At 45.7% G+C, this 1,153,433-nt stretch overlaps 2 protein-coding genes and 1 long non-coding RNA gene across 27 annotated transcripts; 2 read left to right on the top strand and 1 right to left on the bottom strand.

The window, feature by feature from the left end:
• Nucleotides 1-183,668: 183,668 nt before the first annotated feature.
• Nucleotides 183,669-188,465, top strand: MYC (MYC proto-oncogene, bHLH transcription factor). The gene is made up of 3 exons (XM_079796077.1): nucleotides 183,669-183,957; nucleotides 185,552-186,326; nucleotides 187,389-188,465. Exons 2-3 carry the CDS (start codon nucleotides 185,561-185,563, stop codon nucleotides 187,949-187,951), a joined length of 1,329 nt encoding a protein of 442 aa, XP_079652203.1. The 5' UTR covers nucleotides 183,669-183,957; nucleotides 185,552-185,560; the 3' UTR covers nucleotides 187,952-188,465.
• Nucleotides 188,466-223,106: 34,641 nt separating this feature from the next.
• On the top strand, nucleotides 223,107-682,380 carry LOC307114359 (uncharacterized protein). Of its 25 annotated transcripts, none has more exons than XR_013814981.1 (9): nucleotides 223,107-223,368; nucleotides 283,514-283,819; nucleotides 394,289-394,394; nucleotides 484,893-484,960; nucleotides 510,510-510,606; nucleotides 537,716-537,775; nucleotides 571,910-584,128; nucleotides 676,942-676,984; nucleotides 679,612-682,380. XR_013814981.1 is itself a non-coding variant. In XM_079796705.1 (6 exons), coding segments are annotated over exons 1-5 (522 nt in total). In that variant the 5' UTR covers nucleotides 223,107-223,327; the 3' UTR covers nucleotides 676,943-676,984; nucleotides 679,612-682,376. The 25 variants fall into 25 exon arrangements, 4 of the variants coding, with proteins under 4 accessions (XP_079652831.1, XP_079652832.1, XP_079652829.1 ...); XR_013814982.1 differs by having other exon boundaries at nucleotides 571,910-571,994; nucleotides 679,612-682,377; XR_013814983.1 differs by lacking the exons at nucleotides 676,942-676,984; nucleotides 679,612-682,380 and adding an exon at nucleotides 345,030-345,137 and having other exon boundaries at nucleotides 571,910-593,882.
• Nucleotides 682,381-688,855: 6,475 nt separating this feature from the next.
• LOC307114360 lies at nucleotides 688,856-1,110,144 on the bottom strand. Its single transcript, XR_013815002.1, has 4 exons — nucleotides 1,109,644-1,110,144; nucleotides 996,749-996,790; nucleotides 900,316-900,383; nucleotides 688,856-689,516 (listed from the first exon to the last, which is right to left on the bottom strand). It is a non-coding gene; the product is annotated as an uncharacterized lncRNA (long non-coding RNA).
• Nucleotides 1,110,145-1,153,433: the final 43,289 nt, after the last annotated feature.

Genomic DNA, 1,153,433 nt, shown 5'->3' with positions numbered 1-1,153,433 from the left:
CCCCTAGAGATCATCTGGAAGAGCATGAGATGGTCAGTGCCATTGCTGCCACCTCAGCCTATCTCAATGAGCACCTGCCCTACATGTCTCACTGCACATGATTCTGTGATTCTACCACTTAAAGACACACATTTTTCTAACACTCAGCCCCTTTTTATTGTATATATGCATACATGTGATATATGTATTTAATCATAAATATTACAGTAATAAGATTATAAGAACAAAAATATGCATTCTATGATTTACAGTCCCTTTTAGAAACATCAAGGGTAATCTTTATTATATACCCCGTGTGCCTCTTCCAGTGAATTTAGAACCTACTCCCACATGTCCTGAACCAACAGTCTACCCAGTCTGCAGGTCCCTCTCCCCACTCACACCTCTGTGGGTTTCTCTCCACTGTGTGTGAGTTTTATAGAGTTAGCACACACCCTTGGAGAATTCAGACAGTGGAACTTTTTGCATCACTATGTAAATCTGCAGATTCACCACTCAATAAGTATTGACCTGTTGACTTTGCCCTTTTTTCCACTCTGTAGGCATTTCCAGTGATCCAGGAATTTAGAGAAAGAACATGCCTCATGAAGGTAATTTTTCCCTAAGTGAGTAACCTGGGGGATTTGTGTGAAAAAGAAGCTGACATGGATGTTCTTTCAAGATTTAAAAACAGTGTGTTTGAATCCTACCTCAGTAAGTAAAAAATCACAAGCTCTCAGCTTGCCGGTCATGTCCACGGCACTCTTACTAATAATGTTTTGTTCATATGGGGGGAAAATGTGTTGGGAAAAGAAATTCCAAGCACTAGTGGAGGATCATAATTATGATCCTATCGATCTCGTCATTCCCTGCATGTGAGATATTGTGGCCATAGCAGTGAGGCGGTCCCTGCTCTCTAGGCTAGTGCTGTGCTAGAGAGATAAGGCGTGCATTAGCAAAGAAGCAAGATGATCACTGATGGCAGTAAGTGGTGAAAAGGAAATCAAATTCAGGTGGTATGTCGGAAATTGTTCTGATGTGAGAGAGGGGCATGTTACTTTAGACAGGTGGTCAGAAAAGACCCAGAGTGATGGAAAGGAGTAGGTCAGGTAAGTACTGGGGGAATAATATTACAGGCCTGAAGATCAACCAGTGCAAATGGCCTTGAGATTGGGATGGTTTGGCGCAACTCGTGAAATAGCACAAAGCTGTGGGGCTGTAATGGAAATGTTGGGCATAAGGTAAGGGTGTGGCCTGGGATGTTTCCATGGCTTATGGAGCCTGTAGGTCAAGACCTAGAAAGTTTGAATGGTGTTCTAAGAGTAACAGAAAACTGTCGGAGGAGGGGAGTGAGCAAAGGAAATGTGTGGTCTGTTTGGTTGTGTGTTTTTTTTCCTTTGTTTTCCTTTGTTACAAGGATCATTATCAATTGTGTACAGAATAACCCTTTTTTAGCAGCAGGGGGATGGGGGAGAAGGGGAGAGGAAGGGATTGACAAAAGTAGAGGCAGAGAGATCAAGTAGGAGGTAAGAAATGACAACCAGACTGCAGAGGTATATCTGAAGGTAGAAGTGGTCAGATTGGGGACTCGTTTCACTGGGGCGGTCAGGATCTGCTGATGGATATGCCATGGGCTGGATATGCCATGGGCTGTGAAGAAGAGCGAGGAGTCTGGGATGACTCCTAGGTTTGCAGCTTTGGCAACTAGCAAAAGAGTTGGCCATAACCAAAATGGAAGCAAATCCACCAGTCCAGTCCACTTTCAAGGGGACATTTGATGAGTGCCTGTTAAAGGAAAACATGGACCCTGCCCTCAAAGAGTCCCCGGCTGGAGGGACAAACGGATGCACACACACATCATCATGCTGAGAGAGATAGCCCACAAGGTAGTCTAGGGACACAGGGAGAGACAGTGAGCCCAGTTCTGGGCTCAGAGGGCAGTTTGAGGAGAAGACACCTGGCTAAGACTCGAATGGTAAAGAAAAGCCAAAGAAGTTGAGAAAGGCAATCAGGCAGAGTAAATGCGATGAGCAAAGACAGGGGGCTGGAGCAGTGTGACAACAAAGCACAGGCATTCCACCAGGGCAAACTGTAAAGACAGAAGCAGAGGGTGGCCAGCGATGGGGTTGGAGACGTCAGCAGGTCCCAACCACGGACAGCTTTCCTACGGTACCACGGAGCTTAGCATCTCTCCCATAAGCCTAAAGAGGGAGAAACATTGAAGGGTCTAAGAAAGAAGTGCCAGGGTCAGTATTGCAGCATGACAAACTCAATTTCGGGGTGGTCCAGATGGTAGAAAATAAGAAAATGTCTTTGTCATTCATTGCTTCTACTACTCATTTTGCCCTTGACTTTGGTTTCCTTGAGTTATTTCCCCTATTGCATGTCTGACATTTCATGGTCTAGAAAGTGTGAAGTCTTATTCTTTATTGAATCCCTGCATTCCCCCAGACAAGACTATAGTGTTCCTTATATATTCCTTGGTTAGGATTTAAGCAACATATTCATCAAGTATCTTAGAATCTCAGGGATAAAGATCCAGTCCCCAAACCCAGCACTACTTCTGCATCCCTGCAGTCCTTTAATATCATCAGAATCTTTATCTTCCAGTCAGTGGCAATGACTAAGTAAGAAATTCCAGTGGCTGTCCTATTATAAAAGGCTGGACATCAAGCACAATCTTTAAGTCTCTCCAAATACTAATCTTTAAGGGTGAGTGTTTATCTATATGCCAGCCATTTAACTAAGCATATTTCATTTATTAACAACCCTAAACGATATTCCATTTGACAATGGAGAATACCGAGGCATGAGTAATGCATTTGACCAGGGTCTCACAATTAGCAAGCAGAAGAGCCAAGATTCAGCTGCAGGCCATTCAACCCTAGTGCTCTCACACGTAACCACTTCACTGTTTCTGGTCCTTGAGTCTGGAATCTGATTCCATGAGGCCTAAGTAATCACCACCCACTTTATCACCAAAAAATTTATCAAGAACCTTCTCCGTTCAGTACATTGTTAACATTCTGAGGATACCAGCCAAAGTTGATCCTTAGCTCCAGTTCAAGAAAGTCCTCATTTATTGTTGGCCACAAAGTATATATTCCTACCTATACCTTTGCATAGAAGAAATTGCATATAAATTGTGTGTGTGTGTGTGTGTGTGTGTGTGTGTGTGTGTGTGTGTTTCTTTTCTAGGGAGACAAGTCCATAGCTTTCTTCAATGACTCATAAATCGTATGAAGTTTTCATTTTATACCTTCTAATGCATTGGTTCATCTTATGATTAATTTGACTTCTACTGTGCCTATTCTACATGGTTGGAAAATAAAGTATGTTGGCCTGTCTAGAGTGGAAGACCATCAGCCTCTAGAGCTGAGGCTTTTAACTGCACCTGCATTTCTCATTGGTTGTAGTCATAGGATTACTGAGATGGCCTCACACAAAGCTCTCTTTTGCCCTGAAGAAGCTAAGTAAAACCCAGAAGAGTCTTGACTCAAGGTCAAGAAAGTAAGTTGATAAAAGTAGATCTAGAACTCAAAACTTCCAAAACCCCAAACCAGTGACTCTTAGCAAATATTTACTGAGTGCATATTAATGCCCCAGGGCCTGTGGACACATAGACAATTAAATTACAGTCCCTGACCATAAATATTTTTCAATCTAGCAGATTTTATTGGACCCAGCAAGTGACCTATTGCAATACGCCCTAACCTTGTGTGAGCCTGGGTTTGAGAGGGAATGTAAATGCATGGTGCTTCCCCAACTTGGGCTTTTGGATAATTAATTTTCAGCCCCTCTGTGCACAATCTGGAGAACTTCTAACCCTTAACCTGTGCCAGTTCCCAGCAGACACATGTACAGTCAAAGCTGTTTTGAATAATCCTCACATGAAAGATGAGGATGCTTCTAAGGAGAAAAATGTTCAAAGGAAGAGAAATCAGACCAGTGATTTAAACCTAAAGAAAAGGTATTATGTATTTAGCAAGATGTCTGGTGCTAGGAGTTCCAGGCTGGCTCAGTAGCTTTGTGACTTCAAACCATTAGATTGACATTCTTACCTTCTCTCAGTCTTCCCTCATGGTATCCAATTGTCTGCTCCATCTGTAGGTATCTCAACTTTACATAATCACACTTAAAGCAAGAAGCAGGAGATTGCCAAGACATTCATTGGGGTGCAGGAGGAGAGCAACCCCCATGTATCTCTCCTTTTACAAAGGAGAAAAAACATTCTGTTCCCATTCCCCAAAAGATATCCCTTTACATTTCATTGGACAGACTGGGTCACATGACTGCCCTGCTGCGAAAGAGGCTGAGATAGCATGAATCTGGCTCTGGCTCTTTCAACTTATGTGGTTAGAGTACATATGTACGTAGAGTACCCACTTTGGGATGGTTATTGGTAGCTAGTCAAAAATGGCTGTCTTGCCCAAACTGTGTACATTTGTTCAAAGGACACATTACCCTCCCTGAGAATCCTAAGCAGCTCTACTCACAGAGTTAACATCCAAGAGTTTGCCAACCTCTGATCCTCTGGCTCAAAAACACTTCCTGAACCAAGTTAGAATGGGAAAGTAACAGGCCAGTCAGATTTCAGGGGACACCTGCTGTGCTTCCACAAATCACACCGTCAGATTTCAGCCTCCATGCCTGGGTCTTCAGTGGCCTGTCGTAGTGTAACTCTTAGACTCACTAAGGCAGTGATGGCGAACCTATGACACGCGTGTCAGCACTGACACGCATAGCCATTTCTGATGACACGCGGCCACATGCCGAGGATGAAACATTTGCTGCTCCTGAGGATGAAACATTTGCGACTAGAGTCTTGGAGTTAGTTTTTTCCTCAAAGTGACACACTACCCGAGTTATGCTCAGTTTTTTGGCGAAGTTTGACACACCAAGCTCAAAAGGTTGCCCATCACTGCCTAAGGCATGCAATTCTTCCAGTTCCTAGGGTCAGAAGTCTACTGCCCATTAATACTAGACTTCTACCTCAAGCAGATCTTTGATTCAGCCATCACTCAGCCCTCAGAATCTTGTTATCCCCAGAACCATAGTCCAACGCCCTTTTATTTCTGAGAACTTGAGGATAGGAAGAGCATCTCAAATCCCATATTAGGAATGGCCAATTCAGTACATCAATGTAGATGACTCCTAGTAGATTGTCAGTTGCTGAGCAGCCTCCCAAGATAGCTGTAATTAAAAAACTAAGTTCTCCAAACCAACCTGGGGTCCACCCATTGCTGATTCTGTCCCCTCTTCCCCTGGCTCCTCACTTGGGATTATTCCAAGAGTTTGTGCCATGCAACTCATCCTTCCCCATGTGAGTAATAACTCCTACAATGGGCGAGTCAGAAATGTCTGGACAGGAAAGTCTGGCTCCCTGCCAGAGACACCTTTCACTGCTTTCCCCTCATTCTCCCTCTCTGCTTCCCTTTTCCTCCTAAAGGGAAAATCTGAAGGTAGGTTTTCTGTTTAGTCACCGAGGGTGAGCCGTTTTGACTTGTCAACAGTAAATACTGCTCCGGCCTAACACTCCATGACTGACATGCAAGTGTGTTCTTTCAACACCACTCTCTGAAATCTCCCCTCCAGAGACCTCAAGGCAGCAGTACATGTTTTCAGTGTTCCTATCAGGAAAATACCTTCTGGAGCAGTGAGAATTATGGCTCTGGGGTCACCCAAATCCAATTAGACTCTCCAATGTGCTTTTGGTTCTCCTCTGTAAATGGGGTTAACAATGTCCAAGTTATTGGATTATTGTGAGGATTAAAAGCATCATGTAAGCACAGGGTCCACTCCTATAATGCTTCCTGGGACACAGTTGGTTACTTTTTAAAGATACTTACATTCACACGTGTAGGGCGTGTGTGTGTGTGTGTGTGTGTGTGTGTGCGCACGCGCGCACACACGCACATATTATTCACTTATTCATATACTAGTGGCCCGGTGCACAAAATTCGTGCACGGGCGGGGGGGGGAGGGTGTTCCTCAGCCAGGCCTGCACCCTCTCCAATCTGGGACCCCTCGTAGGATGTCCTACTGCCAGTTTACAATGATCGGGCCTAAACCAGCAGTCAGACAACCCTCTCATAATCCGGGACTGCTGGCTCCAGCCGCTTACCTGCCTGCTTGCCTGTCTGATTGCCCCTAACCACTCTGCCTGCTGGCCTGCTCGCCCCCAACTGCCCCCCTGCTGGCCTGCTTTCTCCTTCCCTCCCCACTGGCCTGGTAAACCCCAACTGCCCCCTTACTGGCCTGCTTAATCCAAACTGTCCCCCCCTCCTGTCCTGATGACCTCCAACTGACCCCCACTGATGGCCTGCTCAACCCCAACTGGCCCCCCTGCTGGGCTGCTTACCCCCAATGGCCCCTGCCGTCCCATCCTGACCTGATCACCCCCCCGGCAACCCAAGGTCCCAGCCCCTCCTTTTTTTCTTTTTCTTTTTTTTTTTTTCAGTGCCTCCTTGAGCGGAGGCCAGGGCTGGCTGGAAGCAAGTATCTAGGATTTATTTATCTTCTATAATTGAAACTTTGTAGCCTTGAATGGAGGCCAGGGCCGGCCAGGGTGGGCAGGAAGCTTGGCGTCCTCCATCGCTGGGGCAACACAAGCCTCCTGCTTGCTCTAGCACCGTAGCCAGCCGCCATCTTGGTTGGATTAATTTGAATACTTGCTCCTGATTGGCTGATGGGCATGGCTTGTGGGTGTAGCGGAGTGATGGTTAATTTGCATGTTTCTCTTTTATTAGTGTAGATATTTTTCCAACAAGTATTCTGTCTACAAAATGCCTAAACTTAATCTAGGTGCTAGATGTGTAAACAATGAGCAAAACTGATATAGTGCCATCTGGATTCTAGAGTGAAGACAGATAATAAACAAATATATACAATGACAGGTGCCAATATGAGCTGAGAAGAAAAAGAAATCCTGGTAATAAGCGTTGGAGGGGCTGGCGTGCTAGCTTAGAGAGAGAGGTCAGGGGATGTTTTTTCTGAGAAAGCAGCATTTGAATGGAGACCTGGAAGAAAGGGACCATATAGATATCTGGAGAGGAGCCTTCCGAATAGAGGAAATAGCAAATCTAAAGGCCAAGGGAACGGGAGGTACTTGGCCTGTTGAGGACAGTAAGGAGGCCAAGAGGCCAGAGCAGAGAAAGCAAGAGGGACATTGATAGGCCAGAGAAGTAGCTGAGGGTAGGTACTTTGGAGGCCAGATTAAGAAATTTGAATTTTTTTTATTTTTTTTTTTAGGAAGACAGGAAGCCACTGGGGATATGGCAGACAGAGACATGTCATGCTCAGAATTAAGTTTTTAAGAAATGACTCTACCCCTAGCCAGTTTGGCTCAATGCATAGAACGTCGGCCTGTGGACCAAAGGGTCCTGGGTTCAATTCCGGTCAAGGGCACATACCTTGATTGCAGACTCCTCCCTGGCCCTCACCCTGGTCCTGATCAGGGCATGTGCAAGAGGCAATCTGTGTGTTCCTCTCACATCAATATTGCTCTCTGTCTTTCCCTCTCTCTTCCACTCTCTCTAAAATCCATGGGAAAACATCCTCGGGTGAGGATTAAAAAAGAAGAAATGACGCTAGCTACACTGTGAAGAAGAGACAAGAGGGTCCAGTTCAGAAGCAAGGGGATACGTTAGGAGGCTACAGGGATAATACAGCTGGGAAAGAGTGGTTGCATCTGTGGTTGGAAAGGAAGTCTTGAGAGGGTATTGATTAATGATAAATGCTGAAGTCAGAACAAAGTCAAGGATGACAGGTTTTTGACCTGAGAAACTCCTAGAATGGAATGATCATTTACTGAGGTTGGGCAGACTATAGGAGAAGTAATTTGGGGGGAAGAAATCAATAATTCATTCATTTAATAAATATGTTATTTGAAGCTCTCTCCTGTGCTTGGCATCATGCAAAGGCAGTGATGACTAGACAAAACAGGCTTTGCACTCATGAAATGGAACTCAAGTTGCAAAAATAGACAACATTTATTGAGTCCTTGTCAGCAGTCGGGCACCATGCTAATTATTTTTCATTTAATAAACCTTGCTGTCTGGTAGGGGAGACAGCCATTAAACAAATAATTACTCAAATATTTATTTAATTATGAGTGGAAAAGTACAGGGCTTATCCCTGCTTATAATCTCAGAGAACTCAGCTTCTTAGGGAAGGATATACTGGACTGGAGTAGAGGAGAGAGAGTTTTGAGGGCCTGGTCATCATGGAAGACTCTATGTCATATTCAGATTTGAGACCACCCATTATTTTACAGGCATGTTACTTACCCACTTATCCCTGAGAGAGGAGAGGACCTCCTGTCTGAGCTCAGGCATTGCAAGTTCAGGTCCACTCTTGCACCCTCTGCTTGAGTCATTTGCCAGCATGACAAGCCACCTTCTCTCCTCCCTGCCTCTTTATATCAACAGGCCAATCCCAGGGAAACATCTCCAGACAATAACGACCTCTCCCTTGACCACCCACTTCTACAAGAACCCCCTTCCTGGGCTCCAGTTTACCTCTCCAGCCTCATTTGGATATATTCCATTCAGCATCTTGTCTTGTCTTGTGCAATTCTGAAATGTATCTTCTGTGCTAATACTTATTTTCCAACAAGACTACAAACTCCATGAAGGCAGGGACCATGCCTTGTTCTGCTTTCATATCCCCAGCAAGACATATCACAATGCAAGCTGCCCAGAACTGAGATCATTTGAGAGACTGTGAACTGAAGACCTTGACATCATGTCAGGGAGGATATTTGAAAAGAAAGTCATCTTGTCAGTAGGCAGAGGTCAGGCTGACTCGGGCTCACCCGAGGCCAAGAGACATATCAGAAAGTCAGTTTATGCATTTCCCGTAGGAAAATGAAATAGACTGAAATGTTCAGCTGGTGTGGTCTGAGCTGGTGTGATTCCTTTCCTGGAGCCAAGTCGCAGGGGAAGCAAGTCATGATTGGAAAACATTTTATTTTATATTATTGCTATGAGAAGTCATTTTTGCAGGAACCAGAAAATAATTGAGCTCCTTTCAGCAGAGTGTAGTTTCTGTGAGAGGCTCATGGCAGCATAAATTGCCATTTACAACGAATGGAGTTATTTCTCCAACCTGGGCAACCTTATGACATTTCCCACAAACGTTACGAAGTCCAGATCTGTGCCTAGCTGGAGTTGTTACGCCGCCTGCTAGAGCTCCTCAGATTCACCTCTTCAGTCTGAAAAAAAGATGCCCATTAAGGGATGGTGAACCTACACGGACTCTCCCTGCAGTGGGCATAGAGCCCAAAGGGACTCATTTAGGTTTCCCTTCTTTTAGGATATTTAGGAGAAAGTCTACCACTCTGTTGATTTCTGACTTAAGTGTTCTAGAAAAGATTTTTATTTACAGACAACTACATTTCAGATGGCCGATTTCAGAAACTAGTGGAAATACTTTAATATCAGCATCATCAAGGAACATTAGCGACATTTAGAAACCATGATGGTTTCAGACATGACGCAAGAAAGCAAAGATTCGACCCCAAAGGAATGTAATGTGTGTCTAGAACTATTCAGAGCCCATCACTCTCTTTTCTGCCTTGTCCCTAACAATTGAGAAAGTCCTTTCACAAATATTTGGTAGGAAAAGGAAACTTTCATTCAGGGGGCAGGTTTTGTGCTTAGGCTTTTACACGCGTCAACATCTATGACTGTTGAGATGACCCTCTGGGCTATGAGTTTCATGTTCGAGATGAAGAAACCAAAGCTTGGTGGAGTTCAGTGAGTTGCTTCTTGTCAACAATTCCAAGGGACAGAGTCAGCAATTGGCACCAGAGAGAGGGCCTCTATGGCCCAGCTTCTCCCACATCCCCATCCTGCGTCTCTTGGTGGGGAATGCCACTCAGTGGTCCAGGTTTAGCTATGCTTGGGCTGTGGTTTCCAAACTGATTACACATGAAAATCGCCTGAGAAGCTTGTCAGACAGAAAATTCCAAGCCTCACCTCAGAGGTTCAGATTGCATGGGTGTGACGTGGGCCCTAGGGGTCTGGATTTTTGCATCCAGTCCAGATCAGTCCCAGGATCAGGTAGCCGTGGGTATTCCATGTGCCTGCCTCTGTGTAAAGCACAGTGAGATGACAGGCATGAAATACCTTAGCTCTGTTCCCACAGAGGGCTGCTAAGGAATATTGTGCTGGGGTGTACACTCTGCTGCTGCAGGCTAGTAATAAATGCTTCTCTCTCTGAAAGCAAGATCTTAATCTGCACAGGTGACTGTCCAGTGTGGGAATGGGGACACTTTGGTATGTCTGCAAGGATGTCCTTACACTCAAAGCATGTTCTATGCAGAAGGGAACTTTCATCCCTAAAGGTCATGGAGTCCAATCAGTGACACAAAAATCAAGGCTTAGAGAGATCCATCCCAGATTGAACCCAGGGTTGACCAAATGCCCACCCTTTTCCCTGGGCCTCCATCTCCAGGCTGCTGAGTCCGAGAGAGAGTGTTTTCCTCTCCCAGCTCGTTCAAATCATAGCACCTTTGCTGGCTCCATCTAAACCTGGCCCTCCCACTGGCTCCGTTCAGAATCTGATGTCCCCGATTCAGAGATTTCTTGGAAACAGAGCCAGCCCTTCCAGTAAGCGGGTATAACAGAACAGTGACTGCAGAAAGTGGGGCCTGGTGGGAACAAAACCCAGACATGTAAAATTTGACACCTGAACTGACATAAGTGCCCACACTCCCTCCCAATTCCCACTCCCTGCCTCACCCCCACCGTCAATGTGTCCATAATTTTATTCCAGGGAGAAACCACAACCAGCATTTATCACCAGCAGCCAAATTCCCTGGCAGCAGCACACTTTCTAAAGGGAGAGATGAAAAAGTTGTCAAGACCTATGGGGATTTCTCACACATTAGAAGGGCCCAGAAAAACTGTGTTACACCAAGGATAATATTTTATTTTTCTTTAAGAGCTTTCTTAATTGGTTCCATGCAAAGGGCTTGAAAGTAATGAGTTTTAAATAAATAATAATTATATTTTACCATCCTGTCTGGCCAAAAAGGTAAATGTCTTTTGCCCTGACTTAGTAAGTGTGGGGGATAGGAAAGAGGCCCGTGTGATGAATGTGGGCCTCACTGCAAAAGGCAGGCCCTCCGTTCTTGGGCTCAGACATAATCAACTCTGGCTTAGATGCTCGATTCTGTTTCAAGGATTTTGTGGCAGGCACAGTGCTAGGTATTAGTGGGATGGAGATGATGGGCTGTATATGGGATGCTAAGGATGATCAAAAGGTGAAGTGTATTGGGCTTCAACCTTTCTGAGACATTGAAGTTCCAAGGATGAGGTCTCTGCTCTGGAATGCCCACCCTCTCTTGCTATCCTGAGAATGGTCACAGTGCTCTTCGCCGGGTTGCAGATTCCCTTCCTTCCCGGCATATGATAAAATTGCACCTCTCCATCCACTTGACCATGGAGTTGTGACCATAGATTTTGATTTTGTCAATGACATATAAGTTGAAAGCATTGTTTGACCCTTCAGGCAGAAGTGGTGAGAACCAGTGCTCATTTTTGTCTCACTCTCTCTCGCTCTTGTTCTTGCCACTTTTCAATTGGTAAAGGCTCCATCAGCCTGGGTTCTGGAGTAAAGAGACATAAAGTGAAACCTTCAACTGGTCAATGATGGAAATAGCACAACAAAGAAAGAAACCTTAACCTACCTTTAGTAAACATTACATCTTACAAGATCTGGGAGCTGTTTGTTACACAGCATAGCATGGCCTAGCCTAGGCTGACTAATACACGCTCACTCCACTCATTCCCATTTACTTGGCTAACTTTGATCACCCTTTAGATCTTCACTTCATGGTTCCTTCCCAAGAGAATACTCCACTGGCCACCCTATGCCCCAGTTTTACCTGATGCCAACAAGCTAGTTCCTATAGTCTCCAAAGCACTCCAACCTAACACTTAGCACATTATAAAGATTGTTAGTTTATTTACCTAAAGCCTCTGGTAGGCTATGAACTCCTGACACAAGAGGTTATGCCTCATATACCATCCCTTGTGTCTAGAGCAATATCTGATATAAGCTAACTATATTTATATGTCCATAAATAACTACATGTGTAACAATTTGTTAAATTTATTTTCTAACTGCCAGAAACCAATCACTGTTTCACTAATAGAGAGATGTGGACAGGAAGCTGGGAAGGCTGGTCAACAACCTTAATTGCTCTAAACACTCACCGTTTAGTTGAGGCATTGTTAGTTGAAGCAGCCTCCACCTCTGTTTGTCTTATGTAAATTTCTGTTATTTCCTGCCTAAGGGCTATGGGTGTTTCCCCATAGCCTCAATAAAAGGGATAGCAGGGCCAGAGCAGTGTGTAGTCCTCCCACTAGAGGTAGGCTCCCGCCTGGCCCCCAATATCGCCAAATTAATACATTTTCTAGTCTCTTTTCATTTGTGTGCGGCCTTCTCCAGCATCTGAACCCTGAACCGGAACCCTGAACCACGCGGGACGTAAAAGGGGATCCCACATCTAACTACTTCTGCCCAGTCACTATGCTAATACTGCTTACTAAATGCTTATCTGAAGCTCTAACACTCACACATACATTAATGTACATGTAAGGTATATACAACAGTAATGGGTACACTATTGCTTTCGAACCAAAGGAAAGAATGGTGGTTGACCTTAAGAAAAGCAGTCCTCATTCCTAGCCTTAATTTCATGTATAAAATCAGCTGCAGGGGAAGAAAAAACAACAACAACAACTCATGGGCTTTGGAATCAAACAAGCCTGTGTTCAAATCCCTACTCCATGACTTCTCAGAGGTGTGATCTTGATCTCTGGGCTTTTGTTTCCTTATCTACAAAAAGAGGAAAATATACCTGCCTCTTACAGTTATTCATAAAGGAAACATAAGATAATATGTGACATTTGCATCATCTGGAACAGGGGAAATAGTCAATGAAAGACAGGGATGGTTAACATTGTTAATATGATAATAACGATCTGTTGACAGATTTCACTCTCTTTCTGCTCCATGGCAGTTACCCGAGGGCATGGGCCGTGTCTTGTTTATCTTTGTCCTCTCAGTTTCCAGGCAGTACTTGCATAAGGCATGTTACATGGATAAATGAAAGGACGATGTGAGATTGGAGTCAAAAACAGAAATGTGTTTGTCCTAGATACCCTTGACTCTTCCAAGACTACAATGGCCTGAGAAATAAGATTTATATGGTAAAGGCATGAGTCATGAGGTATTATTCCCTACCATAGTCATTTACCTAATTATAAAAAGGTTTAATGTGTGATGCCTAATTACCAAACCATGACTACAAGGGATGGAAGTAGAAATTCTAGTGAAGACAGGGCATGACTAGCACATCATCTTGCACATAGTGGGCATTCTGTAAATGTCTATCAAATTGAACTGGATTAGACAGGATAAAACTAATTTTATTTTATTTGAATCGAATTACAATGATTTCATAAATCTGACAGAATATGAATTCTTTAAAGGAGAGATATTTATCTGTTTTATTTTCTGCTACTTAGTGCCTGGCCCAGATGAGTACTAACAGTACATTAATGAGTAAATGAATGCATTAGCAGCTAGACAGTAGCCACCCTTTCGGCATGTCTTTGGAGATCAAGGGTTTTAGAAAGGCCCTCCCCAAGGAAAGGATCAATTCTTTTTAATCCATCTGCATCGATGAACATGGAAGTCAAGGACAAATGGAGAAATAAGGGCAGTTTCATGATCACTGACTTCTTTGGAACAATTAGGAAGCCAGTCAGCCCTCCAGGCTATGCAATTGTCGTACAGTAAATAGTTCCACTCCTTTGAAAAGTATGACTTTCCTGATTATGGAACATCTAGGTGCTTTGCCAGGGGAAGAAACTGAACGCCAAGGAAATCCCAACACATTTACACCTTGACAAGCTCTCCCCAGGGCCTGCTGACTCAGTTTGTCCTCTCAAGGGTCTCCAAGTAACCAAAGAGAGAGAGAACCTACCAAGGTTATGCAGAGAGAAAGAAGAGTCAAATTTTCCACCCAGATCAGCCCTAACTCCAGAAGCCAAGCTCTCCCCACGAGGGCCATTCCTTGTGAAGAGTACTCATCCTAAGGTCATATTTCAGGAACTAGAGATTTTTGCCTGGGCTGGGCTAGAGGTGATAGGCAAAATAATGCCCCCTCCAAAGATGTCACTGTCCTAATTCCCAGACCTGTGAATATGTTACCTTAGATGGCAAAAGAGATTTTGCAGACATGATCAAGTTAAGAATCTGCACCTGGCCTGTGTGGCTCAGTGGTTGAGCGTCGGCCTATGAACCAAGAGGTCACGGTTCAGTTCCCAGTTAGGGCACATGTATAGGTTGTGGGCTCCATCCTTGGCATGGGCAACTGATCAATGACTCTCTCATCATTGATATTTCTCTCTCTTCCTCTCCTTCCCTCTCTGAAAGCAAGAAAAATATATATTTTTTAAAAATAACCTTGGGGAGATGAAACTTGAATTATCTAGGTGGACTCAATAGAATCCCAAGGCTCCTTATAAGAAGGAGGCAGGAGGATCAGGGTCAGAGAAGAGGATGTAAAAGTGGAAGCAAAGGCCATAGGGATATTGGCCAGAAGCCAAGGAATGAAGTGGCCTCTGGAAGCGGACTGAGACTGGGGAACAGGTTCTCTTCTAGATCCTCCAGGAGGAATGTGTTCTGTGACCTTGATTTTAGCAAGGTGAAACTGACTTCAGACATCAGACCCCCTAGGACTGTAGAGATATAGTAAATGTGTGTTCTAAGCTACTACATGCATGTCAATGTATTATGGCAGCAATAAGAAATTAATACTACACTAGGGTTGCCACGTACAATACAGGACACCCAGTTAAATGTGAATTTCAGAAAGACAATAAATTATTTCATTAGTATAAGTATGTTCCACACAGTATTTGCTTGTCCCGTATTTTCATTTGCTATATCTGGTAGTCCTGCTCTACTTCCTTCCCCCCTCACCTGTCCCCCCCCCCCCCCGAGTCCCCATCATCCCCCTTTCTTCCCTTCTGCTTGGTCACAATGGTACTATTCTACCTGCCACTGCGGGGTTAGTCTGTGACTGAACAGAGTGAAATTGTTAAGGCCTCAGACAAATAGCTCTGCAAGAAGGTTATTATTCTATATCACTGCCTATCAATTATTTATAGTTTATAATGCAATGTCATTTGTAATGGGTAATATGTTTTTCTATTGTGTCGTAATATCATCCAAGTCATCAGACCGACCATTGGGGAGATGGATGGGCCTGGTGCAAACAGCAGTCCTTTTTTTTTTTTAAAAAAAAAAAAACAAGCTTTGTGCATTTTTGAACCTGAAATTCATTGGTGTTTTCGATAAGGGAAAACTTGTCTTTGAATTCAAAGGAAAGAATAGAATCCACCTTGTCTGACAGATGGATTTCCTAAGAAACTGGGCAAGAACTAGGGTGAAATAAATGCAGTGCTAGGGCACAAACCTTAAGGAGGCTCTTAGTTTTAGGTGATGATCCTACATGTACATGAACTGGGGAATGAGTGCTTCCTTAAATGTGTCATCCTGGGAGCCTCCATCGCCTCTCTCCAGCCTGGCCCTACTAAGGAACCTCACATCAAGGCATCAACAAAAGCCAGAGCTACTCTGGCCTCTGTACATGGGGAAACTGAGGCCCAGAACAATGTGAGCAGGACAAGACCCACTCAGCTGAGCGACTGCAGTGAGCCCTGGGGTTGCCACCCCACCATCTTTTGTGCACCTGGGATTTGACACGGTGTGATTTGTATTTAAATGGACCAACTTGGTTGCTGTGTGGAAAATAAGCTTCAGAATTTCAAGGGGAATTAAGGAGTTTAATTGGGCAGGTTACTGCAGTGGCCCAGGAACAACACAGAATAATGGTGACAAAGTCCACGGTGGAAGCAGATGAGATTATGGGACTTAATCAGATTTGGGGTGAGAAATATGAGGCTTTCGTTTTCCTTTGTCCTCACTCTCACTCTTTGATTCATTCGAGCTCTGCCCAGATCAGGGCTTTCCCCACCATCCTCAGATACCCTCTGCACCTTGACATAAACATCCTGTCTAAGGAAGAACATTGACTCACCCCCTAGGGGTCCCCAGCCCTTTCCATAAGAATAAAATGTCCTCCTGGCTGAGCCCATGGGCAGAGCCAGGATCAGACAGAAATGAAGAGCTCCAGGTTGGTTTCTCCTGTGCATGCTGAGAGATTGCACAAGATATTCTTTGGGGCCCTTTCCAATGTAACAGTTTATAATTGTAGCCTAAGGTTTTGTGGAATAAAAAGATAAGGAGGAGAGGAGGGGGAAAAATGAGGAGGAGAAGGAAGAGGAAGCAGAGAAGGAGGAAGATGAGGAGAAGGAGGAAGAAGAGGAAAAGGAGGAGGAGGACAAAGGAGGAGGAAGAGGGAGAAAAGGAGGAGGAAGAGAGGAGGAGGAAGAAGAAGAGAGGAGGAAGAAGAAGAGAGGAGGAAGAGAAGAAAGAGGAGATGGAGGAGGAGGAGGCAACAGCAGAAGCTAAAGCGACAGTCTATTTACGAGGCCAAGCTAACTCCTCACCACAACAAATAGTACTGCACGAGGCTCTAGAAATTGGCAAAATGAAGAAATAGGAGCATGTGAACCCACAGGCCAGTCCTGGGCTCAGAGCAGCATCTCCCAGCTCCCTCACTCTGATCCCCATTCATATCGGTGTCTCTGGAAGTGCTGGTCAGGACGCTGCCTGACTAGGCGGGGTGGGGAAGCAGCTGCTTCTCTCGTCCAGGCCACTCTGAGCAGGACCTAGCGCTCTGGGCCCCGTGGAGAGGACCCGCCTCCTAGTCCGCTCTGCCCGCCTCACCTCCAGGCGCACTCAGAAGCAATCTCCAGCGTCCCCTTGGCCTTCAGGGAGACCTCATGCATTTTAAGGAGCAGCTAGGCAGGTGGCCCCGGGCAGCCTGCTTCACACCGATGTCCTTATTCTCGGGGCCCAGCCGGAATGTCAATGACCCAAATCCCATTACCGGCTTTCTGCTTCACTCATTACCATGAGTTTTTCATCTGCTGCTCAGGAAAAGATCATTTCCATTTTCAGGAGAAATAACTCTGCCCGGCGCTCGAGCATTTGCCAGGCATTGATTTCTATCATTGCGGCCAATTCTCTTATCGTGCTGCATTTTATTTAGGCTTTTACAAACCCTTTCCTGATGCAGCTGGGATCGGGGGCAATTTTCTCACCGAGAGGGTAGGTAGAATAATTGCAGAAGAAGTACAATGTCCAAGATTATTTGGGGGCAGGGAGAATCTATTCCACGATGGGCTTCTAGTCTAGAAAAGAATAAGAGTGTGCCCCCCAGAAACCCTTGATGGAGAAGTGGTTACAAATGAGAAAACTCACTCTGAAGGGAGAGACGAGAAATGCCATCACATTGGGCCCTAGGAATAAGGACAGGGGTGCAGAGAGGATCTCCTGGGGCCAACAGCCAGCAGCGTGGGATCCCCGGGGAGATCCCCACGAGGCCCAGGAGGAACAGGAAAGTACTCCCACTGTGCCTCGCCCAGGGCAGTGTAGACTGTAATGACGGTGGCAAAAGACCTCCTGTCCACCTCCCACACATGATCCCGTGCGCGCCTCACAGTTCCCTCCAGAGTCAGGTAGCAGCGTCCTGTGAGAGCTAAGGAAATAGGCTGAAAAAGCAGCCCAAGCCACCCAGCTAACACTGGCAAGAGCCATATTTTCTTGTGTTTTGTTTTTTTTTACCCAAACCTCCCTGATTCTTTCTCTCTGATGCAGAGCTACATTCTGATCAGAAGCGTTCCCAGTTCAAGGTGCCCATGTAATCAACAAAATATCCACCATAGGAATAAACACATGGTACGTGTGAGGAAGCCATCTGATACCTTACAAACACTTTCACACTTTCCTTCCCCTTCGATGCTCACAGCAAAGCCGGGGGGTAAATATTCCGTCACCTCTTCATGCATAAAAAAGTGAGGCTTCCATTCCAGGCACAGTGTCAGGTGGCCCCGGGCACACAGCTCCAGGGCTGCTCTGGGGTCAAAGAAACCTGGATTCCAAGTTCTAATCCTGTCACCTTCCAATCTTGTGATCCGCAGGCAAGGTGTGTGTTTTCTCCACATCTCAGTTTTCACATGTGATAATTGGAGGAAGAGAGTACTGCAGGTTCTCAAATAGCATCGTTTCATTGTAACATCAATGAGATGCTATTGGAATTCTCGTTTATAATAATTAGCCTGCGGTAAAATTGATTTCTTTATATGTGATTTCACTTAAAGTTGCAGAACGTATCGACTATGTTGAGGACTTACTGTACCTACCTCATATGGAAGCTCATTCATTCATTCATTCATTCTATTGGTATTTATTTAGCATCTATATGCTCTAAGCTCTGGGGATACAGTAATGAACAAAACAGAGATCCCTGTCCTCATGGGGTATGTTCTAGTGGGGCAAGAGAGACAAAGTAAAATATATTATGTTTTAAGGTAATAAATGCTAAGAAGCATCAAACAGGGAGAGAGAGTAGGGAGTATTGGGGGGAGGGGGTCCACTTTAAGACAAGATAGTCAGGGAAGATGCCACTAAGAAAGTGGCCTTTAGTGACAATCTCGGAGGGGTGAGGGAGCCAGTCTTGTAGATATCTGGAAGAAGAGCTTTCCCAGCAGAGGGAACAAGGGCCCTGGGGCAAGAGGATGGGAGGATCCCGCATCAGGGAGACCGACCGTGTGGCTGCACTGGAGTGCGAACGGTTAGACATGTAGCTGGAGGCACAGAGGGTGGAGAAAACTTAGGAAACGCTTTATGGGTCATTATCAAGCCTTAGATACTTTTCTCTAAGAATAATTGTGAACCGTCAGGAGCCACTGATAGACAAATGCCATAATCTGACTTCAGTTGACCAGGTTTACTCTAGCTGTTGTGTGGGACTAGACTGAAGGGATGGGGAGCAGAAATGGGACAACCAATTAGAAAGCTAGAATGGTTATCCAAGAAGAGAGGGTGGCGGCTTGGACCAGAGTGAAAGTGACAAAGATGGGGGGAAATGGTGGGAATTGGGCTTTATTTTGGAATTGAGCCAACACGGTTTGCTGATGGATTGTTTGGGCGGGGTGGGGGGGGGGGGTGGGCGATGAAAGGTGTCCAGAATGGCACTGCAGGTTTTCTGGCCTGAGTCATTGGAAGGAAAAGGTTGCTGTTCGCTGAGGAGAAGGAGGCAGTGGGAGGAACAGCTTTAGAAGACGAGGATGGATTGAGAAATGAATGTACATTTCTCCAGGCACTGGATGTATACTCCATAGCCGATAGATATTATCAGTAGTCTTGAATATACCCCCATCTGGTTAAACATTCTGCTCATCTTCACCCCACATCTAAGCACTCTCAAAAAGCATATGGCCAGGATGTTTTCAGCCAGTGAATAAAATGGTACCGTGGTGTTTTCAAAGGCCACTGGCTACCCAAAGCCCCTCTAACCCATCCCGAGTGCACTGAGCCACCACCAGTGCATCTGTGCACATGCTGACCGCTGTCCGCTCCCAGATAAGCCAGGCCGATTCCTGGCCCATAGGAACTGTGAGGTAATAAATGCTTCTAGCTTTAAGCCATGAAGTTATGGGACCACATGTTATATAGCAATGGAACTAAGACACCACCTCGGAGCATTTGCGAATTCTCTGATCACCCCACCTTCACTCCTGGCCCCATTGTTCAGCCTCGGCTCAGGTGACAAGGTCTTTCTCAGATTCCCTCTCCTGACCAACCCCATACTTACCCATTACTCTACTCATTATATGTATCTGCTCTTAACTAGCTACATAGAGTTGATTTACTTACTGAAATATCTGTCTCCCTCATCATAATGAAAACTCCAGGAGACCAGGGGCCTTCTCAGATATGTCCACAGCTGAATCTCAGCTCCTGAAACAGAGTGTGTTCAATGAATGAATGAATGAGTAAATGATGAATGAAAGGAAGTTGTAAAAGAGAGATGGAAGACAGGAAGAAGCTTCCAAACAGGATTTTTTAAGCTCTTGGCCAAGAGGCCAGCATTTGTTCTCAATATTCATCCCATCTATCCTCTTGAGACATTTACCAGTAAATGTTGCAGGATCCCAGAGTTGTTTGTTTCTTTTAAAAAATCAGCCCATAACTTTAATGTCCCTACCTGAGTTTCCTGCAGGTTTCAGCTGAATTCAAGGTGGCAACAACCCACATCCTCTTCCTCTGCTTTCCCCTCTCTCTTCCTCCTCCATAACCCACCAACCAGTTTCAACACATCTCTCCTTTAAGCAGAGAGTATTTAAAAGATTTTAAAGCTTATTGAACTCTTACAACACCCACTTCTATTCCTTTAGTGCCAATGACTCAAAAACAGATTAGTCTCTCCCGAAATTCATGTGGTTTTGCAAATTAGGGAGAAAGTTGTAGGCTCAGAGTAGATTGTCAAGTTGTAAAAGCTTATTCTGCACCTTTGTAAAGCTCTTGTTTTCTTCTTTCCTACTCCCATTAGCTTATAGCATGAAGCAATGGAGTGAACTAAATGCCCAGATCCTCACAGGAAATAGAGAATAAAAGATCATTCTGTTTTTAACGGCACCCCCAATAAAAATTACTTGAAGGCAAATTATAAGTGAGAATGTACATTGGTAAAATAGCAAAATATCTGTAACACATCTAGCAGAAGGCATAGACTATCAAATGGGTCAGCAGCACACAATCTTCCTTATGCCATTTTTCATACACATGCCTTTAAAAAAAACACACACACAGAATACAGTCAAAGAGATTTGTCATGCAGTGTTCATATTAACATAAAATTGGATCTCATCAAAATGGCCATCAAGTAAGGATGGATTAAGTACATTGTGGTGTATTTATATAATAGAATACTAGATAGTCAAGAATAATCATATTCTTAAAGATTTAAGGGAAATGCTCCCGATACCTTGGCAAGTGGGTTTTATTCAAAGTAGAGCATACAGAGTGTCATTTCTATGTGCTTACACCTTCTAAAGCAAATTGTGTCTACATTTTCTCTCTTCTCACGTTCCCCATTCTTTGTTTCTTCTACCCTCCCTACCTCTCCATTGCCCTCATTCTTGCCAGCCATGATTTCTGGCATTTATGGGAGGCAGGATCAGGAGAATGGATAGACAAAGACTGGGATGGAAGGGAGGAAACTTCAGATAAATTTCTTTCTTGCTGGGTCTGGTTGCATGTTCTCCTCTATGATGGAGATTCCAGGTAATAAGCAAAGAAGATAAAAAATTTATATTAAAAAAAAAGAGAGAGAATAGAGAAACTGCAGTGGATTGAATACAAAATAGTCTGCAAAGAGAGCGAGATAAGAATGTGAGGGAGATAAGGAGGCTGTGGGTGATTTGGAAAACGGTGGGGGGGGTTGATCAGATCTGAAGGCTCTTAAACAGATTCTGCATATGGAAAAGTAGAAGAATACTTGAAGTTTCAGGAAGTTTCACTGTGGGTTATAAATTGAATCCAATTTAATGTTATTTGAAAACCAGAAGTAAATCCTGTTTTTTCCCTCTGTAATGACCTGTGGCTAATGGACTGGTGATGCTGTGCGTATGAGTTGAGACTGGACCACATGGAGGTTTGGATTACGTATATCAGGTGCATAATGGGAGTAATGGAGATCATCATAAAGGCTGGCGTGAGAACCCTACCAGTGGTTACTTCTCTGTAATGGGACTAGAGATCATTTATATTTTGTTCATTATATTTTTTCGGATTTCTTCCCCAAACATCCTATAATGTATATCATTATTTATATAATCAGGATATATATGTGTGTGTGTGTGTGTGTGTGTGTGTGTGTGTGTGTGTGTGTGTTTTAGAAAAAATACTTTCCATGAGCATATAGTTGTCCATCCTTGCAACTGGCTGGAAGGATGTCTGATTGTGATTCAGGCCAAGAAGGCACAGAGAGAGGCCCTCTGAGCATATGGGGTGGAGAAGAGGGAAGGGCCAGCCACTGAGCTTTTTCTGCCCTGCCCTTGGTTTTGTGCACATGGGTACGTCTTGCCATAGGCACTTTTGTAGCAGGCACTTCAAAGAAGTTGCATCCACAGAATAGCAATTTCCAATAGAAATGGTGATGACAACCTCCTTTCATATAACCAAGAGGCCTGTGAACAGGAGTTTGTATCAGTGCTGTATTTACAAAGAGGCAGTAACTTCAGAGCAGTGTTTACTACATGGTCTGTGTTTTCATAGTGTCCAGACCCCACTACAAGGAGACCCTGGACTGGGGAAGGCAGAGAAACCCACTGACCACCCCAGCCTCTCAGTAGGACTTCACCAATTTGTGGCCATTGCTCAGTTCCCTTTGCCCTAGCCAAACACCTTCCCGAAGACTCCAGGTGTTTCAGGCTGCTGAGATTCTCTCATGCTTACTCCTCTCATGCTGCACAGTCTCCCCTGTGAGGAGGTCCCGGGGGCCTCTGAGCAGTGCAGGCAGCGGAAGGATTTGACTCTGCTCTAGTTTGATTAAAGAGCTGTGGTTGGAAAATGGGAGGTCAGACACCAGAGATAAGTACCTTCCCAAAGCATAGTCCTGCGGCTGCTGCCCGGGAAGGCAGCATCATGCCCTGGAAAAGGCATGGACTTGGGTGCTTTGGAATTCGGCAAGCCTGGATTTGCATCTCAGTTCTGCCACTTACTGGCTCTCCGACCTTAGTCAAGTCACTTAATCTTTTGTTGTTTTTCTGCTCCCTTGTTAGTCACATAGAGTTAATTAAGCCCACTGCATCCAGCTGCTTGCATAGTAAGGGAGAAATGAGGTTGCATATTTAAAGCACCTAGCAGAACTCTGAGAAGTCACAGGTGCTAGATAAGGTGTGTCCCCTCTGCCTCCCTGACATATATAGAGTCTCTCCCCCACATCTCTCCTTTCTCTGCCTCAAAGCTCTCAAAACATTGGGTGGGAGGGAGGCTGGGGAGAGGAACTAACTGAAATGTTCATTTGCTCATGGAAGAACTTAACCACCCAGCTCCTCACTTTCCCCTGGATTGATTTTTTCCTTTTGTACATAGATTGATAAAATATCAGGGAAGAATCTGTGACCACAATGTGTTCGTGTATGATGTTTTTGAATTTAGAAATTTTTGTAAAAAAGTCAACCGATATCATATTACATTGGTTCTCACACTCCATGTTTCAGCAAGGAGTCCAAAGCACTGGTTTGTCTTACGATATACATACCCTTTATTAAACAATCAAAGAAGAAGAAGAAGAAGCCAACTGATCTCATCTGTATGAGGTGCCAGGAACTCATCTAAGCTTTTTACATAGATGAACTCTTTGAATTCTCCCAGCAATTGCCATGATTGCCCTTATTTTGCACATGAGGAAACTGAGGCGCAGAGAGTTCAATAACCCAACAAAGTTTAGCCATCCAGCTAACACCAGAGTACACTTGGGCTCAGGTAACCTTGCTGTAGACCTGAATTAGCCAACTACAGATTGGCCTGTGAGCCAAATCCAGCCTTCTAGAATTTGGATGGCTCACAAGTTAAAAATATTTCTTACATTTTTAAGTAAGTATATGTTAAGTAGCTATACAAGTCTTTACATAAAGTTCTCAGCATTGTCTCTTGGCCCTCAAAGCCTGAAATATGTATTACTTGGCTCTTTATGGAAGCATTTGCTCCAGAGTGTCTTAGCCACTATGAGATGGTCCCTCTCCAATTTGAAATCATCACATGTAGCTGTAAACATAATGTGCCATCCACACCAAGAAAATCACTTCCTGTCAAGCAGGACAGCATTGCCCTCATACTCTCCACTGCTGCACTTGTTTCTGGGTAACACGTATGGGGTAATGTATGTGGCATTGCACTCAGGCATAGCCTGTCAATCAGGGCCATGAATGCCCTGGGCACTCACAGGGCACAAACCACAGGGATAAGGGCTAAAGCAAATATAATGGTAGAAGATACCATTTTCACTGAGGGGATCAACCGTCAGGGCCTCCTGAAATAGGCAAGAGCCATCTAAGCCTTTCAGTGGACCTGGTCTTCAACACAAAACATATTCTGGTAGATTATGTCAACCGAAGAGGGTAAGTCAGGTGGATACTTTCTCCCAGTGAGACTTTGGGAGATGGTGATGGTCTCAACCTCATGTGGGGCTCCACTGGGATAGTACATTGAAGTAGTTTGGCCTTACTTGGCACATATCTCCTATAAATTCATCCTAGTGCTCTTTCTTTCTCCTAGCAATCTGAACTTATCCTAGTTATGTATTTACTTATGTATCATCTCTATCTGCTACCTGAATGTAGGTTCCACGGGGATTGGCACTGGGTCTGTCTTCCTCAGAGCTGACTTTTCAGCATTTGACTCGATGAATATGCAGAGACCCGGAGGTCCTCAGGAAATTTCAATTCAGCTTGAACATAAACCTTAAAAGGCATCTTGGGGCCCTTGACTGTACTCAGGCTGCCACACTTCCTCCTTGACTACAGTTGCCCAAGTTCAGCTAAAGGATGCATCAGGATGCATATTATGCATATTTTGCAGGGAAACAGGAAGAATAAGTGTGTGTCCATTGTTAAACTATGAGTACTGAGTGGGTGACATCCAGGATGTTTTGACACCTGGGCTTCTCCCATCTGACCGCCGCTACCCTCAGCCAGTCCTAACCCTAAGGATAGAGCAACTGTGCTTTTGGAAGCAAAATATTAGTTTAATGAAAGGACAGAATATCTAAATTGAAATTGTGCTAAAAAAAGAAATCTTGGATTTCTTTTAGTTTTCCATTTATTCAACAAACATTTATTGAGCATTCCTATGTTCTAGGCACTGAGATCTGAGCTGTGTACAAAATTTAATACTTGTGATATTTATATTCAGGTAGAAGAATTATGATGACTCCCCCTGTCCCATTCCCATTCCACATAGCCTCTCATATCTGAATTAATCAACTTTCCCCAAAATACTTTTAGCATAAAGGTGTGCACACAGATATCATACTAATATACACACAGGGCACCAAATATTTCATGCCTCACAGCAGTGGTTCTCAGCCAGGAGCAATTTTGCACCCCAGGGACATTTGGGGGTGTCTGGAGACACTTTTGGTTTCACAACAGTGGGGACGATGCTGCTAGCATCCCAGTGGGTAAAGGCCAGGGATACTGCCAAACACCCTACAATGTGCAAGACAGTTCCTCACAACAGAGAATTGTCTGGTCCCAGATCTCAAGAGTGCTGAGGTTAAGATGCCCTGGTCCACAGTCTACGTCTAACAGCCAGACCCAAGCAGAAGTTACACTTTCCCAGGTTTTGTGTGTGTTTTTAAATGTTATCCAGCATTAAAAGCTATCCTAGACATTTGGAGTTTCCCATGTGTGAGAAACTTCCTACATCCTTCCCACCCTCCCCTGGAACGCTCCACCTCAGCCCCACCACTCCCATGCCCGTGGAGAAGTAAGCAACATGAGAAGGCAGAGGCTGGGTGGAAACCAACTTTTGGCTAGAAATGGCTGGCTTTCAGGAGCAGCAGAAGTGAGATTTCTGGCATCCGAAGTCCGGAGGTGAGCTGTGGTCTCCAGGCTCAATGGCAGGGATAGGCTCTCCTAGCTCATTCTCGTACTGCGGTCCGGAAGTGGTCCTTGTCCATAGAGCCTTCAAGGGTGGCTCTCCAGCCTCTCAGAGACCCAGCAATGATATAATATACTTTCATACGTTCCCTTTCACCTAAATCTACTGAAATGGTTCTGTGATCTGTTTCCACTGTTTGATAATAGGAAACAGAAAAATGTCCCTGGTCAACCTGGGATCTGAAAGGGGTATGTTGGTGTTCACTTAGCTCTCATTCGGTGGCTTACACCAGTCATTTTATTTCACCTTGACTGCTAACACACCCTGTTGTGCATGGCCTGGAAAAAACAAAACAACAACAAAAAACTCTGCAGAGATTTAATAACTTCATCAACAGCAAAAGAAGAAACCTTGTGTTCAGCCCTATAAGGTAGTCAATGTCTCCAGCCAGCCAGCCAGGAATTTTCGCTGGCTGTAAATACAACCTGTGTGTGTGTGTGTGTGTGTGTGTGTGTGTGTGTGTGTGTGTGTGGTGTGTGTGTGTTGTAAGCACAAGAAACAGGAATAGTGAGCTATTTATGCAACCTTCTCTATCAAATTAAAAAGAAGGAAGGGGAAGATAATGAAAGAGCGAGCGGAAAAAAGAAAACCTCCATAAAGATTTTAATGCCAAACTGCCTTTGAGCTGCCTTGAAGGTTAGTTCAAAGAGGCTTATAACACCCAGCTTGCTGAGGATGGGCCCTACCTGCCGCGGGAAAGGAGGGGCGCTAACCCGTGGCTGGTGCACCACTTTCATCTAGGCATATCAGTCTCCTCTGCTCACCAGCTCCTCCTTTGCTAGGAGAGAGAATGGGAGCAGAATTCTGCTCACTGTCCATGCAAAACTAGGAAGATGGCAAAGGTTATCCAGTTGTATAATTAGTCTCACAGCCATGATCCTATTGCCCAAACAGTAGGGTCTAAAATCACAGTCATACTCAAAGCAATGGCAGCCTCTTATCTTATGCCTCATGTGTGTAGGGATAAGATGCTATCTCTAATCACCAGTGGTAACTCATAGGTATATTAGTTATGCTATCTCTAATCACCAGTGGTAACTCATAGGTATATTAGCTCTATTTTATAGGTGAGGGAACGGGGGCTCTAGGGAGATGCGTGATTTGCCCCAGGTCCCACAGTAGAGTCTATCTGAACTCAAAGTCAATTATCTTTTTGCTATGCCATGATTCATCTCTCCATTCCTCTACCTTCATCTCCTCACCCACTGTGAATGAAAACACACCTGTTTCAGTCAAAGAATCTAGACGATCACCATCTTTCTCTCACCCAGCAGCAAGGACAGTGTTGGAATATAGTGGGAGATCAATAAGGGTTATCAACTGCAATCCAGTTTCTTGTCCTGGCCCTGGCACCAGACGACCAAATAAATATGTATTTTAAACACTCACTGACCTTTCCTAGGCCTCACTTTCTTCATCTATCGAATAGCACACACAAATCGTAGTTTGATTTGCATTTATCTGTTAGCTAGTTGAGCATCTTTTCATAGATCTCTTGGCCATTTGTATGTCTTCTTGGGAGAAGTGTGACATTCAGGTCCTTTGCCCAAATTGTAATTGGACTGTGTGTGTGGTTTTTGTTTGTCTTTGTTTTGTTGTTGAGTTGTCTAAATTCTTTGTATATTTTGGATATTAACCCCTTGTCAGAGGCATTGTTTGCAAATATCTTCTCCCATTCAGTTGTCTTTTGTTTTGTTGATGGTTTCTTTTGCTGTGCCAAAGCTTTTTAGTTTGATAGAGTCCCATACATTTATTTTTGCTTTTACTTCCCTGGTCTTTGGAGTCGGAAATAAAATCCTCTCTAGGACCAAGGTCCATAAGTTTGGTACCTATGTTTCCTTCTATGTAATTTATTATTTCAGGTCTTATATTTAGGTCTTGAATTCATTTGGAGTTAATTTTTGTATATGGTGACAAATAGCAGTCTTAATTGTCTGTGGCTTTCCATTTTTCCCAGCACCATTTATTGAAGAGGCTTACTTTTCTCCATTGTATGTCTTTAGCCCTTTATTGAATATTATTTGCCCATATACATGTGAGTTTATTTCTGGGCTCTCAATTCTGCTCCATTGGTCTGTCTTTTTCCAGTACCATGCTGTTTTGATTATTTTCACTTTGTAGTATGATTTGAAGTCAGGGAGTATAACTCCTTTTTTGTTCTTTTTTCTCAGCATTGCTTTAGGTATTAGACAACAAGCATAAAAATGTAAAAACTGTGGCACTAAATAAACTGCATAGGATGATTGTTTATAATGTGGGAGTTAAAACAAGAAGGCAGAGGGTCTTCTTGCTCAACCTCAGCTTGAGGATCACTCAAAATGTTCACCCCTCTGTGCATGTCCACAACTGACAGTGCAAACACAGCAGTATGGATTTGGGGGTTACAAGTACATTTTAGCAAGTAAGCAAGTTCACAGAAATGGAATCCATAAGTGATGATCCACGGTGCTCATATGTACAACATCACCTAATTCTCATAACAAGCTCCAAAGGTGGGTATTTTATTGCCATTTTACACAAAATAAAAAATGAGATTCTGAAGGTGAAATAATTTGTCCTAAGACATAACTAATTAGTGGTAAAGCCATAACTTAAACCGAGGTCAGCGTGGCTCCAGAGGCATGGTATCGCTCTTTTTGAGTCGCCATCTGGCTCCCAGAAGGAGAAAAATCTGTGTGTGGCATCAGGTCTAAACTTCCCTGCCTGGATTTCAAAGGTCTGCCCAATCTGATTGCTCACAGCCCCTCTCTCCCGTCATTCCTCCAACCTCAACAACAACCTCTCCTGTTTATGTGCTGCCAACATGTATCTTACACTTTCACACCTCACATGCTCTTCTGACAGGCGTCTGGGTCACATTCTTAAGGCCGGTGAGGAACCGGGGGATTATCTAGTCTAACCTCCTTGTTTTCAGATCAATCCCAGAGACAGTCCTTGATGTGCCCAAGGCAAGTGAGAATCAGAGTCAGGACCTGAACCTAGTTCTACTGACCTCACAATCAATCAGTAAATGATTGCTTCATTTTTTCCTCCCACCCCAAAAGCAATTCCCTCTAACCTCCGTGTAAGCAGATAAAGTAGAGGAGGGGCAGGAAGAGCAAGAAAACAAAGCAATCCCACTCATGGGTGCCTTCACATCATTTCAAAGGGCTTTCCGGAAGGAGACAGAGCTGACGACTATGTCTGCAGGCCAGGCAGCCTCCTGCTCTGAAAGAATCCAACAAACCACCGGAGACTAATAGCATAGGGCTCCTAGGCTTTGAATTCATGTAGCACCTTTCATCTCTGAAGCTCAAGGCTCCTCCCAAGACATTATCTCATCCTTCCTCCCAGAGTCCCAGCAGAGAAGAGTTGCAAGTATCATACCCATTTCACTGACAGAAAAATTAAACCTCCAAGGCAGGAAGCGATTTTCTCAGCACCGGGCACAGGAAGCACCTCATTCTGCAGAACCAGTGCCAGAGCTTAGAACTAGCACCAAACGTAGCCCTTTCCAATCCCATCCGAAGGCACCTAAACAACTGTCCAGACATAAGACAGACGGGACAGCAAAGAGAGGACTAGCGGCTGCTGAAGACTTGTGATGGGTCAATGTCTTACGTTAAAACTATCATTGTTACTTGGCATCCAACCTGTGAAATAAGAATTGTTGTTCTCATTCTACAGACAGGGAAACTGAGGCTCGGCAAGATTAAGTATAAAGGTGTGCAGAGTGGTAAGCACCAGAGGTGGGATTTGATCACAGTTCTCTATGACGTGAAAGCTGGCATCATTTATGAAACGCATCAAGTGCCTGGTATTTTCGGAGCGCTGTGCCAGGCCTGGTGGTGGATATACAGTGAAGCGTAGGATGGCAGGGAGCAAGAGTTTACTAAGTGCCAGGCACCAGAGACCTAAAGGTAACTGGGACATCCTACAGGAGCATGAAGAATAATTAGCAGCTTTTTCTGGAGCACCTGCTATGTCCAGGCACTGTGCCTGGTGCTTGGGGTTCATCAGGGAGCAAAACACAGGCCTTGCCTTTGCGTCGCTGCCCACACACGGTTGCCAACATAATCCAGGAAACACCGCGTATCCGGCAATTCCGGCAGTCACAGGAGAAGGAGGACTTGAACTTCACGTGTTTTCTCTCAAAATTCATTTGACATTCTCCTCTATAACCCAGCAGGTTCATTTCAAGATTATGACATATTTCCTTATAATTCAGGGTTACGCTCCTTGCCTTTTCTTCACCAGTTTTTTCAAAAACAGTTGTGATTTGGGAACGCTGTCCATGTTGACTGTAGAACAGGAAATAATTCCAGTGGCTACTAGGTGCTAAGTCCTGGAGAAACTAAAACAACAAAATAGGTTAGCAAAAAAAGACAAATTCAACTGATTTCTAGCCAGTGAGGTAAGAGCCGTGCCCAAAATCACCAGAGGGGACCCAAGGAAGGAGGGCAAACAGGGGAACACCCAGTCCAGGCTAATAAGCCTTGCGTTCCTTTCACATTTGCACATTGTAAGCACACAATGAACGTTTCTGGCTGATAGAGTCACATCAATTTTGCCATGGAACACTTGTTTCTTACAAATCATATGATTACAGCTAGCCTTGCAGCTCCGTGTGAGGACACAGACAGGGAGGTCTGTTCTCTCGATCCCAGGCATCTAATTGTTTCTCTGCAGCCAGCCCGGCCCAGTCTGCCATCCAGCCTTCTCCTCCCCTCCACGGCCCCCCACAACCTGGACATGCCCTTTGGCAGCGCCTCCAGGAGTGGTCTCCCTCCCACTCCCCAAGCAGCTTACCACTCTGCACACCTTTATACTTAATCTTGCCGAGCCTCAGTTTCCCTGTCTGTAGAATGAGAACAATTCTTATTTCACAGGATGGATGCCAGAGTTTCTCACACTGGGGCTTACGGGTCTCTCTGCTCGCGACTTCTCTGGGGGCCAATCCTATTACCTCTGGCTTGGACTGACAACTGTCAAAGGAGGATTTCCTCATGCCCCTGGGAAACAGACTCACTGGCTAGGAACCCTTTCTATGTTGCCATACCCCACGCAATTTAAAACCTGGCCTATGAATCATCACATTCTACCCGTATCCACATTTATTCTTCCTTCATGGTTATGAACTAGCCCAGAAACCCTGGGCTCCCTGCAACTTTCTACCCCCAGGCATATTCAGATGCAACTGACGTCCACTGAGAACCTACTATGTGTCTCTCTTGTTTACAAATATTGTTTAATTGTGCCCCTGGGAGGCCCTGGGAGGTAGATTATTGTGATCATTTTACCGGCAGTTTCCCTGCAGCTCAAAGAAAGTAAGTTACTATTCCAGTTACTAGTCAGTGGTCGAGCCTCCATCACTCCAACCCAAGTCTCCAAGCTTCAGTTCTAGTGCTCCTTTCTCTCCACAGTGGTGCCCAAACTTTTGGATGACCAGGAAAGATGGATGGGTGGTGGGTAAATGGATGGATGCATGCATGCATGCATGCATAGATAAATCGATGGAAAGGTAGATGAATGGATAGATGGATATGATAGGAGATAGATAGATAGATAGATAGATAGATAGATAGATAGATAGATAGACAGATAGACAGATAGACAGACAGAATATGTTTTTTATTCCAAGGTCCCACCCCAAAACTGGTGAATCAGAATCTCTAGAGATTCTTAGCCAGCCCAGCTGTTTCTACCAACTGGAATATAGGAGCCACCACAAGACACCACATGCAGTTTTGTCTGCGGCAAACTCTTCTTTTTAAGCACACAGAGTGGGCATTGCTCTGACTGCACAGGAGAGAGTCCTTGCCTAACGGTCTCTCTTCTCCTTCCCTGCATGGGCATCCTTTGCAAAGGCAGGCACCGCAGGACGCCAGCATACACAGCACCCACCCCTGACCATCCCGCTTACTCAGCACACGTCCATCTACGCAGGTGCATGCCAGGCCCTGGTTTCAGTGCGCTGCAATGGAGGAAGAGTCCCTGGGAGATCTGTGAAAGGTGCTATGAGAGAGAGGGAGGCCTCGGTAGAAAGTGTTCTTAGGAGTCTCTGTCCACGTTCTACAGAACAGAGCATGGGACACACATAGAGAATCTGGGTGGGACAGAAATTCAAGTCAAGGGCAACGACTTTGCAAAATTCTTTGTGTTGCCTTTTCTTCCTTCTGCTTCCTCCGGCACAGGAAGACATTAACTGGATGAAAGAGATTCCACAGAGTCAGTGAATAGACGAGATGTGTTTATTTTTGCACATGGAATTTTGAACGATTTGCTGTTTGTCCCCACCCTTTTCCGTCCAAAGTCATTTTTAGTTGCCACACACAATTCGGAAAGACAAGAAACCTAGGGGTGAACAGGTTAAATACCTCTCTTATAGGCCGGGCAACGGGTAAATGATAGAGCCAGTATCTGAGTCTGGCCGTTGTCCATTCATTCATTCATTCATTCACTCATTTATTCATTGAGCCTGGCTACTTTCCATTCATTTATTCACTGAGTACATCCTTGCTGAGTGCCTGTAAGGTATTCTTTCCAGACTGCGACACTTTGGAGTGGAATAATCCCTCTGGCAAGCATAACCAAGCCTGCTGTTTGGACAGAGAGAAGGCAGACAGAGGAAGGAAAATCAGAAGAGATTACAGACTGACTTAGAATCTAAACAAGGCAGGGAAGGGGGGAGACTGGGGAGCTGAGTTTCAGTTTCAGGTGAGCTCTGAGAAAGGACAAAAGTTCTTAGGGAGAAGCTTCCCTCCTCGGGGGCTCCTGGTTGACTGAGTTCCCTGAGCTGAGGAATGAGTGTCCGGACTTGTTTTATTGGTATTTACAAAAGTCGGTTTTAAAGGATCGGCAATTTGCAAATTCCACTTGGATGTGTCACACTCATCTTTCATTCATCGCGCCAAGGAGAGAGGGGAAAGCAAAGGCATTGACTTCGAAAGTCTAGATCCTGTGAAAGGAGGGAAGGCTTTTCCCAGGAGCAGTGCCCAGGACAGAGCTGCCTCCCTCTCTCTCTCTCTCTCTCTCTCTCTCTCTCTCTCTCTCTCTCTCTCTCTCTCTCTCTCTCTCTCCCATCTTCCAGGCAGCTGGGTGCTTGTCAATGAGCCTTGCAGGCCGCAGACGGCCACAGTCAGTGTTCACAAAGATCACCTGGAATTACCTTTCTACCTGCAAACCTTCTTCTTGCCAACTCTTCAAAAACCGAGTCTTCTCCCTTCATTTCTCACCTGTTTCGGTGCCCCGAAGGCACTAGCTCCACCCTCAAACGAGTTTTTAGCAAACAAGGGAGGGAGGGAGAGAGGAAAAGGAAGGGAGGCGAAACAGAAGCAAAGGGTGTGTATTTGGTGTTTTATGGGGTAGTTTTAATGGAATGCACTTAAAACCCAGAGTTCTGGGTTCAAGTTCCAGTCCTGGCAGTGCCTGTACGTTAATACTAAGCAGGTCGTTCACTTTCAGAGCCTCGGGTTTTTATTCTGAGAAATGGAAAAAATAGTACCTGCTTCACCAGACCCCTCAGAGAATTAAAGAAAGCCACATGTTGGGCAGCGTTTTGTAGATTTGTCCTGCTGCGTATCTGAAAATTGTTATTGAAAGATGGCGTAATAAGAATGAAATGTTATTAATCGGGGAACTTATATGCATAGCCCATGGACATAGACAATAGTATAGTGAAGGATTGGGAGGGATGGGTGAGGGATACAGGGGATCAAGGGGAAAAGGGGGGCATCTGTAATACTTTCAATAATAAAGGTAAGTTTTAAAAATAAAATATTTTTAAAATGGAATGAAATGCTCATCAAGACTTCAAGGCATTGCCATCAGAAGTTGAAACTAGAGGTTTTTTACCAGGACATTGCTGGCTTACGTGGGCCATGTTTCTTTTCAAAACGACTTAGGTGACCAGTAACCACACTCCCTACAATGTTGGATATTTAAATAAGAGATACTTGGAGTGTGGATCAAAGAGAAAAAATTCCAACCTGCTCTTGTCAACAGCAATACTGGTCATGTTTGACAGAGAGTGAATTCTCTCACTTCTACCAACACTGATTGAGCACTTACTGTGTACAGGGCCTCCTGAAGCACACCAATAAGGACCAGAGAATAAAGATCATTCAGATCAGATTCACCTCTCCCCCCATGATGCTCAGTCTCCGTCCTTCCCTGAGCCTGGTTCCTCCATGTGCGAAACAAGAACCTTAGAAGGGCTGCCTCCCAGATACTTTCTGCATGATCTTTTGCATCTCTACAATTCTCTAACGCCAGGGCTCAAGGGGTAATGGTGGCTACCTCTGTCTGGATGATTCTTCTAAGGTAATTCTCTGCTAGGAATCCCAAATTGCTGTCGCCCCCAAAACAATGGCATTTATACGATGCACAGAGCACTCTCTAATACATTTGCTTACTGGATCCTCAGGACAGCCCTGCAGCTCATTTACAAAAGAAATGATCTAAAAAGGACTAAATTATTTGCTCAGGTCACTGAGGAAGGGATTTGTTGGGCCAGGACATAAAACCAGATTTTCTATTTTTTTAATATGTTTTTATTGATTTTTAGATAGAGAGGAAGGGATAGAGAGAGAGAGAGATAGGAACATTGATGAGAAAGAAATACTGATTGGCTGTCTCCTGCACGCACCCCCCCTCCCCCCTGCCTCTCCCTTACTGCGGATCAAGCCAGCAACCTGGGCATGTACCCTTACCGGGAATGGAACCAGTGACCTCTTGGTGCATGGAACGACGCTCAATCCACTGAGCCACACCGGCTGGGCCAGATTTTCTGTTTCTAAACAAAATGTTTTCCATCCCTTCCACCCTGCAAGAGCTTATGTGACCAAGTGATTGAGGAGCACAGGTTCAGGGAAGCTGACTTTAACCAAAGAAGCCACTAGGACCTCTCCTAAAACCCATGGTCCCATTTCGAGCCCTGGAGAGCCCAGCGTGGGTTAAGTCCTCCCTGGCTCGGTCCCAGTAGACATTAAATTCACCTGTGCTCGCTCTGAAATAAATTAGTGTCCCTTTCTGCTGCCACTGTTGTCTGGAAATAATGCAAATGCAATGGGCCTGCGCTGACATTGTGCTTCCTTGGAAGGATACACATAATAAATTGTCCCTTAATACTGTTACAGAGGCGTTTTCCTCTTACTCAGGAGTTTTTGAGGTTGGACTGGGCTGCTCACCCAGAGGAGGAGGATGTGGTACCTTGTCGCTGGGCCCCGTTATTCGTGTGGCCACTCACTGCTCTTCAGCTCACGGCATCGCTCAGTTTTAGAATGCATGTCCCAGCCTCCGTGTCAGTCACAGGACGGGGGGGGGGGGGGGGGGGGGGGGTAACCTCAACTGATTTCCTCATTTGTGATTTCAATTGATCTTATTTTATTTTATGCATTTATATGTTCACTTGTTTGGATGCTTGGGAGATGAGGGCACCTGGAGCTCCTGGTCCGTGCCATTCATCATCTGGAAGAATGCCAAGCTGCTCGTAGAGAACAGAAGGCATTGGTCTCCCCTGCAGGAAGCCACTGCTGCTCCTTAATTGTTTGCTGGGGGAAGAACCAAGGGTAAAATTTCCAATAAATGGCCGGCCAGGTTGCACTAATTCATCAAAGCATGTTTCATGTCAGGAATCGGAGCATGCTTCAGCCCCCGGCTCCACCACCTTCTCTGAGAGTGGAAACGCCAGCACACCTCCGAGCAGATGCAATCATTAGGAGGCATTCAGCAGAGCTCGAAAAGCAGAGCGAGAGGAGGCGGGGATTTCTGGGCATGCTCCCCTCAGCCGCATGGGGAAACACCGGTTGTCTGTGACCTAGTTGCCTGGGAAAGGAAGCAGGGAAGGGAGCCCACAAAACTGTTCCCTGCATGGCAACCCCATCGTCCAAGGCTTCCTGAGAAAACAATGGTAGCCTCCTAGTTTGGCTCCATTTCTTTTGCTTAGAGATTTTTTTTGGTTGTAGTAAAGACAAACGCTCTTGCTTAAGAAGAGAGGGCTTTTTCAGGGATGGACTATGGACAGGAAATACAACCTAGGCTCATTAGCCGTGCTTCCTTCTGCTACTTCCCTATGAAGTGTCCTTGCTTTTAGGCATGCAGTCATTGATTTCTCCAGTAAATATGGAACCCTACCATGCAGCTGGCACTATGCAAGATGCTAGGAATACAGCAATGAACAAAACAGACCAATTTCCCTGCCCCTGTGGAATGTACGTTGCAGTGGGAAGCCAGACACTAAACAAGATGAATAAGTACAGTGTGTTCAAGAGCAGTAAGTGCTGGGAAGCAAAGATCAAGATGGGAAATGAAATCTTGACTACGATGGTCATGGACAACCCCACTGAAAAGGTCGGTGTGTTTTTTTCATAAAGAAAGTAAGGGAAGTGGCCCCACAGAGCATGCTGGACAGAGGGAACAGCAGATGCAAAGGACCTGAGGTGCTTTCAGGGGCATCAAGGAGGCCAGTGGGGTGGAGACAATTGCGTAGAGGACCAGTGAGAGATGAAGTCATTGGTCTCAGGGGACCAATTGGTCTCAGAGGGCCCTGTAAGTCACCATAAGGACTTTGGCTTGTACTTTGAGTGAGATTGGAAGGTCCAGAAAGGCTACCTCAAGCTGAGTAACCACATGGCTCACCCAATCCACTAGTGATTTCTTATCACTGATTACAGGACCAAAATCTCTATCTCCCAACGAGGGACTCCAAGCGACAACAGCCCATGCTCAGTTTGCTCTAGAGTTGTCCTGAGTTCTCAAGGCTTAACCAAATATTAGCCTAATGGCTAAGGTCCCATCTAGTGATAACCAGTGATAGACAGTGTCATTTCTGCCTATTTCTGTCAAGAATGCACAGCAGTAGAGTCAGCTAGTCAGAGTTCAGGGATATGTAGATCTATCTATCTATCTATCTATCTATCAATCTATCTATCTATCTATATCTATCTCTATCTCCCTTTCCTCAAAATACTTGTAGAAGGTACGGGAGGAGACTGAGTTTCTGAGAGAAAGTGTGCATACCCCTTATACATTGGGTCTTACAGAATCTTTGCAGAGTGCTTGTATGAATACCAAGACCTTAGAAAATAGAGATCCCTTTAGAAAATACTGATTCCCAGAAAGATTTCCACATTAGATCTTCACACAAAGACAAGATTAGTACGAATATTCTTGCAACAGTCTCTTTTATCTAGAAAGTCCTCAAATGTGGCAGAAGGACCCACAAGAGTTGTCATGAGCAGTTATGATGGAGTGTCAGTCATGTGACTATTAATAGATACCATACTGAAGTTGGCCATGTTTTTGAATAAATTAACATGAATTAAATATCAACCCCAAAATATCATAGTCTTGTTCCCTAGCATTTCCAGTGTGCGAGCAGGAGAGAATGGTCTAGCTAAGGTGGGACCATCAGAGCTGCACATAACCCTTGAACATTTTCCCTTTTTCAATTCTTGATGGAAAATAGTGTGGAAGCCGCTTCCATGGGGAACAAGACTGATGCAGGGGAGTATTTTAATTGCAGGACAACTGCCATTTCCTTCTCAAATTCCTGCCACAAGAACAGGCTTATTCTAGAACTTTCTTCTCCCCAGTTCTAAGAGCACCAGACTCATGAAATGTCCAAGCAGATAATGATTTTTTCCTCAGAACAATTTCAAAATGGTTGACTGTGTCATTCTCATAATTAATACGCAAGAAAGTTACCATCTGCAGTTCACCGGGGGCTCTTCACATGGAAGAGGAAATGACTAAATATATATTTACATAGCTCTCATGAATATGCATTTCGTAAATGCACAAATATGTACAATTGCTTGATAGACTGTTTTGGCTCCTGTCTTTCGTATATTTAATACAACTAGAAATGTTTAATTCATATTGACTGGGTTGATTGAACAGCGTCAAAATGATGCCAAGTCTTGCTAGAAATGAGGTTGAAGGTTTCTAGAATATTTCTGCAGTAGGATTTGGCCAGCGACTTCCACACTGACTGGTTAAATGATGGCTTTCTTGTAAAGGATAGTGCATAAAGCTGCTCATGACCATGGACTTGCTGGCTATGGCTGAGAAGAAAGGCACGGGATTTCCATCCTAAGGTGGCCTAGAGAGCCCGCGTGATCTGGCCTCCCTATTAACCTCTTTGCAGCTCCTTCAACCCTGCCCTCGTCACTCAGCCACAAACAGCTCACATTCTGCCTTAGGTCCCCTATGCCCAGAATGCTCTTCACACAGACATCAAGAGTTTGCTCTCATGCCACTTTCTCAATGAGGTTTATCGCTACCAGCCCAGTGAAAACGGCAGTCACCCCAAGCCCCAGCACCCTTGTTAGTCCCTTCTCCTCCACTGTTATCTTTTTCTATAACACTCACCTCTCACATACAATATAGTTTATTAATTTATAATGTTGATGATACATGGTCTGTTCTGTCTGTTCCTAGAATAAATCTGTTGCAACCCAAACCGAAACCCTAGAATGGAGCTGGCCTAGAATGGAGCTGGCCTGCCATAGGTGCTACTATGCCAGAAGGAAGGCATGAAAACCAGGAGACCTGGGTTCAAATCCAATGTGGGAGTGAGGCAAGGCCAGAGCAGGACAGAGACAGAGATCTCCCCTGAGTGCAGGGGAGGCCCACCTGGCCAGCTCCCCGTAGAGCTGGGTCACACCTTGTTAGCGGATAATTCCCAGCAGTGTGGGAGCCCTGGGTCATTGGGAGTTGGTACCTGCAACACAGGATGTTAGCATCTCCCTTGGAGAGTGATCTAAAAATGAAATGTGATAAAGTAAGTGAAAACATACCCCTTAGGGGAGGGGAGGAAATGGAAAGGTAGTAGAAGACTTCTCCTCAAGTAGGGGGTTGTTTTCTAGGGCAAGGCTCACCGAGGAATAGTTCACACTCAGCCAAAAGCCAGGAGAGGCTGGGAAACATGGCCCGTCACTGCAGTGCAGAGGCAAAGCACCTCCAAAGGCCACTGCAGCAGGTGCATTTTGCAATAACAGCATTAGAAAAACAAAACAGAAACAGACTCATAGACAGAGAACAGACTGGCAGCTGTCAGAGGGGAGGGGGCTTGGGCAGCTACACCTTGAAGGGATTAAGCATAAAGAAAAAAGCCCCATAGACACAGACAACAGTATGGTGATTACCAAAGGGGAAGGGAGGTGGGAGGTATTAAAGGGTAAAGAGGGATACATGGTGATAGATGAAGGAGACTTGACTTGGGGTAGTGAATTATAGAATTGTACACCTGAAACCTATATAATTTTATTAACCAATGTCACCCCAATAAATTCAATTAAAAAGAAAGTATTAGAGAAAGCCACATCTCCTTGGGGTAGGGTGTTTCCCATATCCAATAATAGCAAGCAGGAAAAGCTATCCCATACCTATAGGAATAGAGTAGATGAAGATATTAGACCCTAAAGTATGTGTTTTGAGCAGTGTGTGGTAGATTGAATCATATTTGAGACAAAGTGGAAATTAATCTGATATATCAACCCAAACCAAAAACCAAGGGATCATTAAATGTAGACGAGGAAGGTATACGCAATCGGATGGTGATGTGAGACTAGCTGGCAGAGGATGAAGAAGAGGGATAAAAAGGGGGATCCCATTCCAGAACCAGGCTATATTCTGGTGAAGAAAATGGGTGGCCATTACCAGAACCACACATTCTCAGACATGAGCATGCATGTTTGAAGGGACCTTTAGTGAACTGTAAATAGCAGGGGTTCAGCTCTGCCCAACCAATCCTATTGCCGCCATTGCAAAGCCTCAAGTAAATAAAACCCTTTCATTCTCAAGAGATACCCGAAACAAATGGAACCAAGCGACAGCTGCTGTCCCACCGGGGAGTGGAGAAAGAAGTGCTTCCGTGCCCTCCGAGTGGCATAAACCGGTCAAAAGGAAGCACGCTTCTGGGAAGTCGGTTTGCCATTATTTCTGGAAGGCTGTAAAAATGTTCCTCACATGTATCCCTCTACTCCTCTGCATCCACTCCTGCAATTCGACTTCTGGGAACACAGTCGGCAGGAACGATGCCTAGTGCCTGCAGAAGCAAAGCTGCTTGCTGTCAGGTATTTATGAGTGCCATTTGGGAGGGTGACAAATGAAAAACAACGTGAATATTCCATTGTTATGGCTGCATTATTATGCTTCCTCTTCGTCTTTATTAAACTGAGTGGATGGAGGAGGAATTTACATCATTGTAAGTTTTACATCATGTAAGTTTTAAAAATGTTTACAGTTGTGTCATCACCGCAAATACTGATACAGAACATTCCCATCACCCCAATATTTCCCCCAGTAGCCAACCTAACCCCCGGGAACCCACAGATAGGATTCTTTCTCCAGATCATTGTATAAATGGAATGATGGTGTACATAAACTTCTGTACATGCTTTCCTTCACTTAGTATAAGGCATTTGAGAATCATCCAAGTTGAGTAGTATTCCATTGTATGGATACACAAAACTGTGTTTGTTTGCTATTTGTTTCATTCTTTAAATTTTTTTATTTTGAAATAATTACAGATGTACAATCTGTCATTATTAGTTATCTAAATGACAGATTTGAAAGATAGTGCAGAGAAGTTCTGTGTATCCTTCATTGAAGTTTCCCCAATGCTTAAACCTTACAAAACTATATCAAACCATTTCAAACTTTATTGAAACTAGGAAATCAAAGAGTGCAATGTGTGTGTGAAGTTCTATGCCATTTTATCACATGCACAGAAATCTGTAAGCACCATTGCATTGAGGGTACAGACTTATTCCATCACCCCTTCATAGTCACCCCACCATTACTTCATTTTGTCCTCTCTCATCAATACATAATAATTTTCTCTCTCTCTCTCTCTCTTTTTTTTTTAGAAAGAGAGAGAGGAAGGGAGAGAGAGAAACATTGATGTGTGAGAGAGAGAAAGAAAGATCTATTAGTTGCCTCCCACACATTCCCTGACCGGGGATTGAACCCTCCAACCAACTGAGCTACACCGACCAGGGCAATGCCATAATAGTTTCAAATACTTCCTGCTTAGACATACTTTGATAACCACACCAGACAGTGTTACAATTTTTGCGCCAACTATCAAACATAATTTAGAAATCTCAGGAGGAAAAGGAAACTCTATTGCATTGACACATGTTTTTTACTCCTTCCGTTATTCTTTCTTCCTTCTTGACATTTTAAGAATCCTTTTTTCTTTGTCTTTTACTTTCTGTTTAGAGGAATTCATTTAGACAGTTTTCTTGTTGTCCTTCACCTTAGAATATCTTCCTTCTACAAGGATACTTTCTCTGGATATAGAATTCTAGATTAACAGTTCTGGTCTTTCAGAACTTCAGAAATCACTACTTTCTGCCCCTTTCTGGTCATCGGGCTAGAGAGAGCAATCAGTCCATGGGTGCGTCCAGAATGCCAGCTGCTCTAGCACCCAGTCTGGGATGTGAGGCAAACAGAAAACCCAGAGGACCACTGAATGCCCTGCACTGAGTCCTGAGGTCTCTAGCTGGTCTGCCTCTTTCCTCCATCTTTCAGTCCTCTTACGTTTGTTTTACGTAGAAGGTCCAGAGTTTCTAGCTGTACTCACCCAGAAAGATGGGAAAAAGTGCCAACCCACTTCATTTCCAAAGCTTTCTTATAAGACTATTGTGGAGCACAAGAAAATAAAGATGTACCATAAAGTGAGGAAAAAAAAGGTATCAGATTTTCTACCTACTGTGGCTACTGATATATTTTTTAATTACATATGTAAAGAAAAAAAAAAAGGCTGGAAGGAAATATACCCAATGTTAATGGATACTGAGTTAGTAAAACCAAACGAGGGATAAAGTTTTCCAAGTTCTACATGATAGGAGTATGACATTAAAAATATAAATCCAGTGCTCACTTCAGCAGCACATATAATAAAAATATGAATGTAGAGCCTTGGCTGGCTTGGCTCAGTGGATAGAGTGTCAGTCTGTGGACTGAAAGGTCCTGGGTTCAATTTCAGTCAAGGGCACATGCCTAGGTTTCAGGCTCAATCGCCAGTAGGAGGCGTGCAGGAGGCAGCCAATCAATGTTTCACTCTCATATCGATGTTTCTCTCTCTCCCTCCCTCTCTCTAAAAATCAATAAAAAAAAGTCTTTTAAGAAATGGGATGTGCAAAGTGCTCCTCCACAGAGTCCTCCCACGTCTCTGAAGCTGCATTGGAGACCGCACCGTTTATGAAGTGTATGGAGGACAGGTCCAGCTGGTGCTTTATGTGGCGCAAACCCAGCCGATATTTGAACGGGGAGCCTGAAAAGGGTGAGCAGAAAGCACGTGTGCAGAATCGGTAGAGGAAGCAGTGACGTTCCGCATTGAGGCACCTGTCCTCTGGCACAAGTCCACCGTAAATTGAAATTAATACCAACAGTTGGCACCAAAACGATCAACTACAAATATGCTCAACCTATGAGCCCTCTCGCCAATAGAACCGCAAGGAGTGCTCTGCATCGTTGCTAATAGCTCTTCAGAAGTCGCCAGATGCAGCTCAAGCTAAAATAACACCGTGAGGTACAAGTTAATTACATGGTTTCCAGCAAAATAGCACGCTTTTTTTTTTTGCAATAATAATGTGGTAAATAAATACACCTCACTCCACGGGAAATGGTAGTAATTATCAAGAGCCCATGTTCACACCATCATATTGCTTACAATAATTGTGCACTTAACCAATGGCAGCACGCTAACATGGATATTTATGCTTCTCTGAGCTTCAAATGCGAGGTGGGATGCATGGGGAAAGCACATAGGAGGAGTTTCAAGGGTGAACCCCAGCCCGCATCTATTTTTAGTCAATTGCCACGCATACAATTAATGCTCAATAAAGTCTTTGTTTAATGAATTAAGAAAAGGCAATCAAAGATTTGTGATGATGGGAGTCACCCAGAAGGAACAAATAAACCTGGAATACTTCATGTTTGTGCTGGTGGTTCAAGAAGGCGCTTTGGACTTGAACTCAGAAGTTCCTAATCCAAATACCAGGCCTACTGATTATCAATTAAGGAATTGCAAACACATTACTTCCTGTCTTTGAATTTCAGTTTTCTTAACTATAAAAGGGAAGTAAAGAGGTTTGGTATGTGGCTCAAATGAGATAATGTATGTGCAAACACTTGTAACCAAACAAACAGGACACACACAGGAAACAGTCCTGCAAAGGTACCATTATTTCCACAGCAGCAAATCCAGACCTACCTTCAAAGAAGTGCATATTCTCCAAGGACCTCTCAGTGAGAGAGAGAGGGGGAAGGGAGTGAAAGAGTCAGCACAGTGATTAGTCAGGAGGGTGAGGAGAGAGCATAAGACAGGTCCGTTAGGTGATCTGCGGAGTAAATGATCCATGAAACAAATTTCGGACATAGTGGCTCAAAATTCAGAACCAAGCCCATGGTAGGAAGCGCCTAAAACATATAAAAGCAGGGAGATTTTTCTGAAATGTCCATATGTCTCTAACATTCACATCAGCTCAAATGATCTAGTTTTCTCATTTCTACTGACTCGTTTGGAAGAAACAATGCACTTTCCCAAAAACGAATGATAGGGGAAGAATAAAAAAAAAAAAAAAAAGTGGAATTGTATTGTTTATAAGCCAACAGTTTCTGTATCTCTCTGAATTTCTGCTTCAGGCTATCAAAAATAACACACCGATCCTTAAGTGGATTGCAGTCAGAGAAAATACTCCGAGTCTAGAAGAGATTTTGCAAGCTGGAAAGAATTCAATGAGTTTTTATTTGCTGCAAGTCACCCCCAAAATAGAATCCTTTTTATTCAATACTAGAAGCTTGGCGCATGAAATGCGTGCACGGGTATGGTTCCTAGGTCTGGCCTGCGATCAGGGCCATCTTCCCTGGCTGCCGGCAGCCGGCCCCGCCCTCTGCCGCCACCCCATCCCCAGCCCCCCATCCCCCCCCTCACCCCCCCCCCCCCCGTTCCCCATTAGCCATCTGTTGATCAGAGCCTGCTGGCCAGGGGGGAGGAACCAAGAGGTCGGCCGTTCCCACCCGCTCGCTCGCTGGCCCCACTCCCACTGTGGGTCGCCCTCTGTGTGTGGGGCAACAAGGGGGTGGGGGTCTTGGCCTGGTGCCTCCCGCATCCCCCGCCACCCACCCCTGGTTCCCTGTTCACCATTGGGCAATGGGAGCCTGCTGACCGGGGGAAGGGACTGAGAGGTGGTCAGTGCGCCTCATAGTGACTAGTCCAGTGGTCGTTCTGATCATTCAACCATTAGGGTCAATTTGCATATTACTCTTTTATTACATAGGATGAATTCATCCAAAAATTGGCTGGCTGATGGAAGAATGTGTTAAAATGGGTAAATAGCTTTTACGAGTTTGGTTCTAGTTGAATATATATAATTCTTCATTTAGTCACCAAGCTTTTGAGGATAGAGTTTTCTATTTGTGGGTTCAGTGATTGGTTTCTTGTGTAATATATCCATTAATGCATTGTATGCAAGTCCTAATTTTTCCCCGGAGAGGAAAAATTAGGAAGAAATCTGAGTACAGATTCCATGTACATCCTTCTAAATTCCCCCCACTTATTCACAGTTATCTCCACCACACCTAATTCAACAGCAATGTTATTAACGAATTGTCTTTATCAAATCTTTCCAGAGCATTTGGCTTAAATTTCATTGATATATCCACTCTCTTTTTGCACTCTTACTTCATCGGGTTATGTAATAATTAAGTAATATAATTGCAGGAAGTAGTGCACCTGACATAAATGCATTCATGCACAAAGAAAACTGAAGTACGGAAGTCCTACTTTGCCTTCTCTGACAAGTACAAGTGAACAGAATCAGAAGGGAGGGTTTCTTACGCTCCAGTAAACTGGACTGAATTTTTAAAGTTCTTCCAGCTCCCACTACCCTCTACAAAAGTGGTTTGCTCTGTGTTTATTGCCAACATTAGGGACAGAGTCTCTCTCTTTCTTGTTTTATTTTGTTTCTCTGACAGCTGTGGGATACGCCTTTGAGTTCCTAGAATAAGACACATTTTTCTATTGGTTGCTACTTTTTCTAAATAAATTTTTATTTTATAGTAGTTTCAGATTTACAAGAAAATCACCAAGATAGTACAGTTTCTATACACCCTACACCAGGTTTCCACTACTGTTAACAGTGGCTGTTTTTTTTATATAACATGGAACATTTTATTTGAAACAAAAGACTCCCATTTCATAGAAGGCATCGAACGTGCAGCATTTAGTTTGTAATTGTATTATGCCTTTTGGTATTCCTCACCATCAATACATGCCTACAGCCAGTAAAAGGTGTGCATACATGCATAGTTTTAACTGTCAGCATCCTTTCCTTCGAATGGGGTACAAGTCCAAATTTCCAGATGTGGAACTACGCCACCCCCACTCACAATTCTTGTCATTCAGGTGGGGTGATTCCAGGGGTGGACATGGGACCCAGGCCTGGCTAATCAGAGCACCCCTCACTGTGACCATAGTACACAAGGAGTTGTGAGAGGAGGTTTTTGGCCACCTGGTGGGAGCTCTAACTGAGAATGCAGCCAAAGATACACAAGGAGCCCGGCTACAGTGGCTCAGTTGGTTGAGCATCGTCCTGTGCACCGAAAGGTTGCCGGTTTGATTCCTGGTCAGGGCACATACCTGGGTTGTGGGGCATGTGCTGAGCAACTTTGATGTTTCTCTCTCTCTCTCTCTCTCTCTCTCTCTCTCTCTCTCTCTCTCTCTCTCTCCCTTCCTCTCTCTAAGCATGCCCTCAGGTGAGACTTAAAAGGAGAGAGACACAAGAAGAGAGAGGGAAGGGCAGAAAGGTGAGAAGGGAGGAGAAGAGCAGAGGAGAGGGGAGGGGAGGGGGGAGAGGAAAGGAGGGAGGAGGGGACGGGAGGAGAGGAGAGGAGAGGAGAGGAGAGGAGAGGAGAGGAGAGGAGAGGAGAGGAGAGGAGAGGAGAGGGGAGGGGAGGAGAGCGTTCTGATTATATACTTTCCCAATCATTGGGACTCCTGTTATTCTAATGTGATCATTGATGACATTTTCATCCACCCTCGAAAGTAGTAAATAATGCAGTCAACCTAGGGAAGGCCTTGGACTTCTCTATGCATGAAGCCAGTTGCCTCCCAGTGACATGAATCATGGAAGGAGGGAAAGAAGTTTGGCTCGAAGTGGTTTGATAAGCAAAGAGTGCCCCTTGCCCTGTTCCTCGCCACATGCCCATGCCTGCAGGCATAAAGGCACCCGTGCATAACCTGCAGGGACACAGCTGGCACATCCCTTGGAACAAGTACATGCGAGAACCCAGCACGATGTATTTCAGGAACTACAGGGAGATGAGCAGGGCAGCTGTGGAGGGAAGGGACATGAGAAGGAGGACATGAGGTTGGACCGGTGAGCAGGTGCCGGCCAACTTGCACAGGCCAGTATAGGAGCTGGTGCTTTGCTCTTTTTTCATTTTTTTCAATTACAGTTGGCATTCAATATTATGTTATATTAGTTTTGGGAGTTCAGCATAGTGGTTAGATGTTTATCTAACTTACAAAATAATCCCCCCAATAAGAAGTCGGTGAGGAACTGGGAAAGGTTTCAAGCTAAGAGGGTCGTGACCACATGTTCATTTTGGAAAGATCCCTCTGCCTGTGGAGAGAGAATGAAGGTGGGAAGCTGACTCAGGAAGCATGGTGATGTGTTCGGTTGTGGCCATGGTGGTGGCGATGGGACGACGTAGATACACCAGAGGTAAACATAGGGGGTTCCCACCTGTCAAGCTTGGAGTCCTGCTCAGAAAACCTTGCCTGAGCTGGGTCCCCTTTCCCTTTCAGACTAAACTGCTAGGGTCTGGAATACCAGCTGCACAAGGAAGTATTCGTTCCATGAATGAATCTTAAAGGTCCGGTAGTTGAGAAGAATGGACGAAACAAGGCACCTCGTTACTATCTCACAGAAATGTTTTGTCTGGGCTCCCAGGGTTTGCCCTCCCAGAGGAAGTAACAAGCATTCCATAGACAGAGCTCATCTGCAGGATTTTCTTGGGCAGAAGCAGGTGGCATCCTTCTAAGATTTTCAAGAACTTTATTAAGGGCAAGGATTCATGTACTCTCACCCTTCAAACAGTGTAGAATTTGTATTTTCTTGGTTCTGTTGATACTAGCTAGAGCTATTGACCTCCCTCCTTTTTATGGCACCATAAAAAGTGTTGTACTGAAGTAAGGGTTTACTTTGCAGCTGGGAATTCGTGGGCAAGACTTCCTGCTGACTTCTCAGAATCCTGGGCAAGTGTGGCACTGCTTTTGTTGACGGAGGTATTTTGAGAATCAATTGACCATGCTTTCCAGAGGATTCCTTGGATCGTAATTAGCTTCGTGTATGTGTGTGTGTGAGAGAGAATGTGTATGTGTGATTGTATGTATGAGTGTGAGTGTGCGTGTACATGTGTGTGTGATTGTATGTATGAGTGTGTGTGTGTGAGAGAGAGAGAATGTGTATGTGTGATTGTGTGTGTGATTGTATGTGTGAGTGTTTGTGTGTGTGTGTGTGTGTATGCCTGCACATGCTGGGAAGAGAGGGAACATGTACCATGCATACATGAGTAGTCAGCTTTCTGCTAAATTAAAAATTCGCCGAAGTCACAGTCCACAACCTGTTTCCATCCTGCTAACTTCAGCTCAGAGCAGCCAGTGACCACAAAACCATCGGGCTTTCTTATTCCAGAGGCGAGAGAAGTTTCTGTGTTTCCTTCTGATGGGGGAAGAACCCCTGCCAATTCTCTCCCTGGCTGGAAAGAGCAGACAGAGGATGGAGAGGGGCCCCCACAAAAGACACGTAGCCCAGGAACACTAGTTCAGGACATTAGTCATGTGATTCTTCATCGCTTAGACTAGAAGTAGAACATCTGGCCTGCAGTGTTATAAGACTGTGAAGCAGGAAGGGACCTTTCTGCTCAGCTAGGCAGAGGGGTGTCCTGGAAAAGAGATGAGCTCTAGAGTCAGAAGTTCTAGGCTTGAGTTCTAGCAAGGTCAAGTCCTGGCTGTGCAGCTTTGGGCAAGATGCTCTGTCTCATTTGAGCCTCATTTTCCCCATCTATAAATTGGGGACAGCAAATGTCAAAGGGAATAACGCTACCTCCCTCTGAATTGTCGTGAAAATTGCATGAGATAGTGACATAAAAAAGTGTCCATGGACTAAAAGAACTAGAGAAATATATCTTGCTATCGCTGCCCAGTTTTGCTCCTTTTCTCCAAAAAGGAAACAGGGACCCAGAGAAGGAAAAGGACCCGTCAAGGTCAGCAGCCTGACGACCGTCCAGAGTTCTGCTCCCAGGTCAGGAAACGTCCACACCTGCCAAGGACATCACTGATTCCAGCTCCCTGAGTGGGAGTCTTCAGCTAACATTTCAGATTCTAGCTGGGCGGGGGGGGGGGGGGGGTGGGGGGGGGGCGGGCACACGGCTCTGCGGTCCAGCAATCCATATTTGGCTGAGAAACCTCGCAGTGTCCAGGCTTATACAGAAATGTCTTATTTTAATTCAAGTCATTTAAGCAAAGAATAGGAGCATTCATGTACCCCAGCCATCTCATTCTAGGAATTACAGTGACTGGTATCACCCAGGCGACCGAGGAGTCCAGTTGTCTGAGATGTTCTGACTTTTAACACTGAGAGTCCCCCATCCCAGGAACCTCCCCGGCCCCAAGCAAACTGAGACAGTTACCCTAAATTTCCACATTTCATCGAATTTCTACAATGCACCAGACATTGGACTGAGTTCTTTATCCTCAGTATGTGACTTATTCATTCCCCAAAGCATGAGGTAGATATGATGACTTCCACTCTACAAGGTGAGAAAACCCAAGTTCTGAGAGGTTGAGTAACTTGCCTGGAGTCACACAGCCAACGTGTTGGACTGGAACCCAGGGTCCATTCTGAAGCTGTGGTCTGATCTTACCAGCACACGGCTCTGACCCTCAAAATGCCCTGGACACTCAGGAAGAGGAGGGTCAGACTGCTTTTTGACTAGATTATTTCATGATCACCCAGTTATAATGACTCTGGACAGATTGGGGAAAAAATTCTAGTATTTAAATGTGGGAGTCAGTGTTTTAGTGAGATGACCGATAAAGAAGGGCATTTTAAGACCTCAATTGGGGTTCCCACCACCCTGATTCCTGACTTTACCTCTTAATGCCCTTTCTTCTTATCACATAAAATGGAGATAGTAAAACCTACATCTAAGTGATACTGTGGAACTCAAACTAGGCATTATGAATACATTTTGTCATGTGGAAAACCTAATACATTAGTAAAAAGGGGTTCATTTATTCACAGGAGTTGGATTTATATGGTGTCACTCTAGCAAGCTAAGTACTCTTTCAACTTCTACTTTTTAATTTATTTTCCAAAAGATGTTCCCTACATTGGGGTCTTAAAAATACTCTAGAGCAGGCACCTGGGTACCTACACAGTAGCTATGCCCCCCTCCCTTCCTCACTATAATAGAATCCTAATTTCCAAGTGGGACCATCAACCTTTCCCCATTTTTCAATCAGAGGCTTTAGCCAATTAGCACGTGAGCCAGAGTCAGCGAGGTGTTCGGTAGAGGTTCTGGGAAACAGAAGCGACCCTCACCTTTCAGGGGCAAATGCATCTCTTTCCTCCTGGATGTGGACAAAGACAGTGATAGTCTCTAAAGCTAACAGAGATCTTAGAAGCATCACGGGAGGGAGGTGAGAAAAGCCCTCACACCGTGAAAGCAGAACCCAAAAAACAGAAAGACAAATGACTTATTGATCATGTCAATTTAGCCTAAAATCAAGTCACATACACATTCCAGATCTACCTCTTAATGGCCCAGTGACCTTGGAAATGGCCATTCACCAATGTGATCTTTTGTTTTCTTACCTCTACAACAGTGATAATGGCATACTTCTCATAGTGTTGTGGTGATCATTGCATTATATAACAATGCCACATGCCTAGAATAGAATCTGGCAAAAGTAAGTGCCCCCCTCCACCCCCCACACCCCACCCCCAGCTAATGGAGGCGAGGCATTCTCTCATGGCCCTGCCCTATCTAGAGGGAGGAAAGACCTGAAAATAAGATTCTTATTTAGAGTTTGATAAGAGTCAAAGAACTCTGCTCATGCAACACCTCTGTAAAGGGTAGAGGGCAGGAATGCTTGACTAAATTATTTCTTACTGTTTTATTTCCATATCTGTTTGCATAATTCAATTTGTACTTTCATTTGCATATTAATTTACTTTTCAAGAACAACCTTGAGCCCAACCCAGGTGCAGTGTAGTGTGTGTGTGTGTGTGTGTGTGTGTGTGTGTGGTAAGGTATGCATTTGGGTAAAGAGAAACCATGACCCTGATAAACAGCTTGCTAGCTTGCTAGAAGACACAATTCTCCCGGTTATAGCCATCCTGATCCCCCTCATTCCCAGTCTCTTTGACTATATATTAAGGCCCCGGTCTCACTCAGTCTAAACTTGTCTACTTTTCATGTAAAGTTGAGAAGGAAGAGAGAGAGAAATCTTTATTATTAGGGGAGACTAGGTCTTCCCTTGCTGTTCAGATATGTCTTGGAAACCCAAGGGCCCAGCTGGCCAGCCCTCAACATCAGCAATAGATAAGGAAGAAGCATGTCTGACCCATTTGAACAGCATCCAAAAGGAAATCCTCTCCCCTCCTATAGGAAACTCCAGGACTACATCTGGCAAGAGAACATAGGCAATAAGAGGCAGCTACATTCGAGGGCAGGCGCACAAAATCAATAGTTGGCATCCAGCTCTGCCCTGCTGTGTACTTCCCCTTTCTCAGCCCCAGGGTCCCCACTGTAAAATGGGCTGTCAGAAATAATGGGGAGTAAGAAACATGTCAACTCCAGGTCTGCTGCTTCCGGCATATTTCCCAGACCCACCAGATAATAGGGGGAGTGAACCCAGCAGGCATACGAGGAGCACCCCTGTATGCCTTCAAAAACTCCCTTTTGTTTCACAGGATCTTTCTTCCCAACAAAATCCTCTTCATCTCCCACCTCTTTGTGATGCCTTCACACCACTCATTACCCAGGTAAACCCAGTCATTTTCTGCTCCTGTTCCCATAATGCCCTGGAAGTCCACAAGGCCCTGAGAAGATCCTGATGCATTGTTGTTTTCAATGCCTGTCGCCCCTGCCAAGTTGTGACTCTTCCATTGAAGGTTGCAGAGTCTTCGCCAAGCCACTGAAGATTCTTAAGTTGAATAAGATGGAGAACCTGCCCTGGAGAAGCTCACACCCTCGGGGGACCCAGAAGGAAAAATATAAATTACGAAAGAGATCAAAACTGACAGAAAGCGCAGAAGTAGCACAAAAATAGCACAGAAGTGAAGAGGTTGGCTTTGTTGAGGAGTGAGAGGTCCAGGGAAACTTCCCAAAGAGGGAGTACAGCAAAGGACAGGATCTACTTACTATAGCTTCTACACAACCGTTCTCCAAAAATGCTTGTTCAATGAATGAATGATATCAACATGAGTTTTTGTTCATTCTCTGAATATTCTGGACCACAGGGACATCTTAGAAAGTTACTCACAGACCCATTCAGCTGCTCTAGCCATAAACATCACCTTGGAACTCCACAAATCTCTGCTGGCATTTAGCATTTTAGATGCAAATGGAGGGCATCAGCCATGTGGCTGATACCAGGTCTAATTCAGTGTTCATCCCTGAGATTCATTAATTATTAAAGACTTTTTGGCTTTGTTCTCTGGGAGTTGGAAGTAGCATTGTCTATTCAAAATCTTTGTTTAGCTATGCCCAACATGAATTCAAGGAATGGTTCAACAAGAATTTATTGACCACCTACTAGGTGCTGTTCTAAACACAGGGATAAATATAGGAAACAAGAAAGTAAAGTCTCTCATCTGATCTAGTGGCATTGAAAAGCCTGCCTTTACCTGTCTGCATGTCACAGAAATTCCTTCTAGATTTGGATATTCCTGGTCTGTTGATTCATAGTATTGCCTGCAAGTCCTGGTAGTCCCCTGCCCACACGGATAAGAGCACTGCATTATTTTATCTGATTGCTCTCCCTAGCTAAATGCCATTCCCTCTTCCACACCCCATCGCCTCTTTCTTCCTTGAGTTTCCTGAGTTTCCTCTAGATTCTAATAGAAACGCCACGAAGACAGAGAACGTGTCCGATATGTTTGCTGCTGTGACCCTGGCACCCAACCCTGAACCAGGCACAGTGAGGGCTCAGGAATGAATGAATGCACGGCATGATGGATGACATGATGAAGGCATGTCCTCCTCCAGGCAGCCTTCTCTGATCCCAAAGCCAGAGTCAACGACCTCTCCTGACTGCCCCTCAGCCTCTCTGCCAGGTCCAGCTGAGCATATGCTCTTTCCCTACGTGTTTCCATCTGCTCACTAGGCTGGGAGCTCCCCTACGGGAGAGGCCATGACTGATTCAGCTCTACTTCGCTGGCTCCCGTGAAGGGACAAGCACAAGGATAAATCGGACAGTAAATAACGGTTAAACTAAATGGAAACCCCTCGACTCTTAGGTAACTCACAGCTGACGGGCCCTTGATCAGCCCCCAAGGATGCACTCTAGCCTCTAAACGCTTCCGTGGTACTGAAGAGCTTCTTAAAGCGAAAAAGCATCAGCAGGGTAGAGATGGAAAGTGTGTTGGGCTGACTGTCCAAGGCTAAGCGTCCAGTCACAGCCTGTGAGTGGGGAAAAGAAGGAACCACAGGACTGATATTATTTATTACTGTTAAAACTGAAAGTTACCTTCTGACACTGTGTGCAGAAGAATCGTGTGCAGAAGACGCTGATAGAGTCCCAGTGACAGGGGAATGGGAACCACAGTAGAGAGCACATCAATACTGTTCTGTTTGTCCCAGGGAAGTAGGTACCTCGTGGCTCTTCCTCCACCTGGTCCCCAGGCAGGGACGGCAGAGGCCAGCTCAAGGCAGTGCCACTTGTGCTTGTTATTGTGGTGAGAACTGTCACCAGCCCGCCTTCTCCGGGGCTCCCCTCATTTGACAGTGCTGTGCACAGACTGCTTTGTCCTGATGGTAAATTTTAGCCTCAGGGGAAAAGGCAGATTTCATCATGTACGCTCCTTACTTCCTCCCCATAATGCCATGCACACCGATGCCAATGTCCCCCCAGCGGCTAAGAACCTGCTGCCACGTCCTCCCATATATCCCTTAGTCCATAGCAGAGGCCTCCGTGTGGCTGTGAGTCAGCACATCCAGAGCGGGGCATCATCGGTCCATCACTCCCACTGATGCCCGGCTTCGCTGGGAACACATGTGCCTGAAGCAGCATTTCCAGCCATGACTCCTTACTCTGCTAGAGTCGGTGAGTCCTGGAGGCAACACCTGGTAAACCACAGGACCCTTCTCTCGCCTCACAATAGCACCTAGAATGCCATGTGTTATGGAAGGGAGTGTTAACGTTTCTATTGCCAGCCGGCAACATCACCCCACAACGGTATTATGTCCAACACAGGCCAGTTGTTTCATCTCTTTGTGCCTCACTTTCCTCATATAATGAAAGAAGAAGCATAATACCCCCTCCTTCCAGAGTCAGAAAGAAGGGGCAGCTGCTTTTGAGCACATGACGTCTCAATGGTGTCAGGGGTCCCAGGACCCTGCCTCCTGGAATACCACCATCCTTTAGGTCAGTGGTCGGCAAACTGCGGCTCGCGAGCCACATGCGGTTCGCGAGCCGCGGTTTGCCGCGCTGTTGACTAATGAGTTTGCCAACCACTGCTTTAGGTCACAGGTCGCACACGCTGGCCTGTGGGCCAAATCCAACCGCTGCCTGTTTTTGTAAGTAAAGTTTTATTGGAACATAATCATGCTCATTTGTTTACACATTATCTGTGACTGATTTCACACTACCATGATAGTACTGAGTAATTGCAACAGAGACCAGATGCCTAAAATATTTATTATCTGACCCTTTAAAAAGGAGAAAAAAGGTCTCCTCTGGGTCTTCCACGGAATCCCCTGCAATTACTAAAAAGAGGAAGTAAGAGGGGTGACCCAAGAAGCTTCTGGCCAGAACTGGACACAGTGCAGACCGCAGCTGAGGCCATTCACCTTCCCTTGGCCAGAACTCAGGCACGTGGCCACGTCCCCCTGCAAGGGAGGCTGGGAGATGTGGAGCAGTCCCTGACTAAGGATGGGACCCACATCTGCACCAGCGCCCATGGCTCTGGACAAACTCCCTTTTGCTTGACGATTATCCTGTGGTTTCCTTAGAATGCAAAATCTACAAATTCTTTGCAAAGCGCCGTAAACAACCGTATCTCACCGACATGCATTAATGATCGACATAAACTACCAAGCCCCGAGTTTAAACAAATGTATTATGTTCATTGGTAATAACAGAATAAACATGATCCCAATTAGTGAATTTTCTCAGAGCTATATGCTCTGTATTAGTTCAAGTGGGGGCAGAAATGGAAATTCCGTGTAACTCAATAACGCGAAGTGTCTGCTTTACGCTCAGCGCTGCGCCAAGAGGAAAGGCAAACAAAGACATACCGGATACCTGTGGGGACCTCATTCTATGCGTGAAATGCATAAATATAGAAATAACAAAAGAAGCATTGTGTCTTAGTTCAAAAGAGATAGAGCTTTATCTTTCCATCAGTGCAGAGAAAGAATACCCCACGAGGACTGGGGTAGGTGAGGCCCACTTCCTGGAGAAACAAGAACAAAGGCCATTGTGATTTATACCTATTTTTCAATAAAAAAAATACTTAAGGAAAATAAAATCTGAGAAATGTTTTACTACCTAGAACTCATTCTCATTATCTAATAAGATTATCCTTTCTTCTTCTTCAACATCCTCTGAATTCGGTTTCACCAGGGCTAACTCGCTCTCATAGAGAACCAGTCGGGGGCTGTGACTGGTCCTGGGACACACACTTTGTGAGGGGGAACAGCAGTGTGTTCCCCTTGAAACAAGGATTAGCTTTTTCTTAATCCTTTTTTTCTTTTCCCTGATTCCTAATCCAGGGCTCTTTCAACGCTACCACATTGTCATTGAAAATAAAACAGTGTCCTTTGATAGAACGGCACTGAGAAAGCCACATGAGAGCTCATGAGGTGCTCCAAAGCAAACAGGGCAGGAGAAACCCTGTCCACAAAGAGGGCGACATTTCTATTGGCTGGAGCAAGGGAAAGGAAGCCTCAGGCCTCAGGCTCTCCCAGGAGATTGCTCCAGCCAGTTCTCAGGTTGAGGCATCTTGGAAATTAAAATGCAACCATCCCAACGGGTAAAGGAAGTGGAGCTCTGAGGGCTGTCAGTCCCATCAAGTTCAGTAATGAATTAGACACAGATTAGCTGATCCTTTTGTGGAAGGCTCTGAGACTATTGGTTGAGTTTCCAGCTTTTCCTCCCCTACATGGGGGTCAACAGTATAACAATGGCCCATGGAAGGACTTTCATGGCTTCTTGGTCCCAGGCAAACCAAGATTCCTACTCACAGTCATTGTCCTTGCAGCCATTGGGGAAAAAAAAGCAACTGGACCCGAGACAAGAATGACAGTACATGAAAGACCCTGGACTAATCCCTGCAACATGACCCTTGGCCCTGGGACACCTCCCAACAAGAGAAACTATGCCTACATCTGTGACGTGTTTCACATTCCCCCGGCCTGGACCCTCTCCAAGCAGGATCTGTGCAGCCGATACATATCCCGCAGGAGAAGAGATAATCGAGTTATTCGGAAGAGGATGGAAAGAGAAAGATAATTTCCTGATTTGGGCTTACACAGTCGGTCGGTGTTTGTTGTTCCCTCACTTCCCCAAACATCAATGGTATCTTCCTCACCTTAAGAACAAAGGGATTAGGAAGTGATTAACATAGAAGGAATCACCGTGGGAAGGATGCCCAAATGAGACAGTGCCAAAACTCTCTCTTTCTGATTGGCCCCTCTGCTAATGGGACCACTTGACCAAGGGGGACCGTTTCCTATCTTTGTCCTACAACCTCGGAGTGTCACGGAAGAGGGAACAGGACCAGGATGTAGTCTGACATGCACAGAAGTCCAAGGAGGACTCGTTGCCACGCAGGGGCAATCTCATCTCGTAGGAAAGTGTAGATCTTACAGGTATACAGACATACGTCCACGGCTCGTGTGATCTTAGGCCACCTGTTCAACTTGTCTAAGCCTCATTTTCCTCATCTATGCAATGAGGGTAATAATTCTTATGTTCTTGCAATGTCATAAAAGTAAATTGAATCATATATTCTAAATGCTAAGCACAGTAGTTAGCATGTGCCCAACATATGGTATCTCTTATTCAAACTCTGCCTCCACCTGAGATGAATTCCCAGGTTCATAATTTAGCCAGGTATGAGACGTTTTAAGAAGTAAAACTAAAAACCCTGCAGCCTGAAAATCTTAAGATGATAAAAGAATTCAAGATTTTCTACAGATCCTGCCTGGCTTGCAGACGGCAATCTGTTTTTGCTGTTTGTTCACATGGCCTTTCCTTGGTACACGGGAGGGAAGAAGGGAGGGAGGGAGGAAGGGAGGGAGGGAGGGAGGGAGGGAGGGAGGGAGGGAGGGAGGGAGGGAGGGAGGGAGATCTTTTTATAAGGCCACCAACTCTATCATAATTATCTACCAAATGAGGTCTAAAGGGATCTCACCCTTTAGACCTCATTTAACTTATTACCTCCTTACAGACCCTAGGTCCAACACAATCACATGGGCTTCAACACATTAATATTGTGGGAACATAATTCAGTTGTCTATCAAAGAAACCCATATTCTTCATCCTCCAAAAAAATACAATGGTAACTTGTGCTTTACATATGATACACTAAAATTAAATTATTATTTGTTGTGGAAAGGTTAACATTTTGGTCTGAGTTTATAAGCAAAAAGAGTCTGAAAGCCAAGGGGGAAAAAAGTGCATTTTTTCCAGTGACATTGAGATAGAAGATATCGTTCTAAAGAGATATATTTACAATAGCAATACAAAAGAGAACATGGACTGCATCACATACACATGGAAGTGGAATTAGATGTAGGAGACACGGCTCTAAAGAAAGGCAGTGGCTTAATGAACACAAAGGTGAGCATGCGATATGAGAGGGGTGGCAGCAGCTTTCTGAGAAGGGATGTGTTCCTTAAGCTCAAATATTCTTTCTTATCTAAACATTTGAGTGTAATTAATTATAGAATTAAGTAAACAAGGAGCCCGGCCAGTGTGGCTTAGTGGTTGAGCATTGACCTATGAACTAGGAGGTCATGGTTTAATTGCCCGTCAGAGCATTTGCCCAGGTTGTGGGCTCCATCCCCAGTGTGGGGCGTGCAGGAGGCAGCTGATCATTGATGTTTCTGTCTCTCTCTCCCTCCCCCTTCCTCTCTGAAATAAATTTTTAAAAATTTAAGATAAATAAGCAATGAAAGAAAAATAGAGCCTTTTACATTTGCCTGCAATTGGGGCAAATAAAACTGGAGTGGCAGGCAGAGGGGTATAGTGTAGGGCAGTGGTCAGCAAACTCATTAGTCAACAGAGCCAAATATCAACAGTATAATGATTGAAATTTCTTTTGAGAGCCAAATTTTTTAAACTTAAACTATATAGGTAGGTACATTGTTATTAACTTAATTAGGGTACGTGGTATTTTGTGGAAGAGCCACACTCAAGGGGCCAAAGAGCTGCATGTGGCTTGCGAGCTGCAGTTTGCCGACCACTGGTGTAGGGGATGGCTGGAGAGGAAGCAATGGAGAGGGAGCCAGAGTTAAACAGATACGCACATCGAAGGCTATTATTTTAGAGTAAATTCCCTAATGTATTCTTGACTGAGTTCTACATAAGCTCTAATACCTGTGCCCTAGGTTCTGGGAATTTCAATTTCCCTGTTGATAATGACTCCTCAAAAGCACGCCGTTCTACAGGGGAAATGCTATTTTAGAGAAATAAGCCTGTTTCCAAATGTCATTCTGCTCCAAGCCATCCCTTGCACAAGATGGCCTTAAAATGGAACAGCGCTTAAGAGATGAATCAGGTGCAGAAATGAACTTCCAAGCAAACAGAGAAAGGGCAGTTCTGGTGTATCATTTACCCCATGTGAGCCGGTGTACATACCCACCTCTTCCTATTGCTCTGTGTTTCCATGATGTCTGTCATCATAGCGTTAGTCAGGAGGTCTGAGATTGGGAGAAAGCTGTTAAGTAACCGGGGCTTTGGAGAGCCTAATGAGAGGTACTTTCCATACACAAAAGGCCCTCAAAGGGAAGGATCGCAGATTTACAGAATGATTTATGAGCTCCCTGAAGTTCAGTCTATGCCATATTTTTCCATGCTGGGTAAACTCATTTAATTCTATATTTATTAAGTGTAGTTAATAATTTCCGGCAGTTTTACGTGCAGGCCATAGCACAGTGCAGGAGAAAGAGAAGTCAGTGCTAGGCTGAACACTGTAATTCAGCAACTGTGTTACTTTGGACAAACCATTGACCTTGATACCTACCCCCCCCCACCCCCATGTATAATCATATGTAGTGCCTGTCCCACTGACCTATAGGTTTGTGTGTGTGTCAAATGCTTTATTAGATGAACAAGTGAACAGGTAGCAAAATAGCTCAGCTCCATTCAAATGGGCAATCAGGTACACTTACATTCTGAAATCTTGAAACAATATTTTAGCATGGGCTCCTTTCCCCTTTGGAAAAACCAACAAATATCCAAGGAGTAAGGACTAAGATGTCCGTGACGTACCCCTTGCAAAGCAAGATCAGGTTCATGTTTAGGCTGACAGTACTGAAGATCTTCCACGTGGTTCTTGTTCAACCCAGTCCACACAACACAGATTATTGATTGCGTATTCTCTGGTCCCAGCGGGCGTATCACCTCACGAGCTCACAGTCTTACACTAGAGACAGAGATGCCATGGACAGGCAATGCAGGGCTGGGATAGGCACTGCAACATTGGCAAAAACCACGTCCTGTGAGGGGCATGGGAGATGGAGTGTCTAACTCTGCCTTGAAGCAAAGGCTGTACTTTCATTTGCGAGCTGAGTAGAATTTTGCAAGTGGAGAGAATGAAAGAGCATCTAACTAGCAGGTAGCAACAGGAATTGATTGCCACCTGAAATGTCATACCTAGGAGATTCAGACTACCCTTTTCCAACCCCCTCCCAAGGGGGCCACTTAAGTCTCCAGGTCTCATGGGTTGACCGTGACAGCCCTGTTCTCACCCCTTGGTCCAGGATGACACGGGGCTGATTTCACAGTGACATCCATTCTGGCACGTTTCCTCCCCAGCTAAGAACAGAATCCCAGCAAATGGAGTTTATGTCGCTTTGAGCCTTAAAGGCAAACTTCTGGCATATAACCTGTCTCAGAACCAAAGCTATAGAATTCTATGTGAATGAACACATTCAACCGCTCAACATATACATGCCTCGCTAATGTTCAGATATGCAAATTCCATGCAGGGCCAGTCACAGTGACCCCTCTCAAACACAACTCCGGAGAGGGAATACAGACGGTGAAGCCAGCTTCTCTTCCAAAACATAGCAGTTTCTTTCCGCCCGCTTCTTCCTCCCTACATGGAGCCATGAAACTCAGTGTGTCAGTCAAAGGTAGGGCTCGAAAGGACGGCACGCTGAACCTCTCTGGAGGGTGAAAATGGCCACTGATTATGTGGCTGAGGATTTCTTGAGCTGCTGTGAGTTCATTCTCAAGATCCCTACTCCAGAAGCTTACGCAAAACACTAGGATTGATGATGACCTATTTCCCAAAGAGATGGAGCCTGCTTTCCTACGGACCTCACCATGATACAGATGCTGTCATTTGGCTGCATGTAATCCTTTAATTTTTACCCGGGGAACAGTAATATTAGTCTAATGAACAGGGCGGATGTTTTCGTCCAAGAGCAGGATTTTATGGTGCAAGGGCTTGTATGTAGCCTGGGAGTCCAACAGATGTAGACTTAATTCCCTGACTCACCAGCTGACCTTGGGCAAGCCACTTAACAAATCCATTCCTCAGTTTCTCCAGCTATAAAATGGGGATAATCATAGTTCCCACCGGAGATCCTCTTTGTCAGGACCTTTGATGTCAGTTTCCACAGACAAAAGGCTGTTGTAATGATGCCGGTTACAGTGATGAGGAAAGCAAAGAGCCAGACTGACTTTTATAAGACTTCTCAGGTACCGGTTTCCGGCTGCTGCTCGTGAGTCAAGCTGGACCATGGGCCCACCTCCTCCTGGTGTGAAGCAGACTGTCACTGGCAGGGAGCAGCTTGGGGGCTGGAGGGATGTTTTTCCGGAGGTTGGAGGGGTACCATGAATGAATGGAGAAAACACAGACTTCAGAGCCTGACAGATGTGCTTTTCTGTTGCCTATGTTTCTATGACCTTGGACACGTTGTTTCACCTTTCTGAGCCTGAGTTCTTTGATCTGCTGTTCAAGGCTGTCGAAAGGATGGATGAGATAGTGTGTGCCAAGTGCCCACCACAATACTGGAACATCGTAGGTGCAAAAAATATGAATTCCTTCTTTTTAAAAATAGACCTTTTTTGCCCTAGCTGGTTTGGCTCAGTGGATAGAGCATCAGCTTGCAGACTGAAGAGTCCTAGGTTCAGTTCTGGTCAAGGGCATATGCCTGGGTTGTGAGCTCAATCCCTAGTGGGGGGCATGTGGGAGGCAGCCGATCAGTGATTCTCTCTCATTGATGTTTCTAATTCTCTCTCCCTCTCCCTTCCTCTCTGAAGTAAAAAAATAATAATAATAATAAATAAAAAATAGACTTTTTTTGTAGTTCTAAATTCAATGCAAAAGTGAGTTAAAAGTACAGAAATTTTCCTTACACTCCTGCCCTCCACACCCCTTGGCTCCCCCACTACCCACTGTCCACACCAGAATACTACACGTGCTAAAACTGATGAGCCTACGTTGATACATCATTATCACCCAAAGTCTGTAGTTTACATTAGGGATATTCTTAGTATTATATATTCCATACTTTTGTTAAATGTGTGATGACGTGTATTTGTCATTAGAGTATCATACAGGAGAGTTTCACTGCCCCCAAAATTCCTCTGTACTCTGCCTATTCATCCCTTCCCCTCCTTCTCCCTGGCAACCTACTGGTCTTTTTTACTGTCTCCATACTTTTGCATTTTCCAGAATGGCATATAGTTGGAACCATACATCATGTAGCCTTTTCAGATTGGCTTCTTTCACTTAGCAATAGGCATCGAAGGTTTCCCCCATACCTCTTTTTCGCTTGATAGCTCATTTCTTTTTAATGCTGGATAATATTCAATTGTCTGGATGGACCACAGCTTATCCATTCACCTACTAAAGAACATCTCAGTTGCTTCCGAGTTCGGGAAATTTTGAATAATGTTGCTATAAGCATCTGTGTGCAGGTTTTATGTGGACATAAGTTTTAAATTCCTTTGGGCAAATACCAAGAAGAGCAATTGCTGGATCATACAGTAAGAGTATGTTTAGTTTTGTAAGGAACTGCCAAACTGTACCATTTTCCATTCCTACCAGCAATGAGGGAGAATTTCTGTTGTTCCGCACCTTCACCAGCATTTGGTGTTGTCAGTGTTTTGGATTTTCACCATTCTAATAGGTGCGCACATTTTCTGAGAGGCGAGATCCATGCTGTGGTCAACACACTTTGCATAAGGACACCTATGACAGCTCATGGAACACACTTTAATCTCATTTGTTATGGTGAATTGCCTCCATTAGCCCATGTCAAATGCATTTTAGAGCCTACTTAAAGAAAGTAGAAAACAGACTTAGGTCTATGCAGTTTAACTAAAACATGCTAGTAGCACAATTTGGGTGGCCAGCCCGTTGAAATATTTCCACTCAACTTTTTTCTTCCTTTGTGTTTTCATTTGCTTTATATTTCTCCAAAATGTGGACATTAGGGAGGGGAAAAAAACAAACTCTTAGGTCCTTGTTTTCTACACATACGTGATTTTGTCCTTAGGTCCTTGTTTTCGACACATACATGATTTTGTTCTAAGACAGGATAAAATAATTTATCTCATTTGACTACCCCGTTATTGTGGGTCTCATCTTAACTACCAATTAAGATGAGCACATTTTCAAGGTCAGAAAGGAGGTTTGTGACATAGCTGGAATAAAGACATGAGTCTCATGCTCTTTGTCCATCTTATTTGCCATATTGAGAACTACCGTCAAAAATAAACTATACATTATAATAGGAACAGTAACTGATTTTGACTTTAAAAAGAGAGAGAGAGATCACTGAAATTCATCTTTCCTCACTCAGATCTTGAGAGTAATTTGCCAACCTTTGTTAATGGGCATCTTCACATCCTTAGCAACCTTAATTGCTAATTAATTAAAAGATGATTGGATAGACAATAGATTGTACTACAAAATGAAGAGTGCAATTTACTGTCATTGTGCCTAATGAACATTCTTTATCTCATTGCCCTACCAATCTTTCAGCTCCTTGATTTCCGAAGTAAAGAAAACCAAGAGCCATTTCCTGAAAATTAGAGTTAAATCACATCAACATTAAAGGACTTCTGGGTCAAACTATGTTGAGGGCCAGCCCCAGGCAATCATAATTTAATTAGAGCAGAAGCTCGGGGGGGGGGGGGGGGTGCGTGGAGCGGATCACAGCAAGTAAAACAGTCTGGAATACTAACAAGAGCCTTGGCCTCAAAATCAGAAAGCCTAAATCCCCAAAATTTATGACTGTGGGCACTGTTGACAGATGCATTAATTTGTCTGAGCCTCATTTTCCTCATCTGAAAAATGGAGGTGATCAGTTCACCTGAATGCAACAGAGACTCAAAAATAACAGTGGTCTAAACAACATAGAAGTTCATTTCTCTAACTTGTAAAAGATCTAGAGGTGGATACAGTCAAGGACTATGGCTGCTGTGCTCCATGGAGATTTCAGAGCTGAGGTTCCTCCTATCTTGTTTTTCCTCCATGCCAGGGGACTTTATTTCAAAGATTGCCTCCTAGTCTAAGAAGGCTGCTTCAACACCAGCCTTTATACATACATCCAAGCCAACGGAAATAAATGCATGAAGAAAAGGGAGCAAAGCATCTATACCAGATGTCTAGTAAGGAAAGTTTCTGGAAGCTTCCAGAGAATATTTCAGCATATATCTCACTGGCCAGAACTTGGTCACATGGCCACATATATCTGCAAGAAAGGCTGAAAAATTTTGGACAACTATGTGTCAAAGATAGGGGATTTTACCACTGTATAGAGGTGGGGAGTAGATATTAGGGGATACCTAGCTGACTCTAACCCAAGATATAACTCAAAGGGTTGTTATGTGAGCCCAGTGAGATAATGAATGTGAACTATTTAGCCAAGTATCTGGCTCATAGGAGATGTTAAATACGGCTAAATCTGAGAAAAGAGAAAATTAAATTTCCCTGAGAATCTTGAACCCTCTAGGGAGGAATGTGTGTGTGCTCCCATAGAACATGCATATACAATGGGACCCAAATTTCCCAGGAACACTGACGAGATAGGGACAGGCCTATCTTTGAACCAGCCTTCTATTCAAGTTGTTAAGAGGCCGAGAAGTGCTAATCGTCTCTGCATTCCATTTTTCCATTTGATTATATAGTTTTCTCCCCCCCCCCCCCAGCCCAAATCTTCCCTTGCCCCTTCTTCATCTTGCCAAGACCCAGTTCAAATATCACTTCCTACACAAATTCTCCCTAACAATCCAAGCTGGGCTAAGTATCATTTTTGCTGAATTATCATAAGAGTTGATACATACTGCTGTCATAGAAACATATAACCATTGAAATTCCTATGCGTGTATGTCTCCATCACTGAATTGTGAGCTCCTTGAGGGGAAAAATAAAGTCTTACACATCCTTGTATTCCCAAAACTTATCGAAATTCCAGGACTCAATCCCTTATCCTCATCCAGGAAACTAGAACATTTGTTTGATGAACATTACAGGGCATTGTTGGCCAAATTATGACATAAGGTTGTGTGCATAACTGGAGAATCAAATAGATAAAATTATCTTCGGTGACTCGCTGAGTGGCCATGAGAAGGGTCTGGCTCAGGCTTGGTCTTTCGTGAATGAACTGAAGACTAAAATTCATTAGGAAGCCAGCATTCCAGAGTGAATAGTGACAAGTTTGGGGAAGAAAGAACAGGTCATATGTAAACTCAATATGTATGTGAACTTGAACAAAGAGAGAAGGAAGGGAGAAACGAAGTCAAAAGCTACATGATCATTTCCCTCCTTAAAGCGGGACCTCCCATGACACAATGTCATTAGTAAGACAACAGAAATTAGAAGTTGAAAAGTTGAGAGGTCTGCTTCTACCACTGATAAGCATGTTTCTTTAAGCATTTGCTTATTTCTCCTGGTCAATGTGTGGAGGTGGTGGTGGTGGTGGGGGAGGGGAGGTTTGGGCTGTTAAACAGGATTCTTAATTTCAACACTATTGATGTTTTGGGCCAGATAATTCTTTGTTGTGAGGTACTAATTTGAAAAGATATATCCCCAGAAGTGGAATCGTTGGGTCATAAGGCAGTTACATTTTTTATTTTTTTGAGGAAATTCCATACTGCTTTCTACATTGGCTGCACCAGTCTGCATTCCCACCAAAGTGCATGAGGGTTCCCTTTTCTCCACATCCTCGCCAGTAATTGTTGTTTGTTGATATATTGATGGTAGACATTCTGACAGGCTTGAGGTGTATCTTATTGTGGTTTTAGTTTGCATTTCTCTGATGATTAGTGACACTGAGCATCTTTTCATGCTTATTGGCCATCTGTATGTCCTCTTTAGAGAAGTGTCTTTTGAGGTCCTTTGCCCCTTTTTTAATTTGATTGTTTGTTTTCTTGACGTTGTGTTATATAAGTTGGACAGATACATGCAAAAAAATGAAACTAGACCATCTTCTTACACCATACACAAGAATAAATTCAAAATAAATTCCCACCATGTAAGTTGGGAAGCCATAAAAACCCTAGAACACACAGGCAATGAAGTCTCAAATATTTCTCATAGCAATATTTTTTTTCTGATATATCTCTTCAGGCAAGGGAAAAAAAGCAAAATAAACAAATGGGACTACATCAAACTAAAAAGCTTTTGCACAGCAAAGGAAACCATCAACAAAATAAAAAGACAGCCCACTGAATGGGAGAACATATTCGCCAATGATACATCTGATAAGGGGTTAATTTCTAAAATTTACACAATGCTTTTTAATGCTTTTTAGCACCTCCCCCAAGACCAATAGCATACTAAGTAGAACTGAAACATTCCTTATTATACCACTGGATCATGGTTTTAATAGGGGACTATAATCTCATTTTAAGCTCTAGTAGTCATCCAGATTACAATCTTAATTGCCAGTATAGGCAAAAGTGTAATAATATGTGCTTATCCTTTTATTGTAATAGCATAATTAAAGAAGAGCAGAAACTTTTTCTGTAAGTAAGCCTTCTCAGCCTCAGGCGATGCAGAGTTTTCCCCACTTTTAAATGTGGTATTTATGTGCTATCCTTTGGAGCTAGACAATATTTTAAAGAATCTCTTACATTTTAGGGAAGCCATGAAGTGGGTCACCCTTTCCCTCCCCAAATATCTCTTCTCTCCTTCTCTTCAAATGTTTCTATGTGTACAATGTTAAGACAATGGTCTTTGGAAACAGAAGAACAGTGCTCAGGTGCTGAGGTTTCATCACTTCCTATTGTGTGGAGTGAATTCTGGGCCTCAGTCTTCCTCATCCCTAATATGGGATTATAAATGCCTACTATACATATGGACCAAATTTTGTTTAATGTTTAAATATTATAAAACTTCAAGCTAGTATCAATTTTTTAAATGAACTTTTATTGAGTACTTGCTATGAGCAATACACTAAAGCTACAGGTATTACTTGTTTTTCACTCTCCCAACATAGAAACTCAAAGTCAGAAGACATCTTAAAGACTGCCAAGTACCAAGTTCATTCTCTTGAGTTAAATAGCCACCCTCTCCTGATTTCCTGGTTAGAGCAGTGTCAGGTTGCCATGGAGAAATGGATTTGGACATGTAGCCAGGAGTGGGATGGCCAGGAATGAAACCCAACCTTAGAGTCTCGGACAGTAAGGTATTAGCAGGTGTGGATAAGGATCAGAGGAGATGAGACCACACATGAGCCAAATATGGGACCTAGATCAAGATGGAAGTATGAACATGGGCTCAGGGGATGGAGATGAGCTGGAAATAGGTCGGTAACAGTGAGTCAATGGAAAGACAAAAGCAGAATCCAAAGATTTAAGCAGAATAATCAAGCTAATGACCAAATACGATTTTTTTGAAAAAATCACAGGTGCAGGTTACACAAATGAAGACTTTGTGCTTATAGATGAAGAAATTTGGAGAATTGTCATGGATAATCCCAGATAGAATTCTGCCTCACGTGATGAGTAACTGCTCTGTTGTTTATTTACTTATACTCTCCCTGGCCCTTTGCCTCATTTCTTTTTCCCACTGTCTCCTCTCATGAGAAGGATCACATTTTTTGCCTATTTATTACTTTTTTAGAGCCCAACTTCTTCCATGGAATCTTTGAGAATGTTACTACAAAATACACAAAATAAAAGTGTTAAATATAAATTTTGAAACTAGGACTGAGAGCAATGTTAATTGGTATAGTAATAGATTATAGGAAGTGAAAAGAGTCAATGGATTTGGGAGGGAAAGAGAATGCAAACAATACAGTCATAAAGTCCTACCTATTTGCTGTGGATGAGTTGGGATTCATGAGCTGAGCCCTTAGGGGACAGAAATGAACAGAGAACATAGTCAGAATCTATACTTCCATCATCAGTGAGACAAAGACAGGCAGGAATTTTCTCTTGAGAAATGTTAATAATAGGTTCTATGCCATGGACGGTCAAGGTTCTACAGCATCTCCAGATCAAATGAAAAGCAAACTTTAAAGATTGTTTCCTCCAAGAAATTTTCATTCAAAGTGTAGAAGCCAGTGCAGAAGGGAAGAATAGGGCAAACACCTCCAGTTCCCACCAGGCCAACATAGAGAAAATTACTTTTTTTTCTGTATCAGCTTAGGTGCCCCTCACCCCTTTTGGAGCTCTCCATGGTACTAATCCTTGCACATCATCAACCCTAAGCTCATGATCCAGGTTCAGCTCACTAATATATATGTTTTCACCAATATTGCTCCCATTTAACATAAATTAACCTTATTTTTTATCATTTTAACATATGTAAAATTATCCAAGGATAGAATAATGTTAACCTACAAGCAAAGAATGTGAGCATGTTGGAGGTGCTCAAAAAGTGTCAACTCTCATTCTTACATATTCATTTAATTCTATTCTCTAATCCGTCATTTTAGTCCATGCTTATACTCGGAAACATTCAATATTCTGTACTTAGTAGCTAATAAGTTATCACAGTCATTACTACTTTCTGTAGGTCCCTACCTCAGAAGGGATTCATGTGACCCAATGTGAATGATTGCACAACTTCTAGTAACATAATTACATATGACTTTGAACTTCTCTAATTTTAACTATTTTCCTTGTTCTTTCCTCCTTCTGACTGTATTATCAGTACCTAATGCATAGTCAGGATTGAGCATAGCCCCAATCAAAGGGTTACTAAATATGAATTTAGAGCTTTCATATGCCAAGCACAGAGCTTAGTATGTATGGCAAATGCAAAACTGAAAAAAACAGGCATGACCCCTGCCCTTGGAGAACTTATGGTGAGACCATTAAGACAGGCACTTAAAAGCAATTCTTTAAAGCACTGCTCTTGGTAAAGCATTGGGAGTGAGGGGAAAGTGGACACAAGAGGAGATAATGTAGTTGCAGGAGGAAGTGCCTGGTTGGACACCACAACCCTTGGGAACATGGCAAATGGATCAAATTCCAATTTATTCATTAGACCTAAGACAGGTTTTGTATGGGGAAGAGAGTGAGACATCAGCTTATAAAGGGTGAGGCAGAGCAGAGCTACGACAAAGGTGTATAGCACGCAGCTCCAGAGGCTCCCATTCACAAAGGCCCCATGGCCTTATAGCCAAGAGAACAAGAACAGCAGATGTGTTTGGAGTTAGCCAAGGGGATTTTTCTAGGATAAAGCAAAATCCAGCTCCATCAAGGGCATGTGGGTATGCATGGTGACAGGTGGTCATGTGCAAGAATCGACCATCAGGACATAGCCAAGACTATCTGGACACCTACAATGTGCTCAGCATTATATATATCTTAAAATAGAATACTCGTTCATATATGTGTTTGTGCATGCATATGTTTAGCAATATCTATTTAATCTTTACAGCAACCTTATAAAGTAGATGCTATTTTGTTCCCATTTCATAGATAAGGCTCAGAAAGGTAAAGTGAGCTGCCAAAAGTCATCTAGCTAGAAATGGGACTGGGACCCAAACCAGGCAGCCTGGCCTTGGGAAGGGGGAGATAGTTAATCCCCAAGGACCTCCGTGGTACAGCAGAAGGGAGCTAATAGAGGCATCCCTCTGCCCAGTTTGGGGACCAGCGCCTTTTGCTGTGGCTATTGAGCCTGGGACCCTCAGCCCGCCTCTCAGGAATAATGCTACAAAAAACTAGTTCTGAAGCCACCAGCTCATGAGCCCAGGACTGGGATATCGTGGCCTCTGTCACTAGAGAAAGAAGTGGAGTAGCCTACGTCTCGCTGGGTGCTCCTGAGGAGCAGCTGGCCTGAGGGCAGCTGACAGGAGCCTCAGGCAGCATTGATGAAACGACGACTTCTGAATTGGAGGTAATGTGAACTTAGCACTGCTCAGCTATTCCAGAAATCAAATTCAGGTCCAAAACATCTCACCTGTATTAACCTTTTATGTTTCCAAATTGCCACCTTAATCTCCTTCCATCAGCTTACTTATAATTGCATCAGAGACCCCACAAACCTATCATTATTCCTCGCTGAGGCCCGGAGGCCAATCATTTGTGTGCTCTGTGATTGAGTGCCCTGCGAGTTAAGCAGGGAAAAGGGGAAAGCCTTGCTCACCACGGTGCTGTGAGAATTCACCAGATTCCTACACACTGCGCTTTGAAGACACACTATTCCTTTCAAAGAAAACTTGCCCCTTGGTTTTCAGGATGGAGGAGGAGAGGGAACACCAAGGTTTGTGCTGATTCTTGCTTGTGTAAGTCTCTCAGGTATCATTCGAAAAATAATTCTTGGGCCCTAACTACATGCCAGGCATCCTTGTGGAGAGGCACGAAGGCCCCTGGCCAATAGCCAGACAAACTTACCAGCCACGTGAGAGTTCCAACTTGGAAGTGGATCCTCCAGCCGCAGCTAAGCCTACAGAAGAATAACACTCCAGCCAACACCTGACTACAAGCCAGTGGGAGACCACAGATGCCATCTATTAGCTGAGCCCTTTCCCAATGTCTGATCCACAGAAACCATGATACGGTAAATCCCTGAGGGCCAAATCTGAATTGCTTGCTATTGCACCATGCCCTCCCAACACACATGCATATGTGCATGTACACATATGCACACGTGTGCTCACACACACTGCAGGGATCCTAATTACTAGACTTATCATGGGGATCACTTCATAAGTTACATAAATGTCTAATCACTATGCTGTACACCTGAAACTAATATAATATTGAATGTCAACTATAACTGAAAAACAAAATAAATAAATTTTAAAAGAAACATAGAAGATACCCAACATTTATGAAATGGATAAATAATAAAGTAAATTATACACACACACACACACACACACACACACACACGTCTGTTTATATGTATCTATACTAATAAAAGGGTAATATGCTAATTAGACCGAGAGACTAGACATTTTCCAACCATCTGACTTCCTTCCGGACAAAGCCACGGTGGTGGGGGCTGAGGCAGAGGTGGTTAGGGGCGATCAGGCCAGCAGGGGAGGGCAGTTGGGGGCCATGAGGCCGGCAGGGGTGGGTAGTTGGGTAGTTGGGGGCCATCAGACTGGCAGGGGAGTGGTTAGGCGGTGATCAAGCCAGTAGGCAGGCAAGTGGTTAGGAGCCAGCAGTCCCGGATTGTGAGAGGGATGTCCAATTGCCGGTTTAGGCCCCATCCCTAAAGTGGCAGTTGGACATCCCCTGAGGGGTTCTGGATTGGAGTGGATGCAGGCCGGGCTGAGGGACACCGCCCCCCCATGCACGAATTTTGTGCACTTGGCCTCTAGTATGTATATATACACAACACACACATAAATACCTATATATAAGTATGTACAGATATAGGAACTGGCTGATAATTCAGGTTATGAAGTAAGAGAGGAAAATGGTTCTTTCTAGGCTATTCAGTACTTAAATCCTTAGAAAATTGTCAAACAACCATTCGAATATCTCCCTGTGACTATGGCCCCAAACTTGAAAATTTAGGACACCTGACGTTAGCATTAAAGCCCCATGATTTCAGGTAAGTGTCCCATGCTCCCTGGGCCTCAGTTCCCTGTGGTAGGAAGCGAAGGAGTTAGACTCAGGTATTTTCAAAGGCTGTGTCAGCTCCAACTTCCAAGGACTCCCAGGAGCAAGCTTGGTGGAGGTCGTGTACCAAGAGAGCATAGTGGGAATGGAACTCTGCTGGGCCAACCCCGGGTCCTCTTGAGACAGCGCTGAGGAAGGAGGCCCAAGTCAGCTACTGAAGTTCTGCCCTCTTCCACTTGGAGTGGGAGAGCCGATGGGGCCCAGTCTGTAGGAAACAGGCAGAAGCTCTCCTAGGATCGCTGTCAAATCTCTGGCACACACAGGACGCTTCCAGGACCGTGTTGGTGGTGCTGCTGGTCTCTGGCCTGAGATGGTGGCGGTGGTGTCGTTCCCCGGCAGCGAGAGCCCCAGGCTCAGGGTCAGTCCTCACGAGCAGCTCTGACATGCCTCGCGCAGTCGGCTCCCAGCTTTCTAAGAACACAGTGTAGCTTTTAGGCAGTCTGCCTAGAAATTCTTTTCCATTGAATTCCTGGAAGAGGCTGCTTGATGTTTTTCCATACCCAAGACTCAGAGGAGCCCCACAGGCCAGAAAGCCAAGAACAACCACACGGGGCACCTGAAGGAATTGCGTCTGCCCGACTCACGCTCGAGCTGGGCGGAGGGAGGTGTTCTGTGAGTCCAAGTGAGGGCAGGGGTGACTGTCATTCAGGGTTAACAGGATGTCGGGGAGAACAATGGAGATTGGAGCTGGGAACACAATATTACTGAGTGCTCACCAGTGCCAGGCATGCTACCTTTGTACCTCATTTCATTCTCATAAGAGTCCTAAAAGCAATGCATGTTGTTTTTTACCCATTTTATGATCCACAGAACATAATCTAAGCCCTCCTTAACCACTAGGCTAGCTTGTTTCCTAAACAAAGTCACTGAGGGTGTGAGTGTATGTCTGTGTGTGTGTGTGTGTGTGTGTGTGTGTGTGCATGTGGCATGGAGGAAAAGGTAGAAAAATAAATACAGCCCTGGCTGGATAGCTCTATTCACTAGAGCATCGTCCTGATACACCACGGTTGCTGGTTCGATCCCTGTCAGGGCACATACAACAATCAACCGATAAATGCATAAATAAGTGGAACAACAGATTGGTGTTTCTCTCTCTCTCTCTCTCTCTCTCTCTCTCTCTCTCTCTCTCTCTCTGTCTGTCTCTCTCTCCCCCTTCCTGTCTCTCTCTAAGATCAAGAAGTAAAAATTAGAAAAATAAATAAATACATACATTCTAGGGCAGGGGTTGGCAAACTATGGCCCAAGGGCCAGGTCCGCCCATTGCCTGTTTTCATAAATAAGTCTTATCGGACCACTGCCACGCTCATTTGTTTATATATTGTCCATGGCTGCTTCCATCCGACTTAAATAGAGCGACAGAGACCACATGGTCTGCAAAGCCTAAAATAGTTTCCATCTTGACCTTTAGAGTAACAGTTTACTGGCCCCTGCCCTCTAAGGCTGTGGCAACATAAGGTATTATTGCAACTGTACGTCCCAGACTAGAAGACATTACTAACATTTCTAATTAGCCTCACTTAAATACTGAAAAGAATTTGAAATTGACTGCATGATATTCACCACTAAGTGTCCATTTGCAGAACAGAGGGGATCAACACTGTTCTTGAGTTCTGGAAGTCACCGATAAAGCCGGAGCCCTCAGTAAACTGAAACCAGACATGCCCACAAGCGCCTCCCTGAGGGAAGCTGACATCCGAGGGGAAGTCCCACACCATCCTCTGAAGGACTTAGTGGCATATTGGTTCAAAAGAACTGGTCCCCCCAACCACCACCACTAGCCCTAACCAGTTTGGCTCAGTGGATAGAGCGTCTGCCTGTGGACCGAAGGGTCCCTGGTTCGATTCCCAGTTAAGGACACATGCCCAGGTTGCGGGCTGGATCCCCAGTAGGGGACATGCAGGAGGCAGCCAATCAGTGATTCTCTCTCATCATTGATGTTTCTATCTCTCTCTCCCTCTCCGTTCCTCTCTGAAATCAATAAAAAAAATTTTTTTTTTTAAAAAAAAGAACTGTCCCCCTGACCTGTTCTGTAGACAAATGAGCCAGTCACTCTGGAGGAAAGAATGCTGATGAGGCTGAAGGAGTGGTAGCCTTTCCCTTGCCCCCAGCCCAGAGCATGAAGCTTTTGTTCAAATTCTTGAGATTAAAGGCCAAAGCAAGGGCGATAACCCTAAAGAAATTTTGGAACTCTTAAAGCCACCGGAGATCAATGTAATTCAGCAGAAATCAGTGTAATTTGGCAGAAACAAAAGCTCTGAGGAGGGACTTCCCCAAGGCTGCATTGCCGTGATGGGGCAGAAGTGATACCCAAGCCTCCAAAATGCCTCGCGCCATCAGTGCACATCTCACGCCAGTGGATTGGGAGGGCTGATGGGGCCCATAGGCAAACAAGAAACTTCCCACTGGCACTCTGGTATCTGCCATAAAAGGACAACAGGAGCCTAGGTCCGTGTCTCCCACACTTCAGACAGTTCCAGAGCAGCTTCACAATTTGATCAGGTCTGTGTACTCCCCATACTATCGTTGACTTAATATGTTTGAGTCACTTTTCCCTTAATTTACTGCACAAGGAAACTTGTATCATTACCAGACCAGACCATTACCATAAATGGAAAATCAGTATCCATTACCCTACATAGAAAATACTATATAAATAGAACAATAATATTAAACTCCAGGTAGACACCATTGCTCACCCAAAGCTCTCTTCCCGGGCCTTCTTCTCTCCCTTCTGTTACAAAGACTGGAGCAAGTATTGGAAAGGCCTTAAGGGCTAACACCAAACTGAGAATCTCTCCACAAGAGCAGAAAGAGAATTAAAGAGAGAATAACTTTCTCATAACCTCATGCCATTAGTAATATTCTCCCCAGACATTTGGGAAGCACTGAAACCAGACAGTCTGATTTCATGAGAATTACAAAACCAGCCAAAGACTTAGGGAGAGGGAATCGGAAATAAGAAAGAAAGATTCGCTTCCTAAAATGGATTAAATGCCTCGAGTTTCCTTGTTGGCCTCTCCCGCACAGCAGACACTTGATCGATGCTTGTTAACCCCAATAAAAGTGGGTGACATGGTGCACTAGAGCTTGGACATCAGAGCCAGACCTGAACTTGGATCCAGATACCATATTTTGACTGTATGACTTTGGGCAGCTTATATATATCCTCCCGGAGTCTGTTTTCTCATCTAGTCAAAAGAATGGGCAGGAGGAATTAACAATAGCTCCCATACAGAACTGAGTAGATAGCATATGAGAAAGTGCCTGGAATATAGTTGGCACCAAATAAGGTACATTTCCTTCCTTCTTCCCTGTGACTTCCCAGCCAGAATTGATTTCTCCTGCTTTTTAAAAAAAATCTTTATTGTTAAAAGTATTACATAAGTCCCCGTTTTTCCCCCACTGACGTCTTCTATCCTCCCCCCGACCCCAAGCCTTCACCATCTTATTGTCTGTGTCCATGGGTTATGCATATATGCATACACGTTCTTTGGTTGATCTCTCCCCACCCACCCTCCCCCACCTTCCCTCTGAGGTTCGACAGTCTGTTCCATGCCTCTGTGTCTCTGCATCTACTCTGTTCATCAGTTTACTTCTCCTGCTTTTGAACTTCCTTGGTGGTATCTTTCCTCACCTACTCTCTGAGCACTGAACAAATGAGATGTGTCCTAACTTTGCAAATGATTGAGCTATTTTCTGAGACAAGAAAGGATGTTCAGAAACCTCTTCCCTACAAGTGCCATAATTTGCCCAACTAAGGGATTGGATTCTGTCCATGTCTGAGAGTCCCTAACTGCTGCAGACCACACCACACCGTATTCACCCCCTGCCCCCCATGGAATTCTAAGGAACTGAAAGAAAACATCATTTCCCCCATCTTTAATCTAGATCAAGTACAGATCTAGTATATCATATCATACTCAAGATAGCCTTTAAGATTGAAGGTTTATTCACATTTTACAGATGGAAAAATCAAGGCCCAGAAGAGCCACTATCATAATTTACTCAAGGCCACAGAGTTTGCATTTGGACAAAGTAGAGTTTGGACAGAGGTGTGCTGGATACCACAGCCCTCTTCTTCCATCTTGACCACAGAACAGCTCAGTGTTGTCTTCTTCTTGATCCCAATTGTGCTGCCAGAGACCACGCACGCCCTGCTTCTTGGCTAACGAGAACGATTGGTCCCTGTCCTCCTCGGCATATCCTTTTATGTGTCTGCTACAGCCTGACCACCTGACCTGACCTGGCTCAGCCTTCTCTGTAGACTTACCAGGCCCTTCCTTCTCAAACTCCTTGCAGAGATCCAACCCCACAACTGTTTATCACTCTCTACCACTCCAATTTGAACTGATTCCAACACCTCAATGACAGCTCATTAAGTGGGGTGACCAGGACCAAAGGAAGTCTGCCAGGAGTCCCTGAGGCCACGTCAAGCTGAATACGAAGTTGGGAACTAGTGGTTCAGGGCAACAAGAGTGGGTGTATTGGGAACCTTTAAGAAATGAAGAGAGTGTCACTCAATTAAGCAGAGACAAGGAAAGTAGACAGAGGTGAGCTGGCTTGTGCAGAAGTATGAAAATGGAACTGAAATCATCCAACAAAAGTATTAAATACTGATCAGCCATAAGACATGTTCTAGGCACAAAGATGAGTAGAGGGGAGATACAAAGAAGCAAAAAAAAGAGGCAGATCCCTCCTCTCAAGAAACTCACCATCTAGCTCTCCACTGTTTGACCAAGGAGCCACTGGCCACCTGTGGTGATGAGCACTTGAAATGTGACTAGTCGAATTTGAGGTATGCTATAAAATACCGTTCATATTTGGAAGACAGTGTGAAAAAAAGTATGTGAAATATCACACTAATAATTTTTGCATTGACTACCAGTTGTACTGATAATATTTTAATATATTGAGTTAAAAATATTATTAAAGTTAATTTCATCTTTCCGCTTTACTTTTTCTTTTTTTAATCCTCACCCGAGGACATGCTTTTATTGATTTTAGAGAGGAAGGGAGAGGGAGAGGGGGGGGGGACCTTAATTCAAGAGTCAAACATCAATCAGTTGCCTCCCTCACATACCTGGGTCTTGGATCGACCTTGAAACCTGGGTATGTGCCCTGATCAGGAATCGAACCTGTTACCTTTCAGTGTATGGGACAATGTTCCAGCCAACTGAGCCACACCAGCCAGGACCTTTTTACTTTTTTTCTATGAGGCTACTAGAAAATCTAAAATTGTATTTCTGTTGGAGAGCACAGGCCATTCAGCAAGGGAAGCGTGGAGTCACCATGCAAGACGAGTCAAACAATGACAGCTGTGTAACGAGACACAGTTCCCCATCCTGGGGGGCGGGCGGCATTCCAAATAGGATAAGCACAGCAATCACTTATTTACACAGTTCCCATCATTTTCACAACATCCATTTCCTGCCAATATTTTTTTAACCTTTTCTATTTCCCTTTGGTATGCCTAGATCAGAGAATAAACTCTGTGTGCAAGCTGACATCGTCTTGCATTTTACAGTCACACACCCCCTTTTCAGAAGTGACTGCAGTTCTAGGCACATAAGGAACGCCTTTAGGAGGAAATGAATCTAACATGTGTTTAGACCCTAATCCACATGCACCAGTTTCATTTGGACAAGTACCAAATTGTAGAGAAAAGCTATTGATCTGAGTGTAGGAAGAATAGAGTCGTGAAGGTCATCAGAGGGAGGGCCGCCAGGCTGTCAGCTGGTTGCCTAATATAGGACATCTGACACAAGCTTTCAATGATCCTGTAAGAAAGCTAATCATCCTATTGTACAGATGAGAAAACTGAGGCCCCCAGGGGTTACACAGCTGCCCTACGTTAAGACAGTGAACAAAAATGCAGTTCTGAGAAGAGATCGCGTCTGCCTGACTTCAGAGCTCAGGGATTTTTCTTTATGAGGCACCTCTGCATAAAGATTTCAGCTTCTGATTTGAATAATATTGCTGACTTTGGTACAAGCATTTTGTCTGCGGTTTGGGGGAAAGAAGTGTAAGGGCCTGTACGCACTTTATATGAGGCAAATCCAGAGGGATACACAGAGCTTGACTTCGCTCCTCTCTGGGTCCAGCTGCCAAGGAGCAGCCTTCCTTTGTGACTCTAAGTTGTGTCTTAGCCCTCGGGTTCACACTGTTTAGACTCCCAAACCCATAACCGAAGACTTGGAAACCAGCCAGTGGAGGAGGGAGGGAAAGAATTTTTTTGCAATTGCTGCAAGAACTTTCCAAGAGCTATTACTGGAACTAGGGAGTGTTGACACCCGGCTGTCAGAGAAAGAACAGGGAAGGACTCTAATTTGGAAACATTTTACACTGTGTGCTTGACAATGATAGTATATGGCAAAAAAAAAAAAGGTGTGTGTGGGGGGGCAGAGGCTCTGATTGAGTAACTGAATATGAGAAGGATCCTTGTAAGTACAATAATCCAACCTAGCAAAAGGTGAAGTAGGATATTGGTTGCTAAGGTTCAAATCCCAGGTTTACCACTTGCTAGTCACATAACTTTGAATACATAAATAATAATTCTTATCTCATAGAACCATTATGAGATTTAGTTCTAGTTCATGTATAGAAAGATGACATACCTTCAACAATGGGGATGGTAGCGATGATGATTATTATTACTATCATTTTCAATGGGCTATCTCAGCAGGCACCTTTGTTCCAACATCTTTAACAGAGATAGGATAATACTATGGTAACACTACTAAAAAAAGTTCTTCTTCGACTCATGCATGGAAATGGTGAGGTTTTTTTCTGTCTACATCTAGAAGGAAAAGAAGTTGACATGTTGGTAGAATCCAAGGAAGACAATGAAGGCATAAAGAGATTAGAAATGAGGGGAAGGAATTATTAGGATATACCGTATTTTCCGGCGTATAAGACAACTGGGCGTATAAGATTTTCCTGGGTTAAAAAGTCATCTTATACGCCAGAAAATACGGTAGTCCAATATATCTAATCCATTATATCTAATCTCATCAATATACTGTATTTTCCGGCATATAAAACGACTTTTTAACCCAGGAAAATCTTATATGCCCAGTCGTCTTATACGCCGGAAAGTACGGTAAACTTTACATCCGGTGGGCTCTCACATTTTCCAGGTTAGTGTGACCACAATCTTTCCCCATCTCTATCACTCTTTTGACTGTTTTCTCCCCTCTACACCAGGCTTTAAGATGATCCAATCATTCCTTATTAAGTAATACTTAGAAAGCTCTAATATCATGGGGTTCCTTAGAGATGGGACTCGCTGCCTCACAGAGCTTCTGAGAAAATTAAAAGTGCCAAGTTATCTTGAGTTGAGAGAATTCTACTCTGAAGGATAATGTGGTAGTATGAACAATGGAAAATGCTCAGTGGGTCCTTTAAAAATTCTGAAGCCAATTAACTCCATTATACTGACTATCAAACGGAAGTAAAATGTTAGGAACCACCATCTCTGGAGCTGGATAACAAGAAGTCCGCCATGTCTTTTGTGGATGTCAACAGAGAAAAGGAACCAAAGCATCCTAGGGCCCAAGGCAATGCCCCCAGAGTAGACACCCTTGACCCAAATTCTTCCACCTTGGAATGCCACAGGTCACCAGGGTATGCGGTTAACGCATAGGAAAGCCAACATCCTAGCTCCTCTTTCTTGATCTTACCCCATTCAGGAGACATGGAAAAGGAAAGTCACTCCCAATTCTGCCTAAGCCTTCGAGGAAGACTGTCGGGAGAGGAGAAAGTCCCACTTCCTCATCACTGTCTCCTTCCAGCGTCTTCCTGCAGGACCCTACTTTGCTAAGAACCCAACCCTCAGCTTCTCCCCATGAAGAACTTGCTCTTTGATCGGCCAACCCACTTTCCTGCTTGAAGGAAGTGAGCAGCGGATACACTGTTTTATCATGCACAGGGGCTCACAGCAAAGGAGAGACCTGCATTCGGCTCGGGTGGCTGACTTATTATCTAACTATGGGAGCTCTAGTGACAAAGTGGGCCAGCCCTGATCAGACGATGCACGTGGATTCACCAAGCCAACAGTGAAAGCAACTCAGAAGCCTCAGGTCTGACACTAGACGTCCTCACGCTCTGGATCCACATGGAGAGCAGAGTCAGATCCTGGGCTCTGATATTCACCATCAGTGTATCTTCTTTGCAGAATGCTAGGAGAAGAACCACATGGATGTACTCCCAGAAACCAAAGAAGAGAGACTTTCCAAGCTCTTGAGACACAGGGTCCAAAACTCAGAACTTGGGAGAGGGCAGAGGGGAGACCATCAGTGGCCCTAGCAAGAGGGAGGTTTGCACAGAGGCCGATGGCAGAATAGAAGCCACGCTGTGTGACCTGGTCCAGCCCAGGTCTCCTGCTCACGGGAAACCTTGTCCAGAGTCTCCATACAGTGCACTGGGACCCAAGGAGCATGCAGCTGTCACTGGGATGTAATTTGAAAAGTTGGGAGTTAGCCTTTGGAAAAGTTGCTTCCGACAGCAGAATATTTTGGTTCAGAGAGAAATATATTCAGCTGATGAAAGGGATGGGGACCGGGGGCGGAAGAGAAGCACAACTCCCTTGGTACCTCCTGGAGCCTCTGCCGCTGTTTTCTTGTATGTGGCATCACTGTCACGTTCTGACACTAATTGGCGTGACTGTTCCATGAATATTTAATCGTGGTGGGGTTTTCTTCTCTGCGCTCATTCAGTCCCCTGGCCCAAGCCTTTCTAAAATAGTAATTTTACTCATCCAATGCCAAAAGGCACCGTCCATCTCCATGCCGGGACCCTGGCATAGACTTCAGTTTGGGCTCTGAGCAACAGGTGGCTGGGTAGGCAGCAAGAGACAGCTCCAAAGATACCAACTGATGGAGGCCGAGAGTACCCCAGGCAGGACCATTACACCCCAGACACCAGTCGGCAGTTCTATCGAGGCCCCTGTATGCAGAAGCCCCCACACCGTGATTTCTCCCTGCCGCGCTCACTGAACATCAGGGAAGAGCAGGGCACCCGGGAGTGGAGAAGACAGGAGGAGCTTTGGGAATTACTGGGGAAATCTTCCCTCCACCCACACTGGCCTTGTTCCCGCCTTTGCCCCATGGCGCTCCATACCGCACCCACCCGGACAGGTAGGACTACTTTATCCCATTCTCAGGTAGGTAGACAATGAGGCTTAGACAGGCTAGGGAAGTTCCTAAGGCCCCAAGGATGGATGGTGAGCGGCAGTGCCAAGGTTCAAAGTTCAAGCCACCTCTGTGGGACTCCAGGGCTGATGCGGGTACTCACCACAGCGCAGAGCTTCTCACACAGTCAGACGGCCAGATCCTTGAACAGAAGGGCGCTGGTGTTGTCTTGCTTGTCACTTTATCTGCCCACCTCCCCACCCACCCACCAGGCAAGCCCGGGACTGGGCCAAACGGACAAGTTCCTTCTCTACTCTGAACCACTGCCTGGAAAAGGGCCCTAAACACACCCACCCCGTGACTCCCTAAACTCCATTCCATCTCCAGGAAGGAAGACAAGGGGTACCAAGTGAGTGATGTGTGTGCTGGGCTGGGGGTGGAGCAGGAGGCGTGGGTCAGCGCCTCAATGGCACAGGAATCACTTTTTTAATTAAAGTGCTGCTAACCCTACTAAGTGCTCTTACTGTGCTGGCTACTGTGGTAATTGCCGTGCATGCATTATTCATAGCTGTCTGTGTGTGCGTGTGTGTGTGTGTGTGTGTGTGTGTGTGTGTGTGTGTGTGTGTGTGTCAGAGATGGAGGGGGGCGGAGAGAGAGGAGCGGGGGCGCAGTCCTGGCTGGGAAAACACAAAGGTACCAAGGTAAGAATGTGCAGAGCATGTAGCGGGGCCTGAGTAAGTTCAGAACAGTCTCTCACTTCTTTGTTAACAAGGATTTATTGACCTCCTCGGTGTGCCCGGCACTGTGCTGGGCAGAAGGGAAACACACAGCCGTGAACCAGATATGACCCAGGAGCGAGACTGATAACAAACACAAACACTGATATCACCACAACCGTGATGAAATCACACGGTAATGCGCAAGGGCGCAAGGTCACACCGTGGCAGGGAACGCGCCTTCACTGGGCGGTGAGGGAGAGCGTCCCTGACATGAACCCGTGAGAACCGTGGTGAGTGGGAGAGGAGGGTTTTCCCCCTCCTGGATTCGGGGTAAATGTGAATTCATCAGCAAGCTTCTTGGGGAGGGGCGGCTTGATCAGCCACCCTGGCCCTGGGCTGAAATCAAAAGCAGGAACGAGCCTGCAGCTTTACCTGCGGCAAGAAGACGTGGCCTCAATCAAATGAGACTCAAAGCAGGATCGGGACAGGAAATCACAGGCAGAGGCCAAGAGCACCGGCCTCCCAAGGAGGTGCCAGGCCCCCCAGAAGAAGTTCTGTGCATTTCCAGACACTTTAACCACAACGGATGTTTAACATGCGTTATCTCATCTGGGCCTCACAACAAACACTTGAGAGGTGGGCGTAGCCAGAAATATCCTCGCCTGACCCGCAGGGAACTGGGAGGAGGGCTTTCCAGCTCCTGGCATTAGACACGGGATTTCCCCTCCTCAACCAAGACCCGGTGTACAGACCGTGGTCACCAAGCAGGACCAGAGTGACAGCCACCTGCTACTTATGTGTCAGTCACAACCATGTAAAGACCGTTTGTGTGGCGCTTCATTTTCCAAAGCACTTTCCTTTCCGTGATCTCATCAGGGCATCTCAAGAACTCTGTTAAAACAACAAACACCCACAAGCCATGCAGGGAAAGTAGTGGAGGAACTGAATCACAGGTTCAGGTGTTCCTCCATCGCATCCTTTGCTCTCTTTGAAACACCACACCATCTCTCAACCTATTTATTCAACAAATACTTACCCAGCCACTCCATGCACCAAGCACTGGAGATAGGATTCTTATAAGGACTTCACGGAGAGTGAACACCCTGATGCATATCAAACCACATGGCCAGGGCTAGAACCAGGGTAGGAGCAACGTGCTGAGGATCGGGGTACTCACAGAAAGAAGCAGAAAAGGCTGGGTGATGGGGCACAGAGCAACAGGGAGGCTCCGTAAAGGGGCTGGAATTGGGCTCATGATGGATGAGTAGGAGTTTTCTGGGCCAACCAAGCAGGGAAAATGTGTGAGGCAGAAGGAACAAGGGCACAGACGTGGCATGGCCTGACACTTCCAGGGAATGTGGCTGGAGGGGGTAGAGGTGAGAGATGAGAGAGGAGGCAGGAAAGGAAGGTGCTGGTCAGTCTCAGGGGTATTTCCAGCAAGGGTTGGGGCATTCAGCTTTGTGATTGGAGGAATCTGGCCATACAGACTTCAGAATAAAAAGTGGGGAAAGAGCCGGAAGACTGAAAACTCGGGTAAATTGTGAGAGTGCCCTTACAGAAGAAGGGATATGGCATTGAAGAGAAATATGGGGCTACAGTTAGCAGAAGTTATTGACTTACTAGAGGCCCGGTGCATGAAATTCCTGCATGGATAGGGTCCCTAGGCCTGGCTGGCGATCTGGCCTGATCGGGGCCTTCTGGCTGCCGGCCGGGGCCTCCCTTCCCTGGCTGCCAGCTGCTGGCTGCCAGCCGAGGCCTTCCTTCATTCCACGCCACCCCACTAGTGGTCTATGCACATCATAGTGAGCAATAGAACTCCCTGTCTCCCGGTCAAACTCCCACGGGGACACTTTGCATAATAGCCTTTTGTTTATATAGATTGGATCAGGTGATGAGACGGAGAGTGGAGGATGATAGCACACCTGCTACCCTGAGAGGCTGGGGGAACGGTAAAGACATTGAGCTCCAGGGGACATTCCTTATTGGAGATGTGGATTTGAGAATAGTCCCCACAGAAATGAGAAAGGGACACCATCCAGGGATAATGGGTAGACGGAGAATAGAAGGACACTGCCAAAGACCATGCATAAGAAAAGAGAAATAGCAGAGGAGACTGGGGGGACCTGGAAGGGAGGGAGAGGAGGATGTCAGTGAGCTGGGGCATCAAGTGCAAAAAAGTGGCCTTTGGGTGGAGTCTAGTGATGAGCTTGAGCGCCAATGTCCAATTGCATGAGCCAGAGTGGATCAGATCAAGGTGGGCGTTTGGAAGCACGTTGAAGGATAGAATTGAGGGAGCATTGGAGATCTTGCTTCCCAGTATATGTCATCAGTTTGGCTCAAATAAACTCTCCTAAAAATTCCAAAAAAAAAAAGGAATTGATACCAAGCTGGTGTGGCTCAGTGGTTGAGGGTTTACCTATGAACCACCATTTGATTCCTGGTGAGGGCACATGCCGGGTTGTGGGCTCAATCCCCAGTAGAGGGTGTACAGGAGGCAGCCAATCAATGATTCTCTCTCATCATTGATGTTTCTATCTTTCTCTCCCTCTCCCTTCTTCTCTGAACTTCCTCTCTGAAATCAATAAAAAAATATATATATTTTTAAGTGGAATTGATAGCCCTAGCAAGTTTGGCTCAGTGGATAGAGCATCAGTCCTCAGACTAAAGGGTCCTGGGTTCGATCCGGTCAAGGGCACTTACCTCGGTTGCAGGCTCAATTCCCTGACCCAGTCAGGAGCAAGTGCAGGAGGCAACCAATCTATGTGTCTCTCTAACATTAATGTTCCTCTCTCTTTCTCTCTCTCTCTCTCTCTCTCTCTCTCTCTCTCTCTCTCTCTCCCCCCCTCCCCCCTCCCTTCTTCCCTCCCTCCCTCCACCCTCCCCCTCCCTTCTATTCTCTCTAAAAATCAATGGGGCCCTAACCGGTTTGGCTCAGTGGATAGAGCGTCGGCCTGCGGACTGAAAGGTCCCGGGTTCGATTCCGGTCAAGGGCATGTACCTTGGTTGCAGGCACATCCCCAGTGGGAGGTGTGCAGGAGGCAGATGATCGATGTTTCTCTCTCATCGATGTTTCTAACTCTCTATTCCTCTCCCTTCCTCTCTGTAAAAAATCAATAAAATATATTTTTTTAAAAATCAATGGAAAAATATCCTCTGGTGAGACGTAACAACAACAAAGGAATTGATAAAGAATAGGTGAAGGGCAGATTAGTAGCTCGCCAAAATGGTGGAGTCAAGAGAAGGGCTTTTTCTCTGGGAGGAGGCTGAGTAGGAGGAGTGAGCAAGAGAGAAGAGTCAGGAAAGAGAGGAGGCAGGCCAGGACACAAATTCCTTGAGTGTGTGAGGAGGGGCGGGTCCCACACACAGGGGAGAGGTTTCTCTGAACTGCTTCTCAAATGCAATCCCTAGATATTCCAGTTACTGCTGCAAAACAAACCACGCCCGTGGCCCTGTGCTCCCTGCTTCTGCGGGTCAGGAGTTCTGGCAGGGCACAGGGGGGTGGCTTGTCTCTGCTCCATGGTGCATGGGGTCTTACTTGGGGCCACTCCAGCAGCTGAGAGTGACTCAGGCGGCTGGGGACTGGACCACTTGCGGAGCTTTTCACTCATGTGGCTGGCACCTGGGCTGGGATGAATCCAAGGCTGGGCTCAGCCAGGGCATCTCCATGGTCCTTGACCTTGTTCCTTGACCTCCATAGCACAGGGGCAAGTTCTAAGAAAATATAATAGCTCTTTGCATATCATCTTGCCTGCTTTGCTGAGAAACACACACACACACACACACACACACACACACACACACAGCGAAAGTTCAGGAAGGCTAAGCCACTTGCTCAGTTTACAGCAGGATCTCAATTTTATTTTAAAAAATCCATCCATACCCCATACGGTGAAAAGTCTGGAAGAACACATTCTGAAAACTTACAAGTAGCCGTCTCTGAAGAGTGTGAGTTTTATCTGCTATTAGAGTACCTGTATGCTTCAGCAATATTCATGCACTGTTCATATATTGAAAGTATTTTTTAAAGAATGATTCTCAAAGCAGCTTAATAACCCCGTGGACTTGGCTGTTTTGAGGGCAAGCCCAGGGGTGGCAGTCCTGGATGGAAACACAAACCAATGTCTGCCAGACACGTCCCGAGGGTTTCCTACTTGGCACCACCTGGTCTGAGAGATGAGAGACTCCCACATGGTGGGACTGAACCCGGATCACACCAGGCGGAGAAACTGATGTTGGCTGAGAAGGTTCTTCCGTGCTGCGCCCCAGGTGGGGGCATGAAGAGGCCGGGGCATGAAGCATCATGCCTCGTATCTGGGCCTACAGAACTGTGACCCAAAGCCGCAGGTCCAAAGCCTGCAGCCTCTCTTGACATACAAACCTGATTCTGGGCAAAGGTCCTTTTCTAGCTTTTGAAACTCCTCCAAGACTTTCATGAACCAGCTCACACCTCAAACCCTGTAAGGGCACCGTGGAACGCAGCAGCACGTCCCCTGAAATCATGCCTCGAGCTTATCTCCAATTTAAAAATGGGGGGTTTTATTCATGGCAATGGGCATGGAAGAATTTTAATGAAAGTTGAAGTTTTTAAATGCAGGTTTTGAATAAGCTTTCAATGAAACATAAACAACATGTAGGTTCAGGTTCAACTAACGCTTACTGAAAACAGTGCCTGGCACTGTGCCTAGTTCTTTGCCATATACACACAGTCTTTCCAGACCTCACCCTGCCTTCCTCTGTCAACCCAAGACAAGGCAGGGCCAGTGAGCATTATCTGAACTCAACTGCCAAGTTCACCAGGCCCTGGTTGACCTTGGCTACACAGAGCGTTAAGGAGCCAGGAGATCCACCAGCTGAGTGGCTTGGGTCCGACCCTGTACTCAGCCACCTGTAAAAAGAGAGGAAGAGCAGGATCCAGACCACACCGCCTCCAAGACCCGTCCAGCCCTGAAGTTCTGTGTTTCCAGTCACAGATGCAAACATGTCTCTTGTTACATCAGAGCCGCCCTTCATCTGTCATCACAGAGCCGCACGCCCACAAATTACCCACCGGGAGACACACAGACACACCTCCCAGCACACATCCTGAGCCCACAGCCCAGAGCAAACATCCCCACCCTGGCATACACCCCAGGTCAGCCCCCAGCGGCCCCTGGCAGCTGCGCCCCTCAGGCCTCCCAGGCATTTTAAGAGATGCACTCTTTCCACACGCAAAGGAAATTGTGAAGCCCCGCCACTCTAGCCTTCACACTATCTGGTATTTAACCCTGTCTATTGTCATTACCTATTTACATACATTATCAGACTGTAAGTCCCATGAGGAAAGAGCTGGGTGGCGTTGTATTGAGTGTTTTGGCTCCAGCAGCCAGCTTGGTGCTGGGTGTGGAGGACCTGTGTCCTGGATGTCCTTGTCACCTGCCCAGGTCCCTTCTTCTGGTGGACAAAAGAGGGCCACATGTTCTCTGACACTTCTCCCATTGAAGAGAGCTGTCTCAGTCCCCTTCCCTTCAATCCGGGCAGACAGGTGCCACTCTTGTTATTTCTAATTCATGGAGAGGACACCGAAGCTCGGAGATGTGACGCAGCTTGCTCAAGGTCACTCAGCTAGCAGGTGCTCAAACTCCACCTGGTCACCACGGGTGAAGCTCTGAGGACAAGGGATTCTCAAAGGATGGGCTTGGTCTCTACTGCCCTGAGGACAAAGCCCCAGGAAGAGAGAAAAGACTAGAACGGGGTCAGCAAACTAGGACCCGCAGGCCAAATCTGGCTTCCCATCTGTTTTGAGATAGCTCCCAAGCTCAGAATGTTTTTTTTGGGGGGGTTGTTTTTTGGGTTGTTTTTTTTTTTTGGTGGTTGAAATAATTAATATTTTGTGCCATATAAAAGTGATATGAAATGTGAATTTCAGTCTCCGTCAGTAAAATGTTATGGAAACATAGCCAGGCTCACTTGTTTTAGTTTTGTCTGTGGCTGCTTTCCCGTTTTACAGATGAAGAAACTGAGGTCCGGAAAGATGAAATGAATACATCACTCCAATGTCACACGACTTGTAAGAGGCAGAACTAAGATTGGAGCCAAATCTACCTGTCAACAACAACGTCATAACTCTGACAGGTCACCATCTTGAACGAAGCCAAGAAGCAGGCTCTTGGGCGAGTGGGTTGGGTGAGGAGAAGCTTGGATGATCAATACACACACAGGCCTGAGACATAACCCGGCTTGAATGGGCGAACAGTGGCTGGCTAAAGCAAGGTGTACAAACAGGAGCAGAGAACTCAATAGAAGCAGAGAGACGTGGAAAATATTCCATGCAAGCTTTTCATTTTACAGAAGGGGAGACTGACGACATGAGAGAATTTGCCCAACTTCGTGCAGACCGTCGGAACTGGATGTAGAAACCACGACGTCATCAACACCAGGAGATGGAGTCAGAAGACAATGCCCTCGCAGTCAAGAGCTCTGGCTGGCAGAGTCCGCTCCACGGGTAACCTAGGGCAGTGGTTGGCAAACTCATTCGTCAACAGAGCCAAATATCAACAGGACAACGATTGAAATTTCTTTTGAGAGCCAAATTTTTTAAACTTAAACTTCTTCTAACGCCACTTCTTCAAAATAGACTCACCCAGGCCTGGTATTTTGTGGAAGAGCCACACTCAAGGGGCCAAAGAGCCGTACGTGGCTCGCGAGCCGCAATTTGCCGACCACGGGCCTAGGGCAAGGCTGCAGCCAGCTTGAGAGTCAGAAGCCAAACTGAGACTGAATACACCTGTCTGTTTCCCCTCAAGTTCCAGAAGACAAAACAAGTTAGTGTTTGACCAGTGGAGCAAACTGTGAAATAAATGGCACGTCTAGGAGTGAGCTCTGTTTGAAAAGGAAAGAACATATCATGAGAAGGACCCTACTTCAGAGCCGACATTTGCAGCTGGAATCTGAGCTCCTCTGACTACTTCCTCCTGGCTAGCTCGACTTCCTTTTCCGGTTTTGACCCGGAAATCTGAGACCAGAGCATAGAGAAGAGAACCACGTGCATCTGTTGAATGTCTTGCTCTCTGCGTGCACTTACCATTGCTGATCCTGAGTGATAGGCAAAATGATTCCCCTTTTACTCATGAGGAAACTGGGGCTCAGAGGGACTACCTGACCTCCACTTGTATTGGAGGGCTACGCTGGCTAAGGACCTACTATGGAAAGGTCCTCTTCTCCCTGGGCCAGCTGGATGCCTCTGAGCCTTGCAGGTATGGCTTCCCTGGCAGGATGTCCTCAGGATGTGCTCTCGTCAGCTCTGGCCACTGAAACCAGATTATCGGTGGGACGTTGCTGCCCTGGGGAGTTTATGCTCAACAGACACAGATAAAAGTGACATAATGGCCACCAAATGGCCCAGATTCCTCCTCGAGGTCAAATGCCACCACAAATGCCTTTTTGATACCGTCTCCGGGAGCTGATAATGACAGCAGGGCAGGGCACTTTTCATCTCCTTGTGAGCGACGACACTCATCTCGGGATGAAATGGGCCGCGGGCAAGGGTTTGGGCCTCGCTCACAGCTCCAAAGTTTCCTGAAAGATAAGCCCACACCTTGTGCAAAGTTATGACAGGAAGCCCCACCGGGCCCTGGTGATAAGCTCTCCAAGCCCACGGCCCGGGACTGACAACTGTTTGGCAAAGGGGTGGTGTCCACGCTTCAACTGTGACTTTGGACCAGAGGGTTGTAACAGACAGAGAGAGCTGTGCCCGGGTGTTAGGGCCTGGCTGAGATTGCTTCAAGAGGCAACTCCGAGCTGTTAAACCTCCACTTGGTGTGAGTGACGGCCTAGTGGCAGGTGACAGCCTTGGATACATATCAAAGAGATGAGGGGACGCATGCTGAATTGGCTGCAATTGAGTTTGGGGCTGGGGGAGTGGTGCATCCACATTTAACACGATAGCCAGGCTTCTGCTGAGTGTCAGCTCCTTTTCTACATGACAAAGGACTCCCCGCCTCTCCCAGATGTCTGTCCTGCTAGCTAACCACCTCAGGAAACAGCTAGGCGTGCATTCCCCAGATCAACCTGTGGAATCCGGGTCCAGGCCCTTTGGAAAGCAGTTACACAGGCCCTCCATCCCAGAGACCCGCTGAAGATGCTGGCCTTGTGGATTGTGGGAATCTGCCCAGCCCCTTTCTACAGGCCGACCTGGCTGCTCTCTAGTGCTTTGTTGATGCTCCAAGAGTACCAACCTGCTAGGACTTCCCACACATCGGTAGCGTGCTCTTTCCTGCCCCTGGGCCTTTTCACATGCTGTGCAATAGAATGTGGGAAGAAGCAGTGAGTACCACTTTCAGGCCTGACTCACTTATCCTTCACCTTCCTCCTCCCTCTTTCTCTTCTTCCCAGTCGCTGGCAGGATGTAGGGCCCCAGGGTGACTTTGGAAGCTGCGTTGAACCTAGAGCCTCCATCAGCTGGAACCCCAGTGGGGGAAGCAGGCATGGACAGGGAAGGGAGTAAGCAAGGACGTGGTTTCAGTGGAGGACAAGTCTTGCCCTGAAGCATGAGTTACACCTCAGAGCTGGTCCCACCTCCAGGGGGTGGTGTGGGCATCCTTTGTGCCTGTCAAGGACTGAGGACTGCCAGTATCACCACCACAGGAGATGAGCTGGAACTGCCCAGGGAGGAAGCCTCCTCTTCCCGCCCCTACCATTCCACAGAGGCCAGTTTTCTGGGAAAGGGGACAGTGCTGAGCCACTTGCTGGCTGTCCACACAGCAGCCGGGGGGTGGGCACTAGCAGTGTCCACCACAGCCCCTCCCCACTTTCCAATCAGGAGTTTCTGGTGGGCCCACATGAGCCACCACTTACTCTGCTGTGCTAAGCCACTGTGATGTTTGGGCTTCTATGCATCGCTGTCACAAACATACTAACATCTACCTCGTGGAGGTGTGTGATAAATGAACGAGATGCTGTTTGACCGTGGTGATGGTTCAACAGGCATATGCATACGTTCAAACTCGCCAAATTACATGCATCATATGTGTGCAGCTTTTTTCAACATCAGTATTACTGCCCATAAGGCTGTACAAACATCTTTTGGATTGAAAATGATCAGGGGAAAAAAATTCTAACTCATAAAAACTTCCATTAAAAAAATATTTAAAACCACATATTAAAAGAGACACCATGTGCCTGGGGAAAAAATAGACCCCGAAGAGCCAAGATGGTAACATGTTCTAAGAAGTTGATTACATTTCAAGAAAAAGCAAAAAAAAATTATTTGGGCCCTCCCCCATATCCCCCCCAAAAATGAGATCCGTATCAAATTGCTTAGTACGTGGGATGTGCTCAGTGACTTAGCCACTGTCCGTGATTAGTACTCTGTGGCAGGTCCTAGCGATGCAGAAAGAGCCACTCTGCTGGAGGGCCTCGCTGTCCCGGGGGCAGAGGACAGAGGGACTGGCCGATTGCAGAGACGTGGTGGGGCCGTGTCTGAAATGCACGCAGAGAGCTCAGCTGAATCCCCCTGGGGCGGAGAAAGTGCTCCAAGGGGAAAGGGGTGCTCGAATGGCCTGCAGGAGGAGCAGGTGAGAGAGCACTCCCCGCAGAGAGGCCAAGCATTCACAGTGATGGGTGGGCCTCTCCTTGGGTAGGTATTTACTCAAGTAAATACCATTCCCCGGTTGGATCAGACCTGCAGAGTTTGAAGTCCCCTCTGCCCCTTGGCCTCGTGATCCAGGACCAGTCAGGAAACCTCTGGAGCCTCGGGGTTGGCAGTTGTCATGGCAGGAGAGGGAGGGTTGGCACTGACCATTCAGGCTTGGAGTGAGAGTTTGATGTTAGCCCCCCCTCCTTCTTCCCTGCATCCCCCCCCTCACTCCATCCTGCCCCCAGGACTCCCCACCCCCAGAGGACTGGCCTCAGGAGCCACTTAATTGAGACCAAATGCTCCCCCTTCCCCATCTTCTTAAGGTGCTTCTACTATTTCACCCAAACCAGAGCCTCAGCCACTTGCCGTGGGCCTGGCGCTCCCCATCAGTATCGTCTTTGTTTCCCCCAGTCCCTGCTCACAGCCGAACTCCATCGCCTCTCCCCCTCTCTCCTGCCCTCCCATGTGTGAGCAGAATTTGAGGAAGAATCCCTGTGTCAGATGCGGGGCGTCCCAGCCCTCCGATGGCCTGCCTCATTTTTAGCCGCCTTCCAGCCTCCTGCGCGCCTCTGCCCAGGTCCTTGGCTGCCAGGTCTTGTCAACAGGAACAGGGATGTGCTTGGATACAAATAAGATCCGCACTCCCTTCTACCTAAATATTTGCAGCTCCCAGCCAGCGAGTGCAACAGTTAATCTCTCTCTCTCTCTCTCTCTCTCTCTCTCTCTCTCTCTCTCTCTCTCTCTCTCTCTCTCTCATTCTCTCTGAACTTGTTTCTCCTTTGCTACTCCCCTGCCCCTTTCTGTTGCTACTTCTGGTTCAGTGCCAGGAACAGTCATTTCCATTTCCCTAGAAGCCAGCGGGGGAGATGCTCCCCTCTCCAAATGCAGACACCCTGGACGGGAGGGGCTGCCAAACCATATTAGGCAATTCAGCTCAGCCACCTCCTGCAGGACAAGGACATATTAAGATGGGAGGCAAAAGCAACACACACACACACACACACACACACACACACACACACACACACAACACAGGCACAAGAGGTTTAAGGCTTTAAAGATAGAAACTTTGCTAAGAACCCAGGAGTTGGATCTTATAAGTCAGCTCAGCCCTCAATCCCTAGAGTCGAATGGCCCTGGCTAAATACAGGGGAGCTGACATCTGACCTTGTTCCACCCAAAATACAACACCCAGGACTCCCACAGCACAGGCGGGAGTCGGCAGAGGGTTGTGAGCAACCCCGGCCCGGGAGTGCATGCCAGACTGAGGTTCCAACCGCCTAGTCAAGTGACCCAGCCTCTCTCTCTGGGCCTCAATGTCCTCATCTGCAAAATGGGACTATTGGTGATGCCCGTGGGTCTGCTGGGATAATCCAGGAAGGTGCTCACCACGGAGCCCTGCCTAGCTCACCAGCGGCGCCAAGAAGGGGTTGTTCTTATCATTTTCGTGGTTGTCATTCATCTCACAACAATCCTGGGAGCTCTCTCCAAGGAACAGGAGCCCCTGAAGGACAAGGTGGGCTTCTGATTTCTTTGCTGCCCCAGCACCTAGCGTCGTAGCACCCACTCACTGTTGGCTAAAGGGGGAAGACAGCTGGCATTGTCCCTATGTTGTACATCATGACAGTCAGGCTCTGAGGAATAAGGTACCCCCGGTTCATCTGCCCTCAGCCCATGTCTTTTTGCCAAGTGGTGACAATCCTGTGCTGCCTCATTTACAGACATGATTTGGAGGGACAGTAAAGTCATCACAGGCGTTTGTCTGAGGGGTGAAGAGGGCTGAGTGTGTTCGCAGTAGAGAACAGGTGCAGGCAGCTGCCAGCCTGTGCCCTCTCATCATACGAAGGTGCCCTGCATAACCAGCAGGGTAACCTTTGGAATCTCTTGGCTGGCCCTTCATCTATTGACTCATTCACTCATTCATTCATCAAGGATGGATTGCAAGCCTTGGCACAGAGGAGCAATGGGACACAGGCTCTGCCTTCTTGAAGCTCAATCTACCATCAGACTAGGCCTATAAATAAGTAATCACGGTATAAGGTGAAGTGGGTTTTAATTGAATTTTACCCAAGATCCTCTTGGGAGACCACAGAGTGAGAGGTCTTCACAGCTTCGGGGACAAGAAGGAGAGTCAGAGGACTCTCTCCAGATGGAAAGGCTGAAGCTGGGAGGGACCTCACGGGGTGAGCAGGAGGGAGAGAGTGTTCCCAGCAGAAAACTAGACAAAGGCCCAGAGGCACGGCTGAGCAGGAAGCAGTAAGAACACCAGTGACGTGGCTGGCAGGCATCTAGCGCGAGTTCAGAGCCATGAACCTCCCCTGTGGCGCTGATGGGCTGTGTCATGTGCTCCTAAGCTCCAGCCACATTTCCTGGGTGTGCATTTTGTGCCCACCAATTGCAATCTCTGTGCAAGATATTCAAAATCTCTGAGCCTCAGTTTCCTCATCAATGAAATGGAAACAATAATAGTGCCAGCCTCAGAGCTATAAAGAATTCATTTCCTAGGGCTACCACAACAAAATATCCCCCACCCAGTGGCCTAGAACAACAGAACTTTCTTCCCTGGAGATCTGGAGACCAGAAGTCTGAAATCAAGGTGTTAGCAGGGCCTCCCTCAGTTTCTGCTGCCTCCAGGTGTTCCTCCCTGTGGCTGCATCATTCCAACCTCTGCCTCCATCTGCACATGGCCTTCTCGTCTTCCTCTCTCTGCCTCTAATCCCCTTCTGCTTTTCTCTTATAAGCACATTTGTCATTGGATTTAGGACCCAGATGGTTAGTCCAGGATGATCTCATCTGGAGATCCTTTCCTGAATTATATCTGCAAAGACCCTTTTTCCAAATAAGGTCACCTTCACGGGTCCTGAGAATTACACCGTGAACATATCCTTTATGGCGCCACCATTCCACCCATTGTGGGAGAAAATCCGGGTAAAGTGCTTTGGGCACTTAGGGTCAGAAATTTCATGATCATCATGATCGTCATGGTGGTCATCGTTGTCACTATTATCGTTACCTAGGCCTATCTCAGTGTCTCTCTAGGACAGTAGCTCAGCGTCCAGTTGAAATCTCGAACTCACTGGGGTGCCTTTCAGGCCACAACTCCCCACCTCCTCCATTAGGAAGCTGCGGTGCTCCTGGTGTCCCCATTACCTCAACCCCCACTTTTGCTGGGCTTTTCAGCTCTTCTCCCTGATCACCATCAACCATGGAAAGCCTCCCCGTTTGGGGGTCCCACCCACTATGCTGATACTAACCTGGGATCCCGGCCTGGTTTCATCCCTTAGACCCCATCCTAGGCTGTTCCGATGCCTTTACAGAGCTGGCCCTCTGCAGACCACAGCTTCCTCTGTCCGATTCCTTCCATTCACCCTCCTGCTTTCATCCTGGTGCTATTGTAGCTGAGGGACCAGCATGCTCCCCATCCTTAACTAGGGAGCTTCTAAAAATCTAAGACCCAGGCTGCAGCCCCAAATCAATCAAATAAGGATTTCTTGGCATTCTGCTTTGGGCATAAGCACTCAAGAGTGGCACTGCCCCATCCATAAGCACTTGAGGGCCCCAAGATCATCCATGGGGCTCAATGCCCTGTGTAGACATTATAAGAAAAGACCTGTGTTTGCCCGACCAGCGTGGTTCAGTGGTTGAATGTTGACCTATGAACCAGGAGGTCATGGTTCAATTCCCAGTCAGGGCACATGCCCGTGTTGCGGGCTCTATCCCCAGTGGGGGTCATGCAGGAGGCAGCCGATCAATGATTCTCTCTCATCATTGATGTTTCTATTTCTATCTCCCTCGCCCTTCCTCTCTGAAATCAATAAAAAAATATTTTTAAAAAAGAAAGATTAGAGCTGTGTTTACTGGATAGTCCTGGACCAGAAAGAGATACATTGAGAAAAGCCTGGGTGTGGGAACAGGCTTGGGATTGAATCTTGCCACTTACTAAGCTGTGTGTTCTTGACCATGTCTCTGTACCTCTCTGAAGTTCTGGTTCCTTGTGTTTAAGAATTGACTTCCAGACACCAAAACAGTAACCTTTTACAAGTGTCTCCTGGGCCCTGGAAAGGGTTAATTGTAGAGCTTAGATTCTTTAACACGAGTTTCCTAGATTATGGGCAATTCCAGAAATCCACTCCTGATGATAAAACAAGGTGGGGCAAACGGTGGGGCTGATTTGGTTGTGGCTCGGAGCCACTTTTGGTCACTTGACTGGGTTCACACAGACCACAGCACACAGAGATCTGGCTCCATGACAGGCGACCAAAGCTGGTCGCTGTGAAGGTTCTGGCAGCTCCTTGGCAAAATCCTATTTTTCTATCACAGCAGGGAACCTGGAGGCTCTGGCTCCGAGCTGCCTGGTCTCCTTGGAGAGCCACTGGGCCCCTGCTCCTCCTGATCATCCTGGGTTTTCTCTGTCAGGACCCACCAGGCCGGGAAGCAAAGAATTCCCTCTCGGGATAGTCCCATGCTGTCTTTCTGCATTCTGCCTTCCCCATGGACATCCCCAAAGCCCTTTTCTTCACACTTTCCGTTGCTTCATGTTTCTCATAGCAGTTTGCAAATAATCCTATAGCAGCAAGAGAGTAAAAGCAGTGTCATCTTTACTTTGTTAAATATATATACCGTATTTTCCGGCATATAAGACGACTGGGCATATAGAAGATTTTCCTGGGTTAAAAAGTCGTCTTATACGCGGGAAAATATTATATATATATATATATATATATATATATATATATATATATTTGATTTTTTACAAAGAGGAAGGGAGAGGGATAGAGGGTTAGAAACATCAATGAGAGAGAAACATCGATCAGCTGCGTCCTGCACACTCCCTACTGGGGATGTGCCTGCAACCAAGGTACATGCCCTTGACCGGAATCAAACCGCAGGCCGACGCTCTATCCACGGAGCCAAACCGGTTAGGGCATCGTCTTTACTTCTTTTACCCATCTTTTCCCCCAGTGCCCAGCAGAACATCTGGCACGTTCATCCATTTGTTTATTCGTAAATATTTATGCAGTGCCTGCTATGTGCCAGACACAGTGTTCCACCCCTCTGTGCCCGCCACACAGAGGACAATTCACCAAGTAATTGTCGAATTAAATATAACTTATTTAGAATGCACCCACACTAATGAACTGGTTTGTAGATAACAGGTCAGCAAAATTCCTATGGACCATGACGTTCTCCTAGGTCCTGAGCAAATTGTGTAATCCCAGGGCAAGCTCAGTCAGTGCCTTCAGTCTTCACCGTGAAAGGAGTCTCAGAGCTCACTTAGTCCACTGGATCCCAACTCGGGGACTCCAGGGGGTTCTGATGTACCACCAGGGTTGACAGTCACTCAGCTGGTCCATCCTCTCACCCAAAGCAACACATCCCCGCCATGTCCCATGTCCCATGGCCCTTTTTAGAAAATGCCCAACTGCCTTGACAAGGTCTGCAATGTCCTACGTGATCTGGCCCCTGCCGGCCCTCATCTCCTACTGCCCCCTCCCTCTGCTCATTCCTTCTAGCCACGCTGGCCTGTCTCCATTCCTGGGCACAACAGTCTGGGCCTTTGTCTTTGCTGGTCCTTCCGCTCACTGAGGACTTCCTTGAAGTTATCTCCTCAGCAACACCTTCTCTGACCACAAAATGCAATCCACTGAACACACACAAGCACACACATGCACACACAAGCACACACATGCATATAAACACACAATTGTTCTTATGCATCCCTTTCTATTATTGTGTTGCTGACACCCATCCCTAGCTGCAACTATCTTTTTAACTACTTGTTCACTTCCTTCTTGACTGGCATGGAAACTTCATGAGAGCAGGGATCTTGTGTGTCTTTTTCACCCCCACATCCATGTGCCCACCGCATAGAAAATGCTTCCTAAGTACTCGTTAAATGAAGGGATCTATCAACAAGTCCTCATTGAACTGGTGGAAGGGGGTCCTCGAGCCCCTGCTCACACACATCTAGTGATGGTGGGAAGGGCCTCTCTCTCTCACCCAAGGTGATGTCCTCCCATCCGTGGCCAGTGGACATGGTTAGAAAATGCTTCTCGCTACCAAGCGGACGCCTGCCTCGCTCTCACCTCCCGCCACTGGCCCCACTCTCTCTCCCTGGAGCTCTGCCCTCCTGCCACATGACAGTCCTTCAAATATTTGGAGACCGTTCCGTTTCCTCGAAGCCCTCTGTCGCCCAGGTGAATACTGCTGGGAGAGGCCGGCCAGAAACACTGCTGTGTTTGCGTTTCGTGGCTGTGCCCATAAAACACTCCAGCTTCCTGAATCTGTAAACCGCCTGTGTTTTTATTTTCCAGAACAGCTGCCGACTCACCACAGGGTGGGGCCTGCACTTGCACTTTCCCCATCTCCGAGCTGTCACCGAGGGCCCAGGTGTCCTCTTTAGAGGCTGGAGAAGTGTCGATTTCGATGAGAGGTTCTGCAGAAAGAGGAAAGGCGGGGTGTGGGGGGGGGGGAGGGGGGAGGGAGGCAGTCCCGCCAGGAGCCCCTGTGGTGTGTCTCCCTCCCATTTCTACCTTCATCTCCTCTGCCAGCCTTCCCCCATCATCCTTTCCAAAACAGGACACACGCCCCACCACCACCCGCCATTCACCGGCGCTTTCTGCGCTGGTCCAGGGCTTTATTTGATTGACAGCACGTGGCCCTATTTATCAGCTTAGTCCTTTGTTTACTGTCTGTTCCCCAAACTGGAATATAAACTCTTGCCTGTCCAGTGGAGCATGCTATCCCCAGCGTTAAAGTGGTGCCTGATGCGACATCTGTTTTTAATAACCAATGAGAAAATGAATGCATGAATGAATGAATGAATGCATGGTGGTGAGATCCTGGACAGATCACCTTCTGTCTCAGCCTCAGTGTCCTCTTCTGTAGAATGGGGAGAGGGGATAATTGTCCTCCCCCAGGCTCTGGAAGAATCAACTCAGAGGATGCGTGTGGAAGGCCTCTATAACTCCATTGAACACCCACCATTGGTTACACTCACACGGGGCTGTTACTACAAGCAGAAAAGATTCTATGGCTGCGCCTGGAGTGTGATCGGAGGGGCCCAATTGCCCCCAGAGACTCTCCCTTATTGTTTTACTGTCTGAAGATCCCACCATTAGACGTTCCTTTCAGTAAAGGCTTCGTGTTGCCATGAACACAGAAGCGCCCCCTCAGCTTGCAGGTGGGAAGACAGCGATGAGGGAGGAGAAGGGAGCTCCCTTTCTCTGCAGCTCCTTCCCTTTCAGCCCCTTTCCTCTCGGCCCCGAGTCTTGCTAACTTACAGCCCTTCAGATGCATGAACCTGGAGGACTTGGACTGCCAACTATTTTTAAGGCGGAGGGACGGGCTTCACTCTCCTTGACCTTTCTCTCCGGCCTGGCTCAGGACTTCAGAGGCGTTTTCCATCTGGCTCTTGGTTCTGTCGCTCACACATTCCATAGGAGGGGAACCTCGCCGGCCAGCGCTTCCTGTCCCCGTCTTGCCAAGAGAACACAGGACTCCGGCGATGCGGCTCCAGGCAAGGCTTTGGGCTCATGCCATCGGGTCTGGCAGGATTACGCTGTCTGGAAACAGAGGCAGGGTATCCCCTGTGCCTCTAAGAGTGGTGGGAAGAAGCAAAAATGCGAGAAGAATTAGACAACTCCCCACAGTGACACCTACACTCCAGCCAACCCAACTGCCTGCCTGCCCTTCCCTGTGTCCGTCCTCCCTCCCTCCCTCTCTCCCTCTCCTGCATTCCCACCTCGGTGCAGCCTGGGCCTCAAAACCAGTCACTTATTTCATAAGCAGGGGTTCAGCTCTGCTCTGAGCTGGGAGCATCTGTGATCATCTCCTCCAAGACCTCGGAGCCCATTGAAAGGAGCAGAAGAAAACAAAAGAGATCAACCAATGAATACATAGATGCATAACCTGTGGACACAGACAACGGGGTGGTGGGGGCACTGGGGGGCGGGACAGGAGCAGGCTGGAAGAGGTTAATGGGGGATAAAGGGGGACCTGTGTAATACTTTCAACAATAAAGATTTTTTTTAAAAAAGAAAGAAAACAGCAGGCAGAATGCAGAGTGACCCATCTATACCCGGGCGCTGAGGTGCTCCGGGGAGGAAAATAGAGGGTCCTCGCCTAATAAGGTCTGGGAAGGTCTGGAATGTTTGTGAGAGAAGGGGGTGAGCAAGTCTTAAAAGCAAGCGTGAGTCAACCCAGAATACTGCAACCCTGGGGAACAGAATATGCAAAATGAGAGCAGGGCGCCTGCACGGGCGCACAGGAGGTTGGCTTGGCTGGACAGAAGGGTGAGTGTGAGGCCATCGCCAAGAAGGGCCTGAAAAAGCCAATGGGGTCAGACGATGACAGGCTAGCACTGCGTGCTGAGGGTTTAGGCTTATAGCATGTCATGTCCCTTACGCCCTAAAGAGGGCGCCACGGAAGGGATTTAGAAGCGAGCAAGGTTGCACTTAGATGAACACTGAAGCTAGAGTTTGGAGAATAGATTCTAGAAAAGAAAGCTTGATAGAAGCGTGGAGAACAGCTAAGGAGCTCTAGTAAAACCCACTGAGATGATGGTGACACCTGGACTAAGGCAGTGGCGGCTGAGGGGAGGGGCTCAGTGAGGGGCATGTTTGCGTCTCAGGGCTTTGGCGTCAGATGGACCTGGATCTTTCTTGGAGAATTGACCTTGGCAATGCTCTGCCTACTCGTGTGGCCCCGGGCCAGGCAACAAGCTCTCTACCCAGTCGCTTTATCTGGGAGGAAAAAAAAAGATACTAATGCCCAGATTGCCAGGTGGTGAGGATTTGAGCTAAAGATGTCAAGTGTCCAGTACAGAGTCAGGCACACAGTAGGTCCTCAACACACAGTAGCCTTTCTGTTTATCCCTACGGTTGAGGAAGAGAGGGCCAAGATGCTGCATCTGCCAATCATTTGCATCAGCAATGCCACATCCAGTAGTTATGGGCTACCTACCCTACGTTGTGTAAGACTCAGAACACCATTTCTCCTCCTCAAAAGGTGCAGGCAAGTTATAAATAATTAAATCACTGTCTTAATGAGGATACGTTCCTGAGCAACCAGGAACCCACGGGTACTTGGTCAATGCGTTCTGCACGCCTACCCCTGCACTAGAAACACGGCGAAGTGCTGGATGTAGCTCTTGACCTCAAGAAGTTTCCCGTCGGGTTGGAGAAATTAATTACAACCCCATGACCCCGCTGAGGAACAATACCTCTTTTCATTTCTTATCTCAGTGGCATTCTTTACAGCTTTTGTCCCTGGTAACCTTGCCCTCCTTCCTGACTCACTTCACCCTTCATTTCTAGAGCACCACTCTCTGCGCTGCTGGATTTTTTTCATTCTCTTTTCCTGGTTCTGCTTCCATCTGCCTTTGACTGTTGGTGTTCCCCCCAGAGCTCCTCGGGTTCTGGTCTTGGCACTGCACACAGCTCCTTCTCCACGGCACCCAGTCTGATGTCCACTCTCCAAACCTCTGTACTGAGCTTAGAGCTGCACTGCTACCCCACCTTCCAGGCCAAACTCCTGGGTGCTCCACACATGGCAGACAATCTCTCCAAGGCTAAGTCCATGGCTTTTCCCCAAAACCTGCTCCTCCTTCAGGTCATACCCAAGTTCATGATTTTCTTACCCACTTAGCTGCCCAAGTTCCCTCAGTCAAGTGGTAGGTAACATCGTACTTAAAAGCTCAAATGTTAGAACAGGAAAATCTTGGTTCATGTCCCAGTTCTTCTGATCTGCTCTGTGACCTGCCAGTCACGTACCTCACTTTCCTCACCTGCAAAATGGGCACTTATTAGTAGCTATCTTATAGAATTGTAGGGAGGAAACAATGAATTAAGATGTATGTCAAGTGCATCAAACTGCGTCTGGCACGTTGTGAGTGACATATAGGGTTTGCAATTATTATGATCATCTTTGATGCCTCCTGTTCCTACAAATGGTTTGCTCTCGACTCCAACTAATGTACCCTGTGTAGATTCTCACTTTCCATCGCAGTTGCTTCTGTCTGTGCACAGGCCGTCATTGTCTAGGGCAGAGGTTCTCAGAGCAGCTGCCTCCCATTCCTCATCTACCCAGTGAAGGTCCCTGGGGGTCAAGGCCTAGGGCATCTGGGCGATGATCGTGAAGCTGATGCTAAGACCTCCTAACTCTCAGCTTCTCTGGTTCCAGAGCCTGGTGTCCAATCCAGGTCAGCGTGGGTGAGTGTAGGGAGGGTCAGAAACAACTGTCCCCTCCACATCACCCACCCCCCAGAATTCCATTTCCCTGTCTGCATTCTACTTGGCTTTCCTTCCTTTAGTCCTTCCTTATTTCAGTCTAAAGACAGGTGGGAAAACGAAAGCAACCTGGCCTTTTGACTCCCACTTGCTGTCCCCTAGGGTCCCCTCCTTCTGCGTTGATAAGGGTGAGAACATTGAAGCCACAGATAAGACCTCAGCTCCCCAGCTCCTGTCCCTCCACTCCCTCCGGCTCAGCTTTGAAGTTCCCCAAACCATGCCTCGATAACCTGATTGTGTTATCATCACAGCTAAGGTGAGACAGGGTGGAATGACTTTATGGTTTCCCGTAAGCAGTCCTCCTTGATTTCTTATAACAGGAGAAAAAGGGAGTGTGTGCGGGGGGGGGGGGGGGGGGGGGAGGAGGTGTTGGAAGGGAGACCAGTGGTTTTCCAGCATTCCGAGTGCTGTTCAGCACAGAGTAGAGACCCCACATGGGTTTAAAAATAGAAGGCACATAGCAGGTGATCAATTGGAGTTTAGGGCCATCTGCTCCCCAGGGGACATTTGGCAAAGTTTGGGGACATTTCTGATTGTTAGAACTTGGAGGGTTGGGTGCTACTCGTATCTGGTGGATAGAAGCCTAAACATCCTACTACGCACGGGACAGGAAAAGTGAAATGTGTGTATTTCCTGTGCCACAGAGCTGACACCCTCGCGGGGGAGGGGGCACATGCTCATGGTTCCCAGACACCTCATTCTGCCCTGGCTCTGCCCCGGTAACCAGCCACACATGGGTAATCCCTCCATTGGCCTTAGTGCAAAAGGCAGGCGAGGAGCTCCCTGGGGTAGGCTGAGCTCTGCAGTCCCAGGGCCGAGCTGGGGGACCTAAGGGGACAGGCAGGCAGGCTGCCGAGTGTATGAGGCCTCAGGAAAAGGAGGCACCTGAGTAGACCCCAGGCAGGACAGGAGAGTGGGATTTGACGAATCGAGAAGGAAAGAGGGCTTTACCTAGAAAGAACCTTACAAGCAGAGGTGTGGAGTGGAGCAGAAGCGTGCCTGGCCTGCTGCAGTGGCTCAGAAATGCTGGCTCTTCCCCCTTAAGAAAAACAAGGTGAGTAGATGAAGCTAAGTAGACAGGGACCCTAGTCAGGCTACCTGACAGTCCCCATAATTACCGCCGAGTTAGTAACACCGTGGGACAAGAAGCTGGGAGGGAGCTCCCAGACCATCTACCTCAGTGATTTGCTGACGTTCCTGGTATGAGAACCCCTTTTCAATATAATTCCTCCTAATTTTGCTCTTATTGATATTGCCAGGTTATTGGTACTTGCTGGTAAGGAGAAGAAAAAATGTAATCCTGTGACGTGTAAATGAACTTGCGTTTTTGTCATCACAGTGTCCACGTGATTTTTTCTTTACTTTTTGCAGGAGTTTAAGGTCCACAACAGAATTTTGGGGAAGATACAGAGATTTCTTATATACCTGCTGCCCCCACACATGCACAGCCTCCCCCATGATCAACAGCCCCCACCAGCGGAGCACATTCCTTACAATTGATGAGCCGACATTGGCACGGCCTGATTATTCCAAGTCCATGGTTTACTTTAGGGTTCCCTCTTAGTGCTGTTCATTTATCCACTGTTATGTATCACACAGACTGGTGTCACACCCTAAACATCACTGTGCACTGTTTCTTTATCCCTCCCTCCCCCACCCTCCTGGTATTTTTACTGTCTCCATCGTTTTGCTTTTTCAAGAATGTCATATAGTTTGAATCATACAGTATGTAGCCTGTTCCGATTGGTTTCTTTCATTGGCAATAGGCATTTAAGGTTTCGCCGTGTCTTTTCATGGCTTGATAACTCATTTCTTTTTAGTGCTGAACAATATTCCATTGTCTGGCTATATCACAGTTTACTTACCTATTCACCCACTGAAGGATATTTGTTTGCTTCCAGTTTTGACCATCATGAATAAAGCTGCTGTAAACATCGGAGCACAGGTTTTCATGTGGACATAAGTTTCCATCCATGTTGAGAAACGACCATGTATGTGTGAGGCACCATTGCCATGGTCTCCAGCAATGTGCTCATAGGAAGAACAGATGGCTGGGTTTTCTAGAGAGACCATGCAGGCCCCATAGATTCTTGGAGGCCTGATGCACTAAATTCGTGCATGGGGGGGTGGAGGGGGTAGGGGGTGGAGGGGGGAAGAGGGTTGTCCCTCAGCCCAGCCTGCACCCTCTCCAATCTGGGACATCCCTCTCACAATCCAGGAATGCTGGCTCCCAACCTCTTGCCTACCTGCCTGCCTGATTGCCCCTAACCACTTCTGCCTGCCAGCCTGATCACCCCCTAACCACTCCCCTGCCAGCCTGATCGACGTCTAACTGCTCCCCTGCCAGCCCAATTGCCACTAACTGTCCTCCCCTGCAGGCCTGATTGCCCCAACTGCCCTCCCTTTCAGGCTTGGTCCCTCCCAACTTCCCTTCCCTGCTGGCCTGATCGCCCACAACTGCCCGCCCCTGCCAGCCATCTTGTGGTGGCCATCTTGTGTCCACATGGGGGTGGCCATCTTTGACTACATGGGGGCAGCCATCTTGTGTGTTGGAGTGGCGGTCAATTTGCGTATTACCTCTTTATTAGATAGGATGGTATCTAGGAAAAAAAGGTCATGTTTTTCTTGCTTGTCTGGTATTGCTGTGTACCCGGCTTTATGTTCTCTGAGCATGAAAGGTATTTAAAGCTGCTTGTTTTCTTAAGGGATGCTTTTGTGAATCCTTTGGAGACCCCTCTCCAATAGGTGGGGATCTCTGACCACTGCTCCCTTGATGGGAGGATGCATGCTTCAGTTCCAACTGATGGTTTTCTCCATCCACATCCCTGGGAAAGTGGCCCTCGCTCCAGCCGAGGTCTGAACCCAGCGCTAGGCTTCCCTTTGCAACAGAGTCAGTTACTATCTCACCAGCTCCCTTGCACATGTATCCATTTCTGGTCCATGGAAATAGTCCTGCATCCTTCTCCCTGACCAACTCCAAGAAGACAGGCTTCCCAGTACAGCTCTCCTTCCTTTGGCTCCTCCCTCCGCAGTTGGCCATCCCACCTCTCACCCCTCAGATGTCCCAGAAGTGAGTCACACGTGGGTCCACATAAACTTCCAACTTCCAGAGATACATTCTGTGCTCTCTGAGAGGTCCCGCTGAAGCTCTTCTCCACATACATAAGGTGAGGGACAAGCACCCCACCCCGGCCCCTTCCCGGTGTCATAGAGCCCAGCACACAAGCTTCCTCTGCCAAGACGTCCCTTTCCCACCAAATCATCTCTCCTCCCAGCACTTCCATCTCCTGATGTGGGTGAGGGGCTTCAGAGATAGTCAACTGGCTCTTGACCACCAACTTTTTAGAAATCTTTCTGGGTGGTCCATCCCATTCCACATTTTGGTGTGTGATAATCTATTGCCTTAGGATCTCCGCCAACACTTCCATGGTAACGTCCTTTTACATAACTCTTTACTGGTCTGTAACTTCTCCAGGAGCAAAGTCCTGATCTTTTCATCTTTGTAGCCCAGCCTGAGACACGGTGTTCAAGAATCATTGGTTGAGGAAGCACTTAAGATCTTGCTCCCAGGCATTTGTTATAAGTTTGGCTCAAAAAAAAAAAAAAAAAGAAAAAAGAAACCTCATAATTTTTTTAAGAGTCATTGGTTGAGTGAATGAACAAATGAACTACTGGATGTTAGAGAAATATGTATAAAGTACGCTCCTCAAACAATAAAACCTCAACTTGGCTTCAGTAGAGAGTTTGTTTAGGAAAAGATCAGAAGCTAAGTCGGGAATAAGGGCTCAGAAATATTGGGAGCAGGAAAACTATAAAGACTGAGGACCAGAGATGGAAAAGCATGGGCATCAGGAATAGAGGGATCCATGGGGACACTTAACTCTGCCACTAAGGATCCCTGTGGACCAGAGACAAGTTACTTAATCTCTCTGGCTCTTAGCTGCGGAGGTGCAGCTGGGAGTCAAACACGTCACTTGCACCATCAACCTTACAAACAACTATAAGAATTTTGCATTTTATGCTGAGTGAGGTGAGAAGCTACTGGAAGGGCCTGAGTTGAGGAGTGCAATAATCTATACTAATAAAAGGGTAATATGCTAATTATACCCGGAGACCTTCCGGACATCCTTCCAGACAAAGCCATAGTGGCAGGGCTGAGGCAGAGGCAGTTAGGGGCAATCAGGCCAGGAGAGGAGGTCACTTGCGGGTGATCAGACTGGTGGGAGGGGGGCAGTTGGAAGTGAGCAGGACTGCAGTGGGGGACAGTTGGTACGATCAGGCCGGTGGGCGGGGGGGGGGCAGTTAGGGGTGAGCAGGCCAGCTGGGAGGGCAGTTGGGGTGAGCAGGCCAGCGGGGGGAGCAGTTGGGGGCAAGCAGGCTGGCAGGTAGAGTGGTTAGGGACGATCAGGCAGGCAGGCAGGTGAGTGGTTAGGATCCAGCAGTCCCTGTGGGATCAGGCCTAAAAACTGGCAGTCAGACATCCCCGGAGTGGTCCCAGATTGGAGAGGGTTCAGGACGGGCTAAGGGACACCCCTTCCCCCCGCACAAATTTCATGCACTGGGCCACTAGTCTAATATATACTTTAAAAATATCACTCAGAGAATGGGCCACCAATGGAGGTAGAGGGAAGAGTGAGGAGGCCACTGCAATAGGTGAGAGGGGAGGGTGGCTTAGAACAGGCAGTAACAATGGAGATGGCAAGAAGTGATCAGACTCTGTGTATTTTGAAGGTAGACCCACCAGAATTTGTTAATGGAGCTGATGTAGAGAGGAGAGAAGGTAGGGATGACTCTAGATTTCCAGATGAATCGCTCGGAAGAAGGGGAGAGTCATTTACTGAGAACAGTCTTAATGATCATGTTATGTTCTAGATGCTTATGAGGCAAGTAGTTCAGTCTGACTCTAGAGTCCAGTTATAAGATCCGGGTTTTTGATAACAATTTTGGAGTTATTAGCATAAGATGGCATTTAAAAAGTACACCTGCTTGGAGACAGGGAAGAAAACAAAGACAAGCACAGCATTCTGTGGGGCTCTCCAACATTTAAAGATTTAGAAGACCAGCAGAAGCTACCAAGCAAGGTGGAAAGGAGGCACAGAGGGGGAGGAGGACCAAAGGAGGAGGTTCTTGCCACCCAATGAAGAAATGATTCCAAGGAGAGGACGATCAACTGTCAGTTGATTTGCAGGTGATCAAGTGAGACCAACTGAGAATGGAGGATGAGGCGGAGGATGCTGAATTGATGGCTGGACTTAGCCTTGTGGAGGCCACTGGTGATGTTGATAGAAGCTGGTTTTTCTTGACTCATGTAGAGCAAAGCCTGCTTGGAATAAGCTGAGAGAGTGTGGAAGAGAGGAAATGGTGACTGCAAGTCTACACAGTTCTTTTGAGAATTTTTCTATAAATATTTGTAGAGAAATCGGGTGGTTGATGGTGGATGTCAAGGACAAAACAATTCATTTTTATTTTCCAAAGACAATAGTTGTAGAGAAGAAAGGTTAATTTCTGAGGACTAGACATGATCTATTGATTGATCCATGCTGACTATTTAATTATCGAGGGTCTATATTAATGAGACACTTCCCTGGATGTGACATACTGGACTGCCCACAGCTACAAAGACCAGAGAGGCCATGTTGAAAGTGTCCCACACTGAGAGGATGTGACACCAATTATCTGCAATTTTCTAAAAGAGAAAAACAGGGATCCAATTTTTTTTTTATAAAGCAAATTTGTAGGACAGGAAAATATCAAGATTAGGCATACGAAGAAGTGTTCAAACTCATCATTAATCAGAAAAAAATAAAATAATTATATGTCAATAAAGCTGGGAAATACCAAGAGATGGTGGCCTAAGGATTTTTGAACTTCCACTGGTGGGTGTGAAATGCTGCAGCTGTTCTGGAGAGAAAAATCAAATACATATGCAACCATGGGACCCAGCCCTCCCACTCTCGGATGTGTTTCCCCAAAGTATTCCTCCCACAGGTCCACCAGGGGGAGGAACATGGGTTGCTCTGATTATCACAGTAGGTAGCAGAGAAGTGAAGCATCCAACATGGATATCACTGGAGCAGGGATTAGGACATTCACCCCAAAGGACCAAGTACCAACAGCAGTTAGAAGCTACCACACACACACACACACACACACACATTCACAACAACAACATAGTGGATCTTAAAACCGCAGGACTCCCAGCTGAGCCCCACCTTTAATCATCCCAGCCCAAGAGACAAATCACATTGGAAGTAGACCCCCAGCCACAGCTCTGCCAGCCCCTGGCTGTTGGCGTTACCACCAGAAAGTCTTCCCAACTCAGGCCCCGGACATTGCGGACCAAAGACAAGCCATTTCCTCTGCGTCCTATTCAAATTCCGGACCCACAAATCTCTGAGCCTAATGAAATGGTTGCTTAATGGCACTAAGTTTGAGATAATTTGTAGCTCAGCTATAGGCAACCAGCTGCAGGAGCAACTGCTATTCAACTCCCAATGAAAGGGGCACCTAGATTAGCTAAATATTCTGATTTGTTTTTTCAAAAGAACTGGAAAAATCCAGATTTTTTTTTCTGACTTTAAAATTTTAATGACTTTTTTTTAATTTCTAAAGTACAGTGCAGGGAAACCAAATCCCATCTGCACTTCCCAATTGGCCTGTGACTCAGTGATTTCCAAATCTATTTGGGGTAATGAACAAGTTCTAGAAATGTAGAGTGGTGATGATCGCACAACATTGCAAATGTACTGAAAGCCACTGCATTGTGCATTTAAAATAAAATAAAAAAATATTTAAAACCATCAAATCTAAATCTGATCATTTTACTTCCAATTTATAGGGAAAGCAGGAGACAGAGTAACGTTGAATGACACCACTGGGATACAATTTAAAAAACTCACAATTTAAGAAATTCAACAAACAATAATCAACATGGTTTCTTCAACAACAACAATCCAAGCGGGGGGGAAGGATAGATGAAGGGGAAACCTACAAATAAAAAGACTTAAAAGATAGATCCATATTAAATCCTAATTTGCATAATTGAGGTAATTTGAGAACTGGATATTTGATGATCTTAACGAAGCACTGGTAATTTATTTTGACACGATAACAATCTTACAAGTATGTTTTCACAAAGAGTCTTTACCGTTTAGAGATACATACTGAAATGCACGTAAACTGATATGATATCTAGGATTTGCTTAAAAACAACTGGGGACGGGGAGATGCAATGTAGTGAGTGAATGGTAGGTAGTCTTCACAAAACAGTTTTGTCCATAAGTTGTAACTGGTGGAGTTCATGTAGGTGATGGGTTTATGAGGTTCACTATGCTAATAGTCTCTCTACTTTTCAATAAGTTGGAAATCTTCCATAATAAAAAGTTGGTGGGAAATAGACTTTGTTGGGATAAAAACAATGAGAAAATATTTTAACAGGTATAAATATAAATCTTATGCTTGACCTCAGAATGGGGAAGAGAGACCAGGTCAAGAATGTATCTGTTTGTTTTTTTAATTTCTTTATTGATTAAGGTATCACATATTTGTCCTCATCCCCCCATTCCCATCCCAAATCCCTCCCCACGCATGCCCCCACCACCCTGTCATCCATGACCACTGGTTAGGCTTATATGCATGCATACAAGTCCTTTGGTTGATCTCTCCCCTTTACTCCCACCCTCCCCTACCTTCCTTCTGAGATTTGACAGTCCAATGGATGCTTCCCTGTCTCCGGGTCTGTTTTTGTTCATCAGTTTATGTTGTTAATTATTTCCCCTAGATGAGTGAGATCATGTGATACCAGAAATACACTTATAAGAACCGAAAATGAGACAAGCAATAATGGTTATGCTGAGAGGCAAATGAATCAAGTCTGTAGTGAGTTTCTTTCTGGGCCAACAGTTCTTTTGAGTCCCATTTTCAATGTCAAACAGTTCCTTATGTGTACATAATGTATCTGCAAAGTATCTAGGGATTTAGTTGGTGAGGCATCTGCTCTAAAAGTTAATCCTACCTTAGGCTTAGATCCCAACAGGATCCTCTGTGTCTTAGTCTGCTAAGGCTTGTCTAGCATAGTATGCTCAATTCTGGACCCCAGCACTTATAGGGACATTGTCAAAGTGTATCTACTTATTGCCAAGTTCAGCCTGGAGAAGAGAAAACTCAGTGAAGGACACGTTGGTGGACATTCCAGAGAAGCACCTTTTGGCTAAAGATAGGGATTTTCTCCACATCAGGAAGTAGCATGGGACATCACCGTGTTGTTCAACATTTTCTACTTCGTTGTCCGAAGTGGGAGAATAAGTCTATCCCTGTGGTGGCAGCATAGACTGGCAATGCCTCAGAAATGTGTCTCGTCTTTAGAAGTCATGTGAATTTCCATGCTATGCAATGATACTTTGCACTGGCAAAGATGATGATCTAGATGCATGCACTCATCTTCTGGTTTGCTCTGGTACCAACACACTATCCCATCAGGAGGAGCCTTACCCCAGGGTGGAACTCACAGGAGTGTGGACAGAGCTCCAGCCCCTTCTTAGCTCAGTGCCCTTGAGCACGTGATTTAACCTCTATGCATCTCCATTTTATTCATCTATAAAATGGGATTTTTTTTATACTTTACTGGGTTTAACGCATGGATGAAAGATACTGTGCATAACAATTATCAATTACAACTATCATTTCTTGTGCATTTGCCATGAATCCTGTAGAGCCAGTTCTGCTGTAATGATTAATTTGAAAACAGGAATTTGTTCCAGCACCACTGATATATTAGCGAATAATTTGAGCATAACGCAAATTCCGTGTTTGCTTATGTGAGATTCCAACTACGAGAAACACTAGGTGCGCCCAGCTAAACCAAGCTAAACAAAACACACTGCAAACGTCTACCAGCTCCCCTGGTGGGAAACGGGTGTGTGTGTGAGCCACACCCAAGTGCATCTGGTGTAACCACTTTCCACCTGATTCCAAATAGCCCTCCTCCCTGCTGCTTAATCACTCACAAGCCACAGTCCTTCTGACACCCACTGACACAAGTAAACTTGAGGTCTCTCCTAAGATAAAGTGCCAAATTTATAGCAGAATTTATGTGATTCTTAACCATTTAATGTGCAAAACTGTGCTATCATTTTGTTAGGTTCTTATTATAAATAAGGACCCTAATCCCATTTTTTCCCTAAGCCCTGTGGGATTGAATGTGTGATTTTTGTATAGCACGGTGATTTTTAGGAGCACAGGTGTCATGTTGTAGCATATCTGGCTGTACTAGACAATTTACATGCTTTCAATTTCCAATAACTCAATGCAATGGATGCCATGATTGTCTTCACTGCGTGGGTATTCAGTACATGGCAGCTGCTGTGTTACTAATAGTAAGAATTAAGTGAGTTCAGATTTTTAGGAAGGTCTCTTGTCGGCTCCGATGGCACTTCCCTTATTTTTGGTCAGGCAGTTGAATGAGTAATGATACCTCTTTGTTTGGATGGTATCGACCCTTCCATTTCTCATAGTCTCCAATCCTGGAATCCTTGGGCCAAAGAGACCCAATGAGAGACCTCAGTGAGCCAGCACCCTGGCTGCCATTCACTCGCCCAACGGGTCAGACAGGCCCATGAGAGATGCCTTCTTACTCCACCCTGCCCTCTGTGACTCAGTGTCTTCACTAACAGATCAACTGATCGATTTTTAAGACATGCTTATTTTGGCTCAGCCAAATACTTTCCGTAAGATCTGCGTGATCACCATGGCCCAGATGTCTGGAACATCTGTCACTTCCTGCCCGGGGTTATCTGAGAAACGAAGGCCCGAAATGAGTCATGGGAAGATTCAGGCAGTGGACCAGGATTGGCTGTCATGCTCCCAGGCCCCTGTCATGCTCAGTGTCTCTATTTCTACAGGCCTCCCTGCTGGATAGCTTTGCTGGGAGTCAGTGAGCCCTTGAAATCAAAAGCTAAGAAGTTCATTCCTTCATTAGTCAACACATTTGATGGACAGCCTCCTATGTGCTAGGTGCCATGCAGGGTGCCGAGAATACAGCTGGAGGCAGCGTAAACACAGACACCACCATCCGCCCACATGGTGTGTACAGTCTAGTGAATTCATAGAAATGATATCGCACAAGTCTAGACATGTTTGCAAGCATATTACATGGTGAGGAAAATGCCCACAATTCTTCTCTTCACTCAGGTTTCTAGGGCAAAAAAAGAGGGGAGGGGTAGGTTAAATCCCAGCTTTATCACTTTCTAGATTTATCGCCTTGAATAACGTGGCTACCCTCGTTGGGCCTCGGTTTTCTCATGCGTACATGGGGACCAGGCCTATTCTAAAGTGTCGCTCTGCAGGTGACAAACTAGTGGCCTGTAAAGCATCCGGCACAGTGGGGCGTGATATTAAAAACATGTTCATTGTCTCACCTTTCAACTCAGTTAGCTGTCGCCTTCTGGGTAGTAAGCACTCATAGCAAGCCCTTAGCACAGGGGCCGCGAGCCAGGGTTTTCTGAATGCTCACCCATTAAGGGGCACTCCAGGTACACCTAGGAGCCTCGCTCCATCCAGTTCAGGTCCTGTGGACTGGGATTCAGAACATTGAGAAACCTTGGGCTGAATCTAGAAGAGACCATTTACCGAAAGGTCTTGGTAGAAGGCAGCCTCACACTCTGCAGCCCCCCCAGCCTGGCTCCTGAGAAGCCTGCAGAAAGCCCCCCAGTTGCTTGGATCGAAAAAGAAGCAATAGAAACCGCAGGCCCTTCCCCACCCACCTCTGCATCTGCTCCTCTGAAATTGAGTTTTCTCCATCCTTCTTAAGTGGTGGTTTTTAATCCATTAATCCACTTCTTGACGGTACGACACAAAACATTTAGTTGCAGGCTCATTTTTTTTTGCCAGGGGCTAAGGAGGGAATGATTCTAATATCAATCAAATTCACAAAGGTGGTTTTTTTCCATTATGAAAGGTAATAATACCTCACTTTGCCCACACTGTCGGGAAATGAGCAGCAAGGAACCAACTGTGTTGCCCGAATGCCATGACTTAGAGTTGAGTGTAGGCAAATTAATATGCAAGTGAATTCCAACATGTAGTATTGCCCATAGAGTGCCCAACTGACTTTCTTGAGGACTTAACTGCATTAAAACATATTGTGTGGCCCTCGCTGGTTTGGCTCAGTGGATAGATCCTCGGCCTGTGGACTGAAGAGTCCCAGGTTCGATTCTGGTCAAGGGCACATGCCTGGGTTGCGAGCTAGGTCCCTGGTGGGGGGCGTGCAGGAGGCAGCCAATCAATGACTCTCTTCATTGATGTCTCTCTCTCTCCCTCTCCCTCCCTCTCTGAAAGCAATAAAGATATATTTTTTAAAAAAACCATATTGTGTGTACTATGTGCTAGAAACTTCAACTACGTTATCTCTAACCATTCACAACCTTTAGAAATAAGAATTATTCTCAGCTTACAAATGAGGAAACTGAGGCCCAGAGGTTGAGGTCAAAGAATGCTTACTGGCCCCTTTCTTGGGGTGGCCTGTCTCGGCTCTACTAGATCCCCATATAATTTTTTCCAGAGCACCCAAATATATTAATGTGATTATACTCATCGGAACTGTATTCAACAATCCATTCCATTTCTTGTTCAATTCTTATCCCCCCCTCCCCCCCGCCAGTCAGTAAAGTCCCCACAAGTAAGGATGCTGTTTTTCTTGTTCACTCAGACAACCATGTGTGTCTCCTGGGCGCCAGGTTCCAGTCAAGCCACTGGACATTCAGTCAGGACCAGGATGGCATCAGGAACTTAGAGTTGGGCACACAGCCCCGGGCTCCCAGCTCAGGGCCTGGCACACAGCAGGCATTCCAAGAACCTGCCTGAAAACCGGGTTCCCTGCTCCCATGTCCTCCTGTGCTCAAGCCTCTTCCTCTCCGTGTGTGGTTCACAAGGTCCTTCAGGATCTGGCTACTTCCTCCTGCTTCGTTCTCACCATCTCAACTGCCCCCTTTACAACCCATTCGTGCCAAACCAAACAAACCTTGATCAAACAAAGCTCTCTCGGCTCTCCCTGCCTTTCTTTGAATGCACTATTTCCTCCACTTGGATTGCAAGCCCCATCTGATTCGCAACTCCACCCAAAGTCACCTCCTCTCAGAAGCCTTCCGCAACCCTCCATTGCACACCAAGCTCACTCCCCTGTGCCATGCCGAAGCACCTGGCTTACACCTATATTAAGCATGCATCACACTGCGGTGCTGTTATTTCCCAGCTGCCTTTGCAACTAGGCTGTGAGTGTAGACAAATTAATACAGAAGCGAATTCCAAGACGTAGTATTGCCCATATAGTGGCCAACTGACTCTTTGAGGATAGATAGGTTCCACATGCCGCTCACCTTTCCATCGTTTTCTACCTGTTCAGAAGCTTCCAACAACAAATAATAGCCAATGCCAACTAACTGGCTGGAATAACAAAGACATTTATTATCTTACAAAATAGAAGCCTTGGGGTACAGAGACCCCTGGACTGCTCAGTACAAAACTTAAATGGACCCTTCAAGGTGCCAGCACTTTCCATAGTCCCACTCTTTCCCCCCCCCCCCTCCTTAGCCATTCCTCTACTTAGCAATTACAAGATGGCAGCCACAATGATAGGCATGTGGACACAGCAGTGTCAGCAAAGGGAAATGTACAGAATGGAAACCATCCCTCTCTGATGTCTCTTCCTAAGATTTAAAAAAAAAAAACTTTCTCAGTCATCCAGGCAGATTTCCCCTCAGATCTTGTGGGCCAGATATGTGGTACATGTCCAGTCCCCGGCAAGGAGAAGGAGACCATGTTGACGGCAGACACTACTTCTTCCTCTCCTTCTGAAAAAGACAGCTTCAAAGGAAGGTGAACAAAATCAGGTTGTTCTGTTTGCAGGGAAGAAGGGGTTGACACACCAGTAAGCATCTGCCGCCTAACCCCTGTGACTTTTTGCTATAGACTCACTCTGCTCCCAAGTAACACAGGTTCATTGCCTGCAGCGGAACTCTTGCTCATGTAGACCTAAGTCTAAACTGGCTGGAGTATTGAAGGAAGTTACCAGGTCACCTGTAGTTGGTTTTTCACTATGCAGACCCAACTCCCTCCAGGTCCTTCTGCTCACTCTGGATTGGTGCTGTGAGTTTATTCGTTCACTCAGCAGAAATGTGTTGAATTCCATCATGTGCCAGATCATGAACCAGCTGCTGGGGACACAGGAAATAAGCCAGAGACCCCATCCTCAAATAGCTCAGTCTACTGCTCAGTCTCATTTGTTTGTTTGTTTGTTTGTTTCTCCTACAAAATATGAGGTAGGCAGGGAAAATATTTCCCTTGTACAGACTGAGAAATCAAAGTACACATTAGCAATGTGATATTCTGCCAGCACAAAAGCTCTTCTCAGCCCTAGCTGGTTTGATTCAGTGGATAGAACGTCAGCCCACTGACTGGAGGGGCGAGGGTTCAATTCCAGTCAAGGGCACGTACCTCGGTTACAGGCTGGATCCCCAGCCCTGGTGGGAGGCAATCAGTTGATGTGTCTCTCTTACATAGATGTTTCTTTCTCTCTGTCTCTCCCCCTCCCTTCCACTCTCTAAAAAAAAAAAAAAAAAAAAAAAAAAAAAAAAAAAAGGAAAAATATCTTCCTAGGTCAAATACTTTTTTGAAATGCTGCCTACTAACCTTGACTTCCCCTGAAAATTCAAAATTTATTTTAATGCACTGAGGGCTCTGAGAAGTCTGTCAATAGGTCAAAATTTTACTTTCTCACAGAGCACTTTCTCATTGCCTCACCCCCTCCTAGCATCATCTATTCATTAAATAGTCTTTGAGTATCTACTATGTGACATGCACTACAAACCTTTGAGCAAAACAGATGTGCCTTCATGGACTTTATAAAGTAATGGAACAAAATTCCACATCGCCAAGAACCATGCTTACTGGAGCGGTGAATATTAATAGGAAACTTAAGGAAGGCAGGGAAATATATGATTGGATTACATGATTGTTAACAAGATCATGTGCTACTTTGAGGGTAGTTACTCCTCTGAAGGGTCTGGAAAAGAGGTTTCTCCTGATTTTTCAAAGATGTGTTACCTAGATGTACAAGAAGAGTGGAAGGCGTTTGCTTAAGGCAAAGAGAAGCCTTTTATAGGCCTGGAACTGACTACCCTGTCCAGTTAGAAATGTATGATCAGATCACTCTATCAGTCACTGAACTTGTCAGGTTTATTCTATAGCCCCTTTTTCATCCACACCCACTCCCTGGCTCCTCTGAAACACTCTCCATGCTGCTGCTGTTAGCCTTTAAAAGTAAACCATGTGTGCATCTATGCATTCATATAAAAAGTGTCTCCTGCTTTAAAACGGTGCGGGAGTTCAGATGTTATCTGGCTCGGTGTTTTTCAAGCTTGTTTAATCATAAGCATCACCTTAGGGCACTTGTTAAAAATGCAGGTTCCTGGGCCCCACCCTCAACCTACTCCCTAGGAATCTCCTAGGGAGGGGCCTGGGAGTTTCTTTTTAATAGATACCTCAGGTGGTTGTTATGATTAGGCAAGTTGAGGAAACACTGAGATCGACTAGTTAGAATGAGGTTCAGCTGTGTTGGCTGCAGGTACAGAATCTTGACACAAAGGGACTTAATACAGAAGTTTAGTTGTCTCACACAATGGGAAGTCTGAAGGTGAGTTGTTCCAAGTTTGGTTTAGCAGCACAGCCATGTCAGGACGTTGGGTCGGCCTCTTTGCAGTTCCCTTGGTCTTTCCCTCATGGTTACAGAACAGCTGCCACAGCTCCATGCGTCACACCCTTACATAACAATATCCCAGGGAGGGAAACGCAGGAGTGGGGAGTGAGCAAGAGAATCTTTCCTTGCTTGTGCCATTGTCTTCTTTTATCCTGAGAGAGATATTCCCCACCCCCGACCCCTCCAGAAGCCCATAGCAGGGTAGTCATCAGAGCTGAGTCACATGCTCACCTCTAGTCTAGACCCATGGTCGGCAAACTGTGGCTCGCGAGCCACTTGCGGCTCTTTGGCCCCTTGAGTGTGGCTCTTCCACAAAATACCACGGCCTGGGCGAGTCTATTTTGAAGAAGTGGCGTTAGAAGAAGTTTAAGTTTAAAAAATTTGGCTCTCAAAAGAAATTTCAATCGTTGTACTGTTGATATTTGGATATGTTGACTAATGAGTTTGCCGACCACTGACTCTAGACTCTAGACCAACCACTGGCAAAGAGAAATAGCATCGCCATGATTACATTACATAATTTGCCCCCTACAGCTTGGCACACTGCCACCCTAATACATTCAGGGTTCCGTTAGGAAGGAAGAAGGGGAAATGTCTGTTGAGGGCCCTGGAAATCATCAGTGCTGTTCACCAAATATTTCTAGCTCTCCACCCCTTCCAGATACATGTGGGATTGCCCTGCCCATTTCTGTCCAGGGAAATGTGGGCGAGAGTCATCTGTATAGCTTTGTGAGCCAATGCAAGATTTACTATAGTCCCTTTTCCTGCCTGGAAATGCATGGGAACCACATTCATGGAGCTTCTATCAGCTGGGTCCCTGAGTGACGATCTGAGCTTCCCCTGCTTCCTCCAGGGGACAGGTAGCATGAGTAAGAAGTAAACCTGCATGGTGAGAAACCACAAGTATTTGGGGGTTATTTGTTACTGCAGCACAGGTCGGCCTGCCCAGCTGGGAAGAGGACCTGTAGGCCACTCAGGCTGGCAAGTGCAGGCCGGAAACACCTGCTGGGGAAACCGCACAGAAGTACCTGCAGGGAAGTGTCATTTGCAGCAGCCGGCCTACCAGCTGGACAGCCTCCCAAATGGTACCCATGGAGACCGTGTTGCCATTTTTCTTTCTCTCCCTTGCCAATTCTCACGAAATCCAGGAGACAGGAATTCCTGCCACAGAAGCGCTTGGCTAAGTGCTTATTATGTGCTGAGCCCATGGGATTGCTGCTCTTATTGTCACTCTCGTTTTTCCATAGAGAAATTGAGGCTTAAAAAGTTTAAGTAACTTGCTCTAGATTGTATAGATAGTGTCGAAGCTGCAACACAAAGTCAGGCCTTTTGACTCTACTCCTGCTTGTTCCCTATAAGGTCTGCATCCTGGGGCCACGGAGAATTCCAGCTGTGGAATCTAAGGAGTTGCTACAGGTGCCTCTTTCTCAGGGACCAGGTAAGTCCATGATCTGAACAGAGCCCGTCAGGTCACTCAGTCCATCAGAAGGGCCCAAATTACCAGCAAAAGGGACACATAGGGGAGAATTGGTCTCCTCCTGAGTCATTCTCATGTCCACACTATTCATCAGCAACTCTCAATTCCACCTTCGTCCCTCATCAGCTGCTACATGATCATACCATAATAACAGCATCCACCAAGATCCTTTAGATGGGCCCACCTGGGCTGGCCCACGTCATAAGGAATACAGAGGCTTGGGCTCTCTAAAGGGAAAGAGAGGTGGAGTCTGGAAAAACCAACACAACATGCTCACAAGACAAAGACGACCCCCCTTAGTTGCTCTTCACCATCTCTGCTCCTGTACCTTGTCACATGCTTCTTTATCATATGGGATCTTCTTCCCAACACCATCTCCTCTTGTCTACCCTCTTTACATCTGTCTCCTCCACTGGACAGAAAAGTGTGAAGCTCAGAGAGTATGTTTGATTCATCTTCACATCCCTTGAACCCAGCCCCGTGGCTAGTGTACAATGCATCCTCTATGAATATGAATACATAACTGAACACTATTGCCCTAGATCATCATGTTTCCATGGTACTTTACTGCCTACAAAATTCTTTGACTTTTGCACTTCTCAACAACTCTTGTGAGTCAAGCTGGGCAGATTTCATTCTCCTTTTTATGGAGGAGAAACCAAAGCTCCAAGATTTCAAGGGACTTGGCCAAGATCACCAGTGAGCAAATGGTACAGACTGTGTTAAGAATGTAGCAGGAGCTCAATGAATACTTGTTTGGGAGATAGGAAGAGAAGCAGAGAAGTGCAGAGAGAAAAGAAGGAAAGGTACTATGGATCTATCCCTTCCCTTGATAATTTGGCAAGACTCACGTTGAGGGGCTGAATCACTGACTTTTTTTTTTTTAATCAATGATTGTTTTTATAACCAGAGATAAGTGAACACATTTTCCCATTGACGAATTATCAAACGGCAATTGTAGTAATGTCGTTACACTGTAATAGAGATAGAATGCAATTTAGATATGCATATCCTCTTTCTAATCATCATTCATCCACAGAGGTCAAGTTGAGTTTAATCTTCCTCAGTGGTCATACTTTTGGTTTCAGTCTTCCCATACTCACTCTGTTTCCGGTAACTTCCATTTGGCACATAATAGGAAAGGCATATGTCTGGAGACTGGAAAGGTAAGGTGATTCTTCTTTGTCAAAACAAGACAAGGACGATTGGTTGTAATGCTGGCTTTCCTCAGATACCCAGTCTTGTCCACACCTTCACAAACACAGCCACTTGAAAACACTGTTGTGTATGTTTAAGACACTCCCGATGGTTCTGCAAACAGAGATGACTCTCTGCATGAAGGTTTCCAGCAGCCTTAGCAAGCATGATGTTTGAATCCTGGAAATCATCTATTTTTTATGTGTAAATAAGCAGTGGGAGGAAAGAAGATGGCAGCCATACAATTTTAATGAACAAAATTCCCATCAGTCATCAGAAGAAAACAAAAGGTAGCTTAATGGGCACAAAGAAGCTCTTTTCCTAGTGATTTTTCTGCTCAGCTCTCCTGGGAAGAGGAGTGACTTCTAAATTAAAAAGGAAAAAAAATGATGCTCTGAGTGTATTTTTTCCTGTCATTTTATTGCCTTTGATCGTGCATTTCCTAAGAAAGAACCATTTAACCTCCAGTGTCAAATGAATGTTGGAAATGCATGCTTTATTTTAAGATTCTTTTTGAGAACATAAAAATTCTGTAGAATCAGGCCAAACCGGTATCTTCATGTATGAACTTAAAAAGATTCTAACAATGGGTTACATTCAAGCAACCAATAATACTTCAAAACTATCAGCTGGATTTAGGTATAGACCTGTTTTTTTCATCAACCATTAATGAATTATTTTGGTGAAAGCAACTATTTTCCAAATAAAATTTACTTACCTAAATTTAACCAGTCATAATGTTTTAAAACCAGTTTACATGTGGACACTAACCAAGTGGATTATCTCTTCACGAAAATGGCAGATTCTCCACAGATTCCTTCCGAAGGGCGGTCCAAGTCCCCTTTGGTGACACAAGCAGTCTATCATGGATCTGTTTGAATTCCCTTTTCAAGTGAATGAAGTGTATTATGTTGCCAAGGATACTCCATCATCTATAATAAATATTCATCTGCATGTATCGTGCACTTGAGCTGCATGACTGATGAACTCCAGCTCCAGAAATGAATGGAAAACTCGCTAAGACAAATGTCACCTTTCAGTGCTGTTCTTACAGATAAATTGCACTTAGATTTAAACAAAGTCAGTAATTTCATGCTTTCTGACTAGTGCCTGATCTAGCTCAGACAGTTCCCACTCTCAATGTCAGGGTGTTAATACCCAATTTGGTAGTTGGGCTTTGGCAAACTCTTCTGGGGGACAGTCAACAATTTGTGCTCAGTGGTCTTGTTATTGAAATCCAATTATGCTAAATACACTTGCCCAGGTACTTATTCAATGTAGCCAATTTAAAATTTGGGCAGCTTCATTAATGGTTGGTAGAAGTATCCAGAGGTATGACTCCTTTGGAAAGTAAATTGCCACCATGCCATAAAATTGCGTTCACCCTTTGACTCATGAATCCCCCATCTGGGGATTAATCCAAAATATTTGTAAGGGCAATCATTTATCCCCAGTCTTCTGGATTCTCTTACAGGGGAAAATTCCACACCCTAGAAAAGTCAGAATCCTTCCTACTCTCATGCCGCCCCAAGTGGGAGAGGACTCAGCTGATGGGTGCATTTGGGAGAGGAAGCCCAACAGGAGTCTTCATACATATGTTGGACTCCCTTTCTCCACGCTGCCTTCCAGGAGGCTTGTCTTGTTCTACACTGAGCAAGGAGAGATGTGAATCTCAATTCGGAGGGGAAAAAATATTAGCACATCAATATAGCTGATATCTTATTCTTCAGCCATCTCACCCTAGCACTGCTCTCTCATTTGTACCAGATCTTGTAAGAGACAGAGAAAGGTTTCATATATTAGCCTTTATCAAGCATCAATAAGCTTAAACCCAAAGATGTCCACTGTGGAGTTACTTATTATTCGGCAATGGGAAATTTTTAGGAGCATAATTCACTCGAAGTAACATGCAATATGAGGCAGCCACTACAAATCATGTAAATACAATGTGTGAAATTTACTTTGAAATAGTAAAGCAAAAAAATATAGGGATCGCTAAAGCAATACTGGCAAAACATCAACAATTTTGTATAATTTGACTGGGATTATAGTTAAAACTGCACTTGAAAACCTGACAGGGGAAAAAGGAGACAAGGAAAAAAAATTCTTAAAGGGTCAGAGTTGAGATGTTAAGATGCTGGGGTTATGTGCGATTTTAACATGCCTAGATGACTTTTACCATCATTTCATTGTTGAACAATGATCCTATGTCCGGACCATGCCTTCTTAGGGAGTGAGTCCTTGTGTGTGGCCAATATCTTTTATGTCGGAGGCTCAGATATAAAATATGGAAATGAGGTCAGAAACTGGCTGAAGTCCTATCATTAGTAAAACCAGGACTGCAACACAAAGCTGAGGTTCTCCTTCCCTCCTTGGGGAAACAGCTCTAATATTCAGTCTAATGCCCCTTATTGAAACTCTATTCTACGGCCTCACTAGACTGCACAATCTCCTTCTCATTCATTTCTATGTCACCAGTACTTAACCTAGTGCCTGATACAGAGTCGTGTCCAGTAAACGAACAAGTAAGTTCTGTTAACTAGTACCTGGCGTTGTCTCTGCATTGATCCCTCACCCAGAATGGCACATTTGTTGACATCCTGGATGACCTCAACTTATATTCTTTTAGCCTCTCCCCCAAACACACAATACAGGGCTAAGGAAATTACCAACGAATTGATTGATGTTTAAAGACAAAATTTAAAGCCCACAAATTTACCGATCCATTTGGCCTCGTGGTGGGTCATTGACCTTGAGTATTTTAAACTTGATGGAGTTATAGTAATCCCTAGCACCCATTGAGCCCTTACTGTGCTCCAGACACTGCAGGGAGCATTGTCTTCGTCATCACAAGTCTATACAGTAAGTATCGCTCATGTCCCTATTTTTTTTCTTTTTTTTAGATATATTTTTATTGATTTCAGAGAGGATGGGAGAGGGAGAGAGAGAGATAAACATCAATGATGAGAGAGAATCATTGACTGGCTGCCTCCTGCATGCCCCCTATTGGGGATGGAGCCTGCTACCGGGCATGTACCCTGACCAGGAATCGAACTGTGACCTCTAGGTTCATAGGTCGATGCTCAACCACTGAGCACACCGGCGGGGCCCTACTTTCTAGCTGAGTAAAATGTGGCCCAGAAGAGCTAAGTCCAAGATTCACAACTACTCAGAGGTAAAGCTGGAACTCAAGTCCTGGCAGTCTGACCCCATCGCCCAAGTTCATAGGCAATCTTTTGCCATGCCTATTTCCTTAGGAGTTAGCTCTTCCCTCTGGCAGAATTTGCAAGACAGGAATAAGAATTTTATCCACAAGGCTCCTAGTATATTTTTGTCATTACCAACTAGTGTTATCGGCATCACAGTGTTATTCCTGGTTTCCACACAGCACTAGGTGCGCCAATGTGCTGCCATACGATCTGACTCAGCGCTGATGCAAAGGCAAGAAGTCAGATCACAGAGGTAACGCCGTCTCGAGTTCCAAGCAGATAGAGTCTAGCCAACCATATAATTTTTGACTCCACACTCACACCAGCACCAAAAATGTCTGGAGCTGGCAGGAAAACGGCAAAAGCAACATGTAAACATTGTCGGCGCTTTTAGTAAATGACGGTTAATAAAACCTGGAAAGACGGTAGCTCTGAAACGGAACTTCCTCTGCTTCCCATTATTTAATAATTTATTCTATGAAATCCATTGACCTTTCAGTAGGCTTTTTCTGGTGTTTTTTTTTTAGAGGAAGCTGGAGCGTTAATTATGGTTTAGCTACTTTATTGAACAGCATTAGCATACAAATAGGACATCAATAACCAATTACAGTCTCCATCCTGGGAAAGCAGGTCTCGCCCAGAGCCTCTGGGAAGGCTAGCGCAGCCGCTTCAAGGTCTCGGCGCTTAATGAGGGTGGCATTCAAGGCTCTCCTCGATTGCTCCCAGGGGTCTCTGCAATGTGACATCCTGCTCCTGCCTCTGGTCAAACTGGTGCACCTGCTGCATCCAGGCAGCGCCTGTGTCCCTCCCCCACCCGTGTTTCCTTTCTCGGGCTGATCCCGACCACCCAGACTCTGACCCTTTGATTTCTGGGTTCTGCACACTCACCTCCCCTTCCCCATTCATCCAGCAGATGCTCACCGGACCCTGACTAGCCCAGCCACTGGGTGACTTTGGGGAAACCCCAGGAGCAAGGTAGACAGGAGCCCTCCCTGCCGAGGTGACAGGCTAGTGCAGGGCTCGGCAGACTTTCTCTCTAGAGGACTAGACAGTGAATGTTGTAGTGTCTGCAGACCATATGGTATCTGTCACCACTCCGTTCTGCTCTTGGAGTGGAAAGAGGTCATTTGCAACATGGAAACAAATGGACATGGCTGTGCACCAATGAGGCTTTCTTTACAATCAACAGGCAGTGGGCTGGCCTTGGCCCAGAGGGCACCGTTTGCCAACCTCTGGCCTGGACTCTGGAGTCCAAAAGAGCTGGGTTCGTAGTCCAGCCACCTGACTGAACACTGTGTGGCCTTCAGTAAGTTACACTGTTTCTCTGAACCTCAGTTTCCTCCTCTGTAAAATGGGAATAATAAATGCACATCAGCCCCTGGGGTAAACGCCTCCAGCGGCTTCCCTGGAGTCAAATCCAGGATCTTCAGCGTGACTCCCAGGAAAAGCCTGGAACAATGGGCCTCCCACTTATCTCTCCCAAACCCTGCCTTGCCAGTCTCCCCACCCCCGCCTCCCCTTTGGTCCTGCTGATCCGCTACCCCAGCCCAGGGCCATTGGCTGCAGTCCCCACTGCCTGGGACACTCTCCCTGTCTGTCACCTGCTCAGTTCCCATCCTTCAGGGTCCAGTTTCAAAGGCAGTTCCCCCCAGGAGTCTTCTGGGGCCATCCTGTTAAGGGACCCCACATACACCAGGAAAAATGCCACCAGGCCTTCCCTGCCTCTGCCCCTTGTATGTTTCTTTTTGGAGCACTTATTCTCACGTGGACGTGTTTGCTTAACTTTTCACTTTATGTCCCTCTACTAAAGTATCAGTCCCCTGAGTGCAGGCACTGCACCACTGTGTCTCCAGCGCCCAGCCCCGTGCCTGGCACAGGTCACCAATCAATCAATATTTGTGTCACTAACAATATAAATCAATAAATGTCAGTAGGTGAATGCATCTCAGTCAAGGAAATGGCCTAGTGTTAGATCTCTCCCACTGTTACATCAACATGGCAGACCCGTGACTTACCTCCGCTCAGAGACTTGGTTTCCTCCAGCACTAATCCCACCTTACAGCAGGGAGCTATTTTGATTTCTGGAGTGATTAGATCATTGACTTAATGGGGCCGCATTATCTTGGAATGTGTCCCCAGTGTCCCACACTGAGCCTCCCCTAGGATTCCTAGGGCTACCTTCTTCTTATCTTGGGTGAGATCCCTTTCCTTCCACGGAAGAACCTCTTCAGACTAAGAACCAGAAGGACCACAGCACGAAAAGTGGAGAGGCCTGGGTTCTGGTCCCAACTCTTTCCGTTTCGCTGTGTAACCCTGGACAATTCGAGCAACCTCTCTGAACTTGGTTTCTTCAACTGCAAAGGAAGGATATGCACCGTTTCAGCAACAGCGACCTAGCACTCTCTGAAGCAGCCTCCGGCATTTGAGCCACGGGTGTGGGCAGATCAAAGTGAGTAAGAAAAATACTGGAACACACCTGCTTCGTAGAAACACCCCACTTCAAAATAAATCCTCCCGTGCCATTCAGTCTTGTAGCGCGCTGAGCCAGAATGGGCTTTCCGGGGCCAAGCCCGCGCCTGAGATGATTAATTATTGTAACAGCAGAAAGGTAGATGAAGAAGCGACAGATGGCCCGTGTGAAATAGTCTAGAATCACCTGCTATGAAATTAATTTCACATGTTGGAGGCCTGGGGCGCGGAACACCGTGCAAAAAAATGACTGTTGATAAATCGTGTGTTTGTATGTCAGCCTCCCCCTGCAAACACCTAAATAATATATGTTGTGTCATGTTTTCTTTATTCCATCTCGTTTTAATACATTATCATTTATAGAAAACTGCCGGGAAACATGGAACATCAATCAAGCCATTAATTCCCGAGATTATGCTAATGAGATGCCTGGAGCCTGTGTTTCCCAGAATAGCTGGTCCCCCAGGAGGATGCTCTGGACTCTCCCCAGCTCAGCCCTCCCTGCTCAGATCAGGAGCCATCGCCAGCGTGGCTTCCCTCTCAGAGGGCCCGCCGTCCATCAGCACTGGCCCGGGAGGATGGGCCCAGCCAAACAGCGAAAGCCAGCAGCTTCCCCGCACACTGAGGATGAACCTGGAACGTGGGAAACGCGCAGAGGAGGGAGACATGACCCCAGCTAATCAGCTCGGAGGCCTCCATCACACTCCCGCTGGAGAGCGGAGGGGAGGAGGAAGACAAATGAAATCAAGAACCTTCCACATAAGATGCTTCGTCAGCTGGGATGCCAAGAGGGGACCAGAACGGCTGTGATTTCTTTTCACGTGGAAGAAAATCATGATAATGGGGTTGATGCCAAAGGAGAGAACCTGGTTATAGAAACAGCAGCTCATTAGAACTTTCTTCCGCCCCCTGCCCCACAGTAACAAGGCATCTCGTGTGAGTACTGTTCCCGCCTTTTGTCCACAGGACTCAGATGGGGACAGGGGGACAGGTTACAGTTCACAGCTGTGCTGTGCCTGAGACCCAGGTGTTCATTCTGTTCTGTAGATTGTGACACATATTAAAACTTCGTGGATTCAAACGCACCCTTAGAAAGGCCTCCAGAGAAACAGAAAAGGGTCTTGAATAGCAGTGACTTTTTTAAAGCTTAAAAAAAAAATCACAAGCTAGAAATGAACAGCAGGAGAAAGCCTTGTGATGATAGAGTAGCTCTATATCTTCAGTTTGGTGGTGGTTTATCAAATCTTTCTATGTAATAAAATTATACAGAACCACATACACACACATAGATGAGGGAAAGTAAAATTGGTCTAATCTGAATATAATCTTCAGATTAAACCAATGTCAGTGTCCTGGTTTTTGTGTTTGTTTGTTAATCCTCACCCAAGGACATTTTTCCATTGATTTTTTTTCTTTTTTTTTCTTTTTTTTTTTTTTTAGAGAGAGAGAGAGAATGAAAGGGATGGGGAGAGACAGAGAGAAACATCTATGTGATACACATTGACTGGTTGCCTCCCGAATGTGCTAGGGATCGAGCCTGCAACCAAGGCACATGCCCTTGACTGGAAGGAATGGAACCCAGTACCCCTCAGTCCATGGGGCCAATGCTTTATCTGCTGAGCTGAGCCGGCTAGGGCTCAATGTCCTGATTTTGATATTGTACAATAGCTATGCAAAAAGGTCACCACTGGGGAAACTGGGTGTGTTGGGGACATGGAACCTTCGTGTCCATTTGTTATGGACTGGAAGCTTGTGTCACTCCCTCCCCCCCCCCCCCCGACCCCCACGCCAAAATCCATTTGTTGAAGCCCCTGAGCCCCACTGTGATGCATTTGGAGGTGGGGCCTTGGGGAACGTGATTAGGATTAGACAAGCCATGAGGGTAGGACCCTCATGATGGGCTTAGTGTCCTTATAAAAAGAGAAAGAGAAACTAGAAACTTCTCCCAAAGATACCATAAGCTAGCAAAAAATTTACAAAGCATATAATCAAAAGAATACATATAATCCAGAATATCTGATCATATATATCCACATACATATATATAATATGGATGTGTGTGTGTGTGTGTGTGTGTGTGTGTGTGTATATATATATATATATATATATATATATATACACAGAATTCCTAGGAAAACAATATACAACCCAATAAAAAAAAGAGCAAAGAATTGTGAAAACACAATTGGTCCATAAACACATATAAAGCTGTTCACCCGTCTACATACCCTGGAAAATACAAATTCAAACAATAAGGACCTGTCATTTCACATCACCAGATCTGCAAAAATTTCTAAGTCAGACAATACCAAGCGCGGATGAGTCATAAAGAAACAGAATTTTATAGGTTCTGATGGGAGTGTGGATTTTTGCAACAAGTCTGTGGGCCATTTGGCAGCACCCCGTCAACCCGAAGGTATGCACACCTAGCAGTTGCACGCGGCGTGCGTGTGGAGCTTTATTTACAACAGTAAGACATTTGGAAACCAGCTCAGCATCTGCTCACAGGTGGCTCTGGATCCAGGCCGTTGAGGCCCAGTCTCAGTCCATCAGATCATAGCTGTCCTCGCCAGTTTCGGCTCAACTCAGGGACTTTTCCACAGCAACGCATCCCCCAAGGAAGTCTGGGAGCAGGGGCCAGGCTGCCGGAGGTTTCAGGGTGGTTCTGGTTTCTTCTAATACCAGGTCCAGGGAATCCAAACACATCTGTGAACTGTAAACACACCTCGTGGTCTAAGGGTCATCGTCAAGGTCAGAGCTAAACTTGGAACGGGAAAACATACCTTAAAACATAGGGAGTGAAGTCCTTTGAGAAACAATCTGCAGAGGTGCCAGTGTTTTGGTTATTATGTCACAGTCAGTCAATTAATACAGGGGCCTTGGACGGGAAAATGCCCGTGGCAAACGTATTTTGCATTTGTCTGGCTCTAATGCATGCCATGCTTCATTTGACCTTCCCCATAACACCAGTGAAGGTCATTATTAGACCCACTGTCCAGAGGGGAACTAAGATGGCCAGAGGAATCATCATGTGACAAGACACAGAACTATGAAGGGGAAGAGGCAGAACATCAACCCAAGGCTGCTGACTCCAAGTCGCTCCTCAGGCCTTATCACAGCAACCTCGTTTCCAAAAGCACCTTTTCTATCTCATCAATGATATCATCCACTTTTTTCAGTTTAAATGGCTAATTCCTGAATGAGTTTCTGCTTGAACCCTAGCAATGGCTTTTCCCCATCGTGATGTTAGCGTTGGCTCTCGTCTACCTCGCAGACAAGATGCTTTTCCTGGTCCAATGGATCAAATACCCCGGGTGAGAGGCGGGCCCTCTGGACTCCAGTCTGAGCTCTCCTATGGATGTGCAGTATGGCTCACTTCTCTCTGCCTTAGTTTGATCATCTCCAAATGGGAACTCCAGCCTGTAGGGAGCGGCTATACGGTTAAGCCTCGGACTGACCTGTTGGCAAAGCCACAAACAAGTCCCAGCTTAGAGGGCATAGCCCTCTTAGCATAATTAAGCTTGACCTTATGACACTCCCTAGATCCTTCCTGGGAAGCTAATGGGCTGTGGGAGGTGCAGCAAGTGCTGCTAAAACAAGTGAAATTCACAAGAACATTGTAACTATGGTGACCACTATCTTGTTTACCTCTGACTATAAAATAAAGGCTCAGCTTGCCGTCTGGATCTCTTCTCTGTGGCCTCAGCCAGGCACAGGAAGATCCACCTAGACCCAGCTTATTCTCTTTGTCTGTCTTTTCTACATCCTTCGCCACCCTCCCTCAGGCTTGCCGAACCCTTGGCTGTGCTGGCACGGCACACCAGCCCTTAGCCATCTCATTGGGTTGTTGTGAGATAACCTATGTAAAAGCATTTTGAAAACGTTACAAGCACTGTACCAATGTAGGTGTCATTATGATAAAGGCTATAAAAGGATTGATCACACTGATAAATGGTGAGTGAGTTCTCGTGCCTCCCCTGGTTTCCAAGAACAGCCGGAATTGCACTTGGCAGGGGAAGCCATGGCAGTTAACCAAAACCGAGAGTACTGGGGAAAGGCACACTTGGCCAAGTCCAAATGACTTTGAAGGACTCCATAAAAATAAACAATAGCCCAATATAATTAATCCCAGTTCCTTCAATCCTTCCTGCTACTTGGGGCAATGTAGCTCGTTATATAGCCATTGCCCTTTGAATCCTTCTAATCCCAGCTGATCATTTTCAGCTCTAATTGTCTTGCTGGGTTTGAATGTTGCTAGAGTTTAAATGCAGCCCATTAGCAAGGGCCCGGCCACCTCGTGTGGCTTCTCATGCAAAGAACACCCCTTGAAACCCCTGGTGGACTTTGTCCCAGATTGTCCCAGAAGCCATAGTTTATATGCCCGGGTGCTGTTAGGGGGAGGAAGGGCCTACAGAGGCTCAGAGAAAATGCCAGAAGCAGTGGCTTCACCGGGGAGGTTGCATAGAATACTCAGAAGGGTATTACATCAGTCGGGGGAAACATTAGCCTTGTGCTCAACACAGCTCGAGTCCCACCTAACACACCTTAAAAGCAAGACCTGCAAAGATCAAACTATCTCCAAGTAACATGACTGCATCTCATAACCAAGCTCAAGAATATTGATAATAATACAAAAATATCCAGCACACAAGGTAAGAGTCACTCATAACCAAGCTCAAGAATATTGATAATAATACAAAAATATCCAGCACACGAGGTAAGAGTCACAATGTCTGGCAAATGATCAACTATCAACAACGAAATGACCAGTCACACAGAGAATCAGAAACATAAAACTCTTCTTTATAAGACATAGGGACAGACTGGGAGAAAATCTTTGCAAATCACATACCTAATAAAGGACTTAAGCTCACAATATATAAAGAACTCTCAAAATTCAACAATAAGAAAACCAAAAGGAAAAAAAAAGACTTTAACAGATACTTCATTAAAGAAGATATACAGGTGTCAAATTAGCACATGAAAAAAAGCTCATCATCAGTAATCATTAGGAAATGCAAGAAGATGCCACTACACATCTATTAGAAAAGCTGCAATGAAAGAGCCTGCCCACACCAAGTATAGGCAAGAATGGGGAACAACTAAACTCTTGTGCACTGCCAACAGGTTATAAAATGATAAAATCTCTTTGGAAAAAGCAATTTGGAAATATCTTTAAAAGTTAAATATATACCCACCACATGATCTAGATACTCTCCTAGCTATTCAGCCAAGAAAAATTAATACCTATGTCCTTACAAAGACCTTTACATAAATGATTATAGAAGGTTTCTAAACTAAAATCTCCATGTGTCCATTCATAATGAGTGGATAAATAAATGGTGGTATATCTGTACAATGGAATACTATGCAGCAATGAAAATGACTCAACCTGCATCAACAATGGATGAATCTCAAAATAATTATGCTAACTGAAAGATGCCAGACCACCCCCCCCCCCAAAAAAAAAGAGAACACACGCACTATATAATCTCATTCATGTAAAATTCTAGAAAATGTAAATTAATATCTGCAGGGGTGGGGGCAAGGAGAGGAGAGATTACAAGAGGATATAGATGCTTTGGGGAGGGGGGTGATGGATATGTTCATTATCTTGATTGTGGCAATGTTTTCATGGATGTGTACATGTGTAAAAACTTAACACATTGTACACTTTAAATAGGGCAACTTATTGTGTATCAATTCCACCCCAATAAAGCAGATTTTAAAAGTAAAGATGCTCGATATACAGAAAAAGTGTCAGGGGAGAGAAGAAACAAGAGCAATGGGATAAAGGTGAGGGGATGTGGAGGATGACCTGAACCTCAGGTGCCCTTCTCAAGCCAGAGACATGCTCCCCACTTTATTGCCGGAACTGGACTCTGACCAGAGTTCAGGCAGATAGAAAGTAGACTGAGAAAATGCTGAGAACAGACCAGTACTGCAGCCTTGAGTAAAATGCGAAGTACTGGGGCCGAGCTGGTCTTCTCAGAGGTGCATACGATTGAAAATTTTTGGTGACTTATTTAGAAAGGAACAAATACACACATGTGCTCGTGAGCCCCCCACCCACCCTCCCACACACAGAGAAGCTTAAAAACAGTGCCAGGAACCAGTACGACAAGATGAGAACGCGTTTAAAACCAAACAACTGTTTGGCTGGGAACAATCATTCTGAGCCTCTGCTATTGCCAATGTGTCAGACAGTGGCAGCTGGAAAGCTCTGAATGTGAGTTTCAAAACCAGAGGTGTTACTGAGTGGAAGGGCTGGCCCAGAGAGGGGTGAGGGGATGAGACAGAGCAGAGGGGTGCAGGGGACAAGGCAGAGCCCACCGGTGAGTTAATCTCACTGCCCGGAGGCCCTGCTGAAGTTCTTGATGGACCAGCATCAGCTTGTAGTGTTGGCTATTAGTTGATAGGATTCACCTGAGTTTAGCCATCCTTGAGGGGGAGGTGAGGAAAGGAGAAGCTGGGGCGCTGAGGGGAGAACAGTGACCCTCTCCTAACAAGAATCTGAACCGATAGATGGTAGAGCCAGACTGCCTGGCCTTATACCCTGTCTCTCTCCACTTACAGAGAGTTTGACACATCATTAAACCTCTTATTTCCTCATCAGTAAAATGGAGCAAACTAATAACACCTCCCTGTGGTTGTACCAGTCAGGGGGTTCTCCAGAGACACAGAACCAATAGGATGTGTGTCTGGAAAGAGATTTGAGAGAGGATTTTTAAGGAATTGGCTCATGCAATTGTGGGAACTGGCGAGTCTAAAAATCAATAGGCTGGAGACCCAGGGAAGGGTTGCAGGTCAAGTCCAAAGGCCATCTTCTGGCAGAATCCCTTCTTCCTTCCAGTTCAGTCTTTTTCTATCAAGGACTTCGACTGCTTGGATGAGGCCCACCCACATAATGAAGCGGATCACTGCTTCACTCAAAGCCTACTGATTGAAATGTGAGTCTCCTCTCGAAAAATACCTTCACAGAAACATCTAGAATAATGGTTCACGCAATGTCTGGGTGCGGTGGTCCAGCCAAGTGGACACATAAAAGGAACCATCACAGGATGAGAGTGGACCTCACCTTCTCCCTTGCCACCACTTCTTCCTGCCAAATTTCAAAAACGGTGTTTTGTCCTTTCATATTGAAAGGAAACCTCTCCCACAGACACAGGCCCCTGACCTGCCTTCCCCCCTTGTCTGTCCTGGGTCTCCGGACAGCCCTCTCTGATAACACCTTGTATTCTAAATGAGTGGGTCTCAACTCTGGCTACACACGAGAATCACCTGGAGATCACTTAAATATCCCCCAAACCAGGCCATGCTACAGACAAATTAAATCAGAATCTCTGCAGGCAGGTCCCAAGTGTCAGACTTGTTTTAAACTCCTTGGGTAACTCCAATTTCCAACACACACCCTTCCCGTGTCCCGTTCCAAGGTCCTACACCATTCCAGGTGGCCAGATATCTCATCTGCTTCCACCTAGTGAATGCTGCTTCTAGACCTAGCTCTTACATAATCTTTCATAAGGTTCCTCAGTAGACAATGCTTTTATGGGCACGTATAGTCAGCATATGGGTGAGAATTCCAGACACACCAATGAGGGCAGGCAATTTGGGGTACTATCCCTTTAACATTGTAGCTCATTGAAGGCCACCTGCTTGGAGAGTCAGCCTTGTTCATGCCACAGCTCCTGGCAGAGTGCCCATACCTGAGCCATGAGAGTCAGTGGCAGCAAGAATGAAGAGAAAAGAAATACACTCAACGAGTCGGATCAGCCTAATCAAACGTGGAGACCACCGATGAGACACGTGAATTCAAATCCCACTGGTACAGACCAGTAGTAAGAAGAGCCATCATTAATTGGGTGCCTTGCCAGACTAGTGCTATAGAGTTCAGCTCTCATTGCCTCAAATGCTCACCACTCTCAGAAGCAGATCTTCGAATCCCCGTGTGAAAGATGAGGAGACTGGGGCTCATCAATCATGAGCATCGTAACCAAGACTGTACGATTAAGAGACCAGAAAATTTGCAAACATTTTCACATCCACTGTCTCATGTGATCTTCAAAACATCTTAGCACGCCTCATTTGTCTCACAAAACTGTACTTTTTTGTCTATATTTTACGAAGGTGTATGTTTCACAAATAAAGAAACTGAGGCATCAAGAGTTTTTGAGGTCACACAATTGACCTAGCCAGAGAATCAGGACTTGTGCCTCAGTGCCCCCATGCCATATCTCCCTTGTTTCATTTATTTGTGGGGCTGTCTTTCCACCCAGATGCAGCCTTCTAAGAAAGCTGAACGTCTGTTGTCTGCCACATTACTATGATACATAAATGTTGGAGTAACTTGCCCAACTTAAAATAACACCTTTGACTTTCTCCACCAACCCTCTATCCACATGATGGCTCCCTCAACCATTTATTTTTTATTTTTTATTTTTTTGCAATATGACACCCTATCCCGCCTCAGTGAATTGGACCAGCAATGGGTCTCTGGCTCAAGCTGAGCCTATCAGATTCTCTTCCTCAAGAATTCGGAATTATACAGAGCCAACGTCTCTTTCTCCAATGAGGTCAGCTCTGTAGCATGTCAACTTGGAAGCTCGGGAGAAGAAACAATAATAATAATGTGGAAATCATTAGTGAGGTGTCCAAACATTTCCAGCTCCCTGCTCTCTGGGCACATGAGGACGGCACTTTCCGGGCCCCTTGTGATTGGGTGGGTCCTGCCCATGAGCTGTGAGCGGACAGGCTGCGTGCACTTCTCGGCAAGATCACTTCATCGCCATTTCCAGACCTTCAAAGTTCTCTCTCCCTCTCCCTCGGGGACCAGAAACATTTGGCTGCTTTATCAGCCTGGATCTCAGTGCGAGGAAACACGGAGTGGAGCGCCAGTTGGCAGTAGCCAGGCAGTGTGAGCAGAAAAACAACGCTTGTTTCCATAAACCACTACTGTTCTGGAGTTGTGTGTGAATGCAGCTTAACCTAGCCCATCCCAATGGATAATTATGAAAAAAAAAAAAAGAGAGAGAGAGAAAGAAAGAAAGAAAGAAAGAAAGAAAAAAAGAAAGAAAGAAAGAAAGAAAGAAAGAAAGAAAGAAAGAAAGAAAGAAAGAAAGAAAGAGTAAATCCTTATAAAACACTAAGGTTTTGGGGATTATAACTGTAGCATGTCCGACCTAGACCAAGGGTAGGCAAACTGCTTTTCATGGACTCGGTCTCCTTTCTCATCCTGAGACTCTGCCATTCCCTAGGGTCTCGCTCTCCCTCTCCGGACCCTCAGCCTGCAGCCAGAGAAAGAGGAACGATTATGTAAGAGCTAGGTCTAGAAGTGGGATTCATCAAGCTGCCCGTGTTCCATTGGCCAGAACTCAGTCACATGGCCCCACCCCTTCCTAACTATGTGGCTTTGGCTATATTGTTAACCTCCTGTGCCTCAGTCTCCTCATCTGTAAAGTGGGAGATATATTAGTCACTCCCTCAGAGACTTACTAGGAGGATTGGATGAGCTCATTCAGCTCAGACACTTGGCACAATTCAATGCCTGGCACTTAGTAGGTGATCAGTAAATATTTATTGACTACATGGATGTTAATTATTCCCACAGTTGATACTGACTTCTGGAAACTTCTCTAGGTGGCATTTCCTGCTCACTAAAAAATAAATACCATCTCCATCTTCTTCCCTGTACACCTGGCCAGATGAATGCAGGTGAGGGACTCCCTCGGAAGTCCTTTCCAACACTAGGGCGCTACGAAGAACATCACTCAGCCAACTCTAGGGTGGTTCTTGGGTCGTTTTTTTAAGCAATGTATATTTTGAATTCCAAAGAAAAGGGTATTATGTAAAAGAGGCATTGTATCATGAATTTCCTCCAGTGTTATTGTATTTACTTTTAAATTGAATTTGTGTGTGTTTAAACTTGTCTCTAGGTTCTTAGTCACTCAAAACACAAACACACATTTTGTAAAGAAAGTTTGCCACCCAGATGATCCACAGGCAGAAGCATTTGATCTTTCTTTCTTTCTTCCTTTCTTCCTTTCTTCTTTTCTTTCTTTCTTCCTTTCTTCTTTTCTTTCTTTCTTTTTTGAGATGCACTCCCCGCTTCTGTCCCTCCTGAGCTCATCTTAGCTGCACCTACACTCCAGGAAATGCTATCTCTGTGAATCTTGTCTTGCTCATTCTTGTAAGCGGCTGTCTTTCACGAGGCATTTCAAAGGAAATGCACCCTGAACAGCATCATCAAGCCTCAGTGATGTCTTTTGATTACACGTTTGATCAATATGAACCCCATTTCTCTCTTCTGCTTTCCCCATCACAGAAACTACAGTCTCTCCCGGATACCATCAACACGCCACCTGATAGGACCATAATGAGAAGAACCTTTCAGGAGTCTAGACCAAACACCTCTAATTGCTCTGAATCTCATTACAAGGAGAGGAGAGGAGAGGAGATAGGAGAGGAGGCTGAAAGTCCCCAGGCCTTCTCTGAACGCCAGCCTGGGGCCCCTCTAGGAACAGAGAAAGGCTGGTTGGAAAGAGTGGGGCTGGTGCCAGAATACAACCTCTGTTATTGGCATTTCTACCCTGCTTTGCTGTATATTAATTCTCAAAGGTCAGTCAGGGAGATTCTAAAATTTTGATAATCCACCATTTAGTGCTCATGATCCAACCAGAATAACTTTTTGCAAGGCTTCTATTCTGGGTTGAATTGTGTCCCCTAAAAAGTTATGTTGAAGTCCTAACCAAATAGGGTCTTAGCAGATGTAATCAAGTTACTATGAAGCCACATTGGAATAGGGTGGGCTTTAATCCAATACGATTGGTGGTCTTGCAAGAAGAGACAGAGACAGACACTCAAAGAGAATGCCACGTGATGAGGGAGAAAGAGATTGGAGTGATGCATCTCCAAGCCAAGGAATGCAAAAGACTGCTACCAACACTAGAAGCTAGGAGAGAGGCATGGGGTAGATTCTCCGTTAGAGCCTTCAGAGAGAGCATGGCCCTGGCAACACCTTGATTTTGGACTTCTAGCCTCCAGAACTATGAGAAATTAATTTCTGGTATTTTAAGCTTCCCAGTCTATGATACTTTGTTGTGACCGCCCTTCCAACCTGTTCCCACCTGCCTCTTCTCCTCTCTGTGGAACATTCCATCTGCCTCCATGAGGTCACCATCCCCTCCCAAGCCTGCCCCAGGTTCTGGGATGGTGTCCTCAGTATCCCATGATTTCTGCCTCCCCAAGCTAACACTTCCCAGGCTGCATTCTGATGGTCTCTCTCCGCCCACAAGGCTGTGCCTTAGTCACCGTTGAAGACTCTGCACCGAGCCCTTTGCTTAGTAAACATCCAAAAAATGTTGGAAGAGGAGGAAAGTAAGGGAAGCAGTCAGATGGAAGAATTGGGTCCCATCTAAGATCAAACATGAAAAGGTTCAAATGAGGAATATGGCTTAAAAATTAGGGTACAGACAACTAAGGTTATCATTTAGTGGACAAAATTTAGATGCAATTAGAGCAAAACCAAAATGGATTGGGGGGTTTCAGAGAAATAGTAGGTTAAGGAAAAATCTAGTTCAAATATGCAAATGCAGAATTAGGGAGGATAACGAAAGCTGGTGAACAGGAGTCATCAGCATGCATAGAGGAGCTTATACAAGACACATCAGTGGGAGTGAAGTCAACAGGCCTACTAAAGGGAACTTTGAACCTTGGCAGAGGCATATATTGCTGGCCCGGGACACTGACCTTCCAGATTCAGCTTTGGATTCATCTTAAAGACAGTGCTCCCTGTCTGATAAGCATGAACAAGGATTAGTTTGCCAACCCTAGCACATTCAAGCTGTGGAGCAGGTGCTCCATACAGGAAGCTTAGTGAGGGATCCCAAGAAACCTCCTGATCCAACAGGTAGTAAGCTTACAGGACTATTACCCCACTGGGATAAAAATGGTAAACAGAATGGAGCATCAAGAACCCACCATGGGCTTCCATACAATTTCACCAGGTCAGAGATGTCATTATCCCCATTTCATAGATAGGAAAACTGAGGTTCAGCAAGGTAAAGTGGCTGCCCTCAGATCACCTAACTAGTGAGTGGTTACCACATACCTCTTGCCCAGGCTGCCTAAGATGAATGCTGTGTGGGAATGCACTTTGATATTTGCTGAATGTTCTGAAAGAGAAGCAATTATTAATATTCAGAGCTCACTAATAGCCAGAAATGCTCAATAGTGAAAATGAATGCCTCAAAAAGTTGTGTATTTGCCCACTGTCATAATGAAAAGTCATGACACAGCATGTTGTCTCTGTAGGTAGGCCAGGTGCCCTCAGAAATGTACCTTACCCTCATGTTTGGTCCTGAACAATTTGCTTTCACCTGGTCTTACATTGTTCCATGTTGCTCTCCTCCTCTTTGTGGAAATTCAATTATTTCTGTATTCTCTATTCTTACCCTATCACTTTTGGTCACTCTGTTGAAGCACTTCCTGCCCACTCCACCTCCCTTGGACGAATCATAGCAATTTTGAAAGAGAAATGTCTGAAGAATCACATAGCTCAACATCCTAACTCCATGCCCAATATATTTTTCCAACTCACTTTCTTACCAGATAGTCATTCATGCAAGACCTTTCAAATTTTTCACACTATGGACCACTTCATAACAGCAACGAAGGTATCATTAACAAGGAGAAATTACTAAGAAGTCTGGGGTAAATCCACTTGCAATGTTAGTGGATGCTTTCTTCTGTTTATTGACTGTTACAAATGAATTAATCATTTCTATGCAAAACCAGTGTGACAAGAGGCCAACCCCAAGACTACCAGATGGACATGATGGGAGAATATTCATTCCTATTTATCCTTCCAGACTCATCTAAGATGTTGGTTCCTCCAGAAAGCCTTCCCTGATTCTCTGCCTTTTCCAACAGGATGAATTCCTCCTTACATTTGCCTTCAGCATATCATGCTACTCTATCATTTCTCTTTATTTCTTGTGTGTGAGTCCAGCATGAGACCATGAGCTAACTTTCCAAAGGCAGGACTGAGGGTCTGCCCTTGCCAAACCCCCGGGACTTACTACCCTTGACTAGCACATATTGACGATGACCAGTAAGGGTCTGTTGAGTCACATTGACATGAGTCTAGAAGACAACCCAGTTTATAGGTTGTCAGGTCTCAGAAATAAACCATTTGAAAGCCTTAATCTGGGCTTTCACATAAATAATTTTGTCTTGGAAATTTCATCCACTCTGAAAATCACAGGCAAATTGAAGGGATAAATTGCCTTGCTACACCACCAACCAAAATGACCACCAGCTATCACCGCCTCAAAGTCTACCATTTGTGGGAAAATAAATTCTCCACTAAGGCATGGGAAAGTCAACTGAGTCATTCTTGATCAAAATGTGGTTCTCAGTTGCCTAAACTTCTCCCACGAAGAGATAGCCCGTCATATATGCAGGTTCCTAATTCTCTCGGGGGAGTTTAATAGTTGGCTATTGACCAGATAAGTCATCCAATTAACATTCCCTGCTGACCTTCTCCTTCCGAGGCCACATTTCCAGCCTTCTCCTTCAGAGGCCTGATTCATGCCTGTGACACCTGCCAGCGGGGGCCCTGACCTGGTTCCCAGGGAAGGATGGGGCCTAAGAGCGTAAAACAGAGAGGCAGGGCCCAGAGCCAGTGGGGAGGGTGGTTCCCCAGAAGAGAGATGGAAGCACTGCTCTGGGCACACACTCTGGCTGTTTACCTGGGAGCCTGACACTCGATGTTGCAAGAATTTTTCACGCACAGCCTGTGGATTAGTCAGCAGCAGCGGGTGAGCCTGAGGAAAAGCTCCAGCCTTCACAAGGAAACCAGCCCACGCCCAGGTTGCATCTTTTACCTGGGGAACTCGCCCCGGGCCGATTCCTATGCGCACTGCCAAGAAAGTCTGGCTTGAATGTGAGCTGTGAGCGGGAGGCGGTGCTGGCTGGGGCATGGGCTGGGTCCTGGGACCTGCATCCCATCCTCTCTCCATTCTCCACTTGTCTGAATTTTCTTGTGTATTCTAGAGCGTTCCCTCCTGAGGAACCCGGAGGAGCCAGCAGAGACAAGAATTGGGAGTGTGTCCCAAAGAAGGTTTTACAAAGGGAAAGATCCTAGTGGGTGTTTGCACCGGCCTTCCAGCCGCCCTCTCCTTCAACTAGTCTTGCATCACCCACTCCGTCTTCCCGAGTGAACTCTCTAGAAGGCGCATCAGAACCTCTCACTCACCTTCAAGGGCTCCCTGTGTGCATTAGTGGGAATTCGTTAGCAAGATAGATGCAGCCCTGCCTGCCCTTCGTCTCCCCAGACTTGCCTCCAAGTTCAAAGGTGGTGCCAAGGAGTGAGTGGAGAGCAGTCCCCATCCCCTCCTTAGTGGCACTCCATCCCAAGATGTGCACTGTTGACTTTTCCCAATCTTATGTAGGGGGCTGTGCCAACACCACTTCACGGTCCCTCAGTTACCTCCCCAAACTCCCTCCAGTACAGAGAATTGGGAGACACCGGGCCACACCCTCATCCCATTGTAGGCGCCGGGTGACAAGTCAACTTGTAGTTCCTCAGATGTGCCTGCAGTCTTTTGTCCATCTACTGACAATATTTCTGGGCACCGGCCATAGCAGCAGGAGCCACAGCCAGGCCCAGTCTTTGTGGATTCCCCAGAAGGGAAGATGACACTGAACAAGCAAGGATGCCTTAGCCAGCAATGCCCTTCCCCCTGCGTTTCCTGCCCATTGAGCATACTCTGCTCCCTCTTCAAGACTCAGCCCGAAGGCCATCCTGGCCTCTTCCTGGTGACAGGCCCTCTGGGCTCTCATCATCTGCCGGTCTGTTTTGCTGTGCGTCTCTCCCCGTGAGAGTACACCCTCCTTGGGGCCAGGAATCACATGTTCTCTTTTCTGTGCCCTCACGGCATGATCACAATACACATGGGTGGCTGACACATCAGCATCTCACAGCCTTTTAGATCGCCCTCAAGACAGAGTCTCGATCTGATCTGTTCATCTCCACCCCTGCCGTGAGCACCCAAGGTTCCCTAGACTCTACAGCAACCACTTCCTTATCTGCCTTTTTCTGGCCTTGCTCCCCACCCGGGTCCCCATACGGAGGCCGGTATGACCCCTCGTAGCATCAGTCCAGTCTCATCACTCCCAGTTCAAAATCTTTCACACTTCACATCGTGTCCCCAGTTTCTCAGATGGCCCACGAGGCCTATGCGAGTGGGTCCCAGCTCATTCAGGTACCGGCCCTCATCTTCCCCTCACTCCCTGCATCTCTGCCAGCCACACTGACCTGCTTCTGAAACCCACCCGGTGTCCGCCTTTGCCCCTGCTAGTCCCTCTGCCCAGACAGGTTTCCCTTGACATCTTCCCGCCTCACTCCTTCCCTTCCTCAGGTCTCTGTGGTTTCCTGGCCCTCTACCTGAAATAGCATCCTCTGTCGCTGCATCCGCCCTTGCTTTACGGCTCTTTTCACAGCACTTCTCCATGTCAGAGAGCAGTGGCCTCGGCAGAAACACTCCCTTATTCTCAACTGCCTGCGGCCCACACTCTGTGCCCCCAGGGGCCCTGGGCTTGTCCCGGGCCATCTGTGCAACAGGAATCTCTTGAGCGAGATGTGCCCTGTTTCCTCCTCCTGGGGACAGATGCTGGGGCTCAGGGTGAAGGGCAGAGACCCCCTGCCCTTTCTCCCAGTCCTGGGTGTGGAGACGCGATCATGAAACCCTGGGGCATCCGCTGGCCCAGAGGAGCCCACCCACAGCTCCACGCCTGACAGGCCTCATTCTTGGGCACTCTGTCACCACGCAGGACTGCTCATGAGGGTGGAGCACAACCAAGATACCATCAAGCTCTGGCTAGATCACACTCCTCACACCATTTCCTGGCAGAATGTGGGGCAACTTGGAAGGCGAGGACCATGCAGATTAACCTGGGTCTGTACCGCAGCCCGGCCGGTAACCATTGTTCTCCTCTGCTTGACCTCCCTCCAGGACCCCTGGGCTTCTTTTCGGGGTCTTTCTGGAGCTGACAAGACTTTGCAGATGTGGTTTCTGGCTTTCTCTCCACCCTCCTGACTCTCTCCTGCCACTCACTATTCAGACTCTGTTCCAGCCACCCTGCCCGTGGTTCCCCAGGAAGCCACGCGCTCAGCCTCCACACCTGCTGATGCCGGTCCTTCCGCCTGGACCACCCTTTCCTCTGCCCCTTGGTGAATATGGTCCATTCATTTTTCAAGCCTTGGCTCTAGCGATGCCACCTCTATGGAATATTTCCTGACACCTCCTCAGAGCTTGCCCAGTCCAGACACAAATGTTCTCCTTGATGCTCGTGGTCCCCGGGATGCATTCTATCACAGCATTTTATTCCCGTTTCATAAATGTTTGCAGGGTTTTCTCCCCACGAGGCTATGAGCTCCTTGAGGGCTGACTCCTTATTCATCATGACTCACAACAGTGCAAGAAATGATGCTAAGCTACAAATCAGATCATGTCCCTCCCCTGCTCAAAAGCCAACCATGTCCCGCACCTCACTCCGAGTAAAAGTCATTTTCTATGCTCTTTGTCCAACTCACTTTTCTCCATAGACTTTATCATCATCTAACATACTACGTGTTTTATTTATCTCTATTTGACTTATTGTTCATCTCCTCCCACTCCACCACTGGAGTATAAACTTCACAAGGGCAAAATTTTTTATCTGTTTTGCTCACTGCTCTGTACCCAATGCCTTGAACAGTGCCCAGAACATCATAGGGACTTAATATTTTATAAATGAGTAAATGAATGAATGGTAGCCCTAGCATTTAGCACATGGAAGAGTCCCGATGAACTATTATTGAATGAATGAAGAGAACGAAAAATAAAGAAAAAAAAGACAGATGAAGGAGGAGAAAAGAAAAGGGGAAAGGCAGGGGAGGAATGGAGAGGAGGAGGAATGTAAGGGGAGAGAGAAGAAAGAAGAAAGGGAAGGAGGGAGGGAGAAAGAAATAGAGACTGAGAAAAAGCAGGCCAGATTTGCCCAAAGTCCGCAGACAATTGTGTGTTTTCAGCCTGGTAGGAGAATTTTGCAACTTAGAACTACTTGTCTTAAATTCTGAGAAATTTCTCTGCCTTCAGTTTTGTTTTGTTTATTTGCCAACACAGACCTGAACAGAGAAGAAAACATGAGTGTGTGTGTGTGTGTGTTTTGCAAAAAAAGCTTTATTGTTTCATTTGACCCAGTACATGGGAGAGGGCTTCAGGGTGGTTAAAAGAATGGCTAGTAGTTTCGGAAGAGGCTCAGGTAAAAGCCAGGCCCCAGGGGGTGCAGAGGGGCCCCTCAAAGGCCTCGGGGCTCCACAGGCTCCTAGTCCTGCTTGAGGGTGAGCCTTTCCGAGAGATGCTCCCCAGCCCAGCCTGGGGCCGGCGCCTGCGGAGGGGACTCAGGTGTGGCCCCTCTTCTTGATGAGCTGCACCTCCTCGCCCCGGAAGTGGTTCTGCAGGAGGTCATGGAGCTGAGGGCCTGCGGGGAGACCCAGGGCCTGCAGCTCCCCAAGGGCCTGGGTCAGGCCCCTCTCCCAGGCCAGGCGGCTCCATGGCCCTGCGTGTGGCCCCCGCACTGGGGAGGCCTCGGCACGGCCTGGAAGAGAATGCGGCCCCCCGAGCTGGCTTGGCATCTTTCAGAGGCGCTGGATGCCCTTGCGCTTCTCGGCCAACTCGGGAAGAAGCGGCCCGCGCCCTCCAGAGCCACACGTCGCGGTAGAAATGGAAGGCCAGAGAGGTAGGTGTGAGGCCGCAGATGCGGGTGACCAGGTGGCTGAGGGCAGCCTCCATCAGGTGGAATGTTTCTGAGGAATCTGGGAGCTCATGGTTGTTCGGCATTCAAGGAGTTAAGGTCAGAAAGCGTTGGCTGGTCTGGGAGGCTGAGGATGGCCACGGTGGTTCTGAAGGTGGCGACTGGAAAAGGGGTTGGAGGGCGGTCAGAGGCTGGAAGGAGGGGCGTCCCTGGGTCTGTTCTGTCCAAATACTGCTGCAGCTGGAGACAGATCAGGGGACCGCTGAGGGCACTGCGCTGGAGACAGGACTGTTTACAGGGCTGCGTGGCCATCACTGGGGGCCTGATCCTTGGCAAATCCCGCACTGCAGACCGCTGACCTGTGAGAGCCACACACTTGGCTCCTCTCAAGCTTTGGTTAAGAACCCCTCACTCAATATTTTGCAGAGATTTCTTAATTTTAAAAAAGCACATTTCTTTATCATTACAAAAGTAGAAGAAAATAGCACAACATTAAGCCTTGTTTTCTTCTTTTTTCTGTACCCACGCATCATTTCAAAAACTGAATTGGAATTCAAATGTGCATGCATGTCAGATCACATCACTCCCCAGTGGTGTCCTAGAAGCACAGTGCCCTGGCCTTGTCCCTTCTTCAGTCCCGTGGGCAAGCCAAGGCCTTTACGGAAGTCTCTGCCCCAGGGCCCTGTTCCTGGCTGGAGACGTTCCCGTAGCCAAGCACAGGGCAAGCAGAACTGCTGGGTGGTTAATGCCTTTGGACAAGGCCCCTGGCCATCGATGGTGGGGGAGGTGGGGAAACCACCAACATGAAGGCATCCCCCATGCCCAGCAGGATTGAGCGACAGTGTCTCACAGGGGCAGCCAGCTTGATGTTGCCCCTTTCACTGCTTTCCTTTTCTTCCCTGCCTCACTTCTCCATGTCTCCCCTGGTGCTTCCTGAAAATCAGCTTCCCGCCTAGAACGCTCAAATGCTTGTCCCAGGATGGGCACCTGGGGGGACCTGCACCACGACCCATGGCTTCCCCTTTGGGGTTCTGTGCCATGACCCACGAGGTCCTACATGCTCTGCCCCTGCCATCCTCGCTCTGGTTGGCTGCCTGCCTATACCTGGGACATTCTAGCATGCCTTCAACTCGGGGCCTGCTAGTTCCTTTTCCTTTGCTTATATGTTTATAAGTTTATATGTTTATACTAGAGGCCCGGTGCATGAAATTCATGCCCTGGTAAGGTTCCTAGGCCTGACTGGCAATCAGGGCCGATCTGTGGGGTGACCTGTGGGGCAATTGGGGGGCCCCAGCTCGCACCCAACTTGGCTGGCCTGGTGCCGCCCACTCGCCAGCCCCACCCCCGCTGCCACCGCCACCAGTCAGGGCCTGCAGGCTGAGGGCAGCTCCTGCGTTGAGCGTCTGCCCCCTGGTGGTCAGTGCATGTCATAGCGACCGGTCGTTCTGCCAGTTGCTTTGCTGTTCAGTCTATTTGCATATTAGGCTTTTATTATATAGGATGCTTATATGTTTATATGTTTATGGCCACCATCTCCACCATCATTCCTCCCAGTAGAACGAAAACTTAGGGGGGTTGAGGGGAAGTGACTTTTTATTCACTGCTTCGTCAACAGTGATTAGAATAATACCAGATACATAGTAGATGCTCAATAAATATTTGCTCACTTGTTGAATGTGCGATGATATAAGTGAAACCTGACTAGGTCCAGTGAAAATCCTTGCAGGCCCCTCACTATCATTATTAGGACCCCTGCAAGGACCCTTTTACTTATCATGAATGATCGAGTCCTTTCACTGCCTTGGCGATGAGGACCAGAGAGGGTGAGCCTTTGGCCTCATATCACACAGCTCTCCAACAACAGGGCCAGGAGCAAATTCCAGCTCCTGCTGGGTTGTGGAGGGGAGAGGTCCAATCAGGTATAACCCAAGGTGTACCGCTTGTAAGCACTGTGACTTCTAAATAGCCAGGGCACTTTTCTGAATCTTTCTCGGTAGCTGTTTTCTTGTCGGTAAATCGACTAACCTGGATAATAACATAAAATAATGAGTATTGCCCTAGCTGGTTTAACTCAGTGGATAGAACACAGGCCCAAGGACTGAAGGGCCGTGGGTTCGATTCAGTCAAGGGCACGTACTTCAGTTGCAGGCTCCATCCCCAGCCCCAGTTGGGGCACATGCAAGAGGCAACCCATCGATGTGCCTCTCTCACATCAATGTTTCTCTCTCTGTCTCATCTCCTCCCTTCCACTCTCTCTGAAAATCAGTGGGAAAATATCCTCCGGTGAGGATTAATAAAAACAGAAAAAAGAGCATTTAAAAGCTTGTCATATAGTAAGTATTCAGTGGTGTTCATCACATCTAAGGAAATGCTCAGGAAAGATGAGAACATGCTTATGATTATAACAGTAACGCTCTGTTGAGACTGACCCTGTCGCAGGTTTCAAGATTTACATGCATTCTTTCATTTAATCCTTTCAACACCCTCTGAGGTTGGTGCTCATTTTATCCCATCCAACAGCTGAGGAAGCTGAGGCTCAGAGAGGTTTGCTACCTTCCCTGATGTCACAAGATAAACTCCCATGGGCCTGACCCGGACTCCGGGCTCATGACCACCATCCTATCAATACTGCTTAAGGAGCGGTGGCTGTTATTCCTGGGAGATCTTTTTCATTTCAAAGACTTGTGGGAAATAGAGGGCAGCGTCTGCTTCCCAGCAGGGCCAGGCTCCAGGCATTTCCAAAGTCCGGTAATAGCCCGTCTGGCCTTTTGAAATGTCCGCAGAGGGAAACCCTTTGAGCTGCATTAGCCGGATATTCCAGGGCCTCGGACTTCTCAAATCTAGAATCCAATCTGCTGTAATTTAAGCCCATTTTCACCCTGGGTAGGAAACTTTCCTTTGGCAAGTGAAGTCCCTGTGCGGGGGAAAGGGGGTTGTCCTTGCTGTAGTATCTCTTCCTCTCTCTCTCTCTCTCTCTCTCTCTCTCTCTCTCTCTCTCACACACACACACACACACACACACACCACCCCCACCCCCCGACCCCTCGCCTTTATTCACTGACTTCTCTAGCCAGTGACACTCAAAGTTTGGCCCATGGATTCTGAACATCAGCAGGGAATTCCAGGCCCTACCCCAGACCCACAGACAGAATCAGGGCCCCTGGGCGTGGGCCCAGCGCCCGGCTCCAAGGAGCCCTCCAGGTGATCCTCATGTGCTAGCGTCTGAGGCCACCTACCTCGGCCTGCGAAACGCCCTCTCCTCTTTCCCACCCCCTCTTTCCCACCCCCTCTTTCCCACCCCCTCTTTCCCACCCCCTCATCCCCACCCCCACCCCAACCCTCCCCGCCACCCCATCTCCAAATCCAGCTTCAGAGTAAATCACAGCTCCTCTTGGCCTTTAAATGTCAAGGACCCTGAGCTCAGAGAACAGGGACCTTGGCTGGAAATGCTGAGCCGGAGCCTTGGCCCGGGAGCGGCCGCCCCAGCGCTGGCCGGGCGCGCCTGCAGCCCACTCAACAGTCATGCTTCTCGGAAGGCCGCCTCCCTGGACTGAGAAACACAATAAAACCCACGTTTGGAAGGACAATATAACAAGCAACCTGGTGGGAAGCAGCAGCCCCCGAATGGAACAGGCTGGCGGGGGGGCGGGAGGGCTGTGGGGGGCAGGGATGAAGGGACTCCCGGGGCCTGGCTGCCTCGCCAAGGCTGGGCCATAAACACTCCCTCCGCTCCACCGCCGCGCTGGCCTCCTTCGGCGCTGCTCACCCACTTCGGTCATATAAAGAGCGATAAAGGAAGACAAGGGCGGAATAACCTCTAAATAAAAGATGAGGTAATTCTGAAGGCACATTAGGATTTTATGTGTATTATGGCTGGTGATTTTTTTGTTCAAACCCAGGGAGGGCCGTCCCCCGAGTCGAGCGCCCAGGCTAGGGATGGGAACCATCCAGGGCTGGCCTCCCCCCCGGGGGGCGGGGGGCGGGCAGGGCACAGAGAGGAGAAGGCAGTGTCGTCCCCTTCGCCTGGGCATTGCTGCACCAGGCATGGCCGCCACACAAATAGCTAGCAAGCACCCTGGCCTCTCTCTGCCCTCCCTCGTTGGCTTCGTCTTCCAGAAGAGGGGGGGGGGGGCAGGTCAGAGGTCAGGGATCAGGAGGAAACCTGTCCAGGACAGTAGGGACAGGTCCTGAAATGACAGGCTGACTGCCCATGGCCAGAAAGGTCCAGCGGAGGATGCAGGAGGGAGATGCTCAGTATTCAGAGAACAGCAGCTCTGAAGAATCCAATCTTCCCTTCCATCCCCCCCCACCCCCCCAGCCACCGAAACCCGGGCGGGACAAAGGCCCTTTCCTAAGGGGCCTCGGGGACTCGGGATGGGAGGTCAGGGTGGATGGCCCCACGCAGGCTCTTTACGATGAACTGATTTCCAGGCCGCTCAAGACAGTAAGGAAATCTCACTTTCCCGAGGACAGCAGCCCCAAAACGAACTACACGCCGCTTTGCCGCCCGGTTCTCGCGTGTTAAATTGGGGCTGCACCACACACTCCCGAGGCATAATCGCTTTTGCCAGGGGCGGCATCAAGGCCACTGGCCTTCCCCCAGCACGTCCTGTGTGTCCGCCCCAAACGAAGGGCTTTACTTGCATATCTCCAGCACCCCACAGGGTAGACACTTCTTTGTAAATAGACTTTTATTGATGTCAGAGAGGAAGGGAGAGTGAGAGAGAGAAACATCAATGACGACAGAGAACATCGACCGGCTACCTCCTGGACGCCCCACACTGGGGATCATCAAACCAGCAACCCGGGCATGTGCCCTGACCAGAAATGGAACCATGACCTTCTGGTTCATAGGTCCACGCTCAACCACTGAGCAACGCCGGCTGGGCCAGCATAGAAGTGTCATCCCCACTTTACAGACGGAGAAATCACCCACAGCCCAGTCGAGGTGCTTGGAGGGGGACAGAAGCATGTGACGACCCGGTGTCTGCTTTCACAGCAGCCTACAGTCTAGAGAGGGAAACCAGAGACAACCAGACAGGGAATGACCAGGGCGGAGGAGACTACATTCAGGGCTTCTGCAAACCTGGGGCTTCTGTTAACAGCGGGGGTCTCTGTAAGCCTGGCCTCCTAGGAGGTTTCACGGGACTTGTTCCCACGGATACAGGCAGACGCCAGCAAGCTTCCTGAATCCCCGAGTCCACCAGCCTGATTCCCCGAGTCAGCAACAGCAAAACACAGATAATGCCCGGATCCTTTCAAGGCCCGGAGCCCGGTGTTTTTCAAATCCGGGCAAGGGCATCCAGGTGTCCGCCCCCACCCCTGGGAACAGCCCAGGGCTGGCCTCCATCCTGGGGGGTGTGGGGCGGGCACAGCACAGAGAGGCCATCTGTCAGCACCCCCCCCCCCCCAACCCGAAGTCCCCTCACCCTAGCAGAGAGGGGCAGGGCAAAAACAAAACAAATAAACCAACAAAACGCCCAGAAACCGAGGCTTTGGATTACAGAACTGAGGAGACGTGGGATTATTCCCTTTTCCGGGACTTGCACACCATGGCTCTCCGACCCCTGGCAGGTGGTTTAACCTCTCTGCACGGCGGCCCGATGTCTTCATCAGCAGAGTCAAGACATTAATTGTACACTTGTATAGCGTGCTTGTGAGGGATAGAAGGCTAATCCAAATAGCGGGACCTCTCTCAGAAGAGCACCTAGAATCTGTAGGCACTCCATAAACGGTGCTCGTTGCTGCGTAACGATTTATTGATTGAGGACCAGCGAGGGCTAGGAGGGCTGGTGCTCACATGGTCCGTACACAGCATCGTGCCAGACCCATCGCAGGGGACAGCAGTCCAGGACCTCGCAAGGGGAGGGTCCCAGCATGAAGGGCCTTGTCCGGGGGGCTTACAGGTGCACAGCTCTAGACCCAGACCGCCCAGGATCAAATGCTGATTCCTCCCTCCCTAGCTATGAAACCTCCGACAACCTAGCTACCTCTTCAAAGCCTCAGTTTCTTCTTCTACTGTAAAGGGAGGCAGTAGGATAGGGCCTACCTCCTAGGGTTCATTCACTGCAAAGAGCTAATCCATGAAAAGTGCATAGTACAGGGCACAGAGCAAACGTTCAAAAGCGGGGCTATTATTATTATTAGGCCATTGTTAAGTAAAATAAGGGTGACCCGAACACAAGCACTGTAACACCCTGACGGTTGGTGTGGTAATCAAGACGGCTAGTAAGTGACTAATGGGCGAGGAGCATGTACGGTGTGGATGCACTAGCCCAGTGGTCGGCAAACTCATTAGTCAACAGAGCCAAATATCAACAGTACAACGATTGAAATTGCTTTTGAGAGCCAAATTTTTTAAACTTAAACTTCTAACACCACTTCTTCCAAATAGACTTGCCCAGGACATGGTATTTTGTGGAAGAGCCACACTTAAGGGGCCAAAGAGCCGCATGTGGCTCACGAGCCGCAGTTTACCGACCATGGCACTAGACAAGAGAATGATTCATGCCCCAGGTGGGATGGCACAGGACAGCATGAGACTCATCATGCTACTCAGAACAGTGCACAATTTAAAATGTCTGAATTGCTTATTGCTGGAATTTGACGGCAGGTAACTGAAACAGTAGAAAGTGAAACCGCCGATAAGAAGGGCTACGTATACCAGTATTATTATAGGACCCGTCTTTTCCAACCCAGCTTAGGCGACACCTCCTCCAGGCAGCCTTCCAAGCTCTCTCCTGTTAAACATACTAACTCCTATTTATTTCAACCTCTGTCTTGGGGCATTTTACTTTCTACTTGATTTAAATTATTTATCCTCATATTGGACCTCTCTCAATGGTCTATTGCAGTGGTCGGCAAACTCATTAGTCAACAGAGCCAAATATCAACAGTACAATGATTGAAATTTCTTTTGAGAGCCAAATTTTTTAAACTTAAACTTCTTCTAACGCCACTTCTTCAAAATAGACTCGCCCAGGCCGTGGTATTTTGTGGAAGAGCCACACGCAAGGGGCCAAAGAGCCGCATGTGGCTCGAGAGCCGCAGTTTGCCGACCACGGGTCTATTGCTTCCTGCGAGTAAGGACTTCGCCTACTTGATATAAGATGTTCTGAGCTATTCCTGGCAATTGTTCGGTACCGGGTAAGGTTTGCTGAACCAATGAATGAATGAATGAATGAATGAATGAATGAATGAAGTGACTGGACTATACCTACAAGGAGAGGTAGTTGTAAGGCAGGTTGGAACTGGAGAAAGATAAGAGTAAAGGTGTACAAGCGCATGGATGGGAGAGGTGGTTTTTTGCTTCACCGTTAGCTAAACCTTGTGCCACACATTCTCTAAAGGCTTTGCTTACCCCCACAAGCATCCCGTGAGGTGGTTACTGTTCTCCTCATTTTGCAGAGGAAAAACAACTACTTTCTGGCCTAACAAGCATGAAGCCAATGTTTACAAATAATTAATGACTATGTGATGAGACACAAGAAACTAAGGGAGAGTGAAGGGGGAAGGCATTTGAGAGTGGGGGCTGCAGGGACTCACTGGCTGAGCACTGCTGTATTCCGGGTGGGGGGGGGGGCTGGTCTCCCTCCTACTTTGAAAGGTCCTGCCTGGGGGTGTTTGTGGACAGTTTCCTGCACGTGCCCACAAGACCCCCAGGTTGTGGAAGTCACAGCAGACACGGCCTTTGCCCTCCAGGAGCATCGCCTTCGATTTACTCATCGACACGTGAAGATGGCAAGTGAAAGCCACCCGGGGCTTCCTGCCCGCATAGCCAGGGCCATTGGTGCTTCTCCTGGGACGGAGCCAGACCACTTGCCCCTGGCAGACCAGAGCTGAGAGCATTTACCAATGATTGTCCAATCGTTGAATGAGCAAGTGATTCAGGGAAAAGTGAGGACCGAAGGAAGAATCTGATTCCAATTAGTGAAAAGGATGACTCATAGGTCGGGTGACCAGATGACCCAGTTTGCCAGGGACAGCCCCAGTGCACGCCTGTCGTCCCAACGTAATTATGAATCACACCTCCCCGTCACTCTCAGAGGTGTCCTAAGCTACGCCATCTGTGAGATGGTCCCCCAGTTTAGGGTATTTACCAGTTAGAGTGCATTTTGTAAAGAAACGCTGCTTGGTATTCTTCAGCTAATCACTGCAGATACAGGTACACACAGTGGGTTTCAGGAGCTGGAGAGAGAGGTGTGCCCGTGGGGAGGGCCGGGTGTGTGCACGAATTCTGACCTGCAGCTGTTCACTGCGCACTTCCAGGGGCCCCGGGGAGGACCGAGACTCTGGTAAACACAGCCCATGGGGAGCAACTTCACAGCAGGGAGATCGAAACCCCACATCTGCCAACGTATGAGCAACAATGGGCATAATATCCTATAAAAGTTAAATCATTCCTTTACTGAACCTTCCCTGAGCTTCAAACCCATTGTATTTAAAATGTGGGTGATAATGCCTGTTCCACCTTCTTGCCCAGCTATGGTGACTTTAGAGATATGCCCTTTAAACTGTGACAGGCTAAACCAATGCGAGGCACCATCCGTTTTCATTCATTAGTTAGTGATCCTTGTTAAGTCTTCACTGTTGAATTAGATCCATGTTTGCAAACAGCGTGCCCCTCCCCCATTGTGCTTCTATAGAAGACATGACAATTAGGTCACTCTCCTTCCCCGCCTCCGCCCCCCACATCCTGGGTGCCAACACCTGATCTTTTGTCTCCCCTATTCCACTGTGACTTCCTTCAGGACAGGGACCTCGTCCTGCTCCCTCCGTTAGCACAGGGCAAAGCTTGCTGCTTGACACCGTGTAGACGCTTCATAAATTTTGCTGAAATCCCAGCCTGGCTCATCTTCCTTCTCCAGGCAGAGCCACTCACCAGGGCCTCTGCGCAAACCTAGCTCCTCCTCTACTTGCTTTATCCAACGGGGCCGCAGTGTGAGCACTGACTCCTCATCACCTGAATCCTGCTCCTCCAGGGCTAGTGTCTGGCCCCTCCCAAGGGCCTGGCATCCTTTCCAATGAGGAGCTCCGTAATGGCTGTTGAATGAACGTTTTGCATCCTTCAGTCCTGTGTGTTTCTGCCCATGCCGTTCCCTCTTGGGGTACCCTCTTCCTCTCTCCTTCATCCACATCTTTCCTGTCACCCTTCAGGTCCCAGCTGGAGCATCACTTGCCCCAGGCACCCTCCATGCCTCACTGGTTTGTAGGATCCCCTTTCTTAAACCCTCTCAGAGCATCATGGGCCTCTTGTTCCTAGGGCTCGCCTCAGCAGGTAGAGTACATTGTGGGGTTCTTGTTTAAATGCCTGGCTCCAGAACTAGACTATAAGACAGAGTGCAACCCTAGAATAGAGCCCTTGTCTGCTTTGTGCACTGCTATGTCCCCCAAACCTGGCAGAGTGCTTACAGGACAGTAAAAAGTGGTCAAATAAGTGAATCAAGGTGATGGGAGGACACTTGAGTGGACATGTCCAGGCACCACTTAAGATCAGGGTAGGCATTCCACTGGCTCCCCCAAAATCATCATGGCGGCCACCTTTTATCAAGTGCTTCCAGTAGATCTGGCTCAGAGGTTAATGCTTTTATAAATCTATTAACTTACTTAATCCCCCCAACACCACACCGAGGGAAGATTCCTATTTTACAGGTGAGAAATGTGAAGCACAACTTTTGAATCTAAATTATATCAGGGAAACACCCAAGTGTATGATTTTCCCAACCACAACTCCAAGCAAACTATGACAGAGCGGAGGTATACATTTGAGGATGATTGGAGGGCTTTTTAAACATTCTAAGGAATGTTCTTTTATGATGACTGCGACTTTCCTTGTCCTAGTCCTGTTTCTCCTGCAGGTGAGGGTGTAGGAGGAAGGAAGCAGAGGGATCTAAGTTTGTTTCCCTGCTTTCTCCCCACACCCCATTCTGGCAATTCTGGGACCAGGTGGGAAGAGCTCCCATCGAGGCATTGCCCTGGGCGAATCGCTTCTCTTTTTCCTCATCTACAAAAGGTGGATAAATGATCCCTGACTAGGAGCTGAGAGAGTTAATTAACGCTTGCAGAGCACTTTGAGATGGGAGATGAAAGGGCCGGTGAAAGGAACTATTGGAGTCAGCACCTAGGAGTTTTGGTCTCAGGGAACATTGATTCAAGATGAAGAATTCAGGGGGAGGGGGGAGAGGGGCATTCTGGGCCACACTTTCCTCCACAAGAAGCCACATTGATCTTTCACCGTCCCCTAAACCTGGCGTTCTTGCCACACATCACTGCCCATGTCATTTCCCTGCCTGGCATTCCCTCCCTCCTCTTCTCCATATATTTAAACCCTCCTCCTGGTTCAGGTCCCATTTACTCTGCAATCTTTTCTCACCAGTCACTCACTCATTCATTCATTCAACAAGGCTTTGCTGAGTGCCAGCTGTACCAGGCACTGGGGACCCTGTGCGCTAAATATTCTTGTCCCCACGTAACAGAAGAGGAGCCACAGCTCAGACAGGCCATACAACCCATTTGAGGTCACACACATCAAGTTAGTGACTGAATCCAGATTGAAGCCCACATTTCCCATGTCACTACCTGCCATAAATCAAGGTATGCGATCCAACGAGAAAGGACTTCTGACTCACCTGATTATAATCCATAAGCTCAGTGCAAACTAGGTGACTGGCAATGGCATATGGGTTGTCCTTGAAATTCCTTTCATAACTAGGTCCCTGTCTTGGGGTTGGAGCAAGAGGAAGGGAAAGCACTTCATTCAAAGAAGAAGAAGAAAAAAAAAAAACCTGAGCTCATTCTGCAAACACTACTTCACAAGTCTCCTGGGCCACCCTCCTTCCAATCGGAGAGTCATGGCAAGTTCCTCCCAAATAAAAACTCAGAGACCCCCATGCTATCTCAGTGTTGATACAAGGGAGGAAAACACCGGAGCACATATAGGAATGTGGGCTTTGCAGAGACCCAGGAGAGATCACTGCTCTGCCTCTTATTGGCTGCAAGGCCTTGGACAAGTCAGTAAACTTCCCTGGGACTCAGTTTCCTCATGGGCACACTGATAGCACCATTCTCCCAGGGCTGCTGTGAGGATTAAATGAGCTACTAGATGTAGAGCCTCCTGCCTGACATATACTAAGAGCTAGATGAACTCACTGGCTTCTTTCTCTAAGATACAGACACTCCCCTGACTACATACCAGTATCTCAAAAAGTCACACTAAGTAGCCAGCCCTGGAGTCTTCCTATCGGCATTGTCCTTCAGAAATGCACACGGCTCACTGTCCATGGTCCTAAACTCCCTTAAGTTCTGAGATTTTGCTTTGACACCTTCGCCGTAGGAGTACTGGGGTCCAGGTGGCATTTGCTAAGGGGCTATGGAATTCTTCATGTGGATGAACACGGACTTCCTTTCTTCTCAAGGGAGCTCAGTGGCATTCAGGTGTCAGTTACCACCATCGAGAAAGAAATCGAAGCAGCGAATCAGGGCACCAGTCCCATGGGACTCGGGCCAACCTGTGGGCAGAGGACAAAGGTTTGTGGTCCACACACCAGGGAAACTGTTTCCCCAGATTCATAGGAGCTCTCAGAACAAGAGGCTGCAAACCAGAGGCCACTAAGAGGTTTGGCCACCTTTTGAAAATTAAAATTTGTATTAAACTACAAGGACTGGCTTCTTTAGACACGTTGGAGATCTGGCAGGCTTGGGCCTATCTTCTGGCGGCGTGTCCACCATCTGCTGGAGCTGAGGGACTTGGGCTGTCCACTTCGCACTGCCGCACCGCTCATGCACTGTATGTCATCACCTAAACTATCTCTCCTCACTCGCATTATGTGTCTAGGCCTAGTAGGCACTTGAGCTTTCTCGCCCTAACTGAGCATGCTCCAGAGCTTAGCCCACACTCTTTCTTCCACCTGAAAAGCTTACCACCTCGACACTTTTTCTCTGCTGCACGGGCTCCTACTCAGGTCTCCTACTCATCCTTCAAGACAAACTCAGTTATCACCTCCTCTAGGAAGTCTCCCCAGAGTCCCACCTTCATCTTCCCCACACTGGGTTCCTGAGTATTCCAGTGTCTACTGCTGCATAACCAATGACCTCAAAGCCCGAGTGACTGCCAACAACAATACTAGTAAACGTTGACTGCTTCACAGTTTCGGGGGGAGGTCAGGGATTTGGAAGCAGTTTGCTTGCCTGCTCTGGCTCAGGTCTCCCCTGAGAGTGCTGTCATCCGAAGGCTTGACCGGGGCAAGAGCATCAGCAAAAGGAGCTTCAGTGAGTCATGGCGTTGCCCCGTGCCTCAAGTTTCTCATCTGTAAAATGGGAGTTGAGATAGATGCCTCTTCCCGTTTCTGTGCTGAGGACTGAATGAGATTGTGTGTGACACTTCGCACGGTGCCTGGGGCAATGACAAGAACCAGTTCACAGACCGTAACGATTATCATTCTCCAGGACTTACACTGCAAGGCTGCAATGGAATATATTAAAAACGTCAAAAAGATAAATTTGATAAACAGTGCTTTGAATGTCCACATTAGTATGGATTAGAGGATTAGATCTATTCTCATTCTTGCTGTCTGGGTAAGATTTGCCATCCAGGAGACTTCAAATATAAAATCACTTCATCTACCTTTCATTTGAGGGGGGTTGGAGGGAATCAATGCCGTTTTTTCTCTCTCTATTACCCATTGCTTATTTATATGCCCAAATAAGGTTACTGTATAAAACACAATTGTGAACTATAAATAAGGAACAGTCGGCGTCAGCACTAAAAGGTTCCAAATAGGTTCCTTTTGCCCGAATCTTTTTCTGCCCCAGATCTGACCCTAAGCGCCAACGCAGCAGCCTGGCCGCATATAAAGAGCCCGATTGACCCGCTGACCCACTTTGCAGAGACAGCGCCTGCAGAGCCCCTGCAGCAGCCGTCGGAGAGGGACTTCCAGGCCACACAAGCCAAAAGCTGCTCACTTATTCACAGTCCTTAGTCCTTGGGCCCCCACTGTACACGGGCCCTGGGCCCTGGACTCGGGGAGGCTTGTAAGCTGTGCTGACACCCACCTCTATCCAGGGCCGGCTTGAGGCTCATGTCTGTTATGAGCTGAGAAAAAAGGCCTTTCACTGTCCCTAAGAGAAGTGGCTGATGGCAGTAAGAAAGCCCGCCCGAGTCAACTGTATCTCCCAAGTGACAGAGCAGATCTTTTCACGTAGCATGTGTTCACCTATTCTTCTCACTGTTTCTTTCATCTGCCATGTTATTCTTGCTGAGCAGGACAGAAAGGCAAAGTAATCCGCTGGGCATGGTTATACCCCACCAGGATGGGAGATTGAAATACCGTGGCGTGGCGTGGCTCCATGGTTGAGTGTTGACCTATGAACCAGGAGGTCATGGTTCAATTTCCAGTCAGGGCACATGCTTGAGTTGTGGGCTCGATCCCCAGTGTGGGGCGTGCAGGAGGCAGCTGATCAATGATTCTCTCTCATCATGATGTTTCTACCTCTCTCTCCCTCTCCCTTCCTCTCTAAAATCAATAAAATAATATTTTTAAAATAATAAATAAAATAAAATCAGGCTTCCCAGCTCCCTACCCTGCACTCATCCCTCACCCACAAGCCGAGCTCTTTGCACCACGGCTCTCGGGCCTGGAGGTGTGCAGAGATGGAAGGCCTTCCGGGATGGAACTGAAAGCCCCGCTTCCTGTGTTCGATTCCCAGCTTAGCAACTGTGCGATCAGAGCCAGTGTACCTCTCACATCTCTGAGCTTCCGTTTCCTCATCTGCAAAATGGGGATAACAAGCCACAGGGTATTGTAAGAATTAAATAAATAAATGCATGCAAAATTCCTGATATTAAGTTATTAGTAGCAGTACTATCGTTGCTATTATTGGTTTTTGTCTTAAGTCTGAATCCCTAGAAAATTCCCCAAGGTGGGGGTGCTTGCGTAAGTGGTTTATTTGGAAAATGCTTTGGAGAGAAACTTGGAGGGAGGGAAGGAGAGGGGGAAGAGGGAGCAGGCAAGGAGAGAGCTAAGCAAAGTGTGACTTCAGCTGAAATCTAGTCTCAACTTGAGCCCATGGAAAACCCTAGAACGTGAATAGCACCTCAGAGCAGCCCCACCTTAAGGCAAGGCACCCATCAGCCATTCATAGGGGTGAGCCACCCATGAAGAAGGAGCATAGCCACCCATGAAGGGGAGTGTGACCTCCCAGGCATCCCAGGGAGGTTGGCAGAGGGCAATTTCCCAGAGAAGGGTGCAGCTGTTGGCCCAAGGGGCCAGCCACCCAGCAGCTGGGCCCAGGAAAGGGGATCTGGGTGAGGCGCCCACAGCATGGACTACATTAATATCAAAAATCAAATGCCACTTCCTTCACCAGTTCTGTCCGTCTCCCAGCTAGAAGTCACCTGCTGATCCCCATAGCGTTTCGTCTTCACCCTTCTTGCAGAACTTAACCTTTTTTGTGTGTTATAGTCATTGAAGTACAATTGTTTATGTGTATTCTGCCCAGCCCCGTGTCTATCCCTACAAGAGTTCCATGAGAACTGAGGTGGGGCTGAAGGTGGGGGTTGTCCATCACCGCTACCCCTATATCCCCAGTAGCTAGCATTTAAACTTTATTGTAATACTGTAAGATAAGCATTAGCACCTCCTATTAGATCAGTGATGGGCAACCTTTTGAGCTTGGTGTGTCAGATCGCCAAAAAACTGAGCATAACTCAGGTAGTGTGTCACTTTGAGGAAAAAACTAACTCCAAGACTCTAGTCGCAAATGTTTCATCCTCAGGAGCAGCAAATGTTTCATCCTCGGCATGCGGCCACGTGTCATCAGAAATGGCTACGCATGTCAATGCTGACACGCGTGTCATAGGTTTGCCATCACTGTATTAGATAGATGAGGACCCCCAGGGGTTCAGCAACAGCCCAGCATTCTCTTGCTAGTTGAAGGCATGACTTGATTTCACACTTGGGTCTTTCTGCCTCTCTTCAAAACCAGCAGCTACCCCTGGTATTGGCCTGGCTGTTTGAAATCTGAGTATCTGTACCTGAGAGGGTTCATAAAGGTTGGTTAAGCCCAATGAATTTCTGAACAGTCTCCTTCCCAGCCGATTGTTAATTCCTTAAAGGTTTCCCCCGCCTTAACAAGGTGACAGGTTCATTAAGCTATGAGACAGTACCCGCTCATTAATGCATGCTAAATTGCCATGCAATTTCTATAGAATTAAATTACATATTCAATGGATAAGCAAATAATTCATCAAGACTAATGCTACTTCCTTGAATGCCAAAGTAAGATTCGGGCCATTTACTTATCAAATGCTGATTTTTAAAAACTCACAATGAAATAATAAATAAATCATCAACTCAAAAGTTTAATTTGGGATTCTGGTTCAATCAGGAAGATATGCATAGTGCCAGGTACTTCCTTGGTTTCCAAGTAAGTTGGCACCCAGAAATAGGAGCCCACCCATTTTCATTCAGCTGATATGGCTAAAATACACACATGACAAACTCACAGACACACACACACACACACACACACACAGCCAAGCGTAACACTTATGCTCATTGATAGGAACCATATGCAAGGCAGTGAAAATAACTAAAGCAAATTTGATATTTTGTAGGATCTGCCTGGTCCTGAGCACCAGTAGATTGAAACATTTCAATAGGATCACCTCCCTGTTCTCAAAGTGTGGTCCCTGGGCCAGCAGCAGCATCACCTGGGAACTTCTTCAAAATGAAAATCTCAGGCTCTACCCCAGTGTAGAGAGCTCCTGGGAAGGCACATGGGCATTTCTTTAATTATTGTCAGCTGAATGCAGTGGCATTGGCAGAGCCATGTCCTGGAAACACACCTTGCCAGAGGCAGGAGTATTGTCAGCCTGACCTTCAGCCCAGGCACCAGAGGGTGGGTTTCGTTATCTAAATCCAGACAAGCACCAGGAATGAATACGACTCTGGCCCACCCAAGAATGCACATAATCTCTTTTGTCTTGATCTTTAGTAAAACTTCCTGGTTTTTGCTGTATAAAATAAATACGCTGTATTGGCTCTGGGTCCCTGTCTCTCCATCAGAGGACAGTGGTCCCACCCAGTCCCAGCTTTCCCTACTGTATTGTGTCTCTTTCATTTTCTCAATCTTCCGCCGCCCCTACTCAGGAACCAGACCGCTCTCTCGCTGTGCTGGACGTGGTGAAGAGAGAAATATTTATACCCCAGTCCTTTTGACTCAAAAACTCTGGGGGTGGGATGATTCCTCCCTGTGATTCTGATGCAGCTGAAGTTTGCACCACTATTTTAAATGTATAAAATACCCAAAGAACTTGGGGTTTCCCCTTCTACAGACCCAACTTTGAACCACTAGTATGAGCCTAGGCCAGTTATTTAACTTTTCTGAGCCACACTTTAATCATTTATTTTAAAACAGTGAAATGGGTATAAAATGAAATTGCTGGTGGGTTCACTGAGTAACAGGGGTAGTGCTAGCACAGGGACCAGTACCACTAGAAAGTGCCCTAATGACCCCTTCCCTTGTACTGATTTGTCTGTTGTGGATTCAGCATCATCCACCCCCTTCTAAGTTCTCCTCTGCATTGTGCCAACAAAGCAGGGCTCATTTCCCAGAATGCCATTCCTGGCATGGTTCCCAGTGAGAAACTGAGTGGCCAATGAGAAACTTCCCAGTGAGAGCTGGCCAATGAGAGGACTTCTGAGTGGGAGCTGGCCAATGAAAGGACTTCCCAGTGAAAGCTGGCCAATGAGAGGACTTCCCAGTGGGAGCTGGCCAATGAGGGACTTCCTACTGAGCGCTGGCCAATTAAAGGACTTCCCAGTGAGAACTGGCCAATGAAAGGACTTCCCGAAGAGAGCTGGCCAATGAGAGACTTCCCAGTGAGAGTTGGCCACTGAGAGGACTTCCCATTGAGCACTGGCCAATTAAAGGACTGGGCTAGGGTTGGGAACGCCTAGGGAGGCGGGACTGTTTGCTTTGGAGCCAGTAGCAGCCAGGCATGTGGTATTCACCGCAGCTTCCCAGAGGATTCCTGAGGACATCCACTTTTCTGCCATCATCTCACTTTGGGTGGGAGCTACCCTGGCTCTTGAAAATTAGAGCTCATGGAAATGGGTTTGGACATTCAGGCTGAGATCAGCCATTGTAGTGTCCATGATGGTTCCTCCTCCAGCTATCCAATAATGCCATATGCCCCTAGTTCCTCTTAGTAAAACCCTTAGTCCCTGGAAGCTACAGGGTAGCTTTTGTTTTCCCAACCAAACCCTGATTTATACATGTCTATGGACCTCCCTTATCCAGGAAAAGCTTTTTCCCATCATCAACAGAAGGACTCCACTTCCTTCAGAGTTGGGAGCATCGCCTCGTTTTCTAAGGGCACCCCACCTGAATGCACAGCTCCCCACACGTGGACTTTTCTTCACTGTCATGCTGCACTCCTGTTTCTGGCCTATTCTTGGTATTTTGAATAACTGCTTAAAGAGCTTCTTCTACACTTCTGAGTGTGATTTTGTCTGGAATGGAAACCAGCCATCACTCTCTATGCAAATCAATGGGGAAATATGATTCAATTAACAGAAACTTGCTTAACAGTCATCATGCATTGGCTTGTTTTTTATTTGACTTCTAATGTTTTTATAATGTCAGATAAGCCATTTTTCTCCCCTCTTCCAGAAAGTGATTCTAAATATAAAAGACAAGATAATAATGAAACCTCAAATAAGTAAAGCGCTTACAACACTTCAAAGCCCTGTGATATTTTCTCTCTGGTCAACATATTCTCAGACATGCCCAGAGGAAGAAATTGAGCCACAGAGAGGTCAGGCAAGTGACGCTATGTCACACAGATTGTTAGAAGAAGAATGAGCACTAGAACTTTAGTTCCTCAAATTCTTAACAAATCCCAGGTCCTTGTTGGGTGGAAATAAGTCTGTAATTAGATGCTAAGTAAATAACTGTCCTTAGTAATAAATTCTTTATTAGCAGAATTAGGTCAGAAATGCAAAAGGTCTTCATTCAAATTCTCTCTCTCCCTCTCTCTCTCTCTCTCTCTCTCTCCCTCTCTCCTTCTCTCCTTCTCTCTTTCTTTGAGAAGAGACTTTTTGGAAGTTTACTCATGCAATTTCACTAAAAAATTTGAGTTCTTTGGCTAGGAGGTTTTCCCCAGACTTCTGCTTCATAATGAATATTCCTACTGTTTTGGACTTCTCCGTTTTTTCAAGGCCATGGCTACCCAACCTGGCTGTGGTAGGGATGTCGTTATACTAAATCAATTAAGTTCTGCAAGGCAGAATTTTTCCCAAAACCAGTTCACAGAGATGGTGTCAATGAGGATATAAAGGAGGGGAATGTTCTAACCAAGACATTGGTCCCACTGATTTTCAAGTTGGGTAAAGAAAATATAACTGGGAGGTGAAAATGGGCATTGTGACATATTCTAAAATGAGGTCTTTGAACAAGATGCAAAAGAAAATCAAAGATCTGTATAGTCACTGTTTATACGTCTCATACAAAAATTGAGAGTATGGAAAGGATTGTTGCCGTCCAGAAAATTACAGCTTTTCTCTTCTAGGGTAAGTTGGTTCTTCCAGGTAACCGTCTTGGTCAGAACCCAAATGATCTCAGAAATAGTCTCTCTCCAGGAGATGACCACGCCTGATCTATAGAAAGTATAGAGGTTGAGAGAGGATGCTTGAAGAAGGTATCTTTGAAGAAAGCTACTCCCCTGTCCAAAGGAAGCTTGCTTTCTATTGCTGTATTAGTTATACTTTGCTGCATAACACATCATCCCAACGCTTAGTGGCTCAAAACAACAATAGTGATTCGTGATTTCGCATGTTTCTCTGTGTGAGGAATTCTGGAGCAGCCCAGCTGGCCAGCTCTGACCTGGGCTCTCATGATGAAGCAGTCAATGTCGGCCAGGGCTGCTTCCTTCGAAGTCTTGACGGGGGCTGGCAGCCCCACTCCAAGGTGGCTCGCTCACATGAAGGCAAGTTGGTGCTGGCTTTTGGCCAGTTCTTTCTCTATGTCATCGGCATAGGGATACTTGAGGGTCCTGACAGCATGGCACCTGGCTTCTCCCAGAGAGAGCACATCAAGGGACCAAAGCTACAAGACCTCTTAGGACCTACCCTCAGAAGCTACACTGTCACTTCCACAGTATTCTATGGATCACATAGGTCACCCCTGATTCTGCACAGGAAGGTCTGGCAATCAAAAGGCTAGGATCATGGGGGGGGGGGGGGGGAGGGGGCATCATGAAGGCTGGCTACCGCCAACATTCAGCGCACTGCGTGGGACTTATGCCGAGACAGCTAAAGAGGAACAGGCTGGCTGAGGCAGTGGAGTCAGCAAGTGTTCGGCACAGGGTGGGGGTGTCCCATGGACCAGGTGTGGGCTCTCCGCTGCGGAGTCATCTCAGACTGGAAGCGTGGTGTGTAGGACAGTGAGGGGGCTGGTCTCAGAAGGGCCCACACTTGGTTCAAAATGCTCGGCTGTTGTCATCTTGAAATTCTTAATACTTCTTGAGCAAAAAGCCCATGTTTTCGTTTTGCACTGGGTCCCCCCCCCCCCACCAACTCTGAACCTCCCAAGGCCCCGGTTGGTTGTCAACACCTCCGGGCCAGCCTGTGCTCCGTTCTTACCTCGACTCCTAGCACTCACCAGGTTGTGTTATAACAGTGTCTCCATGGGTCCTTCTCCCTTTACTCTGTGAGTGTCTTCAGGGCTGAACACCGTGTCTCACTCAACCCTGTGTCACCATTGCCAAGCGTGGTGATTTGGAACCCTCCCATCTATGCAGACACCATGCAGGTGCTCCTGGTATCTACACCAAACAGAACGTTTGGCAGTGGTGTTGCTTCGTCTGGAGCTGTAGAGAAATGCAAGCCATATCGCAATCGGGTGAGCTGGCCTCTGCGGTGGAAGAAGCGAGGTCAGATGAAATACTCCCGAAGAAGGAAACGGGACACACACAGGCACACTTTGGAGATATTGCGAGTTTGGTTGCGACGGCCGCAAGAAAGCAAACATCGCAGAAAAGCGAGCCCCACACCTTTTCTGGTTTCCCAGTGCGCATGAGTTATGCTGACACTATACTGTAGTCTATTAAGTGTGCAATGGCATTGTCTAAAAAAATAATGTACATGCCTTAATTAAAAAATACTTTATTGCTAAAAAATGCTAATCATCATCTGAGCCTTCAGCGAGTCGTCATCTTTTTTGCTGGTGGAAGGGTCTCACCTTCAGTTTATAAAAAATGCAAGATCCGCTAAGTGCAATAAGCGAGGCACAGTACAGCGAGGCCTGCCTGTAGTGCAGAAATCAGAACTACAAATGTCCCAAAACTGTGCCCACATCCCTGATGGTTATTCATTTCTCCTGGCCATTTTCCCAGAGGGCTGCATGTAAAACTCTTTTACAATAAAACTATCCTTTGTGCTCATCTTGAAGCAATGGAGAACTGAGGAATGCCATCTGCGCTCCTCTGTTTGCTGAGTGGGTCTGTCTATCACAGTGTTCAGGATACCTGGTATGTGTGAGGCGACGGTATCTGATCCCCATTCCGTCAATAGTCATTAACTCAACCCTCCCATTCTTGGTCCAGAAGATAAAATGGTGAACAAGACCCAGTCTTTGTCCCCAAAGAATCTACTGTGTCTTTGAATCTTTCTAACAGTAGGCTGGCTTTCTTCATATTCTAGTTGTTTCCTTTGTTTAAAGAAAAAAGAATAGGGGAGACCAGTGGTGATGGGAAAAAAATTGAAAATAATAATGGGCCCAGCCAGTGTGGCTCAGTGGTTGAGTGACAACCTGTGAACCAAGAGGTCATGATTCGATTCCCAGTCAGGGCACATGCCTGGGTTGCAGGCTCAATCCCCAGTAGGGGGCATGCAGGAGGGGGCTGATCAATGATGCTCTCTCATCATTGATGTTTCTATCTCTCTCTCCCTCTCCCTTCCTCTCTGAAATCAATAAAAAACATATTTTAAAAATAATAATGATGATTAAAAAAAAAAAGAATACTATTTCCTACACACGTTGGTTGAAACCCACACCAAGATCTATCCCACTCCTTTCTCCCCAAAGAGACGGAGTGAAAACCAGAGATGGTACGAATGCTCAGAGGAGGGGACAAGTCTCGCCCAGTTAGCCCTGGCTCGCTGTGTGATTTCCAGCCGGTCCAGGGGCTAAGCCTTTGGTGCCCCTCGCGGATGACCATGTTCAGGGGATTCCTGAGCTATGGAATGAAAGAACTAGGAACAAATGATAACAGATTCCTCATACTCGAATTTCCTTAGCGAAACAAAACCCTTGCTCTCCTCACTCAGATGGGGCAAATTCTTTCCCCTGATGCCACCGTGTTGTTTCTGTGCTCATCCTGGACCCAAAGGGAACGTGCATTTTTCAGAAGAAACGCTGGCAAACGAAACGTGCCCGTCTCAACACAAATGTGTTTTTATGAAATACACACTGTTTAGAACCCAAAAGCAAATCTAAATGTGCCTTTAAAAAAAAAAAAAAATGTTGGCTGGTTGAAAATATCCTGAGAACCAACTCCCGCCTTCCAGAACACTGGAGAAAAGGCTGCGGACAAGGCCTCATTGCTCACCAGTGGATATCTGAGCCTCGTCTCTCACTAGGAACATAATTCCAGAAGAGTGGTTCCCTTCTAAACCCCTGTTTTTGGTTCCCTAAACAAAAATATTCCTTTCAGCCTTAAATTTCTCTGCCTCGGTCTCTGGTCTGAGGACCACATCCTTTGCGAGGACTTCAGCAACCCCTCGGAGCCATGGTTAGACTGGGAGGGTGAAAAGCTCTCTCGCGTTCATAAAAGTCGCATTGTGTTGCCGTCAGGTAATTCCAAGTGGGCTCGCTTTCTGCTTTCCATGGGAATCGTCCTTGAGGAAGAAAGGGCCTTTGTTGGGTTTTGTTTTGTTTTAAGAACAGTCAATCGGTTCTTTCTACCCTCCTTCTGGGGCGCCAATCTCTCCGAGGAAAACCACAGAGTTCAAGCAGAAGTAATGAAAAAGGCCAGGAAAGAAAGCATCTGTGCACAAACCCAATTTGTCATAATCTGGGGTTGTTTCGTGTCGGTCTGGTCCCCACCCCACCCCACCCCACCTGGCACACAGACAGAGGCCTCCCACTTTAAACTCTTTGTTTGGTAAGCGTCCTACTTCTGTGTCGAGGGGGCCCGGGTGTGGGGTGAAATGTTGTTATAAAAGTCCTCTTTCTCAGAGAATCCTGCCCCCTGAGTTTCTGCTGAAGTGGCTGCCCACCTTCAAACTCACCCAAGTTGCTCTTGCTTGGCACCAACGAGTGGCTGAGGTTTTAATTGTTCTCAGTCGGTCAGTTTATCAGTGGGACTGTTTCAGTTTTCTTCAAGACGAATGATTAGGTCCTTGGGCCTTTATCAGTGTATTGAAGTATGTTCTTCAGGTGTGGACTCAACTTTGCCCTCCACTTCGGCAGCTGTAAATAGTTATACACACACACACACACACACACACACACACACACACACACCATACACACGTTGGCTCCCAGTTATTATGGAAAGTTTATTCTTGACCCGTGACACCAAACCAACCACAAAAGAGTCAAAGTTTTCTTTAAAAAGAAACAATATTCTACATCTGAGTATAGGTTGGGAAAGGAGAAAAGGGAGGGGGTGAATGAATAGAGTAGAGAATGAAAGGAAAATTAGAAGATCTCAATGGGTGGGAAAGATAGGAAGAGAATAAAGAATACTGGTGTCAAACTGGGTTCATCACAGGGCTAGGTTCTTAATATTTTCTAATTTAAGCCTTAGGATAACTTTGAGAGATAGGGAAAACTATGATCTTTTTTCTATAGATGAGGAAATCGAAGTTTAGAAAGATGAATAGCTTGCTGGAAGTTCTATGGGCAGTAGTGGTGGAACCTCCCAATAAGCCCAATTATTTTCAACTTTTTCAGTGAAGTAACGGAGGTTCAGAAATGTAAAGCAACTTTCCCATGATTACCCAGGGAATCAGACTGGGATTTGAGCCAGGTCTGTTGCTTCAAAGTAATTTCAAAGCAAAGCCTAAAACCCAGGAATTGGAAAGTAGATAAATATATACAATGACAATCTTATTTAAATATATGTCCACCAGCAACCATCCTAGGAGTCAACTGGATGAGAAATGCAGACTTATATTAGTCAGTATAGTCTAAGCTATGCTGCAGGAATAAATAAGCCTTGACATCTCAGTGGTTTAACAAACATTTGATTCTTACTCACTGTTCTCAGCAGGTCAAGCAATTCTTTGCAGCTTTCTTTTGTGACTCCAGGTGATGCTATCGCGATGCTCAGTGAAGCCAGTGGTTGCCATGTTTCTCCATTGTAAAGTTGCTCTTTCTGTAAAGCACTACATTGGGGTGGCTTGTTATGCAGCCATAGATAGCTGTTATTTACTATGTCCTCATCTTAGCCAGGTCATCCTCTGTATGAGCACGAATTAAACAACAGTTACCGAGGCGCCAGACTTCAGGGTTAACAGCTCTTAAGACACACAGTTAGGAGGTATTTCCCATTCTTGCTGTACAGAGAGCCAGGCATGGAGAACTTGCAGTCACAGAGCTACGGAGTGGAAGAGCACATATTAGAACCAGGTTGTTCGACCCGAAGCCCGAGCTGGCACCTATAGTCTCCTGCCCCCACTCCTTGCTATGTTATTCCTCACCACCCAGTCTCCACTTAATAACAGGCTCACTTCCAAACACTGGATAGTGCTTGATGGAGACTTGGGTGCCCCGGGGACCAACTCTGAGCAGCATTTGGCCACTAAGGTTCTAAATTAAAAACTCCAAATACACTTCGCCTTCCCCAGTGGAACTATTTCCAACATTGTTATTCCCACCCACCCACCCCGCTTCCTTTAAGAACTACAGTTGCTTAGAAGCAAAACATTAGGGAGTAAGATAATAAGGCTTTGAAATTACCAACATTACTCAACCCCAAAGCTCCAGTGGAAGCATTTGCGGGTTCCCGCCCTCCCCCCTGGTAGCCGGTGTCTCCAATTCACCACGGAGGACCCAGGAGAGGTGTGAAGATGGGGGCTCCTACACTTCCAGGGCTGGAAAGGAGTTCCACAGCCCGTCCAATGCTCTCATCGCACAGATGCAAACCGTGAACCCCAGAGAGTCAGAGTGACTTGTCCCAGTGCTAACTGGAAACCTGAGAAATCCAAAGTGTTTTTCTGCCCAGAATTGCATTGGACAAAGACAGTGGGAGGCAGTGGAACCCATATTGTTATTTCCCAGAAGAGAGGTTGAGGTAGAAGATCAAGGGCATCCCAAGTGTCTGGGCAAAGCTGGGAGTAGGATCAGCTTATCACTCTTAGGGCAACAAGGACCCTGTCTTATCTAGTCTGACTCCAACTCTTAATTGTGTGTCGTTAGGTAAATCATGACTTCTCTCAACCCCAGTTTTCTCCTCTGTGAAATGGGGATAAGGACAGTCATGCCACAGAGCTACAGAAAGAATGAAAAGGAAACAACTTAGATCTTTACAGCAGCTTTATTCATAATCGCCCAAACTTGGAAGCAACCAAGATGTCCTTTAGTAGGTGAATGGATAAATAAACGGTGGTACATCCGGGAAATGGAGTATTACTCAGTGCTCAAAAGAAATGAGCTAGGAAGCAATGAATAGACATGGAGGAACTTTTTTTTAAAAAGCAATGTGAAAAGGCTACATAGTGTATGATTCCAACTACATGACATTATGGAGAGAGTAAAAATATCAGTGGTTGTGGAGGGGGATTGGGGGAGGATGAATAGGTGGAATACAGAAGGTTTTTAGGACAATGAAAATACTCTGGATGATACCATAATGATAGACACATGTCACTATGCATTTGTCTAAACTCATAGAAAGTATAATTCCAAGGTGAACTATGAACTCCGGGTGTCAATGTAGATTCGTCCTTGGTAGAAAACGTACCATTGTGGTGAGTGTTGTTGATAATGAGGGAGGCTGGGGCAGCAGGTATATGGGAAATCTCGGTGCCTTCCTCTGAATTATGCTGTAAACCTAAACCTGCTTTGAACAAAAACAAGTCTTCTTAAATTAAAAAATTAATAAAATGAAGAAATCATGTATCAAGCTCTTGATGCAGAACTTAGCATGGAGCACATGCAGCATGAATAATAGTTGTTTATATGATGATTTTTAGTTCCAAATCCTGATTAAAAAAAAAACAAACATTACTTAGTAGAATGTCTTATTTGACCTTTAAAAGTACTATGATTGGCTCCCTGGCCTCCATTCAACTCTTTGCCTTCTTTTTTAATTGCAGATGAAGTGTTGCTGTAGAGATACGACTTTTGTTTGAGCTCTGATGTAATGTTTAGGTGATTTGTTCACAGAGGGTGATCTGCTAATTCAGGCACCTTGTTTTGTGGCCTAAATTCTTTTCAACTCATTCAACTCAGATTTAGCCAATTTCCCAAAGACAAGGTCTAAACGTTGCTTTCTATGACAAAGATCCCCGTTTCGACCCTACGTATCAGTGAAACACTAGTGTTTTCATTCTGTTTTGCTGAGTTCATCGTAGGCAGCTAAAGGGAACATAATTCACAGTGCATGGCACCAAGCACCTTCCATCTGGGTGCTTCTGAGTCTGTTCATCCTGCGGTCTTTGCATCCACTCCTTTCTCCTCATCTATCTCTCTGCTCCAATAGTTATGCAATCCCACCTCTCAAAAATTCTTACCCATCAGCACATTTCATAGCAAAGGGGTTTTTACAGCTAAAACCTTTGGCTTCCAAATTTTATCTTATCTCTTTCCTGGGTCATCCATAACATTTCCACTAACCGAGTGGAGTACAGGTGAGGCTAAGTAAACATTGGTTGAAAGAATGGCTAAATATTAACAGTTAACAATTATTGAGCACTTATGATATGCCAGACAATAGAAGTACATTATGTGCCTGCTTTCATTTTCTCTTCCCAAGAACTCTGTGAGATAGGTGCTATCATTATCCCCACTTTAAGGATTATAAGACTGAGGCTCAGAGATTCTGAGTAGTCCAGATTTATAGAGCAGGGACAGCAGAATTCGAACCTGAGGCCCGCTGTTCTCTAACCACTACATGGCCCATTTCATAAATTCTGAATATGAAAATACCCAAGTGAATGGGCTGTAAATGAAAATGTCTATTTATCTCTTCAGATTCTGACTCTCAAGTGACTAAGTGAGGTCTGGTGGCCTTCCGGGACAACCACATCTTCTGCCTACTTCAACCGCTTCATGCGATTGATATCATTGAAGGACTCATGATTGGCCAACTCCATTTTCAATGAAAATTTTGTTTAAAAGAAAAAGCAGGAGGTCTACCACAATGGACCACATTTTCCCAGTGACTTATCCATTTAATCATAGCCCTTCAACTTGAAAGTCTGTATCCTGCCCTCTTCAGAAGGTCTGGGGTTGAACTCATGCTCCACCAGCATTCACTAACTGTTTGATCCCAGGCTAATCATTTAACCTCCTCTGCAAGATGTAAATAAGGCCCTGGCCGGTGTGGCTCAGTTGGTTGGGTTGCTGGTTTGATTCCTGGTCAGGGCACATGCCTGGGTTTCAGGCTTGATTCCCAGTGTGGGGAGTATAGGAGGCAGCCAATCGATGTTTACCTTGCACATCGATATTTCTCTCTCTCCCTCTCCCTTCCTCTCTCAAAAAGAAAATAAATAACTTAAAAAAAAAAAGATGGAAATAAGAATGGTATCCACCTGATTGGGTTGCTTCGAGGACTAAATGATTAAGACATGTAAGTGCTTGGAGGACAGTCAAAGGATGAAATCTTCCCTCCATCATCTCAGCGTGTCTCTGGGATTGCTTTAGTAACCTCATCTGGAGACCATGGCCAGCATCCTAAGGCCCCTGTGAGTGAGAGAGTGAACCCAAGGGTCCTCCTGACAACCCCCTGTTCCATGTTGTGATTTCACACAGAAATAAAATATTCCACCAATGAATAAAACTAAAATAAAATGTTTGCAAACCCTTTGCTTCCCAGTGTTCACTAAGGCTCCTCCAAGCACAACATTCTAGATCTTACAGTGTATCACTCATACCGGGAACTGTCTCCAGCAGCTCTTACTGTCCACCTGCAAGGTACAGGGCTTTTTTTATTATTATTATTGATTTTTTTACAGAGAGGAAGGGAGAGGGATAGAGACTTAGAAACATTGATCAGCTGCCTCCTGCACACCCCCTACTGGGGATGTGCCCACAACCAAGGTACACACCCTTGACTGGAATCGAACCTGGGACCCTTCCGTCCACAGGCCGACGCTCTATCCACTGAGCCAAACCAGTCAGGGCGGTACAGGGCTTTTTATTGCACTGCCAGGTGTAGCCATCATTCACGGGGAGGCGGGCCTCTGTTGTGATAAGGCACACAAAAATGAGCTACAGAGTTATAGTCCAGCCATATGTCCTTCCGCCTTATCTGCAAATCCCATTATCAGCAGTTTTATTGAGGCTGTTCGGGCCACTTCATTCTCTTATCCTCATCAACAAACGTTCTCCTTCAGTCCTTCTCCGGCTCTTTTGAGACAAGGCACCAATAATGTAGTATCTGGTTTTGTGTTTTTTTAACTTGACAGATCAAATTAAGATGTGCTTCCACTGTTTGTGTAATTATTAGATTTGTCCCCACTGTTCAGCAAAGAAATGCAGATGGAAGCAGAGATTCTCTCAGAATGATAATAAATTCAGTGCTGACGCTGTCCTGTAGACTGGGGCCAATCCACCTCACAGCAACATCCTCCTTCTGCTAGGACTGCAGCAATCTATCCCAAGGGCCTTCCACGTGCCCCTGACTCAACAATTCCCCCCCCTGGGACTCCACCCTCAGGAAACATTCCTAAATACAGAAAAAAGCTTTATGGCCCGAGATGTTCATATCAGTGTTATTTACCAGGACACAGCAGTGAGACGATACAAACACTTTTTTAAAGGAAATAGCCAAATGAGCTATTTTATAATCACATAATAGACTATTTTGTAGCCATCTGAAGTTATGCTTTCATTTATGCTAATGGTTTTTGTAATACTGTGCTACGTGAAAAAGGCAGTATACAAATGTACACATGTAGCAAGTGTAATTACACTCACATCGCTGTCTCTCTTTCTCTCTCCTCCCTCCCTTCCACTCTCTCTAAAAATAAATGGAAAAATAGCCTCGGGTGAGGATTAACAAAAAAAGAAGCAAACAGGAAGATGAAAAAATCTAGAGGCACTAGTGAATGGGTGCATGAATGCTGTGATGGTGAGTCCGCAGTGCTGGGAGAGCACGGTGCTCAGAGTTCGGCGGGAGGGGCCGGGAAGCCTCTCGGAGAATGTAGCAGATGAATGAGAGGTAGCCAGGGAGATGCTACTCAAGGCAGAGGACACAGGACGGGCAGGGCCCCGGAATCTAACGCGTGATACACGGGAACCCCTGAGTACTCACTATATATCAGACAGTCTTTCTTTGAGATTCACATTCCTGTCCAGACCCAGGAACTAAAATGTCCCTGTATAGAATAAGGATGAATTTCATCCTCTGCAAAGGCTGAGCTTGGCGTGTAACAGGGAAGGCTGGTAATACCAGTATTTATCTCACAAGGTTGCTACGGAGCAGAGTTACGACACGTAGGCACTTGAAACGGGGCTGGCACGTGGCCAACAGGTGCAGAAAAAGATGCTCCATATCGTTAGCCATCAGGGAAGTGCACATCAAAACCACAATGAGACACCACTTCACACCTACTAACAGGACTAGAACAAAAAGACAGACAAGTGCTGGTGAGGATGTGGAGAAAGTGGAACCCTCGCCCAGTGCTGGGAGGGATATACAACAGTGCGGCCACTATGGACAATCATTTGGAAGTTCCTAAAATGGTTAAACACAGAGTTCCCATAGGGTCCATTATTTCTATTCACATTTTTACACATCTGCCCAAAAGAAATAAAACGTGTGTCCATGCAAAGATTTGTAAAGGAATGTTCAAAGGAGCATGATTCATAATAGCAAAAAAAAAAGCACCAACAAGCAATGTGTCCATACCATGGAATAGTATTCAGCAACTTGCAGGAATGAAGTCCTGATACATGCCACAACATGAATGAACCTTGAAAAGAGGCTGTCACGAAGGACCACGTGCCCTATGATTCCATCGACATGAAATGGCCAAAATAAGCAAGTCCATAGACGCAGAAAGGGGAGTGGCAGTTGCCTGGGGCTGGGGTGTGGGGGGCACCTGGGGAGGAACTGCCAATAGGCTCAGGGTGATGAAAATCTGGAGGGTGGTGAAAATGTTCTGAAAGTGATTGTGGTGATGATGGTTGCCTAACCCTGTGAATATACTAAAAACCACCGAACCGTGTACTTTAAAATAGTATGGCATGTAAATTTCATCTAAAGAAAGCTGTTGTTAAAGAAATAAATAGGACCCGGCAAGCATGGCTCGTGAGTTAAGCATGGACCTATGAACCAGGAGGTTACGGTTCAATTCACGGTCAGGGCACATGCCTGGGTTGAGGGCTCCATCCCCAGTGTGGGGTGTGCAGGAGGCAGCCGATGGATGATTCTCTCTCATCATTAATGTTTCTATCTCTCTCCCTCTCCCTTCCTCTCTGAAATCAATAAAAAATATAAAAATAGATAAATAAATAGGGCATGCACATGGGGTCCAGGGTATGTGCTTTGTGTTAGCTAGTATCATCATTACTCAATAAATATCTCCTTTCTGAGGATGAGATTTTTCTCATAACCAGAGCTGTGAGTAGACCAGGAAGTTGTATCAATCAGGGATCGAAAACTCAAAGGCCTATAAGGACTTTTGAGAAGCCAGAAAAGGGCCATCCATCAGTTGAATGGGCTCAGCGTCAGGGAGTGGTGGGGACTGGGGCAAACTGACAAGTCCGAGGCCCTTCCAATGCAGTGGACTGCTTCCCAGGCTCTGTGCCCGGGAATGCAAGCCAACGATGATCAGAGCTGGTTTCCCCAGGGAAGGCAGAAGGTCGGTTTTTTATGTAAAATCTATTGACTTGATAAGTGTTGACAAAAGTGTTATAAACACGGAGAAGGTCAAAACCTGCATCTGAGCCGGGGTATCGGCAAACAGGGTTTAGTCCTCAAGGCCAGTTTGTTGTCTGTTTCCTAAGTACTTTTGCATGATTCTAAAACGGTCCCCAAACCTCTCCCTCACCCTCCTCCCTACCCCCAGGTTCACCCCTCACCCTCTGGGCCAGAACTTACCCACGTTACAAAGAGAGACAGAGGAATCCATACATGAACAGAGAGCCCTGAACATCCTCTTAGATGCCCCAGTGCGGGCAGGGCGGCCTGGAGAAGGACTGGGGGCCTACAGGCTTTCATTGCTAATCTAATTAGAGAAACCTATACCAGAGACTGTGCAAAGGCCCAACCTCATTCACAATTGTATGTCTCCAGCGAGGCCAGTTTTTATTAATTTTCAGCCCAACAATCAGTTACACTGGCCAGGATTTCAATATGTTCTTCTTTCGTGTGTAATCCTCTAATGCATTCAAATTAATTATTTCACTTTTACGACAACCTCTCCACAGCCAGCATCCAAGCTGTGCACCCAGGCCTCCCCTCCCACCCAGTCAGCTCGGGGAGCGGGGCGGTGGGGGGAGGGGTGTCAATATCATTATTTCAGGAGTTGAAAGGTAAAGGGCAAGGAAGGGGGAAGAGACGTGAGCCTGCAATTATGCGCTAATGCTTCAACAGGAAAGCAGATGGCATCCCTCGCATAAATTACTATTTATCCACGGAATTCCCCTCTGCCTATTACCAAATCACCCCTTTTAAAAAGAGTCTTTGTTGGGCCTGTGAAGTCCCCTGGCCAGTTCCCAGCATCCACTCCCTCTCTCGCATCCCTCCCAACAGAGATGCTTCGAGGGGGACAATCCCGCGATGGCCCACAGGCAGCAGGCAAGGGGTCCTCAAGGCAGCGATGGTCCGACTCCATTTGGACTGAGGGGCACAGAGAGGAGTCCGTTTAATCTTGCAGACTGCAGGCTGGGAGGCAGACCTGTTCTGTAGGGACGCCCACCTAGATGCCAACGGAGGCCTCAAGCTTAGAACTTACCATGCATTCTCTTCCGAAATCCTTGCATAAGCCTCTGATGTAGGCAAGCACCAATCTGAAACAAACAAACAAACAAACAAAAAACAAGAAAAAATCCAGAAGCTGTGAGATAAAGACTGCTAATCCTGACCACAGCAGAACATGCATTGAGGACATGCATTCTCATTTAGTCTCCAGGACAGCTCTGAAGAGCAGTTTCGAGTGTCCTCGCGTTCTACAGATGAGGAAACTGAGGAATGCTTCAGTAACATCATCTCCCCATGGCTCCACATCCTTTCAAAGTCAGTGCCAGAATGTGAACCCGGCTTACAGGGGGTCGTAGGACTGCCACGGCTGATGGGCCTGAGCCCAGTGCACACCACTGCCTCGTCCTCTGCCCTCATCCCCTCACCAACACAAAAGCCTTCTTCCCAAGCGTGGGCATCACTCGCCTGCCTTAGGAAATTTTCCAGTAGAGGGAGGGAGAAAGAGAGAGAGAGAGAGAGAGAGAGAGAGAGAGAGAGAGAGAGAGAGAGAGAGAGAATGAATGAATGTGTGCTGTACCAAGCTCCTTGGAGGGCAAGGAGCATTTCTGCGTGCCCATTGTTGGGGCGCTCACGCTGTCTTTAGCCCCTTGGCATTCTGCGTCAGGAAAGGGTAGCAGTGAGAAGGGAAGTCCTCTACTGGGCTCCTCCACTATTTCCCGGAGGAAACCTGTCCTGGGCAGTGGCAGCAGAGAAAGCGAGCTCTGGCACTCGGGCTGCCTGAGGTTTGTGGGAGGGCTGATTCAGCCCCAGGCCGTGGAGTCAAAGGGATTTAGGTGCCAAATCCCCCCTCTACCACTCACAGTGTGAGCTTGAGCAAGTCGCTACACCACCTCAATTTTCCCCATCTGTGAAATGGAATGTTAAGCCGCACCTCAGAGGATTACCCTAGAGATTTCATGGGATAACACAGGGGTTTTCTAACATGTTTAACTCGCCGTTAGAGATGCATTTCATATCATGACCGACTGCATACACACACAGAGAAAAAGAGAGGGAGGATTCACAAAGAAATACTTCATCGGTGATCTACTTCGATAACGTGGACATTTTCTATGCTGGTCCATTTTGGTGAAAATGCTCATCACAACCTATTTCACTGATTTCCTGGCCCAATAACAGGCCAGCCCTTTCCATGTGAAAACTCTGACACAATGAACTTCTCCCTGGCCCCATTCCGGTCACCACATTCCCTCGCCTCCCTTGCTCTCTTCGATTCTGGTGGGATTTTCCTCTGGGCGGGGTGGGGGGAGACAATCTTGTGAAGAAAGCGGCCTGCAGGGGGTGCTGTTTTAAACCGTTGTGACGTTTGGTTTGGTTTTTCTTTTCTTGCATTTGTGTTTTGGTCCATGAGTCCCATTCTCCTTAGCAGGGCTGTCTCCTGTGGACGGGACTGACACAAAGGGGAATGTTCAAAGCTTCTCTCTCTCTTTTGAGTAAAACTGGGGGCAAAAAGGGGGCGACTGTCATACTTTCAACAATAAAGATAAATTTAAAAAAACAACCTGAGGGCACAGGGAATATAGTCAATAATATTGTAAGAACGAGGTGTGGGGCCAGGTGGGTACTGGAAATGCCAGGGGGCCCACTGTGTAACATATATGGTTGTCTAACTACGATGCTGTGCACTTGAAACTAACACAGAATAATATGGACTGAAAACTGTCATTGAAAAACAGCAACCTGGCCTCGGCTAGGTGTGCCTTTCGCTTGGAAGCTCCCTGTGATATCATTCATTCAAGAAGCATGTACCAAGAGCCTGCCATGCGCCTGGCACCGTGCCCGGCCCTAGAGACCACGCACTATGTCAGTGGCATACCTGGCCTTGTGCCCACGAAGGCTCCTGTGGGGCATGCAGATGTGATGTCGACATAGAAAACATCCAAACCTGTAAAGAATCGTCGTAATAAAAGGCTAATATGCAAATGGTCATCACACCATCATGCCGTAATGCAGATCAGCAGGGACCTGAGGCTGTGTGGCGCCAAGCCGGGGTGGGAGACCTATGCCCCCCCCCCCCCCCCCGCCCAAGGGGGCTTCACTGGGGACCTGAGGCTGTGACCCCTGACCAGTGGGACTTGACAGGGGACCTGAGGCCACACACTCCGCCCCGGCGGGGCTTGACTGGGGACCTGAAGCCGTGCCCCCCTGAGGCCACGTCCCCCACCCCGGTGCCTGAGCCTGGGGACCTGAGGCTGCACCCCCTGCCCTGGCACTGGGGCCAGGGGACCTGAGGCCATGCTCCCCTGAGGCTGCGCCCCCCGCCCCGGCATGGACTGATGGGGGTGGGGCCGGCCTGGTCTTGGTGTCGCCCAATGGGGGTGGGGCTAGACAGACACTTCTATTATAGAGAAAGGGCCAATAGCAATATTAAAATATTTCCTCTAATTAATTCCCTTTTAATGTGCATGGATTTTGTGCACTGGGCCACTAGTTTTTATGTAAGAGCTGTTCAAGCCAAATTGACTGTATGTGCCGGGAAGCAAGATCTCAAATGCTCTCAAGAATAACAGCATTGCAGCTTCTTTTGTGCATTGGAATTAAGGAGGGGACTTAGGAAGATTGAAGAAAGCAAGGCGGGGATTGGATCTCAGGATAGTTAACAGCATTACGTGCTTCCTTCAAGGGCCATTACTTCTGGTATTTCCAAGGTGTGTTAACCCAGATGCACGAGAACAATGGACAGCGCTGGCTTAAAAACTTTCACTGAAGACGTGACAGACGTGGGGGGAGACTACCCACCCTGACCTATCCCCGTTAGGGATTTATGATCCAATCACCCTGTGAGGTGACTTTCCAGAGAACCCCTTCTTCCGTCTACAGTGAGTAAGACACAATCCATCCTGACCCCTGAGGCTTCCGGTCGAGGCGTCAGACATGGAAACCCTCAAAAGCAGTAAACTGTTGGACTTCCGATCACAAAACAATGAGCGAATGGTTGAGACTCTCAAGGGAAGGGAAGTCATCAGGAAAAGGTCCTAGAGGAACACACTGAGCTGGGTTACTGAGACCTGGAACTAGAGATCTCAGACGGGCAGCTGGAGGGCCCAATCTACCCCACAGACATGCTTTGCTTCTAAGTGTAATTTTTTTCATTAGTTGCCAACATTTTAATTTTCACCTTCCCTGAAAATTTGGAAGCATGCCACAAACCTTGGTCCATCTTGAAGAGCAATAACCAGCAGGTGCAAAAGTTCTCTAGTTTGTCACAGTCCCCACCACTCCCTAGTATTTCCTCATTTCCAATCCCTGCTGGGCCCCTGGAAGCATCTGCATTTGCAACCCTTGATCTAAAATGTGTTAGGAGGAGCCCAGCCAGTGTGGCTCAGGGGTTGAGCGTTGACCTATGAACCAGAAGGTCACGGTTTGATTCCCAGTCAGGGCACATGCCTGGGTTGCAGACGCGATCCCCAGTAGGGGGTGTGCAGGAGGCAGACGATCAATGATTCTCTCTCATCATTGATGTTTCTATCTCTCTCTCCCTCTCCCTTCCTCTCTGAAATCAATAAAAATATATGTTAAAAAAATAATAAAAAAGATAAAATGTGTTAGGGGAAAATGTGGGTTAGAAGTTAGAGTTTCTAACCTGGGTGGTGGCTTATGCTTTGAAGGAACATGTTTCCAATGTCTAGGCCAGCTCACCAGGATGAGAAAACAGCTCCCCAATTCTTGCCCAGCCAAGAACCAAGGTATTCCCTGGGGCTCTGGGTCTTCTAGGACCACACCCTGGCGTTCAGCCAATGGACAGCATGTGCACTCAGTCAAAGAAAGGAAATTCTAACATCGTGTCTTGATCTTTACTAAATAGGAACAATGCATAAGTCTGCCTTCCAGAGCTTCCAGAATGTTGCTTTATCTGGATGAATGGGGTCTATAAAATAGCATGCACTTGGGATAGTAGGCTGGTCCTAGAGCAGTTGGAGACAGGAGAGGTGTGGGTTAGGAATGACTGGTCACCAAACATTACCTAATCTCTTGGTAATGCCAGGCCTCACTGTCTCACCTGTCCAGTGACAAGCTTGTGTTAGTTAGTCCCCCGATTGTCATGCTTGATGAAGTGACAGAGGACATAGATGTCAGGGGAGTCTCTGTGGAACACCGTGAAATACCAAAACATTAAACTTAAAATAGCTCAATACAGAATTTTCTGCTGAATCAAGGGCCCGCACTAACAATTGCTATCATTGACTGAATGTGAGCCAGCCACCAAGCTCTGTATCAGCTGTGTTTTCTGATTTTATTTGTACAGTGTCTTCAATAAGAGAGATGCTGTAATTATGGAAGTCCCATTTTGGAGATGAGAAAAGTGAGGCTCAGGGAGCTCATGTGACTTACCTGATTTCGCAAGTGGTGCTGGCAGAATAGGCCCCGAGGCAAGCTGATTCCCCATCCCCTGCTCACAGGCAAGATTCTGAGATGGCCAAAAAGTCACTGAGAAGGTCTGCCCCCTGACTTAGTTCCCCTGACCGGTGCAGTGTGAACAGGAAAGGATTAATTGAGCAAGTACTATGAGCCAGACTTGTTCCCTGCCCTTGTGATGATTATACTCTGCAGAGAAGGGGAAAGAGGGCTCCTTCTCCGATGGCTAGAAAAGGTCACCGTTAGTCCATTGTAGCCGCGGGTCCTCTGGATCCCACAATCAGAACAAACGTTCATGCTTCAGAGCAGCTTCATGAGATGCTTTTGGCCACTGCTTCAGGCTCTAAACTTTCTCAATTCTGTAAGACGGTCCTATGCCAGGGCAGTAAGGGAAGGCTCCACCGAGAAAACGGGGCTTTAGCTGGGTCTCAAAGGAAAGGTGGTTCTTAGACACATCAAGAAGGGGCATGCCCTGGCCGGTTTGACTCAGTGGAGAGAGCGTCAGCCTGCGGACTGAAGGGTCCTGGGTTTGATTCCGGTCAGGGCACATGCCTGGGTTGTGGGCTCCATCCCCAGTAGGGGACGTGCAAGAGGCAGCCCATCAATGAGTCTCTCTCATCATTGATGTTTCTATCTCTCTCTCCCTTTCCCTTCCTTGCTGAAATCAATAAAGAAATCAACATATATACTTTTTTTTTTTTAAAGAAGGGGCGGTAGGACTGGAGGAATTGCCAGAACAAAGGTGCTAAGGTAGGAACTGGGGTGTCGCTCAGGGTGCTTCTCTGAAAAGCAGGGTTGGTGGAAAGTAGGGTAAGATAAGGCGGAGACCAGATGCAGTGAGAGGCCTGGAATGCTGAGCCCACAAGGTGCAGCCTCAGTTTCGGACACTGGAAGCCACTGAGGGACTGTAACTGAAGAGGAGAGTTCATCAGTGTGCAGGGATAAGTGGGGTGGGAGCTGGGAACTCTGAAGGGAAGGAGGAGAGTCAACGAGGGAAACGGCAGAAGCTGGAAATGTGGGGTAACACCGTGAGAACGCAGAGTAACACCAGGGGTCCTAATCCTGTGGTCTCGGGCCTGATAGCTTTCTGAGGCTGGGCTGTTTGGGGACATTTAGCAGCATCCCTGGCCTCTGCCCTCTAGGGGCCAGGGTAAGCCTCACCCCTTTGAAGCAACCTCAGACGTCTCCAGGCATTGCCCCATGTCCCCCAGGGCCAACCTCGCCTCCAGTTGAGAACCACGGATGGAAAAGGCTCAAAAGAGCAATGGTTTCCACAAGCCATCAGCGCCCCTGCCAGCTGCCAGCCGTGGAATGGAGAAGGGCAAGGGAAAAGAGGCCATGGGCCTTAGTGATGGAGGTGACTAGGTTGGGGTTCTGCATGTCCATAGGAGAAGCAGGCTCCCATCCCCACGGGCTTCCAAGTGAAGGTTGAAGACTGAAAAGCAGGAGTTTCTCCTTCGCGGTCATCTCCATCTCCAACCCAGCCAGGCTCCATCCCGGGGACAGACGTCGCCCGAAAGGACCAGAGCAAACACAGGCCCAGGGAGGGAAAGTGTGGAAGCTTCTCAGATTGGCTTAGGCTCGGCACTTACAGAACAATCAACAGAGGCTTTGAAGAAACTGGACAAAGGAACCATTTGTCTTCTCTAGAAGCTATGATGTGGAGTGGGTCACAGTGAAGAACTGAGGAAGAAAAGGGGACGCCAAGCTGGAGACTCGACCAGGGTCTACTGGGTCCAGCCTAGGACTCTCCGCCAAGCTCCAGGTCCGGAAGCTAGCAGGGAAGAAAGCACTCAATGAGACCCAGGAAATGCAGGCTCTACGATTTTGTGTTTTTTTAAAAATCTAATATGCCCGGCCAGCATGGCTCAGTGGTTGAGCATGGACCTATGAACCAGGAGGTCACGGTTCGATTCCCGGTCTGGGCACATGCCTGGGTTGCGGGCTTGATCCCCAGTAGGAGGCATGCAGGAGGCAGCCAATCAGTGATTCTCTCTCATCATTGATGCTTCTATCTCTCTCTCCCCTTCCTCTCTGAAATCAATAAAAAAACATTTTAGGAAAAAAATATATTTTTCCTTCTCAGCTGCTTTAATGTTTGCAGTACGCTAGAAGCAAGGGGGCGGGGGGGAGGGGGCAACGTCCTAAATAGATGCATTTTTTTAAAAATGCACTCAGACTTGCTTCACTCCCTGTTCATGATCACTCCTAGGAATTAGCGATGCCGGATTTTCCCTTCTTCTCTGTTGAAGAGCTTCCCTGGGCTCCTCGCACTGGGACACATGGTTGGCATTGAAATGCTTGTGCAAACTTCCCTTCCTTTCACATCCCCTGGCTAGCTCGGTTTTTAATCTCACAGGCCTTCTTTCCAAATGAGGTTTCCACGGGAGATATGTATTTATCATTCTTCTCCCTCGCCTGCCTCCCTCCACAAGCCTCACAGACTTGAAGGGGATTTCAAATAACAGCCCAACCATCCTGAGGGCTGAGGGCTGAGGGCTGAGGGCCGGTCTGTCTGGGCCCCGAGTTGGAGCTAGCTTTTTGATCAGTTTCTTCCCATATCAGTCACTACTGTTATCTGCCCAAGATCAACTCAGTGGGAAACTTTCTGGAAGGTGGGGGAAGAGATATTCAAAGAAGGGGAGGACTGGTGATAGGTTATACAAGTCACATATTCTGAATCTCGCTTTTCATGTCTCTGGAAAGAAGAGAGTTTGGTCAAATTACTCATTCTTTCTGCATTTCCTTTTTCCTACGTGTGAAAGTGGCACCATTGTGGGAGAACATGGCGTGGTGAGAATGAATGAGCCTTACTGGTACCCTCCCGGAGGCAGTCTTCCACGAGGCACCCTTATAGGCTGTTTACCTGGCGACCCCACACTGTGGGAGATACCGGCGCTGCCCTTCAGACCTGCCTCTTCGGAGCCTGGCAGCCCTCAGAGAGGAGAGACAAGGCTCAAGAGCAGGGGTCCTCAAACTTTTTAAACAGGGGGCCAGTTCACTGTCCCTCAGACCGTTGGAGAGCAGGACTATAATTTTAAAAAACAACAACCTATGAACAAATTCCTATGCACACTGCACATATCTTATTTTAAAGTAACAAAACAAAACGGCAAAAACACCCGGCGGGCCGGATAAATGTCCTCGGCGGGCCGCATGTGGCCCGCGGGCCGTAGTTTGAGGACGCCTGCTCAAGGGTGTCCAGGACCAGCAAACCAGGAATGTCCGGCCAATAGACACCGTCCACTGACTTCCAAAAAGAAGAAAGACCGAGGTTGTCCTATAAAAAGCTCCTTTTAAAGATCAATTCCAGCCCAGCCAGTGTGGCTCAGCACTTGAGTGTCCGTCCACCCAGAACCAAGAGGTCCCCGGTTCGATTTCCGGTCAGGACAAACGCCCGGGTTGCTGGCTTGATCCCTAGTAGGTAGGGACTGTGCAGGAGGCAACCGATCAATGATGCTCCTCTCTCATCGATGTCTCTATCTCTCTATCCCTCTCCCTTCCTCTCTAAACATCCATAAAAACATATTTTTTTTTAAAAAAAAGATAAATTCCAATAACTATCACTGGGTGGTCAGGGTTAGGAAGGCTTTTAGTTTTCTTTGTTCCTTTATCTCTTCTCTTTCCATCTTTGCCTTTACAGTGACTATGGGTCACTTCGGTCATCTCAGATATTGTTAGTTGTAATCACCTCAGCCATTTCCTAACTCAGCAAATGTCTATTCTAGGTCAAATGGTTCTTTAAAATTTCTTTAGGAAGGAAGGAAGGAAGGAAAGAAGGAAGGGAGGGGAAAAGGGAGGGAGGGAGGGAGGGAGGGAGGGAGGGAGGGAGGGAGGGAGGGAGGGAGGGAAAAAGGGAGGGAGGGAAAAAGGGAGGGAGGGAGGGAGGGAGGGAGGGGAAAAGGGAGGGAGGGAGGGAGGGAGGGAGGGAGGGAGGGAGGGAGGGGAGGGGAGGGGAGGGAAGGGAAGGGAAGGGAAGGGAAGGGAAGGGAAGGGGAGGGGAGGGGAGGGCAGGAGGGAGAGAGGAAGAAAGAGAAGTCCCTTAACTTGGTTGTGATCTGACTTTCCGTTTCCTCCTTTGTGAAAGGAGGTGGTCCCTACCTTGTTTGGGAGCACAAAACACCCCAAGCTGTGACTTCAAAGTAATGCCAGCCCGCCCCCAGCCTGCCCCCAGCCTGCCCGGTGGAGAATGAGGGAGGTCGAGTCCTGAATCCACAAGCCGGCTATCTCCTGCGGTTCACAAGTCCCAGCAGGCTGACTTCCTTTAGTATGCCCACCTGAAGACAGGGCCATCTGCCATCTTTAGCGATTTTCCAACACTGCCCTCCGAGGTCACGCTACACCCACCTTGGTGGTGGGTGGCCGACCGGTGGCTGGTTTGGGGGCGTTTTCCTTTTTGCTTTTTGTCCCTGTGGAGAGCAGCCCTTTAGCCTCCAGCAGAGCAATGCCAAAGGTGCCACATTCCAGAGGAATCACCCCGAGAGGCCTCTTCCCGGAAGGATCCCCTGTTGCCCAAATTTCCTGAGGAGCTACCTCCATGAGCAGACCCTGCCGGGCACCCTCCTCATCCTAAAAGCGCACTGGCAGTGTTCACACCTCCTGAGCATACAATGTGCAGTCCTTCCACTTTTACTTCCACCTGGACTGCCCAGCCTTTTAAGTATAAAAACTTTCTCTTCATTAAAATGGTCCTGCACACTTTTTTTTTCAGTGAAATCTCAAATGTTCCTCCCCCATCACTATCAAAATATCTAGCTCTCTCCCGCTCACCAGCCCCATTAAAAAAATAATAATAATAATAATACGCAAAACCAAATTCCCATCCGGGCCCAGGGTGCCTCCCCTCCCCCAATAAGTCCAGTGTCTTGCTTTAAAACTTGGGAGTTAGAAGATGATAGGCTGAAGTTTGCTTCGCTGAGTTAGAAGCCTGCTGGCATTTTTTGTCCCCCCAGTAATCGTTAATTATTTCACGTTTCCCATAAATAGCGTCAGTTCTCCCTAGGGCCACGTTCACTGTCAATAAGGAGTGATGGGTTAATTTTTACCGCCGCTTGTGTGGTGAAAAGCCACCTCTGAAGCGCTTTTCCCTGCAGGAATCCCTCTTCCTCCCGCCCCCTCGGCAGCCCAACTGCAGGAATGCTGAAGAGCTGTCTGGAAACTGATGTTTCAGGAGCCCTAGGATCCTTCCTCCCACCGTAAACCTCGAGCTCCGGATGCCCCTACCCCACCCCCACCCTTACCCCCCAGCCCGCAGCGGTCAGCCTGACGCGGTGATCTCGGCGGCCAGTAGAGGGCACACTTACTTTAACTTTCGCAAACCCCAGCGCCGGGGCAGGCCGGGGAGGGGGGGGGAGGGGGGCGGGGGAAATACTTTGCAGCAAAACCACCGCCAGGGATTGGTCGCTCCCCGCGTTTGCGGCAGAGGCCTGGAGGCTGGAGCAATTTGCAATCCTTAAAGCTGAATTGTGCTGTGCGCCGGATTTGGAGGAAGTTGCTACTCATTCAACAATCGAACGCTGAGCTGCAAGCTCAATGGCTAATAATTTACCTTGAATACAAACACACCGTACGCGCGACCCCCCCCCCCCTCCGAATTTTTTTTCTGTTTTGGAATGGAAGGGAGTGGGGTGGGGTGAGAGGTGGGAAAGTTTACTTAAAATGCCTTTGGGGGGGGGGAGATAGTGCCAAATAGCAAATTCCGAGCGAATGGGCATTAAATATTAAATACAGATTCATTCAGACAGAGAGCTAATCATATGTCGTGTTGGGCAACATTCTGGGTCGACGTGTACATGAAATGTACATAGATGTACGCGGGTTGTACGTACGAACTTTCACTATGGCATGCAGAACAAAAATGTAGGGTCACTGAACTAGGAAATTACTCCTGCCTGAAATTCGGCCAATTTTTAATTGGCTCACGCCCCCTCCCCCCTCCCCCCAAAAGGCAGGGAAGTAATACTTGGCTCCTCTCCTTTGATCAGAATCAATGCATTATTTCGTGCACGATCATGATTCCAATAATAAAGGGAACAGAAGATTCGGAAAGGAAGTTAAACGTCCGGTTTGTCCAAGGAGGAAAGAGTTAACGGTTTCCCTCCCTGGAGTTTTTTTCTGGTACCCCAGGCAAGGTCCGCGAGCTCGCCTCTTCCCCCCTTCTTGGGGGGTCCGGTCTCGCGGCTCCGGCCACCCCTCCCCAATATTCTCCCGTCTGGCGCCTTTTGATTTCCCCCAAACCTGGGAGCCCTGGACTGGTGCTGCTAACCTGAGCCACGGGCGCCAATGGGATTTTCCTGAAGCCTGGCTGCGGAATTGGGACTCCGAGGGGCCCTCCGTGGGGAGTACAAGGGGACTCATTCTGGTGGAAGGTACCCAACAGAGACAGCTAGCCACACAGAAGGCGTAACACCCCCAACAGATGCAATGGGCATTTATTCCTAACGCGCTCTCCTAAGTAGACGTGGCAGTGCGCTGCGGAGTTGTTTTAATAATCATCCCGGGCATCATTTTTCTCCCTCTATCTTATCGCTTGGCCCCATCGACACTAACACCTCGCACCCATAAACAGCCTTTCTCCCCTCCTCTCTGCGTAGGACTTATTCCAAGAGTTGCCCTTTCCCCAGCCTTAGGGAAGCGCCCGGCCGCCCGGGACGTGCCTGTCGTGGCCGTGGGCACACGGTGCGTTCTCGGGGTCGAGAGCTCAGCTGTTCCGCCCGGGATGATGGAAGCTCGCAGGCCGGGGGGAGCGGCCTGTCAGCCAGAGCGCTGCGCCCCGAGGAGCCGCAGAGAAAGGGAGCGGGTCTGAGCGCCAGCGCCAGCGCCAGAAAATGGAAGGCGCGCTCGGCTAATGCATGCAAAGACCTAACTCTATTTACATCCGATCCCTCCGCGCACCGGAGTGCTGGGCTTCAAGGCTCAGTCTCCTCCCCTGCCCTCCTCCGGCACCGCCGCCCCTCCCGGATTCCCAAAGCTGGAGGGGAGAGGGAGAGGAGAAAAAAGATCCTCGCTCGCGAATCCCCGCCCACCGGCCCTTTATAGGCGAGGGTCTGCCCCGCCGAGAACCCCCGGGCTGCGCTTCTTGCGGCTGCCGCAGCCACCGCGGCTCACGGGTCCCGGCCGCCGCCTTCCTCCCTCCCCGCCGCCTCGGCAAGGGCAGGGCTATTCCGAGGCTTGGCGGGAAAAAGGACCGAGGGGAGGGGAATCGAAATAAACCCGATTATAAAAGCCGGCTTATCGGACTCGCTGTAGTAATTCCAGCGAGAGGCAGAGGGAGCGAGCGGGCGGACCAGCCAGAGGGAACCTAGCGAGCCGGGCGAGCAGAGAGGCGCGCTCCGGGCGCCCGGGGCTGAGATCCGGAGTGAAAGCGGGGCTTCACCTCCGGCCCAGCCTCCGCCTCCCCGCCCTGCCCGCCGCCGACCCCGGCCAGCGACCCGCCGCCCTCGCCGCAGCCACGAAAACTTTGCCTATTGCAGCGGGCGGGCACTTTCCCCTGGAACTTACAACACCCCGGCGAGAACGCGACTCTCCAAGGAGCGGAGATCTTCTATTTGGGGGGACACTTCTCCGGGCCGCTGCCTACGACCCGCTCCTCTGAAAGGCGCTCCTTGCCCCCTTTTTGGAACCTGGATTTCCTTCGGAGAGTGGGAAACCCGGTAAGCCCTCGGATCTGCTTGTCTTTTCATTAATTTATTTTCCTACCGCTTTATTGATGTGATGCGTCCAATACCCGAGGTTTGGGGTGTCTTCTCTCCCACTCCGGGATTATTGACACTTTCTCGGAGTAGTTGTGGTAGGTCGGGGTGGGGTGGGGACCGAAGCAGAACTGGATATGGGGTACAGTGAGTTGTCAAGATGGGAGGATGGAAAGCAGAGGGAAAACCGGGCGTGCGTTTTTTGTTTGTTTTTAAGCCTTTGGAGGTTTTTGCCTGTGGATATTGACGCAGAGCCCGGCGGGCTGGGCATTCCTGCTTTATTGCATTAATTGCTTTGGTTTTTGGGGGGCTGTGGGGGGAAGCTGTGCTTCGTGGGGAGCAGAAAGCCCTTTGCATCTTGAGCTCCTCGGAGTAAGGATTACTATCCTTCTGTGTGATCGAGAGAGCGCCGCAGCCGCTGACTTTTCCTCGTCTCCGAAAGGGCATTTAAATTTCAGCTTTTTTTTTTTTTTTTACTGCATTTCTGACAGCCAGAGACACTGCGGCGCGTCCCGCCCGCCGATTCCCCCGGCGTTTCCAATTCGTCCCCTGCTCCTTCTCATAAGTTGGCATTTGGCTTCTAAAAAGAAGAATAGAATTAAATATCTTGGCGTACCAGGGTGTTAGGACTTGGTGTTGGGGAGGCGCAGGAGGCGGAGAGGGAAGGCTCGCTCGGGCAGGGATGTGTCCGATTCTCCTGGCCATTGACTTCGGAAACGAGGGCAAACCTCCGCACCCAGCCTCGGCTCCCCGGCCGCGTCGGGGGTCCCCGCGCCCCTGAGGTGCAGAGGGACCGCGAGGAGCCGGGCTTTTCCCGAACAGCTGCTGCCCGGGGCGGAGGGAGGGGAGGGCGCCCCCGCTCCGGGCGCAGAATCGCAGCAGGGTCTCTGGCGCAGTTGCGTTGCCGTATTGGGCGTTGAAGGGAGGCGCCTCTGTTATTCCCTCATACACCCCTTTTATTTATGGGGGGAAGGGGGGTGTTAAAGCCCGCGGCGGAGCTCGCCGCACCAGCCGGCGAGGGAAAAGAAGAAAAGCTGGCAAAGGAGGGAGGGAGGGCGCGCGGGGGGTGGGGATGGAGGAGGAGGAGAGGGCGGCTGGGAGGGGCGGAGGCACCCGCGGGGGAAGGGGCGCAGCGCCCCTCGCCTTCTCCTTCAGGTGCGGCAAAACTTTTCGGGTTGGCACCTTGCATGGCCCGCCGCCGCCTCTCCCGGCCTCTTCCCGAGGCCAGAGCCGGTTTCCATTGCTCTCCGGCTGCGGGGCCGAAACCCAGGCTTGGCGCTCGGGCTCCTGGGGAACAAAAGTCCCGCTGGCGCCCCGCAGCTGGCTCACCAAATATGTGTCCGCGATAGGGGGAGGGGGTCCCCCGGAGGCCGGCGCAAGGGCGCTCCTTTGCCCCCCCCCCCCGCCCCTCCGGCCACTGGCCCATTTGGGAGGGATAGCGCTGGAAGGGGAATGGTTCACGATGGTGGCGCGCGCTGCGCCGGGGTGAGGCACCAGCCTAGACGCCCCCCCCTTAACTCCAGATCGCCCCCCTTTTGTGTGCCCCCTGTCGCAGGCTGCCGCGATGCCCCTCAACGTCAGCTTCGCCAACAGGAACTATGACCTCGACTACGACTCGATGCAGCCCTATTTCTTCTGCGACGAGGAGGAGAACTTCTACCACCAGCAGCAGCAGAGCGAGCTGCAGCCGCCCGCGCCCAGCGAGGACATCTGGAAGAAATTCGAGCTGCTGCCCACGCCGCCCCTGTCGCCCAGCCGCCGCTCCGGACTCTGCTCGCCCTCCTACGTCGCCTTCGCGTCCTTCTCCCCCCGGGAGGTGGACGACGGCGGCGGCGGCGGCGGCGGCAGCTTTTCCACCGCCGACCAGCTGGAGATGGTGACCGAGCTGCTGGGAGGGGACATGGTGAACCAGAGCTTCATCTGCGACCCGGACGACGAGACCTTCATCAAAAACATCATCATCCAGGACTGCATGTGGAGCGGCTTCTCGGCCGCCGCCAAGCTCGTCTCCGAGAAGCTGGCCTCCTACCAGGCTGCGCGCAAAGACGGCGGCGGCCGGAGCCCCGCCCGCGGGCAGGGCGCCTGCTCCACCTCCAGCCTGTACCTGCAGGACCTGAGCGCCGCCGCCTCCGAGTGCATCGACCCCTCCGTGGTCTTCCCCTACCCGCTCAACGACGGCAGCTCGCCCAAGCCCTGCGCCTCCCCGGACTCCACCGCCTTCTCCCCGTCCTCGGACTCTCTGCTCTCCTCCACCGACTCCTCCCCGCGGGCCAGCCCCGAGCCCCTGGCACTCCACGAGGAGACACCACCCACCACCAGCAGCGACTCTGGTAAGTGGGAGCCCTGCATGCCTGACAAAGGGGGGGGGGGAGAGGGGGGAGTCTGGCTATCTTTCTTCTTCTCTCGTTGGCTGCTAATGCAGCCGCCGCTTCGGCTTTTCTTCTATTCGGGAAAGAAAGGGCAGGTCTGGAAGCATCTGGGAGCTCCATCATCCCCAGAAACACTGGGCTTGACTGTTCCCTCCCATCCCTTCCCCTAAGACCGCCCTAGTGGCCAGCCCCTTCCCTCCCCTCCCACCCCTCAGGAATTTCATTGGGATTTTAAATCTTCCTGGTTTATCTTGCAACTCAATCCACTCCCTCTTACCTTTCTTAAGCATTTTAATTGCCCTGGGGGGGGGAAGGGGGAAGTGTGAATGAGATTAAGAGGATTGATGTCTTTGAGAGGGAAAGAATTGCCTCCCTCTCGCTTTCTGAGAGGTGTTGGAATGTAATGGACTGCAGATCTAGGAAGAGGGGCTGTGGGCCGAGGCGGGCGGGCAGGCAGGCAGGCTCCCACCTGGGGCTGCGAAGGAGTGAAAGTGCCTCAGAGCGAATGAGCTGAGAACTTGGGATCTCTTCAACCTCTTTTTTGAACCTTGAAAAGCAGCTCCTTTCCCAAATTGAACTCTCTCCCTTCCCCCATCCCCTAGGGCTCTTGGCAAAGCTGCAAGGTTTTTTTCCTTTCTTTTCGAACTTCCCGTAAAATAGGGAGTTGCTGAATTCACACCAAGAGAATTTGCAGCTCTCCTTTGCAACATGGGTTCTTGGTAAAGTCCCTTAAAAAATAGGAGGTGCTTGGGAATTGTGCTTGGCTCTGGGTGTGTCCAAAGCCTCATTAAGTCTTAGGTAAGAATTGGCACCAATGTTGTCTCCTGGTAGATGGTAATTTTCTTACCTGTGCCATAAACCCAGCTGTCATCCCATCCCGCCTTCGTGGGAGGGGATGATTGGCCAGTTTGTTCTCTGGGGATAACCTTGGTCCTTCCTCGTATAATAACGCCTTCTATTTCCATAATGGAAATTATGGAGATGTTGTCGCTAACCAGGTGGCTTCTGTTTCCTTTCTTCCAGAGGAAGAACAAGAGGATGAGGAAGAAATCGATGTCGTGTCTGTGGAAAAGAGGCAGCCCTCGGCCAAGAGGTCAGAGTCAGGGTCACCCTCTTCCAGAAGCCACAGCAAACCGCCTCACAGCCCGCTGGTCCTTAAGAGGTGCCACGTGTCCACCCATCAGCACAATTACGCGGCGCCCCCCTCCACCAGGAAGGACTATCCCGCCGCCAAGAGGGCTAAGTTGGACAGTGGCCGCGTCCTCAAACAGATCAGCAACAACCGCAAATGCGCCAGCCCCCGGTCCTCGGACACGGAGGAGAACGACAAGCGGCGGACGCACAACGTCCTGGAGCGCCAGAGGAGGAACGAGCTGAAGCGCAGCTTCTTCGCGCTGCGCGACCAGATCCCCGAGTTGGAAAACAACGAGAAGGCCCCCAAGGTGGTGATCCTGAAAAAGGCCACCGCCTACATCCTGGCCATCCAAGCGGAGGAGCAGAAGCTCCTCTCGGAGAAGGACTTCTTGCGGAAACGGCGCGAACAGTTGAAACACAAACTTGAACAGCTGCGGAACTCTTGTGCATAAAACTTGACCTCCGGGAGGGAGGGACTGGGATCACTCGAGACTTCGCCCTCGTTACGAAGGGAAAGGACGGGGAGAAGGTTCCTCCTGGCATCACTGCAGAATCCATTAAGACACGAACTTGTTGCAACTGCGCATGGTCAAGTGCAAACCGCACAACCGTGGCTGGGTCTTCAGACTGAAAGGTTTAGCCATAATGTAAACTGCCTCACATGGAACTTTGGGCATAAAAGAACATTTTTTTATGCTTGCCATCCTTTTTTTTTTTTTTTCCTTTAACAGATTTGTATTTAAGAATTTTTTTTTAATCTGAAAAGTTTTACCCAATTTTTCCGTGTAAATATATCCCTCATTAAATGTAAATAACTTTAATAAGACGTTTATAACTAGTTATACGAAATTTCAATGTATTATAAAACAATTTTTTTATTTAAATGTTTCTTTTTTAAATTGATTTTTTTTTTATTGTTTTTAGAAAAAATAAAATATCAGGCAAATATATAATGGAGCCAAATCTTAAAGTTTGTGAGTGTTTTGTTTCTTGTTTTCTTCATTCTCTTGTTCATCAGTGACCACTGAACAGAATGTGGCCCTTCAGGGAGTGAGCTTGCAAAAATGGGAAAAGACATTACTCAGGAAAGGAGGAGGGCTTTGTTAAATGGGTCTGGGGCCTTAAGGCCTTTAATTTATCAGGGTTATGAGATGCTTCCTGAGGTGGGTGATAAGGGCCAGAGTTGATACTTGAAAGAATGAAAGGGCAGGGCAGAAAGCTGGTGAGCCTGTGACGGGTTAGGGACCAAGGGGTGCTAGAGAGATTAAAGATAACATTTAAGTATACAAGGGGTGAGGGAAGGACTGGGGGTTGGGAGGAAGATCTAGAAGAAACCCTGTTAACTTGGGTTAACCCATGCCATTCCCCTGTTCCATTCAAGCCCAGGGGTCCTGCCCCGAGGCAGAGTGGAAGGGGGAAGAGAATAGAAACCAAATGTTGCTGTTTGCCTACTACTACCAGGTGCCAGGCCCTCTACATGGGTTATCGCAAGCCCCAGAGGAGCGCTGGGAGGCATGTTATTCACCTTCCTTTTACAAGCATGGCAATAATAGGAGCTCAGGGAGGCTAGGGAACTGTCTCTGGCCACACAGGCAATAAAAGGCAGCTTCCAAGTCCCACTCAACACTGGACTGGCGCCTTAGCTCATCCTAAAGTGTGAGGTCAAAAATGCTCGTAGCCCTAGCTGGTTTGGCTCAGTCCTCAGGGTCGACCTGCGGACTGAAGGGCTCCAGGTTCAATTCCGGTCAAGGGCACATGCCCGGGTTGCAGGCTCAATCCCCAGTGCGGGGGGCGGGGGGGGCATGCAGGAGGCAGCTCATCAATGCTTCTCATCATTAATGCTTCTATCTCCCTCTCCCTTCCTCTCTGAAATCAATAAAAATAAATAAGTAAATCCTTAAAAAAAATGCTTGTGGTTGGCAGCCAGATGGACTGCTAAGTAATAAGTAAACTTTACTACTTGTGTGCCAGGCATTCTTCTAAGCATTTTCCTTATACAACTCCACAGCAACTCTGTGAAGGAGGTACTGCTGATTTCCCTATGAGAAGGGGAAACTGAGGCACAGGAAGACCCCCCTCCCCCGCCCCCATCTGTGTTGCAAAGTTCCACCGATAATGAAGAGTCGAGCTGCCAGGATTCAAACCCAGACGGTCCACTCACAAACTCTCCAAGAGGCCAGAAGGAATACATGGGCCACCCATGAGAACAGGAGTCACCAATGGAATGGATTCTGTCTTCAATGTCAACATGCAGACCCTGTCGGACATCGGTTCCCCATTTTTTTTTGTTTGTTTTATTTTGCTGCCCGTTGTTTAATGTTTCCTTTAGCGTGGAGAAGTCCAGAACTCAAGGTCCCCCCCCCCCTCTAACGTAGCCATTTGTTAAGTGAGATTCCCATTTGTTAAGTGAGATTCACCAGTTGCCGCGGGGAAGCTGCCAGTGTAACCCTGCTACTGTTCAGGTCATAAAATAAAATATAATTACCCTTTGTCGTGTGAGTCATTATTTTGGAAACGAAAGACTCCCAACCTCTTTCACACACGGATAATCATGACACATGCTCGTCACTGGAACATGAAAAGACACTTCTGACTGTAGATATTATTAATTATAAGCCTTTGAATACCCACAGCCCAAACCAGAAACTTGAACGTTGGCCACTTACCAGCAGGTAAATGGGAGCTACTACGGCCGTTCTAATTATCTCATTGTCTGGGCCTCAGAGGAATCTTCAGATTCCTGTCCTCTTTGGGATGTTAATCCACCACCACCCATTAATCAATAGCTAATTACCGTCTTTGGCTCTGGCCCCTACAATAATTTAATCCAGCCCTTAATGTCTTTTTCTTGATCTTTTATTTCAGGTTCTCACTGCTGCAAGCTGTCACACCCTGTGTCCGAAATTCAAAGGGAGATAGAATCCACAGAATTCTAGTTCAAAGGTCACAATACGGTGGCGGGGGGGAGGGGTTCACTCTGCCCCTTTGCGGCTGGACAGCGGCCCTGGAGTGACTCACTTGGGAACCCAGGTGAGTTGAGGGAGAAGGTATGAGTTTGAGTCACTAAATCCGGGCGAGCCCAGGGCCCAGCAGAGTGCTCCTCAGTAGGAAAACACTCTCCCTTCCTAAGGGGCTGGAAACAACTTCAGGGATGCCGAGCCGGGCCGTGGGGGCGGGAGGGGAACTCTGGCTCACATCCTAGGTTTAGGAAGTCAGGGAACAGTCTTTCCATAAAGTCGGGCTGATCTTGACCCTGACACAAATTGGTCCTCAGAGCCAATCTAGAGAGTCCCCAGGGGTCTATGCCATTGTGGGATCTATTTTATAGATTAAACAAATGATCCAGAATTGGTGATGGAAGGGAGGAGCTTGCAATTCGGTTGGAATACACCAGAAGGAATAAGCTAATGCTGACTATGGCTTTTACCTAGGCAGGAATTAATGGCCATCCCACGGGATTCCCAGCCTGGTTTTGTTTAGGGGTGAAATGTGTAAAGAGGAAGGAAGTGTTATTTTTATTGTTAATCCTCACCCAAGGATATTTTTCCATTGATTTTTAGAGAGTGGAAGGGAGAGAGAGAGAGAGAGAGAGAGAGAGAGAGAGAGAGAGAGAGAAACATTGATGTAAGAGAGACACATCAATTGTTTACTTCCCTTAACTCACCTTGACCAGGGCCAGGGATCGAGTTTGCAACCCAGGTACATGCCCTTGACAGGAATCAAACCCGGGAACCCTTCAGTCCACAGGCCAATGCTCTATCCACTGAGCCAAACCAGTTAGAACAGAGTGTTATTTTATGCTTCCATTTGGAAGCAACCAAGGAGATCCAGATTATAAAAATAATCAAATTTTTAAATGAACAAGGTTTCCACAATCCGGGTCTAATACTTTGGCCTCACAGCTGGGATATGTAAGTAGAGTTACACATCTCTGCTGGTCTTTAAGACAAATTGGCACAGAGCTTGGGAAAGAGGACAAAAAAAGTTGTGTTTGGGGGTTTTCTGTGGTTTGTTTGCAATAGCCTGTGACTGGCTCAGTCTATGATAATTTTTTAGTATACCCACTAAGGACTCTCGAAGCATTTCTACCCAACAATAAATAACCCTAAGGCTAGAAAGTGCTGACGGGTGTTCCCCAACGCTATCTACAAACGCACTGGTAGCTTTACAAAAGGCTGCCCCTTTAAGGTTATGGACCATGACAGGCCTATTTCAAAGGAGAAGGGTAGAAACAGGCTCACAGAAGAACAGGGAGCCATTGAAAAAAAAAATAAAACTAAAAAGACTACCACCCACCACGAAAGCTGAGGCAGGAATCTTTCTCTATTCTAGACCCTTCGGGGGAGAATTCAAACTAGTTCCAAATTTAGAGGCAATGTCCAAGAATGGCTTGCTTTCCCAAACTGGTTTGAGGTGACTCTAAATGGCTCTGAGTTGATTTCACATTTTGTCCTTAATTGTATTTCTTTCAATATTAGCCGACACTAATCTCTTTAGGAAGACACAGTTGAAGGGAATGAGTGTTAATGGGATGTAGATCTTCTAAGGTTAAAAGGAATGTTCTTTGTTTCTAAACAATGCCTGAGAGCTCAACCACCATCCCCAACACTTTCTACCCATTGTCACCCCCTCAGCCCCTCCAGGGATGAAACACTCTGGTGCGGTCAGGGGTCTCCAGGGGTGGGGAAGGGGAGAGCTGGGGGAGAGACAATTAGCCTTTATTACACACTTACTATCTGCCAGACCCTCCCGACAGCCCAGCGGGAGAGTAATTGTTGAATATGGCAGTACTGAGGTTTAGACAAGTTCAATAGCTCCCCTAAAGTCACACAAGGACCCACAATCAATGCAACAATGATAGTAGTTAATGTTTACTATGTGCTAAACACTTTACATGCATTATCTTATTTTATTCCCAAAGCAACTCTTAAGGAGGTAAATGCTATTTCTAATCCCATGGTACACAGAAAGAGATTGAAATTTGGAGAGATTAAGTAATTCGCCTGCCTTCACAGAGCTGGTGAGGAATGATTATGCGTTCGCTCATAAATAGTTATTGAACACCTACTGTGTGCGCACACTGTGCTGGGTGTGGGGAGAAATTGTTAAGATCAAGGTGATAGGTAAGGTCCTAGCCCTGTGGACTGTGGGAGAACAGAGAAGGACCAGCACTTACACTCTGCTATTTTACAAACACTTTGAGTGTTTCCTATGTGGCAGGAGCGGGTTGCAGCTCTGAGAACTGCTGAAGACCCCCTTCCAACCTCCTCCCCCTCCACCCCGAAAATGAATCAAGGTCAGACCTCAGGAAATGCTGGTAGAGGAGCAAAGGAAAAGACCTCATCAGAGGGATGGAGGAAAGCTAGGAGGACGTGGTGACCCAAGGGAGGACGCCCTTCGATCAGAGGTGTCAAAGGCAGCAAGAGGTGCCACAGGAAGTGTGGAGAGGGATGCATTGGCCTAAGCCAGTGGTCGGCAAACTGCGGCTCGCGAGCCACATGCGGCTCTTTGGCCCCTTGAGTGTGGCTCTTCCACAAAATACCACGTGCGGGCTCACACGTACAGTGCGAATGAAACTTCGTGGCCCATGTGCAGAAGTCGGTTTTCGGCTCTCAAAAGAAATTTCCATCGTTGTACTGTTGATATTTGGCTCTGTTGACTAATGAGTTTGCCGACCACTGGCCTAAGCGATACAGCAGCATCTTCTTGGCCACTCCTCCTCCCCAGTGAGATGGCAGCCCCATCCACCAGGACTGCCCCTCTCCTTCATTCCCTTCATTCAGTCCCTCACTTGAAACGCTGCCTAAGCAATCGCCCGGCACGCTGCCTTCCTGCCATACCTTCACTAGGAGTCCCACAGGGCGATCCCTGGACCGGCAGCGTGGACATCACCAGTGAATTTGTCGCAGATACAGACACATGCGGCCACCTGCCGTTTTGATTTCCATGGTTTCCAAAATAGTAAATGAAAAATTCCAGCAATAAACAATTCATAAGCTTTAAATTGTGCACCATTCTCCCTGGTGTGATAAAATCTCCCCCTGGCCCGTAGGGGACATGACTCATCCCCTTTTCCAGTATATCCCCACCTATTAGTCACTTAATAGCTGGCTGGGTTATCAGATGGACTGTCATTGTGTGAATACTTGAGTTCAGGTCACCCTTTCCTCACTTCATCATGCAAGAGTAGTGATGCTGGGAATTCAGCTCCACCAGAGAGAAGCCGGTAAGTGCTTCCTTTGAGTGGAAAGGTGAAAGTTCGGTGCCATCCGTGGTTTCAGACTTCCCCTGGAGCTCTTAGGACATATCCTCTGCAGGGAAGGGGGGCCACTGTGGCCCCTCTGAATTAGAATTTCAGGAGGTGGGCCCCAGGAAACAGTTTTAACAAGCCCTCTAGAGCTTGAAAAGTTCAGAAACCACTGCTTTCTGAATCATAAATGTGAGTGTGCCCTCCCCTGCTTAAAGCCTTTCATCAGGTTCCTGTGCCCTGCAGATGAAGTCCAAGGCCATTTTATTCATTCATTCATCCAGCCAGCCATCTATCCATCCATCCATCCAGCCAGCCAGCCAGCCAGCCATCTATCCATCCATCCATCCATCCATCCATCCATCCATCCATCCATCCATCCATCCTTACCCTAGGACAGTGGTCGGCAAACTGCGGCTCGCAAGCCACATGCAGCTCTCAAGCCGCGGTTTGCTGCTCTGTTGACTAATGAGTTTGCCGACCACTGGGATAGGGGCTTAATCACAAGGAACAACAACAGCCTGTAATTATTGGAATCGAGAGTCTAGGTCAGTGGTCGGAAACTCATTAGTCAACAGAGTGGGAAACCTCGGCTCTCGAGCCGCAGTTTGCTGACCACTGCCCTAGGATATTCTCCATTGATTTTTCAGAGAGAGTAGAAGGGAGGAGGAGAGACAGAGAGAGAGAGAGAGAGAAATATTGATGTGAGAGAGGGACACATCAATTGGTTGCCTCCTACAGTACCCTGGACTGGAATCGAACCCGAAACCCTTCAGTCCACAGGCCAATGCTCTAACCGTTGAGCCAAACCAGCTAGGGCTCAAGGCCATTGTATGCCTCCAAGGTCCTCCACACACTGGCTCCTGCTGACTCACAGGTCTTGTCTCTCCAGTTTCCCTAGTGACATTGGAAAAGCATTTATGCAAATAATTAAGTAAATCAATGCAAGGACCCAAAGTCGTGGGGTGAGGAAGCATGATCTTACAGGGTTCATCTAACAGCCTGGGGGGTCAGGGAAGCGTTCAACCCAGATGTGGAGGATGGGACTGAGTTGGTCAGGCGCAAGAGCCTGCGAGGAAGGAGAGAGGATGAACTCGGGAACCCTAGCAAACCAGAATGGAAGGAGCAGGTAGGAAAAGTAAAGAACATCCTTAGGGTGGGGTGGGCCTCATGCAGACCACCCAGGGGCCTCAAGAAAGGGGTTTGGACTGTTTATTTGCTAAGGACAGACTCTGCAGTGGGGAAGGTTACCTCATTCCTACCTGTTTGTCCGGATCCTCTGGTCATGGTGGCACTATCCCAGCAAGCTTGGGTTATGGTTAAGTCAAAAGTCATGGTACTGAACTGGCTGGTGTGGCTAAATGGTTAGAGTGCCGGCCCTCGTACCGAAGGGTCACAGGTTCAATTCTGGGTCAGGGCACATGCCGAGGTTGCGGGCTCGATCCCCAGTTGAGGTGTGTGCCGAAGGCAGCGGATTGATGTTTCTCTCTCACATTGATGTTTATCTCTCAATCTCTCTCTCTCTCTCTGTTCCTCTCTCTCTAAAATCAAAAACACTTTTTTTTTTTTTACAGTCATGGTACTGGGTGCTAGGACCCCAGACTCTGAACTGCCATTGTCTGTGCCCACTGTGTTCCGGACCTTCGTCTGCTGCATGGATCCGGAAGGCCAGACCAGGTCATTGTAAGTATCATGTCCTCTCCAAGCAGGGATAATGAGAACAATAAAACTAATCATAGCAGCACTAACATTTATCCAGCATTTTCCACGACCCCTCACCTGCCCCATCAGATCACTGTGATCCTTTAGAACGCTCTGAAGCCTGAAAAACCGTGACTTGTGCCAGTCTAACATTAAAAAAATATTTTTATTGAATAAATATGACACGTAGTCCTATGCAAATGTAAGATGTATGGCATGTTACTTTGATGCTAACATTTTAAAAAATACATCTTTATTGATTTCAGAGAGGAAGGGAGAGGGAGAGAGAGACTGAATCATCAATGATGAGAGAGAATCACTGATCGGCTGCTTCCTGCACGCCCCCTACTGGGGATCGTGCCTGCAACCTGGGCATGTGCCCTGACCGGGAATGGAACCAGGACCTCCTGGTTCGTAGGTCGATGCTCAAGCACTGAGCCACGCCGGCCGGGTGATGCTAACATGTTTGAGGCTGTTTCAGCAGCTCGGGGAGCTCTCCCGTGTCCTAGAAAATTCTAGGATTAAATCGTCTGTAGGCGTTTCTGTTTCTTGCAACTAAGAAGCCCTGGATGAGGGACCATTCTTCAAGTTTGTCGCACAAAGTCACACTGCTGTGTTCTGGGGCGAGACAGCAACCACCTTCCCATCCCCAAACGGCAAAGAGACAGGAAACTAAAAACCGAAACAGGGTGTCAATGCAATCAAACCCCAGGCGGTAATGGCGGAGTCGAGTCTCGTGGTCCCACCTGCTGCATATTTTGCTCTTTGATGATCTACAATCAGGGATCATTTGGACGGGGCTCAGGCCCACCGACCAGTGGCTAGCCGGCCGTCTGGATACCGCTGTCTCCACGCTGTGTACATCCTCCTAGCGAACCCACATCAGAACTCTGCACAGCTTACAGGTAACTCTTAGCTATTTTTTTTTTTTTTTAAAGAACTCCACTTAAGAAATCATTACTTTGTGACAGGGGCTGTTCTAAGGGTAATACCTATACATTTAACCATCTCAGAAACTCTGTGGGGTAGGCAGGAAGTACAAAGCGGCCTCTCAGAGATGGGGTGTGGGTGTGGTAAGTGAGAGTTGTCAAGGTCACATAGCCAGTGGTGGCGGGCTCAGGTATAAACCCAGTTTGGTCCAACTCCAGAGGCTTCGCTCTAAAACTCCAGGCGGAATTGTCCAGAGATGCCCGTTCAGGTGGCTCTCAATCAGGGACCCTGCCCCCGACGTAGCAGAGGTGGGAGGCGGCATTTTTAGGGAAATTGTTGTTTGAAAAGCATATTTAACACATAATTTTGTATTTGGGAAGTAGAAAATAAACCCATCCCAATGTTTGCTTGCTTGTTTGTTTTGGTTTTTATAAACCTTTTTTTTTATTTAATTGTTTTTTTTTTTTTTTCAGAAAGAGGAAGGGAGAGGGATAGAGAGATAGAAACATCAACGATGAGAATCATCGATCCGCTGCCTCCTGCACACCCTCTACTGGGGATGGAGCCTGCAGCCCAGGCATGTGCCCTGACCGGGAATCGAACCTTGACCTCCTGGCTCATAGAGCGATGCTCAATGACTGAGTCAACCGGCTGGGTTTGTTTGTTTGTTTGTGTTTAAATACAAACCAGGGCGCCTTTGAGAATGAAGGGGGCTGCTGTGAAGGATTGGGCCTGGGAGTACCAGGTCCACCGGGATGTAGAGTCCCCAGGTCACAGGTGAGGAACCTTAGCCTCAGGTAGAAAAGATCTCAGAGCAAAGAAAAGGCGGAGTTAGGATTGGAACCCTGGAAGGAAGGAAGGAAGGAAGGAAGGAAGGAAGGAAGGAAGGAAGGAAGGAAGGAAGGAAGGAAGGAGCTAACCTCTGCCCAGGTGACTCTTCTGAGAGGCCGTGACCTTCCCATCTTTCAAAACTGCACCAACACTTGCTTATTCCGGGAAGCCTTTCCCAGTTCAGGGCAGCCAGCCAGCTCTGCAGCCACGGAGCCTCCTGCTACTCACCGTGTGCTGCTCTTTCCTCATTTTCTCCTGCGTATGAGCCCTTTGGGCTTTCCCAGGTGTGTGGGTGTGTGTGTGTGTGTGTGCGCGTGCGTGTGTGTGTGTGTGTGTGTGTGTGTGTGTGCAGGCGGTCCTTGCTTTGCGCGGTTCCCATGGTAACAGAGACTAGCCCTCAGTTACCCAGAATGCGCACGTGAGGATGGGATTCCTACATGCACAGGTTCCTGTTCACACGGCGCCTTGCACGTGATGGGTGTCTGCACCCCCTTTTTCTCTTACGGTGGTAGATTACTTTCCCAGGGGTCCCATAACAGATTACCCCACGCTGGGTGGCTTATAACAACAGGAATCTATTCTCAGAGGTGTGGGCAGGGTCACGCTCCTCCCTCAGGAGGCTCCAGCGAGGACCCTGCTCCGCCTCTTCCAGCCTCTGGCGGGCCGGGGCCGGCGTCCTTGGCGTTCTGTGGCTGGTCCATGCATCACCCCAGTCTCCGCCTTTCTCTTCACATGGCTCTCTCCTCTGTATTTGCATGGAGTTCTGTGTCTCCTCTCCTCTCACTATGAGGACACCAGTCACTGGATGTTGGACCCACTCTCAACCAATATGACCTCATTCCATCTGCAAAAACCCGTGTCCAAACAAGGTCACATTCTGAGGTTCCGGGTGGGCATGAATTCTGGGGGGCACTACTCAGCCGGGTGTAGATGGGTGAGCATGTCCAGGGCTGGGCCTGTGCATAGATCCACCCGCCCTCAGGGCCTTGACTGTGGAGTGCACACAGTAGGCCCTCGATTATCCTGGTCGGACCCACTCCCAGGGGCAGACCTGAGCCGGGGCAGCCATGAGCTCAGTTCTCCCTCCTCCCAGCCCTCCGCACAGCAAACCACTCCCAACATCTTCCTTCCCCTTTTCTCGGGGCTCCTTCCCACTCCCCTCCCGCCCTGGCCCCCTTTTCTCTTTCCTTCCTCCTCCCAGCCACAAATGGCTGGACTGACAAACCTTCAGGGGGGTCGGGGGTGTGTGCACGCCCCATGCATTCTCGGGGTGAAGAACCCCCGTCCCATTCAGCTGCCTCAGTTTTTCTCACCCCTTCCAAACATTTCTTTACCCTGTGCTTTTAGGGTAAAAGGCCGTCATTAGCAACCCCCCCGAAAGCTGAACTAACTTCCCAGCCCTTAGTCAAATATCCTCTCTTAGCCACACACCCTTCCGATTTTTTTTTCTGCAGAAGTTCCAAATGAAAAGTTTCCTCATTGTAAGTGCTGATCGTCGCATCTTCCTCTTTCTTTAGTTTCTGGATGTCAGTTCACTTTTTCTGATTAAAAAATTAATAGCACGTTGTCACTTAATGAGCTTTCGCTCTGTGCCAGGCCGTGTGCCAAACATGTGGCACATCCCATGTCACTCTGTGTGTGTGTATACATATAATTAGTCCTCATCCAAAGATAGGTTTTTCATTGACTTTAGAGAAAAGAATGTGAGAGAGAGAGAGAGAGAGAGAGAGAGAGAGAGAGAAACATTGATGTGTGTGAGAGAAACATCTATTGGTTGCCCCTTTGCTTGCATCCAGACCGAGATGGAACCTGCAACCTGGGTGGGTGGGTATGTGCCCTGACCAGGAATAAAACCTGCCACCTTTTGGTGTATGGGATGACGCCCCAACCCACTGAGCCACACCGGCCAAGACCATGTCACTTATTCTTGACATGACTCCCACAGATGGGATCGCTGAGGTGCTGAGCACCTGGGTAGTTTGCCCAAGGTCACGTGGCTAGGTCAAGGTGGAGTCACCAGATTCCACAGCACTTTCTCTTCATCACGCTCGGGGTGGGAAAGGGACGCTGGGGACATGTAATCCACCACACGGCTTCCCAGCCAGGCTTCCAGAAAATACCTAAGACCATGGAGTAGGCTCTGTCCTTTAAGGGGTTAAAGGACAGAGCCTCTTCCCACTCCCCCTGTCTCCTCTGAAGTCCCTGGAGGGTTAAAAGGGAACCCTGCAGACAGTGACAGCCTGCAGATCCTTATAAAAAATTCTCTTGGAATCCGTTGTTCTCGTAGCAGCTGCTTTGGGCTTCTGGGTGCGATAACTTCAGCGAAGATGCAAACGGCTCACCATGTAACAAAGCTCCACTGGCAGGTTTCCACTGAACCTGCAGCAGCACGCTGCTGGGCAGCCCCGGACAACAAGCCTCAGTGTGTCCTCAAGTCAGAGCCAGACACCAGCCTCGCATACCAGACACGCCAATCTGGTAAACTTGTTGCACTTTCGTGAGCGAACCTGTTCTGCCCGGCCCCTTGCACCTGCTGTTTCCTCTGCAGACTGCCTCCCCCTGAACCCAGTTATTTTGGGGTGTGTTTGTCCTTCCAGGCATGACAGCATCCAGGAAGGCTTTCCCCCACCCCGCACCCCACCCTGCAGGAGTCTTTACCTGAACCCTCAAGCAGCCCCGATGGTTCGCTCTCAGGGTAACGGGGGGGGGGGGGGGGGGAGAGGCTTTACAACCTGGGTCTTGCCCCAAATCTACTAAGTCAAGATCTCTGGCCTGCAGCCTAGGAATTAACAAGTTCTCTTCGTGCTCCGGGAAGATTCCCAGAACTGAATCATGGCTTCATTTGCAACATTTTTGCAACAGGCACTGTGTGCATTTCACACGATCAACTCACAGGAGGGTCAGAACTACCCCAGTGAGGAAAATGCTATTATTATTCCTATTTTGCAGGTAAGGAAACTGAGGCACGAAGAGGTGAAGACGACGCTAGTCTAAGCTTACCCATGGAATAAACAGCAGGGCTGGCATATCTGTGGATTTCTTTCTTTAAATCATCTCATTTAAACATGTAAATCCTTTATTTGACTTTAATGTAAATTCTATGAGAACAGGAATTTTTCAGATGTTTGCTCTTTTCTGGATACTCGGAGGCTAGACCAGTGCTAGGCACAGATAATCATCATTAGATATTTGTTGAATGAATGAATGATGAATGAATGAAAATGAAATCATTGAACATAAGATTGAGAAGTTGGGTATGTTTTTTTTTTCCTCATGTTCCCTAAAAATACACCAACATAATTTATTACCATTAAAAAGGGCATACCACCTAAAATCGTGTCATATTTCTATCCTGGTATCTCTACCCCAGTTTGGGAAGCTCTGGGCAAGAGCTGACCTCTATCTTGCACAGACCACAATCAATTGTAGTTTTCTCTTCTAGACTATGAGCGCCTGGAAATAGGGACTGGGTTCCTTCTCCTTTGCATCCCTGTGCCTGGGGTAACAGTCAGCTACTGCTTCTTCATGCTTGCTAGAGGGAATGGATTTTAGATTTGACGCAATCCAAATCCTTTCCAATCCTTTGAGCTATGAAAGGAGACGATGGGATTCAGTGGACGGCAAAGAATTGGGAGGCTGGGGAAGCTGGACTAACTCCCACTCACGGGAGGACATCCAGGCCTGAGCTGGCAGGATCAGACCTGAAGCAAAAGTCTGGCTGATTCTTCAGACCCCAGACACCATCTAGTTCCTGGGGGTCTTTTTGTCGCTGCAGATATCTTGCAGATATAAATCATGTCTTTCTTATTGTCCCCCACTGTATCTTCAGAACCTGCTCAGTGCCCGGCACATAGAAGATGCTCCATAAAAATGGTGGGATGAACGAAGAAGTGAAGGAGGAGTTGTTGAGTATGTTCTGAGGAGAAAGGTATAGCATGCCTCCCCACTCATTTGCCCGTCTCCACCATCTCCTGCGGCTCTAATATTTTCATCAAATGCGTTTGTGGGAGGCAGTTTGGTGCAAAGGCTGACGTGATGTTGTATGAGGAGCATCTTACATAAGCTGGAAAAATAATAATCAGCCACATGAAAGAAGGGGGACAATGGGCATCGCCGAGGAGAAGATAAGTCCAGCCACCTCCAATCTCCCCCCTCTCCCCACCAAGTTACCTGAACTCCACTCCCCTGGATCTCAAATTCTGGGGTTGCTACAATGACCTCACCAGCAGACATGAGCACCAGCTCATTATTCAGAATACTAGAGGCCCAGTGCCCGAATTCGTGCACTAGTGGGGTCCAGCCGGCCCACCCCGAAGGGGGCCATGGGGCGGGGGCGACTGGCTGGGGCAAGGGGCTGTGGGCGGGGCTGGCAGAGGGGGGAGGAGCCAAGGGTGGTTTGCGGGCCAGCCCTGCCCCCGATCTGGGTGGAGGGGCCCGGGGCCAGGCCAGCCAAGGCAAGGGGCCCCCGGGCATTCCAGTGGTTCTGCCGTTTGGCCAATTTGTATATTACCCTTTTATTATACAGGATTGGTTTTCCTCGGGACAAGATGCCAGCAAGACTATCACAGCTAATGGATGGGAAGCAGGCAGGCAGGCAGGGAGGAAGTCAGTGGTAATTAACCTGCCACGGTGCCCCGCAGCCAAGCCCAGAGCACACACGAGGGATCCAGGCCGGAGCTGCCTCGAGCGGAGCAGTGAGGAAAGCACGAAGAGACAGAGCCGAAGGAAGCACGTAGGGTCCCGTCATTGCAGGGAATGCCCAGTTTCAGAGAATATCCTGATGGATGGGCGAGAAGCCAGGCCAGTGGGACACAGACAAAAACAATCCCAGATCCTATCCCGTCCAGCAGTCCCCAGCCTTTTGGATCTTACGGACCACTGGTTGGCGACCACTGGTAGACGATATGTTGAGTCCTCCCCAATCCTGAGACTCTCCATAGAGTGGTGAGTGGGTCTAACGGCATTTATGCAATAGCTTGCCAACTCCTTTACATTAAAAAAGAGAGTCATCATTTTCTAACAGGCACAGGGTCAAGGGAAGGGAAAGGAGAGGGGAGAGGTCACCAACAGGAAATGGAAGCTTTGAGAGTATTTCCTACCAGCCAGGCCCGGCGTGTTCATCTGTGTGACAGAATATTACATATGTCCACCCAGCAGGGCACATCCTATTACAACTGCCCGGTCACATATGAGGAAGCGTAGGCAGGTTGAACTGCGTGCCCAAGGTCACCAATCACTGGGTGGTGGCATTAGGTTTGACCACAGTCTATCTGACACCACGTCCCCTGGTGGTAGGCACCATGACCCCCAATGATGTGTGTGTGTGTGGGGGGGCCTCTTGGTATCCACAACCTGTGTAATTCCTCTCCCCACGTGTGGACTGGAATTCATGACTCACTTATAGCAAACACAATACAGCAAATGTAAGGGGATGTCACTTCTTTTTTTGATTATTATTATTTTTTTTATTGATTTCAGAGAGGAAAGGAGAGAGACAGATAGAAACATCAATGATGAGAGAGAATTATCGATTGGCTGCCTCTTGCACGCCCCACACTGGGGATGGAGCCCGCAACCCGGGCATGTGCCCTGACCGGGAATCGAACCGTGACCTCCTGGTTCATAGGTCAATGCTCAACCCCTGAGCCACACCAGCCGGGCAGGGATGTCACTTCTGAGGTTAGATCACACAAAGATTGTGATCCCACCTGGGGCCCATTCTGCCAGTCTCCCTTGGAGCCCTCGCTCCGGGAAAGCCAGCTGCCAAACCTTGAGGCTGCATCAGGGAGCGGCCCACGCGGCCAGTCAGGGAGCACCTGAGGCTCGTTAAAGGCCACGTGAGCCACCCCAGAAGGGACTCCTCCCCCAGACCAGCCTGGAGGCGACTGTGGCTCTGACGGGTAAGACTGTCTCCCTTATAACTTCGCATTTTGGCTTATATTAGGGAAAGTGGCTTGGCCCTTCATAAGTGCCCTTACCAAATTATACTCCCTTCCTTCCCCAATTCACAGGCCCTTGTGTGGCTGTTTGCTCTTGAACTTGCTCAATCGTGTTCCTGGGTGACCTGGTGAGCTCAGAAAAGAGCTGCTGCTGAGGAAATGGGTTTTAGCTGCATCAGGAGAACCTCGGGGCAGAAGGAAGCCAGGGAGAAAGGGCTGGAGAAAAGGAAGTCCCAGCTGTCCCAGGCCCGCTGGGGAACTTCACCTTCATCAGCTCGTGGGACCGCGGTGGGAAAGAGAGGGTGGGAAGTCAGGGCTGGGAGTCCCCGGGATGTGGGGCTGCCTCTGAGGGGGCGCCTGAAGAACGGGATGTAAAAAGCAAGAGGTAGGTTATACTAGCTGATGTTTTAGAAATATTACCCATGTATGTCATTCTGTATGAGGGTAGAGCACTGTTGACATTTTGGGAGGATGGTTCTCCGTCGTGGGCACTGGCCTGTATGTTGTAGGATGTTTTTATAGTAAGTATCTCTGGTTTCTACCCAGTACATGCCGGTAGGCACCCCCGCTACCCCAGGTCATGACAATAAAAAATGCCTCTAGCCTGGCTGGCGTGGCTCAGGGGTTGAGCGTCGACCTAGGAACCAGGAGGTCACGGTTCGATTCCCGGTCAGGGCATGTGCCCGGGTTGCGGACTTGATCCCCAGTGTGGGGCGTGCAAGAGGCAGCTGATCAATGATTCTCTCTCATCGTTGATGTTTCTATCTCTCTCTCCCTCTCCCTTCCTCTCTGAAATCAATAAAAATATATATATATTTTTAAAAAATGCCTCTAGACATGGCCAAATGTCACTTGAGTGGGCAAAAGGCCCTCTTACTTCCTCTGAGAACCACTGGTGTAGAGCAGCAAAGCATCAGGCATCGTTCAGCGTCTATTCGGTGCCCGCAAAGAATCTGGGGAGATGATGCTTATGCCCTGGTCTCAGTCCTCACGCAGCTCGCAGCTCATGCTGCGGTAGGGGAGGTGGCGGTGTGCGCGCACAGGTGCGGCTCCGTGTGGCCGGCACAGTGACCGAGAAATGAACAAGGAAGGAGGCTCCGCCTGGGCTCTTCTGAGAGCGGAGGGTGAGTGGGTGTTCGAGTGGCGCCTTGATCTGTAACCACTGACCACCCTCCCCTGCTGTGATTCTCTTCCCAGCACTCCGTTTGCTTCCCAGCAACGACTATAATTTGAAGCTATTTCTTGTTTGTTTGTTTGTTTCTTTGTTATTTTGTTTGTCTACCTCCTTCCCCAGGCTACAAACTCCACGAGAACAAGGACCGTTTCTGTCTTGTCTACGCTAGAAATTCTGGCTCCTGGCACAAGGTAGATTCCAAAGCAGGGACTCACCAACTATTTACAGGAAAAAAATAAAAAATAAAAAAAACTAAAAAGAAGAAAAGGCAGGAAGAAGGAGAGAGAAACTAGGGATCCCCCCAGGCAGGAGAGGTGGGAAAAGCATTCCAGGCAGGGAACAGTATGTGCAAAGCCACAGAGGTGTCAACAAGCCTGGCTCCCTAGTTTGTGGTGCCCAGTGCAAAATAAAACACGCAGGGCCTCTTGTTCAAATATTATTAGGAATTTCACGACAGCTGGAGCGGAACGTTTAACTAAACGTGTGCATGTCTGTGCGCAGGGCCTGTGTGGCTTCCTGGGTGGGAGATGAACATGGACCCTCCGCAATCAGAGATGCTTGTCTCTCTCCGTCCGCACGCCACTCCCAGGAGGTAGTCGACGTGACCTCCAGGAACCACACCGTGTCTCTCACAGCTGAAGCCAGTTTCCCAGCAGAGAGCAGAGCCCATCTGAGTGCGTTCCTCCGAGTCCGATGTTGATATTGAGAAATGCTGGAGGACGAGGGGGCTGGGCCCCGGTTCCCCCTGCGGTGCTTGGAGGAAAGCTCTGGAAAACCCTCAGCAGGCCCCAAACAAAGCCGCAGTGTGTGGGTGCTGGATGGGCGCCTGCTAGCTGAAGGCAGACCGTGGACTGGGTTTCTGCTTCACGAGGCTCATTCAGAGTCTAGTCGAGTCCTCCCGGACTCTGTGCCTGCGAACAGGACCATTTGTTATCAGCCCACAGCACGGGCTGCAGATAAATGCTCTCTGGTCCTGTCGCTGGGAAAACCTGTAATTTACAGGCTATCTCGGGGGATAACTTTAATTAGGACTGGCATGTTATGTTTGACTTGCCGTGTGATTACCTAAGTCATTTGCTCAGATCGGGGGCGCAGGCTACTGAGGGTGCCTTGTGCATGGGGTGAGGGGTGTGAGTGTGTGTCAGTGCGCGTGCACGCAGCCTCTTGTGAGATAGGCGCATATCGGAATAGGAAAAGGATTGTTGCTTTATTTGCTTTGTCTCTTTTAAGCCTAGAAAAAAACCCGGGTCATCCAAGAACCTCTGGAATTACCTTTTCTAAGGTAAGACTTGGTTAATAAGACCTCCTTCGGGAACAGAAAGGAAAAGAACAGACAGTCCTATTTACTGAGCATTTACCTCCCACTGTGGGGCTCTTCCGTGTGTACATGGTATCATGAACTCTTCCTTGGGAGATGGGTACCAATATACCCATATACCCGTCTCACCGATGACAAAATGAAAACGCGGGGTTCTGGTGATACCCCACCGCTAACGCCACAGCTGGGGTAATTATAACCCAGGACCCTGACTCCAAAGGCCAGGTTCTTTCCCTGAAACCACGTGACCTCTCACAGGATGTGAAAGAGGGATGGAAGAGAAGTGGAGAGTTTGGTTCCTTTCCTTCAGGATAAAAAAGCACACTTAATATCGCCCCATGATTTAGGCAGTAGCCTAGACCAGTGGTCGGCAAACTCATTCGTCAACAGAGCCAAATACCAACAGTACGACGATTGAAATTTCTTTTGAGAGTCACATTTTTTAAACTTAAACTTCTTCTAACGCCACTTCTTCAAAATAGACTCGCCCAGGCCGTGGTATTTTGTGGAAGAGCCACACTCAAGGGGCCAAAGAGCCGCATGTGGCTCGCGAGCTGCAGTTTGCCGACCACTGGCCTAGAGTCAACGCCCTCCCTCGCTGGCGCTGGCAGTCCCATCTCTTCCACCTGTTCCACCCCAGAGGCAGCAGGCCGCCAGGCAGGCATCATGGCTGCCAGAATCCATAGTAATGGGAAATTTAAAAGAAGAATAATTCGGACGATGTATGACTTCAGAAGGCATCTCTCACTACTTCTTGATGTTGAAATTCTGGTCATTTCCACCAAACTATTGACTCCGCATTGTGCTCCAGTTCTTGAGACGAATAGCTCCGCCCCATCTGCTGTATGATTCTCAAGTTACAGGAAGAAATGGCCAGTCCCTCCCCGCCGGCAGCTCAGAGGAGGGAGCAAGGACACAGGGGTCTAGCTTGAGAGAACAGACATTCTTTTACTTCTCTGTGGGATCCTTCATCTTATGGGCACCCTGCCTCGGTCTCTAGCAGAGGAAGAGGTGAGAGTCAATCCCAGAGTGTGGGCTGGAGAGACAGCTGTGTGACCTGGGATAAGTCACTCAACCTCTCTGGTTCTCAGTGTCCTGGTCTACAAAAGGCAGATAATAATATCCAACGTCTGGCACATACTATTGATAAGGGAATTTTAAAATGCGTGTACGTTAGCTCAACAATTCCACTTACCGAAATTTATCCAAAGGAAATACCCCTTCAAGTACACGAAATGATATATGTACAGAGATGGTCCCTGAGACGTTGTTTACAATATCGAAAAAGTTGCAGCATCTAACGTCTGTCCATATGGAATTTGTTGAGTAATTATGACACAGCCATATATTGCAATATGTATAGGCATTTAAAATGATAGAGTAAATCTCTATGTGCTCAGGTATCCATTTATCTTATAAGGAATATTATATATGCAAAGAATTTTCCCCTTTGTTATACTTTTTCGAATTTTCCAAGTTGTTTGCAACAAGCAAGCATACATCTATAATAATGAAATAGAGCATAAAGAAAATAATAAAATCCTTTCTGTGTTAGAAAAAGAAAAAGCAACCTGCTCGCTCTAAACTCTTGCTTTTAGACATCTCCAAATAGTTAAGAGGTTATTGTTGTAGTTACCTGTTGCTGTGTAGCAAGTCACCTACAGACATGGTGGCTGGAACCAATAAACACTTATTATCTCAAAAAGTGTGTGCGAGTCAAGGTCTTAGGGACATCTTGGTGAGTGGCTGTGGCTCAAGGTCCTTCAAAACATGGCAGTGGTGAGTCCCAGCTGTAGTCCTCTGACGGCTTAACTACTGCTGCTCTCAATGAGTCTCAGTTCCTGGTCACACGGACCGTCCCACCAGGCGGCTTGAGTGTCCCCATGACATGCCATCTGACTTCTCCCAGAGCGACTTCTCCAAGGCAGAAGCCACACTATCTTTTATGACTCAGCCCCAGAAGTCACATGCACCCTTTCTGCAACATCTCATGGCGTCACAGAAGTCAACTTTATTCGGCGTGGAGAGGACCGCGTAAAGGTCCGAACACAAGAAGACAGGATCACTGGGGCCATTCTGGAGGCTGGCTACCATCACTCCACACACGAAGGGTCTGCCATAAGCTGTGCGTGCTAGCCGAGTGAGGGGGAGCCTTCCATTTTGCCCTTTCTCGTCCCCAGGGAGCCCCCTGCCAGTGATATCTATGTGTTTGCATATTTGACCACTCCTGGTTTCAACCCTGTGTCTTCAAGAGAGCTTTTCCTTTGAGGAATTCTAAGGAACATAGGACAAAGGAGAACCCTTACTATCCATCTCTTGGTCCAGGGGCCCTCCATTTTCCAAATGGTGTCAGAACATTGCTCACGATCACTGGTCTCCTTCACCCACCTGTGCACCTGACCGTCGATGTCCTGGAGTGTCCCAGCAAATAAAGAATTGAGCCCACACCAAGCTCAAGTGACCAGGAGGAGTTCCTTTGGGGCAGTATCAGGATTGTATTCTTCTCTCTACCCCAAGGGTTTAGCACAGTGCTGGCTCAGCAGCTGTTAAATAGTAGCTTGCTGTTCTTAATGAACACAAGGAAACCATAATCAGAAAGGCCAGTCTGTTTTGGCTAAAAGAAGTGAATGCATCCAATGGCCAAAGTAATCATTGGACCTCATCAGATGTCATCTCCGCGGTGCTCATGTTTTCTGCCCTGCCTTCCATCCTGCCTCCATCTGCTGATTCTCCACCCTGAATTCCCCATCCTGACCTCCTGGGTTGCATCCCTGTCCTAGCATGCATTAGCTATTTGATTTTGTGTGAATTACTTCAAATTCTTGGGCCTCAGTTCCATGATCTGTAAAACAACGGTAATAATATTTCCTCCTGGAGCTGTAGAAAGCTGAAATTAAAGAATAATACATACAGTGCCAGGAACTGAGGAAAAGTTAAATAAACATAATTTCTCTCTCTGTTCTCCATGTTGTCATGAGCCGAGTTCACATTTCCTTTTGTGGTTTACTTTTGTCATCTAATATGATTTTGCAATCGTTTTTATAAGTTGTCACCAGGTGTTCATAGTTATATTTTTTATTAGCCGCATAACTTTTTTATCAGCCATCCCCAGTTATGGGGCATTTGAAGTCTTGCAAACGTCTGCTGTTGGTACACATGATGTGTCCTCTTGGATTTTATTTTTTTCTGTAGGGCAGTTTCCCAGGAAGGATATTATCTGCCCACAGGCAATTTGCGTTTGCATTTTTAAAAATTAATGTATAGAGTTTGGGTTTTATTTTCCCACCTGGGGCTTATAGCCCTTGTAGCAGAGAATATATCCCATTTTCATTGGGCAGTACTGGGTGGTGGCTAAGGGCACACGTTTTGGGACCAGACAGATCCAAATTTGAATTCTGGCTTTGCTGCTCTGAAATTCAGCATTCCCCATTGTGAAATAAGCTATCTATACCGCCCTAGCAGGTTTGGCTCAGTGGATAGAGTGTTAGCCTGTGGCCTGAAGGGTCCCAGGTTCAATTCTGGTCAAGAGCACATACCTCGGTGGCAGGCCCCTCCCAGGGCCCTGGTCAGGGTGCGTGCAGGGGGCAACCAATCGATGTGTTTCTCTTACATCAAGATTTCTCTCTGTCTTTCCCTCTCTCTTCCACTCTCTCTAAAAACCAATGGAAAAATATCCTTGGATGAGGATTTAAAAAAAAAAAAGTATCTATACTTATGCATGGGCTTTGCTGCCAGGTCTAGGTTTCTATATTACAAACCATCTTAAATCCAAATGCCTCAGCACAGGAACAATCATCTGTTTGGTGCATGTATCGGCAGAGGTGGCCCAACTGTCCTCCAGGCAGTGTGAGCTGAGGTGGTTTGGGGAATCTGCTTCAAGATGACACCTCACGTGATTGCCGAGTAGGTTGGTGGCGTCTGTCAGCTGGGGACTTAGCTGGGGCTGATGGTCTGGGGTTTGGGGGCCTCCTGCACATGGATTTGGTCATAGATTTCTTGTATGATCGGACAACATGGTGGCTCAGTGCTAAGAGTGAGTGTCTGGAGGGCTCCAGGTAGAAGGTGTGTTGCCTTTTATGACCTCGAGCCAGAAGTCACAGAGTGTCCCTTGCGTCCTAGTCACAAGCGCACTGGGATTCAAGCAGAAGGAATCCTGACTCTACCGCCTGAGGGAAAACTTAAGTGAACAATATATGTTTCAATGCCCGGTAGGGTACCTGGCTCGTGGTTGTACTCAATTCATTGTGGCTGGTTGATATAGGGACATGGAACCCAGTCAGGATGTCAGGGCAGACCTTCAACAGGTGTTTAGGGTTGAGTGATGTTCAAATTATCCATGTTGCCATTATCTGGCCCCCTTTCCTCCCCTCGCAGGAATAAGAAAGAGTGTATCTTGTCCTGGCATTTTTGCTTTCCCAATCATTCTTCTCTTTTACAAGTTCATAACCTACTTATTTGGTCACTCGTGAAAAGTACTCGAAACAGGCAACCCTGTGGCATTGTTTAGCCACAACCCATTTGTCTCGTGGTTGGGTCTTTCCAAACGGTCCTGTATGGCTTGGCCCCGAAATAGTTTGTCTAATGGTGTGTGAAAGAGGATGTAGCGATAAGACGGATGTGAACCTGACCTACTGTCAGTCACACAGGAGGTTTTGGCTGGTACTGTTCCTGAGCCACCCAGTCTCCGACTCCAGGAGCAGAGCAGAACTTGCCTCTGTCTGGCTGGGTTGGGTGGAGTTGACAAGAACCATGGAAACGGACCCAGAGGCAAGATGGCATGTGCCCAAAGCCATAGAGCAATCTGATGTCAGAGTCACAGGATACAGCAGGGTTTCTCAACTTCAACACAATTGACATGTTGAACCAGACAATTACTTGTTGTGAGGGGCTGCCCTGTACATTCTCAGTTGCTTAGAAGCATCGCTGGCCTCTACCTACCAAATGCCAGGAGCATACTCCTCTTTATCTGGGACAGTCAAAGGTGCCGCTAGACATTGCTTAACTGTCTCCTTGGGCCTAACGCTGTGTCCAGGACAGAATCACTAGACTAGAACTCAGGTCTGCCAGTGAATCTACCCAACTAAAGCATCATTTTGACAGGTGCTGGGTGGATTTATAAAAGGTAAATTTAGGGCATTTGTAGTAGTCTTTGTACAAGTTAATAGCATACTTATTTGGTCAGAGAAAGATTCTCCTCTCCACCCACCCCACTCCCCAAAAAATCTAGAATACAGGAAATTGTATGAAATAATTGCCTTGACCTCTTCAAAAGGAGGTTATGAAAGAAAGAAGGTGGGGATGACTGTTATCGATTAAAAGAGACTTATGACCTTGTCCTAACACCCCTACACACACACACACACACACACACAGAGAGAGAGAGAGAGAGAGAGAGAGAGAGAGAGAGAGAAAGAGAAAGAGCGAGAGAGAGAGCGCCATAACAGATGTTTAAGGGGCAACTGGGAAAATTTGAATATGCAGTTATTGTTTAATTTTTTTATGTGTGTGTGTGTGTGTGTATAATATTTAGTTAATAGAATGTCCTTATTTGGGGGAGATTCTTGCTGAAATATTTAAGGATTGAAGAAGAATTATGTCTGTAACTTATTGCAAAATGGATCAGTGATCAAAAGTAAGCAACCTATAGTGAATAAATATTCATTGATAATGAATCTATGAGATAGATGCATGTTATTGCGTTTTATTTTTCCGCATATTAGAAAGTGTTATTAATTAAAATGATGGGGAAAATAAATAACTAAAAGGCCCACCCCAGGGCCTTTGTACTTTCTCTTCCTCTTGCCTGAAATGTTCTTACTCCATATATTCACATGACTCCCTCCGTCACCTCCTTTAAGACCTTAAGTAACGGTACCTTGCCTGTGAGGCCTTCCATGATTTCCCTATTTAAATCTGCAAGACTCCTGGCTTAGTTTGCTAGAGATGCTGTACCAAAGGACCACCAAGTGGGTGGCGTAAATGACAGAAGCTTATTGTCTCAGTTCTGGAGGCTGGAAACCCAAGGTCAAGGTGTCAGTAGGGCCATGCTCTCTGGAAGGCTCTAAAGGAGAAGGTGTTCATCATGACTTTCTCTTCTGAGCTTCTGGTGTCACCAGTAATGCTTGGTGTTTCTTGCATCACACTGATCTCTGTGTTTGTGTTCACATGGCCATCTCCACGTGTGTGTGTGTGTGTGTGTGTGTGTGTGTGTGTGTGTGTCCAAATTTCTCCTTTGTATAAGGACACCCACCAGTCATACAGGACTCCAGCATGACTTCCTCTCAAGCCAAACTAATTACTGTATTTCCAAACAAGGTCACCATCTGAGTTGTTGGGCATTAGGACTTCAACTTAGGAAGTTGGGGAGGGGACACAATTCAACCCAGACCGACCCTCTGCCCTGCTTTGTCTTCTCTGTATAGCCATCAGCCTCTAACATACGGTACAACGCACTCATTGTCTTGCTGACTGTTTGCCTCCCTCCGCAGAGTGTAAGCTCCAGGAAGGCAGGGGCATTTTCTGTTTCCTTCGCTGCTGCATCCTGGTTGCTGAGAACCATGCTTGGTCTGTATTTGCTGAATGGACACAAAGAAAGAAGAGTCCCTTTCTTACCTCTTTCTTTACAGCTTTGGGCACCTTGCTGTGGTTGGTCCTAAATAAATCCACAGACACACAGGCTATCAGGGCTTTAAAACTTTCCAGCGTTCTCCCATTTCCCTGATGAAAAACTGAGATCCAGAAGTGGGAAGTGTCTCATCCAGGAACATGAAAGGAGCAGAATCCACATCCTCTTTCCAGGTACTTCTAAGCATGGTGGCTGTCTTAATTATATGCCATTTTCCCAGTAGCCAGGAAATTCCATGAGGACAATTTAAAAGCAATCAGTTTCTTTGTGTCTGGATCAATGACAGATGGGCACATGGTTCTGTTTGCTCTAGATAAACTGAGCTGATCAAGACATCAAAGACTTGGTAGCAGACGGGCCAGTCTAACCAGCCTATGATACTTAAGTTGGATGCCAATCCATTTGAAAAGATGATAAACCAACCCTATTAATCTTGGCCATTTATAAGGAAATGCTTTCTTTGAACAGAACCGGTGCTTCTGGTTCTGGACCAAGAATTGCTCAAGCTGGACCTCACAGTGGGGCAAGAGCTCACAAGATCGCCCATCTCACTTGGATTACCTGGGAAACTGGAGGGGAGGGGCCAAACATCTCTAGTTAGAGCTGGAAATACCTAGTATAATGCCTGGCTGGCACTTAGTAGGTCCTCCAAAGATATCACCTAACTCTAAATTTAAAAAAAACCACTAAAATCATTTAAAGTGTTTTTGCCTCATTTTCCTTATAATCTGGTGATCACTGTTAAGGACTCCAGAGCTAGCTGAGTGAACTTGAATGAACCACGGAAGAGTCTGGTGCCCTGGTGTCCTCTTCTATGAAATGGGAATAATCACAGTGCTTACCTCATTCATGTAAGACATCAATGTGGACACCCACAAAAATCACTCAGCACAGTGTCCCCCACATAATAAGCTCTGTGTAAGCTTTGCTATAGTCTCCCCCTTAGTTTGCCCATTCATGTATTCAGCCATGTACTGACACACATTAAGGACTTGTTTTGGGTTCTCAGCTCTGTGCGAGGTGTAAGGGATACAAAAGCACAAAGATGTGGTCCCTGTGCTCTGCAGCCCACAGCCCATGACAGATAATGTTGAGAATCCACAGACCCATGAAATCGTGGGCCCATTCCTAACGGGGAGGACTTGTAGTCTTCATTATTTTCTCAAAGGGATGCATGACCATCCCCCAAACAAATTCTTAAAAAATGGTTAAGGAACATTATTTAAAAAAAAAAACAACAATTTTTTATTGATTTCAGAGAGGAAGGGAGAGGGAGAGAGAGCCAGAAACATCAGTGATGAGAGAGAATCACTGATCGTCTGGCTCCCGCATGCCCCACACTGGGGATAGAGCCCACAATCCGGGCATGTGCCCTAACCGGGAATCAAACCGTGACCTCCTGGCTTGGAGGTCGATGCTCAACCACTGAGCCACACCGGCCGGGCAGGAACATTATTGCAATAAATGGAAACAGATCGAAAATGTCATAGACTAAGGGAAAGCAGTGTGGTAAATGCCATACTGGAGGCTCGTACGTGACACAAGGGGACCCAGACGACCAAAGCCTGCCTTCGGGCATCTGGCCTGGCTTTACATGGGAGGTGGTGATCTGAAACCTATGATGGCATCTCGGTGAATTCCTGGAGGAGTGGTGAACGCTAGACCCACGTGGAGAAGGCAGGAGAGAGTGACAGTACAATGACTCAGAGATACTTTCGCTCCGGTTTCTGGGGAAAGAAAGAAACTCACAAAGAAACCGAGCAAACGTTGTGATTTGACTCTAGTAAGAGAGGGGTCAGGAAAAGGACATGGGCTTTGGAGTCAAACTGGCCTGGGGTTGGATCTCGGCTCTGTACCTTACCAGCTATGGAGAACTTCGGCGAGTTTGAGCCTCTCTGAAACCTATTTTCTCAAATGCAAACCTGGGATTCATGAAATCCTACGGGATGCAGCTAGAGTTTGGTCAAGAAGAGAAACGTTGTCATTCTCTCTCCTGGGTTTGTTCCATTCGTTTATAGATGAAACCCAAGGAATACTAACACAGATGGTACAAGCCAAGGGTTTAAGTACCGAGCATTCTTAACAAATGTTTATTAAGAGCTTACTAACTGTCAAACACTGTAACCTACACCCACAATGCCTCATTGAGCCTACTGTATAACTTATTTTGAAAAGTCTTTTATTGATTGATTTTAGAGGGGGGGGGGGAAGAGAGAGAGAGAGAGAGAGAGAGAGAGAGAGAGAGAGAGAGAGAGAGAGGAGATTTACTGTTCTACTTATTTATGCATTCATTGGTTGATTCTTGTATGTGTCCTGACTGGGGATCAAACCCACAACCTCTCAACCTTGGCAAATGGGGACAATGCTATAACTAACTGAGCTACCTCACCGGGGCTGTAGGACTTATTTGTGACCATGTGTCTGGAGAGCGGCAGGAGCAGATTGTAACCAGATAATGCTGACTCCAGGTTCAGTGTCATGACCACACAATATCGTTATCTTGTGTCCAGCAAATTGGAAAAGACAAGTAGATTCCAGGTAACTTGTCTTGACCTGAGACCCAAGTACAAAAATCTAGGACATTGTAAGGAAAAGATTGGACTTCTCCAGAAACCCTTGGGCCTGAGAGACCACCGAGTCTAGATATTTGGGTGGATAAAGCATACAGGAGACAAGAAAGACAGGAATATGGTGAGCCCCCGAATCAGGACTGGGCAAGCAGCTGAGGAAACTTGGTGGGAAGTGACAACATGTGCCTACTAGGGGTTGGTTTATGTTTCATCATGAATCGAGTCATAAGAGTCACATGAGACCATTCATCTAACTTCCCTTAGCAGTGTACATTGGGTGCCACTAATTTCTCCCAAAACAGATATCTATGCATTCAAGTGGACAGATAAAAGGAAGGGGTTCATCTAGAAAAAACAAAGAAGTACCTGGAGACACATATAAGGGAGGAAAGAGACATTAGGGGTTCAGAAGACTAGTTCTTGTCCCGGTTTGGCCTGTAACTAGCCGTGTGAACTTGAGCAGGTCTGTTTCACCTCTTGGAGCCCACGCATAGTGAGGGGCTGGGTAGGAAAGTGACTGTGGTCTCTTTTAGCCATGACAGTCTGGTTGTTGCAGTCATTCATCAAGGCCAGGTTCCATGGAAACAGATTTCTCTGTGGGGTGTCCCCTTTCCTCTGGCAGGGCAAGTCAGATAAAATGAGTGGTCTTTGTTCTCTAATAACTGCAAGTCTTGAGGATCACAAAGCTGCAGACTGAAAGACCTGGAGGTGATCATCTCCTTGGATCTTCTCCTTCTATAGATAAGGAAACAGAACAGAAGCATAGAGAGGGGAAGTCACTTTACTAAAGACACACAGCTCTGCACTAACCAAGCTGGAACTAGGATCCTGTTTTTGAGGCTGAGAGTTGTTGGTCTTATTACAAAATAGTTTACTCCCTAGGTATTGGAGAAAGAGTAGAAGGGAACTGACATTTACTAAAGCACTTACTATGCGTGAGACTACCCCTTAGGTGCTGTACTCAGTCTACAAATATTTAACATGTTTTATTGAGTAACTGCTATAAACTAGGCCCTGAGGATATCGAGAGGAACACGACAGATAAGATCTTGTGACTTTGTAAAGCAACTTTCCCCCTCTGTGCTTAGAGCTCACATTCCCATAAGGGGGTTGGGGATAGCCATAAGCAAAATGTAAAAATAGGAAGATATCAAGCCATACTATTAAGAAAAAAATCAAGAAGATAAAAATAGCCTGGTCGGTGTGGCTCAGTGGTTAGCACTGACCTGTGAACCAGGAGGTCACGGTTCGATTCCCGGTCAGGGCACATGCCCGGGTTGCGGGTTCCATCCCCAATGTGGGGTGTACAGGAGGAAGCTGATCAATGATTCTCATCATTGATGCTTCTATCTCCCTCTCCCTCTCCCTTCCTCTCTGAAATCAATAAAAATATATTAAAAAAAAGAAGAAGATACAAATGCTGCACACAGAGTGGGCAGCTACATTACAAAGGTGGACAGGACCTTCCTCCCAGAATTTACCTTATCTCTGACCATATCCCCACAAGCATGCCATGAAGTAGGTGTTACTATTTTCATTGCTCAGATGAGGAAACAGGCTCAGAGACCTGGTGAAAGTTCATTGCAGATCCCCACTGAGCTCTCTCTGGCCCAAAGCCTACGCCTTGCTTCGCAGCATCCGTTAAGTGTTTTTTTTTTAAATAAAAATATATACATAAAGTATATACCTATCCATCCTGTAGTGGAGGGAGATTGGGTACTTGATGACTGGAATTTTCCTTGCAGTCATCTCTGTCTCTCGGAGTCATTTTCAGTATCTCAAACCCAGGGACTCCTATGAAGACGTCCCCTTCTGTGGGCGGCATCTGACTTGGTCTCTGGGTCTAAAACAGGCGTTTCTCAAAGCTACAGACTTGCTAACTTGGGCGCTAGGAGATGGCCTCTACAAGTTTAGCTCAGGAGGGTTACACTGACCTAGGACGCCCCATCAGTGGGTCCAGGACAGAATCCAGCAACAGGTCTTCCTAAGTCCTCCTGACCCCGAGGACGAGAAACAAGCATCTCAGCACAGACTTCTGAACATCAGCCCTCGGGATATTTGCAGGGTTTGCTGTGTCTATGTGTGCTTGCATATTCCGAGGTAGTTGCAATAAAAGTTCCAGAATTCCAAAATCTAACAGAGACAATTTTCAGACAGATTAGGAAGTTTAGAAGTCAAAATGGACACCGTTAATAGTGTCCATTAACTAGAAGAAAGAAAAAAAAAATCAGGCCTTCTGTTTAAGATCAGAAACCTGAGCTCAAATTGGCAGAGGCAGACACAGGCCGCCGGTCCACATGGCCCAAGTCCTTGTTCCTTCCTGCTTGGCTGCCTTTGCGACGGAGGCTGGAAACCCAAGTATCTGCGATTGCAGCTTCACTTGGAGACAGCAGAGGCCACCTGACAGTTCTGGCCAATGAGGATGCCCACCAAGGGCTGCTGGGAAGACTTGCTTTGTCTGGGAGCAGGGTCCGTCTTGGCTGACGCCACCCGGCGCACATTTTTCTGCTTTCACCATGGAGGTGAAGCCTAAGGCTGCACCAGCCACCCGACAGCTACAAATGAGCCACTGCACCGCTGCCAGGGGGTCTCCAGGCTCCTGGGTAATGGGAAAGACACGCCCTTATTTGGTTAAAGCCCCTTTTCCTGTTACAAGCTGCTGAGAACACTTCTTATGGCAACCCCTGTCTTAAACAACAGAGACATGCATTCTTATTTTCTTTAAACCTAAGAAGAGAAACAACATGTCTTTGGTCTCTTGCTTAGGGTCAGTTTTCCGCTGCGGTTCTCCAAAAGCCTTCCTTTCACATCTGTTGTCCAGAATTGGGTCAGGCGGTGCATCCCCGAATGGATCGCTAGCGAGAGAGGTGGAATGCCCTCCTAGGTGTAGGCTGCTTACTGGGTGGAGTGGGTATTGGGGCACCCACCAACACGGGCCCGACAGGAGGTAAATGAGATCTCAGGCTGAGTAATGACTTTTGAACATAGAGACAATGAGAATACATCACAAATCCCAGGACGGGTAAATATGAGCGTATTGAGATTAAAGCATATTGATAAAACGAGCCTTTGTAAACAAAAAGAAAAGGCAAGTCAGAGATCAGGCAGAAATATTCACAATTTATATGGCAAATAAAGTGTTAATATCCCATAAGTCACTTCTGGGAATTTACCCGAAGGAAATCCTTAAGGACATATGCAAAGTTTTAGTCACAAGGATGTGTGGAGCAGTACTGTGTTTAATAATGAAAATTTGCAAGTGAGATGAATTGCCAGCAATAAGGTACTGGTTAAGTAAAATATGAGAGAAACTTACAATGGAATGCTACAGGACTATTAAAAAATAATGCTGCAGAAATATATGTACTGACATGGAAAGACGATTGTGATGTAATATTAAGTAACACGAATAGACTACAAATAATGTGGAATGCTTGATTCTATTTTCCTGATGAAAAATCTCTGTGTGTGTGTGTGTGTGTGTGTGTGTGTGTGTGTGTGTGTGTAAGTATTCAGAAGGATATATAGGCCAGACTTAACAGTGACCATTTCTGGTGGGTGGTATATTTGCTGATTTTTTTAAATAGTGAGCTGCTTTTGAAAAAAGAAGGGAAGATGGAAGAAAGAAAAGAAGAAAAGGGACTTAATTTGGGGAACAAATACCAAAAAGTAAAAAAAAAAAAAAAAAAAAAAAATACACACAAAAAAAACCACCTCCCCAGAAAAATGGGCATAGGGCCAGAGTGAAATATGTTCATTAAAAAAGTGCAATGAGCCAATAAACACATATGTGAGTAGTCTTTGTTGGCAATAATTCAACATGCAATTAAAACAAAAATGTGATGCGATTCTTTCTCCTTCCTTTCTTTCTCCCTTCCTTCCTTCCTTCCTTCCTTCCTTCCTTCCTTCCTTCCTTCCTTCCTTCCTTCCTTCCTTCTCTCTTCCCCTTTCTTCTCTCTCTTTCTATCTCATTAAACCGAAATGCTTCTCTCCCAAGAAAAAGAACATCTTGGTTGGGACTACAAGGACATGTGCAAGCTCACAGACAAAACCTTCCCAAAGAACAGCGTGTCAGTAGGCAGAGTTTCTAAAGTCCTCTTCTCTTCGACCTCCCAGGTCCACTTTAGCGGTTCCCACCGAGACTCCTGCTCCAGGATTTCCCTGTCAGTTTTCTACACGATGGATCTATTATGCTCCGTAGGTACGGAGTACATTGTTAAACAAGTATTTAAAGACATATTTAATAAAAAATATTTAATACTGTAGGGAAATGGACAGGACCAACTGCTGAAACCAGAAACCTGGCCCTCACCCTTGATTCCTCCCTGTTCCCTAGACTTATCTTGTGGTTTGTTTTTTTTTAAATATATATTTTAATTGATTTCAGAGAGGAAGGGAGAGGGAGAGAGAGATAGAAACATCAGTGATGAGAGAGAATCATTGATCGACTGCCTCCTGCACACCCTACACTGGGGATCAAGCCCGCAACCTGGGCATGTGCCCTGACTGGGAATCGAACCATGACCTCCCGGTTCATAGGTCAATACTCAACCACTGAGCCACGCTGGCTGGGTGATGTGGCTTGGTTTTGTAAATGTCCTTTGCATTCACCTCTTTCTCTCCATTCCCAAGGCCACTTCTAGGGTCCAGGCTCTTTACTGGTTCTTTTTTTTTTTTTTTTTTTTTTTATATTTTATTGATTTTTTACAGAGAGGAAGGGAGAAGGATAGAGAGTTACAAACATCGATGAGGGAGAAACATCAATCAGCTGCCTCCTGCACACCCCCTACTGGGGATGTGCCCGCAACCAAGGTACATGCCCTTGACCGGAATCGAACCTGGGACCCTTCAGTCTGCAGGCCGAAGCTCTATCCACTGAGCCAAACTGGTTTCGGCTCTTTACTAGTTAGTTCTTATTAGGATGTTTGCTGCCACCGCCTAATGGGTCGGTCTCCTTGCTTCTTGTCAGGTCCCCCTGAAATCTGTTCTGTGCCTGACAGCAATGCCATCTTTCTACCAAGCAAGACAGCTCCTGTGTCTAGGTCCTGCTCCTGCTAGTAGATCCTCAGAAGCTCCCTCCTTTCTTTAGGGCCAGGGCTAAATCCCTCGGCGCGGAATAAAGGCCTCTCAGAATCTGGCCTACCCTGCACCCCTTTCCCAACCGTGATTTATACCCCATCTGCCCCGAACTGTTTATAGTGCGTCAGCCTCCACAAGCACACAAGCTGTTCCCTTGGCTCAAACGCCCCATTCTCCTCGCAGTCAAACTGGAGAACTTCAAGCACTTTTCACGTCTCAGCTCCGTCTCCACTTCCCCTGGGAGCCTTCTCGGCCTGTGCCAATTAGATGGCTCCCTTTGCACGTCTCCTACACCTGGCACCTGTCCCTTCTTCTGCTATCACAGGGTCCAGGATGCCTGTCCATTCATGCACGCGTGGCTCCTACATAATTGACGGAGCTGGAGCTGGGGAGAGAATGGCCCGCCGCAGACACGTGACTCCTGGCCCAGGAGCAGAACGCAATGGCTGCCACTGTTAGCCTGTCTGACTCAATAAGCCTTTGTGCAATGATTGATGATCTTGTTTCCACGTTCCTCCCAGCCTTTGCCCTTGACGTTCCCTTGGCCTGGAACACGCTCTCCGGTCTGCATGGCTGGCTGCTGCTTGGTCAGATTGTCTGGAGCTGCTTTCCCTCCTGCCCCCTCCCTCTCCAGCGCTTCATCCAGATTTACCCTCTCAATAGCGTTTGTCACTGTTGAAAGTACCTTGCCAGTCTGCCTCTTCTTACTCAAATGGAACCTTCTCAAAAGCAGGGATCTGGCGCGTCCTGTCTGTGCCTGGTGCATGCGTGATAAATGAATGAGTGGATTTTGAAGATAAAGGAAGCAGATGCAGGAAAGTGAGCATAACATTCGGCAATCACAGACCCAATCCCAAGTAAGCGTGGGCATTTCAGATACAGAATGGACGGTGGCAAGTGAATCACAATTAACACAACTCACAGCTGTAGGAGGTGCCCTGAGGAGAGGTGGGAGGCGATGAGCTAACGTCCCAGTAGGGAGTGGCCTGCTCGCCAACATGGAGAGATCTCCAAGCAAAACACCATTACTCCGCTCTCTTCTTGTTCTTCATCTCTTCAGAATCTTTCCAGAATTATTGAGGGAAATGTAGTAAAAACAAAACAAAACAAAACAAAACCCAAACACTTAACTTTTAACAATTCCATTAGGTTCATGTTAGCTTTCTTTTCTTCTATTAAAAGAAAAGGAAATATCTTAGATTTTAAAATAGCAACTATAAGGTGTGATATTTTAAGATATTTATTTTAACCCTGCATTTATCCATATATATGTATATGTGTATATATATAATATATGTGTAGATATATTTCTATAATATATGTGTCTAAAAATGCCTGATATTTATATAATATTCATAATCCATATATATTTCTATGCCATATATATGTTTACAAAGATGTCTGGGATTTATCTAATATTCATGAGAGTTATTTCTGACTGATAAAAATTTGATTTTCTCTTATATATATTCTGTATTTTCCTGCATAGTTTCATAGTTTTCATTTTTTTACAATGTACATGTATTGTACCGAGCGATTTAAAAACATAATTGGAAGCAGCTATACCAAAATGTAACTGATAGTCAATTGGGGATGATAGAACTATTAAGATACCGTCTTGGTATTTTTTTTTCTTCTGAAAATTCTTCATTTTAAAGTGTAATTTTCTAAAAGGAAAAAATGTGAATCCAAGTCGAGGTTGAGCGAGTCTGGGTCAAGGTGTCTTTTCAGTCAGGAGAGGCCCGGGCACAGAAAGGGCCAGGGACCAGGGACCAGGGACCAGGGACCAGGGACCAGGGACCAGGGACCAGGGACCAGGGACCAGGGACCAGGGACCAGAGAGGCAGTCCTTAGAAGCTGGGCCTCTCTGGCCTGCGGGCATCTGGCGGGAGGACACGGCTTTCCCCGGGTGGCAGCCCGTGGCTCCTGGGAGGACGTCTCAGTGGTGAAGGGCTGGGATCTCACCGCTCCCACAGCGTCCTGGTGCAGGCAGAGGTTTGTCAGCCGCAGTGAGCCCCGCCCCTCGCCCCCTCCTCCAAGGGGAGCTGAACAAAAACCAAATGTTTCGAGATTATACATGAATATGTGTAGCAGGCCGCACAGGAGCATTAAGTTTTGTTGTTTTGTTTTGTTTTGCCCCAAGAGAGGAAAACCATTCCCGAGGGAAGGAAGGGAGGGAGGGGCCAAAGACCCCTAGGTTGGATGAACTGCTGGGGGAGATAGTCCGGCGTTTACACTGGGGCACTGGGCAGGGGACAGGCGCAGCCTTCACGTCCAGAATACTGACATCGCCCACATGCGTGCCCATCTTTGCACCCGACGGACGGTGACCTCCTTCTGTGGTCTGTGTCTAACTCGGCTTTCAGTCCCCCCTGCCCATCGCCTCGCAGGCGCCTGTCCCCCTGCAAGTGCTCAAAAACTACTGCCCCGAACCAAGGCTGCTCCTCGCATCAGTCCCGCCTCGGGGCTTATGTCTGTCGGGAAAGCGAGATAAACACACCTACGCAGGGGGCAGGCTTTCTCGAGTTCCTTTGGGGAGCCCATTGGGGGGTTGAAGGTTCGACTTGAATGCTCCCGAGTGCAGGGAGCAGCGCAGCCAGCCAGCCCCCTGCACAGGTTGGCAAACCTCAGCCCCTGGGGCCAGCTGGAGATGGCCACGGAGCTGGCCAGGTGCGTGCGCCTCTCTCCCCGGGCCCGCCGATGCTGGGTGGTACCCAAGGAGGCTCTGGGATCACTCGGGATGGAGCAAAGCCAGGGGTCTCCTGCGCGAAGTGTTCCCATCTCAGAGCATCTCGGTCCTTCCAAGTCACTGAACTCGCCTTCCACATCTGGCAAGTGGGAAGGCTCCCTGCCTCCAGGACGCCGGGGCGGGGGCGGGGAGGAGCGCAGAGAGCGGGGCTGCGGAAAGCGCGCGGAACGGCGAGAGGGCATCCCCGGGGGGGGGTTGGCGCTGGCTTGCTGGGACCCCATCCCGGGGCGGAGCGCGCCCTCCCCCGCGCCCTCTGGGTTCATGGTGCGGGCCAGGCCCGCCCCGCCTGCACGCGGCCCTGGGCGGCTCGGTGGCCCGCGTGGCCCGGGCAGCCAGCGGAGGGGCTCGCGGGGCGGGCGGCCAGCCGGCGGGGCGGCGGGAGCCGGGAGGACCCCGCGCGCGCGGGGGCCCAGGACGCACGCGGCGGGCCGGGCGGCGCGCGCTTCCCCTCCCCCGCGGCCCGGAGCGCGAGCCGCCCTGACGTCACGGGCCGCCCGCCTGCCCCGCGCTCCACCGGGCAGAGCGCGTGCGGCCGCCGAGCACATGGGCCCTCGGGCCCGGCAGGCTCCGGGCGGACGGGACCGCGGGGGAGCAGCTCGGGGCCGCGAACTGGGACGGGCCCTGCTCCCGCCAGGCACCCCCGAGTGGATTTCCACGCGGAAAGGATGTCGGCGGCCCCGGTGACACGGCTTGGATCCACCTTCCAGTAAGTTAGCATGTTGCCCTCCGCGTTTCTGGAAACTCGGGAGCTCGGGGCCTTGCGGGCAGGGATGCTCAGTGAGCAGCTGGACGGAGGAAGGGGCTCCGGATTCGTGTCTGTGTGAACCGTGCACTTTCCTCATCACCAGACTCCAGACGGGCGGGTGGGGAGAGGGGGAGGGGTGGATGGTGACATCCAGCGGGCCCGTGCAGGGAGATTATTCTGAATTGAATGCACTTGATCCAACGTTTTATTGCCTCATCTCTAAACACAGCCCGTCTCCAATCAGCACCGAGGTGGGGTCGCAGGTGCGGTTTGGAGGCCCCTCTGGGGAAACCAGAAGCCTGGGACCCATAGGATGCTTCCTCCATCCTTAGCTCCTTAGACCATCCTCTCCCTCCGCCTCCCCCCCCAACCCCCCCACCCCCGCCCCAAGGTGATTTCCCAAAACTCAGCAACTCTGGTCTTTGAAACTTTTTTGCATCGTCTTTCCAGATTTGCTGGGTGCCCCTTATCATGGTAATTGTTTGGGGATGGGCTGTGGATCTAATTAGAGTTGCCCTCCCTCCGCTAATGTGCTCTGACTTATGCCAGGGTTTGTGGCCGGGTGTAGACTTGCAGGAAGGGCAGCCATGAGGCTGCATGTGTCCGGTGCATGGGATACAGCACACATTTTCCTGAGGGGTGTGCAGCCGTGGAATAGTCTTCTGTTTATTCCAGCCCCCGGCTTCAGGCCCTTCTAGAAGATGAGAGAGTCTTTAGGGAGGAGAGGGTGAGGTTTGGGTGGTTCCTCCTGATCTTCTGTTTTCCAGAGGGAGGCGGGCAGGCACCCCTCACCCGCCTCGCCACCAGCGAGCCCCAGGCTGCCGGAGCTGCTGGGTGGTTGGAGGGAACCATGGAGAACAGTCTGTTTGTGTGGGGTGGGTGGGCGGGGGCCCTGGGGACGCAGGGCCGGTGTGGCTTTGCTGTTTGTTATAGGATGATGCAGGCCTCTTTTGCATACTGGCTGTGACAAGTTGAGGCTTGTTCATTTGACACAGTCCTGTGGTCACAGCTCATCGGTGTGTCTAAAGCTCCTACCCATGGAGTCGGGGGGGGGGGGGGGGTTGTATGGATCCTCTGAACCCGGAGTGGAACTTCCTGAAAGGATTAGGAGCAAAAAAAGGTCCCTGGAAGCAGCAGGAAACACAGAATCCCGGGGCTGGCCGGAGCCTCATGGCTGGCCGGAGCCTCGTGGCCTGGTCTCCGCTGTCTGAGAGGAGTTCCATCTTGAAGGTGAGCACTGCCTCGTGGCCTAAGCCACTGGCGAGAGGGCCCAGCCGGCATTCCACGCCCTAGACTGGGGGGTGGCAGGGCAAGGGGGGGGTCCAGTGCCCATCCTCAGGCTGGGCCCACCCACCCCAGAGGCCACTTGCTATGTGGTCACCTTGTTGCTTTGCCTGGTTAAGGGCGACTTTGCGTTGTTATGGTGGCTTTACCTACTTCGAGTGCAGGGTTTTGCACACAGCAGGCTTCTCTCGAAAAGTAGAAGCCATCAGTTTCTTTTTCTCATTGATTGCCCTCCCTCTCTTCCCCCCTCCCCCGCTCCTCCAAGCTGTGTGGTGTGCTCTTATGCTCCTGCCCGGAGCTTTTCTGGGCTGGAAAGAGGGAGCTTTTTCCTTGGTTCTGGAATATCTGACCCCCGCCTCCCCCTCCCCCCCCCCCCCCCCCCCCCCCGCCATGGTGTGTGTGGTTGCTGGTCAATATCGCCGTCCACATCCAGCCAGGCCCTTGTGCTTCCAGCTTTTATCCTCCTGAATGGCAGGAGGACCGGCTGGCTGGCCTCGGGAGCCCGTGTCACCATGGCCAGGGCCTCCTGCCTGCCCGGGGTGGACACTGCGCTCGGACGGCTCAGCTAAGGGGTCTCCTGGGGGATACGTCACCTTCCTTTCTTCCTCCTTGTCTGTCTGAGTGACCCTGAATTTGGTCAGACCAAAGGCAGATCAGCCCTTTCCTGGGGCAGTGAGGACCTTGGATAGTTGCCAGGCCTGGTCCCTAGTCTCATTCCCTGGCCTGTTCGCTTCACGGGGTGTGTTTTTGATGTCAGACACCCTCCTGGACACGCGGCTTTTTATTTTGTATTTCCTTTCATAGTCGGGTATAGACATAGCACTCTCCCTCAACTCCCCCCCCCACCCCCTTCCCATGCTGGTTTGTGATCTCTTTAAGAGATCAAGACCCCCATCTTTATATACTCAGTGTCTGCAGGGCACCCCGACCCAAGATGGGAACAGGGCAATACTGTAGAACAGCGGTCGGCAAACTCATTAGTCAACAGAGCCAAATATCAACAGTACAACGATTGAAATTTCTTTTGAGAGCCACATTTTTAAAACTTAAACCTCTTCTAACGCCACTTCTTCAAAATAGACTCGCCCAGGCCGTGGTATTTTGTGGAAGAGCCACACTCAAGGGGCCAAAGAGCCGCATGTGGCTTCACAAGCCACAGTTTGCCGACCACGGCTCTAGAATAATTCTGACTATTTTTTGTTGTTGTTATTAATTCTCACTCGAGGATATTTTCCCATTGATTTTTATAGAGAGTGGAAGGGAGGGGGAGAGAGAGAGAAACATCGATGTGAGAGAGACACATCAATTGGTTGCCTCCCGCTCCCGCCCGAACCGGGGCCAGGGATCGAGCCTGCAACCAAGGTGCATGCCCTTGACCAGAATCAAACCCGTGACCCTTCAGTCCGCAGGCCGACTCTCTATCCACTGAGCCAAACCGGCTAGGCCTAGAATAATTCTGACTATTGATGGGTCGCATTGATGGTCACTTCATCACCTTCCCTTGAAAACTTCAGAAATTCCAGGCCTTACAGGAGAAAACGGCTAAAACGTGTTGTTTGATGGTACCTCCTCTGTCTCTTCTGTTTTTTTGTCCCCAAGTAACTAGTAACAGTATAGTAATTACTAATAACAACAAAAATAGTAGCTCCCATAACATTAAAATTGTGTATCATGCCAAGAATGTTCTTTGCAGTTTATGTTCCCTGCAACCCCCCGCCACGAGGCAGATATAATAAAATGTCTAGTGAGGATGGATATCTTATTGTGGGCTCACCTCAGTTCCAAATGCTTTAGATGTATTATCTCGTTTAATCTCCCAACAGGTAAGACAGGATTATTATTATTGCTATTTTACAGATTATTGCTTAACCCACAGCTCAGAGAGGTTAAGAAGATTCACCCAGGTCACACAGCTCGGTGGTGGCTTTGTGACCAGCATGGCATTACTGTGACCCTTCGCAGTGGATGGGAGCTAGAACTCTTTCTGCAGGTGATAAGGTCGCCTCCCCCGACCCCCACCTGTTCCGAGTACCTGCCTCTCTCCTGGGTGTGTTTAGGTGCAGTAGTGACCCTAACAACACAAAGAGTGTGGTGGCCCCTCTCTCAACTTTATCATTAAACCAGAAAACAGCTCTGACTGGGGTAGCTCAGTTGGTCGGAGCATCGTCCCGTGCACCAAAAGGTCGCAGGTTTGATTCCCGGTCCGGGCACATGCCCAGGTTGTGGGCTAGAGCCCTGGTTGGGGTGTTTGGAGGAGGCAGCCAATCGATGTTTCTCCCTCCCTCTCCCTTCCCCTCTCTCTGAAATCAATTAAAAAACAAACAAAACAAAAAAAATTAAAATAAAATAAATTAAAAAACAACAGCAATGCTAGGTCATAAAAAACAGTGATCTCAGTCATTTTTTATTTTTTAATATATACATATTTTTTTATTGTTGATAGTATTACAGATCTCTCCCATTCCCCCCCCCCTTCTTCCCAGCCCCTGCCCACACCCCCAGGTCTTCTCCACCCTACTGCCCGTGTCCACGCTTAGTCATTTATTAATTGCAGAATTCTGAATGGGCTTTCTTCTGTTTTCTCTTCCTCCTTTTTTTGGGGGGGGGGTGGTGGTGGTGGTGGTGGTTATGGGGTATGGTTTGGCTGGTACCTGGTGGGTTATCTGCGCTGCAGTATTATTTGTTTACCTGCCTCTTTTCCCTCCTTGACCATGAACTTGAGTGCAGCGGGCAGCCGGCTGTGGGGGGTAGTCGTCTGCACAGGGCTGGTGGCTCACCCAGCCCTGGGACTTGGCTGAACTGCGTGGCTGTCAGAATTGTTTTGTTTTCAAGGAAATGAGTGGTGCTCAGCCTACAGTGCTTGCCCTGTTAGGTGAGGAACAGCCTGACAGGGTGGGTATGGAGGGTTTGTCCCCCAGAAAAGCACGCTGAAGGAGGAGGGAGAAGGCGGCAGAAGGCCTGTGGGAAAGCTGAAGGGCGGTACGGATCTGGGTTCCTTGGGGGCAGGTTGCTTCGCCTCTCTAAGCCGCGGTTTCCTCGTCTATAAGGTAGGGAGGATAAAGCGCCAACTTCCCAGGTTGCCGTGTGGAGGAGGAAATAGCGCAATAGCGGAAGAACAGCAGGCCATTAGCCGAGGGCCTGGGCTCCCAGGGCGCACTCAGGAGGGTAGCTAATATTATTAGTTCTAATTATCGGGGTTTGCGACTTCCTGTGGCGGCTTGGAGTGGTGGTTTCTGAGTGCATTTTAACGTGTAAAGGTGTAACGTTCTGGTCGCAGAGCCTCGGAGTGGCAACGCCCTCACTAGAGCTCTTTGCAGGCATCTGGAAGGAATGCTGGCTCATGTGGGAACGAGGGAGGAAGTCCGGAGAGCTGCAGGAGCAGGTCTCAGAGGGGCAGGCATCAGAGGGCACCTGCCTTTGCACTCCGTGCATCCATTTCCTCTGCACTGGGAGGACACTCTCCCTCCCAGGGATGGGGCAAAGCTCTTAGCACAGAGGAAATCAGCTCTTGAGTAAGACAGCAAAGCAATCGTTATTATTTATTCTTCTCCAGGACTCCCTTTTCCTGGTAAGTGAGCCCCCACCGACATTTGCTGTTCTGTTTTAAGATCGATTCATTGATGGATCCACTCATTTGCTAAGCGGTGAGCAGGCGTCCTAGACGCTGGAGGTGCAGAAGAGACAGCAATCCCTGCCCTCTAGTCCAAGCCCCGCGAACCACATGGGCCCCGGTGCCGAGGGGCCCCGGCACCCCTGTGTTAACGGATGGAGGGTGCTCCGCGCAGGGCCTGGCACGTGGTCATTACTGCACACGTGGTAATTGCTGTATTTGTTGTTGTGATGATGATGATTTTCCCTGGGCGGCTGCCTCATAAAACGGCAACCTCCCTTTCTCCCCCTTTTCCTCCTGGGTGTTACTGGTTTATTTTTTCCCCATCAGACATGTTGTGGACGGAGTGTTGGTTCCCTTCCCAAATTCATCGGTTGAAACCTCACTCCCGGTGTGATGGTGTGTGGAGACTGGGCCTTGGGGAGGTGATGCGGGAGAGATGGGGCCCTCATGGTAAGAGGAGAAGAAGCGACAGCAGAGAGCTCCCTTCCCTCTGTGAGGACAGAGAGCAAGAAGGTGGCTTCTTACTAGCCGGGAAGAGAGCTCTCACCAGAGACCTCGTTAACCGGAACCTTGACCTTGGACTTCCTCGCTTCCAGAAGCCTGAGAAAGACATTGCTATTGTTTAAGCTGCCCCGCCCACAGTATTTTGTTGTGGCAACTCGAGCAAACGAAGGCAGTCCTTATCGTGACGGGATGTTCCAGATATCTGCCTTCTCCCACTAAACGGGACACTCTAGAAGGCGGAGGGCTTCCAGCAAGTCATTTATTTCTTTTCATCAAGGAAGCACATATTGATGGTGGGCCTGCTCCGAGCCAAAGCACTAACCTTGGTGTTGGGGGTGCAGAAAGGAACATAAAAAGGTTCCGGAGATTTCCATGCCGATGGTGCTTACGTGATAGCTGGGATGGACCGATGAGGAAGCGGAGACATAAGGAACAAGGGCAGTCAGTGTGTATTAGGGGGTCCTGTGCTCTGTGGGGGTGAGGGGAGCAGGGCCAGGGTCTGTGGGGTAGGCCAGGCTGCACTGGGAAGCTGACATTGGAGCCTCTTGAAGGAGATGGGGTTAGTGTGGAGGATGGTGTTTCAGGCCCCGGGCAGAGCAGGATCCAGGCCGACCCAGGAGCCGGCCTGGGAGATGGGGGAGCTGAAGGAGGAGGCTGATTGGCGTGGGCTGAGCGAGGCGGACGGAGGCAGCTGGGAAACCTGGGCCCGTGCCGTGGGGGGGGGGGGGGGGCTTCCATGAAGTCTTCAGCCTAAGGCCGTGGTCGGCAAACTGCGGCTCGCGAGCCACATGCGGCTCTTTGGCCCCTTGAGTGTGGCTCTTCCACAAAAGACCACGGCCTGGGCGAGTCTATTTTGAAGAAGTGGCGTTAGAAGAAGTTTAAGTTTAAAAAATGTGGCTCTCCAAAGACATTTCAATCGTTGTCCTGTTGACATTTGGCTCTGTTGACGAATGAGTTTGCCCACCACTGGCTAAGGCATTGCCTTGTACTTAGTGCAACGGGGAGCCCCTGAAGGGTTTTCAACAGAAAGCCCATCTGAGCCGCTTCAGCTTTTGAAAGGACCCGTCTGGCCGCTGTGTAGAGAAGAAACGAAATCCGAGTCCGAAGCGTCAGGCTGGTAGCGGGGGGCGTGGCCGCAAGTCCTGGGCTTCTGGACCCTTCGCTGCTGTGTCCACAAGCACCTAAACTGCGCTGTGCCGGCTGGTGCCCCCCCCCCCGCCTTCTGTGGCCCCCAAGCACCCGCAGTGAGGCTAGTCTGAAGGGAGGCATGCTGTCCGTGTAAAATACACATTGGCGTTCCAAGACTCTGCACCAAAATAGACTGTGAAATCATTCATTAGCAGATCCTTTCATGCGGATTCCTTATCTTGAAATGAAACTTTGGGTCTGTTAGGTTAAATATGATATGTCATATAATTTAATTTCACCGGTTTTAACATGTGTTTCTTTTTTTTTTTTTTTAATGTGGCTACTAGAGAATCTAAAAGTGCATGTGGCTCACATGTATTTCGCTTGGACAGGGGACTAGGACAGTGCCTGGGACATACATGGTGGGCATTCCGTGGATGGGGTGAGTGACTGAGTGCCAGGTACAGGGGTCCCTGCAGGGAACAAGAAACCATCCCTGACTCCAAGAAGCCCCCAAGTGTGGGCGAGAGGCAGATGGCTGATCCCTACTAGGGTGGAGGGAAGGCAGGTCGAAATGGGGCCCCGGGCAGCCAGGTGGGTTGTGGCTGAGAATCCCTGCCCAGGAGGGAAATGGTGAGGGGTCTGTGGGCTCAGTAATGAACTTGCAGACAGAGAAGGGAGGGCCCTGTGCCTCTGGACTGTGGCTGAGGTGGGAGAGCCAGGCAGCCAGGTGGGCTGGAGGGTGGGGGACTCGAGACCAGACAGAAGCCAGCTACTTATTTATGTATTTAATATATTTTTATTGATTTCAGAGAGGAAGGGAGAGGGAGAGAAAGATAGAAACATCAATGATGAGAGAGAATCATTGATCAGCTGCCTCCCGCACGCCCCACTCTGGGGATCGAGCCCACATGTGCCCTGACTGGGAATTGAACCATGACCTCCTTCCTGATTCATAGGTCAGTGCTCAACCTCTGAGCCCGCTGGCTGGGCCAGAAGCCATTTGTTTAAAGTGCCATGCAAACGCCGGGTACTTTCCAAGGACTGTAACCCAGGAGTGACTTCCCAGATTTACCTTTAGACAAAAGCAGGTGGGCTTCGGATGGGAGGTGCCTGAGTTAGGATTCCGGGCTCATGGTGGGCAGAACTGTGACTAGGGAAACTTAAACCATCTTTCCTCACATGAAAGAAATATAAGCTTATCTTTAAGATTCTGGGGGAAAGGTCTGTAAAAAAGACAAATATTATTTCTTGAGTTAAATACACCACTGTTTTATCTTTATTGTCCCTTTAAGAAAGTAGTTGCAATTATGACACCCTATACTTGTAAAATACACATCCTGACTTTTCTTATTTATCACCGAGTTGTAAGCATTTCTGATTAATATTGGATATACTTTGTCTGTAGTACTTTTATTGGATAGATAATATTTTATTATTCTGTTCCGTGACCGTTTTATTGTTTACTTAATCAGTTGATTGGGATGCTTAACTCATAATAAACTCTATATATGTCAAGTTTTCTGTTTTTCAGTTCTTTTTTTTTAATGGTAAATCCCCAGGACTGGGATTATTGCATCAGAGCCTCTCAATATTTTTAAAGTTTTAGGTAAATATTGTGTCCCCCGGAGATTTACACTGAAGCTATATTTTTCTTTTTGGTAAGATGTGTAATGTTTGTTGCTGTCCATGATGAAGGGATATGTCATGAACATTCATGTATAGCGCAGACATATACAAGCTAGACATATGTTTACACATGTCAGATGCACCTGTGTGACTTTTTCTTTACTGTCATTTATTCGGCAGATATTTGTGATATGCCTGTGGTGAGCCAAGTACGGTTTTAGTCTGAGGTATTCAGTAGTGATCAAAACAGATAATGATCCCTGTTCTGAAGGAGCTTATTACTTTATTGGGAGACAAAGAAGTGAGCATCCACAAAAAATTACATTTTGTAAGGAATATGAAGTAGAATAATGTGAGAGGATAGTTTACTTGGAATGAGGGGATTTGAGTGAGCCATGAAGACTTGGGAGAAGTTAACCAGAGAAGGAGAAAAGCATGAGTAAAATGAAAAGATTGGTAAAAATGACTATACTAGTTCACAGTGCCCCAGAAACATGTATACACAGTTTAACAGCTGACAGCTCAATTGATGTCTCTTTCTTTGCAGCCAGACTAAGCTTTGATCAAAGGAAATTCATCCTAAAACGTTATTGGAAGTTTGAAAACGCAGTTGAAGTACAAACACTGCCTTTATAATTATTCAAAGTGTGTATACATTTTTTTGTGGGAACACCCTATATATTAAAGGAAAAAAAAGCACCGTAAGCAAAAAAAAAAAAAAGCTATAATAATAAAAAACAAAGAGTTCCTGAAAGTCAATAACAAAAAAAACACACAACCCAAACAATTGGCCCGGAGGGTGTGGCTCAGTGGTTGAGCATCGACCCAGGCACCAGGAGGTCACAGATGGATTCTGGTGGGGCCGCCTGCCTGTTGCAGGCTCAGTCCCAGTGGGGGGTGTGCATGCAGGAGGCAGCCGATAGATGTTTCTATCTCTCTGTCCCTCTCCCTTCCTCTCTCTCAAGAAATCAATAAGAAACATAATTAAGCCCTAGCCAGATTGGCTCAGTGGAAGGAGCGTCGGCCTGAGGACTGAAGGGTCCCAGTTCGATTCCGGTCAAGGGTACAGGCCCGGGTTGCAGGCTCCATCCCCCGTGTGGGGCATGCTGGGGGCATCCGCTCTCATCGTCGATGTTTCTATTGTTCTCGCCTTCTCCCTTTCTCTCTGAAAGAAATAAAAATATATATTAAAAAAAGAATCTTAAAAAAAAAAAAAAGCCAATCTCAAAGCGAAGTGGGTACAACACTCATGAGCCAGCAGTTCTCCAAAGAAGAGAGCTGAACGCACAGGGCATGTGAAAGGCTTCAGCCTCACTCATACGGGGAGGCTTATCGAGGTCCCATCTACATGCAGCAGAGTTCACCCTATTAGTGCAGGTGCAGGGCTTGGCCTTGTGAGGCATGCGGGCAGCTGTGTAGCACAGTCCTGGAGTCCTCACCATCACCCGTCACCCGTTTCCATCGCCCCCCGAACTTCCCTCCTGCCCTTCTGGCCTCAGTCTCCCCCCCACCTTCTAACAACCGCTGACTTGTTTTCTGTCCTTGGCGTTTTGCCCTTTTCATATAAATGGCGTCCATCCTACGGTACGAAGCCCTTTTAGTGTGATTTCTCTCGGGTGGCGTCCTGCGTGGTTCTCCCATGCTGTGGCGGGGCTCGGCCGGGAGGTCCTTTAGGTTGCGGAGTGCTGTCTGTTCTGTGGCTGTTTCTTCCCCCATCCTCCAGCCGAAGGGCATTTGGGTTGTTTCCAAGGGGTACGTTTTCATATTTTAAGAAGTGCCAGAAATAGGAAGCCTGACTCAAGTCTTGGCGAGGCCGGGTGACAGGATCCCCCACTCGGCGAGCCAGCGTGTGAGGTCGTCGGAGAGACCAGTTGGCAGCAGGCAGCAAAATCGAAAACATCTGTGCAGCCTGCTCCTAGGTGAACTTGAGCATTCACAGCTCATGCTCTGTGTTGCTAAAGGATCCTTGGAGATGTATGGGAACCTTGAGAGATGGGCTGGTGGGATCTAGGCCATCATTGGGTCGGGAGGAGGGAATAGGGCTGGCGGTAAGGGTCAAAGGTCACCTTGATTTTCCCTTGAGGGCTTTTTAAAAGGACAGTACAGGCACATGTATCACTCACACATTTTGAAAATATATGGAGAGGGTATGTATATGTATGCATATATGTAGTGCATATGACAACATGTTCGTGGTTGTAAATTTTAGGTTCTTAACATTTCTTTTAAAAGTAGTATGAGGGAAAGACCCAAGACAGGAAAATTATTTTTTGAGGGGGGAGGGGAGTTTTCTATTATCAAGAGACTCCTGTGGGTGGAGTGGAATGAATGTCCAGGGATAGAGACACAGCATGGGGTCCATGGGGGGCAGATCCAGGTCCTGGAGGGTCCTAAGCACTATTCCAAGCCGTTAGGAGCTGCTGAGTGGGCGGGGCCTGATTTGATTGACCTTTTAAAAAATATATATATTTTTATTGATTTCAGAGAGGAAGGGAGAGGGAGTGACAGATAGAAATATCCATGATGACAGAGAATCATGGATCGGCTGCCTTCTGCACACCCCACACTGGGGATCAAGCCCACAATCCAGGCATGTGCCCTGACTGGGAATCGCACTTTGACCTCCTGATTCATAGTCCATGCTCAACCACTGAGCTGATTGACCTTCCTGTGAGGAAGACAAGGGGCTGGATGGCTGACAGTGGGAGTTGGAGGCCCCTTTGCAGGCTGTGCTGCAGTATTCTAGCCTAGGGACCTGAGCCCTCGCTTTAGCAGTGAGGGGGGGGGGGGGGACGGATTCACTTGGGAGACAGAAAGCACTTCTGCCTGGAGGGCGCGGTTGGAAGGGTTCCCTAAAGAGGTCGCCAGGGGCCTTCCGAGCCCAGCAGAGGTGCTTGCACTTGGTCCTGCAGGCGGCAGGGAGCTGTGGGAGGTTTGAACAGGGGCAGGGGCGAGAGGAGAGAGGCATTGCAGAGACATCTGCCCACACCTGGAGTCGCCGGCCTGGAGTCGCCAGTCTGGAGTCTGAAGAACATTCCAGTTAATGTAGCTGGGAGTGCACCAGTTCCCCTCTGGCTGGATACTCCGCTTTGCCCATCTTTCAGAAGGACCGAGGACAAGGAAAAGGTCCCGTGTGAGGAAGGACTTTGATGGAAGGGCAGCTGTGGGGACAGAGGCCCTCCTTCCTGCCCTTATGGCCTCAGGGTTTATTCCACAGCCCCCACGGAACTACCGGCTCATCCCGCAGGGCCACGGCCGCCTGGGGATCACTTCAGCCCGTCCTCCCTCCCACCAATCCGTTTCCTATCCTTGGGACGCCTCACTCTGTACCACAGACCATTGCACTGGGTCCATGGAAAACCCAGGAGGCGGAGGCCAGAGCGCCCTGGCCTGGTTTACCCCTGGACCCTGGGGACCCAGGGCCCTCACACCCCTCCCCCCGCTGTAGGGCGGCCTTTGGCCTTTGCCTCAGGACACCTAGGAGGACGTGGCTTCCCAGGCCTGTGCTCTGGGGATGAAAAGCCCCTTTTTTGCACTGGGCAGCGTTCCCAGTGGCCTGAGCCTCCTCTGGGCTCCAGGTAGGTCAAAGGCAAGATCTCTTGCCTGTCATTTCTCTACACAGGCCATCCGTGCTTTCCCAATCACAGGCTTTGCCCATGTGCTCATTCCGTAAAAATGGAAAAGCAAAGTTTTGTTTGAATTATTTATTTATTTTAAAGCAAGGGGTGCCGAGGTCAAGGGGCCATGACTGTTCCAGTCACCGTAACACATGGAGATCGTCTTGGCAGCCACGGCTTAGATAGCCCAGTTGGGTGTTCGCCTTTTATACCTGAAGGATTTCCGATACCCAGCACTGTCATATTGGGTCCGGCAGGAAGACCTGACATCACTCGTGCCAGAACCCTTCTCCCAGCCGAGAGGCAGGTCCTGAGTGTCTCCCTGCCCCTACTCCTGCCTTCCTTCGGACCCCAGAGAGGGACAAACTACATCCGGAAACTCAGGGACTTCCTAGCATTGAATGGCTCGGCATGATTAGTGCTAGGACCAGCTGCAGGATAGGCCGGCAGGAGGAGTGATGGAATTGCTGCGTGAGCCTGAATGGTGGAGCGGGGATGCGGACCCCAGCTCTCCCGACCCCGAGGGCTGAGTACTTTGGCCCCTGGACGCCTCAGCGTGGATCAGAAGGAAGGCTGGTCTGGCCCCGGGCCCCTGGTGGCGGTGGGGCTTGAATACGGTTGAAGGTTTGGTCGATGGGCTTCTTCAGAGGACTGCTGCCTGCAGATTCATCTCTAACTTTCCCACGTGCTCCCCTGACCACCTCTTGTTTGTGCTTTCTGTCTCAGCTTCGGGGTCGCCTCCTCCAGGAAGCATTCCTTCTTCCTTTCTAGCCTTGTGTGACCACCCCCTCCAAGCACCCAGCCTCTCACAGCTCACACCACATTGCGTTGTGTGGCCCACGTGGGTTCCTGCCAGGGCTCTCAAACCAGCCTGCTCAGGAGGGTGAGCGGATTATGTAAATGCACCAGGTGGGCCCAGGAGAGAGCAACAGGAAGTGCGGACTCACAGACAGGGCGGCTGCTCTTGGACCCAGCCCCACCCCCTCAACCCTTTTCCCGATGCCCTTGTTGCCAAAGCTTCCGCTTTCTGTTTTTATTTATTTATTTAATCTATTTTTATTGATTTCAGAGAGGAAGGTTGGGGGAGCGAGAGACAGAAACATCACCGATGAGAGAGAATCATTGATCGGCTGCCTCCTGCACGCCCCCTACCGGAAGGTTGAGCCCGAAACTGGGGCATGTGCTCTGACCGGGAATCGAACTCCGTGACCTCCTGGTGCATGGGTGGATGCTCAACCACTGAGTCACACTGGCCGCTGGGCTCCTTGCTTCAATCTTGACTGGCTCGTGTGCCTCACCTGAGCCAAGACCTTCCGCCTGCACCGTTTTAACATTTCCCCCCTCGGAATTGTTTTTTTGGGATTGGCAATGTGTGCCTGGAAAAGTAATAATTTCTGAGATTCTAGACTGCTCTTTCCTTTCCCCTTCCCTCTCTGCACCATCAATACATGTTGGCTTTTTCTTTTTCTTTTTTCTTTTCTCCCTTCCTCCCTTCCTCCCTTCCTCCCTCCCTCCCTCCCTCCCTCCCTCCCTCCCTCCCTCCCTCCCTTCCTTCCTTCCTTCCTTCCTTCCTTCCCTTTTGCATCCCGCTGGGCGGGGAAGGTGTTGGTGGGTTACTCAGCAGCTGTGGCTTCCTGGCGGCTCCCTGCCTTCTCCTGCCTCCCAGTGGGTTAGCCATTGCTGCTGGCCTTAGGGGGACGGACCCGAGTTCAGATTTCTCGTCATTGATGGTGGGCTGTCCTGGCAACATGGCTTAAAGAAATGACCTATTCAGCTCCCACGGTGAACAAAGCCGCCCCATCCGAGCAGGGCTTCCATTGCCTTTCGGAGCATAGTGGAGGGGCAAGTCAGAAAGGTATGGCTGGTTGGGAACGGTAGGGGCTTAATATGTGCCCCGAACTGTGCCGGGCTCTGGTGTTGGAGGGATCAAAAAGAAGAACCATGGACTGTATAGTTTGGAGGATCCTGTCCTTGCCTTGGAGAGACGCAGAGTAAAAGCAAAAATGCGCGGAGATGATCATCTAGCATTCACGCAGTTACGGTGCAGCACCCTGCGATTCAGCATTATTACCAGCGGTGATAAAACGGCTTACCTGTGGTCACCCCAGGTTTGGTTTCGGGAGGGAACTGCCAGACGGTCATCCATGGCAGCTGCACCATTTTCCATTCCCATTAGCAATGCACGGGCGTCCCCCATTTCCCCACATCCTCACCAACACTTACTATATTCTGTGTTTTTGTTTTGCGTTTAATAATAGCCATTGGGACACATAATGAAATGGCATCTCACAGTGGTTTTGATTTGCATTCCGCTAATGACTAGTGATGCTGAACATCTTTCTCAGTGATTTATTGGCCACTCGTGTATCTCCTTTGGAGAGTGATTTTTGGTTGTTGTTGACTTGTAAGAGTTCTTTATATATTACGGAGATTCATCCCTATTCAGATGTATGACATGCAGATCTTTGTCCCAGTCTGTTCTGTTTCTTTTCCCTCTCTTGAAAGTGCCCCTTGATGCACAGGTGTTTTTAATTTTGATGAAGTCTACTTTGCCTAGTTTTGCTTTTGTCGCCTGTGCTTTTTGGTATGAGGCTCAGACATGGTAGCAAACTCAGCCGAGGCCAGCCAGCCAGAAGCCGCAGAGCGCATGTCCTGACCAGCTGCCAGACCGCCCCGAGCCTTCATCCTTCGGATTCCAGTGGCCACTGTTCGCCCCGGGCTAGTGTCTCTGCTCAGCCCTTCTGTGTGTTATCCAGCTGGATGCGCTTCGCTCACTTCCCAGCAGCGGAGGGGAACGCTCAGCTCACAGGGGTCAGAGTGCCCCGACCCTGGACATTCCGACCCATTACATCACTTTCAAAGGCTTCTCCAGGAGTCGTGCTGCTTTTTAAAAAATTCTCACCGGAGGATTCTTTTTTCCATTGATTATTTTGTAGAAGATGGGAAGGGAGGGAGAAGACAAGGAGGGAAGGAGGGAGGAGAGAGAGGGAAACATCGATGTGAGAGAGACATCGATGGTTTGCCTCCCGCTTGAGCCCAACCAGGGAGGGAATGGGACCCTTTATCCTTTGGTCCGTGGGCGGATGCTCTAACCACCGAGCGTCCGGCCAGGTCAGGAGTTGTGGTTCTTGAAAAGGAAATAACTAGCAAACATCTTTGGCGTGACAAAATTGGCGAGCAAATTTCATAGAGCTTCAATGATTAGTTCATTATATTCTATTGATATCTATGGAGGAATAGACATAATGTATAGGCTAGCCACAAAGCCTAGTAGTCCATAAACACCTGTGAGCCCTCCCCTCCTCGGAGGAAGCAGAATGTGACCAGTTATTGGCAGGGCCAGAGCCGAGAGGTGAAGCCCGATAGTCAAACTTGAGGATCTGTGTGTCTCAACAGCCCCTGCAGGTGTGTTCTCCTGTCTACAGGCCATCTCTGATGGCCTCAGGGCTCGGCTCCGGGTAGCTGACTGAGCAATGAGGAAGAGCTTGGGGCACTTGGGAGAAATTCATTAATGTCAGCCCTGCCCAGCCCTCCCGGAGCACAGAGCGGTAGGGGGAAGTCCCCCACGTGAGCTGAAGTGGCGGAAGTGGGGTCTGATATGCTGATCACAACGGTCCCATCTGGCAGTGGCCGGGGCTCATCCGCATTCTTTCACCCTCTGGAATGTCGCTGGATTGCGAAGGTTCTAAGGGGCGGGCCGGGCTCCTTGTCTTTGGAACTCTGCCTTTTTTAGAGATGTTTGAGGTGTGGTTACGCCCACGGGTTCTGTCCTGAGCCCCCAGTTCGGCCAATTTGGGGGTGAATCCCTGCTTAGATGAGAAACACAGGTTCATGCCCAGCCATCACCCCTCCCGCAGACCTGATGGGCGATGGGGAAGGGACGCCCCAGAGCCGGCTGGGACTTAGTGAGAGTGGGCGAGCGGCAGACTCATGCCATCTACCCTAGTAGGTCATGGGGCCCAGGGCAGACACACACTCCCTCTCAGCCAAGAGACCCATAGCTGCAAACTTGTGCCCTCCCCCCGCAGATTGACAGCTAGAGAAATAGATGATACTTTTCAAGGAGGAGAATGTCTCCCAAGTGTTCAGTGCTTTAAACTTCCAGATGTTCCCCTGCCCAGGAATCGGAGAAGGGTGCAGGGTTGGGTCTCTTTAAAGGTTGGTGCACAGACAATTCATTGCATTCCAATGACTTGCTGTGTCCCCAGGCGAGGTGTGGTGTTTCCCTCTAGGGAAGGAGGCGCCCGCTGGCTAGGGTGGCTCCTGAGCAAAGCACTTAGTTAGCACTGAGTGAGGACAAGTGAACTGGATTTGTAGGCAGGAGGCCCGAGTTCTGGTTCCTGCTGGCTGTGTGGCTCTGGGCTGGGCATATGACCTCTCTGAGCCTCGGTTTCTGGGGGCATTTTTCAAAAATACATTCATTTTTATTGATTTCAGAGAGGAAGGGAGAAGGAGAGAGAGATAAAAACATCAATGATGAGAGAGAATCATTGATCGGCTGCCTCCTGCACGCCCCACACTGGGGATCGAGCCCACAAATCTGAGCATGTGCCCTGACTGGAATCAAACCATGACCCCGTGGTTCATAGGTTGACGCTCAACCACTGAGCCATGCCGGCCGGGCTGTCCGACCCATTCTAAGAACTGAGTCTTGGTTGGTGTCATTGTTATCCTAGTGGCTGTTTTTTAGAACTTGGAGACACAGACAGAAGGGCCTTGTCTTTGGAGAACCAGAAAGGGAAAGAAACAATATAAGTGCAGTGATGATTAGGGGGTGTGAATCCACCCGGGCAAAGGAGAGAGAGCATTCTCATGGAGGCAGGGCTAGGCCTGAATCTGCGAAGCGGAAATGCCGACCTCGTTGGCCAGACAGGAATGGGAGGGCATTGCGGGCAGGTGGAACAGCACCGACCAGGCTCAGCTGGCTGGGAGCCTGGCTCAGGCCGGCAGCCCGGGGAGCTGTTTTTCTGAGCGAATGGCGTTGGCAGGAAAGGACCCTCGATTAAAGGAAGCTGATGGCTAGGCACAGAGTCCGCCCTGGAGACGCTGTGGAAGAACCCAGGAAGAACTCCGAGCCAGAGAGCGACATGGTTGGATTTAGGGCCAGGGCCTTCCCGCATCGAGGAGGTGGTATTGGAGAGGGGCAGGGGGCCCGTGGCAGGAAGACCAAGGAAAGGAAGGACCTCATTTCCAAAGCGCACGTCGTGTGCTTTTTCTGTGACAGCTCGCAGTCTTGATGTTGAAAGTGGCTTGTGTAATCCGACCCACATCTGGCATCCCGCACCAGCTTCTCTGCATAAGCCAGAGGCTTGGGATGGCGCGCACCTCCTAGTCGAAGTGGCTTCTGGGTTTGGGCCAGGCTGTTGGGAAAGCTTGTTCCCAACAGGCTACCAGCCTGTCCCACTGACCACGGACTTGTTTTGGGTGCAGCTTTTGAAACGGATTGAAGAGGGAGGGATGGGAGCTTTCAAGTAGGAAGCGCCTGCTTATCATAAGCCTGTTGGAATGTGGAGGCTAACGCCTTGTGAAAAGAATCAGGCTCTCACTCCAAATGATCCATGCACATTGAACATCAGACGGGAAAGGCTTCTACAAGGAGCCAGATGCCCCGCCCCTTCCCGCCAGCCCTTAGTCAACTCTTCCCAGAGTGAAGAGGGATGGGGGGGTGGGGCTGGGTCGGTATCTCTAATCAATAGGCTTCACTGATTTAGACCTTGATTCTGGCTGCTCCCCAGTATCCTGTGACTCACACCTGCTGCTGAGATATCGGGATGCTCATCTTGTCTTCCACCCCCCTCTCCCTGGCATCTGTATTTTCACATTGGCAAGGCATGGGCCGTTCTGATTCTCTCCCACACCCATAAATGAAGACATCTGTGCTTCACCTGCAGGGTTCATTCTCAAAGTGGGGACCTTGGGGGAAAGCCCGTGATTATGCCCGTCAGTGGCCTTCCCTGCGCATCCGAGCCGTAGACATTGCCCAGGTGTCCTTTCTGGACGGTTCGGTGTTTGTTCCGGGATTTTGGATCATCGTCCCCCCACCCTCCTCTCCTGAACTATTCAAAGGCTTTCTCCTGAGAGTAGCTGCCTTTTGCTTTCTCTGCTCCATCAAGGGCCCTGGCCCTGTTTCTTGGGTCACACTTTTGGGGACCTCCCTGGTCACTGTGGACCTGCCATGGTGTAGGTGGGTCCTGGGTCTTTCCTCCTCTGCTCTTCGTGGCTCTTCTGGCTTTGAGCCATTTAAATATATATATATATATATTTTTTTTTTTTTTTCAGAGAGGAAGGGAGAGAGAGAGATAGGAACATCAGTGATGAGAGAGAATCATTGATTGCCTGCCTCCTGCATGTCCCCTACTGTGGATTGAGCCTGCAACCTGGGCATGTGCCCTTGACCGGAATTGAACTTGGGACCCTTCAGTCCCCAGGCTGATGCTCTATCCACTGAGCCAAACCGGCCAGGGCTGAGCCACTTCTTACTGGAGTTCCCCATCAAGCTGTTTCTACGCTTGCTCCCTATTTTTCAGGGTCATGTATCTTGTGAAGAGCATAATCTGGAAACTCAATAAATTCTCCTCAATCTCCTGTTCCACCCGTTGCTCGTTTTATCCAGGACATGGTGCATCATTTTCTTCAGATAATGCTCGCTTTTATAACGATATTTTTCTTTGTAGAAAATCTGGGAAATGCTCAGGGTATAAGAAGGAAAATAACATTAACACGTTTTATCGCATTTCCTTTCTCTTTTCTTTGCACATTCCTTTTAAAATCTGAGGTGACCTAATATTGGTAACTTCATTGGGATTTTCTCTGAATGTAAGATAAGTATTTCCACCTGGTGTGAAAAGCAGGCTTTTAAGTATCATTCCTAATGCAACGTAGCGTAATGTCCCACGGCAATGATAGTTTGGCATTTCCCCAATTTTGCTTGTAATTTTGAGTATTAAGAATACTTCTTGTATTTTTCTGTCACAGCTAGAGCTGAGATAAGTGTTTGTGTGCATATATACAAATAAACTCATTCCCGCCTTTTAGATTTCCTTAGGAGAGGTTTTTGGAAGTAGCATGACCAAGTCAAAGGTTCTAGACATTTTTCAGGCTCTTGATGAATGTTATTCAGTTGCTTTCCCATTTGATTTTGCCCGATGGCAGCCTCGGGTGATGGCAGGCACCCCCCGGTAGGAACTTGCCTTCTCATCAGGTTGGGTTTCTGAAGATGTGGGTCTTGAGGAGAAGGGGGTCACTCTTCAGCGTGTGGCAACTGTTTCTCATGACGATTTTGGGTTTCGCTTGAAGTCCGATCCTTTGCTGCTTAGAGAATGCGAGCAGCTTTGGCCACGTGCTTGGCCGTGGCCGAGCGGGGAGAAGCCTGGCCTGAGCCTGAGGACCCATTGCTGTCTCACCCGGGAGACTTCGGAAGGTCCCTCAGCTTCCGCCAGCCCTGTGTTCCCAGCGGCGAAGGGTTGACCACGCCACCTCCTTTGGGGTTGCTGGAGGGTGACACGAGCTGATGCGAACTTGACCGCTGAAGAGGGTGCTTCCGTGTTCCGTTCTCGGGGATGCTTCAAAGGTATGAGTCTTGGGTGCAAAACCGAAGGGTGTAGGTTCTGTCTCCGACACATTTGGCCACCTGTGTGTCCCTTGCAGCCACTCAGGCTCCCGAGGGATGAACACCTACGTCCCAGGCTTGCAGATCCGTCCCTGTGAGGTGTGTCCACGAGAGAAGCCCCTCGGCATCCCACTTTCCTCCCACTGACCAGCTCAGCACCTTGGACAGGTTGCTTTGTTCTTGGACCTCAGCTTCTTTAACTATAAAATGGAATAATAATAATTAGGCCAGACCTGACCTCTGCAGGTGGCTGTGAAGGTTGGACGAGCTGGGGCCTGGGACTTGCGTGGCCCAGCGCCCGGTCCCGGGGAGGGCTCTGGGGAGGGCTCGGTGAAGGTTACTTGTTGGCGCTAGTGCACTCCGGCGGACTCGGCGCTTCCCCAGGGCTGGTCTCACAGGGACCCTCTGGGTGAGCTTCCCGAGCTGGCTGCCGGCGGCTTTCTCCAGGTCAGAAGGGGCCTTGCCCAAGCTTGTCAGGTGATGGATGACCGTCAGGTCCCAGATGCTGAGTCGTTAGTGCTTTGGGAATTTTCTCACTCTCTCCACTTGGGTGTAAAAGGAAGCGCGCATATGCACACACACACACACATGCACACACGCACACGTACACGCACACGCACAACCTAGGTCTGGAAGGACGCACAAATGGAAGTAGTGGTTCGCTACAGGGCTGACTGAGGGCCTTCTGGGGGCAGGTGGGGGGCTTAGTATCCACTCTGGGACTCTCTTCCTCCTGTGGGGAAATTGTACCACGTGCATGTGTTTCCCCAATCAGTAAGAAACAGCTGGTTAAAAATCAGTCCACCAGGTAGTCACAGATCTTGGCATGCCATGCTGCAGGCTTCCTACTTGCACGCGTAAGAAGCCCTGGGAGTCTTCAGAAGTCTCTGTTTCATCGCTGCCCAGCTGACCCCAGAGCCCAGGGCTGTCTCCCACTCACACAGACTGCCTCCCCATCCCTTGCTGGCCCCTTTCTGCCTCCTGGAACCTGCCAGCCGAGTGCTGAGTCCTCGACACCCGCCCCTGGTCCTCAGGCAGCTGGCCACCCCTCTGTTCTGCCCTCTGGAGTGACCTGTCTGGGGGAGCCCTGGGCCTGGCCGAGCAGGCCCGAGGCTGGAGGCCTTGCTGCCTCCTCCGCAGCCCCCTTCCCAGCTCCGGCGCCTCCTGGGGCAGAAGGAAGAGCAGAAGGAAGAGCTGTGCAGCCCGTTCCCTTTCCTCCTTTGAAGCGGAGCCAGTTCCAAGAATTTCAGGGCAGCTCGGCTGCACGCCAGGGTTGAGCTGCCCGCCTGTACCCCCCAGCCCCTCGCTCTTACCTCCCTCTCTCCAGGCCCCATGCGTGGAGCTGGCCGCTCCCTGGAAAAGTTCCTTTTCCTCTTTCTTGCTGGCACAGAGGGTGGGTAACGTGCCCCACCGCAGCCCATGCATCTCAGGGGTCATTTGAGCATCTTGTCCTGCGGCCACAGTACCACAGCGGGACAGGAAGCCCGAAACCCCTCTCTGCCTTCCTCTGCCTTCGTCCTGGCCAAAGCCCCTCCCTCATCCCCAGCCCCTTTGTCACAGCCCCTGAGCCAGGCTGTTAGCTTGCTCTTTGGGAGCCGTGGAGTTCAGCGGTGAGCGGTTTCTGCCTTACCCTGGGACCAGTTCAGGAAACACGCAAGTGTGTCGAGGCCCACTTTTTGTTGCTCTGTTCAAAATGAAAATAGCCATATTGATCCCATTTTGGGGGGCTGGGCACGGGGTGGTGCGTCACTCAGTGGTTGGATCGCCCACTTGGTTGGAGAGAAAGCTGTTACCGAGACGATGCAGTGCTCTCTGACCATTCACATGCGGGCACATTTCCCAGGGCGAGGCAAAGCTCGCTCTCTCTTCTTCTCATCCTCAAAGTAGACCTCAGCCAAGGCTCCTTACTGGGGACGAAAGGGGCCACATGCTGGCCTGACAGCTCAGGGGGGGCCTGCGTGGCGGTCTTGCAAACTCAGAGGCCTAGAGTAGCCACAAAGGATGGTCTGAAATTAAACTTTAACTAAAAGCAGTTGTGGTGGGCAGTTACCTCCTAGGCCGGTATCTTCCCTGACAAGGTCAACCTTTACCTTAACTGAGCCTGTCTGTCTTGTTTGCATCTCTAATAACATACCCTTGAAGTGTCTGGGTAACTGGTAACTTCCCTTTTTCTGGAGCCCTTGGGGTACAACCTAATGTGCTGGGCGCCAGGACAGAGACCACAAATTCCTTCATTGTTATCATGTTAATTGTTCCTGCACCCACCTAACCATGTGTCTATCATTTTACTTTTGTCCAATCCCAGGGGTTTCCCCCTTTGCTTTCTCCCGCCTCTCTAGTCTATCACCAATGGATTTCATGTAACCCACCTACGTCCCTTTCCTTTGATGGCAATGTATAAATACAGATGTAGCCCGCCATTCTCCGGAGCATGATCTCCATTCATTGAGGTTCTGCTTCCCAGCATATGTCGACGGTTTGGCTCAAATAAACTCACAAAAAAACTCTTTACTGGTTTGAATGGTGTTTGCGCTAACATTATTCTTTAGGTAGCTCCTCGTGGCACAGGTGAGGGAAACCGAGGCCCAGAGTGGATGTGGCATTCCAGAGACTCTGGAAGGTTCTGGTAGGTGAGACTGATGGATGATGACAACCACCTCCGCCACCACAAGAGGAATAATAAAATGGAAGGATTGTCCGTAGCAGCCACGAAGGGGCCTCCTTTCCTTTTCCATCTGGGACGGTGGCGCTGGTTGCTTCTAATCTCTTCTGCGTGGCCGCCCGCGTCCTACAGTGTTTGCCTTTCTCCTTGGCCGGGGATGCATCGTGAGATTTAAATGATAAAGCAAAGAAGCCCTGGTTTCATTGAAGCTTTAGAAAAACCTCTCCGGGGTGGTTTTGGGAGCCAAGAGAGCCCACGTTTCCCTTTCCGCGTGGCGGGAGAGGGACGCGGAGGCCGGTGCCCCGCGCAGGGTGGGTGCTGGCATTCATGGGCATTAAGCTCCGGGGATCGGCGGGAGGATGGTGCGTGTGCTCCCCCGCCCGCCCTTTTGTGTGTGCGCTGGTGGCCGATTTGTCTTCGCCCAAAATGGAAAGCTGACAAGATGGGCTATTTTTTTTTTTTTCCCTGTTAAAAATAATTACGTACCAGATGCCGTTCCAAGTTTCTGCGCCTCAACCAGTTAAAGATTTTTGGGTCTTTTGCCCAGAATGCCTGTTCAGAGGTAAGCTCGTTAGCACCGGAGCCAAGTATAATAACGATGATTCAGGTCAGGGACTACAAAGGACTCTGTGATGAGTAAAAAATAATTATTGCATATAATGAAGCCTTTCAAATGTGTGTGTGTGTGTGTGTGTGTGTATGTGTATGCATACACACACACACACACACACACACACACACACACACACACACGAGATGGGGTGGTCCCAGCAAAAATAAAATGGTTTCAACTGCAGAATTGAGCCTCCTTCCGCCTTTAAGTTTGTTCTTTGAAGAGGTTGGTAGCCAATTCCTCTCCCCCTGGTAACCGGAGCGTCCCAGAAACCCTCTGTGAAGAAGCAAGGTTTTCAGGTGTTGCTTCTCAGGCCTCCTATTTTTAAAACATTTTGCATCCATTCTATAAAAAGGGGGGGAGTGCTCAGCCAGCGTAAAGGGCCCGTCTTCTGGGTCCGGCCAGGCTTGCTGTGTGCACTTGAGCAGCTGTCACCTGCTTCCCACCTGGAGAGCGAGAACGAGAACTCTGCCTTTGCGGGCTGGGGGGCTGGGGCACGGGCCCGAGAGCGTATTCATAAGATTCTGAACTCGTTTCCCAGGGCCGCCATGACAAACTGGCACAAACTGGGTGGCTTACAGCCGTCGATATTTATTCACTGCTGTTCCGGGAGGCTAAACCAGTGGTCAGCAAACTCATTAGTCAACAGAGCCAAATATCAACAGGACAACGATTGAAATTTCTTTTGAGAGCCAAATTTTTTAAACTTAAACTTCTTCTAACGCCACTTCTTCAAAATAGACTCACCCAGGCCATGGTATTTTGTGGAAGAGCCACACTCAAGGGGCCAAAGAGCCGCATGTGGCTCGCGAGCTGCAGTTTGCCCACCACTGGGCTAGACGGTCGACAGCAAGGTGTCTGCAGGGCCAGGCTCTCTCCGAAGGCTCTGGGGAAGAACCGCTCCTCGTCTCTTCCCGCTTCCGGTGGTTGCTGGGTACCCTTGGCATTCCTTGGTTGTCGATGCGTCATTCCAGTTTCTGCCCCCATCTTCGCACCGTCTTCTCCTTGTGTGTATCTGTGTCTCCTCCTCTTACAGGGACACCCATCACGGGATTTAGGGCCCACCCTACTCCAGTATGACCTCATCCTAACCAGCCAGTCTGCAAAGACCCTATTTCCAAATGAGGTCACAGTCTAGGTTTCTCGGGACACATGGATTTTGGGGGGACGTTATTCACCCTCGTAGAGATGCCTCGTATATTATTACAGGTGACATCCCAGCAGATGACAGCACTTGGTCTTGTTGTGCTTGTCCCTGATCAGAGGTGTGGATAGATAGTTCTCCAATAAGATGGGAACATGCCTGCTCATTTGAGGAACAGAAGGGGGGCCAGAAGGCAGACGCTGAGTCGGGTGGGGGCGGGGGTTGGATCAAGCAGCTGGGCGTGAGGCGGGGTGGTGGTGGAGCTGGGGAGACCGTATTGCTTTACGACAGGTGGGAGTGGTGGCGGCCTGGGCGGGGTGGTGGCCAAGCACATGGAGAGGAGAAGGTGCTTTTCTAGACCCATGATTCCCGGTTTGGCCTCTCGGCCTCCTTGGGCCCTGGTCTCTGCTCCGCTGTGTGACCTCGGATGACGAGCGTCACTTAGGTGGAGGAGGAGGGAGGAGAAGGCAGAACGCTCTGGTCCGTGAGGCAAGCCTGCCGCCAAGGCCTGTGGCGTGAATTGCTCTCCGTGGCCTCTGCACGCAGGTCCAGACTCTGTTGTTCGCTACTTGCATGTCATTCCCTGGGCCCTACTGAGCCCGAGGACATGAGGGGGCCGGTGCCGCAGGGATGCGTCAGGCTCACAGGTCAGCGCTGGTCAGTAACGGCAGGCATTCCGCCGCCCTTTCCGCTGCAGGCCAGTCCTGCCCCAGCACTCAGCAGGACGGCCCGCATTCTTTCCCCAGGTGGGTCCGAGCGCCCCTCCTCCCTCCTGCCCTCTGCTCCAGCCCCGCCGAGGCGGACAGGCCGGCCCCGCCCGGGCTAAGGGGACATCCACCCCATGGGCAAACTCTTTTCTAGAAACGACCCCGCAGATCTCAGTATCTTGGCCGCAGGGGCTTGGGTGTGTCCGACCCTGGCGGGCTCCGAAGGCAGTCCCCAGCGGACACATTTTTCTGGTTTAATATTATCAGCCATCTACTCGATTGCTTCTCAGACTTGACTGGCTCTCAGAAATACCTGGAAGGCTTGTGCAAAGCCAGATGGCTGCCCCCACGCCCAGAGCTGGAGGGCGAGCGGGAGAGTTTTATCTCTCACAAGCTCACAGGTGACACCCAAGTTAAGGACCCAGGTCTTGTTTTGAGTTCCATAGTCTCTCGTCCACTCGCCCTCCAGAGTCCCCTCCTCTCTGCCGGCAGGGCCACCACCCCAGTCTAGGCCACCATTCCATTGTGCTTCATTGCCCATATGTAGCCCCCTTACAGCCCATTCTGTATACGGTAACCGGCAGTCCTAGGACATCGCAGGCCTAGCCCCTTCCCAGGCTTCTCATGGCAGCTCCCCACACTTAGGAAACCCTGAGCGGCCGGGCCCCTGCCTGTCTCCCAGCCTCATCTAGTCGCCCTCCCACCCAGGCCCCTGGTCTTTGGTTAATTCCCTGATGCCCGACTCAGCGTGCCACAGGACCTTTGCACTTGCTGGTCCTTCCTGCTGGCACGCTCTTCCCCCAGCTGGTTCCTCCTCATCCCAACGTCAATCACCTCCTCAGACAGTTCCATCCAATAGGCCCCCTCCAGCCTCCCTGAGTCTGAATCACTGGATTCTGCTGGTTTCCACGGTGGCTCCCATCATGGGCTGTGAAAATATTACTGATTTATTTTGCTGCTTCTTTTTGCTTTGGCTCCTCCACTAGAGGGTAAAAGCTGTGACTGTGTCCTTCCTGTTCTTTGCGTTGTCTGACACTTAACTGGGTGGCTCATAAATATTCTCAAATGAATGGAAAATGAGCAAATGCTAGAATACGGAAGGCAGAGAGAGGGTCAGGTCACGGCTGGACCATGGAGTTCAAGCTTTTGAGCGACTGCAAGTGACATTGGATCATGTAGGCATATATTTTTCTGAATGCCGGAAATTAAGGGGACGTTGAGAAACTTCCCACTGGCTTTACGAAGGAACCGTTGCTCTTGGAAAATGGACTTTTGGAAAATCCTCTTGATTTATTGTTTTTAGGAGGCTGTGGGCAAGTTTAGTGTACATTATTCCTGTATAATTTCCTGGGTTATCCATGTCAAATAGCTGGCTTTACTAAAGACTGAAGAGGACTAGTATGGATTGAGGCCCTTCTGTGTGTGAGCACAGTGGTTGTTCCTTTGACTTCTGAAAGAGCGATCCTGAGGCTCGGGAGTGAGTATTCCCACTTGACAGCAGAGGGAGGCTCTGGGCAGGACTTGATCATGGCCAGGGTTCAAACTCTAGCCCAGCACTTACAACCTTGGGGCGACCAGATAGGATGGGTCCCGTTGTTGCTTCCTTGGCTTAGTTTTTTTGGGGTGTTTTGTGGATATTAAAGGTGTTTTGTGGATATTAAAGGTATTTTGAAAGGGATATGACTGTTTATGAATTTAAAAAATACATACGTAGTCCTGGCCGGTGTGGTTCAGTTGTTTGAACGTCATCTGTGCACCCAAAGGCTGTTGGTTCCATTCCTGGTCAGGACACATACCCAGGTTGCGGGTTTGATCCCTGGTCAGGGTGCGTGCACGGAGGCAACCCATCCATGGGTCTCTCTCTCACATCGATGTTTCTCTCTCCCTGTCTCTCCCCCTCCTACTCTCTCTAAAAATCAATGGAAAAATGTCCTTGGGTGAGGATTAACAAAAACATAATTAATAATAATGCATCTGGAACTCACCCCAGCCTTTGCTCCTCAGAGACATATGATAGCGTCCATTTCTTTCTTTTGTGCATTTTTGCTCTGTGTCAGGCCATTTCCAGGCAGAGTATCAAATCTTCACGGTAGCTCTGGAAAAAACTAGAGATGGTCCTTCCCATTTTACAGATGAGGAAACTGAGGCCTCAGAGATGTCCAGTACTTTGTCCAAGGCCACGTGACTGGTGAGCCGCTAGCTAATCAGGGGTGTGAAGCCATCCTCTTTGACTCCAGCTACTCCTGTGGCCTCTGGTTCTCATTAGAAGCCAGCACAGGGTACAGAGTCATCGAAGCGCCCACTTCCACTCACCTGACCGGCCCCCCCCCCCCCCCCCCCCGTGTGTGTGTTTGCCAACATCGGAAGTCAGCTGGCTAGAGGAGGCGCAGATGGCTTAAGACAGTGGTCGGCAAACTCATTAGTCAAGAGGGTCAAATATCCACAGTACAACGATTGAAATTTCTTTTGAGAGCCAAATTTTTTAAACTTAAACTATATAGGTAGGTACATTGTTATGAACTTAATTAGGGTCCTCCTAAGCTGGCCTTTGCTAAAATCTCAAGGGGCCAAAGAGCCGCACGTGGCTCGCGAGCCGCCGTTTGCCGACCACTGGCCTAAGAGAGCGGTAGTGTACACGCAGACACCAGGAGGGGTTTACAGTCAGGCACGGAGTGTTTGCACACAGCTCCTTCATCTGCAGCCGAGGCAGGGCAGGTCTGATAGGCCGGAATCGGAAGACGCTCCTTTGCATGGGGGCTTGCCTGTTGTTGTGTTGGCCTCTGTACATTCCCAGCGTCTGGAAGAGGACCTGGCACGCAGTGGGCACTCAGTAAGTGCTTACTGGTTCTGCGGTGGCCAAAGCTGATGAGCCCATCTGTTAGCATCTGTTAACAGAGTTATTCAATAAGTATAGATCACGCGTATGGCCTTGCCCGCGGCACTGGGGACATGAGAGCAAACGAAACAAAGATTGTGCTCTGATGGAGGAGGAGGGAGTTAGACTATGTTAGGAAGTAGTTGGTGCTCTGGAGAAAAAGAAAACAGAGAGAGGGCGAGGTCTTATAGGAGGCAAGGGTCCAGAGGAATGAATCAGGCGGTGGCTGGGGGAACAGAGCACAAGAAACCCCCAAGTGGTTGGATGAATCAGGGTCCCAGTGGCACAGCTGAGGAGGGTATAATGAAGGGGCCATGGATAGAGGTGCGGGCGGGTTAAGGAACTAACATGGGCCATCACGCAGGCCCGGCCCGGGGAGGGGGTGGAAAAGGACCCCCCTGGCAGGGCTGTAGTGTGGAGGGAACCAGCCCCTGCTGCGTGGAGAGAGTCCCATCATTTCCACCTGAACTCTTCCTCCTCTTGCACTCTGACCTTCTGCTGGTGCCGGGACAGCAGGGGCCACTGATGGCGCCCACTGGTGTGTCTGCTGGGCCCCGAGCGAGGTGGGGAAGGGCAGAGCCCGGATTGGAGTTGGGGGGGAGGTAACAGGAGAATAGCCAGAGAGTGAGGAGTGCATGTGGCTGGATAGGAGTGAAGAGGTGAGGGAGGGGTGCACACCTCATGGGGCCTCCAGGCTTGTTTGGAAGGGCGTGGGGAGCTAGTGGGAGGGTGGGAGCAGATGTATTTAAACACCGACACTACCATCAGGCTAACGGCCTGCCGTGGGTGTGTTCAGAGGCCCCTGAGGATGAGTGCTGGGAACCCTGACCAGCCCAGGGGAGGAAAAGGTCCTCCCCACCCCACCCCCCTGGATGAGGCAGTTGCCTGGTCTACGTGCCCTGTGCCCGCCGGCCCTAAATGACAGGAAAGAGAGAGGAGCCGTACGTCTCGAAAGAGGATATTCTGGGCCTCTTGATAATCAGATCCCATTGTAAAGTCAGGCTGTGAGTTACAGCACCGAAATACTTTCCAGTGGAAAACTTCCACACACTGTCCCTGGTGAGCGCCGAGTCCTGTTTGGATCTCCGAAAGGCCTTAAAATAGTGCGGGATGCCGAGAGACCGGCTCCAAAGGGGCAGAGGTCGTGCGCTCGCTCTGCGGGCCACGCCTTGGTGGGGTAGCCCCGGCCGCGGGGACTCCCCCGCTCTCGAGGCTGTGCCTGGCAGAGCAAGGGCAACACAGAAGACGGGGCAGCGAGCTGGTCCCACCCACTCAGGCCAAACGGGGGCCTAGTCCCTCTTGGTGAGCTGGTTCTCCCAGGATGCCCAGGGGCGGAGGGGAGGGCACACGCGTGGATCCTGGGTCTGTGTGGAGTGGCAGAGCAAGTGAGGAGGGAGGGCTGGGGCTCAGACAGCTGCTGGTTCTGCCACCGTGACCAGGTAGTCTGAAAACCTGGAGGCAGGAATCCTCTCTTTCCCTGTGGTAGCCCCCAAAGCTTGCTCTGGGAATGGGTGGTTTGGGGCAAAATGCTTCACAGCGTTCCGTCTTAGTCTCCACTCCTGTAAAATGGGAACGTATCCATCGAAGGGCTGTGGGGAGTGCGGCACGGTGCCTGGCACAGAACACGTGCTCAGTGAATTCCCTTTCAATCCAGAATTAGATCGTACCCATCTCACTGGCCAGGCGGAGGCAGAGGCAGATGCTAGGGGCCCCATTTGATAGGAGTCGGAATTGAAGGCAAGAGGCTAAGTTCCTTGCCTGAGGTGGTTATCCTGGTGGGATCCAGATCTTTTTATTTTATTTATTTTTTATTCCTCACCAGAGGATATTTTTTCCATTGATTTTTTTTTTTTTTTTTAGAGAGGAAGGGAGGGTGGGAGGGAGTAGGAGAGAGAGAGAAACATCAATGTGTGAGAGACACATCGATTGGTTGCCTCTCGCACATACCCTGGCCAGGGCCAGGGAAAGAACCTGCAACCCAGTTATGTGCCCTTGACCTGGAATCGAACCTGTGACCCTCGGTATACAGGCCGATGCTCTACCCACTGATGCTCTTCCACACTGGCCAGGGCTGTGGAATCTGATCTTGACCCCAGACCCTCTGTGCCCCACAGCAATAATTTTACATCCCATCACCTGGCCAAAGAAATAACACACAGCTTTTTCTTAATTGCAGGGGCACATTGTTTTTGTATTATTAATTCATTTTTATTTTATATTTTTAAATTGCTTTATTAAAATCATAAGACAAAAACAAATGAATAAATACTATAGTGATACTAAATAATTTTAGTTGTATTTGGGGCCTTCAACTTTTGTGGGAGTGGCTTATGTTTACATCTTGGAATTTTATGCCTTTCCTTATCACTTTTATCCATTCTGAGTGTTTGAGACAAAAGCTGAGAAACTGTTTTTGCCCTTTGAGGGGAACTCTGCTCTGAGTGTGTTAACGCCCTGCTCCTGCTGCAATTCTGGATGGAGAGGCGTGTCTCTGACCCAGCCCCCCCACAACCCCCGACCCAGGGTCATCTGTCCCCTCCTTCCTGAGAGGTCCCAGCTGGGCCTGCAGAAACCAGTGTGCATGAGCCTCCCTCTTGCTTCGGAAAAGACCTGGCTCCTCCTCCAGCTCATGAATCAATCTTTGGACACTGCATCCAGCTCGGTCACCAGCAAGTCACGGAGCCCCTCCGCCCTTCACTGCATATGGAGCGGAGTTGGCCAAGCTGGCCTGCAGGGGCCTGCCCAGTTCCAGCAAGTGTCATAGGGCTAGAGGGCCAGGTCAGAATCCTCTCTCTGGAACCTTCTGTCGCCTGCAAGTCCCCAGGTGAGGCACCCAGCTTCCTGATCTGTAGACGAAACAGACGCAGCTCTCTGCCCACCGCTCAGGGTTGCTGTCAGGACAAAAACAGGCGATGTGGTTGGAAGGGCTTGTCACAGGCCAGGTGTTTTTTAAATCAAACAATTCATGAGCGACACTTGCTTTCGTATAGGACAGTGATGGGCAACCTTTTGAGCTTGGTGTGTCAAACTTCGCCAAAAAACTGAGCACAACTCGGGTAGTGTGTCACTTTGAGGAAAAAACGAACTCCAAGACTCTAGTTGCAAATGTTTCATCCTCAGGAGCAGCAAATGTTTCATCCTCGGCATGCGGCCGCGTGTCATCAGAAATGGCTACGCGTGTCAGTGCTGACACGCGTGTCATAGGTTCGCCATCACTGGTATAGGAGGTAGGAATCCCTCGTCTTCTGGGCAGACGAGAGGTGCTGTGTGGAACTTGGTACGGGCTCCTGGAGAGAGCCCTTTGCTTCCAAGGTCCTGCCTCTCAGGCACATCTTCTGAAGCTGCTAAATCTGGTTGTGGCTCTTACTCTCCTTCACGGGCCCTGGGGGAGCCTCCTGGCCTCCCGATGCATGTCTGCATTTTTAAAGGCTCTGTTTGCATGCGTTAGCTGAGTTTGGTGACGCTGCAGATAGGAAAGCTGCCAGGGAAGGCAGTCCTGATTGCAGCCTCCGGTGCATGCGGGGTCTGGAATAGGAAGTGTGAAGTACTGGGAGGGAGACGAGGACTGTTATCCGAGACTGCCCTTTGGTGCTCATGCCGCATGTGCAGCTTGTTACCCTCCTGCACCTTGTAATTCTCTTTGGTTCTTAAAGCTGCAACTCAGCCGTCACCTCCCCCAGGAAGTCCTCCCTGACTTCCAGATGCAGGCAGTTGGAGCCATTCTCATCCTTTTGCAGTAGACTATCTGTTTCATCCACTGGATGGACCTTCTTGTGGATGAACCTGTGTTTTATATGCAGCCCCCTGCCCGGCACAGTGCCTGGAACCGAGAAGGTGCTCTGTTGGTGTGGTGTGTTGCCTGCAGTCCCGGGAAAAGGTTGCTTGAAGGAGGTGGGATTGGAATTGACGAGAGTGTGGGGGAGGATATGTGTTGTGAGCGGGGATGGCACGCAGGGCCCGAAGTAAAGGCTTCCTTGTGGATGTTGAGCTAGACCCACTGCTTGGAGCTGATGGTCAGCGTGAGGGCCAGTGGGGACTGAGCTTGGAGGGGTGTGTCAGGCTGGCTCCTTGAGGCATGAGGAGCCAGCAGCCTGAGCGAAGGGTATAGCCCGGAGTCTGAAAGAAAAAGAGGGATCTCCGGGCTTTTGAGCAGGCAGGCCTCCAGACAAGGTTCTCTCGTTGGTGGGCTGGCTGGGTCAGAAGTGAGAAGGTGAAGGCAGCGAGGAGGAGGAGGTTTAGAAGCATTTGAGAGCCTCGGCCAGGCATATAGGTGGCAGGAAGAGGAAGGGAAGGACAAAGGTATTGTTTGAGTCTAGAAATTCAGGAGCGCTCACCCTGGGCCCTACGCACGCCTACAGCAGACTCCACACGGCCATCTGCCACCTACCGATGCGGTTACGCCTGTGACCTGGCCCAGAGGTCTCTGGGAGCTGGCAGGAGCGGAGATCGCACAGCAGATACACAGCCGCACTGCCCGGTTACCTCTGGTCTTGGGAAGAATTCTTGGTACACCGGGGCTGTTTGCAGAACACAGTGTCCCGTTTCCCCATCCGTATCCTCCGGGCCATGGCACGGACGCCTGAGCGGGAGAGCGTTCCAAAGTGGACATCCCTTTTGCTCCAGCGCTTTTCCGTCCAGAGCAGCACTGGCGGAGCTAAGAGGAGCCGAAGGAGACGCGGCCACTGACAGGCCGCTAGGAGAAGACAAAGACTCGCTGAATCAAGTGCGACTTCAGCTCATCGTGATGTGTCGGTAATGGTGTGTTATTTGTTAGAAATGCACCAAACCAATATAAGGTGACGACAGGAGGGGAATTGGGGTGTAGATTACATGGCAATTCTCTGGACTATAGTCACAATTTTTCTGTAAAATCTACAAGTATTCTTCAAATACCTTAAGTTTATTTAAGTAGAGGTAGAAACAAATCCATGGCCTCACTTGATTCTCTCAGTAGCCCACGAGCTACTTCTGTTTCACGGACGAGAGGATTGTGGTGCGGAGAGGTTGCCGATGGGCCCAGGTGCCTGCAGCTGGGACGTGGTGGCGGGGACCCAGGCGTGGCACAGCCTGGCAGAGAAGGTGGCGTGAGGCCAGTGTGGAAAGGACCTCTGCGATGTTGTTGGGATGTGAGGAGGAGAGCGAAGTCCTAGTCCAGTGTGTGGGTGTGGGTGTGGGTCATTTTGCAGGGAGTAGGGTTGGAGACACAGCTCGGGGTCAGGTCCCAGGGGTCCCTGTGGCCATTGGTCTCATGTCCTGGACCAAGCCTGGTTGACAAGAGGTGTGTGATCACTTAGGACAGTGGTCGGCAAACTCATTAGTCAACAGAGCCAAATATCAACAGTACAACGATTGAAATTTCTTTTGAGAGCCACATTTTTTAAACTTCAACTTCTTCTAACATCACTTCTTCAAAATAGACTTGCCCAGGCCGTGGTATTTTGTGGAAGAGCCACACTCAAGGGGCCAAAGAGCCGCATGTGGCTCGAGAGCCGCAGTTTGCCGACCACGGACTTAAGAGGTTGCCAAGGACCAGGGAAAAGGGAATTCGAGAGCAGGCGGCAGATAACTGCTGGGACCTGGAGACCCCGAGTGGTTTTTGCCCGGCAGGGCTGGGCCACGGCTGTGGCCACGCTGGGTCCTGTCTGTTCCTTAGGCCTCAGAAGACCTTTATCCTCTCGTGTCTCTGTAGTGCGTGGGGTCAGGGCGGATTGGGGACGGACTGGGAGTAAGCCATGGGTGGAACGGCCCCTGGGGCCCTCCGAGGCGTGAATCCTTGGGGTGGATTTGGGATAAGGCAGAACTTGCACTCTGGCCCAGTTTTCAGAACCCGCTGTTCCCGGGAGGTGGAAAGACTGGTCTTCAATCAGATAAAGGTAGAAGCCTACAAAAACTTCAGGGCCTGCCTTCCCTAGGAGGCATCTGTTATCAGGCTCCGGGCTGCGCAGGCCAGGCAGGTAAAAGGGGATGGAAGGAGAGACAGGGACACTGAAAAACAAGCAGAGAGAAAGACGGTGTGTGTGCGCGCCTGTGTGGATGCAGATGCGTGTGCATGTGGGCGTGTGGGCCAGGGGCTCGCATGGCTGCGCAGGCTGTCAGGGACTGCACACTTCCTTAAAGGGCAAGCAGGCCAAGTGTGCCTCCCTCAGAGAGAACCTGGTGGCCTGACATCCAGTTCACAAAGCTAACTGGGGGGCAGCACTTTGGCTCTGAAAAGGAGACATTTCCTGAAAGACTTGTATTATAGTCTCTGTGTGGTTTCCCTAATACAACGTTGGAAGCTTGACTTGAACTCAGGCCATATGTACCTGGGGGTGAGGGGGACCTCATCTTGGTGTTTTAGGTGATGATGTCCCTGCTCCTGGTGCAGGGACTCAAGAAAGACAACCAGCTGATGTTTGTATAGGTTGGGAAGCACTGGTGTGTCCCGTACACACAGCAATGGGGCGCACCCTGGCACAGCCAGCTGTGCAGATAGGAAGAATAATCCCTTCAGCCAGCTGGCACGGCTCAATGGTTGGGTGTCAACCTATGAACCAGGAGGTCACGGTTTGATTCCCGGTCTGGGCATATGCCCAGGTTGTGGGCTTGATCCCCCGTGTGGGGCATGCAGGAGGCAGCTGGTCAATGATTCTCTCTCATCATTGATGTTTCTCTCTCTCTCTCCCTGTTTCTATCTCTCCCTTCCTCTCTGAAATGAATAAAAATGTTATTTTAAAAGAAAGGATAATCAGTCCGCCTGATCTCTGTGGAGCTCATGGCAGTTTTCAAAGCACGTGATTCGTGTCTGCACATGGGATTGAGCAATGGAAGGTGGACACGTGAGTTTTGTCCTTTGGCCTCTGGTGTGTAGACTCACCGGTGGGTCATAGTCCCCTTTTCTTAAATGAAGGAAATGCCGTGACAGAAAGAATGCAGAAGGAATCGGGGGAATTCCAAACACGAGGGGAGAAAGCTCTCCTAAAAGTTTTAGATATAAAACTTCTGTTGGGGTGAGGGGTGAGTAAGGGTGTGGTGAATAATTTCCTGACTTATTTGTCGAGGTGGCCTCCCCTGTAAGGGTCTGTCCAGTTGACGCCTTTAGCGGGTAGACACCCTTCCGTGGTGGCGTTCCCCTTTCTGTGGGGCGCGCTGTGGCTGTGTGGGAAGAGGGAGGGCCCCAGCGCTGGATGGTCCTGAGTTGCTCAGCCAGACTCAGTCCCCAGCCCTGTGACCTGGTTACTGAACCCCGTAAGACCCCTTCACGGTCCTCGTTAGTTCACAGAGATAGTCGTGTGCACCCTGTGGGCTTCTGTGGAGTTAGGTGAGATCATGTATGACAGCGCCAGCCCCGGACCTGACACGTGATGGGCATTCAGTGTACGGGGGTCTAACCCATAGCAGATCGATTCTCTGGACGTGACCTCTCCCGTCTCCCATGAAAGAAGGCAGGCCTGGGAGGGACGGTCTCAGTGGTAAGTGGCAGGAGTCGTTTCTTCTCGGCCTTCTAGAGGGTGAAGCTGGACCATGTAGGGAGACAGAGAGGAGACGCCATTCATTCTGAGTCAGGTTACCAGGCGAGCTAGCCCACGGTTCCTCCATGCGGGCGTGCGGTTGGGACAGGGGTGCTTCTGGGGACTGGCTTCATCGCAGGAACCCATCAGGTGACTCGGGCCCAGACCCCCTGGGCTGTGATGAAGTCTGCTTTTGCCCTCCTACACGGGAGGTTCACGCAGTCGCTTGGGCGAGGGCTCCTCTGGGTCCCCAAGTGCTACCATAGTATCCCAGCCAGCTCTTTGCAAGGACCACCTGGAGCCAGGTTCCCCCTGGCGGACCGTCTGGGACTTTGGGTCGCCCATGCCCATGCCCAGGCCCAGGCTCAGAGGCGCTGGGGGAGCAGGCTTGGCTTCTGGTTTTGGGATTCTCGGGGCTGGGTCACGGCGGTGAGTGCTGTGCCGCGTTGTGTTTGCTGGGTGGCAGTGCCATACGGGAGCCTCAGTGCCTGCCGGGGAAGAGAGCAGGCCTGCAGCTGCTAGGCAGAGCCCGGAGGCATTATGGAACCGCATTGCACAAACTCTGCGTCCCGTGGCACAGGGCTGTGAGCCCAGCGGCCTGTGGGAGGGACATGGGCCAGGGTAAGCATGGGGCCCTTGGACGCGTCTTCTGAACTCTGCTCAGGACATCCTCCCCGCCCGCCCCCCCCCCCACACACACACCCTCCGCCGCTTAGATAGTCAGTGATGTTTAGTGGTCAGTGAATTGACCCTGGTGCTGGCCGCCTGGTTTTGAATCCAGCTGTGTGATCTTCAGCATGACCGCGACCTCTCTGGGCCTCGGAGTCCTCCTCTGTGACATGGGGAATCAGAACGGGATCTACCTGAAAGAGTTAACCTGTGAAGTGCCCCCGGTGCAGTGCCCAACCCCAGGGAGGTTGCTGGGAGCATGGAAGGGGCTCAGGGATCTGAGGGGGCTCCTGGCAGAGGCTTGTAGGGGTGTCGAGTGGTCCTGAATGCTGGGCAGGTGGTTGTGACGGAGCTCTCTAAAAATGAATGAGAGAGAGAGAGAGAGAGAGAGAGAGAGAGAGAGAGAGAGAGAGAGAGGAGAGATGCTAAACAGATGGAGAGGAAACACAGAGGAGGACCCGAAGGGAGGAAACGGGGTGGGGGAGGGGAGGGGGAGATGCAAATGAAGCCTCTGAATACTGAATGCCTGTGGAGTAGTTTAAGCCTCAGCTTCCTACTGGTCCCCAGGGGCGTGCCCCTGCCCTGCCCTTCTCTGTCCTGAGAGGTCATTTTGGTCCTTTCTCTTTCTGGCCTCTGGCTCCCCAGCCCCAGAAACCAGTGTGCTGGCATTCTGGCCATTTCCTTCCCGCGAGCCGCCCCCCCCCCCCCCCTCTGGCCCCAGTCCCCTCCGCAGGCATGACCTCACCCCAGGCCGGGAAGCCGCGCTCCTGCTCCCGCCTGTTTACCCTGGCACAGCGACAGCCCGGTCACATGGCCGCACGGCCGGGAGTCGCCAGCAGTGGGCACAGGTGGGTGGGCGGGGGACATTCCTTGGGGCTGACTCTGTCCAGGCCCGCCTGGCACGGGACCCCCTCTTTCTGGAGGCCACTCAGGGGCGCTGGCCTGCCTGGCTCTGCTGGGGCGCTGAGTCATTGCCCTGAAGGGCGGCCTCTGAGTCACCAGGCAGCCCTGTCCTCAATAGGGAGTTCTTTGTGGGACCTGAATTGGCATTTGACCCTCCCTGCCACTGGCAAACCCCCCCCCCCCCCCGCGCCCGAACTTATACCCCGATGTTTTTACACTCCCGTCCCAACTGCCTCACAGGATCAGCTGTGTCCCTTGAGATCCAGAATCCGAGAGTCTAAGTGGAGTCGGAGCTGGCTCACAGGAGAGCAGCGTGGGCAGACGGAGCCAGCCGGGGTGGGACAGCCAGGCCGGTCCCCGGGAAAAGGCTGGGTCTCCTGTCCACACAGCCCCCCAGGAGGGGCCGGGCCCCCAGGTCTCCCGTGTCTTTCCTATTTTGTGAGCATCTTGACATGACCTTGAAAACCCGCCAGTGTTGCCGTGAGGGAGCGTCTGTGTACTGGCATGGGGCCCTGCCCTCGAACCCATTTCCCGGTGGAAGAAACTGAGGTTTCTCAGAGGCACAGCTAGAAAGCGGCATGTCTGGGATTGGACCCCAGAACTCAGTTCACTGCATTCGATTCTCTGCTTCAGGGTCATTTGTTTGTTTCTTAGATTTCTCTCTCTCTCTCTCTCTCTCTGCCTTTTCTTGGTTTCTTCTCTCCTAAGCGGCTGGGCTGCTGGAGTCTTTCTTCCCTGAGGAAGGCAGCTGTCAGCCCAGCAGGAAGCAGCCGATTAGGAGGCGTCCCGCTGTCACTGCGGAGGGAGCCTGCCCTCTGAGCCCTGAGGGCGCCGGGGCGGGGGACCTCAGCGCCTGGATGGAGAAAGCGGCAGGCGGCCTGGGTGTAGTGAGGACCCCTAAGGGTGTGTGTCTGGGAGGCGGGTGGGGGAGGGCCTTGGGGTGAGGAAATGGGGCAGTTGACCCCTTGGGAAGGTCTCTCTGCATTTCCCAGGATCCCGCCCTCCCCCAGGCTCCCCATGGGGGCCCACAGTTGCCTTTGGTATTCCTGCTTATCCTGTTGTTCTGTTAGAAAAGAGATGGGAAGCAGTTCTCAGGTTCACCTTTCTGTCCGAAGGAGAGGAGGAAACAAGGGCTGTGAGTTTCCAGGAGGCTGGGAGGGTAGACACCTCTCCTCTTGGAAGTGAGGAATTTTCTTGTGCCTGCCCTTGACTGTAGATGCAGAGCAAGGAATGGGGAGGGCTGTGATGGAGAACGTGTGTCTTAGCTGGGGTGCGGAGTGACTCAGGAACACGGGGTGGGGGGGGTAGGGAGGGTGGGGGGTGTCTGTAGAAGACTCACAGGCACTTTCAACGTGCCAGGCCTGTCTGTGCTAAAGTAATTCCTTCTAGTAACGGATTTGCTCTCCAGCAGAAACCTAGCAGGGAGGTGTACTGTCATTATGCCCATTTACCGGATGAAGAAATGAAGGCTTAGAGACACAGTCACCTGTTCAAGACCACGCAGCTCCAAGACCACGCAGCTCGTAAGGGGCAAAGGCCAGCATTCAGGCTGAGAGGATGGAGCCCAGGCTTGTGCTCCCCGTCGTCCCTGGGGAAATTTTTCTAGCCCTTGAATGGCCCACCAAGCTCCTGCGGAGCGCTGGGGACTGCCACATCCTGAATTTCATTGAAGCCTCCCGTCCTGGTGTCGTCCCGTTCAGCAGATGCACGGACTGAGGCCGAGGAGTGCTGAGTCTCCTCTAACCGCATGACCTGTGCCTGCAGCGCACTAGGAACGGGGGATGCTGCGATGCGCACGACCTGTTGTGGACTCTCGATGACCTTGTCTGGAAGAGGAGGTCGTCCTGTTCCCTGGGGACTCTCAGTGAGTTAGGGACACACCAGGGTGGAGGCCCGCTTTTTCTGACTTGAAGTTTGTGGCTTTTTTCCCTTTGTGCGTTCCTTTCTCCTCCACCCCTTGTATTGCTGGGCACAGCGTAGGCAGTCCATCGGTACCTGTGGAGTGAATGAATGAAGGCTAATCGTGTGTGTTTTCAGCGATGGAAAGCTTGGGTGCTTTGGAAACGTCTTCAACTCCGATTAGTTTGCATGCTGGACTCTGATGCAGGTACACTCCGGGGTGAGAAAAGAGGACCCGTGGGTTTGAATCGAAGAAGCGAAGCCGATAGAGTTGACCGTTCAGAGGGCTGGCAGCCTAGAACGGTCTGAGGGTTCTGGATTCGGTTGTCATCTTGAGTGTGTCAAACCCCAGGGGACGCGAGCTGGGCACCGACAAGATGCCGCGAGGTCTCTCTCTGGCCTGGGGTCACCTGCAGCAGGTGCAGGAGTGATGGGGAGGAGCTGAAATGGACACTTTCTGAAGAGACGTCCTGAATGTTGGCAAAAAGCCAGATGTTGAGGCGGGGTTTCTGGTTTTGGCTGAGAGCTTCCAGGCAGCCTTCTGTAAGGGAGTGATGGTGAGGTCTCAGTTTCTATAACTGTGGCTGGCCCAGGGACGGTGGCCAGTATTTTTTTTTAAAATATTTTTATTGATTTCAGAGAAGAAGGGAGAGGGACAGAGAGACAGAAACATCAATCATGAGAGAGACTCATTGATCGGTTGCCCTCTGCGCACATCCCAATGGGGATCGAACCAGCAACCCGGGCATGTGTCCTTGACCGGAATCGAACCCGGGACCCTTCAGTCCACAGGCCAATGCTCTATCCACTGAGCCAAACCAGCAAGGGCCAGTATTGTTGTTTTGAATGAAATCTAACATAAAGTGGTGCTGTGACCTTGAGCTCCTGTCTCTTTCTTTTTCTCTAGTTATGACACCTGAAGATGTGGTTTTAATGGCACTTTCATTTATTTATTTTTTTAATGCCTCTTTTAAAAGAGGGGAAAACGGGGTATTTTTTTCCTCCCGGTGTTATCATGCTTGTTTATAGTGAGCGGGCCGTCTCATTTTGGACCATTTCAGTTGGTGGCGTGGCTGTCCAGCTCCCTCACTGCATCCTTGGAGCATGAAGGATGCCTGAGTGTGGGTTCTTGTCTTATGAGGAATTGGAAGGAAGAATAAGAAGCAGCATTTCCTGGATGACCAGCTCACGCCAGCCAGATGACACAGGCTCTTTGCTGAAGAACCAGAATGTAGGTTAGCAGCCTGCTCCGAGCCACACAGTGGCAAAGTCGGAATTGAAACTCCGGTCTCTGTCTTTTGAGCTTGCTTTCTTCCTATTACCCTGGGCTTCTTCCAACAAACTACATGGCCAACGTAGGGCAGGCCCTAGTGCACAAGGAGCTGTGAGGTTGGGACAGAAGTGTCCCTGCTAGCCTGCGGACTGTTCCCTCAGGTCCGACTCCCCACCGGATCCTGCTCAGCATCTTCGCGCTTTCTCTCGGGGCTGAGCTGACATGAAGCTGGGCTGGACTTGGAGAAGTCCGTGCAAAGTCCCATCTGAGCTGTAGAGTCATCTGGGGTTGACCTTGGGCCTGCTAGTTATGTAAGCTGCCCCAGCCTCAGTTTCCTTATCTGTAAGATGGATGTGATCCGATCTAGGTCAAAGGTTGACTCTCATGTACGAAATACCTGGTAATTGAAAGGCCTTCAGCAATCATCTATTTCTTTGTCCCGACAAGCAGAGGGGGTGCTGAGTCACAGGTCCCCCGAGGGGAAATTGCTTTCTCTTCCCTCCTCCAGTGTGTCATCTCCCCTCCTGAAGCTTGTGTGATCTGGGTGTGGTGAGCCCCGGGAATAATGCCCGCAGTCCAGGCTGGTTGGTGACTTAGAGCCCCGGGAAGCTCCTCCTTTCATGGCGGCCGCGACCGGCTTGCAGCTGCCAGCAGTGATGAGAACCGGCGCTGCCCGAGGGAGTGTGGGGAACGGGGCGTGCGAACCTGGGCAGGGCGGCTTCCTGGAATCGCCGGGCAGCTCTGTGAAGGGCCCTGGGTGCCAGGGGAAGAGAAGAGGAGCAGGTTCTGGTGGTGGATGTTGGTGCTGCCCGAAGCAAGGCTCCTCCTGGCAGGATTGGTGCCCAGGTGTGGGCGCTGGGGTGCGGTGTGGGACAGGGAACTGCCGCTCCCCAAAGGCACCGGAGGGAGGGCTGGGGACCCCAGATGGGAGCCTCCAGGGAAAGGAGTTCTGGGATCTTGGGAGCTCTGGCCGTGCCCTGGGGAGACCCCACCAGGCCGGTTGCCTCCTGACCGCTAGTCTCTGTAGACAAGAGGAATTGACAGCGATGTGCTGGCTCCCGAGGCTCAGCTCCTGTTTTTCACTCTGCCGTGTGGCTGTTTCTCCCCCTCCTGCTGCGTGGCCATCTCGGGGGCGGAGAAGCTCCTGGCAGAACACCCTTCACACGGAAAAATGTTCAGAGTGGCTGTTGATGAGCCGCCGTCAAGATGTGGACTCTGGGGGTGTCACCTCGGACATGTCACACAGCCTGCCTTCTCGGTCTGCTGCCGTGGTATTGCTTGGGAGCTTCTTACCTCACCTCTTCCTCATGATCTCACCCCATTGTTTCCTTTCTCCTATGTTCCCCTCTCTCTGTTCCTCCACCTGTGTTCCTTTTCCATGCTCCCTTCCATTCCTCTGTCCTTTTTCTCCAAACCATCCTTCCGTGTTTCCCTGTACCTATCCATCCTTCCACCCAACCAGCCTTCCACCCAACCAGCCTCCCACCCAACCAGCCTCCCACCCAACCAGCCTCCCACCCAACCAGCCTCCCACCCAACCAGCCTCCCACCCAACCAGCCTTCCACCCAACCAGCCTTCCATCCCATCTTCCCTTTCATTTGGCCATCATTCCACCCAGCCATCTAATGGTTGTTGCCTATCTACAATGCACTGGGCATTGTGCCTGGCTCTGGAGACACGCAAACAGCTAAGAGCCAACAAGGCCTCTACTCTGAAGGAGTTCATGTTCTGGGGCAAAGCCAAGCATGTGATGAAGTCATATCAGCACCGTCTAGTGGGTGCTAGGATGAGAGAATTAGCAGGGCACACTGGGGCGTGGAGGGAGTGAAGGGTTCATCTCGGGTGCCTGGGGAATGTTTCACTGGAGAACTGCTTGAACTGAGTCTTGGAGGATGGTTCTTGAGGACATTGGGGGCCCGGGAGAGGAGGCAGAGGTGAGTATGGAAATGCCGAGACCTTGAATTAGTAGAACTGTGAGGGGCTGGTGGCCTCAGGCGAAGCCCCCCTGCAGAAAGCTTGTTCAATCTTGGTTGCCTTGTCATCCCAGCGCCCAGCACACAGTATGTGCTTGGTAACTAGTAGTTCACTTACTTTGCTGGCCTTGCCAGAGGTTGAGTTCCTTCTGCGCCCAGGCTTTCGTCCCCAGTTCCAGGCATGGGCCTGGGTAGGAAGCAGCTGCTGCGAGAGGCACGTGCCCCGGTGGTGAGAGGGGGCTGTGCCCTGGCAGGATGGTTCGGAACCTCCCCTTCAGGTCTACCACCACGCACGCCCCAGCCACAGAATCGAGGGGAATTTAACAGGCAATTTAATACTTTTTGTGGAGCATGCTTATCTGTAGAAATGTTGGAAAATACAGGCAGAATATAAAATAAAAGCAGACAAAAAAAATAAGTAAAAGCAAAACAAAGCAGAAAATACATGTGTGTCCCCTATAACCCCGGCCTTCAGTGATAGCTACGCTCGCTCCTGCCTCCCTATGGGTTCGTGTCTTGACTCGGTTCACTTAACATTATGTCAGTACCATTTCCCGGTGTCGTTCAACGTTCTTAAAACTTGTTTTAGCAGCTTTCCCAGACGTCCTCACGCACCTGTACAAGCAGGGAACCCTAGCAGTGAACTAGTTTCTCCTTTGCAGGGGCTTGAGCCCTTTCTGTGTGGGCGTGTTGGGAGGGAGAGGTGGGGTAGATTGGTCGAGGGGGTCTCACCTAGGACACCTCAGGCTCAGAGCATTAGCCAAGCCAGCTGTCCTTGCTGCCGTTAGCCGAGTCAGCACTGCTGGCCATTCCGAGCTCCTTCTGCTTTTGCTGTGGTAGCACAGCAGCCTTTTCACGAAGCTCTGCTGCTTCCCGACAGAGCTCCCCAGGAGTTTATGGAGTCTCGCTCCTCTGTCAGATTTCTTTTGAGGATTCTTTCACCAGTGGCCACTCCAGACAGCGCTAGGAGGGGTTGCTGAGTGGGCTCCCGAGCACTTCACAATCCAATGACTTCAACCAACCCTCCAGCGGGAGGGGAGCCATGCGGTGGGGGAGCACCCCAGCACAGAACCGGCGTTCTGTTGCGTTTCTCTGCCTTTGGGTGGGATTGACCAGCTCTTCCTGTGTGTGTGTGTGTGTGTGTGTGTGTGTGTGTGTGTGTGGCCGGTTGGTGTTTTGTCACTTGGTCACTTCCTTTGGGGTGCCAGCAATTTCTGTTCTCACTGATTTGCCAGCTCTGTGTTGATGAGCTTGTGAATGTTGCAGGTGGGAGGGGTGGAGAGCCCCATGGGACTCTTTGTTCGGCATACTCTTCCCAGCCCAGGCACCTCCATCTCTATGGGGGACTTTGCTCTGCAAATCTGCATCTGATTGTGGCAGCAGCATCTGCTTTGCAAGTAAATGCGGGACCTGGCTTGTTGATGGGGCAGTCACCCATTTTCACCGTCCCCACCTGAGTGGTATTTGTGTAGGCTCTTCTTTTTCTCTTCCTTCCAGTTCTTCGTAAGCAAATAAAGCATTCTGCTAATTGTCTGGTGTCAGGGTCAATGGCTCCTCAGAGACCTCCTCCTGGAACCCCAGATTACCTCCTGGGTGGGGGGTAGTTGGATGGAATTTTCTTACAGCATTAACTGCCACTTCTGACGTGGTGGGTTCATTTGCCAGATTCTCAATGGGCCCGGATCTTCTTGAGGGCAGGGACCATGGCTCGTATTGCACCGTATGTGTGACCCCAACCCTCAGTGCCGTGCTGGGAAATGAGTGCCCGGGGTGGTAAAGTGACTGGTCTCAGGCCACCCGACTTGGACCTGGCCGAGCTGGGACTTGACTCAGGTGCGTGTTTCCACCTTTGCCCTGGATCCCCCAGGATCCTTGGCGCCTGTGGTCAGGGCTTTGCTTTGGTGTCTAGATGAGCTGAGCAAAGGTTGGCTGGCGTGGTAGGGCCCTCTGCCCAGGCTGCACTGGCACCGTCGCCCCGGGTGGCTTTGGCTCAGTGAGGACAGAGAGAGATCTAGGGGAAAGGTTGGGCCTGGCTTCCAGGTGAGTGCCCAGTGGCAGCTCGCTGCGCCCTCTGCTTGGCAGCGCCCACACCCCGCACCCGGCGAGGAGGAGGAAGCTTCCTTCGTCACAGGACGAGGGTGAAACCCACTGAGAACTCCGGGTCCGACACTCCAGGGCCCATCCTCCTGGCAGAGAAGCTGCAGGAGGGGTGTGGGTGTGCACTGGGGGTGGGGAGGGAGGTAAAGTGTGCTTGGTGGTCAGTTAACTTCCCTATGGGTTGGAATGCTTGTTTCCCGGTGGGCAAGGATCGGGGGTTGCCTCATGCTGAGGGGGAGAAAGCCTGCCAGCTCTGATCGGGGTGCTGTGTGAGTTGGGGTACGCTACTAATCTCTCAGTGACCCAGCCTCCGGTTGGTAAAGTGAAGTCATCGGGCCCACTCTCAGGGTGTGTGGGCAACTTCAGTGACGGGGTGACCCTTCTGGCGCTTAGCAAGTGCTCAGTGCATGTTGGTCTCCCCCCCCCCCCCCCCGTTTTCATCATTGACATATATTGAATTTGGCAAAAAATTTCTAACATTGGGAAGTTCCCCACCAAGTTGGTGAAAACTCAAGTTGGAGTTCCTCCCGCCCATCAGGGGCCGCCCTGTGACAGAAGGGACCCAACCGGCGGGGGGGGGGGGGGGGGGGTGTAAACACACAAATCCAAAACGAATCCGAATCCCTGGGGTCCCTGTGGGGTGGTGGAGAGTGTGCTGGTGTGAAGACCCGCGTTCCAGTCCCAGGCCCGCTGCTTAGAGCCAGGCTCTTGCCGCCCTCTCCTCATTTGTGAGGTGGGCCTGCAGGAGGGTTGCTGCACCTCAGGCTGGGGGAGCATCCCTGGGATGTGGAGGAGGTCAGAACGTTCCAGGAGCCACTGGGATCAGGGCTTTTTCGGCGGTGTTGGGGGGTGGGGGAGCAGCGGAGTGTGTACTATCGGGGGCCTGCTTTTCTGGGGGCTTTGTGGGCATTGAGCAGCAGCCTGTGGCCTGGCGTTAGCATGGATGTGGTTGGCAGAATAACGGCCCCTCAACGATAGATGCTCACACGCTAATGCCTGGAACCTGCACCTGTCACACGTTATGTGACTAAGAGTTGTTAGGCTGTAGTGGATTGAAGGCCGACGTTAGAATGGGAGATGGTCCTGGCGTTTCCGATGGGTCCCGTGTCATCCCAGGGGTCCTTAAAGGTGGAAGATGGAGGCCAAGGAGGAGGTCCTAGCGATGTGATGTGAGACGGGACATCGCTGGCTTTGAAGAGGGGGGAAGGGGCCATGAGCCAAGGACTGTGAGTGGCCTCTCGAAGCTGGCAAGGCGAGGAGTCAGGGATCCTCGCAGGCAGAGCTTCTAGAAAGGAGTGGAGCCCTGCTGCCCCCAGCGAGAGCCTTTGGGACTTTCCCCTCCAGCATGTAAGACAGCAGAGCTTGGGGTAATTCATGCCTGCAGCCCTGGGAAGCGGGTGGGGTGGATAAAGCATCTGGTGGCCACACTTGGTGTCATGTGCCGTGGGGAGTGGGAGCTGGAGACCACGCCTCCAGGGAAGTGTCCTGTTGGGTGTGGCTCCGGCAGGCAGCCTCTTATTTGGGTGTGATCCTTGGTGACTAGGTCCACGGAGGACTGCCCGGTGACTTGGCAGGGATGGCTTGAGTAACCAGGTGTTGAGAACCGGGGATAAAAGGTCCTGTGTCCATGCCAAATGCCCATCCCCTCTCGCCCTGACAGCCCAGCTTTTGGCCGGGGCAGCCTGGGGAGGATGGCAACATGGTGCATGGGTGTGGGCACCCCGCCCCCTCCCGCCCTGCTGTTTTAAGTTTTAATTGCTGGTGTGCCTTTAAGCATCTTGGGAGCGCTTCGCAAGTACACATCAGCCTCCAGTGATGAGCTCGTCCGGCATGCTGGCTCGTCCGGCTCAGGGCTCAGCATCTCCTTGATCTTTCCTGGACACACGTCCCGGCTCCTGCTGACAGCAGCCTCCTGAGCTGCCTGTGCGGGGCATGTGGCCCTGCCCCCTCACCCACAGGAGTGGGGTATCAGGCAGCAGTGGGGAGGGTGGGAGGGAGGGAGGGAGGGAGGTGACCCTGGCCCTATCCGTTCCACTCTTCCGGTGTAGGCACGGGGCCTTCCTGACCTTCCCTCAGGGTCCGCCTCCCACCCCCACCTCATGTAGTGCCTGGTGGGGGGCCTGCTGGGAGTTAAGAGATGAGCAGGGCAATGAAGGAGGCTCCTGGGAGTTTAGAGATGAATGAGCAGGGCAATGAAGGAGGCTCGCCTGGCCTGACCCGGGGGCCTCCTCCTCAGGCCGGGCGAGCATGGGTTGGTGGGGACAGGAAGCAAGGAGCCTGCCATTCCCAGAGGTGAGGCTGGGGGAGGCATGAAGCCGGGTCAGAAGCTGCTGCCGAGACCCTAGCTCGGCTGGAGGCTCAGTCATTGCTAGTGAACAGGGGCATTCATGGGGGAGCCTGCTGCTGGTATATTGTGTGTAGACAGGCACCTGTGTTATGACAGATACAGAGATGTAGGCCCAGAGAGGTGAAAGCACCTCGCCTCCCTCCCCTAGATCTCTGCAGGTGCTGCCCTCTGCTAGGACATACGCCACCCGGAGCCTTGAGGTTCCTCTCTAGAAGCCTGGGCTGTTTCAGAAGGCGGAACACGGTGTCTGCGAGGGGTGTTGCACTCATGCTGTGCGTGCATGGGAGGTTTGGATTCACTCCACAGGAAGACAGGAAAGCCTCCTTAAACCCATCCATTCATCCACCCATCCACTTACCCATCCACCCACCTAGTTCGGCAACACACATTTACGAAGGACCCACTCTGATCCAGGTTCGGAACTAATCCAGATGTTGGTGGTAGGAACTAGGTGAGAGGCAGGTGCTGCGGTCCTGCCCCCAGGTGCTTGCAGCTCAGCGGGAAGGCCCCTCCCTACTCACCCACCTGCCAGACTCGGATTAAAGGTAACAAGGGTAGAGGCTTGGGCAGGACAGACAGTGGGGTGGAGTGAGGCAGGGCCTGGATACAGAAGAGAGCTGGGAAGTAGCCGGCTTTGCCACGAGGTGTGCAGGGAGGCACCAGGAGGTCTGGGATGCAAGGAGGTCGGCTGGGTGGGGAGGGTAGACAGCAGATGATCTGAGATGACAGAAGAGGCACCAGCATAAACACAGATTCTAGGGCGCTGTTGATCCCACCCCCTCAGCGAGTAAGAGTGACCTGAGGGACAGGCTGGGGAGAAGAGGCTCGGGCCGGACTGTGGGGACCTTAAATGTTGGGGTGGGTAGTTCAGACTCGCTCCTGCAAGAGGTGTCCTCTCTGTTGTGTCTGAGTGCAGGGGGCTCTGTATAATGTCCTGTGCCTAAGTGTTTCTAAAATGTCCCTTCTGCCTGGCCGGGTTCTAGTACCTTCAGGGGATTCTGTCTCCTTTCTCCTCCAGGTCTTGGACCCCAGCGTTTCCTTCCTGTGCTTGTCATTGGACTTCGTGTGTGGCCGAGTTATAAGTTCCATATTTCATTTAAGAATTCAAAATATGCTTACCCTGCCTCACCCCAGACACGCTTATCTCTGACGGTGCACACCCTGCCCTACGATCATGCCTTCCTGCTGTGTCTCCCATGCAGGGAATCAGAAATACATCCATCCGGAGCAGCTGCTTTGCAGAAGAAAGCCTCGTTACGCCCCAGCCCGGGCAGCTCCCTGGCCTCACCAGTGGGGCCTGACAGGGACCTGGGCCAGGTGCGGGCTGCTCACCTGAAGGGCGCGGCCCCACCCTGTGGATTTTGCCCACGCCCGGCTCAGCTGTCCTCAGAGGCCTCCTCAGGGCTGCCTGTGGCCTTGTCGGGCTCTGCCACCCATTATTCCAGGAATAGCTGGGGATGCTGCCTGGGCTTGTGTTTGGCCTCAGCCAAGGTCAAGTTGTCAGGGAGGGTGAAGGGGAAGGGCGCACTTGCTGAGGAGGTTGCAAGAGGAGGTGGCCCAGACTGCAGCCTGGCCGCCCTTCTGTGTGCAAACCCGACCCATCAGCTTCTCCATCCACCAGTTAGAGGGGAGCGGGGAGGGAGATGGTGGGGGACATTGCCTTGATCTTGCTGTTAACATTTCTCTGCAATATCCTGGGCGATGTCCTGGGCTTGGCCCACTGCAGACACCTGGCTGGAATAACAATGAGCCAATGCTCCTGGTACCTGCCTCCTCCCAGGTCTGCAGGAGGGTCTCCCAGTGCCTCCTCCCAGGTCTGAAGGAGGGTGTCCTGGGGCCTCCTCCCAGGTCTGCAGGAGGGTGCTCCCAGTGCCTCCTCTCAGGTCTGCAGGAGGGTGCTCCTGGTACCTGCCTCCTCCCAGTGCTGCAGGAGGGTGCTCCCCGTGCCTCCTCCCAGTGCTGGAGGGTGCTCCCCATGCCTCCTCCCAGGTCTGCAGGAGGGTGCTCCCCGTGCCTCCTTCCAGGTTTGCAGGAGGGTGCTCCCCGTGCCTCCTCCCAGGTCTGCAGGAGGGTGCTCCCAGGGCCACCTCCTAGGTCTGCAGGAGGGTGCTCCCGGGGCCTCCTCCCAGGTCTGCAGGAGGGTGCTCCTTGGGCCTCCTCCCAGGTCTGCAGGAGGGTGCTCCCGGGGCCTCCTCCCAGGTCTGCAGGAGGGGTGCTCCCAGTGCCTCCTCCCAGTGCTGCAGGAGGGTGCTCCTGGGGCCTCCTCCCAGGTCCGCAGGAGGGGTGCTCCCGGGGTCTCCTCCCAGGTCTGCAGGAGGGTGCTCCCGGGGCCTCCTCCCAGTGCTGCAGGAGGGTGCTCCCGGTGCCTCCTCCCAGGTCTGCAGGAGGGTCTCCCGGGGCCTCCTCCCAGGTCTGCAGGAGGGTGCTCCCGGGGCCTCCTCCCAGTGCTGCAGGAGGATGCTGCTGGGAGGGCGCTGCCAATCAGCACTTAGGTGCCTGCATCTCCATCCTCTCTGACAAAGGCCAGGCCATTGGGAGGGTACTCACCTTTGGGCTGGCCTTGGCTCCAGGTGAAAAAGGAACTTCGAGGCGAGCCTGAGAGGCTGTGCAGGCTTGTTATTTTATCCAGATGTGGTGGGGGTGGTGTGGGTGCCTGGGCCGGTGTGAGGGGAGGGGTGTGTAGAGAAGGGGTCTGGGAAGTCCTCAGACCTGAAACCAAGATCTTCTGAGTGGTTACCCCTTATGGGGCATCTCGTTGGATGCCGACGTGTCAGAAGTCCTAGGCCACCCACCTAATAAAATTACTCTGCGCAGCTGCTTCCTGGTGAATCAAAACTCTGCTTCCTGGAGGTGGAAAGTCTGCCGGACCATCATTAGAGCGAAACACAAGAAAAGGCAGCGACACAGTCCCGATGGCATTTGCATTGGGGCTTCCTTCTGTCCTTGTCCAGCAGTAGTTCTTTTCCTGGCTTATTAACAGTTTGTATTTTTTTCTTACCCTAAGATAAATACTGATTTTGTATAACAAAGACATTATATAGCAGTTTGCACGAACTAGGCTCCTGTTCTAAGTCCTTTGCAAATATTAGCTCCTTTTATTTAATCCCTCGAGGCTGTGCTGGTGGGACTCAGAGGATAGGTGACATGGGGGGGGGGTGGTCATGGGCTGCTTCTTGGGAAAGAGCAGGCAGGGCCGCCTCAGGTCCGTGGCCCCTCTGCTCTGAAAAAGAGACGGTTGAAAATGGTAGTTCCACTCCCCGGGAAGAAACACTCTGCGTATCCCAGAACATGGGGCACAGCTACATGGCTGTACAGAGAGCGTGTCTTTGTATAGATGTGTCAGTTTATTTAACCAGTTTCCCGTCATTTGAACCAGTAACATTTTCTTGAATGGTCTTGGGTATGTACTTTTGTATTCTGGTTCTCCTTCCTCTTCATGTACTTCCCTCCCTCCCTCCCTCCCTCCCTCCCTCCCTCCCTCCCTCCCTCCCTCCTTTCTCTTTCTGTCCTTTAATTGTTAATCCTTTCTTTTTGTTAATTCTCACCCGAAGACATATATATTTTTTTCCAATTGCTTTTTAGAGAGCATGGAAGGGAATGGGAGAGAGAGATACATGGATGTCAGAGAGACACATCAATTGATTGCCTCCCAAACATGCCCCGACCGGGGATTGAACCTGCAACCCAGGTACGTGCCCTTGACCAGGAAGCGAACCTGAGACCTCGTGGTAGGCAAGCCAATGCTCTTTTGTGCTGTGCCTTTATTTTTCAAAGTGTACAAAACTTTAAAATGAGTTACCTTCCCCCCCCACCCCCACCCCATACACCCATGGGCACTGCTGGGACCTCGGTGCCTACGTTGGATTCGGGGGTTGCCTGGGGACTGAGGTTGGTAGGAAGCAGCCTAGACAGGGCTGCTGGCAGGGAGCATATGGCCAGAGGCCTGGGGGCCGGGCTCAGGGTGGAGTCCTGTGAATGACTCAGCAAGTTGCCTGTTACACACGAGGGTTAAGGATTTAAGCAGTCATCAGCAAGCCTGGCATTCTTCTTCTTCCTTATTAAATAACAGAACGGTGCCGGGGCTGTCAAGGATTAAGGATGTAAGTCTCATTGTTTAGTATTAGGCTTTGTAGTGTTGGGCTAACGTCGAAAGCCAGAGGAGCAGAGATGTTAGACAATGCCAACCATTTTCTCTTCTTTTTAAAATGTTACTTGTCTGTCTTTATTGTACCTATTCCGGTGGAAGCTAGAATTCACAGTGGAGGCCAGATCATAAAATTTTACCTTCCATTTAGTGGCAGCCTCGTACAAAAGTCTCATACACATGATCAACCAGCAGTTGTTTCATTTTTTTAAAAAAAGAAAAGTAAGTGGTGGGTTGTGCTCCGCTAAGAAATATATATGGGGTCTTTGTCCAGCTCGCTGGCACACTGCTCCTAAACCGCCTGGAAATCCACCCATTTTCCATCCGGATTTTCTCCCTCTCCTGGTCCTCAGAGCTGGAGGGCCTGGCTGCGTGTCCTGTTCCCCGCAGCGCCTACCCTGGGAGTGGGCGCGTGTGTGTTGGTTTACTGTCTAATAGAAGAGCACAGTACACAGCCGGCTGGGTTGAGTAATGCCCCAGCCCCCCATCCCAAAGCGAAGTCTGCCGGGACCTCAGAACGGGGCATGATATGGACTTCGCAGGCGAGGCCGTACGGATGAGGGTGGGCCCTAACTCCCATGGCTGGTGTCCTTAGAGGAGGGGAGACCCAGAGCCGGGGACACAGGGAAAGGCCAGCTGACAGCTGGGGCGGAGGAGGGAGGCCCCTGCGAGCCCTGGACCTCCAGAGCCCGTGGAGCGTCCCTGCAGGTGCAGGAAGAGGCGCCTAGGGATTCCTAGGGGAGCCGCCAGCGCCGGGGAGGGGAGATGAGAGGACGGGCCGCACGCCCTCCCGCCGGGTACAGGCACTCGGTGACGGTTTGCTGAGCGAAGGGAAGACGGAGCTGCCGTGAAGCTGGAAATCCCATGCCCGTTCCTCCGGGGAAGCTCTGGGTGCTCCAGGGATGCCTGTACAAACCCCGCTTGCGGCTGGAGCCTTGGTCGGCAAACTGCGGCTCGCGAACCACATGCGGCTCTTTGGCCCCTTGAATGTGGCTCTTCCACAAAATACCACGGCCTGGGCGAGTCTATGTTGAAGAAGTGGCGTTAGAAGAAGTTTAAGTTTAAAAAATTTGGCTCTCAAAAGAAATTTCAATCGTTGTACTGTTGATATTTGGCTCTGTTGACTGATGAGTTTGCCGACCACTGGGCTGAGAGGAACCTGCCCCGTCCCTGACTAGCTACGGGAACTTAAAAAAGCAGCTCATGTCCTGGATCTCGGTGGCTTGTAAAGCGGGAACCTATCCCGGGTTGTGGTGATGATAAAACGCGATGGCACCTGTAGACCCCAGCGTATGGCTGGGGCCTGAGAATGTTAGCACGTACTATTATTATTTGCCACGGATATAAGTTGGTGTATATGCCCTAGTTGCTATTTTTTTTAAAAAAATATTTTTATTGTTTTTAGAGAGAGGAAGGGAGAGGGAGAGAGAGATAGAAACATCAGTGATGAGAAAGAAACATCGATCGGCTGCCTCCTGCACGCCCCCAACTGGGGATTGAGTCTGCAGCCCGGGCGTGTGCCCTCCCTGGGAATTGGTCAGTGACCTCCTGGTTCATAGGTCGACGCTCAATCACTGAGCCACACCGGCTGGGCTGCCCCAGTTGCTCTTGGTCCCGTAACTGCCACAGTCACATCCCTAGATGATGTTTGTGTTGCCCGCACACTCTTTCTCTCTCCTGACCCCTCACAGGCTGGCTGGACGGGACACGGGGCAGTTGCCTTCTGAGCCAGGAGGAGGAGGGGCGGCGGAGAGGGTTAGCCGCTGGGCTTCTCCAGCTCACTGGCTGCCAGTTTGAAACACCGCCTCTCCTTCCGGGGAGCCCTTGGGGCGAGCCCAGCAGTGCCGTCTCTCCGTGCTCGGCTTCCAGGCTGCTGGATTTTGTTCCCTCATCTCTCCCTCCTGCCCCCGCCCCCTCCACTTTGGATTTCCCCCGGGTCCCGTGGGCAAGGTTGATTGCTGGCAGAGTTTACTTAGCGAAAGGTGCCCGTGTGACTTGAAGCAAAGACCCGTTTCCGTGCGAGTCAGAAGTGCATTCCGAAGTCAGGAGCGTGACCTCCCGGAAGCCCGGCTAATGCAGGTTTGGGGAGGCGCGGGAACAAAGGTGTGATTCTGGGAGCCGGGGATGTGGGAAAGGGCAGGTGCGGCAGGCTGCCAGCTCTCCGGCTCCCGGGGAGGGGGAGCTCAGGGTGCTGGGAAGCTGACCCACATCCCAAGGTGAGGCCGGGGTCAGCGCAATGAAGGACCCCGAGAAGGCCTGCAGTCTGATGGGCCCGGGTTCAAGTCTCCCCCTTGCTACCTGCGTAACCAAGGCGCCTACCTTTCCCGTGCTGCCTTCTCTGCCATTTTGGGATCAGAAACTGACTCTGGGATGTGAGCATTGACGGGTATTAAATGGGGGAATTAAAAGGGGCCTTTTCAGGGATAGACGATGAATAGATGCTGTACTTCCTCATCTTCCTCCTTATTTCGAGCATCGCCCCCTTCTACTCTGAGCATCCTTTGCCTCCTTCCCAACTTCCGTACCTCTTGACCACGTGGTCCGTCTGTGAAAACGGCTCTATTCTGCGGGTAGCTCCCCGAGGTCCTGGAGCGCGTCCACCGCTCGTCGGTGTGGTCCTTGTCTGTGGACTGTTTCTCACGGCCCCGCTGCTTCAGTGAGACGGGACGCTCTTTGCAGGCAGAGCCCCGAGTGAGGTCCCGAGTCCCCTGCACAGTGACTTTCCCGGAGGACAGGGGCCCTGGCCCTGCAGAACGGCCGCCCGAGGCCTGGTTCGCGGGCTCAGTTCCATGGCATCTCTCGTGCCCTTTGTCCCGGGGACTTGATTGATGTGTGGATCTTTGCTGACCTTTCCCTGAAGGATTTTGTGGGCAAAGGTAGACAGAAGGAACTTAAAATAAGCTGAAACCCACACTTCCTAAGGTTTATCGTTTGCAGAAGGACATGGTTCGTGTCTTTGCCAGCTCTTTCCAGGATCTTGATCGCTTCCAGGCTGTGAAGCAGAGTGGAGGAGAGCTGATCAGATGGAGGACCTACTCCGTGAAAGGGCTTATTATCTTGAAGGTCCCCCCTCCCTGTGCAGGGCGGGACCCCTTTTGCAGATACGGGTGTAGAGTTAGAGGACTGAAGTTCACGGTTTCATCGCTGTTTAGTGAGCGTGGAAGCTGAAATTCTCACCCTGCCCTGTCTGTCTCTACGGTGCTGCTGGCCCCTGCCTCCTTGTCTGTCTGTCTGGCTATCAGCCTCTTTCTCTCTCTTGAACTTGCTGTTCTTGTCAGGTCAGGCCTAGTTAAGGGAAAAGAAGGCTCCTGCGAGGTCACCCCGGGGACCTGGTATGACGGCAGCTGTGTTCCTGTGGCCTCGGTCCTGCTGGGTCCGAGGGATAACTCGGGGGACCAGACGTGTCCACCTTCTACCTGGATGCCACTCCCAGGGGTCCCCAGGACCATCTGTCTTCTCGCCTGCAGGTGGGGAGAGCAGTCCGGTCAGTTTGGGGAGATGTCCCCTCCCGCCACGTCAGCCCTGCGCCTGGGGGAAACGATGCCGTGGCTCCAGGCCACAGCTGGACACTCTCCCGACTCTGACCAGAGCCACCGGGAGACGTGTGTCATGGGCGACGCGGGGGAATCAGTGCAGGGACAGGAGCGAGGCGTGGGGCCCACCGGCAGGCCGTTGGGTTGGGCCGTCCTGGTCAGCATGTGGCCGTGGGTGGCGCTGACGCCTCGGGAGTCTCAGTTCGTTGTCTTTTCAAGCAACAGAGCTACTGCCTTCCCCGTCTCTGGCTTCCAGAACCTTCTTAACCTGTCGCCCTGCCCCCTAGTCTTTCTCACTGCACTGTCCTTCTGAGGCAGGACAGCCTAGTGGTTAAGCAACGGGCCCCGGAGGCCGAGTGCCCAGGCTGCTATCCCAGCTCCGTCTCTGACCGCTTGCGTGGCGGTGGGCATACAGCTTTGCTGGGCTCCCGCGTCCTCACGTGAGACTGGGTTCAGATCGCACACCGTTGAGGTTGCATGACCTAATATAATACACATCAGGGCTGGGCCTGTGGTCCTGTCGCCTTCTGCTGACAGCGTCCCCACACCCAGCAGATTAAGGAGCAGCTCCTCTCCCAGGCGACGTGTCCCCCATCCCCTCTGACCCGAGGCCTGCTTCTCATTCTGCAGCCCGCAGGTCTTAGCTGGGCGACCTGGGGCAGGGATCCTGTCCTTCGGGGGCGGTGTGATTTCCAGCTCCATGAGCCTCCGTCGGTAGCTGTGGCGAATCCCTCCCCACGCGGCGCGCAGGCATCGAGCATCTCTTGCGTTCTCAGCGCTCCTGCCGCCTGGCCCAGGAGTGGCTGCTCTCCGTGTCCCTGGCAGGCCCGTGGGAGGGCTCCGTGACACAGGGCAGGGGAGGGAGCCCGGCCACGGGAGGGCTCGCCCCCTTGTCACCTCCTGGGAAGCCCACAGGGCCCAGCATCGCCCCACTCACTAACAGCCTCACTAGCACTAGTGAGCAGACGGGTTCAGGGCACCCCCCGAGCCTCACTGGTGGAGTCCCAACCATGCCAGCCGGGCAGGGCTGTTCCCGAGTTGATGCTGATGCTTTGCCTAAGTTGCGAGCCCCCCGTGGGCAGGTCGGTGTGCCAGTCGTTTTCTGTACCGTTTCTCACCCACAGCGAACCCCAACGCACATGGGTGTCCATGGCTGGTTTTTATGAAACAGACAAGGAGACGCTTTTAAAGAGCGCGAGGGACGTGCCCGTGGCCAGCAACGGGCCGCAGCATTGGTATTCACACCTGTGACCTGGTCCCCAAGTCCCACCTCACCCCCCCATCCCCTGAGCGAGGACTCGGTGAGCGCGAGGCGGAGCGTGGGCCCAGGAATTCCAAAGCAGCCGATCCGTGTCATCCCAGCGCCCCTCGGGGAGAATCGGAAATGAAGCAAAAATAAGAGTCTGTCAGCAGGACGGCGGCCACTTCCAGGGGACCGGACCGCCTGGATTTACCTGCCACCAGGCAGGCCCCGGCACACGGGCATCCCCGGGGCATCTGTGCACACGGCCAGACAAATCGCCGCCTCTCCCTTCGCCAGAAAAACACGAAGTCGACACCTCCTGTGTGGCATCAGCGTTGAAAAAACTCTCACTTTACAAACCCGAGAGAAGGAGAAAGTGGGGCACGCCAGGGCGGGGAGAGCGGGACCCCCCCTGACTCTGGCCCAGAGAAATGCTCCGTCACCCCTCCCGCCGGCCGCCGCCCTTGGCTGGCTCTCAGCGGGGTGACCGTCCCCCTGCTGACTCCTGCTCATCCTAAAGTTAACAGCACCGCCGCGCTGCTGCGAAGAGAGGACACAGGCAGAGGCCAGGAGACCTGGGAGCGGGGAGAGGGGCTGGCATGCGTCTCACCCCCTTGGAGATGCGTGCTGTGGCCCCCCCACAGGCTGTGCCGGGGACTTCCTGGCCGGCTGTCTCTGTGCCTCGTGCCCCGTTCAGCAGGCTGCGCCGACCCAGGGCACCTAAGTCTTCTGGTTTCCAGAGCACCCCCAGAGCATCCCATATTTAGGGGACGTTGGTGTTCAGAGATGCTCTCTTGGAGTCGGGGAGGAAGTAGAGGCCCCCCGGTTTTCTGAAATACCTGGTAGGAAGGGTCACGAAAGAAATGACATGTTTTGGCCCAGCCGGCGTGGCGCGGTAGTTGAGGGTTGACCTATGAACCAGGAGGTCGCGGTTTGATTCTAGGTTAGGGCATGTGCCCTGCCTGGGTTACAGACTCGATCCCCCAGTGTGGGGCGTGCAGGAGGCAGCCGATCAATGATTCTCTCTCATCATTGATGTTTCTCTCTCTCCCTTTCTCTTTCTCTCTGGGAAAAAAAAAATGAGATGTTTGGTCCCAACCGCCCAGGAAGCAGAGGAGAGAGAGAGAGACTCAGCCACGAGAACGGGGCTGTCGGCCGTGTTTTCCTGTGGGGTGACTCTGTGTTGGATTCCGTGTCACGAGGCCCCGGCGTTTTATTTGCCAAGTCTCCCCCTCAGCGCTTTCGGGGGCAGGGTCAGCCGGGAGGCAGCGGGGCACGGAGATCCCAGGGGCCAGGGAAACCGGGGAGGTGCGGATTCCCAAGCCTCCAGGGCTGTGTGCTGCAAGGCTGCCGTGCCCCAGCAACATACTTCCACGGAGAAATTAGAAAAACGTGTTAGCCGACACCTTATTGAGGCGACACGCATAAAAACGCACACACATCACACGCTGCACATCTGTGCGTGGCTGCCGCCTGGATACATAGGACATGAGCAGCATTGCAGGAGCCCCTTCCAGCCACTCACTGTCCTGCCCCTCACTGAGGATGACCTTGTCCTGACCTCTAACAGCAGAGGTTCATTTGACCTCTTTATGAATTTAATATAAATAATATTGTATGCCCTCCCTCGGGCCTGGCTTCTCTCACCCAAAGACGTTGGTGAGGCGTATTCATGTGTTGCGTGTAGTTGTATGCCGTTCTTATTACTCCGTAGTATTCCATGGGTACGTATTTTGTTTTGTTTTTTAATTCCTCACCCCAGGATAGGTTTATTGATTTTTAGAGAGAGAGGAAGGGCGGGGGCGGGGGGAGAGCTATAGATGTGAGAGAGAAACATGGATCGGTTTCCCCCCCCCCACCCCACCCCCCGCCCTGACTGGGGATTGAACCCACAACCTAGGTATGTGCCCTGACCGGTCATCAAACCCACCACCTTTTGGTGTATGGGATGATACTCCAACCAACTGAGCCACCCAGCCTGGGCCCACGGGGTGCGTGTTTTTAAAATTCTTCTGTTGATGAGCGTTCAGGTAGCTCCAGGGTCTGGCTGTTAGGAGCAGTGCTGCCGTGAGCCTACTGAGACGTATCTTTTGGTGAACACGTGCACATTTCCGTGAGTTTGAACCCAGGAGCGGGCCTGCTCGGTCCCGGGTGCACACGTGTTCAGCGTTAGCAGACGATGCAGAGCCGTTTCCCAAAGGGGTGGTTTGTCTTTCTTCAGAACGTCTGTCCACCTGCCGGCATGAGAATCCCAGCCCCACATGGAAACCAGTCCTTGGTATTGTCTGTCTTTTTAATTTTGGCCAAACCATCACAGACAGCGCAAATGGCCTGAAAGGACGCATGTACCCCAGAAAAGGAAAAGGCTCCCTTTGCTGATACTGGAAGTTGTGTGCAGGGCCCTGCGCCCCCATCCTGGCAGGGGGAGCCCCAGGTGCCACCTCCTCCTGGCCCGAGCCTCCACACCGCCCCGCCCGCGGGCAGGGCCCCGGCTTCGCTGCCGTAATTCCCAACAGAGCGTGCCGCAGTCCTTCCCAGTGACGGAGCCTCCGTGTGCCCGACCCCAACCACACGGACTCGCTTCAGACTTGCCTGGGGGCCTCCGTAAATATTTAACAGGCTGTGTCCCCCATTCTCTCCGCTGCCATCAACTGGGGCGAGAACCATAAATCCCTGCTTGCCCTCCTGCTGCGGGCGGCCCTCTCCGCTGACCCAGCGCCAGCCCTGCCATTCTGGGGTGATGCTGGGACGATGCTGGGGCGATGCCGCTCTGCCTGGCGGCTCACGGTGTTTGGAGCTGTGGGAGCTGAGCACGGCGACTCGAGCTCTCGGTCTGTGCCCGCAACACGCCCAGGGCTTTCTGCTGCTATTCCATGGAACCTCACAGCGGTTCTTGGATAAGGGAAGCTAGGGGTTCAACACATTCCCCCAAGGGAACATGGCTAGTCCATTTGATAGTTTGGCTTCACATTTTAATGTCTTAACCCCTATCCTGTACTTTTCTCTTCGGGCTGATATTTAGACATAAAAACTTCCCTTTCAACTCATCTTTCTCTTGGGTCTAAAAGTGATGCCAGGCGGGGGGTGGGGTGGGGGGTGGAGGTGCTGACAGGGAGAGCCCACCCTGGGACCCCTGGTCACTGAAGAAGGATTAAGACGGAGGATGGGTGCCCTCTGGGATGGTGGCTGTGAGCAGTGGGCTCCCAGCGATGCCCAGGTCCTCGTCCCAGACCCTACGGATATGCTGTCTTACGTGTCAAAAGGGAGTTTGCAGACATGACCACGGTGCATGACCTGGAGGTGGAGAGATTGGGCTGGATCCTCGGGAGGTGCCACGGGAACCACACGGATCCTTAGCCGTGGGAGAGGGAGGCCGCAGAGGCAGGTACAGAAGACGTGACCCTGCAGGCGGGGCTGCGGGATGCCGTGAGCTGTGTGTGGTGGAGGTAGGAGGCCTCCCCGGAGGCATCTGAGCGTGGCCCCGGAAGCTAGAAAAGCGAGGAGACAGATGCTCTTAGAGTGTCCAGAGGGGACCATCCAGCCCAGACCTGATTTAGCTCAGTGAGACCTGGGTCGGCCTCTGACCTCCAGAACCGTTAGATCATTCATTGGCCTTATTTTATGCCACCAAGTCTTTGAAAATTGGTTGTGGCAGCAAATTGTTCTTTTTTTTTTTTTTTTTGTATAAAACGGCATCTTCTTTATTTTGCATACTTTAATTTCAGAACAAAATAAAAACACACAATACATAACACATCCAAAACTATGTAACATATGAGAAGAGAGGGCTTGAGGCCATTGTAACCTGCCTTAGGAAAAAACAGGAGAGGGAAAAAGCCACTAAACATCGGAGGAAACCAGGTGGGCTAGGGCCACGCAGGGCTGCTGGGGAGCCATGAAGACTACACAGAGGACGCAAGGTCTGCAGGTAGAAACTCCTAGTCTACTTCTTCCATGCGAGAGGCATCCTCATCGCCCTCAAGGGGGGAGGAGCAAATTATTCTTGATGACAATTGGTATGAGGTTGAGCTCATGGACTGCCCGATTTCTAACTCTGTTCTAGGAGTGTCTAGCTGTGTGATCTTGGGCAAGTTTCCTAACTTGTCTGGGTCTCACATTCCTCCTCTCTCAAACGGGGATAAGGATAGTCTCTGAGGCAGAGGGGTGCTGTGAGGAGTAGGTGAGGATTCTGTGCCCATGAAACGCCCGGTGATAAGTTTTAGGTATGGATTTCTGGGCCGGAATGAGGGGGGCGGATTGGGGCACAGACTTGGGGGCTAGACCGGCCTCAGATGCAGGCTCCTCTTACGCGTTTGGATCAAGGGAGCTGTCCGTGTCCCCGTTTCCTCATCTGGAACACAGAGGCCCGAGTTCCCCTGTGGTTGGGGGTTTGTATGGGATGGTGGCCAGGGCTCTTGCAGGGCGAGTTACGGGCACTCCGTGGAGGGCGGTGGTCGCCATCAGTGGGTGTGGTGACTGTTGGGGCTCCGGCCCTGCGCACCGTGGATGCATTTGTTCTTCATTTGCCGCCGTAATAATTTAGCGCCCGTGGCTGGGAGACAGAAGCTGGGACAGTGCTGGGGACCTAGTCGGCACCCAGCCACCGCCGGATGAATGAATAGAAAAGGGAACAGGCCCCCGCCGTGCCCTGAAGAACCTCGCGGTGCAGGGCGAGGCCTGGAGCCACGCCAGGCCTTTGTGGCCGCCTTCAAACAGAAACAAACAAGGAGCCACTTCCCACCCGCTGACCCCGAACCCCCTCCGCTCCCTGCCAGGACCTCTCAGCCCTGCAGGCGAGGCCAGGGCTGTGTGCCAGGCCTGGCCGAGCTGTTCACTCCCTAAGCCAGCCCCCTGACCTTTCTGGAACCTCCTCTCTTCATCCTTATAGTGGACATCCCTCAGCGCCCCCGCTGTCTTCCCAGGGTTGTTCTGAGGAGCGCTCTGTGCCCGTGGGAGGGAGGCGACACTCCCCTGAAGGGTCCCCTGGTCCCCGCCTCACCTCTGTTTGGGTACCATGGCGACCGGGCAGTATTTTTAGAAGTTCCCCTCTTAGAATATCAGGGGGAAATACAAAGAAAGGAGAAGAACCACCTTACAGCTCCGGGTTTGTGATTGTAACAAGACTGGTTTTCCTTCTTCTCACCCCCAGGCCTGATCTTTGGACCACAAAGGAGTTAAGAAGATACGCCCCCCGCTCCCCCCACCCCATGGCCGTCCCGGTCAGCTGCGTGGAGCGTCACGCGAGGATTTCCCGCGCTGTGTGGATTTACAGTGATGCCCAGCTGCTGCGGAACAGCGCCGGCGGAAGCCTTCCCGGACTTACACGCCGCGGGATGCGCAAGGTGTGGGGCCTCGTGGGTTCCGCAGCCGGGATGCCCGAGGGGGACGGAGGACCCCAGCTTCCTGAGCTCTCACCTTGGGTCTCGCCAGCTCCCCGCGGGGCTCCCCAGGAAACGTAAGTCCCGCCTCCCGCCTCATGCATGTCTGCCGGGCGCTCACCTGGGCCTCAGGTGACTCCGGCCTGGTGGGTGGTAGCAAGGTCCCCGGAGGCGGCCGGCTCTCCAGAGGAGCTGGCATTGAACGAGCCCACCCTGGGTGTCCGGCTGGGGCTGGTGCCCGGGGGAGGCTGGTAGGAAGGGCAAGGTGGTGCCCGGGAGCCACGGCTGTTTCCTTTGCTGACACGTGTCATTGTTCCGGTCACTCTCACGGATTTTCCCGGTGTTTGTGTCTGTCTCCATCTAGCAGACCTCGAAGGCCAGGCCTCTTCCGCGTGGCTCTGCGTCTCTAAGACAGAGCCTGGTGCCTGGCGGACCGTGTCTCCCGCTGCAGGAAGGGAGAGCTAAGACCAGGGCATCGATGAGGACATTGGAGTGTCAATAGGGAAGGTAGCGTTAGGGGGCAATTTGGGAGCTCTGTGCTTCGAGCTACCAAGAGCTGGATGTGAGCAGGGTGCCTGTGGACCGGGTTTGAACCTCTCACTTGGACCTACCGCGTGACTCCGGGCTAGGCACCGCTGGATTCCTGGCCCCTCGCTATCCAGTGAGAGAGAAGGAGGTCATGCTTCACAGGCCTGGTGTCGAGGATCGCAGCGTGGAGGCTGACGTGCTGACAGCCGCCGTGCCTGGCACGCAGCACACACCGAGCCATGTGACGGCTCGCCGTGGCTGGGGGGCAGGGAGGGGGGCGGGCAAGCTTCTGGGGAGGAGAGGTGTCACTTGAGTCTTTCTGAGCAGAGCCAGGTGGGCTGTGCTGGACTCTGAACTGGGCACCGCCGGCTGGCATGGGAAGTTGATTAAAGGTTACAGGCCTCGCCGCCCGTGGGAAGGCTGAGTGGCAGGTCAGCAGCAGGTGAGGGAGGGAACAGCTGGACTTGGACTTGGCAGCGGAGGCCTGTGGCGGTTCTGCAGTTGACAGGCGGGAGGGCTGGCTTGGCAGCCGTGAGGCCGGCCGCTCCCGGGATGTTGCCTTAGCGTTGGGCTGCCCGAGGGGAGGGGCAGCTCCCCCGGCCAGTGTCCCCAGCGCTCGGGTCACCTGGGGCCACCTGCCCCTCGGCTGCCAAGACGGCGCTTGGGGCGGGGCCTGGGTTCCCAGTTCCGCTCATGCCCGGTGGCACCTGTCCGAGGGCCTTTCCCCGAGCTCCCGATGGACCCGGCGGCCCTCTGGCTGTCCTGCGCTGTCCAGGTCACAGCCCCCGGGGGTGCGATGACGGTCCACTCCTGGATGCGCGGTGTTCGACCTCCTGTCTTTCTCCCACACTGGGAAGTCCTCTCTGTGAGGCCAGGACACACGCTCATCTGGCTCGCAGGCCGAACACACAGTAGGCGTCTTATTTATGGCCCCAGTTAACCAGATCGGATGGTAACGTTAGTGGTTTCCTTTCAGCTTCCCTGGCAGGGACAGACGAAAGGGAAACACCTTTCCTTTGGAACGTCCATATCCCTTCGATCAGCCCAGCCGTCCCCCTAGAGGGGCCGCGGTGCCCCCGCTTACAGCCCAGAACGTGGAGGCTTTGGGAGGCCATCGGACGTCCCCAAGGTTATTTATTCAAGAGGAGGCAGAGCAGGAAGCCAAGAAGGGTGTGTGTGTGTGTGCGTGTGTGTGTACGTGTGTGTGTGTGTGTGTGTGTGTGTGTTTGTGTGTGTGTATGCGCATGCCAGCCATCGGGTGCTTAGAATGGGGCTCCCTCTTTGTCATCCTGGAGAGAGAGACTTTTCCTAAGATCTTGGCGCCCCACTGTGTGAAGGAGGCTGGCACCGTGCTGGGCGCTGAGAGGTGGTGGGGTTGGCATCACAGTCCGGCGCCTGGGGGTTCCTGGTCCCCAGGAGGCCTGTGCCCTTGGGTGAGCGTGATCGGCAGCCCGGCGTGATGGGTGCTATGCTCACTCGCCGTGGCCACCAGGGCAGAGACAGGAGTGACCCGAGGAGGGCGTGGGGAGGCGTGGGAAGCTGGGAGGTTTGGCTGGGCTCGGAGGGGTGGGCAGACCTGTCCTGGGGTCGGGAGGGGCTCCACTGGGAAAGCGAGTGGGGCACCCCGAGGCCCCTTTTGCTTCTGCCTCGGCAGGGCTCTGGCACCCCTTCCTGCCGTCTCCCCCCCCCCTCCCGCTGTGGCTGCGGCACCCCCACTTATCACACGGCCCGCAGCCCTGCCTTTTCTCCCTTTATCGGTTACTCCCCAGAACAAGCCCATTGTGGTGGTCCTGGTTATCTCCTGCTCCTCCCGGGACAGCCAGGGTGGGCTTGGGCACCAGGGGACAGGATGGTCACAGAAAGAAATGAGACTCCCGCATCCCCGCCGTCCTGGCTGCTCTGAGCACCTGCCCGTCGGCGGGGCGCCCTGTGGACGGTGACGGAGGAGTAACCGCCGTCTACGGAGCCGCTCTCTGGGCCAGGCGCAGGGCAGGCATGATCCCGTTTCCAGGCCGGCACAGACCGCTGGGGCCGGCACTGTGATTATGATCATGGTTAGCATTGAAGTCACGGGAGCACAGAGAGGCCACACGGCACACAGGTCTCCCCAGGACACACAGGCAGGATTGGAAAGCGGTTCTTTCGGATTCCAGAGCCACTGAGCCACCCTCCCTGGAGCTGTGAGATGCAGCGTCTACCGCCTCCTTTTTTTATACTTTGTATTAAAACCATTTTTTAAAAAAATCGTTATTGTTGAAGGTATTACTTAGATCCTTCTTTTCCCCCAATTAACCTCTTCCAGCCCGCGCCCGTCCTTCCCCCGCCCCAGGCCCTCACCACCCCATTGTCTGTGTCCACGGATTATGCATGTGCGCATACATGTTCACGGGTGGACCTCTTCCCACCCACCCTCCCCTGCCTCCCCTCTGAGGTTCAACAGTCTGTTCATGCTCTGGGACTCTACTGCCTTCTTCGCCTCCAAATAAGCCAAAAGGCAGATCGCCTTCCTTCTCGGGGCGTTCGTGCCCTCACTGAAAGGGCAACGTCTCCCAGGACTTCTGAGCCGGGACACTCACTCGGGGGCAGTGATTGGGAGAGTGAGGTCTTTAGGGGAAAACCTCACCCCCACGCAGGACCCCTGGCCGAGCCCCCGTAGGGACGGTGACGGCTGACAGATTGCAGCATGCACCAGCTTCCCCGCGCTCTCCAGAGAGAAGCTGGGCAGGCCCCCGGGTCCCTCGGAACCCATTTCTTCCTATGTGAAATGGGGGGGGGGGGGGGGCCACACCCACCTCCCAGGTTGGAAGGCTAACCAGGCACATTCCGGGCGTTCATAAACACCGGCCATGAGGCTACGCCGTGGCTGCCATGGAGAACCCCCTGCCTCCAGACTCAGCCTGGAGAGCAAGTCCCTGCACTTCTCTCAGGGTGACCCCGGGGGCCCAGGTACCCCAGTGGGAGCAAAACACAAGGAAGTTTGGGAGCTTTGCTGTGTCATAGCTGTGTGACCTTCCTCTAGTTCCTCAACCTCTCTGTGCGGCACTTTCTTCGCCTACGAAATTGGGACCCAAAGGCTGCTGAATCTCTAGTTCTTACCTCCCAGCTACTATTGGCTCTCTAAATGTGAGTTCCTCCCCATGGGGGCCCTGTGGCTGCTGGTGGCTGCTGGTGGCTGCTGGTGGCTCCTGGTGGCTGCTGGCCTCCTCCCTCCCTCCCTCATCCCAGGACGCTGTGTCTGGCTTTTCCTTCCGGGGCCTGTGGGTGTGAGGCCTGCAGCCCCCCTCTCCCGGGTGAGTGCTGAGTGTCAGAAGGCTTGAGAAAACACTGGCCTGTGGAATTCCAAAGTTAATGAAGGGCGCAGATTCCAGGAGGGTCTCTGCTTGACCTCCCACCCTCCTCCACCCCCCTGTCACCCCCGAGTGAGCTTGGAGCACTTGAAGGTTTATAGCAGCTGCACGCTGAACTCTCTCGGAGTGGGCCGGGACGGTGGCCTCGGCCCCTGGAGGCCGGGCCAGGGGGGGTGAGTTTGAGCCTCCCCCCCTAAGGGGCCTGGTCAACCAGAGAAAGGCACTGGGAACACCCCAGGCAGGCAGGGCAGGCCGTCCTGGGAGAAGGGGAGTACATGTGAACCAGGTGGGGTGATTCTCTGCGGTCGGAAGGAGGGGCCGTGTGAGAGGTTTGAAAGCAGACCCACTTGCCTTAACCAAATAAACAAAAAGGAAATCTTTTAAAAAATTATTATTCTGACCTTAGGACCCAAGAAGCTCTTCACTTAGGGCTGGTGGAAGTGGGCAAAAAGAACAGGCTTTTGGCCCGGCTGGCGTGGCTCAGGGGTGGAGTGTCGGCCTAGGAACCAGGAGGTCACGGTTCGGTTCCCGGTCAAGGGCACATGCCTGGGTTGCAGGCCCGATCCCCAGGCTCGATCGGCATGCAGGAGGCAGCCGATCCATGATGCTCTCTCATCATTGATCTTACTATCCCTGCCTCTCTGAAATCAATAAAAATGTATTTAAAAAACAAAACAAAACAGGCTTTTGGTGACTGATACAGTTCCAAGATGCATTCTCTGTCTTGGGCTCACAGATCCTTCATGGAAAAGGCCTGTGTGAGTGTGTGTCTCCGTGGGCCCTGGCTGCCCCCTCACCTGTCTCCTCCCTGGGATGCTGGGCAGGCGTGGCCCCCTTTCTTTGTCTTGTCAAAGTCATTTTGCAGGGCAGTTGCAGGGGGTAGAGGTCTTTCTCTCCCATCTGTCAGCCACCCATCAAACTATGGCGGGGGGGGGGGGGGGGGCGCGTTCCAGGGAGAGGGGGGTCAGCCCCACCGATTACCAGGAACTGCCCTGGCCTGACCCTCCCCCGTGAGGCTTATCTGGCTCCAAGAGAAGCGCAGCTGCTGGTGGTGAGGTCTCTGAGTCACTCAGAAGTTCTGGACCGGGTTTCGCGGGAGGCGATGACATAAACAAATAAACATGCGCCAGGATCCGCTCCCAGCTTTCAGCTCGCCGCCGGGGGCCCTGGAAACTCTGTGTTGTGTTGCCTATTCAGAGGATGCGCAGGTTCTTCAGGAAAGAGAATTCTCCCGTGGAGAGATGCTCCCGAGAGGTTGTTGGGGCTTGTGAACCCCGGGGCTTCCTCGCGCCGGGCCGGGCCGTTACTGCCTCTTCGGTGAAGCCAGGTTATTGTGAGAACCCGATGAGCGAGATGGGAAACCTGGCCCTGTTGTTGGCCCTGCCTCTGAACTTGACTCCTAGTAAACCCCGCGTCTAAGTCAGATTAGCCAGTCATTGCTCTGGGCCCATGATCCTGCTGCCCAGTTGTTGAGTCAGCTCAGGCAAGAGGCTCGTCTTTCCATGAGGTGGCCGTCCTCGCCGTGTGCCCCTCACGTGCCCGATGAGAGGACCAAATGAGTCACCCCTGGGAAGGGGCCGAGAGTGGACAGCGCCGGCCTCCCGGGCCCAGCAGGACGGCTGAGGCTGGTCAAGGGCGCAGGGTGGTGACAGAGGCGATGGGGTCCGGCACATCCCTAAGGTGAAGGCCAGGCGGCAGGGGACGGCCCAGGCGGGTTCCAGACGCAGGCCACCTGCCTCCCTTCCCAGCTCCGCGTTCCTCGGTCCCTCAGACCCGCTTGCTGGACCCCGGAATCTGCGGCCGAGCGCGGGGGCCGTTTCTTTGCACAATGGGAAGGGTGCAGGTGGGAAATAGAAAGCGAGACGCCACCACGGGTCCTCCGGCCCTTATTCCCACCCCCGGAATGAGCGGACGTGATTGGAAACGGCATGCTGGCTTTGCATCACGGCCTCTGATGAAATTAAAAAAAAAAAAAAAAGCCCTCGCTGGTTTGGCTCAGTGGCTAGAGCGTCGGCTTGAGGACAGAAGGGTCCCGGGTTCGATTCCGCTTGGGGGCACATGCCCAGGTTGTGGGCTTGATCCCCACTAGAGGACATGCAGGAGGCAGCCAATCAGTGGTTCTCTCTCATCGTTGATGTTTCTATCTCTCTCTCCCTCTCCCTTCCTCTCTGAAATCAATAAACATATATGTATTTTTTTTCAAAAGGCGAAGTGAAGCTCACAGGCCTGTTCTCCCATTCCACTTCCTTCCACAGAAGGGCTGCTCTCCCGCACGTGGGCCGTGGAGGTCACGTTCTTACCCTTTTATTACGAATCTGCGTGGCGGCCACGGGTGACACGGTTCTGTGTTTAACAGTTCATACGCAGGTGACGTTGCGGATGTGAGGTGACACAGTGAAGGTGTGAGGTGACATAACGCCGGTGGGAGGCGACCGCAGGCTGCTCGGTCCGCTCTGCATTTTGGGTGACGTCACTGCTCCATTGGATCCGCTCGGCCCCTGGCGGTGGGTGGTGGGCTGTTCCCAGGATTTTGCTGGTGTGAACAGTGGAGGTGAGCTTCCTTGCACACGCCTCCAGGTGCACGTCGGGGGGCCCCGAGGCTGCACAGGGAATGCACGCTGGCAGCGTGCTCGAGGCTGCCACACGGCGGTCCGATGGCATGACCTGTGGACTGCGGCGTCTCCCTGGGAGCCTGGGGTCGCGGAGGCAGGGGCGCCATGCTGGGCACCAGTCCTGGCTCATGGCCTGCGGGAATGGGGTGCATTCTGGGAGGAAATGAGGCAAGCGCCAGGGGCAAGGCCGGAGTCAGGGTGCACGGAGCATGCCACCATGGTCTCTGCTGAAGCAGCGCTTGGTCAGCAGAGAGAGGAAGCCCCGGGGGTGGGGGGTGGAGAGGTTGATGCGGAAAGGATAACGGTGAAGGAGTCAGTAGAAGTGTCCCAGCCTGGATGCGTGGCTGCCGCTGGGATGGACATACCAGGAAGGTCCCAGGAACCGTTGCGGGGTGGTGCGTGGGGGAGCCAATGAGGCCCAGTTGGTGTGGTGCAGAGAGCAGAAGCGGGTGGTGGGGGTTGGATTGAGAGCTTGGGGCTGGGGCAGCATCCTGGCCACCTTTATTCATGGAGGATCTTGGCTACTCAGATGTCCCCATCGTGGGCGACAGAGCGTCGCCGTGACCTCTGTCGGAGCCGGTCTCAGCCGGGTTGTCAGCAAAGCGTGCTGCTCACGGGCCTTAAAGCAAAGCAGAAGGGTGGTTGGCGGCAGGGCTGTTTGCAGACGGACGGACGGACGGACGGTCTGTAGAGGAACGTGCTGGAAGGAAGACCCCTGCTGTGGAAAATCCGAGAGAAGCGAGAGAATGAAGAGAGGGCTAAAGGGACACAAATCCGAGAGCTGTTTTCATCTCTGAAAAGGTGTGATCAGAAATGGAAAATCGGGGTTTGGTAATGGGAAAGGAATTGGGTTTATACTAGGAAATTGCCTCTTTTTCTTCTTAAGCGTTTCCCCTGATGATGCAACGAACACGAGGTTATTTGTAGAAAAGGTAGGATGGATAGAAATAGACGCGCGAGTGTTGAAAAAAGTCCCGTAAACTTCCACTGAGGAGCCACCCCTGGTCGCCTTGGTGATAATAGCAGCTCCTATGCGTAGGGTGACGGACGCCTAGGAGCTCTCTGGGACTTCCCTGGGTTTAGCACTGAAAGTCCCAGCTCCTGGTCAGACCACAGTGCCTGTCACCTTCCCTGTGAGCTCAGTTCCACCACCGAGGGTCCGGCGTTTTGGCAGCCCATAAAGCATTGTCAGTAGCCATGTGTTTATTTGGCTCCAGCTGTGTGCAGGGCGTGTGCGAGGCCGCGGGCGGTGGACGAGACTCCAGGGTCGATGCCCTGTTTTCTGTCCTCCAGGCGTTGACAGCTCGTCTCGGGTACGAGCAGGGAGTAGAAGAGGAGGGAGTCCCCAGGCTTCCTTTCGCCTGGGGCACGTCTGTAGGTCTGGTTAGGCAGGCTGGTGCCGGGAGAGACCTTGTCCCAATGCTGTGTTTGACAGTACCCTCCCTGCCCCCTGAAGTATAACACTGGGACCCCCCAGTGATGCGCCTCCTTCTGGGGCCAGACCACTGGCAGGATGAGGAGGGTGATGTCAGCACCCGTCCTTCCGAGGTTGCGTCCCCCTGTGGTGTCACTGGACCCTCCACACACCCATGGAATGAACAGCCAGGGCCTGATGTAATAACCACATTTTCCAGGCAGCAAGCGGAGGCCCCCCGTTAGGGGGAAGCCAGCTCTCAGCGTGTCAGATGCTGAGTGTGTGTGTCCCCCCGGCCAGCTTTGACAGCTCGGCTCTCAGGCAGGCCCTCTGCCCCCACGTGACCTCCAGGAGATGGAGGCCGGCGAGGGGTGGCGTCGGGCTCCGTCACGGCCATGGTGCGCCAGAGCGGCTGCGTGATGCTCGGGGCTCAGTGCAGAATGAAGCGCAGGCTCCTGCTCAGCGTGAATTAAGAATTTCCAACGGGGCCCTAGTCAGTGTGGCCCAGTGGATAGAGCGTCAGCCTGCGAACTGAAAGGTCCCAGGTTCAATTCTGGTCAAGGGCACATGCCCGGGTTGTGGGCTCGATCCCCAGTGGGAGACTTACAGGAGGCAGCCGATCAATGATTCTCTCTCATCATGGATGTTTCTATCTCTCCCTCTTTCTTCCTCTCTGAAATCAATAAAAATATGTTTAAAAAAAAAAAAAGAATTTCCAATGGGGACAGCACAGCATGCAATCAAGCCCCATGACCATGAGGCGGGCCTGGGGCAGCATGAGGTTGGGACCTGTGTTCATTTCCCCGGCCCGAGCAGAGTGAGGCCGGGCTGTGGGCCATGTGTCTGCAGGGCCCTGGCCTAGCAGGGTCCTTTGGGTGCTCCGAGGTGCCTGGCTTCCTTGGGGAACTGGGGAAGAGTCACCCTCGTCCCTTCCCCAGGCTATAGGCACAAGCACTTGGCTAGGAACCTGACCAGCTTCTCTCTGGAGGGCGATCACGTCCTGTGTCCCAGGGGCACCAGCCGGGAGTGAGACTTGACACGCTCTCTCTCCTGCTCTGTCCTGTGGGCACCGACGCCTTCCGCCTGCTCTTCGGTGCCCTGTCTCTACTGGGGACCCATCTGGGGGTGATGGCCAGGGGGAGCCTCCTCTGGGGAAGAGGATTTCTCCAGGATGTGATTTCCTGAGTTCCTGGAGGGCTGGCATTCTTATTTGGGGTATTGCTTCATCCTTCCAGCACCATGGTCGGTTTTTACACCCATTGGTTGAGTCTACATTCAACTTACGTTTGCTGAGCACCTACAAAATGCAGGGCACCGTGCTGGGAAATCGAGGCCGTGTGGGTTCGTTGAATACCCATTTGCTCTCTCCTGGTATTGCTCATGGCTTCGCCATGTTTAATCACTATGGCAACCCAGCGATGAAGTTGTTGCTGTGATCCTCATTTCCCAGGTGAGGAAGTCAAGGTCAAATGGTCAGGCTCCCACTGTGGCTTTCCCTGACATCACCAGCTCCGTCTTTTCTGTCGCTTCATATGCAACCCAGGGCAGTGCCTTCAGGGGGCCTGGGTCTAATCCCGGCTCTGCTGTTGGTGGCCTTGGGCAAGTTATTTAACTTCTCTTGGCCTCAGTTTCCCCATCTGTGAAATGGGGTCATAATAGTCCTTCTCTTGCAGTTAACAACTGTTGGCGGTGTCTTCCTCAAATTCGTGTGTTGAAGCGCTAACCCCAAATGCAGTGGCATTTGGAGATGAGGCCTTTGGGGCGTAATCAGGCTAGATGAGGTCATGAGGGTGGGGCCCCTGTGATGGGATTAGGGCCCTTGTAAAGAGGAAGACAGAGATCTTTTATGCTGACACCAAGGGAAGGTCCGTGAGCACACGGTAAGGAGGCAGCTGTCTGCAAGCCAAGGAGCGAGCCCTCACCAAGCGCAGGATCTTCTGGCACCCCAGCCTTGCAGAACCAAGGGAAAGACTTGTCTGTTTCTGAAGCCACTGTCTCTGGTATTTTGTTACAGCAGCCGTCACAGATCGAGACAGGCTCCATGCCAGGTGTTGAGGTTTACACGAGATACTCTAAGGAGGCCTTCAGCACAGCACCTAACACACACCAGGTGTTGGATGCAGCCTGGTCATCACCTGGCCACCACTCTCTAGGTGACCTCCCGGTGGATCAGAGACCGTCAGGAACTTGCTGACGGTCACACACGCACTTGGGTGCAGCTCGCAGGGTGGTCTGGGCTCTCCCTCCTCCGAATGCCTTTCCCGCCCGGCCTTCATGGCCGGACCTAATGACCCCCTGGGCTGGGCTGTGCCTGCCGAAGGCTCGAGAGGAGGACAAGGGGGAAAATGCCTGGCCGGCCGCTGCTCGCAGCGAGGGCTCGTTAGGCCATTCCTGGGGTTTCCTGTGCTCTCTAGTTTGCACCAGAATAAATGCCTCCAAATGGCTTTGAGGTTTCCAGTCGACGTTCCATTTTGGATTCAGACGGCACTGGCATTTCTCATCTTCCTGAGAAGGATAAGCGGTTAGAGAGCAGCGGAGATACTGGTGAAAGGGAAGTTTAGGGGGAATCCAGGCCTGAGCAGACCCTGCGGTGTGATGGGCGGTGAGAGTGGCTTACGGACACATTGGTGTCCTGTGCTCTCAGGTGTTGGCCTGAGAGGGCCAAGGTCAGGTCCTTGGTGATGCTGCCTGGAGGAGCCGGCCTTTTCTCGATGCTTCTGAGCTCTGTTAGAGTCTTGTTCCCATCCCTTCTGTCGGATGCTACCATCTTGAGCGTGTAGGGTCCCAGAGGGCACTGACCTGTGGCATTGATGGTGTGGCTCTTGTGTATGTATTCCCCTTTATTGAATGCCAGCCATCTGCCCGAATTCACATAGTCCTCCCAGCTCCCCCAAGAGCTAAATGCTGTCTGACTGTCACCTTATCGGTGTGGACACGGAGGCTCGACTAGGTAGATCTGGGCTGGGATTCAGGCTTCCCGGGGGCTCCTGACCACGTTCCCCAGGCTGCCTGCTCCCTACCCCAGAAATGTCAAAACCCATTGCGCTGAATGCCAGGACTCTGGTTCCGGATGGGCAGAGGGGGGCCTGCGGGAGGCTGGATCTCTGAGCCTGATGGAAGTGACACCAGCCTGCTATATTTACAGTCCCCGTCCCCCGCGGTGTCTCCGGAAGTCATAACCCCACGGCCGGCCGGCACAGCGGGGGATGGCAGGAAGTCAGACCCAGCTCTGTTGGCGCGCTGGTGCGTGCTGGTCTGGTGGCCAGAGGCGTGGGGGAGGGCTGGCGGGAAGGGCAGACCAACTACAAACCATTCAGACCGCGTCGTCCCGTGGACAGGTGCCTGGATTATTGCACGGTGACTTAGATGGCCAGGTTTGGGCCAGGGAGCCCGGGCTGCGGAAAGATAACGTGGAATCTTCATATTTTTTCCACAAAGTCCTCGCCATTTTATTTTTATTTATTTTTTTAAAAAAATATATTTTATTGATTTTTTTACAGAGAGGAAGGGAGAGGGATAGAGAGTCAGAAACATCGATGAGAGAGAAACATCGATCAGCTGCCTCCTAAACACCCCCTACTGGGGATGTGCCCGCAACCAAAGTACATGCCCTTGACCGGAATCGAACCTGGGACCCTTCAGTCCGCAGGCCGACGCTCTATCCACTGAGCCAAACCGGTCAGGGTAGTCCTCACCATTTTAAAAGACTCTGTTTTCTAAGTGACCACCCCAGCGATGGTGGATTTGGGGTTTTCCAAGCCACCGACCTATGGAGATGGTGAGGAGGGGGGTGCAGCTGGGGAAAAGGAAGGCACCCAGGAGTCCGCTCCTTCCTGATTAAGTTCCTCTCCCACCAGGAATAAGGGCCGATGCACGGGGTTCCCTCTCCTGGGTTGAGTTCCTGTGCCTTCCCGGGATTAAGGAGGAATTCCACTTTACTTATACTCGGCCTTGGGTTTGTAGCTGCATCGTCTTTCTGGAATTTCTCTTTTTTCTGGGTACCGTGTCGAGGCGACACGTGGTGCTACTCTCCACGGAATACCTCCAGGTCTGTCTTCCACACACAGTCGTTTCGGAGCCTGGGTCCCGCTGCCAAGATGGTGCATGGCTTGGGGCGCGGGTCCTTGTGCACACGTGCATCCAGCCATCCTGCAGTGCTCTCTGCTCGGTCCCTAACCCGTGCCGGTTAGGAATTCCCACTGTGGGGACGCTTGAGGTGGGTCTTGGGACTGCTGGCTTTCTGGCTGACCAGAGCCGATGAGAAACGCCTTGAATGGTAGAGGGGAGCCGTCAGAGTGTCTGGACGGGTGGACGCGGGGTCCCTGTCCCTAGGAGGAGAAGCATCTCTGGGCGGTGACCAGCATCCCCAGGGGTGAGAGGGGATGAGAGCGAGGGAGATGAAGAGGGTAGGAGGGAGGGGTGGATCCTGCTTGCTGGCAGAAGCTCTGACAAAAACACTACAGGTGAAGAGGATTCTGGGACGTGATGGGGGTGTGAGCTTTATCCGGCCCCCAGCGGTCCGCAGTCCCGGCCTGTGCTCTGAGAGCCTGGAGCAGGCTGGGCCCAGACACCCATCTCCTTCCACCCGCTCTGAACCACCCAGGGGTGCGGAGGGAGCCGGACAGGCAGGCCTCCTTCCTGGGCCTGGGTGACCTCCCCCTTTTGAGTCCAGCTTCTCCCCAGCTCTCTGTGGCACCTGCTCCCTCTGGGTGACAGCCACGCTCCTGTGTTCTGGACACGGCTCTGGTGGGCCTGTCGCTTGCGTGGGCCCAGGTGCGGCCGCGTGGTGAGCGGACCAGGAAGGCTGCCGCCGGGGTCCTCCTGAGCGCGCTTTCCCCCACCGGCACACACAGCCGGGCGGCTGCTCCCCTTCCCGGCACTTCCCCTGCTGGCCTGGCAAAGGCTCCGCGGGGCCCAGCTGGGAGTCGCGCTTCACCAGGGCGGCCACCCCAGCTGCCATGAAGAGCAGGCGTCCCCGGAGGAGACCCCGGCCACCAGGAACAGGCTGCCAGGCTCTGTAGGGGGCTCCTGGTCCTGATCATCCACCCCCACCCCCATTTTACAGAGGAGGAAACTGAGGCCCAGGGAGGTAGGGGAACTTGCCCAAAGGCACAGCCATAGACCTCGAGCGCAGCCCCCGCTGTGTCTGGGGCGGCCGGTCCTGCTCTGGGGAGCTGAGCTGCGGGGTGCGGCCAGGGGCCCGTGCCCCCGTGCCCCCCTGGCTCCTTCCGGCCGCAGACTCCCCTTATCTCAGGCGAAGACACAAAGGGCAGCTCTCCTTTCCGTGAACTGTTCCAACCGATCCTCACCGCAGGGTTTCGGGCGGCGCCCGTGTGGCTTCAGGATGGATAAAGAACGGGCGCGGCTCAGTGCGGGAAGTTGGTGGGTGGGAGGGGCAGGGGCATAACGGGCTTTTGGAGGAGACCTGGATTTGAGGGCCCCTCGCGGCTGCCGGAAGCCCTGGGTGTGGCCGTGGAGTCGCTCACCCTCAGTCGCGTGACCTTGGACAAGGCAGCTCAAGTCAGAGTCCTAGTCTTCACACCTGCAAAATAAGGAGTGTGTGTGTGTGTGTGGGGGGGGTGACACTCCCAGGATCTCGCCAGGCCTTCTGGTCCGAAAGTTCGGTGATGCTGACAGCTACAGTGGGCGTGATTGATGGTCCTTAATGGCAACCTCTTCTGTTTCTCTTTCCCCTTTTCCTGCCTGTACTTCCGGCTACCTATGCACTTATGCACCTCCCATCTATCCCCTTATCCAACCCCCCTCCCACCACTCATCCATCTACCCGCTCACCCACATTTACTAAGCAGCCCCTCTGGACCAGGCATTATGCTACGCCCCGAAGACACAGAGATTAAAGCAGGGTTCCTGGCCCTAGCCGGTTTGGCTCAGTCAGCAGATAGAGCCTCGGCCCAAGGACTGAAGGGTCCTGGGTTCGATTCTGGTCAAGGGTATGTGCCTCGGTTGCAGGCTCCCTCCCTGACCCTGGTCAGGGGAGCATGCAGGAAGCAGCCAATCGATGTGTCTCTCTCACCTCAATGTTTCTCTCTCTCTGTCTCTCCCCCTCCCTTCCACTCTCTCTACAAGAACTCAATGGAGAAAATATCCTCGGGTGAGGATTAATGAAAACAAAACACAACAGGGTCCCTGGGCTAAGAGCTTGCCTTCGTGGGCGGAGCCTAGGTACTGGACTGAAATGGGAGACGGACTGGAATCAGTGCTGGATGCACGAGGCCACAGGCCACTGGGCAGCAACACAGCAGCGGCCGCCTCTCCTCCAGCTCCCGGAGTGAGGGGGGTGGCCTGCCTTCTGTGACAACTTCAGGCTGCCTCGTCTGGATGTGGGGGGCCGTGTCGAGGACCTCGAGGCCCCTCTGACCGCAGGAATCTGTGATGTGGGGTTCTCAATTGCCAGCTTTGCCGGAGGAGAGAGAGAGAGAAAGAAGGGAGGAACAGAGGGCTGGTCCGCCTCCTGCACATTCATGCTTGCGGTCCCAGCCCTCCGTTTCCTGGGGCTGCGGGCTGTGTGTGTGGGAGGCGCGCAGCGGCCGCTGGGCCGGCCCCGCGCGCCTGCAGCAGCCAGCTCCGGGGACGGCGGCTGCTGGCAGCACCCCGCCGGTGCAGGGGTGGCGGCTGGCCTGGACGGACCTGCCCTCTGTCCGTCCGGTTAGTCAGCATCCTGCGGCAAAGGGCAGCGTGGAGCCTGTGCTTCCGATGGCCCAGCCGCCCGCCCTGGCGAGGCCCTGCCGTGATTCTGAGCGTGACACTGGCATCTGCCCCCTCCCTTCCCATCCCCCACAGGGGAGGCTGTGGACAAGGCAGCTTTTCTAATAAGCAGCCTCCGCTCGCCCTGTGGGAGATGAAAGACTGTGTGTAGAAGTGGGTAATTTGGGGTTTTCCTGATGAAAGCAGTTGACATTTGTGGGGGCCTCGCGCGCGCTGCAGTGCGCCCTTTCATCTCTGCTATCAAAGCCGGCCCGGCTGCGGCCTGCTTGCGGGGCGGGCGGTGCCACCGGAATTGAACGGGGCCAATGGCGAAACATCAAGGAAATGGGGGACCGACCCTCGAAGGCTGCAGAGGGAGGCGTGGAGGAGCCAGGTGTCTTGGAGGCGGGGCTTCCCTATCAGGTCGGGTTGTACACGGCTGCCCCGCGTGTCATGGAAAGCGTGTGTGTCCTTTGGGGTTGGGCAGGGCTGGCCGAGTTGGAAGGCTGCTTCTCCGCGCACTGAGCGAGCACTTTCTGATCTGTGCCCGCGTTGGTCAGGGGGAACATCACCACCAACTGTGTGGCCTTCACAGAGCGTTTTGTGCACCGTCTGGAGGCCAACAGGCTCCTAGGAAGGTTCATTGGCATCTAACCTAATGGATGAACTTGACCTGCTGTGTGCTTTAGGCACTAGGGGACTGGAACTGGAGTGTTGCACTATTCCTCTGTGTGCTCCATATAGTATCCACCACATAGTAGGTCCTCCATAAATGCCAGGCAGAGGGCTCGATGAAGACAGGAGACTGCTTGTGCCGCCCACAGAGCTCACGTTGCACTGTGTGTGTGTGTGTGTGTGTGTGTGTGTTGGAACAGAGTTAGGTTACATCAGTGCAGTCTCTGACACCAGGTTGTACAACCTTTCCGTGGGCATTAGTAACACGGGCAGCAAGCACTTCAGACTTGACTCATTCGCAGACTCGCTGCTGCGGGCCTGTCCAACCACCCAGGCTGTAAGCTGAATCCCCATTTACAGCCGCCTGGCCGTCCAACCAGCCTTGCCTGCCTCCACTGACAGGGCACTCTCTACCACTGAAAGCTGGTGGTGACGGTTCTGAGGGTCTCCTTCCCTCTGCTGAGCCGGGGGTGCTTTCTCCCAGCTCTGCATTCCGGTCCCTCAGAGGGGCCCTCCGATGACACAACCCCTCTCACCGACGGCGACAACTTTCAGGCGGGGGAAGGCAGGGGCCACGTCCCTGCTGAGTGTCCTGCCTCTGGTTCGCCGCTTCCCTCGCTCCCGAGCACGGTGGGAGGGTGGGGTTGAGTGGAACAGTATTCGCCCAGCCCTCGAGGTGCTGCGTGCACGCTGGCATCGCCTCCCTCACGACGGGCCGCATGCGGAGGACAGGAAGCCTGGGGTGGCGTTGGTGCGTGTGTTTACTTTGTAAAGCCGCCCGCCCTGCCGCCGCACCGCGGGCAGGACCCGGGCTGCCGGGCAGCGTGCACCTGCTGGCACGGCGCCTTTTCAGCGGGGTGAGGCCTAAATGTTCCTCTTTGACGCCCATTATTTCAAGGAATAGGGAGGCGACTTTTGCTTCCTGGAAGGATTCAGGGAGCAAAGCCACTTCCTCTTCCTAACTCTCTCTGGACAGATGTTTATTCAGTGACACGGGGTCCGTCTGTCTGGGGTTGAGCCTTTGGGGGCTGCATGCGTCTCCCTCGGTGTGTGAGATTGGGGGGTTGGGCCCTCCCCTGAGCAGCCCCTTCTCAGGCACTGTTGCCCACGGTGGCCCTGGGTTATAGAAGGGACACTGATGCCAGAGCCTGGAGATCGCACGCCCCATCTCCGCTCTGCCTGTGAGTCTGGCTTCTGCTCAGGGCCTTCCCCCTTCCTGGCCTCACCGGTCTCAGCTGCGAGTCCGCCTTTCCAGGCCTGCGGTGGGGGCACCCTGGGGCTCTCTAGGAAGGTCAGAAAGTGGACAGAAAGTCCCCGAGGCCTCCCCCGGGAGCCCAGCATCCCGCCCGTGTTTAAGTTTCTCTCCCCGTCTGGCTGCACGGACTGCCGTGCGGTCCAGCGGTTTGGCGATTCGCTCAACCTCGTGCCATCAGCCAGGAGCAGCCGCAGGCCAGCCGCTGGACATGAAGGGCATCTGTAGACGGGGTTAAAGCCCAGCCCCTTGACCGGACACCGCAGCCCGTCACTCTGAGCCCAGCCTCATCCCTTGCCCTCTGCCCACCAGCAGGTCATGCTCCAGCCACACAGAAGGGAAAACTGTGCTTATCTCCTCTGCAGACGGGGGCGTCCAAGTCATTGGAACATTAGAATAGGCGCTCATGCACCTATTGTCCAGCCCACCCACATCCGGCCATCGTCAGCCATTTACTGATCGCCAGGCGCTGTAAACACCCGTCCGTCTTGGGCGAGGACTGCAGAAACTCGTAACTGACCTCCACGGGGCTCCCTGGCTGGGTTTGCGGCTGATGGCCATTCTCTTGGTGCAGCGAACTGAACAAGTCCCCAGGCGCCCTCGGGGCTGGTGGGCTGCTCAGAAGCCCGGTTTTTCAGATTCAAAGCTTTGTTCTGTCCCCGACTAGCGGTGTGGCCGTGGGCAAGTTAAACAACCTCTCCGTGCCTGCATGCTTTCTATGTAAAATCATACTAATGCCTCCCTTCCAGGATGCTGGGGAGCATGGAGTAAGTTAACATGTGTAAAGGCTCCGAGTGTTTCCCAGCGCTTGGTAAACACCCGTTCACCGTTGGGTATTGATATGGGTGTGCCCAGAGGTTTTCGCCCCCTGTTGATGTGTGTGCTGGCCACACGTTAGTCGTATTGGTAATTAAATATTACATAAACGGATGAAGCTTGGTTATCGAAAGAGGGTCGTGGCATGAAAACTAAGTGTAGTGCTTTGGAAAGAACAGATGATACTGATTTGCTAAAAGGTTGTCCCCAAATGACTTGGGGGCCACAGTGGGAAGAAGGGACGGGGCCAGGAGGCTCCGGCGGGGTCCCATCCTTACTTCCTCTGCCTGTACTCTGGACCCAGCTGGTGGATGGGAACGGGTGGGAGGAATGGGGACGGCAGGTGGAGATTCTGGCGAAGCTGCTCCCAGTGCAGCAGGCAGGAGGCTCCCTGAGCCTGAGCCACTCTCCGGGGGGGGGAGTGGGGGCGCACGCGTGCGCGATGAGGCCCCAAAAGGAACCAAGTGGGGGACCCAGGGGAGCATTAGTGGCCGCCTCCCACCCTGGAGTTCACCAGCAGAACCCGGACGTGTGTTTTGGCAGCGTGTCTTAGTTTTCCAAAAACATTTCCTCATTTATTCCCATTTGCTGATAATGCCACCGAGGAGGCTGGGACAAGGGCCGGGAATTGCCCATGGTCACGGCTGAATCAGAGTAGAGCCCGGAACCTGGGAATCGGAATCAGGTTCCGTGGGCCGGATGTCCGGAAGGGATGTCTGGCTTACTTGCTAGCGGCTCTGTGGAGCAGGTGGGTTTTTGAGTTGTCTTTTGCAGTAGGGGAAACTGAGGTAGAGCAGGTCGAAGCCGATGTCCAGTGTTCGGGTTAAGCGGCACAAGCACGAGGAGGCCGATTTGGGGGAGGCCTCAAGGGATTCCTTGTCCACCGTGCATCCCTTCCTACTTCAATTTGGAGGCTCCCCTTTCTGTGCAGCGGGGACTCTGAAGGAAGACCTCCCCCCCCAGCACCCCACTGTCTCAAGAACCCCCACAAAACGATGAGAGCAAGGAGACCTGTGGTTTTGTCTTATTTGGTGGGTGTGGGGACCAGGAGACTAAACACTGGAGGCCCCTCCTAACCTGAGGGCACCATGAGGAGGAAGAAGAGGAGGAGGAGGAGGAGGAGGAGGAGGAGGAAGCAGCCAGCTGCAAGCAGAAGGGGAGGGGGCGGTGAGGCCAGGGCTCTGGGCACTGTCGGCGCCCTTGCAAGGTGCCTCCCTGCCTTGTACCACCAGCCGTCAGCCCAGCGTTTCCCTGCGTCGGGTCCGCAAGTACAGCTCGAACGTTAAACAAACAGCGGCCGCTTTATAAATATTTAACTCCCACTGTTTAGGAATCGCCCAGGGCAGGAGACAAAATAAGAGTTTCTGGCTGTCCGCCGCGCGGCCCCTCTGTTGTGGTGGCGGCGGGCGGCGAGGCGTGCGGGGAGGTGGCGGGCCTGCGGCTGTTCCGGCTTTTGGTTGGTGTCTTTCCTCTCTCTCAGGGCTGTGCTTGGGGACACAGGTCCGTGTGTCCGCGGAGTTGTTCCGACGGAGCACGCTGTATTCCAGAAGCGACGGCGAGCCTCTCTGTGCCGTGGCTGGGACCCGTCTTGCCTTTACCTGTCTCTCTGACTTTAAAGTAACAGCTTTATTGACACAGAATTCACAAACCCTCGAAGCCACCCATTGACAGTGTGTAATTTCATCTCTCCGAGCCATTTCAGAACCTTGTTATCACCTCCCCCCTAAAAGAAACCCGGTATCCATTAGCGTCACCCTGTGCTCCCAGCCCCAGGAAAGCTCGGATCTGCTCCTTTCTGTCTCCAGGAGTCTGCCTGGACGCATCCAAACTACACTGAGTGGCCAGATGATGATGATCTCTGAACGTATAATAATCTGGCCACTCAGTGTATATCCTATATAACAAAAGGCTAATATGCAAATTGTCCCCTCAGCCAGGAGTTCGACCAGCAGGCAGGCCGGCCAACCGCCCATGTCCCCTCCCCCTGGCCAGGCTGGCCGGACCCCACCCATGCACGAATTCATGCACTGGGCCTCTAATACACACACACACACACACACACACACACACACACACACACACACACTGAGTGGCCAGATTATTATGCGTTCAGAGGTCATCATAATCTGGCCACTCAGTGTATATGTGGCCGTTTGCGCCTGGTTTATGTCACTTAGGGTAAGGTTTCCAGGCTTCACACCCATGCAGCTTGTGAAACGTGTGCATCCATGCTTACCTCCTTCTTGTGGCCGAAGAGTACATTCCGCTGTATGGCTAGACCTCACTGTGCTTAGCCATCCATCTGTGGAGGGACCTGTGGAGGCAGCAAAACCCTTTCGTGGACAAATCAGAGTGGCTCATCCAGGACCCCGTGATTAAGGCAGGACCCACTCGCCGGCGAGGCTCCCAGTCTGGAAGGCGAACTGGAAGTGTGTGGCGGGGGTGACGGTGTGCACCGCCGACCAGCCACTCAGCTTCCACGGAGCACGGCGTGCCAGGCACAGTCGCTGCCGTCTGGTAATTTGATTGTGTATAAGCTCTTATTGTGTATAAGATCTCCACATTCATCACGGGCCATTCTGCTAGATTATTTTTTTTTGGGGGGGAGGCTGGAGAGGGGAGGAATAGGAGATGAAGTTTATGTTTTTGGCCCATTTCATTGGACCTCACACGTTCTGTCTCTTTAGCAGAGAGGGGCGGGCAGGGAAGAGATGGGACTCTCCAAAGCGTCCTTCTCTGTGCGTCTCTGTCTGGCTCCCTGTCCCGGGGTAGAGTTTTCCCGTCTTCTGTGTCCTTCTCTGTTCAGATGTTTCCAGCCCTCATTTGCGAGGCTGACTCAGGCGGCAGCCGGACTCCGTAGGAAATGTTAAAAAATGGGGCTGTTATCATTCCTGGTCACCCCCCCCCCCCAGTCACTAATTATGATTAATCGTAGCGGCTGCTGCCCATGTCCTGCCCGCGGTCCCCGTTACGGGGCCAGCACACTCACCGGCAGCTGCTCAAGGTTATGGCAGCCCCTCTCTGGGGGTTTGCTGCCTCATCCAGGAAGTGGCTCACCCCCTGCTGACTCAGGGGTGCAAAAGGCTAGGCCCCCCCCCCCCCGCTTCCAAGTGGGGTGAACTCTGTGGGGCCATTCCCACACCAGAGCTCCCGTGGGATCGGGTTGGGGCCGGTGTCCAGCTGAGACCACGGCCTTGCCGAGCCCCTGCCCTGCCGGTCCTGTGCGCCCCACTTCCTCCTGGAAAGACTCCCCGACCGTCATGCCAACAAGAGCTCCCATGTCGGGATCTGTGGTAGGGAGCCCAGCCCGAGGCCCGATCTGTAACCAAGTCCCTTTCCTGGGTCCCCCCCGAATGACGTCCCGTCTTGGAGAGTCTGCCCCGGCTTCCTGGCTTGGCCCGCGGGGCGCTGTGTTTTGTTGGTTTTGGTTTCAAAGTCTTTTCAGGCTAATCGGACGCTCGGGAAGGTCTGCACTGAATCACAGTCCTGGCAGGGCTCCCTCCGGCCTCCCTTCCCTCCCTCCCGACTTCCTCCCTCCCTTCCCCGCTCCGTGCCGTCCCCAGGAGCGCCCTTTCCTGTGTCCACAGGGTCCTCGGCAGGAGGAGGAAAAGACGTGGGAAGACACACGGGGGGCTCCCTGGCCTGGGCCCCAGGTGGCCCTGGGTCAGGTCCGAGCCCTGACACTTAGCCACCAGGGAACCCGCCGTGGTGACGTTTCCGGTCACCTGTTTCTCGGCGTTGTCTGGAGGGTCAGGACCACCGGGGTGGCTGATGCAGCGCAGTGACGGCCATCTGGTCCCAGCTCAGTGCTCAGAGGCCGCGAGCAGGTCCTGAAGGACCCTGGACTCCCTCACCCCCTCGGGCTTCAGCTCTGGCCGCCGGTTATGACCATGATCCAGGCCCTTGTGGGGTCTCATTGCTTTGGCTCACATTGTACTTTCTTCCTGGGTTGCTCTTCCTCTTCTCTCTGAGCCCCATTGACGGCGGTGTTCAAAGGCCACCTCCTCCTGGAAGCCCTCCTGGGTGCCCGGCGGGTGGGATCTGTGCTTCCCAGCAGAGGACTACCTGTGGATAGCCTAGGATCTGGACAGGTTATGTCCTTGACTACCTCGCTGGCTTCATGAACATGGGGTGTGTGTGGAGGGTGTGTCTGCGGTCAGACCGGTGAGCACTGGACTTCTGCCCCTGCCCCCCACCAGCTGGGTGACTGTGGGGTGGGGAGCTGTGCCAGCGCCCACCCATAGGGCCCCGTGTGCATTGCAGGTGCTCGTCACAGTGTTTGCTCGACACCTGGCGCCGGTGGGCCGGCCGGCACTGGGAAGAGGAGGGAGACAGAACAAGCATGTGCATTTCAGTAAGGGCACGTCTGTGCGCGCTGACACCACGCCGAGGGTGGCACACTTCCGGAAGGTTTTGCGTGTGGCTGGTGGGCGCGGTGGGCTTTTGCCCCTCTGGTCGCCTTATAAAGGGGTCCAGGGGCTACCTCCTGCACCTGTCCTCCATCTGCTTCCCCGGAGGTCAGACCCAGAGAGCCGAGCTCAAAGGGAGACCGACAGGACCATCGCGTCCCTGAGAATCGGGACCCGGACTTGCTTCTGAGATGTGAGGAGTTAACCACCAGCGCCCACTGCTCACACTCACTCCCCCTGCCCCGCCACCGAATGGGCGCAGTGGGCAAGGGGGTGGTGAATGGGTCCCGTCCAGTCCTCCATTTCTGTCTCCGGCCTCCGTCTCCGTCTCTGTCTCCGGCCTCCGTCTCTGTCTCCGGCCTCCGACTCTGTCTCCGGCCTCCGTCTCTGTCTCCGGCCTCCGTCTCTGTCTCTGTCTCCGGCCTCCGTCTCTGTCTCCAGCCTCCGTCTCTGTCTCCGGCCTCCGTCTCTGTCTCCGGCCTCCGTCTCTGTCTCCGGCCTCCGTCTCTGTCTCTGTCTCTGGCCTCCATCTCTGTCTCCGGTCTCCGGCCTCCGACTCTGTCTCCGGCCTCCGTCTCTGTCTCCGGCCTCCGTCTCTGTCTCCGGCCTCCGACTCTGTCTCCGGCCTCTGTCTCTGTCTCCGGCCTCCGTCTCTGTCTCTGTCTCCGGCCTCCGTCTCTGTCTCCGGCCTCCGTCTCTGTCTCTGTCTCCGGCCTCCGTCTCTGTCTCCGGCCTCCGTCTCTGTCTCCGGCCTCCGTCTCTGTCTCTGTCTCCGGCCTCCGACTCTGTCTCCGGCCTCCGTCTCTGTCTCGGGCCTCCGTCTCTGTCTCCGGCCTCCGTCTCTGTCTCCGGCCTCTGTCTCTGGCACGGCCGCTCCCCCCTTTGAGGGGACACAGTGCTGCTCACAGCCTGGCCCGCTGCGGTGGCTGCGGACTGGGGCCGAGAATACGCCTGTGTCCACGGCAGCCCTCCAAGCACAGCAGGGCTGGGCTGACCTTTAAATAGACGGGCTCCGGGCCACTCAGTTCCTGGAAGTTTGAAGAAAGTCGGCCTTTCAAGTGATGTGACTTCCAACCTCAGGAAAGATCCCTGTGTTTGCAAAAGCCATAATTGCTGCCTCTGCGCTCCATTCTCTGTGGCCGTGCGGCCGGTGGGAGCCAGCATGCCAGGGTTAGGAGGGGAAAATCCTCAAGTATTTTAATATCCCCCTTCGCAGAAGCAAGATAAACATACGTATTGTACTTTGCGACAGAGGCGGGAGGGGTGGGGCGGGGGGGTGGAGAGAGAGGCCTGGCATGGCATGAAAGGTCTTTTTAAGCTGAACTCTGAGGCTTTTCTTTTTCAAAAATGCTTTTTTATTGGTAAGCAGAGTTGGCACGAGTGAGGGATGCTAGCATCTATGTCCTCGGCGGTGTAGGAATCATGGTCCCTCCCCAGACTGCGGACGGCTCAGTCCCAAGCTACACTCCCCGTCGGACCTCCCCGATGAGAACAACGGGGTGAAGGCTGTCGTCACAGTTGACTTAGATGTTGTTCTGTTTGCTATTTTTTTAATATATATTTTTTATGGATTTCAGAGAGGAAGGGAGAGGGAGAGAGAAACATCAATTGTGACCTGCCTTGAGAGGTGGCGGCAGTATGGTGCTCACCCCTGCCTGGACATCCTTGAAAGCTTATTTTGTACGAAGTGCTTTTCCGAGACACACGTATGTGTCTGATGCCCGTTCATTCTCAGCAGCCCCAGGATTCAGGCGCAGGTAGTTCCTGGTTTTGTGAGAGAGGAAGGGAGAGGGAGAGAGAGATAGAAACATCAATGATGAGAGAGAATCACTGATTGGCTGCCTCCTGCACAACTCCCCCCCCCCCCCCCCCCCCAAACACACAACTGGGGATCAAGCCTGCAATCCAAGCATGTGCCCTGACCTGGAATTGAACCAGTGACCTCTTGGTTCCTGGATCGATGCTCAACCACTGAGCCATGCCAGCCAGGCAAGTAGTTCCCTGTTTTGCCGATAAGGCAGCCGGGGCACAGAGCAGTGGGACAACGTGCCCAGATCACATACCCGGTGAGTGGTGGGGGGTGGCGGCGGCCGGCAGCCTGGCTCCTGGGCCTGGGCCTAACCACTGAGCCGCACAGCCACCCGGTCGCAAGGAGCAGATGAGAACTGGGAGTTTCAGCAACTCGGAGTTGATTTCATTCTTAGCACTGAGCCAACTAGGACTCCGGTCCAGGCCTCTCTCCGCCACCCTAATAAAGCCAGTGTTTACACAGGGGAGAGGTGCTCATCAGATGTTTTTGCCAATCCCCAAATACGGCCATGGCCAGAATACAAGGGTGTGTGGGGGGGTGCCTGTTATGTAAGGCCCTCGGTTGGTCCCCAGACAATGCCACTTCCTCGCTGGGCGATGTGTAACTGCCTAACGACGGGTTACTCATTTCCTCTGGAAAACTTGGCAGGGTTTTGCCCCGTCCCCGCCTCCCTCCCCATCGCCGGGCTTCCTCTGTTGAATGCTCTCCACGTTCCTGGGCACTGCCCCGTGGGGGGCTGTTGATGGGGAGAGGTGTTAGGAGCAGGGTCTGCATCACCGCTGGGAGTGGGGTGCGCTCACAGGCCATCTGCCGAAATTCTGGCGCTCCTGGCAAGTAGGGGTCCAGCCACAGGCGTGGGGATCCCAGGGTACGGGTGGGGTTCAGGTGGCAGCTCAGGCCGTATTTTCCGCCCCTGCCCCCTTCCTAACAGGTGCGCACAGCACCGCGCATCCGGTTTAGGTACCGCCTTCCTCTCTCCTGGCAGCGGGTGAATGAAGGGGTGAAGGGACGAGGAAGGGTAAGTTTGAGATGGGTTATGTCAAGGGAACAGGAACCGTGTAGGGCAGGGGTGGGGACCCTTGTCTCTGCCCAGGGCCAATTGGATAGTTATCACGTCATTCGAGAGCCATACAGAATTATCAACTTAAAAATCAGCCTGCTGTATTTGGTCAAACACTTAATTAACTCACCCCAATGCCTTGGCGGGGCCAGACCTAATGATTTTGCAGGCCTTATGCAGCCCTCGGCTGGACCTTCCCCAACCCCGTGCAGGGCATGCAAACACGTTGGTTGCGTGTATTTTCTTTCTGTCCTATCCTAAGACTTAGAAGGTGAGCGCCGGGGGAAATCATCTGTTTCCTCTTCCCCAGCCCCAGCTTCACAGAAGTGGCTGAGCCCCAGTGGGTGATGGGCACGCCGTTTCCATCACGTGGCCTCCAGGGCGGGGCTGTGCAGGTGAGCTGTCTGCAGGCACGTGACCTGACGAGTATCAGGCTGCTGCTCTGCTGGCTGCACTCGAGACCCCTCTCAGTTAGAAAACAACCACATGCACACGTTTCTATCTCCCTAAGTACATACGTGCACACAAGCATGCATGCACAGACACACCACATGCACACGTCCACACACACATATGCATAGATGTATTTTTTTAAAATATATTTTTATTGATTTCAGAGAAGAAGGGAGAGGGAGAGAGAGAGAGATAGATTGACTGGCTTCCTCCTGCACACTCCACACTGGGGATCGAGCCTGCAACCCAGGCATGTGCCCTGACTGGGAATCAAACCATGACATGACCTCCTGGTTCATAGGTCGATGCTCAACCATAGAGCCACGCCGGCCAGGCTGCATATATGTGTTTATACCCCACTGTGCGTGAGGTATTGTGCTAAGTTTTCTGCACATTAATCTTTCTGTTTATCAACCATAAAGGTTGTCGGGAATCATATACGTATAACAATGTGGGCCCTAGTGAGCAGCTCTTCTCATGGGTTTTCCTTCCCACAACCCTGGAGGTTGATATTGCTGTTCCCACTTTGTAGGTGGGACTTGATCGATTGTGTAACTCAGTGTCACTAGTATGTATTAAGTGCCTCTTGTGTGCTAGGCACTACCGAGTCCTGGCTTAGAAAGAAGACAGCCCTGCTCCCCGCTTCCCCACGGAGACCCCACGTGCGTGCGTGTGGGCTGGAGACCGCGAGCCCAGGGAGGGGCTGGTGGTGTCACGCGAGGTGGCTAAGAGTTTTGTGGGGGGAGATCCTACCGACATGCGCCGGGTGTGTGGTCACCCCAAGATGGTGGGGTTCTGCTTTGATTTGCCTGCTGCTTCCTCGGGGCCTGGGCCTGGGCCTGGCATGCTCCAAGGGCGGCCTGAGATCCTGGACTCGGGAGACAGGCAGAGCTGAGTGCGAATCCTGCCCCCACGGCTGTCCAGGTGAGCGACCTTAGCCACGTGGCCTAGTTTCTCCAAGTCCTGGCTTCATCCCTGCCATGGGGATGGCTACCCGTGTCTCATAAGGTGAGAGGATCAACTGAGACGGTGTGTGGAGCCCTGAGTAAGGGGCCGGGCCAGAGCAATCTCGCATCTGGCATGGGCGTTCAGAGCCTCATGCTGCCCACAAGTCACCACTGTGGCCTCAGACGACGATCAGCTGCCGGGGACAGCACTCAGCCTGTTGGACGGCACTTCGGTGTCTCCTCGGCTCCAGCCTTGGCGTCTGCTGAACATGACTGCAAGCAGACAGAGGCCCTCAGGCTCTGGTGGGCATTTCGATGAGTGGCAGCACCGTGTAGAATTATTTTTAGGGCAGGAATCTGCTCACACAGTCATTTAACAGACATTCCTTGAGCACCTACTTTGCCCCGGTACCTGCCTTTGCAAAGGGCTGTAAACAAGACATCCCCGTCTTCCTCTTCATAAAGCCACAGTCTGATGGGGGGTAGGGGGTGGCACCCACTAGGAGATGGGCCACGCGAACCCTTCACTCCAGGCCTCCTCCTCGCCAGGAGGATCTGGGCTCCGGTGATGGCAGGCTGCCTCCTGCACCCAGCACAGCCTCCTCTGTCTCCGACTCTTGGCCTACAAGTTCCCTTCCCCACTTCCGAATGGGACCCGGGCTCGGTTCTTTCAGATGCAGGTCAACCTGGAGGGGGTGGCATGACCTCCTTGACGTTTCCTCGTCAGGGGTTTCTTGGCGACCCTGGAGCTGGGGTGGATGGATGAAGCGCTGATGATAGCTTCTGCTTTCTCCACGCTGTCAGCCCTGGGGGCAGGTGCAGTTGGGTGCGGCCGATGTTGGGCAGTTGTGTGTTGCCCTCTTTGCTGCCCCTGAGGCTCTGCTGTCCCACCAGGTTCTCCGAGGTCCTCACCTCTTCGGGGCCTCCCTCCCCCGGGGGGGAGAAGGAGAATAGGAATCTAATGCTGGCTGGCCCCCACACAGTGGGTGCCTTAGGGAGGGTCTCGCTGCTCTTTGTTTCTGATGGCCAACTCGTTGCCTTTTTAGAGAAGCCAGGTCAGGCAGTCAGTCTGTCCATCTGTCTCTGTGTGTGTCTGTCTCCTCTCCCCCCCACACCCATCGAGCAGTTATCATTTCTAGTACCTACTGTGTGCTGGACCCCGGGGCGGGCCCTTGCCTTGGTCAGCCCCGAGCCACACCGTGGAGCAGGTGAGGTGAGGATCCATCCTCGGTGGGGAGAGCAGGAAGCGAGGCCTCAGAGGGATGCAGTGCCTCGTCCAGGTCGCACAGCTGGCGAACGCCAGATCACGTGTACGCCCAGGGGTCTGGCGCACGGACCACGGGAAGGCACGACGTGCCTGGCCCGGTGGCTCGGAGCACTGGTGTCTGGTGGAGGAGACTTACACTCGCTGAACCTCAGTTTTCTTACCTGGAAAATGGGATGCTCATAGTACCTACCCTGAAGGGTTAGTGTGAACATTATCAGCGCCAGGTCCTCCGCGCTGAGCCTCACCCTGAACCTGAACCCAGCCTGAGCAGGTCTTTGCTCCACAGCCCTACCTGGGCACAGAGCCTCCTTTGTGACCTGGCTTGCTGGGCTCCGGCCCCTGCAGGCCGCCTGCCCCACAGGGTAGCCTGTTCCTTGTAGACACCAGCTTGCCGTGGGTTGGATTTTCTGGATGAGAGGGACCAGCCGAAGTAGAACTTCGTTTGCCTTCACACACACAGCTTGCAGGTTGCTCCGACGAGACTGTTGCCGTTATGGTCATCATCCTGGCGGACTTGATGAAAGCTGGGGTGACCAGTGGGAGCTGAGTGATTCTGAGGTGTCGGTGGGCACGGCCGGCCCAGGACGGAGCATCCTGCCAGGGGCGGCCAGGCAGCTCAGTGAATGGGGGCGGGGGAGGGGCCTGGTGTGCAGGGGTCTTGGCACGAGCGTTGGGTAGACAGTACTTTTCTAAGCAGGACCGCAGCCCTGCGGTGCCCAGGCCAGACCCCTGCTCCGGGATGAGCTCCCCACCCGGCGGCGGCCCGTGCTGCGCTTTGATGGTCTTTCTCAGAAACGAGGAAGGCTGTGCTGGGCGCCGCCTCTGACTTCCTATGGGGCCGACGCTGTCCTGCTCTGAGGCTGGCTCGCTGTCAGGTCTGCGTCCGTCTCTTTCCTGCCGCCGGCACCGGCCAGACCCCCAGGCCCTGGCCCTGGAGCCGTGACGCCCTCCCCCGAGAGTGTCCCTCCTCGGGGGCACAGGAGGCAGCGCACAGCTGAGCGCCTGCAGCATGCAGTGAGGGCGAGGATGCTTCCTCCCTTCCTTCCTCGGGAGGGGGCGGCTCCTGTCGCCCTGAACCTGAACCCGGCCTGAGCGGGTCTTTGAGCCACATTCACACCCACGCACCCTGGGAGAGTTCTGCACAGAAAACAAATCCCAGATCAGGAAAATGACCGCTGTCCCCGAGTCCCGTCCCTGATGCAGGTCCAGATGGCGTCCCCGGCCCCCGTGGGCTGGCAGGCAGAGCCTGTAGGTACCCCGCTCCGTCGCTTTGCTGTGGGCGCCCACTCGGCCTCTCCAAGTAAACTGCCAGCTCCGTGGCAGCCGGGTCAAGGGAGGTGACCCGTCGTGGGTGCAAATCTTGAGGCGCTTCGCTGCCGTAGCCATCGTAATCTTTCTGAGCATCGCTCAAGTTCATGGTTATTTCTGGGTCTAACCTGACGCGGAGGGAGATAAGATGTTCGGTGTCACTCACTGACAAAGCCACAGAGCTGGCGTGTGTGAGCGAGCCCAGGAAGTCTGTCACTCCAAAGCATGACCTCGTTTTACACGCTCCGTCCAGTCTGACTCTGATGCTGCTGGACCAGTCTCCCGCCCTCCCTCTCCCGGCTCTTCCTCGGATCTGTCAGGACCAGCGTGGGCCACGCCCGGGGGGGCGGGGGGGGGGCAGGGGGGAAGCCGCTGGCAGGCCCCGGCTCTGTGAGCTCCTCAAGTGACCTCCCCAGGGTGCTACACGGAGCAGAGCCGCTCAGAGATGCTTGCGTCTCTGCACAGGGGTCGGGGGGTGGGGCCGGTGTTCTAGTTGGCCCCCTCCCATCGATTCCGGAAGAGGCCTCACCCTCGGTTTCCCAGCTGGGGCTGGAGGGGGTGACGGGGATCAGAGGTGGGTGATGCTGAACATCTCCGCGCTCTCCAGGACGAGGACCGGCCTGTGTGTGGCTTCAGGCCCCCCGAAGCGTCCGATCCTGGGATGGAGAAGCCTGAGCCGCAGCATGTTCCTTCTTGGCTGGAGGGGAGGCTCATTCCTTTCAAACGGCTGCATCATCGCCTCCTCCTCGAGGGCAGCTGCACACGGTGAACAGGAGATGGCCCAGAGCTCGGAGGGGCTTAGCCAAAACTCGCCTTAGCCGGTGGGTGTATCCTGTAGCTGCAAAAAATAAGTGGATGTAGGGTAGAAAGTTGCCAGCAACACAAGATTCCACCAAGAGGTTGGATGGGTACAAGATGCCTTTGCAGTTCTGATTTTTTTTTTTCTTAACGTGTTTACAAAAAAAAAAAAAATCACACCTGTGAAAAGCAAGGCCATTCGTTCCCAGAAATGCAAACTGGGAAAGGTGTGAGCGTCCCTGGAAAGGAATGAAGAGCCCAGGCTGGCTCTACAAAGGTGCACTATCTGGAGTGTATTACATTCCTGCTGTTTCCTCCTGGGGTCCCCACGGGGCAGGGGTTAGGACGTGCTGTCGTCATGGAACACACCTCCCAGCTCACAGAGAATGTACCCATCGCGCGTCTCCCTGGAATCCCTCCCCGTGGTGAGGCGGACAGGGCGGGGGCATCATGCCCATTTGATGGACGAGGACACTGAGGCTGGGGCGTTCAGTGACTTGGGGCTGCGTGTTTCATTTCTATCCGGGTGAGTTAGATCGGCCGGAGGGGCTGTTCTAGGGGTCCTCCTGCTTTGTTTTTGTCTCTGCCGAGGCTTCCTGGTTACTGAGGAGGAAGGAGCGGGTTTCTCCCAGCTCCTCGGTGATTCCTCCCTCCCCTTCCTTCTCCTCTGACCAGCCTGTGCGCTGAGCTCCCCATCAGAGGGGGTGGTGCCCGTCCCACCTGCTCCGGGGCTCTGCGCCCCGATCTGGGAAGGGAAGATGCGCCAGCGAAAGGGACCCATGCTTCATGGACAGGGGAGACCGAAGAGAAGCCGGCGGTGGGCAGGGCATGGGTGGGCGAGGTGATCTGGCTGGAGAAAGACCGCTGTTAGAGGCATCAGGCTGAGCCATTGGGGGGTCTCTTGAAGCCCCCAAGACCCTGGGAATGCTGCAAGCACTCGGAGCTGGAGCTGAGCCTTGTCCGGAGGCGCCCGGGGTCCTGGGCTCCGTGGCACACACCAGTCATCACCATGGCTGTTGTTCGGTGGGGGCTGAATTCATGGCTTCTCTCCTTTGAGCTGCATGCCAGGCCGCCCTCTTGCTGTTCACAGTTTACCTGGAGGGACCCTGAGGTTTTTTTAAAAAAATATATTTTTTTATTGATTTCAGAGAGGAGGGGAAAGGGAGAGAGAGATAGAAAGATCAATGATGAGAGAGAATCATTGACTGGCTGCCTCCTGCACGCTCCCTACTGGGGATCGAGCTTGCAACCAGGCATGTGCCCTTGGCCGGAATCGAACCCGGGACCCTTCAGTCGCAGGTCGACGTTCTATCCACTGAACCAAACCAGCTAGGGTGACCCTGAGGTTTTGAGGTGTAAAATGGCTTGTCCAAGGCCACGTGCGAATAAGAAATGGTGGGGACGGGCTCAAGGCCACCCCGAGGTTCCCAGATCTCAGAGGCCCCAGGAAGGAGGGTTTTACCTGTGTGTTTTCTTTTAAAAGGAAAGTGCAAGGTCACCTACCTGCTGGGACCACTGTTTTTCAGCTCTCAGTCTCCCTGGGGGTGAAATTCAAAATATTCAGGCTTGAGTAACCGGGATGGATGGCGCCAGGCGGGGAGCCTCCTGGCTGTGCGTTTTGTGGAGGTCTGGGGTCGGGGCCGGGGCCCGGGGCCAGGGGCCACGCCCAGATAGTGGGATAAGAGTCCTCCTCTGGGGGAAGCAGCCGCTTATCAGCTGTTGTGAAAACACGGGAGTCCCTCTGGGCTCATATTTTTGCTGCCATCCTTCAGGCCCGGGCAGGCCAGAGCCTTCCCCTTCCTTTTCCCGTGACCAGTTTGTGCAATTTGTACTATTTTATACTTGTATTCTTTTGATCAATTTCTCGATTTAAAATAAGGGTATTTAAAAAAAAAAATCAAACTCCAGGTAGAGTAAGTCCAAATCCCGCCTCTACGTCGGCATCTGGGAACTTGATTTAGAATCGTTTTCCGTGAGGCTGGAGCAGGGTGTTGGTGGGGCGAGAGGCCCTCGAGCCCCCTGCCGCCCGCCCCCAGGCCCCAGCTCTGCCCCTGGCTGGCTGTGTGGCCTGGGGCACCGGATTCATCTCCTCGACCCCCTCCGTGTGGCTGGGAAGGCTTTCGCCCAGTGCCTTGGTCTTCTATGGCTGCCATGGCAGGTCGCCACGGACTGAGTGCTTGCACAGCCCCCCGTTGATCATCGTGCAGTTCGGGGCTGGCCCTTGAGGGGATCAGAGCAAAGCTGCGGAGCCCGCCGGTGAGCTTGCAGGACCTGACGTCCTGCCTGTGGCGATCGCTCTCGGGATGGAGCTGATCTGGGGCCTTCCCTGCCAGCTGAGAGCCGTCTTCCAGCTCTTGTTTTATCCGGTCCTCAGTCTCTCTCCTGAGGTTCTGAAGGAAGAGAAAGTGCCATTGCGGGGCTTTGGGCCCGAGGGCCTGGACACGTCCCTGGACGAAAAGGCTAATGGCCTTCCCAACCCATCCAGTGGCTCCGTGACATGATGCGTGTCCCCTGGGGAGAAGGCACTTGCGGCTTGCATGTCACAGAGAGGGCTCAGCATGGGGTCTCTCAGGCGCTCTTGGCGTCATGGTTTCAGGCACCGAATCTCAGCCCACGGCTCATTTGTGGCCAGCTTTTACGGGAGGCTTCAATTGGCATGCTAGCCCCCGGAGTGATCCGTGTCCGGTTTTCATGCAAGTCAATAAGTATCGCTTTATCGGATGGAGTCATCGGGAAGGTCTTCCTGTATGAAATCAGGACCATGAGGAAGCTGAAGAGACACGTGACGGGTCTAGCAGGGTTTCTCAGCCCCGGCACTGTTGCCGTGTTGGGCCAGGTAGTTCACACTGGGGGGGTATCCTGCGCATAGTAGGGTGTTTAGCAGCATCCCTGGCCTCTGCCACCTAGCTGCCGGTAGCGTGTCTCCCCTAACCTAGTTCCGGGTTGTGACGATCGCTAACTGTTGCCTTGGCGGGGAGGCAGAACCACTCTCTGCTGAGAGCCACTGCCCTAGAGTCAGACCTCCTGTCTCCCCAGCCGGTGGCATTGACGTCGTCTCTTCTGTATATAGAGTCTGGGCACTGGATTTTCAAGTGAATGCTAGTCCAAACGCATAGGCTGAGCATCCTCCTGTGTCCTGGCTGTGTGACCTCACGCATATTACTCAGCATTTCGGAGCCACTTTCCCTCCTCTGGGGAAGAGAGAACCATCCTATGCCCTTCAGGACTTGCGTGCGATGGGAGATAAGATGGCCAAGTGCCTCACATTCCGCGGGCTCTCCATCCAAAGGAGGTGCCGTGGTTAGGGAAGAAGGCATGTTTGGCTCCGGTGCAGGGTTCCCTGGGCCGTTTTGATGTTTAATTATAGAGAAGGCAAGGGACGTCACCGAGGTCTCAGCGACAGGGCCGGCATGGCTTAGAGGCTGCGCAGGCCCCGCGGCGGGAAGAAGGCTGGGCTCGGTTTCTGCTTCGGCCACTCGCTGGCTGTGCATGTGCTCGGGTTTCATAACCTCAGTTTCCCTGTCTGTGAAATGGGGACAATGAGGACGGAGCTCACAGGGTATTGTGGAGCTTCGATGCAAACATGGGTAGAAGCCGCTCGCTGTTATTCTTGTCTGGAAGGGACCTTCTAGGCGCTGTTGTCCAGCTCTCTATGGGACGCTGACGTTGACCTTCAGCCCGAGGTGCTTATTGGGGAAATTTTTTCGGAATTGGATGCAGTTGCATGGGGGACGTTTTTCTTTCTCCTTTAGCTTCCCAGGTCCCCCAAGCGGCTGGAGCCACCCCCATGGCATGGTTCTCACCTGTCCCTGCCTTCACTTCCTGTCATTGCGGGATCGCTCTGCCACCAATGGTCCCATGTTTCCTACGACGAGTTTCATTCTGGGGCATCAGGCATTTGGGGGAAGGAGGGACCCCCAAATGGAGACAAAGGCACCACACTTGTCCCTGCCGCGGAGGCTGGAGGAGATGCTGGCAGCAGGAAACGGAGCCAGATGGCCGGCAGGATGCCTTGCTGGTAACCGTCGGCCCGGCCCCTTTGAAGCAGCTTTAAGACCAATTTGGTAACTCGATTTGGAAAGTGGTATCGATGACTCTGCGGGCGCAGGCTGCTCATTAGCCGCCTTCTGGGCCCGGCAAATTGGGTTAAGTGGGATGAAATCAGCCTCTCCCCTCCCCAGGCCCCTGGCTGAGGTCCAGGCCCTTGGAACAGGAACCTCTCCTGGGCCAAGGCCACGTGAGAAGCTTTCCGGGGCGTCTGGCACTGTTTTCAGTTGCGAATTCCGCTTTCCCTGGAGGGCAGAGCAGCAGCTGATCAAAGACAGAGCTGAACCCCGAGTGGACTAGTGAGCACCTGGCGGGAGGGCGGGTCGGAGAGAGTGAGCAATGGATGGTCATGAGCATTTTCCTAGGGCAGTGGTCGGCAAACTCATTCGTCAACAGAGCTAGATATCAGCAGTACAGCGATTGAAATTTCTTTTGAGAGCCAAATTTTTTAAACTTAAACTTCTTCTAACGCCACTTCTTCAAAATAGACTCGCCCAGGCCGTAGTATTTTGTGGAAGAGCCACACTCAAGGGGCCAAAGAGCCGCATGTGGCTCGCGAGCTGCAGTTTGCCGACCACAGTCCTAGGGTCCATGATCTGTCTTCCCCTGGTGATAACTATTGAGCTTGATTCCTTTCCTTTCCCTCCCTCCCTCTCTCCCTCCCTCCCTCCCTCCCTCCCTCCTTCCCTCCCTCCCTCCCTCCCTCCCTCCCTTCCTTCCTTTCCTTTTCTTTCATTAACTTCCATCCTTTTTAAAAAATATATATTTTTATTGATTTCAGAGAGGAGGGGAGAGAGATAGAAACATCAGTGATGAGAGAGAATCATGGATCGGCTGCCTCCTGCACACCCCACAGTGGGGATTGAGCCCGCAACCCAGGCATGTGCCCTTGACCGGGAATCGAACCATGACCACCTGGTTTATAGGTCGATGCTCAACCACTGAGCCATGCCAGCTGGGCAAATCATTTCCCCCCTTTGACTAACCAGCAGCCATTGAACATTTTATTTGGCGCCGGCTGTAGAAGCAAAAGGCCTGGGTTCCCGGCGGGCCTCCCGGGCTCCTGTGCCCCCTGTCAGCTCTGTGGCCCAGGGCGGGAGAGACCCGGGAGCTCCAGGCCTCTTCTGTGTCTTTGCGCTGACGGCCTGAAGCTCCCAAACCTCCTAGTCGGTTTGGAAAAGACAAAGAGTTTGCAACACACATGCATGCGTGCTGAGGTGTTTAGCGTCGAGCAAAGCATTGCAGGGAGGCCGTGCTGGCTGGGATGCTGGGGCAGACCCCCGCTGACCCCTTGGGGTCAAATTGCTGCTGGTTGGCCTGGACACAGGCCCGTCCTTTCTAGAATTTGGAAGCCAGATGTGCACGGACAGAGCCTGGTGATGGGCCATTTTGCTCACAGGTGTTCACCCCAAACTTATCGAGCAGTTATTATGCACCAGCTAGTCCGTCAGTTTCATCGAGTCACTGATGGAAATCGGACACTGTCCCGAGTGCTGGGCAGAGAATCCAGGCCAACAGATCTGCCCTCTGTGAGGCGTTGAGGGTTGCTGGGGAATTGAATTCAGTGCCAAGAAAGCGTCTCCCCGGCTCCCGGATGTTGCCAGCCGACTCTGTCATTCACAATAGACGGGGAGCGTGGTGATCTCTATGACTTCGGGGACTGCGGTTGATCGCCGAGAAAGTGCTGATGCCTAAGAAGAAAGAGAAGAGGCCTTGGCAGGATCGTGGCAATAATATTAAACAGGAATTTAAAAAACAGCTCACATTTATTGAGCACTCACCGTCTTGTGAAGTGCTTTGTGCGAGTGAGGCGGGGAGTATCATTACCTCCATTTCCCGGACAAGAACGCTCCATACGGAGCAATAGCCTGTCCGCAGAGCCAACGCCCCGGGGTCAGGGGTCAGAGTTTGGCAGTGGTCTCTCTCTCTCTTTTTTTTTTTTTTTTTTTAATCTGAAAGTGTCTGTGGCTGGTGCCCTGTGGCTGGAATGGTGAGATTCCCAGAAAAGCAAGTCCCAGCTCTCTCCCAAAGGCACGGGTCGGCCTGTAGGTGACCCAGGGTCATGACTCCGCCTTGGGCATTTTCGCCTGGTTCTGGAATTCCTTTCCCCTCAGCGTTCTGCAGGCAGCAGGCTCCGGGGGTGATTCCATTCATTTCTACAACATGTTTATGAAGACGCGGCGCTGACAAGTTTAACCCGCGGTCACTTCTCCGCCTTGTGCCTCTTGTTTAGGACAAGGGAGGGGTGAGCTGTCCTTGAAGGCCTGTCACATGGCAGGTACCTGGTCTTTCCTCACCTGACAGCGACTCCGTGGGTCTTTTCCTCAATTTGCACACGAGGAATCGGAGGCTCAGGCAGGTTAGGTGGCGCACGCAAAGTCACACCGCGGGGCGGAATGGATTCAAAACCATCGTATCTGCACTCTCATTGCCTCATTGGGAAGGCATTGGGCAGGTGATGACCCGTGAAGTTGGTGGAGGCAAAGAAGTAACGGCAGTCTCCCCGAAGGCTGGTATTGAAACGATTTGGGCAAACACACCATCGTGAGCAGGCCCTTTAAAAGTCCTCTTGTCCTGGAATCTGTACTTTCCAGCTGCTCTTTCTGCTGTGTGTTCTCAGCAAGCAGGGCCAGCCTAGCGGGTGGACCTGGGATTCGGGCTCTGTGTTGTCCCTGCTCCTGTTAAAAGGAGACAGTGTATGTAGATGCATGTGCCCATGAGAACTTATGCACCGAGTCTGGGCTGTGTGCACCCCAGGAGCTGTGTGTGTGCATGTGCGTGTGCGTGTGTGTGTGTGTGTCTATGTCTGTATCTCTTCTCTCCCCTTTTTTGTGTCCCAGCCCTCCTTCACTGTGACCCCGTCAGCTCCTCTCACTATTCATCCCCCCCCACACTGTCCCCACCCCTGGTTTTAATTGACTTTAGCTCCTGCCCCAGCACTCAGCCAGGCACCCAGACCCAGCGCACTATTGCTGCACCTCAGGTGGTTAAACAAACAGAGGGTGGCTTTTGTTACGTGACAAGCCCACCCCCCTGAACCTGTCCTCTCCTTTCCTGCTCCTTCTGTTCGTAGCTCCTAGGGCTCTGGAGTGTCTGCTGCTTTGACGAAGCATCTCTCGTCTCTGACCAGTGAGTGTCAGGCCCAGGGACGGCGTGGCCAGCGCTGGCTGCGGAGTTCCCCAGGCCTTAAAGTAAAAGTGCATCACCCTGAATGCGGGCCAACCGAGGCCTCGGCCCCACCCGCACCCTGCAGAGCAGCGGGATCCTGCCGGGCGCCGGCCTTAGTCACTGGCCAGAGAGACGCTCCTTGCTCAGGGCGAGGCCAGGCCTCTCCTCCGGTTCCTGGAAAAGCTTCATGCGTGGACCTTCCCTCCGACTCACATCGCTAGAGCCCTCCTTTACTGAGCGCTTGTTATGTGTCAGCCAGCATGCTGAGCAGTTTTAGTGCGTATTTTCATTTAATCCTCTTAATGAACTTTTGGGGTACACACATACCCTCTCATCTCCCTCTCACTGACCAGCACACCAGCCCAGCCGGGCGAATACTAACAGCTTACAGTAGCTCACCTCGATCGGGTGCTGCTGTGTGTCAGGTTACCTCCCAGGTTACCTCCCCGTACCTCCCAGTAACCCTGCAGCACGGGGTGTGCTCATTATGCCTGTTTCCCAGATGGGGAGATGGGAGCCGGGCGTTTCTGGGTCCCCTGGCTCGCGCGTGTGGCCTGCTGTTGAGCCCTCGGCCACAGAGCTGTGCAGAACGTGAGCTGGCCCGACTGGCCCGTCCAGAGCCTCAGCCGTCCCCGCTGCTCCCCGCTGCCTCCGCGGGACGCACCTGGGCTGGCGGGCGCTCCCAGGCTCTCGGACGGGCACCGGGAAAGGGCTGGGGGTGGCAGCACAGGCACTGAGCTTGCTTCAGGGCCTCTGGGGAGAAGAGCTGGCTGGAGGGTGGGCGGAGATGGCGGGAGTCACGGAGGGGCAAGATGGTCACCAGAACCAAGGGTTACCTGGTGGGACTGGCCTCTACTCCAAAGGGACGGGGCCTCTTTTCCCTGCTCCCTTCACACACAGCCTGGGGACCAGGCCCTGCCAGGGCGCCCCGTGTCCACAGCCCCTCCTCCCTGCCTGTCTCTCACAGTGACCTTGAGGAGCACCCCCCCCCCTCCAGGATGGGGGCAAGAGCAAGGGCGGTGGTCACTTCTTCACTCTTCCACCGTTTCCGCAACATTTCACAGCCGTGACCTCATTCCACGGGGCAGTTACGTGGGAATCGTAGCCCCTGTGGGACTGCAGGGACACAGGCTTCTGCAGAGAGTGAGAGCCGGGAGCCGGCCCCTGCTCCTCCCTCCCCACCACGCGGTCCCAGCTCAGTCATCCCCAGGCAAGGGGCTCCCTGCTCAGGAGCGTCCAGGGTCCCGTTAGTCCTCACACCTGAGCCCCGGCAGTGGCCCTGCAAGCAGGGCTGCAGGTAGGAAGGCCAGGCAGGGCCAGGGGGTAGAATTGGGCCTTAGAATCATCAGAAGTGTCCCAGGGCAGGGCTGGCATTGCAGGGGCACTGGGAGGTCACAGAATGAAGCCGAGCGCAGACTGCTAGGAGGAGAGAGGAGAAGGCGTGAAGCAGGAATACAGTGCCAGCCACGGCCGCCGTCCGGGGTCGTCGGAACCCACGCTCATCGCTGGGCGGAGCCCCGTACAGAGCCCCCCCCCCCCCCCCGGGGGACAGCTGCGTGCCCCCCCTCTCACAGACTGGGAAACACATCCCGGATTCTGGCCCCAGGCCTCCCTGCTTCGCTCCCCGCTCTGCTCCTTGGAAAAACAAATACAGCATTTCTTTCATGTTGTTCTAGGAAATATATTTTTTAAAAATTAATTTCCTCTCGAGATGCCTGGCTGGTAACAGATCGTAGATCAAGAAGCAGGCCTGGGGTCCCGGTGGCCCAGGCAGGCTCGGAGAGGCCGCCCCGCCTCCGGGTATCAGGGGAGCCCGCAGTTTCACTGTCTCAGCAGAGATGGAGCAAACCTGTTCACCTGCCTTGGAAGCTAATAAAAAACCCCAGTGAGGTCATGTCTGTTACAGCCCTTTGAGCTCCGAGGCTGTGCGAAGGCGTGCTGCCTTTGCTGCTGACTCGGCAGAAACGTCCCCGGCTGCAAAGCCCGTTCCCTCCGTCCAGCCCCCTGCTCGTCCTCACGCTTCTCATGCGATGCTCCCTTTGCATCCCGAGGACCTGCCGATGCTCGTGAACCCGCGTTCTTAGGAGGAACTGGTGTATTTGGGGGGTGCTTATTGGTGCTAAGCCGTTTTTATCAATGGACTCATTTAAACCTTATGGCCATGGGTGAGGCAAGATGCACGTAGGTATGTCCCTGTTTTCAGGGGAGGCACCCGGGGCGCTGATTGGAGACGTCAGCAAGGTCACGTGGCGTTGAGTGCCAGGCAGGTTGCTCCCAAGTTGTGTTTTTTACCTCGTCATGCCTCTCTGTGGCCACACCTGCGCTTTCTAGATCATTCTCTCCAGTGAGCAGAAGCTGCTCTGTCCTTCCTTGACTGGAGGAGGGGAAGGGCCCGCCTGGGGTTCGGCCCCGAGGCGATGGGGATGGTGTGGTGGTCATTTCTGCTGGGTTTTTGAGTGGTCCTGGAGCATCGCGGCCCTGGCCTCCTGGGAGGTCTCCCCGCCGAGGCCGCACTGCGCGGGCACATCTTTACCTGACGCTTCCCCTGAGATGGACGGACAGGGGGGCCTTGAGGTCGAAGACACTTTCACCACCCTTTCCAGATCTCGCCTCTTCATCTAAGTGTGTGTCTAGCGCCCCAGTACAGCAACGGCGCAGCCGCCGGCGCTGGCCAGAAATGAACTCATTTCATCAAAACCCTCAGAGGGAGGTGCTGTTTCGTATCCCCCTTTACAGCTAAGTAAATGGAGGCCCAGAGAGGCTGACACATTTGTCCACGGTCACACAGCTTTTCCGTGGCCGCCGGGCTTCGTGGCCCACTCTCTGGCATGCAGTGAAGCCAGCGCTTGTCGTGTTCCAAGGGTGGCACCTCGGGTTGTGCAGCTGATGCCACTGTGGCTCCCAGAGTTGCACACGGCCAGGCAGTGTCCCAGGCAGTGTGGGGACGGCGGGGTGTGGGGTGTCCTTCCCAGGTGACCTGCTGCTCCTTGTTCCATCGGGCAGGGTCCCAGGGCTGGGAGAGCTGTGCCATCTGTCGGGTGCCCGCATTCACAAGCCTTGGCCCCCATTTCTAATTCCCTGGCACCAGGGTCCTGGCTGGGTGATCCAAGCTGCATGCACCTAGCAGGGTGGGGGGCCTGGAGCTGAGGTGAGGGGCTTGGGCGAGGAATCCAGCAGGAACATAGAGGGCTGGTCGGCAGATGGACTGAAGGGTGGGGGAGCTTATCATTCATTCATTTAAATAACATCATTATTTAGTGCCTACAGTCCCCACCTTAGCAAGCTTTCTGTTTCCGTTTTCTTCGCCCCTATCCTCTGGGGGAGACAGAGCAGGTTTTTATAGATCTGTTTCCAGATGAGGGACCGGAGGCCTCACGCGGGAACGTCACGTGCCGAGGTCGCCTGGGGAGAGCCAGGACTGGGCCGAGGATTTAGGATTCCGAGTCCAGAGTTCAAGTGTATCTTGACCTCTGTGGTCTCGAATCAGGGACCGTGCCTGCCATGCTCAGTGACTCCGGAAGTAACCTCGCAGTGTCTTGGGGAAGAACAGTGCCAGGTGGCTGCAGGCCCAGGTCTAAGCAGGTGATGGGAGTCCAGGTGGCCTCCTGGGAGGGACGCACTGTCACAGCAGGGACACCGAGGGCTCAGGAGGTTGTTCGTGCTCCCACCGCGGGATATCCACGCCCTGAGACCGGAGCCCAGGAGCCCAGCAGCGGCCCGGGGCCTGCACTTCCTCTGAGGGCTGAGTACTCAGTGGAGGGGGTGGGTGGGCTCTCAGGGAGGAAGGGGGGGTGGGGTGGGACGCAGGACATCCCCTGGGTGATCAGCCATTGGAATGCATTTGACGTCAGTCCTCAGCTGGCTTCCTGACGATGTTTGCATCCTATTCCCGCCTTTACTGAGCATTTATTAAGCGACTGCTGTTTTCCAAGTGTGGCCGGATGCTGGAGAGGCGGAAGGGAAGAGGCACAGGCCTGCCCTCAGAGGAGCGCTGCTCACCGCAGACCCTTCGGCGCTGCTGGAGGGAGCTCCGGACATTCTCCGTGAAAGCCGCGCGGCGATGAAGTTCAAGGCGGCTGGGAACCAGCCGGCTGGGAAATGGCTGCAGGGGTCAGGGCCGAGGTCAGCTGTCCCCTCAGGAGGCTGCGCTCCTGGGCCAGGCTGCAGCCTCTTCCCTGCCTCCCCCGGGTCAGCCCACGGAAGAGGCCCCCGCAGACTCCTGCAGGCTGCACTCCGTGCCGGGGGCCGGGGATTGGCATGTGCTCAACCGTCCCTAGCGCTGGCCTTCTTGGGGTGTGTCGGCCCCCATTCTGGTTTTCCCCATATTCAGTAAGCACTTCTCAGAAGGGTTGTCCTGAACATGGAGAGTTTTTTGTCTTCTGCAGCAAACCCAGGAGAACAGAATTCCTGGGAACATCCCTGATTTCTGTCTGCTGGACCTTCCTGCCTTTTGTGGCTAAGCACAGGCGGAAATGAGGCCAGATGGGCTTGTCCAATCCAGTCCCTGAAATGATGATGATGATGATGATGATGATGATGATGATGATAGTTGCCCTTTCCAAGCTGGAGGGCTCTTGAGCCCACCCCCTTCCTTGAGCAGGGGGAAAGAGGGGAAAATGGAGCCCCAGAAAGGTGGGCTGGTTGGTCCCAGGCCACACAGCTGGCGGTGGGAGGGGGTGGGGGCAGCCTGCAGCAGGAGCCAGGATCAGGCCTGGGGCGCTCCCTTCCTCGTGCCTCCTGGAGGTCTGTAGATAGGAGACACCCTTCCTGGAAAAGACAACAGCTTAGGACCTTGCAGATAAGGCTGGGTGAGTGGGTGCGCCCGGGCAGGCCCGGAATAAAAGGGTTACCCAGGGGAGTCAGGAATGGGTCTTGCTGGAGGTGGGGGCTGCCGATAAAGATGCTTTGAAAGTTCGGTTGGGGGGAGATAGGATCTTTGCGGCAGAGCCTGTGGATGGAGGCGCCCTGATAGGGAAATCAGCACGCTAGCTGAAGATAGAGAGGCCAGTTATCACTGGAGGCCTCTGCCGGGGCTGAGGACTTCCTTCCTGTCCACCCTTGTTCTGGAGTCTGTCTCCACTCTGCAGATGCAAAAACTGAGGCACCGATAATCCTTTCCTGTTTGGTTTCGTCCTCTTAAATCCTGATGGGACTATCCTTGTTCCGACTCGCACGGATCCTTCCAAATGCAGGATGCCCCGCCTTCTGCAGCAGTTTAATTGAGCATGTACTACAGGCCCGGCACCGGGCTGCATTGTGGGAGCGCAGAAATAAGTAGCACGCTCTCTTTTCTCTCAGGGAACTTGGGGTCTCCTGGGACGGGAGATTTAGAGGAGAACCAGGTGATCACCGCGGAGGGTCCAAGCGCTGTGTTGGGGACACAGGGTGCCATAAGGACACAGAGACCCCCACAGTGTAGACTTGAGGTGGTTGTGGGGGGGAAGGAGTTAGCCCGGAGGAGAGGCGAGCAGGAGTGTTCTTGGTCAGAGGCAGGAGGGGAGAGGGAACAGGGCACTAATCGGGTTAACTGCCTGCTGGCCTGCTGGCCCTTCAGCTCTGCGGCCCCTGCAGGCGGCCACCAGCTTTGCCATCTCTGGGTCCCTTGTGCCTTTCTCAGTGCCCGACCTACGGAGACCTGGTCCATGTTTGGTGCGTGGATGAATTCCGGTCTTTGCAGGATGGTGGTTGCTGCAAAGCATTCAGTTCCTGCTCCTCTCGCGCCTTCCTGCCTTCTCGGAGGGACACTGTGGCAGCTAAGTCCCCGGAGTCCACACCCAGAGGGAATCAGAGCCCTTGGATACGTTTTTATTTTTCTACTCGGAAGGCAGCCCCCTCGCGAGCAGCACTTACAATATTATGAACGCCTTGGAACGCCCTTCCTCTGAGTTCTGAATCCATTTCACACATCATCGGTCACCAAATACAGACCGGCCAGTGGAGGATCACCGGGCCAGCGTCCCTGGAGGAGCGGGTGTGAGGAACAGTGTGGGGAGGATGAGCACAGGGGGGTGTGGGACAGGCAGATGGGGTGAGGAAGGCTGGGCCAAGAAGGGGGCACCTGTGCCAGGCCCTAGGGGGGCAGTGTCTTCTAGGAGCCCTTTCCTCCCTATCCAGACATGGGTTTGATTTCGGGTCAGGGCACATGCCCCGGTTGTGGGCTCGATCCCCAGTGTGGGGCGTGCAGGAGGCAGCCGACCAATGATTCTCTCTCCTCATTGATGTCTCTCTCTCTCTCTCTCCCCCTCCCTTCCTCTCTGAAATCAATAATACATACAGATTTAAAGAAAGCTGGGGGGCGTAAGCACATTTGTCACCAGGGAAGAGGGCATCTTCCTGGCAAAGTCAGGGGGAGGCTGCTGACGACGAAGTCCTGCTCACCCCACGGGTGGCCGTCCTGGGTTCCAGGAGCCTGTCCTTTGTCCTTTGTCCTCTTGCCTGTCCCCTGATGCCTTAGGGGCAGCACTCACTCAGTTCGGGTCATTCCAGAGCGATTCCCCGGCTGCCTGTGGCCCCATTGGAGCTGAGTGTCCAGGCCCCTGTCAGCCAGGCCTGGCAGCGGCCTCTCCATTGCGTCTGCTTCCGCTCTCTTCATGTTTGTGGGGAGTCCCAGGGGGTGGCCGCCCCTGTGCCAGGCCCTGAGCCAGGCGAGGGGCCTGGAGGACCCCACTGGTGGGATGGACCGTGCCAACGGGGGCTTGCACAGAGGGGTCACCCAGGAGGGCGGGGTCAGGCCCCCGTGGGAGCACTTCCCCAAAGGGGTGAAGCCTGCTGTGGGTTTTGAGCCCGAATTGGAAGGTGTTGCTCAGGTGGGTAAGGCAGGGAGGGGCCGCAGACCCAGAGGAGCCGTGCACGGGGCCAGGCAGGGGCAGCCTCAGAGGGGTGAGCAGGGTCACCGAGGCCCTCAAGAGCTTCCATTGTGTCTTCCCGGAGACGCCTCCTCGGGGGACGAGGGAGGCCGCCCAGTGATTGGATTTGCGTTTCAGAAGGGTCCCCCTGACGTTCCTGCAGAGTCAGGCCTGGGCAGCCAGCCAGAGAGAATGTCACAATAAAGAGACTAATTGCAATTCCCATTCCAGGGGTTTCGCAGGCGTGCCGAGAGGGTAGCTTGCTTGGTTTGTGTTAAATTAAATTTCATTACTGAGAGGCCCATTAAATTCCGGTGGCTCCGTATCGCTGGTGTTTTCATAACGAGAAAAGCAGGGTAATAATAGCATTTCGGAGAAGGCAGGCTTCGGCCGTGGTTTTGTTCTAAGTATTGCCACCTCACGGTGCTGGGTTCACCCGGGTTGTGGAGTCGCTCCGTGGCCTGAAAAGGTGCTGAGAAAGTGGGGGCATTCCAGGAGCCCCGACTCGCTCGGGGCCACACACCTGGTCGGGGGCAGAGCTGCGTTGGGGCCTCACGTCGTAGGTCTCTAACCTGCAGTGCGTTTCTTCATTTCTGGGCAGTGAGCCCTCTCTCCCTGTGGAGGGGTTTCCCGTCACCCCTCTGGGGAGCTGGGTGTACCCTGGGCCATGGAAGGGGTGGGGCGGATTCCGTCCCACTTCCCGACGGCCAGGGCCAGCCCTGGCGCAGCGTGGAGCTTGCTGTGGGGCTGGGGTGTCCTGTAACCTGCCCGGGACGACGCGGTCACCTCTATTTACAGGTGGCTCCTGAGCGGCAGGGAGAGCCTGCTGGTGGGAACCCGAGAGTATCTTCTTCCTTTCTCCCTGGGACACACTCAGATCCTTTCCCTCCAGCTGGGGCCCCTGAGCCCAGGCAGCCCCCCCGCCCCCCAGAAGTGCATCCTCCTGACTCCCGCTCCGGAGGAGGGACCCCTGACAGCTCCTCGGGGCAGGAGTGTTTCTGTGGCTCCCGGGACCGCTGCAGGCTGCCGGGCTGCATGCTCCGACAGGAATGGGTGTCCGGCCACTGTGACAAAGGGAGAGGTCAGGAGGAGGGCAGGGCCTTTCTGAATAGCAAAGCGGACTTGGGGCCTCTGGGGGAAGGCCAGAAATGAACTGGGAGAAGGGGGATCTGCTGTGTGTGTGTGGGGGGGGACTAGGAGAAGGGGGAGAGGAAGGAGAGGACGCTGGGATTAGTGCCATGAGGCTGGGTATTTGCCTGCTCCCCTGTTACCCATCCCCCAGACCCCAGTTTGGTGCACAAAGTAGGCTGGCCATACAATTAGTGGGAAGGAAGGTAAATGACAGGGGCTGGGGTGGGAGCTGCCCCGAGGAGGCAGGATGCTTTCCATCAGACAGAACCACAGGGTCGTCCATGCCCCGTCCAGCCCTAGCACAGGGCTCGATCCAGCTGGGTCCAGAGCATGCTCCGTGGCCCTGCCGAGAGCAAGGCCAACCCAGGGAGCGCTCGCCCCACGCTGCCCCAGCCTCCTTTGAGGCATCGCCTGTGGAAGGTCAGCTGACCTGGTCAGGCCTTCTCTTGCCTTAAAGACGTATGCTGACACTTTAAGACGCCTTTGGTTCTCAGGTGTATGCATCTAGGTGAGGCAGTGACCTCACTCACAGGGGTTCTGCCGCTTGCCCAAGGTCACACACCAGGTCATTGGGAAATGTCTGCGCACGCCCCCGGGCCTCATTCACGGACGGGACAGGTCTGTCCGGTCACTTGACCACAGCTCATGGTGATCGGTGCCTGTGGGGTGCTGGGTGCTTCCTTGCCAGGGCCCCCTGGGGTCGAAGGCCCGGGAATCCTGTGACCCTCTCGGTGCTATCCTCTGTTCATGTTGGGGCTCAGTCGGCAGCTATGCCAGGAGAGGGGAGCTTGAGAAATGTTGGTGGGAGGGCTACCTGGCTGCTGGGACAGACGGAACACATAGGGGTTTCCATGTGGCGGCTGGGGACAAGTTCTGGATCTGTCAGAACCACGGGAAGGTCCGGCAGACACCCAGGGTGGAAATGTGCGCCCCCAAAAGGTACGTCCAAGTCCTAACTCCCATACCGTGAAGGTGACCTTATTGTGAAACAGGGCCTGTGAGGCCGGCATCGAATGCTGATGTGGTTGTCCTGGAGTAGGGTGGGCTCGAAGGCTAGTGAGTAGTGCTTTTATAAGAGAAAGGCGACATAGACACACACACACACACACACACACACACACACACACACACACACGTGGACAGAGACCATGGGAACACCAAGGATTGCCAGCAGCTCAGAAGCCAGGAGAGAGGCGAGCAAGGATTCTTCCTCAGAGCATTCTGAGAGAATGTGGCCCCGCGGACACCTTGATTTTGGATGTCCAGCCTCCACAACTGTGAGCCAATTGATTTCTGTTGTTTTAAGCCACCTCGTTGGTGGGAACTTGTAACGGCAGCCCTAGGAGCGTCATATAGAAGGGAATTCCATCCCGTCCCCAGGTACGGGCTCTCCCAGACGATCTTTAGAGCCTAGAATTGTAGGTTTATAAACTCAGCAAGGCCTGGGCGCGTGTGTGCTGGGAGTGAAGGGTCAATGATCCGCCCAGGAACAGCGGTCCCCTATGTCTCCCTTCAGTGGGATGTCACACCAAGCACAGCGCCTGCCATGTTGGTTGAGAGCCTTTCTTTGGGGGCGCAGGAGGGGGGGGGGGGAGAGCAGGCACTGGACACATGGCATCTCAGCAGCCCTGCAGGGGAGGTTGTACCCATTTCACAGATGAGGGTCTGCAGGCGCTCGGGCTCACAGGTGGGATTCTCTGTGCTTCATCCGTGAGCAGGAGGTCAGGGCTGGGCAGGAATGGCCCCAGGGACTTGTGTTCGCCCTTGACGTGCCAGCGTTACTGCCCGTGTCGGTCAGGTGCTTCCCAGGGGCCTCTGGGGGCAGATGACTCCATCTGGCCTGCTTTGCTGCTTCGCAGGAAACCACTGGGCTGAGCAGGAGGGCGGCCAGTGGGGAAGCCCTCTCTGTGTGCCAGTCACCCAGACAGCACTTGGCTTCCAGGAGGAGCCACTGAACTGTGGCCTCAGTAAATGAGGAAACACTGCCGCCTCCCACTCTCTCGGGAGTGGGGGGTTCGGAGGAGAAATGACTGGCTGCCTTGTGCCTGGGTTAGCTGGGCCCCAGGCAGTGGCACAGTGGGACCAGCTTCAAAAAATAGCAGCGCCAAGGGCTCCCTCCTCAGAGAATCTGATAAAATTGTGCTGGGAGCCACCGGGCTTCTGGACCCGGTTGAGCTGCAGGGAATCATTTGTGCATGTGCCCCGTCCTTGCCCAGTGCACAGGTGCCACCTAGAGAACCAGGCCACCAAATCCATCCGGCAAGCCGGGGAATGAGAGTCAGGGAGAACGCTACCAGTTAGTGGCACCTCCCCCCCTCCTCCCCCCCCCCCCCCCCCGCCCCCGCGGCTTGCAGGTGCTACGCTGAGTGCACACTTCTCTCTTAATCCTCACCACACCCCTACGAGGAAGATTCTGTAACGTGCCCATTTTATGGATGCAAACACTGAGGCCACAGGGGTGAAAGATCACGCCCGAAGCTATAGGGCTGGTAGAGTTAGAATTGGGACTGGACTCGGGTCACGTGTGATTCCAAAGTGTTGACCCCCTGACTTGACTGCCCCGACCCCGTGCCCCCGGCTATCCGTGGAGGCAGCTGTGTGCTGGGATTTCTGTCCACACTGGCAATCCCATCTGGTCCCGCCCCTATAGAAAATGAAAGTTCCATAGGACCCCCTAGCGCCACGTGTAGAAACCGACCAAGTTGCCTTTTTAAAAAAGGAAATTCAGTATTTAAATTATTTCTAGGCCTCTCCGCAGAGTTTTGTGTTTTAGGAGGCTGGGCATTTACATATACAGAGATCCGGGTTTTTCTGTTCCTGTTTGAGCACCGTGGGTGTGTCGGGGAGGAGGAAGGCTGAATCTCACGCAGCTCAGATGATCAGATACCGCCGGATGCGCCGTGGGGCCCGGAGGGCTGACGTCGCTAATACAGGAGCCCATGGGTGACTGCAGTTTCCATTCTCTGGTTAGAGATCCCGTTCCTTTGCCTTGATCTTCAAATGCCGCTGAAGTTTTTGATCATTTCTCACATTGAGTTCTGCTTCTGGCGGCCCAGAGTTCCGCCCATTGTTTTACCTACACGCTAGTGAGGTTTTACCAATAAAAATCCGTCATCACCATCATCATCATCGTCATTATCAACATCAGGAGAGTTGTCATTTATTGTACCCGCAGAATGGAGATGGATGAGAAAATGAAATCAGTCATCTTCCCCAACCAATCAGATCCTTTTCTGATGACATGCCTGCCCCTCTATTAACTTAACGATTATAGTGAGGCATAGGTGTAGGGGATATTTTGTAATCTTTCACCTGACATTATATCCTAAGCATTTCCCCCCCATTTTGTTAAACACCTTATTAATGATCATTTTTAAAGAGCGTGTCATGGTTCATCAGATCAATAAATCCTAGTCTAAGCCAGTTCTCTCTCATTGCAAATGAAGTTTCCTAGTAATTTGCTGTAATACTTGCAGGCACTAGGAACATCTTTGTGCATCGTATTCTTCTCTTCTTGGGAAATCCTTTGGACACGTTCTCAGCAGATGGGTTATTGAGCCAACAGGCGCAGATTTGTGGCTCCGTGACCCCAGATTGCCAAATCATGTTCAAATACGGTTGTTGATGCTGTCACCACCCACATGTGGATATGTCAGTTTCACCACAGCCTCATCCGCACCGTGGGTTATTACCTTCAAATATTATACACTGAGTGGCCAGATTATTATGCGTTCAGAGATCATAATAATCTGGCCATTCAGTGTTTATTAGAGGCCCAATGCGTGAATTCGTGCATGGGTGGGGTCCGGCCAGCCTGGTCAGGGGGAAGGGACATGGGTGGTTGGCCGGCCTGCCTGCTGGTCGAACTCCTGGTCGAGGGGACAATTTGCATATTAGTCTTTTATTGTATAGGATATACACTCAGTGGCCAGATTATTATGTGTTCAGAGATCATTATAATCTGGCCACTCAGTGTACTTCAATTGGTCTCTTGTTAAATTTATATGTTTGATCCTTAGTGAGGACAGATTTTATTTTTCACCGGCTCGTTGACCCACTCTCTTTGGGAACGCTGGTTTGGCCCCGGCCAGGTTCATTGCTTCCAGGTTGAGCCAGCCTTTATTTAAAACGAGCGAGCTTCCAGATGGAGCCTTTGTGTGACATGCTCGTGAGCACACTGGCTTCAGAGCCTGAAGGCTGGGATGAAGCACCGGGCTCCTTGCTCACATCGTCACACTGTCACGTGGAGTCTGAACTACCTCTTTTTTTTGTTTTTGTTTTAATGTATTTTTATTGATTTCAGAGAGGAAGGGAGAGGGAGAGAGAGAGAGAAACATCAATGATGAGAGAGAATCATTGATGGGCTGCCTCCTGCACACCCCACACTGGAGATCAAGCCCGCAACCAGGGCCCTTGACCAGAATTGAACCCAGGACCCTTCAGTCCACAGACCAGCACTCTATCCACTGAGCCAAACCAGCTAGGGCATCTGAGCTCCCTCTTTGTAGTCTCATGACTTCAGACTCCACACTTGTCCTCGCAGACTTGTCTTCTGGACAAGGCAGGCTCTTTCTCCAGGGAGCTTTGGGACGTAACTCTTGCAGCTATTTTGGGGCCTCCTAGCTATCACACAAAGAAGAAACGTCTCTGCAGGTTCCTGTTCCATCTCTCTGCTGGTGGTGCTGTTTCTAGATAGCTTTCTCCGATTTTCTCTTGCTGCTTCGACTCACCACATCCTGGGGGGTCGGAGGCCCCTCTCGCCCTGCTTGACGCGGCTGTCGGTTGCTGGTGCCTTGGAGAGAGTCCTCGCCCAGCTCTCCAGCTGGGACCTTCCTCCCCAGGAAGGCCGAGGCTCGCTGGGAGAAGCCAGGATGGACATACAGAGCCTGTCCCTGAGGAAGCCTGAGGTTGACAGCTCAGAAATGCCTTCAATCCAACACAGGGGGAGTAATTGGAATTTCACTCTAGACTTATAGAATCTTACCTTCTTGTCTTGCGGAAGAAATCTTACTGGTCTTGTCTTCCCACCCTTGTCTGGAACAGGACTCCCCTGTATGGGTATTCTTCTTTTTTTTTTAATGTTTTTATTGATTTTTTTAGAAAGAGGTGAGGGAGAGATAGCAACATCGATGAGAGTTGCTTCCTGCATGCTCCTCCCCCCCCAGTCCCCCCACTCCCTACACACACACACACACACACACACACACACACACACTGGGGATTGAGCTGGCAACCCAGGCATGTGCCCTGACTGGGGATCAAACCAGCAACCTCTTGGTCCATGGGACAATGCTCAACCAACTGAGCCACACTGGCCGGGCTCTTTCTTTCTTTCTTTCTTTTTAAATATATATTTTAATTGATTTCAGAGAGAAGAAGAGAGAGAGAGAGAGAGAGAGAGAGAGAGAGAGAGAGAGATAGATCACTGATGAAAGAGAATCATCAATTGGCTGCACACCCCCTACCTGGGATGGAGCCCAAAACTCCAGCATGTTCTCTGACCAGGAATCGAATCGTGACCTCCTGGTTCATGGGTCGACGCTCAACCACATACAACACTGGCCAGGCTGTATGGACTTTCTGATGGTGGCATTGATGTTGCTTGCACCCCTCCCACGCTGGACTATCTGTGTCTTCCTTGTTGAGTAAAATCAACCTCAGTCACACTCAATGCCCTTAGAAATAGAAGAGGGTGTGGGGGGGGCAGGAGGGACCTGGGCAAAGGCCTTCGCTCGGCAGGTCTTGCCGTTCACACAGGACTCTGCACACAGCACACCCTCCGGTCTGGCTGTGTCTTGGGGACTCACTGAGCCTCATTTTACCCATCTGTCACCTGGGGACAATACCGCTGCCTTTCAGGATTAGGGATCACACAGAAAGGCCGCCGGCGCCCGGCACGGCGGAGGCTGGGGAGGGCCGGCCGTTACGAGCGGTTTCTGTGGGATCGATCTGTGCTCCGTGCCGGGGTTTCCTTGCTTTGTGTGTGCCGGTTCTTGGGTTGACAGTTGACCCGTGGTCACTCGAGAGCATCTTCACTTGTGAGAAGTCTCATTCTTCTTTTGTCCTCTCTTCCCGGGGAGAGAGAGAAATGACTGCTTGGGTGGGTGTACATTGCGGGCAGATGGAGACTCAGGCGTAACTTTGGACAAGACCCGTCAGAGTATCTGGGAGCTGTGATTTCACGATACGGAAGGGACTGGTTTCTCCCCCTTAGATCCTTGCCTCTCTCGGTCCTGATGTTTGTGGGCCGATTCCTTTTCGTGCCTCGAGGGCCCCTCCTTCAGCCCCCGCCCAACTCTGGGAGGTCATTCAGGGGAGATGGTCCCTCGTGAGGGAAGTGGAGGAGTTCACACTCCGTCTGCCTGGATTGCTTCTCCTCTTGACATCCCTGTTGGTCTTTAAACCCAGCTTTGAAGGCAAGGACTTACGGGCTTCCATTTGCGGTGCCAAGCATCTGGGGTCACCACGTGCCCACCCCCGCCAGGGTGGGAGTCTCCTGCCCTCGAGTGTTAGACGTCAGAGGAGGTACCCAGCGCCTCCAGCCTTGGGACGGGTGGGCTGTGCGTGAGCCAGGATCCCTCGTTGCGTCTTTGTGCCGCGGCCCCGCTGTGTGAGTTCAGACGAGCCCCTTGGTTTCTGGAGGCCTCATTTTTTTCTTTATTAAAATGAGAGCATGGACGTTTGCCGTTATCATACTTTCCTAAAGCCCTCAACCCCCTTGGGCATAACTGAAATCTATGAGCAGGCCTTCTACAGATAATGGTTCTAGGAGAGCTGTTTGGGTTACAATGGAGCTATGGCCCTCTGCTGCCCCCCCACCCCCACCCCGGCTCCCCCCAGGAGGGCCTCACAGGAGATGCTTGAGCAGCTGGAGACTAGCCCTGGGTGGTCTGAGACCTGGAGCCTATGGTTAAACAGCACCCGCAGCTGCTGTGAGCACCAGCTATGTGTCCGGTGTGTGGCCTAGCCGGTGCTCAGCGCCTCCAGGCACTCTGTCAGGCCGAGGCTTGGGGAGGTGGCTCTACCTAGGCCAGGTCACAGGAAGGAAGGGGCGGAGCCTTCGACCAAGCCCAGGGTGCTCGGCTGCAGAGTCTGTCTGCTCAGCTGTGAGCGTTACTGCCTCCCTGTGACTTGGGCCTCCAATCGGACACCGGGCATCCTGGCTGGCCCTGGAGGTCGGTTCTTTGGCTTGTCACCGCCGATGGCCCCGGCATTTAGCCTTTTAGATGCTCCCAGTTCAGGGATGGGTAGTCATCAGCCAAAGGCATCTGTGTTTTCTACTCCTTAACAAATCGTGTCTGTGACATCAGGTGTCATCCTTGTCCCAGGCACACTTTATTCCTTTCCCACTGTCCTCATCACTTCCTCTTGTTTGCACAAACACCAGGCTCCTGTTCATTCCACTTGCCCTCAGCACTCCTGTGTCCTGGGCATCGCCCGCAGAAATGAGGCACTGGGTGGGCGAGGCGGGTGCCTGAATGAGGTGGCCCCCAGGGTACATACATTCCTTAGGGGGACTGAGGCCGGGGTCTGAGGGTTGCCCAGGATTGATTCTGCTGTTGAGTGGAAGCTCTGGGCATGTCCCCAAGTCCCCCGCCCCCCTGCAGGAGCACAGCAGATTAGGGGGGGGGAAGCACCTGCCCAAAACCTAAGGGATGGATGATTTAAGGAGTCTTCCATCAGTTCTGAAGCTTAGCTTACCAGCTGTCACCTAGCCCCTCTGTTCCATGACCCCGATGAGTTCCTATCACTGTGGGTTCAAGTCCCCAAACGGCAGTCCTACGTCTAGGACCTCCCATTGACTGCTGCCTCTGCTGGTACTGGGTATGTCATAGCCCACATTCACGGCGTCAGATGTGATGGTTATGGATGGCTCACCCCCCCCTGCATGGCTGGGCTGTCTGTGATGGGGTGTTATTTACGCCCTATCGGATGAGCGCAGTCTGAACGCGGTGGCTAATGCTAGCATCTCGCTTCTCTTGTTTTACCGGCCTTCCTCCGTTCCCTCCCTTCTTTCCGGCTGCTCATCACAGGACACCTTCTCTAGCAAGTTCTTCCTGAGCGGCTCAGCTGTCATCTTCATCGCCAGCGTTTCTTGAGAACTGTGATAAACGCTTTATGCGATTGCAGGGTTTAACCTGTACCCAGTCATCCTTACCTTTCGCTTATTGCCTGGCTGCTTTAGACACGACTTCTTCATCTCTTTGTCCATTCGCCCATTCATCAGCTCATCACTCAGCAGCCGTTCTCTTCAGCTCCTCTCCTATAGTAGGTGCTGGGGAACAAAAATGAGGAAAGTGAACCTCTATCTTCGGGATCTTGGACTGATCCACACATAAAAAAAAAAAAAGGTATTTGTGGCTCCCCAGGTCTCATCCATCGATCATAGTGGCCTTGAACTCGGGCTTCAGCCCCATGGTCAGGAGGGCGCTCCCAGGAAGCAGTTTCCATCTAGAAACGGTCTGATTGCCACCCTGGTCCCAGGACCTTCACGGGGCCTGAGCATCACTCAGAAGCACCTTCTCCCTGCTGGTTGGGGTCCCTGGGAAGCAGATGCTGAGATGCAGACTAGTAGGCCGGATGTTTATGATGGGATGCCTTTGGGATCCACGTCGTCGGTGAAACGGAGGGGAAAGAGATCAGGACTAGGCAGAAGGAGAAGTCTAGTTGTGACAATGTCCCCCATCAAAGGCCCCAGCCAACCTCACGGGAGCCCTGGAGCTCGAATGGCCCTTCAGAATTTTCCAGAACTGAGACGAGGTTTGGTCCATCATTGTATGTGGGCTCCCCTGGAAGGATGCTCGATCTTGAGCAAGGTCATTGTCTTGGAGGTCATCATCCGCCAGCACGGTCAGCCGCTGCTCTGGATGGTGGCTGGATGGATATGCCTGCGTGATCACCATTTTATCCCTGGCACCCGGCATACAATAGGCACCCTGGATTTTGGGGGGGGTGGGGTGCCTAAGCTTTCTGGAAGCGGCGTAGTTAATTCACCCAGCACATACTTCCTATTTTAGCGATGATTTTGTTTTTGAGCTTTTCTCGTCTAGGGGGTGTTCACCATTGGCTTCCTGGAAGAGGCGCCCTTCATTCTGGGGGCGTGACTTCCTGGTGGTTGGCCCTGGGCCAGTGTTGGACACAGTGTTTCCTTGGCTCCCGAGACGATGACTCACTGAGATGGAGAGTGAATGGGTAAGGGATGTTTTTCTCGGGGAGGGGACTCTCCCTCCAGCCACCTGTTGGTGCACCTGTCCGCGGCAGGAAATTCCCAGCTTAGCTTCTGCTCGCTGACGTTTCAACTCCCAGGAGCCTGGAACTTCCCCCGGGGTCCCAGGGCCCAGCGACCTTACATCAGCTAAGCGATTGGAAAATTGGAGACACCCCTCTATCGAGCTGACTGAAAAATACACATTTTTCTCCTCTCTGAGTCACCCCAAATCTACAGCCCGGGGTCTAAGCAACCGCATGGTCGCCCCCGCCCCCCTCCTGTATGTAAATGAGCTGTCATTGCAGTTCAGGAAGTAGAGACTGAGCAGAGAGGAGATAGAATCAGAGATTTACAGATCTGAGAGACCCAGCCATTGCCGGTCCCCCCCACCCCCCTTCCTCTGCATGAGGCCTGCGTGGGGAAGGACTTGTATGTACGGTCACCCCTCGGCCTGGACGTGGCCAGGAGGGCGGGCGCTGGACGCTCTGCAGAGCGTTTGCCCGCACAGTTCACGGTGCCGCCAGCCCCGCACCTCCGCACCGGGCCACCAGGACGTGCCTGTGAGGCTGGCGTGTGGCGAGTTGTTTACAGACCTGTGTGGGCAGGAAGGGAGGTTGTGGGGCTGCTTCACGAATGTGACACCCTGGGGCAGGAGGGGAGGTGGGAGGAGGCTGGCGAGGGAAAGTTGCATGTGAGTGTAGGTACGAAAAGGAAAGTTTGAGGTGGAGGTGAAAGGCCTCCATGTTTCTGGGAGAGCCGCCTTCCTCCCGCAGCGGCCACCGCACCCTCTGTTTTGATGGGAGGCTTAGCCACGCACTTCACGGTTCACAAAGCATTTTCCTGCGTGTTCACGCCTTCAGTCCCCATGCAGCTGCTGGATGCCGTCTCACCCACGCGTGCAGCTTCGAGGGGCAGTCTGGCCAGGAGCCCAGGAGCCCAGGAGTCTCTGACTCCGAGTCCTTTCTTCATGGGACAGTGGTGGGTCCTCACGCTGCCTCCTGGGGGAAGTGTAGGGTGTCGGAGCCCCGTTTGTGTCCGGGGCTAGATGGCTGCCCTCCTCGGAGAGTGTGGGCACTTTCTAACCGTCCTCGGCCTTGGTTTCTTGAGCTGTGCCCCGGGGGTGGTAAGAGTCCCCGCCTGCCTGCTGGGTTGAGGCAGGGATGAGAGCACACCCAGTTCCTGCACACACTGGCGTCAGAGAACCATGCCAGGTAGGGTTCGGGGCACACTTGGAGACATTGCCCCGTTCAGTTCCAGGCCACTGCCACAAAGCACACGTCACCATAAAGCCGGTCACATGCATGTCTGGTCTCTCCCCTCCCTCCCCCCGCCCATGCATAGAAAAGTTATGTTAGCCCAGCCTGTATGGCTCAGTGGTTGAGCATTGACCTATGAATCAGGAGGTCATGGTTTGACAGTTCGATTCCCTGTCAGGGCATATGCCCCATTGCAGGCTTGATCCCCAGTGTGGGTCGTACAGGAGGCAGCTGATCAATGATTCTCTCTCATCACTGGTGTTTCTCTCTCTCTACCTCTCCCTTCCTCTCTGAAATCAATAAAAATATATTAGGGGAAAAAAGAGAAAAAAATGTTATGTTTACACTCTACTAGTCTGGTAAGTGTGCAGTGGCATTATGCCTTAAAAAAACAAGGTGCATGCCTTCATTAAAAATGCTTTATTGCTAAAAAAACGTGAACTGTCTTCGGAGCCTTCAGGAAGACATTGTCTTGAGTTTGAAGACATGTAACACGTGTGAAGCACAGCAGGACAGGTCTGCCTGCACGTTGGGCGGCTTCCCCAAGTCCCTGTCACAGCCGCTCCGGCGTCTCAGGACCTGCGGCTGGTCTCGTGGTGATCACATCCAACGCCCTCCAGGGTGACGGGTCTCTCGTCATTCTCGTCCCCCCACCTTGGAAAGTGGGTGTCACGAAGGGACAGGGGGGCACCAGGCGCTCACCATGGCAAACGTGGAATGGCTCGCCGCCTCCCACTCAGAGCGGCTCCCACAGTGACAGCTCATTTCTTTTTTCTCCTTTGTGTCACAAACAACGAACGCTTTCTGAACAGGCCAGGCATTTGTAAGGCAAACCCAGGAGGGATGAAGTAGTTTTCAACGGAGAGTCCTACCCATCCCTGTCCCCAGACCCCCTTTCTCTACCCCAAAGACACCCGCATCCTCTGCTTGTTGGGTCTCCCAAGTGTCGTCCCTGTGTGGTTGAACTTCTTGGAAAAGAAGATGTAAGTCTGTGAGTGCATCTGTGAGCTGGGGCAGTGCTTGTGGGGGAACACCAGACAGGAAGCTGGGGTCTCCACACCCCACAGCTTCCTGCTGCATCGAGACATCGGTGTTCCTGGGCCTGCGGACTCAGCACCAGGCGATGGGCTGGTCTTCGTTCTGGCTGCTTCGTTCTGGCGCCTGCCTCTCCTTTGTCCGTGGAAATCTCTGGGCTCAAATCCCAGCTCACCCTCCTTCCAGATAAAACACCAGGCGAAAGCCTCCCTCGAGCCTCAGTTTCCTGCAACGCGAAATGGAAATAAAGGTAGCATTTGCCGTAAGGGTTCTTGGGAGGATCACGTGACTGCAGATGCAGGCAGCTCTCCTGACACTGCCTGGCTCACGTGAAAGCCCCCCTTGCCCTCTGCCCTCCTCCAGGTGCCTCCCTGGCGTGCTGCTGGATGGCTGGCCGGGGGGTGGGGGTGGGCCCTCCAAGCCTGGCCTTGGGGTGCAGGGACAGGGAGCCATCCATTGGTCTTTCTTCGTGGCGGGAGGGGTGGTGGTTCAAACTAGATTTAAGGGTTAGTTACCCTTTGTAGTTTTCCACCCAGGAAATCATCGCATCTCTGCACAAGGTGACATGGCCTTTGTGAGAAAGGCTTGTGTTGGGGCTCGCATGGATGGTGGGTACTCAGGCCTTTAGGTCTGTCGCTGCCACCCTGCTCCTCGGCTCCGGGCCATTCACACGGGCAGAAACAATGGCAGGGATGGTTCAAAGAGCTGCTGTGCACCCAGACTCACCATTGTTAACCCGCTCTTCACCCAACCCCCTTCACACACACAAGCACACATACACACACACACACACACATATACACGCACACACACACACACACACACACACACACACGCACACACCATTTTTTTTTCTGAACCATTTGAGAGTAAGTTGTGGACGTGCCCTTTTATCCCTAAATCTTCTCCAACTCAGGCAATTGAGTGTTGCTTCAACTGTGTTATCTAACCCACAGGCCACACACCATTTCACCAGTTGTCCCAGTAATGGCCTCTTGGGTTTTCCTGATGCCAGATCCCTCTGTACTCAGTGGCCGTGTCTCCTTATCCCGGAGCGGTTCCTGGGCTGCTCCTGACCTTGACCTTTCTGAGGCGAGCAGGCCGGTTGCTCTGGGGAACGTCCCTCGGTTCGGGTTGGGTTCTCCATCTGGAAGGCGCAGGCTGCACCACTTGTTTTACTACGCGTCCGGCGATCCCGGGTGGTCCAGTGTGGCTGCTGGTCACTCCCACGGCTCGTACGCGAGCAAACTGGGGCGTAAGGAGGTCAAGCAATCAGTCTCTGGCCGCATTCCCAGGAAAGGGCCGCGCTGGGATTCAAATCCAGGATTATCTAGCCTGCCTGCCCCTCAGTGGGAGTAATGGCAGCCGTGAGACCCCAAGAATAACAGGTATTAACCAAGCACTTGCTGTGAGCCAGGCATTGGGCGAAGCATCCTGCGTGCACAGCAGGGCGTCCTCTCCGCATTCCTGGGAGGTAACTGCTCTGACTGGCCCTGACTTACAGAGGAGGATCAGAGAGGTCAAGTGGCCTGCCCAGGGTGCACAGCTGCTGACGGGACGAGCTCTGCCCCCCGGCAGCCTGTGTCCTGGGTCGGCACCTGTTTCCGGTGCACGTGGGCCTGTTGGATCTCAGCGTCGGGGCAAGTGTGTGAGGCAGGCTCTGCTGACCCTCCCGTGTTTGTTGTTTCCCAGGGCCTTCTCTTTGAGCGAGCACACCCCAAGGCTGGGGCTTCCCCCAGGGTCTTCATTGGGCGAAGAGGGGGCCCAGCCTGCCCTCTGCTCCTCAGGTGCCTTCCTCCACCCCCGCGGTCTGTTTGCAGCAAGCAGCTGATGTTTGAATGGTTTCCAGGTCAAGAATCCTGCGGACAGGACGGCACTTTCCTAACCGGAGTTAACACGTAGTCCTTCATCTGACGGCTGCCGCAGTCTGTGCTGCCGACAGCAAGGGCCCCTGCCTGTGGGGTGGGCGGCTGGTCTTGGCTGTTCACGTGTCCACTGGCCCCCCTGCCGAGGCGGCATGTGGGTGCCATTCAAGGCCACCGCCCCGAGGGTGAGGCAGCCTTGCTCACAGCCGTGCTGGTGATTAACGGTTCAGTCCCGTATGCCGCATTCGGCGCCTCACCTTCTCCTGGGAGAGAAGAAGCTATTACCACCCTGCCTTGCGGGGCGTGGGGAGGAATAGAACAAGGAAGACCCTGGCAGAGCGAGAAAGACCCCTGAACACAATGGCCAAGGGGCCTGTGTCTGGGCCCCCCATCCGCCTCTCTCCTCCTGGGATCTTGGGGGTCTAGCTAGGTCTACCTGTCAGCATCCCGAGAAAGCCCGGGGTCCCCTGGTTCAGGTGCAAGGGCAGGGTTTGTCTGTCAGCCACAGAGCAGGGGCCTCCCTGTCCCGGGACGGTGTGGCAGGCCGGGGGGCCTGGGAGCAGCTCAGGGCTGGACAGGCTGCGTGTCGCCGCACTCTGCTCCCTCTTCCTCTGGGCTGGCTGGGTCCCGAGGGAAAGGGGCCCGGTCTCCTTCTTCCCTGGCTGGTCTCTATGGGTGGGAAGCTACCCGACAGCCTGCCGGGCGCGGGGCACTGCCGTGGGGCGGCGACCTTCCCACTCTGCCCGCCCTGGCCGCTCAGGACCGCCTCCCCGGGCTCTGGCAGCGAGCCTCTGGCTGGGCCCGCTCCCGGGAGAAACTTCGAAATGTTAGTTCCCTAATTACCACGGAACATTGCTCCGTGGTTTAAAACGTTAATTAAAAGCATTAATCGACTTGGCTGCCTTGGAAGGAGGTTTTGTTTTTTTTTCTCGGCAAGAGCTGACTTTCTGGGCTGTTGCTGCCCCCCTTACAAGGAGGCGGGGGTGAGCTTGCAAACCAGTGGTTCAGCCGCACATTGGTGGGGTCAGGCGGCCTCCCCGGCCTCTCTGAGCTTTACGTTCCACGTCTGTGAAATGGGCATGACCTCCTGACCTCCTGGGGTCCTCGTGGGTGCTCAGCGAGGTCCCGGAGGGTAGTCCTCAGCACGGTGTCCTGTCCGGGGCCGCTTTGTCAGTGGCACTGCCGTTAGGATTTGCTACGTGTCTCTCGCACCTTCCCGTTTCTGGCGCGTGTCCCGCCGGCACGGTCCCGTGCGGCTGGCCTGGGAGCCGGCAAGGGTTGCCATCGGCTCCTTCTTGCAGATGAGTAAACGGAGAAGGAGGGTCCGTCAGGCCTGGAGCCGAGGCCGGCGGCCACAAACCCCAGACTTCAGCTCCGTTCTCATTGGCTTCTCCTGCTCCTGCGCCCTGTGTCCTGAGCCACGACGCTGACCCAGTCATCGCGGGGACACAGGGAGAGGGGAGACCTTCTCCCTCCTTACGGGGAGGAGACCAAGAGTTAGGGCCCCGGCACCTGCCTCAGTGGTTTGCCGATCGCGGACCTTCCTAAGCGTTGGTCACGTGCCAGGCCCCGTGCTCAGCTGTGCAGAGGTTCTTGCTTTGGGAACAGACCTTGCAGATGAGGAACGGAGGCTCAGAGAGCCGCTTGCTCAGGCTCCTCAAAGAACGTTTGCAGTGGAACTGGGATGCCAACCTGGGCAGTCTGACCACGAGCCCACAGTCAGCGGGCTCCCCTTTGGGGTCACAAAGCCAGTGCATTTGACCATAAGGAAAACGCCTTTTCTTTCAGGGCATGAGGCCTGGGAGCGAGGGAGGCTGCCCACGTGGGAGCGTGGGTGTGCGAGGAGGGCATCTTTCTGAGCACGCTGTCAGCCAGGGGGCCTTCTCCGAGGGAGGGGTTCCCCGTCTCCCGCTGGGAACCGGCACTCTGAGCAGCGATGGGTCCAACCAGCCCTTGACGGGAGGGGCTGCTGTAGGTCCCCATGACACCGACAACCCAAGGAAGAGGCCTCACAGAAGCAAACGGTGGCGCAGTTTTCCTGGCGGAGAGGGAGGTGATGGTGGGGAATGCGGGCCACCGGGCCTCTGCCCTTGGGGCAAGAGTATTTCTCTGGCTGTTTCCAGACTGGAGGGCAAATCCCCCTCCAGCACTTGTCAGTCTTCTTTATTCCGGCCTGTGCTCACGGGAGTCCCATCTGCTCGGTGATTTGGCTTCCAAGATGCTGTGGAGCTGGGGATGGCGGGGGGCGGGGGGTGGGGTGCAGGATGGAGGTCTGGAAGGATCCCTCCATGGTGATGTAACAGTGTGGTTTTCTGGGGGCGCCACACCGTCCCTTGAAGAAGAGAAGTCCGTGTCAGAGCTCACGCGCGGAGCGCCTGGTCCTGCTCCGGGGTGTCTTAGGGGGTCCTCGCAGTGCTGATAAGATTAGGGGTGGCCGTCTCGCCCCTTTTGGCCGCCTCCTGCAGCTGCCTCGATGATCCGCTGGGATGAGAGGCCCTGGGGACGCCACGCAGTTGTTTGTTCCCTGAGTAATTCACGATGTGCACGGATGGCGTGTTAGCAGATCGCAGTGTGGGGCCCAGATAAAAGTTACAACCAAGCTAATCGGAGACAGCTTCCCCGGTTCCCATAAGCCCCGCCTCCTGTGGAATGCCTTGGGCATCTGGGACAGGCCGTCCTCAGAATGAAGGGATGCGATGTTTCTAATCCTCGACCTCCCCAGCCAGAATTCCTGGAATCGGATGAACTCAAGCTTTAGGGGGGAAGGGGCAGAGGATGGATGGGGGAGGCTAGGGAGTCAGGAGACCCGGCCATCAGTGCTGGCCTCGCCTCTCACACGCTCTCTGACATACGGAGCTATCAAAACCCCGTCTCATGGGACTAAATGGCTTCGTGTATTTAACTGTACATCACGGTACTTGATACAGCACAGTTGCTCAATAAATATCAGCTCTCCCACTGCTTCTCATTTAGCTCGTAGTAAACAGGCACTTCTTATTTTTTCTTATTTTTTTTTGGGGGGGGCGGGGAGGGGTTCATCCTCACCAGAGAATATTTAACATTGATTTTTAGAGTAGAAGGGAAGGGGAGGGACAGAGAGATAGAGAAACATCGACGTGAGAGAGATACATTGATTGGTTGCCTCCTGAATGCGACCCAGGTTCAGGCCCTTGACCGGAATCGAACCCGGGACCCTTCAGTCCACAGGCCAACACTCTATCCACTGAGCCAAACCGGCTAGGGCGGGGACGGCTGATTGTTTAAGGGAATGAGCTATCTCATGTGGACGCTGGTGCCAATCATTCTCTGTCCTTTCCGTATCTGTTTGCAGACTCCTGGGACTTAGGTGCCCTTCACCTGAACACACACGCGTCCATTCAGCACTCCGGAGGGACCCCAGCACCCGCCTTCCCTGACGCCTTGAGCTTGGAGGAGGGAGGTAAGGGACAGTCTCCTCTCGACCCTTATGGGACGGCCCGAGAGTGGCTTTCGGAATTGGTGATGTCTCGCAACTCAGCTTGGGTTGTGGCTCTTCACTTCTCGGCCTGGCTGCCTGGGCCGCGCTGCAGGGCTCGGGCTGTCGGCTTCGGTCACCTCATCCTGACACAGGGGCCTGGCTCTGTGATCGCCGGTACCGCGTGCCTCGGGAGTTTTCTCTCCTTCGGCCCCTAGTCGCGGAAGGAGCCCCCATTTCCGAAGTGGCGCCCCGCTCCTTCCTCCTGGGGGAGGAGGATGCTCTGGCGGTCCGGCTGAGACAGGTGGGGGCCGTACCTGGGAGAGGATGGGAAGGCGCGCTGGGGTTAGTAACCAGGTCACAACGCCTTTGGGGGCACCTGGATGATGGATTCCTCCCGCCCCACCTCCTTAAAGTGCCCGCTCCAGCCTCGCCCGGTCGGAGGCTGCCTGCCGTGAAGGGTGGCAGTGGACACGGAGGCTTCCGGCCGAGCCAGTCCCTCCGGGTTTTGCTCCTGGCCTCCCCTTGGGCAAATCACCCATCCTCCCCAAGCCTCGGTTTCCTCATCTGTAAAATGGGCATCCTGTTGGCACCGGCCTCCGGAGGATGTTGTGGGTATTGAGTGAGACAGTGGAGATGAGGAGGAAAGGCTCCCAAACCAGAGTTTTTGTGTTGTTGTTTTTTAATTCATTAATTACACCAGGCGTCCTCAAACTACGGCCCGCGGGCCACATGCGGGTGTTTTTGCCGTTTTGTTTTTTTTTTTACTTCAAAATAAGATATGTGCAGTGTGCATAGGAATTTGTTCATAGTTTTTTTTTTTTTTTAAACTATAGTCCGGCCCTCCAACGGTCTGAGGGACAGTGAACTGGCCCCCCCGTTTAAAAAGTTTGAGGATCCCTGGGTTATACCATGCCGCGGTCCTTCCATGCAGCAGGCTGGTTTAAAGTCCTGGGCCTGCTCTCCTCTGTGCCTCCCACCGGTCAGGGATCGGCTTCGGGAAAGCTGGGCATCGCCTTGCAGGTCATGCGCAGACCCTCGCCCAGAGCAGACCTGGTCGCTCCCTCCCCTGGACGCAGCCGCGATTTCGGGCCTCTTCTATGTGGTTCCTTTCCCCTCCCCAGCCCGTACCCCCTCTTCCACGTGGCTCCTTTCCCCTCCCCAGCCCGTACCCCCGACGGCTGGTGAGCTCGTTCCGCAAGGACTGTCTCACCGGCCCTCACACCCCAGCGCTGGGCCTCCCGTTGCGCGTCCTGTAAGAGCAAACGGATGAGGCGGCTTGGGAGAGGAGGCAGTGGCGAGGGGAAGAGGGAGCTACAGGGAGAGCCCAGAGAAGAACGTGTTCAAGGTCATTGGAGGAGGTCCGCTGCGATTGCTTTTTAAAGGAAATGCTGAAGGGGGTCAAGGAGACAATTAAAAAGGAGAATGGTTCCCCTCACAGATTTGAACACTGTGCAAGGACGGACAGGTGGATGAGAAAGGTGGACCGACGGGTGTGCAGATGGCCGGGGAAGGCAGACGGGGAGGGAAGTAGAGAATGCGCTAATGTGGCGTGCGTGCCATCTTTTCCTTGTGCCCGAAATGTGGCAGAGTGCCTTGTGTTCAGCAGCCTCGGCACAGGGGGATGGAGAGCATGAGGCCTCGCCCTTCAGTCATAGTGGGGGGCACGGGGTGCTGGTGCACATACAGGGCACCCCAAGCTCACCAGGGGTGCGGGAGGCCTGGAGAGGGGCCCTGGTCCCCTTGGGGAGGTTTCCCAGAGCGGGCGCTGCCTCTTCAGACCCTCAAAGCTGCATGTGAAGGAGACCTCCTGGGCGCTGAGCGCATCTGCGCTGAGGAAGCCTTTCTGTCCCATGGAGGTCCGCACCGCCGGGCACTCATGGCATCACCTGATTTCCCGCTTCTGCTGTCAGAACCCGCCTGCGGTGCCCGGCAGGACTTCCTGTGCGCGGGCTGCGGGCCTGGCTTGGCCCCCGAGCTCTCGGCAGCTCCTAGAGTTTGTTTCCGGAGCCCACGCTCCCGCTCCCGCTCCCGGCAACGGGCTTTGGGACAAGCGTGGACGCAGACCTGCGGCAGCCTTTTCTGGGGTCACACTCCCTGCAGCACCCCGAGGGCTGGACAAGCTGCTCCCGCTGCGGGGTGAGGGTGGATGGGACTCGGGTCCCTGGGGCAGAGGATCTAGAAGCTGGAAGAATTGTCTCCCGTGGCTGCCGGTGTGATCAGGGGGGCCTGCCTTCTGTGGATGGAGAAGAGGCTTGGCAGGTCTGTCTGGGGGTGACGGGAGAGGAGTTCCCCCGGAATTTGGCTGCTGGGAGCAGGCAGAACCGGGGTAGGTGCTGGATTCAAGGTGCAGTCCTGAGCGCGTCCGGGGCGGAGCTGGTCGGCCATGGGGGCTCTGATCCAGGACCAAGCACGGTGCTTGTGCCTGTGCTGCCCTTGTTCGAAGGGCCCCGCGCCCCCGCCTGCACCCCTGCCTGGAAATCAGCGCCCCTGGGCTCCCTGCCAATGGGAGGGCACCGGTACCTTCCCAGTGCGCGAGCCTGGGCCATCTGACTCTTGCTGCCATGGAACAGAGGTGCCAGTAACCTGGATGCCACCTTAGCCCCGCCTCCCCAACCCCCACCCCGCACCCCTGGACCCTGGGCAAGCCCTTTACTGCTTTCCGGGCTCTCTTTTCTCAGCTGTCAATCGACTGGCCTCCACTCTTCCACCTGCTCACCTGTCAGCTCCTGACCTGCTCAGTTTCGCTCCCTCACCCAGGCCCCTCCTTGGACCCGCACACAGGCTGGGCTTCTTCCCTTTGACCCCCACCTTGCTTTTTGACCCTGACTCTGGAGGCCTCTCCTGGCTCCTGTCTGATACTTGCAGGCCACCCGCTCGGGCCTTGGTCAGAGGGCACTCGGCGGGCGGCTCCTGCCCACTGGGGACAGGAGCCAGCCTGGCCTCCAGCCACAGGTACCCGTGGGAAGGTGGCTTCCTGCCTCTGCTGACCGTCCCACAGAGAAGACGGCGGCCCACTCGGAACCCCGCACGGAAACAGATCTGTCTTTTTAAGACACCTCTGGTATTGGCCCACTTGAGCACTGTTTCTTGTGGTTTCGTATTGAGGTTTTGGGCTCACTGCATTTGACCGGGAGTTTATTTTTAGCAGCGAAGGCAGTTCAATTAATGTCTACCCAGGAGAGCGAATGCAGAGGAGGGATACGCAAGTGTAGGGGAAATGGTGTCTGTCTTTGCTGCTTCTGATCGAACCCCACCAGCGGACACTGAGCTTCCCCGGGGGCGCCTGCCATGGGCGTGCGCAGAGGCTGGGAGCGGCGGCCGGGCCGTCTCCGAAAACGAAACCGTTTCTGGGTTTCCTTCGGCGCCACAGCTGGCCGCACGGTGAACGGGCGCCGGTCATTAGGGCTGATCCTTCTTATAATCAGCATTAGAGTAAAGGCTCGACTTTGGGGCCTCCAGCTCCTGTCCACCCCTCCCCCACACCCCCAACCCCGAGTGGGTTTCATTCTATCTTCAGAAGCAGCGTCCGACTTCTCCCTGGGTTGGAAATCAAGTCTTGAGGGACGGCTCTGGGTCTGGGTCTGGCTCCTGCCCCAGCTTTTGGCTCCAAGACAGGCACCCAGGACGTGCCCGGGGGAGGCTCGCTCGGATGGACTGGACTTCAGGACCCTGGGTTGGGTCTAGCAAGGCAGACCCGGTTCCGTAGGGACGTCAGGGGCTCCCCCGTCTGCTTTGGGCAGCAAGGAAGCGCTGCCGGCTGCTTGGGACTGGATCGTGCATCACGTTCTTTCTCGCCCTTTCTCCTTTCTCCTTCCTTTGATTCCATGACTGTTTGCTGGGAGCCTGCAGCGTGCCACTACGTGGGGTGCCTGGCATCGAGCGGAGAAAAGCCGCCGTTCATGCTCGGAAGGAAACCCCCAGACGGATGGGCTCCCTGTGGTTTTGCGCTGCTCGTGTGTCTCCCGCAAATTCCTCTGTTGAAAACTGCACCCCAGGGTGATGGCAGTAGGAGGCGGGGCCTTTGGGAGGTGGCCAGGTCAACGTCAAGAGGGCGGAGCCCCAGGGTGGGATGGATGCCCTGCTAAGAGGAGGCATCGGAGAGCAGCTTCTCTCTCTCATCTCCACATGGGAGGACACAGCCCGAGGCGGCCTTCTGCACACCGGGGACTGGAGCTGCGGGCACCTTCACGGTGTGCTTCCGGCCTCCAGAACGGGGAGACGGAAGCTGCTGTTGCTTCAGCTGCCCGGTCTCTGATACCTTCTTACAGCAGCCTGAGCCAGGCCACCAGACTGCGCCGATGAATGGATTGGAGCCTCCGGGGTGGCATTACAGGGACCTCCCTGCTAGCTGTGATGGAGCTCAAGTTCCAACAGGCATCCTCTGCATCCAGGCACCCAGACCCGCACCCCAGCCCACCCTTATCACAGGCGGATCTGGACTCTCCTTGCTGCTCCTCACCTCTCCCTCCCTCCCTCCCTCCCTCCCTCCCTCCCTCCCTCCCTCCCTTCCTCCCTTCCTCCCTCCCTCCCTCCCCTCTCCTCTCCTTTTTTCTCTGCCATCTCCCTTTCCTCCTCTCCCAGCTGTTTTTTTCTGAAAATGAGGTCAGTGTTTGGCCTCAAAGACTTCGAGGGGCATGTTTTTGCTGTTGCAGAGCATGGGTACCCTGGCTTCATGCCCATGAGCAGTCAGATGGGGGACCTTTAAACATAGTGGGTTAAGGAAAAGTTTCATGAAAGTAGAAAAAAGAAAAAGATAACCCAACATAAGTGCCATCCTCCTGAGCTTGCCTCCTCCCTGAGTATCAGCTCTGCCCCAGCTGGAACGGGAGGGAATGAGAAAGTGACTGGCCTTTGGGGGAGTTGGGGTGGGGGTGGGGGCTGCACAGGGCACCTGGAGGAGCCCTGAGCCCAGGTCTCTGCTTTTGCCACTCATGCCCAGTTCAAACAGTACAGTGGCCAGCTCTGCACTGGGAGGAAGGCTCTTGGCACGCCCGAGCCTCGGATCCCTCCGCTGCAGAGCAGGCTGTTCTGAGAGCCAAATGACATGATTGTCTGTGAATCCTCCAAGACGCACACCTAAGATGCTCCACCAATGGGCACTGAGCTGACACATTCACCAGCCATTTGCTCCGGGTCTTTGAACCTGATCCTCCCCCCCCCCCCCCCCGCAACTATAATTGAAAGCAGGGGCCTGGATGGCCGCCATGGTCCCTCCCAGCTTACACATTTCCCATGTATGCCAACTTCTTTTTCAGGCTGCTACAATGTTAGAGGTTTTTTTTGGGGGGGACTGTGAAAGATAGTCACCAGGAGGAACAGACATCGGAGGAAGTATTCCAGATGTCATTGTTGTTTACCTGTACCCCTACACTTCCACTCTGCGACACATACCCTTCACACACCTTTTACACACGAGCTTTACTTTTAGAACAGTTTTAGAATTTACTGAAAAAGGGTGAACCTCGTTTAGAATGGTCCCTTACGCCCACATCTAGTTTTCCCTACTACCACCATCTTAGAACAGTGCAGCCATTCGTTATAAGGAATGGCCAATATTGAAGCATTGTTACTAACTACAGTTTATACTTAAAAAAAAAAAAAAGGTTTTCTTCGTTTTTATCTGATGCCTTTTTCTGTCCCAGGATCCCATCCAGTCACGATGTGTCCTCGGGTTCCTCTTGGCTGGACCCGTTTCTCGGCTGTTCCTTGTTGTTGATGGTCTGGACAGTCTTGAGGAGTACTGGCTAGTGCTTTGTAGGAGGCCGCCTATTAGCATTTGTCTGATGTCTTCCTCATTACCCTGGGATGATGGGCTTGGGAGGAAGAGCCCAAAGATGAAGTACTGGTTTCATCCCATTATATCAAGGCTCTTTCCTATCAACAACAGCGGACCACTATTAATGTTAACCTTGACTCCCTGGCCATGGTACTGTCGGTCAGATTTCTCCACTGTAAAGGTACTCGCCCCGCCCCCACCCCCTCCCTTATGCCTGGAAGGATATCACCATACACAGCCCACACTTAGGGCCGGGGGTTATGCTCCCCTTGACTGAATACTCTATTCACACTATTTGGAATTCTTATCTGTGTGACATTTATCTCGTCTCACTAGTATATTTATTTATATCAATATTTAATTGCTGAATATATTATAATCCAATATCACTTATTTATTTTATTGCTTATGTTTTTCCAGCTTTGGCCATTGAGAGCAATTTTAGTGGCTCCTGTGTCCTTTTGATGTACCCCCATGATTGTGTGTGTGTGTGTGTGTGTGTGTTTCTTTTTGAGCATTTTCTTACTTTCTGTGTTTGTTTCTTTTTGAGCATTTTCTTACTTTCTGGCACTCTTAAGATGCTCCAGGCTCATCTTGTGTATTACCTGCCCCAGATGTAGAATTGGCCCATTTCTGGTACTCTGGTGTGTTTCATTGGAGAAAGGTTTTAGAAACCAAGATCTGCGTGCTAGATGTGCTCATTGCTCCTGGGCCTCTCAGCCCACAGAGCAATGAAATATACACTGAGTGGCCAGATTATCATGATCTCTGAACGCATAATAATCTGGCCACTCAGTGTATTTGTATCTCAAATGGGTACCAAAAGTATTCTAGACCTTTGCTGGAGATCAACCACCTATTTGCCCTGAGCTTTCTATCAGCCAGTGCAAAGGGGAAAACTGATCAGGTGCACGATTTATAGTATCTTTGATATCACATAAATGAGGTACTCAAGAGAAGTACACTGAGTGGCCAGATTATTATGCGTTCAGAGATCATCATAATCTGGCCACTCAGTGTATGTGTGTATACTTACCCATTAATACACATATACATATATCTTTCCATTGTTCGTCTACAGCTATGTTGAATGAACCCTGAGTCCCTGCGCATGTCCCAACGCTAATCCATTACCACACCCCACACACTTTTGAACAGACTTGGTTTTTCGCCCACGTTGGTTGGCAAGAGGAGCGAATGAATGGCGAGGTCCAAAGTCCATGTGGGTTGAGAACCCTGCACTTTCCCCTGTGGGCAGTCTGGTCTCGGGAGCAGAAGTCAAGATGAATTGGACACAGCTGGACACTCAGCCATGTGCGCTGCCCAGAAGTGCTTGCAGATTGCTCGCAGGCCTCACGTGCCCTGCCTGGCCTCTTCGCCTTCCTCTCCCCTGTGGGAAGCTCTCCCTGTTGCCCCTCCCCTCCCATGTCACCCCACGACATACCCTGCCCCCCACCCCACACTCCTGGAGCCCCCGGGGCTTACCCCACCAGAAATGCACCCACCTTTAAAAAACATTCTCTGCTTGTCTGTTGATCCCATGTGGATATCATCTGGGCAATGTTTCTCATTCCCCCCCCGCCCCCCCCCCCCCCCCAAAACAAGGAAGTTCCATCCATTCAATTTTGGAGTTTGAGGTGGGGGGTAAGACAATGCATTGAACAAGACACGTGCCTTCTTAGAACGTGACATACACTGAGTGCAGATGAAGAAGAACCTCTACCTGGTTTCCCTTTCAGTTTTGGGAGGGGGGCTCAAGTTCAACAGCCATCAGGGGCCATGCAGGCAACATAAACAAGTGATGTGGGCCTGATGGGCAAGACCGCAGGGGCTGGCGGGGAGCTGGACGGCATGCAGGGCTGGTGAGGAGCCAGGACACCTGGCCAGGGTCCTGCCTGATGGCCCGGGGTCTGTGCATGACTAGCTGCCAGTAAACTTGACCATTGCCCCTGTGCACGCCCAGTTCAAACAGGACAGTGGCCAGTCCGTGGCCACCCACGATGGCCCTCAAGGACCCCTGGCCCGGGGTGGCCAGATCTGATGGCTCTGAGGGAGAGTGGGAGCTGGGGGTAGGGGGACGGCCTTGCCCCTTCGCCTTCCCATTTGCCTCCTGTTCCCGACGCGGTCACTGTAGCAACGCTTCTTCCCCTGGCAGCCGCCCTTGGCCCCGAGAGCCGCCGTCGCTTCCAGTTCGCAGGGCTTTTTTTTTGTCCCACCCTCTGGGAACCGGCTTCATTGGCTGCTCTCAGCGAGGACGCCCCCAGCGGGGGCTCTGCAGGGTCCTCCCGGCCTCTCAGCTCTGACCATCTCTCTGCACACCCATCCCTGAACGGCTGTGCTCGCTCAGCGCAGCCCCCGGCTTCTCGACGCCTGGGGTCCCCCTTCTGCCCTTTCGGTAAACGGCTCCTTCTTTATCTGAAATTCTGCCTGTCGCAGCATCCCGATGAACGCACACGGCGTGTTTCGGTGTTTCCTAGGCCCCCGCTCCTCTGCTCAGCGGAGCTTGAAGCAGGTTTTCCAGGCTGACCACAGCCCCCCGGCAGCGCCTGCCCTCTTACCCTCACTGCCAGCCCACGAGCCGGGGGGGTGGGGGGGGAGCTCCCCGGGGCCCCACAGCCGGCTGCTCGTGGAGGCGAGGCTTCGGGTTTTCCACGATGAACGCCGGTCCCCAGGGTGGGCTGGGCTCCTGGGTGTCTGCAGGGGTGTGTGTGTGCCCATGCGGAGTGGAAACAGGCTTGTCAAAATAAACCCGGGCCCCGCGGACAGCACAGGGGGAAGTGAGGCTGCAGGGGAGAGCGCGTGGGCCGGGTGCTGCTTGGGGGGTTTCCTCTGCCCGGGGCGCTGCAGAGGCCGCCCCGGGGCGCACTCCCCCCACACGTCACAGCCGCCCCGGCTGCTCCCTGAGGGGCGTGTGTGCGAAGCCGGCCCAGCTCTGCTGCCTTCATCTCCCCCTTTGCCTCCCACCACTGTCTGAGGTCACCTCCCCGAGCAGGCACGGCGGCCAGAGTCCTGCTGTCACCCCAAGGCTGAAACTTGACGTTTCCCAGGGTACGATGTCCTAATGCGTGATTGTCCTTAGGGTCATGGCTGGTAATGCTGCACTGAGTCAGAGATGGCCCCGGTCCGTGCACCCCATGCTCCACGCATTGCTCTAAGCCAGTGGTCGGCAAACTCATTAGTCAACAGAGCCAAAGATCAACAGTACAACGACTGCAATTTCTTTGGAGAGCCACATTTTTTAAACTTAAACTTCTTCTAATGCCACTTCTTCAAAATAGACTCGCCCAGGCCGTGGTATTTTGTGGAAGAGCCACACTCAAGGGGGGCAAAGAGCTGCATGTGGCTCGCGAGCCGCAGTTTGCCGACCACGGCTCTAAGCTTCCACCGTGGGCCACTGTCTCCGGTCTGTATGAGTTTGTGAGGCTGCTGTAACAAAGGTGCCCCACATTAGCTGGCCGAAGACAACAGGAATTTGTTCTCGTACAGTTCCGGAGGCCAGAAGCCTGGCATCACGGCGTCCACAAGGCCACATGCCTTCTAACAATTCTAGAGAAGAATCCTTCCTGTCCTGTCTCCGAGCCTGGTGGTGGCTGGCAGGGCTTGGCCTGCCTTGCCTTGTACTTGATCACGCCAACCTCTGCTCCCCTCCTCACATGACCTTGATTCTTGTGTGTCTGTGTCCCCGTTTCCTCTTCTTCTAAGAATGAGGTCCACCCTGATCCAGTAGGACGTGGTCCTCACTCGATGACCTCTGCGAAGACCCCATTGCCAAACAAGGTCACAGGCGTTGGGGTCTTCTTCAGGGGGCACAGTGTCACCCACAACAGGGTGTAAGAAGATGTTACAACTTCTCTTTCTGTTTACTTTTCCTCTTTTATAAAACGCCTTACATTTTATCTGTTTTACAATAATGTATAGTCATGCATGTGTATTATAGTAATGGTAATTTTCTGCAACATGTTGATCATTGAATGGTGATTAGATATCAGTATTGAAAAATTGCAAGGCCATGGGAATTCATTGTATTTTATAGCCCTTTTTTGATAGTGTGAAATTATTTCAAAAATTAAGAAATTTTAAATGCAAACAAGATGAGCTTATGTATATATCGATGTGGAAAGATGTCCATCATCAGCTAATTGAAGGAGGAGAGTTGCAGGACCTGTGTATAGAATTGGCCCACTCTTGCAAAATTAGGCAGAACAATCGAGCAATATGCACGCTCCTCTACACATGGGAGAGATTCTGAGAAAGGTATGCACTTCCTGTTAACAGACATTTCTGGGAAATGTGGTTGGAAGGTGTGAGAAAGTGGGAGTTTTTACTGGGTAATTTTTGTGTTAAAAGAGCATGTTTTACTCTGCGAGGGGGGAAGTATAGTGCGCATGTGGTTTGTGTGTGGGGATGTGCTGCTGCACATGCGTGTTGCGGGTTGATGCCTCCCTCCGACTCACTTTCTGTTGTCCTGGCCTGCACCGGCAGTGCCCCGGGCACGTTCTCACCCAGTGGGAACTCACCCATTGTTTCCCTCCACATCCGCTTCCCCACGCCCCATCCCCAGTGCCCGTGAGCTGTACACAAAGGTGGCCTGCAGCCTGGCTGGTTGGCAGTGGCTCCGGGTGACTCATCTTCCTTTATCTAAGGGAGCTGGCAGCTGCTCACCCTTGAAAACTTCAGGGAGAACGTTATTCCTAAGCGGTAGCCTGGTGGTCTCCCCAGAGGGGGAGTGCACCTTGGAGATTTGCCAAGTGACAGTCCCCATATTTGCCCCTCTCAGGAGCCATCACTCATTAAGAGGTGCTCGACGGCCCCTAAGCCCAGTTCATTAGTGAATCGTCATCAGCCCCGCCCAGGGTATTTTCACGATCACTAGGCTTTTGGAGTTAACGTAACAATTTCATTTAGGTGGATTTATTTTTATGTATAGGTGTATTTTCCCATTTCAGAGCAGATATTTCCTAGATCCAAGGAGGGAAAAGCAGGAACAAATGTTAACATCTCTTTTTTAAAATACGTTTTTATTGATTTGAGAGAGAAAATAGAGAGACATTGATTGGCTGCCTGCTGCATGCACCCTGACCAGGGATCGAACTCGCAACCTGGGTATGAGCCCTGACCTGCAATAGAACTGCTGACCTTTCGGTGCATGAGACGATGCTCAGCCAACTGAGCCACACTGGCCAGGGCTCAATGTAGAGAGGATTGGAGGTGAGTTGGGAGGTGGAGGCGGACTTTCATGATGGTGAGGCCCGTCGGAATGCTGTGGAATGTGTAGCAATGGTCCTAATTCGTGCCTAGACATTGGGAGGTAATTGTTTCTCCTGCCATAGTTCTTTATTTTACACACCCGATGTCCTGCACTTAGGGTAATTACTTAACTGTTCACCCTCAATATTCCTCTGCAATCATTGCCTTGGGCTTGGGACATTTGTTTTGTTCATTTTTGTAGTCCCGTTCATTCTCCTTCCCTCTCTCCCTGCATTCCTCTCTCCCTGCATCCCTCCCGCCCTCCCTTCCTTCCTTTCGTCCTTCCTTCCTTTGGCTCAGTTCAGTTCAAGCACCACATCCTGAGAGTCTGTGCTGACTGGGTCACACGAATGAAAAGACCTTTGCAGAGCACCCCCCAGTCTTCTGGGAGAGAGCATCTAGGCACACATAGGTTAGGACCGTCTCCGCGGCTGGCATACCTACTGGTCCCATAAGGAATGGGGACCCAAAGGGTAGTGGGGCCTTGAAAATGTGTGGACCTGAAATAAACATGTCTGTGGCTCTCATTAAACCTCGTTTTTCAAGGTGACACACAGTAGGTCTGCATCGAATGCATGGGGAGTAGCTGGACAGACCATCTTTCCTCTGGTCGTTTGTCCTCATCCCTAAACATAAGGGTAGCTAGTGTTTGTTTGTTTTTTAATATATTTTTTTAAAAATTGATCTTAGAGAGAGAGGAAGGGAGCAGGATAGAGAGATAGAAACATCGATGAAAGAGAAACATTGATTGTCTGCCTCCTGCACACCCACTACTGGGGGATCGAGCCACAACCCAGGCATGTGTCCTGACCGGGAATTGAACTGGCGACCTCTTGGTTCCTGGGTTGACACTCAACCACTGAGCCACACCAGCCAGACGGTAGCTAGTGTTTTGAAACTGTCAATCAATGCTCACATTCTAGAGTCCTGTGATGGGTGCTGTCTCATTAGAGCTGCCCAGGGAGGTCCCTGTTGTTCAGCGTCCTCAGGTTCTCATCGTTGCTGGCGGCTGACTAATTATGAGCAGGGAAGTGAGGGCCTTGAAACGGCCCTGTCTGCACATTTGGCCTCACTGTCAAAGCCAGGGCTCATTTCTGATAAGTCCCTTCGGCTTCTGTGAAGCAGCCTGGCCATGCCTGGCGGCGGGTATGGCTCAGGATGAACGGAATGGAAAGCAGACAGGGGCAGGGTTGGAGGGGGCAGGTGGGGTCCCAGGGGGTGGAGGCAAAAAAATTTTTTTTTTTAGCTCATTTCAAAGTAACGAGAAGGCTGGGTGTCTGCTGCTATATTTGAGTTCTCTGTTTCCACGGAAAGTGACGTTCCAGGTGGACGGGGCCTGGCTAAGAAAAGGGACAGTGGACAGGAAAGCGGATGGCAAGGGGGACGTGGTAATTTCTAGAGTGCGGGTACTTTTCAGAGTGTTTCCCCTGCGCCCCTCTTCCCTGGACCCTCAGAGCGCTTACAGAGCTCTCGCGGGGCCGTCGCCGGGCAGGATGGGAAGAGCACAGACTTGAAACGCTACCCAAGGAGCTGGTGGGCATCGGCCCCTCACGGGCAGTGCCACTCTGTCCAGTCCAATCTACCCCTTGGCATCTCAGCGTCCCCCTCCTCAGCATCAGCCACACATGGGGGGAGGGGACTGTTGCGTTCAAGCAGCTCTAGATGCCAGAACAAATCATCCTCAGTGTTTAGTAGCTCAGCATGGTTGTCTATTTCTCTCTTTTTTAAAAGTGTATTTTTATTGATTCCAGAGAGGGAGGGAGAGGGAGAGGGAGAGAGAGAGATAGAAACATCAATAATGAGAGAGAATCATTGATTGGCCGCCTCCTACACGGCTGGGAATCCTGGTTCATAGTGGCGAATTGTAGGTTTGCTGATTTCTGGGGGGAAATCCCACCACGGCCGATGGCAGGCTACCCACGGTTTACACACGGGTTCGCACAAAACACGGGTTCACACAGTTCTTGAATGTTTACCCGTTGGCTTGGAAGCCGGGCGCGCTCACAGCGACTGCTCTCCTTTTTTCTGTTGGGAAACTGGCAACCTGCGCGTATGTTGGTCTGCATGTCATTCCCATTTCCTGTGGCGCCGACCTCTTCCCAGGCCGGCTCCTGCAGATCCACTCAGCAACTTTCCCTTGCAGGATGGAGTTTCCATGAAGGTGCATCCTGTTGTTTCTGGAAGGTTCTTGGAAGGGCAGAATCACCTGCCAGGTCAGGGGAGGGGGACAGCAGCTCTCAGTGTGCAGGGTGGCTGGCTCCTGGGACGCCGTCCACGTCTCAGACCTGGCGTGTTTCCTTAGAGTCTCTTCTAGCTTCTGGCCTTTTCTAGACGTGTTATTCTAATCATCTGTAGGCTGACCAGCTCGGGAGGGGGGGGGGGCGGGCGGGGGTGACACTTCCCTTCACGCCTTCTAATCTCACATTGCATTAGATCATCTCCTTTTTCTTTGGGGAAACCTTTCCTGAAATCTCCCTGCTCCCCAAGGGCAACGTGCCTCTTCTCCAAGGTCCTTCGAACTCAGGGCCCCCGCCCATGATGGCGCTCACCCACCTCAGTACTTACTGCGCGATGCCCACCAGCGTCCGGTGCAGAAGCAGAGAAGCGCTGGTGGGCGGAATGGCCCCCCAAAGGCCCATACCCGAATCTCTGGGGTCACGCCTATGAAGTTGTCACTCCACATGGCAAAGGGACTTTGCAGGTGTACTTAAGGTTTGTGAAGAGAAAGAACTCTCTCTGAGATCAGAGAGATGCCCCCCACCAAGAAGAGTTGGGGAGACTCCAGGTCTGAGGAGGAATTGGGGTGCTGGTAACTGGCTCTGACACAGAGGGGACCACGTGCAAGACTCGGGGGAGGAGTCTAGTTGTGAAGGATGGCCCCAGCTGACTGCCAGCAAAGAAACGGGCCTCGGGCCTGCAATGCAGGGAACTTAATTTGGCCGAGGGCATGAAGGATGAGCGTGTGGGTCCTCCCACAGCCTCCTGGTTAGCGCCCAGCCAGCCGACAGCTCGCACCCAGCTTGTGCCGTTCGGGGCGGAGAAGCCAGCGGAGCCACCTGCAGAACTGTGAGATAACCAATGTGTGTGTGCGGGTGTAGGCCCCCAAACCTGTGGTGACTTGCTGTGGCAGTGGTCGAGAACTAGTAGAGCCACAGTGTTTGGGAGCACAGGTCCCAGGCTCCTCTCTTCTGACCTCTGAATACAATTGTCCCCCCTCATCCACGGGGGACACCTTCCAAGCCCCTAGTGGATGCCTGAAAGCATGGATAGTACTGAACCCCACAGACGCCATGCTTTTTCCTATACATACAACCTGGGATAAAGTTTTAACGTATAAATTAGACGTGAGAAGGGAGGAGCAGTAATCCTATATAATAAAGAGGTAATATGCAAGTTAACCCTCACAAGATGGCTGCCTACGACCAGGCCAGCAGGGGGGTTAGTGAGGGACGACCAAACGACTGAACAAGCAGGCTGTGTGGGGTGACCAGGCCGGCGGGGGGGGGGCGGGCAGTTGGGGGTGACCGGGCCAGCAGGGGGTGCAGTAAGAGGCGACCAGGTCAGCAGAGGGGGCAATTAGAAGCGACCAGGCTGGCGGGGGGGGGGCAGTTGGAGGCGACCAGGCCAGCAGCGGGGGCAGTTAGGGGTGACCAGGCCACTGGGGAAGGGCAGTTAGGAGCAACCAGGCCGGCAGGGGGACAGTTAGGGGCAATCAGGCTGGCATGCAGAGACAGTGAGGGGCGATCAGGCCGGCAGGAGGGGAGGCAGTTAGGGGCGACCAGGCAGACAGGCAGGTGAGCGATTAGGAGCCAGTGGTCCAGGATTGTGAGAGGAATGTCCTCCGAGGGGTCCCGGATTGGAGAGGGTGCAGGCAGGACTGAGGGCGCCCCCCCTGGCTTGCACAAATTTCGTGCACCGGGCCTCTAGTAACTAATAGTGAAATAGAATAAATGCAACAATCCACTGTCATCCAAGTTATGCAGATGTGCTTTCTCTCTCTCAAAATATCATACTCTTTGGTGCTCACCCCTCTTGTGACGCTGTGAGATGATAAAGGGCCTTATTACGTTGAGAACTCTCGCCCTTTCGCTGAAAGGAAGCACCTCCTGGCTTCCCTTGGGGTGTCTCTGGGTCTTAGCATCACTCCTCTTGCGCGTTGGGGCTGTTACGAAGTAGAATAAGGGTCACCTGACCAAGCACTGCGATGCGTGGCCGTCGATGTGATAACCGCGTGACTAAGTTAGTGCCTCGCGGGCAGGGGGAGTGCGCGGCACGGAGGCACAGGACACAGGGATGACTCACCTGCCTGGGCAGGATGGAGAGGGACAGAGATTCATCACTCGGCTCAGAATGGCACACGATTTAAAATCAGGAGTTGTTTTTTTCTGGGATCTTCCATTGCATAGTTTTGGACCACCGTTGTCTGCGGGCCACTGAAATCGCAGAGAGTGAAGCCATGGATGAGGGGGAACATGGTAGGAATGTTTCTCCCCGGGAGACCCTCAGATTCCCAGTGTCCCTCTTCTGCCAGGTCCCGCCCAGCTTCTCCCGGCGCCCGAATGAGGCGATTTTCCTGTCTTCCAAACAGTTCGTCTCTCCGGCCGTCTATAGTCAACACTCAGTGGATTCTGCCACCCCGACGTGGGGTTCAGTTCCTGATTCTGTGGTCACTTCCTAAGGGGGCTCCCCACCTCCAGGCCCACCCTCGTCCCACCCTCCTCCACTCAGCATCCAGATGCACTCCCTGGAGCTCACTTTGCCTGCATCCCCTGCTCCTCAGGGGCAGGCACCCCGTGGGGCTCCTGCTCCCGCTGCATCCGGGGCACAACCTTCAGCGGAAAAGTCCAAGTCCTCAGCTGGGGCCGGCGATGCCTCTGCAGCCCACTTCTTAGCCTCGCTCTGGGCACTCGCCCTCGGCTCTGGCCTCCTTGCTCGCCCAGTTTCCCTGTGTCTCATAGCCCTACGGTTTCTGCAGGGCCCTGCTGCCACGCCATCTCGTCCCTGCAGCCTTCACGGAGTCCCCAGAGGCCCTGCATTTATACGTGTGATGCACAAGTTCCCATAAATGCTTCCCAGGGCCTCTTCCTCCTTCCCTGTCCTCTCCGTCCTCCCCCCAACCTAGTCACGGGATGGCAGATTGAAGGAGAGAAGCGATGGAACACGGGGACTTCTTACCGTATTAGGCATATCGCCCTACAGTTAGTTGCTCATGAAAATACACTGAATGGCCAGATTATTATGATCTCTGAACGCATAATAATCTGGCCACTCAGTGTATATCCTATGTAATAAAAGGCTAATATGCAAATTGTTCCCTTGACCAGGAGTTCAACCAGCAGGCAGGCTGGCCAACCGCCCATGTCCCCTCCCCCTAGCCATGCTGGCTGGACCCCACCCATGCACGAATTCATGCACCTGGCCTCTAATATGTATATATATATATATATATATATATATATATATATATATATATACACACACACACACACACACACACACACTGAGTGGCCAGATTATTATGTGTTCAGAAATCAATAATCTGGCCAGTCAGTGTATGTCTTACATGAGTATTCAGGGATTCTTTTCGTACTATTTTAAAATGGGTGCCTCTAAGATCTTGAAACATCTCAGAAGTATTTTGAGTACATTCTTTCTGCAACAGCGTTTCTGTGGTAGGAGCTGCCTAGATTGACTTCAAAGATGGCCCAACTATCGTTGAATGATATTTTACTATATGACCTGTATTATGTCACCAATTTTATCATAATAGCTAACACATATCAATCACCACAGATCAGATCATTTCATCCTTACAACAGTGCTCAGAAGTTGGGACTATTAGTAGCTCCAGTTTATGAATGAGGAAACTGGGGCACAGAGAGGTTAAGTGATCCACCCAAGGTCACACAGCTAGTTCCCAGTGCAGCCCGATGTCCCACCCAGGCAGCTTGGCTCTAGAGCCTCCAGCATTGTGCCTCCTGAGTGGTGCCCCGCTCCCCCTACAGCGACCGTTTTGTTCCACGCAACAGAAGGAGGACAGCCCTGTCCCTGGTGACGGTGCTTAGCATTATGGCTGCTACTGTCTTTACCGCTTCCCATGCGCACAGGGCGTTACGGTTTCAAAGGCATTCCCCTCGCGGAGACGTGGAGCTGGTGGACGGGACGAGGAGGCTTCCCGCTTCACGGATGCCTCCCACGGAAATGCCCAAGTCCACAGTCACGATCCCATCACAGCCCCCGGGGTGCAGAGGGCTCAGGGCCCCAGGACTCCTGGTTCCAGCGGGTATTCCTTCTACCACAAGTAGGACCCTGGCCCCGGCCCCGGCCCCGGCCCTGGCCCTGGCCCTGGCCCCGCTCCGCCCCACTCAAATGCTGCTGCTCCCACACCAGACAGACGAGAGTCAAGTCCACATGAGCCGCTTGCCCGGGCCCGAGTCAGAGAAGGCGCTGTTTTCCTTAGAATTGCACTTTTGGTCTGTGCATTTTCCACTGTGAGCTCTTATCCTCTGTAGGGGTGGGGAAGCTCGTTTCTTTTTCCTTCTATTTTTCCCCAAAGCTGGGGAAACGTGGGGTAGGGAGGGGAAAAACTCTTTCCATATTCCATCATAGGGAAGTTTGCCCAAGAGTCTGTCCTCTGGCTGCGGGCGGGAGGCCCGTCCCCGTCCTCGGAAGCCACATCCGCAGCGAAGGCTCTGCCCCGCCGGAGCCAGCGCCCGGCCCGGGGCCTCCACGGTGGCCCTGTCATCAGTGGCTGCGGGCGGGCCCCTGCCCTGGATGTGCCTTGGAGGACACGGCGTCTCCTTGGCTCCCGACACCCCCTCTGCTGGGAAGCCGCATATTTCCTATTCTCGGTCCAGACCCCACCCCTCTTCCTTACTTTTAATAATAACTACGCAGGAAGCTCCTCTCCTCCAGGAAAGATGCGCATCGCATTCTTCAGCCGTGACGTTGACGTTTTCTTCCAACCCCCGAGAGCCTTGACACAGGCGCATGAATCACATGTTCAAAGAGGCGAGCGCTTGGGCTCTAGATTAGACAAGACTGAAGTTCCAACGCAGGGCTGGGCCTTGGCCTGGCTGTGTGACTGCGGGGGAGTTGCTCAACCTCTCTGAGGCTCCTTCTGTTTTCTGTCTGCAGCAAGGGAGGGCATAGCCCCAGGAGGGCTGTGTGAGGAGGGCAACCTTCTCCATCCCCTGACACCCCCCTGCCCAGTGTCCGATGGTGGCTTGACAGAGAATGGGGGGAGCTGGCTTCCGAAGGTAGGCAGAAAAAAAAGAGAGAGTTATTTGGACTATGACTCAGCCGTTCCCCACTGGAAAGGCTTCCCCGAAAGCGTTCAGGATCTCAGCAGTTTTGCTGTAAGGGACTGAGGCCACAGGGCAAGTTCAACAACTTGACCCACTTCTTCACAAGGCACTGCAGGCCAGGCGCCCGTTCCCGGTGGCCGGCGGCGGCTCCAGGCTCGGGACCTGGGCTCTGGGTCCGAGTGTCTGCCGACGCATCTGGACTTTATGGCTTATGAGCTGTGGAACGGTGGACAGTTTAACGTCGCTGTGCCTGGTTCTCCTCATATGAAAAACAGCAGTAAAAGTGTCTCCTGCCTCACAAGATGAGTGTGAGGCTTCGCTGTGCCAATGTGTTCTCAGGCTCAGAACAGTGGGAGAGGGGAATAATGCTAGATACTGCTGTTCCACACCCTCCTCTCCACCTGTGCCCCTGCGTGAGTGCGTGTGGGCGAGTGCATGCATGCGCACTTGTGTGTGTGTGTGTGTGTGTGTGTCTGTTTCCCCACCGGAATGTGCGGCTGCACGGCTTGGGGCCCACGCACGATCTCTGTAGGGCACGGGGTGGTTTGATAGCTGCGTTCCTTTATCCGTCTTGGGGAGAAGGGCTTCAACATGTGATCCGAGGAGATTTGTCTTAGAGTCGTCTGGTGCCTTTGTTGAAGGTATTGGCTCATGCCTGGCTGGCGTGGCTCAGTGGTTGAGCGTCAACCTATGAACCAGGAGGTCATGGTTCGATTCCCAGTCAGGGCACATGCCTGAGTTGTGGGTTTGATCCCCAGTGTGGGGCGTGTAGGAGGCAGCCGAGCAATGATTCTCTCTCATCATTAACGCTTCTATCTCCCTCCCTCTTCCTTCCTCTCTGAAATCAATTATATATATATACATATATATATATATATATATATATATATATATATTTTTTTTTTTAATGGCTCCTGGGCCCCAGCCCAGAGCCACTGCATCAGATGCTGGGCATCCGCTGGACCTCTGTTTGGCCTTTGCTTCCTAGTCCCAGCCCAGCAGGGACAGCGGAGCCACAGGCCTGTGCAATGGTGGTTCGCTGCACCCTGTCCTGTCCCCAGTAAAGCAAGGACACTCAGGGGTGAGGACGGAGAGGGGGTCGATCAGTTCACTTGGAACCTTTGCTTGACTTTTAGCCGGGATTTATGAAGCTTGGAAGCATCTCATTCCTTCCTGTGGAACTGCTTAATGCATGCCCACTCTCCAAGGAGGGCTGCTGGCCGAGTGCAGCTACTGACCTCATGCTACTCGATCTCATTCTGGTCTGGGCAAAGGAGATGGCCAGGACCTGCGCTAGTGCCCAGCCTGCAGGTCTTGGCCACGGTGGGTATTTCCCTGCACGCACGAAGGCCCTCCACACTCAAGATGCATCCAATAATATTCCCCGGCAGGGCCCCGGTCTGGCACCGGGGTCACTGTGCGGGCGTCCCAGGTGATCGCTGCCTCTCCTCTGTGCCCACAGGGCATATATGGCACAGTCCGCAGAGCCTGAGTTCAAATCCCACCCGGGACACTTAGCTGGGTAACTTTATATATGCACCAGAATTACATGCACCCTGCCTTTTCCCCCTCCAGAATTGCATGGGGAATCAGTGACATGCATGCCCCCAGCTCTTCACCCACTCCCTGCACCTGTGATGCTGGACTAGATTAGGTGAGGTGCCTTGGCCACGGGGGTGTGAACAGATGCATTGCCAACCATGTTTTGGAAAAGCACTTCCATTTGCACCGTTGGGCCTCTCCCATGACCAAGAGAAGGACATTCTGAGCTTGCCTTCTGGAGACACACAGAACAGAACCAAAGTGCTCGCTCTCATCCTCCTAGCTGAGACCAACCCGGACCAGCGGGCCACCAACCACTCCCAGCCCCCGAGTGAGCCCAGCCAAGGTCATCAGAGCCGCCTGCCTGACCACCCAGAGGCTCGGACACTTAGGGCGTATGCGGCTGAGGTGTTGTTACGCAGCATAGATGCATTGGGGATATCAATAGTAACTATTAGATGACTTGACATCTGCAGGAGCAGGGGTGCCATTTGCTGGGCAGGTATAGAGGGAGCGAGGCCGTGAACGAGAGAGAGAAGGGGTGTGTGTGCGCGCACACGTGTGTGTGTGTGTGTGTGTGTGTGTGTGTGTGTTCACGAGTGGAGTAGCTGAAGTCCTACTTTTATGTAAGAAGCTGAAGGTTAAGTACGTTGCTGTTGGTCCACTGAATGCTCTGGGTCCTAAGCCCCAAGGCAGGCCTGTGACCTTCCTCGGCGGGGAGGAGAAATGATGTGGCACAGTTTAAGGACTGCCCGTGGTGAGCTATGGTAACACCAGCCCCGTATTTGGGGCGCACGCTTTCCAAGAGGCACTCTTTGGCCATTCTCACTGCAAGGGGGGATTGCCCTTCCCGTCTTAAAGCTGAAGGACTCCCCTGAGGCAGCAAATGGATGACTGGGGTGCAGCTGAGAAGTAGGAGCGTGAGCTATTCGGTGCAGGGCTGCCTGCTAGCAAGGGCAGCTTCTTCTCACCCCTCCACGCTCTGCAGGGACCTCAGCCGGCTCCCAGGCAGAATTCCCCCCCCTGGAGAAGGGATGTGGCTTGCCCAAGGCGACCCCTGTGACCGGTTGGTTACCTGACACCCTCGCCATGTCTGGGTGAGATCGCATGGATCAGTGGGCATCCCTGAGCTGCCTGGGTAAGTTTCCTAGTCTCCACATCAGTTCCTTAAAATATGCAGAATAGACACCTAGACGCCGCCAGAGCCACCAGCGTGTGCTGTGGAGGGAATCCCCTGTTCGGGTGCCGACTTGCCTGGCCTCCCACCTGCCAGCTCGGACAGGGAGAGCGGGGCCAGGCCAGCGCGTTCACGGGGCCTCAGCTCAGGCTAGTGCCAGCCGGGCAGGAGGCGGAGGGAGCCGCGGGCAGAAGCCCTGCTTGGCCAGCCGCCCGGGCACCTGCCGTCCTCCTGTGTTTGCTCAGCGGGTCAGGAGAGGAAGCAGGATGCCTTCTCGTGGGCCCTGGGCGTTCCCGGCCTCGGGGGCCAGCTGCCGGGGCTGGCAGCGTCTCAGAGGCGCTGTCTCCTGCCCCCCCCCCCCATCCCTCCCTCTCCCGGCGACCTGACAGGCAGGTAATAATCTCCCCAGCACCTAAGGTAACCCGGGGAGAAGCAGGCGGCGCGGCTGGTGTGCACGGAACAAACACTGGCCGGGTGCCCAGGGCATCCACGTCCGGCACCGTCAGCCCCGGAGGGAGAGAGGCGCCCTCGGTGGCACCCGGGCACCTGCGCGCCCTGCCCGCACCTTCCCCACCTCCGCTGGCCACGTCAGGAAGCACTTGCTGGCGCTTCTGCCAGGACCTCCTCCTGTCGCATCAGAGGCCACCGGCTGCCTTTGAGGAGGCGAGAGGAGCTTTGGAAATCCATCCCAGGTTTCGGGACAGCGCCTTCCTGTGAGCGCCACGCGGGCCTGGCTCCGAGGCCGCGGTCCCACCGCGCTTCAGGGACCGCCTGAATGGTGTGCAAAGCAGTTGCAGGTGCAAGAGCTCCCCCTCGGGTCTCCTGCACCCATTTCACAGGGGAGGTCACTGAGGCCAGGAGAGCTTGAATGCCTGCCCCGCGCTGTGCAGGCAGAATAGTGGAAATCCAGACTCGCTCTAATCCCTTCTTCAGCAGCTGCGGACCTGAAGGAGCACAGGGGTCTCTGTCTGGGATCTGCGCTCAAACACGGTCCGAGTGGCCAGAAGCGAATGCTCATGTCCATGAGCGGCTGTGGGTTCGGGCTCAGCCGAGCGCGGTGTTCATCTCCCGAGGCCGGTTGTGTTTGCCCCAATAGTACAGGGCGGAAGCGGGGACCCCCAGGTGCAGTGGCTCTCCCCACGTTCCACATGGCTGCCTCTCCTCAGACCCCGTCGCCTCCTGCTGAGACCAATGTGCCTGGGCCCATGGGCTGGTGTGGCCGCCGGGGCCCCTCCTGGGCGGGCTGGGCCACACCCAGAGCTGCTGGCGCTCTGCCTGTCCCACGGGAAAGGCTCAGACCTGACGCTTCTCCCTCCGGCCTGCAGCGCCCGCCCTCACCAACCAACCGAGAGGTCGTTCGAGGGAGGTGCCTGCCCCGGGCCACGGAAGGGGTGGCAGAGCTTGGAGTGGCGTTCGGCCCCCAGAGCCCAGGCCTGTGCTCTAAGGCCCCCTCCTGCCGCCTCCTGGGCCCTCACCTCGGGCTCCCCCATGGCTCACTGTTGTGGCTGTCACCTCCAGGAAGAACAGGAGGACCTCAGAGGCAGGGGACAGGTGTGACTGTGTTTGGAGCTGGTGGCAGCTGGAGCTCCAAGCAGGCGGAGTCTGGCTCCCAATGCTGCCTGTGTGACCTAGGGCAAGGTGCGTGCTGTCACTCAAGCTAAATGATGTCACTCAAGTTAAGTGACTGTCTCTTCCCCCACCTTCCCCTTTGTGCCCTTCTGCCACAATGACAGTACCTTCCCCCTCCCCCACCTCGGGTGCAGGGCTTAGAATGTGCGGGTCACTCATCCCACGTGGCAGAGATTCCCCTGGGAGCTGCCAGATGAAGTTAGAAGAGCATTTCGCTGGGGACGGGACCCTCCGTCCTGGGCTTACCCTACCTGCCACCTGCTAATGTGCCCCCGTGCTGCTGGCCAGTGTCACTCACTGAACACATGCCGTGAGCCGGGCACGGAGGCTCGGTGGTATGGAGTCAGGAGGGAGCATAGGCATTGTGTCTGTTGGTCCCACGTGGGGCACCTGACTCCTGTGCCAAGCCACGAGCCTCTGCCCGGTCTCCCTCCTGGAGCGCCCTGGTACCCCACCTAGGCCCGGGGAGCTGCAGGCAGGCCCGCTCGCCGCGGCAGGGCCCGGCCCGCTGCTCTGGCTCCCAACTGGCCCGCTGTGCCTGCGTCCTCGATGGCGAGAGGAGACACGAAGGGATGAACGCTCTGAAATGCACGGACGCCTGACTCCTTTGCATTTCTTTCTTTCATTTTTTTGGTTAATCCTCACCAGAAGGTATTTTCCCATTGATTTTTAGAGAGAGCGGAAGGGAGGGGGAGAGACAGAGAGAGAGAGAGAGAGAGAAACATCAATGTGAGAGAGACACATCGATTGGTTGTCTCCTGCACGCACCCTGACCAGGGCCAGGGATTGAGCCTGCAACCTGGATACATGCCCTTGACCGGAATCGAACCCAGGACCCTTCAGTCTGCAGGCCGACGCTCTGCCCACGGAGCCAAACCAGCTGGGGCCCCTTTGCATTTCCCACAGACACGAGGGGCTGCGCTGAGCGTATGGGCCTCGCAGTAGATGAACTGAGATACTTAAAGTGCCCACTCTTCCCGGCCTCAGGTGCCTCCTTGGACGGGGCCACACCTGGGACCTCCAGGCTGCCCGCACCCTGTCCTGCACCCCGCAGCCCTCCCTCTGTGGCCTCCCCTTCCTGCCCGTTGTCCTGCCAGGGCTCCCGCCAAACCAGCCCCCAACGGCCTCCTTTGTTCTCTCCTCTGGGTTTCAGGCAGACCCGTCCAGCCCGGTCCCCCCGCTTGCCTCGCACACCCCTTTGAAGCCTTGACAGGCGGCCAACGGAGCTGGCCGAGCGCACGGGGCTGGGGCCGGTGCCAGAGCCTGGCAGCCACTTCCCGCCCGGCCGGCTCCCGGCCCTGGCTGTTCCGGGGCCCACGCACACGGGAACAGAAGTGCCCGGATGTGCGCTCCGCTGGCATGGGCATTCATCGGGGCTGCTGTTCCCACAGCCCGGAGCCCTTTCCCACGGGTGCCCCGTGGTGCAGCCTCTGCGCCGCCCGCAGCCTGTGGCCCCCACAGAGGAGCATCGGGCAGGAAGGGCCTGGCTGGGTTCTGAGCTCTCTACGGAGAGGCAGGACGGGCCAGGGGACAGGCCTTGGCTCCAGATGGGGGTTGAGCACCCCACTCGGCCATCTCTAGCTGGGGCACTTCCCGGCTTTGTGCCTCAGTTTCCCCTTCTGTAAGCTGGGAGAACAGAACCCCTAGTTCCTGGACATCCAGCTGGAGGAAGGAAATGCTGTTGGCTAGCACATTGTGAGCGTCTGATAAATAGCTGCCGGAGCTCGCGATCCGCGTGTGGGGCCCTCGCGGGAGCTGTCGAGGGCATCTGAGCGCCGGGAAGAGCAGGGGGCTGTGCACGAGCCCAGCTGGGCCTGCAGAGGGTCGGCCTTGCGCTCCTCCCCGCTGGGCGGCCCACTCCTGCTACCCTGTTAGAAATCCACGTGAGAATGTGTTCTTACCTGGTCCTTTTAAAGCAGGCGGTCACTGCACCTTTTAGGAAATCCAGATAAGCAAAAGGAAATACCAAAAACCATTTGTAGTCTCCCGCTCTGATCAATGTAGCCAGGTGCACACACGCAGTGATGGACTGAATGCTGGTGCCCCCCGCCCCGCAAATCCACAGGGGGAAGCCCTAGCCCTGATGGCATTGGAGCCGGGCCTGTGGGGGTGGTTAGGGTTAGATGATGTTATGAGGATGGGGCCTCACGATGAGATTCGTGGCCTTAGAAGAAGAGCAAGAGAGACCGGAGCTCTGTCCGCACCAGCTCTGAGGGCACAGGGAGGGGGCGGGGGGTAGGGGTGCTGTCCACAAGCCAGGAAGTAGGTCCCCAGAAATGGAATTGGCCAGCACCTCGGTCTTGGCCACCCCAACCTCTCTGGTTGTGAGAAATAAATTCTGTTGTTTAAGCCACTCAGGCTGTGGTATCTTGTTAGAGCATCCCAAGCGGGCTAGGACACATGTACACTGTTTATAAGCTGCTATTTACTTTTATTTTTTAAAATCCTTACTCGAAGATATGTTTTTATTGATTTTGAGAGAGAGAGAGAGAGAGAGAGAGAGAGAATGAAATACTGATGTGAGAGAGAAATATTAATCAGTTGACTTCTGTACCTGCCCTGACTGGGGATCGTACCCACAATCTAAGTTTGTGCCCTGATCAGGAATCGAACCCACAGCCTTTTGGTGTATGGGATGATGTTCCAACCTGGCCAGGGCAACTACTATTTGTATGTAACAATTTATACCCACAGGCACGCACATATTCTTGCATATACATATACACTGAGTGGCCAGATTATTATGATCTCTCTCTAATATATATATTAGAGGCCCGGTCCATGAATTTGTGCATGGGTGGGGTCCGGCCAGCCTGGCCAGGGGGAGGGGACATGGACAGTTGGCTGGCCTGCCTGCTGGTCGAACTCCTGGACAATTTGCATATTAGTCTTTTATTATATAAGATATACACTGAGTGGCCAGATTATTATGTGTTCAGAGATCGTAATAATCTGGCCACTCCGTGTATTTGAAAAAGTAAAATATTTGTTAGCAGCTTTTGCCATTTAGCATAAGGTGAACTTTTTTCCTGGAAGACATTTATCTACATATAAAGGCCACGTGATATGTCATAATGCAAACATGCCATACCCGTTTCACAGGCGAGGAAGCTGACCCACTGAGAAGCAGATAAGTCCCCAAGGTTACCCAGCTGCGTGGGGCAGAGGACTCCCAGACGCTTCTCCAGGAGGTCTCTGTGGTTCCCGCGTGAGATTTCCCAGGAATCTGAGCTCCAGGAGAACAGGGACTGTGTCTTGTTCCGTCACTATTGTCTCCCTGGCACCTGCCCGGTGGTGGGCACTCTTTGTAGTTATTGAGTGAATGCACGAAGCTATGTCAACTTCGCTTTTGACCCCATTTCTTCTTGCTCGGACCTCATCCCAGCATTCAGCGTGGCTTCCCACGTGGCCCCCTCACTGGCCTGTGCACCCCTCGGGTCAGGCCCGGGTCAGATCACAGAGCAGGTGCTCTGTGAATGGGTGCTGAGTGGTGGAGGCAGGATCTCTCCGTTCTGGACTGGAGGCAGAGCCCACCCCACAAAGCTTTTCGGAGCTCGTTCATCGCAGGCGGAGGTTAAGTTCCCTGGATCCGCCCAGTTGCCAGCGATTGGCCTGCCACCATGGGTCCAGGAAGAACTTGGACCTGGGCCCCAGCCTGTCACACCTGGGGCTGGCACACCTGGGCTGTCCCGGAGCAGACCTCCTGGCTGAGGGTGCAGTTACACCTGGCGCAGTTAGGAGGCCTTTCTGTGAGTCTCCCGGGCTGCGGGCTGCCTGGCGGCTGGCTGGTAGCTGGCGGGGGAGGGCCCCTGGCACGAACGCTCCCCCGTGGCTGCTGCCAGCGGCACCTTTGATGCCCACAGGGGCTGCCTGCCCGGCTGAGGGTATTGTGGAAGACAAAAGCTGCAGAAAGCTGTACAAACCAAATTAAAACAACCCGGGAACTGCCAGGGAGCTTATCGCCGTGTTTCCTGGTTGTCGGCGTGGGTGTGGGAAGGCGTCGGGGAGCGTCTGGGCCCGGCGACGGCCTGCACGTTTTGTCGCCCCTGGTGCAGAGGACACAGCCTTTACCTCGAAGCGAGGGGAGTCCCTTTGCCTCTCGCAGTCACAGCTTTCTCATGTTTAAAATGGGTTTCATGAGACCAAGCTCTTAGAGCCCTTGTAAGAATAGATGAATTGAGATACTTAAAGTGCCTACTATGTGGTTTTCTAATAGCAACAACAGTAGTCACCACAGCGGCAGCTAATACACACCGACCATTTATTATGTGCCAAACACCATTTGAATTTTGTGTGTATTAACTCATTTAATCTTTATATTGACACTATTAGGAAGGTAGTACTTTTATCGCCAAGATGAGAAAACTGAAGCCCAGAGATGTTAGGCCACTTCCCCAAAGTCACACAGCTCCAAGCCAATCGAATTCAGACCCAGCACTCGGGTTGTGGAGTACACGTGTATAACCACCTTGCTGCACATGGCTTCCCCCTACGCTTGAGCATTATGTTTCTCTATTGATTATGATGCTGACGATCGCCATGCTGACAGTGATGGTGGGATGGTGATGGAGATGGAGGAGGAGGAGGAGGAGGAGGACATGTGCCTTTGTTTTGTATAGTGACCTTGTAGTTGCTGGAATGTCAAGCTCATATTCATACCTGACCCTCAGCAAACCTGGCAGAGGACTCCTTTGTGACCCTGGGAGCCTGTGCAAAAGGGGTTTGCGACGTGGGAGGAGTGGTTTTGAGATCTGCGGACACTGACAGAGCGATGGCTGAGGCACTTGCAGCCATGCGTGTGGAGGTGGGAGGAGCATGGGGGTGGGGCTGACCTGGCGCCCACGGCCAGGCCTGTGGTCAGGCCCCTGGCGGTTGGGTGGGCACAGGGCTGCGGCAGCCTCTGCGTCACCATCCTGGGAGCCCAGCAAGGAGGGAGGTCTGGGGCTGTGGTGGGCGGAGGGGCACCCCCACTCCTGCTGCCTCCCCGGATGTTGGCCCGCTCCCTCGGGGCCATTGACGGAAGCTCTGTGGTCCATGCAGGGGTGACCCCAGACCCTCCCGTGAGGATGGTGGGATCACAGCTCCCATTCGTGTGTGTGTATTATTTACTGAGCACTTGCTCTGCACCAGGCATCCCTTTTACCGGAGGCTGCCTCTCTTTAAAACCAGAGCCATCGATCTCCTATTTCTTCTGGAAGTTTGGGAAATGATCCCAACGGAGCCACCTGTGTGTTTGACTGATGTTTTGCAATTCCCGTGTCTGGGTGCCTCCGGTGTTCTGGGCAGCAGAATGGCACCCAGCCACTCCATCTCCTGTGTCAGAAATTGGTTGTCCCAGTACCTTCCTTTCAGGCCATTTTCAGTTCCTCTACCACCAGCCCCTTGAAGCCATTTAGTGTCTCTTGATACTGAGTAATCCTATTTAATTTTTTTTAAGTTTTAATTTTTTAAAAATCTTCTTATTGATTTCAGAGAGGAAGGGAGAGCGAGAGAGAGAGAGATAGAAACATCAATGATGAGAATCATGAATCAGTTGCCTCCTGCACGCCCCACACTGTGGATGGAGCCTGCAACCTGGGCATGTGCCCTGACTGGGAATCCAACTGTGACCTCCTGGATCATAGGTTGACCCTCAACCACTGAGCCATGCTAGCCAGGCTTAATTTAAAAAACAAAATTATTAATTAAATTGATTGGGGTGACATTGGTCAATATGAACATGTAGGTTTCAGGTGTGGGTCTCTATGTTACAAAATCTGCATAGTACAGCATGTGCCCACCACCCAAAGTCAAATCTTCTCCTGTCCCCTTATACGAGGACCCTTCGGTCCGCAGGCCAATGCTCTTTCCACTGAGCCCAACTGGGCAGGGCTCCATTGATGAGAACAGGTAGGTTTCCTATGCTGGCCAGTGTTGGTGGAAATAGGTCTGCAGCCCCAGGGGACAGGGTCGCTGAACTTGGTGACTTGCACCAACGTTTGGTGTGAATAATGAAAAGTGCAGGATCACAGTGATGAATCGCCCTCGCCCTCTGTTCCTTGTTTTTATTTGTGAGGCAGAATGCTGAACCCATATTTTCCAAGAACTGTGTAGGTGGGTTGCTAGGGACAATTGATTTTTAGGGAAGTATTGTTTCTCTGGATGTGGAAATCATGAAGCAAAGGATAGCGTTGAGCAAGAGCTGGCCCCAGGACTGGACCTGGGCTAATTGTGGTGCCATGTGTTTGGGCCACGGTGTGGTCTGAGGCGTGACTTCTGCCTGAGATGGATTTTGCTCTGGACCCAGGGTGATCCTAGGAGCCTTGTTCCAGCCAAATGCCCAACAGATGGGCTAATTCCTAAGGCCGTGATTGGTTCTAAGTGAGAAGAGGTGGAGCCTGGCTGGTAGAAGGCCGTGATTGGTTCTAAATAAGAAGAGGTGGAGCCTGGCTGGTAGAAGGCTGTGATTGGTTCTAAGTGAGAAGAGGTGGAGCCTGGCTGGTAGAAGGCTGTGATTGGTTCTAAGTGAGAAGAGGTGGAGCCTGGCTGGTAGAAGGCCGTGATTGGTTCTAAGTGAGAAGAGGTGGAGCCTGGCTGGTAGAAGGCCGTGATTAGTTCTAAGTGAGAAGAGGTGGAGCCTGGCTGGTAGAAGGGACCCAGGTCTGTGTGCAAGGAGTACTGAGCTCTGGTTCCCACCCTGCCCCTGGCCTCCTGTGTGACCTTGGGCAAGGCTCCTCACCTCTCTGTGCCTGGGGTTAGGTGGTCTCTGAAGGGTCAGACTCTGGTCTGGGGGAAAGTGGCTGCCCTGAATGAAGGACCAGCCCTCCCTCAGCCTCCAGCCAGCTGTTGTGTGGGACCTGTGCTGCCCAATTCATTATTGGACTTCGGAATGTAATGAAGTTTCCTGAATTTTTAGGTGGGCAACCAATTCAGAAATGTTTACAACATCCCGCGGGTGACGCCTGTCACCAGATAGAGCCCATAGAACGGTGCCTGGCACATAGTAAGTAGGATGCACTGCCCTTCATGGGGTATCCCAGGCTGGGGGCCAGGAGGGGAGGGAAGCGCATCTCTTTTGTTTTGTCTGGAAATCAGTACAAGTATTTTCTTTTTATTTATTTTTTTAAAATATATTTTATTGATTTTTTTACAGAGAGGAAGGGAGAGGGATAGAGAGCTAGAAACATCAACGAGAGAGAAACATTGACCAGCTGCCTCCTGCACACCCCCTACCAGGGATGTGCCCGCAACCAATGCCCTTGACCGGAATCGAACCTGGGACCTTTCAGTCTGCAGACCGACACTCTATCCACTGAGCCAAACCGATTTCGGCAAATATTTTCTTTTTAAAATTAATCAATTGATTTCTTTTTAAAATTTTATTGAATTTATTGGGGTGACACTGGTTAATAAATTTATAGAGGTTTCCGGTGTACCATTCTATTACACATCATCTGTATATTGTATTGTGTGTTCGCCACCCCATGTCAAGTCTCCTTCCATCACCTCTACCCTTTTTACCTCTCCCCGACCCTCCTTTCCCTCTGGTAATCACCTTGTGGTCTATGTCTGCGAGTTTTTTCTTTTTCTTTTTTGCTTAATCCCTTCGCCTTTTTCACCCAGCTCCCCAATTCCCCTCCCCTCTGACAGCTGTCAGTCTGTTCTCCAGATCTATGGGTCTGTTTCTACTCTGTTCATTTGTTTTGCTCATTAGATTCCACATACGAGTGAAGTCATATGGTCCTTGTCTTTCTCTGACTGGCTTGTTTCACTCAGCATGATGTTCTCCAGGTCCATCCACGCTGTCACAAAAGATTTCCTCCTTTTTTTACGGCCGAGCAGTGTAGATAAAAAAGCGGTGGCACGTTTACAGCACAAGTATCTTCAAGGAGCCGGGGGGAGCAAAGCCAAACGGAAGCCAGGCCACAAGGTGGCTGTGGCCTAGAGACTTAGGGGCGGGACATGGCCTTCCTCTCCTCAGCGGGGAAGTGTCGGCCCGAGGCCCTGGGCTGGGCCAGCTCATCTCCCCCAGACCTGCCCCCAGGCCCAGCCACCAGCCCGGCCACCTGGCTCCCGGAGGGACACATATTTCAACACATCCACTTTCTACTCAGCAGCATGTCTTGTAGACCTTCCGTGTCTGTGCACATACGTTATTTTTAAACTGCTGTGTAGTACTCCATGTTGGTTTTTTTTTCCATTACTCCATATTAATGGACATTTTGCTTTTATCCATTTCCCCTTTTATTTCTATTTCCCTTGAGGCCGTAGAATTTCTTTTTCCACTCGTGCTACATGCCACGCCCCCCTCCTCTCTCCTTCCTTTGCAGCCATCCATCTCTGATCCATTCCTCAAGCATGTTGTCTATGGGTGCTGGGTGCTGGGTGCTGGTGGATGGGGCACAATCCCACGGCCTTGCCTCTCGGAGCCTCAATCCAATGGGAGGCCATCGAAGAAGCCATTATGGCGATTCCTGGAAGTGGATTCTACCAGTGGTTTTTTGTTTTTGTTTTTTTAATACTCACCCAAAGATATGTTTTTATTGACAGAGAGAGAGAGAAACATCGATCCTATACTGTCAAGACACCCAGAACCTAGGCATGTGCCCTGCCTGGGGATTGAACCTGCAATCTTTTCGGTGCATGGTGTGATGCCCCAACTAACTGAGCGAGCAGGGCTGCAGCAGTCTTCGTAAAGGAGCTCTGTCTGGCCTTAACAGCCTCAGTCCCCTGAACAAGCCATGATTTTGTCCTGTGTAAAGTGGGGGAGGTATCCTGTCCTCTTTCTAGGGATGTTGGAGCGTGTAAAATGCGTGTTCCCTGGGAAACACCTAACCTAACCCTAGAATGTGCCTGGCACATGGTAAGTGCTCAGTAAATCTCTCTCTCTCTCTCTCTCTCTCTCTCTCTCTCTCTCTCTCTCTCTCTCTCACACACACACACACACACACACACACACACACACACACACCCTCCTTATCCCAGAGGCCTTTCCTGGCCACTCTGTACAAACAGCAGCCACTCTCACTCCCATCTCGGTCTCCAGCTCTTTCTTTATTGATCTCTGTAGCACTTACCGCCATGTGACCCTCTCGTTTGTTTGTTGACGAGCTGCCCCCTGACCCCTCCTGAGCTCCGCAAATGCAGAGAATCCTGCTAATTAGGTTTAATGTTTTAGTCCCTGGGACCTGGGTGGGTGCCTAGTAAGTATGTGTTGAACGGATGAGACTCCAGGCCCAGACAGGTAGAGACACCTGCTCAAGGTCACCCAGCGACCGGCAGGCAGTTGGCCAGTCTGGACCCAGAGCCCATTTTCCAGTGTAAGCCATTAACACCTCCCTGCTGGCCAAACAAAGAACCCCAACGACAAACGGACACGAAGCACAGTGACGGCCACACAGCAAGGACTCGGTCAAGTTAAACGGAAGTAGTAGTGATGATAATGCCTTCCGTCTCGGTCCCCTGCCCCCGGCTGCCCTGTTGGGTTGTACCCCAGCGTTTCTGAGCAATAATCCGTGAGTACTAGTCAAAGGGCAGATGCCATCCTGAGGGGGTTAAGTGGGGTGAAGCCAGGCCCGTGGGCCGTGGCCGTGGCTGGATGACAATGGGTCATGCCCCTCCCTGCAGGGCTGCCAGGCTGTGAGAGCACAGGGGTTCTGTAGAAAGCACCTTGGGTGCCCGTGCCACCACCTGGGAGCATCTGGAACACGCCTGTTTCTTTCCTGGGTGTCCTTTCATTGGCTGTTTCGTTCTTCCTCAAGCCCTGGCTGGGGCGCTGCAGGGACCATGCAGGAAGAGACTGTCTGTTATCTGGCCCCCTCCCGGCTGTCCTGGATGCTGTAAGGTGGCTTTTGCTGTTCCCATTTTTTTACATGAGGTGTAAATACGGAGGCTGAGGTGGAACCCAAGCCCGGGAGGACCCCAGTGACTCCCCTCTGCCTGCTCCTGAGCTGTATTGGGATTCTAACCAGTCACCAGTTACTGAGCAGTAACTGCGGGCTAGGTGCCATGCCTGATTTTATTTCTCATTTGCTCCTTGTGGTTTTTAAGCTGTTTTCTCCAGGCCAGGGGGCAGTGCGGGCAGGAGTTGCATGGGGCAGGATGCTCTCGCTTGTTACCTGTGCTTCTCTGGATCCGTGAGCTGTGGGGAAGGAACCCACATGTTGGAGCAGCACCGCCCGGGATTCACATACAAACGCGGCCTCTTGTTGCTGTGTGCTCTGTGTCTAGTAATCAGCCTCTCTGGGCCTCGGGTTCCATATCTGTAAAAAGGAGCGTGTTCCCTTACTTGGAGGGGACACTGAGGGTTTGAGATGGTAAACATAAAATATGAAGCATGCTGCCCGGTGCATGCTAGGCCATCCATCCATGAGTGTGGCTTTTATTGTTGTTGTTATTGTATTTTAACACACAGCGTTGTACCTGCATGTTACTTCTCTGTCCCTCCCGAGGGTGCAGACCGAGCCTCATTCATCTCGGCACCGCCACCTTCTGACCCAGCCCTTGGCACGTGGTCGAGGGCCACTCTCAAAGGCCAGGCCGCGTGAATGAATGGACACGTGCACAAGCCACTGGGCCACCGGTTTGTCGCGGCCACTCTGGCCGGTCGTCGAGGGATGTGCCTCCTGGAGTCTTATCCCCTGTGGTCAGATTCGAGCCAGGACAAAGCTACGGTTGCTCCATTGTTCCCAGATAACATTTCCTATCTTAACGTCTCCGCGGGGCAGCCTGGGCCACACCCGCCCTCCTGTCCTATCACCCGCCCCCACTTGGACCTGCCGTGCAGAGAGCTTTCCTGTGGCCACCGCTGCTGCCTCTGGTCTCCTCCCCGCCTTCAGTCACAGCCCTGGTTAACGGGGACATTTCTGTCCGGAAGTTCCCACATTCCCCTGAGGGCCTAGGAAATGTGACATGAAAATGCTCTACTTGAGCCTGACTCTTCATTGTGTGACCTGCGTCAGCCTCTGAGTCGCCTTGTCTGATGGGTAGGCCAGTCCTGTCCCCGGTCCACCCTGGAAGACACTGAGGCTCCGAAGGGATGGGACTCCTAGTGACAGAGCTGGTTGGTGAGAGAGCCTAGGACCGCCACCAGCTGTGCGCCTAAGCAGTGCCTTTCTCTACCCGTCCCTATTTCCGGAAGAGGTTGGAGGGGGTTTCACAAACTTAATGACCCAGGGCACTTGCAAGTCTGCCAGCCCTGGATGCTGTAAGACGCCTAGACATGGTCATACCTGCCCTGTCGGTGACCAGTGGTGGCCTGGAGAACGAACCCAAGTGGCCTCTGGAGATGACACAATTCAGGGTGTTGACACTTTCCCTTCTGCTGTGTTTCCCTTTTCTCTTGAACTTGACTTTTAGACCGGTTGTTCTCAAACCGGGTTTAACATTGAAATCATCGGAGGAATTTAAAAGTCTTGCTACTGGGACCTGACCCCCAACGATTGTGACTTAAATATCCGCAGCGGGGCCCGAGCTTTGTGGTTATAACATCTTCCCGGGTGATTCTACAGCCGCGTCGAGAGCCACTGGCTTCAGTCCCCCCCTCGCAGGGATGTTGGAAAGCTAGCAATTCCAAATTCTCTTTAGACGTAGTTAGTTCCCGCCTTCCTAAAGCCAGCGTCCACTTGACCTTGCTCACCCTTGCTTAGATTCTTGGCAGCTCACATTTCCGAAGAAGTGACAGTGCTGAACGGGGAAGTAGGGGAGCCAGGGAGCTGTCCCCGAAGCTGTTATGTGTGCCGGGCACTGTTCTAAGCACCTTCCATATATGAACTCCTCCAATCCACAGTCCACACAGTCACGCTCGGAAGCTCAGCTGACATTATCCCCATTTCACAGATGAGAAGGTTGGGCATGGAGTAGATAAGTAACTTGCTCGAGCTGGTAGGGGAAGAGCTGGGATTTGGAGACACAGAGCTGGCTCCGGAGGCACCGTCATCACCACGGTGTCTGTTGCTTTGCAGGAGGGTGTGGGGCCGTGGTATACTGGTACCCATAGGGTTGGGGATTCGCTTTCCCCAGTTGATCCTTCATGCTGAGGCAGAGGCATAGATCTGATCTGTCACTCTGCTGCACCGGAGCCTGGGCCCCCATGGCAACTGGAAGCGACAGGCAAACTCCATGGGGGACACCCTTTCCAGGTGGTTGTTTGTTCACACTCCCTGTTACACATGCTGTTACTACTACCTAGAGTTCCTCCCTCCCCCCTTTCTCTGCCTGCTCTCTGATACCTAGCTCAAATATCCTCACCTCTCACTTACGCAGGAGGGTCAGTGATGCCTTCCTCAGTGTTTGCAAGGCATCTCTCTCCATCCATGACCACATGGATCACAGCCTTTTTATTACAAGTCCCTCTAGGAGGGGGCTCTGCCTGGCTCATGTTTGCTCTTGCCCCAGTGTCCATCCTGTTGTCTCCAGCGGATGGCCGGCCTCTCACCCGGAGGCTGACCTCCTTTATCTTAGGTTCTACTGTATTCCAGCCATGGAGACACTATCTCCTTATCTTCTGACAATCAGAGGATTTTCTGTACGTAATGAATGCTTTCCTTCAAGGTACCTCGGGCGGCAAATTGCATAATTGGTATTTATTGTGTTTTCCTAGATGTTAGATTTCCTAAAATTCCAGGCTGTGATTTTAGAAGAATTTCTGAGCTCCCTGGAAATTTGCCCATTTCCAGCCCCGGGCTCTCTGCATTCCTGAACTTCTCAGGGCCCAGAAGAAAAAAAGAGGAAAGCCGATCAGTTCTGGGCACGGCTCTGGGTGAAGAGAGGTTGGTGTCTTGTGTAGTGTTCAGCTTGATCCCTAAACTGAGCCACGTCGGGCAAGAGGAGGCAGGGGTGGCAGTAATGGCTTCTTATGACCGGGAGTGGAATATGTGCTTTTGTGGAAACGCTAGCAGTTGCTCAGCAAGGAGTGGTAAGGCCCCACCGGGCTCTGATGAGAGTGGGCACACGGGGGTCCCTAGTCAGTTGAGGTGCATTGTTGAGACATCACTATTGCTAAAGTGAGGGGTACAGCAAAGCCAAGTTTAACAGACGCTGGTGAATTCTTAGAATTTACTCCACAGAAATGCATGCACAGGGTCAGAGGATCCTCAACATTGTTTGAAATAGCAAACGAGACTCTCTACCTATGACACAAAATGCCTTGTTTCTAATCAGGTCACTGGCTACATAAAAACAAACAAACAGGAAAGTGTGACCCAAACTCAAGGGAAAAAATAGTCAACAGAAAACAAAGTAGAACTGAGATTCCAGAGCTAAGCCCACACGTGTGTGATCAATTGATTTTTTAAAATTCTGTCGTATTTTCTAGAGTGGTTGAGGTTAACAGAAAAATTGAGTGGAAAGTACACAGTTCCCACATATCCCTGTTCCTACATATGCGCAACCCTCCTCACTCCCAGAATCCCCCACCAGACTTATCTGTCTGTTCCAACTGACCCACCTACCTTGACCCATCATAATCACCCCGAGTCCATACTTGACGTGAGGGTTCACTCGCGGTGTTAGTACATTCACTGGCACATGTGTGATGACATGCATCCACCAGTGTCATCTCCCATGGAATAGATTCACTGCGCTAACAACCTCCTGTGCTCCCCTATTTGTTCCTTCTGACGAGACACCATTTGAATGCTGCTCAGTTGGGGACCGGTGGATTAAGCCGTGTTACATCCCGAAAATGGAATACAGAAATAGTGGCTTTATGAAGTGATATGAAGCATCCTTGCAGCTCTATTAACTATCAAAAAGCAATGCCCACCTTCACAGCGTTGACTTACAAAAAGGAGAGCACGCAACAGGGTGGGGAGGGTGCCGGCCATGACGCTGACACAGGCGCCCCCCAAATCCGCCGCCTGCACGCCTGCGTCTGTGCTGAACACATCCTGCTGTGCCTGCGTCTTTGCCGACTTGGAAGTCCAGGAGACAGACCGCTCCTTGAGGGCAGGGCCTGGGGTGTCCATTTGCCGGGAGACGGCCACGCCGAGGCTAAGCCCTGAGCCAGGCCCCTCAGGGTCTGAGAATGCACAGATCAGTAAACAGACCAGGGGGATTTTCTTTCCATAAGTTCCTTCTCTCTGCTCCTCCACAAACACGTGGGAGCCGCGGAAGCCCCCTCTCCTGGGCACTGTCCCTGACCTCCCCTCCACTGAGCTCTCCTCCGCAGCCTGGAGATGCTCTGCCCTTCAAGCTTCCTAGTTATTCCCCAGGGTGCAGACGCAAGTCGATGGGGGCCATGGCTGAAAGGGACCTTGGAGGTGACAGCATGGAGCTGACATTGCCAGGTAAACCAAGCAGATCTGACTTAATTGATTAATGTTGTTGTGGGAACCAAGAGACCCTGCAGCTGGTACGGGACTTCGACAGGACAGCGCACTGGGGAGCCAGACCTGCTGGGGTTTGAGTCCACGTTGTGGTGTGGCTGCCCGTGTGACCTTGGCCATGCTACTTAACCTTGCTGAGTCCCAACTTCCTGCTGTGTAAAAGGAGGCCAGACGTGCTTCTCTGAGGCTGGCGAGAGGATCGAATGTGACGGCGTAAGCGAAAGTGCCCTTTGAGGATGGGGACAGTGAAAGTGCCTCCTGTAGGGAGGCAGGGAGGAGGGCCTCCGGTTGCTCTTAGGTGCCTGGTCCTTTCCAGGGAAAAGCCCAGCTCCAGGCCAGAGAGCTCACCACTTGGCTCTCGCTCTTTCATTCAGTGCACTTCTCTCGGCCGCCCGGGGCTCTCAGCTTAAGCACATAAATTAGCCTGCTCCGCCCGCCCGCCCGGCTCTGTTGTGCAGCCAGCCATATGTTTGTTCTTGATAGAGATTCTTATCGGCCGGGTAATATTACCCAGCGAGGGATGACATTTCTTATCAGAGGCCCTGCGGAATCGGAGATAGCAGCCCTTTCTTTTAGCCGCAGCCAGGCCTCCACGTGCTGGGCTGGCAGGGAAGGCCGGGAGGTGGCCAGGACCCGGGAGAGGGCAGCCTGGGCTGCCATGGGCATCAGCTGGCCCTCATCTCTTAAGGCAACCATTCCCCGTGGCCTGCCTCATGGGAAGTAGGCCGTTCGGAGATGTTTGCATAAGGTAGAGGGCCCTGGCCTGTGAATGAGGAAGGAAGGCAGCGGCCTGATGAGGCTGGACCAGCTTGGGGTGAAGGCAGAGCTTGCACGGGTGAGGCCTTGAGCTTGTACTGAGAGCCAGGGGGTTCCCTGCTGCAGAGCCAAGTCCTGGGGCATCTGCCCTGTGGCTCTGCAGGGTGGAGGCAGCGGAGGCCAGGGACCCTCCAATCTGGTTGTGGGGGTGGTGATCTGGTTTGTGGGAGTGGTGAGGTGTCGGGTGCCCTTTGTGCCCTGTCCAGATCCCCCCTGTCTTTTTCGGCCCTGCTGTGCACCCAGGAGGCCAACTTGTGTAGCTGCAACGGGATGGATGCCACCCTGAGCTCCTGTGCCCCCGGCTTCTGTGTGGGAGGCGCTGGCAGGATGGGAGTAAGGTCAGGGGTGTCACTCTTCTGTTGCCTCCCTGCTGGGTCTCTGATGGACACAGGCAAGGTCTACACGAGGGCCCTGTGTTTGGATCCCAGCTCTGGCACGCCCTCGCTGTGTGATATTGGACAAGTTGTTTAACCTCTCTGCGCCTCCGTTAAAGTGTAGGGATGCTGCCACCTTTTTGCCGTCTCTCACCACCGCCTCTGGGTCGCACTGGTCTCTGTGCCTCTCTTGCTGTAAGACCCAGGAGGAAGGGGCACTGCTGGGTCCTCCGGGGCCCGTGCGCGGCCACAGCTCCCTGCGAGGAGGCTCCAGGGCAGGTGGAAGAGGCTGGAGTGACCGCCCGATTTCGGTTCCGCAGCTTCTGTTGGGGACATATGCTCAGGCCTGCTCCCCTCCTGAATTTTGGGAAGTCCCGCCCTGCCCAGCCCTGCTCGCAAGGAATAGCCTTGCTATCCACGGAAAGGCAAAGAGAAGTGCTTTTCCCTCTCCCTGGACTCCTTCCAGCCAGGAGTCCTGCCTCTGTTTCTTTCCCGTTGACCCCACTTCCTGTTCCCTTCACTTCCCCTCCTCCCAAGCCCTGAGCCTCATGTTGGGTGTGCTGAGTTTTCCTGTCCCTCCTCCCTCCTCCTGATGGTCAAGTCCAAATGCTGAAAGCACAGCCTGGACCATGTCCCCCTCTACTCAATAGTCTGACATGTAAGGCCCGCCCCAGTGTCACCTCACCATGGATTCCATCCTGGTGGCCTGACCTTCTCGTCGGGGGGCGTCGGTCCCCGAGAGCATGCCTTGCCCCTGTCTTTTGAACCTACACTGTCTTCTTTCTTTGACTTTTGATCTCGTCTTTTCTCCTTCGGATGCTGACGGGAGCTGGTGGCTTGGCTCTATTGCGCGTCACAGGTGTTGCATTATTTACAGATGGAAGGCAAATGTCCTCTAGCAGTGAAAAGACTGCGACTCGCTTTATTGCGATTCTCGCTTTATTGCCATTGTCTCGACCAGAACCACCGTGTCTTGGAGGCAGGCCTGTCTTCTGCAGCCTTAGCCTTCTCACCTGAGAGACGGTGAGAGGTCATCCCATCTGACGTCTCCGCGGGCTCCCCGGACGGGCTTTGTTTTCCTGGCTGCATTTTAGCCCCTGGTCCTAGATGGACAGGAGGCAGTGGTTATAAGACAGGAAGGGGGTGAGGTCTCTTTCCTAGCGGGCTGGGGAGCAGGCCAGGGGCTCTTGAGGATGGTGATAATGCTCCTGATTAATTATCAGGACGGGTCTCCTGTCGTCCTCACTGTCTGGCAGTATAACTGTCCCCCAGTGTGGGGACAGACTGGAGGGCTGGGGCCAGGCCGGGCCGGTGGCCGGCCCCTATCTGCACGTGCCCAGCTGGTTCCGTCCTTGCCTCGGACAGGTCCCTCTGATCTCCCCGCGCACAATGGATGGCAGGGAAAGAGAAACTTCCTGGCCTGGGTGATACCAATGGGAAGGAAGCAGCTGGCTTTGATGGGCCAAGGAAACAGAACCTGGGGAGAGTGATAACCCCTGGCCAGTCTGAGTCTCTCGTTAACTGGGGGGTGTGGGGGCGCAGATTACTTTCGGGAGCGGTGGGAGTGTGTGACTTCCTACAGAGGTGATCTAGAACAGGGTGGGAACAGGGTGGCATTGACCAGCAGGCGGGGAAGAGCCCGAGTTTGGGGATCCCTAGCTTTGGAGTTTCCATCAGCGATGTATTGGGAGGGATCTACTCTGTCCGCTGGTTTCTTTATGGTGGCAAAGTGGAGTTTGCTGGACATTTCCCCCCGGTCCACAGTAAATGCTACGGCCATGACCTGTGCTGACGGTGAGGCTAACATGAACCAGAGGAAGAACTTGCCAGTTCTTTGGAGATCACCAAGCTTACCTGGGGACTGAGGCCCAGGTCAAGGTCACACAGCCGGTTGTGCCATAAACCACCCCACCACTTAGTCACTAAGTCTTAGTGGCTTCACACAAGGGCTGTTTATTTTCTCATAGTCGTGGAGGGCGGCTGAGTCCTGCCGGGCGGTTCTTCTGCTCCTCGCGGACTCACCCGGAGGCTGTGGTGGCCGCATTCATGGGCGGCTCTCAAAGGGGTGGCTGCAGTGGCCGGGCCCTCTCTTCCATCAGTGGTCTATGCTTTTCAGGATGGCGGCCGCATCCCGAGTGGGTACCGTGGAAGCTGCCCGGCCACCCGGGGGCGAGGCGCAGAGCCAGCACGCAACCTGCCCTCGCGTTCTAATGGCCGGGCAGCCACCGGCCAGCCCCAACTCAGTGGAAGGAGAAACCCACCCCGCTTTCAGCGGGAGAGACCACATGCATGCTCAGAGGCGGGAGGAATGCTTGGCAGACATCACTGACCCAGTGCCCCCGGGGCGCAAGGCACTTTCCGCGGTGGTGACCCCCAGTCTCTCCTGGCCGTAACCTCTCGGGCTCTCGGTGATAATGTGCGGCGAGCACGGCCGGCGAGGAATTCTGGAGCCAGCCCGTCTGGTTTCCAGCCCTGCCGCTGCACCAGCTGGCTGCGTGACCCGGGGCTAGCTGCTGACTCTCCGCATGCCCTAGGTTCTTCCAGGAAAATGGGGATAATATTAGCATTAGGGTGGAGCGTGTGTGAAGATGAACTGTAATATGTGTGTGTGGGGGGGTGCATATGCCTGCCTGCATGTATGTGTACATATGCACATGTGCACATATGTACATGTGAATATATAGGGTACCCCCAAAACTGTCTACACACAATATCTGTAGATTCTATTACATTTTGAAAATGAAATGTATTTTAGTAAACACCGCCTTTATGATTATTCAAAGTGTGTATACATATTTTGCGGCTATCCTGTAGGCATATTCATACACATAAGCGTACCTGTATTTGTGTGTACACATGTATGTTTATATATACACATGTTTGTGTATACATACACACACACATAGATATATAAATTTAGTGCATAGCTCATAAAGATATGTCCCTCTTTATACATATGTTTGCAGCCTGCAGGGAAGTCCCAGCTTGCCTTGCCCTGGGCCTGGTCCCAGTGTTGTCCAGAGAGTTTTTAAGTTGGACCTGAGAGCTGGCGCCCAGGGCTTCCACAGCCCACGCCGGGTGCTTCTCCCTCCCGGGAGGGTTCCCACGCCTGCCCTGGGGAGGCAGCAAAAGCACCGGTGGGCCCTGGTAAAGAACAGTCTCCGGGGCCGCCCCCGGCCAGCGGACACGGAGGGTCTGAAGCTTTGGCCAGCGGCTCTGGGTTCTTTTGATGGAAAGCCCCACCGCCCACACGGCCTCTGCTCCTGGCCCGTCGCCAAGCTGCCCGGTGCTGCCTCCAGGGGCTCCACCTTCGCGGATGAAGATGTTCTCCTCCACCTCCCGGAGACACCTAACGCTCGGGGCTCACGCACCGCCGGGGTCTCAGAGGGCGCGGAGCACGGGCGGTTTCGTGCTCGGTTTTCTGTTGCACTGAGCTTGCCCACGTCACTGAAAACCACACGGCGTCCTCGCCTCACCTCTTCCCAGCCGAGCTGAGGTCAGGTGTAGCTCTGGGTGGCCAGACACCCTGGGCCTCCCTCCCTTTCATCATGAGCTGGTTTCCCCCCAAGGAGCAGCGTCTGGGCGATGTGACCCTCATTGCTCTGTTAGTTCCCCGAGTCGTCCCACTAAGAGAAAGCAACTGACATTTATTTATTATTATTATTTTTTAAAATATATTTTCATTGATTTCAGGGAGGGAGGGAAAGAAGGAGAGAGATAGAAACATCAATGATGAGAGAGAATCATTGATCAACTGCCTCCACTTGGGATCGAGCGTGCAACCTGGGCATGTGCCCTGACCGGGAATTGGACCCGTGACCTCCTCCTGGTCCATAGGTCGACACTCAACCACTGAGCCCCATCGTTCGGGTGCAACTGCCAATTTATTGAGCATCTGTGCTGTCTACATATTTTGCTCTAATTATTACCTGCAGGAAAGATGTTATTGTCCTGAAACTAGGAGATAACAAAGCATTTACCAAAAGGCACAGAGCCAGCATTCAAACCCTGGTCCCCCTAGCTGGAATGCTTATCTCTTTCTGATATGTCAGAGATGAGATGCATACGATTTCTCTTCAAGGTGGTAGGACCTAAGCACTTGCCTTTCACGTAGGTCAGAGGTCAGCAAACTGCGGCTCGCGAGCCACATGTGGCTCTTTGGCCCCTTGAGTTTTTAGCAAAGGCCAGCTTAGGAGGACCCTAATTAAGTTAATAACAATATACCTACCTATATAGTTTAAGTTTAAAAAATATGGCTCTCAAAAGAAATTTCAATCGTTGTACTGTTGATATTTGGCTCTGTTGACTAATGAGTTTGCCGACCACTGACGTAGGTGAACAAATCTTGCAGAGAAAATGATTTTCTTCGTTAGAACGTACAGACTGTCCTTGGGGTTGTCAACATTCCAGAAAGCCAGGCGCTGCCCCGTGCCGGCCGAGTTGGAAGGCACCGAAGGCTTGAGTCGGGCTGGGGACCACGCTGCTCCCTGCCTTTCTCTGTCCAGTCCTTCAGCTGTAAACATGTTTTCCTCCCCACGCTTTGGCATCCGTCACGATTCACAATTCCAGGCAGTCAGCCCTTGTAGAAAGGGGTTCGGATCTGGGCACTAAATGACCCCAGTTGTGTGTGCAGGGCTGTGCCACGGCAGAGCGCTCTCCAAATTGTAGCTGATCCTCCCAGCTCCCTGGAGAGGGTACCCACTTTGCAGATGAGGAAAACAAAGGCTTCCTGTGGAGTTACCAGCGTCGCTTTTAAGCCCAGCCACCACTCCCATCACGGCGACCAGCAGTCCTGTTTCAGAGACTGTTAGCTGAGTGTGTGAGAAGTGTAATCGAGGCTGCATTCCAATAAGGGACTGTGAGTCCTTTTTTTTTATAAGTATTTGTATTGGTAAGGGAGAGGGAGAGAGAGATAGAAACATCAATGATGAGAGAGAACCACCAATCAGCTGCCTCCTGCACTCCCCACACTGGGGATGGAGACCACAACCCGGGCACGTGCCCTGACCATGATCTCCTGCTTCATAGGTCTTCGCTCAACCACTGAACTACACTGGCTGGGGGATGACTCTTTTCTTAATGACCTGATGGTCCCCTGTGCCCATATTTTAAAGGAGCTGACCACTGAGTACACTGGTGTGGGCACCTGACCGCTTCCCCACAGAGCACGTGGGAGCTCCCTCGGCCTCACCCCCCTCCGCTGTCTGGCACATCACCCAGTGCCTGGCTCACGGTGACTCTTCCTAAGAACACATGGGCTAAATGAATGAACAGCGATTCCGCACTCCCAGTCCGACCACGTGGGAGTATGGACCTCCCGTCTGGGCACCTTTGTACTTCATTGCTTATTAGAAAGCAATATCTCTCTCCTCCAGAAAACCCCCCAAATCCAGGCCAACCAAAGGGAGAAGCAAAAAACCCCTCCATGGTCACTCAGAGGTGACTAATTAAAGGATGTGTATACAGGGTGTCCCCCCAAATCTATACACACTTTAACAGCTGATAGCTCAGTTTGGAAAGTGAAATACACTTGAACAAACACTGTCTTTATAGTGATTCAAAGTGGGCGTCTGCATTTTGGGGGGACACCTTACATATGCACTCATCATTGTTTGGTTGCATGCACATTTGCTTGTACACGGAATAACTATCTTCCCACGTCCACGCCTGCTCCCCCCCCCCGCCCCCACCCCCCTGCTGGGTGGCTCGGACACCGAGCTTCGCCACTGCTCAGTCATGTGACAGAGCTCCTCCCATTGTGCTTCAGCATGAATTCAGCTGTTCCTGTTATAATCGGCGCCTCCGTGAATATTCTCGTCGTTAAATCTCCGTGACTCGTCGTTTCCTATTTATTAGGATATATTCCCATAAAACAGAATGGCTGAAGCAAGGCCCATTTAGGCTGTGTTGTTCGCCACAGTGCCCTTCAGGAAGTCTGGCCCCGCCTCTCCTCCCACCACCATCCCCTGAGCCCGGCGCTGCCTGGACACCTGGATGAACGGGCCCTTTGCAGCCTCTATTCCAGGGGTCCTCAAACTTTTTAAACAGGGGGCCAGTTCACTGTCCCTCAGACCGTTGGAGGGCCGGACTATAGTTAAAAAAAAAAACTATGAACAAATTCCTATGCACACTGCACATATCTTATTTTGAAGTAAAAAAAAACAAAACGGCAAAAGCACCTGGCGGGCCGGATAAATGTCCTCGGCGGGCCGCATGTGGCCCGCGGGCCTTAGTTTGAGGACGCCTGCTCTGTTCTTTGGCACAGGTCCCAGCACCAGACACCTGCTGTTCTCAGCGCACTTGTCCCTTCCTCAGAGGACCCCCGCCCCGTGGACTGTGGGGCGCCCCGCTGTTCCCCTCCCAGCCCTTGGTTTCTGTAACGCATGTCTCCATGGAATTAAATCATGATCTGTAGTGTTTGGCGCTGAGCCCGAGTGGGTCTGGTTCGCTGTTACGTCCTGGTGGCCGCACGGCACGTTACAATGGTCAGAACAGAAGTAAGGGCTCCTAAAAGCCCCAGGTCTGCTGTGGCTCAGCCGCGTGGTTCACGAGTCTTCCCTTCCTCATCTGAGTGAGCACGCCCCCCCCCCCCCCCCCCACTCCCCGGCACCATGATGGTGACGTTTAAATGAGATACTGATGGCGATGTTTTAAATGAGATACTGATGGTGATGTTTAAATGAGACGCGGTGTGAGGAGGGCGCAGTACGCAGCTGAACACACAGCATTGGTGCCTGGGGTGTGGCTCGTGGGTGCTCGCGGGCACTACTCTGCGCTGGGCCCTGCTCTGCGTGCTTCATGTCAAAACGACATGAAATGGAATTTCAGTGTCCATAAAGTTTTATTGGAACACAGCTTGCCCTTTCGTTACACAGCTTGTGGTGGCTTTGATTGTACCGTGGCGGGGATGAGTAACCGGGACGAGATGGTGTAACCCTCAGCGCCAGAATATTTACGATGTACCTCTGTGAAAAGAGGTTGCTGGCTCGGGGGACAGGATGAGCTCATCTAATGTTGCATAATGCCGCTGTCATGGCCACCTACCCATTGTACACGGGAGGAACAGAGGTGCGGAGAGGTTAGGTCACAGGGGTCCTCAAACTTTTTAAACGGGGGGCCAGTTCACTGTCCCTCAGACCGTGGGAGGGCCGGACTATAGTTTAAAAAAAAAACTATGAACAAATTCCTATGCACCCTGCACATATCTTATTTTGAAGTAAAAAAACAAAACGGCAAAAACACCCGCATGTGGCCCGCGGGCCGTAGTTTGAGGATGCCTGGGTTAAGAAATGGGCCTGGAGGTGGTGAAGATGGGGTTTGGTTCCCAGAGCTGAGCTCTACCTGGTTCCACTCTCGCGCAGGCCCTAGCCGGTTTGGCTTGGTGGATAGAGTGTCGGCCTGCAGACCTAAGGGTCCCGGGTTCGATTCCCGTCAAGGCCAGCCCCTGGTCAGGGCTTGTGCGGGAGGCAACCAATCCATGTGTTTCTCTCATATCGATGTTTCTCTCCGTCTTTTCCTCTCTGTTCCACTCTCCCTAAAAATCAATGGAAAAATATCCTCGGGTGAGGATTAACAAACAAAAAAAGAGGTGAGGTGGTGCCTGCGTGAATGGCAGCATCAGGACTCAGGACCAGTGCAGGGACCTCCGAGTTCTCGGCCCTTCTGTCACCCTGGGCTCTTTCTACCCCTCCAGGCTCCTCGTATCTGTCACCTGTAACCACAGGGCCAGACACACAGAGGCATTCAACATGCCCTTAAAAATGCAGGCGCCCGAAACCAGGGAAATATGATGACAACTCTAGATATGGCTGCGGGCTTTCTCCTAAACACCACCTTCGCAGATGTTTGTGGAAGGAAGGAATGGGTCTGGTGAACGGCTCCTGAACTCTTAGGAGTTTCGAGTCTGGAGGCAGGACAGGGACCTGGGGGGAATGCGGCAAACCATGACCTGGTCATAGGAAGGAGACCTTGCTGGGCACCAATTATGTTCCTCAGGTGGTGGTGGGGGTGGGGGTGGGGGGAGTCTCTCGCCACAATGCCACACATCCTTCCGTTCAGATTCCACTGCGGGAAACCGTGTTTTCCGGGCATCGCAACGGGCTCTACTTTTGTGGATTCCAAATGTTTGGTTTCTTTAAATAGCTTTGTTGAGATTTAATTTACATACCATACAATTTCCCAACCTTAGAACATTTTCACCACCTCAAAAAAAAAAAAAAAAAAAGTCTGTAACCTTTCGCTGTCGCCTCCACAGCCCCCTCCCAGGCGTAAGCACCTGTCACCTGCTTTATGCATTTGCCTATTCTGGACATTTTGTGTGAAGGGAATCCTACAGGATGGCGTCTTTCCTGCCCAGCTTCTTTCACTTAGCGTGATGTGTTCAAGGTTCATTCACGGCGTCTCAGCATCTGTACTTCCCGTGTACCCTTCCTTTCTGTGTCTGAATCATGTTCCCTTGTATGACTGTAAGGCCACATTTTATTTGCTCATTCTTCGCCAGGTGGTGGACACCGGGCTGTTTTTATTTTTTTTAATTTTTTTTTGGGGGGGTGCCATTATGCATAATGCCGCTCTGAGAGTTTACGTACAAGATTTTGAGTGGATGTGTGTTTTCCTTTTCCTCGAGTATCGATGCCCGAGTGGAATCGCTGAGTCATATGGTAACTGAGTGTGTAACTTTCTGAGGACCTGCCAGGCTGTTTCCCAGGGCGTCTGCACTGTTTTTCATTCCCACTAGGAACTGCCTGTTCTTGCTCATAATTCATACTCCTCTTTGTTTTTTTAAATGTGTTTTATTGATTTTTAGAGAGAGAGGAAGGGAGAGGGATAGAGAGATAGAAACATCGATGAGAGAGGAACATCACTGAGCAGCTGCCTCCTGCACAGCCCCTACTGGGAATTGAGCAGGCAACCCCGGGCATATGCCATGACCGGAAATCGAACCATTGGTTCCTGGGTCGACACCCAACCACTGAGTCACACCAGCCAGGCCATACTCCTCTTTAAACACCACGTGATTCCCTGTGTGTTTAGAGAATGCCGAATTAACCCACGGGGCTAGGTTGCCTCTGGAAGGAGGGCAGAGATGATGAGGGGAAGGGCAGTGTCTGGGGGAGGGGAATGCATTCTGTGTCTCGGTGGTTTCGTGTTTTGAGTCTATGCATCTGTCAAAACTCATCGAACTGTTCACTTAAGCTATGGATGTTTCATTATGTGTTGATTATGTCTACATGAAAAAAAAATTGAAAAAAAAAACATAGATGGAGGGGGAAAAGGGAAAACTATGCATTATCTTAGGACATGACTTCCTACCCACCTTCCCCTGGACAGAGGGCCTGTGCCTGGCAGGCAAGGCCAAGGGTAAATGTCTTTTAATTGATGTGATGAACTGCGTCTCCACAGGGAGCCTTGTTAACACCAAGGGGGAGGCAAAGGAGGTTGTTTTTCACTCTCCCAAGGAGGGGATGTCTGGGAGGGAGGGGTGTGGGCCCTAGGAGGGCCAGTCCCTGCAGTGGGGGAGGGGGGCATGGAAGGTCTGATTCCGGGCCTTTCTGCCGAGAAGAGCTGCATTTCCCTTTGGCATTAAGATACATTTTTTAAAAATCATTTTCTCAGTTGCTACAAAACGTATTCTCCAAAGCCAGCCTGGCTTTTTTTTTTTTTTTTTTTTGCAAGACTGCCTCATCCACCAGAACCCAGCATTCAGACAGAACACTCTAACTCTGCCTAAATGTATCAGGGGCTGCTGAGCAGGGGCCAACAGGATACAAACAAAAAAAAAGTGAAGGGTGTGGTCTCTCCCCCTGAGACTCTGCAAACCAATTTCATGGTTTGACATAAATTCACCGGAAGATTAGGATTGGGCGAGCGTCACTAACTGCCCACGTACAAACATCAGAATTATAACATTCTTGATACATTGCACAAATTGCATCATCTTACTTGGAGGCTAGGAAAGAGCCTGTATTTCGCTAGAAAAAAAAATAAAAAATGCATGCGATGCACGACACAGTTATTTGGGGCAACATGTGATTCCATGTGTGTTTCTGTTTTCCTTATTGCTCACCCGTGATTTCTGATTTCCGATGACCATTTATTGCTTGTGAATTAAATCAGTTGCTAACAAAGTGTTTTGCTGCCCTGGCTGGTGTGGGCCAGTTGGGTGGGCATTGTACCGTGCACCAAAAAGCTGCCAGTTCGATTCCCGGTCAAGGGCACATGCCCAAGTTTTGGGCTCGATCCCCTGTGGCTGATAGATGTTTTTTCTCTCTCTCTCTCTCTTTCTGTCTCTCTGAAAATTAATAAAAATATATTTTTAAAAATTACGTTGGTTCTCTCACTGGTTGGAGTTACCATAGGCTCCCCTCTCTCCAGAGCAGACCCCCTCCCCTCTGCCACCCTCACAGCTTATGAATTTAAGGCGGCTCTGCATAACGCGTTGACCCTGAACTGTGGGGTTAGCGAGGTCAGGGTTTGATCCTAGCCTCTGAAGGAAGTCACGGATCCTTTTTGCACCTTGATTTCCTCATCAGAAGGATGGATCTGATCATACTCTCCGGGGTGGATCGGTGTGACATATACACTGGAACACAGCACAAACCTTGGCCCTTCTTACCCGTTCCTCCTTTCCCAACCCCCTTTCAGCCCAGGAACTTCCTGGCACCTGCTAGCTCTCAACATGACAGTCTGCGTGACTTCTGGTAGCCAGGCGGCCTCCCTAACCATGGCGGGAGCGTAAATGCACCTGCATGTCATGCTTGGTGTGTGTGTCTGTGTGCACACGCACTCCAGCCCATGTGCAAGGCTTTGGTGTGTGCGGCTCGACATTAAACAAAACCCCCCTCCCGTGGATGAGTTAGGACTGCTTGCTGCCGGGGCCGGTGATCTATCACAGACCAAGGGTAGGACGCATTGCAGCCAGCATCTGGGTGACAGCGTTCTTTATATTTTCCCCTGTAGCCCGGTCGGTCCCCGGCAGCGGCGTGTCTTCCGACGGCGTGCCCATTACATTGGGACCGTCCTCTTCCTGCAAATCAGAGCAGTTGAGTGCCACCCCAGGCTGAATGTGAGTATCGTGGGGGGTTTTGTTGGTTTGTTTTCCAGGTGCAGGGGAGGGCCCAGCGGACGGGGAGTCGGGGTTTTGCTGTCTGTGTACCCTGGTGGAGTGTGTGGGGCAGGAGAGACGGGCAGGCATGCAACACGGGAGCCACGCGCTGTGGCCTCTGGTTTCACCTTCTCCCTTCCGCACCACCTCCCGCAGCCCCAGGTCTCGGCTTCTTTTTAGGGCCGTGGTTTTCAGACTTCAGTTTGCAAATGATCACCTGGGAAGCTTGCTACAAGGCACATTCCTGAGCTCCCCTCCCCCCTGCTGTTCTAACGCTCGGGCTCTGGGTGGGGCCCAGAAGTAGCATTTTCGACAGACAGCTCTGATAGGTCCGTTTGACCAGGAGGCACTAGAAGCAGGTGCCGGGGACCTGTCAGGACTTCACAAACAAGTTTGAAAACAGATACAGTGATTAGTTTCAAAATGGGAAACCAACGCCGAACAAAAATTGAAACAGTGATACATAGTTATGTAACTTTAGAGCAACTTGTCAGCTGCAGCCCGGCTTTTGCAAAACAGGAATTGTTTTTAAGGTAGCATCTGGGTAGGGTTAGTATATTCCATGTGCTGTATGCCAGGTCTGCAAAAACCTGGATGAAGCCCTAACACCATCCACCCAGCTCTGAAAAATGAAACCCTCGATTATTTCTTTTAAAAGCATCTGTTTATGGGTTTTAGAGAGAGAGGAAGGGAGAGGGAGAGAGAAAGAGAGAGAGAGAGAGACATCGGTGTGCAAGAGAAACATCGATTGGCTGCCTCTTGCACACACCCCACCTGGGGATCGAACCTGCGACCTGGGCACGTGCCCTGACCTGGAATCAAACCAGTGACCTTTCGGTGCACAGGCCAACACTCAACCCACCGAGCTACGCCAGCCAGGGCATAGATGATTTCTTGTTTTTAGCATTTCAATCTGGCAAGGCCTCTCATGCCCAGGCTTTGCCACCAGGGAAACGAAGGGAGGCCTAGGAGGAGAGTGACTTGCTCAAGGTCACACAGCAAGTTTCTGGAAGAGTCCAGACCAACGCAGTGAGTGTGCACAAGTGTGCGAGGGCTTATTACATCCCTCCTCCCCACAGCGGTCTCTTCCCCATCTGCCTTTCCCTTTGGCTTCCCTTCCCTTTGGTCCCTTTGTCCTCAAGCTAGCCTCGAACATGAGGGGAGAGGAGGAAGGTCTTGGGGGAGTGGTGTCTCAGGATGGAGACCACTAGCCAATAGGCCTGTCTTTGGCTTCATCCCCAACAGAGGGAGTAGGACTGAGTAACTCGCTGAAACTGAGGCAGACTTCTCAGCACCCAGTGAGCACCTACTGTGCTCTGGGCGTTGTGCACAGACAGTGCACAGCAGGGAATAAGGCTGACAAAGGCCCTGCCCTCAGGGAACTTCGTTTGTTCCGCATCCATTCATTCAGCAGATACCTGCTGTGCATCCTCCATGGAGGAAGCTTAGGTTGTAGTGGGGGAGGCAGGCGGTAAGCAAGAGGACAGATCCATACACAAGAAAGACATTGCAGACAGTGCCAAGTACAAGGAAGAAAATAGAAGAAGATGATGCCCTAGCCCCGTGGTCGGCAAACTCATCAGTCCACAGAGCCAAATATCAACAGTACAACAATTGAAATTTCTTTGGAGAGCCAAATTTTTAAAACTTAAACTTCTTCTAACGCCACTTCTTCAAAATAGACTCACCCGGGTCGTGGTATTTTGTGGAAGAGCCACACTCAAGGGGCCAAAGAGCCGCATGTGGCTCGAGAGCCGCAGTTTGCCGACCACGGCCCTAGCCGCTTTAGCTCAGTGGATAGAGCACCGGCCTGTGGACTGAAAGGTCCCAGGTTCGATTCTGGTCAAGGGCACATACCACGGTTGCAGGCTCCTCACTGGCCTGGGCCCTGGTGGGGGCATGTGCAGGAGGCAACCAATTGATGCATTTCTCTCACAACGATATTTCTCTCTCTTTCCCTTTCTGTCTTTCCACTCTCTCTAAAAATCAATGGAAAGATATCCTCAAACGAGGATTTAAAAAAAAGAAGGTGATGAGAGGGGCTGGCTGGGTGCAGGGCATGCCCGGGCCAGGGCTCAGTGGCCTCTCTCCTGCACACACAGTAGCGTTCTCACAGCCCAGCCCACCTGGAATTCCTGACTCGGTTCTTTCTCCAGAGTGTCCTGCGGGCTGCCCCCAGACTGACCTCCATAAAGTCCTCTCATCGGCTGCACCGCTTCACATGGCCTTCAGTCTCTTTCTCAGCCTCAAGGCCCTCAAAGTTCTGGACCCAACACCTGCTCCCAGGTCCCCCAGATGTTTGTCTTCTGTTCTAGCAGCAAAGGCCTCCTCACTGGCTGCCAAGCAGGCATCCCCCCCACCCCAAAACATTGAAGGCTTTTTTTAAAAAAAAATAAAAATATATTTTTATTGATTTCAGAGAGAGGAAGGGAGAGGGAGAGAGAGATAGAAACATCAATGATGAGAATCATTGATTGGCTGCCTCCTGCACCCCCGCTACTGGGGATGGAGCCCGCAACCCAGTCACATGCTCTGACTGGGAATCAAACCGTGACCTCCTGGGTCGCAGGTCGACACTCAACCACTGAGCCAGGCTGGCCAGGCCCCCCTGCAGGCTTTGGTCACAGCCCCCCTCTCCTCCTGAAGGCTGCCCTCCCACCTGCCATCCACCCATCCAGCTCTCAGACGACTTCCCTCTGCAGCCCACAGCAACCTTCTCCCCTGCACCCAGACCACACAGCGCCCACCCCCCGAGCCATCTTGGATCGACTGGTTTCGTTATCTGTCACTTCATTCCTCCATGGTTATCTAACATTCCTCAGGGGGCAATCTGGACTCCCTCCCTGGGGTCTTCCCCGAAAGAATGGCCTGGGTGTCGCAATGCCTCGCTGCAGTCTCGGTGATCACAGGCACCTGCGCGATCCGTCTGTGAAGAATCGGTGGGGTGGGTGGTGCAGGCTGGGGAGTGGAGCGGGGGAACCAGAGCCATCACCCGCGGACCTCTCCCTGCCTCCTCGCCCAGTCCATTCCCAGAATGTGGCGGGGCCTGGCCCAGACGCCATTGCCAGTGGCAGCAGGAATTGGTCTTTTGGAAGAACGATTTATCAGGAGCCATCAAGGCGTCTCCTTGACCTTGTAACCCTCCTGGAGGAATGAGAAGGCGGGCGCAGGGGGAGAGGTGTGTGCAGGGAGGGGTGTTTGGAAGCTGGGTGCATTTAGGGGCATCCAAAACAAAATGCCACCCAGGGGCACCTGATGCTTCGGCGCCCCCGAATCTTTCCCAGACGCTGAGGGCTCACGATGGAGAGGAGTTGTCCACCGTCAGAGAGCAGGGACAGTCTGTGATGTCGCAGTCCCGGTCGCACGCAGTGTTGTGTCCTGCCCGGGATTCCGGAAAGTGCGGAAGAGAGATGTGCTCTTTGTTGGAAAAATGGGTGCCTACTTGGGGGTCCTAGGAGCATGACCATTGCTTTTTCTCTTCTGTCTTCATCTCTTATCTTTTTGGTAACCTGCCTTATCCAGTTATAAAAATGGTTTATTGCAACAGAAGAAAAGAAAAATGTAGATATGGATTTGTAGGGACCCGTGTGTCCCGAGAGGGGCAGCCTGACATCCCCACTGCTCCCTCAGGCTGTGCGCAGGTCGTGACAGGTGCTTTGGTTGAGGGGGGGCCCTGCTCCCCGGTATGATGGCTCCGTGTGCCTTACCCTCTGAGACGAGCTGCAGAGCCCCCAGGGCCTGGTACACGCACGGCTCCCTGAAGGACGTGCCCTCTTTCCAAGTCTGTGAAACAGTGCCACCCCCGAGCCTTTTGACCTTCTCAGATCCCGTCTCATTTAAAGCCCATCATAATGGTCCCCAAGGGACCACTGCCATGTAATAAACCCCATTTTACAGATGGGAAAGCTGAGTCCTTAGTTGCCATTCACAAAGCCTCTGCTGAGTCCCAGACTCGGGCTCTCCGCATACATCTCCATGGAAGCTCACAGGACACCTTAGGGCCGCGCTTCATATCTGCTTTTCACTGTGGGGAAACTGAGGCTCTATCAGGTTCCTTCCCAAAGGACCCACAGCCAGAAAGAATCAGGGGCACATGTATTCCTGGGTTTTCTGCCTCCCCACCTGGTTGAGATTTTTCTTTGGAGCTGTGTTGGGAAAGCCTCCTCCTTTTGAAGCACGTGATCTTTGGTCTGTGTAGGATCCGCTCCTTCTTCTTTTTCTGACTGCCTCATGCCCGTCCCCTCTGCTCCTGGTGGCACCCGCCCTGGTGGGTTTACTGTGGGCCCAGTGTGTATGCTTACCCCTGTGTTGTTCTGATTGGGTATCTGTTTTGAATTTGGGCAGATGGGATTCAGCTACAGATCTCCCTCCAGTTTCTCTCTCATTTTTTTCTTTTTACTCAGTACAGCCCTCCTTTGGTGTCTGCAGAAGACTGGTTCCGGGATCCCCTGGGGGTCCCCAAATCCACAGATGCTCAAGTCTCCTATGTCAAGTGGTACAGGGCTTGTATATAACCGACCCACACCCTGCCACGTCCTTTAAAGCATCTTTAGAGTGTTTATAATTCCTAATACAATGTAAATACTGAGTAAATAGTTGTTATACTGCATTGTTCAAGGAAACGTGTGAAGAAAAGAAAGAGTGAACACGCTCAGTCCCGCCGTGACCATCATAGGTCTAACTACACAGTACACGACAGCAATAACACAACCTCCCCCCCACCCCCAAATACTGTCGATCCATGGATGGTTGAAGCCATGGATTCGGTGCCTGTGGATACGGAGGGCCAACTGTTCCATCTTTTTAGATCCCACCTGGTTGCTCTGGGTACACCTAGCTCATACAGCGGCTGCCTCTCCCCTCCCCTTGCCGTAGGTCCTGCCATTGGCCGGTCTTGCCCCTGCTGAGGAGCCCAGCCGTGGCCTGTGACAGGCAGCGCACACCTGTAGTCGCGTGGACTGTGGGAGAGTCAGAGACACCCTAGCTGAGCTGCATGAGTCATCGTGCGCCATGGGAGATGCTTTCGCAAGTGCTGTCCGATCGTTTTCCAGAATGACTGTACCGTGTGCCGGGCCACCGGTGCGCTCCGAGTCCCGGTTTCCCCACGTCCTCCCAGCACCTGGCGCTATCAGAGGGGGCAGGAAGGATGCTCACGCAGGTCAGGGCACTGGATCAGCGTCTCTGAGGCTCCTGCTCGCTGCCCATCAACGTATCATAACAACATCTTGAGCAGGAAGGGGACAGGGAAGGAGAGAGGGGGCGGGGCGCCTTCCTTAATGCAGCTCTGTCTTCTATTAAGGAAGACAGTTGACCCAGAAACCCCAGGGAGGTAGACTTCCCTTACGTCTTTTTTGTTGTTGTTGTTAATCCTCACCCGAAGATATTTTTCCATTGATTTTTAGGGAGAGTGGAAAAGAGAGGGAAAGACAGAGAGAAACATCGATGTGAGAGAAACACATCGATTGGTTGCCTCCTGCATGTGCCCCGACCAGGGCTCGGGCCGGGGAGGAGCCTGCAACCTAGGTACGTGCCCTTGACTAGAATGGAACCCAGGACCCTTTGGTCCACAGGCCAACGCTCTATCCACTGAGCCAAACTGGCTAGGGCGACTTCCCTTGTGTCTTATTAGCCAGATGGGACTGGGCGTCCTCCCGAAGGCAGTTCCTGACAGAGGGAACCGATCAGATCTCATGGCTGCCCGCCAGGACCCGAGCAGAACTGGGCATGTCTGAGTGAGGAGGAAGACACAGTGGCTGAGCCCTCACTCAGCGCTGGCGTCTTTCACACCAGACCTCTCGTTTTGCAGTTTTTGGAGTACCTCTTGCCTCTTTCGTTCAAGGGACCGTCCCCTCCCAAGCCTGTGATTAACCACATGCGGAGTTTCTGATTGAGTCTCCCAGCACGCGACGGTGACCTTGGGCCCAGATCTGCCCAACGCATTCTGGAATTTGCCATTCGTGTCCGTCGGACGTCAGCCCTGTTCCCACGCCAGCTGCCCCAACTTCAGTTTCCTTCTGGGCTCCCAGGGGAGAGGTCAAGACAGAGGTTCAGGGGGGCCGAGCGCCCATCTCCTGCCCGTGCCGGGGTTCCCAGGCGGAATGCCGGCTGAGGACAGGTGGGAAGAACACCCGTCCGGGAATGGGACCACAGCAGGCCGCCGCTCCCCCTCGGCCACACGCCTGCTGGGTAACCCTTGTGTTTCTGCCTCGCCAAAGGAAGTAAGTGCTCAGTGGTACCTAGTCCTTACAATTGATGGAGCAGTTACTCTGTCAGGCGGCCCAGTAAGCATTTTCCCCCTATGATCTCACCATGTAACTGCCCTACCGGGCCGTTTCTATGTTTTGGTGAAAGCACAGGCTCCCGTCAGACCTCCCATAGAATCCCTGTTCGGAAATGTCTGGGCTGTGTGGCCTTGGGCAAGTTACTGCCCCTTTCTGTGTGCCTTAGCTTTCTCGTTTGTTCGTGCTACAAATACTCCACGCGTTAATAAACAGTAAGTGCTGAGGGTGACGCTGGCTTAGAGTGCACACGTAGCTCACACCTGCTAAATATTACCTGTTGTTTCTGCCATTTTTTAAAATGTAGAGCCAGGCCAGTGTGGCTCAGTGGTTGAGTGTCGGCCCGTGAACAAGAGGTCCCCGGTCAGGGCACATGCCAGGGCTGCAGGCTTGATCCCCAGGGTGGGGGCGTGCAGGAGGCCACCGGTCAGTGATTCTCTCTCATCACTGATGTTTCTATCCCTCACCCTCTCCCTTCCTCTGAAATAAATAAAAAATATATATATATAAAATATAGTGAAGAAATCAGAGGCTCAGAGAGATCAACTTACCAAACATCCGGCAGCTGGGAGTCGCAGGGCCTCTTGCCCCCCTGCACATGCCCAGTAGATGAGTGGCCCAAGCAAGCAGGGTCGCTACTCCTCCATAGAATAGATTTTCTTTCTTTTTAAGTTATGTAATGGTTTTACTTATTTCTTTTTAAAAAAAATGTCTTTACTGTTAAAACTATTATTTAAATTTCTTTATTGATTAAGGTATTACATATGTGTCCTCATCCCTCCATTAACCGCCCCCCCCCACACACACACACACACATACACACACACACTCATGCCCTCACCCCCCTGGTGTTCATGTCCATTGGTTAGGCTTATATTCATGCATACAAGTCTTTTGGTTGATCTCTCCTCCTTACCCCCACCCTCCCCTACCTTCCCTCTGAGGTCTGGCAGTCTGATCGATGCTTCTCTGCCTCTGGATCTGTCCCTGTTCATCAGTTTAAGTTGGTCATTATATTCCACAAATGAGTGAGATCATGTGGTATTTGTCTTTCTCTGACTGGCTTATTTCACTTAGCATAATGCTCTCCAGTTCCATCCATGCTGTTGCAAATGGTCAGAACTCCTTTTTTACTGCAGCTTTATTGTTGAAACTATTACATATCTCCCCTTTTTTTCTCCCATTGACCCCTGCTAGCTGGCCCCGGCCCCAGGCCTCCTCCACCTATTGTCTGTGTCCATGGGTTGTGCATACGTGCACACAAGTTCTTTGGTTGATCTCCCCACCCACTCCCGCCTTCCCATTGAAGACCCAGGGACACTCTTTATAAGGAAGTAGCCCCCAGCCACCGACCCTAAGGACACGGCCTGAGGCTTCCAGCACCCAGTAGGTGAGCGGATCATTCTGGAAGGTGGCTAGGGACACGGGGCCACGGCGGGAAGGGTGTGCCCTGGGACAGCAAAGGCCCGGCCTTTAATTCCTGGTTCCCCCCCCAGACTGTGTGGGCCTCAGCCTCCTGGTCTTTAAATCGGATTTCTACTCTACTTCCCACCAGGGAGGACTAGGCAGGGCCGCCGCCACGGAGCGTGGCCAGCGCAGCTTATTCCGGAATTAGGGTTTTCTCGGTGACTGCATATTTCTTCATCCCAACCCGAAGTTAGAAGCATTCACACAACCTGGAAGTGTTGTGTCCCCCAAACCCGTGTACTCATGGGAAGGCTCTGCAAACCAGGGCTTCAGAACCTTCTGGAAGAGGGTTTTCCAGCCCCATTAAGGGAAATGGGCTGGAGTCAGGGGCGGCTGAGGCTTTTAGAGAGTGGGATGCGTATCCGGGCTCTTGGTTTGGGGGCAAATAGACCAGGTAGCTCTCTGCTACGCGGGACATTCCTCGCGGAATTTGGCCACCTGAGCCTTTTAATACATGCATGGGCGTGAGCGGCCAAGCGCTCAGTCTGAACGAAGGATTGCGGACTAGGAGGTTTAAGCAAAAATGGTGGTGCTCATGCCCTGAATTTCCTGGAGGACTTTTATAGTTTTATTTTTTAATTTTGAAAAAGATTTTTTATTGATTTTAGAGGGAGAGAGAGAAACATCAGCCGCTGGCTCCTGCACACCTTGCGGTGGGGATGGAGCCCGGAACCCTGGCAGGTACCCTGACTGGAGATTAAACCAGTGACCTCTTGGTTCATGGTTTGGTGCTCAACTACCAAGCCATCTCCTGGAAGGACTTTTAAATGTAGCCCTGCTTAAGAAGTGACTCACCTATCTTTTATTTATAAAATTTAAATGTCCCTCTCCCTTTTCTTCCCTTCTTTTCTGGTCTTTCCTCCCTTCTCCCCTCCCTGCCTCCCTCCCTGCCCTCTCCCTCCCTCCCTCCCTCTCCTCTCCCTCCCTCCCTCCCTCCCTCCCTCCCTCCCTCCCTCCCTCCCTCCCTCTCCTCTCCTCTCCCTCCCTCCCTCCCTTCCTCCCTCCTTCCCCTCCCTGCTTCCCTCCCTGTCTCCCTTCCTCCCTTTTCTCCCTCCCCTCCCTCCCTCCTCCCCTCCCTTTCTCCCTCCCCTCCCTCCCTCCCTTCTCTCCCTCCCTCCCTCCCTCCCTCCCTTCTCTCCCTCCCTTCCCTCCCTCCCTCCCTCCCTCCCTCCCTCCCTCCCTCCCTCCCTCCCTCCCTCCCTCCCTTCCTCCCTCCTTCCCCTCCCTGCTTCCCTCCCTGTCTCCCTTCCTCCCTTTTCTCCCTCCCCTCCCTCCCTCCTCCCCTCCCTTTCTCCCTCCCCTCCCTACCTCCCTCCCTTCTCTCCCTCCCTCCCTCCCTCCCTCCCTCCCTCCCTCCCTCCCTCCCCTCCCTCTCCCTCCCTCCTAGGGAAACATTCACACTGTTGAAAACTCAAAAGACCCAGAAAGATCCGCAGTGGAAGTGAAGTGTCTCCCTCAGTCTCCAGTCCCCAGCACCCGCAGGCCTTCCTTCCAGGGCGCAGCCAGAGTCAGAAGCCCCGTGCCCATCCTTCTGGACACGGGCTGTGCGTGCCCAAGAAACCCGCGCGTGTGTGTCTCCTTCTGTATTGCATGAGGTCGTTGTGTTTTATAGCATTTACGCTCCATGACTTAGGCCAGGAGTCCTCAAACTACGGCCCGCGGGCCACATGCGGGTGTTTTTGCCGTTTCGTTTTTTTGCTTCAAAATAAGATATGTGCAGTGTGCATAGGAATTTGTTCATAGTTTTTTTTAAACTATAGTCCGGCCCTCCAACGGTCTGAGGGACAGTGAACTGCCCCCCTGTTTAGAAAGTTTGAGGACCCCTGGCTTAGGCCATAACCAGGGAAGAGAGGTGGCCGGTCATGCTTTCCCATTTCTCGCCAGTTACTCGGCCTCCATTCCCAGTTGCTTCCTACCAGCTGTCGCCCTGTGCTCCCTGCTCACAGGACCGATGGCGAGGCGTGTGCGAGGATGTGAGGGCCGCTCTGATACCTTGGCTGTGGACCCGGGAGTGGTGCAGCCCAGCTGTGGAGAGCCTTCCTTTCGGGAGGTTCGGGGTTCTGCCTTGACCTCCCCCTCTGCAGGCAGGAAGTCTGGATGTAGTCCAGGGGGTCTCCAGAAACCTCCCCACCGAAGGTGGCCCTCTGGGAACCCCGCCTCTGCCCAGGGGCAGCTGTTAGGTCACCTTCTCTTGACCTGGGTCACCGGGTGCAGAATCACACACCTGAGACATGGCCGAGGCTGTAGTTCCTTAAATTGAGCCACGCATGCATCTCCAGGAGTCCCTGTTAAAGGCAGATTCTCGGTCACTTAATCTGAGCGGCACCGAGACTCTGTACGAATCATGAGCTCCCAGGGGATGCTGATGCCCTGGTCCCCACCCTGAGCAGGTAGGACACACCATGAGCTCAGGGATGCTGATGCCCTGGTCCCCATCCTGAGCAGCTAGGACACACCATGCGTTCAGGGTGCTGATGCCCTGGTCCCCATCCTGAGCAGCCAGGACACGCCATGAGCTCAGGGTACTGATGCCCTGGTCCCCACCCTGAGCAGGTAGGACACACCATGAGCTCAGGGTGCTGATGCCCTGGTCCCCACCCTGAGCATGTGGGATGCATCTTCTTTCCTGCCCTGCTCACGCCACAGACAGTGCTGGGCTGCGCATGTTCTGACTCTGTCGACGCACGGTGTCCCGTTCCATCTTTCTGACCGTCCAGCGAGGTGCGGGGACACGATCTGTTTTATTTCAGGTGAACATGGCCACGTTCCCCACGCGCCCCCTTCGCACCCCTTCTCCCTTAGCATGTAACACCTTTCCTCAGTGACCGGGTCACAGCTGAGCTGTCTTCTGTTCCTGTGGTCTTGACAGCCTGGCTGGTCTGGAAATTTTATTTTCCATTAAACGTCCTCATTGAACTGCTTTGGCTTTGAAAGGATTCCGTTCGGCTGGCTAGTTATGAAGCCGTTGCTACAAGGAGATATTTGCCCTCAAGTTCAGGCCCTTAGGTCATTCTCACCCAAGGCTCGCTCTCCTCCTCCCGGAGCCGTGTGTCTGTCCCTCACACCGCAGGCCTCTCGGGAGTTCTTTTTAGGAATCCAAATCCAAGCGGCGGTGTTGACAGGAGGCCCTTCCTAGCTTCATCCAGTCAACGGCACGTCCTGCTGCAGACCGCCGGAATCGGGGCTGTGGGAAAGCAACAAAACGCTCGCCCTCTGTGTGTGGGGATGGAATTTGGGGGCACTGAAAACCACCCTTTGCAGGACGGTAGTCCTTTGTGAACTCTCACTGCAGTCAGACCTTTGAGATTCCCGGAAAATCATCCAGGACAGTGGTCGGCAAACTGCGGCTCGCGAGCCCCATGCGGCCCTTTGGCCCCTTGAGTGTGGCTCTTCCACAAAATACCACGGCCTGGGCGAGTCTATGTTGAAGAAGTGGCGTTAGAAGAAGTTTAAGTTTAAAAAATGTGGCTGTCTAAAGAAATTTCAATCGTTGAACTGTTGATCTTTGGCTCTGCGGACGAATGAGTTTGCCGACCACTGACCCAGGATGTGTTCATTTGCAGGTGGGTGTCCTGGGGTTGTTTTTCTAAGGTGTCGTGTTAGCCTATGACGGTGTTGGGGCCGGAGTAGGACCCCTGAGGCGTACTCCCAGGTTTATCCAGTGCCAGCGGTGTGCTCCCAGCCAAGGCGCCAGCCTCCTCGGGGTTGCATCCAGGGGCATTATGATTCCCAATGAGCTGAGGAGTCACTAAGAGAAAACTTAAAAACCACACTCACTGGGGAGTGGTCACCTGCTGCAGGATCATCCTGTGAACTGATGAGGCCGCTAGGAGGCCATCAGAACCCATGGCAGGGGCTTGTTTCCCATGAGAAGCGGCCCTCACCCCAGGGAACATACACCCGGCCCTTCGGTGGGTTCCCAGGGAGGCCCGGGGAAGGTTCTGGCTGCCATGATTCAGAGGCAGAGCTCCCCACCCCGAGCCCCGAGGCAGGGTGGCTCTGTATTCCTGATTTGAGACGCAGGGCCACAAGGGTCGCAGGGTGTGATTCACAGGCTGCCTGCGGGTTTCCCTGGGGGTCCCCCGGAGGCCTTCCCACGTGGGGCGCGCGCGCTGGCCCCTGGCCTTGGTATTACACGTCGGTCTGGTGGTTCTGCAGGTGAAAGGTTGAGCTCGAGGGGTGTGAGAGCTGCGTGGGAGTTGCAGCCCCGCCAGGTCTCTGGGGTTTTGCCCCCGCTGCCGTTTCTGAGCACGCCCAGGGCTACGCGTTCCCGGCTTGAGCAGGGCTCTCTTTACGGGAAAGAGGGGGTCTGTGATGCTCCTCTGGGCCAGCTCCTGGGCAGGTGACTTCACCTCTCCCAGCCTCCGCTTCCTGCCCTGCCGGGCCTCCGGGAGGCCCAGTGCGACTCCCCAGGTGGTGCTCAACCCAGGTGACCTTGCTTCCCCTTCCCCTCTCTCACACGGAAAAACAAGTTTATAGGCTCTGTAACTGAGCTTCCGAACCCTGCCATAGAGATGTCTCCCACTATCCACATACCACACAAAGACAGCGCACGGAGGGAGAGATCATTAGCTTCAATTGGCCTTTTTTTTTCTTTTCTTTTTTTAAGGGCATCGGTCATTTCCACTTGCTAACCTTCACTCACTGCAAGTTTTTTAGTAGCTACTGCTCCCTCCCCAACCCCATTCCAGTAACATACTTGCCAGCCCGGTTTGCACTGCGGCAGATGAATGCCGAGCAGGCCCCGTGTTGTTCCTGTATCTGGTGCTCCTCCAAGTGATCGATCCCCGTTTTATTCACAACCTGGACACTGAGACAGGAGTCCGCCTGGCCTGTGACTCACAGATACCTAATCAGAAATGCGTGATGCTGTGGGGGGTGGGGGGCTGGTGGGAGCGAGAGTCAGACATAAATTCCCTGGCCCCTGGAGTGAAGTCGCATGGGTGCGGGGTGCGTGTGGCAGATGTCAGGCTGTGGTTCGTGGGGACGGTCCCTGCCCTCCGGAGCCTGCTGTGGAGGGGGGCTGCGGGTGACCACATGCCCAGGGTAGCTGAAGGGGTTCCAGTCTATGCCTGTTATCCCAGCCTTTTAGACAGTCAGCGCTATCACAGTGTCCCAGTTTGGATGTAGACGGCTCTGGAGACACCAGATTGGGAGTTCTTAAAGAAATGTCTTAAACAAAATCAGAAGGATGGGGCAATGCGTTTGCAGGCTGGGCTTGTTTATTGAAAACTATCCGTGGGTAAGTAGATCGTGCAGTTCACACGTGTTGTTCAGGGTCTGCTGGATTATTTCATTTCCCCTGCCGGCCACCCGCTGGTTAGGTACCCTGACTAGCCACAAGGTAGAGATAAGAAGATTGAGGCTTAGGGAGCTTGAGTCACTTGCCTGAAGCTCTATAGCTGTTAGTGTTAAGTCATATGGATGTCCATCCAGTTAGAGATTTGAGATTTAGAATTGCAGGGACCCTGGGTTAGTATTCTGCAGTTACCATTTTTAAAAAGTATTTTTTTTATTGATTTCAGAGAGGAAGGCAGAGGGAGAGAGAGAGAAAAACATCAATTGATGAAAGAGAATCATTGATCAGCTGCCTCCTGCACCCCTGTCCCTGGGGATTGAGCCTGCAACCTGGACATGTGCCCTGACCAGGAATCGAATCGTGACCTCCTGATTCACAGGTTGATGCTCAACCACTGAGCCACACCGGCCGGGCTGGGGCTACCCTTTTGCCGGCCTTGTGATCTTGACCTTGTGACTCTTAGCTGCAGTGTGCCCACCTGTAAAATGGGGGTAGTAACACTCACCATGGCGCATGCTGTCTGCTGTCTCTCCCCGGCGTGGTGCCTTGAGAGTTTTGGGTGGGAAGGAGGAGGCCTCGGGGAAGACAGGCCCCAACCCCAGGCTCATGAGATGAATCAAGACTGGTTTAAACCAGCTATGGTCATGGCGGCCATGGTATTGGCAGGTACGTTTTCTGATGTTGTTAGGGGAAGCATTCTCTTTCCAGATAAAAAGACTGAGCCCCCAATAAAAAGACTGAGCCCCCATTAGGGGAAGCTCATGTGACCTTTTCCCGCCTGGATCTCTGGTATGATCCCCGGAGACACAGCAGCCACCTTGCAACCGCGAGGCAATAAGCAGTGGACGAAATTGGTGGAAATGTTCCTGAAAGATAGGAAAGCCAGGCTGTGAGCCGGTGTTAGCAAGCCCTCCCACCAGCCCCAGTCAGCAGAGGCCTCCAGACTTGGTGTGACGGGCCCAGTTCCTACTTGCGTATGCCACCCTCGATGGACTTGCTTTTTATTTGCTGCTGAAAGCATCTGCAATGGCTGTATAGATTTCCACCCAAGCACTGTGTCGAGTGGCTTCATATGGTGGTCAGGAGCCCAACTCCAAAGCCAGGGTTTCTGTGCTAATCTTGGCTTTGTCACTAGTTAGCTGTTTGACCCGGACGAGTCACTTGACTTCTCTGTGACTCACTGTCCACACGTGTGAAGTGCTCGATAAATGCACCGTGAGTACTGAATGAGGGACAAGCATCGTACTCGCCACATGCGAGCGTTATGAGCGTTAAAGGACAAGATATTTTATTACGTGATTGGGACAGTGTCGGACACATAGCAAGTGGCTATGTACATGTTTGTAACACACACACACACACACACGCACAATTAAAAGTGGTCCCTATTACAGGCGCGGGCTTGCTCCTTGATCTGGTCATCAGCCACTTGTGCCACTTAAGAGAACCTTGACCCTGTCACTCCTGAGACTCAGGGAGCATGAAACTCCCCCTAATGGCCCGCCTCAAAGCAGTAACACTGGTGGTTTCCTTTTGACAAGAAGGGCTCCTAAGAGAACAGTGACTTGTACAAGAAGGAGGGGCTGTGACTACCAAGTCCTGTCATGCAGTGAATGACCAAAATACCCAACTGGCCCATGCAAATGGGTGTGGGTCTCCCCGACGGCCCTTGCAGAAGGCTCTAGACTTTTTTGAATTCCTTTTTGAAAGGGTCTTTCCAGCCAGTGGCTTACTCTTTTGAATCTCCTCACATCTTTCTTGTTGGTAGGTGGGGATGTGTATGTGTGTGTTGGGGGGGACATAAGGGTGGGGAGGAGGGGACAATGCCTATACTGCAGGCCCTTTTATGCCATGAGGGACAAGACCCCTGGCCAGTGTGTGCAGGAGCTGGTTTGACCCAGGTTTCTCTCACTTTCTACCACCCACATGGACACCCTCTGGAGAGATCAGATTTGAATTGGGGCAGCAATTAAGCATTTGAGGGAAATATGTCTTGTTTGCCAGGTTAAAGGATTGACTGGTAGATATGGCCATTAGCAAATCCTCTGGAATCTTCCTTCAAACGAGATGCCCACCCCCCTACTTCTTATCCTCTTCACCAATGATAGTCCAGACCACACCACCTCCACCTTCTGCCTGGGCCACCGCCTCTACCTGGCCTTCCGGTGTCTCCCCTCCCCTCCTTTCTCTCTCAGCAGCCAGGGGGACCCCGTAAAAACATCAACTCATTGTCTGAAGCTGTGGGTAGTACCAAGCCCTGTGGTACTGTTTTTTCCTATACATGCCTATGATAAAGTTTGACTTATAAGTGAGAAATGGTAAGAGATTAACAACAATAACTAATAATCAAATAGTCATTGGAGCCCTAGCTGGTTTGGCTCAGTGGATGGAGCGTCGGCCTGCGAACTGAAGGGTCCCAGGTTCCATTCTGGTCAAGGGCACAGGCCCGGGTTGCGGGCTCGATCCCCAGTAGGGGGCGTGCAGGAGGCAGCCGGTCAATGATTTTCTCTCTTTCCTGATGTTTCTATCTCTCCCTCTCCCTTCCTCTCTGAAATCAATAAAAATATATTATTAAAAAATTAAAAATAAAAGTCATTGGACTCCCCTGATTTTTAAAAAAACCCTTCAGTGGAGTCTTATCTCACTTAGAATAAAATCCAAGCCTCCTCCCCCTGCCCTCCCCCCCCCCCCCGCTCCCCCCACTGGCCTTCTATGCTTTAGGCCACGCATACCTGCCCAGGCTGGCCTCAGGGCCTTTGCACGGAATGTGACCCTTGTGTGGAACACTCTTTCCCCTGCATCCCTGCCGGCCTCATTTCCTCACTTCTCTTAGATCTCCGCTCAGATGTCCGCTCCCAAGAGGCCTTCTCTGACCACCCCCTGGGACACACATTCCCCCACTCCTCATTTTCTGTCATTATCCGTGGTCCCGAGGACTTGCCGATATCATTACAGATAACTTTTTGCCTTCCCCATCAGAAGATAAGCCCTGTGAGGAAAGAGGCACTGCCTTGTTCATTAGAGTTTTCATAGAACCCAGAACATTCTAAATTCACCGTGCTCAGTAAATGTTACACTACATACAGCCTGAGGTCTCCTGTGAACCTAATACATTTGCCCCAGATCCACTTCCCAGAAAGCACCAGACCAGTGAGTACTTTGAAAGTGATCATGCTAGTGACTGGATGATTTACCCTGCATTCGCTTGAAAATGCTCCTACCCTGGCCAGTGTGGCTCAATTGGCTGGGTGTCGTCCCTGCACCGAAAGGTTGCCCAAGTTCGATTCCTGGTCAGGCCACATGCCCGGGTTGTGGGCTGGATCCCCAGTAAGGGGGCTTGCAGGAGGCAGCTGATTGATGTTTCACTCTCACATAAATGTTTATCTCTCTCTCTCCCTCTCCCTTCCTTTGTCTAAAAAGCAATAAAAATACAAAAAAAAAAAAAAAAAAAAAGAAGAAGAAGAAGAAAAAAAATGCTCCTTATCACATTGGGTTCTTTTTCTCTCTTTTGCTCCTGGGCACCACGCAATCCCAAATATGGTGTCTTTGCACCAGTCAGACCAGGGTTCTCACCAGTGATGGTTTCAAAGCAAAGTGGCCCTACTCCTCGACATTCTCATGGAAAGATGGGGTCTGTGTCCTTTTGCTGAGTCCCTTTATTGCTTCAAGAAGTAGAGCCACAAAAGGTCACGGGGCTCCCACCTGGCTTCCTGGGCCGCTCGTTTTGGGGGAAGCGCCGAGGCTGCCTGAAGAGGTCACGGGTGGGTGCTGTGGTCCGTGGTCTCAGCTGAGCCGGCAGCCAGCAGCCAGGTGGGCCAATGGCCATGCAGACTGCCATCTTGGAAGTGAAGAGCATTTGCACTTTCAAATGACCACAGCCCAGCCGACATTTGGCTGCAAGGTCATGGGAAACCCCAGTGAGAACCACCCAGCCAAGCCCTGCCAAATTCCTGACCCAACACACATGAGTAACATCACACGATTATTATTTTACAACGGCTAGTGTTACGGTAATTTGTACTCAGCAGGAGTAACCAGAACTCCACCCTAACTCTTCTCCTACGTAGGAGGCCCTCTCGAGCAAATTCGTCTCGAACATTCTGGGCATCCGATTTCTCATTTATGTGGTGGTGGTTTAGTTCCAAAGCAAGTTTGCTTGCAAACCTAGCAGGCTTTCTAGCATACACCGCATTTCCTCCCATCTAAGATGCCATCAATTATACAGCTCACCTTTAATTCATGTGCCACTAAGAAAGAAGCAGATGCTCCCAACGAAGGCCCTGGTACCACTGGCTGTAGGACAAAGATCCTATGATGTGTATATGTCTTAGGATCTTTGATTTAAAGCGTTAAGCTCAGGCACAGAACAAGACCCCAAGACTTGGGTTTGTGAGAAGAGGGAGGTGAGCTGACAGCAAGGCCTCTTTGTGTGGAAGTCTCCAACCCCCTGGCCCCTTTTGCAGGAGGAAGCCTGCAGATCAATACCGAGGACCTTGTGGTCCAGGCAGAAAGCGCCTTCCTCGGGCAGCTGGGGAATGGTTAGGATTCAGATGACATCACGTCACGGTTATTCAGCAGAAATGTATTTTGCAAGAGAGATGCAGTGAGGTCCCTAGCTCTGGCTGTGAGCGCATGAGCTCTGTTTAGTGGAAACTCATCTCCAGTCCTGGGAATAGACTAAGCCCCGTTTCTCTGTGGTTTTTGGAGTCCTTTCTTTTTCAGGACAGTAAGGAATCATTCCTTGGGAGATGTCAGCCCCTGAGCAGACGGGGTCTGTGGGCACAGGATGACAGAGGTGACCCGGGCCACATCTAGTGGAGCAGAAACGCGAGGAAGCGTCGGGACAAGCTTGAGGCTCAGCTTTTGCATGGAGGGCCCCGTTTAGTCAGTACCGCCATGGTCAGTGAGCCCCCTCAGGACCAGAGAGGTTAACTTTCTTACTGAAAGCCACACAGCTGCATTATGTCAGCTTAGTCCACCAGCCTCAGGCATGTGCTCTTCCCCACCGTGCTGTGCTGATCAGAATTTTTGCAGAGACGTGGAAACCAGTTCACGTGACACTCCCACAAGCCAGGGCCCTCGGCACACTGTCCTGCCAGCCTCCTGAGCAGGGGATTCCTTTCAACAGCTCCTTGCCTTTGTCAGTGAGAGTTTCTTCCTGGTGAAAACCGAAACATCTTTCAAGGCCCAGCTCAAAGGGCACACCTTAATCCTGGTCCCCACCAGGCCATTCCTGGCTGCTCTGCGGCGCTTGGCTGCCCTCCTGGTGGTGGTGGTGGTGGTGGTGGTGGTGGTGGTGGTGATGATGGCTGCTGTCACTCCTATTCGACGGGAAGTTTCCTGAGGCCCCGGCGTTAGACTGAGTCTGAATCCCACCTCTGGCTTGTGTCCCTGGGCAAGTTCCTTACCTTTCCCGGGCCTTAATTTTCTTATCTACCCATGGAAATGCCCTCACTACCTACTCCCGAGGATTGTCATGAACCCTACCTACAACGTGGAAGTAACCCTCCAGTCCACTTCCCAGGATTCTCCCAGCTCCCGTGCGTCTGCTCGGATGGCAGGAAAGGGTGCACGCTGTTTGTGATGGTGACAGGCACTGGCCACGTGTCTTCCTACCTCATCTCACGTAGTTCTCGCCACCACCCTCTCGGGTAGCTTCTTTCTCCATCTTCCCCAACGTACAGATGGGGACACAGAGGTAAAGCCATATGTCCACTCTACAATGTGACAAAACTGGGCTCTGATCTTACGCTTTTACCCTTCCTTCTCTTGAGTGGGTCCCAGGGGAAACCTCCCGTGGGTTGAATTCTGAGGTGGTTTTGTCATGAACCAACCTCTTCAGGTGTTCTTTAGTGAAGGTCCTCATGTCCCTTGGGTCGGTGGTCTTTGCCCTGATTTTTAGAAAAATGGTGCTACAGCATTCTTGTTTACACAATGCACATCTCCGCCAATCACACGTTCCTCCACCTTCCGGCTCTCATGGGGGGTGGGTTGCCCATTTATGTCCTGAACCCAAAACATGGCTCAGATGATCAGCCTTGCAAAGCTCAAGCAAACCTTGATGTCAGACTCAGATCCCACTTGGTCCCCAATCCAAATGCCGCCGTTGCCATTTCCCGGAGAGGACCGGCTGGTTGAGTTTCTTCCTGGTTGACTCTAGTGCCAATCTCATGGGGACCCGCTCCAGTGGCAGGCGAAAGGAAGCTCTGCCTTCATTTTCTCCTCAAGGTGTTGATGTAAGAAATGTCCAAACCTCCCTAGCTGGTTTGGCTCAGTTGACAGAGCATCGGCCTGTGGACTGAAGAGTCCCGGGTTCGATTCCAGTCAAGGGCATGTACCTTGGTTGCGGGCTCAATCCCCAGCAGGGGGTGTGCAAGAGGCAGCCAATCAATGATTCTCATCATTGATGTTTCTATCTTTCTCTCCCTCTCCCTTCCTCTCTGAGATCAATAAAAATATATTTTAAAAAGGAAGAAAGAAAGAAAGAAAGAAAGAAAGAAAGGAAGGAAGGAAGGAAGGAAGGAAGGAAGGAAGGAAGGAAGGAAGGAAGGAAGGAAGAAAGAAAGAAAGAAAGAAAGAAAGAAAGAAAGAAAGAAAGAAAGAAAGAAAGAAAGAAAGAGAAAGAAAGAAGAAAGAAATGTCCAGACCTACAGGAATTTTTGTAGGAGTTCATTTGAGCCAGACTGAGGACATTGCCGGGAAGAACGGTCTTAAATGCTCAGGGAGGGACTGTTTGGCAGTTTCTTTTACGCATTTGGAATGAAGGAGGGAACCTCAGGAAGACTGCACGAAGGTGGGAGAACAAGGTGCCGGGTGGGTAACAAGATTGTGCGCTCCTTTGAGGGTGGTGACCCTTCCGAGGGGTCTGAGAAACAGGCATTTCAAAGGTGTGTTAGCCTGAAAGCACAGAAACGGGGCTCTCTAAAGGCGAAGATGAACCTTGTGCCGAAGGTGCTGTAAGCCTGGGCCGTGACTCCCCACCAGGACCTGCCCAGTTAGGAATTTGTGATCAGAGCACCCGATGAGCTTATTTTCTGTCAGTGGACTGATCAGATTTGTGATAGAGCCCCCTTTTCATCGGCAGTGGGGTGTCAGTGAAACTCCTTAAACAAAACAAATTGGATCCTATCTGCCAGAAAACATTCTGAGTGAATAGAGCCACGCCCATCCCCAAGTTGAGCTCTCGCCCCTCGGGAATGTTGGGGCTCTCAGAGTGGAGGATGGGGTGCACCCCATTGGCGGTGTGGCAGCGATCTTCCTGTCTGAGTGTGGGTCTGGTGAAAGGTGAGAGGCACAGAGGAGCTCCAAGGTCGACCAGTTGTCCCAGCGTACAGAAGAGCAGGCATTGGGTGCCACCACGGGCGTTAGCGTTCACTTTTAACAGCCGCACCAAGATTCTAACTGTGATGGAGAAAGACATCGGGGCAGTGGTTGGGAGAAGGAACTACAGTTATCGAGGGCCCCCTCTGTGTCAGGCACTGAGAGAGGTTCTTCATATATCTGGGTTTTCTATGCGTCTCCTCTTGCTAACTTCTCATTTGGTTCCATTGACCTCAGAGAAGATGTTCTATGTATTTCAGCCCTTTCAAGGGCACTGAGACTTCTTTTCTGGCTCAGCCTATGGTCTCTCTACGGGAATGTTGCATGCACCTCTGAAAAGATCGGGTGCTCTGTGGGTTTGGGGTGGAGTGGCCCATCGATACCCACCTTGAAAGGCCCAATATTCTTCCTGGTATAGATGCCTTCACTCCGCAACGTGCCCAGCATAGGGATAAACAGGAAACGTGTGTGTGGGTGAGGAGGCATGGCCAGCCCTGGACCCAAGAGGCAGACAGGATGCCAGCTTGTCCTCTATGTGGCCCAACTAAGAAGACAAGGTCAAGAACTGCAAACAGGCATCTGAGGCCAAGAGAAAATGTCCAGGGCTTTGCTTGTGGGAGGGAAATTTACACGTGGAGATGAGGAGAGACGCATATACAGTAATACTTCCTTTCCCTCATGCGGCCAGCACACATTTATCAGAGACTTACTCATCATAGTCACTGTTCTGGATGTTGCAATAAAGACTCACCCTTGCCTCTGCCTTCCCAGAATTTGCAGATAGTGCGGGAGAAGAGATAACTGAACAGGCAATCATGCCTGGAAGGGTAGGGGTCATAATGGGAAAAGTATGTATGTATTTATGTATGTATGTATGTATGTATGTATGTATGTATGTATGGGAATGTTGCCCTTCTTGCCTTGTTTCTCCCTTTCCCCCGGTACACAGATCTGCAGGTAAAACAGGACTTTGCAGGGATGCTGAGAGGCTCAGGCAACTTGGTGCCATCTGTCAACCCATCAGAAACCTGACTTCAGGAAATCCTCTATAATAAAAGGGTAATATGCAAATAGACTAAATGGCAGAACGACCAGAATGCCTGTGGCCCCTCGCCTCGACCCGCCCCGGCCCCCAGCGGGGCCCCCCACCCCGATGGGCACAGGGCCAGCTGGCAAACTGCCCTTGGCCCCTCACCCTGGCCAGCCCCTCCTCCAATTGGCCCACCCCCACCCCTGTTCCAGCCAGCCTGCCCCTGATGGCCCCCATCGGGGGTGGGCTGGCCGGACCCCACCCATGCACGAAATCGTGCGCTGGGCCTTTAGTAGTTTCATGAAGGACAAGGAAATTGTGAGTTCTTAGGGACTGGCAAGCCAGCACCAGAGCTCTGGAACCTTGTTTTTTAGGTGGGAGTGGGGGGGGGGGGGAGTCCCATGGACTCTTAACAAACTGTGAGGTTTTGGAGGCATTTGCAGAATAATGATTTGAAAACACATCTAATGAAGCACGCAGGATCACAAAGGAAAGCAATGAGGTTGGAATGCAGCCACTCTGCATGGACCTCCATCCCTCTCCCTGGGAGAAGGACGCCTGCAAGTTCACAGAGTAGAGGAGACACTGGAGACAGGGACACGCACCTTCCTGAGCAGTTCTGTGTCTATGAACGGGTTACCTCTAAGGAGGGCCCGCCCGCCCGACGGGAGGTTTTCCTTTCGAATAGATTTAGGCGCCTCCGTGGAAGACTGCCTTTGGTGAACCCGTCGTTTCTGTTTCTTTTCTCGCCAGCCTTCGGGCGGATGGCCACGTCGACTTGGCTGACTTTCCCACCTTTTCCATTTCTCTTGTTGCTTCCTGGGTGGAAGGAGCATCATGAACTGGTAGGGGGCGGGTAGGGAATGGGGTGAGGAAAAGTTGAAGGCTGACTCTGAGGGACGGGAGGAAGGCCCGGGGCTGGGTGATCCTGGTGGGTGATCCGTAGCCTTGGTCAGGGTTGGGAACCCGAGGTGGGAGTTCACTAAGCAGAGTGGAGTGACTCTGTGGGAGCTGAAGAGAAGCCTGAGGTTCAGGGAGGACCCCTGCTATACTCTCTGAGTCCTAGAGGCTGTGGGCTCCGTGAGACCAGACACCAGTTATGGGGGAACTGATGCAGCCACTTTTCCTGTATCTCCCATCCTCATTACCACCCTGGGACCCGGGGAATCCCCTTTCTACCCATGAGACAAGGGTCACTCAGCATAGCTGACCCAAGGTCATCCAGCTTCACCTAGAAGTGGAGCAGCTAAGCTCTGACTTCATGAACCCAGGCTCCAGGATCTGTGTTTCCATCACCACTTGCCCAGCTGCCTCTGTAGCATGGAGGCCCGGGTACAGCTCCTGGAATCTGCTGGCCTGGGATCAAATCCCAGGTCCGCTCTAGAGAGCACAGTGATCCAAGGTGAGCTCCTCACCCTAAGGTTACCCATCTGTGAAATGGGAAGGTTTCCTCCCCCTGCTCCAGGACGGTTCTGGCCACCCTGTTGAGGTGGTTGGTGCATATTCAGCTCAAAGCACACGTGCCTGGCACGGAAGAGCTCCTACGTGTGGGTTACCGTGCTTATTATTAGCCGGGCAGGCCCGGGAGGGATGTCGGCTCCCTGGTGTGCAGTCGCTTCTCTGTTTACTTGTCTGACTGGCAAGCGTTGGTGAGTTTGTTTTTCTGGTACGAAGGTTGCCCTGGTGTTCTGGAGTGACCCAGCAGAGCTGAGGTTATTATACAACCCTGCACGCCAGCCAAGTTCAGCGCTCGCCTGGGCGGCCCGCTGAGCCTGTGCCGCGGTGGTTGAGAGAACCACTGCCCTTCAGCATGCTTTCCCGCTCCAGAAAAGCCTGCCGTGGGTCCCCACATCACCCAGCATGCTCGGTCCCCTTCCCCCTCCCCAGCAGCCCGGTGTCTCTGAGACAGTTGTTTTTCCTTGTCTCTTTCTCTGTCTTCCTGCCTCCCTGTCCCCCTGTGGTGCTTGCCAGCTGTAGGGGGCATAGGAAGGGCGTGGCGGTGTTGAAGGGCAGGGCTGAGCATCTAACAGCCTGGACTTGTACTCAGTGCCCGGTACAGACACTGCTCTGCTTCAGGGTTCTTATGGTATAACATGTAATAGTGCATATACACACGTTCCTATGATATATATAATAGAGGCCTGGTGCACAGATTCATGCACTGGTGGAGTCCCTCATCCTGGCCTGCGCCCTCTTGCAACCCAGGACCCCCGAGGGGTGTAGGAGTCTGTGCCGCTTTGCACATCCCAGCCCCACTGCACCTGCTGCTGCCACTGCTCAGTAAGCTAGCTGAGTGGTGCTCCCGCTGTGGGAGTGCACTGACCAATAAGGGGCAGCTCCTGCATTGAGCGTCTGCCCCTGGTGGTCAGTGTGTGTCATAGCAACCAATCAACTGGTTGTTCGGTCTCTTAGGCTTTTATATATATAGATAACTTTTCCTGGGGCTGTGTGGATTAAATGGTTAGATAGGATAACCCATGGAAACACATAGTAAGCATGCACTCGATGCTAATCGTTACTAACCAGAGCTATCATTACTAGTCATAGGAACACTCCGGTGCATCCTCATTCTAGGCTTGTGGCCTCTGGGTCTCAGTTTCCCCATTGACAGCTGTGAGTTTGTGAGAATCAGGATGTAAGGGGGATGGTAAGAGGCTGGGGGTCAAGAATTGGGCAAGTCTCTCTCCCCTTTGCTCGGCCTAAAGCCTACTGAGCTTTAGGCCTGGGGCGTGGGCATCTACACTCCCCACGTCTCCCCTGTAGGGGTTGGCGGTTGTCTGGCCTGTGGTACGCACACAACATCCTATTGTTGGAAGGAGGTAAAATGTGGGAGTGCCTGTCCCACCACTGATCCTCATTAAGTGGGCATCTTGCAGGGTCTGTTCCAAACGGGGAATGAGCAAACTATGGCCAGCACCCCGAGTCTGGCCCACCGCCTGGTTTTATAAATAAAGCTTTACGGGAACACAGCTTTGCCCGTTTGTTTCCATATTGTCCAGGGCCGCTTTCCTGCTACAGCGGTGGAGTGGAGCAGTTGTGAGGGAAACGTAAGTCCCTCAATGCCTCAACCATACACTCTCTGGCTTTTTACCATACTCCCCGTAGCCCTGTCCGTAGGCGATGGCGGATCTCGTTTTCCCCATCGCAGGTGTGAGGGCCTCAGTTACAAGCTGAAAACAAGGGGCTGGTTTCGCGCGATGCCCTCTCTAAGATATTTAGTTTTCCTTTGACACTGTAATTCCGCCACACTATTCGGGCATGGTCAGAATGGAGTTTTCTGTGCCTCCCCCAAGCCCCCCCAGTTCTCGTATGTAAGGTGGTGTTACTTTCATTTCTTTATAAAAAGAAACTCAAGCCACCTGCCAGTTGTTGGCGGGCATATTCGTCAGGGATTGGCCATGTGTCCTGCAGCAAGTCCAGGCCTAGGGCATCTCACGAGAGAAGAGGCAAGATTAAAAAAAGGATGACCACAAGGTACAACTTACTGAACCCAACGGTATGGATGGACAGGATGCTGACAGGGAGCAGAAGGGAGCCACTGGGTCCGGGGAACTCAGTGCATAGGTTTTTGCGTTGTTATGAACGGAATGACCTCAGACACCAGAGTTAGTCTCACCTAGCCTCAATTTTCCAATCTGTAAAATGGCAACAATGAGCCCACATTGAGTTGTTGTGAAGACTAAATAAGGTAATGCATCAGGTGCCTGAAACATAGTAACTACTCAGCGAATGGACATCCAGTGGTGAGGACAGACAAGAACTAAAATTAGATTCATGTTTAAGTCTAGAGGCCTGATGCACAAAATTCATGCAAGAGTAGGCCTTCACAGCACCGGCTGCCTTGGCCACCCTCGCAGCCCCGGCTTCTTCCAGGAAGGTCATCCGGACGGTCGTTCCTCTGTTTGGCCGTTCGGTTGATTTGCGTATTATGCTTTTATTATTATAGATAACCAAGATGATGGTGTCTGGTGCCAGAGGAAAGACAGAACATCCCTGAGTGTCAGGGGACCCCTGGTCCTCATTTTCTAAATGCAAGCGCCTTCTCCAGGGGTTGTTCGGAGATTGGTTTGACTTGACCTTGAACTGCCCTTGACCCAGTTAATAGGTCCCCCTTGAAACATGTCCCTCGTTTGGTTTTCAGGACCCTCTCACCTGCATTGCCTCCTTTCCCCCTGGCCTGGCCACTCCCCTCAGGCCACTTTGCCTGTTTTTCCTCTCCCTGACCCTAAATTTCTTTTATTTATTTATTTATTCTTTAATTTCTTTATTGTTGGAAGGATTATAGATGTCCCCCCTTTTTTCCCATTGACCTGCTCCACCCTGCATTCACCCCTCCCAAGCCTTCATCACACTAGTGTCTGTGTCCATGGGTTGTGCATATTTGCATATAAGTTCCCCAGTTAGTCTCTCCTCACCCCAACCCCCAAACCCCCACCTCCACTCCCACCTTCCCTCAGAGATTCGTCAGTCTGTTCCATGCTTCAGTGTCTCTAGATCTATTTTGTTCATCAGTTTATTTTGTTCATTAGATTCCACATATGAGTGAGATCATGTGAGACTTATCTTTCTCTGACTGGCTTATGTTGCTTAGCATAGCACTCTCCAGGCCCCTCCATGCTGTCTCAAAGGGTAAGAGATCCCTGACCCTAAATGTTAGAGTCACAGCATTTGATGCTTAGATCCCTTCTATTTGTTATTTGGACACTGTCCTTGGAGAGCGCCTGTGGCCTTAGGGATGTCCGTGTCCTCTTCACGTGGACATCTCCCGAATGTTCCCTCGAACACCAGGCGTCTGGACGGGTACAAGTAGCTGCCTTCACCTCCTCTCCAGTTGGGTGTCTAACCATTACCACAGACTTCTGATCTCCCCGCAAACCTCCCAATTTGTGGTCTCCTCCAGCTTTGTTAATGGCAGCCCGTTCACAAAAGAGATCCAGAATAACACTTCCTCTCATCACCCGCTGCCCCTGTCAAGGTCCGGGCCACCAGCGTCTATTCCTGGCGTTATTGCAGCTGCCCTAGACTGGCCTCCCTGCCTCTGCCTTTGTCCCTCTGTCATCTGCTCTCAAAACAACAGCCAGGGTGACCATTTGAAATGGAAGCCAGAGCGCATAACATCTTTGCTTCAAAACCCCCAAAGTCCTCTCCTCTGATTCAGCGGAAAGCCACAGGCCTTGTGATCTCGGGGAGGCCCTGTGGTCCAGCCTTGTCACCCCTGGGCATGGCCCTGTTCTTTCTGTCTCCCTCATCCTCATCGCACCGCCATCCGGTCCCTCACCTCGCAGACCCTCCCGGCGGCTCTGCCTCAGGGCTCGGCACCTGCTGGGCTCTCTCTCTCCTCACTGCCCCCTCCCTCACCTTCCCCAGGATCTGCTCAGTGGTCACCATCTCAGCCCTGGCCACGGCGTGCACCATTCAGACTCCCCCACGTCCTGGGGTGCTCCCCTCTCCTGCCATTCTTTCCCTCCCTTGTCTCTGGCACCTTTAAAGTCCCCCCCTCCCGCCCCCGGTTGTTTGAGTTGCTCCGTTAGCTCCCATGTCCCACCAGGAAGTCGGCTCCAGGAGGAAAGGGATTTTTGTCTTGGGCTCCAACAGGGCCAGACACAGTGTGGAAGGAATGAGTGGATGAATGAATGACCTCCCGCCAAAGACAGCCGGCACAGAACATACACCTGTATTTCAAACGGGAAACTTTCGGTCTTCGTCATACGTGTGCGTGTGTCTTTGTTTATACATATGTAACGATGACATATGTTTTTAAGACTTCAAGCACATATAGGTATATCGTAGATGTAGCACAGATCTTTAAAGTGTGTGTGTGTATGTAGCATGTATGTATCTCGGGGACCACACTGTGTTTTGTACACGTGGCCCAGGTGCTGTGTGTTTTGGGAAGGAGGACACTTCCTTTTCTTCCCACCGCCTGTCAGGAGGACCCCCCCCCCCCCCCCCCCCCGCAGCAGCTCCGGAGTAAATCGGACTCTTTTAGCGTCTGGATTTCCAGGGCAGAGAGCACATCGTTGCCAGAAAGTTCCGCCTCACTTCTGGTTCTGCAGAGGGGCAGGCTGGTCGCCGGTGAAAACGCCCATGGCTGCGACCCCTGCCCGAGTGCCCGCCTCCTGGAGGCCCTCCAGCCTGAGCCGGGAAGGCGGGCCTTCCTCAGAGCGGGAGAGACCCGTGAGTTCCCCGTGGCTCCTCCAAGTCTCCTGGGTTCGTGAGGCCTGGCTCAGACCCCCTGCCCCCTCCTCTCAGCCCGCCTCTCAGCAGCTGGCTCCTGTGTCCCCAAAGGCACCATCTCCTGCCCAGCCAGCTCCATCGCCAGCTTAGGGCTTTGCCAGCTGCTCGCCCACCTGTGTGGCTCCCTGTAGTACGTAGAATTGGGTCCCCCCAAAAGACATGTCCACGTCCTAACCTGGGCTGCCTGTGAGTGCGACCTCATTTGGAAGTAGGGTCTTTGCAGACGGGATCCGGTTCATGACGTCCCACTGGATCGAGGTCGCCTCTAATCCCATGACCGGTGTCTTGACACGAACGTCACAGACACCGAGGGCAGTCGTGCCACCATTTGGCCATTCGGTCGATTTGCATGGGCAGACGGAGGCAGAGACTGGGGTGATGCTTCCACAGGCCCCGGAGGCCCAAGGGGTCAGGCAGACCACCCAGGGCTGGAGGAGGCAAGGAAGGACCCTGTCCTGCAGGTCCCAGAACTGTGAGCGGATCATTCCTGTTGTTTTATGCCACCCAGGGTGTGGCACTTCACTCTAGCCGCCCCAGGAAACCTCCGCACCCCCTTTCATCCTTGATCTCTCACCCTCAGCGCCCCCTCCTCGGAGGGCTTCTTGGACTCCCCACCCTCACTCGGTCCCCTGGTTACCAGGCCCCCTAGTTTCACACCGCAGCTCCTGGGACTACTGTATTTCTCTACCCGGCGCCTGTCACCAGGCCTGAATCTCTTTGGGAAGCTTCCCTGATGGAGTGCATGCTGTCGTCCGTGTCCGGGCTGTTCCCGAGGTGACATCTGTCGCTAACAGAGCACCTGCATTGGGCGAGCCATCAGGATTTGTTGGACAAACGCATGGCCGTCCAGGGGGAGTCTTCTGGACTCACAGATGTTCTTGATTTAAATCTGCCGCTGTCAGAAGGTCCCCTGTCGGAAGGTTGCCCTGGGTGCTTCCCCTGGAGATCCTCAGGGTGTCATTATTCAAATCAAGTGCTCAACCGCGTCCCCCGGGGGCGGCGCGTGCACAGAGACAGAGGACCCGCCCTGCGAGGACTTTCCGAGTCAGGTCCATTCTTACCGTTGAGCCCCAGTGTGTTTTCCTGCTAAGATCAGGAACCAGAAATGAGTCTTACCAAGTAGTGAGCAAGACCTTAAATAGAACAAAAAAAAAAAACACACACACCTCCATGTCTGTTTTTCACACGAACCCTCCTCCTCCACTTTCCCTGCCTGTTTCTCGTCACCAGGACGCCCCAGTCTTGTCTCTTGGGTCGTGATGCATGGCGGCGCGATTTCAGACCTCTCCAGGTGCTGCTGTGTTTTCCCTCCTTGGGTTGTAGATGGCGATGTCTGGTAGGTTGCTTGTAGGTTATTCTAGAAGTGACATCTCCCCTGAGGCTCAGCGGTCACATAGTATGTGGGTGTGGCCTCTGATGGATTCAGAATGGCTTTTATGGAGCACTTACTACGTGCCAGCTTTTGCACTTGACGGTATTAGACTCCGCAGCTTCCTCGTCATTTAATCTGGCCCAGAAATCTGGGTTCACTATGAAGCGATCCCCCTTCTGAGCCATCTGCCTGGTGAGGAAACGGAAACTCAGAGAGGGCAGGTCTTTGCCAAGGTCACACAGCCGGTCAGTGGTAGCGCCCTTTTCAAATGTAGTCTGCCTACATTGCACCACTGAACCAAGCAGCCCGAACTAGAAATGGCCTTATTGGCAGCCAAGGGGCTTTATTTTCATAAGGACCCGGCTGTGCCTGGGACTGGCGAGTCCTTGGTTTTCAGAGGCTGTTGGGAGAGTTTTCCACAGTTGGGTTTATGGACCCAGAACCCTCACCGTGTCCTCCACAGACCTGGCAGGCACTCTGGCCAGGGCGTCACCTGCTCTGGGGACTGTGCTGTCTGCCTCTGGGGCATCAGGCTAGCCCCTTCTCTCCTCCAGCCTCAGTTTCCCAAACTCTAAAATGAAGACTCAGGCCTGGCTGGTGGGGCTCAGCATCGACCTATGAATCAGAAGGTCATGGTCAGATTCCTGGTCAAGGCACATGCCCAGGATACAGGCACCATCTCCAGTAGGGGGTGTGCAGGAGGCAGCCGATCAGTGGTTCTCTCTCATCACTGATGTTTCTTTCTCTCTCTTCCTCTCTGAAATAAATAATAAAAATATATTTTAAAAAATAAGATAAAATGAAGACTCAGATTAGATGGGCGCCATGCTGCCATCTTGCCCTGATAATCTAGGATTTTAGCATCCTTTCCCATCTCTCAAACTCAAGCCTTTCAGTTAGATCTGGAGCCCCTAGGCTGCACGGAAGGCATCCCCGCCAGTCCCTCTGTCAGAGGCCCCTGTTCACCATCTCTCCTCATCCCCTGAGCCCACATCCTCTCCTGGACTCAGTCCTGCTGGGGTCCCTGGGGCAAGTTTCTTAACCTCTCTGAGCTTCCAAGTTCTCTGAAATGATCTCAGATGAGTGTGAGACCCACCTCTTCGGCTCCTTGTGAGGATAACAAAAATGTGCCCATTGTTCACTTTCTCAGGCCTTGAACGGTGCAGTCACAGCCCAGCCACGGACTTTGGAGCGACGTGGGTGGGTTCCAGTTTTGGTTCCAGGCATGGGAGGGGTAGGACCATTGGGGTCAGATCATGGGTTCCTGTGAGGGGCTGCACTCACCTGCAAGCTTCCCTGGGCCCGAGAGAGCAGGGCACTCAATAGCCAATAAAAAACGCGCCGCCGATCAGCACGGAATCACGTTGAAAGCTGTTTTCTTCCTCTTTGAACCAGTTTTGAGGAAGGCCAGCAAGGTGGCCCTCCCCGCCTCCCACAGAGATGGCCTCCCCAAGCCTCCAAGGCCTTGGTGTGGTTTGCACCCAACCCGCAGCCCTCTTCGGTCAGGGATGCCAGGGACATCTTAGTGTTTCCTTCCTCTGTTGCTGTGATCCTCAGGAGCAGTGTTGTATTTAAAAGACACTGTGGGCAATTACTTCATGCAAATTCAGGCATCTGTGTCTAAGGCTGGGCCAGGCCACGGAGGTGTGCAAGGTGAACCACACGGGCCGGGCAGGCGACCACCATGGAGGCCCTGCCGGCCCGTCTCAGCATCTCTCCGCTGCTGCCCTCAGGACTTCTGGGAGGAGACTCAGGCCCCAGGACAGAGCGGGGCAGGATGACACCCAGGGCGGAACCTCCGAGCCACGGGACGGGGGCTCTCGTCCAGTCTCTCGGGGCAGAGCGAGCAGCCACCCCAGGCCAATCCTCGGGCACCTGCAGATATGTGTCCAGTGAGAGACCCCGGACAGAGTGGAACAACCAGTGCGTTCTGCTGGGAGCCGAGTCTCCTTGCTCCTGTGCCGGCCACAGCACATCATGCGGTGGAACGTTCCAGAACTAGCGAGGGATGCAGGAGGAGCCTCTAGGGGAGGCCAGTAGGGGGAAAAGGTGGCCTGGACAGGATGGGAGTTTGGGGGTCCTTTGGGCCTCAGCTAGTTTTTTTACCTTAACGATGGGCCTGACTTTGAAGGCCGCTGTCCAAACAGTCAGGCCAGCCTCCTGTCCATGATGGCTCTGGATCTTTCAGACCCCCGGAGGTAGCGGTGTGGGCTTTGGACTCAGCACGGCATCCGTGTATCTCTGTTGTTTAGTATAAGCCTGTTCTCACCACTCCCCACAGATACCCTCTCCCAGCACAGCACCTCCACCCAGCTACACACGGCTCTCCATCTCTCTGTCTGCAGGAGGAAGGGCAGGGAGGCTGGGGCTGGGCACAGCTTAGGTGAGCTTTGGTGAGCTTTGCCACATCTCAGAGAGGCTCAGCATCCAGATGAGCACTTTGAACTCCCAACATGGAGGTGGCTGTGGATGTGCCTTGGGCTTGCTGGTACCATTTCTCGGACGGTAGTTGACTGTTAGCCTGGCCCCTCGCTGAGCGCGCTACCTACACGGTCCCCTTTGGATCTTCCCTGTCGACACGCAGTTCACAGGGAGAACATCGCATAGATCTTCATCCGGTCCAGAGTCATTGAGTTCTGACACATGTGTACGCTCGTGTACCCATCCCCCTAACACAGGCACAGAGGACATTTTTATCACCCCAGAAGGTTCCCCAGGCCTCTTTCCATTCACCCGCCAACCCCACCTTCCCATGGTGGCCACGGCTGCTCTCATTTCTGCCCCTCCCGCCCCCCCTGGGTTCGTTTCTCTGTTCTAGAACTTACTGATGGAAGTTTTGCTTTTTATCAAAACATCTGCCTCCTTTCACTCTGCGTGGTGGTCGTGGTATTCATCCAGGTGTACCGCTAGCTGTTCCTTTCTATGGCAGATATTCTGTGGCCTGGATATACCGCCCTCTGTGCGCCCTTTTATCCGCGGAGGGCCATCGGATTGTTTTTCACACTCGGTGATTATGAGTAAGCCCACTTTGGGCTTTTACACACGAGCCTTTTTACAGACATATGTCTGGGGAAACACCTCGGAGTGGAATTGTTGGGTCATATGCTAAGTTGTATTTTTAACTTCATAAGCCACTGCCACACTGTTTTTTCCACGTGGTTATTTTATTTTATTTTTTGCTCCTACCACAAGTGTGAGTTCCAGGGGCTCCACACTCTAACACTTGGTATTCACAGTCTTTTTCACTTGGGCCATTTTCGTGGGGTTGAATGGGTGTCTGGTCGTTACAATTTGCATTTCCCTGATGATTAATGGCATTGAGCACCTTTTCTTGTGCTTTTTTTTTTTTTAAAAAAATATATATTTCATTGACTTTATACAGAGAGGAAGGTAGAGGGATAGAGAGTTAGAAACATCGATCAGCTGCCTCCTGCACACCCCCCAGTGGGGATGTGCCCACAACCAAGGTACATGCCCTTGACCAGAATCGAACCTGGGACCCCTCAGTCCACAGGCCGACGCTCCATCCACTGAGCCAAACCGGTTAGGGCTTTTCTTGTGCTTTTTATCTCTGTCTTCTGTGGGGAGGTGTCTTAAGTTTAAATCTTCTATGATTTGTGTGTGTGTGTGTGTGTGTGTGTGTGTGTGTGTCTTAGTATTGAGTTGCAAGAGTTTTTAACATATTCTAGATACAAGTCATTTGTGAGTTACATGTACTGTAGCCGTTTTTTTCCTGCCTGCGCCTATACCATCCCTTTTAGGCCTCCCTGAACCCTGCACACTGGATGTTATTCTATCGCTTTGTTTTAGGCAGAAACGGAAGCCCAGAGAAGTTAAGTGGAATGCCCAGGGTCACACAGCAACTCGGTGGAAACGCAGAGCTGCTTGTGTGTGACTCAGAGCATTGACGTCCAGAGAATCCCACGGAGACTCTCTCCACACACCAAGCCTTGTGTCTCCCCGGGCGCCTGGAGGGGCGTGGTCCTCCTGCCAGCGCCCGGGCTGGGTTATTTCAGTTCATGCTCACTCGCCAGCCTTGCACATACCAGACCATCCTGGGAAGCAGCCGCTCCCAGAACGCAGCGGGGAGCACCATCTTCTCAGAGGATGCCACGGGGCTCAGAGACAAACTGCGGGTATTTTTATGGGCCTCTGAGGATGCTGGCAGGATGACCCCGTGCCAGGAATAACAATGAGGGGCCCCGCGGAGCGCTGCCAGCCCTGCTCTGGGAGGCATCGCGGAGGAGGCCGGCCAGGCGGTGGGAAAGGCAGGGGCCGGCAGTGGGAGGGCAGGCCTGGGACGTTTGTGCGCAGCTGCCCCCAGCAAGGCCTCTGGGTGCCCGGGGACTCTGAGCGGGGGAAGGGCGCCTGTGGCCATCAGAGCAAAAGGCTGGGAGGTTGTGTGAGAGGGGGAGGCACAGCGCCTCGCATCATCAACGTGCTGCTCAGAGGAGCAAGCTTTCACCCGCTCCCTGTCTGCCAGGCACTGTGTCTGCGCTTTGCATCCGCGTTCGTGCCAGAATGGTCGGGTGCTTTGCACTCACTGCTCCTATTAACCCCAGGAGATGGGTCGTATTAAAATGCTCACAGGAGGAACCTGAGGTTCAGAGAGGTGAAGTAATTTGCCTAACGTCACATCATTTGTAAGTGGCTGAGGCACGAGTAGGGGTTGAGCTAATTCTAAAGCCAGGCACTTCCATCCTACGCTCCGCTGCCTTTCTGTTGAACAGGCGCGTGTCAGATGCGTGCTGTGTGGGGAGAATTACCCTCGGTGCCTGGGGCAGGGGGATTTGGGGTTGAACAACACCCGTCCCTGTCTCTGGGTAGTGGAGTGGTTGAATGGTGCTCTCCCCTCTCCCAGACCCCCGCCCCCTCACCAGACACGTCCCCATCTCCGAACCTGTGAACGTGAGCTCATTTGGGGAAAAGGGTCTTTGCAGATGTAATGACGTTAAGGATCTTGAGATGAGAGCATCCTGGATTTCCTGGGTGGCCCCAAATCCAATGACCGGTGTCCTTAGAAGAGGAGGACAGAGACTGGGAGAGGCCACGTGAAGACAGAGGCAGAGGCTGGTGTTATGCAGCCACAAGCCCAGGAGTGCAGGAGCCTCCGGGAGCTGCGAGAGGCGCAGGATTCTCCCCTGGAGCCTCTAAGGTAGCAGGGCCTCCGCGTGTCGTCTTCATTTGCTGTGACTCACCAGGTCCAGCCCCCACGCTGGAGGGGATGACACGAGGCGGGCAGGGTCCTGGGGAGCATCTGAGAGGCGGGAGGCGGGCGTCCCATCTCCCGTGTCTCTCTCTGGCTCTCCCATGGCACCTGGAGCACAGGTGGAGCTGAATACCTGTTTGTTGACTGAATACACGAATGCTGCTCATTTCGGAATCGTTGAAGGTGCTCGCCCAGGACTCCAGGAATTCACTCTGAATTCCTGTCACCTGGGGGTCCGGTTGACCCAGGGCCCCTTTTCATCGGCGTATCTGGATTTTGCCTCTTTCTGAACCGGGAGGTTTTCCCTGGTCCCGCTTGGCGAAGTTTAACATGGCAAAGGGGGGCTGTCTCTGAAAAGTGCACCCGTGTTCCCTGGACAGTGCCTAGAGCCATCAAGAACTGCGCAGCCACCGTGTTTGCTGACCTCCAGAGTGTGTCTCAAGGTCGACAGGAAGCTCGGTGCCTGGAAATCAAGGAGGGAGGAAGCAGGAAGAAGGAAAGCAGGAAGGGAGGGCGGGAAGGAGCGAGAGAGGGAGGGAAGAAGGGAGGAGGAAAGGAGGAAAGGAGGGAGGGAAGGAAGAAGGGGCCCTTCTTCGTTGGCCACTATATCAGAGATGGTTTGTAGTCGAAATGATCGCCCCACTTGCCTAATGGGGTGAATGGCAACACGTGGCCACAACAGTCCTGTAGGCTCTTCCTTCACGTGTCTGATTGTTGGGCAGCCGCGTTCTGTCTTGCTTGGCAAGGTGGCCCTGGGACTCAGTCCGCCCCCTTTCTAGCTCACCTTCCGCAGCGCTTGGCTTTGTTGGCTCCCGGGGGTGGCAGGGTGGGGTGTCTGCTGCCCCGGGGCAGGCCAGGAAGGAGCTCTGTGCTGGCGATGGCCTTCCAGCAGGAGGTGGTACAGATATTGAGGCTGGGAAGGGCCACGTCGGGCTCCCGTCCCACGTGACCTCCTTAAAGGGACACGTGCGCTGTTGCCTGCTCTTGTGGAGGAACTGCATAGGATTTTACAGACAGTTTTCGTTGGTTTCTAATATTATTCGTACACAGTCGTTCCAGTGCCGTCCTGATTTTTACTTCTTCTCAATTGTCATGCCTGAAACCACATATAGATTCTGAGTATACAATATGCTCCCTCCCCTCGCCCCCCCACGACTAAAAAATCCTATTAATTGAGATTTTAATATGTGGCACAGGGTCTGAGGGTGTTTTCATTCCTGTCGTCTCATTTATTCTTCACAGGACGCCTGCAAGGTGGATGTTGTTAGTTAGTTCCACGTTACAGGGGAGGGAATGGTGGCTCCTAGATTTTACTTACTCGTACATGTACCTAGTAAGTGTCTTTTCATTGCATATATAATCTGTCTGCCCCTTTAATGGCCCTGCAGGTTCTTTTTCAGGCTATTTTGGCATTTGGTTTCTTCTGCATCGCACATGACACTCTAGACTGCTGTGCTTATATTTCATGGTCTCCTGCAATACATGCTTCTGAACTCAGACTTGAACACTAATTTGTTTGTAGTTATTATTTCCCGAAAGGAAAGAAAAAATGTCCACTTAAGTTTCTCTCTCTTTTTTTTTATCTTTCCAGACCCCGAGGGGTTGGTTCTCTGTGGCTCTTTTGGGGGCAGATGTAACGGAGAAATCAATACAGCTGTTAGGTTAATCCATGGCGACCATAATGTCCCGCCTCTCCAGGCCCGCGATGTTGACAGGGCTGCCAGAGCCCGGAGGAGGGAGGTACTTAAAAGAGGGGGTGGGGGCCTCTGAAGTGAAGGGGAGAATTAAAACCCCACGGCGCCTCACTTAGTGGAGGAGAAATGACAGGTGGCTGCCTCCGGCATAAGCAGGTTTTTTTTCGGAGAATGCAGTGGCTGGAGGCCGGCATGGCAGGGGGGTCTGCAACTCTCTGGCTCCTGCAGCCCCTTCAGGAAGACGAAATCAGCAGCGGGGTGCAGCCCGCCCCCCCCCCCCCCCCCGAGCTGGAATCTCTCTCCTCCAGGTTCTCAGCACCACCTCCAGAGGTGGGGGCTGGGGGTGGATAGATGTCATGCGATTTCCTTCTTCCAGTGGACTGGCCTTTATCATCATCATCATCATCATCATTCGATCCTGACACAGGAGGGAGAGCATCCCTTAGAGCAGTGGTCGGCAAACTCATTCGTCCACAGAGCCAAATATCAACAGTACGACGATTGAAATTTCTTTTGAGAGCCAAATTTTTTAAACTTAAACTTCTTCTAACACTACTTCTTCAAAATAGACTCGCCCAGGCCGTGGTATTTTGTGGAAGAGCCACCCTCAAGGGGCCAAAGAGCCGCATGTGGCTCGCGAGCCGCAGTTTGCCGACCACGGCCTTAGAGCACATCATGGAAAGTACTCAAGGGATGCTGGGATGGTGGCTGTCATTCCAGTCTGAAGAGCACATTCAGTTAGTTGACAACAATGTACAGTATTGAGTGCCAAATCAATAAACATATCAAATTGATTTTTTAAAATAAAATTCTGTTATGTCTCAATAATTTTGCTTTTTTTAAAAAAAAAGGTGGGGACATCTGTAATATTTTATTTTTATTTATTGATTTCAGAGAGGAAGGGAGAGGGAGAGAGAGATAGAAATGTCAATGATGAGAGAGAATGATTGATCGGGTCGGCTGCCTCCTGCACGCCCCACACTGGGGATGGAGCCTGAAGCCCGGGCATGTGCCCTGACCAGGAATCGAACGGTGACCTCCTGGTTCATAGGTCGATGCTTAACCACTGAGCCACGCTGGCTGGGCCATTTTGCATGTTTGGATCTTTCAGTTATCGCAATGTAATCTACCCGAACTACTGTCGTCGCTGAGTCTCTTTAATAGTTCTTCAACAGCCGAAACTGGTTTGGCTCAGTGGATAGAGCATCGGCCTGCGGACTGAAGGGTCCGGGGTTCGATTCCGGTCAAGGGCATGTACCTTGGTTGCGGGCACATCCCCAGTAAGGGGTGTGCAAGAGGCAGCTGATCAATGTTTCTCTCTCATCGATGTTTCTAACTCTCTATCCCTCTCTCTTCCTCTCTGTAAAAAATCAATAAAATATATTTAAAAAAAAATAGTTCTTCAACAATAAGAATAGCTAATGTTTACTGAGCACACACTATGAGTTAGACACAAAGCTTTTTAAACTTAAAATCTACTTTTATCTTCCTACTAGCCCTATGAAATGGTGCAATTATTATCCTTGGTTTTCAGATTAGAGAACAAATGTTCAAGAGGTTAGCATGGCTGTAACAGAACAATTCAGGTTCGGCTCCCTGCTGCAATGAAAGCCATACTTGTGAGACAGATGCTGGTGCAAAAGGAAAGAGGTTTAATCAGGTGCCAAGCGACCTGGGAGAATGGTAAACTCCCATCTCAAAGACCATCTTCCCTTTCTGCTCAAGCCTGTAGTTCTTCTAGGATAGGGGGGAGGGCTTTGTTTCTATCCAATTATCTTGCTAGCTTTTGGCAGCTTAGTGTAAGAACCTCCCCCTGCACCATCTTGGCCAATGGGGAAGATGCTCTGGTACTCTGACTGACTGTCCCATATGGCAGTCTTTTCTGAATTAAATTTATTGAGATAAGATTGGTTAATAACAATATATAATTTTTAAGGTGCACAACATTGTACTCCAGTTATTTATATACTTTATTGTTCTTACCACCAAAGGTCTAGTTTCCTTCCAGCACCATTTTGAACCCCTTTACCCAATACCCTATCCCCTACCTCCTTCCCCTTTTCTAACCACCATTCTTTGTCTGTATCTATGAGTTTGTTTTGCCTTGTATTGTGATTTCATTTGTTACTCTTTTGTCCTATGTTCCACATATGAGTGAAATCACATGGTTTTTGTTTTTTTCCATCTGACATATTTCACTTGAAATAATATCCTCAAGATCCATCCATGTTGTCATAGGGTGGTATTCCATCATTTTATGACTGAGTAGTATCTCAGTGTGTACATGCACCACATTTTTGTCCATTCATCCGTCGGTGGCCCTGTGGTATTTTAAAATTTTTAATTTATTTTTAAATTTATTGTTGACACTATTATAGATGTCTCCCATTCCCCACCCCCCCTTACCCATCTCCACCCAGCCCCTGCCCCTCCCTCCCTCTGGCCATCACTACACTGCTGTCCGTGTCCGTGGGCTATGCATTTGGCTAATCTCGTCACCTTCTTTCATCCAGTCCCAATGTTATGCCAGATTCCAGTCTCAAACACCGGATCCGTTCCTTTCTCCATCCTCTGGATTTCTTCCATTGAACATCTCCGTCTCCAATCAGAGTCACTGTTTCCTCTTTGGTCCTTCTGCCTCCATTTCGGACCCTGTCGGTAGAATGACTTTTGTAAACCAAATCTGAACTTGCTTCTTTCCTGCCCACTTTCCTTTGGTGACTCCCCATTGCCTTCAGGGTAAAACACAGAACGGCCCCTCTGTGATCTACCCCAGCCTATTCCACCACCTTCATCATTGCTTACTCCTTCTTCCTTTGGCCTCACACCCTGGGCTGCGGCTGCACTGCAAAAGGAAAGGAACATTTTTCCAAAATTATTCTTGCTCTGCAGAGGGAATCACAGTTAAAGCAACAAGATTCCCCCGTGTATTTTCAAGAGTTCAAGCAAGGATTGTTTGGCCACCTCCTGGGAACACCGTTGAAAGGATTCTTACATTGGGTGGGAGGCTCATTCCAACCAGACAGCGCGATGGTTCTCCAAAACAGCCAATTGCATCGTGTAAAGTGAACCCAGTTTTTCAACTTTGTTAAGCTCTCAAATTCTGTTTGTTCTACTAAAGACCATATTGACTTTAGAGAGTAATTTGGCAGCATTACACGATAGCAACTTTACTCCTAATTATACTCCCTAGCGAATGCTCATGCGCAAAGGAGAAATGTAGTCTTTGTAATAGCACAAAACTGCGAAGCTACATGCCCATTCACGGGAGACTGGACAAAATAAACTTATACAAAGAGTATTAGGTGGGAGTGAAAATAAATGAACTGGAGCTGCATGTGATAAATATAGATGAATCTCAGAAACATAATGCTAAGCATGAAAAGCGGTCTGAAGGATAGGTATACTATGATGTCATAAAAATGTTATCCATTTTATGACATCACAGTCAGGGTGCCAGTAGTATACCGGAGGCAGACTGGGAATTCTGAAGGAAGGGAAGGGACCATTTACAGTGGTGTCAGGTGCGATAGTTTCATGGCCACAAAACTCTCCATCCCACAATGGTTCACATATTTCCAAAATCATTACAGGGAGCCCCCGTGGTGGTTTTAAAATATGTCCTCGAATTTTTTTTACATTCTCCACTTCTAAAGGTGGGGAACTAATTTCTTTTTCTTGGAGTGTTGGCTGGACTTACCTGCAACAAAATAAGACTATGGAGGAAGCGATGATGTGTGACTTCGCAGGCTGGGCCACAAACCTCCATGATTCCCTCCTTGCCTTCCCTGGGGTCACGGGTTCTGGGGAAGCCAGCGGCCATGTTGTGAGGATGTTCAAGCAGCTTTGTGGAGAGGCCCACATGCAAAAGACGCCCTGAGAAGTGCCTCCCAAATTCCTGACCCACAGACACTGTGAGATGATGAATGCTGTTGTTTTAAGCCCCTAACTTTCAAAGTAATTATTGCCCAACAGTAGAGCCAGAAGTGGGAAAGGAAGGAGTCGAGTTTCCAGCGAGCTTGCTAGGCACCTGACCCTCTGCCAAGTTCTTTTGCAGGAGCCTTATATAAGTTAAGTCTTCGCAAGCCCCCAGGAGCCTGGGCGTAGACTACCTCTCAGTCCCAGATAAGAGGGTCAGAGGCTGAGTAGCTTTCCCAGGTCCCCTTGCTTGGCACAGGGCTGTGGGCGTTTCAGGTGAAAATCCACTCACCTCTAGCACCTTGGCCTGGAGGAGAGTCCCTACATGGTATTAGGGCAGGTGCCACTTTTGCCCACATCCCTGTGTGTGTTCGTCCCTCCCTCCTTTTCCTCCCTTTTTTTTTTTTTTTATATCTCTGAAGTTGAGAATGGAGGAAGAGATAAAATGAGCCCTGAATGTTATTTGGCTGAAAGAAATGCTGGAGATACAATGGGGTGTGTGAAGCCTGCCTTTTTGTAAGTAGCCCCCACAGCACCTGGCATAGGTGGGAGCCACGGGAGCCCCGCTGATGGATGGGAGTGTTTTTGAATTCAGCTGGCAAAGCCAGGCAATCGTCCCTGCCTCCTGGTGGAACGTGATTTACAATTTCCCTCTTCAATGGCATCTTAAGCCAAACAGGCACTTCTGTTTCCATGGAAAACATCCTCTTTCTGCTCTAAGGTAGATTGCCCACTTGCCCTCCCTCCTCCCACCTTCCTCGCTCTCTTTCTATTTATCCCTTTCCTTTCTCTCTCCGTCATCCACTTCTCAATTTCTTCTGCCCTGTCCTCCTTCCAGGGAGCATTCAGTCAACAGCAGGCAAAGTGAGACATTTATTTTTTTAAAAAAATATATTTTTATTGATTTTTCGAGAGGCAGGGAGAGGGAGAGAGAGATAGAAACATCAATGATGAGAGAGAATCATTGATCAGCTGCCTCCTGCAGGCCCCACACTGGGGATGGAGCCTGCATATGCCCCTTCCGGGAATCGAGCCGCGCCCTCCTGGTGCATAGGTCGTTCAACCACTGAGCCACGCAGGCTGGGCGCAAAATGGTACTTTGGCTCTCACCCTGGGCAGGGCACTGCTTGCCCCTCCGTGTGCCCCTGTGGAGAGGTCGGAGTCTCTGGGGCTGAGGGGTTTTACCCTAGACCTTTGGACTTGTCCTAAGAGCTTGATTACAAAGGTCTCCGAGCCGTGGAGCAAACGTGGGCCCGGGACACAGCGCCTGGGGCATGGCCTCTGTTCTGGGGACACGCATGTGTGTGGCCATGTAGCTGCGTGAGCTCAGGTTGCTCACTTCATCACTCAGCTTCTTCCCTGCAAAGTGAGGATAACTCCCCAGAGAGGGACCCTGAGAAAATGCTGGGGAACCATCGTGAGAGACTAGGTTCCTGTCCGGAGGTCCCCATGTCACCCAGCTGACCCTTCTGCCTCCTGACCACGAAGTGCATTTATTGGCAGCACCTGGAGGAGCCCGAAGAGGCGGGGCAGAGCACAGGGCTGGCTGCGGGTGGAACAGGCAGGCTGGACCCGCCTGTGCACTTCCGTCTGGGGACTTTCAGAAACACCCGTATTCCTCAAGTGCAGTGTCTGGGTGCTTAGAAACAAAGAGGAGGATGTTGCCAATCTCGGAGCTGCCCGTGAGTAGATTGAGAGTCTGCCTGGGTGTGTGTGTGTATGCGTGTAGCTCGAAGGTGGGTCTGTGAGCACCCTGAACGTGCCTGCCTGTCACGTGGTTGTGCACGCACACGTGTGATCGCTCACCCTCTCCGTGGCCCCACGTGGCTGCATCGTGCGTCAGGCATCAGGCTGCAGGCTCCAGCACGGACTATAGCGTCCTCAACACAGGGTCCGAGTGTTCAGATGTTCAATCAGGGAGGACGGGTCTGGTCTGGGACACGTGATGCCCTGGGCCAAAGCCCCTCTGCCTGCCCGGGAATGAGAGATCGCTGCCGGAGAGGAGGCTTGTGTCCTGTGTCTCCCTCCGCGCTGAGAAGAAGAAGGGACATGCTGCCAGGGACTCCAGTTCAGGTATTTCCGGAATTTAAGTCTGATTTGCATCAGGGTTTGTTGTGGGGAACTGTGTGTGTGTGTGCATGGCTCCAGCCAAATACGTTAAGATGCTTCTTCCTTCCATCATAGAAACATCAATGATGAGAGAGAATCGTGGACCAGCTGCCTCCTGCATGCCCGGTACTGGGGATCGAGCCTGCATAGGCACTTCCGCCCTCCCTCTTCCGCTCCCTCCCTTACTTGTCTGTGCCAGGCCCTGTTCCGTGTGGTAACAACCCAGCTGTGGCGGGGCCACAAGGTGTCTGGGAGCCCCGAGGGGAGTCCCGACTCCCAGGGGCCCCCTAAAAGGCTTCTAGGACAGCGGTGCTTGAACTAAACCTTGAAGGGGGGGGGGGGAATTCACCGTCTGGGATGACAGAAATGGCTTTGGGAGACTAGCTGCCACTTCTCAGTGGTGGTTCCTTGGGGGGGGGCAGGACAGAGTCCTCGCCTCATTTTTGGAAGACCCTGGGGTCCTATAGTCCTTGTTCAACATGACTGGGCTGTGGCCCCGCTTTGTGCTAGAAAGATACGTTCAACGGAATGACAAGCCATGCAGGGCAGGCAAGGACTAGGAGAGGACGAGGAGCCCCCCCCCCCATCCCACCCCCGCTCTCATTATTTGCCAATTTAGTCTCCCAAAGTAGGAAGGAGTGAATGTGGAGAAGGTAGTGAACAATTCCTGAGCACCTATGATATGTCAGGTGGCTTTGAAACATTACCTCATTCAGTTACATAACAAAGAGTTAGCCAGTTAACCCCATTGTACAGCTGGGAAGACTGAGATCATGTTAAGTTGCTTGCCCAGGCAAAGAGCAGGTCTCTGAACCACAGTCTATACGGCTCAACTTCCAAGTCTGTGCCTCTTTCCAACAAACTCGATTGCTGACAAGAATCCTCTCTAGAGAACATAGCATTGTGGCCAATAGACTTCTTGTTGAGGATCATAAACTTAGAATTCAACATAAGGTCACAACGATCCCAGCAAAAAGAAAACCCCTGATAACTACCTCTTTTGGAAACATCGCATGCCTTCGTGAGATGGACTATTAATATACATTGTTATGACATCAGTATTGCAAGCTAGTTCTTTTGGAGCGCCAGGATGTTGCTAATTTGCATACTGCTTTGCATTCATTTGCATTCTCTCTCCATATGCAAAATCAAAGGCTGCTAATTAGTGCAACCTTGTTACAATGAGAAACAGGCTCAGCCTTCTGTGCCAGGGCATATGGAGCCCAGAACAGGGACCCAAACCACCCAAAGCCAGTCATGTCCTGGGTCGGACATGCCAGAGAGATGAGGGGAAGACACACACCCTGAATGAGAAGTAGAGTAGCTGAGTATCATTATTTTTCAAATATTGTCCCTTTGAAGTAAGTATTGTAGCGAGAGAGGGGGAGAAAGACAGAGGGGGAGATCAAAGAAGATGCCAGAACTCTGCTCTGGCAGGATTTCACTGGAGAAAGAGCACAAGATTCGAAGCCCAAAAGCCTCAGGTGAAGTCGACACTGGGGTTTGGCCATGCTACGTACCAGCTGTGGCATCTTGTACTCTATAGACTTGCAGGGATTAAATAGGAAAAAAGATGGATGAGAATGCATTTTCCAAGCTTTAAAGCACAATACAGATACGAGGACTGTAGGCCATGCCACATCACTGCAGGGCTGTACCAGATCCAGTTGGGGTCTGAGGCTCACAGCCTGGCAGGGTCCACACCCTGGATGTGGTGGCAAATGTGTCCACGTCTATGTCCACGTCTACCTCTGTATCTGAGCCTATATTTATATCTTTAGCTATATAAGGTCGCATTTAATGATCACACAATATGACCAGGCCCTGTGCTAAGCACATCACAATCATTTCATTTAATGGCTCCCATGACCACCCTAAGAAGTATGTATTATTATGGCCCCATCTTACAGGTAATCACCATGGCTAAGACAAACAAACAAGCTTGCCAAAGGCACCAGGATGCTCTTGCCAACTGGTTAGAATTCTTTTCCTTTGGAGCAGTGAGGGTGACATTTATGTTTGATGCCTCCATCTCCCCCTTTCCAGACTATGGTCTCTCTACTAAACTCATTCCTTCAGATCTGCCTAATTGGGATCATTTTGATTGGTCTTGGCTTTGGCTCTGTGTCACCTGAGCACTCCTATTTTCTCAACTGACCATTGTCATTGGACGCGAGAGTTTTGGCTCCATCGTCACCTTCTATTACTGAGGACAGTCCATTCTGTAAAGAGCAGCTCCCATCTGCCAAGGTGGAGTGCATTAGTGCGCAAGTATTCATTGCACCTCTTGGGGGTGGGACTCTATTTCCCCCGCATGAATATGCAGCCTGGCCATGTGGCCTGCTCTGGCCAGTGATGTGTGAGTGGAGGTGATGCATGTCACCACCAGGAAGAAGACAGCGTATCTTCTGAACTGATGCCTAGCAGGGTTCCAGGTAGTCTGCTCCGTCCACAGTAGGTCCTGGAGTGCAGGCAAGGTGGGAACGATGGTGGGAAATTCGTGTGAATAAGAAAGAAATCATCGCCCTGGCCGGTTTGGCACAGTGGATAGAGTGTTGGCCTTCGGACTACAGGGTTCCAGGTTCGATTCCAGCCAAGGGCATATGCCTGGGTTGCGGGCTCGATCCCCAGAAGGGGGCGTGCAGGAGGCAGCTGATCAATGATTCTCATCATTGATGTTTCTATCTCTCTATCCCTCTCCCTTCCTCTCTAAAATGAATAAAAATATTAGAAAGGAAGGAAGGGAGGGAGGGAGGGAGGGAGGGAGGGAGGGAGGGAGGGAGGGAGGGAGGAAGGAAGAAATCATTGTTGTTGTAAGCCTTGGGAATTTGGAGAAGAGTTTGTTAATAGGAGACTGACGTAGCCTAATGGAAGCACTCACTTGCTATTGAGTATCATGAGAGTTGCTGTCACAGGTTGGCCTTTCTCCTAAGTTCTGGAGAGACGTTACTGGAGCTCCCGTGAACTCATTGTGGTTGTTACTGTAGGTAGCTGGGCACTGACCGATGATACTCTCATTACTAAAAATATGTTGTATTTTCATTTTGGAAACGGCTTTAAAATTATGAAAGTACTACTATACTACCACTCACAGCTGATGCTTCACAAGCATTATCTTATTTCATCTTGGCAGCAGCTCCGGAAGGCAAGTATAGTCTTAATTTCTATTTTCTAGGTGAGGGAAACAGAAGCTCAGAAACATTCAGTAATGATCACACAACGAAGAGGAGGGTCAATTTCAACCTGCCTTTGCCTTCTCAGTCACAAACCCTAATGTCATTAATTTCTACTCATACTTTTTTCCCTGCCAAAATGGAAATTAACTCGCTGAGTCACATACTTTACTCATCAGACATAGCTACAAATATTTTGGCTACGTATGGAAATCAAAATAACTATGAAGTAGTGAAGATAACATTACTAGTAGACTTGATATTAGGAAATATGGGGTCTGTTTGCAGCTGTGTCTTCTAAGTGACCTTGTTATGTGACCTTGGGCGAGTTGTTGATTCATCTGCACCCTGATATTTTCATCTGTGAAATGGAGCACTTTGCCTCAGACCACAGGGTCCATGCACCTTATCGATGGCATCCTTCTGCCTCCAAAATGGTGTGCAAAACGGTGTGTGTGTGTGTGTGTGTGTGTGTGTGTGTGTGTGTATTTTCTGGGCAGAGGATTCATAACATTCTTCAGGTCCTGGAAGAGGTCTGCGATCTTGATCCTCCCGTCCACCCCCCAAAGAAGAACTCTAATTCTCGTATTTGTTGGGTATGATTTTTTCTGTTCCCCAGAAGACGTGGGTGTGACATCCAGGAAAATTCATTCTGACTAAATCGCAGTTGAGTGGTGTAAGGTGAGCATCAGATTTATCAAAGAATAACGGGAAGGCAGGCTGTATCATTTCACTTAAAACAATCATTACAAATGTTTCTGTCACATTCCTGTGGCTTCTTGCTGCTTACTTTGCACAGAAGCTGTTCTTTTGTCTCCCTGGCTAGGGACTGACTGTGTCATTAGCTGTGGCAATTGGTCATTTCCTGTCCCACTCAGCCAAGTAATCATGTTGTTTTGACTAGGATGAGAATGAGTCCAGAACTATGAACATAGTCTCACAGTAACTGGCAAGTGCATTTCCTTGAATGTGGGAGGAAAGGATAACAGGGCAGGGAAATAGCATTCATTGAGCCTCTGCAGGATCCTAGGCTCTCTGCTGACCATTCATTCACTCATTTAATGACACATGTGTATTTCTAAGCAATACTTATTGGCCATTGTTCTCGGTGCTGGGGACATAGAAGTGAGCAATCAGACCAAATAAAGTCCCCGCATTTCTGGAATTTATGACCTGGTGGGAGAGAGAAAATATATTAGTAAAAAACATTAGTAAAATACATATGCTTCACATAAGCTAGTTCAGGATAGGTGGCAAGATGTCCTGCATTTTACAACCACCATATTACAGATGAGGAAACAGAGGATTAGAGACTTGAAGTAACTCAACCAATGTTACATAACAGGTAAAAGGCTGACTAATCTTTCAAAGTTAGGTCTTTCTGACTCCCAAGTCCATACTGTCTCCCTCACAGAAAGCAGTGGCCACTGCCTAAGCCATTGGGTCATTGGGTCAAATGTTTCTGAGGCTAATTCCAGCCCATTGGAGATCTGAGTGCATGTGGAGAAGGCTCTCCCTTACCCCCCTTACAACCCTACCACTGGTGAGTGATGTACAACAGCCAACAAGACATAGTTGTCCTTTACCATATCGGCAGCTCTTCAGAAAACACTGTAATGAGAGCCTGAGTGGGGAAAAGGAGATAATGATAAGGGATATTACATAAATCAGGTCTATACTAATGAATCCAGTAATTCAACTGAATCTGAGAAAGTAAGAGGATATAAAAATGTGTCGAGTCAGCGTGACAAGAAAAGAAGGCTCGTCTTCAGCTTCTGGACATTGCACACATGATACAGCAATGTTTTGGAAAGTAAAGAATCTGGGGCAGTAAAGGGACATCATTAAAAATATCTTTATTTTACCTTCATTTTTGAAGGACAGTAATAAGGTATGCAACTCTTGATTGATAGTTTTTTCTTCTTCTAGTTGCACATTGAATGTATTATTCCAGTATCTTCTGGCATCTGTAGTTTCTGATGAGATGTCAGTCTTTTGTTTTTTTCAATCTCCATTGGATTGTGTTGTTTTCTCTGGCTACTTCCACAATGTTAGCTTTATAGTTGGTTTCTAGAAATTCTACTATGATGTCTTCAGGAGTGTATTTCTTTGTGCTATTCTGCTAAGTGTTATATTAAACTTTTGGGATCTTTAATGTTTAGAACCAGTTTGGAGCCATTATTTAGTCAAATAACTTTTCTGCCCTCTTCTAGCTCTTCTTGGATTCTATGTACACAAATATTGACTCTTGTTTGATATTGTCTCAACTCTCTTAGATTCTCTTTATTTTCCTCAATATTTTCAATCTTTGTTGTTTGAATTACATAGTCTCTATGGATCTAGCTTTGTATTGCATAGTCACTGATTGTTTCCTTCATTTCTTATTTGATCATTCATTGCTACCTATTTTGAAAATTTGTTTGATAATGACAATATTCTTTCCCATGCAATGTGATTTTCTATTGCCTGACATTTTTTTTTCTGAGTATGAGTTCCTCTTTTTCTTTGCATGTGTAGTAATTTTTGGTTGAAAACTAGACACTATAGATAATACATTGTAGAAATGTTGTATTATGTTGTGTTTGTCTGAGGATTATTGGATTTTTCTTATAGGAAGCAGTTAACCTGCCTGGATTCAAAAGTATGCAGCACCTGGTATTTTGTTCTCTTTTTATGGATTTCTACTCCTCCTTTCCCAGCCTGGCTCCCTGGGGGTCTCTCACCTGCCTGCATAACTTGGTTATTTGTCAAGAATTTGGGCAGCAATGGGACTCGCACTTTCAGTAGTTTCCTTTTTTCTTCTTCTAGGGTTTCCCCACAAATTTCCAGTTTGTCTGCCAACCTCAGGTTCTATTTCCTGACAGTTCAAGCCCAAAGGACTTTGGTTTTCTGCTACCCAAGCTGTGCAAAAGTGGGAATGCACTCAATTAAACAAAACAAAACAGAAAACTCACGGAGCTCACCCACTTTAGCTCTATCTTGAAGGAACAGACTTCCTTCTCGTCTCTGCATGCTTTCTGTGGCCCCTCCGTATCTCTCTCATACACGCAAAGGTGAGCAGCCAGCCAGGGATTTGGAAAGAGTTTATACTTAGTGTCCGCATCTCACTACTTCTGTGCTTCTCTCATTGCCAGGAATTCCTCTTTAAATGTCCACTTGCTTGTATATCCCTGTATTCTGATATCTGGCACCTTGGGCCACAAAGGCATTGGGTTTGTACATTTGACCCATGGGGTTAAGAAGCCACAAATTCTCAATTCTTCTTCCTCACAGTTGAGTTTTTATTTTTCAAGTTTAAATTGTCCTCTGGCTTTTGCTTTTGGATGCTTTTCAAAGGCTTTACATAGTTGGTTTTTTTTAAATCCAGTTTTTAAAATGGTCATCTGCAGGAGGACTCATGTGACTGCTTCCTTGGTGTTCCATTGCTCCTACCTAGGTTTACCTCTGGGAAAAGAATCCATTTAAGATGCTCAGAGTGGGATGAAGACACCCTGCTAAGCCGAGTCCGCTCTTGGAACTCTGGTGTCCCTGAGGGAAGTCAAATAAAATAGATGCTCTTGAGGTGAGGGCTCTTTGTACCATAGAGCTGGAATAGAAAAAAAGGCAACAGTGGTCATAATTATACCTGCAAGGAGAAGTCAGTCTTACTGGGGTGACATGTGGGTGAACCTGAAGGAACTTGGACCAGTTCAATGCTGGGTAATGGGCTCCTGACCATTGTGCTACAGGAGGCCAGATCTCATTTGCTTTGCAAAACATTGGTTTAGAGATGTAAGACTCAATGTAATGAAGACACCTGGACGCCTTCTTTTGAAAACTCAAGTTTATTCAACCCTGCTACTTTCTTCTTTTGAATCTAAAATTGGCAGTTTGTTGTTTCTGCCTGCCCAGTACCAAGCCTCTCTTCTGGTCAAACATTCCAGCTTCTCTTTGGGGAACCATCCCTGAAGTAGCCACATGAGTGGTGATCCAGTGGAGTGGGCACGTATCCAGGCTAGTTAGAGTGTTCTCATCCTTTGGCGACAGTGATTCAAGGATATGCTCCAAGTTGGTCCACTCAGATTCACTTCTGAGATTTTTTGATAGAAATTTAGGGAATATTAAATTGTCTTCACTGGGGTTTGATGGGAAGATAGGATATAATTCCCCATGAACTACCCTCTACCAAGAACTGCAGATAAAATGAAAAGCCATGTGGATTTGGTCATTTGCCCTTGGGCTCCTGTTTCTGGAGCTAGGGAAGCCACCTTGCCATCTCTTGAGAGGATTCACCTTCAGGGAAACCAACATAAGAGGAATGGGACTTGAGAGGTACTGAGAGAAGGTGTTAATTTGGGCACCTGGGAGAAGATATGCCTGAGATTTTTTTATACCTAAGATTTTTAGTGACCTGAGTTCACAAATTCCTGTTATGCTTTAAGCCCACTTTCAACTGAATTTCCATCACTTATAACCCAAGGAGCCCTGACTGAAAAATACAAAATCTTTGTCTCCTCAGTCCCTATAAAATAAGCTAGAATTGATGTGCCTCATGATTGTAGTGAGGTGAATATTGTCCCCTCAAAATTCATGTCCACCTGGGGCCTCAGAATGTGGCCTTAGTTTGAAATAGGGTCTTTGCAGATATAATTAGTTGAGGAGTAAGATGAGATCATGCTGAAATAGAGTGGGCCCCCAATCCAGTGGCTGGTGTCCTTATAAGCAGAGGTGAGATACACAGATTAGAACATGATGTGAGATGGGCGCAGAGATTGGAGCGATGCACCTACAAGCCAAGGGAGCAAAGGGCTGCCAAGAGCCATCAGAATGTGGAAGAGGCAAGGAAAGATCCTGTGTAGAGCCTTCCAAGGGGGCCTGGCCCTGCCCACACCTGGATTGTAGACCTCTGGCCTCCAGACTGTGCTAGAATGAATTTCAGTTGTTTCAAATCTCTCCATGTGTGATAATTTGCTTTGACCCTCGGAAGAAATCGATGCAATGCTCTAACTCCTGCATATCCTTCCAGCCTCACAGTAGAGGCCACAGAGCAGAGTGGGTGGGAGTGTAGACCCTGGACTTGGGCTTCCTGGGTTCAGGTGTTGGCTTTTTCACGTGTATCTTTCCGAGTCTCAGTTGTCCAGTGGAGCTAGTGATGGTAATAATTCACTTCAGCCTGTCGGGAGAATAAAACGAGTTCATATTTTAAGGCATTTAAAGCAGTTTGGGGCACAAATGAAACACTCAGTGCATGGTAACTATTGTTATTATTGTTGCTATCTATGTGTGCTTCATCATTGCCATTGTCTCCTGCAATATTCCCACAAGTCCTGCCTACTCCAAATAAAGAGAATTGTTTGCAGTTCCTCAAATGCCACTTAGGCCCAGAGCGTTGAAGGAGCTTCCTGCCCATGATCCACCGGCTCCCACGTGCCAGATCTGGTTCTCCAATCCTGGTTGTCCTGCGTTCAGTAAAAGGGAGAAGGGCATAGAAGGGCCCTCTTTATTTCCCTCTGCTTTCCTTTATCCTGAGCCCTCTTTCCCGGCTTTGTCAAGTCCCGGTACTGCTCAGTCATCTAACTGTGGTCTTGGGTGAGGACGTGCAACCTGAAAAGGGGTTGTGGCTTTTCCTGAGGCCAGCTGGAATTCTCTTTTCTAGGATAATAGACCCTTCTTCCTCTCTCTACAATCACAAGCTAGCTTGTTTTCCAAAGGAGGGGCTTAAACACTCATCACTTCCATTTGTGGTCTTTGCAGTCAGTAAGACCTCCCCTAAAAGCACTTTTATAAGCTCAGAAAGAGACACGCCGGGAAGGAAGTCTCATAAACGTGTAGGGGGAATTTCTGATAAAAGCATGCAGGAAACCTGTCCTCATTTAACTCAACCTTCTGCAAACTCTGCTGTGGAAACCTTGTATTGATCTTGTCTTGGTCTCTGTCAACACAGTTCCCCCTTGGGTCAATACATCCTGATTACCCGTCTCAGAGCAATTTGGAATGAAGAAGTGACTTTCTGACATTCCCACCCAAGAAGTCAAGAAACCAGAGAGGGCCATCATCGTAGATGGAAATAAATAAGTAAATACATAAAGATAGCCCTAGCTGTTTGCTCAGAGCCAAAGGGTTGCAAGCTCCATCCCCGGCCCCAGTAAGGGTATGAATGGGAGGCAACCAATCGATGTGTCTCTCTTACATCAATGTTTTACTCTCTCTCTCCCCTTCTTTCTTCCTCCCTCTACTCCCTCTAAGGAAAAAAAAAAATCAATGGAAAAAGTATCCTTGGGTGATGATAAATAAATAATAAATAAATAAAGACAGAGATTACACACACATATAGAAATATATTTTATATATAAATTTCTCCCGATCCTCCCAAGGAATGGTGCTTTTCTTAATTCCTTCCTCCTGCCCACCTCTCCTCTGTGTCTGTTTCTCCTCCCCTGTCTTGCACCTGTCTCCATGAATATTGGTTTTTTTGTTTTGTTTTGTTTTTTTCTGTTTGCCCATTTCTCTCATCTGCATTTCTCCATTTCTATCTCAGGCCCCGTTATCTCAGGATAAAACTGCCCTTGGCTGCCTGTGAGGAGAAAATGACTTTTCCCCCTAAACTTAAGGAAATTGCCAATCCCGTTGGCTCCCCCACCTTCCGAGGTTGTTAGGTGTCCGTTAAGGAGTTGTTTTTATTTTTCCTCTCCTTCTGCAGTTGCCATCCTGAGACATCAACTTTTATTCTGGAAGACTCTAGAACAGGGCAGCAAGTGTTTTCTGTAAAGGACCAGATAGTAATTACTTTAGACTTCGCCAGTCTGGATGTGGTGCCTGTCACGGTCACCCAGCCTTGCCTTCGTGGGCAGACTGTGTAAACGGACAGTGTGTCTGCATTCCAATAAAATCTCATTTACAGAGAGAGCGCCGTTTACCAACCCCGAACACTCTCCTGGTGTCTGTCTGCGTTTCTTCCTGGCCTCCCCGCTTTGGCATGGTTCCCAAGCTGGCATGGTAGGAGTGGAGCCTGGGTTTGAACCTGGGCTGCCATCCCAGCTCATGTTGGTTCCACTTCATGAACACGCTTCTCTGTGAGAATGCAGTTACGATCTGCAGAGGCAGATGAAGTCACCTCTTTCCCCCAAAACCTTTAATGGCTCCCCGTGGCCCACCTGAGGGGTTGTCCCCTGAGAGTCACAGCCAACTCCACAAAGTAGGATCCCATCCTCCCTCTTCAGGTTCCTGGCCCACAGGGCGTTACCTAAAACTTCCACCACGTCCGTCCATAGTTGTCCACCCTCTCTCCTCCAAACATCTCAGGTGCATTTCCAGTGCTGTGCTCAGCGCTATAGGGCTCTGCTGCCTGGAACTCCTCTTTATTTTCCTATTCATTTCTCTACTTTCTGTCTTTCTCCACTTTCAAGTCAAGTCAAACTCTGTTTAATGGAATCTGGATCAGATAATCTCATAGGCATCTTTTGTGTGGGATTCCTCTACCCAAGACTCTCCAATGCCTTTCTGTTGTAGTTACCAGGTGCTCTGTCCACGGACTACTATGACCCCCTCCCCTGCCAGCCTCTCCCGCCTCTACACCCATCTGCTTTTGTGTGTCTATGGCCGTGCCAAGCACTCCCTCACCTTGGTGACTTCTGCTTTATCTTTTTGTCCAGGAGGCTGTGTAACTTACTTCCTCCTACCATGTAAGTCTCCACTTACAGATGATCTCCCTCAGGAGCCCTTTCCTGGCCACCTAACCCAACAACCTGTACCCAAAGTCATCATGAGACCCCATTTCATTTTTTTATAGTAGCCTGCATTCAAAACCTATATTTTCTTTTTTTCCTTTTCTCACAACTAAGTGAGAAGCTCCTTAAAAAGAGGGCCCTTGATGCTTTAATCATCAGATTGATCAAATGCTTAATCAACATTTGTTGACTGAATGAAACCACCAGCAGAATGAAACTTATTATGGGGAAAATAGGAAAAAACAATTCAAGCATCAGATGAGTGGTTGGACCAAATCCCTTTATAATTTATTCTAATGCCAATATTTGGTGATTTGGGGGATACCATCTTACTCTGAATATCAGCTCATTCTCCTGACTATTGCATTTTCCTGAGGGGCCACCATTCCTTCAGCCATCCATGTTCAAGAACTCAGCCATGTGTTACAGCGTGTTCTCTCTACCCTTCAGCTTGGCTTTCCCTGTGTGCTGGCTTCATGCCACCAGCAGGATGTCTCTGTGGGGCAGAGAAAATGGCCACAAATATTTCTAATCCATTTCCCCCTGGTTTAGCAACATCAGCTAAAAAGGGATCTTTCTTTCCCAATAGCTGCGTATTAATGCAGTACAAGATTCTGAAGGGCCCTTCTTGAGTCACGTGCCCACCCCTAGACCAGTCATTATTGCAGGGGACTTGTTTTTTTTTGATGGGGCTCATTGTATCCATTCCTGAGAAGGGATTGGGGTAGACGTTCTATTAGGACCATTTTAATAGAGGAGGGAAAGTTTCTCTAAGGAAGCAGAGGTACTGGCAGACAGAAGCAGCATATGTCCACTGCACAGGCGCCTTCAATGTTCTCAAGACGCAGCTTTGATTGTGCAAACAAAAGGACCAATGTCTCAGCTGGGCCATTGAGGCCCGAAGTCATGAGGCTCCAGGGTTGTGTTGGAGGTTCCTGGGAGAGTCGGTGGGTCACTGAGGCCAGGTTCTTTCTACTCCTGATCCCTGTCTTGAAAGGACAGTCAACCCAGACTTTCCAAAAAAGCACCACCCATGTCCCATTTTTCTTACTATTTGCTTCTGATTTTCTCTTCCTGGAATGATCCCTTCCCCCCCCCCCCCCCACTCCATCTCAACCCACATGTAGGAAGTGCTCCAGATGAAGTCGTCTGAACACCTAAAATCTGTTCTGATGCTCACCCTCCCCACCACCACCCCCCTGGAACCTTCCTAGCCTCTGATTTCTCTAGACCTTTATCTTGTGCACTTGCATTCGCTCCTCTAGGTTAACATGTTGAGCACCAGAGCTTCCATTCTCTGATTTACTGCTGCCGCCTCTCTTGTTCATAGAACATCCCATTCACATAGAAGACACACTTCTTATTTGTTGGGCTGGATTTAATTGGATGGAGCTGAACGTAACACTCTAACGTCTACAATCTACATCATCCATTTAGTATTTACATTTGCCAGCTTCTATTGTTAATTATTTCTTTATGCATATTTGTCTAAGTTGTATCACCATTATCTAGGATGGGGCCTTCATAACATTAGGTCCTCAAAAGATGTTTTATTCCATGTGATGCATACTGATTGTGTGTCTGATATGTGCCAGGCACTGCGTTAAGTCTATGGCTCTGCAGAGGGCATGGTAGGTCTGGTTGCTGCCTGCATGGAGCGTGGAGTTGGTCTGGGTATTACATCTTGAAATGTGCACATACAGAGTTACATGGGGGAGTTGAGAGAAGGGTAGCTTCATTCATACTATGAATGACTTAGCAAAGTGATGGATAAAAATAGTCATTTCCTTTCTTGATTGAATCAGGCATCCTCTTCTTAACCTTACACTGAACTTGCACATAGGGCTAAGCCTCCTTTTAGATTCTTCCAGAGATTCATCCAGGATCCTACAGTCATCACTTTTCTTTCCCAACTGCATTTAACACATTATATTGAAACCTTCTATTTATAGTCTGGCTTACACACAAAAAACAAGATTGTATCTTACTCAACACGTCTGTCTCCGAGTGTCTAGCACTGTGCTTGGCACATTGAATGCTCAACAATTTTCTGTGGAATACAAAAATGAACTAATCGAGGTGGGCTTGGGTTGGGTTGGGGGAAACGAGAGATTTATCTGAGAGGTGCGCAGATGGTGGCTGCCTCGTGTCCTGGATAATGTACTCAAGATCAAAGAGTTCATAGAGAATGGCTCTTTCTTACAGAAGGAGGGGTGAAGGAGCCTGGGGAACAGGGACCAAGGCTGATGTTCCGATGTTGTTATAAGCAAGATAATCTCAACTAGGGAAGCACTTGACCCTTTGTGCTAAACTCTGGGACAAGAGTCCTTGACTGACAAATGGGATGAGAGTTGCTGTTATAACCTTCCATCAAGAGGTTACTGAAAAGTGCACGTCCCTCCCAATTCCTAAAAGCCAGGGCCATGGCCTTGTCTGGGGGCCCTGTCTTGTTGTAAAGAAGTCAGTGCTTTGGCACTTGCCTTTGTTTTCCTTCTTCAAAAACAAAAATAGACTCAGTCCTTGGGAAACTGTATTCTCTGGTGGGGGAGGGATGCCAAAGATGCATCAGCAAAAATTGACAGTGGGCTCTGAACTAGCAGGTGCTCTTGAGCACTCCCAAAGGTGCCCCCTCCCCCCCCCCCCCCCCGCAGGGAGAAGTGGGGGGGGGGGGAGAGAGAATAATGGTGATTATCTGCTATCATCAGGTAATAACTGATAACTACCAATTATTATTGTTAACATTTCACATTCTTGAAGCCCTAATTATGTGCCAGGCCCTGTGTCAATCTCTTTACATCAGCATTCTTATTTGTTCTAGAGAACAACCTCAGGCAGTAGGGTCTACCAGGAATCCCATTTTGCAGTATGAGGTAAGCACTGAGCTAGCTGGTTTGCTCTGGGTGGCTAGGCTCAGGGACCTGAGGAAGCACCAGCATGTGGGTGGTGGCATTTCTAGTTAAAGACACCCCCCCCCCCCCATGTGCAGACTAGTGTAACCATTGGTAGGGAGAAGAGAAAGAGGCAGAGACTTGCACTTCCCTCCCTCCTTCTCTGCCTTCTCCTCCTATGTGGAGACAAATTTATCTCTAGAACAATGTGAAGAATGGTGAGGAGGACTCACTGAAGACACTTGTAAGAATATGCACCTTGAAGTTAGGGAGCAGTTGCTGCTCTATCCCTTTTGGTAGGAGACCATGGACCTCTGCTAACATACTCCTCAACCGGGGAATATTTGCCTTCTGGTTCTTTATCTTCTAATCTGTGCAGACTAATCAGCTCACATGCACCCAGTCTCTGAATTCTTACCTGCTGCTGCTTGAGAAAATGGAGGTATCAAGAATTCACACATATTTTTTAGGGTCCCACAGCTAGATCGTAGATTCACATTTACCCATTCTGCTATATTTTTTTCTCTTGCCTAGGACCTTCGCACACACTCAAGCTGGCCTCACAAGGCTGCCTCCTGCTGCTCCTTCAAGTCTCAAACTCACTGCCCCTGCTTCAAAAGACCTTGCTTGACCTCCCATTTGCAGGTCGCACGATTGATCTTCTCTCCCATAATGAGCACCTTGCTCTCTCATTTCCCATCACAGTTGTTAATTGTATAGTAATTCCTTCACTTATTGCTTGATATCTTCCCCCCTCTATAAACTCTACAATGACTGGAACAATGACGTTTTCATATCTATACCTAAACCTTTATCTGACCCCATGTCAGGCAGATAGTGGGTGTACAATGGACCTTTTTGGGAAGTCCAGGATTGAACAAATTAAGGAGAAGTTATAGGTATAGTGGAAGAAGGGAAAGAGATCTGGAGACTGTAGAAATGTTATTTTCCCCTGTGAAAATTGTTGTTGGGGGTATGCGTGGCTGGCTTTCAAAGGCTATAGGAGCAAGGTGTCTGGGCACCTCTGTGCAATTGGTGTGTGCTTTATGACTTTACTGTCGTCACACATTCCTAAGGCTGCTGCTGGGCTGGGAAAGAGATGTCTGGTGAGGGTGGCCCTCCCTGCAGCGTGCAGCTGCTGTGGAGGCCGAGGCCCAGCAGGAGCTCATTGGAGGCCTGGCAGGTGGAGCAGCCTGCAGCATTTTTCTTGCCTGGACACTGGAACACACTGACCGGGAACACTGCGACCTTTGGCACCATTCCCTCCCATCCCTTCCCCTGCTGGCCAAGAAGGGAGGAGGGAGCCTAGCTCCTTAGCACTGGATTTCCCCTGCCTGGAGGACAGGCTTTTTTTTTTTCCAGAAGAGAGAGATGGGGAGAGCCAGAGGCAGCTGCCCTCCAAGCATCAGGGGAGCCAAACTGTGTCCCATCATACTTGGCATTTTGGTAAACTACGTGTTGGCTGGTGAGGTCTTCTCTCCATAGGCTCCAGCTCTGAGTGAGACCTGCTCATCGGAGTACCTGCCTAGAGTGTGGAAAAATTGAAGAGTGGGCTACCTTCTATCTACCTGTCATTCAGCCTCTCAAAGGCCATCTGGTTAGGGGTGACTCAGATTGGACTTGATTTAGCTGACAGTTATGAAAGGCTCACTGAGCCTCATTTTTATCATCTTTGAAATGGAGACAACCACAGTGAGGACTGGGGCTAATGCACATGAGGTGCCTGAGAGAGCTCATAGCATGCGGCAATGGTGATCGATCAGTGACAGCTGTTATCATCATCATCATCATCATCATCATCATCATCATCAGAGTTTTCTTAGTTATCCTACTCGACCTTGTCGTGCATCACATGTTTTAGATCTATTGACGACTCCACATTATTGACATGACCACTTCTCAGCTGAGGAAACTCAGGCTGGGGTGTTATCCAATGACTCTGCCCTGGTCGCATGGCTAATACCTGTTAAAGTGGGGCCTACACACCCAGGTCTTTCCCACTGCAGCTCCTGTTTTGTAAATGGAAAAGACATCTAGAGAGGATTGAGGCCATGATGTCACGGAGATTCTTCCCTCTGAGCTAAGGTCTTACTCACCTGTGCCAGGGAGTGATTAGCTAATTCCTGATTTAATCTCAACTCTGCCATTTATGGGCTCTGGCTCTTTATCTATAAAATGGGGGTAATTATAGCAATATGAGGCAACGTATGAAAACTGCTATCACAGCACCTGGCATGCATAATAAACTTGACAAATAGTAAAGACTATTATTAGGCTAGGAAATACTCAAGTTCTGTTCTTAGCCTTTTTTTTTCAGCAGTGGGGTAAAATTGGACTAAAAAATATGAAGTTATAGACTACCAAGGAAATCTATGAGCACTGGGGAATTGAGTAGAAACCCCCAAAGTTCTAGGATAACCAGAGATAGGCAGGACCAAGGGTGTGGTTTTGGTTCAGGACCAAGGACAGTTCCTGACTTGCTCCTGGCCCCCAGCCCTGGGGACAGTCTATGCAGGTAGTGACTGAGAAAAAAGTCTTCCATGTCAGTCAGCGCTTCCCTGTCTGTCTTTGTCTCAGATCTCACCACCCCTCTGCCCTCACTCATGCCATCCCTCCCATCTGAAAAGCATCCGCTTCCTCATGTCATGCAATACTTCTGACTTAGCAAGAAGTACGGGGAATAGAACACTCACCTTTTGCCTACCACTTCAGTTTAACTCGTGTTGACATTTTGCCACAATTGCTTCTGGTATTTTGAGTATTTTTAGTGGAACTTGGCAGAGGCCCTTGAAATTCCCTTTGTAGCCCTCCCCCCATCACATACGTCTCCTTCCTCCCGAGAGGTGACCACGTTCTAAGGCTGCTGTGCAACCTTCGGTATCTTCCTCCTCCAGTTCCCTTCCACTCACCCAAGTCCCCCTCATTTTAAAAAATATATTTTTATTATTAATAGTATTACAGATATCTCCCATTCCAGTCCCCCCCCCTTCCACTTGAGAGACAGGTCAAAGCCCTATTCCCCCAACTCATGATGACCTTTCTTGCAGAGCATGGTCAGACTCAATTTGGGAGGGTTCTCCAGGATTTCTCACCTTTTTGTTGTTGTTGTTGTTATACATACAGGATGGGGCAAAAGTAGGTATACAGTTGTGAGTATGCAAAACAGAGTTTATTTTTGTATTATTATTTACTGTGGCATTTTTCCATATGAACAACAGTAAATCTACTTTTGCCCCGCCCTGTAGTTATTGAACAAAGAACTATTATAATGAATTATGGCCTTAATAATGACATTTTTGCATGGGAGAAAAAAAAAAGTGCATTGTGGCTAGAGCACGGTGAGTCATGTGTCACCCTGGATGTGGCCATGGGAGGATGGATGTAAAGTGTTTGGTGATAATTATACCTTGGAGTTGTGTAGAGATGGACTGTCTGCCTGATGGTGGTAAATGCAGATTAGACAACATGGTTTAGAACTGAGTCCGGAATAGGTTTCTTGTTCCTTCCTCTCCTGATGGCGTTACTCACCCAGCTGCAGCTGGAGAACTTCAGGCCTTCCTCCTCCTTTCCCTCCCTGCCTCTCTCCCCCACCCCTCCTATCCCTCCACCACCCTCACTCAGGCCAAGGCCTACCCTCATGGGCTGATCTATGGCAAAGGCAGGAGGCAAGAGAACATAGGTGGCTCTAACGAGAGAGAAGCAATAGGTAGTCTGGCAGTGCCAGCCAGGGGCCCCGATCCCAGTCCCACCAACCAGAAGCGCCGTTCTTTCCTGGGGAGGAACAAGCCAGGGCAGGGGCTCCCTCCTCAATCCCTCTGAGATCGTAGAAGTCGCTGTGTGGATGTGGACTAGTGCAGGGACAGCTGGGAAAGAGAATGGTTCTCCCTGCAGTGAATGTCATGGCCATGGGTGTGCCATGGGTGGAAATGGAAGTCAGGGACCACGGTGCACAGCCATGAGCTCCTGGAAGCCACGGGCTATGTCGTCAGCCACTACTCGATACCACTGGCCCTGGCATATATCTCTGTACCTGTCAGACAGTACTGGCCAATAGGTATGTGCATAACAATGTTGATGAGAGAATGAGAGAGCATATGAATGACTGCATGCATTCATGAATGTGTAAAATGTGCATTATACCTTAGCCTCTCAAGAATCTGGTTAATGTGTCTAAATCCTGATCTTAAATCCTGATCACCTTGGCATATAGTCATTAAAATTTTGATTTTACAAATAGCCAAGGCTGAGAACCAGAACTTCACAGCAGTGGCCCCCACTCACTTGGAGCCACAGTCATCCATCTTGTCCATAAGCAACACACCCCCAGGATATTAGCAGTATCTGTGGTTTTATCCCCAGAAATCACACGTAATTTTGTATCATGTGTCAGCTGTTGCAGGTACTCATGTCTACTTCAAAATTGCATGAGTTCTTTAATTCCTTCATAAATAAGCATATATGTATTTATTAAGCCTCTACTACATGCCAAGCAATGGGCAAGATGCTGGAAGCAAGAAGATGCCTCCCTGCTCTCATGGAGCTTACATTCTGGAGGATAGAGACATGGCACGACGCACAAGTGAACCAAGATATGGGCAAGGTCCAGGGAGGCGCTTGACAAGAAATAGACAGCAGGTTGGAGAGAGGGTGACCAGGGGACACTCGTGTTTGGCAGGGTGGCCAGGGAAGGCCTCTCGGGGAGAAGGCCCAGGATTGAGACCTGCGTGACAAGGAGCTGGGCAGGTGAAGGCTGGCCCGAGGACACTTCAGGCAGAGAGAGTTGCATGGGCACTGAGGCTTGGCATGTCTGAGCAGAGTTTGCATATTTTCACTTAATTCTGTTCAAAGACACATATATGGATATTACAGGGTCTCGTGTATGAGTGGTATGAGGAACCTACAGCTACTAAGATCATTTTTCTCTCTGTGTATAGTATATACCATAATCATTTTGCCTACCAGAGTTCAGGGAAATGAATCTCTTCTTTTAGCCCCACATTAGAGAACTCAGAATCATTCTAGAGACGTGAATCTCTCCTGGCCCCAGAGTGAGTCTATCTACAACAGGACTGGGTAGCTCCCGGCTTGGTCTTCCTTTTACCCTTGACTCCACAGAGACCTTATCTGTGTGGGTCCTCTTTGTCCACGGATGGACACCTCTAATCTTTGAACAGTAAGCCTATGTGGCTGTTAATTCGAGCAGCCTCATCCAAAGAGATTTCTGACCTTTGTAAAACCCCAGCATTTCCTTTTGTCCTTGGTGCGGTCCTTAACCCTTCAGGATCTCTGAAATTTTAGGAATTTCCACCGTTTATTTGGGGCTTTTATTCAAATTCTTTATCTGGCCGTTTGTAAGTTGCTGCCCAGCGAGCCGGCCATGCCAGCATTCCCTTCCCTCTCCCCGCCTCTCCCAGCTGCTCAGTCAAGCTGCACTCTGTCCAGCTGGCAGACCTGCCTGCCTCCCTCCCTCTCCTCCAGGGCCTCTTGGGCCCTAGCTGCTAATGGGAGAGCACAGAAAGAGGACCTAGCGAGGGGGCTTTCCGGGGGGCAGCGGTGACTCACTGGCAGAGTCACTGTCCAGACAGGCCCAGACCCGTCCTTCTCGCCATCGCATGCGTCACGGCTGTGGTCATCCCGGCAGATAATGTGTCCGTCTCTGTCCTCCGCCTGGCCCTGGGCATCCAAACAGCCTACACTTCCCTCCATCGGGGTCCACTGGCGGCATTGGACCCAACTCTATGAAAACCTTCAGCCAACCAGGAGGGTAGCCAAGTCCCGCTTTCTAGAAGCTTGAGCTGAAGTTTAAATATGTAACTGAGCTCCTCACTATAGGCTTGCCATCCTAGTCAGCAGCCGCCTGAGCCACGTCTTGCTGACTCAGGTGCGTCCTCGCGGCAAATGGACATGCTCTGTTTTCATCCAAATGTGTTCTCATCCTTCAGGCCTTGTCTCGTCTGTCTGGGAACAATGCGGAGCGAATGAGGGCACTTCCCACAAGGCAAAGAATCAGGTCCGAACAGCATCTGTGAGTCAGGTGCTGACCTTCAGAGGCACCTGGCGGTGTGATCTCATTCCCCTCTGTCCTTCTCCGAATACTGGTATCGCTCCCTCTGGGAGGCAGACCCTGGGGCTGAGGCTCAGGGAGTTGCAGCCCACTCCCCAGGTTCTCACGAGGAGGAAAGGGTAGAGAGTTGAGTTTAGAATAAGGTGGCCGTGTAGTTTATCAGCCAAACGTGGGCGCCTTTGAAAGAGACAAGGGGGACTATTGGGAATTTTACCCGCCAACAGATGCAGAGGTGGGAATGTCCCAGCAAGCCAGAGTGCACGGATGCCTGAGGTTGGAACTGGTCATTTTGGCTTCAAAGCCCAGCTTTTCTGCACTTACCCAGTTGATTCCCAGGAAGGTAAAATGAGAAATTTGAATTCCGATCCCCTTCCTTTGGTAATATATATTTTTTTAATATTTTATTGATTTCAGAGAGGAAAGGAGAGGGAGAGAGAGATAGAAACATCAATGATGAGAGAGAATCATTGATTGGCTGCCTCCTGCACGCCTTACATTGGAGATTGAGCCCACAACTCTGGCATGTGCCCTGACCGGGAATTGAACCGTGACCTCCTGGTTCATAGGTCGACGCTCAACGACTGAGTCAGGCCGGCTGGGCCTTTGGTAAAGTTTTTGCTGGCTGATTCTTTCCCCCTTTCTTCCCATCCGGGGATATCGGAATGAAGTCCGAGCTCGGTGCTTTTAAGAAGCCCCATGGGTCATTCTAACGTGCTGTCAGGTATGGGAACTGCTGTGCTTGTCGCTTTGGTCCTTGGGAACACGCAGTCACTCTCATTCACCCTCATGTCTTCGTAGCTGTCACAGAGGCATGCAGTAGGTGCTTAATAAATGTCCAGTGAATCCACGAATCATCAAATGAATGAAATTGAGTGTAAGACAAGCAAGGATGAGCATCACTGCATGTCTGGGGAATATAAATTAGTTTTGGGGCGTCCAGCCTACAAAGAGAAATGGGAAAGAGGGAAGCAGTGGGCACATGGGCCAGGCTGAGTTTCGACTTCCTCCTTAAAGCAGAGCCCCGCCCCCCCCCCCGCCCCCTGCCCCCTGGTTCAGAGCAGGAAGGTGACCCAGTCCGACTTCCACGGTGGAGAGAACACTCCTGCCCTTGCATTCCAAGTTAAGCCCACAAGAAACTGGACACTGGAAGTATTGCAAACATGTTTTCAAAGGGCTACTGAGTGGCCGGCATAATATAACCTTTTACATATTTGAGACATCTCCAAGCTGGGGTTAGCAACCCTTGCTCAGCGTCAGCCTCTGGACACGCCTTCTGCAGAGTAACTGGTCGCCTCAGTGGGGCACCTAAGAGCCACTCAGTATTTCTACCTCATGGGTGGGTGGGGGACAGCCACCCAGCCTCAGTTTCTTTGGCCAGAGGAGGTCTCTTCAGAGGCAGTTTTCCTCTTATCATGGCTCTCCACGGCCTCCACACCATCGGAGGTCCCAGACATGGCGTTGCAGCCTGCCAGATGGGGACAGGGTGCACGAGGGGGTTTCAGACATGGTTCTTGGTTCTCCCCCACCCCCCGAGCGGGGTTGTGGTTACTCTTGCTCCACCAGGGCACCCCAGGGGACCTTGCTCTTTGCAGCCCTGTGTCCTGGGGCTTCCCGCAAAGCTTTGCCCTGTCTGGCCTGCAGGCCGCAAGGCAGTGCGAGATGAATGGCCCTGTTCACACCATGGCGACTGGAAGGCTCTCTCTATAAACCTGGTGATGTGGAGGCCAATTCATGAGTCCGAGGATGAATGGTGGGTCCCTGGCACTGACCCTTTAATTGGCCTCCCTCCAGGGACAGGTCTCGTCTGAGAGGGTCGTGAAGCAGCCTGGGGTGGGCGTGTCCAGGCCCAGCGCTCAAGGGCGCCCGAGTATGTGCTCTTCCCTGTCCAGCCAAAGCCTGCACATCCTTTTTCTCCTCCAGCACCATCCAGCACCCCGAAGCCTTCTCCTACCCCCCAGTGCTCATCTCCCCGCTCCTGAGTTCAGACTCATGCACAGTCTCCACCTTCCCACGTTCATTCCACAAGCATTTCTGCACCAGTTGCCAGGCCTTTCCCTAAGCATTTCCCAAGGACATTGCAATGTAACCCTCAAGCTTTGTCAGCACTTCCCGGCAGTCTTCCGCTTGTACCTCTTGGGCCAGAATGAGTCACCCTCCCCCCCTCTCCATCTGCAAGGCGGGCTGGGAACTCTGAGACATGGCTTTCCAGCTTTCCTCTGGGAGATGGCAAGGGGAAGGGGGTTGTCATCTCATTTGGCAGATTAGGAAACCGAGTCACACAGAAGCGAGGTCGCTTGCCCAAGGTCACCCAGCCTGATAGTGGTAGAGACATGGCTGCCATCCCAGGCTGACAACTCCTGAGTCTGTGCTCATAATGACCAGTCCTGCTATGGAGACCCTCCAAGGGAGAGGGAAGAATGGGTGGGTTCATGCTCTATTAAGAGTTAGGATGGTTAAAATAGTGGTCAGTTGTCTTAGAGAGAAAGTGACGTCAAGGAGAAGTCTATGACTCTGCCTGAACTGGGATGTACTGGAGCATCACTTGAAATTGTAATTAACAATATCCAATTTTCAATGGGCTTCCACATGCAACTCTTCTTATATAGTGGTTCCGACTCTGATGAGTTTGTATCTTTGTCTTATTTAAAAAAATTAGAAATATGAGGCTTACTGAGGTTATGTCATTTGCCCAAAGTCGCAAGGGTGGTAAATAAAGATGACAGCTGGACAGGAATTGGGTCCGCGCGGCTTTGAAGTCCAACCGGTGACTTCCCATGTCTCAGCACTGCCTTTGCACAAGGAACAAACGAGGAGAGGAGGCACTGGCCGGCTTCTGTGAATCCCTTTTGTGGAATTCCTGTCCTTCCTGGACTCAGATTGTAAACAGAGGCTTCCAAGCCAAAACACACACGGGCGGATGCAGAGCAGCCATCAGCCAGGAGAAAGTGGCTGCGTCCTGGTGGTGTGAGTCTGCCTGAAGCATGTGTCCCCATGGACTCCTGCTGTCTCCGGGCCCAGCTGCCGTGGGCCTGGCGGTCTGCAGATGCCGCCAAGGAGCTGCAGGCTGTCCAGCTGCATCCCGGGCGACCTGGGGTTGGGGGGACAGTGGGGAGGGGTGCTGCAGGGGCAGGACAGCCAGCTGACAGCACTTACTTTGCCTTTTACTAGGCCCCATGCTGTCCTTTTACAGAGAATGGGTGAAATAAAAAAGGTATGTGTTATAGGGACCACAACATCCCACTTACATAATAGAGCGGAGCCTACAGTGTGGAGGGTCCAGACAGGACTGATGCCAGGCAAAGGGAGGAAGAATGCAGAGCCTGGGGAGTGCTGATATTAACAAGGATAGTCAGGGAGGTTTTCCTGGGTGGGCAGGGAGGACTTCCTGGATGGCAGGGAGGACTTCCTGGATGGGCAGGGAGGACTTCCTGGATGGCAGGGAAGATGTCCTGGAGGGTCAGGGAGGACTTCCTGGATGGGCAGGGAGGACTTCCTGGATGGCAGGGAAGATGTCCTGGAGGGTCAGGGAAGACATCATTATTGTTTTTATTTTTTTAAAAAAATATATTTTATTGATTTTTCACAGAGAGAAAGGGAGAGAGATAGAGAGCTAGAAACATCGATGAGAGAGATACATCGACCAGCTGCCTCCTGCACACCCCCCACCGGGGATATGCCCGCAACCAATGCACATGCCCCTGACCGGAATCGAACCTGGGACCCTTCAGTCCGCAGACCGACGCTCTATCCAGTGAGCCAAACCGGTTTCGGCAACATCATTTTTAACATGAACACTGGGGCGGGTCTGGAGGCTGTGATGTGGGCACAGGTGAAGGAGCGAGTTATTTAGGGCAGAAAAGAGAAGACGTGCCTGGGACATTATAGCTTCCCTCACATAAAGCGTTCAAATATAAAAGAAAAGTTAAGATTTTTTTCTAGTTGATGCCAGACATTGGGACAAAAGACCAGTTGGTGGGAATCACTGGAGGCTGATTTCAGTTTCATAAAGGGTGCGTTGAAAAATGCTGAAAGCACAAGTTTTGGAGGTGAGGGATAAATGTGAATGAATTCATTTAGATATTAATTTGGAATCTACTATGTGCCCGACAAACGTATGTGTGGGATTCAGTGTTTTTTGTTTGAGTCATTATTTAAATGCAATCCATCCACTGCGCTTGGTTGATATGTCTCTTAGGTTTCCTTTCATCATATTAGTTTGTCAGAGGTGCCATAACAAAGTACCACAGGCTAGATCAGTGGTCGGCAAACTCATTAGTCAACAGAGTCAAATATCAACAGTACAATGATTGAAATTTCTTTTGAGAGACAAATTTTTTAAACTTAAACTTCTTCTAATGCCACTTCTTCAAAATAGACTCGCCCAGGCCGTGGTATTTTGTGGAAGAGCCACACTCAAGGGGCCAAAGAGCCGCATGTGGCTCGCGAGCCGCAGTTTGCCGACCACGGGGCTAGATGATCCAAACAACAGACATTTATTTTCTCACATTTGTGGAGGCAGGAAGTCTAAGATCAAGGTTGGTTTCTCCTTTTTTGGCTTGTCAGATGGCCATCTTCTCCACATGAGCCTCCTGCACATCTGTGTCCTAATCTTCTCTTGTTATAAGGACACTGGTCATCGTGGATCAGGGGCTGTCCTACTGGCCTTATTTTTACTTATTTTTTACAAGATGTTATCTCCAAATGTAGTCATATTCTAAAGTCCTGGGGGGTTAAGACTTTAATATAAGAATTTGGGGTGTGTGTGTGTGTGTGTGTGTGTGTGTGTGTGTGGAAGAGAGGAGGCGCATAATTTGGTTCACAAATCTCCCACTTCTTCACAGTATATTTATTGAAGAAACTGAGTTGTTTGTTCTGTCTGAGTTTTTCAGGTTATATCCCTGTGGTTTACTGTATTTCCTGTAAATGTTTCTTAGGCACTTCATACGATTTTCAGTCACGGATACCACGTTAGGTGCTAGTGTGTGCGCAGGAGGGTTTGGGGGTACAAGATGCAAGATGAGCAATAATTATACGGTGATTCAATATGGAAATCAGAGCTCAGGCAAGGGAGATATTGGCTTCTGTGTCAATCCAACCCCATCCTGAGATCTAAAGAGGTGAGATGACTTACTCAAGGTCAGCCCAGAGAGAAGCAGAGTGTTGACTGAAACCCAGTCTTCTGACTCCTAGTCCATGACTTTTCATTGATCTTGCCCATCATTCAAAACATGTCTAGGATGCTACCTCCTTCTGGAAGCCTTCCTCACCCCTCCATAACCCAGAAAAGTTGAGCACTTCTGTAACATTAAATCATCCTCCAAGCTCTTACTGTTATTGCCCTCTATTGCCATGTATTCCCCTTTCCTACAAGGCGATGGGGGCAGGGACAGTCTTCTATCATTGTATTCCTATGACTTCCAGTGCCCAGGAATTGCAGACGCTTAACAGATGAATAGATTCAATGAATCCACAAGTGAACAGATTAGGTCAGATAGGTCTAGTGGCAGGAGAGGGACTTGGATTTGGCTTTGAATGACAAGTCAGAGTGAGAAAGGCAGAGAAGACAGAGAAGACCTTCTTGGTGGAGACCACTTCAGTAGCGGAGACCGAGGCAGATGGAGGTCCATGTCTCGGTGACCTGGAAGGAGGCTTGCTTGTAGCAGTTTGCACCTTAGGGAGCAGTTTGAAAGAAGGCTGGCGATGGAAGCCAGGAACTGAGACATGGTCCCCGACTTGTCAGATAGCACTGGGTGTTCCTCTTGCATCCGGGCTGCTTTGACCTGGAAGTCACCATGTTGATTCATGCCTCAGTCACTACCACTCTGGATTCCCCTTCGCAGTTCTATTTTATGAACCCCTACTCCCCCCAGATAGACACTTCAGCTGTCATTAGATGCTTATTAAGGCTAGTGAGTCAGTTGGTGGCTTAAGACACAATTTCCAACCAGCTCCGTGCCCCCCTCCTCTCCTCGCCCTGCCATGCTATTTCAAGCACCAACTCCCAGGCATTGTGGGGAGTGGAAAGAGCATGGTTCTGGCCTCCCAGCCCTCCCAACAAATCTCAGTGCTGCAATTCACTTGAGATGTGACCTTGAGCAGATTGCTTCTCCACTCTGAGCCTCAGTTTCCTCAACATACTGCAGAGTTGCAGTGAGGACTGCATGGGGGTAAGCTTGAAGGGCTTTGCAAGGCCTGGGGGGTACAGTGGGCATGCAGGAAGTGCCAAGGATGCCTGTGGTTTGAGGTTCCTGTGCCCTGGTTCTCCCCACTTCGGGACGGAGATGACAGGGCCATCTCCATGTGGGTCGCCAGCAGAATCCTGGGAAGCCCTTCCCTCCCGACTGGCTGTTGTGGATCATCCTTGAAAAATTCCTTTCTGCGGTTCCCTTGGGTGGGAGGGACATGGCTCTATGAAACAGGAACTTTTCACAGCTTTGTGGTCAGCTGCCAGCGCCCAGGGCTGGTCGGGCCACGTGAGCTGGTTTCTACTCTGTGGATTTCACCGAGTTGTCCCAACACAGAGTTGCCTGAAGTCCTCATGTCAACTCTTTGGTGATATGACAAGAACACTTCCCCTCACAGCCCCCCCGCTCAGGGTTGGGGGTGCTGTTCGTGGAATTTGCTTTTGCTTCCTGACATCTAGCTGGGCTTTCAGACTGCTGAGGGAGGCACCCACCCAGAAGCCCCCAACTCTTGTGTGGGGTCCTCTCCTCCTTCCTCTCCTAACACAGTGCCACTGGGCCTCGTATTTTCCGGCCTCTGGTACAGCTAGCCCACACCCAGCCTGGGATGTGCTGAGATCATGTTCTCTTTTTATCAATACCCCCTGCCCACAGCATTCAGAACTGCCCTGTTTGGTGCCATGTCCGCTCAGGGATCTTCTGTCCTTGGCTTGCCTGTCGTTTGGAGTTCATGGGCACACGTCCATTAGTTATCCTCCTGAGGCAGGAAGAACCTCTCTCTCTCCCCAAAACATAACTCCAAGGGAGGGAGCCGAGTCACCGAAGTTAGAGTCATAAAACTGGCATTCCCAGCTCTGAGGCTCACGGGTTTTGTAATCTTGGGCAGATCACTTAACCTCTCTGGCCACAAGCCTTCGAATTTGAAAGGGTGGGGCCAATGCTAATTGCCCTGTTTCCCCGCCTCCCCCCAACTCCCCATTTACTGTGAGAATCAAATGAGATAATGCCTGTGAAAGTGCCCAGTAAACCAGAAGCTGTTATTATTGCAGAGGCGGCCTGTTATTATTCAAAACTGGTTTTCCCAATTCTCCCAGCTCTCCTCTCTCCTTCCCCTCTGCCCACTGGAGGCCCAGGCTTTGCCCAGCTGTACCTTCCAGGCCAGGAATGAGAAAGATGTGCTCTGCTCACCAGGAGCGTCCTCTGAGTTGCTGTGATTTAAGCAGGTGGCACCAAAGAGGAAGGAAAAGGGAGTCTGACACCAAATCTTTCCTGCTTTGGCTTCTTCATATCCTAGTGGGAGGCTCCACACAGAATCCATGTGCCAGGGGTCATGTTCAGTATGGACACGCTAGGAGATTTAGCTCCTCAAAGTCTTCCCAACCCAGTCCCTTCCTGTGTCCCTTGTCACTCTTGTTGGGAATTCCATCCTCTCCCAGAAGCTTACTTGCCCCCAGGCTGGCTCCTCTTGATCCATTCATGTATCCAGATGAGCTCTCTGAATGCCAGTCTCTTCCTGTGACTTCTTGGCTTAAACCCTGAAGTACAGGTCCTCATCACCCTCCAGGTAAAGCCTAATTGTACTTACCTCTCACCCTCTCACCCAGGACCTTGCTTTTGGACACCACCTCCTCTTCCTGCGGGTTCAGCTTCGATAGCACCCACTTGTGAAGCGGACCCTCACTCCCCTTGACAAAGTGGGGTGCCCTGCAGTGTGCTTCTATAATAACATCTTGCTTTTCCCCTGTAGTGGGGGAACCTGCCACCGGTTATCGTCACGTGTTCCGATCTCTCTCCTCCAGGAAGCTGGGAGCTCCATTAGGCCAGGTATCCCCACTATCTTGCTCATTCATTCTGGCTATGGCACCTAAGCCAGGGCCCAGCCATAGATGAATAAGTGGAGTGTGTGAGTCAGTGCTCTAGACTTCATCTCTGGCCGCTGGGGTGCTCAAAGGTCTTCATGGATAAACACAGATGGGCTCTTTTTGGGAAAAGAAGTCATACGTTACCAAACAAAGTCTGCTAACCTTAATACTTTCCTTCTAGACCTTTCTTTCAGCAGATACCAGCTAGCTAATGCTGCCCAACGTTTATTGAGTTTAATCTGTGCTGGGCTCTGTGCTGAGCATTTCACATGAGTCAACTCCTTCGGTCTTCCCAGTCATGCTCAGAAGTGGGTGCTATTATTATCCTGCTGCCAAGGCTGAGAAGCTCATAGTTCAGAGAGGTTGAATCATTTGTCCATGGTTACTCAGCCAGCAAGTGAGGGAATTTTCTTAAGCCCAAGTCTGTTTTCCTCTAAAATCCAGGCTTGTAATCACTATATCTGACTGCAAGGATCTTGGTATCAAGAAAATCTTAAGTTTGAATTCCCAGGACGTACCAGCTGTGTTAATTAAGAGAAGTTAGTTTTCATCTCCTTGCGACCCATCCCTAATTGGTTGTTCTGTGAATTAAACACGATGGTCTTTGTCATGGACGCGTGGTTTGGAAGGTGCCCTCCTTTAATTGCAAGTCACTGAGTCAGAGATCAGAGTCTAGATTTTAAAAATGTAGGCAATCCTAATATTAGGACTGACCGCGTGCTTTTCTAATCCCCCTGAAGAATGGGGAGGTCATTATATAACTGAGCTTTGTGCATGGTGGGGGACTTACCTTTCCTGAGGCAGGTTAATCAGCATGTCCTTGGACAGCTGAGTCTGTGGGAAAGTGCTTTCCATGTTTAGAAGAGGCATACTACCCTGTGGTCCTCCTTGCTCAAGCCCATTGGAGAAAGTCCAGTCATTTCACCACCGGTACCTCTGCCCTGCTGAAGGCAGCGGTCCTCTCCCCACTGCTGTCTCTGGAGTCTCGCTTCTCTAGATAGGATGGTCCCCGTCCATCCCTCCATACTTTTCTCAGGAAATGAGGCTTAAAGTCTCATTAGCCACCCAATCGCCATCCTAGAACCAGCCCCAGTGCTTCTGTACCTCCTACCAGGTAAGAACTAAGACAAAGACTTAGCAACAAGGATGCTTACGGTAGTGGCATTGATTACACTTGTGACAAACTTAAGGTAACCCCTTAAATATTCAGTGACAGGGGATTGGTTGATAGACTAAGCACAGCCATAATCCGTATGAACAAAGACTAAATTGCTATCTAGAACGTCTAGGCCAGCCGGTGTGGCTCAGTGGTTGAGCGTCAACTTACGAACCAGGAGGTCACAGTTCGATTCCCGGTCAGGCGATATACCCTGGTTGCAGTGTGCATTGTGCAGGAGGCAGCCGATCAATGATTCTCTCTCATCATTGATGTTTCTATCTCTCCCTCTCCCTTCCTCTCTGAAATCAATAAAAATATATTGTAAAAAAAGAATGTCTGGAGGAATAAGGGTTTATTGACCTGGAAGCATGGTTAGGGTGTATTGGCAAATACAAAAGCAGGTTGTAAAATAGAATGTAATGTATGGCCCTCAATTGTGGGGAAGAAAATCTGAAAGTATTTAAAAAAATTTAAAAGTGTTTATCTCTGGGTCAGGAGATGATGGGGGATTTTCTTCTTGTTCTAAATTTTCTTTTGGGGGAGGAAGTAATAGTTTAGTGGTTATGAAAATGGACTTCAGAATCAGCCAGACCTGGTGTTAGTCTATTTTCTGCCACTTGAGAGCTTTGTCACCTCAGTTTCATAATTTGTAAAATAGGTGGACTAATAGTACCTCCTCTTAGTGTGGTTGAGAAAATGATGGAGAGCTTGCTATGTGTCAGGTTCTCTGCTAAGCAGTTGACTTGCATGTTCTCCCTCACAGTCTCCATTCTACAACGGAGGAAACTGAGACTCAGAGAGACAAGGGCACTGGCCCTGTCCTACCTAAAGGGTCGGAGATTACTTTTCCCATTCTTATCACTTCAGTTCTTTCAAAGTTTGTAAGTCACAGTCTGTTCTCCTGTCATCCACATCTCCCTGCTGACTCATTCTGGACCCACTTTGACTAAAACCCCCTGACATTTTCATACCGGTCATGTCTTCTCAATGGCCTAGCTGTGCTTTTTTTTTTTGGACTTGAGGGAACTTATTATGGAGCAGACAGGTGGAGGAGAAACCTGAGCATTCAAATCATACCATTTACTTGAGGAAGTCCAAGAATATACCTGGTAATTTGCCAGTGAGAAGTTGTCAATCACACATAGTTCACCTCCCGAGCCCCAGGGGTAGTAAAATACATGCGTTTTGCATTTTCCTCCCTCAGACAGTGACTTTGCTGATGTGAGAGTGGGGAAGTGGAGTGGCCAGGACGAGTCTGGTGAGGACGTCATTGGCCAGGACTCCTGGTAGAAGCTGAAGGACACCCGTCATTGGAAGGGAGTGCGAAGCACAGCTTCACGAGCAGGCGCTGGGATGTCTGGCAGATTTGAATTCAAATCCGTGCTTGGTCTCTCACCAGCTGTGTGAACCTGACTAAATTCTCTGAACTTCATTTTCTCATCCTCAGCATGCAGCTAGTCGTATTTATTAGTTGAAGGTTTTAGGAAGGTCAAAATGAGATCGTGCAACCGAAAGGCTCAACCCAGCGCTGGGACCCATCTTTAGTTGCGTGTTCTCTCCCTGGGAGCTCCCCCTTCCCTCTGGAGTGATCGGGTAAAAGTTGATGGACAGAGAATCTGGACCCAGAGGTTCCGTGACTGCAGTGGGACAATCAGCCAGCCCAGCTTCTGAGTGCTGCCAGGGACAAAGAGAGCTTTGGAAGTCAAAGTGGCCCAACCCCATTTTGTATCTTCATTTTTAACAAATTTATTATTTAAAAATTTAGAATATGTATTTTTGTTGATTTCAGAGAGGAAGGGAGAGAGAGGTAGAGAGAGATAGAAACATCAATGATGAAAGAGAATCATTGATTGGCTGCCTCCTACACGCCCCGCACTGGGGATCAAGCCTACAACCTGGACATGTGCCCTGACTGGGAATCGAACTGTGACCTCCTAGTTTGCTTATAGGTCGATGTTTAGCCACTGAGCCACACTGGCCAGGCTTAAAATTTTATAATTAATGTGTTTGTGGTGGGGGGGAAAAAATCAAACTATCCAGGAGCTTATAGAGAAGATAGTAAAAATTCCTTTCCATTACCCTCCAATCCCATTCACATCTCAGAGATAACCACAGTGGAATGTTCCCTGTATCCCTTCCCAGACATTTCACTAGGGATCTGAAACCTGCATGGTCAGACAGAGAGCCTTCCTCACTAAGCCATGGATGTGCTGTGACTTCAATGTTCACATGACCTTCATGAGGAAAATAAAAAGGTTGGCTCCACAGGAGAAGAATGGACTCCACCATCTTCGTGGTTTCTGCCCAGGGTGGGCATTAGGAGTCTAGATGCCCACTGAGTTTGGAAGTTGTTGAGGAACCTCTGGACAGTCTAGCTTTTCCACGTGCCTAAAGCGTCTAACTCAAGTCCCTGGGCTTCTGTTTTGGAGGATGTCACCCTAGACCAGTTCTTTCTCCTGAAGTCGCGGTCCCTTGGGTTAGAGCGATTCTTCCTCTTCCAAGGGAAAAGGGACAGGCCCCGGCGGAAACATGTGTCTGGGTGACAAATTGTATGAGTCAAAGGTACTTGTGAAAATGACCAACCTTATTTTAAAACATAGGCTGTCCCCAAAGGAGGAAGGTGGCTGCTCCTGCTTCCGTTATTTTTCAGAGAGTGGGTGGAAGTCCTTCAGAGATGGATGGTTAATGTTTAAGGGCTGGTATTGGCATTTCTGCTCCTTTTGGCTGCTTTTTAAAATTTATTTTTTTGTTAATCCTCACCCAAGGCTATTTTTTCCATCCATCTTTAGAGAGACTGAAGGGAGGAGGAGAGACAGAAACATTGATGTGATAGACATATTGATTGGTTGCCTCCCACACAGGCCCTGACCAGGGCCAGGGATCGGGCCTGCAACCGAGGTACCTTGACCAGAATCAAATCCAGGACCCTTAAGTCTATCCCCTGGGCCAAACGGGTGAGGGCTGGCTCCTTAGTTTTATAGAACGTTATTTGGGGTCAATTCAAACCCTTTGGGATTGGTACCACAAAAGCTACACGGATTGTCGTTTTATAGATTCTTCCCCAGCCCCCACCCAGTAAGACATTTATGTGGAATGTGATTCTAACTAAAGGCAGAGGACAGTGCTTTATACTTAGTAGGCACCTCATTGCTATAGATTCATCGACTCCAATTGTATTCTTAGCGACCGTTTTATTCATTCGTTTGCTCATCAATCAAAATTATACTATTTGTCAGGCACTGTGCGGTGTGCCAAGTATCAGGGTGGCCGCAAAAGAGGAAGTTACCAGAGCTCCTTAGAGCTGCAGCAGGGACAGGCTTTTAGCAGAGCAGATATTTGAGAAGGGTTCAAACTAGGAATAGGAGTTTTCCAGGCAAGTGGAGGGGAAAGGCATTTCACAGAAAAGAAGCAACATTGATCCTCATAGGAAACACAGGAGGAGGGGACAAGAGCGATGGACAGGCTCAGGTGGTCTTATTGGACACAATCTCCAACACTTGATTAGAGAAAGATCTCCTTTCAGTCTATCAAAGTTGAGTTCCACTGAGCCACTGATTTACCCAACACCAGTTTATTCCACTATGTGCTTGGCACTGTGCTGGGCGTCAGGAGCATAGTGCTGACAATTTTCTTTTGGTGATTTTCCGAAAGGCCCCGTAAACAGTGTTAAAGTTTAACTTGGCAGTGATCACCTCGATCTTCAACCGATGACAAAGCATCTTTCTACCTAAGGGGCAACTACTCACAGTAGATGGCATTATTCATGATCTCAAAAATGCAAGGAAGAACTTAACACAGTCTCTTACTACTTGCTCAAAAGGCAAATCTAGATATTCATGTGACATTGCTTTAGCTATTGACGATATGTCAATATGACCAAAGCCTGCCTTGTGACAGATCAATCACAGCCATGGCCCGGAACACCATCCCTGGGTTCAGCGCTTTGTCGCATGAGGGAGAAATGACTCGCAGGGGCTTGCACAAGTTTTATCAGCCCGTGAAGGAGGAACAAGGAGCCTGATGTCCAGGGTACTAATAAATAAAAGTCTGTGTCACACCATCAGTCCATCATCCAAACAACAATGGGCTCTGCCCTGAAGTCGGTGTATTGCAATCCTCTCTCTGAACCCCTCCTTCCTCCTCCTCCACCTCCCCAGCTCCAGGGGTTAAAAGGGCAATAAGCTCAATTCTGAACTCCCTGCCTTTGGTCTCAGCCTGCCTATGATCTCTTGCCCACCTTCCCTTTTTCCAAAAAAGACACACTCAATTGGATTCTAGAATCTTCTTTGAACAGCCCTTTTACTTGCTACTCCAAGTGCCTTTTTGGTAAACAAATCTGCCAGCCCAGATGGGCAATTAGGAATGAAGGGTGACAAGGGTTTGGCGTTATTTCAGCTAATTGCTGTCCTGTGTGAAGGATTGCACCATCTGTGACAGCTAGCCTGAGGGATCATCACTCTTTTCGCAGCAAGTGTCACCTTCCGTGGAGCAGGGACTTCCGAGGCTGTGTTGACTCCTGTGCCCTACAGATGGTACATCTGAAAAGGCATTGTAAGGCACCTCGTTGGCTGTTGTGAAAGTTCAATCGGACAAAGCCATCAAGTTCCTAGCATCCGCCTGTCCGGTTTAGGTTAAGTGTTTTATTCTCTCAGATCTGTGTGTCCTGACCCTTGTGCATGGGACCCTGCACTCAACTCCGCCGTTCTCTGTTGTGGATGGCACATTGCCTGTGACGCCTTCCTTTCTTCGGTGCCAGCTTTGGGGGTGGAAAAGGGGCTCATGTGATTTGTATATGGTTACTCCCCAAGAGGTCTGCCAGCTGTTAGGTCTTTGCTGTCAGGGGCACTGAGCTGTGGAACATGCTGCAGCTTCTAAATGGGCTTTTGGGTGTGCTGAGTTATGTTCTCATTTATACTAATGTGGTAAGGGCTGCTACCTTGACTATTTAAGCCAAGGTGGGAGGGGTCCCTGGGCAGAGGACAGAGCAGGCAATTAGAGATCCATGTATATCACTCTTAGAGTTCTTTGGAAAGAAGCGATTGTAGCAGTTGTTTGTTTGTGTGTGTGTGGTTTTTTTTTTCTGCCTCAAACTGCCAGGTACAAGCCCAGAGAAGGAGGAAGTTAATTCACATTCTTGCTTTCTTCTAAAGCCAAAAAAAAATCCACCATTCTTGCTTTCTTCTAAGGGCAAAATAATCCACCAGTCTGTTCCCAAGGGCTCATTTTCCATCTCTGCTCTGCTCATCAGAGTGGACTGTGAATCTGTGCGAAGACCTTGGGGGAGGAATGCTCACTTCTGTGTCCCTGCCTTCCTTCGTGTGAAATGTGCCACCTCCCCGCTCCCCTGGCCCCAGCGGGCTCTGTCTCTGCGCTCAGGACCTCGGGCGGGGGGTGGGGTGGGGTGTTTATAGTGATGCAGCAAGCGGGGCCACACAGGGAAGCTGCAGGGGGTGTCCAAGTTCACATGTCTCGCATTCCAGGCGAATGTTTTTGACATTGAGCAATGGCAGGGCTCTGCCAGGCTTAGGTCTGTCCGATTGGAATGCAACCGAAAAGGAAAGTCCCGGAGTGATTCAAATGCTCACCTCCCCACAACCCCGGCCGGTTTTTATAATTCCTTTTAAATTCTCCGATGACCAACGCAGCCCGACACTCTGACCAACACCATGGCACTTGTTGGTGCTGATAAGTGCATCTCCCCAAGAGATAGGGATGCAGATCCAAATATTTTGTTGAGTCATGTTTGCTCAGCAGCTCTTTCCCAAACATTGCATCAGATCCGAAATCAGCCAGCACTCTGCTGGATGACACCGGTGTCCAGGAAAAACTCGGTTCATTTCTTGAAAAAAAGTACTCTCACTCTCTCCATGGGCCTGCTTGTCATATCCTGTTCTTAAGAAGCCCAAGCCCAGGAGGGGGCAAAGGCATAACTGTTTTTGCAGATAAGTTGGAAAAATATGGCCATTGGCCTTTCCCACCCACTCCAGTCTCTTAGCAACGGAACAGCTGATGGCATTCACTAGGGGGGAAAAAAGCTCAGAATGTATGGGGGAGCCTGTCTGAATTCTTGCCGGAGGTGTGATTTGTTTAAACCTTCCTGCATTCTTGGGTGTGGAGACCCAGGAGTCACGTCATGAGAGAATTCCCCTGCCCTTCTTGTGACCTCTGCGAATGAGCAGACAGACAAAAATCTCCAAAGGAGATAGGCTTTCTTCTGCAGAATCTGCCTTATCGGGGCCAGGCGTTTCCTCTGATTTGGGGAGTACACTGGAAAAGTTGCGCACATTTGTACAGAGAGCTGGGGTGGGGCTCTAGATAGAGCACTGGGCAGGGGTGGGGTTCTGGTGGCGCTTGTTTGAATCGTGACTGTTCTCTTTGCCTGTGGGACCTCAGGCAGGAGCACCCAGATTCTCTCATTGTCACCCAGTGCTGGCTCTCTCAACGGCAAAGGAGATTGGATTGGATGTTCTCTAAGGTGCCTCTCAGCGCTGAGTCTATGGTGATGGTGGTGGTGGTGGTGTGTGTATGCATTTACAAAGCTTTATATCACATATCCATCTGATCATCTCTGTCTCTTGAATGTTAGAGTTATCAGTGGTAGAGCAAGAATTTGAGGCGAGGTCTGGCCAAGTCTGAAGTCCTTGTTCTTAACCCCTATCCTACCCCACTCAGATGTACACATAGAGGGACTAGGCAGTTCGTATGTCATGTTCTATCTGTTGACCTTTACCTACATCTATGACTAATCTGTGGGAGTAGGCTTGGGAAGTGGCAGAGGACTTTGGCTTTGACAGAGAGGTCTGGGTTCACATTCTTGCTCTGCCTCTTAACAGTTACATGGCCTCAGGATTCTCAACTGTCAAATGGGAATAAAAAACCCTGTGTGGCCCAGCCAGTGTGGCTCAGTGGTTGAGCATCGACCTATGAACCAGGAGGTCGCGGTTTCAATTCCCTGTCAGGGCACATGCCTGGGTTGTGGGCTCGATCCCCAGTATGGAGCTTGCAGGAGGCACCGATCAATGATTCTCTCTCATCATTGATGTTTCTGTCTCTCTCTCCCTCTCCCTTCCTCTCTGAAATCAATAAAAATATATTACAAAGGAAAAAAACAAACCACCTTGTGTGCTCAGGTTGCTCAGAGGATTAGGTGAAGTAATGTCTGTAAAAATACCTGGCACATAGTAAGTGCTCAGTAAAAAGGGGAGTGAGGTTGAGATATTGATTATATAGATTTCTTGATGGTAGAGACTTGCCTTAATTGTTATGAAACCCCAACCAATTTTGTGGCACCAAGAAGAAGTTGTGTTTGCTCAGCCAAGCAGATGCAACACACACACACACACACACACACACACACACACACACACCAAAGAGTGATGAATTTTGTGACTTCATGTTGTTGGAACTTCTTGGTAGGGCTCTGCATTTTAGATGACTAAATCATAGCTGAGATAACCAAAGTGATTTGGCTTGTGGTTGGCTGTTTGTTACACAACTTGAATGTTTTTCAGTTATTTTCAAAATATGAACAGTTGCTTTCAAAGCACTTTGATTTTTTTTTTTCTGGATGTTATCAGGATCTCTTTCTCTCTGGGTCTTCCTTTTTTATTGAGCATTTGCTATGCAGCAGACACTGTGCCAGCTGTTTTACCTTTATTATTTCAACTAACCTCATAGGTAGGTTTTGTTATTTCCATTACTCAGTTGAGAATATTGAGGCTCAGAAAGTCTGAGTTATCCAAGACCACTGTTAAGACCACAACTCTTAAATGGCAGAACAAGAATTTGAACTCAGATCCCTCTGAGTAGTAAAATAGGGGCAGGGGCCAGAGACAGCAATCATTCTCTTGTCTTATTATTGAGCCCACTACTTTGGGGAGAAAAATCCACCTACTTCCTTATTAATTTTAGAGAACCCTGACACTGTGTTCCTGGCTGTGCTAAGCCCATTATATACTATCTTATTTAATGCTATTAGTAATCTGGAGGGTAGATATTAATATTAGACCTAAATATCAGAAGAGATAATTATTGAGGTGTCCATAGATTAAGTAATAAGTTCCAAGTAACTCAGGCTATCATTGGCACAATTTAACTTAGGTAGTCAGACCCTCTAGTGAACTCTTATAAGTCTCATCTCATTTTGTTAGTGTCCACGAGGTCATGTGGTCTCCATTATTCTGGGAACATCATTATGGCTTATCTAGAACTTAACTTCTACTCTTTTTGGTGGTGCCCATCACCAGACTCTCCTCATTCCTGAGAATAAATAATGGAAATCGAGGATATGGAAGACATGGAACCATAGGTCAATAGTTTTAATGTTGAAATATTTCTCCAAGAGGTCATCCGGTCCATTGGTCTCTAACTGTGGGGAATGACCTGTGTAGTGGGTTATAAAATCAATTTAGTAGTTCATGACCAACATTTCAAAATTAAAAGAATAGAAAACAGAGTGTATTTCACTGAAGGTGAGGTCGTGTTGAGAAACCGTTGACTCAGTTATCTCAGGCTGTGTGCTCTGAGTCACCCTGTGAAATGCATTGCTTACGGAGGATCCCTTTTCACAAAGCTGGCTTCACTCAATGGTTTTTAAATTTTGTTCCATGGCCTCCAAGGAGGCCTGAGATACCTTAGGGGAGATGGAGACTGGAGAAGTTGAGTAGGAGGAAGAGCTTCAGGAATGTCCCCTCTTCTAGCTAAAGTAGTTCCATGTTCATCTGGTTTCCATGTTGGATTTTCATGTAGTACTTAATCTTTATTTTAAAATTATTTATTATATATATTTTCAATTGATTTTAGAGTGAGAGAAAGGGAGAGATAGAAACATAAATAAGAGAGAAACATCAGTCAGTTGCCTCCTACATACCTTCCATCAGGGACTGAGCCCCCAACCCAGGCATGTGCCTTGACTGGGAATCAAACAGTGACTTCCTGGTTCAGGGGTTGACACTAACACCAGCTGGGCATATTTAATCTTAAAAAAGGACTTAACTGGAAAAAAATGCATGGACCATTGATTTATCTCATTGGAATTGTGTTGCATTGAGTGTAGATTATTTTTGCGTGACTTTATGTGGCAACAGAGGACCAGCTGTGTGCCCAGCACTGTGAGGGCTGCCATAGACACACAGCAATGTTTTCGCATATTAGCTTTTTGTTTTTGGGTTGGCCCTGTAATTTGCTTTGGTCAGTAGAATGTGGTAGAAGGGATTTGTGCCATTTGAATCTATTCCTCAAGCATGCAGCCTCCATTCTTGGATCCTTGATCCCTGATACCAATGTGTAAATAATCCTGGCTAGCCTTCTGGAGGAATACAGACCAGGTGGTGAGAGACCCCAGTATCCTAGCCGAGGCCATCCTATACCAACCAACATCTCGCCCATCTGCCATCTGATTGTTTGCAGACACACAAGTGAGCCCTGATGCCCAGCCCAGACTAGAGAAATTGCCTGGCCTACCCACAGAATCATAAGCTTACTTTTAGAGTGCTTATTGGGCATCAAATTCTAACAGATGCACCCACTTTCCTGTACTGGCAAATCCCCACTGGAAGACAATGCCATGACCACATCTGATGGACAAAATTAACTAGAAATGTTAACAAACTAGAATGTGTTCAGATCAGAGCAAGGAGAAGAGTTCTGAAAACCCCGTGGAAAAGAAGTTAAGGAAACTTAACTTGGAAAGTAAAGATGTTTGTAGGGGCACAAGCTCTACCTTCTGAGATTTGACAATAGTGGGAGAAGTGGGATGAATTCTTTGTAACTTCTATGGTGAATTAAATGATTGGCTGCAATTTGCATCTCATTGTCTCTATTCCTGCCATGGTGGGCAGAGTGTACTCTCCTCTTGAATACTTTTTTTGACATTGGACTTGGATCAATGACTTCGTTTGACCAATGAAATGTAGGCAGAAGTTACGGAGTGCCTGTAACTCAAATACTCTCCTGTATTTCTGCCATCACCATAATAACAGCATGTCCCAGTTGGCCTGGTCCCAAAGGAGGATGAGAGACAGCCATGCCCACCACCCTGCCGCAGGCAACAGAGCCTTTCCAGCAGTCCATAGGGTCATGAGTGAGAAATCAATGCTTATTGTTATATGCTCTGAGGGTTTTGGTATTGATTCAGACCCAATCATATTTGAGCAAAATTCTTTAGAGATTAAAATTAGGATCAATGAATAGCTGTATCAAGGAGGCAAACTTCCATTGCACTTAAGGAGGGATCTTTTTGCCAAGGAAAAGAACTGTCCCAAGATGAAACATACGGTATAATTAGGAATCCCTTCATGGGATAGTCAACCATCAGGAAGCTATACATGGTCTTCTTACTTAGAAGGGGGAGGGGGTCACACTTTCATTTCGGAGTGAGTAGGATGCTAAGCAATGTGGGAAATGGTTAGGAGGTAATTTCAGTTCTGTTTTAGCCCAAAGGGAGGATGAGCATGGAGAGTAGATATGTGTGCAGAGAAGGTGCTGGTTGGGAAGAGTAGAGGCTATGGGGAGATTGGAATGCCCCACTTGAGTTTTTACCTTTGATTTAAACCTGTGTGAGTTTGTTATTTAGCCCGGAACCCCTCCTTCTTATCTCCAAGTTCCATGCATTCCTGAAGATCCTGCTCAAGTCCAATATTCTCTATGCAAATTTTCCCTGACCTTTTCCAGCCTGCAGGGTCCAACCGATCTCTGAACTCTTTCATCTTGGCTGCCTCAGCTTTTTCCTTGACTTTTTATTTTAATGTGCATGCTGTCTTAACTTTTGCCTTGACTTTTTTCAAACTGAGATGGATGCTTTCCAATTGTTCACATAGTGCTTCCTCGCTGCTCTGTACTGTGCTCGTCTCTCCTTAAAATTGTGAGCTGGTTGAAGGCAGGGAGTGTGGCTTACTCACCCTGGTGTCCCTCTTATCTGCCGCAGTGCCTGGTACACACTGGGGCTTCAGTAAACATTTCTTGAGTGAAGAGTTGTAGATTTCTTTCATCTTTCTGACGCAACTGTCAACTCCTGAATGGCAATTGGTACTTACATTCTCTCAGTGTTTCAAGGCCTGTGCATTTATTCAATCAACAAATATTTGATGAATGGGTCTAACCCTGGCTTACAAAACCCTGTGTCACCTGGCTCCTACCTACTCCAATGACATCATCTTGTGTAATTCCCCCTCACTCACTGACCTGCTCAAGCCACACTGGCCTTTTCTCAGCTCTTTGAACCCTTAAAGTTCATTCTCACTTCAGGGCTTGCCTAGTCTCCTTGACTGCAATCTCTTCCCTTAGATCTTCTATGGAGTCCCCCTTGTCGTTCAGATCTCAGTGTAAAGGTCACCTCCTTCGAGAATCCTGTCCTGAATGCTGAATCCATGATGCCACCCTGCCTCTCCTCATTACATCTTCAATCCCAGTTCTCTGTGGGACATTCATGAGGTTTTGATAATTTACTTATTTCCTCCCTCTCCTCTTCCTTCCTTTTTCCTCCATTTCTTCCTTCTTTCATTAGTATGCTTCTTTATTGATTGATTGTCACTCTCAGCTAAAATGTAAACTTCATGATAACAGGTAACTTTTTGGTCTTATTCATTGTTGTATCCCTAATGTATGATAAATGTATATTGAGTGAATGGATGAATGGATGAACAAATGCATGAATATTGATCCAGTTCTCAGCTGTGAAAACAGTAGAAAGAGGACAGACAAGATTCTTGACTTCAAGTATTTTACAGTTTTTGCTGAGTGAATAATCATATACATGGTACAGCAGGAAAGCCAAACCAAATCAATAAACAACAAACACAACACAAAGCAGACTGGAGTATATGTGGCCCATCTGATGTACTTAGATCTCAGCTTCCTCTGGGAAATGAGAAAAGTAATATTTAGACATATTTATCCCTGGGACATGTGCAATCCCATGTATTAAAGAAGCTGATATCGGTCTACCCATCTGGTCTCCTCCAGAGAACTGAACTTCAACTCCAAGTATGGCTTTGGTGGTTTAAATCCAGTGACGCCAAAGTTTCTGCCCCAGGCCCTCCTGGAGGTTAACCGTGGAGGTGGAATGATGTAGCTCATCGGTACTGCACTGCACCATGGACTTGGATTCCTTTGAAGCCTTTGTGTGACCCGGGAGGTCTCATTAGTTGCTGTTCCAGCCACTGAAAAAGCATGAAGGATCAGGATACGCTATAGAAGGGCTGGCTCTGCAGAGGTGCAGTGGAGAACTGCTGGTCGCGCCTGAAGGGCCAGCATTGGATGGATTAAAACAGCAGCAACACCGTTAGCAGCCACCTGCACGGACACTCAGTGGCACTGTTCTGTTCCATTAGCTAGATCTCGTTCACTTCTAACATCCCAAACCAGCATGGTATCCAGTGGCCAGGGCTCTGGTCAGGGTGAGTCCATGTCTTGGGTAGTTCTTTCTGGAGACTGGGTGGTTGGGTGGCTAGGGGGCCAGGTCCCCAGAAGCCCTGGAGAAAGGGTGAGTTTGGCCAGCGGAGGGGCAAGGGCAGGGACAGTTGCACAACAGAACTCCCAACATTAGCTCCTCTCTGTTTCTAATCTGCTTTCCCCTCCCCGCTCCACCTACACAGATGTGCCCTTTCAATATTTATTTGCTCGCCTCTGCTGTGTGTGTCAGACTTTGCCTCAAAAGTCAGCCTGATCCCTTTGAAGGTGTTTACTAATTAGGTCAGGCGGGGAAGTTAGGCAACTTCAGACATATTTATCCTGGGGAAGGTAGTTCCTGGGCCTGAGACCCCTCACAGCCCCGGGGAGGTCAGCTGTGGGTTCCCCGCTTCCCTTCTTTATCGGAGGAAGTCCCAATGATTGCCCGATGGAGTTGAATGACAGGGCATTAGTTCCTGACACAATTCTAAGAGCGATAGAGGAGTTTACTGGAGTCTGATTGTGGATTTGTCGCATGCTGGGCTCAATTTGACGCAGGCCCCATGAAATCCTTACTCAGTGTGACACAGCATCGGGGCCATCAGTATCGGATCTGATGTTGGCTTGAAAGGAAAATTGCTGCTGCGGTAATTCAAGTTCAATAGACCCTCAGGTCACTGCCCTCAAGCATTTTAAAATAATACTTGCTCTGAGAGAGTCTGTGCACGTGTGTGAGGGTATGTGTTTGAGTGTATGTGAGTGGGGCATGTAGGCGTATGTTTGCTATCTGGCTGAAGGAACTTTTGGGAGAGGCGAAGTGTAAAGTGCGAGGTAGAACTCTTACATTGTGCTGGGTCTCAAGGCAGCCTCAGCCCATGGTCCAGGCTCATTTGATTCCCGACAGCCACTTCGGCTGTTGTCACTGCTGCTGATGGACAGGGAGACGGGCTGAGGATGGCTGCAGGGAATGTCTGTCTGTGGTCGTAGAGATCCCTGCGCAGATGTCTTAGCTTGCTCCAGCAGCAAGGCCACGTACTTCCTTCTTGTAGATCAGTGGCATCTAAAACCATGTTGGGAACGATGCCTGCCAGCCGGTGACAGAAATGTAAGTGTCCACAGGCTGTGCTTGACATGGCCCTCCTCTCCCCCACAGAGCCGAGAGCACCCTCCTCCCTGTTCACGTGTTTGCCATGGTCCATCATTTACAGTTTCTTTTAAAATACATATATATAGCTTTAAATTTATTTCAGAGGGGAAGGGAGAGGGAGAGAGAGATAGACACATCAATGATGAAGGAGAATCATTGATCAGCTGCCTCCTGCACGCCCCACACTGGGGATGAAACCCTCAACCCGGGTATGTGCCCTGACCGGAATCTAGCCATGACCTCCTGGTTCGTAGGTGGATGCTCAACCACTGAGCAACACAGGTCGGGCAATTTACACTTGGTAAGTTTACTGTTAGGCTGGAAGCACCTTAGCCTGGTAACCTCAGCACCTCACTGTTCCAAGATTAACAAGGGGTTTCAAATGGACCAACTGGACACATTTCACAGGCAGACGCAGGCTTATTAAAGAACACAGTCTCTCTTAGTAAAATGGAAAGCAGGTTGCCCAAGTTCGAGTTGGATGGAGAGTCATGGGGGCAGCAGGGTGGTGGGGGCCAAGCCAGCAGTACCGGCGTCCATCTTTCCATTCGGGGAGGATGGCTTCCCCTTCTCTCTCTCTGCCACCTTCATGTTGGTGTTGTTCCGCTCCCTGATTTTGGATAAATCTGAACGTGGATTAACCACCTTCTCATGTTTCTGGGGTTTGGCAGTAGAGATTAGTAGTCAGAGCTTCTAGGACTGAACTACCTGAATGTGAATTCCGTGTCCACCACGAACAAGCTGTGTGGCCTTGGGGAAGTCACTGGTCTCTCTGTTGCCCCGCATCAGTGTCTTCAGTGGTGCAGCGAAGGTGATGTCATTATTTCTAAAGGCTGTGGTGAGGAGCAGATGAGAATCTATGCAGAGGCCTGAGCAGAGCGTCTGGCTTAGTGTCATGCTCAGGAATGTGAGCTAAACCTTCCTGCAACACAGGGCTGTGCCCTTCCATTTCACACGCAGCTGGGGGAGGCCTGGAGAAAAGGGATACGCAGAGCCCGACCCCATAGACGGCTGTTATTACTGTCATTATTATTGGCTCCCCAGAACAGATCAAAAGGACAAAAAAATTTTGCAACTTCCTAAGGGATTGCACAAACAAAATGACTCAGAATTAAGCTTTGAGAATACCTTGACTCTTTCACTCTCAAGGGTTATGAGTCTCATATACTTTTGAGGACAAAAGACCCAGCAAAGGAATCTCTCTTATTAATGCTTAATGTCTGAGACACACCTTTTTCCTGGGGACTGACAGCAGGAAGGATCTCCTACATCAGAAAAGACCTTCTTTCTATGCTCAGGGCCTTAGAATTACCTAATGTCAAAAATGCCAAAACTTCGGGCAATAACATCACCAACGTAGGAATTTTACACCAAGCTATTCCAATACCATCACTCCACCAGTTTTTATCATATTCGTAATAGGTAAATTTATGAGTATATAACTGTTATAATTTGTTATATATGTAAACAAAAATGCAATTCTATCCCAACTATTATTTTGAAATCTTTTTCTCCACTTAATAAGATATCATAAACTTCCTGCCAGATTAATGAAATATTTTTATACCATTTTGAATGACTACTAAATATTACATAATGTGAATATATCAGAATGTCCTCAACCAAATCCCCATTTGTAGACCTATAGGCTGTTTCTTAATGTTTCCTCCTTAAAAACAACTCTGTGATGAACATCTTTATACTTTCACATTTTCACAACAAATTGTGAGCATGAAATAAGTCACTAGTACTGGTCTTTCTGATTTAAAGGACATGCATTTTTTGAGGCTTTTGATAAATACTGCCTAGTTGTCCTTCCAAAAGGCTTTACCAAGTCTCCCCAAAAAATCTATGACAATACTCCCTGTTTTTCAAACTTCTTGACACACATAAGAAAGGATAGAGGGCAAAGAGAAGAATCTGCTCAAAGGGACCAACTTCCCTGGGGCTTCAGGGTTAAGGGGAGCAGTGTCCTGCATACCCTTGACTTGTTCCATGTGTCCCAGTGTTCTGCTCATACTGTTGGGCCGTTCTGATCTATCTATCAGTCTTCATACCTCCCCATAACACTGGATTCCGGTTTCAGAAAGAAGCCATTTTTCTTAGGGAATGAGGCTAAATGGTGAAAAGGCAGATGGAGCCGCGATGAGGGGGGCGGGGCAACAGGTGAAGAGGTGTCGACCTGCAAGCTTTTCATGGCTTAAAACTCAAGCACAGTTTTCAGGCAATACTTGCTAAGACGCCCCTAGTTTTGTTGGAGGCCCACTATGGAGCATTCTCTGCATGTTTGCGGAACCCTATGGGTCTGAATGAAGAGTAATGAAGAAGGATAACTTGTTGGGGCTTTCCAAGACCTGGGAAACACAGAAAGGGACCAGCCCCAACCTTTCTGTTGAGCCTTTATTATAGAGCTGATGGTAACAACTGGTCTTTATGAAGGCGGCTGTGGCTTATAAAGCCTTTATGAAATCTCTGATCTCCCCCCCCCCCCCCGCCTTGGTAAGTCCTGTGTCATGCAGAAGAGTGCTGAGCATACGGTCCACCCCACCTATGACTTCTCCCAGGTTTCTGCTACTACCAGGGAGGGGGACTCAGCATTTTTTGGCTCTTGCCAAGAAACCAAATCATTGAAGCTATGAGACTTGTTCCCAATTGAAGATCTTGTTTGATGAGATTGTAGCTTTCTGTCATTCTGGTGCGTATTGGCTTGGGTGAGGTCTCCCTAGCACCTGCTGGAATTTGATAAGTGAAGGGTAATTCTCAGATTTAAGGTCTTGGTTGTATGACTTTTGTGTCTGGGATTTTGAAGCCTGGGTGTATGTTCCAAGGCTAAATGGTTACTTGCAATTCATTCACAACTAAGGCAGCTTTGATGGTGGTATTCAGCTCCATTCTCCCTTCTTTCTCCAAGATCATTGTTGAACTTCCCCCTCTTTAATCACTAGACTTGTAATGGTTCTGGTTTTCTAACCCTCTGGTTGCTGTGAGCCTCTGTTAATCCCTTACCTGCCCCCTTCCCTCCCATTCTTTTTCTCCACATGTTACTTGAAAGCAAGAACTCAGAATGACATACTAAGCACCTCAGGCACTTCATTCAATGACAAAGAATCAGTGGTGCGTGGCCCGATCTTTTATTCCATCCCATGATGATTAGGTATGGCTTTTCTGCTGCCATTGTCTTTGTAGCTTGGTTGCCATTGTTTACTTTCTGGGAATCTTGAAGATGAAAAGACTGTTAAGCTACCCGCTAGCCCAGCCACTGGCTTTCAAATCACCTCCCTGATTATCTGTCCGTCTTCACAGGATGGTGCTTCTCACCTTGAATGACTACTATGTTCCAGCCTTTCACTCCTGCCTTAGAAAGGTGGCCCAGCCAATTAAACCCTGATGCCTTTTCTTTCAATACTTGTCATCAGGAGTAGGTCTCAACACCAAAGGTCTCTGCTAATCTTTGCTGTTGATAGTCTTTAAAAAAAATACACTGAGTGGCCAGATTATTATGATATCTGAACGCATAATAATCTGGCCACTCAGTGTGTGTGTGTGTGTGTGTGTGTGTGTGTGTGGTGTGTGGGGTGTGTGTGTGTGTGTGTGTGTGTGTGTGTGTATCCCGGTGCATGAATTCGTGCATGGGTGGGGTCCGGCCAGCCTAGCCAGGGGGAGGGAACATGGGCAGTTGGCTGGCCTGCCTGCTGGTTGAACACCTGCTAATTTGCATATTAGCCTTTTATTATATAGAACATACACTGAGTGGCCAGATTATTATGCATTCAGAGATCATAATAATCTGGCCACTCAGTGTATATATGTTTAACTGATTTCAGAAAGGAGGAGAGAGGGAGAGAGGGATAGAAACATCAATGATGAGAGAGAAGCATCAATTGGTTGCCTCCTGCACACCCCCTACTGGGGATTGAGCCCGCAACCTGGGCATGTGCCACGACTTGGAATCGAACCTTGACCCTCCTGGTTCTTAGGTAGACACTCAACCACTCAGCTACACCTGCCGGGCATGCTGTTGCTAATCTTGATGTAAGCCAGTTCATCTCTTTGCCCTTCGTAGTAGCAAGAGTGTCAGTTTGAGGAGGAAATAAAATGATTGTCATGCTGAGATCTCTGCAAAGACTGATGTGATAATCACCACACAGTGCAATGAGTATTTTTTCAGAATAACAATGATGATAAAATCAATGGTGAAAACATTAGTAAAGATTAAATGGCCATTTGGGCTTTGGTTATTCACTAGGAGAAGAAATTTGTATTGAATGGCAGCGGGGGGCTGGGGGTTGGGGTAAAAACTGCTAGTTTTCTTAATCAAGGAGTGACCTCTTCTGGGGAAAGGAAGCACTGGGGGCTGAGAACATCTGCACCCAGGCAAGCAAGCTGTGCTGGAGTGGATGGTCCCCGGGGGGGAGAAACTCTCAGGGTAGATGTTACCCTGGGCGACCAAGTGGAAAAGAAAAAGGGACGAACTGAAACCAAAAATGACTTGCCCAGTAGCTTTCTCAGGGAGAGCCCTCATAGCGAGAGCCAGGGAAATCATGTGGGCCTGTTCCGTGCACCGTGGCGGGGCCTCTGGCCAAGCAAGCTGCCCCGATCCTGGAACCTGAGACCAGCCTTTCGGGTGAATGGTTTAAGAAAGGTCCAGATGGGAAGGGTATCTTTGTCTACTCCTAACTAGACGAGAAAAGAAAGGCAATGTACCAAGCAAGGTTCAGAGAGCAGTGAGGTCTAGAAGAGCAAGTGGCTCAGTGGTCCTTTGGGAGCAGGTAAGGGGCAAGCCCCTACGGTAGTCCTGCCCATTGGACTGGGAGTGATGAAAACCAAAAAGGATGCTTTTCCTCCCCCACCGAATAGCACCAGCTTCATCTGAAATCCAAGCTCTTGGAAGGAGGAAGCCTTCCTGGTGACTCCAGCCCCAATGCACCCCTCTCTTCTGGTGCCTGAAGGACTTAAGCTGTGCTAGCTGGTGGAGCACTTGATCAGACACGGCCTGTGGGGCAGTGTCGCGCATCACATTCCCAAGGCCACAGGCCACGGCTTCCAATAGACTCCTGGGCGGCAAGGACGCAGGGTTAATGGAAATCATATTATCCTACCCCTCGTGAAGTGGGATTCGGAAGAACTGGAATCAGAGGAAGGGAAAGGACTTGCCCAAGGACTCACGTTCAGACTAGACTTTTCTGACCATCCTCTCCTAACTGTCAGCAGTGACTCCTCCACTACCCTCCAATTCCCCACAGTCTACTAAATTGATTGGTAATATTAATCATACCTGCATGCTAGATCGTTTAGTAACAGGAGATCGACAGTTTGTTAAGCATTTACTAAGTCTCCGTTCATTCATGTATTCAGCAATTATTGATTGAGTGCCTGTAGTGTGCTAGAAGCTGGGGACATGGAATAGTCGTCCCTTGGTATCCACAGGGGATCAGCGCCAGCATCCGCCAGAGATACCCACATCTATAGAGACTCAAGTCCCTTGTAAAAAAGTGGCATAACAGCCCAACCAGCGTGGCTCAATGGTAGAGCATCAAACTATGAACCAGGAGGTCACAGTTCGATTCCGGTCAGGGCACATGCCCACGTTGCGGGCTCAATCCCCAGTGTGGGGCGTGTAGGAGGCAGCTGATCAATGATTCTTTCTCATCATTGATGTTTCAATCTCTCTCTCCCTCTCCCTTCCTCTCCAAAATCGATATATATATATATATATTTAAAATGGCATAACATTTGCATATAGCCCATGCACATCCTCCTGTATACTTTAAATCATCTCTAGATTACTACAATACCTAAAACAATGTGAGTGCTGTGCAAATACTGGTTATACTGTTTTGTTTAGGGAATAATGACAATAAAGACGTCTGTACATGTTCATTACAGATGCAGCCACTGCGAGCCCTCCTAGTCCACGTATAGTTCAGCCTAACAACAATGTAACCTTATATTTTTCAGACCATTTTTGATCGGCGGTTGGTTGAATCGATGGATGCGGCACCTGAGAATGTAGAGGGCGGACTTTAGTAAGTAAAACATTCTAAGCTCAGGTATTTTCAAAATTTTTATCAACAAAGATCAGACTAAAACTGTGCAGTCTCCGAAGACCAGGGTTCTGGTGCAGTGAGAGACTACAATGGAAGGGTGGGCTTGTTAGTCCAGGAGAGCTTCCTGCAGGAAGTGGCCATTCTCTTCATATCGTTGCTCAGACCTAGCATCTCTGAATCCTCCTTGCCTCCTCTTTTTTCTAGTTCCCCTGATTACGTCCTGTCCACCAGCAATGTGGGGGGCTCTACCCCTGAAATACGTTCTTCTCACTCTAGCAGTTTTCCTTTTCACCCAAGCACCCCTGACTCTTACCCGTGCTGTTGGCACATGGTTTCTCTGCTTTTGCCCTTGCCTCCTCGTGGTCGAATGTGTTCAGACAATTCTGGGTCAAAAATGTGTACATCTAGCCCTAGCCAGTTTGGCATAGAGCATCGGCCTGTGGACCAAAGGGTCCCGGGTTTGATTCTGGTCAAGGGCACATACTTTGGTTGCAGACTCCTCTCTAGTGGGGTCTTGTGCAAGAGGCAACCAATTGATATGTTTCTTTCACATCGATGTTTCTCTCTCTCTTCTACTCTCCCTAAAAATCAATGGAAAAATATCCTCGAGGGAGGATTAGCAAACAAACAACAACAAAAGAAGTGTACATCTTGTACAGCAGTACTTCTTAGAGGCTTTCATCGGCTAATCAGCACAGTGAATCTCTAACAGTGATACAGTATAGCATGTTACTGACATATTTGATCACATGGAAAGCCTTCTGGATAACCCAGAAATTGTCTATGAAAACATATCATACACATCATTACCATCCCACATGCTGACACATGGGAAGTGGAGCCACTCCCAAGTTTGCTGAACTGGGGGTCAGGTTGCCCGAGTTCTAGCTGCGTTAGCTTTTTCTGAGCCGAGTGGCCGTGGGCAAGCGACTTAACTTTTCTGTGCTCGGTTTCCTCCACCCCATGACACACAGATCACAATTCCTGTTCTTTCTACTTTGCCAAGCTCTTCAGAGAATCAAATGAGATAATGGACATTGAAAAAGGGGTATCCCCCCCCCCTCCGCCCCCAGTAAACCAAAGCAAAACAAAACCCAATACCACTACGGTGCCACTGCGGGCTCCTAGAAAACCATTAATATTTCCGGTGACAACACCTCTGCACTTAATCGTAATCAATGAGCAACAAATTAACATTTGGCTTATTTATTTGAGCAACTGGGAGTAAAACCCAGGGAGTTGCTGGCTTTTGGCTAGAAATCAAACAAAACAGAGAGTTCATTGGAGCTAAGGCTGCAGAGCATGCCAGCCTGTGTCATGCATGGACATAGGCAAGAAAAGCCAGTTGCTGGACAGTATAGCATGAGGAATGAAAAGAGCCCAGATTGTGTGACTTGGGCTGGGGAGATAAGAAGACCTGAAAATACCACACTGTAGGGAAAAGGCTATAAAACTGCAATGATACTGATAAAGAATGCATGATCACCTCAGCTAATGGTGGTGACACGTGCTCCACACAGAATCATTGAATGGCATTGGGTGTGGTGATTCAGGGATGGTCAGGGGACGCCTTGGGCACTCTAAGCTGGCAGAGTTCTGTGGGTCTTTGTAAAGTGCCCATTCAGCGTATCTAGGTCATACTACGTCAGCAATCTCTGCTGATGTCCCCTTCCAGACCCAAACGCTGCCAGGATCTCTTTCTCTCTAGGGTTTTTGGTTGTGACTGAATAGATGACCTTGAGCTTAGGACTGTGACCTCTAAGACTAATTCACACTCAACAAATACATCTTGATATATTTGTGGGCCAAGCCTTTGATGACAGTGATAATGATGACAACAACTGATGATGAGAGAATAAATAATGATAATAATAAAAAAAAAAACATCCAGCCTGGTCAGTGTGGCTAAATAGTTAAGTGTCAACCCATGAACCAGGGGGTCACGGTTCGATTCCCAGTCAGGGCACATGCACAGGTTGTGGGCTCCATCTCTAGTAGTAGGGGGCATGCAGGAGGCAATTGATGAATGATTATCTCTCATTGATGTTTCTGTCTCTCTCTCTCTCTTTCCTTTCCTCTCTCTGAAATAAATAGAAACATATTAAAAAATATATAGCATCCACATGGCAGCTTAAAAGCCACTCATATCCAAGCCCTTCAAAATGTGACCTGAGGTTGGTATTGATATCCCCACTGAACTGAAAGGAGAACCTGAAATGCAACAAATGACCAGAGGTCACATGGCTAGAGGGAGCAAGGCTGGGGCAGGAACCTGATATTTTGTCCCTCCATCTTACTATCTTTGTTTTACATGATGATGCTTCTCTGGCAACTACTCAAGGAAGTCACTAACCCTTCTTGGCACTCCATCTTGGAAAAACTCTTGCTGGAATCTCTCACACCTGGAATAAGTCCCATTGCATAAGAAGTTTTGTGTTTGGGTGCTTTTGTAGGGCGAGATGATCTAGCTGATAGCAGAGTTGAGCTGTCACCAAATCTCTTAATGCTCATCAGAGAGTTTAGTTGGAGAGGCAACATACAGTCATGACAAATCACCTGGGCTCCCAAATCTGGCACTTATTATCTGTGTAACTGAATATGTTGGTGGCTCAGTTTTTCCACCTGTACGATGGCGCTTAGAATATTAGCCACTCTGGCGGGGTTGTTGTGAAGCTTACGTGAATGTATGTAAAGCACTTGCAACGGCCCCAGTAGGCATTAACCACATTGTCCGACACGCACAACATGGGCTGTGTATACGCTTTGTTTCCCTTGTATTTTGTTATTCTCGCTTTCCCCTAACTCATCATCCAACGGTAATTATGTGTCTCCACTAGACTGACAAGTCTTGAAGAGCAGAGCGCTAGTCTGATTCATGTCTGTATCTCTAGTGTCTGGTACATAGAAAGTCCCAAAGAATATTGTTAACTGAACGTGCAGATGAATAAATACACAAATAGCTTGTGCAGTGTAGCCACTTTAGAAGAATTAGATGAAATATTTCCACCCCTTGTTTCTGGAAATTATTTACAGTTATAATTTCTTCTGACACAATAAAAACACACACATACACGCACAAGTAGGTGGATATCTTCATAAAGTCTTGTCCTTCCTGTACTCACACTTTGACCAATATGTCTTAAAAAGGAGCCAGTGCTCATTGGCCAAATACTCTGCAGTTAATTCTGCGTGTTATCTAGAATGTTCCCTGATTAGGTATTGATCCACGAGGACAGAGGTGATGCTTTGTGTTCTCTTATATCCCCAGCACCCAGGAACTGTGACTGTCAGCGTCTGTTGTAAATAAATGGCCAGTGGCTGTTCTTTCATTTTTGTTACATGTCCATTGATCAGGAAGTTTCATTCCAAAGTGCTTTCTCCACCCACACACAAACCTGAAGATTGAGGTGTCAGTGTCCTGGGAGAGAACTCAATAGACTTCAAAAGGTTTCTGTTTGCGCAAAGCTATTTACCAGGCTTACTGAGCAAACAGGAGGAATGGAACAAAACGATAAACACAATCTGTGCTGCTTTCCTGTGGGATTTTCTTTCAGGGCATGTCCAGTAACTGGTGAAATTGACTTCTTGGAGGAAATAGACACGTTATCATGCACCTCTGTCTCCTGTGGGTTTTGTGGCTCTCGCCGACCATGACTCTGCCCAGCCTTTGCTAATCACTTCTTTTTTGGACTGACCTACAGTTGGGTACATAGACCCATGGCATTCCCTGGAACCACGGTGAGGCTGAGGTCAGGGAGTATGGTTTCAAGTGGAGTGACCTGGCCTTTCTCAGAAATGAGGGTTTGTTAAGAAACAGAATCCAGATGGCAGCACAGCCAGGGGGCAGAGAGTACTGGTTGGGCTCGGTTATCAGCAGTGGCACCTTAATTGACTGGAGCAGAAAGGGACACAAATATTTGGGTAGCTGCTGGGTTTCTCACAGCTAGGAGGACCACAGCTTATAAAACAAGCTGGCAGCTCCTTTAGTTTGAGGTGAACATTACTGTCCCCATGAACAGATGAGGAAACTGAGTCTCAGGTTACCCGGCCAAACACAGCAGAGCCTGGATCCAAATTCTGAGCTTATGATGCCACATCCTGAGCTCTTTCCCTACAGGGAGATTCTAGGGAGCCTCAACTTCTCCCAGCCCCCACCTCAGGGATTGGGTATATTTGGCTCATTGTCATTATCTAATCACCAGGGTGCTCTGAAACTTGCCTTCATCTCCGGGCAGCTCTGGGATAGACACATTCAATAGTGACAATAGATGTTGTTTTTTTCTGGGGTTTGAGAAGCACAGCTTAGTGAGAAGATGACCCGGGGGCTTTAGAACCCCCTTGAATGATAACAATTCGTGAACATTGAGCACTTCCTGAAGTCTCGACACGCAGGAGCTCATTCTTCCTTGCAATAACCTTGTGAAGGACGCATCATTGTTATGTCCATTTTACAGACGGAGAGACGGAGGCTTGGAGAGATTGACTTGTTCAGGATTGTACAGCTGGAAAGTGGTAGAGCTGGGCATTGACTTGAGGCAGCTTGCGTGCTAAATCCTGACTCACCTGTTACAGACTAGGACAGTGATGGTGAACCTATGACACGCGTGTCAGCACTGACATGCGTAGCCATTTCTGATGACACGCGGCCGCTGAGGTGGCCGCATGCCGAGGATGAAACGTTTGCTGCTCCTGAGGATGAAACATTTGCGAAATAATGTTTTTTCCTCAAAGTGACACACTACCCGAGTTATGCTCAGTTTTTTGGCGAAGTTTGACACACCAAGCTCAAAAGGTTGCCCATCACTGGACTACGACAATGCCTGTGGTTCTCAAAGTGGTCCCTTGAGCAGCCACATTGGCATCAACCAACAATTTGTCACCCCAGACCTCCTGAGACAGAAACTCTGGAGGTAGGCATAGCAATCTGGGTTGTAGCAGCCTGCCCGTGCAACCTATACTGATATATTTGAGTCTGCTATGCTGCTGTGCTCTGAGAGAAGAAGGGCCTTACACAGAACACTGTGGGCACCAGGTGAGCTTAGTCTTGGGAAGGTGTTTTTCCGAGAAGTACTGTTGTTTTAGGTTGTGGACCACACCCGAGGGAACAGAGCAGAAGCAGACTCTCTCCAGAGAGAGGATTTGATCAGAGGAGAAGGTGGGAAGAGGTGACATCCCAGCGCCCTTCCAAGAATATGCTGTGTTTATAGGACAGGTTTTGTTTATCCACTAACGCTCACTGAGGTCAAGTGACATGGCCGAGGTTATGAAAACAGCAACAAACAATGAACTCAAACCCAGGCCCCTTTCTACAGAATGTTACCCCTGCATTGCCTCCTAGGTGAGTCCTAAACATTTCACAGATTCCCTCTGAATCATGAGAAATTCTCCCCAGTCACAATCTTCCCCTGAAGAGATAACCTGGAATGAGGGGAAGAATTAAAACAATAGTAGGATGATGGTCCCAGGAGAGGGTAAAGGTTAGGGGAGGGGTCCAGAGAGGGGCAGAAAGGAGACTGGGGTGACTTCATGGTACCATGCCACAGATGACTGTCTCCTCATGTTAACCATATAGGCGGATGCCTCTCCAAAGAGGACAAAAGGCACGGTGAGGGTAGAAAGAGGTCCTGTCTCTGACATCTTTTTTGGAAGTTGAAATTCTAGGAGTGTGTTAATGTTAACGTGGCTCTTAGGAAAGAGTGTGGGGCAAAGGCTGTCAACAAGGACTTTCAAGGGGGTTGGAGCTGTTTTAGAATCAACTGTGGAGTAAGGGCCATGGTGAGGTCTGGAGAAAAACACCCTGAGGGTTGATCTTATCCACACTCCCCCATGTTTCTGCTGTCAGCAGAAAATGAACATGCCCCTCTAGGGATGCCTAGAAGGAACCAGAAATCACCCAGGTGACACAGGCAGAAAGAGGGGCGTGCGCCCAAGCTAGGAAGGGGCTTCCCCTCTCAGAAGAGTGTGAAGAGATTTCAGCGAATGCGTTCATGTTAGCTCGGTATTTCTTAATAACGGCTAGTAGAGCTAATTTTCTGCAACTTTCAACTTTCACACCCTTTTCTTAATACATACTTGTATCTCCTCGAGCTGCTGCCCAGGTATCGATCCCGGCAAAAAACAAAGCTCCCTAAGAGCCAGAGCAGAGCTTCAATGTTTTATATTTTCATAATTTAATAATCCATCCTCCCCACCTAAACTTGACCCCTCCCCCTTTTCTCCCTCTCTAGTATCCTATACTTTCAGGATTTTCTTGCACAACTGATAATTTTATCTATCTATGTATCTGTCTATCTATCTATCTATCTACACACACATAGGCCTGACCATTCTCAGCAAGATTGGAAATTAAGATAGTGTACTTCCTTTAATCCTCTCCCTGGGCAGTTCCTAGGACTGTTCAAGCCCCACTATTAGCATGCCAACAAAATAATAAGGATCTTCAGAAAATGTTAAAGAGAAATGGTTTAAGTGCAACAATACCTTGGAAGTATTCATTATCAAGCATTTAATGAGATAATTATAAACCTCTTCCACTTAAGTCACAGCTCAAAAAGTCTAGACACCCTTTCTAGGTATCACATTATTAATCTGGTTTGAATGAAACACTGAAAAATATTTCTCTGAATAAATTATAATCCTGAACCCTTCTTGATGTCAGTCTTATTGACTCCCATTGTTGGGCCAAAATGGGAAATTTTATGCTCAATTCTGGAGTCTCCCTAGGAGGAAGATAGACTGACGGAGTGGTTGTCTAATCTATGTTGAATCTGATGCCTGTCACTTAATAGCTTTGACACACTAGGAAAATACTCAATATCTCTAACCCTCCATTTTCTCACCTGAAAAATGGGGCAGTGATGGAGGGTAGTTTTGGCACAGTGTCTGCAACCAAGTAAGGGTGCAGTACATGCCACCTCTAATTGCTCTGGTCAACATGTTAGTCTCCAGGCTGCCCTTGAAATGAGCACCTTTAACAAAGATAGCTGTAGTTGTCATCTTTAAGAAGTGGATGATGCCATGTGGGAGACACAATATCTATCTATCCAACAACAGTCAGCCAGGAGTGGTGATGTATCTTTTGTATTCTTGGCATTGTGCTGGGCACCGGCATTATGTTCTGAACCCGATGGGGCCTTTCAGGTTGTTAAAAATAACTCTACCCTGTCAATTAAGGGTGGTTAAGAAATACCCAGGGAACTGATGTCTTTGTTTTGCAGAAATGAGGTTCTTTGGGTTGGATTGTCTAATCATGTCACTTAAAATGGTCACCTCAGGTTGCCTGAATTGATTCTCTCCTGAAGTTGGGCGTGAACCATAGATTTACATAACATGGCAGCATAGAGAATATGGAAGACTAGGAGCTGAGCAATGTCGGTCTTTACCATGCCTATTCGCACATCATCACCACAGGCAAGAAACCTCACCATTCTGGGACTCCTGATCCCTAAAGTAAGCATGTAAATAGCCACCCATATCATTTAGTTGGTTATTTCAGAGTAAAAGATGAAATTATTTTATTGTGGTGGTTATTGAGAGTTCTTTCAGATGCTAAAAGTTCCCTGGGTCAAGGAATAAGAGAATGATTTTTCTTTCGTGATCAGTTCTTTCCAATTCCCTGAATGAAAATCAAACTAAATGTAAGAGGAGATATTAAAAACGGCTCTCACTTGATCACCTGGAAGTCCGAATGGACTAACATGGAAGTTCAGGTCCTTGGAAAAGCACACACTAAGGTAGGCTTAGATTCCTAAGAAATTTCCTGGAGGGAATACCTATGAAGAAAGAGGGAGGAAGTAGGAGGAGGCAAGGAGAGACTTCAGACCGGATGCAGGTCCCACACCTGTGAAAGGAGAGGAGGAAGGAGCAAAAGAGTCTCAGGTTGGAATGCATTTCTAAAATTTAGTATTTGGCTAGGTCAATTGGAGTTCTTAAGCCAAAATTGCCACTTGGCCATGGTGGCTCAGTGGTTGAGTGTTGACCTATGAACCAGGAGGTCACAATTCAATTCCTGGAAAGAGCACAGGCCTGGGTTGCAGGCTTGATCCCTAGTGGGAGCGTGCAGGAGGCAGCCTCTCATCGTTGATGTTTCTATCTCTTTCTCCCTCTCTGAAATCAATAAAAATATATTTTTTAAAATTTCCCACAAGAGCAGTTCCATGTCTCACAGACGTGGCCCTGGACTAGCTCCCGTCCCATGCTATGTCACTGACAGGGAGCAGCCTGAGGGAGGTGTGGCCTTGGTTTGGACACAGTAGTGTCTGGGACATCAGTCAGCTGGGCTTCCCATCCCAGGAGACCAGAGCAGTGTGTCTTCATGGCCAGCCACCAAACTGTCCGAGATTCCTTCTGTGAAACACAGATCTTAAGGACTTTGAAAAGCAACCAGATTGTTTGTAATAATGTGTTTTTTTCTACCCTAAATCAATGTTCCATTCTCCCCTTTGACTTTCACTTCCCACTCTGTTTCAACTGGACCAATCGAGTTGAGCCCCACCCAGCTTTGTGGAGTTCCTCATTTGACAATTTTAACAAGTTGGCATGTGAATCAGCCACACGAACTTCCTTTGTTTTACCTTCTCAATGAGTTACGATTTACTCTCTTGGGTTTCAGATGTTGTCCTGCTGTAGTCTCTAGTGGGGTATTTCAGAATTTCTCTATGTACACACTATTATTTTCCTAAAAATTAAAAAAGGATGAATAAGGAGACATATCAAGATGTAAGTTTTGCCAAAACCAGTTTGGCTCAGTGGATAGAGCGTCGGCCTGCGGACTGAAAGGTCCCAGGTTCGATTCCGGTCAAGGGCATGTACCTTGGTTGTGGGCACATCCCCAGTGGGGGGTGTGCAGGAGGCAGCTGATCGATGTTTCTAACTCTCTATCCCTCTCCCTTCCTCTCTGTAAAAAATGAATAAAATATATATTTTTAAAAATGTAAGTTTTTAGAATTGGTCTAATCAGTTACCTTTGAGGGGTGTTTGTAATTCACAAAGTATTAGGTTCATGTCCCTTGGACTGCTTTATTCTGCCTGGCAACAGGGAGTCACAGCAGTTTTCCAGCTCTCCAGCTTCACCCCATATCACCCCCATCTTTCTTGTGACAAGCTTGTATGTATACTATACTGAACAGAGAGGATTCACATCCTGGGTGGGACAGGTAGGATGATGCAAGATTTTATCATGCTTCTCAGAAGGGCATGCAATTGAAAACTTATGAATTGTTTACTTCTGGAATTTTCCATTGAATATTTTCAGATCATAGTAGACTGCAGGTAACTAAAACCACAGAAAGCAAAACCAGGATGAGGGGGACTACTGTAATAGAGGCTGAAATAGTGGAAAAAGACTTCTCAGAGGCCATTGGACTTCAACTTCAAACCCATTCAATGGGTTTTGAATGATGGCTTGAAGGATCAGCACAGACTGCTAGAGTAACTAGAGGCCTAGTGCATGAATTCGTGCACCAGTGGGGTCCCTCAGCCTGGCTTGTGGGATCAGGCTGAAACCGGATCTCCAACATCCCTGAGAGGTCCCAGATTTTGAGAGGGCACAGGCCAGGGAGGGAACGCAGGAGGGCTCCAGGGTGTGTCCAACCCATCTCACTCAGTCCCCATCAGCTGCACCCCAGCTATCCAACAAGGAGCGTCTGCCCCCTGGTGGTCAGTGCACATCATAGCAAGCGGTTGAGCGGCCTTAGCATATCATTAGCATATTACACTTTGATTGGTTGCACGGACGACCAGACACTTAACATATTAGGCTTTTATTGTATAAGCTAGACTCCTCTTGGAGTCTGACTGTCTGGGTAGTGGCGATCCTGGTTCTACTTACTAGCTGTGTGATAGTTAAGTAGAACAATTCACTCCTGTACCTCAGTCTCTTCACCTGTTAAATGGGAAAAGGGTAACTCACTCATAGGGCTGTTGTAACCAGTCAGCTAGTAAATTTGTTAGGCATTCTAGGCTAACTGGACAGGACACTTAAAGATCCACATAGCAGGAATAAGGTCTCTGTTGCAGCTCCTGAACTCTGCCATTGCAGTGTGTTATGCTTTGTTCCCCACAAAATCCATATGTTGAAATACTACCGCCCCCCAATATGATGGTATTTAGAGGTGGGGCCTTTAGGAGGTGATTAGGGTTAGGTGATGGTATTTAGAGGGTGGTGCCTCTAAGAAGATCAAGAGACTAGATCTCTCTCTCTGCTCTTCACCATGTGAGGACACAGCAAGAAGATAGCCATCTATGTACCAGGAAAAGAGGTCTTACCAGACACTGGGTCTGCCAGCACCTAGGTCTTGGACTTCCCACACTCCACAGCTCTGAGAAATACATTTCTGTTGTTTAAGTCACCAGGTCTGTGATGTTGCCTTACAGCAGGCTGAACAAACACAGACGTACTGGAAAGCATTGGGGACAGTAGGTAAATGAATGGTGGTGGCTGTATGTCAGCAAGATTATAATTGTGGACAATGAAATCTGATTTCATATCATTTTTACACATCACAAAACATTATGATAGTTTTGATTTCTCTCCCCCCACCCCATGATTAAAAAATGTAAACCATTCTTAGCTCTCCGACCATACAAAAACAATTGGCATGCTGGATTGGGTCCAGGAGCTATAGTTGCTGACCCAAGATAGAGCATTGAGTAACTTGTTCCAAAAGCTAGTCCCGATTATCAGATAGGAAAATGGAATCTGGAGAATTCATGCAAGATTCTGGACAAGAATTTGTGCTACATGGATCTCCCAGTGTCTCGCCCAGTCAAGAGGGAAGAATTGCAACAATTCCAGGTACGGACTCTGCGCTCCTTCCTCACCATGGATTGCTCTCTGCTGATCAGCTGTTTTTACATATTATTTTTAGAACTTTCAAATGGCAGCCACAGAAAGCCAATGCCCAACACAGAAGCCAAAGAGAACTAATATGAAGAGAAATCAACTTCTCCAGTGAACACTAGTTATTTACTTTGGATTCGGCCACTAATCCTAGGACAGAAATGAATGAAAATAGACCCAAAGACATATGAGCATGAAGAGTTAGACCCTCTGCCTCTCCCCCCCCCAAAAAAAAAACACACACAAAAAAGTAGACTTTTTTACTTTAAAATACATTTGAATTTAATGATTTGTGACTTGTTCCTTTCCCTCAGCTCAGCAAGCTTCCGCACTACCCTTCTCCTCACTTTCCGGGAAATAATGGATGTTTCAAATAAAAACAGGTGTAAATCACTGTAGGAATAAAATGAATAAATATGATGTGCCTGGAAATGGTCCTTAATTGGAAGCTATGTTGTTCCCTTAGCCTGAGGGAAGGCACAGCTTACATTTGTGTGTTGCCTTGGTTTTTTGAAGGATTTGGTCTACAGTTAGCTCATTTTTTTTTTTTTTTTTTTTGCAGATTTTTTTAATTGTAAAAAAAGGTGTTTGCATGTCCTACGAATTTATCATTTCTCCCTCTTCCACCCCAGGGTAAGTTGTATGGTCAATGAATCACAGTGAAGTTTCCCTGGTTGCCCTGCCCCCTCCTAGTCTCTTACCCATGTCACAGGGACTCTGCATCCACAGTTGACAGAAGAGCTGATGCTGGCTCATGTCTCTGTGCCTTTGCTCGCACAGTTCCTTTGGAATGGAATGATTTCCACCCCCCAACTCAGGCTATCTTGGGTGTAGAGCAGAAAGAACAAAGGATGCAAATTTGAGGAGGTTCTAAAGTAACCAGGCCTCCAAACACCAGCGGGATGCCAAGCTATTCTGTGTGTGTTCGTAGTCACCTTTGTGTAGAGAGGTCACAGGCTTTTGCCAACATCATCTCTAAGCATCAGTGCTTCCAAGTGACTTTTTATTTTTTAAAAACAATTTTATAGACTTTTATTTAGAGAGAGAGGAAGGGAAGGGAGAGAGAGATAGAAACATCGATGAAAGAGAACATCCATCTATCAGCTGCCTCCTGCACATCTCTCACTGGGGATCGAGTCTGCAACCCAGGCATGTGCCCTGACCAGAAATGGAACTGACGACCTCTTGATGCATAGGTCGATATTCAACCAATAAGTCACACCAGCCAGGCCCAGGTGACTTCTTAAAGGAAGGAATTACAGACATAGGGGCAGTAAAAGAAAACTCTACAGGAGAATGAAGATAATCAAAGAATTACCTTTATTTGGACATTTTCTATGCAAGACTATGTTGGGCTTCGATGGGCCTGATTCCTGGGCTGACTGGACTTAGATAGATCCTGAGTCCCACCATCTGTCACTGTTCTTCTAAAGTTGTAAAGGGATCCTTTCTTATTTCTAGTCAATAAACATGTTGGGGGCCCCAACGAGGCATTAAGGGTGTGCTAGGTGCTAAAGTAGGGGTTGTAGGTAGAGGCACAAAATAAAACTAAAATGGTCCTTCTTGCAGTCCATGCAGTCTAATGGGAGTAGGCACATATGTATAGACATTTGCAATGCAACACGTTAAAGGATCAGATAGCAGTGACATAGGATGCCATGGAGCCCAAAGAGGAACATCTCCTTAGCCTTCTATGGGAAGGGCCAGGGAGGGTTGTCTAGAGGAACCAACCCCTCAGTGTCTTCTCTACTGTTGGTCCAGCTTCTAAATTCCAGCCTCTCTAAATTCCAGCTATCCCTGTGGTCACAGCATCTATCCAGCTGAATTGTCGCCACTTGCTTAATTATCTGATGGGATGTAACTTCACAGGACAGAGATGGTTTGGATTTTGCTCATAACATGCCCTCGCCACGTGACAGTACCTGACACCTAATAGGTACCTTATAAATATGGGTTGTGTGCCAAGCAAGAAGGTATTCGCACATGAATTTTCACCCTTCCTTCCAAGTGCTGAGGGGAATTCTGTTGTACTATTTAATGACGTCATACTGCATTCCGAACGCTGAGCCAAGTCTCGAAGGAAACAGCAAAATAAGGAAAAACACGTTAGAATGTTTGGGCCCAAAGGAGCCTTGGACGCCAGTTGGTTCTCTGCCTCGTTTGTACAGATAGAAAGTTGAAGTTCAGAGGAGTTGTGCTGTAATTGTTAGAACAGGTCACCCAGGTAATTAGTTTAGAGCAAGTCGAAAGACCAGGTGTCCCCGTTTCCACCCTCAGTTCCTTCCTGTGAGTCCCCCACGCTCCTCTGTCGGTTACAGATGTGTAGTGGGGAGAGGAAGGGTTCCGAAAAGGACTCATTTCTTCTGCTAGCACGCAGACCACTTCTGAATTCCTCAGGAGCCTCATCTTGCAAATAAGGCTTTGTGGAACAGAATATTTTATGTGATAGGATTATGTTCTACAAAAAACCCCCAAAAATGTAAAGGCCGCTTTCTTCGGCGATAAGTAATTGCTCCTGGCAGGAGAGCCTTCTGCTTTATAGAAAAGACCCCCTTCTCCCGCTTTCATCTGATCTCTCAGTGAGGCCCCAGAGGGAAATGTTAGGAACAAATGCTTGTTTGAGCTATAATATTCCCTTGAAAAGTGAAGCTTGAAATCCTTTAGGGACCCCAGTGTTCTTTCAGGATTGATTTTGACACTGTAGAACTAACATCCTCACTAACTTCCAGGCCTAAATATATTGTGACTAGTGCTTGGAGAGTTTAAAGAATATTTTTAAAGTAAGTTTTCATATCAAGAGCAAAAAGACATAGTTTGTAGTCTGTGACTTCAGAATTACCCTTAAATAGCATTTTCTACAGTGGTGCCAGGAAGAAGTGAGAACAAAGGATAAGTCGCAGGGAATGGGATTCTGTCCTAATAGAAAAATATTAAATGAGCAAAAAATGCACCAGGAAAAAACAAAATAAGAAAACTTTTTATCAACTATAAAAATTCATGATTTCTAACATTTATTGACCACTCAAAATATTCCACTCATTTGTAAGCCTTTACAGTAATTAATGCATCTAATATTCACAACAGCCCCATGGAGGAAGGTACAATTAATATCCTCATTTTAAAAAGAGTGAACTTGCCCAGCTGGTGTGGCTTAGTGGTTGAGCATTGACTTATGAACCAGGAGATCACGGTTCAATTCCTGGTCAGGGCACACGCCCGGGTTGCAGGCTTGATCCCCAGTGGGGGGCATGCAGGAGGCAGCTGATCAATGATTCTCTCTCTCATCATTGATGTTTCTATCTCTCTCTCCCTCTCCCTTCCTCTCTGAAATCAAGAAAAACATATTAAAATAAAATGAAATAATAAGTGAACAGAGGCACAAAAAACCAATGGAACTTACTGGAGGTGATATTCTAGGAAGTGGTAGAGTTCATGTTCAAGCATAAGTAGTTTGATTCTAGTGCCCATTGTTTGTTTTTGTTTTTGTTGTTTTCCTTTAAGTTAAAAATTTAAATCTTAAAGTAACATAGTCCTTGTGGGAATACTTCCTGATCCCAAAATTCTACTTTCATGAATTAACAGAGACACATACAAATATTTATGTACAAGAATGTCCTTCAAACCTTTCCTTCCAATAATGGGAATTGGAAACATTCCAAATGCTGAACAATTAAGGGTCTATTAAGAGCTTGATTTAAAAATGGAAAAAAGAAAGTAAAGCTCAAAGAAAAATATGAAGTCATTCATAATTCCTCTCCTTTGAAATAACCACAAAGAAATTGCTGAGCAAATGTTTCCAGCTTTTTCTCTGCATTTTATTTCGGATATGAAATTGGGATCATACTGCATATATTGCTTTATGATCTGACTTTTCTTTATAGATCATATTATAAATCATTTTCAAGCCATTAGTTATTAGTCTAATTACTTATTTAATGTCTTCCCAGTATTTCATCATTTATACAAATCGTAATTTATTTAACAAAACTTCTGTTGTTAGATCTGGGCTCTGTCATAGATTTTTAAAATATATATATTTTTTTTATTTCAGAAAGGAAGGGAGAGGGAGAGAGAGATAGAACATCAATGATGAAAGAGCATCATCAATCAGCTGCCTCCTGCACACCCCCTACTGGGGACCAAGCCCACAACCTGGGCATGTGCCCTGACAGGGAATGGAACCAGCAACCTTTCCGTCAGAGTACAACACCCAACCACACTGGTCAGGGCTAGACTCTACTTTCAAGAGGCTTAAGGTTTTGCTTTAGAATCATTATCTACCTGTATGAAACACTGTTGGGAGGAAACGTGAGGTAATTCCGTCATGGCATACTCTTCTACTTTTAGTTGTCCAGTGAACATCTGCTTATTGTGTAATATTCAAATGCCTCCTCCTGGGAAAATACTTCTCCATCTCTCCTTGCCTCGTGTAAGTATCTCAATCTTGATTCTTAGGGTTTCATGTTCGAACTTCCACTAAAACGTTTAGCATTGTATTAACATGATCTCAGGAGTGTGGGCTTCTCCATGGTTGGGAAATGTCCTGCCAATTTCTGTGTCTCTGTCCACCTGGAACAATGGCCAGCAAAAAAATGCATTTTTATTTTTCTTCAATGAGGCTTGTTGTTGCCCCTTCACCACAACTATTCTTTAGAAAACCTCTAAACCCCAAAATGTGGAACTGCAATTTACTACCGCTAAGCAAATGTGTACATTTAATGACTGTGGTTACCCAATTGTGCCTGTGTAAGGCTTCCTTTCTTTAAAAAAAAAACAAAACACAAAACACACACACACACACACACACCCCAAAACACTAAAACAGGCCAACACTTTGGTTTGTCATGTTTCTAAAGCACTATGTGTCACAACTTCTTTGGGCCATGTTTGGTCTCCTCGGTCACAATGCCTCCTAATGTCTCCTTTACCAGGGTTTCTTCTTCTGTCTCCTGGAGCCATTCTAAAGTGGAATACAATGTTCTGTTCAACACCTTCTTCAGGTGGGATAGGCAAATCATGTGGCTTTGCAGAAGAATGATGTTCCATTTGTTTTCTTATGATTCAGAGACTATGATTCATTACCTAGGTCTCTGTCTCTCTCCTCCTCTCCTTTTTCCCTATTCCTGTCTCCCTTGCTCCATCTCTGGGATGACATGCTTCTCATACCTCCCCCCCCCCCCAATGAGTTCTTTCCATTCTCCACCCTAGATACTGCATTTACTGCATTCAACTATATGTTCATGGTTCAATATGTACTTCAGCCCTTGAGTCTCTCCATGGTGCCAACCTTAATCTCCAGGACTTTCCAGTGAGTGGACAATTAAGTCTCAATGTCTTATAGTGAAATTTCCAGCAAATAAAATCTGGTCCATTTGTGGGTCAGGAGTCTACCCCTGGTCCAATAAGCTGATGCCAGCTTGGAGAGGGTCATGTGGAACATGACACCTTGATCTCAAAAAGGAGACTGGAAGTGAGTAAGGAATGGACTGTTAAGATATATATAGCAATTTATAACTCCTTCTTCTTGCTCTTCTAATCCTACCTAATAAATATTTCTCATATATATTCCCCTCCCACTGTTTTGTCCCTCACATATTCTTGCTTAGATTACTGTGATAGTCTCTGATTTGGTCTACATGCTTCTGATCTCCTCCCCCATGCTAATATACATTCTACATTGCTGCCTTTGGGAAACATAAAATCGTCACACTATTTTCCTAATTCAGAACCCTCAATGGCCTCCTACTTCTTATGAAATACAATATAAATAGTTTTAAAGCCAGGTCCCTTTCTACCTGCTCCATCCCTCTGCTCTACTTGGTCTAGGATAGTTGGTCTAACTGTTTTGAGTGGTTTGCTGCTCACAAGCCCACAGTTCTCAGCATTCTTCTTCTCAGGGAGCTTCTGTAGCTCTTTGTGTCACAGTACATATAAGAATGGCTAGAACACAGATGGGGCTCAAGGAATGGTTGTTGAATGAATGAGACATGAAGAGATGTGAGTAGACTATAAGATGCCGGGCTCTGGTCATGACATTATGAGTCGCCCATCTTAATAAGTTTTCCTAAACTGTACTTCTTGAATCATCAGGAGTCCAAAAAAAAATTGTGGAGATTACAATGAAAAAAAAAATCTGTTTAGTCTTCTGATTAATGTATAGGCCCAGCAAAATGTCAAGTTTTTCTAACTTTGCTGGAATGAAATAAATTTAGTATAGTAACACAACCTCATGCGAATTAGAAAACCTAATTGGCATCTTCAATGAACAAAACTTTGAAACATTAAAATTGCTTAAAAATATTTTTAAATGCATACACAACCTATTTTCAAACTTTAAACCTATTGGGATAAAAATAATTTGCATAAAAACTGGAAACTGCCTCAAAAAATCTGGGACTTATTTTTAATATCTATAAAATGGAGATTGATTGATCTCCTGGCTAACTTCTAGTGCAGATATTTATATTTTAGGAATAAACCAAAATTACCTTGGTTCTTATCTTTATCCATTGCTGTGCTACAACAGGGCCAAGTGTCCTATCTCTGTCCATTCCCAATTTCTGAATAGGGATTGGCCTATAATAGGAGCTAAAAAAAAAAAAAATACATGTTGACTAGATCTAGCTGATCAAGCTCTGAGCAGTTTCTGAAAGGAAGAAAAATAATTGTATCCCAGGATATAGGTGAACCATTTTGGGAATAATGCTAAGTTAAACCTTACTGACATTTACAGAAAGAATTGAGAGGCCACCTGGAAACATAGTTGGCAAGTAGAACTGGATTGCTGGTGGGAAGGGAATTAGGTAGGAATACAGCAAACCAAGCCTTCCTTTGGGAATGGTTATAGAGAGCAGACGGTGAGAACAAATAGGTAAAAAGTTTTAAAAAGAAGAAACACAGACAGTGACTGCCCACTGAATTTAACTCTCCAGCCTTGCTACGCATGAGTCTCTTTCTTTGATGCATGAATGAAGAAATAAAAAGAAGACGAACCATGATAACTGAAGCAAAGACTCAAAAGATAGAATTTGTAATGTCATGATAATGATAATGATGATGATGTTTGTCAACATTTTATGATCATGTACTATGTATGACACCTTACATAATGGGCCTATGGAGAGAAGAGAAGATAATAGATTAAGGGGCATTTAATGAGATTATCAACTAAAAGACCTTAATGTAGTTAGAGTCAATCAATATTAAGTCCTCTTTTCTCCCCTTAGGGTCAAACAGACCTCTATTTGAATATAAGCACATAATTACTAAACATGTGACCCTCACTCAACAAGTTGCTTAATCTCTCTGAGCTCAGATTTATTATCTGTGAAATGGGAAAATTACTACTTAGTTCATGAAGACAATTGTGCTAATTAAATGAAATATTATATGAAGAAGTAATTTGTTTACTTCCATGCAAATACGACATTTCAGATATTAACTATTCATATTATTAAGCAGTTAGATAAAATGTGTGCACACAGCCATGAATAATTAGCAGTAGGTAATTATGTAGGAGGAATGGTAACAAGAGTCATGGGACAAAAGCTGAGTGAGATGAGGCAAGAGGAGTAATGGGGGCCAGATTACATTGGATCTTGTAAACCTCTGTCTACAAAAACTTTGACTTTTAGTTGCGTGAACTAGGGACCCAGTACAATAGGGGGTGTCATAAAATAATACATATCTTAAGAGAATCACATTGGTTGCAGTGCTTAGAGAGACTATAGGAAGTTAAGGAAGGAGGGGAAAAGTCAGGCAATTGCAGTGAATCAGGCGAAAAATAACGATGGCTTGACCCAGAGTGGTAGTAGTGGTGGGGTTGGTGAGGAGTCATTAGATTCTGATATCTTCTGAAGATAGAGCCAAGAGTATTTTCTGGCAAGTTGAGTGTGGAGTATGAGAGAGAGAGACAGCATAGATGACACCTTTTCCAAGATTTTAGCCTAAGCAACCAGAAGGGTGAGCTTGCCATCTGTTGAGATGGGAAAGCTGCAGCTAGCCCAAGTTTGGGGAGGAAAGGTTAGGAATTGAGTTAGGATATGTTGAGTTAGAGTGGTTCGTTAGGTATTCAGGGACATATATCAAGTAGAGCATTGAATAAACTAGTATCGAATTTTGGAGATGCAACTGGCCTGAAGACATACATTTGGGCTTCGTTGGCATGTAGATAGACGGTATTTAAAGAGATTAAGTGTGTCTGACAGCTGTTCTTTTCCCAAGATTGGTTTCACCTTATTTTAGCTTAGGTCCAAGAAATGAGAGTTCTCCTTTCTTCTATCCCTTCCATCTCTCTGCCCTACCCCAGTGACTCCGCGCTTCTCCATGGGAGAGGACCATCCATCCACACCTCAGGTCCCTTGTGCTTTATGTTCATTCCTTTGCCTCTACTCAGCTTCCCCTGTGAAAGGACTGCCATACTTGTTTGGGATTTTGGTTCAAGCCACAGGGGGGGGGGGGGGGGATTACAGTGGGAAGGCTGGGGAGTGTTGGGGAGGGAGGGAAATAGATCAACCAAAGGATTTGTATGCATGCATATAAGCACACCAATGGACACAAGACACTCGGGGGAGGGGGATGAGGGCACGCGACGGGGTAGGGGAGGCTGGGGGAAGGTCAATGGGGAAAAAAAGGATATATATGTACTATTATATGTAATACTTTAAAGAATAAAAAAATTTTTTTTAAAAAAAAGTAAAGCTGAGTGATGCAGGAAGTGAACTCATGCCCTAAGATTTGGGAGTCTGGTGCACCAATCACTGAGAATTCAGAAACAGAGGATTTTTTTCATCAGTGTCCAAGAGTTAGGTGTTAATCAGCACTCTCATCACAAGTGCAAGTTTATTTACTTTTTATATTCTGTGGAAATTTTAGATAGCATACATGAAAATTGCCTTTTGCCTTCAAGCAGTGTGTGCTTTAGTGGGGGAAGTCAGTGCTTACTCATGAGAAACCCTGATGTATTCAGAAGAAAAGAATGAGACCATGGGTGGAAGGAGGGGTTCTTGAGAATTAAATTATTCCTATTTGATCATCACATTCCAGATTAAATGTTATATCATCAGCAAAGTCCTCATTAATTCCCCATAAGAATGATCAAGGGATCCATAGTGCTCCAGAAAATGAATCTTATTTTTGTAAAAATCACATACCTCCTTTGTAAGAAAAATATGAAAAGATGAAAATAAACAAACAAACAAAAAGATAACTTCATGACCAGAGATAACCATGAGACTGTCCTTTGGGTATTTTTTCTTTGTACATATTTGTTTTATAAAAAATGAGGTCATGCTCAGCCGTTATGGCTCAATTGGTTGGACGTCATCCCGTGTACCATGAGGTCTCTGGTATGATTCCCGGTCGGGGCACATACCCCAGTTGTTGGCTCCATTCCTGGTAGGGGGCATGCAGGAGGTAGCGAATCAATGTTTCTCTCTCATCAATATTTCTATCTCTCTCTCCCTCTTCCTTTCTTGCTATCTGGAAAAAAAAATCAATAAAAACATATTTTAGAAAAATGAGGTCATACTATACTTCTTTGTAGCCTCTTTTCTCATGAGACAACAGAGCTGAAGAGTTTTCCATGTCTCTAATCATTCGACAACATCATTTGGCTACCTTCCAATTATGGATATTATGGCTTTATCATGATGGCAAGATTGTGGCTTGTCTCTTCAGCATCCAGAACAATGATAAGTGACAGGATGTTCTCAAAGCCACAGAATATTAGAGTTCAAAGCTCCCTCAGGCATCATCTAGTTAACTTCCTATTTTGCAGATGAGAAAGTTGAAGCTCAACATGTTAAGTAGACTGACAGGTCAGATGGTCAGAAAGCTGCAGAACCAGAATTGAAACCAAGTGCCTGAACTCCAGGCACAGGGTTCTTCTAGTATAACATCCAGATTCTGAGTCAACCCAACATCTGTGCAGTAAAAGAAGAAGGTACACTGTGCAGGAGGAGTTAGAGGAGAAGATAACACCAGAGGTGACTGTGGTTCTCTTGGGACTTTCGGTTTTACTTCAAACCCTGGGACCCCAGAGTTTCATAGAGGGGTGAAGTTGCAGTGTGAGGTATGGAGAAGGGGCAGATTGAGGGAAGGAACTCAGGAGCTCAGGTTTGCAAAAGCCACAGTTGTACAATAACTCAGCTCTAGGCAACACCATGAGGAGTGAAAAGAAAAAAAAGAAAGACCTAGAAGAGTGTGTGGCCACCAGAGTCTCAATTCCAGTTTCACATTATTACACATTATTCCCATTATTACCCCATGGCTTAGCTCTGAGCCCTGGTAAGCCTATTCACATTTCAACTTTGCTCATGGTCATGGGTGATTTTCAGTTTTGATTTTGACAGTCCAGAATGTTCTTGGCTTCCTGGAATCACTCTCCAAGCCTCCTTGCTGTGGAGAGAGAAGAGGGGTCATCTGGAAGCTGCCTAAAACCTTCCCAGGGCCTCGGGGTGAAAAGTCCACGTGCCTCTGTGTGGCATGGAAGGCTCTCCACAACCCGGCCTTTGCCCACCTGGCTCGTCTCCACCATTTTGTGTTCAGCAACATCGAACTTCCTGTAGGTCCCTCACAAAGCCCTTCCTCCAGTTCCTGCTTTCTAGAATGCACTTCCTTCCCTTTTAGCCTGGTTAGTCTCACTAAGCTGAATTTGGTGTCCTCCCCTCTCTATTTAAGTAACTCGAAAATTCCGTCATCTGTGATGGTTATTGAAATAGTCTTGGCAACAGTTTTCGGTCAAATGATAGAACTTGGTCTGAAATCTTACGCTCCCATTAGGGTCGGTGTTGCTTCCCCCAGTGGCAGGTTCTGAATCGCTGGGCACCCGCTAACCAACGCAGCGTTAATGCAGCAAGGAGCACCCGTTCCCCAGACTTAGGATCCAGAGAGATCCCCATAGATGGTTTCTCCCAGCTGCAAGTGATCTGGATGGCACTGATGGTTTTCTCTAGTATTGCACTTAGGCTATTGCCTTAAATATTGGCCGTGCGAAATGGTGGATAAGAAATTGCATCTTCATCGAAAGGCAGCAGCCTGATAGAAGTGCATAAACATGGTACTCATCTCCAAATTAAATTACCATATGTACCCGGTTGGGCTTGTCATTTATGTACTTGTGTATTTATATACCCATCATCCTTAATCACCTACAAGAATGAATGAGTACATTTAAGAACAAATGTTTGCAACATAAGCTAACGGGTAATTGAAAATTTCCTCTTGGAGGAGAAAGCTGAAAGACAACCAGACAAGACAAAAGCTTTTTAAAGCAACAGCAAGTCTTGCTAACATCAGTTTGATTTTAGCTCAACCAAAAGGAAATTCCTGGTGAGATGGTCTCCACATTATCCTCTTTAAAGCATGCCAGCCCCAGCACGGGGAGACAGCTCAGCTTATCAGAGAGAGCACTGGGTTTAGCATCAGGAAACTTGAGGCCAGTTCCTTGCTTAGCCATTTCTGGGTGTGTGCTTGTAAGAAACTCTTGTAACTTCTCCAAGTGTGTTTCCTCATGTTTAATCTGGCAACCTTGCCACTAGACTTGAAAAATCACAAAATGCATGAACTTACTTGGAGTTTCTAATTAAATCTTATTTACACCAATGTTATTTTCCATACAAAAATCAGGGTCATAGAGTCCAGAAATAGTACTGTGCCTACTGTTGCTACTATTACAATGACTACTACTAATAGTAGTGGGTATTTATTGAGAGTTTATTACATGCCTGAATTGTTATAGCATTTTACATGATTTCATAAAACCCCTATGAAGAGCTAGTATTATTTTTTTCTTCTTTATAGACAAGGAATTGGAGACTCAGAGATGTTAAGTAACTTGCCTTAGATCATACAGCTAGTAATTGAAAGACTGGGATTTAAATCCAAGCTTGGACTCCATAATTTAAACATTTGCCATCATCTTCTATTCCCTGTCTAATAATAATAGTAAAATTGGCTTACAGTTGGACAGTGCTTTGTTCTTTCATGGAGATAATCTCATTTTATCCTTATAGCTGGTCGTGTGAAATAGCGGTTATTATTCCTATTGCACAGATGTGAAACTTGGGTCAAAGAGATTAAGGGATTTGCCCAAAGTCACCCTGCTCTGGAATAGTAAAATCACATGGTTGTCCCACTTTGGCGGGGACTAATAATTTCCCCCACCCTGTTTCTGGCTCTTCTCTGCTTTTCTTGGCACCTCTCCGATGATTATTCCTTTTACGAGGACCCCAATTGAGTCCTTGTATTTTCAATTTGCTTGGAGCACTCTCTTTTCTGTCCTTCTCTGGGATACTCTATCTATGACGCATGAGACTAATTGTTTCTACAAGTTATCACAGGGTTCTGTAGAGCTTAGAATGAGCTACCATGGATTTCTAGCCCAGATGTTACTGGCATTTAAGGAAATCACCTGGGGAGGACTACTCAAGGTGAATTCCACCTCTGATGTCAAGATCATCTGCTCCCCTGGCGATGAGCTCACCACTTATCCATACTTCCTCTGAAGGCAATACAAGGCCATCCTGAAACAGAGCATCCATTATGCCATTGCTGTCTGCAGATTTTAGACATGCACCCCACTTTCTGTTGTCTGCAATTTTGAATGCTCCATAACATGGTCTTGATTAAGCTATCCAAACCCTGCAGCCTGTTGCCTGTCAGTCATGTCACTTGTCTCTAGGCTGTCCTATCACCGGGTCCTTAGGGTGCTTCTTCAACCAGAACTCTCCTCTCCTTACCCTTGGCTTAGCTAACATAGTTTCAGCCTAGGCATGACCTTCCCCACAAAACCTTCCTTGACTCCCTAACACCACACCTCTGCTCTCCTGTGCTCTCCCATCTCTCTCTCTTTTTTTAAAAATATATTTTATTGATTTTTACAGGGAGGAAGGGAGAGGGATAGAGAGCTAGAAACGTCGATGAGAGAGAAACATCGACCAGCTGCCTCCTGCACACCCCGCACTGGGGATGTGCCCGCAACCAAGGTACATGCCCTCGACCGGAATCGAACCTGGGACCTTCCAGTCCGCAGGCCGACGCTCTATCCACTGAGCCAAACCGGTTTCGGCTCCCATCTCTTATAGTATCTTTTAAAAAGACTCTCTTCTCATCTTCTCATGTGTTACATTGTCTTGAGTCGGCCTGTTAAGTTGTCCATCTCCTGCGATGAGCTCTTTGAGAGTAATGATTTTGGGTATGCATGCACATAATAAGTGCTCAATAAATAGCTGGTGACTAAATGCTTACGTTTATCTCTGAAGTCACCAAAGAGTTTGAGAGGTTGTCTTTATGGCTGTCCCTACCTTCTAGCCCAGTGGTCGGCAAACGCATTAGTCAACAGAGCCAAATATCAAGAGTACAACGATTGAAATTTCTTTTGAGAGACAAATTTTTTAAACTTAAACTTCTTCTAATGCCACTTCTTCAAAATAGACTCGCCCAGGCCATGGTATTTTGTGGAAGAGCCACACTTAAGGGGCCAAAGAGCCGCATGTGGCTCGCGAGCCGCAGTTTGCCGGCCATGGTTCTAACTGTGAGTTTCCTGAGGACAGACATTCTGCCTTATTCAACACTGTATCCTCAGTGGCTGGAGGAGACACTCAGTAAATGAGGAACTGACCAGAATTTCAGATCCTCTAACCCTGACTTCTGCCTGCCCCGCCTACCCCACCTCCTCTGAAATGCATTCCTCTACACAACTGCCCCCTTCTGTTTTCTCTTTATTGTAATGCCTTCATCTATGGTCTGATCTGCAGAATTGAGCATTTGCTTATATTATTCACTCTCACTTTTCCTGTGCTGTATGTGTTCATATCCCTCTCTTGCTAATGCAAATGCAACGTGAGCATAAACAGGATAATACTTTTTGTATCATTATAACTTCTGCCATCTTCTTTTTATATTTTAAAAATTATATATTTATCCAGGATAAATGTCCATATTTGATAAGCTCTTAAAAATGTGCTAATAAGCCCAGCCAGTGTGGCTTTGTCTTTGAGCATTGACCTATGAACCAGGAAGTCATGATTCAATTTCTGGTCAGGACACATGCCCAGGTTGTGGGCTCGCTCCCAGTATGGGGTGTACAGGAGGCAACCCGTCAGTGATTCTCTCATATCATTGATGTTTCTATCTCTCTCTCCCTCTCCCTTCCTCTCAATAACCAATAAAATACATATTTTTAAAATGTGCTAATGGGTAGGTGCTTTACATATAGGTCACATTGATCTTCACAGTAATCATAAGAAGTAGGCACTGGGGAAATCAAAGCTAAGTAAGGCTGCATCTTGTCCAGATGGTGAGTGTTAGGGTAGAATTTAAACACTGAGACTGTTTTCAACCTTTTCTACCTCTGTATCATGGACAATTTAGAAAAGCAGAGAAGCAATAAAAATAAAATAAAACCACCCATAATTCCAATTCACTACTAGAGGTCATCACTGCTGGCATTTTGGTATGTGGTTTTCCAATCAGTTAGCCACCTCCAGCATGACTCCCAATGACCCCACCTCCAGCTAGTTATCTGCTGTGTGACACCCTCCCTTTGTGTGAGGGCTGGATTTAGTGACTCAGTTCTAATGAATGGAATAAAGCAGAAATGACTGAATATAACTCTGGCATTAGGTTATAAAAAGATTGTGGCTTCCATCTTCTCTCTCTCTCTCTCTCTCTCTCTCTCTCTCTCAGAAGCTAACTGCCACGTTGTGAACAGACCTATTGAGAAATCCATGTGGTGATATAACTGAGGACTCTGATCACCAGCCAGCGAAGACCTGAGACCTGGGTGAGTTTGGAAGCAGCTCCTCCCCAGTTGAGCACAATGATGCCCACTCCCACTCCCCACTCAGTCAACACACTGATTCTGGTTTTGTGAGAAAGAGTGACCCAGAGACACCCAGCTAAGTGGTGCCTGGATTCCTGACCCAGCATCTGTGGATAATAAATATTTGTTGTTTTAAGGTGCTAATTTAGGGGAGGTAGTGTAATATGTGTAATTTGATACATAAAAATAGGTAAATAATAAACAATCCCATATACATTTACATAAAAATGGTTAATCTGTTTTACTTTTTATCACAGATCAACATTTAATTTTTGGAGTGAAACAAACTGGTAAATCATGCTTGCATTTAATAGTCTTCTTTAAAATACTTTTTTAAAAATTGTGAAATAATAGCCACATATTGAAAGTACACAAAGCTTAAACACACAGTGGAAGAATCATAAACAAAGTCCCTGATTCCAATGTCAGTATATTTTATTTTAAAATAAATCTGCAGCTTATATGTAAAACAAGTAACTATTTTATCTTCAAAGAGAAGATAAAAAAGAAAGCTGAATAGATGTACCATTTTAGGGTGGTTTAGAGTCTGAATCAGTATGAAATATGGCCATACGCTTTTCTTTAACCACTGAAAGAGGAAATTCTTAGTTAAAATTAGTCATGAGGAGGAAGTCTAGGAATTGTGCCATAATAGTGGAGCACGCATAATGTGAGGGACAGAGTGGGGCCTCGGTACACAGTTGATAAATGAATAAGCAGACTTGGAATTAAAAACATGGATTTGTGCTCCCTCTCAACCTCTTGAAAGTGTGTGATGTCATTGCTTAACATATGTGAGCTTTAATTTCCTCATCTCCCCCTCCCCCATGACTATAAAACTTTTTATGAAGACCCCAGAAATATTTTTTAATTTTTCAATTACAATCGACATACAATGCTATATTAGTTTCAGATGTGCAAACTAGTGATTAGAAATTTATATAACTTACGAGGTGATCATCCTGATAAGTGTAGTACCCATTTGACACCTTACACAGTTATTACAATACTAGAGGCCCAGTGCACGAAATTTGTGCACTGTGTGGGGGGGTGTCCCTCAGCCCAGCCTGTACCCTCTCCAATCTGGGACCCCTTGGGGGATGTCCGACTGCCAGTTTAGGCCTGATCCCTGTGGGCCCAGTCGCCTCCAACTGCCCTCCCCTGCTGGCCCAATCACCCCAAACTGCCCTCCCCTGCTGGCCTGATTGCCCACAACTACCCTCCCCTGCCAGCCATCTTGTGGCAGCCATCTTTGACCACATGTGGGTGGCCATCTTTGACAACATGGGGGTGGCCATCTTGTGTGAGGGTGTGAGGGTCAATTTTCATATTACCTCTTTATTATATAGGATTTTTTGCCTATATTCCCTATGCTATACTTTTCACCCCTAGGACTGGTTACTTTCCTCCTCCTTTTTAAAATGAGGACATGGTCATGAAGTTGAGGTTTAAAGAAAATGGCATTGTTTATAGGAGGCCATTGGCAGACTACTTGGCACATAGCAAGCCCTCAGAACATCAGTTACTATTGAACAATAATTCTGATTTCAGGACACTGTCAAATAGTGATTTATCGCTATGTAAACTTAAGTAAGCATATACATTTTAAAACATAATAACTATTTCATATTAATTGATAAATGTGCATAATAAAATAGTTTTTAAAAATATTTGTAAAGTACAAAGAAGAGATCATGCTAGAAAATACTTAACAAAAGCAAAAATTTTCTTAATTTCACTTGAACCTAACCAAAGAAAAACCAACTAAAGTGAAACTGATGGAATTGCTGAAATTTAGATTATGTCCTCTTCTCCATTGCTAGTGGTAGTATTTTATCACATATCTAAGTGAGATCAAGTAAAAATTCAATGAAATCACATAATTTGGAGTTATTTTTTTCCTTTTAACTTACATCTTTCAATTTTTCAGGTTGTACTGATTAGCCTTCTTATATAAACATCAAGTGGTTCATACTATGATACTTTCTCCCATCTCCTTTCTTTTGCCTCCTGATCATTGTTACTACTTTTATAATTTAAACTTAAAATGACTGATAATGCGTTCTTTTCAGCAATCAAATGTTTGCTGTTGTGCTGTTATTTACACTTATTTAAATGGATTTAACCCTCATCTCTAGTTCTTTTAACCATAACTTCTTCACTCGAGAGGGTGTGTGTATGTGTGTATATGTGTAATAAATTCATCTTGTCATTGGATTAGTCTCCCAGTAAATTTTCCAAAAGGGCTCATATAGTACCTGGATTCTCTCATGTTTGGGAATGTCTTCAGTTTTAACATTCTTGAGTTATATTTTCCTTTATTTGAGCTTTGTGGGCATGACTGTTTCTTTTGGAAAAAATATCAGCGTGGAGAAATCTGGAGCCAGCGTGATCCCAGCTCACTCTCTTTTTTTTTTGCCTAGATGAAGTCATTCTCTATAGTTAAAGTGGAGCAGGATATGCTTGGTGTCCCCATGTAAATTATACTCTCTTAATATATTAATTTTTATGTCTTGCAGATTTACTACTTTTCTAAAGATATACAAGCCCTGATTAATTACATCTCTGAGACGCTCTTCCATTGGTTGGGTAGTCTCCTTAGGAAATAGAAGTGCTCTTTCTGTAAGCCAACTTTGAAGTCCTTATGTCATCATCTCTAATTGGTTTATTCCGTTTATCTTTTCCTTTGCATTTACTGTGACATCTAAAGCCCTTTCCTTTTATCATTGTTGGAATTTTTAGCCCTGCCTAGTCTGTCCTTCCCTGGTTTACATTTATTTCTTTGAATCCGTGAGGATGTTGCTCTGCCCCTCAATTGTTTCCTTAACCTGGCAACCTTCCTTTTGATCCCAGCCTATTGCTTCATCGTCTTGTTTTTGGGTCTTGTATAAATGACTCCATACTGAGTTTTTTATTGCTCTTTTTGCAGATTGTATATCCTCTCCCTTTTGTGTTCTAGAAGGTTTGCATAGTTGAAATGCCATTGCCCCACTTTTTTCTCATGTTAGCATGCAGAGCCCTGCCCAGACCTCTTAGCTCTGGTTTAATGTGGGAAAGACATTAGTGTTTATTTATTTATTTTTTTTGCTTTGTCTCTGATGAGGTGGACTTGTCTTGTTGCTCCTAGTTCAATTGATCAGGGCAGATGGATCTTTGTGAACACTCTTATGTATCCTAAGGATCCAGGGTGTGTGTGGGGCAAGAGCTCAGCTCTAGTTGCTAGTTAACCACGCATGGGTTTTCTTCTAAGATCCCACAAAGTATCCTGTAGAGCCCACCCCCCAGCCATTCATTCCACCTTCTCAGCTCGAAGCAATGTAAAAGGTTGGTCCCCTGTGACCTTTGACCTTTCTGCCAGAGTCCTCTGTGCCTCACCAGTATTCTATGGTCTTTGCAACTGCCATGACACCCCTTTAACGTCATTTGTCATTTTGTGTCAGTCCCTTGCTCAAAATTCTCCGAAGATTCCCATCTCACTTACTCAAGGCTAAGGTCAGCCAGCTGCAGCCACACTGGCTTCCTTGCTGAGCCCCAAATGTGTCGTGCCCACATCTTCCTCAGGACTTCCCATGGGCTCTTGGCTGCCGGGTAAAGATTTCTTCTGCTCCCACACTATGCTGAGTGTCTGGGACCTTGCCACCTTTTCAGGTCCAATTTGGAAAAGAAATCACAGGTCCCCTCTTTTAGGAGCTCATATGGGGGGTTCTGTCAGTCCCAACCTGCCATCCTCATCTGACACTTAGGTGACAAGGCATGAGGCCCCCTTTTGATTAATCCCCTTCCCTTCTTTTCCCCTCCCATGAAATCTTTACTTGATTTCAGGAGACAGGAAACAATCTGTTTTGAACCTATTATGTAGTTTCTATGTCTGGGACCAATATTTACACTTTGGGACCAATAAAAACCTTTTTTCTTCTTCTGTTAATATTTCTCTTCCCTGAATCACCTGATGCTCTACGTCTAACCACCAGAATGGGAGAAGGTCAGGGAAAGACAAGAAATATCAGGAAATACTGGGAGACCTCTCTAATTAATATATAAGAATATCACCTCCCAAGGGAACATCCAGTGTATACCAGATACAGTATATTAACTGTAATTTCTCAACACCCTGAAAAATCAATTCTACTACATACTCCCATTTTACCGATGGGAAACCTGAGGCCCAGTGAAACCTGAGAAAACCTTGATGGTGTCTTGCCATCAGGTAAGTGAGCAGATTTTATTTACCACTTGAGTAGGAAGCAGGAGAGAAGTATACTTACATAAAGAGGACTGGAAGGACCTGCCTTAACAGACACGCCACAGAGACTCCTGCTTGAAGCTCCGAAAACTCCCAGGTTTTTGATGACTGTGTTTTCTGCACCTGGCTGAGCGGCCGGCTGGAGAGAGCTAACCTGGTCTCACTTTGGCTCACTCGCATGCTCACATTTCTCTTGTGGGATGTGGCGGAAGCAGCATGGACATGGCTGGGAGCAGCCTGGTTCTCATCTTGGTTCTGCACTGAAGCTCAGAACCCCAGTTTCCTTAACTGGAGTGTGTGGGTAACTGTGCCTTGTTGACAGAGCTGGGGGAGACTTCAATGGGAAAATGTTGGGGAGCAAAAAAGCAGATTTGCCCCTCTCCATAGAAGACCAGATACATGGCAATGCTCATAGTCTGCCCTCAAGGAAGGCATTACTCATCAGAGCGTGGCCCATTCGAGGCGAACCCTTTTTGCACATTCTACTACCATGTGTAAGCAGAACAAGCCTCTGGACATGAAACAATGGGTTGTTTCCGATTATCAGCATGAACCCAGGCTTCATCTTCTTCCATCACACTAAATGCTATCACACAAGATAATTTAGTAGCATCTATAGAGCTTAAAGAAGAAAAGGATATGACCCAGGGATGTTGCCTATAGGGTCCAATGAGCATTCACATGTGTTGATGCAAAGGAGACAAAATAAATATCTACAAACCCTCCTGGGAAGAGTTATTTTAGACATCTACAAACTGAGCGGTGAGAGCTCAGATCTAGATGGTGACCAGAGAGAAGGCCTAGCAATGAGCAGTGATACCATTTTTTTAAAAAATTCTTTATTGATTAAGGTATTACATATGTGTCCTTATCCCTCCCATTTCCTCCTATACCCCCTCCCCTACTCATGCCCTCACCCCCCTGTTGTCTGGGTCCATTGGTTAGGCTTATATGCATGCATACAAGTTCTTTGGTTGAGCAGTGATACAATTTAAGAAGAGATGAGCTAAAATGTCACAACGATGGCTACAAAACTGAATGAAAGCCTGAAATTCATTCAGGAAACATAGTTTTTATGATACATAAAATGGTGTCACAACAATGATCTAGACCCCCAAACCTCAAACAATTATAAAAGACTGAGATGGGGTGTAGAGAAGAAAACTAAAGTGCTAAACTCATTGTCTTACAAAGGATCTAAGGATTTTGTCTTTGTATGGTGTTTATAGATTTTATTTTTCTTTAGGCATACCTGTATTTTATATTTTTCTAACACAAATAAGCATTTATTTGATCAATAAACAGTGAAAGGTAAAAAAGATAGCAACAGAAGAAATAAAATACCCTAAGATGAATTTTATCTGCAATTTTGAAAGTCTACATGGATTTTAGTCTTTAAGGAGCCATCTATTTATTTATTTTTTCACTTCTGTGGGAAAATGACACAGAGGTAGGCTGGGATGGAAGTAGAACTCTACCCTAGTTATTGTGAGGTCTGGCTGTCCTGCATTTTCCTGGTATAAAAGGGGAAGGAAAGAAAGTCATGAGGGATGGGCTCAAGTTTCTCCATGGTTTTACAAAGCTGGGAGGATGTAATGACCTCCATGTGACCCAGAACTGCCCCATGGAATTTAGGGTTCACTTGTAATAGAGGAGTGGGGGGAAGGGACGACAGTGTGTGTGTGTGTGATCCCAGAAATATTACTTGACCTCTTTTGGCCTCTGCTTTCTCATCTGGAAGCTGTGGGTGATGGGCTTCTCTCACAGGTCCCTTAGAGGTTCAACACACTAGCTGCACAAAGCATCTAACCTAGCAACAGAAACAGTAGGTGCTTAATTGATGCTGCACCTTTACCTGCCCAGCACTGTTAGGTTTCTATCGATCTAAACTTTAAGGGAAAAATGTGCTACCAATGGGCTTATTATCTGAAGAATTCCTCATGTGTCTCTGAAAATGAGAGGAAGGGGTTACCAGACAGAGGATGATATTCAAGGTGGAGATGTTAGGATCTCACTCTGTGCGTTACCCAGATAACCACTGTAATTGGCATATTCTCTTCCCGTTGGCACAACAATCCCTAATATCCTATGAAATGCATTCAGAGAGAAATCCTTATATCTCCAATGAGATATGCATTCATTGGTTGTTTCCTGGTTGTGCCCTGACTGGGGATCGAACCTGCAACCTTGACGTATGGGGATGAAGCTCCAAATCAATTGCTATTTGATTTGGTAACTATAACTCATAACTTTCTTTCTCAGAAGAGAAAAGTTGCTGCAGTTATCCATTTTGAAGACAATGATGAGAAAGTCAGCCTATTTATAGTTACCTCCTCATTTGGTTGCATAAGATAAGCACTTGGGAAGGTGGTACTTCCCTAACACAGGCTCTTATAGCCCAGAAAGGGAAACTTTGGATGAATCATTGACCAAAGCTTGGCCAATCTTGATCTTTCAAAACCCAGTCTGGCATCACATTCTTTAGGAAATCTCATATCTTCCAATTCAACACTATTCCCTTATTCCTTCTATGGGAGAAGCTAGCCTGGAGCCACATTCCCTAGACTTTTGCCAGCAGGGTTCAGGGTCGGATTCTGCCAAGGAGAGACGCTGGCATGGTGTTTTGAAGGCTGAGGAGAAGCAGGCATTCTTATTCTCAGCACCAGCTGTCAGGGAGTTGGAGTGCTGAGATGCAGATGTTGCCAGTGGCTTCTTTTCATTCGCCCTCTGGAGAGTTACCTAGTTCAGCATCCTTTCTGGATTCCAGGAACAGCAGCTTCCTGGATGCCCGTCCTTGAAGATTTCCCTACCACCGTGACTCGAACCCATCCCACAATTGTTTAAACCTTTGATTCCCTGTATTAAGTCCCTTTTTGCTTGAAATACCTGTGGAGCCCTCTATTTCCTTCCCCAACTTGGAAACAACCCAGATTGAGTTAAGCACTGTGTTCTTGACTGTCTTTTAGCACATTATTCTCACTATTGCCCAAATCAGTAACTCAGAGGTTGAGTCTATAGCCTGGGGAGTAAAGCAGAAACTTTGACAGTTTCTTCAACTGCTGAGGGGAACCAAAAGCTCTTTACATCAAAGAAAAAAAAAATAAATCTGCGGGCAAATGAAAAGCCTGTGCAGCTAACCTTGCTCTGTGTCAGAAAGTTAGTTCTGGGCCGTATTTGTAGAATGAATACAGTGAGCGAATGGGGACTGCAACCAATGAAATCAATAATAGTTCAGTCACAGACTCTGGTGAGTCATTTCAGTATCACAGGGTTAACCACTCGGATACGCCGTGACTCTCTTTATTGGCCTCATAGAATCATTGACCTTTTTTCTTCTTTAAAAATCTAACCAATTGATCTATCAGTGGAAAACCAATGAAGTTTCCCCACTGCCTTCCACTTGACAACCACACGCTGGTTTTGACAACCTTGAGCGCCAGTCACCAGCGTAAAGAAGGGGAAGGGTGGAAAGTCCTGGCTGGGTAGCTACATTGGTTAGAGCTTCATCCCCATACGTCAAGGTTGCAGGTTCGATCCCCAGTCAGGGCACAACCAGGAAACAACCAATGAATGCATAAATAAGTAGAACAACAAATCTTCCTCCCTCCCTCCCTCCCTCTCTCCCTCCTTCCCTTCCTCCTCCATCCTTCCTTTCCTTTATCTCTCTCAAAACAAAACAAAACAAAACAAAACAATAAAAGAAGGGTGGAAGGAATTTGGTAGAAGGTGACCCCCAGACTTCTTTGGAACAGAAGGTCCTCCTCTCAGCTCTCCTTGCCCTTATATCTATGCCACTTTATTTTGGAGATCTCCAGAAGAAAATGACACGTGTCAATCATCTTCTGATAAAATACCGCATATACCCTAAACCAGGGGCTGGCAAAGTTTTTGTAAAGAAGTAGATATTGTTGGCTTTGTGGAGCATACAATCTCTGTCCTAAGACACTTTGCCATTATAGAGAAAGTAGCCATAGAAATATGTAAATAAATGAACGTGGCTGTATTGCAATAAAACTTATTTACAAGATAAGAGGGTAAAATAGATTTGGCTCAGGGGCTGCTGCTTGCCAACCCCTGCTCTACACTAAATCAGCGTGGTGCACTCCTCCTAATATAGAGTACTCTTCTCTCATCTATCTTTGTTCCTTGACTTTAGGAATTGGCTTTGACAAAAGGCACAGCTAGTGTGTGTGTTTCAAAATCCTTGGACAACTTGTGTACAGATGGAGGAGAAAATGAGCATGTATTCAACTCTACTGCTAAGCATTATTTGTGCATTCCGATACATAGGTGAAACAGGAATTATGATCCTCATGGAAGAGGAAACTGAGGCACAGGGAGTTTAAATAATTGCCTACCATCACAGAGCTGAAAGTGGTGGGCCCAGGATTTGAACATGGCTCTGTCTGGCTACTTCTAACAGGTCTTATAATGGCTAGTGTAAGGCAGCTAGACTTTCTCTGTGGCCCCTGCATAGTGACTCAAAAAGTAGAGCTTATGCCCTCGCTGGTTTGGCTCAGGATAGAGCATCGGCCTGCGGACTGAAGGGTCCCGGATTTGATTCCATTCAAGAGCACTTGCCCAGGTTGTGGGCTTTATCCCCAGTATGGGGCGTGCAGGAGGCAGCCGATCAACAATTTTCTTTCCTCATTGATGTTTCTATCTTTCTCTCCCTCTCTCTTTCTCTCTGAAATATATATATTTAAAAAGTAGAGCTTGTCAAAAAAAAGAAAGAGAAAGAAAGAAAGGAAAAGAAAGAAAAGTAGAGTTTGATCAACAGAAACACAATAAATTCTTGAATATAATAACCCACTTAAGAGATAGGGCTCACATAGAAAATTTTGATCTTTTCTTTTTCCACCCCATCTTAACCACTTTTAATTGTGAAGTTCAATTTAGTGTTAAGTATACTCACACTGTTGTGTAACCATCCTCTAGAATTCTTTTGGTCTTGCATAACTGAAACTGTGGACTCATTATACAATAATTCCCTCTACCAACCCCCGCCCGTCCCCAGATCCTGGCAACCACCATTCTACTTTCTGTTTCTGTGAATTTGACTACTCTAGGGACCTCATAGAAGTGGAATCATACAACATTTGTCCTTTTTTGACTGGTTTATTCATTTAGAAACATGTCCTTGGACGAATCCGTGCTATAGCATGTACAGAAGTTCCTTCCCTGTTAAGGCTGAGTAATATTGCCTTGAATGTGTAGACCACATTTATCCGTTGATGGACACTTGTGTTGTTTGTGCCTTTTAGCTATTGTGAGTAACGCTGCTGCAAACATGGGTGTACAAATACCTCTTTAAGGTTCTGCTTTCAGTTTGGGGGGTTATATACCCAGTAGTGGAACTGTTGGCTTGTGTGGTAATTCTATTTTTCTATCTCTGTGGAAGCCCATGTGCTATTGTCCACAGCAGCTGTACCATTTTGCATTCCCACTAGCAGTCATAGAATCTCTGCATCCTCATCAGCACTTTTATTTTCTGTGTGTGTGTGTGTTTAAATAGTAACCATCCTAATGAGTGTGAGGTGGTTCTCCATTTCTTTTGATTAAAAAAAAAATAAAGGAGTCACATAAGTTGGCAACCTGCATTTTCCCCTTTAATATCACGAACATATTTTAAGTCCACAAACACTCATTTATACTGTCATTTCCAGTAACTTCCCAGTTTCCAGCTCCATCCCTTGCTTCCTGTAGCCACCCTGGCCAAGTTGCTCAGTCTCTCCCTACCTCAGGTTCTACACAGCCTACACAGGGAGATCAATATTTAAGAGACATCAAGAGAATGTTGTGAGGATTAAGAGGTGATTGCATGGACAGAACCTGCCCTCCTTCCTGGCACATTGTCAGCAATCAATGAATATTATTGTTAATACCTTTTATTATTTGCCCAGTGCATTGATGGATCCAGCTAGGTAATTCCTTCTTAGCCTCAAGGTTGTTCCTGATTTTTCACTTTGTAAAAAGACATGAACATCAGCTACAGAGCTGCATTCATTTCTTCTTTCCCGGGGATGACCTGACTGAAGGAGAGAACTCCGGGCCAGCGGAGACCAGGTCTACCCTTGACTTCCTCAGAGCAGCTGATGGTCAATATAAACCAGTCTCCGCTCTGCCCGGAGAATACCCAGCTCTGGTCTTGGTTTTTATACAAGCCCTCTCATAATTCACTCCCAGAGTATCTCACCAGCAGATCTGTGGGCCTGCAGCTTTTCGGGGGGCTCGGCACGATGATGCGTGGCCTGCAGAAAGCTTAGTCAAGTAGTTACACGGAGGAATGTGCCATTTCCTTCTCTGGTGCTCGGATTACCATCAGAGTCTTATCTGTCCCCATAAAAGCAAGTGTGGACGTGTATTAAGTTGTCAACACTAGAAAATATAAGGTCTAGAATAGCGATGCTGGGAGCTTCCCAGTGTTCTCCAGTGTAATGTCATCTGAGGCTACGAAGGGGATTCTGCTGGAAGAGGGAGCCTGGGGGCTTTCAGAGGCTGGAAGCCTTTGAGGTTGGGTATACTTACCTTCTCATTAACCCAGATCATTTTTTAAATATATTTTTTATTCATTTCAGAGAGGAAGGGAGAGGGAGAGGGAGAGAAATATCAATGATGAGAGAGAATCATTGAGCAGCTGCCTCCTGCATGCCCCCTACTGGGGATCGAGCCCACAACCCGGGCATGTGCCCTGACCAGGAATTGAACCGTGACCTCCTGGTTCCGAGATTGATGCTCAACCACTGAGCCACACAGGCCGGGCAAACCCAGGTTATTGTTGAGTGTCAGAGGACCCTCTATGCATTGTCATCAAGGGCAGGGGGTTGCTAATTTCAGGGTAGAGCCCCATGTCAAGCTCCTCTGGGGTAGAGACACATATCAGAGGAGCTGCTTTCTCTGAAATGAAGCCGAGTGCTGCGTGGGAGGAGGGGGAGGGGGCGTGGGCTGAGAGGCCAGGCAGGACTGGGTTGAAATTCTGCCTCTGACACTGTAAAGGTCTATCACTGAGCAGGTCAGAAACCTCTCTGAGCCCCAGTCTTCTTGTCTGTAAGTTAGAGTCCACATGACCTAACACACAGGTTTCATGGAAAGGATTAAATGAGATAATATGCATATACTAATGTTCCAGGGCTCAGTTTGCTATGAGATAAAGTGACCACACCAAATTGCTAAATTCCCAGCTAATGTAGAGAAACTGAATGTTTTTTTAAACCTGGGCCCTCTGTGACATGGACAGATGTGTGACATATAACAGCTTTTTTTTTTTTTTTCCCCCTATTACTATTGAAATTCTGACTCCTAGAAATGAAAGAGTTCATGTTGGGAAGTGCTGATCCAGACCAACATCCTCACATGAAAGAACTCATCCTAGCCTAAACGTCAAGACATTATCATGTGTCTCCTTTGGGCTTCAGTGTCATGTCAGTAAACTCAGAATAGTTCATTCACCCATCCATTCATTCCACCGATAATTACGGAGGGTTGGCTGTGTTCCAGGAGCGGTGGCAGGCACCAAAGCCCCACGTTGAAGGAGACCCAGTCCCTGCCTCTTGGGTGATCCCCATGGAGGGAAGAGACCTCCACACCGACCATTTCATGTCATAAGCTGACGCTTGCAATCCGAGCAGCACCACCTGCAGGGCGGTGGACAATGGGGTTTTAGAATCGGAAGGCAACTGAGGAGCTGACCAGTGTGAGGCTTTCTGAGGCAGCTTCATTATCTCCAGTCTCAGGGCGTTCACAGCCCACCTCCACTCCCCGCCCCAGGCAGCCTTGGACAGCTCTGACAGTTTGCAAGTCTTTCCTTCTGTGGAGCCAGTATTTGTCTCCTGGTAACTGCCATACAGCCCCTCGGAGTTAATCCTGTCCTTCTGCATGACAGCCCTTCAGATGAGGAAGTCACCTTTCCGGCGACAGGCACACAGGGATAATCTTAGCCTCACGTTGCACAGGGGAATTCTGGGGAGTTGTGGGACTCATCTGACTCCACGAAGGGGCTCGATGTCACACTGAGGGCATGGTGAGACCGGCCCACTTTGGGTTTATTTGGATTATAGCTACTAGCCTTACTAATCTCACTGGAATTTATATTTTGCACTATCCTCACATAGACCTGGTGAGATGGCCCAGGATGATTTATTATTTCCATTTTGTTCATAAATAAAACAAGACTCTTCGAGGTGGTGTGCTCAAGGTTACCCGGGATATATCTGGTAGAACTGGTATCCAAATCCTGAGACCTGGACATGGAGCAGATGCCACCCTGGGGTCCTCTCCCTTCCCTGCTGTTTGTCCTACATCCTGCCAATCCTCCCCTTAATGTACTTTAGGGTCTCCCCTTAGATCTTTCTTCCTAAAATATTGACTACTTTATATTACTCCATTTATCAAAAATCCCCAGCATTTCCTCTTATGTTAAGGATATACCTCCAAGCCCTTAGAATGACATCCAATACTCTCAAAGTTGTCTCCCTGCTGGGAGTTTCAGGGATGGTGAGGCGGAGGGATGTTCTGAAGGCCCAGTTCCCATATCCCTTCCATTTGGGGCTCTGTGCTTTAGCCACTCGGGTCTTCTTTCAGTTCCTCAAATAAGTCAGGTTCCCATGAGTTTGCAAGTACAGTTGCCTTCGCCTGGAGTATCATTGTCCCTCGTTCAATTGGCCAACTTGTACTCATTCTTCTGCTTTTCCCTCAAACATCGATTTCTCAGGGAAGCCCTCGTTGACCCCAGAGCAGGGTATGTCCCCTGGAAATCCTCTCAATGCCTTCTAGACGTCTCCTATGGAGAAGTCATCAGAACTTGGGTTATACTGTAACTCTCAAGGGTCAGTGGTTGTGTCCCTTCTTCCCCAGGAGACTGTCAGCCCTGTGAGGGTGCGGTGGAGTCTGTGTGGTGGGTCTTTCTATCCTCAGAAGCTAGCAGAGGGGCTGGCGCCTCATGTTCACTCCACAAAGAGCTGGTGACGGTGAAAAGAGGTTTTTCTCCGTCACATAATGAAAAGTCAACTTGAAGAAGGGCTCTGACTTTCTGAGAAACCTGCAACCGAGGCAAAATTCTGAAATGAATCAGGGTGCCTGGTAATTTGATACTGACTTAAATCTAAACCAAGTAGGGAGCCCTCCCATTTCACGGGTGAAGAGACAGGGGGTGCGGAGGCCTGTGGCAGAATCCCCCTGGTCATGAGTCAGTGGGGAGGGGTCTCTGACTCGGGGCCATCCCTGCTCACTCTCGGGGACTTTCTGTCGGATGTTGACATGATGGTGACTTCGGAGGCCTGTGGCAGTGAGCCCTTGTCCTAAAGGAAAGGGGGAAAACATTAGAGGTGGGACTCAGGCTCAGCTACTGTGGGAGCTGTGGGACCTTGGCCAACACTGAGGCTCATAACATGGGGAGAATATGATCTTTCCGGAGCCTACTTGTAGAGTTGTAGGCAAAGCTCAGATGTGGGTGGAATGAGCAGGTGCTCAAAAACATTAACTGCCATCCAGTGCTTTTACAGTGTTGGCATCTATTTCAGACATTTTGGACATGTAGCCTTTGAACGAATACGTCACAGTCCCATGAATAAAGAAAACAAGTAGTTAATCTATTGCTGATGGACAAAAAGGCTGATATAGTTTCTGGTTCAGTGGCAGAGACCTGAAGGCAATGATTTAATTCCCTAATCGTGAACACCTGTCTGCTTGACAAAGGGTGAGATGTGGAGCAAAGAACAGCCCTAGTGAGGCCGCAGCGAATGAAGCCACTCTTTGAAAGAGTGTGTGGGTGACTTGCTCAGTGTTAGCAGATGAGATGCTGTTGAGGAGTTTGTTTCTTTAGATTCAAACGTTTTTTGAGCACCTGCCACGCCAAGTACACTGTTAAGCACTTTTCATGTGCTGTTCAGTTTCCTCCTTTCCCTATATGAATTATATTCCCTTTTGTCATAATAAGGACATTCAGATTCAAAGGGATGAAGTCACTTACCCTCTCCCCCCACCTCCCCTCCCACGCCCATCACACAAGCAGCAAACAGCAGAGCTGGTACTTGAACCCAAGTCTGTCTGAAGCCAAGTCCCATTGTACTTCTAAATAAGTCATTTTCTCTCCCTAATAAAAAACATTCCATGGAGAGTGAAGACCAGAAGTATAGATAGGAAAACCTACTCAAGTTTTATTATTAATAGTGATAACTTTGAATAATTATTATTGTCTGATAACTTCAAAAACCCCACCATTTTGGGTGTTTTTTTTCTTCTTGGAATGTAGAACTTTCCATTTCCTTTCATAGGAGCTGACTGTTTCTGATCTTCTTTTTCTCTATTTGAAGTTGCATGAACCCCCTGGGAGAGGGGCTGTTTTGGGGGGAGAGGGGGGAAGCATTGGACTAGGGACCTTTTCTAGCCCGAGTCTCTCCTTTGGGGGATTCATTCAAGATCTCCGAGCCTCATTTTTTTTTTTATGTGTGAAATGGGGACAATTATGCTGCATACTTGCCTACATTTATAGATTTTTGGAGGATCTACCAAAATAATTGTTGTAAATGTGATACAAAAGACTGGGTGTTATTTTTCTAAGGCAGAGCTACTACGTTGCTCCTACAGATGCCCTTGGCATGTCATTCCTGATGAGAATTGATGGTTACTTGGACGTAATAGCAAAACCTCTCTTCCTGTGACTTATATGCATCTTGAAGTGTTTCCATGTTTGAATATAGGAGTGTTTTCTAATTGGAGGAGATGCAATTCTATTTGGAGGTGTGGACTCGAGGTGCCACTAAACTCAATGCATTTGCTTCCATTAACATTGAATGAATCCTTCATTTGAGGACAGCTTCGCTGCCCAACCCCAATCTATTAACTGCAGTCAATGGCCTTATCTGGCGAGTCTCGTCACGGTCAGACTCCAAGCCAAGTACTGCAGGGACTAATGGTGTCACTGAGTCGGTCATTTCTGTGACCACAGAAGCCTGCTTTGTGGATTTCTGTCACTGTCCAGTCCCTTGATGGAATTAGAGCCCTTAGTTCATTTCTGTTCTTGTTTATTATCTGGATAAACTCTGTCCCCCGCTCTCTTTGCCTTATCTGAGAAGACAGAGCCAGCTGTGCGTGAGTCACAGGGCCCAGTCAATTGCATTTCTACAATTTTGTTAGGACGGCTGGGTGGATTAGCTTTATTAAACATGGAATAAGTTTCGTGGGTATACATCAGAGTCTACTACAATTCCCAGAATAATTGTGTGTGTGCGTGTGCGTGTGTATGTGTGTGTACGTGCTTAGAAGCATCTATAGAAAGGGAGCCAGGAGACCCGAGTTGCTGCATCATGACTGCTAATCCCAAGGGTAACCTTGAGTATGGCCAGAAACGTTTTGGTCTTGCTTGGTGCTATGCACCAAGTGCCATGGAGCCCAGGGGTTGGCAAGAGAGGGATGGGGAAAGTTTTTCTGGGGCCACATTTGAAAGTTGGGCTTTGAACTGTGAATTTGATTTCACCAGATAGACAGAAGCAAGGGCACGCGCTAGCCTTCACAGGGAAGCTGACGGAACAGAGTCACGGAGGGTCCAAGTCCATAATAGGTCTCGGGAATGGTGCATCTGTGACTGCGGGGAGGAAGGTGGTTGCGCTGGTGGGGCCTAGAGAGGTAAGAGGCGAAGGCCAGGTCGTGAAAAGCCTTGAGGACCAAGCTCAAGTGGTAGCACGGGGCATTGGGCAACTCCGAAAGCCTTGCTCACAGCAGAGAGCACGGGGCCTTGTGACTGCAAGAAAAGCCACAGAGTAGGAGACTTGGAGCCGTAGCAATCAGGAGCCGAAAGACCTCCGTGTGTAGAACTATGGCTCAGAGAGGGCACATGCCTTCTTCAAGGTCACACAGCACAACCAAAAAGATAACATTTCCCTTGGGGAAAGGAGAGGATCTTGACAACAGAGAGATAATATTTCCCCACACACCACCTAGAAGCATCGCCCCATGTGCTGTCACCCATGAGCAGAGCTTCCCAGGGCTTCCTGCAGACCTCGCCTGTCACAGGCAGGCTTTGAGTAGACTTTGCCAGTTGCCTGAGTCACCGTGCTTCATTCATCTCCGGGTAACTTACAGCCTCTTTAAAGCGGATGTAAATTATATTCAAATGAACCAAGCCTTGACCCTTATGAAAAAACAACATGAAATTTCTGCTCTTATTTTCTCCTCTCGATAAACATAAATGACATAAGGGAGCCCTTGGGGAAAGGAGAGGATCACAGACTCTTTTCTTCCTTCCCCTGGTCTCTGCATGGGTACCACCTGCACAGTGCAGACCCCATAGTGAGTGACCAGCACAACAGGTCCTTGCCCTTGGAGGTCATAGTTGAGGCTGAGTTTGGGGTTATAACCCTGAGTAACTGGGCTCTTGGATTCAACAATCTTTGCTGATAAGTAAGACCCAGCTTGCTGCCCAACACCATCCACCTTGTTGCATTGGCATCTTAAAATAGCTCTACAGGTGGACAGATTTTAAATTCCCATTTCAGAGATGAGGCTCAAAGAAGTTAAGCCATTTGCCAGGGTCATGTCATGCATTTAGGAGGAAGAGGAAACAGATGAAATGGTGAGGATGCAGGGCAGGGGGCCTGGCTTCCTTCCGTGTGGGGGTGGCAGGTGGGGAAAGAGCCAGGGGCAGAGTAAAGGCAGCTGCTGACACTTGGCTTACCTAGTGTCTGTCGTTGAAAGTTGGAAGGATGAGTTTCTCAGTTGGTGCTGAATTATGAATAACTAACAGAGTGAGAAGGGGAAAAGGAAGCCTGGTTTCTAATTTTATCTTCTGTGGCACTCAACCAAAAAGCCCCTCAAGGTGGCCGGAAGTTGGAAACCCTCAAGGCACGAAGCCCTGGAGCAACATGCAAAGGCCCGCAGGGCAGGGGCGGGGCGCCCAGAGAAGGTGTACCCTGGGGCTGTGTCTGGGTCCCTGCTCTAATTAGCTATTAAGGTTTCTTCCCTCTGGCTGCTCATTTGCATAGTGTCAGACCCATATGCTGTTGTTTTATTTACCTCTTCTAGCTAGGGAATGACTGCTTTAGAAAGGGAAGAAACCGAATGCTTGACTTTCTGTCCCTCATGCCCTGCCACCCTCTCTCTGTCACCCTCTCCAGCCTTTGCCCCTCTCCTTCCCTCCTGACTTATTTTATAAACTAGAGACTCGTTGCATGAAGATTCATGCAAAAGACCTTCCTTCCCCTGGCTGCCGGCACTGGTTTTCCTCAGGCACCCAGGACCCAGGTCTTTGCTCTGGCCGCTGCCTTCTGTCTTAGCTCTAGCTGGAGCACCATTCCTGTAGCTCCCTCCTACCCCCCCCCATCCCCCTCATAGCAGGCGTCCCACCCCACCTGGCTGCTCTGCACCTGCTTGTGTGCTGCCCAGAGGCCCAGAGTAGCTGGGGGTGGGGGGTGGGGCCTCCGCCATCTTTGTTGGTTTAATTTGCATACTCACTCCTGATTGGCTGGTGGGTGTCTCGAAGTGCTGGTCAATTTGCATGTTTCTCTTTTATTAGTGTGATGAGGACCCTGATTGAGTGATAGGATCCATTTCTTCCAGTGAATGGCTGCCAGTGAGTGTGGAGGGGTTTATAGCATCAATGTTTCCAACCAGGGTGAGTTTCAGTGTGACCTACTCCCATTTCTTCCCCGATGGAGGGACATTTGGAAGTTTGAGAAGCGAGCCAAGGATGGTTCTGCTCATAGACCAGAGGTTTGAATTCCAGGCTGCTTCGCTTTTCTTTTGGGATTTCTGGACAGCTCCTCAATTTTGCCATTTCAGGTGTGGACTTTGCAATTTACACACAGTCCCTTAATGAACTTCAAGACAGAGTTTTCACCCTGTGTTGGGGGCAAGAGAGAGCAAATATCTTGACCTTTCCTTGTTTTTGAAATAATTGTGGGTGATTTAGTCACTCATTCGTGTGTTCTTGGCTCACTAGCCCCTGGTGGTCAAACACCTGAGAAGTATTAAACAACAACCAAAAAACAAACAAATGAAAAAAGACCTTTAGAGGCACAGCTAAAGGAGGCTCCATCGCTCTTTAAAATGCTTTCATTCCATGTTTATTTATTAAACAAGCATTTATTTTGGGTGCATGCTGTGCCGGGCACTGGGCGCGATGCCCAGGATCCAGAGCTGGAGAAGGTCCCGTGTCTGCTTTGAATCTGCTCATAGTTTGCGAATTTCACAGCTCAGAGGTCACAGCTACCCAAGAGCTACAGAAAAGGGCCCAGGACAGAACTTCAGGGAATTTGTGAACTCTGACAGACACTTCGTGCAAGGTTTTATTTATATGTGGATTTTTCTGGGAAGAGGGTTCATAACTTTCATTGGATTCTTAAAGCATTCATGATTTAAAAAAAAAATGTCTCAGGACCACGGCTTCTGCAAGTGCAGAAGAAATTCGCGCTGACCCAGCCCTGGTTGTCTACAGGTGGGACGGCCTTTCCTCGCTCAGTCTCGGTGGGTTATCCGCATTGGAGGCTTGGTTTTTAAGTCTGTCTTCTGAAAGTAGACTTCTTAAAAACTGGCTCAATGTCTTTGTCACCTGTACTCCAGCTCGGGGACTTGTATGCATTCAGTGTTTATGTTTTCCATGGTGCTTAGCACATGTCTTGTCAGTGGGAGATCCATGGAAAGTATGTGCTCCAACCTTGCCACTCCATTCTCTATTCAGGCATCCATTTCCCTGATTTCTATTCCATCTCCGGCCACTGTGAAGTATCCTGCCTCTCTCAAGGCAGTTGGGAATAAGGAACGTTCCTTGATTGGGGTGTGCGCGCACACACACACATCAGTTCTCTGATGCTCGCACCCTTAATGCTTTGTTCCTTAACTATCATGTGGAGCAAGGTGTTTGGACACCATATTAATAATAGCTCTCAGCATGTATGTGGCACATTCCGTTTTCAAAGACATTTATTTATAAACACCGGAAGATGAAAGCGTGCACCACCCACCCTGGGAAAAGGGGAATGTTAATCGCCACCTTGTCTGTTCCTTGGAGAGGGTCACTGAATCTGAGAGCTGGAAGGGATGTCAGAGGTCATGGTGCAACCTCCAGCTCCTAAAGGAATCCTCTTTCTTGGGCCCATAGGGGTGGGGTATTCCCTACATTCTCTTTCACAAGTTCATACAAACTCTTACCTCATGTAACTTTCAATAATATCTATCTATCTATCTATCTATCTATCTATCTATCTATCTACCCCCTCTCTCCCTTCCTCTATCTTTCATTCATTTTGTCTCTTCCCTCTTTCCTTCCTTCCTCCCTCCCTCCCTTCCTTCCTTCCTTTTCCTCCCTTCCCTTCCTTCCTTTCTCCCTCCCTATATCTTCCCTTCTTTCCTTTCTTTCGGTCTTTTTATAGAGCCCTTCTAAAATTACAGATACATGAACAAAATGATGCTGTTTAAAGCCATTAAATTTGGGGTGGTTTGTTATGCATCGAAAGAGAGCTGTAACCCCTGGGCAGACTGGGGCACATGATCCCCCTGGTTGCAGTGACATTTCAGGCCCACTGCACCCAGCCTCGATTCTCCTTCCTCTGCTGCGGTTCTCTGACGTGGGGGGCACTGACAATTTTAACTCTGTGCCTTTGGCTTCTCTTGTCCAGTGTCGCACTTTCAGACGTTGTTCTTGTAACTGCTACTCTGCCATTCCCTAAGGTGCTGACATGGAGAACTTCGACTAAGCTGTCTTTCTCCTTTTAGTTAAAGGCAGCCTTTAGTAAGTGTCCGCTGCTTCTCGGGTACTGTGGTAAGTGCTTCTCATGCACACGGTCTTCATCAAAATGCTACGAGGGAGATGACATTCGTCGTCCCGTTTACAGACCAGGAAGCTGAGGCCCAGAGAGATTAAGTAGCTGTCCGAAACTGCACAACTAACGAACAGTAGAACCAGGAATCGAACCCAGGTCTGTCTTGATCTGGAACCCCACAATTAATATCCTGTTATTTGTATGGCGCACGAGAGGAGTTTAAGGATTATGATGCATTACTTCTCACCCTTTCGCCCCGAGCATCCCTTTCATCATTTTTTCCATCACGAACTGCTTATTTTTTAAAGAGTTTATCTATCAAATAACGATATAAAATAAGTAACTTTATAAAATGACTATATAAAACAAGTTATTTATTTACGAGGTTCTTGTGAACTGAAGCGATCAGTATTTTAAGAACGTTTGTGAGGTTCCATGTGTCATTTCACTAACTCCTCAATGACCTAGAGAAGGTGACCTGACTCTCCCCATTTTATAAATGAGGAGACAGTTCTTGAGGGGTTGGGTTCCCCACGGACACACAGCTGGGAAGGAGCAAGCCTGAGCTCTACACTCCGTGATTCCGGCGACTCTGTTCCTTTGAGCTGGCTCCTTACTTCTGATGGCCATGGCATCACCATTGCATCCAAACTGAGCAGATGCAATTGCCGCCAAAAAGCACAAAGATTTTTTTTTTAATTTAATTAATCTGTACTAGTACAATGATATCATGGATAGCTGTATTATTTTCAAGTACCCATTTTTTGTTACCATAGATAACCAGTTAGTTTGCAGTAAGATTATCTAGAGGAGAGATACTAGCAGTATCCCTGCCAAATTTTGCATTTAGCTTTAATACAATTTTGTGTAATAAATAATATTGAGGTTCAACAATAGCAATAATAGACTAATAATGTAATAATAGCTGCTATTTATGAACAGCAACCATGTGTCCAGCTTTGTGCTAAACACTTTATTTCATTTTCTCCTTCAAATCCTCTACCCACAATGTATTTTACAGGAAGGTCAGTTTCTGAGAAGTTAAGTAAGATGTACAAGGCTGAGTTAACGGAGGCCTTGGGATTTGAGTCCAGGTCTAGCCCAAAGCCTGAGCACTTAATCAGTGCAGTACATTAGAAAACATCATCCACTTTGAAATAAGCATACAGGACTTCCAGGCACCATCTTAGGCAGTTGTCCGATGGTGTTGATAAAGCATCGTTTCCTTGTGATATGGGATTGGGGTTGGTGGTAGTTGGCATCATCTAGAAGATGGGAGTGGTGGTCATTTCTCAGATCCAGAATTCTAGTGGTGGCCTTTCTAAAGCCCTTTCTGAATTTTGGGTCTAAGAAACAGTTGTTTCAGCTTGTACTCATCGTTCCCACGTGACATGCAGCTCCTTGAGGACAAGCTCCTTGAAGATATTCCATGGACTTTGGGTACAGTGTCTGGCCATAATAGGGCCTTCACCAATGTCTTGAGTTGCTGTGGAGCTACGGGCGGGAAGATGAGAGATACTAATGTTTGCCTGGGATGTAGAGAGGGAGAGAATGTAAGCATCCGAGACTTCATGAACATGAAGAAGTCATCCCTGGGGTAGGAGGAGAGGACGTTATGAATGCAGTGGATGGATAGAAAGACAACCTGTGGACTCCTCCATGCTCTGCCAGTGATTAACTGTGTGGTTTTCCTCTCTGAGCCCGTATTTCCGGAGAAGATAATGTTACCTGCTTATCTTGACAAGAAAATAGTTATAAACACCATATGAGCATACACCCCTAAAATTATATAAATACAACGGCAATGGCGTCAATGACAACGGTGATAAGAAAGTTTTCTGGCGTTGATCACCATCCTGGCATTCTTCATACAATGTCCTCACAACAGCCCTGTGGGTCATTATCCCTAGTTTACAGATGAGGAAACTTTGAGATATTATCCATATTAATTATGCAATTATCAAACACATTCAAAAAAATTCTGACGTTCACTCGGTCTTCTGGGAGATGGCAGAGTAAGAGAGCTGGGAACCAGAGATGGCACTTTGTTGGCCAAAAAGCAACTCTTCCAATTAAGTCTAATTCAGATCTTGCTGGGAACACCTGTGCAACTCAGGTTCATAAGGGATCCTTGGTTTTTTAACCTCCTTGTTGAAGTATGATTGACATATCTTTAATTTCTACAACTCAATGAGTTTGTAGGTAAGTATACACCTGTGATACCATCACCACAATCTGTGTCATAAACATATCCATCCCCTCCAAAAATTTCCTTCCATCTTCTTTATTTATGACAATAATTATTTTAAGGGGTTCTTGAGAAGTTTAACTTGCACCTTCCGTCGAACATTTTGCACTACCCATAGTCCAGGGACATGCTCCGATCCTTCTGGAATAGACCCACTAGGGCTGCCTGGGTAGAGTGAAATAAGCCCGTTCTGAAGCCAACTGGCCAGAGTTTGGGCAACTCCATGACCTCATCCTCCTTGTTGTGTTGAAGAAACAAAGATAATGACACTTTCCCAAGGCTGGGGCTGTGTAAGTCCTAATTTGTGAGTGTTTGTAAATGGCTTTGAAGACGGCAAAGGTTATTTAAGTGCTAAGTATTATTTATTGTGGTTCTGAGCTCTGTGCCTCCTCCCCATTGTCACGCTACAAAACAATAAGGGATATGGTTAAAGAGCCTCTGAAGTATCCAACCAATAATAGATTAGGTAACCTTGGCCTGAGCCCTGTGATGGTATCTGCAAACCTAGCATTAGCTTTGCAGCATTTTTGTGTGGGCCGGTGGTTGCCTAATTTGCCCTTGAACGTGCCAGCAGCAGGCCCTGCCTCGGGTTTGGCACACAGGTGATGCAAACGCTCTTTGGTCAGACCTGGCTGCTGACATCATGCTTTGCTGTGTGCTCTTTGAGATGTAAATCAGGTGGTGGAGGAGTCCCTGGTCCTTTCATCATTGACACTTAATGGGAGGGAATTAACATTCGTTGAGCCCTTCTGTGTGCCAGACACTTTTATGGACATGATCTCATTTATTTTCAAAACAATCCAGTGACGGGGGTATGAATGGCCCCATTTTACAGATGAGAAAACTGAGGCCCATGGAAGTCAAATAATTTGCCCTTGATCATATAACTAGTAAGAGGCCTGGCAAGGATTATGATCCAAGACTGTCTGGCTCCAGAGGCCATGCTCTTTTATTATATTAAACTGTAGGCATCATGCCCTACCCTACTCTCCACCCCAGTGGCCTGCTCACGTTTCCCCGAATCCCCTGCTAAAATCTCTTCAGTGCCTTTCCACTGCTTTAGATGAAAGACCTACGTCTACTGTGGCACCTTCTGCCTCTGGCTCCCTCTTCAGCGTCATTCCACCCCATGACCCTGTGCTCCGCTATTTCAGTTCCTCGAACATGCCAGCGCCTCCTTCCCCTGGGCTTTTGCACAAAGTACCTTCAAAAGCTTATCTTTTCCTTTCACCCCAGCTCACTCCTGCTAAACCTTCACACATCATTCTCTTGGGGATGCCTTCACTGACACTCCAGACCAGGAGTTCTCCATCACGGTCCCTACACCAGCAAACAGCGATATCACCTGGGAGCTTGTGGGCAATGCACATTCTTGGGTCTCACCCCAGAATCCGAACCTCTGGGCAGGGGGCCCAGTGCTCCAGGTGATTCTTCAGCTGCTTAAGCTTGAAAACCACCAGGACTTCGCCTTTGACACTGTTGACATTGTACGGTGTTTAGCAGCACCCCGGCTTTTATCTGTTCAATGTCAGCAGCACTCCTGTTTATGTCTTCGCCTCCTTCCAGGTTGCAACATCCGAAAAAGTCTTCAGACATAGCTCACTGTCCCCTGGTGGAGAATCACTGCCTTAGACTAAAGTCTGTCTCCCTAGGAGGCATTCCTAGAACTCCTAGACCTTATTGGAGTTGTCGACGGCATGTCTCTGCTGTGACATTGCTGGCAGCTAACGTACTGCGGGCCCTTAGCAGGTTCTGAGGCCATGACGAGGTGACATGGCAAGCTTGCACTGTACCTCCTGAAACCCAACCCTGTATCTGAGCTTTTGGGAGGTGACAGGACTTGGGGGCTGGAGTGGGAACACAGGCCAGCACCACCTGACAGCAAGTCTCCTTCATCAGAAGCCTGGGAGCAAAGGGGCTCTTGCATGCCCGGCTGAGCACGATCCAGGGGCTGCTGCCTTTACAAGACGGTAGCCAAGAATGTGAGTCAATGCAAGAGAGGAAGGAATTGTTCTCTCAGAATGATGCAGAAGGCCTTACCTAAAGATGGGCTCATGCTATTGTCACCGAAAGAGAAACAAAACCGCATTCTGCCCACAAGAGCAATAGGGAGATAATTGGCAACGAGACTTGACTCAGCCTGCCTTGTGGTGGCTTAGGCCTTTGTGACAGCGGTGCGTGCACTTACAGGAGGGAAAGGCAGCTCCTGACCCTCGCTGCCCCACATTTCCTCAGTTGGAGACAAGTCCCAGAGCCCGGGGAGAGGAGAGCTGCGGAGTGGAGGAAGAATGGAGGTCTAGCTTGTCTCCCTTTTCTATGGATGGTCAGCTTCACCATCCCAGCCCCACAGGGAGTGGATGTGAACACAGGGCACTTGGTTGGCTACGGAACCATCTGTCCTTCCTAGGGCTCCATTACTCCTGGGAATCAAATGAGTTCCACTGAGTTCCTTAAAAAATATACGGCAGCCCCAGCCAGTTTGGCTCAGTGGATAGAGCGTCTGCCGGCAGATTGAAGGGTTCCGGGTTCCGTTCTGGTCATGGGCACATGCCTGGGTTGCAGGCTCAATCCCCAGTAGGGGGTGTGCACGAGGCAGCCAATCAATGATTCGCTGTGTCATCACTGATGTTTCTCTCTCTCTCCCTCTCCCTTCCTCTCTGAAATCAATAAAAAAATATTTTTTTAAAAAAGAAATTTATGGCAGACACATGGCTAACGTCAGACTTCATGTTGCCTAAAAGATTATTACAATTTGGGAGTAGCAGTTGAGGTCTGAGAAGGTAGGGACCTAAGAGGCAATTATTTTCAAGTTTATATATATGCTTTTTTCTTCTTCATCAAAGGAAAGTTTATTTTTGTTGTTGTTGAGATTTTGAAAGGAGGAAGAAAAATGGGGAAAATAAGAATTTTTTCTATTTAAAATTTTCATTTTTCTTTTCTTTTATTTTTGTTTCATGTTTGTTACCAGATTGTCCCAACAACAATTTTTTTCTGCCTTTTCACTTAACATTGTATTTTAAGGCTGTCTGCAATTTGTGCAAAATGAAATCATTTTCAGAGTGGTACCTAAGTTCAATTTCAGTTCATTCCCACATGTAAAGGCATTAAAATGTCCCAAACACAGAACGAGAAATACAATATTCTAGCACATACTAATGTGTTCACTTAAATCTAAAGACCAATCTCACAATTTCTTTGACACTAGAGACCTACAGAAATCAGTATTTATGAGTTTACTAACCTGCAGTTTGTAATGATTTGCCTAGGCGCTAATGCATAATTTCAGTATAGTCTAGATGCCATTTTGATTTAACCAATCTCATTGTTGGCATTTGCTGTCATAAGTAGCTTTACAACTTATGTGTAGGGCTTTTAATTTTTTCTGAAACTAAGAGCATTTCCTTTGAAATGAAATGAGAAATTCAATCACTGGTTTCGAAGCTATGAACACATTGAACCTTGATAAAATTGTCGGTGAAACTGCTTTCCAAATTAAATTCATTAGTGATGTGAGAGTGCATCTATTTAACTTATCCTTATCAAACTCAGGTGAGACTTTAAAAATACATAGCAGAGAAAACTGTGCCACAGTGTTTGCATTTCTCGGGCGATGGCTGAGGCCGAAGGGGCAAGGCCATACGTGATTTGAGGCAGACGTGCATGACACCAGGCATCATCCATTTGTCTCTCGCCTGCACCTGCCGGCATTAAGAACAATTCAGCATTGCTTAGAGCTAAGGTGCTTTCCTGCCAGAGGCGTTTCTTTCATGCCTACTACATTCATGAAATCTATTTTAAAAAGTGGTAAAAAAAACAATGGCTCCTCACAACCCCAAATAAATTCGCATTCCCCTGAGGGCTGGATCTCTCCTTGCAGGAGTTAAAGATAATTTGTACAGAATCAAATTATTGAAGAGAGTTGTAACCTGGTTTCAAACCCTCTTGGGTGTCCTCACTCGGAGCTACCTTTAGTCACTGCAATTAGAGCAGATGAGACTGGTTTAAAAGCCACGTGTGGTCCAGAGACAGATGATGGAGAAAACAGAGGGGAACTGTTTTCATTTTTTCTCTTTCCTCCCTCCTGTCTCCGTCTCTTTCACTCTCTCCCTCACCCTCTTGAAAGAGAGGCAAATAGATGTTCATTAAGAGTCAGTCAGCTACAACACAGAGGAAAAGACGAGGGTCAAGGAGGTGGGTGGAGGGACCCCAAGGTTCTTATGGTCCTTCCCAAACCTTTCCCAGGCAGAGAACCAATGCCCTTAGTGAAGGACAGGAATAGTGTCACCTCAGTGTCTGGCCCTTGTCTCTGTTAAAAATGTAAATCCTCAATAGCACATTGAGCTTTTCTTTATAATTTAAACCGTTGTGTACAAGGAGGGTGTGAAGAGCAAAGAGAACTCATCTTGGCCTCTAGATAAGATCTGCGAAGCATGTTGAGATGCTGGCTAAGCTACAGGTTCTGTTTCCGAGTTGGAAGTAAAAGGATTGATCTGAAAGAAGGGATTGCCTCTAAGTGGAGAATTGCAATATAGGCGACACAATTCTCATTCCCCGTTCGATTGCACACTAAGTTACCCAGGGGCATCAGTGGTCTACATTGAAATCACCCCTTTGGCATATGGAGGTGCATTTTGGGGGTGTTGGAGTACATAATAGAGTCCGTTAATTTCTGTCTTCCAGTGTAGAGGTTTGGTGGGGGTGGGTAGAGGGCAAAAATCCAAGGATGTAGGAAAGAGAAATAGACTCGGCGAAATTCCTTTGAACACAAGAACCAGGCAGAGCAATGAATGACATCCTAAATATACAATGGAAAATTTCTCCCCACAGATTGCTGCTAAATTTCTCCCTGCTGATTTGTCTGGGCTGATGAGGCACTTTCTGCACCGGGTGAGTTATTTCTCTCTTCTTCATGGACGGATTCTCTTGTAGGTCCTAAAAACGTGTATGCCATTCGTAAATCTTATTTGACTTGAGGTTGTAAATATTTAACTGAGGCTCATAAATATGCCCCTTAAGTTCTTTTCCCTTCAATGTTCTGATTCTTCTATATCTTTCCTATTTCCCCTAACCCTTCAGAACCCCTAAGTTAAATGGAATTTGCATATGTACACATGTTTTGTAGATGTATCTCTTTATCATAAGGAATGCTGAACTGGAGTCAGGAGGCCTTGATTCAAATCATTGCCACTAACTACATTTGTCACAGGTCAGGTGGATTCCTGCCTGCTGGGAGTTGCAAAGGAGTGGGGGCTGTGTTCTTCGTGAAGTACCTACACACTGCCCAAGAAATCTGGGTCCCCTTTCAATAGCTTGCCTTCTACGTGCAACATTCCATGATCAAGTGGTGTAACTTGTCTCTCATCACCCCTTATTCCTAAATCTTCTTTCTTCATTTTCTCTTGTTATACTGGAGGGATTATCTAGTGGTGGAGCTAGAATGATGGCTATGCCAGGGCAGCTGAAATGTTAACGTATTAGGAATTTCCCAGATTGTGGGCCATTCATTCAATCATTAAACTTTCATTAAGCACCTACAATTTGCCAGGTACTATGATAAGTATGATTGTTAACCTAATTTTAACTGTGCTATTTACCTTATTGCATAAACAACATAGGTCTGTTGTACTCTTTTCTGAAAACACACACACATACAAAGGGAAGAAATAATATATAGTCCCACTTGCTACAGTTTACCACTACTGATAGTTGGATGTATATTTTTGAAGGGTTTTGACTATATAAGTATATACATAAAAAAGAAAAAATATGGAAATATATTTATCATACATCTTATTTTATTATATATATTAACCTGATTTTTCACATAAATAATCCATTTACCTCATTTTACTTTCTCTTCACTGTTGGCTGGCTGGGTTACAAGAGGTGATCTTTCTCACGTGTGATATAAATTCACTGTAGGATGTACATATTAGAAAAACATTACCGGAGTCCAATCCCATGAACTGGAAGTTCAAATTCCACGTTCAACCAAAAGGAGATGAAGACGCAAATGATGTCCAAAAAAAGTCCTTATTTTGAGCTATTTACTGGAAACTCCCTGGCCTAGTCAGAATCTGTTTTATGAATAAGACGAAAATTGTAAGACCAAGCAGATTCAAGAGCGAAACATCTATGTCAAGGTGGTGTTGGCCCAAGAGGACCATGCAAACACTCGGCCCTTTTACTAACAAATCAGTGTTTCAGGTGCAAAATAAACATCTGAAAAATGTCTGAAATGCTTTCCTAAACACGACAGGAGGTAGCCTGCTCATACCGAAGACTCTCATCCAACCATAATCGAGCACATACTGTCATTACTTGTAATTGCAGACAATGTGCCAAGTGCCATGTGAATTACTTAACCTACGTCATTTTATTTTAAAAGGGCTGTCCAGTAGAAACTTTTGCCCTCATTTCAATGCAGAGGAAAGTCCAGCACCTAAAGATGAGGGGATTTCTCCCAAACCACACAGCTGGTAAGTAAACCCAGGGGCCAACCCAAAGCAGCTCAGCTCTCAAGCTCCAGTTCTGAGGCCGCCACATGTCGCTGCCTCTGCCATGTGAAAAAGGACACGAACCATATTGAGTGAATAAATGAATCCACTTACCCTACAATTTATCTTACAGATGGATCTTAATAAATGTTAATTGACTGGGAAACCACAGCTCCTTCTAATTCTCTCACCAAATTTGATTCTGCACACGGAATGAGATAGCAAATTACATGTAATGAACTTGCTGACCAAACTACATTTCCCAGTTTTTGAGACCAGATGAGCTCTCTCGGGGTTAGCAAGGAGGCAGTGAGAAATGGCTGGAGGCAATGCTCTTCCAACATTTCCCCTCCTCAGGTTATCACCATAGCATCAAGCCAGGGAGCCCTCCTTCCCAGAGACTTTGCTATCCCGCATAAGGTTGGAGCCAAGAGATAAGAATTTGGCCCATCACTGCTTCTCAGGGTGTCTTGACTCTGACTATATCTCTGGACCTGTTTGCTTCACTGGAAAATGAGAAAATTGGTTTGAAGATGGCGGAATAGGGGTTTCGGGAGATTCTTTGCTTTCCATCAACTCCCGATAAAAACATCAAAGAATCAAAAAAATATGAGTAAAGACTTCAGTGGAACTAAGAAATTGCCAGAGATCAACTTTACAATTGCCAAATAATGGTGAGGTTTGAGCTAAGAAGAGGAAGTAACTTTACACTTTGACACTGAACAGAGTGACAGCTAAGGCAACTGTCAATATCCCCAAAGGCCTATTCCACCAGCCTCTGAATGAGTAGTCCCAGAAGGAGGGTCATGGGAGGGCCTGGGCAGAGGTGAGACGTGTCCATCTGGAGACCCAGTTCACCTCTGCAAAACGATATGAAAGAGAAGCCAGGCCAACAAGCCATTTCCACTGCCCATGATCCTACTGGCCAAGCAAGACTGATGAGTAGGCCCTTTTGTCTCTCAGTATCTCCCACAATGCCTTGTTCATAGTAGATTTAATAATCTGAAGAAATAAAAGTCACAAGTCTGGTGGGCAGTGTTGAAGGACCCACAGAACACTGAAATGTGTGCTGGGTTCGGATCTCCAGCTTTAACTTGTCAAATGATGAGGTTTATCTGAGCCTCTGGCTAGGTACCATCGTCAGGGATATGAAAACTGAAGAGGGTGACATCACTCCTTAACTCTAACCTCCAGGGTTTTTGTTCCTTCCAGAGGGTGCCTGAGGGGTCCATCTCCTGCCCAACCCCCAGTTATATCTGAGGGCTTTGTGGTGGAAGCTCATGGATAGTGAATGCATCTTCTAATTAACAGGAAAACGAAGACTGTGATGCCATCCCCTCTCTGACACCCTTATGATGTAACGTCCTGAAGACTGCAAGGCTCTTGTGCAGGAAGCAAGCACCCCAGGCCTCACAGGGTTGAATATCATAGAGCACTGTGATGACTCTCCTGAAGCCCAGGGGTGTCTGGGACATGGTGTCATTCGCTCTAATGAGACTTGCTGGAAAACCTACGGAGGACAAGACATCTTTATGTGTTGGCCATTGTGGAGAATTTCCAGAGAACTGGATACCAGGATGATGGGGGCTGCTTCTCACAATTTATTTATTTTTTCTCCAAGAGCTGGTGGGAGAATTTATCTCTGGGTATTATCCAATCTGTATTCTGACCCCTCATATTCACTCAAGTAATAGCGGCTTAAGGAATCATCTTTTCCAGGGATCAAAACTTTACAGTAAGAATAGCCAGCTTTCTTTGACTACTATTTCCCAAGAGCTCTGTTAAGAGTTTTACATGCATTTTCACATTTAACTCTACAAGGAAGATACATTTTTTTTTTCTTTAAGACAAATGAGGCATGGAGAGCTAACCCAGGATCACAAAGCTACTGAGTCCTAGAGCTAAGAAACGAACCCAGCTTTGTCTGCTGTCTGATAGATTGCCAGAAGGATTAAATAAGATAATGCATGGAAAGCGCTTGCCCAAGTATTTGATACAGAGTAGGCACTCACTAAATGTTAGCTATTATTATTGCATACTCTGTCACCCTCTTTTTTTGGACAATGGGATGTGGCAGAGAGGGCAGTTAATGATGCAAGCCTGTTGGTGCCCTCAAGTACCCACTGACTGATTCCTTTGCCTGCCACTCACCCTACTGGGCACCCACCCAGGGCTCTAAGGGAAGCCATGACTTATTCCAGCCAATGGGAATTAGCTGTCACTTGACTTAACGTTTTGTAACAGGGCTCGACCCATGCCAGTTATGACTCCCGGGGGTCATGTGTCATCAGGTCACAACTCTTGAAGATCTTTTCTTTCCTGAGGACCTGGATTCAGCAGCCGCTGGGAAATAACCCAAATGCATTGCAACTGTTGTGTGCTATAAAAAAACATGTTGGAGATGGAGTTGGTCCAGGAGGGATAAGGAGAAAGAACGCAGTGTGGTTGGGGACCACAGGATCAAGGATCTTGGCTTAGCAAATCAATTAATTAACCTTGTCTCTTGAGAAATGCTAACCTTTGTGACATTGGCCTTCATGGGACCTTGGTATGGCACTGCCATGGCCCAGGGATTGGGGGTCAGACAGTTTAGAGACTTTTATAAATAGGATTTAATTCAGTTTGTAAAACTAGCCTATGGGGTCTCTGTTATTTCATAAATGAGGAAACTGAGGCTCGTGGTGTCCATTTTGAGATGGTTTGAGCCTACTTTCCCCCTTTTCTCTCTCCCAAGGTGGGAGATGTCTAATAACCATTTCTAATCTTTTATGTCCCAGCAGAACCTTTGAATTCTGTTCCCCAAACCTCCTGAAGCTTGCTCTTCACCCAACCTCCACACTTTATTGACGGGCACTCTTATGTATCCAGTTCCTTAAGCCAAAACCTAGGGATCTTCCTGGATTCCACAAATCCCCTCAGGCCCCACAGCTCCTCTTCATTGAGACCTCTTACCTCGATCTTGAAAACATTTTCCAAATCCTTGTGCTTTGCTCCAAATAAACCAAAACCATCCTAGTCAACGCCCCATCCTCAACCCACCTTGACCACTCTATTACCTTCCTAACTGGTTTTCATCTTCCTTTGCCCCCCTCCAATCTACTCTCTACACAGTTACCGAGTAGATGTTTTCCCCAATGAAAACCCGCTCCTTCTCTGGCCTGCTTAACATCCTCAAATACGACACAAAGTAAAACCCGCATTCCTTACCCCAAGCCTGTGGCATTCCTCCAGATCTGGTCCCTGAGTCCGTTCTGGATATCATCTCCTACTTCAGGCCACACTGGGTTTTTTATGTTTCTCTAACACCCCAACTTTTCATCAATGTCGGGGGCTTTGCTCTAGCTGGTCCCTCCCACTGGCTCCCTTTGGCCTCAGATCTTTACACTGGGGCTCCTTCTTATGGTTCCTTCTCAGCCCAAGCATAACTTTCTCATGGCTAACCCTGTCCACCCAATTTAGGGTAAATCCTCCCCCTGAATCGCTCTCTTTCATGTCACTCTACTTCTATTTGCCCAAGTGTGTGTCTCTGTCTGGTATTATCTTATTGATTTGGTTTTGCATTTATTGCCCATCTCTTCCAACTAGAAAGAATGTGAAATCCATGGAGCAAGAATTGTGGCTCTTGGTGTTCACTGCCATGTCTACATTGCTGAGCCAATGGTCTGAAACAGAGTGTTTGTTGATTGAATAAATGACTACCATTCTAAGGCTACGATGGTTGTTTTGGGTCAGAACTAATTCTAGAGGTGTTTCATTAGGGAGAGAATTCAAATTGGTGTATAAATGTGGCCCCCAATATTGTTCCAAATCCAAGTAGCATTTACAAATTTTTTTATTACTTCGGGTGAATTTTGGAAGAAACCAAAATAAAAAACAGAAGCTGTTTTCCCTCAGTGTTCCGATCTTGGTCTTGTAAACCTTGGTCCACATTACAAAAACAAAACACAACTTAAAAACAAGACATTCTAAACAAGTGTGCTTCTTGGCTGTGGTTTTCCTTGGGTGGGGAGCTCTGGGCGGGCAGGGCCTAGGCTCACGCCTGACAGCTGGCCAGCTCGCTCCTCGCTGCCCTCAGTCTCGGCACACTCATCTCCGCCCAAGCTTCTGCTCTGCTGCTCCTCTCTCCAGCACGCCCTGCCCTTTCCTCTTTTCTTGTCCAAGTCTGATCCCCTCTCAGCCTTTGTTGTACTTCATCCCTCGTCCCAGCAGCCAGGTGAGCTGAGTTAATGCCTCTGGGTTAAAATCCTGGCTTTTGTTACTTACTAGATGCGTAATCTTGAGCAAATGGTTTACTGTTTCTGAACCTCAGTCTTCTCCTGGGTGGAAAGGGGATAATACATAGCAGTCCTAAGGAAGAAATGGCCTAGTCCTTGTGAAGTGCTTGCTATAGCGCCCCCTGCATGCCAAGTGTGCCCAAGAGACTTCACTGTGATGTCCCTTCAGCACTAACCCTAAAAAATGACATTTTCCTAAGTCGTTTGGTTATTGGAAACTCAACTATTCACTTTGGAACTTCAGAAGATTTTATTCTAAATTACGAGCTCTATTTATGGAAGTCTTTTTTCTGTACCAAGAAGTGGGTTTCTTGGTAGCAGGAGCCCTAAGACACAGAAGTCCAAGGGCACTTTTTCCCTTGCTTCTTAGAAGGCTTTCAAGCCCAGTCTGGTAATAAGGGCCAGCATTTGCAGAGTGCCTTGCGTTTTGCTGCTGCTACTACTGTTATTACTACCACTGCTATGACTGTTACTACTGGTACTACTCACTACAACTTTTGTTATTACTCTCACTGCTGTTGTTACTACTGCTATTGCTAACACGAGCTAACATTTATTGGGTACTTACTATATGGCAGGTGATGGTCTAATGCACTTGGCACTTGTTACTTCCTCAATAAGCACAAAAGCCAGGAGGCAGGGTGCATAGTGGCTGGGAAAGTTAGCTCGTGGCTCCAGTGATGAGTGGCTGGGTGACTCTAGGAAAGTTGCTTAACCACTCTGTGTCTCAATTATCTTAAAATAGGGATAGTCATCATAGGATAGAATCAGTGAGATAATGCAGGTGAAAAGTTTTGAAAAGCTCTGAACAGTGCCTAGCACTTAATGGACATTCATTATTGTTGATATTGAAAAACCCTTTAGTGTACTTAGGGGTTATTTGTCCTGTACCATCCTGCCCTCCTCTGTGCTGTCACAGCACAGTGCTTTCTGCGCATCTGGTGCATTTCCTACAGGTTTTTAGTCGTCTTTTACTTCCTGGACACTCCTACCAGCCTAGACTCCTCTTTAGAGTAGGGGAATTAGCCTTGTCCACTGTTATATCCATGTCCCCTAGCACAGGCCTGGCACATCCTAAGTTTTTAATACACGCCGGTTTGAATGGATAAAGGACTGGATTTTTGAGCATGTATTGTAAACCAGATCTTTTGCTAAATTGTTATAACATTTAATGCACATAACAACCTGATCAGATGGAAGACATTCCTCCCTCTGTTCTTCTCTTTCTTCCATTTTTTCTTCCTTAGTAGGAAAGGCCTTACTTTCCCATTTTATAGATGAGAAAGAAGACTGAGACCCGTGATGATAAATAGCTTGGCCAAAGCCAACCAGCTTCTCTGAATCTATAAATGAATGTTCTTGAATGATGTGGCTGTTCTATCCCTTTTCTTGAGAATAGCATCTTGACCTCACCAGAAAGCAAAATAACATAGCATTATTCTGAGGGCCTCTGAGCATGCCCAGCAATTCAAATCATTGAGTATACCACTAGCTATATTTTAAAAAATTCCTGAGTCTGTATGTTTTGGCTTTTGGTTGCCAACTGAGTTGACTGCAAGGCTGATCCACATCAATGTAGGAAAATCGTCTGTTAATCTTGTACCATGTTCTTGTTCAAAGAACCCTGTTCCTAATTTGCCTGTATTATGTGGACCCAGTAATTGAAAGAACATAATGTGTTGTTTCTAGTCGAAGAATAATCTCCTGCTTAAACATTTAAATGATTAAACACACATAAACACTCACGTTTTCATTATAAAATGTATTAAAATAACCCATGTAGTAGAACATTTAGAAATGAATAAGAAGGAAAAATATACTTTTGATCCCATAACTTTAGCACCATTACTTTTAGCATATTGCTGATATTTTTCAGAATTCTTCCTACTTACTTTTGTGTTGTCATTTGTTATAGTAGTATTCATATAAAGCCAATTCTCTGCTTTCCCTTAACATTTTAACAGAATAATTTTTCTCATTAGAATACAATATCATGCCAACACACTTAAATAGTTAAATGATACTCTCATAGACCAAAATCAATAATTCAATTTGGGACATGTTAGATTTGAGATATTTTTTAGGAATTAGAGTAGAGATGTCAAGCCGGCAGTGGGATAAACACGTCTAGGGTGCAGGAGAGGGGTATAGAGAGAGACATGGGGAGGTTTTGAGTGGGGAGTGGTGTTAAGAACTATGAGAGTGAATGAGATCACCTCATGGGTGAGAGTAGATTAGTTAGAGAAGAGGACCAAAGACACTTGGAGAGATGAGGTGGAGCTCACAGAGGAGACCCCAAAGAAGCATTCCGTGAAATGTTTGATAACTGTACCACCCCACCACGTGGAGGAACTATAATGTACGCGTCATTCCATTCGCGAAGGACATCAAATTGTTTTCTGTTTGTTTGTTTTCTCTGAGCACACTAATGTTTCTACAACCGCATTGTAACAATGCTCTCTTGTATTTCCCTGGCCTTTCCCACAGACAGCAGCTATATGCTAGGACCTGGTGGCCTGGTGTCTTAATCAAAGGCCTGGGGACACCTCATTAGATCGCTGAGTAATTCAGTTATTTTGTATAATTTATTATAATTAGGCTTGAACTGAGGTGAAGTTAACCTTTACACTGTCTCTGATGAGAGAGAGATTCACTCACTTCCATCCAACGATCCTTATTAATTACATAAATTAGCTATAAGTTAGCTGTAATCAGTTAATCTATACTGGGTAATGAATAGTATAAGCAGTATTGGCAGTGAGCATAATCGACTCCAGGAATGAACTGCTTACCAAGGCTTTTGCGCGTTCTTTGCTTGATGGCAATAACAGAAAATCGGGCACTGTGATTTTAACCTCCCTTCCCAGGTAGCTGACCTCCAGCATTCCACACAGAAGCTCCAGGACTCAAGGGGAGGGGCCATCATAGGCTGGGGCATCATCCAGGCCCACATGAGGATCCAGACCCCTGCTCTTCGGCAATGCGGCCCTGGGAGAAGGGCCTTACATCTATATTGAGACTATAACACTAATAACTATTTTACTTTACAAATTAAGTAAAATGTGGTAGTGTGTAGAACATATGGCACAGAGTGAGTTCTCAACAATGACTAGTTCCCTAGTTATCCCGGTGAGTTTAGTCTTCAAAGCCCAGATGAAATGTTCTTTCCTCTGAAAGGAAAATTAGTTGTTCCTAATTGCAATGACCGGTCCGTCCTAGGAGCTCAGACAACATGCTACCTTTGCCTCCATTTTGTGTTACTTCATTTTATCTCAAAGTGAAGTTGGATGTTTGCATGTTTCTCTCACCCAGGAAAGAACGTGGGTCTTATTCATGGGCGTATTCTCCCCGGCCCCCCTGGAGTGGTGTACAGTATTGTGTGTGCTCAATATGCTAGCCTGTTATATTATTTCTCTCCAGAGAGTTTCAATGTGGATTTGTTTAATTAGTAGAGAGGTAGCTGATGACCCCCTGTGCATTTGAAGATAGTACAGTGACGGTTTTTGTGTGTTTTTTTACAATCCTTTAAATTCATGATCTGCCCTTTCTTCTCTATTTGCCTGAATTATAGAGGTTGACTTGGGGAAGTTTAATGGGACTTCCTTTCTTCGATGAGTGTTCCTGTATCGGGTAATTAAAAACCACCACCATCTAAACCAAGAAACAACCTCAAAAGCAGCTTAGAAAGAATAATAGGGGTTTAACTTTTCACTAGGCCTGGATTCTTTTTCTATTTCTCTCTTTATTTCTTTAATTAAACACCCTAAGCACCACACACATATATACACACACTTAACAACAATGAGTCACTTGACTCATTTGTATAGTAATTGGTAAACTCTGGAGACGGTGGTATATGATTTAAGCACTAGCTTTTTAACCTCAATTGCTGTTTCTTTATGAATTTGGGGCAGAACAAAAAATCTGCCTTGCAAAAGAAATATCTGTGATACAGTCTTAATGAATATGATCTTGCTTATATGCATATATTTGAACTGGAATAAAATAATTCAAGTTAGTGAGTGTTCACATGGGACTATTCTTGTGTACTGTGCTAAGAGGTCTGTAAAATAAATAAAATCACTCACTGTTTTAGAAGTACAAAGCTACCACTTCTTGAGCTTTTACCCTGTACCAGGTACAGTGCTAAGCATTATAGAAACAATTTCATGATTATTTTGTGTTCTCATAACAGCTCTGTGAGACAGATATTTTTTCTTGTTTAATTTACACATGTGGAAATGGAGTCTTAAAGAGGTAATTTAACTAGTCCAACCACGGTCACTTGTCTCAAAAAGGGTGGGGCTGGATTCTTCATTCACATTCCCAAGTCTAGGTTCATGACCAACTTTGAGTTCCTATTTTGTAAAAAAGAGTCAAAGTTGAAAAAAAAACAACAAAAACCCACAGATAATGTCCTTCAGGAGCTCCCAGGCTAGCAGGAGTAATAAAACATATATTTTTAAAAATCACACAAAACCTCTCATGCAAAGGAGAAAGTTAGATCTTAAGAAAGATCAAGAGGGGGTGGGGGCATATGTGGGGAGGGGTGTGGGATGGGAATGGGGGGATGAGGACAAATATGTGATACCTTAATCAATAAAGAAATTTAAAAAAAAGATCAAGAAAAATGCAGGGGATGTTCAGAATGAGGAGCGATTCTTTTCTAATCACTAACGTCTCTTTCCATTTGAGCCAAGAGAAAGGCACCTCCTCCAGAAAGGCACTCCTGACTGGCTAATGCCCCTACCCTGTGCCACCTCCCCTTATACTTACCTTGTCAGCGTGCTCACCCCAGAGGGTGCTGAGTTGCATGGAAAATTAGACTGCTTGGCATTCAGTAGACAGTAAATGCATGGGATGAAGGAATGGTTGGGATGCGTGCTTCATGAAAGATGCAGTGCGGATTTGGATGTTGAGAGATGCGAGTGGCAGCGTGGAGAGCATACCAACCAAAGGAGCGGTCTAAACAAATCCTCAGAGGTTGGCAAATGCTGGGTTTCCATGACGAAGCATGGCGGATGGTCTTGTTTGCCATGTCATGTTCATGAAGGGCAGCGGTGAAATAAAACTTGCCCTCTTGCCCAGGGTCCCGTATAGAGATACTTAAATTCCAGATCAGGGGAGTCACATTTTTTTCTTCTCCAACAAAAAGGAGGATTTACAGGATTTTGAAGGAGCATCTACAGAATATTGAGCAGTTCTATGACTTAGCAAGATTCATTGGCAGTAGACTTTAAGATATATTGGTATAGAGCAGGACATCCTGGAAAAAGCTTTGGAACTGACATAGGTTTGGTATTGAACCCTAACCTGGTGATTTACTAAGTAGCCTCAGGCATATAACAGCTTCTCTGAGCCCTACTCAGTTTCCTCATCTACAAAACAAAGGAATGGGACATATTGGTCAAGTTGTTATAGGATTAGAGAAAGAGTATGTCATAGGCTTATCTTAGTCTCTGGTCAGTATTAAGAGCTTGGGAAAGAATGGTTATTACTATTAGAATAGATCACAGACAGAAGAGATTGAAAAAAAAAGGATCTCTGGTTGGGAGATTTGTGTAAGAGTCTGAATGAGTTTCTAGGAGGTGCTTGGCAGACAAGTGGCGGTGGGGGTGGCCACGAGGAAAGTGAGCAACTTGCAGGTGATTCGAAGTCAGTCAGAGAAGAGCAGGAGTTGGCTGTGAGCTAGTCATACTACAAGTATGATTCCTGCTGTCAAAGGTCCCAGAGTCTTTTTTCAAATTTTATGCACAAGGAAGAATGAGGGCACAGAGCCCCAAGTGAGACAATGTTGGGTAGAGCGCTGCGTGCACAGAAAACCCGATAGTAAGTCAGAGCTAAAGCAGCTATGGGTTACTGAGCAGCTACTTCACGTCAGGAAGTGTTCTGGAGGCGAACGTGTATTTTCTTACTTAATACTTGTTTTAGAGATCAGGAAACTAAAGTTTGAGGCATTCGATCATTCCTCAAGGACAGAGAGATCTGGTAGATGGCTAAGCTGGAATTCAAACCTGTATTTGTCTGACACCAATGTGTGTGACTATTCCACTGGTATGTAGAGTAGACTATGGATGCTCTAGGAAAGAATTATGTTTGGTCCTAAAGTGTTGGGTGGGGTGTCATAAGGAGGAGGGAACATTTGAAGCACAAGAATGAACATGTATGACCTGCTGGAATGCAGTCCTTTCTGTCTGTGGGGCAATGAGGAAATGAGTATAATAGACCAGTATTACACATTATCTTTTCTCCTGGGGGAAAAAGTAATGTGATTCTTGGTTTTCCAAAATAAAGATCACTACAAAGAAAATATATTTCCAGATAGGCTCCCCCAAAACAATATATGTTCATGCAAAGCAAAATCAGCAATTCACTGAGTTCAAAATTTTACAAAATTGGTGAAGTTTAGGAGTGTTGAATTGCTCTCAGAACTTAGCATTAATTTATGTTCCCTGCTGTCTTCTCTTCGTTGTTACCATTCCTTTCCACTCCCTAGTCCATTAGAATTTATTCCAGTCTTAAAATTCCTTTGAAAATTTTCTTATGGGTCCTCCTCCCCTGTTAGTCTCTCATGTCACCAGTCCTCTGCACACACCACATTCCCTTCCTAGGAAGAGTGGAGTCTCATTACTCACAATAGTTACATTCTGTAAAGTTGTTGGGAACACTGAATTAGTGAATACTATGCCATTGCTCCTAGGGGAAATATAATGTTAGGTTCCTGTGAGCCTCTGGTCACAATGTTTTCATCAAGCAATCAGTAAATAAACTTGCTTTATGTGTATTTCTACTTAATGTTACCTTTTTTAGTATATACTGTTGGTTCACTGACATTGAACTTATGCCTGAACAAAGCTCATCTAACATATGTATTTTCTCCATAAGACACATTGCAGCCTTATTATGTTTACGAATAGACAGCACCTCAGCTCTACCACAGGGAGCCATTCTAAAAGTGAGCCATCAAAAAGCAGAAAAATGAGGCACTAAATCGATTAGGAAAAGAACATTTATTTACAATAAGAGAGCAGAAACCAGGAGGCAAAGCATCACCTTACAGACCATAGTTGGGGATCTGCAGGATGGGAGGTGCCAGTTTTTTACTGCTCTGCCTATGTTGAATGACCAGAGTGTTCTAAGTGTTGATTTTTGGGTTACTAATAAATCTTAGCAGGTAAGTGAATTCACAAATATGGAATCCATGAGCAATGAGGATTAACTGTAGTTAAATGTTTAACAGGATTGAATTATAACATCCTATTTGGCCACTAGGTGCTACCAAACAACCCAAGAGCTATTTCAATGTTGAGTTTCCTTCAAGTTCTTTAAAATGAACCAGGGTTCGACTTGATCAAATTTGTGTTTCCAGCTTTGTAAGACAAGCCAGTAATTTTTTTTAAATTTAAAAACATTAAACATTTATTTTTAATTATAGTTGACATACACTATTATAATGACATTTGTATACCTTACAAAGTGATCACCACATGAAGTCTAGCAACCATCTGTCACTGTACATAGTTATGATGATGTTATTGACTGTATTCCTATACTGAACACTAGATCCCTGTGATTTATTTTGTAACTGGAAGTTTGTGCTTCTTTTTTTTTCTTTACTTTTATTTTTTTAAATTTCTTTATCGATTAAGGTGTTACATATGTGTCTTTATTCCCCCATTACATGCCCCTGTTCCCCTCCCCATTCACCTTTTCCACTCGACCCCCCTCCTCCCTCCCCAGTGGATTTTTGAAAAGTGGGGCGAGTATACTAAGTAGACATTTGGGAGAAAATACGTCCTTTTATTCCTAAATTTCTAGGTTCCAGAAGTCAGGATGTTTCATAGCAAATGTTTACTGTCACTGTCAGCAGTTTGCCAAGTACACACATAAATTCAATTTGCGGAAGCAGTGAAATGGGAAGAACTAAGTACAGGCGGCGAAGGTGCAGGGTAGGGGCCCCCAGATGTCATTGACCAGGAGGATTGAACACAGAGCGTCAAGTGCCAGGAATGACTGTCATTCGGCTGCAAGGGACACTCAGCAGAGGCTCTGCGGGTTGTGTACGAAGATGTCCCTCATAGATTTCGAAAGTCCAGATTCATCCTGAAAGAAAACGTATTTGTTTACCGATTTGCTTGCTGAGTAAAAATGACCTCCACGGACTGTTTTTAGCTGTTTCTCATGGAGGGGCATTCCAGGTGATGGTTTGATGGCCCAAATGTGTTTGGCGAAGAGTAGGTTTGATCTTCTCCAATACCCTTTTTTATCTTCTTGCTTCACAGTCCAGGGTAAAAGTGGCTCCCTAAAATTCACAGCCAATTGCTCTGGAGTGTTTACCTGAGACTGATACAGTACGACCTTGGCCTATTTTCCACGTCACCCCAATCCTTTCCCATGATAGCTATCCCCATGCTGTTCTGTGTATCCACGAAACCAAATGTCACGTGCCTGCTGCCACATGTTTGCATCCCTCCATCAACACATATACATGCACTTGTTTCCATTTTCTGAGCAACTGACTAGGAAAACCCATCCTCTAAGGCAGAGCCTCAGTTCCAACGTTAGAACAGTCCTTTCTAAACTTCTGACGGCACAGCGCCCTCTCCTTTCCCTACGTGACTAGATGCGCTCAGTCCTTCCAGCTCAGAAGTCCTAAGTCTATGAGTGTCATCTGTATCGCTCGTCTGTCATTCATTTTTATTCTTCCAGGCTGTCATCTTACACATATTCATGTAGTGATTTCAGTTTAGTTCATCTGTAGAAGCAGTTATTAACTTCTCTGCTCTTTAGTTTCCTTCTGTAACTAAGAATAGGGGCTCATACTAGGAACTACATGGTAGGGTGGTTGTGAAGACTAAATGAAACAGAAGATAGCCTTGATTAGGGAGTATGCTTAATTCAATTATTAGCCTTTTATGCTTCTTTTTATCTACTACCCCCAGGATAGTAGCATCATAAATGCACAACTTCTATTTCGTGTGGACTTTTCTCAGCTATTTAACATGTACAAATTCAACTACACTCTCTTTTATATGTAATTACAACAGTATAAGATTATATTTCTGCATACATACTAATCACTATTTACACTATATATTGATATGCATCCATTACTGTGGCAGATTATATATAAGAGAGTATCTGTATTGTCCTTTTTGGGCAACCTAAGGGATTCTCATGGGTAACATTAGTTACATATAACTTTCACATGTCATATGAGATTCAACTCCATTACTATGTGCTAGATGCTTTACCTATAATATCTCATTTAATCTGTGAGCTCATTTACTTTGCAGAAAAAGAAATTTAAAGCTCAGGGAGGTTAATCAACTAGCCCAAGGTCACACAGCTACAAAAATAAAGATTTTAAAACCAAAATTGCCTGTAACCGAAGGCTTTGGTTATTCATTCCCATCCTATTGATGGATCTGGGTTGTGGGTAACAGGGATGCCCTCATGTGAGCAGGGGTCAGGGGTCATCAAGGGAGATGGGGATCTGGTCATCACTGAAACGGTGGCCTTGTCATTTGCCCTCAGGGGAGCTTTGTCCGACCTTTATGACCCATCTATTGGAGACTGGGGACAACCCTTTTAGTCTGATCTTCTGGTTCCCTTAGGGACATCTAGCGTGTCCTGCATGTAAATGCAAGCGGTGGCTGGAAGCCAGGCCTTGACTTTGCATCCACCGGCTGATGTAGGCGAGGCTCTGATTTCATCAGCTGGATGTCACTTAATGTTTCTTCTGTTGCTTTCGAGGTGACATCTGCTGACAGCACCTGATGACACTGTTCTAGGTGGAAGGTCCCAAGGGGACCCCGTTCAGGAATATTTTTAGCCCAAATCTAAGCTCTTGATTTGATTTGACTTGAGAGTAACTAGTTGTAAGAGAGCTAGTTCATATCTCAGGACTTCCCCCCTCCCCCAAACACTTTGTTATCCAGATAGACTAGTGATGTGCTGGTTACTGAAATCAATAAACATCCCCTCTGTACTGAGCCCCAGGCATAAGAAGGTCACTAGGACATGACCCTTGCACTCATATATAAACCGTCTATAATAGTCCTTAATAAATTTCACATTACCTTTGTGCTGAGATGGAGTCCTGGTTGCACTTCTGTGTAGTTTGCTCACTGTAAGTTGTTTGTCCATCTACGTTGGTGATGCTTGTCTTGACTAGAGAGGAACAGTGGCCAACATACGGGGCAGGACAGGTGGCAGAATGCTCACTGAGTGAGGAGTTAGGAGACTCAGCTCACATTATCGTTCTGCTTCCTATTTGCTGCGTGACCTGGGACACATAATTAAATCTCTCCAAGCTTTTCTATCTTTAATGCAGATAAGCCTGTTATCTCCCCATGGCCTTGTGTCCTATTTGGTAGTGTTCTTCACAGCTCTGTAAACTGTATGGCATTCTCATTTCATATGAGGTTAAATGTACTGCATTCTACAGAGCCTACATTTTGGAAATCTAGAAATCCATCTTTTTCGTCTATAGTCTTTTTAAAATTCACCAGACTATTAAATTAATGGGACTACTTCATCCCCTCACTCTGGGGTAAATTGGGGTTAATGCTCATATGTCCTGTCTTCTAAAAGCTGGCAATTAGCCCAGTCGGTGTAGCTCAGTGGTTGAGCATCGACCTATGAACCAGGAGGTCACGGTTTGATTCCCAGTCAGGGCGCACGCCCGGGTTGCAGGCTCGATCCCCAGTGCGGGGCGTGCAGGAGGCAGTTGATCACTGATTCTCTCTCATCATTGATGTTTCTATCTCTCTTTCTCCCTCTCCCTTTCTCTCTGAAATATATATATATATGTATATTTAAGCTGGCAATTAGTTAAAATATAGTGAATGAATGCCTGGCACCTAATATGATTACTCTTTCCAAAGTAGAGACTTGAGACAGTTTGAGAAAGGATTTCAGGGCCACCGTTGGGTAAAGAGGGGCCTCCTGCAGAATTGGTGAGATTTCCATGACAGTTCAGTGGCCCATGAGAATTACGGCATGCACTATTTGAAATGTGGGTTATTCCTAGGACAGCTGGACCCACTCTTTATCCTCTGACATCAGGTTCTGGGTGTAGTGTGCTGCTCAACAGCAGCCTTTGATTTCGGAATGTGCTGCCGAAACCATTGGTGAGTGAATGTGAGAGGTAGGAATGTTTTGACCTACTTCCGGGGATCTTTGTTTGATACGAAGTTTATGTCTTCTTAGCAGTGACTGTTATTCAGGATAGAGGGCTTGTCAGCATGAAGATAGCAAGACGCCAGAGAATAATTAACCCATAAAAAAAGTGAATGGCAGAACAGCCATGTTTAACTGAACGGGCTTTGGAGCCAGACTTGGATTTAAATCCTGGCTCTGCCACTAATGAGCTGTGTGATTCTGAGCAAAGTAGTTAAACTTTCTGACTTTTTTTTTCTCTCATCTGTAGAATTGGATACAAATAGTATCCCTGACTAAGGTTGTTGTGAGGAGAAAGTGAAATAATGAATGTAGAATGCTCAAAATTTTGACAACCATCATCCTCCTCATCATTATTATTGCCGCCTTCTTCTTCTTCTTCTTCTTCTTCTTCTTCTTCTTCTTCTTCTTCTTCTTCTTCTTCTTCTTCTTCTTCTTCTTCTTCTTCTTCATCATCATCGTCATATGCCTTGATTTCACCACTTATTCCTGTGGCTCAATTGAGGTCCATATCAATTTTTCCATTTCATCTTAGCTTGCTATCTTCCATATCAAATAACGGCCCACCTTCTCTTTTTAAAAAATCCTTTTGCATCTTTTCAAACTCATCTGAAGCTGACTGCGGAGGGAGGGAGTAGATTATGCCTTTTGAACTCCCCATAGAAAAATGGCCCAAGATCCCACCTAGGTTTTCCAAATTCCCTCAGTGGGGGATGAAACATGGTCCCCAAGGCAGTTGTGATATGGCACCTCGTTGGCTGGGACTTCTCTGCTCCTCCCTCACACTCATCCGAATGGCGCCCTGAGTCCCAGAGAGCGGATGATCCATGCCCTGAGGAACTAGTCTTCTTGGCTACTCTGTGTGCAGACGTGTGCCATTTGCTTACGTATCCCCCCTTCCCTTTTCTCATCGACTCATCCGTGTGTTCACGTATTCATGTTTCTCCAACAGTTACCTTTTCCACGTTATGTGACAGGTTAGGGGTAGAATGAAGAGACTCGATGGCTTTCTAATGTGACACATGGTTTAACGAAGGGTGTTGAAAGGTAACTAGATTATTACCATGCCGTATGATAAAGGCAATAGTGAAGGAAGGATGGAGGCCAGGAAGCATCGAAGAGGAGGACCTGCCCCGTCGCGGAGGAGCCGGGAAGGAACGTGGACTAGTTGATGTGGAAGCCAGGTCTGGTCAGTTAGAGAGCAAGGGTGCAGGCGGTCCAGCCGGGGAGCAGTGTGAATGGAGGATCTACCTCCCGGCTCTCCCCTGGCACCAGCAACCAGCTGCTCTCAGCTGTCTGGCACTTTTATTTTTACTTCCTCTTTTCTTGAGAACTTGACCGAATACCTGAGGCAGTGTGAATCACAGCCACTAGCTACCCTTCGATTCCCTCCCCTGTGGCCTTTGAATCGAACACATGTGTTTTTTCATGCAGAGATGCCTAGAGAGTGTGATGAGCCCAGTCCAGACCCTTGGTGACATGCAATTCTGTGTCCCTTCTTACTTTCAACTGAGACAGGTCACAAATTATACTCGAGACTCCAATCAGAGGCAAAGCGAGATGTCTAGAAGTACATGTATAGCAGGTTGCTCAGGGAGCCACAACCCGGCACACGTGATGAATTTTCAAGCTTCCAAAATTTTTCTCACACCCCCCCCCTCTACCTGGGATGTCCCATCTATACCGTACCCGGATCCCTTCGAGTTTCTGTCTCTCTCTCAGTGTTTTACTTGCCTTATGTTGAAACATTAAGGGACTGTAAGGACTCGAACTAGCTTAGTCATCCCGATAGTGTCAGCCCAGCTGTCGGTCCTCAATGAATCTTGCTGAATGATTCAGCAAACACATCCCAGAGATGCCTTATCTTATTTGAGTCTAGGTGCCTTTTAGTTTAAAGCCATCTGCAAAGTTTTCTTTTGAAACCCCAGAGAAGGTCATGTCCCTTCCAAACAAGCTTTTATCTTGACAGTGTACACGGAGCCGGGGAATCATGTGGGCCCGGCTGTTGGGCAACATGCAAACAGAAAAACTCTGGTGATGGATGGGAGCAAGATTGCCATCAGGTACGTGGACTGGATAAACCAGTCTTTTCGCCGAAGCAAACACAAGCGGGTGGTTAGCGCGCAGAGATGCTGGAGATCCTGTCTGCCTGAAGCAGGACTTCCTCACGGGCTTTTATCTTCTCACAAACCTCCCAGGGCTCTCTGCTGCTTTTTCAGAGAAAAAATGGCCATTTTCAAGTGCCTGGGGTGTGCGTCTGGGCCCAGGTGCCTGGCTCAAGGACGAGTGATTTCAGAGTCTGAGAAGGGGTCTCTCCCAGGCTCCGTGTAGCATGAAATGAGTGTAGCAGAGATTTTCGAGTCGGGAAGGACCGGGTCCTACTCCTGGCTTCACTGAGGCACCTGGGGGTGAGTCCTGTCACCCCTCTGAGCTTCAGGTTCCACATCTGCACGTGGGATTTTCGAGGAAAGGTTTTGGAGAGAATTGCATGTGATGACAGAGGGGTGATGAAGGGAACCTGGTGTGGGCGTGGGCTTGGTGGAGTGAGTTCCCTCTTGCCTGGGAAGCGGGGACGCTGAGGCAGGCGAGAGCTGGGAGAGTCATTTCTGCGAGTGCTGGAGCTGCTGAGGCAGAAGTCATTGCTTCTGCACCACAGGCCGCGTCTTTTGCACCTACTTTTGCCCTTTTTTGGATAGAGGCGAGCGGGGGTCAGTGTCTCCCCCTCCGATAGGCTGTCTCATTTCCCTCTTGCTCTCACCTCAGCTGCCTGAAACCACCAACTCTTCTTTTTCTGAATGGAGCCCCTGTGGCCCCCCCTTCCCACCTCTGTGGTTGTTTGCACCCTCCCCCCAACTCTTGCACCCCTGCCCTGTCCCGCCCCCACCCTGGCTGTTCAGTGACCATTTCCCAAATACCAGGAACTCAGAGGGGGTACCGCGAACGTGGCTAGAACTTTGGCCTAGGGCTTTGACCCAAAACAGCACATCCTGTTAGAACAAAATAGGTACTGAAAGCGGTAATTATAACACCGAGCACCCCTCCCTGTCACATCCCCCACCCTGTGAAATTCCCCCAAAAGGTGTGAGAGGGGTGAGGTGGCGAGGGGGGCGGACCCATCTTGGAGCCAGGAGGACATTCAGCACAGCTCCCCCTGCCCCGTTACTTGTTTGTGTATTACAAGAGACCTGGTGTCTGTTTCTCTCAGTTGGCGATCTGTGCCCACGGTGCCAAATTAAAAAGCTGCAAAGCTGTATCCAACGAAAATGTCCACCTGAGGGCTGGTTTCCTGTTACTCCTTTCTAGCGTCTCTCTGCAGTGTTCTAGGCACACGTACTAGTATAGATGAGCCTTTTCACATGAACAGTAACATGCTATGCTCATGCTTCGTGTAGTCAGCACTGTGCTCGGAAGCTCTTCTCTGCCCCGGGAGACACAGGCCTCTCTCCCGAAAGGAAGGGCTACCGCTCACTTATGTGTGTGACTCAGAGTTCAATCCAGAGGTCATCTGCTGATAGGCGTGTAAATTGTTTGCAAAAGATGCCATGAATAATTCTGTGCATAAGTCATTTCCCTTGATTTAGCCCCAAAAACCACTAGGAAATATGAAGGTGGAGGTCCTGCAAGCTGGCTCCTGGCTCAGGAGCGCAAACATTTCTGGAATGTTCCATGCTGGCTCCACTTGTTCTTCCAGGGACCTCGCTCTCCTTTGAAGGCCTGGCTCACAGGTCACGTCCTGTCTGGAGTCATTCTAGACCCGTGTGTCAGGATAGGCTACCCCTGCATCCTGCATCGTGTGGGTTGCTGGGCGGTGTCTCCTGAACTGGAGCTGAGTAAGGACGGAGCTTGTGAAACCCAGATTGCTGGGCTCTGCTGGCCCCAGAGTTCCTCATTCAGGGGGTCAGGGGTGGGGACTTGCGCTTCAACAAGTTCCCAGGTGCTGCTGCTGCTGGTCAGGACCACAGTGAGAACCCTGACTGAGTGATTTCCCTCTCTGTGACCACAGCTCATGCATCTCCTATGTGCAATGGCGCCTCCACTCCACCGTGCTCCAGGGGTCAGCTCCTCTCAAATACTTACCCACCTTTCCTTCTTAGGCTGAAAGCTCCATGGCACCTGTTTGTCTACACTCCATCTGCAGGGCTTGACAGCCTGCCCCCCCCCCCCCCAAGAACATAGCAGGTGCACAATCCATATGTGTTCAGTGAATCAATGTGCTGAAATTATTAGTTTATTGTGCTTCTGCTCAAAATGCTAAATGCTTAAAGCCCAGGCCTCCAGGTTCTTAACTCTCTCTCTTGGCCATCTCCATCACCACCTGCAGGTCTCTCAGCTGTTCTCTGGCTCATAATTGTTCTTTCCAGTTTGACTTTTATACTTCTTCTCATCCCTGCTTCCTAAGGTAGATGGATTAATATTCTCCTAGTGTAGATTGGAAAGACTTACAAATAAGTTATTTCCATCAACAAGGGGCACGTTGGCCCAGCTGGGGTGGCTCAGTGGTTGAGTGTTGACCAGGAGTTCATGAAAGGGCACATGCTTGGGTTGTGGGCTCAATCCCCAGTGTGGGGCGTGCAGGAGGCAGCCAATCAATGATTCTCTCTCCTCATTGATGTTTCTATCTCTCTCTCCCTCTCCTTCCTCTCTGACATCCATAAAAAATATATCTATTTAAAAGACTAAGGGGCAGGTTGAATAAATTGTCATACATCCACTTGGGTGCATAAAGAAGTTCCTACTGCTTTCTTATAGGTGCATCCCTTCTTATACTGATGTTTTTTGGTTAGTTAAAGGCTATGGCATGGGAGGGATAGGAGAGTTTGGTATGAATAAATGATGTCTCCCAAATCTCTATTTCCATTAAAGTTTGTTTAATTCATAGCTTCCTATTGACATAAACTGCACTGAATCTTCAGTAAAGTATTGGAGAATCTCACGGTGCCCATCGGTGGAGGCTTTCTTGTGGATACCGGTGAAGGGGGCAGCACAGCCAGATCCAGAAGGATTTTGTTGGCTGTGCTTAAGAGCTTGGGCTTTAAAAAAAATAGGAGAAAAAAATCCACTCCGAGTTTGTTTTTTGATTTTTGTGGCATTTTCTTCCGAGCTGTATGCCAGTCATTGCTGGGAGGCAGGGGGAGCGATTGTTTTAAGCATCTGCTCAAGCCACCTGGCAGTCAGATTCCGTAACTATCGGTGCTGAAAGGGACTGCCTTCCCCAGCTTCGCACTGCAGCAGGGTGACCTTGGGCAAGTCATTTTACCTTTGAGGAAGCTGGTGGGATTTCTCATCGGTACAGCCAGGTCCTCGGATGAGGACACCTCTCACAAGGCATGCTTCGCCTGACAGCTGGGAAGGAGTCCACTTACTGCAGCCCCAGCTGGGCACAGCTCAAGAGGAAGTGATGAGAACTTGGGAGATCTCTCCTCCACACCTTCGTCCTTAGTCCAGCGACCTGCTGTTCGGCGCCAGACACCAAATGTCAGCACCTTGTACGTTGCCCGGCTGATTAGATTTCTAAAAGTTTGCTGTCATCGTACTTTTGCAACTGACTTTCCCAAAGTCAACATAAAATTGCTTTCAGAATGATCTGTAGTTTAAAGCAGCAAAAAAGCAAAATGTATGGATTCATACCTGGATTTTCTTAGTACCTATTAATTAGAAACCGCTATAAAGCAGTGGTCTTACAATCTTTTGCTGCAGCAGAATCACCAGGAAGTTTGTGAAAAACCAGAATGCTGGGCCCCCAACACCAGAGTTTCTGATTTAGTGGGTTGGGGGCAGAGCCTGAAACTTGGCATTTTTCACAAGTTCCAAGTGATGCTGATGTCGCTGGTCCAGGGACCACACTTTGAAAAACACTTGGCATGGAGGAAAGAGACCTGGCCTCTGGATCGCAGGCCATTCAATGTCTCTGAGCCTCAGTTTCTTCATCCATAAAATGGGGACATACAGATCCAACAAACCCAATGCTTACATTTAAGAAGGAAGGGAGGAAAATAGAAAATCAAGGTAATTCTTTTTGTGTGTGTGTGGCATTTTCTTCCAAGTTGTGCACAGGAAAAATGATCATTTTATTCTATATTTTTTAAATATAATTTTTATTGATTTCAGATAGGAAGGGAGAGGAGAGAGATAGAAACATCAATGATGAGAGAGAATCATTGATCAGCTGCCTCCTTCATGCCCCACAAATGGGGATCGAGCCCGCAACCTGGGCGTGTGCCCTGACCAGGAATCAAACCGTGACCTCCTGGTTCATAGGTTGGCTCAACCACTGAGCCACACCAGCTAGGCAATGATCATTTTAAGCACTATTTCAAGCATCTGCTAAAGGACTTAGTAGTCACAATTTCTTAAATCTTCATTCTAGAAGGAACTGTATAGATTGTCCTCCAATCTCAATCTACAGCCGGATGACCTTGGACAAGTCCTTCACTCCCTCGGAAACTTCTGCTTGCACCTCACTGGGCAGAAATGGATCATGTCACTATCCCCAGAAACACTGTCGTTTATGGTATCTGTCTTCCTAAGACTTTAAGGGTGTTGAGGACTGGGACTGCCCCTCATCGATTCTGAGGGAAGGAAGGATGGGCATGTTCTAGCGCAGTGGTTGGGAATCAGACAGAAGTAGGTTCGAATCTTGGCTATGCCCTTAATAGCTTGTGAGCTGGGACAAGTGGCCTGAACTCATTCATTGAGACTCAACGTTTCATCTCTAATATTAAAATGTGCACACAGCTGACCTCCCAGGTTGGCTATGGGGACTAAATGAAATCAGGGACGTAGAGGGTTGGCCTGCTTTTGGACACACAGTAAATGACCAATGAATGGCCTGACACAGTGATATGGTTACTCAGGAAGCCCTGCAACCCGCCTGAACTAATGCATGGCCAAGCAGGCAGTTGAGGTGTTAGAGGAATAACCCAGACCACCAAGAAAAAACATAGCCCGTATTCCCCCAAACAAAACCGTCTGAATATCCTTTTGTGTAGCAATAGGTGGGTACCCTGCTGTCCCGGAAAGAGGAGGAGAAACAGCTGGCACATCAGGGGAAGCCCAGCGGGAACGCCTGGTTCCCCCGCCCCCCCCCCCCCCCCCCCGCCCCAGCAGTTTTCATTTTCCAGACCCTACAACAGGGAGGAAAGGCAGAGGAGCTGAGAAGGGAGGGGGAGCAAGAGAGAGCAACAGAGCCTTTGCAATTATCTCCCTGAGACTGTTTAGAAGGTAATGTTCCTCTCCGCCCCCTTTCCTTTTCACGTTGTAATTTTCTTCACAGAAAGAACACAATGGAGAACATATTCCAGACAGTTGAGAGCTCGCTACAAACTCCAGCAACCCAGACACAGGAACAGATAAGGCAAAAAAAAAAGAAAAAAAGAAAAGAAACAGAGGCATTTTTTCCCCCTGCAGGGATTGAAGCTAAGAAATCCAGTTACATTTGAACATCACATTACCCACCCACTTAATGGACTCGGGATGACCTGGCCTCGGGCTCAGTGTGTTTCCACAGCTGTGTTCCTTGCTGGAGGTCAGGGCTGTGCCATGGGATGCACCCTCCACCCCATGCGATGGGGAGGAGGGGGAGTCAGCCTGGTGGCATGGCTGTCCCACCTGCACTCTCACGTATTTATTTGATTGTCCACATGTTCTTCTCATCCACCTCCGGGAAGTGGGGACAGGCTCATGGCTCAGTGTCAGCGTGACAAGTGTCTTTGGAAGAGGGCAGAACCGTGGTACATGCTCAGGGGACATTGGGATGCTGGTGCCCTCTTGCTTCCCTGCCTTGCCCCACTGCCCATCCCTTCCATCTCTCCTCCCACTTGCCTCTTTTTTTTTTTAAATATATTTTATTGATTTTTTACAGAGAGGAAGGGAGAGGGATAGAGAGCTAGAAACAACGATGCGAGAGAAACATCGACCAGCTGCCTCCTGCACACCCCCTATTGGGGATGTGCCCGCAACCAATGTACATGCCCTTGACCGGAATCGAACCTGGGACCTTTCAGTCCGCAGGCCGACGCTCTATTCACTGAGCCAAACCAGTTTCGCCTCTTTTTTTCATCCTCGGCCCTGCCCCTCTGTGCCAAGTCTAATTTCTCCACACCTGTCCACCTTCAGCTCAAATGTGCACCCAGGCTTCATTTTCTTAATCATTTTTTATCTTTCTATTACAGATGACATGCAGTATTATGTTAGTTTCAGGTGTATACCCCAGTGATTAGCATATAGCTTACTAACTGATCATACTGATAAATCTTATACCCATGTGACACCATACCCAGTTATTACAATATTATTGACTATATTCTCTATGCTGTACTTTACATCCCCATGACTATGCTGTACCTACCAATTTGCACTTCTTAATCCCATCATCTTTTTCACCCCTTCCCCCAATCACCCTTCTGTCTGGCAACTATCAAAATGTTCTCTGTATCTATGAGTCTGTTTCTATTCTGCTTGTTCCTTTATTTCTTTTTTTTAGATTCAATATTGATATTCAGTATTGCTTTTTAGGTTCAGTGTTGATAGATATGTATTTATTGCTATTTTATTGTTCATATTTTTAAATATTTCTTTCCTTGTTCATAAAGAAGACCCTTTTACATTTTACGTAATGCTGGTCTAGTAGTGATGAAGTCTTTTAGCTTTTTCTTGTCTAGGGAGCTCTTTACATGTCCTTCAATTCTAAATTATAGCTTTGCTGGGTAGAGTAATCTTGATCATAAGTCCTTAATTGTCATCGCTTTGAATATTTCTTGCCACTCCTTTCTGGCTTGCAGTTTCTATTGAAAAATCAGCTGACAGTCTTCTGGGAGCTCCCTTGTAAGTAACTTACTGCTGTTCTCCTGCTATTTTTAATATTTCTTTGTCCAGGAAGTGCAGAGAGTCCGAAACAAGATAAGCCTAAAGAGGCCCACACCAAGACACATCATAATTAAAATGTAGCCAGACTTCATTTTTGGCACATAGCACATTCCTCCAGCAGAACAAAAAGGTATTCGGAATATGTACATCTCTCTTCTCTTTCTTATTTCTTTTCTACTTATGTGGACCTGTTTGATGGAGTAGCTTGCCCATTAAATAAGCTTATTGCTGACCGGCTGACCCTTTATTTCCCAGAGGACCTATCCTCTCTGAAAGGCCGCACAGAGCAAAATGCGGTCACCTCAACTGAGAGCTTCCCAGACCAGACAACCCGCAGCTGACCCACCAGCTGCTCAGTGATACAGACCCCAGTCCAGTCAAGATCTGCTGAGCTTTACCTGGATCAGAGCAGTCCATCTGATCTACGGTTCAAGAGAAACATGAAACATTTATTGTTTATGCCATTGCCATTTATCGACCATATACTATGTCCCATACTTTGCTAAATGCAGAGAACATAAGGATGAAGGAAATACGATCCCTGCTTTTGAAAGGATCCCAAACAAAGTTTATCAACCGAAGTGCAATCATAGTTTTGAGTTACAGTATCCCTCTCTGGAGCATGATCAGATTCTCTAAGCTCCTTGGGCCTAGAGCCTGTGTCTTTCCCAAGATTGCATCTCAGCCCCTAGTTCAATGAGTCATCCACACAATTACCTGTGTAATTTGCTTTTACTTTAAGAAGACTGTTTCTAAAGGCACTCCTTTCACATTTGCTTTTGTTTATTGGTTGGTTCTAACTTGACATGACAAGTAGAATCAGAACTTTTCATGTCTCTAAAGGGGAAGAGAACCAACATTTGTCAAATAGTTAAATACTTGCCACGTCCCACCACCATGCTAGGCATGATACATCCCTAATAATGTTAATCCTCACGGTGACCACAGGAGGCTGAATTTATTACTGACATTGTACAGAAAGAGATACTGGGGCTCAGAGAGGTTATGTAACCTGCCATAGGTCACACAGTGTGTATATGGAATAGAATTGCTGTTGTTTTATTTAAAATGTACTCTTCTCCCCACTCCCAATGCTAATATTCTATCTTGAATAACACCTAGGTCAATCCCTTATCTGATGACATAAATCTTCAATTTTGTGATGATTTGAAAAGGCTTTCAATAAAGGAAGAGAGGAGGAAAGCCACAATCCAAAGAAGACTTATGCATTTTCAACTGGAGAACAATAAGAGTTAGAGTTTATGGAATCACAGTGGGATAGATTAGCGTGTGGGGTATGTAATGACAGGGCCCACAAACATTCCTAGATTGAAGAGTTTATGCTCGTCTTCCTGCTTTCACCAGCTGTACTTGCCTCTGATTTAATTATATGTTTAGGGTACAGATGCCTCTAGAATTGCAGACCATATCTTGCTTCCTATGAAGGGTTATTGGTTAGATGACACTCAGCTCATGGAATGCAAAGGGAGGAAAAAGATGTTGGCTTGTCCCTTAGCAGTGGAGATATATGTGAATCATTGTGAGTCAAGATTCATTCATCAGTTTATTCAAAAATACCTACTGTTTACTTTGGTAAACATTTATTGTCTATTTTTACCTTAACAGAAAGGTGGCCAGTCAGAATATTCCATTCTCCTAGACAGAATAACTAGTGCAGGGTTAGGAAGATAGCCTAATCTATGCTAGAGTCCAATATCAGGAATTAACATGGATACTCAAAAAGTGTCTCTCAGACACTAAGCTTAAAAATCTTGGATTACCAGGGGCCAATTTATCCACCACAGTAAGACTTTCTGCCTGAGAAGGAAGCCAACACAGAGGAAAAAGAACTGAGACATGGAGAAAGAAGAAACAGTTGAACACCTAGATCCTGCCATGCCTAAATCCCTAGACTTATGTTACTTCCTTGAGCAGATACCCTCACTGCACTCAATACTAGAGTTGGGGGCTGGCAATATGAGAATATGAATTCCATTCCTTACCTGAATTAAACTGATGCAGGGATGTTCTGGAATAGTCTATTGGGGGCATAGCTGATATTATGGAGCAAGCAGAGGGCTTGTAGTCAGAGTTGTGGGTTTGAATCCTAGTCCTTGAATTTGTTCTTTTAAAGTCTAATTATAGGATCTACTGATCTGGTCCCAGGAGTCAGGACAATAATAGGCTGTCTTCTCATCCCACAATGAGCTCCCAGTCTTGTGGGGCATGCGGGCTTACTAGCTGGTTGCATCATTTTGGAAAACTAGTTGACCTCTGTGACCCTCAGTTTACCTATTTGTAAATAGGGGCTACTGAGAGGTGTGAGAGTCAAATGAACTAGTGGATATGAAAGCACTTTATAAATTGTGAAGGGACCACACCCAAAAGCTCCCAAGGGCAGGGTCCAAATATTCACTTAAGTATTAAATGCCTAGCTACAACATGGTTGATGCTCAACATGCTTGTTGAAAGAATAAAATAACTGAAGCAAATCCTCTTTAAAAGGACACTAAAAAATTCCCCTTCTCCTCCTCCTCCTCCTCCTCCTTCTTCATTTTTTATAACCTAGCTTAAAATGTATCACTGGAGAGGGCCCAGCTTCTTTGGCCATGAGAAGCTTTGATCTAGAGGCTCCCCATGACCGTTAACGATTACTGCCTGACAAACCACCACAACACTTACCCTGGAAAAAGAAACAAACAAACACCCAAACCCAGACCAACCACTTATTATTGTTTGAGTGTGTGGGTCAGCTGGGCAGTTTTGCTGATCTCAGCTGGTCTTGGCTGGTCTTATCTGTTTTCATGCATCCGATGCCAGCTAGTGGGCCAGCTGGAGAATGGCTGGGATAGGATGCCATCAGATGGGAAGTCCCATTCTCCAACAGGCTAGCCTGAGCTTCTGCTCATGGTGGTGGCATGTTTCCCAAAGACTGTAGAATCACGCAAAGCCTCGTGCAGTCTGGGCTCAGAACCGGTCCACTCCACAGTTTCCAAAGCAATGTATAATCAGGCTGGCCCAGATTTGGGGGGGTTGGGACACAGACTTCACCTACATTGCAAGTGATGCAGAAGCAGGGAGGATAGAAATTGGAATATATTTGCAATCAATCAAATGACCTCTGAGCCTAAGTGGGATAGTCCCTTAATGCTGGAAACTCCAATGGAAAAATGTGAATTCTCTCCTATCTTATCTCTTCATCTGATCCCTGCTCTCCTTGCCCCTGGGTGAGGCTTTCTATCTAAGTAATTATGGGAGCTCCAAACCGATCTACCTGCCTTCAAGCCAGTTTGACAATCATTTATTTAGGGGCTTCTATCTCCCCAGGGCTGGGCTAAGCTTAGAAAAAACACACAGATGTTCTAGAACAGCTGTCACCAACCGGTGGTCCACGGACCACCGGTGGTCCATGAGGTCCGAAAGGTTGGCCACCGCTGTTCTAGAACACAGACACACTACCTGTAACACAGACTGATCAATGCTTCTGCACCTTCTCACTGCAAATCACTCTCCCTTTGCCACCAACATTACTCTAATAAAGTTCTTTGTTGCCTACAAGAATAATGACCTCATTTCTTAGTCTGGCATTCAGTGCATTCATCAATTGCTCCCCACCTCTCCTTCCAGGCTCTTGCCCTGTTGCTTCTAGGAGCGAAAAGAATACTCAACTAAATCAGAATTATTAGGGTCCCCCAACTGAATTTCTTTTTCTCTGTCTGTATATGCTTACCCTCATCTCTGCCTGTTTAAATCCCACTCATCCTATGAAGACCTTGCTCAGTCGCCACCCTCCTCCACAGGGCCTTCCCTCCCCAACCTACCTAGAATCTAGCTCTTCTTTTTCTCTGTTTCCCTAATCACTTTTTACTCTATTACAGTATTCTTGTGTGTACCACACTGGATGGCAGTCACCTGAGGGCAGGCCTCTCACCTGTGTGTCCACCAGGCTACCTGGTGTGTCTGTCTCCTGGGAGCTGCTGAGTCAGTGCTGTGGACCTGACTGGAACGACTTTCCAGTTCCCTCCACCTGCTCTGCAACCTTGCCTCGAATCTCAGAGCTGGCCAGAGTCACAGTCACTTTCCAGGACTCGGTTTAGCCAGCGGTGAAAGCTGCACTTGAGTTGGGATATGCCTGAGGCTGCCGAATTGGCATGAACTATAGGCCTAAAAACAGTCATGCTCCGTAACAGGGGATCGGTTACTTATTGCATGTAATTCCTCCTCTGGCCACTTTTCTGAGGCTTGAACCCACATTGCCTTGCTGGCTTTATTTTTAGGTGTCTGGCCGTTTAAAAGAGGGCTCCAACTGTCCTTGGTTTATTATCACACTATGAGCTGCCCTTGGAAACCCAGTGCCCTGATTCTGAGAAGACAACCTGTTTAGTTGAGACTCTTTTGTATTCCAAACTCCGTGTTCTAGGTGAGTGGCTTCAAGAATCATCTGAGGCATTTGAAAGCATGCAAATTCCTGGGCATTATCTTTAGAGTTTCTGAATTCCTATGTCTGGGCAGGGCCCCAGGGCCATGTGATTTTTTCAGGCTCCCAGGTGATTCTGCTGCTGGCTGGTCACACTTAGGGAAAAACTACTGTAGAGTTAAAAGCATCAGGCAATGAAGAAAAATGTTTGCCACAGTTAAGCAACTGATGTGAAGACAAAGTTGTTACATCTCAGAGATCAAGGTCTCCAAGCACCTCCCCTTTCATCATGCCACTCCTCTGCTCAAGAACATGCAATGGCTCCATCTTTCCTCTTCCAGATCAAGCACAAACTCCTCCCTTATATCTCACCTGCAGGTGATGGGCTATTTCCCCTCTGCTGCTTTTCTTTCTGCTTATTTTATATCCAATCTCTTCTTCATTAAGAATCACCAACATCTTATTGAAAGCCTCCTGTATGTCAGGTGCTGTCCCATTCATGCATCCATTCATTCATTTAATCTTCAGGTCACTCTTGAGATAAAGTTATTATCATGATCCCCATTGGCGCTGCAGGTGAGTTTCTATGACCTGCCCAAGGTCACACAGCTGGTGAGTGAACTTCAAACCCAGAGTGACTGATCTAAGTGCCATTGTACCCTCATGTGATACTGTGCTGCTTACATGAAGCCCATTTACATCACATTCTTATTTTAAGACTCCAGTCTAGTACCCTCCTCTGAACTCAGAGGCAAACTCCATTTTCCTCATCTGTAAATTGGGTGCACACGCCTCGTTCGAAGGCCACTGTGAAGATCAAGGGCAATAAGGTATCTAATGTACTGTGCACGGTGTCCTCACAGTCTGGGTGATTAAGTAGGGCCATTCATCGAGAAACCAAGTCTCTCCAGGTAGGAGAGATGAAAATCGTGTGGCTCTTGAGGAATGATGAGATTTAATTTTCAGATTAATCTTTCTGATATCAAAAGCTTTCGGATACCTTGTGGGTCAGAGGTATCATTCAAGGATAAGGACCTTAGGAATCATCCTTCCTGCTGGAACATATGCTACCTCCTCTTCAAAGAGTAATCTTAGGGCCACCGCAGCCATGGAAACGAATGGGGCAGGTGTCGCTTTCTCTGGATAAGAGGCCCCTCTCCCCAGCGGGCAGGAGAAAGGCTGCGGCCAGGGAGAGTAAATGGACCGAGGCTGTTTTTTCACGGTCTGAAAAGAAGACATTCTCCCAGCGCATCCATCAATCAGGCCTCCGGATAGAGGGTGCTCTTTTCTCCCCTTTGAGCGACTTCCAACCCTTCTGTGTCACCGTCGAGGGCCTTCTCATCCGCTTGGTGACCCTGAAGTATGATGTACCTGTCCCCCGTCAAGAGTAGATGTGTTTCTCTGTTCCTCTGCAGCAGCTGGAAATGGAGGGAATTTGGAGCTTTCCCTAAGCACTCCCCAGCCTACATTTTCAGTTTTGCTTGTTCCGTCAAGGGTGGACGAAGCTGTTATTTATGGTCTCTCATGAGGAAAGGATGGGACGCAACTGTAGGAGACAGTGACGCATGCTGGTTGGACCAGCCATCAGGGTGGTGAGAAGTCAGGGGGTGAGATTCAGATCCTGGCTCAGTGGCAAAAAAAACAACAACCCACTCTCTGCCTCAGTTTCCCAAAACTGTAAAGCGAAGGTGATCGTGCCTACTTTGTAAGGGCGTGGCAAAGATTTAAAATAGTTATGTAAATTTTGTGATGTGTAGTGATAAAGTACAGGAACGTACAAAACCCGATTCTGAATCTCTCGGTATTTAGTTGTGTGCAAGTTGTGTGTAATCCAGCCTCTAATCTCAGTTCAGCCGGCACTTACTGAGAACCTTGTGTGTGGGAGGGTGCTAGGCCAGCCTCTGAGGGCATATATATGATGGAGAGCTGATCTTCATGACGACTTCATGGTGAATCGATGACCAGTGTGTATAAGGCACCAGTGTGATCGGAGGGAACCGGAGCCCAGATCATTTAAGGGACTCTCCTGAGGCTTTAGAGCTAGTTATTTTCAGAATCCATACCCAGACCTCCTGATACGACATCCAGAGCTTTTTCCATGGACCTGCAGCTTTTGTTTTAAGAAAAGAACAGGGCCATTTACATCATTCTGAACTAGAGCTAAACTACACAGAAACCAGACCAGAATGGATTATTGAATAGAAATATCCAAAGAGTAGCTAACTGCAGGACTAAATATGATCATGTTGGAAAAAAGGAGTCATCATTTGCCAGGGATGATCTTGTCATCTGCAGGCTTGGGGAGCTCTTGACCACCTCTTCCACTTCTAAGCTCGGCAAACGGATCAAGCTGTTGATCCAAGAGATGTATCTCTGATGATGTCAGCCTCCCTCTGGGCACATGGGCCCATTATCACGTGCACTTGACCTTCACTCAGTAATGTCCCTGCATCTCAGCCCTGGAGTGACTCAGCAAGGGAGAGATTTTGTTCCTCCTGAGGGAAGGGGTCTGGTTTTCTCAGGACAAATGTTCTTGCTGCATCCCCTTGCCCACCCGGGTGTATGAAGTCACAGTTTTCAGCCATTTCAAACCCAATTTAAACTGGGCTGGCATTTCAGAGACAGGACAATAGCTTGGTGAGTTCATTTCCCCAAGAGAACTAGGATGACAATGTATCTTTGCTTCTGTGTATTTCCTTTTCTCCCCTAAATTTTGCTGTGAAAATATTCAAGAATACATTATGAGAAGTTGAAAGCACTCAGACAACAATCACCAAGATTCTACCATCATCATCTTACTATAATTTGCTTGTATTGTCACTTATTTATCCATTGATCTACTCATTGATCTATCCACCAGTCAAGCTATCTTTTTAAAATAAAATTAAAGGTACATTGCAGACATCAGAACACTTTTCACTTAATACTTTCAGCATTGTTATTATCTAATGAACAAGATTAATGATAAATGGCTCTCACAAGTATACCCAGTACAATTGATGATAGCAGTCTTAGTATCACTGAGTGTTTTTATTTGTTTGTTTTTGGTCCTAAGGCAGCAATGAGGTAGACAGGCAAAGATTATTGTTGCCACTTAACAGTTAAGGAAACTGCGGGTAAGAAGGGTGACTTGCACAAGGTCACAAAGCCAATACATGACTTACACAAGGTCACAAAGCCAATACATGTTAGTGGATTTGAAAATAGGTCTTGTGATTTAAAAAAAAAAAAAATTTTTAATAATATATTTTATTGACTTTTTACAGAGAGGAAGAGAGAGGGATAGAGAGTTAGAAACATCGATGAGAGAGAAACATCTATTAGCTGCCTCCTGCACACCCCCTACTGGGGATGTGCCCGCAACCAAGGTACATGCCCTTGACCGGAATCGAACCTGGGACCCTTGAGTCCGCAGGCCGATGCTCTATCCACTGAGCCAAACCGGTTTCGGCGGTCTTGTGATTTTTAAAGTCAAGGTTTTCTAGGCTGTGCTCTTATACTTTGAAGGAAAGATACACGAATAAGATATCTGTAGGCCAAGTAGGTGAAATAAGAATATAATTAACCCTTACTATTTCAAATGAGGTTGTTAGAATAATTTCAAAGTCAACATGTTGTACAATATATTTACTGAGCATTTTCTATGTGCCATGCACTCAGCCTGTTGACCATGCATTTTTAGCAGACTTGACGATTTGAACTCTACTCATAAGTAATGCTGTACCAACCTCCTTCTTACCAGCAACTCGGAAGACTGACCATTTTACTTCCTTTATTCTCTCAGCTCAAGGCCTGAGTCATTTCATTAAGGGAATGCTCTGCGTTGGCCCTGTTCCAGCCAACAGCTGCAAGGTGCCAGACTGAAGCAGGTGAGTGAAAGTTGGTTTAAATTTAGCATCACAGAAATCTGTTCCTGGGGACTCCTGGGCACCAATCAGTATCCTCAGAGCAGGGTAGTCACCTACACAGACACTAGTCCCAAGACAGAGACCTCCCTTCAAGGATTAGCAAGGGCAACATGGTTTACCTGTAGCCATCATCTGCCTGGTTGAAACATGACTATATTCTCCCACATAGTGATCAATGGGTGGACCCAGGGAGGAACCATATTGAGCAGAAGGAAAGGGAACATACATTTTACATATATTTTTACAGAATCCCATGGCCTTCCTGTAGGAAAGGAGCACTTATTATCCCCATTTTACTATGCGGCAAGCGATCACAATACCAGCTCATTCTGGTTTGTCTGAGAATTTCCCAGGTTTCACATATCCTTGAAATATCTTGGTCCTGGACAAACTGGGATAGCTGGTCACCTGAGGTGGACCTGAGATTCTACCTCCACTGCAAAGAGAATCCTCATAAACTTAGCACCCTCCTGCCACTCATCCATGATATCATCTGGTCATCCAACCACATTATAATTTTAGGATGTTACACCCATTTTAGTGATGGGGAAATGAAGGCTCAGAGAGGTTAGTGACTTGCTCAGAGTCTAGTGATTGAGCAGTGGCAGAGGCAGTTTGTAATCCAGCTGTCTTTGGCTCTGAGGTTCCTCCATGCAACTCCTAAAAGACTAGGTAAAGCCAGACAGGTGTGTTATTTGTGACAATGTTCTCCCATTCAGTTAGTTGCTTTTTCATTTTGTTCATGGTTTCCTTGGCTGTGCAGAAGCTTTTTAGTTTGATGAAGTCTCATTTGTTTAATTTTGCTTTTGTTTCTTTGCTTGAGGGGACATACCCAAAAAGAAATTGCTAAGAGTAATGTCAAATAATTTTCTACCGATGTTTTCTTCTAGGATATTTATGGTTTTAGGTCTTACATTTAGGTCTTTAACACATGTTTAGTTTATTTTAGTATATGATGCAAGATAATGTTCCTGTTTCATTTCGTTGCATGTATCTGTCCAGTTTTCCCTTGTTGAAGAGACTGTCATTTCTCCATTGTATATTCTTGCCTTCTTCGTCATAGATGAATTGACTATATAATCAAGGGCTTATGGTACACCTGAAACTACTATAATATCATATGCCAACTATAGTTGAATAAAAAGAGAAAACACTGACAGGTAGGAAGAAGCAGTGGCTTCTCTGGGAACTCCTCCATCTGCCCTCGAAAGCCCCCAGGATGATACTCTTTTCAGCCCTTAAACTTTTAATTGTGTCTTTCAGCCCCAGGGCATGATGCAGAGCCATGGGGAAGGAATGCAGTGAAGGACACAGGTTAGGGCAGTTGTATTCCAAGGAGCACTCCAAGGAACCAACAGTGGGGTGGTCATTATCGTCAGATGCCCATCAGAGAGGCTGAGCCTGGGGTCAAGGCTCTGTGAAGGAGGGCCAGCTCAAAGAGGGTGGGGGACAGTGACTGAGGAGAGGCCAGAAGGGCAGGGCTAACCCTCTCTTTGAGCAGCAGCTGAGCTGTCCAGGGAAGGTCTTTCCTGCACCTGAGTCTGGCTTGACCTGACAGCCCAGACCAGCTGGCAGGAGCTGAACACACTGGGAGTGTCCCCTGTCTGAAGAACGTCCTTCACAACCATGTCTGCTCGGCTTGTTCCCTCCCAGTGCATTGAAATATATCACATCCGAAACAGGTGGCCAATGCCCTATGTCTAGTCTTCCTCTCCTCCAACATTCACTGAGTGCCCATTGTGCACCAGGGCCCTGTGCCAGGTGCTGGGGCGTGGGAGATGAGTAAAGCATGGCTTTTCCCTGGAAGGAGTGACTCTTCATTGGGAAGATAGATCTGGGAGCAGCTCGTCGTGCTGGGCATAAGAGCCATGGGTATGGGAGTTTCTCACACCTGAGCTCCCATCCTGGCTTTGAGACCTTGGCCAAGTGACTTAAAACTCTCTCTGACACTCTTCTCATCTGTAAAATGAGGTTGATAATGGCACCTCTCAATGGCTGTGGGGAATAAGTGTGATGATGCATGGTCCAGAGCGAAGTCCAATGTCTGTTACTCAATTAATTACTCAATTAATGGTCGTTATTTTTCCAGTTCTGCCACTTACCAACTCTGTAAGTTTGGGCAAGTCAGTGAATCTCTTTATGCATCAGTTTCCCTCCTGTGAAATGGGTGTAATAATAATAACTATCTTATAAGAATGTTGAGGTAATCAAATCAGATAATACATGTAAATCTCTTCGAATAATGCCTAGCATACAGTCAGAATTGAATATATAATATGATTGTTACCAACACGTATAGTAATAGGTGCTATAACAGGTATGGACATAAACTAAGATAGTCTAGGAGAGAATTCTAGGAAAATGGATGTGAAGGCATTTCAGGAAGGGGGCAGCCTATGTAGGATAAAGGGGTTTGAAGATGTATAGCATTCTAAAGAACTGGCTCAACTTGGCAGGCCAGGGCCACAGAATGGGCAGAGGGTGGATGGGCTTTAGAATGAGCCACAATCTAGGTTCTGCCACTTATTAGCGAGGTGACCATTGGAAAGCAATGTCTCTTGTCCAAGCTTCCTCCTCCTCACCAGTAAACATAGCTAACAGTTTCTGCTCTTCTATGTCAGTCTAAGGATGAAATAGTGAAAAACGTGTAATTGCACAGCCAATGCCTGGCACAAAGGAAGTCTTCAGTAGGTCATGGCTGATAATAGTGATTTTTGACTAGCGGATATGATGAGGGTGTGCGGGACCAACGGAAGGAGACATTGTTGGGGGGGTCGATGGTGACCAGATTGGGAGGACCAGTTTATGACACTCTAAAGAATGGGAGACTTTTTCTGGAAACAGTGGGGAGCCCAGTAACCACAACGCCCCGAGGCTCTCTCTTGATGCTACACCAGCGGCACCTCTTCCTGAGCCCAGTTTCTGAGCCCACACCCTCAGTTTGGTCAGAATCTAAATTTACTGTCCTTGCAATTATTCACACTGTGTCTCATTAGCTTGTGAGCAGAAGAACTCTTAGAGGCCCCAACTGGGAGGGGGGCAGGGAGGAAAGAAAAGGAAAAAGAAAGAAATTTTGGCCATAGAGCCTCCCCGTGTTGACTGCAAGTTGCGGGTATTGGCCAGTCCCCCGGAAATAGCTTCTAAGGGCAGAGTTGGCTCATGTGTCTTTGAACGTTAAAATTAGAGTGAACCAAGATTGAATGCTCCCAAGAAACTGACCAGCCTAACATTTTCTCCTCCCTCTCTCTTTTTATAACTATGACCACAGTAGTAATTCAATTGGAAACGTATTCTGTCCCTGATTGCTCCAACTCTGGCACGAGATCATTCCCAGGGCTTGATATTTTTATTAAATGAACGCTGCTGTTATTTTCTGCCGAGGCTAAAAATACATCTGACTGAGCAGCTAGAGCTCAGGGAGGCCTCCTCCCAGTTCTCTCAGAGCCTCGGACAGGCAGGACCAACAGATTGATGGGCCTCCCAATTAATTTAGGCAGCACCTCGTTTCCCAGGAAAACTGCCCCAGATACTAATATACCTGTAAAAATAAAGACAGAGTTCAGTCTAAAAGGACAAGTTAGGGAGCCTATATTCCTATCCTCATTTATTGCCCATCTTTTCCACTTCCAGCTACCACACATCACCATTTCAAAACACTTTATGGACTTTCAAGCCCCCTTTGTGGATGCTGTTCCTTTGCCGAGAATGCTGTTCCTCCCTCTCCCTCTGTGAGTTCATGATTATCTCTTAGTCTTAGTTCAAGCACCTTTGCATTTTCTGAGCCCAGGCTCTGACTGAAATGCTCCTTGACCTGTACCCCCACGCTCCTTCTGCTTAAGCTTGTCAGAACTCACCTTTTGCATTATAATCACTAGCTTTAGATTTGTCTGCGTGTTAGACCTTGAATTTCTTGAGGGCAGGAATTGTGTCCCATTGATTATTATCCCTGAAGCTTCTAACAGTGCTGAGCTCAACAGGGCTAGGACCAGGGTGAGGCCAATGAGGCACTGAGGAGACAAAATTTAAGGAGGCACTTCCTTTCAATGTTGACCATGCACTTGAATGATTCTAAAAGTGATAGCCTCCTTAAAGTTCCCACTTTAGGCTAGTGCCATCCTAGTTCCTGCTTAACGTGGTTGATGAACAAATGATTCTTGAGTGAAGGCAAGTTGATCACGTTTTCCTTTTGGAAATTCTCTCCTCTGTTGGTTTTTATGACAGCACACTCTTCTGGTTTTCCTCTTTCCACTTCCTTCTCTGCTTCCTTTAAAAAAATTTCTTGTTTTATTGATTTCAGGGAGAGGAAGAGAGAAGGAAAAAGAGATAGAAACATCAATGGTGAGAGAGAATCATTGATCGGCCGCCTCCTGCACGCCCCACACTGTGGATCAAACCTAAAACTCAAGTGTGTGCCTTGACTAGGAATCCAACCGTGACCTCCTGGTTCATAGGTTGATGCTCAACCACTGAGCCATGTCAGCCGTGAAAAACTCACTGAGTTTTATTTGGGGCCAGTGTTTGATGACTTCCGCTAATAGGGACCAAGAAGTATGAGTCTATGACCTATATCCAGGCACGTGCTCTAACATGGGGCCTCAGCTTCAGTGTCAAATGGGGAAGTACTGATGTCAGGATGAGGTCCCCAAATGATGTTGTACACAGCTTGGAAATTTCTGACAATAAAATATAAAAGCCTTTTTATGCTGTTTCCGCACCGATTCCGGTTGGTTGATTGGAAGGTGCAGGGAAAACACTGTGAGCTAAAAAGCACCGCTTCAAATATTTGCATGTGGTTTGCTATATAAGATTTCCTATATTTAAGGCAAAAGTTGAACAAAGTCATTAGGATGTGTAGCTGACACATTTAGAAAGTGATGATGTGCTACATGCCAGTGAACACCCCATGCTTTCTGTACCTCTCTAGGTGGACACTTCAGTGCCTGCTCTCACCTTAGTATGACTGCTTGGCACACTTTAGTTGGCATAGAAAAAGCCATTTTATGGTGTGAGTGAACTCCATCCCAGGAATGAGAAAACCCACCTTCCAGGTCCTACACCCTCATTGGTTGGCAGCAGTGTATCCGTAGACACGTCCTACAGGTGGACATTAAGATAAGAGTTGGCGTTGCCTTTCTCTAATATTGTCACCAGAAAATGGAAATTGAGTTAGGATAGCAAGAAGCAGGCTGGGCACAAACAGGTCTTTGATGTCACAAAAAATTAAATCCCTGCAGTATGCAATTATGGGTACTCAAGTGAAACAAAAATATCAATGAGAGAAACAAAATGTTAACTCTGCTTTACATAATTCCCTCAAAACTTGTTCCAGAATCTCACAAGGACTGAGGAATGAGCATCTTTAAAGCCGATTCATTAATTCATTATCTTCTTAACAAGAACCTACTGAAGGGATGAAATGTTCATTGCAATTTCAGGTCCAATGTTAATAGATAGTAGGTTTTGACCATTAACTGTGGTTCAGGTACTTTGTAAACAGACATTCATTATCTAATTTAATTCTTACCACCAACCTCATGAGGTAGGTACTATTATTACCCCCATTTTGCAATGGAGGAAATTGAGGTTTGGCAAGGTTAAGTAACTTGCCCCAGATCTCACGGCTGTTAAGCAGCAGACATAAATGTTGGTCTGTCTCATGTCATAGTTGCTGCTCCCGGGCACTGTCTACTGAAGTCCTTGCATATGCAGAACCCTGAAGCCTTGGTAGGTGCCCAGAATCCCAAGGAATTATTATTTGAGAAGGGTCTTCTCATTCCACTTCTAACCCATGAATATGTTTCCCTTTGTGATCCATAATGAGACATCTTCCTTCGGTAAAAATAGCCCTTACCTAACACTCCTGAGGTTAAACTTTCTTTCTGTGGTTTTTCTTTTATTTTTAGGAAAACGTCCTGGCTCTATAATGTGGCATCTAATGTTCCTCTAAGTCTTTCCCCCATGTAATTGTCCAGTGTGAACGGTGCTGTAACCCACACTCCCCGCTTCAGTCAGACGGGTTCAATCATTGTCCTAGAAACACTTTCTCCTCCTGCCACCCTTCTTAAGAAGGTTCCCGCTTATCTTCCCCATACATCTAGAATGTGTCCAGTAGAGGCGCTCATTTGCAAGGTGCCTCTCAATTCCCAGGCTTTTGTGGAGCCCTAGCTTGATGAGTCGAATAGTGCATTCAATGCCGTCTATAGTCATTCATCTGTGCATTCATTTCCTCGTTCGCTCAGTATATATTGAGCATCTACCATGCGCCAGGCTTTTATGCTAAGTGTATCCTGGTAAACCAGATAGCATTCCTGTCATAGCTACTTTTCTAAGATTATGATTCATCGATGTAAAGGAACAGCAATCTTTTTGATAATAGATTTTTTCCCCCAAGCTTTTAGAATTCAATCTTTGTACCTTTAACACTGACATATAGTAAGTGGTCAGTAAATGTTTTTGAATGAATTTCTGAATGACATTGCCTTTCTATCTTATTTATTCATGTAATTCCTGAGAGGTTTAAAACATGCATAAATCATTGACAAGAATTTTATGACCAAAAATATCACTTGGGGATGGGGATTCACAGGGTTTCACAAGGTGGAGTTTTTTCTCATTATCTTTACCACACTGCATGCGTAACACCCAAAATACGTTATGTGAACATAATAGTGAGAAGCTGTTTCTGGTACCCTTTACTAATATGGAGATGAAAAATTAGAAGCTGGGGACGTTGATATAGCCATTTCCTTTGTTTTTCTATGGAGACTATGGAACATGTTTCTGGGTCATAAGTCCCATGGACTTTGCAGAACTTTGGAGGGACAACTTCATTGTGGAAGTTTCAGCCTCAAAGTTGACTTGAAGTATTCTTCAGTCAACTCAACTCAACTCAACTCAACTCAACTGTTTTTGTAGCACTTGTAACCCTGCACGTGGGGTAGACAATGTACTTTCTGGTAATGGTCTCACCCTTAAGGAAATGGTCTGGTTGAGCATGCCCTAAAGGTGTTAGCAGAAGCACCACACACACACACACACACACACACACACACACACACACACACAGAGTTCCATGGAAAAGTTAAGGAGCACGCTTTGGCTTTACTAACTCCTTAGTAAATATCACAACCTTGGATACTTACTAAGCACATATGCATATGAATGTTGCTGAGAAGTCCATTTATAAAGAAGCCTGCCTGAGTTTGTTTCCAGAAATTATCATACAGACTTGACAATGCCACCGCCCACTGCCATCCTGCTTGACTGGTTTCTCCCCAGAACCCTACTTCTCCATCCACTCATTTAGCCATCTTGCATTGCCTGACACTGTGCAAGACACCGAGGTGTAGGTCACAGTCTGTCTTCAGGAGCTTGTGGTCTCTTGGAGAGGTAGATAAGTAAATGGTGGCTACGCAGGACTGAGATGAGCCTTCTAACGGAGGCACTTGCTGGTGGCTATGAAGCAGCAACTGTTGGCAGTTGCTGGGGGAGAAGTAACAACCAAATTCCTCTGAATTGGAAATTGACCAGGCCAGTGGTTTAGAAAAGAGGATTCCAGGCAACAGCAGGTAGGTGAGAGCCATCAAACCAGGATAATCAAGAAGTTTGGCCTGATTAGGTTGCAGGGTTCACACAGGAAGAAGACATGACAGAAGGAGCAAGACAAAAGTGTGAAGAATCTTATTTCTCCTCTGGTTTTATCTCTTGGTTTTCTAAAACCGCCCCTAAGCCTGAGCCTGGCAGCCCTAGTTTGGATTTTCATATGTTCTTTCCAGCAGCAGGAAGAGGACATTGGGATGATTTAGAATATAGGAAACCAGGTTCCAGAATGGCAGGAGTTGATCAGAACTGGAGACAATTGTAGATGCTCCAGAAACAACCCAAAGAATGATGAATACTCTTGATAACCCATTTAACCCTCTATTAATGATTTGTGGCATAACAATGAAATTCCTGCTTTTGTTCCTACAACACCCTCTTCTCCTTCAGATGTGGACATTGTGTTCACCATGATTCTGCTTGTAAATTGTTGTGAAAATGGTTTCCATATCATAAACTGTCATTATTGACAAGTGATGAAACTGTCCCCAGATTCTTTTTTCTCTGGCTGCTCAAGTCCAGGAAAAAACGACAGCATAGCAAAAAGATCTGGAAAAAAGAAAACTACGAGTTATTTTCCCCTCAGAAGGTCTCTGAGGTCCCTTTAAGCGTTAATGTAATGGTCTCGAATTCTATGGGAGATACAGACATTTGAGGACAGCGGATGTGGAGTAGAATTGCCTCAAAAGGGTATTTATCACTCACTGACTCTGGGAAATGGTGGGCATGTATATTATTGGTTGTTATGACTGGAAAATGTGAGCAATAATTATGGTAACATCCATAGCACTTCCCCTGTTGTGTAAAATACAGATAAGACTTATTATCCCTTAATAACTGGTATTCATGATGGATAGAGTTCTTGGTGGGGCTCACTGAGATTCGGACTATGCTTCTTGTCATCTGGCTCTACTTGTCTGCAGTTAGTTCCAACAATCAATTCATTTATCCATCTGACAAATATTTATTAAGCGCCAGGCATGTGCTGGGCATTACTGTAGGGAACACAAGGATGAATAAGAGCTTACAGTCAGAGGGGAATGCAGATATGAAGTCCATTCAGCAGATATGTATTGGGCGCCTAGCATGTGCTTGGCCCTTGATAGAGACAAATATGCTTGAGAAAAATGATAGCTGATGCATGGTTATAAGTTCTAAGGATACTACTCCATAGCATCTGAGATTCAGACGCTTCACAGAGGAGATGGCATTTATTGAAGAAAGGAGTAAAGGATTACTGAGTGACCAGGAAGGCTATTTTAGGAAGGCGGAACAGCATTACCAATAGTACCGGGGTGTGGTGTAGTGAGGGAATTGCAAGTTGCTGTAATGGCCTCCTTGTGGCTGTAGATATGGCTGAGAGGCTTGAATGAGCCTCCTGTGTGAACTTCAGTAATCTGGAGTGAGATCAAGAGCCACTGGAAGTTACGGCAGAAGAATGACTGCTGCAGTGGCTCATCTGCAATGCAGGGCTAGCAGTGCCAGCATTTGCAGACTTGTTCTGAGCATCAATAATAAGAATAAGAGCAAATATTGACTAAAGGCTGCCTGTAAACCAGGTGCTGCTTTGAATACTGTCCATGTTTTATCTCATTGCGATGTTACAGTAGTCCCATGAAGCAGGGAGTGTGATTATAGGTGAGGAAATGGAGGCATGGAGAAATTGAGCAGATGGTGGTCATGAAATAACTTAGTAGAAGAGTCAGGAATTCAGGCAGAATGAATCCAGGATCCTGCCCTCTTTTATAGTTTATTACATTTTAAACTTAAAATACTGGCCGGTGAGACACCTGTGGGTAAGTGCACAAATCATGAGTATACGGTTCAATGCATTATCCCAGGGGCCGTCAAACTACAGCTTACAGGCCAATTCCCGCCTGCCACCTGTTTGTAAACAAGGTTTTATTACGCTGGAGCAATACCCATCAGTTATGAATTGTCGATAGCTGCCTTTGTACTTCAGTGGCAGAGTTGAGTAGTTGAGACAAAGACGTATGACTCCCAAAGCCTGAAGTATTTCCTGTATGTCTCTTGGAAGAATTTACTGATTCAGCAGTTCCCCACATGCTCCCTCCCAAACACAGCTCCTTCTCCCCAGGATAACCCCGCTCTGACTTCTGACACCGGGGATTTGTTCTGCCTGTTGCTCCCTTTCTGTGAATGTGAAGTCATGCAGTATGTGAGCTGTGCCCTCTCAACTACGGTGCTACGCTCAAGGGCTTGGCAGAAGACCACCAGAAATGGGGGACCAGTGTCATGTTCTCTGGCCACACAGTAGGTGAGCTCCCAGGAGAGGAGGCATGTTGGCCCGTGCTTTGCTTCTTCCAGGAAGAGGACATTTAGGATTCACCATTGATTGGTCCAAGTTGAATTATGGCCCTCTGTGACTACCTACCTGTATTAGTTCCCTGTTGCTGCTGTAACAAATGACCACAAGCCTAGTGTCTTAACCCGAATTTATTCTCTTATAGTTCGGAGTTCAGAATCCCGAAAGGGTCTTACTGGACTAAAATCAGTGTCAGTTGGATTGACTTCCTCAGGAAGAGCCTTAGTTTCCATTCTACACACTCGCCCTGGGTGATACTTTTCACTTTCACGACCTTGGTTGGCATCCATCTCTACACTGATACATTTCAAATATCTCCCTGTGTTCTCCCTTTTCTGAACTTTATACCTGCATCTCCAACTCTGCAACTGCCTCACACCTCCTCTTGAATATCCCCTGAGCCCACCATCTCACAGAATGAATATGTTCCCCCTATGCCCTCCCAGCTCACAAATTGGTACCACTCTTTACCTGAAAGTTAATTTCCTAAAAGAAACCTTTCTTGTTTGTACCTCCTATTTTACCTCTAAATTCAACCATTTCTCTCATCCCGTCCATTCTGGATCCTTAGAATTTTGGGAGTGTATTCCCATCTGCACTGCCGTTGCTGTAGGTCAGGCTCTCTGATTCCTGCCTAGGTTCTTCTACCTGAATCCCAGTCTTGCCCCCTTCCACGTGGTAGCCAAAATGCACTTTCTAAAGCAAAATCTGATCCTCTGCATTTCCAATAGAGAGTTAACTCTCCAGGGACAGGCCTAGTACCTTGTTCACTGTTGTGCTCCTGACACCCAGCAAAGAGCCTGTAACAGGAAGTTCTTAATTAATACACGTAATTAAATGCACCTCTGACCTCTCCATCTGTTACTCGCTCTTCATTCACACCCTCTACCTCCTCAGGCGTTCACTAGGTCTGACATCCTCCATACTGATTTGGGGTCCCCTTCTCCTCCTCTCTCACCTCTACGATTTGAGAGCATCTTCCTTCCAAGTAAGCCGCTCTCTGCCTTCATCACAGTGCCTGGTCCGGCACAGGTTGCTGATATATGTTTGGTGAATAAATGCAAACTTACATGAATAAATGAGTGGAGACATGAGGCTGTCAGAGAACATTTTCCAGAGGAGGCAAACAGGCTTAGCCTATCTGTAGCTTCCAATTGAATTCTGTAGTGCAGGACACGAACAGCTGGTTTGGGCTAGAAAGGATTTGGAAAGTGTATCTGGTTTATTCCTCTGGCTCCAGGTAACATTTTTCAAATTATGGCCAGTCCCGTAAGATGCTCTAGAAACCCAGTGAAATTGGACAGTGACTCACCCTCTATTGGAGATTGACGGTGCACAGTAGCATATGAAAGATGAGACAACTCAATCTAGTTTTCAGTTCTATCCTAATCTTTCCCAAACCTAGGTGCCACGGAGCCCTTTCTTCCCAGTAATATCTGCTTATGTCCTGCAGGTCCAATGTCCTAGTCGTTATCCTTTGGGAGACATAAGCTTAAGCAAACTTTTACTCTTTGTGTGATTCAACTTTACAAGGTGAGGAGAAGTTATTTTGATGAATAGTCTCCCTGTTGTATGAGTTTATCGGGTTCAGAGGAACCTTAAAATGACATATTTTTTTTAACCTGCCAAAGCAGAAGCAGGTTTTAACACTCCTTTTGTCAAAGTGAGCCTCGCTGTTAGTTAGCGGGAGGAAGAAAACAGAGGTAATTATACAGTGATGGGAACTGCTCTTTCTTCCCCCGTTGAGTGCCGATGTCAGTCTTCTCGAACAAAGGTGCTTTGAAATTGTGAATCATAAAAATTGATTTTTCCAACATTGGGGCACAGCTGGGCCCAGTAGGAGGACAGGGGAAGGCAGTTTTAGCCAGAGGTCCCTCATTGTGTCCCTCAAGGACTTCATGCAGCTATTCTGCATGCCGTTTGTTCATTTCGCAAACACACATAGAGCCTCCGTTCTGCTAGGTGTTGGGAATATCCAGATTAACAAAACCTATTTGTGGCCTCCCTGCATGAGTGAAGATTGAATAAACTCATATGCCATTATTGCTTCCATTTTTAGGGCACTCATTATGGACCATGGACCATACCAGTGCTTTCATTGTCTTGATAAATCCTCACAGTTACCTGAGAGATGGTTAACACGACCGTATTGTAATTCCGGACACTGAGGGTAAAGGACTTTGGCAATAGCTACAGTTATTATGGGGCAGTGTCAAAGTTCAAAGCCAGGGCATATTCAATCTATGGCTAATGGCTCGCACGCTGGACAGTGTGATGTCATTGGTGGGAAGTGTAAAGGTTTAGCATTTGCTAAGGGTCAAGGGTGGGCTGGTGTGGAAGAGCCGCCGAGTCCTTGGGCCTGTTTTTTTAGGAACTATCACTCGGCGACAGCAGCCGGAGAGGAACTTCTCCATCCTATCTCAAGCCTCATGCAGAGTGCCTCAGAGCACATTGATTTTTGCGAAGAGTTACATTTCCTGCTGCAGTGATTAGATAGACAGGCTCATTGAAGTCCTATCAGCCAGAACTTGGCTCTGTGTTTTGTTGGTAAGTTTGGGAATCAGCCTTTCATGTCAGCTTTGTATTTTATTTTATTTTTTTATTTTTTTGCAGTGGGCTGATAATTCAGGGCTCTTTGGTTTTCATTTCCTTTCATCTGCATCATTTCCTCGGAGATGTGTCTATTGCCCTCTTCCAAGACAGGTGGTGTTATCCCCATTTGTGACTGGCAAAACTGAGGGCCAGAGGAGCCCAAGGACACGGTTGAAGGCCATACAGAGTAGCACCCCATAAACACCTCCATCCTAGTGCTTGCCTAGTGAGCACTTGCCTGATATACCTTTCTCTTTATCTGTTTCTTCTTTCCAAGGCAGTGAGAATATCTTGAGGGTGGAAGCTAAATGTTTCACTTGTATTTTCCTAAGATGTAGCAAAAAGTCTGGAACATATTGATGTGGAATACACTGCAGAAATGGATCCTTGAGTGGAATCTGGGATTCCAATCCTGAATTTTTACCTCCAACCCTGCACATACTCTGCTTCTCCAGACTTATATTTGCTCTCCCTTGAGTTTGGTCACCCCAATGAGTTATCTTTGATTTTTGTCTTTCTGCCATCTTCCTGATCTGATTGGTTACCAAGTCCTCTTGAATTTCTATTCAAAACACATCCAGAATTGTCTGCCTCTTCCAACTCTCTCAGTTTTACCCCAGTCCAAGCACCATCCTCTCTTACTTGAACCATGGCAAATACTTTCCCCTTTGGTCCCCCTTTTACTCTCGTCCTACGATCCATTTCCCACAAAGCACTTCGTGATGTTTTAAAAGGCAAACAAGACTAATTCCTCTTGCCGGGCTTCATTGCCACTGAAAAGCAGACAGACAGACAGACACAAACTAAAATTTCCCTTTTTGGTTCCTGAAACCTATGACCTGCCTCCGCCACACTCTTTGGCTCTGTGCTCCACTCCTTGCATGATCCATGTGCTGGCCATGCTAACCTTCTTGATATGCCTCAAACTTCCCAAGGTCACATAGCCCAAAGGACCTTGCCACTGGTTGTCCCCTCAGCCTGGAGTGTCTGGTCCCCTCATCCTATTTACATGGCTGGCTTCCTCTTGTCATCCAAATCCCCGCTTAAATGTGGCCTCTTTTGAGAGGGCAGCCCTGATCACCCAGTTCTAGCTAGGCACATGCCTACTCTCTATCAAATTACCTTATTTTTAAGTCTCTCTTTGGAGACAGCACCTATGAAATTTGTCTTCTTGTTTGTTTTTGTCCATCTTTCCACCCTCTGGACAACAAACTTCACGAGACCAGGAATCCTCCTATCATTTTCCTCCCTGTGTCCTGGGATGCCATGTGGGCCCCATGAGTATTTCTGCCCTGGGTCTCACAGGTGTCCCTTCACTCTCTATAGTGCCCATTGGTGCTTCTAGCAGCATAGTCCAGGACCTAGGAGACTATTGTCTAAATTAATTCTTAAACAGCCTGGGATGAGATACGTTATTATCCCCAATTTTATTTTTTTAGAGGAAGCAACTGGCACTTAGGGAGGATAAGCAACTTAAGGTCAGTAAGACACCGTGACCAGTGAGACCTAGAAGGTGAGGGAAAGGAAGGAATCAAGTATAGTTCAGATTTCTGGTGTGAGAAACCAGGGAGCTACTTCGCGAGATGGGAAAATCCAAGGCAGAGTAGGTGTTCAAGGGGAAATCAAGAGTTCTGCTTTGACCATGTTATTCATGTGATGCCCAAAGATACCCTGGTCATCCTGGCAAGAGCGTCAGGCTTTGAGCTACTGTCTTTTAAAATATATATATATTTTTCATTGATTTCAGAGAGGAAGGAAGAGGAGAGAGAGAGAAACATCAGTGATAAGAGAGAATCATTGATCGGCTGCCTCCTGCACTCCCCCTACTGGGGATTGAGCCTGCAACCCAGGCATGTGCCTTTGACTGGAATTGAACCAAGGACCCTTTAGTCCCACAGGCCGATGCTCTATCCATTGAGCAAACCATCTAGGGCTGAGCTCCTGTCTTTAACTTCCAAACATCATGCTGCCTTTCCCAACAGTGTTTTGCATTTTTTTTTTAATCTCCTTCCTTCTCTGCAAGGAGGGTACTCCGTCTAGCCATTTTCCATGCAGCTGGGAGAGCTGGTGGGCCAGGCATTGCTGCAGTCTGGAGATAAGAAAGATAATATTCCAACTGGGAAGTGTAAGTGATAGCCCTTAAAAGAAGGCCAAAAGGCAGATTGCTTTGTGCGCTGATGGTTGATAAGTGGGGCTTTTGAAGGTTCAGGGGCAGAAGTGAATTTCATGGTCAGAATGGGGAAGAGGAACCACACAGGCAGGGTGACCTTCCCCTGAGCCCAGGTCTCTGATAAGAACGTCACCCCCTCATGTGGACCGGCCTTTACAGACCCAGAAGCATTTCACAGCGCTTACCATGTGTGAGCCTCGCAACGACCTGCAAATTGGGATGTCTTCTTCCTGATAAACGTGAGGGAACTGAGGATCAAGGAGTTACCTGGTTGTTCAAGGTCATAGAGTTACAAGTGAGGTGCGGCAGACCTGCAAAGCCGGGCTCCCAGGGAAAGGGCCAGGCTCCACATGTCGCTCCTCTGATGGACACCCCTCTGCCACTCTTCGCCCCCTGCAGAGGACCACCATCCTCTCTCCCTTCTGCTTCTCTGTATATCTCACCCGCCCGGTTCTGGAGCTCCCTTTCTTGCCAAACTACCTGCAAAGCTGAGCTTAGAACCCTTGGAGCCTCTGCTGAAGCGTTAACTACCAGCCCAGCTTCAGGAGAGTTTGTGGAGAAAGGGCATCAGTTGGCTGGTCTTGGGCATGCATGTTGAATGGTCACACCCCTCATAGCTCTATTTCATGTGCTCTAAATGGATGGTTCTCGAACTTTAATTGGCATAAGAATCACTTGGAGAGCTTCTGAAAACCCAGAAGCCTGGGTCCCACCCATCAGAGATGCTGATTGAGTAGGTGTTATGGGTGGGGTGTGCAAATTGGTGTTTCTACATAAAGCAGCTGCTGCTGCTGGTCTAAAGACCGCTTTGAGGAGCGCTTCTCTACAGCCAGGCCTGCTGCCCTCCTGGTGAAGGTCAGGTAGGGTCGATATTCTAAGTGGTATTGATGGAAGTGTCTGTTGCTACAATGTCTCCGTAGGGGAGCAGTTGGCAATTCCAATTAAAATCTGAAAAGTGTGCTTTGACCAACCGTCCCACTTCTGGGAACTTTATCTTAATGACATAATTAGGAATATTAGGGGGAAATTAGAAACAATACAAGTATACAAATACCAAAAAAGGTTAATTGATGACCTATCCTATATCTTTCGATCGGAAACCAGGCATCTTTAAAATATTGGAAGGGGTGATGACAATATAACAACATGTGGGAACCAGTAGTATGACTTCATTTTGTTGTATATATTAAAAAAACAATAATGATGGGATATCAGTTAATTTTTGTTTGAGATTAATGATATTCTCTATTTTTTGTTACCATAAGCAGATAGTATTTAAGTATATCATTGAAAATATTTGTCTAAAATGAGCATAAAAGGGTAAGTTTAACTGAGAGCTCAGTCCTCCATTAGGACCTTTTTCTGGATCTACCATCTTGGCGGGAGCAGGAGTTTGTAGGTGTGGAGGGAGGAATGTTCTTTGCTTTGTAAGAGGCTGTTACAATGTCAGTGAATGGAAATCAGCTGTGTTTGAATCTCAGCAAAACATATTGACGGCTCTGCTTCGGTGGTTTCTGAGCTTCTGCGAGAGTGAGGCTCCTTAGAGAAGGTTCTTGGCACCTTGGGGGTGATCCAGCCAGCGTCTCTCCTCCTCTGGACTCTATCTGTGGTCAGTCCCCAAGTGTTTCCGGAACCAGGGGCTTCCTCTCCTGCAGGAGCAGCGGGAAACACCCCGAGAGTGGCCTGCATGCATCCCGGACCGAGCTCAGGGCTGGTGAGTAACAGAAACGCCCTACCTCCAGGGGTCCCGCCATTTGCATGGGACCTGTCCCAGACAAGCAAGTCGGCCACATCGTTTCTCCCGGCTTCCCTTTGTCATCTCTGTGTGTGCAGATACCTGTCCTGCTAATAGTGCTGCCCACGGAGAACTGTCTGAAGTGATGTGACGGTGCTCTCCCAAGGCGTGGCATAGCGGGGAGCACTTGCTGCCTTCCCCTTCGCGTCCTCCCACCTCCCTCTCCTGCTTGTCTCTCATCAGCGGGGCTGAAACTCATACCACTGTCCCCTGGGGAGCGATGCCAAGACTGATGATTGGGAATTGGGGTCCTTCGCTGCTCTCCCCTCGCCAGTGATGCCTGGGAGAGGTGTGCATCAGGGAAGTTGTGTGGGTGTGCCGCCTTTCACACATCCCCCCTCCCCTCACCTGGCGCCCACCTGCCTAAGGTCTGTTGTTTTCATGCTGAAGTTATGGGTGGACAAAATTGCTGATTTTGCCTGGTTTTTAAAGTGTCCTGTTTCCTCAGCTCCAGAGGAGTCCGTGTCAATACTTTTAGTATGAAAATAGCTTCAGCTGTCAATTGTTTATTATAATGATGCCTCACCTGGTCTCCTTATTTTCAGACTTTCCTTACTTGGTCTTCAGATCTGGTTCCTCATTTAAAATGGAGATGATAACGTGTATTTCCACAGGCCCATCTGGGGGTCGAGGGCGGGCTTTCTAACCTGTTAAACCTGTTCAGATGTTCACTATGGTGATAGCCTGGGTGCCATCTTCCCTTAGTCTGGAAGCTCTGGACGGATAGGAAGCTTCTCCATCCTCTCACTGCTGCATACCCAGTGTCCATGCGAAATACAGACTCATAGTAGGTGCTCAGTTAACATTTTCTGAACAAATGACTGGCCTGAGGTCTTCAGAGGTTAATCTTGACTACCTCATGTCTATTCTCTCTCTCTTTTTAACAAGATTAAAGCTTGTGGCTGCCGACATCCCCACTCCATCCCTTCAAACCACAACTTTCGGCTCCCATCCTAGGTTCTGGGGTAGAGTTTGTGGATAGTTCAGTAGTTTGGAGGTTAATTGGGCCAACGAACACCAGACCATAGGACTTGCAGGAGAATAAACGCATTGCGATGGGACCACTGAGGGCTGATTGAACACAGATGAAACCCCTTTGCTGTTCTCAGGAATAGGAGGGTTTCTGTCTAGCTTCAGGTACATGTGTATTTCCAGAGAGGTGCATGGGGACCGGCCAAGGATGGCTGGATGCAGCTTGACCTTTCTAGGTACAACCTCAGACGATTCAACCACTCTTGGTCCCGTCTTACAAACAGGAGCTGTGTACGTTTCCCACAATACCTCTTGTTTCCTGTAGCTAGGACATGTATTTCTGTTTAAAAGGCCAGGAGGGCCCTGACTCCGTGGGTGCTCAGTAGAGTTGACTGATTAAAGGGTTACATGCAAGAGATACCCTATTCCCTTTCCCTATATTGCCTCTTCTCTCTAGCCCTTAATACCCCCTAACATGCCATCCATTTCCTTTATTTATTTTGGGTATTGCATGTTTTCCCCAAAATTTGTAAGCTCCATGAGAGCAGAGATGTGATTCTTTTTGTTTTTGTTTCTTTCCTCTGCTGTATGCCCAGGCTTAGAACAGTGTCTGGCACACGTTAAGCATACACTAATTATTGTTTGTTTATTTAGTTAAACAATTAATTTGCTGCATAAGTGGTGCTTACTCCTTTATGTAAAACAAAACCAAATACAAACATTTAGATGCATCCTTTTTCTCTAATGGAAATGCCTTAGAATATATTACCCAATTCCCCGAGTTCCTAAACAGACCTTCAATAATAATAAGCAACATCTTTGGTAGTTATTTCACTTAGCAATAAATGCTTTATTGGATTTACTCATTTGATCCTTGTAATAGGCTTCCTCTATCGAAGAAGAAAATGAAGCACAGAGAGGGTAAGTGACTTGCCCACAGCCACACGGCAATTATGTTACAGACCCAGTATTTGAATCCAGGCAATCTCATCTCAGAGCCTGAGGGCTTAACCATTACACTACACTGTTTGTTTCTGAACATGAGTCAGGACTTTTGCAAAGAATCAGTGTCTCCACCCTGAAGGCCAAATCTTCTATCACAATGACTCCCTCAAGGGATACTGAGGCAGTACAGGCTTCTTGCCACACAGACCAGAGTATTGCAGTTCCTAATGAACATTCCTGCTCTTGCATCGTCAGCTGTTACTGGGTGATGTTGTCGGGACTTTTCTGAGAAGTCCTGCTGAATTGATGGTTCTTATCTGCTGTACCCAAGAGCAAACCAAATCATGAAGATCCTGTTTTATACCCCAAGGAGATCAACCCAGTAAATCTTACCTGTGAGCTTCTGGGGAACTCTCTAAACTGGAGAAAATTCAATGCTCTCTGAAGTGCAACCTCTCCACAGACTGAAGCCATTGAGACGATGTCCCCCACACCCTTTGAGGACAGAGGGGCCCTGGTTTTGGGAGGCAAGTGACCTCATCAAGCACCAGCATCTGTGTTGCTCCTGACCCTTTATCCCAGAGCTGTGATTGTGCCCATTGTGCTTGGTTAATATTAAGTGTGTGTATGTGTGTGTGTGTTCCTGGCCTTAAGCACCATTGCTCTTCTGTTCTCATTGTGTCCCAAAAGGGAAGCGATAGGTACCTGTAGATTGGTGTGACACTTGCATCTTATTTATAAGGCACAGAGCCCTCCCCTCCCCCTTGGTGAACCAGAAGAGAATATTCATCATGGAGATATGTCAGGTTTTAAGAATTCCGTGAGGATGAGCAACTCTGTACTAAGCCAATAATATAGATGTTGAAACAATAATATATGTTGTTGACATGAATTAAAGGTAGTGATATGCATGGGTTTTGTGATGGCCAAAAAGTATTTGCCCTTGCATCTGAGTATGTGGTTGGTGGTGGCAGACACATGTCATCGATATGTGTTAGGCAAGATTATATGAACTGGCTCACTATCTTGACCTTATAACCTCCATTCTCCAGCCAACAAGTAAACCACCAACTACATAAAATCTAGGTCAAAACAGATCTATAGCCACTTATTTCTTTTCTAAGCATAGCTTTTTCTTCTTAAGAAATACATATTGACAAGTATGGGAAGAAAATCAATGATCATCAATTTTTTCACTAGTCAGAATTGAAGATCCGTCCTGTAGATACTATATTTAACACTTATTCCACCTTGGGTATAGTACTAAGTGCTTGATTGGATTAGCTCACTTAATCATTACAATGTGAATGTAAAGCATGGATGTGGAAAGCCTTTAGGACAGACCTCTTCCTTACTCGATATTGGAGAAGCCAGACTTGGGGAAGCCTGTAAATTTTTCCTCTGTTCAGGAATCTCCCTCCAGTTTCCATTTTCAAACCTTTAGTTCATCAAATACTGCCTCCTCTATGAAGTCATTCTGATTCCTCCTAAAACACGTGATTTCTCCTCCTCTATATCCTGAAGCCACCTGGTTGTAATCTATGACTTTGATCCTGGTCTACCAGGCACCATCATGCTCTGAGGATGTACGGTGTGCTGTGAGCAAGGGATTTGGAGTTAGCGGCATTGGCTTGATTTTCCTAGACTCTCTGGGTAAGTGGTACTCATCGCAGTATTATCTCCCTCGGGGAGCTTAGGAGACTTAATCGGAAAACGTCCAGACAGCATTTTGAAGCATAGTTTACAAAGTTTGTCGCTATCACTGGTGTGTACACACTTTGAAGCAAGTGCTGAGCTGAGTTTATCCTGTGTTTTCTCTGACACCTTGAGCGTTGCCTGGGACCTGGCAGTTCTACTTGATGTATATCAAACAAATATTTTGGGGAAATGGCCAGATGCCTTCCTAGTCTCCAAGTGGCTCTGAGACATCTCAAGGGCACCCTCCCCCCGACACAGAGGCAAGCTAGACACACCATTGGTTGGTGCTGAGTTCACTGAGGCAACTGAGGCCCCATGAGTCCTTTCGATGGCTAAGAGGACATGAGACTGAGGGAGGTGCTTTTGCCAGTAAGGGGAAGCTAGTTTTTAATACCTTCATGTGACAAAATCCTTGATCATGAGGTCAGAAGACTCAGTCAGATACTCGAGGGGAATGCTGTATATGGGGCAGACAACTCTTAGCCAAGTTTGAGTCCCAAATGCAGACTGCTTGGTTGTTTTGCACTTCTGAAAGGCAGGCTGTGCTCAGAAAGCGACAGAACAATTTCCATGGCAACAGACTGTCTGGTGTCAGGAGAACAGAAGTGGAAGCTCCGTGTGCCAACTCTGTACTTATGTGATGCTTATCACACTGCCTCTCCCACTGTCTCCTCCCCCAGAGAGGGCCTGACCTCTCATCAGACATCCTTCTCTGTCCAAAGGATGCCAGTGTTTTCTCACATCGGAAGGATGAGTGCACTGTTTTTGCCTTGTAAACTTTTTGGTGGGCTGAATGGAGCTGTTACAAAATATTTTGTAAACAGATCTTGCTGGACCTTCGGGGGAGTGACACAGGGATGATGAGGGAGGCAGCTAAGACCTGGGTCTGGGTCTCCTGGGGAAGGTGGCATTGCCACCTACCTGCCTCCTTGCTGCAGGATGAGGGGAGTGAGGAAGCGTAGCCAGGAGACCTGGATGGACCCCCGACTCCAGAAGTGGCTGGGCAGGGTGGGACTGAGCATGAGGGCTGGGCTGTCCTGCATGAGTCCTCTCATCCCTGTTGCTATGGGCATCTTCCTGCAATTGATGGTCCCCCAAAGAAGCTCTGCTCTCACTTTGGTCCCAACCTCTGATGCTTCTCAAGATTTTTCTCACCATGATCTGCGCACTGGAGACCTCCAGCCAAAAACTTAGCTCTGGGCTTTTCCCCCTGCCCCCAGGCTTCTTCACAAACTACGAAGCCCTATAGTGTTGCTCCTTAGGCTTGACCCTTTCTGACTCATCCCCGTCTGCCCAAACCCTAGGCCCAGTGCATGAGGAGAAGCCCAGCTGCCCATGCCTCGTTCCGTACCTCAGAGACTGGGGGGTCAAGCAGAGTCCCCACAAGGGAAGTCCTTTCTACTGCTGTTGGTCAGCAGAATGCCCGCAGGGAACATGTAGATGAACATTTTAGAAAGTGAGTTGGCAGTGATTAAAACTGTTGCACAACTCTGTAAATACACTGAAGATCATCCCATTGCATACTTCAAAGGGGTGGATTGTATGATATCTGAATAAAGCTATTTAAAATGAAGTGAGGTAAGCCTTAGCTAGTTTGGCCCAGTGGATAGAGCATCGGCCTGCAGACTGAAGGGTCCTGGGTTCAATTCCTGTCAAGGGCACATGCCCAGGTTGTGGGTTCTATCCTCAGTAGGGGGGCGGGGGGCATGCAGGAGGCAGCCAATCAATTATTCTCTCTCATCATTGACGTTTCTCTCTCTTCCTCTCCCTTCCTCTGAAATCAATAAAAATATATTTAAAATGAAGTGAGTTAATAGAAAAAACACAATCATATAAAGCTAATGAGATTGCTTTTTTAAAATAAAAGTATTTAGATGAAAGTGGAGAAAATTTAGAGGAAAAGGTTGTATACATCCTAGGACAGGTGGTATGTGGTTGTGATCGTGGAAGTTACGAAGACCTGGCACAGTGGGGAAAGCTTAGGTGTCCTCTCTGGTAAGTCTTTTCTGAACTAACTGCTAGGTGTCCCATCCGCTGTGACTCTCCCCTTACTGTCTGTTTCCATTGTCCTTGTCGGTCACAAAGGCCTTTGTGCTGAGCCCTGAACTTCTCTCCTGCAGCGTCCTCGGCACTTTGCGTGGTGTCTGGCAGGCAGCTTGTGGACTAGAAGTCACGGTTGCTCCCTTGGCAGCATTGGCAGCTTGGGCTTGATAACTCCTGGTTGTGGGGCTGTCCTGTGCACTTCAGGGCGTTTGGCAGCACCCCAGCCTCTGCCACTAGCTGCCGGGGGCACCCATCACAGATGTGACCATATAAGTATCTCCAGACACTGGCATGTACCCCTGAGGTGGGGGGAATTACTCCCAGCTGAGAACTATTGCTCTAAGTCAGTCATTGAACATTCTAGAGATATTTATGGTCACCTTGGATGTGCCAGGTGCTATTTTAAGCAGTGGGGACATAGCAGTGAACAAGATGGACAAAGTTTTTTTTTTTTCTCTCAAGTTTATAATCTATAGAAGAAGACAGAAACCAAGTGTAGAAATGAAATGGGGATAGAGATGGTAATACACAGTGAAGAGAACATTGAACAGCTCGATGGAATTGAAAGCGGTTGATGGTCAAACACAGCCTTCCTGGAGAGACGACAAGGAAAAGAGATCTAAGGGTTGGGTAGGGGCCAGCCGTAGGAAAGGCAAGGGATTGCCCTGTGGGTTGGGGGACCACCAGAAGGAAGCCTCACAGGAGGGGGGATGGGCTCAGAGTGTATGGGGAACAGAATGAAGGCCAGTGGGACAGTCTAGGGAGGGAGGTGGGGAGTGGACCCAAGTCATATTGAGTTTTAGAGTCCAGGGCAAGAGGGTTGGATTTTGTTCCAGGTGAGATGGGAAGCCTGTGGGGGCTTTGGGTTGGCCTGGAGGGATTTATGCTTTCAAAGGTTTATTGATGTTGGCTGCTGCATGCCAATGGCCTACAGGGGCTCACAGGTGGACAGATGACAAGGATAAGGTCAGCGAGGACACCACAGCTGCCATCCAGGGGACACTGCCGGGAGTCTGAACTAAGATGGTAGTGATGGAAATGAGTGAAGTGAAAATGGAATATAATAATTAATGGAGGGGGGGTAATAACAACAATAAAAAGATGAATGATTGCCTTTTTTGAGAGGGCAGGAGAGCAGGGAGAAGGGAAAACTAAGATTCCTCCCTGAAACTGAGAGTCCATTGGTCCTAAGTAGGCTGGGGTGTATTGAGAGGAGAAACTTGCCTGGCTAATCGAATTAGACTCCGAAGGTTTTCCAGCCTGCGCTTCAACTTGAGTTTCTTTTATAGAAAGACCATTGTTGTGCTCCTCTGAAGGAGCTTAATAGACTGTAACACCAGCTTAATTATACCTGCTTCCGCGACCACTTTCTTTAGTTTAATATTTACTCAGCTTAGCATTTACCCTGTGTGTCAGTGTAGAGTGAGGCCATTGAAAGAAAACCCAGAATGCAAACCTTCGCTGCTTTAAACCCTGCATTAAAAGTCGGCCAGTCTTTTGTAGCAGGTCTCAGGGGAAGAAAGACTTAGAAGCCTTCTTGGGTCTCTGATTAGGGCTTCCCTTCAATTTTGTGAAATTGACAATGTGATAACCACAACTACTGGTTCATGAACACCTACTAAGCACTGGGTAATTTATATTCTATTAGGCTTAACCCTTTGCACTCGCTTGCTTTTTTCTCGATTCCTTTATTCTAATGCTAACCGTGTCGAGTCACACTCGACATCCGAGTGCAAAAGGTTAATCCTCATTACAGTCCTACAGGTGGGTGTACTATCCTCATCTGTTAGTTGTGGTTCAGGGAGGTGAAGCAATATGCCCAAGATCGCATCGCTGGTGTGATCATTTCCTAGGGCTGCTGTGGCAAATGACCACAAAGTGGGGCACTTGAAACAATAGAAACTTAGTCTCCCCTAGTTCTTCGGTTCTGAAGTCTGAAATCAAGGTGTTGGCAGGGCCATGTTCGCTCCAAAGGCTCTAGGAACGTATCTTTCCTTGACTCATCTAGTCTCTGGAGACGCCAGACATTCCTGGATGGTGTCTGCATTACTCTAGTCTCTGCTTCCATCGTCACATGGCCTCCTCCTCTTCTTCCTGTGTCTCTTACAAGGACACTTGTCATTGGTAAGACCCAGGCAGATAGTCCGAGATGATTCTCCTCTTGAAATATTGAACTAATTACACCTGCAAAGACCCCATTTCCAGATCAGGCCACATTCATAGATTCTAGACATTAAGACGTGGACATATATTGTGGGGGGCCACCATTCAAGCCACCAGATACATGTAAGTGGCAGAGCCTTTTCCTGACATTGTAGAGCCGTGAACACACTAAATTGGCATCACAGAAGAAGCTGATGTGCCCAGCCTGTTCTTCTTTCGTCTTTATAGCCTCGTATATGCTTACAGCCTGTTTTCAGACATGATGGCCAAAGAGCCAAAAGATTTTTTTAAAATATATTTTATTGATTTTTTACAGAGAGGAAGAAAGAGGGATAGAGAGCTAGAAACATTGATCAGCTGCCTCCTGCACACCCCCCACTGGGGATGTGCCCGCAACCAAGGTACATGCCCTTGACCGGAATCAAACTTGGGACCTTTCAGTCCACAGGCTGACGCTCTATCCACTGAGCCAAACCGGTTTCGGCGCATAAGATTTTTTTTTTCATCTAAAATAAACTTAGCATAATACAGTAAAAGTTATAATTATAAGTTTCCCAAGGGAAGCCTTCAACATGGCGGCAGGTGTTTGAAGAACATGCTCCTGTCAAGAGATGCAGGTCTTGCTCCCTCTAATTACAAAGCAGGGTAAATACTGTCAAAATACATCTTGGGAGTTTTTGGTTGCAATAAAAGTAAGCATTAACAACGCAACAGCAAGTGACATCTGGATGAATTGATGACACAGCTTTTTCCTTTCCTCTTGTTTTATTTCCCCCTTTAATTAGAAGTGAGTTGTAACATTAGAAAGTCAGGCCAAATTTGTAATCCTTAACAGCTTCCCAACCTTTTCCCTCATTCATGTTCAATGTTAAGTCTAGAGAAAGCGCCACAGCAGCTGGGTCTGTGCAGCACAGAATGAGCAGAGAGCAAATGAGTCACTTCCTAAGGTGGCAAGGCAGCCGAGCCCAAATGTTCTCAGGTGAAGGGAGTTCCAGGCAGTGGGCTGCTGAAAGCTAGTGGATCAATTTATCAATTTGTCTGGAGTTTGAGCAGTAATCTTTAGGACGGTTGATTCGTTGGCCATTTGTTGCCTCCTCTGCAGAGCATCTCCCTCCCTCTCCCCCTCTCCCCCTCTCCCTCTCTTCCCCTCTCCCCCTCTCCCCCTCCCTCTCTCTAGGGTGGAGCAATACTAGGTTTACAGTTGTTCATATGGAAAATAATACAATCATCTATATATATAAAAGACTGACCGTCAGTCCGACCGGCCTGTACATATGACACACACTAGCAACTTAAAATAGACACTGACTCGTGCATGCACGATACATATAAAGCTCTCAGCGCCAATTGCACATGTGTGTTTTTGATCAGTCATTGTCGATAGTGAATTTGGTTGTTTTTGTTAATATTTGAGTGATGATTCCATTGATTCAATGGATGATGCTGAAAAGGAAAATTTTCCCATTGAATTTCTTAATAGTATTACTCCTTTGGGAATGCCATGTCATAAATTAAAATTGAAAGTGGGTGCAATCATCATGCTACTGAGAAATCTTAATAGTAAATGGGGGTCTTTGTAATGGTACTAGATTTATTATCACAAGATTGCGACCTAACATAATCGAAGCTGAAGTATTAATAGGATCTGCGGAAGGAGAGGTTGTTCTGATTTCAAGAATTGATTTGTCCCCGTCTGACATTGGCCTCCCATTTAAATTAATTTGAAGACAGTTTCCTGTGATGCCAGCATTTGTGATGACAATAAATCACAAGGACAAATTCTAGACAGAGTAGGAATATTCCTACCTGAACCCATCTTCTGAACATGGTCAGTTACAGGTTGCTTTCTCTGAAGTTTGAAGAGTGTGTGACATTAAAGTTAAATTTGTAAATACTTCATCACAAGGGAAATTAGTCAAGCACTCTGAAAGTGTTTTTACTCTTAATGTGGTATACAGGGAGATATTAGAATAAGTTTAATCAATATATCAGTCATTGTTTTTATCAATGCTGTTTTTATATCATATTTTTATATCATGTTTTTGTTGTTTTTATATCATGTTTTTGTTGTTTTTATATCATGCCTTTTTTATTGTTATATCATGTTATTGTTTATTTATTAATCAATTTATATATTATTTTCACATACATTTTACTAATTTTCTTACATCTCTGACAATTCCATTATAAAGAAAGGGCAGATAGTGATATTAAAATATTTCTTCTAATTAATTTCCTTTCCTAATTAATCTCCTAATTGATGTGCCTGAATCCGTGCACTGGGCCACTAGTTAATAAATAATATAAGAATAAACTCTGCATACTCACAACTGTAAACCTACTTTTGCTCAATCCTGTATATGTGCTAGGATTTTTAAAAATAATAATGCGCCACGACTTGGTAAAAGTCTGCAAACCAATTTCCTTTTCCCTCCCGTGGCACCAGGCAATTAAACAGCAATACATCAGTTCTTTTTCCAGTAGTGGAGACAGGCTGGAGACAGACAGGAAAAAGCAATGTACCGAGAAGTTAAGTAACCTCCCAAGATCACGTTGCTTGGAAGTCACCGAGGCAGGATTTCAGAGTCTATGTTAGTTGCTGCTGCTCTCCATTGACATTTTCCTCAAGACAGAAATGACGAGGACAAGGCAAGCAGTGACGGACAGGACAGCAAGTGCAGGTCCCTGACATGGGACTCTTCTGTTGGAACCACAGAACATAAACATCTGATCTGGGAGAACTTCCAACTCCATCCCATCCATTGCTCATATTTAATACATGAGGTGGCTGAGGTCTGTGAAGGAGCAGGTCACCCATATAGACACTGAAATTCAGGTCTTCTCATCCCCCAGGCAGTGAATTCCCCATTATTCCAGCATCAACTCAGGACACTGGGGTAAGAGGCCCTTCCACATTCCAGGTTTTATTTGCTAGCTCTTAGCCTTCTTTCTAACAAGTCTTGGCAGTGTGGGCTTTGGTCTCAATCTGTTTCTATCCCTGCTCAGATCTCGGCTCAGATCTTATTTGTTCATTCAGTTGTGGTACTAAATCTTCTGGGGTGACATTGATAAATAAAATTATATGGGTTTCACGGTACATTTCTATAACACATCATATGTATATTGTTTTGTGTGTTCACCACCACAAATCAAGTCTCTTTCCATCACCATTTACCCTCTTCTGCTTCCCCCACCCCTCTATCTCTCTTGTAATTAGCATGTTGTTGTCCGTGTTGTTTACTAGGTTTTTACTGAGTAACTCTGGGCTTTATATCCTGGGCTCAGGGCAGAAGGTAGGGTTCTAGCAAGGAGGTAACAGAGCCAGCTCTGTTGCTTATTAGATATTTGATCATGGGAAAATCATTTAATTTCTCAATTTTTTTTTGATTCTCCACCTCTAAAATGAGCTGAGAAAACTTATAAATTTGTTGTAATAATAAAAGAATTTATGTATGGAAATACCTTAGAACAGTGACTGGTATGTTATATAATACCCTCATGTGAGAAAGTTCTAAGCTAATGGAGGAATTAGCATTAAAGATATTTACAAGTGTTGTGTTTGAGGGAGGCCCATGGTCCCGAGAGACCATGATGGATGGACCTGTACCCAGGCTGGAGGACGTGGGGGCTCCCGGAGTTCAGGAGGGCATCCCATCTGGACCAATCCTGGGAGGAGGTTCTGGAGAGGGAAGGCCTGAGTGCAAGTAGTTCCACTCCCTCCTGTGGAAGCACAGTGACAGGTGGGGAATGAGGAAGGAGTTGGATGAGCCAGGAGAAACACATGGAGGACAGATCAAGTGGGAGCCTGTATGTCATGCTAAGGAGTTCAGACTTGGTCTTTAAGCCAAGGCAGTCAAGTTGTTTGCAAAATCATTCAAGCCAACTGTTTGGTGAAGGGACCATGGGAAAGAGAATAAAGGTTCACTGAGTACTGGTGATGTCCTATGCACTTTGTCTAGCCCTGCAGAGGTGGCATTAGTACCGAGGAACCAACTGAGGCTCAGAAAGATCAGCTTCCAGGAGGTTACATAACTGGTAGCAGAGCTGAGGCTTGTATTATCCCATCAGCCTGTGCAAGTTCCTTGTGTCATGAATAATACTTTAATTCAAAAGGGAAAACAGTATGTAAATGGAATAGAACTGAAAAAATAAAAACTTTGCAAAGGATATGGAGGAGTGAAGCTCCATGGACTCCAAAAGCATTACTAAAATTTTAAGTTATGCAATGATTATTTAAAACATTAACAATTGGTTTGCACATTAAATGCAAACAGTAGAACTCATGTTCTCATGTGATTTCTTGCCCCAAAAACCTAATATTTTCAACTTAAAGTGACATTAGGGGGAAATAAGAAGTTTATTTGCAGGAGGATGAAGGGCTGGTGGTGAATTCTCAAGAGACTGAGTAGGGAATTGGGCCTCAGACTGCGAGGGTAGCTTTAATAGGATTTTACAGGATTTCTTGAAACATTTGTCAGGTGAGCCTGTTTCTCCTCTTGACAGGGCAAAGCCAACTCGTCCCTGAGAACTGCTCTCTGGTCTGCGAACTTCCCTGCCTTTGGTGCCAATTTCATAGTTTTCATACTCTGTATCTTTCAGTCAGCCTCATCGTTCGATACAGGCCTAGATGGTCTATTTCCAGAATTTTCTTTATATTCTTTAATTTAGTGCTTGTTCTCCACAATCAAACACCAGATGACCAGAATGCTAATATAATCCCCAATCCCTGCTTCTACAGCGCCAAGTGGTTTGTCTCAATTGTTTAACCGCTAGTGTCAGCACTTTCCATTCCCTCTCATCTTCATAAAACATCAGGGAAAATGGTAATGAAACATTGAAGTAATTGCACAGACATGGCTGCAGGGGCTTGGGATGCTCCGGAATATGTCTGAATTCTGCTTATGAAGTTGGTTTAGGGGTGTCAACGTGGAAAACCAATGTGTGGAACTCAAGAGCTGCTGTAATGAATATTCAACACACTAACATGCTTAGGGTGACTTCCCCAGGCGCAGAATCTAACATAAGGATTTGTGTAAAAGTGATTTATTAGGATGTGTTTCTGGAAGAACCTGCAGGGGGTAGTGGAAGTGGGCCATGTAAGGGAGGAAGCCCAGTGAGGGTATGGCACACTGACCAGGGACACCATGAAGAAAAGAAGCAAGGGAGGTCCCATGAAGGTCACTGCAGAAGGCGTAGACCACACCTCAGAATTGTCCTGATCCATGGACAGGACAGAAGGTAAGATAAGGAAGCTGGAGTGTTTATATCCCCCACCCCACCCCATGGTCATTGGCTAAAGCCATATAAATTCCTGGTCTTCATTATTTTGTGTTGGTGTAGGCCAGTGGTCGGCAAACTCATTGGTCAACAGAGCCAAATATCAACAGTACAACAATTGAAATTTCTTTTGAGAACCAAATTTTTTAAACTTAAACTATATAGGTAGGTACATTGTTATTAACTTAATTAGGGTACTCCTAAGCTGTCCTTTGCTAAAAACTCAAGGGACCAAAGAGCCGCATGTGGCTCACGAGCCACAGTTTGCTGACCACTGGTGTAGGCAACTCCAGCTGGGCTCCAGCTGCCTGGGGCAACCCTCCCAAAAGAGAAGTTTGGGATGTTGGGAGTGAGAACACTGTGGGTGGAGGCGTGCACACAAATGTAGAGGGACCCAAGGGAAGGTGATGAGACCCTCTGCCAGGCACCATGGGATGCCACGGAGAAGGGGACAAACATTGTTTCCACCCATTCTCCTAGAGCTTACACTTGGGTAGGAGAAGAATAGGCAATACCAAACCGAATGCAGATTGTTATGCATGCAATTAGGAAAAGGAGGCAAGGAGCTGATATGGAGAATAGCCACCTACTGCAGATAGATGATCAGTAAAGGGTTCTCTCCCGAGGTGTGGCCTGAATGATGAGAAGGAGCAAGCCATTGGACAGGTAGGGAGTGGGACCTTTTTTCATGCACAGAGCACACATATGCAAAGACCCTGACGTGGGAAAGACAAGGGTGTGTTCCATGAACTGAGAGAAGACCAGAGACGGGGGAGCCCGGAGCGTGGAGGGGGAAGGGGTGCGTCAGTCATGTGATGATGCGTAACAAACCACCCCAAACTTAGTAGGTTAGAAGGTGAGTTTTGCAGCTGCAGACATTCTGGTGGCTGGCTTGGGGCTGGGTGGTCAAAGGCGCACTCTGGTAGCTCAGCTCCGGTTCTTGCTCAGCGAGGCCGTCTCTCTCATGGGCTAGTTTGGGCTTTTTCACATGGAGGCGTATTCTAGAGAGCAGGGGCAGAAGCTGCAAGGCCCTGGAGGCCTTCCCTCCACCAAATTCTACTGCCCAAAGCTAGATAAGACCGGCCCGGAGTCAAGGAATCAGGAAAACGGCTTCGCCTTTTGTTGGGAGGCACTGCAAAGCCTTCGTGGCCACTTGTATAAAAATCCACCGCGGGACAAGGCCATGTGCCCCGGGGCAGGTGATGCTCCTCACTGGGAGCCTTGGGAAGCTGTTTGGATTGTTGGGATCTGAGTGTCCAATAACCAGTGTCCATAGTCACCCTTGATCAAGCTCTGAGTGTCCAATAACCAGTGTCCATAGTCACCCTTGATCAAGCTCTGAACCAACATAGAAATAAGATAACGGCGTAAGGTACCTGGGAATCAAAGTCTTCCTTATCTCGGATGTGGTTTGTACTTGCGGGCAGGTGGCGTCTCTAATGGAGAACCAGAGCTGTAGGCAGAATTACCCACCCACTCGCTGACCAAGGTCTTCAGTGACCAGATTGCTAGACATCTCTGTGTTAAGCATAAAATAAAACGGTACTTGCTAAGGGTTTAGTCCAGCCCATGGCTGGGTTGTGTGTTCAATAAAGTTTGCAGTTGTTATTCATAAGGACGAGTAGCTCTGTGTGACTGCTTTGCATGGAGTTCATGGAGGGTGGCGTACCCCGTCTTCTTCTGCCCTGTGGCCTTTTGAAAAGACCCTATTTCTCCTTTCTTCGAAGCTTTCCCTCCCCTTTCCTCCAACCCTTTTGGCATCTACCCACAGAGATGCCTTCAGCCTGAGCACGCAAGGGGCTGCAGCAGGCAAGAAATTTGCTGATCTTGACAACACGTAGCCCCTCAGGGTTTATTATCTTAGTGAAGTTGCAAGTGCATTTTAATAAGCACAACCAATAAATCTCTTTCATCCCAGTATGAAGATAGAAACTAGGCGGAGTGGTACTTGGTATCATCTGATGGGACTGTTTCTAAGGAGACAGACAATGAGATGTTTCCTTTCAAGAAGGCTCCATTAAAACAAACTCATGCGTGTGAGCGCAGGCTCTCAGAGCCACGCAGACCAACAACTCATTGTCTTCTTCATCCACAAGTTGCAAAATGTATTGGATGTCACTGCCTATACCGAAAGGGCGGCCACCACATCGGGCATGTGCATGGACCTGGCTAATACTCAGCATTAAAGACATTCTTAGGAATTTAAATTAGGCAAGTGGCTTCCACCCAGCGCCCACAGATGCACATTGGCTGGCCCCGCCTTCCAGCGTGAGCTTGCCAGATAAAGAGAAATTATTACAGGGTTGAATGAAAAGGAAACAGAATGGCAGAAAGAGCCTGCATCCCTACCATGCAGTGACCTGTGAAACAGCTGAAGGGAAAGGAGATGAACTTGCTCTAGAAAAAGAGAGAAAGCGCAGAAAGTGAGTGAGATGGCAGACTGGGGCACTGAGAGACTCGGTCCATCCAGGGCTATCGCACTCTGGGAATTTCATCCTCCCTAGGATACTCGTTGCTCTTAACGTCTCTTGCTCAGATGTGAGCCACGAGCATGCTGTTTGGTAAATGACTGCTGGCCTGAGCCTCTCACATGCCCTCCCCACCCCCTCCTTAACCTGGCTGCTCCTCCCAAATTCTCACTCCTCCACCCGCTGAAGAATCCATCTCCAGCCCGGCACAGTGACTAGAGTTTTCCATTCATTGGTTGAAACTCATGCCAGTGAGTCCCTCAAAACCTGGTTTCCGAAGCACGGCCACTGACCTCTCCAGGTTCTCGGGAGGATCAGGCTTGTCGCCCCACTAAGGCTCCTCGCTAGGCCTGGGAGCTCCAGGTGGGCAGCACCAGGGGGTAGCTGTGTTGCCCACTTCCCACCCACCTGCCAATCAGTCGGCAGTGGCTCTCACACATCATCCTTCCTTCCAGGGTGCCCCTTGTCCAACGGACGCCCAGGTAGCAGCAGAGAAAATGGGCCCTGCTGTATCTTTCTAATCCTCGTAGGACAATGCTCATCCACACCATCTTACACTTCCCTTCACTCTTGACTGTGCATTTCCCCGCCGGGGGATCGTAGGCCAATCCTCTAACCTTCCTCTGCTCTCAGGTTCCCTGGTGTCTGGCTTAGTACATGGGGTTGCTATGAAAGTTATAAGACAGCATGGTACCAAAGTGGTTTGCAAGCGGTCATTTGTCACGTGTGTATAAGACGATAATGTTACTGCTATAATTATCCCTGCTCAGTGGTACCCCGTGTCCTACTGATCTGTTTTCAGGCAGCACTTTTATTGCATGCATCTCCCAGCATCTCCCAGGTCCTCTAGTGCAAAGATGGTAAACTACCAAATATGTAGACTGGGCCTGATATTTTTTAATCACCCAGAGTTCTTTTATTTTTAAAACTCAGTTCCCAGCATTTAAAAATCAGGAGGTGTTTTTTTTTTAATTATTATTATCCTATATAATAAAACCCTAATATGCAAATCGACTGAACAATGGAATGACCGGTCACTACGATGCACACTGACCACCAGGGAGTAGACGCTCAACGCAGGAGCTGCCCCATGGTGGTCAGTGCGCTCCCACAAGGAGAGCGCCGCTCAGCCAGAAGCCGGGCTCATGGCTGGCGAGCAAAGCAGCAGTGGCGGGAGCCTCTCCTGCCTCTGCAGCAGCGCTAAGGACCCCTCGGGGGATGTCCAACTGCCGGCTTAGGCCTGCTCCTAAGCCGGCAGTTGGACATCCCCCAAGGGGTCCCAGACTGCGAGAGGGCACAGGCCGGGCTGAAGGACTCCCCACCCCCAGTGCACAAATGTCATGCACCGGGCCTCTAGTTAAATATGTTTGTTTTTTAACATCATAATACAGCTTTCTGGCATCTTTTACAAAAAATGGCCTATATTCTAAGTAAGTTGTGCACAGCAAACATCAGTTGAGCTGAGTAGGGGCTGCCTCTGTCACACAGTACACAGGCATTGCAGCTGGCCCCACCCCTGTGCTCCCCATTCCTGACGTCAGGTGGCTGCTGGGCACAGGTCCATGGTAGGCACTTGAGTTGCCAACCTGACCTCTGCCCCCTCCCCATCAAGCTTAGCTCCTCATATTACAGATGAGGAAACTGAGGCGCCCAGTCCCCTCTTTCTATTACGTACACATCTTTATTTATCACATAGCTTCTTGTTAGTTTTCTGGGTTCAAATTTCTCTTCTCAACCACATAAGAGAAACCATGTCTTCTATTTTATTATTTTATTTTGTTTCACTTCATTTCACCTTATTTTATTCTTAATTAACTACAGAGTTTACTATAGAATGATTTTAAATGTTGACAGACTTTTGCCTCTACTTTAAAAAAATATATATTTTTATTGATTTCAGAGAGGAAGGGAGAGGGAGAGAGAGATAGAAACATTAATGATGAGAGAGAATCATTGATCAGCTGCCTCCTGCACGCCCCCCACTGGGGATCAAGCCTGCAACCTGGGCGTCGAGCCTGCTACCTGGGCATGTGCTCTGACTGGGAATACAACTCGTGACTTCCTGGTTCATAGGTCGATGCTTAACCACTGAGCCATGCCAGCCAGGCTGCCCCTACTTCTGTCTTATCTGTCTCCTAGGAAAAGGCTTTTAACCTCTCTTGAAAACACACTACCAGGTCTATGTAAAAATAGTATTAGGGCAGAAGATGGCTGATTCTTTTTATTGCTGCAATGGGTAATTACCAGAGGACTTACATATTCATGACCTTGTTTGATCTGTAAAGGAATCGTAAGACAGAGCTGCCAGATAATTGTATTGCCTTAAAACAAGCTAATATAAAGGGGATCTTCAGACTCCAAAGCTTTATGCATACACTCTGCATTTTATCCCGACTTTCAAGAGCAGAAAATAAGGGGGAGAGACGAAAGGGATGAGTCAAAACGAAAACAATTGGAACCAGAACCAGGTTGCCCTGTTTTTCTCCAGAGCCCTGGAAACAGATAGTTACGGGTTAGAAAGAGCCTTAGAGCCAGCTGACTCCAAATTCCTTCCTTGACACCAGCAGAAATCAAAGCCCCGGGGAAGGGAGGTTCCTGCCTCAGCTTTCTGTCACAGCTGAGCAAGCTGGGTTCAGAACATGGAATTTTGAGAATTTCTCCAAGAATTCTTTCCTGATTCACCAGCCAGTTTCCCAAACCCATGGTGCGATTCCTAGATAAGCAAATGTGAAGAAAAAATGAAAGGACGCTAAACTAGTACATTTACAAAACTCAGGTCCCCGGTCTTTTTGCATGCATTTTAACGATGCATTGATTAACACACAGCAATTTTTCTCTGTTGCAGAAATCTGCTTTTTTTTTTTTTTCTCAAAGTGAATCGATATGCATTTGTTGTATCTTCTGACTTTCCACCTTGTTTCGTCCTTCCTTTGTGCGCTATGCCTCTCACTCTCTCTTTATCCAGGTATTTTCTCAGATCCTCTGTCCAATTTCAGCTCCAAGTGTGGTGGGAAGTATTCAGGCCTGGGGCCAGAGGGGAGTTGAAATGAAACACTTCAATGGCCCTTTACTGGGTGTATCAAGTTGGACAAATCACTCGTCTCTGACATGCCGTTTTTCTAGAAGAACTGCTCTTAGCTTGTTAATGGCCACCCCCACCCACTTTTATTTAGCTTGACCCACTCTCCATTAACTGTTTTTGAATCTTTGCCTAGTTTCAGTGTTTGTGTGATATGATTACCTGAGCAGATCACTTTCAAGATCTGGAGGAATCAGAATAGTTCTGCAATTTGCAAGCTGGGCAAAATAGAACGTTTTTAAAAATATTTTTATTGATTTCAGAGAGGAAGGGAAAGGGGGAGAGAGAGAGATACATCAATGATGAGAGAGAATCATTCATTGGCTGCCTCCTGCATGCCTCATACTGCAGATCAAGCCTGCAACCTGGGCATGTGCTCTGACCCCTGACCGGGAATCGAACTGTGACCTCTTGGTTCATAAGTCAATGCTCAACCACTGAGCCATGCCAGCTTGGCAAAATAGAACCCTTTTTATCCTCTCTGATCCTCACTCACTCACTCAGCACCTCTAGTGGGGCAGACAGAGGGGACACAGCTATAAACAAAAGGGCAGATCTCTCAAAGCTTACACTCAGAGTGGGAACACAGACCACAACACACACACGAGGAAAATGCCAGATTTTGATGCACATTATGAGGATATGTGGGTTGTGTCCTCCTTATACACCCCCACTGATTCTTGTACATTTTTTCCAACTTTTCCTGGTTGCCTATAATTGTTTGTGTTTATTTCCTTCATTAGAACCCAAAATTATGAAAAGAAGGAACATTCTCATTTTACTTTTAAACTCCCAATTCCTTAATTGTGTCAGATCCGGTGAATGTGCCCACTACTAGTACATCCTATAGTAAACAGCTCCCCTCCTTGAATGCTGCCTTGTCCTTATGCTTTATATTCTTAAGTAAGGACTGGGGCACAGTGTGGTTGTTCTACCTAATGGAGTGTTATCAGTAATCCAGCATTCTTAACCATTACTCTAGACATTTAGGGTTAAAGAGTAGGCACTCGGGGAAAAGTGGCCACTGTAGCTATTAAATGTATGACCTTTTATTGCATGATCTCTTTGGCAATATTGAGCAACACCCAGAAGAGCATGCTATGAGAAATCAAAGCAGAGAGAACACTCCTGATGGAAGGCATTATGCCCCCAAAATAGGATGAACCTGCACCCTTGTTTGCCAGGGACTGTCCCTGTTTAGTCTAATTGTTTTGGCATAAGAGCACCCTCTGTCTTTTTTACAAAATGTCCTAACTGACTCACAGCCAAAGCCAAGTAAGTATGCACAAGGAGGCCAAAAGAGAAAAGAGGAAGAAAAAGAAACACAAGGCAGTTTCATTCCAGACACAAGTCTCCTCATGAACACATCCTCAAAAAAGGCTCTGATTTATGTGTCCCGACTCACGGCAGTTGGAGGTGTGGAAGATTTGTCACCTTGGATTTTGAGGGTCTAATTATTTACACTCTAAAACTGTGTCTTCACCTCCGAGGAATGATAGAGGGATGTTATGTGTAGTATCATGCTAATGGGAGGGCTACAAAAATCAATGGCAGGATTGGGTTTGGGAGCCATTTAATCTTATTTCTGCAGCTAGAGATGCCAGCACATTTGTCTTTCTCGAGAGCATGCACACAGCTCTATTAGGTGCTGGGCGGGCCATAATTCCACGGTAATTGCAAAGGCATTGTAAATTATTGTCATAACACCATGGAATGAGTGCACCAGAGCTCTGGTTCATGGCGCTCTGTTTTCTCTATGTGCAACCATTTATTTTTGGAGATGGTACAAGAAGCTGTGAGCATAAATATGTCCACAGCCTCCTGTCCCATGATTACTAGTCTGCTGTCTGCTTCTCTGATCAGCTTTGTAAGATCCTGCAGTGAGCTGAGAGATGGGAGCTTTGTGTTCTATTCTTAGCATCACTACTAACTAGCTATGTGACCTTGTAGAAGTCATAGTCTCTCCTTCATTTCATGGTCTATAAAATAAGTGCGTTGAATTGAATCACAGACTTCCAAATCACAGCCATTTTCTCACCTTCTCATTTTTTCGGCCCTTTTTGCATATTATACATGTACTATTCATGTTTAAAAAAATGTTTGCCTATGTACCATGGAAAATTGTGTCATCACAGAGCTACACAAACAACATGCATGTTACGGCGGAGCGGGAAAGATGTTGTCTCCAGTTTTGAGTGTTTGGGTGATAGATGGAGACAGAAAACACAAATGTCTTTTACTTAAATGCAGGTAAGTGCTTTCTTTGTTTCCAGAACATCTTTCTGGCTTCTTGTGCCTGTTGTGAGATTGGTGCCATGCCCCAGCAGGCACTCAGTTGGCATGAAGAAGGTGTGTCTGATGGTTTCTCCTTTTTGTATCTACCTCCACACACCTCCATGCTTTAGGGACCCTTGGGGTGAGCCAACAGCACTGTGAATTCCCAGTCTCTCTTGCCTTCCATGGCCACTCTGGATACTGCAGGCATTGTTGGACTTCAACGTCCATACCTGTTGACATTGAGTTTGGCCTGTGGTCTTGTTACATCTTTCCACGCTACCACATTCCTGTTGTGATCTTCTTCCACAACAGCAATTGCTCTATTAATATGTTTGGGTTCATGGCATTCTTGCTCACAATTTTCTTCTGATAAGAAATCTGCATCTCATGGTACATTTTACTTCTCTTTTCCTTATTTTTCAATAGTACCTTTGCATGAATTTTCATGTTTCTGTGCTACTACTCATCTCTTAATGAAATGGGTTTTGAGATCACCCATTTCCAGATTCCTATGGGTTGAAGAATAGCCTCCATGGTTCCACACCCAAGAGTCTCTTGTCTTGTTCGTTGTCAGCATGACCCCGGCAAACATTGCTGATCTATGTGATTCTCTATCAGTGGAGTTTTCTCTGCTTCTCAGACAACCAGCCCATTCAGTTCTCTTCCCTGTTGCAAAGAAGGGTGATAGCTTTTGCACTTAGGTCACGAACCTCACATTTAGGAAGTGTGTCTTTGCTCATGCTTCCCGAGATCTCAGTGTCTCACCCTCTTGCCACTCATTGTGCTTCTTCTCATTTCTCCCTCCCAGTCCCCTTTTCCAGTCTCAGTTTAGGTAGCCTTTTATGTGTATTTTAGATTTCAAGAATCCAAATTTATAAAAATTTTGATTTTATGGATCCAAATATTTTCAAGTTTTTCTTAATGCTTTCAAAATATGATTTCTTGGAAGAGAAGTGAAAAAATACTGATTATCCCATTATGTTCATATGGGAAATTTCTGTTCCTTATTTTTGACTATTTTGAATTCTCTAGAGAGCGTATTGGCTAAATTTTCTCATGTTTTACACTCTGGGTTTTCTGAAGTAAAAGTATTGGAGCTTTTACTCAGGAGTGGGGATAGAAGTATATGGAGTCATTCACCTTCTCTCATTCAGTCTCCTATAAGAAGAGTTGCCTATGGTTAGAAGTGTGAAGACTACGAAAATAAAATTTGACCCAAGAGGAATTCATTTTGCTATCGGGAAAATAGTGGGCTTCACTAATCCTTTTGCTCTATAGAAGATAATGTTTACTCACAGTCACATTACATTACATCAGAGCTGGAAAGAACCACAGATGCATCATGGCTGATAAATCACTTGAAAGATGAAAAGTCTGAGTTTAAGTCCAGAACTGACTTGCTCCATGACTTCAGGGCCAGAGTGTTGACCCAGAAGGTCATATCACAAAAATAAGTTGTAGAGTATAGGGAAAGTGAGATTCTGGGACACTAGTTGGCAAGGTAACTGTATTATAAGGTTGCCTACAGAACTGTGATCTCTTTATGTGTCTTATCTTTGTTAAACGCCAAAGAAGTAATCTATGTGAAGGAGTTGTTCTTGCCACTCATGAGTGAACTTGGTATAGCTGTTCACATCAGCCTTTCCATGGAGTTACGTGCTTTGTCAGCACCACGGGAGTCTGTATGAGTTTTAAACATTTCCTGGTTTTCTGAAACGTTCCGCTGATTTCCATTTGATAAGTTCATGAATGGACCAACATCACAACTTGCAGAATGATGTCAGCATCCTTGGGAGAAAAGCCCAAGAACAATATACTAGGAAGTGGTGAATGGGATGGTCTTCGTGGCCGAGAAGGTGATATTGCCTGGGAAATTGTAAGTGATTAGGAAGCATTGTGCTCTAGTTGAATTGACAGTGTTTTTTCTATGTAGTTGGACACTAAATAATTATGTATCTTAAAACCAGTGACAGATTGAGTGAAATAAGTTAATAAAATTGGATAGATTTGGGCTGAATTGAACAATTTTACCCTACCAAAATGTGTAAAGAGCCAATATTATGTATAATAAATGTTAATTGCTTTTTCTTAATGTCTAATAATATTAAAGATAATTGTTATACAAAAAAAGAAGTAAAGGGAGACAACAATTCTACATAAGGGAAGCCTCGCATATTAGTCTTCCCTTACTCTTCTCAAAAATATTGTCTAGTGTGTTCATCTCATGAATCTCCTTGCACTTGGGGCCACCAAGAGAAGCATATATTGGTGCCTGGGCTTGAAGGATAGGTAAAGCTCCTTAGGCTTTTGGGTACTGTCTGGTCCAAGACATGTCTCCTGCTCAACTAACCAAAGAGCTTGCCATTGTCGTTTCAGGCGAAAGCCCACCTAATTATAATAAAGTGGCACTTACTTGCCATTTTCTCTTGTGCACTTGGGACTTCATAAGAAGGGGTGTCTGAGCCTTGGCGGGGTGTAGGTAGTCATGAGTCCTATGACGACCACCTATAGTACCCCCAAACTCACCATAATCCCAAACAGAAATTGTCAGTACATTTAGGCTCTCTGTTTTGTTCTTTTACTTACTCACTGAAGCTAATTGAGAAGGAGCTATCTCATTACCTATGTGTATAAATACAATTTCGCAGGACACTAGGAGAAATTCAACTCTAATTTGCAGCCACATAACTACTTAAGCAGAGTCATATGTTTATCATTTCCCCATATTTTTAAAGCGTTGGTTCAATGTGTGCTGCAGATGCTTTTTAAGATGTATTGTAAACTGGCCAAGCAGACTTTGGAGAGCTGAGATTATGACTACATTAACAGTGTGAGCAAATAGGCCACAGCAGGGATGTGCACAGCAGCAGGACTGATGAGTTTGTAATGAATCCTCTCTTTGGTGAGCAAATTAGCACCTGCTCCCCTTTCAACGTCACTGGAGCAGATTACACTCCCTTCTCTGTGTATTTTCCCTCCTTTAGTCTGAGGTTTCTTGCATTAAGAAAAAAACAGTTTTTTGGCCCAACCTTTTGAGGATAAGAATGGAAAGGAAATTCTAGGCAGTGGAAAGTAAGATAGAAGAGTGAAATTAATTGGAAGGAAGTTTTCAGGATTGTCAGATGTTCTGTGTGGCTGGAAGTTCAGAGCAGGGACAGGAAGTCGGGGGAGAGAAAAGTGATGGGAGAAGATACTAGAGTGAAGGCAAGAGCTTGACTTTGAAAGCATGGTCTGTCTGGCCCTTCAGGGATCATGGACACTGTGCTATGGACAATGGAGACACTAACTGATTTTATGCATGGGAGTGATCGGATCAACTTGATATTCTAGAAAGTTTACTCTGGCTTCACTTTTGAGAATGGATTTAAAGGAGGCAAGACTGGACCACAGGTTAATTTTGAAGCTATCGTGGTAGATGAAGATGACAATGATAATGGAGATAGCAGGACAGACACTGTGCTGGTCATTGTCATACGTTATGTCATTTAGTTCTCATCAGAACTCTGAGGTGGACAATATATTTTCCCCTGTCTTATGGAGGAGGACATAGAGGTCACAGAGAGTAAGAGGCGGCCTGGGATTCCACATCAGTACGTCTAACGCTAGAGGTTGAATCTATCTTGGAGTGCGAAGCATTGAGTGCCTGAAATAAGCCAGTCCCATGGATTGCTGGATCAGAAAAGCACCTCGTCATTCGATTATTCTATTTCATGCATTGACTCTTCCCCACTTTATTAGCTTGAAGTGTAGCATTTTTTTACAATGATATTGTGGAAATAAGTGAGGTAGTTTACTTGATACTAAAACTTTTCTCATCCACCCCTGGGAGGTTTTCTGTGAAGATATAAAGAAGGAGGTGAAAATTTAATCCGGTGTCTGTAAAGATTTTCAAATAAAGCGGGTTCTTTCTTATATTAATGGAGATGTTGGAAAGTATTGTCCCAGAAGTGCTCTGAAATCCTTGAAGAGACATGTAAGTCAAGCAAATGACACTGAATGATAGGGCTGATATTCTAGGAATAAATGAAATTTGGTCTGTTTTTTATTTCCACCAGGGGGAAAAAAGAGTGCCCTGTGTTAGGTCTCTTAGCTAAAAATAAGTCTCCTACATGTTAGGTTCAGAGTAATATTTTAGAATATAAAACCTGAACACCATGTAGGCATCCAATTTTCATAGAAAATGCATTTTTTAACCTTTCTATAACTGTCAGTGTTTTTCTTAAGGTGAGAGTAAGAAATGGATTAATTTCCCAAAGAATCTTAAATTTAGTAGCTTTTTCCCTTCCTCTCCTTCTCTCCTCCCTCCCGTATTCTACCTCCTCCCCCCACTCTGTTTTTAATTAAGAATTAACCAAAAGCCAGGGAAATTCATTTGAGGGGAAGGAGCTCTTCTTCCTTACGCTGTAAAATCTGCACCTCGTTGACAGAATGTTGATTTAGAATTACACTAATCGACAGTGAAAGACTTCATCTAATCCTGTTTATATGACCTCCAATAATGTTGAAAGATCAAATAAAAAACCTGCCCTGGCAATTTTCAGAAGCCGTCATAGACTATAACAGCAATGATTTAGATGAATGAACTTCCAGTTTCCACAAAATGTGAATTTGCATTTTACACAAAACGCACTTCATCAGTCTCCAGGCCCGCTCCCAAAGGATGACTTCCATGGGGACTGAGTGCCTGCTTCTCTTTAGAGGCACATTCAGGAAAGCCGTACTCATTGTTCTCAACCCACCGCAAAGACTGGTCGTTCTCCAGAAAAATGATCACCAGGTTTTTGTGTGTCCTTATTCAGCAGGGACACTGGTGTTTGATGTCAGTGCCAGGATCCAACAATAACATAATTGACAAAAGCTCTTGGTTTTAGCAAGGGTCATCACGACCTTTTAACATGGACATATTAAAAGAAGGAGTAAGAGCTCTAAAGAATGGTCTAAAAATACACAAGAGTGCATTCATTCATACTTTCCTGAAGGCACATCCTTTTCTCGTCTTGTTAAAAAAATAATGTTGCTTATGTAACCCTCAACATATTGTGTTTTTTAAATAGCCTCAGACTTTCATCTCTCCTACTCTTGAAATAATACTTTTGAGGGACAATGAGAACCCAATGGGGCATCAGTTAAGGAGCACCCTTTCCACCAGGAACTATGGGGCTCTGGTCTGCCAGGGTTGAACAGCGCTAAGAATGAATAGCAAAATCTGTGCACATGAGATAGAGGAGAATGGAGGTTGGTGATGTGGATGGCAAAGGGACATTGTTTTAGACAGAGTGCCAGGGATTTGAACAAAGCTGGGGTGTGAGCCATGCAGATGTCTGGAGCAAGAATATTCTTGACAGGAAGAGAAGGCAAAAGATCTGTGGTGGGAGTGGACATGGTTGGAATAATAGTTATCTTTCAATCGCACAGGGCTATTATTGTGAGGATAGGGTATGACAACTCTTGATCATAACTAGGACAATGCATGGAGCTTAGCAATCACTTACCAAATGCATGCTTAAAAAAGGAAAATCCCTGCCCTGGCCAGTGTGGCTCAGTTGGTTGGACATCATCCTGTGCACGGAAAGGTAGCCTGTTTAATCCACCGTCATGGCACATGCCCAGGGAGTGAGCTCCTTCCCTGGTAGGGAGCACGCAGGAGGCAGCTGATCAATGTTCTGCTCTCACATTTATGTTTCCCTCTCTCTTTCCTTCTCCCTTCCTTCTTTCTAAAAGTCAATAAAAAATGAAAACTCTCTCAATTACAAGGATTTTGTCCAATTAAAATACTATATACATATAGCATTTAGAATCTGATGGTGCCTCTTGCCAGAGTTGATGTTAGTTGTCAGTGTTCAGTTTTGTGGAATAAAGCACTGCTTATAATAATCGGTAGTTTGTGTAGATCCTGAATAAGGCAAACTTATGCCATTTATGATAACCATTATTTAACAAGTGCTGATTATATTAGAGTAAATAACTGTAGTTTCTACAATAAACAATCCCCTAAATTATGGCTTAACCAAAAGGTATTTTCTTCTTAGCCATGGATTTCAAGGTGGATGTTATTGGTTAGGTGACTCTCCTTCATGAAGTGATTCAGGATCTAGCCTCCTGTTGTTATTATTTTTTTAATTTAACTTTAATTAGTATGCAATATTATATTAGTTTTAGGTATACAATGTGGTGATTTGATATTTATGTACCTTACAATATGATCACTTCACTAAGTCTAGTAACCATCTGTCACTGTGCAAAGTTATAATATTATATTATTAACTATAATTCCCTCCACCTTTTTCACCCGCCTCCCTACTCCCCTAACCTCTGGCATCATCAGTTTGATCTCTATTTCAATGAGTCTGTTTTTGTTCTGTTACGTTTGCTCATTTGCTTGGTGAGGTCGTCTCCAGTGTGCAGTCATTGTGGAAGGAAGTGGGAAACCTCTGGGAGCATTCCATTCTGTCTCCACTCCATTGGCCAAAACTAGTCACATGGCCCCACCCGGTGCAAAGGAGCTGGAAAACATAGTCATCCCAACCTCCAGAAGAAAGTAAAATATTTGGTGATCACATAGGCACAGGCGTTATAGTCATTACCTCATTTGTGTCTATGAGGCAAGTGATGTTAACTCCCATTTATTTCCTGTAAAGACATGTGAAAAAGGTCACAGCTCTGGGGAGTGTCAGAGATTCCACCCCAGGTCTCTGTGTGATAATAAGGTGTCCTGAATGACCACCTACAGTGCTTCCAGAGTAACAACAGGTAGGGTATCAGGATTGAGCTGGGCAAGTGGAGTTTGGTTCCCTGGGGCATCTTTCTGCTGTGTCCTTGACTAGCTTGGCAAATTTTGGTAGGTAGTCCATGTCTTTGTGTGCCAACTTGCTCATGTGAAATGGGACTGTTTGATCATTAAATTTTCTTCGGGCTCAAAAATTCATTTAATTTTATTGATTTTACGTATTTATGAGTATGTTCATTGGAGAGTTACTTCGACGTCCCTTTGAATGGTTCTTCCAGGGGCTAGAAGATATTAGGGGAAAGGCTCTGCTAGAGTCATATCCATACGGAATACTCCGCACCTTCTTTCCCTCTATTTATTCCCCTTGAAGAATTTCCCAGCTGTTAGCTGACTCCACTGTCAAGGAGCAGCTGATTCCTGTTGGTTTAGGCAAGTGTCCAGCACGGCTCATGTTCAACAGCCCTGATCTCCTTTCCGGAGCACCCTGGGAACGGAGCCTGCCACATCACTTTAACCCCAAACTCAGCATGAAATGCGCTTGTCGGGACTTCAGAGCAGTTTAGCTAATAAAGCAGGAGAGTGCTGATGAAAAGCGGATACTGGTGCTGCTTAGGATGTCTGTGTGCCAAGAGCCCGCCCTCCTGCCTCCCCTGGGGATGCCGAGGTTTCAGGTTTAAAGTCAAGACGACGAGTATGGTCCGCAGCCAGCTTCCTGAAAAGGGGATGAAAGTCCCCATCATAATCCGCCCCCTTCTTTGGCCTTCTCTGTCTGGTTGGACAGAACCTGTTTCCCCTGGCCCCCCCGGGAACAAAAGGCTGTTTCCTGTACACAGGGATGAAGAACAGTGGCAAGAAATGATGTCAAGCATGATCAAATATTACCAGAACAAGAAGGTGATTTTTGCAAGCCTGGGACATCAGAAATGTGGGCCTGTGATGAGTGAGGCATTTCCAGAATGTACTCTTTAAAAGTGTTTCATAATAAGTCAAAGGCTATAGGTGCTAAGGAAGAGGGGGAGACATCATCACTCCCAGCTAGGAAAGCATTGGGTGGCCACAATTTTTCTATAAGCTCCAATGTAATCTAACCCATTCAGATATTCATTCATCCACCCACTCATTCATTCATTCATTCATTCAGTCATTCTCTTGAACACCTGCACCATATCAGACACTGTAGTTGGTAATGGAACATTACTCCCACCTCCCCCCCACAATGGCTTTTCTACTTCTAATCCATTTTCTTCCCATATAAGTCAGAATGGCCTTTTTAAAAATGTAAATAATTGCCAAAACCGGTTTGGCTCAGTGGATAGAGCGTCGGCCTGCGGACTGAAAGGTCCCAGGTTCGATTCCGGTCAAGGGCATGTACCTTGGTTGCAGGCACATCCCCAATAGGGGGTGTGCAAGAGGCAGCTGATCGATGATTCTCTCTCATCGATGTTTCTAACTCTCTATACCCTCTCTCTTCCTCTCTGTAAAAAATCAATAAAATATATTTTAAAAAATGTAAATAAAATAATGTCACGGCCCCACTAAACATCTTTTAATGGAGTCCTATTACATTTAGAATAAGACTCTTTAGTGTCGCCTACAAAGTCCAGCCTGACCTGCCCTGGCCTTGAGTCTCTTTTGTAGCTACCTAGCTTCCCTGTTTCTTACCATTTTCCATCACCCTGGTCTCCCAGTTCCCCCACTCACCAAGCTCTTGCCATAGCAGGATTTTTGCAGTGGTAAGGCCTCCTACCAATTGTTCTTGGACCAGTTCATTGTGCGCCTAGATCTTTTTCTTTAGGTCTCAATTAAATGCTGCTTCCTCGGAGTTTTTTTCCCTGATTGTCCATGCTAAGTGGGTTGTCATTTTCCTTTATTCTCTACTATATCGCCCATTTATATCTCTGCCTAGAAGTTATCATAGTCTGTAATATTTTACTTGTTAATGTGTTTGCTTTTTCATTTATTGATGGTCTCCCTACTAGAATGCAATCTGTTTTTCTTTTTTGTCTTATCAGTAAATAAAACAACAAAAGTTCTAGCTAAAGCCCACTCTAAGACTGTCAATTTAGAGAGAGGGGAAGGTATTTGAAGACACAACCCAAATACATGGAGATAATGACCACAGCTGAGAGAAGCAGGGCACAATGAGAGAAGACCTTGAGCCTCCCAGCCTAGATGTTCAGGGAGGCTTCACCAATAAGGTGAATTCTAGCTGGACTTTGACCTTGAAGTGGCTTGTGGATGAGAGCTTTTTGGTGTGTTGGATAATAAAGGGATTTCTGTGTGACTGAAGTACAGTGTGTGTAAGATTGGGAGGGAGAGAGGAGTTGGGGGGCAGCTGTGGCCAGGGAGAGTTTTCAATGATGGACTGTGGAGAGTGTCACCACCCCAAATCCCTTGAATCCAGTGAAACATTCTGTTCCTCCCTCTGCTGACACTCGGCAAGAGCGTGATGCTTCTGTTGAGAATTCTCTTCTTGGTGTGCTTTGGAGGGAGAATTCTTTTAACTACAGTTTAGTTCTTGCCCTCAATATTGTCTCCAATTATAAGACTTCAAGCCTATCCGTGTTTGGCTTGGATATCTTCGGGCAAGCTTTGAAGAAGAGAATGAGAGAGACATGGCATTATTATTTTATTCTTCAGTAATGTCATTCACATATACCTTGGAAGAAGAATCAGGCTGATGTTTGATTAAGGGCTGTTTAAAGGGGCAGGGTGGTGGCAGATGCCTCTTGAAAGGAAGGAGCTGTCACAGGGGGGCCCTGGATGCATTGTGCGTGTAAAGGTGTGTGACCCGCAGTGTGGATGTGGCGGTGTTGCTGCAAGATTTGTGCTTTCCTCATGCAAATGAGCCAGACACCGTGGCATGGGACTGGTCTGCACAGAGATAGGAAATGGGCAGGCCAAAAAAGAATACACACAATTTTATATGCTGTTCTTCCCTCCTAGTGCCAACTGGTGTAATTACTCTTTTTATTAAAGCCATTGAGTCACATTAGTTTGATGTTACAGTTGTAAGTAGAGAGGCTGGGTAGGGAGAACAAGGTAGTCTGTTGGACAATGGTTAGGCGCATACATTTGGGTCAGACAGACCTGGGTTTGCTTCTTTGTTTTGTCTGACTTCCAAATTATAGAATTTTTATCATATTATTGAACCTCTCTGAGCTCTGGTCTCTCCTCTTTAAAACTGAATAATTCCTATCACATATAAAATGCTGAAGGGAGGATGCATGCAATATGCTGACTACTCGTCTGGAATACACAGCATTGCGGGCTGGAGCATTATTTGATTCTGATGATGATGATCAGTTATCCTACCACCACTGGCATGATTTCTGCATGTTTGCTAGACATCAGCTGTAAGCAGGCAGATTTCTTATCCAATGCCTTTCATCTCCCGTAGCAGTACAGTGACCAGTGCATAAGTAGCCCTTGGTAAATATTTATGGTCTCTTCATTATTAATACATGATTTTGATTAATAGCTTATTAATAAGTTTAATTATCATGAAATTATTTGTTCAAGAAACATTTGACTCAATTGTAATTTTCTTACTTTTCCAGTGGGTTTGAGCCAACCCCCGGGGAGGAAGAGAGAGATGGGGTTGAGGGGGCACTGTTCTGACAGGGTTAAGAATAGGGGCTTTGGAACCAGGCAGAGCTGGATTAGAACGCCTGCCAAGTGGATTCTTAGAGTCAGACTTCTCATCTAGAAAATGGGGCTAATACTTCCCGTCATAGCAACCATGACAGACCATACCTCCTAGGTCTGTGGTACTAGGCACTTGTCTCTACTATTTCACTGATTCTCAGAAACACTGTGGGAAGGAGGTGCTATGATCACCTTTTAAACAGCCTTCTGGGTGGTGATGAGGATAAAACCAGATGAGATGATAAAGTGCCTGGTTTACAGAACCCCAATGACAGTCCTTTCCATCTTCTCCCTCCATTTCACTCCCACTGAGGTGTAGACAAGTCCGGCCACCCAGCTGCTGAAGTTCCAAGTTCATCCAGCTGGTCCCCGGGCTGTGCCATTTCCACGAGCACTAGTGCCTGCATCAGAGGTGCATGGGAGGTGCACGTGGACCCCTCTCCCCCTCAGTTCGGGGCCATCTTCCTCTAGTTATTTGGAGGCCGTGCAGAAGGAGTCAGCCAGGTGTGCGCCTGCTTGCAGGGTCACCTTTGAGGAGACAGAGACCAATGTCACACTTAACCAGGACATGAAGACCTGTCTAAACTAGCCGCCTTATGCTCATGCCCTGTGGAAGCACTAGCCAGCACTGCCTGCCTAGCGGCTTCCCAGTGGGCAGTGGCTTGCTGTGGAATCAGCTGGAGGGCTCCTCAAAGCTGCCTGGTCTCTTTCACGGCTGATGGGGGAGTGCTGCTGAGCAAGCCAGAGTGAGTCACCTTGCATGCAAGCTTCTTGTGTGTCTGCGGCCCACTGCCAGAGCGGCGCTCTCTGCTTTTCGATGCAAGGAGCTGCAAGCTTCCTTCCATCTCCACCTCCCTGTACCCTTCTGGCTGGCTCTGTCCTCACAGCTCAGCAAACCGATATAGCCGGGAGAAAGAGGGGGCGGGGAGCAAGGGAGGGCAGGAGAGAGGGAAAGGCTGTTAGGCTGTCTTGAAACCCGAGTCCTGCGGGTCACATATCTGGCAGGACCAGGCCTAGTAAGGAGTCTCCCTTGGACCCGCCTCCTTGTCTTCTGAGCTTGCTGCTGCTGCTCACTCACAAGCTGGGAGCCTTTGCTTTGCCTCTGAAATGATGACTAATATCGCCTACCTCACAAGGTTGTCGGGGGACACTTACCTGATCTGAAAGAGAAACTGCCCCCCCCCCCCCTCCTGGCAGCAACCCTCAGGCTGGGTCTCATGCCTGTGACACACTTTCAGAGGCCACTCTGCCTTCTGAGGACCTTCCATTCCTCCGCTGTGATGAATCGTGCCTATTGTTTAACACCGGGCATCCTCACCTGAACGCGAGTCCCCACGTGCTGGGACAATGGCAGGTGTGTTCACCACTCCACTGAGCTGTCTAGCCGAGTGTCTGGCAGCAAGGAGAGGAACGAAACTCATATTTGTTGAATGAATAAACTGCAACTTGTTTGCACAAACTCCTAATGGGTTTCCATCCGTGCCTTGCATTCATTTTCAACTCTCTCCAAGCCATACTGCTCAGAGGTGGTGGACTCATCTCTGTAATTAGCCCATCAACTTCTCAAGCTTTCCCTAAAGGCTTGCCCTTCCCTTTACAGACAGGAAGCATCCCAGCTGCCCATGCTCAATCCCTGCTCTTTCCTCTGTAATTCATGGTCTCATCATCCCAGTGCAAGGGGGTGGCGCCGGGACATGGTGCCTTTAGAGTCCCTCTGCCTGAAATGTCCTCTCCTCTCCTGCTGGCGAGTCCTCCTCACGCTTGCTCTTCTTGGAGAACTTCTACAAGTTTACCTCCTCCTGGAAGCCTCCCTTGATTTTATGCCTCCAAGTTGAATGGTCCACTCCCTTCGTTGTGTCCCCAGCTCTGTCCTACCCTTCATTTCCTAACTGCCAGTTGTATGTTTGTCTTCCTCCCAAGAGATGGTAAACTCAGGAGGGGAGTAGGATGGGCGAGAATGGTAGGCAGTGGTGGGTGGGTGGGGTGGGAGGCAGAGGTCATCATGGCACCGAGTGGGCGGCCTGTGAAAAGAAAGTCTGCAATGACAAACCTGCACCAGAAATAGCCACATCTCTGACCCCGGACGAATGCCGGGCACGCAGCATCTGTCAGGCACCTGCAGCAGCGGCACCGAGGCCGTATCCTGAAATAGTTCGCACACCAGGTGAGAGCGTGTGCACAGCGTGCCCGCGCTGCGGCCTGGCATAGGGCCCAGAGTCAGGCCCCATCCAAATGAGGCTCGAATTCCCTCTCCAAGCAAGCAGCGGGGCAGGGAGCAGAGGGCCTGCTAATTTTGAGCAGATCAATGGTTTCTGTGCTGGAGGTGGCCTGCAGCAGCCCAAGATCAAGCCAGCCTCCCTTGCTGAATCAGCTCGGCCTCCGTGGTGTTGGAGGTATGTGATTGGGGTTTTGCCAGATTCTGAACGTTTTGAAATAGAAAAAGAAATTAAGGGCTTGGTAGAAACAATGAAGGCTTTGCAGTCAGACAGATCTGGTTTTTTTCCTACTCGGTGAATGTGGATAATCACTCTTCAAGCCTCAGTTTACCCTTCTATAAAATGGAAATAATGATAGTACCTCCCTTATGCTCTACTGAGGATTTAAGGTGATACTCTACTGCTGTGTCTTAGTGTTTAGTGCTTACCATAGCGTCGCAGTTCTCAGCTGGGGGCGATTCTGTCTCCCAGGGAACATTTGACCATGTTTGGAGACATTTTTGATTGCTTCTGGCACTGAGCGAGTAGAGGCCAGAGAAACTGCTAGACATTCTATCCTGCACAGGACAGACGCCCCCCGCAAAGAACCATGCAGTCTATCATTCAACAGGGCTGCGGTTGAGGAAACCTGCCGTAGGGGAAGCTTGACCACCTGGAGGCAGTGAAAATGGTCCCTCTTCCAACATCATTCCCGTCCCTTCCCACTTCCAGTCACTAAATGTACATTCGGACGACGTGGAAGAAGCGTAGAGTGTGGAGCATGGAGTGTGGCTCTACTTTCTCCGGTGCTCTTTCCTCTGTCTCCTCCCCTGGAACGCAGGCAGGCTCTGTAACTCCTCCGAACAACGAGATAGAGCGAAACTGGCCCTGCCTCTGGGCCATCATCTTTGGGATCCCTGATACCATGTGAGGGTCTAGCTTCTTGAGATTCCCATGCTGGAGAGTCCAAGGCAGGTGACCTGGGGGACAGTCCCAGCTAAGTCCTTCCTTGTTGAACGCCACATGCAGGTATGCAAGTGCATATACGTATTTGGGTTTCAGTTCATGTATAACTATATAATTTACATGTATCTGGATATCTGGATATATTTACATATACTGTACTAGTACATGTGCACATTATATAATTAACTGTGTGTATGTGTGTGTGTGTGTTGGGGGGGGTGTGTGATTTCTCTCAACCAACCCTTCTGTTATGCTTTTTAAGTCCTGAGTTAGAGAATCCATTAAGATATTACCGAGGGGAGAACCTAAATCAAATAGATTCAACTATCACATTAATTCACCTTCTTGGTGACTAGAGTAAATCACTAGTAGTTTCTCCCCAAGGACAATTCTTATTTGAATATGTCATCCCTTACATGGTCATTCAAGATAGCAGGGTCATTAGCCCATCCGGGGCGGCTGGGTTCAGCTGGTTAAAGATTAATGTTGAGACCACATTGGGGGTTGCAGGGCCTGGGTGGGTCTGCAGCCCTATCACTTGTTTGATAAGAGCAGCTGGGCTCAGGGTAAGGGGTTGTGAGCAGATCCCAACAATAATCGATTTTTGGTCTTGAAAGGCAACATAGCAATGCAGCACAGACTTTCCCAAAGTTCTGGAGTCAGATAATTGTGGGTTCAAGCCTGGTTCAGGTACCTATTTGTTTTGAAATATTTAGTTAATTAAATAATCTTTCTGAGCCCAGTATTCTAATGAACGAGAAGTGAATAGCAATGTTCTCTTTTCGCATGGTAGAAAATTAGCTTGTAAGTATAAGACATATAATACAGTATTTCACCTATTAGAGGCAATAAATGAACTACCTATGTCTGTCTGTCTTCACATCTTCCATCTGTCTATCATCTATCTATCTATCTATCTATCTATCTATCTATCTATCTATCTATCCATCCATCCATCCATCTATCCATTTATCTCACAGTTATGTGTGATTGGTCAAGGTTCAATCTGCTGTCTTTTCCAGATGATCTTGAAGCAATGAACAAGTCTCTAGTTGACACATTTGTACTATGATTATTGACCCATAAAGTTGAATAATATGTACAGGTATATAGTGACTGGACAAATTCGTATTTATTTTGAGGATTTATTTTGATTTACTTAACATTTTTAAATCAAACAACATTTCTATAACATGTATTCATTTTTAATATATATTTTTTATTTTTCCCCTATAACCATTTATCTCCCCTATACCCTCCTCCACCTCCATCCACACCCCTCCCCACCCTGCAGCCACCACACTGCTGTCTGTGTCCATTCTTAAACGCATCCTATATTGTGAATTTAATGGAATTCACAAAAGCATTTAAAAGAATTATGTGCACCTCCTTGATTCATTGTCTTTAAAAACATGCTTAAAATTTTCAAAACCTTAACTTATAATTATTTATTGATCTCTCAAAAGTTTGATCATTAAACTCATTAAACATTGCCTCAGAAAAGAATAATATTGTTAACTGTAATCACAATGCAAGATGTCAAAAGTACAGAAGATGGCTTAAATTACCATTAACCCCTATTGAGTCATTTGGAATGCCCTGTACACTGGTTGTTACTGCTTTTCATTGACTGGCTCTGTTTCTGAACTCCTGTTGTGCTCATGACCTGTGTCCCGTGCTCATGACCTGTGTCCCGTGCACAGCCATCACTCACATCCACAGTACCACATGCTTTTCTTTAGTTATATCTTTTAATGTTTGCATATCTGTATGTTCAATTTATTCGCCACCATATGAAGGCCTACTTTGTTGGTTCATTCATTCAATCTCTATTGGAAGTTTAATATGTTACAGGCATTACATTTGTTTCTAAGGACTTGTATAAACTCAGACATAATCCTCATCTTCAGGAAGCTTATGATACAATGTGAAGGGGTGGGGAAGCTGTATAAGCTTTCAAGCAAGAACTGTGAGCCATGGATAATCTTGGAGAACCAGGTAACCTACGGGGAACTTGGAGTCTGTGAAGGCTTCCTGGAGGAAGTGACACTTAAAGATGAAAATTTTAGATAAAGTAGATCATCACCAGATGAAACTGGGAATTACCATTTTAGGCAGAAGGACTAGCATGTACAAATAACTCTGTAGCAGAAGAAATAGCAGCATTTTAAAACAAAGGTAGTCCAATTTGGGTATATTAGACATTAGGATATAAAGATGAATATGATGTTTATTTCTCTTGAGGATTGTTTCATCTGCTGTAAAGGACAGAAATATATCAAAGGATCAGAGAAAACTGTGTTAAGCGACCATATTAATACATGCAAAATCCAAGGGAGTGTCTCATTCGGCCTGGCAGTATCAAGGACAGCTTCACAGAGGAGGTCACCTATCTCCTCTACTTGGTCATATGCTCCTTAAAGGCAAGGACCATGTCTTTGTAAATTTTTGCATTACCATCTGCTTTTCCCAGAACATTCATAGATATCCAGTAAGTGTAGGTTTAATGTTATTTGTTGTGATGACCCCTGGGAAGCTAGAACAAAGACCGATAGGATGGCATGGTGGTGACAGGTCAGGTTAATCCGAGGATGCTGTCAGGCTGCCTGACTGCGGCCCCTGCCCTGGGGCTGCACGGTGTCTACTAATTCACTTTTACATTTATTCATTGACCAACTATGTGTTGGGCATTGGTTCAGCATTGGTAAATGTGTAGATTAATTGCTCATGGTCTTGCTCTTGACAAAGTTGAATGTAGAGCTGGGAGACAGAGATGTAAACGTACGGTTGATCGATGTGACATGAGAAATGTTCTGACATAGCAGAAAGTAACAAGAACCACGGATAGAGAAGTGATGATCTTTAGGTGTTGGGATGATGAAGTGTGAGTAGGACTTATTCTAGATTTCCTTCTCTTCTCTTCTCAGGGCCTTCCCCTTAGTAGCTCATCCGGTGTCATGTCTTGCACTGACCTTGATGTGGCTGACTCCCAAATCTATTTCCCAGCATGGCCTCTTTCCAAAGCTTCATCCATATATATCTAATTCTGGTGTGACATCTGCACCTCATGTCCTGCTGCACCTCTAACTCAATTTCTTCAATGCTGAGCTCATCTTTTCCCTCCCAAACCAATTCATCATCCTGCTCCCTATTTGTGCAGGTCTAATGCTCAGTGCTAACTTTGATTTAAGCCTTTCTCCACCCCAGAATCCAACTCTTTTTGGCTGATTCTTCCTCTGTGATTTCACTCATGCCTCTGTGATACCACCCATGCCATCTTCTCTCATTTCCACCATTACTCTAATTCAGGTCCTCATCTTTTCTCTCATCGGAGTAATAGACTTTCTACCACAAGAAAAACAACATGGTATTTAGAAACAAAAACAGATGTCCAAGCTTTATCTTTTGATGGGGACTTTGCAGGAGAGAAGGGAGATTCTGGACTAGTGGTTCTCAACCTTGGTTGCTCTTGAAATTACCAGGAAAGGTTTAGAAAATACTAATGCTTATGTTTTGCTCTCAGAGACTCTAATTTAATTGGCAAGGATTATGGCTTGGGGCCTTGGGGGCTTTAAATACCTCTCCAGGTGAGATTCTAATGTGAAGTTCAGGTTAAGAACCACCAAATTAGATGAAGAAGACTCAATTCTCTGCTTTTGACATCCCATCACCAACACTCTAACTGGAAGAGTAGGCAAAACTCTTGCACATCAATGCAGGATGGAAATTTCCAAAGACTTTAAAAAACATTAAACAGATGGGAAATAAACACAAAATCCATGAAGTACAAAAGCATCGTCTGATACTATGACAATCAGCTTTCTCCAGTCTGACAGATGAATGTGTCAATACTGTACAATAACCACGGCATCTGCATAAAGAGTAATATATAAACATAGAGGCATAGGAGCATCCGTCTCTCATATTTTTCTCTGCTTTCAATTTCCCTCCACTTCAATCAATCTCAAGCATTACTGCCAAATTAATTTTCCTGAAAAACAGTTTTGAACATATCAATCTCTTTCTCCAAATCTTTTAATACCTCCTCATTCTTTACAGGAAAAAAAATCAAAAGTTCTTTCCCAATTTGGCCTACAATTCACTGTTCCAACTTGACTATAATTCTCTTTCATGCATTTCTGTCTTCAGGGCTTTGCTTATGCTGTTCTGTATCATCAGTTCCCTCAATTCCACTTACAATAAGCCCCCTCACCCTTAAAAATTCTACTCACATACTACCTCCTCCACAAAGCTTTTCATGATCATTTTGGCAGGAAGCAATTTTTCCATCCTCTTAAGTGGCGTAGTCTTTTTGTAGTCTATAAAACTAATTTATTAATAATAAACTTTTCACATTAAAACTTGTTGGTTCATAAAATTGATTAGTTCAACCATTCAACATTCATCAAGTACCTGCTGTATGGGCCCTGTCCACAATGAGAGGCTAAGCAAGGTGCAAGGACCTTCATTAGACAAATGACATTATTATTTGTGATTATGTCTAAGAATTGAGGAGAGAAAGTGACTGTCAGACTATGAACTTTCACTCTCTGATAAGAGAGTAAAGCATCTTTCCAAATGAAACAAATAGTTGAGCCAGTGATGAGTTGGCTATTAATTCTAAAAAGTTGGTCTTAGAAATAAGTGAACTAATGAAAAATAAGGCCCTGATTTTGATGAAACAATCTTAGAAGAGATGGGCCAGTGAGTGAGTATCAGTTGATTGTTCCTGGTAACAGGAGGTTTGGGGAGCAGGAGAATCTGAGAAGGTTTAGCCTTGGTAATACCCACACCCTCTGCAGTACTCATTCTACTGATTGGCTGATACAATTTTGGGGTCTTCCTAAGAATAATCAATTGGTGGAGACCCACTAAGCAGCCAGCTGTAAAGTGAGTGAGAGCACTAACATCACATCCATCACCAGTTGCACCCACCATGCCGAAAAGTGTTAGGCCAATGTGGGGGTCTTCTGACTTGTTACCAGAGGTGGGAGATTTGTGTGGGAAGGAAGGGGCTTTACCCACTGAAATAAATAATAAATTGTCCTCTTTATTTTAAGAGCTTGGTATTGAGCCTCACTGTAATGAGCCCTTGCAGCAGGGTCTGGGAGAACTTGTATCCACTTAAATCCTCTAGCTAATGTCAAGGAACAACAGAAAATTCCAGAAGGCATTTATCTCTTTCTACTTTATAGATATTTAGATAATGTGTTTTTTTTTTTTATCACCCTTACTATACCATAAATCTCTTAGGGAAAGATCAAATTATCTTGATAGTCTTTAATATGCCTACTGCTATTTTTAGTGCTGAATAAGTGTTTGGGAACCTCTGTTTTAGTCAACAAATGAACGATTTGTGAGTGTATTCGTTTGCCAAGTCTGTGTAACAAAGTACCACAAATTTAGTAGCTTAAACAAAAGAAATCCGTCGCCTCACAGTTTTGGAGGGTAGAAGTCCAAAATCAAGGTGTCATTGCGCTGTTTGCTTCTGAGTATCTGTTCCAGGCCTCTCTCCTTGACTTGTAGATGGCCACAGCTTCTCTCCGTGTCTCTTCTCTCGTCTTCCCACTATGCCTGTCTCTGTGTCCAAATTTCCCCCTTATTAAAAAAGTGTATTTTTTATTGTTGATAGTATTATAGATACCTCCGATTCCTCCCTCCCTTTTCCCCTTTTTTATAAGGACACCAATCATACTGGATTAAGGCTCACCCCAATAATCACACTTTAACTTGACTATTTCTAGAAAGACCCACTCACCATAAAGGTCACATTCTGAGATACTGGGGATTAGGAATTCAACATATGCATTTTTGAAGGGATACAATTCAATCCATAATAATGAGTAAATTCTCTGAAACTCCACGTGATATTCTTTCTTCCAACTTCTCCATTTATCAGAAATATTCTAGAGCAGCCCTATCTGGTAGAATTTTCTGTGTCGAGGGAAGAGTTTTCTGTCTGAGCTCTTCAATATGGTAGCTGCTAACCACACATGGCTGTTGAGCACTTGACTGTGGTTACTGTGGCTGAGGAGCTGAATTTTAACTTCATTTGATTTAAGTTGAATTAAATTTAAATAGCCACATATGGCTAGTGCCAACCACGTGGGAGAGCACAGTTCTAAAGATTGGGAGGTTGGACTAATTACTCATCAAGAGTGAAAAGTGTCTATATCCATGTTTGGAAATAGATGTTATGTGAATTTATATTTATGTGGTTTTTAATATCAGAGATAAATTAGGAATACATACTCCTCTTAAGGATAAGAACAGGACAAGGCAGGAAATGGAGATCACAGAGCTTCAAGCCCACAAGGGCCAGCTGGCAGCCAGCAGACACAATGGCTGCAGCAGAACTGGAATGCTGGCTGTGCTAATGGCAGAATTTGACTCTGGTCCCGCCAAATGTTGACATGAAGGAAGGCAGTCCCAGCATTGTTGGATCTTCTGATTTGCCACAAAAGCTAGAAATCTAGGTGTTTTTTTTAATATTGGCAAGTGATTTTAACATCCTTTAGGCAGTCTCAGTCTGTTTCATGTGAACACCAGCAAAACATCCTGTTGGCTGGACAGAACCTTGAGTCTCCCCGTTGGTGACTTCTCTTTTGAAACAAAAGCTTCAGAGACTTTCTTAGAAGGATTCTCCTTGATTTTATTAACTGAACATGACGAGGCTCGTGGAAAACATCAAGTATTAAATAATACGTCTGAACAATGAGTTCTTTTTACATGTTCCAATTTAGGAAACACCAGCATGATGGACATTTGAAATGAATGAATTATAAATTCCAGGATCTGCTCGCTTCCTAGAAGCTTCCAAAACTTGCACTGCATTGTGATATTCCCAGGACTAGCAGATGTGTTCCTGTCTCTGATCTTTCCCATCAATTTAATTCAGAGAACAAAAAAGTGGAGCTGACAGAAGGAAGAGTGGCAACTGTCAGCTTTGCAAATGCTCACATCTATCTTTGACATCTAGGCACTCTTTAAAAAGACACGGGGTGATCAGTATAGTAATCTTTGCCTCCTATAACGACATTTGCTTTTACTTAAATTGTTCATAAGATTTGTTGGTTTTTGGGTTTTCTAACCATTTGCATTCACTAAACAACTGATTCATCCAGTTCATGGACACAGTGCTGGGGATAGTGCACAGGTCAGACATGGATCCTTCCCACAGCAAGGTTCAAAGTTGAACAAGGTCATTGGACTTTAGCAAATGTTCCTCAAGGCATAATTCAAACTATAAGTGTTATGAAATGGAAGTACTGAGTGCTGGGTGATCCTTCAACAGGGAGTCCTAATGTCATGTAGGGAGGTGAGCAAAAGAGTGAGCTCAGCCCTAACCGGTTTCGCTCAGTGGATAGAGGGTTGGCCTGCGGATTGAAAGGTCCCAGGTTCAATTCTGGTCAAGGGCTTGCAGAGGCAGCTGATCAATGTTTCTCTCTCATCGATGTTTCTAACTCTTTATCCCTCTCCCTTCCTCTCTGTAAAAAAAAAAAAAAAAAAAGTGAGCTCAGCAAAGGAGACGTGAGAGCAGGGCAGGTATCTGAAGTCCTGGGGACGGAGATGAACTTGGCACTGTCCAGGAGCTGAACCCACACCATTGTTCCAATACAATGGTCTCAGATGCACTCAATGGCAAAAACAATAGGCACAAGGAAGGTATCCTGTAGAGGCTATGTGGGAAGAATTGGACTCTTGCAGCTAACAACCCAAGTGAGGGCTAGTCCTTAGTGAGGTGTAACCTCTGTGCAAAGCACACAGCTAAGGTGCAAACCTCCTGTGTTGGAACAGTTAAATCTCCTTGTGCTGATTCTCAATGGAGGTGAGTTTCCCCCAGGGCATCTTTGGTAATGGCTCCCGACATACTTTATTGTCCTCATTTGGGAAGGGGCACAGGTACTTCTGGCATCTAATGGGGATAGGTCAGAGATGCTGCCAAACATCCTACAATGCATGAGACAGTCTTCCCCAACAAAGAATGATCAGTGCCAAAGCACCAATAATGCCAAGGATGTAAAATCCCAGTTTCGAGTGAACACCAAAGGAGCTGAGATCAGTGGGTTGGGAACATAAGCAAGAGTCACAGTGAGTGAAGGTGTCAAGAAGTGGGGCCAGAGGCACTGTCTGCAGTTCACTATGTTTTGGCTACTTGCTGCTTTCTTCTCAACCTACCCACTGCCAACGGCGACTCTCAAAATATCTATGATTGGCCTAGACCAGTGGTTGGAAAACTGCGGCTCGCGAGCCGCGGTTTGCCGCTCTGTTGACTAATGAGTTTGCCGACCACTGACCTAGACTCTCAATTCCAATAATTACAGGCTGTTGTTGTTCCTTGTGATTAAGCCCCTATCCCAGTGGTCGGCAAACTCATTAGTCAACAGAGAGGCAAACTCGGCTCACGAACCACATGTGGCGCAGTTTGCCGACCACTGGCCTAGACCAATCAGCTAACGTGCCATAACTATCGGGACTGTCTGCTATTCTGTCTGCTCTGCATCAAAATAGGTGTTTAAAATATTGACTGAATAAATAAATGAACATCGACTTATTTCTAATAAATGAAATTTTGTACACTTACAATAACTATTGAGCTATGGATTTGTGCAAGCTGCATTCTAATCCTTACAAAAGCCCTGTGAGGGAATTATTAGCCATAATTTACAGAGGAAGAAACAGAGGCTCAGCTCAGATATTAAGGTTCTTGCTGAAAGTCAAACAACAAGGAGTCTATTTGACTGTCCCGCTTCACTGCTCTGAAAGTGATTTTGCATCAAGAATGGCATATACGCCAAATTTTATTTGCTTTATGTATCAATTGGAATCAGGTATGGCTGCATATATGAAAAAAAACGCCATTCAACATAGAAGGCTTTCATTTTAATGCGCATAAACCAAGTTCAGGGCAAAAAGAGTGATTCCAAACATATCAGCCATCCAGAGTCCTTCTATCCTACCTCACCTTCCTGAGCACTTAGTTTCCACGCTTAAGGCTGCCTCATAGTCCTTACTGCAGCTGGAGCTCCAGCTATCACTCCCGACAGAAAGAATGAGAAAGGGGCGAGGAGGAGCAACAGGTCTTACCTCTGATTTGATTCAGCTTGTGTTGAAGTAGCTCCACTGGAATTTCCACCTAAATGCTTTGCCTGACACGTCGTTGGCCACTCCCCTGCAAAGGAGCTTAGGAAATGCAATTTATTTTCTGGCTGAGAGTATTGCTATTATCAAGAAAGAAGGAGGCTACTTACTGAAGAGGCAATCTGCCAGACAGTAGCAGCTAACACACTTGAAGCAAAGTTTAGAGGTTTCTCATGTGGTTGAAAAATCCCAGTAGAAAAAAAGCTGTGTGATAATTTAGTTACTGTAAGTTGATTGTTTTGGGGCCTTTGAAGTTCTTTAAGACTCCACTCCACTCTAATAAGGCATAATCTTTTCATAGATGTTGAACTAAGATGCTTTCACTTCATTTTGTTCTCTCCATCTCTTCTCTGACATTTGACTTCCCTTAATTCCATGCCTCTTCAGTTGGACATCCCTTTCTATCTCTTCTTTCATTGTCCTTGTATCTGTTGCTTCTGGCCTTCTATTTTGGTCTCTTTCCACACATGGAAATCCTGCAAATTATTGCACAGGTAACTGTCATCATATTAATGACACGTCTTCTTTGTCCATTTGCCCTCCTTCATCCTTCATCTCTGTTTCCTTGTGGGAAATCTGTCTTTGGTCCTTCTGCAACTGTCCTGCCTGATATGGACTCTCCACCCAGACAATGGCAGCTGCAATTTACGACTTCCTTTAAGGTTTTTGGGAGGCTGTCTCCACACTACTCCATGAATCTACTTCCTGTGTTCTCACTCATTTACTTATTTTATTGAACATCTACTACATGCCAGGCTCTTTGATATAGGCTCAGCAGATTCTTCATGGAATAAAACAGACGTGGCTCCTTTCTTGTAGTTCTTTATGTCTAGTGGAGGAGCCACATGCAAATCATAGAACCATCACCCACCCACAGTTACAGATATCGGTAAAAACTGTGAAGGAAGCGGTATTATGAGAACTTAAAACAGGCGCTCTCCAGGTTTGTGGAGTCAGGAAAGGCATCCCAAGGAAGTGACATTTAAAATGAAAGTGAAGGGCCCTAACTGGTTTGGCTCAGTGGATAGAACATCGGCCTGTGGACTGAAGGGTCCCAGGTTCGATTCTGGTCAAGGGCATGTACCTTGGTTGCAGGCACATCCCTAGTAGGGGGTGTGCAGGAGGCAGCTGATCGATGTTTCTTTCTCATCGATGCTTCTCTCTATCCCTCACTCTTCCTCTGTAAAAAATCAATAAAATATATTTTAAAAATAATAAAATAAAATAAAAGTGAAGGGATGGATCAGGTTAGCCAAGCAAAGATGAAGAAGTATTCCAGCAGAACATATATACAAACAACCTGAGATAGGAAAACTCCCAGTGTAGAGTGATTTTCGACTCTGTGCTGCTCACTATTCTTAGAGACAAAATTTCTGTTCTCCTGGAACTTGTCTGAGTGAAGCATATAGAGAACAAACACAAACAAATAAGATACTTTCTGGTACTGATCAATTTTATGGAGAAAAAAGGAGTTGGAGTATTTAGCTGAGATATTAAAGAAATAAAATGGAAACTGGAGGAAAGAATGTGTTTGGATGATGTGAAGGTCAGTGTTATTGGAATGTAGAAGCATGGTGGGGTGGAGGTGGAGGAAGATGTGATCAGAGAGGAAGCTAATGGCCGGGCTACCTGCATCTTATGAGTGATGGGAAGGCTTGGTGGAGGCATTTGGAAGCCTTTACGATGTTCTAAGTAGGAAGATAACATGACATGATTCACACTTCAGAATGATCCCTAGATCTTGGCAGTAAGCCATGTATAAATGGAATGTAATCCATGGACTGCATGAGATTCCTGGAGAGTGAAGTCCAGGTGTCTAGCCATGAGCTCAGAGAGTACGCCAGCTTGACTTTGGGACCTGGGCAAGTTATCTAATCTCTCTAAGTCTCACTTCCTCAGGATAAAAATGGAGATTATGGTAATTGCTCACTGGACCATGGTGGCAGTGTGTTGAGATGATATTTTGCAGCAACCTTGCAAAATACCTTGCACCTGGTTTACACATCAAACACCTCCTCCCCTTCAATGTTCACGCCCCTCTCCTCTGATAAATAACACAAAGGCCTGAGTGGGAACGTTTTGATCACGAGGCACCAATATTAAATGGGAACCTAATAGATTATATGACACATTGGAGTGTCAACAATTTCAGAGTTTAGAATCACTCTTAAATTAAAAGTGAGGAATAGGCTGGTGCTCCATTTGCACTTTGAAGTTTCAAAATGTTTTGCAAGCAACTCAAAGCAGCTTTCTGTTGCTTCAACACCCTCAGAAACCCCCACTGTCTCTGCGGATATGTGAGAGGAAGGGTTGATTGAACTGAAAACAAAACGAAAAGGCTCTCAGGGTCACTGTGGTGGATGTGAGATCAAGAATTTCTTCAGAAAGAGTCTTCATAAAGTGTCCATAAAGCCAGTTTCCATTTTATTTCCCTATTATCGCAGCTAACTCTGGTTGGCCAGCATGGGCTTGGACACTGGCCCAGCTCTTCATCTTTCCCCTCGGGCCTCAGGTCCGGTGATTTTGCTTTGCTAGGAATTCTTCTAGCCTGCAAGTCTCCTGCCTTCAACACGGCCATAGAGCCCGACGAGCACCCAGCGTGAGAGCAACAATCGGCGCTGCATGAACGTGTGTCCTCCACTTTGCTGAAGTGCATTTTTAAACGTTTGACAGAAAGAAAAGAGAATCATTCCCCAGATGAGACAATCAATTGGTTCGAAGGGATCAAACAAGTTATAAAAACTGTTGGGATCATGTTCCATGAGGAGCACTCTGAGGGATAACGAGACATCCTTCGATAAAGGAGGCATGTTAGAAGACGGGGGTGACATCAAAACTCATCGTCAAGGCAATTTTTTTTCAACTGGAATAAGACTATCCTGGAGGATTTTTTTTTTTTTGGTTTATTTTTTTTTCCTGCTGGCCCGAAGAACATTCCATTACCCAATGTTCTTACCTGAAATTATATTCTGTCTATGGAACAGAAAGAAAATAAACAGTTGCAAGCAGAATGTTTTTTGTTTGTTTGTTTATTTGTGGGGTTTTTTGTTTTTTGTTTTTTTGTGTGTGTGTGTGTTTATCTTTTGTTTTTACTTTACCAGAGAAATGGAGCTCAACTGGATTGCTGGAAAGATTCCTTCTCTCTGATGGGTTGTACATAGTCAAATAGAAACTCGTGGAATAAAGAAATGTCTGCGATCTACAGTGTTGTTAAAGGGGCTAGACTAGGCTGGCATAGATAGATGGGGCTGCCCTCTGCATAGGAAAGCAGAGGTTGTTTACCATGCAAAGCCTGGATCCTATGAAGAATGAATGAGATAATGCAGGAATCAGAGCTAGATTAAGCTATGATTGATGATAATTGAAGTTTAGTATAGGGAAGAATTACCAGCCTGTACCTAAGTGTTTATATTTCTATAAATCTTTCTCTAAATTGTGATGTATCATCTACGTATTCAGGTAATGAACAGGCAACTAGTTTATATTAGTCCTTTAATACAAAGATATTTTTCAGGGAATCAGTCAGAGATGTGCTTGCGTGCTCATCCAGCCTACTTTCTCCTGCTCCGGTTTCCCTGCAAGCTTGGGAAGTCAGAACAAAACACCGCACTTCATCTGCTGGTTGTTTCCAACTCCTTTCTTGGGAAAATTATTATACGTTTCGTTTCTTCTGGGTAGGTCATGTAAGCCTAACACCGGTTAACCGTTACCGCGAGCCGGAGCAATACAAAGAGCACGTTAGAGCAGGGCTGCTCAAAGAATGGTCTGTGACCTGATGCTGATGACAAAGGTACAGAATTTGAAAGTTAGCAGTTGGAGCACTAGCTGGTTTGGCTCAGTGGATAGATCGTTGCCCTGCGGACTGAAGGGCACTGACGGGTTCGATTCCGGTCAAGGGCACATGCCAGGGTTGTGGGCTCAATCCCCAGTAGGAGGCATGCAGAAGGCAGCTGATCAGAGGTTCTCTCTTATCATTGATGTTTCTATCTCTTTCCCTCTTCCTTCTTCTCTGAATTCAATAAAAATACATTTAATAAAATAAAAATGAAAGAAAGTTAGCAGTCAGAGACTTTTATAGCAATTGGATGTTGCCATGATACCCAAACTAATCCCATGAAATGAGCTAAACTTGACTCCTTGAACATACTGTGAGGATGGGTGGTCCAACTAGAGAAGGTGTCCCTTAAGGTGGAATATTTCAACTAAGCCTAAAGGGTGTGTGACATTATCTCAGGGAAGAAGGGACAAAGAGTGCCCTAGGCAGAGAGAACAGCCAGCACAGAGGTCCTGTGGCAGGAAAGAGGCCAATATGACTCAGGTGTCATGAGAGAGGGACTTAGCTTGAAAACCTAAGGCTGTTGCAGTCTACCTTTTACTTATACCATTCATCTAGCTCTCACCTCATGCCTTTTTCTTCCTCATAAACCAAAAATTCCAGGAGGTAATTGGATTTATGCCTGTTTTCTTGCTCAGGAAACCCTACATTATAATGCCTGGCTTTCACAAGTGACAGTTCTTTTTTTTTCTTCTGGGAACTCCTCCCAATCCATGGCTGGGATCTTAGTGATGGATTTTATTTCCTTATTCTTGATCATTGGACTAAATTGAGACATCCAGAAAGGTGCCACCTATCTCCTTTGCCTTACCATTCCTTTGCTTTGGTTAAACAACACTCCTGGTCAGTTGTCTCTGATACTAACTATGACTGCTTACTTAGCCTCCCATCCTATATAATAAAAGGCCAGTGACCTTAACGGAGTAATGACTGGAACGACTGATCGACCAATCACTATGAGGTGCATTGACCTCCTCTTGGTCCCTCCGGCGTAGCCTGCAGCCCGCAGCCTCTGATCGCTGGATGGCCAATGGAGAACCACAGGGAACCGGGATGGGTGGCAGTGGGATGGGACTGGGGACTGGCGAGCGGGTGGAAGGCAGACCTTTTGGTCCCTCCCCCCCACCCTCAGGCTCAGATTGATCGCCTGGCCAACGGGGAACTGGGGTGAGTGGAGGCGGTGGGGCAGGACTGGGGACTGGCAAGCAGGTGGAAGATGGCCCTGATCGCAGGCTAGGCCTAGGGACCCTACCCATGAATGATTTTGTGTGCTGGGCCTCTAGTCTTGTATAATACCAAATGATAGAAATAGAACACTCTACTCGCTAAAAGAAGGCTTCCTCTCATTGCTGGGAGTGCAGCCCACTTCCTCTGCATTTTCCCCAATTCATGAGTTTATTTAAAGCAAAGAAGCCTTTTCTGGCCTTCCCTTGATCACCCTTCAGTCATTATTTATCTATTCAAATCTTGTCCCAACTCACAATATACGATGCAGTGAACAGAACAGACATTGAGGCCAGGTCAACTAGGGTTCAAATCCAACTCTGGTTCTTGCTACCTGTGTGACCTTGGGCAAACAAATCACCCTTTCTAATCTTCAGTGGCATAGCACAGAGGCTTATGGAATACTTAGCCTCTAGGGTTGTTGTGACAATAATTGAGGTATTGTTATTTAGAGCATCAAATTCTCAGTGAATGATTCTTTTTTCCTTTTTCATAGCTATCCAGCTTGTGTGTTAAAGCTTAATTGATCATGACAAAAAGAAACCCAGATTAAAAAGGACGCTGAAGCCACACCCTAGACAAATGAGTAAAACCTCTCACTGTCAATTATAGTCTCAGCCCTCCTCACGGAGTATCTGACACAGACACGTGTTGCGTTTTTATTAACATTTCATTTAGTCAACATACTATCACAGAAGCCAGTCTATCTTCATGAACCTCTCTTTAACTTTTTATTAGCTTATTAATGGGATTAGAGAGATGTATATCATTTAATGGGAGATTTCTCCCCTCCCTCTGAAAAGCATGACCTTCATAGATTAAAGAGATCATACATTTGTGTCTGGCTGAGGGAGGTCACGTGGCTGGCGCTGATGAGATGATTTGTAATCTTAAATTTTGCACTGCTGTGAAGTCTGGGAAGTGAAAGTGAGAGAAAGAAAGATAAACCAAGTAGGAAAAAGAAGACAGAGGAGAGGAAGCCTATGGATGAGAAAGCAGAGGCAAAGCTGGCCCTGATATAAGGAGAGGAATTGAACGTGATGTGCTGATGTGAATCTGGGTCATGAGGAAGGAGGGCTGGGAGGTCAGACAGAGTAGCAACCAAGGTTCTTTGGATCAGGGCTGACAGGCTGACAGGACGGGAAGGTTTCAAGTGAGCTGGAAGGCAAGGAATGCCTCTTGAATGCTTGTCACTGTGTGATGTGTGTGGGTACAGAGACTCAAAAGGTTCAGTTCTTGACCCGAAATAACTGATGATCTATGGGAGGACAGGGACTTTCAATACGATATTATCAGAACAAAGCACTCGATGCTATAATGGAACTATACTCTGTGAGCATTGACCACAGAGATGTGAAGTGTTTCTTGAGAGGTCAGAAATGGCATCTCGGAGGGAGTGGCTGCCTTAGGTCAGAGCACCAGAAGCAGAGCCTGCGATGGGGATTTATTGAGGGTGTTTACTTAGAGGATCCAGGCAGGAAGGGAAGCAGGATGGGGCAGAGGAAATACCTGTGCAAAGATGTGCTTTCAAGTTGCACCACAGAAGTTGTCCCACAGAAGGCAAGGGGCCTGGGCTGTTATTCCCCCTCATCAGTCAACCATTTGTCCTGGGTGATTGGCAGTGTGTGGTCACCTCCTAAATATCTTTAGGGGGTGTGGCTCCTGAAAGCCAAGGGCAAGCTCTCTAGAGAAAGAAGCATGACAGAGTGGTTCTCATTAGCAGCCAGTACCTGCAGCTGCTGACAGACGAGGGCAGCAGCACTGTACATGGGAACTGGATGGGGCACTCACAGCACCTGCTACAGTGACATTGGAGGTGACTCCTTTGCTGCAATCAGTTCCAGAATTCCATGGAGAAGCCATACTGTGTGCAATAGCCCAACAGAATAGGAGAGATCCGACTTCTTGAGAGGAGATAGCAACCAAGGATGGGAGAGATGGGGGTGTGGGAAGGGTGATTGGTGAGTGCAGCTGAGAGAATGGTGGTTGACAGTGTGGGTTTGGGAATGAAACAAATCTGTTGCTTACTGACTATGTGACCTGGAGCGAGATACATGACCTTTCCTAGCCTCAGTGTCCTCATCTGTAAAATGGTATGACAAGTCCTCTTTTCGGGATTGTTATGAGAATAAAATGAAATAGTGGAATTAAACCACTGACCATAGGATCTGGGGCATACTACTTTCAACAAATAGTGTTCATCCCAATTATTATAAAACTAAAAATATTGACTGATTTTAAAGATCTTGAATTTATTCCAAGGAGTTTGGATTTCATCCAGAAATGATGATGATGATGATGATGATGATGATGATAGTAATAACATCAACAATGGCAGCAATAAGAACTAAGAAGTAAGTGAGGAGCCAGTGGCTGCATCTAAAAAGTAGTAGGAAATTTACAGGTCTGTACTTGAGAAAGAGAACCCATTGTGAGGCTCTCTCAATAGGTAAGACACAATGAGGGTTAAAACTTGATTAAAAGTGTGGGTCAGGAAGGGACTGAGCCAAGACCAGAGCAAAGCCAATGAGATCCCATAGCAGCGGGGCTCAAATTGCACGCCTGGGGCTCTGGCACCGCTGAAATGAGTCATTCCTGCTGCACATAGTACAAACCCAGTAGAGAATGGCATCGTTCTCTGGGCGAGTAAGGCCTTTTAACGGAAAAGGGGCTTCATGAGATGCAGGTGGCCCCTGGTAAGGATGACTTCAATGATGCTCGCGAGCCTCCTCTGTCACTTTTATTGAGTTTCTGTGTACTCTAATTCATTAATAAAGGGACAGAGGAGGAACCTGGGCATATTTTACTCTCTTCATTATCTGGAAGAGTTTCTCGATGAAATTCATTGAGCATAATTAAATCGCTGCTGCTGTTGAAAGCCCATCTCTATATAGATTGACCTTGGTTGCAATTCCTGATGAGAATGGGGAAAGACACTGGATTAGATTGGTCTTATAAAGGCCCTCTAGTGTGGCCCTGCTAGAGAAGAAATCAACAGACATATCTCAATAGATAAATGTAAATAAAAAGGTCCTGCTCAACACAACTGAATTACCACCTGTCCTCTGATGGTCGGAAGAAACCTCACTACCTCTGGATGATACTGAGCTAGATTGGGTGGTGTATCACATCTCTTCCAGCTCCAATATTCTGACTATATAGCTTCCCAAGTTATACTGACAATAGAAGTTAATAGTTCTAACATTTGTTGAGTCATTCCTCTGTGGCAGGCGCTTGTTAACCACGTTCCATATGGTATCTTTAGGTTTCATGGCAATCATGTGCAGTAGCTACTACTGCAATGACCATTCTACAGTTGGGGATACTGAGGATTGATGAAGTCAAATACAAAGGTGGAAGGAATGGGGGACAATGAGATAAGAAGCCCACTATACCTGGCTCCAAACTTTGTGAATTCTGATTTCTGTCATTTGCCTCTTCACTCCTTTTTAATCATTCTAATCTCTTGACATTCAGAAAAAAATGCCCCACCTGATCATTTATCCCATGTCCAGGCAAAGTCCTGCATATTTTCCAATCTCTCTGGCTGTCAATGAGCTATCACAGTGCTTGCCCTTCCCATGGACAATAGGGACATGATCCCACATCGTCCTAAGCTGTCCTCTGCTTGTTTAATGGGTGGAGTCCTTATCCCAATCACAGTAACTGCCTAGAAGATAGCAACTCTCCTGCCTTTGTGTTTTCCTCTCATCATCCATCAACATGTTGATGCAGCAAGGATTCAGAAATAGATACTTTCTATTGGATCACATTTTTCCAGGGTAATTTGATTGTAACTCTCCAATCTGGTCACTTGTACATTCCTCACTGGTGAATGTAAATAACTCCATGGATTTATTCTTAGAAGGATGGTCAGGCTATTGAGAAATGATGACCAACATCGAAAAGAACAGCAGCATATGTCATGTGCTGTATGTGTATACGTGTGGTATGTGTATACGTAGAACTGTATATGAGGAAAATATTAGATGCATATTCTTTGATAAGTATACGCGTCCATTTATATTGTAATTCCACTGATATGTAACGAGTGCCTATTCTGAGGTGAGCACTTTACCAGGAATATCGGGAAGCAATAAGGAGGCACAGTGTTATCCTCACGAGTTTATCATCTAGCGGGAGACCGAATAATAATAGATAATTGCCTATATGTGCCTTTTCAGAATTTACTTATAACATTTTTGCATATTAATGCATGCATTTTGATAGATGAATATGAACCTGTTAAATATATGAAACACACGACAAATTAATTTACTCATTCAACAAACATGTATTGAGCATTTGTTACAGTATAAGACAATCCTTAGAGGTGACATACTCCCCTATTTCCGGGCAAGAGGCTTTTTATTACGGATAAGATTTTGGAGTAAATTCAGGAAGGTGTGCACCACTTCCCAAGACTGAACTTCCACGTGCCTTCATGTGCATCCTAGCTCTCAGGAGGATTTCAATAGATAAGTGACTTTGGACACATTATTTAACCTCTACTCAATCTCAAAAGAGAGATGATAATGATCCCTGTCTCATAGGGTTTCTGTAAGGAGTAAAAAATATATTGTATATTAAAGGTGTAGTTCAGGCACACTGGAAACCCTCAATCTACCAGCTATGACTATTTAAAGTGTTGGAAGGTAAATGGGGAGGAGTTGATACTTAGCAGTAATTACTGTCTGATGGTTTTGGAGACAACCTACAGGTTCTTTATGCCATCCCCTCTCTCCCAAGAAGAGTGCAGAGACCCAGTGGGTGGGATCGGAAGAGATCTGTCTGCTGTACGTGCCTCTCACCTGTTAGTACAAAGCTACTAGTATTTCTCCAAGTGGGGGGAAACAGCCCTGTTTCCAGGGAGCTAACAATTTCCTTTTCCCCAAGCACCTTCCACGTTAGGGTTTCAGAGCTGAAGTGGTGGCAAGATGCTAAGGAGAGTTCTTGATGACAGGTAACTGGGGCCAGAACCATGCCCGGAACAGGAGTAAATGCTCCTAACCTGGGGGACAGGCTTGTTCGTTTCTGAGGCACGACATCATGAATGAAGAACCCGAGATTTTTAGCTGAGCTTAGAAATTAACAACTGCTTGCTACAACCAGAGAGGTGAATAGGGTTTACTCTAGGGAAAGTTTTAAAACTTGACAGTCACATATATGCTTCCTTTTCTTTTGTTCAAAGCTATCTAACCTTTGAATGGCCATTTTTACTTCTCTTAATGCAATTCAAACTTTAGATACATAGTAGAGCTGTGTGTGTGTGTCTTAGCCCCCAGTGGTTCCTTAGAAGTATGTCAGGAGGTTATTAACCTGTTGCTTGTAACATAGGACTGGCACACAGTAGACACTGAATAAGATGTTGTTATTACTATTTATCTAGTTAATTAAAAAAGTGACTTTGACCTATAGCGGCTCCATACTGCTTATAAGATCAAGTTAAATAACCTCATTTTGGCAGCCATATTTTCTTATGGATTAAGAAATGGAAGAAGCACATCTTGAATATTCAGCTCCTTCTACGTCCCCTGACCCAATTGAGTCTCCTCTATGGGCACCTTCCTCTCCAATGGCTCACTGCCACCTCCAGGCTGTCCTCAGGCTTGTCAACCCAAGAATGCACCCTCTGACCTCCTCTCCCTCCTCTTCCCACCTGGTCATCTTTCAAATTTGGGGTGAAATGCCACCTACTATATTATGCCCATCATGATTCTTTAGCTCACACTGATTACCTCTCGTCTGATCTTAACTTAGTAAACATCTGTCTGTATCCCATGTTGCAGCATTTGTTAATATAGACCATTTTCTTCCCTGCTTCTTCGTTGGCACTTTATTTACTCAGCCAGATTGGAGGCTTCTGGAGGGCCAGAACCAATATTTGTTTTTCCTAGAACCTTCTTGCACCTTCCCTAGAGCACTGGGAAGAATACCAAACATTATATTACAGTGTAGTATATATAGCAAAGTAATTACAGATTTATTAGAGATTTGTTCCTCGTGGAGAAATAAGATAGTGGAGGGAGAGAGGAAGAGAAAGATTTTCCTGGAAAAGATGCTTTCTTATACCCTGTGCAAGTAGTTTTCTTGTTAATAGTAGTCCACACTGAAGCTCCCTGTTAAAGGATGGAGTGCCTATTACCACCATCTGCATAAATAATATATGCTAAAATGCTTCTCTGGGCCACAAATATTGACCTTGTTTAATAATTGATGATGGTGCCCTGGAACCGTGCTGACACAGGCTGTGCCCTTGCCACAGGCTAATATTTATAGCTCTTGTTTTCTTAAGCCTGAAATTTACCTCGATTTCTTTATGGAAGAATATTTTCCCTCCAGGGCTCTAATATGAAGCTAGAAACTAAATACAGAAAGACAAAAATAGTGGCTATAAACAGGAGGAGTCTCAGTCTATCATTATAGCTTCTTTCCTTTGAATGATGTTTCTGACATGTCTCTCTTTTTGGTCAACATTTTTAAAAATCTTATTGTTGCCACAGAAGAACACAAAACAGCTAAAGTTTAGTGAACAGGTAGGAAGTGCTAAGTCCTCTATTATTAAGCACTTTCTTGTATTGTCTCATTTAATACTCAAAAGAGTTCCCTGAGGGAAAAACTGTGATTATTTCTATCTTGCAGATGAGAAAACTGGGATGTGAGCGGTTAAGTAATGTGTTAAACACGCTTAGTAAGTGGCAGCATTACGGTTTCAACATCAACAGTCTGAATCAAAACCTTATGCTCTAAATCGCTCTGGTAAACCGACTTTCTGCTTCTACATCCATGAGTGGAAACGGCTGCGTTTACTTCCTCATCATCACTTCTCATGGGGACAGCATTTCACTTTCCCCGTAGAGACCATCACTGCTAAGCTTTCTGCCCACACGTGGCTCACGGTAACTGACTTACCAATGGGCCTCTGACCCAAGTCCAGTACGAGGCTGCTTGCAAAAAATGATCTCAATTTCCCACCTTCCCTGTATCCATGCCCTCTGCAACGTGATCTTGCAGTGCGTTCCATCAAGTTCCTCCCAGTCTCTTCAAAGTGGACTGGCCTTGTGACTTGATATAGCCAATGGTCTACAGCAGGAATCATCTTGTGCGAATTCTCAGTCTAGACTTCCAACTGTCATGGGCATTTCTACCGTCCCTCTTAGAACCATCCCCGTCATGAGGAAAGGCTAGGCTAAGCTGCCGGAGGATAAGAGACACGTGGAGAAGAACGCAGTTGTCCCAGCTGAGGTCACGCTAGAACAGCTAGTCTGCCACTGCCCAGGCATACAAAGAGCCCAGATAAGGCCTGCAGAGCCAACTAATACGGCTGGCTAGTAAAAGACAGTTTGAAATTTTTGCTGTAGCTATTGGGGGAAAATGATATCTATTTACTGAGATTGCTAAGCTGAAATTGTTGGTGCTTGAAAAAAAAATGCCAGTGTAGAAGAAACAGATATAAAAGATGAAAGAAACACATTTCTGATCATATTCTTTGATCACCTGGATTCACCAATTCCTGAAGCTAGTATATTCTTAAGTTTTCTTATAACATGAGTTAATAAATTCCCCCCCCCCCACCTCACACACACTTTTAAATTTTTTTTATTGATTTATCTGGCTTAAAAGCAATTTGTTTTGGCTGTTTGTTATAAACAAAAGAGTTCTGATTAATATGATAACTGTAGACTTCACAATAGCTTTTCATGAACATCATCAAATCCCTTACCTTTTTCTGTCCCTTTGCTCTCACATGTGCTCATCCTAGAATACTCCCTGTTCATATGTTTATCCATACCTTTATCATTCAAAGTCCAAGTCTGGCTTCAAAACCTTATGAAAGCAGGGTTAAGGAGAAAAGATTAATAGTAAGAACCAGATTGAAAGATCCTGAGAATTGAGTAGGAAAAATACAACACTTTGGAGCAGATAGGAGCTCAGGTCAAAATCATTAACTTATTCATTGAACGCGTAATTGCTGAGTAACTCCATATATCTAGGACTCTGCTAGATCTTGGGAATACAGAGAAGGCAGAAAATATCCCTGCTTTTGGGAAGCTTACTTTTTAGGGAAGGCAACAGATACACGCAATAAATACATAAGAGAATTGGCAAGGTAATTTGAGACAAGGATACAGGTTTTAACTTCAATACAACCAGGCAATAGAAGGAATATAAGCTGTGTAGAATTGGAGTGGATGGCGGTCCCGGAGGGCTCTCTAGGACGTGATATTAAAGAGTGAGCAGCAGCCAGCTTGAAATCAGCAGAGGGAGGGGCATTCCAGGCAAAAGTAAGCCCAGTACAAAGGTTCGAGAGAAGCCCAACTTTTTGTGTTTTAAGGACAAGGGAAAAAGTGTAGTTAAGTGAGGTGAATGTGGGAGGGCTTGGCAGGAGACGAGGTTGGTGAAGTTGGCCAGCGTCTCTAGGCTGTGGTTTGTAAGGAGTTTGGATTGTATTCTGAGTGTGAAGGAAAGCTGTTGAGGGTTTTTCATAGGGGAATGGTGGGATCAATTTTACAGTTTTAAATTATAGAAGCTATATGTAGAATGGATTGTAGGATCAAGAGTGATTCCAGACAGACCTGCTAAAAGGCTTTGAGGCAGTTCAAGCAAGAGATGATGGTGGAAGCTGAGATTACAGAGGAAGCAGTGGAGATGAAGGAAATAGGAGAGATTCAGGGTTGCCACACAACAGAAAGAAGAGACCAGGAATAGGCAACACAGCATTATTACACACATACACTCCTAAATCTCACTGATCATCACATATTGAATTTAAAGTCTAATAAAACCACCTAAGCTTTAAAAAATGAGTGGTTATTTTGCAATTCTTGTATATTTTTGCATTTCAAGATGATTATAAATTAATGATAAATACCCAAGACATATTCAGACTCACATGCAGACATATATTTAGCTTTATGCAATTAGAATCACCATGCTCTTTGCCTAAATTTATCTGCATTTTCATTTGACATTAAATTTATTTATTCAACAAATATTTGTTGAATGCCTACTGTCTTCCAAGTATGTTTTTATGAAATGAGGATTAAGTAGGGAACAGAAGAAACAAAAATTATTATGACCCTCATGAACTATACTCCCCAATTTGGAGAGAGAAAAATAAGTATGGTAACTAGAATATATATATTTCAGGTGGTGATGGGAGCTAAGGAAAAATACAAGAGAGTGTTTGGAGGCATTGACATTTATTAGAGCTGGAAGCCATGCCCTATATCCATTATTTTAAAGAATTAACCAAACATTTTAATAATTTCTCACTATCCATTATGTTAACTAAACTTTAAAAAACTCTATTTTTAATAACAGAATGTACTATTGTATTTAATACCCCTACTGATTTTGGACATTTTGATTGCTTCAATTTTCTTTATTATATATGATTATATAGTTGAACCTTGAACAACATGGGGGTTAAGGGCACCGATCCCCCATGCAGTTGAAAATTCAGTTATGTGGGACTTTTGACTTTGCAAAAACTTAACTACAGTTTGTACTTTGTATCTGCAGCTTTCACATCCATGAATCCAACCAACTGCAGAGTGAAAATAATATATTTGATCCATGGTTTGGAATCCACAGATACATTTGACTAACTATACTAATATCCCATTGTTGACTGGAAGCCTTACTGATATAAGTCAATTAACACATTTTATGTTATCAGTATTCTTACAATAAAGTATGCTAGGAAAAAGAAAATATTATTAAGAGAATTATAAGGCAAAGAAAATATATTTACTGTATTTATTGGAAAATTTTGCATATAAGTGGACCCATGCAGTTCAAATCCATGTTGTTCAAGAGTCAACTGTATACAATTCTCTAGAGACACCTGGGTCTCCCGGGTTTCCTTCTGCATGAACTTACCTAGGTCTGCTAAAACCTGTATTAAAGTACCTTCCACAATGTACTTTATAAGGAGTTATAATCTGTATCTCAAACATCAGTGTTGGAGAATGTTTTATTCCTCAACACTCCTGCTTCATGAGACCACAGAAGCAAGAAAAGATTGTCAACTTTAAAAGGCCTTACTACACATTTATTTTTTTTTGAACTAAGAAAGCATACAAGATTCCCTGAGCCCGTTATCAGAATTCTAAAGGAGGGAAAAGTGAAAATCAGAGGAAAGAAGTGATTTGACTAGATCATCAGAGAATTAGTGACAGCATCTGAACTATGTTCCACATTATCTCTCAGTTCAAGCCTTTTCCACTCCTTAAAGTGTTCAAGGAAATTTCCTGTAGAGCACCTCCAGGTCTATGCACCTCGGTGTTCTGTGGGACTCTTATTCATAGTGCACTGATCTAGGCAGCCATCCAGTGCTCAGCACCAAGGAGAGCTCCAGCAAGCCTGTGGCCCTTGATGTTCCTCAGACTTTGAAGCTTGTGTTCCTGAACAATTTAGGATTGTCTATCTTTGTTTCTGTCTTTGGGGAAGAAATTTCTAAAACTTAAGAGATCTGACATATTTCACACCTATCTTAAAATTTCTTATTTTCCCCTTCCTTCTGCTGAAAGAAATAATCTTATACCTGAACTCTCAATTCCATCTTCTCACCACCCCAAATTGATATAACAATTACCTGTGATTTTCCTTATTTTATGTTGCACTCAACCCTTCTGCCTACCAGTGTTTTGCTTATCACGATCAAATCTGTTCCCTTCTGTTCCTTTCCTTATTTCTGTTTTCACTGCTATCTTTACCTCCATTCACCACCAAACCATGTGAAAGCTCAACCTACACCTACTGCACTGACTTTCACTACAGACTCTTCCTTTCCCTTGAGATCTAATGTGTGCCATGCTTTCCTAGGCTTGAATTGCTCCTGCATTACCAGTAGTGTTTTCTCAGTTCTCTCTACCTACTGACCTTGTTCATCCATTTTTTCTAATGGGATCTCTTCCCCTTTTGTCATTAAGCTCATGGAACCCTCCAGTTTTTCCACCTGTTTCTGTTTCTTGGTGGATTCTTCTCTCTCTGGCTTTGTGCTAACTAAACACATATGCTTTCTGAGGGCCTGACTTTAGGATTCATAAGCTGTCCTATCATTTCAATATTTTTACCTTGACGTTCAGGTCATAGTGATAAGTTGGATTTGCACAATGTCTGTGCCATTGCTCTTATTTCCTCTTGCCTTCATTTTCCAAATATTGACTACAATCAGCTTCCCCCAATTAGCAGTCAAATATCATACCCTCTATGAAACTTTGAGTCTCCTAGATGAAAACTCTACCTCTCTCTGAAATCAATTTACACTTTATAAAATATTTCATGCTAGAGGTATAAATAATGTGGTCATTCGAATAAGGCCAGACACATAGTTGGCCCTCACCAACAATCTTCTTCCTCGAAGGAAGAATAATAGAATGAAGGAAAGATTCAAAGATACTTTGTCCCCTGGATATTTGTGTAGCACTGCAACCAAATAGCACATGCACAGCCTGTAACCACCAGGATCCTGAGTATAAATTGCAGTTTACTTCCACGAGACCTCATGCATCAAGCTCTGGGTGTGTTTTGTGCCATTCCCCACCCCCACCCCCTTTTTGGAGAATGATGAATCAGACTCATCATGGTATTCGATTAATTCCACACAGCTGACTCCTGAGGGAGTTTGTACCCAGTGTCCTCTAACTGATGATCAATCATGCTCTTGTGGTTGGAACCCAAGGCAGCAGGCAGCAGGCCTGTGACATGCTCTAGGTTGTCGAACAGAGTGTGTCCCCATCCAAGCAGGAAAGGTTCCAGTGACCTTTGATGGCATTTGAGAGAAGTCATTTGCTCTGGTGTTTCTGAGGCCATATTGATCTCTGCCTAGGATTCAATTTTAGACAAATAGGCGACATAATTTATGTAAACTGGGCAGGTAATTAAACTCTCCTCCCAGGCAGAAAGGTCACAGCAGAATATTTAAACTTTCATTCCTAAGTGGAATCAGTTAGCTAAAAAAAGAAAAGAAATCTCATTGGGATTGTCATGTTGCCAACCACTACCCTATGAATTTTATGACCCAGATTATCTTCCTAAGAATAGGTCTGAGTTCCTTTCACAGAAGTTGCTATAAAAAGGTGAGAATACTCATTAAGCACTAAGTTTGCATATTCAAAATGACTGAGGGGTGGAAACTTGGTGTTAGGTTGTGAGGAAACCTTTCAATGACTTTTTTTCGGAGAGATTTATAAACAATATTGGATTTAAATAAAAAATGGCAAGTACTGCATAAAGAATTTCCTTTCTCTGCCTCCACCCCGAACCATTTGAGAGTAATTCACCCATATAATGTCCCATTATTCTTAAATAATTCATTTTCTACAAACAAGAACAATGTCCTATGTAATCATGAAATAACCATCCAAATCAAAAGCTAACATTGGTACATTACTATTGTCTAATCCTCAGACCCCATTTAAGTTTCTTCAATCCTCAGACCCCATTTAAGTTTCTCAAATCCTCAGACCCCATTTAAGTTTCTCCAAGTGTCGTAGTGCTAGCAAAAAGATGCAGTTTAGTGTTGTTTTTAGATTTCACATCTATTTAGTTTCTTTTAGTCTGGGACAATTTCTCATTTTTTAAATATTTTGGGGGACTTTCAAGACGTGGATATGTTTGAAAGATCACAGGCCGTTACTTTGTAGAGTGTCTCTTGCCTTGGGTTTGTTCGGTGTTCCTTCGTTATCAGATCCAATCTGTGCACCTTGGGCTGGGAATGTCATTGAAGCCATGCTGTGTCTGTCTGATTGTTTCCTGTCAGGTCGCCCATGGTTTCCACTGGTTCCGGTACTGGTGATGTTAACTTCAATCACTTGATTAAGTGGACCCTCCTCCACTGTAAAATGATTCCTCTTTCCACTGTGGTTACTGTGTCTTGAAGGGAGGTATTATGTATGAAACTATGTAAATATGCATGACTCATCAACCTTCCAATTTATGCATTGATGTATTTACATCAGTGTAGACACTTGGATTCTGCTTTTATTCAATAGGTTATCATCCATTGCTTTATTATTTTCTGATGCGCTGTCTGTGATTTGACGAGTGGAACCCCTTTTGAGCTGGCCTATGTGTCCCCTCAATGTGTTGCCATCCATCTTTGAGGACTTCTTTATATTCAGGAAAGATGTTCCAGGCTCATTTTGTGCTCTCCCTGTCCTACCCTGGAATCGGCATTTTTCTCCATAGAAACTCAGTGTTTAGCAGCCAAGGTGTGAGTGCTGTGTGTGACCCTTGCTTTTGGAATGATGCTGCTCTTAGTCCCTTTTTGTGTTCAGAGCTAAGGAATATGTCACATTCCTTAGATATACATGTGCACACATTTACTTCCTACTCATTTCTGTATGGATCTTATTCTATATTAAATACCATGATGTTACATTGATACCTCCAATTCCAATTTAACATTACAGAGTTCATTCTAATTTTCTTCCTTTGGATGGAGAGAGAGAGGGGGGGGGGGAGAGAGAGAGAGAGAGAGAGAGAGAGAGAGAGAGAGAGAGAGAGGGAAACATTGATATGAGAGCGAAACATCAACCAGCTGCCTCCTGATTGAGCCCACAACCCTGACACGTGCCCCAACTTGAATCAAACTGGCAACCCTTTGGTGCAGAGACGATGCCCAACCTACTAAGCTACACTAGCCAGGGCTCCTTTTTATTTTGACCTATTTTTTAAAAATATTTTTTTATTGATTTCAGAGAGGAAGTGAGAGGGAGAGAGAGAAACATCAATGATGAAAGAGAATCATTGATTGGCTGCCCCCTATAGGGCCCCCACTGGGGATCAAGCCCACAACCTGGGCATGTGCCCTGACCAGGAATTGAACCATGACCTGCTGGTTCATAGGTCAGCGCTCAGTCACTGAGCCACATGGCTTGACCTCTTTTTTTAAAGGGAGAATACTGAATCCATTATCCTTAATGCATTTACTTATGTGATCATTCCCACTGTATGTAGCCAGTCTCCTGTCACAACTGCCACCCCTCACATTTTCAACGATCACCTGACCGCCCTGCTTGGGCTCTCATGCCCTCCATGGTGCCACTGTCAGTCATGGACACCTCCTCACCCTGCCCAGGCTCTGACACATCTCTCTAACACCACTGCTGTCCCTCTCCCGGCGGCCTGTCTTCCTCACCTCACGTGGGCTCCAGTCCCCATGGCTGGGCCACTGCTGCTGCTATGCCCCTGCAGGGACACCTTCACCCTGTGCAGGCGCCGATACCTTGCATTGGGCCACCCTCTCCATCCATGTAGAGACCTTCCCCACCCTCTCAGGCTCTGGCACTGTGCTGGGGCGTCCTCTACACCAACACTTCCTCATCCTTCTCGGGCTCTGACAGCCCAGGTGGCCAGGACCGCCCTATGTGCATGCTCCCTGCAGCCTGCTCGGGCTCCAGGAACCCAGCTGGGTAACACTCCCTCACAAATGCCCTCCAGAGCCCACTCAGGCTCTGACGTCCCATGGCAGGCTGCCACTCTGCTGGGGTGCCCTCCAACATCTGACTGGGCTCCCACCCTGTGTGTGGGGCAGCCCTGCCAGGCAGACCCTCCTAAGTCCACTCAGATTCCAAATCCTGTGCCTCCTCCCTCTGCCCCTTCACCCCCAGACACCTGCCTTCCTCATCCTTATCTTTGCATTGAAGTATTTGGGAATGGAATGGGAAGAGACACTGTTTGATAATTATTTTTAGAAAAACAATTTTGAAACTTTTAATTTGAAAATGAATGTGACCTCTTTTTCCCATTGGAGGTGGCCCCGCACAGGATTTGGAAGCTGAGAGGAGTAAGGAGGGACTGCCTGGCATTTGTCGGAACTCAGTCCTCAAGAAGCTAGGATCCTCTGGTCTGCCTTTCTAGTTTTCAAAATAATTTTAACCTCTTTGTTATTTCATGATTTAGTAAAAACATCTGGTTTCCATCATCTTCTTAGGTAGGTGTGATCTCCCAACATTATGATATTAACATCTGTAAAAGCAGTGCTCCCAGCAGAAAACAGATGGCACATAGAGATCAGGATGAATGGAGTGGAGTCTAACACAGGCGAAAACCCACCAGAGATCATGCCGGCCATGGGAGGCAGTGACCACAGAGCGACTTCCCCACCCTGTCTTGTGTTTGGGTACCTGCTCACAGTCCTGTGGTTCTGTCACTCATCCGAGTCCCAACACAGGTGGGCTGTGCTGGTCCCCATCTCGGCAAGAAGCATCTCATCCGTGCGCAATCTTCCCAAGCTACTTTCTGCAACTGGAAGCTTTCTTTTCTGTATACAGTGTGGCTTCCCTCAGGTCCCACTCTGTGCTGTCCTCCACAGTCACTCCTCCAAGTTCCAGTTCCTTCTACATTAAAAACAAATAATAGAAAGAAAAATAAGTAGCTGTGGAAGTTCTAAGAAATGCATTCCTCCCTCTGGCATCAGTGTGGTTGTCAAGGTTATCATCTCCCTGGGACTGAAGCAAGCTCCACTGTTTTGAAACTCAGAGCCTGACAGTGATGTTTTCCTTCTGAGCATCGTTAGGTAGAGAATGGCCACAGGACAATCAAGAACAACCAGAGGTCATTAGGAAGCAACACATGTTTGCTTAACATTTATATAGATTCTCTCACTGTACACACAGCTGTGAGATAGGTATTAGCATCTCTATGTTATAGGTGAGAAAACTAGGGCTTTAGTAAGCTGAATAATTTGCCTGAAGACACACAGCTTGTCAGAGACAGATCCGGGACTCAAAGCGAACTTTACCTACTCAAAATTCCTCCACCCGACTTTCTCATGGGGTTGTTCCATCTCCCTCAAATATATGATATGATAAGCTCTAATTTACTCACACAATATATGCTCTCATAGTTGTTGAGAAGAATCTGAAAATCATAGCTTGTTTTGACAACTAGGGCCATTTATATTTGGCATATTAACGAATGTAAGCTATTTAAAAATGTGGAATATTTGAGGTTGCTTAACCTGTCTTACAAGTTATATATCTAGAAGGAAAGTTAAGGTAGAGCAACCCTGGTTTTTCCCAGGCAGCCCCGAAGTTCCCTTCTCCATGGCCCCATTTTTCTCTGTTCATGTGTCTATCACAGCACTTAGCTGATATTCTTGATTCAAATAGCATGTCTGTTTCTTTAAGGTAAGATCACATGTGCTAGAGCAGCGAGGTCCGTGCCTTGTAGCTCTCATGGTTCACCATAGCATAGCATGGTGCCAAGAGCTCCCTAGCTGCTCAAGCAATGTTTACTGAGCAGATGTATGAATATGTATATATGAAAGTCCATGATACATCAGTTTCTAATTATGTGTGCTAATCACATCAAATCATTTCTTTAGATTTCACGTCAAGTGTAATTCACATTGAATTGACATTAAGGCCATGCAGGAGAGAACAGCCAGCTTTCTCTTAGTTGGAGATAGTTTCTCTGCAGGTCCACAGTGGCACCGTAAGAGTCACCAGTAAGAAGAGAAACCTCAGCAGCTTGGTTGACTGGAAGTTAGTCAGAATGGTTTGCCACTTGGGAGAGTCAACAGCAGCTAATTCATCTTGGTATTAGTCAAATTAGTGGCCCTGTGGTTGCTGCTTCCAATAACCATTCCCTCTTTACTCACCACCCTACTGACCCCTTTTCCTGCTCACTTAACTTTCTTACCAGGAAATATGTCTGATATGTTGTTGTGACATAACTTTAGATGTCCAGACTTAAATCTACATAGATTCATAATATTCTGTTCTGTAAAGTTTGTATCAGTGGACATAATTTCATTCACAACATTACTATTATTAAATTGGCTTAAATTCATCTAATTTATTTTTATTTCCTTTATCTTAAATATGTTTGCCTCATTTTTTTTTTTGGTCTGAAGTTCTAGTCATAGAGACAGTAATGATAATCACATGTATGTGTAGAAGATTCTATATTTTACAAAGAGCTATCATATTTATTAGCTATTGGGGGTAGACACAGTTGTATACAAATCCATGTGCATTAAGAGATTGGAATGAGTTCATTACCAAGGCCCCTTGATCTGTTTAAGGATGGGTACTTACAGTCGACTTTGCTGATAGTGATTATGAGACCTCTTGAATATTCTCAGAACTCTAAGTGATGTGAAAAATGTATCCCTGATAAAACCCATTCCTGAAAACAATTTTTTTCTGTAGTGTTATAGTGTATACCCCACGGGGCCAGTCATCCGCAGAAGTTGGAGGCTACAGGGCACTGCTGACCCTGCAGGCTGGGGACTGGGAGTTCTGGGCAGGTGTCATGGCAGCATGCTTTCTATCCTTGGAGCTGAAGACTGAGACCAAGGGGCCGCTATTAGGTACATTCAAAGGAAATGCCAAACAAGTTATACCACAAACCCTTCCTTTTTGATGGCCAAGTCAATTTGAGTTACTTGAAGAATGATGGCTAAGACAGAATCAGTAGAGGCTAAGGTGAGAGGAATTTGGAAGTGAGCAAAGAGTCTGGGAGCAGTTGCAATGTGAGGCTGCAAATGATCATGCGGCACCTTACCTAGCCCTGTAGCCACTGCTTTGGTCTCTCCAGGAATATTTAAAGCCATTGTTCTCAACCTGACTTCACATCGGAAACAAGTGGGTTGCTTTTGCAAATATACAGATGCCTAGGATTCAGTTCAATTGGTTTAGGGCTGGCCTGGGCATGGGTATTTTTTTAAAGTTCCTCAGATGACTTGATCAGATGAGAACCACTAATCAAAGAGAAATAACGTTTAACCTGCAGCACTTACCAATTATGTCTGTTGTTTCATAAACACAGATATATGTTATGGCTTCTTGTGGAAGATGGGTAATGCATAAAGTCAATATAATGATGCACCATGAGGTAGGTGCAGGCAGGGAAGAACTCTTGCTTTGGTCCATTTAGTGTTATTGATTTCTGGTGTGATGAGTTCTTAGGATGTGAACTCCTTAGAGATAGTAACTGTTTCAGGCAGGATCTGGGTAGCGAACAGATGGTGCTCTCAAATTGGGTACTTGGAGGGAAGTTTAAATACATATTTACAAATGTGTTAGTGGGTGTGCAGAAACCCCAGGGGATAATTACCACTGTGGGAGCCTTCAGCACTTCTGTGCTGAAATGGGAAAAGGGAAGGTGCAGTTACTGGGAGCCAGTCAGGAGAGGGCTGCGACTCTCAGTTGAAGGAGGCACTTAGTCCTCACCCATCCCTAAGTGATGGAGCCAGGGGACTAAATCCTCTGACCACATTCCCTCTCTCCAGTGTCCTGCTGATGCTCTCTATTGGTCAAACCCAACCAGAATCCAGAAGGCAAGAAAACCCATTGATACTGTTCATGTAGGTCTGCCTTATAGGGCACAGACCAGGGAGCATGTGGGGAAGAAGGGAGAGTGAATCTGGAAGAGCCAGTAAAAAGAGCCACACAGTGACCAAGAGTTCTTCATCTGTGTGATCCCTCCCCTCCAATACCTACAGTATCTGGTATATATAATACTAGAGGCCCGTTGCATGAAAATTCATGCACTGGAGGGGGTGCCCCTCAGCCTAGCCTGCCCCCTCTCACAGTCCAGGAGCCCTCAGGGGCGGGAGGCGACCCGGCAATCAGGGGAAGGCAATGCCCCATCACCTCTCTGCTGCTGCCACTGCCGGCAGCGCAAGCCTTGGCCAGCCCTGGTTACCTGCGCCTCGGGACAGCCCTGGGCAGCTGGGCAGCCGACATCTGAGGCTTGCCTGCGTGTTGGGCATCAGCTGCGCAGCCGCCATCCAAGGCTTGCCTGTGCCTCGGGCTGGCCCTGGGCAGCTGGGGGGCTGAGGGGACTGGGGGACTCCGAGGGCTGAGGGGACTGGGCGCCACCATCCTGTGGCTGTGGGCACTGCCATCTTTGAGGGCGTGACAGTCGATTAGCATATTCCCTCTTCATTAGATAGGATAATATTCTCAACAAGAACTGTGTGAATTATAATTAATGACACATTCGGTTACATTAAGAGAAGAAATATTTATTGGCTGCCTTCCATGTGTCAGGTATCCTGGTTAGTTTTGTTGAATATCACAAGAACTTGGTGAGGTGAGTTGTTATTATCCCTGTACAGTTGATAAAACAGCAGGTCGGAGAGGTTGAGTAACTTAAGGCAAGGATACATGAGCAGCCAATGGTGAAGTAGGAACCCCTGACCAGGCCTGGCTGTCTTTGATTCCAAGCTCTTTCCCTAACACCACGCAGCCCTCTTACTCCAAAGAGAAGTACAGGTCATAACTACAGGAAATCCTGAGCTATTTCTCTATGGTGAGATCAATACAAAGTCTGATTCAATTCACTGTATTAGGTTCCAGGAAAATAGAAGTTCAGGGCTTGTTTCTGCCCTTACAGAGTTAGTAATTACACACACACACACACACACACACGGCAGGTGTCAAAGTTACTGCACAAAATTCAAAATAAAAGCTGTAATTCACAACTAAATCATTTATTCATTTATTCATCAGTGCTTCACATTGTTTTAGACCTGGAAAATATAGTTGTAAATAATCCGAAGTCCCTGATTACATAAAACTTACATCTTTGTGGGAGCAGAGAAGAAAAATAATGAATAATGGTCAATGTTATGCAGAGAGTTAAAATAAGTGATGTGAGGGAGTCATGGATAGTTGAATCAATTGGGGTGGTCAAGATGGGCTCCTTTGAGGGTTTTATAATATAAGCTGAAATCTGCCTGGTCTGAAGGAACCAGCTGCGAAATATCAAGGGCATGCAGATTTCCAACAGAGGGAACATCCAGTGGTGTGTCTCTAAGGCAGGAATCCTAGGAAATGAAAGAAGGCTGCAGAAGCTGGAGCATGGTGAGCTAAGAGAACACTTACGTGATATGAAATCAGAAAGTGTGCAGGGGCTAGATCATACAGGATTTTGGAACCTATCCATGGATGATGCAAAAACCACTGAAGGCTTGAAGCAGGGGAGTGGGGTAATCTGATGCAAAGTTTAAAAGCTTTACTCTAGCAGCTGTCTAGACGATAGATCAAAGGAGGGAGTGGGATCAGAAAGATCTGTTAGAGGACTCTTGCAGGGAAAAGGGGGAGAAGCTGTAGGGTGGACTAAAGTGATGGTAATGGAGGTGGAGAGCAGAGGCTAGACCCAGGCTATGATTTGGAGGAAGATGGGGTCAAGGGAACTTACTGGTTTATCAGATATGAGATAACAGGACACAGTAATCAGTGATAGTTATTGAGATGGGAAAGGGTTAGGGAAGGCACAGATGGGAAGAAATGTTGGGAAGGGCAGCTAAAATGCCAGTGTCCTCCCGCCCCACTGTTGTTTCCACCAATGCAAATTCTTTGATTCTCTCTTTGACTGGTTTCACAGAGGGCATTCAGTGGAGGTTACAGATGGCTCTGCTTTCTAGCTCACTCTATCCCAAAGACAGTGGACGTCTGGGACCTGCCTTTTTAAGGCTCGGTTAGATATGCTGCTTCCCATGTGGGCTACCATTTTGCTGTGTCCTAGAAGACAGTGAGTATTAGCTTTGAGTCACAGGGTTTTTGTTTGAAATTCTGGTTCTGCCATTTATTAGATGTATGATATCATGTAAGTCTCTTAACTTCTCTGAGCCTCTACTTCCTCCTTAGTAATATGAAGATAATGTCAATCTATAATTGATATTTATTGATATTGCTGCCTTATGTCCATTCTTTCCCCATTTTCATTCCTATGACAACATCACAATTTTGTTTTTATGGTCACCCTACCATTGGTTCTTGTGCTTTGGATGAGTTTGTCTCTATCCCTCCCCTCCAGGGTGCAACAGGTTAAACCAATCAGTATAAACTACCAGTGCATTCCATCCTTCAGTCTTTGATGATTGGCTTAGAGCTGGTCACATGATATAAGTCAGGCCAATCAGATGCAAGAAAATTTAATTCTTTTCTGAACTGATGAAATAAATAGATATTCTCTTAGATTGGATACTATATTTGTGAGTTTGAGCTAATGAGAATCACCACAGGGACCCTGAGAATAGGGTCCATCTAAAAGAAGCAGATTGAAAAAAAGATTCTGGAGTATCATTTGAGTCCTTGGTTGAGCCATGTCTGAGGTCTGGATTCTACCCTGGACTTGCATTTGAGTTAATAAATTTTCTTTCTTATTCTAGCCAGTTGGGTTTTCTGTCCCTTGTAAGTATGAGGGTTTAAATTGATAAAATTATCTTAAAGGGTTGAAGCAAAGATAAAATTAATAATGATGAAAAGCACTAATCCAGAGGAGACTCTCAATAAATAGAAGCAATTATAGTGATGTCATCTTCAGCTTAACTTTAAATGCTACACTCTTTCCATGATAGCTATTGGAGTGGGCTCAAAAAAATGAAAGCTATAAAGGGATCTAAGCAGAGCCAGGTGCTGCAGGTTTGTGTGTATTTTCAAAAGTTCAAAACATTGAGCCAAAATGCCAGTTACTCTGACGTGGACTGAATATTCATGATCAGAACTATATAGGCAGAACACACACACTCTTAGAACAATCTGTAAACATTTCTTCTTCATATCCAACAAAGATGTAAGTCTTCCTAGGGTGAAGAAGAAAAGAACAAAACGTGGAATATCCTATCAGATTAATTCAGTGGAGTGTCCAATGTAGATTATGTTAATTCCAAGACTAATTTTAATATCTGTAATGTAATCTAATACTTGATAAGATTATGAAACCTTCTGACAGCTTATTAGCCGGTGCCATTAAAACCAAATGTCAACTTTATCAACTGCTGTCAGTGAAATTAGTAATGAAACAGTCTCCAAGGGATGGAGGTTCAATTTGTGTTGGATAATGGTGTGAATAATCACTTGGATTTAGATAGCACCTTTTCTCTGAAGGGTTTAAAGAGCTTACATACATCTATTCTCACAATACCCCAGACAGAAAGAAGGGACTAGGTTTATTGCCCCTGTGCGGTTTGTGGTCACTTGACAGCTTTGAGTTGGTGAAGCCAGAGCTCACCGTAAGGTTTCCATCCCTGTATGTACTTTGCTTGCAGCGAGAGCATCTGAATCAGACTAAGTGGTCAGCAAAATCTTCCTAGATAAGGTGATAAGGTGACAGTGGAGCATTGTAGAAACTGATACAAGCAGAAAGGGCATCCATGAACAGGGGACAGCAGGTAGGAGGACATGCAGACATGAGCTAGCACAGGGAGACTTGGGAATGTCTAACTGACCCATATGAAGAGAAAGTGCATTCTCTCTCTTCCCACATAGATACGTAATGGTTCTGGTAAGGAAGTGATCATCATTCCCTTTTGAAGCTGTTCTACTCATCTTCCCGAAAACATTTCTTTCCTGGGTGCCCACATGCTTTGTGTAATAGTCCCAAGGACGAACTCAGGGACTGAACTCAGGGACTAGCCTTGCTAATTGCACCCTTGATCCAAAATCAGTTCGCCTATACTTTTCCCCACTTTCTAAAACCCAAATCCTCTGCCTTTTTTTCATTTCTGTCCACATGATTCATTCTCAATAATAATAAAAAAAATCTCTTCTCATAAACACTAGATCAGAAGACTAATTCACTGGAAGGGGTTGAGATGGCCGCACATTTTTATTTATGTTGAATGCAATTTTTGAAGGTGTGAATGTGCCACTGTTTCACAGCATAGTAAACCCGGTAGGTATAAGCACAGTACATTTGTCTATCTGGAGCCATCGGAAAGGAATGAAGAATGAAAGTGGGATTGTATGGCCTTGCTGCACAGCACATATAGGAAATATGATGAAGGCTAGGACAGACTTAAATTTGCGGCATCTTTAATTAAACTTTATCTTGTTCAATGGTAGTGTTTGAATATAGGTTTCTTTTGAGCTGGGGACTTTATTCCAAGAAAATGCACACATTCACATATGATTCTAGGGGAATTACAGTTTTTGAAGTTCATGCATGGATTCCTACAAGTTAAGAACTTTTGATCTAGTCTACCCTGGCACCTGGGCTGGGATTTGCTTGAGACCTCTATGTTGAAATCTATAAAAGTACTTTCCCAAGACCCCAATATTAAATTCTGAGAACACAGGACTGTTACATGACAATTCAACCAGAAATGCAATCCACAGACCTTTTCACTTGAATAATGCTTTGGAAAAAGTTTCTGATAAAGCGCCTCTTTTGACATCCCCAGGGATGAAGTTTTGACAAGTGCTGCTCAGGATGATGCTACTGGCAGATGAATTGTGGAAGGAGTTAGGAATATTAATAATGGCTTGGTGTCACAGAGAAGTGTCTGGCGTGGAGACTGATGACTAAGGACTATTTAATAATTTTGTCTGTTACTTAGAAGATGCCACAGTAGGGATGCATAGGGAATATAAAGATTATATAATTCAAAATGACTTTAACAAATTAAAATGCTAAAAGAAACTAATGAGGTGAATTAGAAAATTGAAAGTTATCATTTAGGATGATAACATTAATTCCATTAATGAAAATACATAGAATGGATCACTATCTTCCCCACTAGCTAAACCACTTCTGAGGATACTGTTGGCAATTCTGCCTAAAAGGCATCAATGAATTGAAGCCAGTGCAGATGTGAGCATCCAGTAAGAGGGTGGTCAGTGCTTAGGGTTGAGTTGGTCTGGAAATCATGAAGACTAGCTACGTGAGATGAAGGACTTTTTCCAAGACTCAAGAAGACTTAAGAGAGATATAAATCTGCTCTCAAATACTTGCAGTGAGTCTGTATTCTGGGTGGCTCCTGAAAATGAGCCTCCAGCTTGTGTGTGGAAGTAATAAAGAAATACTTCTAATTTTTCTCAGGGAATAACAGTCTCCACTAGGTTCCTCAGTATGTAATGACCTGTCTGGGTGTCTAGTGGGCTCCCGTCGTCATTTGCAATGGTTACAGGATAGCCATTGGCCAGGTTTCCTAGAGAAATAATAACATTCTGTGGGTGATTAGGTTGAGAATTGCTAAGGCCTTTAGGTCCTTACAACTCTAATACTTTGAATCTGTGATTTAGTCTAAATCTTAAAATGTCAGTCAAGCAAAAGGACTTGTATTTAATGGTTAAATGATAAGTCAAATGATGACTACATAATGATTCACACATTTTAGAAATTAGTGTCCTGTGAAGTTGGCATAGAACCTAGAAGATTTATTTAGAACCAGGTGTTTCATAAATATTTCTAATAAAATATATACTATTTGCTGAGTGCCTGTATATGCCAGGTGTTCACATGGCACATATGAGGTAGATGTGACATTATTTCCAATGTATAGAATTTAAGTACAAATGTTAACTATGCATAACAAGTGCATGGCATGGCTAAGAATCAGAACCAAATCTTTACCAATCTACCATGCTGATGCCTCTTAATTTTTCTGGGACTTGGATTTCCTGGGGCTGTAAGATGTTGGGGATGGCATACATAGTCTTTAGTAGGAGACTCTATTTTGCCCATTTATTGTGGAACATTTCACTGCTTGAATTCTTTAAACGTTAATGGGACCTACACAAATGCCTGAACTTGACAAACATTTGAAAAGCAAACATCAATGAGAAACATATAAAACCCTTTAGTGGGCCCTCAGGAGCTTTCCTAAGTGAATCAGAGGAAGCTGAGAATGGACCATCTAGTTGACCATTAGCACACCCTTTGAAAAGAGTCGCAGATGTGATGCTTTATAAAGTAGATTGGCATTCGTTAAAGGTCACTCTCCACTGAGTGTTTGCACTTATGTCTAAGACACAAGATGGCCACTCTACCTCATTCCTCCAATTTGTCTGTTCCATGATCAATATCAGAGTCTAGACTAGGACGGCTACAGAATCTTACTGCTCCTTAATTTCCCATAAGATTAACTGGACTTCCTGAAGCATCTGAGGTGGGCATCAGGAGGAAATGCATTGGAGTGACAAATGTCCTGATGCCACATTAAGATGCACAATTAACAGAGCTGAGTGCTTCCTGTTATATTTACTATTCTCCTGGAATCCCCCAGAAAAAATGTTTGTATCTTACTGAGCAAATAAAGAAAACGCTACGAGAGTGAGTGACAGAGCCCTGCATTTGAGGGCAAGTCAAAGAGGGATCTGGCCTTTCACACTCTGTCTAGCAATGATCTGAAAGCGTCAGACTCCTACCAGCCTTCGTTTCTCTGGTGGAGCTTCTTTTAAGGCTCTGCTCAGTCTCAGCCTTGAGCACTAAAGTTATCTTCATTTGAGACTCAAAAGAACCCCAGGTAAGTCCCTCTAGGGACAGAGCGCCAAGTTCATCCTGCTAGTGCTACCCTGCCTGGTGTCTTCAGTCCCAGGATTGGCCTCTGCCAGGCCTGATATCGTGTCTCATTTATACCTAGGCTTTTAGGTACTTAGCTCTCTTCTTTGCTCTATGTCTGAATTCCTGTGTCTTTGAAGACTAGGTCCTTGGGGCTCCAGTGGTGCTGACTTCCCGCTGCTATATATCTCTGAGCTGGATCACTGTCCCATATTTCACTTAGGTTTTTCATCACCCGAGTAGCTAATTCCAAGTGTTACATTATCTTTATTGAAAGATCTAAGTGATGCCGGTTTCTTGGCTAGACACTGCTAGATACATACCCAAAGCACTTTACATAAATTACCCTGTTCAATTCTCGACCTGATCAGTGGGTGAGATCGTTGGGTAGGAACTATCATAATTACTACCATCTTCCAGTTGAGAAAATTCCATTGAGAGAATGTAAGTGACTCATTCGACATTAAATAACTAATACGTGGTGGCATCCAGGTTTGAATCCTAGCAATTTGACCCCAGGAAACACACCGCATGACCTTTAAGTTGTACTGTCTCATTTGAATAAGTGGCTGGAGTTTCATTTCTCCTATGCTTTGACCTATAGTTGGCTTTTCTGAAGTCTGCACCTCTAACTTTTTTTCCAGCTTCTAAAAATAACCTTGATTATAAGATTTGCCATTTCTGGGTCTAGCACCTAATGGATTTTCCCTCCTCCCACCCCCACAGTCTGCTCTCAGCATGGCATCCATTTTTTTCAAGGCTGAGTTGATAAAACTCCCTGAGTCTTGTTCAAGGCCACACAACTGGAAGACAGAAAGGGCCATTTTCAAATCCAGGCTAATTTGAGTTTCAGTTCCAGCGTCATCATTTTCAAACAGTATTGCGCAGAGTAACTTCTTTGCCTTTATAAGTAGGAAATGGAGATACACCACTGGCTGCTAAGGAGAGTAGTTAACATACACAGTTCCTTGCACATAAGTGGGACTTGGCTGTTAGCTGCCATAGTCAGTCATGCAGCTCATGTGTATCCATATAGGGTGACTGATTCATCCTATTTGTCCAGAACTATCCCAGTTTTGACACTGAAAGTTCCCTATCTGGGGAAACTGGGAAGGTTGATCATTCTATGTCTACCTCCATACAATTCTCAAATAATTTTCCTTCTCCTGGTTTCTAATCTAATCGATCATTTTACAGTGGCTCCTCAGAGCACCCCAATGTTGGAGGGAGCCCTAAAGGGAATACATGACATTTCACCAGATAGTGGCTGGCTTAGAGGGCATTTTGCAGACGGCTGGTCTAGGGTTTTCTGTATAAGGTGAAGGCACGGTATATTTGGTCCAAAGGTCTTTGGGCTTGAAATCATTTGACCTGGGGCCCAACGTTTAACTCCACTGACTGACTATGGGGTCTCAGCTGCTTAATATTCCCGAGCCCATTCCCACATCTGTGAAAAAGGAGTTGTACCTGTCTTCTTTCACAGGCTCATGGAAAATCATGTGAGATGAAATATTTTTCATAACAAGTGGACTCTTGGCTAGAGTAAGTTGAATACATGTGGAAGTACTATGTAAACCCGCAAATACGATATAACATTTAGTGTGGCATTACCATTACAATAATTATTAGGGGAAAGTGAAATGACATCGGAGAAGAAGGGGAGACCATGGTGACTCCCTTTTGGGTATTCACCTGAGTGTACCTCCCTTGATTTGTATTCCTAGAAGGAAGAATGCGGAGGCCTACATACTAAGACATATTGACTCCAGCCCACATTTGCATATTATGGATTGCCACTAGCATGGACTGAGGGAAAATCTTTATGGGGAAAAAAATGGTGCTGTTGCAGCAGGCTGTGCTATGGCAGCTTTTATTCTCCCTTTCCTGAGTATTTCAGCCTTTGGGGGGCGGGGGGAGGAAGGAAATATTTCAAGTGAACTGCCTAAAATTGCCACATCGAAACAACAAAATGCAATGTGTGGATCTTGTTTAGTCCTGATGCACATAAACCAACTGTATGAAGCCATCTTCTACATAATGAGAAAAATTTGAGTGTGGCCCATGTATAACATGAAGTGATTGCTGTGGGTTTTACTAGGTGCATTACTGTCACGGTGTTAGGGAAACCATACAAACAAAGCATGACCTTACCATGCAGAAATTCATACCAAAGCATTTACACATGAAATGATGCAGCATCTGGGATTTGCTTTAAACCAATCCAGCAGGCAAAGAAAGAAACAAGCCAAACCAGGAAGGGCAGTGATGGGTGAGAGGCGATACTGGCAACATTATGAGTGTTGTTGAAGCCGCGTGCTCTAAGGGAGATGATTCGAGTATTCTTTTTATGTGAGAACATTTCTATAGTAAAAGAACTTCAGCAATGTTTATGTAAGTGGGTGAAGTCATCCTGGGGGCGTGGAGAAGCTTCTAGAAAGGCTGTGTGTACTTTTGGAAACATCCTAAGCGGCTCGTGCCAAGAAGGGAATTGTTGTGCCTCAATCTGGAGCCCCTTCCTTCTGTGAGTGTGACTGAGATGAATGCCAAGCGTGTGATCGCAGCAGAGTGATGTATTAGAAAAATACGGTCAGTTCTAATTCAGGGAAAGGGGAAGTGGGAGAAAGTGATGAGAAGCAGACAGTTTGTCCTCAATCATTAAAATTAATTTGATTGTCAAGCCTTTCTCTGATCACCCCCCCCCTCTCTCCAATGCTAGCACCCTTTCCCTTATGACTCTTGAATGCTCTGACATCCTGTATGCCTATTTTTTAAAATATGTGTAAGTATATTCATATGCATGCTTAACCCACAAATATCCCTTGTCAGGGGCATGCAGACAAATGGTTTATCCAAAGCTGTGGGAACATGTAAAGGTTCTAGAAATGGCATATGGAGCTGAAAGGATATTAGTGATAATTAATGATAAAAACTGATGCATTTATTGATTCATTTATTCATTCAACCAAATCTGAGTGCCTATATGTATGTATGTGTTAGGCACTGGAACTCAAATGATGAATCACTCATGAAATTTGCAGGATAATGACTCTGGGACTCTACATCTTGTTATAAATGAAGAAATGGAGGACTGAAGAAAGAAAATCATGAGTGTGTGTGCGTGTGTGCACATGTGTGCGTGTCTGAAATCACACATTGGGGAAAATACTGGTATTCACAACAAACACAAAACAAAAAAGCCTAATCATGATCCACACATGCATCCAATCTTACAACCAAACTAAGCTATTCTTCTATTCCCTAAATAGGTCACCCAGTTTGAAGCCTCTACCTCTACTTTCCTCCCTGAGTTGGCTTCCCTTCTCCCTACTAAAAAAGGCCAGGTTGCTCAGTTTGTTAGAGTGTTGTCCCGATTCACCAAGTTTGTGGTTTCAATTCCTGTTCAGGGCACATGAAAGAATCAACCAATGAATTCATAAATAAGTAAAACAGCAAATCAAAGTTTCTCTCTCTCTCTCCACTCAATAAATAAAATCATACAATTTTTTAAAGAGCCAACTCCTCTTTATTCTTCAAAACCTAGAGTACATGTTGCCACCTCTCAATCTTGCTGTGATGCTCCCTTTCCTGTTACCCAGAGGAATCATGGGCTCCCTCATCTGTATGCTCATGGCATTCTGTTCAGACATGCACTGTGGTACCTAAGACCTGTGTTGAATTTTTTTTTTCTTATATGTCTGGCTTGCTTGTTGAACTCTGAAACTCTCAAAGGCAGAATCTGTATCTGATGCATCTGTAACATCAATGCCTAAGACAATGCCTGACTGATAGTAGGTGCTCAATAGGTCTATAGTGAATAAATTAGTAAGTTAATTCATGAATCGTATCAAATGAGCCTCTTTGATAAGGTTTATTCCCCTGTGAGCAGTATACAACTTTTTATTTTTCAGTCAAAGTAATAGGATTCCAAAGTTGGAAGAGATCTTAGAGGTCATCTATTCCAAACCCATAATTGAGGTTGGAGTACATATCATGATAGACTGGGCTTTCCTGGTTGGCAAAGAATGAATTGCCTTGTTATGTTTTGATTACTTTAATGATTCTGTGTCAACAGATTAAGAGAGAAAATAGGAGAACCGGGACATGTGAGAGGGAGTGGCAGGGAGAAGCCAAGGCAAAGTTAAACATTTACAAAGGGGCTTATCTGCCCAGGGAATGGTCACATACTATCCTAATGACCTCTGGTTAATACTTAGCCCCTCCCCCAACTCCAATACCTTACCCGGCTCTACTCCTTAAGTTTTTCGATGGACAGCACTTGTTAACATTGAACATGCAATATCCCTTGCTTACTGTTGATGCCCACTGCTTATTATCTGCTGGCTCCTGACTTGGTGTTTCTTTCCCTACACACATTTATACCTCACGGATGTATCACATACATAGCAAGCACTGAGTTTCTGGCTGCATAGCACGATGCTTTTGAGCAGTGCTTATCAAACCATGTCTGGTGAAGGACTGGCTTTTCAATTTCTAATCACTCATGGATCTATGTGTGGTTCAACTGTGCATAACCAGAATGCACCCCAAACCACACCAGAACTGCTCATACTCTTGCATGCCAAACAAACAGAAAATTGTTATAAAATTTTCTACACTTATCTTATCACACACTGGTAACAGGTCATGGACCCGCACTGTCTCCAGCCCAGAGTTTGAGGAGCGGTGGACTCCGGAGTCCATTGGCCTGGGTTCGAATTGTAGCTCTCCTCTTTCTCAGTGAGGCTTTCTGGTCTCAGTTTTGTCCTCTGCAAAATGGTGATATTTACAGCAGCCCTAGGAAGGGCTGTCGTAAAAATGACATGAGTTTATGCATGTAAATGGCTGAGAACAGTGCCTGGCATGGAGTCAGTATTCAATAAATGTCAGCTCTTATTCTTACCACTTGACCTTTTCTCAATCAGGAACACTCCCTTCACTTCATGGTTACTGAATCTCACAGCCCAGAGCCATACTGGGAGCACAAGAGAAAGAGGCTGTCAGGATGGCGGGTGGGGGCGGGGGGGGGGGAGCAGAATACGTGTCTAGGGACTAAGAGGGTCTCTTCCTCTTTCCCTCTAAGCAGCAGTGGGGTTATTTTGTGCCTCCATCAGTAGAAGGAAAAAGGACCCATTGTCCTAGGTGTGAATGGCTGAAGTTGAAAGGTATATTTTTTTCTCTATTAGAGATTCCTGGTGATTCTCTCCATTTTGCAATGAAGTTTTCACCTCTGGATGAAACTCAGTGTGTCCCAGAAGAGATAAGAATGTCTGCATAAAAGACAATAAAATCACCAGGCACCATCCTGGGAGAGAGCAAGTAGAAGGACTCACAAATGGGACAGATTTAAGGGCCACCATTACGCAAATACTCCAGCTCTAAAAAGGATGCTTCCCTCCCCCGACACCCTACCCGATACAGATGACAGAGTAAAGTCCAGGATCAGAGAACAATGGAAAGATAGCTTAAAGATATCCTCCAGAAAACTGACTGTGTTTGTTTGATTCACTGATAAATCCCCAATGCTCAATGCTCAGCGTATCAGCCGCTGCACCCTAAACACTCCATAGAGGTTTGTAGTATAAAGGAGGTCACCTAGTTTCATTCCTGTTCTACACATAATCCCACCTTTGCAGCTACTGTCCCTATCTGAATAGCAATGCAGAGTCTAAGAGCCCCTTCATATCTACGATCTTATATATTTGCAATGATCTCACTTATTTCTGCTTACTTCCTAGTTTTTAAGAGAACTTCCCTCCGCAAGCATGAAAACCTCTTCCCCTATTCCTTCTCCTTCCTCCCTCCTGAGGCAGGTCAGGGACTCAATTCGAGAAACTTTTTTTTTTTTTTTTTGAGTGCCTAGTGGGTACCAGGCACACTGGCTAGACACTAAAAAGCAAAGGAGAACCGAACAGCCAACAACTTCAGCAGGTAGCAGTGACTTGAAGGGCAGTGAAAGGAAGCTACCACATGAATTTCCTTCTTTTCCTTTGTCAACACAGCACTCAGAGCATTTGCAGAAATAGATGTGACTCACACGGGGACTGACCACACAGCTGATTCACAAGATGGTCTGCCTTGGTATTAATGGTAGGAGAGAAGGAACTGTGGGCACTTCCTATGGAACAAATCGGAAGTAAACAGTGGTTTATTCAGGAAAATATTAGTCATGCCCTTCCTTCTGCTAGCAATGGCTGACAGTGGAAATGATGGATGCTGAATGTGAGTACAGAGATTGCTGCTTAATCATTTTATGCGATTACTCAGAAGGACTGATTCACTAAAAGCCTTGCTTTAGAGTGAGTTGCCTGCCTTTTAGTATCTGAAGCTCTGATTTGTTACAAATATGAGTTAAATAATCTCTAATAATTGTAAACTCCCCTCTTTAAGTCAGAGATTTGGATTGGTGATTGTAGGAGGTATCTATGGGCTTAATTCAGTCTTTGTCTTCTTAGAAGGTGGAGAGTGGATATGGTTGTATTTTGTGGTGGCACTGACTCATATAGACACACTCATGCTAAATTAAATCCCTAAAAAGATGGAAGGTTAGGATGCGGATCATATTTTTTTTAAAAGAATCATCCTAGTTTTCCATGGCTTAATCAACTGAGGATATATATTTATTTCTCCAAATGAATTGTCCTTCCATAATGGAAATTCAACTATGAGAAAGTAATTTGAGTTCCTCTGGGCTCAGTTTTACAAGGAATATTCCCTCATGAGGTGTTGATAAAGAAAAGAGGGACAAGCATATTCTTATGTCTACTACAAATCAGGGGCTCATGTCATGCTTCAAATTCTTCTGTAAATGAAGAAACAGATGTTCAAAGTGATTGTGAAACTTACCCTAGGGTCAAGCAGCGAACAATATGTGGTATGTGATGAAGTCAGCATTTGAACCCTAGGACTACAGGCAGTTTCATCATACCACACTGCCCCCCAAAACCTCCATGTGACTCAGTTGGTATCTCCCTTCATCTTGTAAAGATACTCAGCTAAGTCAAGCCATTGGATACCTAGGAGAGTAGGGGTGAAAAGAAGAGAAACAGATGTCCCATTCTTCCGCCTTCCCACCCAGCAAAGTACCAACTTTGGAAACAAGTTAGAATCTGTCTTCTTAGCTCCTAAGCCTGGGAAATGCGCACCATCAACCCAACCCCTGCTGAGCCCCCAGTCTCCAGCAGCCCTTTGGTCAGCTCTTTCTTCTCTCCCTCCGTGATGCTTCAGACCTTGATCGCTCTCTTCTAGCACCTTGGCAACCTCTTCTCAGCTGAAAACCTTGCCCTTGAGATCATAAGAAACGAAAACTTCAGTGCTCTTCCATGCTATCTCTGTCCACTTCCATTTTTTCTCTTTTCTCTCGTCTGAGAATGTGAGGTTTTCCTCCGCACAATCAAAACTACCTCTTCCTTATGTGGCCTTGATCCTACCTACCCCTTCGACGGGTAGCTCTGGGATCTGCTCTGTATAGTATTCTCTTTCTCAGATTCCCAAATTTCCCTTCCAATTGCTCCCTCCACCTCACCTTTTGCCCTTCTCAGTATGCACTCATCAAAGAACACACTCTGAGACCTGCAATCTTCTGGGAGGGGTGTGGTGGGCTGGGATATCTCCCAGGAAGCAAACTACTTCTTTCCACTCTGTGGCCAATATAAAACGGCCTTCCTCATAGTTTTGCCGAGGATTGGCCTTGACACTGCCTATGTCTTAAATTACCCTCAAATTGAAGGGAGATAGCAAATCTCTAGGTGCGATTAAGAACCTTTTAAAGGGGCAAGGTTCAGAGGGAAGAAAAACGTCCTGCACAAAAACCATACCCAGTTATGGTCCTTTCAGCCTTTTGTATTCAGGGCTGTTAATCAGCTCCCTGCCCAATGGAAGGTGTGATATTTGTGCACATGCTAATCAGACTGAGCCAAAAGTTAGGCTCACAGGAGACTTAGCCTTCTGCAAAGTAAACACGGACTGTTATTGGTTATCACCCCAACTACAAAGAGTTCTAAGCTGAGTACTATTGATCCAAGGAGAAGAGATAAAACCTGAAGGACTTAGTGTACACGCTCTTTTGCTTGGGGCAACTTCCCGCTCTCCAGTTGCACAGCATCATGAAATGAACTATGCGATGGCCCACGTGAACACAGCTGCCACTGACATTGCCAATAACAACAGCTTCTGCGAGGCTGAGGGCGAGACATACGTATAGTATTGGCATTGTAAGAGGAGCAGGGGCTGTGGAACCAGACAGGTCTATTTCTGCGAATGTTAGTTCAGGGCGATTGCCTCTCGTCCACTCTGGTGCCTGTCCACCGCCATGATCTGTGTACATTTTGAAGTTATTTTGTGGAGTGTGTACACATTTGGGATTGTTATGTCTCCTTGCTGAACGGAATTTTTATCGTTATAAAATCTATTACTCTTTTACATCTCTAAGGGTACGTCTTGCCTTAAAGTCCACTTTGTCTCTGTCTGAAACAAGTAGGGCCACACAGGCTTTCGGTGGGTGTTCCTGTGGTATAGCTTTTCCTGTCTTTTCAATTCCAACTTCCTTTTAAAAATATATTTTATTGATTTTTTTACAGAGAGGAAGAGAGAGGGATAGAGAGTCAGAAACATCGATGAGAGAGAAACATCGATCAGCTGCCTCCTGCACACCCCCCACTGGGGATGCGCCCGCAACCAAGGTACATGCCCTTGACCGGAATCGAACCCGGGACCTTTCAGTCCGCAGGCCGACGCTCTATCCACTGAGCCAAACCGGTTTCGGCTCCAACTTCCTTTTAATATGTTTCATAAACAGCAAATCAGTGCACCTTTTCTTTTGAACCTAGGCTGACAGATTTTGTCATCTAACTGGGACGAGCCATCTATTTACAGTTAATGTGATTACTAATAATATTGGGCTTGCGTTGACATCCTGATATTTGTTTTCTCCTTGTCCTATCTCTTTGCCCTTGATTTCTCTTTTGCTAATTTCTCCTGGATTAATTATGTATTTTAAAAAATTATTCCATTTTATCTGTACTATCCTTTGGGAGGGATTATCTCTATCCCTCAGAAATTTTGCTGTTTTAGCCCCCAACCCCAGACAGCATCAAAGTGTAGCAAATGTCTTCAGTGGAAACCTGTTGGATGCTTGCTGTTGGCTCCTTTTCCTACGGGGACCTTGTGTACTAAGTATCTCCAGGCTACAGATTTTGCTCTGCCTTCTCAGGCCAGCCTCAGCCTCCATGCCTCCCCAGCACTCAGCTAAGGCTCCCAGGGCTCCCCTACGCACCAATGCATTCACCCCCTGTGACTGTCAGACTAACTCTGTTTTCTCTTTTTCCTCATTGGAGACCATTGGCCTAGGCCAAGCCCTATCCTTAGTCTGTGTCCAGAACTGGTAAGAAAATGATAGGCACTCTTAGCTAACCTAAGCAGGACTCTTCTCTCTACAGTTCTAGCTCACCTAGTCCTCTTAGCTCCCCTAACTTGCCAATGTACTTAAAATTATGATTTGGGGGATAATTGATTAATTTTTTCTAGCCATTTCAGTTGGAACATGGCCTACTACTACCTCCCTAGAAATGGAAGTGCCATTATCATTGAAGTTATTCATCTGAGATGCAGAGGCACATGTTAGAAGCTAAGCAGGCAGGACTGGGGTTAGATAGCTTGGTTTGAATTCCTGTTCCGCCATGTAATTGTTGTTGGCACCTGGGCAAGTGACTTAAGCACGTGGCCTCTATTTCTACTCTTATAAAATGGGAGTAATGATGGAGCTCATCTCATAGGGTTATTGTGAGACTCTGGTACCAGAATACATGTCAAATATTTCACATGATGCCTTGTACATAATAAGTGATTGAAATGCTAGCTATTATTAGTATTGATGATGTTAGTTAGGGGTCCTGGAAATCAGACACCACTTGTGTGAATTTATATATTTTATTTAATCTCTTATGGCTCCATTGCCTCATTGTGAAACATTGAATTAGTAGTAATATCTCTTAAGGGTTTAATTTCTAATTTTGTAAAGGCTCAGGTTTGAATCATGGGGGTTGTGAGCCACGAAGATTAATCCACTGAGATCACAGTGGTTCTCAAATGCTGGTCCATAAAGCAGTGTTGTTCATGAGCGAGACCCATGCCATGATCTGACTCTGAGCTGGGGTCTCAGATAAATGTCTAACTTGCTCATGACCTTGCAAATGAATGAATAGCATTCAGGGCATTGTTCTCATTCTCATTACATGAAAATAGATTTTTAACAATGGTGTTCCAGATCAGGTTGCATATTTTAGTTCAACTTTATGTGAGTGTTGAATATAGATGCCCAATTTCAAACAAGCATCAAAAAAAAATTGTATACTCTAATACTATCATCTGTCAATGCATATTGAGATTTTTCTGTATTTTCCTATATTTGTGTTAGTTTACCAGCTGTATTTCTTTGGGAAAGACTGTCCTTTATTCTAAGATTACTCTCCCAACTTTTCTAAACATTTAAAAAGATTACTGCTTTATGAAATGAAGCTAGATAGTAGTTGTGTTTTATTTTAAATGATTTTATTTAGCCAAAATAAAAATCATGAAAAACTTAGAATAGTCTCTTAGTTAAAGAAACACAACTTTTTACCCATCCATAATCTCTGCAAGTCTGAGAAACACTCACTTGGGTGTATCATAATTGAGACTCCACCCATGCTTTGTTTCTCTCTTCTCAGAGAAATGTAACACTTGACAAGTGTCTACAAGTCTGAATCTCAATTTTTCAATTATACTTTTATAAAAAGTATAGTTGTACTATTGCCTTTTTATGAAAGAATTTACATGAGTGGTATTCAAAGTTTTAGAGATTGTCAAAAATTGCAGAAGCATTAAATTCGAGCACCAAGTATTCACTTTTCAACATATATATATACACGTATGTCAGATATCACATGGTTGACACTTTAAATCCCTCCGTTACTAATGATACAAACTGAGGCACAGAGAGTTTGAAAGGCTTGCTTGAAATCTCATGATTAATGTTGGAATATGAAAAAAAAACTCCACCCAATTCCATGAATTCCTAATGTTTTCCAGGCAAATCCATGGTCTCTTTTCTGTTCTGAAGGCAGAGCAGACGTGAAAGAAAGTCATAAGTCTCTTTCCCTCTGCAGCACATTTCCTTCCAGCCCCAAAAGCCATATCACAAAATTGCCCTGTTCCTTTTTCACTCCCGAATCCAAACCGGGCCCCTACCCCATCTGTTGGCCTGGAGGAGTCCAGCCACTCTTTCTCCTCTCTGGAGGCCACCAATCAAAGGTCCGGATTCTAGCACCTAGTTCTTACCCATGTTTCCAGGAGGTGCACAGAAGACATTTTGTCAGACTTGCCGTCCACCTCAATGGCCTTCTATTTTTTCTGTCATCAGCCCAGACTGTTCCTCTGGTTCGTGCATACTTTGTGGTTTTTCTCCTGTAGAACTTGGAGCCACGGTACTGCAGTCCGTTTTCAAGGAAGTGGTGGATTGAATGTGACTCTTTCAATGAAGCTCAGAATCACAGCACTTACTTGTGTCTTGATGTTGACAGCCGCATTTTTCTGGAAGGGCTTTCTGGCGGGCGTGTGTTTTATTTATGGGGGCCTCACACGACGACAAAGTTCTGATCACTGAAAGTCAACTACCACGCACTGGGTCCTCGAAGGTCCCCTTCTCAGCTCTGCAGGAACTTAGAATTGTTGATTTTCAAGCAGGAGTGTCAACATTTATTTGGTGCAATTCCTTGTCTTTGAGGCAGTAAGCTATTATTAACCCTTTGGTCAATGAGTGAGCCAACCGACCTAAACCAAGATAAGTTTCCCCAAGAGATCCCAAAAAAGTAGAGTGAAAAAAGGAAGCGAGGCTCCCTTGTTTTTAAATATTGTTAGGAATGAACCCTTTCTCAAAGAAAATCTTACATGGAAACCCAATTTTTAAACCCTTATTTGTTGCCTGCCTTCCTACTGGGAAGAGAGCTCTCTGAGGATAGGGGCACTGGTTGACTACGTACCTCCATTTATCTGGATAGCCCTGTGACATGCCTATAGTTCTGAGTGATTCTTATCATCGCCCCTTTCATCCTCGAAAGTGAGTCATTTTGACACGAAGTTACATGATCATGTTGACCATGCCTGTCTTATCTGAAGCCTCATCCCTTCATTCTAACATAGTACATAGTATATGATAAGTGCTTAGTAAGCTTCTGCTGAAGTTAATGTGTCCTGGATTGGAAATCATGAGTCCTGGTTTCCAGTCCCAGGTTCAAACATACAGTGGGTGTAATACCCCTATGTGATCAGCAAAGAAGGAGCAAGCTTTAGTAGGCAACATCCCAAGCAATCGCCATTAGCGTGTGTTCTATCACCTCAGGCAAAATGGTTCTGTCTCTAGAGATTTACATAGAAGTTCAAAGTTAATTAATGGTCCCAAGCTTTCATTGACACAGGGGCAGTGTTGGACTTCTAACGAAGAATTACCCGAGTCAGGCAATCCTCAGGAGACAGCGAGGGCCTGTCGCTGGGAATGCTCCGTCAACTCCCCAGGGCAGTGTATCCCCGTGGAAAGAATGCTGGGTTGGATCGTCTAATCCTGGCCTGTCAGTTAATAGCTGTGACACTTAATCTCTCTGAGACAAAGACTTCTCATGTGTATCATGTAGAATATGATTTGATCTTTCCTATCAGATCCTCATATGTTCTAAGTTCGCTGGTAATTATGCAAGAATTGAAAATTTGAGTGCAACGTGTTAAGTGACAAAAATGTCTGCTGCCCTGTCAATAGGAAGGCAGTCCAACATATTGTAATTCATGCTGATGGCTGGCTGGATTTCAGGACCCGGGATTGAGGGGTCGGGTGAACCATATAAGCAGCTGACTTTGTGAAATGGGTGTAATAACAGTTGTTTTGCTTCCATTCCCAAGATCAAAAGTGGATTCCAGATGTGGATGTTGTTTAGGGGGCGGGGGAAGTACTATATAAATATGAGAGCCTTGAGGTGTCGCACAGAATCCAGGTGGGGCTCTTAGGAGTCCAGGTTGGAGCCCTGGGTAAACATTCAGGGGTAAATGAATTTCTCTTTCTTCAATGTGACAAAGTTGCAATGGATAATTGCAACTGTTTTCAACACTGGGAAATGCCAGTATCCTCCCATGATCTGTGTTTTGGGGTGCTCTCCACTGCCATAGCAATGTGGTTCTTGGGTTCTGACTTAGGTACGCACTTGTACCTTCCACTTTTACCAGAGGATTGGGAGGCTGGAGAATGTAGGAATCAGGAGTCCAGATTTCAATGAAAACCCTTTAGATTAGCCAATTACCCTGTCTGTGCCTCAGTTTCTTCATCTGTAAAATTAAGGACTTGGTTTTAGTAATCTCTAAATTCCTTTGAGGTTTACCCAGCTTTATTTCATGAGTCGCCTGTATTTCCCCTTGCGTCCAGTGAGAGCTAAAAGCCTATAAACCCCATTTGCTCCCACTGCTCATTGGCCAGTGGTCTTTAGCGGTCAATGAGATAGTTTTGGTTTCTGGGTTAACCTGAACCAAGATATACTGGTTAACTGGAATTCCTTTTCTCCCTGGTTCTGGGATTGGAACAGTGTCTTAGAACTGTTTTCTGAGTACCTGATCCCTTGACTGAGACCTGGGGAAGGGGTCCAGCCCTCTTGCAATGAGTGGTCTCCAAGCAGCCTGTCCCAGTGCCATCAACGTCATTCTATTTGGTACTATGATGCAGCCATCTTTAAATGGTTCACACCTGTTGTTACTATATGCGTGGTTAAGGCTCACATGCTTTGACATCAAAACAAGAATGGTTGCTGGGAGACAGAACAAAGATGTCGCATTCATGGACAATTGTGTCAGTATTGCAGAATGCTCAGCAATGTTTCAGTTCAAATAGCCTGAAGGCACATTAGGGAAACAATCTAATGAAATACAGATATCAAAATGCATCCACAGAGAAAACCTTCGCCTTATAGTCAAAGGAGGCTGGAATAATGATCAGCCACTTTAACTGCCATATGCGATGCTCGACTCCCCTTCACTACATTCTAGCCAATGATGTGTCAGACTCCTGTTAAAATATGTCCCCTGGGAGGGGAACCTCACTTTCTCATGAGATTCTTCTAAAGTCTAGACAATTCTATTAGCTAGAATGTGAGTCCCTATAACGGCCCGAAGTCTTTATGACCTTCATGCGACAATTCCAGATGTATCCCCACTGACGCAGAACCCAAATCCAATCCTCCTCCCACAGGGAAAGCTCTCAGTCCTTCCCAACTGCATCTTTACCCTAAGACATTTCCCCCGAATCTAAACATATCCTTCTGTAACTTCTCATTGGACATGATTTCAAATCCTATGCCACCTAGGACAGTGACCATAATCATTTAGGGAGGCTAAATCCGATTGTTTATTAATTCAGCCAGCCATTAAACACTGATATCTTACGTGCATGCTGTAAGCAAGGCATTCTGCAGGATATGGAAATGAACCATATGTCATCTCTTTCTGCAGGTTGTCTCAACTTTGTCAGCTCTTACTTGCTGTGTGACTTCAGGTGAGTTGCTTCACCTTCCTGAATCTGTTTTCTCATTTATAAAATGTGGGTCCATTAAGCAGCATCACAGGGTTATTGTAATGATCAAATACAACAATATAGCCCTAACTGGTTTGGCTCACTGGATAGAGCGTCGGCCTGTGGACTGAAAGGTCCCAGGTTCCATTCGGGTCAAGGGCATGTACCTTGGTTGCAGGCACATCCCCAGTAGGGGGTGTGCAGGAGGCAGCCAATTGATGTTTCTCTCCCATCAATGTTTCTAACTCTCTATCCCTCTCCCTTCCTCTCTGTAAAAAAAATTAATAAAATACATTAAAAAAATACAACAATGTATGGGATATATGAGAAAACTCTGAAACACCCTATGAACATGGGCATCCTGATTAGAGGAGAGGGGAAGATGATAAGCTGTCATATTAGATAGAAAGGAGCTCAATATCATAAAAGAATTGCCAACAATATACTAAGATTGATGTATCAAATAAGTGTATACTTAATGCCCAGGAAGCCTTCCTAAGCCACACCCAAATGAGGGCTGTCTGTTAGGTGAATTTTCAAGCAGACAGAATTAACCCACAGCAGAAGGAGTGATGAGGACTCTAGGAAAGAAAGGCAGAAACTTTTTTTTTTTTTGGTACAAGATTCCAACTAGAGAAATGACTGCATTCAAAATTCTTTCCATGAGACAAATGGAAGCCAAGTACTGTGGAAGGTGGCTTAAAAATAAATGCATGTGTGTGTGCCTGTCTCTGCCTGCATGCACCTGTGCATGGGCCTTTTTAATGGCATTCACGCAACATGCTCCCCCTCCCACAGTATGTGCCCTAGGAAAGCCAGTGGCCTGGCAAGAGCTCCACAGACTACGTTGGGTAATTAGTGGTCTCCTCATTAGAATGCCCCTGGATCTGGGGTAAAATCCCAACCATGGCCTCTGACTGAACTTGTATCCATGGCAGGAGCCAGAGCTATCCCCGGGGAGACAAAGGGTGGTGGGCAGATGACTAGATAATGTACTTTCTAAAACGGAACACTTCTGAGAGAACAAAAGATGACTTTAATAATTGTTCCAGGAGAAAAAGCCAGGCAACCTGAGATGTGAGGTTTAGGGAATGAGCTTTAGAGTTTCTCCTAGTATAGACCAGGTTTCTCCTTCATCTCTGTGTCACTTTGGGTGAGAGAGAACCTCTCCACAACTCATTCCTCATTTGCAAAGTGGAGTTAGTAAGACCCATTATAAAGCTGTGACATACTGTGTGCAGAATGGCCTCGCTCAGTCATGACCTTCTGTAGGCTTGTGAAATGTTGTTCTTATCTCTCTTCCTTCTCTCCCTCCTTCCTGCCAGCCTGCCCTCCTCAAGTCTTCAGCTCTTGAAGCTACAGCCAAGTGTGAGCAGAGACATGCTGAGTCTATCTAGGGCCATCATTGCAGTGATTCTGAGTTGCAGACTCAGGTGGGACTGAGGCCAGGAAGGAGGGAGATGCCATGGGAAAGATGTCAGCTACAGGTCAGGACACTTGATTTATCAGAATTTGGACATTTGGGGAAGTACAGCATTGCTAATGGAAAAGGCAAAGGAAAATACAAACATAGGATGTTGAGATTTATTCAATCATCCATTCATTCAAAAAGACTGTGCGCCCACTGTGTCTCTGACCTTGTGCCAGGCTGGGAAATGTGGAGGAAGATGCATAGGACAGATGAGGATTCTGCCCTCACACAATTAATGACCTAGAGTTCCAAGAATCCTGAGACCCTAACGAACTCCATGAATCTAAACAAGGAAGGAAACGATGATATTTTAGCAAGTGTACTTAAAGCATTTTTTCTGGTTGCTGACATTTGTTGCTTTTATTGACCAAATCACAGAGGCATATACGGCAACATTTCACTATTCTGTGGGATAGGGATTTCAGGACAAAAAGTTGTTATCATTAAATGCTATCAGCTAACGTTACAGCCTCTAATCCAAGGGGTTGGCAAAAAATAGTGTTGTTGTAAATAAAGTTTTATTGCAACAGAGCCACACCAATTTATATGTATGGTCTGTGGCTGCTTTTGAGCAGCAGAATTGAATAATTAGTTAAGAAACCCTCAGATCCACAGGCCAAAATACTTACTCTCTGGCTCTCTAAGACAGTTTCCTGACCCCTGCTCAGAGAGGTCCGAAACACATACGTGTACTAAAAGCTCTTGAGAAGTTTTGTGCTGAAGAAACCTTCTAACTTGGTTTAACCAAGCACTTCTGTGCGAGGCAGTTTCTAAAATGGTCCATTGAGTCCCACCTCCTGGGACTCCTACCCTTGTGCAATCCTCTCCCTCTGAGTGTAGGCTGAACTTTGATTTTTAAAAAATATATGTTTTATTGATTTCAGAGAGGAAGGGAGAGAAAGAAACACCAATGATGAGAGAGAATCAGTGATCGGCTGCCTCCTACACACCCCACATTGGGGATCGAGCCTGCCACCTGGGCATGTGCCCCAACTGGGAATCAAACCATGACCTCCTGGTTTGGCACTGTGATTTTAGCAAATAGAATGTGGCAGGGTGATGAGGTGTCACTTGTGAGTTCAGGTTATAAAAAGGCCATGCTTTCTGTCTGGGGCTCTTTGTTTCTCTCTCGCTCTAGGACCTCCAGCTACCTTGTCACGAATATGCTCAGGAAGACTCTGGTGAAACCCACCGGGTGGGATCTGAGACCTACAAACAACCACATGCGTACACTTGGAAGTGGACCTTCTGAGACTGCCAACAGCCATGCAAGGGAGCTTGGAAAGAAATTCACCAGCCTCACTGCCACTTCACGAGACACCCAGGGCCAAAGGCATCCTGCAGTGACCAGATTCCTGACCCCCCAAAACTGTGAGGCAATAGGTGTCTGTGATCTTAAGTTCCTAATCATTGAAGTAGTTTGTTGTAAAATAGATCATTGATACAGCTTCCTAAAATAGTTGGTCATTGATAACTTTCTATACACTTTCCTTTCACCTCCTCTCCACAGATCACCCATAGCCTTCTCTCAGGTAGCACCTGTCCAGAGAATGGAATTTGAGAAATAATAGCGTAAGGTATTAAATGATTGACGCTTCCAGATGTTCTAAACCAAGCATGTCAAACTCAGGGTACATTTTGTTAATATCTTGAACTTGGATTAAAACCCCAAAGAACTGGTTTACTGTATTTAGATGGATATAGGAATAATAGGTAATCTTCAGACTAAAAATTTATTCAAATCAAGGTTCCTACACCACTATAAAAAAAGAAATACAACTCTGGAAAATTATCAGAAATAACTATTTCATTTTCTACCCTCTACCCTCAACTCCGTGTTTAACAATAGAGCTGCTGTGCTTTAGAGATATGTTACTAAGCACAAATATCTCCTCTGCATCCTCACCCTACGACATAAAACAATGCATCACTGTTGTCTATGAGCTCTGAGAAATGTCTTGGTTGCCCTGAAACTTGCTTTGGCTTCTGACTTAGGCTACAGCTGACTCACAGTTTCATAACGTTGGTCTTACTGACTCGTGAATCACACAGGCCAATAATGTGTTTTACCCTCATAAATTACCATAAAGCCTTTTTAATTGAGCTGGTCAAAAACAGAAGGGACAAGGGCTCAGAATAAATGATTCTGGAGAGTTTCAATATTCAGCTCTATCTTTTGTTACCAGTAGACATTGAAAAATGGTCACCAATTTCGATATTATTATTGATGATGTTATTATTATAGAAGAGGGTATGGAGGATAAATGGAGATGGAAGAAAACTAGACCTGGGATGGGATGGTGAACACACAATACAATATATAGATGATGTACTATAGAGTTGTACTCCTGAAATCTATATCATTTATTAACCATTGTCACCCCAATAAATTCAATAAAAAATACAGAAAAAAAATCAATGTTATCTTAATAGTAAATTTGTCTGTGGTATCTATTTTGTGCTCAGGGTTGGGCATGCATATGAGCTCACATCCCTGTCAGTGAGGGATGCTAGCTCATTCCTAAGTGGGCCCCATGGCAACTCAAAAAATGTGCACGTTGGCGACAGACATGAGTGAGTCTGAATTCTAACTTCACCACATGCTGCTTGTTTGAACTTGGCCAAGATACTCAGTAACCCAAGGCTCAATGTTGCCATCTATAAAAGGTATAAAATCATGGTTTTGAGAATTATGAAATACATAAAATGTCTTGCACAGTGGGGGCTCATAAAAGGCATTTAAAAATGATCATTTCCTTTCTTGCTTTACTCCCTGACTTCCTAATCCCCGAAACGCACTTATGAGGGCCTTTTTCTAGGTGGTGCCCTGGATGAGCTGAGCCTTTGCTCTGCTTGAGTGTTGGTAGCTGCTTATCTTGTCATTGTTGGACCCTTGTAGTGCAACTTTGGTTACTCTCTAATGAGCATGTGCTTTCTGTGTGTGACCTGAAGGTTAGAGAATCTCAGCATGAAAAAATGTATTTTTTATTGATTTTTTTTTTTTCAGAGAGGGAGGAAGGGAGATGGAGAGAGAGGAAAACATTGATCTGCTGCCTCCCACACACCCCTACTGGGAATCTAACCGGTAACTTTTAGACAATGCCCAACCACCTGAGGCACACTGGCCAGGGCAAATTTCAGCATTTTTTATGAATGACTAGGGCACTTAACAGTTAATAAAAATCCTAACTTTGAGGATATTTACTAGTTGAAAGGTTACTGGGAAACAATGCAGAGAAAATGTAAGGGTCAGCAAACGATGGCCCTAGGACTAAATCTGGTCTGTTGCCAGTTTTTTGTTGTTTTTTTTTAAGTAAAGTTTTATTGGAACACAGCCATACAGTTGTTTATGTGGTTGTCTAAAGCTGCTTTCCCAATACAATGGCAGAGCTGAGTAGTTCTAACAGAAGCCATATGGCCCACAAAGCCTAAAGAATTTTCTATCTGGCCTGTTACAGAAAGTATTTGATGACCCCTGATTTAAAGAGTTGAATGCTGGAGGCAACTTTAGGGGCTAGACTCCTGAAGGTCTGAACTGATAACTATTTTTGTGTAAGTAAATGAGACTTGAGAAAACAATAAATATCAGAGTTGGGAAAGACTGGAGTATCTAGAACTATGATGCAATTCTAGAAAATTTAGCTAAGGTGGAGGGGAGGAGAATATAGGCATGAAATTAGGGATTTGGGGTCAAAAGACATGAATTCCGTTCACAGCTCTATCACTGTCAAGCCTTGTGACTTTGAACAAGTGACTTTTGTTCTTGAAGAATTTGTTCCTTTAACTGCAAAAATTAATTTCTCCTTTATAAAATGTTTCTAAGAGTCCAGGTAAAGTACTCTACAAAGTTTAAAGATTTATACAAAAATTTTTATATAGTTACGATTCATAATAGACACCTGAAGTATGTTTGCTGAATGAATTAATACCGGAATCACATCTCTAAGATTGTTGGCAAATCTCCAGGATTACACATCATGGTTTATGTTGCTTTAACAGTCAAGGATGAGAATTCATCCTTGCCCAAAGTCTTAATTATATTTTGTTTTTAACTGGAATTGTATTTTAGGCTATTAAATTTCAGGTGAAATTCCAACATAGACATTTTCTAATCCCTGTAGACCAGGGGTCCTCAAACTTTTTAAACAGGGGGTCAGTTCACTGTCCCTCAGACCGTTGGAGGGCCAGACTATAGTTTAAAAAAAACTATGAACAAATTCCTATGCACACTGCACATATCTTATTTTGAAGTAAAAAAACAAAACAGCAAAAACACCCGCATGTGGCCTGCGGGCCGTAGTTTGAGGACGCCTGCTGTCTGTGTATAAAATGTTCAAAGTATTCACTTCCTACTGATCAATCACAGCAAGCTTAAGCCGCCTTTACTTTCCTGCAAGGCCTATTCTATCACTGGGTCTGGAAAAACCAGTCTATCTCAGAACCATTAGGGCCATACTGAATAAAACCTTCTCCATTCTTCCTTAGACCTAGGGACCGGGTGATACCCTGACAGCTTAAATAAAACTCTCCCTGCTTCTGCCCTCATGACTCTTCGGGTGTTGAAGAAGGTGCGCAAGGCTCAGCATGCTGTTTGGTGGGTGTTCACAAATATCTCTGGGAAGACCCAAGAAGGATCCCGTTGCTTCTACAACAGGGATGGGAGGAGAGGGAGAATGAGGCAGTTAAGATAATGATAGAGAAGGAGGTCTGCCTTGAGGGGGAGAAATGGGAGAAATGTAAATGAAAAATTACTATTCTGGGAAGACCCTGGCAGGATTCCCAGATTTCCCTTTGTGTGAATGGCATTCAGTTCCATGAGGTTCCAGCCAGTGACGGGCTCCAGCTGTGATTAGTGCCTGCCATGTCACTGACTTACTCTCTGCCACTTTTAACCCACACATACTGGCATCCAATCTGCAGTGACTGGTGTCATTCTGACATCAAATGTCATAAAATTGAAAATTTCCTGGGAGCGTGGGGCAGGGAGGAGTCAGGGTGTCCAGGGAAAGACACTTCAGGAAGACCTTTGCCAAGTCTCACAGCATGCACATCCTCTCCTCTTTGCCTCATGCACCTTTATCTAAAATACTGTACAGAGATAAATATTCTAACCATTTTACAGATGAGGAAACAGACCAGGTCATGATCACTCAGCTTGGGTAGAGAGCCCAGGCCAGTTCATCTGTATTTTTTTCACTATAAAGGCCTATTCTCATGTCCCCTGGGTCTATCTGTTAGTATCAAGAATGTCTATTGCTGTAAATAAGATGGCAGCATAGGTAACACAGGTACTCACCACCTCCCACAACCACATCAAATTTACAACTAAAATACAGATCAACCATCATTCAGAACCATCTGAAACTGGGCTTAATGGAAGTCCTAAAACGAGAGAATTAAAGAAGAAAGCACATTGAGACTGGTAGGAGGGGCAAAGTCAAGAGAAAAGCAGTTAGGTATCTACAAGGGAGTGCCCATATGACTGTCAGCTGACTTCCCAACAGAAACATTGCAGGCCAGAAGGGAGTGGCAAGAAATATTCAAAGTAATGAATTCCAAGGACCTATAACCAAGATTACTCTACCCAGAAAAGCTATTTAGAATTGAAGGTCAGATAAAGAGCTTCACAAACAAGAAAAAGCTAAAGGAGTTCATCAGCACCAAACCAGTATTACATGACATGTTGAAGGGTATTCTTTAAGAAGAGGAAGAAGAAGCAAAAATACGAACAACAAAATGGCAATAAATACATATCTATCAACAATTGAATCTAAAAAAATAAACTGATGAATAAAATAGAAACAGAGGCATGGAAACACAGAACACACTGACAAATCTCAGAGGGAAGGGAGAAGAGATTAACCAAAGATCATATATATCTATACTAATAAAAGGGTAATATGCTAATTAGACCAGACATCTTCCAGACGACCTTCCAGACGTCCTTCCAGACAAAGCCATGGTGGCAGGGCTGAGGCAGAGGCAGTTAGGGGAGATCAGGCTGGCAGGGGAGAGCAGTTAGGGCGATCAGGCAGGCAGGGGAGAGCAATTAGGGGGATCAGGCCAGCAGGGGAGAGCAGTTAGGGGCATCAGGCAGGCAGGCAGAGTGGTTAGGGGTGATCAAGGCAGGCAGGCAGGTGAGCGGTTAGGAGCCAGTGGTCCCGGATTGAGAGAGAGATGTCCGAGTGGTCTCGGATTGGAGAGGTGCAGGCCGGGCTGAGGGACCCCTCCCCTGTGCACGAATTTCGTGCACCAGGCCTCTAGTATATATATAAAAAACCCTAATATGCAAGTAGACCGAAGGGTGGAACAACGGGTCACTATGACGTGCACTGACCACAAGGGGGCGCGCGCAGAACATGGCGGGCATCGGCAGCAGGCGGCAGAGTGCAGAACATGGTGGACGTCGGGCGCAGGGGATGGTGGAGCAGGTGAGCAGGGGTGCCAGACCAAGGCGGGGTGCTGGTCGCTGTAATTGGGGTAAGCTTCTGGTGGCTACTGAAAATTCTTTGCTCCCGCATGCCGCGGTCCAGCCCTGCACTCACACCCTCTGCTGGCGCTAGAGCCGCCACTCGCACCTGCTGCTGGCGCCCAGCGCCGGCCCCGATCGCTCAGCGCTGTCAGCGGGTGCAAGTGGCGGCTGCTAACCCTGATCGCCCCTGAGGGCTTCTCCACCTCCCCCTGCTCCTGAGGGGCAATCGGGGAAGCAGCCACTGCTTGTATCTGCTAATGGCATCGGCCCCAATCACTCTGTGCTGTCAGCAGGTGCGAGTGGGGCCGGCGCCTTCAGAACATGGAAGCAATAGAGGCAGGAGCAGGGCTGCCGGCAGGCAGGGCACCGGGGCGAGGGGGGGGGGGAAGGGGAGGGCTGCGGCGGGAGGGGCCGGGTGGAGGTGCAGAGGATGGGCCAAGATCCGCCCCTGTGCCCATTGCAGCCTTGCGGCCCACAGTTCCTTTCCAGGTGCACAAATTCATGCACTGGGCCCCTAGTGTGTGTGTGTGTGTGTGTGTGTGTATTACCTATGAACACAGATAATAGGGTGGCAAAAGCCTGGGGTGTAGGGGGAATGGGTGGAGGGGAGAAATTGGGGGGGAAAGGAGGACATCTATAATATTCTCAGCAATAAAATTTTTTTTAATGTCTATTGCTTCATTCTCCTCCCATTTATTCCTTCCCTTCTTTCTCCTTTTCTTCCTTCTCTCCTTCCTTTTTAGATTTTAGAATTGTCTAAAGTCTACCAATTAGTCCATGCTTACAAAGCCATTTTCTCTTGGTGGTGTCAGAATTTGGAGTGGTTAGAAGTAAAAGCATGGTGCCCACTCATTGCCAAACCTAGTGCCAAGGACTCTATCACAGAGAGTTACTCAGCAAAATTCTACATCTGGGTTAATTTACAAAGGAGGGTTTGGTTAACTTTTTCTATAAAGGGGTAGATAGTACTAGCAAATATATTAGACCTTGTGGAATATACTAGGCCATTTGGTCTCCTTCACAACTACTCAGCTCTCTAGCTGAAATTCAAAAGCAGCCATGGACAATCTGTAAATGAATGAGCATGGCTATGTTCCAATAACATGTTATTTACAAATTCAGGCAGCAGGCCAGATTTGGCCTATGGGCCACAGTTCGTTGACCTGTACTAGAAGGCCTTCAGCTTTAAGTAGCTGCACTGGAATTTCTCTGCAGTCTAAGGCAGATAGGACAAAAGCAAGGAGACAGCCTGGGAAACATCTGGGAGGCATTAGTGCCTCCAGAGGGTTTCAGCTTCCCTGTTCGTTGTATTATGAGATGAAATGGATAGTCATGGTGGCCACAAGAGCCAGAACAAAGAACATCTGCCCTTGTGAGGCTAAGTATGGGGAGGTCAACTGATGAGCCTCAGTGATCAGGGCCAGACCAGCGGTTGAACTTGGGGTTGAACTTGAGTTCTTGAAGAGACATTAAAGAGAATATAAACAAGAGGCTTTCCACGGTGGTGGTGGTGGTAGAGGCATCTAGGGATCAATGTAGGGACAGAAGTCAGGCCATTTCAACCATGTGCTCTGACACCAAAGTCAAACTTACTTTGAAAGACAGCATGTACTACTTTGCCCCATGTTCTAGGCAGCCAGGACATGTTTGTCTATCTGTCCAATCACCCACCCATTCCCTCTCTGACTTAATCATTTGTACATTCACATTAGTCGTATTAACTCTTGATTATGCATTAAAGACTTGCTTTACAGGTCTATGCTTAGAGTCTAATGGCATGGGACTGACATGGAACTAACAAATGCAGTAACAGCTTGTGGGTGCCATGGCAGAATTTTATATACTAGTCAAGGTGCACATAGGAGGCACGGGGATGAGAATGCTGGAGGTCAAGTACAGGGCTCATCCACATCCCATGACTGGGGAGGGTGATAATGACTCAGATGCAGCTTATGTTGCTTCTACTGAAGTTTATCCTTGAACCAGTAAATAAGATAAATGCTTCCTTGGTTCCCATGGAGATGTCAGGAAGATCAATACCTTCTACAGAGAGTAGATATCCTACCAGATTAGAAGAGCAAAAAAACCCTGAGACCTTGCTGCCTTTTTGAAAAATATATTTCTATTGATTTTATATAGTAGAAAGGAGAGCGAGAGAGAGAAACATCAGTGTGAAAGAGAAATGTGGATTGACTGCCTCCTACATAGTCCTTACTGGGGACTGAGCCTGAAACCCAGGCATGTGCCCTACTGGGAATTGAACCAGCAACATTTTGGTGAATGAGATGACGCTTAGCCAACTGAGTCACATTGGCCAGCACTGCCTTTTATACTATGAGACTTCAGGAGATAGCTACGCCATTCAGACTTTATGTGTTCTGATACCATCGGGCCATCATCAAACATGGCCACACTCTTTCCTACCATTCCATAAGCTAGTCATGTGGAATAAATAAAGAAAATTCATCTTGGTGTTTTTTTTTTTTTTCTGAATACAGCCCCGTAAATGTTAACGCTTTTTATTATCAATGTTAATATTAATTACCTACACAGCTAATGTTTATACAGGGCTTTAGCATTTAAAAAATAATTTTACATCCATCTCTTTTTTTCTGAGGCTCCTAGACATTCAGTGGCTTAGCCAAGTTCTCACAGTTAGGGCTGAATCTTAAACCTGGTTTCCCAATTCCAACTTCTGAATTCTTGAGAACCTATCATGCCGATTTCAGCTATCTTGCCCCCCTCCCCTTACAGCTATTAAATGAGCATAAGGAAGTATTAGTTTCTTAAGATAACACAGAAGGGTGGGGGAGATAGAGCTCCTGAACTTAACGTTGGGCGGGAAATCAATGGCTGGGGATTTGTTCTATCAGCTTCAGCCCTCCAAATGGACAGGGTGCAGGAGTGGTCATAAATGGAAGCTAATCCTCTCTCAGGCCCTGGGAGGTTGTAAAAGGAAATCCTAAGGTGGTAGGAAGATTTTGAAATCTCTAAGGAATGACGCAGCAATTTCACTGTTTGGGGCAGAAAATGAGCACTAGAATTATGAAGAATGACAAATAAGCATTTCTAAGTATGCCGAGTCTATATTAAATTCTTTGCTACAGAAGGGAGAGAGGGGTGTAGATATAAACAGAATGGATTTCTTACAGTTTAACAGGAATTTTCACATTGATTACCCCAATGAGTCTTCCCAAACTTTTGGGAGTGTTATTATTAGTTTTAAGTAGTATTACCACCGCCCTCCTAGAGTAGATGGGAAAACAGACTTAGTGAAATGAAAAACTTTAATATTCAGTAAGTGAAGGAGCCGAGATTTGCCTCCTTCCTAGTTCTATGAGAGACCCGTTCTCTTCTTGACTTATTCCTTTCTCCACAGAAAAGCCTGTTTCTATTTTTCCAGACGGAAGGAGGTCTCTGGCCCCCATTTTCAATGCTATAGGATAGGGTAGCATGCTAGATGACTAACATCTGCACACAGGCTGTCTCCCTGAATAGCCTGGGCATTCCCTGATGCCTGATGCACACAGAGGAGACCCTTGTACTTGTTTGCCCTGGGAGTGTGAGAGTGAGGAACTGATTAATCAATTCATGGATGGAACCCAGGCCACAGTACCTAAGGGGCTATGATCATGGCTTTTTTTCTCCTCAGGGACCATTTTTAAGACCCTTTAATGTCAGAGTTAAAAGAGGTCTAGGATCCTAGACCAACCTCATATTTCAGACAAGCAAAATGAAGCCACCTTAGAGAAGAATCTTGCTTAAGGCCACACAACTTTGCTCAGCTCTGTAGCCATTAGTCATCCCTTTGTAAATAGGTGCAAAGGTACAAATGTTCATGAGGTTGGCGGGTTCAGGGGGAAGCTATGCATGGTGCCTGGGACATGCACTAGGGCTAATCATGCAGGGATGGTTGAAGGAAGGAGAAAATCCATGCCTGGCAAATGATTCTGAGTGTCTGTCCTATTGAGAGTGAGTCCTATCATTATTGCCAAGAAAGGCAGGCCGTGTCTGGGTCTCCATTCTAGAGGGGGACAACCATTATGAATTTGTTGACTTCTGAGCCCAGGAAGCCCTGGCTGGCAGGTACAAGTCTCCTTATATGGAATTTAAAACCTTCCCTGAGCCACTTGGTTTGGCAAGATGTTAATAAACCTATCTTTACCCATGGAGATCGAGGTTGACTGTACTGTACTCTTCCGCTTTTTGGTCCCACACAATCCTGGAGGACCCAGCTTCCCCCTTCAGAAAATTACCTACCTTCTCACAGATAAAGGCAGTCACAGGGGCCACTCACGTCTCCGAGGGGCTCATCTGGAACAAAGCTCTCTCTGTGTAAGCTACGTAAATAAGGAAAAATACCCTCAACCTCTGGAATCTGACCCCTATCTCCAGGTAGGTCGTGTCAGAAGTGAGTTGAATTGCAGGACAACCAGTTGGAGAATGACTGGGATGTGGGGGGAACGCTCCCTTGCTGACACTGGAAATGGGTGTGGAACACTTACCTCCCAAGCTTCATGCAGCGGTAACAAATATCGGCCAAGTCAGAGGTGCTCCCACAGCACAGGGCCCTGCAGGAAAGGAAGGAGGAGAAGAATGAAGTGAAAGAAAAAAATGTATGGTCTAATATCTATTGACCCCCAGGGAAAACCCGCAGTGGGCTATGCCATGTTACAGCAAGAACAATTTGGCCTGGAGATATCCTTCACTAGGTAAAAAAAAAAAAGATGTTTTCAGTTTTATCAAGATTGAGCTTGGACCAATGAAGGCTGTTCATCTGGAGTCCCTGAGACACATGTGGAGATGAACTCTAATTATAGATCTCGCAGGAGTTAGCCAAAGACACTGGAGCTGAAACCAAATTGGGAAGAAGAAAGGAAGAGCATATTTATTGAGTACCTACTATGCTTCCAGTCAGGATGGCTCAGACACTAACCTCACAAGCCTACAAACCCAGACCCTCCACTCTTCAGTTATACAACCTAACAACATATTTAATCTTGCAGAGCATCATAAAGTTTTTATGAGGATTAGATGAGATGAATCAAATACAGTTCTTGGAACATTTTCTAGCGTGTAGTAACACTTGATAAGTTTTATCTCATTATGGCCTTTGCAATGTGTGTGTGTGTGTGGCGGGGGTTGGGGGACATTTTCAGCTGCTTCGATGACTGGGGGTGGGGGCAGTCCTGGCATTCAGAGTTCAGCTTCCATAGATGTTTACTATCTTACAATGTAGGCAACGGACTTGCATGTAAGGTAGTCTTCCCCATCCCAAACGTCAATTGTATTCCCATTGGGAAACACAGAGCTATGCCCTATCATGTGGGTTGCATAATTTTTAATCATTACCAACTACGGTAAGGTCAGTTATTATTACCTCTAATTCACAGATGAGGTACCTGAGATTTTGAATAACTTGCCAAGGTCCAAAAGTCATTAATTTGCATTGCCCAGTTTTGAATTTTATTTCTGTCTCAATAATAATAATAATAATAATTATTATTATTTTTGCTGCACTTTGCCTTATTTTTAAAAATATTTTTATTGATTTCAGAAAGAAAGGGAGAGGCAGAGAAAGATAGAAACATCAATGAGAGAGAATTATTGATTTGCTGCCTCCTGCACGCCCCCAACAGGGACCCGGGCATGTGCCCTTGATCAGAATCGAACCCGGGACTCTTCAGCTAATTTGTGGGTCATTTGTTGAAGTTTAGTAGCTTCAGCCATGTGTTAAACCACAATTTCTTAACTTTCATGGCTGAAAGTCTTTTCGTAAGTAAGATTTTATTGAGCTCAAAATGCTAACCAAACGACCTGTCTTGGAGCATGGAGTCTAAGCCACCAGCCACATGGTTAGGCAGAAAAGATAGCAAGTCCACCATTACAGAGTTTTGCAAGAGATTTTATACATCAGATGGGGGGAGGGAGAAGAAAGAAGTCATCTGAAAGAATTTGCATGAGCTATAGGCAAAGGGGTGGGGGAAGCCTCAGCTCTGGGACAGTGGAGCCCCAATAAAGAAATGTCTGGTCCTTAGACTGGCCTACGGAGTACCTGGGGAGCCGGCAGGTAAACAAGCAGAGGCTCCTGGAGTTAGATGGTACCTGGCTAAAATAATCTGCAGAAAAAGCCACCTGAAAATTAATCCGAAAATCCAATGGGCAAAACAGGGACGTGAGAAATCTTTTGTTAACTGGTCAGCAGCCATTACCAGGCTAGTAGTCTCTCTCTCATTCCCTGGTCTCTGTGACTTAATTATTTAATTTAGAACATCTCAGAATTCTCTCCTTGTCACAGGTGCAAGTTGGGACATTAGCTAGGCAGGAGCTTGTTTTATGAATAGCCAGTCTCTCCTACACCAGGGGCCTCTTCTATCAGTGCTGGTGTGGACACAGTGGCCACCAGAGAACACCATGAGCTTCTGGTGTAGGTACTCTTGAACCTGAGCTACAGGGTGCAGGTTTCTGGTAATCAAATCAATAGTCAAACATTATCATGAAGGAGGGCACATCTGAGAAATACACTGAGTGGCCAGATGATGATGATCTCTGAACGCATAATAATCTGACCACTAAGTGTATATCCTATATAATAAAAGGCTAATATGCAAATTGTCCCCTCGATCAGGAGTTCAACCAGCAGGCAGGCCAGCCAGCCACCCATGTCCCCTCCCCCCTGGCCAGGCTGGCCGGACCCCACCCATGCACGAATTCATGCACCAGGCCTCTAACACACACACACACACACACACACACACACACACTCTGAGTGGCCAGATTATTATGCGTTCAGAGATCATAATAATCTGGCCACTCAGTGTATATGTTTTCCTCAGAATCTAAAAAAGATAATCAGGATTATAGTCTCCAAAGAATTCCTACACCAGCTTTCCTATGTCAGAAAGAGCCTTCCTTCCAATGGGGTGGAATGCATCACCCAGCATCTGATTTAGTCTGTGTCTACACTCATTTATTCATGTAACACATACTTCTTAACTGCATTCAAGGACAAGACATTGTGCTAAAAATGGAGATACAAAGATGAATCTAACATATTATTGTCTTCAAGTGTATGATTTCATGAGGGGGACACACAATAAGAAATGCTTGTGGTCCACTGTGAGAAGAATGATGATGGGATTTGCAAGATGTGAAAGGAGCAAGAAAGCATGGGAGTCTCCAGAGGGAGGCCAACACGGCTTCTTTCTTTCAGTGTTGGTTTGGGCACGAGCCAGGTGTCCACAGGGAAGGACTTTGTAAGATGAGAGATCAGATGCAATAGGAAGAAACAAAGGTAAGAAGCTCAGCTCTAAGTGGTTTGGTAAGATGTGAATAAGGATATGATGGGAAAATGGAGAAATACAAGGCTGGAGAGCAGGCAGGGGTAAGGTCAGGAATGGTGTCAGCTGAAGAGTTTGCCTTTATTTGGCAGTAAATAGGAAGCCAGTAGCAGTGTAGGAAAACAATAAAATAAAACAAAACTTACATGCATCATTGTATTGGATACAGAAAAAAAAAATCAATATATGATTTTTCCCCCAGGACTTATGTGCCTGGCAATATCCAATGAATTCCCAAATCTGTGCAACCATCTCTCAGGGATGTGTCTCACTTCTTTTCTGGCATCTCTTCTGTGGGTTCCTCATTCCACCTCACATCCTTTTGAATTTGCAACACCACAATGGCCTCCCAATCACTGTCTCCTTCCTTTAATTCATCCTGCACTGATGGAGTTTCTCTAAAATCTGAAACACCAGGGGACATGTGCTAACTAGGAGCTCATATTGAGGGAATGTTAATAAATGGAAATTTAAAACTCTTATAGGAATTTATAATTTACAAAGCATTTTCTCATGCCCTTTGTATTTTACAACTATCCTGTTATGTCGTGTTCATTCAAGGACTGAAGATTGTGAGAAAGACAATAAAACAGACGAGGTACAAAGTAGAGAGTTAAAATTCCAGACAGCAGGAACAGGAGTTAAGAAGTTGATGTGGGTATGAACATGGGTTACTGAACATGGGTTGAATAAAGTTTTTGAAGTTGAAGAATATTGTTGTTGGAATTGTTTCATCAAAATTCATATGCTGAAGCCCTAATCCCTAATACCTCAGAATGTAATCTTTTCTTTTTTTTGAAATAGGGTCATGGCAGATGCAACTCATTAAGATGAAGTCATGTTGGATAAGGGTGGGTCTCTAATTCAGTATCACCAGTTTCCTTATAAAAAGAGGAAATTTGGACATGGAGACATGAATAGATGGAAGACAAGATGAGGAGATATGGGGAGAAGACAGCCATCTACTTGTCAAGGAGAGGACCCTGGAACAGATCCTTCCCTCCCAGCCCTCAAAAGGAAGCAACACTGCTAACACCTTGATTTTGAATTTTTGGACTCCAGAATTATGAGACAATAAATTTCTGTTGTTTAAGCCAGATCCCTAGCAAATCAGTACAAATACTACTGGGGATGAGCCCCAAAGCCAGGTATGTGCCCTGATTAGGAATTGAACCAGCAACCTCTTGTTGCAAGGGCCAACTGATCTCCACTGATGGGGCTATTATTAAGAACTAGAGGCCCGGTGCACGAAATTCGTGCATGGGGGGCAGGTATGACCCTCAGCCCAGTCTGCACCCTCTCCAATCTGGGACCCCTTGAGGGTAGGATCAGGCCTAAATGGGCAGTCGGACATCCCTCTTACAATCCGGGACTGCTGGCTCCCAACTGCTCGCCTGCCTGCCAGCCTGATCACCCCCTAACCACTCCCCTGCCAGCCTGATTGACCCTAACTGCCCTCCCCTGCAGGCCTGGTCACCCCTAACTGCCCTCCCCTGCAGGCCTGGTCACCCCTAACTGCCCTCTCCTGCAGGCCTGGTCCCTCCCAACTACTCTCCCCTGTAGGCCTGGTCACCCCTAACTGCCCTCCCCTGCAGGCTTGGTCCCCCCCAACTTCTCTCCCCTGCAGGCCTGGGTCCCCCACAACTGCCCTTTCCTGCAGGCCCGGTCGCCCCCAACTTCCCTCCTCTGCCGGCCTGGTCACCCCTAACTGCCCTCCCCTGCAGGCTTGATCGCCCCCAACTGCCCTCCCTTGCAGGCCTGGTCCCTCCCAACTGACCTCCCCTGCTGGCCTGATCACCCACAACTGCCTTTCTTTGCAGGCCTGGTCCCTCCCAACTGCCCTCCCATGCTGGCCATCTTGTGGCGGCCATCTTGTGTCCACATGGGGGCAGCCATCTTTGACCACATGGGGCAGCCATCTTGTGTGTTGGAGTGATGGTCAATTTTGCATATTACTCTTTTATTATATAGGATAGCATGAGCAGTCATAAGCAAGATGCAACAAGTTGCAGCAGATGGGGTTAAGTACTTCACTTCCTCCAGTTCTTGGCATGTTGCTTTTACATCTGCTCATTGTGCTCCAAAAGGCAGCTTGTCACTTGTAGCAAGGAAGTGACTTTTTCACCTGCAGAACTTGGCTCAGTGTTAGTTCAATGCTTCGGAATTTGAAGTGATTTCCCCCCCTTTCTTTAAAAGGTCTAAATGCCGTGTTGATAAATGTCACAGAGAATAACGAATGTGATGGAATGTGCTGAGGATAATGGGAGTTACTTTCTAGTTCACCTGAACCATGACTTGTCTACATTTAGGAAGAATAATGAATGTAATTTAATACAGCACCTTTGCAGGGAAGTGACTCAAAACACTTTTCAAAGCGAATATTAAAATGCTGAATTATGCAATACACAGATTTAAGTAGATAATAATAGATCACAGACTTACAAAAACACACAATGCAGCAGAGAGTGCATTGATTTAACTATGGGTTATATTGTTATTAGGCAGAGGGATGCACATAGAAAGAGAAGTCACCGTGGGAGAAGGGAAAGGAAGGTCATTTAGAGATTAAACAACTATTTTAATGAATGGAACAAGCACAGGATAGTGCAAGAGGCATGAGAGCCAGAGTCACATGGGACAGTTTGATTCACCATGAATGATCTGGGTGGCTTTGAACAAGTCAGTTAACCTATGTGAGTTTTAATCTCCCTGCCTATTAAAATGAGCTGATATTACCTGCTCCATAGGATTTTCATGGGGAATTAATGATAGTATATAATTTAGCAGGTTCCCAATAAAAATAGCTTTTAAAAATATTATCGTTATTATCAACCACAGCCACTCATAAGGCCCTGCTACCAAGGTGAACATATGTCATTGACATGGCACACTATAAATCCTTAATAACCCCATCTCTCTATATTCCATGGAATACAGTCATCAATCAAACACTGTATAGAGCTTGAATAACAAATTATGATACATCTAGTCCAATCACCTTATTTTATATATAAAGAAATTACTGTCCAATGAGGCATAATAATTTTTTCATAGTCACATACAAGTGTAGCTACTGTTTTGATCCAGGGATTCTACCCTACTATTTCATAGCATTAGTGTACAGTAAAACCTCCATATAACGGACTAATTTGGGTGAGGGGGTGTCAGTTAAAGCCGAAAGTCCATTATATAACATGTAGACTATAGTTGTAAATATGTAATATTCATTTATGTTGGCAAAATTATTCCAGTGTCTTTTTCCAACATATGACCTAATTGCTAAAATTAGTTTAAAATAACAGTGAATTAATAACAAAACAATAACCTGTTAATTTAATTATAATCAAGTCTTGGTTAAAAAGTATTTTAAAACAGTGTGTTAATTTTCACATATCACATACGGACCGGAAATGTTGTCCATTAACTCTGAAGGCCATTAAGTGGAGGTCTGCAAAATCTATGACTTACTGTATTTAATTCTTACAATGAATTTATGAGGAAGCAGTTCTCATTCATCCTTTAAGAGAGTGAAGTGCAGAGAGAGGAAACCTTTTTCTAAGATCACACAGCTGTCAGATGGCCTAGCTGGGTTTTCAACCTAAGTCCAGCTGAGTCCTTAGCAGGTGTCTTCAGTCTCCCTCCCTCCCCTCTTGACTTCCCACCTCCGTAATCCTGTTGAATTTCCATGGCGCCAGGAAGCAGCTCAGCTCTTACTTTATTGGTACTTATGCAAGCAGGCTGCTGGTTACTAAGTCCTTTCTCCTTTCCTAGAGATTTTCTGTCCCCTGCGGGGGTGAGAAACTTGGGAGGATGTTGTAAACAGTACCATCTCTTGTTTTGCTCCACAAAGGAATTTCTGCCAAGATTCTTTTCCAATCTCCTTTGCTCTCCTTCAGCTCTGAGCCAAGGAGCTGAGTCAGAAAATCCACGCTTTAATCCTTGTGTTTAGGTTAGTTGTAAAAGCATTCTGAGACTCAGCTTCCACATATGAAAAATGGGGTTGCAGCACCACTAGTTCCATGCAACTTTTATAAAGAACAAATAATATATGTGAAATAATTTGAAAACCAGAAAGTGCTATATACTGTTCAGTTTTTTAAAAATGTCACACAAAAGGCAAGACATACGGAGGTTTCAGATAACCCATATATTACAAGTGAGATGCGTTCGTTTGCTAGTCCACCAGCCACAGGACACAAATTCACCAAAAAGTGACTACTCTTTGAATTCTCAGAAATCATTATGAATATGTAGTTTTTAGAATACAGGACAAAGGTAAAACATCAGTTCTTTTGAAAATGATGGCTGAGGAAATGGTGGTTAAGGACATAGAACTTTCACATCAGGTCACCAATATAACTTTCTAAGACTACCAAATCCTTGGCAGCAGCCTCTTGAAATAAATCAACCTGTCAACAGAAACAATGACCCTTCCCATGGAACAGGACCAAAAACACCCAATTCTCCAAGGTGGACTTGAAACAGAAGTCTCCAAGACAACCTCCATACATCTCATTCATTTCCCATTCATTGAGGACAAGTACAAGGGGTGATGGAATTCCTTCAGCCTAGTCAAGAGGCTCACCAATCCAGAACGACCCTCAGAGACCCAGATAAGAGAGTGAATTAATTGTCCATTGTAAATATCAGCCCACCATTATTCTCTGATGTGAACAGTATGAAGAATTTTTATTTGAACTGGAACCCAGGAAGCAAACAGAAACATAATGGATCATTCCAGCTTCCTGACAACAACCAGGATGAGTTGGTTTGCTACTGGAAATCCAAGGGAAATCAGATCAACTGTGGGATGTTTTTTTCAATGTCATAGATTTCAGAGATGAAAGGCAACTTCTACATTATCCTGTCCAAACTTCTTGTTTTGCCAGGGAGGAAACATGGACCTAAGAGGCAAGGCCATTTGTCCAAAGGCACACAACTATTTATAGGCAGAATTAGCCCTAATTGCTGGTCCTTTTACTCTTTTTTCATTGTTTTTCCATAACACAACATGGCCTCTCTAATTATTAACTATGATCCAGTATTCCATGACCTACCATATATTTATTGAGTGCTTATTATGTGCTTTGCTATGTTTCCAGGATCAGCTCTAGGGGAAAAAATGTATTAAGTAAAATGCTATTAATGTCTACGATCTCATTTAATCTTCACAACAGCACTGTGAGGCTGAGGTAATTATTGCTATCTTATGAATGAGAAAAAGAAAACTCGTTCTGGTCACACAGGTAATTGTTAACACATCTGTGATTCAAATTGAACAGTCTGACCCTATAGTCTAGGTTTGTCACCTTATACCATGTTGACCTTTCTCAGGCCAGATCTTTTCTTGTTCAACTTTTGTACTCCCTACATACTTATTTCCACAGGGCCTTTTTCTAAACTGGTTATGAGAGATGTTCTAGAAGCTTACAAAGCCCCTGATCTCAAGGAGCTGAGGGCCACAGATCCTTGAGATACACACATACATAGGCAACATTGATCAGTGTGGGATAAAAGCTAAGAAAGTAAAGGAAGCAGTGAACCGACTCTATTTTGGATGGGACAGTCAGGCAAGGCCCCACGAGGAGGGAACATTTGAACAGAGGCTGAATATGGGAACATCCAGGATGGAGTGGGAAACTGGGAGAAGGAGCTGTTGGTCACAAAGGGAGCTTTGGGGGAGGAGTCAGCATAGTGTGGCGGTTACGAGCCTACCCCCTGATATCAATGCTCGTAGGATTTAATACCAGCTGGACCTTTTATTGACCATCTGACTTGATCAACTTTACTGAAATTCTCAGGACCTCAGTTTCCTCCTCTCTTAAAATGGGGCTAATAACAGTACTCATTTCATGTGAGGACTAATTGAAAAAAATATTTGCTACACAATAAATAATAACTATCAGCTGTTTCTGTTTTTCTCTCTGTCTTTAGATCTAAATAACATGCCCATCATCCACCTCACAATATCATTTCTCTGGATTCTGTTTCCAAACTTTAAACAAGTGCAGGACTTTCAAATATTTTTGTCTTTTCAATCAAGTATTATAAGGCCAATAAAATGAACAATATGAGAGGGAAGCTCTGCGGGTTGACTCAGGGAGCAGCAGGCAGGCTCAGTCTACTCAGCTCCAGCCTTATCCCCATGGTGATCCTGAGGAGACCCAGGCTTCTGAGGACACAGTCCATGACGTCCCATCTGACAGAGTAACACAATGACAGGCATGAGTTAGAGGCCAAACATGCAATTGTTCAAAGGATGTTGAAAACTGAGAAGTATAGCCTCTTGACACTTTCATTTTTTCTTTTTCTCTCTCTTTTTTTTTTTTAGAAAAGAGATATGAGGCTGCACCACACATCACAATCCTTCATGAGGTAGGTGGTGAGGGTTGTTTATTTACCTCAGGCTTAGTCACAAGCTCAGAACATTCTGTGGGTTTTACTGGAACTAGATCATGGTTCACCCATACTAAGATCACTGTGGCCAAAGCTGCCAGGGACCTCCCGAGGCACTGGCTAGGATTCCCAGGCTCCACAAGAGGCAACTGGGCTCCTGCTGCTTCGGCCTTAAGGGACAGCCCCTATGTCCTGCTCGTCCCACAGAGCCCAGCTCTGCAAAGCTGGCCGGGGCCTTGGCAGGTGTGTTCCACACCTCAAGAGGGAGACCTTCCCATGGCGAAAAGCCTAGAAATGCTACTATTTTGGATTCTAGAAATACTTCTATCACCTGGAGATCAGGTTATGTTTTCATTCCTTTGGGTGTCTTGTATGTTACTCTGAACTTGGGTGTGGTTAGCCCGAATGTGGGCCTGTTGTTGAGGGTTTGTTGGTATCTTGCCTGTTTACTTCATTTCACCTCACTGCAGCCTTACCAAGCCCTCTTGCTTCAGAGTTCCTGAACCTCAGAGAAAGACACTCATGTTGGATGGAGACCCTACTATGTGCCACCCAGAGGACAGGGACTTTCCGAGACTTGCTTAATCCTCTCAACAGTCCTGTGAGGAACAGATAACCCTCCCTCTTTAGAAGAGAAAAATAAGACCCGAAGACCTAAAATAAGTCACTCAAGGTCAGGCAGTGAATGAATGAGAAAGTCATTTCAAACCACTCAGGTAAACTCAAAAGTTTCCTTTCTTTCCACTGTGTTGCGCTCTAATGAGAAAATCCATCTAATTAAAAAAAAAGTCTGTGTACAGTTTAATCCTCCATGAAATAGTCACATTTTTAAGACCTGAAGTTTACTTATCCAAGTGAATTTTTTGATGGAAAAATTTAAGCAACAGAGTGTGTGTGTGTGTGTGAGAGAGAGAGAGAGAGAGAGAGAGAGAGAGAGAGAGAGAAAGTCAAGCAAAATAAATAGGACATTAAGGGTGAGATACTCAGACAAGTGTATTTCTCTTTCTGGTCCTCAGTTTCCACCACTCTAAGAGGAATAGTTTAGATAGAACATTTCCAATGTCCCTCCAGCTCTTCTCCTTGAATCTTCCCTGTGTGAAGGGAGACGATCTGCTTTTTCTTTTTTTTCTATCAATCACATATATTTACAGACCTTTGTTTCTTCTGAAGCCAAATCAAGCCTGACAGAAATATCAGGCAGGACACCTATAATATAAGCCTTATAATATAGCTTATAGGTACACATCCTGTTAGGGAAGCCTGTGGACTGGAAGGGGGGTTATTTCGTGGTGAGGAGGGTTTCCTGGGATGGGTCTTGAATGGAGGTAGGGTTTGGGATGGCTCTGCATTTTTGCAAGTGACATAGACATCAATGAGGGATTTGAGGATGCCTGAATGGTCAAGAAATAACAATGCGAGCAAATGAAACCAAGTTCACTGTACCTCAGGGATGCAGGTTTGGAAGTGGAAGTGGCCAGGGCCAGGGCCAGGGAGGACCTCTAGCTGAGGAGAAATTAGGCATGAGTGTTGAGCATGGTGGAATTTTCCCGAAGGTGATATTTAAAGTGTGGCTAGAGATTGATGGTGAGTAAATGAAATGGGAAGGCGATCCAAACAAATCCGAAGAGCAAAAGTCTAAGGAACAAGGTCTGAGATTGGACCAAGATGTCCACTTTTCATGAAGACGTAGCAGAAATATGTGTCCATCATGGATGACGCAGGAAACTATGGTTATGACTCATGCTGAGGCCAAATGTGGGCAACACATGTTTATTTTTTACCTAGTGGTTTGGGAAATCTGTTTCATAGAAATAAGATTCAAGGTGGAAGGGACTTGAGAAACTACCCCCTCTAACCTCTTTTACAATGCAGGGACCCCTTCAAAATCAACATTCTTCTCCACCTCTAAAAATGGTAAGTATTAACCGCCCTTTATCAGACTTTCCTTATCCCTTCAACCCACAGGTGCCGGAGGAAGGCAGCTGGACTGGAATACCAACCAGGACACTTAGTAGTCATATGGCCTTGGGCAAAAAATGAATCTTTATGAGCCCGAACTTCTTTAAAAGAGATTGGAATTCTTTGTACTTTAAAGGAAATGTTGTGAGGATTAACTAAAATGTTTATAAATAGTTCAGCACATGTCTGGCACAAAAAAAAAGTGCTCAATAAATGTTGACTTCGAATGTGCTTTATGTAAATACATCTCATTTTATTCCTACGAGTATCCTACTGGGTAGTTATTATTGGCCCATTTTATGTGTGAACAGATTAAATCTAAGAGAACTGACTTAAGTTGGTCATAGTAACAGAGTTAATAAGTGCACAGTTGAGAAGTAAACCTAGGTTTATGTAGCTACAAAGTCTGTTTGTTGTCAGTTAAATCACAGAGCCTCCCATACTGAGAGAAATTCTGCTTTCCAGCAATTGGGAAGCAATTTAAAGTAGTTCTGAAGGACATGAGATAATGCAGCCTTGCAGTGCTGTGAAAATTGTGATAATGAAAATAAAATACCTTTGCACATTGGGCGTGTAATATTCAATTGTACTAAATTTCCACTCACATTTCCTTCACGAGCACAGAGCCTGGTACAGAGCAAGTGTTCATTAAGTAATGTCTTAATACCCATGGCATACACCTGATAAAGTCTAGTTCCACTCAAGCACATACAGCTACGAGATGGCGTCTATCATATCTTTTCCAGTCTCTTCTCAAGCTACATGGTACCAGTGCCCTCACCTTCCAGTCATTTCTCATGTCTTTGAACAGAGGTCATATGGAATGGCTGCCAGGGTTACTGTGGGAGAAATCAAAGAGAGAAAGTTGCAGGTCTATTCTGGGCCCTGACTCTCCCACCCCTGGTCACCTAGCCTCATTTCCGTTTCCCAAACCAGACGCATTTACGAGACACTTCCATTTCCCCCTTCTCTTCAGAAGAGACGACTTTGAAGCAGTTGAACAATTAACTTGGGTGAGGCCCACGGAGTGGAAGATCTGATGAAACAGTAACACTTCAGAGTGCAACCTGAGCTCCTTGCATTTGTGATGGGAAGTGGTTTTTCAGATCTCCTCAGAAGAGCTGCCTCATTCAAATCTTTAGTCTTAATATGGTATTAACCTGCTTTTACTCCTTAGCTTTAGTTCTCTACCCTGAAACCTGTTAACCCAAATTGCTCTTTCTCTTCCAAAATTAGAAAATATGACATTGTGAAGTGTGCAAGTGGTGTGGCAAATCACATGGCTGTAGCAATATTGCCAAGTGAGCGTTGTTGTCCCTATAATTCTGGCACACCTGACAAACTTTTAACAACATGACCAGAGACTAAAGCTCAATTAAATACCCAAATTAAGAAGAAACTCACTCTGGCCAGTGTGGCTCAGTTGGTTGGACATCGTCCCCTGCACCAAAAGGTCACAGGTTCAATTCCAGTCAGGGCACATACCTAGGCTGGCCCCTGGTTGGGGTGTGTATGAGAGGCAACCAATTGATGTTTCTCACATCGATGTTTCTCTCTCTCTCTCCCCCTTCTCTCTCTCTCAAATCAATAAATATATCCTCGTGTGAAGATTAAAAATAAATAATTAATAAATTAAAACGTAAGGCTATACAACTTGAGGTTATGGGGTTTGAATTTACAGTTCCCAAGTGGCATAAAAATCCCAAACAGAGCTATTGACATAAAAATTATAGATCCATTAACAAAATAGATGTTACTATGGAAGAAAATATAAAACTTTCACAACTTTGCCCATGTGATTCCAAAAGTGGAAGAAACAACCTCCCCTGAAGATGAGCTCACAATCACCAATTATAAACTATTTGAGGAAAGATACACCATGAGAGCAATTTAGCAAATGTAACCACTGAGGAGATATCATACCAAGAATTCAATATAATAAAATAATCTGAGAGGGGCTATAAAATTTAAAAAAACACACACACCTGACTACATTAAAAAGGAGCAAACATAAAAACATAACCTAAATGAAAGTACAGTGTAGTATGAACAAAAGGCTAGGTGCATTTTATAAAACACACACACACACACACACACACACACACACACATTTCTTAAGATGGAATATATGTTGCTGTAGGGAAAGAAACTCAATGGAAGGGTTAAATAGCAAATCATATATTGAAGAAGAAAGAATTAGTGGATATAGATCTAAAGAAATTACACAAAATCTGGTTCATCAAAAATAAAGTCATTGAAAATATAAAAGAAAGATTAAAAGATGTGAAGGATAGAATAACTCTGTCCAATGTATCTAGGAGGTTATCACTACAAATGATTGGCAAAACATGTAATTGAGAAAAAGTTCGTATAAAAAATAAATATAAAGAAGACAACCTACTTAAACAACAGGCAAATTAGTGAAACTGGCAACTTATGAAAAAAGAAATAAGAATGGCTAATGAATAAGAATCCATTTCATTTCTTTTAGTATTAATGTAAGTTTTAAAAAATACCCAGTGTTGCTGAGGATGTTTAGAAATGACAACTCGCATTTGCTGATGTCATTTAGAAGTTTAGATTGAAAATCCAATTTGTACAACAATCTGTACCATAAAACTGAGGAGAGCACGCAATACCTATCATGTGACTGCTCTATCAGGAAGGTCATGTATTTTAGGAAAGTTGACCTCACCCCTGGGTCTAGGAGTGAGGCATGTGGCTCAATACTAAATTCACAGTATTACAAATACATCGGTAGAAATTATTCTACCTGCCCATAGAGGAACCACAGGACTTAATGGGAGTGAATTAGATAATAGTCAAGGCTTTTATTTGATGCACTCTTCCTTGTGTTGTGTGTGTGTGAACTAGGAAACTCTACTACTACCCTGTATATACCAAACTTATCCTTATCACGCTTAATTATTTCCTCTTTCCTACCTAAAGTTAGGTGCCATATCTGTCATGCTCACCATTGTATACATAGAGCCCAGTTCAGTGCCAGGCACACTTAATAAGTACTTGTTGAATCAGTGTGGTATGCAACACAGAATACAGAGCTGTAGGCAGGATCAAGACCAACAGTTGGCAGAATCTACATAGAGCAGAACTGATGGAGCAGCATATTCAGCCTGTGGGCCAAGAGGTAGGTTCTGGGGAAGAGTCGGACACAGCTGGACAAGGCCGTAGGGAAATGAGTGTGCAAAACAGGAGTGGCCCACACTCACGTTTTCAAGAGAAATTGGGGATTGGGACATCTATGTATGTCTCTCCTACTCTGTGCCTAGAACTATGCTAAAAACTTGACTTTTACCTCATTTAATTGTCACGATATCCCTCCAGGTAGGTAATATGATAGAATCTAGCCCATAGTAGGTGTTCAATTTATTGAGTAATACTAGTTGGAGAAATGAATAAATCCAAATACTTTTTAAAAAAATGTCTAATGTTACTTCCCATGAAGACTGATTGGTGCCTCTTGTGAGCCAGCAAAACAGAAAACAATTGTTGAAGCAACGAGATTAATCCTGGCAGATGGCAGTCCATTGATCTGAAACACCTTTTGCAGAGCTTGATGTGTATGATGCTTTAAAGTCCCACCTGACACTCCCAACAAAGTTTAAATCAAGGAGAGAATAAATCCAACTGACGTGGCCACAAGGAGACTTCTGCCTTGATTAATACAAAGAGTAAAGGTTTGGAAGATGATATCAACAGACCCGGTGAGAACAGATAATAGGGCCCATTAAAAATAACATTCTGTTATTAACAGTTAATAAAATTAATTTAAAAGGGGCAGACTAGCTATAACCTCGGAATGAGGCTATTTCCATAATCAGATGTGTGGGAATCAGTTCTGAAAATTGTCAACAGGAACGAGGGAGGAACAAATACTGCCTTAAGAGACTATGGATAGAATGTACCAGAGTTAGTGGCATTGCCACAGGCAAGAGAACTTAATGAGCAAGAATGTGGATGGTAGAGTTAGACTTCTAAGTTATTACTCAACTTCCTTCACTTAATCTTTAACCTCAGTCATCCAATCTATAAAATGGGGATATTAATCAGACTTACCTTATAGGCATAGAGTTAAAAAAGCATTGCCTGGAATCTGATAAATGCTTGATAAATATTGCCTGAGGTTATTGCTTAGGGGTCTAAGATTCAGGACATGTCAACAAGGATGGCACAAATTGAATATAAACAGCAAAAGAATTATATAGCTACAGAGAGAACTGGGGAGACAGTAGGACTTTGGCAGAAAATGATCTGCTTGCTTTTGGTTGTGATGACTTGAATTTAGCACATGTTTCTAAGTATTGTGTGCTCAGCTCTGTACCTGACTCAGGGATGCCTGAAGGGAACCTACAATACATAACTTTCAGAGGCAGCTGTGCATATGAACGAGCTAACAGGTTTGGCTTCAGAGTCAGAATGTCCATGGACTCCTGTTCTGTTACTTCAGAGCATTTTGTTTTTGTCCAAAACCTTAGCTTTCTTATCTGAAAAAGCAGGGGGGTGGGAGGGGGTTCTTGAACGGCTTAAGGATAACTTAACAAAATGCCTGGCATATACTAAGACATGTGTAGGGGTGATAATGGTATAAATATAAATAAGAATAATCAAAGTAATAATGTTAACATCTGAGTTTCTACCTGGCGGCCAGGTGAGAGTCAGAGTAACAGTGTAAACTGTGCAGAAGATAACACAGAGGTCAGATGGGGCTTTGTGGTGAATGGTCTTTTCCAAGGGGAGCATCATCAGGATAGGAGGCAGAGTGGCTCCACCCACACTCTCAGACCTACTGGGCCTGGCATGTCAGCTGGGCCCCCTGCTCTGTCACCATGGGAGGGGCTACCTTTCCCTTCTCAGCACACTATCATCCTTCCAGCCTCCCTTGCAGCTAGGAGTGGCCAGGTGACCACGTTACAGCCAGTGGGATGTGAGCTGAGTGATAAGCACCACTTTCAGGAGTGGCCCATAGTCGCTTTCCATGGACAATTCTATCTCTATCCCAAGCTAAATGAGAAGATATCAAGGATGTAGATGAAGGTGATTCCCTAACAGAAGGTGCTTCATTCCCTGAATGATGGAATTGTCCTGTCTCCTCCCCATGACTGTCACTGAACTATGACATGAGCTAGAAATAAAATAGTATGATATTTGGTTGCTGATGTTTTAAAGTCCTTTGTCACAGTGGCTAAGATATCCTGACTAATGCAGTTAATAACTACTCTGAACCTCTGATTTTCATTTTTAAAATAGAGCTAGTAGTTAGTACCTGACAATTAGTCTGCCCCTTTTTTCTTGGTAATAGGACTGTACTTGTGGTAGGGTAATTGACATTCTTTTGCTTTAAGGGAATTTGGGTCCATCCTCAGCTCTAGCCATGGAACGGTGTGTGTGTGTGTGTGTGTGTGTGTGTGTGTGTGTGTGTGTGTGTGTGTGTATTGGCCAATTTAAGCCCCTTGTGGCAATTCCCCTTGCCTCGCCTGTGAATGACTCAATAACGGGCATAGATCGGTGAGATGTGGAGGGCAGTCCTCTGGGCAGCTTCTGGGACATTTTCCTCATTCTTAAAAAATGGCTCAAAAAATGACATTTATTTCTCTTTCTAATTTTGTACATTATTATGTGAATCTGTGATGCCTGGAACAATAGCAGCCACCTTGTGCTCATTGTGTGAAAAATCTGAAAGCCAGAGCTGACAGGTTAGAGATAGCAGAATCCCAAGTCTGAGATCATCATACTTTACTTACCATTCTCAGTGACTTTTTATGCTATCTATGTCAAAAAACATCACCCCAGTATTTTGGTTAGGATCAAGTCAATGAAGACATAAGAATTGCAAGACATGTAGTAGGCGATCAAGTATGTTGTCATCATCATAACCACCATGATCATCACCATGGAAGCCTGGATCTCCTGATCCCACCCCAATACTTGTCTCCGGATCTCAACAGAAAAATAAAATATCTTTTCCTACTGTGACACAGTGTGGTCCAAAGGGTGAGATAATGGCCTGAGATAAACTACCAGAGTCTTGCCTCTTGGAAACTGTGAAGGAAATTAGGTTACTGATGGCACGGAGATGTGCTGTTTAATCCTCACCCAAGGATATGAGTGTGTGTGTGTGTGTGTGTGTGTGTGTGTGTGTGTGTGTGTGTGTTTTAACTGATTTACAGAGAGGAAGGGAGGGTGAGAGAGAAGGGGGTGGGGTGGGGAGGAGAGAGAGAGATTGCCATGAGAGAGAAACATGGATCAGTTGCCTCCTGTATGTGCCCCAACCGGGGATCGAATCCAAAACCTGGTATGTGCCGTGACCGGAATTGAACCCACCACCTTTTGGTGTCTGGGATGATGCTCCAATCAACTGAGCCACACTGGCCAGGACAGGGATGTGTCTTTTAGATAATGAGATGTTTGTGGGGTGAAGGGGAGCCGTTGGATAACAGGTGTCCTATACAAATAAGTGTATTACTGGCTGGATAATATTTAACAAACACTCCCTTCTTATCACAAGTAATTCAAGGCAATCGAATAGAATATTACAGTTCACGGCAAGCAGCAGGTGTGGAAAGCGTGGAATCCCTGACGTTATTTCTAGTAATTGATAAATAAGGGGAGATGGAGGGCCTCTCGCCATCCTGCTTCCTGCCATCATTCAGGCTGTTCAGGAAGACGAGTGCTGCTTTAAGAAAGATAACGCCAATATACCGACTGCCTTCATCCGCCCAGAATCCAATAAAGGGAATCAAATCAGATATGTGTGATGAAGAAGCAGATGAAATGAGAGGCTATTTTCTTGCCGTTGAATGACAATAAGAATGATAAGAAGCACGACCATAGTATGGCAAAGGAGAAGACGAAGAAAAAGAATAGGAACTATATTTTTTTGTTGTTTTCCTCGTTATCTCTGTCTCTTTCAACTTGGTGCTCAAAGCAACCAGTGAGGTAGCCACCATTCCCCGTGTTTAACAGATGAGGAGATGGATGTTCAGGGAAGCTGACATTTATCTGAGATCCCAACTGAAAGCCTTAAAATCAGGGCCTTGAGTCCCGACACCAGGTATATATATGTTTTTATTGATCTCAGAGAGAACAGAAGGGAGAGGTAGAGAGCATTAGAAGCAGTGATGAGATAGAAACATTGATAGGCTGCAGCTTGCACGCTCCTTACTGGAGATCGAGCCCGAAATCCATGCACGTGCCCTAACCATGAATCAAACCAGTGAACTCTTGGTACGTGGGACAAGGCTCAATCCACTGAACCACACCAGCTGGGCTCACATTTACATTTTGTTTTAGTTGACCGCTGTTAAAAACGAAAATTAAATTAAAAACTGGAAGGTCGGGTGCACATGCCCCTCTGTCCCCAACTCTCCTGGCTCTGTCGCTTTTACGGACAATGGACCTGCTGAGGTCCTTCCTCAGGCGTCAGACTGGAAACCCAGCTTGACTTCTGCAATTTCCCACGAAGATGAGTTGGATTTCTTTCTGGCTATGCGGTCCCCGCTTTCCTCCCAGGGACTTTTAAGCCCCAGACACTCTAGATTAACGCAGAACTTCTTTCTCTGCCTTCAATGGCACTTCTGCGGGGATCTGGATGGCACCCCTTCATGCTACAAACCCCGCCTGCCTTGTGGACACACACGTTCATTTATTCTGCAGAACGGTCACAGCAGGCAGGGAAACAGGCTCAGAGGGGCTCCAAGCTGAGGTGCCACCAAGTGTCTAACCTAATCTCCTGCCTCCACATGCCTTTCTGCTCTACCACCTCTCCACAATTGGTCCCCAGGCACTGTTCTCCTTGATGACCATCTAAGAAGCTCTGGATAAACGTATTTCTTTGCATGATCCATTTATGTTCCCTGCCTCAGCTTCCCCATCTATTAAAATGACTCAAAGTCTTAAGGCTGAGTTACCTATGCTTGGTCTGTTGAAGTAGTCTGACTTTTTCTGGATCTGGATGAATGCAAATTGCCTTGTTAGTTCCCTAATTAATGTCTGCTTGGAAATGCAAATATTAGTGCACAGTAAATGATAAGGCTCATAGTTGTAGATGACAGTAATTGCTTTTCTCCCCCCTTCCCTTCATCAGAGTTTATCTTCCTGAGTTATAGCTATCTCTGCAGGGGTTAGGAAAACACATTTAAAAATCTAAACAATAGGTTCCTTTCCCTCGGGTTTGGAAATTGATGAATCATCTTACTCTGCGCATAGCGTTCAAACTAACTGTGTTTGACACATCGGTGGAAACGTGGCCTCTCTGAAATTTGAGCTGACTACAGATCCTGTCACCTGGTCGGCGCGTGACCTGTTCCACTCGCCTGACCCCCTGGGCCCAACGTCACCTGGAGCCTGAGATCTGGAAGTGGAAAGTCCTTGACGGCAGTCAGCGGAGAGAAAATCTCCACCTGCTCGGGCGCAAACATGCCCGGTGACTGCGTCACTGTTTGTTGAGTGGGATCAGCTAATAGTTGCACAGCGGGCCTTCAAAGTCCCGCAGTGGCGCTGATGGAGCCTCTGTAAAGGCTCCCCGTGCCCGCCAGGGCCTTGGACTTTGAATCTCAAGGGCACTGGGAGTGTTCTGAGTTTGCCAACAGGCTCCTGGCAGACGCTATTTGGTTCAAGTGCAGAGGGGAAAATGGGCTTCATTTCCACCACCCTTCGCCTGGGGCTCTCTGCCCCAGCCCGCTCCTGCCTCAGGGCTTTTGCACATACTGTTCCCTCTGTCTGGACACCTGTCCCCCTGGATAGTAGCATGACTTTCTTCTACATTTCATAAAGCTATCTACTGACAAACCTTCTTGGAGACCTTCCGGACTGCTCCCTTTCTCCTCACCCTGCCTTTTCATCTTCTATTTTACCTGCAGGGGTGGGCAAAAGTAGGTTTACAGTTATGAGTACACGAAATACAGGGTTTAATCTTGTATTAATGATTAACCTACTTTTTCCCACCCCTGAATTTATTTGATTAGTAGTCTGTGGTTTGTCTTCGCCCCCAGAACATGAGTTCCCTGAGGGCAGAAGCCACACATCTCTTGTCCACGTCCCTGTCCCCAGGGCCGACAATAGGATGTGTGGGAATACTGAATTCACTGTAAATCTTCCAGAAATATTTCTTGAGTAAATGAATAAAGGAATGACTGAAGGAATAATTTCCCCTTATTTTACAAGTGGAAAAAAATGAAAAAATAGAGAGAGGAAACTAGTCAAATTCGACAGTATTTAGTGACAGAGTTAGTATTAACACATTGATTTCCTAACTCAACATCAAGTTTTTTGTTTTTTTCTTCTATCCAACACTGTTTTCCAAACACTTGGCAACTAAGACTTCCCTTGATTCGCCATTTGTTCACCAGACTCTAATCACTTCATGTCTATGGAGACAGTGAGTTCTCTGTGAGGGACAAGTGCTTATTAACTACGTCCTTATTGAATTTATCCATTGTATCCCTCTTTCAAAGGCAAAGGTGACTGAAAGCTACCTGAGCTATTTCATTTTAAAAACATGTTGTATATGATTATAAGCATCTACTCTATAGATGTGAATATATACAACGTGTAAGTAAAAATTACTATTGTAATTCCATACAGAAGTAGTCTTTGGTATATTTCATATGTATTTAATAATTGGAATTAAGCTGTATGAAAAGTTTTCTAATCTGTATTATGACATGTTATATTTTAGATGTCACTAAAACTAACATTGTTTTAGGGACTACATATATTCCAATAGCTGGGTGTCCCATAATTTTACTTAATCACTTTCTTATTATTGATCATTGAGGTTATTTCCACTTTTTATTAATTGGATTTCTAGGTTTTAGTCCCTTTTCATTTCTAGGTTCAGTTATTGTGTTAACATTTCTATACTCTTCGAAACTAGGCAGAGAATGAATTGTCCAAGTTTTTACTGAAAAAGCTATACATAATCTAAAAACCTTGGTTTCAAGCTCAAAGCTTCCCTTTGAATCAATGAACATTGGTGATTTCATTCATTGGCACTTCCAGTCTTTGAGGCTTGGTGTAGAAGGTGGGGCCTGGGGGCGGTTGGGCTGGACACACTGGCCAATTTGAGAGCAAATAGAGGCTTGGGAGTGTGTTTACAGTTCTGTCCTGTGTGTGCGATCTGGCCTTTGTAGCAGGGGGAATAAAGAGCCAGACTCACTTTTGTGGCGCCTGCAGACCTCTGCACCCTAATGACATTGGCACAAGCCACGCTGGTTCGAGTCAGCGTGACTCAGCTCCAGAGTGAAACTGGGCAGCTCTGCAAGACCAGGGCTTGGTCCTACCTCCCCTGACAGCGGGGAAGGGAAAGGCCCCAAAGGCACTCTCCATCTGAGAAAGAACCCTGTGTTCGAGCAGAGTGTGGCTTGACCTGGTGGAACAGCCCAGCCATGTAATTCTGGTGAGAGATGGCCTTGTTGCATACCTGCCATGCTTGCAAAGCTCTCATCGCTGCTACCTCTCCCTGTAGCCTTGCATCAGCAATAACCGCTACCACTGACTGAGCACCTCCTATGTGCCAGCACCCATGCCAGGTGCTATCAAAAGGCCTTCTTCTTTAATGTTCAAAACAAGCCCTGAAGGCAAGTATTATTGGCTTCTTTTCCCAGGTAAAGACACTGAGAAAATACTGAAACTCAGAGAGGTTAAGGGTGCTGCCCAAAGTCACACAGAGCTGCAGAGTAGAGGTCTTTCCTTCTGCTCACATCCCATGATTCTTGGGACAGGCATGATGGGATATAATGTGTTAGACATGTCCACTCAACAAAGATTTTACTTACTGGCCATTTAGTGGGCCCTTACTTTGTGCCAGGCTCTCTACTAGTTTCCACGGAGGCCTGCCCTCACTACTTTTCCGCCCTAAAAGAGAAGGAGGGTAGAGACTAAGGAGAAGATTGTGGGCTATTTCGGCCTCCATCCTTAGGAGCTGCAACACTATATTCACCATAGGAGCTAGTTTATCATGGAAACTCAACATTTGTGAGAGAAGTAAGAAACCAAGGGTAGGTGATACATTACTAAGCCCTTAACACCTGGTCTGAAGAAAGATGTGGAATCTAGTCTCAGCTCTACTTTGTATTTGCTGTGCATCCACTATGGGTATGTGAGCTACTAATAAAAAGTAAACATCAACTTTCAAAGCATCAGAAACTGTAACATTTGTTCAACCAGCTGATATGTACTGTGCACCACATGCCAGGTATCGAACTTTACAAACCTACACGTTTGTCCTTTCAGTAGCGACACCGGCTTGATGTAAACATGCCTGATACGAGGCAGCGAGTGAGGGCAGAAGCAGGAGTCAGGTCCCTGTCTGCCTGACGCTGAAGCCCCAGCTCTATGGCTGATCAATCATTGGCCCTGGTAGCTTCATAGGAAAGACTTTCCACCAGAAACACGTTTCTAGGAACCGAATTCAAGCACTGGTTCTGACAGCCACCTACTGAGTTAGAATCCGCCACAGGAAGTCCATTCGTTTGCCAGAAGCCAACCCAGCTGCACAGCTTTGCCGATGCAGAAGTCTTTGTTACCTTCCAAATCCTCTCAGTTCTGAATCCAAAGCCAACTTGTTTCAGCTCTATCTGCTCTGTCCAGTCTCTTTATATTTGCTGGGGAGAGGGAGGGACCTATGTACACTGTGGATGACATTCCACCCAAGTGTCTGAGGATAGTGGTGAACCCTGAGATTTTTACATGCAAGCAGCTACCTGCTAATACCACATGTGAGGCTCTGTTCTGGCTTGCATCCTTTTTTCTTTCTTTTTTATTAAATTGATTGGGAGTGGGAGAACCAAGATGGCTCCATAGGTAAAGGCCTATACTCGCCGCCTCCCACAACCACATGTAAATTACAGCTAAAATACACAACAACCATCACCCAGAACCTCCTGAAAGCTGGAGGTCCTCTACAACTAGAGAAGTAAAGAAGAAAGCACACTGAGACTGGTAGGAGGAGCAGAGGCGCATAACCGGCTGGTCCGGCACCAACTTGTAGCATTTTTTTAATCGGGAGGGAGATGGTCTCTGCAGAGGCCGCCCACAGGAGCCAGAGGTCCCAGCCCCACACCAGACCCTTAGCCCAGGGTCCCAAAGCTGATAAGAGAAGTCCCCACAACTACAGGCTGTAAAAACCAGCAGGGATTGAGGCTCAGCGGCACAGAGGCTGCTGGAGACCCAGGGGTTCCATTTTAAGGGCAGGTGCACAAACTTACATGTCCTGCTTCCTCTGAGCTCCAGCGCTGGGTGGAGGCTCCGGGAGGAACTGGATTGTCTGGCATTCAGGGCAGGAACTCGGGGGTGGCTTTCTCCCAGACAGGGGTACTCGCAGGGGTCATTGTTCCTGTGCTGGGGGCCTCCCCTGTCACAGGGCTGACTGGCAGCCATATCAGCGTGGCCCACACTGTTTGCTCCGCCCCCTCCAATTTGCAGCCCCACGCAACCTGTTTGCAACAGCTTTTTCCTATGAAGGGCCTGCCCTGGCTCAGGCTTCAGACTTTGCTAAAATCTCTCAAACAAACTGCAGCTGGGTCAGCATGCCCCAAAGCTATCAATAAAAGGCCCAAGACCCAGCACTAGCCTGAGCCGGCCGTGCTTCTCAGCTGGGCCTCACTTGGGCACCTCCAAGCCCAATACAAACAGCTCCTGCTGGGTGTCCAGGCAGTGGCTGACTCTGTACCTCCCTGGAGGCTCTAGAGCCAGTGTACCCAGTGGACAGCTTCAGAGCAGAGCAGATTACAACTGTACACATCCTCAAGCTCCAGACTCAAGAGGCAGACTCAGTGAGCGCCAAAGCCCCACTGAAGCAAGTCCTGCTCCATAGGAGTGTCTCCTGCACAGCAGCTCTCCCACTGTAGTCCCAGCTGGTCCTCACAGCCAATTGGCCTGGAGGTCAACTCCTCCCAGAGAAGCCAACAGCAATCAAGGCTCAACTACAGGACTGTGCACACAGCCACCACAGGGGTGAATCTAGAGTGCCCAGTTCAGGTGACTGGGGAGGCGGAGCCACTCTATCAATTCTAGAAGACATAGCAGCTGTACCTAATACGTAGAAACAAACACGGAGACCAAGAAACATGTCAAAAATGAAAGAACAGAAGAAATTTTCAGAAAAAAACACCTCAGTGAAATGGAAGCAAGTAAACTACTGGATACAGAATTCAAAACCATGTTTATAAGGTTGCTCGAGCATCTTAATGAGAGCTTCAAGAGACTCAGTGAGACTTTCAAGGATCTTAGTGAGGATTTCAAAGACATGAAAAAGGACCAGTTAGAAATTAAGCGTCAGGTTTTTGTGTGTAGGTGGCACTGTCTTGCTTCCTCCTCTGTGCTCTTGTGCTACATGGTACCTAAACCAATTCTGACACATCTCCCATTTTACTCTTGCTATTTCTATATGTGCCTTTCCATGAACTCTGTAAGGACAGGTATGATGTCACACTTAGTTTTACATGCTTGTTACCTAGCACAGTGCCTGGTACATAGAAGGTGGTCAATACATGCCAGCCAAGTATAAGTGAATCCAGAGCTTCAGAGATGAAGAGTATCTGACAGTACATAATTGTGTAAAACTTGGGGAAGAATCTGAAGTCTCAGCAATTATTAAAGAGTAAAAAATGATGGTTTTATTTGATAATGGTCTTTGAGTTGGGTTTTAAAAGTAAGTTTTAGGGTATTAGACTACCCAATGCCAAACAAACCAAAAAAGTGCAAATAAAAAGTTTTATTCTATTCTCTTCCCAGGACGTTCCAAGAAGTCAGATTCTAATTATGTATTTAATTAACCTCTATCCCAATGACTTCTTTGGATGACTTTCTGTTTGAAGGGCTTACAACACTAAATAGTCCTGAATCTGTGACTGACATTGGCTTACTTAGATTGATTTCCTGATAATTGAGGATTACCATTAAGATTTTTTCATTAGGTTTCTACCATCTTCTCCTCAGTTCTTCCATCTTCATGTTCTTCCACCTTCTTGGCACCTGGTTATGCCACCAACAAGAGAAGGAAAGGAGATGGAAGACGAAGTGGGAGAGAAAGATGAAGAGTTATGATACTTCTAAATTACTTTTTATAATTCATAAGAAACCAGATTTTATTGTTGATATTAGTTGCTTTTCAAGTATCCTATTAGTTACTGCTGAATTGCTTCTAAAAAGATGTTTTAAAAAAATTATACGTTGAGCCCAAATGAATGAGGATGGCTAGGTGCCTACATTTTTACCAAGATTAGATATCCTTACTTTATTTTTAAAAAAGTAAAAATTATATTGAATTGCTTTAACATAGTTTTTATTTGATTACTCATGAGGGTTAGTATTTTTTTCCATATCTGTCTTAGCCAATTGTATTTAAAATTTCATAAGTCATCAATTCAAAGAATGAAATAGGTTGTCACACTCTACTTAGACCATTGTCTTTGGAGATGTGTAGCTGAAGGATTTCTCAAAACATACCAGAGTTTCACTGTAATATACCTGGGTAAAATTATTATCCTCAGCTATAAAATAGGGTGAGTCTCTCTCTAATAAATATTGTCCCTCTCAATATGGTCATTGTGCTCATATTGTGTGCCAGAGCGGTATGTTAATAATCTAAAGATGCTCAAGGCATGGTCCCTTAACTCTAGGAACTCATCATTATATAGGCAGAAACACTGGAATAATCCATTACAGTATATTATGATAGGCACAGGATAGAGCAGCTACATTGTGCAATGAAGTCTAGAAAAATGTCATCTAAAAGGATACATAGCATAAAAAAGAGTAAGGCCACAAATATGGCAACACTATAAGTAATGCAAAAAGAGAGGAGGAATTAAGGAATTAATGAAGTAGAATCTCGAGGACTTGGGAGTGGAGGTTGAAACTGTGTTGACTTCCAGATTTATGGACACTTCTTCACCCTTATGTCCCTTTATCTGTCCCTTCCCCACGTGTCACAGGAAGAAATATTTGTTGTATTGGCAGGAATTAGACAGAAATTTTTGTTTGGAACAGGCTTTGGTCTTCTCTATTATATAAGCCCTATTGAAGTAGGGGTTTCTTTTGGCATGAAAACACATCAAAATTATCTATAACAGGTGATTATGATTATTATTAGAAAAATATTTTTAAAAGTTTGTGGGCCATGCAAAGGCTCTACTCTAGACTTAGTCTGTGACTAGAAGAAAACATACATTTTGGATGGTGAAGAGGCAAGAGGATCTTCCACAGTGGTGTTAGATTTTTCACCCACAGTGGTCAAGGAGGGAAATATTGTCCGAGGTGTTTCATATATATCTTCTACATGTGCCATTTAATCTTGCAATAGGAGGAGGCTCAGGAAAGTAATTTACACAAGCTACAGGGGCAGTCCATGGTGGATCTGAGCTTTATTCCAATGTAAAGCCCTTTAATTGGTACCATCTTGAATCTTGGGTGAGGGCTGGGGAGAGAAGGGGAGTATTGGAGTGATGATCTTCAAGGTCCATTTATGTCTTTTTGAGAGATGAATACACTCCAGAGATAGGTCTAGGGACAGAAGCTGCATCACTTCTCTTTATTTGTGAAATTCACTAAATCTATCCCCCTTCTTCTTTCATTATGCTGACTTCTCTTCCAAGAAATTTCAAGACATTTTCCCCCCTCAACAGGCCTATTAAAGTCCACCATGTAGCATACATGATTGAAATCAAGAAGTTGGCCTACGTTTGCATTTTTTAGGCTTCTCTCATCTTCTTTTGTCTCTGACCTCTTATTTAGGTTAATTTCCAAAACATATTACCAGAAATTGCTAACACATTTTATCATCTACTTACTATGCTTCAGGTTTTAGAAACTGACTCATTTGTTAATCTCACCCAATCAGCAAAAGGCTAGAATATTGCTGCTGCTTCAGTAAGTAAACAGTAAAGTAAGATTTCTGGTTACCTCTGTCTCTCCCCATTGCTAATCATCATGTCAAGGCACTTTGATGTGTCTAAGCAAAAAGATGGCAAGATGACATTTTTTTGAACAAATTTCCTATTTTTTCTGAGCCTGAGTATGTAGTTTAATTCAGTAATTATTTTTCAGAGAGTGATTAGGAACAATGATTAGTTTCCTAGGAAAGATGTTACATTTTAATTATAGTTTTATTTTTTTAATAACTTGTCCTGTATTGGATATCAACTAAAAGATCTTTCTAGTTGTTTCCTTAGAAACATTAATAGACTTTGCCAGTTCTTTTGTAGCTATTTCCTATGATAAAATGAGTACATATATTCATTTGTACAGTGAAATAGTTAAACTACAGCCTTCAAGTTGAATTGGTCTTGGTTTAATTCCTTTCTGTGACACTTAATGGATTATTAAAGCCTTAGTTTTCTTATTTGTAAAATTCAGATAATTATAATACGTATCGCATGTAGATTTTATAATACTTAAAATGAAATACTGTACACACAGTTTCTCTAATAGTGCTAGCTGTTGGTACTATTTGTAACATACACAAGCACACACACAAATAATAAACATGACTAAATTAAGTATTTAAGCCTGTACTGTACATTCATGGCAGAACCCAGTGAGCCTCACTCACATTCTAATTACTTGTTATTTTCTAGAAAATTTAGGCAATTTAATTCTCTGCTTTCCCAAGTCTCAGCAAATGGTAGGTGAGGTAGAGAAGGTGATATCAGAGATAAGCATTCTCAAAGGAAGTAAAAAATAATAATAAAATCAAATATAAATTTGAAAATAATAGCAGAATGTGGCCATATAATACAAATAGGGACAGACTCAGGAACTATAGCAGAATTACTGTTTCACTAAGAGTATCATAATGATTATTTGTTTAAGTTTGTTAAACTGAATGTTTAGGTTTGGATTAGATCAAGAGGTTGGAATTAGTGTCCTTTAAAAAATAGGAAGAGACCAGAGTGGTCGGTCGGTCTCTCTCTCTCTCTCTCTCTCTCTCTCTCTCTCTCTCTCCACATGTGAGGGTACAGTAAAAAGGCAGCTGTGATATATAAGAAAAATACATACTTAGTCATTCAGATGAGCAAAACATATTTTTCACATACAGCTGGCCTTCATTCATGGATCTTGACTCACAGCTTCCCAAATCCTTGGAATTTCCTAAGTGTTGAAAGTAACAAAAGTGTTTCCTGTTATGTTAATGAGGTGACTTTGGGACCCCCACCTAAGGGTGGGGGCTGATTGCCTGGAGAACCAACTACAGAATTAAAGGGTTGGAATTTTTAGTCCCATCCCAGACCTCCAGGTAGCTGAGAGGGCCTGAAGGTTGAATCAATGCCAATTATTTTTTAAAAAAATTATATTTATTGATTTTAGAAAGAGACAGGTAGGGGGGAAGAAATATTGATTTGTTTTCCCATTTATTTATGCATTCATTGGTTGATTCTTGAGTGTGCCTTGACCAGGGATGGTACCCCCTACCTTGGTGTATCTGGACTACACTGTAACCAACTGACAAAGCTACCCAGCCAGGGCCCCAATGGCCAATGATTTAATCAGTCATGACCACAGAATGAAACCTCATTAAAATTCCAAGAGGACCAGGGCGGAGAGCTTACAGATTGGTGAACACGTGGGGAGGTTCAGAAAGAGTGGTGCTCCCGGAGAGTTCATGAAAGCTCTGGGCCCTTTCCGCATACCTTGCCTTATGCATGTCTTCCACCTGACTTTTCCTGAGTTATATTGTTTAATAATCACCCAGCAATCCAATAAGTGTAATGTTTTTCTGAGTTTGGTGAGCTGCTCTAGAAAATGCACTAAATTTGAGAATGAGGTTGTGAGAATTCTGCCAGTACAATCCCTCGCTGAAACAAGAATCGTCTCTGAAATGTTCCTAGAGGTGGTGCCAGTGATGTATAACTCATCACTTCAGAGGTTTGAGAACCGAGGAAGATGAGGCTAAGGTCCTCTTAGGTTTCTGATTTGGGGCAGGTGGAAGGTGCTGCTATGAATGGATCATTGCATTAGGCAGAGGTGCTGGCTTGAGTTTGAGATACCTATAAGATAACAGAGAGAAAGCTACCCAGCAGGCACCAGGACATCTGAAACTCTCAGAGAGGTCTAGGGAAGCAATCTAGATTTGGGAAATCAATGGCCAATGGTAAGTCACTGGAGCAATAAGAGTGTAGGAATTTGCACCAGAGGCTGACTATCTAATGACAGTGGGTGTGGAATGGACTCAGAGTCCTAAAGAATATTAGTACCAGAGACAGAGAAACCCAAGGAGACAATAAGATGGCCCCTCTGCATCTGGCCATTTCCTCTGATACCCTGCAGTTTTTGAATGCACCTTTTCAATGCTGGTATCCTGAAATACATGGATATTTTAGGTCCAGAACAGAGCTGAATTTTCACCTGTCTTATTAGAGTGTGTATAGTTCTACTAATATAGCTTGTGTCTATATTAATGTCTGTCAGTCACATTCCACTATTGCCTCATTTTGAACTTATAGTCAAACTAAAACCCCTGAGTTGTATTTATATTAACTATTATAAGGTCACCTTTCTGTAATTTATGCTAGTACAATTGTTTTTTTACCTTAAATGTAAGTCATGTCTAGATTTAGTTTTGTATCCTTGGTTACCTAGATCATCAAGAAAAAGATGTTGTGTTTTATTACTTTGATGTAAGAAGTTATATAAATGATTAATAAAAATTATCATTCAAAATATTTTAATTAAAAACTGGGATTTAAAGGCTTAGGCTTCAATGATCTGGGTCATCATAAAAATGTCATTACTTAATTAATCCTGTAAATGCATCCTAAATGCCTGCTATTTGCAAGGCATTGTGCTAGGGGCTGAGTAGTTAAAATTGTAAATAGTCTTGTATCTTCCCTCATGGGGTTTATTCTCAAATGGGGAAGATGAACAGTAAGGAAATAAATAGAAATAGAAATTCAGTGTAAGCGCCATGAAAGAAAAACATAGGTTCCCATGAGAAAGAATGACGGGGGATCTCCATTACATGGGTGAGTCAGGGCAGCTTTTCTGAAAAAGTGGCATTGAGCTAAACCTGAAAGTGTGAGTAGGTCTTAGCTGAGTGAAGATACATTGGATAGGGCAAGGCTTCAAGGCAGATTGGGGCAAAGGTAAGATCCTGAGGCAGGAGAGTGATTGTGTGTCTGAGGACCCAAAAGAAGGTTCAAGTTATTGGAGGGCAGCAAGGTGGTGACCCCCATGGGACTGGTAAGTGAGGTAGAAGCCAGGTCATCCTAGACAAGTATGCCATGTTACGGAATTTTTGTTTTGTTTGTTTTGCCAAATGCAATGGGAAGCTATCAAAAGGTTTTCAGCAAGAAAGTACATTATTTTTTAGAAAGATGAGTGCGGGGTGAGTTAGAAGGTCATTGCCAAGGTTCGGGTGGCTTGCACTAGGATGGTTGCAGTAGAAATTACAAGATTCATAAGAAGAAGAAGGTATAACTAACAATGCTAGGTTTTTGTCCTGTCAAAAACCTAGGGGGATGGAAGAAACATTTCCTAGGAAAAAGAAGGGTATTAACAGATTTACAAAAGCAGGTCAAGATTTCCAATATAAACATGTTTAGTTTGAAAGCCTTTAAGTTGTACAAACAGTCTTAAATGTAAGAAATCACACTTTTAGCTAGAGATAAAAACTTTAGAGGCCTTAACATAGAGATGAAATTTAAAGCCGATAGATAAGGTCGTGTAGAAAAAGGTATAGATCAATAATTGGCTTGAGATCAATCCCTTAGGAACTTCAGCATCTAAACATGATGTAAAAGGACTTAGTTGGGCAAAACAATTGAGAAGGAAGAAAGGGAAAGAGAAGGAACACCTAGACTGCCATTTCTTATAACACAAGGGATATGGGTTTCAAGTATTATTAAATACTACTACGAGGTCAAGTAAGCATGGTTGCATTAAGAGCTTCCATCATAGATATGAGGTTCCTGTAGGCAGAGATGACTTTCTTTACATTTGAGCCCCAGACCTTGCCTAATGTTCTCACATAGTAGATTCATAATATATTTTTTCTAAATTAAATAATGAATAGGATAGCAACATTTTACATCTTGTCAGATTTTGCAGAATGTTTTAAATGCATAATTAAAGTTCATAACCACACGGTGAGGTATCTATTTTCAGCCCCATTTTCCAAAGAAAGAATTGATCTTCTGGAGAAGTTAAGTTTCTTGCCCAAAATCAAATGTTTAGTGGGATGATATGGGCAGGACAATTCTACTGTTTATACTCAACTTCCCAATTTACTCAGGATGATGGATAACTGAAGTCACATAATAGCTACTGACACAGATTAACATGCATTATACTAACATATGTTAAGATGTCTATATTGGAATGCAATTGCATAGCTATGTATGTGTATGTGTGTGTCTGTATTTACCAAAACTTGGGGGGAAAAAAGACTACAAAGACAAAAATCTTGGGAATGGTAGTCAGCTAACGTGATTCTAAACAGTGTACTCTGGGTCTGGGAGGTGATCAATGGAAGGAAAGAGGCTGAGGGTGTGAACAGACAGCTGCAGGGGGTTGACAGTGAGTGGGATTGGGGACCATCAGCCACCGTGTCCAATCATGCAGAGGACAGACTTAACATGCCCTTGGTATGGAAGAGGCTGCAGTTGCATATCAAGAATTCTAGCCACATTCACACATGGGAAAGAAGTGCAGCTGCAGTGACATCTTCAGAGAGGGGGTACAATAACCCAAAGTAAGGGAATTAGTCATTTTCAACTTCTTTGTCTCACATTTTCATTTGCTGTTAACAACGGTTAACTGATGAAAAGACTGTCCCTTCCCCCATGACTTCCAGTTCCCATCACATCTGCAAATCCGCATACACCAGCCCAAAGTGCAAGACATCTGGGATTCAGGAAGTTTTGCTTTGGTTCAATGGATTTTATCATCATTGCATATTGGAAATGTGCTTCTTCTGTAACCTCCCTTCTCTCGATTCCTCTGCAACTGATTTGGGAGTGAATGGGCTCATGAAGGATTCCTTCTCCTTCAGACACATATGTAAAAAGAGAAGATCCTCATGATATTTAGTCCTTAAAAGAACAGGACTGTGTTCTTTCCCAGAATTTTGATTACTATAAAGTTCTAGCAGAGAATCACAAAATGGAACATAAAAACTCCCTTTGTGGCTCTTGGAACCTATGTTCTTAGAAGATGTAGTCTGTAGCTCACTATGTAGGTATTTCCAAATACATGATTCTAGGTAAAGGATCCTAGTGATGCTTTTGGATAAGCAGAAGTGCTCACAATACACTCAGCAGGATCTGTACTCTACAGCCTCCTAATGGCTCTATGGGTGTAGACCATGTTTCCCCAGTGACTTCTTTAAAGACTTCAACAATGGGACTGTGTTATAGACCAAAAGGAACTCTGCCACTCTTTGAGACTACGAAAAGCTCAGAAAATAGGCTCAGAATGCTGTTAGGCACCATCCCCCAATGTGTGTTGAACCCTGTAAATGGCTCCTTAAAGAAAGGATTCCACTGGTAAAATGTTTGGGACATCATCCAAGCATAAGCTCTTTCTGGATAATATAAAACCTCATCCTTGGTTCTAAGAAAACCTTATGTTTAAGAAACCAGTTAACTTTTATTCTGTGCTTTCCAAACTTCTTTAACCATAGGATTCTTGGGTTGTTTTGGGTTTCTGTCTGCAATAGGAGTGTGTTTTATTGAACATCGCTTTGGCAAAGTACAATATAGTGCCTAGCTTGGGAAGACTGGGTTCAAATCCTGGCTCTGTAAGTCTCTAGGTTCCTGCCCTAGCTATGCAGAGTTACCTGAGCTTGGGAAGTCATTTTAACCTCCAAAGCTCATGGAAATAATAATGCATGCCTCAGCAATCAATGCAAGGCTTCTATGAGGTAACGTCAGTGAAGTGTCAAACATAGTGCTTGGCACAGAGTAAAAGCCTACAAATATTAACTAAATCTGAATCTGAATCACTGCACTGAAGGAATCAAAATAAAAACAAACAAAAGGCACATCCCATAATGATGCAGACTCTAATGACAAGCTTTGCGAAACATCACACACACACACACACACACACACCCAAGATCACGTACCACTATACACTTTGTAGCAGGTGGATGCAGTAGAAATGCTTAAGTAACTTGGCACACGTCCTTGAACGCTTTCAGTCTTAATTGTAAAGCTAGATTAGTAAGGTAGATTGAAAGCCAGACATTTGCATTGAACTTCCTTGAGGAAAAGCATCCTGGAACTGGAGTGCTGGGAAATCTAGTCAAATACTTCCCTGGGAGATGCAAATCGTTTTCTAAATGCTGAATAGCAACATCCTGACACTCCATTACAACACTAATGCCGGGTCTGGTCATACACTGAGCATTTAGTCTATGTTGTGTGCTGCAGAGAAAAAACATTTTGCTAAGAAAGCACTTGTGGCCTGACAGGCTCGAGCTGAAAAGGAAGTTTGACTTCCAGATCTCTTTCACTTTTAAAATAAGTGAATACATTATTTTTTTTGACCAGGAAGGAATGAATTTTTCCACTGACTTCTAAACAGATTCTCCTTGCACTAGGGAAGTCCAAGTCAGCCCTGTATTTGAAAATTAGCATACATTTATCAGACTTTCGACCAGAGTGGAAATCCCTAACTGATCTTTCAGCTGCACAGCACAATTCTGTCTTTGAAAAAAATGTGAACTAGCTTTCTGGGAAGGGTTATCTTGTCCTTGCCTGAAACTGGAACACATTAGTCACCAGCAGACCTTATTAAAATCTAGCAAAACAGTGGGTAAAATAAAATCTCTCACTGGTCCACTTCATTTGACTAGAAATTGTCAGTTGGCTTCCTGAGAACAGTCTGAATCAAGAGGAGGAGAGGCTGGATTCGGTGGGTGAGAAACTTAGCTCAGTAACAACTTACGCCTTCAGGCATTTCCAATAAAAAGGGGGTGACATTTTCTCCAGACAGGTCTGGAGTCTGGAGGAGATGACTCAGATTCACAAACTATCTCAGACACTTTACTTCAAGGCCGTAAATGTGAAATGTGAGAGGTGGTGGTATCCTTCCAATCAGCCAAGCGCCATGTTAGGTCCACGAAATGCATCTGAGCGTGAAGCTGAACTGCAGATGCAGTCTGAAGCCATTTGGGATGAAAATCTGTCCAATCGATGCAAAAATCTAAGCTCTTAAAATAGGGGTTCATGAACTGGCATTAGGGACAAAGGATTTTTACCTAAAACTTCACTGAGAAATGTTGCTCAAGTCTCCAATTTAGACAAATTATAAACTATGACCTCAGAGTCTGAGGAAAGAGAAAGAGGGTGCGGAGACTAATATTTATTTAGTAGCCTCTTTGTTCCTTAGAGGCAGTGTGTTAGTTAATTTGCATACATGTTCTCATTAGTCTATTACAACATCTCCGGTAGGCATCATCATTGCCCTGTTATAGAGACATAGAGAGAACCAACAGCTTGCTTAAGCTCACACAGGGAAAAATTCAAAGTCAGGCCTGTTTGTAAAACCAGGGCTTTCTCCTCTTCTCAGTGATCTCCACCATGTGCTTTACAGATCAGAGGTCTGGGGGTTATTCAAATGGATAGCATTCTTGTCAATTTCCTTGAGTTACTTCAGCATGTAGATCTTTGTTCTCCTAAGTTAAAGAAAATCAGAATAGCTAGCACGATTAAATTACAGGAACGGTGCTAGAAACGTTACATATATGATTTTTCATATCTGTAAAGAGCCTATGACAAGTAGTACTTCTCCTTTTACAGATGGGAAAACAGGCTCGCAGCACACTCTGCCCAGCATCAGGCAGTTCAGAAGTGGCAAGACCAGGATCGGAGCCTGGGTCGGCTCATTACCACTTGGCTCCCTCAGCCATTCTGCTGAGGTTCAATACACATGCACACTCTATGCATCTGTTTTTATAAAATTCTTCTGGCCTTGTTCATTCTGTTCAAAATGCAGCCATACCGTCCCTGGAACTAACACCGAACTTCGTGTTTCTTTGTCCACACAGGTGCTATGACTCTCTGATTCCCAAATGATGAGGTTTGATTCTGGGAATGCAGTGGCTTTGCAGTTCAGTGATTCATTTTTGGTTGATGGACTGTCATTAAGAAGATGAACCTACCAGGCAAAAGCTAGTGGCCTGCAGTTTATGTACTTATATTGGCAGATCAATTATCAAAAATTTTCCAAACTGCTCAACAAAACTGCTTGCCATAAAAGGAAGAGGCCATTGGGCTGTAGTGGGGTGGCTCGGCTGCACATTCTGATACACCATACACTCACCACCAGTGTGATCACCTCCACAGCAATGGAGTGTGACTAGACATTCACCACCAGCTGTGTGATCAACTACCCAGGAAGAAGGAGTGTGGCTTTAGGACTTTCCTTTTTTTAAAAAAAAATATATTTTTACTGATTTCAGAGAAGAAAGGAGAGGGAAAGAGAGAAACATCAATGATGAGTAAGAATCATTAATTGGCTTCCTCTTGCATACCCCACACTAGGGATCAAGCCTGCAACCTGGGTATATGCCCTGACCGGGAATCGAACTGTGACCTCGTGGTTCATAGGTTGACCACGGAGCCACGCCAACTGGGCTAAGACTTTCCTTTCACAATAGGAAGTTTTATCAACATAACTATCATGAAGCATATCTAGGCTTCAAGTTCAATTTTAAAGAACACAATCTCTCATATACTTCACTGCATTTGTCATCATTCTTAAATATGGTCAGTAACAACTAAAGTGTTACTGTAATCTTGTGAAAATAGATCAACTTAATTCATTTGGAGACAGTAGACAGACTTTAGTTGTCCCCAGCGTTTGACTAAGAGCAAGGAAGGCTTACTGTTTCTTCTAGAAGAGATGTTACCACTCATCCTCCACCAAAGACCAAAAAGAAAATACAGTTTTACATTTGTATCTTTATACAGATAGTAAAACCTGTATCTTAGTCAAACAAACAGAGATTTTCAATACTTTAATAGAACAGAGAGAATATACGCATTCCAAAATGAGTCTAGCTAATAGAAGTTCTATTAGGTGTTTCTTATAGTTCAATTTTAAGTATTTTATCTTTTAACTAGAGGCCCAGTGCACGAAATTCCTGCACGGGTAGGATCCCTAGGCTTGGCCTGCGATCAGGGCCGATCGGGGCCTTCTGGCTGCTGGCTGGGGCCTTCCTTCATTCCTCCCAGCCCCCTGGTGGTCAGTGCATGTCATAGCAAGTGATAGAACTCCTGGTCTCCCAGTTGAACTCCCATGGGACTTTGCATAATAGCCTTTTATATATATAGATATCTGAGTTTGCCTCCAAGAAGCAGCCCGTAGCTTTTCTAACTCATTTTCTCTTCTCAAAGAGTCTGAATGACTTTCTCAAAATGGCCACAGTGCTTTCATCCACATTTCCCTTCATGGCCAGGAGGGATACCACAGCTCTGACCGGGGCAAGACACTCATGAGACAGGGCTAAGTGTGCCAGGGCAGGGCTGGCCACTGGTTATGAGGTACAGAGTTGAGGAGAAGCCAGAATCTGTTTGAGATGAAGGTAGGCCCAGATGGAGAACTGGGTCTTGGAAAGAGGACTGGATTTTGGGTTGGAGGTCTGGGCCCTGGCATGGAAGTCTGGGACCTAGATGTAGGTCTGGGCCCTGAATGGAGGTTTGGGTCAGAGAAGAATGTCTGGGTCTGGGATGGAGGTCTGGGTCCTGGGATGGAGGTCTGGGCCCCAGATGTAGATCTGGGCCCCAGAAAGAGAGCTGGATTCTGGGATGGAGGTCTGGGCCCTGGGATGGAGGTCTGGGACCTAGAAGAAGGTCTGGGTCCTGGGACGGAGGTCTGGGCCCTGGCATGGAGATCTTGGCCTTGGCATGGAGGTCTGGGAACTGGAGGGAGGTCTGGGCCCCAGTATGGAGGTCTTGGCCCTGGATAAAGGACTAGATTCTGGGTTGGAGGTCTGAGCCCCAGATGGAGGTCTGGTTCTTGGGAAAGAGATCTGGGCCCCTAATGGAGGTCTGGGAAATGAAGAGAGGTCTGGGCCCCTAATGGAGGTCTGGGTCCTCGGGTGGAGGTCTGGGCCACAGTATGGAGGACTGGACCCCAGATGGAGATCTGGGCCCCGGATAGAGGACTGGATTCTGGGATGGAGATCTGAGCCCCGGATGGAGGTCTGATTCTTGGGAAGGAGGTCTGAGCCCTTGATGGAGGTCTGGGCCCTGGGATAGAGGACTGAGCCCTGCGATGGAGGTCTGGGCCCTATAATGGAGGTGTGGGCCTTAGATGGAGGTCTGGGTTTTGGAAAGGTTGTCTGGGTCCTGGATTGGGGTCTGGGCCCTAGATGTGGAGCTCGAAAAAGTCTGTTCTAAGGGGACAGTCCTGAAGAAAGAATGAAATGCACATTGAAGGAAATGTTATAAGGACTCTGCAAGGCTTGGGACTCAGAGCTTGGACAGACTCCCTGAGCAATGGTAAGTAGCAGAATTGGAGTCATTCCAGTTAATCTAACATACTTGAACAAGTCTTGTTGGTAGAATAATAGCTTGTTTAGACATTATTGAATCTCAACACGTCCAAAATATAGTTGAACAGAAATTAGATGAGATTTTATGCTGATATAAGCTACTACTCTCAGTACTTGACTCTTCACAGAGCAATTTTCTGTTTAATCAGAATGCTCTTCCCTCCACCCACCACCCACCCCCCGCCCCCTGCCCCATGTTTTCATGATAGAATGCATGGTCTTTCCCTCCACCCAGGAGCTCACTGCATTCTCTGGGCCTTCCCATAATGCTGACACAAAGAGCTCAGAAGTGAAAAGGGTTATTAGCCAATGCTTATGTGGCATTATAAACATAATACAGAGTGTGGGGAGTTTTGTTTCTTAAATATAACAGTTTACTTTGCTGAAATTATTATAACTTTTCATCTCTTTCATTGTGTTCCAAAACCTGAGCAATTCTTTTAATTAACATAATTGTTTTTGTTGTTCAATTACATGTATGTGTTTCATAAGTAACATGGTCATTTTCTCTGCACTTGGTTAGGTGGAAGCTCCAAATAGACAAGAATAAGTGTGCAGCTGATTCTAATGTACTTCTCTGCCTGCAGCATTAGTCCATGTGTGGGAACAGCTAACTGGTTCAGCCTAAGAGAACACAAAGATTGAAATCCATAGAACAGAGTTGAACACCCTGGCAGCTCATAGTTTAGTGCCTTTCCAAAGACCTCATGCTTTTAACTCTTGTCCAGGAGCTTTGAAGATTCAGAAAAAGAATTATCAGGCTTAAGTTTCTTACTGAGATGAGATGGGTAAAGAGTTGTATTGGGTGTCAGAAATTCTGGGATCAAAATCCATTTTCCGAAATTCCTCGCTAGGTGAACATGGACAAGTCACATTACCTCTCTGCATCTTCATTTCCTAACTCATCCATTAGGGACACCAATCCCCTCTTTGTGCTCTCTCACAATATTGCTCCCCTCTATCAACTAAAACAGTATAAGGTATATTGGAAAGTACAAATCAAATATAAATATAAGGAATGCTTATTATACTTTCTCCTCTTGCTGTTTTGTCAAAAATTATTAAATCCATGGTCTTCAAGTGGCCAAAAGTAGCTGGTGGATGAGTATCAGGTCTGCTACATACAGCTATGCAGATGGTACATTGCACAACTAAGACCATTAGGATAGGGTGGAGAGGGCTGCAAATCCAACCTTACGTCTCCTGACAAACCCATGGGGCTGCGTTACTGATTTATCTTTACTAATAAACATAAAAGAGCAATTTATGTTAAGAGAAGTCTGGATGGTACAAAAGAAATCAGGGCTTTCTGGAATCAGTCCTGAATATCAAATTAAATATATTTATAATATCACCTAATTACACATATCAAAAAGTAAAGGAATTAGAATCAGGAAACTTGGATTCTAGTCCTGGCTTTGCTGGAAATCAGTAATTTTAAGCATTTTAAAGCTACTTTGGGCTTCTGATTACTCATTTGTACAGTGACAAGGTAATCTTCCATTTAATCTGAACAGTTAAAGTAAATGCAAATGTATTTCTTCAGTATTCTGAAAATGTAGACATGTTCATTATTCAATGGATGGTCTACCTCTTATTCAATTATTTGCATTATTTAAAAATTCCTGACAATCTGTAATTGGTCCCTACGAATAATATGCTCAATATTTTAAATCCAGAAAGTTCATGTAGTCAGCCACTACCTGGTGCAAATGAGGTCTGGTGCTCTTCACCCATGGCCAAAGACCCACACCTACTCTCTATCTTCCTTATTCATCATGTTTGGTCTTCAAATTCCCTTACTCATTTCACACACACACACAAATATTACTTGCTGGCTATTGTGTAAAAGATAATTGATTTAATTATTTTAGCCTAAACAAACATTACGCGATGGGATTAGCCCCTGGCACTTCCAGAGTCTGAAGTACTAAGGCACCCAATTTAAGTTGCACCTTAAATAGTAGGTTCATAGAATTGTGCAGAGCGTGGAGGAAGGAGCCTTATGGAGCATCAGGTCCAGTGTCTTTGTTTTGTAGAGAAGGCACTGAAGCTCTAAGCAAAGCAGGGACTGGCTATAGAATAGTATAGATCACTCTGACCTAAGCGGCAGCATCCCTCTCTGGAACCAATGACATCATAGTTTGGCTTTGCCAATTACATCTCCTGCCATTCTCCCTCTTGCTCACTAAGCTCCTGGACCTCCCAGGGTTGCATCTAGTGTCTCTGGGAAAATTAGGAACAGGCAACCGGGAGACCATACACTAGGGCACCCAGCCTTGTGAGAGACCATAAGCTGGCTTGCCCGCGTTTCCTCATCTATGCCAATCTTGTTTCCACCTCAGGGCTCTTGTACCACTTCCTCTTCTTAAAGTGTCTGCTCTCCATATATTCCCCTGGAAGTTTCCTCTTCTTCCTTCAAGTGTTCCTTTTCTGAGAAGCCAATACCTGCCTTTCCATCTGAAATCCTTGGCCCTGCTATTATTCTCTGTATTGTGACTGTGCTTTAATTTTTTTCATAGACCGTATGAGTCTTCAATATTACTAGTATATGGGCATTATTTACTTTTACACTTGATAATTATATTTTCTTCTCTACTTAAAAAACACTTCCAAGAAAATAAGAACTTTTTTCTTATATTTTTTACTTTATCACCAGTGCCTAGAGGAGAGTCTGGATATAATAAGACTCAATACAAATGAACAAATGAGTTCATGAATGAGCTATTCTTAGTTTTCTCGGGGTTTTTCCTTTGCTCTCTTTTAGCAATGAGCTTGTTGATTTGGGTGCTTCTAAGAAACTGGATTAGCATAATTCAACCTCAGTTTGACACACTTTAAATGTCAACTCCCTCTTTTTCTCTTAACCCTAAATTGTACTTTTTTAACTCTCATTTACAAGGCAGTACAGTACATGTAGTAGTAGACCCCACAGATTTCATCTTGGAATATAACAGTAGGTTCAGAGGTCAACATGCTATTTTTACATTATATCTGTTTCAAACTGGATGACTTTGAAAAGAACCCTCACCGTGTTTTTATTAAGTATTTTAGTTGTTGATACTTGGTTCACATTATTCTGCTGACAAAGATGCTCTGAAGGTAGAATTGTGCCTTTTTATGTCCAAGGAGGTCTTAGCAAATGGTGTCATGCTAATTACATTGTCTACTTTAATCCCCAAATATTGATGGTTCTCGGGCTAAGGGTCCCAGTGGAAAAATACTGGCAGGACTTCTTACCTATTATGACACTTTCAATTTAGATCGGCCTTTATTTTCTAATCTGCTTTCTTTAGTCACTTCATTTAAGGGGTTATTATTCATACCAAGAACACTTTCCCCCCCTGTGGCAGAGAGAAGAGTCTAAAGATTGCAGCTGATGCAAAGGCAAATTCAGAAGCAATCCAAGCCACTGTCCTGTGTAGAGCCAAATCCATCAAACAGAGGAGATGAAACAGAATGGCATACTCTTTAATTAGTTCCTACCCACAAAGCGTGGTTTTCAAGGCGGGAGAGAATACTTGGGTCCATACAAGTTTCTTCTTGTCCCTCAGGGATTTCCTGTAGCCTTGAGAGAAAATTTGTTTGCAGATGATGCCTTTCCTTGTTTTAATTTGGTGTAAGTTTTACAATAGGTGTGTGTACATGGTTTTCAAAGATCCCACTTAGCCATTCACAATGGACTGCAAGGTCCTGAGAGGGGGAAATTGTACTCTTAATCAATATTCAGAATTTACATATCACTTAGAGTAGATTCTGGCACACAGTAGGGGATTTCTAAGTGTTTGTGAATGAATGAATAAAAAATGAGCAAGTAAAGGAAATCAGTAAATTCACTCTTCCTCCCTGATTACTTATATTAAGAAATGAATAAAAGAATTCCATTGGTATAGTTATTTGGATTTCTCCCAGCCCCTTGTCTCAATCTGAAACAAGTTCAGAATCAATTGAGGTCTCTGTGGTAACAGCATCAACTTGTCTATCCCTCTCCCATCTTTTCCTTACAGGTGTGGTTTCCATGGACACTTCCTAGAAAACTTGCATGCAAATCTCTGTGGCAGTCTTTTTCCAGGAAACCCAACCTAAGGCGCCATTTTGAGACTACATTGTCTCAGTTTTTAAAATATAGAAGGTTCTATTTACCCTAGAATAGGGTGTTGGGAAGATTAACAGTAAAGTATAGAAAAGAAATGTCATAGTTGGTCATCAGTGAAGGCTACTTTCTTTTCCCGTTTTTTTTTTTCCTCACAACCTGGACCATGTTTTAAGTCTTCTGCTGCCACAAATAAGTGGTCAGCACCTGCTTGTAGCATGAATGAAAAGTGCAGCTGTCCATTAAAATGGAATGTCAGAATAAGTCAATCCATAGAGACAGAAAGCAGATTAGTGGTTGTTAGGGGGAAGGGGCTGTGGGGAATGGGAATTGATGGCTTAATTGGTATACACATATCTTCTTGTGTTCTTTTTGTAACGCCTATGACATGGTAACATGGGTAAAGGCTTTGATGCTCAAATATTAGACCATCTCACATGGACTCTGTAAATGAAACCTCAAAGTTCAACTTTGGTAGAGTTTGCTTGTGATATGTTTGACTTTCCCCCTTTATTAAAAGTAAAGCCCAACAATTATATAAGGCTCTTTTTATCTCTTAGAGAGGCCTGCAAGATTTTTCTCTTTTCAGCTTCCACAAATAGGAAGTAGGTTAGTTACCTGCGCAGGTAGTAGTTGTGAAAGTTCTCCTAAGGGTCAGTGGGTGCCTCTTTTTACCTATGTTCTCAAACCTGACACGTAGACCCACTTCTAAAGAAAAGCCAACACATTTCATCTTCCCCATACTGATTGTCCTTTGAGAGAAAACTAAAATCCTCATTGAGCTTTCAGTGCATGTTAGGCAACAGTTTTTACAGGTGATACTTGATCCTATCTTATATACTTCATTACTAGATTTTAGCACCATAGTAAATCTCTATGCCTCAGTTCCCCTCCCTGTAGTGTGGAAGTAGGTTGTCTTTGGTGATGAAACAGTAGAATATTGTGTTTAAATATGGTGCAGACACATTCACTTAAACACCCATTCCATTTACAATGGATTATAGATGGTAAGAGAAAATTGGTAAGAAGAGTTATTAGACCTACCATTTTTTGAACATCTTTCTTGTGCTAGGGCCAAATTTTGATATTAGTTGACTATTATAAAAATGTGAAAAACAACCCAAACAAAATACTTAGGAACAACAAGCATTAGTTTTCATAGTTAGTTATGTAATTTGACTGCCATTTGGCTGATCGAGGCTGGGCTTGGCAAAGTGACCCCATATTAGGCTGTGGATCTGCTGGGCTTGGCTCCTAAGCTGAACTCAGTGTATATCTTGTTTTCTGTGTGTTTGTTCTGGGGCCTGGGATAAAGGGGACATGGTACCAGAAACAACCCACCCCCCAACAGGGAAATGCGACCCCATACTGTAATTCTCTATAGTGTTCCCTACTATTCTCCATCATAACCTCTCTGCAATTACACAGCAGTCATCTGTTTACCTGAGCTTTTGAAGGACAATAGGTCTTAATCATACCTTGGAAGTTGCTTAACACACAAAAGGCACTCAATAAATGTTTTTAAGTGAGCAGATGCCTAAGTGAATATAATCTGCATAAATCTATAGCAATACATTCTAAAGGGTTGTGCTAAAATGATGAGTGGTTGAGTCACAATTTGTAATTAGGACAAGCTTGACCTGCTTGGGCAGTTGCAAAATCCTTTGAAGTTGACATCATGGGGTACAAATGACAAATGATCCTTTTCTGTCAGCCTCAGTGCCATACACTGGGCAGAATGGACCACTGATCTGAGCCGGTATGTTTTCTTCTTGTATTCATTCATGAGTACATGATTAAGTAATTGAGAAATTGTAACAAATGTCCATGCATGGCTTTGAGCTCTTTAAAACACTGCATTTGAAATTATTAGGAAAAAATTATCTATTATCTTCAAGCTATTAAACAAGAAACTATTCCAGTGACTCGCCCAATTACTCCCTGGAGAGTAGTTCAAACTGACTCCATAAAGGCAAGCAGAAGGCATGCGTGGGGAGTCTTCCGATCAGAGTACCCAGAACTGGCTTTCAAAATCTCAGCCTCAGTGGGGGGAAGTGGTGTTTAGAAAGGGCCACAGAAGTTGTGAAGACTTAGGGTTTACTTTTTCCTACAACTTTTAGAAGTGGATGATGCTGGGCACATCATTTAAGTTCTTTAAATATCAATTTTCTCATTTGCAAAAGGGAGATAATAATATCTATGTGTTTGGATGACTGTGAAGATGAAATGGAACAAGGCATGTACAGAACCTGGTGATCTTTTCTTATTGTTTTTTTTTAAATGTAAAACCATTTTCTTTTTAAATTTTAAAATTAGCTCTTTTAATGGAATATGGATGGAACTATCATTCTCTTCATGACTTTTCTTTTGCTGTTATTTTGGTTTGCTATAGAAGTATAACATTACTTTAGTATCTTTAATACACCTATTATTGGTATGATGTGGGTAAGAGGCATTAAATTGTTTATTAGGTGATCTGAATTCCAATTCATTTATGTTCAGTTGCGATGGCTCAGTTATTCAGTTCTAAGCCTCAGATTCCTCACATGAGATTACATTTTTTAGTTTATTGAAGGTGTGAGAGTCTATAAGTTCTATATCTTCCTATCTATCTACTTATCACTACTTATTTTTTATTTATCCATCCATCCATCCATCCATCCATCCATCCATCCATCCACAATTCCATCAAAATCACCTTTCATGCCATTCACAAAATGACTTGATCATTCATTTTAACTTGAGGTTATAGGTACACAACTAAAATTAACAAAAACAGCCCTAACCGGTTTGTCTCAGTGGATAGAGCATCAGCCTGCAGACTGGGGGCTCCCAGGTTCGATTCCGGTCAAGGACATTGGTTGCGGGCACATCCCCAGTAGGGGGTGTGCAGGAGGCAGCTGGTCGATGTTTCTCTCTCATCGATGTTTCTAACTCTCTATCCCTCTCCCTTCCTCTCTGTAAAAAATCAATAAAATATATTTTAAAAAATAAAATTAACAAAAACATTATTAAAACTGATTGCAATGAAGATAAGCACTGCTGCAGTGGATGAGAGATATCTACACTTTTTTTTTTTTTACTAAAGTATATCATTTGACCAAACAAAATTGAATTGGTGGCAAAGGCATGCAAAACATGCTTTGAGCTAACCCAAAAGATGAAAATTCAAATTAAGTAAATAAGTTGGAAGGTTATTACTATTAATACTCTAATCACACAGAATAAGAGTATTTTAAATAACAAGCTCTTTTGACATATTCAAATGGGATTTACTTTATGAAAATCTAATCTACATAAAGGATTTTGTCAAGAACACCTACGTCCTACAGATTAAGCCAATGTGGTTTTTGACTAGTTCCATTAATATGAGCCTCTATTTAGATATTTGTTAATTCTACCCAGTCATCCCTCTTCAATTCAATCATCATCTAATCTGCTGATTTTTAAAGGTATACATTTGATTGTAAAATTCCACTAAAATTTTTCTCATTTCCCTTAGACCGAAGAACAAACCTTCCAGTAGAGGATACATCACTGTTCTGGCCCCATTTATTGCCATTTCTCACAAGACCACTGCCTCCACTAACACAGTGGTGAACTGAACTTGTGCTATTCCCTGGGCTTCCTTATGCTTCTGTGCCTTTCTGTAAGCTCTTGGTTCGGTAGGAAACAGCTTTCCCCATTAACACAGCTAAATCCTATTTGATCAGTTGATCAAATGTTCCTCCTCCAAGAGGCCACCTCTGGCCTATCATGCATACCCTTATGAGTCTCATTTAATGCTTCCTTTCCTTGCTTCAAAGGCACCTTTGCTCACCTTGTTTGATGGGTTAGCACACGACACTGTAATTATCTGGACAAATGTTTCCACCTGCCCCAGAACACTGTGAACAGCTGAGTGCAAAGATCCATGAGTCTAGCACAGTGCCTGGTGCATGTTACCACTTGGTAAATGTTCATTGAATGAACAAAGTGAATTAACTTTTTCAAGCAGTGGCAATGTGGCTGCCACATAGCAATTTTCAAATGAAAAAAAAAATTAACATTCAGGATGATCTAAGTGTTTTGTTTACCTGTCATAATTATGTCAGGGATTAAAGGATAGCAATTTTTCCTCTTCATATTGAAAATAGCTTTGTTTTTACTGTGTTGTGTGTTTTTTTCACCATAAGTCAGCAAGATCAAAATCTCCTCCTAATTATCTCCACTACCTGCTGAAATATCTGCTGCTGGGAAGGTGACAGTTGCCCCAACAATTATGCTCGTGGCAACGGCACACGTTCTCATGAGGGGGGTGGTAATGCCTGGACTTCAAAGGGCCAATGCCAACTGGTGATGTACATTGTAGTTCAATTAAAGCATAATTAAGGTGGCACGCTATATTCTGACTTCTGCTGTGTCAAAGATAACTCATTCCAATAGTGCATGCTGTCACCTTTATGGCGGCTCAAAATTACACAGGGGATGGCAGAACATCGCTCTTTAACTCCTCCAGTGCCCATCCACGTGAAGATGGCATGGGGCAGTTGGTGGGGCCAGATTTAGCTCAGCATCTGGGTAATGAGCACTGCTCTGTGCCTGGCCCAGAGAAAGTCTCATGTACACAATTTCACCGATTCATGTTTCAGAGGGGTTGGCCAAAGCTAAGGAAGTTTCAATGACATGCCTCAAACCATGAGACTTGTCCCTCACTGAGTTTGTATTGTTGAGCGTGTTCCCTAACCTCTGAAGTTCAGTCTTTACTTCTGAAAGTAAATTAATGTCTTCATCCCTGATCAGTGTGGTTTGTTATCAAACATGCCCCCACACACATACATGTATGTCATGTGTATGTCTATTTATCTATGTGTCTATCTATCTATCTGTATCAATATCTACTATATCTAGCTATCTAGCTATCTACGTATATGTACTAGTATATAAGTAGCTCAAGTAAAGTGATCAACATAATAGTAATTTTTTTGGAATCGTTGTCATTTTGTTTTCATTTTCCAAGACCTCCAAGCAGGTGAGTCACCCAGCTTCCCAGTGTTCTTATGCCTAGTGACACATTCAACTTCATGAACTCTCTCCACCTTCTAGGAAGGAACACATGGAAACAACACCAATATTTGGTAGGTCCTGAGTGGGCCAAAGTTTTGCCACCCCAAAATATGACTTTGGGCATATTGATTTAAGCTGGTTATTACAAAACAAAAGCCCCAGAAAGAACCTTTGGCCCTCCCACCTTACCTGCCTAACGGAATTCAGATAGAGGAACCTGCTTCAGAGAGGAATTCTTAGCATGTTCACACTACATTATTCACCTTAGCCTATTTGAATTAAGCATGGCAGACGGGAGGATACAAGGAAACAGCTGTGTGCTGGATTTCCCTCTGTGTCCCACTGTTTTTGGGTTCCCAAGCAAGAATTGGTTTATCACATGTTGGCTCTTCCTCATCTATTGTAAATTACCTGCTTTCCCTTTGAAATCCCAGGCCCTGGAACCTCTTCTCCTTAGTCCAAAATGACATGTAAAACTCAACTGTCCAAGGTGTCTTTGGGTCTCATATCTTATGTCACTCTCGAATGTACATCGGTAATAAATGTTGGACATTTTCTCCTGTTCATCTGTCCCATGCTAATCTGATTACTAGCTAGAAGAACTTGGAAGGTGGGAGAAAAGTTATTTTTTGTGTCCTCAAAGTCCGTTAGGTGACTAAAACAGACCACATGGTGACTTGGTTCCTCTATGAATGTCTTATTCTCACACCAGTAGCTGAAGGGTGATGGGCTTGCATGGGTGTTTGGAGGAGGGGTGGGTCTATCTGGAGCAGGTGATTTTCTGGTCCCCCACTGGTGGCTGGTAAAAGGCCCCACGCTGGTTTATCATGGTTAAGAACACAGAATCAGGAGTTGAAAAAGTATGAATTTATTTTCAGGCTCTGTCATTGAGTAGTTGCATACATTTAATCGAATATGAAACTGAGCCTTAATTCTATCATCTATAAAATGGGAATGACAATAATACTTGCCACATAGAGCCATTGAGAGGATTAAATGAAATGATGCATACAAAGCTCTTGGTATTATTTCTGTAGCATTCTTGAAATATAATAAATGTATACTGTTATGACTGTTATTATCATTTTTACTATTACAACTCTAACTTCCTATCCTTTGCCTCCTCTAATTTCATCTCTTCTCGCACATACTCACTGTCACCCATCCTCAAACTCACCTCAGATTTTTAACTATTCATATATATATGTGTACATATATATATATATATATATATATATATATATATATATATATAGTGTGTGTGTGTGTGTGTGTGTGTGTGTGTATATTGATTTCAGAGAGGAAGGGAGAGGAAGAGAGATAGAAGCATCAATGATGAGAGAGAATCATTGATTAGCTGCCTCCTGCACACCCTCTACTGGGATGAAGCCTGCAACCCGAGCATGTGCCCTTGACCGGAATCGAACCCAGGACCCTTCAGTCCCCAGGCCGAGGCTCTATCCACAAGTGAGTGAAAGTACAGGCTGTATGCAAATTACCTCAGGAATTCATTCCACTCTCACCACCCCATAGTTGCGTCTTTGCATTTCAATCAAAATCACATTTCAAAGGCCCAAGCTCTGCCAGATCATTGGCCTGTTAATAGCAGCAGTGAACACTCTGAGCCCTTTTACACGCAAGGGTTCCTAGTTATCACCATAAACCGAGTAGACTGAGTGTTATCAGTGAGCAGTATCAGACCTCCAGCATCATCAGCATAAAACTAGGTAGAATTGGATGAGAGAGTGGTGTGAATGTGATTCTATCATTTCCGGTCTGAAAGTGAATCAAGGATGCCAGAGTGGTTCCTAGAGCCAGGCTTGAGTGTAACTGTATGTCAACAGACTCACAGCATAGAATTCTGTTAGTGTTTCAGCTACAAGGCAAGATGTAGTGGAGTATGAATGTACTTCAATCTTGATATGCAAATTTAAATGCAGTTAGAGCCCTGACCTGGTAGCTCAGTTATTTAGAGTGTCCTCAACATATGCTAAGGTTGTGGGCTCCATCCATCTCTGAGCAGAACACATACAAGAATCAACCAATGAATGCATAAAATAAGTGGAACAACAAACTGATCTCTCTCTCTCTCTAAGATTATAAAAAGTTAAATAAATAAACAGGGAGCAGAAGACCAGGTAAGGGAGGATAAAAGAGAAATAAGGAAAAAGTAAGAGAAGCAGCAGACAAATACTTAGATGGTTGTTGTGCAAATATGTGGTACGACAAGGCAATTTTCTAAGTATTTGCTATCTGCTAAGAACTTTCATTTCCTCCTGATGTATCTTATACCCTTTCAGAAAAAAATATTTTTAAAAAAATTCCAACACTCAATAAGTTCTCATAAATGGTATTAAAATTCAGAGAAAGAGATTATCAGTTTTTAAAGAGTTATAGTAGGCAATTAGAAATTTGAATAGTTGGCAAGTTTTCAAATATCCAAAATTTACTGTAAAAACCTCATTTTCTGGAAATAAGTGATTCCATGGAGCCAAATCATGCTAATCATTTTGTAGTCAGTCCCTTACATGCTAAAGATAGTGTTTTATGATTGCGTGTATTATTTCCCCTAATATATCTTGCCTACTCGCTGGCCTTATGCAGCTATAATGTAAACACCATCAAGTAAATTAAATCTTCCCTTGGTGTGTGAACATGGCTCATCATCACCATCAATTAAACCAAACAGTGACTTAAGGGTCAACATAGGTCATTTATTTGTCCTACAATGGCTGGCCCCAGACTGCTGTGTGTTAAGAATTCCTCTTTTTTTAAAAAAAGAAAAAGAAAAAAAAAAGAATTTCTGTTCCACTCCTCTCTTCAATTACACATTGCTTTGGACAATGCATCCACCTGGAAAAGAGCCTTCTACTAGCAAAAAATAACAAAATTATCAAGCCTTAATTTCTTTTCTTATAAAACAACTGTGGTGACTATCTATTCCATGTCAAGTATGTGCTAAGACTTGGAGATACAGACATGATAAACTCCAGTAGCTTGTGGGCTAATGAAAGGAACAGGCAGCTATAAAGTTAGCCATAATGTAATAAGAACAAAGTATTCTGACAAAGGATCTCAAACTCAGATTCTAACAGAGGCTGACAAGAGAAGATGGATTAGAGAGGCTCATATGCTTCAAATGAATAGAAGGAACAGCCCAATGGCCATTTAAGCTGGTTCTCAGCAACAGTCCATTTTAGTCACAAAATGGGGAGTGAAAGGTGGAGAAAGGGGTGATTGCATTCTATAGGCTCAGTGCCATCTGACATACTATAAATCTTATCCACGTGAGTGTCTGGTGGTCCTCTCCTTCCTCCAGGGTGAGGAACTGGGAACACTCAATACGTAACTGTTGAATAAATTTTCAAAACCTCCGAGAGAGACAGCATTTCATACATAATGTGGATATAAAAATGTATGGTGTGGCGGGTATAAGTGTTTGACCTTGCTTCCTTCCTCACTTTTTCTTTTTATTTCTTCAACAAATAAGTACTAAGAGACTACTATGCACCAGACACCGTATTAGACGTAAGAAATACAGCAGTGAACCAAACCAGCAAAAACCCTGTTCTCACGGCCCTCACATTCTAGTTGGGAACACATGGGCAATAAACAAATAAGTACATTCATAATGAGTATATACGCTTAAGTATATATTAATGTTCATACTTATTTGTTAGCATTCTATACATGTCTAAGGATATATGTTTATAAATGTATATGCTTATATATGTAAGGGTATATACACTGAGTGGCCAGATGATTATGATCTCTGAATGCATAATAATCTGGCCACTCAGTGTATATCCTATATAATAAAAGGCTAATATGCAAATTGTCCCCTTGACCAGGAGTTCGACCAGTAGGCAGGCCAGCCAACAGCCCATGTCCCCTCCCCTTGGCCAGGCTGGCCGGACCCCACCCATGCACGAATTCATGCACTGGCCCTCATATATATATATATATATATATATATATATATATATATATACACACACACACACACACACACACACACACACACACACATATATACTGAGTGGCCAGATTATTATGCATTCAGAGATCATAATAATCTGGCCACTCAAAGTATATAAACATAAATGCATTCATTCATTAATCCAATAATTATTTTTGAACCCTATTTTCAATCTCATTGTAGGAAAAGGAAATGTGGAGGTGAAGAGACCATTTAAGAGTAAGTAACCCAAGTTGGAGTCCATAATGTCTAAATAAAGTGATGAAAAACCTACATGGAGAAAAAGATTTGGGATTGAAAATAAATATAAAATCACAACTGTAACTGTATGCTACTAAGAGAGCTATGAATTGTCGAGAGAACATGAATGCATTAATGCATGCATTCATTCATTCATTTGCTGAGCTCTGCTGTGTACTGTGTACTCTCTTCTATGCAAGAGGGATATAGCAGTGAGCAAATTAGCCAAAGCTTCCTGCCATCATGGAGATGGCATTCTCTTGGGAGGAGATAAATAATAAACAAGGTAATTAACTGATAATTAATTAATTGGTAAGCAGGGAAAGACACATGAGTGTAAAAAAGGCCATGGTTTTAGATAAGGTTGCCTGGAAGAAGACTCATTGGGAAGGTGACTTTTGAATAAGGACGTGAAAGAAGCGATCTATTCAACATTTCGGCCTCCTCCATCTAAAAAATGAGCATAATATTGTACAGAAACCATGGATAGTGTGATGATTAAATGAGATCACATAAATGAAAGCTTCTGAGGTAGCACCTAGAGCTCAGTAAATGTGGTTCTAACTGGATGAATCTATTCCTGGTATTCAATGAGGTCCCGCAATCTGGTGCCCATGTGTGTACACTTTCCCTGGAATGTTCCACCCAGCTTTTAAAACAAATAAATCAACCTCCACCACTCCCCCTTAATGTGATAAGTAATATTTGCTTGCAACTAATATGTTTAACACATAGATGTGCTTCTATTCATTCACCTCTGCTAGCTTCACAATCCTGAAGAAGCAACATAGTCTTGTTTTGCTTGTTCGAGACCTTGCTTAAGCTGGATAGACAGGTAACCCAAGTGAAATGTGGTGCAGTTCCAGGCCAGCATGGAAAACATCCTGGACAAATTCCCCCATGTGGGTTCCAGGAGTGTCGGTAGCTGGGAACAGTGGATTGGGCAGCACATGTGCTTGTGGGGTGACCTTGGTAGGACACATAACCTTCTCAGATCCCAGTTTTCTCACTCATAAAACAAAGGGAGTGCCACCCTTCTCTGACCCCTTCGCGGTGTTAGGAGGGGGAAATAAGTTAATGTTTGGAAAGGTCTGTGTGAACCCTTTGAGCCAAGACATTATCAAAGTACAAAGTAAATTACAGAACTGTTTGCTAACCCATTAGTAACTCAAATAGTAAAAAGGTTCCTCCTGTCAAATCCTTGTAAGTCAAGTTTGTAACACACTCTTGCCTTTTTGCCAGGACAAAAATGAGTTGGAAACTCTTTCTCATCAGTTTCATTTTTAAAACATCCCATAATGGAAATTCTTATGGGCACTGACAGGTTCCTTTCCATAGGAACACCTTGCCCCAACCCCCTCAGCAAGCCCCAGGAGCCTGGAAACAAGATAAAATTTGGAGCTTGGAAACTGGACCCAAGGCTTCAGGATTTTTTCAACTTTAGCCAAGAAATATAGCATCCCTGACACTGTTTCTGGATATAGAAAATGAGATCACCATCATAATCATCATACCGTTATGGTGTTTCCTTAATATAATTAAATAGCGACTATAATTCTTATTATGTTAAGCATTCAATTTATGCTATTTCTTTAAATGCTCACAAAACCTTACGAAGTATGGTTTATCATTATCCTTAACCTTCATATGCAAAAATGAAGCTGTGAAGGTTACCTTACCCATAGCTACAAAGCTCAAAGGCAGGAAGGGTGGAATTCCCCACAGAACTGCCTGATTATGGGCTGGAAAGTTGAACCTTAGCCTTCTGTGCTCTATTCATCTTCCTATACACTTGAACCTGGCACCGAGTAGGTCAGCATTCCCCAATTTTCACTTGCAGAGTGAAAATGCTCGCTGATTTCTACGGCATTATTTAAATGATTAGAGGCCCAATGCATGAAATTCGTGTAAGGGGCTCGGCCCTCGCAGCCCCAGCTGCCTCGGCTGGCCCTCACAGCCCCTCGCAGCATCAGCCGGCCCTCACAGCCCCGTTTTCATACCGAAGGTCATCCAGAAGGATGTCCAGAAGGTTGTTCGGTTGTTTGGTCTAATTAGCATATTAGCTCTTTATTATATAGGATAGTACTCGATCCAGACTCACATTTCCATAGACCAAATATATCCTTCAGCCCTTTGTGCAGGACAGAAAACATTGAGACATCTGACATATCTATTTACTTATCACTAGGAACTCGCAATAATAAATCCTTTCTAGCTAAGCTGAAAAGAGTGAGGCTTAGTATATGGCTGCACCAGGCTGATACTTGGATCTTCAAAGGTTCATTCAATCTCTTTTCAACCTATTAGCCGACAGTGTTAAACCAAATTACAACTGTCATAATCTGCAATTTATTCCCCAGTGTCATTTTACATTAGTAAGGAATAGAAGTTTGGGCACTACACAGTGGGAGGAGTGTTGGTAAAAGGCCAGTAGAAGTACAAACAGCAGTAGCTCCTGATAGACCATGTTCATGAACCTTCAAACGTCTTTTAGACACTAACCCTCATTTAGCACAGAAGTGTATCTGACACCCTAAACTACACAACAATATTTTGCAAGTTGGTTGGAATGAAAATCTAGTATGTCTCCCTTTCTTAGTTGCTTAGCAGAAAAGACCAAAATTGATTACATATTTTTGAGAGAGAGGGAGAGGCTGGTATTCAAAACTGGTATTGCAGTGGATTACTTAATATTTTTCTCAACTTTTATAAGACAATTGCTGAATCATTAATCCTTGTTAATGTTCCCTCTAAGGACTGTGTGTTTTATTGGGCGCAGGACAAGAGAAGTATGAAGTGGAAACTCTAAACACCCAGATCATTAGAAATAGTAGATCCCTTAGCGGTCATGTTGCTCTTTTAATTTCAAAGCTTCTTTTAAAAATGATATACAAGCTGTGCCCGGGATAATGAAGGCATATTCAAACCCAGTGAAAGTAATTTTCAGTTGGCTGCAGAACCATCTCAAATACATAAAATGGGGTAAGGGCTTTTTCAGCATATAGAACACTGCTTGATCAAATACTGACCAACTTTCCCATCCAGTCACTCAACACTTCTCTTTAAGTCTATCCTTCTAGTTTTGCTGAACTGCTTGGAGACACTGGCATGTATGGAGCAGGCTGCTCATGTCTCCATTTATTAGTACACCCTGTTCTGTCTAAAAGGTGCTTCTCTACTTTGTCATGTGGTGAATGTACTCATCTTTCAAGATAAATCTTCCCTTCCATCCCTGTGGAATCACAGACAGGGAATGATTAACTGCCCAAATTATCTAGACCTTCATTGCTGTCAAAATGGGTTGTCACTTCTCTTGGAGCCTGTATTCTAATTGAGTATTTTTCTCTTTTACTCTACCTACTTTGACCTGTCATCAAATTTGGCATAGCATTTTAGGTTGTAGATTCCCCAAAATATGCACTTTTTCCTGTGTCTAGTGCAGAAATATAGGCCAGCATTTAATAAACGAATCAATCCTTTTTCTTTGTCCCTTCCCTTCCCTTCCCTTCCCTTCCCTTCCCTTCCCTTCCCTTCCCTTCCCTTCCCTTCCCTTCCCTTCCCTTCCCTTCCCTTCCTGTTCATTTTAACTAAATTTAGGCACAATCCTTGATATCTCCTCTTTATCTCTTGCAGCCATATTATCAGAAAATCTAAAATCATATGTTATCAGCCTCTGACCTGACAACACATGCTTCATCTATACACCATCTCAACCAGCAAACACCTGTTGTACCATCCTCCCCCCTCAGCAGATGTGATCCCGGCAGTCTAGTCTCCTTGCTCATTCTTATGCACCAGAACCTTCACATTGTTTCCTCTTCAGACCTCACAGAGAGATGTCCTAGACCACTCTATCTTATGCAGTTCACCTCCTCATACTCATAATCATATCATTTCCTTCAGACAGTTTATCAAAATGTTAGATTATCTGCTTGTTTACTAGTCTATTATTCACCCTCCCTTATTTTGAGGACAGGGACCTTGCATGCTTTACTCACCACTGTGTTCCAGAAAACAGCAAAACATGTGGCACAGGTACTAGTTGAAAGAGTGAATGAATGAATGAACATGTACATGAACATCTGTGATGTGCCAAGCTCTGTGTTAGGTAATAGGAATACAAAAAAAAAAATGAATTTATGGCCTCTTTCCTTCCTTATAATTCTTGCTTTCTTCCTTTCTTCTGTTCTTCTGTTGTGTTTTTTTTTTTTTTTTTTTTTTTTTTTTTTTTTTTTAGAAATGTTGCTTAGTGCAGTGTGTTGGAACTTTGTGATAATGCCCTAGAGAGCAGAGGTCATGGGTCTCATCTTGAAGGGAACTAGTTATCTGTGTCCTTAAAAGATCCCCTAACCTCAGGTACTTATTTTGCAGTCACCTGGGTTTGCTAATAAGATGGTGTGAATATGTTAGATCAAATATATCCCTTAATTAGCATTCATCACAGGATACTGTGGTTAATGGCATAAATACCCACCCTTCCTACTAGACTCTGAGACAGTGGCAAGCATTTCATCTTTCCCCCTCCTCCCCTTCATCTAGTCCCACTATAGGTGTACTCATTTTTTCCCCCTAGAACAACAACCGCAATTATGGCACCAACGGAATTGATTTTCAGAGCATGTAGGAAGCTTTAGAGATTATGTTGGCTATCTCCTAATATTTCCAATGAGAAAAATGATCGACAGGATTATGTTCAAAGTCAATGGCAGAGACAGAGCTGTGATTTGGGTCTATGACTCTAGGCTTGCCTACTTTTCTGGTACAAAGTTGTATGTTTATCTGAGAGAAAAACAACATTCTTGGGAATCACGTTGGGCTGATGAAACCCTTGCTCTCACAGTGCAAGGCAGCCAACAGATTAGAATGAGTGCTGAGTTAGCATAGGGAGCTGATGTTTCATCTACAGAAGACTCAAGCCATGTGGCAATCTGAGAGCAATGAAATCCTCCATACTCTGAAACTGTCACTGGCAACAAGAATCCGAGAGCTGTCAGGTCATTAATCTATCGGGTAATTCTGGAGAAAGAAGATTCCCCGTCTGGAGGCTGGTCCACTTGCAGTGACAACAAAGGATTAGACCTGAGAGCAACTTGGAGGCAGCCAGCATAGCCATCTTTTCTCATACTTAAGTCCATAGGGTTAATCATTTTCAAAGAATTAGCACATAGCATGTGATGGTTAATTTTATGTGTTGATTTGAGCCACAGGGTGCCTGTATCTGGCTAAACCTTATTTCTGGGTGTGTCTGTGATGGTATTTCAGGAAGCCATTAGCGTTTGAATTGATGGACTGGGTAAAGCAGATTGCCCACCAATCTGTTGACAGTCTGAATAGAACCAAAGGGCATAGGAAGGAAGCATTCTTCCTGCCTGAAACTGCTGAGAGGAAACATGGATTTCTCCTGCCCTCCGACTGGGATTTATGTTGTCGATTCTCCTGGTTCTCAGGCCTTCAGACTAGAACTGGAGCTACCCCATTGGCTTTCCTGACTCTCCAAGTTATAGACAGCAGATCATGGGGTCTCTTAGCCTCCATCATTGTGTGAGACAATTCCTTATAATAAATCTCTTTATTGGTTCTTTTTCTCTGGACAACCCTAACTAATACATAGCATTTCTAATTCTTGGATAACCAATAAGACTTATCAGTGGTATATATTAACTGGAATGCTCCACTCACTGGAACACATCTATTTCCAGATTCTTGAGGAAATCCTTATTTAATGGCCTAGATTTCCTTAAGATCAAGGAAGCCAAGATTAAAAAAGAAAAAAGAAAAAAAGAGGCCATCAATAGTCAGGAGCCCAGCATTTATCGAACACCTCTGTTGGAAAGGACTGCCTTCCAGCAGCAGCTTGATGGCCATGGTGCTCTGAATTGTTGATAGAGCATGTTGGGTAATCAAGTTATCACCCAAACTTTAATGTCAGTTCCCTATAGGTCTCATTGTGTTTCATCAGTCAGATTTCCTCTGTGTCTCAAGAGCCCATATTCTTGACCTTTTCTAGTCTGATGGCTGTTGCTGGACTCCTGGGCCCTTTGTGAAGCCTTTTAGATGGTTTAACTATGGTTTACACACAAAGGTCAGGCAGCAGGACTGGGGAGACTTCCATCTGGTTTAGGCAATCCTTCCTTCTCGAAAACTGTGTGTTAGCCCAAACAATGGGCAGCAGAGTCAACATTCGGATGCAAAATACAAAAACAAATCAAATATCAACTTTGTTCTCTGTAACAGATTCTATCTTGTTCTGGTCCCCATTTCTGTTGATGACAGAGGGAAGTAGGGGTTAGCACTAAATTTATCATTTTCTTCTCATTTAAAACAGTCTCTTTTCTGTTCTCTTGCGTTTCTCTTATTTGGACAAATACTCTGTAGATACAAAGCTCAAATTTCCTATTAAGTATATATTTCTCTTTTCATAAGAAGTCTCTTTTGTCAAGAAGTGTCCTTTGTCACATGCTGAGTTCTCTCTAACTGCTACCTATAGTCATGCTTTATGCTCAATCCGCCAAGATTTACTTTTGCTATATAAAGGGAGATACTTCAATTTGAAAATCTCCTTTTCTCACACAACAAAACCTGCTTGCACGACTTTTGTCTTCCTCTAATCTTTATGTCCTATTTTGGATGTTGAAGGTTGAGTACTGACTATTGTCCTTCTCCCTTCTATTATCTCGATCTTTCTGAGGACAAATGGATGCCTTGAATTATGCATAGAGGAAGAAAAGACCAAAAGACCAGGAGAAGAAAACTCCCAATAAGATCTTTAAAAACTGTTAAAATAGTCAAAATCATTTACAAAATTTTCCCAAGTCAAAAGTTAACTGTATCTTTTGTAATTTAGCCATTTCATTTGACCGTATCAGTTATATTACAACCCTTCAAAGTAAAATGAATTTCCTTTATGAATCTGAACTCAATGCAATTCAAATTGGTTCCATGCAGTTGAAATCAACAAATATTATTGAGTGCCTGTCATGTGCCAGGGTCTGCGCTAGGTTGTGGGAAGACCGATTAAGGAAGTACTTCTGTCTTCTTTGAGTAGCTCATATCCTACTGAGCAAACACGACTCGAAAATCAATAAATTACTTAAAAGAAATTAGTGTGATCATTTCAAAGAATACAGACAAAGCCATAGAAGAAATCTTTGACTTCTGTAAAAAATACACTGTTGTGGCACAGAGAAGGGAAAATCTGCAGGGTGGAGGATAACGTTTCAGAGGAAGTGATGTCTGAGTTGGATTGCAAAGAATGACTCATTAAATGCCCAGAAAGGGGGACTCATTCCAGGCAGAGGGGGGAGCCGTATATAAAAAAGGACCAATACACACCTTGGATGAAAAAGCATTTGAGTTGACTCACCATATCTACTTACAAAAGGCAAACAATTTTTCATGCAGTGGTTAAGTGCTGAGTACTGACCACTTAAAGAGCATAAAACTCAGTCCCTTCTCTCAGAACACCCACTCTGGGCACAGATTAGTATTAATTAAGTTAATATTTAAAATTGAGACAACCAGAGGGTCTATGGGAAAATAAAGGTAGGCAGGCTAGGTTATGCATTGCATGTCCTAGGTAAACTGGAAGACTGCTCATACCTTTCCTAGACCACTGGGTTGGAATGAAGTGACTGGCCTCCTTTACAGGGAGCAGTCTAGTCAGAGACACTTAATGGAGAACAGTATAGTCAGAGAAACTTAAACAGGCTCAAGTAGCACAACAGAAGGGTGAGTTGATGCAGTCTCCCCTGTCCAGCTTTTCTAATATTCTGATTTTTGTAAGGCATCATTTCCCATCACCACTTAATGACATGCTGGCTGGTTTGTTGTTGTTGTTTTTTAAGAGCAAAGACAACTAAGGAAGATGAATGTGTGCTACTGAGCTAAAGAATTAATAAACCTTAGAGAGAAGAATCATTTATGAATATCTCATTCATTAGAAAGCCACTAATTTAACATCTGTGATGACTTAGACTTTTATATCTTTACTCTCTGTAAATATAGCATTCAAAAATGCACACATCACAGCCATGGATTTAGGAAAATATTTAACCTCGATAGAAAATTTACTACATTCAATAATAATTTAGTGATGGAGCCAGAACTAGATTCTAGATTTCCTATTTCCCAATCTAGTACTTTTTTCTAGTTGATATTTTAAGATAGTTGAAAAATAAATAAAAAACTCCTACATTTCAGCTACTAAATAGTCACGACTGGGCTAAAGATTCAGGATATTTACCTACAAAGAGTTATGCTACTATTTTCATGCTCTTGTTGCAACTGAGCTTAGAAATTTAGAAAATAATCTTTAATAATGAGCTATTAGGAAGTGCCCTGTTTTATTTAGGGGTACAGAAGGACTGAGATCTTAAAGTGTCTAGAATTTGAATGAGAAGAGGCAGGCTGGAGTCCTGAAGTTCCTAAGGGATTATATAAATAAAAGCATTGCAGATAGAAAGTGGAATCCTACCCCAAAACCCTGTGGAGTTCAAGGGTGCAAACCAGGCCCTGGGTCCCTAGATGAGTAATAAATTTGGGGGTAGGGGGGAGAGCAGAGGATGAACTTGGTGCCATAGGACTTTCAGAAGATTGGCTATTTGAGTGTCTTGACTTGAAACCTAATTGTGGGTTACAATAGAATGGATATTGTGGTTTTACTGAGATGGAAAAAGAATTGAGGGGAAACAAGCAAGATTGTAAGTGTATAAATGTGGAAATTGGCTGGTCTCCTGGGACAGGAGGGTAAGATCACTGTACACTTTGAGTTCATAGGGGAACATGCCAAGAGAAATGGGTTTTCGACAAATCCCAAATCAATATCCCAAATATCAACTGAGGGAGGCCTTGGAGCCAGGGCCTGACTTTGAGAGCCGGGTGAAAATTCAGAGCACTGAGGAAGGCTCATTCTTGGGCACATCTTCAAAAATACACTTGCTACCTATTTGTGCAAAGTTTATTTTGAGAGACGGAGCCTCAGTCTTGTATACCCACTCAGCAACACAAGTGCCTGAGCTTCACCATGTCCACACTCATTACAGAGCAGTTTAGACACTGCCTGTTATTTGTACATGCCATCCAGTAAGCTCACAGTTCCTCCTGTGCCCCACGAAGTGTACTAATTTCTTCTTTCCAACCTTGTATAGCATTCTCAGGGAACAGTGACAATGAATACAATCCTCTCTATTCGGTGACTTTTCCAATGAGGTTGAAAGCCCCTTGAGATGGGAGCTCCGGGCAAGTGCTCAGCTAGTATTCTGCTAAATACAGCTCATACAAGGGCAGGTTCTAGTTGTGGCTTTTGTCCAGAAAAATCCATGTGACTTAGGCAATTTGTGTCCTCTGCACAGGCCCAGCTACCTTATCCATGAGGTGAGGCCAGACACATGACAGAAGCCAGACACAAAAGGACACATACTCTGTGGCACCATTTACATGAAATATCCAGAAAGGCAAATCCATGCAAATAGAAAATAGATTTGGGCCTGCTAAGGGGTGGGGGGAGGGGAGAATAAGTGAGTGCTCATGGGAACAGGCTTACTTTTGGGGTGATGGAAATGTTCTGTGGTTACTGGTGATGATTGCACAATTGTGTGAATATATGAACAAGTGATTATATTCATTAAAATCGTGAATGTTATGGTATAAGCCCATAATACTCCCGTTTAAAAAAAAGGTATGGTGGCCTTTTCTAGTGCTGGCATTTTATAAATGTTCCCAAATGAGTTTATAAAAACTTTTATATTTCATTATTATTATTATGTACTGAATTTAACCTGGAACATAGCAGTAAGCTAAAAAATTTTTTTTGCTGCTTCAGTCTTCTCTTTGCTCCCGGGCTGCCAACCACAATTTGTGATGCTTCATCCAATCGCTGGCTTTCCTGCCAGTGAGAACTTGATAATTGTTGGCAAATTTGCCAGATGGACAAGTTCGGGAAGGAGGGAAGACATTCCCCTGGAATTGGGCCTTAAGAAATGAACGATAAGTATACTTATCGCAGTGGGCTTTACTCCCCTTCCAGGGAGCAGTTTGAACTTGAATTGAAGTGATTTGGCTAAGATACAAATAGCACGCATTATATGCAAATTCCCCAAGCATATGAACACAATCACACTCACAGTTGGAAGAAAGTAAAACAAAATCTATATATAACCACGCAGTCACTATGATGCTAAAAATACCTCCTTTCAAGACACATCTTTCTTTCCAGTGGTTGGAAAATAACTATGCACTATGCCCTCTGTGGCACTAATGATCAACTGCAAAATTATGGCATAAAATTTTAATCTATTTTTCTCCCCTCGGAGCAAGTAATTGCTGAAAGCAGAGAAACAGAGCCCGTCTCCTGTTCCCAAGCCTCTGAGCAAAAGTGCTCATTTTAAACACCTGTTTTGGTCTTTAAAATTCAAGCACGTGTGTGGGTGACGCACGACTCCTGGCTGTGCGGTACTTATAACACCTGTGTCTGGGGAATCTGCCACTTAGATGGAGGATGGCGATTTGATGGGTTGTTTTGAACATTATCCATAACTGGAACTGGTACAGTTCAGAGAAGAGGCAGCGTTTTCCCCTCAGAGCCTGCCTCACGGCCCCTCACCACTAATAAGGTGCAGAAGGAGAAGGAACATGAATGCCAGGCTTTTTATCTTCCTCACACCCCCCACACCCATTTGCCTTTATATTCTTTCTCTGGTGATGGAGGCAATCACAACAACTTTATGGCCTATAAAGATGTTTTCCCGTGCTGTTTTTCAAGGAATGCTGGTGTATATGAGATTTTGGAAACGTGTATGTACTTGGAAAAGGATAATTTCCTTTTTGAAAAAGAAAAAAAGAAATACAGCCTGGATATGGGAGTCTGGAAGCTGGGGGGTAGGGGTGGGGTTGTGCAGGTAAGTGGCAGGTGGGCTGGCTGTGGTGGTGGGCTGGGGATTAACAGCATACATTAGCATATTAAAGATCCTAAGAAGCCTGCTGGACACTGGTTTTCCAAGAAATCCTCTTTGGGAAAGTGACCTGGAGGTTAAAAATCTTAAGTCTTATTCTGGCATTTAATGCCTAAAAAGATGCTAAAACTTAGCTTTCTTACTTTATGACAAGCTTATGCACAAGATGCATTTTCAGACCCTGTGTTGATCTCCTCACTTTCAATAGGATATTTTCCTTGAAATTGCAAAGGTTTTGTCTTTTGTCCCTTCTTTGTATTATGGGGGTACCTTCTTAACTTCAGGACCACATACAAAACCAGGTTTTCTGCACAACTCGGGTGAATGACTCCCACCTCTAATTAACAAACATCCCCAATCTCCGTGAATGAATGCAACACAAATTTCTTTCTTTCTCACATTACAATCCAACGTGGGTTGGGTGCCTCGCCTCCAAAAAGTAACTTAGGAATTCAAGCTCCTTTTAGCATCTGGCCCCATCCACTTGGGGGTCTTTCACTTCCAGCAGGGGGTGAGAGGGCAGATGGAGGTTCTTATGGGAGACTTTTCAGGACAGAGACTGCAGATTTCTCCTAGTCTGAGTAGATGCAGAGAATTCATTTTCAGGCTCTAATTCGTTCTGTGCTGAAGGAACGCCTCTGTTCTTTGTGGCCTGCGACCTGGATCTCCACCCTTGGGGGTCTTCTCTTTGTCCAGTAGCCTCTCTGGGAACATCTGAAGTGGGTATTAGAGATGCACTATTCTTAGGGGCTTTGAGACTTGCCTCCTGCTTGTGACTGGTTAGGGTCCCAAAGGTTGCCTCAAGTCTTAAAGTCAAAAGACTTTTTGAATGTGTTTACAAATTCACAATACAATTCTTTCAACAGCTTAATAGGTCCTAATCTCTAACTTCCCAGTCAGTTCCATGTCCAGTAAATCCTTTCCTAGACAAATTCTCAGGCCTGCATATTTCTTTCCCTTTTCACTCCCTCATTTCTCTTAAATAAAATTATTTTGAGGCTATCTGGATTCAATGGGGTTGATTGAATCAGGATTTATCATTGATGGCCCTGAATCACTTCCTCCAAATGAGTATTTTTCCTGAGACTTGGCATTTCAAAGTATTTTAAAATGTCCTATCTTACTTCCCTGGGACTAGAACCTGTTAACTTTTCCAACTCTGTTAAAGACCTCGAATTTCTACACTTATTTTATTCTCATTTATTTCTGTCTTCAAAGTGTCTAATTCTCCAGTGAGCTCATATTTTATAATATCTTGCCAAAGGCAGCCTTCGGTAGTCAACACTCACTACTAAGGTTCTGCTTTCCAAGCTTTTCTGGTAGAGCTGCTGGTTGACTGGGCATGTGATCTGAATCCCAAGTAACCACTGGCAGGAATGAAACCAATCTTTTTGTAACCTCAGAATCTGGAGGGCTACCCTTCCAGCCTTCTGTATTCACTTTCCTGATGCCTATCTCTCATGCTTAACCAGCGCCAATTTATTTTAGCTTTTCCTTACAGCCGTGTCCCACTTCAAAGTAGTGATTTCTTATGAAGTTACATAACCAACAATCACTCCTGATCTCATGACGTAGCACACACACAAGTTGAATTGTGGTAATGTCAGAACTTGTTACAGACTGGATGACTTTCCTAGACTTTCCTCAAAGAGAGGGACCCAGGATTCTTTTGCCACGTGACTGCCACCTCCAGGTCCTTTTATTTTGGCCATGTGGACAGAGAGAGAGCTTGCGTTGAGGCCTTGAGATGATTTTAAGGCCTTAGGCTTGGAAGAGGTGCCTATCACTTCTGTTCGCATTTCTTGGGCCAAAAAGGATTCTAGAAAATGTATTCATCCTCTAGTTTTGGGAAAAGGAAGAGAGGTTAGGGACCATCGAGGTACTTGCTTTTATACTCCCAAATTCACATCTCTCTCTTATATTTTTCCCTGAATTAAAAATAGATATTAAGTAATAGCTAAGATTTGCATGACATTTCAGTTTACAAAGTGCTCTCCTGTGCATGCTGTTATTTGATCCTTAAAGCATCGTTATGTGGTTTGTATTTTTATTTCTCCACTGAAGCTCACAAGACTAATCTTTTAACATTTATCAAGCATCTACTATATGCTAAATGCTCTGTTAGGCATTAGTGACAAAAAAGTGACCCAGAAACAGTCTGTGTTGTATTGCTTAAATTCTAATGTAAGAAACAGGTATCTAATCTAATAATAGACAAATATGCAAATTGACCGCACCTTCGCTACGCCCAAGCCACGCCCACCAGCCAAGCCACGCCCACCAACCAATCAGGATGAATATGCAAATTATCCCAACAAAGATGGCGGCTAATTTGCATATCGCGACAGCATAGAAAGAAGCCAAGAGCTGCAGAAGGGAGCAAAGCTGCAGAGAAGCAAGCAAGCCGGGGGGAGGAGAAGGGAGGAGCGGAGGTGGGGCCGGGGGAGAAGGAAGTTGAGCAGGCGGGGCCGGGGGAGAAGGGGCGGGGCCGGGGGAGAAGGGAGGGGCGGAGGCGGGGCCAGGGGAGAAGGGAGGAGCGGAGGCGGGGCCAGGGGAGAAGGGAGGAGCGGAGGCGGGGCCAGGGGAGAAGGAAGCAGCGGAGGCGGGGCCGGGGGAGAAGGAAGGAGAGCGGGCTGGCGGAGAAGGCGGGGCGGGGGGGAAGGGAGGAGCGGAGGCGGGGCCGGGGGAGAAGGGAAAAGCAGGCAGGTTGGCAGAGAAGGCGGGCCGGGGGAGAAGGGAGGAGCGGAGGCGGGGCCGGGGGAGAAGGGAACAGCAGGCGGGTTGGCGGAGAAGGCGGGCCGGGGGAGAAGGGAGGAGCGGAGGCGGGGCCAGGGAAGAAGGAAGGAGAGCGGGCTGGCGGAGAAGTTAGAAAAGCAAGGGGGCTGGCGGAGATCGCGGGGCGGGGGACAAGGGAGGAGAGCAGGCAGGGTGGGGTAGAGTGCAGCAGGAAACCCTATTGCAGGATTTTTCCTGCAACGGGAACGCTAGTTCATTGAATAATAACCATATTTACAAATGAGATCAGTGTCCTATAAGAAAGAAACATAATTGTTCAAGAAAAAAATGTATTTTTAAAAACATAGCCCACAAGGACTTTTTTGGGAATGACAAAAACATTAAAAAACTAGATTACGGTGATGGTTATACAACTCTGTAAATAGACTAAAAACTATTAAAATTTTTACTTTAGATGAGTGAATTTACAGCATGTAAATTATGTCTTAGAATAGCTGTCAAAAAAGACATGCAGGAAAAAACAAGACCAAGCCACCCATGCCAATGAGTCAGACAGACTGTAAACACTTTAGACAATCACAAGAGCAAAGAAGTACCAGGCTTTCAAAAGGTCTCGATTTCCCTAGACCTTTTTTTCTTTGATAAAACAGAACATGTAAAGGGATGATTTTTTAAAAGGAAAATGCACGACAACTCACTGACTTTTTATTTTTGTTTTGTCTTATTCTTGGGGAAAACTATGTCAATGATAAAACAGAAGCCACATTTTCCCCTTGATGACTTCTTCTGAAGCAAAAACAAATATTGGTACAGTATAATGTCTATTATGTTTCTTTTAGTGATACAATAGACACTGAAAGTCAAAACAAAACCTAATATACGAAAACATAATCTATCTAAGGGGTACAAGGAAAGTGTCCTAGGAGAATTATAAACCCAGTATCTGAAAATGAATGGTAAAGGAATAAGGAAGAAAAGCATTCTAAATAGAGGGTGTGTGTGTGTGTGTGTGTGTGTGTGTGTGTGTGTGCAAAGGTGTAATGAGGATGCCAAGAGGGGGCTTGGGAGGCAGGAGAACAGAGCATAAGAAAAAAATCAGGCTGGAGGGACCAGGAAGGCCTAGACTGTGTCAATCCATAGGCTGGGTAAAAAATGTTCATTCCCTCAACTTCTCCCCTACAAAACAATAGGAAGCTATTGCAGATTTTTTAAGCGGAGCAAGGTTAATTTTGAAGAATATAGCTAGATAATAGATGGATGGATGGATAGATAGATAATTTGTTTTGTTTTTCCTTTACAGTCCATCTCTATAATTTAAATGACTTGCCTAAGTTCAGATTCACGTGGTTGAGTTGGCATGTTGAACTTAATTCATCTGACTACAGAGGCCAGCAGATAATACAAAGTGGAGATGGGACAAACTGAGTCTGCGAAGCGGGCACTCCTGGAAGGCCTTGGCCAGATCTCTCCTACCAGGATGCTGAGTATTCCTGGTAATGCAAGAAATATACTCAAAAGTATATACCCATAAAGCAGGTCAGATGTATCAACAGTAAGGGTCTTTGAGAATTGAGACTAATTCCAGCAGAGGTAGGGAGGGAAGGTTCTGAGACGCACTAATGAATGATCTCTCCCTCAGTGGGTTGTTATATAATGAACTCGCGGCACATCTCTGAGGAATCAGGGTAGCCTTGGAAACTGTGGGTCTGCCCACTGAAGTCTTCATTTCCAGTATATCCCATTCACTGCTTGTTTGTCAGTTCAATCTGAAACCAAAGTGCAGGTAAATTTTCCAAATCTACATCTCTATTCTGATCATGAGACGTAGATAACCCGTTCAAAGTGGCATATTTTCATTTTCAGCTGGCACCAATCTGACTAATCCATGACCATGCCATATCCATCCACTTTCACCCCTGACCCTTGCCAGGCTTTGACCTGGGAACGGCCTGTGTGAATCAGCCTAGCTCAGCCTGGCTGTGAAGCTGGAGTATAGACTTGTCAGTCAATATCGATCCTGCCTTCTTTCCCTCCAAAGACCCAAGTGTGGATGGGCAGAGGTCTCTGACATAGTTGGCAGGACGGGTGGAACAATTGAAGATGCGTGCAAGGAAATAATGAAAATAATGTATTGGCCCAAAGCCCTGGGGAACTTCTCTGAATTGAGATCTGTGCTCAGACATGCAGCAGAGGGGGTTTCCCACGTCAATCCTGGGAAATTTTCCAAAGCTGCCCAGTTGCTTCGTATCTGCTTCGTGACTGAGGTCTGTGAGTGTGGGAACCATTTTTCCTTCAGAGCAGTTCAGGAAAGATGAAAAGTAGAGATGCCTTTTACTTATAAAGATCCTATAGTAGATACTGAGGTTGGAACATTAAGACATGTGATCATATTTAGTCTCATAACAAAGCTGTGTGATTGTCTTCATTTTATAAATGAGACACTTGGGTGCCAGGCAGTTAATTAACCTAGTAAAGATTATGCAAGCAAAAAGTGGCAGAATGGGGATTTAAGCCCAGATATTTTTAATACCCCAGCATTTGCTCCTTCTTAACTATTTAGCACTGACTCTCCTTAAATATATTTTGAAGTGGAAAACCTAGAAAACAAATTGTATGTGTCTTGCCAAGAACATAGCTCTAAACTAGAGTCGGAGTCAGGCTTTAGTAAATATCTATTAAGTTGTCTCTTCTTGCATAAGCTCTTTCAAGTACTTTGGGAGCAGAAGAAAAAAAATCCAAAGGGAAAGGGTAACTTCATCATTCAAACTTAAAATGTAAACACAAAAGAACAGGGATAATCTGTGAGCAAACATATCAGAACTTAACAACATCAATGAGCCAATTCTCATCAAACCAGTTCTCTTGGAAAGTTATCCATTTATCCCAGAGGTGCCAACAAAGTGTCAACAGAGAATAAGCATGGACATCAAAACTGAATGACCAATGTGGAACCCCAGGCTTACTGCTGTCCAACTGGTCAACCTTAGGCTAACAATATGTGAATCTCAGTCTAGAGAAAGATATGAATGCCGTACTCACCGATGTACTTTATGGTAATGCCTCAGATGATTTCCTTTCTTCTCTCTCTCTCTCTCTCTCTCTCTCTCTCTCTCTCTCTCTCTCTCTCTCTCTCTCCCGCTCTCCCTCCCTCCCTCCCCTCCCCATTCCTGTCCTCCTCCTCTCCTTCCTTTCAATCATGAGTATTAAAAAACACTTTTCCTGCCACATCTCCTCTGCTATGTTCTGTCATGACAAACTGATTCCTTCCTAGCATCATGGGTGTTCTCACTTCTATGCCTCCTTGGCTTCCTTTGTCTGGAAATCCTGTCTGGCTTTTACTTCTAATTGCGTTCACGAGACTTTACTCATCCTTCAAGATGTAATAGAAGTAACACTTCTCCATTGCCATCTTCCCTATTTCTCCTTTCCTTCTTCCCCAAATAGAATTGATTGCCTCTCTCTTTTATTTCTTCGTCTCAACCATATTCTGTATTTATCTCCAGCTTCAAACTACTCTGTGCCTACATTTAGTATTTCACATCTGATCATGTCTGCTTCATTGACGGGGCAGAACTATCTGAGACATTCTATATGGAAGGTTGAGGCACCTCATGCAAGATAATTCATCCAAGTAAGTAAGCCAGGAAAATATTTTTGTTTCAGCCTTTGAAAACAAGGAAAATGGCATGGCGTGTGCCACTAGACTTTACTCCATCCTTTTCCTATATCCCTCTCCCACCCATTCTTTGATTTTTAGGATTGAATTTAATCAAAGCTAGATTTTATCTTCTTTGCAAGATTATATGGACTGGTTTTGCCTGACTGGAATAATGGGTTAAGAAAGTGTTTTGCATCTGTAGCTAGGTTTAGGGAAAATGAGCTTCTTGATTGATTAATGGTATCTGCCAGGATTTTAGAAAATGAGAGTGGCCATACACATATGCACATTTACCACCCAAGGACCAGGCTATTTCCAAGTCCATGTCTAGTCCTAAAAGTTTATGAATAAGATATAATCAAATCTGACCTCTTTTTAATGCTTCACACATTATTCATTGGTCTACGTTATGAAGATCAGTGTCAATGAAGTATTGATTAATGGAGATTTCTGGGTGGTGGACGCTGTATAAACCAGCTTTGCCTGTTCTTATTCTTATGCTGTATCCACATTTAGTACTTCACAGAACAGGTTTATTAACTAAGTTATCTAATGTCATCATTTCTTACGATGCATAATGAAATCCTATCTGCTTCATTTTGGTTTAATTTGAGAGACACTAAGTTCTGTTCGGTATGCAAAGTGCCAAGGACACCCTGATGAATAACACCGGTGCCTTTATTAAATGTGTTCTCCAGCATTTGCAGTAACACAGACATGGAAACTGATGAATAAAATATATAGGGTGAGATGTGCAATCACAGAAGTTTCCACCACTGTCTCAAACCTTTCCAGCAAAATTTAAGAAAAGTTAATACCTCTGTCAAAGAATCTGAAACCAGGATCCACAACAATCATAAGAGTAAATATGTTTTAAGGACTCTTAATTGATATTTTAGGGGAAATTTTCAAAAAAATTCTACACAATAGTATATCTATTTGTTTTGACTTATAACTCCTCCCCCCCTCCCCCCCCCCCCCCCCCGGTTAAAGTCATCAAGAATAACTGGTGAACAAAAAACTGCCAGTGTTCCCACATGGATTCCTGGGACATTTTTATGCCCACAGGGGTACAGAGACGTAGCTGAAGGAACAAAGATGAGTCTGGAGGAGAGGGATTATAGTGCAAAAGAAAGACATTTTTAGTCTGGTCTTGCAAAAGACAATAAGAAAAAGCTTTATAGCTGAGATCAGACCTGAATGGACAGCAGAAAAGGTCATTCATTCAGAAAAAAGAAGTTTGCTAAAGGCATAGAGGTATTAAATAGCACAGCTCACCCAGGAAACTGCCAATAGTTTTATGCCATTGGATATGAAGTTTCTAGATTGAGCGTAGCATAAATAAGGCGAGACAGGGAGGGAGGGCCCAACAGGCACAATAAGCAATTGTTAGAAGTATTATATTCTTACTAAATATGCATTTTTCATGGACTTTATAATTGCTCTCTTTTGCTTCTTGCTTAACTTGCCACTCACAGACCAGAAAGGCAGATCAGGTAGAAGCATTTTTTACTTTGTTCATAAACGGTACTTCAGAACTAAGCCACCCATGGCAAACCTCTGCGTGGCCTTGGCCACCTATCAAAGGCCTCCTCTCACTGGCGATCAATGGTTCTTCTGGCACCGAGCCAGAAGGAAACACGGCTGCTGAAAGACCAGGCAGCCATGCCATGAGACCGAAACGTCCTGACCAGAGCACAGGCTGAGTGAGTGTTTCCTCTTAACAACATGCCTTCTGCAAGTGGAGGGGTCACACTCAATGTCCTCTGAAAGTCATTCATAACCCACCTTCTCTGTTGAACCTCCGGATCCCTTTGAGGAAATATTTACAATGGAAAGCTAGACTATGCTGCAGAAAACCAGCTCCACTTTGAGGGCGTGCGGACCAATGGACTATGAACATGACCTCTCAGCCTCCTGTGGCAACCTGCCATAAGGGGACCTTTCTCATTACTGTTCAGGTTCTCACCGGAGGAACTTGCAGAGGTCTTCACCTGCACAGGATTAGAAGCAACACAATTTCTCTGAGACCCAAAGAGACTTTAAATAGTATTTACAACATGCATTATTATTGAAGTCTTCTGTGAATTTTCCTCAGATGAAAAACTGTGCTACATTTCCAAGTCCTTTTGGATTTGCGTGTGTCTTCCACAATCTTGAGGTTGTTGTAGCAAAGATGGTGCTAGGAGTAGTGGAAATTGTTGGAGAGAGAAATTGTTTCTACAGTAGTGATATCTCAAAATACCTTTCAGTAGTGAGAGCTGCTATGGACAGTTCCTTGATCTCTGCCTTCTAGCCTCCAGGACTGTAAGAAAATAAATTTTTGTTCAAAGCATCCAATCTGTGATATTTTGTTATGGCCGCCCTAGAAAACTAATACAGATGTTGGTACTGGAAAGTGGGGTGCTGCTATAAAAAGTACCCCAAAATGTGGACATTGCTTTGGTATTGGGAAGGGATAAAGGCTAAAATAGTTTTGGGGTGCATGTTACTAGACACTGGAGCAAAGGTGATTCTTGTTATAAAACGACAAAAATGAGAAGGCCTGTTCTGAGGAGAGCACCAAGAACAAGGTGCTCTCATTTGATAAAGAGATTATGGGATCCAATGAGTCATCTCAGTAGGAATATGGAATAATGCTGGGGTTATTCCAGCAGAAATGCTGCCAATTTTGCCTAAATGGGAGAGAGAACAGACAAAATGAAGGAAGCCTGCCAGATTCCTGAAATTCTACAGGACAGAAGTATCCCCACCAATTCAAAAGATGAATCTGAGACACAGACATAGCTACATCCCCAAATCTTTATTTTTCCCATCCTCAAATAACTAAGGCAGTGAAAAGCCTTCACAAATTTTAGTTTGATTTTAGCAATGAGGAAAAAAATAATTTATATGATGAAACTAATTAGGAAGCTAACCAAATCCTGTGCCCATGGTTTGATCCATATGATGGCACATGCTCCACCTATAATTACCAGGGGGGAGATTTCCCTGTAGCTCAGTCAAGTTCCAAATGGAGGTATGGTCAGAAGTGCAAGGTGAGTGAAGCCTGGGGAAAGTGAGGGACACCCTGGCCTGAGGATTTCCTAGGAAATAAACCATAAGAGTCCAAAGGAGCTTGTATTCTCTTTCTGGAGATGCTGCCTGGAGAACACATCCCTCAGCCCTGTGTGCGTACGTGTGTGCGCGCGCGTACTTTAATTTTTTAAAAGCAATAAACCATACTGTGTTTGATCTAGAAATTTTCTCCCTATGCTTTTACATTAAAATTATAATGGGCCATTCATTTATTCACACAAGCAAAAATTATGATGACTTATTTGTGTATCAGGAACTCCACGGGGATGAACAATAAATGAAGCAGACACTATCCTTGAACTCTGGGGATTTTACTCATTATAAAACATTTTACAAAGGTATTGTTTTATGTATTCTTCAAAATACCCCGGTAAACAGATGTTGAAACTGAAGCTAAGACAATGCAAGTTAATTGCTCAGCTTCTTGAGATATGTAATTGAAGGAGCTAGGCATCACATCAAGTTCTTCTGACCCAACTCCTGTGTTCTTTCCACTGCCCGGTGCCTCCATGTAAGTGAACTTGACCCTTCCCAGGGATGCAGTGATTCCTATCTGTTCTGACAACCAGGTGAGAGGAACAATCTCTGAATAAAGATGATTGAGGATGAATTTCAGTCAGGCATTTAATGAGATAGAGATAACTAGATGAGATAAATAGAGCTAATGTATCCAATTTTCTTTTAATTCCTAGAAACTTGAGAAAAATTTCTAGCCATTAGGTTTGGACCAGAAGACTAGCTCTGTCCAATGGCTGTAAGAGAAAGTGAAAAGATATAAGAGTAGTGACTTTAAGAAGAACCATTAGGGAAGAAATACTTTGAAACCAGAGTCATCAGAGTATCAGCTATTATCAGACAAGAAAAAAATTATGGGGTCACAAAATCTGTGAAGAACTTAAAAACAGCAACACATAACTGAGTATAGGATCCAGGTCCTTGAAATGTTCTATTCAAGTAATCATGCTGGGCTGGACTTAATTCCCAGAGAGGTTGTGACTATGGTGGAAATATTTCCAATTTCCTAAAACTTGCTTATTTAAATGCATGCTTACCTTATAATTCCAAGTATAGAATCAAAACATAGAGAATTTGGAAGGACCCTTGTTACACAGAATAACTGGGAAACACGGGCTTTGAGGAAGGAACTAGTAAGTGCTCTTATCTGTGGGTCCCTACTGATTCTGTGATCACATTATGCTTGCCTTGCTCTGCCTTGTTCTCTCCTCTTCCTTCTCTTCTCGATTTTCCAAGTCTATTCTTTATTCTGAATTTTACATTTGCTCTCTGCATCCATCTCTAACTTTACTTAAATGACTCATTTTATTTAAATGCCCATTTTATAGCAAACATTAAGGCAAAGACTGTGCTCGTCTCCCAGCTCTTCTTCTTTGCCTCAACATGTGCAAGATTGAGTTGTTGCTTGGGAGGACATAATCTAAATACTTTTGTTTGCAGTCACAACATCTAATTTTTCCAGAATTCTAAAGTAATTCAGCAGAAGCTTTCAGCAATTTTTTTTTGACACACTAGAAAAAGAATGGGTTTTGGATTTATACGGAGCTAAGTTATGTAATGGGGGAAAGTTATTTAACTTCTCTGGTTAGATTTCTTCTCAATAAATATGATATTCAATGAGAGGATGTTTGCAAATTATTAAATTCAATCCCTGGAACATAGCTGGTGCTGAGTAAATATTAGTTAAGTCTAGAGTTATTAATTCTTAGTGCTCTTCAGTCTCCATGGGACACTTTATCCAGTTTGGCCATCAGCTTTATTTCAGTAGAGTTAGTACCTATCTATCATTACTTTTTGTTGTTGTTGTGATTTTATTATTATTAGATAGCCTTCCTTGTCTGTGTGCTGAAGAGTTTTCTAAAACCATTGAAAGAATTAATTGACCATCATTATAGTCATTATCTTCTTCCAACTCAAGCTCCCACTGGATCACAAATAAGTCCCTCAATAAATATTTGCTTGACTAATAAAGGGATACTTCCTGAGCACAGTGCTTAAACCCTCATTTATGATGATTTGACTCTCATTAGATCCAGTGTCAAATACATATTTTTGTTCTCATGGCTGCTTTGCTCTGCATTTGCTGATGATGGAAAGACTGTTCACAGAAAGTCTAGACAATGATTGGTAATGGTTGATTTGAGACAAAATCACTTCGACCATTATCATTTCATTAGAAAAACAACTCAACTAGGGATTATTTCAGAAAATTAGCTCTTGTGGTTGTTTAACTGTGATATCAGTTTATTCTGTATTTGATGAGTTAAGGGCAAAACAAAAACAGACAAAGGTCATTTTCAAATTGAAAATACATAGAGAAAAGGTTTCATTATTTAAAATTGAGTCACAGTCCGCAAGAACCAAACTCATTTCAGTTAGAAAAGTTCTCAGCTATCTTTCCCAATGTTTCTCATAAATTACTTTTATATTTGTATTTATCTAAAACATTTTGCGTGTTTAATAAAATGTAACCATGGTATAAGGTTATAATTTTAAAAATATTTTTATCTGTCTTATCCCTTCTCTGATAAGTCCCTGTAACCAAAAGCAACTATTTCAGTTTTTTCTAGTAGTTTAACTTATATTAGTCTGGATACAAAACCATTTCTTGATTTTGTATATTAATGATAAAGATTTATTACACTTATCTAACTCCTTTATTTATGGCTACATCACAATATCATAATGTAATAGTTTATAATTAAATTATTATATATTATTTTATTTTTTCTGAATATATAGTATTATTCATTACTAGTTCAAAATTATGAGCACTTTTTAATTTTAATAAGTTTTCCCTTGTAGTTATTTTTTGATTGCTTTTTTAAAAATTTCTTTATTGATTAAGGTATACATATTTGTCCTCATCCCCCCATTCCCATCCCACACCCCTCCCCATGCATGCCCCCACCCCCCTGTTGTCCTTAACCGCTGGTTAGGCTCATATGCATGCACACAAGTCCTTTGGTTGATCTCTCCCCTTTACCCCCATCCTCCCCTACCCTCCCTCTGAGGCCCGACAGTCTGATCCATGCCTCCTTGTTTCTGGGTCTGTTCTTGTTCATCAGTCTATGTTGTTCATTATTTCCCCTAGATGAGTGAGATCATGTGCTATTAGAAATACACTTCTAAGAACCGAAAATGAGACAAGCAATAATGGTTATGCTGAGAGGCAAATGAATCGGTTCTCAAAAGAACTGTTGGCCCAGAAAGAAACTCACTACAGATTGATTGCTTTTTTAAAAATATATATATTTTTATTGACTTCAGAGAGGGAGAGAGTGATAGAAACATCAATGATGAGAGAGAATCATTGAACTGCTGCCTCCTGCATGCCCACATTGGGGAGCAAGCCTGCAACTCAGGCATGTGTCTTGACTGGAATCAAACTGTGACCTCCTGGATTATAGGTCAACGCTCAACTACTGAGCCACACTGGCCGGGCTTGATTGCTTGGTTTTTATGTGTGTGTTTTTCTATTTGTATTTCTTCTCAAACCCTTTAAAGTAATGTAAAGCCTTTCTGTTTACTATTTTACTCATGATCAATCACATCATATATTCCACCATTCCCATTTTATTTAGACAGATATTTTTCAGAACACCTCCTTCTACTACCTCACTTGGAATGGTTGTTTTTAGGTCATCCTGGGATTTCTCTAAATCTTTATCCTGGGTTATGTCTTCTACTTTTGGATAATTTTATGAACTTTCATGTAGTACACATAGTTTTGTAAATGTGTGTTTTACTCATTGTGTTTTAATCATTACTCATTTGATTTATCCTTTTACTGAGTAAATAAATACAAATAAAATGATTTTTAAGTAGTTTTTGAAGACATTCACTTATTATGTTCTGGCTTCTAGGGTTACTTTTGAGATGCTAATGCCATCCTATTTCTCATCTAAATATGGAGCCTTCTATATTCTCCTGAAAATGTTAGAATTTTTCTTTTCTCACTATTATTTTGAACATTCATAATGGTATGCTTTGGTGTTCATATCTCCTCATTTATTATTCTTGACACTCCAGAGACATTCATTCTTCAATTTGAACATATTTTCTTGGTTCATTTTTTTTTCTATAATTTCCTTTCTTCTGATTTGTTTCTTTTCTTCTTCTGAAATTCCAGTTACTTGATATTGGATAGCTTGAATTTATTAACCAGCTTTAACGTTCCCATTTTTTACCTTTTTGTTTACTTTTTTGGGAGAATGAACCAAGTTTAATTTCTAAATATAATACTGATTATTTTTAGCCATCAAAATTTTAATAGAAAGGAGTTCTTATTAGCAGATTGTTCCTTTTATATAGCTTCCTGTTCTTATTCCATGAATATATTATCTTGATTCACCTACCTGAGAATAATAATTATAATATTTATGTTTCCTCTTATCTGTATTGTTTCCTCAAGTTTCTTTTTTTCCTATTTCTTTTGATCTTTGTGTTTCAAATGGAAAGGTTTTCTTCATTTATAGATAATCCTTGCTTGTCCATTGCTATAAAGCTTATGAGATGCTCTGTGTGTGTGTGTGGGGGGGGGGGAGGGCAGGTTTGGATTTGCCAACTGGTGCATCTTTGAATGAGGTGGCATGTAGGGGCAATTATTTGATTGAGATATACCCAACTAATTGTAGTTTCAAGTCCATTGTCAGGGGCTATTTAATTTTTCCAGAGAACACTAAAAAGCCCCTACTTGAGAAAGACATTGTTGAGAGTGTAAAGAAAGGGGTGGGTGGTGGTGGTAAATTCCACCCATGTTCCTAGAATCTAGAAAAGGGAAGGTGTGGAGAGTCTCTTCATTATACTTAATCTTCTTGATTTCCTCTTAGCCTAGCATCCTTGAGTCTAAGGTCTCTCTGGCTCAATTTATCCACAGAACAAATTTCTTACCAGAGTAGGTAGAAATTTTGCCTGATATTGGGAGTAAGAACATGGTTATATTGGTATTTAATAGCCCCAGTTCAGGTTCTAAGAATCCCCTTATGTTGGGCCTCTTATTTACTCTCACATTTAGTGTCACATGTTACTGCCAAGTTTTGAGACTTGCTGTATTCTGTAACATAAATTATAAGGTTATGATCTACTCCTCAATGAGGTTCCTCTTTATACTTCCTGTTCAATTTCTTAACAATGTTATTTCCTTCATTTATTTTCAATCTTTCTCACATTCATTGATAGTTCTTTTCTTCAATTCTCTTCTCTTATATTTTTCATTGTCTTTACAGTTCATAGGTTTGATTCAACAAAAGAGCAGATAACTACATGCATTCATTCAGGTGTGTGTAGCTAGAAGACTTTCTAAATTGTTAGAACAGAATCACTTTTAATTTTATTTTAATTTTAATATTACCAGGTTAGATATTGGGGTAAAAGGAATAAACATGTATGTTCTCTACAGAGATTTAGCAAAGTTCATTGATATTTTGAGAAATCCTTCAGATTAGATTGACTAGTTGAAAATTTCTGGTTTAGAATCCTTTAGTGTGATATCCTCTTTTAAATGACCTAAAACCTGAAAAAAATTGAATTTAAATTTTAAAAAGCATAAAAAATTCTAACATCTTCTAGATTTTTATGTCAGAATCCTGACATCATGGTTGATATCCTCAATTTACCACATCAAATCAATTACCACATCATATTGATTCTTCTTATGTCTTGAATCTGTCTGCTTTTTACTTCTTTCTCCACATCCAATAGTGAAGTCCAAATCATTATAATTTTTGTTTAGATCTCTGTCAAAGCCATTTAACTAAATGACTTTACCTCTTTTTAGCCATTCCCCATTTGGTAGACAGAGACATCTTCTTAAATCATGGACAAGCTCTTGTAATAATTTTAGAGAAAACCATTATAGCTGACCATATCTCTTAGTATAAAGATCAACACCCTTACCGCTGTCCATAGGGTCTTGTGTGGCCTGAAATCAGTGGAATTCTTGACTCCATTTGTCCCCTCTGCCTTGGTGACCTTCTTTTAGTAACTCCTATGTTGCAAGCTTCTCCTAGCTCAGGATCTTCACTCAATTATTTTGCCTAGAACCACTGAATTCTCAGAAACTCTATCCCTTGCATCCTTAGCATTCAAGGTCATTACTTGGTAGAGCAAGAGGTCAGGTCCAGGGGAAATCTTGAAACATTTTCAAAAGTTGGTCAAATCTCATCTTTATCGTTTTTCAAGCTATGTGTCACTTACAAGCTCTTGGAGGTGGGTGTACATTTGCTCATCATGAGTAGTTTAATCAAAATAATGCTTGTAAATTTTTATCACAATGCCTTGCAAATAATAATATTTAATACATATTATTTCCCTTTTTTTCTGTTAAGTTATCAATAACTGTTTGGTGAACTCAAGAAAGGTTGGAGAAAGTTTTATGCATAGTCAGAAACATCATCTTAATACAAATAGACTAGCAAACCTTTTTTCTCAAAGTTTAAAATTAAAAAAATTAAAAATAATTTCAATAAAAGCAATAAGCTCTGAGATAAGTTGCAGAAAGATATATTTGTGAAATTTTTTGGGGGATTTTTCTTATATTGTTTTCTCCATATAAATTCCTAACCAAATGTAATTTGTTAACAACAAACCCTTAAGATTTTTGAAGGGAAGTTATCCATGAATATGAGGTCTTACATTTAAAAGGCAAACTGAAAAATGTTAATGCTGATGGCAATGCTAGTGTTGACTTTTACACTTATAGAGCACATTGATTTTCAAAGCACTACCCACCTTTCTGTGGAGGCAAGAAAAAATTAATGTAAAGATTTCTCAGATAGGGTTGACTGCAAATTTATATCGTGGAGAAATAATGCCTAAATATGGATTGCTCAGGGTGGGGAGTCCATTATTTCAGAGAGGCTTTTGTTGTACTCATTTATCCTGAGCCTATCTCAGGGAGAAGATCACTGAGGACTTTCTTCAGGCAACCCCAAAGCCGGTGGCAACTCATCAAACACTCACATGAGGTTGTATGTACAGAATTCTGGGCCAAATAATAATTCCTGCCCAGAAAAATCTTTCATTTCCCCAAATCACATTATATCATATTCCCAGCTGCAAATGTTCACAAAGGTTTTTGTCTTTCCTCCACTTCCCTTTCAAGGGTGTCATGGTACCATCTGTTTCCCCAAACACTATGCTGACCACAGGTGTCAATCAATGGAACCCAATATGGACATGGATCATTACTTTAGATGTGGTTTACCCATTTCCAAGCTTTACAACAATCTTTACTTGATTATACAATCCAAGTACAAAAACCCTGGTCCCATTGTGGCACATATATAAACAGTGGGATATTACTCAGGCACAAAAAAATAACAGTATCTTACTATTGTGATAGCATGGAGGGACCTAGAGGGTATTAAGTTAAGTGAAATTAATTAGTCAGTGAAAGACAAATATCATGTGATCTGACTTAATGTAGACTCTAAAGAACAAAATAAGCCAATAAACAAAATGGAAACAGACTCATAGGTACAGAGAACAGACTGATGTTTGCCAGAGAGGAGGGGGGTGAGGGCTGGATGAAAATGGTGAAGGGATTAAGAAATACAAACTGGTAGCTACAAAATAGTAACAGGGATGTAAGGTACAGCATAGAAAATATAGTCAATAATATTGTAATAACTATGCAGGGTACAGGTAGGTATTGAAAATATTGGGGGAATACTATGATTATCTAACCACTATGCTGTATACCTGAAACTAATAAAAATAATACTGAATGTAAAGTGTAATTGATGCATGAAATAAGAAAATAATGCTGATCCCAGAATTTTTCTTTTCACTCCTCACCTGAGGACATACTTTTATTTATTTTAGAGAGAGAGGGGGGAAAGAACAGAGGGGGAGGGAGAGAGAGAGAGAGAGAGAGAGAGAGAGAGAGAGAGAGAGATTGATGTGAGAAACATTGGTTGGTTGCCTCCTGTATGCAACCCTACTGCATCTTGAAGGAATCAAACCCACAACCTGGGTATGTGCCCTGACTGAGAATCGAACACTCAATCTTTCAGAACAATGCTCCAACCAAATGAGCCACATTGGGCAGGGTCTGATCTCAGAATTTTTTCTAGCTCTTTTTCAAAATACCTATGATGTATAATATGCATATTTTATTATATGTTTTCCAAATCCTCACTCCCTTGTTATCTCTTTTTAGAGCATATGTTTCCAGTTTTTTGCAAGCTGTAAAATGAGATAGGTATACCATACATATTAAACTGTTTTTTAGCAGAAACCAGATATAGACTTTATTAGTAAATACATTTTTGCTTTTTTATAGTATTTAAAAAATCCTATACTGTTTTTAATAGTATTTAATAGTATTTTAAAACACTGTACTATTTTTAATAGTATTTATTTGTATTACATATACTTTTGTCTAAGTTTGAATTTAAGATTTTCAACACTACTCGCCGCCAGGAAAAAATGGAATTTCCCAGAAAAGTTTAAGAATTTTGTTCCATTAGTCTCTTGGGTAATTTCCCATCACTGGTCATTGAGTATGCAGAAAACATAAACTAATTTTCAAACTGTCTTTAAATTCAGTGCAACGAAGGCATCAGTAGCAAAAGAATAAGATGTATTCCAAGTTCAAATTGTGCTTTATTGTTGATCTTTTAAAAAATATTTGGTGTCTTCTCCATTTGTATTTTAAAAGTTTAAAACCCCAATTATGTGAAACTGGCAGGAGAGGGAAACGGAAGTGCACAGAGATGAAAGATACAGGATGCCCTCAGGATGCCTGGGAGGGCCTCACACCACCCTCCTCCTTCAGCAGAGAGAGAAAGACCTGGAGACCCGGAGAGAGGCCACTTTACTATTTAAGGTCTACAGTTCTCTTAGCTTAGGGCTCGATACATTTTTCTCTTCTGACTACACATTTTCTTTCAGAGTATCTTACAAGTCATATGATCGTTATTGTGTTCAACTTTAAAAAAATTCTACTACAAGCAACAAAGATGGGAAGGAACCTGATCACAGTATTCTAATTTCTCATTCTTTCTTTTGAACAGGCCTGAAGATGCAATTCAGCAGAACAGAGAGACTGGGGAAAAACCCTCCCTGAAGTTAGAGCGGTATAAAGCTGTGGGCTAAATTCAACTGAAATGAACAAATTCGGAGTGACAGAACATACTACACACACTGGGAAGATTCCCCGCCGTTAACTGGAGTTAGATTCCATTAAGCAACCTAATTGCATTCCATGATATTTTACAGGCCATGCGTCCAACCAGGAAGACAGACTATTAAGGTGCTGGTCTATAGATAGTGAGGCACAGTTAACAGATATGTTCTATCTAAGCACCAGAATCCTGTATTCCCAGAGGTTCCAACCGGCTCTCATCTCACATATTTTAAAAAATATATATTTTATTGATTTTTTACAGAGAGTAAGGGAGAGGGATAGAGAGTTAGAAACATCGATCAGCTGCCTCCTGCACACCTCCTACTGGGGATGTGCTGGCAACCAAGGTACATGCCCTTGACCGGAATCGAACCTGGGACCCTTCAGTCCACAGACCAATGCTCTATCCATTGAACCAAACCAGTTAGCACTCCCATCTCACATCTTAAAGTCATCTTAAAGTGGATTTCTTAACCCAGGTTTTAATAAAGAAGCAGAAATAAATAATTTGTTGATAATGATAACCCACAACATTTGGTAAACATTTTGGTGGGCAAACATTTTTCTAGGCACGTTTCTAGGCATAGTTCTAGAAATTTAGAGCGAGTTGTAATTACATAGTTAGAAAAAAGAACTTCCTGGAGAAGTTAATCGTTTGTCTTATGATTCTAAAGCCACATTCCCAGGGCTGTGTCTGTGCCCATTCAGTCCACATTTGCATACACACAGCAGTAGTGCCCAGGTCCATCTGTAGCAGAAGGTCCGAGTTGACTGCAATTCCGTATCACTAGGGAACACCAGGAAAGAGCAGCTTTGCTTCAGTTTAACAAAAATTCCCTCTGTAGATTCTGAACTTTGAACGGGGGAAAAGAGATGGGTTACAGAAGATCTTGATGTTGAGTTGTTCCTAGGGTCATCTTAAAGATGGATGTGAACATGTCTAATGTCATTCTCATGAGAGATTGCCTGGGTTTCTTCATCATGATTCCTGGGCCATCAGTCTTGGCCGTTTCTGTGTTGCAGGGGTCTGTTCCTGCAGGTTGTTAGTCAATTGAGTACCTCTACTGAGTGAGTGATGGTGGGAGGCATGAGAGGTACAGAATCGACCCAGCCGTAGACTGGTCTGGAGCTCAGCGTCTAGAGACGGGGAGATCTTACTAGACTTAGGGGATCCACACCAGACTGGTGGTTATTTCCTTCATAGAGATTTTAATGTCCCAATATGTTCAATTAGCTTAGTTTACTCCACTGTTTAAAGTTGATTCCATGAATTATTTCCATAGTTGCTTTGATTCCTTTTTTGCTATTAAAATGCTGAAAATCCATAAAAATACTAGAGGTGGGTACTTTCCTTGGCTCCACCCCCATCTGAGAAACACCTGCTAAAGCACATCTATCTGTCTTCTACATGGGGAGTATTCGGCAAACTTCCTTTGCTTTTTGCCAGAGAGGATCACTTTTACCTGAAACAGGCTTCCTCCATTCTCCTAGAAGCCCCATCTGCTATCAAATGCCTCCCGGGCAGTAGCTCAAGTGAAGAATTATCTTCCTGCAGCTTCTCTGAGATCTTGCTAATTTATGGTTTCAGGCCCATTTATCTCTGAAATTTAGGAGCAGGACTGTGCTTTCCGCTTTATTGTCTTTGCCAAACATGGTTCATCTGGTTAATAAAAAAAAAAAAAAGGCAAGTGTGCTCCATATTTACTAAGTAAACAGAGTGTGGAGAAGAGAGCATCCATTGCAGTGTTCTTTTTAAAAAGGGGCTTTCCTCAAAGTGTTCCTTAAAGAGGTTATGTATGTATCTTATCTCTCATTTGAAATGTTGAGCTCTGACTGGCTGACAATTTGTTATGAGGTCCTTGGAAGGTCATTTAACTCTCCTGGCTTCATTTTTAGCCTGCACATTTTTACAGTGACAGTTCAATGAGGGGCGCTCTAACTTTTCTTTCACCTGGAGCATTTGGTTATTCTATTGTTTGACATCAAGGATCATAGGAAGTTTTCTGAAAGCTCAGCCTTGCACCCGCTCACAGCCAGCACAGACTAGATACAAACAAGTATGAATCTGTAGGCTTACAAAATCTCAGAGTTCAAAGACTGTCAAGGTCATGAAACCCAACCCCCTCTGGCTATACCTGCATACCTTCTACAACATCTCCACCATGTGGCCAACACCCACCTATGGGTGAACACTTCTACCAGCCCTCACTACCTCCCAAATCAACCACTTTTTTTCTGTGGGCTTTTATGAAGTTCTTTCTCTAGTTGTTCCAAAATATGTTGCCCTGCATTTTCCACTAGTGGGTATGAATTCTACCACTTACGACTTCATTAAAAAGTGTAATTCCTTTTTCACGTAACAATCCTTTTGATATCTGAAAATGATGACACAAAAATCTTTGTTTCTAGGAAAAACAATCCAGATTTTAAAAACATTCCTGCTGTTGTATGGTTCCAAGTGTGTTCCTAATTTTGACCACTTTCTTCTAAATTTGACCCAGATTGTCAATGGGCCTGCAGAACCTGATCAAATGTCCAAAGTAATCTTTGATGACAAAATTTGAAAATTGACTTTTAGAGTGAAAGAAAAGATTAATTGGGCAAGATGCTATCACTGTAATCTGAGCAAAAATAAAATATGACAGGACCTTTGCAAAGAGGAAAGGAGCTTACCAATATATTTTGTGTTTTATGTTAAATGCATTATCACACATTACATACCACGCCCTTCCCATTTTAGAGTTTAAGTACCTTGTACAAGTCTATTATGTGATAGACCTGGAATTCAAAATATTTTCTATGGCTCAAATATCTAGCAGCATCTCTCAAGTGAGAGGAAGACTTCAAACATATTGTCCGAGAAGCAATCACTTGCGCAAGTCAAGGAACAGGATAGACAAACTTACTCCCTGGTTGGTTTTTAAGAGGAATTGCTTTTAAGAATTCTGTAGGGAAAGGATGCCTAGATTAGGACCATCACACAGAAATGCCAACAAAGTAACAGAGGGTTTCACCCCGCCCCCATGCAGATATGGAATGAGTTCTGGGTGTCTGTGTGTGGTCGTATTACTCCTAGAACAGTTCTGCCCTTGTGCAGAGGCCTAAAAAGGAGGACTGTCTTCAGCCCCCGGAGCAGTGCGCACTGGCTGCAGGGAGGTGCTAGGAATGTCCACAGCAGCTCCAGTTTCAGGATAAACAGACTTTGCATGTATCTTTTCAGTTAGCAGACATACATACCAGGGCCCAGACCTCCATCCCAGGACCCTGACCTCCCTCCGGGGCTCAGACCTACATCCGGGTCCCAGACCTCCATACTGTGGCACAGACATCCATCCCAGGACCCAGACCTCACTCTGGGGCCCCGAACTCCATCCCATACACAGATCTCCTTCCCAGATCCAGACCTCCTTTCCCGACCCAGACCTCCTTCTCTGACCCAAACCTCCATGCCAGGGCCCAGACCTCCAACCCAGAATCCAGTCCTCTATCCAGGGCCCAGATCTCCATCTGAGGCCCAGACCTCCATCCCGGGACCCAGATTTCCACCCAGGTCTCAGACCTACATCCGGATCCTAACCCTCCATGCCAGGTACCAGACCTCCATTCCAGGGCCCAGACTTCTAACCCAGAATCCAGTCCTCTAACCGGGGCCCAGATCTCCATCCAGGGCTCAGACCTCCATACTGGGGCCCAGACCTTCACCCCAGGACCCAATCCTCTTTCCTGGACCCATACTACCTTCTATGACCCAGACCTCTACCTGGGGCTCACACCTCCATCCAGGTCACAGACCTCCATGCCAGGGCCCAGACCTCCATGCCAGGGCCCAGACCTCCAACCTAGAATCCAGTCCTCTATCCGGGCCCATATCTCTATCAGGGATCCAGATCTCCATGCCAGGGCCCAGACCTCCATGCCAGGGCCCAGCACTCCATTTCGGACCCAGACTTCGATCTGGGTCCCATACCTCTATCCCAGGGACCAGACCTCCATCCAGGTCACAGACCTACATTAGAGGCCCAAACCTTCATCCCAGAATCCTGTCCTCTATCTGGGGCTCAGATCTCCATTCCAGGGGCCAGACCTCCATCCCAGGACGTAGTCCCCCCTCCAAGGCCCAGACCTCCATTCCAGGACCCAGAACTCTCTCTAAGGCCCAGAATTCCATCCCGGACCCAGACCTCCATCCCAGAATTGTCTATTACTCTGCAATCAACCTTCAAAAGAACAAGGCAGATTGTCAGAAAGATATTCTTGAGGTGAGAAGCAAAAAGAACAGGGTATAAGATGCCTATATGATGCCATCCAGAACAGGGTAGAAATATGCTTCTAAACATACCAGATGTAGAATTTGTGACAGGATTGAACCATACCTGTGAGTAGCTTCAAGGGATATTAACAGCTGGGTATGTATAAAGAACTAAGAAGGTTAATTAAAGCAGAGTAAATGTTCAATAAATGGTAATGATCCCCCAAATTATGGTTGGTTCAGAAATTTTATTTGTGAAAAAATAAAACTATCTTTGTTATTTGCCAGAGTGGTGTGGGTTTGTTGTTGCCTCTTGCACTTTCTAGACCCTGTCCTGTGTTGAAATTTGAGGACTGACACAGTGATAAACCCTGAGACTCACTTGATCCGTTGCAGTAAAGAACAAGTAAAAGAAAAAGGACCGTTCCTTTGTTTCAAACCTTCATTGGCTCTTCCTCTTCTGTGGAATACAGTCTAAATCCCCTGTGAGGGCGAACCCACACAGCACAATGTGTTGCTGCCTCTTCCCATACCTTCAGCTGTTCCTGGCTTCTCACTTTTTGCCCTCGGAATACGGCCTTGGACACAGAGCTCCTTTACTACTTTGTGTTCCTTCTTCCTGGAAAGGACGTTGTACACCACAAGGAAGAGCTGAGTTATGCCATTTAATTCTCGTGTTCCTTGGAACTGATTCACTGATGGCTTGTGAGGTAACCAATGATTTCTGTCGGCTCGATAGATGGCCACATTATTTATTTCACAACCATTTATTAATTGCCTTCAATGTGCCCAGCAACGTGCTGAGATGGAGAGGTAAGACAGCTCCCTGTCTGCAGGCAGCTTATGGGAAGAGACTAAATAAGCTCGGTGTTCAATAGCATGGCCAAGATAGAAGGAAAGACCAGCTGGGTAGTCGGGTTAAACCTGGATGTGTCAGGGACAAGGGAGGGGCTGGCCTTTGCCGAAAGAGCAACTCACCCTGCCAAGGAATGACTGGGTGAAAGGCCCAACACAGAGAGAGAAGTGTGCCTGGGCTTGGTCTGTGACAGGTCTACTGTTTTCAAAGCCCCACGCTTGCCCGGGAGAAGATTTGCTCAGTATACTCAACGATGTGGCCACACTTTATCCTGATCACTTAAAACACTTCAAAGAAGGGAAGTGGCAGTGGCAAGCCCTTCCAGGCCGTCTTCAGAGCAAGTTGTGAGGAGGCTAAGAGGAATGAGAGGATGGCTGTGCTGAGAATGCTTTGTTGACTGTACGCTCCTGCAAGTGAGCACAGGATGGCACAGGGAGTGTCTGCTGCTTTTTTTAAGCATTCCTCTGGACCTGATGCTGCCATACATGACAAGCTCCCCATCACAGCCCACAACGCACTTCACTCCGAGATCTAGTTGGGATGTAAATTCTTAAGTGCCTCCAGTTGTTACAGGTGGCAAAACTTCTGACTAGGACAGGTGAAAAACAAAGGAGCACGCTGCTGGCTGGGCAGCCCTGGGCTGTGCTTAGAGTCTTTTTCAAACACCTTGGGACCCAAAGGAAACTAACAAATGGTAAAGGGACACCTTGCAAAGGCTTCCTGGCAGTGACCCCTTTCTGGGCATTCTCCGCCCTCCCTGTGTTCCCATCCCTAATCCCAAACCACCTGCCAGACAAATCCCCGTGATCATGGCCACCATATAGGGAAATGCAGAAGGGGGCTTCGGAGTAAGAAGCCACTTGGATTCAAAGCCACTTCTGAGCCATAAAATGTTATTCAACTTCTCTGAGTTTGGCTTTCTTCACAATAACTCCTACCTTGAAGAGTTGCTGAGGTTTATATATTACCTGCACATAGCAAACAGTCAACAGACAAATGACAGCTCTGATGACAATTACTTCCATGAGTATTATTTCTATTTCTGTGGCAGGAGCAGGTAATGTGGTCGAGACTTCAGGCACAATTGGGGAGTATTCTAGAGTCTCTGGCTCAGACAATATTTGTTTCATTAACAATTATCTGACCTATCAACACATTCAAGGTCACAGGCCTCATCAGTTTGCATCATGTCCAGGAGCATGACCTTCTCCCCGCTCCAGTCCCCATGTAACCTGGAATGCCACCTATTCACGTCTGCCCTGCTGGCTTCAGGACTTGCAATCACTCCTTTGGTTAAAGATACCGACCTTTAAAAATCCCTCTAAAAATGCATACAGACATGATCATGTTAGCATGCACCCTCACACCAATACAAAAGAATTTGTATGAGCAGAATAAGGCGGTTTTGTAAGAAAGTGGAGGTGGGGGAGGAGGAGGGGAAGACCCTAGGGCGGTGTAAGTGACAAGGAGGAAGATGTGGTCACCGACTGTCAGGGTAGTTTTCATCAAGAAGGGCATGAAGGAAGGGGTACAGGTACTCCTTCCTGAGGAAACAGTACAGTTCTCTGCAGTGAGTCACTGGTCTGGGGTTCCCCCGATTCATAAACACCCAGTGAAGTCTCCAAGCTCTTCAACACAGAAGCTGTGTGGGAATGTGGGCTGGAAGACCTGACACCTGGTCCTCCTCCTGTTGTTGTCACTTGCCCACCTGCTGTGAGATCCCAGACACGGGGCATTCCCTCTTGGAGCCCATTTCCTCATTGGAGAGGACGTGTTCAGGGGGTAGTAAGATTTACATCCACGATTGTGTTCTAACGTGAATCTGAACTGAAGAAGAGGAACAGAAAGTGAGACTGACACAGGTGATGAGAAGGAGGGACCCTGACCGAGCTCCTGCCTTCTGCAGTCCAGGTACTGTGCTTGGGCTGAGGAACGCGGGGCTGAATAAAACATGCCCCCCCCACCCCCCTTCTAGAGGTGCCTGTGTACTAGTCAGGGAGGCAGAGCAGAAAATAGGCCCCAGCAGTAGAGCACGCAACGAACACGGTGTGGTCGGTGCCAAGACAGAGGGGAGCCCAAGTGCTGAACACGCTACATGTGGCCCAGGGCCAAGGGGAACCGAGAGCCGCTGGAGGCCCCTCCCCTGCTCTGTTTGCTTCAGGTCCTCACCTCGACTCAGCTGTGCCAGGTGTTGGGGGTGAAAGCAAGCAGAGACCTTTTCCTTCTCCTTACCGCTTCCTCCATGTAAATTTGCATCCTCTCTTGACAAAAAAAAAAAAAAAAAAAGCATTTCTAGTAAGGGGAAATGGGGACCAGGATGTATTCCCCAAGAAAAATCACAGTGAGAAGTCAGTAAGATTTTCAACTTTGTAGACATTTTCAAACCTGGGCTTTCTATTTCTTGTCTAATTCTTCACACTGATTAAAGGAGACAGTGATGATGAAGATGAGGATGGCAGCAAAAGCAACTATCATGATGATGGTACCAACTAATACCTAAGGTTTATTAAGTCCTTGCTCTGGGTCGAGAACTTTGCATGCATTATGTGCGACATGAATCATGTTACATATTATTTGCCAGTTTTTCAGATGAGGAAACTGACACACAGGCTTGGCTAGCATCACTGAACTTTGTAACAGGAGGGACCCTGCTGAAAGGCAGGTGTGTCTGACTTCAGAGCCTGCCCCTGTGCTGCTCCCAGGTCTTACACTCTTGTCTTTAAGGGAAAGAAGAAAAGGGTAGCTGGAAAGGATGGGCTCTACTCTCACAAATGGATGCCCAAATGGAGAAATTGGGGGTGGCAGCTATTTAAAAAAAAAAAAAAGAGAGAGAGAGAGAGCAAAACAGGCCACCTTTCCAGGGTCAGCAAGGATAAAGAAATGCATCCCTTGAGAAGAGAGCTGTGACGAAGTGGCCCAAGCAGGGAGGATTTAGCTCGCTGCTGCCAGACAGAGCATGTGACAGCTGCTAATAAAAAGAAAGTGATCTGGATAGCTTATCCCTTTGCAGCAGCTCACCCATCCCACCCCCCCCCCCCCCCCCCGCGCCCCCGAAGGCAAAGAGGGAGAAGCGAAGGCACACTGTGGGAGGGTCCCTGCTAGTGATGGCAGCCCACTGTTTAAGGACCCCACTCTCTCTCCAGTGTTTGCGGTTCCTCTTTGGAGGAATCTTCTAGCCCCTCCAGTCTTTGTAGAACTCAGATGGCTATTTCCCCAAAAGTCAATTAGTTCCTTCGTCCCTCTCAGTGGCTGCACATGTTGAAAATAGCAAAGCATCTTTCCCTTCTCGCTGGCTTTAATGTACCGGTGAGTTTGCATGGCAGACTCGAAGTGGAAGAAACAGAGTGTCTTCTGCCCAGCTCAGGAGAGAAGGCGGACAGCTCTGCAACCTCCTTCCCTCCGTCTGATCCTGTTCCACATCTCTCACAAGTTCCATGGGTAACAGGACATCCATTCCACATCTCTTCCACACGTCTGCTTCATGAGATTCCCACCCATAGATGAGCTTTATCTAGAACTTGAAGATGATTGAAACCGAGAGTTTGAGCTCTTGGGAGGGTTTAGGGGTTTTCTAAGCTGGAGTGCCCTACAGAGTTGCTGCTTTTAAATTCCTGTCTACCGGGAAACACGGGGCTGCCTGCTTTCTCTAAAAAGGTGCTTGAGTCACCAGTGGGGGCTCAGTCACTCAGACATACCTACATCCAGAGCAGCAGGGGTTGCTTTGTAAGGCCACAGAGCACCGTTGGTCTCCGGTGGAGGAAAATGGAGCCTTTTCACTTCCCTCCCCTGCCCTCACACCCACCTCACATCCAGTTTTCTTCCACATCCTTTCTCTGATTACTACTTTAACCTTTTGCACTCGGATGTCGAGTGTGACTCGACACAGTTAGCATTAGAATAAAGGAATCGAGAAAAAAGCAAGCGAGTGCAAAGGGTTAATGAGGAAGTCACAGAATGCCATCTGGTAGTATGAAAACTGAATTAGCATCCAGCCTTCCCTATAGCTCCTACCGAGCCCTCTTCTAATAGTGAATGCCCACTTGTTTCCTGGTTGTGTATAAGTATGTGCAGAGGGAAGAACACGGGCTTGCAAGCACACAAATGCGCACTCGCATTACTTGAGCTTTGTGACCGTGGCCAAGTTACTATTGTTTCCTCTTTTGTACATGAGGTCATCGGAAGATTAAAAAAAGATTTGTGGGTGTGTTGGTGGCAACCTATTATTAAAGACTTGGAATTCATTGAATATTACCAACATTAGTCCAGATCTTATGCACTGGGTGGTAAGTAAATATTGCGACAAGCACCAACATCACTTTTTTCATGCATTTTTCTTTTTTAAATCAGAATGTGTAATTTGCATGGGTGGCAAATCAGTTCTCAAAAATAGCTGAATCTTTTATTGAAGTAGCTTTTAAAAAACCAGCTATTGGCAATGTCAACTTTGATCACTTGATGAAGGTGCATTTAGCAGGTTTATCTATGGTAGAGTTACTATCTTTCCATTTGTAAATATTAAGTAGTTGGTGAAGAATACTTCCTCAAAAATGGATGAACTGACACCAGGAGACTCCTAATAATATTCACTGACATCCTGCCCAAAATGTTTAAGGTGAATCAAATCATTAGACGTTCTGAGACAAACCCAAAGAGCTGTCTGCATAATCAGTGGCTGGTATTCTTCAAAAGCTTCAATGTTATGCAAGACAGTAAGGCTGACAAACCATCTGTGAATAAGGAGACCAAGAGACATGGCATCTACATGCAATATGTGGTCCTGAATTAGATGCTGGACCAGGAAAAATTGCTATAAAAGAGATCACTGGTGAAATTTCACTGTCATCCACAGCCTACTTTGTAATATTGTGCCAATGTTAAATTTCCTGACTTTCATAATTATGCCATGGTTATGGAGATGAATGTCCTTGCTCTGAGGAACTATGTACTGAAGTATTTACCAATGAAAGGGCAAGATGTCTGCAGCTCACTATCACTCATTTAAGGGAAAACTATATATGTGAGAGAAAGGGAAAACGATAAAACAAACGTGTCACATTTTACTAACTGCTGAGTCTAAATGAGGGTATGTTGGTGTTTTTGTTATTGTTGTTTATTCTTACAAACTTTCTGTAAGTTTGAAGTTAGTTCCAAATTAAAAATGAAAACAATCAAATTAGAAACCAACCAGTAGCCCTGCACACGAATCCGTACGCCAGCAGCTCTCTGCGGGGCCTGGCCGCTCTGCACCCACTGCCCAGAGGCTCTCCTCGGCCCAGAGGCCTATCCACGGCTGGGCGCAGAACGCTTGCCTCATCACCAGGGCGACAGGGCAAGTGTTCTCCGCCCCCCCTGCCCACCCCACCCCCCCGCCGGCCACTCCATGCCCGCTGCCCAGAGGCCCTCCACGGCCGGGGTGGAATGCTTGCCTCATTGCCACAGCAACAAAGCAAGCATTCCACCAGACCGCTCACGCTGCCCACTGTCAGCGGCCGCCCTCCCGGGACTGGGGGACTCTGGCGGGGCTGAGAGTACTGGGCACCGCCATCTTGTGGCTATGGGCGCCGCCATCTTTATGATGGAGTGACAGTTAATTTGCATATTGCCCTTTTATTAGATAGGATACTTCAGGAGAGACAAGAAACTGAACTGTAAATTCACGAGCTCAAAGGAGCTGAGTCTGGTTTCCTTGAATTCTGTTGGCTGAGACTGTTATTTTATCAACATGACAATCCTCAGAGAGTATATAATTATTGCTTCTCCATCGCAGATGGTGACTGACGTGGGGTAAGAATCTAGAGAAAGTTCAAGCATCTTATTTGAGCTTTCCCCACAAAGTTTAAATAAAGTTGCCTAAGAAGACACCATTCAAGCATGCCATTTATGTAATTAAGATGTAGTAAACATCTCTATTTCAGCCCTGTGCTGGGTTCTGGAATAACGACTTCAGTAATGTCTTTTCCCTTCACCCAAGGAGTTTACAGTTTAGATGGGAGACAGGGTGGCAGGTAGTGTACTTGAAATAGCTGTAAGATGCTATCAAGGAAGAAGGAACCAGGAGAGTACAGAGTCTTTATAAGGAAATGACATTGATGTCCAAGTAAAATCCTTGCAGATAGAAAAAGATGGTCTGAACAATCACAGCATATTTGCACAGGGCAAGTCACTTAATGTTGATAGAATCTAGGGTGTGTGGTGGCATAAAAGTAAAAAATTCTGGAAAGAACTATAGGCAAATAGCTTTTTTTCTTTCTTGATAGAGAGTTTGTATGATTTTGGTATTCTCTTTATGATCCAAGTGACCAGACATCTGAATGTCTCACAAATCCTAGAGTTGATGGTGTCTGACCACCATTTTCTTTTTTGTTTTAATTCTTACCTGAGGATATGGGCATTTTTAAATTAATTCTTAGAGAGGGAGGGAAGGAGGGAGGAAGGGAGGAAGGGAGGGAGGGAGGGAGGGAGGGAGGGAGGGAGGGAGGGAGGGAGGGAGAGAGAGAGAGAGATATCAATCTGTTGCCTCCCATATGCACCCCCACCTGGGACCAAACCCACAACCTAGGGATGTGCCCTGACCAGGAATCAAACCAGCAACCTTTTGGTGTACAGAACAATATTCCAACCAACTGAGCCATCCAGCTAGGGCTCCTCTGACATTAAAATAAATAGGCTCAAGTTGCTAGTTACATGCACCAAGAATAAATCCCAGCAGTAACACACCCTCCTATTAACTCTGCTTGGATTCCTGTTGTGGAGGGTCACACATTTGCCCTGTTCTTCCCTGGACACGTGATCTCATTAATGTCTTGTGACTTGTGTCTCTTCTGTTTCTAGCTTGAATCAACTCAAATGTGGAACCTAGTCTTCTTTTCTTGTTTTGATTCAAAATTTAGAGAGAAAAAATCAGTTCTTTTTGGTGGTACTATACAGAAGACCAAGGAAAATTACTAGTAAGTTCTCAACTTCCCACAGTGCTAGACTCATTCCTTACAGGGTTTCTCACTGGCTAGAGTTTTCTTTATGGATTTCCTGGCTTCCATATTAGCCAGCCCCTCACTTTCTTCAGATCTTTTCCCCTCTCTCCCATTTCTTAGACTCCTTTCTACCTCCAATTCTGAGTTTTCCATTTAATACACAGAATAATTTATTTTTTGCCTAAACTCTCAGGTCTGCCAATCTTTGAAAATATAAAAAAGTTATTATGGTTTTCTCCTAAACAAAGGGCCATCTATCTGGGGTTTTCACCTTTTGACAGCCAAAGAATTGGTGGAAGCTTTGACTTTTCAATTGTTCCTTTTATATGATTCAATATCTGGATGTGTTTATAAGGATGGGAGCAGTATAAAACTATTCCCTCCCACCACTGTGTATTATTTTACCCCATGGAAAACAAATGTGGTTATAATTAATTACTTTTAAAAGGAGAAATCATTTTTGTTTTACCGTATTTTCTTTCTGGAGCGAAGGTCTTTTGTGAGAGAAAGGACATGGGCCTTGGAGGCAGACAAATTTGAGTTGTTATCCTGACCTGTTCTAATGAGTTGCTTGACCTCAAGCAAAATATTCATCCACTCAAGGGCCCAGTTTTGTTATCTTTAAAACAGGAGCAGAAATATCTAGAAGAGTGACATCAGCAAAATGACTGTTCATAAATTTCTAATGCTCGTCTTCTCTCAGAAACATCAAATTGAACAACTATCTGTGCACAAAAAATACCTTCACAAGAACCTAAAATTCCAGGTGAGGGATGATAAGCACAGAAATAAGAAAAGACACATTGAAGAAGGAAGGAAAGACATTTGCACTAGCCGCTTACCCCTTCCCCAATCCTGGGCAGCTCATCATAAAGAGAGACACTTTCTGTGTGGGAATAGGGGAGTAAAGTGAGTGCCAGACTTCACTGTGAGCCCCAGCTCAGGTCTGCCCCGGCTCCAGGGCTACTCCCACAGTCCTAGGTAGCTCCTGGCAGGCTCCCATCAACCCAGGACTCCAGCCCACTCCAGTGTTTGTCAGTTTACAAGGCCCCAGTTAGTTCCAGGCTCCCAGTCAACACTCACAAACCAGACAGACATCCATAAACCAGGCTCCCAGTTGGGCTGAGTGCCAGGCCAATTACTAGGAACCAAGGTTTTTGACCCACCCCAGCACTGGGCCAACCCTGTGACCCCAGCCAAATTCTATGGATGCAGGCTCTGAGCCCACCCCAACATCAGACTGTCCCCACAGATTCAAACTTCAGGTTGGCCTCAGAAACCTCAGGTTAAATAAAGGCTTACCCTAGTACCTGACCTGCTCCCATGGGGAAAATGGGCAGAAAGCTTATTTTTAAAATAATGATTGAGAAACTCCTAAATCTATGGAGAGATTTAGACATCCAAGTTCATGAAGCTAGTATGTCAACACAAAATTTCAACTCAAAATGATCTTCTCTAAGACATGATAATAAAACTGTCTACAACTCAAACCAAAGAGAAAACTTTAAAAGCAGCAAGTACAAAAATCCTCATATATAGGGGAACCCCATAAGTGTATTAGCGAATTTCTCAGCAGAAACATTGTAGTCCAGGAAAGAGTGGGATGATGTATTCAAAGTGCTAAATGAAAAAAAAAAACAATGCTAACCAAGAATACTTGGCAAAGTTTTCTTTAAGAAATAAAGGCGAGATAGATTTTCCAAACAAACAAAAGCTGAAGAAGTTTTCCACCACTCCTCCTACCTTACAAGAAATGCTGAAATAAGTTTTTCAAGCTGAAATAAAGGGATATTAATCAATAAAATGAAAATGTAAAATACATAAAACATATTGGTAAAGGTAAATAGTCAAATTCAGAATAATTTAATACTGTAATATAATTTTGTGTTAATCAGTTATAGAACAAAAAGTGTTAAAAATAACTATAGCTACAATAATTTGCTATAAATATAAAAAGAGATAAATTGTGACACATACAAAAAGGTATAGAGGGCAGGGAGTAGAAAGATAGAGTTTTGTATGTGATCAAACTTAAGTTGTCCTCAGCTTAAAATAGACCATTATATCTGTAAGGGATTTTATGTAAACCTGTGGTAATAAAAAGGCAAAAACCTACATTAGATACACAAAAGATAAAAAGGGAATCAAAGCATACACTATGAAAAATCCAAATTTCACAAAGAAAGACAGGAAAAGGGGGGGCGGGGCGGAGAAAGAAAAAACAAACAAGAAACAAGGGAACTGAAAAACAGCCAGAACAATTAATAAGATGGTATTAGAAAGTCCTTACCTGTCAATAATTACATTAAATATAAATGGACTAAATTCTCCAATTAAAATGTATAATGGATCAAAAATGAAGACCCAACAACATGCTGCTTACAGGAGACTCATTTTAGTTTTGAGGACACACATAAGCTATTTATTTTGTCCTCAGTTTTTTCTTCTGTAAAATGGAAATTATTTTGAGGATTTGATAATATAATACATGTTCAGTGTTTGGCATATATTAAGCACCAAATAAATGTTAACTTTTATTATTATTATCATTTTTGTTATTATTATTGAAATTGGATACTAGGCAGGGGGAAAAAAGCAAATTTAGGGGAATAGTGAACAGAACTACATGTTAGCTATTATTGTTAAAACTTGTTTAGAGTGTAGGTCTTCTAGTCCCAATGTTGGTGTCAAACACACTAGGTTGAGTGACTTTGCATATTTCCAAATATTAAGCATCAGCTTAAGAACATTCTCAAGCTTTTCTCAAATCAGATTTTAAAAGCAGTAACCAGGCGGTTGTTGATAATTGATCAAGCTGATGTATTTTGAGAAACCCAAGAAGGAAGGCACTTTCATCTTTACTTGGCTTTAATCTGACACTAATTTCACAGCATTCAAGTGTGAGAAAGATCATTCCAATACCAACTGTTAAAAAAGCCTACAGGGGCTTCTGGCTGCCGGGCCATTATACTTTCTAAATTAACAATTTCCAGTGTGTATATATCTGCATTGGTGGTTTCATTGGCTAATAAGTGTATATTCACTTAGCAAGAGCTCTGTAGCCTTTTGCTCACTTAGTCATTCTGCTCACAACGATACCACATTTGGGGTTTTAAAAAGATCTAGGCCTTTATTCTGATTAGACGTCTTAGTCAAACAGTTCTTTCATTTCCTGTGGGTATCTTATGTGCTCTCACAGGTTATCCACCAGTAACAACTTTGATCTTTCAACTAATATTGAGTATTTGAGTAGCATCTACAATGTGATAGGCATTGTGTCATGAGTTGAGAAGGCATACAATTAAGAAAAACAATTTTAAAGACTTGCCTTGACTACTGGGAGCATAGCCAATTATGAACACTGGTGGAGTTTAGAAGTTGAAAGGGTCCTTGGAGGTTGTTGGTGGAAAAAGATGTCTCCCATCCAGTTACTGTTCCAGTTTTCTTCTTTCTCACCACACTGAAAGAACTTCCTATGCATATATGTTTCTCTATTTTTCCACCACCCACTTAATTCTGGCTTTTGCTCCCAGCACTTCTTGGCAGTTATTGTCCAAAAGACCTCAGTGATATCCAAATCTCTAATCCCGTGCAATCTTTGCACTCACCACCTTTACTTGACTTTGAGCAATGTTGACCACTAGGCTCTTAAGACAGTCCTCCTTCAATTTGCCTGTTCCAATATTCTCCTGTTTTCATCTGCACCTTTCATCACTCCTGAAAGCCTTTTCTGATCATTGTTCCTTAACTAAACAGATATCAAGCCCAGCAGGTGTGACTTAATGGTTGAGTGTTGACCTATGAACTAGGATGTCATGGTTTGATTCCCTGTCAGGGCACATGCCTGGGTTGTGGGCTCGATCTCTAGTAGGGGGTGTGTGGGAGGCAGCTAATCAATGATTCTTTCTCATCTTTGATGTTTATATCTCTTTCCCTCTTCCTTCCTCTCTGAAATCAATAAAAATATAATAATAAAAAAACCTCAGGGTTCCCCATTTCTATATGTTGTCCCATCCTAGATCTTCTCCCTATGTTATATTTTCATTGCCCATGGCTTCATTAGCACATCAAGGCTATGACTTTCAGATCAATAATTCCAAGGTGAATATTTTTTTTCCAGGCTCTAGTTTTCTACCTCTTAGCCAATCTCCGATTTGACATTTCTGCCTAGATGTTTTATAGGTAAAGCAACCCCACATATCTCCAAGTGACCTCATAATCTTTCCCCAGAAAATATGCCTTATCTCTAGTGTTTTCTATCTCAGTGAGTATTACCTCCAACTTCCCATTTGCTTCTGGCTGTTACCTCAGTCATCTTGGGCATCTTACCTTCAGATGTGTATCTAATAATCTTCAAATCCAGGGAAGATCCCTTCTAAATATTTTTTTAATCCAAGCACTTATTTATATCTTCACTAGCGTCCTGGTGCATGAAATTTGGGAGGGTCCCTCAGCCCAGCCTGTGCCCTCTCACAGTCCAGGAGCCCTCGGGGGATGTCCAAATGATGGCTTAGGCCCATTCCTCACGGGAAGCAGGCCTAAGCCGGCAGTCAGACATCCTTAGTGCTTCTGTGGAGGCGGAAGAGGGTCCCACCACCGCTGTTGTGTTCACCAGCTGTGAGCCCGGCTTCTGGCTAAGCGGTGCTCCCCCATGGGAGCACACTGACCACTGAGGGCAGTTCCTGAGTTGAGCATCTGCCCCCTGGTGATCAGTGCACGTCATAGCGACCAGTCATTCTGCCATCAGGTGGAAACATGCTCTCTGACATACCCCGAGGGGTCCCAGATTGCCAGAGGGCACAAACCAGGCCGTAGGACCCCACAGGTGCACGATCAGGACTGGGGAGGGATGCAGGAGGTTGGCCAACCGGGGAGGGACTGCAGGAGGGCTCCAGGACTTGTCTGGCCCGTCTTGCTCAGTCTGATTGGCTGGACCCCAGCAGCAAGGTAACCTACCGGTCGAAGTGTCTGCCCCCTGGTGGTCAGCGCATGTCATAGCGAGCAGTTGAGCAGTCTTAGCTTATCATTAGCATTTTACGCTTTGATTGGTTGAACGGCTAACTGTCTGACCAGACACTTAGCATATTAGGCTTTTATTATATAGGATCGTCATATTACTAATTCAAGCTACCAAATCTTTCCCATTGAAACTTTCCAGAAACTTCTAAGAGGTCTTTACTCTTCTCTTGTCCCTCTTCTTCCTAGTCTCCTGATAAGAGTGATCTTTCAAATTCCTTTCTGAACCTATAACTATAATCCTTGAATAAAGCCGTTCAAAGACTTCCTGTTATTCCTAGGATATAGATCAGCTATAGTGTGACTTGGTAGTAGTTGCATGTCTGGTTCCTCCCTAATTCCACAGCCTCATGTCATCTTTGTTCTCCTTTGTGTCCTCTCAATCATTTGGATCCTCTGTCACTCACAGTATATGAGATTCCTTCCCATCTGATTATTTCATCTGCCATTTCTCCTTTCTAGCTAACTCTTACACAACTGTCAAGTCTCAGGCTAAATATATTTTCTTATGGAGGCTTCTCCTAATACTCAGATCAGATTGGGTCTCTCATTTATATACCCTCATTTCACAATATATTTATTGCATTTATATTAATTTGTATGACAAAATGTTTTATTCTGTTTCGTCGACAGACTATAAAAACGATGAAAGTAGGAGGAAGCTATCTGTATTAGAAATATGTCTATCTTTATCCCCAGCACAATCTGAAGTTATTTGTTGAATGAATGAATGAGTTAGCCATATAGTTCCTGCTTAAATGCTTTAAGCCTTTAATGGGAAACTTTGCATTTCCCCCCAATTACTTAGCTTTTTTTGTTGGTCACTAATGTGAGAGTGAAGAATGCCTAACTGATAGCTTTGTTGTAATGAGTAAATGTATTTCACTTCTATTAAGATGTGAAAATTTCCAGGAGCAGGTATTCAGGTATGTCAGACAAATGAATGGAATAGGCAAATTGGCATGGGGAAAACTGAGTTCTGGCACTTTTGAATCCCCCACATGTCATTTTCTAAAAGGAAAATCATGGCTACAAAGTGGGTAACCTCTACATCAAGACTGGAAAAAGAAATGGGGAGAGAACTTATTAATTTCAACATGTCTGTACTTGGAGAGCAGTCCATTTACTAGTGATGTGCTTCAAGGAGAAGCATGCCTGCTTTCTGAACCCTCTCATTTGAGTTGGCTGAGCCAGGCTCCCAGAGCCATTTTTCTGAAGTCCAGAAACTGAATGGACTGTTGGGCCTGTGAGGTAACCACCCAGATGCTCAGCATGTCTGTTGACTGTCACAGCATAAGAGACAAAGACCCAACTTCAACACCACCTTCGTTAAATTAATTCACCCAAAATGATTTCCTTTTTAGGAACTGTGGTGAGTACCCACGGAAGAATGCTAAATCAGGCAAACCTCAGCACATCTGGTGCTCTTCCTCACTCCCCCGCAGAGGGAGGGCCAGGTGCCTTTCTAGGAAATAGAATTTTCTGAATCGTTCTCTTGTTGTGTATCACTAATGGTGGCAAGAGACAAAAGTGATCTGAAGAAGGCAGGTTATAAATAGCCACCCACCCACCGACCTGCCTAAAACATGTCGTGGTAAGAATTCTCTCTTCCTTCTACCAATTCTCTTTCCTTTTCCCTCCTTTTCTCTTTAAAATGTATTAGTTTTATACATGGATGCAAGAACAAACATCATCCTCACCACTCTCCACCCTCCCTCTGAGTCACTAAGCAGATGATTTCATTTGGATTTTATTGTGAAGAAAAGAAAGAGTTGAGAAAAGTCAGAGCAGGACAGGACTTGTGAGAAGAGACTTTCCCATCAGATGGGCCTCTTTTGCAGTGTCCTGCACGCAGTGTGATCCTGGGCAAGTTGCGTGAGCGCTTCAGAACTCAGTTCCCCTCTCTACAACGGGTATGCATGGTAACACTTCCATGACAATGAGTTGTTTTCATCCAATCATATAAACCACTTAGTATAGAATCTGACACATAGTAAGTGCTCAGCAAATATTACCTATTTACGTTCTAAAGATTTTTGCTTTTGATAGTTCAACAATTGTCATAAATAACATCCTAGTGAGCAGAGGGGCTCAAATTCTTTAAGCAATCATTTATTATTCTAGGATCCTCTTTCCTCAGCTTTCCCCTGCCTGCCCACAGTCATAGAACCTTGGAGATAAATCAATGAAACAAATTCTACCACTTACAGGCATCGCTGGAAGAATCTAAAGAAAGCCTGCAGTACAGAGGGTATCCAGGCGTAGGAGAGATGGAGTTCATTCCATCAATTTATTTCTAATTCTGAGGTTTGGTCACTCTGATTTCAGCTTCACTTGTACAGAAAACATTATTAAGCATATACCACATATAAGGTCCCGTTTGGGGTTGTGCCCCTTCAAAATTCATATGTAAAAGTCCTAACCCCAGCACCTCAGAATGTGACCTTTTTGGAAGTGGGGTCACTGCATATGTAATTAAACAGAGGTCATTAGGTTGGGCCCTACACCAATATAACTGCATCCTTAGAAAAAGGGGCCATTTACACCTAGAGACACACACAGTGGGAGAACACTGGGAAGATGAACGCAGAGGGCAGGGTGATGCTTCTACAGGCCAAAGAGTGCCCCAGACGGTCAGCAATCCAACAGCACCAAAGGGATAAGCATGGCGCACATTCTCTCTCCCAGTCCCCCGAGGGAACCAACCCCGCCAACCCCTTGATATTGGACTTCAAGCCTCCGAATTTACTGAGGCAATACGTTTTTGTTGTTTAAGCCACCAAACTTGTGATACTTTGTGACAGCAGTCCTAGCAAACGATAGAGGCCAAATGCAGAACATGTAAAAAATATGGCATATGTGATAAAGATGCTAAAGTTACTCTTTCTGCTTCACGGGGAGTGAAGCCTAGTGAGCAATACTCACATTACACTTCCCCAGGAGGGCAACACTTTTTTTTTTTTTTCTGGATAGCTAGTGGCAGATTTTCATTCTCTCTCCTGCTCACTAACTTCCCCAACACACCTTTTGAATATTTTATACAGCACTGACTTGTAACGTATTGCCCCTTTAGCATAAGGAGATGTATTAATCACTTTATCCTTACACAATTCACTTGGAACAAGAAATAACCAGAAAGATAAAGGAAAGGCAGGCAGAATAAAAGGGTGGAGGTGAAAGGGGCGCCTTCCTTATCGTTCAAAGAGATGGTGCCTCAACCTCTTCCCAGGAGTCTCGGGTGTAGAACGTCACTCCAGATTTTCCCAACTCTTAAGTCCTCTGGGATCAAGAAAGTTGCTTCTAATTTAAACTAAAATTTATTATCCTGCAACTACTAGAACTTTGGTCTTATTTCTTCCCTCTAGAATAAAACACAATAATGTCTTATCCCCTCTCTCCTTCTAGTCCTTTAGATAATTGAAGATGGACAACAAGAGACCTCAGGGATGTCTTCTGGAGATTAAACCAAGCCCCAGGCTATGGTGGCTTCTGGACCAATTCATACTCACTGAGGGTCCAATGCGTGCAAGGCTCTGTCATACCCACTCATGTCATCTTCCCAACACAATCACGGCACAGGTGCTACTGCCACCGCAGTGCCGGGGACCTGTAGGGTAAGTTAGGTGAGGCGAAGTGATGTGTCTGAGGTCACACAGTTGAGCAGGGGTAAAGGGGGGTGCGCACACTGCTCCGTCTCACACTAACCCAGGCCCTGGTTCCACAAAACCGGAAGCAACCTTTTTTCAAAGGTGAGTCTGATCTACTCTCTGGCTCTGACCTTCACTCTTGCATTAGGAAGGGAACTGAGGTTCATGGCTGCACTAATAACAACTGGGGCTTTCGCCTACCCAAACAAGGCCTATTCAACCAGAGCAGGCACCAGCTGGCATGTGGTGTGGGATGCCAATAGATCTGATAGTGCCAGGCAAAACAGCCTTGACTGGCAGCTGTTCCCTTGTCCAGCTGTCCAACAGATGGGAGATGAGCAGCAAAGTGGCCTCGCTGGCACCAATCTCTCTGCTTTCTTAAGGCTATTTGTACGTCAGGGCAGTGAAACCGGTGAGTGATGTTGTCTCTATGACAGGGGCAGGCCTACACCACTATCCAAAATTCCCCCAGGTTCTATAGTAAGACAAAGACTGGTTTCAAGGCGAGGTGTCTGGGTTTCACCCTAGACCCGTCATTGTCATTTACATGCCGTGTAAACCGGGACTACTCATTTGGATTCTAAGTGCTCAGTTTTCTTCTTTATAGAAACCTTTCACCCTTGCGTTTGATGATCATATTTGAGAGAATGTCTGAAAGTTATTGAAAATGTAAAAAGTGCAATAAAGCATAAGCATATAAGAATATTTAGATACTTGAATGATAAGAACAGTTATCTGAGTAATAGAAGAAAAATAGAACATTTGGGTAAACTTGACAAAGGAAGATCCCCCTATACACACCAATTTTAACAGAGCAGGTCAGAGGGTTCCTTGTCCTACGTAGAGATCTGTACACAACTCATCTGCATTAAACAGCAGAGTACTGCACTTCTATGAAATTGACTTATCATTTGTTCTGCTGGTATGCTAAGAACTACAAAAAAAAATTTATTTTTTCATTTTGACTGTGGTTTGTTTTTCCCATTTTGCACCCCTTGACTTAACTGTAAGGTTAGAGCCCCTCTTTATAAACTTCACTGGGGTGACTGTGGTGTCCTTATTAAGGAATAGATAAGATGTACATGTATTGCAATTCAGCAACTATTTTTCATGGAACTGTGGATTATTTCTGAATGAATATGGGGAATCGCTTTGACTCACTAGTATTGGACATTGTGATGCCAATTAGATGCCTATGCTATAAGCGTAAAATGTTAGAGCTTGAAGGGACCCAGAAAATCACATAATCCAAAACTTTCATTAAAAGGAGAAACTCATATTCAGAGATGGAAAAGGAGAACAGATATTTATGAAGCATCTCAGAACCTCTCTTTCTTCCTACACCTAAATGTGATTTGTTCACTTTTTAATGGTCCATTTCCCTTTTATAGTTGTATATGTGTGTGTACATGCATGTGCCTCTATTTGGACACAGAACATATCTGTATTTAAAGAATGAATTTGGTGCTCTTCAGGCTGGGACTAACAGCTTTCTCATCAAGCCATCAGAGGCCACACAGACTGGTCTCCCATGGGCCAACGTGAGCCAGAACAGCTGGGTATCTCACAGGACGGCTCCCTCCTGTGATACTTATTCTCATGTGTGTGTCAATCTCTTCCTTTAGGTGGAAATTTCTTTGGAAGTAGCCACAGTGTTTGCTCTGCGTTGCCAGACTTAATTCTCATACCACTTCTATGGATATGATTAATACTGGCTGATTTTATCATGCTACATTTAACCAGAAGTTTCACTTCTTACAAAAAAATGAGACATATGGAAATAAACCCTCTCACTTTGGAGGCACAAAATTTGGGGGGCATTATTGGGGAGATAACTTAGAATTTACCCTCTTTGTTGGAGAAGAATCATTACAATCTGAAGTTTATGCATGGCACAGATTTGGGAGATAATGGACAAAGAAAGAGTCGAAGTAGAGGATATTTAACAGATGAGTCTTTATGTTTTCAAAGTGGGAAATTTCTACAGTTAAAGACTGAATTTTGTGTAATGCAGACTGAGACTTTAGAATGTTCTTGTTTTGTAGTGACCAATTTAGCTTGTTGAGTATTGACTGGTCTAAAATAAGCCATTATGAGGCATACAGGGTCAAGTTTGTCAAAGGACAATGAAGCAAGTTTTAAAAAATGTTACAGAAAGAGAGAGAGAGGGAGAGGGAGAGGCAAGGGGGGAAGGAGAAGCAGAAGGAGAGGGTGAGAGAGCAAACATAGTTTGCAAACAGGGCCTCGATAATTCCTCACATCCTGGTACCTGCTTCCCGTTGCAGTGTGACTTGGCTGTTTCTTCCATCACACTGTGGAACTAGCTTTGTCTCCCCAGGAATCCGGACTGGCCCTATAACTTGCTTCTGCCAGTTGAATGTACCAGAAGTGACAATGTGCAATTAGCAAACCTCAGTTTCAAGAGGCTTTCAGTTTGTACTCTTGTTCTTTTGGAATGCTTTCACCATTGTGTAAAGAAGCTGGGACTAGCAGTGGGGAAGAGAAGATGCTACATGGAGTAGAGATGAATCCTCCAGCCCCTGGACCAATTAGACAACACGCAGCATTTGTGGTCCAAGATGAGTGAGGCCATCTTGGACCACTCAGCCTCTGTTGGGCCATCAAACACACGAATGACCTCAGGTTAAGACCAGCAGAAAAAGCACTCAGCTGAGACTAGCCCAGGTTGTTAGATAATAGAATCAACTAGATATTCAAGAAATGGTAGCTATTTTTATGTGCAGTACCAACAGTGCTGACTTTCAAGGCATGGAACTCAGCAAATTTCTAATCCATTCTCAAAGTATTGAGACACTGACATGCTGGCACTAATCTTTACCAACTCAAGACAATTTTAATAAAATATTTCTGTTTGACTCTATTCTTTAAGTATTGAAATTCGGAAAGACATTGTCTAGGATTCATAAAACACATCACGTAATTCACAAGGCACATCTGCAATCATGCACAACAGGTGTCTCTACTGATTTGTTCCAATTGGTTGCCAACCTCAAATTAATATCCCCCCCTGGAAGGGAATCATGCATAGAAAGAAATCCCCAGGATGAAGATTATACAGTTTGTTTTTCCAGGGATTATCACTACTGCTTGATTCCAGGTCCCTCTTCTCTATTCCTCAGTTCACAGACTTCCTGCCAAGGATTCTGGGTATGACTCTGGGAACGGTCATCATGTTTGGAGTCCCGATATTTCATCATCATGCTCTAACCCAGTGGACTTTTCTATATCCATCTGCTCTAATTGCTCTGCTCGCATCTGATGAGATATCATCCCTTTCCCTCTCGCCCATGGCTGGGAACACAGTGCTGCTCTACCAAGACGAATGAGCCTCTCCTGCAAAAGCTTGATGATGTCTCTCTGCGTGAGGACTGGAGTAGAGTCCACAGACAGGAATCCATTTTCTTTTCATTTATGTAATATTTAGATTTGAGGGAAGCTAGCAGAGCATCCCCACCCCCTCTCTTACGGTTACCATTGAATACTGAAAATTGGAACCTAACCAAGCCAATATGAGTTTGAGGGAGCATTAAACCCTGGGAAAGGAAGGATGCGATCTGTCAGTGAAACTGGTAGGATGAAACGTGTGAAGCCTTTGTGGCTTCATGACTTGGTTATTAAAGAGTGGTTTTAACATCAAAAGGTGGCTTTTAACTCACATTTGGCAAAATGCCTTTACCACAAGTGTTAGTGGCAATTAAAGAGCTCAGAACCCATTGTAAATTCTTCCAGGAAAGGAAAAGAGACTTTATTACCAAGGACAATTTATTTATTTAACAAATATTTGAGAAGCCCTTACCCTGTGCTAAGTACTAGAGTTACATATATGAATACCTAAAGTGTAGTTTCTTCTTCAAGAAATTTATAAACTAGTGGGGGCATGGACATGTATACCAGCAACTGAAAAAGTAGAATAAAAAGGAAAATTCATTCAGATATTTTCCTTCTTATAAATCTAATAACAAATAAATATATAGAAAAAATGACGGAGGGGCAAGAGAAGGGGTATTTAACTCTACTGGGGATCATCTTTAAATAAGATGGGACATAGTATTTGTCAGGGAGACAAGTTGGCAAGGATCATTTTAGGTACCTGGCAAATAATAAATGTTATCTATTATTATTATTGGAAGTGGATCTATGATTAGTTTTGAAGGTTAAACTAAACCAAGGAGGGAAAAGAAAGTAATTACAGGCAGGAGAATTATAGGCAGGAACTACACTCCATCATTCCAGCTATACTAATAAAAGGGTCATATGCTAATTAGACTGGATGTCTTCCGGACATCCTTCTGGACAAAGGCCCAGTGGCTGCGAGGGCCGAGGGCCAGCAGCCCAGGAGAGGTGGCGGCACAGGCCAGTCCAGCAGCGCAGCCCCTTTCACAGAGGCAGCGTGGGAAAGGTCTTGGCGCAGGCCTGGTCTGGTCCCACCCGCGCCATGGCCCCTCCTCCTGCAGAGGCGGTGGCAGGAGAGGCCTCGGTGCCTCGGTCCCAGAGCCTCCACAGAGGCTGGACGGGATGCAACCACAGTGCCTCAACCTCCCACAGCCCCTCCCCAAGCCAGCCTGGCCCCAGATTACCTCCTCCCCCCCAACCAGTGGGCGGGCCAGCGCTAAGAAGCCAAGGGCGAGGGCCAAGGGCCAGCAGCCGTGGGGGCTGGCAGTGACAGCAGCAGCGGGGTGATGGGGGTGGCGCCTTCCCCCAATTGGTCCGGTCGCCTCCTGCAGAGGGAGGCCAGACTGTGGTCAGTAGGACATCCTCTGAGGGCTCCCAGACTGTGAGAGGGGGCAGGCTGGGCTGAGGAACCCCACCCACCACCCAGTGTATGAATTTTTATGCACCAGGCCTCTATTTACAAAATAAGAAGTAATTCAATAATGCTGGGAGATCAAATGTGAGTGAGATAAGCCCGGATGGGTCGGCAGAACACGTCATAAAGGATCTTGTCGGTCTAAGGAGTTGATAGCATATCCTACTGAGTATGGGAAGTCACTAATGGGTTTAAATGTGTTAGGGGCACGATCAAGCTTGCATTTGAGCATCATCTCTTGGGTAAAAGGAAAGAAGTGTGGAAGAGAGGTAAGAGGCAGAGAAAGTACAGGACTATCTGGAGAGTGAAAATAACCAGGACCCTAACAATTTTGCTTTTAGGTTTATACTCTAGGGAAACCCATACACAGTACAGTATTTGTTCATTTGTTGCGACAGCGAAAAAATTGGCCCAATCCAAATATCTATCAGTAGAAGTAAATACATGAATGATATAGTCTAGTAAAAGAATTATTAGAATATTATGGACTAAAATAAATTTGTTAAATCTACTTGTAATTAACACAAGTCGAAGAATGTTAAATTTAATCTGATGCCTTTACAAACACTTAAGGAATAATACATTTATGGACACATATATACAAGTGTATAGACAAGGACTCAAAGGAAATTAACTCAGTTCCTCACAGTTATATCATGGGAGAGAGGACAGGCATGAGATTGGAGAGAAAATTAAGAAGATTTGAAGTTTATCTTGTAAGTTCTGTTTTATGATAAGTAAAATGTTAAAGCGAACATGACAATATACTAGCACTTAAGATTTTCAGTGTGTGAGGGCATGAGCTTTATTTTTAATAGCTTCTGTGCTTGTAACATTTTTAAAAATAAGGTATGCATTTAATTTTGTTTAGTGTGTGTGTGTATATGTGTGCGCGTATGTGTGTGTGTGCACGCGTGCGCACACGCAAAGTCCAAGGTGTCAAACTGTTATGGAGAAAGTCTGAGTGTATTGAGGCTCACCCTCTATCAACTCCCAAAGGCAGGAAATGGCTGAGAGTAAGAACAATAACTTAACTTCCACTTGAGCCCAAGAACAGAGTGGGGGGAGAGGGGCATACAGGAGCTGCCAAGTCTTTGAAATAACACTGAGGCACCTCATTGTTTTCAAATAAGGAAATCAATGAACACCAAGTATTGCTATTAGTTCAGGAGACAGAGGAGAGTTTCCAAGGGAGGTTAATGACTGGAGGGCTGGTATGGGGCGGGTACAGCGGCCCAAAGATCTGGAGTAGGAGTGAGTCAGTCCTGTGGTTTCGGGGAAATGGGACAGCACCTTTGTCACTCTGGGCAAACAGTTTAGCTTCACCTCCTACCTTCTCTCGCAAATGGCCTTGACACTGTTTTTGAGAGAGGGATGGAAAATGCGACCTTCATAGTCATAGTTTTTTATTGTTATTAAAAATACAAAGACCCTTGTGGAGCCAGAAAGCAGGGTAAACAAGATTGGTTTCAAAAACATGAAAATCCCCATGTGGATAATTTGAATTTTCAATTCAAGTCAGCAAATAGCAAACATATTTTTCCTTTGCCAAGTGTGTTTTGAACACTCTTCTTGGTACTAAAGGTGCAAAATAAAAGGAAACACAATCGTTGCATTTAAGAGAGCTTATAGTCTAACTATTGTGCAGGAAGTATATTCACAGAGCTATATGGTTAGTGTAAAGCATGCCATAAAACTCCAAAGAGAAAGCCACACAAACATTACAAAACAAGCTAAAAGAATGTGCATGGGATTGGTATTTTGGCTGGGTCTTGGAAAGGTGGCAAACTTTCAGCAAGAGGATGTCAAAGGAAAGAATAATAGGATAGAGGGAACAGCGTTGAGAAAACCCAAAGGGAAAGGAAATTAACTGTTAGTAAACAAATAGTGTAATTCAGCCACATAATGCTAAATCGGAAAGTGAGGAGGGCAGTCATGGAAAATATGAAAAGTAAGTAGAACCCATACTGTGTCAGGCAATGAATGTCAAGGTCAGGAACATAGGCTGTATACTACAGGCAATGGGAAGTGCTTCAGAAAAAGCATTTGAATGTGCTATGTTTGGAGCACTCCTTTAGTATCCTGGATTCTCTATAAGCATCACGTGCAGCTTCCTCTTTTTTGTTATTAGAAATCTCTACTATAAGGTAGCTTGCTGAATGATGAGGGACATAGGCTCAGTGACTCCTATTGCTCTAGGCCAGTAGTCAACAGAGCCAAATATCAACAGTACAACAATTGAAATTTCTTTTGAGAGACAAAGTTTTTAAACTTAAACTTCTTCTAACGCCACTTCTTCAAAATAGACTCGCCCAGGCCATGGTATTTTGTGGAAGAGCCACACTCAAGGGGCCAAAGAGCCGCATGTGGCTCGCGAGCTACAGTTTGCCAACCACAGCGACAGGCTGCCAACTGCCAGGCATATGAGGGAGGTCATTCTAGATCACACGGTGACCCACAAGCCAACTGCAAACACTTGATAAAGCCCAAGAGAGGATTATTAAGATCAATCCAGGTAAGAAGAACGACCCCACTAACCCACAGAACCATGAGATAAGTAAATGGTTGTTGTTTTAAGCCACTAAGTTCTGGCATGTTTAGTTACATAGCAATATGAATCTGCCTCAATGTAGTAAATTCTCTTTCATTCAGGAGAATGAAAAAGTTAGGGCATGTTTTAGCTTTAAGAGTCATGAATTATGTTTAATAATGGCTGTTAGTCTCACAGATGAGAGAGCTACACAGATGACAGACACAGAATTCCTGACTCTTAGTTATCAATTTACTAGAGGCCCAGTGCACAAAATTCATGCACTGGGGGTGGGGGAGGTGTCCCTCAGCCCAGCCTGCACCCTCTCCAATCTGGGATTTCTCGGGATCAGGCCTAAACCGGCAGTTGGACATCCCTCTCACAATCCAGGGCTGCTGGCTCCCAACCGCTTGCCTGCCTGCCAGCCTGATAACCCCCCAACCACTCTCCTGCCAGCCTGATCAACGTCTAACTGCTCCCCTGCTTGCCCGATTGACCCCAACTGCCCTCCTCTGCCGGCCTGATCGCCCCTAACTGCCCTCCCCTGATGGCCTGGTCACCCCTAACTGCCCTCCCCTGCTGGCCTGGTTGCCCCCAAATGCCCTCCCCTGCTGGCCATCTTGTGGCAGCCATCTTTGATCACATGGGGGTGGCCATCTTGTGCAAGGGCGTGAAAGTCAATTTGTATATTACCTCTTTATTATATAGGATTTTTGATGCTGCTTTCCTAAAGTTATTGAAAAACAAAACCTAATACTATTTTCTTCTTTTCCTTTCTAATGATATAATTCTCACCCGTGGTAAGTCATGCTCCCCAGCCAGTAGTGAGAGAATGGATGAGACCAAGAATGCAGTGATTCTTCCATTCTGGTCCTTACATTTTATAACTATAAAATAAAAAATATATACCCAATTGATTGCTTATAATACTAGAAAAGTTCATTATCAAAACTAGAAGTTGATGGTAAGACAAAGACTTACTAAGGTCTATGTTGTCTCCCCTGCTCCCCCTAGAAAAGTTAAAAAGCATTAATCTAATAGATGGAAAAATAGTTTAGTGGAGACATAGTGTGTTGTTTTTTTTAATGTATGAACTTGTTAATGTTTTTTTAGGATTAAAAACTATAAAAACTTGAAACCAACCCAGACTTTGCATTTCTCATTATGAGAAAAAAATTTCCTGCAGTTGAACTATATGACATTTAATGACACATGATGAGAATTTTAGACCCATACTCCTCAGAGTGACTCATAATGTGTTTTCTAGGAGAAAAAGAGAGAAAAAACTGTCCTATAAACCAAGATAGGCCTTCTCAGAAAATGAGAAAACAGAGGTCTGATACTGCTCTGCATATTTGAAAGCCTGATCAAAATTAGTCAAAATTAGTTGACTAAGAATGGTTTCAAGTTGTAATCGCCATCTTGAGCCTCCGCACACCGCACACTTACTGTACACTGTTTTAATTAAGAAACAATGGACATCTACTACATAAAGAGGAGTCCAGGAAGCTTTTTGGCAACCACCCAAGTAAACACATATATAATAAAAACTATTTAGTCTATTATAATATTTACTTTTGATTTTTATTGGTTTCTGAACCAGAATTTGACAGATACAGTTCAAGTCTCACTAATATTCATCCAGTGTCAATCCTCCTTCTACTCAGTCTAGGATCAATTGTTATCCTGAAGTCAGTGTCTCTCTATCCACATGGAGAAGAATGCTTTCATTCCATTAGTGAGAATTAAAAAGAAAATGATTCCATTTTTAAATATTTGGATAGGTTGTGTGATTTTTCAGTGAAGAAATCAAAGTTTAAATTAACTTTTATGTTTTTGAGACCTATTTTTTGTTAATACAAATATGAGGTTGAACCATGTAAGATTGCCAACAATCAACTAATTTTGACTTATAAAAATAGCAGTTCTATGTGAGTAAACATAGCACATCAATTCCACACAATACAGTTGCTGTATTATACTCCACACCTTTAAAATACATCTGCCCACTGTTACACATTCAACTCGAATCTATTTTTTTTTTATGATTAGAAACTGTGCTACAATTAATTTGTACAGGTCTATGTCAGGAACTGTAAAAAGTTTTGAGTTTTACCCTATCTGTAAGCAAACAAGTTGGTCTGCCATAGTTTCATGAATTCTGGCAGATCTATCAGAAGCAAATAACTTTATTACAGCAAGCAGGCTGAGAATTAGCATATTTGTACCAATTCCCCTTGCCTCTCAATTTGCATGAGAACAACCTATAGAGGCCCAGATGAAAACTATGCACAGTCATTTGCATCATAGTTGAAGAATCCTGAGTATAGGGAATCTGAACTTTTTATAATGCACTAGATGCCCGATGCACAAAATGCATGCAAGAGTAGGCCTTCCTTCCTCTAGCTACCAGCACTGGCTTCCCTCTGGCACCCGGGACCCAGGCTTCCCTCTGGTACCTGGGACCCAGGCTTCCCTCCAGCTGCCAGCAGGCACCCGGGACCGGGTTTTCCCTCGTAGCCCTGGCTTCGTCCAAAAGGACGTCTGGTTTAATTAGCATATTACACTTTTATTATTATAGGTTATAGGAAAATATGCCAGATCTTTGCTCCAAAGGGAGATATTACTTTTATTGTAATGGACAGAAAGCAAGTCTACCCTCTGCAGACACTACCTCTTTCTTTCAAGTCTGTTCACCTTAGAAACATCCTTAAGAAAAATAATTTAGTACAAAGCGAAAGAAAGTTAGTCCCTTTGCTGAGAAGGTTTGCAGAAATCTGAAAGACCCATAGATAATTTTCTCCCAATGATCTTCTGGTCCATGTATGGGAATTTCATTGGGACAGATATCTACACATAGGATGACGAGGTATATAATATTTCTGCATCACGATTGTTGTTTGAAGTATTGATAAATTACTCTCTATGTTGACTATACCAATTTGTGCTTTCATCATCAGTATAAGATCTTCCCCACTCTCTGTTTTTCTTGAAATCTTATTCTTTCCAAAGTAATGGTATTTAATTTTTTAAATGCTCATTTATCCAACATGTTCCAATACAACTTGTTGACAATCTAATACTTTTCCACTGATTTATAAGGGAAGTGGTCTTTCTCATATACCAAGTCTTGGTATCCAGCAATGTAATCCAAGCCCAACTATTCCAATCTCTTTTTCTTTAAAACTGCTTTGGTGACTTTTACGACTTTATAATTCCATATGTGTTTTAGGTTAAGCATTTCTATTCTATATAATAAAGAGGTAATATTCAAATTGACCATCACTCCAACACACAAGGTGGCCACCCCCATGTGGTTAAATATGGCTGACACAAGATAGCTGGCAGGGAAGGGCAGTTGAGGACGATCAGGCCAGCAGGGGAGGGTAGTTGGGAGGGACCAGGCCTGCAGGTAAGGACAGTTGATGGGGACCCAGGCCTGCAGGAGAAGGCAGTTGGGGGCGACCAGGCCTGCAGGGGAGGACAGTTAGGGGCAACCAGGCCGGCAGGGGAGGGCAATTAGGGGTGACCAGACTGGCAGGGGAGGGCAGTTAGGGGCAATCGGGCCAGCAGGGGAGCAGTTAGGCTCGATCAGACTGGCAGGGGAGTGGTTATGGGGTGATCAGGCTAGCAGGCAGAAGCGGTGGTTAGGGACAATCAGGCAGGCAGGTAGGCAAGTGGTTGGGAGCCAGCAGTCCTGGATTGTGAGAGGGATGTCCGACTGCCGTTTAGGTCCAATCCCACCGGCAGTCGGACACCCCTTGAGGGGTCCCAGATTGGAGAGGGTGCAGACTGGGCTGAGGTACACCCTCCCACCCCATGCATGAATTTCGTGCACTGGGCCTCTAGTACTAGGTAATATGCTTTAATTGTGCTAATTTTTCTCTACTTCTTACAAATGTTTGGACTCTTTTAGGTATTAATTTCTTAGATAAGTGAATCAAAATCTACTATATCAGTTAATAGTCATATTGGTCAATTAATACTTGAAATTTTGCCATGTGTATTTTGAGACTATGTTATTATATATGAATTCACGATTGTTATATCTTTTTGGTGTTTTATTTTTCTACTGTCACCAAGCCATATCCCTATTCTATCTTAATACCTAATTTATTTTATACTACATTACTATATTCAATTAATCTATATTACTATGTCATTATAAAGTTAATCTTTTTCATTTGTTGGTTGAGATAACTTTTCATGCTTTTCTTCAACTTTCTCTTACTGTTTCAGTGTTCTTTTTTGTCAACAACTCAGAGCTGATTTTAGGTTTAAAATTTTATTTAAAACTCTGCTTTTTTATAGGTGTTTGTTATGGACTGAATTGTGTTCTCCCCAAATTCATATGTTGAAGCTATGACTCCGTAAGTGACTAAATTTGGATATGGGGCCTTTAATGAGATAATGAAGGGTAAGCAAGGTCAGAAGGATGGGGCGCTAATCCAGTATGTCTAGTGTCCTCATAAAAAGAGAAAGCAACATGTGGGATGTACCAGTATGAGCACAGAGGAAAGGCCACACAAAGAGCCAGAGAGAGGGCCAGCCAAGGAGAGAGTCCTCTGGAGAAACCAAACCTGCCAGCATCTTGATCTTGGACTTTCAGCCTCCAGAACTCAGATAAATTAATTTCTGTTGCTTAAGCCACCCAATCTGTGGTATTTTGTTATGGCAACTCTAGAAAGTTAGTACGGTAGTTTAAGCTTACTTTACATACTTGTTGCCTAAATAAACCCCAGCAAACAGCACCTCTCTTTGTTATCTATGTTCTGAATAAATTGAGAAATATATCGATTGGCAGAAGGGATTTAAAAAAGCATCATTATTACTGATCAAGGACAATGTGGTGATCGTGTTTTGAAAATAAAGAGCAAGAAGGTTTGCTAATGTGGAATGCTATAATTAGGCAAACTCACTTGCAAGTGTTACCAGTATATGGGAGCAATCTTCCCTGAACGAGGACATCTAGGGCCTGGGGAACTACTGGAATGTGCTTTCTGAGGACAGCAAATGGAAGAAGAAGCTCTCTCATTCCTGAGCCCAGAATGCCTGGTTATTCTTCCTAAATTTTTCAATCAGATCAGTCACTCCACATTAGGAGAGAAAGAATAAAAGGATAGATTGAGAAATGTCAGGAGTATATGTGAAGGGAATGACCTCTCATGAAAATATTGGACATGGAGAAAACACATCTATCTTTCCCTGATTTTTTGTTTTCTTACCTCACTGGGATTAACCATCACTTCTTTATTTAAAAAAGGTGTAGCTAGCTCACAAGGAAGATGGGACAAGAGTCCACTGGGACATTTCTCCTCATGTTCTTAGAGGACCATTCTACCAACCAACCACTGCTCCTTTGGGGATGCTGCAGGGACCACTCTTGTATGTCAATCAAAACGAGCCTGCTTTTTGGGGTAGAAGGGCTGTCCATAAGGCCTCCCCAAAATACAGTAACATAAACCTCCTCAAATTCTCATTCATGAACTTAACGGGAGTATGGACAACAGACCAGGGAACATGGCATTAAGAACTTTATAAATGTAATAATTTCCTAATATTTTTAACTTCTGAAAAGCCCTTCTCTAACTGGCTTTCCATAAGTGATCAGTGATAAAACACAAACTATAAGGAGTCTATACTAAGTGATAAACACACACACACACACACACACACACACACACACACACACACAACCTTTTCTATGTGTTATCAATAGTTTTCTTTCAAGACAATAGCAGGAATTCCAAATCAATTCCCACAGGGTTTTCACTGAACCTGGCTTCTTATACAGCACTCCACACTGTCACTGATATTCTGATCTGTAGAAGGTGAAGATACTTGCTGGACATTCTTCACCTAGAGGCTTGTCTTAGTGAGCAGAAATGATGAGCCAGGGTGAGTGGGGGGAATGAGGAGGGAACGGGAGAAGCAGTTCACTATTACTCCGCGAGGCACAGACATTCCTTAGGGGTAAAGTACATGGCAGCAGTTGCCAAAAGGAGAGAAAAGCAGACCAAGTGTCTGGATGACTTGATGAATAAAGGGAGAAAGAATAACGTAAGAAGCTATATGTCTGGGTTTGGGAAAAGACATGAGCAGAGAAAAGGCCAATTGCATCTGTATATTGGACTCAGACTTTATAACCCCCCTAAATGATGCCATCCTCCTACCCTGTCTCTGGCTGAAAACTCTAGCTTTGCTTTCAGAATGGAGAGGACCTAACAAGGGTGAATTCCTTTCTATGCTCCCAGATCCATGTTGCTATGGCTGCAAATTGAGGAGCCCCATGCCCAGCTCTGACTTACAAAGAGAGGTCGTCTTGTCTACACACTGGCTAGAAGTATCCTATGAGGCTCTGGTTCCACAGAGCAATTGAGAAGTGCAGCTAATGCCCCAGAGGTAGACTCCAGTCTGGGGCATCAATAAGAAATCCAGAACAGGAAGGAGCTGGAAGACACAGTATTCTTCTGCCTTCCCATTGTATGGGAAGAATGCTAAGACAAGTTTGGGGCTGTGTGGCCATTATTTTGGATAGCCACAGTATTTTGTGTAGCCTCTTTGGAAATGTACTGTTAACACCAAGGAATCAGTGCACTGAGTACCCTGGTTGCACACCCAGAAATCGGTCTTTTCCCCTCTCTCTACCTCCTTTTTCCTTCCTGCTTTCTTGAGATTGCAGCCCCCATAAGTTTTTGTTTCAAGCCTTTACTTTTTATTTTTTTATGGAAATTTGGATCAGTCAAGTTACAATACACCTCATTCACTTATCCAACAAATATATTTTAAGCATTCACTACATGGAAACACCAGGTACAACCTCTACAACCTTAATTCTTAAGGAATCAAATATGTCAACCTATGAAATATGTCCAGTACAGTATCTTAATTCCAAGCAATTTTTAAAGAAATGTGAAACCATTTACTTTGCCTTTTCCCATCTTCTCTGTGAATACAGAAAAAAACAAACAAAGCCTATCATTATTATTTGGTAATTGTGATCCTTGGCCACGTTTTGAGAAGAAGATTTGACTTTAGGTGTTGAGCACACAATGTAATATGTATCACAGAACTGTGTACACTTGAAACCTATATGATCTTATTAACCAATGTCACCCCAATAAATTTAATTTAAAAAAGGAATTTAGGAAATAAATTGACATTGTATAAAAAAAGAGAGAACAGAGGCTAAAAGGTGGCTATTAAAGGAAGCATCATGTATAGCTTGGCCTCTGGGTCAGACTGTCCTGATCATCTATTCCTGGCCAGCTGTCCTTTGGCACAGATGAGCAACTCTATTTTAAAGAGACTGGAGCGACCCTTCTCTGTGATTGCTGTGGACATTTATTTTAAGTACCACTTCTGAAGGAAATGAGAATCTGCTGTGGTGACACAGTCATCCAATGTCTGGGAGCTGCAATGAGTGTCCAAGACCCTGGCTTCTGGCCCATGTAGAATTGCTTCAAGCAAATTCCAGATCTCAGAACTGGCTGAGGAACCTTGACATGAACTTAGGCCTCTACTCTCAGACTTGCCTTTGAAAGACCTCTTTTGCATTCCTGCTTTGAGCCAGACAACCTGCTAGCCCCTGGAAATAAACAATGACAAGATAAGCGACAGCACATATTCTGATTTGCTTATGTGGACATGAATTCAAAACCCAGATTTTTCATTTAGCATCATTTGACCTACAAGAATTATACAACTCTTATGAGGCTCAATTTCTTTATGGAGATAGTACATTTCAAAGCACTTGAAATGTGAACTGTTTGAGAAATATTGCTCTCCTGCTATGAGTTTTCCATGAAATAATTTATCCAGATTTATTTTGAAATCGTGTACCCTTAAGCCATATTATGCACCCCCCCCACCCTTTTTATTTTGTCCTTCAAGGTCTCTCTGTCCTGCTTCCCTCTGAGTAGAGAACATCAGAGGATCCCATCTGATCTCAGTGGGGCTCTGTCTAGAGGTTGACTCTTGTCCACTGGGATCCACGTGAAGGAACCAATAACAGTCTTGGAGGAGGGGCTACCCATTTTGCAAAGAAGACTACCCTTCCTCTCTTCTTTCTGAAGAAAGAAGACACTCATGAACTTGAAGATGGTTTCAACAATCCTTTTCTAAAAAACATAAATAGTTGCTTTAAAGTTAAAGAAAATAGGCATGATTCTGTGTGTGTGTGTGTGTGTGTGTGTGTGTGTGTGTGTGTGAATTTTGTATGGAGTGATGGAGATAGAAAGAAATATAAAAACAGGAGTCAGTTCCCCTGATCTGCCTTCTCAGCTGTCCATCAATACAATGGTTTATAGGATTCTGTTTCTGACTTGCTGAGTGACCTTGAACAAGTCACTTCTCTTCTCAGTCCTCTATGTCTCATTTGTAAAGTGAAGTTTTTGGGGTAGAGCAATAAGTTCCTTTCTGGACAGTGAAATGAGACAGTTTGCAGGGTAGTTAGAGAAAATTAAGCTCACGGGAGTAAAATTATCAATAGAAAAAATGATAATTCTGGGAAACAATCAACTTCAGTGAAACAGTGGATTCAGCACACTCCACACAAGTTCATATAAATGGCTTGTACATTTATACTTGCTCTGACACTAATTTATGACACAACAGAAAGAGAGCATCTGTAGAAGTTTTGAGGAAAATCAAAATTGGTACTAATTTTCAATGGCAGGAAAATATGATCATGGTAATTATAGCATAATTATGATGCCCTAAATCTAATTCTAGCATCTGGGTATAAGAAAGAATGGAAAGCCAATATAAAGGAAGAGAAAAATATGCCGACTTTCCAAAGATAATGGAGCCATAAGAAATAAAATTGGATTATAAAAAAAAAACAAATCATTATCACAAAGCTGATTACAGCCCCCCAAATTTTCTTTTGTGAGAAATATCTAATTTTCAGACCAAAAAAAAAAAAAAAACACAATTAGAAGAGAGGCCCACCGCTGTTGGCGGGAGATACTGCTTAGCCAAGTTGGACCCATGAGACATCTTTCTCCATATTTTTATTGAATGGGGCCTGGTTTGCATGCTGATGCCCAGACCTTGTTCAATCTAAAATGAATTTATGAGCCAAAGAATAAATCACTGCACTTTTGTCCCCGAATAATAATCTAACCACCTGCATCAGAATCATCTTACAAATGGGAATACCTTTTCAAACAAAGAATCTCACCTAATTTTTCTTGGCCTCTGAACTTTCACAGGTAGCTGACATAATAGATGTATTTTTAAAGTATTTTTTAGGATTAAAATTTTTTAAATCCTCACCTGAGGATATTTTTCCATTGATTTTTAGATTGAATGGAAGAGAGAGGGAAAGACAGAGAGAAACATGAGTGTGATAGAAACATATTGATTGGTTGCCTCCTGCACTGTGGAGGAGCCTGCAACCAAGGTAGGTGCCCTTGACTACAATAGAACCCGAGACCCTTGGGTCTGCAGGCTGACGCTCTATCCACTGAGCCAAACCACCTTGGGCTAGGATTAAAACTAATGCTGTTATCACCAGTATTGAAATGTTGCTAGCATTTTCCAGTCATTCTGTTGTCTACATTCATTATTCATACAGATGTGGGTGACCAGAAGCATAGATAACCCCCCACTCCACAGTTAGCATGGGAAGATATTTTCATACTTAGTCACCCAGAGTAGAGCTCAAATGGGTTCTGAGAATTCAGTTTGTCAGGCAAAATGATAAAATTAAGTTTAAAGGTCAAATGAAGAGAGACTCTGGATAGTTGTTCATTTTTTCCCACTCTTATCGCCAGCTCAGTGGTCTCAATGCTTGGGATCCTTAGTATTTTTATTATAAATGGTAGTACATTCTTGTGACAAGAAAACTTATTTTTTACAAGACCAATAAAAACACGTATAAATTCAAATACCCATAGATACATACAAAAAGCAATTACCTTTATGCAAACTAATTCATAAAAGTAACTATAGGCTCTTACCAATACTTATAATTTTGTGTTTGTTTTTTGTCTTGAGCAAGTGATTCCATTTTGAACAGAAATGTTTTTTAAAAGTCTTCTTTTCTTCTCCTCCACCCACCCTTAGGTTGACTTTGTGGGTTTTCCTTTCTTTCACTCATCCTAAGACGACCTTGTACAACTGAGAGAGATGTAAAGCAGGGTGCTCTTTTAAATCTTACAAGTTTTTTCCACATCTGTTGTTTTCCCCATTTCGGGTTTATATCTTTACCTTCAAACAGAAGAGACTGTGACTTCAGATATTGTAAAGAGAATGCAAAAAAGTTTGGTTATTTGGGGACAAAAGTGATTCTTTTTTTAAAATGTATTTTTATTGATTTCAGAGAGGAAGGGAGAAGAACAGAGAGAGAGAAATATCAAAGATGAGAATCATTAACCAGCTGCTTCCTGCACACTCCCTACTCGGGATCGAGCCCACAACCCTGGCATGTGCCCTGACTGGGAACCGAACCATGAACTCCTGGTTTATGGGTCGGCGCTCAACCACAGAGCCACACCGGCCAGGCAAAAGTGATTCTTGATATTTAAGAACTTTGTAAAATACACAAGTTTCCCAAAAGGGACAAGAAATGTCATGAGGTCTAAACCCTCCTAAAATGGGCTGATATGTTTTCTTCTGTGAAGTAACCTCCTTAACTTCAGTGGTAAAATTTGACTTCTGGAAGTGCCCATCTGATTTGGATACAAAGGAATCTGAAATAGGGTAAATCTTTGGCTGTGGGTTCTGTCCGCAATAGATTGAGTTAAGGAGGGTGTTGGATTCCTTCCTTTCTTCTCTGGAAGGTCATTGGCTGACTCCCACTGACTGACAATTTGGCTTTTCTCTCAGTGCCAAAGTATTTAAAGGTTTCTTTTAGAAGAAGAAAACAATCCCAATTCTACCCATGGCCCCTGGCCTTTTCTTGGGTTCCATTCAAGCGACCTTTACATTTTACTGTCAGAAAACTACACACAAAGGAGGACTTCAAAGTCAACCCATTGTTTGTCTGGAACTGTTTATAAAAGATGAAATTTCAAGGCCCTGCGTAATCTAAGTTCCTGCTTTGTTTCTAGTCTATCTTGTCTCACTCATTTGTTTCATCATTACTTCATTCAGCAAATATTCACCTTGCAAGACACAGAGTGAGATCTAAGGATGATCATGATGATGAAGTAATGGCACTTGATGATGATGATGATGGTGATGACCTGTATCAATGATGAGCATTTGGATATCATTTCAGTTGATAGTGTACTTTTCATTTAATCTTCACCATGCTCATGTGATTTTTGTTTGTTTAGACTCATCATCTCCATTTCACAGAGAAGAAAACTCTTCTAGTCACACAAGAACTGGGTATAGTAAAGAATTCAACTCACATCTCTTACTCGAAGTACCATATACTTTCATTACATGAAAAAGGTATATGCTAAGGAAAAGGGGCATGTCTCTGGTTCAAAAACCTGATAGTCAAGTAGGATAGCAGAAAACATGCAATACATTGAAAAAAGACAGTGATCAAAATCAGATATATTTCAAGAGAAAGAAATATTCATTCTATTCTATGTTATTTTTAATGCCTAGTTTTTCATCTCATGCAGGTAACCCTTATTGGTATTTCAGGCAATATTATTCTCATTCTTACTCCACAATCTTTATATTTTTCCCCAGTTTATGTTTTAATTCATGACTAAAGTCACTGCTTTATATAAACCCATTTCTTGCTTCAATATCCCAAACCTCAATACCTTCCTTTTGTACAGCTCTTCTATTCTATATTATGCAATTCAACCCCTATGTATATTGTGTTCTGTGTGTGTGTGTGTGTGTGTGTGTGTGTGTGTGTGTGTGTGTGTGTGTATGTTAGTTTATCACAGTATGGTGGCCTGGAAATAATAATAGCATATTACAACTTTAGGTTATAGATTGTGTTCACATACATTATATGTCAAAAGCCTCAAGTTAGCCCATGAACTAGCTTGAGGGATCCATGCCATACAAGTTAGGGAATCAGGCTGTGAGTTTAGGTGATTTCCCAAGATCATAAATTACAACATACTGACAAAACTGTCAAGAGTAAATAAGTTAATGCAGATTAATCTCTAAGTATAGTGTCAGAGATGCAGTAAGTACTCATTAAATCTCAGGTATACAAATAGAAATTCACAAACCTGAACACATGGTTTCTGGAAGTTTTATTTTGTCTATAACATAACTATGTTTAAGTTCCAAGCTTGCCCCAAACTTAATTCTTGTCTTCAAATTTTATTTCTTAAATCATTGTATTGTCTTTATATGATGCAAGTAGATTTTTGTTTGAGAGTACAAATATGTGGATATATCATGCTACACTCATGATCCACATACATGGCAGAAAACACACAGAAGAAAACATTCCAGAACTCTACTGCTGAATTCTTTCTTCTGGTGCCCTATGTAGCCATGGAACAGTTCTCTGCCCAAAGTAGTCTAGGAACACACTACCAAACTTCTGTTACCATCATGTGAGTGAAAATTACTCACATCTAAGCTCTGTGATTTCGATTATTTATTGAGTTTATAGACATGGGTGACGTTACCAATATCTTCAATCATAAGAATCTTTGATTTAAGGATACAGAGTACTTTAGGACAAACATATATCTTATGTTTCTTTGTACCTCTGGAATAGTCTGAATGTTTGTGTTTCCCCCCAAATTCACATGTGGATCCTAATGCTCAATGCAATGGTTAGGGGGTGAGGGCCTTTGGGAGGTGGTTAGGTCATGGTTAGGTGGAGCCCTCATGGATGAAATTAGTGCCCTCAGGAGAGAGACCACAGTGAGCTACCTAGTCCCTTCCATTATGTGAGGACACCATGAGAAGTTTGCAACCTAGAAGAGGGCCCTCACGTGAACATGCTGGATCCTGATCTTGGACTTCTAGCCTCTAGAACCATGAGAAATAAATGTATGTTGTTTATCAGCTAAGTAGCAGTCTGAATGGACCAAGAAAACCTCCCAAGGTCTTTCGTTACGACTGAGCATATACTAACTGTTCAAAGCACTCTTGATGAGAAATAAAAGAAAAATAGACCCCCTCCAAATCAACAAATATTTACTATGTGGCGGTGTTTGATAAGCACTGGTTAGATTTTTGGAAGTATGAGGGGATGCTCCATACCCACATGGAGTTTATCCGAAAGCCAACATTGATTAAATAAAACTGTACAGAACATGTTCACAAATCACAATGGAATTAAGCTGTAAATGAATAACAAGAAGATAACTATAAAATGGCCCAGTGATTCTGGAGAGGTGGTAACAATCACAATATAGATATGAATCTCTTAGAATCTCCAAATAAAAGAGACACAATCCTACCTAAAAATAGACAAATATGCAAATTGACCATACCTCCAACACACCCACAAGCCACACCCACAAGCCACGCCCACCATCCAATCAGAGCGAGCATGCAAATTAATCCAAACCAAGATGGCTACAGCCACAGAGAGCAAGGTTTCCTAGGTAAGAGAGGAAGCCAAGCTTTCTGCCAGCTGTTACAGGCCTAAGCCTCCACTCAAGCTACAAAGTTTCAATTATAGAAGGTAAACAAATTCAAACAAATGGCGGCAGAATGGAGCTTGAGAGAGCAGGCCAGGGTTGCCGCCGGCAACAGGGGAAGCAAAGCTTTCCGCACACCCTGGCCGGGCCCACCCGCTTAAGGCAACAAAGTTTCAATTATAACCCCAACACAAATGGCTGCCAGCCTCGGAGGGAGCCCCAGGCTTGGCTCCGCTCCAGGCTACAAAGTTTCAATTGTAGAAGGAAAATAAATTCCAGATAACAGGGCCTCCGCTTAGGTTGCCAGGGGGGCGTGGCTGGCCTGCAAACCACCACAGGCCCCTCGCTCAGGCCGCCCCACGCCCCAAGGGAACCCCCACCTGATCCGGGACACCCTTCAGGGCAAACCAGCTGGCCCCCACTCCTGTACCAGGCCTCTATCCTATCTAATAAAAGAGTAATATACAGATTGATCATCACTGCAACACACAATATAGCTGCCCCCATGTGGTCAAAGATCCTGCCCCCATGTGGACACAAGATGGCCACCACAAGATGGCCAGCAGGGGAGGGCAGTTGGGAGGCAGCCGGCCTGCAAGGGAGGGCAGTTGAGAAGGACCAGGCCTGCAAGGGAGGGCAGTTGGAGGTGATCAACCCTGCAGGAGAGGGCAGTTAGGGGTGACCAGGCCGGCAGAGGAGGGAAGTTGGGGGCAAACAGGCTGGCAGCAGAGTGGTTAGGGGGTGATCAGGCTGGCAGGCAGAAGCGGTTAGGGGCAATCAGGAAGGCAGGCAGGCAAGCAGTTGGGAGCCAGCAGTCCTGGATTGTGAGAGGGATGTCCGACTGCCCATTTAGGCCCAGTGGGATCGGGCCTAAACGGGCAGTCGGACATCCCTCGAGGGGTCCCATATTGGAGAGGGTACAGGCTGGGCTGAGGGACAACCCCACTCCGTGCACGAATTTCATGCACCGGGCCTCTAGTGAAATAATAAAACAAAGCCAATGGATAATATTTACCACAAGACCAGATGACAAAGTATCCTTACACACCTCAAAAAACAAGGGAGGAAAAATCACCATCTAGCCTAACAGTCTGCAGGGTATCTGAATCTACCTAGCCTAGGAGAAGCAGAGGGAAACAGGGGGTGTCTGCCAGCCCAGAAACCTGGAAAATACAAAAGAGCCCATAGGTATCCATGGAAAAGCATGGTGGCGCCATTTGAAAGCAGCAGCTGAGACTCAGAGTGGTTTCTCCCATTCCAGAAATAAGTGAGTGCAGATGCCTGCTTTAAGGAGCTGGATATTCTAGGTCTTATGAACTCTCAAAACTCACAAGCCAGGATTTCTTTCCTGAACAGGGCTCCACACTGATGAAAGACATTTGGAAGTTGTGCTACTACAGGGTTATCTCTTGAACTCTAATGCATCTTCTATACTCTAAGTTCCCTTAGAAGAGCAAAGAGTTGAGTATGTACATTTGCCCGTCATGTTAGTTGTTAAGGAAACTATCCAAATAGGGAGTAGACCACCAAAAACTAAGCCTGGGAGAGGAAGGAGAATATGGGAGATGAGAAGTCCTTGGAAGCATAAGAAAGAGGCCTTTTGGATGTCAGCAGGATTTCTCTGGAATTGGAACCCTTCCTCTGCTTTGTATAGCCTTGCAAAATGCACTGAGTTTCACAATCGCTGCGTGGTTTGCTCTGAAGTCACTGGTGGCCTCTTTACTCCCCAAATCACTTCCCAGTGAGTACTTTGATCTTCTATGATATCAGCCTCTTGAGCCACTAATTGCTTCCAAGTGAACTGTGGCTTGCCAAGATTCTGGGTGGTGACTCATATATGATACCGTTCTTTGCACTTATATATTTGTTTGCCTCCAGATTCATCTGAATAGTTTACTAACATAAATTCTCCCAATCTGAGAAAGCTAAAAGATATTAAAATTGTCTTGAAAAGTGGGTACCTAGGGTCTTGCCTGGCACAGTAGTTGATTCCCAAGAGGACACTCTAAAGTCACAAGTCTCTAAAACTTTGTTTTGCATTTTAAGAAAAATGCATATGGATTTCAAGTTAATAGTATAAGAAGAAACTTGAGAGATTTTTAAACCATTCAAAGAAGGATTTCATATAAGTCTCAGGCTTTTTAAGTCTCTAGAGAGTTTGAATTCACCATTGGCTATCCCTCTACCACATGCCTACATCCATTCAATGACTATTCCATTAGCTATGCTTTCTGACTACTTCTGCAATATGTTGCATCCTTCTTCCCCTCCTTACCCGGCCCTCCCCAATACCACTGTTATAGCATTGACCCACTTTGGGTCTCCCCTAGAATATTAAGTAGTTTCTCAATTTCTAATCACTCTTCTATTCCCAATTTCACATATCAGATTTCTCACCTATTAAATTAGCACACTAATGCTGAGCTCTTGTGGTTATTGTAAGTCTTAAATGAAGCACACGTCAATAACATCTCTGAAAGCCTCTGGTGAATTTCTGGGCACATGGTCATCACTCAATAAATGTTTCCTTCCTACCTTGATGGCCAGGCTCACTTTCCCCACCTTAGTCAGAGCTGTCTTTCTAAGACAAATTTTTGATGATATCACTACCCTCCTTAAAGAAAATCAATGGCTTATCAATTGGCCAAGGTCAAACTACTTGGCTTTGTAGAGATTCATAATCTGAACCCAATCTAACTTGCTACTCCTTTAGTTGGCGACTCTCTATAACACACCTCCACTCCAGCCACCTCAAATTATTATTTTTAAATGCCCGATATTCTCATTTCTCTGTGCCTTTGCACAGGTTGTTCTTTCATCTGTAACAAGCTCTATTTCACCACTATCTTGCATTCATAACCTTCTGTTGAACTATCTTCCTAACTTTTTAATTTGGCAGACTCTTATTCATCCTTTAGGTCCTGCTTCAAGTTCACCCCTCTTCCTAATTCTTTTCAGAATGTGTGGTCCTTACCAATTGCTCATAAAGCTTCCAATGTTTATCAATACCATGATGCTTAGCACACTGCATTTTTATTATTGCTTTGCATTCTGAGTTCCCAACCAGGCTGAGAGCTTCTTTGTGAGGACCAGGAACTAGTTTTATTTGTCTTTATGTCTCCGTTGCTTAGCATTGCGCATGCCACATAGTGATGGTCCCCCAATCCTTAGTGAGCAATTACAAATTTTTATTTTATAGTATATTTGTTTGTTTGTTCACTCAATATAAATGAGTATCTGAATATGTCAGACACTATAAGAGGCTCTGTGGAAGACACATAATAAATAAAAAATAGATCATACTCTCAGGAAATTTAGAGACTTTGGGAAATAACAAATATTTAATATCTCTAGAAAAGAAAATGTATAATGTCAAACTACTTCCAGAATAAGAAGGATAAAGTTCTGCATGATGAAAAAGACACACTGAGTAATGCTTATAGATTAACTCAGTTGTCCTGAGTCCCAACAAGTCCCAACACACTTTCCATTCAATCTATTATTGGACTTCAAACTGATTATAATATACTGACTTGGAGGTTATGTGCCTATTCTTAGCATATTTGGGCAATAATTCAAAAGATAGTGTTCTTAGAAAAAGAACAATATCTTATTCAACTTGTTTTCCTTTTAGACTCACTGTAAGGTCTTGTCCATCGTTGTTACTTAAGGTGTTTGTTAAACTACCTTAGATTGCTAACTTACTAAGATCAAAGTGGAGTTCTAATACAAATTCTTTAAAAGTGATTTAATCTGTTTGAATTACTTTGTCTGACTTTTAAAGCACAAGAATTAAAGTTCAAGCTTTCATTCATTCATTTATTTAATCACTTCTATTCAGTCAATCATTGTTTTAGGGTTGCTGTAACCAATACTGTAGACTGGGTGGCTTAAGCAACAGAAATTTATTTTTCACATTTCTGGAGGCTGGAAGTCCAAGATGAGGATGGCAGCATGATTGAATTTTGGTGAGGGCCTTTTGCCTGGGTGGCTATGTGCCTGCTGTTTTCTCACATAGGAGGAAGTGGTGTGGGGAGGGAGAGGAGATACCACTCTTACAAGGGCACTAATTCCATCATGAAGGTTCCACTCTCATGACTTAATTACCTCCCAAAGGCCCCATTTACAAATACAATCACACTGGAGATCAACATATGAATTTGGTGGTGGAGAACACACACATTCAGTCCATAGCAATCCTGTATTTATTTATTCATGCAGTAAATCAATAAATATTAATTCAACGAGCTCTTCCTATTCCTAGCCTTTAATTACTTCTCTTTCTTGTGGATTACTTTTCATTCTCAACTGAATGTTAAGCCCCTGCAAGGCAAGGACCTAGTCTCTCTCTTATATCAAACTGAGTAGATATTCAATGTTAGAAATTTTCCCAATATGTTCCCACTCTCCTCTTCACTGTGACAAGCAGCTCAAGCCGCAAATGTAGACTGAAAATGCATTCCTATTTATAAAAATCAGAATTGATCAGACAGACTTGTTTCTGTTTCATCTCCATGGAGACTTTTATTTTTCCTGGCTGCGCATGAGGAAGCACCGTGGTGGGGGATGACATAACCTTGGAACAGCCCTCCTTTCAGGTTGGAGCCCTCACTCCGAAAGCTCCTGCGGCCTGTGTGCTGAAGTCCCAGCACTGGGAACATTAGGAGACTCATAAATACAGATCTTGAGAAGCCAGCAGATTACACAAATGCCAGCTTCTCAAGGCCATGCTCTTTCAGCAGAAGAGAGACGCAATGTAAGCACAACGCTTGAAGGTGAAAATGAAATTTGAAAACAGAAAAGGGACACAAAAGAAGGATTCGGAGCAGACAGGGTGGGGGAGGAGGAGAAAAGCGAGGATGCAGGGCACCACACAAGTGAAAGGCTGCGCTGCGGAGAAAAAAGTCAATAGATCATTGAAAAGCTGTGAGTCATGTACTTCCTGATTCCAGGAGGCTGGTGACAGAGGACTCAATCCAACTTCACAAACACTAATTAATGGTGGGATGGAACGAGGAAGAGTGGGTGGGAGAGGAAGTTGGAATGGAAGTTGGTTCTGGGTTGTGAGAATGAAAGGTTTGGGGAATAAAGAGTAATTGTTTACTCTATGTTGTGCTAATCTTTCTATGTATTTAATACCCAATGAGTTTTTATAGTAAATCAGGCAGTCAATGCTATTCTCATTTGATAGATGAGGAAACCAAGACTTGGGGACTAAGTAACTTTTCCAATCACAGAGTTTGTAAGTGTCAAATTCTGGTGTGTCTGATGCCAAAACCTATGTCCTATCCTCATAGGACTGAGGTCGCTCAGTACATGGTGACAGACTCTGACAATGTGAGCAAAACAAAGAATATAAAGCATGTTTTCACTTTTTAAAAAGTGTTCTGGGTGTCTAAGGATAGAAAGGCTGGTAAACGCTGAGCCAAATCACACCACAGAATGAGATACATGCTTGTGTCGATACAAACAATGTACTGAGAGTCATGGATAAAAGAGCATTTCATTGAGATTCTTAAAGGAACAGGAAGTGCTATCTAGGGATGTGATGTTACTGGATCTTGGATCAAGTTTAATAAGTGAAGAGTTAAGGGAAGTTTATTATACATGAGGAAAGGGAAGAAATGATCATACACAGGACGTGGAAATAAGATTGGGAAAATTGCTTGCAATCAGACCACAGAAACCCTTGAGTACCAGCCAGGCAGTTTGGTTTGTATCCTGAATGCAATGGGGGTCGAGAGAAGAAATTCACCTTAAAGACTGAGGTTCTCCAAAGAAGATGGAGTTTTCTTCAAGATAGCAACATAGAAAACTTGCTTAAGTTTACAGCCGTTACCCTGTGAAACTTGCATTCAAGACTGCAACTCTTTCATGAATTCCAGCCTGCCAGATTTCAGACTTGCCAGCCCTCACAACTGTGTGACACAATTCCTTAAAATAAATCTCCCTCTCCCTCCCACCCCACCTCTCTCTAAGTATGAAAGACCTTGAAGCACAAGACCTACCTAAGTTTATGTCTGTGTTCCTGACCCTTATAGATGATGAAATAATAAAAATGAGTTGTTTTAAGCCCCTAAATTGGGGACAATTTGTTATGCAGAAACTGTTCAATAAAAGATTTTTAAACCTTGATTCACAATACATATCCCATGTCTGGTGGATACTTTAGCAAAATATAATCAAAATAAATGTCAGACTAAGGATCTCAAGCTTTGTCCTCTGAACTGTGGGGAGCCATTGAAAAGCTTTCATTGGAAGAAGCACACAATCAGACGTGTGCTTTGGAGAAACCTTTCTGGTGACAGAGTGGAGGATGCATGATGTGTCTTAAGGCCCGTGAGGAGCTAGATAGTTGTCCTGGCTATAGAGGAAGTGAAGGTAGAGTAGAGAGATCTTTAGAAGGAAACATTTGGCACAAATAACCCTCATTGAAGGAAGGAGGGAAGACAGATTGAAAGAAACCTTTGAAAGTGTAGGTCAGGATTCTAGGTCATGACCCACTGACTCTACCCTCCATCAAATTGCCATAACTCTTTCTTTAATTGCTGCTTGAGCCTCCTAACCAGACTCCCTGCCTTTATCCCTAAAACTCCTCAACAGCTTTTGTATACTCCAGACATGAGATTTATTTTAAAATGTAATTCTGATTACATTGCTATTCTACTTAAAATCCCTCAATGTTTTCCACTGTCTTCAGGAAAAAGAACAACACATTTACATGGCCTACAAGGGCCTACAGCAATGTCTGTTTATTTCTCTAGCCTAACTGTAGCTACATTTCCTCATCAAATATTAAATTGCTTTAAAATATTTTTAAAAACTGATGCCAGGACTTTCTAAATGATTGAATATCCCCATTAATCTCTACTGCTTCTCCAAACTCTATTTTAAAAGGCAGCAAAAGGATATTTTTAAAGGCAGAAGTTCACCAAGACAAAGGGAAAAAAAGCAACAACAACCTTAGCAAGAATATAGTGCTATTCTGAAACCCAAGGTAGAACTACAGGGATCCTAAAAGCAAGCTGTATGTACCACGGACTCCAGAAGTTTCAGAATTTCAAGAGATCAGATACCTTTGAAAGTGCTCTCAGAATGATTGCCAAAAGAGTGTGTCAAAAGCAGCCATGCCTGCTGATACCTTCTCCTCTCACACAACAGCATCATCTCCTCTTCTAGGTCATAGAAGAATGGAGTTTAGTCTCGAGAGAAACTGACCCAGAAAGACAGCAGACAAAGCTGATGTAAGAAAACTACACAGAAAACAGGGATTTACATACCCTACAAAGATATTCTCTTTCATCATAAAATAACAAATTAGTGGGAAATAGGTTTTAACCTTCAAAGAAGAGTTGGTGAATTCCTTTATGGGGCATCTGACCAGCCAAAGGGAAAAGCAATGTAAATACTGACATGTGGATAAACCGCAACACAATGTACAGCCAAATCTCCTTATAAAAATCCCATCAACTGACAAGGCTGACCCATGAACAGTGAATTTCAGCAGCTTTTAAGTTTTGATGCTTTGCTCTTATCTATAAACACAAATACAAAGTTAATGACATCTGAGCAGCAATCAATGTAATCTACCACGTTCACAGAATAAAGAAAAAACCCACAATATTATCAGGAAATACTTTTAAAAAAGCATTCATGAACAATTTTTCAGCAAACATCTACAAAAAAATCCTACAGGTAACATTATATATTATGGCTTGTAAGTGAATGCTTTCTCTGTGAAAATAAGAATAAGAGGAGGATGTCCCCACCCATCAGTTCTATTCAACAGCAAACAGAAGATCCTAGTCATTATAAAAATAAGTATAAGATTGGAAAGAAAAATAATAAAGCCATTTGCATTCACAGACAACAGTATTATGGACATAAAAAATTCTGAGGACTCTACAAAAAGATTTCTGAACTAATAACTGAGTTTTAAGTTTACACAATAAAATGTCAATATACTAAAGTTAACTGAATATTTATGTACTAGTAACAAATAATTGGGAAATTTAAAAATATACATTTTACAATAGTAACAAAAACAATAAAATACTTAGAGATAAGTTTCACAAATATATTCAACACCTATATACCAGAAGCTAAAAACAGTGCTGGGAGAACAAAAGAGAATACGTAAGTAAATAAAGAGCTATACTATGCTCATGGATTGAAATACTTAATATTATTGTTAAGATGTCAATTCTTTTCAGGTTCACATAAATTCAATGTAACATCAATAAAAATCCCAGCAGGCTATTCTTAAATAGGACTTGACAAGCTGATTTAAAAATTACTATTCAAAATCAAAGCACCTAAAATATCCAAAACACTTTTGAAAAAGAGCAATGTCAGAGGACTTCCTTGTTTGATGCACTCTAAGGTGCAGTAATGAAGAGCAGTATTGTATTGTTGTAAGGATAGATGTAGAGATCAATAGAACAGAATAGAGATTACAGTAATAGCCCTTCACACACATGGTCAACTGGCTTCCTAAAACTACAACCAGGTAATTCAATATGAAAAATATATATTTTTAATGAATTGTGTTACAAAAACTGGATATTTATAGAGAAAATGTAATACTTGACTTGTACCTCATACTACACACAAAAATGAACTTAAAATGTGTCATAGATTTAACATGTAAAAACCAAAATTATAAAAGTTTATAGAATAAAACATAGGAAAAATATTCACAACTTTGGAATAGGCCAAGGTTTCTTGGACCTGACCCCAAAATAACTAACCACAAAGGAAAAATAAGTAATAAATCGAACTTCATTAAAATTACAAATGTCTGTTCTTTGAAAGAAACCATTAAGAAACTGAAAAAATAAACCACTGTCTGGGGAAAAAAAATCCCATTGCCTATATCTCTTGAAAGACTTGCATCAAGAATATATAAATAACTCTTACAAGTCAATAATAAAAATCTAACAACCCAAAGTATTTCAACAGACAATTAATGTATGAAGATATAGAAATGACCAACAAGCATAACCAAAAATGTTCAACATTGCTAGTCACCAGGGCAATGCGAGTTAAAATAACCATGAGACCACTAAACATCCACTTGAAAAGGCTAGGATTGAAAGACTGATAATGGTAAGTATTGGTGAGGATGTGGTGCAGCTAGAACGTTGGGAGTATAAGATTCAGATAACATGGTACCACTATTCTAAAAACAGTTTAGCAGCTTCTCATAAAGTAAAACATACACCTCAATATGATCTACCAATTCTAATTCTAGATATTTACCCAAGAGAAGTAAAAACATGTATTCACACAAAGGCTTGTTCATGAATGTTTATAGCAGCTTCATTCAGAATAGCCCCACATTGAAATAACCCAAATGTTTATCAATATAAAAATGGATAAACTACTTGTGGTATGTCCTTACAATGAATACTGTTGAGACAATGAATAAGACAGCAAACAACATTAATATATATCAAAAACATAATACTGAGTGAAAGAAACCAGACCCACAAGAGAACAAGCTGTATGGTTCCCTTTGTAAGAAATTCTAGACCAGGCAAAACTAATCTATAATGACAGATTAGTGCTTGCCTGGGGCCAGAAAAAGAAGGGAGTTGATTGCAAAGGGGGATGAGGGAACTTCTAGGGATGATGTAGATGGCCCATTTTTTGATTGAAGTAGTTACAAAGGTGTATGTATGTGTCAAAGCTCATTGAATTGTATACTCAAAATGTAAATTATATCTTGATAAAATTGATTTTAATTTTTTATAATAGGAAGAATATTATAAAAGAAAGAATTTAGGGAAATTTATCAGAAATGCAAATGTAAGTTCCCAAATATTAGTAGGCTTTCAATTAATATTTTTAGTTGATGGGTTACATAAGACATATGTAATGCTCTTAGCAAAGTTCTTGGTACATAAAAGATGCTTAATAATTATGGGTTGGGCAAAAGTAGGTGTACAGCTATGAGTACAGGAAACACAGAGTAGACTATAAGAATGTGTAAATAATGTAAATAACAATAACCTGTATGTCTCTTTCCATAAAAATAACTGTAAACCTACTTTGCCCACCACTGTATTTACAGAACAAATGCCTGGATGGGTCCGTGAATCCCCAATGTCCAACAATTCCCGCCTATCCTCAGCTTACAGATGCACAAATTGAGAAAAGGAAATTTATAAAGAACTTCTCATAAATGTGCAATCTGACTTGCTTCCAAGGAGGCATTTTTCTTAGTTGAAGCAAAGTCTGGGTAGAGGGACCTATTGGAAATACTAATGCATTTGCTGAGACAGGAAATTAAGCGCTCTACACAAAGGTGAAGAGCCCTTAAAGCTCAAAGAGGAGAAAGTGCAGGTAGTTAAGAAGGTTCAATCTGGCCAATAGGATGGGACAAAAGAACAGAAAGAGCCTACTTAATGCAAAGCAACTTCCTAAAAGGAAGCTTAGGCTGATATTGGTGATCTGAACTCCATCCATTTGAGAGCTCCATCCCCATTAGAAGACCTGATAGGACCTTCTAAAGCTTCTGCTCAACTCCTATTTAATAGGTGAGGGCAGCCCACAGAAAGGAAATGACTTACCCATGAGTGCATAGGCATGTAGTCAGAACTACATTTTCATTACTTTCATGCCCAAAGCACCCAAGAAAAAGACCTTCCAAATTAAACCAGTGAATCTAGATTTTGCCTACCAGTCTGTATGGTTGTATTTGCTGCTTCAATGCAAATGAAAATCAAACCATTTTTTAACTAGATTCAAAACCTCTGAAACTAGGCAGTTTCTGATTGCCTCAGTTTATGATGGGAAACCTGGTCTTTTGACTCTTCTCTGCTGCCAACCGAATTGTGGCTCCCTTTTAGGAATAGGGCGTGTGTTCCCGGGGCTCAATATCACAAGACATTATTCGGTGCCTCAAAAGATTTCAATCAGCCTGGGGCCTCCCAAGTTGTTGCAATGACACTTTGCTCATCAAAGGGTTGTGTCTCTGGGTGCTCACGAGCCAGGACAGAATCAGCCTGACTGTGGTTTTTAGGGTCTTGATCTACTTTAATGATTGGACTGCCTTCTTGTTTTGTTGTCATCATTGTCACCTGGCTACTTATGGTATTCTGGTGCAATGAAAACCCAATTCTTGTATTTTGCTACAAATATCACATGCTTATTTATATGCCTCAAGGAACATGCTCACTTCCTACTGCATCTTAACACATCTCGTGGGTGCTATCTATGGCTGGGGCCAACTCCCACAGGGGCAGTAATTGCATCTTTCCCCTGAACTGCACGAAGAGGACTGACTACCCAAGTGATGCTTTGAGGACAAATAATTGCAGCTTCTTGTTTTAAAAGGAAAAACTGGATATTGCTACAATAGATGACAGCAAAGTAAAAATAGCTGTGGATTAAAAATCAGGAGATATCTGAGGGAGGCTGGGACAGGAGATCCTTAGTATTAGAAGGGAAAGGGACCAAGCACCCAGCTTAGTCTGTTCAGGTTGCTATAACAAAACACTAGAAGGGTAATTAACAACAGACATTTCTTTCTCATACTTCTAGAGGCTGGAAGTCTGAGAGCAAGAGTGCCAGTATAATCAAGAGAGGGCCCTCTTTGGGGTGGCAGACTTGTAGACTGCATCCTCACTAGCAGAAAGGGTGAGGGCGCTCTCTCTGGTCTCTTTTATGAGGACACTAACCTCATCATGAGGGGCTCCACCCTCATGACCTAAGCACCTGGCAAAATCCCCACTTCCCAAACCATCATATTGGGCATTTGGATTCAATGCATTTGGGATGAGGGGAGGCACAACCACTCAGACCATAGAGGCACCCATTGCTTATTGAGCACTTGTTACCTATTTGACACTTATAATGTTCAGTTAACCTTTAAACAACAGAAGGACAGTCTTCTAGCTATTTACTTTTTATTCCAATGCTCATCACAGTACCCAACACATCTTAGTTCAACAGACAGTTTTATTTTTATTATTTATTTATATTTTATTTCTTACAGGTGGGGGTACTCACCACTATACTAAGGAAGATCAACAAATATTTTTAGAAAAAAAGTGACTAAGCAAAGAGGTAATATTTTTACCTTTATTTTTCAGATTGAGAAATGAAGGCTTAAAAATGTTAGGTAACCCCAATTCACACAGCTGTTGTGTAGAAAAGCTTAGGATCAAATTATGAATAATCTCGGATTCCCAAAGGTATCCTCTTCACTACACTCATGGGCTTTTAGTCAACCAATAGATAGATAATTACTTAGATGTGTGCTATTTAAGGAGACGTTTGGTAGAATTACATCACAATGGAAGCAGGGGCATTAATCTTATGTCTTAAAAAGGTGATTCAAGCAGCCGTGTGGAGAACTGCAGTGGGCAAGTGGGGAAAAGGAGAGTCCATTTGAGAGCCTACACAGTAGTCTAGGCAGGAGGAATAATGTCTTGGGCTAGAGCAGTGGTTCTCAACCTTCCTAATGCCGCGACCCTTTAATACAGTTTCTCATGTTGTGGTGACCCCCCAACCATAAAATTATTTTCGTTGCTACTTCATAACTGTAATTTTGCTACTGTTAATGAATCGTAATGTAAATATCTGTGTTTTCCGATGGTCTTAGGCGACCCTGCTAGCTGTAGAGCCTAAGACCATCAGAAGACACAGATATTTACATTACGATTCATTAACAGTAGCAAAATTACAGTTATGAAGTAGCAACAAAAATAATTTTATGGTTGGGGGGTCACCACAACATGAGAAACTGTATTAAAGGGTCGCGGCATTAGGAAGGTTGAGAACCACTGGGCTGGAGTGAATGTGTTAGACATGCTGGGACATGGATGAGTTTGAGATGAGTCAAGGAACTTGCTGATGGACTTACATGCAGGGCAGAAGGAAGAGAAGCTTTGGTTTTAAATACTGCATAGATAGTGGTACGATTCTCTGAGTTATGAGAGTCTGAAGGAAGAATGGTTTTGCAGGGTAGAGAATCGAGAGTTTTGTTTTGAACATGTCATCTTTGATATGCATGTTAGATAAGCAGGCAGAAATGTGGAGCGGGCTGTTGAATATGTGAGGCTGGAGTTCTGGAAAGAGGTGAGGTGGAAGACATGCATTCATGACTTTATGACATATACATAGTATTTGAGTTCTAGGCCCTTAACTGTAAAGACCCCTTTCAGAAAAATGGTGCATGGTGGTTAGACAACCACAGCATACTTGGCAAGAACATGTACTATGTCCTCAAAGTGACTCGAGCAGATGATTGCTCCCCAGGTTTGGCAGGAAGATTGAAAGCCCAGTCTTTACTGAGAATTCCCTCTGGCACAATATTAGACTTAAAAAATAGCAGAGTAGACTCAGCTACAAACTTAGCCAGACTGAGAGTAGACTCAACCACTACAAGGCTTAGAGAAATTATAATGAGCTTCTGGGTTAGTCAAAACATAATAACGATATCAAAAGTTCAGATATGTGCAGGCTGTGTTGATGACTTTTTTTTTCTTTTTCTATTCTACCCCAGTAAAGAAAACAAACGTCACCACGCCACACTCTGGAGATTTGATGTACTGAAACTTCTGAGCCCTATGATTCAGTTCCCATTGGAGAACTGACTGTTCCACGTTTAATGACTTCTCCAGTGTCTGTCTTCCCTTATATTCTGGGCTTCCTGAGGGCAGGAATGAACCCCTTCTCAACCACATCTCCAGCCTCATAAAGTCTCTGGAGCATTATGCTGATTCAGTCATTGTGGGTTGAGGAATCCAGTGAATATCTGAGAAAGTTAATATTCAAAGTATCTAACAGGAACATATAATAGAAAATAAAAATAATCCTATCTAATAATAGAGTAACATGTAAATTACCATCACTCCACTACGCCCATGATTGGGTGGCGGGAGGCTGGGGGGCGGGACTCGGGATGGCCTATCCAGCCATTGAGAGGCACGGATCCGCTGCCACTGAGGGGGGCTACCCTGCTGTTGAGAGGCGCAGGGGGCAGGACTCCCGCCCCCTGTGCCTCTCAACGGCCAGATCCGCGGCCGCTGAGGGGGCCTGCCGCGGACACTCAGCTGCGCCTCTCAACGGCAGGGTAGCCAGGTGTCCACGGCAGCCCCCCTCAGTGGCCGCCTGCGTCTCTCAACAGCAGGGTAGCCCCCTGTGCCTCCCGCCCCCTGCGCCTCTCAACAGCAGGGTAGCCCCCCTCAGCGGCCACGGACCATCAAAAGTGTGGGAGCTGAGTGCCTGTCTGTTCCAGCACCAGGCCTTTCAGAAGAGGCTTCTGAAAGGCCTGGTGCACCAGAGGACAGGCACCCAGCTCCCCCGCGAAAAGCGAAAGCATGTAGGGGACCCTACACGTGCATGATTCAATCATGCACTGGGCCTCTAGTTCTTTTATAAAATTCTATTTCTATCAACAGCAATGAGTCCTCATACTGGTGACATGTAAGATATGTCAACTACTATTTATCCTGTCACCAATTTGGGCCTAAGTTCCCAAATTTCTTCTTATAGAAAAAGACTGCATATGTACAATCTATAATCATGATATTTAGTTTCTTCAAGCCCAGTTCCACAAAGTCCTTGCCCTCAGGCTAGCCATTTGGACTTGTCAGCCACTAGTTGTGACTAAATTGAGCCATTCCTCTTGACCTCCCTCTTTAGGGTCCAAGAGCAGAAGAAGACATGCTCTCTCCCAGATCTAGGAATTGACCTATTTTATGTCCACGGTGACTGACATGTCATTCAGGAGAAATCCCAAGGAATACATTACCATAATTCACTGGACATATAAATAAATTAGTTCAAGGTGGCATACCTCTGAAATATTTTTTCAACAAATGATTTCAAAAACTATTTCAAAATGTCTTACCCTTTAGTTCATATAATATATTCTAAATTTAGACCACTCACAAGTACCTGTTAGCAGGGTTTTTTTTGCTGTATGCTTATTTATTTCTCTGCTGAACCCTTTCAAATATGAACTTTATGAGGCCAGACCTGTTTGACCTACACAACAGACCTGTCCTTTACTGTATACTAAAGCGTCGCACAGGGCCACATACCTAAAATGTGTTCAGTAAGTAGGTGTTGTGTGTATAAATTACTGCCAGTACGTAACAATCTTAAAGTTTGGGTAGTATTCTCTTTTCTCTTAGGAGGGGACAATTGAGTTTGAGAGAAGCAACATCTCTAAAGTAATGAAACTGAGATCTGACTTTAACTCTTGTATAATTATTTTTTTTAATCCTGGTTAAGCACATTGTACTCATTTTTCTATCAAAACTTGGTGACTATTCAATGATTGCAAAGTGTTATTTCTTTGGCTATTTTTCCACAATGATTAGCAATAGAACATTTTTGGGGGCTTGGGGGGTGGGAGAAGTAATGCTTACTTTTCTAGGGTGCAAGACTTCAGGGAGAGGATAGGAAATTCAAGCAAAAGGGTAGATGGTGGCTGATATAAACAAGAAACCCTGAAATAAGAAATACTGGAAGAAAAAAATAGAGCACAGTCAGAATATTTAGGATAAATTACTATGCATGCTTAACAAGCAGAAGGATATGGGATTTCCTGACATTTATAGCTAGTTTCCCTTGATTTGTAGTGTGGTCTCTGAAAAAAGATTCTAGGCATATATTCTCATAGCACTATAGACAAGAATGACTTTTTAAAGGAGGATGTTAAATATTAGAAGACATTTCTATGGCGATCTGTCAGGGGCACAGAATTAGGAGACATGTCTTCCATTCAAGTTTATGAAGACTATTGGTATAGCCCTGCCCTGATCAATGTAACTCTAAGCTGAAAACAGGAGTTTTCTCAAATGCACACTGGAATAAATTCCATATGCTATGTGATTTTAGAGACACTCTTTTTGGTGCCTCAGTTGTTACATCAGCAAAAGGAAGCTAACATAATAAACACAATTTCTGAATAAGAGCAAACCATACTATTGAAATTAGGTCTATGCCTATAAAGAGCCTAAAACTTCAACAAATTGAAAGCAGATTGCATATGAACCCTGTAATGTAATGATGTCAAGGAGTGGAATTTTTCTGAAAAGAATAGACCAACTTTTTCTTGTAACTATAAAATTTAAAGCCAAGATGCAGATGGTAAATTTTGGTTTTATTTATTCCCAGCAGATAGGTTGGCATATTGGTTCAACATTATTAAGAAATGTTGGTATGTCTGGTTAAAGGTGGTTACTTCACTATTTAGCTATTTTTCTGAAACACAGTTAGGTTTTATGGTCTTTTGGGTCTAAAATTCTTTGATCTTGTGATTTGGGTTCTTGTAAGTTGGTGAAAAAGCTTTCCCAGAGTTCAAAAAGGAAATCAAATATGGTGGGTATTAAAACAAAATACAAGAAGATGACTAATGAAACTTCTGTTCTTCTCTCTCTTCTAGCCAAGAATATCAAGGTCCTGAATTGCATCATAGATGCTGTGGCAGGAAGTATGGGTTTGAATGCTTGTGCTGTGGAACTAAGGATGAAAAATATGGCTATCCCACTTCATGGGAGATATAAACACGTGATGAGAATACATTCATACCAACAGATCATCTCCCTGACAAGATGGGTTCTCCAGAGCCACATTGAATCAGGAGGCAGTTTAGACATGAGCAGTGGAAGAAATAATTCCAGGGGCCTGGGCACTTAAAATAAAATTCATCTTTGTGGATGTGAATGCTTAGCTGTGTTTCTATGAATCCAAGCGTGAGTCAGTCTTAATTGATTAGAATTCACTGCCGTGGCTGCAAAGTAGACTTTTTCTTATCAATAAAGAGGTAATGTAAAGCCTTTGGCTGTGGCAGTGCCTTCAGTCCTTACTAAAAATGTCCTCATGATTTGAATTTATTAATCCAACATTCTCTGAGGGCCCACTATGTAACAAGCATTCTTCTGAGAGCTGAGAAATCACAGATTAAGATAATATAGTCTCTGACCTCAAAGAACATTCGGCCTGATGGGAGAAAAGAAAGAAAACAGATGACTAAGGCGTTTGACCAATGCAATGATGGAGGTAAAAGTGGAATGCCCAGGGGCCCAGAGGAGGAAAGTCTCCTAAAAGCTCTGAGAGGAAGCTCTAGGAAGGTTGGAGGAGTCTGAACAGAGTCTAGAGGATGTATGCGTGTTGGCTAAAAAAAAAGAAAAGGCAGATGACCCCAAAGAAAACAATAGGTAAAGGTCCAACATGCAATAAGAGCATGGTGTAGTGAGACAACCACAAGAACACTGGATAAGAGAACACTGGGTGGTCACTGGGGAGGTGACTGCCTGAGAAGAAGTCAAGTCATGAATATGCCCTTTATCACTTCACCCTTGGTTCTCGGCATTTAGAAGAAGAGTTCTCAAACTCGGCTGAAGATTGGAATAACCTGGGGACACATTTAAAATATGACTGATGTCTATACCCATCTCCAGAATTTTTTATTTAATTGCACTGGAATGATACATAGATATTCCAGAAAATAAATGCACATTACAAATTACTAGGGAAAATGGGCTTTTCAAAATTAGAGTGGGGACAGTGAGTTTCCTGTATTTGAAAAGTTAAATAAATCACACACTTGTGCCATATTAAAAATGTATTCCACGTGACTTGAAAATTGAAGACCCAAATAATTAACAAAAACTTTGAAAGATTTTGAAAAAAAAATGCATATGAAGTGTGTGTGTAGGTGGGTAGGTGGGTGTACATGTATTTTATTATTAGAAGTCATTCTTAAGTAAGACACAATATCTTTTATATAAAGTGAACCTGTTCAGCAGGGGAATAATGGCATGATTTTCTAGGGGAGCAAAACCCTGGGTTCTGGACAAAGAAGTAGCAATGTGCATGAGAGGGATGCAGCAAAGCATGTCCCCATCTTCTTTTAACCAGGGGGTCTATTCCATTTCGCAGAGCAATGGATGTGATAGCCACTGGCAAATCTTGGCTGAATTGCTGAAGTAGGATAACAAGTGAAAATTTCTTTTCAAATTCCTGCAAGAGTTTGAGAGGTCTGATTTCACTGTTAGGAGCTTCTGAGTTTTTGCCTCATTATCCATCATCAGAATAATCTCAAGAGAAGATAGAGGACAATATGTCAGTCTTGTATGATGATATTATTTTAAAACGAAAGTCCCCTGAATTGAGTATCAGGATGATCTGGAGATGCCCACATGAAGAAGGGGACTCAGGTGGGATAAAGGCGTCTGTGACCTGTCTACCTGGAAAGGAGTATGAAACAATGGCCCTGACATGGTGCATTGCCTCTCTTGGCTAACTGATAGCATTTCTTGCCTTATACAGCACACAAGGTTGTTTGGGGAATCAAAATCACTTTGGAAAACACTTCTGGAATCTAACTTAGTACTTGCCAAACAAGCACCAGGCAATGGGGGAGAAACCAAGATACACAAGACCTACCTCTCTCCTCAGCAGTGATCCAGGAAGGAAGCCAGACCTGATAAATGCTGACAGGCAGCATCAGGTGAAGTAAGAAAAAGGGGGCGGGGACCACCAGTGATTTGGATAATGAATCTGGAAGGTCTCCTAAAACCACAACTGCTTTCCAGAATAAAAGAGACAACTCTTTGTCAAGTGGCCACAACATGAACAGAACCTATAGCCACTTTCTAGAGTCTAAATTGTCGAAAGTCAGTTTCCTTGACAGGTCACCTGTTACCTTTGGACGAATCAGACTCCTCGCCTAATAAAGTAGTTTACTAAGACTCCATGGAGAGAAGGATGCTGAGATGCTCATGTGCAGGTCTACCAATTTGTCCTCCGGAGAGATTCACTGCTGGTGACAATGATTCCACTTGACTGAAAGCAGATCTGCACATTTACAAGCCAGAACAAAAATTCTTTAAAAAGCCTCAGTCATCCTATTCTAACCGCTGACACTGAAATGAAAAGACCATGTCTGTGTGCTTCAGAAATGTTTCTTCCCCAGCAGGCAGCATCTCACCACCTTCCACTTGGGCCAAAGGGACAATCTGTTCCCAACGGCCTGAGAAGTCTTTTTGTCATTTTGCAAACTTGCAAAGAAAAAGAAAAAAAAGAAGCAATAGACACTAAGTGTTTGGCTTGGTGAGGAAAAAGATGATTGCGGCAAAAATTTTCACTTGTTTACCCTACTTTGCATGAAATTTTCAGTGTTGAGCTCCTCCAGGGTGGTGTGGGGATTTGATGTGGAATCCTGGTTCTTTATTGGCCTGGTAATTGGAGCCATGAAGGCTTCATTTGGCTTTAGTTGATAATGGACAAATGTGTCTATGAAATGCTGTTTCAGGTATTATACTTTTCCAGTCTGGCTGTTAGCCTTTTAAAGGGAAAATCCTATAGTTTATGCTTATTTGTGTTCCTCTCATTAGCTTGCAAATTATCTATGTGTCCACTGCCAGTGTTTAATAAAGTCAATTGGCTGATAGACCTGCATAATGTGATTCAAACAATAGGGAATATCACCTAATTTTTAAAAAATACTTTTTTTATTGATTTCAGGGAGGAAGGGAGAGGGAGGGAGAGATAGAAACATCAGTGACGTGAGAGAATCATTGATTGGCTGCCTCCTGCACACCCCCTACTGGCGATCGAGCCTGCATCCTGGGCATGTGCCCTGACCTGGAATCAAACTGTGACCTCCTGGTTCATAGGTCGACACTCAACCACTGAGCCACACAAGCCAGGCAGGAATATCATCTAATTTGATACTGAGTCTGATCCCCTCTAAAATCAGTTGACTTGATAACTCCATATGGAAAATGAGAAAACTGAGGCTATGTTATATCTAGAGCAGCAGTTTTCAAACTTCTTCATCTCATGGCACACATAAACTAATTAAGAAAATTCTGTGGCACACCAAAAAGCATATTTTTTGCTGATCTGACAAAAAAATAGATAGAATTTCGATTCATTCACACCTGAAGGCTATTGTTGTGTTGGCTTTTTTTAAATTTGACAACCTAAGGGAAAAGAGGTCAGTGCCCCTGACTGAATAGTCATGTATTGCTTGTTTTAAAAATTCTCATAGCACACCAGTGGGAAGTTGCTGCTCTAGAGTCTTATCCATAAGCAGTTGTCTAGTTTGAGGCACAGCTCTAGTTTCCTCCCTGGTCCTCTTTTTTTCTTTACTTATCCAAATCTTAAACTTCATCAAGGACCAATGTACTCCATTAACTCACAGACCAATCTGATTCATTTCCCTTCAAATTTTTTGATCTCCTTTGGTACATATTTTCTGTACAAATCACAGCACGGTAATGAATCATGCTCTGCTTTTTAGACCTTTTCTAGTATTGCTCTGCTGTTAGTCAATCCCTTCTTAAGTGTTTAGTATACATAGGAATTATGCTTTTCTTTGGGTTTATTCTATAGGATCTTGCAAGGTGCCTGGCACACAATAAATGTTCAAAAGTATTTATTGCTTTATAGTCCCTTTCCCACTAATCCATGCTAAAATTAAGTATTCAGAGTTCAGAGTGGACCTTTGAGGTGGTGTTTCAGGGGATAAAACTGAGGCCCAGAGGAATGGACTGGCTTTCCACAACTGTCTCCACCGTGGGCAACAACAAAGAGAGGATGGAATATCCCGTTCCACTGTCAACCCATGGCTTTTTCTACTACTTTCTATTGCCTCTGCTGTGAATTAACTCACTAAGGGTAAAGAATACTTGCAATTCTCCAGGCTCATTTTCTGTACCTTCTGTATTACTCAATAAATAGGAGAGATTTTTGATCAATGGACTTGTCATCAGGAATGTAGCTCTGACAGCACCCAATCATAAAGCTAAAGAAAACTGTCTGTGTCTTAAGATGACTCCTGGTGGCAGGGTGCTGATCCCCTGGCCTGTCAGAATACTTAGAGGCAGTGGTGGGCTCAACTAGGGGCTCATCATTAACTCATGATGTTGTCTGGCAAGGCCTTCTTTCTCTTTTTCAGCAACTCTGGTCCCCAGAGCTGCCATACACAAGAGAGACAAGAAGAGACGAAACAGTCAGAGCTGGGGAATCGGCAGCCAGTGGGACACATGGAAATGCTTGAGGATGAGGAACAGGGCCACATGTGCTCAGCTCATTCTGGGTGAGGCATTTATCCCCCACAGTGAAGAGGAAATCACTTGCAGTGACTCACTTGGGAGGAAGCAAGCATGGCCTGAGTCAAACCAGCCCCGTCTCCATCACTTTCTGGAAGTGGGCTGCTGTGACCACTCATGACCAATTAACCAGGGAGCACATATCAAGTACAACGTCTTCTAATAAAGCTGCTTTGGATGGGTGGGAGAGAAGTTACCCTAAGCCAATAAAGAACAAAGCCCTTCCTTTTCTCCATCATAATTGACCATCTACTATGAGCTATGTGCTGTGCATATTTATTGTATTTAATCCTTATAACAACCTTATAAGGTAGGCATTATCCTCATGTTATGGGGGATAAACCCAAGGCTCATCAAGATGAGAATCTACATGGAAGTTTGGAAACAAGGAGTGGCCAGAGTGGGATCTGAACCCAGGTCAATCTTTCTGTGTTAAGGCTCATGCTCTTTCCATTCAGTTGAAAATGTATGGATTCATCAGAGAAGCAGAAACACGAGGTAGTGCAAATATCTCTATATATAAAATAGAGAAATATGCTAATTAACTGGGATACCATAACATGTCGACCGGACAGGAGGAGGTTGCGCGCGCAGTGTTGGGGGCAGGGCAGCAGGGGCCTCTGTGCGCCTGCGCTGGGGGAGGGCCTGATTAGCAGTGGCCACGGCTGCTTCGAGGGCCAGAGAGTGAGGCAGGGCCAGACCAGCAGCGGCCGAGGCTGCTGCGGGGCCTGGGGAGCAAGGCAGGGCCGGACCGTGACTCGAGGGTGGGCGCTGGGCTCCTAGTCTGTATATAATAAGGAATTCATTAGAGGGGTTTACCCCTGCTCAACTGTGCAGCTGGTTAAGCTATTGCCTTTGTACCTCATGCTGGACCCTGGAGCTCACAAGGCAGACAATGAGGAGGAAAATTAATGTGAAGTCTGGGCAAGCAAGGGCAAGCTGGCAGCCATCAGCACCAGTTGGAACCCAAGAAAGATGGGCTGAAATCCATGTCAGTTCTCGCGGCCTCTGACCTTGGTGGTGTAGGTGTCCTGCAGAAAAACCGGCATCTTCCATCACAGAGCGAAGCATACACACCTGGCCCAGGAGATAGATAAGCTTAGGAAGGAATAGCAATGGGACCGTGAAGCAATGGTCAGCTCAACTACTGCCTCATTGCTGACAAAGTGAGCCAGCAGATGAGGGACATCTTCAGTCTACACTATAGTGCTGGCTCCTTTGAATCTTGCCCAAGAATCTCTGTTGGGCCACACTGACCAGAAACATTCTGGAAAAAGGAATTCTGGGAAAGCTCAGCTTAGCCTAGCCAAGTGAGCACATTATAAAGCCACTGTAATGGTTTTTTGTGGTGACAGGGTTCTTGTCCTAAAAATCTTAACCAGACCACATTGGAATCTAATAAACTTGACCTCCTGGTAGCCATTGCTGAATCCTGAAATAGGTCCTGAATTCTTTTTCTTTGTGTTACAACCTTTTTTTTTTTTTTTTTTTTTTGCTTTCCAAGCCTGTTTTCAATGTCCCCGGCTCCTGCCTACTACCTAGAAAAGGTCACTTAAAATATCATATTGCTCCTCTGGTGCGCTATCTCATTTCTCCTAAGTCTCCGTTGGCTCTTACCTCTTGGATGACAGCTGCTTTGGGCTGTTATTATTACTGTTGTCATGGTTATTTCTATTGTTAGAGGGCTTGATTGTTATGACCAGCTCTGTTTTAGGCTGTTGGGTGTCTCTTCCCATCCCACCACATAGAGAAGCCCTCAAGGAGCAGAATGCAATGTCGTGCCAGGGGACCAGTTTATACAGAGGAGTACAAATCCCTCTGGTATCGCACCGAGGAACGCGTCTAAGATATGGCTTTTATAAACAGACCCTTGGATCTCAGTGAGAGGATTTGCAAAGTCAAACACGCCGGGGCCATGACTATAAAAGTAAAATTACAGGGCTCAGGAACCTTTCCAGAGACGGGCTTATTGCAAACGTTGCTATCTCGTAGGTGTTATTCTTAGAAGAACACGGGCTCACGTTGCCTCTCGTTTCCACATCCAGCTGGGGTGGAGTCACGCGGGAGTTGCATTAAGGCTGCTAGGAGTTTATTACAACACAATCCTGGATTTTCCTTGAGTCTTATCACAGCCTGTGGACCCATCCCTTCCTCTCTCCAAAGAGCCCTCATTCATTTCGTTACAGATTTGTTTATTCAATCGGTAAAAATGGATCAGGCGTTTATACTGTGTCAGGTACTGGGCTGGGTCCGGAAAATACAAAGACAGATAAGGCAGAGTTCCCAGCCTCAAGGACTTAGACGTAAGATAGAGAGAATGTCACCTGACACACTTAAGAACGTGCTGGGGAGGCTGTAACAGAAGTCTGGACAAGGGAGCAATGGGAACAGGCAACAGGGAGAGATAAATTCACTGGGGATGAGGAGGGTGTAGTTCCGCCTTCATTCAGGAGGTAAACATTAGACAAATGCTTAAGGATTGAACAACCTTATTGAATCAGACACAGCTCATACTCCAAGGTCTCCTGAATAGGAACTTGGGGTCCTGTGCTCACTTCTCAGATCTGGGAGCTGTTCCACACCCAGGCATTCCCATTAGCCTTTTCTCATTATCTCCTACTATTCCTCTGCCGGAACTTAATAACGTTGTTTGAGAGGCAGCACAGTAAAATGCCTGTGTTCAAATCCCAACTCTCCATTTACTACTCTGTCACTCTGAAAAAGGTAGTTAACCTATCTGTGCTTTGATTGATGAGAAGTTGAATGGAATGTAAACGTAAAGCACTTAGAATGCTTTTGGCATCTGGTAGGCACTGTAGGAATGTTTATCATTAATAAGACATTTTCTTCTTTAATTTGATATGGTGACAAAAACTGTTTTAGAATTAAAGTTTCTACCATTCTCTCACTTCCAAGATCAGAAGATTTCCAAATAGCAATGTGACTTTGGACAAGTCCCTTAATCATTTGAGCCTGTTTGCCCTTGTGTAGAAATTTTAAACTTAAAGAATACCTACTATGTGTCAGGTATTCTTTAATCTCTTCATAGGCATGATCTCATTTTTTCCTCACAATAGCCCAATTAGGTAAGTTTTGTGTTTTACCCATTATTTTTGCAAATAAAGAAAATGAGATACAGGCATATGGCTCCAGAGGCCATGGGCTTAACCCCCCAAGTATACTATCTCTGTGAGGACTAGACCTCCTTACTCTACTTGGGGGCTCTGGGCACCATGATTTATGTCTATCAACTCGTTCAATGCTCAGAACAATAGCCTCCAACATGTTGGCATTATTTTTGTCCCATCTTATGGATGTGCACACTGAAAGTGGGCAAGCAGCATGCTCTATGAGGCAGAGTTAATAACCAGAAGATCCATATGTACACTACAGTCTATCTGAGTCCAACCCTGGTGTCTTCACTCACTGAGTTATGTTGTTTCTCTTCAGGTGGGAACAAGGTGGAGGAGTGATCCCATACACGAACATCTCCAAACAATTCTGCAAATAATCCCAGGAGACCTACAGGTTTTCTGAAGGTCACTCATATAACCATGGAGGCCCTCCACAATGTGCTTTCATTCCAACCTTTACTTAACTCTTTAACCAAGAACATTCGTTAGTTTTATTTTATTGATTTTTCTAGGAAAGCAGACTTTTTCAAAGTTCACCCACTTTCTCTAAGACAGTGGTAGGCAAACTCATTAGTCAACAGAGCCAAATATCAACAGTACAACGATAGAAATTTCTTTTAAGAGCCAAATTTTTTAAACTTAAACTTCTTCTAACGCCACTTCTTCAAAATAGACTCGCCCAGGCCATGGTATTTTGTGGAAGAGCCACACTCAAGAGGCCAAAGAGCCACATGTGGCTCGTGAGCCGCAGTTTGCCATCCACTGCTCTAAGAGATGCTGACATAAGCCCAGTAGTCCCATCACCCCCAGTCCTTCCCGATTATTTCTCATCTTTGGTCCAACAAGAGCTCTCAGACTAGATGAATTCTAAGATTTTTTTTCTAGATTTAAATTTGTCTCTTAGGTGATAAGATCCCTCCAAGTTTAATTCAGTAACTCATCACCTTAGCTGTCCCATTTTTATACCCCAAGAGCTCCTTTCTATACTTTTTATTCTAGATCTGGGGTTGGCAGACTATAGTGCACAGAGCAGATCTGGTCTACTGCCTATTTTTTCTTAAATAAAGTTTTATTGGAACACAGCCATACTCATTTGTTTACATATTGTCTATAGGTGCTTTCACACTCCCTTGGCAGAGTGTCAGTGACACACACTGCCTAGCACACAAAGCCCAAAATATTTACTATCTGGTTCGTCATAGAAAAGATTTGCTAACCAACCCCACCTTAGATTATGAGCTTTGTGTTACCTAGAAATGAATCTCATTCCACTTTGCATGGCATTTGGGAGACAGCGTGATAAAATATTTAAGACCCAACGATCTGGAATCAGACTGCTTTGAATTTAAACTACAACACCATATGTTGCCAATCCTATCAGCTGTGCAATCACAGAAACATCCCCGAGTTGATGTTCTCTTCTGTAGAGTGGGACCTGATGCCGGAGTTGATGTGGGGATGATGACAATGACTGTGATTGAGGTAGATGTGTCCTAGAGGACACACATGGGACAACCATCATGGAGCCTGGTGCATCAAAGGCCTCCCATTTGTGTTAGCTGTTGTTATGGGGACAGCGAGTAATTGCTGAGAAGGTCTTGAGGCTTCTTCATTGGGACAACTACTAGCCTTCTCAGATCCTTCTCACTTCTCCCATTGGTGCAATCCATTCTGTGAGACAAGGAGTTTCACTGGTCATTCTACTTCTGGCCTAAGAACCTCACTCCACCACTTAGAGAGCAGGTTCCTAGGAGCGAATTCCTCGGTGCATATGCCTTCCATACATAGAAACCCCCAGCCTGCTTCCCTGACTTGCTCCCTCACCCCTCTCCCATCCACAGATCCCACACTCCAGCTCTGTAAAGCCCTCACCAGTCCGCACTTCAGTCCTGCCTGGGTCTCTGGGGAAATCTACCTTCTCTGCTCACCAATGTTGCTTAGCCTTCTGAAATCTTACCCACCCTGGGTAGTCCCAGCATTGGTTATACATGGAAGATAGCAGGAGATTGATGCTTGCAATTCAGTAAAAACTAACTTTGCACACAATAGGTGTTTAATATATGTTTTATGTATACAATGGAAGGTGAAAAGGCCATGCTAAAGTCCAGGAACCCAGAATTCCCTGGGAATGCCCTGCTAGGTGCACACCATCATTCCCTGCCTTTCCTACTAAGTGTCCATGATTCCATCAGAGTGGACACTGCCTTTTTATACTCGTGAAAATTCTTCCCATTGCCTGGACCCCTCGCCTCCCCAAACCTTTGCACTGCAGTGTGGAAGGTGCTGCCCCTGCCGTAAAGATAAGAATTAAGTTGTTCATGTGTCTCCTCAAAAAAAAGATAATGCAAGGAGATGAGGCGAAATGGGGCTATGTGCTTAGCAGATGGATACCTGGACAAATGAAGGAGAATAATCATCTTATTCGAAAAATAAAAAAGGGGGAATGGGTCAAAGATGCAGAGACCCTTCTCTCCTCGTCTGAGCCTCAAACCTCTCCCCTCTTTCACTTATCAGAGCTAGGAAATCTGCTTGGCAGGTAATCACTACCCATCCACCAGCTGCTGCCTTGGCAAAAGGTGCATGGCCATTGCCATGGCAACGCACAGGCAGGCAAACAGCGGGCAGTCCTGGCTCCAGGCCAAGGTAATCCGATGGTACTGGGCTTTGTTAATAGAAAGAGAAAAGCAGGCCAGAGCCGCTTGCTCCGCCTTGGCCAGTGCAGGCTGGGCGGGCACAGAGTGCAGGGCTAATTAACCGGCCGGACCAGCTGTTAGCTGCCGCTTGCCAAATCCGACAAGTGGCCCGGGCTTTCTCTGTCCCAAACGCTTGTCATCTTCCAGGGAGGCTGGGCTCTGGGGGAACAAGGGCCTTTTCTGGTGAGGTCATCTGAGTATTTGTAGAATTTCCTCTTTGTGGGAAAGTTCTCTGGCAAAGTAGAGAGGGATTTGACTTTCTTCAGAATTCCCTTTGGCCTTTTAAATTTTGAAGGAAGATTTTTCTAGATGAGAAAGGAGTCTGAGGTTAGGGAGGACGTAGGATGGTGAGGGGGACAGGCTAGTCATATTTTAGGTCATGCATTGGTGTTTAATGGAAGCAGCTTTCAGGGAGGATCATTAACATGCTCAAGCTCTCATCAAATAAGACAAGGCATGAATTATCTTCAATTAAGAAATATGGATGATCTTAGAGGGACCAGTTATGAAGGAAAAGGAGCTAACATATTGAGTAACTGGTACATGACAAATGGCGCATGTATACAAAATGCCTACAAGGTGGGTTCTACTATCACAATTGTCCAGATGAGGAAATTAAAGGTGCAAAAGCTTGCCAAGGTCATGCAGTTGACCTTATAACATTGTACTACTAGATGAGTGAGCTGAGCTTAAAGCCTAGACTGGTCTAAAGTGCACATCCTTTATTTCAGTGCACACTACAGTGACCACAACTACCCTCACGGTGTTACCGACATCCGGAAGAATATTTGGGTTTGTAGAAATAAATAATCTGACAAAGGATTCTTAAAAATCTGTCAATATTTGCATAGCAAACACTTTACAAAGATAAACAACAAGGTAGCTTTGCATGAGATTATTTAAGATAATCATACTTCCTACTTCCTACTTTGAGTGTCTGGATACTAGGCATTTTATGTACATTATCATTATGTTCCAAAATAGGGATTCTAACCTCATTTTACAAATGAAGAAACTAAGGCTTAGAGATCCTGGAGGTGGAAGGGAAAAATATTGCATGATAATGGGGTTGATCAAACTGGAGAAACGGGGAAACTTGGTGGCTATAGATGTCTGGAGCCTTGAGATCTCAACAAGCAGGCACCTGGAGTAAAGTTAGAAGGGAAGGGCAAGGTTCTTGTGATTGACAGATGGAGGCAGGGCATGAGGGAGGGCTGGCTTTTTGGCCTAGAATCATCACCTACATCCAGAAAACTTCCAGAACTGATCTCTCTGATGTTGGCTAATTTTCCCCCCAAATAGCAATAGCACTTTCAGGGGAAGGCAGGCCAGACTGGGGAAAGAGGCCACGACCAAGAGGAAATGATATTCCAGACCTTTTCTCAAGGCCTCTGCTTGAAATATTTATAGCCAGAACCAGGCAATGTCAGGGCCGAAGAATGGAAGGAAAAGATTAGCATTCACCAGGCACTCCATCATGCCAATCACTCTGTCTTCGCCCTTTCACTTAATGCTTATGCTTTTATTAGTTATCATACATATTATATTTATAATAGAGGCCCTTTGTGCACCAGTGGGGTCCCTCGGCCTGGCCTGTGCCCTCTCGCAATCCAGGACCCCTCGGGGGATGTTGGAGAGCCTGTTTCGGCCTGATCCCTGCAGGCCAGGCTGAGAGGACCTACTGGATCCCCAAAGGCCAGGCCAAGGGACCCACTGGTGCACAAATCCATGTACCAGGCCTCTAGTATGCATATAAGATCATTGGTTAATCTCTTCCCACCATGCCTCCTCCCCCCTTCCCTCTGAGATTCATCAGTCTATTCCATGTTTCCATGCCTGTGCGTTGAGCATCTGCTCCCTGGTGGTCAGTGTGCATCATAGCTACCAGTCGACCGGTCACTTAGGCTTTTATATATATAGACTAGAGGCCCAGTGCACAAAATTTGTGCACGGATAGGGTCCCTAGGCCTGGCCAGCAATCAGGGCCGAACTGTGGGGCAACCAACGGGGCGATTGGGGGGGACCCTGCTGGCACCCGCCTTGGCTGGCCTGGGGCCTGCTGGCTGGGGGAAGCTCCTACATTGAGCATCTGCCCCCTGGTGGTCAGTGCATGTCATAGCGGCCGGTCATTCTGCCATTTGGTCAACTTGCATATTAGGCTTTTATTATATAGGATAGTGTTCATATTGTATTATAATAATGTACATATTAGACTAGACATTATACTCCCATGCCAAAAAAGATAAACTGGGTTGCAGAAAATGCTAACATGAGTGATGTGAAGGTAGAACTGGAACAAGAGGACAGATCTCTGCATCCTTAGTCATTGTTCTTTCTGGCTTTCCAGGAGACCACATGTAAACCTCAGATAGCTCCAAACTCAGGAGTGAGGCCCAGTGAAACTGAACATGAATTAACCTGGGCAGAGGGAGCCAGAAGGCAAGAATAAACAGGAGCCAAGGAAAGAAAGCTGAGCAGTAAACTGGAAGAGCTGATTGATGGTTTAGTTCCAGGTTAAGTTGAATTTGGGAAGTGAAGGTAACACAGAGTCAGGAGCAAGGTACAGGTGCAGCAGGAGACATGGAACAAAATCCGAAATGATTTGTGAAGTAGACATCAAAGATAAGGTGCTTATCATAGACTGGCATGGTGCAAGAACATTCCAGAACATGCTTTCAAACTAATACTCTCACTTTCTTCTCTACCTTCTGCCTTTTATCTTACTGCCTCACAAAGTTGCAGAAAGGTAATAAACATCCCTGCCTGTCTTCTGATGTATGTGGAAGCAGCTGTCCCGCTCCAGCATGACTGAAGCACATGCCCTATCCCGGATAAAGGTCCTGGACAATGTCTGGTGCATGTTGAAGCTTCTGCCACTCACCACTCTGCTGCAGATATCGTGTTTTGTTGTTCCGATGGTCTTAGGCGACCCACAGGTTGAGAAACGCTGCTGTAGAGTCTAAGACCATCGGAAAACACAGTTATTTACATTACGATTCATTAACAGTAGCAAAATTACAGTTATGAAGTAGCAATGAAAGTAATTTTATGGTTGGGGGTCACCACAACATGAGGAACTGTATTAAAGGGTCGCAGCATTAGAAAGGTTGAGAACCACTGCTCTAGAGTGAAAACAGTGTAAGGCACAAGTTGATGTTTACTCTTTTTCTGTTGTCCAGGCCTCCTCACTTTTCAGTTAAAAAGGAAGGAAATAAAATCTCTAGGCTCTAAAGAGCAACATCCTATGAGGGTCCTTCAACCTAGATTAATTGATCTTACCCTTCGTATTCTTACCTTCATAAAACATTCAGACCTCCCCCAGTGAGGACTTTTCTAGCCCACATTCTTTTTCTACTAATATATGTTTTTATTGATTTTATTATTTTAAAAATTTTTTATATATTTTTTATTGATTTCAGAGAGGAAAGGCGAGAGAGAGAAAGGTAGAAACATCAATGATGAGAAAGAATCACTGAGCAGCTGCCTCCTGCACCTCCCCCATTGGAGATCGAGCCTGCAAACCAGACATGTGCACTGAACAGGAATGGAACCATGATTTCCTGGTTCATAAGTTGACGCTCAACTGCTAAGCCATGCCAGCTGGACTATTTTTATTAATTTTAGGGAGAGAGAAATATTGATTGCCTCCTGAACACTCCCTAATGGAGATCTAGCCTACAACCTGGACATGTGCCCTGACTGGGAATCGAACCAGTGATCTCTCAGTGCATGGGCCGATGCTCAACCAACTGAGCCACACTGGCCAGGCCACTGGCCCATATTCTTGACATTGTTATCTGGACTCCACCCCAATACACACACGAGGATCCAGGTGACAAAACCTATTTTTGGTCACTGCATTGGGAATTGGGACAATACAGTTTAAGATGAAAGCATGCAGCTATTGGGCTCTATAGAGAATATTACACCTTAACTTCTATCTCGTGCCTAATCATGACAAGACACCTGGATTCCAGTCCTGGTTCTTAAATCGGGAGTTCACTGTGGCTTTGAGGAAAACCTCTTCCCTCACCAGGAATCAATTTCCTCATCTATCAGATGGAAGGCTTTCATCATTCTCTCTAAGCACCCTGGGACTGGCTTGTGAGATCGCTTCTTTTTTTACATCTGCCATTGACTTTTCTGTGTAAAATGTGACTGGAGAGAAACTCTGTGTGAATCTGCACCCCAAGCGATCCTAAATATGGCAAGCCAAGCCATTTCCTGTGAAGTTTCCTTGGAAGCATAAAAAAGCAGAGACTGTGACTTCTCAGCTCAGTACATTTTTTCCCCAGACCTACTTGAGGGAGGATGGGATGGGAACACTCTGTCAGACAGAATCAAAACGTACCACACAAGTGGAGCGCTCGGCTAATCCAAACAAAATGACGGGGGTGGATGGTCAGAGGCTGAGCAATTTTAATGCAGGCATGAAGATAGGCCACACAGTTAGATCAGAATTTCAATAACCTCACTTCACATGGTGCATTTTAAACCCCCCCCCCCCTCAAGCACTCAAAAAACTTCCAAATGTTTCATTTTGGGAAGCAGATGCCCCTGGAAATGAAGACCATTCCTTTATTGTCTTCTCCTTTCTCCCTTCTCGAGAGTTAACTGCTTGCTCGCCAAGACTGGGGATTCTGGCAGATGGGGCTTCCTCTGTAAAGAGGGGAATACTGACTCATTGTTTTGGCCTGCCTCTCATAGGATATGGGCTTGGTAAGCGACATGCTCACAGGATGGGCTGAGCCAATGTCCCAAGTAGAGGAGAAGATGCACATGTTTGCCAGCAGCTGCAGGAGGTGCCACCCAATCAGCCAAAGCTCATTGGCCATCTCCTTGATGTCAGACACCATCCTCGGCACCAGGGAGAAAGTGGTGAGTAAAACAGTGTAGTCCCTGCCCTCCTGGAACTTTCTGTCTTTAAATATAGCTAGAGGCAAGATTTAAATTACCGGTGAGGAAAGTGAAATGGTGCCAATTCGCTTGTCCAGAGGGTGAGATCATCAGTGGACAAGGAATCTGAAGGTTAGAAGTGAGCATGTTGGTGTGAGGGAGAAAGTAATATAGACAGAGCAAGCTGTCCAGAACCAAGACAGAGCAGCAGCTGAGAATGTTGGAGGCCTGCTTCTTGTGGAGCAAGCTGAGCAGTGAAAATCAGGCTGTATAGCTGCAAAGGACTCTATTGGATGGAAGAGTGAACAGGCAATAAAGACTCCCTCCTTGCTTTGTCTTTTATTCTGCCCAACCAAATATCCTTGAATCTTAAAATTATGCACTTTTTAATAGTTTTCTCTTGATATAGTCCTACTTATCCCCTTTCCTTTTTCTTGGTTATTCTTTGGTATTCTTCTCCATGTACACCATTTGAATAAATGCCAGAATACTCATTCAGCTCCTAAAATGTATTCCAAGTAACGTAGTGACTGCATTTTCCCAGGTAGTGTAGTGCTAGGTACTATTTCTATGAAGGACTTATGCAAACAAGAATACAACTACAGGAGAATGAGTGAGATGAAGGATGACTGAGAGATTGTTGTCATTTCAAGAAACTTTTCTAGAGCCAAGGATGGTGCACTGGGAAAAGCAAAGGTTTGAATGGTGGTGAAGCATGGCTGATGCCTTCAAATGGCTGAGGGGATAAAATGTGAACAAGCAATAAGAATGCTTGGGAATTACTAAGAGAAAGCTATTGGCTCCATCTGATGTAGGAGATTTACTGGTATATAGAAAGAGATGGGCAATACTACCATGAGTTTACTCAGGGGGTATTACGCTTATAAATAAACATAAGATGAGGAATAATGTGGCACACAACCCCTGCAGTAGGCATTGGCATGAGCCATCCAAATCTCTCTTCAATAAAGACCTTGTAACCCAGCTATAATCCCCTTTAGGAACTGCTTCAGTTCTAGACATCCACCTCATCCAAGGCCCCTTCTCAAGACAATGTGGATTCAATTACTGACCAGTGTGGAACATAGAGGCTTGATTCAGCTTTAAATACCTTTGAAGGGCCAGGCTAGCTTCAGCACTTCCCATGGGATAAACTGAGGGTTTTGAGACTGCTCTTCAGGTTGGCATCTTCCTCTTCCCAAACCTACTTCTTCCCTTCCCATCAACAGCTATTAATTCCAAGGACATGGCTTAAAATATTCTACATGCTTATTCTAACTCTGTCTCAGAGTCTCTGTCCCAGGAAACCCAACATGTAGCATCACCCAACCTATTAACCCTTTGCACTCGCTTGCTTTTTTCTCGATTCCTTTATTCTACTCGGGATTTAATTTTTTAAATACCCCAGATTTTACAAAGTACGGCAGTAGAATAAAAAACTGGAGTTTCTTTTCATATAAACTTATTTATTTGGATTTTTTTATATTTCAAATTATTGATACATTCAAAGAGTAATTTTTATCTCGACATCCGAGTGCAAAAGGTTAACTCACAAGACAATTCCTTTTTTGTAATTAGAGTTATCTGAACATGATTGAGAATTTAAGGGCTCTCATTTTGTTTTCCTGGCACTCTTTAAAGGTTAAGTCCCTCCCACCACCCCTCTATCTTCTAATTTTTTCTTTTCCCCTTTTCCTACTACTGACTATTCCTCATTTAGTTCAAGATTATTGGGATTGAACCATATCATAACAAAAGCTATATTTATATTTAGGACCTTGGACAGCAGCATATAGGCTACCCATCCCCCCCTACACACACACACACACACACACACACACACACACACACACTCCAATATTTTTATCCTCTCAACAGCTATCCTAGGCAGACTCGGGAGTATCTTTGTTAGTGAGGTTGATAACTATTAATGTGATTCCTGCAACTGGATGGGCATACTAGACCTTTGAGTTGATATCCAACTTCAAAAGTTTATGATTTTTTTGCTTGAATTTCTCATGTATTCCCCAGCCCTAGAAATATCATTACTTTCATTAACAGCATACTGTGAAACTGCCCAAATATTAGATTTATATATTAATAAAACTGGGCATATGAGTGTTTCTGTTGGACAAATTTTATTAAATCATTGCTAACCATTTTTTATCTTTTACATACTTGGCTGTCTGGCTTGCTAACCAATAAAGGCAGCTAAAGAATAAACAAATACACTTACATATATTGTAGGAAGTAATCAAATTTACTACTCTAATTTTAAATTGCATTATCTGCTCAATGCAAAAAACAAAAAAAAATCTATGGCACATATTTGGAACTTTTTTTGTCCCTATCCTTCTTTAAAGCAAATACTGTCATTTTTTTCTTTAAAATGTCAAAATAGAAACTATTTGTAGAACTATTCCAATTGTCTTTGCTTATATTCAAGTAAAATATATGGCAAGAGAATGAGAGCTCTTAAAAAGTACTAGTCTCTATATTAAAAATATATATAAACTTAAGGTGAACCACATTGAATAAAAGGACTTAATTGTGGGAAATAAAGCAAAAATGCTCACTCTAAGAGGAGCTTCTTTCTGCTGAGAGGAAAGAAATTAACGTTCCGTGCTCCTGACAGGAAGACAGAGTTTCCATGAGCCTTGCAAACGCAGAGCAAAGAACGAAATAACTCGGTCCTCCATTGGGAGCATTTGTGCTTTCCCTGACAAAGCGCTGCCTCAGGCTTCTGAGAGCAGATATTACTTCCGCCAGGGGACTGGCAGCTGTCCTTGGGGGGAATGAAAGCTAAGTGAGGGACTGCTCTCATTGATTCTCTTTTCAAATGAGTTGAGAAATGACTGCCTTGAGTAGACGGACAGTCCCGGGTGGCTCTACACCTTTAGGCCACGAAGACCCTCAAAACAGTAAAGTCACTATAAATAGTCTATGCTTTACTACTACTACTACTATTACCACTACTAGTAATAAGAATAGAAAATAATAACAAGAAGGAAAATAAGAATTCTAATAATGACTTCCATGTAAGAGTCCATATTACATGCCAATCACGGTTCTAAGCAATTTACAACATTGAATTCTCAAACACCTGCTGTGATGTATTATTAGCTCCATTTTATAAGTGTGATAATTCAGACTTGGATCAATTACATTATTTTCCAAAGTAAAGAAGTAAATACAAAACAAAAAAAGTGTGTGAAATGAATGTATAAATATCAATAACCCTGGTAAACTGTAAAGAGCAATTGTCTAAAATTAATTCTTCAAATAATTGCTTGATTTGGTAGAGAATTTTGGAAATTAAAGAATGACTTTTTTTTTTAGACTGATAATGTTGGACATCAGTCCAAAAAAATCAGAAAATCTAGGAACTAGCCCCTCTCCTGCCATTAATGGTTGCAAAAATGTGGAGAATTTCCTCTTTCTCTGGCTCACTGTAAAGTAATCTCTGAGGTATTTTCAGGTATTTGAAAAATAATAGTGTCTGAACATCACTGTCAGACAGGAAACAATGAAAGAACCCTCCTAAATGAAGTAAAAATAGATAATTCTTCATCCCAGTTTGATCAAAACCAGAATGGTAGAAATGGATGGGGGGAAAATGCTTTAGGTACATTCCTTGACCATGCCAGTTTTATACCTGGATGAAATGAATGAAAACTTCTTCTTCATACCATCCTGATTTTCCTGTTCTCCCCTGTCCCCTCCCCCCAAATCTCTGTTCAGACAGAGAAAGACGGAATTCCCAGCTTTGTGATTGAGAAGCACTGGGCTCGGTGCCTGGAATCTGGCAGTGGGATGATGGACACGTCTTTTTGCTTCTTTGGGCTCCAGCTCCTTCTTTTGAATCAGGCAACAAGCTACATGATGTCCAAGGCTTCTTTGAGTCACATATTCTTGGATTCTGAATCCCCAAAAAGACATATCATCAATTCTTAAAAAATACAGTTCACTGATTGTTCTTTTAGAAACTTCTTACATTATTTAGAATACAGCCAACACCAAATGAATGCACTAAATCATTTATTCTTTCAACAAGTCTGTCTTGACTGTCTGCTGTGATATAGGTAGGCTCAGGGGCTAACACAGTGACTGTATATTTTAAGGCTAAAGACAAGAAAAACCCTGCACAAAAATTATTAGTATGTATGATACTAGTATATAGTACTATTAATATTAATAACACTAGGAGAATATATTAGTATTTATTAGTATATCAGTATATATTATTAGCAGTGAGTTTATTTTCACAAGAATATAGTAGATTGATAATATTAGAAGAATAAGCAAATAGGTAAATATATTGTCGATAACAAGAGCCTAACAAGAGCCAGGTTTCTCACAGTCAGAGAAAGAATCTCCAAAACAGAGAGGGAGATGGTAAAAATAAACCCTGTGGTATTGAATTGAAATCAAAAGTATCATTATGATATCATTATTTTAAAGATAAATACAGACAGATAGAGAAATAGATATTAATGTGTGTATAGATACATGTACAGAAATTCTTCCTAACTCTCATCTCTAAGTAAGCTTAGGTGCACACCTAGCATCCACAAACTGGTTTCCACACACTGTTATCCAATGCAAACCATCAGGGCTCCTTGGAGAAATGGCTGATTCCAAGGCTGAGGCAGGAAAGTACAAGATGAAGCTCATTAGCTTAGATGGTGGCTTAAAATTGGACATGGTGACAGTATTCATACGATGGAAATCAGGAAACAACCAAGAAGACCAGAGCTTTCAGTTTTCCCTTCCTTCCTTCCTTCCTTCCTTCCTTCCTTCCTTCCTTCCTTCCTTCCTTCCTTCCTTCCTTTTTTTGTTTTGGAGAACCAGCTTAGCAGCATATCCCTATTTTGTGGTGCCAGAGGACGAACGTGCTTTAAAAATTATGGTGTCACTTCAAAAGGATCTAGGAGCCAGTTTGAAGGCGTTCCTAATAGCTCAATCAGGATCAATATATGCAATAAAATAAAGAATGACAGTAATGGATTATAACTCTCATGGACTAAAATAAATATACATGAGGTCATACAGATATAAATTTTTTAAAAGAATGAAGAAATAAATGGGGGAGAAGGGAAAACTCTTCTTTACAGGAGAATCTTAATTAATAAACGTACAAGGAATAATAAAAATAGAAAATCACCATTTGGGGACCACCACAGTAATCATTGCTGCAGGGAAGAACCATGAAGGGATAATAAAATTAATGGGTGAAAGTATGATGAGAAACAGGTTATTTGCATATTCAAAATATCTCCCCACAAAGTAACTATTAAATGCTAAAGGGGAAATTGTAACTCTGTAGGGAAGAAATATGGCAGATCCAACCATATGCAAGCGTTCTTATTAAATCATCAATAATAAGACATCAACCTTATGTATCTCCTGTAAGATGCGCTGTGAAGGGTATGACATTGCTTCGGTAATGCATTTTATACCAAACATGCATAAGTGAATTTAATGAAGGAGGGAAATCAAGCAAACCTAAAGTGAGGGAAATTCTACAAAATGACTAGCCAAGACTCTTCAAAGTCCCCACTCACAAAGGGCAAAGAATGACTGAGAGACATGCCAGACAAGAAGTAGAACAAGGCATGCCCTCCAAAAGCCATTTGGAATCTGGATTGGCTCCCAGATCTGAACAAGAACGTTAGTGGGAGGATTGGTGACATTTGCATAAGGTCCCTAGTTTAGATAATGCTATTGTGTTGGCATTAACTTCCTGGGTTTGCTCATTTCACCTGTTGCCTGCAGCCTGAGGAGGGGCATGGTGTCTTTGCAGAGACTGTTCCCACCCTCTGCCCTTCTCTGTCCTCACCGCATACTTGGTGTGACTGCTCTGAGGGTGCTTTGCCTACTGTTTGCCTTGAACATGCAATTGCTACGTACAGGCGTCTTTTACATTTCACCAGGCCCTTTCCGGGCACTGACTTGGTCCATCTGCACAAACAACCCCTGCACCTCAAGGTCTGCCCAGGATCAATGTTTTACAAGTGGACAGTCAAGACTTGAACTTGAGTGTCGCTCTTTTGAACGCACCACGACTCTCTGAACATAGCTACCTGACAAGTGACCTACAGCTCACATCACAAACTCATCTGAGCAGCAGGGCTGGCCCCAGAAAGCATGTGAGTTTTCAACTCTGAACCCTCTGTCTGTCTCTGATAGTATAGGTTTCAAACTACAGAAAATTTGCAGCTAACACAGAGGTTTTATTGAACAACTAGTAGCCCATTTGCAGGAAAATCCTGCAAGCAGCTGTTGCGGCTGCGTGCACTGCCGCTGCCGCCGCCTTTGTGGCCACCAAGCCTGCACCCGCTCGCCACTGCCGCCCGCCCCGATCCGCCCTGTTCCACCCTGCTCCCCCCCGCCCGGGCTTTCCCTCTGGCAGCCACCTTGCTTTCCGCTTTTCCTCCCTCTTCCTTCTAAGTTGTCTTCAGTCTTCACTCCTCCCTCTCTCAGTGTATGCAAATTAACCGCCATCTTTGTTGGGTAATTTGCATACTCGCCCTGATTGGCTGGTGGGTGTGGCTTTGGCTGGTGGGCGTGGCTTGGGCCTAGCGGAGGTGCGGTCAATTTGCATATTACTATTTTATTAGGTAGGATTGCAGCCACTTCATCTCCAGGTGGCATCTTGGTTTTGCAGGTAGCTTAATTTTTTTTTTTCATCCTGGGATTTATCCAGTTCTTATATGTCCATTTCTTGCAAGAGGAAAGATGAGAAGACTCTTATATAAACAGACTAGACGAGAAGTAATGCATGAAAGATAGCTACAGGCTGCTGCCATGCATATCTTTGCCATTCTCACCAAGCAGAGGCTAAAAGAAAACTGATAGAAATTGAAAAGAGACCATACTGAAGAGGAACTACTCAGCATTAAGGGCTGTTACGTCCTCAAAGAATATCAAGGGCAACTCTGATACCCTCGCCCTGATAACCTTTGAAGAAAAAGATAGTCCATCTGTTGAGATAACTATTCATGCTTTGGCTATGTTTCCAAGCACTAAATAATTAGCTCTAATGAGTTTTCCAAAGGAATTTCTCTATTTCAGCATAGAAGGAAACAGAGGGAGGGTCCTAGGGGAAAACCTGAGCTGAAGTGGAAATGAGGTTTATTTAAAGAACTTAAACGGAAAAAGCCTCAACTTTGTGACTGACTGGCATTCGGAGACAGATTTGCCTTTCGCTATGACCACGCTGTCACCGGGCTCTAGCACGCCCAAGTGCCTCGAGACTCTGGATATGAAGAAAGACACACTTTATCTTACCTCTGTCATTTCACCTGACAACTTGGCCACCAACTCACTGTTGGAACAATTAGCAAGAATAACAATTGCATTGAAACCCGCGGAGAAGGTATTAGTCGGAGGAACAGATTGTAATGAATAATCCAGCCTTTGTCATCCCAGCCCTAGGGAGCACTCTGCACGTTGGCTCTTGATTAGCCTGGAAATAAGAATTTTTACTTAACTGTCTTGTTAGAGAAAGCAGAGCATCCACACAGCATGTGGAGCTGGGCTGACTGAGCTTGGCACTGCCTTCGGAGGCATGACATCTCTGGGTCAGGTGACGGGTGGATTCTACATAGGTCCCCTGTGTATAAAGCAGAAAGCCATGGGAAAGCCCTTCATGTTCCCCCGGAGCCTCTCAGTCCAGTGGGCGCTCGGCTAGGCTAGGCTTGTGCCGATGTTGCCGCCATCACCGGTTCCTGAGGTCTGGAGAAATGAAATCAGTGGTATCTATAAGACTGTCTGACTTCTTCAGTTCAGTTCCTGACTTTTGTTTTCATTCTTTAGTTAGTGGAAGTGTGTCCCTGGAGAAGGTACAAATCGGGCTCACAGATGAAAGCCACACAGAGGCGTGGGAACACAAAGAAAGCAGACAGTAAGCACGTGAGCATCAGAGTGAACAAGGACCAGACTTACTCCCTTGGACTTCCTTATAAGGGCATGGCTGACCTGGGAATGACTGTGAAGTTCAGTTCAGCTCAGACATTTATTGAGATGCATTACCTGCTGGGATCCAGTAGTAGTCGTATGAGAAATTATTATAATAATGATTAATATTTATATTTTAGCACATTCTACTCATTAGACAAGGCTAAGAACATTAAATGTGCTTTCTTTTAATCCTGACAACAACCCTACAAGTTACATACTATTGATAACAGAGGAGAATGAGGGTTAGAACTATTAAGTCCTTGCTCATATGCCCATGCCTAGAAAAGGGGGAAACTAGGATTCCAGTCTAGGTCTGATTTCCCAACATTGCTAGCTGCTCACTAAAATCCATTTGTACACTTTCCTGAGACTTTTTTTTTGCTATTGAGTCTAGCTGCCTTCTCACTGGTAGATAGTACACAGAAATGATGTATACTTAGCATTAAGGCTTTAAAGAAGAGGTATGCTTCTCCAAGACTTCTTTCTCATTCCATAGTTTAAATGCCAATAAAACACAGGGCTATGAAAACATATGTCACACGGCAGAAGCAGTCTGACCCCCCCAATCACCGCATGGAGAAAATCAACAACAAAAACACGCTAACCAGGAACATCCACTTTGGACTGTTACATGACCAAGAAAAAATTTTACCCTAATTAACATACTGCCTATAAATAGGTCATAGACTTTGTCTTTGAGTCAAGGTAGGCAATCAGATTTTAAAGACACATATTCTTAAGTTTTGTATACTTTTGATCTCCCAACATTTTTTTCTTTCTCATTTTTTTCTTACTTCTACCAAAGCTCTCAGCATTAGGAAAGACTTGTTCTATAAAACAAGTCTTATATTTGAGGAAATAAGAATGTTAACCTTGGGATAAAAAAAAATAGAAATAGGCTAGGGTGGTCATCATTTTCAAATAAAGGGTTGCCAAGTGTCTCTAAGAAGCAAAATTGGGACCAATAGATAGAAGATTTAGGGAGGCCACTTTTAGTTCATTATACAGACACCCCTTCCATTTGGCCAAAGTGCCAAAATGTACAAAGTTTACCTTCAGGAAATAGTGAGTTCCTTGTCTCTGGGTATCTTTAAGAGATAATGAGGTTGGATGACCATTCAGTACAAATATTGTAGAGCAAATGTGGGCCATGAATGGAGACATCCAGGTCAGTGCATCCTCTAATCAGGAAACCCCGTGATTCTAGAAGCATTTGTTTTTCTGAGTCTTTGAATCAGATTCTATTAGTCTATGTTTCTAAATTCCCAGTTTGCCTCCTGATGTAACGACTCCATGTGTGTCCTCCTGGGGAAGAAGGCAAGTATTGTGGGTGGAGTCTCTCCATTTGAGGACTATTTTGGTTTGAATCCTGGCTCTGTTTCTTTCTAGATATGTGCCTGGAACCAGTTATTTAACCTTCCTGCACCTCCGTTTTCTCATCTGTAAATGCAGACATTCACCATAACAACCTACCAGACTGGGTTTGGGGAATGATTAAATGAGCACCTAGAACTGTTCTTGGCACATTTTAAGTGCTCAGCCAATGTGAGCTATAGTTATTGCGGGGGGGAGGAGGGGTGCCATTTAACCTAGATGTTTCCTTGTCCCACCTTCATTGCCCTGTTCTCCCAGAACCTCCCAATCTCTGCACCAGAAAAGTAATCATAGGTGTATGCCTCTGTCTGGGAAAATGTCCTCATTCTAACAGGTAGACATGGAATATCAAAGTCAATGACGGTGAATCTGCAATTATCTCAAAATAAAAATTATAATTTAAAAACAAGTCAATGACCATAAAGAATGACTTATATAAGATACAGTGTCCTTAGTAGATCATGAGAAAATTTTTTTGACAAGGGATCTTTTGGAAATTAATTTGAAGGAACTGTCATCTGAGAGATTAAAGCAATTAGAAATCATGGAACTGACCATGTGTCCATTTCTCTGAACCTCAGATATCTCATCTATAAAATAGATCCTCTGGGCTCGATCATTTCATTGATTCCTTCCCTCTTTCCTGGAGCTGGGGTGGAGCCCTGTTCTTGACTTAGCTGCTATCTTTACAGAGATTTTGCCAAGTGTGAGGACTGAGGAAATCACTGGGGATGGTGACCCATTTTACTGACCTAGATATGTGGCCTGTTTATGTGTACTGAAATGAAAACCTGGGAAAAACCATGATTGATCAAAAAAGAGAAACTGTCAGAATGAGAGCAGAGCTAAAGAAGTTCTGTGTCCTTTTGAAACATCCAGGTCACTTCTTAAGAGATGTTTACAGATTTCCTGCAAAAGCTTTTCTTGACTTAAATAGTTTATCTTCCAAGATTTTCAAGCAACATCTGCATTCTTTGCTTTATATAGAATTTATTTAATTAAATGCCCAAACCTATGTTTTCATGAAGCTCTATTTCCTAGCATTTATTACAATGACTCATTATACGTCCTCACACCACATTCTAGATTTCTCTTTCCCCTTCCCATTCTCCTCTCTCTCTCTCTCTCTCTCTCTCTCTCTCTCTCTCTCTCTCTCTAACTAGCTAGTTCTCCAGATTCTGAACTAGAATATCCAAAGTACCCAAAGTAGCCTGGACTCAGAGGATAAGTATGGCACCAAAAGATCACTTTAGACATTAACCCCAAAGGTCCAGAGGAAGGAAATGGAATAAAGAGCTGGCCATAAAGAGAGAGAAAGAAGTTTGACAGGAGTAAATAGAGGGTTCTAGGTATTAATGTAACAGATATGGAGTTTTTGACATTCATTCATTTTATTGGCTTCTAGCTGCTTGAGTTATGAGTGGGTCAATGTTAGTGGAAAGTGGAATGTTATGGGTAATGTATTATTTATTTATTTATTCATTCACTCTCTACGTGCCTTCGAACTACATTATCAAATCACTATAATTGTTTATCTCTCTTCCTCCTCCAATTAGTCTCTAGCCTGTGCTGAAGACTACACATGTGGGCCTACACATGTGGCTCAGAAGCACTTGCAGTGTAGTTAGTATGACTGAGGAGCTGAATTTTAGTTTATTAAGTTTTCTTGATTAACAGACATTTAAAAATTAAGGCTTTGGACATAGCAGGAAACCAAGATGGCGGCATAGGTTAAACACCTAACCTACAGCCGGGCACAACAATATCAAAAACACAACTAAAAGTCAAAACGGACATCATCCAGAACCACAGGAAAGCTGGCTGACTGAAATGCCCACAATTAGAACGAAAAAGAAAACCACAAGGAAAATCAGAGAAGCCGTAAAAGCTTGAGGTATGGAGACACGGGCGGAGACATGAGCCCGCGCGCGTGCGGGGAAGCCGGAGCCGGAGAGGAAGGGGCGGCTGACGGCCTGGCTGGCGTTCTCTGGCGGGAAGGAGATAAAAGCGCCAGATTGTGCTGAACCCCAGCTCCGACTGCACTGAACCCCAGTTCCCGGCGAAACCCTGGGAAGCCGGGCTCATGCTGGGGGAGTCTGGGCTGTGGGACAGAGACACAGAGGAGCTGCGCAGGAGCCGCGCACGGGAATGTGCGCAGAGGAGGGTCTGTTGCCTGTGCCGCTGGATTGCCCTAGCGGGAAGGAGACAAAAGCTCCGGACTGTGCTGAACCCCTAGTTCCAACTGCACTGAACCCCAGTTCCGGGAAAGACCCGGGGAAGCCAGGCTCATACTGGGGAAAGCTGGGCTGTGGGGCAGAGATGCAGAGAGGCGGCGAAGAGCAGAGCACCGGAGGCGCGCACGGGATTGTGCGCGGAGGATGGGCTGTTGACTGTGCTGCTGAGTCGCCCTGGAGGGAAGGAGACAAAAGCGCCAGACTGAGGTGAGCCCCAATTCTGACTACACGGAGACCCAGTTCCGGGAGAGAATCTGGGAATCCAGATTCATTGGGGGAGAGACTAGACTGTTTGGCAGCGCACGAAACTCCAGGGCGCTTTTCTCTCAGAGGTGTTTGCTGGGAGTACGGAGGGACACAGGAACCTCATAGGGCGGGGCTGACAGGAAGCCAAGGCGGTAGGCTCCGCCCTGTAACTCCGCCCCATCCAAGCTGAACACAGAGGCTTTTACAATTTTGCAAGTCTAGTTGAATGGGGCTGTCTCCCGGCATAGACACAGCTGATCCTCACAGCCAATTGGGCTGGAGGTCACATCCTCCCAGTGTACCAACAGCAATCAAGGCTTAACAACACCAAGACTTTGCACTCAGCCCACAAAGGGGGATATCAAGAGCGACCACCTAGGGAGATTGGGGAAGCTGAGCGATAGGGAGGCAGCCAAAAGGGGAAGGCACCGAAACAGGTCACGAATATAAGGAATGCTGTAATTCCTGCTGAGGGGCCACAGGCAGTAGCTGACCTACACTACATTGGAGACCCAGAAATGAGGGCATCTAGTGGTCGGTGTGAGATGACACCAGACTTCGACCACTCCCATAAGGGACACATTCAAGAGGCAGACGCAGTGAGCGCCGAAGCCTTGTTGCACCAAGACCCGGCACATAGGCGTGTCTTCCGCACAGCAACTCTTCCTTTATAGACACAGAGGGTCCGCACGGCCAATAGGCCTGGAGGACAATTCCTCCCAGTGACACCAACAACAATCAAGACTTAACTATACAAACAAGGACCAAGATGGAGGCATAGGGCAGAAGCCTGATTGCTGCCTACCACAACGGTTTTGAGACTACGACGGGAGAGCAGAGCAGACACCATCCAGAACCACCGGAGGGCTAACTGAGCGGATGCTATACAACTAGAATAAAAGAGAGGGGTACGCGGGATGAAGCTGATGCCGGTGACCCAAAGACCACACTTTAAAAACTACGGCTCAGGCGACACAGTGGCGGCCTGGAACGTGCTCGGTGCAGTTCCCCCAGCGGTCTCCGGCTGAGGGGAAGGCTTCACTCGCTGCCGAGCACGGACAGACGAGCCCCTGGGAGACATGGGGCGGGAGACTACGCGCTTGCTGACCTCCGAGTCCTTCAAGAATCTCAACACCCCAGAAGCGGCCAGGTGCGCACGCTCGGCGACCGGCCACCGCTGCAGACCCAAGGGCCGACGCAGCCACCCCGGACCAGCCCGCCGCCGCGCACCGGGCACACCGGAGCTTCGCCGAGCCCGCCGCCCAACGAGTTCTGCGGTGGCTGCCCTGGAACTCTGAGAAAATGGCCGAAGGAATTGCTGAGAGGGAATTGACCAACAGGAATTGGGATCAAGAAGACGAAACCCCGCTGGGTCCCGGATCCGGGTGAAGCCGCGTGCCCCTGGGTCTGGGTGAGGCTGGGAACTGGGTCAGGGTGAGGCTGAATCCTGGGTCCGGGCGAGGCCGTGCGCCCCTGGGTCCGGGTGAGGCTGAATCCTGGGTCTGGGCGAGGCCGTGCGCCCCTGGGTCCGGGTGAGGCTGAATCCTGGGTCTGGGCGAGGCCGTGTGCCCCTGGATCCGGGTGAGCCTGGGCCCCGGGTCCGGGCGAGGCCGCGGGCCCCTGGATCCGGGTGAGCCCTGGGCCCCGGGTCCGGGCGAGGCCGCGGGCCCCTGGATCCGGGTGAGCCCTGGGCCCCGGGTCCGGGCGAGGCCGCGGGCCCCTGGATCCGGGTGAGCCCTGGGCCCCGGGTCCGGGCGAGGCCGCGGGCCCCTGGATCCGGGTGAGCCCTGGGCCCCGGGTCCGGGCGAGGCCGCGGGCCCCTGGATCCGGGTGAGCCCTGGGCCCCGGGTCCGGGCGAGGCCGCGGGCCCCTGGATCCGGGTGAGCCCTGGGCCCCGGGTCCGGGCGAGGCCGCGGGCCCCTGGATCCGGGTGAGCCCTGGGCCCCGGGTCCGGGCGAGGCCGCGGGCCCCTGGATCCGGGTGAGCCCTGGGCCCCGGGTCCGGGCGAGGCCGCGGGCCCCTGGATCCGGGTGAGCCTGGCCCCGGGTCCAGGTGAGGCCGTGGGCCCCTGGATCCGGGTGAAGCAGTGCCCCTGGGTCCAGCCGAGACCAAACCAGAGGGAGTCGGACCTGCATTACCACCATTTGTCCACCATCCAGAGCTGAGGGGTCAGTGCCGACATGTACTCATAGGGAACCGGTGGACATTGATATTGGGTCTCAAAAGAACTGTTGGTCCAGAAAGAAACTCACTACAGACTGATTCATTTGCCTGTCAGCATAACTATTATTGCTCGTCGCACATTCAATTCTTATAAGTATATCTATAGTGACACATGATTTCGCTCATCTAGGGGAAATGATGAACAACATAGACTGATGAACAAGAACAGAACCAGAAACAAGGAGGCATCGATCGGACTATCGGGCCTCAGAGGGAGGATAGGGGAGGGTTGGGGGAGGGGGGAGAGATCAACCAAAGGTCTTGTGTGCATGCATATGAGCCTAACCAATGCTTAAGTTCAACAGAGGGTTGGGGCATCCAAGGGGAGGGGTGTGGGATGGGAATGGAATGGTGGGATGAGGACAAATATGTGACACCTTAATCAATAAAGAAATTTTTAAAAAATAAAATAATTAAAAAAAAAATAAAATAAATAAATAAAAATTAAGGCTTTGTTTGACTTTATGCTTCTGCTGCTAGCATGGCGTGGACCAGATGTGGCTGTTCCCTCCATCACCACTCCAAAGTGAGAAGACCTGCAGCCTAAGCAAGCTGAGGTGGAGCAGTAACTGACAGGTAATCCCATTTTTGAAAAATAAATGTTTTTCTAAGCCACTGAGATTTGGGGATTGTTGTTAAGCAGCAAAACTGACTTATACAGCCCACATCTCATAGACCAAGCAGACCCTCAAACCACGTTATCTATGTGAAACGGAATTATTTTTTAAATGCCTACTTTGCATTTGACTTTAGGAAAGGAAAATAACTATGCAGCACTCCCACTTAAATGTTAAACTATTCAGTTATGGGCAAGAGTTAGGAATAAAAAGTGCAAATTGGATACCTCTTCTTGTTATTAATAAATGTTAATTAAGACTCCTTGATGGTAAAGTAAGTACTGTGCAATATGAAGCTTTCATAGGAGTGATAAAGTTGAAAACATTACCATCATAACCAGAGCACTTTGAGGCCAAACTCAGTAGAAGATTAAAATTCGCTTTTAAATCATTCTAACATTTTAAAATTGTATCATTAGCACGGTATTATCCATATGCTTTCCTGGATTGTTTAATTACAGAGGAGGCAGTTAAGCAGATCAAGAGACTCGATTAACAGACAAACCCAAAAGCAAATATGATGAAATGTAATTACAGGGAGTAAATGATGTGGAATTTCCCAGAGCCTCCCAGAACTCAGGAAGGTTCTAAACATGATTTATGTCCCATAGTGAACTGGTACTTACCACTCCCTGTACTGGATAGAGATAGCACGTTCAGATAAAATAACTGCTTATTGAATGATCTACTTGCAAGTCAGAAAGTTAGAATTTATCCAATGAAAATTATATTTTTATATACTTCCTTTTGACATGAAGTAAACTTCTAAAATAGTATCTAAAGAACAAAATAAACTGATGAACAAAATAGATCCAGAGACAAAGAAGCATGGAACAGACTGTCAAATCTCAGAAGGAAGACAAGGTGGGTGGGAAGAGATCAACCAAAGAATTTATATGCATATATGCATAATCCATGAACAAAGACAATAGTGTGGTGAAGGCCCAGGGCAGGGGTGGGGAGCAGGTTCAGGCTAGAAAGGGTCAATGGGGAAAAAAGAGACATCTGTAATACTTTCAACAATAAAGATAAATTAAAAATTAAATAAAACAAAATAGTATTAATTCCAGAGTTTGTCAGCTAAAAAAATATTTGAAAAATGTTAGAGGCACTTTCATTCTATGGTCAACATACATTGTGATTTTCCTGCTTTGTCTATAACATACCAGTGAAGTATATAAGCAGTAAAGGAATGGAATATAAAAACCTTTGAAGCTCATTTTAGAATCACTTTTCGATAGGCCTTCTAACTTACATCTAGATGGAATCCATTACTGCTCTAATTTGCCCAATTTGCTGTGTTCCTTTATGGCAGTAGCTAGTGAACAAATGTAAGTGTATATCTACATTGTTAGGTCTTCCAGACACTACAAATCCATAGTGATGAAAAGGGAAATAAATGGATAAGTTACTGATTGGATGAATGATAAATCAACTGGTATATATCACTTGTATTCATGTGTGTGCAACTGTCTATCATCTATTTATCCGGCTCTTTGTCTACATTCATGCACACTTAAATGTAGAATACAAAAAAGTGTGATAATTATATTAATGTCAATAAGCTGATCTATGCTTCAATGAATGTACTTGTTCTATTTATGAAAAGTTGAGCTTACATTGTTTTCACACGTTAATTTTAAATATAAAATGTAAGGTTATAACATGAATGATTATAGAATCCCAGGATATTAAAATTGGAAAGAGACCTTGAGTTTCTCTAATGCAGCACCTTACTTAAGAATCCTTTGTAATTTATCACTGGAAAACAACTGTCTGTTCCTTATTTAAATAACTGTTTACCACCTTCACAGACAGCCTTTTCACTGTAGGACATTGGCGAGTTCTTACAATGAGTCAGATCACTCTCTTAGTAACTCCCACCCAGTAGTGTGGTTCTCTCAGCAAAAGTTATGCAACATTTTTCTCCACATTTTGTGCAATGGACACATTAAATGGCTCTCCTGAATTCTTTACTCCAAGATGAACTTCTCTATTTTTTTTTACTATTCCTCAAATTTTATTTATTATAAGAATAATTTTTAAAGAAAAGAGTTTTGTAATGTAATCACCTTGTAACATGCTAAACCACCACAGGTGTTTTTTGGAAGAAATAGATTTTAAACAGAGAAATAGCTGTTGCTTGCAGACTTTCTAGAAGAGTTTGAGGAATATGCTTAACAGGGAAGTAACCTGCTAGAGTGGGTATTCTTCTAAAATGGGGAAGCACGGGGAATAGGTGCCCACTGCAAGTAAGTTCAAGAACAAAGTGCCAGGCTCTGATCCAACAACCAGGAATGAAAATGTGCCTGCAGCATCTTCGCGTGGACACTTGACTGAGTCCTTCCCCTGACACCACCACAACTGCTTCTCAAAACTGTGAAGCTGGAAAGTGGACACCAATTCCCACACAACTTTGCTTGCCAGAGAGGTACATCCAAAGCTGCAGGAAGATGCCCCATACCAGGACTTGGGTTCTAAAACTTGCATGAATGTATTAAATAAGAGGACTTAACTTACATTCAGATTCTGAGCTTCAAGAGCCTGTGGAGAAAGTAATTTTTAGCCTCCTGTGCTCAGCAGTGCAGGCTGAAACACTAGGAGATAGTGGGAATAGATGTTAAGCATCAATTGTCCATATCCTAAGTAGTTCCTAGGCATTCAGTTTGCTGGGGAAAAAATGAAATTAATATGTATTGACTACCAAATATGTTTGAGGCATTATATTAGCCACTTTGTATACCCACATTCATGCAATTGTCAATATCCTGCTGTTAGGTTATCTTCATTTTGTAGACACTAATTTGTTCAGATCCACCAATTACTAAGTGCTAACCCCCATATTTCCATTTGTTCCTTCTGTCTTCAAGTTCAGAAATCTTTGTCTTCTGCCATTTTTTTTTTTTTAAGAAAAAACATAAGATATTGGAAAGCTTCCCTTTCCATCACTGGGTAGTTTTGATTGTTGTAATGTTTTCCATTCTTGCTGAGCCTAAATCTCATTTGTCTACACTTCAATACTTGAGTTCAGATTCAATGATTCCAGCATATCTTTTACGGAGCAAAACTGTGTGTGTGTGTGTGTGTGTGTGTGTGTGTGTGTGTGTGTGTGTGTGTGTGTGTTATCAATTTTATTGCTCCTTTTTGCTTCCTTTTTTGGCTGTTCTTTCAGCCTGCTTTGAGCTAGGATCACAATTAATGCTATAAATAAATGAGCCCCACCAAAGCTTCTAGCCCAAGTCTATGTTTATGAGCCAGCATTTTATTACGAAGTGTGGTTGCTCTTAAGTTACCCAAGCCAGGCGAGGCAAATATATGAGGGACTTTGGGGAGACAATGGGTATAAAACAAACCATTGATTTCTTTTGTAAGTTCTTCCGAGAAGATGTATTGTATCTATTAGCCCATCGCACTGTAAGCTTCTCCAGAAGGGAAAAAAACCACAGTGATTTGTTCCCTGGAGAGAAATATACCCGCCAGTGACTGGAGAAATGAGCCACGTGGGTTGCGAGTTTTTTCTCCCTGCAATTACAGCGCAACAAACGCTCTAAACTAATAAGCAGACAAATGACTGTTTCAATCTGCTCCAGCAGTCCATATTTAGAGAGAATATTTAAAGCCCTGGGTCTTTTCTAGGAAAATTCTTTTAAACTAGAGTCCTATGCATGATGCTATTAATAGTCCATCCAGATAAGTAAGATCCTGATATGATGGTGATGCCATCACCACGATATATTTATCTGTGAATTTTCCTAGACCATTGGAAGCAATGAGCCCATAGAGCAGTCACATTATTGCTTACATGTAATAGGTTAGCATACATTCTTTACATCTTTGGCACCAACAAAAAGGAACTGTTTCATTCTTTTGCACCAGAAAATGTGATTTCCTTTAAATTGGGGAAATGGAAACAAATTAACAAAACAAAAAAAATGACTAAAAGAGCTCTTGAGTTTGTAGAGGAAAGTTTCCCAAAGCAATATGTTCTTTAACTTTACAAGTCATTTAAATTCTCCTCTACGGACCATTACAAGTATAGAAGTGTGTAATGTATCTCGGCGATATTAACAATAAAAGTAACTAAAATCTGTGCTGCCTTCTACTGAGATAGCCATGCTTTTATAGAGAAGCTAGAGTTCAATGGAGTCGATGTATATCCCCAAAGGGAGATGTGGGTGTCACAAGCTAGATGTGCATGGGTCAAAATTTCGGTGCTGACTTCCATGAGCCAATGCCCTGCATCAATAGCATTCATTTCTTTGAAGAAACACAGCCTTGGTAAGCAGGAGTACCTCGCTAATGGGCACGCAGGAGAGCTAGCAGAGTTGCTTCAAAACCAACAGTTTTTCTAGTGCGTAATTTTGCCCTTGCAATCCTCCTTTTGCTCACAAACCCTGAAAAAGGTCTTTTCCAGTTCCCAAAACGTTTTGATGATCAACGTTATCCAGTTTTCATAGCTATTGGGTAGTAACTGGAAGGTAGGCCACCTTGGCCAAAATCCAACTCACTTCAATTCTCTATTAAGGGACAAGCACTATGCTGGTGAACTCCAGAGGCAGGGAAGTGAGATGCCAAACTGGGGAGAGCTAAAGATGACCAATGCAGTACAATTAGGAGATTGGGCATTTTGGGGGACAGGCAGCAGAAACTGGCCCTGGCTAACTTAGGTAAATGTATAGCCCTGAGGACTGCATAGCAGAGGTTAACTCGCATACAGGCCAGAGATTAAGGATATTAATTGGCAGTTTGGAACCATGAACAAAACCGAAGATGCTTAATGTACGTGCATATGGGTGGATGCTACAAGAGGTCATTAAATCAGAAAGCCGAAGACTTCAACCACCTCAAAAAAAAAAAAAAAAATGGGCCAAATATAACAAGAAAACATAGAGTAGGGTCATCAGTCAAGTCCTGCAATGAGATTGCCCAGTTGAGGGTCTTCAAGGACTCCAAGTTCAATATGTACCAAGAGAGTACTGTTGCTTCCATACAACTAATAAGACTTGACACTGAATTCAAGAAAACAAATGTTCACAATTAGGGAAGGGAGAGTCCTGCTTTATTCTGTGTGGTTATGTCCCCTGGAATGTTTTAACAGCCACACCCTATGGATGTCACAGCACTTCATCTCTTTACGGCATGATTTCCAACCAAGTTTCTGGAATGGGAGGAGCTCCCCATCAGGATGAGCAGCACAGAAGAACCCCACATGACTGTAAGAAAACCGTTTTCTCAGGGGTGACAGTTGGTCTACATGCCCCCAAGGTAACTGAATCTGGCGCTATCTATGAAGATACAGCCACACTTCCTGCTAGTGTTGAGGGACAACCCATGTGTATTTAGAAGAAAAAGGGAACCAGTCCTCAAACCCCATCTGTTTTGATGGCATAGAGAACCAGGAAGAAGTTGCTTCCCACCTCTGTTTAAACAGAGGCTGGAATTTTGATGTAACCTGGCATCCAGTGCTCTTTCCATAACTTGGTTTTCAGCCACACCCTCTCTCCTAAATGCACAGCCAGCTCCCTGGTCATTGCTCTCTCTGAAAATACAGCCCAACATATCATGTGACTCTTCAGAGATCAACCAAACAGAAGTCAGCTCATCAGATTTCTAGGTTATATGATGGGAATTCCTCTTGTCCTGCTTAGCACATAAAGGCGCTTTCTCTATTTGATCAGCCTATACTAAATGCAGATTGTCTCTAAGAGCCCAGGGCTCCAAATAAATCCGATTATATCCGAGGAATATAGGTAGTTCATTTAATGAAAAGCAGGCAGGGGAACTAATGGGAATCAGGAAGCCCTGCTAACAGAAATGAATTGGTTTTGTTTCTTTGGGTCTGGATTTCAGTAGCTGTAGTGTGTGGAAAGCCACCTTGATCTCTCTAAGGCTGCTTCCTGCTGTAAAGTAGAAACATGCCCCCATCGCTCACTGCCACCCCTCCCCCATTCACCTGCCTGATTGCTCTGGATATTCAAACACTCCTGTGAACTACTGTCATACTACACCACCTCTCCTGACCCTACTTGAGCAGGGCAGGGATTCATTTCGTACTCTTCCATTTTCCTTCAAAGCATTTACCTCCGTTTCATTTTTATACTACAGTGATTTTTCGTTAATTAATGGTTCTTATCTGATTCCCAGAGATTACAGGATGATGAAGGGAAAAGACTGTTTCTCTGTCTCTTACACAACACTATTCCCGATCACCTAGCCCAGTGGTCGGCAAACCGCGGCTCGCGAGCCACATGCGGCTCTTTGGCCCCTTGAGGGTGGCTCTTCCACAAAATACCACGGCCTGGGCGAGTCTATTTTGAAGAAGTGGCATTAGAAGAAGTTTAAGTTTAAAAACTTTGGCTCTCAAAAGAAATTTCAATCGTTGTACTGTTGATATCTGGCTCTGTTGACTAATGAGTTTGCTGACCACTGACCTAGGCCAATGCCAGGCACAGGACCACTTACCACTAAACCTGTGGGCTGAGTGAATAAATAACTGAATACATTAATATAGATGCTTGGATATTTAATTTAAGCAATAGAAAACTGTCTCACAGCAAATTCATTGCTGCTATTATTTAAAATTTAAAAAGACATTAGCTCATTTTGTCTATACCATGAAGAGGTAAGTAAATTCAATGTAGATAAATAGATAGGGAGACTCAATCATGAGATTCTTAGAAAGCTGTACATTTAAAATAATTTTTATACTATATTTCAATCCTTAGAGGTTGCATTTGTATATGAGGGATATTAATAAAGAGTTATTTAAGGAAGATTCATTTATTCAGTCAGTCATTCAACATTTATTTTGTTCCTAATGGTGTCAGCCCCAAAACTGGGTGCTAAGAATACCAAAATAAACAGGCGTGTGTTGCATCCTTGGGAGCTGTTTGCTTTTGCTATAGATGAGTAGATCAATAATGATGACAGTGGTTGATGAAGATACTGTAGAGGAATGTCCTGCAGTTACGGGAGGACAGAAGAGAATGTGGTGAGGGGCTCTCAATTCAGTCCAGATGGAGAAGTGAAATGTCAGATATTTTCAGGATCAGATGATACATAAAAGGGGTCTTGAAACAAAAAGGAGAGTCGTTCAGGGAACTGAGAAGGGCAGGGCATTCTAGGCATGATGCAAGGCATGGTGAAGAGGGAAACCCTGCAGAATTCCATGATCTGTACGTTTGTTGGTATGGACGCCTTCCAAGGAAGTGTGTGATGTGGAGAGAAGGGAGTGGAAAGGGAACCAGATCTGGCAGGGGTCTGCCTGCCAAGATGATGATATTTAATGTATAAGTGCCTGTGGGTCTGGCACTTGGTCTGTTCTGTTAGTTTCTCCTAGCGTGCAGTAGAGAAGATAGCATCACTTTTTGTAGATGTGAGTGTCTACTGAGCAAAAGAGTCACAGCAAAACTAGTCGTCATGACTAGAACCCATTTACTGAGCACCTACACTGTGGGCATCATTGAATTTAATACTCACAACAGCTGCAAGGTGGCTACTACGTATCCTGCTTAACCAAAGCAGAAAGGAATACTCTGATAAGTTACATGAGATTCTCCAGGTCACAGGGTGAGTTAGGGGCAGGACCAGAATTCAGTCCTAGGACCAGAATGCAGTGCTTCCAAAGCTCATGTTCATTTTGCTGTTACACTTCGGATGGTTCTGATTACTCTGGTCTGAATCTGAGTCCATGTTTGCTTCTTTTAATCATCCTACACAGAGGTTTCTTTCCAGCACAAAGGAGAAGTGCCATTTAAAACACCCAGAAATGGTTGTTTTGTTGAGAATTAAGTTACTGGATTATCCTAATAAAAGCGTGCGCGTGCTCACACACACACACACACACACACACACACACACACACACAAACACACACGATGTTCTGATTTTTCTCTTTGAAAACTGGGATCAAACAGTGTAAACAATTCATGGAAGGTATAGGATCCAATTAACCTAATATCTTCCAAGTTGTCCCTCTTTCTTTCTAAGCTGGTTCACTTTCTCATGTTAATTATATTTGGCCAGTACTGCCAAAGGCCATGAATAAAACCTGTAGTATTTAGAGCTAGGGAAAGACTTGATGTCTCACACAAAAGGCTCCCTGGCAGGGCAAACCAAACAACTGAACTCCCCTTAGATTGCCTAGTTGTCACTTTTGATCTTACTTTTTCATCCATGATGTTGTGTGCAGGCTCAGCAAACTGATGTGAAATACAGTGTGCTAACACAGTTATTCAATCTCTGTGAGCTAGACTTACACTACAGTTGGTAAAGCTTGCTAAATCAACTGCCTGACTCCCGAAATAGTCAACCAGTAATGCCTGCTATTTTATTTATCTTATTTTATTTTAAATTTTATTTTCTCAATTATTATTTCACACTCTGAATTCCATAGAACTTAATGGGGGTTGGATTTAGCAAACTTGAGCTAAGGTTTTCTTGTTTCTTATTCATGAACATATTAAAGACAGACCAGGGTTGTTCTCCACTCAGCAATTAACTGCTTGGTGCACAAAGGCAACGCTAAATACATCCTTGTGGCCATTTCAGGGTTGGCAAGTATGAAAATCAAATCAACTGAGCAGGTGCTGGCAGTTGACCTTGTGACATGTCTAAGACAATGATGAGGTTAAAAACAAAGCAAAACAGAAAAAGACAAGCCACTGGTCCTCAAGGGGTTTTCAGATATAACTAGCCTTATTCAAGCCAGTCATCATTTATCAGAATTTACTATGTGTCAAACACTACACTCAGTTCTTTATATTCAGATTCAGCAGAGTATAGAGATTTCTTTGAGTTTGGCAAGAGGCCAAACCATGCTTTTTTCTTCATATTAGGTGGGTGATTTTAGGCAAGATTCTTAGCCTCCTTGGATATCTTTCTTATCATTTGAGAGGGGATTTTAATTACACGTACTTCATAGAGCTTACTTCATGAGACAGCTTCTGAAGTACTGACCACAGCATCTGGCACAGAGCCAGAGCTTTATATGTCAGTACTTAACGCTATTGCAATTTGGCATCAAATTAAGACTATGAAGTCATTGGTGAAGGGGTCAGAAGACATGAGTCCTATAAGCCCCTTCTGAACTGAAAAACCTCTATGACCTTAAAAATTCATACACCAGGGGTCCTGACTGGGTCTGAAATCAAATTCTGATAGTACTAGTGAGTGAGTCTGGGGGATTGAGGCCACATCTGCCTCCCTCAATGTATCTACTGACATCCACTGCCTGGCATTTGAGCTGAAGAGTCTGGAGAGGTTGAGAATGTGGGATAAGGACTTGAACTACATTCAAATTTAGGGATCCAAACCTTTCCAAATATGTTTACCAACCTCAAAATCATGGCTCAAGGTGCAGTAACACGGGTAACACTCATAATATGAGCACTACAGGGTGTGGGAATGAGTCCCTTCCCACTTTGCAAGATGGCTGAGTGGGCAATGAGAGGCGTGGAGGCCAAGGGCAGACATCAGCCTCTGCTTGGGTGGGAACCTCTGCAAACCAGCTGATGCTATGACCAGCCCAGTGGGCTCCACAGAGCAGGTTACAGAGACGCTGCATCACGGATCTGAGAAGAGAAGTCAGTGCTGAGACGCTGAGGCCGGCCAGCCCACACCTCACAGTTTGCTGCTGGAACTATACACATCTGGTTGGAGGAAAAGTGCCCCCTTGGTACCACTGTGGAAAACAGGTTATCTAAATATAATAGGAGCAGCTATGATTTATTGAGCTTGTGCCGTGTGACAGAACCCTAGTCAGATACTTGATCTAAAGCATTTCTAATTCTCACCACCAACTCAGGTATTGCTAACCCATTTTAAAGATGAGGAAACTAAAGTGTAAGGACAAGACATAACTCTCTAGCCATCATACAGATAAGACTCAAACACAGATCCAATCATCTCCCAAGTTCTCATCCTTTCCACTATGATATGGCAGCTGGCAGAAAATGATAATGGACTGCTTGGGAACACACCCAGGCATCACAGACATATTGCGGCTGCCATGGTTACCCTGTGATCCAATTCTGTGGTCCAGAGGATGTTCCTACCACATGCCTACAAGGGAGGAACACCATATGAATCCATGAGACCATTTGATGTTGGAGAGCTGTGTGCTTTGGCCTATCAGACTGGAAATGAAACAGTGGTCTGGATAAACAAATGACTGATACTGCTCATTTGAATAGGAGGGAGGATGTGACTTATTGGCAAGATTCCCCACTAAATCAGCCAACCAGACAGCAAGCTCTTCATGTTAATCATGACTAAATGGGAGTGCTGCTCATCTAATACAGATTTAGAGATATATGAATTAGAGGTAGGCTGGTTGCATTCAAAAGTAATTAATGAATGAGAAAATGGGCTATTTGTCTCAGTCTAATATAGCATCCCTGCCATTTTCAAGATGGTATAATGATTAGAAACAGCCCAGAAATATAGATCATCTGACTCTTGGTGCAGCAAAATCAAGAAGGCTAGGTAGGGCTGGGACTGGAATTCAAACTCTGTATGTATTACACTACTCTGCTAAATGGCAGTAATAATAGTAATATAACAACAACAACAACAATGAGCTGATGAGAAGAGAAGAAGAAGGTGAGGAGGACAAGGAGGAAAAGTAGGAGGAAGATGAGGAAAGGAGCTATTTATGACAACTGCTTAATGAGCCCTTTCCACATGTACTGGCTAAGCCCTTTACCTGCATGACCCCGTTTCATCCTCATAAGATAAGTATTCATTTTAATCCTCGTTCAGTGGATGAGGAACTTGACTCTGGGAGATTATGTGATTTCTGCAAGGTCCTTAGTACGTGGGTGGCAGGGATAGGATATGACACCCTCACCTAGCATATGCTGTATCTGGAGGCTAATGCTAACCTTCCAAATATTGCTCTGAAAAATCATAGCCCCTGCCCTCTACGGGGATACACTCCAGTGGAGAAAGGCTTCCAGTCTATTCTATTCCACAAGTGTTGCCTTAGGAAAGGTCTTTATCTTCTGAGGACTGTGTTTTCAATGTATGTAATAGAAACATTAATACACAATCTGCCCATCACATGGAAATGTTGCTAACATCCACTATGTTGCACAAATGTAAGGCCCTTTCATTATGATCATGCTCATATTAGTAGTATTGCTCTGGGTGTTCTTATTTCTACAGGTCTCCTGCTGAATCAAGACCGGAGCTCTCTGGCAGTGTAAAAAGGTTTCCCCCTCATTGTCCTCTTCTCGGGGAGCTAGAACGCTACTGTCACTCTCCACGTCACAGTTTGTGTAGCTGAGCAATGTGGTGCTGTCACAGGACATGTTTACTGTGGAAACACTGGCTTGCTCCCTGAAGAGGCTCATTCACACACTGACGCCGAGCTGAGCAGACGAGCACGCCTCTGTTTGGTTGCATCCCCACCCTCGGCCACTTCATGCTGCATTTAGTTTGTTAAAAAAAGATCCCCCATGGGCCCTGGCCAATAATAAGTGCCTAATAAATGCACCAGTGTCCTCCTCTTCTCCTTGTACTCCCTCGCCCCTCCAATGGGCAGCAGCAGTGGGACGAGAGGGCTAGGCAGGCATGAGAAATGTGAGGCAAGTTGAATTGACTAAGACTCAGAGGAAGGTTTTGGCTTGTCCATGTCATTAACCCACTAAAGGAACTATAATTATCTGGAGAGCAGGGACTATGAGAGTCTTTCTCACCAGTTTATATGCACTAGTAGTGTCTGGCATAGGGGTGAAGGAGGGAGTCCTTAATAAACACTTGATGAACCCATGAATCAAAATAAGAGTATTTAACTCCTAGGGAGTATGTTTAATGGACAAGACATTGTGCTAAGCACTTTACATATAGTTTCTTATTTAATCCTTTCTTTTTTTTTTTCCATTTTACAGAGCAAGAGATGAAAATTTAAAAGTATCAGAGAACTGAGTCAAGGTCATATGTCAGACAGGGATTTAAATCGTGGCTGAGTGACTCTACGTTGGGGCTTTTACATACTAAAAGTTATAACACCTCTCTAGTCCCTCTGCCGATAACTTTACAGAGGAAACGGGGAACCGAAAATTTACTGTTAACTGCCCCAGGAACCTCATGCTGCAGGTGATGCCTACGTGCAGGTGTTACCTGGATTTGCAAAAGATATATGCCAGGAGAAGGGATAAGGAAGCAAAGCACAGCGTCCTAGAAAAAAAGGTAGGAAAACCTCTCCCTTGAAATGAATGGGCCCATTGCTGAATTTCCTAAGTTATCAGAGGCTCTGGCAAACGGAAAGGAAAGTCTGCAAGGAGCCTCGGAGGAGGGGGAGGCAGGGCTCAGACGTTTCAAAGATGAATCATGACTTGTGCCACCCAACAGGGATGTCAGAGACGTGCCCACAGGGATTAGGCTGTGGGAACCCTGACTCCGAGACCACTGGGCTGACTCTGAGAGAGACGTTTTGTAGCTCTTTCTAGGCTGCGGGTGAGTGAGCGCAGGGAACACATCGTATAAAGGGGCACGTACGATGTACTCAGGAGAAAAAAAGCCAAGAACAGCAAGTTTCACTCTGTTATAATCCCACTCTATGGTCCAGGAAGAATGACTATTTCCATCTTATTTGGAAAGAAAAACAGTTGCTGAGCTGGTGAAGGTTGTGAGACTGTGTCTCATACAGGACAAACTACACAAATGAACGAGAGGACTTTAAAATGAGGTATAACTGAGTGATTTCGAGTAAAAGCAGAATGAGTTTTCCATTCTGAGTGTATCGCATTTGTGTTCTCATTTACAGGGGAGCTCACCCTCCTTATCTGCAAAACAGAATCCCTGGATAGCTGTGGACATAGAGGAGATAACGGAAGTGGTGGCAGTGAGCACCCACTGTGAGTCTCTTTGTTTTGCTCACCACCCAGTAAACTGTTTATGCGCAAAGCATGTGCATTGGCTGTAAATGAGTAAGTGACCGAAGGAGCTCACGAATCCTTGCTGGAGTCTTGGGAGCTACTGCCTCCATGCTTGTGCCTTAACATTCCTTGTCCCAGATTCTATGTCTAGAAATTGATGCATTTGTTTTTGGCTTGTCAGTGATAGAAAGGTTAGGTTTTTGTTCCAGTATTTTATGGAGACTGAGACTTAGGAGAAGGTGGCAACCTTGAGAGAGGAAGGCTTGGAGGTTTCCTATTCTCTGTTTAGCTACAATGAATATTCCTTTGGCAGGCACTGTCTGACAGAGAGAGATGATGTCAATATTGTGTAAAAGTTACGTTGGTTGGTATAAAATTTTTTTCAATATGTGAATATTTTGAAGCAATCAAGGGCAACTTATCTCACAATTAAAGGGACAGATGTGACGTGAACATTAAAAATCTAGACTAGTAGAAGGGACTTGCTTTAGTGCCACGGGTGGCTAATTTAATGGCTTCCAGAACTGAAAGCTTTTCATAGTGTTAACCCAACAGGGGGCACAGGTGTGCAGGTGAAGAATTGCAAAGGCATTTCCCCCGACATTGAGACAACGCATGAGTGAAGAGAGCTGCATCTTGGATCAGGCTTGGATAATTTTCATCAGTTTGTTCTCTGTTAGAAGCAAAAGATCTTCAAGGACATCTAAGGAGGAGGCTCAAGCCTTATGTTTAAGGCTACAAAAACTGACTATCACATTTAAAAAGTATTTGGAACTAAATGAAAATGAAAACACAAGTTATCAAAATGTGTTAGATGCAAAGAAACTTAGCTGTGTATTTTTCTCCCCAATTAAGGTAGTTACTGTTTTTATTAGTGTTCTGGCTACATACTGTATGATTCCAACTATATGATATTCTGGAAAAGGCAAAACTATGGGCATAGTGAAAAGATCAGTGGCGGCAGGGGTCAGAGGGGGCAGCAGAGGAGGAAAGGGAGATGAGCTGATGGAGCACAGAGGGCTTTTAGGGCAGTGGAATTACTCTAGATGACACCACAATGGTGGGTACATGTTATTATATATTTGTCCAAACCCATGGACTCTACAACACCAAGAGTGGCCTCTAATGTAAACCAAGCACTTCAAGTGATGCTGATGTGTCAGTATAGGTTCATCAGTTGTAACAAATGGACCCCTCTGGTGTGAGATGCTGATCATGGGCCAGGCTGTGCATGTGTGGGAACGGCGGGTCGATGGGAATTCTCTGTACCTTCCTCACAATTTTGCTGAGCCTAAAACTGCTCTATAAAAATAAAGAGAAAATGTGTTTCGAATAATGAATATTTAGCACATTTGTCACATGTCTTATGTATGATGAAATATACTGACTTTTTCAAGCATTTACATGATTCCTATCTTTTCCCGGTGTGCTTATCTTGGGGACACCTTAAGGATGTTTTTAGGCCAATTTGTCAACGGAGACTTAAACAGTTAAAAATATTCTATGGCATTCAAAAGTCATCCAAAAAGTCATCCTTAAACTTTTCTGGGCACTGAAAAATCCTTAAAGAGGCTTTAGCCTATTGTGTGGAACACTATACATGTATTATATATGAATTTCAGGTAAAGGAAGCATTATGTGAATTGGTCATTTGCTGGGTCTTCCATTTTCAAACGTACAGGGCAAACACTGTATTTAGCACTTAGTAGGGGCAAGGTGCTCAATAACTGCGTGCTGAGTGAATTAGCTTCAGGTATATTGCTTTCAGGCAGGGCAGGGCCCCCCTGAAAGCGAGATGGTCTGAAATGAAATTGAGTGGGAGGGGTTAAATGAAAGCACTCTGTTGAAACGCTGCATTTTTCCATTTTGGCCTCCCAAGTGTCTCAGTAGATAAATACTAGCTGATTACAAATGAGTGGAGTGGCGCCCTGGATGGAGTTTGGAGGATTGATTAATATGTCTCAGGAAGCCAAATCAAATAGCATGTAAATGGCTCCTGGAGAACAAAATTCTCCCTGGCCAATTTTCCGTGAGTTCCTAAGTCCGAGTCGCCTCTCCACGGCCGCACCCGGACATGGGTTTCTCTGTAGGCTGGTGCAGTAAGACAACCATACAGTGTCCTCACTCAATCACACTTTCATAGAATAAGCAAACATTGCTGAACCCTGACTACACACCAGCCACAGGCTGAGTGCTGGAAACAGATGAAAAAGATGTGGCTCCGATCCCTCCCGAGCTCACATTCTCATCCAAAAGACAGGCCTGTGTGGAGCCCGAGGGTGAGCAGCAGGGCATCTAGGAAGAGCTGAAAAGCCTCCCCCTTCAGAATGAGAGCCTGGGATTTGACGCCTGACGCTGCTCCTTAAGAGGTGAGTGCCCTTAGACACGTGACTTAGTTCCTTTAAAATGTATTTTTATTTGCTTCACAGGGATGGTGATGCTGCTTAGAGATGCTGTGAACGGAGCGCCTGGCACAGGGGAGGCAGTTGGTACTCGATGGTTTGTATTTCCTTGTGCAATGGGACCACTCAGGGCCGGCACGTCTTGTCCGGGGGCCCAGGGCCGCAGCTTCGTGTGCTGTCAGCATGAGCTTCGCAGCTGCTAAATCTTCTGACATTTTTATTTCCCCGTGAACTTTCCTAGCTTTCCAGGAAATTGAATGTGGGGCTTTGAAGGATGCTGTAAACACTGGGCCTTCTTAGGTGGTTTGCAGGGAAGAAGGAAAATACAGGAATCCAGAAAAGGAAAAAAAGAAAAAGAAAAGACGTGAACTTTAAACTGTCATTAATTTCTGCTGTCGTCTCAAGCGGGGCTGGATTTCCTGACCTCACATGACTGGCCCAGAACAAGGATTGTTTTGTGGGCTGGGTATGCCTGAAGCTCCACGCGGATGGGGGGACAGAGCCATGCGAAAACGGGATCCCACCCGTAGGAGGTGTCAGTTCAACACCGAAATCATAACCAAAAGCTGCCTCTTTTCTAAATTTAGGTTTAGAGACTTTAGGTCTAACCCAGTGTTATTTGGAGTTGTGGCAGAGGGAGAATAATGGCCCCTGAATATGTCCATGTCCTAATCCTTGGATCTGAGAATATATTCGGCTCTACAGTAAAGAGAAATTAAATGCAGATGAGCTTAGGTTGCTAATTAACTGTTTTAACAGGGAGATGATGCTAGAGCTAACTAATGTAACCGCAGGGTGTACCAAGGGGGACGAGGGAGCCAGAAGAGACAGCCAGAGGGAGGTGTGACTCTGGGAGAAAGGCAGAGACACAGCATGCATGGCTCTGAAGACAGGAAGGGGTCACCAGCCAAGGAACCCGGGCAGCATCAAGGAGCTCAGAAGGCAAGAAAACGGATTCTCCCCTGGAGCCTCCAGAAAGGAACGCGGGCCTCGTAACTGTGACTTTAGTCCTGGGAGAGCCATCTCAGCCTTCTGACCTCCAGAGCGATAAGATAATACACTGCATTGTTTTAAGCCACTGGATTTTTGTGATAGTTATTATGGCAGACGTAGGAAATAAATGCCGTATTTTCTGGTGTATAAGACGACTGGGCGTATAAGATTTTCCTGGGTTAAAAAGTCGTCTTTTTAAGATTTTCCTGGGTTAAAAAGTCGTCTTTTTAACCCAGGAAAATCTTATACGCCCAGTTGTCTTATACGCCAGAAAATACAGTACCAACTAGAACCACAGACTGGAGCAAAGGGTCATAAGAGAAGTAAGAAATGGGGTGCAAGTATGACTAAAAATAGCAACAAGAAATAACTATATCTTTTTTCAAAATTACTAAACCAGAAAATGTACTACATTTGCAGTATCTCTGCTATATACATGTATTGTCCATATTTAGACCCAGGTAACTTCAGCCTACAAATATTCAAGCTTTATAAAAGAAAAACACATTATTGTATGAGGCAAGAATTATTGTAAAGTTTGTTTGAAAGCAAATGTCCCCAAATGAATATAAAGCATATTTTTATTTGCAAAATGTTGATTTAAACAGAAACTTCTGAGAAACTGGCATAATAATGCCTTCCTATAAGTAAAGGCATCAGCCAAGATTAAATTAAGCACTAGATCTGAAAAATGCTTTGTCAACTATAAAGTGTTTTATAGATATACTAGTGGCCTGGTGCACAAAATGTGTGCACAGGGGTGGGGAGGGGAGGTGTCCCTCAGCCTGGCCTGCACCCTCTCCAATCTGGGACCTCTTGGGGGATGTCCAACTGCCAGTTTAGGCCCAATGTGGGATCAGGCCTAAACCGGCAGTCAGACATCCCTCTCACAATCTGGGACCGCAGGCTCCTAACCGCTCACCTGGCCTGCCTGCTTGATTGCCCCTAACCACTCTGCCTGCCAGCCTGCTCGCCCCCAACTACCCCCCCACCACTGGCCTTCTAGCCCCCAACTGCCCCCCCCTGCCGGCCTGCTCACCCCCAACTGCCCCTCCTACCAGCCTGATTGCCCCCAACTGCCCCCCCTGCCAGCCTGATTGCCCCCAACTGCCACCCCCCTGCCGGCCTGATCGCCCCTAACCACCTCTGTCTTGGCCCCGCCACCATGGCTTTGTCCAAAAGGACGTCCGGAAGGTCTCCCGGTTTAATTAGCATATTACCCTTTTATTAGTATAGATTGGTTGCTTGCTATTTTTTGTATAAAACTGCCAGTGATAGCACCCATTTCTGTAGCCCTTGGAATGTTTAAGGGTCTTCAAAGAATGCTCTCTCACTTAATATAATCCCTAAAGATGAGCTAGACAGGCATGCTCCAGAAACAAAGAATGAAGTCTCTGAGTTAAGTTTCCTTTGAAAAGCTCTTACCAAAGGCAGCTAGCTATGTGCCATTACATGTGAAACCCAGGCCACAAAAGATGGATGAGAGTTCTTCCTTAAGGAGCTCACCATCTATTGGGAACAAATAGAGCATAAATAATTCCAACACGATTGAGTAAATGATAGTATTAAATGACTTTGCCCAATGCCACACACAAAGAATTAACCCCAATTTTCCTGGCTTCTAATCCAACCTCTCTCTCTCTCTCTCTCTCTCTCTCTCTCTCTCTCTCTCTCTCACACACACACACACACACACACACACACATACACACACACACACACACCTGGCAGGCCTTTCTTCCCTCCTTCTGATCATCTTGCTCCTGTGCTAGAAAGACGTAAACACTCAGAAGCCCTCAAATCCTATTGCCTAAAGCATTCATAAGGAGTGATAAAAGTGGACTGAGATGAAATTGAATCTTATATTCCTCTATACAACTATCAGTATGCTGCACACTTCATAGGCACTGTGTCAATATAGGCTCATTAGTTCATTCATTCACTCATTTATTTACAAAACACTTATTTAGCATCTACTATGTTCTAGATAATATGCTAAGTGCTAATAATATAGAAACAACATCACTAATTATAAAGTTATTGTCTATAGGGTATTTATTATGGGCCAAGTATCGGTTAAATATTTTCCATGAGTTTATTTTATTCTAATGAGAAACATAATGCTATTATTATCATTTTTTCAGATGAGGGGACTGAGAGAGAAGGGTTAGGTAACTTGCACAGGCACAGTTAGTAAGTGGATGAAACACAATGTAAAGTCAGGGGCCTGGCTTGGCCCAACACAATTAATCGCTTTACTAATTCCTGGCTTTGAGAAGAAACTCTTATATTCCTAGTTTCTTAGAATTTTTTTTCATGTAAGAGTGTCAAATTTTATCAAATACATTTTTTGTGTGTAGTCATATTATATGATTTTTCTCCTCTATGTTGATAATGTGATTATCTTAATTAACTGCACCTTCTCCATATATTGGCTGCCCAGGGAAGGGCATAACCTTGGGCATGGGAGCTCTCCACAGGTGAACCCTGACGAAGCTGACACGTAGAAGTTGTCTGCTGACATTATTTTCCTTAGCTGGGAAGCAAGTACTTCTTTGAAGGGGGAACTGGGTGGTGCATCTCTGTATCTACCTCAAATGCCCAAGATAATTGAGTTTGATTGGCTGCCATGATTCCTACGCCCTGTCTTTGGCTGGCAGAGAAAGTATACATGGAGTGGCACTTACACCAGAACTGCAAAAGAGGAAAAGAAATAGATTTCAAATAGAAAATGAGATTATGTTATCATATAGAAGAAGGAATGACTATTGGGCATGCAAAAACAATGGAATTTTTATTGTCTTTACCTTTTTCTTACATCTCTCTCACTTTCTAATTGAGGGAAGGCTGATTCTTCCTTTATTACTCCCTTTTGCTAAACTCACAAACATTTTTATTGACTAGATTAATTATATATTGTTCAAAAAATGCACTGCCCTTCCTTGTGGAAGAATGATATTTCCTCCTCATGGGAAGCAGGCTCATACATGTGACTTACTCTTGAAGTGGCCTCCCTAACATGTGCCACTTTGGCCTGAGAGCTATTTTGAGCTGAAGGCAATCAAGACCCTGGAGGCTCATGAGAAACTTTTACTTCTCTCTTACAGAATTTAAATTAGGTCCTAGGTGGTTTGGCTCAGTGGATAGAGCGTCGGCCTGCGGACTGAAGGGTCCTGCATTCAAATTCCAGTCAAGGGCACATGCCCAGGTTGTGGGCTCAATCCCCAGGAGGGGGCATGCAGGAGGCAGCCGATCAATGATTCTCTCTCATCATTGATGTTTCTATCTCTCTCTCCCTTTCCCTTCCTCTCTGAAATCAATAAAAACATATATATTTTTTTAAAAAGAACAATTTAAATTAGGGGATTTGCCCATAACAATAGGTATCAGCAATATTTTTTTATGTCCTTTCTATAGGAAAGGTAAACTTCTAATTACTAGACATCTGCTCTTTTTATCATCCTGCAAATGATCTTTCTCTCTAAGGTGCTTTATCTCATTCTTAGCTCAAAATGCCATAGAGTCCTCATTTTCCCTTTCTGTGTCTGAACCTCTCATGTATATGGAGTCTTTCTCATGTATATGGAGTTCCCATATGTACACGTATAATTAAATTTGGTCATTTCCTCTTTTTAATGTCTCGTGTCTATTTTATTACTAGACCAGCTGAAAGGACCTAGAAGGGTAGAGGTAAGTTTCTTCTTTCCCCCCACTTTGGCCAATGAAATCTAACTGGAAGTGGCATGTGTTTCTTCTGAGCAGAAGCTTTAAGAGAACTGGTGCTTCTGCCTCGTTCACTTCCTGCTCTGCAATGAACCTGGCAATGTCCAGGGAGGGGCTGTTGAGGCTGGTCCCCACAGAGATGTCACTGAGCAGAAGAGTAGCAGGAAACCTACAGCAGACCCTGAGGGCAGTCAGGATTTGGTGGACTTTGAACAAGAATTCACATCCTACTTACATCTTGCTAGATGTCCCCCTCCAGTCCCAGTGTCTCAAACTCCAAAGCCTCTGGGAACTAGGCAAGTCATTTCACATTATGCCAAAACCAGTGGTAATTTTATAAGAGAGTGAGTGTCGGAGGAGAGTGAAGGGCATTTCAATTCAAATATTTTTTCAAAACTCTGCTTAACCAAACCCACCTTCTGGATGAAGTCAATCATGGGACCACCAGTCAGTCCCTTCAATTATATCAGGCAGGCCTGTGGTGTGGCCCAGGGTGGCAATTCCTACAAGCTTATGGGGATTAGTTTTTAAGAGACTGAAGACTGGATTCCAAGCAGCCAGGCAGGTTCTTTCTATAGGGAGATCAATGCTAATGAAGGGCATTGTACCTCGCTACAAAGAATGGAATTTAAGCCATCCCAATGCAGTTTCATGAATAAGCTTTAATTTTGTCATTATTTGTTCTAAGAAAAGAAAAAACAAACAAATAGATTTCTTCAAGGAGAGAAGGTGCCCAAATACCTGACTTCCTTTCATCTATCCCACCCTGAAAGCCTCCTTTAAAACAACTTAAACCACCAGAGAAGCAGTAAACCCTGCTTCAGAGCTAATCTGTTCAGCAATGCCCCAGAAGAATGCAGACTGAATAGCAAGTCTAAGCAGATTCCCAGGGACGGGAGCTCTTGAAAGGACAGAAGAACTGTTTTCTTCCACATAAAAGGGAATGGAATACATTTGCTCTGTTTTCTACTTCTCTGTTCTGAAATAAGAGAAACACTTCCAACGAGTTCTTCAGGAATCCCTAAGAAGAAACTATTTCTGGCCCCTCACACCCATTTCTCTTTGTGGCAATCAGATTATACCCTCCCAGTGATTTCTCCGGAGAAAATCAAAGCATTCTAGCCCGGAAACATTCAGAATGGTCTCCCTTCCTCAGAGAACACTGGTAGCTGTGTAGACCCAACTGTGGGAGTGTGAGTTCATATCCTGGTATTGCTGGGCAGATGACATCACTCTTGTTTTCCATAAAGAGTCCTTCCATATGTGCTTCTCACGGAGCAAAACACACATATGTGGGGACTGCAGATGAAGTATGCATGTGATGTGAGCCCAATCCCACTTCATCTCTTAAAGGAAACAATGATAGTACTTAACCCATACTGATAAAGTAGCATTTTCTCTTCTGGATTTAAAAGCAATTCCCAAGCCTGCATGGAATCAATTTCCCCCGCTAGTTCATAAGGCTTTTGTTAATTCCTCTCAACATAATAGTTCAGCTTTGTGTTTGGGAGTCACTAGATAGAACAGAAATAATAGGGGCTGTTTTCTAAGGGCTGGTAACACGCTGGGCGCTTGCATTGTGTTAAATTCTCACAATCAGCTTCCTCAAATGGTGGCATGCTTCCCATTTTTGAGGTGATAAAAACCAAGGCTCAGAGAGGTTAAGCAAATTGTTCCGTCACAGTGTGAATAGCTGAGCTGGGTTTTTTTTTTACTCCTGGCAAATCTGATAGCAAACATGAATCTCTTTCCACCCCTGCTCATCAGAAAACAATGAACAAGGTGAAAGGCAAAAGATTGGTTTTGATAACATGGCTTTGAAATAGGATTATTGCCAAATCTCTTCTCTTTGGAATGCTTCACCGTCAATCTGTTCCCTAGGTCCCCTTCCCGACCCCACCCCCACCCCCGCCCCTGCCAAAGAGCATATCAAGTGAGGAAGTTACAGTGACTGCCTTCCTGAAAGCGCAGAGTGAATTTCCAGCAAGGTTTGATCACGTCAGAGTTTAAACTGCAAGATAACAGATTAGTGTCACTGGCCACACCAAGAATTCCTAGAGAGGTTTACAAATATCTTTGTCCTTCTCTGCTTAAGACTTTCTACAAGGTGCTGAGTGGCAAAACTCAATTTTAATATTTTTGGGATTTCCAAATGATCTTCTTGCCTCCCCCCACCCCCACCCCCCACCTAAGTCTTCCTAGCTAGCAAATGGAAGGATTGGTCCCTGAGGCCTACTTTGGTCCTTAGCAACTGAATAACAATCATTTCCTGTCTCTCTTTTTTTCCTTCCTGACTGTTCCCTTTATCCCCATCCTGGGAAGCTCAACTTCTTCCAGTGAGGTCTTCCCCAATGATCCCAGGGGCCTCCTCTCAGTCCATCCACAATCATCATCAAACTGAGCTTGTCTCTAGAGCTTCAAGCTTCAGAATTTGACTCTTTGGGACTGGGAACAGATAGTGCTGATGATAAAAATAAAGCAAACACTGTTATTTCCCATCCAGAGAGTTGGCACCCAATTATACTCTTCAATCCCCAGGGGCATCTATATAATAGAAGCCTAAACGACCATTACGACCAGATGACAGATGACCAGACGACCGGATGACCAGCCAGTAGCAATGACATGCACGGACCACCAGGGGCAGATGCTCAACGCAGGAGCTGCCCCCTGGTGGTCAGTGCACTCCCATGGCCAACCTCCCATGGCTGGCAGCCCTACCCCATTGGCCCCAGTTGCCAGCCAGGCTGAGGGACCCCTACCCGTGCACGTAATGCACTGGGCCTCTAGTCTGACAATATTACCAAGAGGGATCAATAGGGAGTTACCATGGCAACAGTAATTAGCCATGAGAACACCTTCCCTGGCTCTTTGGATGCATTGGGGGCAAAGGGGAGCCAGGAGTGAGGAGCAGTTTTGTCTTCCAAGCTTTGAGGAATCCCTGAGTTGGAGTTTACTGTCCCAACCCCCTGTGAGGGGTAGCTGCTGAGCTCACAGCCTGAAGAAGATCTGGGAAGGCTGACTGCATTTGAGGTTCCTTAACCCTTTGCACTCGCTTGTTTTTTTCTCTATTCCTTTATTCTAATGCTAACCTTGTTGAGTCACACTCGACATTCGAGTGCAAAAGGTTGAAGGTGCCCTTGAAATATCCTAAAAGTTTTCAGGAACATTTGTCAGACGACCAATTTCCAGGAGGAGTCAGACATTTATATTTAACAACAAACTCCTTGCTTATCAGTTGCTAAGATCTGTGCCACTCATTCTGGGATAGAAAATGAGAGACTTCACTAACATCGGGACTGGGAAAGCTAGACTTGGTTGTCAGTGATGACAAGGGGATGGCAGGGCTGGTGGTTCCCCCCACAGAGACACAGACGTTCATTGATTCCAGCTCCAGCCTTGCACAAGTTGATTTTTAAAAATCTGGATGCTCCATTTTCAGAGACTCGTGTAAAATTACATGCCTGCATGGCTGCGGCTGTAACGTACATAGAAATCCAAAGCACAAAAGAGAGTGATTATCTTCTGGAGCACAGGCATAGCAAAGAGCAGAGCTGGACCCTTCCTGCCTTCCGGGTCAGGAGGTGGCATAGGCACCGGTGAAGCGCAGGTAAGTGTTGTCAGGGTTGGTTTCATGAATGAGCAGAATAGGGTTTCCACGCAGAGGAATTTAAAGAGCATCAAGGAAGACTGCTCATCGCCCTTCCAGTAGGCCCACAATGGCATTTTTGGCAAAGCTAACTAACACTATAAGAATAAAAGCAGCCGAAACCGGTTTGGCTCAGTGGATAGAGCGTCGGTCTGCGGACTGAAGGGTCCCAGGTTCGATTCCGGTCAAGGGCATGTACATTGGTTGCGGGCACATCCCCAGTGGGGGGTGTGCAGGAGGCAGTTGGTCGATGTTTCTCTCTCATCGATGTTTCTGGCTCTCTGTCCCTCTCCCTTCCTCTCTGTAAAAAATCAATAAAATATATTAAAAAAAAAAGAATAAAAGCAGACACTAATTAGGAATGTTCATTCTATGTACCAGACAGCACACTTAGCCTGTTACAGGTGTTAATCCCTTTACCACACATAAGGTCTGTAGAAATCAGGCACAGCTATTATTAGGATTTAATAAATGGAGAAAGTGAAGATAATGGAGGTTTAGTAACCTCCCCAAAGGCACAGCCAGGTAAGGAAAATGTTATCTGACTCCACAATCCATGTTCTTAACTACCATATTATGAGAGGCAGTGTTCATAACGGTTAAAAGCATGCATAGTGGTTAGAAGAATGCCTGTGTTTCAAACTGAGCTATGCCCATTACCAGCTTTTTAATCACAAGCAAGCTATTTAACCTCTCTGTACCTCAGTTTCCTCCTTTTTAAAAATAAGGATAGTAATTGGACCTACCTCATAGGGGTGCTGAAAAGAATCAATGGTTAATTGGTGTAAAGCACTTAAAATAATATAGGACTTCAGCTCACGTTAGTGATTTACTTTTGTATTGTACTATACTATTCAAAGTCTTATGATGAATATGTGTTCCTTTACAAATAAGCAGAGTGTTACAAGGTACATGGTTAAGCAACCAGCCATTCACATTAATATGATTGTTTCATTTAAGAAGCCTCTAAGATCAGGAACAAGACCAGGCTGCTCACTCTCAACACTTCTATTTAACATAGGACTGAAAGCCCTAGCCAGAGCAATTAGGCAAAAAGAATAAAAGGCATCCAAACCAGAAAGGAAAAAGTACAAGTGTCTTTGTTTGCAGATGACATGATCTTATATATAAAAAGCCCCAAAGACTTGACCCAAAACTGTTAGAACTGATAAATTCAGTAAAGCTCAGGTTAGAAAATCAACATACAAAAATCACTTGAGTTTTTATACACTAACAACAAACTATCCAAAAGAGAGATTAAGGGAAAAATCTTACAATTGTAACAAAAACAATTAAAGACTTAGAAATAAATTTAACCAAGAACATAAAAATTCTGTACACTGAAAACTTTAAAACACTGATGAAAGAAACTGAAGAAGACACAAATAAAGATATCCTGTGTTCATGAATCAGAAGAATTAATATTGTTAAAATGGCCACACTACCCCAAGTGATCTACAGATTCAATGCAATTTCTATCAAAAGCCCCAATGTCATTTTTCATAGAAATAGAAAAAAATCATAAAATTTATATGGAATCACAAATAGCTAAAACAATCATGAGTAAGAAAAACAAAGCTAGAGGTATCACAGTGCCTGGTTTCAAAATATACTACAAAGCTACAGAAATCAAAACAGTATGATACAAACCATAACATTGTTGTCAGGAATACATAGGATAGCATTAATTTAAAAAGCAGCATAAGTCTGATGGCAGCGGCTTGATAAACAGCAGTTCTTTCCATTTTGAATAAGAAGTCTCTGCCTTCACTGAGAAGTTTATGGTTAACACATCCTGATTGTTAGACTGATTATTGCCCATATTTGTTAAACCTCCACAGAGGGTCCAACGTACGGTTGATACCAGGGAAGTAGGATTTCATCTCTGCCTATACTGTTTGAAGTAAATGTTAAATTGCTCCAAGCATCTAGTACCTAACGTTTTAAGAAAGAGTGAGGTCCAACAGAGCAGCGACCAGCCCAGAAAGCTTTAGGGAAGAAATCTGAGCCAGTCATCGCTGGGCCTTTATCCAGCCATTAAGTAAGAAATGCTTCAAAGAAGAGCCTCCCTTCAAAGAAGGCCAAAGTCCTACTCATTTTCTTAAGGAGAAAGCTGAGGTTTCTGAAGCATTTCAAAAAGAGAATTGGATGCTACACCTTTTTATGATCCAACCACTTCCAGATATGATTCCATTAAGTAAGTGCCTTTCTAAGATCTCCACCATCACTCTCAGAAGCTCAGGGAAGGGATTCCGTGTGGTCTAACATCCCTTTTCATTTGCTCTGGAGGAAAACTCACCGTGAAAATTTCCATATGTTGATTTTCTCCTATACATATTTATGCCAACAGTTTCCTTTTTAACAACTTTCAAAACATATGTATGCTCTTTCCCAAGTTATTTCCCCTAAAAGTAACACCGCAATAGCCTCATTCATGGATTATGGGGACTGTGCAAAGTTAAAGAGGCAGGTGTCACATTTCAACTGGGTGAAAGTCATTGTCCCAGAACATATCATGTGGCAAGAGTCACCCACTAGTTTGAGATAGTCACATTGTCCTATTGCAGTGTGAGATAAACTTATCTCTGCTGAAGCAGGCTGCCAGGTTAGGTAAGAGATTGTCACTATACACATTTATAATATAAAATTCCTCTTAATGAAAAAAACAAAGCAGCAGGGATGGGAGGCAGTCAATAAATGCAAAGTCACAAGATTGGAAGCTCTTAATTTCCATATCCTCCAAATAATTGTGTGGAATTGAAAATAAGAAGCAAATATATTAAATAAATAACACAAGAATATTTGAAGCTGCAAATAACAAGATAGGAATTTACAAAAGATTCATTGCAAGCTTTTTATAATGAGGCTCTCCTCTCCTTCCAAAGACTTAATTTGAGTTTTAGATTTTATATACATTATATTAATAGTTTGGGATAATTTTAAAAATACATTTAAAATGTACAAGCACAATAAGCCAAAAATGAGATAGCATTTATCAAAAGTATTAAATTACCCCTGTTCCTACCTCCAAAAGCCATAATAAAATACCCCCTTATTCTGTGGGATTTTTATACTGGTCACATTCACATTTACCATGGAAACTGTTTTTCAGGCAGTTCCACGTCTTTATACCAAAAAAGTGCATGTTGGAAAGAGTTTGACCAACATCCAGAGATGAAGATCCCAGCTTAAGGTCTGCCTTGAGGAGATCATTTGTCCTTCTGTCTGTCACATAATCATGCTTGAAACAAGGGTATGAACTAGAGAAACTTTAAGGTTCTACCATCACTGATTTCTAGATTAAAAACGAATTAAAATTAACAACGGCTAGCGTGCCAGAAGTGCTTTTTATGTGTTAGGCACCAAGCACTTCCTAGGCTATTTCTAACTCTAAACTCATAAGGCTGTTTACCAGGAGAAATAAGTTGCTACACAAAGAGCAATGAACACAGTGATAGATCTCTAAAATTAAATAAAAAAATGATAAAAGGGAAGGGTGAAAGAGACTCTTTTAAGAGGTATTATGAGTTCTCCATTTTATTATTTTCTCTCCATTTCTGGGAGAGGAAGCCAAGGTTTAGAGAGGCACAATAATCTGTCCAAGGTCACCCAAAGAAGGTTGTGAAGCTATAATTCAAGTCCAAAGTCCAGATCTAATTGGTATTTGTAAATCTTAAGAAAGAGAAAGTTGTGTAACCACGGAGCAAAGAAGATGGCCATCCTTTCTCCAGCAAAATTAAGAGCTGTCCAAGCTTTAAAGAGTCTTGTGCTTTGTTTATGTAAGTACAAGGGAAGAACAATGGTAAGCTAGACCCTATTGGGGATGTATATGGGGTCAGGATTTCAACTATAACAATTACGTTGTTTTAATTTTCTCATATCCCCCTATTTTGTTCCATTCAAATAACATTTTTTGCTCCTAAAAGTAAAGCTGTAGTGAAAATTTCTTCTGTACACCATTTACTTCTAAATTGATTCTGTAAAATGAATTCCCTCACTAGACTGTAAACTTTATCAAACAGTTTTTGCCTTTTCCTGTCAAGTGCCTGACAGAGTTTTAGGCACATGATTGGTACTCTCTTTAAAAATCCTATCTAATAATAGACAAATATGCAAATTGACCATACCTCCGACACACCCACAGCCACGCCCACAAGCCATGCCCATCATCCAATCAGAGTGAGCATGCAAATTAACCCAAACCAAGATGGCTACAGCCACAGAGAGCAAGGTTTCCTAGGTAACAGAGGAAGCCAAGCTTTCCGCCTGCCCTTGCCAGGCCTAAGCCTCCACTCAAGCTACAAAGTTTCAATTATAGAAGGTAAACAAATTCAAACAAATGGAGGCAGAATGGAGCTTGAGAGAGCAGGCCAGGGTTGCCGCCGGCAGTAGGGGAAGCAAAGCTTTCTGCACACCCTGGCCGGGCCCACCCGCTTAAGGCAACAAAGTTTCAATTATAACCCCAACACAAATGGCTGCCAGCCTCGGAGGGAGCCCCAGGCTTGGCTCCGCTCCAGGCTACAAAGTTTCAATTGTAGAAGGAAAATAAATTCCAGATACCAGGGACTCCTCTTAGGTTGCCAGGGGGCGTGGCCGGCCTGCAAACCACCACAGGCCCCTCGCTCAGGCCGCCCCACACCCCAAGGGAACCCCCACCTGATCCGGAACGCCCTTCAGGGCAAACCAGCTAGCCCCCACCCCTGTACCAGGCCTCCATCCTATCTAATAAAAGAGTACTATGCAGATTGATCATCACTGCAACACACAATATAGCTGCCCCCATGTGGTCAAAGATCCTGCCCCCATGTGGACACAAGATGGCCACCACAAAATGGCCAGCAGGAGAGGGCAGTTGGGAGGCACCTGGCCTGCAAGGGAGGGCAGTTGAGAGGGACCAAGCCTGTAAGGGAGGGCAGTTGGAGGTGATCAACCCTGCAGGAGAGGGCAGTTAGGGGTGACCAGGCTGGCAGAGGAGGGAAGTTGGGGGCAAACAGGCTGGCAGCAGAGTGGTTAGGGGGTGATCAGGCTGGCAGGCAGAAGCGGTTAGGGGCAATCAGGAAGGCAGGCAGGCAAGCAGTTGGGAGCCAGCAGTCCTGGATTGTGAGAGGGATGTCTGACTGCCCGTTTAGGGATCCGACTGACCACCGGAATCGGGCCTAAACGGGCAGTCGGACATCCCTCGAGGGGTCCCATATTGGAGAGGGTACAGGCTGGGCTGAGGGACAACCCCCCTCCGTGCACGAATTTCGTGCACCGGGCGTTTAGTAAATAAATAAATGAATGAATGAATGAATGCAATTCCTAGGTTCACAATTGTTGGGTCATAAGGTATAAATGTGGCTTTTTGGCTCTTAATAGCAATTTCCCTACTATTTACCTAAGAAGTTGCACCACTTTCCATAGCAGAGCATGTATAAGTTTCATCACTCTAGGGCAGTACAACTTTTATAAATCCACTAATTTCATTTCCTTTCTAAAAACCATCTTTTAAACAAGAATCTCCTGAAAGTGCTTTTCATCAACATATCTGTGTTCCTCAGATGGAGAAAGAGGAGGAGAAGAAGGTGGAGAATCATTCAAGCCCAACTTCTCCACTCCCGAGCGTCGATTTTAAATGCATTCCATTCAGGGATGCCATCTTAACTAGACCCAAGGGCATAACATTTAAAAGCGTATCAAGTTCACCTTTTCAAAAGAGATGCTGCAAAACGAAGTTAGGATATTCATGTATATTCAGAACTTTTAAACTTTGCTCCCAGCATCAAATGCCAACCTACTGCACAGCACATAAACAGCTTTGTTCTGCGGAAAGTGATATCGCTCAGGTCAAAATGTCTCCATGACAAATATTTAATTCAGGAAACTGTTCAATGAACTAACATGAACCCCAGGTCCACAAGCTAAAATGAAATCAATGCCTTGTCTGGGAGAGGCACAGGGTTCTCCTTTGTGCACTGGTATTCTTAACTTTGCATTTTACTCTAGCTCCTTATAAGGACTTTTAGGAAATGCATTTAGACAAAGCTCTTAAATAGGTATCAGCTTTGTGACTTAAAAGAATAAAACTATAAGAGGAAGGAAACAAACATTTACTGGGAACACCAATTGCATTACGCATTAGGCACTTGCGATGTTATTCATCTTCACTACATTTGCAGTATGGACTATTGCTGCACACATTAAATCCATTACCAAGGCCACATAGTTATTATGTGAAAAGGCGAGAATTCCATCCAGTTCTTTCTTTATCCAAAGGCCTAGACTTTTTCACTGGCTGTCCTGTTAGACATAGTTTTAGTTTGAGGCAAAATATTCTGAAAATTTGCAAACAATGACTAATTAAAAACAGTGAACTCTGCCATTTTTTCTCTGCCTTTTCTGTGCAAACCATGATTCTGGCCAAGGACACTACATACAATTCCATTCTTAAAGACACACTTCCTTGCTCTGCATACCCAGTTTTTTGCCAACTCTTTCTTGTAACATTCAACAGCACAGGAAGTGTAAATTGGAAGAGGCTTTGATGGTCATCTATTCCAACCTCTACAGATTAGATACTGTGAAATGCAAGCTTCCAAATTTGAGTCCTCACATTATGATGACTGAATTTGACAGAGTGAAATCTATAGAAAAATATTATTTGTAAAATATTATGAACCACGGAGAAGCTCATAACTGTTTTTCTAATGAATGAGTGAATAAAATGAAAGAATGCTTATTTTCTCCATAATCATGCTCATTTTCTTCCTCTTTCTCCTTCTCCTTCTTTCTCTTTTTCTCCTCCTCTTCCTCCTTCTCCTCCTCCTCCTCCTTTTTTTCCCTTAACCATAGGGACAGGACAGTGATTCCAGCAGTCTAGAAAGCCTCAGATACGGTCACAGAAAAGTACATAAGAGGAAATACCCTTGCCCCAGCCAGTGTGGCTCAGTGATTGAGTATTGAGCTATGAACCAGAAGGTCATGGTTCAACTCCTGGTCAGGGCACATGCTCAGAGTTGCAGGCTCAATCTCCTGGAGGGGGCATGCAGAAGGCAGCCAATCAATGATTTTCTCTCATCATTGATGTTTCTATCTCTCCCTCTCCCTTCCTCTCTAAAATCAATCAAATATAGATACACACACACACAGATACACACACACACACACACACACACACACACACAAACACACACACACACTAGAGGCCCAGTGCACGAATTCATGCACAAGTGGAGCCCCTCTGAGTGGCCTTTGGGGATTGGGCCGAACCCTGCAGTCCAATGCCACCTGCAACTCCTACCTGCCGCTCCTGATCATCCTGGCCCCACTGCACCTGTCGCGGGCTCACGCCCAATCAGTCCCAATCCGGGAGAGGCTCGTGCTGCCACAGCAGCGCTCACCAACCGTGAACCCTGCATCTGCTGCCCTCCCGAGAAGAGTGGTCTGTGGATCAGGCTGAAACCGGCTCTCTGACATCCCCCGAGGGGTCCCAGATTGCAAGAGGGCGCAGGTCAGGCCGAGGGACCCCACCTGTACACGATTGGGCTGGGGAGGGACCCCGGGAGGGCTCCAGGGTGTGTCCAGCCCCGTCTTGCCCAGTCCCGATTGGGGATGGCTGGCCGGGGAGGGATGTGGGAGGTTGGCCAGCAGGGGAGGGACCACAGGAGGGCTCCAGGGCATGTCCAGCCCATCTTGCTCAGTCCCTATAGGCCAGACCCCAGCAGCAAGCTAACCTACTGGTCGGAGCATCTGCCCTCTGGTGGTCAGTGCACGTCACAGTAACTGGTTGACTGGTTGACTCTCTGCCCCCTGGTGGTCAGTGCATGTCATAGCAAGCGGCTGAGCAGCCTTAGCATATCATTAGCATATTACACTTTGATTGGTTGAACAGTCGATCGGTCACCAGAAGACCGGACACTTAGCATATTAGGCTTTTATTGTATAGGATATATAAATATATAAATATACTAGGTGTACCAATTAATAATGCAGATTTTTTAATAGATGAAGTTACAAATATGTTGATATATATGCTATTTGATATGTATGCTATTTTGTTGTATTGACAGCAAGCTTCAAAATTTCATGTCAAATTTACTGAAGGTGTTAACATCATAGATATTTTTACACTTAAAAATGTCAAATTTCGTGCCAAAAAAAAGAGCATTTGCAGGAAGTTTTAATTCATTACTTTATTTTGAAGAAAAAGTTATCATATACTTTGGGAAGCTTATGGTGAACATGCTTCATCTCAAGATACTTGTGAGCACTGGTTTAAACACTTTAAAAGTGATGATTTTGTGTGAAAGACAAAGAACGTCCAGGTCAACCAAAAAAGTTTGAAGACCAACAATTACAAGCATTATTGGATGAAGATGCGTGTCAAACTCAAAACAACTTGCAGAAAGATTAAATGTTGCTCAACAAACAATTTCCCATTGTTTACAAGCAATGGGAAAGATTTTAAAGGAAGGAAAATGGTGCCACATTAACTGAACAAAAGACAAATGGAAAACTGAAAAGTCATCAGTAAAATGTTGCTTCAACAGTATGAAAGAAAGTCTTTTTTGCACCGAATTGTGATTGGCGATGAAAAGTAGATTTGAGAATCCCAAATGCACAAAATCATGGGTTGATCCAGGTCAACCATCAACATCAACAGCAAGGCAAAATCGCTTTGGAAAGAAGACAATGCTCTGCGTTTGGTGGGATCAGGAAGGTGTGGTGTATTATGAGCTTCTAAAACCAGGTGAAACTGTTAATACTGATCACTACCGACAACAAATAATCAATTTGAACCACATTTTGATTGTGAAACGACCAGAATGTGCCAGAATACACGGCAAAGTAATTTTGTTTCATGATGACGCACCATCACACACTTCAAAACCAGCCAAAGACATGTTAAAAGATCTTGCCTGGGAAGTATTAACGCACCTGCTGTATTCACCAGACCTTGCTCCTTCAGATTACCACTTGTTCAGATCGATGGCACACGCACTTTCTGAGCAGCACTTCAAAACGTACGAAGAAGTGGAAAATTGGGTCTCTGAATGGTTTACCTCAAAACAAGCAAAGTTCTATTGGGATGGTATCCACAAATTACCTGAAAGATGGGGGAAATGTGTAGCTAGTGATGGACATTACTTTTGATGTTTCTCTTGAAATTATCGTGTTTTCTTTGATTACAAAATCCGCCATTATTAACCGGTACACCTAGTGTGTGTATAGATATAGATATAGATATAGATATAGATATAGATATAGATATAGATATAGATATATAGATATAGATAGATATCCTTTTCTGTATCTTGCTTTTTCCCTGTCCTGATGGGGAAGAAACAATACAAAATCTGTCTTCTCATATGGAAGTGTTACCGTATATCTGGCTCAGATTCACAGTCACCTCTATGAGGACCCATGAGAGACATTTCCCTCAAGTTTCCATATTTGGAATAGCTGGAGTTTTTCTGAACAACTGATTTGCTTTTACTTGGTAAGAGCTACAAATTTCACACTCATCGTATTTGCCTCTTCGTGTTGACTGCCAGGAAAATCAGATTCAGAAACACTCTTCTGGAAATAATGTGGTGTGTTTATTGTATGTTAATTACATGTCTAGTTCTAGGATTTATTTCACTCTCCATTTTCCCTTTGCCCCCTCTCTATTTATTCATTTATTTGTAATATTATGTTGCTATACATATTTCCTAAGCCTCCGCTCAAATCCCTTTTGAAGTAAGTTGAGATTTAAATAAAAATCTAAATTAAGACAAAAATATTCACACACCGAGAATATATATGTTCGTTTGCTTTCAATGTTGTATGCATTTTTGAAAAAAAATTAAAAATCAAAAGAATTCAATGATCATAATAAAATAGTGACTCCCCCCCTCAAAGCATACAAAGGTTGGCCAATCTTACTGCAGCTCTTTCATTGCTCTCCCAATAGGAGACGGAGCAGTCCCTCTCTCTAGGACTTAATTTCAGCTCTGCTATCCAGACAAATCTTACTATATCTTCCATTTAAGTGAAATGACCCCACTCCCAATCTGAATTACCAAAACCTTAGAAAGATTACTTTGAGGAATCAGCTGGAAAGGCCAATATTCTGCATGACCTTTTCTTTCTTTCTTCTTTTTTTTGGGGGGGTGTGGGGGGTCTTGCTAATGATTTGGGAACTGAATCCGGCACCCAGCAGTGTTTCTCTCTCCTTTGCCTGGAGAGGGACTGATCTGGGCTGCAGGGGGAGAAGGGCTCAAACAATGCGATCTGGGGGGGGGGGCTTCCATCACAGGACACACAGGTCATGGGCACCAATCCACCAGCAGAGCCTGTTTCCTCATTTCCATCTTGGGAAGGAGGAAGGAAAGATGGGACTTCACCATGACATGAAAGGCTTCTCCCCAAAGCCCATTAAACGGTGAGGAAATCGTCCAGGCTAAGAACTGTTTCACACTGTGGATTGGTGAGTGCTGAGGGCAGGTTAAATCATTACACACTTGGAGACACCATGACCCTCCTGGCATATTAGAGGATTCTTCCAAAAGCCAAATATGCAGAGCTTTGTTCCTAGAGCTGCACTTACCCTGTTCCTTCTCGGTTCTTCTGGGGCAAAAAGTCAGCTAGCTCCTGCGGGCTGTGGACCATGCACTGAATTAATTCAATAAATTTCTAGTGTATTCAGTGTGTTTCAGAGGTGTCTCTATTGGCAGATGTTTTTTGGTTGTATTTTGATTGCTTCTTTCCTATGATTATATATAAACTAGAGGCCCGATGCATGAAATTCATGCAAGAGTAGGCCTTCCTTCCCCCGGCTGCCGACACCGGCTTCCCTCTAGTACCTGGGACCCGGGCTTCCCTTGCAGCCCTGGCTTTGTCTGGAAGGTCTAATTAGCGTGTTACTCTTTTATCATTATAGATTTCACATACATATATAATATTTAATATTTTGAAAGCATATTCTTGAGTGCCTAGTATGTGTTAGGCATCGTATCATGAAGTGGAAGAACAGAGGGGTCTCTTCCCTCCAGAGTGGAGGAAATGGGCAATAATAGCTCAGAGACAACATGCCAGAATAAAGACACAAAGCAAGGAGGCCGGCAGTAGAGATGCGAGCACAGGGGCTTGCGGGGAGTGAGGGAGGGATGAGTTCAGGAAAGCTTTTCAAGGCAAGATTGCATTTCACCAAGCATGTGAGGATAAGTAGAAGCTTGATTGTCTGCGTTATAGTCTTCCTGTTTATGAAAGGGTGGAAGTTTGCCAGTCGTAAAAAGAAAAGAAGAATGTGAGAGGCGGTCTGGGCTGAAGGAGTAATATCTGCAGAAGCGAAGAGGCTTGACAAAGTATGAGTTTGAATAGCTATGAGAAAGTCTCTGTAACTTTCACATCATTGACTGCTAGGGCCTGAGGTCATAAGAGTAAACAGGACATAGTATTTCATGGTCAAAGTTTTCCTGTGGGTGACTAGGAGGGTTCAAGCAGGAGACACATAATGAAAAACATATTTTCTAGAGATTACTCAAAAAGCTTAATTGCTGTGACTTCAACTCTCAACAGTTATCGACATCTACATGTTACACATGTGTATTAGAGTTGTTGCCAGTCATGCAAACAATAACTTGAACATTTCTCTGAAATACCTGGTCATTTCATGCTAGATTCTTATAAGGAATGAGTGAGTAAGCATACCCATGACTTTTTTCTCCCTTGATTTATAGGGGGCATCTTTTAGTATAGTACAGAATTAGTCCAGAATCAGCCAAGTCCCAAGATATGCTGAAATCACCCATAGAATAAGAGATCATCCCAGGAAAATGGAAATATGGAGATCATTTAGCCTACTGCCTCACATTGCAAATGAGTAAGTTGAGTCCTAGACATGTTAGGGGTGTGTCTATGGTTGCACAGTAAGTTCTTACTTAAATCACTCTCTTTCTTATCTGCATATCTTCTATCTATCATTTACACATGTATCATGAAAGCAGCAAAACCCATTTGAACCAGAAAGGAAAATGGAGAAAAATAATAGCATCCAGATTCTGCCACTACCTAAATTCTGCTCTCCGTCTACCTAAATTTATTCTTTAGGGGTCATCACATTTAACATCCAGGTTACATGCTTTCATGTTAAACCTAATATTTAAAAAAAATCACATACATGGCAATGCAGATACACTTAAAGTAGGTAGGTGGCTATGTTTCTAAATAGCAATGAAACATACACAGCAGCTTTTCTGAAACTTACTTTTCTCCCTGAATTCATTGAAGGGACTAAAATTCTGCCACCCTGAAGTTGCTTTCTGGGATACTGATTTTAGGCTGTTTATTAAGAAACAAAGGACTTAAGAGTTTCTGACCCTTTCCTGCCCAAGAGATTCAGACAGAGAAACCTGCTCAGGAAGCTTTTAGGATGTTCCCCTTACAGCCTAATTTGAATTAAGTATGGTGAACAAGAGAGCTTCGGGCAGATGCCCGCTCGCTAGATAACCCCTGTGTCCCATTGTCTCTGAGTCACCAGCAAGGATTTTCCTGACTATATCCCATAGACTCATAGGACTCCCTCCGCCCACCCTCACCCCCAATGCATTCTCTGTCCTGCCTCCACGTTGTCCTCCAAGTTCTGACAAGGCTTGGAGAGTTGGGTCTAAGATCCTTAAATAATAACAGTAGATAATGAGGCAATAAAGTTTTAACAACAATAATAATAACAAGAAAAGTATACAATAATAGAACACATTGAGTGACGTTCCCTGAGAAATCTGTACAACTCATTCATGCCAGCCCTGAGGATTGTGTCAGCCACTGAGGGAGAAAACGTTATGCTTCCCAAAGGCCTGGTTGGTCAACACTGATTCCAAATTTGGAGCCCCTGGTTCATCTGGGAAGATGGACCCAGTCACTCAAGCATGTTCCTCCTACAGGAAGCCAGGGAAAATATGGCCCAAGGGGTTTCTGTCTCTCAGGGTCTGTGGTGGCTTCCTCCTCATGAGAACAAACACTCGGGGGGCCCAGCATTTCCGCTTCCCTTCCACCCAGGAGGCGTGTGAAAACGGAGAGCACTAAAGCAACAATAAACAACCAAAAACTTACAATCAAACCCTCTGCAGCCTCAGGGGCAGAGTTTGGCCTGGCTTTCCATGCTGGCCCAAGGACAGCTCAGGATGAGGGGGTGGACAGTTCTTTTCTCCTCCTGGCTAACAGCTTAAGTGTCTCTCCTCTGGATGTGACCAATGGCACTCAGCCATTAGTTAGCTTTTGATGGTTTGTGGGCCTGTGATCATATGGACAAAATAATGTATATTTAAAATAATTCTGAGTTTCTCTTCTTTTTTGAGATAAAAAAAGTAGTTAGTAATTTTGACTATTACTCTTTTTCTTTTGTATTCTTACACACACACACACACACACACACACACACACACACACCCTTCTTTTCTTCTTCAGCCTGCCCTTGCTGTAGGTACTAAGGAAGAGTAAAATGATCTCAAGCTGAGATGTGAAAGAAAGAAATCTAAAAGATGCAAATCTGGAGCTCCTAAATAGCTCAGTTTTTAATTACATCAATTTCAAAGCAATCAACACGCATTGGGTGTCTGTCTGTCAGAGGTGCTGCCCTAGGCACGGACAGGTGGGGATGAAAGACACTGGAGAAAGAAGTCCACACCTACAAGGACACTCTTTGGGAGGGAACCAAAGTGCCATGTGATTAGGATTATAAACTGGGAACACACACACATGCGGAAGCAATTTATTCTGCCCCGAGGGTTCCCAGGAAGCTCTACATCCAATGACTGGACTGAGCCTGGCAGCACACAATAATAGGGTGGTGGCTTTCTAACTTTTTCTGACTGAGACTTTCAGCACAAAGTCTACGTTACCTAGCTATCCTGAGCACGCAAAAACATGCCTACTTAGACAAGTTTTACACAACCACACTTTACAAAACAACACTGTGCGATGCGCTCATATATTTTCTTCTGTTTCCATGATTTGATTTGATTTTACTTTATTTTATTTTTTTCTGGTTAATCCTCACCTGAGGATATTTTGCCATTGAACTTTTTTTTTTTTTTTTTAAGAGAGGGAGAATGGAAGGGATGGGGTGAGACAGAGAGAGAGAAACATCAATGTGAGAGAGACACATCGATTGGTTGCCTTCCTCACCCCACACCCTGACCACAGGGGTGAGAGATTGAGCCTGCAACCAAGGCACATGCCCTTGACTGGAATTGAACCCATGACCCTTTAGTCTGAGGGCCAACAACCAGCTAGGGCTGTTTCCGTGATTTTAGATACTGGCTGAAACTGATTTACCTGAGCTTCCTTGATCAATTATCGGATTGAAAACTCACTTTAGGAAATCCTGGAATAGAGCATGGGCTTTGGAGTGACACGAAACTGGTTTTAAATCCTGGCATGGACAACACGTAGTCCTGAGATTTGGGCAGTTGGTTTAACTTTTATGAATCTGAATTTCAATGTCTATAGAAAAAGTGTAAGTAGCTACTATCTACTTGACCAGGTGCTTGTAAGGGTTAAAAGAGGTAATATCTCTGAATAGCTTAATATAGTGAAAGCTCCATAGATGGGTCTGGTAAAGAGGTGGGGTGGGGGACATCTAGGCACACTAACTGGTTTGGTAGACCTGTCTTACCACCCAAAACAAGGTAAATCCTGAGGGCTGATATGCCTGAAAGTTTACATACAGAGAGAACAAGGTGGAACTGAAAAATAAAATAGCTTAGCAAGATTCTGTACCTGGGAAATTGTGTTTGTATTTGCATGTGAATTAGTGAGTGTGTATGTACACACTTGGGTGTGTGAGTCTGTGTTAGTAGGTGTGTTTGTGTGTGTTCATGAGTGTGCTTCCAGGAGTAAGTTGGGTAGATGGTGATGAGTCTGGTGTCAGCACAGGGACTAAATTTAATTGCCCTTTATTCAATAACCTCTTAACCAATCAAACTAAACTTTTCTCAACCCCCTGAGACCCTCTTCTTCACAACAGACCACAGCCTCTTGATACAGCTGCCCACCCCACCCCCTTTCTGGATTTGTACTTCCTTACGTATCTGAGCATACTAGATTGGGTTAATAAGCTTTAAAAAAATCTCTTAGAAAAGTGGTAGAACTCTTTTTCAATCATAATCTTCAGAGGATACTGCTATTGAATCATGGTCATAGAGAGTGAAATGGAGATTAAGATATATAGTGATAGCTAACATTCACTCGCACTTAGTATATTCCCAGCTCTAGGCTAAATGCTCTGTGCTTTATACTCATGGAAGACTCACGGTATCCCTATAATGTTACTATTATCATTATCCCCATTGTACAGGGGATTTTCTCAAGGTCACAAAGTTAGAGAGTGGCATGGCTATGATTCAAATTTAGATGCAAATTTATCTGAATACATATCTCTCTGCTACCTCTTTGCAGAAACCCAGAACTTTGTGGACTGCGTTTGGAAAACCCCTCAACTGAGGTCTATCTCTGAGTCTGCTTTTTTCTCTAAAAAACAATGACTTTATCAGTGACTTTATGAGGCCATACATGAACAACTAACCTCTACAATTCTTTCCCACATCCAAAGAGATACATACACATATACACACACCCAGTAAATATACATATGTTCACATAAACAAATATTTATATATGTATTTATAAATGAATATATATTTACATATCTGAATAAACTCTATATAAAAGATTAAATACCATCATAAATAAACTATATGTATGATGACTATATATGATTTATAAATATGAGAAATGAGTATATATTATGTATATAAATTACATATGATGATGAAGTAAACAAACATTGCCATAATACCCACATCAAATGCAGCGAATCCTTGACACAGCCAGGACACTAACCAATGCCATTTCCTCTGCACCTCAGGACCCCCTGCCTCTGTCTCAGCCAAACTTGGGATGTGATCTTCACACCTAATCAAACCTCCCATTTTGCAAGTAAAGGTGAATTATAAATCTCAGATAACAGATCAACCCTCAAGCCCTACTTCTTGATCCCCCCCCCACCCCCGCCCTTGTCATTTTGGCAGTCCACTCTAATTCCAGGGCAGCATTCTGAGATGCATTAGAGACCATTTCTTTTCACTGGAACCCATGCCTGACTCCAGGGGAACACAGCTGTTCAATACAATGCATGTTTAGTGTTGTGCCTTGAAAGAGGATTGGAGAAGGAGGACATTAATGTCTTCCATGTGACTGAGAGCTGGTGGTTCATTTCCTCTCTGAACTTTAAGAAGATGTTGTGGTTAAAGAGTTCATTAGGCTCCCTGTCAAAAGCAACAAAACTGTGGCATCCATGGATTTTTTCTGACAAAAACACCTTCTACTCCAAGGCTCCCTCTTGGCCCAGTTTCTGGTCTCTGACTGGAGTCCATCCTACATAAAGCCTCCTTAGGAAGGGCAGGAGGTCTTTCTCCCAGGTGTGCTGGATTCAGGGGGTCACAGATGGCACTTACGGTGATGAGCAGGCTGTGATTTTCCTACCATGGTTGCAATGTGTGGGGATGGAGACTGCAGCTAGGTAGCTGGCCTGAAGAGCACACATAAGAGAGGCAGGGGCCAATTATTCATTAGGGTCCCCTGACATATCTTTCTTACAGAAAGTTAATAAAACAACCTGTCTTTTTCCACTTTATGAATTAAAAACAATTGAAAAAAATGTATTTGAACCTCCAAAATTGCTGTTTATGACAGTGTCTTTCTCATATTGTTAGGAGAATAATATAAGCAAGTGTGTAAAGACTTGGCGCATTATTGGGACTTCTATCCATTACTTTCTTCAGTCCTCTCCCTCCCCACCCATAGTGCTTTAGTTTCCAAGGACTCTCATTCAAAAACCAGGTTTTCTACTTACCACTATTGGATAATAATAGCAGGTAACACTCGCTAAGCCCTTACCACATGCCAGAAATGAGTCTAAATACATGCATTGATTTATTCATTGCCTTATTTCATCCTCCCAAACACCTAAGAGGTAACTACATATTTGCAGAGAAAAATAAGATGTAACATGAATTGAATGCTCTCTGTTCTTAAGTAGTACATCACTGTCCTCACTTACTTCGTCCTCAAAACACTGTGCAACAAGTGCCATTATTATTCTCAGTTTTAAAGCTGACCCAATTGAGTCACAGATGCTTATGTAATTCACCTAAAGTCACAGAGTAAGTGCTGGAATCCAGGCCCACGCAATGGGGTCCCAGAGCTTTCCTCGACCCTCCTCAGATCAGGGTGCCTCTCAAGACCTAGTTACCTAGTTCATAAAATTGGACTGAGAGCAATGGTAGCAATTAAACAATTGTTGTAATGATCGAAGAAGATAGCAAACTTGAAAACACTTCACAAATGATGACATGCCACGCAAGTGTTAGACAGTGTTATTATGGGAAATATCACAGTAAAACCATAAATCAATAAAGACAATTGTTGGGCACAGGGTAAGTTAATTGCAAAGGAAAAGACAAGGCTAGCATTTGTCGAACGTCCACTAGCCTACTATGGGCTATTTTTTAAACTCATATTACCTCATTTTGATATTTTTATCCCCCATGTATTAAAAAAACAAACAGAAGCTCAGAGAAAGCTCAGTAATGTGTCCATATGACTCATCTGGGAAATAGCACAGGCGGAATTAAAAGCCAAGTTTGACCAAGTCCGAGACCGACTGCCTTTCCATTTTACCAAGATGGTTTATGAGAACAAATTTCCCCATGGAAATTAGTCATGTGATGTTCATTTTGCTTCTCTTCCTTAAAGTACATTATGAATGAAATTATGGATTGGAGTGTTGCACTATTGAAAATACCATTTTTTCCCCCCCAAAGACTTCTTGTTGCCCTGAAAGCCAAATTTCCCAACCAGGTTACCATCATACATATGTCTCTTATTTTTGGATTTAAGATTCAGTCTCTCTGGATCATTGATTGATTAAAATATTTCTGGACTCGTTTTACATACTTGAGTCTCAGATCTGGTGCTGGCAACTCACCTAAAGACCTATTTCCAGGGCAGGGAAATGAGTCCCACAGTCAGTTAGATTTCAAGGCTGGGCAGAGTCATACATAGTAAGTACCTTAAAGAGTCCTTTGTCCTAGAGCCAAACATTACCTTCAGAACAAAAGGAACAAAACGTGGGTTCCAGCCTTTTCTCTTGCTTTTACTATGTGATTACAAGCAAATAATGTAACTTCAAACCCTCCTTTTTCTCATCTGAAAATGAGAGTTATTACATCTGCCCTATGGGATTAAATAAGGAGGCGGCTGTTACATAGTAGGTACCCAATATATGTTAATCTCCTTCCCACCAGTTCAGAAGAGAGTTTTGGATTAACGGAAGTGAAGGAAAATACCTTACCATTTTCCTGGGACCCAGGAGTGACAGGATGAAGATGAGGGCTAGAGAAGGGTCCACAGAGAACCATTTTGGGGTTTAAGGGAGCAGGGTATATTCATAAATATCAGAAACTTACCTTCATCTTCATCCCTTTTCCAGTGACTAGGTGGGAATTGTCATGTGCTTCTTGAGCTTGAAGTCATTCTAGGCCAAAAAAACACAAACAAAACATTCTTACTCATAAAAGTGACTTCTGATCTGAATCCCCATTTTCTTTCTTTCTCATTAGATAGGAGTCTTGGCCACCATTTACTAGCAAAGATGATGCAATTTAGAGCAATCTGGAGACAGTCCAACCAAATCAAACTTCTTCCAGATTCTTGAACAACAAAAACCCTTTCATGCCACAGGGCCTTTGCACATGCCTTTTCCCCTCTGCTGAGGAGTGGTCTGCTTTCCCCACACCGCTCATGTTCACTGGATTAACTCATACTCACCCATCAGGCCTCATTTATTCAGAGAATTATTCTGTGACTCTACTCATCCCTCTAAGACTGGTTTGGGTCCTTGCTGCATGTTGACACCCATTTAATATTGTACTGTCTCAGCACTCAACACAATTCTAATTCACTATGTTTCTCTCCCAAGTATTTTGCAATCTTGGTGAGAATTTAGTCTGTCTCGCTCACTGCTGTATGGCAGTGCTCAGCACCATATGTAGCACGTAACGGCCACTCAAAAGATGTTTATTACTTGAGTTCATAACAGAGTGATTGAGTGTGTGAAATTAAATGAGTCACATCAGTGTGATGGAGCAGGAAGAACACTGCACTGTGAATCAGAATGCCTGGGGACCGTTCTTGACTTCAGTTTTAACTAGCAAAGTGACCCCTAGGCCACTTTCATTTTTTTTGCTTAAAGAAGCTTATACTATTATCTCAGAGCGTTGTGAGAATTAAACCAAGTGCCCGGTGTATGGTGGATGCTTGATTAAAAGTGAGTTACTTCCCACTGCAAGAGAAATCACGGAAGGGGGCTGTGACATCACCAGGGGTCAAAAAAACCAGCTGAGCAGCTGAAGGTCTTGGTCAAAACACCGTCTCCAGGTCTGCTAATCAGAAAGAAGTTGTTCAAGATAAATGTATCATCACAAGGAGCTGATTCGCAAGGTGGTCATCTGAAGCCACGGACCTGCGTCCTCCCCTTTCCCTTCTGCGCAGGGACCCTGGATCTGGATAGGGGCGTGGCTGCCCTCTCTTGGTGAGAACGGCCTCTGATTTCAGCAGGAAGGCTCCAGCTCTGGCACCAGTGACCCAAGTCACAAAGGTGACTCATTTTTCAGTTTCCAAGGCTTCAAAGCAACATATACGAAGTGCCATGGGCTGGAGAGAGGTACACACCCTCCTCTCTCCCCGGCAATCGCTTTGGTGTTACAGGAACCCTCACCCGTATGGAACTGCTCCTTGACTTTTGTTGGAAAGCTGAATGTTATGCAGACACATGAGCACTTGACCCTGGCACTGGAGAGGAGGTTTTGCACATGACCGGCAAATGGACTGCGCTGGGGTTGTTTTCCACTGAAATACCTCAATAAAAGTTGCAGACACAAAAATGAAGAGTCAGGGGCTGGAAGCATCTGGCAGTTTCTTGCTTGAGAGGCACCTCCCCTCACTGTGGATTCCAACCATGATACATAAAGGGATTGAATGCTGAACGCTTAGTAAATCATGCTTCTATGGGGAACGGGTAGGGCCTGGAGGATACCCCACCCACATGGACCCTGGCAGGCCCCTATGAAATGCTCTTTGGCAGGCCCAGCTCATGGGAAAGTGTGATTTCCTGCTTGCTATGGATGCCTGGGAGTCTGTGCTTTTTTTTCTTTTCAGTTATTTCCTGCTCTGCTATGGGATTTGGGGAGATCTAGAGCTTCTCTCTGCATTTCATGCAGCACCTTTAGTCTGTATGTACCTGTCATAGGGGAGGAGTGTGGACTTCGAGGTGAGACTGAAAACTGAGCTTAACACTCAACTTTCAACTTACCAGCTGTGTGGCCATGGACAAATCACTTAACCTCTCTGAGCCTCAATTGGCTCATTCTGTAAAAACGTCTCTTTTTGGGGGGTTGTTTTGGAGTTTAAATGAGGAATCATGTATGAAGTGCCTATATAGTGCCTGGCAACCAGGAAACACTGCATCTCTCCATTTTTTTACTGCTCTTCTTCTTCTTAATGAATAATAGCATTATTTTAAAAATTCATTGTTGTTTTTTTTCAAGATGTAAGATGATTCATCAAGGGCCACTATTCCCCACCCCCCTCTAGAGAATATAAGAATATTCCCAATTCTATCCTATATAATAAAAGCCTAATATGCAAATCGACTGACCAGCAGAAAGACTGATGGAAAGAACGGTTGCTATGATATGCACTGACCACCAGGGGGCAGATGCTCAATGCAGGAGTTGCCCCCAAGCCTGCAGGCCCTAGGCCAGCCAAGGCAGGTGCCAGTTGGCCCGCAGAGGGAGGCGACTGCCAGCAGCAGGGAGCGGGGTCAGTGAGTGGGTGGTGCCAGGCCAGACAAGGCAGGTGCCACTGGGGGTCCCCAATCGCCCCACCAGTTGCCCCACAGATCGGCCCTGATCGCCAGCCAGGCCTAGGGACCCTACTCGTGCACAAATTTCATGCGTCAGGCCTCTAGTTATTAAATATATGTTGTATTCACAAAATATATATGTATTTTAAATTTTGCATTCCTATCTATGATTGTCTCTTCTTCCTCAGGGAGAAACAACACCTTATTAGGTGGCCTGCCAACTTATGAGACCAGGAGTGATAGAAGTGAAATCTTTCAAGATTTGATTACTTGCATCTCATTTGTAAGACTTTGCCAGATGGCTCACAATAAAATCACATATTCAATGGGATCAATGAACATGAACAACAAAAGAACAGAAGTTGCATGGGTTTGAAATTGAGTCGCCTGCTCAGGAGGCTGGAAAGTCTCTGGTTAGTTGCCCAGCCCACAAAGCCCTCCAAGGAAAGGAGATTAGACTCAGAAGGGGACAGATCAAGGGAGTGAGGAATGAGGTGTAAAGCTGCCTTGATGGAGGAAAGAACATCTCACCCGGATATCCTAAAGTTTATTCTCCTGGATTTCCAGGAAGTAAAGAGTATTCACCCCAGTCCTCCGAGCCTAATGATTGGCTCCATTCTCTGAGCCAACTATGTTGCTATAATTGACACTAGAGGCCTTTACCTTTTCTAAACTGCCCTGCTAATCTTTTATATGGAAATTTCTGGATCTCTCATAGTGATTATGATGTACTGACAGTTGTAGAAATGTTTTAAGACAGCATCCTTAAAATACAGCAAGGTACCATAAGTTGATCAAAGGTAAAGAAAGATGAAAGTCTAAAGGGAAACAGATTCTAAATGACCTTCACAGTTATTAGGAAGGTGCCATAAATTATTTCAAGCATTCCAACAGTCACTGAGAAACAAAAACAAAATAAGTAAAACAATAGAGGTAGTCAGACAATTTAATGTCCCTGGAAGAAAATAGTTGGCATATATATGCTCAAGGTCCTTAGCATGCCTTCTCCCCAGTCCTATCAAACCACAGCAAAGCAGCTAGCATCTTCTGTAACCAGAGCAGGAATCAGAGGAACTGAAGTCTAGACCAAGGTCCTACAGATGAGTTGTTTTCAAGTCTGTGTTGTTGGAGGATGTTGTTCTTCTTCTCTGTGCATGGAGAAACCTCGGTGGACATACAACATAGTCGTTTTTAGAACTCACTATTCTCTACTTTCCTCTGCAGAAATTCTAGAGGGAAGGTATGAGGTTTCAAAGTGGTTATAGTAGAGGAGAGCAGCCAACATATCTCCCAAGTTAAGTGTGTGTGTGTACTCTCAGCACTCACTTCGGGGTGAAGTTCAAAGACACACAGCTCTGGCCAAGAGCCAAGGCAAAGGTCCCTTTGGGCTGAATTCTTTGTGGGTTCTTGAACAAGTTTCTTAATTCTATTATCTCTACCAGCCACCTCCCTATGTTCTCTTAAAGGAAAACCTTTAAATCCTAAATTTATAGGCTCGAATGAGGCCTTTTCTCCCAATACTATCTCCTATCAGTAGATTTAGGGAAGTTTGGGAAATCATAATTGATACCTGTGTACTGTCCTCCTAACTTTCTAGCTCCCTGATATCCTAACTCCTAAAATACAAGCTTTCTTTACACTTGTCAGAGACAGATTTTGTGTTTGTACAATAAATATCGGAGCTTCACTCTGTTTTCTGTTTTTGCGTCTTTTTTTTATAACTTTCCAGTATTCTCACTGGGAGAACACTAAATCAATGGCCTGGTTCCAAGGCCTATTTTAGAAGAAGCACTCTAGTGTAAATTTATGATATGGTTGTTGTCGCTTTTAGTGTTTTAGCTGTTCACTATTCAACTCTTTTCTGAAAAACATTACATGTGGAGAATGACCCCTATACCACTGTGTGCATTATGTGGCACAGAAATGGTTCTCACGGCCCATTCCCTCTGTGGGCTCCCACAAGCAGTCCCCTAGTACAATCAGGAAGCAAGTTATGACCTAAGTAAGTCAATGGAAGTCTTGCTCCCAAGGGCATGGGCCAGTTAAGGTCAAATCATTACAGCAGCAGTGTCAACAGCCCCATCCTAGTGGTATTGACAGTGACATTGACTGGGGCCATGGGGACGGAGATAGTATTGATGCTAGATATGGTGGCCCCACCTGAATGTTCCACCAATATGAGTGCACTGTGTCTGGAGCTTCTCCAACTCCTATTACTTTTCAAGCCTGGGTCTTGGCATTTCCCATTAGTTCTATGAAATACCCTCCCTCCTTCCAACAAATGCATCTCCTGCTTAATTTGGCCATAGTCTTTTCCCATTGCTTGTAACCTAAACCCTCAAGGAGCAGAGGAACAAGCACTGACTGGATACTTACTTTCCTGGCAGGTTCTGTGTGAGATGCTTTAACCCTAGCTGTGACTGGCTTCCCGGGGAACCTTATGAGACTAGAGTTATTATTTGCATTTTACAGATGAGAAGATTAAGACTGAAAAAATTATCTTAAAAAGTTAAGCTTATAGTTTACTTTTTAAAATTTTTTATATAGTTTACTTTTACTGGGTATTTATTAGAAGCTAACATTTTAAAGTACCATCTCATTTAATCTGTACAGCCATCCATATTAAGTAAAACCATATTTCAGTGTATCAAGACACAACTGATTGCAAAAGGTTTTACTCCTTATGTACTTCTCAGAAAGTAGAACTCTGCCTATTAAATTGTGGCACGCCATCTTACCTTATAATAGACAAATATGCAAATTGACCGCACCTTCGCTACGCCCAAGCCACGCCCACCGACCACACCACGCCCACCAACCACGCCCACCAGGAAACCGTTGCAGGGACGTTGGGGTGTGGCGGAGCCCAAGGCCAGGAAAGCCTGGGGCGGAGGCTTTCCGGGCCTTGGGCACCAGCGGGGAGCCTGCACCCATCGCAGGAAACCACTGGGGGTCGGCTCCTGCGATGGGTAGCAGGGACGCTGGGTGCGGCCGAGCCCGAGGCTTTCCGGGCCTTGGGCACCAGAGGGGAGCCTGCACCGATCGCAGGAAACCACTGGGGGTCGGCTCCTGCGATCGGTAGCAGGGACGCTGGGTGCGGCCGAGCCCAAGGCCACCGCCCGGGGCCAAGCCCCGACCCTGAAAAAGGCAGAAGGCGGTGGCCACAGCCAAGGCCTGGGTCCCAGGTGCCGGCAGAAAACTGGTGCAGGCAGCCAGGTGAATGAAGGTCTATTGCACGAATCTTCGTGCAAACGGGCTACTAGTTAATTATAAGATGCTTTCTGATATAAGTGATATTGATTTTGAAAATATATTTTAAGATAGATCAATTATAGCATGTCATCATTCCCATTTAAAGATCAGATAGCCAGTAACTGGGGCCCAGAAAGATTTAGGAACTTGCCTGACATCACTTAGTTTTCACATGGTACTAAAGGATTTACACCCAAATCCATCTGGCTCCAAAGCCTGCCTTTGAGCTATCAATCTCGGTGCCATATTGCTTTAGAGTCATCTAGCCACTTAGTAGTGGGACAAAAATTCAAACTCATGCATGTTGGACTCCAAATTAATAATAGATAAAATTCAATTAGTATCTATTATACGTCGAGGATAGTGCCTGGAGGCTTATGGTTGCTAATTTATTTAATATTCACAATAAACCTGTAGAGTAGAGGCTATTATTCCCATTTTGCAGATAAAGAAATTAAGACATTGACCTGCTGGAAGTCACAGAGATCATGGAGAGCAGCGCTCAGATTTGACTCTAGGTCGTTCTGTTCTCAAAGACGCATGTTCCACTACCCTACACTGCTGTTTGTTTTCTCTGTAGCTGAACTTCGTAAAAACCACTCACAGAGGCGGGGCAATGCTTATCTGAAGAGATGGATTCCTATTGAAGAAATTGTAGACATTGATATATAGGAACCTCATAGATCATACCACAAAGGCTATTGTTCAGACTACTGCTCAAAGGAGGTTTTCGTGTCTTTTTCCTCCACCTCCCGCCTCCCCTCAATCCTGTGAAAATAGGTAACGGGAGGAACATCTCAAGCAGTGACTTTATCTATCTGGGTGTGTGAAACTCACCCGTGAATGGTAGGTCTCTAGAGTCTAAACAAAGCAATATAAAAGACTCAGCACCTTCCCCCATTCTACGCTTCTTAAGAATTTCTCTCCTTTTGCACATTGGGCTTCACAGTCATTCTAGCCAATTACCGTTATTGCCCTTTCTCTGTTAAGGTTCTCCCCAAAAGCAGGTCCTGTGATGAGGGCTTGGGAGCAGGTAGTTTATTATGGGAGATGATCCCAAGCGCCCAAGCAGTGATTGGAGGAAACAAGTTGGGGAAACAAAGAGAGCATTCACGGGGCCACTGTTGGACTCTTGCTGAGGAACTCTGCAGACACAACTTGAATTATCACAACAAGCGAGGGGAAGCTGCAGCATGTCCACCTACACCTGCCTCACTGGCTGAGCATTTTCTCTTGGGGCATTAAATTCCCAGTGCTTTGGGGCTTCACCTGTGTGCATAGGCACAGACTCCCATGGATGCGGGAGAAAGTCCTCAGACAGAAAAGCAGAGAGCTGTGGGTACTTGAGGTGGGAAGTTGTCAGATGCAGAGAATTGTCTGCTGCAGCTGCAGGTAAAAATGTGTTTGAGGAATGGAATGTACCTCAGCATAATCTTCTCTACCCTCTTACCATGGATCAAGCATTGTTAGTCTTCATTTGCATTATCCAACTCCGTCCTTAGGTAAGTGTGCTTCCCTGCTAAACTGTGTTCTCCCTAAAGCCAGAGACTGTGTTTTATTTGTCTCACGCCTGCACTTGCAGGGACTGGGCGGGGCAGTGGTAAAGGGAAGAGTGAGGGAACAGTTACCAGTGCCATGGCATGGAGGATAAACTGTATAAACTTTTCCAAGAATCCAAGTGGAATAGAAGGAAGGTCTTCTCAAACACCACTCTGGAATCCATTGTTTCCATGGGGATGGATTGATTGCAAACATGACCCCAGTTCTCCACTCCTTCCATACCCTTACCCTTGCAATCTCTCTCACTTATTCTGTGGGAATGACCGTGCGACTTGGTTTGGCCAATAGGGTGTTAGCATGCCTGACGCAAGTGCACTTTGAAATTGCTTAATTGGTTGTTCTTGGTGGCCCTTGAAGCACTGCCCTTGCTATGAGAACACACTGGGCTTGGCCCGCAGGAGGATGAAGGACAAGAGGAGCAGAACCACGTTGACTTGGTTGTCCTGACTGAGGCCACACTAGACTAGCTGAGATCATGTCGATCCCAGATTTATAAATGAGGCTGCACCAGAGCAACAGCACAGCCAGGAATCCCACCACTGAACACAGATTTGTAGGCAAGCCCAGGTGAAGTCAACCAATGCTCATTCCCAAGCCTAGGAACCCCACCGATACAGGGGCAAAATAAACGTTCATGGTCGTGGGCCACTGGGGTTTGTGGTTGTTTGTAAAACAGCATTATTGTGGCATTAAGTAACTGATACAGCCCATTCAGAGTACATGCAGGAATAAGTAGAAAAATGGCAATGTGTTATAGAAAGGCAGATGCTGGGCAGCCAGCTAGCGTCACTGAGCAGCCAAATGACTCCCTTAGGGTCACCAGCCTAAAGCATGTGTGATTAAAATGACTGCATCAATACATTTACATGTCATCAGCTGCTTGGGGTCACTTGTCACCGTTAGAAGCTGCACACATTTGAGTTGTAAATGCTGGAGGTTAGGGTTCGTAGGGGCAAGCAGCAGTGTGAGATGGAGCAGGAGCCAGACACGGATGAGTTTGGATGCTTTCCTGGAGTTATCAGGATGCTCAGGGGATTAATGAATGTCAGTTGAATGAATGAGATATTCTGGGAATGACAGACATTTCCTGGCATTACTCAAGAGCGGGTAGATCCCCCTTTTACCTTTGTGAAATACTGGCGCTGTTAGTTGGTGAGAATGCCATCTGCTACTGTAAATTTTACTGGCCTCGTGAGCTTTTTTTTTCTCCCCAGTAATATTTGCCAGGTTATGTAGCTTATAATCAGAGACATAGGGCACCTTTAAATGGTGTAATTTTTTCTAGGCAGGAAAGCTTCTGTTAAGGAGAAGACGGGAAGAAGACCAAATCAAATAACAATTATGAATAATACCCTACTCAGCCCATACAAAAGGCTCTGGATTTTATAATATGTTCCTGCCAAAGGCCATGTGTAATATTTCCTTGTTAGTAGTTCCCAACCACTATGAAATCCACAAAACCTCTCCCAGCTGTTGAAGACTTACTTATTCTCTGTCCTTTTCCATTCCGGGGCATATCCATACGGTTTAGAAAATATGACTAAATTTCCTAACTTGAATGACACTAATAGTAATAGTAATTTTCTAAAGCTTTGGAGAAAGATGTAAGGAAACCACAGTGCATGTCTGTTTAAAAACTGCTCTGTTTAATGGTTTATACTGTTCCGAAGGTGGGGGGTGAGACAAAACGATTTAATGGGCTGGCTTCCAATGACCTGTGTGTTGTTGGGATTACATTAATAATTATGTTAAATTACATTAAAACTTGAGATTTAAAGTAACGCATTAAGAAGGAAGTGAGTAGGTGGACAAAGTTACTTCTATTTTTCAAAAGAGTTTCACAGCACTTTAAATGAATGTAGGAAAGTTATGAAATCCCCTCCTAACATACATACGGTTGTAGTACATCTTTCTCCTCAAGTCAAATTTCTCTTGAGTAGAGAATAGAAATAGAAGACTATTTAGAAATATAAGAACGGAAAGGTAAGAATGTTCTACTGAGAATAAAACACCGAATGAGAAGCAAGTATCTTGAAAGTCATTGAGAAAACACATGGTACATTCATTTCCTTGGTGTCTCCAACAGGTTGGTTGTGATATACACTGAAAGCCAACATTTATAGGGCGAATGATGGGGCCAGACAATGTGTTAAGCACATGCATTAATCTATTAATTCTTACAGCAATGCTGTGAAGTGGGTTACTATTTCCATCCTCACTCTATAGATAAGGAACTTGACATTGAGAAAGGTTAAGTATGTTGCTCAAATCCCAGTTCGTCCACCCCATGTCTGGGCGATTCTAGAGCTCATGATTTAATCACCACATCCAGGTGTTAACACCTTTGACTTTCCATCTGTTCAGTCATAAATTATATAAATGTCTAACCACCATGCTGTACACCTGAAACTAATATAAAATACTATTGAATGTCAACTGTAATTGACAAATTATAAATAAATAAGTAAATAAATAAATAAATAAATAAATAAATAAATAATAAAACAAAGTCCTGGTGACCTTTCAATTCCAACAAAAAGGGTCAGGACTGTTTTCTATTGACTCTTAGAAACATTGCAGTGAGGCAACAATAATAAGTTGACATCATAGTCAAGAAGCTTTTGAATTTGTAGCTGCGAAGATAAATCTTCATAAACATTCTCTGAAAGAAAAACCATACTTATTCATTTGATCAGTCAAGCTCCTGTTGGACTTCAAATATCGCCTTGAGAAACACATTACTTTCAATTGCTACTAAACCATATGTGCAGATTTATCTCCAGAAAGAGGATGAGCCACAGAGATGAAGGAGACGATCTACATTTTGGGGAGACAAGAGTCAAGAGCAAGGGCCCATAGTCACAGGTATCTAATTTCCAATTCCATCTCTAGGCCTTACTAGTCCTCCGACCTTGGGGAAGTTGCTTCGGTATCTAAGACAGCTCTCTCATCTGTTTAATAATTATTGTTTTTAAATCATAGAGGAGGAAAGAGTTGATGAAATTAAGATTATTGTCAGGATAACTGAGACAATTTGTGTAAACCACTGGACACTATGCCCAATGCATATTAAGTACTTACAAATAGTCTTTATTACTAACATTATTGTAGACAGGGATGAGTTTAAGCAGAAAGCCCACGAGCATTTACATCAAGAAAGTCGGAGTCTCAATTCTGATTCTGCCACTTATGAGGCATGCCATCCTGAATATGTCAATATTTCTGAATCAGAAATAACCTAACCTATCTTTCATGGCTTTCCTGAAGCTGAAAGCTAATACATGTGGAATGCCTATAATGTACTATTTTCTGGCTTCCATAATAAATGATAGCTCTAATTATTAGTGTTATCTGGTGATTAAAAACCTTAGACTGGTGGAATATCAGCCATGCATTTCTGAGGGAGAAGAAGATAGGGCAGAGAAGTCAAAGGATCCTTTTGCTTATGATGCTCTGTTTTTCTTGGCACGGCTTGCGTAGAGGTCACTGGTTGGCATCTGTGCAGCATGCCTGTGGTTCCGCCCACTCGACCCGCCATGCCTTTGGTCCAGTCTCCAGGACCTGCGTTTATGCCTGTCTCTGCGGCTACCTATGACCACAGTTGGACACAGTCCAGCCGGCTGGGGGAGCCGCATGTGTGACTGTGTGTTCCTGGGTGCCTGCCAGTGGATTCGTTTTGCTGGAGGAATGTGGAATATGCACTGAGATTCTGTGGGGCCTCAGAGTGAGAAGACACTCAGGGCCGAGGGGGCCTAGAGCTGGGGGAAGGAGGGCAGGCAGCAGGCTATGCAGCCAGGCCCTTACATGGAGAGAAACAGAGACACCAGTCCAACCCAAAGGAATGTTCTCTTTTCTGAGTCAGAGGTACTGAGAAGAATCTGTGAATAGAACCAGGGACCAAAGGCAGTTGAAAATAGGAGGAGAAGGAATCTAAGAATGAGATGATCTGAGGTTGAAGGTGGGTGAACTTGTGTGAGAAACTTTACCTCTCCACCTCAGCAAACTGGGAATCACAGAATTGGAAGTATCAGAGACCCATTTTGAAGATCAAATAAAATACTGGTAAGTTTTCTTGATTATGACTCTGACACATGGCAGCAAAATATCACAATCCAGCATCCTGGCTGGCTGGATCCCCAGTAGGGGGTGTGCAGAAGGCAGCCAATCAATGTTTCTCTCTCATATTGATGTCTCTCTCTCTCTCTCATTATATATATATATATATATATGTCATTAAGAGTATTTTTTTTTAAATCCCAATTCAGGGATGTGTTTTATTTGCCAGTATGGATTTCAGAAAAAGATATACTCAAACATTGCTGGTATATCAATGTAAACTACATAAGTATTTATTAATAAATATGTATCAGTAGATGGATATGGATTAAATATAAAACATACATGTATATATGCAATTCTATTCAACAATCTCACCCTTGTGAATCTACCCATAGAACAACAAAACACCACTATCTAAAAGTACATGTGTATAAATACTGAGATGACTGGAAGGTGGTGAAAACAATCTACATTCTATAAGTAGATATGTATTAAGTATCTCAATTACAGCATTGTTGGTAGTGGCAAAAACGTATAAAAAAAGCACACTGCCATGAACGGGAATGGTCAATACACGGTGGCACAATGGTAAGTATAGTAATTAACCAGAGAAATTTTCACAACTCTTTCTTGATGTCATTTCCCTTTTCTGCTACCATCCCATTCCGTGACTTTCTTTTGCAATAGAGCTCCTGAAAAGAGCATTGTCCCCGCTGCCTGACTTCAACTCTGCTCCCTATTCTCCCCTAAGTCCACCACCTTTGTCCCCATCCCTCCATCGAAGCTGCTCTTGTACGGGTCCTGAGTGCTGCACCCAGAAATTAGTTCTGAGAATTCTTCTAGAATCCTCTGCAGCATCAGACTTAGTTGATCCCTTCTTTGGGAAGCACATTCTTCACCTGGCTTCTGGGAAACGAAAGACTCTTGGTTCTCTTGCTCCATTACGTGTTGCTCTTTCTCAGCCCGTTCTTCTGGTTTTGCTTCTTGGGCCCCATCTTACTGTTGAGTGTCCCAAGGCTCAGGATTTGGCATTCCCTGCCTTATCTAGACTTGCTCTCTTGGAGAATCTCATCTGGACATACAGCTTAAATAACAACTGTGTGCTCACAGCTAATAATTTATATCTGTTACATAGTAGGGGCTTAAATTTTTATAAAAAGAAAAAAGGAAGGAAGAAAAGGAAGGAGGGAGGGATGAATGAGGGAGGAAAAGAGGGAGAAAAGAAAGAAGGAAGGAAGAAAGGAAGGATTGTTAATTTAAAAAGGTATACTCCACAGGAATAAAATACCTAAATACAGGAGCGTGGATTTGTGAGGTACAGATAGTATGGGTTCAAACCTAGAAATCTTTCACTTCCGGGCTGTATAGTTTAGGGTAAGTTATTTAATTTCCTGGTGCTTCAATTTCCTCCTGTAAAATTGGGATGAAAATAGCTATCTCATTTGTGGGAGGTTCATCTGAAAATCTAAATATGCTAGGATATGTGAAATAATCTAGAAAATTGTAAACATTTCTAAGTATTGGCTCTTGTTGTATAAAGGTAAACCTATATATCTAATAGAAGACCTTTTATAAGGATATACTAATGACTTGATGGTGGTAAAAATAGAATTAAACAAGACTCCAATACACAAACCATAGAGTGGAATGATTACTCATATATCTGGATCCATATTTGGGTAGGATACCTTGGATAATGTTAACAGTAAGTGACATGTTGGGAGAAGATATATTTAATGTTTGCAATTAAGGAACTGATTTCTAAAATATACTTTAACTTCAAATTAACAGGCTGAAGCAGGAAACTAGTAGGAAAATGGGCAATGTGACCAGGTAATTTACAGAAAATGAAGTCCAATGGGTACATAAAAATGTGTGTGAGCTCATTAGAAACAGCAGGACTAAACACAACAACAATCAGATACTGCTTTCTAGTCATCAGAATGGCAAAAAACAGACATGTTGGGACAATCAAGTGCTGTCAAAACTTTGAGAAGGCATGAATTTTTGTGCACAATTGAAGAGTAAATTGAAACAACCATTCTGAGAGGCAATTAGGCAATATTCAACAAAAATTGTATTCTTCTCTATGATCTAGCCAACCCAATTGTGTGTGTGTGTGTGTGTGTGTGTGTGTGTGTGTGTGTGTGTGTGTTCATAAGGGACCAGTACAAGCTTGTTTTTCAGAATGTTATTTTTGGTGGAAGGAAACTACAGGCAATTAAGGTTAACCCCCAAGAAAATAAATAAGCAAGAGATGCCCACCAAGACACTATGAGCATCAGTAAGAAACACAAGTTAGATGTTTACAACCACATCGGTAGATTCCACCCAAAAGAGTGCTGAGTTCCATAAAGGAGATGAGTTTATATTACAATATAATATCATGTAATTAAAACAATACCATGTATTTTATAAGAACATGCTAATATTTAAGGGCATACATTGAACACCCTGTATTAGGGATCTATAGACTAGAGAATGGGACTGAGCACCAGAGAATTGGGGAAACAGGTGAATTAAACTCCACTGCCACCTGCAGGGAGAGATAATACCATTATGCTTGGGATGATAAGATCAACTCTCTCCACTTGAAATCGAATTTAAAAATAAACAGCAAAATGATGTCATTTTGCTATGTAAACATATGATGTAAAAAACAAAAACCTTTCAAAATATATATGAAATGATCTTATCCCATACATTACAGCATGCTGAAAACAATTAAAGAAATTAAACATATTTGACATAAAAAAACATTATTAGTATTCTTTTTTTAAAAAAAAATACATTATTAGTATTCTTGCATCATCTTTTCTTGGAGTTATATTTTAAAAATCCATCAGTGTTCAAAAGGAATTTCGTCTTTTTATTGCCCCAGAATTATATGTCCCTTTGTAGTTGCATAGTTTGCAGATGTTTCTGTACATTTGTAAATGGGCCAGAACTGAAAAACCATATAGGAAACTGAAGTCAGCAGACCAAATGCAAAGAAGAGGCAGTTGATTGTTTAAATATGCCTATTCAACCACTATAAGAGAGGTTTGGTGACTTATTGCACAATTGTCCCATCATCTGTGACACAGTTATGTCACTCCTTCTAAACACTGTACTCATTAAATTGTTCTTAACTTCATCAGGACACCTCTCCCCAGACTCTTAGATTTATCTCCTCCTGTTTCAGCAACTTTTCTTTGCCTTGGTGCACTCACTGGCCACGTTCTACCTGCTCTCTCTAAAGTAATTTGCCATAATACTTTCCAAGGTGTTTCCTTCATTAAAAGTGGTGTGTTCAATAACATCTTGGCTTTCTTCTCCTTCTAGAGTCATCTGGATACCCAACCCTTTGGCTGAGGGGACAAGAGTTACCGTATTCAACTGGAGGAAATATCACCTGGAAAATGGAAGAGGTGATTTAAAAATGTTTTATGAGGCTTCTGGGAAAATAATCACACTCGAGGAGCCTATGTGTGAGAAGGCTGGTGTTTAATCACCTATGCATTCCTTTTGTGGGATTCACTGAAAGAGTATTGGCCTGTGGAGGAGACCAGTAGACTGGCCAATGTTCCCATTCATTCTCCCCTCTGTTGACAGCCAAATAAATGTTCAGAGTTCTTCCCAACAGAGGCTGCACACCTCATACTCACATTGTGAAGAATAATTTTTAGATTTGTGATTTTTTTCGGTGCCAAGTTTACTGTGTCTGTATTTGTGTGTGTGTGTGTGTGTGTGTGTGTGTGTGTGTGTGTGACAAAATATCCCATTAGTCACCATGAGATTATTGGAATAAAGTGGAATCCATTTGTTAAACAATCCTGTACAATTTGTGGGTTACTTATAATGGACAAGCTTATAGAAAATGCATTACAGGTAAGGTTTTGGATACCTTTCTAATTACTTACAGTTTCTATAATTTCTTTCAACAATATTTTTGTAGCTTTTAGAGTACAAGGTCTGGACTTACATTGTTAGATTCAATTCTTTGTATTTGATTATTTTTAATACTAATTTCAATGGATTTATTTTGCCAATTATATTTTTGGATCATTTATTACAAGTGTATACAAATACAATTGACAGTTGTATGTTGATCTTATATCTTGAAACCTTACTGAACTCATTTATTACTTCTAAGCATTTTTAGTGGTTTCCTTGGGATTTTTTATATACAAGATGGTCATCTGCAAATGAGATAGTTTTACTTCTTCCTTTCTCATCTGGATTCTCTTTATTTCGTGTGTTTTTTTGTTTTTTGTTTTTGTTTGGTTGTTTTTTGTTTTTTTTTTTGGGGGGGGGTTGGCCTAATTGCTGTGATGGGAACTGGTAGCACAATGTTGAATAGAAGTGATGGGAGAAGATATCCTTGTCTTCTTCCTGAACTATGGAAACGAATGTATTCCTTCACCATTGCATCCGTTGTGAGTTGTCAGTGCTGTTTTTCAGGTTGAGGAAGTACCTTCAATTCCTGTTTGCTGGGTGCTTCAATCATGAAGGAGTGTTAAATTTTGTCTTCTTATATACTTTAGCAATTATTATATACTAGCATTTGCATATACTCATCACTCACTATGTAACAAATGCAAATTATGTATGTATGAAGGAATAAATAAAATCAGAGTTAAATGAGGAAGTTATTTCATTAATTGTTGAAGGGTAAAAAGATAGATGACTTCCTTAAACCTTACTTCACTTATTACATAGTGCAGAGAAATAGATTAACATGATAAAATTTTGTTTCTTTCAGTTTAAAATAGAACCTGTAGTAAATACTAATAATCAACATTTGAGAAAGGATGCTATCTATTTTTTTAAAAGAAGATGCTTAACCTGAGACCATCATGGAAGCAACACTCTTCATCCAATAAGCCCTCATTCCTATTTGCAACTCAAACTTATTGTCCAAATAGAAAGGCACCTTGCTTCTCTTAAGTAGCTAGTATGAGATGAATCCAATTACAGGTCAGCCTGCCTGTAACTCTTCAGTCTAGAAAGGCTTGTTGCTCACAGTAGCAGAGGTACTGGTCAAGGGAAGAATGCATCTGTTTGCATTGAATGAAGACAAGTCATTGTTATAAGGGACCAGCTGGTTTCCCTTTAGTGTTCTTGGTGTTTCGGGAAATATATATGGAACTTGCATTTCCTTCCCCATCCCTCCCTTCCCCTTTCTCCTCCTTCCTTTCTTCCCTCTGTCCATATTCCATTCATTTCTCATCTCTCTGCTTCCTGTATTTTGTTTGTTCTATCAATGTTTATCGTGTCTCTAGTTTATGTATAGACTTACATTACACACCATGAGCAATAAAAGGAAGAAAACCTAGCCCTCAATCTTATTTCCTTATATAAACGGAAACAATAAATATATGCATGAATGGGAAATTGAATAAAATAAATGTGTAAAAGTGAGTCCACAGTATTAATAACTTCATGTTAAAGGCAAAAACTGATAGAAGAGTTGAGAGTGGTGGCTGGGGAGGATTTGAGAGATTTTAAGAGCTGGGAAAGTTTCCTAATCATTTAAGGATGGGGCCAACTAGACTTTGAAAACCCTGGGCTCAGATACAAGTAGATATATTCTTCTTTTCCTTGCCTGATGTCTAAAAAAATAACAAAAAACTGCAACTAAGTGAGACAGCCTACTTTGGAAACTGATACTGGGGGCAGAAATTCCCACTATAAACAGGGTGATCATATAACTCATTTCCTAAACTGAGACCCATTTGAGAGTGAAAGAGGGTGCTCTTAATAATTATACCAGGGAAACAGGCAAAAATTGAAACAGTCCTGGGCAAACCAGAATGAAAGGATTAACCTAAAGGACGCAGATGGATGATTTCTATTTTCCTTTGGGAGATGGAGGTGGTGGTGAGAACTGGAAATTTATTCCAGTTTAGAAACAAGCACATTGTATTATTTCCCACAAATACTTTTGGTTTTGTCTTTGTTATATTTTTAAAGGTTGGATTCTGTAACAAATGATACCCTGTTGGGAGTCATTGTCACTCTGAGGGACCCCTGGATTCATTCTAGGCCAGAGGAAACAGGGCATGCAAAGACTCAGGGGTGGGAATAAGCTTGATGTGTCCCAGCAAAGGGTAAGAGTTCAACGTGGCTGAAGAGAAATGTAGCCAAGAAGAGAGGGATGAGAAGGAGCCGCTCATGGAGGTCTGCTTTTCTGCCTCCTTCAAAAAATAATACATCAGAGCAAAGGGCCACATTTACATCCCTCCTGGCTCAGTCCAGAGCCAGACTGTACTCATTATAGGCTTTGTACTCTAGGACAAGTTCAACTTCTTTCTGCCTCAATCTCTTTAACTCTATCATGTGGAAGGTAGCAGAACCTATCCCAACGAATGGTGAGACTTACATGTAGGTTAGAATGTCAGCAAGGCACAGGGTAAGTGTTCAAAAACGTGAGTGATTAATATTGTTATTCATTTAGGGAGGGGCTTTTTCCAAGGAAGAAAACAAGACCGACCCAGGGTTGCTTTTTGAGATCTTAGCACCTCACTCTAAGTGTGTCTCCCACTACTGGGTCTTCTTAGTACAGAGATGATTAATTTTTAAAAGATTCTTAGATTCTGGATGGGTATTCATAGGTCTAGTGGTCTACTCTGACATTGTCCATAAACACACTTCCAGCTTTAGTTTTCAATGACTGACGTGCTGGTTTAGATGCCTGACCTCTGTAAACCACACGCACGGACCTCAGGCTACCTTGGAAATATCTGGGAATCTTTCCAGGGTTTTGTCCTTCACATGGTAAAACACTCGAGACCTATTCTGAACAGTAATAATGTAACCAACAACAACCGTGATGATAATGACTTGCAGCCAACGTTTATTGATTCTTCCCTCCGTGCCTGCTGACCACCGTGCTGAGTGCTTTCAAGATATCACCTTATTTAATTCTCAGAATAACCACATGACTTTAGAGAGTTTAGGTGGCACAGCTGGGGCGTGGGGGATGGGGACTGGAATCCAAACACACATCAGCCAGGACGTAGGCCTGTGCTCTGCTGCCTCCCCACGGGCAGACACAGTCCTAGGGCAACAGCAGATATTTTAGGCAGAGAGTCATCGTAGCCTCCTTTACCCTTTTCACCTACAAATCCTGCAGGAATAGTCCGGCTGATCCCTCTGCATCTGGAAACGTCTCCGTCCCACAGTGATGTGGTTTTTCTGAGTGCTCAAGCCACGCATAGGAGGTCACATGAAACAACCGATGGAAGAGCATCCCCTCAGGTCATTGAGCTGCTCCGGGAGTGACGCTCTGGGACCTGATACGTGCAGCGCCCTGCTGAAGTGATCTGACCTATTTCCAGAGCATGACTTTCCATCCCGAGAATCTGTGCCTCGCTCAGCAGTAGCAGGAACGGTGCCCTTCATTCCGAGGCCAGCCTGAGCTTATGCCTGCTTACGTGGCACTGAGCATTCACCTCATCAGACCTTTGGTGGCTCCAGCAAATTCATGGAAAGCCATCACAGGAAAAGAACGAACCCTGGGCTTACCGCTGCGTAATTCTACTCTGGCTCCTATTTCAAGGTGACCAGCACATCTTGGTTATCACATTTCAGGGAGGGAGGGAGTGACATTCAAACCGAGCCAGGGAGGTAGCCCTGCGTAGTAGTGACAAGCACGGAGGCATGGTTTCGGAGGTCAGCGTAGGTGAATTCACATCTCAGCTTTGGAAAGTAAGAGCTAAATGACTAGTTATTCAAAACTCGGCTCTTCAGTTTCCTTTGGTATCTAGCGCAGAGGCTGCGGAAAGGATCAGATGACATGATGGACGTAAAAAGACTTAACCCCGGTGGAAGCACCTGCTCATTATCTGACTCAACCGCCATTCATGGTCCCCTTTCCCTTGGCCACCTTCCAGCTGAGGGTGGCCACGTGACGCACTTTTGTTCAATGGAATCAAGCAGACTACTTTTGGATGGGTTTCTGGAAATATTTATATGTAAGGATAGAAGAGAGCCTGTCTATTGCCTCTTCAGTTTCTCTCCCACTGGCACCCCACTGTTTTGTGGGGGGTTTTGCTGTTTTCAGGATCACGGATGTGAGGTCTGTTCTACTACAACCATTTTATAGCCATAAATAAATACGTGAAAGCAATTAGAACATTTTGGGCACAAGATTAGTACTACAAAGTGTCAATATCATTATCATCATCATTATCATCAACTTTATCTTATTATAAGCATGAGGCTAAGGCCTATTAAATAATGATAGTAGAGTAAAACATGTATAAACTCCTGAAGTCCATGGTCACACTGATGAGGCACTTTTCCCACCTGAACCACCTAACTTTGGACCTCTTGAAATATGAAACAAATGACCCTCTATTTCTTTACGTTACCATTACTCAGGTATTGTGTTACTTATATCTAAATGCAATCCTAAGGGACACAACATAGCAAGAACTAAGCATGCCTCTGTGCTTGTCCCTACTATGTAGGGCTACCTCATCTAAAGGAACGGCTAATAATGAAACTCAGTGCAATGTCTCCACTAAATGTCTTCCAACTGCTGGTTGAACGCTTCCAGTGACTGGGAACTTGCTACCTCCCAAGGCAGGCTATTCTATCCTCGGGCAGATGTGATATCTAGAAAGATATTCCTTATGTAGAGCTGTATCTGTTTTCCTGGACTGTCTTATAATCTCTGAGAGTCTCATTGAACTTGTCGGTTCTCTTGTCTCTATCAGACTGCTATGAAGAATATTTATTCTCGTTAAACTTATCGTTGGTTTGAAGGTACAACAGCTGGATTCCGGATATGATGTAATATATTGGCATTTCTCTTTACTTTTCCTTTTATGTACCTCACTCAGCATGTTCCCTGAGCTCATGGAGCTTATGGTATATTGAGGAGAAAGTAAATTACATGGATAATAGCAACACAGAGCTATCAGTTCTCCCAAAGGTGAGCACCGGAGTGCCCTAGGATCAGATGAGGGGCACCGACCACTGTCAGTGAAGATGAGAGGTGCAGGTGGCTGCACCATGTTGGTGTTGCTGGGGAAGAGGTGGAGGGTGAGTCTTCCAGACAGAGGCTGCAAGGCCTCCCCATGCAGTGAGAGGAGTTTAGACCAAGTACAGCAGGACTGTTGTAAGGAACAGAATAAAGTTCCGTCGGGTGGTGGTAGGGGTCTACCTCACCAGGGAGGAAAGGCAGGTCACCTGCAGGAATCAGGACAGTGTATATACATTAGGGGAGGCACTGAGGGACCATTTTTATTTTTTTAATATATATATTTTTTTATTTCAGAGAGGAAGGGATAGGGAGAGAGATATAGAAACATCAATGATGAGAGAGAATCACTGATCGACTATCTCTTGCACACCTTTTACTGGGGATTGAGCCTATAACCTGAGCCTGTGCCCTGACCAGGAATCAAACCATGACCTCCTGGTTCATAAGTAGACACTCAACCACTGAGCCACACCAGCCAGGAAAGACCATTTTTATAGGGAGTTTGTTATTCAGATTCCCACTTCATAATGGAAGGTGATAGAAAACAAGGCAGAAACACCTTCCCCTCTTTGGTTCTCAGTTCCTACATTCTCTAATCCCTTGGAAACATCTTTCCCTTAGTCATCTCCAGAGGCCCTAGTCTCTCAGCCCTGGAGAGATAAAGGAGTCCGATCCATGTAGTCAAAACCAGCGGCCTGGGTAGGATTGTGTTTCTTTCCATCCTCAATACCACAGTGTCAGGTGTTAGACGGCCAGTTGCCGGTGGTTTGTTCTCTGTGCGGGTTGCCTGAGGCTTTCTGTCCAGACCCAGCCCTCCCCAATGCTGAGGAGGTGGTACCACCCCCATAATAACGTGGCTTGTGGTACATACCGCTTTCATCTGCAGAATTCTGCTTCAAAATTCTGGTCTGTCAAACCTTTCATGGTGGTAACTTCATTAAATCTATTCTTACATGCATACTGAGGAATTTTCAAAAAGTCTTATTGAATCTGTTTGGTTTCAAGAAAAAAGACAAAAGGAATGAATTTGTTTCACATCGAGGTTTTAGTCCTGTCTCCACTAACTAGCTAAATGACCTTGGACAGATATGTCACCTTCAGATATCCCTGCTTCTTAAGAATCGGGAACTGGATGATGGCTAAGCTGCTTTTTCCCTTTGCATTCCCTGATTCCATCTTGCAATTTTGGAGATAAGGAAACAGAGGTCTGGAGCTATAGAGGGATTGTCACACGGTCTCCCAGTTAATGAATGGATGAGCCCAGGCACATCCAGGCGGAGCGAGTTAGCAAAATTACTTCATCACACCAAACCGAGTGCTTTACCTTGAATGTTAAAGGAGAAAGCCCACCACGGGCTGGCTTCATGGGTGTAGTTGGTTTTAAAGTGAAGATTTCAAGCCTTTTCTCAATTCCCTTTTCCCTTTCTGAGCCAATCAGGGGGATGAAATAGTTTGCTCTAAACTTAGCCAGTAGGGTTCTTTCATCTTGGATTCTTTTGAAATGAGAATTTAAACCCAAGCCTCAAGAAACTGAAATCTAGTTTTTTCCTCCACAAACTTCAGGAATGCCTGGACTTCTGCCCTCACCAGACCCACACAGGGTTTCTCAAGTGGGATGCCATTTTTATCTCAAACCAGCTCTTTGCGAGGAGATTACTGAAAAAGCACTGGCCATGGTTTTCTTTCTTCAAACCATCTCACGTTTCTTTTTGGGGTTTCATGTGTCAAGTCCTCGCAGCCAGGACGTCCAGTGAGCCCTCCACCGCCCTGGCTGTGCTTCCATTGTTCCGCTGCATGGACGGGAAGTGCAGAGCCAGCTGACAAGAGCTGTGCGATCCTCGGCCAGGGCACGTGGGATGCTAATGTGCACTTTCAATTCGAAATGCTGAGGCAGTCTGTTCCCTGGCCACCGCAGAGGAGCTGACAACCATGACAGTGGAAAGGAAGCCAGCTCGTGGGTCTGCTACACATCCACCCAAGGGCTGTGGTTACTTGAACACCATGGAATAAGCAAAGCGCGTGGTTTAGGGACCCAGTGGTCCAGTTCAGAGTGCACTACTTTGAAATCATCAAGGCAAGTGTAAAATTGTCCTGGGTGGAGGCACTCTCCGTTTAGCTCCCCTGTCAGTCCTCGGGAACACTGTGAGGATAAGCAAAGCACTTACTTTATCATAATCACTGCAGTCAGAAAGACGTGGGTTCAAATATGGAAGAGTGACTTTGGATAAATTATCAAATAACACACACACACATACATTGCACTTAACGCAGTATCTGGCATATAGTAGGTGCTCACTAATTATAAACAATGATGATTACAATCATCATCATGAAGGTATTCTTAGGAAGTATCTATTACCCATGGAAACCACCAAGAGCTTTGAGTTAGATAGATGAGGAGTTGAATCCTGTGTCTGCTATTATTCTCCTTGCACCTTCTGAGCACATGTTCTGTTAGTTTGCTTGCTAAAGGAGGGTCCTCATCTCTACGTAGGTTATTTTGAGGATTAGAAATATTTCATGAAAAGCACTGAGCATGTTGCCTCATATACAGTAGGCACTTCATGAATGGAATCACCATTGTGATACCTCAGTTTGTTCTTTGGTTGTACAAGGAAGTCCGAGTTCTAGACTTCCATGAGTCTACGACACACAATCCGTAAGCTGAGAAAGCTCAGAAAAGCACGGCATGTCCTTGGATGCCTGTCATCAGGCCCCCCTGCAGGGGAAGCCCACATGTGCTGCTCTCTTTGCCCCTCTTCCACGAGGACCAACTCTGCAGCTTCACCTGACCTCTGCGGGGTGACCTCCGATGACTTTTACACAAATGCACTGAGGCAACACTTTATGAATTGACCAGGCAGAACTGTGCAGACTCTGAGCGCTGAGTACATTTCTGCTGCTGTGGACACATTCAGCCCCACGTGCCCTGGGGAGGAAGACAAGCCTCCACCACATAGGAAGTGTGGCCCCTCTTTCCTTGGGTTGAGATGCTGGATGTATAGCACAGGATTTGCTCATTAATATTCACACTCCACCCAAACCTGGCATTCTGTGGGATGTTTCAAATTAGGGGGGAATTAGGGATCCAGCTAAACACATTTATGTTATGTAACATCCCCCCCCCCCAAAAAAAGGATTAGCTGTACTAGGGACCCACAGCTGTTCTCTCCACAAGTCCCTTCAGAGCAGGCTGCAGACAATGAGAAGGACAGAAAGCTCAAGACCCAATTCTGCATTCCTCTCTTCCTGGCTGGAAACCGCTTTTCAAATTCCTACATTGAGCAGGAAATGTGTTCAGCTGGGCAGAGGGGAGCTTTGTCAGGCCTAATTGATGGTCTTCCTTCTTCAGGTCTCTAATCAAGTCCTCCTTCCCTGTACCCCTCTGTGGCTTAGTCCACATTTCCTCTTCCCTGTCAGTGCCCTGTGAGGACATCTGCTTTCTTCCTTTTTAACTTTTTCTTCCCCAGACTTGCCATGATACTTGAAAGTTTCAAGGCCTGTCACATGCACGGTGTCCTATAATTAATATTGTAGTTGCAGTTTTATAATAATTTTCTTAATGATGCCCCCCCCCCCAAAAAAAACAAAAAACACAAAACTGTTTCGGTTTTAGACCTCACAGCCTGTGAGGTCTTGCTAACAGCATCTCAATTTTCTATTGGGGAGACACAGACTCCCATTCTTGACCAACCGAACTCCAGTAATGGAAGCTGAACTGGTCTAGCCAATCAATTTACTCTATACTTTGACTGCAAAGATTGTTTCAGGACTAGGCCAATGACCCAAGTTCCCCAATGGTACTCAAATATCAGACTTCAGTTGGAACAAATGGGATAAGGAGGCATATGAGCATGTAATTACTGTGGACATTCTCATCCTCAGCACCAAGAGAGAAAATTCACCTAAGATTGAAGGTGAACAGTCAAGAACTGCATATTGGTTCCTAGAAGCAGCATTCATTCACCAAACGATTGCTCTGTGCTAATAATTGCCAAGCATGTCCTTGTCAATGAAGTTTACCAATGAACAGAATAGATAACATTTCTGTCCTCCTAAGCTGATAGTCTAGTTGTGATATATATACCAAAATATGTATATGCAGGTCATGATGAGTGTTATGAAGAAAAATGAAACAAAATAAGAATGATATGCAGAAGACTCTGATTTTAAAAATGTAGGGGGTGCTCAGAGAAGGTCTCTATAATGACATCACAAATGAATAAGAAAGAAAGAAAGAAAGAAAGAAAGAAAGAAAGAAAGAAAGAAAGAAAGAAAGAAAGAAAGAAAGAAAGAAAGAAAGAAGAGGAGAGGAGAGGAGAGGAGAGGAGAGGAGAGGAGAGGAGAGGAGAGGAGAGGAGAGGAGAGGAGAGGAGAGGAGAGGAGAGGAGAGGAGAGGAGAGGAGAGGAGAGGAGAGGAGAGGAGAGGAGAGGAGAGGAGAGGAGAGGAGAGGAGAGGAGAGGAGAGGAGAGGAGAGAGGAAGGGAGAGGAGAGAGAGAGAGAGAGAGAGAGAGAGAGAGAGAGAGAGAGAGAGAGAGAGAGAGAGAGAGAAAGGGGAAGGAAGATTGATCAGCTCCTGAAATCAGGGAACTTTGATATTGGCTTCTACTATTTATGAAATTGCAGAAAAATAATAGCAAGTTAAGATTGTAGTTAGCAACTAAATGCCACATAAATATCGCACAGTGCATCACTTCTCTTCTATTTGCTGATGAGATTCCTCCCTCCAACCCCCCCTTTTTTTGTCAGTGCTAAATTTCTCTTTTTCTAAAAACTAATCTTATTAGGGCAAAATTCTATCCTGTGTTCAAAGGGCAAAGGCCAAGATTCTGTGTGTGCTTATGTCTGTAGGCTAAATATTTGGAAAAGTCTTGCAGATAACTACATGTCTATTTGTACATGCGTGTGTGTGTGTGTGTGTGTGTGTGTGTGTGTGTGTTCAGGGGTAATGGGGAAATGGTGCATCATTTATAAGGGATAAAATCAGTTGAACTTTAAGTTTTCTGTGATCTTGAAATTTTATTTTATAATGAAACTGAATTCCCATTTTATCTCCCAACTCAGTCAAGACCACCTGGGGGCAAACCTATCTTGCTGAACACTGTTTATCTGCAGTGACAGAGGGTCAGGATATGGCATTATTTTAAATGGGTATTAAAAGGATGACCAGCAATGCCAGTAACAGAGAAATTACAATGGCCTTTGCAGATGCCAAATGTCAGTGTTCTCTAGGCTCTGCCTACCATCTATGGGAGAAAGTGAACATGTCATCTGAGGTTGTGGAGCCAGATCAAGGCCACTGCTTTATCAAATGGCATGCCTGATGAACAACCTTGCCTTGAGGTCTCAGGAAGGCAAGATGTCACATATTATGTGACCTTAATGCATGGTGGAAAAAGGACAATAATGGCCAAACCAATTAACTATTCTGACTTTATCATATTCAAAGAAGGTATTCAATAGAGCATGAACTTTGTGCCAGCTTTATTATCATCATCTATTTCCTTCAACAAGTTACTCTTTCAATTGGTTTCTTCATCTACAGAAAAGTAGATATTCATTCATTTATTCAACAGCATTTATGTAGTGCCCACTGTATATCAGAAACTAGATTCTAGACTTTCAGTAGTGAATCAAACAGAAAATATAATCTACATATATGTGTGCCACAATCCATAAGAGCACTGACCATGTACAGTATAGTTATTTCTGTACAGGAAGGTATGACATGCTACATACAATTCTCCAATTCAAACATATAGTCTTATGCATCTCCTAGCATGGTACTTACTTGTTTGTTGGCTGCCATTCAAGTGCAGCATTATTACTCTCTACTCATCCACCACATTTTCTATGTTCATGATAATTTACTCATTGCTCTTCTGAACACATCTTGTGCTTATTTCCTCTGAATTCTCTTCACATAATTTTGAGTTAAATCGAGTCCCCTCCAAAAAAAAATATGTTTAAATCCTAAACCCCTATACCTGTGAATGTGACCTTATTTGGACATAGGCTCTTTGTAGGTATAATCAAGTGAAGTTGAGGTCATACTGGATTAGAGTGGGCCCTAAGCCAATGATCTGATGTCCTTATAAGATGAGGGAAATTTGAACAGAGATGCACAGGGAGAATGTCATGTGATGATGGAGGCACAGATTACAAAATGGGTCTGTAAGCTGAGGATGACTGAGGATTGCCAGCAACCCCCAGAATCTAGAAAGAGTCAAGGAAGAATCTACATCTAGAACGTTCACAGACAGCATGAGTTGGCTAATACCTGTATTTTGCACTTACAACCTTCTAAAGTATGAGCCAAGAAATAACTATTATTTTAAGCCATTCATTTTGAGGCACTTTTTTTTAAAAAAAGGTAGCCTTAGGAAACTAATACATGTATTTTCTTTCATTTGAACTACATTTATCTCTTAGCTGAAAGCCTACCTTCAAGGACCAGCTCAAATATCATCCCAGCATCTCATTTCATAGTAAACTACCTGATGAAGAACCAAGTACTGCTTAGAATATGTCTCCTTGTATTTTGTATTTTTTGCATAATCCTAATAAAAGGAGAACGAACATTAATGTAGTGCTTTCAAAATTATCTAATGGGATATTCCCAGCAACCTCGGAAGATTGGAAACGCAGGTATCTCCATTCTACAAGGGAGGAAACTGATGATCAGAGAAGTTATGCAACCCACCTGAGCATCCACAGCCAGTTTATGTCCACGGGCAGAACACAGAGGAAGGACCAACACCTTGGCTCGATAAAAATGGATTTGGTATTCTTCCTCTGGCCTTTGCCAATCTTTCTTACCAACAAGGCCTAATCTCCTGGAGTTCCTTCTCAGCGAGTGGTGGGCTGAGTATGAACAGTCAAAATACCTTTTAACGGTATGGATTTTAACTGATGCTTCCTTCCCAAGTTTTAGAATATGCTCAGAAGCTAAGACTCATCAAAAAGCACCATGGCTGGCCAATACTGTGGACTCAGGATATGCCTGGTGAGTGAATGTGCTCCAGTCCTCAGCTCTGTTCTTCCCCACACTCCTAACCATGCTGGAGCAGGAGGCTACTTTCAGGGAAGAGCCCGGGGAACGATCCCATGTAAGCACAGGGGGGTGGGAACAGAGGGATTTTGCATTATGACTTCAGTTACAGAAATTCTTAACACCTCCCTGGCTCCTTTCAAGGCCGAGAAGCCTCATAGATCATAGACGATGAGCAGATATGAGTCCATATCTGGTTAGTAACCTGCCTTCCCAGAAAGCCCAGAACACCAAGTCAGTGACGGGGAAGCATGACTTCCACATTCCAGGGTGAAAAGGATCTTGAAGTTCTAGAATTATTCACGACTCTCCTGTTTCCTCTCCCTGTTATGAAACAGATGGAAAAGGATCAGGGCCTAAACAACTTTGTTTGTTGCCATAAATCACATCAGACACCTGCTATTAGCAATCTCATAGATGAATCAATGCCTTTCCCCGAGTCGGAAGCATCGAAGATCCAAGTTAATCTCTCTCCCTCTTGCTCTCATTTCTAAAGTGTCATAATGTTATCCATAGAATAACTGGGGTTTTAAAGAGATATCCTCACTCTGGTTCCCACCTTTGAAATCATCAGATGTTCTCAGTCCATCCATTTGTCTGAGAGGCCCCTAAATAAAATCAAATGGCAACACCCTGTAAGAATAGTATGTTTGTTCTCTCTCCCAGGGTCAAGCCCATCTATATCCTTTGCTTTGTGCTTCATGTACATCTTTACAAACTGCTGAAAGCTTAGCTTGGAGCTGTTCCCAGCACATGCTGATATCAATCTACGCATCTGCCGTGTGCTCTCCGTGGGGGCTGCTGGACAGTTATTAACATGAGCAGAGGGTTTGGATGCATGCCTGGGAAGAAGTGAATTTCTCCCTAGATTCACCACATCAGATCTCAGACTGTCATGTTGCACCCTAGACACTCAGAAGGCAAGTTCTTGATTTTTCCCAATAGAAACCTCCAACTGTCTCCCTGTCAGGTAGGATGTGAAATGAGGGAGTCTATTTTGGATGATGATCTTGGTCAAATCCTTTAAGGACCATCCTGGTACATGTCATTATTTAACATGACATGTACCAGAATGGCCCTTAAATCATTTAAACAATAATGGGGAATCATCTAAGACAATAATTCTCAACCACAAACATAACAATTCAGACGGAACAGCCCATGGGCTAAGGGGATGTGCATCTCAGCCCACCTGTAACCCATTAAGGACTGTGCCATTAACACCTTTCCTCTGCCCAGTCTATCAAATACTGGGGAATACTATGAATAAAATAAATACTATGAAAAAATATCTATATATGAGGGTAGAATTGTTAAATCAATTTTGCCAGATTTTTGCTGTTCCCATTCTGTACTTATAGATCATTCGTGGACATTTAGAATAGTGAATTACTCCCGTTATCACCATGCTGTGATCCACTTTGTCTTTGGAGATTTTGTAAGCAGGGAGAGCTGATCTGCATCTGGGTTTATGGGGAGTGAAATGTAGGAACAAATGAAGGGAATTTGGTGATAAATTCGGAGGCTACCAAAGCCATCAACCTGGTTCTCCCAAAGATAAAGATCTCAGGTGTGTGATGTGTCTAGTTGACAAGACTGTTTGATTAATTGAGCATGGATGTGAAAAAAAGAGACAGATCCAGGATGATATTTTGATTTTTGGTTTGAAGAACCGACCAAAAGAATGACAGTGTCCTTGTCTTCTGATATGTGAAGATACGGCACAGTGTAATTTCCCAAAAATGGCTGCAACAACATATCCACGCTTTCCTAGGACCTTCCCACTCCTTCAGGTGGAGCCAGGTCCCTGTGGCTTCCTTAGCTGAGAGGGCATGGAACGACATTGTGGAAATGATACAGTATAACTCCTGAGGTTAGGTCACAAAGGGTGGTACAGCTTCTGCCTGGTTCTCTCTTGGGATGATCCCCCTTGGAACTCGGCCACCATGCTGTGAGGAAGCACAGCCCACCTGGGCAAACCCACTTGGAGAGGAACAAGGCTCCTGGCCCTCAGGACTCCCACTTGGAGAGGAACCAAGGTGGACTTAACAGCCAACTTGCCAGCGGTGTGTGAGTGAGTCACCTTGGAAATGGACCATTCAGTCTTTATCAGAGCTGCCCACCTGATGATGGACAAAGCAGAGATAAATCTTTCTTGCCAATCTCTTCCTAAATCACAAATATGTGAGGGAAAACAAAAGTTGTTGCCTTGAGTCACCAACACTTACAGTTGTTTTTTATACTTGGGGTTATTTCATACCATATTTGTACAGAGAGATCTATGTTTTATTTTATGCAGCAATAGACAAAAGGATCAGACACGTGGAAGACTATCCTGAACACAGGGTGTAGGGCACAGGAAGATAGCTCTCTTTTGGCTGTGGTAACTTTGAGATCCAGATTAGATAGCCCTTTGGAGATGTCAAGTGAACAATTAGACACAAAAGTCTGGAGATCTACAGAGTGGTCAGAAATACTAATGAAAATTTTGGAATTATTAACATATAAACAATACCTAAGTCAATAGGGCCAGATAAGTTTATCGAAATAGAGCCCATTGATAAGGAATAAAACAATGTCATTGTGGTTATGAGCTGCCATCCCAAAGGAACTGCCTTGCATACCTTAGTCCTCAAACCTTTGGAATGTTAAAACAAGGCAAAATAACCTTTGGGCTGGGCCTACAGCAGCACTGTATCCCAAACAACTGTTCCAAACCATAACAAGAGAGCAGACATTATGACTACGGGGCTGAAAATTGAAAGCATTCTTTAGAATTAGCGTCACTATGTTCTGTCATCTGCACCTATAGAAATGCCTTCCGTCTGCTGATGTAATCGTTCCCCTGCCCTTGCTCATAAATACCCTTGCCTTTGTCTCCTAAGGAGAACACTGTTTAGGTTTCTGCCTGAACCAGTGCTTCCTGAAGAGCTAGCTGTTCTTTTGACCTCCAACAGATGCCTATTGCCTCTCACTTTGGCCTTTATTTTAGGGAACACTATTTTGTCTTATTTTTAGCGTTTTTCATATTATATAACCTTCTCTTTTGGATTTCTGGGCCCAATTCCAATATGTGCATGTTATGGAGGGTATTTACCACACCAATAGGCAGTTCTTGTATACGGGCAGGGTGTCTGAGAATTAAACTCAATTCAACTCAATTCTGACACTATCTATCCAGAGTCAGCAGCAGATCCCATAGGAAAGAAAGGGTTTAGTCCCACAAAACAGCACTCCGCTTCAGACACCAATCACAAACCCATGCTTTTGAGGAACTGGATACAAATTGGAGGTTCCAACAACTGCCCTCCAACACAGGACGCCAATCAAAAGTCCAGGTTGTCATCTGTACTTCTGACCAATTGGCTATAAACAAGCAGTTACATGATGACTTTCTTAGGTTTGATTAAGTGGCTAGAGCAGCTCACAAAACAGAGGAACATTTTACCAATTAATTATAAAAGAATGTAACTCAGGAGCAGCCAGATGGAACGAAGAAATAGGGCAAGGTGTGGGAAAGGGCATCGAGCTTCCACTCCCTCTCCAGGCACGCCACTCTCCCCACATCTCCACCTGTTCAGCAACCTGGAAGGTCTTTGAACCTCGTCCTTTTGGGTTTTTTTTGGAGGTTGCATTACATGGGCTGGCGTGACTGATTCAAGCATTGGCCACTGAAAATCGTTCAAGCCTCCCCCACCCCCACCCTCTCAGGAGATCACGGGGATGGGATTGAAAGTTTCAACCCTCTAATCACAATCCTCTGGTGACCAGCCCCTATACTTAGGTGAGCTAGAGACATCCCCAAAATCACTTCATTGACATGACAAAAGACATTCTCATCACTTAATAAATTTCAAGGGTTTTAGGAGCTCTGTGCCAGAAATGGGGATGAAGACCACATGTATATTCATTAGTATAAATCACAATATCATACCCTCTGACCTCCAGAATTTGGCAGTGATTTAATAAAATTGAACAGCAATTCTTTGGGTTTTTAAAATGGTAATTATTTATTTAGCATTTATGGTGCATTAAGTTCTTCATGCATACTCTCTCCTTATCCAAAGTAACCCTGCAAGGTAGACGGTATTTACCCTATTTTGCAGATGTCAGATTTGGTGCTCAGAAATCATGAGAGCCAGGATTAAACAAAGGTAGGTCCTTCTGGCTGCAGAGCTCTCAGCCACTCAGCCTCTCGCTCTACTGTCGGAAGGAAACCTTGGAGTCTCAGCACCCTCACAGTATTAGAAAGATGCCCAGGGACACAGAGATGAAGAGATTGCTCCAAAGCTACTAACTTATAGAACTAGAAGTCACGTTTAGTTCCATCTGACTTCTGTCCCAATCCACAGCAGTCATTTTGGTTAAGCCTGGTCAGTGTAATAAGGAGCCATTCTTGTTTTTCTCAGCAATACCAGTGGCCTATAAAGTAGGAGCTTCTGCCTTCTCCCAAATATTGAGTCAAGAGCTTCCGCTCTACCTCTGATGTGTACCCCTCCATAAGTGGACTGAAGATCCTGAAAAGAGTTGCTTGTGACTTCTTTAGGATCTCTTTTATGGGGCCTGCCTTCCTGCAGGTCAGAGAGTCTCCACCCTGAGGGAAGATGACCAATGTAGACTGCAGTCCTGATGAAGCCCTTCATATCCCACTATAGTGTCTTTGACTGGGCTGGTGAGCATGCAGGAAAGAAGAGAGATTTGTTCTATCCATGTTCCCAAGCTATACTGCAGGCTCTAACCTTGCTTTGTCAGTAACAAGGCTACTTTTTTCTTCAATTCCTGTTTTATTTCTATTTCTGTGTTTCAGTAAATTCAGCACCCATGTCCTTTGATTCTCTCAGTCTTGAATTTCTAACCCTCTACACTTCTGAAACATGCATGGCTTACTTTACTGTAGTAAAGTAAGGATCCTGTTGGTCATCAGCCATTTACCATTCTTAGAAAGGCATCTCTCTCAACATTATGCAAAACCGTTAGGAAACTAATTTCCAAGACTACCACTCTCCTCTTCCAGGTGTGTTGTAGCTTCTAACCTCCTTCTAAACAGAAGTTCTGGAGATGCAACTGGAAAAGGGGTTAACTATTTAGATTGCCCTAGAAATTCCAATACTGATGACCAATCAATTCCCATAAAAATACCAATACTTCTGGATTAGTCAAACAGATACACAAGTGCCAGCTAAGATCAAGAGTGTATTGACTAATAAGCCAATTTTTATCTACAAAGCCTGCTGGTTCTGGAATCGACACAATGGCCTAGACTTTATATGTAGGTAGCTGTGCTAGCAAAGCTGGGTATGCGGGAAGAAAGTGTCAGAGGTCCCAGGAGGCACCATATCAAGGCCACCACCACTCATTTTAATTTCCATGAAACAGTTGATTTCCTCCAAGCCCCACAAAATTCCTTGTAAGGCTCCTGAGCCTGAACGAATGTGCATGACCATCCCACTGTGAACATCCGTCTGTCAAAAGAGAAGCTGAGGAGCAAGTGAAATTAGACCACGGCTCTCTGGTTTCCCTTATAAGCTGCCAATGAGTGAGAGCATCAGCTGCACCAATTGGGCCAGCCGGGGCTCTCATCCTCAACCGAACACTCTACCCCCAGGCAGTGAGGCACATCCTGTGAATAGGGATGACTCAGCCTCAACAGGTGTCTGATGGCTTTGCCAACCAACCGCCTGTTGCAGTGGACAGGAGCAGTAGCACATTCTTGATGGCAAGCGGAGACTATGATGAATAGCAGGCTTGTGTCTCCTCACAGAGGGCAGGGATTGGGTTGGGGCAGGTGTGAAGGGCAGACCCAACTGCATAAATGTGCATTCTCAACCCCAGTAGTACCTACTGCCAACTGGCCCATCCACAGACTTCGAGTTTTCGAAACACCCCTTTTATGATTCTCTTCCATGGAACCTGTACGTGAACATCAACCACCAGTGGAACTAGTTATAGTAATATCTAACAAAGGTTCCAGGTTTTAAATTTTCAAGATACCTCCGCAGGCTACATAAGCGTTGATGTTATTATGTGCATAATTCAGAAAAAAATAAGCAAAGCTTAGAAAAAGGGAACTCTCGAAGTCACCAAGTTCCTTCTCAAGAAGAAACATGACAGAATCCAGGTCCTTTGAGTCTCAGCCCTGTGATTTCAACCCTCTACATTTTTGAAACATATATGGCTTTCATTTAATGCCAAGATACTCTTGGGAGAAGAGTTAAATGCTATTGTTCTGAAATAGACTGAGCTGGAGGACAGTATATTCACTCACATTTTTTCCTAATCAGTTTTAAAAATATGTTTTTATTTATTTCAGAGAGAGGAAGGAAGAGGGAGAGACAGAAACATAGAAATATCATTGGGCTGCCTTCTGCACACCCCCTACTGGGGATTGAGCCCAAAACCCTAGGCATGTGCCCTGACCAGGAATCAAAGCAGGGATCTTGTGGTGCATGGGTCGATGCCAAATCACTGAGCCACACCAGCTGGGCTCTAATCTTTCTTCATTCATTCATTCATTCATTCAGTCTGTGGACTTAAAGAAAGAGGGATCAAGATAGTCTCATACTCATGCAAACAGATTATTATCCTGGATACTTTTATCCATGGGCATTTTCTCAGCCAGCCCTATGGAAATCATTTGATTCCATGCTGCCAAGGTGATACCTATGATCATATAACTTTTTCTTAACCCCAATTTACAGTGACTTCAATAAAACATGACTATGTTTCTCATTCTCAGCTATAAATCCTGGTAGAAAGTCCAGGATTGCATAATCATTAGTCTCAGATTCCTTCTATCTTTCTGCTCTGCTATCTTCTAACTTATAGATCAAGCTTTTCATCTTCAAGTTCATGGTTCAGTTTCAGCCAAAATATTTACATGAATATTCACAAAATATTATGAAGGAGAAAAGGGAGAGAAAATAATATAACATCTTTCTCTTACAAATACTTCTTGGGAGTTATCCATACCACTTCTTATATCCAATTGGGTAGCACTTACATCATCACATACATCTACAGGGGAGACTTAGAAATTCAGTCTATAATTTAGAAACCATATGCCCAGCCAATATTGGGAAGTTTTATAACTAGGAGAGTCTTGGGGTTTGGATTTTGGTGGACAACCAGCAGTGGCTGTTTCATCCAGTGTAGCTGCTCAGCACATGAGAAATAAAAGGATTGGAAAACACTGAAAAACATAGGAAAGAAAGAGATAATGAATGGTATTTCAAAATGCAGACATAGCAAAGGTAATTTTTTACTGACTATTTTCCAGGTCTGATGCTCTAAAATAAGTGTTTTATGGGTTATTATACTATCACTTCCCAAGGCCCTATGAAGCAGTTATTATTCTCATAACAATTTTACCGGTAAGGAATCTAAGACATAAGAAAGCTAAGTCAATTGCCCAAATTGTCACAGCAATGACACTGCAAGGCTGGGATACATATCATTGTCCTCAGACTCCAAAGCCTTTACTATTAACTCCCATCTAATCACTTTTTTTTTTGGTTAGAATTTGTATGAGTTCATTTGAGCCAAACTGACACATATGCTGAGTAGCAAGACTCCAATGCTCTCTCCCTCATGATCACATTGGAGGCTCTCTGTGCAAAGAAGAGGTATGTTTACGCTCATGCAGACAACTAGTGGCCAAAAGGAGATATTGACCTAACTATTTCCATTAGGCCCTGGTGCATACAGATTCATACGTTCACAGCCTTACAATCAATTTATAAAACAACCACTGTAATTAAGAAAGAGAGAGGGAAGAGGTCTGCAGAGGGTCCTTCATTTGCTCATTTCTCAATGCAGTGATGGCTTTCATCACTTTCATTCCATTTGAGCAGAGTTCAATGGGTGGGTCAATATGCTGCTGACATGCTTGAAGCAGATCAATTGTTTTTGACTTGATTGATTATTCAGTGATGGAACCATGAAGGGTCTGCTTGATTGACCTTGTGAAAACCAGGCAAAAAAAGATTCATTGGAACCACCTAAGTATTCTCCATTATTCAAAGTATGGTTCTCAATGATGCATAAGGAGAAACACATAAAAAACAATCTCTGGAGTAAGGGTGGAGGAAAGGAGTTTGGAAAGATAATGTCTTAAAGGAGCTTCACTTCAACACCAACTTAGCTGTTACATTTAATTTTTTTTGCAAATTTCAGCTGACATTAAATGTGGCTTTGATAGTATTTTCTGATTTTCAAAGGAATAATGGATATTTTAAAAATATAAGAGACAATGATTGATAACAATAAAATCTGGCTTTTGCTAGTTGGTGACTATAGACCCATGACACCACAGTGTCCTGCAGTGAATCATGATCACAGTTCCTTCCCAGCACATGCTCAAAAGAGCACTTGATTTTCAAGGAAACAGCAGCATTTTGCCAAATGACCATCGTTTTGGAAAGACAAAGGGCAACCCACTACTACATGTCATTGAGCACCAACAATGTATATACTGCACTTTAGGTAACATTCATGTAACCGCTCATTTTACTATCAGAGCAGTCCTATGGCATAAATCCCATTTTACAGATAAGGATGTGGGTCTTCAGAGGTGCTGTTCAAAGTCACATAGGTTTTTCACATGTGAACACTGTTTCTCAAGAATTCTCCAGAATAAGAGCAAAGACTCTCTTAATAATCTGAGACAGATAACACAGCAGGAAAATGTGACAATATTATTGAACCAGAGAGAGTAATAAAAATTGTAGAATAAAGAAATATAAATACAAAGAAAATACTCTATACCTTCAAGATACTTATTCTAGAAAGACATTTAATTTTTTACAGGCACACTTCGAAGATATCGTGTGTTTGGCTCCAGACCAGCACAATAAAGCAAATACTGCAATAAAGCAAGGCACATAAGTATTTTGGTATCCTCCGTGCATATAAAATTTATGTCTACACTATGCTGTAGTCTATTAAGTGTGCAATAACATTATGTCTAAAACATGTATATACCTTAATTAAGAAACACTTCATTGCTTAAAAAATGCTAATTATTATCTAAGCCTTCAATGAGTTATAATCTCTTTGCTGGTGGAGGGTCTCACCTTCAATTGTATAAAGTGCAGTATCTTTGAAGCACACTAAAACAAGGCAGCCTTTAAAAATCACATGCATGATTGTTTGGTAGGTACCTGGGTGTGACCATTGGTGAAAGCATGACATAGAAGACAAATGTTTAGCTGACAAACTATTTCCAGACAGGATGTTTGCAATATAATTTACATGTTTGTAAGATGCTGATTACAAATTAGTCTCGCCACTTTGTTCGATGCTAGCAAAAGTGTGTCTAGTCATACCAGCAAAATTCCTCTCCCATTCTTAGCACGATTGCTTGGTGTATTTTAATTCAATTCAGCAGGGACTGTCAAACCCCTTATATATGCAAGGCCCTGCTCTATGTAGATGAGAGTTGATCTCTGCCTTGAGAGCTTCCAGTTATATTATCCATGGTTATTGCCATTTTAAATATTGATGTTGAAAATTATTGTTGAAATGTTGCTTTTATTTATTTATTTTTAAAATATGTTGTTGTTTTTTTAACTCAGAGAGGAAGAGAGAGGGAGAGAAAGACAGAAACATCAATGATGAGAGAGAATCACTGATTGGCTGCCTCCTTCACACCCCACACTGGGGATCAAACCTGCAACCCGGGCATGTGCCCTGACCAGGAATCAAATTGTGACCTCCTGATTCATAGGTTGATGCTCAACCACTGAGCCATGCCGGCTGGGCGTATTTTTTATTACTCAAATAGTCCGTATTTAATACAGAGAATAATACAAAATAAAGATATGGTGGAATTTAGGGTGTGTGTGTCTGTGTGTGTATGCATGTGTTTTCATTGTGAAAACACATGCATACACACACACACACACACACACACACACACACACACACACACCCTAAATTCCACCATAGAAAGATCATCATAAGCATTATTAAAAATATTAGCATTCATATACATTTATTTGGTGCTGATTATGTCCAAAACGGTTTTTAAACCTCAGCACTACTGATATTTGAGACCAAAAAAAGTATTTGTTGTGCTATTTTCCTGTGCATTATATGACGTTTAACAGCACCCACTTCTCCCCATTAGAGGCTAATAGCACGCATTCCTCCACCACTAGCTGTCACAAACAGAAATGTCTCCAGTCATGGCTAACTTCACCATGGGGGTCAAAACTGCCCCTGGTTGTAAACCACTGGCTCAAAATGCATTTAGTACACCATTTCATCAGAACAGCACCAAGAGGCAACTATTATTCTTCATTCCTTTTACAGCCAAAGAAACTGATGGTCAGAATGACTAAATGACTTGGGCTGAAGTCTTCAGCTATGAAGTGGAAGAGCAGAGATTTAAGTGTAACTGTGACTGCCTTCAAATCTCTCTTCCTCCTCCTCCTTACATTTAGAAGAACAAAATAATAAAACATACTATCACAAAACCTGCCTTTCTCAATGTTTATCAGAAGACAATGTGCATCTTTCCATGTAAGTCAGTATTCATCTAAATCATTTATATCAATGATGAGAATAACTGATCATCTGCCTCCTACACACCCCCTACTGGGTCATAGGTCAGCGCTCAACCACTGAGTCATGCTGGCTGAGGTAGAAAATAATAACCACTTCTTGAACTTACTAGTATAGCATACTAGGTGTATACGGTATATGCGATTTGATATGTATGCTATTTTGTTGTATTGACAGCAAGCTTCAAAATTTCATACGTCAAATTTTCTGAAGGTGTTAACATCATAGATATTTTTACGCTTAAAAATGTCAATTTCGTCCCAGAAAAAAAGAGCATTTGTGGGAAGTTTTAATTCATTACTTTATTTTGAAGAAAAAGTTATCATATACTTTGGGAAGCTTATGGTGAACATGCTCCATCTCAAGATACTTGTGAACGCTGGTTTAAACACTTTAAAAGTGATGATTTCGATGTGAAAGACAAAGAATGTCCAGGTCAACCAAAAAAGTTTGAAGACCAACAATTACAAGCATTATTGAAGATGCGTGTCAAACTCAAAAACAACTTGCAGAAAGATTAAACGTTGCTCAGCAAACAATTTCCGATCATTTACAAGCAATGGGAAAGATTTTAAAGGAAGGAAAATGGGTGCCACCTCAACTGGAAAACCAAAAAGTCATCAGTAAAATGTTGCTTCAACAGTATGAAAGAAAGTCTTTTTTTGCATAGAATTGTGACTGGTGATGAAAAGTGGATTTATTTTGAGAATCCCAAATGCACAAAATCATGGGTTGATCCAGGTCAACCATCAACATTGCCTGCAAGGCCAAATTGCTTCGGACAGAAGACAAAGCTCTGCGTTTGATGGGATCAGGAAAGTGTGGTGAATTATGAGCTTATAAAACCAGGTGAAACAGTTAATACTGATTACTACCGACAACAAATAATCAATTTGAACCATGCTTTGATCGTGAAACGACCAGAATGTTCCAGAAGACACGGCAAAGTAATTTTGCTTCATGATTACGCACCATCACACACTTCAAAACCAGTTAAAGACACATTAAAAGATCTTGCCCTGGAAGTATAAACCCACCTGCTGTATTCACCAGAACTTGCTCCTTCAGATTACCACTTGTTCCAATCAATGGCACACGCACTTTCTGAGCAGCACTTCAAAACTTACCAAGAAGTGGAAAACTGGGTCTCTGAATGGTTTTCCTCAAAACAAGGAAAGTTCTATTGGGACGGTATCCACAAATTACCTGGAAGATGGGGGAAATGTGTAGCTAGCGATGGACATTACTTTGAATAAAGCACTTTTGATGTTTCTCTTGAAATTATCGTGTTTTCTTTGATTACAAAATCCGCCATTTATTAACCAGTACACCTAGTGTATGCGTATATGAAAGACACTGTTTCAAGATCCCAGTTCCTTATGTGAAGCCCATAGTGTCAGATTTTATTTTGAATTAAGAGATTATGAATTTTTAGGAAGGTAATACAATTCCAGTATTGACCATGTGTTCATGTTAACTAGTCCAGAGGGTTTAAAGCAGCTCTGTGTAACCAAATATATTAATTTTTCTATACGGAAAAAAACAAAGATTCACTCTAAATGAGAGTAAGAAATATTGTAAAGAGCCTCAAGTTAATTCAGGTCAGATATGGTGATCAAATGAGACTGCATCAAATTACAAAAATATTCTGTTTTCAGAGCCATTGGATTTTGAATTGTGATTGGTGAATTGAACCTGTATTATCAAAACTGTTAGTTGACCATGCCCAGTGGAATGATTTCTTATCCAATATTTTCTGGGGCATTCTGACTTCAAAGAGCCAAATATATTTTTTCTGAAACCATCAATATGGTCCAGATACTTTAGCTTTTGGCTTTCACATCCCAAAGTGATATAAATATTCTTTGTGGAATTCGAAAATGAAGACAGTTCCTCTCAGCCAAAATCACCTTGATCTTTGATAGAACTTTGGCTGTAAAATGTGTTTCCAGCCTTTGTGGTATTTGAAAAAGCCATCATCAGCTTACACCCTCTCATGAGGAATTCCTCTTCCCTTGTAGATACTTTCTCTTTAAGGAACAAGTTGTTACATTAATGCCTTCCTCATTCCCACAAAAGTAGAAAAATGTGTGTCTGCATTTATATTTCAACTCCCAAAAAGTTGAAGTGACCTTTTTTTGCGGCATTTTTTGATGAGAGAAGATTTCATTGCTAGTCATGAACTTCCTGAAGACACAGCGGCCCACATTTCCACGTTCTGACTAGATGAGGCATGACATTCTCTTTTATGGCTTCTTAACAGGATAATGGCTGGGACATTTCTAGAGTGGATGTGATTATATTTGTTGATTGGGTTTGTTAAAAATGCACTCACATTTGGCCTCTGTTAACATGAACATAAACTACATCACAGACATTAATGATCCCAGATAGTCTGCCCATTAGGACATTAAGAAGCAGATCTGATTAAAGAGACGTGTACCCTGTCCCTCACTCCTACTCATTTGGATTAACTTTATAGTGAGGACTACAGACATGAGGCTTTTCTGGGCAGGAGCTTTTCCCCCCTAGTTCTCTAGAGTAAGAACAAAAGCAAGGGCAACAAGAATGAAACCTAAATATCTAGCCACGCTCACTACAAAGACTTCCCCTGCTCCCCACTGATGCACCAGCCACTTGGTGAAGCAATGTCTTCAACTGTGAAATGGGAATAAGAATGCCTAACTCATAGACTTGCTATAAGGATTATATGTATTAGTCATGATGCTCTAGAGAAGTAGAACCAATAGTGTGTGTACACATTATAAGAAATGGCTAATGTGATTATGGATACTGACAAGTCCCATGACCTGCAGGGTGTGTTGGCAAACTGGAGACCCGGGTGAGCTGAAGGTGTAGTCCCTGTCCAAAGGCAGTCGGTTCAAGACCCAAGAAGAATCAGTATTTCTGTTTGAGTGCCCAGGCAGACAAAAAGCCAATGTCCCAGTTCAAAGAAAGCCAGGCAGTGACAATCCCTTCTTTTTCAGGGGAGGCCCAGCTCTTTTGTTCTAGTCAGGCCTTCAACTGACTGGGTGATGCCCACCCACATTAGGGAGGGCAATCTGCTTTACTTGGTCTGCCTATGTGAAAGTTCATCTCAGCCCACAACACCCTCACAGAATACTCAGCACAATATTTATCCAAATACCTGGTCGCCCCATGACCCAGTCAAGTTGAGACGTAAAATTGACCATCACACTAAGTAAAATGCCCCATATCCACTGAGCATTCCACAAACAGTAGCTATTATGATGAATATGCTAAGATGACTCTCCAAAACTACTCCCGACTTTTCTTCCTCCTTTATAAAACTCTAGTCACACATCAAAACAGGGCCTTGAACACTGCTGAGAAGGCTGCCATTTTCAAAGAGTTTAAATCATCATGATAGAAAAGAGTATATACCAAAACAACAACAAAAAAAAACAACCTAAATAACCAAAATGTAAGACACCCAGGGTTATAACCCAGGACCTGGGCCCTGAGATAAGGGCTGTTAGAATCCATTTTCTTCTGGCCCCTCCCAGAGAAAGACATGTAGTTACTGGATGATGGAGATCTGGCTGGTGAGAGCCTAATAATGTCCCATCCCTTCCCCACATTCCCACTCCAACCCGGAAAGTCTCTGGTATAGGTCACTCAGTCCATTACTCATTCATTCTAAAGTATCAAATGCCAAGAGAAATATAATAAATAATAATAATAATATAATTTTAAGCACTATGCTCTCATTTAGTCTTGTCAGATACCATTTTAAGAACTATGACATCATTTAATCTTCAGAAAAACAACTGTAATGTAGATACTATTATTCTCTCCATTTGTATATGGGAAAACCAAGACTTAGAAAAAGTACCTTACAACATTTTAACTGTAAATGAAAGACCACTAACATTTATTGAGTATTTTCTGTAGATGAGACATTGTCTCAACTTACATGGATTATCTCACAGAATCTTCACACTAGATTTATTGGATATAAAGTCTTATTATAAACTCCATTGTACAGATGAGAAACTTGAGTCTTAAGAGACAGCTTATCCAACATTGCAGCTTGAGTTTGTCTGACTCTAGGACTTTTGCCTTGGTCCTCACACTGGTGACCCAGCCTCCTCCATCTTTGTTTAGAGGGTGGGTGGGAGGAAGGGCAAAGAGACTGGAGCTGGGAGACCTGGATTCTCAGGCTGTACCTGGTATTAATATCCTGGTACACCTTGAATAATCACTTCCTTCCTGGGTCTCAATTTCGTGTCAGTAAACTGAGGGTTGTAACCAGATACTCCATTAAATCATTTTCTGCCTCTAATATGAGACAGTGTAATATAATGGGGAAAAGAACTGTGGGGATTTGGCCACTTAAAAGCTCTATGGTCTTGAGTAATTAATTTAACTGACCTATTCTCATTCAAACTTTCAGAAAACATTTAGAAATTGAGCACCTATTTTGTGCTAGAGATATTACTCTGTGATGAATACATGGGTCACATCCATGCTTTTACAGATTTTATGATATGATGGGAGAAAGGGAGAAATGCTCACTTTTTCCCTCTTGGTAAAACAAAACAAAACAAAAAAACACCCAAGGTCAATAATATCTACATCATAGAGAAATTTAATAAGATTCCACAATGCATGTCCAAAGCTTATTGCCTGGTGCCTGGCAGTTAATGGTGCCTTTTGAGTAATGGTTGAATGAGGTCTCAGTATGTGTTGTCCAGGGAAATGCTTGATACTTGTTCCTCAGCTCTTGCTTTCTGTTCTGTGATCTGAGAGGTTTGCCCCAACAAACGCTCTGTCTTCATGGGCAGACCCCATGACTGAGTTGATTCTCTTTATTTTCTCAGACTGGTGCCTGAGGCCCGGATGGACCAAGGGGTTGAAACAAAGCTGTTTTAAACTCTGGAGGTCAGGGCTCTAAGTGCCACTCAAAGGCCTTGAGAAAATGTGGATTCTTTTTTTTACATAGAAGGCAGGAAACACTTCATGCAAGGGCTGGAGTGGGAAGGGCAGTGAATAACAGAGTTGTGCTTAAATTTCACAGGGGGCTGGGAGGCAGGTGAACAGAATGATCAGAGCAAAAGATGATCTCCTGGCTGGGTGATCTTCAGATCACTGCTCCTTCAGCTTTGATTCCCTCATCTGCCTTCCCCACTCCTTGGTGTACTTTGAGAACTTGGTGCTCACCTTTATTGTAGCTCTTACCATTTTTTGTTGTATTTATTCTTGTCAGTTGGGTCATCTCTATGCATGGCCATGATCTCTACCTTAGTCCAACCATCATCACCACTGACTTGAACCACATTAAAAGTCTCCTACACCAAACAATATATTTCCACCTTTGCCCTCTCTGATCTGTACTCTAGACTAGAGACAGGGTTCTCATCTCAAATTGCAAATATGATTTCACACCCCCTTACTTACCATCCTTTAATGGTATCCCACTGTTCCTGAGATATTCACCAACATTTTTAGTACAGCTCCTAAGACTCTTCTAGACTTATCTTTCTCTTGTCATCTTCTTCCTCTCTCAACTGCGGGAAAACTGGCCTCTCATTTCCTCCTGACTCCCGAGCCCATACCCAGGATGTTCCCTCCCATGAACACCTTTCCTGATCCTCAATCTTTCAGCTATTTGCCTTTCACTCATTTTCATATTTTAACCCAAATGTCATTTCCTAAGGACTTTTTCTGATCCTGTGACTATATGAGGGTTCCTGTTTTCTACATATATTTACCATAGTTTGTCATTTTTTGTGTTAATATTAGAAAGATCTATCCCCCTTATTTGACGATTAGCTCCATGAACATAGGGGATCCACAGTTTATTATTTTATCTTACGATCTAACACAATGCCTATTACATAGGTAAGTGTCAAATGAGTATTTACTGAATAAGTAAATGAAGGAAGAAATGAATGGACGTATCTATCCCCTCCTCCTGGAGACTAGGGACCAGGCCTTCATTACCATGGACCCTGCATTAGTAAAGTACCTGGAATTAGAGGGACGTTTCCCCACGTGTGTATGGAAAGAAGGCACTTCTCAAGCTGTTGCACGGGATGATTTGACAGTCTCGCCCAACAATACGTTTCCATGACACTGAGTCTCAGACGCTCCATCTCTCTCAATGGCAGTGAGTTGGCTGTATCGTGTCATGCCTCTGCACCATCTACTCAGGATTAAACCAAAACCCCCAACACTGGACAAAGCCCTTCTATTTTCAATAGAGCTTAATGTGCGTGGTGGATCTCAACTGTGTCCACAACCCTCCCCGCCATTTGTCTTCCTCCTTAATCAAGGACAGATGTCTGCTGACTTTCGTGGGCCCTCTAGTGCTCCCTCAGCTTCTAGCATGAGAGAAAGCTAGTGCTTGGCTGTCCTAAGGAAAGTAAGGATGGAGGCTGCGAAATGTTAATTGAAATAAAGCGTGTGCAAAGGGGTGTGGTCAGGTCCCACTCAATAGAGCAGTAAACAGAGAGAGTAAGGTCTAGAGTACTTATAGGCTGCATGCTGTGCTTGCAGGCCATTCTCTTAGGGGTGCCCAGAGAGGCCCCTCCAGAAATGGCCTCTCTCCACAAAGAACCTGCTGAGCACTGGTGCTGAGAAGTCAGCCAGCTGGTCTTGACTTGATTCCCGTTCTCTGATAAAGTGCCATGCTAGGGACAGCATCCTTCAGAAATAAACTGTCCTGTGGACGAAAGGGAGAGAAGTCAGGAGTCCTGAGGATAAAGGTCTGAAGAGAAGGCCTCCCCATCCGGCTGATGACCTAAAATCACGGCAGCCTTCTGTTTTTCACTTGGAAACTGCTGAAGTCAACCCCTGCCCGGAGTCTCTGCATAATTAATACCTGGTGTTTGCATGGTCCTTCCAAGATTTTAAAGAGCCCGGCGCATATATTTTCCTCAGCTAATGCCCACAACACTGTGATGCTGATACTACTGTTCCCATTTTATGCAACAGGAAACTTTGATAACGGACGGGACCAAGGTCAGGCTGCTACTAAGTGGAAGACCTGGGAACTGGGGTGAAACCCAGATATGCTGCCATAAAAGGCAGTGATTTATTTTGTGGATATTTCCCCCTGTGACTTCACCGCACCTTCCCTAGGGCTCCCTGTTCGTGTGACCTGGGAATGAATGGAATGTGCTAGGAAGCCTGAGGATTCTTTCAAAGATCTCGACCTGTGCTCTGAATTTGGAGGGAATGAGAATAATATCCACATACGAATGGAGATCTGAGGAATCAGTGGTTGTCGAGACTCCCCTCTGCAAGGCTAATCGGGGGCCTCTTCTCTCTGGCTCCTGCCACTGTCCCATCCAGTCTCCAGCACGTGGCATCAGGATGACCCCAGACATCTCCTAACTGGTGGCCCTGCCTCTGGTTTTGCCTCCCCCTACCTCTGCCCACCCAGGGGTACCCTGTGAGGCCCCGCTGACATTTCTAAAATACAAATTTAGATCACATCATGTTCCTCCAAAGTTTTTGTCAGTTTCCCTTTACCTCCAGGATAAAGTGCAAACTCTCCCGTGGGACCGTTAGAACCATTCATAATTTGCCCGTTTCTGCCTCACTCCTTCATTTACTAACCTAATATCCAGCGAGAGCACATGAGTAGATCCAGCATCCAAGGACTCTCTGGTCTGCAAAGGGGTTTTGGACATCCTGGATTTTATTCTGGCCCCATGAGCCTCCTCCTCTCCAAGTCTCCATGCGGGTTCATCTTTTCCCACTCTCCAGAATGTCTACTACAGAACCTCCCCGATGTCTCCCCCACCCCCCAAATTTCCTGCCTAGTGAGGGCAGCCCTAGTGAAGGTCATTCAGTTGTTACCTTCATTACTCTGACTAGCCTTGTCCAGCTCTCTGGAGGTTAATTTGCCCCGATTTCTTTACATTAATTAGAGCATGCATCACCTTGTATTATCACTGCTGAGTGAACTCTTCTGTCGCCAAAGCCCCATGGTGGTGAGGACCCCACTTTCTCTATTCTCAGTGCCCAGCACAGAACGCAGCACCAGCTGCAGGGTGCTGAGCTCCTCGGGAATGCAATCTGCCTGGCTTCTCGGCCCGTGAATGAAGCTTTGTCCTGGCTGCCCTGGCTGGGCCACCCCCCACCACCCTGACTTCCCTTCAACCTTCCTCTGCATATCTGACACTTGGGTTTATGTTCCAGAACAATCTGTAGCCATCTGTCCTTCCTCATTTTTCTGAGGAAACCTTTCCAAGGAAGTATTGCTTTGCTCTGGGTAGTGTTCGCTGGCACCCTGCCCACTGCCAGGCCCACAACAAGATCTCACGAGACAGCTGCTGCTTTGGGAAGATGACAAGGGCTTGTTGTTAAAATTGCTGGGAGTATACACTTGCATATACCCATACATACTCAGGTATATGTGCATGCACATACAGGCACAACATGCAGAGTCAGGGCAATTGCTTGAATCCCTCTCTGTGAGAAAACAAGGTATAAGGACAAATTTTAAGAAAAACAAATAAGTGAATAAACAGAAAGAGACAGGAAAAGAAACAAACAGAGCAGGCACACAGACATACAGAGGGATACATCTACTTTAACACTATCTCACCTACACCCATGCATTTTCTATGTGTGTCCTCAATTGGATACACATTTGTAAGACCCATAAGCATTAAGAATCCCAGGTCAGAAGATTCTTCCTACTCCCCACTTTGCCCCAAATACCAAATAGAGCCAGGGGATTTGCTGATTCCCTTTGTGTCATCTTTGAGGACAATAGGGGGGCTATGCCTAGGCCACTTGCACATGAGGCTTCGTAAGGCACCCCTGCCATTGAGGCCCCCACCATTAGCAAGGTTCAGGAGAAAACTGACCACGGAGGAATGTTTTTCTACTCAGCCAAAATGATCCACTGCTTTGAACATAGCCTTTCTGCTCAGAACTCCTAACGCATTCCACATTTGGCCATTAAATCCTAATTGGAGGCCTGCTGGGGAAGGCATGGGGGCCACTCGGCCAGCATTTCCTGGGTCACATCCCTGCAAGACCCGGCTTGACCCCGTGCCCTTGTATGACCTGCCCTTTTGAACTCTTAATCCTACTAACTGGTCACAAAGAATCAGGAGCTCAATTTACTCCTGAAACCACAGGAATGCCCGCTTTGGTCTTCCTCTTCTCATCTGCCATCTCCTCTCCCCCCTCCCATCCATCCCCACACACATGCACACACTTTGTTATTTTGGCCTTTCCCCCTCCTTGGTAAGGAAGCAGGATGTCTTGTGGGAGCTTAATTGAAAGGCTCCAAAAAGCCTGAGACATTTTATGATGAAACAATTGTCCTTGGTAAATGTCAGGCCTTGGATTTGATGATATTTATGACCTTTTTTTTTTTTTCATTAGTCTGCCATTTTCCAGAGAAATTATGCGCTGCCACTGTCAGCCTAACCAGGCCAGTTCTCTGGATAGTAAGTGAGTTCTGTGTGGATGAGAAGAATCTTGCCCTCTCCAGCCCAGAGTCAGGGCTTCTCTCTCCAGGTACCAATAAGCAACCAGAGAGATAAGGATAAAGTAGGCTTGACGTGACCACTGTAAAGGGCCTGGATGGTTTTAGAGTGAGAGCTAACCTCAGCTCAGCCACGTGCTAGCTGTACTAACTTGTACAAGCCACCCAGCGTCTTTGGTCTTCAGTATTCTCATCTGGAAACTGCTGATAGTAATGTCTGCTCTGTTAAAGGGTGGCTGTGAGGATCAAATACATGAATGCAGCAAAAAGCTTTGAACAATTGAAACATTAATCAAATATCATTATTATTATTATTGAAATGATAAAGGGACACTCTCTTCATCAAAGGGAGCTTCAAGATGGACTCAGAAATAGAGGCGACTTCCCTGAAATCTGATGAAACCCACATATCACGGCCAATGGCTAGAAGCTACAGGAAGGCCAACTGGGTTCTGCCGAAGAAATTCTTCCCCATGAATCAGGACTGTAAGAGGTTGACATGGGATGACTTTTCCCATTGTCAGAATTATTTACCTAGTGCCACCTGACAATGTCAGTCTCCGCCTTTTTTTCCTTGCTCCAATTTTACTTTTTCAGAGATGAATTTTCCCAAAGTCCAAAGACTTCTCCAGGTACTGAGCCAACCCAGAGAAGGTCAGGACATAAACCAGTAGCCCCCCATTTCCCTGTCTTAAAGGGCTGAGAATCAAAGCACACATCTAGACCTGGACCCCGGAATCTCCCCCTTGACTGCTGGGCATAATGTGTCCTAAAGAAAATACAGTTAGGAACGCAGGAGCTGGCATCAAGCTTCCAATCCTCGCTGCACCCTAGTAAGGTGATGAGACATCCTCACCCCTTGTCGGTGGGAGGAGAGCAGGCGTGATGACCTAGTGGAGAGTTTAGAGCCACTGTGCGGTTGACTGATGACCTCTCCCATGTTCTATTTAAGAGTTTCCTCTTTTAGCCTTGGTTCTGCAACATGAAGACACATGAAATGGAGCCAAGGCTGAGCCACAAAAAAACAAACATTTATTGTTATAAGCCTCTGAAAGCGTTTTGGTTGTTCACTTCAGCCTCACAAACTTGCAAATCTGACTAATGCAACAGTTGTTTGATGTTGGCCACTAAACCACTTCAAGCCTCTTTCCTCAACTGCAAAGTGGGGATAATATGTACCCACTTTATAAAGTTGATATGGGGACTGTATTAAAAAAAAACAAAGAAGCTGCACTGGGTCAGACTCATAATATGTGGAATAACAAGAAAGATTCAGTGTCTTCATTCATTTGAAATCTTTTCAAGTTCATGTTTTGATTTTCCTTCCTTCCTTCCTTCCTTCCTTCCTTCCTTCCTTCCTTCCTTCCTTCCTTCCTTCCTTCCTTCCTTCTTTCCTTCCTTCTCTCCTTTCTTCCTTCCTTCCTTCCTACTTTTCTTTTCTGATATATCCACTCCAATTCAAGTCAATTCTATTTATCAAACATCTATTATGAGCAATGTCCTTCAGCAGGCATTGTGCCACCAAGGCAATATTTTTTTATTCATGCTTTCCAGCTGAGGAGCAAAAGCTTGAGAAAAATGACATGTGTACTAGTAGAGCAAGTACATAGATTTCTGGCCAAAAGCAAATACCTGACCCAAAGAGAACTCTGGTTCCCACCAGTGTTTTAATTAAGAGGTTTAAATATTTTACCTGAGTTCACATAATCACAGCTAATTAATAAGCCAGCGGAACCAATGCAGATATTCAGACGGCAGGACTGTTTCACACTGTTTCACACTGGTATCAATGCTGAGATGTAGGGCAAAGTTACCTCATATTATGGAAGTAGAAAATTGGCAATCAAAGGGAAGTTCATTTAAAATAGTGTTAAAAAATACATCTTGGCAGCCGAGTTAGTATTTCTCCAAGTGTGGAATCACTTCAGGGGGTCTAATTAATAGGCAGACTCCTTGGCTTGGCTCAGACTTATCTGGTCAGAATCTCTAGCCAGGTTAAAAAAACAAACACACATTTGTAATTCTCTCTAGGTTTGCTGTAGAACCTTGAATTTTTCAACACTATTATATCACTTAATTTCATATGTATATATATAGTTGTGTTATAGTATATTTATAAATATAGTTGTGTTATAGTATAATTTACACAAAACAAAATGTACAGATCCTAAGTGTGGAATCTGGTGAGATTTTTACTAATTTGACTCAATCAAACACCTAGCTATCATGACCAAAAATACAGTATAATATGAAACATTTTCATCACCTAGGAAGTTGTTTCGTGTCCCTTCCTAGTGTCTCACCTCTGCCCAGAGATAACCTCTTTCTCACTCCTATCACCATGTTCTTAGGATTCACATACATGGAAGGACTCATTAAGTAATGTCAGCCTCTACAAGACACTGCAAGGTCCCTGTTATTCCAAAATCCACCCGTGGGGAAATGTGAGGTAATGCTCTTAATTGACTTAGTTTTATTTTTCCATCCACAACTGCATATGGAGTTGAAACAATATAAAAATTAAATCAATATATTTTTAAAGTGGTATATTTATTTCTCATATGGTTTTATGGACTCAAATTAATATTCACTACAAAGAACTTTCAAGAAGTGCCCTAAAGCAACACATCCAGCCAAAGCAAGATGCCGTGGATCCCATGCAACACGTAACCCACAGAAACGTACCCGAGTCAGACCAGCCAAAACGTGATTCCCTTAGCTACACTGATTTATGTTACCACCATTTTTCAACTAAGCACAATTAAAGATGAACGTGACAGCCTATTGCGGATCCTGCACTTTTTCAAATAAAACTATATAATTAAGACTTACCTAGTCATAGCACGCATTCTCAACAATTCCTTTTGCTGTCTTTGGAATCTACTAAATTAAAGAGTACCCCCAGGTATGTATGAATATATGTATGTATATGTGTGTGTATATATGTATATTTTTTGAATTTGATAGATGAAAGCACCAGAAAATTTAACTTTCCGTAAGTCTGGAAATGTCCCTCAAACTCTACAGGCCAAGCCTTTTCCGGCTAACTTCTCCCCAGCCGTAGGCAGGCTGCCACCTGTCTTTGTGTAATCCTGTCATGACTCTTAACTTCTACTTAAGAAGAAGTCCTTCTTTCATGCAATGAAAGGCCGTTCATTATACTGAGGAGCACTGGCTTTCCAGCCCAAGTGCAAGGCTTTAATCAGCCCTGAGAACCTCTCAAAACACACAGAGCCTCTAAATTGCATTATCCTCTGGAAAAAGTATATCCGCTCCCCCATACCCAAAGCAATTCCCTTGTTCTTATCATGGAAGAAACAAAAGATACCAACAGAATGCTTTCATGTATCCTCTAAATAATGCCTATAATTAAATGTATCATGTACGTGATCGAATAAAATTTCATTTGCTTTCCAGCTTCCTCTAAATAACACCATGATTTAGAAGATCAAAGAAACAGGCCATTTTGAGCTTTTGAGATTTTTTTTTTCAAGCATTAGTATTAATCTATCAAGAACAAGAATATCTTCCTCTATTCTGAAAAATAACAATGGTAACTAAACTCTCTCCAAATTCATATCAAATCTAATTTTCTATTCAAAATCCTTTTAGAACTTGTTCCCTCCTGTCACAACATGGAGTTCTTTCCAGAATTCAAATTGGTGTTTTTTTTTATATTTTTTCTTTTTTTTTTAACTTTTTATTGGAAATAATTTCAAAGCTAAAAAAAAAAAAAATGTTGTAAGATAGGTGCAAAAAACTGGTGTATCTCTATTTACCAGAGGTCCCATTAAAGTTTCACCAACTGTCCCAATAATATTCTTTATGGCAAAAGGATCCAATCCAGTATCTCACATTGCTCTAAGTTCTCATGTTTCTCTGATCTCCTTTAACCTGCATCAGTTTCTCAGTCTTTCCTTGACTTTCATGACCTGGATTTTTTTGAAGATTACAGACCACTTACTTTGCCCAATGTTTTCCCATGATGAGACTCAGGTTATGCATCTTGGGCCAGAATATCACAGTTGTGTTCTCATTGCCTCCTACCCAGCGGCACATGATACCAGTTTTTCCCATTACTGGTAGTATTAATTTTGATCATGTGGTTTTGGCCAGTTTTCTCTATTCTAAAATTACATTTTTTCACCTTTATAAATAAAAAGTTATCTGATGAGGAGATTAAGACTATGCGAAATCCTGTTTCATATCCCATTTCTATTTTTTACTTTTAGCATCCATTGATGTTTCTTACCCAAAATGTTTCTTTTTATGATAACTGTCAAATGACTTTCTAACCCAATTTTCTTATGGATATTTATTGTTATGATAACATAGAGCCTCTCAACTATTTATCCATTTATATCACTGATGACAACTGGATTCCTATTTTATTAAATGAGCTAAAATCCTTTACTGTCATCATTTATATTGATGTGTAAATTGTCCACGACTTGGCCAGCCCCTTAAAAGAGGTTAAGTGACCTATTCAAAGTTACAGGATTAGTAAGTGCATGGACCAGGAATAAAACTTAGATTTCTCATCACACTGGTTTTTAAAATATACAAGGTGTCCCCCCAAAATGTATGTATACACAATTTAACAGCTAATAGCTCAATTTTGAAAATGAAATGCATTTCAATAAACACTACCTTTATAATTATTTAAAGTGTGTGTATACATTTTTGGGACACCCTATATTTAGGCTTTTTTAGAATAACAAAAACAAACATTTCATGCTCTTGGATATAGTCAGAATCAAGTATTCAGCACTATCAGCTCTCCAGCTAATGGAATAGCTAGGATTTTGTTAGGTGAGCAAAAGCTATTATTTCAAATCACATATTCTTTGTAGGAACTGAATGCTTATGTACCCACACACCCACCAATTCACACATAGTAGCCCTAACCCTCAATGTGATGGTGTTTGAAGGTGGGATCTTTAAAGAGATAATTAGGCTTAAATTAGGTCATGAGGACAGGACCTCTGTGATGGAATTAGTGTCCTTATCTATAATAATATAAGTGTAACATGTTAATTAGACCGGACATCCAGGACATGCAGCTTTGAGGGAGGGATCCAGGCAACCATGTCTGCGAAGGCCTACTGTTGCACCAATTTCATGCATTGGGCTTCTAGTAAGTAAAATAAAAACGGCCCAGGTGTGCTCTCCCTCAGTTTCCACCAGGTGAGGACACAGTGAGAAGGTGGCTGTCTATAAGCCAGTAAGATTTCCTCTCCAGGAACCAAATCTGCCAGCACCTTGACCTTGGACATCCAGCCTTCAGAACTATGAAAAATATGTTTGTTGTCTGAGCCACTCAGGTTATGGTATTTTGGTATAGCCCAAATGAAAATACTATTTTCACACAACTAATAGTGGCACGATAAACATAAGATTTTAAAATAACTACATAAGATCATGGGAAAGACCACTCTTGGTTCTATAAAAATCATCAAGAAAGTCCATATGCATTTTTCTAAAGCAATGACAATAGCTCTTGATGTAGTTCTTAGGAGTTTACAAAATGTTTGCTGGCACATGGTCTCACTTTAGAAGACTAGAAATTGATAACATTTGTCTGTTTTCCTTATAGCTGAGGAATTCCAGGTTTTCATAAAGAAAGTTCCCCTCTCCAATCATTATGTCTCCAGGCATGTGTTGGGAAGGAGGAATCAGAGAATACTGACTACAAAGAGCATGAAAACGATATATTAGTAACTTCCTCAGTGTCATTCTTTCCTGTTACCCTCTATGAATAAAATCCAACCTGCACTTAATAAGAGCTGAATTGCTCTTTTGGGCAATTGTATTAGTGAGCCATTCCATGGGGAAGCGTGAGAGAATGGACCTCATTAAGGGAGATTACAAGAGACTCTGCCTGTGTTTGCTGTGGCTCTGGTTTCCAGCTCCCCAGGTTGGCAGGGGTCTCCATGTCCCACATGTGTATGCGCAGCTCCTGTTACTGGTGAAAAGTCTCAGATGTCTTCTTCAGTGACCGCAAGGACAATTGAGGACTTCAGTCAATAGTTACCACTGTGAAGTCCTTACTAAAAGACAGAAGTGGAAAGAGTACAATCTGGGATCACACAAGCCTGGTTCAAATCCTGAATCTGCCACTTCCTATCCTGATGTCTTGGGTGAGTTATTTCATCAATTTGAGCCTCATTTTTTCTCATTAACTTTTGAAAATGTGGACAATGCAGGAAGTAGTTTATGATTACACTATACACTACATGTAAAATGAATGCTAGATAATCAAGATAGAGTTTCCTCCAGATCTTAACATATGTTAAATCTTTGGGGGAGGCAAGCTATGGATGGTGGTGCACTGGAATGTCAAAGATTAAGATTATTATATATACATATATATTTATATCTTAATATATTTTTATTGACTTCAGAGAGGAAGAGAGAGGGAGAGAGAGAGAGAGAAACATCAATGATGAGAGAGAATCATTGATCAAGCTGCCTCCTGCACACCCCCCTGGTGATTAAGCCTGTAACCCGGCCATGTGCCCTTGACCGGGAATTGAACATGACCTCCTGGTTCTAGGTCAACGCTCAACCACTGAGCCACACCAGCTGGGAAGATTAAGATTATTATAAACTAGGGCCTGATGCACAAAATCCTGCAGAGTAGGCCTTCCTTCCCCCGGCTGCTGCGCACTGGCTTCCCTCTGGCACCCGGGACGAGGCTTCCCTCCAGCCACCAGCAGGCAACCAGGAACGTGGGCTTCCCTTGCAGACATCCGGAATGTCCAGTCTAATTAGTATATTACGCTTTTATTATTATAGATATTAATATGGTTCAAGAATCCAGAGGAGAAAGGTTTGGTTGACAAGAGAACATTTCCCAAAACTAAAAGCTGATTACCCGGGCCTTCGTGGCTGGGTAAGACTTGAATGGCTTCCACTCTGCATTCCATTAGAAACTGCAGAGTCCTTGAATGACTACTGAATAAGGGGTGGGGGAAGCAGTAGAACATTCTAGGTGTTTTCAGATTCATTTAAAGGACAATCACTTCACTGTTTACTAAGTGGCAAGAATTATGTTAATACTTAAAAATGATATGAAATAAGACCACAAGCTCTATTAGTTTCCTAAGCTGTTGTAACAAAGTACCAAGAACCAATGGCTTACAGATAAATTTTTTTTCTCACAGTTCTGGAGTTTGAAAGTCTGAAAATGAGATGCTGGCATGGCCTTACACTCTTGCAAGGCTCTAGAGGAGAACCTTGCGGTCATGGAAGAAGACATCTGAGACTTTTCTCCAGCAACAGGAGCTGCCAAGAGGCAAGGAAGGTGTGGCTCAGTGTTGAGCGTTGACCTACGAACCAGGAGGTCCATGTTCGATTCCCGGTCAGGGCACATGGCCGGGTTGCAGGCTTAATCACCAGTGGGGGTGTGCAGGAGGCAGCCATTGACATTCCCTGGCTTATGTTTGTACCACCCCTGATTTCTTCCTCCACTGCAACATGCCCATGTGTGTCTCTCTCTGTCTCTTCTCTTCTTATAAGGACACCTATCATATTGGATTAAGGGCCTGCTACTTCAGCATGACCTCATCTTTTTTTTTTTTTTACACTTTTTTTTTATTAAGGTATTATATGTGTACATATCTTACCATTGTCCCCCCCCCACAACCCCACACCCATACATGCCCTCACCCCCCAGAGTTTTGTGTCCATTGAGCATGACCTCATCTTAACTTACATCTTAATTACAGTTGCAAAATCCTTATTTTTAAATAAGGCCTCCTTCACAGATACTGGGGCGAGGACTTTAATATATCTGTTAGGTGGGAACATGAGTCAAGCCACATTACCACAATAAACTCCCTCTCCTTTCGGAAGACACAGACATGGGGGAAAAGATAATTCCAATGTCCTTTGGAAGTGTTTCAGGAGCTCTATACAAGAATCTATTTCCTTTATCACAGAAATAATTTCTTCTTCCTGCTCCGTACTCCTCCTCTACAGACACTGGAAGCATTCCTCAGGTGGTTCAATTAATAGCATGTCATACAAGTCCTTCCTCTACATAAAACATATTGCCCCATCGCTCTCCACTGCTGGCTTCCTGAGGTGCATCGATTGCAAACAGGGGAGGACCCTAAAGACTCTGAGGACCCTGCCTGGTTGCTGAGCTTGGTGTCAGGAAAGGGCAATTCAGTTTTCCTACAGCAAGTCCCTCATGCCCTGTGAGAGCTTGAGAAGGGGGATGTGAAGGGCCTGGAGAAAGGGAAGGACGAGTGGGCACTTGACGTGTTGAAGTCCATGTCCCCAAACACTACTTACAAAGGGCCCTATTTTTGGCCTCCTGCCCTTCTCCAGTTTCATTTCCACTGAAGAGTGGCTTGAACTCTCTGACCTTTTCCATCAACACTTGAGGCTAAAATTAAATTGCAGAGTCCTGGTGAAGAACGAGCTCAAGCCCTTTCTAAAATCCCACTCAGCCATCCTGATGAGCATCTTTTACCAAGAAGGAAGGAGAGAGAAGTTCCCTTAAAGGGGATGTGCAGCTGGAAGGGAAACAAAAGTGCATGAATTCCGCATGACGCAGGATCTGAGGATGAATGGGCTGTGGTCTCAAGGAGCTTCAACTCTAGTGGGAAGTCTGGAGTCCATTACAAAGCAATCCATTAGAAAGTGATGCAATGGAGGGGTTAAAGATAGGGATAGTAATAATAGCTATTATTTACATAACTCAGTTTTCACTTATCAACTCCTTTCATCTACATCATCGTAGTTGATCCTCACAGCATCTCTAAGCTTTGTAAGATGGTATAGCCAGTTATTTTCCCATTTGAAAGCTAGAAGAACTGAGGCCCAGGTAGACAAAGCATATTGGCAGAACTGTAAGTGTCTGGAAGTGATATAAGTCTCCTCTTTATATCTAAATGCTATGCTATCATCCCAAATAAATGCCATTCCAAAAGGAGAAGAGTTGAACTCTGACTGGCAATATGCAGTGGTAATTTGGTGTTTACAAGTGGATCCTGTGGGCTCGATTATAAAATCTATAGCATTTTATGATTTTCCTTTAATAATCTGTCTACAGTATAGGGAGAATATTAAGTAACATAAGATATGTTTCCAAATGGTAACTTGAACCTTTTTTCTATATACTCATATGTTTATTTATAATTCTTTCTAGTCATTTCTTTCTCAAATGCTTTTCCATTCCCTACATTCAGTGCTTATACAACGCAAGATAAGTTTGATATGATGAGTCACTGGAAATTTGCTTTTATCCAATCAGGAGGCTGAACCAAACGAAAGCAAACCCCTTGCTTGGGCACATTCCAGAATTTTGAAGTAAACACCAAATTCCAAGATGGAAATAGTCTTCTTTTTAACATGCTCTTACCCACAATCATGTGCTATGTATGACTAACTTCCTGGAAATAATCACAAGCTCTCTTGTAGAGAGAGCCAGAAACATTTTGTATCACTGTTTATCAGGGAAATGCCCCTTTGGGTAAAGAGTAAGTCCATCATCTACAATACAGGATAAGAAACCCCATCACTTCCTCAAAAGGAGGGTGCTTGATTCATTAGTTCAATCTCTCTCTCCACTGTATGTATGACATAAAAAGGAATCATTCTATTATTTGTTGAAGAAATGAATATCAAGAAGTACTTTGTTCAATGCTATTTAACCTGCCTATGAATATGAGCTATGAAGCATAGAGTAAGTGCAAATGCCATTTGGAATGCTTCTACTGTCTCATCTGCATTAGGAAAATCAGTGTGACATACATGTTAGAGAGCTGAACCAGTATTGGAAGGCACACAATCAAGCTTGGCTCAACCTCTGACCTTGAAAAAACATCTTAATTTGTCTGGGCCTTGGTTTTCTCCATACATATTTCCCCCCGAATAACACAGAAAGTTCAGATATTTCTGATGCCCTTTCTAGCTCTAAACACCCATTAACCTATTTCATGGTTTGGAGTAGAAGACTGACAATTAGATCTATTTTGATAACAATTCTCAAGTGCCTGCTCTGTGCAAAAATTATCCCAAACAAACATAAGTTTTTGAAAAATATGTTTTTATTGATTTTAGAGAGAAAGGAAAAAGGAGAGGCAAAGGGGAAGAGGGGGAGAGGGAGGGGGAGGGGAGGAGGAGGGGGAGAGGTGGGGAAAGAAAGGGGAGGGAGGGGAGGGGAGGAGGAGGAGGAGGAGGGGTGGGGAAGGAAAAGGGAGGGGAGGGAGGGGGAGGGGAAGGGGAGGGATATTGCTGTGAGTGAAACATGGATGGGATGCCTCCTGCATGTCCCCTACTGGGGTTCATGCCCACAACCTGGGTATGTTCTCTGACAGGGAATTGAACCAGTGACCTTTTGGTGCATGGTACAATGTTCAACCAACTGAGCCACACTGGCTAGGGCTTTTTTTTAAAAAAAAATGTTTTTATTGATTTTAGATAGAGAATAAGGGAGAGGGAGAGGGAGAGAAAGCGCATGCCAAATAAACATACTTTTGTAGCATGGGCCCATACTGATCAATCACATCTGTAGAAAACGTATGCTAAGGAAGTGCACTGGTATCGGCTTTCTGCTTGAAACATGGCTCCTTATCCCACCTTTCTTCGTGTCCTAGAATAGTGTCACTATTGAATTTCTAAGTCTTACTAAAGAGAGGTAGTGCTAAAAATGGCTTGGCCTGGAAGAAGTCAGAGCAGCCCAACAATTACGTGAACATGAACTACGTGATCTCCTGCACTTTTGCTCTTTGAGGTGGCTTAGCATACAGCAACCAGAGTGAGCTCTTGTCTCTGTGATTTGTGGACTGGATTATTTCCTTTCTTCACTCGAGAGAGTCACCTGATCCCTGGGAAGTAGGCAGGCAGATAAAGCAATCACTTTGCCAGCTAAAAGGCTATTGGGTAGAAAGCTAATGTCAAATGAACAGAATTGTCATTGAATGTTAAGGAGTAAGTGCTGTATTCTTTGGTGTTATTTATACTGCTGAGAAATAGGAGGCATAGAGTCAGTGGAAGTATCACTTGTGATACATGCAATAACTGACTTGCAATAGAAAAATCAGTGTGACATACATGAGGCAGAGCTGAACAGGTGTTAGAAGGCATGAGTTTAAGCATGCTCAACCAATGATGTTGGCAAAACATTTTAATTTATCTTGGCCTCAGTTTCCAATACCAATGTGGAAGAAGAGCAGGAAGGACACTATTCTCTGAGTACTTCTATTATGTGGCAGGCACTTTATCATACTTTATCTCATGTCATCCCCTCTGCAAATCCTCATGAAGGATTTATTGACCCCATATTTACCCATAAGGAAACTAGGGCTGGGAGGATGCAATAACTTCTCCAAGTTATTACTAGAGGAGGTAGAAATGACTTTGAACTCTGGTCTTTCTGACTCATGACTCTTTCTATAGCAGTGTGCTACCTCTTAAATTTAAGAAGTTTCTTTAAAAATGTTTCCACTCTCAGAATAAAGTGAAAACCAGAAATAAAAAGGATGAAAATTACATCTCTGACCTTGAGGACTTTTTAGCAAGAGGGACATTTTCGGAGTAGGTAGAGGGAGAAGGGTATTAAATTTGTAAAATTGATGCCAAACCTATTTATAATTAAACCAGAATGTGTATGTATTTTCAATATAATCTGTCCTCATTTAAAAAGTATAATGTTTATTATGGAAAACTTAGGGGATAATAACAAAAAGAACAAATAAGACTCCCATTTTATCAACACTTTGATATTTATTATTCTCCTGGAGTTAGTAAATTTTTCTAGTCCTCGATATAGATCTTTTCACTATGAGATCTCATATATTTGGACTGCATTCATTCAAAACTGCTGATAAGTAGAATAGGCTAGACTATATCTGGCATATTCCGGGAGTTGATTAAATATTTGTTGAATGTGTGATGAATGAATGGATGAATGAATGCTGTAATTATATGATTTGTGAAAAATGCAGAACTTACAAGTCTTTAAGTGAGATTCAACATATAGGTTGACTGTCCATTGGTTTAAGGCCTAACTTAAGCCATAGAATACATAAAAATAAGATTAAGGATAAGGACTTCAAGGAACTTGAAACATAAAAATTCTACTAGGAGACAAATATAAAACAAGAATTCAAATACCTCATATTGGGGTAAAAAAAAAGTAATTTAACAACCTTAAGAATGCTTATACAACTCAACGCCAATGAATGTGAAACACTCAGACAGATAGATATGAGTTCAATGAATTGATTACAATTAACTCTTTGATTCTACAACAAAGATGTTTATCTGTTTAAAAACTGTCTTCTGAGAATAAGAAACTAGTGTGGACTTCTGCAGGCAAATTTGGTCTCCCTGATTTGGGGCTCATTTTCCTCAGCTGTTACATGAAATATTTGAAGGACAGAGGATGTTTCAAGAACATGTTTTAGAGCTGCAGCCTCCTTGCTCTCCAATCTACCTTTGGTGCTCACTGCATCATGAGGCAAGACTCACAAGTAAAATTTAGGGAGCTAGACTGGGTCATCGTTTTCCAAACTTCAGACATTTAGGCATCATAGTCACAGTGCTGTGAACTCATGTCACCCAAGCAGCAACTGTATGGTTTCTATATAGTACCTGATTATGAAAGCACTAACTACCATGCCCTCTACAGCTGATATCTGTGCAATCACTGGTTCGATATCTTATGATTAAATATATATATATATTTCCCAAAATAAAAGTAACCAAAAACCTAAGCACATGATTGAGTAAATTCATGGGAGGATAAGTGGGATGGGGGAACAGATGAACACACACAAATGAATGAGTGAACAAATAACTGGATTTCCCATGTGTTTTCAAGGATTAAGTAGCTTCCACAGAATGCCAAGTGCAAGTCTTGGTCTCACACAGCACAGAACTCAGCATGCTAAAAGGAAAAGAATAAACTACATTGTTTTATCCAGAGGAACATCTGTTGATCACGAGCTGAAAATTTTTTCCTAATGTAATGGCCATGGAGAGGAAGCCCTACTACATCACAGAATTAAGTGGTGCCAAAAATGGCTGTCACCCTATAAGGGACTCATGGGGCTGGCCTGTCAAACAATGCTGATAAGTGTTTAGGGGAATAGCCAATCCACTCTCAAATTGGAAACCACAGTAGACTGGACCACATGGATGAAAAAGGGAAAGAAACCCCCCACAAAAAATAAAAATAAAAAACAACAACAGAAAACACCTGCTTAAATAAACTCTTACGAAAATGAATTTCTCAAATAAAGACACAAAGGGCAAGGCTGTAAACTGAAAAGATTAAAATAAACTACAACTTATTCTTAAAAAAAATAATTTAGATTCATGTTGTGCCCCCACTTCACTCTCTAGAGATTGGGCAGGACAATATACCTTTGGTGAGAAAGTTTGGTATTTTACATTTGTCATCAACACCCAGGTCACCAGCAACAGCTGAGGAGGGCTCAGGTTTCCATGCAAGAAGGCTGAGAAAGAAGGGTTAACTTCTCTGCCTTGGCATCCCACAAACCTTGTGGCCTGAGCAGGACTCTCATATGCAACCATGTTCACTAGACTTTCTCTTAATCATGAAGACTGTCAGAGGCAGCAGATACACAGAAAGAACATGGGATTAGAGTGATCTGAGTGACAATGAGATCAGCTATGGGAAATACGAAAACAGTGCCCCTTCATATTGATAAACCAGGAACGAGGGCTGTTATTTAAAACACAATTTCCCTGAATTTGACTTTGACTTCTGTCAGTCCCATTAGATTGTACCTTCCAAGAAGAGCCGTTTTGTTTTTGAAAACAAGTGGTACTCTGTGTTCTGGTCTTACTTAGCTCACCAGTACCATCTGTTCTGCCGTTATGCCCAATTTGAATTGGGAGGCACAGGATTCTTTCTGTTGGAGCACCCTGAGCAAAACAGGCTCTAAGAAAATCAGAAGGTGGAGGATACTGTGGCCAGGGGACTGGGTGATGTTGGTTTGAGGTCCCACTTTGACAAGTCTCAGTAAGAGGATGAGAGTTGGCCTGGAGCCAGGGGTGGGTCAAGCTCTCACACTCTGGATTGGGAGCTGCCTGGATTGGCATGCCATCCTCAGAAACATGCTGAAGAGATGACGATCTTGGCTGCTAGATGAGTCCTCTGGATGCCAAAGCTAAAGCAACATACCTATCACAACGGCTACAACTGTTGGGATTTGGCAGATGTGTCAAATTTGTTTTTTTTATTATTATTATTTTTAAATAAATCTTTATTGTTCAGACTATTACAATTGTTTCTCCTTTTTTCCCCCCATATCTCCTCACCACCCGGTTCCAACCCCCCCTCTTCCCTTACCTCCCCCCCCCCCCCCGTTGTTCTTATCCATAGGTGTATGATTTTTGTCCAGTCTCTTCCCATACCCCTCACACAGACATCCCTTTCGCCCTGAGAATTATCAATCCACTCCCATTCTATGCCTCTGATTCTATTATGTTCACCAGTTTATTCTGTTCCTCAGATTTTTAATTCACTTGATTTTTAGGATCACTTGTTGATAGATATGTATTTGTTGTTCATAATTTTTATCTTTACTTTTTTCTTCTTTTTCCTCTTTTTAAAGAATACCTTTCAGCATTTCATATAATACTGGTTTGGTGGTGATGAACTCCTTTAGCTTTTTCTTATCTGTGAAGCTCTTTATCTGCCCTTCAATTCTGAATGATAACTTTGCAGGGTAGAGTAGTCTTGGTTGTAGGTTCTTGCTATTCAACACTTTGAATATTTCTTGCCATTCCCGTCTGGCCTGCATAGTTTCTGTTGAGAAATCAGCTGACAGTCGTATGGGTGCTCCCTTGTAGGTAAATAACTGTTTTCCTCTTGCTGCTTGTAAGATTCTCTCTTTGTCTTTTGCCCTTGGCATTTTAATTATGATGTGTCTAGGTATGGTTCTCTTTGGATTCCTCTTGTTTGGGGTTCTGTGCGCTTCCTGAACTTGTAAGTCTATTTCTTTCACCAGGTGGGGGAAGTTTTCTGTCATTATTTCTTCAAATAGGTTTTCAGTATCTTGCTCTCTCTCTTCTTCTGGCACCCCAAAAATTTGGATATTGGTATGCTTAAAGCCATCCCAGAGGCTCCTTACGCTATCCTCACACTTTTGGATTCTTCTTTCTTTCCGCCTCTCTGGTTGGATGTTTTTTGCTTCCTCATATTCCAGATCTTTGGTTTGACTCTTCGGGTATGGTTGTCTACAGTTGAGTGTCTGTATATTCTTTATTTCAGACAGTGTATGCATAATTTCTGACTGGTCCTTTTCCATTTTTTTGGTATTCTCATTAAGGTCCTTGAAGGTCTCTTCAAGTTTCTCAGCGGTTTTTAGAAGATTCTTGAGTAACCTTATAAATGTGGTTCTGAACACTGTGTCGTCCATTAGTTTGCTTTCCTCCATCTCTCCTACTCGTGACATACTTCGGTGTCTCCGCATTTTGGCTGCCTCCCTGTGTTGATGGAGTGGCTTTGTGTGGTCAGTGACCTATAGGGGCCGGTAGCTCCGTTTCCCCAATCACTCTAGGTGGTCACTCTTGGTACACCCCTTTGTGGGCTGAGTGGAAAGTCTTGGTGTAGTTAAGTCTTGATTGCTGTTGGTACACTGGGAGGAATTGACCTCCAGGCCAATTGGCTGTGAGGACCTGCTGTGTCTATAACGGAAGAATTGCTGTGCTGGAGACACAGTAGGGCTTTGGTTCTCACTGAGTCTTCCTCTTGAATGTGTCCCTTATGAGAGTGGTTGAAATCTGGTGTCGTCCACACCGACCACTAGTGTCTGGATCTCCAATGGAGTGCAGGTCTGAGGCCTCCCAGCAGGAGCTACAATAACTACAGTTTTCTCCTCTTTGCTTGGGCGATTTTGGAGCAGTCTGACTGGAGCTGTAGTTAATTTGGTTGAGCTGCCACAGAACAGGCCATTTATATGTAAAGGCCTCTGTGTGGAGCCTGGGCGGGTTTGTAGAATGTGCGGGGTCTCAGGGCGGGGCGGGGTCTCAGGGCATCACTAGGCTGGGGCGTGGCCAACGGCCATGGCCGCCTTCAGCCGTCTCTGCCTTTCCACGTTTCCAAGTCCCCGTGTCCCGCGTTCCAGCGTAGCAAACCCTGATTGCTGGGCGCACCTCTGCAGAAAAGTCACTCTCACTCTCCGACTGATGGCCGAGAGTCCAGCTTCTCCCCATAGGCATCTGGGTCCCCTGCGTGTCCCCAGAAACTGGAGTTCAGAGTGATCGGGAGTTTGTCTCCCTTCGGTTTGAAGAAAAGCTGCGCGCCCAGTCGCCCGCTGCCAGCCCGCTTCGTGCGCACCTCTGTACCTCAGCTCTCCAGCGTTTGCGCTCCCTTCTCTTCTTAGTTGTAAATCTACCACTCAGCCAGCTTTCCCGTGGTTCTGGGTGTTTTTTAGTTGTATTTTTGAAATTGTTGTGCGAGGCAGCAGTTTAGTTGTTTAACTTTGCCGCCATCTTGGTTCCTCTCAGATGTGTCAAATTTGGCACATCTGTCCCTGGGTACTTATGTGTTCACCAAAAATTTACCTCTATAATCTTCAGTGCATGTGTTAGAGAGAGAGGAGAGAGAGAGAGAGGGATGTTGTGACTTTGTCCTGGGTGTGGGTATTAAGTTTGTCAGTCTGTGCAGTGAATTATGCAGAAAGGAAGGAGTAGACAGTAGGAAAGAATATATGCATAAAATTATAAACCAACCAACAAGGCAGGATGCCTTCCAAATATTCCTAAGCCAGACTCTGGTTGAAGCACAATTCTTTTGTCGCCAAAAAAGGATTTACTTCTTGGAAACTAGCAATGCAATAAAAGCCGACCCTCAATTTCCTATAATAACAACAAGCTTCAAGTTTGGCATCCATATCACCAGAGACAAATTGTGCCAAGCAACCAACAGAATCAGAACCAGCACCCACAGAGGCTGTTCTCAATTCAGCAAAAGATGTTCTAAAGAGACTGAACTCTTAGCTCCCTGCTGGCTTCCGTCCTGCCCACCCACCGAGCTGCTCTGCATCCTCCCAGGAGCTCCTTCTGTTCACCCTCTCTCTTTCTGTTGGGGCCAGGGGGAAGGTGACTGGTTCCCACAGAGACTCCCAGGGAAGTCAACTCCTCTGCCAGGTTAATTTTCATGTTTCCTGACTTTGTGTCTGGAGCTGAATGTGAGCCATGCCTTTTTAGGATGGAGTAGCACAATCTGATTATGCCTATGCCGGTAATGATTGTGATAGCCAGATGGGGTGGGAGACATCGAAATGGGTACAGACCTCCTCTGGCAAAGGCTTCTGATGAGTTAAGCTTCTTCCATCAGAAAAGTGTTTTATTATCAATTTTGAAACAGCTATTTTTGTCCCTAAAATCACTAGACTTTATCAACACTCTAATTTATTTTGGGCATTATAAATCTATAATAATAAAAGTATAATATGCTAATTAGACCAGACCTCCTTCCAGACATCCTTCAGGATGAAGCCGGGGCTGCAAGGGAAGCCCGGGTCTTGGGTGCCTGCCAGCAGCCAGATGGAAGCCCGGGTCCCGGGTATCAGAGGGAAGCCAGTGCTGGCAGCTGGGGGAAGGAAGGCCTACTCTTGCATGAATTTCTTGCATTGGGCCTCTAGTCCTACCTTATAATAGAGAAACATGCAAATTGACCGCACCTCCACTATGCCCACAGCCAATCAGAGCGAACAAGACGGCGGTTAATTTGCATATGCAGGCGCTGAGCGGCCTGGGTCCAGGAAACATCCTCCGGACCCAGGCCGCTCCTAGCCTGTAGGCCCGTGCTTAGGTCCTGAGCGGCAGGGGTCCCAGAACGCCCCCTGGCCACTCAGAGCCTATGGGTGTAGGCGCCAAGCAACCTGGCGGGCAGAACATCCCCGTGTCGCTATAGCGACGCGGGGATGTTCCGCCCCGCCCCCATCGGCTTGCAAAGGCTCCTGCACAAAGCGGCGGTTTGGGGCCACGCCCCCAGCCAGGCGCCCAGGACCGGGGGCTGCCGCTGGCCTCTGGGGTGTGCCAAGACCCTGGCGGCCACTGCTGTGTGCTGCCCGGGGTCCCTGCAAGCCCCGAGCCTGAGCGCCTGGCTGGGGGTGTGGCCCCAAACTGCCGCTTTGTGCAGGAGCCTTTGCAAGCGGTTTGGGGCCACGCCCTCAGCCAGGCGCACAGGACCAGGGATTGCCGCTGGCCTCTGGGGTGTGCGGAGACCCTGGCAGCCACCGCTGTGTGCTGCCCAGGGTCCCTGCAAGCCTCGAGCCTGGGGCCCATGGTGGGGCTGGCTGCTGGCCTTGGGGCGTTTGGAGACAGGGATGTTCCCGCCCTGCCCCAGAGGCTTTCCAAGCTCCAGCACCAAGTGGCATTTGTGTCCACGCCCCCAGCCTAGCGCCCTCCACAGGGGGATGGCTGCTGGCCTCTGGGGTGTGCGGAGACCCTGGCAGCCACCACCGGGTGGCAGGGACACGCCCCTAGCCCAGTGGACACAACCCAGGGGCTGCATGAGCTGCAGAGGATACACCTTTTAAAAAAAAATTTTTATTGATTTTTTTTTTTTTACAGAGAAGAGGGGAGAGGGATAGACAGTCAGAAATATCAATGAGAGAGAAACATCCATTAGCTGCCTCCTGCACACTCCCCACTGGGGATATGCCTCCAACCAAGGTACATGCCCTTAACAGGAATCAAACCTGGGACCCTTCAGTCTGAAGGCCCACGGTCTATCCACTGAGCCAAACCATTTTGAGAGTAAATACCTTTTCTGACCACTCATTGGCTAAGCTCCCTGTAGGCCACCAATTGCAGTGTTCTTGGTAATTTGGGTTATAAGAATCCAAGAAGGTAATCTAGGGTTTTTCCACCACACTCTTGAAGGAAAAAATGAAGGTCCCTTGAGGGGTCCCAGACTGGAGAGACTGCAGGCTGGGCTGAGGGACAACACCCCCCGCTACCCCACCTCCCCACCGTGCACGAATTTCGTGCACCGGGCCTCTAGTATTACATAAAAAAGAATTGTCTTAATAACACACTTATCAATCACCTGTGTCCTAACTTGTGCTTAATACCTGATGGAAATGATCTGTCATTCTCCCGAGCTCTCTAAGTTGCCTAGCTGCCCTCCATGTACATGAGCACTTTGAGTGGGTGGAGGGAGGGGGGTGCAATTTCAGAGCAAGGAACAGAGACACCATTAGATTAACCTAGAATGGGTATTTATTTTGAGGATACATGAGGTGGCACCAAAACTGTCCTAATGGTTGAAGAATGAGGCCTCCTGGGGGGAATTAGGATAACATTAATGACATCATCATTGGTCTTGTAGCCCCAAATCAACTCCTTTAGTCTGCGACTCAGTTACTCCTCATCTCTGCTACTTACTGCCTGACACATAACAGTGTGTCTGCTACTTACTGCCTGACACATAACAGTGTGTCTTCAGGAAAAGAAGATTTAACTAGGCAGTTTGTTACCATCCAAGAAAGACTGTCCTTGTTTGGTCGACTTTTTGTTCCAGGTTTCCATAGGTTGTGTGCCAGTCTAGGCTTTTGACTCACACCCTATTCTCCAGTCCAGTCTGTGGTGGTCAGGGTTACTTAGTTCCTACAGAACCATGGTGACTTATAGTTGAAGAAGCTCCTACAATTGGTTCATTTGTCATTAGCCTGTTTGTTTTCTGGAGAGGTTCTTGAAAGTTTATCAAATAGCCTTCCAAAGACCCTTTACAAATGAAGAAATGTAAGTTTATGAATCATCAAAGGTGGCAAAGCTAGTCAGTTGCATTATTCAGATTTAAACCTAGGTTCATTGATTTCCTATCTCTATCGTTATCATTGTGTTTTATTGTCTCTGATTTCATAATGGTTGCTCATTGAAACATTTTTATCCCCGTGTTTCTGATTCTTGATTCAGTAAAGGATGTTTACTTTCCCAATCATAAGCTTAACATGACACAGAAATGCTGATGAAGAGGAAATAGAAAATGTACAACAAAATAATGGTGAATTGCAGAGTGCCTTAGGGAAAGAAATCTGTACACTATTTGGAAAAAATATCTCCTGGAGGCTGGAAGTGATCTATTCAGAAACATCCAAAAGAAGGTAGGAAAGGACAATTAATGTAAAATTAAGAGTTAGTAATAACTTGGCTAAAAGAGCTATTGAATATTTACAAGATCACAAATTTGGTTGTATGGAGAAGAAAGCCAATTTCCCACCTTATATACCAATTACCAAAATATTAATTTGTTTTTAAATTAAATTAATTATATGATTATATAGTAAAAATGTCTGCCCTCTACTTCAGATATTCTTTGGGAGCCTTCAGGATGGTGTGGGGTACATAAAATTCTATATTAGTTCATGTTATTTTGCAGTAAGTCTGAAAACCAAATCCAACAAAAAATTAGAGCTACGTGAGGACACAAATATAATTTTTGAGGACACCAGGCTATTTTAAAAATAAGACTTGAACTACCAGACCAGAACTCTAAGACGGCTCCCAAGATCCTGCTCTATATAATTTCCTCTCATTGAGTGTGGGCCAGACCTATGGATATGCTGGAGAGTCACTCCATGATTACATTACATTGTATAAGACTCTGTCACAGCAGACCGGGAGAGATTCTGCCACTGGCTTCAAAGAAGTAAGCTGTCCTGTCATGATAGCCATGAGACCAGGGCCTGTGTGGAGTTGGTAGGAGCTGACAGTAACCCCTGGCCAACAGCCAGCAAGAAAAATGGGATTTCCATCTACAATCACAAAGAACTGATTCTGCCAATAACCTGCGTGACCTTGGAAGAGAACCCTAAGGCCTCAGATTTCACCTTCAGCTGACACCGTGACTTTAACTTGAGCTGAAAACCCAGGGAACCTATGCCTAGACTCCTGATGCACAGAAACTTGAAATAATACACTTGCATTGTTTTAAGCCATTAAGTTTGTGGTGATTTGTTATGTGACATTAGAAAACCTATTCTCCTGGGAAGGGCAGAATTCAGAAAATTTAGGACTTTGATGATGGCTGTTTGAAAATATTCACTCTGAATATTGTTGTCAATAACTCTTAGTTCTAACAGAAGTCAATCTCTGTTTTTCAAATTTCAAGAAAAAAAAGCTAAATTATGCAGCTAGGGTCAGATGATAATACACAGGCCAATCATCTATGGCTAGGAGTAAGGAGGGGAGAGTCCCATAGAAGAGGTCATACTCCGGGATAAACTACCTGTGTATATTGAGGGTGGCTTCCAGCAAAGAAGGAAACAAACTAGGAAGATCACCAAGAAATGTTTGCTACATAGAAACCTTGTATGCTAAGTATTGTATGAAAATTAAAGTAAAATACTTATAAACTTTAAAACTGAAAGGGATCTGAGAAAAGTTAGCGATCCCAATGGTTTCCACCACTGGTGACTACCAATGAACAAACTCCAATTTAAAAAAAACAAACAACTGTGATGACCAATCTCCACTTATGAAAGACTAATACTTTACTTTTCCTTTTATGGTATCCAAAACATGCACAGTGATGTCAATATTTTTAAATAATCACATCATTTTTCACTGTCCTATGAAATATTAAAACATAATTCTTGGATCCTCCATGTTAATAGCTAAGAAGAATGTTTTAAGTTAAAAAAATACCAGGTTAAGAAACATTAACCTAGTCCAGTGTCCTCATTTCATAGTTGTGAAAGTTGTCTTTTTTCTTAATCTGATAAAAAAAATTCAGACCCCCAAATCTACACTCTCCTTTAATCCAAAATCAAACAGACAAATGCAAAAACCCATTTTCCCCAATCCTGACAATGGAAGGAGAATTCTCATAAGTAGAGAAACAGCCAGGTATCAGAAATCCAATTAACAACATTGGCTGAATTTCTGACTATATAATAAGTTTACTTCTTGGTGTCAGAAAATTAACATGGTGGTGCCCTGAGGGTAATTCCCAACTCACAGTTCTACCACTGAGTAGGATAGTTACCCATGTCAATGAGGTAAACATGATAGTGCAAGCATCACTTAGTAGCTAAAACTGGTCTTTGTCTGCTCATAAAGGTACTGCATTGGTGATAGGACCAAGAAGCTTTTGATGGTTCATAAAAAACCATCACCACCACTTGGAAAGAGATGCAGAATTGGTAACATCGGCTTTCTACACTAAGAACCAAACATGAAAACGTGATTCCAATTGTTCATCAATGGCACAGGCATTTGATTAGGTAAACGTATGTGACTGGCAGTCCTGATTTTGGAGTAAATGCCAATCCTAAGTTTCCAGGATTTAATTACAATTTCCAGGGTTTTAATAGTGGAGACTCCAAAGGTTTGTTCGACTTCAAATGTCCTTAAAACGTTTTTGATGAGTTAAGTGTAAACGAATAAAAAACATATGCATTAAGTTTCCCTTGGAATACATGTGGGTTTAAAAATTAAGGGAGAAAAGACTTGGCAAACATTGACTTTGAGACCTGCCAAACCCAAGGCATTTGAAAAAATAGCTCAAGACATTTAGAGAATCCCAAAGTCTGGTAGGGTTTGTTCCTCCTTTTAAGAACAAATGAGACTTAAAATAACTTTTTTTATGTTTAAGCATGAACATTCTTGCTAAATTATTGAATGTGTACAAATATCTTGCTATTTTTACATGCATATTCATACACACACACACACACACACACACACACACACACACAACTATATTTTGCCTTGGCCTTAGTTCAAACTTCAGTGAAATCAACCTTACCTGTTTCTTAACATTAATGATACAAACAAACAAAAAACATGCACAAATGCTCAAACACCTAGAACAGCACAATTTTTGATATTATAGGACTATTTCAATGCTGACATCTCTTACTGAGTTACTATTTCTATACAACCCTTCAATGATTTCCCATTACCCATCCCAAACACATAAAAGCCCATAGGTTTCTATGCTTTCTATACCTTTCCCCAGGCAAACCTACTTTTCAAAGCTTTATTTCTCATCTCTTCCCTGTATGTAGTCATTCTCCAGCAACATGACATTCATTCCCATCACATTACTTGAAAACACCCTTTATTTTCACCTTTCCTTATTGATCCTCTCTGCCTAGAATGCCACTCCATCTCCACTTATAAATGTCTTAGTCATTCAAAGTACAAACTCAACTAGTAATTCCTTAGGACCTCTCTCACTACCTGTGTAGACTTGGCAAATCTCACCAGATTGGGCTCCTCTTAAAAATTCTTCCAAGTCTCTGCATTGCCCACAATCACAGTTCAAATCACTTGGCATTACAAGTGTGAGGGGGTTCAGGAAAAATCTTGCCAATCATTCTTCCACTCTTACTAGTTCTAACCGATCTGAGAAATGGACTTCAGAGGTCAGGTAGAAATCAAAGAGTATTAATTTCACCACTGCCACATCGGGACTGGTGAGAATGGCACAGCTTGTTCCACTTCCAAACCTGAGTTTTTTAAAGAATCAAATAATAGGCATCAAAGCTGTAATACAGAGAGACACTTGGAAATTATGAGTCAAAATGCCCATAATGCTAGGCACATATTGGGGCAACTGCACAGGATCTAATCAAACTCTTTCTGTCCAATTTTGATGCAATATTGCCTCCCCTGATTAATGGAATACAATGGATGGGAGAGTGCAAAGAGAGCCTGGATGAGATTTCTCCAACACTTGTAGGGATTGGAGAACACCCTGCTTTGATATACACGATCAATATTAACTAGTTGTTTCCCCACCTATTCCGGGCTACCTTGCTGGGGATTCTGCCTGCCTGCCTGCCTTTTAGCCCTATGCCCTACTGCTCTCCTTACAGATGCTCTGACCCAGCCACAGGCTCGTGGGTCCTGGCCTGTATCATATTTGGCCATGCCTCTATGCTTTGAAATGTTGTTCTCCAAGTTTTGGAAGGTTGTTTTTTTTTTGTTCGCAGCAGCTAGGCATACCTGGAAAATAATTTATCTTTTGTAAACATTTACTGAGTTATCTCATTTTTCTATCCACTCCCTTGGTAGCTTGCCCTAATCTTTGATAATAAATAATGTACTGACTTGTAGTTTCTATCTATAATTTTTCTCCCCCAGGAGAGTGTGTACTTCTTGAGAGCAGGGGCTATATCTTATTTATTCATTTCTATCACATGGGTTTGCTATATACAATCAATAATCAATACAGTCAATGATAAACAGATTTTATTCAAATATGAGTAGGACTAGTTGGTGTACTGGCTTCTTTAATCAGGACTGTACTGATAATTAAATGGGGCTGACCCAGCAGGGGAATAACCTTATACAGATTGGAGGATGGAGATGAGGGGGATGGTCAGGTTAGGGAATGTGACAAAGATACAACATATAGTCTCTTCCTTCAAGAAATTCAGTCTAGTGTGCCAATTGATTTTAACAAGTAGGACTCATGGTAGGTAATAAAAAAAACAATAGTGCTTACCCTGCTCCTGAGTAAAACTTATTCTGGCAATAAAAGGCCCTTCAGTCATTAATATGTATCAAACCATCAACTTCCCTGGTAAAATATGCTACCAATTGATCAATGCATCTTGATTCTCATATATAAAAAGGGACCAAATGTGGTTGGGTAATCTGGCATTCCCTCTTCAGTCTAAAGGCAGCAATCCAGTGGTTGCACAACCTCAACTTAAGTTCACAGACAGGTAGAAGGCACTACAATGATAAGACAAAGCATTTTTCTTACTATTGCTCTCCAATGTGCATCTTGGCTTGTGTGCATCATTGACTAATAATAACTGCTAACAGCTGTACTCATATGTATATTTCTTAGCAGTAGACATTTCATGAACAATTAGTCTTTGCACCCATTCATTCCTATTTTTGCTGCCATTTGGCCAGAATAAAAGCTTTACTAGAACTATAAAAGTGAAGAATTATTTTTAATTCCACTAGTGAGTTTTATAATTGTATCTCTATTTCAGTGAATTTCTTAAAGACTGAATTCATCATTTGTTTCATTCATGTATTAGAAAGCTAAGTAGTAGTATAGAGAGGAGACACACCTTGAATAGGTAACTTACTCTGCTACTAAATAACAATCTGGAGAACAAGAACAGCTTCCAAGAAACACATTTTGAAAGTGCTTAGATTTAAGGGGAACTGGGCTCATAATTAATTCTTTCCATTCCTGAGAGATTTCTAGAAAATTCTCTTTCTCCTTAGTGAATTCACTGTTTCGCCTTAGAGGCAGATTTTCATTTGAAGGACCCAGAGGCAGTTTACTCTAGGGGAAAGGTTTCTGTGTGATTTGGAAGCCAGACAGACCTGCGTGCAAGTTCCAGTTCTGCCATCCGGTCTATCTGTATAGTACATTACACTGTCTGAGCATTAGTTTTTGTAAAATGAGAATGAAAAGACCAAACTCATAAGTTAATGAGGATTAAATCAGATAGGGCATAAAAAACATTTTGCAATATAACTAGAAGGGAGATTTCCATGGTAGGAAGGCTGAGAGGTGAGGGCACTAAAGGGATGTTGGAAATGTGCTCATGGAATTTTGTATCTCCTACCTTGATGGACTCCCGGTATCAGAGGCGACTTTCAGTGTAAGAGGAAGTGCTCCACCCATCTTCATCTGGCTGATGTCCCCATGTGTTGTGGGGGTTAGTTAATGCTCTTCTTTCCCTCACTAGCCTCTCTCTTTGAAGGTGCAAAAGGGATGGATTTGTGATTCTTTCCTTACGTGACAGTGGCATAACCTACTGTGTTATTGTCTATTGTTACTTCATTCCTAGAATACATCCAATACCTAATTTCAGAGAGGGTTGAAATGTTATTAGAATGAGCTTCTTGTGTTCTTAACAGATGAACAGGTCTAAGTAATATGGCAATTGTAGAGAATACAGTATGCCCTGCCCAGATGCCTTTTGTGACTGAGACACTTGTCCCCCCAACTGCCAGTTGTGTTGACCATTAATGAACACAGGTGACTCCCTACCTGGAAATTGCCCTGTGCTGGGGGTAGCTGCTTTACTCAACGTTAAACTCACAGTCAATGACTGAGGTGGGGCTACAGAAAGGCTTGGCCCCCGTTTCTCAAGAAGGAAATGTAATCTGTTAACTCTTGGTATTGATGTCACTTTTGCTCATGTGATTTTAAGAACCCCTCTTGTACTTTATTCATGAGAATACATAGATAACCCATAAAATCTTTGAAAAAAATTGTTCATTGGGCACAGACCCGTCTGAGAGTTCAAGAGTTCAAGTTCATAAATTGCCCAAATAGGAAGATTGATGGTACTTGGGAAAGCATCCTGGCCACTACGTCAAGTACTTCATTTCAATTACTTAGTTCAGGTATTTAAGTTCTCTATGTTAAGTGTAATTCCCTTTTATGCCATCTTTCAGGAGTGTTCTTCCAAACACTTTCACTGGGCTAACGCCTACTTATCTTTAAAAATCCACACGAGCCACTTCCTCCAGGGAGTCTTCCATGACTCCAAAGTCTGTATTAATTTCCACTCCTTTATGGTATTTATGAGATGTAGGCCTAATGATTTTGATACATTAACTTAATCTATACTAATAAAAGGGTAATATGCTAATTAAACCAGACATCTTCCAGATGACCTTCCGGACAAAGCCATGGTGGTGGGGTCAAGGCAGAGGCAGTTAGGGGAGATCAGGCCACCAGGGGAGAGCAGTTAGGGGGATCAGGCCAGCAGGCAGGTGAGCGGTTAGGAGCCAGTGGTCCTGGATTGCCAGAGGGTGCAGGCTGGGCTGAGGGACCTCCCCGCTCCCCTGCATGAATTTCGTGCACCAGGCCTCTAGTTTTATTATAATTTCAGTCCTTCTAGAAATGGGTTCTTATATACATAAACCTGTATCTCCCAAATCTAGCAGTTATACTTACATGTAATATATGCTCAATCAATATTTGTTAAATTGAATTGAAATATGAAAAGGTCAATTTTTATTACCATGCCAGTCTTGATCTGGCTAAGATTAAAAGAAAAAAAAGTATCATTTCTGGCTTTACCCAAGAGCAAGGAGATGAGATTTTTTTTAAAATCTGTAATCCTGGGCTGTCTGAAGAATATATGTCAGGTAAATGAAGTGCATACTTAAGGCTTTAGAGAGAAAGAAAGACTTTTGCCCAGACGGTGTTGCTCAGTGATTGAGTGTCAACCTATGAACCAGGAGGTCACAGTTCAATTCCCAGTCAGTTCAATTCCCAGTGTGGGTAATAACTCTCTCTCATCATTGATGTTTCTATCTATCTGTCCCTCTCCCTTCCTCTCTGAAATCAATAAAAATTATATTTAAAAAAAAAGAAAAGACTTTCCACTAGGAGGTATACAATGGGCAATCTGCTCAGCTGAGTGGCTATTACCTTCACAATCCTAGAGTAAGGCATTAGTAGATGAGATCCTTCTGAAAATTGTTTTATGAAACTACTAGAGACCTGGTGCACAAAATTCGTGCACAGGTAGGGTCCCTAGGCCTGGCTGGTGATCAGGGCCAATCTCTGGGGCGACCCTGGTGGGGCGATTAGGGGCCCCCCGCTGGCACCTGCCTTGGCTGGCCTGGGGCCTGCAGGCTCGGGGCAGCTCCTGCATTGAGCATCTGCCCCCTGGTGGTCACTGCACATCATAGTGACCAGTCGTTCCACTGGTCATTCCGCCGTTCAGTCAATTTGCACATTAGGCTTTTATTATATAGGATGAGCCAATATAAGATGAAAACTTTTTTCACTTAATATTACAGAAAGAAAATCACAAGTTGTTCTATAAGCATGTTCACTTAATTCTTTAAAACATTTACTTTTTTTTTTCTGTCTCAAACATTCTCAGGTCATGCTGTACATCATTCATTTCAATTCTGCTGAATTTTAAAAATCTGGCCTTGGTTATATGGCTCAGGCCTTTCATCACAAGTCTCTCCCTGTGAGAGTGGGTATTTTAAATAATCTTATTATGGAAAAGAATGGATTCGATGGTTTGAATTACAATTTCCCAACAGATTTCTAGTTCAAATAAAACTGTCTTTGGTTTTTATGTGGTTCCTTTGGTGCTATAGCAGGAAATAAAAAAGGACACATTTTTAGAGCTAAATATGGTAGCTCTAAACCCACAACATTTTGGAGAGACATATTAGTGCAACTGATTTATCTTTAGATCAAGAGACTAAAGTTAGTGTAGTGAAGTAAAGTCTTCCCCCCTTATCCACGGTTTCACTTTCGGTGGTTTCAGTTACCTGTGGTCAACCTCGGCCTGAAAATATTAAACGGAAAATTCCAGAAATAAACAATTCAAAAGATTCTTTGAAAGAGACCACATAATTTTTATTATGGTATACTGCTATAATTGTTCTATTATATTAGTTATTGTTGTAAATCTCTTACTATACCTAATTTATAAATTAAACTTTATCACAGATATGTACATATAGAAAAAAACTAGTAAATATAGTGTTAGGTAATATCCATGGTGTAAGGCATACCCTGGAGTCTTGGAACACATCCTCCATGGAAAAAGGGGGAGCTACTGTCTTTAGCTCAAGGTCAGATACCTAATTAAGAGCAGAAATTTTGACTAGATCTTGGATGTTATTATTTTACTTTGAAGAAGCAACTGTAATTAAATAGAAACTTAGAGTGTTTTTCCCAAAGTCAGAAAATCTTGATTCAAATTCTGGTTTTTGCTGGAATAGAATATTATGGGAACTTGGGCTCATTTTGTTTCTCATCTAATAAATAGGACTTTCATACCCATTTCAAAGAGGAAAATAAATGCAATGAAGATTTAGTGAACCTGATACTGGGCCTTAGAAGTGCAGCTTTGCTAAAATCAAATTTTGATATTTCTTTGAAGACATCTTGTATTCAAAGGCAGCAAGAAGGATGTCCCGAGATAAAGTTGCAACCCTTCCCCGTCCTAGCCAACTGATGCAAACCGGTGAACCTCAAAAATCACTGGCTTTTGATTGCAACGTGATCCAAACTTTTCTTATGAGAAAATAAAACTTGAGGTTCTCCCAAGTGCGAAGTCAATATATAGCTACATACATTCTGTCAAGCTGTGAAATAATTTTCTCATCAGCCAGAATAACTCGGAACAATGGGAATTGTTCTTTGCAAGATGTTCCTAAAGCCAGAGTCAAGCTGTTCCTTGTATCTGTCTAGGAGGTTCATAGAAATGCTACTTTCTTAAAGTCAATCCAAAAATCTGTGGATGATTTTTATTGAGTTAGTGCAAGAGCTTGTGGCTTGGATCATGAAACACTGACTCCGTCCTTGGATGCTTTTCACAATCCCATTGCTCCTGAGCCAACAACAATTGCCTGATTGCTTGCTGGCTGCAGCAACGGGGGAAATCTACTTAGTTAACTATTTCAGGCAGAAGGACCTGCTTCTGTTTTTAATATTGCATTGAGAATTTAAGGCCAGTTGTGCTTCTTTGCTAGAAAAGCAGTCCACTGTTTCATGTTATGTTACTCTAAATATAGCTCAACCTGGAATCTTCCTGGAGGGTTAGGGAACAGGGCTTGTTGAGAGAAGGGGAAGGAAGAGGAGAGAGACAGAGACAGAGGAGTGGAGAGAGAGAGAAAGAATTCCTTCTTGTACAATTAAATTTCACAGGTCCCGTTTACTAAGACCTAGTCATTAAATTATTTTGACGCACATAAATTTTAAGAGTGCGCCTTGATGATTTCATGTATGTCTACATTTGTATAGCCCCTTCTCGGATCAGGCAAAGATTTCCCCAAGACCTAAGGAGTCTCTCACCCTCCTGCCCTTTCCTGGTCTAACTTTTTACCCTCTTGCCCACAAGTATACTCAGGATCCCATAGAATCTTACTCTCTGGTGTAGGAGCTTATAGCAAACAAATCTGAGAGTTATTGTCCCTACTTTAGTTTAAAGCACAGGTCAGCGCCCCTTTTACTAAAAAAGGTCAAATAATTAATATTTTAGGCTGCGAGGCCACTTTAGATTTCTCAGGTTTCTTTGTGCAGCTACTCACCTGTACTGTTTTTGCTTAAAATATGTATAGAGAGGGGCATGGCTATGTTCCAATAAAACTTTATTTACAAAAACAGGCAGTGGGCCATACTAACTCCTAGCATGAAATATCTAAAGAACAAAATCATGCCTGTCTGACCACTTACAACTTTGGTTAAAAAATTAAATCCATTATGTCATCAATTATTTAACACAACTCATGTAACTATTCTATTGTACTTGAAATACTTAGGGTCTTCCATCCTACTTTTCTTCTTCCCTCCCTTTCTTCCTTCCTTCCCTCCTTTCTTCTCCAAAGCCTTTGCTTTCAGGGTTTTTCTCCTTTAGGATCATGTCCTCGGGACAGATTCCTAGTAACGAGGTTACTGGTGAAAGGGTGGGGACACTTTTATAGATATTTATAAAATTATATGTTTATGTGAAGCATAGTCTATGAATCTCCCTACTCCTTCCATTCTCTCCACAAACCCCTACATATTGATATTTATTATTTTTTGCTTCAAAAGTGCTCAACATAATGTTTTGAATACAGAAGCAATGAAATACTAACTTCCATGAGGAAAATGTCACTGCGTGAAAGAGTGGAAGATGTGTGCTGGAGAAGAAAATGCTTGGGGACAAGTGACTGAAATTTGGCATAAATACTACAAACTTCTCAACTTGCCCTTTTCAGGCTCCAGATACCTCCTTTCCCAGGATTCCTTGAAAGCGTTGAGGCAAACTCATCCACAGCCAATTCTGCCATCTGCTGAGGAATCGTGTAGCCTGTCTTCGGATGAACAATTTGAAACCCAAAGGCAACAATGTCCATGTTTCTTTGATTTCCTTGACTTTTTAGGGTAGGAAGTAGAGTGGGGGAAAAGTTTTTTTGCAAATAAAGAAATATAGGAGTTTGCAAAAGCAGGTTTACTGTTGTTCGTATGAAAAAATAGATAATACAAGAATAGATAATAACGAAAAGAATAAACTCAGTGTTTTGTGTACTCACAAATGTAAGTCTATTTTGGCCCACCCCTGTATTTATAACAAGTCTCAAGAAATGACAAAAAAGAAATGCTACAGACTGCCAAAGAAAATATACCCAAATGAGTGGTGACCATCGGCTTGGCCCTTCCAACCTAGAACTGTCTTCCCAGTGTATGCCTTTGTCTTCGCCCTCACTCTCTTCATTAAGGTTCTTCTCTCGAGAGACTATTATAGCAACTTCTTAAATGTTCTCCATGCCTTGAGGTGTTCCAACTCTAAATAGCCCCCCTTCCCAATCTGACCAGATTTGTCTTATTAAAAACCTCATCTGATGAGGGTGCTCCGCTGCCTGTTAGCTGTGCTGGCCCCTCAGTGCCTGTAAGAGAGTCATAGACCCTATGGTCTGGTCCCACCCCTTCTCTCCAGTCATCCCAACAGCTTCATGGAAACACCTTCTGTTTAACACCCCTGGCTTTTCATCAACCAACATGTGCGCACAGTGCATCACTCCAAAGGAACGTTCCAAGGAGCTAATCCAGAGTCCCGGATGGCTTGTTAAGAACTTAAGCTCCCAGACAAACTCCAGATTGCTTAAATCAGAATCTACGGTCAGGGATTAAGATTTTATTTTGTAACAAGTTCTTCTGATAATTCACTTATTCATTTGGTTTGGCGACCACTCCCTGTGCCTACCCATGTTTTGGAAGGTCATTTTCACACTCCTGGCAAACTTTAGGTCATTCTTTAAAATCCCATTTAAGCCGAAACCAGTTTGGCTCAGTGGATAGAGCGTCGGCCTGTGGACTCAAGGGTCCCAGGTTCGATTCCGGTCAAGGGCATGTACCTTGGTTGCGGGCACATCCCCAGTAGGGGTGTGCAAGAGGCAGCTGGTCGATGTTTCTCTCTCATCGATGTTTCTAACTCTCTACCCCTCTCTCTTCCTCACTGTAATAAATCAATAAAATATATATATTTTTTAAAAATTAAAATCCCATTTAAACTTTACTTCCTGTGGGAAGACTCCTCTACTACTTTGAACTCAAAATTAATAATTTTTTACTCTTTTTTTTTCTCAGCACAACCTTCTTCTTACCTTTACTATCCTATATGCTGCACGTTAATATCTGGCATTGCCCCTTCTTTTTCTCTATGACAGCTCACTCTAGCATGCCTTGTGTCAATAACAGTATGTATTCAACAAGAATGATGTGCAGAAGGTGAGATGAATTCAGCAAGGGAGTGGCCACCTGACCATCTCTGATCTAGACATTGTGGTGCATTCCCAGAAAGTTCCAGGATGAGACAGCCCCTACCCTTGAGGAACTTGCAAGTTTCATAGAAAAGCCATTTTTCATTCTCCTTCTGGGGTGACCCCTGAGCGCTATGGCCACTCTGACATGACATATGACACCATTTTCCTGCACTTATTTAATTTCTTGGCTGAATCTCCTTGGGAGGCATGTTTCTCAACGGCAAAGTCTGTATCGTCTTGATCTCTGTATCCACATCCCATACAGAGTGCCTGATCCTGTTGACTTTTCCTATTTTATAACCTCTAGGATGTGAGATGTTTTCATCACAGTGGCACAGCCCTTTGGGAGCTTTGGAGATAGAGGCCTGAGTTTCAATCCCAGCTGCTGGGCAAAATTAGAAAAATAGTAACCCTTATCGAGGTTTTGTCAGGATTAAGTAGGTATTGGCATACCTCTCATCATATAGTAGACAGTGAGTAAATGCTGGCTCTTATTAACATGGTGGTTAGTATTTTCTGAGGGGTTCCCCAAGTCTCCTTTGAGGTCAGTCATCTGACCCCTGAACACAGGTGTTCCCTGGAATTGCAATGCCCACACACTGCTGCTGCACCCACCTGCCCACAGGCATCTGCCCTATTCTGAATCAAAGGACCCCAGCAGCTCCCAACTCCATCCTCCACTTTCCCCTCATGACTGCCAGGAAGAGAACCATTACCTCTTGCTGAGTTAGGATAAAAGTGCTCCCTATACCTAGCACTGTGCAAACGGAAGCTACTGCTGTTCTTTCTCTCCTTGACGAGGCTTTAAATTCTTTTTTTTTAAATATATTTTATTGATTTTTTACAGAGAGGAAGGGAGAGGGATAGAAAGTTAGAAACATCGATGAGAGAAACATCCATCAGCTGCCTCCTGCACCCTCCCCACTAGGGATGTGCCCGCAACCAAGGTACATGCCCTTGACGGGAATCGAACCTGGGACCCTTGAGTCCGCAGGCTGACACTCTATCCACTGAGCCAAACCGGTCAGGGCGAGGCTTTAAATTCTTTGTTGGCACACATCATCCCGCCACACACACTCAGCCTATTCCCCTCAACTTCAGGAACCTCATGAACAGTGGACAATAAAATATTTTTGAAAAGAAGCGAGCATAAAATCTACTGCCCTGAATGGGAAACTTTTCTGGAATAGCACCGATCATGATGAGAAAATACTAGTAAGAACTAACTTGTGATGAAGACTTAAGAGCACACTTGGTTTACTGAGGAAACCCTGCCCTATGACCCAAAGCTGCCTCTAATTAACTATCTTCTTCAGAAAACACATCCCATGCTCTCCACACAACTGTAAGGTGTGCACTTCTATTCTCAATGTGGCTAAAAGGAGTTTTTAATTCATTGACATAAATTCTTAATAATTAGCTTATTCTATTTATATGTCTAAGATCTACAGTGATGTTCCTCCTTACATTCTTATAATTTTTATTATTTTTCCCATAAGTTTAGCTAAATTTTTATTAATTTTTATTTCTTTCAAAGCATCCAATCTTAGAATTTTCTACTCTATTACCTGTTTGTTTTTTGTCTTATTTTCTTGACGTCTGCTCTTAACTTTATTATTTTTTATTTCCTTTTACTTACTGACCTTACTTTTTTTATATAATTTCCTACAGTGGAATCTCAGCTCATTGTTTTAGACTATTTACTTTTCTAAGGTACACATTAGACTCTATAAATTTCTTACCATTCATTGCTTTATTTTCATTCTCTGTGGTTTAGTGTGTTATTTTATAATTGTGTTCAAAATATTTTATGATTTCCCTTGCTTTCTTCTTTGATTCTTTAAAAGAATTTTAATTGCCAAATATTTAGGATTTCTTAGATACCTTACTTTTATTTACCTTAAATGACATTACACTGTACTCAAAGAACAAGACTCCCTTCCTTTTACATGTATAGAGACTTGTGTTATAGCCAAGCACATGTTCTTTTTTTGTGAATGTATCTTGTGCACCTGTGTAAAACGCTGTTCTTTAGGATTTAATTAGGTCCTGGTGGTTGACAGTACTGTTCAGATCATCTATTCATTGACTACTTTTTTTCTAGTTGTTCTATCAATTACTAAGAGTAAGGTATGAAAATCTCTTTTGATTACAGGATTATCTCTAGATGTACTTTATCAATGTTTGCTTGAGGTATTTTGAGGCTGTCATTTGGGGTATGGATATTTGCCATTGTTATGTCCTTCTGATGACTTGGTCCTTTTATCACTAGGAAACGATTTTCTACATCTCTATTATAACTTTGCCTTGATTTTATCTGTGTTATAATTCTCTCCCTACTTTACGTATTGCTAACATAGCCACTCCAGCCTTCTCAAGCTTACTTTGCAATAATTATAAGTTGTTGTGAAACCAACTACTTCAAAATCTATTAATTTAAAATGATAAACATTTGTCATCTCACAGTTCTGTGGGTCAGGAATTAACCAAGTGGCTTAGCTGAGTAATTCTGGTTCAATATCTCTCAAGAAGTCCCAGCAAAGCTGTTGGCCAAGGAGGCAATCACCTCCAGGCTCCACTTAGGCTGAAAAATCCACTCCTGAACTCACTCAGGTGGTTGTTGGGTGGTCTCAGTTCTTCACGGCCTGTTGAACTGAGGGCCTCGGTCTCTTCCATGTGGCTTTTGACAGGCTTGTCTGAGTGTCCTCAAACTATGGCAGATTGGTAGCTTTCCCCAGAGCAAGTAGAGAGAGAGGGAGATTTGAGAAAGAATCCATGAGGGAAGCCACAGATATTTTAATGAGTTAATCTTGAAGGTGTCTTCCTACAATTTCTACCATATATTTATCAGAAGCAAGTCAGTAATTCTAGCCCACTCTAAAGTGGAAGAGATTACACAAGGTATGAATACCAGGAGACAAGATCTCTGGCTACAATCTTAGAGACTATCTACCACATGGTTTTGATAGTATATCCTTGTTATGTCTATTTATGTGCAACCTATCTGTGTCTTTTTATTGAAAGTGATTCTCCTGTAGACAGTCGAATAGAGTCTTGCATTTGACCCATCATGGAAGTCTTGTCCTTTCATTGGAGTGTATATATATATATATATATATATATATATATATATATATGCCTTAGACCGGTTGCTATGATGATGCACTGACCACTAGGGGGCAGACGCTCAATTCAGGAGCTGCTCCCTGGTGGTCAGTGCGCTTCCACAGCCAACCTCCCATGGCGGGCCAACCTCCCACAGTCCCTACCCCCGGCCTGCTGGCCCCAATCGGCCTTGATCAGCCCTGATCGCTGGCCAGGCTGAGGGACCCCACCCATGCACAAATTCGTGCACCGGGCCTCTAGTTTAAATATAACATTGAATGTAATTATTGTATGGTTGAATTAAGTCTACTAGTTTACTCTTTCCTATTTGTCCCATCTTTTGTTGTTGTTATGAGTGTTGTTCCTCTTTCCTGCCTACATTTGAATTATTTGAATGCTTCTTTGAATTTAATTTTATTGTATTGGATTTTTACCTTCACCTTGACATAAAATGTAGAAAGAAACCTTGCAATCATATACACCTATTCACCACTCCCTTTCTCTTCTGTATATTGCACTTGTCATTATTATTGTACATACATAGAATCCCAATAAGACAATGTTATAATTTTGCTTTACATGGTAATAACTAAATTAAATAGTTTGAAAGAGAAATGGTCTTCCATTTTTACCCAATCATTTACTTCTTCCAACGCCCTTCATTTCTTTTTGGAGATGCACATTTCTATCCAATATCATTTCCTTTCAGCCTAAAGAACTTTCTCTAGTATTTCTGGCAGTGCGGGTTTCCAAGGGCTGCATTTCTTTAGTTCTCCTTTACATGAAATTGTTTTTATTTCACTGTCTTCTGGTTTCCATGGTTTCTGATATGTAGTCTGTGTTAATTCAAGGCATGTTTTCCTTGTATGCAATGTTTCATTTTTCTCTGTTTTTAAAATGTTCTCTTTCTTTGTGGTTTTCAGCATTTGACTATAATATGTGGTGGTGATGTACCTAGGTGTAACCAGCCCATGATGATCAAGTGCAGAGTCAAAGAAACTGATTTAGATCATAAACTAAAAGCAGATGTAAGCTACTGGGGGGCAAATACTAAGCTGGCTTCCACAGTGACCCAGCTCAATGGCCTTGTAGGAACATCTACCACGTAATCCATTGGGCAAAAGGGATCTATACAGTATATGCAGGGTAAGAACTGTGATTTCCAATGTGCTTGTGGTTTATCATTTCTCAGTGAAGTGACTCCCAGTATGAAATATATGAAAGAGAAATATAATTGAAAGAGGCTTAGACCTTGCATCTCATTCCAGCTCTAATATACATTAATAGGAACAAGCCACACTCCCTCACTGGGCTGCCAATTTCTATGCATAAATCTGGGGGCCTTTTTCTTTCTATGTTTCAAAGATTCTTTAAGCCTGCAAAGGACTCGACAGTGGAAAACGACTGGGTATACTTTGCCAACATCTCTCATCAACCCACATTGCTGCATTGTGCTCCTTAGCTGATGAAGGAAAATGGGGGTTTTATCTTTATACCAAATATAAAATTAAGTCATCTCTTCACTGAACTCCTTGACCATGTTACTCTTCAAATTAAAGGGTCTATCATATCCAGCCTCTCCAGATGGATTTGTGGGTTTGGTGTTTTTTTCCCTTAGTGGAGTACAAGCTGTCCCTATGTCTTTATTTTTTAAATGGTTAAAGATGTGCTCCTTGTGTAAACAAACTGTTGTATCCTTGGTAACAGGAAACACAGCGACCCAGGCAATGCGGAGCTTGGGCCAGGAGATCTGTTTTATCTGAGTGGATCTGTACTTTCACTGTTTTGGTTAGGTTTAATTTCTGTGGGAACTTTTGATCCATCTTAGACAAAGATGTAGATTGGTAGACCTGCAGATTGTTATGACAAGTTTAAACTTATTTAAAATCGGATGAATTAAAAAGTTTAAAGTAGCCTCAGAGATCAATTCCTCTAATTTACTAAAGTAACTGAAGCCCGTAATACTAAAATGAGTGTACCAACGGAAGGAGGTAAAAAAGGAAGAATTTATTGATGGCTTGCTAAATGCCAGGCCCTTTATATTACATGCCTTGCAGGTCATCTGTGCTGTCCAGAACATTTTTGGAGACATTTGGCCCACACTAAAAAGGTCCTTGATATTTGGTCCTGTTCCAAATGTCCACGGAGACATTTTATTCTAACAGTCAGTTTAGGCGCAGCCTTCTTGGGAATAGTCAAATTCAACAACACATATACAGAACCCTGTATAGTACATAATAGGTCTCTAATGCAGCTGAGTGGATGCTCTAATTATGACTTCATCATAGTGTAGGATCCTTTCTGAGTGCTGTTGGATCTGGTTGACCAGTATTTTGCTGATTATTTTTATACCTATATTCATCAGAGATATTAACCTGTTGTTTGCTTTTCTTGTACTGTCTTTTTCTGGCTTGGGTATTAGAGTAATGCTGGCCTCAGATGAATTTGAAAGTGTTCCCTCCTCTTCCATTTGATATTAAGGAGGTCACAAAATTAAACTCTGAGCTTCCCCCATGCAATCTAAATGGCCAAAATGGACATCTTTATCTGTCTCTATGAACGGAAAAGTCCTAGGCTTAAAAACAAACAGAAGACCATTCTTGATTTGCTTCTTACTAGTTGTGTTACCTTGTGTATATAATTTAATCTCTACTGATTCTCAGTTAGTTTATTTGCAAATTAGATATAAGATCCCCTTTGTCCTATGTCAGCAATGCAGGTTAGGAAAGATGTTTGGGAGTGGACCAATCCAATGCTGGCTCAGAGTAGGCATCAGCAGATGCTCATGAATGTGACCCCAGGCACAATGGGGAGATTTGTCTCCAGCAAACTCCTAACATCTTATTTCTGCTCCCCACCCCGACCACATGGTTCCCTCTGTTTGCGTGCTCTTTTCTGCAACACACCACACTCACAAACATACACCATGGCACAAATATTATACAAAAGACACCTGGACTTCAAATTTGGATTGGAGATGCTGGCATTTGCCTTCTCATTTACACTCCATTCATTCTCACAATTCAGTTGGCTAAACTTTCATTGGTGTAGCCTCTTCTTTACCATTATATTTCCTACCTTAGTAGCTGTCAAGTGGCTGAAATAAATTTGGTCTCTTGCTCAAATTTATCTGTTCTATAGACTCTCTCTCCCCAATGCCTGGCCATAGATATTCTCCAGCTCACAAAGTTGGCTGGCAATGAATGGTTGCTAAGGTGATTCTTACAGTTGTACTTGATTATAATCTATTTTATTATAGCTAGGAGCAGCTGTTTTCCACTGGGGCCCTTGTTCCTCATACAAACACAACGTACCCTCCTCTAATTGTAGCATTAAAAGTAGTGCAAGGAACTAAAAATCATACGGCTCTTACAGATATGATTACTGTTCACGTTTTATGTGAGCCTTACTCAGTTCACCCCCACCCACCCCACCTTGATATAACTGACTTCTACTTCTTGTTGCCCCTGTTAAAGCCTGTGCAATTTCAACCCAAGGTCCATTTAAACATTGGGAGTAGGAACTATGTCTGTTCATTTGTGTATCCCAGCATCTAGAATAGTACCTAACATGTTGAAATAGAGAGAGAAGAGGAAATAGAAAAACATAGAAAAGAATTAAATGTTTGAGTTGCAAAATTCTTGTCTCAAAATCGTAGAAGTAGTGAGTAAAAAGGCCGAAACAGACCCATGTCATTTGGTTCTAAATGGGAGCCTAAGTTCTGATATATTTTCCTCTAGGTTTAGGAATTTTTTATAGGAAGGTTAAGACCCTAAAACAGTGATGGGCAACCTTTTGAGCTTGGTGTGTCAAACTTCGCCAAAAAACTGAGCATAACTCGGGTAGTGTGTCACTTTGAGGAAAAAACTAACTCCAAGATTCTAGTCGCAAATGTTTCATCCTCAGGAGCAGCAAATGTTTCATCCTCGGCATGCGGCCGCGTGTCATCAGAAATGGCTACGTGTGTCAGTGCTGACACGCGTGTCATAGGTTCGCCATCACTGCCCTAAAAGAATCTCCTCCTGGAAATTCTATTCAACTCAACAGACAAACTCCAACATGCCCTTGCCCCAAACATCGTACTCTGCTCCAGGAATGCATGGGTAACAAAGACATTGCCCCAGCAATGGGAGGCTAGTAGTGTGGAAGGTCATGCAAACCCACACACACTGTTAATAAAATGTATACAAAGTAGGTACTGTGTGTGTCTGATAGAGAGTTTGCACCATACACAACATTTAATCTATGGTGAGGAGATCATAGAATGAGGGGATGTTGAAGTTGTGGTGGAAAGGGTCACTGAAGGCCATCTAAGAAGATAAAGGGATGGGGTGGCAGGAAGAAGGAGGAGGGACACCTGCTGTGGGCACAGCATGGCAGGCATGGGAAAGTGAAAGCATATTTGACTGGGGAAGAACCATTCTTAGAGCAGAAATATGTATACAAAGTGGCTGAATATTACATGGGAAAGGTGAGGAGGAACACTTGAGAAAGGGTATTGGATACCATGGGTCTGCGCCAAAAACACATACCTGACCATTCTCTACTCAGCCCTGATGGAGGAAACCGGAGGCAGAGAGAGTGTGAATTGTTAAATCAATTATCCACTTGATTTTCCATGCTATAACCCAGAGCACAGATATAGTGGCATGGTCCCCACTAGACTTACTGCAATTTGCCTAGGTACTCTTTTTCTGTTTAGTTCCTGAGCACCTAGACAGAGGACTCTCACAGACAAATACTGGTGATGCTATGTTACAATTGTACATTGTACTTTAAATGAGCTCATTTATAATGAAGCATTTAAATGTTTCTGAGACTTGTTTTTATATACCGTATTTTCTGGCGTATAAGACAACTTTTTAACCCAGGAAAATCTTCTATATGCCCAGTCGTCTTATATGCCAGAAAATATGGTAGATATGTATATGTGTGTGTGTGTGTGTGTGTGTGTGTGTGTGTATACATACACACACACACACATATACACACATATGTATGTATACTTATATATGTAACACTAACATATGTAGTGTTAGTGCTATTATATTATATACTAGAGGCCCAGTGCATAAAATCGTGCACAGGTAGGGTCCCTAGGCCTAGCCTGCGATCAGGGCCATCTTCCGCCCGCTTGCCAGTCCCCAGTCCTGCCCCACCACCTCCATTCACCCCGGTTCCCCGTTGGCCAGGCGATCAATCTGAGCCTGCGGGCCGGAGGGAGGGACCAAGAGGTCTGCCTTCCACCCACTCACCAGTCCCCAGCCCCGCCCCGTTGCCACCCATCCCGGTTCCTTGTGGTTCTCCATTGGCCATCCAGCGATCAGAGCCTGCGGGCTGCGGGGAGGGACCGAGAGGTGGTCAGTGCACCTCATAGTGATTGGTCGATCAGTCATTCCAGTCGTTAACATTACGGTCATTGGCCTTTTATTATATAGGATTACTGATGCTAAAACAGTGTTTAGTCATTACTAATATATATTTAGTATAAACACCTCTTGCAGGGTGGTATGAGTTTTAAGCATACATATTCTATTACTACAAAGTAAGATTTATCTAAAAATAATTGCTTTGCTGTTTTTACAAGGCACATATCATACCTTTTGCCCCAAATCATTTAATTTATAAGCAATTATAATGACTAAAGTTTAATGAGTGTATGCAAGCATGCGAGACACCGTACTAATCCTTCCTCAACATATGTTTATAAAATTGTAAAACAGTTTAATTTATTTCAGCCACTTGACAGCTACTAAAATGTTTTACAATTTTATAAAAATATGTTGAGGAACGATTAGCAGCATTATCCTCTTCATCATCATCATTACTTTGTAGATGAGGACACTGAATATCAGAAGGGCCAAAGAACTCGCCTGAGCGTATATGTCTAGAAGGATACAAGAATTAGAATTTGCAACAAGGAAGGCTGACCCAAAGTTTATATATGTAACCACTAGGCTAACCAGCAAGAAATGGAGCTGGTGAATTTAATCTGCCAACTTCCATCTGTCCCGGGCTAGGCAGGCAGTTAGCAGCAGGCTTGAGCTAGCAACCAAGGATGTTTTGCTTACAGCCCAGGGCAAGTCTTCAGAAGGCCAAGGAAAAGTGTATTTCTTTGAAACCCTCCAGTGTCTGTGGACCCAGGGGCTGCTTCCCTTTTTGTCAGGTGCACCTGAAGATACGTCACAACACCCTCCCCTCATATGACCAGGGCCACTTAAAACAGACATCTGTACAATGTGCTTAGAAAGCCCAAACAGAGAGGCAGAGACAGAGCTAAGGGAGCAGCATGAAGCCACTATCTTCCTGTGCCTGAGAGCTGCGGTCCGCCCCTAGCTTCTTGCCTCACACTGTGCCGTAGGAGACACTGTTTATCCTTGGTCGGTTTCCATGGCAACCACATCTCCCACAGCATTATCTTTTCATTATAGGAATTGCTAAAAGAATACATATATATGGAAAATAATTAGGAGTTTTTATCATACGCTTCCGCCAGAATGTGGCAGGTAGGGGAAGGGGCAGAAGACTATAGGACTGCAGCAGAAAATCTCAGTAGTGGGGGCAATTTTATTAAACAGAAGATGGGCTCTGGTGTCCAACGTGAAGTGTAATTTCCTGCCTCCGCTGCGGGAAGGCGTGCATCCTCCTTTGGACTCACGGGTGGTATGAGAAGAGGTAAAAAAGGTTTTACACATGGAATCTTAGTCCTGACTAAGGTTCTATCCAGATTCATGAAATTCAAGTGTTCAAGGAATCCAGTAGCTGAGAGCTGCTGAACCCCCCTAATCCACGCACCCATGTTCATTGTCAGTCAGTAAGGCACTACTTCACTTGGGGGCCTGAGACTTTAGGACAGAGCGGCTCCTTTGGGGAGCCTTTGGAAATAAGGTGAGGTCAGCATAATCACTGGAGTGGTAATCAGAAAGCCTGCTTTCTACTCCTTGATCAATACTTTAACAAGCTGTGTGACCTAGAACAGGCATCAACCCCTCTACTCTTCAATTTTGCCATCTATGAAACAAGAGGTTCGGATACTATGGGCCCACCAGGCTCTGCAAGTCTGGGGCCCACAGATTGGTGCGCTCTGGAGAGCAAAGTCAGGATACCAAGGAAAAAAAGTAACCAGAAAAGGGCTAATCAGGGCTCCTGTTTTCTGCCAAAATCATGCTTTTGTGTTGGGCAGTGTGCTGTGGGCTTTAGGTGCATTCTCTCACAGAACCCTCATGATACTACTAAGAGGGAGAGCTTGTCATTCCCGTTTTACAGAAGACATAGCTGAGGATTAGCAAGCTACAGCTGATGTGCAGCAGAGCTAGCCTTCAAAGCTAGGTCTTCCTGACTCTAACACAGACACGGCCTCACACCATAACCCGGCAATGGAGAGGGATAGAATACCTGGCTCCCAAGTCCCCTTGAACACACATGTGTAATACGCTATGTTTGTTAACCACCAAACCCAAGACACTGAAGACAAACCAAGGTGCTCCTATCTCAGAGAACAAAAGACCAGGCCGAGGCATCTCTCCGCGTCACTTTTACCTGCAATTAGAAAGTACCTGGGTATACGCACCCATGAGAGCAGGACCTGGAAATCAGGGAAAACAAGTTCATGTTCAGATCTGCCCTCCCCAGCCCTCTCATCCTTCCCCACCAGCTCTCATCACTGGAAGACAAAGAGATGGCATATCCAATGTCCTCTTAGAGACAGTGAGGCTGCCTGAGGATAGGGATTCTGCGACCTTAAGATGGAGAACACAGCTTGGCACACAGTAGGTAGCAATAATATTGAATAAAGGGTTAATGTCCCATATGTATCCCCTTTTGTTCTAAGCTACTGATCTTAGAATAAGATCAGCCTTTGGCCTCTACTTTGTTGCTCCCAGATTTCTCTCAGGTATAAAACCTGTCTGACTACCTTCACAATACTGCCATATTCACATGGGTTCCATTTTCCCAGAGACCCTGAACCTGTTATATTGGTATAACTGTAATAGTGCCCCTTTCACTTTCAAAAGTATCTAAGTTTAGACAATAAATGATATGCATTCCCTATATGCTCCATCCTTTAGAGCTGCACTTCGTATCCCCTTGGAACTTAAGGGGACAGAGACAATGTAAGAAAATATTTTCTAAGAGTTTGAGTTGCTAAACTTTGAAATAATTCAATAGCAAGGATGGGACAGCTTATTCCCTCAAGATCTTTAGAAACAGAATTAAGCTATACCTCATTAATAGGACCCTGGGGTCCTTGCACCTGGGTTCAAATCTTGACTCTGACTTTGTAGCTGTGGGACAAGGAGAAGTAAATATTATATTTAACCTCTCTGAGCCTCTAAACTGTAAAATCAGAGTGAACAGCGATTCACAAGTGTGATAGTTAAATGCATTTTATAATAAGGATCGATCCTGAAACCAGTTATGTGGCGATCAAATTTGCCTGTCCACTATGGAATACACTGGGTTGGAGACTGTAGCTTGAGTGATTATGATAATCAAGGTTTGTAATATAATTCCTGAGTAACAGACATCTCTATGGAACCACAGGCTGCTCCATTAACATATAGCATGGAGTCACCAAGAATGCATGAGTTTCAATAACAAGCTACTCTGCAAAATAAAAGAGTAAAGAAGCCCAAGTAATGCATATTTAATCCCTTATCAATTTCAGAATCCTCTACAAACCCCTCCTTCCATGGGGAGAAATGAGAGAACAGAACGAGAGAGAAGGGTCAGGGCTACTTCGAAGAGAACAAGGGAAAGAGTCTCTTTTATGGGCCCAGGCAGAAACTCTAGAAGGAGAAGAAAATATTCCACCTACACAAAAAGACAGTAAATGAGAAGCGAGGGACAGGATGTTACGGTGTTTTAGGCAGGGACACAAATAGAGCTTCGCTGGCTGATGTATCTGTGAGAAAAAGACAACAGGTTGTCAGGCTCAGTATTTTACTAGAACAAACAAAGTCATAAAATCTAGCTAGTCTGGTCCCTGGTATTCCACAGGTCCAGGGCAGCAAAGGTTTAAGGCCAGTCACTTCATTTTATGGATGGTGATGTGATTGACAGCTAGAACATCTAGATAGTGAAACAAAATTCTAATGAGTGTCCATATTTTCAGCTTTTTCCTACTGTTTAACCAATGGCAGTTATTGATATTGACTATCCCTCTCTTGTGCTGCTGATGCTTTGCCAGCAGGTAAGTGCGCCGCATCTTCAAATGTCTCTTTCCCTAATAGTTTTGTTACAGGACACTCAGGCAGAGGCATTATGCAGGCAGCAAAGCATTCTAGAGAGATTTTTTACGCCAGAAGATCCAAGTATTGCAACTTCAGATACTGCCTAACATATGATTATTGTAATATCATGATCATTATGCTGCTGCCTTAAACGAGATTTTGCCGCAGCTGGCTTTTTTCATTTGTTTTGGGGGTTATAATCGAAAACAGTAGCTTGCAAGGACAAAAAAATCAATATAGACTGCTAAAAATACCTTGGTGTTATCCCAGCTTTCAATTCTGCCAGCCTTGAACGGGAAGGGAAGAATAGTGGAGATGAGATGGGTTTTCAGGCCTTGGCATTTAGGATTCTATCTGATGATTTCCAATCAACGCACCAGAAATATCCCCGACCTCTCTCTTGGAAGAGAGGCTTTCCGGCCTTGTTTTCCAGCGGCACAGAACCCATTCTGGAAGCTGTACTTCTGTGGTTCTCCATGTCACCCCGCCATGTTCAGATTCTGGCTCAGAAGGCTGGGTGTGGTGAAGTGCCATGGAATGGGCATGTGCATGTGTGTGTTGGGATCGGGGAGGCACGTGTACACTTCGTGTTCCTGGAAGCATGATTTCAGAAATTAGGGGAGCCTGGGAGTAATGCCCAGATTCATAAGAAAAGAAAAAACTCGTTTTCTCAGTCTCCATCTACAATGAGGAACCTTGCTCCTTGGGCCTGGGCCAGGTGCCCTCTGGCGTGTGACATTTTCTCCAACTGCAGGAAGTATTTTCTGGTAAACAGCCTTTCACTACTGTGATGGGAGAAACTGGGATTGGACAGGGGTTGATATCAAATTTAATATTAAATAGAGCATTTGCTAAGACCCTTTCTGGTGCCCAGTACTTTATCAGACTCTTTGGGGAAAGTAAAATTCAAAACTCTCACTCCTTTACAAGTGATTCACTTAACATGCTAATAATTAGCATTGAAGTATAAGTCTTGGGTGGGTCTGTGGCAAGAATTTAAAGGAGAATATACCATAGAGACCATCTATATTGGTTTTTGAGAGGAGGTGGGGGATGAATGGGACTTTAAGGATAAGTAGGATTTTAATAAAGTGAGGACCAACATGAGAGGCATGCTGATAACAGCCGGTTGATAATTCTGGGGATTTTGAGCAGATGAAGGGCTGAACCTATTGTCGAGTTATTTAGAGCAGTTGCTTCCATGTCATTTTGAGCCAGCACTGAATCTTAATTTAACAAGTGAGCTCTGAAATCAGCGAGGTTTGGGTTTTAAATCTGTGTTCTCTCCTACAATCTTGGGCAATTTACTGAACCATTATTAACTTCAAATTCCTGAAACAGGTAAATAATACCTGATGAAGAGCTATTGAAGATAAAAGGATATAATTTCTTTATTCAACCAATGTTCCTAATGACATTTTTGTGCCAGGTATATAGATTTCAAAAGTTCTAAATACTGAAGTATAAAATGCAAACAGACCAAAATGATTATGTAAATTGTCCATCGCATGGCAAACAGTAATGGATAGTTCTTAATTGGATGCTCTAAGCTTTATGGAGAGGTGCTGACGTGGTAGGAATTGATTAAGGAATATAGATCTTTCTTGAGTGAGTAGAGGGAGTGCAGGTGGGCAGAGAACTTGAAGACAGAAACCAGATAAGAAGCCATTGTGACAGTCCACGTAAGAGTGTCACCTACGATTGGGGCAGCAGATAGGAAAACTGCTGAGTGATGGGGGGTCAACATGGCACAGTCTCCCCTAGAATTTTATGCCAACATGTCCAGGAATAATTCAGAGTTTGCAGTCTCACCCATCATGAAGCAACCATCGCCAGACTTTCCATTGAGTATATAGTAAGGCATCCTGACCTTTATTTACTTCTGAGGACAGCAGTTTTCCCAGGATCCCAGTTGGGAAAGAGGCTCATAAATAAACCATTTTGCTTGTTCACTGAACTAGACTGTCATTGGCGATGATGTGCTGACTCAGGTGATGCTGAGTGCGTTGGAATGTTAGCATGAAGGTCTTTGAGGAAAAAAGAAACAAGACTGCTCTCCCCTGAAGTCAGAGGAAGCAAAACTGAGGAGGCTGCGGTTTGGGCTCATTAAAGGATCTCCAGTGTATTCATCAAATGCCTCATCAAGGGTTTTATTATCAACAAAGGGATTCTCTTTTCTCTAATTGTATATGCCTTAGAGCCTAGGAAATTGCCTCTTCTACAGGTAAAAAAAACACCAGAGGCCCTCCCTGCAAATAAACATGGGACTTTTTTTGGTTTTTTAAGTCATAAGCTGACTTACAGAGGAAAAGCAACAATAGGAATAACAATGTTAATGGAGCTCTTGCCATAGTCTAGACTAGAGCACTTACCCTTTGCTAGGTGCATTATCAATATCTGAATTAATCAATTTAGGTCAAGTGTATGGAGGACCTAGTGCGTGCTCATCTGTGATGGGGACCAAAACTTAGCTAGGAATGAGAGAATAGCCTTCATCATGGAAAGACCAACACCATCTTAAAGTAGAAGCTCACAAGAAAATGCCAAACCATACTTTCCCAGTAGAACATTGGCCCAGACCACATCGGCCTCCTAATGGCGATATCCTGGAAATCCCCCTTTCCCTGTTTTCCAAGTCAAGACCTCCCTCCCTTTTCTGGCTTCATGATCTCCTTTCCCTTTCGGTCAGTCATTTCTGGTCCACTCTCATCAATACCAACCTATCCCTTCCCCTCTTACCTCCCACCTCTCCACCCTGCCAAGGAGCTCAGTAGTACAGATGGAAACCAGAGAAAGAGCTCTGGCCGGGGTTATAGCACCTGGGTTCAAATCTTGGCTCTGTTATATCTGTGTGACCGTGAGATAGATCTTTAACCTCTCTGAGCCTCATTAATAAAATGGGTGAACACTGGTTCACAAGCCAGTATGATAATTCAATGTGTTTCTGTATATGTGTGTGTGTGTGTGTATACAGATGTAAGATGTATATGCATGTAAACATCAATATCTACGTATATTCACATATCTAGATGTTAATATAGACATATACCATAGAGTTGATGACATAAATCTCAATTTGTAATTATCAGTTGCCTCTTTACAATTCTGTTTCTTGCCACAAAATTGCAAGCTCCATCAGGAAAGATTATTAGTCTGTCTTAGTGTCCCATCCACAATACCTAAAACAGTGTCTGGAACATAGCAGGTATTCAATAGATATTTTTGTAAAAATAAATGGATGAATTGTAGCTGTTTAATAAATGTTTCTTTCTGAGCCTCAAGCAAACATTGGGGATTTTTACTTCTGTGTCCCTGCTTCGACCTACTGGAAGAAACTCACGCAATCATGCTAATTTAACAAATTTATGATGTTCAATCTTTGCCAGGCTCTCAATGTTTTTTGAACATGTGTCTGTAACCGGACAACCAATGGGTCTGGGCTGCCTGTCACTGCTTGAGCCAATTAAGCAGAGACAGGGTTGAATCACATATGAGCGTTTGTTCCAATACTGCCAGCAGCATGGGAGGGCAGCAGGTCAGCCATGAAAACCTGCTCTGACCCCCCTTGCTAGTGGGCTGGTTATTTACACATGAGGAAGAAGATAGCTATGAGCAGCTGGGAGACAGCTATGTGTAACATGGAAAAGGGAGGGTGGAGTCTACAGTCCGGCCTTCAGGAGCTCAATGTCCGATAACAAGGTGGCTAATCTATGATACTACAAACAGCTCAGCCCGTTCCTGGGACCGGAGAATGGTCAGCGTTCCTGAGAAAAACTCCCGGAGGGGGCCAGAGTCTGGGCACAGCAACCAAATCAAACTGTGTCCTATCCTTGGTCAAAATGTATTTCTGTTCTGAGTGATGGACCCATCGAGGTATCTTAGCATCTTATCTTTTTACAGTCTTGCTTCATCTTCCAGTTTCCCAGGATAAGAAAACCTCTTATCTATAGTTAGTAAGGTGAATAATTATTAGACAACTGTGGCTCTATTCTCATTACACGCCCTTCCCCACTGTCCTGTCTACTCAACTTCCTCTTTTTTCCAAAGCTTCTGTTTCTAACCATCATCTTTCTCCTTGAGTCCTCCAGTTCATCAGTGGACTCTCCCTTCTATTCGTTTACAGAGAAAACTAAGAGCCCCAGTGACTTCCTTCGGCCTTTCCTGGCCCTGCTGGCTCCCCTGGTTGTCGGGGCTGTGGACTGGGACTGTCCCGGGCCTCCAGCCTTCAGGTGGCAGGTCGTGGGACTTCCTGGTCTCCATAATGGTTTGAACCAATTCCTATCACAAATTTCCATGCATTGAAATGAAAATGCCCTCTACTAGTCTCCAGTGGAATTCCTCAAGGTCATCGACTCCTAGTGTGAAGGGAAATACAGACAAAAGCAAACTAAAGAAAAAGTTGGAATGAATGGTAGTTCTTTAAGAATTAACATGAAACTTATGGGTGAGCAAGAACCGAGGCCTAAAGATATAAAAAATATTCTTACCTTAGAAGGCTATTCATCTTGGCAGCACGTCACCACTGGGGTCTGGAAGAAACAGCAAACAAATAACAGATAAAAACACTGTCTTTGATGTACAAAATACGTTAAAATGATGTTTGCACACTAGTGAACCACATGACACTCATATAATGATTGAGGTGTTTCTTTCCCCATTTTGTAAATGAGGGGACAGAGGCTCAGGGAATTGAAATGACTTGCGCAAGGTCACAATCTTCAAGACTTTGTGGCTGCAACATAACACCAGATCTTCTTACACCAAACCCCAGGCTCTCCCCATCACACTACTCTGACATCTATTGGCCTTGGCCTATGTCACAGAGCCACAGTCCCCTATTTTATGTTCCAGTTTTTGCTCTAGTCCTTTCTCCCATGACTGGCTCTCGAAATGGCTACCACACCAGGTATGTCCAGTGCAACCGTTAAAAACCGTCTCAGGAGCTGGGTTATCTGCTTTCACAGCCTGGCTCACACTCACCAGATGCACAATGTTTAGCAATTTCCATAGTCTAGTTGTTCTTCATCTGTAAAATGGGGATAATATTATCCTAATATCACACACTTATCTGAAGATAAAATGAATGGACGCAAGTAAAGCTCTTGGAACAGTGCCTGGAATCCAGAAAGGAGTCCACAAGTGTGAATTGTCCTTACATAACCAAGGAAGGTGTGGTTTCCTTCTTCTTGCAACTTTGTGGTTCATTTGAACAGCAGGTGCTCAGAGTCACATTATCAAGAGCCTACTAAGTGCCACCTTTTAAATCGTTGGCTCTGCCCTGATGTGCTTTGACTTGTTTTTGAAGTACTGATGCAATTCCTTCCTTCTGCTTTACCCGCTACCTAGGTGTGCCTGGGTTGATCCCCTTTGCCACCTTAGCAACCTTTCTCCTATCTTTGCCCTCCGTTACAATCCAGGGAAGTATGGCAAGGAGAATTTCTAGGAATGGCCCCCAAGATCCCATCCCTAATCCCCAGAACTTGTGAATTGCTCCGGTAATGGTGTTATGCTACATGGCATAGTTAACCTTAAAGGGAGGTTAGTTATCTAGGTGGTTCTAATCTAATCACATGAGCCTTTAAAGCAGGAATGGGGACCATCCGGCCCGAAGGTCGTATAAGAACTCAGGAATCATTTGGCCGGGCCCTGCCAAGTCACTAGGGGTGAGTTAATTAAATGTTTGACCAAATATAGCAGGCTAATTTTTAAGTTGATAATTTCATATGGCCTGCGAATGATGTTATAAATATCCAAATGGCCCTTGACAAAAAAAAAAAAAAGAAGAAGAAGAAGAAAAGGTTCCCCACCCCCGCTCTAAAGGAAGAAAGCTTTCTTTAGCAGGTTGCAGAAGAGAAAGTCAGAAGGATTCCCAGCGTGAGAAGGAATTGACATGCTCTGGCCTGTTTGAAGGTGGAAGGGGCCACATGAGAAGGAATGTGGGCAGCTTCTAAGAGCAAACAACAGTTCCTGGCTGAAAGCCAGCAAGGAAGCGGGGGCCCTCCATCCCACACCTGCAAAGAACTGAATTCTGCCAGCACCTGAATGAGCCTGAAAGTGAGTTCTGTCTCCCAAAGTCTTCAGAAGAGAGGCCAGCTGGCCCAGCCCTTCATTTTAGCTTTGTGATACCCTGGGTAGAGCCCAACTTCGCCGGCCCGGAACTCCTGACCTAGAAGCCTGCAGGATAATGAATGGGCGTTGTGTTAAAATGTTAGCTCTGTGACCATTTGTTCTGGCAGTGTGAGAAAGTGGATCCCGTCAGGCACTTGCCAGTTTACTCTTCGGGAAAATATTTGTGCTGCTGGAAGGCAGCTAAATCCAAGGTTCATTCCCCACCACGTCGAAATGCAGAGCCTTTACTCTGAAACGGATGCCTCCACTGAGTGTCTGACAATTGGGGACGGGGAGGAAGGACAAGGAAGAAATGTCTGAGACAGAGACCCAGCACAGTTAAGGCCTCCAGGTCGCGTTTCGACACCGTGGTGATGGAACGGCTGTTGTCGATATGGGACGTTTATAGAAGTGGTTTTGATTTATACTTCGGGAGCATGAATTTGTAGAGGAACATGTTAGGAGCATAGACTCTGGGGTCAGATGTCTCTTGCTAGCATGGAGCAGCTGTGTAACCTTGGACAAACCACTTTGCCTGTCTACGCCTCACTTCTCCTCTCTGTGAAATGGGGAGAGGGACCGTGTCAAATGTCATGGTCTGCTGCGAGGGTTACATCAGAGCATGCTGTATGAAGCCTTCCTTCAACACCTGGCACCTATTAAGTGCTAAATAAATGGTTCCAGTTATAATTATGCATGTATTCATCCAAAAAGTATGTATTAATCATCTGCTCGATGCCAGGCATTGCTAGGCAATGTGAGAACACAAATATGAATAAGGACTAGCCTCCGCCCTCAAAAGTGTCAATGCAGTGTGTCCATGTGTATTTGTTTCATTTATTCATATATGTGAATTTTACGTGTGTATGTGTGTGTGCTTTGTGTGTGTTAGAGGTGTGGGTGGTGTGAACACAGCCCTCCCTGAAACCACCAAAGAACAAAGTACTCCATTCAGACCTAAGGGGAGGGGCGGGTTGCAGACCCCAGCATCCGTCTTTCTCCGGGAACACTGACGGTATGACTATTAAATCATTTCAGAGGGCTAGCGCTGGGAGGTCCCGGCAAGGCCTCCCCTCACACCCATCGCTCTGGCACTGAGACGAATGTTTTGCCTCATACATGCCACAGGAAACAGGCTCCCCATGCCAAATAATTTCGCCCAGTCCTACCCTGGGATGGGGGGAAGCAAAAAGTGATCCATCAGCTGGGTTGTCTGAGAGCCCTGGACTCCCCGAACAGACCCATTAGCTGAAAAGGTAAATATTTACTCTGAGCTCATCTGAATAACCCAGAAAAGGGGACTGTTTTTTATCAATAATAAAAAACACTCCCACCTAAGTCTGGTTTTAGAACTTTCTGTCTTTACTTCTTCCCTGCCTTGACCCACTCCAGCTTCCTGTGAGAGACTACATCAGGATTTCCGCGCAGAGACGGGGGTGGGGGGAGTGGATGTGAGCGCGAAGGAAACCGCTCTGATGTTTTCTTTTCCTCAGCAGAGTATGTGTGGCCTCAGCCTGGCTCTCAGGACACAGGTAACCGAAATATTTGCCCTTGGGGAGAAGGTGCAGAATGTTCTCTTAAAATGTGCCAACCGGTGAAATAGGAGATTTTAGATAAACAGCTTTCGAGGGACCCCATTTCCTGAGCTATGCTTTGATCACATGACAACAGCACCAGTGAAAACACTTCTGTTATCCTTTCAAGGGAGATGTTGGAGAAAAAACGCCAGCCTGGGTCACAGAGGTGAGGGTCTGGGCACCCTGGAGGCAGGAGTACGCAAGGGCTGGGGTGGACCTGGGTGTTTGTCTCTCACATCCTGAGGCCTACTTTCTCTTTTCACCTCCCTCCTAGCCTCCTTTCTGGAAGCTAGACTGCATGGGCAAAAAGAGCTCAGATGGTGGAAGCAAAATAATGGCCTTCAAGCACAGGCCCGATTCAGGGCCTGGAATATAACAGACACTCAGAACGAGTGGCATGAAGGAAAGGTTCCACTTTCTGTCCACCCGTAAGGGTATTCTTGAACCGCTTTGAGCCTCCACTTCTCTGCATGATGGAGAGAACACCTGTACACACACACCCTGATGGCAAGTGTAAGTTAGCAGATATCTGTGCACGTACCTAGCACAGACACTAGTGCACCCTGGGACCCCGGTAAGTGTTAGCACAAGTCTTATCATTAAAGAGCTTGGGAAATTGGCCAATGTATTGGAACCTGATTATTATTATATTGTTTAATCCTTACATGAGGATATGTTATTGATATTTAGAGAGAGAGGAAGTAAAGGAGAGAGGGAGGGAGAGAGAGAGGAAGAGAGAGAGGAAAGGAGGAGGGAGGGAGACAGAGAGAGAGAGAGAGAGACATCAATGTGAGAAGAAACATCACTCGATTGCCTCCTGTATGCACCACAACAAGGGATCGAACCCACAACCTAGGTCAGTCCAAAGGCTTGCACAGGTACTCAGGCTGAGGTCTGCAGGAGAGGCTGAGCACCCCTGGACTGGGTGGAGATAAACATCCTCCTTGGAGTGTTTGCATGGACTCAGTCACTGGCCTCCCAGCGGCTCTGTCATCCAGGCCAGAAGCTTCATTAGATTTGGGCTGAGGCTGCCCAGGCCCTGCAGGGCAGTTTCATATCCTGTGGACATGGTCAGGGCAGTGGTCGGCAAACTGCGGCTCGCGAGCCACCTGCAGCTCTTTGGCCCCTTGAGTGTGGCTCTTCCACAAAATACCACAGCCTGAGTGAGTCTATTTTGAAGAAGTGGCGTTAGAAGAAGTTTAAGTTTAAAAAATTTGGCTCTCAAAAGAAATTGCAATCGTTGTACTGTTGATATTTGGCTCTGCTGACTAATGAGTTTGCCGACCACTGGGTCAGGAGATTGTCAATGCAATGAAAAATGGGGAGGTCCTTCTTTGTCTTTAGTCATCAATGAAAATACCTTGTGTCTCTCCACCACAGTTGGAGATTATGTACCGGTTCCCCAGCACAGCTTAGGCATCTATAATACTATAGCAATAAGTATTCAGCTAAAATTTTAATAACATTAATAAATAAAAGCACAAATGAATGTAAAAATATGATAGTAAATCCCTGGAATCTGTTTGGGCTTATAATGTGCTAACTCTGCCTCGTTCTCATAGATCACTTAGCTTCCAGGTTCCTATAGGGTCACCCTGGCTGAGCTATCCTGGATGTTGGCAAGAGAATTCACGTGGCCATGTCCCCACTGGAGAGGCGTTAGGGAAGAGAGGAAAGGCCTGCTTCTCTGTCAATGTTGTTGCATAATGACGCAAACCTCCCCCTTCGCTTCCTGTCCATTGTGATCTGTACCCATGTTCCTCCTAAGACCCAAGAAATTGGGATGCCTTTCCCACTGTGACTCCACCCCAGGGCAGTTTTCCCACCACTTTAATCCCCATCTCTTTTAATGAAACTTGTTTCCAGAAAAATAAATGTCTGGCTCAGGTTCCAGGAAAGACCCTACCTATTTCAGTCTTGGCTTGCTTGTTTGGGTGGCCTATGAGTTTTGATCCTACTACCTGGTCAGAATGGAGAGTGAGTGTATTATATTAATACTAGAGGCCCGGTGCACAGATTCGTACAACTGTGGGGTCCCTCGGCCTGGCCTGCAGGGATCGGGCTGAAACTGGCTCCCTACATCCCCTGAGGGGTCCCAGATTGTGAGAGGGTGCAGGCTAGGCCGAGGGACCCCACCAGTGCACGACCGGGACCAGGGAGGGACCGCAGGGAGGCTCCAAGGCATGTCCAGCCCGTCTCGTCCAGTCCCGATCTGCCAGACCCCAGCAGCAAGCTAACCTACTAGTCAGAGTGTCTGCCCCCTGGTGGTCAGTGCGTGCCATAGCGACTGGTCAAACAGTCAGATACTTAGCATATTCAGCTTTTATATATAGAGATATTTATACCACCAACCTATATATATACTATATTTTGTCTCATATTAATAAGTTAATATTTAATTTTATTGAATATATTTTAAATTGCTTTCATTCTCTCTGTATTTCTAAAGATTTATTGTTGTATAGTGTTTGCAGGCATTTTTAAAAAATAAACACGATGGGTGAGGTTCCCAATATTATGGAACTCTAGAAGAGCACACAGGTAATAAATAAGGAAACAAATTAATGTGCAACTAAGTTCAGATATGTTAGATCCTAAAGGAAAATAAACTGAGAAGACTGTAGAGCTTCCCTTAGGATTATTTTCATTCGATCACTCATTCATCAAACATTTAAGTGCTAACCATGCACAAACATTCACTTTGTGCTAAAGATAGAGCAGTGAACGAGATATAATCTCTGTCCCCAGGAGCATACGTTTTGCTAGGGAGTCAGAAGTTAAATAACAAATTATACAATCAATTAAGTGTTTTAGAGGAGAAGTTTCGGGTTCAAAGAGTAGAAAATGAGGCACTATAACATCGTCTCAGGCTGTCAAGAAATACTTCTCGGTGTATATTAGAATAATGGCCACCGATGAATTATGCTCCTCTGTCCACACCCTTTTGGGCTCCCTTCCTCACTGACTCCGGGCTTGGCCATGTGGTTAGCCTTGATCAATGAGACATAAGCAAGCCTGAAGTGTCCTGCACAGAGGCGTGACAAGCAACTGCGCACTGAAGCTTACGCTCGCTTGAAAATTCTTCTGCCTCCACATGAAGAAGCCCAGGCTGATCTGCGGGCTATAAACAGGTACATGAGTGACGACATCTTAGATTGCTCACAGTTGAGATACCAATGACTGCAGCTGCGTAAGTGACCCAGGTGACACCAGCACAAGACCTACCAAGCTAAGCCCAGCCCAAATTTCTGATCGAGATAATCATGAGTAGATTGAATAGGTGCTGGGGGGGGGGGGGGGATCTTTGTTTTGTTTTTAGATATGCTTTTATTGATTTCAGAGAGAGAGGGAAATATGAATGAGAGAAAACATGGCTTGGCTGCCTCTTGCACGCCGCTTACTGGGGATGGAGCCCACAACCTGGGCATGTGCCCTGACCTGGAATCAATCAGGCAACCTCTTGGTGCATGGAAAGATGCTCAATCAACTGAGCCACACCAGCCAGGCTGAATAGTTGCTGTTTTATATTTATTAATTATGGGTGTTTTGTAGAACAACAAAGGCTAACTGATATAGAAATAGATACCTAGAGATGGGCTGTTTTCATACAAAATCTAGTACATGAATTGAGGGGGTTTCAGACAGGGCAATAGGTAGAGGAAGAAAAAGTGGTGAGAACATTATTATCAAAGTCTTATAAAATGGTGACAAAAATGTATAGAGTCTAGTTAAGTTCTAAGGAAACTGCTTTTGGAAGATGAAAAACAGTTTACTTGTTTAATGTAGCAGTGCCAAACTGTCATCTGAGTTAACTAGAGGAGAAAAACGTTCCTAATGAATTTGCAAACCTGGCTAAGGAAATTATCAGAAAGAATGTTGAAAATGTCAACTGGCTACTTTTGCTGCATATAGTAATATGTTCACTTTACAAACAAAATTTAGTGAGAATGTAATGCAAGACTTTCTGAATGGGAAAATAAAATTATTTCATGGCTTTTTGTTTTTTAAGAAGTGGTCTAAGACTAAAAATTGAATCAAAGGTGTGGCTATGTAATTCTTTGTTAATCTCTCTAAAAGATTTAAAGTTATGCTTAATAAATGAATCTGTTTCTGAGAATCTTTATGGCATGTTTCTATAGAAGCCTAATTTAAAAATAGCCCCTATAAGTCTAGGGGGAGAAGGCTGTCTCAAAAATAACGGTGGATGTGCATTTTTACTAATAGAGCATATTGTAATGTGATACATAAGAAACCCAAAAAGGTTTTAAGGGCATTACACAATCTAAGATAAAAGGAAATGGAGATCTTCTTCTGACCAATCTTTTTTTCTCTAAGCTATATTTTTAAAGGTAAGAGGTGCTATATTAGAGGGCAGAGACAAGAATATTGTGAGGGGAACAAAGAGCATCTACTATTTATATAAAAGCCTAAGCAACCGTTCGACCATTAGACTGGTAGCTATGACATGCACTGACCACCAGGGGGCAGACACTCAATGCACAGGCATGGAAACACGGAACAGACTGATGAATCTCAGAGGGAAAGGGGGAGGGCGGGAAGAGATTAACCAATTATCTTATATGCATACTAGAGGCCCGGTGCATGAATTCGTGCACCAGTGGGGTCCCTTGGCCTGGCCTACGGGGATCAGGCTGAAACCGGCAGTCCGACATCCCCTGAGGGGTCCTGGATTACGAGAGGGCAAAGGCCAGGCCAAGGGAATTCGTGCACTGGGCCTCTAGTAGGAAAACAGTTGTTGAGGAAATCAACCCCAGTTAACACAATCAGAGTGAGGGGCCTGACAACATGTACCTGTCTGTACTTTATAAACTGTTTGGTCCACTACTAATTTTTTTTAATTTTTAATTTTATTTTTCAATTATAGTTGAAATTACATGCAATATTAATTTGTATTAGTTTCAAATCTACAGCATACTGATTAGACAATCATATACTTTACAAAGTGGTCCCCTAATATTTTAAGTACTCACCTGGTACCGTACATAGTTATCATAATAACTAGAGGCCCGGTGCACGAAATTCGTGCACTGGGGAGGGTGTCCCTCAGCCCAGCTTGCACCCTCTCTAATATGGGACCCCTCGGGGGATGTCCAACTGCAGGTTTAGGCCCGATCCCTGTGGAATCGGGCCTAAACCTGCAGTTGGACATCCCTCTCACACGGATCGCCCCAGGCACCCCCAGGGAGCGGCCACGCCCCCATGCCACGCCCCCTGGGGTGCCGATCGCCACAGGCACCCCCGGGGAGCGGCGGCACGGGCGCGGCCACGCTCCCCCGGGGTGCCGATCTCCCCAGGCAACCCCGGGGAGCAATGGCAGGGGCGTGGCCACGCCCCCCGGGGTGCCGATCGCCCCAGGCACCCCTGGGGAACGGCCACGCCCCCTTGCCATGCCCCCAGGGGGTGCCGATCGCCCCAGGCACCCCCGGGGAGCAATGGCAGGGGCGTGGCCACGCCCCCCGGGGTGCCGATCGCCCCAGGCACCCCTGGGGAGCGGCCACGCCCCCATGCCACGCCCCCCAGGGTGCCGATTGCCCCAGGCACCCCCGGGGAGCGGCAGCATGGGCGCGGCCACGCCCTCCGGGGTGCCGATCACCCCAGGCACCCCCAGGGAGCGGGCACGGGCGCGGCCACGCCCCCCCCCAGGGTGCCGATGGCCCCAGGCACCCCTGGGGAGCAGCGGCACGGGCGCGGCCACGCCCCCCCGGGGTGCCGATCGCCCAGGCACCCCCGGGGAGCGGCAGCAGGGGCGCGGCCACGCCCCCCGGGGTGACGATCACCCCAGGCACCCCCAGGGAGCAGGCATGGGCGCGGCCACGCCCCCCCGGGGTGCCGATCACCCCAGGCACCCCCGGGGAGCGGGCACGGGCGCGGCCACGCCCCCCGGGGTGCCGATCGCCCCAGGCACCCCTGGGGAGCAGCGGCACGGGCGCGAACACGCCCCCCACGGGGTGCCGATCGCCCCAGGCACCCCCGGGGAGCGGCAGCAGGGGCGCGGCCACGCCCCCCGGGGTGCCGATCACCCCAGGCACCCCCGGGGAGCGGGCATGGGCGCGGCCACGCCCCCCCAGGGTGCCGATCACCCCAGGCACCCCCGGGGAGTGGCAGCAGGGGCGCAGCCACGCCCCCCGGGGTGCCGATCACCCCAGGCACCCCCGGGGAGCAGGCACGGGCGCGGCCACGCCCCCCCGGGGTGCCGATCGCCCCAGGCACCCCCGGGGAGCGGCCACGCCCGCATGCCACGGCCCCCCCGGGGTGCCGATCGCCCCAGGAACCCCCGGGGAGCGGCCACGCCCGCATGCCACGGCCCCCCCGGGGTGCCGATCGCCCCAGGCACCCCCGGGGAGCGGCCACGCCCCCATACCACGCCCCCCCGGGGAGCAGCTACACGGGCGTGACCACGCCCCCCCGGGTGCCTATCACCCCAGGCACCCCCGGGGAGCGGCAGCACGGGCGCGGCCACGCCCCCCCGGGGTGCCGATCGCCCCAGGCACCCCCGGGGAGCGGCAGCAGGGGCGCGGCCATGCCCCCCCGGGGTGCCGATCACCCCAGGCACCCCCGGGGAGCGGGCACGGGCGCGGCCACGCCCCCCCGGGGTGCCGATCACCCTAGGCACCCCCGGGGAGCAGCTGCACGGGCGTGGTCACGCCCCCCAGGGGTGCCTATCACCCCAGGCACCCCCAGGGAGCGGTCACGGGCGCGGCCACGCCCCCCGGGGTGCCGATCACCCCAGGCACCCCAGGGGAGCAGCGGCTCGGGCGCGGCCACTGGGCACCGCCATCTTGATTTTATCAACGGTCGACAGGCCACCCGGAGTCCTACCCTCAGCCTCCGCTGGCCCAATCATGGGCATAGCGGAGGTGCGGTCAATTTGCATGTTTCTCTATTATAAGGTAAGATATTAACTATATCCCCTATGTTGTACTTTATCTCCCTGGGACTATTTTGTTAAGAGATTAAGAACTACAAATTGTATTTTATACTTTATTTAAGCCAGTAACTATTCTTTTTACCTCCCAGTTCATCTCTTTTTGAATAAAAGCATCTGTTATACTTTTTATGTTCCTATCTCACCATTAGTATGGTAGGTATTTGGGTGTGGATATAACTTGTCTTTTTAGTTCTCTTGTCTCTGCATCAATAGGAATCTTAGTCAAGGATCTGTATTCAAGGAGCTTCCTCTGTATCTTGACCTAAAGCACATTATAAAATCAGGGTCCTTCAGACTAATACTATTATTGAATGATATTTGGGGGATCTTGTTAGGGAGTTAACAAGGGAACAAGTTAACAAGGGAAGACTGTGGTGAGCCCCTTATTCATCATGTTTCTCTGTATATATGCCCTTGGGTAGTGGCCTCCCACATTGACTCTGGGCTTGGCCATGTAAGTTGTTTTCATCAACAGAACATTATAAGATGTGATGCAAACAGTAACTTTGTGCATCGGGACTTGTTCTTTCTTGCTGCTGGGAATTCTGCATCCAAATGAAGAAGCCCAAGCTAGCCTGCTGGAGATAGATGAAAGCCACATATGCCAGAGAGGTGAATCTTAAACTGTCTCTCCTCAGCTGGTTGTCTAGATAAATGAAACCACACTAGCAATCCCAGGAGCCAAGCAGAACTGCCCAGCCCACACTGTTGACCCTCAGTTTCATGGAATAAAATCATTGTTTTAAGTTACAAGGTTTGGGGATAGTTTGTTACTCAGCAAAGTACCAAACTATAGTTTGTTATACAGCTTCTTCGAAGCAAAGACATTTAAATTGAAATATGAAAGTTCAGTGAAGATGACCTAGGCAGGGAGAAAAAGGAGTAATTTTCTGGGTAGAGGGAACAGCACAGATAAAGAACCTGAGTGAGGCAGGTATGTGGTGAGTTTTAGTTGCTAAAAGCATGTCGGAGTGACTAGAATAAGAAGAGTGAGACTAGCATGAAATAAGTTTGGTGAGGTAGGTGGTGGCTCAATTATTCATGGCTCCTACGATCACCAGCTATTGCTGCAATACTTCTCCATAATAAACAGTCCCAAAAATTGGTGGCTTAAAGCAATTGTTACCCATCACGTTTAGGATCAGTGGCACTAAGCTGGGCTCAGCAGGGCAGCTCTGTTTGAAGATACTGGTGAATCTGGCTTGTCTCCTCGCTGTGGTTTGAATTCAGGTCTTTTCCACATATTTTTATGCTTAGGCCAAGGCTGAGGGGGCAGGAGCCACCCGAAAACTCTTTTCATGGTGAAGGCAGAGGTAAAAGAGAAACCTAACCATGCAAGCATGTTTCGATTTTGTAAATATTCCATCGGCCAATGCAAGTCACATGGATGAGCCCAACGTCAGAGCAAGAAGTAGTCTTATCCTCAAAATGTACAGGGAAGTACATGCAGCCAAAGCACGTCACACTGTTCATAGCAGCACTATTCATAGTAGACAAAAAGTGGAGATAATCCAAATGCCCTCTCACACCCATACAATGGAATACTCTTGGACAAGAAAAAGGAACAAAGTACTGATGCACACTACAATATGGATGGACCGCAAAGACATGATGCTAAACAGAAGAATACAGACACAGAGAACTGCATATTGTATGAATACATTTATATTAAATTTCTAGAAAAGGAAGACTATAGAGACAGGAAATATAGGGGTGGGCAAAAGTAGGTTTATAGTTGTTCACGTGGAAAATAATACAATAATTAATAAAAAGTAATACAGGATTAAACTCTGTTTCACATACTCACAACTATAAACCTACTTGGCCCACCCCTGTATACCAGTAGTTGCCTAGGACTGAGGGTGAGAGTGGAGATTGATTGCAAAAGGACACAAGATTGATGGAAATATCCTAAAACTGGATTTGGGTGGTGGCTTCACAACAGTATTAATTTACTAAAAGTCACTGAACTGTTCACTTACATTAAGTGATTGTGGCAGTATGTAAATCATATCTCAATACTGGTATTAAAATGCATAACTAATGGAATGAATGATGCCTCGGCCTCATGCTTATAACAATGAAACACTTTCAAAGTCACTATTAAATGATTAACTTGATGCAATGTGGAAATATCTGCCAAAACTTTACCTGACTGCTCCTTTCTGTAAGCCATTGATGAGGTTAGAATTTTCTTCAAAAGAATCACACTGAATTTTACAATAATTTTTAGTTATTCAGCTTTGGCTGTAAATAAGGTGTGGGTTGTTTTTTTGTTTGTTTGTTTGTTTTAATTTTTGTCCGTTGAGCTACTGCATTTTAAGTTAGTGCATGTGGTAAAAAAAAAAAAAAAAAAAAAAAAAAAAAAGTTGGCACACATAAAAGCAGCTGCAATTAATGAAGCATGTTCTACTTATTGACTTTTCATATAATATGTAAAACAGAAACATGCTCTTATAAACAGGTCAAGAACTGCAAAATGTTCACTAATTGCTGGAATTCGTTCTTCTGTTTGGAATAAAAATGGATTTAACAGTCAGAATAGCTATTCAAGGGGTAATAGAAGCAGGAAGGAGGGCCCTCTGTTATTAGCAAATCTAGCAATTATCCCCAAATCGGAGCTTGTGTTCTGCATGAATATCAACTGAGTTTGTTGAGGAGGTGCAGCTGGAAGGTGGGAACAGCTGCCCACTCTAATGCAAAATTCCTTTGGTTAGGAGAATGCACTAACACTAATCCGAAAGATGGAGGATGAAGTTCATTCTCTACGTGGAAAATGCCTCGTTCTATCGCAGGCCAACAGCAATTCCTCACACTTCCTTTCCAGGCACATGGAGAATGTGGCCACTATGAGATCATCTCATTTATGAATTCTTCGAAGTTACTGTTTGCAAGTTAAGCATCTGTGCTGCAAGTAGGTGGCTGTGCCTGAGGTCCTGAGCAAGAGTGGGCTTGGGAACGTGTTTCTTCTCTCCATTCTCTCTCTTATTTTTTTTAAATATATTTTTTATTGATTTGAAAGAGAAAAACATTGATCCACTGCCTCCTGCACGCCCCCTACTAGGGATTGAGCCCGCAACCTGGGCATGTGGCCTAACCGGGAATCAAACAGGTGACCTATTGGTGCATGGAACAAGGCTCAACCAACTGAGCCACACCAGCCAGGGCTCTCCATTCTCTTTCTGTTAAGAGACTGGGGAGGACGTTATACAACTAAGCATAAGCACAATCATAATGAACATCACAGCTTATAAAACACGGTCATAAGCATTGCCTCGAAGTTAACATTAATTCAACAAATATCCATTAAGAACTTTCATGAGCCCCACTCATTCTGCTAGGTGCTGTACTCACACAATCTCATTCAAACAACTGCCTTTGAAGGAACTGTGGCTCCAGCTTTAAGGAGGTCATATAATCATTTGCTTCTCACAGTTTTGTGCCGTCTCTATCATTATGATGTACATTCAAGAGTTCAAGAACTTCAGATTCTCATTGGTAAGTGACTTTCCCAAGATTGCAAACAGTTTGAGGAGACAGGCAGAACCAATCAAAACCTGATTTTATTGCCTCATTGCTCAATGATTTGGAGCATGTTTCTTTCCTTTTCAAAGCTTCAGAGTCCTCACCTGAGAGGAGATTTAATAATGCACATTTCTTGAGTTTAAATGAGAAAATCCTCTCTTGACCCCACTTCAACCTCCACCGACTGCCCCATTTCTCCCTTCCCTTTACAGCAACATTTCTTTAAAGAGTTTATACTTTCAGTCTTCAATTTTTTTTCCTCCATTTTTTTTCTTGAACCCATTCGATTTATGCTCACTTTTCAAAACTGCTTGCCATGGTCAAGAATAACCTGCCCACTGCCTGATTTCAAGGGCCTCCATGCCCATCTCTGACCTTCCACACCAGTTCTGCTGCCGTCTCATTCTCTCAGATTCTAAATCACATCAGATCAGTCCTCTGTCAAAACCCTCCAAGGGTTCTCATCCCATGCAGAATAAAAACCAAATGACCTCCCTTTTCTCTGACCTCATTTCCTAACACTCTTTCCATATCCATTCAGACCTCGTTGGCATCTTATTCCTGCTATAATTTATCAGGGGGCCTCCTTCTCTCTTTATAACACATTTCATTTTGCTGTTTTCTCTTCCTGAAATTTTTCTCACTGTAATCTGCATGGATGGCCCCACACCTTCCTAGTCAAACGTCCAAACCTCAGCGAAGATTTATTTCCCTAACCATCCTCTTTAAAACGGCAGCCCCTCTACCCACCAGCCACGACACATCCTATCTCACACACACACACATTATTTAGCTAGGAATCTAAGCTCTAAGATGTTAAAGAACACTACCCCCCATTCTCATCGTTCATGTGGTCAGCGGCAAAGGTGAGTTTCAAGCCTCTAAACTTGTCTTCATTAAAAGAAGAAACTTGGGGTGAAGACTTAGGAGGGCCATGTTTAAGGCCCTTCTTATTTGTAGAACCCATATGACCTTAGGAAAGCCAAGTCACCTTGCTGGACCCATATTTTTTTCATTTGCAAATAAAGACAAAGCATTACTATTCACCTCTTAAGCCTCTTCCAGTCTCGGCGATTTTTTTTAAAGATCTCAAATGTCACTGGGAGCTAAAGATTTTCCTGTAATTGTCTTGTACACTCATGGAAGGAGTTGCGTTGCTTTCATTTCCAATGCAGTACTTCTGGTAAGTCCATGCAGCTGACGATCACAGGGAATAAACTACTTATCTCCGCAGTGATGTTTGACTAATTTACTTTTCTGGGGAGAGCTGGAGAAGGAGGCCCCTGGAATTGTCTTTAGCTCTGTGGTGAACTGCTAATTTGAAACCACAGGGTGCTCTTTGAGAAACTGCAGACTTGCATCTGATAACCATTTTATGGGAATGCGCCTTGGCCCTTTAGTTGTGGTTCCCCGCAAAATGCCATGATGAGTGACATGCTTCCCGCAGATGAAAGCTCCGTGGGGGTCGGTGCCAGAGACCTCTGACTGCACCACTTAGCATTTGCTGATTCCTGCCTATTTTCTGTATAAGTGGGTGTCTCTGCGCTACACTCTCATTTCAATCTCTGGTATGCCAGTGAAATTCACATGTGGTCACCTAGAAATTATATCCCCAGAATGATGTAAAGTGAACTAAGAGAATTAGATCCTAATGTTTAAGAGAAATAAATATATAGGCAAGGCAAGCTTTCCAACCACGTCTTCCTTCCTTCCTTCCTTCCTTCCTTCCTTCCTTCTTTCCTTCCTTCATGTTTTAGGAAGAATACTATCTCTGCAAGATGTCAGCAACTCCTTAAGCACTGGGTTCTTAATTTCTGCCTAGTTAAGGTGGAGAAGGAAGTAAAGTCAGAATAAAAAGAGGACAAAAACATGAAGCAGTAGTAGTCAAAGTTGAGACACAGTATAAAACAGTCTAGAGCTAGATTGCCTGGTTCGAATCAGAGCTGTCAGTTACAGGCTATGGGACCTTGATCAAATTGATTCACTTCCATCCCTCAGTTTTTACATCTATGAAATGGGAAAACTCAAAGTGCTTGTTAAGAGTACAAAAGTATCTGAGATTATAAAACACTTGTGATTTTCTCTGTAACACATTGTCTTCCATGCTCCTAGCTTCTAAAGGACCTGAAATTCTCACACAAGAGGCACTAGTTGTTTATTCTCAATATATTGAGGACTTACTCCAAACCAAGTGATGTGCTAGGTACCAGAACATGAGGATTACATAAGTACATCCCCTTTCCCTTCAGGCATGTATTGTGGGATAAAGAAAACTCTCTCTCTCTCTCTCTCTCTCTCTCTCTCTCTCTCTCTCTCTCACACACACACACACACACACACACACACACACACAAACACACAATAACTGTTGTAAGTCTAATGCTTTTATAGAGGAAGCATATGAGGAAAAGGGATAAATCCCTCTTGGTTTTGCAGAGCAAATGATATGGGGGCTCTATCTGAAAGGAAGATTAGTTATTGGGCATTGCAGACAGAAGATGAACCACTAACAAGACAAAGATCATATTTGCAAAGACAGCCTCATCTTTAGCTTGTTGTGTGCATGTTGGCTCACCCATTATGGAAACGTATATGCATCTATGCATTGCCCATGGACATAGATAATAGGGTGGTAAAGAACTGAAGCAGAGTGGGAACTGGGTGGAGGGGGGCAAAGGGGGAAAAGGGGACATTGTAATACTCTCAACAATAAAGATAAATAAAAAATTAAAAGTTGGAAAAAAAATGTCCTACTGGCAGAGACCATCTCATCTCCGCACTTCCCTTGCAGAATGTCTTATATCTGATATAAGTACAAAAACTATGTGCTGAATTGGTTTGAATTGAAGATGTGATTTAGATAATCAGTGCTATAGAATTTCAGAGGAAGAAGTGATTCATTTTATTCAGAGGTTTCACGGAGATTTAAACTGGACTGGTAAAGGATGAAGATATGATTTTGTAAGTTAATTCTAGGAGGAGAGGAACACAATTACAGCAAAGAGCATGAGCAGGTAAGGGTGTGCATGCTTACCTATGCACAGCAGTGACCATTTAAAATATTTATCTACTGGAATAGCATGGGCATGGCCAATCAGAATGGATCCTGACTATTGGAATGGCTGTGACATTAAATATGCAGAACTATATCATGTGTTATTGATGAATATCAGTCATGTGTACACATGCATATACACACACATGCATGCACACTACCCTGGTTTAGGTAATAGTTTAAGAGTTTTTCCTTCAGTCACTTGAAATTCAATTCTAAAGTTCAAACGTTCATCATTAATTGAGGACCTACTATGTATGCGCCAGACACCCTGTGCTTGGCATTTAAGTTATTATAAATGTTCAAATTATATACATGATACACTCCTTTAGAGACACCATGGAAGTGTGGATTTAGCTTTGACTTCCAAGTGCTCTTCACCCTAGCAGTAAACTCCTTCTGGCCACAGATGGCTAGGTCCTATTCAGTTCTGCTGGCTTAATTAGCTACCTTTTTTCCTCTCCCCTCTGTCGGTCTTTTTGTTTCTTTCTATTGCCTATTTGTCTGTATGCTATAGGAAGCTTATGACTGGCCATTGCATGAACTCAATGCTGTGCTATTATCTGCTGAGGGTTAAATTGAAGGTTCCTCTAATTTAAGTCATTTCTTTCCTCTAACCTTTCATTCTTTTTCCTTTGGCAGTTGCTTTCTCCTACACATTTTCCCCATGAACAAAAGACATTCAATTTCACTGTCATTCTTTCAGCATCTTTCTCTTTGGGACAGCTCTCACCATGATGAGAGCCTCAAAAGCAAAACAAAACAATGCCAGTTTCCTTTAGGATCAAAGATAGAAGACTATTAGTCCCTGAAAATGAATCAAGGCATACCCCTTAAGGTACTGTGAAAACAGATATTGTCTTTGGAAGTTAATTTAGACTTCCTGGTACCTTTTTGCTAGCTCCTACACTTTTTCTTCTTAGTAGGAGGCAATATTACATATTGGTTTGGCATGTGGGCACCATTACTAATTAGCAGTGTGACTCTATAAATTCCACTTTCCTCGACTGTAAATAGACATAGTAATACCTCACTCACTGTGCAGGTGTGAGGTTAAAAAAATAATAAAGTGCTTAGGATGTTATTAGCTTTTACTGTAATTATCACATGTTGTTTTCCTTCCTTCTTCTTCTCTTTCTCATCCTCTTCCCTTTCCCTTCTCATCCGCTTCTCCTCCTCCTTCTTCCTCTCTGGGCTATTCCACTGAGTTTATGTTTCACATCCATCTGCTGACTTTTCTTGACCTTGCGCTGACACTACTCAACAATGGAACCTAGCTAGTTCAGCGCACATCACTTCTGCTCTAAGATAAACCTGGGAAACGGACCCAGCTTTAATCCAATATACCTATTCAATTCATTCAACACCCCCAAATTATGTATTGACCTTTTTTTGACAGACATTGTTTTAAGATTTGGGGGTTATAGTAATGGTAAAACATAGACAATTTTGTGAACTAGCAGATTTTCTATCATAAAGGGGATAAAGCGAGACAAAGAAGCATAAAAATATTGATCCATAACAGGACAGATAATAAAACAGGAAAAGGAAGGTAAGCAACAATACATAACAAGTGCCATGTGTCCTGTTCTCAAGTAACTTACAGTCAAGTTGTGTGAGTCCACAGACAATTATCAGGAGTGTGATAAACATTCCAATAGGAATGAGCCCAAAGTGATATGAGAACAAAGAGAAGGAGCATCCAACCCAGCCTGGAAAGATTCAAGAAGGGTTCTGGGAGGAGGAAAAAATCATCAAAACCTTAAAGGACAAGCAGAAGAAAATAAGATGAAAAGAAGTATAAGTAAATTTCAGAGCAAGCAACTAATGTGAAGGTGAGAAACAAAGAGGTATGTGCTAGAACATAAGGAGTGATGAGAAAAGAATATGTGCAAAAAGTTGGAAATATGTAAATTAATTATAATCATAGGGCTATAGAAAGACCTCAGAAAAGTAGAATATAAGCACCCTATTTAGTACCTTCTCTCTCTCTCTCTCTCTCTCTCTATCTCTATCTCTTATTACAGTAAGGCAATTATTCTATTTCAGCGTAGCCATGTATGTCAGGACTAGCTGCCAATCATAATACCCTATACACCTTCCAGTAGTGATTTTCCAAGCTGGGTCAAAGTCTTTCAAAGAGATGTGACTGACTGATATTAGGGGAAAGACATTCCCTTTTGGCTGCCACAATGATTTTAGGTTTTGCCCCTCTAAGACTTATTTGACTGGTCATACGTCATAATTTTAGAGGTTAAACACTCACTTTTCCTATATTATCTGGGATTTTTTTCTGCTTCTACAGCCCACCTTATACCGAATCAGCACCTTCTTTAGAATCCTGGTACCTATAAGAAATGACAAGTCTCAGGCCCCTAAGGATTGCAACAGGACCACTTGAATACATGGTGGTTGCTTTTGTTCTTGAATCAGCTTGTTTTTGTGGGTAAGTCCTTCATGGAATTTGTACATTTCCTCTAAGTTGTCAAATTTATAAAAATAAAATTTTTCTTCATGTTACTTTATAATCTTACAGTGTCTGTAGGAACTATAGTGATGCCTCTTATTTTATTGACAATATTGATCATTTATATCATCTCTTCTTGAAAGGACTGCCAGAGGTTTTTGCAATTCTGTGGATCTTCTCAAAAAACCACCTTTTGATTTCATTGATTTCTTGTATTGATTTTTCTGTTTTCGGTTTTATTGATTTCTTCTCTTTATTGCTTCCTTATGCTTGCTTTGGTTGGATTTGCTCTTTGTGAAGCTTAGATCATAGATTTGGGACATTTCTTCTTTTCTAGTGTAAACATATAATGATATAAATTCTTCTTTAAGCACTGCTTTAGGTATATACTATACATTTTGATATATTGTGTTTTCATTTCCACTCATAACTGGGGATATGTATCTGATATCTGGTTGGTAGAAGCCAAGAATGTTGACAAATATCTTAAATTGCACAGGACATTCTCCCACTCTTCAAATTGAGAAAATTTACCCTAAGATAAAATTATACATATTTAATTTATTACAGTCTAACTTCAAATAACATCGCACTTTTTCCTTTCAGGACTTTAAAGATGGCACTCCATTGTCTTCTGTCTTTCATGCCATCTGATGAGAAGTCTGCTCTAATTCATCCATTTCCTTCTTTCTATTTAGTGTGTCTTTTTTCTTTAGCTCCCTTCAAGTATTTCTGTTTATCTTTGATTTCCAGAAGTTTTGATATAATGTCTATAGGTGTACTTTCTTTTTTTGTATTATTCTGCTTGATGTGATCTTAGCTTCTGAAATCTATATTTTATTATGTCAGAGAAATATTTATTTCCCCTCTGAAATCCCAATTTGTTTCTTATACCTTTAAAAAACTTACCATTTGTTTCAGATGCTCTCTTCTGTTATTATTTAATTGTTTACTTCATTTTTTTTCTCTTTATTTCTATTGATCTACTTTGGTCTCTTTGATTCTTCCCCTGAGAATGTGGAGTCTAAGAATGAAACTATCTGAATAATTTTCCATCTCTGCTACTTTGTTTCCTAGTGTTTTCATTTGATACACTAGTCTAGGTTCAGTTTCTGTGATGAAATTTCTCATTTGTTTATGCTAGCTCAAATTCTCTTCTGGAAATCTTAACACAGTAATCATTACTAGTTTAAATTATCTATTGGGTGGTTTCAATATACTATGGCTCATCTCAAAATCTGATTATATTAATTTCTTTGTCTTTTGATGTTTTCCTTGCTTTGTTGTATGCTTTTCAATTTTCAAGTTAATGTTGTACTTTTGTAAAAACACTGTAGACTCAAGTAAATAGTAATAAATAGTATCTCTTTTGCCTTTGGTTCCCAGGGATTATACACTCTCACATTAACCCACACTTGGCTTTTAATAAGTTGCTTAAAAATTTAGGTGAATTCTCTTACCCACTTGTGTGTTTCTCAGAATCCTTTCACCCTATACTTTGCCACCAGTGAAAAAATGCTGGAATTCCATCTCTATGTTTTTGGATTCCAGACGGTGTGGTTTCCTGTAGCTTCAGGTCTAACTGGGTGGAAGAAAAGTTATGATTTGGTACCCTATCAAACTTTTACTTGTTGTTAAGGTATGCCAAGCAACATTCTTTCCAGTCTTCTGTATTTTAGGTAAAAGTGAAACTATAATTTATCCTCTCAACAAATATTTCTGGAAAACCCATGATGTTTCAATAGCCACTCTATGAACTGAATTAGCAGGTTGAAAAACCCAGTCTCTAACTTCAAGAAGCTCACAGTCTTTTTGGAAAAGCATGTCTCATATATTAACTCAACTTAGTAAATCCTCTTCAGGATATGTGAGCAAAGAACTATGGAAGTAGAGAACACAATGAGTAATTCTTTATAGAAGGCTCCAAAGGGGTGATAGAAACAGCTACATCTGAGTTGGACTTTAAAGAACAGTTCTTAGTTCTATTATGGAATATTCAGAAGGGAACTTCATGCAGAAGAAACTGCATCTGAGAAAGCAAATTACTGGGGAGAGTTTGTTTTGTCAGAAGCACAAAGAACATGGACAAGAGGAAGATGCGTGTTGAGTCGAGATAACGTACGTAATCACTTTTAAAGAGAAGCCCAAGTGGCTTACTTTGTTATTGTTTTTGGCATTGAAGAAATATATATAGGACACATAGGTACTCAATAATACTTACTGGGTAGATACCAGTATATACATATACTTAAACTGTTGCATTTTTCCTCCAATGATCAGTCTTCTCTGTTTTACAGAATAGGTAATTCACAACCTTTCTCTCTCATTTTTTCACCCACGAGTATTTCTCAACTCCTGTCTCTCTAATTTTAAATTTTAAATTCATTTATATCACAGATAAATCTATAGTGAAAGCTTCCATGAATAACTGGACGAGTTGGCAGTTCCGCCTAGGATTCTTACTCGGTAGTGATTGGCTGTGACTGAGGAGCCCTTTCCTCTTTTAAAGGTGTCATATACTCTCTGTCGTTCCTACCTGGCTCTCTTCACAATGTTACTTTATGGCCCTGGTCCCTGTAGAATTCTGAGCATCGTTGCTCTGTTATCTTCACACATCCCTCTGTCATGTCTGGCTTCTCCCTGCTCCCAAGCTGTATGCAGATCACCATATACCAGGCATTGTACCTGCCTCAATTGTTTTCTTTAAATGTTCAACATCAAGGATACCCCACAAGTTCAAGTTTATGAGACATTTATATTCATGATTGTATTTGACACTCATCTAGTGAGGTGGGCATGGCAGGTATGGAAAGTCTCCCTGTTATTAATATATTTTAAACATATGAGGAAATGAAGACCCATGCCACAGAGCTGGGAAGTGCTAAAAATCAGCTAAATACCCCCATCTCTGTCACTTACTTTCAGCATCTTTTCAACACCAGGTTTCACATTTTCAGCTATTCTTTATATGACTTCAACCATCACCTAGCAATCTGCTCATTTCAATAGCCTCTCACCTCACTGCCTTTCTCCAAGTTTCCACATGTTTCTAGTTTCCCTTTTCTGTCCTTTTCACTGACTTGAGGTAGTCTGGAATGACTAGAATGCAAGCGGCTCTCGTGGTTTAAACATTTGTGCTCCCTCCCTCCCCCCTCCAAAATCAACAAGAGCTGCTGAGTCTATGAATTTAAAAGCAGAATTTAGACCAGTAATTATAGCTAGAGAGTTGAAGACTTTTCAATGGTTTTTTCTTTTCTTAGGCTTATCATCTCAGAGCTGCAATCTGAATTTCTGATCCTTTTCCCCCCAGTAATTTCCCGGAAGAAGTACAAATTTGTTTACACAGCATGCCTAATGACCGTTAGTGGGATAACTAGGGGGAATCAATTGACATATTATTTGAGTCTGTCTTTTGAAACATAAGAACACCACATCCCATCGATTCCCAGAAGAATCAGCTGCCTTTTTAAACAAGACAGGTATTTAAGACAAGAATTATCCTGCCCCCACCCCCCTCCCCTGCGCCCCACCACCCAGAGGAAAATTTGAGGATTCTGACAAGATCAACGCAAATTATAAATAATTCAGGGATCTGCCATTTGTGTGGAATAGGAATGACCCATCTTTTAAAATATCATCATTTATAAATTCGACTTTAGCTGCTCTGTGATTAAATCTTTTTTTTCTTTTCTGGCCAAATATTTGTGACATGAAAAATGGAATGGATTTTATCACTAGTTTGATCCTTCCAGAAGTATATTAAGTAGCAAGAGCTGACCTCATTATGGGAAAGGACATCTCACCTAAGAAATCCGTGTGCAGCTCACAGCCACCCTCCCTGTTTCACCTGTTTTTCTAGTCCACTCTGGAATTTTTCTGTTGGAGGAGCGGGTGGCAAGTACAGTCTAAAATACGAATTGACCCTCCACTTTCATCATTAAGAAAAGTATGTATGTATGTATGGTAGACAAAACTAATGGTTTACATAAAATAAAACCATGCAGGCTTGGTATCTTACAAAGTGTGCAGTCCTTTTTCCAAGGGAAAGAAAGAAAGGCTATGGGTGATCAGTTTCCTGGAGTGGTTGCGGAATCTAGATCAACATAAATATGGATGTGTCTGATGGCATCTTTTATTTTCATCACCTCTAGGCAGTCCGCACCCTCATGCTGGCATCTTCTCTCAAGCCTCGCTAAGCTGCCAGGAAGTAGGTCAAGCTGTGGTATCACATTGAATCACTCCTATGTCGCTTTAAAGCATACTGGATGGATGGCTTATCTCAGGGTGTTGAAAGCAACAATAATAGTCCAGCCTGGATGTGGTGTTCTTATGTCACTGGGTTCAACCTATACTAAAGTTGAGGGAATTTCCTACAGGTGTGACCACCAGGAGGCGGGCACCCCGGAAACTAATATACACATAAAATGCTGGAGTGAGGAAGGAATACAAATATTGAAACAGCAGAGAGGGGATTTGTCTCAATGAGACAAAACCTAGATTTGAGGGTCATTTTAAAAATTCATACTAGCTCTATGAGTTCAGGCAAATGAATTACTATAATTTAGCTTGTTTCTTCACTTATTAAAATAGATATTGTCTTCTGTTGTTTCTTGCCCAGTATCATTCCCTTTTTCTTCCAGTATTAGAACTCGGTTATCTTTTGTTCTCCCATCCTCAGGCAGAGCAATTGTAGATCTGATACAATCCCCCCCACTCCTACATGAGCATAGGATGTAGGCCTAGCCATGCTAAGTCTAGTACCTAGTTCAGGATGGAACGTAAGATCCATTCTATCAGAGGCAGGTCTAGGACTTCTTTCTGGAAATATTAGATAAGAAAAAGCGCAGAAGGAGACTTCACTTTGATTGGTGAACACACAATACAATCCCTAATATGCAAATCGACCGAACAGCAAAATGACCAGTCGCTATGATGCACACTGACCACTAGGGGGCAGACACTCAACGCAGGAGCTGCCCCCTGGTGGTCAGTGCGCTCCCACAGGGGGAGCACTGCTCAGCCACAAGCCGGGCTCATAGCTGGTGAGCCCAGCGGCAGTGGCGGAGCCTCTCCCACCTCCAAGGCAGTGCTAAGAACCCCTCAGGGGATGTCCGACTGCCCAGGAACAGCCCTAAGCCGGCAGTTGGATTTCCCCCGAGAGGTCCCAGACTGCAAGAGGGCACAGGCCGGGCTGAGGGACCCCCACCTCCCCGTGCACGAATGTCGTGCACCGGGCCTTTAGTATATAGATTATATATATATATATATATATATATATATATATATATATATATATATATATGTTTTGTTTTTTGTTTTTTTTACAGAGAGGAAGGGAAAGGGATAGAAAGCTAGAAACATGGATGAGAGAGAAACATCCACCAGCTGCCTCCTGCACACCCCCTACTGGGGATGTGCCCGCAACCAATGTACATGCCCTTGACCGGAATCGAACCTGGGATCTTTCAGTCCGCAGACCGACGCTCTATCCACTGAGCCAAACCGGTTTCGGCAATATAGATAATATATTATAGAATTGTACACTTGAAACCTATATGATTTTATTAACCAATGTCACCCCAATAAATTCAATTAAAAAAAAAAAAGCCTTTTCGATGAGGTTGAAGTTGAGAGAATGTAAACCTGCAGTTTCCCGTGGCCATCTGGTTACTGAACAGAAAAAGTCTGAGTGAGACTAACGCTAACACAAAAATTCAATAATGAGATACAAAGAAAGAGATGGATTCCTAAAGATATTGAACACCTGGATCCAGCTTTGCCTGAAGCGAGACAACCCTGACTCTAGTTACATGAGCCAATACATTTCTGCTTAAGTCTGAGCTGTGTTTCTGGCAATTGCCCGACCCATCCTGCACTTAGAGTAGTGTGCAGCACACAGCTGGTTCTCAGCAAATGTACACTGACTAATGTATGAAAGAGCAATTTTTGGAAGATTAGCATTGAAACCCAAGGTCCAGGAAGTTGGAACATATTCCCCCCTCACTGAGTCTTCCTGAACCCTAAAATTCCATGGCTGGCTGCTTCCCAAAACACCTCTTTGAGGCTTTTCCTTTGAACTTGTGTCCAGAATATTCGAGGATGGCTTAGGCGGCTCTCCTCTGTTCATTCACCACTATCCCCAGGCTCGCCGCTGTGTAGGTGGGCCGAACTCATAAAACTCTATCTCTCAGCAGCCTCAGGCACAGGAAGTTGGCCCGTGCAAGTTCCAAAAGGAAAAAAAAAAAAAATCACCCAGCATACAAGACCCAGAGCAGGAAGCAAACTAATGAAAGAATGTCCTCAGCTTTCACAGGAAATTATTTTCACTCCGCCTCTATAAAAAGTAACAGATTTGACCCCTCATCTCTCCCACCTCCTTCTCGGCTAACCTCCCCATAGAGGCAATGGGAGAGCAGGGGCCAGACTGAGGCAATGAAAGACAGGCCACTTTTCCTGAAAATGATCATCAGAAACCAGTTTGTCATAGCCAGAGGCTGCAAAGAGTAGTTAAGGCTAGTGAGTGGTTGAATTGGACAATTTTGAGTGGAGAAATTCATAGCAGTTACTAGTGATCACAGAAGCAAAGAAGCTCTTTCAGATAAGATACCAGACGCACGAAAGAAAAAATGCTTTCAGGCTGCCTTTCTGACAGTATTATAACAATTTTATTTAAGCCTCACCCGAGGATATACTTATTGATTTTTAGAGAGAGAGAGAGAAACATTGATTGGTTATGGATTGAACCTGTAACCTAGATATGTGCCCTGGTTCAAACCAGCAACCTTCTGATGGACAGGCAACACACCAACCAACTGAGCCACTTGGCCAGGGTGGTATTATTACTATTTATCAAGGGAAGTTAAGATATCGAATACCTGGATTTAATTTTGATACTATATTGAGGATAAAAAGCAAAGGCTGAAATGGAATCAATGAACTTAGACAACAAGGTCTCAGGAGTGAAAAACTGATCATTCTTCATTTTTTTTTGAAGCCCCTGGTAGCTGGAATCTGGTCGGCCAGGCCAGAAAACAGGCTGCAGTCCACCCAGCGGGTAGGGGGGCATTGAGAAAGGCTGGATCCATCACTGCTATGCAAAGAAAGAACATATACAGGTGCAAGATCCAGCTAACCAAGGACCGCAGCATCACACTGAGTCAAGGGCCCAGGTGACAAGGCCTTGACCTGGGCTCACGCGTAGGACTAGCAAGGAAGGGAAGGAGCACCCAGCCCCAACCTTGAGGGAATTACTCAAGTCTCATCCCTGGTGACCCTGAGACCCATGATGTCTGGGCCACTTTTCTCCTATTTTTTCACACCATCCTCCCTGCTTATTACAGAGCTTGCCAGGCATATTTTTTTATTATATAAATAAGTGCATGAATAAATAAATGACTACTCCTGCAGAAAGAGAGAGAGGGAGAGGGAGAGGGAGAGGGAGAGGGAGAGAGAGAGAGAGAGAGAGAGAGAGAGAGAGAGAGAGAGAGAGAGAACATATTTCAAACCCCCTGATCAAGATGGAGTTAGAAAACATTTTTAGAACACTTCAATCAAAAACTGATTCTTACGTCAGCACACTATTTTATAGTTTGGGGTTTATAAAGAGCATTTCACATCTAACATGTAAAAACTCTGATCCTCAAAATTCTAGATGTCAGGCAGGCCAGATAATCTTTCATTTACTCACTCAATCACCATACATTAAACTCCTGTTACTGCCAGTCAATTTGTTAGCAAGTTGGCATTTAGAACTGCTCAAAATGTGATCTATTCCGTGCCCTCAAGAGAACACACACACAGAGATACACACACACACACAAAATAATTACAATAAAATATGCATCTCGACAAATAATCACAACGAAATGTGGCAAGTGTTAATGGAGGGACCAAGAACACACAGAAGTTGTTGAGTAACTTGCCTACGGCAACCAGGAAAGCTTCACAAACGTGATAACAAGTTAAAGGAAGAAAAATAACTTGGCAAATATCCAAAGGTAGAGGAAGACTTTCCAGAGACAGGATAGAGCAAACACAAAGCATCATTAGATACAACAGAACAGAAATACTTGCTGGACAGTGGCGGGATCAGAGACTAGAAAGTTGAGACCAAATCCAGGGTTGTGAACATCAAGCTTGACTCTTGTCTTTCATGCCATGGAAGCCATTCAAGAACGTCAATGGGGAAAATGCGGTAAGGTTGTGAATCTGCATTTTATAACCAGATTTTGCAGAAGGGGAATCCGAGTAACAAAGGTTAGATGCCTTTTCTTAGGTCAGAGAGAGTATAATAGGAGAGGCAAGTTTTTGTTAGATTAGAAATGAAAGGTCAAAATATCTGCTTCCTGCTCCCTGCTTAATTATTAAAAACAATATTTTTTCATCTGGAAAAAGAGTTAATTATAATTAGACTAGAAATTCATGTACCTGAAAATCTTTAGAAGGGAAAATGGAGGGGAAGGAACAAGATAGAATAGCAGATACAATACAATTCTTATCAGTCTGAATCTGTTTTACATTTCATTCCAGACTCTGCAAATTAGCACCAACACAATGAATCTTTGTAAATTAATGAGGGCAACAGCGGGAAAGAATCAATCAGCCAGTCTTGTCCCAAAACCCTCCTAGGTAATAACCTGCAATGAACCTTGGAGTCATGACCCCAGACTAATAGCCTGCTTCATACTCTTTGAACAAAACAATTAAATAATCACATTCCTCCAGGTCCGACTTCCTGAATGTATTAATTAGATTAAAACACACTTGTCAGGATCCCTTGAGAGGAAGGGTTTGCTGAATGCATTTTCCCCTGCCCTCCGGCTTCCAATGGTACGTCCTGCTTTCTCATACAGGGAGCCTCTACCTGCCTGAGCAAGCCTCTGCCACACACCTCATCATATTCCTTCTAGACTTGGCTCCCTCATGGCGTTCTTCCTCCTCCACTGGGTAAACACCTGCCTTTCAGTTCTAACTGGTTTATAAACACTCTCTTAAAATAAAGCCAATTGATAACTCTTCTTGGTTTAATTTCAACATTTCATTCATCCATTCAGCCAGCCAGCCAGCCATCCAATCTTTATGAGAGATGATCTCAAATCCTGGTCCTGCTACTTCCTATCTCTGTAATCCTAAGCAAAATACCTAACCTCTCTGTGACTTAGTTTCTTCATCTGTAAAGTGGGAATGATAATAGGTCATACCTTGTGTGGCATTTGTGAGGATTAAATGAGTTAATTGTTATGAAGGGATTTGAATAGTGCTTGGTTCATGTAATTACCAACTGCTAGGTACTGGGATTGGGAGGAGTCGAGTATGGAAAGGGTACTGCTCCTGCCAAAAAGTACTAAAATAAACAGGGGGAAAAACAAAACAGATCCAATCATACATGAAGTTACGCAGTACTAGAGAGAGGGAGATGGCATCCTCAGAGCAACGAGGCTGGCATACCCGCCTGCCACTCTTCCAGGCTCTTCGAGACATCCCAGAGCTTCCATCAGGTCTCTGCCCAGCCATAGGCCTTTTCCAAAGCTCTGACCTAACACAGCAGGACCCGCATTCTCTATTCCTTTTACACTATTTTCCCTCATAACATGTGTCAGTAGCTGTCATTATACGAAGTATTTACCCTTTCACATTTGTTTACATCAGTTATTCTCAAAGTGGTCCATGGAACTTGGGAACTTAATAAAAGTTGCATATTCTTGGGCCCCACCCCAGATCTAAGAAATCAGAATTTCAGAGAGTGGGGTCCAGTCATCTGTGTTTCAATAATCACCTGCAGATAATTTTGATACTAATGTCTAAGAACCGCTGGCTTATTGTCTGTCTCTGTTGGGGATGGCAGCTCCTGGAAACAGGGGTGTTTTCTGTTTCCTGTATCTCCCTGCCACTCTGATCCACATCTAACGCATCCTACATGTTCTGTTGGTAATTGATGAATAAGAGAACAAAGGAACAAATGGGTGACTAGACTTCACTTGGTGGCCGAGCCAAATTCAGTACCCAACCAGTTCTCTTATCACCTGGCCCTATTTTCTTTCACAACCTGCCTGTTAGATATCATCTCAATAAAAATAAATAAATAAACAAACAAACAAACAGTCTGCCAATAGAAAAAGTTAAATCATTTATATCCAAGTCAAGAGAGTGGATTGTCTTTTCCTTTCATTCGTAGCCTCTATCTCTCTTTCTGTTGGAAAAGATGCTTAGAAAACACTTAGTATTTATACAAGAAGGGAGGTATAGGCATACAAACACTCAGAAGCTCATCAAAGCATCACTATTTGAGCATAAGATAATATTGAATTGGTTTAGGAGACACAGAACAAAGGGAGTTGATAAAAATCCAGTTTGCAGGTTTTTGCATCAAGTTAGGAAAGAAGAATTTTCATACCCAATACCACCACAAACAGCCCAAACATAGCAATGGGAAAGGAGGGGGGGGCGGGGAGAGAGAGAGAGAGAGAGAGAGAGAGAGAGAGAGAGAGAGAGAGAGAGAGAGAGAAGGAGACAGGGAGGAAGGCAGAGGTGGAAGACGGAGACGGGGGAACAGAGACAGGCAGATGCTATGGATCTATGGCCATACTTCTTCCAAGAAAGCAGCGTGCTCTCTCCCTGTTGCGCACCATGCTCTCTCCCTGTTGAGCACCATGGCAACAAGCCCACATGATGTACTGCCCTGCAGTCCTGTGGTGCATCCACGGCAAGTTAAAAAGCCAAAGAGAAGAGAAGCAGAAAGCTTCCCTGGAGCAAAGGCTGAGCCCCACATAGTGAATGCAAGGACCCAGGTGGATTTTCTAACATCTCAACATGGGGCCCCATGTTCACCGCAGCAGGGAAGGGAAGGAGGATGGGCAAGCCCACCCAGATGTGACACCAGTCATTCTGCTTACAACTAGAACCAGTCCTTCACCAGGGGCTGGAAGATGGGGGGTGGGAGGGACAAGTGCATATTCATATTCAGTGAGCAGTTACCGTTTCTGCCACAGAGGCATAGCAGGTGCTCAGTTAAAGGGACTGAGGACACAGGACTAGACATCGACCACTTCAGCTTCTTTGTGATAAGGTCCATGCTGCTCACAATGCCTCATCTCTACATCACATCAATCCTTGAAAGTACATATAATTATCTTCACTTTATAAGCTTGCCCACAGGCTTTCACTTAAGAAGTGGTAGAGACAGGGTATAGGTAATACATCTCCCACTTCTAACCCACTTCTACCCTGTCTCCAGGGAGCTCAGGGAACACTAACTTCTCAGCTGGAGAATGACCTGATAGCCATATCTGAGGATAGACTTTCTTAACCTCAACTAACAGGTTAGGGCCCCTATTATGCATTCTCATCTCACTTAGAATTTTTCCTTCAGACCCATGTCATAATTTTAATTACTCCTGGTTATTCACTGTCTCAACAGTAGGTAGGAGTTTCATGAGGGCAGGAAGGACACACATTTTGTTTACCATATATGACCTCCATCATGGTGTCCCACACAATCCGTAAATACTACCAAGTGAGTGATAGTTGCCTTTTCCTGTTTTCATTCTTCTGATCCATCCCCCACTCCAGGAGACTGTTTCAAAAAGAAGGCATTTAGGCAGTGTTACCAAATCCTTCAGGCCCACCCACTGTCAGTAACAATGGTCCAAACTCAAGCTGGTGTTAAAACTCTGGCCTCAAGCATATCCCCCTGACTGGGCCACTATTATAGCCCATACACTCAATGCCCTTCAAAATACCTGTCCAGCAATCTCTCACCACCTGTGGATGACTTTGATTTGGATTTGGTGGTTCTCATTTGCAAAGGAGAGGGAAGAGGCCATTCTACATGGGAAGAGCAGTATAATCAAAGACAAGGAGGCTGGCTCTAAGTAGATTGTATATTTTAAAAATGCAAAGAATTCTCCTGAAAACTGTGATCCCAAGACACTTTTTTCAGACACATAGGTTGATGGTCACTAAGCCACTGTGGTTACTAACATCCCTTTCATCCCTTTTCTCTAAAGAATGAGGTTCCCATAGCAACCACACTCCAGACAACAGCCCATTTCTCTCCTTTTGTCTTTCCAAGGCTGGAGGCCCTTGGGAAGGTGGAGAGGAGGGAAGTGAGATGGAGGTAACATTTATTTTGCTACTGAATGCAAGGCCCTTTGCCATCTGCTTTTCCTACCACATTCACTCCATCCATTCCTGAAATGTAAGTTTTATTTCTACTTTATAAAAGACAGAATTAAAGTTCAGTGCATTGTAGTAATAGAAACAAAATCAGCAAACTGATGATCAGACTCAGGGTTGTCTCATTTTAAAGATAATACCGATTCTATAGCATCCTTATTACTGTGTGGTCCTCAGCACCCCTGCTCCCAGCCTGGGCATCATCTAGGAGCTGGTTGGAAATGCAGAATGTCAAGGCCTTATCCAGGCCCCGGGAATCAGGATCTGCATTTTAATAAACTCCCCAGGTGAGGCACTGTGCTATTACCAGTGTTTCTCAATCTTAGCTGCCCATGAGAATCACTTAAGAGTTTTGAAATAATCCTTCCCTGGATCCCACACCAAGCCAATGAAATCAGAATCTCCATGGATGCGGTTAGGGCATCAGTGTGTCTTAAAAGCTCCCTCACCCCAAAGATTCTAATGTGCAGTCAGATTTAAGAACAACTGTTGTGCACCATTCTACCTCGTTATGGAGAAACACATTAACCCTTCTTCTGGTAACAGAACCCTGTTCTTAGAAGAGGCCTGGGAAACCCAAGTAGAACAGAAACACAACCACCATTTGTTTCTGTTCATGTCACCGAAAGGGATGTCAGTTTTCCAAGATCAGCTAAAAAACACACTCAAGTCAAATACCGCTCTGCTTTTCATTCATATTCCAGAGTTGTTTGAAGAGGAGTAACTGGTGAAATCATATTTTCTAAACATTTAACTCGCAAATTACCAAAATACTAATAAATGCCAAAGATGTCTTTAGAGTCTCATTTCTTTTTAACAGGAAGTCACAACTTGTTGGAGGGAAGATGGTAATAGGTTGTAAAGTAAAATAATCGAAGCCTGCAAATTAAACCCTTAAAATCATAATGGCTTTCACTCTCAGAATAATGAGATGAAGAAATGTTTACCCTTCAGCATCTGGTAGGAGGAAAGACCAGTTGCTATAGTGAAAATATATAGAGAAATGACCCTTAACATAGGTGAGCTTCTAGAGGATGTAGTTAAGACTGGTGCTGCTGCTTCAGATTCAGGAAACCTTTTTGCTTAACAGGAGGCAAGAGGAGCAAGAATAGGGAGAGAAAGGGGGGGGGGGGATTCTAGAATTCTGTGTGCTCCCTCATACTGACACAGTGAATTCCGGTCCAATGATGAGCACGTTTGGTTTCCTTTAAGAAAGTGACCAAGAAACATAGCTCTGCTTTTAGCTCTACTTGGGACCAATTTAAATTCAAGAGCTGAAAATAGAATTATTGATCTAAAATTTTGAAGAAGACTTTTGAACTGTGGGATTTAGAACATTTGCAGAAATTAATCCTAGAAAACAGTGTTCTGACCGGCTGCAACCTAGTAGGTCAGGCAAACATGCTGTTTTCTTCCTTGCATTACCATAGTAACGTGTGGGAATTGTGTCAGAGTTAGTAGATCTCATCTTCACGAAATGGAGAGAGTCAACTCCCCAAACAATGCAGATTTTAAAGTAGGAGTTCACAAGGCATCATGAGATGTGGACGTTTGGGTAAAGTACTGGGTATCTTCAATAGGACTGAAGCATAGTCCTTCCAAAGGCTCCCTTCCTCAGGGACCTCTTTCCATGGTTTGTTATGCCCACATGAGCTTGTTAGTTCCCCTTATTTGCTTTGTTCAACAAGCCTTGCTGGGTCTGGTCTCCACCCAGGGTCTAAGGTGGACCTTTCCAGGACATTAGCATCTCATAAGCCACTCACCACATTTGAGAGTAAAAGAGGTCTTCCATCTCAAAGCATCCAATAGCACAAAGAAACAGAGGTAATGAGAGCCAAGTCCTAAATATTTCAAGAAGGTTGAATATCAAGCCAGATAAACTGCCCAAAGGGTTAACCAGGGCTGGAAAAAAGACAATGCTAAAAGGTAAAAAAAAAAAAAAAAAAAAGTCATAGGCTATATAATGTGTTAGGTTGGGTCTCCCAATAAGATATGTCTAAGTTTTAATCCTTGAAAGCTAAGAATGTAACCTTATTTGGTCTTTGCAGATGGAATTATGTTAAAACTAGAGGCCTGGTGCACTGAATCATGCACATTGAAAGGAAATTAATTAGAAGGTGGCCAGCAGGGCAGGACTGGGCGAGATGGCTGGACACACCCTGGAGTCAACCTCCCCTGGTCCCTCCCCGGCTGGCCGGCTACACCTGAGGCGGCACCGCGGCTCAAAGGGCGTCTGCGGAGTGAGCGGGGTCCCTCTGGCAGGTGGGGTCCCTCGGCCTGGCCTGCGGGGATCGGGCCAAAACTGGCTCTCCAATATCCCCCAAGGGGTCCCAGAGTGCAAGAGGGTACTCTTCAAAGTTGCTGTTGCTCAGCACCTACTACATTGAGTGTCTTCCCCCCTGGTGGTCAGTGGCCTTATACCGGTAGGACAGTCAGATGATCGCTTAGGCTTTTATATATATAGATGAGGTCATACTGGATTAAGGTAGGTCCTATGTCCAATGATTGTTGGCCTCACAAGAAGAGAAAGCACACATACACAAAGAGACAAACACAGAGAAGATGGCCCTGTGATGACATTGTCAGAGATGGGAGTTATGTAACCATATGCCAATGAATACCTGGACCCACCAGAATCTGGAAGGAGCAAAAAAAGAAAGTTTCTTTCCTAAAACTTCAGAGGAAACATGGCCCTGCCAACACCTTGGCTTCAGATTTCTGGCCTCCAGAATGTGAGAGAATAAATTACTATTGTTTTAAGCCACCCAGCTCCGGGTCCATTGCTACAGTAGCCCTCTGAGACTAATAGAGGCTGTGAGTGAACTTTGGGAACCATACAGGCAGATATACCTGGAGGTAGGCAGGGTATATTTACTCAGGTGTATCTCTTTGACTGCCCACTCAGAGGTCCCATAATACTCATCATACCACATGGTAAACTCTTATTTGGACATTCCATCCCTGGACACTATGCTCCCTGATCACAGAAACCATGTCTGTCTTGCTCAGGGCTTATCCCCAATAGCAAGCCCAGCCAGTTCCTGCCACTTAGTATTCAATAAATGTGTCCAACTGAATCACTGGGTTGACCTGGGTCATATGCAGAAGGGAGGGCAGACGTCTGGCACAGAGATCTTTCTGGTGCTATTTATAGTCTCTCTGCTATTGAAGCAGAAATTTGCTTATCAGAAAACCTGGCTTCTCACACTGGCTCCGTCTTCCTCACTTTTGTTCTCCCTGCATTTGGATGTGATAATCTGCCCATGGAAGCAGAGAACAATCTGTCCCCTCTCTCTGCGTGCTCTACTTCAGCTTGGAGGGTAGGGCTGATCGAAGCATCCCTGTTGTGTTGTGTGCCAACAGTTACCACATATGCACTGGCATCCTTCACTCTCTGTAACCTGGATGCTGCCAGCTGTTGGGATTCATCATCCTGACTATTCACAGGCCTCCCCCTTCCCAAAGCCAGTGGGGCTGATGGATGAGATGGCCTCTCCCGGGGGCTCTGCCTGCCTGCCCGGCAATTCTGCAAGTCTAGCAAGAACTGGCTTTCATTTCAAGCACGTCTCAAGGAGGGAGACTTTTAGAGGGGAAAGCAAATTTGCAGAGGAGAAAAGACTCTGAGGCTCCAGATAATAAATGGGCTTTAGAGTAAGTTTTATCTGCCTCCTTTTCAACACTCTGCCCTAGTCTATCACCATTAAGTCTGTGCCTGGTTAGTGGAATTGAACAATAATACTGTTCATAATACTCTCATAAGAGGTCTTTTCTGTTTCTTTATTATATCCTCTTCATGCTTGCTACAGAAAATTGAGGGTTAAGAAATCGATAGTTTCACCAAATAGGGCAAGGATATACCTAAAATACGTAAGGCGTACATGTGCTCACCACCCAGGAGTGAACAAATGTACTCACTGTGCTGTGACCACGTCAGACAGGATAAAGCATAGTTACTTCCACAGCCATGGATCTTGACTCTTTTTAAAAAATATTTTTTAGAGGGAGAGAGAGAGAAACATCGATGCAAGACCAGAACATCAATCAGCTGCCTCCTGCATGCCTCACACTGGGGACTGAGCCTGCAACTGGGCATGTGCCCTGACCAGGAATCCAACCGGCAACCTTTTAGTGCATGGGACGTCACAAAACCAACTGAGCCACACCAGCCAGGGCATCTTGCCTCTCCCATTCAGCATCACCAGCCCTACGCCAGCAGGAAAGTCTCCTCAAAATGCTTGACTTCGGAAACAAGCAGTCCTGAAGAAGGTGCCACAGCCACGTGGACTGGCACCATTAGAACTTGATAATAATATGTATTATAATAATACAAATATAAATAATGATACCAATGACAGGAAATGAAATAAAGTGGCTGGCAACTGTGCTTGAAATGTATATGATTTAATCTCTATAACCATCCCATCCTTTTGTACTGCCATCCTTGTTTTTTAATTGAGGAAATGGACTTTGGATGCTTTCAGTACATTGCCCAAGGTTCTGTAGCCAGTGAGTGGCTGTCTGACTCCCAAGCGCCTGCCCTTTACGGTATCGTGCTCTGCCATTCAAAGAGAAAACATAATTTACAGCGTCCCCAGGCATGAACTTTGCCATTTCAAACCAGAGCAGGCTGCCTTGTAAGGGGCGTAGGGTTTGTCTGATGGTGGGTGGATGATGGTTAGGGCATGTCTGGGGAAAAGGCATGGGGTGAGGGATTTTCTCTATCCCAACCCTTCCTCCCCCCCGCCAATTTGGTGTGATGTTGAGGGTGTTTGCTCAGATGCTTCAGGGAACAACAGGACAGCTCTGCATTTCACTTCCGTGGTTTCAGAGCTCACAGCCCCAGTGAGGTCAATGACTATCAGATGTAAAGAACAAAGCATGCGATTGGGCGTCCAGTTCAGACCAGGGCTCTCCACTCAGGGTCTTACAGTCCCAGAGAACAGACAGATGGGTTTTATTTTATTGAGACAAAGTGTGAACAAAAATGGAACTGGTTAACAACATTTAAAAACTTTCCTTATTGCCCAGCCAGTGTTTCTCAGTGGTTGAGCATCGACCTATGAACCAGGAGGTCACGGTTTGACTCCAGGTCAGGACACATGCCTGGGTTGCAGGCTCAATCCCCCATGTGGGGCGTGATTCTCTCTCATCATTGATGTTTCTATCTCTCTTTCTCCCTCTCCCTTCTTCTCTAAAATAAAAATATTTAAAAAAAAAAACTTTCCTTATTTCACAAGAAAATCCATATTCCAAGGTCCTTTAGAAAAAAAACAAAAACCTCAAAAGATCTGCTGGCAGTGGGCATGCACACTAGCATGGTGGTGGTCAGGCCCCTTGGTGAGAACGGACACTCCTGTCCACTACAGGGTCCTTCCTCCCTGCCCACTTCCCTCATTTAGGTTACTTGGTCCTGCAGATACTGGAGTTTGTCACTGCTTTCCCAGAGCCAGCTCTACCGTGAACTAGCGAGGGGAACATAGACACAGCTCTAAATCGTCCTATAAATAGGAGAGAATTTGATGAGGTCAGTAGTTTTTAAACTATTTTTGAGCTATCGCTGGCTTTCTATTAGTAAAACTTGCCCTTCAAATTCAAGTGTAAGGATATTTACAATGAGTGGAAAGGGCTAGAGGGCCAGCACTATCCTCACCCCTATCCTGAAAATATGCTTTATTTTTTATTTTTTTAAAGAATGTATTGGGGTGACATTGGTTAATAAAATTATATAGGTTTCAGGTGTACAAGTCTATAACACATCATCTGTATAATGTGTTTTGTGTTCACCACCCCAAGTCAAGTCTCCTTCCATCACCATTTATGCCCTTTTCCCTCTTCTACCTCCCCGCAGCCCCCTTTCCTTCTGGTAATCACCATACTGTTGTCTGTGTCTATGAGTTGTTTTTTATTTTGTTTTATTTTGCTTAGTCCCTTCACCTTTTCACCCGGCCCCCCAGCACCCCGCCCTTCTGACCTGGAAATATTCTGTAAAGGTACCCAAGAGCCCCCAGGTCCTCGTCACCACCCATGTGAAAGCTCAGGTCTGTTTGGGAAGGCAGGCTCAAGTTGGGAGTGAATGGCTTGGACGGCTGTTCCTCAGTGAGTTTCTTCGTACCAATCATTATGTTGCCTTACCGACATTAAGACCTTTATTTCCCCTATGTTTCAGTGAATGCTCCGGCCTAAATCCCCCTCACCCTCTGCCGGCCAGTAACACCAGGGTCACAGAGAAAAACAAACGTGTCCTTGAGAAGGTGTATCTGAGCTACTCATCTCTGTGTGTGCAGCCTCTGAGGAGGACAACAGCTGGCTCACACAGCCCAGAAGGCAAAGCGGACAGCGCCTGAACCCGCCATCATTTGGGCTGCCATGTCAGCATGGTCAGCATAGACGCTCACTAAGAAAGCATGCTCAGATTAGCCACTAAGCAAATACATTTGGCCAGAAATGCATAAATTTGATTTAAGACAAAAACAAAAGAAAGAGGGGAATATTCAGCCTTTCATTTCAATCCTTTTTTTTTTTTTGCCTCTTTTGCATTTTGTTCTTTTTTCTTTTTTTTTTTTTTGGGGGGGGGGGGGAGGGGAGGGGGAGAAGGCCTTAATTTAGTGTGCACATCACCCAATAATAATTTTCTTTTTTTTTAAATCAAGCTATAACTTATATGCAAAAAATTAACCATTTATTTTATAGTCTGTGAAGTTTTTTTGTTTGTTTTTTAAATGGTTTTATTGATTTTAGAGAGAGAGGAAGGGAGAGGGAGAGAGAGAAACACTGATGTGAGAGCAAAACATTGATAAACCTGCCTCTTGCATTCCACTCACCAGGGATCTAGTCTGCAACCTGGGCATGTGCCCTGACTGGGAATCCAACCAGCAGCCTTTTGATGCATAGGATGATGTCCAACCAACTGAGCCACTCTAGACAGGGTTGTATGATTCATTTTGAATTAGTTTTTGTACAGATTGTGAATAATGAATAAAGATTTCTTTTTGCACATGAATATATACTAGTAAATGTTCTAGTTCAAAGACTATTCTTTCTCCATTAAACTGCCTTTGCACCTTTGTAAAAAATAATTTGACATATATGTAGGGTCTCTACTCCTGGACTCAATAGTATTTTGAAATGAAGTGTCTCCCACTTAAACATAAAACATTATAAAATATATATAGCCCACATTTCAATGTGTGGCAGAGAAAAGAAACCAATAGAAAGGGACTTGTGGAACCTGAAACTTTCCATGCTAAGAGTAATGAGGAACCTATAGATTACATAGGCAAAATTAGGAGGAGCCTCACGTCGGCATTAGAAGATTTGGATTAAGGTACCAGTTCAGCTCTTCACTTTAAGAATTTTGCAAGTTACTTACAATCCTTATCCGCCACAGTACTGGGAAAGGTCACATACACAGTCTAGCATTAGTCGCAGAAACATAGTAAGTAGAGGAAAAATATACAATGCAATGATTACTAAAATGTGATCTCTCAGATCCAGTTTAGCTCTGCATTAGAAATCCAACAAGATGCCATGGAACCAAGAGACCTACCTCTAATCCACAGACTGATGCTGACAGGCTGTGCGATTGAGCGGTAAGCTACCACTTCCTGAACCTCCATCTCCTTACATGTAAAATGGAGTAATTATCCCCCATCTGCCAACCACTGAAGGTACTCATGAAGATTAAATAAAATCTCTTTGTAAAAACACATATCGTGCTGAAGGAATGTAAAAGGTCTTTCTAATTATCTGGTTGCATGAAACACAGAATGGTGAAAGCCTGTTTAAAATAACACCTGGGTGACAACTTGTCTTACATTTTGAAAACTAATGAAGAAGAGTCTTAGACAACAAATAGACTGTTTAATTTGGCAAAATGGAGACTGTGAATATCTGTGCTGGCACAACGGACTGAGATTGCGGTCTGCAGAAAGGGGTAAGGAGTGAGATGCGATGGTGGGTACACAAGGCATTGTTAAAGGATAAACTGGGGCAAAATATTTTTAAATGTAAGAATTTATCTGCGGAGACATCCACGTGAAGAGGGCAGCACCAAACCGGAAGTGGTTAGGTGTGTTCCAGCAACAGGAGCCAGAGGAGTCTTCTGTAGAGAAGACACAGAAGCAACACAGAGAAATGATTTGATTGGTTATAGCTTGAGTGGGCACCTTACTGGGCAAAAGCCTAATTGGCTGTTGCAATTGGTTGTCCTTAGGTTTTTATTTCTTAAGCTTGAGGCATTCACAGGCTTAGGTTTTGGTTTGCTTAAGTTAGGCTGTAAAGCATTAGAGCCACTTCAGTCTAATGGTCTCTCTGCTTAATTATTTAAGATATTATCCAGAAATCAAAGGTCCAGATGGACTTGTAAAAAAAAAAGTTCAAGGCCAAAAATAGGCTGAAACACAGGTGTTAGAACACATGCAGCATAAGAAGTCATGGTGAGCAGAGAGGAAAAATATTAATATTTAATGTTGATTGTGTGTTTGCTGTGTTTCAGGTGCTGTTCTAAGCTCTTGACATGTGTTGATTTATTCAATTCTCACAACAATTCAATGAGAAAAATACTGCACTTGCTCACTCCACCGCCATTAAAGATGAGTCCTCGGGGCCATAGAGGTGAGCTGACACATTATCTGTTGCCCTCCTAGGGGTACCCACTCTCATCCTGCACTGTGCTCCTCCACCAATATGCTGGTAGAGGAGTTCCTGGTTGGATTCGAAGCAAACAGGAAACCTCAGTTAAAGACCTGAAGGAAGACGATTTCTTCCCCAGCATCCTTCTCTGCAGAAGCACAGCAAACTGACTGCATATCTCAGCCCAAGGTCATGATCCCCGTCTCTTCAGACAGTTCTCTTTGTCTCCAGGTAAATGGTTCCTCCATTTGTCCCTTCAAGTTTCTGGGTGGTAAAGAGACCCAGCAAAACCAACCCTATGGTACTGCATAATCCCTTGTGACATTCTTACTCCTAGCTCATACTTTATAAATAGTCTTTACATTAAATTTAAGTATCCTCTGACCAGACCCTGATAGATAAAAGTAACTAGTCCAAGGTGATCCTCTCAGTAGAGCAGAATATAAACCCAGGAATCTGACACCAGAGGTTATAATGCCTCAAAGAGAGAAAGTCAACAATCAAACAGGCTCTTGCTTGGTATCTAAGGACAAGGTAAAACAGTTTTTTCATACTTTAAAAGGAAAGTATTAGTTCTAACTATAATGAAAGTACTGTTTTAAGTGCTGAGCAGAGGGAACTCAGTAAAATTCTGGTCTCAAAGATCTCATGGACTAGTTGTGTAGACAGTTAACATCAATGAGAACGTCATACGAGAGGAATACATGATATTCTTTGGAAGAAAAGAAAGCATGTATTGGCTGGAGAAAGCTTAGAAGGCAAATAACATTATGTAAACTCATTTAGTGAGTTTAGCTTTTTGGATGAGGGCTTCTGAATGCAAGGCACTGCTTTGAAAAAGGTAATTATTATCTTCGATGTGCTACGAGTTTTCCTAGGTTGTAACAAACACATGTTAACTTAAAATTATCGAATAAATATAAGCAAAAACAAGATAATCACAGATCCATCCAAAGTGTACTAAACAATATAAGTATTTTATAAATATTTGAATATTATTCATACATAAATTATACAGTGCATAATGTCGTGTAGCCTGCCTTCTTCATTTTACATTTGGTGATTACTTTCTCACTGGGTTATTTTCATGTCATTGTAGAAATCTCTGTAGTTTGCCTGAAATTTTCACTTTTTTTAGTTCAATATTTAACATATGATTTAATTTGACAGCATCCCACCTTTTCTGGAACATAGCCTCAGAGTTAGAGACGTTTTGCCAGTATTTCAGGAACATTTCCAAGAAACAAAGCCTACCTAAGTCAAATGTTTCCAACCATGATGGATTATTGGACCACAATAATATGAAGCATCTTCCAATAACCACCTTTGGGCATAAGAAGGCAGGTATACATCCTTTATGTACATCTACTGCCACATGTACAAATATACAATATCTGCAAAATAATGGGTCATGAACAGCCCATTTGTGGGAGGCCTAATCACTGGCTAGACTATTAATACGTAAAGGAAACAAGGAAGATTCATTGATCCAACCATCAGCTTTTTGTTTATTCATTTATTTATTTCTTCCTTCAATCATTCACTTATAATTTATAAAGTGCTTTCCACAGTTAGGATTCTGGATTGGCTTTTGGTTATTCTGGCCGTGCTGAGCCTAAGATCAAGATTGTGTGTGATATGTTTTTCTAACACTTGGACTGTGGACGCAGTTCTGGAAAAAAATCTGTGTCATCTGGCATCAAACACTTGCAGCATTTCAAGGCTGAACACTTTTTCATCCATGCTGCAACCCCCACTCTGCATATTCCCTGTAGCTCCTAATACTAATCTGTCACAAGCTTGTCGGTCCAACAACGACAAAGGGAGATAATTCTTCATATCTTCCTTTAGTAGCAAGGCTAATTGTTAACTTTTGGATTAAAGAATTTTTAAATTTCTGATTAAAAAATGAATGATGTTAGAGTTATAGGGTAGAGCTAATGCCAATATTAAGAAATGCATGCACATTACAAAAGTTCCCTTATTTCCTAGCTATGGTAGACAGAATAACACCCCCAAAGATGTCCGCATCCTTATCCCTAGGGCCCCGAGAATATGTTATGTTACATGGAAAAGGGCGAGTTGCAGATGGAATTAAGGTGCTAATCCTCTGATCTTCAACTGGAGATTCTGGATTATCTGGGTGGGTCCAATGTAATCACAAGCGTATAAGTAAAAGAGGGAATCCATGGTGTCAGAGTGATGAATTTTTGGCTTTGAAGATGGAAGGAAGCCACAAACCAAGGAATGTAGGTAAAGTAGCCCTGCATCTTTATTTTAGCTCAGTGAGATCCATTTGGCTTCAGTCTACACACACACACACACGCACACACGCACACACACACGCACACACACGCACGCATGATTTAATAGTGGCTTCAGTCAAATGAATTTTCCCCTCTATAGAAATGTCCAAAATTATCCATTACAGGTTTTATAACTCCACAGTATAATTTTCCAGGCTTCTTCTATCTACTATCCTTGGGATGTGGTTCAACCTCATGATTCAAGATAGCTGCCTGAGCATCAGCTCTCAACGTCCATCTTTCAAGAAGAAAAGTGGAGAAAGGAGAAGAAAACTTACCCCAGATTTCTTTTAAGCAGAATCCCCCAAAGTGACACAAAATATTTCCCTTGCATTTCAATTGAGACGTTTTTGTTACATGGCCATAACTTACTTAAAGTGAGGCCGGAAAATGTGATCTTTTACCTAGATGGCAATATGACCAGCTGGAAAGGAAGGTTATGTAACTAAAGAAGAATATAGGCTGGTTCTTAGGAGGTAACTAGTAGAGCCTTTCAATACATTAATTCCTAGGTCTTCTAGAATCACTTATACTTAGATTTTCTCCATTTTCATTGTGCTGCTTTTTGCCACCCATTCTCATTTTTCTACCTATTTCTAAAAAATCACTTTTTAAACTTGTATATTTTCAAATTTTCTATATTGATAGAGAATTGAAAGCTTTATATCACATTTTTTTAAATGTGTAAATTATTTTTGCTATCATAGCCCTTAAAATTATTTCCAATTTTTAAAAATAGATTTCCATTTTTCTTTTGTAAGTATACAATCATTTCACATACAAATAATGACAATTTTATCTGCTTTCCAATCTCTAAAGTCATTTTTTTCTTTTTGACAAGTGTCATTGACTACTACTTCCTAGAACAAAGTTAAATAATTGAGCGGTAGAAGTCAACTTTGCCTAAATTTTAGCTGAGGCAGGATTTTCTCTTGTCTAATTTTAACAAAGGATGGTCTTTTACTGTTTGATTCAAATGACATGGCGGCTAGAAAATTCTCTCCCAAGTTAGTGATGTGGGGGTACCATTCTGTAGGCTTAGGATTAATGACGTTTTGTTTTTCATTTCTTTTTTTATCCTTTTGATACTTTTAGTTCCCTTTGGTAGTTTTGGGCAGAGAAAATATGTAAACATGCATTTACTTTTCACATTTCCTGAAGTCCAAGTCCTTTCGTAAATCTGTTTGAAGCATTTTATTATTCCTGACATCTTTTACAAGAAATAATTAGATGGATAGCACACAGATTGTTTTGGGATCCCAAACAGGAAGCCCAGTCGTGTTTAAAGCTGAAATCACCCACGTAATTATATTTATGTCAGCCTGCAAGCAGAGAGTTTCTTAATTATTATTATTGATGACTTTTACAGAGGATTTCCTGAGAAGCCCACATATGTTCTAAATCAATTGCATTGTCTCCAGTTTGTCCCAAAATACCATGACTGAACCCAAATCAGGGAGCCCAGGTACAGGCTGTCTTTACGGCTAATTAATCTCCTTCAGGGGAAGTGGAGTCACTGCACAGTGACAAGAAGGAGAGGTGGTGCGTTGAGCAGCAGGAGCCTCGGGCATATGCTTTCCCCTTGTCAGAGCCGCAGAGAGAACACAGACCCTGTGAACTTGCTGCCTCTCAGGGGGCAGGAAGCCGGCGGCATTTGTTTCCTCTTACTAGAAGATATCATGATATCTGGCCATGACCTCCGCTCCTGAGACCAGCAACACAAAGGCCCGTGTGCAACGTGGGGTTGTGCGAATCTTGAGGGTTCCTATGATTGGAAGTTAATTTGGGACCTGAAAACCAGGAAGGATCAAGTGCCCAATCAGTCAAGGCCTTGTGCTCGAAGAGCTGTGGGGAGTTCAAAGGGATCCAGAGGCAGTTTCTTTTCTCACTGACTTCCCAGTTCAGTTGATTTTTAAAAAAGGTAGTTTGATTCAAGCTAAAGAGCTCCTGTTCAGCTTTCCCAAAAAGGCACTGGACCAGTCCCAAGTTAAAAACATATTAACAGGACATATTAACGTGAAAAAGACATAGAATAAGATGGGTTTGCACTAGAATCCAGAATGGGAGATGGAAATGATAATAGACAACTACTAAATGGTGTAAGAACTAGGATTGCAATAAATAAGAAATAGTGTGAAAACACACAAGACCCAGATAACTCTGATTGTACGAAGTAATGCCTAAATGTTTCACAAAACGAGGTGGAATGTGGGACGTCTTAAAGAATATGTAAGACAGTAGGCATGGAAGGGTCCAGTGGATGTTCTAGATCGAGGGAACATGCACCAACTAATAAAGGGTAGTGCTCACTATGATCGAACTGCATGCTAGCTACTATATTAAGATTTTAACACATAAATTTACACGCACAGCCCACTGCAGACCAATCTGAGATCAAGTGCAAGGAGTTCATGATGGTTACTGTGCAAAATGTGGGCTGGAAGGATGGATGAAGGAGATGAGGCAAAGAGGTAGGCAGGACTCAGATCATGGAAGCTTAACCAATTGGGCTCACAGGCATTACTGCATAAATAATCAATACAGAGGAATATGCATTCAGGGTCAATGAAGTACTCCAGTAAAGCAGATACTGATGAATTTCAGTATTTGTAAAATTTGTCAACTTACTGAGATTATTTTGAGAATCAAAAAAAAGCTAATAAACAGGAAAGTGCTCCATGAACTCCCAGGCCTTATGCAAAGGTTGGTTCTTATGATGTGCAGAGGAGGCTAAAGGGCAAGATGAGTTCTGTCTGTGGCCTCATGTACAGACAGTGGTTTTCTTTATTTGAGCTTACTGCTCACAATCCTATAACCTAGAACCCTCGCAACAGGTTTTGAGGAAGAGAACAGTCTCGGCTGCACATCAGTTCATTCAGCCTCCGCAGCAAAGAGAGAGCAACCAGATGATCCCGGCTCAGAGGGGTAGACGTCCTCTTCACCAGGATAAGGAACACAGGAGGAGAGGGGCTAGGGGCCTTAGAGGCTGGGCTAGTTTCCTGAGGATGATGCAACTAATTGCCACAACCTTGGTAGCTTGAAACAACAGAAATTTATTCTGGGGGGTCAGAAGTCCAAAATCAAGGTGGCAGTAGAAATAAGCTCCCTCCAAAGTCTCTAAGAGTTAGAGACCCTTCTGGTGGCTCCCAGCATCCCCTGGTTTGCAGCCACATCACTCCCATCTCAGTCCCTGCCTTCACAGGACCTCCCTCTCTTTTCTGTTCACATCTTCTCCTCTTCTGTCTCTTATACGGGCACTTGCCATTGGATTTAGAGCCAACAAGATAAGCCAGAGTAAACTCACCTCAAGATGTACCTGCAAAAATACTTTCCAAATAAGGTCATATTCGTGGTTGCAGGTGAGCCTGTCTTTTGCAGGACAGGCATTCACCCAGTACAGATGTATTTTATCGCCATGAATTGCCTTTGTCTGTTTTCTTCCTGGATACTGCCAGTATGTAGAAAAAAATTCTTGATTATTTAAAGATTTATTTGCACCAGCCTGAGCTCTTCTTGGTTTTTATTTTTTAAGTGATGCTTAGCATTTCTAGAGAGACGATCACATCATCTGCATAAGTGATAATTTTGCTCCCTCCTTTTGCAATTCCTAACTGCCTCTGACATTTATACTTTCGAGACATGGTTCTTAAAAAGCAAATTATGTTAAGAGCTGGTGTAGGAGTTATTACTAACAGTTAAAGGAAATCAAATTTGCCGAGCCAAAGGAACAAAGGAAAAATGTCAGGGTAATTCAGGTCACAGACTTAAAGAGCCACGATGTCTTCAGAATTATTTAATTTCTTGCCTTGGTTTTGTATACCAAGGCTCAGATCCCTGAAGCCACCTGCCCAAGGTCACTCAACAGAGAAATAATTAACAGCAGAAAATGTAAATCTCCTCTCCTTCCAATCTATAGTAACGAAAATGGTATTTTAAACTTGAAAATGTCAAGTTTTCGGTGTTACTTAAAAATTTTTTATTGACTGCCCTTGTTTCTGTTTTTCTAAATATATTTTCATTTATTTCAGAGAGGAAGATAGAGGGACAGAGAGATAGAAACATCAATGATGAGAGAGAATTGTTAATCGGCTGCCTTCTACACGCCCCCCTGAGAATCAAGCCTGAAACCCAGGCATGAGCCCTTGACTGGAATCGAACCGTGACCTCCTGGTTCATAGGTCGCCGCTCAATCACTAAGCCATGCCAGCTGGGCTTGACTGCCCTTGATTTAAAGGAAAAGTCTCTCATGGTCTGTGAACTCCAGGGTGATCAGACGCCTGCCTGTCCCTGCAGCCTCACTTTACGTCTCTTTCATAGGTTTTCACTCTGTTCTGGACACGCTTCTCAGGGATTTCACACAGACTTTTCCTTCCGGCTGAAGCAAGCTTCCTTCACAGAAAGTGCCACCCCCTGGCTCGTCTAACACTCTGTTTCACATCAGTTGCCCAAGAGGAGATGGGGGTCACCTCCCACCCTAGATCAGATTAAAATCCATGCGTTCACCCTCATCAGAAATCTAAAGTTCATTTACATCATGGATGACACCAGCAATGCATCCATGTTTTAAATGTTTGCTTCAATGTCTGTCTTCCTCACTGGATTATAAACTGTATAAAAAGCCAAAACGTATTCATTGTTTAGTATTATACTGTATACCTTGTACAGTCCCTGGCTCATAGGATTCATTCCATTTTTAAAACTGTTGAATGAATAAAACATTCATATTTATGCTCCTTTTATGACACGATAGCCTTTAATTCTTTAGTCCTTCAAATACTCAATTGGTTCCTTTTTTTGAGATTGCTATGTGTTTCCTAAGCCTGTCCTTTCTCACCGATAAGCACCTAAGGCAGAGTGGTAATTTTAGAAAAACGTAATGTTTAAATGGTATCAAATAATACTTTTAAACACCTAAAGCATGTGAAAACTTGTGTAAAAGATCGTCTGGGCACAATCCATTAAGGTTCCGAACATATGGGAAGTGGTCCTTTTCTGGTGACCTCTGTGCCAGAATGAGAATAATCATCTCAATGGCGAGCTCATGTGAGATGGCTCCCTTAGGAGAGGCACTTATTCTCAACTTCTCCTTCCTCCCCACACCTACGGAAAAGCCCTGCTCTTCCTCGAGGAGAGCATACATTGAGGAACCAAACACCGTAATTTCTTCTGCTGTTTTGAAAAGTTCAGCAGCACATGAGCCATCTTCTGAAACCAACATAAAACCCCAAGGTTCCCATAATGAGACTATTCAGCCACCTACAAGGATCTCAGTTCCATATTGTTCTTGTTTCTCATTTATGCATATGAAACCTAATAATAAAATATAACAAATCAATTTTTCATGAAGGCAGCGGAGCACAGTAATTATTGCACTACAAGCCTGCCAAATTATTTCCAGGAAGCATAGTAAATGGCTATGTTCTCAGCATCCCTCACACAGCAATAAGTCTCAGGCACAAATTGCGTGGCACGAAGGAAAACAGACTCCCAATCCAAACATCAGGTTTTTATCCTCCTGCAATGTGTGTAAAATGCACCCATGACTGGGGGTGGGGGTGGGGAGAATAATCTCCTCACTGGTGACTTTTCAGACCTATACATCGATTACTGCGTAGCGCCAGATTTCCAAACCTAAAAACTTACACCCAGTGCTTCTTCTCTGTGAACTTATTACACAGCCAAGTGATCATACGGGTTACGTTAACAAGTATGCACAGTAGTTCCTCATTATGCCGCACTGGTCATGTTGCACATGGAGGGCGTTGCCTCTTCAATTCTAAATGCATGATATGAATGCATGCTATATCGATGGGGGAATACTTTGTCCAGTTCGGAAGGGAACAAAAGCTATGCCCTGTGGTCAAGAGCTAAAGGAAGGAGTAGAAGGGGTATCACCTGGATTTGATTCCTGCAAGCTGCCTGCACACACCTACAAGATGGTCATATTGAAAGGGGTCAGCTCTTTGCTTTGAATGGAGAGAAAGATTCAGTGGATAAAATCTGTAGAAACGCAAGTTACCATTTTCTTTGAGGAAAAGTATTCTCAAAGCCAATGCTGTTCAAGATTCAATGGGTAGTTCAAAGGACAAGGGTAGGACCCCCAGCGCTGGCAGAGACTAGCGCATGAGCCGGTGAACATTCTTAGAAGAGATGTAAGTGTGCGACAGAAGGATGGCCTGTTTCAATGATTTTCAAACCATAGCCTGTCGGAAGAAAAACATAGAAGGGTGCAGGCAGCTGGGCCTCCTGTTTTGGTTTGTATGTTTGTTTGCATCGTTCCTATTAGCTCTGTATTTTCAGAGTAGTCTTTGTGCTCAAGCAACTTCCTACAGTCACCATGGAGGACTACTGATTTTGTTTTGTGCTTGTTTTGGCTTTTAGTTTCCTTTGCAACTTGCAGGTTATGATGTATCTGGTATGTTTTAATACTCTCAAGTCATTAATTATCCCTTTTAATTCTTAAATGTCCCATCTTAGGGCAGTGAGAGCTCTTACAGATTGTCTCCTCTATCTCTTGGATGCGACCACTTAGTGCTTGAGTGACTCTTGCCTGGGACACAAGATGTCCCAGGCTAACCTGGTATGTTCCCCGACTTTCTCCAAGGGACCCCGATTCCTTGGAGTCAGGAAGGGATCTTGTGGACTAGAGCAGATCCATTTATATATGCTAGACAGAGAGGAGATTGGGTAACAATACATTGAAAAATAAAGCCAAATTTTGCTATAACAATGGTTTGACAAATACTCATCTAGATAATTTTTTTAATCCCTTCATCTTTGAGTACCTCTAAATACAACTAAAAATAGAAATTCAGCATGTTGCTGGCCACAGAATTCTTTTGAACCTGCAAAGTTAGTACAGGAGTTCTGAGCAATAGTTTGCTATATAAGAGTGGGGAAAACCTCCCAGTGGGTAAACAAACTTTTGTTGAACAATAAAACAGTTGTGGATTTTTGGGCCAGATTGAAGCAGCTAACTCATTTGATTTGGATAAGAGAATTCTAATTGCTTTTTAAAAAAACATTCTAATTATAATATACGTCATGCAAGCATAGAATTACAGAAAACAATAAAATAATATCTGAGTAATGAGCATCAAAATTTTAATATGTTGCCATATTTGTTTAAATTTTTGAAGTTATAAAACATTGCAGATGTACTTGGGATCCCAGGACATTCCTCCTCCATGCCTTCCTCAGATGAGGATAATCATGATCCTCAATGCCGTTTCCCACTCCCATGACTTTCGAAAATATTGATCTTACATATCTGAAATTATCATACATATTTTAAATTGTATTTACTTTGTATCATATGGTACATATTCTCCAATTTGTTTTGGCTTTTTTTATTGCTTTTGAAATATAGCCTGCAAATATGCGTACTGTGGTTCTCTTTGATTTGTGTTAACTGCTGTGTTGTATGCCATGATGTGAAAACATCACAGTTTATAACAGTGGCATTAACAGTCTCACACTGAAGACTGTGTAAGTTGCTTGCAATGTGGGTTATTACAAACACTGCCCTGACACACTTCCCTAAACATGGCTCCTCGTGCAACTATGCGAGCTTCTTTAGGTTACAGGGCACTTTCGCCATCGATTATACTACCTAAACTGGCAGTCAGACATCCCTCTCACAATCCCAGACTGCTGGCTCCTAATCACTCACATGCCTTGCCTGCCTGGTTGCCCCTAACTGCCCCCCCCCCCGGCCAGCTTGATCACCCCTAACTGCCCCCCCCCCACTGGCCTAGTCACCCCTCACTGCCCCCCATGGCATCCTGGTCGCCCCTAACTGCACACCCCCTGCTGACCTGGTCGCCCCCAACTGTCCCCCATACCGACCTGGTCGCCCCTCACAGCACCCCCGCCAGCCTGGTTGCCCAACACAGCCTGCTGTTCAATTGTTTGGTCATCACTCACTAACCCCCCTGCCAACCTGGTCACCCCATGTAGCCTGCTTATTCAGTTGTTTGGTCGTCCCTCCCTAATCCCCCTGCCGGCCTGGTCGTAGGCAGCCATCTTGTGAGGGTGTGAGGGTTAATTTGCATATTACCTCTTTATTATATAGGCTTTCTTGAAGTTTCTTTAAATTTATTTTGCTTATCCAATTAAACAGATATTTATTTGATTTACTGCTTACTTATTTATATGTATCCCTTCTAGTCTCTATTTCTGGAGAGCTCCAAGTTATGGGAGAATGAGCACCTGGACAAAGACAAAGATCCATGGATCTGGGGTCAGAGAGGGACATGTATCCTTCCTAGAAGTTAGTGGGAACCCCAAAATAGTCCTTGCATTGTGTTTGAAATAGTGGTGGAGGGGAAGGGGATGGGAAGCTGATGGTTCTTCCTCCCCAGGGCCAGGTGGACTGATGGCAAAGTCCCCTGAACGTGCAGTCACCCATCATTCACCTGCAGCCAGCCCCTCAGGTGTGGGAGATGCAGGGGATCCCGAGACTATGCACCCTGCCCAGGTCCTGGTGCACACCTTCGGCAGCCCCAGCTGTGCAGGTGCCTGCAAACCAGCAGGCTTGTGCTTCAGGGGGAAGCCCAAGGCCCAGGAGGGAAGGCTGTGGCCTAGGCACCTGATGTTTTTAATTACATTTATTGACACACTGCCAGTTTGGGCATAGTTTCTTCAATTGCATGATTTATTTCTGAATTCACCTTTTTTCTAGCTGTGTTCCAATTATTATTTCCATGCAAATTGTAATTTCTTGGTTTTTTATCTGAAAACATGTTTTATTTCTCCCTGATTATTTCTTAGAGGGAAGGCAATCTTGGCTGAAGTGATTCTGATATGCTGTCTGGCCAGACCATAAAAAAGAAGTCAAGATCAACTCCAATGATGCACATTTTTTAACTGCATCAACAAAGGTACAATGTTTAAAACTGGTTGCTTTTTTTTAATCCCAGAATTTGGTACTCCAATTAGGAAAGTCTACTATAAGTATTGATACTTCATGTGAAGTAACAATGCTTGATAGCAAGGGTGAGAGGGAGTGAGACTGTTCTATGCCAAAGAAGGATACATGGTCTAGGAACAGAAAAGTAGTCTAGATGTCAGAACAGGTAGAGAACCTTCTACCTAAGGGATTCAGCAAATCAGTGTCAGGAAGACACTGATTTTCATATTACTGGGTGTAAAATCTTGAATAAGTTATATAACCTCAATGAGCTGCTGCTTTTTTTTTAATGATGGATGAATATATTATTCACTTGATGGGATTGATATGACAATTAAATTAAATGGGATAAAATCCTTGACTCCATATGGGTACTTAGCCAACAGCAGTTTTCTTGAGCTGGACATTGAATAGGCAGATGGTAAATGGGAGGAAACCCAAGATGAGAATCTTGGCCTGAAATATACCAATATTAGTCACCAAGTGCGAGCCAGCTCTGCCAATTTCCTACCAATTTTCCAACACCATTAGTGTTCATCTTGCAAAGTTTTACCCATGAGATAAATCCCAAATTATATTTACTTCCGTTTCTGGTTGATCCTCTTTGTATTAGTATGTTCTACCTTTTTTGGGGGGGCAGGGGGGAGATGGGAGGGACAAGGCCTGCATTTTCTTTTGCCTAGTTTTTTTCTATTTGGGTGTCGGTTTTTTAAATTTCTGATTTGTTATGCTTATTTTATCTTAAGGAAATTAGCTCCAACATATTCCATAAAGACAGATTTATGAAAAGGCAAATAAAGGCAGTTTAATAAGGATGGATGTATGATACGGCTAAAATTAGTTTTTATAAAGATGCTAAAAATTAATGGTTAAATAACTCACTGAATTTTCACACTGGTTAGCCAGCCAGGATTTTAATCCAGGCCTGATTGACTAAGAAGCCCATGCTTGGAGAGATTAAACTTGTTTTCCCATATGCTAAGAAACAGAAGTCAGCAGTATCGTGTGTGTGTGTGTGTGTGTGTGTGTGTGTGTGTGTGTGTGACTAAAGGAATCCTGGAATTGCTATTCCTGCAGGATTCGTATTCCAGTCATTTCCCATAAAAATTTGGAAAAGGTATTTAAATTTCATAAGCTTCTTTTTCCTCATTTATAAAAAGAGAGATGGTAATAATTACCTCTCAGCACCTAAATCATCTCTGTGATTCTCAGACAGACTAAAGGTTGTAAGGACATCTGTGTCCTCACCTCCTATGAAAATTAAATGAGATAATGTATGTAAAATGGCAGTCTCTACAAGGTCATTATTTGCCCAGCTTGGGCAGAGATTTTATAAATTAAATGTTAATTGGATTGACAGAGAAGGTTTCTTCAGGCTTCCTCCACTCACACAGCAGCCTAACCCAGTCTCCACCTAAAATATGGGTGGAATTTGCAAAAGTTCCTGGATGGATGTTCCTTTTGGGGAGAATTTATGAGAACTTTTCCAAAACTGAAGCCTCAGATCTTAATTATATTCTGTTAATGACTCAGCCGACTTTTGGCAGCGAGGATGAGTTTCCTTCAGCTCAAACCCTTCTGCAGAGGACTCTGATGAATCCATCCGATGGTCTGAAATCAAAATAACACATGCAATCTTTGGCTGGAAAAGCTCACCCGTGGTGCTAGAACAATAATTCCTCTCCATGTTTTCATATATAACCTGGAAATATTCCTGTTGGAGCCAACATTTCTATATTTTGGAAACTTGGCTTCTGAATGCACGATGGCTGAAATATGCCATTTATTTTTTTTCAGGAGGCACAGAAGAGGAAAAATGGTTGTGAGACTGTTTTCTAAAGAAAATTTTGTAGGACAACCCAAATAATGTGGAATAAAGCTCTTTCCTCTGACGTCCATGTCATAATACATATTCATTTCAAGAGGCTTTTCCTGACCACCCAATTTAAAGCAGTTGACACCCCAGCAGTCACTTTCTGTAAAGGTCCAAATAGTAAATATTTTAGGATCTGCTGGCCATATGGCATCGGTTGCAACTACTGAACCGTGCCATTGTAGCATGAAAACAGCCACAGATAATATGTAAACAAAGGAGCGTGGCTGGGATCCAATACTTTATTTATAGTCACTGAAATGCGAATTTCCTATATAATTTTCATGTGTCACAAAATATTATTCTACCTTTGATCTTTTCCCAACAACTGAAACAATGTAAAATCCACTCTTAGCTCCCAGACCATACAAAACCAGGTAGTGGGCTGCATCTGGCCAATGGTCTATGTTTTGACCCCTTGTTCTACAGGATTGCTTTATTTAGTGTTTTACATCACTTGTTATTGTTTAAAAGAATCTGATGTACTAATATTATTTCTCTACTGTCTTGAGCTAGATTCAAACTCTGTCCCTGTGGGAGCAGGAGCACTGTCCTGTCGCCCCTGAGCACAGCACCAGAGACACTCAGTAAATACAAGTTGCACATATAGAGCTGCAGCTTTCTCATAAATCAGTCCCTCTACATAAGTAATTCATGCAATGCATAGGGCATCTTGAAGTCTCTAAGTGATATATTTTTTCAAATACATTTTATATACACTATAGAATTTCACGGTGAAGAAACATTACAGAACTACCCATACCACCCATACTATCCATCAGTTTAGATCAGTGGCAGGCAAACTCATTAGTCAACAGAGCCAAATATCAATAGTACAGCGATTGAAATTTCTTTTGAGACCCAAATTTTTTAAACTTAAACTTCTTCTAACACCACTTCTTCAAAATAGACTCGCCCAGGCCATGGTATTTTGTGGAAGAGCCACACTCAAGGGGCCAAAGAGCCACATGTGGCTCACGAGCCGCAGTTTGCCGACCACAGGTTTAGAATGATAGATAGATAGATGACAGATAGATATAGGTATTAATATCGATACAGATACAGATAGAGATACAGATAGAGTATAGATATAGCTTAATATATTATATATGTACATACATTACAGATTTCTTTTAATATAGTATATAAAGTGTTGGGCACTTGCTTGGCTCATGGTAAGTCCTATCTATGCCTGTGCTACAAAGATACTTTTCCTCCCCTGCATTGAATTTTGCTTTAAAAATAAAACTTTAATGTACCTGTCCAATTAAGAAATATTTATTGAATGTCTATAATGTAAAAGGACATTAAGAGATACTTTGTGGGGGCCAAAGAGATAAGTCAGAACATGATGCTGATCAGAGACTCACAGATCATCTTCAGGGGAAACAGAAGAGATACACCCCATGAAAGGAAACAGAGAAGGCTCTGCATGGGGGGTGTTCTTGAAAGATCTGGTCAGTTTTGGACACGCAGCAAGAAAAAAACAGCAGCTACAACGTGAAGTTCATCAGGAGGTGCTAAGCCTGAGACTTCATAGATTTTTCTAACATTCTCTTTGAATCAGAGACTAAAATTTCTCCAAAGGTTGGTTCACAAAGAGAATTTTTAATAGTGTGTCAGTCTAAGAAGGGAGATCTTTTTGAGGAGGGAGACCTTTTTCTACTAACTGGTTTTCTGCTAACTAGTTTCTGTTTCTAAGAGGAAAATAAGGACATGACATGCATGTAATAGTAAATGTCAATCAAGCAGTAAAAATGGCTATAGATGACAAACTTTCCATCCAACTTTTCACCCCCTTCTAAAAGAATCAGAGAAATAAATCATTACAATAATAATTTTTATGTCTATCAAAAATATTCTGTTCAATTGTAACATGTATACTTTACATACTTTTTTTTACATCCATTGAAGTGCAGTACCCTGCATCTTGTGATGCTTTAGCAATGGGTATTATTCTAAACTAGAGGCCCACTGCATGAAAATGCATGCACTGGAAGGGGGGTCCCTCAGCCCAGCCTGCCCCCTCTCACAGTCTGGGAGCCCTCAGAGGCAAGGGAAGGCGATGCCCCATCACACCTCTGCTGCTGCCACTGCTGGCAGCGCAAGCCTCGGCCGGCCCTGGTTACCTGAGCCTCAGGCAGCCTCCATCCGAGGCTTGCCTGCACCCCGGACCGGCCTGGGCAGCTGGGGGGCTGAGGGGACTGGGGGACTCCAGAGGCAGGCACACGGGGCGGGCCCAGCCTTGCCGCATGCATACTGCCCTGGCGGGGCTGAGGGGACTGGGCACCACCATATTGTGGCTGTGGGCACCACCATCTTTGAGGGCAGGGCAGTTAATTAGCATATTCCCTCCTTATTGGCTGTGGGAGCCACCATCTTTGCGATGGTATGAGGATCAATGAGCATATTCCCTCTTTATTAGATAGGATGAGTTCCACAAAGTTTTCCACTTTATGAATGGGCTATAATGCCTTTCATCACTCCCTACCTGTACATATTCAACTACTTTCTGAACGTTTGCACTTGCAACCAATATGGCCACAAAATTCATCCTACATAATAAAAAGGCAATATGCAAATTGCATCACTCTGCTACGCCCACGATTGGGCCGGCTGGAGGCGCGGGGGGCGGGACTCAGGGTGGCCGATTGGCTGGCGGTAGGAGCGGGGGCGGGGACTCGAGTCCCCGCCCCCCGCTCCTACCGCCAGCGCTGCGGAAGGACCCATGCGGCCGGCGGAAGACGCTGGTGGCGGAACTCGGGGTGGCCAATTGCGTGGCTGCCAGCACCAGTTTTCCGCCAGCACCAGTTTTCCACTGGCCACCCGCCATCAGGGCGGGGCGCGGCGGGGCGGGGCAGGGCAAGGCAAGGCGGGGCGGAGCAAGGCGGGCGGCAGTGGCGCGCGGTTGCAGGTGTGGTGGCCCCAAGGCTGCGGCAGCGGCAGTGCACGCGGCTGAAGTGACCGCTTGCAGGATTGAATCCTGCAAATGGGCTACTAGTTATATATAAAATGCTTTTCTGTGTTTGCTGGTGATGTTGCTAGAGTATGTACTTTTAAAGAAATTACTTACTTAGAATATAGGTAGAAATTGCCAAATTGCCCTTGAATAGAATTATACCAATTAATGTTCCCAAGAAGGATATTGGAGGGAGAATGGTGAAGTTTCAGTCCCACCAGCACTAAAAATATTTCATCATGTGCACTCTATAAATATGCTTTTTGTTTTATTTCTCTAATTTTGAGTAAAGTTAAACATCTTTATGTTAAAAAAACATTTGTATTTCTTTTTCTGTAGAATATTTTTGTGTCTTTTGTCCATATTTATATTGAGCTAGTGTTTTGTTAACTGATCTTTTATCAATGTAAGGGTCTTCTTTCTTCATCATTCAAATTAGCTGCAAATATTTCCAACATTGTTTATATATACTGATTTTATTTATAGTATTTTTTGACAAGTAGAAATTTTAAAATTTCATGAGGTTATATTTATCAGTCTTTCAAAAATTCTAATTTATATATCTTGCTTAGAAAAAGCTCATTCCTGCAAGATTACAAGAAAAATCCATTTTCATCATAATTTTGAATTTTTATCCATCTAGATTAAAATTTTTGAATAAGTAATAAACTAGGAGCTCACACTAATTTATTCTTTTCTTAGTAGCTTGTCCCAACACCATTTGTTGAATATTCTGCCTTTAATACACGGATTTGGCATGTTGATATTATCATAATCTAAATTTTCATATTATTTGAGTCATACCCAAGACTCTGCTTTTTTCCCTTTGATATTTCTATTCATGCAACAGGACCAAACTCTATTACTTATGGGAGTTCTATAGCAACATTTAATAATGTGATCTGTCCCCTTATCTTTCTCTTTCAAATTTCCCTGCCTGATCTTTACCTGAAATGTAGATTCATCAGGTTTGATTTCAGAACAATAGTTCTACCAGTAATGTTACTGGAATCACATTCAATTTCTAGGTTAATATTGGGAAAATGCATCTTTACAGCATTGCATTATCTTAACTACAATTAGGCATTAATTCCCATTAATTCAATTTGTTTTTTTATCTTTCTTGGGCTATTTCAGAGTTTTTTAAAGTTCTTTTTATGTCCTATTAAAGCATATTAAAGTTTATTTAGATAAATCTAACACATTTCTACTTACCACTATTTCTGGACATTTATTTCTTACTTTATGGCTTTGTTTAATGGATTTTTCTTTAGGTAATATAGCTATATATTATTTGAGCATAGTAAAGTTAACAGAGTTTTAGATATTTTTAAAAATCTACTTACTAAATGTTCACTTTATTTATACCAGTTTTCCCAGTTGATTCTTTTGGGTTTTCCAGATTTATGAAGTGATTCAGGTATTCATAAATTGAAATATTCTCCTTATCTTCTAAATGTTTTATACTTCATATTTATCTTGCCTCAATTCATTGGAAAGAATTTTCCACAGAATGTTAGGCAAGAGTAGTGACAATCAACATCTTTGTTTTATTTCTTAATTTAATGGTAATATTTAATTCATTACTAAGGGAGAATGCTAATTAAGTATTAATGCATTCCTACTTATCAAACATCTTATTAAAAATACTAGATTTTTATCAAGTGCTGTCAGCATCGTCAAACATAATAATCTATTTTTTGCCTTGATCTGTAATTAACATAGAAAAATATATTGCTACTAGGAGCCCAGCGCACGAAATTGCGCAGCCCCGCCCACCCACCCACCGCCCTGCCTTGACACCTGAACCTCTCCACGCAGAGCTCCAGCGCGCCTAGCCTAGCCCCCCGGCCCCTCTGGCCTTCTCTGGCTGCTTCAGGCCCCTCTCTCTCTCAGTCCCTCGAGTTGCCTCGAGCTGGTCCCACCTTCTCCAGGCACCTCCCCGCTTCCGCCCAATCTCCGGAGCAATGCGGCGGCTCCACCCCATCATGGCACCAGAAGAGAGCATGGAAGCCTCCCACCTGTTGCACTGTGCTCCTTCCCCTGACAGGTGGACAGCGGGGCGCTCTGGGTGCAAGCAGTGGGTGGCTAAGGACTGGTGAGGGGGCCACTACAGGCTCTCACCCCCGCCCTCTCCAGCATGGGATGGTCCCGCCTCCTCCAGGCGCCTCCCCGCTTCTGCCCCATCTCCAGAGCAACGCCCCGCCGCGCACCTACAGGCAGCCTCCTGCCTCCTGCGATCGGCCGTTACGCATTACAGCGTCCCAACCATTAGCATATTAGCTCTTTATTATGATGATATTGAATTTCTTAAGTGAATCACACCTCAATGTCTCTCATAATGTTTATCCTTCATGATTCCATGGTTCTCGCAATCTTTTAGTGAGCTCCTAAATTCTATCTGCTAACACATTTTAGGAGTTTTGCATCAATATCCTTAAGTAAAATTCATTTGTAGTTTCATTATTTGTGTTGCCTTTATTAAGTTTTGCATCGACCTTTTCTTATATTTGTAAAAATCCCTTAGATGTGATCACTTTCTCTTTATACTTTCAAACTTAAAAATCTTTTGTTGCATTCCATATATTTTCTATAATATTTTGTTTTATAGTCATTTAAAAAAATTATTTGCATAATATTAAGCAAAGTGGCCTCCTATAATTCTTAATTTCCTCAATATACATATTTGTTTATTTTAATGTCTTATTTTTATAATTATTGATGTCTTCTGCTTTGGCTTATATTGTATTATATTATTTCAATATATTTTTCAAAGAAACAAGACTTATTTTTCTTAGTAACACTTTTCTGAATTCTAACACATGTATTTCATTCGGTAATCATAGAATCTGTCATTCCTCTTACATTTTTGGACCATTTATGATGTCCCAGGCTCTATGAACACGTCGAATACAGAAAGATATTTCTCTTTACCTTCAAAAATTTTAGCCCAAATAACATGTTCATGAGTAAATAAGGCATGAGAGGAGCATCAACATGGTAAATGATGAGAAAATGGAGAGATTTAAGTCTCTCAACTAGAACATACAGAGCAGGTCCTTAACTCTGGGTCTATGAGACATTACGATAAATCTTACATACTTAGTGATGTATCTTCAAATTTATTTTAGGACAGTTTCCTTCTTTCAAAATCCTATGATATCTGACAAAATCCTATGTCTTTCTATTGCTTTAACACACACACACACACACACTACCATACTGGTTTAATATAGAGTTCTTGAATAATAATGTTTATCCTTCATGATTCCATGGTTTTCTGGTAAAGTTCTAACACAAGCTGATTTGTTTCTCTGAAGATAATATTTCCTCCTGTCCCACCACTCACTACATTAGACATTGTTGTTATTGTTGCAATTCTAAAATTTCACATATGTTTACATACATTTTCAATTTTTTAAATGTTTTACCTAGAATATGGTGAACTCTTTCACTCTGTATATTCTGATTTTTTTTCAGCTCAAGGAATTATATTTTATGTCTTTGAAAATAATTTTTTTTGTTTCATTTTACCTTTTGGGGGGTGAGTGGGTTTTGTTGTTGTTTCTTAAACTAAGTAATTAAAAGTTCTCTCCTGCTTTTAAAAAAGGAAAACTAAGAAGTAGGTCCTGGATAAACCATCATTCCTAGTTCATCCCTGAACTCACAGAAGATAAGCAAACTGATCAAGAGATTTGAAGTGTCAGCAAAAGCTAAATATTTCATTTGTCCTGGGGGGAAGTCCTGATACCACCAATGCAGAATGCAGATCACTGTAAAAGGAGAGAACAGACTTTAATGATGAGCGGCATGAAGAATCTCATGCCAAGATCTAACACACATAGAAACAGAGTCACAGTCCAACTGGACATGAAGCTTAATAAGCTGATTGTACTGTTGTGGCTTTAAAGAATCAAAAACACTTGTTTGACTTCTGCATCTGCAGTTCAGGCAGGGATGGCTTGTTCATACTTTCAGCATCAGTGAAAGCAGCTGGTCTGGGCATTGTAGATTCATTCCATTTTCAAGATGGCTCATTCACACGGCTGGTGAGTTGGGTTGAATTGCCCGGTGGAATTCAGCTGTGCCTGTGACCCATAATCCTAGGTTTTTCTCTATGTGAGACTTTCCCACAGTCTGCTTGGGATTCCCAATTACTTGCACATAGTAGCTGTGTTCCAAGAGGGCCAGGCAGAATGTGTGGCATTTTAATGATCTAGCTTCAGAAATCACAGAGCACTAATTCCACAGTATTCTATTGGTCTAAGCCTGCATTGTCCAATGCAGCGGCCACTAGACACATGTGCCTATTTAAGTTTAAATGAATTAAAATGCAATAAAATTAAAATGCAATTGTATAATCATCTTAGCAGCATCTCAAGTGCCCAATGTGTCTGTGGATATTGTATTAGACAATACAGATAGAACATTTTCATAATTGCAGAATGTTCTATCGAACAGCCCTTACCTAGGAAATCACTAAGGTCCAGTCAGGTCTAAGGAGAAGACCTAGACTCCTTCACTTGCTGGAGGAAGCATCAAGATTAAAATATTTTAAAAAAGCATGTGTGTGTGGGTGGGAGAGAGAAAAAGAAAAAGGAAAGCTTGTGGGATGGGAGCTATTGTAGTGACGGTCTTTGGAAAATAGAATTTGCCACATCATTTAAACCAAATTATAAAAAAATGGTGTAGGGATAAACTGGTGGTGTGTACTGCAGCTTAACATATGAATAGCCTATGACCCAGCAGTTCTACTTCTAGCTGTAAATGAAATAGAACTGTTACATATACACACAAAAGACAAGAGCAAAAATGATCATAACATCACTTTCTGTAATAGCTGAAAATTGGGAAACATCCAAATGCCCACCAGTAGATAAATATTTAAAGAATGAGTTGAATCTTGGCTCTAATTATGTTCCCTATGAGAGTTGCAGAATCTTTGCAAACTTTACTTTTGTTAACTATAACATAATGGTGATTCTATCCATGGGATTGTTCTGAATATTAAGATCACATAATGCAAAACTATTTAGTGCATGGTTAGCACTCAACAAGAGCTCCTTTTTATATCATTAGTGACTACCAGAGTTTCTTAACATGTATAAGGTCTTCATAACTGAGTATAGAACTAATGAATCAAATAATCTGATTTATCCATTTGAATATCTAAGTTGAATTCCTACACTTAGTTCACAGAAGTGGATTCTCAAAATCAGTGTTAAAAAGGACCCCCCCCCTCCCAGTTTAAAGACAATGACTGGCATATCACGAGTACTCAATATTTGTGAGCGAATAAATGAATAGAACACCAATAGATGGATGAGACTTGTCCTTTCCCATGCCTGTAAGCAGAAATTCACTAACGCAACTCAAGTTATTCAGATTCTACCCTATATTTAGAAATCCCACCACTCCCCACAGCAACTCTTCTTCATTATTAAACCCACACAGCAAGATAATATTGGAATGTTAGGTCCACAACCATCCTTCCTCTCTGTGACTGTTCCAACAGCAGGCAGTGGCCCACTCTGGGCTGCGAACTGCAGCTGGAACCCTCTTGAGAAAATGACGCCCACGTGAAATTCCAGTACTTCAGGTTTCAGTGAGGTTTAGGCGAGGGAGGGAGACCACAAGTATGACCTTCCTGTTGGTCTTTGGGAACCTCTACTTCAGGTCCAAACCAGAAACAGAAAGTTCAATGCTTGCTAAGCAAGAAAAGAGAATCGGCTAGAAAGCATGCCAGCTTGAGACTGGCTGTAGGATAGTTCTTCCTTTGTCTGGGGTGTTTCTTTCATTTCTGCTAGTGATCCCAACCTGCCAAAAAGAAAACATCCCCTTTGAAGGCATGTAGCAAAAATACCTCAAACACTTACTGGGTGTCCCAATCCAAACCCAGGTGTGTCTGTCTAATTGCAAGGTCTGTTCTCTTTCTATATATTAGCATTGTTTTTTATTTGGTCTTAGCCTAAGAGATAAATAAGATACTGACGATGGAAAGTAAGACAAGTACAAATTAAAAAGAAATAGTCCAGAGCTGAAAGGATTCAGTGCCTTCATCAAGTTTCGAAAAAGGGCTATTTGATTTTTCTCTTACTAGTAATGTATTTTCTATCTTGGTTAACCAGGTAGGTCTTCATGGAGAAAACAAAATGAACAGCACACAAAAGATAGGAAGGGACACTCCAGGCAAAAAGGATAGTATGAGCAAAGATGCGCAGAGATGAACAAATGCGGTATTCTGTAGGGAAGGTCAATAGTACCTTTGCCTGGGGTACAAGGGCATATTGGAAGGAATACGTTAAAACACATGAAAGTTAATTAAACACCTACTATGGTCTCAACCCTGTGCCAAGCCCACTTGTCTTATTCGTGTTCCTTAATCAGGGGGATTAAGTTACATGAAAAAGATCACACAGCTTCGATACAAAGCCATCGAGATAGAATTCAAAATTTGTTTTGACCTTTTCCAAGGACAATGCATTTTGGACTATGAAAAATATAGCTTGTAGGGTACTTCGGGGTACTCAAAGGGTGGGTGTGTGTTGGGGTGGGGGGTAAATAAAAATCTAAGCATCTAACTTTAATTTTTGGAGCAAGTATGAAGCATGATTTCAACGTGATGAAGGCTGACTGTGCTGACAGCTGTCAGTGAGATGAGCACAAAGAGGAGAGACCAGCCAGGCTAGGGAGTGAGATACACACGCAGCCTCAGATCCCAGGAGAGCAGGTTCCTTCCTCTGCAAAGTGCTCAGCGGTGGTACACGTAGGCTGGCCCTGGTTTTCATTATTCGCACCAGAAAACTGGAGCAGAGCCCTGAACAAGGTCACCACTAGAACCAGAACCAGTACGAGAACAAGAATGAACTCACAGGTCACTTGGATTCTAATTCTGCTCATGTCACCTCTTGCTACTCTACTTAGGCATCAAACCTCCTCAACCTAGTGTTTCTTTTTCTGTGTGAGTTGTAAAATTTTGAGAACAGGTTATTTTTTGGTTTGTTGTCTTCGTCTGGAAGAATTTTTCTATTTGGATATAAATACCAAAAACTTTCCCCTAACGTGTTTATATCCCACGTAATGCATACACTTTGTATCACATATCTAGAAGCCTAAACAGGGCAGATACTCACTGCCCTCTCTCATCCCCGGGTACTCATAGCATTTTATCCTATTTTCATGATTCTTAGCACATGCTGCATTGAATGAGTACAATATCCTTGAAGGGAGAAATTCTTTTTTTAAATCCTAAATATATTACATCTATTTTAGGTTGCTTTACACTTTCAGTATTATAAACACTGAGATATACAGTGTTGTACCTACATCTATATGCATATTGCTGACCACTTTCCCAGAAGTGGAATTGCCATCATCTAACATTTTACATCTCTAAAATATTTTTCCAAACGTTTCCATTTTTAGTCCTCACAAATTTAAATACGCTCATATGGTGCTCTAAAGAAGTGGGTTAGAAAAGCATTGCTTTGAAATTTGACAGAGGAGAGTACAATTGTTCAAAAGGAAAATCATTTACTGTGCCAATGATTTGCACCTGACTCTCAAATCCATCCCCTGACCCCCCTACTCAGGAGCACTGGGGATTACATGTTTTAAATCCTCACCTGAGGATGTGTGTGTTTTTTATTGATTTTAGAGAGAGAAGAAGGGAGAGGGAGAGAAAGAGGGAAACATCCATGTGAGAGAGAAACATCAATGGGTTGCCTCCCATACACCCCCCCCCCCAACTGGGGATCAAACCCAAAACCTGGATAAGTGCCCTGACCAGGGATCGAACTTTGACCTTCCTGTGTATAGGACTATGTTCCAACCACTGAGCCACCAACCAGGACTGGGGGATTACATTTTTTAGGTGTCCTTGTCAGTTGGCTCATAGGTAGACTTGGCCATTGGGTGGCACTGATGGAAAATGGAAAGTTAGAAAAGGGGAGAAACCGGGGAGTTTTGGCCCAACCTCCCACATGGTAGCCCAGCTGTAGGTTAGCTCCTGCTGGAATGTTTCATCTCCTGTGTTCCAAGGTACCTCCTTTCCCTAGATCCCTCCAAACACTCTGTCCCTAGTGGCTTCCTGCTTTTGCTCCTCTTCGGTTGTCTCACCATCTCCCATTTGTCTTAACAACCCATCCCTCAGCATTAAATCTCCTCTATTTCTCTCTCCAGGTGAACTCTGCTTTCCTTGCCAATATAGTTACTGAAACATACTTGCTGGGTATAAAACTAGAAGGAGCTGAATCCAGACCTGCTCATTGCAATCTGGTGCTCCCCCTGCTGGACCGGACAAGAAGTATTGGGGCTTAAAAGAGGGCTTTGGTGAATGGTATGGACAACTTCTGTAGAAGGCCAGCTGGGAGAGTGATTGTAATGGTCTGAAGGAGTCATGAATGGCTGTGTGGAAAGGGTATCATTCAAACAATGTCTTGAGTCTCAGGGCATAGCATTGTTGGGAAGTTAAAAATACCGTAACTAATGCTCCTGGATGGCCCCAATCCAGTTCTGGCCTATGTCCTTTTGGTATTGTAGCTAGCAACCTTTTTAAAAAAATTATTATTATTAACTGATTTTTAGTGAGAGTTAGGGAGAGGGAGAAACAGTGACTTTCTATTCCACTTATATTTATGCCTTCATTGGTTGATTCTTATATGAGCCCTGACTGGGGATAGAACCCAAAACATTGCATATGGGATGACACTAACCAACTGAGCTACTCGCCAGGGCTTACAACCTTGCTTAAATCGGAGAAAATATTTCAAAAGTTTTGAATTTGAAATTGCTAACTACATAATATGAAAAGACTAGAGTATTTTCTATGTTCTCAAATCTCATTTTACTATTAATAATGTTTTGTTCAGTTGTCTGAAGGCAAAATGTCTTGGACTGTTTAGAATCTCTAAACATTGTAATCCAATTTTGGGTTAGATACAAAAATGAAGTCACAAAAGATTCTACTACATGCTGTTGCAAAGGGTAAGATTTCCTTCATTTTTTACAGCTGCATAGTATTCCATTGCATAACTGATGATGTGTTGTGAAATTGTGCAACTACACCTGTATAATTTTGTTAACCAGTGTCACCCCAACAAATTCAATAAAAAGGAAAAAATAACAATAATTATCTACGACATTTATTCAGAACTAGTGCTCTCCTGCCATATTTCAATTATTTTTAATTAAGTCTTAGAACTTTCTGAATACAGGCCAATAAAGTCTTTACAAGAAAACTTTCCTGATAGATTTGCTCAGGTGGGCATTTCACCAGCCCCTCCTTTTCCTAACTGAGGCATGTCTATTCTCCATTCTCTAAGTTTTAATTATTTTACCCCAATTTCTAGCCAAAGGTTCTTCTTAGACATTTTTTAATGGTGACTTCTGCTTTATGCAAAATGAATACCTTATAACAGAACTCAAGTGACCTCTATAAAAATCATCTCCACAAATTTAATATATATGTGTATGTGTATGTATTGTGTTTCTGCCTCCTGACTACATTTAGACTGTAATTGATTGATTCTAGCTTTCACATGCTTTCTTTCTTTCAGAACAGTAAAAAGTGACTGGCCTAAAAATCTAATTGACTGAAATGATCAGTTTTGCCACAGTTCACTACACTCACTCAGAAAGCTGTTCTGAGTGGCAATTTGAAAGAGCTGTCTTTTGAAATTGGCATTTACTAAGTAGTCTCCTAAATTACAGTTGGGCCATAAATACACCAGGTTAAACTAAGGCAGCTGAGAAATTATACAGGTGAAAAATGACAAGGATATGATCTTTCCACTCGGGCATAAAGAGATTTAATCTCCCAGATTAAAAACCCAGAACGCAGTGATGGGGTTGAGATAAGAGCTGGGAAGACGCTTCAGGACAGGGTTCCCAGGCTGTTTGGGGGGGTACCCGGTCTGTGGCCCACGGAGGCAGGTGTTTGACAGGAACAGCACAGAGGAGCCCCTGTCCCCAGCGTCAGGGCAGCTGCAGGCTTATCTGTGCCATCTTGCTTTCAAGGAACGGTTCCCTTGTATGCTGAAGAACAAGGAGATGAACCACCCACGTGGGAACTGTACTGCATATTGACAGGGGGGGAAGAAACAGCAGGCTGGGAGACATAGCTGTATCTAAGAGGAATCTGCTCTATTAACAAGACAGTAGAGGATGACACTACAGTAGCACCTGTTTTGTTACCTGTCCATTAGCTGAACAGGCAGCATCCTCCTTCCCAGTCCGTCTCTGGAACCTCTTGATTCCACTCCCTTATCCATGTCCATTACCACTGCCCGCCTTTGAGTCTCATCCAGATCATATCAGGAGCCTCTAACCAGGTCTCAGACCCAGTGTTGCTTCCTTCTAATTCAGAGTTTCTATTGCAACAAGAGTGGTCCTTCTCAAACAGAAATCTGTCCACTCTACTGCTGCCCATAAAACTCTTCAGTGGCCACATATTTAGCCCTCAAGAGCCAGTCCAAGATCCTTAACTTGTTATTAAAGTTTCCCATGAAATGACTCCACATGCACCACTGGCCTAAGCCCCCAACCATCCTAACCGTGAACTCCAGCCACATAATGCACACGGACATCTTTATTTTTTGTCTACGACTAGATCTGCTTTAGAGGAGGCTAATGAAAGCCTCTAAAAGGAAACAATCAGCATTGCATACTTCTTCCATGGCAACTCCAGTGTCCACGGGCTCCTGTTCTGAAGGGAGGGCAGGCAGGAGCTGTGTTGCCCTTTCTGACCCAGCTCAGAAGCCTCAGACATCACTTCTGTCGCCCTCTATTAGTGGAGGCATTCCACAAAGGCTGCCCAGTTTCAAGGGGGGGGGGGCATCTCTTCCACCTGTCAATGGGGACGAAGGGGGTGCACAGTTCTGGAACCGCATCAGAGACCAAAAGCATCGTTGAAGCCATGTTTTATAAAAATGCAATTGGCCACAGACAGGGAGTATCGCTTACACTTTTAAGACTGTTTGCCTAAGAAGAGAAGGATAGAAAGATAAGAAAGAGAACAAAGCAGGATCAAAGTCTATTTTCTTTGACCTGGTCCTGGCAATGTACCGCTGGCCAGAGGAGTGGTTTGGAAACAAACCCAGACACTCTATTTAAGAGTTCATGCATTAAACCACCTTGCTGAAGATCAGGGCTCAGCAAATGTGGCCTGTAGACCAGCTATGGCCTCCTTGCCTGTTGTCATAATTCCATGAGCAAAGAAGAGATTTTAAGTTTTTCATTGGCTGGGAAAAAATCCTATTTTGTGACATATGAAAATTCCTATTTCCGCATCCATGAGTACAATATTATTGGACAAGCACGCTGATTCATTTATGTGTTGTCTGCAGCTGCAGGCATGCTACGGCGGCAAAGTTGAGTAGCTGCAACAGAGATCTGATGGACCACAAAATCTAAAAAATTCACAATCTCACTCTTTATAGAAAGTGTCTGCTAAGCCCCGGACGAATGTCTCTAATACACCCATTTGTGCCTTTATACCAAAAAAGAATGTGGGTTTCTTAAAAATGGAGCCCCCTTCCATAAGAACCCCAAGACTCCATGATGCCATCACTGGCTTTCTGCAGGGATATGAAAGAAGTGGCTTAATGTTTACCTTTCTTCCTGGTCAACACTGATTTATCATATGGATAGCCTTTTAGTCATATGTTTTTGCATGCTTCATCTAGTTTCTCATGAGTCTGATATTAAATATCACTTCCTCAGAGAGGGCTTCCCTTATGAAGCTGCTTCAAGCAGTTCAGCCTGAGCCCTGATTTCTGACCATATTCCCTTCCTGTCAATCATGGCATCTACCATTATCCCATTACTTTGCCCGTCTGTTTCCTGATCTCCCTCTCCAGACAGTACCCATTCCATGGCAGCAGAACCTCACCCACCTTTATCCTCACAGAGGAAAGGAATCAAGAAGAGAGGAGGGGAGGGAAAGCAGGAAAGCAGTGTCTGTGGAAGTGGGTGCGATTGAGTCAGCAGTGACCATGGAAACGGCTATAACAATAAAGAGCCTGTGCTGAGCGGTCCACGTCACTGAGCCAGGGGAATGGATGCTGGAAATGATGGAGCCCAAAGAGGCCACTGCAGTGGACTGGAGAGCTACTGGGCAGTTTTCATTGAAGCTTCGTAGTCTCCAGTCAGATCGCTTGTTTCCCCCCTCCATAGTTGTGAACCCTTGGGGAACGTGAGCATTCTCTGATTGCTTCCAACTCCTCATCTGCCAACTGGGCTAGTAGCATATTTACTGTAATTTTTAAAAAATTAACATACCACCTTAAATATATTTAAATGAAACAAACATCTGCAAACTGTTCAGGTCAGCGTTTGGCACATAGACAATAATCAATAAAATGCAAACCACAAACAATGCTTACATGATTGGACTGGGTCATAACTCAGAGGTCAATTAATGAGACCCTGCATTTCCCAGTTGAGGGAAAGGCCTAGATAACGGTCAGCAGCACAGGGATGGGAACAAGCCCTTCTCTATCAGAGTTCAGGTCTTTCCGACAGAAGGCACCTTGGCTGAAGGGGCATGGAGACAGAGAAGAGAGACAGAGAAAACGCAAGGACTGCAAATTAGTCATTGTGACAGGAAAAAGCAGCAGGAGCCGAAAGCTGTCACTAGCTCCACCCAAAGAAGGTGACAGTATCCTACCTCGGCAGACGAGGACATCGAGGAAGTGGACACTGTCATAAAGCCCTTCCCAGAAAGGCTGGCCTGGGGAGGTGCAAGCCCCACACCTGCCGAGAACACCGAACGCTGGTGAGCACGTGACCAGCTATCGCCTTTGAGGTGAGAGAAACATTATTCCAAGTCACTGTTGTAAGAATTAAGAGAATGAACGGCAAGATACAAGTAGTTTTTAAAAAGAACATAAATTGATAGTTGGGCTGTTTGCAAAGCCCTGACTTCTATGTTAGAATGTCCTGGCTTGGAATGGCTTCTTTGAAATGCACAAAGGAGGGAACAAGTGTAACTACTTTGAGAGGCTTTCTTTTCTATTTCTTTCTTTCCTTTCCTTTGTGTCCCTCAAAAATACTTTGTAAAATGTCTTGAGGGAAACTCACCAGTTGACTTAGTCATTATTTGTTAAAGATTTGTAGCTATATACTTTCTGAATAACACTCAAAATTATGCTGTCTCCATACCGATAAGGTCCTAAAGTATAAATCAAATATTGTCACTCTCCTTCTTAAAGATGGCCACTGGTTTCTCAGGCCTCTTAGAAAAGCATCCTGAAATCTGTGCATGTGGAATACAGACTTATGATGGTTTGCCGTTTATACAAGAACATACCACCTTAAATATATTTATATGAAACAAACATCTGCAAATTGTTCAGGTCAGCATTTGGCACATAGACAATAATCAATAAAAGCTGGACCACATAAATGCAAACCACAAACAATGCTGACATGATTGGGGTTCTTTTTTCCAGAACCGATTATCAAGACATAACCATTTTTGTTGTTTTTTGTTGAACTTATTGGGGTGACATTGGTTTATAAAATTATATCGTTTTCAGGTGCACAATTCTATAATATGTCATCTGCATATTGTGTTGCGTTCATCACCCCAAGTCAAGTCTCCTTCCCTCACCATGGAGTTATTTTCAAGGCTATCAATTAAATCAAAAATCTGTTTGCTCCATTACTGAATTTCCAAGAATTGTATAGTGTGTGTGTGTGTGTGTGTGTGTGTGTGTGTGTGTACACGCACACAAGCAAACTCATTTCAGCAGCTCTGGGATCTTGTTTCCTAACCTCAGGCAACACGTTCTTTTTCAAGTTTCTGTTTTTCCGGATACTTCAGTTAATAATTTGTTCACATATATCATTTTGCAAGATGTTAAGAGCTAAGGTTACTTTGAGGAAATGCAGCGGGTGGCTATAAATAAGAGGGTTATGAGGTCTACAGAGAGCTGCCCCATGCTGACGAATGGCTTGAAGCCTAACACTTCTTCGAATTCTTGTGCAGGCAACGTGAGGCTCTGATTCACATGACTCCTGGCGGAGCACACACGTCATCCGCTCGGCGGTACTGACAAAAACGCTCCAGACCGCGGGCTGAAATAAATAAGGAAAACCATGTTGCAGGGAGTGGCTTAGTGCTCATTCCTGGGGCCACTGGAGCTGGCATCAGAGTTTTGAAGGTTAGAAGGGCTGCCAGGGCTCCCTGGGGAGATGACAATGATAGGAAACAGAGGACAAGAATGAACTTAGAGAGCATGGACCATGAATGAAGAAGCTCAACTCAATCATGGACAAAGAGACCGTGGGCTACAATGGTTAGAGAAGCCCGGTGTAAGGGGAAGTGAAGTCATTCTTGACTGATGAATACGTGGTACGCACCTGGGTTACTCGAGTATAAGGGCTCATGCCCAGAATGTCATATTTTTTTCTTCATTTTTTGGTTCCCCCATTTCATGTCTTTGAATCGGTCAAAAACCACCAAAGCAATCTCTACATTATTTCTCAAAGAGTCCCTTTCCCCTTCATTTGCCACAATGATAATCTACTCCCACAGATAATTAAGAAATATAGATTGAATTAAGTTTACCTCTCGATAAGTGTTTAAACATCTATTGTCAAATAGAAGCATTCTACAAAGAGGCAGTAGGATTTATTTGGAAAATGGCTGTATTAAGAATAGAGAGAGATAGAAACATCAATGATAAGAGAGAATCATTGATCAGTTGCCTCCTGCACGCCTCATGCTGGGGATGGAGCCCGCAACCCGGGCATGTGTCCTAACCAGGAATTGAACCGTGACCTCCCATATCATAGGTCAACGCTCAACCACTGAACCACACTGGCCAGGCTGAATCTTCACTCTCTTATCTATCTAACTCTCATTGCAAATACCAAAACTGAGACTCTAAGAGGAGTCCCCAAGTTCAGCTGACACCAATATCTGTCTAGGGTTAGGAGTCCCATTTCAGTGTTCCCATCACTATATCATGCTGCCCTTATAAAAATGAAATACTTGTTTACTCCAAGTATCCACTTCTGTCTAGTTTCCTAAACCATGGAATCATAGTAATTTCATCTGAAAACGATGGAATAAAAATGTGACTTTAATTCAAGTCAGTCTATTTTTAATGCATTCGGAGATTACAAAATATCTCTTTGGCTGAGAGTAAACCGAGAAGTATTCCAACCTTATTTAGCAAAAGGAAACAAGAGGGAACACACAGAGAGTCTATGGCAAAAGCCCCATTTCCTTTCCCTTCAAGCAGAACTCGTTATCTCCCCACATTCCCAACACCGAGGGATGAGTTTGTACTTGTAAAGGGCTGCCTGGCAAAAAGGCCCCCCATATTGCCCAAATCCACTCAGAAGAACAGACCTTGAAGGAGGGGGACTGGTGAAAAGTGCTTAGGAACCGCCTGGGCTGAGGCAGGGCCTTCTGATTCCATTTATCAGTGGTGGTGGCAGCATCTTTTGAAGTGGCTTCCTTCAGCCCTGGCAGGAGCTCAGAGAGCCACCAGCGTAGGAGTAACTGCCACCCACAGCCTCCACGAGGTCCCGCAAGGAGGGGAGCACCCCGCAGCTGGAGCTGGGCCTCGCTGAGACCAGGCTCACAGGGGAAGACGAGGAGAGAAACCCGCTGACTCATGGCTTTGGCCATTTCCAAATTATGAGGAATTTCCTGAACCAGGGATGGCACACATAATTTTTCCTTCTGAGCTAAGAGAAGTCATGGGGCCTTTTTTTTTTTTTTAATTTTTTTTAATGAGAAGAAAGAATTCACTACCATGAATGTATTAGGGACATTATAAATGCTCTTTTCTACACTGCTGTGTTATCTAGAAGGCTGGCTACATAGAAACCATATCAATGGGCTCCCTTGCCTTCAAGCTACCAGTGGGCTTGGCCAGTCAGAGGTACTTGCATGACATAAAAAGGGCTTGGAAGGAGCAAGGTCAGCTACCGATTACTGCAGGCCTCTCTCTGTCAGGTCCCCATGGGCCGGTCCAGGCCCTTTTCCAGCGGTCAAGTCCCTGTCAGACAGTTCTCTCCATAGAGCATCCTCCTCTTCTGTCATCCAGTGGAGTCTTAGTAAGACTGTCAATCAGAGGGCATGAGTGGCCGCATGGTCTGAACCAGGCCCGTCTGATGCTTTCCCCCTTGGAATTTAAATCTTAAACCAAGTGATGCAGAGATGCAGAAAGAGTTGGAAATGACTGATGCTTCTGTTCGTTCTGTTCTTTTCCAGGTCCTGATTTTTCAGTGTTTCCTTAAATTTTGATTCATCCACATCCAACTGAAAAGGAGGAAGTTATAACTGAAGAAATTGAAGCTCAGAGCATTGAAGTGACTTGTTCAAGGCCACACAGCTAATAAGGAGATAATAGGGTGGCACTGTCTCCCTTCCAAGTGACGTTTGACAGATGGCTGGCTCCTGCTGGATTACATGTGAAAACCAGGGGCGGCTTCCCCGAGGAGGCAGCATGGAGTTTCTAGACCATCCTGAAAATTTGGCCTCCCAGATCTCCGGTATTTTATATGAATAACCTGGACAGCTTAAAGCCAGCTCAGTCTGCACCCCAAATGAACCTTCTTTCCACGTCATTTAAATATGTGCTGCTGTGGGACTGCCCTGGATGCATTCGAGTAGGGATATAGGAACCTCGGCAGTTACATTTTTGGACTGGGGATGCGAATGAGATTTATCAACTGTTTTTGAATGCACCTCTTATTAGATCACTGATTACAAGCATACAATCCACAGGTTTCACAGACAAGACTCACCTTTAGGCTGGCAAACACGTTCTGCACACCTTCTCTACGTCACATGCTGGAAACACAGTGTTGAAAGAGCCCCGACACCACCCCATCCCGCCCCCACCTCCCCCCGCCGGACTGTTCCCTGACCTGGACGCGCACAAGCAAGCAGGGCAGCGAATCCACACCCGTCCACTGCCTTTGCTCTCCATGCCCAGCCCCCACCGGGCCTGGCGATGATCCTCGCCCCACCTGTTCGCAAACCTCTGCGCATCCATCACGCACATCTGAGAAGCCTTGCCCGATTGGGAGGGGATTAGGGCGTGCAGGTTGGAGATACAGGAAAGCCTCAAGAGGCCCAAGCATGTGAAGATCATTCAGAGCAGAGGATGTGATAAAGAGGAACTGTCAAATGAGATTTTTAAAGAGAGAGAAAATGGAAGAGTGGCTTTAGAGAGGTTTCTTCGTGGGAAAGTTTACGAGCAAGGATCTGGCAAGCAGGCATGAAAGCTTCTTTTCCCTGCATCTGTTTTCTTCCCTCTGCTCTCTGTCAGCATTGCTGCTGGAGCAAAACTAAGAAGGGACATGAGCCCTCGGGAGTTCCATGAACCGCCTACCCCCATGTTAAAGAGCCCGATAAGTAAATAGTAAGGGAACACACCGAGCAGATTATTAGCCAAAGACGCTCATGCAAAGATTCAGAGATGTCCATAAAAATCTGGTTTTTTTTTTTTTTTTTATTTCTTCTACACTCTCAGAAGACCTGGCAACAGCAGCCCGCGTTTCTGGAAGCCTCGTGGTGAGGACTCACTGCAGCTGCCATGAAGCTCCACAACTTAAATGGCACGTCCCTTTCCCTCTGCACGTGGCCTGTTTCACTCGAGTTACCGGTCTGGCCCGATTGGGTGTTGAACACTGATGTGAGCATTGGGAAGAATGATACCTATCTTGACATCTTCTCCAACACTTCTTTTATGGCTATATACCAACTTACAACTACAGCAAAGCCAATGGCTTAACTACAGCTAATTCACACAGCGAGTGTTAAGCAACTATCATGTGTCTGTTTCTATTCATGGCTGAGCATACTCTTTGATTTCCAAACATAAATCAGAGCCCTACAGGAGGGTTTCCCTACCAATCGATGTGATTAATGCAAGAAATTGTATGTGAACTACCTAGTTCCCTGAGGTGAAATTCCAGCCCTCCCGCCATGGGCAAAGAACACTCACGTGTCCTAATATTAATAATAAGAAAAGAAACCCTTAGTTAAATGATCAACAAGGAGAATAATCTGTTAAACAAAATACTGTATATTTGTGCAAATCTGTAAAAATCAGACCCAGTAACAGGAAGAGTATATAGATTCAAGGAAGACCTAATGTAATTAAATATTATCCTGAGATACAGAGAAGCAAAAGTATGACTCATTGAATTAAGATATTGGTATCACTATATATTTTTGAAGCCATTGTTCTTTTAATGAATATAATAAACATTTAGGCAAAACACAAAGGACAAGTTTTTCACATGTTCAGCCACCTGGCAAAATCTTAGCATCTGTCAAAAGCCACTAGAACCCGCTTCTGAGAAGCAGTTAAACAAAACTACATCTCTCCCTCATAGCTGCCTGTGATGATCTCAATCTTTGGTTGTCTTATTGATTTTACTAAATGATGATTATTAGTTGCATGCCAGTCTTTCAGTTAAGATTGTGAGCTATCTGATAGCAGAAAGTCAGCCTTTTTTTTTTTTAATCTCACATACTCAGCATAATGTCTGGACAAGGAAAAACATTTAATATTGCTGAGGCAATAGGTGGGTGAATACATATTAAATAATTAAGTCCTAGGCAAGCTGTGGACACAGCACTGGATGGAGTCAGAATACTTAGAACTGAATTTTGGGTCTGCTACCTACAGCTTCGAGACATTGAACAAGGAACTTTACAGACGGACGACTGTCTTCCCGAATCCATTAGCTTAATGTGAACACCTAAGGACACGTGGCCTGTAAAAGTACCTCGAAATGTTAAGTGCCGTCTGCGCTCGTGGAGATGAAGGATGCCATCATTTTCAGAAACTGGTGACTGTAATTTACACTCTTTCTAACAGTTCTTTTGGCTAAAACTCGCACATAAGGCCAATAACTTTCTCGTCATAGTTGTCATTTGGGGCCCTCTCAGCAGGGACATTCCTCAGTGTTGATTGTTTCCATGGGAACCACTGTCAAAAACCAAGATGACAGTAAGACTTAAAATTAGATTTTTTTTAAATTTATCTTTATTGTTTAAGTATTACAGATGTCCACCTTCCCTCTCCCCTCCCCCCTTCCCCCCCCCCCCGCCCCGCCCATTGACTGAAGTTTGATTTTTGGCAGGAGCTGGAGATAGAAACAAAGAATTTTGAAGACAATGGGGAGAAACTTACTAAGGGCTTCCAATTTAAAAAATGCAAAAGAAATATAAGCAAATTCTAACTATTTAGAATGGGAGAGGTAGAGAAGAGATGCGGGGGATGAGAGAAATTATGCTAAAATCCTTGTTTATGCACAGAAAGCACGAGGTGACCCGGGAGCCTCAATACTCTCATGTGTAAAGTGGGGATGCTGATAAATAAGCTTTCAGGTGCTGGGACTAATGAAATCACCTATCTGGTGCCCCTGCTACAGCATCAGGCCCCTTCCTCTTGGAGGGAAATGCTCAGTCCCCCCATTCGCACTGGAAAGAGCGCTAGACTGGCAGCCCCTGTGTAGCCTAAGGGATGATTTAATGCTGCTTTTCACGGGGACCCCGCCCCAGCAGTCTTCAAGGGGCGTCCCTGCCGCTGGCCCCAGAGGCAGAGCTGCCGTTTTGACAGGGCCATAAGTGCAGCTCCCCCTGGGGTGTTGTCACGGAGACAAGAAGGGGCAGGTGGCAGTAATTGGCATCACATCCACTCAGGGATTGGATATAACATGGATTACCATGGAATTCGGGTTTTTTAAGACTTCTATGAATTTTAGCCGATTGTAAACCCTTTGATAATTACTTCTATCATCAATTACACAGCTGAAGGTTGAAAGAACAGCCTGTGGGTTCTTAGGAATAAGCAGATTTTACCCGATTGCTTCCAAAGACAGTCGTGTGGTGGTCACAGCTACCAGTTTGCCATCACCATTTTCTTGCTCAGATTTACCAATCAGTGCTCGGACCCACAAGGTGCCACCCCACTTCCTCTACGGGCACGCTCCTCTGTGCAGCCTCTACAACTCCGGTTCCCCTGGACTCACATGCTCTTTCACATGTTCATGCCTTGCTTCTTGTAGATCCTTCAACTTAAAAAAAAAAATCGATTCCCTTTTCCAGTTCTGTAACATCATGCATCTAAGCCTAGAACCTAGGGTGCCCTGCTTGTCCCTTCTAAAAGAGAAAACGTGAGCCCTGGTCTGTTTGGCTCCGTGGCTAGAGCATCGGCCTGTGAACTCAAGGGTCCCAGGTTCTATTCCGGTCAAGGGCATGTGCCTTGGTTGCAGGCACATCCCCAGTAGGAGGTGTGCAGGAGGCAGCTGATTGATGTTTCTCTCTCATCAATGTTTCTAACTCTCTATCCTTCTCCCTTCCTCTCTGTTAAAAAATCAATAAAATCTATTTAAAAAATAAAAGAGAAAACATGAAAACTGCCCATGTGAATGAAATCCTAGACAACCAGGCTTCACATACTACTTCCCACCAGCAGAGTTCAAAAGTAATAGCAGTTCTTGTGAAAGTGAACTTGGCTCAGCCTTCCTCGGAGAGTAGAGAGTAAATATTCAGATCCGGAAGCTACAATAGACTTGGCTGTTGTCGAGAAGACAGAGAAAGAATACATATTTAATGATAATCCTTAATAGATAAGCAGAAGCTTCTTTCCTAAATTATTAATTGTAACAACAATTGTAGTAGTTACGATGTTGATAATAGGCTATTAACCATGTGGCAGCTCCTGTGTGAAGCACATCCTGTATATAATGTCCTTTAAGTATCCAAAAGGCTTCATCTAAAGACCCATGGAAAACTCTGCACTGGTTCTGGTAGGTACAACTCGGAGAAATCAAATGAGAGTAGCACAGCGCAAAGAAATCACCAGTGAGTGAGGGCTGGTCTCACGGGTCCAGGTGAAGACATAGGAAGGAGGATGTGGCCACCCTCAGGTGCATAAGCCAAGCAAGATGTCAGAAAGTAACCTTGGTTCTAGCACTAATTTCAATTTACTTTCGTCGTTCATGAAACCAAAATCATTTTGACATCAAAGGTATGTTAATGATGATGTGCCAATGAATGATTACAATGAACATCTGTAGCACTATTGTATCACCATAAACAAAAATTCTGGGACTCAGAGAAGAAGACATGGTCCATGGTCACCTGGTGATGCCTGCAGAGGCACAAGACTGGGGAAGAGGAGCCCAGATGCCGTTTCTGATCTAGTCCAATTTTTTGGTTTTCTATAGAAGAGGCCTCACAGAGGAGGCGAACTTGCTGAGGTCACATGTAAAACTAGTGGCGAAGTCACAATTCATATCAAGTTGCTGGACTCCTGGGCTACTGCACTTTGATGTGCTAAGCTACCCTGTATCAGACATCAGATTGACACTTGGGCCAGTTGCCCTTTCAAAGGTTGAAGTGGGGACAATACCCCACTGATCACAACTCAAGAAAAACATCAGGAAAATGCCCCCACCACGCAATAAACAAAACTAGGCAAAGGAATGTGCATGACTCAATGCCAATCAATCATCTCCACTTCTGAAAAGCAACTCAAAGCCTAGGCTCATCCCATAAAAGGGACGAAAGCACTTTCTCTGTGTGTAAGACATAGTGATTATCAAATCGAGGTCTGGCTGCTTTGCAAGGATCCTTTTCTTCCCCCACGTGGGAACTTTCACACTAAGCAACTCTAACCATGTCCACAAATAGGAATAAAGTCTGAGTAAATGTATTTTACTTCTATAAAGCCTCTGGTTAATGTCTTATATACTTTCTATTTGTTTTTAAGGCTGTTTTATGACAGCAAAAGGATTACCACCCTCCCACCCCCACCTCCACCGAGTGTTGGGATAGTTGCTGAAAAAATGCAAGCAAATAGTTGCAGTGTCAACCAGCAGAGTATAAAACACAGAGTACTGAACCAGGCCTCTGGGTAAACTGGATTTTAATTCTGGTCTGCGTGTGACCTGGAGCAGAAACGTGTCTCCTTTAGGCTTTGATTTCCTCATCTGCAAAAAGATGAGCTCTAATGGCTCCTGCTGTTCTACCTTCATGCAAGTTTTTAATTAAGGACATGCCTAAAGTAGACAAGGCTATACCAAGGCACATCAGTACAAGTCATCTCTGGACTGGAGAGTCAGGGTTCAAGGCAAGAGATTATCATCAAGAAATCCACAAGGATCTTCATATCCTGGCCAAGTGCCAAAGGATCATTGAGGGGAAATTCCAATCTCATTCCCAGGCTGTTTTCCTATGAGTCCTTGTCCAATTTAAGCACATAAAAGGGGACTTTTTCATAGGTTAATATTTGCATATCCCAAGTCTAACATTTCCCACCAAAATAAAACATCTTTGTACTTCCACAAACTCTTCACAAGAGGTTTATTAATTCCCACAAATTTATAAATTAAAAATAAAAGGAATAATTTGTATCACTTTTAAAGAGAAAAAAAGTAAGGAAAATGTGAGCAGTCTTAATGAAGCCTCATGTCAAAAATAGAATATATTATCTGGCAACAAGAGAAATGTTTCTAGAACTTGTGAAAGTTATGCTTGAAATGCTATGAGTCAAGGAATAAAATAAATATATTTCTGTGGGATTCATGTAAGTGGTGTATCTATCAATATTTCATTCCTTTTTATTGGTGAATAGTATTCCATTCTTTGGGTGCAACACAGTTTATCTATTCACCCATCAGAAAACATTTGGGTTGTTTACAGTTTGAACCAATTACAAACACAGCTGCTATAAACATTCATGTATAGAGTTCTATGTGAGTTTTAATTTCTCTGGGGGTAAATACTTAGGAATGGGTCCAACTGTGGGTGTAGTTTTAACTTTATAATAAACTGTCCAACCGTTTTCCAGAATGGCAGTACCATTCACAGGCATCTTTGAATGAATGCATACATGAAGCTGACACATACTTTTCTCAACTGGCCCCATCTCACCTATCTCTTCCCTTGGTTGAGCTCCCTCCTCTTCCACATTTGTCCTGCCCTGATGCCCAGACAAACCAAGAGATTCTCATATCTCATGATGGTTTCCCATAGTTTTAGGTCTTTGTTTCCTCTGACTTAATGGCCAACCTTCCCAAGAAACTTAGTATTTTTTTATTAAATTTATTGGGGTAACATTGGTTAATAATATTATAAATTTCAGGTGTACAACTCTATAATGCAACTTCTATATACTCCATTGTGTGCTCACCACCCAAATTCTAGTCCCCTTCCATCACCATATGTTCGACCCTCTTTACCCTCATTGCCTTTCTCTATCCCTCTTCCATCTGGTAATCACCATTCTGTTGCCTGTATCTGTTTGTTTGTTTGTTTGTTTGTTTGTTTCGTTTGTTCATTTTTGTTTATATCCCACATATCAATGATACTATACAGTTCCTGTTTTTCCATCTGAGTTACTTCACTCTTAGCATAATACTCTCAAGATTTATCCATGTTGTCATAAATGGCAATATTAAACCTTTGTTAATGGCTGAGTAGGATTCCATTGTATACATGTACTGCACCTTCTTTATCCAATCATCCATCAAAGGAAACATAGGTTGTTTCTATGTCTTGGCTATCGTGAATAATGTTCCAGTGAACATAGGGGTACATATTTCTTTACCAACAAGTGTTTTCAAATTTTGGGGGTAGACACCCAGAAGAAGGATTGCTAGGTCATATGGTAGCTCTATTCTTAAATTTTTGAAGAACCTTCATACTGTGTTTCATAGTGTCTGTACCAATTAACATCCCTACCAGCAGTGTGTGAGAAAAACTTAATATTTTTAAAACACAGTTCAGGCCAAAAGTCTTTGAGCCTTCCTTGGCCTTTACTCAAGCAGAATAATGTTCTATTCATTGTTCTCTAATCATGATTCTTCCACCAAACCCTGCCTATCAACAAGGCAGGAACAGAGAACTGCTTGCATTATTTATTCATTCATTCATTCATCCATCCATGCATGCATTCATTCATTCATTTCCACATTCAACAAATATCTATGGAGTATTTCCTATATTCCAGGCATTGCTTACTTTTTGAAGCTAGAGCCCAGCCCAGTGTTGGACACAAGAAAAGCTGTAAAATGCATGGCCTAAATGACAAGGCCAAGGTTGCACATGCTTTAAAAATTAAAAACCAGATCTATCAATGGCTTATTCAGCTATCTCTTAATTAAACCACACCTCACCCCAGGGGCTACTGATTATTCTAAAACTCTCTTTTGAGGGACGGGGCTGCTTTATGAATCTTTATATCACATGAGCCGACATGTAGGTGTTCAATAAATATTTGTTGGAATGCATCGACTTGGTTAGTGGGAACTGTACTTTACAATGGCAGGTCTGCCATTTGATACAAAACCAAGATGTTTCTTTAAAATATTTTATTGGACAATAAACTTTTTGTTTTTATATTGAAAGATTTAGTCCAACAAAAATTATGTCTCCTCATCATAGTCAAGGTTTTCTTAGACACAAAGTAAAACATATCCTCTCATTTCATATTTCATGCAGTAAGCATATTCCTTCATGGCAGCTCATTTGTTTTGGCATCTGAGATTTGCTTAAATAATTGACTATAGTCCACACCAGCAGTCTGCAATGCTGTGGTAGTGCTAGTTATTAAGACATTGTGGTAAATCAGTCGTTTTGTTCGAATGGCTGGTTGGTTTAACGAATACCTATTAAACCTGTTTGACTGTCTCATTTATACAACATACACCAATTGAGTGCCAGAACCACACTAGGTGCTGAGACTGCAGAGACGAATAACATCTTGTCCTGAACATGCTGAATCAGAAAAGGAGACCTGTCATCTGGCCAGGAAGGATGGGGACACATAGTTACCAAATGAATGCATTCCAAAGAGATTTGAAGATTACCACCTAGTTCTATATTTTGGGATGCTTATTCTTTTGTTTTGAGTTTAAATGCAAATCCCTTAGCCTCAGCTAAACTCAAGGCTCACCGTACTCAATCTTGCTGCCTGAAGTTGAAAACTGAGCTTCCTGGTTGATTCACGTTCTAGACTCTTTAACCCATGGGCATTCCAGGAACAATAGCCTCCGGGTGTCTATGTGGGTGATAGCCTGGGGTTTTAACCAAGCCTCTTTAGTTGCACATTAAAACAACAACAACAAAAAAACAAAAACAAAAAAGTACACAAATGAGTTTAAGTAGGAAAAATAGGAAATTTATCGAAAGGAGACAGGGATATTCCATGGAACCCAAAGAGAGGAAACACAGTCAGAAAAGATTACAACCTGGAAACAAAACACTGTCAAAAACATCAAGGCCGAAACTTCCTCGGACCCTTCCTCGATGACGTCATGCCCCACTCCATGTTTTGTTCCAAGCCTCCTTTACTCTTTCTGTTCTAAAACAGGCTTCCTCTCCTTTTCTGGGTGTGTGGCAAAAGGCAGCCACCTCAGACCTCCAAAGGTTACATGCCTCTCGTAGGTGACCAGCAGACTCTGACCAATGTCTTTGAATTCTAATTTTAAATCCTGAATTGGGAGACTATGATTGACCCTTTTGGGGCCATGTGCCCGCTCTTGGTTCCATAAGCCATAAGAAAAGGCAGTGCAGGGGTCAGAGGGTCACATAGTAAAACTGTTGTGGCCAAGGCCCACAGCTCTTGGAAGATGTCAGTTAACAGAAAAGGAGGTGTGGCTTATTGGCTGAGCAGAAATCCCAGGGGGAAATCTATTGCATCTAAGGGTCTGCCTGCCTCATCTCCCTGCATTAAGGAGTTGGACATTGCTCAGCCACAGCCTTCTGTTCATCATTAAGGGCCCAAAGACTATGTTCTTCACCAGGATTCTTCAGGTAGCCATTTATCATAGTAATAAAGTATCTTCTCCAACATACCATTCTCTATCAGAACAGAGTTCAACGTGACTACAGCTCAATAAGGGCAGTGTAACCTATGTACGCTGTAATAGAGGAGAACATTTTTGGAACTAAGAACAATTTTTCAAGATGTCAAAATGAAAGCTTAAAATGTTCTGTTTTAAAATTTAATTCCTTTCAAATGGACACTTACTCATCACATGGAATCTTTGTCACCCTCAGAGAGAAAAAACCCTGCAGATTCTAACTTCAAATCAGAACACTTTTTGCTCAGCAAACAGTCACTGCTGGCAGAAATATTGCTGAGAGCGGATCACTGTTACTGATGCCCAAAGCTGGTGACTCCCTGCCGGGTGATTACACAATCATTAGTTATATTCAAAAAGTACATACCTAAACATATTTTTTTTCTTAAAACAATATCAGGATTATTTTTTAGACTTTGAAGAACAGAGGTCTTGCAGAACAACCTAAAGGCAGGTGTAAATCTTGGGTTGGTGAGCTTAACATATCCAGGTATTAGCAATCCCAGCTCTCCTTCTTATTACTCTTAGACCCCAAGTAGTTTAACCTCTCTGAGTTTCACTTTTCCCATTTCTAAATAAGGATAACTTTGCCTACTTCCTAGGATTGTTGTGATTACGGAAGGTAACATGTGTAAGATTCTTAGCGGAATCCCTGCACTATAGCTTATCTATATAATAAATAATAAAAAGGTAATATTTAAATTACCATCACTCCGCTACGCCCATGATTGGGCCAGCGGGTGACACAGGGGGCGGGACTCGGGGTGGCTGGGGTGGTGATTGGGCCGGCAGGACGCTGAGCTCGCGTTGCCAGTGGCTGCGCCATGGCTGTGCTTCGGCACAGACAGGCCTCTGGGGCAGCCAGCCGAGCCGGCGTTTTGGAGGTTTGGAGGCGGCGGGCGGTGGGCGGGCGGCGCGGCTCCCCGGGGAGGAGTCTGGCGGCAGTTGGGCCGCAGGAGCACGTGGTGGCGGCCCCAGCCTTCCTGGGTGGGAGGCAAAGGCAAGACCCTGGCCTGGGCTCCGGCCGCAGGAGGACCACGCCCCCGCCCCGCCTCGCCCTAGGGGCCCAGGGACTTCGGAGATGCCGACCAGCGGATAGACAGCTTACACGTGCATGATTAAATCATGCACTGGGCTTCTAGTCTATATAATAAAAGCCTAAGCAACCGTTATGGCAGAACAACCAGAACAAATGGTTGCTATGATGCGCACTGACCACCAGGGGGCAGACACTCAGCACAGGCGCTAACCCCTGGTGGTCAGTGAGCATCCACAGAGGGAGCACCACTCAGCCAAAAGCCAGGCTCACAGCTGGCAAGTGTGGGAGCCTTTGCCGCCTCCGCGGCAGCACTAAGGAGCAGCAAGCCAAGCAGTAAGGAGCAGCAAGCAGGTGAGTGGTAAGGAGCAAGGGGTCCTGGACTGGGAGAGGGCACAGGCTGGGCTGAGGGACTCACCCTCCTCCAGTGCACGAATTTCGTGCACCAGGCCTCTAGTGTTCAGTAACTGTCCTCTTCTCTATTTATCCAAACATTTATCTTCCTGGCACTGTGCCCATTCTATTTTACATGGTTCCATTAGTAAGGAGTTAATATCTCACTAATCTGAGATTTACATGACAATTTTACTGATTGGCTCTGTATCCAAACACCTACCATGTGCCAGGTAATATTGGAGAAAACAAGGCACAAATCAATTCTCCTTTATCTCTATTGACTTACATATATTTTTTGGCATGAAATTGCTTCTATCACTTGCATGTGCCCAAACACAAGATAATACATTATAAGAAAGAGATCTTGGTGATATGAGAGATGATGTAGTCAAATTGCTCATTCTTGCTAACCCAACCTCTACCTTCTCTGACCCTGTGTCTATGTGGCACCCAGAATAAAAATCACTGATGTGTGTTATGGATATGTTAACTTAAATTTATTTGATTATTAGTAAGTCTTCTCATTTTTTCATGTGTTATTTTGATACTTTATTTTTTTATAATTACTAGTACATGCCTCTTATCTGTTATACTATTGTTTATCTCCCATTTAATTTGTGAGAGATTGTCATATATGATACTAATTATTTCTCTGATGAATATGCTGCAAATGGTTTTCCAAGTTCATTGTTTGAACTTATTTTACTTTTTACCAAATAGTATTTTTTAAACTTTAGTTACTTAAAACTAAAAAAAAAAACTTTAGTCAAAACCAAACATCTGGTTTCAAATTTTATTTTCTATTTATTTCATCTTTAGAGAAATGTTATAGCTAAACAACTATCACAGTTACTATAGGATAGCTTAGAAGAATTTGTTGAATGAAAAACAAGTACACAAATTTGGGTTAATGAGCAAGATTCAAACCAAATGAGGTATAGAATCAGAGAATCTGTCCCAAAGTATAAATCCAGACTTAATAAGGAATAGGACTCAGTGTTCAAAATTCTGTATCTAAGGCCATTTAACATCCTACTTTTACAATATACTGGCCTTTCAAATGAAGAAGAGGGCTCAGATATGGTGAGGCCAGAAAAAAACATAGATGACAATGACAGTTTTAATTGTCCATATCTGGAGGATAGACCAGCCTTTATTTCATGTACCTTCTTGCTAAGCATTGTGCCCAAGGTAATGTAGTAATATAGCCCGTGAAAATCCACACAGACACACCAGAACCCACTACCTATCAGAATGAAAGGACCTCTCATGTCTTGAGCATCTGTTATGTGACAGGCATCTTACATTTCTTATTTCATTTAATTCTCACAATAACACTTTTTTGATGAGGGCCACTATTTCAATTTCATTAATGAGCAAATTGAGACTAAGCATGTTGTGCTCATTGCTCAACGGGTGTGGGCAGAAGTGGAACCCAGGTCTGAACTAGCAAATACAACCTTGTATTCACAGTGTCAGAGAAGTGTTGTGGTCAAAGTCTCTAAAAAAGCCAAATTCTTCTTTAATCAAAACATACCTCCCAGGGTCTGATGATGAGTATCATATCTCTACTCTAAAATTCATGGCTTTCTTTCCCTTGGAATATCTGAGCATATTTGCAGCCAGGGCATTCATCTCTTAGATTGCTGTGGGAAGTCCCAGGGCTGGCTAAAATAGACTATAGTCCTTTGAGCTGAGCTAAAAATAAGAGTCAGGCTCCTAGAGGACTTGATCTCCCACTGTAACTGTTATTCCATTAGTGGAAAACACTGTATTGCCCTTTCCCTGACCTCCTTTGCAAAGAAGGAAATGTTTCTCTCCACCAAGACTCCCAAGTCTAAAAGAGAGCTAATGAGGTCACATGTTCCAAACCCTAGCATCAAGGCAATACGGCACATCTTCTTCAGAAATGATAATGCCATCATTTCCTACCCTATGTGACTCACTTTCAGACACTTAGACCTAATCCAGAAAGAAGACAGAAATATCCAGGGACTTAAGCTGGTGGTAGATGGCATGGTTTAGATACACCAGTTTCAGAAAAGATAAATCATAAAAGTGAGTGTTCAAGTTTGGAAAGTGAAGACATATTTGTAATAATTCTAAAGGTGATGAGGATCTAAACTGGAACCTATTACTGGTAGTAGGAATAAATAGAGGGAGATTCAAAGAAATAAGTTGATTTAATTATATGAAGAGAGATAAATAAATCCATAGCAAAATAACAGAAATAACAATAGCTAACGTTTACTGAATGTCTACCATATTCCAGATCATAACTCAATGTCGAGCATGATAACATTTTAGGCTCGTGAGCAAACCCAGGTTGGTTATAGTGTCTTCCTTATCTTACCTAATAATAGACAAACATATAAATTGACTGTACCTCCGCTACACCCATAGCCAATCAGAGTATGCAAATTAACCCAACAACGATGGCGGTTAATTTGCATACATAGGCACCCAGCGCCTGGGTCCCGGGAACATCCTGGCACCCAGGTCACTCTGAGGTAAGCCCCGCGTGGGCCTTGAGCAGCCTGGGAAGGGCCTGAGCCAGGGGACTCCTGGGCAGGGCCAAGTCTGCAATCAGAGCCGAGGGGGCAGGGGTGGAGCCAGTGATCAGAGGGAGCTGGGGGGCCCCTGCCCAGGCCTAAAGCCTCGGCCAGAGGCTTTAGGCCTGGGCAGGCCTGGGCAGGGGCGGAGCCGACGATTGGAGGGAGCTGGGGGTCCCCTGCCCAGGCCCCAAGGCTTTAGGCCTGAGTAGGAGTGGAGCTGGTGATCAGAGGGAGCTGGGGCTCCCCTGTCCAGGCCTAAAGCTTCGGCCAGAGGCTTTAGGCCTGGGCAGGGCCTAGCCGACGATTGGTGTGAACTACAGAGGAAACACCTTTTCTGACTGCACATTGGCTAAGCTTCCTGTATGCCACTGGTAATATTCTTAGTAACTTGGGTAGTAAGAATCCAAAATGGTGATCTAGGGTTTTTCCACCACACTTCTGGAGAAAAAAACAAAGGTCCGCTGCTGGAGGGCTAAGAAATGTCATATCCTGCCCTAGCCGGTTTGACTCAGTGGATAATGCCTTGGCCTGCCGACCGCAGGGTCTGGGTTCAATTCTGATCAAGGGCATGTATCTAGGTTGCAGGCTCCTCCCTGGCCGGGGCCCAGGTCAGGGCTCATGCAGGAGGCAACCAATCAAAGTGTTCCTCTCACTTTGATGTTTCTCTCTGTCTTTCCCTTCCTCTTCCACATTCTCTAAAAGTCAATGGAAACATATCCTCAGGTGAGGATAAAAAAAAAAGAAAGAAATGTCATATCCTATGAAAGACACATCTTGAAAATGCCTAAAGAAAGTTGTCATTTTTTCATGGTGAAGGGACTGGAGTCCGTGTTGATGAAAACACCTTGGTGGCTGTGGTGACTGGCAGTGGCTGCAGCAGTGGGATGATGGGGCTTCCCCTGATCAGCCCGGTCGCCTCCCACAAAGGACATCAGTAGGACATCCCCTGAGGGCTTCCAGTATGTGAGAGGGGGCAGTTTGGGCTGAGGGACCCCCCACCCCCAGTGCACGAATTTCGTGCACTGGGCCCCTAGTATTAAATAAGAACAAACAGAAGGATATAGGGATTATTTGTTTCCCAAGGCCCCCCAGCTAGTATAAACAAAACCAGGATTTGATCCCCCATCTGTCTGATTTCAGTACTGTTGTTCTTGTATGGGACTGGCCATCAATGGTGAAAGTACTTAGCCAATCAGAACTTCTATGCATTATCGGCCTCTCCTCCCAATTAGAATGTGAGTGTATTAAACCCACAAATGTGTCTTACCATGTGTTTTGTTTTAATGTCTATTTATGCATGTGTCTCCTCCTATAGTCTTAAGTACTTTGAGGAGAGTGTGGGTATTTCAAACATTTACCACAATACCTGGAAGAATGTACCTACTCGATAAATGTGTGTTGAAGAATGAATGAACTGAGTTAATAATACTTTAAGACAGAAATAAAGCAAACATTTAGTATTATATATTTAGTATTTAGGTGTAGGTTATATAGTTCTTAAGTTTTAACCCTTATTTGAGGCTTGACTTCTAAGAATATTCTATTAGGGTTAAGTTGGAGAACCCCAGAACCACACTCTTATAGAGGAGGCTCATCACAGACTCAAAAATGATTAGAGTCTAGTGAAATCACTTCTAAAATAGAGGTAGGTTCAAGATGTTTTAAAAGAACAAAGGAAAGGAGGGATTAACTGTCTCTAGGGGTGGGGTGGGGTGAAGGGAGTGGCGAGGGCAGGTGTCACCAAGGCAACAGCTGATCTGGACCTTGAAGGAGAAGCCGAGAAGTTGAGCATGTCAAATCGTGGGGAATACCTTGGGATGACCATCAACATATGAGAATTCACCGCTAAAGAGCAACAAGGTTGAGGACAAGGGGACAGCTGTTGACGTTGAGACCATACTATGAAAGATGCCATTTCACATTGTTCAGTCTGTATCTCTTATACGTAGAGGATGGGAAACTATTTAAGTTATTAATTAGGGGGCTTAAATATTCAGATAGGAAGTTTAGAAAGTTCCTTCTTGCAGCATAAACTAGAGAGCAGACATGCAGGAGGGGGGAGAGAAGTAAAGACTAGATGTGAATCTGCTTGTCTGCAAGGTTTCAAAGATGCCTTCTCATTCTCCGGGAGTCAGCAGAAACATCACTCCCTGTGGGAACCCTTTCCTGGGGACTGAATTAGAGATGGTCATCCATACTTGGTTCTTGACCCACATTCTATTTTCTGCAACTGTCCTTAGCAGGCAGGATCCCACTGCAGATGTCTATGCATATTGCCCCCAGTCTCTCAGTTCCTCCTGAGAGCAGAGTCTAATACAGTGCTTGGCTTAATTGTCACTTCCTCTGCGAGGCCTCCTCTGACCACCCTTTCAGTTTTATTCTCCATTACTGCACTTTTTGGGTTTCCTCCAAAGCACTTACCGCAATTCATAATTTTACATTTGTGTGTTTCCATTTGTATCATCTGTTTTCTCCCCTGTCCTATAAGATTTGCATGGGAGAAACATTCCCCAACATACACACAGTTTTAAAACTTACCAGGCACTCAAATATGTGTTGAATGAATAAATTAATGAAAAAAGTGAGTCATAAACTATCACTACTTAGTAAATGTTAATTTAAAAAGTGAATTTGTTTATGAATAAATAAATGAATGGCCAATTCCAACAAATAAATGTTGATAGACTGGTATTGATATCTTATTTCATTCATGTTCTGGTACATTAATACTCTAGCAGTTAATCCCATAATCAATGCTAGGTAATAATTCCAAACTAGGAGTACATATGTTGGATCTGTTGGCAGAAATCTCCAAGTGATTTGTTATTCCAGATGTGTTAGAATTAGACAATATGGTCTTTGAACGCTGAAGGTGACGATGCAGTCATCTCTCTAAGTTATTCAGGGTCCATTGGAGGAAAGGCATGCATGCAAACTGCCCCAAACTGGAGCAGTGAGGCGAAGGGGACACTGTCATCAGGGAAGCCAACTCCTGAGCTGATTCCCAAGAGATGACTGGGGTGGGAGTACCAGACAGGCAGAGGTAAAAGTGCAGACACGTAGGAGGAACAGAAAAAATAGCCTGACAGCTTCACACGTCCATTCAAAAGGAAACTCCAGCATCTTGGCTTCTTCTTCCCCTTTGCTGTTTCCCCTTTCTCACCAATTTGTAGCTTCTCCTTCCTGTTCGGAAGGGGTTTTTGCTTCCTCTTGTCCTCACTGTCTCTCGGTATCTCTGTATCCTGGTAAAGGGCACAGTGCAAAGGCAGGTAGCCCTTAGCTACACACTGACTCTAGGTTTCCTCATTTCTAGAGACAAGTAAGAGCTTCCTCATTGGAGTTGAGATTAGGGAGGGAAGTAGGAATGGTCCAGAACCACAGGCCTCCCATGCCTTTGACCCAGGGATGTTCCTGAAGACTGTTGGAACCACGAGAAACATGAGCACAGAAAAGCCGTTGGCTTTTTCTAGCTAACCCCTCAAACCAAACAAACCCCACTGTGTACACAGTCTGGTAACAAGTCTCATTTCCATTTTCAGAAGGCAGCATTACCCTCAGGCTTTAAAACGTGACTCTGGCCCTTGTTCCCCAAAGAAGCCAAAGAGAAGAAAGAAATCAAGCCATACTTGGCCACTCACAGCATGGGCTTCCTCAGGACGCTGAGCGCTACTTTCTCCCCCATGCAGACAACCTTCAGGGTCACGCTGGTGCTGTGGGTACGAGCTGACACAGTGAGGACAGAAACTGTCCAATGTTACAACACACCAAGGCTCTGCACTGGTCGCCCTCTCACAAAAGATAATGTAATTCATTAAATTACTGGCTTGACCGGTGCTTCCATCTTTTCTTAATTTTTATACCAGCAATATAAAGTAGATATTCCATATGGAATATCCAGTATTCCATATGGAAACAGACTCAGAAGAATCAAGACAGTTTCCCAATGTCACATAGCTTGTTAGTGACCCAGGTCTATCTGTCACAATGCTCTTCTCTATACGACAGAGTTTCTGAGCTGCTCTACTTGTGATCCTTGGACCCTGATCCACTCCCTAGGGCCCAGTGGTCAGCAAACTCATTAGTCAGCAGAGCCAAATATCAATAGTACGACGATTGCAATTTCTTTTGAGAGCCAAATTTTTTAAACTTAAACTTCTTCTAACGCCACTTCTTCAAAATAGACTCGCCCAGGCCGTGATATTTTGTGGAAGAGCCACACTCAAGGGACCAAAGAGCCGCATGTGGCTCGCGAGCCGCAGTTTGCCGACCATGGCCCTAGGCTATCTGAATAGACAGTCAGTCGAACACTTGGTGCATTATGTTTATATACCAGATAGCTGGGCAGGACCTTATGAGTCAAAAAGTAGTAACTCATCAGTGTGCATAAACCAGTAAATCTAATAAGCAGGGGCTATGAAGAGTCCCATGCAGCACAGCACAGAGGAGCAGCAGCTGACCCACCTACACAGGTCAGGGAAAGGCTCCCAGCAGGAGAGTATAACTAGAGGATTGCCCCACACGTGAATGAAATAAGGTCCTAGAATGCCATTATAATACTAGTTACACAGTCAGTACTGAAATACCTGAGTCAGTCTTTCTCAAGTCCAGAAACCACAGACTAACAAGGACCAAAGGAACACTAGGAGAGAAACACCTAATCCCAGTTTTCACGTTATAGAAGATAGAATTAAGATGCAGAGACAAGCTTAGCCAAGGTCTCAAAAAGTCTAATAGCCCAGCTGGGATCACAATGCAGATGTCTCCATCACTGTGAGATAAAGCACATGAATAGAGAACAAAATTAAATGAAGCTGAAGTCTTCATTAAGTTATTCAGCAACACTTTAGCTGAATACACTAAGCTAGATGTGATGCCATCATCTTTCCTTAAATATTTAACACTTCAAAGGACCACAAAAATGTGTATATATGAATATGTAAATACTATGTTCCTTGACTGGTGAATGTTCACATGTTAGGGCCACTATATTTGAAATGAGATTTAGCATGGACAAGTGCAAATGGGTACCTACTCCCTGACAAAGACCCCAAAGTCTTTGCAGCATTCAACTAAGCATCATAACCTGGGATTTAAACTGGTAAGAGAAGGGAGGGACTAGCTCTGTCTTGGGCAGGGGTGAGGAACCTTCTTTCTGCCAAGGGCTATTTGGATATTCATAACATCATTCGCTTAACATAATTCACTTAATATACATTTCTGTTGCTATGTAAACAGCTCCTACGTTTAGTGAATTTCTAGTCCCGCCTACAGTTGCCTTGCCAAGGCCAGACCGAATGATTTCTTGGGCCTTACTAGTATATGGCCCTCGGCCGGACATTCCTTACCCCAGGTCTAGGGTGAGGTAGGGTGAGAGAAGCTAGCTCTGCTATCCATCAACTAGGGGAGCCTAAGTAATACATTTTTCCGTTCAGGGCTCAGTGTCCTCTCTGTTCAGGTGAGTACACTATAGCAGAGTGCTTAAGAACATGGCTGTAGATAGGGCTGCAGCTTCAGCAAAAACAAAACCAAACAAGCCCAGCAACCCACACGGTACACCAGTGCAATCTGAATTTCAGGTGAACAATGATTTCTTAGTTTCTGCATGTCCCCTGCAATATTGGAATACAGGTACACTAACTTTTTTTCATTTGTCTGCCTGTAATTCAAAGCTGAGAGTCCTGTGTTTTATGTGACAGCGTAGTTCTGGAGTTGGACCTCAGTTTCAACCACGGTTCTGAGACTAAGTTGCTGTGTGCCATTGGGCAGATTCTAAAACTCAGTGCTTTCCCAAAAATAGATATAGATGATATAGAGCTAGATATAGATGCAGATATAGATACTGATCATATATACAGGATATCCCCAAAAGATGTGTATACAGTGTTAACAGCTGACAGCTCAATTTTGAAAATGAAATGTATTTTATAAGCATTGCTTTTATAATTATTCAAAGTGTGTGTACACATTTTTTGGGACACCCTATATATGGAATATTAAAAGCCTCTACTTCAAAAACTGTTGTCAGTATAAAATGAGAAAATATTTACAACATGCTTAGGACAGTGCCAGAATTTCGACATGCCCTCAAAAATTATTCCTGTTGTTGTTGCAATAATTGGGTAAAAGTAGATGATTCTGGGAGGGTTTAAACGTTGTCTTTCTCCTGATACTCTCTCTGAGCAACATTACTTTGAATATTAAAGGCATAACCTCTATAAATAACATCTGAGTGTGACAAATATTGCGCAAAAGTAGTTTCCTATGTGATTGGAAAATTGGCCCTTTCATTTAATTTAATAACATCTTCAAATAAAAAAGGTGAAAACCGTAAGAAATAGCACTCTCCAATGAAAAGGTCTCACAATGACATGTAAGGTGAGTTTAAAGCAATTCAAGAAAAGATGAGCCAAATGGCACATTGGCCTCTTTCCCACAGCCGTTTACTGCCGAAGGGAAAGCTAGCCCAGTGTTTCTGAATGGAGTAATTAGGTCAGCCTCACTCCCAAAGGATTAATTCAATTCCCAACAGATTATGGCAGCTACCTTTCATTTCCACCAACAGACTCCATCAGCACACTGATTTCAATTAGAGAAGTGAAGCTCTATTGACTTATGCTAGACACAAGGAGACACAGCAGACAGATAACAAACTGGATTATAGCATTAATCTTATAGTCATGGCATCAGAAAGATTTTTAAATGCATTACCTCTCTCCCCTAGGAATAACTGAGATTTTTTTACCCTCCTATTGCAAGAAGTTTAATCTTAATACATAAATTGCGAGTGGAGTCAGGACTTTCTCACTTCCTGAAAGGTACTAACTTTCTGGCTGGACTTGGACTAGAGCTGTGTCTACGAGAGAGCACCCCTCAAATGTGGGTCCTCATCAAGTCTCTAGATGAAAAGGAAACCTCAAGGAAGTTGCCTCAATGTTCATCTAGAAAACACCAATGAGATAGGTTGACAGCTGGATTCTGTAGACAAGGTGCAAACAGCCTTAAATTAACAGCCCATGACATTGACAAATGGAGTGAAAAAGGGAATATTTAGAAGAGAATGTCTGCTCTCAGTCATTCTCTGGGTACTTCTGCTTTTAATCCACGCATGCCTCTTTTTCATTCCTGCTGTGTTAAGAATGTGGTGTGATTCATCCTTCCCAACATGCTCTGCTTGGGTTGAACGACGGGACAAAACCCACCTTTCTCTAAATGATACAGAAATCCCTCGGACCTTGTCCCTAGACTTTTCCTAAGGTACCTTGGCCCAGGCCTTAGGTAGCAGGTTGAATCTCAATGTCTGCCCAGGCCTAGGATACCACCATCCGATTCCAATCTCCTAGTTACCAGGAGAAGTAGGAAAAGAACGTCTAAGGTCATGGAAAACTTAAACATACATTGAGTTTTGAAAGGATCTAACCCTATCAATAGACACAATCAACAGTGAAAAGGAAACCAAACCTATGGAATAGAAGTAAGTATTTGCCAATTATGTATCTTATAAGGCATTACTTTCCAGAATATATGAAGAACTCCTACAACTCAGTAACAACAAAAAGTAACCTGCTTAAAAATGGGCAAAATCTTGAACAAACATTTACCCAAAGAAGATATGTAAAGGCCCCTGTTGAGAGTGCGCAGATGAACATAAAGTTTATAAACAAATATATGGTGTTATATTTGTGTTATTCAAATTCTAGGGGGATGTCTAGAAGTAAAAAGTCTTGTTAGGGGGCCAATAATGAAAAATGTTGAGAAATACTGATGTAAGCTATCATCCATGTTTCAGTTTTCAATTCCAAAATACCTGCAAGAGATCTCTGCCCACCACAGACACAACTCGGCTATGACCAAGGTCAGAATCCTCTTCTACCATCACCATTCACTGAGCACCAAGTCTGTCAAAAATTATGTGCCAGACCCTGGATTGTGCTGAGGGTAATACTGGCATTAAACAAGTAGAAAGTGGCCCAGTCAATTCTCTGCTAAATCAAACCTTTAAAGGTTCCCCCTTATGCAATACACAGTTGTCAAGCCCAAGCACCATATATGTTATGGTGGACAAGTCCATAAATTACCTACCTCAATCTCGACAGACTAATTTCTCTCCAATCATATTCTATTTTCCATCAGCATGTAAATTCAGTATGAACTTTGTTTTCTCCTTACTAGAGGCCCAGTGCACGAATTCGTGCACAGGTGGGGTCCCTCGGCCTGATCTGCGGGAATCGGGCCAAAACCAGCTCTTCAACATCCCCGGAGGGATCCCGGATTGTGAGAGGGCAGTTCTCAGGTGATGCACCCCAGAATTGAGCTCCCTCCTCTCTGGTTCCGGGTGCATCACCCAAGAACAGCAGCTGCCAAGTCACTGCAGCTCGGCAGCTCCTGCATTGAGCATCTGCTCCCTAGTGGTCAGTGCATATCATAGTTACCGGCCGGTCGGCAGGTCGCTTAGCCTTTATTATATATAGACTAGAGGCCCAGTGCACGGATTCATGCACCGGTGGGGTCCCTCAGCGTGGCCTGCAGGGATTAGGCCGCAGCAGGCAGCTGGGAAGGAGCCTGGGCCAGGCGCTGCACCACTCCCACTCATCCCGGTCCCGCTGCACATGCCCTGCTGCTCGGTAGGCTCTCCAGCTATGAGCCTGATGTCTGGCGCCTGTTGGTCAGCTGAGCAGTGCTCCCACTGTGGGAGCGCACTGACCACCAAGGGGCAGCTCCTGCGTTGAGCATCTGCCCCCCTGGTAGTCAGTGCACATCATAGCTATCGGTCCACCAGTTGACGACCGGTCGCTTAGGCTTTTATATATATATAGATACCGGTCCCTACCTTCCCAGCGAATGCCATTGAGAACTTTACAAGCTAATTCATTGCTACCTCATAGATAAGGCAAGTTAGTCACTCCTTTCTCTGTGGTCCCAAGCCCCTGTGGAAATGTATGCATTGGGTATTATACGTGTTTTCTAATCACTCTGTTAATCACATGTTGACCTGTCCCATAAACTGGGCCTCTTCTAAGGCAGAGAATGCGTGTTACATTGCCTATTTCAAGCATCAAGTATAACATATATTTTGCTGGATAGACAAATTAACAAATGACAAAGTACAAGAGGAAGGGGTTATTATTTTTTAATTTAGAGGACATGAGATTTTATCGAAGAGGGAACATTTGGGTTTGAGCGTAAGACTGTCTCTACTTCCAAAATATACTTTTAAAAATGATTTTTAAAATCCCCTCTGGGTTAGCAAACTAATACTTAAGGAAAAAATATTCAGAAATTATAGACATACTCAGGGAAGCAGGGAAGAAAATCACCTCGTCTCTCTGCCTAGAAGCAACCATCATTAATATTTTAGACATCTACTTTTTCAGCCTTGTACTAAGCATTTTTCTCTACATAATTGAGATAATATAATTTTATAACCTACCTTTCTTCCTTAATGCTCTATCGTAAGTATTTTCATTATCATAACAAGTATTAAAAATATAATTGTTAATGATTGTACTTTGTTCCTTCACATGGGCATATATCACAATTTACATAATCATTTTCATAGTCCTGGATTTTTAGGTGGTTTCCAGTGTCTTGCTCTCATAAATAATGCACATATTTGTTCATAAATATTTATCACCATTTCTGATTATTTCCTTGGGATGCATTCCTAGAAATATAAATAATGGGTCAAATGGTATTTTTTATGTGAAATAATACCCAAATATTTTATAGAAAGTTGTTAGCAATTTATATGCCCACCAGCAATACAGGAGGTTTATGTTTGATAGCATTTTGGCGAGCACTAGATAATACCAGCATTATTATTAATTATCTTTATCTTATTTTTTTTCTTCTTCACTAAAACAAATCTGTCATTAGGTCCAGCTGTTTCTCATCATAAAATGCTATTGCACTCCTTCCCTTCCTCTCTATTTTCAAGTTGCTGTCCTAAACCAGATTCTTGGTTATTTTACACAAATTGGCCAAAATCTCACACTCAGTTTCACCTACCTACCCCCCTCATATTCATGCTGGTACTAACCTCAGACTTCATTTCAGCCTCTTCTAAACCCCTTTGCCTACAGTCAATATCACACAAGCTAGTTCAATTGTTCTTTGATGGATCCAAATGAATTGCATTCGTTTTCTCTCGGGGCAAGAACCATTCACATAACAATTCATTCAACAAATATTTGATGATCATCTATTATGTGTCAAGCACTATGCTAAACACCAGAACTACTAAGAGAACAACACATAGTCCCCAAAGATGGGAAGTTTCTAGTGGAGAAGAGGAATAAGTAAATAGACAATAAGAATGCAGACTGATCAATACTTCAGTAGGAATAATCACAGCAGAAGGTTTTTGGGCAAAGACTGAGTTTTCCTGAGAAAGAAGAAATTTTGCCTCCACACTGAAACATAGAAATTCTCCCTGAGTTTCTAGCCTTTGAACTCAAGACTACGATATCAACTCTTCCCTGAATCTCCAGCCTCCCAGCTTGTTCTATGACACAATCACATGAGGCAATTCTTTAAAATCAATCTCCAATCCCTCTCCCTCTCTCTCTACTTATCTCTCTCTCCCTCCCCGCCCCCCCACCCGCACCGTGTGTGTGTGTGTGTGTGTGTGTGTGTGTGTGTGTGTGTGTCTACAATATAAAGAACAATTTGGTAATACTAAAAAAATAAATATTGCTAATTCAGAAATTCCACATTTAGGGATATAATCTAGAGAAATTCTCATACATCTACCAAAGAAGATACATAAAAAAATGTTCACCATAGTATTGTTTGTACTAGCTAAAAAAAAAAAAAAAAAAAAAAAAAAAATTAAGAAAAGCAACTTAAAATATCTTCAATAGAGGAAGATATATCCCTTTTTTTAAAATGATCTACAATAGCTAGTACCATGGGAACCTTACATCTACATGTATCAACTGAAATGTAAAGGTAAAAAAAATACAGTTGGTACTTTGTAAAATGGTGTAAAGTTTGATATTATATTGTATATTTTAATAATAAACTACCATATGCTGTTTATAAAAGCATGTATGTATAATAACACTTTTAAAGCATAAATTGGAAGAATTCACAATAACTACTTGGCTTCTTGCCTCTGATGAAGAATGGAGGGAAAAGGAAATGGAGATACTAAATGAAATTTCAACCAGAGAAGACAAGCACCATATGATTTCACTCATATGTGGAATTTAATGAACTAACTGAACTACCAAGCAAAACAGAGACAGAGTCATAGATAGAGAGCAGGCAGACAGCTCTGGTGAGGGGTGGGAGTACTGTGGGGTGGAGGGATTGAACAAAAACAAAAAAAAAATAAGAGAGAGAACTCAAGGGCATGGACAAGTGTAGTAATTGGGGGGGGAGGGTAGAGGTGGAAGAGGGCATAGAGGGGATAATGGTGATAGAAAAAATAAAATAAAAAGAAATTTCAACTATATTTATATGTTGTTTTATCGAAGTCTGAAGCATGTATAAAGGTTAAGATTTGTTAATAACTAGGTGAGACATGCAAGGATGTTTGTTATATTACACTATAATTTTCTGTATGTTTGAATTTTTTTATAATTAAAAATTTTATAATGTTATATTTGAATTTACAAATCAGTAATTTCAGTTATTGTAATAACTATGTATGGTGCCAGGTTGTTACCTGAATAATCGGGAGGAATCACTTTGTAAGTTATATGATTGTCTAACCACTATGTTGTAAACCTGAAACTAATATAAAATAATATTGCATGTTAACTGTAATTGAAAAATATAACTAAAAAAATAAATTCCGTAATCTAAATTAGAGATGAAGGTAGCTTGAGCACAGTACAGGGTTAAGGTAAGTAGACGGGCATCATATAGCCAGCAAATCAGTAGTCCTTTAACACAGAAAGTAAGAGAGGAGGGGGGAAGGCAGGAGAAGGGTGTGTCCTGGATTTCTGGCTCAGGAGACTATGTAGGGGGAGGAACTATTAGTGAGAGAGGATTGGTGGAGGGGGACTGGGTTTGGAGTAAGAGGATCTTCTGTTGTACTGATCATAATGGGAGGCACATTACAGACACTCAGTAAATGTTTCCTTGACTCATCTGAAAGGAAATACTTGGACAGCTGACACAAAGACATTCTATTTCAGAGACAACATTCTCCTTCTTTCTAGGTATTTGGGATATACTGGGTTTTGTGTACTCATCACAGGCCAAGTCAACCAGGTAGGTGAGGATAAGGGAAACATTCGCACATAATCTAATTACAGATATTATTAGACAAAAGATTCCAAGTGAATGTTACTCTGAACTTTAACAACACCCTGGAGAAAACAGCTATTACATTTCAAGTGGCAGAATATGGCTCCCCTTTAAAAAAAAAAAATCAATAGATTCTCTAAAGAAAAGCATTAAATGACTTCTTTTTAGAATTTCATCAGTAGCTTTCCTGCTATACAGACAGTGTTTAAAATCATAAACAAAGAAGATGTGGTTGAAAAGAAAGTCAACAATAATACAGATCAACTGCCTTCCTCATACTTGCAATGTCCGAGACATTTTCTATGTATTGTTAAAGCTCCTTCAGACATAACCCAATTCCCACAGGGCCTTACTGATCAAATTGGCCTTTTCTCGGCCTCTTCTTGTTTCTTCCTGACCGTGGCTAAGTGCCAAGCAGAAATAATTAATACAATATTGATCAAAATAGGTGTAATTATCTGCACATCCTTTTTTTAGGAGTCACTAGGCTACTTGGGAACAAAGGTAAAGCTGGATTACGGGATGAGCCAGCCAGGCAGTTTCTTGGGATCTCTAATGTATAGGAATTGTAAAACAAAGCAGATCAAATAGAAATTACCTTAGAGGAAGATGCCATGCCTGAGTAAAAGTATATAGAATACTCCTCACCAGCCTCAGTCCCTCTGTTGAACACTTTTACTGCAGGCCTGGGTAAACTGCAGTGTGCACTCTGGCCTCACCGTTAACCCAGTGGCCAGCCAAGTGAGCGCTATTTGGTGGCAGCAAAATCATCTAGAATCCCCGAACCAAATAATGCACAACCTATTTAAGACTGTGTCTTTTTCTATTTTTAAGATATGCTTTTAATCAACTTCAGAGAGAGGAAGGGAGAGGGAGAGAGAGAGAGAGGAACATCAATGATAACAGAGAACCATGGATCGGCTGCCTCCTACACACCCCCTATTGAGGATCAAGCCTGTAAGCCGGGCATGTGCCCTGACCAGGAATCAAACCATAACCTCCTGGTTCATGGGTCAACAACCACTGAACACCAGCCGGGCTGCATCTTTGTTAAGAGTATCTAAACGCATGCCACTCGTATTTTCTCTCCCCAGCACTAACCCAATGCTATTCTACACTAGACTCCTCAGAGTGAGGGCCACTGACCAGAAGCATCAGCCCCAGCTGGGAGCTTATTAGAAATGCAGAATCCCAGGCCCCACTTCAGTCCTATTGGCTCAGAACTTGCATTTAAACAACATCATTGTTGATTCTTACACATTTCAGTTTTTATGAATTATTCATCCACACTTCTAAATGCTGATGGCACTGTGTTGAAATTGAAGATCTTCCTTTCATGCCCGGATGTACATTCTCTTCAAGATAGGTGCCTTCCAGGTTCAGCACTATGATTGCTGCTACCTAGCAGTGCTGGGCTCAGAGTAAGTTTTCAGTAAATATTTAGGAATCCCACCGGATTGTGAGCTCCTCAAGGTTAAAAGGCACATATTGGTATTTGTGCACCTTTAAAACCCAGAAGGTTCTGCCATATAATAAATGCTCAATTTGTGTTGAACTCCTGAATTTGTGCCTGACTCATATTGGAAAAAGAAATGGACTGAAAACATAGCTAATGTGCTGAATGTCACTTTGGTCCAGCCTTCACCAATTCCCCTGATTCTACATGATGTTGCTTATTAATAAGAACAATAAACACTTGGATAGTCTTTTCCATTTTTAGAGTAGCTTTGTCTTCATAATCACATAATTCTTTGATTGACACTAAGAAAAATAGTGTTCTTGATAAAGCATGCAGGTCAACTAAGTCCTTAATGGTTAAAGACCCAGATTCAAACAGAGTATGTGATTTTCTCAACGCCACAAAGCTGGTAGGTGACAGGGTCAGGATGTGTTCTCCCAACTCCTGGCCCAGTCTCTTTCTCACTATACTACACTGATTATCATCATCAGATGGCCCCTGACATTCTAGGAAAGTTACTGGCACTTGCTTTCAGTTTATATTTTTACTAGAGGCCTGGTGCATGAAAATTCATGCACTGGAGGGGGGGGTCCCTCAGCCTGGCCTTCCCCCTCTCACAGCTCACGGTCCGGGAGTCCTCAGGGGCGGGAGGCAACCCGGGGATCAGGGGAAGGTGACACCCCATCACACCTCTGCTGCTGCCACTGCCGGCAGCACAAGCCTCGGCCAGCCCTGCTTACCTGAACCTCAGGTAGCCCTGGGCGGCTGGGCAGCTGCCATCCAAGGCTTGCCTGCGCCTCGGGCCGGCCCTGGGCAGCTGGGGGGCAGAGGGGACTCCAGGGACTCCAGAGGCAGGCACACGGGGCAGCTGCCTGCCATGTGCCTGCCACCCAGGCAGGGCTTAGGGGACTGGGCACCACCATCTTGTGGCTGTGGGCACCGCCATCTTTGAGGATGGGGCAGTCAATTAGCATATTCTCTCCTTATTGGCTGTGGGCACCACCATCTTTGAGGGTGGGACAGTCAATTAGCATATTCCCTCCTTATTGGCTGTGGGCACCACCATCTTTGAGGGTGGGACAGTCAATTAGCATATTCCCTCCTTATTGGCTGTGGGCACCACCATCTTTGCGATGGCGTGAGGGTCAATTAGCACATTCCCTCTTTATTATATAGGATTATAATTATAACTATTTCATTCAGCCATGCACACTGTTTATTTTCTCAAAGAAATTTGCCTGCCTGGTTTTACAGTAAGTGCCTTCTTCATCTACACATTCACTTATTCACTCATTCATTTATCCAACAACTTTTTATTGATCTCTTTGAATAGTGTCAGCCCAAGAGTGGCCATTCGATATTTGTTTAATTGAACTGATTAGCTCCCTTTGATCAATAGTGATGATTTGGGTCCCTGATATGCACTGCTAATATAGTCACATTGCCTGATGAAAATTATAAAGTCATCAAATATTAGAGCTGGCAGATGCCTTTAGAGATTATCTCCTCCAACCCGAACTTCTGCCAGATGAAGAGTCTTAGTGACATGTCAGAGTTCACATTACAAAATATTTTGTGTCGTTTTTCCTGTAGGGACCGAGTTATCTGTATGATGTGCTTGCATTGATCACATGCCAGGTTGTTGCCAGATCTCCACTTAACTTGGGCATAGAACGAAATTATTACAAATACTCCAAAGTGCCATATAATAGTTAAGATGTCTTCTAAAGCTTGCAGTTGATAATGTGCTCATACGGAATGACTTGAATGGACTGCCACATGTAAATATTCATGGCACAAACTCACCAACCGTTGAAGGAGAACATACGTGAATAATCACTTGGCCCCTAAAGAAAGGCTAACTGAAGCTGTTTTCTTTTTACAAGGCAACCAAACATGCGAGACAGTAACTTATGTTTATTATCACTTTTGTGATCTAATTTTTGGAGTGTTTTCTTCTAAAGTAGCTAAACACTATTACTAGATGCCATATTTAATATGGTACATTCTAAGCTTTTCGAGAAAGTGACAACAAAGGCATAAGTAGTTTACTCACTAATTTCTGTTAACTAGTCTTAATTTCCTTCTTTTCCACAGTATATCCATAGACTCCTTCTGTTGTTTGATTCAGTATTGAAACATAAAAATTATTTTCAATTTAGCTCTGTGATTTCACTTGACATGTTCATCTCACTCTCCCTTCTACAGGCTGTCTCATCTTCACCAACAGTTAGTAAGCAAGGAGAAGCAGCAAAAGGGAGAAAGGGAGAAATTCAGTGTCCACCCTTGGGTGCTTTCCCTAAGAACAAAAACTTCCCCCACCTTCTCCACCTTAACTGCGAAATTCTCATGATTCTTGTGTATCCTATAGATGTATGGATCCAAACTCTTCCCTCTCTGCTAAAGACATGTCTGCCCTATGACCCTGCAATCCCATTCCTTGACCCAGATAAATGAGTACATTTGTCTACCAAACGACAAGGGTAAGACTTTCATAGAAATGAAATGTCCACCAATAGTAGAATGCATACATTGCAGAATATTCATAAAATGGAATACTATACAACCACAAAGGGGAACATCCACTACAAGCAAGGTCACAGTCAAACCTCGCAGACACAGCAATGAATGAGTGAAAGAAGCAGCAGAGTACATACTGTATAATTCAATTACATGAAATTCAAGAATGGGAAAAAGTAAACTGTGATGATAAAAGTCAGCATATTGGTTACTTGATTTTGAGAGGTGGGAAGGACAGTGTGGGTATGAACTTAAGAAGGGGCACGCATGATCCCATATATATGTAAAAATGCATTAATTTGTAGACTTAAGATCTGTGTATGGGTCTACACACCAACAAACATTTTGTTTGAATGATAATTGACTCTTTCCACCCAGCAACTGGCTATTGCTGGAATTATGTACACAGTCATGGTAACCCATCTACTGCTCTTTCTCTAGCAGCTACCCACTTTGGGTTATCCACTTTTTTTTTCATTAAGGGAGTTCCTCTTAGGAAAGCGTGCATCCTGACCACAACAAAATATTTTGAAATAGAAATTTGAACACAACTTAACAAAAACATTTTAACAAAGAGTCATTTTCATTACACATGCAAATCTGTGGCAGATGTGTTCAGAGGAATGTGCAAGTCCACTCACCACTAGACGAAAAGTAAAACTGAATAAGCATTTCTGAAATATTGTAATGATTTTCCCCCTGGCTCCCAATCAAGACTGGCAACAGAAATACAGCAACACCATGAGAAAAGTCTGTCTAGGTCCATATGACAAATCTCAGACAGTGTGGGGTAACTGGGTAATGTGACTCAGCTCAGAAGTCTAGGAATACCCCTTACAGGGAAATGCTAAAGCCCATTTTGGGGGTGAGCTATTCTACCCTTACTTATGCACAGGCATTATCTCATTGATCACCTATCAGATCAGTAGCATTATGAAGTGAGGCTTACAAATGTTAGCCAAATTTTCTCCCAAAGTCAAAGAGCTTTTTGGTTAGGGACCGCCAAAGGAGCCCCCATTTTGTAACTCCCACTTCCTATGACATGCCTGTGTCATCCTACTGGTTGGCCTTCTTAGTGTTGCTTCTAGACTGAAGTAGAGGCTTAGAAATTAGATTAGTCATGGTAGGCTTTTTTCCAATAAAGGGCATAGTACATATCTTCATTTTTAGTCTACCTTAATGAGAATTCAATGAATTTACCCTGTCACAAATCAAATAAAACTAAAATGAATGCTTTACAAGTTATACAACTGTTTTTATCATTTCCCCTGCTGTCCTGATGTGTCCCTTTCTCTGAGAATTTTGGAGGTGGGGGATGGGCATAATCCCTGACTTTCACCCACCTCTTAGGTACCTGCTGAAGGTACACACTGGTAACTATGGTGTTTACCTCTGATTTCCACAACAACTGTGCCTAATTGTTAACTAGATCTGTGCTCTCGACATTAGAACCTAATAGAATCACATTCTGGAAACTAGCTACCATCTCCCAACATAACATCCCCTCCTCCCCACTCATCAACCATCCTGGCCACTTTTTCACATAGAATCTTCCGATGTCATCTTCTCGAATCACAGCTTGGGGGACACATGCGGTGTACTGAAAGCCTTCTATGGAAGCAAGGCCTGAAAGAATTAAAAACTTACCAGGTTTTTCTTGGCTCTCCACCAGCTTTTCTCAAGGAAACTGTGGTGCCCTAGTACCCAGACAGACCTGGGGCAGTCTAGGCAAGTCTAATCAGCCACCATTGTCTCACAGCCTGTTTGCAATCAAGGCTGCTTCTTCAGGGAAGCAGAGTGAAGCATCAAAAGTTCTTGACATTGCAACAGGCTGCACATGATGGTCACTCAAAGGGCACCTTTCCAAATAAGAATTCTGGAACTCTTTAGAAGTTTGATTACAGTAAACAAAGCCATAGTTTGTAAAAGTTGAGGATAATTTGGATGCATTTTGATATTAACAATTTTTTTAAAAAATTAAATGACCACCCTAACCGGTTTGGCTCAGTGGATAGAGCGTCCGCCTTCAGACTCAAGGGTCCCGGGTTTGATTCCGGTCAAGGGCATGTACCTTGGTTGCAGGCACATACTCAGTGGGGAGTGAGCAGGAGGCAGGTGATCGATGTTTCTCTCTCATCGATGTTTCTAACTCTCTATCCCTCTCCCTTCCTCTCTGTAAAAATATCAATAAAATATATTTTAAAAAAATAAAAATTAAATGACCTAAGTAGAAACTGAGGGTTCCAGTTATTAAAATGGGAAGGGAGGAGCCATATCATAGAAACCGCAGCCATCTTAAAAACACAGAGGAAATGCTTCTGACCTCTTCGCCTCTCACTTAATGCCTCCGCCCAGGGAAGATGTGTCTGATTGATGGGATAGGGACAAGTAGCTCAGCCTCTGTTCTCGGGGACAAGGTGACTGGAGCATGGATTCTCCACCTTATGCCAGGTGGACAAAGTCAGTTCAGGTTTTGGTCTTGGTCCTAAGCCATATATGCCAATGTACATTTGCCCATAATAAAGCTTATAAAGAAGATTATTTGTGTATGTCGATGGGATGTATATTTCAGACATCCAATAAATTAAAATAATGCTAAAGAATACTACAAAGTGCCCTAGCTGGTTTGGCTCAGTGGATAAACGCCCTGAAGGGTCCCAGTCAAGGGCACCTTCCCGGGTTGCGGCTAAATCCCCAGTTGGGGGCGTGCAGGAAGTAGCCAATCAATGATTCTCTCTCATCATTGATGTTTCTATCCCTCTCTCTTTCTCTCCCTTCCTCTCTGAAATCAGGAAAAAAATACATATTTTAAAAAAAAAAGAATACTACAAAGTAAAACACTTCTACAATTCGGCTTAAGAGCTAAAACACCATTCATACAATTGCAATTCTTTGATTTTCCCTTCTTGTTCCCATTCTTCTCCCAAACACTTCCTATCGCAGAGGGGACCACCACTAAACTTTATCATTCCCCTGAGTGCTTTCATAGCTATATTATATATGTATTCCTCATATTCCTCAATAGTATTAAATTTTGTTTTGCTTATTTATATACCTTACATATGAATAGTATATTCACATAGTTCCTTTTTATTTGCATAAAATTATTTTGCTGCATATTATGTTGTCAGGGTTTACGCATGTTGATAGATGTATTGCTAGTATATTCATCTTAAATGATTATAACATTCCCATGGATTAATATATTACATATATATGGTGATGGATATTTAGGTGGTTTCTATATTTCACTATTATAGCCTCCTTCTATGAATATTCTGTGACATGTTTCCATGTGTACTCATGTGCGAGTTTCTCTAAAGTACGCATCTCAGAGGAGAATCTGTGCATGCCAAGATAAGTACATTACTGTTGTTATGTATTTCTACAGCTGATATTTAGATCTCTGATTCTTACCTTTTTCTTCGCTGTTGCAGATCCCATAAGAGAGAGGAGATGATTAATGCTTCCTTCTTCCTCTACCTAAGGTAATCTTTCTTCCTCCTCTTTCTGTCACATAAATGCTTAATCATTTTCTAAGACTCAGCTAAGCTCCTCTCTCCTGAGAAAGCATCCCTGAACCCCACAGGTAGAGGGTTCACTCCATCTTTTGTGCTCTCATGGACAGCACTTCTATGTGGGACTTGTCAGTTACCAAACCCTGAAGAACCTACCTTGTATTTGCACAAACTTCACAAAGACTACGCTCTCTAGAAGAGAAATAAAAAAGCAGACCCCCCAAAAAAATACTATAGAGGCATTATGTCCTTTAACTGATTCCTACTCACCCAAAACTCCAATAATTAGAAAGGCTACACAACACTAGCATCCTTGGCATTACCCTTGATCCATCTTATTGATACCCTTTTTATCCCAAACACTAGGGTTCTTTATAGAACTTTGAATGTAAAACCAAATTGATTAACTCTTAACACCTACAAAAACACAGGTAACATGGTCCCTACCTTCATTCCCCTTGACATTTACTTGACCAGAGAAGGTATACACATGTATTATAATAAGAAAAATCCATATGTAGAATTACAAAATTGTGGGGCTTTAAAAGCTAAAATGACTTGGAGGTGATAACAAATCTCTCTTTGATAAATAAGAAATTGTCTTCGAGATGATGCTTCACCTGAGTTAACATAGCCAATTAGTAAAGTCAGAGCTCTTGCTAACTCATTTTCTTTAATTCAGAAATATTTATAGAACACTCAACCATACCATATCTCTATGTATATGCTAATTAGGACAAACCCAAAGAATTCAATTTAATTAAAACCATTTTTTTGTAGATGTACTCCACTGAATATTATCCTATCAGCTATATCGTGGACTTTACAAAAGACATTTCACTAGAGTTTTTAAGAAAGTTACAGTTCATTTGGAGGCAGTTAAACAGGAAAATGATGGCACCTGAGTGTGTAACGGGATGTAAACTTGGAAGTTTCAACTGAGGCAGGGAGGGAAAGGAAAGGGCTAATCATACCTCATTCTCCCAAACACAGTATGGCCTACTTGGACTGCCCCAACCTATGGCCCCAAAGATCATTTCTTTCTGCTATAGTATGGCGTCAGAAAATAATGCATACAGATGGTAGGATGAAATGTGAAAAATGGTAGCACAAAGTATTATAGGTGTAATCTGAATAGTAGGTCTCATATTGGTGTCAAATCCAAAAGAAAACCTATATCTAACCCCCCTCCCCCCAATGTCTTGGAAAGGACTTAAATGTTGAGTAAAGTCACTTTAAAAGGCACCAAAGAGAAACCACATTAATAACACAGAGAGAAATGTCTCATTTTCAATATTTTTTTATTAATTTTTTAGAGAGAAACATCAATGTGTGAGACAATCATCGATCGGTTGCCTCCTGTATGACACCCTGACTAGGGACTGAACCCATAACCTGGGCATGTGCCCTGACCAGGAATCAAACTGACAATCTTTTTGTGCATGGGATGATGCTCAACCAACTGAGCCACTCCAGCCAGGGCCACACAAATTTCTTAAAATCTCCATTTCTCTTTGAAATCTCTTACATAATCAGCCATCCTCAATATCTCATCTCTTCTCTCAAAAACATCAAAAACTCTCTTAACGCAGGGACTTTATTGACTTTTCTCTCTAAATTCCCAGGCAACCCTATCAGATCTATGTGGGGGTTTTTTCAAGAAGTTACTTATTGGGGTGTTTTTTTTTTCCAATAAGTTATTTATTCCTAATAATAATAAAGCAAACATTTCTCCCTTCTTGCATTCTGTCTACCCTGACACTTATCACCATAGCCCACAGACTGAAAAGGGTAAGAGGGTGGGAGAGGGGGAAAGGCTATGAATATTATATGTTACTATGTTTTATCACTCACATGAGTCCATAGAATAGGAATCTCTATTTATACATAAGTAACAGAACAACTTCAAACAAGAATAGCAATTATTTTGGACCTCGAAGGAGAGGATGAGTTTTGGGTGTTTATATCAGCACATCAACATTATGTGTATCCTCTTATTCCAAATGCTAAGAAGTTGAAAGTCAAATCTAAGTATTTTCAATCACAAAACATTTTCCCATATCTTTCAAAGGTATTTCCTGGGGAGAGCAGCCATCCCTAAGTGTAAGCTCTAGGAAATCTAGAATCAGTTGCTCTCTCTAATTGAGCACTTTCTTTCCTTAGGTTTTAGAAGAAGCATGAAAATGATTTACTGATTTAGGAACTGGGTGGAGTAGACCACAAAAGGGCAAATCTAAAACATCTGGAATAAACTAGTTGAGAGAGTGAGAAAGACAGAGGAAGACGAGAGAGAGAGAGAGAGAGAGAGAGAGAGAGAGAGAGAGAGAGAGGAGGGGAGGGAGGGAGGGAGAGGGAGAGAACGAGGGAACTTTCAAATGAAACAAAGTACAGATGATTTGGCTAAATTTAAGCCAAGCCAAACACTCACATTAAACATTGCACTTGGATCTGGTTCAATAGCAGGAGCCGGCAAGAGGGAGCGTCAGCCAACATTGCATCAGACACACATTGTGGATAGAGGAAATGAGTTTAGTCCAGCCAGCTGTGACTTCAAAGGGGCTGCTCTCTCAGAGAACAGTGGGAAAGGGTTCCCTCTTCAGTGAAGATTGCAAAGTTCAGCCAAAGACAGTCCAAAGGGAATGGACTTCGGGAGGAGGGAAATTACAGCCAACGCACCAGAAAGAGTATTTTCCTTCCATGAAGTGGCTGTGATGATCAGAAAAGGAAGAAAGATGATGACAAAGAGAGGAGACACGATTCTGATGCTTATTCAAGGACTGCAGTCCCAGGTGCATATGAAGTGGGGTGTTTGTGTGTAGATAACGTTGCTTTTCAGCTCAGACACCTCCTTGCATGAATCACATTTCCAAATCTGTGGAAGGAGACACAGGATTCCTCCCCTCACTCCCATAGATAATGTCTTTACCCCTTTGTACTTCTAGGAAAATATGCATTTCTTTCAAAGTATTTACTCAATACAAACTTACTGAGGAACCAGGAGTGGGTTAGACCCTCAGAATACAAAGACAAACCAGACAGCCCTTGTCCCAAGAGTTCACAGTCTGATGGAGGGCCAGACACATAAACAGAGGATTATGATATCGAGTGATAAGTCTTCTATTAGATCAGTGATGCCCTAAGTGTGATCACCTGCCCAGTATCAGCATCACCTGGGAACTTGTTAGAAATGCAACTTTGTGGGCCCCAACACTAACCTACTGAATCAGAAAGCTGAGGTTGGTTTAACAAGCTCACCAACATGATTCAGACGCATGCTAAAGTTGTAGAAATACCTTGATACAAAGCAAAACGAACTTTGAGCAAAGACACATCACACCTGAGCCAACCAAGACATCCTCTGCCACCTATAAATCACTTCTCAGTCCATTCCACTAGATTCTAAGTAGGGTCCTCTGGTGATTCACAAGAATTACACACAAGATGTGTGTCTTGTCTCTCTCAGTAAATTGTAAGAATTGCAAGGGCAGGGGCTGATACCTCTTCCATATTTTCTCTGATTTCTCCTCCTTTCAGACATTAATCCAATACTTAGAAAATACAGGCATTGACATTTACTTTAAGTAGTTAATTCAGAACTTAGACTGGTATAAGGGTTATACATTCAGGAGGCGAACTTGGCCAATACATACTTAAAAATTTTCCTAACTCTTGTAGGTTGGATGCGAATATAAATGTTATCTCTCCCAAACACCCATTGGATGCTAGAATCCTCTCTCTGGTGTTTTTGCCAGGAGTTTGTTCTTCTTAAGCTTGAGCACCTCCATAGACCCCACTATCTCAGGAAGCAGTTTGCTTCCTTTCAGACAGCGCTGCTGAAAGAGCGAGCTTCTTTGGGGCTGAAATCTACCACCATTTAAATTCCATTTATTAGTTATAGTCCTATCCCTTGGGAACCCATAGCAAGGATACTTACATATTAATGTGACATTTTTCAAGTATTTGAAGTTAGTAATTATGCAGCATAAAACATGGGTTAAACTCACGGACTCTGCAACCAAACTGTCTGCATTCAAATTCTTGTTCTGTCACTTATGAGCTCTCTGGCCTTGGGAGAGTTATTTACTGTATGCAGCTTTGTTTCTTTATAGCCATAAAAATATATGATGGCATGACACAAAGGGCTTTTGTAAAGAGTGCATGAATTAATATATGTAAATATGCCTGGAACACGGTAAGTGCTCTAAAAGTTTTAGCTATTATTAATCATCACCATTATCCTAAGAAGCTTGTCAGATTATCTGACAGAGGCCATCTTTCTCATTCTATAGTCATTCCCAACGTGAGCCTAGTCACTCCTATGGGTTCAACTGCCGTCTCTATGTTTGTGTAAAATCCATTCATTCTTCTCCTGAGCACACAGCTAAATGTCAGAGGCCAGTTGGGCTATATGAAATGTTCTGGCCGTTATACTTTCGGTAGAAATGATGAATACCATGTCTAGTCCTGGCCCCTAAAATCATCCTGCGAAATCTCCAAACTCTCTCAGTTCATCAGCTAGTTGGATGCACAGGAATCAATGAAGGACTCCAAGAAGCCCCAGCGAGTGGTGAAGCCATGAGTTGGAAGAAGCTTAGATCGCAGAGTCAACCCTTAGAGGGGAGCTGCCTCCGAGAGCCACCAGAAGGGAACATCCACATTGGCCTTTGTGTGGCCAAGAAATAAACACTGGTTGTGTTAAAGCATTGAGATTCCACAGCCTACCATGACTAATACAATGACTCCCTGATTTCTCTCTCTTGCTCAGACTTAGCTTCTGAGCTTCTGAACTATGCATTTCGCTTTCTACTCAGCCTTCCGACAGCGACCCTCCAATTAGGTAGTAAGTAAACTCAAGGCTTCTGGGATCAGAACTTCTGTGTTGAAATACCTGTCCTGCTAGGTGACCAGCTATAGAACCCTGAGTGGGTTATATAAACTATTCCTAACTGTATATACTTCAGAGTTGTTAGAAAATTAAATGAGTAGATGTATATAAAACACTAATAACAGTCTCTGGTGCACAGTAAATGCTCAATGAATGCCAAACAACATAGTTATTGTGACTATCCCACCCCAAATTTGCTCTTTCCCCTGGGTTTTCTATATGGGTAACTGCTAGTTTCCTTACCATCCAACGCTATTAAAAACAGAAACTTGCAACTGAATCTTGAATCACGATTTTTTTCTCATCCTATGTGGAACACATCACTATAAATGATTGATTATACTTCCTAAACACTTCTCGAATTTGTCCACTTTTCTCTACCTTTTATTGTATCCTCTTCATTCTAGTTAAAGCCACCGACATAAGTGCATCCTTACTCGCCTTTTCAAATCCATTCCTGTGCCCTTCAATTGCATTCATCACACGGAAATGCTAATGTCCTCTAAAAATTCAAATCTGACCTGGTCACTCCAAAATCTAAAATGTATTAAAACCTGTCATGGATTTTGGGTAAGATGGAGGCATCCTCTGTAAATGGCGCAATCTAGAAAACTTATGTTTGTTCTAGGGACGGAACACTGTGGAGTGGACTCAGCACAGGCACTGAGTCTCAGTGCTGAAGTGTAGTCTAGCTCCATACCTGCTAAGTCTGTTTTTTTGGTGAAACACATGAATTTTTTCTCATCTGTAACATTTTTTTCTCATCTGGAGATGCTGGACCCCAAGTCATCAGATTGTTTATGCCCACCCTCGCTATTTCTATGGCTCAGAGTTCAAAATTTGTCCTGGGGTTAACATCCCACTAACTGATAAAAGTTACATTGGCACCTATGTCTTGTGACTCTCGGTCTACAGATCCTTCCATTAATTCTTTCAGATCTACCTTTTCCTGTAAAAAATAATAAAAAAATAAGTGGGTTGCCAAGAAAGGAACAAATGAAGCTAAAGCTAAGTGCTACTTAGTGTTCGTACGTGTTTTGAGTTATCTTAATTGACACGTGTCAAATTGAAACTAACAGAAGACGTTGTCTGTCTGAGGTTTTGTGGTCACATTTTCCAGAAGCGTGGGGAAAAAAACACACCAAAAAACAAAACAAAGTAAGTGGCCCTAATTCAACAATCCTAGCACTTTCTCCTGCCTTCAGTCAAAGCGGAATAAAAAACTGGCATTGGCAACAGCTTTGCATTAGTCCCCGAAGCGCGTGGGTTTCCTTGAGCTTCTTTGGATTTGTGACCAATGGTTCTGTCGCCTTCCCTGGTTCTAATAAAACTCAGTGATGGGTTTTGGATTACATTCATTCCAAGAGGGCTCCCCGTCAGTCCGCGAGTGGACTTTGTTGTCCACAGCCGCTTGCAATGAATGTGAGGGCAAAGGTCTCTGGTTACACCCACCACTGAAATCAGACTCATCTAGACCACATGAGGAACATATTAGAGGGTGGGATCCAGCATTTGTCCCCACAGGACAAAGGAATAGCCTTGCAACTATTCTCTGTCTTTATTTCTGATGATCCCATAACCCATTGCCTCTTACCCTGGAGACAGCCAGGATTTCTCAGCAACACTGACCTGCACCTTTGAAAAGAAAATAGCATGCAGCAAAGGAGGCAAATCAAGTCTTGGGAATGTTTTCTCCAAAAGAGAGGTTGAACAAGTTTAAATACAAAGGCTTATAAACCCCTCCCAGTATATTTCCCTCCTTAATAGTTCCAGCCAAGCGCCTTATTATTATTCACCCCATGTTTGAATAATGGAACGCTTAGATCACTGTATTCATCAAGGGAAGGAAACACTGTGTATTCTAAAAAGCACTTTGAAGAGAGCTCTCTCCCTCTGCGATGCCATACTTCACTGAGTTGCCCTAATTGCTAAATGCATGGCTCTGGCTTGAAATTCAAGAATTTGAAGAATTGTATAACATGCCCTGCACCAGCGAAATCAGACCACATCTCATTCCAAGGCCTTCATTATCCAAGCAAACCACTCCAGTCCGAGATTACTAAAAACCGTATCAAGATTTTACACACACACACACACACACACACACACACACACCAGATTACAGGAGCCCCCTATCCGTGAGGGATATGTTTAAAGACCGCCCACCCCACCCCCCATTCCATGCCTGAAACCACAGAGATGGCCAAACCCTGTATATGCTGCATTTTTCCTATATATACATACCCGTGATAAAGTTTAATTTCTAAATTAGACACAGGGAGATTATTGACAATAATAACATAGAACAATTATAACAATATACTATAAAAAGTATCCTGAATGCTGTCTCCCTCTCAAAATACTGTACTCACCCTTCTTCTTCTTGTGATGATGTGAGAGGATAAGAAGCCAAACCCAATACTGAGTCCGTGTCACACTGTCCCTCACTTCAGGGGACCCTTTGCTGAAGTCTTCGTTCAGGCTCAATGTCTGCCCTCCGTCAGGACACGGTTTCAGTTCATGTCATCTACCCACAAATCTAATGATCTAATGCCTTTTCTTTCTTTTCTTCTTTTTTTTTTTTTTTTTTTTGGTTAATCCTTATCGAGGATACATTTCCATTGATTTTCTTTTTTAGAGAGAGTGAGAGAGTGGAAAGGAGAGGGAGGGACAGAAACATCGATTGGTTGTCTCCTACCCTCACCCGAACAGAGCCAGGGAACCTGCAACCCAGGTACATGCCCTTGACCGGATTCAAACCCGGGACCCTGAGTCCGAGGCCAGGGCTCTATCCACTGAGCCAAACCGGCTGGGGTTCTAATGCCTTTTCCATCTTAACTAGCACTTATCATTCATCTGGCCGAACTTCTGCAGTTTGAGGTGTGACAGCAAAACAGCACAAATTTCTCTTTCCTTCTTCACAGTTTGGTGGATCTGAGCAACCTCGGCATCTAGCTTTTCCTTTCCTTAGTCAGTCCAGAACTTTCCCCTTTTCACTTACAGGAAGCACTTGGCGGCGTCTTTGTGGCGCCTCCGCATCTCAGGCATCACTGTTCTTACACTTGGAGGTCATTTCGAAGTACAATCAAAGTGTCTTGAACACCAGCACTAAGATACCCGACAGGGTACGGATCTGACAAACAGCATGGCTACAAGCGGAGGGAAGACGCCGCCAGAAAAGGGAACAGTCACTTCCGGGGCGGGATGCTGCGGGACTCGCGAGACTCCCAAGACTCGCGAGACTTCATCACGCTGCTCAGAATGGTGCACAATTTAAAACTTATGAATTGTTTATTTCTAGAATTTTTCCACTTAACCAGTTAACTGGCACAATATTTTGAATTTAATTAAAAAAGGTCGGCCGCTTGCATCTATAGACGCTTATGGTGTGCAAATGGTTAATGTTTTCAAACTGTGGTTGGCCATGAATAACCTAAACCAGTGGTCGGCAAACTCATTAGTCATCAGAGCCAAATATCAACAGTACAACGATTGAAATTTCTTTGGAGAGCCAAATTTTTTTTAAACTTAAACTTCTTCTAGGCCACTTCTTCAAAATAGACTCACCCAGGCCGTGGTATTTTTGTGGAAGAGCCACACTCAAGGGGCCAAAGAGCCGCATGTGGCTCGCGAGCTGCAGTTTGCCGACCACGGACCTAAACAATAGAAAGTGAAACCATGGATACGGGCAGACAGCTCTATTGCAAATAGTGTCAAGAATAGATATAGATAGATAGCTGGGTAAATAGATGGATAGATGGTAGATAAGGAGAGGGAAGGCCTGAGTCTGGTCCCCAGGCACTGCTACCAAACAAAAGATTGTGAATAGAGTGTGTTTGGAAATGTTCTGAGCCTCAGTTTCCTTACCTGCTAAATGGGTTAATGAGTTTGTCTTGCTCACCGGTCAAGGGTATTTTATAGCCGTAATGAAATAATGCTGGTCCTAGGCGCAGTGAAACAGGTATGTTCGATGACTTTGGGGAAAACAGTATTTTCTTAACTCACATACACTATCTATCCTAGAATCAAAATACCGGTAATTCAGGGGTTTTGCTCATTGTTAAACCCTGGGCATCTTTGCTATCTTCTATGAGAGCTTACAGCTGAGCTAATTGGGATACCTGAGAGCCCTGCTCTGAGCCGCCAAGCACCTCCTCCCATTTCCTGTCTAGCATCCTTCTGAGGTTAATTCATGTGGGACAACCAGCCCCTTGTTTGAAAGAAGCCCAAGTTTCTTGAAAATCTAATTTTCAGGTCCATTCCCCTGGGTGAGCAGTAATATTCACTTAATCCAGTGCTTCATGAAAAAAGAATTAGAACTCAACTTCACTCATTTCAGTTGGCTTATATGGCTGTGCATGCAACAATTTTGAGAATAAAACATAAATTACTTGAAACAACCCAAACATCCCATCACTGGGGAAGCACATTCATTGAAATGGGACATTATACAGCCACGACATCGTTATGGAATTTCTTTTTTTAGTGTGAGGAAGTGATCATATTATAACCCTAAATGATAAAGCCAGACTCACAATTGTGTAATCTGTATTACATCAATGCTATGTAAGAGTCTATAAACAGAAAGCAGCTTTCTTATTTCTGTTAGCTGTCCCTTTAAACCTGTGCAATGGACTACTAGAGGCAGGCCTTTAACTTTTCCAGATCATCTCAGATTTTAAAATATCCTCTAGCCCTAGCTGGTTTGACTCAGTGAATAGAGCGTCGGCCTGCAGACTGAAGGGTCCCTGGTTCGGGGCACTTGCCCAGGTTGCAGGCTCCATCCTCAGTAGGGGGCATGCAGGAGGCAGCCGATCAATGATTCTCTCTCATCACTGATGCTTCTATCTCTCGTTCCCTCTCCCTTCCTCTCTGAAATCAATAAAAATATATTCTAGAAAATAAAATATCCTCTAATCATCGCCAGGCAAGAAAACAATCTCATTTTAATAATTAAAGTATCCAGTCTAGTACATAACACCATCCACTAATACATTTAAGATTTGCCTTCCATGCCAATGTCGGGCCCTGCTTCATGCTTGGGGCCCTGCATTGAAGGAAATAGGCAAGGTCAGCTTCTTTTCTCTCCTTTCTTTCCTTTCTCTTTCTCCCTCACCAGGCTGCCTTGGGCTCTCCCAGAGTTGAGGAGGGCCTAGACACACTCTGGTCATCGTGCCCTCTGGTGGAAGATTCCCACTAGGGATGATGTCTCCTTGCAGTGCTTCCCTAAGTTTATGAGAAGTTCCACGGGGAGCCCTCCACCTGCAGCTCCAGTTACCTGGCACTGTCTCTCGCCCCACCTTACCTCTCTGAGTCTCAGCCCCTCATTTGGTGGCTCACTTCTCTACAGAGTCACCTAGCCAGTTCAAGAAGTCCTTTTTGGATGAAGACACTTTCACAACGGCCTAGACCTACCACACGTGGGGTTGTATGGAGGGTTATTGATTTAGCTGAGCAGCTTGTGCTATACCACAATACCACCATTGCCGGCTCCAGCTTTGGACAAAGTTCTGTGCCACATGCTAAGAGGATGTCAAAATGCCCCAGATATCATTCCTTCCCTCCAGATAGTGACACTGTAGTTGGGAGAAAGATGTGTTCACAAATAACTGCAAAGACTCGCAAGATGAAGCACCTGCCCTGCCCAGATTTTCCAAAGCCAGCATGAAACCCAATCCCCACTACCTTCCATGGTGTTCCTGAACCTGTTTGTGAATGTCCCTTTCTCTCCAATGAGCAATGGACTCATATCATGCAGGGTCTATGCCTTGTTCATCTTTACCCCTTCAGTTCCAGTCATGGTTTATGATAGGAATGTGTTTGTTAATTGATTAAAATAAATATCTTTTTTAAGGAGTTGATAGAATATAAGAATCAGACCAACTTTTTATAGTGGTATGCTGCTATTATTGCCAAAAAAAATATGAAATTTATATCCAGTTAACTTGTTTTAACTCAACTCCACTCTTTTTTTTTTAATATATTGTTATTTATATCAGAGAGGAAGGAAGAGGGAGAGAAAGATAGAAACATCAATGATGAGAGAGAATCATTGATTGGCTGCCTTTTGCATGCCCCCAACTGGGGACCAAGCCCACAACTTGGGGCATGTGCCCTTGACTGGAATTCAACCCGGGACCCTTAGTCCAGGTCGAGGCTCTATCCACTGAGCCAAACCGGCTAGGGCTCAACTCCACTCTTTATTGTCCTGAATGTGACTCAGAGCTCTAGTTTCAGGGTGAATAACCCCTTACTCATGGTATGCTAATATATTTTGAGTTAGATAAATTTGTTAAAGCATTGGGCAAGCTGTGTAAGTGTTCTGCAATTAGCATAACAACAATAGTAGACTTAAATTCTCTGCCTTTTAGCTGAGTGTCTTAAGACTCACTCTGAAGCTCATTGTGCTCATCTAGATAATGGGTACACTAAAAAATACTGTGTTGCGCTATTATTAAAATTATTGTAAACAAATCACGTATAGGAGGGATTAAAAAATGTTTGTAATAATTTAACTTCATGTAAAATACTAACTCTTTGAGGTAGCTGTAAGCATCAACCCATTATAACCAATACAAAAATAGGTATGTTATGCAAACACTTTCCTGTGAGTAAGCTTATTCTATGCCACAATTAAAGCACGATTAATTAAAGCAAAGGTTGCCTTTCAGGAAGACAGTGAGCCCCTTTTCCTGGAATGATTTATGTTCACAGTGATGGCTGTTTAGAGGGGTACTGAAGCAAGTTAGACTAGATGGCATTGGGGATCCCTTCCATTTGAGATTTTACAAGTTTAAAAATTCAGAAATTCACTCATTCAACAAATAAAACATTTGCGGTTCTAGACACTCCTCACAAACATTCCTAAATGCATAGAATGTATTTATATTAGAGGGAGGTAAACAATAAACAGATGAGTGAGTCATCATTTAGTATGCTAGATGACAACACATGCTAAGACCTAAAGTTTTAAGTTGGAAATGAGTTTTCAACTTAATATAGAGCAGTACCCAATTTCAAACCTCAGTGACAGGAAGGCAAAGAGTTTCCAATTCAAGCGCCTCTGAGTCCCAGATGTTTCTTTTCCCTATAGAATTTAATATCTGATGCAGGTGGATCCCTGGTCAATTGAGTGCACTAATTAATAGTTGATAAGTTTCATCAGGGACAAGACGATTTCTATCTCGAGGGTTTGGTATCCTTCATGAAGCAACCAGGTGGTACTATGAATTTTTCCCTTCTGGTTCATCAGGAAGACTAAATCCAGAAGGAGGGTTAAACAAGGTCAGAGGGAAGGAAAAGAAGCCACAATATGCATTCTAGAGCACATGCTTGTATCTGCTTATACATACCTCCAGGGACACAAGAGAAAAAGGCTTTAATGTGTACAGATAAAATTTTCAAAGACCTTAAAAAGCTAACCGAATCAATCCACCAGTAATAAATATCAGCTATTATGGTTGAGCATCAACCTATGAACCAGGAGGTTATGGTTTGATTCCCGATTAGGGTATGCCCGGGTTGTGAGGCTCAGTCCCCAGTGGGGGCCCTGCAGGAGGCAGCCAATCAATGATTCTCTCTCATCTTTGATGTTTCTCTCTCTCTCTCTCTCTCTCTCTCTCTCTCTCTCTCTCTCTCTCTCTCTCTCCCTCTCCCTTCCTCTCTGAAATCAATAAAAATATATATTTTTAAAAAATACATTCGTTTATTTCTTTTTATCAGAAAACGTCAATACAAGTTAGAATCATAATATTGACACATTTTTGAGATCATTTCAAAGACTGGATGACACAGTGTTTAAACAGAGACATCGAGTATTCTCGGTTTCACCTAGAAATAATGACTAGAGCGATTTTGTCTAGTGTGCCGATTTATTCTTGCCCAAATAAAACTGAGACTTAAGCAAAACAGATCCTAGGATTTCAGGTGGAGGCAGGAAAAGAACCTAGGATTTTGATGTCACAGGTTTTCACAGATGCTTAACCCATTTTAGTTGGGAGCTCTCTTAAATTTTAAGGCACACAAGAGAGGGACGTGCAGTTTGCAATGCGCCATCCATTCCCTCATTTCTTCACACAAAAATATGCCAGCCACTGTCATGTGGCCTGAGGCTCAAAGTCCAGGAGAGAGAAGACAAGTTCGGCAATCGCTTTAGCTGGAATGTGGAAAGCACCATTAGGAAGTTATGGAGCGCTATGGGAGTTCATGGGAGGAATATATCACATTAATTTTCTTGTCAGAAGATCCCAGTGGGCTTAGTGGGCAGCTGTACTTGGCTCAGCTGGCGTGGGGGGAGGGGAGGAAGAGCAGAATCACTGTGGTCCATTGTTCCAGATATTGCACCCAAAACTTCACAAAGGATTGGTCTTGTCAGATGTTAAGAGCAAGTGTTCCTGCTTTTAAAGATGTGCGCATGGGGTTGAATGCTGCCCAGAGACCCACGCTGGGATGTGGGACTTACCTACCCGGGAAGGCTGTGGCCTCAGAGTTGGCAATTCTTCACACCTGAGCAGACCTTAAAGGTGCTGACATCTGGAGGCTCACCCTCTCTTCACCTGGGCATCAGGACCTTCCTAGAATGGGCATGTGATGCAGTGTCTCCATGGCAACCACTCTTACCTTTGCTGTAGGCACTGAGACATTTTGTAGATAGGGAAATTAGGTTCAATGAATTTCAATACCTTGCAGGAGGATTGGGGCTCTGTAAAACCAAAAGAACTGAGCTTGCGTGCAAGCTCTTCTCTCCTTCCAGTGTCTCTGTTATCCTTGGGTCTGAAACTCTAGAAGAGTCAATTGGCTCATCTTTGGGGGTAGCATCAAGGGAAGATGGAGGGAGACAGGCATATTTTTCTTTCGTTAGTTTGAGGAAGAGGGATCCTGGAGGAGGGAACCGTGGCCAAAGCTTTAATCGGGGAAGGGGAGCAGTCGCAGTCCTTGCGATCTATGACAGGAATGGGGCTGAGCCCTGGACCTTGCTTGGGAGGACTTTTGCTCTCAGGGCAGTTGGTTGCAAGGCTTTGGAGTCCCACTGGCATTGTTCTTCCCGCCTTCTCATCATTAGGCTCCATTGGATAAGCCAGTGGTGAGATATGCTGAATTCTGTGGAAGCCTTTCCCCTTTTCTGGAGAGAGGAAGGACAAAGGAGGCATGGTAATGGCAAGGAAAGGAAGTGCTTGAAGTAAATTCCACAATTCCTTGGCCTCTTAAGATGACTAGTTAAATAATTTGATGCGCAGAACCTGACCACCATTCTAATGAGCTCTGGTGATCTGGCACAGAAAATTAATGATAATAAATTAATTCCAGAGAATTCCATTTTATGTACTCAATTATTAATGGTATTACAGTGTTACTAATGGGTTCAATTATTAATGGCATGAATAATTAAGAAATCACATCCATGTTATGATGTACAAGAGTTCCACTGTTGAGCAAATTGCTCAGGATAAATAAATAAACATACCAGGGTTCAGACCTATTAATGTTCGGTGTTTAATGTGTTTCTTGGAAAACACTGGTACATCTGTCACCAGGCTAAATTTACCGATGAGGTCTCTATTACCAGAAGGAGGTCCCAAGTCTTCTATTATGATAGTAACAAGAAAGAGGTGAGGTTGTGCTGGGGGGAGGGCACATGTTTTGTTGGCAAGTCTGATCCTTCAGGGAGGTATAGGGGGAACCGTGCTTGGATTTGGTGTCCAAAGGAAACTAGAGGTGAGATCAGGGAGGGCAGTTTGAATTCAGTGAATCCAGAAGAGCTGACCAGGTAGCCTAAGGAGTTTCATTTGAAAGATAGCAGAAGCCCCAAAACACTATTGCCCCAACCAGTGGCAACTAGATTTGGGTTATGGTAAATAATAGTGAGAGAGGGACTTCAGGAAAATGTACTTTCAAATGGGGCAATTTATTAGCAGTATGAACAAGTATCGTGCAACATTTCTCTGAGCCTCATTTTCCAGATTTGTATGATGGGGGTGCTACTTATTCCGAAAGCTATTTGACAAAATGAATGTATGGATCATAATAGGGTCTCAACAAAGGACTCCTATTAGTGTTGTTGTTTTAGTTATTGTTATTATAAAATGTTATCATCCAACTTTCCCATTTTATGAGTGAAGAGAGCGAAGCCTGAAGAATAGATGTGACTTGTCACTAAGTTTGTGCATAGGATATCTTCTCCTTCCTCCTCCAGTGACTATCTTCTTCATCCTGCTTCTCCTTCCAGGGGCCAACCTCCACACATGACATTGACAGAGGACCAGTGCCTGGGCGGTTTCCACCAGCAGGGAGAGCCAGCAGAAGATGGGAAGAGGGAGGAGAATGAGGTCAGGGCATTTCTTTCCTTGGCTCCTTCCCAGGTTTCTATCACTGGCTGTGCATCTCTATGGAAGACTACAGGCACTCCCAAGGTGGCCGACTCTACATGACTTTCTCTGTCAGGAACCCTGAAACTGCTTCCACCTCTGGACCCGTCTGGTCCACAGACAGTAACAAGTTGGCTGCTACCAGTTCTGAATTGCTGAATCACTATCCCTTTATGAAAATTGTTGCTCAAACTTTGAGTGTTGCTGATGGATACAGATAACAAACAGTAAGAGACAGAAATGATACTGGAGTCCAAGACTCCTGGTTCTTGGTGTAGAATCTTTTCTTTACACTTACTTCACTTTCATTCATGTGTTCATTAACTAATTGTCTCCAACCAGACCCTGTGCTGGCACATGTGGTATAAAACTCAGCAATGCATGGGTGCCCATTATTCTGAAGCATCACATGACAATGCTCTAGTGCAGGAGTTAGCAAATTGTCTGTATAGAGAGCCAGATAGCAAACAACTAGACTTTGAGTTATATGTCTTTTGTTGCAACTGTTCAACTCTGCCATTTTAGTACAAAAGCAGCCATAGACAAAAGCATATGGCTCTATACCAATAAAACTTTATGTCCACTGAAATGTGCACTCCATATAATTTTTATGTGTCACAAAATATTACTCTTCTTTTAATGTTTTCCCTCCAAGTATTTAAAAATATAAAAACTATTCTTAGCTCGTAGATCATACAAAACCAGGCAGCAGCCCCAAGTTGGTCCACAGACCATAGTTGGTTGAACTCTGTGCTAAAATATGAGCTTGGTGCTGAGGGAACCAAGTTAAGGAGGCCAAGAGTTGGAAGGAGGAAGAGGATTCCTAGAGGAAGTGATATTTGCACAGAGAACTGATAGAGGGCAAAGTTGATTTGGCACAGAAGGGAAAGTACCTGTAAGGCACAAGTAAGGAGCAAAAACAAAGAATCTTAGAAGTTTAAGATGTGCTCAGGGAGTGGAGCCCGAACTGGTAGGAGCAGAGAAGAGCATCGTGGGGTGACAGGGAGCGGAGACCCTGATTGGGGAGAGAGTGGGAGGCTCCGAGCCACGGCCTGGCGGACCAGAATGCCCCTCTGAGAGGCTGGACTTCAGAGGTGGAAAAGCCAAGTGGTGGGGGTTCTGGGCAGCTGCCTAGAACTGAGTCCTACCACTTTCCCACTGAGCGATCGTAGACAAATTATTTAATCCATCTGAGCCTCGTGTCTTACTTGCAAAACAGTCCTAACAGCTCCGGCTCTCTGATGGTAGTGAGGATTAAATGGAATGAGGCATGGACTGCTCTCGGCAGGCTGGCTCACGGTAGGTACTCAATAAAGTTCGCTATTATTAGCATTATCATGATTAGGCTCATTGACTCGCCTGGCTCTGGCTGTGTTTTCTCTAGCCCAGATTCAGAGCATTTCTTGCCACTGCGGATGGGGATGGCGGCTGGACAGTTGGCAGCGCCGAGGTGAACATAAGGTTTCCCTTTTAGCACCAGGATAGCATCAGCCCCAAGGAGCCTGCGGTGGCACAAAGCCGTTTCTCTGGACCTGAACTTCATAGGCTTCTGGTCATCGGCCACGGAGCCAAAACCACAGCTCCTCCGTGCAGACAATACCCTTCTCAGAACGCTCGCGCGCACAGCACACCTATTATTACTTTGCCTGTGAATTTTCTTTCCCGTTTAGACTGCAAAGAGAGGATACTGTTTGGATAGTTCTCTTGAGTCTCCACGTTAGCAGCCTTGGGTGAGCCTTCACGGGGCTCCAGCCGACCGAATGGAGAAGAAAGGCAGAAACGAGTGGACATTATTGGGTGACATCACTTGAAACAGACAAGTTCTGTCTATCCTAAAGTACTACATTAACCTTAAAAGGCTTCGGATATGATTTGAGAGCAATATTGCATAGAAAGCATAACATTCCACTCCTGAGACACTGTCAGAAAACTAAGAGGTAGTGAGGATGAGGGCTGATTAATTATTACTTTAAAAGACAAAATAATTTTAATATTTAATTACAACTCAAGTACTTAACTGAATCATTCAACAGACTTTCAGGACCCATTTGGAGGTAATCCTTTTAATGCCATGTGTTGTGTGTTTTTTTTAAAAAAAAAGAAAAGGAAAATTATGTTACAAAAGTAACAAATGCTCGCACTACAACACTTGAGAAAAGAGAGAAACCTAAGGGAAATTGAATAGCAATTTACACAATAAGACTAAACTCATAGGTTATATTTTTAGCATTCAGTGTGTATTTTCTTCAAAATGTTTCTGTTGGCAGATTGTAAATCTAGATAAAGGCTGGGGAGACCACGCCGGAGTGTCAGTGGTCAAACCTGAGGGTATAAAGAGCTGAAGTGAAAGATGCTGGAGCGTTCAAGTGCACGGAGTCCTAGGTGTTGTGTCATCGCCCTCCACCCCCACCCCAGGGTGGGGAGGCATATGTTGGTTTGTCCCTCACCCCAAGCAAAATGGTAGAAGATATATGAATATTTATATAGATAACAAAATGTAAAGATATATAATATACATATATGTCTGCTTATAAATAAAATAAATATATAAATAAGTATTGTATCTAAAAATCCATACACATATACGCACTCACACACAAAATAGAATGTAAAGAGTATCAAGATTTTGGAGTCAGTGATCTGGTGATACTTACCAGAAGGTAGTAATTGAAATGTAAAGGATAGGATTCTATTCTTAGTATCCATTTGTAAGAGAGATGTTTTTGTCCTCCTGCTATGTAAACATGATAAAAAGTCTTATACCCACCAGTGCCTAAAAGCTCTATATGCTTGTTTCCAGGGCAACCTTGTCCCACTAGAGCTGTGCCTGATTAAGTCAATTTCAGACCTGAAACTTCTTGTAAAGCCTATGAAGCAACAATTATAAAACAGTCTTCTGCCTAAAAACAAAGCAGCCACTAAGCTATAGAGGCCAAATAGAATACAAATTGCTACAAAACACCAAGGGACTCAATCTCTACAAACTTTATGTGTATTTAGAGCCAATCTTTTTTTTTTAATATATATTTTATTGATTTTTTACAGAGAGGAAGGGAGAGGGATAGAGAGTTAGAAACATCGATGAGAGAGAAACATCGATCAGCTGCCTCCTGCACACTCCCTACTGGGGATGTGCCTGCAACCAAGGTACATGCCCTTGACCGGAATCGAACCTGGGACCCTTGAGTCCGCAGGCCGATGCTCTATCCACTGAGCCAAACCAGCCAGGGCTAGAGCCAATCTTTACGTCTGTTCCCTCCGGTTGCCAGTCCCTGGATTCTGTGCTGGTTGTTAAAGGGTGGTAAGTAGTCCTAGTAGTTTTTCCTCTGATTTCAGTTCAAGTTGACCCAGGAAAACATAACACTCCCACTTCTAGCTATTGGGACACAAGAGGGGCTAACAGTTTAGGAAGGAGTGAACAGATTCCATTTAATCTCAGACCAAATTAAGAATATGTGTTCTTACCCAAATGGCTTATCAGAAACAAAATAAATCTTTTCTGGAAAAAGATACCATTCATACACAATGTCCTGTGATCAATGTTATGCCCAGAGTTCAGGGTCCCCAATAATCAACCACCAGGGAGCCTTTTCTCCGATGCAAAAGCAAGGAGTCTTTATTCAAACCCGGGTTTGGCTCCCAGCTTCCTCCTGACGCAGCAGTGGGGCCAGAGAGCGATCCCCGGGGGAGCGATGGGTTATAAAGGGTTGGATATTTGGGTGGGCTTAGGGAAGTGACGTGGGTTACAGAGATTGCCTAATAGGCCAGGGTTTTTCAGCAGGGTCTTACAGCACAAAAGTCAGGAAGTGACCAGTAGTGACCAGTACATTCTGAGGCTGGAGCCGTCCCCCATTGTTTCCTGATTGGTCAACAGTGATGTATAGGGAGTATCCTGTGGATATGCCTTATTAGGACCTAGCTGCACCTCTGGAGCTTCATTGGTCCACTCAGGCAGTGGTTGGGGGAGTTAGGACATTCCTGGTGCTCCTGTGGCCACTCCCAGCAAAGGGGGGGGGGGTCCTTCTACAAGATGGAGGATAGCCAGTTTTGCTTTGCCCTTTCAATCAATAAAGGAGTTATAAGGCATATGAAGAGACAAGATGAAAAAAATAGCATAGCCTTGCAAGAGAGCCAGATATAGAAGTTATGAGAAACAGACTTCAAAATAATTATGCTTGAAATGTTAAAGAAATCAGATATCAAGATGGAGAATTTTAACAGAAAACTAAAGACTATAAAAAATAAAATGGAAAGTCTAAAACTGAAAAATAAGACAATTGAAATTTTAAAATTCAATACATGTGTTTAACAGCATAGTTTCCAAAGTTCAGAAGAGAAATGTTGAACTGGGAAGATAGATCATTAAAAAAATTCTGACCCATAAGCACAAAAATGAAGAGAGAGACATGGGATACAGAAAATAGTCTAAGAGGCATATAATACACAGCAAAAAAGTCTAGCATATATAGAGTCCCAGGAGGAGTAGGGAGAGAGAGGGAGATGGAGAAGAAATAATATTTGAAAGCACAATGGTCAAGAATTTGCCAACACTGACAAAGAGAAAAATCTTAGAAGCAGCTGATATGATAGACAGATAGATGATAAATAATTTCAAATGAGCATCAACACTAGAAATAGTGGTAGTTGATTACATAAAAAAAATATATAGGAGGCAGAAAAAAATTGAAATAGCATATTCAAAGTGTTGAACAAAACAACTACCAACTGAGATTCTATACTAAGTAAAAATATCTTTCAAAAATAAAGGTGAAATGTAAAGATATTTGTAAAAGACAAAATAATGAATTTTTCATGTTTAGTCCTACACCAGGGGATTACTTAAGGATGTTCTTCAGGAAGAAGGAAAAGGAGGGGTGCTAGGAAAAACTGGAAGGAATGAGAAGCAACTGAAATTGTAAACATGTGGGTAAATCTAAGTGAATATCCTCTCTAATAAAATGGTAATATGCAAATTAACCATCACTCTGATAAATAAGCCACGCCCACCAGCCAATCAGGGCGAGTATGCAAATTAACCCCAATCCAAGATGGCTACAGCCACAGTGAGCAAGGTTTCCCAGGTAACAGAGCAAGCCAAGCTTTCCATAGCCGTTGCAGGCCTAAGCCTCCACTCAAGCTACAAAGTTTCAATTATAGAAGGTAAACAAATTCAAACAAATGGCAGCAGAATGGAGCTTGAGAGAGCAGGCCAGGGTTGCCGGCGGCAACAGGGGAAGCAAAGCTTTCCGCACACCCTGGCCGGGCCCACCCGCTTAAGGTAACAAAGTTTCAATTATAGAAGATATACACAAACCCCAACACAAATGGCTGTGGGCCTCGGAGGGAGCCCCAGGCTTGGCTCTGCTCCAGGCTACAAAGTTTCAATTGTAGAAGGAAAATAAATTCCAGATACCAGGGCCTCCGCTTGCATTGCCAGGGGGCGTGGCCGGCCTGCAAACCACCACAGCCCCCTCGCTCAGGCCGCCCCACGCCCCAAGGGAACCCCACCCTGATCCGGGACACCCTTCAGGGCAAACCAGCTGGCCCCCACCCGTGCACCAGGCCTCTATCCTATCTAATAAAAGAGTAATATACAGATTGGTCATCACTGCAACACACAATATAGCTGCCCCCATGTGGTCAAAGATCCTGCCCCCATGTGGACACAAGATGGCCACTACAAGATGGCCAGCAGGAGAGGGCAGTTGGGAGGCACCCGGCCTGCAAGGGAGGGCAGTTGAGAGGGACCAGGCTTGCAAGGGAGGGCAGTTGGAGGTGATCAACCCTGCAGGAGAGGGCAGTTAGGGGTGACCAGGCTGGCAGAGGAGGGAAGTTGGGGGCAAACAGGCTGGCAGGGGAGCAGTTAAGCATCAACCAGGCTGGCAGCGGAGTGGTTAGGGGGTGATCAGGCTGGCAGGCAGAAGCGGTTGGGGGCAATCAGGAAGGCAGACAGGCAAGCAGTTGGGAGCTAGCAGTCCTGGATTGTGAGAGGGATGTCCCAGATTGGAGAGGGTACAGGCTGGGCTGAGGGACAACCCCCCGCCATGCACGAATTTCGTGCACCGGGCTTCTAGTTAAGTATATAAATGGAAATGTCTCATGGTATATAAAGTATATGTAGAATTAAAATATGAGATAATAATAGCTCAATAAGGTGGAACAAAATTAAGTTGAATTCTTTAGGATAATGTAAACATAGTGAAAGAACATATGTATAGTAAATTAATAAAAATAAATTTTTAAAAATTACTCCAAGTGGAGGCAAAAAATGGAAAAAAATGAGTTTAGTAGAATAAAGTACATTTAAATAAAAATAATAGTAGTAGTTACTTTAAATGTAAATGGACTAAATATTTCCATTTTAAAAGTAAAGGTTAACAGCATAGATAAAAAATAAACCAACGATATGCTTCTTAAAAGAGACTTAATACAAGATAACTTAAATACAAGAATATAAAAAACTTGAAAGTAAAAGTTTGAAGAAAACACAATGCAAGCATTAATAAGAGAAGTTTTATATATACTAATAGCCCATATAGTAATTTTAAAGCAACAAACATCACTACAGATTTTAAAAAGTGCAGTATTTTGATAAAAGGGTCGACATATGAGAAAATGTACCACTTCTAAATTTGTGTCCACCTGATAGAGCTTCAAGTTACATAAAACAAGTAGTAACAGAACTAAGAGGAAAAATAGGCAAATTCACAGTCATTTGGCAGAAATGAATGCATACTTTGCTCAAGTTCTGATGACATAAGCAGACAAAAAAATCAGCAAGGATGCAGGACATTTGAATAACATGAAAAGCAAACACAAATTACTTGACTCATAGAGAACATGCATGCAATAACTGCAGAAAGAATAAAACTGTCCGGAGGGGGTCAGAAAAATGAATACAAAACGAAGTTTTATTACCGTTGAAGCTGAATTACATAAAGTGCTTTAACATTTTGTCAGAGTAAGGCTTCCAACTACACCCTTTCCACCACCACTATCTTCCTCAAATTAAACCTTTCTCTCGGTAGAAACTCAGCAGTGATAGGCCTGGTCCAAAAAGGAGGACGAAAAGAAAAAAAAAAGCTACAAACTTCACATTCAGATCAGGTGCTTCTTTTGAGAGGAGGGTGGCTCAAAAAGTCAAAAATGTTCCGATTGCAATTCATTTCTCTCCTAGGAGTTTCTTCCTTAAAACATGATAACAGGAAATTGGGCTTCCGCCTTACAGCATCTCAAGAAGATGTGATTCAGAAAATGACATAAAAGTGTTAGTTATAATTCTGCTTTAACATTGATCACATTTTTATTTTAATGGAATGTCTATATTCCTGGCACCTCATCTCCAGGAACCAGATCTTATTAGCATGCACATCTCCAACTCGTCACATAGTGCTTGGCACATCCTAGATATTCTAAAAAGAATTTGTTGAATATATTGAGTCTCAAAATTTGGAATAAGGTGAGGAAAGGTACCTGGCAGTGACTAAAACCAATCTGTGAGTAATAAACAGTCCATCCAGAAGTAGTCCTTCCTAAGACATGACATGTAATTATGTTCCCGAAGAAACTTGGAGATCACCTAAATTAAATCAGAGTCACTTTGTACATCTTCATATCTCAAATGTGACCCAGAACAGTCAGGGATTTATCTATTGAATTGACACTGGACATTCTGAGGGAAGATATGTTAACAGATCCATGTGGTTGCCTGGAGATGGAAATTGGGTCAAGGTCAAATAATATAGGTAGTCCAAGGAAGAAGAGGAAGCCAATCTCAGGATTTTGATGCCCTAAAAATGGAGACTCCTGTGTTTGGAGTGCCAGGAAACCCCATTTAATCCCCCACAATAATCCTTAAGGCAGAAATCATTACCCCTTTGTAATGGAATAAAACGCTGAGGTCCAGAGAGAATGAGAAAATTGCTCTAATTACTGCTATAACTGAGAATCAAAGTCTGATCTTTCTATTTCCCCAAACCTGGGCTCTTTCAACTTACCTATTTAGGTTCCAAAAAACAGCCTTTAAAGGATTTTTGGAGTCTACTGACTTGTTCAGTAAGCAAGCTACTGATATTGACGTGACCTTCCTTGGGAACATCTCCACAGGGGAAACATGATGACAAACAAGAACTCTTTAGTTCCCATTATTATTATATTCTCCACATTTCATTCATAAAATGGAGTCTGACCTAACAATCAGTGTCTGATTTTATTGATTAATCATTAGGATTGTACACACTTCTTAATGGACAGGAAAGACAGAGTTATAATTCTAAAGGCCCAAAGCTGGCTTAAGATGATCAAATGTGCAGTTCAGCCAGCATGCATCCAGGAGATCAGGCCAGGAATGCATGGCATACATTTATGAGCCTATATTTATAAAATAATACCATCAAGTCAGCACCATGACACTGAGAGGTACAGCATTAGTAAAGTAAACTTTCAATACAGGAAAGAACATTTTCAGGTATCCTTTGTAATAAAGTGGGTCTGCTCGTCCGATGCCATGTTTTATGGGAATCCCACATTGGTGGACCATGCTGTAAGCTCTTAGACAGTGGTGATAGCTTAAATCCCAAGGCAGTAAAGACAAATCCAAACCCAACATATTGTGTCTGTTTCTGAGAGTAAAACCCATTGACCCACCCTGAAGTGGTTAACTTGCAATCAAGTAGCTAGTTGGTCTTCTCAAGAACTATAGCAGGCGCTCAGTGTTCATTTCTGTTGCTGGCAGGTTAGCTATCCAGGGTGATGCCTTGTCAGCAGGTGATCAGCATTGGTCAGTGGAATCCATGCTGCAGGGCCCATATGCAGTCTTCACTTCTGCTACCCTACCCCATCACACATATGCCTGTCATGCTCAACTTGGGGTGCCTGATGACAGAGGCTGACTAACGTCTGCTAGACTAGTCATTTTGTCCACTAGTCCTTGGCTATTTAGGGCCTTTCCCAGGGTAGACACTTTCAGGTGGCTGTCCACCTGTGATACAAAGGTACATTGTGCCTACTATCAAATGTTTATCCTTATGCCTCTATCCAAACTCCTGTCCCTGATCTTCCAATCTTTTTCCTTCCATATCACTGACCAGTTTGCCAGACTATTTGCCACTGCCCATGTGTTCGTATATATTTTAACCTTGGACAATTATCTTTTCACACAAAGTGATGACCAGATGCAATGCCTAAACTCTGCCCATTGGGAGTGTTTCTCCTTGCTACTGCTTTTCAAGGCCATTGGTGCAATGCCAGCTCAACAAACCCTCAGTCAACCTGGAGGGGAGCTCTGGAGTAAGTATTGCCCATCAGAGTGTTCCACGCTGGCCCCAAATGACTGTGTCTGTGTATCCCTACCTCGGTTAGTCACAGATGTAGCCCACTCAAGGAAGGGTGAGACTTCAAGGTAGGTGGCTCTCCATGGATGATATAGAACCTGAAGGAGCTGAAGACTGGAGGCTGTCTGCTGATCCCAGTCCCTCACTGCTGGGCAACGAGTCCTCCATAAAGGGGAATCTGGATCATCACCTCTATGTCTACCACATGTCCTCCCTAATACAGTACCTGGAATATAGTTTATCTTGAATGCATATATTTATTGCCCCCCAAAAGAGCACAGTGACATGTTTTCTCTTTATGACATGTCTGGGTTGGTTTAAGAGATCCATAATATCATAGCTTTTTTGCCATTATCTCCATGATCACAAGGTAGCAACTATCACATTCACATTCAAGGCTAGAACTAAAAAAAGACATTGCACCTGGCTGGTGTGGCTCAGTGTTTGAGCATCGACCCATGAAGCAAGAGGTCACTGGTTCGATTCCTGGTCAGGGCCCAGTGGTGGGGCATGTAGGAGGCAGTGGATCAATGTTCCTCTCTCATCGATGTTTCTCTCTCTCTACCTCTCTCCCTTCCTCTCTCTCTAAAGTAATCAATAAAAACATTTTTTTAAAAAAAAAATATAAAGGACATTGCAGTGTATCTGTCCCTTTTTATCAGAAAATCAAAACCTTTTCAAAAATTCTGCAGGAAAACTTCCTTTTCATGGGTCTTTTTGGCCAGAATGAAGGTGCATTAGGCTTCCAAGAATGCTAAAAGAGTGAGAATAGGATTATCGTGATTGCCGTACACCAATAAAAATTTATTGCTTGGATGTGGACCTAATGCTTCCACTAAAAAAAAAAAAAAAAAAGGCCATGAGAGTGCTGTCAACAAGGAAAAATGAAGAGTTGTCAAGCATTAGGTAGAATACTAATAATATCTGCCACGATGAATAAATATTTATTGAATGGAGAAGGATCTTTTGTTATACAAATAATTCCTGCAATGAGAAGAAGTTGGACTAAATCATTCCTCAGGTCATTTCAAGACCAGTCTATGAACTAAACAGAACATTAAAGGCCATCCATCATTAATAAAAAGAAATCTTTTAGCTAAGGCAAACCAGCTAGGCCGCCAGCAAAAGAGAGGAAAATTCTTTAGCATCATAGCCAGACTCTTTTGGTATCCCCAAAGGAATCTTCAGGCAGCCATTGACTTTCAGAGCAGAGCTGTTGAGGCAATAGTAAGCCAAAGAGGCATAATAACTGCTTTGTCCTTATCCTGAATCAGGGAAATAATGATGAGCTGTAGGGTCCATGAAAAGCCTCACTCTTACCATGGTTAACGACTCGCCCCCGCCTTCCTCCCCACCCTCGACGGATTCCCCTGCTCAAAATCTGACGTAAATTGTTTCCTTACCATGGCAAGCTGCCTAAGATTTCTGGGAATTATGTTTAAACAGGAATCCTGCCAGGGCTGGAATCAGCAGTGCTTCTGTGTAGCCTGCGATGTAAGCTGTAATTAGGGATACTGAGATCCCTGAAGTTGGAGGCCAAGTAAGTGTGTTTTCTGTGTGCGTGTGTGTGTGTGTGTGTGTGTGTGTGTGTGTGTGTGGCAGAAGGGGGGATGTATAAATACATACACACAAACATACACATTTGTATACTAGTATTTCTATTTACTTCTTAACTTAGAATATGAAAAAGCAAAGACTATATTTTCTTAAATAAGCTAGTCCCAAATTTGTTGTTAGTTTAATGGAGTATGACATCCTTCCCAACTCTGTTTTCTCTTTCCTTCACATTCATTCATTCATTCATTCATTCACTCAAGTACTCATTCTTTCAGTTAAAGAGCTATTCTTGGTCAAAGAGTAGCTAACAAGATAGATAAGAACTATATCCTCATAGAGGTTATGGTGAAAGGCAATACTTAAAATTGCTCTCAACGGCATCTACCTTTTTACCTGCTTCTGCTTTTCCTATTGTTCACTGTTTTAGGGTTGAAGTGAAACATTGCCTGCTGGGACAGTGTCCTTGAAGGAACATGAGTTATAGAATAAAAGGACTTGGATTGGAATTCCAGCTGAACCACTTATGAGCTGTTGGACCTTCAGCAACTTATTTAACCCACTTGAGGCTTTCCTTCTTCATATGAGCTGGTGGTCCATTCACATGCTGATGTATCTCCTTTTATGCTTCTTCATTTCCTTACTAGTATTCTCTTAAATAAGCTAGTCCCAAATTTGTTGGTAATTTTTCATGAGATCATCTCTCTTTTTGGCATACAGAGATACTCATGATGTGACTTCAGTTCTTTTTTGGATTTAGTCAAATTTTATTGAAGAATAACATACATACAGAAAAGTGCATGAACCACAAATGTAGAGCTTAATGAATTTTCACAAACTGATCAAACTATGTAACCAGCATCCCTATTATAAAATTGGACATTTCAGCATCCCAGAACCTCCTGTACACTCTTCTGGTCACCACAACCAAAAGGTAACTACTATCCTTATTTCTAACACCAATAAGAGTACAGTAGAAACTCTTTTGCTCAGGACTTCTTTCATTACACTCCACATTTATAAGATAGATTAATGTTGTTAACTACAGTTTTAACTTTTATTATTACTGCTATATAATACTCGATTATGTGAATCTATCACAATTTATTTGTCCATCCCTCTATGGATGAATACATATTTATATTATCCCAGTTTAGGACTATGATAAATTGTGCTTCTATAAAAAATCTTGCATGTTATTTTTGTCAATAGCTGTACACAGCAATGTATACTCCCATCATCATTGTATAGAGTTCTTATTGCTCAAAATGTTCACTAACTATTGTTCCTATTAAATTACCATTGTTCCTATTAGTTAGTTCCAACTAATTATAGTTCCCATCGTTCAACATGTTTTGATATGTTCTATCTTTTACATTTGAATCATTTTGGTATATGTACAGTGATACCATATTGTGAGCTTAGTTTTCATTTCCCTGATGACTAATGAAGGTGAGCAATCTTTCATAAGCTTGTTGGTCATTTGGATATACTCTTATGAAATTCCTATTTAAGTGTTTTGCTATTGAGTTCTCTATCTCTTACTTATTGACTTGTAGAAGTTCCTTATATATTTTGTAGACTCATGGTTAGCATGTGTATTGCAAACATTTTATCTCACTGTGGCTTTCTGTGGTTTGTATCCTCTTATTCATCTTTTGAATATTTCTGTGGATAAATCTGGACTAGAATCATGCCCTGCAACTTCTTACCTGTGAGAATTCAGAAGAGTTAATTAACCTCTCTGAACTTCAGTTTCCTACCTGTAAAATAGGAATAATTACTCCTGCCTAACTTTTATCATATCATCATTAGGAGGAATAAATGAGATACTATATGAGAAAGAGCTCGATAATGTATACAGTATCCAGGTCAAGAATTATAACTATGATTTATAACTATTATGTATTATTTATACTACATTAGTGGTAATTAAGTTGTTGCCAGAGGAACAAATATTCAAATTTTTTTGCTGGGCAGAAAAATAGCTTAGCTATAAATCACCTATTAGGGTGATATCTTTGGTTCATATCTGTGGGATAAAGAACTTTTACTTACACATCCTACACAGGAATGAACCTTGTAAGACTAAAATAATGTTCCCAGATGTGAGCCTCAGCACTAACAGAATAAGTATTTTCAGAACCCGACATTCCACATTTTTTATTTCTCATTTCCTCTAAGCTCCCTTACTTTCCAATGGATACATCTAGTCACCTAAGAAGGTGGTGCCATGTCTCAGAACCTGGGCCTATAATAGGATGAGTTTTCCATTCATTATGTTTCCCCCAACCAAATAGGAATTGACTTTTTGTTAAGGACTTAGTGATTTAAAGTCTGTGGGGATAAAATAAATGTGGAATAACAGAAGGTCAGATGCTGACTCATTGAAATCATCTCATCCTACCTCCTAAGTTTACACCTGGGGAAACAGAGATTTAGAGAGATAAAGTTACTTACCTAAGGTTATACATAAAGTGAGTGAAGGAAAAAGCCTAGAATTTTGCTTTACAGGCTTTAAATTCTCGAGGGCAGGGACTATGTCTGTTTTATTCGTTGTCATAGCATGTGGCATACCAAACACAATGCCTTTCAAATAGCCTTCCTGCTACTTCTCAACACAAAAGAGAGAACCAATTAAGTAGATAAGGTTTAGCACTTAAAAATTGTAGAATAACATAAACAAATGATAGATTGTTTAGGAAGTACACACAGCTGGGAAAACCTGTACAAATGATTAATTGTGGGATACTTCTTGTGTTCCTCAGAGAATCCTTCCAAAACCGCCCACACCCTGAGAATTAATCTATGTTCTCATAGAAATATGTACTTAATTCCATTATAGCAGCATATATTGTATTACTTCATATTATAGATAGCTAGTCATGTGTTTAAATCCACCAGCCTGTGCCTAACACAGACCTTGGTACCTAGTAGGTAATCCATAATAGTTGCTACATGAGTGACTCCAGGAAACAACAGATAGTTAACAATTGATTTGTATACTACCCTAGTACCTTAGTATCTCAATCCATATTCCCAATGCTGTAATTAGGAATATTGAGATCCCTGAAATTGCAGGTCAGGTGTGGTGTGTGTGTGTGTGTGTGTGTGTGTGTGTGTGTGTGTACATGCAGAGTTGGAAAGCAGACACACATATGTATGTATTTCCTCTATTTCTATTACTAATTTAGAATATTAAAAAATAAAGAATGTAAGAGACTTTGTTTGATGAAGTACAACAACTCCCTTTCAAGTCTTTTTCTTCTTTTTACATTCATTCATTCATTCATTGATTTACTCATATTTTCAATTGAAGAACTATATTTCTTGGGCTAGGAGTGGCCTAGCAAGAACAATTTTGTCCCAAGGACAGATTTACCAATGTCTGGTGACATTTTTGGTTTTCACAACTTGGAGAAGAGGAGTTGCTACTGGCCTCTAGGCCAGAGATATTGATAAACATCCTACAACACACAACAGTCCCCACAGCAAAGTCTTATACAGCCTAAAATGTTACTAGTGCCAAGTTAAGAAACCTGCTATATATCTACTGTAAGTAAAATGTTGCCCATTGGTCTGTATATTTGGAAGAAGACTGTGGTTGATTTAAGTAAGAGAAAGCATTGGTCTCATCTTGGGAAAGAAGTGGGCAATTATGCAGCTCTCCTTCTCTAACCTTGCAGTGAATGAACTGGTCAGCCTTGTTCACCTGTTGAGAATCATAATGGCCATTGCAATCTAACTGAGAGGTTACCTTTGAAATTTGAATGGTTGAAGTCATTCAACAATTACTTCCTCTATTCTTCTTAGTTACTGTGCAATGGTAAAAGAGAAAGTAAAGAGAAACAATTCACACTGAATTACTGCTTTCCATTTTTCAAAGCATCTTTACTCTGGAGACCTCACAACTTCCCTTTAAGGTAAGAAGAATGGCAATTATTGGCCCAATCAGATAAATGAAGAAACTAAGGTACAGAGATACATATAGTCTCTATCCTCAAAGATGAAAGAGCTCTCTCAGTAATGTAAAAGGAAAGCCATTACTTGTATAAAATTGACAAGAAAAATGGTGAAACCCATTAATCTTTTGCACTCGGATGTCGAGTGTGACTCGACACGGTTAGCATTAGAATAAAGGAATCGAGAAAAAAGCAAGCGAGTGCAAAGGGTTTTAACGTGGCATGGATATTTTTTGTCATTGCCTATCTGGAATCAAGAAGGAGGAGAAAGAAAGCAGGATTAGCTCCTTCTCAGTCCATTCAGGCTGCTATAACAAAATACCATAGACTGAGTAGCTTATAAACAATAGAAATTTCTCATAGTTCTGGAGGCTGGGAAATCCAAGATCAAGATGCCAGAAAATTCTGGTACATTTAGTGTCTGGTGAGGGCTCCCAGGATCATCTCTTCCTGGTTCATAGATGGCCATCTTTCGCTGTGTCCTCACAAGGCAAAGGGATGAGGGAGCTCTCTGCAGTCTCTTATAAGGGCACTAATCCCATTCAGGAGGGCTCTACCCTCATGACCTAATCCATCTCTAAAACTATTACATTGGGGTTCATGATTTCAACACATGAATTTTGGGGAGACAAACATTTAGCCCAGAGCACTCCTTCTCGAACACTTCTCTGGTTAGACCACCCATCATAATCAGGATGAAGAAGCTCAACTAAACTGAGAGCCCTAAAATGTTCTCCCTACGTAGGCAGATGCCATGGATAAGTGTCCCTCAGAGCAGTTGAAGTAGTTTCTTTGTTGAGCTATCTTATACAATTTTATCATTTAAAATACATAAAAATAATAATGCACATTTTAGTAAACAGCATTTCTATTTCTCCTTTTATAGGCCTTTAGGAGAAAAAAGTCAGGCGTGCAATTTTCTGCATTTGCTGAATAAACTAAGGCTCCAGGAGGTTAGATGATTTGTTAGTTAAATAGTGTCATGGCTGTGTGACTAGGTCTTCTTTCACTGCCACTTATGTCCTACAGCTCTCTCTCCCCTTTTTAAATCATCACTATTCTTCTGTTCTCCACCTTAATTTTCTCCAGGAAAATAAAAATCTGTTATATGGAAGCACAACACTTAAAGTATGATACTCTGAGTACTTTTTATGACTCACTCAAATAATTGGGCTCATCTTTTGGGAAACAGAGTCAGAGTAAAGAATGTGGGAAGATTTTCTCCTTCCTTTGAACTGGCTAGGTGGGACATTCTCTGATTGATCTCCTCAGAGTCCCAGGGGTAGAATAAAGCTCCTTGTCTCACAAGTATAGAACTCCAAGCTAAGAGGTATCTTTATCTTTTCCAAGAAAATGGTATCACTGAGATTAAAAAAACCCCCACAAAACTCTTTACCAAGAGGCACAACTGAGCCAAGACAATGTGCCCTACAAAGAAGGCCCTAGATTCCAGGCCTAACTGTGATCAAATGGACCAGACATTTGGAGTTCTGGTCATTGCTAAAGTAGACAGTCCTTGATTTCACACTTCAACCATTTTTATCAGTCTCAACTAGAATTTGATATATGAGACTCATATAATTTCACAATAAATGTGTGTTTTGTATTGACTTGTTCATAATAATACATACTTTCTAATGGGGTTTTGAGGATACAGAATACTAACAAGTAGAACCATGACCATTGGTCCCAGGATCATCTCTGATACAGGATCACAATTAAACTCAGAGTTTGGAAGATAGCATGTTATCAGTAATACTGTCATCCTTATGGAGCAAGGTAAATTTATTAATGGACATAATAATAGCAATAATTGAGAGTCCTATGAAACTACAATAGCACTAGAGAAAGGAGAAGAATCAGACATAATTTCACTCTTATGGAATAAGTGACTATTCAGTGTGATTAAAGATACCACTTTAAGTATTTAATCTGCACAGTGTTCTATGCTACATACAAGAGATATAAAGTAGAATTTGAGAAGCAACCCATATCCTCAAAGAGAGACAGATATGTTCCCGATTAATTGCATACAATGATGATAATGCCATGGCAGGCATCTATATTATATGCTGTGTTAACATACATGGGAGTGACCAATTCTACATGGGGGCAAAACTTGTGAAAACATTTGAGGCTTTTGGGTGGCCAGATAAATCAATCAGTCTCGGTCCTTTAAGATGGTCTTCCAAACCCCAACTCAAGGATGGTTGATCCAGTTACCACACAGACACATTTAACTGCCTGCCCACTCTGGCATAAGCTGGGCTTCATTGGGTAAATTTCCTTTAGGGCTGTTGCATTCAATTCTCTTCTTCCAATTTTATAAAGTGAGGTCAGGAAGCCAGTCCAGAATATGACTAAATCAACTCTTAAGTCTTATAAAATTTTCACAAGGGAAAAATATAATTGCATGTGTGCGCAGAGCCAGATTTCAGAGAGACAATAGTCTCAATGGAAACAATGACCAAAACTATTACTACTCAGATGCTGCTTCTTCCAGCACAGCTGAGCAAGAACTTTCTGACATTTAGTCTTTAATCCTCAATGAGCATTCTTTCATCCAACTGATCAAGAATCATATCATAGGTTATGGACTTATATAGTAAAACCTTTGGTCTCTGACCTCTCAGGACCTGTCAATTAAGCTTTCCCAATAATCTATGATCATCAATAACTAGAACCAGGTGTTACGTGAAGCACTGAGGAATCAATAGTAAATGAGCTATGATCCCTCTCTTCAAATGTTGTACAGTTCAGGGAAGAGACAGGTACCAAAATAGGCAATTGAAAGAGCATTGATGAGAGCTAAGAAGAGTGGCAACTGGGGGTGCTGGAGAGATGGAAGGTGGAGGGAAGACTTCCTAGAAGCAACAGCCACTAGGCTGCATCCTAAAATAAAATGTAGGGGATATGCAGGTGAAGAAGGGTGAGGAACTGTGGCTTCCCAGAATAGGAAGTTGTAAAAAACATCCTATGGAGCACAAAAAAGCAGGGTACAATTGGGACCTGAAAGAAGTTCAAAATGGAGGGAACATAGCAAGGAAGCTGTGAAAGATTGAGAGTGACGAGGGATAACTCTAGAGTTACATGCCTGTCAGGTTACACAAGTTCTGATTTATTTTTAAGGCAGCAAAAACTTGGAAGGTTTGCCCAGCCAGCATAGCTCAGTGGTTGAGCGTCAACCTATGAACCAGAAGGTCACAGTTTGATTCCTGGTCAGGGCACATGCCCAGGTTGCCAGCTTGATCCCCAGTGGGGGGCATGCAGGAGGCGGCCATTCAATGATTCTCTCTCATCATTGATGTTTCTATCTCTCTCTCCCTCCCCATTTCTCTCTGAAATCAATAAAAATATATTTTTTAAACTTGTAAGTTTTTTTAATAAGGTGATAAATGTGTGTATTTAAAGAGTACCCCAAAAGTTGCTTGGAAAGTGGGCTAGAGGGGTTCAAGAAACCAACTAAAAAGCTATCTTGGTGGTTCAGAAAGAAAATAATAGTCTTGAAAAAATTTTAAATGAGGGTATATTAGAGAAACATTAGTACACTGAAGAATCTTTAGGGACTCACAAAGACTTAGTAGTTGATGAATGCTGGAGCTGAAGGAAATGGAGGAATCAAGGCTGATGCCTAAGTTTGGAGCTTGGAAATTGGGTGGATGATGATACTGTATATTAAGAACAATAATACTTTACTGGCAATAGTTTTGTTTTATAGTATTACTCTTTTGTTCATATCAAAAAAAGGTAATAATTTGTGGCTCTCTGGAACCAGAGTTAAGGAGCTAAGTTATCTTTTCATCCAACATGAAGTCACCTAATTTAATTCTGTTTCCCCTAATATGTACAAGAGAGGGAGTCAGACACAAAAGGTCATGTATCGCTAGTATATGATTCCATTTATATAAAATATCCCGAATAGGCAAATCCATAGAAAGAGAAAACAGATGGGAGGTTTCCAGGGCTTCAGGGAGGGGGAGATGGGGAGTAACTGCTTCATGGCTTTGGAGATTTACCTTGGAGTGATGAAAATATTTTGCAATTAGATAGAGAGGGTGGGGGGCACAACAATGTGAATGTACTAAATACTACTGAATTGTCCTGCTTGAAATGGTTACTTTGGGTTAAATGAATTTTATCTCCATAAATTTAAAAAATGTACTGGGAGAAATAGCAACACCAGTAACACGGAGTTCCCACTTCTCCTTGGCTCAAGTTCTCATTTGGACATGAGGGATATTCCATTTCTGGTCTCCCTCAACCCTTTCAAAGAGCCTCACTTCCTTTACACAAAGATAAGGGTGGGCCTGACAAAACCAACGCTACAATCAGAGAAATAGTTGAACTTTCAAAGAAAAGTAAATGGCGTGATCTTTATCAACCTTTAGGTCTTCATGCTGTGAAATCCCTTTCAAGCATTGGTGATGTTGTTGGGATAGGAACAGCCATGATGGGTTGACGATCCTGTCTGTCTGGAAGTCTTATCTCCTTCCTCTCACAGTCAGTTTTTCCACTGCCTTGCAGGCCGTTCAGCCAGAGCTAAGACAGTTGCTGTGGGGACCCTCTTAGGGCCTCCCCTCCCACAGTAACCTGTCGTGGTGACTCTCCGAGGACACGCTGCGTTTGCAGGGTATGCATTTCAAAGATTGGCTAATTGCTCCGCAGGCTGCAAAAGTGCACTCTCAAATCATAAAAGGGAAACACTGGGGCTTTTCCCAGGCCACAAAGCATGACCAAGTTGATTAGACCTCATAATTCATACTCTCGATACCTGAGCTTGATCCTCTGAGAAACAGCTGCCCTATAAAAGCCAAGACAGAGCATGTATATCACCCTGTTCCGGCCGCCGCAGTCACAGCTTTGTGTCCGCGATCGATGGCCTCTGCCATGTCTGTGTTGGAAATGAAACAGTAAGAGTGGGAAATCGCCTTTATTTATTGAGTTCACCTACTCTTTACGTCAAATCAAACCCCAGCCTACGCAGCTCACAGAATCTTAAGAGCTAAAGATGGAAAACGCCCCAGAGGGTGAGGGATGCTAGCACTGCACTTGGCCCAGAGGACAGACGTCAATGTCCAGATCTCCAGTTCATGGAGTTGATAACGCAATCAGTGCTCTTCGGTGACACGCCCCATTATGACTGGCTGGCCTCCCCAATGACCATTAGGATTCCAGTGCCTTGAAAAGGAACACTTGTAAGTGGAATGCAAAGATATATTTGATGAGCATTCAGTTCAAGACAAGAGATGCAGTATGAAAGAACATGGTGCACACACAGGGGAAAGTCACATTCTGTGGCAAATCCAGGTGGCCAAATGCTGTTCTGGGGAAGATAAAGCCCATGATGGGTTCTATACATTGCGGCAGGTCTCTCTCTTGCTGAGAAGGGGCTCTGAAGTGACCTCACATATCATAGGTAGAGTTAGATACACAAGCTTTGGAATTGCCCAGAAGTGACTTTGAATCATAGCTCCGCTACTTCATTCATGCCTTCATTCAATCACCCAGTAAGTATTGCTAGGAGGCTGGACGTAGGTAAGTGTCCAGGATTAGAAAGAAAGCAAATATTGGGATAGGATCAAGGCAACTAAAGTATTCTAGCATCTCATCAGAGTGTCACACCAGGCATGAAGGAGTCAGACCCTTCTTCCTGCTGTGAGTCACCTGACACAACATGAAAGTTGAGGGAGAAAGAGCCAGGTCAACTAAGTATAGATCACAAACCCATTGGCTGCTGTGAGGTAGTATGAGAAAGAGTCTGGAGGGAGGAGATTGCACCTGCCTCCCGGGGCCTCTAGTCCTCTATGAGGATGGCCAGGGACATTGATTTATAGTCCCACTGAGAATGAAAATGGGGGCTAGTTAGGTCCCTCAAATTAATGGATGTTGGACATTCATAAATCAACAAATGTCCACTCTTTCTACCACATAAGGTTGTTGAGTTGGAATAAATTAGAGACAAAAGCTCTGAAGACTAAAGCCCATGATACAAATACTCATTGCTATGCTGCTATTACTACTAATATACAAGAATTTATGAAAATTAAAGCACCTATAAAAACCAAGACAGAGCATATATATCACCCTGTTCCATCATGGTTACTTCAAATTTTAAAGATTATCTTCCGTTACCAAAAGAATTATTTTATTAATATCAGGCACTAAATAGAATCTCTCAAAAATTAATAGTTTAAAGTGTGAATAGATAATGATGATATTAACTAGTAAGTAGAAAACAATAGCTCTTTTTACACAAGTTTGGAACTTCCCCTTTCCTATTAGGTGGGTTTCAACGAAGACTGTAGGGAATGGGGAAAGTTGTAGACAGAAGTCATCACCTGGAATGGGATACTTAGCAGTGGTCCTTGGGTGCATGAATGGCTTCAAAAGGCTCAAGAAGCCCTGAAATTACATGTACACATTTCAGTTGCTGCACATAAAAGCATATATATTTTTCAGGCCAATACCTTTTGCCAGTCATTGAAAGGTATGACCCTAAAAACAGTAAGAATCACGATTTTTAATTCTATGTGCTATCCTGGTCTATGGAATCAGAAGTACCTGCTTTCAAATTCTTGATACCCACTATAGGCTCTAAACTGTGTCAATCAGTGTCTGAACTCATAAGCCATTTCCTATTCTTCAGGAACTTAGGTCTCATGCAAGAGATAAGAGTAGGTATATCAATTAACATACCTTGAACTGCAAATAACAGAAAATCACACTGAACTTGGCTTATATTATATGGAACTAGTTCATGAAGGTCATGGGAATAGAAATGCTGAGAGAAGGCAGGTTTCAGAGTTGGTGTAATACAATGGCTTTGGTTGCATTTCTCTTGGCATGGTCTCCCTGTGTGCTGGCTTCTGCAGACTAACATCTGTTGTGGTTATAGAATGGCTACAGATATTCTGAACTGGGTGGACAAAAATAATACCCATACAAGTAAGTATCATTCCTAGTTCACCTTTTTTCTCCCCTCAGAGTATTCTGCACAACTGAGTAGTCAATAAATATCTCTTAGATGACAAAGTGATTGGATAAATGCATGAAATACTGAAGTAGTAATACACGATTAAATGAGCATTTTAGACACTATAAATGATGGATCAAAGAAATAAATTATAAGTTTAGAAAGTACTAAAATTCAAAAAGCGTCTAAAGAATATCTTGCTTCAAGTAGACAGAGGGAGACCAAAATAACATTCCAGGCATACAGTTGGCACTTTGTTTAAAGCAAGTGAATTCATAAATGAAAAAAAGATACTAGACTTCAGAGGAGCTTTCCATCCATTCCAAGTGGTTTCATATTTTAAGTTGCAACCCTATGAAGTTTTAGGACACTGGAAATTTCCATGGAACCTTGTATCCTACAGAATCTCAGATTACCTCATGTAATAATGATCATGACCATCTCAAGCAGTAAGATTAATATGTATGATGAGGAGATTGGGTCTGACATTTTTTTTTTTTTTTTTACAAAATGAAAACTCATTATTTTTTTTTAATTCTCCACTATTTTTATAGCCCATTTAAACATTCATGGAGTATTTTCCATATGTCACGCCCTGTGCTAGGTACTTCCAAATGCTTTTCTTTTTATACCTTTCACAATAAGGTTAGGATGATTATAATATGTCAGAGCTGGAATTATAATAGAGGTCTATATAAGTTAATTTCAAGTATATGCTCTTTAAAAGACCAAACTACTTTCAAATAATAAAAGTAACCATTTAAAGAAGAACAAGTGATTAAAAATTATACCAGCTAATTATGTAGATAGATCCACTAGCTGTTCCTAGAATCCTTCCTACAGTGGATTCTGTATAACCTACAAACACAAAAAGGAATATAATGACTTTTTTGGAAACTATTGGTACTTTAGATTTTTCCCTCTTAATTGAAACAAGGTGGTATACCAGGAAGCATCTTCAGTATGGTGCAAGGAAGACCTCAGTCCAATCTTAGGTTTTGAACATTACATAATTTATTTGAGCCACAGATTTCATATCTGTTACATAGAGCTTTGAATTACCACTATGGAGGGTTATTGTGGAATAAAATAATAAGTGCCTTTTATGAATACACTAGAGGCCCGGTGCACAAAATTCGTGCACTGGGTGTGTGTGTGTGTGGGGGGGGTTGTGTCCCTCAGCCCAGCCTGCCCCCTCTCACAGTCTGGGAGCCCTCAGGGGATGTCCTACTGACGGCTTAGGCTCGCTTCCCCCAGGGAGCAGGCCTAAGGTGCAGTCTGGTCTCCCTCTGTGGGAGGTGACTGGCTGATCAGGGGAAGGCACCACCCCATCACCCTGCTGCTACTGCCACTGCCGGCCGCCACAGCCACCAAGGTGTTTTCATCAACATGGACTCCAGTCCCTTCACTATGAAAAAATGACAACTTTCTTTAGGCATTTTCAAGATACCTCTTTCATAGGATATGACATTTCTTTTTTTCTTTTTTTTTTTTTATCCTCACCTGAGGATATTTTTCCATTGATTTTTAGAAAGCATGGAAGAGAGAGGGAAAGACAGAGAGAAACATCAATGTGAGAGGGACCCTTCAATTGGTTGCCTCCTGCATGAGCCATGACCTGGGCCCTGGCCAGGGAGGAGCCTGCAACCTAGGTACATGCCCTTGATCAGAATTGAACCTGTACCCTGTGGTCTGCAGGCCGAGGCTCTATCCACTGAGCCAAACCGGCTAGGGGAGGATATGACAGTTCTTACCCCCACCAGCAGCAGACCTTCGTTTTTTCCTCCAGGAGTGAAGTAGAAAAACCCTAGATCACCTTCCTGGATTCTTATTACTCAAGTTACCAAGAACACTGTGAGTGGTGTACAGGGAGCTTAGCCAATGAGCTGTAAGAAAAGGTGTTTCCTCTGCAGCTCATGTGCAGAAGTGGGACTGCTGGTGTGCTGTCTCCCAGCAAGGGTGGGGACCCCTATGTGTTGTGTCTCTGCTCCAGGCCCGGCCCTGGCCCCAGTGGCTGCCGCACCATGGCTGCTGAGGCCAGGGGCGGGCCCCCTGTGTGTTGTGTTTCCGCTCTGGGCCCATCTGCGCGTGCAGCCTCTTCCTGAGCCGGTCATGAGTGTTATGGCATCCCAGCTAATTTGCATATTACCTCTTTTTATAGATAGATAGATAGATAGATAGATAGATAGATAGATAGATAGATGATAGATAGATAGATGTCTAAGAATTATAACCTCTCTTGCCTCTATTCAATTAGGTTTGTCTCTCAAATATTTCAAATTATAGAGAAGGCACCTCAGAATGTGACCTTCTTTGGTAATAGGGTTGTGGCAGATGCAAGTAGTTAAGATGAGGCCATACTGGGGTAGGGAGACCCCTAATCCAATATGACTATCTTCCTTATAAAAAGGGAAATTTGGACACAGGCATACACCCAAGGAGAAGAACACCATGTGAACAATGGAGTTATGCTCCCACAAACCAAGGAACTAGCAGAAGCTAGGATAGAGGCTATCAGCAGATTATTCCCTAGCACCTTCAGAGGTCACCCGGCCCTGCCAACACCTGATCTTAGACTTCTGGCCTCCCAAACTGTGAGGCAATAAAGCTTTGTTGTCTAAGGCTTAGACTCTAAGCCACTCAGTTTGTGGTCATCTGTTATGGCAGCTCTGGAAAACTAATATAGGTGGTCATGACTGGAAGGAAAGTAGTCATGCCAGGTGGGGATTTGGGAGGGAGGCTGAATAGACTACAGAGGCCAATTCCAGGTCCCTACACCTGTGATCTTGATATGGGTTGAAATATACAACTCACCCAAAGCAACTAAATATTTATTTTTACTGTCTTCTGGAATCTATGTCTGGTGGAGAGTGAAATGCATTTGCTAATGGACTTTACCACTCGTAAGTGTTGATGTTTAGTAATCACTATAACTTTAGGTCTACATATTCTGGGTTCTAGCACTCTTTGCCTCTTTCTTCAGAGATTAAGCAACTCAAGTTCAAGTTCCAGATTGATCACCTCTGGAAGAAAAACTAGTCAGGTTTAGCAATATAATGAGCCAAAAATTAGAGAGAGGGTATGATTTGTTTTAGTTTTTTCTCCAGTATCACCAACCTCTTCAAGGATATTCTCATTTCACCACCTACCTAGCACTTGCACATATAAAGACCCATCTGTTTCTTCTGATAACACTGAGAAGTAAAAGAAATGCTGTTCCCATTATACAGATGGGGAAACTGAGGCCCAGGGATATTATGTGATGAGACAAAGGGAATTGACACAGCAGGTTGAAACAGGGCTAATTTTCCTCTCACTACACCAAGATGTTGTTTTTTTCTTCTTCTTCTTTTTTTTTTTTTAATTGAATTATTGGGGTAGCATTGGTTGTTGTTGTTTTTGTTTGTTTGTTTTGTTTTTTTATCATGGGAGAAATAGTCCACCACACATAAATAAAAATTTCTTTCTGTCCATTTTCTTTAAGATAAGGACATTTGATTCATGCTTATACGCTTCCAGGACCTCATGCCATATTTGGGGTTTAGTCCCCATTTAAGATCTTGATTCCCGACATGGCCTTTTGGCTTCTTGACCCTCCTATTAACTTACCAAGCTTGAGTCATAATTCTGGGTGATCTTGCAGGGCAGGGGAGCTTTGACTCAGGAGAGCCTCATAAAATCTCTTCTGGGAAGTTAGACACTCATGCCAGCATTGCACACAATTGAGGTATCTTTACAGAATCCCAGATCAATACCACCAAAATGCTACTTCCCTGCTACACCCTGACTGAAGGCCCTAGAACGAAAAGAAGTGTTTTATTATTGAGGGGAGGTAGTTGTCATAGCTCCACTTGTCTTTGCCAAACTGGGTCAGAAAACCAGCCCAGAATGTAGGGTTGTGGTTTGTTTTCTTAGACTCATAAAATGTGAGTGCTAGAAGTGATTGGAGAGATTGTCTGGTTCAGCGTTGTCTCACTAAGAGCACTGAGACACTTAGACGAGAACTGATTTGGCCAAAGCCATCTAAGGAGTTGGTAGCAGGGATAATATTAAAATCTAGGATTCCTAACTCCTAATTCAATATGCTTGCCTGTATCCATTGGCCCAATTCTATCCACTATACAATTATTGACCTCCTTCTATTTCATGGGTCAAAGCAGTAACCGCTATGAGGTGTGATTTGTCAGGCATGGTGAAAACTTCACATGGACTCCTGTTGTCTGTAGTGCTGCCCACTTCATCAACATCAATTGGTAAATTATTTCTATTTTATTCAACAAACATTTCTTTATAAACAATAGCACTCTGAGCTTTTGTTTTGTCAATGACTGGTCTTGCTCATCCTGGTTTTCTCTGACAAATGAAGGTCAGAATACAGTAGGGGAAAGAGATATTACAGAATTAAGGAAATAAAATTTTGTGGAAATGATCATGGAATAAATGAGATTTGGAGCATGAAGGAAGGAGTCACTCACTATTCTAGGGGGCGGGGGAGTTATGGGGATGAGGAAAAGGCTTCCCAATGGAAGTGACATTGTGATGTTGGACCTTCAAGGTTAAAAAGGAGCTTGTTAGCTGTAGAGGCAAAAGGGTATTCCAGACCGAGGAAACAGCAAAATCCAAGTATAACAGTGTGGGACCACCCAAAACACAGTTCATAGAGTCCATAGAAGGAGGAGGAGGGTGCACATGGCTAAAATGGTGTGATGGAGCCAGGCAGCCAGGGTCCTCAAGGGCCATGCTAGAGCATGAATGGGCTGGGGTTTGCACAGAAGATGGATGCTAAGGAGCCATTTTAAGCAGGGTGGTGACAGGTGACATATGTATTGTGGAAGGGTAACTGTGACACTACTGAAGATGGGCTCAGAGGTAGCAAGAATGGAAGCAGGAAGACCATTTCTATCATTTTAAGTCACATGGCAACGATAAAGAAAAAAGTCTCAACTACAGAAGTGGGCTTGGGGGAAATTAGAGTTTGGGAGATATTAGAAGGTAGGACCCGCTGATCCATCATGTTGGTTAAGAGAGAGGAGCAACAGATGTGACTAGAGATTCTAATTTAGGCGTTTGTCACGTGGTCATGAAACTGGACTCTCCTAACACAAATTTTTAACTTTTTAGATTAACTAGGTCTTTTAAAGCTCTGAAGAAACTCTGAAGCTTCCACCAAGAAAAAGGAACATTTATGCAGTTTCAGAGGCTCTATGAACTCCCTGAAGCTTATACACAAATGGGACTCCCGGATATAAACTCCAGTTTTATAAAGCGAATTTAAATGCAGAACCACTTGTGAGACTTGGATCGTCAATTACTAATGTCCTAGAATTAATCCGTTGGCTTCTGATACTGCTAGTTGCATGTTTGTACTTGAATAGTTCAATTGGGAGTACAGGTGAAAGCACTTGACACATGGGGCAGAGGCTGTGGGCACAGCACCACAGAAATAAAGCACAGAGGAGGATCAGAGAGATGGTCATCATCACCCCTCAGATTTCTGAGTCACTGCTGAGTCATGGTCCTGAATGAATCGAGTATATCCCATGTTTTCACTGTCCTCCTACATCGGAGACTCTACTTAGCACTCACAATACTCCTGTGACATCAGCAGGGGAAGACTAGTAGATCCATGTCGCAAGATGAGGCAATCAAAGCTCAGAGCGCTGGAGTGACTTTCTTTCCCAAGGTCACATACAGTTAGTGGCAGAGATGGGACCAGGTCTGTTTTCCTCCTCTTCAAGGCTGTTTCCTTTAAAAACAAGTTGGCCAGAGACATCAAGGTGGAAAGCGTGCTTCTGGTCTGGATAGTGATCCAGTTTTTTTCCATCCCATGTTGTTCAGAGTGTTGGTACCCAGGACACTGCTGTGGTCACAGCATTCAGGAGGCAGTGGGAAGGCCATGGGTTTGACTCATTAAGGACATTGTCTTCAGTTTCAGACAGACTTGAAATGCCAATGCTGCCTCTTACATCTCTGTGAGGCTGGCCAACCTACATAGCCTCATTGGTCTCCAGTTTCCCTGCCTATAAAATAGAGAGAGTAATATGCATCTCCAAATTTGCAAGGCTCAAATGAGACCTCGGGAGCTAAAATGCCTTCTGTAAGCACCTGCTCCTCTTCTGAGGGCTTTGGCAGGAATATCTCTTGAGACCATAAATCCTATTTGTAGGCTTTTGACAACAAACACCTTCTTTCGTATCACTCATGGCGGTAACCAGCTTACCAGAAGGTTCCACTGGATGATCTGCCTGGAACACACAACTCTCTTGCCTATATCACCAGAACTGTATGTGCCAAGAACTTCTGAGATCTCAATCCTTGAAGGGTGAGTCTTCACAGACTTAGGGAGAATCTATTTTTGAACACATATGCTTAGAAATGAAGAACAATAAGATTGTGAATGTGGAACATTCCTGATGAAAAGAATTGTTGCAGGGCCTGTGTCATGGAACATTCCAGCTGTGTTTACTGTCCTTATAATAGCTTAAATCTATTCGCATATTTAGATACTCGCTTGCAGCATTGGAAATATTGCCACTTGCAATATTCATTATAAAAGAACATCCCTTCTATAAGGAAATAAAACTTATGTATTGTGTCCTATTCCAAATTACCAAGCTGATGAGAAAATGCTGAGAGCTATTTTTTTTTCATTTAAATTTGTTCATTTAATTGTAACAATGTGAGTAAATTTTGCCACAATAAAGGGCATTGTTTTTCTATACCATTTATCACAGAGAGAAAACGGGAAAACTCCAAAACCAATCTTTGATGTATGACACCCATCCACTTGCCAACTGTGTGACTTGCGGCAAACCAGTTAACCTCTCTGAGCTTCTGGTCCCATATTGCTCAACTGGGGATATAATGCAGGCTCATCACACAACCTCCTTAAGACTAACAATACTCCTATTCAGTTGAAGGATTATTATCGCCTTTCTCAATTCCTTCTCCCATTCCCTTGCTTTTCATCTAAGTGCTCAGGACTCAGTGTGCCAGGGCCATATACTGTGGTTGCCTTCATGGGCAACACTTACCATTCTGGATCCTGCTGGTCCTCATTGTTAACATTAAACAATGGGATATGCATGGGGGCCATTTCCTTGGACGGGAAGGACGTATAATGGCAAAACATGGGCTTTGTAATCATCTCTGGTCTGATCAGAATCCTGGCTTGATCAACTATGCTTTCTGTGGCCTTATTTCCCTCACCTGTAAAATACAAAAAAATAATATCCCTTCTTCGGGGTTGGTCTTTAAGAGCGTGGTTGAGATATAAGTTATACACCATGAATTAAATCCATTTAAAGTGTAAAATTAAATGGTTTTTAGTGTATCCACAGAGTGATTGTGGTCAAATCAAATTATTCCTAAGAACTTGGGTTGCATCATTATTTGCAAAGTGTTTATCAGTGATATAACAGGAAAAGTGCAAAATGGACCTAGACCACGGACCAAGGGTTCCTCACCTAGCTAGCAATCTTCAGAGAAGGCATTCCAGAAGAAATGTCATGTAAGCAAATTCAAGAATGATGAGTGGAGGGTACCAAGCAGAAATGGGAAGGAACACTGCTCTCAGCACAGGCAATAGTTTATGCAAATGTCTGGCACCCTGGACAGACTGAAAGAATGCATGGTCTGAGAGGGGAGCAGAGGAGTCTGCGGAGGTTGACAAGATTTAGATCATGAACTTGATGGCCGAAGAATCTTGGAGTTCTTCATAAGAGCAACTGAAAGTCATTGTAGGTTTAAGGTAGAGATAATGAAATGATCAGATTTGCACTCTGTAAGCATCACTTTATGTCTGGTAAATGCTGAGTTCTCCAAACTTTTTTTTATTTTTTAAGAGTTAGGTAGTAAATATTTTGCATTTTGTGACCCATACAGTCTCTGTGACAACTACTGGATTCCACTGCTGTAGTGCAAAAGCAGTCACAGACAATAGTAATGAAGGGGGTATGGTGTGTTTAAATAAAACTTTATTTATAAGAGTAGACAGCAGGCAGTATTTGGCCCACAGGCTATAGTTTGCTGGTCCTGGTAGGAAGCATAGAGGAGGAAGTCAAGCACAGAGATTGGAAAAGATTTGGAAGGACATTTCATTAATTACTTAATTCACTCATTTGGTGTATGTCTAAGGAATGCCCTCTGTGTACTGTGAACTATTCTAGATTTTCAGGCAACAATGATGGCGTAAAAAAAGACACAGTTCCTCTTCTGATGGAGGTAACAATGCAGTGAATTAAATATAATTAAGTGAGATAGCCTTAATAAAAAGCAGTGTACACTGAAAATAATAAAATGCATATAAATCATCCTCACAGTAATGATTCAATTTAATATTTAATGATGATCTTATCAGGCATTTTTGAAAACCATGTCAAGCACACCTTTACTGACTGATGAAAGACTTACAGAAACCGCAGAAAGTTGTACAATTTAAGAGACATGCCAACAGCTCTTTTAGGTGTTTTCTATATGTGACCTCATTTGACACTCACAGTATCTTTTCAAAATGGTCCATTTTGCAGATGTGAAAAGTGGCCTACAGAAGTTTGGTCACTTCCTCGGTCCTCAGGAGCTGAGATTTAGACTCTAGCAATGGTTCTCTTTCCCTTCCTCAGCATCATCTGTTTGGGGACTCACACAGGCAGAGCAGCAGGGAGTTGGAAGCTGGAATTTTATGGTGGGGAACTAAGCAAAGAGGTTGGGATGAGCCCTCCGGAGTGAGTCCCACAGAGAATGCAGGATGAGCCTGGGAACTGAAACCAGGAATCCCAACTGCACTTCCTGCTTCTAATCACTCTCCCAAGAGAGCCGTCCCAGCTGTTCCCCAGGAGAAGGCCGGCTGGGAGGATCTTTCAAAATCCAAGTCCTTGTGACAAATTTAGACTTCAGGGGAGAGAAAGAGGAAGAAGAAAAGAAATGGTTGGCTAAGAAAGTCACGTTTCCCATTCATCAGACCAACGGCAGTGGACAGAGGAAGAGAATGCAAATTCATTCGGTCACTCTGCCTGCCGGCCCCGGTGTCCCTGAGAGCTCGCCCACCCCACTAGGAGGGAGTGCCAGCCGTGCCCAGAAATAAGTGGCGGCACAAGGAAGGCTTCTGTTTCTCCCTAATGAGTTGATTATATCCTGTCAGAAGGATCGTAAGGCCATCAAATGTCAAGTCAATTTTCTCAAACATATTATTTTCCTAGCAGCTGGGTCTGACTAACTTGAAACAGAGCATCCTATTGTTACATTTTACTGAGAATGTGGAAGCGAAACTCGATTTGAAAAGAGAAAAAAACGTCTTACAGCACACATGATCCTGATTCATGCAAGTTTACAAGTCATTATTTAGAGACCAATTTCATTAAGATGATTTGGCCGCTTAGTTCACAGCTAACTAAGAGTGACAGAGGAAATAACTGCAGAATGTGTCATTGGCCACAAGAGCCACCTTCACAGAAGGTGGGTGGGGTGAGTCTTCAGGGACTGACTCTACATACAAAGGGTTTGAAGGCTGAGCTTGGAAGTACGAGGTGCCGAGTTCTAATCCTGTGTTTCCAACACATGCTCCTGAATGAATTGGATTTCTCCCATTCTCAAAAGACACACATAAAATATTGAGGTGAAGTGAATGGACTTTAGAGTCAGACAATCACAGCCTCAGCCACTTAAGAGCCAAATGAATTTATGAGATGGGCATGGTCATAACTGAATAAGAGTTATTGAAGGAATTCAATGACATACGCGACACAGCACATTGAAACAGAGTAAGTGCTCAACAAACGGTAGTGACCAAATGGTAACAATGACAATAGTGAGGCAAGTGGAGAAAGAGGAGGAATTTGGTAAAACATGTGTCCAGGGCCAATCAGAGGGAGCGAACAAGGACTCCATGAAACACGAAGACGAAACTAAAACACAGCCTCTAATTTACCTCTACTGATGTCTGCATTGGACCAGTCTCACAATGCGTAATATCAAGCGTGATTCCAGGAAGCTAAATGTCCCTTCAAAAACCACAGCATGTCTCCTTCCACCCAAACCCAATTCTCATCACCATATTCTGTGGATATTCTATTTGGTTTTCACTTATTTTCATTTAGTTTTTGTTTGTTCACTTTGTTGGTATGGTAAGCGACATTCTGAAGTGCACCCCAAGATTCCTGGCCCCAGTGTACACACACACCATTTATGCAAACACTAATGCGGGTACTGCTGTGAAGGGGTTTTGCAGATATAATTAAGGTCTCACATGAACTGACCTTAATATAAAGTGGGTACAAGCGTGCGCCTGACCTCAACACTTGAGCCCTTTCAAAGCAGAGTTTTCTCCAGCTGGCAGTGAAAAAGCAAGTCAGAGGCTCAAAGTATTTGACACACCATCGCTGGCTTAAAGATGGAAGGGGCTACATGGCAAAGAACGCAAAAGGCCAGTAGAAGCGGAGAGCTGCCTGCCAGCAAGGAGATGGGGACCTAAGTCCCACAATCATAAGGAAATGAATTCTGCCCAGAATGAGATTGGAAGAGGATGTCTTTTGCTGGAACCAGCAGATAAGAATTCGGTCTAACTGGCACCTCAATTTCAACCTTGCTGTACCCTAGGCAGAAAACCCAGATGTGTCATGCTGGACTTCTGGCCTACAGAACTGTGAGCTAATTAATGGGTATTGAGTTAAGCCACTGATTTTGTGGCCATTTGCCCCATGGCAGTAGAAAACTAATACAAGTGGTCTGAGTACCTCAAAAGCTAACATTTGCTCCGAGTCCTCTGGCCACTTAGTGAATGAGCCTGGTTCGTCTATGCGGGCTTACATGAGGAAAGATTGACAGTAAACACTCTAATCACTCAAGTGAAACACGTATGCGTGTGTACACACACAGAGACACAGAAACTCACACACACAGGCTTTATCTCAAAATATCAGGATAATTGAGACAGAGGTATACATTGTACCGGAAGTAATTTAACAAATGCCCCCAATTTTCTTCTTCCAATCAGTTATTTTAGTATTTCGTGCATTTGATTGTGGCCGTTTTTCCTGCCATGTTTAAATGGCTTTTCTAGGCATGGTGCTATGTTCCCTGAGAGAGATGACAGTTAGTTCTATAAGTGACCCAGCAGCAGAAATTTTCAGGTTTGTATTTTGAAGTGGACACTATGCCATAACAAGCACACAACTAAATACCTCAGAGCACTGGATTATGGCAGAACCAATCAAGGGCTCTGAGCAAAGCTGGCTCTGTCTCTTTATGTGGTCTAAATCCCTGCCCCCATGGAACAGGCATAATAAAATTTCAGTGCAATAGACCCAGATCATAAAGTTTCCGTTTCTACCAGGACTTACGCGAATGCAAAACTGGACACCCCAGCAGCACATGCTGTCTACAAGTGTTAAAACTGTGCTTGAAGCTGAATATTCACAGCATTTCATGCTGGTGCTGTCATGTGGATTATATAACAATGTGTGGATTTTACACACAGCAACTGCTCATTTTTGTGGTTGGCTTTGTACGGGATGTGCCCAAGAGCCATCTGAATAAATAAGTTGGAAACAATGAGATTGAGCATAAGGGAGCAACGCCATGCCCTGGCACGTGCAAAACCAAGTTCTGCAGGAACCCACAGAAAAGAAGACTACCAGAAAAGTCGCCACAACCTCGAAATGCCACAAAAATACAAATGTGAATTTTCTTGTGGATTGACTCTGCCTTCTGAGAGCATTCCACAAATATCCTATCACACCATTTTGCTCCAAAAATTCTGTTGGGCCATAACACTAAAACATTGGATAATGGTGCTGTCTAAAGGTAAATCACTTTTAGAAGGTATGTGTCGAGTAATACAACTATCTGTCATATTGCAAATCATTGCTGTAGGTATTGATTCCCAAGAACAAAACATTTACTTGTTCTTGACAAATGAACCATTATTTCCAGGAATGATGGAATATTTTTAGAGATGTTCTTGTAATATCAGTACTGAGTGTCAACATGAATAGAATTGCCCAAAACTGTGTCCCAGAGACAATTTATTAAACTTAAGAGGTGAAAATAATTCACCAAGGAGATGAGAAAGGATAAGAAAAGTCACTAAACCCTAGCCACTTGGTTGGCTCTGTTGGTTGGAGGACCATCCCATATATCAAAAGGTCGCAGGTTCAGTCAGGGGCACATACCTAGGTTGTAGGTTCAATCCCCTGTTGGGGCACATATAGAAGGCAACTGAAGGATGTTTCTCTCACATCGATGTCTCTCTCTCTCTCTCTCTCTCTCTCTCTCTCTCTCTCTCTCTCTTTCTCTCTCTCTCTCTCTCTCTCTCTCTCTCTCTCTCTCTCCTTCCTCTCTCTAAACATATTCTTAGGTAAGAATTTAAAAAAAAAGAAAACTCACCAAATATTGTACATATATCACATCTTTAGGGAAGAGCCTGAGAAGATAGAGTTAGATATGTACAGGGCAAAGGCCCTATACTCTATGGAAAATACTGCCCTGATAAGAATATGCTATACTATAAATATACTCTGTAGGTCCTCTTGCAAAGCAAATATATATCTGTATGTGTGTGTAATCTATACTAATAAAAGGGTAATATGCTAATTAGACCAGGAGACCTTCCAGACGTCCTTCCAGACAAAGCCATGGTGGCAAATGCAGTTAGGGACAATCAGGCCAAGAGGGGAGGGCAGTTGGGGGCGAGCAGTTGGGGCAATCAGGTTGGTGGGTGGGAAATTGGGGGCGAGCAGGCTGGCAGGCAGAGTGGCTAGGGGCCATCAGGCAGGCAGGCAGGTGAGTGGTTAGGAGCCAGAGGTCCCAGATTGCGAGAGGGATGTCCGACTGCTGGTTAGGCCCGATCCCATGGATTGGGCCTAAACCGGCTGTCAGACATTCCCCAAGGGGTCCCAGATTGGAGAGGGTGCAGGCCAGGCAGAGGGACACCTCCCCCCACCCCCCCGTGCATGAATTTCATGCACCGGGCCACTAGTGTGTGTGTGTGTTAGCAAATATTCAATCATCATTTAATGACTACTTTAGGATCTATGAAAAGAAGCATATAAAGGTGTCTCCATCACTGCTCTACTCTTTGGATCTTCTAATATAACTGGGGAGTCAAGGTACAACTCATAGAGAGTTGGATAACAATATAAGAATTAAATGGCAACAAAAGCCAGTCAAAAGATGTTTCACTGGAGCATGGGATAAAAAAAAGCAACTGCATTGATTTAATTATTCAATGTTAGTCAAATCTTACTGGGTACATTTAAATAGTTCTGGGGTTACAATGGAGAAGAAGACATGACTGTCTGCAGAATATTCACAGTATGCAGACAGTCATGTTTAGTTAGATCTTTGGGTTGCAATCTCTTTTACATCTACTCTCTGTCTCAGTAAGCTTCTGCTCACTCCTGATTTCAGACACCATAATTGACATGGTTAATACAATTCTGGGAGGGTTAAAGAACTGGTAGGATTTCCAACTAGTACTGTCTATCTAATTCAAGAGTTCGCAAACTCTGTAAATGGCCAGACATTAAATATTTTAGCTTCTAAGGACCAAAAGGCAATATTCAGGATACTTATATAACAACATATATAATGTACATGTTATATATATATATATATATATATATATATATATATATATATATGTGTGTGTGTGTGTGTGTGTGTGTGTGTGTAGCAACTTACATAATTTACATAATAACTTATATAACTTGTAGTATTATATAAAAGTCAGCCCGGCCAGTGTGGGTTCAGTGGTTGAGCATAGACTTATGAACCAGGAGGTCACAGTTCAATTCCTGGTTGTGGGCTCAATCCCCAGTAGGGGTCATGCAGATGGCAGCCAATCAATGATTCTCTCTCACCATTGATGTTTCCATCTTTCTCTCCCTCTCCCTTCCTCTCTGAAATCAATAAAAACATATTTTAAAAAAACATAAAAATCAATTTTAACTTGGAAGTTTCTGACAATTAAAAAACAACAAC

This window comes from Cnephaeus nilssonii (genome assembly GCF_951640355.1).
Source record: "Cnephaeus nilssonii genome assembly, chromosome: 18".
In the NCBI taxonomy this organism is placed as follows: domain Eukaryota; kingdom Metazoa; phylum Chordata; class Mammalia; order Chiroptera; family Vespertilionidae; genus Cnephaeus; species Cnephaeus nilssonii.
Note: the sequence above shows the minus strand (reverse complement) of the source record. Positions and strands in the feature narration are given on the sequence as shown.

Coding starts and splice junctions, on each gene's coding strand:
- MYC (XM_079796077.1), top strand. CDS start 185,561: ATGCCCCTCAACGTCAGCTTCGCCAACAGGAACTATGACCTCGACTAC. Junction 186,327..187,388: donor CACCACCAGCAGCGACTCTG/GTAAGTGGGAGC, acceptor CCTTTCTTCCAG/AGGAAGAACAAGAGGATGAG.
- LOC307114359 (XM_079796703.1), top strand. CDS start 223,328: ATGTCGGCGGCCCCGGTGACACGGCTTGGATCCACCTTCCA. Junction 223,369..283,513: donor CGGCTTGGATCCACCTTCCA/GTAAGTTAGCAT, acceptor TCTCACCCCCAG/GCCTGATCTTTGGACCACAA. Junction 283,820..394,288: donor CGCGGGGCTCCCCAGGAAAC/GTAAGTCCCGCC, acceptor TTTCCCCTGTAG/CCCGGTCGGTCCCCGGCAGC.